Source organism: Hyperolius riggenbachi, chromosome 12, assembly GCF_040937935.1.
Source record: "Hyperolius riggenbachi isolate aHypRig1 chromosome 12, aHypRig1.pri, whole genome shotgun sequence".
Classification (NCBI taxonomy): Eukaryota; Metazoa; Chordata; class Amphibia; order Anura; family Hyperoliidae; genus Hyperolius; species Hyperolius riggenbachi.
In genome coordinates, this window is record NC_090657.1 from 214,100,615 (window position 1) to 215,188,622 (window position 1,088,008).

At 46.5% G+C, this 1,088,008-nt stretch overlaps 9 protein-coding genes and 1 pseudogene across 14 annotated transcripts in view; 3 read left to right on the forward strand and 7 right to left on the reverse strand.

The window, feature by feature from the left end:
• The window catches only part of FAAP100 (FA core complex associated protein 100), a 134,045-nt gene extending 104,507 nt beyond the window's left edge, over positions 1 to 29,538 (reverse strand). Inside the window, exons 1-8 of the mRNA XM_068263180.1 lie at positions 29,468 to 29,538; positions 23,566 to 23,738; positions 22,244 to 22,362; positions 17,413 to 18,305; positions 15,966 to 16,113; positions 12,560 to 13,272; positions 9,445 to 9,569; positions 882 to 998 (exon numbers count right to left, since the gene is read on the reverse strand). Of these exons, the coding sequence (XP_068119281.1) occupies positions 882 to 998; positions 9,445 to 9,569; positions 12,560 to 13,272; positions 15,966 to 16,113; positions 17,413 to 18,305; positions 22,244 to 22,362; positions 23,566 to 23,738; positions 29,468 to 29,474 (2,295 nt within the window). The 5' untranslated portion in view covers positions 29,475 to 29,538. The remainder of the gene's footprint in view (positions 1 to 881; positions 999 to 9,444; positions 9,570 to 12,559; positions 13,273 to 15,965; positions 16,114 to 17,412; positions 18,306 to 22,243; positions 22,363 to 23,565; positions 23,739 to 29,467) is intronic.
• A 44,291-nt stretch (positions 29,539 to 73,829) lies between these two features.
• Positions 73,830 to 165,423, reverse strand: NPLOC4 (NPL4 homolog, ubiquitin recognition factor). The gene is made up of 17 exons (XM_068263374.1): positions 165,301 to 165,423; positions 154,885 to 154,965; positions 135,855 to 135,967; positions 125,827 to 126,009; positions 120,230 to 120,278; positions 120,049 to 120,143; positions 115,043 to 115,166; positions 114,216 to 114,395; positions 110,723 to 110,809; positions 106,743 to 106,814; positions 104,774 to 104,900; positions 102,165 to 102,325; positions 99,900 to 99,971; positions 92,681 to 92,776; positions 85,481 to 85,597; positions 78,259 to 78,361; positions 73,830 to 74,612 (listed from the first exon to the last, which is right to left on the reverse strand). The coding sequence occupies exons 1-17, from the start codon at positions 165,313 to 165,315 to the stop codon at positions 74,452 to 74,454; spliced, it is 1,836 nt and encodes a 611-aa protein (XP_068119475.1). The 5' UTR covers positions 165,316 to 165,423; the 3' UTR covers positions 73,830 to 74,451.
• Positions 165,424 to 190,438: 25,015 nt separating this feature from the next.
• On the forward strand, positions 190,439 to 231,163 carry TSPAN10 (tetraspanin 10; the record flags this gene model as incomplete). Its single annotated transcript, XM_068264476.1, has 5 exons — positions 190,439 to 190,449; positions 205,629 to 205,710; positions 222,816 to 222,887; positions 229,104 to 229,714; positions 230,822 to 231,163. Coding segments are annotated over 5 exons (1,083 nt in total), but the record flags the coding sequence as incomplete, so codon positions are not given.
• Positions 231,164 to 238,151: 6,988 nt separating this feature from the next.
• On the reverse strand, positions 238,152 to 328,707 carry PDE6G (phosphodiesterase 6G). Of its 2 annotated transcripts, none has more exons than XM_068263377.1 (4): positions 328,609 to 328,707; positions 246,116 to 246,354; positions 240,983 to 241,023; positions 238,152 to 240,055 (listed from the first exon to the last, which is right to left on the reverse strand). In XM_068263377.1, exons 2-4 carry the CDS (start codon positions 246,259 to 246,261, stop codon positions 239,979 to 239,981), a joined length of 264 nt encoding a protein of 87 aa, XP_068119478.1. In that variant the 5' UTR covers positions 246,262 to 246,354; positions 328,609 to 328,707; the 3' UTR covers positions 238,152 to 239,978. The 2 variants fall into 2 exon arrangements, with proteins under 2 accessions (XP_068119478.1, XP_068119477.1); XM_068263376.1 differs by lacking the exon at positions 328,609 to 328,707 and adding an exon at positions 319,386 to 319,487.
• On the forward strand, positions 328,641 to 355,473 carry CCDC137 (coiled-coil domain containing 137). Its single transcript, XM_068263375.1, has 6 exons — positions 328,641 to 328,934; positions 332,525 to 332,670; positions 335,487 to 335,727; positions 341,460 to 341,542; positions 349,119 to 349,198; positions 350,933 to 355,473. Exons 1-6 carry the CDS (start codon positions 328,846 to 328,848, stop codon positions 351,128 to 351,130), a joined length of 837 nt encoding a protein of 278 aa, XP_068119476.1. The 5' UTR covers positions 328,641 to 328,845; the 3' UTR covers positions 351,131 to 355,473.
• Positions 355,474 to 364,194: 8,721 nt separating this feature from the next.
• BTBD17 (BTB domain containing 17) lies at positions 364,195 to 894,247 on the forward strand. Of its 5 annotated transcripts, XM_068263563.1 has the most exons (6): positions 364,195 to 364,231; positions 369,306 to 369,415; positions 402,644 to 402,733; positions 454,488 to 454,620; positions 885,699 to 885,975; positions 892,290 to 894,247. In XM_068263563.1, the coding sequence occupies exons 5-6, from the start codon at positions 885,755 to 885,757 to the stop codon at positions 893,368 to 893,370; spliced, it is 1,302 nt and encodes a 433-aa protein (XP_068119664.1). In that variant the 5' UTR covers positions 364,195 to 364,231; positions 369,306 to 369,415; positions 402,644 to 402,733; positions 454,488 to 454,620; positions 885,699 to 885,754; the 3' UTR covers positions 893,371 to 894,247. The 5 variants fall into 5 exon arrangements, with proteins under 5 accessions (XP_068119664.1, XP_068119663.1, XP_068119665.1 ...); XM_068263562.1 differs by lacking the exons at positions 364,195 to 364,231; positions 369,306 to 369,415; positions 402,644 to 402,733; positions 454,488 to 454,620 and adding an exon at positions 822,409 to 822,561; XM_068263564.1 differs by lacking the exons at positions 364,195 to 364,231; positions 369,306 to 369,415; positions 402,644 to 402,733; positions 454,488 to 454,620 and adding an exon at positions 859,289 to 859,366.
• On the reverse strand, positions 418,397 to 468,527 carry GPRC5C (G protein-coupled receptor class C group 5 member C). Its single transcript, XM_068263565.1, has 5 exons — positions 468,353 to 468,527; positions 440,893 to 441,928; positions 426,646 to 426,740; positions 421,923 to 422,051; positions 418,397 to 420,949 (listed from the first exon to the last, which is right to left on the reverse strand). The coding sequence occupies exons 2-5, from the start codon at positions 441,923 to 441,925 to the stop codon at positions 420,923 to 420,925; spliced, it is 1,284 nt and encodes a 427-aa protein (XP_068119666.1). The 5' UTR covers positions 441,926 to 441,928; positions 468,353 to 468,527; the 3' UTR covers positions 418,397 to 420,922.
• Positions 771,775 to 834,037, reverse strand: GPR142 (G protein-coupled receptor 142). Its single transcript, XM_068263566.1, has 3 exons — positions 833,948 to 834,037; positions 791,911 to 792,072; positions 771,775 to 773,171 (listed from the first exon to the last, which is right to left on the reverse strand). Exons 2-3 carry the CDS (start codon positions 792,047 to 792,049, stop codon positions 772,297 to 772,299), a joined length of 1,014 nt encoding a protein of 337 aa, XP_068119667.1. The 5' UTR covers positions 792,050 to 792,072; positions 833,948 to 834,037; the 3' UTR covers positions 771,775 to 772,296.
• On the reverse strand, positions 786,602 to 788,372 carry LOC137541937 (trichohyalin-like; annotated as a pseudogene).
• Positions 894,248 to 907,469: 13,222 nt separating the features above from the next.
• Positions 907,470 to 1,073,795, reverse strand: KIF19 (kinesin family member 19). Its single transcript, XM_068263807.1, has 20 exons — positions 1,073,525 to 1,073,795; positions 1,050,399 to 1,050,479; positions 1,031,401 to 1,031,511; positions 1,021,054 to 1,021,141; positions 1,004,619 to 1,004,755; positions 999,713 to 999,838; positions 981,045 to 981,239; positions 972,274 to 972,420; positions 970,037 to 970,159; positions 968,361 to 968,517; positions 967,289 to 967,463; positions 948,018 to 948,216; positions 944,331 to 944,601; positions 937,812 to 937,933; positions 933,218 to 933,387; positions 929,282 to 929,387; positions 924,038 to 924,125; positions 919,966 to 920,369; positions 918,088 to 918,244; positions 907,470 to 909,030 (listed from the first exon to the last, which is right to left on the reverse strand). The coding sequence occupies exons 1-20, from the start codon at positions 1,073,561 to 1,073,563 to the stop codon at positions 908,867 to 908,869; spliced, it is 3,060 nt and encodes a 1,019-aa protein (XP_068119908.1). The 5' UTR covers positions 1,073,564 to 1,073,795; the 3' UTR covers positions 907,470 to 908,866.
• Between the last annotated feature and the right edge of the window lie 14,213 nt (positions 1,073,796 to 1,088,008).

Genomic DNA, 1,088,008 nt, shown 5'->3' on the forward strand with positions numbered 1-1,088,008 from the left:
GCTCCTGGCTTCAGTGGGCAGCTTCTGGCCCATCTGAGAAGTAATAACATCATCTTTTGTTTAAATTCCTTTGTCTGCTACATTCCCAGGAGCTCTGTCTGCTGTAGAAGCAGAGAGCTAAGAAGTGATCACTAGATAGATTTTAATATATGAATATAGCAGCTATACAAAAGAATGCAATGGCAGCTCTAAAGAGAACCAGAGACGAAGCACCCTCATGTATTTTACCATATATATTAATGGGAACATCACAGTAAACACCTACTTTGCTCTCTAGCTTTGCCCAGGAATGTCGGAATGTTATAGCTTGTGACTCTGGTTTCCTGCTACGAGGATACATAGCAGGAAAGCAGAGCCAGGAGGGGGCAGGCTTGGAAAGACATCACAGAAGACTGACTCAGCTATAATCATTCCGGGCTAAGCTAGACTGAATGCTCAGTCAGAGATTTTATCAGAGCTGCTAACAGGCAGATTTAGCAGAGAAGAATGAAAACAAAGAGCAGAGTAGGCGTTTACTGTCATGTTCCCATTGATATATAAGGTAAAATACATGAGGGTGCTTTGTCTCTGGTTCACTTTAAGAGCAGATAAACTGCCATACACAGCGGCTGCGTGCCCATAGGAATACTATTCCACAAGCTTTTGTCAAATAAGTTTAGAGGCACCCAACACTGGAACGGTGGGCTGTAGGGGGATCTGGGTAGTCCTGGGACTATCTGGAAACTTTGTAAGTATCTTTTGTACCTTTTGACTTTTTTAGATAGCAGGTATGCTTTAAGAACAGCCCCAATGAGAAGTCCGAAAACCAGGAAGCGGCTTCTGATTGGCTGAATCTATCTAGCCAATCAAAACAGCCCAGTGGCTTGGATGGGTGTTATTACCTGGAGACGTTGGATCACAGACAAGTGTAGAGAAGCCACCAGGTGTAGGTGTGAGCTCAGCATCTGTATCTCAACGGCCGGGATACTCCCTGCCGACATCAGATCGGATACTAATATCTGAAAAGGAAGAGGAGACAGGAGAAGGACTTTACATATCGATCACATAAATCACAAACTGCAACTAAGTTATGTCTGCTTAACACGACCACTCCAAGTGCTGCTAGTACCCGCCTGGTACACACACACACACACACACACACACACACACACACACACACACACACACACACACACACACTTTGAAAAACTGAACGGATGGTCCGGATTTGCCACATTTTCCCTGACTGCACATGGATCCGGATACACGGAGGGGTAGTGAAGGGCAATAGGAAGACGATCCCCTCTATACAGGCAGTTTTGGACACAGATACGGATCCGTTTTCTGTGTCCCAGCCTGTGGGTGGGGAGGGGGACACCATGCTGATCTCTGTACGCTTAGAGGGACGTACGAGGCTTCCGAGAGAAGCCTTCGCTTTTTCTGCAGGGGAAAGGGATCACTGATTGGGCACCATGGCCCGATTCATTCAACAATGCACAGTACGGAGCAACCCGTCTTCAAGGAGCATAGCTCGGAGTTGGACTTAGCAACTGTTATTTAGTAAAAGTTAAATAAAAAAAAAAAAAAAGAACTATGATAGTCCACCATGAGGAGATGGACTGTTCCAAAACCTGTCAGATTTGTTAAGGTGGTCATACACCATACAAATGTTTAAAATATCTTTTCTTTTTCAATATTTTTTATTGGAATTTCCAAAAAATTTTAACAATATGCCAAGACATATTAAAACAATATAAAAATAAACTTACTTTTTACATTACAGCAGTCCAATGAGAAATATACTGTTGATTTTTCAAATATACATTCAGTTTCAGTTATACATAAACAGTGTATAATAACTTTCCCTTATAAATCAATGGCTAGTATCTCTTAAGATGATTGCTGAGTTTAGTATACTTGTTGCTATTTAGTTCTTAAAAGGTTAAATATGTGCATCTCTACACGCAAGAATACGCACAAAAATACACATGAGTGCAACCCAATGAGGTTTTACGCATAATAACGCGTAAGCACGTAAAAAAACGCGTCAAACGCCACTTAAACGCGCGATAACGCGCAAAAATCGCTAAACGCACAGAAAACGCCTAGTAAACGCATAAAAACCACGTAAATAGCGCGTAAATATGCAAATAGTGCAAATTTCAAGAAAAAAAATGTTTAAATCAATTTTAAACCATAAATTTTTAAAGAAAGGATTGTTTATTTATCTTTGTAGGCCTAATAGCACCTATCTTTCCAAAATAACCTAAATGTCATTTTTGTTATTTTAAACAGTGATCCTGTTAGTTACATTCTAACGAATTCCTAAAATGTATTGTTAATTAAGGTTTAGTAGGAGCAGTACCTCTGGAGAATGGGGGTCTTAAATCCTCCCTACAGAGACTCCAGAGGACGCATCCTCTTTAAGTATTATTCCTATATACTTGCCGTCCCCACAGGATCACTGCTATCTCACTTAGCTGTTAAACTACATCGAGTTGGGCTACATAGAGTATATGTAGATATTTTGGTATACGTCTTGCTTTCCCAATTCCAATTAATTATTCAGATATTAATGTTATGACTTAACTAATATAATTAAACTAATTCTAAACTAAACTAAACTAAACTAAACTAAACTATACTAAACAGCTGAAAATTACTTTTCACAGTTCTTACTGAGGTATTCTTGTACAATAACAGTAATATACTTATCTTATTACTTTGTAGGTCCAAGTGATGTAATGTAACAGTGGAGAGTCCAAGCCAGGCAACAACAACACTAAGTTTCTAGACAATGCCCTAGTACAACAACATTAATAGTCACTATTCATTTATCCATGTGAGGGTTAGATAAGAGATTAGACTTCTTGAATCTTAGAATCAACATATATAGTAGGCCATAGATAAGCTTTTTTCCAAAATGCACCTATAGTACTGTTTTTTATAGCCCAAGATCTTTCAGCTCTCATGTTGGATTCCACTTTCCTTAATACTTCTTCTAATGTTGGTACATAGTGTGACTTCCAGTTGTCGGCAATCAATATTCTAGTTACTACACAAATGTGGTTGAAAATAAACCTTTCACTCGGGGGAAGGTCCCATGTTCTAACATGGAGTAATACCATTTCAGGTGAAATTGTGCTCAGAAACATAGGCAATTGTTTAAGAAATGTCTCTATCTCTCCCCAGAGATTAGTGATCTTTGGACATGACCAGAAAATGTGAATTAAAGATCCAGTTTCATTGCAATTTCTCCAGCAAAGGGGGGAAGTATTGCCATCAAACTTAGAAATTTTTTCTGGAGTATAATACCACTGCCACAGAAGCTTCAAAAAGTTTTCATAATGCAGGACACATTTAGTTGATTTTTTAAGAGACCTGTAGGCCCTCTCCCACTCTTCCTGATCAAGATCTATGTTTAATAGATCCTGCCATTTATTCAGTTGCCATCTTTGGCCTTCATCTTTAAGTTGTAAAAGTGTTTTATTAAATATGGCAATTCCCTTTTTCTTATTATTTTGTGGGTCTAAAAGTTTTTTTATTTGAGGTAAATAGGATATATTTTGAGGGGAGTGTTTATCTAAGAATTTTTTAATTCTAGAGTATTTGGGTTTGTCAGATTGTGGGATGTCATATGTTGAGGTAAGTTCTTCAAAGGATTTAAGCTTATCATTTTCCATGAGATCAGCTACTTTAATTATACCATTTTGTGACCAATTTTCTAAATCTAAATTTTTCAAGGCCTTTGCTAAATTAAGTAATGGGACTTCTATATGTAGTGATAAAGGATGTTTTTCACTGTAGTGGATCATCTCCTTCCATACTCTAATAAAGTTAGCTGTGATAGGATTAGGAATTTTTAAGGGAATTTTCCAATTTAGTCTGGCTTCCAAATAGGGGAGGGGTTCATTATCCGGGATTTGTTCCAATTCTATTATTACCCATTGTTTACTCCTATCATTACACCAGATAGCTCTTGATTGTTCTAGGATTGCTGATTTGTAATAAATTTCCAAATCTGGTACTCCTAGTCCCATATTCAAAGAAGGGGTAATTAAGATTTTATTTGAGAACCTTGGTTTTTTATTCATAAGAACAAACTTATTTATCATTCTTTGTGCTGATGTAAAGAATTTTTGTGGGATCTTTATAGGGATATTTCTAAATAAATATAATAATTGGGGCAAAATTAACATTTTAAAAGCGGCTGATCTTCCTAACCAAGAAAATTCAAATTTAGAAAGATTGTCTAGTTGAATCTTGAGTTTACCTAACCATGGTTCAAAATTTTCTCTGTATAACTGGTTGATGGTGGGGGTTAAATGTATGCCTAGGTATTTTATAAATTTAGGCTCCCAAGTATATGAACAAGATTGTTTAAGTTGTTCTAATAACTTAGCTGGTACATTACATGGCAATATATTTGTCTTATTTTCATTCAGTTTATAATGGGATATTTTTGAGAAGTGATCTAATTCAATTTTAAGGTTGGGTAAAGTTTCTACAGGTCTCTGAAGGTACAATAAAATGTCATCAGCAAATAAGCCAAGTTTGGCCTCTGCTGAGGGTAATCTAATTCCATGGATATTCTTATTGTCTCTGATGCTCTGTGCCAAGGGCTCAAGTGTTAACACATATATCAAAGGGGAGAGAGGACATCCCTGTCGTGTGCCATTGTGAATATCAAAGGATGATGAAAAGGTATTAGATGATATTACCTTTGCAGAAGGCTGTGTGTAAAGAGACATAATAGCTCTGTGGATGTGTCCCACACACCCAAATCTCTGTAGTACAGAAGACATGTATGTCCAGCTGACTCTGTCGAACGCCTTCTCCGCATCCAAAGAGATGAAGAGAGTAGGCGTCCGACAGAGACCAACCTGATGCAGAAGTGCCATAACTTTCCTTGCTCCATCACATGTTCCTCTTCCCTGCACAAAACCTACTTGATCTGGAGAAACTAATTGCGGTATAAGGGGAGCAAGTCTGTTTGCTAATACTCTTGCATAGAGTTTGAGATCTGTATTCAACAAGGAGATGGGCCTGTAGCTCCCTGGGTCAGATGGGTCCTTTCCTTCTTTGGGGATAGTGGTTATTATTGCTGTCAAGTTTTCTTTAGGAAAGACACCAAGAGTTGCTGCCTCATTGAACATATTTACCAAATGTTTTGATAGAATACTTGAGTGTTTTTTATAATAGGCATTAATAAATCCATCAACTCCTGGTGCCTTATCCTGTTTCAGCATTCTGACAGCTAATTCCACTTCTTTTAAGTGGAAAGGGATATTTAATTGTTTTTGCTCGAATTCTGATAAAATGGGTAGGTTAATTTTATTTAAATACTGATCTATCTCTAATTGGGATGGAGAGTAGGTCTGGGGATCTGAATTTAAATTATATAATTTTTCATAGTATACTGCTAAGGCATTAACAATATCTTGGGGGTGGTGGACATTGATTTTTGTATCGGGGTGGGTAATTTTTATTATTCTTTGTCTAACTCTTCTACCTTTAATTTTCTGTGCCATGGCCTTCCCTGCTTTATTTTTGTCTGAGTACCAATTTTCTTTTAAAATAGTTTGCCATTTATCATACTGTGAGTATAAGTTCTCTGCTAATTCTTGTCTGATAGCTTCTAGTTTGGGCACTAATTCTTTTTTGTTCTGAATAAAAATAGATTTTTCTAAATTTTGTATTTCCTTAAGTAATTTATCTGTTTTTTCTCTGAACTTCCTTTTTAAAATTGCACTTTGCTTCATAAAAACGCCTCTAATATAGGCCTTATGTGCATTCCATAACGTAACTTTAGATATACCTTCTGTATCATTAAGGGAAAAGAACTCTTCTAGATTATTTTTAATGATTGGGGAGGTTGTTTCTGAATTTAAGACTATTTTGTTCATTTTCCAATTAAAATTAGAGCTATTGGGGGTGCTTTTTAGTTTAATTTTAGCTGTAATAGGAGCATGGTCTGACCATATTCTAGTTCCTATCTCTATTTTTGATACTAATGGGAGTGAAAAATTATCTGTTAATATGTGGTCTATTCTAGTAAAAGAATGGTATATGGCTGAGTGAAAGGAATATTGTCTGTCCCCAGGGTGCAAGCATCTCCATGTGTCATACAGCTCATTGTTGACTAAAGTGGACTGAATAACCGCAGAAGATTTCCTCTTTCCAGCAGTACAATCGATGATTGGGTCTGTAACTGCGTTTAGGTCACCTGATATAATCAGGGAACCTTTTGTTAAATTTTTTATTTTTTTTAATTTTTTATTGAGAAAATTGGCTTGATGTTTATTAGGTGAATATACACATGCAAAGGTAAATTCCTCTAGATTAATTTTCCCTCTCACTACTACCAGTCTTCCATCAGGACTATTATAAACCTCTGTAAGTTCAAAACCCAGGGAATCTTTAAATGCAATTAACACTCCACGCTTTTTCTTGGTCTGTAGCACGGAGTGGTATATTTTAGAGAATTGTAATATTTTTAATTTAGATGCCCCTTTTTCATCCAAGTGAGATTCTTGGATGCATATTACATCTGTCCCTTCTTCTTTAATTAGTTTATTTAACAAAAACCTTTTTCTATTGGAGTTTAAACCCCTCACATTTAGGGATAAAATATTAAATTCCTGAGACATTGTTTTTTTCATATATGCTAAACATCCTCAATATGTCTAAAAACATCATCAATACATCAATATTTATATAGTCACCTGACCTGGACTCTTCCACTGAAACTCTGTTGAGAGAAATATACTTGGACCATTTTTTATCATTTTTCCTAGAAAACAAATTTGAGAATGTTATATACAGTACATACATCAAAATCGCTTCAAAGTAGGCGGTATTACTATTAAAGTCACTAAAGAACCAAGTAATGATCCTTTGAACTGAAAGTTCAAAAATAATAATAAAAAAAAAAGGATGAGTGTTGTACTGACAAACTGTCAGCATACCTCTATAGTACAAAAAAATGAAAAAAGAATAAAAGAAACTGAAAAATAACATTGAACACAAATTGTTCAAGTCCATCCAGTGGACTAGAGACATTTCACCTCCTTAGCAGAAATCCTTCTGCGAGGGGAAAGGTCCAATTGGGGGAAACAGTTTGTGGATAAGCATCCTTCACTTAGTCTTCATCACCTCTGGAAGCCTCTGATGCTTTATTTTCTTCTGATGGTGGTTGAGAAGTGTCCATAGGGAATTGTCTGGGCTGCCCTTTAAAGCGGTCGGATCTATTGTCTTTTGCTTTCACAATTTGAATTCCCCATTTCTTCAGCAGTTCATAGCCTTCTTCTGAATCTTTAATTACAAAGGTGGTTCCATAGTTCATTATTCTCATTTTAGTGGGAAATCCCCATGCATATGGTATGCCTTTATTCCTTAGTGTATATGAGATGTCTGAGAAGGCCTTCCTTGCTTTCAGAGTTGCTTGTGACAAATCACTGTACAAGATCAGGTGTTTATATGGATCAGGAAGCTTTTGTCCTTTCCTTGTTATTCCCATAAACCTCTCTTTGATATGGTAATAATGAATCCTCAGGATCACATCTCTTGGCAGGTGGTCTGCAATGAAAGAGGGCTTTGGTAATCTGTGTGCCCTGTCCACAATAAGATCAGTGTCTGAAATGTCAGGCAAGGCAGTCTTTATAACATCTCTCACATACTCCATCAATGCTTCAGTTTTCACAGACTCTGGAATGCCCCTTATTTTAACATTGTTCCTTCTATTGCGATCCTCAGAGTCTATAATCTTTTCCTTCTGCCATGACAGTTCTCCCAGCACCTTCTGATGAGCATCTACCATCTCATTATAAGCAGTAGTAATGTCTGCCACTTTTTTCTCCAGCACAGACACTCTATTGTCTGTGTGATTCATATACTGTGACATCTGCCCAGCTAATTGCCTCATGTCCTCTCTCATCTCCATTACCCCGCTTCTCATCTCCATTACCCCGCTTCTCATCTCCATTACATTATTTTGCATCATCCCACTGAAAGATATCATAAACTTTTTAAAGAAGTTCTGGGATATGGGTTCATCAGTGGCTTGGAGGTCTGCAAAGGGGTCTGGCAGGGTCTGTAATGGTGGCATGGCTGGAGGGGGACAGGGGATAACAGTCTGTCCTACCTGAGTGTCACTGTATTCCTGGTGCTGCTGCTGAGTTTTAGCAGGCTTCCTGGGGCTTCTATCTCTCTTGTTTTCTGCTGTGTCATCCTCTCCTTCCTCCTCACTTTCATGCTGGAATCCTTTAGATTTGCTCCTGTGGAATGAGGTAGCCAGCGATGCATATCTATTCCTTTGTTGTATAGGAGTGAGGAAGGGGCTGCTGAAAGGAGATCCATGCTGCTGCTGGCTGTGGCCATCCTGCCCATGCTGTTGTAAGGGAAGATGACGGTGGCCATCTTGGCTGATCTCTTCATAAAAGTCAGTCAGCTTTCTTGGAACTTGGGAACTTTTCCTCTGCTTCTGGTTCGCTTTACTCCACTCCATCTTGGTCAGGGGATGTTCCAACAGCTTTCAGGCTGAAAATCAGAACTTCCAAGGCTGCTTTTTGTTGCTTTTTAGATGCTTTGCACAGAGAGCTGCAGGATTAAACTTCCATTCACTCTGCTGTGTAGCCACGCCCCCCCTAAAATATCTTTTCAATTCAAGAATTGCAATCAATTTTTTCTGACTGACCCACACACCACACACTTATGTTCACGGTTTCCACAATTATGAATAAAATGATTGAAAAATTGCTTGGGTCTGTATATAAAGAAATTGACACTCTCTACCACACACTATTCAATTTTCATTAAAAAAAAAATGATCAGAAAAATCCAACACTTCCCTTCTTTTATCGCACAAAAACAGGAAACTCAGATTTCTCAAACAAATGAAAAAAAATAAATAAATAAATAAAAAAATTCGATTTTTCAGTACAACTGATCATGTTTATTGAAATACCATAAAATTGGATAATTTTATTGTACGGTCACCTTTAGACTTAGAATACCTCCTGTATGCGACAATGGTATAGGAAAAGAATAGTTTGTAGTGCTTTTCACTCAGGGAAAAACGTAAATTTTAGATGCACGTATTTTAAATGTAAATTTTTTTCTTACTGTGCACCTTTAAAGAGAACCTGTATATTCCCCTGGGAGGTACTTAACTCGGGAGGGGGACAGCCTCTGGATGCTAATGAGGCTTCCCCTATCCCCCCAGAACAGGACACGTCAATATTTACCATCTGTGCTCCTGCGCAGGTGCAGTAACGGCTTTCTGATGGCATCCAGCGGAATCAGCCGAGCACGATCGTGTCCGCTCTACTGCGCAAATAGACTCACTTTTTTTTTGTGAGCGATTTGTGTTTCAATGCAAATCGATTGGACCACAGGAAAATCATGTTCTGCACAGAAATTTGCATGCGATTTGAAGCTAATCAGATGGATTTTGACAGCACTGACCTCCTGGACCCGCAGGGTGAAATCTGTTCCATCCGGGGCCACGCCCTCCACCTCCACCAGATTCCGCTCCTTTGTCACCTCTGCAGACAGCAGCCAATGGAGCAGGGCGGAGCTCAGAGGTCTACCTGCAGGAAGGAGAACAGAATTACTGACGCCAAGATAAACATCTATCAATCCGCAGAACAAACGTTGGGACCAGATGGTGTAGCCTGTACACACTGCTGCGCTTGGTCTTTAAAAATCGCATGCGATTTTTAAAAATCACAACAGTGAGCAGTAACCAGGCAACAGTGAGCAGTAACCAGGCAACAGCGAGCAATAGTGAGAGTTTGAGAGGCATTCAACTGTCCGTGGAAAAGAGGCCTTCGTGATAAGAGACGATATAAACCAGTGATGGCTAACCTTGGCACTCCAGCTGTGGTGGAAATACAAGTCCCATGAGGCATTGCAATACTGTGACAAGACAAGACAAGACAAATAACACTTATATTGCGCTTTTCTCCTTGCGGACTCAAAGCGCCAGAGCAGAGCAGCAGCCACTAGGGCGCGCTCTATTGGCAGCTGTGACAGCTCTAAGCATAACTCGGGGAGGCAGAGGCATGATGGGATTTGTAGTTTTGGCACAGCTGGAGTGCCATGGTTAGCCATCATGGATATAGACTAATTGCTAAGTTTAATGGTGCCCATCAGGCGATGTATGGGCAGATCTCTGTCCGATCAGAATCGGATGGATCTGTTGCATGCCCATACACCGCAGACCCGATTCCCGATCAATTACAGCAGGAAATCTTTTGTGAATCGGCCTTGTGATGTCACATCCACCACCTTCTCCCCCCCCCCCCCCTTCCCATCTGTAAAATGTGCCCCATGCAGTATACGTTACCGGTCGGTATCTGCCGTTGGCTCCGGGCTCCCTCCGTAATATATGTGCACGCGCCCCATGTGGTTGCCGGTGTAACATGCGTACATGTGTGACATCACACGCGCGCCCATGTGTATGCTGGCAACCACGTGGGGTGTGTATGTGGGCGGAGCAGTACTACACCAACAGGTAAAGTATACTGCACAGGGCACATTTTACACTAGCGGGGGCAGTGCCGGTGGTTCCGTCGCATTTGTCCCGATATCGCACAACGTCACCACCACACACCCAGTGTTCTCCCCAGGCTCTTTTAGCCGGGTGCTCCGCCCGGCTAGATTTGGTGACCACCCGGCTGTCATCAGCTCACCTCTTCACTCCCTCACTCCCTCCTATGCTGTAAGCAGAGTTGCCCTGCATTTTCATCTCGACCCACCTGGCTACTTTTTCATGCCACCCAGCTGGAAAAAAAATTCTGGGGAGAACACTGCACACCCAATAGAGTATAACGGCACTACATCTTGCAGCATGTCCAATCGATACACACGACCAATTTCAGCCAGAAATAGTCGATCGAGCAGGCTTTTGGTGGCACTGGTTTTCATCCCATCCGATTAGAATAATCCAATCAGATAGTATATTATTGTTTTCCCCTGGTTTTTGTTCTCTAAACCTAGGTGCGTCTTAAAGAGAATCTGTATTGTTAAAATCGCACAAAAGTAAACATAACAGTGTGTTAGGGGACATCTCTTATTACCCACTGTCACAATTTCGCCGCTCCCCGCCGCATTAAAAGTAGTCAAAAATAGTTTTAAAAAGTTTGTTTATAAACAGACAAAATGGCCACCAAAACAGGAAGTAGATTGATGTACAATATGTCCACACATAGAAAATACATCCATACACAAGTAGGCTGTATACTGCTTTCCTTTTGAATCTCAAAAGATCATTTGTGTGTTTACCTTCTGTCCCCTTCTTCTCTCATGCACTGAACATTACAGGCTTCCTGCAGACAGCTCTGCCTGTGCCTGTGTTTGTAATTCCTCAGTATGTGTCAGCCAGCTACTTTCACAGCCTAATGCTGGGAATACACGGTTCGTTTTTGCCTTCGTTTAAACCTTCGATTCGTTCGGTAAACGAATCGAGTGTTGAAAACGTATGTGAAAATAGTCATAATCTCATTATAGTTTCGATTAATAGACCCCAAAAACGAACGACTAGTGATCGAACATGTTTGATATTATCTCTCTTTATCCATCTAATCGAGCCATTGGTAGGCTTGATGGCTGTTCAGATCGATTATATATTCGTTTATGCTAGTCCGTCCCTGTAAAAAGGGATTTTCGTTTCGTTTCTTTGCAGCCTTCGATCATTGGAAAAACGAAACCATCAGAATCGAAAAAAAAAACGAAACCGTGGGTGGTGATATTAACCGTATGACCGATTATTTCGGGATCGAAAAGGACAAAAGGCACAATCGAAACGAAGGTTTAAACGAAGGCAAAAACGAACCGTGTATTCCCAGCATAACAGAGACCGTTTTTTATCCAGCTCTCTTCTATCACTGATAAGATAGCAGAGAAGCTGCTGGCTTATGTAAATAAAACACACACTGGAGTGTGCATAGAGGAACAGACCAGCACGGAAGAGTTGGCAGCCTTCCAGACACAGGCCGACAAGTCTGACAGGGGAAGGATACATTGATTTATTACAGAGACCGTGATAGTACAAAGTGCTGCAGTGAGCCAGAACACATTAGAATAGGTTTAGGAACTTCTAGGATGGTAGAAAAAACGTTGTAATTTTTGTTACAGAGTCACTTTAAGGTACACCATACAATTTTTTAAATATCTGTTCAATTTCAGAATTGCAATCAATTTTTCTGACTGACTAACATTTCAAAAATATGACCAATGTACCACACACCTATGTTCAATTTTTCCTCAATTATGATAAAAATGATTGGAAACGCTGAGAAAATTGCTAGGGTGTGTATATTAATAAACTGACAATCCAACACACACCATACAATCTTTAGAGAAATTGAAGAGAAATATCTGGCATTCCGGATTTAAACCGAAAAAACGGGAAATCCGATCCGGATTTTTCAGTCGAATGAAACAAAAGCTTTCGATTTTTTCGAGAGATACGATCGTTTTTTATCGAATTACTGTAAAATCAGATCATTTTATTGTATCGTGTGTGGCCACCTTTATAGTGTGAAGGGTCTTAGAAACCAAAAAAAGCAGTACTTACCAGACTTCTCATTCTGCAAGGCTTGGGACAACATGGCGGCCGACACACGGACCTGCGCTCTAAGAGGAGCCGCACTGTTAATGCCCTCGTTACTAAAGGCTCCACCATCATCAGCAACCTTCCTGAGCCCAGAAGTCCCAGCGACAAAGGCCTTGACAACATCCTCGGCCGTGGCGCACGTCGGATGAGAGGAAGGACTTGTTCGGGGACCACACCGCAGGCATTGCAGTAAGTCTACCCTGTGCTCCTGCAGAGGTACGCAGATGTCTTGCTGGGAAGCGGAACACACGGAAGCATCTGCAGCCAAACCACAATCTGTAAAGAGTCCCTTTAAGCTATAAACCAGTGTGGAGGATATTCTCATGGGGAAGTCCAGACAGTGATAGGGGCCCTGGGATAAAGGGAAGGTCACCGCTGTCCTCTCTCCGGGTCTCAGCGGTATCAGAGGGAAGGTATAAGAGGTACTGGCGTCAGACGAGACCAGGACACACAACGTCCACCCTCGCTCCATCATGCAGCTGGTCCTGTTCTCCAGCATACAGGCTACAGTCAGACGGTCTGTCTGGAACGTCCGAGTCCACGATACGCTGACGTCACAAAGGACGGGACACGTCTGCTGATTGGACAGGAGCTGGCGGCTCAGCGACATCACATGATTGAGTCTCTGTAGCGACTGTCTCTTCTTATTGACAGCTGACTTCAGCCGAGATACTCTGAAAAGCAACAAGGAAAATAAATACTGTGTGTATAACATATACAGCAGAGTCTCCAGTATCCGGCAACGGCAGGGATCGCCTGATGCTGGCCGGTTGCCTTCCCCCTCCCCCCCCAAATACTCACCAATCATCCAGCGAGGTCTTCCAGCCTCTTCCTGTTTCTGCTAGTGGCTTTCCAGCGTCCTCTGTGCATGGAAGCCGGTGTGTCACCTGACCCGCATCAGGTCACGTGACATGCCGAGAGTCGTGCACGGACACTGGAAACCTCTAGGACATACATGTGAAACTCCGGCCCACGGGCAAAATTTGGCCCTTGGAGCCATCAAATTTGGCCCCCAAGTGGTTCCCCCAGTTTGCAATATATTTGGCCCTCTCTAGACTGCCAGGGAAGCTATATTGGAGGTGAAGCCCTAGATCACCAGGGAAGCCATATGGGGGAGGAAGGGGGGGCACTAGACCCCAGGGAACTGTATAGGGGAGGGAGAGCCACTAGACACCAGGGAACTGTGGAGGGGAGGGAGGGGACTATTAGACACTAGAGAAATTTATAAGGGAGGGAGGGGCCATTAGACATTGGAGGTTGGCCCACGAATTGGTCCCAGTGTTCGATGTCAGCCCATTTTGTATTTGAGTTGGACACCCCTGCTCTAGTAGTTACAGGAAAGCTGCAAGACATCGCTGGAGGCTGTGAGTATTTTACTACCTGCAGAAAGCCCTGAAAACCTCCCAGATAGAGTCCTGTTATCCCCTCAGACATGCCGGTTAGTTGAGTATGTATTTTACACTTCTTCATACAGTAGTCATCGGACGTCCTCCGGGCTGTACTGCGCAGGTGCAGTTCTGCGCCTGCGCAGTACAGCCTGGAGGACGTGCGATGACATCAGCGCGCCCGCGTGAGGCGCACTTTGGAGCGCAGAAGAGCCCAACCTGGCAGCCGGCCTAGCCAGGTCGGGTGCGCCACCGGAAAAGACCGGGAGCTTCCGGAGCGGCGCCAAGGGCACGTCCTGCCTGCCATGGGCTGGAGGAAGCCCCAGGTAAGTGGATATGTATTTTTATTTTTTTTATGCAGGACCGCGGATCTTCCCTTTAAAGTGAACCAGAGATGAAGCACCCTCATGTATTTTACCATATAGATCAATGGGAACATTAGTGAAAACACCTACCTTGCTCTCTGTTTCATTCTTCACTGCTCAGCCTGCTTCTTATTAGCCCTGATAAAATCCCCAACTAAGCATTGAGTCTGGCTTTGCTCAGCAATCATTATAGCTGAGCCATTATAGCAGAGCCAGAAGGGGCCAGGGGCCTGAAAAAACATCAGAGAAGAAAGACTCCGCTATAATGATTCCTGAGCAAAGCCAGACTGAACGCTCAGTCGGGGATTTTATCAGGGCTGAAACAGAGCAGGGTAGGCGTTTTCTCTAATGTTCCCACTGATATATATGGTAAAATACATGAGGGTGTTCATCTCTGGTTCACTTTAAAGAGACACTGAAGCGAAAAACAATTATGCTACAATAATTTGTATGTGTAGTACAGCTAAGAAATAAAACATTAGGAGCAGAGACATAAGTCTAATATTGTTTCCAGTACAGGAAGAGTAACTCCAGTTATCTATGCAAAAGAGCCATTGAGCTCCACCACTTTCAAAGTCGCAGAGAGCTCTGTCTTCTGAAGCTTGTTATGTCAACTGTCAGTCATTGTATTTTCTTTTTCTCTGCACAGAAGGGTTCAAAAGTTTACTGGCCTGCTCTGTAAAATCATTTAGAATGCTCAGTAGTGTGTAAAGTGCAAATATTAGAGAATGATGCAATGTTATAAAAAAAACACTATATAACTGAAAATAAAAATATGAGAATATTTTCTTTGCTACTAATGTTCTAGTAATTATCCATACTACACAACCAACTCATATCAATTTCTTTTCGCTTCAGTGTCTCTTTAAAAAGGGACTTACGAGGCGAAATGTAAAAAAAAAAAAAAAAAAAAGTCCAGTACCTGTAGCAAATTTGAATGCACGGAGGACGCCATCCGCGCAGTTCCGCCAAGTCCCCGCTGCTCAATCTCCCCCCGGGCTGGCTCCCGACCCCACAGCCCGGGTCGGGCTCTCATGACTCCTGTAAAATGTCTGCATGAGCTGGCCACGGCTGCGCAGTCCGCATAGACACGAGTGCGGCTGCGCAGCTCTAGGGCCTCCCCCTCCGATGCACGCTACAGGCTATCTCCTGTAGCGTGGATCGCGAGTGTGGCTGTAGCGTGATCGCGAGTGCGGCTGCACAGCTCTAGGGCTTCCCCCCCCCCCCCCGATCCATGCTACAGGCTGTCTCCTGTGCGTGGATCCGGGGGGATGGAGCCCTAGAGCTGCGCAGTTGCACTCGTGTCTATGCGGACTGCGCAGCCACGGCCAGCTCAGGCGGACATTTTACAGGGTGGGGAGATGGAGCAGCGGGGACCCGGCGGAACTGTACAGATGCGCAGATGGCGTCCTCCGTGCATTAAAATTTGCTACAGGTACTGAACTTTTTTTTTTTTACATTTCGCCTCGTAAGTCCTTTAAGACGCATCAACTTTTTAATCCCAGTTTTGGTTCAGAAAATATGGTAAGTATACATTTAAATAACGGATACATTTGACGAGCGTTGGTTACAGAAACAAGGATTTATCTTTATAAGTAAAAAGAAGAAGCGGCCCACCTGTCTGACACCGATCCGATCCCAGAGAGCAGCTCTTTAATCCTGTGACCCGCGTGAGTACTGCCCAATCCACGGCACTGATCTACGCTTCCTTTCTGACTCAACTTGCACAGCATGAGGCGCCCTCTGCTGGACAGGAGGACCAGCTCTGCACCATTAAGAGGAAGAGAAAAAAAAAAAAAAAAAAAAAAAACACACCAAGTTTACGTCTGAATATCTCTAAACATAAACATTACTGAGAACAAACACTACAACACTACAGATTCAGTAATAAAACGGCATATCTATGTTTTAGATATTTCCACAGAAATATCTAAAACATAACTTTTAGAAATAGTTTTAAAATCGTTAAACCTGTAAAATAGTTTCTATAACGTGACTGGGAGAGGGAAAGGAAATCTACAGAGCCCTGTGAGTGAGGCTATATAAATGCTCGCACTTTAGGTAACCCCTCTTTCCCAGACTGTATCCTACCCCACCTACCCAACATATCACCCTACCATGTTTTACCCTGTAAAAGACAGGGCTTCGTCTGGGGTACTATAACCAGGGCCGATTCTAGACTTTTTGCTGCCTGACCTAAACTTGCGAGGATGCACTCCCTCCCCCCTCCCGATTTGGAATGATAGCACATTACAAAATAAATGGAATACAGTTGGGGACATCAAACTTGGAGAAGGACTTAGGAGTACTCATCGACAACAAGTTAAATAATCATACTCAATGCCAAGCCGCTGCAGCTAAAGCAAACAAAATTTTGGGATGCATCAAAAGGGAAATAAAAACTCGAGATGCTAGCATAATATTGCCCCTGTTTAACTCTCTAGTAAGGCCACATCTGGAATATGGAATTCAGTTCTGGGCACCACATTACAGGAAAGATATTGCAGTTTTGGAGCAGGTGCAGAGACGAGCTACAAAATTGATACGTGGGATGGAAGGTCTCGCTTACCAAGAAAGGTTAGATAAACTGGGTTTATTTAGTCTAGAGAAAAGACGCCTTAGAGGGGATCTAATTAACATGTATAAATACGTCAGAGGGCAATATAAAAGCTTGGCGGATGAGCTTTTTGTCCCTAGGCCTTCTCAAAGGACTAGAGGACATGATCTGCGCATGGAGGAAAAACGTTTCAGCCATTTATTTAGGAAAAGGTTCTTTACAGTAAGAGTGATTAAGATGTGGAATGCATTGCCACAGGAAGTCGTTATGGCAAACTCTATACCTGCATTTAAAGGGGGCTTAGATGCTTTACTTTCGTGGAAAGACATCCATGGCTACAATTACTAGGTAATGCCTAATGAATTATACAACGGTTTAACTCTACCTAAGTATGTACACTATTTTTCACTAAAAAGCACACTTTAAAGTTTGTAAGTTCTGTTAGCGACCCCCCCCCCCCCCCCCCAAAGGACTAAAGTCATTTACACAACTATCAGCAGAACCTACCATCAGAAGTGTGGATGAACTGTGCTAATGCTGCAATCATGGGAACATTATGGCGGACAGAACACACAACAGACGCGCTTGCAGTGGGGTTAGAGGCTCCATCCTTGGAATGCGGTATAGTTATGAAGAAGAGGTCGGAAGGGGTGCTGTAATAGACGCCAGCCAATGAAAAGAATGCACAGCAAACCGGCGCCTGCAGGCGATAGTCTTTATATTCACAGAATGCACCTTCTTCCTCACCAGAGGTCACATACACCAGAGAGCCCCTCTCCCCTACAAAGAGCACACAGTCACAGGAAACGTCAGCACTACTCCTGATTGGTTGCTCGGTACCGGCATCACATGATCCCGTCGCCCCAATCGAAACCACCGGTTGCTCCAGGTGGTACAAAAGCTTCAATGAGCTTTGGGTTGAGCCGTGACCTCCATGGGAGGATCCTTGATTCTTTACTGGGAAGTACATTACTTGGCCGTCAGGGAAGCCGCAGAGGATTATGGGGGAATCCAGCAGAGCCGGGTCAACCCCAAACAGTCTGGTGAACAACGGTGCTTCCAAGGTAAAGCCAGACGCAACTCTGTTCAGTTTATTGTCCTTCAGTAAAGAAACACAGCACAGGACCGGCTGCCAATCGGTATTCGCCGTTCTCATTTTGGGGGATATGTTCAGCTCTCTGTACTGGAGAGTGGTGGGGTCTTCACAAAGTAAGGATTTCCTGTGACACAGTCTGAACAGCCAATGAGATTCCTGCTGCTGCTGTGTCGCCATCACAAGTACATCACCAGCCAATGTGAAGGCGCGGATAGAGGGGTCCGGCAAGCGGACAAAACCAGGCCCGATGTGGTGCACAGCGGGACTTCCTGTTTGCAGAGGGGTGTCTGCTTCCTGCAATAACCTGCACAAAACAAAAAAGAAGGCCTTTAGATATGACGGGAATAGGCCTTGCGTTTTCTGGCATTTTGTATCATTCATTTATTTTCTGTTTTGGTACTGAAAAAAATAATACAAAAATAAAAGCGCAACTTGCATGCTGATATATTGTGGAGGAGGAGGGGTGGTGCTTTACTGTGTAGTTGTAAAATCTCTAGCTCTAGAACAGCAAAGTCCCCAGACAGTCCCCTGGCGCTGTCCCCTTTAGTGTAAAAGGCCGCCCCTGACGTGCAGTATACTTTACCTATTGGTGTCCGCAGCTGTCTCCGTCCTCACACACATGCGCCCCACATGGTTGCTGACTTATTGCATGTGGGCGCATGTATGTCACACACGCGCCCACATATACGACGCAACCACATGGGGTGCGTGTGTGCGAGAACACCAATAGGTAAAGTATTTGTGCACAGGGCACATTTTACACTGTGGTTCCGTCGCGTTCCGCTAGTCCCGATGTCGTATGCCATTACTGCAGCACACCCGATCGAGCATGATGGCCCGACATCTTGCAACATGTCTGATCGTTACATGTGACCAATTTCACCCCGATATCGGTCACATGGTCAATCGGGCATGCTCTGGGGTACAGCGCGGGGACATCACTGGGCCGATTCCCGAAAGATTTCCTGCTTCAATTGATTGTGAATTAACCTGCGGTTTATGGTGCCCAACAGATCTCTCTCCGATCAGAGAAAGATCTGTATCTTGCTCGATCTGCCCATACATTGTCTGATGCATGGCCACCTTTAGGGTAAGTATATCTTTTATCCATCTCTCCCTGTCTCTCCAACCAGCATGAGAATAAGGGGGCTGCAGGGTCTACACACCGAGCCTGGAGGAAATAAGCCCTTCACAGAGGGGGATGTCATGTTCTGTGGCCAGACAGACCCACGAGGAAGTAAACATGAGGCGGTATATTTATACTGTGCAGGAAGTGGAGCGTCCCTCCATTTCATCCTTCCTTCAAGAGTCTGGGAGGAACTTTCCACTCTTCACACTTCCTGCTCACAAGTGTCTCGGAAGCTCCAACCCACTAAATGCAGTGGGAATCAGAGTATGTTTATTGAGATGTCAAATGGATTTAATATACTGTAGATTACATACCATACTCCCTAAATAAGCAATTTATGTTATGAAAAACCCAAATCCTTAATGGGAACCCAAGGTGAGAGATATGGAGGCTGCCATGTTTATTTCATTAACTGGTTCACCTTCCACGGTTTTTACACCTTCCTGACATTTTTGACACTTTAGCTGTGTCCTTTTGATACAGCAGTAACCTTTGAATTATCTACGCCATCTTAGTGATTCATATCTTGTTTTTTCACTACAGTCTAGATTTTCTTTGGGTAATATTTTTCTCCCAAAACTATCTTGTTTTATAGTCCATTTAAAAAAAAATTAGGCGTAAATGCAGAAAAACAATTTTTCTCATTTTTCACCCTTCCTAATTTTCACATCACACATCCCACAGCAATAAAAAACATTTACAAATTATTTGGACCTTCCCAATTAAATTGATACCCCATATGCCCTGTTTTACTTCTAGCTGAGCATGTGGTGGACCGTTATCCCCTGTCCGCGCGTCTGTGGCGATCGAATGCGTTCGCTAGGGCGACAGTTCAGGGGGCATAGAGCTGCACAGATGCATCACTAGGCAAAGGCAGAGCGTTACATCTGTAGAGCATTGGGTTCGGAAGCTTTCGCCCTAGTGATTGCATCCGATCGCTACTGGCGTCAGTCATTAAACGTTTATAAATAGGCATAGGTATTGCAGGGGTTAAATAGGCTAAGTTTGGGTTAAAATTAATGGGGAATTAAAAAAAATAAAATAAATAAAAAGAAAACACTTATTTTATTGGGCCCATGTCACTTTACTTTTCTCTCTCTCTTTTTTTTTAACTTTTACAATTTTTTTTTTCTACCTTTATTGAACGATTGTTGCTAGCCACCAGCAACAATCATTCACGTGACTGTGCACAGGCACGCTCGGTCACACGCTTGCGCGCGCACACACACACACACGGTGGCAGACAGCAGGATTTAATGCAAAACCTAGATTCTACATCCTAGGGCACACAGGGGGACTAATTAGGACATAGAATTTACATCCTGGAACCTCAACCATTTTCGCCTTTTGGACGTGACTTTCACGTCCAAAAGGCTGCTGCTGGGCTGTGTGCGCGTCTGCCGCTCGGGATTCGATTCAATGTACCATTGCAAAACAATGGCAAATTGAATCCCGATTGAACATGTCGGATTAAATCGAACCGGACAAAAAAGAAAGAAAAAAGAAAAATTGTAAGGCGTAGATGGGGCTTAAAGCTAATGGAAACCTGTGTAAAAAGAAAAAGTCAGATACTCACCTAAGGAGAGGGAAGGCTCGGTCCTAATGAGACTTCCCTCTCCTCTCCCAGTGCCCGGTCCGGCGCAGAATCCCCCGTAGCAGTATTCGACCGTTTCAGTCAAATACTGCCACTTCCGCCGCCGTAGGGAGGTTTAGGAATTCTTCAGGAGCACTCAGGCTCCCAAAGACGGGCCGCTGCATACTGCGCATGCGCGAGCGCCCTCTATGACGCACTTTCGTGCGCAGTATGGAGCCGCTGGCCTTCCGAAGTCCCCGCGGCAGCGGATTTGCACGGAGGATCCACCGGGCACCGGGAGAGGAGGCTCATTAGGACTCAGAGCCTTCCCTCTCCTTAGGTGAGAATGACTTTTTTTTTTTTTTTTTTAAATGGGGTTACATTAGCTTTAACACCCTGCCTCATTCCCAGCCTGTAGCAGATGCAGACCTGTCCATTGTTCAATAACCAGGTCATTTACAAGTCAGCCGAAAAACAAAAAACGTATTGCTTCTATAGAATTAGTGAAATAACTCAATTGCATTATACTGGGTATGGCAGGCTTAGCTCTGTGGCATCTGCTATACAACGAAGCATTAGGGGTGGATCCCACTAGGAATGCAGGGCTTTTGAATCATGCCAGGGCTGTATGCAGCAACTTCTAGGGCGATAGCATTTCGCTACGTTTTGAAGCGCTGTACAGTTCTGATTAGCGGTTTTTTTTTTTTTTAAATAAACTTTATTATACTTACCAGGTGTCCCGAAGTCAGACTTCTGCCTGTAGCCCCACCCCTAATGGAAGAGGTCATAGGTGCTTTTCTAGGACCAATCAGAGAAGCGCCGAGACCTCTTCTGCTAGGGGACGGGGCTACAGACCGAAGCCAAGCATCAGGGCAAGGGTAAGTACAAAGTTTATTTAAAATTCAAATCAAATTTGCAGCGCTTTTTTACACAGCATTGAGCGCAAACGCACTCCAAATGCTGCATGTCCTGCGATTACCCTGAATCGCAATCGCACTAATGGGTTCCCCACCATTTAAATACATATGCAAATAGATTTTTGGGATCGCCGGCGATCCAAAAACGCCCTAGTGAACCCCAGCCCTTAAAGAGAACCAGAGACGAAGCACCCTCCATGTATTTTACAATATTTATCAATGGGAACATGACAGTAAAGACCTTCTCTGCTCTTTGTTTCATTTTTCACTGCTCAGTCTTCTTGTTATCTGCTCTGATAATAATCCCCGACTGAGCATTCAGCCTGGCTTTGCCCCAGAATGATTATGGCTGAGTCAGTCTTCTGTGATGTCTTTTCAAGCTTAAGCCTGCCCCCTTGTAGCTCTGCTTTCCTGCTATGTATCCCCTTAGCAGGAAAGCAGAGCCAGGAGGGAGCAGACTTGGGCTTCAGAGTAGTTGAAGCTAACTGTATGCAGCTTTGAATAGGACCAATTTAATGTAGTAATGTTTGGGTACAATTAACATCAATCCAGAAAGATTCGCATCTCACTGACCCTCCCGCAACTTCAGAGTGGTGCAATCCTCACCGAGTGGGGACACTCACCTCCCGGCCTCATCCCACTCCAGCAGGCAGATCCCATAGTGTGTGCACAGGACGTACAGCTGGCGGCCTAACCTATCCAGCTCCATATGCCAGATATGACCGGGGAATACATACACATTCTGCAAAGAAACATCACACGTCTATAATCAGAGGCACAAAACAACATAAAAAATACAAACCATGGTATAACCATGGTAAACATAATACCTCACCGATACCAGCCTCCCCTCCTAATACCTCACCGATACCAGCCTCCCCTCCTAATACCTCACCGATACCAGCCTCCCCTCCTAATACCTCACCGATACCAGCCTCCTCTCCTAATACCTCACCGATACCAGCCTCCCCTCCTAATACCTCACCGATACCAGCCTCCCCTCCTAATACCTCACCGATACCAGCCTCCCCTCCTAATACCTCACCGATACCAGCCTCCCCTCCTAATACCTCACCGATACCAGCCTCCCCTCCTAATACCTCACCGATACCAGCCTCCCCTCCTAATACCTCACCGATACCAGCCTCCTCTCCTAATACCTCACCGATACCAGCCTCCCCTCCTAATACCTCACCGATACCAGCCTCCCCTCCTAATATCTCACCGATACCAGCAACCCCTCCTAATACCTCACCGATACCAGCCTCCCCTCCTAATACCTCACCGATACCAGCTTCCCCTCCTAATACCTCACCGATACCAGCCTCCCCTCCTAATACCTCACCGATACCAGCCTCCCCTCCTAATACCTCACCGATACCAGCCTCCCCTCCTAATACCTCACCGATACCAGCCTCCCCTCCTAATACCTCACCGATACCAGCCTCCCCTCCTAATACCTCACCGATACCAGCCTCCCCTCCTAATACCTCACCGATACCAGCCTCCCCTCCTAATACCTCACCGATACCAGCCTCCTCTCCTAATACCTCACCGATACCAGCCTCCCCTCCTAATACCTCACCGATACCAGCCTCCCCTCCTAATATCTCACCGATACCAGCAACCCCTCCTAATACCTCACCGATACCAGCCTCCCCTCCTAATACCTCACCGATACCAGCTTCCCCTCCTAATACCTCACCGATACCAGCCTCCCCTCCTAATACCTCACCGATACCAGCCTCCCCTCCTAATACCTCACCGATACCAGCCTCCCCTCCTAATACCTCACCGATACCAGCCTCCCCTCCTAATACATCACCGATACCAGCCTCCCCTCCTAATATCTCACCGATACCAGCCTCCCCTCCTAATATCTCACCGATACCAGCCTCCCCTCCTAATATCTCACCGATACCAGCCTCCCCTCCTAATATCTCACCGATACCAGCCTCCCCTCCAGGCTGAAGACATACAGAAATCTGTCACCGCTGGAGACATAGATGTCCTTGTCCCATAAAATGATTCGGCCTTTATTACTGGACAGGCCACCGACTGCACACTGCAGATTCACCAGTGGCTCGATAACTGGCATCGTCACATACACGGGAAGATCTGAAGAGACAGAAGATAAATCGAGTAGCAAGTTCTCCTAACCCACCTAATGCCCAGCAGTATGACCCCCATAAAATGGGAGGAGGGGGCAGGAATGTGAGGGCCAGGTGAAGGAAGCAGCTGTAAAATTCTTGGAATGCTTTGATCTCTCTCTGCTAGCAGAAAATATAAAAACTGAAAGCAGAATTCCTCTGTTATTGTCTCACACTGCCCCCTGGTGACAAGTGGCCATAAATACACATTACAGCAGTACTTATTAGCAAGGAAATGTAACAAATCTGATTTTTTTTTTTTAAATGTGCTGAAATAAATTGGCCTGGAGCACTTGCAAGCCTCTACATAAATTGGCTGCTAAAAGGGATCTATCGCCGCTCCATTCAAATGAATGGAAGCGTTTTTTAACCCTCTGGGGATTGGCTGCCTAAGCTTCCTTAAGGACCAAGCCATTTTACATGCGTGGGGGGGGTTAGGCAGCCGGATCCCCACTATACATAGCTAGGCATGGTGTCCCCCCTGTAGCCAGCAGCCGCTGCTCCCCTCCCAGGCTCCAGCGATGAGCAGCTCTAGCCAGAATCCCCACTCGCACTGCCGTTAAGTTCCGGGTCGCAGCTTGATGACATCATCAAGCCGGGACCTGACACTTAACGCAGAGCGAGCGGGGATACAGGCCAGAGCGACGATCGCCGGAAGAATGTCAGGAAGGTGAGTGGATCCTCTTCTTACCCTCAGACCACCGCTGCACAATATTGATCATTACAATCAGCCGGCGATCGTAGTGATCACGTGATCAGGAGCCAATCGCGATGGCTTCTGATCACTGAGGGGAAATGCCAGCTGTCATATGACACGATCGCGGTGGGAGCTAAAATGGCAGGTGGCATAAATCCTACGCTGCATCAGGCTTAGACGGCCACAAGTACAGCATAGGATTTACATTACGTGGTCTCCAAAAGGTTAAAGGGTCACAGCAGTTGGTGTTAATGTAAACGTTGCGGTAGATCCTATTGTGTCATCTTGGACACGTCCAGCATCAGGTGTGTTCACAGCTCCGTGTCCTGTCGGCGCTCAAAACACGGCACGACAACAGGAACTGATGCTGAACACTTGTCTGTATGGTAGCATCGGCTGCACGGGACTCTGCCATCCCTACCACTAGCCCCCTGTGTGGATGACCACACTTGCTGCTCCCCCCCCCCTTCCCTGTAAAGCTGCGTACACATGCATGAAAAAAAAAAGGTTGCCCATATGCCCATAGCAACTGAGCCGAGCTCTGTTGCTATGGAGGAGGGACGAAAGCATGACAACACATGGCGGCTTTGAGTGAGATGGGTAAGGAGAACAAGTAGGCGCTAGTCCTAAGATGATCTGGCTCTTCACACAGAGTCGTACACACTCTAGATTGTCGCCAAAAACGGCCCCGACAATTCTGCGTTTATATAAGGCCTAGAGATTTTAAGAATTGAAAAGTGTGTTCTTAGTAGAGTTAGTCAATAAAATGCTAATTTTTCTCCCCTGGATGCAAATTGCACACAGCCTAAAGGTGGCCACACACACCATACAATTTTTTAGATATCTGTTCAATTTAAGAATTGCAATCAATTTTTCTGACTGATTATAACATTTCAAAAATATGACCAATGTACCACACACGTATGTTCAATTTTATCCTCAATTATGATAAAAATGATTGGAAACTCAGAGAAAATTGCTAAGGTGTGTATATTAATAAATTAACAATCCAACACGCACCATACAATCTTTAGTAGAAATTGAAGAGAAATACCTGGCATTCCGGATTGATTTAAAATCGGAAAAAAAAAAAAAAAAAAACGGGAAATCCGATTGGATTTTTCAGTCGAATAAAAAAATAAAAAAAATGAAATAAAAAAAGCTTTCGATTTTTTCATGTGTGGCCACCTTAAGATTGGGCCAATCAAATCCTGCAGAAAATGCATGTTGAAATTTCTAATAAATCTACATACAAAGCCGATAAATTACCATTTCATTGACGAAACGGTGGATAGTAACCTCTGTTCAGGCTGCGTCATCAATATATCCTGTTGTATAGGTCATTGCCCCTTTTGGAAGAGGGCGTGGTCTGTGTCGTCATACTATCCCCTCTACACAATGAGGGGGGTGGCCATGCACCCTCCCTCCACTGTCAGCTTATTCTAGGCCATCATGCAGTATACTCGGTGCAAGAAGGTCACGTGACCAAGAATTCCCACACGAAAAGTTTTTAAGCACTAAAAATGTGATTTTAACCCCCCACCACTCACTTTTTTCTGCTGGGTGATCTCGCTATGCTGCTGCAGTGGGTCCCATACAGTATCTACCTCCTCGCACTAATGTGAGGAGGCGACCACTTAATCAGTGGGGGCTGGGGGTGGGGCTGGCATTAGCTTGCACGCTGTAGTTCCACCTCGCACCAGCATAAGTATAAGTATGCAGCCCAGTGTTATGTCGAAGGGCTGCATACTTACATCAATTTCAGATCTGGTCTAACAAGGATGAATATGGCTACGGCTGTTGTGTTATATACGACAACAGTGGTAGCCATATTCATCCTTGTTAGACCAGATCTGAAATTGGAGCTGAAGAGGAAAAGGCCAAAGTTGGACATATTTTGACACAGGAAGCGTTGAGTGTTTGTGTGCACTATTTTTTCAAGCGATTCCCAGTATTTTCTGAGCTGGGCGATTTTGTGTAAGCGCTTTTCTAAGTGCTTTTGATGATCGATTGAGATTTTCACTTCCTGACATTAGTCAGGAAGTGAACTCTTTGACACGGAAATGAATAAATACAATGTATTTATTCTTAAAAGGGCTGGAGAAAATCGCTACACATATCGCTTTTTCAATCTCTTTGCGATTTCCCTGTACCTTCTATTAAGGCAAATCGCCCCAAAAATGGTACAGGCAGCACTTTGGTGAGCGGCTTGGAATCAAACTGCTCAGATGTGAACACTCTCATAGGGAACGATTGCACAGCAATTGCAAATCGCCGGCGCGTAAAGAAGGCAAAAACTCCCCAAGTGTCAACAAGCCCTTACCAGGCAGAAACAAGCAGTTACCAGGCAGTAGTGAGCAGATACCAGGCAGCAGTTAACAGTTGTGAGAGTTTGGCCTCTTTTCCACGAACTGTTGAGCTGTGTGCTCAGCAAGCAGTTGCCAGGCAGCAGTGAGCAGTTACCAGGCAGCAGTGAGCAGTTACCAGGCAGCAGTGAGCAGTTGTGAGAGTTTGAGAGGCATTTCACTGCCTAGAAACAGTTCATGGAAAAGAGGCCTTAGGGATCATTTCCACGGGCAGTTAAACTGTGTGCTCAGCAAACAGTTATCAGACAGTAGTGAGTATTTATCATTGAGTCGCAGCTCATCATTCTATATACGGCGCCCGAAAGCACAGCATTATCATCAGGCACAATCACTGACCTGAGGAAGTGGCTCTTGCCATGAAACGCATTGTCAAGTGCACAAATAAACGATTTGAATCTTACCCTGAACTACAAATTGTCTTTGTCTAGTATGAGACATCCATAAGGTAGGACACTTCTAAAAAATATTTTTTGGATACTACCTTATAGATATACATATACCCTTCCTCACATCACGGGTGCCTCCAGCTCCTCCCAGTACTCAGTATATACCCGTAGTCTTAGGGGGCGATTTAGTCTAAGGGTTACTCCTGGACACCAAAAACCTATTTATTGGCGCAGCGACCGCGACGACCAAAGGCCGAGCGGGGAGGGCTATTCTCCACAGGTGTAAATGAGTGGTTGCCTCAAACAGCAGACTATTTTTGCTATCTTCTTGATTATCCTGGAGATCTAACGATATTGCGCCAGATTGGGCTCCCAGTTCGCTCTGTTTATTTCTCCACAACTCTACACAGTTGTGAGCAGTTACCAGGCAGCAGTGAGCAGTTGTGAGAGTTCTAGAGGCATTTTACTGCCTATCAACTGCTCGTGGAAAAGAGGCCAGAGCTCTGCACAGGGCTAGATTTAGGCCCCTTTTCCACAAGCGGTTGATAGGCAGTGAAAAGCCTCTCCAACTCTCACATCTGCTTGCTGCTTCTGGTAACTGCTTGCTGAGCACACCGTTAAAGGATACTGCAGCCAAAAGGCTGCAGAGAGATAAAACCTGCATTGTGTAGGTAAAGAAAAGGACATACTCACCGCTCCCCTCGCTCCCTGCCGTCGGGTCCCGCTCGTCAGCCACAGCTCCCGGTACTGGCCGACTCTCCTGACCCCTGACCCGGACATACTGCGCCGCACATGCGCAGTATGTCCTGTAATCTTTGCTTCTGGCGTCGCATCATGACGCCAAAAGTACGGACACTCCCCCGCCTCCTGCATGTGCGCTCCAGCGGCTCCACTATAAAGCTAGTGCAGTATCAGCTTTCTGCTGGGGCTGCGGCAGAAATAGACCCCCAGGTAGCAGACCTGGCAGAGAACGCAATAAAGACACAAGCCTCTTTCTATACAATCCTAAGTTAGGGCTGGTTTCCAATACAAAGTGATGCGAATGCGGCTACCTAGCTGCATCGCTTCCGCCGCCGGGCGCATCACTTCTGCATCTCCCGATGCGGAAGTCAATGGAGGAGATGGGACGCGGCTGCGGGCAGATGCGACCGTGCGAGAATCTGCAGCATGCTGCAGATTCTTGTATCACACTGCTCTGCACAACATGCACGCAGTGGAAACTCTTCCATTAGAGTGCATGTGTTTCAGGACACACGCGGTGCGATTTAGCCGCATCGCACCGCTCCTAGTGGAAACGGGTTCTTAGGCTTCTTTTCCACGGACAGTTGATAGGCAGTGAAATGCCTCTCAAACTCTCACAACTGTTCACTGCATCCTGGTACCGGTGTAGTGAAAATTTTTGCTACCCATCATATTTTGCAACTTGCCATAGAGGACAGTGTATGACTGTAGGCGTGGCTCCTCTCTGTTAACACGCCTGTAATTTTTTGCAACCACAGATCCCATTGAGCTAGAAGGGGGATTGTTCCCTCCAGGGGGGGGTTACTAGTTGAGCAAGAGGGGGGATTGTTCCCTCGGGAGGGGGGGGGGGGGGTTATTAGTTGAGCAAGAGGGGGGATTGTTCCCTCCAGGGGGAGGGGGGGTTATTAGTTGAGCAAGAGGGGAGGGTTCTGTGTGAGAATAGGGTTTGGTTGGGTTGCATTTTCTGATACAGATAGGTTAAAGTCAATGGTTAGGTTGCACTTTCTGATAGCTATACCTATAAATAAGTGCAACCGGTTGCAAAATCTGATAAAGTTGCAAAAAATGTACTGCTTGCTGAGCACACAGCTCAACAGTCCAAGCCAAGGAAAAAAGGCCTTAGTGTTTTTATATATCTGTAAGATATATCTGTTTTTATATATCTGTAAGAAGCCAGCTTCTTTCTTTAATTTCATCGTGAGGATGTCACCATACATACAATTTGGGATTTGTGGAGTTTGCAGTGTATTGCAATACCGCCAGCTGGCAGCAGAGGACGCGCGTGTTAAAGACTATGATAAACTTCAGTGTCTTGCAATACCGCCAGCTGGCAGCAGAGGGCGCGCGCGTAATATACTGGGATACACACATCAGGGTATTGCAATGCGGGCAGCAAACAGAGCGAGCGCGTCATAGGTAAAGCTCGCTCCCGTCACATCGGTACCCGCCCGTCACCGGCTCCCCCGGATAGTTGATACACAGTCCCGCGACACACCGGCCACCCTACCTGTCATTCGCGCCGTCACTTTCCCCCGTAGCCGCCCGTCCAGCACGTGACTTTCCGAAAGTTCTCCGCCGCGCTCATTGGCACAGTAGGCCGCGCCCCTCGCTGTGACTGCCTATCGAAGCTCGATAGAGGCGGAGTCTTCTCCAGAGCCGCGCGAGGAGGGCGGGAGAGCGGAACCAGGCAGCCACTCGCTGCTCAGGGTCCTTATCTCTAGTTATCTGGCTTGCAGTCTCTGCCATGTATCCCTTTTTCTTCTTTCTTTGCTTCAAACACAATAGCGGAATGAAAGCTGAGTGAATTTTGTGTCCCCCCCCCTCCTACACTGCGCCCTGCGGCTGGAGCCTCTCTCGCCTCTACCTCGGCCCGGCCCTGGGGGCTACCTCCAGCCCCTTGCAGCCAACATGTCCCACGCCGTAGCTCTGCTCACAGCCGCCGTCCCGGGATCCCCTCCGGTGCCTCGAGGTCGTCCTCTACTGCACCTGCGCGAGCCCCGCTGTCAATCAAATCCACGTTGTCCGCAGTGTACTTCGAAGGTGCAGAACTACTGCACCTATGCCAGGCCCTCCAGCAGTTAAGGAACCACAAGTCCCAAAATGCATTGCAGGAATCTGACAGCCACAGTCATGACTCAAAGGCAAATGCATTGTGGGACTTGTAGTTCTGTAACAGCTGGAGGGCCGAGTTTGCCCATGCCTGACCTATGCAGTACACTGCGGATAACGTGGACTTGATTGACAGCGGTGCCCATGCAGGCGCAGTAGAGGAGGTCGCTTTCACACCGGCGGGGACCCCAGGCCAGCGGCTGCGAGCGCAGATTGCTGCAAGGGACATGTCGGCTGCAAGGGGCTGGAGGAAGCCCCGGGTAAGTATAAAATGGGGCTGCATTATTTGACGGACGATTCCTTGAAAAATAAATAAATTGCCTCCATATCCCTCTCATTACAGTTGTGTACCGGAGATGTTACAAACACACAGTATCATAAGTAAGGAGCCTGGGGCCCCAGTGTAAGGTTTTTCATGGGGCCCCAAGCACTCTATTGATGTGAAGCCTCAAAACCTACCAAGAACAGCTGCAGTGTCAGAGAGGTGTATTTATAGTAAAGAAACTATTTGTTAAAGGGATCCTTAAAGGACATCCGAGATGAAAATAAACTGATGAGAAAAACAATTGTATCTATCCTCCATTTCCTAAAAATGACTATTTTTTTTTTTTTTTATTTTTTTTTAGATATCCCGCACCCGCAGTTTTATTTCATATTTAAATCTAGTTTTTAAGTTTTTACTGTTTCATTGTCTCTGCTCAATGACACCTTCATTGAAGTATGCCAGAGCTCAAATCTTTGAATTATTGATCTTTTTTATCTCTTTCCTGCTCCAGGAAGCCATTTACTGACAGGAAAGTATTTTATGGCTGTAATTACTTATCAGGGAGGGTTAGGGCCCTTTTACACTTAATCAGTTGCTCTCAGTTAAAACGGAAAGAAAACTGATTTTCAAAGTAATGTCCATATTTTCCTATGGCACCTTTTACACTTAACGCGTTTTAACTGAAATCTTCTTCCCAATGCACTGCTATGGGAAAAACCGCATACTAACGCCTACCAACGCACACCAACTGATTAAGTGTAAAAGGGGCCTTATGCTATAGTCTGACCCGGTCCTGACCTGGAAAGAAACTGTCACTTCCATACCTGATGTTTAACTCTTTCAGGCAAAGAAAGAAACAAAAGGAAAACAGCCTAGTTATTTGTGTGTTTAGCACTATAGATACACGAGTCTATCTCATCATGTCACATGTCACCTCGGTGGTCCTTTAAGCCTATAAAAAAAAAATCAGTTTTACTCACCTGGGGCTTCTACCAGCCCCCTGCAGCCATCCCATGCCCTCGCAGTCACTCATGGATCCTCCTGTCCCCCACCGCCAGCTAATCTTATTTTCGGCCGACAGGCTTACTTCTCCTGCGCAGGGCTGGCCACGCATGTCCTTCTACACATTTCCATCTGCAATAGCACCCTGCGCAGGCGCAGGACGCTATTGCAGATGGGAACGCGTAGAAGGCTACGCGCGGCCAGGCCTGTCGGCGAAGTGAGAGTAGCTGGCGGCAAGGTAAGTAAAACTGATATTTTGTTTTTATAGGCTTCCTGTTTTTATAGGAACCCTGCCATGCGAAATCGCATGCGAAATCGCGGGTAAAAACGCATGTGGAAACGCATCCGCATGCGTTTTTACAAGCGTCGGAATGCGGCCGAAATCGCGTCGCAACAGTGGAAACAAGCCCTAAGGCCTGGTGCACACCAAAAACCGCTAGCAGATCCGCAAAATGCTAGCAGATTTTGAAACGCTTTTTCTTCTTTTTCTGTAGCGTTTCAGCTAGCGTTTTGCGGTTTTGTGTAGCGGTTTTGGTGTAGTAGATTTCCTGTATTGTTACAGTAAAGCTGTTACTGAACAGCTACTGTAACAAAAAACGCCTGGCAAACCGCTCTGAAGTGCCGTTTTTCAGAGCGGTTTGCGTTTTTCCTATACTTAACATTGAGGCAGAAACGCATCCGCAATCCAAAATCTGCTGCAGCCCGGGAGTATGCGTTTCTGCAAAACGCCTCCCGCTCTGGTGTGCACCAGCCCATTGAAATACATTACCCTAGCGGATCCGCACCCGCAAGCAGATCGCAAACAGCAGCGGAAACGCTCTGGTGTGCACTAGGCCTAAGTGTCTCTTAATTATCACTATGCAATGCACATGTAGAGGTGTTCATTATCAGTATAGCACCAATGAAAAGCTAATAAGATGGATGAAGGGGCCCTGATGCAGTCGCAACCTCTACATTCCCTATTGCCACTGCAAACACAAGCATTTATACTTACCTAGGGCATTCTCCAGCGCCCTGTAGTCCATGGGCTTCCTCAGTGTGCATCCGGTCGAGTGCGACCATTCTCCCACCGTCTGGAAAAGTCCCTGACTAACGCCTAGTGCACACCAGAGCGGTTCTGCTGCTGTTTGCGATCCGCTTGCAGGTGCGGATCCGCTAGGGTAATGTATTTCAATGGGCTGGTGCACACCAAAGCGGGAGGCGTTTTGCAGAAACGCATACTCCCGGGCTGCTGCAGATTTTGGATTGCGGATGCGTTTCTGCCTCAGTGTTAGGTGTAGGAAAAATGCAAACCGCTCTGAAAAAACGGCACTTCAGAGCGGTTTGCCAGGCGTTTTTTGTTACAGTAGCTGTTCAGTAACAGCTTTACTGTAACAATACATGAAATCTACTATACCAAAACCGCTACACAAAACCGCAAAACGCTAGCTGAAACGCTGCAGAAAAATAAGAAAAAGCGTTTCAAAATCTGCTAGCATTTTGCGGATCTGCTAGCGGTTTTTGGTGTGCACTAGGCCTAAGGGCCGGTGCACACCTAAAAGCGCTAGCATAATTGCAAACGCCCAGCGCTTTTAGAAAGCGATTTTTCAAGGCGATTCTAGGCATGTGCCTAGCGATTTTCAAGCTATACCTAGCAATTTTTTGTGTAGCATTTTTTTAGCTCCAGTGCAACTGCTAGTGTACAGGTTTTGTAACAAAAACGCTTGGAAAATCGCTCGGTAATGTCCCACGCCGTCCTGCTCACATCCGCCGTTCCCTGCAGCCGGCACCGGGCTATTATTCGCCTGTCACACAGACGAATAATGCGCGTTGCCGCGCCTCCACTCGCGTCATTTGAGGCTTACTGCGCAGGCGCAGTACAACGGAGCGATGTACTGCGCTTGCGCAGTAAGCTTCCGATGACGCAGGCGGAAGCGAGCGGGTGTGCGGCCACTGTAGCGCAGCCGTAGTTGGATCCCATGCCGCGCTAGATCGGGGCCGGCAGATGGGAGGACGCCGCTGTGGGACATTACCGCTGCAGGGGGCTGATAGACGCCCAAGGTGTCTGTTTTCCTCCCCAGAAACCCCTAACAGAACTCCTTTAACATTGAGGCTGAATCGCCTCTGGAATGCTGCAGGACCAACGTTTGCGTTTGGGAGAAAATCACATCGCTCTGGTGTGATCCATCCCATGCAGATACATTAGCCAAGCGCTTTTTAAACCTCTAGCATTTTTAAAAGTGCTCAGCAGCACTGGTAGTGTGTACCAGGCCTCAGCCAGAGGGGAGCACTGCTCATGTACAGCCCTGATCAGGCCCCTGTAGCTGGGAGCGTTCTGTGCCTGCGCAGTTACAATCCTTAACTAACCGCTCAGGTGCAGAATGTTCCTAGCCAAGGAGGCAGTAGTCCCCATCTCCCAGGGCTGACTATGGGAGAACGGACAGGAGAAGACACACACTGAGGGAGGCAACACACTACAGAGGTCTGGAGGAAAACCATCCTTGTGTTTGTAACATCTCCGGTTTACTTTAAATAAGTATCAAAATAATACCTACCTTCTGGCCAGAGGAGTAGCTATGGGGGGACAAGGAGGGACATATGTCCCCGGGCGCAGCACTGTGAGGGTGCTCAGCACGGCCACTGCACCCCCATATGTGTGAGAGGTGGCTTGCTGGCTGCCTGAAGTGCCCCTGCTTCTCTCCCTCCCTCTGCAGAAGCGTTATCAGCAACATAATATGGCTATCTAAAGGGGGCACATCTGGCTATCTAAACAGGTTGAAGGGGGGCACATCTGGCTATCTATACTGGGTGAAGGGGGGCACATCTGGCTAACTAAAGGGGCAACATTTGGCTATTTAAAGGAGGGCACTTCTGGCTATCTGAATGGGGTAAGGGGGCACATATAGCTATCTAAATAACTTTTGACTCCACCCATGACCACATTCTGATGTGTGGCCATGCCCATTTTGTCCAGAGGGGGGCGAAAAAACTGTCTTTGTCCCCGGGCGCTGAAAACCCTAGCGACGCCTCTGCTACTGGCCATCGGTTTGTTTATTGATATCAATCGATTGATCATACACGTTTGGTTGTGTGACTGCATATTACCACTATGTGAAAGGAAGACTACAGTACAGAGAAATGTGCCCTGTATAGAGAGTTTAGCATGTTTAATTCCCCCTCATCTATGACTAATCACAAGTTGTAATTTGATCCCTCAGCTGTGTCAGCTGTCTGCCACAGCAGAGCAGCTAATTGGTAAATACAGGATGTTAACAATATGTCTGCTTCCATGAAAGCAGGAAGTACATACACTGCAGATTTGTTGCAGGATTTGTATCAGCTGTAACAGGAAATGTTTCTCTTTAAAGGTTATTATGCTGATGCTTATCTTTTAGAGTTGAGAGGAAGTTCTGAGTTCAGGTCTGCTTTAAGAGCCATTATACCTAATTGGGTATTTTCACCCAATCAGTGAGGCCTCGTTTCTATGGACTGTTGATAGGCAGTGAAATGCCTCTCAAACTCTCACGACTGCTCACTGCTGCCTGGTAAATGCTTACTGAGCACACGTTCAACTGTCCATGGAAAAGAGGCCTTACCGAACATAAAAATGGTCGGAAAAATTAGCTGCTTACGAGATCAAGAAGAAGCCTACCCCCTCCTTCACAATAGAACAGATGTTGCTGCTCACTGCAGAGCCTATCAGCATTTCTGTACGTCTATCATTCATATACTTACCCCCTGAAGTGATCAGGGGAAATTATTTTTTTGCGATCACTATCCTAAGGCCCCTTTTCCATGGACAGGTGAACTGTGTGCTCAGCGAGCAGTTACCATGCAGCAGCGAGAAGTTTCCAGCCAGCAGCAAGCAGTTACCAGCCAGCAGCGAACAGCCAGCAGCGAGCAGTTACCAGGCAGCAGCGAGCAGTTACCAGGCAGCAGCGAGCAGTTACCAGGCAGCAGCGAGCAGTTTTCCAGGCAGCAGCGAGCAGTTACCAGGCAGCAGCGAGCAGTTTTCCAGGCAGCAGCGAGCAGTTACCAGGCAGCAGCGAGCAGTTACCAGGCAGCAGCGAGCAGTTTTCCAGGCAGCAGCGAGCAGTTTTCCAGGCAGCAGCGAGCAGTTTTCCAGGCAGCAGCGAGCAGTTTTCCAGGCAGCAGCGAGCAGTTTTCCAGGCAGCAGCGAGCAGTTTTCCAGGCAGCAGCGAGCAGTTACCAGGCAGCAGTGAGTATTTACCAGGCAGCAGCGAGCAGTTTTCCAGGCAGCAGCGAGCAGCTACCAGGCAGCAGCGAGCAGCTACCAGGCAGCAGCGAGCAGCTACCAGGCAGCAGCGAGCAGCTACCAGGCAGCAGCGAGCAGTTACCAGGCAGCAGCGAGCAGTTACCAGGCAGCAGCGAGCAGTTACCAGGCAGCAGCGAGCAGTTACCAGGCAGCAGCGAGCAGTTACCAGGCAGCAGCGAGCAGTTACCAGGCAGCAGCGAGCAGTTACCAGGCAGCAGCGAGCAGTTTTCCAGGCAGCAGCGAGCAGTTTTCCAGGCAGCAGCGAGCAGTTGTGAAAGTTTGAGAGGCATTTCACTGCTTATCAACTGCCCCTGGAAAAGAGGCCTAGGCCTCCTTTCCACGGACAGTTGAGCTGTGTGCTCGGCAATCAGTTACCAGGCAGAAGTAAGTAGAGTGACCAGACGTCCCGGATTGCCCGGGACGCGTCCCAGATTCGGGGTCCGTTGTCCCAGGCAGTATGAGGTCCCGGGAAACGTCCCGCTTTCAGCAGCGGAACGTCCCGCTTTCAGCAGCGGGACGTCCCGCTTTTAGCAGCGGGACGTCCCGGCCTCGGGACTCTGGCCACTCTCTCCTCATGAACTGGCAGCGGCGTCTATAGACGCCGCGCCAGTTCATTGCCTGCAGTCCCGCTCCAGCCTCCTCTTCCGGTGTCTGTTCCGACACCGGCAGGCGAGCAGGGCTACGGCAAGATGGCTGCCGAAGCCCTGTACTGGAGACTATTTGTGTCTCCAGTACAGGGCTTCGGGCGCCATCTTGCCGTAGCCCTGTCAGCGCGGGAGATATGCAGGGGGAAGGTGGTCCCGGGAGGAGCGCGCCAGAGGCCGGAGACTTCTGCCAGGTGAGTAAATGCTTTTTTTCCAGGTGAACTTTGCCCGCATTGCGTTTCTTTTCTGGTGAAATGTTTGCCCGCATTGCGTTTCTTTTCTGGTGAAATGTTTGCCCGCAGTGCGTTTCTTTTCTGGTGAAATGTTTGCCCGCATTGTGTTTCTTTTCTGATTAAATGTTTGCCCGCATTGCGTTTCTTTTCTGGTGAAATGTTTGCCCGCATTGCGTTTCTTTTCTGGTGAAATGTTTGCCCGCATTGCGTTTCTTTTCTGGTGAAATGTTTGCCCGCATTGCGTTTCTTTTCTGGTGAAATGTTTGCCCGCATTGCGTTTCTTTTCTGGTGAAATGTTTGCCCCCATTGCGTTTATTTTGTACTTACATGTTTGCCCGCATTGCGTTTATTTTGTACTGACATGTTGCCCGCATTGCGTTTTATTTTGTACTGACATGTTGCCTGCATTGCGTTTTATTTTGTACTGACAAGTTTGCCCGCATTGCGTTTTATTTTGTACTGACAAGTTTGCCCGCATTGCATTTATTTTGTACTGACATGTTTGCCCGCATTGCATTTATTTTATACTGACATGTTGCCCGCATTGCGGTTATTTTGTGCTGACATGTTGCCTATTGCGTTTATTTTCTGGAGTCCGGGGTAACTATTACTGCATTTATTATTTAATGGTCATAGATGGCTGTTTGCTGCTTTGTGGTTACGGTATACTATTAGCATCACACAGTTTCTGCACACCCATGATGTAAAGTCTCGTTTGTCCACATCATGGTGTAAACACTGCTTTCTTATGCCTCGCTGTTACATCATTACGTTAGCTCCGCCCATTCAATGTCGTGGCCACGCCCATTTTTCACGCGCCGCAGCCCCCTCCCCCCAGTCTTCGTCGCTGCGCGCTTCTCAGTCCTCCCCATTTGTCGCCGCGGCGCGCGCACTCCCCCCTCCCCGTCCCAGGTTGGACCCACAAAAATCTGGTCACTCTAAAGTAAGCAGTTATCATGCAGCAAGAAGCAGTTACCAGGCAGCAGTGAGCAGTTGAGGGAGTTTGAGAGGCATTTCACAGCCTATCAACAGTTTGTAGAAAGGAGGCCTAAGTTAGTTCATAGCGATGAATAGGTCATATGACCACATGATCACTTGTCACTTCCTGTGTAGGCTAAAGCAGGAAGAGTTCCTTTACAGCCAGATACTTACCAATCTATCACATGATCCAAACAATTACGGGTTTTTTCCATGATCTTAAAGAAATGACTATAGTTTGCCGTTGATGCAATTACTGCTTGATAAGCAAATCCCTTCGTGTGAAATGTCATATATTGAAAAATTTGGTACAGATCAGCCATTAGTGGTTAATTTTATTCAGTATAATCAGACAATATATCATCAGTAATCATTCAGAGCTCATTTTAAGCTTTAATATATCATCAGTAATCATTCAACGCTCATTTTAAGTTTGTGAGGAGCACATTATCACCCACAAGTTCAATCCAACCTCTCTGTACAATTTCCAATCAGTATTCTTCATTTCATCTTATAAACATATGAACGGAAGCTAGCAATATTCTCATCAGTGGATAAGAGGATCTATTAACATAAAGACACAAGGCACAGATTACCACCGCTAAAATTGCACCAGCGTTTCAGATTATATCACATTTGCTTCAAAAATAAACATTTTATATCAGATGTTATGAATATGTTATAACGATTGCACCAGTCACTGCAGACTACACACGCACACATCTGCCATAGCCTTTGCCAGCCTGTGCAGTGCCAACTGAGGCTAACCAAAGCTGCAATGAGGTGTTATTATTATTATATAGCACTGACATCTTCCGCAGCGCTGTACAGAGTACATAGTCATGTCACTGACTGTCCTCAGAGGGGCTCACACTCTAATCCCTACCATAGTCATATGTCTATGTATGTCTCCTGTAGTGTATGTATCGTAATTTAGGGGGAAGCCAATTAACTTATCTTGTATGTTTTTGAGTAGCAAAAAAGTTTCTGTACCGTGTTAGCCAAACAAATTCTGTAGGTAGAAAAAACGTCTTGAAAAAGTAATACCTTTTAATTTAATGGGATGTGGGAGGAAAATGGAGTGCCTGGAGGAAACCCACACAGACATGGGGAGAACGTACAAACTCCTTGCAGTTAGTGCCCTGGCTGGGATTCAAACAGGGGACCCAGCGCTGCAAGGCGAGAGCGTTAATCTCTACGCCACTGTGCTATGAAATGAAAGTCATAACAAGTCTATTTATGATCATTTTTTATGGAAAATCGTAGTAGAATATTTGCCACGGATCCTTATACAGCACTATTGCGGCTGTACAGGGATACTCGCCAAAAGCAATGACATTTTCCCCGGGGTCGGCAGCAAAGTCACTGCTGTTGCCGGCAATATACAGTATATACAGCTGTAATACTGATGGGTAAGGGTGTGTTTGGCTTAGCCGCATTTAAAATCTACATAACTAAAGAGACAGGGATAAAAATAGTTCAGTAAAATTAGTAACCCTTAACCTCCCCCCTCCTTAACCCCTAGCCCTTCACCTCCTTACCCCAGACCTTTAAATCTTTATCCCCTCCTCCTTAACCCCTAACCTTTCTCCTCCTTTACCCTAACCTTTACCCCCCCCCCTTAACTCCTAACCTTAATCCCCCTTCCCCCCCCCCCCCCCCTAACCTTAACCGTAGACTGAATATTTATGCCCTGTACATTTAATACACTGTAAATTCATATGACCTTTTTATTTCATCCACTAAGAGGTGCCACAGCAACAAGATAACAGGCTGTAATCTGAGATGAAACAGAGCAGCTGATTTGAGATGAATCAGCTGGTGAAGAAGCAAATAGGTAAGTACTTTTGTTAACCAGCCTGGCGTTTTATTAAGATCGCCAGGCTGGCGACCGGACGGTTTTTTATTAATTTAAAAAAAACGATTGCATGCAGCCAACTGAAAGTTGGCTGCATGAAAGCCCACTAGAGGGCTGAGCTCGTCCATACCGCCAGGCTGGTTAATAGTGTATGGTACACTGTACAAGGATTTGTGTTATTATTTATTTGAGCCAGTGTGTGTGCATCTGACAGTTGCCTGGATGAGGGAGCCCCCTTTAAGGCCCGGTTTACATTGGCCTAAAAACTGACAAGTTAGCGGAACAAATGCGAACGGATCCACTGTTAACCAATGGATCCCTTCACATTGGTCACGTTACGCCAAATGGACCACAAGTTTGGGTCTGTCGTGATTTTTCCGGACTGACAGATGTGTCGCATTGACCGCGTTCTAACGGAACAGAGGGTAATGGAAGGAAAACTGGGCCTTTTAAAAAACTGGGACCATTTTTTACATGGATCAGTTTTCCATCCCTGCCAGTGTGAACCGGGCCCTATTCATCATCTAGGCGCGATTAACTGAAGGTCTAACTTTTTTGACCCTCCGCGTCTGAGTTCCTTGGTTGGGGGACGATTCCAAAGAAGGCGACTGTTCCACCACCAGCGGTGGGCGAGCAGGCTGGGCGTATCGCCCCGCTTCCATCCGGTCCACGAAAGCTTCCACGTGGTCGAATTTGCCTGTGAGCTCTCCCAATCTCTCCTTCAGGGCGTTGAACTCCTTGTATAGATCATCCAGGGCCTCGGAGAGGGACTTTATCCTGCCGGGAGGAAGAACACATCAGGTGTGAGGTGTAGTGTTTGGGTTGGGGAATGTAAGTGATTCAGCAGACATGAACTAGATTGCAGTGTGACTCACTGGGTCAAAAAAAGCTCTTCAGAACTAATTGTGTCCCTGAGTAGTTCTTCCAAGGCTACTCACGGTAGGTCACTCATGTGTGGGTCACGGCAGGTCACTAACATGTGGGTCACGGAGAGATCACTCACATGCGGGTCATAGGGAGGTCTCTCACGGGCAGGTCACTCAAAAGTAGGACACGGGAAGGTCACTCATGGGCAGGTCATAGGCATGCCACTCACATGTTAGTTACGGGGAGGCCACTCACATGTTAGTTACGGGCAGGTCACTCGTGTGGGGGTCATGTTCATGACACTCACGTGGGTCACTGGAAGGTCACTCACGTGCTGGTTGTGGGCATGCCACTCACATGCAGGTCACGAGCAGGTCACTCACGTGCTGGTTGTGGGCATGCCACTCACATGCAGGTCACGAGCAGGTCACTCACATGCAGGTCACAAGCAGGTCACTCACATGCAGGTCATGGGCAGGTCACTCACATGCAGGTCACAAGCAGGTCACTCACATGCAGGTCATGGGCAGGTCACTCACATGCAGGTCACAAGCAGGTCACTCACATGCAGGTCACTCACATGCAGGTCACGAGCAGGTCACTCATGTGGGTGTCATGGGCAGGTCACTCACGTACAGGTCACTCTGGGCATCACCTAACTCCAATGCTTCCTCCTTCAGGGGTGGAAGGAGAAAGCATCAGAGTCAGGTAAAGCACAACTTGGACCACAACCCCGGTGTAATTTGGGTCTCTGAATGCAGGATCATGAATTCCAACACTAATAGCCATTATATCCTGATCCTTCTGCTGGTCACAGGTGTCTAACACAAGGCCCGCGGGCTGAATGCGGCCCTCCTTGCCATTTTATGTGGCCCTCCAGAGCTTCAGATGTTCATCATTGTAAGCAGTGACAGAACAGCACACTGCCTTCCCATCCAGAGGATGACAGTGTTTCTGTTTGAAACATTGTCAGTTTGAGCCAGGGTGCAGTAACAACCCACAGGACCCACTCCGTGAAAGGAGCATTGGGCGCCTCCATAAAACTAACATAGGACCCCCTTGGTGAAATTAGAATGGGGCTCCCCACTAGGATCCAAATCCCCGGATGTGGCTGGTATAACACACACAGAAGTGCAGAAGTGTAATATTTACCTGCTCCATCTGATGTGTTGTGTCTCTTCCGGTCTTCCCAGCAGCTGCACGCTCTATACTTCCATACCTCCAGCTTCCAATCATGTGACATGCAATCGAAGCCAGAGGTATGCAGCATAGAGCATGTGGCAGTCAGGAAGATTATAAGAGCAGCACTGGAGCAGGTAAATATTGAACTGCTCCACTGCACTACTCTGCAGAAGGGAAGGAGCTGCACCCCCCCCCCCCCACGGTCTATATAATTACATCACTTAGTTTGATCATTCACTTAGATTGTTCAATAAATGTTAAATTTGGGCCGTGGTTTGACTATATTTTAGGTTTTGGCCCCTTACACCCTTTAACACCCTGTGGGTCGTTAATAAAAGACATGGCGTCAGGTTGATGAATAAGTCAACAAGATCATACATAAGCCTCTGTTTGTTACATTACTTTTGTACAGTTCTGATCCAGTTCTGTATCATGCTTGAAGAAGAAACTTAAAAGTATTGACAGCTTGCAAATAAATATTTTACAGTTAGTTATTAAAGGTATCACCTGAACAACTTTTTTTTTCTCTCTAGGACTAACACAAGGCCACATACAACTAATAAATACATTGAAGACCATGGACTCAGAGCTGACCCCTGTGGAACATTATATAGATTATTCTCCATATAAACTGAATAATAGTAAAATGTTTGTCCATAATGTCAAACTTGAAAGGGAATCACAAAATATAAGATAAAGCGGTTTGTCAATATCTGAACTTAACACCCAAAAGATGGATGTCATTTGGACCTGGCGCCTGATCAGTTTTGTTTTTATTTAGCCTTGCCTGCCCTTCTTGCTTTTATATTTTAAAAGAAAAACATGAACCATCCACATCTGTAATATGCAACAAAGATGTCGCCCTTGTAAAGACAGAATCAAAGCAAGCATTGGTCTGCTGTACTTTGGTTGTCCACCATCCACCTCATCTTTGAGGGGTCCCATACAGTCCACCTTTACCACCTTAGTTGATACAATAGCAGGGAAGGTGAATGGCGAGTTCAGCCACTCCCTCTCCCAGAAAGCAATGCAAGGAGGGAGGCTGTGGGCACATGTCCTGCCCCCTCCATAGATTACAATAGCAGGGAAGGTGAATGGAATCTCAACCACTCCCCCTCCCAGAAAACCATGCGGAAGGATGATGGTACATGTCCTGCCCTCAGAGCCGGGACAAAGTCCTCCAGCACCCAAGGCTGATACACCAAAGGGCGCCCCTCCATCCTTCCCACCCCAGCCGACACACACTGATTGCTATTAGACTAAGAGTTGCCCCCAAGACCTTACTCTCTAGTTATCTGGTTTGCAGTCACTGCCATGTATCCAATTGTTTTATTTCTCTCTGCTTCAAACACAATAGGGGAATGATAGCTGAGTGAGTTGTGCACCCCCTTCCTACACTGCGCCCTGAGGCTGGAGCCTCTCCTGCCTCGCCAGGCCTTGCATGCCCCTCCATAGATTGCAATGGAAGGAAGGTGAATGGCAGTTCAGCCACTCCCTCTTCCAGAAGGCCATGGGAGGGAGGAGGAAGTCGTTACATGTTCAGCCCTCTTCATAGGTTACAATGGAGGGAAGTTGAATGGCAGTTCAGCCACTCCCTCTCCCAGAAGGCCATGGGAGGAAGGAGGGGGAAGTCAGTACATGTTCTGCCCCATCATATGTTACAGTAGGAGGGAAGTTAAGTGGCAATTCAGTCACTCCCTCTTCCAGAAGACCATGGTAGGGAGGAGAAAGTACATGTTCTGCCCCCTTCATAGGTTAAAGAGACTCTGAAGCGAGAATAAATCTCGCTTCAGAGCTCATAGTTAGCAGGGGCATGTGTGCCCCTGTTAAAACGCTGCTATCCCGCTACTAAACGGGGGTCCCTTCAACCCCAACCCCCCCCCCCCCCCCCCGCAAAATCAACGACCAAATTGGTCGTAAATTTTGCTCTTCCTGGAGGCAGGGTTAACGGCTGCAGCCCTGCCTCTCAGCACGTCTATCAGACGCGCATCGCCGCCTCTCCCCCACCCCTCTCAGTGAAGGAAGACGGAGAGGGGCGGGGGAGAGGCGGAAGTACGCGTCTGATAGACGCGCGGGAGGCAGGGCTGCGGCGGTTAGCCCTGCCCCAATGCGGAAGCGCTCCCCTGCCGCACGGAGGGGATTTGGGGGATCAGGGACACCCGTTAAGCCGCGGGATAGCGGCGGTTTAGCAGGGGCACACATGCCCCTGCTATCTATGAGGTCTGAAGCGAGATTTATTCTCGCTTCAGACTCTCTTTAAAGTAGGAGGTAAGGTGGATGCCTGCAATGTGATACTGGGATTGCATAGGGAGACACAGTAGGACTCACCTTCCATAGTCAGGAAGAACAGTGTGGTGGTCATACAGGAGAAGGTTCCGGAATTGTGTCATAATGGCAAACTTCCAGTTGTCCAGTACGTTGGTTAGATTGGCGCAACCTCTCATGTTCACCTTCTGGGCTGCAGGAACAGACATGGGAGACATTCAAATTTTCATGTATGAGATGAGACAGCAGCCACACCTCCCTAGTGATTCTTGGCTGACAGTCACTACTTTGCTCGTGTCCGAAAAGAGGCCGTTTCCTGCCTCCTCCTGCTTATCTTGCACCCTGGCCGCCTAGGGCACTCCACCTTTTATCGACACCTTGTGAACCTATAGATACCAGGCTTGGTCGCCTCTGGGCCAGCCCAAGGTCATGCCCCCTTTCGCCTAAGCTACGCCCTGCTCTGGGGATCCTTTACAATTTTCATGTATGAGACGAGACAGCAGCCAAACCTCCACCTCCCTAGTGATTCTCGGCTGACAGTCGCTAGGGAGTAGTGCCGCCCTGTGACAACTGCTGCATTTGATTTGTCCATTTACAAGCTGTATATACCCATCCTTACTCTAGTGGTACCATGTGGGGGTATTGCTGTCAGACCCATTCCCATATTGCATGGACCACATCACCAGGGCTCCAAATGACAGGGTAAAGTTGGAGTGTTAGAATTTTTTCTTACCTGGGGCATCTTCCAGCCCCCTGTAAGCCATCCACTTCATTGATGTCCTTCCAGTCCCCTCCATTGAGCCGCTTTGATCCAGATGGGTTGCGACCCAAAGCCGAGCTGCCCATCTCCTTCATCGCTCTGCACAAGCATAGTGAAAGTCTCATAAGCCAAGTTACGAACTTTGATTGCAGTACAATGGAGGGAACCAAGAGAACATTGAGGGAGATGACAGGGGGCTGGAAGAAGACCCAGGTAAGTAAAACGTTTCTAGTGTCAAAAGTTTTCAGCCCACTATTGGGTCACATCCAGGCTCTGTTTTCTAGGAAGGCCACAAAGAAAATGGCTTTGGGCGGTAAAAGCAGAAGGACGCCAGGCTTGGAGAGATAGGAGGTCACATGTCAAAGTAAATCATCTCTCCTGGTCCGCAGCCTCCCTGCAGCCTGAATGTGAGAGTTCCCAGCATCTCCCTCACTTCCTAAGATGATAAGACGCACAGTGTCCTCTGTTGCATCAGCTGCTATCGGATTCTGCCCTCTGTATGATGAGCGGGACATACAAACTGCTGTGGGAAATGCCAGAGGTTGTACAGCAGAGAGCAGAACACCTGAGTTGGGTGAGTTTTCCTGCACACATTCAGGGACGGGGAATATCAGATCTCCTAGTCCCCTCTCCCCCTCATCTCCAGCTGTCAGTTTATTAATGGTAAGATGAGCCCTGCATTTGTTATCTAACCCTGCACCCTTATCTTTTTCTCTAAATGTATGGCTGTTTTGGGGGATATTTATGGCAGCAGCAGATTCAGTGCAAACCCCGATTGCTAAACTGTCACTGATTAACCACTTCACCACTGGGGGTGTTTCCCCTTATGGATTATTTTTCAGTTTTTGGCCATTATAGTTTTAAAATAATACATGCTACTGTAATTAAAACCCACCTATTTTATTTGCCCATTTGTCCCGGTTATGGCAATGTTTAAAATATTTCCCTACTACAATGTATGGCACCAATATTTTATTTGGAAATAAAGGTGATTTTTTTCAGTTTTGCATCCATCAATAATTACAAGCCCACATTTTCAAAAATAACAGTAATATACCCTCTTCACATACTGTACATATAAAAGTGAACCAGAGACGAAGCATCCTCATGTATTTTACCATATATATCAGTGGGAACATTAGGAAAAACACCTACCCTACTCTCTGCTTCATCCTTCGCTGCTCAGCCTGCTTGTCATCAGCCCTGATAAAATCCCAGACTGAGCATTCAATCGAGCTTTTATCAGTAATCAATGTAGTGGAGTCATTATAGCAGAGCCAGAAGGGGGCAGGCTTGGGCTTGAAAAGACATCAGAGAAGACAGACTCCGCTATAATTATTCCTGAGCAAAGCCAGATTGAATGCTCAGTCGGGGCTTTTATCAGGGCTGATAACAGGCAGGCTGAGCAGTGAAAAATGAAACAAAGAGCAGAGTAGGTATTTACTGTCATGTTCCCACTGATATATAAGGTAATATACATGAGGGTGCTTCGTCTCTGGTTCCCTTTAAAGTTCATTAATTTATTTTTTTTAGCAAAAGTTTTATTTGGGTAATTAGGGGAGTGTGAGAGGTAAGGGGTTAATTTTAATGGTACTTGTAGGTCTTTTTATAAAAAAAAATGTATGTAGGTGTAATTTTACTATTTGGCCACAAGATGTGCTCGCACATTATCTTCCTGAGCATACTGTTAGCACGCTAACAGGAAGTAACGAATGGAAGTGTTACTTATATTATTACAATGACCGCAGGCATCTAATTGATGTTGGCGATCATTGATACCGTCACTTTGATCAATGTATAGGAACTATGTTCCTATTCATCGGTCAGTGTACTGGTACCCCACAATGGAGGAGTGTTGCAGGTGCGCGTGTTCACGCTCACCACCCATAGAAGACAGAAGCCGAATATCTACTCCCCTGGAGCGGTAAGAGACCAACCGATCTGGCGTCACTGACGCTGACGCGGCTAGTGGTTAAATCACACCTGAGCTGACACTACATCTATGCCAGCGCGTGTAGTTTGGGATCCTTCTATTTACCTGTTCTCTGATTTGGATGGGCTTCTCTCCATTGCGCTGCCCTGTCCCCCGTCTGTGGCTCTGACTGCAGTGAGTCGCACAGAAGACAAAGAAGTGACAGGAGTGTTAAGGTGGCCATACTCTCGTTAGATTAGCAGCAGATAGATCATCTGATGTGTTTAGGAACATTTTTTACTAGGAATAGATTTCCAATAGATTTCAGTATGAAATCTATTGAAAATCGATCTGATGGCATTTGTTTGGCATCAGATTTCCATTAGATCCAATGCAAAATAAGCCATCTCAACAGATCCACCTAGATTTTCCATCATGTCAGATCGATTGAAATCGATCAAAATCGGCCACAAATCGATCGATCAGGCAATCGATCGTCCGATAATCGGCTGAGTGTATGGGCCCCTTTATAGGCATGCAAACTTGATAAGTGCTGCTCATACACGAGCGTCATTTCTCATGTATGCATGCGCAGAACGCTCTCTGCTGCTGTGCACAAGCGAGCACAAAATTACAAGGAAGTGTGTTTTACTAGCAGAGAGGATGATCCTAACAGGAGATGACCAGGAAAAAATCTGCATCATCCACGCAGGCCTAGTGCACACCAGAGCGGTTCTGCTGCAGTTTGCGATCTGCTTGCGGGTGCGGATCCGCTAGGGTAATGTATTTCAATGGGCTGGTGCACACTAGAGCGGGAGGCGTTTTGCAGAAACGCATACTCCCGGGCTGCTGCAGATTTTGGATTGCGGATGCGTTTCTGCCTCAATGTTAAGTATAGGAAAAACGCAAACCGCTCTGAAAAATGGCACTTCAGAGCGTTTTGCCAGGCGTTTTTTTGTTACAGTTGCTGTTCAGTAACAGCTTTACTGTAACAATACATGAAATCTACTATACCGAAACCGCTACACAAAACCACAAAACGCTAGCTGAAACGCTACAGAAAAATAAGAAAAAGCGTTTCAAAATCTGCTAGCATTTTGCGGATTTGCTAGCGGTTTTTGGTGTGCACCAGGCCTTATTGTCTAGCTGAAAGGTCAGTAAATGACTGGTTATATGACTGCATGTGCATGGACTTGTGGATTTTATTTCTTCTAATACATGGAGGAAACATTGAAAAGAAATAATACTTGACTGAAATCACACAACAGCTAATCTGCTAAATTATCATCAACCATCACGCCATGGGGTTGATGCACTAACTGCCGGTAATATTGCTTTGCGCAGGCAGCACACCACAATATTATCGTTCCGGTACATGATTAAAGTAAATCTGAGGTGACATTAAAAACAAAAAAAACAGATGCTTACCTAAGGTGAGGGAAGGTTCTCGTCCTATAGAGCCTTTCCGTTCACCACACAGTCCCCTCGTTCCCCCAGCGGGCTTCTCCGTTTAAATCTCCCACCGTGCGAGACTTCGGAAGTCTTCGGGTGTCAAAGTCTTCACAAAGAAGGGCGGCTCTGTACTGCGCATGCGCGAGGGCGCTCGCACGTGCGCAGTATAGAGCCCGAATGCTCCTGAAGAGCACCCTAAGCGGAAGAGAACAGTCACTGACTGAACGGCCAGAGAATGCTAACCGGGGAAGGCGGGGACGGTGAGGAGAGCGGGAATGCTCTATAGGACACAGAGCCTTCCCTCTATTTAGGTGAGTATGTGTTGTTTTTTTTTCAATTTCGCTTCATACTTCAACCATTTCAGCCCCTGGGTATTTTTCACCTTATGCATCACAGCAATTTTTACCTCCCATTCATTCACCAATAACTTTATCACTAATTATCACAAATAATTGATCTATATCTTGTTTTTTCCGCCACCAATTAGGATATATTTGGGTGGTACATTTTGCTAAGAATTATTTTTTTCTAAATGCATTTTAACAGGAATATTAAGAAAAAAATGGAAAAAATTCATTATTTCTCAGTTTTCGTCCATTATAGCTTTAAAATAATACATGTTACCATAATTAAAACCTATGTATTTTATTTGCCCATTTGTCCCGGTTATTACACCATTTAAATTATGTCCCTATCACAATGTATGGCGCCAATATTTTATTTGGAAATAAAGGTGCATTTTTGCAGTTTTGCGTCCATTGCTATTTACAAGCTTATCATTTAAAAAATGCTCGTAATATACCCTCTTCACGTGCATATTAAACATACTAAAAAAAAAGTTCAGAATCTTAGATTACTATTTATGTTGTTTTTTTTTTATTGTAATTTTTTTTTTCATAAAACAAATTATTTGGATAATTGTTGGTGTGGGAGGTAAACAGTTACTGTAATTTTAAATTTAATAATGTGTGTTTATTTTATTAAAAAAAAGAATGTAGTTTTACGATTTGGCCACAAGATGGCCACAGTGAAATTTTTTTTTTAGTCCTGGAAGCTTCCAGGAACTAGAAGGAGGACGGGAAACTTTTTTTTTTCCTCAGAAAGACGAAGGCTTCTGAAAAGTAGCCTTAGGTCTTTCTACGGGGGACTTAGATCACATTAATTAATTTCCGGGTTAACGGGGGCGGCACGGGAGCGCGCGGGAATACTATCGCGGTTAGAGCATCACACCTATATGAGTCGTTAGCATACAGTCAGTCTAGGGAGGGGGTCTTACCTTCTGAACGATAGTCCCATTCCAGCGGCTGCGCTGCGCAGCCCAATGCGAAGATCAACAGAAGGCACGCCACAGCCCTCTCCATGGCAATGGCTAACAGGCTCTAGAGAGAATGGGGAAATGTCATCTTTAGGGTGCATACACACAAATTTTTATTGGCCAATTTGAGGGCCAACCAATGTTGAATACTATGAACAGAGTGTGTAGGCAAGCTCTCATACTACATGGAAGTGATAATATTGGTCAGTCAAATTTGGATGTGTGTACATACCCTTACTCCAGCCAAAACTTCATATCGTTTTTCAATTATTGCAAAATCCATGCTGGGAGAAAACATGAGCAATGGCACATCTCCCCTATCCATGATCTATTGTGCCCATCATCCAACTAAAGAAAGCCAAATATGTACTTTGTTACCCCAAAATACTGGCCATGTGACCTGTGCCCATATGTTCTAAGCCAGTGTGTAGAATCCATGAAAACTGTGCAAGCCCCCATTCCACATAGACTTCAGGGCCTCTTTTGGGCACCCCTGCAAGGTAGATGTTTAGGGCCTTTTCACATTGCACATGGTATTGCAGTAGTACTTGAGCCCCCTTGTACCCCATGTAAAAATTGTTAGTATAGTACTTTGGCACTGGTCTGGTATATCAAGTGCTGCCATAATGCCTCCTGTCCTGGCATATCAAGTGCAACCATAATGCCTCCTGGTATATCAGGTGCAACCAACCACAATGCCTCCTGGTATATCAGGTGCAACCAACCACAATGCCTCCTGATAAATCAAGTGCTGCCATAATGCCTCCTGATATCAAGTGCAGCCATAATGCCTCCTGATAAATCAAGTGCAGCCATAATGCCTCCCTGTGTATCAAGTGCAGCCATAATGCCTCCCTGTGTATCAAGTGCAGCCATAATGCCTCTTGTTATATCAAGTGCAGCCATAACGCCTCCTGGCATATCAAGTGCAGCCATAATGCCTCTTGTTATATCAAGTGCAGCCATAACGCCTCCTGGTCTATCAAGTGCAGCCATAATGCCTCTTGTTATGTCAAGTGCAGCCATAATGCCTCTTGTTATGTCAAGTGCAGCCATAACGCCTCCTGGTCTATCAAGTGCAGCCATAATGCCTCTTGTTATGTCAAGTGCAGCCATAACGCCTCCTGGCATATCAAGTGCAGCCATAACGCCTCCTGGTCTATCAAGTGCAGCCATAACGCCTCCTGGTCTATCAAGTGCAGCCATAATGCCTCTTGTTATATCAAGTGCAGCCATAATGCCTCTTGTTATATCAAGTGCAGCCATAACGCCTCCTGGTCTATCAAGTGCAGCCATAACGCCTCCTGGTCTATCAAGTGCAGCCATAATGCCTCTTGTTATGTCAAGTGCAGCCATAACGCCTCCTGGCATATCACGTTAAACCATAATGCCGCCTGGTCTATCAAGTGCAGCCATAATGCCTTCTGGTATATCAAGTGCAGCCACAATGCCTCTGGGTATATCAATCGCAACCATAATGCCTCTGGGCATATCAAGTGCAGCCATAATGCCTCCTGATATATCAAGTGCAGCCGTAATGCTTTCCTGTGTATCAAGTGCAGCCATAATGCCTCTTGTTATATCAAGTGCAGCCATAACGCCTCCTGGTCTATCAAGTGCAGCCATAACGCCTCCTGGTCTATCAAGTGCAGCCATAATGCCTCTTGTTATGTCAAGTGCAGCCATAACGCCTCCTGGCATATCACGTTAAACCATAATGCCGCCTGGTCTATCAAGTGCAGCCATAATGCCTTCTGGTCTATCAAGTGCAGCCATAATGCCTTCTGGTATATCAAGTGCAGCCACAATGCCTCTGGATATATCAATCGCAACCATAATGCCTCTGGGCATATCAAGTGCAGCCATAATGCCTCCTGATATATCAAGTGCAGCCGTAATGCCTTCCTGTGTATCAAGTGCAGCCATAATGCCTCCGGGTATATGCAGTGGAAATATAATGCTTCCTGGTATATCAGGTGCAGCCATAATCCCTCCTGGTATATCCAGTGCCGCCATAATGCCTCCTGGTATATTATGTGCAGCCATAATGTCTCCTGGCAAATCAAGTAAACAGCCGCGGAAAGTTATGGAATCTGGATGATGTCATTGCAGCACAGGAAGTGAGACGCTTCCCCATAGAGCATGTCACACACCTGCTGCTGAAGTATTCCAGGCATGCATGGAAACAGCTCTTATATAATATGTCCCCCCCCCATGCGCAGAGCAGCAGTGATGGGCTTTATGGACACAAGATGCTCGGAGTGCGCAGTGGGAACATACGGAGAGGAGCTCTGATGAAGGACACGGATCAAAGGGAATATTTTACTAGTGTGATGACATCATCCACAGCAGCTCAGAAGCCATGTGGTTTCCTTTATTCCAAGTAACTTCTGCGCTGAGGGAGAGCCCATTCACCCACAACAGCCACACAGGTACATTTATATTGTTAGGAGTGTCTCCTGGACTTTTCTACCTCTACTTTCCTCCTCCTCTTCATAAGGCCAACAAGCAGTGGCATATCTAGAGTATTTGACACCCGGTTCTAATTATTTGCTCAAAAAAAGGTTTTTCTAACTACACGGTGGAGGGCCAACCCCAATAAATACTGTTCTTGCCCCCCCCCCCCCCCCTTCCCCAGGGGCAAACCCAAGGGGGTGGATTCCTGAAAGGTCTCCCCCAGCCATGCACTGCACAATACAATATAATAATATAATATGGTAGGACATCATGCTGGGTACACGTAATGCAATTTTCCAACCGATCGATCAAGAGCAGTTTGGATACAGATAATAATGAGGACAGCTGACATTGGTAATGAAGGGGAAAGTGAGGCATTCACCCAACAGGAGCACAGGGCTGAGCTCATACCTTAAGGTGGGTACACACATCAGATAAAAGTCGGTGGAAAAGGCAAGATCACAGACCAATTTTACCCCCTTCCATGTAGTATATGAGCATACTCTAGACAGTCTATTCTATTGAGCTGAACTCCCCATCAGATAAAAAATCTTTGCAAGATGCTGAAAACCTTGTTTTCAGCATCTTGCAAAGATTTCTATCTGATGGGGAATTCAGCTCCATAGAAAAGACTGGGAAGGTATGGCTCTCATACTACATGGAAGGGGGTAAAATTGCTCTGTGATCTTTTATTTTCCAAAGACTTTTATCTGATGTGTGTACCCACTTTAGCTCTGTTAAGTTTCCCAGAGCTGGTCCATGCTCTGTACACACGCTGCTGCACCATGCTCTGCACACACCCTGCTGCTTCATGCTCTGCACACACCCTGCTTCTCCATGCTCTGCACACACGCTGCTACTCCATGCTCTGCACACATGCTGCTGCTGCTCCATGCTCTGTACACATGCTGCTGCTCCATGCTCTGTACACACGCTGCTGCTCCATGCTCTGTACACATGCTGCTGCTCCATGCTCTGTACACATGCTGCTGCTCCATGCTCTGTACACACACTAGTAGGTGAAATCCGCTACACCCTGGAGACTAGGATAGTGCTGGAACAAGGCGACTTGACCCACGTAGACAACAAAAGGAAGGAAGTTCCGCACAAAATCCTAGGTAGAATGTGGTCCCAACTTTATTGAAGTATGTAAAAGCTGAACAGCCTGGTAGCTGACATGTTTCGGACACGCAGGTCCTTAATCATAGCAATCAGTGCTATGATTAACGACCTGCGTGTCTGAAACATGTCAGCTACCAGGCTGTTCAGCTTTTACATACTTCAATAAAGTTGGGACCACATTCTACCTAGGATTTTGTGCGGAACTTCCTTCCTTTTGTGTTCTGTACACACGCTGCTGCACCATGCTCTGTACACATGCTGCTGCTCCATGCTCTGTACACATGCTGCTGCTCCATGCTCTGTACACACGCTGCTGCTCCATGCTCTGTACACACGCTGCTGCACCATGCTCTGTACACACGCTGCTGCTCCATGCTCTGTACACACGCTGCTGCTCCATGCTCTGTACACACACTGCTGCTCTAAGCTCTGTACACACACTGCTGCTCCATGCTCTGTGCACACACTGCTGCTCCATGCTCTGTACACACACTGCTGCTCCATGCTCTGTACACACGCTGCTGCTCCATGCTCTGTACACACGCTGCTGCTCCATGCTCTGTACACACGCTGCTGCACCATGCTCTGTACACACGCTGCTGCTCCATGCTCTGTACACACACTGCTGCTCTAAGCTCTGTACACACACTGCTGCTCCATGCTCTGTGCACACACTGCTGCTCCATGCTCTGTACACACACTGCTGCTCCATGCTCTGTACACACGCTGCTGCTCCATGCTCTGTACACACGCTGCTGCTCCATGCTCTGTACACACGCTGCTGCTCCATGCTCTGTACACACGCTGCTGCTCCATGCTCTGTACACACGCTGCTGCTCCATGCTCTGCACACACGCTGCTGCTCCATGCTCTGTACACACGCTGCTGCTCCATGCTCTGTACACACGTTGCTACTCCATGCTCTGTACACATGCTGTTTTTATAGTCAATTGTAGCAGGGAAAGAAAGGGGACAGTGCTGTGAGCTGCAGGATGCCTGCAGATATCCTGGTGTCTCAACTTGTGCCTGTCCCCAGACACTGCCCTGGCCCTGGTCTGAGGGGGGATTCTGGGCAGCTGTAACACCCCCCTCCCCCAAGAAAAAAAAAAACAACAGAATCTGGCAGCAGTCTTCCACAGAATACACATAATCTGCAATGTATTCATGAACAGCACCAGTACACTGAATGGGGAACCTAGGAGGTGAACACTGGTCTACATTGCTTTTAATGTGAATGATCCATACTGGGTTTCCATAGCCTGACACAATCCTTTATGATCATTTCAGGTGAACTTCCAGTATTAGTAAAGGTGTCCTCTTTTACAAATACTGGCCACCCCTTCAGCAATCCTAGCGTTACACAAGTCTTCAACAGCTAATTAAAAAAAAAATTAGGGCTTCAGCCCAGCTGAAGGATGGAACGGCTGGTGAAGAGGCTCTTGGCCAGTTGTATTTGATACCAGCTAACCAGGGAGCTGGTTACACAAATAGGAATAAGCTCTGCTGGTGAGCGCTGCACAGACAAGGACTAGGAGGACACCCACCCCTGGGGTCGGGATTTTAGTCTCACTCTGGACCCAAAACAAAATTAGTTTGCTTTTTGAGCTGAGTTGCTTTGTTCTGTGGATATGGAATCTGAGCACATTGTGTGCTTCTACAGAGCTTCCAAGAGCAGTGGGTTGAGGAGGGGGGAATGATATTATAATCTACAAGCCCACTGATAATGGGGTGTTAGGGGGGGGCCTGGGTGCATCTGTTCAGCCCAGGGACGGATCTAGGGGGGGGGCAAGCGGGTATCTTGCCCCAGGCGCAGTTTGTTGAATTCTTATAAAGGCGACAAAATGAATGGCAGTTTAGGCTCCAAAACCTGACCTTTAGGCACCAAAACCTGACCTTGCCCCAGGCGCAACTTGGTCTTGATCCGTCCCTGGTTCAGCTTCTTACCTGTGGATGCAGCTGGCCTCTCCTTCCACCTTCTCTAGTCTCCGCTGTTCTTCTTTCAGTTAAAACATCACTTTTCCTCGCCCACTTTTTTGTTTTTGTCTCTCGACTCTCCTCCCTTTCGGGGTCCGGCCCTTTGGATTCACAGGATGGGTCCACTGATTGTTTGCAGACCCGAGCAGATTGATGTGGTCTGTAGACACCTTTTTTATGACCGAATGGTTTAAAGAGGCAAGAACAGAGTATATTTCAGTCCGCACATATTTTGGATTCTTATACTCTGCAGTCCATTGAGGGTGTACTTCTGATCTCACGCAGATGGGGGAACCGAGTAATTCATTCTGCAATCATTTCAGTGCGATCGAATGGCAGCGTTTGTAACCACACGTGTGTCAGTGGGTGATGCAAGCGCATTGTACTGTTCGGTCTCCAACACCAAATGATGCTACTTGCTGTTTAGGATTAGATTGTAAGCTCATCTGAGGACAGTCAGTGACCTGACTATGTACTGTGTATTGTGCTGCAGACTATGTCAGTGCTATATACAGTAAATACATAATATATGGTAGGACATTAGATTATGACTATGGTGAGATTAGATTGTAAGCTCCTCTGAGAACCGTCAGTGACATGACTATGTACTCTGTAAAGTGCTGCAGGAGCTATCGGTTCTATATAAATACATAATAACATGGCAGGACATTGAACTATGATAGGGTATGATGGTGTTAGATTGTGAGCTCCTCTGTGAACAGTCAGTGACACGACTATGTACTTTGTAATGTGCTGCAGAAGAGGACAGTGCTATATAAATACATAATAATAATAATATGGTAGAACATTAGACTATGACTATGGCAGGATTAGATTGTGAGCTCCCCTGAGGGCAGTTAACAGATGTCAGTGCTATATAAATACATAATAATAATATGTAAGGACATTAGACTATGACAGGATTAAATTGGGAGCTCCTCTGAGGACAATCGGTGACATGACTATGTACACTGTAATGTGCTGCAGATGTCAGTGCTATATAAATACATAATTATTATTAATAATAATACATATGGGAAACAGTTCTATAGTAGATGGGTGCTTAGTTTTGTACGCGCCCTAGCCATTAGCCTTGTATACTGTAGATACCCCCCCCCCCCCCCCCCCACCACCACCATGCATCAGTGAAATATTTGGATTTCTGTATTATCTAGTCCCAATCCGGTGTATAATTAAGCCACCTCCTCCTAGTAGAGTAAACCAGAGGTACAATTATGGCTTTCTCTGCTATGCTCAGTCCCACCCAGTATTACATGTTCGTTTGTTAAAAAAAAAAAGTTTATAAAAGTAACTGACACATGATCTAAAATTGAATAAACTAGTTTTTAAAAGTTTTATTTGTTTTCTCTCAGGCCCTTTCACACTTAGAAGCGCAAAACGCCGGCGATTTTTGCCTGCATTTTGCAGGAGTGATTTTTCTGCGATTTCATGCGGAAAAAAATCACTGGACCGTGCGAGTTCTCCGCGATCGATGTTTTGCGCTTCTATAGCACTGAAACTCGATCGCCGGGAAATGGTGCAGGCTACGCATTTGCGTTTCACGGTTTTGGGCGATTAGTGCAAATCGTCCAAGTAAGAATGGGCCCATAGGGTTTTATTACACTAGCGCTTTCAAAAGCGCTAGCGTTTGGCCTTTTTGCCAAAATCGCCTGGAAAACGCTCAGGTGTGAATGGGGCCTAACAGGCTTTCTACTTGCTGGCTTTTTAAAGAAAACCTGAACTGAAAATTAAAAGTCAAAATAAGCATACACAAGTCATACTTACCTTCCATGTAGTCTTCTCCTCAGTGTCTTTCTCCTGTCCCGCGTCCTGTTTGTTCACTATGATCAAGGGAATTTTCCGTCCTCCATTTTGAAAATGGCCATTACCCATAACAGCTTTCTGGTCAGCACACAGTTAAACTGTAACATCGCCCACTTGAGCCATAGGGAAACATGGACATTACCTGGTACATCAGTTTTCCTCTCAGCTATAACTGAAAGCAACTGATATTTTACTGACAGCAAGTGATATATTTCAGATCTGACAAAATATTGTCAGAACTGGAAGGGATTATTGTCAGAAGAAAATGGTGAGCTTCTGGGAGGAACTGATGGCAAGGTAACTATGTAATGTTCATTTGAAGTTACCTCATGTGTTTATTTTAAATATTTTTACTCAGTACAGGTTCTCTTTAAACATGAAATTTCCCATCTTTCCTCCCCCAGAGCGACTGCAGCAATTACAGGGCTTTGTGATGTCAGACAAGTGGTCTAATTAAGATAGTGCAGCTAATGACTGTCATAAGGATAAGCAGTTGGACATGGTGCTGCACTAATGAGGGAAGATTATACTGTATACAGCAGTACTAATGAAAACTGACAGGCCCAGCTGGAGAGGTGCTGGGGAAGGTGTTTATCCAGATCCTGGAAACTTTCCACCGTAAATCAATCACAGGTAATTTATTCAAGATGCAGAACGCCGAGGGGGAGAGAAGGATTTTATCAAAATCCTCCAGGATTTCCTTGCAAGTGGTCTGGAAACCATTCCATGGATGACAACTGTGGAAAAACACCTCAAAAAGTTCTGAAGGGCTGCAACCTACTAGGGCGATTTTGGCAGTGCTTTAGGATCGCCAACAATCGCCGGTGATTCCCAAAAACACTTTGCCAGTGAAAGTGAGTGGGAACCCATTAGTGTGATTGCGATTAGGGTTAATGGCAATCGCAGGACATGCAGCACTTTGAGCGCTCAATACTAAGTGTATAAGCACTGCAAAATTGCTTTTCAAACCAATTTTGTAGTACTTTGAGGGGCCGAACAATTACACCAGGTTTCCAAATTTCCTGCTTCTGTCCGTAGCCCCGCCTAAAGGAAGAGGTCACAGGCGCTGCTCTGACCTTTTCCTTTAGGGGCGGGGCTATGGACGGAAGACAGACAGACATCCGACACCCAGTAAGTATAATAAAGTTTATTTAAAAATAACTCCAACAAAAGCCGTAATCGGAAGAGCTGCACAGTTTACTGTACTCAAATTGATTATTTCCGACAGGTCCGATCTGATTTCCGATCATTTTACTTATCCATTTTATGATCATTTCTATACAAAACTGATCAGGAAAATGATCAGATTGTCAAAAATAATAGATTCGACCCATCTAACAGGAAATTGCACGTCGTGTATCAGGTTTTAGCCATAGCCCCTGAGCAAGCATGCAGATCTGACAGAAGCGTGCAGGGCAGTTTTTAGGCATAGGCAATCCAGGCCATTGCCTGGAGTGCCAGTGGTCCTGGGGGGCGCCATGCCATTGGATGGATCCACCCCCCTATGCTCCACCCCATCAGGTGTTCTATTACCTGCATCTATTGCTCCCCCCGCCTCCTTCTGTCCCCGTCACTTCTGCCCCCTTCAGTGCCTTTGTGCCACATCTGCCTTCCTCTGTCCCCCTGTGCCTGCTTCATTCCCCCTTTGTGCGTCCTTCTGTCCCCTTGTGCTACCTCTGCCTTACTGTTCTTCCTTCTGTCCCCCTGCGCCTCCTTCTGTCCCCATTCCTCTTTCAGTCCCCATGTGTGCCTCCATCTGTCCCATGCCTTCTGTCCCCATGTTCCTCCTTTAGTCCCCCCTCTGCCCCCCTTTATGCCTCCTTCAGTCACTTTGTGCCTACTTCTTTTCCCTTGTGCTACCTCTGCCCCCCCCCCCCCCCCCCCCGTGCATCCCTCTGTTCAACTGTGCCTAGGCTCCTTCTGTCCTCCTTCCTATACTCCCCAGGCGCAGTGTGAAAATGCAAAGTATAGAAGCTGTGCTCTCACCTCCCCACTGGAGTCCAGCACTGTGCCTGTGAGACCATCCTGTCTGTCTCCTGCTCCCTCTAGTACTGGCACCTCACTCTCCTCATGTCGTGTGTAATCATGTTAGATGTGGTAGGAGATGCCGAGCACTAGGCCGAACGGTGAGCGGACAGGCGGAAGCGCAGCACTGGATTCCAGTGGAGAGGTGAGAGCACAGCTTCTGCTGCACTATACTCTGCATTTACAGTGCCAGGCAACTGGTATTGTTTAAAAGGAAATAAATATGGCAGCCTCCCTATTCTTCTCACTTCAGTTGTACTTTTACACAGCAGAAAAGAGAAAAAAGGGTGGATTAGGCCCATGTAGCTATGTGCTCCAACAGAAAGATTCCGAAGCAAACCTAGTGAGAGAAACTGTATATACTGTAGAGAGAGAAACGATTGGCCAAGAAACACAACTTAAGCTTCAGTCAATTTATTAAATGATTCTCTGTCTGGAAAATGAACAATACTTTTAAATTGCATTATTACAGAACAATCTGTGTGACCATCCTGTAAGTTTATGGCCACTTGTAAACAAGCGTGAAGTTTCTCCTCAGATTTGAGCGCTATATCTGAGGCAGGTGCCCCTTTTCCTCCAGCCCTGCAGGGTGCTGCTGAGAGGGCGGAGCTTACCCTGGGCCCCCGGATTCCGAGAAGCAGGGGAGGCAACGCACAGGGGTCCAGCTGGATCGGTTTAAGATGCACGGGGGTGGAAGGGTGGGGAGCCACATCTGGTATTTGTTGCGTGGCAATAAGGCACTGGAGAATTCGCTCGTCAGTTGTTTTGGATCCTCACATTGTCCTCTTTGTCGGGGATACTGCAGAGCAGCTGCCCAGTGACTGACCTCCAGATTACTATCAATTAGAAAAATGCTTAACCACATATTTGTGACTAATATTTTCCACAGAGCTTTTGGCTGAAGTCGCCCGGACACAGCTCCAGCATGAGAACATGGGAAGATGTTTAAAGGGACCTGTCATTTCTGATAGCTCTAATGCTCTGAGCTGGCCATACACCATGCTATCTTGATTGTACAATCCTGCTCAAGTCTTACCGCATTTATGTAGTTTGGAGGCTACCATCTTTGTTCACTGATAATATTATTTAGTATTTATATAGCGCCAACATCTTCGGGAGTATCTTGTCATTTAACTGTCCCTCAGAGGGCCTCACAATCGAATCCCTACCATAGTCCTATGTCTATGTATGTACTGTGTAGTGTATTGTAGTCTATGACCAACTTAGGGGGAAGCCAATTAACTTATCTGTAGGTTTTTGGGATGTGAGAGGAAACCAAAGTGCCCGGAGGAAACCCATGCAGACACGGGGTCGGGGAAAACATTTAGGCTGGGCTCACATGACATAGCGTGAAAAAGTAGTGTTTTAGGATGGTGCGTTTGCGATTAGCCATCACATTTTTACCGCGTTTTTGGTGCATTTTGCGTTCGCGGTTTTTTATGCAGATGCGTTTTTCATGCGTTTTGATGCATTTGCAGTTTGCTAATGGAAGACGCATATGCATTTTGTATGTATTTTTTTGTTTTTTTACATTTATGCAAATCACTAGAAAGATAACAGGAAGTGGAAACACATGAGAGATCATTACTTATTAAAGGGGCACTACAGCGAGAAACTGTAACATTTAAAATATGTGCAAACATAGACAAATATGTATGTTTTTTTTCCAGAGTAAAATGAGCCATAAATGACTTTTCTCCTATGTTGCTGTCACTTACGGTAGGTAGTAGAATTCTGACAGAAGCGACAGGTTTTGGACTAGTCCATCTATTTATAGGGGATTCTCAGGGATTTATTTATTTTTAAAAAGCACTTAGTCTTAGTGAATGGTAGTTACTCTGTCCAACTGTCAAAAAACTGTGTAGCGAGCAGGGAAGCTGGCCAGTATCATTTAGGGAATATCTTTATACAGAATAAAAGCCTTGCTGAGAATCCCCTATGAAGAGATGGACTAGTACAAAACCTGTCACTTCTGTCAGAATTCTACCTACTGTAAGTGACAGCAACATAGGAGAAAAGTAATGTATGGCTCATTTTACTCTGGAAGAAACGTTCTTCTTATTTGTATATGTTTGCTCATATTTTAAATTTTACAGTTTTTCGCTGTAGTGCCCCTTTAATTAAAAACGCAACGCATATGCGTTACCATAGACTTTCATTATGTGCGTTTTGGCAGTCAGCCTGCATATTATGCAACACTACCAGCTTTTGCGAAATACATACTGTACAAACGCAGCTTCTTCTGAGTCCCATAGACTAATACCGCTGCATAAAACGCAGCGTTTCTGCTATGTGTGCACCCAGTCAAACTTCATGCAGATAGTGACCTGGTTGGGATATGAAGCGGGGACTCCGCAAGGGGGGAGAGTGCTCACCACTACACCATTGTGCTGCCCCTAATTCTAGTTGCCGGTCTTCTGTCCTGATGTTCTACCTCTAAGGGCTGGTCCAGACGGACGCTTGCGGCGCGTTTACCGCCAGCGTTCGAGGCTTGGCGTTAAAACGCTCCCATTCAAGTGAATGGGAGCATTTGTACCAAGCTTTCAGGCGCGTTTACATGAATGCGGCGTTCGGGTCCCGATTTTCCCTGGCGTTCAAGGAGCCCCTGGAAGCTACATGTAGCTTCCAGGGGCGGTTAACCGCGACAGGTCATGTCCCCGTAGGGGGAAGAAAAACCGCGACCGCATCCAAACGCAACGCAAACGCTGCTGAGAGCCCGAACGCATTGCCGCTGCGACGCCAATGTACGCGACGCCTCTGAACGTCCATCTGAACCAGCCCTAAGGCTCCTCTCGCACCGTGTAAATGGTGTTGTGATACCATAGCAATGGTGCTGAAAAGTTACATCGCATTCTGGCCTGGAACCCACTACAAAGCGCTAATCGCAATCGCCAGCGGTTTTAATGAACGTTTAGTAAGCAATTTCAGGAGCGTTTTCTGGTGATTTTGTTAGTGATTTTTAAAAGCGTAAGCGTTTTGCCAGCGATTTTGTAGAGATTAGCTTTTTTAATTCTGATTGGTCCTTTCAATTAATTTTTTTTACAGTGTGCAGTAAGCGTTTATAAACTTTACATTGCAGAAGCGCTAACGCTAAAAATGATGCATGTCCTGCATTTGCCATTTTGCTAATCGCAATCGCTCCAGTGGAATTTGGCCCATCCATTAACATTAGCTGAGCGTTTAGGGAAATCGCTAGCGTTTTGAATCACTCCCTATACGTTCGCTCTAGTGGGTTCCAGCCTTCAGTCGTATGGCATGACTATGCAGTGAGACATACAGTACATTAGTATGCTTCTCCCCCACTGTAAAGGGAACTAGAGATGAACGTTTCACACAAAATAAACATATCGGTCGATAGCTTGCAAAGAATAAATGCTCTATCTGATAATTTTGCCGCTCTGGTGTGCCTTTTTTTTAGTGTTTTTTATCCATTATTGCTTCAGGAAAAATCCAATATGGCCACCAGCTCATATCCCTTCTGCTTCCGGGTTATGAGTTGTTCTGGATGTGCTGTCTAGGCTATATGAGAAAGGCTGCTGCAGCCTTTCATCTGTGTGCTTTCATTTTGGTATGATGTGCAGCTGCCTGTAGGAAGTGTCTCTCATAGGAATGAAACTGCAGTCATCATCATTATTAGAGATGTGGCGAACGGTTCCCGAACCGTTCGCCGGCGAACATCTTCAAATTCCTGGGGCTCTTACTACTTCCGGGTCGCACTGACCCAGAGTAGTACGCCTGCGCTGCCCGGCGGAGCACGTCCTAGATCGCGCTCCTGTTGCCGGGCACTTTCTGCGCGTGTGCGTGACGTCATGAACGACGTCACGCTCATGCGCAGAGAGTGCTCGGCTACAGGAACGCGATCGAGGACGCGCTCCGCCGGGCAGCGCAGTCGTACTACTCCGGGTCAGTGCGACCCGGAACTGGTATGAGCTCCAGTTCGCCGCATCTCTAATCAATATCTATGCAGACAGAGTGCACACAGATCCTATTGCAGCCACACTTGTCTGTTTCAAAGCTTGTCTCTCAGCAGCAGCAGCCCCTCCCATGTCATCAGAGCTCTCAGTACTTAAAGCAGCAAAGCTGAGCCAGGAGGGGGCAGGCTTTGGCTTGAAAAGACTCCACATAAGAGTGACTACGCTATAATGTTTCCAGGTCAAACCTAGACTGAAGGCTCAGTCTGGGATTCTTATCACAGCTGATAACAGACTAATTAAGCAGATAAGAATGAAACTAAAAGCAGGGTAGGTGTTTACTGTCATGTTCCCACTGATACATGTAGTAAAATACATGAGGGTGCTTCGTCTCTGGTTCTCTTAAGCGCACGTTGCCCAGTAAATGCACAGCATACGTTGGAGCCTGCGGCAACGCACTGCAAAACCTCATAAGGCTTCCTTCACATCTGGAAACGCGTGCAGGAGATCGGCCTGAATGGCCTGCGGCATACCATCGGGATGTTGCGGTGCAATGCTGATTAGCAGTGGTACTTCTAATTGACCCAATGCCGAATCCGGACGACTAAAAGCTCCGGGTGCGTCGAACCGCAACGCACCGAAATGCAGCATCGAGTATGAAAGGTAAAATTAAAGTCTATGGACTCTCCTTTTACCTTGGTCACCGCAAACTATAGACTTTGCGTCAAAAATGCAGGAAATGAGCTTTGATGTGAAAGAGCCCTAAGAATAGCATTGTATTATACTGCAATAATGTGGTCTGTTGTAATGGAACAAAACGAACACAGTGCGAAAGGGCCCAAAGGCCGTTATGGAAGGGGCCCACTAGAAATTGCAAAACGCAATGGCTAAGCACTTTTTGTAGCGGTTTTAGCAGCATTTAGACACTTCTGGTGATTCTGGGTAGTAAAATTGCTGCAAAATTGCTTTGTACAGCCATTGAAAAGCGATTTTTCAATAATCCTATATTTTGTATTGAAGAGCAAATGCTCCAAAAATGCTGTGAGTACTGAAGTTGCGAGTTTTTGGGACTTGCAATCGCTCCTGTGGAACCACCCCTATGGCCTTTCATTAGCCCAGCACTTTTGGTATTGCCGGCCATTTTAAAGCACGGTTGAAACGGATCCTGCGGATTCCATCGCTGGCCCAAAATGGGCAGATCAGAAGCTCCGACTGGTCACCCTCCACTGGCTGGAAAACAAAGCAGCCAGGCAACCGGCATGGTTTATAACGGAATGAACATGGCAGGCTCCATATGCCTCTCACCTCAGGTTCCCTTTAAATGATAACTGAAGTGAGAATAATATAGAGGCTCCCATATTTATTTCCATTTAAACAATACCAGTTGTCTGGCAGCCCTGCTGGTCTATTTGGCTGCAGTAGTGTCTGAATAACACCAGAAACAAGCATGCAGCTAATGTTCTAAGATCAGACAATAATCTCTTATAACACCTGATCTGCTACATGCTTGTTCAGGGTCTACGGCTGCAAGTATTAGAGGCAGAGGATGAGCAGGACAGCCAGGCAACTGGTATTGCTTAAAAAGGATATTTTCACCCAAGCCTGGTTAATTTTAAGGAAGGCGAGTTTTTCCACAGTCGCCGGACAGCGAGAGCGCTGCTCGGTGACCACGCCACCGGCCGCACTGAAGCATCTCTCGGAGAGGACACTGGAAGGGGGCAAGACAGGACTTCCAGGGCGTACTGGGCAATCTCCCTCCAGAATCTGCCCAGTCTCTTGACTAGTACTCCATGGGGTCCACGGGCTGTCGGTGTCAAGCCCGCTGAATAACCCCATGTAGTCAGACACCTTGCTGGTGGTGGTTGGAGGTGGATGCTGTGGCTGGCACCTCTGCTCTGGGCAGCTGCACTGCATACAGGCTCTTGGTTAGGCTCAGCAGGTCTCTGGTGTGCCGGATGCTGCTGCTGCTGGTGGCAGCCGCGGGCACCTGTTGCTGGGTTGGCAGAGCAGCAAAAGCGGAGGTGGAAGGCTGGGAGAATGCTTCCTGCAGTCTGCGCGCAAGGGCCCCCTGCAACTCCCTTGTACGGCGCTCGATAGTGGATGGAAACACGAACTCTCCCAGCTTCCCCTTCAGACACGGGTCCAGGATGAAGGTAATCCAGATGTCCTCCGTCACGCATCCGGATCACCCGGGAGTCCCTGCGAAGGCAGTGCAACATGTGCTCGCAGCCATGGGGAAGAGGCGGGCATTGGCAGACACATCTTCGGCGTCTGAGAGGACATGCCTAACCTCGACTTCCTGCGCCGTGTCCTCCGGAAGCTGCCACCCCTGCACAACGGCTTCCAGGTACCTGAGTTCTGGATAATAGAGACTTTGCTGTATTGAGTATCTTTTGGCCCCTATACTGCAGGGAAGTGTTAAAGAAAACCTGTACTGAAAAAAAAAGTTCCCCTGGAGGGTACTCACCTCAGTAGGGGGGGAAGCCTCTGGACCCTATCGAGGCTTCCCCTGTCCTCCTGTGTCCCACGGCGGTCTCGCTGCAGCCCCCGAAACGCACAGGCGACAAATCAGACAGCCTGTGCAATATTTACCTTTGCGGGTTCCAGCGGGGGCTGTTGCGGCTCTTCTGACGGAGATAGGCGAAAATAGCCGATGTCCGTCGGGTCTGCTCTACTGCGCAGGAGACTTGCGCCTGCACAGTAGAGCGGCCCGACGGAGATCGGCTATTTTCGCCTATCTCCGTGGGAAGAGCGGATACTGCGCCTGCACTGGAGCCAAGAGGTAAATATTTACATCACCGCCACTCCAGGAGGATTTTCTCAGCCGCCGTGGGACGGAGGAGGACAGGGAAAGCCTCAATAGGATCCGGAAACTTCCCCCACCCGAGGTGAGTACCCCCCGGGGTTTTTTTTTCATTACAGATTTTCTTTAACATTGGCCAATCAAAATTGGATGTGTGTATGAACCCTAAATGTTAGCAGAGCAGGAAGTCTGATGCTCTGCCAGTTTGTAAGTGCCGTGCAAAAACAAAAAACAGAGCAATAAAGTTCATCATAAAAAAACAGACAAATTATTTATACAAAAACACAGGTAACAATTTTGAACATTTGACTTGCTTTACAAAGCTGAGGGGATCCTCAATGTCATAAAGGCCATTTTGTTTACGTAAGACACACTTTGAACCCCGCTGCACAGAAATCCGCAGGCTGGCAGGGAGTCGCTGTGCTTCCACCTCGAGAAAAACTGTGTCGCTCAGTACAAGTCTAACGGTTACTGCTGCATTATGGGTAAAGCGGAGCAATGTGCGAAGATCCTATGCAAAGCTACCGTAACAGATCCAAGTTTCACTAACCAGAATATGTGCCAACAACACTACTGCTGCCTTCCTGAGCCTGAAAAGCTGCGGGCGTACTACAAACACAGGCGAAAAGACCAACAGAGGTCAAGGAGATGCTAGAACTGCTGCCTTGCAAGCAAATTTCAAAACAGACTTCACACCGATTCTGGCTGGCCCAGTTCCCGACTACATGCAATTTGTGTTAAATTTGCATGCAAGCTGGATTTCTAAGAATATCATCGAGGAATCGGCTCATGCCTTTTTGACTTATACAAGTGATAACTAGCAATTACCTTCTGTTTAAGAGGAGCTGTCAGCCATACTATCTCAGAAAAATAACAAACACATATACAAGTAGATAAATACTTGCTCTACCTACATAACATATGAATTGCACTGTCCACGTTTTGATTTTAGTGTTTTGTTTTTTTTAAAGTAAAAAAAAAAAAAAAAAATCCTTCTTAGCATTTCCCATTTTAACTGTGGTATTTTGAAGCCAATCATGATGTCATTTCCTCCCTTACTCTCCTCTGCCTGATTTGCCTGCCCTTCACTATAGAAAGTGCATTGTCTCAGCATGAGAAATATTGGCCAATCAGAGAGGAACAGAGGTGTGGGAGGGGAAAACAGGAGGGAAAGAGGCTTCAGCCAATCAGGCTGCATTAGATAAGTCTGAGGGGAAGTAGAGAAGCAAAAAAAGGACAACCCAGCATGCCCTGCAACTTCCTTTTTGTGTACCAAATTTTGTGTGTACCAAATAAGAGTCGGGTAAACTGGGGAATGATCATTTATAAACAAGAAAAGTAATAGTGATTTTAACTTTTGGATTGCCTGGTTAGCATGCTTAGTACTTGTTTACCAGATAAAAATAAAGAATATATTTTATGCCCTACAGTTACACTTTAAAGGGTGCAGGACTAGTTTGAAGGAGATTCAGTGGAGAGTATTTAAGTGCCTTTAAGTCCACTATATAAAGTCCTGTTAGGTCTGCGGTCTCCCTAATTTAAAGCAGGACTGCAGTCTGACCGCCAAATCCTAACCTGTAGGGAGGAAATATACTCACCTCCCCAGGAAGGTCTCCTCTGGTCACCGGGGTTCCTCCTGTTCCTTCTTCTGCATGAGTCTTCTCTGACAACCACAGTGACTGCTGTCCTTCAGTGGCATCTTCCAAGATAGCCACGCCACCCCTCCATGTGGGGGATGAGGATTGGCTTTGATTGACAGGGCCGCTAACAACTTCTCTTTGAAACTGGAAGCTGTGGGGAGGACAGACGTTGGAGGGACTGGAACACTCACTAAAGAATGTCCTACAGAGAATCCAGCGGAACAGCAATGAATTCCAGACTCTTTACTTTTTGATTTGCTTATGTAGCTGAGGAGATGGAGTTTGCTGATGAAAGCATTTCTACTACTGAAACCGAATTGGAGTGAGATGAAGAGACATGCTTCACACTTCCTGCCAGGTCAACCCTGGCAGACTGCTTTTCACAGGCACCCCTTGTGTGTTTCAAGTCAACTCTGTAGACCTTGCATCCGTAATGCAAAACAATCTGTCCCTCTACAGGCTCCTATAACCCTTTAGAAGCTCCAGGCCAATTTTTTTTAGCACATTTTTTATTTGTTACATTTTCCTGCTTCTAATTAGTACTGCTGTAATGTGTATTTATGGCCACTTGTCACTAGGGGGCAGTGTGAGACAATAACAGAGGACTTCTGCTTTCAGTTTCTATATTTTCTGCTAGTAGAGAGAGATCAAAGCACTGCAAGAATTTACAGCACAACAAGTTCTGCAGACTGAGGACAAAAAGCAGTGCACTTATCTGAAACAAAATAACTGTACTGACGTTGCTAATGGGTTAAGCCTCATACACACGCTAAACTTAAGAGGAACTCCAGTGAAAATAATGTAGTAAAAAAAGTGCTTCAATTTTACAATAATTATGTATAAATGATTTAGTCAGTGTTTGTCCATTGTAAAATCTTTCCTCTCCCCGGTTTACATTCTGACATTTATTACATGGTGACATTTTTACTGTGGGCAGGTTATGTAGCTGCTGCTAGCTGTTTTGGCTGTTAGAGACAGCTGTAAACAGCTATTTCCTGTCTGTGAACCTTGTTACATTGTGGCAGTTTGCCCAGAGTACCGTGGTACTCAGAGCTTCTTGTGGGAGGGGTTTCAGCACAAAATCAGTCATACAGCACCCCCTGATGGTCTGTTTGTGAAAAGCATCATATTTCTCATGTAAAAGGGGGTATCAGCTACTGATTGGGATAAAGTTCAATTCTAGGTTGGAGTTTCTCTTTAAGCTGTTTAAAGTGTCTGACAAATGACAGATTTCGCCCTATTGGATGACAAATATGATACAAAATTGTAGCCAAGTGACCAATCCATCAACTCAAGACGACTGCTGGGCAGATATTGTGCCGTTGGCCAGGTGTGTACAATGTTGTGTGAGCTACATTGTTCTACTGAACAGGTGCATGTAGTGCGTGATGTCGTTTCTGCTTGGGCGTGCAGTATTTAGAGGATATACTAGATACACTGGTCGAGGTGCCCTTAAATATAGACTGCTACTAATTGTGTTCTACATGAGAAGTGTAACTTCTTACAAGGACAAACCGTGAGTAATGGAAAATAAATATTTATTCATTTAGGCACAAGACAACGCATTTCACGGGTCCTTGCCCGCTTCTTCAGGTCAATACAAGTGCCTATTTAGCTGTCGGTCACGAGCGTGGGCGCCTAAATATATTTAGTATTTAGAGGAGTTGGTGACATGCAGAGTCGGTGTGCAGAAACTGCTTTACCTGCGATGTCATTGGATAGACTTGTCATTTTCGCACACCGACTCTGCAAACGACCAACTCAAATACTGCGTACGCATGCGGAAGCAACATCTTGCACGACATGTGACCATTCAGTAACATAGCTCCCAACTGTCCCTCTTTCGGAAGGACAGTTCCTCTTTGGGAGCCCTGTCCCTCTGTCCTCCTCACTTGTCCCTCTTTCAATGTAAATATATGTATTTCTCTACTAAAAATGTCCTTTCAATTGATATATTACTAATGTTAAAATGTTAATATGAAGGAAAAGGAACCAGGATAGAAAGGACCAGTGTGGTTTGAATTTTAAAACAACATATTTTTCCTATGGAATCTTTATGTTATGCATGACTAGGGGTGTGTCAGGGGCGTGATTAGGGGTGTGGCTTAAGTGTCCCTCTTTCTCATCTCAAAAAGTTGGGAGGTATGCAGTAGAACGTTGATCATCCGTTTTCTGCGACTTTTGTTGGTTGTGTGTACGGACCTTTACATTAGGGGAGTCAACCCGCTGGCTAGAAAGTTAATTCCAAATAGTTGCCACTGCTAACGTGTGAAGGCCAAAGTATAAATAAAGTGATCTCATTTCAGTGCTTGATCTAATAACACATCATAGAGTACCTGCTTTAAAGAAGAGAGAGATGTCAGGCTGCATCACTAGCTTTCCTGGGGAGATAAGTGTTACGCTTCCTCTACAGGTGACTTGTTGTATTACAGCCCCTGTTCAGCAGTGTTTTCTTTTTCCTATAGGATTATTATTTAAATGAATTAGTCATAAAGTATCTTGTAATAAACAAAGTAAAAAAATACCTGCTGTGCCAATTTGTAGATCCCCATACTCCTCCTCAGCAACTTACAACTGCCTGCTCACCTCTAGTTAGTCTCACACACTCCTCCCCTTAAAGAGACACTGAAGCGGAAAAAAATAATATAATGATTTGTACGTGTAGTACAGCTAAGAAAAAAAACCTTAAGAGCAGAGACAAGTTTATTATTGTTTCCAGTACAGGAAGAGTTAAGAAACTCCAGTTATCTATGCAGAAAAGCCATTGAGCTCCACGACTTTCAAAGTCGCAGAGAGCTCTGTCTTCTGAAGCCTATTATCTCAACTGTCAGTCACAGTATTTTCTTTTTCTCAGGTCAGGACAGGTCAATAGTTCACAAGACTGCTCTGTAAAAAACATTTAGAATGCTGAGTAGTGCGTAAACTACAAATATTAGAGAATGATGCAATGTTATAAAAAAACTGAAAAGAAATATGAGAATATTTTCTTTGCTACTAATTTTCTAGAAATTATCCGTACTACACAACCAATTCATTATATCATAATTTTTGTTTTTCGCTTTAGTGTCTGAGGATAGAAGAATATGGAGGTTGTCATATTTATTTCCTTTTAAAGAGAACCCGAGGTGTGTTTAGAGAATGTTATCTGCATACAGAGGCTGGATCTGCCTATACAGCCCAGCCTCTGTTGCTATCCCAAACCCCACTAAGGTCCGCCTGCACTCTGCAATCCCTCATGAATCACAGCCGTGCTGTGAGGCTGTGTTTACATCTGTAGTGTCAGTCTCAGCTGCTCCCCCGCCTCCTGCATAGCTCTGGTCCCTGCCCCGTCCCTTCCCTCCAATCAGCAGGGAGGGAAGGGATGCAGGCGGGGACTGGAGTTCTGCAGGAGGCGGGGAGAGCAGCAGACTGACACTATAGAGATAAACACAGCCAGCTCTAAAATACCAGTTGCCTGGCAGCCCTGCTGGTCTATTTGGCTGCAGTAGTGTTTGAATAACACCAGAAACAAGCATGCAGCTAATCTTATCAGATCGGACAATAATGTCAGACGCCTGATGTGCTGCATGCTTGTTCAGGGGCTATGGCTAAAAGTATTAGAGGCAGAGGATCAGCAGGGCTGCCAGACAACTGGTATTGCTTAAAAAGAAATAAATATGGCAGCCTTCACATACCTCTCACTACAGGTGCCCTTTAAGTCACATGCTTCGTCAGGTGAAGCCACACCTCCCTGCTGACTGTTAGCTATCAGGAGACATGGCCAATTAGCAGCTGATATTTTCAGTTTGCATGCAAATTGTATGCATCTTAGAAACATACACTCAAATGCACTTCATGTTTCAGATTGGCTAAAATCGAGATAAAGCTATTTTCATGCAAGCCGCTGTGATCTGCATCTTAGTAACCATGTCTAATACACAGTCTCTAGCTGGGAGCTGAGGTTTCAGGCTGACTGGGAAGTGGGAGGAGTGAGCAGGCATCAGAAGGTTGCTGAGATCATCTGTATCTATGCACTGAAATAAAAGGCCTTTTTCTACTGCAAAAACTTACTTTTTACTAAACTTCAAAACTTTTTATGCAAAATAAATTTTAAATAATGAAACGCTCATTAGGGACGGTCAGTAAAATGCAAATAATTCCGAGTTGATGTAGGATTATGCACATTCTCTAAGCAAATATGTGCGACTTGAAAATCAAACCTTGGTGGGACTTGATTGGTCCATTTTCAAGCTGCATATATTTGCATACTAAATACCGTATTTGCCGCCATATAAGATGCTCCGGAATATAAAACATACCTAGGAGGTTTAGAGGGCAAAACCAGGGGAAGAAAATATATACTAAACCTGGTGAGTATACATAGTCCGGGCGCGTATTGTACATGTTCTCCTCCAGCTGGTGTCCCCAAGTGTGTTTTTCTGTCCTCCGTGTGTTCCCTCCTGTCCCCAGTGTGTTCCCTCCTGTCCCCAGTGTGTTCCCTCCTGTCCCCAGTGTGTTCCCTTCTGTTCCCTTTTCATCTGTCCCCAGTGTTCCCTTCAGTCCTCATTGTATCTTCTGTCCCCATTGTGTTCCCTTCAGTCCTCGTGTCTTCTTCTGTCCCGGTGTGTTCCCTTCAGTCTTCATTGTGTTCCCTTCTGTCCCCAGTGTGTTCCCTTCAGTCCCCAGTGTGTTCCCTTCTGTCCTCATTGTGTCTTCTGTCCCCAGTGTGTTCCCTTCTGTCCTCATTGTGACTTCTGTCCCCAGTGTGTTCCCTTCAGTCCTCATTGTGTCTTCCTCTGTCCCCAGTGTGTTCCCTTCAGTCCTCATTGTGGCCCCTTCTGTCCCCAGTGTGTTATCTTCTGTCCTCATTGTGTCTTCTGTCCCCACTGTGTTCCCTTCAGTCCTCATTGTGTCTTCTTCTGTCCCCATTGTGTTCCCTTCTGTCCTCGTGTCTTCTGTCCCCAGTGTGTTCCCTTCTGTCCTCATTGTGTCTTCTGTCCCCAGTGTGTTCCCTTCTGTCCTCATTGTGTGTTCCCTTCAGTCCTCATTATGTCTTCTTCTGTCCCCAGTGTGTTCCCTTCAGTCCTCATTGTGGCCCCTTCTGGCCCCAGTGTGTTATCTTCTGTCCTCAATAGGCTTGATTCACAAAGCGGTGCTAACTGTTAGCACGCCTGTGAAAACCCCCTTAGCACGTCTAAACAAGCTTTTTGCGCATAAAACTTTACGCGCGCAAAACTTTATGTGTATAAAACTTTACGCGCGTACTGCACAGAGCGCAGGGCGCGCCGCGCGAAGTGCCCATTAAAGCCTATGGGACTTAGCGCGCGTAAAACTTTGCGCGCGCAAAGTTAGAGCGCGATCTGATTGAGAAATCCGGTGCTAACCTACTTAGCACCCTGGTTAGCGCGTCTAAAGTCTTTAGACGTGCTAAGAAGGTTAGCACCGCTTTGTGAATCAAGCCCATTGTGTCTTCTGTCCCCACTGTGTTCCCTTCAGTCCTCATTGTGTCTTCTTCTGTCCCCAGTGTGTTCCCTTCAGTCCTCATTGTGTCTTCTTCTGTCCCCAGTGTGTTCCCTTCAGTCCTCATTGTGGCCCCTTCTGTCCCCAGTGTTCCCTTCTGTCCTCATTGTGTCTTCTGTCCCCAGTGTGTTCCCTTCAGTCCTCATTGTGTCCCCTTCTGTCCCCAGTGTGTTCCCTTCAGTCCTCATAGTGTCTTCTGTCCCCAGTGTGTTCCCTTCTGTCCTCATTGTGTGTTCCCTTCAGTCCTCATTGTGTGTTCCCTTCAGTCCTCATTGTGTCTTCTTCTGTCCCCAGTGTGTTCCCTTCAGTCCTCATTGTGGCCCCTTCTGGCCCCAGTGTGTTATCTTCTGTCCTCATTGTGTCTTCTTCTGTCCCCAGTGTTTTCCCTTCTGTCCCCAGTGTGTTCCCTTCAGTCCTCATTGTGTTCCCTTCTGTCCCCAGTGTGTTCCCTTCTGTCCCCAGTGTGTTCCCTTCTGTCCCCAGTGTGTTCCCTTCTGTGATCATTGTGTCTTCTGTCCCCAGTGTGTTCCCTTCTGTCCTCGTGTGTTCCCTTCAGTCCTCATTGTGTCTTCTTCTGTCCCCAGTGTGTTCCCTTCAGTCCTCATTGTGGCCCCTTCTGTCCCCAGTGTGTTCCCTTCTGTCCCCAGTGTGTTCCCTTCTGTCCCCAGTGTGTTCCCTTCTGTCCCCAGTGTGTTCCCTTCTGTCCCCAGTGTGTTCCCTTCTGTCCCCAGTGTGTTCCCTTCTGTCCCCAGTGTGTTCCCTTCTGTCCCCAGTGTGTTCCCTTCTGTCCCCAGTGTGTTCCCTTCTGTCCCCAGTGTGTTCCCTTCTGTCCCCAGTGTGTTCCCTTCTGTCCCCAGTGTGTTCCCTTCTGTCCCCAGTGCCGTCCTCTAGTGACGGCTTCTGATGATCGTGTCATCAGCAGGAGCCGTCACTAGGGGGAGCCGTGCAGGACAGGAGAGGTCTGTGTTCCCCGTTGGAGCCTCAGATTAGGTGAGACACACTGCCACTTATACATGGGGAGCAGAAAACACAGGATGGAGCGGAGACACATGCACACACGGGGGGGGGGGCACAAAGAGGGAGACAATGCAGGAAGTCCCCAACGTGGGGGTGGGTCGGCAGTCCGTATCTGCTGGCGTTCCTTAATCGGTGACTCCCTGCATTCACTGGGACTTTTCTCTCCATTTTTGGGGGAGACAAAGTGCGTCTTATACGGGGCAAATACGGTGCATAATCCTGCATCAACTTGGAATTATTTGCATCTTGTTGACCATCCCTTATGCTTATTATGAAACAGAGAGCCTGAACCTCAGCTTTTGGCGATGAGTGATACTTTAACTGGGTACCCCCATCACCAAAAAGTCAACAAAACAGAAGACCTGATTGGCTGCTCTAGTCTGCTAGCATTTCCAGGGCAGGACAACCGGAGACGCGAAGTGAAGAATTACGCATTTTCATCTTCTGTTCTATAAACTATATATTTTCACTTTTTTTTTTCTTTAATAAAAAAGTACCAATTCTATGTTTCCAATTCCAGAACCTAAACCAGATATTTGTCTTTAATATTGTTTGCGGTGAGAGTTGTCAATAGAAAATAATACTTGCAGAGCAACCAAAACAATTTTCTGAAGCCAATTTTACACCCGGAACCAAAGCCTGACATTTAGCAGTTACGACACTGTGTGGCGCAGAAAGAGGCGGGAGGGCAGCGGGCGGTGGTGGAGGACCCCAGTCTGGTCTTCGGTGGAAGTCTGGTAACACGTGACTCATTACTTTCAGCCGTGAGTAAGAACATTAAACAGTAATGTGTTACGCCGCTAGGCCCGTTGCAGAACTCGGAGACACAAAGGCAGTTCCAGGAAGCAGAACGATAGCGTGAAGAACCGTCACAGCACACTCCCCCTCCCGTCTTACCCCAAATGGATTAGCCTCAGGGTGTCATGGCCGCCAGGTGGGCAAGTATGCTTTGGTTCTCTAAATCTAGCCTCGGCTCCCCTAAAAGAGGGGACACACCCAAGACTTCTGCGTCACACAGCCTTAGGGGCAACGCGATGTGGGGGCGGGACTTGCTGAAAGCGCGTTGGACGACTCCGCAGGGGAGGGTCCGTCTGGCCAGCCCCTGTGATTGGTGGTCTTAGGTTAGGTCCGGGGAAGTCGGCACATCTCGCAGTGATCTGTGCCAGCCTGATTCATGAAGGTGCAGTGCAGACAGGACCACATAGAAGAGGAGGCCGCAACGTGTGGTGATCCTCCAATAGCCCCGAAATCCTGAAGTTCTGATGGCTGTACCCCAACTGTGCCTGCGGAGGAGAAAGAACACAAGAGTGAGAGCCAAAAAACACTATATATATATAAAAAATAACACAAATCATGCAAGGCTGCACACCAAAGCCATGCTAGACTCACTGTCATATTTTTATTTAAAGGACAACTGAAGTGAGAAGAATGTGGAGGCTGTCATATGTATTTCTTGTCAAACAATACCAGTTGCCTGGCAGCCCTGCTGATCTATTTGGCTGCAGTAGAGTCTGAATCACACCAGAAACAAGCATGTGGCTAATCTTGTCAGATCTGACCATAATGTCAGAAACACCTGATCTGCTGCATGCTTGTTCAGGGTCTATGGCTGAAAGTATTGGTGGCAAAGGTTTAGCAGGACAGCCACGCAACTGGTATTGCTTAAAAAGAGAATACATATGGCAGCCTCCATATACCTCTCACTTCTGTTGTCTTTTAACCTCTTTGGGACCAAGGATGTTAAGAGTTACATCCTCTGTGTGGCAGTCTGCTCCTGACGCGATTGCACGCAGCCGGTGGGGGAAAATCAGCTGTCATATGACCTCTCCCCTCACAGATCAGGAGCCATGGCGATTGGCTCCAGATCACGTGATCACTACAATTGCCGTCGATTGTAGTGATCACTGAAGCGCAGCGGCTGAACAAAGAGAGGATCCACTCACCTTCCTGAAGCTCCCCTGCGATCGTCACTCCCCCTCACTCTGTCGGTAAGTTCCGGGTCTCGGCTTGATGGCGTCATCAACCCGGGATTCGGAACTTAGCGGCAGTGCGAGGCTGCATGTTGGGCAGAGAGGAGGCGGGGAGAGCTGCTCATCGCAGGACCCAGGGAGGTGAATAATGGCCGCTGCCTGCACTGGGGACACCTATGCCTGACTATTTATACTGGGAATACCGCTGCCTGGCCATCTAAACTAACAAAAAAATGAATGAAAAGATAGAAAGATTAAAAGAATTGTGGAATTTAAAACCCATCGTACCAGCACAAGCAGTTAGAGTCCTTGTTTAAACCATCTTCTACAGTTTTGAACCAATGTATAAACTTTGTTTTTTGTGTTAGTCTCATCAGGTCGCAGATCGGAATGCATTTTAAATGGATCAGTTTTTCTAAAAACTGATCCGTTTTTTCAAAATGTTGTGCTTTGCAGCATAGGTTTCCAGTCCGTTTAAAGAGAACCCGAGGTGGGTTTTAAGAATACTGTCAGGACACAGAGGCTGGTTGTGCATACTATCACCAGCCTCTGTTACTATACCGCTCCCCCCACAGCACTCTGCTGCCCCCCCCCCCTCCCAAAAAAGAAAAACGCCATGCTAGCAACATGCAGCGTGTCGATAGCAGGCTGTTTACATCCAGGATGTCACTCTCCGCCGCTTCCCCGCATCCTCTATAGTGCCACTCCCTGCCTGTGTCCCTTCCCTCCAATCAGCTTACAGAGGCTGGGAGGGGAGGGAAGGGACGCAGGCAGGGAGCGGCGGAGAGTGACATCCTGGATGTAAACAGCCTGCTAGCGACACGCTGCATGTCCCTAGCACGGCAGGTTTTTTATTTTTTTATTTTTGAGGGGGGGGGGGGGGGGGGGCTGGATGGAAGCAGAGCACAAGGGGTGCCGGGGGGGGGGGGGCACAGTATAGTAACAGAGGCTGGAGACAGTATGCACAACCAGCCTCTGTGTCCTAATAGCATTCTTAAAACCCACTTCGGGTTCTCTTTAACCTTTTCGGGACCGGCCGTCTACCCCCGCTTTTGTGCGCGCGTTTGGGGGGGGCAGGCGGCCGGATCCCATGTGTGGCTAGCTGGATTGGTGTCCCCCCATGGTGGCCAGTGCCCCCCCTTCTGCCAGCAGCCTTCACTTACCTTCCAGGCTCCAGCGATGAGCCATACGGGACCCTCTTCTCCGGCCGGCATCTCCGTTCTGTCTGACGATCAGTTCCGGGTCGCGGCTTGATGACGTCATCAAGCCGGGACCCGGCGCTGACGTCAGATGGAGCGGAGATGCCGGCCAGAGCGGAGGGGGGTGCCGATCGTCGCGGGAACGGCAGGGAGGTAAGTGGATCCTCTTCTTTTCCCCCCTGCCGCCGCAGCTGTCAAACAGATCACTACGATCCGACGGCGATCGTAGTGATCACGTGATCAGCAGCCATACGCGATGGCTGCTGATCACTCGGGGGAGATGTCGGCTGTCATATGACAGCTTAATCTCCCCCTTCGGGTGCGCATGATCGCGTCGGGAGCAGAAATTGTGGGCCGGCGTAGATTCTACGCCGCATCAGGCTAGAACAGCCACAAGTGCGGCGTAGAATCTAATGCAAGCGGTCCCGAAAAGGTTAAACATATGTCATAAACATTCCTTCCTTCCTGTGTGATTCTTTTGGATAAGAGGTCCACAAAGATGACGTTGAGGAGAGGAGCAGGCAATAGGCAATCCGCTTTGGCATCTGTTTTGTGTGCAAAAGTTCTCTGTAGAGGGAGATCCGTTTTTGTATTGCTCTTCATTGCCTCTGCGGGTATCCAGGCCCGTGAAAATGTGCCAAATCCGGACTCTGTTCAGTTTTCTAAAACGGAGCCCACGGATTCATTTTTTAAAGAGTGTGAAGACGGGCACTATTTTTAACATTGGTATCCGTGGCTCCATTTTTGTCCAGTGCAAAAAAAAAACCGGAGCCACGGATACGGTTTTGAAGCAAATGTGACCTGACCCTAAAACCATAGCCAACTGCAAATTAAAAAGCAAAATGTACTTTGTAAAAGTGCTTTGCCAGACATTAAATATCAGTACGTTGTTGAATATTTGGTAGCATTTTAAAGTTATTCCAGTCGATTGAACCCAGTCTGATCAGAATTTGATCAGAGAGCGATTGATAATGCACAGCCGCCGGCTAACACTTGCTGCACAGCCGCCGGCTAACACTTGCTGCACAGCCGCCGGCTAACACTTGCTGCACAGCCGCCGGCTAACACTTGCTGCACAGCCGCCGGCTAACACTTGCTGCACAGCCGCCGGCTAACACTTGCTGCACAGCCGCCGGCTAACACTTGCTGCACAGCCGCCTGGTAACACTGACTGCACAGCCGCCTGGTAACACTGACTGCACAGCCGCCTGGTAACACTGACTGCACAGCCGCCTGGTAACACTGACTGCACAGCCGCCTGGTAACACTGACTGCACAGCCGCCTGGTAACACTGACTGCACAGCCGCCTGGTAACACTGACTGCACAGCTGCCTGGTAACACTGACTGCACAGCTGCCTGGTAACACTGACTGCACAGCTGCCTGGTAACACTGACTGCACAGCTGCCTGGTAACACTGACTGCACAGCTGTCTGGTAACACTGACTGCACAGCTGCTGGCTAACACTGCACAGCTGCCGGCTAACACTTACTGCACAGCTGCTGGCTAACACTGCACAGCTGCCGGCTAACACTTACTGCACAGCTGCTGGCTAACACTGCACAGCTGCCGGCTAACACTTACTGCACAGCTGCCTGGTAACACTTGCTGCACAGCTGCCCGGTAACACTGACTGCACAGCTGCCTGGTAACACTGACTGCACAGCTGCCTGGTAACACTGACTGCACAGCTGCCTGGTAACACTGACTGCACAGCTGCCTGGTAACACTGACTGCACAGCTGCCTGGTAACACTTACTGCACAGCTGCTCGATGGTCGCCCACTGCTCCGACTTCTTCCACGTCTGGGCGAGCTCCTCATTCCGGGTTCTCACCGCATCCAGGAGGAGGCTGATACTATCCTGAGAAACACAGGAGCACAGTGTTACCATTAGGAGCAGGAGAATACACTTCCAGACTACAGGCGGAGAGACAATTACCAGGGGACTAGTCTCTCACCATTTACATATGCAGCTATTACAGTCACCCCGAGGAACGACAGACTCCATCTGAGTAAGGTTTGCTTATGTTTGTTAGCACAGCAGGAGAACCAGAAATAATTTCTAGAAGGGCATATAAAAGACAACTAAAGTGAGAGGGATATGGAGGCTGCCATATTTATTTACTTTTAAACACCAGTTGCCTGGCCTCCCTGCTGGTCCTCTCCCTCTAATACTTTCAGCCATAGACCCTGAACAAGCATGCAGCAGATCAGGTGTTTCTGGCATTATTGTCAGATCTGACATAATTAGCTGCAATCTTGTTTCTGGTGTTATTCAGACACTACTGCAGCCAAATAGATCAGCAGGACTGCCAGGCAACTGGTATTGTTTAAAAGGAAATAAATATGACCTTCAGGGTAAATCCCACACTGAGTGATGTATACGTTGTACTCTGTCTCTTGGATGAGCTTAGTGTGATATGCTGTCCTGATTATGATGTTGCAAAGAGGGGAGACATACATTTACCGTATTTTTCAGACTATGATGGACTTTTTCTCCCACAAAAACAGGAAAAAAAGTGACTGCGTCTTATAGTCCAAATAAAACAATTCGGACAGGTGCTTGGCTTCCCCCACAGGCATATGCGACAGTGTCTGCTGCCATCAGACCCTAATTATGGCTGCCAGCTGCCCTGTTTGTTAAAGGGGTTCTTTTGCGAATGAGGAAAAAAATAAAAAGTGGTTTATGCATAAACGATTAAACAGCCTTCTAAAATAGTGTAAAAAGTTTTTTTAAAAAATGAATGGTTTCATCAATACAACATGTAATGCAAATAGTGACATATGAAGGACTGGGAGGCTAATCCATTTGTTAGGGGTGGGTTTTTTTTACTTTCTTTTCATAACTGCTGCCTACATAGTTTTCAGTGGTATAACCCACTTCTAGCAGGAATCACCATTATAGCCTTAACAGCTATAAAGGTGGCCATACACTGGTCGATTTGCCATCAGATTCGACCAACAGATAGATCCCTCTCTGATCGAATCTGATCAGAGAGGGATCGTATGACTGCCTTACTGCAAACAGATTGTGAACCAATTTCAGCCTGAAACCAATCACAATCTGTGGTGGTGGTGGTGGTGGTGCTGCCGCCGCTCCCCACCCCCGCATGTATTACCTGCTCCGCCGGCGCGACTGCCCTGGTCCCAGCTGTCTTCTTCTCCGCTCTGGTCTGGTCTCCGGCATGCTTCACTTCTTCCTGCCCGGCAGGAAGTTTAAACAGTAGAGCGCCCTCTACTGTTTAAACTTCCTGCCGGGCAGGAAGAAGTGAAGCATGCCGGACACAAGACCAGGGCGGAGAAGAAGACAGCAGTGACAGCGGGGACTCGTGCCGGCCGGAACAGGTAATGTATACCCGCTGTATTGCGTCGGTCGTCTGGTATTCTAACGCCGCTATCGACGCACTCCAGACCCGCCGGCGATCGAGAAAAATCTTCCGCACGGACGGATCGTCGGGAATCGACGGGAACGATCGATTTCGGACGGAAATTGATCGTTCTGTCAGCGGTGTGCACGGCGATTTCACAGCCGATTCGATCACTGTGATCGAATCGGCTGTATATCGTTAATGAATCGAATCTGACAAAGAATCATATGGTGTAGATGGGACTGATTCTCCCGGCAGCTTATGACTCTTTTCACAAACGAGTCTCTGCACGGGTCTGGCTGCCTAGCAACAATGTAAACACATATTGAGCAGCTCAGCTAGCTCAGCTGTTAGGGTTATAATGGCGATTCCTGCTAGAAGTGGGTTATACCACTGAAAACTACTTAGGCAGCAGTTACGGTTGTGAAAAGAAAGTTTTTATTTTTTCCTCATTCGCGAAAGAACCCCTTTAACTGGTGCTGATGGTCTCGCAGGCGGGAACACGGTTCCCATTGGGACCAATCACTGCACTTGCTGAGTAGTGTGTAACACATGCGTTATGAGTGAGAACTGCAATGGAAACTGGTCATAGGCCTCGATTCATCAAACATTACCGCATTCAGTAATGCTGAAAACAGCGGAGTTAACGGAGCATTTAGGAAAATGTCTATTCATCAAGGCTGTTACCACATGAAAAGCTGAACCACATGAAGCTGAACCGAACAGTGAGGTAATTACCTTAACATGTCAATAAATGTCAATTCATCAAGGTCACAGCATGTGGTAAAGCCAAATTCCATGTTCATTCTTTACCGGCTGCTCTGTGGTGGCGAAAACCAGCTTCAAATGCCTTCGGTGTGGATATCCCAATGATTGACAGGAGCAGGGAGCCAATAGAAACAGCCCCTGTCTCCTGCAAGTCGGGATGAGGCATTTTGACCCACAGGCTTATCCGGCGGGTCTAGCTTTCCTACCTCCAGGCAATGAGCAAAAAAATCACAGAACAAACGAGGCTTCCCCTGCGGCCTTCGGTGGTTTAACCTCTTAGGTTCCGGTTTAAAGACGTGGAGGAGCTAGAGGGAAATCACCTAAGCTTAGCATGTGTAAAGTCTCCCGGAAGTACTTCTAAGCTGTGGCAACTAAATAAAATGTTAAGGAAGACTAATGGACAGATTCAGAGCGAGCAGAGACAGTATATCAAACAGGCACATCTAAAGGGATATGGGGATGCCTCTTACTATTGTAATGCTGTCTCTGCTCAAACAGCTTGTCACAACAGAGACAACTCACACTGCTATGCTATTAAGGTGGCCATACACTGACTTGCACCAGATTTGACAATCAGATAGATTCCTGCCAGATGCCTGTCAGGTCGGTTCTGACAGGAATGTATCTGATGTGTGCCGCACACTAGAAACAGATTGCAGGCTAGCTACATGATTTAAAAAAAAATGCAAAAAATACTGCTGCGCAGCCACCCTGGCGATCTTAATAGAATGCCAGGGTGGTTAAGGACGCTCGTCCCTCACTGTCTCCCTGTTGGAGAACGCATTCAGCGGCGGGAGCGTGACGGGGAGTGTGCATGGTCGGGCCAGGCTTTCGGGCACCATTGCTGGTGACAGGAGCCACCCGGAGAGTCGGCAAGGGACAGCAGCCTCAGGGAGGTTTAACCTCTTAACGACCACGTCACGCCGAAGGGCGTGAACGCGGTGACTTCCCCAGAACCGCCTAACGCCAATTGGCGTCAAGTCCCGGGGAAGTGTTTTGCTGGAGATCGTGCTCACTCATCTCCGCTTGAATGACGGAGCTCCGCTCTGCCATCAGTCTCCCAGCGGCGATCGTCGCTAGGAGACTGTTAGACGGAACCGCCGTCTATGTACATGGTACAGCGCTGCGATCTACGGCCCTCTGTACTGGGAACAGCTGTGTGACACCGCTGTCCCCCTGAGTTAGTCAGGAGCAATCCGCTGTCATAGACTGACGCCTATGACAGCCGATCACTGTCATTAGCTAGAAAGGGGAGGGAGGGGCTAATACAAAATAAATTGTAAAATTTATTTAAAAAACAAAAAAATATAAATTAAAAAAAAAAAAAAAACTAATATCCCAGCAGGGATCAGAGCCCACAACAGAAAGCAGAAGAAAAAGGGGGGGATTCACTTGTGTGCTGAGTTGTACGGCCCTGCAGCGAGCCCTTAAAGCTGCAGTGGCCTAATTAGTAAAAACTAGCCTGGTCACTAGGCAGGTGTAAGCCTATGGTCCTGAAGTGGTTAAGAAAGCCCCAGGTAAGTATGGAACCCGAGATGCTTGACGTCTCAGGTCCACTTTAAGTAATACCAGTTGCCTGGCTTTTCTCTGCCTCTAATACTATTAGCCATAGCCCCTAAACAAGCATGCAGCAGATCAGGTGTTTCTGACATAATTGTCAGATCTGACAAGATTAGCTGCATGCTTGTTTCTGGTGTGATTCAGACACTACTGCAGCCAAATAGATCAGCAGAGCTGCCAGGCGACTGGTATTGTTTAACAGGAAATAAATATGCCAGACTCCATATCCCTCTCACATCCAGTTCACTTTAAAGGACAAATGAAGTGAGAGGGACACTGAGGCTGCCATATTTTTCTTTTCTTTTTAAGCAATACCAGTTGCCTGGCAATCCTACTGATCCTCTGCCTCTGATACTTTCAGCAATAGACCCTGAACAAGCATGCAGCAGATCAGGTGTTTCTGACATTATTGTCAGATCTAACCATTTTAACTGCATGCTTGTTCCTGATGTTATTCAGATACTACTGCAGCCAAATAGATTAGTACGACTGCCAGGAAGTGTTTAAAGGGAAGGTTCAAGCAAAATAAAAAAATGAGTTTCACTTACCGGGGGCTTCTACCAGCCCCATGTAGCCATCCTGTGCCCTCGTAGTCACTCACTGCTGCTCCAGTCCCCCGCTGGCAGCTTCCTGACCTCGGAGGTCGGGGGCTGCATTGCGTACATTTTTACGCATTCCCGATAGTGCAGGAACATTAACGCATACATTTTTACACGTTACTGGTTCAATGCGTACATTTTTACGCATTGAACCAGTAATGCGTAAAAATGTATGTATTAATGTTCCTGCCGACCTCCGAGGTCGGCAAGCTGCCAGCTGGGGACTGGAGCAACAGTGAGTGACTACGAGGGCACAGGATGGCTGCATGGGGCTGGTAGAAGCCCCCGGTAAGTGAAACTCATTTTTTTATTTTGCTTGGACATTCCCTTTAAAAGGAAATAAATATGGCAGCTTCCATATTCTTCTAACTTCAGTTGTCCTTTAAGTGGCGATTATGTGAAAATTCTAACACACTGATTGCGGGACAAATAAATAGATGCCAAAATGTGTAGGGTACAGGAGCCAATGTTCCTCCTTTTCAACATCTGCAAAATTCTACTGATGGGCAGCAAGCTTACACTCCTACCTGCCAGCTTCTTTTAGACACACTGGGCTTGATTCACAAAGCGGTGCAAAGTGTTTGCACGCCTGTGAAAAGCCCTTTATCACGCCTAAACTCAGTTTAGGAGTGATAAGAAGAAACTCGCGCGATGTCCCGCGCGCAAAGTTTTGCGCGCGTAGCGCACCGCGCTGCGCGCGCAGTGTGCCCTGCTTCGCGCGCAGCGTCCATTGAGCCCTATGGGACTTTGCGCGCGCAGCGGAGGAGCTTCGCGCGAAGAGCAGCACAAATCGGTGATAACTCAGCTTTGCACCGCTTATCATGCCTAAAGTCTTTTAGGCGTGATAACTGAGTTATCACCGCTTTGTGAATCAAGCCCACTGTGGAATAGTGGCGTCTCATATGCAAATTATGATACAGAAATAATCCCTGTCATACACAGAACCAGACTGAAAGCATTGAGATTTTTTTTTGTTTTGTTTTGACAAAAGCAGAATTATCCTTTAAAATAATAGGATGAAGGTTTGCACGGTGAGACAGGTACACTTTGCAAAGAAGCTGGATTTAAGCAGAGAGAACACAGGTTTTTGTAGTTATTCAGGTATCTGGAAATGCTACACACATCATAGAAAATCGTGTGTCATCCTCACACCGGGGTCCAACAAAACTGTCACCCCCCCCCCCCCCCATCCCCCACATGTACTGCTGTTACATAACACTATAATGCATCACACAACCATATAATGTTCACATGAAGTGTTTCCATGCTGCTGGGAAGACGTATGCATGTGCTGCACATATGTGCGCTGGTTAACTCCTTCCTCCGCTGACAGGGCAGAACTAATATTACACTACCCGATACAGAACTAAAGGTAGCCATACATAAGGCAATGATGGGCAGATTCCTCCAAGAGACAAATCTCTCTCTGATCCAATCTGATTAGAGAGATATCGGTCGGCTACCCATACACCGCATGGTGGATTCCTGATCAATTACAGCATAAAATCTCTCAGGAATCGGCTGAGTCTGCCGCATCTGCTGCTGCCCTCCTAGTGTAGAAGTGTACATGTACATGTGTGTGTTTATACATTACCTGTCCTGTGTTGTGGTACTCATCTGTCATACACCGCTCTTCCATAGCCACATACATGCTACCAGCATGGCGTGCGTGACGTCACACATGCGCCGGTGGCCTGTATGCGGCTACGGAAGAGCGATGGTTCGGAAGACGGACGGGCACCGCGACACAGTTCAGTTAATGTATAAATGCACACATACATGCACATTTATACACTGGGAAAACGGTGCTGGGGGTTTCGTCGCTTGTCCCAATATTTCTCGCCGCTACCACCACACCCCTGATCGACCACAAACACCCGACATCTTGCAGCATGTCCAAACGACAAGCTAGGCCTGAAATTGGCCGCATCGTCGATCAGGCATGCACTTGGCAGCACAGATTTTCATCTGGTTCGATAATAATTATCGAATTGGAGGATCGATTGGCCAAGTCGCCTGATGTATTAACCACTTAAGGACAAGTGGATATATATTTGTTCAGCAGGAGCCGCTTAGCAGCAATCTGGACAAATATATTTGTCCAGCTGTATTGCGGCGGGTGCGCGCTTGTAGCGGTCGGTTATGTGCTGGTTCTCTTCCGCTATTACAGGGGATCGATTGCGGAAGGGGAACGAGGCATATGATCCCCTGTGAATGAAACAACATGCCTCCAATCATGAGGCATGTTTCATAAAACAGAACCTCACAAAATGAAAAACAAAAACAAACAAACCACCGATTGAGCACTTCCTGATAAATAGTAATAATGGTCATTTCAGATTTCTACTACTTACTTTAAGGCCCCGTTCACATCACAAACGCGGATGGCCATGCGTGCGGAACGCAACGCATTCGAACGCACGCCATCCGCGTTTGTGTGCGTTGTGTGGCTGATCCCATCACTGAAAAGTGAATGGGACAGCCACGCGTTTATGCAAAAAATGCATGCAGCATGCGTTCCCGGACGGTACAGGTCCGGAACGCATGCAATGTGAACATCAGTGTGCAGTGACAGCAACATAGGAGAAAAGTAATGTATGGCTCATTTTACTCTGGAAGAAATGTTCTCCTTCTTTCTATGTATTTTAAATGCTGGTGAGGCCTGTGACCGGGCGGGGCACTTACCTGCAGGGGCATCACCTCGTTGGTGACCAAAAAGAGCAGTAGGTGAAAGTCTGAGATGATATCCAGGAAAACGGAGGAGGGATTCTGGGAAAGGTAGTTGGACAGGCTGTGAAAGTCCTGTAAAAAGATCCACAAGAACATGGCGTTAATAATGATCAGCGGACAAACTGACTGACGCACAAACAGCAAATTCATCCGCGTGAGAGAGAAACTCAGCAGGTGGTCGGTGAAAGGTCAAAAGAGAACACTAACACCCTCTGGATCTCCTCATAGGAGTACTCGGGTCTCTGAGTACTTCCAAAGAGAAGCAGTTTGTGCTGCACAAGAGGGAGGGTGGACTCGCACGTGCGCAGTACGAAGCCGATCATCTTTAGAAGTAATTGGAGACCTGAAGCCGGGGGAATGAGGAGACCGAGTGAATATGTTTTTTTTTTTTTTATTTAGATGACTATAGCTATCCTTCAAAGTCTACCAGAGATCAAGCGTTAGTAAGATTTGATAGTTACCCGGGGCTTCCTCCCGCCCCATGAACGAGCGCGAGTCCCACGCCGTCCTCCCACGGTCTGCTGTTCAGCCGTGATCAGCCCCGGTAACTTGCCTCAGATGGGCCCAGTCTGGGTCTTCCTCGCATGCGCAGTAGACCCGGACTGACGTCACTGAGCAAATTACCGGGGCTGATCACGGCTGAACAGCAGACCGTGGGAGGACGGCGTGGGACTCGCGCTTGTTTATGGGGCGGGAGGAAGCCCCGGGTAACTATCAAATCTTACTAACGCTTGATCTCTGGTCTACTTTAAAGAGGAGCTGTCAGCCATACTGTCTCAAACCCCCCCCCCCACATATATATACAGTGGTGTGAAAAACTATTTGCCCCCTTCCTGATTTCTTATTCTTTTGCATGTTTGTCACACTTAAATGTTTCTGCTCATCAAAAACCGTTAACTATTAGTCAAAGATAACCTAATTGAACACTAAATGCAGTTTAAAATGATGGTTTTTATTATTTAGTGAGAAAAAAAACTCCAAATCTACATGACCCTGTGTGAAAAGGTGATTGCCCCCCCCCTGTTAAAAAATAACTTAAAGGTGGTTTATTACACCTGAGTTCAATTTCTGTAGTCACCCCCAGGCCTGATTACTGCCACACCTGTTTCAATCAAGAAATCACTTAAATAGGAGCTATCTAACACAGAGAAGCAGACCAAAAGCCCCTCAAAAGCTAGACATCATGCCAAGATCCAAAGAAATTCAGGAACAAATGAGAACAAAAGTACTGTAATTGAGATCTATCAGTCTGGTAAAGGTTATAAAGCCATTTCTAAAGCTTTGGGACTCCAGCAAACCACAGTGAGAGCCATTATCCACAAATGGCAAACACATGGAACAGTGATGAACCTTCCCAGGAGTGGCTGGCCGACCAAAATTACCCCAAGAGCGCAGAGAAAACTCATCCGAGAGGCCACAAAAGACCCCAGGACAACATCTAAAGAACTGCAGGCCTCACTTGCCTCAATTAAGGTCAGTGTTCACAACTCCACCATAAGAAAGAGACTGGGCAAAAACAGCCTGCATGGAAGATATCCAAGGCGCAAACCACTTTTAAGCAAAAAGAACATTAACCTCCTCAGCGGTATGGACGAATATATCCGTCCATCACCGCCGCAGGTCGCCGCTCAGGCCCTGCTGGGCCGATTTTTGCAAAATAAAAAGCAGCACACGCAGCCGGCACTTTGCCAGCCACGTGTGCTGCCTGATCGCCGCCGCCCTGCGGCGATCCGCCGCGAGTAGCGGCGAAAGAGGGTCCCCCCAGCCGCCCGAGCCCTGCGCAGCCGGAACAAAAGTTCCGGCCAGCGCTAAGGGCTGGATCCGAGGCGGCTGACGTCCTTGTAAGCAAAACAAGGAAGGCTGCTCATTGCGGCCTTCCTTGTTTATTCTGGTCGCCGGAGGCGATCAGAATGACGCCTCCGGAGCGCCCTCTAGTGGGCTTTCATGCAGCCAACTTTCAGTTGGCTGCATGAAACAGTTTTTTTTTATTTAAAAAAAACCCTCCCGCAGCCGCCCTGGCGATCTTAATAGAACGCCAGGGAGGTTAAGGCTCGTCTCAATTTTGCTTAAAAAACATCTCAATGATTGCCAAGACTTTTGGGAAAATACCTTGTGGACCGACGAGACAAAAGTTGAACTTTTTGGAAGGTGCATGTCCCGTTACATCTGGCGTAGAAGTCACACATCATTTCAGCAAAAGAACATCATACCAACAGTAAAATATGGTGGTAATAGTGTGATGGTCTGGGGTTGTTTTGCTGCTTCAGGACCTGGAAGGCTTGCTGTGATAGATGGAACCATGAATTCTACTGTGTACCAAAAAATCCTGAAGGAGAATGTCCGGCCATCTGTTCGTCAACTCAAGCTGAAGCGATCTTGGGTGCTGCAGCAGGACAATGACCCAAAACACGCCAGCAAATCCACCTCTGAATGGCTGAAGAAAAACAAAATGAAGACTTTGGAGTGGCCTAGTCAAAGTCCTGACCTGAAACCTATTGAGATGTTGTGGCATGACCTTAAAAAGGTGGTTCATGCTAGAAAACCCTTAAATAAAGTTGAATTACAACAATTCTGCAAAGATGAGTGGGCCAAAATTCCTCCAGAGCGCTGTAAAAGACTCGTTGCAAGTTATCGCAAACGCTTGGTTGCAGTTATTGCTGCTAAGGGTGGCCCAACCAGTTATTAGGTTCAGGGGGCAATTTCTTTTTCACACAGGGCCATGTAGGCTTTGAGTTTTTTTTCTCACTAAATAATAAAAACCATCATTTAAAACGGCATTTTGTGTTCAATTATGTTATCTTTGACTAATAGTTAACGGTTTTTGATGAGCAGAAACATTTAAGTGTGACAAACATGCAAAAGAATAAGAAATCAGGAAGGGGGCAAATAGTTGTTCACACCACTGTATAAGTAGATACATACTTGCTCTACTTGCATAACACATGTATTGCACTGTCAACGGTTTAATTTTAGTGATTTTTCAATAGTGTAAAAAAAAATAAAAAAAAAAATCCTACTTCGGATTCTCCATTTTAACTGTGTCTCTCTTTAAGCCAATCCTGATGTAATTTCTTCCCTTTCTCTCCTCTGCCTGACTGTGTATGCATTGCCCGCCCTCCCCTATAGAAAGTGCATTGTCTCAGCATGATAAATATTGGCCAGAGAGGAACAGAGGTGTGGAAGGGGAAAACGGAAGGGAAAGAGGCTTCAGCCAATCAGGCTGCATTAGTTAAGTCTGAGGGGAAAGTAGAGAAGCAAAAAAGGACAACCCAGCATGCCCTGCAACTTCCTTTGTGTGGCAGATGTACCAAATAAGAGCCAGGGAAACTGGGGAATGTTGTTTTATGGATAAGAAAAGTAAGAGTGATCTTTAACTTTTGGATTGGCTGGTTAGCATCCTTATTACTTGTTTACTAGATAAAAATAAAGAATTGATTTTGATTTTATGTCCAACAGTGTGTCAAGTATCTGGTCAGGAGCCTCTACACCAGCCAGACACTGCAGCACAGACTTCCAGGGCCTCAGCGCACAATCACCTCAGACAGTTCTGTCTGATCTCCGCCCCATTGCAGTGTAAATACTGTTATATCAGCAGAGCTGGATTATCCTGTCCCTCTGCTATGGTATTCCCCAGACACCGGTCGCACCCCAGTTCTCATCCATTGGCTTTTAGCGTTTCCCCGGAACGAAACCTCACATACAAATGGAAGTCACTGGGCTCCTTTACATCACATGAGAATTTTCCGTTTGCGGCTTGATGTAGAAAAAAAAATTCGCTGTGGCGGAATGGTTCCCGGCAGAATCATGCATGACGATTCTCAACTGCTCAGCTTGCGAAATGCAAAAATTCACATACAGGAGGAGGAGGTTGTCTTACATTTTAGCTGCATATGAAAATTCCCATAAAATACACAAGTTTTTCTTTTGTGTGCCAACATTAGCATGAAAATTCTCACGTAACCCCAAACCTGTAGTGGAAACAAAGGGCTTGATTAATTTAGCTGCACTGCTAAAGCAGCGCACCTTAATGTGAAGGAGCGGTCACTAATGCATGCCTTACATACCAGCACTTATCTTCCTTGCCTTCCTTAGATAGGACCGTGCCTTCCTTAGGAGCATATGTATAGTTACTATGTATAGGAAGGCACGCTCCTATCTAAGGAAGTCATGCTCCTAAGTAAGTCACGCCCCCTAAGCCACGCCTATCCAAGGAAAGCCTCGCCCCTATCCAAGGAAAGCCACACCCCTATCCAAGGAAAGCCACGCCCCCAAGGAAGGCACGCTCCTATCCAAGATAGGAAGGCACGCTCCTATCCAAGATAGGAAGGCACGCTCCTATCCAAGATAGGAAGGCACGCTCCTATCCAAGATAGGAAGGCACGCTCCTATCCAAGATAGGAAGGCACGCTCCTATCCAAGATAGGAAGGCACGCTCCTATCCAAGATAGGAAGGCACGCTCCTATCCAAGATAGGAAGGCACGCTCCTATCCAAGATAGGAAGGCACGCTCCTATCCAAGATAGGAAGGCACGCTCCTATCCAAGATAGGAAGGCACGCTCCTATCCAAGATAGGAAGGCACGCTCCTATCCAAGATAGGAAGGCACGCTCCTATCCAAGATAGGAAGGCACGCTCCTATCCAAGATAGGAAGGCACGCTCCTATCCAAGATAGGAAGGCACGCTCCTATCCTAGATAGGAAGGCACGCTCCTATCCAAGATAGGAAGGCAAGGCACGCTCCTATCCAAGATAGGAAGGCACGCTCCTAACCAAGGAAGGCACGCTCCTAACCAAGGAAGGCACGCTCCTAACCAAGGAAGGCACGCTCCTAACCAAGGAAGGCACGCTCCTAACCAAGGAAGGCACGCTCCTAACCAAAGAAGGCATGCTCCTAACCAAGGAAGGCACGCTCCTAACCAAGGAAGGCACGCTCCTAACCAAGGAAGGCACGCTCCTAACCAAGGAAGGCACGCTCCTAACCAAGAAAGGCACGCTCCTAACCAAGCAAGGCACGCTCCTAACCAAGGAAGGCACGCTCCAATCCAAAGGAAGGCACGCTCCAATCCAAAGGAAGGCACGCTCCAATCCAAGGAAGGCACGCTCCAATCCAAGGAAGGCACGCTCCAATCCAAGGAAGGCACGCTCCAATCCAAGGAAGGCACGCTCCAATCCAAGGAAGGCACGCTCCAATCCAAGGAAGGCACGCTCCAATCCAAGGAAGGCACGCTCCAATCCAAGGAAGGCACGCTCCAATCCAAGGAAGGCACGCTCCAATCCAAGGAAGGCACGCTCCAATCCAAGGAAGGCACGCTCCAATCCAAGGAAGGCACGCTCCAATCCAAGGAAGGCACGCTCCAATCCAAGGAAGGCACGCTCCAATCCAAGGAAGGCACGCTCCAATCCAAGGAAGGCACGCTCCAATCCAAGGAAGGCACGCTCCAATCCAAGGAAGGCACGCTCCAATCCAAGGAAGGCACGCTCCTATCCAAGGAAGGCACCCTCCTAACCAAGGAAGGCACCCTCCTAACCAAGGAAGGCACCCTCCTAACCAAGGAAGGCACGCTCCTAACCAAGGAAGGCACGCTCCTAACCAAGGAAGGCACGCTCCTAACCAAGGAAGGCACGCTCCTAAGGAAGGCACGCTCCTAATCAAGGAAGGCACGCTCCTAACCAAGGAAGGCACGCTCCTAACCAAGGAAGGCACGCTCCTAACCAAGGAAGGCACGCTCCTAACCAAGGAAGGCACGCTCCTAACCAAGGAAGGCACGCTCCTAACCAAGGAAGGCACGCTCCTAACCAAGGAAGGCACGCTCCTAACCAAGGAAGGCACGCTCCTAACCAAGGAAGGCACGCTCCTAACCAAGGAAGGCACGCTCCTAACCAAGGAAGGCACGCTCCTAACCAAGGAAGGCACGCTCCTAACCAAGGAAGGCACGCTCCTAACCAAGGAAGGCACTCTCCTATCCAAAGGAAGGCACGCTCCTATCCAAAGGAAGGCACGCTCCTATCCAAAGGAAGGCACGCTCCTATCCAAAGGAAGGCACGCTCCTATCCAAAGGAAGGCACGCTCCTAACCAAGGAAGGCATGCTCCTAAGGAAGGCACGCTCCTTAAATAGCAGCGAGCACTGCTACGTAAGGCATGCAGTAGCGGCCGCTCCTTCACATTAAGGTGCCCTGCTTTAGCAGTGCAGCTTAATGAATCAAGCTCAAGGTATTTTCATTTAGTTCTGCTTAAAGGGAACCTGAGACGAGGGAGATTTAAAAACATTATACATACATGGGGCTCCCTCCAGCCCGATCGCTCCCTCGCCGTCCTCCTGCGTCGCTTGGATCCTTCTCAATTCCGCCCAGAAAGTCCTTCAGTCTGAGACGTACTGTGTATGCGCGGCTCGGCCTACGCACAGATCTCTCCCGGCTATGGGAGTGCGTGTGGCCGGCCTGCGCCAACTGACCCTGACTGAAGGACTTTACAGGCCGAACTGCCGCAAATCTACACAGCACAGGAGGACAGCGAGGGAGCGATCATCCTGGAGGGGGCTGGAATAAGCTCCAGATACGTATCATTTTTATTTATATTTCTCCCCCATCTCAGATACACTTTAAAACAAAGCAATAGCCAAAAAAGGCCAAAACTCTCATCAGAATGGACATGCTGAAGTCCAGTAAATATCCTAATATGGAATCTAATTGTTTTACATACAACCTGCATTCATTCTCTGTAAACTGCTGTACACTAGTCACGTGTTCTGGTCTCTGACCCACTCCTACCATAGCTTCTGAATAAATGATAGCTTTGTCTTCTCTGTGATGTGTATAAATAACCCCCTTTTGTAAGAGTAATGAGCTTATATAACCTTCCCTGATACACCCATCACCAGCACAGGAAGAAAGGCTGGGGGAGAGAATTATACCACACAATAAAAAAAGACTGTAGGAGGGGAGGAGACTCCTGCAGTCTTCTAGACACTCCTACAGCAGATGTAAAAGTGTACGGAAAAAAACAACAGATATTTAACTACAAACCATGGGCAGAAAATGGGGGACCAGGTGTACAAATAAGAGTGAAAATGATCTACAGTATACGGTTTAGAGACAATCAGCATCCATTCTCTGCGTACATCATCACAGCACGCAATGTACCGTGTCACACTCACCTGTGTCTCGCCCAGTGCTTCTCGGTTTTCAATGGGAAACAAGTTAGATGAGGTGGAAAAAGTGTACACTGGATCCTTAGGGAATGTGGTTGTAATCTGGAAAGTAGATAAAACAACTATATAGATATTCTCATAAGGACCGATTAATATAAATTTGATGAGCAGTTTCTCAGGAACTCTATACTAATACTGGGCAGGGCCTTTTCACTTTATTAGGAATACTATACCAATACTGGGCAGGGCCTCCCTTTATTAGGAACACTATACTAATACTGGGTAGGGCCTCCCTTTATTAGGAACACTATACTAATACTGGGTAGGGTCTCCCTTTATTAGGAACACTATACTAATACTGGGCAGGGTCTCCCTTTATTAGGAACACTATACTAAAACGGAGCAGGGTCTCCCTTTATTAGGAACACTATACTAATACTGGGTAGGGTCTCCCTTTATTAGGAACACTATACTAATACTGGGTAGGGTCTCCCTTTATTAGGAACACTATACTAATACTGGGTAGGGTCTCCCTTTATTAGGAACACTATACTAAACCGGAGCAGAGTCTCCCTTTATAAGGAACACTATACTAATACTGCTTAGGGCCTCCCTTTATTAGGAACACTATACTAATACTGGGTAGGGCCTCCCTTTATTAGGAACACTATACTAAAACGGAGCAGGGTCTCCCTTTATTAGGAACACTATACTAATACTGCTTAGGGCCTCCCTTTATTAGGAACACTATACTAATACTGGGTAGGGCCTCCCTTTATTAGGAACACTATACTAAAACGGAGCAGGGTCTCCCTTTATTAGGAACACTATACTAATACTGGGTAGGGTCTCCCTTTATTAGGAACACTATACTAATACTGGGTATGGCCTCCCTTTATTAGGAACACTATACTAATACTGGGCAGGACCTCCCTTTATTAGGAACACTATACTAATACTGGGTAGGGTCTCCCTTTATTAGGAACACTATACTAATACTGGGTAGGGCCTCCCTTTATTAGGAACACTATACTAATACTGGGTATGGCCTCCCTTTATTAGGAACACTATACTAATACTGGGTAGGGGCTCTCTTTATAAGGAACACTATACTAATACTGGGCAGGACCTCCCTTTATTAGGAACACTATACTAATACTGGGTAGGCTCTCCCTTTATTAGAAACCCTATACTAATACTGGGTAGGGTCTCCCTTTATAAGGAACACTATACTAATACTGGGCAGGACCTCCCTTTATTAGGAACACTATACTAATACTGGGTAGGTCCTCCCTTTATTAGGAACACTATACTAATACTGGGTAGGGTCTCCCTCTATAAGGAACACAATACTAATACTGGGTAGGGCCTCCCTCTATAAGGAACACTATACTAATACTGGGTAGGGTCCCCCTTTAATAGGAAAACAATACTAATACTGGGTAGGGCCTCCCTTTATTAGGAACACTATACTAATACTGGGTAGGGTCTCCCTTTATTAGGTACACTATACCAATACTGGGTAGGGCCTCCCTCTATAAGGAACACTATACTAATACTGGGTAGGGTCCCCCTTTAATAGGAAAACAATACTAATACTGGGTAGGGCCTCCCTTTATTAGGAACACTATACTAATACTGGGTAGGGTCTCCCTTTATTAGGTACACTATACTAATACTGGGTAGGGCCTCCCTTTATTAGGAACACTATACTAATACTGGGTAGGGTCTCTCTTTATTAGGAACAGTATACTAATACTGAGTAGGGTCCCCCTCTATAAGGAACATTATACTAATACTGGGTATGTTATCCCTTTATTAGGAACATTATACTAATACTGGACTGCGCCTCCCTTTATAAGGAACACTATACTAATACTGAGTAGGGTCCCCCTCTATAAGGAACATTATACTAATACTGGGTATGTTATCCCTTTATTAGGAACATTATACTAATACTGGACTGGGCCTCCCTTTATAAGGAACACTATACTAATACTGGGCAGGGCCTTCCTTTATTAGGAACACTATACTAATACTGGGTAGAGTCTCCCTTTATTAGGAACACTATACTAATACTGGGTAGAGTCTCCCTTTATTAGGAACACTATACCAATACTGGGTAAAGTCTCCCTTTATTAGGAACACAATACTAATACTGGACAGAGCCTCCCTTTATAAGGAACACTATACTAATACTGGGCAGGACCTCCCTTTATTAGGAACACTATACGAATACTGGGTAGGCCCTCCCTTTATTAGGAACACTATACTAATACTGGGTAGGCCCTCCCTTTATTAGGAACACTATATTAATACTAGGCAGGGCCTCCCTTTATTAGGAACAGTATACTAATACTGGGTAGGGTCTCCCTTTCTTAGGAACACTATACTAATACTGGGTATGTCTTCGCTTTATTAGGAACACTATATTGATACTGGGCAGGGCCTCCCTTTACTAGGAACACTATACTAATACTGGGAAGAGCCTCCCTTTATTAGGAACATTATACCAATACCGGTTAGAGCCTCCCTTTCTAAAGAACACTATTCTAATACTGGGTAGGGCTTCCCTTTATTAGGAACACTATACTAATACTGGGCAGGGCCTCCCTTTATAAGGAACACTATACTAATACTGGGCAGGACCTCCCTTTATTAGGAACACTACACTAATACTGGGTAGGTCCTCCCTTTATTATGAGCACTATACTAATATTTGGGCAGGACCTTCCTTTATTAGGAACATTATACTAATACTAGGCAGGGCCTCCCTTTATTAGGAACACTATATTGATACTGGGTAGGTGGCCGTACACTGGTCGATTTGCCATCAGATTCGACCAACAGATCGACCCCTCTCTGATCGAATCTGATCAGAGAGGGATCGTATGGCTGCCTTTACTGCAAACAGATTGTGAACCGATTTCAGCCTAAAACCGATCACAGTCTGTGGAGCTGCCGCTGTCCCACCCGGGCCCCCGCATACATTACCTGAAGCCTGGTCCCGGGCACCTTCTCCGCATCACCTCCCGGCGGGCATCTTCTCCACATCAGCTTCCGCATCCCGGCTTCCGGCATAACTTTCTGTCACTCCAGTGACAGGGGAAGTTCAAATAGAGCGCCCTCTATTTGTACTTCCGCTGTCACTGCAGTGACACAGGAAGTTATGCCAGATGCCGGGATGCGGAAGGTGATGCGGAGAAGATGTCCGCCGGGAGGTGATGCGGAGAAGATGCCGGGAGCCAGCTTCAGGTAATGTATACCTGCGTCGGTCGTACGCTGCTAGCGATGCGCTCCTTACCCATGGCGATCGACGGTAATTTTCCGCACGGCGCGATTGATGGGACCGATCTATTTAGGGCAGAAATAGATCGAAAATTAGCGAGTTGCGTGAACGATTTGACAGCAGATTCGATCCCAGTGATCGAATCTGCTGTCGATCGGCGGGTAATCGGCCTAGTGTATGGCCAGCATTATGCCTGATACACACAATGCAATTCCCCATCAGATAGACGGGTCGAATCGATTATTTCCGACAGATCTGATCCGATCACTTCTATTCAAAATCAGTAAAACGGAAATCAGATTGGACCTGTAGGAAATAATCAATCCAACCAGTCTATCTGATGGGAAATTGCATGGTGTGTATCAGGCATAAAAATAGCAATACCAATTAGGAAGGAAAAAGTTTACAGTGGGCAGTACACACCAAAAAAACAAGAAGTCAAAGTGAAAAACTGTATACATTTTATCAAAAAGTAATTAAAATGCTCAGCCAAATACTCAAAGCCCTCACTAAACGGCACATGCATGCATCAACAGCAGCCCTCCTGCTTGGTGCGTATCAGACATAAAAGTTTTAACACCTGAAGTTAGACCTTGCTGCTAGGAACTGACCACGACACTGATTATTGTATGTACACATTTGTTCAGCAGCTTAAAGTGAATGTTTACCGGTTTAAAAAAGAAAAAGTCAGATACTCACCTAAGGAGAGGGAAGGCTCGGTCCTAATGAGCCTTTCCTCTCCTCTCCCGGTGCCCGGTCCCGCGCAGGATCCCCCGTGGCAGTATTCGACCAGTTCGGTCAAATACTGCCACTTCCGCATGCCGAAGGGAGCTTTCGGAAGCCTTCGGGAGCACTCGGGCTCCCGATGACGCGGCCGCTCCATACTACGCATGCGCGAGAGACTTCCGAAGGGGAGCCAGCGCAGCACCGAGGGCACCGGGAGAGGAGAGGGAAGGCTCATTAGGACCAAGCCTTCCCTCTCCTTAGGTGAGTATCTGACTTTTTTTTTTCATTAGCGGTACCCATTGGCTTTAAAGGGGCACTATGGTGAAAAATTGTAAAATGTTAAATATGTGTAAACCTATGTTGCTGTCACTTACAGTAGGTAGTAGAAATCTGACAGAAGCAACAAGTTTTAGACTAGTCCATCTCTTCATAGGGGATTCTCCGGGATTTATTTATTTTAAAAATCACTGTGAGTGGCTGTTGCGCTGTCCAACTGCCCAAAAAACTGTAGCGAGCAGGGAAGCTGGCCAGCATCAATGTTTAAAGCCTTTTTAGGAGATATCTTTATCCTACGTAATAAAAGCTTAGTGTTGCTGCGTCCAGCAGTTTTGTCCGTGTCCCAGGATTTTTGTTACTGCGCATGTGCTCAGTAACGGACAGCTGGGACCAGGGAGCTGGACGGGCGAGCAAGGTGGGCGGGTGCGGGCGCCGTAGACCTAGAGCCCGTTTTTAAACGGGCTGGGTCTACTAGTGAATAATAAAAGTCTTGCTGAGAATCCCCCATGAAGAGATGGACTAACCCAAAACCTGTCGCTTCTGTCACATTTCTACTGCCTACTGTAAGTGACGGCAACATAGGAGAAAAGTCATTTATGGCTCATTTTACTCTGGAAAAAAAACAAACATACTTCTTATTTGTCTATGTTTGCACATATTTTACTATTACTTTTACGATTTGTCACCATAGTGCCTCTTCAAGTACACCTGAAGCCATCACTCTGTTGTTACCATTATATCTTTTATCTGCATAACCGTGTACTGCTCTATTGTGTATTTAAATAAACTTTATTCTGTCAAAAAACAAAACACCTGAACTGAGAGCGATATGGAGGCTGCCATATTGATTGCCTTTTAAACAATACCTGCTGCCTGGCAGCTCAGCTGATATCTTTGGCTTCAGTAGTGTCTGAATCATAAACAAGCATGTGGAAAATTCAGTCGCACTTCAGTCAGAAACATCTGATCTGCGTGCTTGTTCAGGGTCTATGGCTACACATATTAGAGATACAGAATCAGCAGGGCAGCCAGGCAATGTGGATTGCTTAAAGTGACACTTAAGCCTTAAAAAAAAAAAAAAAAAAAAAAAAAAATGGGTTTTACTCACTCACTTTCAGCCACAATATCGCCCCCTATACTGCTATTGCGGCAAGGAAGGCCGCAATAGCAGCATAGGGGAGAAATTGTGGCTGGGAACGCGAAGAATCACTCGCGTTCCCAGCCTGAGGGCCGGTGACGGCAAAACCGGAAGTAGCCGCTGGCAGGGACAGGAGGATCGGAGGGACACGGCGAGGGCACCGATCAGCTGCAGGGGGCTGAGGGAAGCCCCAGGTGAGTAAAACTTTTTTTTTAGGCTTTTAAGGTTCACTTTAAAGGACAACTGTAGAGAGGCTGCCATGTCTTTTTTTTCCTTTTGTGCAATACCAGTTGCCTGGCAGCCCTGCTGATCTATTTGGCTGCAATAGTGTCTGAAAAACCCCAGGAACAAGCATGCAGCTTATCTTGTCAGATCTTACAATAATGTCAGAAACAGCTGATCTGCTGCATGCTTGTTCAGTGTCTATGGCTGAAAGTATTAGAGGCAGAGGTTCAGCAGGACAGCCAGGCAACTGGTATTGCTTAAAAGAAAAAAATATGGCAGCCTCCCTACAGTTGTCCTTTAAAACTGGATAAATATGGCAGGCTCCATGTGCCACACTCACACTTCAGGTGTGCTTTAAAACAAAGCCCCCCCAAGTTTATCAAGTCAGTTGGTTTCTTCCATGTCCCCTCCGCTGTGTCACTGCCCCCCCCCCCCCCACACACACACATTGTAGTGTCAGGCTACTGTGCACGTGCAATCCCATCTGCGTCTCTCCATGATTCTGCTCCCATGGAGTGTCCTGCGCAGTTCCAAAAGACTTATGCAGAAGGCTCCCGGCAATCGAGGAGGTGTGCGGAATAGACTGCACATGCACATTAGCCTGCTATCTTTCCAAGAGGACACTGAGGTACCCGACAGACTGCGGGGGTCTGGAAGAAGCCCCAGGTGGGAAAATTAAACTCTCCCCCTCCCCCCACTATCAGGTTTCCTTTAGGCTGGTTTCACAGTGGGACGTTACAGGCGCACGTTAGAGCAGCCTGTAACGCACCCCACCGCACAGCAATGAAAAATCATTGGGCTGTTCACAGTGCCAACGTTGCGTTACAGTGTAACGCTGTGCCATAATATAACGTACTGCATGCAGTACTTTATAAGCAGCAGAGCCGCGTTAGACTGTTTGCACATGCTCAGTAACGTTGGGGAGGAGCTGAGAGCGGCAAGGCACATGGCTAATTAATATTCACTGCACTCAGTGACGTGCAGTGTTTACTTCCTGGAGCGGCCGCTCTGTGCGGCGATTGGCCGGCGGGACCACGTGATGCTGCATGCGTCCAAGAGTACGCATCACGGACGCCAGAGTGAGCTGCACAACGCGGCTTACTCTGACGTCAACATCAGAAAGCACCAGGCGTTGCGTTAGGGGCACGTTATGCGACTATAATGTCCCCTAAAACGCAACGTCCTGGTGTGAAACCAGCCTTAAAGTTTCCCTGCAACGACAAAAAAAAGTCATACATACCTGGGGCTTCCTCCAGCCCCCTTAAGTCTGATCGCTCCCTTGCTGCCCTCCTCCTGGATCCTCTGCAATCCTCCCGGTAGTTTCAGCCAGTCATAGCAGGCATGGTCCAAAAGAGTGTGGCCGGGCCACGCACGCGCAGTAAGCCCCGACTCCCGAAGTTATCGGCAGCCATAGTGGAGGATCCAGGAGGGGGAGGACGGTGACGGAGTGATCAGGCTGAAAGGGGCTGGAGGAAGCCCCAGGTACATATGAATCTTTACTTTGGATTCATCTCAGGTACACTTTAATTGCCAATAGGAGAGTGTGGGAGGTAAAATGAGATACTACTCACATCAATGATCAAATACTCCACAGGCAGCGGGCGAGCAAGCTGGGTGATCTCATTACCAAACTTGTCAATGTCCTGCATGGGGGGAAAACAGGAATAATGAATACCAGCACTTACTAAATACAATTACTGTATATACTTGCATATAAGCCTAATGTTTCAGCACAAAAAGTGCTTATATGCGAGTCAGCAGAGCAGAATGGATGGTGGAACAGGTTTTGTTACTGGCGGAGGAGCGTAAGGATCATGCACTAGTAATCCTGCTCTTACCAGCTGGCTCCCTGCTGTGTCCAACCCCTGCAATATGGTGTGCAGAGTGCACTGCTCAAGACTGCGTCCCCTGGCTTGTGGAGCAGAGAGTGCAAGCAACGTGTCAGCAGTGCAATGATTGGGGATTCTTTCTATGTGGCAATCGCTGTCTCATATCTGTCATCTAGTGACGTCTTGAGACACAGCTGTATCCTTGGGGCACATCTGGCTATGGGGAGGGGGCTTTACTGAGGAGAGGGCTTATACACAAGTCAATCACTTTTTCCTGGTTTCTGATGGAAAAGTGGGTACCTTGGCTTAAATGCGGGTCAGCCTATATGCGAGTATATACAGGTATCCTAAACACTCCTGAACGCCTCTACTGTGATCTGCTTGACCTCTATAACTGAAAGGACCGGTATCCTCTACGAGTAGCAGCCATTTCAGATTTGGTCGTGGCTTCCGTTCTGCTGAACAGCTGCAGCCCCAATCGCTAACCCCCCGACCTGCACAGCTATAGTGACTCGGCTGCGTGTTGCATAAATCTATTGGGGGTGGGTGGGTTTAGGGAGCAAAGATAGGGACACCAAAAGCCAAATATAGTGTAGTATGTACTGGTAATATGGGATGAAATTGGAGTAAATACAAATATACTCACAAAGCAGGGTTACCTCAAAGGCAACCACTGTAATAGCAGGTGGGGAGATTAGACCTGACCCCATTCAGGATTAAGAAGTCGCTCTCCGTAGATTAGGAAAAAAGGGGATGACACCCCTACACCAAGGGTGGATTTCGAACAATGTAACAGGGATACTGAGGCACCAGAAGAATAAAAATGTCTAAAAAGTTTAAAATTTGTGGAGGCAGCGGTGGACTTACCTCCTCCAAACAGACACAAGATATGCCAACAAAGTTTAGCAAAACAAAATGTATTTACATACTCCAGGGGAAAATGTAATGCGTTTCGCAAGTATGACCCCGCTTCATCAGGCAATAGGCAAAAGTAGGTACAGTGTAAGTCTGTAGCTGAGCTAAGCTCCTGTGGGGCTTGGCAGTTGGCTCAGCTACAGCCCTGCACTGTGCCTACTCCTACCTATTGCCTGATGAAGCGGGGTCATATCTGTGAAACATGGTGCATTTTCCCCGGGAGTATGTTAATACATTTTGTAGGTATATCTGGTGTCTATCTGGAGGAGTTAAGTCCACCGCTGCCTCCACAAATGTTAAACTTTTTAGACATTTTTATTCTTCTGGCGCCTCTGTATTTCTGTTACATGGGTTTAGTGAGCAGCACTACACTGCATACCTTCGCTATGTGCTGGCGGTAGGGAGGAAATATGGGTTGTTATACTGGCCACACTTTGGTGTGTGTGTGTGTTTCTGGTCATGCTTGCTACAGGGGCAGGAGCAGTACCACATTGGACACACTTGGTATGGGGGGAGAGCGGACTGTTGTACTGACCACAATTTGCTAAGAGTAAGTGGATGGAAAGAGGGGAGGGGTTGTGGCCATAGCCTTACTTCACTTTCCCTTATCCTGGAGCTTAGCACCACCCCCTCTGCTGCGACACCTGGTGTGGTCTGCCTCTACCACCCCCCCCAGTGATGCCACTGGGTGGTGGAGCATTGTAGCTTTATTCGTGTTGACAAATAGGCACTATATATTATGGATAATAGGGATGAGAGTAAGCAATCTCAGAAACTGTACATATGCTACTGCAGCACATCACAATCAAATTACAAATCATAGCACTCCCCCCCCCCCCCCAGCTCTGTACTCACTTATAGGAAACAACTACGCTGAGCATATACCCAGCATGGGAAAAAACGCAGGGAAGGGGGAAAGTGGGAGAGGACAGAGGGGTGGAGGACAGAGGGGTGGAGGACAGAGTGGAGGAGGACAAAGGGGTGGAGGACCGAGGGGTGGATGGCAGGGGAAGGGGGCAGTCGGGTGAGCAACCACCAATGCAACAAATCATCCAGTGTTACAGAAGTCTGGGATTTAGCAAGAATACTGACCTTATAGAAGACATCGGGGACGTACTGCTCGCTGCTCGACTCTTTGGCGTATCCCAGCTCCGGAGCATCTCTACACGGTAAAAGGCACTCATCGCGAACCAGCGCCATGCACTGATTGGACACCTGGTAGCCTTCAAAGTGCACTTGATTGTCGGGCCCTCCTGAAGAATGGAAGAGAGAGGTGACGAGAGTTATATTCTGCATTGCTGGATACATATAAATCTCTCTCTCTCTCTCTCTCTCTCTCTCGCCTGTTCAATCAGTTTGAAGGAGTCTGAACAAAGACAAAATCAAGCAGTACTTGGCTACAAAGTTAGTCCTTAGACTTCCGCCGAAGAGGTCTATAGGTGTTCTGTGTTTTCACAGCCATATGTCACGCACGCCCAAAAGTTTTTTTTTAAATACAAAACTACTTCTGCCTGCAGTGGACGTCTATAGGCTGTTCTGTGTCCCAGTATTTCTGGGCCTCGGACATAAAGGGTGTTTAGTACAAAGTTTTGGCTCAGTATCAAGTTTTTTTTTGTTTTTTTTTAACTTTACTTGAAATATGCAAATAATTCTAAGTTGATGCAAATATGTGTAAGTATTACTGCAAATCTATGCAGAGCAAATATGGACCAGTGAAACTCTTTTACTGCAGTATGTGATTAGTCCATTTTACAATATATTTCATATTAATTACTATATTTCTGTATCATAATAATAATTTGCATAATTCTTAATAATCAAATTTATTTGCACCTCAATAACAATCCTACTGACTTATGTGGACTTTGGTACGTGGTACACAATACAAACATAGCTGGCACTGGTGTGTAGCTTTTGCAAAAAATAGCTGGCAGTTTAAAAGTTAAAGCAGAATTATAGTCTTTATTATATACATTAAAACACCTTATTGCCAATATAATTACCCTGCCTTCATTTACCCCAAACTAATGTCACAATGCCCCCATGCCACAGCACAGGACGCACTGGAAGTAGCAATGCTACATACTGATGTCATATCCTGTACAGATAGAGCTTTACAGTAAGCACTGGGAGGAGCCATGCTACATGGTGATGTCTCATCCTGTACAGATAGAACTGTACTGTAAGCACTGGGAGGAGCCATGCTACATAGAGATGTCATATCCTGTAGATAGAGCTGTACAGTAAGAAATGGGAGGAGCCATGCTACATGGTGACGTCTCATCCTGTACAGATAGAACTGTACTGTAAGAACTGGGAGGAGCCATGCTACATGGTGATGTCATATCCTGTACAGATAGAGCTGTACAGTAAGCAATGGGAGGAGCCATGCTACATGGTGATGTCATATACTGTACAGATAAAACTGTACAGTAAGCAATGGGAGGAGCCATGCTACATGGTGATGTCATATCCTGTACGGACAAAGCTGTACAGTAAGCACTGGGAGGAGCCATGATACATGGTGACATCATATTCTGTACAGACAGAACTGAACAGTTAGCATGCTACATGGTGATGTCTAGTGATGGTCATGTCTAGGAGAATTCATGGAGAAGCATGTGATTTGTTCGATCAGCTGATAGATTTGCTAAGCTCTGGGACTTGCATACCTATCACCTGAAACTCACGTTTCTCTGTGAGTTCTCCTAGACATGACCATCACTAGTGATGTCATATCCTGTACAGGCAGAGCTGTATAGTAAGCACTGGGAGGAGCCATGCTACACATTGATACAGGAGGATACAGGGAAGCCTCTAGAATAGTCTATAGGCCTGCCCAAACTCAGGGAAGTATCTACAATATTTCTTAAACTGAACTTCAAGTGGTAAAAAAATAGTTGCATACTTACCTATGTAGAGGGAAGGCTCTGTTCCACTGCTGTACCCCGGTGAAGTTTTTAGACCAGTGTGGATGAATACGCCTTCAACTCTCCTCATGGGCCTTGGGAAGCACTCATGTCCCTGACTAGTTCTGAAGATGGGCGGCTCCATACTGCACACGTGCCAGTCCAGGCTCACACTTGGGCAGTAAAGATGACCACGTCTTCTGAAGCACAAGGGAAAGCCAGTGCTTACAACGCCTTCCAAGAAATCCCAAAGTGGTGGGGAAAGCGGGGGAACGAGGAGATGGAGAGAGACCTGGGGAGGTTCTATGGGACCCACAGCCTTCCCTCTACATAGTTGTCTAACTTGCGCTTTACATTTCAAACCACTTCAGGTTCACTTTAAAGGACCTATAGGGAAGCTGGAAAGACCAAAGTGAGGGGCTTCCTCCTGACACTGGTAGACTGCCTTCTGACACTCTTTGCTACAGTTATACATACTTCTTTTGTGTGCAGCTCTTGAACACAAAATAATTATATTCAGCTGTTTTCATAAAAGGTCTTTTTTTTTTTAAATTATCATCATGCGACCAGGCTTATATTGCCCAAGGTTACTCCAAAAGTTGGTTAAAGGCATGCACCACTCCCATCTATTGTATGTTACCATGGTAGCAGTAAGCAGTTAGGTGGGAGGATAGTGCAAAAAACAGTACCATTTATTCTACTTTGAGAGGTGCAGGAATATGAAAAAGATTTTTTAAAACTTTTTCTCCACAGCTTTTTACTGAAGCAAAGTAATTACATGGATGGGCTCACCTGTGGCCACCACAGTAACAAACTTCGAGCCAAAATGTCCGTCAGGTGAGAGGCGGCAGATGTTGGGGTGCTTGTTCTGGAAGAATCCGGAAGTGATGCACTCCTCTGCGCTCAGGAAATGCGTGTCCTGAAAAGAGAAGGGTGTTACAGGAAGTGTCCTGAAAAGAGACAGCGTGTTACAGGAAATGCGAGTCCTGAAAAGAGACAGGGTGTTACAGGAAATGTGTGTCCTGAAAAGAGACAGGGTGTTACAGGAAATGTGTGTCCTGAAAAGAGACAGGGTGCTAAAGGAAACAAGAAAAGAGACAGGGTGTTACAGGAAATCTGTGTCCTGAAAAGAGACAGGGTGTTACAGGAAACAAGAAAAGAGACAGGGTGTTACAGGAAGTGTCCTGAAAAAGAGAGACAGGGTGTTACAGGAAAGGTGTGTCCTGGAAAGAGACAGGGTGTTACCGGAAATGCGTGTGGTGAAAAGAGACAGGGTGTTACAGGAAATGCGTGCCCTGAAAAGAGACAGGGTGTTACAGGAAATGAGTGCCCTGAAAAGAAACAGGGTGTTACAGGAAATGCGTGCCCTGAAAAGAGACAAGGTGTTACCGGAAATGTGTGTCCTGAAAAAAGACAGGGTGTTACAGGAAATGTGTGTCCTGAAGGGACAGGGTGTTACAGGAAATGGGTGTCCAGAAAAGAGACAGGGTGTTACAGGAAATGTGTGTCCTAAAAATAGACAGGGTGTTACAGGAAATGCGTGCCCTGAAAAGAGACAGTTTTGCATTTCGTGTTTTGTGATTTTCACTACGTTGGCCTCAATGGAAACACTGGAAAATGCGGCAGAACTATAGACAATCCAATAGTAACTTTACTGTACCTGTGTTTGGAAAATCGCAAGCCTTTTCAAAAACAAAATGGAACGCAGCCAGCTTGAAAGGGCCTTCAGGCTTGCACACAGCACAAAAGTTTGGATTATCTGAACCGAACGGATCCTATGCATTTTCATAGGAATCATTTGCATCAGTCCATTTGGAATGGTTTAGTTCAGTCTGAACTGACAAGCGGAATGTAAGTCCTGCATGATTTTTCCAGATCGGCAGAAGGAAGCAGATGGCGATGAAATCACTGCTAGCCTATTAGAACCGAGAGGTGTCTGTCCTCACTAGGGTGCTCGCTGCATACATTCAGCCAAATACTCACCTGCCCCATCCATTCGGGTGCACCGTCGCTGCTGCCACTGTCCATTCACATCCAATGCACGGGAAGAAACAATGGTATACAGCTCAGAGAGCCCCAGCAAAGCTGATCAGGCTCCTATTGGAACGGCAGTGGCAGAGGAACGCAAACATGACGGTGACAAGCACTGAGCAGGTGGTGACGCCAAAACAGAACGGAAAATATGATGCCATTGTAAGAAACTGATCCGTTTAAACAGAAAATGGATCAGTTTTTAAAGGATTTTTTTTCCCGGTACAGTGTGAATCCAGCCTACGGGCCCTTTCCTTTGGTGCGGTGCGACTACTACACCGCACCCGAATTAAATTGCGTACTGGTTATGCGGAGTGGTGCAGTGCAATCAGATGATCTGCAGCATGCAGCGGATTCTCACAGGGCAGCGTCTGTCCCCTCCCATGGGTGACCGCATCAGGACAGCGTCTGTCTCCTCCCATGGGTGACCGCATCAGGACAGCGTCTGTCTCCTCCCATGGGTGACCGCATCAGGACAGCGTCTGTCTCCTCCCATGGGTGACCGCATCAGGACAGCGTCTGTCTCCTCCCATGGGTGACCGCATCAGGACAGCGTCTGTCTCCTCCCATGGGTGACCGCATCAGGACAGCGTCTGTCTCCTCCCATGGGTGACCGCATTAGGACAGCGTCTGTCTGCTCCCATGGGTGACCGCATCAGGACATGACAAAGTGCTTGAATGTGATGCAGAAGTCACAGGATAAGCACACAGATGCCAGATCTATTCTTACCTTATTCCTGCTATAGTGGACGGTACCCTTCCTGGTATCTTCTGACACCAAGTCTGTGAATATCCAGCCAACCTGCAGAGAATAAGTAACATGTGAGGGACACTGAAAATCATACAGTTAGTGTTAAGGGGCCCATACACCTAACGATTTTCCCACCGATATACGGCCGATTCGATCACAGTGATTGAATTGGCTGTGAAATCGCCGCGCACACCGCTGACAGAACGATCGATTTCCGTCGATCCGTCCGTGCGGAAGATTTTTCTCGATCGCCGGCGGGTCAGGAGTGCGTCGATAGCGGCGTTCGAATGCCCGACGACCGATGCAATACAGCGGGTATACATTACCTGTTCCGGCCGGCGCGAGTCCCCGCTGTCACTGCTGTCTTCTTTCCGCGCTGGGTTCCGGACCGGCTGCAGCTACTGAACTTCCTGTCTCGGCAGGAAGTTTAAACAGTAGAGCGCCCTCTACTGTTTAAACTTCCCCTGGACAGGAAGTTCAGTAGCTGCAGGAACGGTCTGGAGCCTGGAGCAGAGAAGACAGCGGGGACCAGGGGACTCGCGCCGGCCGGAACAGGTAATGTATGAAGGGGGGGGAAGGGGGGGGGGGCGAGGCGGCAGCAGCGGCAGCTCCACAGACTGGTCGGTTTCAGGCTGAAATCAATTCACAATCTGTTTGCAGTAAAGGTGGCCATACGATCCCTCTCTGATCAGATTCGATCAGAGAGGGATCTATCTGTTGATCGAATCTGATGGCAAATCGACCAGTGTATGGCCACCTTTACACCTTCAGTGGTATAATTGTCCAGCCCACGAGAACTGAAATAAAACACACTGCAGCCTATGGAGTGGTGAGGAGCCCGTGCAGCTGTATGCGCAGTACGCATTTCACAACACAAAGATCAGAGCCCATGCACAGACACAAAGGCACTCTGTATCGCTGTACATTGGTATGTAGCAACGCTATCCCAGTGATGTTTAGCCTAGGCTGTTCAGCTATGCAGAAATTTCCTCTTAGAGCATTCTGGGAGTCCAGGCATATGTTCTATTAGCTTTGTAGCATTCAGTAAACAAACATTCTGCAGAGATGCACCTGCCAGCATTAATAGAGCTGACAGTGATATGGAGGCTGCCATATTTATTTCCTTTTAAGCAACAGCAGTTGCCTGGCAGCCCTGACGATCCCCTTGCCTCTAATACTAGCCATAGACCCTGAACAAGCATGCAGCAGATGAGGTGCTTCTGACATTCCTGTCAGATCTGACAAGATTAGCTGCATTCTTGTTTCTGGTGTTATTCAGACACCACTGCAGCCAAATAGATCAGCAGGGCTGCCAGGCAACTGGTATTGTTTAAAAGGAAATCAATATGACAGCCTCCATATCCCTCTCACCTCGGGTTAACTTTAAAGATTTTGCCACTTGTGATAAATTTCAGAATGTAAATCGGGGCGAGGGAAAATGTTAATAGGAAAACACTTTATTCACCATGTTATTTTCATTACAGTTTTTCTTTAACCACTTTACCCACCACTACAGTATATCTACGTCCTTCTGTGACTTCATCTAAGCCACGAGTCAGTAGATATACGTCTTGTAGCAGAAGCAGTGCTGTACAGGATTGGGCATTGCTCCTGTGCACATTTCTGGCACTAGCTGATGCAGCACTAATTGGTGAACGGGAATATATGTTCCCTGAGCTAATGAGATTGATTTTTACCATTAAAAATACTTTTATTTTCTCAGTTCATAGTAAAAAAATACACTCTGTAGCATTATTTCAGAATCAAATATCTTCACCATAAATTAGGACAGGAACATAATCTAAGTTTTTTTTGGTAAGCGGTAAGAATTGCCAAACAAAATTTGTGTTTTTTTTTTATCTACAGTAGTCCTTTTTATTTTTAAACTGGAATTGGTAAAACTGAGAAATGTATTTTTCTATTTTTTTCCTTGTTTTCCCATTAAAATTCATAGAAAACAAAATCGTTCGAGAAAAAAAAATGGCATACACTGAAAGCCTAGTTTGTCTTAAAAAACAATATATATTTCATTTCAGTGTCATAAGTAGGGATAAAGTTATTTCTGATTAAATAAGGACATAGCTAAACTGTCAAAACTGCTCTGGTCCATAAGTGGGAAACAAGGTCTGGATGCGAAGCGGTTAATCTACTTCAGCTGGGTATCCACAGAATTTCAAAATCAAATTTTATAAAATCTCATCCTACAAAAGTCATTGGCTACAGAGGTTTCAACCACACCACTTAGCTGGTCGGTCAGGCGTTCTGGCATTACTAGTTGGAGCCAGAAGAAATTACATTTCATAAAGTCCTACAACGCACTAAAAAGAAGCAGGGCAAGTGCCTACTAATTCAGTGCTGCCTTGCAACTCTTAGCACCGCCCCCCACCTCTGTAAGTAGCCTCCTCCCCCTCAGTCTCCTCCCTCTACCAGACATCTGTGTCCTGCTTGGCTAAGACTGAAGCACAGCTTGCAGTATCCACTGGTCCTAGCAGGCTCAATCACTAATGTTAGGCGCTTTGTGAGCATGTGTGCGTCATCTAGTGATACACAAGGCCCTGATGTTTGTTTGTTTGTTTTTTTGTTGTTATACTTTCATAGGGCTTTAAAGGGGACCGGAACTCAGAACTTCCTCTTTGCTCTAAAAGATAAGCAACAGCAAAATAACCTTTTTAGAAAAACATTTCTTTGTTACAGCTGATGCAAATCCTGCAATAAATCTGCAGTGTGTCTACTCCCTGCTTTCATAGAAGCAAACATATGGTTAAAGATAACCTAAAGTAAAAAAAAAATGAGATTAACTCACCTGGGGCTTCCCTCAGCCCCCTGCAGACGATCGGTGCCCTCGCAGCCCCGCTCCGATGGCCCAGGACCCGCCGGCAAACACTTCCGGTTTGGCAGTCACCGGCCAACAGGCATGGGAACGCGAGTGAGGCCGCAATAGCAGCATAGGGGGCGATATACAGGCTGGGAACGCGAACAATCACTCGCGTTCCCATGCCTGTCGGCCGGTGACGGTGAAAACAGAAGTCGCGGCCGGCGGGTCTAGAAGCATCGGAGCGGAGCTGCGAGGGCACCGATCGTCTGCAGGGGGCTGAGGGATGCCCCAGGTGAGTTAATCTCATTTTTTTGGTTGCCTTTAGGTTCACTTTTAACCAGGGATGGTCGTAGTCAGCCAACTTCGCTACGCTTCGAAAACAAATATTCGCTTCGTATGCATTTTGTAGAATACGCGTTAAAATACGCAATTACGCGTAGTGAGAAGCGTACTGTATGCGGATACTTATGCCCGTATACAAAAAATTGTACGCATTAATTTCTTTATAAATGCATGTACTGGGAACCCTTCTATGCGTACATTCCCCTTTCCAATGCGTAAATTTGTATGCATACAATCGCATTCGGAAAATTAGACGAAACTAACGCATTCGTAGTTCACTACGCAATACACATGTTAACTACGCATAGTGGGCGTAAGCTACGCGTAGCGGTACTTCGCTACGCGTAAATTCGTAAGCGTAGTTTTGAAACTTCGCCTATGAACTACGATGCGTAGTGGCAAATTACGATGCGTAAATTCGCACTGGCGTAGTTTCTGCTCATCCCTGCTTTTAACATCTTGTGTTTACAAATTATATCTCTGCCGTGGCAGTCGGGAGACACAGCTAAGAGATCAAATTACAGTGGTGATTAGTCACAGAGGAGGGGGGGATTAGACAGGCTAAACTCTCTAAATACACACAGGGTGCATTTCTCTAGGTTTTCCTTTTTTTTCCTGTGCAAGAGTTCAGGTCCACTTCAAAAGGGAACAAAGATGGCAGGCCCCAAACGTCTCTCACTACCACAAGTCCTATTCAAAGACAATGCCCATGAAGGAACTTCGTGCAATGCAGATACCCTTCTGCTCACAATATGTGCACACTGCAGTGACTTCTACTACATCACTCTTCAGAGATCGTTACCTTTATTAATCCCAGTTTGGCTGCAATCTCATCAACTACTTTTGCCTTCGGATCGTCGAGCAGTTCCAGACTGTTCTGTGTCCCGATCTGGAAGAAGAAAGAGCGGAACCACAAAGTATTAAGAGAACACTTGCTTTATATGTAAACCACTATGTGATTATTATGTATTTATACAGCACTGACACCTTCTGCAGCACTTTACATAGTCATGTCACTGACTGTCCCCAGAGGAGCTCACAATCTAATCCTGCCATAGTCATAGTCTAATGCTGGGAATACACCATACTTTTTTTCAGCAGATAGATGGTTCGATAGATATTTTCCGACAGGTCCGATCTTATTTTCGATCGTTTTTCTCATCGATTTCTCATAGACATGAATGGAAATTGATAAGAAAATCGATTGGAAAATCAATCGGACAGTAAATTGACTGAAAAATCTCATCATGTATTCCCAGCATTATGTCCTACCATATTATTATTATGTATTTATATAGCACTGACATCTATAGCGCAGAGTACATAGTCATGTCACTGACTCCCCCACAGGAGCTCACAGTCTAATCCTGCCATAGTCTAATGTCCTACCTTATTATTATTATGTATTTATATAGCAGTGACATCTTCTGCAGCACATTACAGAGTACATAGTCATGTCATTGACTGTCCTCAGAGGGGCTCACAATCTAATCCTACCATAGTCATAGTCTAATGTCCTATCACAGTGCTGTCCAACTGGCGGCCCGCGGGCCGCATCCGGCCCGCCAGGCCACCTGCTGCGACCCGCTCGTCTCCCTGGGATGCAGGCATGGCTTGCGCTATGGGCGCCATGCCTGCTCCCTCTTACTGTGTCCCCGCTGGCCTCTCCGGTGTCGCCGCTGGCCCCTCCTATGTCCCCCTGCTGCCGCTGCCTCTCCTATGTCCCCCCGCTGCCGCTGCCTCACAGATCAGACCTCACAGATCGCGGCGACTGATGTAAACAGAGGGCGCATGGTACCCGCACGGAGTACGTCACATGCGGAAGTGAATCATTAGTCACTTCCGCATGTGACGTTCTGCCGCGCGGGTGTCATGCGCGCGCTCTGCTTGCTTCAGTCGCCGCGATCTGTGAGGTCTGATCCAGCGGGGACAGAGGAGAGGCCAGCCCCAGAGGTAACGGGCTCGCTACTGGTGGGGGCACCTGTCACTAACTGGGGGGGCACCTGTCACTAACTGGGGGGCACCTGTCACTATCTAGCTGGGGGGCACCTGTCACTATTTAAGTGGGGGGCACCTGTCACTATCTAAGTGGGGGGCACCTGTCACTATCTAAGTGGGGGGCACCTGTCACTATCTAAGTGGGGGGCACCTGTCACTAAAGGGGCATTCTGCTTATTTATGTGAAATGCTGTCTATTTATGTGCCTCATGACTGCTGAATTTGTCGTGTTGGGGGCCTCATGATTGCTGAATTTGTCTTGTTGGGGTCCACATGATTGTTGGGGGCATCACGATTTTTTGGGGGCCTCATGATTGCTAAATTTGTCTTGTTGGGGGCATCATGATTGCTGAATTTGTCTTGTTGGGGGCCTCATGATTTGTTGGGGGCCTCATGATTGCTGAATTTGTCTTGTTGGGGGTCACATGATTGCGAACTGTGAGACTATGGAAAAGCTGAATCGTCATCATGAGACAATAGCATTAAACCTACTTTTTTAGCTTTTTAAAACGAAAAATAAAACTGGGAGGTTCTAAAAAAAACCCCACATTTTTCAGGAGTAGGATGGGTGAAATTGTTTATCTTCACAGTTTATTTTCAACTTGGATTTTCCATAATGTTCATGTATGAGTTAAAACGTTTGTATGTAGTTTAAATTGCTGTTGCCACTTTGCGATAAGTGACTTTTGGGTTGCAGTTTGGACACTCGGCCTCCAAAAGGTTCGCCACCACTGTCATAATCTAATGTCCCACCATTGCTAAGTTCATGTAAATTTGTCTCCACCCGTGGCCACACCCGCATTCTGGTCCATGGCCACACCCATTTTTCGGCGCGCCGCTCAATGGAACCCTCGTGTTTTCTGGCGCGCTACGCGCGCCACACAGCTTCACCATTATTTTAAATTGCATTTTGTGAAAAGTGCTGCCAATCTAATTATCCTTTAATTGCATTTTTTCCGGCGGGGGGGGGGGGGGGGGGGGGGGGGGGGGGCTGCTGCTCTAGCAAGAACCTTCGGCCCTCCACCATGGGGTCTGAAAAAAAAATGGCCCTCCATGCCCATGAAGTTGGACAGCACTGTCCTATCATATTATTATGTACAGTATTTATATGGTAGGATTAGATTGTGGTAGGATTAGATTGTGAGCTCCTCTGAGGACAGTCAGTGACATGACTAGGTACTTTGTTAAGTGCTGCGGAAGATGTCACGGCTATCAGTGTCATCTTCCGCAGCACTTTACAGAGTACATAGTCATGTCACTGACTGTCCTCAGAGGAGCTCACAATCTAATCCTACCATAGTCATAGTCTAATGTCCTACCATATTATTATTATGTATGTATATAGCACTGACATATTCTGCAGCACTTTACAGAGTACATAGTCATGTCACTTACTGTGCTCAGAGGAGCTCACAATCTAATCCTACTATAGTCCTAGTCTAATGTCCTACCATATTATTATTATGTATTTACATAGCAATGACATCTTCTGCAGCACATTACAGAGTACATAGTCATGTCACTGACTGTCCTCAGAGGAGCTCACAATCTAATCCTACCATAGTCATAGTGCCATGTCCTACCATATTATTATTATGTATGTATATAGCACTGACATATTCTGCAGCACTTTACAGAGTACATAGTCATGTCACTTACTGTGCTCAGAGGAGCTCACAATCTAATCCTACTATAGTCCTAGTCTAAAGCCGCATCTACACGAGTAGATGCGGCCGCGATGCTCCTTATCAATCGAGCCGCATGACGGATCTTAGCACCGCCGATTCCCTGCTCGCTCCCCGCGAGGGGACAATGGCAGGGAATCGAGCGGAAGATAAGCGGCGCCGGCGGGCACGAGCGGGGAATCGAATGCGGCGAGCGGGGACGCGGCGGACACGCGGAAGAGGCGATCCGGCGGCTAATCGAGCCGCCGGATCGCTGCAATCTCTCATAGTGTAGACGGGGCTTAATGTCCTACCATATTATCTTATGCTGTTTGTATGCTCTGCTGTGCTTAAAGACTGGTTTACACAGCTCCCCTAAGGTTAATGTAGGTCCTTTAATGCATGTCATTTTTGCAGAAGGACTACAATGGGGCATATTTATCAAAAGCAGCGCATGGAAAACAGGATTGTACAAATGCATAAGCATACCAGACACCCAGATCCAGGATTCCGATTGGTCGCTCTGAGCCACACCCTCAGGTCTCAACATGCTTTGCGCCATATTTGCCCCAGTTTTCCTCACAGCAGTTCTGATAAACCTGCGCCAACAACCTTCTTACCCCCAAATCATACCTGAGGAGGTTCATAAATGGCGGCCACTTCAGCTCGGATGCCGAGAGGGATGTCCTTGTGTTCAGTGTATCGCCCGTACAGGTAGCCGATGCGCTGGTTGCCGGTCTTGCGCCAGAAGTCCAGGAAACGGTCGGCGATGGTGTGATTCTCAAACATAATGTTGTCCACGTGTCTGTATTTCTGCCAAGAGGTATCAGCAGATAATAGGACGTCAAAATACAATACGTGACCTCCACACACAGTCAGCATCAGTCACGCTCAGGGTCTGGGGTATGGAGGCCTGAGAGGCTGCCCGCATTTTCCAAGAGGACACGTTTCCTGTCCTGTCAGTATGGCATCCTCTATCAGCATTCTCCACTCACCCCTCCTCACCCACAACAAGTGCAGAGAGAGCAGGGAAGCCCTTACCTGTCCAGCTGGTATGCTCCCAGTCCTCCATCTTGGGTACCTTCCTGGTTTGCACTATTGCTGGTGATCTGGCGTCATGCAGTGAGTGGGCAGCAGCGCCGATACAGACCAGAAAATGATGCAAGACTGAGTACTTGAAGTGCGCCGGCTGGATAAACAAAGGCTTCTGCTGCGATCTCTGCACTTTCCACAGGAATTGTGGGTGAGGGGGACAAAATTTTGGGGTGAAAAAGTGCGTCTTACGGTCTCAAAAATCCAGTAACTGAAAGCCATGCAATGAACAGGTGTGACCTGCAGGATACTGCAATTCTCCAACCCAGCCTCTGATTGGCCACGGTGACCCTTCGGGCAGCAGTGTGGGCGGAGCATGATTACGACCCTGGTGCGCCCCTCTTTTGATCCCCCTATTATGTCCTTACCTGTCGGTTGAGTGTGATGGCGCTGGGCTGGCATTTAGTACAAATGCCCTCCGGCCACGGTGGATGCCCTTCACAGCCTGACTTTATCTTACAGCTGATGTTCTCCAAGGCCACAAACTTCCCTCTGCAATCAGATCGGACAGCGAGACACAGATTACAACACCAATGACTAAATATCTATGCAAAACAAACACATACTGCACCTGCAAATGAATATTACATACTTACCTCGCCGTCAGTTCCTCTCAGAAGCTCACCATTATCTTTGAACAATGACTCCTTCCATTTCTGACAATTTTGTCTGAACTGAAATATTTCAGTTGCTGTCAGTTATAACTGAAAGGACAACTGATGTGCAAGGTAATGTCCAGGTTTCCCTATGGCTCCAGTGGGCGTTATTACAGTTTAACCGTGTGCTGACCCGGAAGCTGTTATGGGGTCATCGCCATTTTTAAAATGGAGGACAGAGGATTCCATTGATGACAGTACCAACAGGACGCAGGAGAGGAGAAAGATGGACGAGTAGACTAAACAGGAGGTAAGTATGACGTGTAAGTTTATTTTGACTTCTGATTTTCAGTTCAGGTTTTCTTAAAAGAAAGCGAGCACGAGGTGGGCTCAAAAGAAAAAAGAAAAATAAGCTACCTGAACCGTGGGGCTGAGCGGATCAGGTAAAAGCGAAAACTGCAGCTTCCTGCCGCCCCTGTGGGCTGCACTGGCCCACTTTCACGACCTATAGGTCACGACGCTGCAACGAGAGACAGTGTGTGGCTCTCATAGCATAGAGGAAAGAGGTGGAGAGGCAGGGGGCGTGGCAAGGGAGAGAGAGAGAGCTGTCCAATGGCAGCTCTGGAAATCCTGCAGGAACGCCCCTGGCAGGCGTTTTGAACAGGGAATCCCTCTCCCCTGTGTTTACCTCAGAGATAGCGACAAATATTGTTGCTAATCTCAGGGGGCTATAGTGTGGTGGTGGGGGCAGAGAGCTGTGGTGTGGGGACACAGAGGAAAGTCATGAGGCAAAGAACATGCCTCTGTCTCCCATCTGCCCACCTCGGGTTCTCTTTAAGGTAGCCATACATTTCTCGATTTTTCATCGAGCGATTAAGTACCGGTAATCAACTTTATTGGGCGATCAACTACAGTGTGGTTGATGAAAAGTAGACTAGTGGCCCACACACTACAAGCAAGATCTTAAAGGATTCTCCTTCACTGATTGAGATGTACGATGTTGTGCCTTCCCACTCTGACACCAAAAGTAAATTCTGTGTCAATCAAAATCATGTAAACACTAGCCGATTCTTTTACGATCGACCGATGTTTTCATCCCGTCCAATCAAGTGAATTGGTTTATTATGTGGGCATTTGGTGATGCAGCGAGCATACTTGCCTATGGCGGGCTGCTCCAGAGCCCCCCCCCCCAATCCTCTGTCTATATGGAAGCTTCCATCTTCTCTGTCCTGTGCTGCAAGTTGAATTTCTTGCAATTATGTAGCCAAACTGTTGCAATGCATGCTGGGAGATGTAGTTCAGTGATGTAGTTACATCTCTCGACCTGGAGGAGTAATCACATCAATGGAGGGAGTTAGCTCTGCTGCCTTGGTTGTCCCCAAACTCCCCTTTCGGCGCAATCCACTGACTATTTCAGAAGAAAAATCGATTGGATCACAATTGTGGCATCAGTGATGGAATCAGCCAGATATCAATAGCAAAAAAATCAATAAATGTATGGCCACCTTTAGTTAAAAATGGTCAGGTTTGAAGGGTGAGGATTTGCTACCCTTACCTGGGTCACAAGAGATCATAGCGAGGATTGCCGAGAGGTGCATAAAGGGTGGCCATACATCTATCGATTTTGCGGTCCGACTGGTAATACGATTCTATAATTTTATCAAATCGGATGAAAATCAGTTCTGCAACAAGCATGTTCGATTGACGATTCGAACGATTTTGGGCCAAAAAACAGTGGAATAAGCAGGGAAACGGGCAGATGTGGCGATTGGGTGTGTGGCGGTAACCGTGTGCAATAGCTCGGCGACCGGCGAACGCGACTTGAATGGGGAAGCAGGAGCAGCTGGAACAGGTGAATGCACGGGCACCGGAGGCGCAAGCTAACAACTGGGGGACATCGGCGCAGGCAGCGTCACGATTTCATGCTGAAATCCATTGGGAATCGGCCTGTGGTGTGTGGGCAGGCAAGAGATCTCTCTCCGATCAGATGAGACCAGAGAGAGATCTGTCTCTTGGTTGATCTGCCCATAAATCTCTAGATGTATGGGCACCTAAGCAGATTGTGCTGTGAGATTTCAGCTGCATGCAGCGTCCAAAGCAAGAGATTTCATCAACACCTAAATAAACTCCAGATTTGAAATAAATGTTTAATCCACCATAGTCGTACAAAGGGTTGATAACAGTATAATAAGACGAGAGATAGCTCCCTCTCCAACTGTAATCTGATTGGGTAGTAGTGATCGATGCACCACTTTGCCTTACACAATCTTGAGCAGATTTCATAGATCAATAAAGCAGCCACCCTTGCTAGTGATGTGCATCCAACCATTCCCCTTTACTCCCCCCTCCCCCACCAAAGGTAACAAGAGTTAGGCCTGATCCCCACCCCTTCGTCATAAAAAAAACCCCAAACAATATCAACTTTAATTCATGTTATAGTTTGGGGGCAGCAGCTCACAGGCACATTCTATGAAATAGATCAAATGAGTTAGAGTAGTAGTGAGATGAATATGGAAGCTGCTATGAATATGGAGGGACGAGAAGCCTTAAAGGGAACCTGTACTGAGTAAAATTATTTAAAATAAACACGAGGTAACTTCAAATGAACATTACATAGTTACCTTGCCATCAGTTCCTCTCAGAAGCTCACCATTTTCTTCTGGCAATGATCCCTTTCAGTTCTGACAACATTTTGTCAGAACTGAAATGTATCAGTTGCTGTCAGTTATAGCCGAGTGGAAAACGGATGTGGCCGGTAATGTCCATGTTTCCCTATGGCTCAAGTGGGCGATGTTACAGTTTAACAGTGTACTGACCAGGAAACTGTTATGGGGTAATGGTCATTTTCAAAATGGAGGATGGAGAATTCCATTGATCACAGAGGACAAACAGGACGCAGGAGAGGAGAAAGAGATTGAGGAGTAGACTACACGGGAGGCAAGTATGACTTGTGTATGGTTATTTTGACTTTTAATTTTCAGTTCAGGTTTTCTTTAAGGGGGCTTAAAGTGAACCAGAGATGAAGCACCCTCATGTATTTTACCATATATATCAATGGGAACATTAGACAAAACACCTACCCTGCTCTCTGTTTCATCCTTCACTGCTCATCCTGCTTGTTATCAACCCTGATAAAATCCCCAACTGAACATTCAGTCTGGCTTTGCTCAGGAATCATTATAGCTGAATCTGTCTCCTCTGATGTCTTTTCAAGCCCAAGTCTGCCCCCTTCTGGCTCTGCTATAAGGACTCAGCTATAATTATTCCTGAGCAAAGCCAGACTGATTGCTCAGTCGGGGATTTTATCAGGGCCGATAACAAGCAGGCTAAGCAGTGAAGAATAAAACCGAGCAGGGTAGGTGTTTTCTCTAATGTTCCTACTGATATATACGGTAAAATACATGAGGGTGCTTCGTCTCTGGTTCACTTTAAGGAAGCCCCAGGTAAGTATGGAATCTGAGAAGCTTGTCGTCTCAGATAGACTTTAAAAAGAAAATAAATATGGCAGCCTCCATATCCCTCTCATTACAGCTGCCCTTTAAATGTGCCTCGGCAGATCCTCAAAAACTCGTCATCAGCACACCGCAAACACAACATAAATAGGTACTAAAAATAACACACAAGGGTCAATTCACTAAACTGCGATGCTGCAGCAGCGCGAGATAAACACTTGAGAGCGCTATGCAAGCTACGCACGGTCATGCTGCGTAGCATGTCTTCCTTAGTTACGTGCGCGGTTTACATAGTACAGCCCGCACCCTCAAGTGCCGCGAGATGTGAAGCATGGCGACCGCGATACTTAGTCACAGTTAATTAACAGTAGCGGCTGCGCTAGTAAAGTATTGCGGTACTTCACAGTGCGCGGCATTTAAGAGAGCGCGTGTTACTATGTCAACAGCGTGCGTAAGGAAGGAAGGCCGCACGATTGCGTGTAGCTTGCATAACGCTCCCAAGTTTTTTTTAACTCGTACTGCAGTTTAGTGAATTGCCCCCTTTATCAGATAGCAAAAAGTAATGACTTCCTCAAATCGTGCCATACCTGACTTACAGTTAGCTTTGCCAAAAGGTGTCCATTCACCTGTCGATCTGCCACCAGATCAGAGAGAGATCTATTGCCTGCCCACACTCTGCACACCAATTTCCAACAGATTCAGCATGAAATATATTGGGGATCGCTGGCCACCTGCCGGGCCACTCCCCCAGCCGCCCCCCCTCCCCCCCAAGGGTAGGTGTTGTTGTCTTCCTCCTCTCAGGCCCATGGTAAGTGTTGCAGGTTTACCTATCCACTGGTGCGAATCAGTACCTGTACCACATGACACCAGCTCATTTAGTAACACCACTACGTGCGATGTTGTCACATGGTACAACCGCTCGTAGTGAAAACAAAGATGCCAGGCACAGGAGGACGACTAGGATTTAACACTCACCACGGGTGGTGGGTAGTTGGACACCGCCACACACACACGATCGAGCCCTTAAGACTAAGATTTTCCAGCATGTCCAATTGATCCTTCCTACCGATTCCAGCTGGAAATCGAACTTTACAATTGATAGAATGGCCACGTTGTGGCATCGATATCTGATGAAAACGTTTGGTTAACGATTCCGAAAATAAAGTTATGTGTGGGCACCCTTAACGTCTGACACCCGTCTAGACTGACCGCAGATGTTACATAAGATAAAGCAGTACATAATGACAGATGGGGAGCAGCGTCACCATACATAGCGCCATCAATGACAGATGGGAGCAGCGTCACCATACATAGCGTCCTCCTTACTTGTCAGCACCCCCTGTCAGTTTCCTGATGTAGGCGTGGAAGGACATGTGTTTCACTGGAGGTTCCAGATGGTTCAGATAATCCTCGTCAAACGGCTGCAGGATGACATTAGAGAGAAGGGTCAGCAGAGGGCGCCGTGAACATACACATGACTAACACACAAGGTACGCTCAGTGCTTACCTCTAATGGTACGCAGTGCACACATTTACCCAGAGGGCCGTGCCGACACCTGCAACAGAAAGCAACGTGTGTTGTAAGACAAGCAGACGGTGATTCCGAGTGCAACTCTACTTGTGGGGGACATTTATCAAGAGTGTCTGAGACAAAATATTAGTAGGTTTTTAGAAATCCCTGCAGAATTGTCTCAGACATCCTAAGAAATCACTAAATAGTGCAGATTCCTTCTTTAACTGTTAGGAAAAGGGGGAGTTGGGAAAGACTCTCAGGCAGTGCAGTTTGTGAGGGAAATTGCTGTTGCTGAGGTAACCAATACATCTGCTGTCAGCAGGCTCTGAGTGAGGGGGAGGAGCCCTTCACAAATCATATCTAGCATGCACGGCTGCACTATCTGGAGAACTGCTATGAAGCACTTCTTAATCTGAAGCAGTTTACTGATGGATTTGCACTTTTCTTAACTGTAGTGCAGCTCTAGAAATCCATGCTAAACTGCCACTATTACGTAGGATTTGAGAAGTTTCTTACTATCATGCAGAACAGTTCCTCTGCTGGTTAGAACAGTTTAAGAAGAAAAAACTGTTGGTAATGTTTTGATAAATCTGGCCCACAGAACACTACACAGCTTAAATATTCTATTGGGGAGTTTCTGAAATGTAGACATTCCAATCATGTTCAAAACAACTGCCCCTGATTAGCTTTCTGCATTGGACTTTGCACCTGCAGGATTTCTCCTCTGAGGACAGTCAGTGACATGACTATGTACTCTGTAAAGTGCTGCAGAAGATGTCAGTGCTATATAATCACATAATGATAATATGGTAGGACATTAGACTAGGACTATGGTAGGATTAGATTGTGAGCTCCTCTGAGGACAGTCAGTGACATAACTATGTACTCTGTAAAGTGCGGCACGACATGTCAGTGCTATATAAATACATAATAGTATGGTAGGACATTATTATTATTTATTGTATTTATAAAGCGCCAACATATTACGCAGCGCTGATTATACATTATACTATGATAATGGTAGGGATTAGATTGTGAGCTTTTTCTGAGGACAGTCAGTGACATGACTATGTACTCTGTAATGTGCTGCAGAAGATGTCAGTGCTATATAAATACATAATAATATAATAGGGCATTAGACTATGACTATGGTAGGATTAGATTGTGAGCTCCTCTGAGGACAGTCAGTGACATGACTATGTACTCTGTAAAGTGCTGCAGAAGATTTCAGTGGTATATAAATACATAATAATAATAATATAATAGGACATTGGGCTAGGACTATGGTAGGGATTAGATTGGGAGCTCCCATGAGGACAGTCAGCGACATGACTACGTACTCTGTAATGTGCTGCAGATGTCACTGCTATATAAACACATATAGTAGCAAGAAAAAGTATGTGAACCCTTAGTAATTATATGGATTTCTGCACAAATTGGTCATAAAATTTGATCTGATCTTCATCTAAGTCACAACAATAGACAATCACAGTCTGCTTAAACTAATACCACACAAATAATTACAGGTTTCCATATTTTTATTGAACACATCATGTAAACGTTCACAGTGCAGGTGGAAAAAAGTATGTGAACCCCTAGACTAGTGACATCTCCAAGAGTTAATTGGACTTTTGTCGTTTGTTTGCACTATCTGAGGAAGGGGACCCGCTGTGGCCCCAAAACAATTGTCATGTTCGTTGTGCTGATGAAGCAATAAAGAAGTATCCAGCATTTGAATCGGTGTGCCAACCTGGACTCTTTGCTTGATGTTGCAAGAGTTAATTGGAGTGAGGTGTCAGCCCGCTTGAGTCCAATCAAGGAAATGAGATTGGAGGTGTTAGTTACAGCTATCCTGCCCTATAAAAACACATACCAGTTTTGGGGTTGCTTTTCCCCAAGAAGCATTGCCTGATGTGAATGATGCCTCGCACAAAAGAGCTCTCAGAAGACCTATGATTAAGAATGGTTGACTTGCTTAAAGCTGGAAAGGGTTATCAAAGTATCTCCAAAAGCCTTGCTGTTCATCAGTCCACAGTAAGACAAATTGTCTATAAATGGAGAAAGTTCAGCACTGCTGCTACTCTCCCTAGGAGTGGTCGTCCTGTAAAGATGACTGCAAGAGCACAGCGCAATATGCTCAATGAGGTGAAGAAAAATCCTAGCGTGTCAGCTAAAGATTTACAAAAGTCTCTGGCATTTGCTAACATCCCTGTTTGTGAATCTATGATATATTAAACACTTAACAAGAATGGAGTTCATGGGAGGTTACCACAGAGGAAGCCACTGCTGTCCAAAAAAACATTGCTGCACGTTTAAAGTTTGCAAAAGAGCACCTGGAGGTTCCACAGCAGTACTGGCAAAATATTCTGTGGACAGATGAAACCAAAGTTGAGTTGTTTGGAAGAAACACAAAACGCTGTATGTGGAAAAAAGGAGGAACAGCACACCAACATCAAAACCTCATCCCAACTGTGAAGTATAGTGGTGAGAGCATCATGGTTTGGGGCTGCTTTGCTGCGCCAGAGCCTGGACGGATTGCCATTATTGAAGGAAAAATGAATTCCAAAGTTTATCAAGACATTTTGCATGAGAACTTAAGGCCATCTGTCCACCAGCTGAAGCTCAGCAGAAGATGGGTGCTGGAACAGGACAATGACCCAAAGCATAGAAGTAAAAACAACAACAGAATGTCTTAAACAGAAGAAAATACGCCTTCTGGAGTGGCTGACCTCAAACCGATTGAGAGGCTGTGGCATGACCTCAAGAAAGCGATTTACACCAGACACCCCAAGAATACTGCTTAACTGAAAGTTCTGTAAAGAGGAATGGTTAAGAATTACTCCTGACCGTTGTGCACGTCTGATCTGCAACTACGGGAAACGTTGGATTGAAGTTATTGCTGCCAAAGGAGGTTCAACCAGTTATTAACCTCCCTGGCGGTAAGCCCGTGCTGAGCACGGGCTATGCCGCCGGGAGGCACCGCTCAGGCCCCGCTGGGCCGATTTGCATAATTTTTTTTTGCTACACGCAGCTAGCACTTTGCTAGCTGCGTGTAGCATCTGATCGCCGCCGCTACCCGCCGATCCGCCGCAATTCCTCTCGCCACGGCCGCCCCCCCCCCCCCCAGACCCCGTGCGCTGCCTGGCCAATCAGTGCCAGGCAGCGCTATGGGGCAGATCGGAGTCCCCTCTGACGTCACGACGTCGATGACGTCGGTGACGTCATCCCGCCCGTCGCCATGGCGACGGGGGATGCCCTCCAGGAGATCCCGTTCTTTGAACGGGATCTCCTGATCTCCGATCGCCGGAGGCGATCGGAGGGGCTGGGGGGATGCCGCTGAGCAGCGGCTATCATGTAGCGAGACTTTGTCTCGCTACATGAAAAAAAAAAAAAAAAATTAAAAAAAAAGATTTGCTGCCCCCTGGCGGATTTTTTGCAAACCGCCAGGGGGGTTAAATCCGAGGGTTCACATACTTTCTCCACCTGCACTGTGAAAGTTTACAAGATGTGTTCAATAAAAACAAGGAAACATTGAATTATTTGTTTGGCATTAGTTTAAAGGGAAGGTTCAAGCAAAAAAAAAAAATGAGATTCACTTACCTGGGGCTTTTACCAGCCCCATGTAGCCATCCTGTGCCCTCGTAGTCACTCACTGCTGCTCCAGTTCCCCGCTGGCAGCTTTCTGACCTCAGAGGTCAGGGCCACATTGCATACATTTTTACGCATTCCAGCTAGTGCAGGAACAAAAATTTACGCGTTTCACCACTAACGCGTAAAAATGTATGTGTTAATGTTCCTGCACTAGCGGGAATGTGTAAAAATGTACGCAATTTGGCCCTGACCTCCGAGGTCAGAAAGCTGCCAGCGGGGGACTGGAGCAGCAGTGAGTGACTACGAGGGCACAGGATGGCTGCATGGGGCTGGTAGAAGCCCCAGGTAAGTGAATCTCATTTTTTTTTTTTTTGCTTGGACCTTCCCTTTAAGCAGTCTGTGATTGTCTATTGTTGTGGCTTAGATGAAGATCAGATCTCATTTTATGACCAATTTGTGCAGATATACATATAATTCCAAAGAGTTCACATACTTTTTCTTGCTACTGTACTAATAATATGGTAGACATTAGACTATGATGAACGCTTCCTTTTGGAGCAGAACAAAGGTCTCAATAAAATAACTTTGTGGGAACAACTTGCAGCAGTTGCAGGCCAGCTGAAAAGAGTCTATTAAGCCTTAATGCTTATAAATAGTGTCATAAACGAATCATCAGAAAGACAATACATTTTATGGACGGAGGGGCTCAGCAATCCACCTCCCTCAGCATAAAAGCGTCTGGTCTGGTTTCCATGTGTGTTTAAAGTTCTAACAATGCATCGCAATTTAATACAGTATGTGATGCATTTTGATCCGTTTATAGGAAATAAAATCGATAAAAACAGGTTAAAAAATAGCAGGTAGATATGAAGTTACCTCCTCCCAGGGAAAACACTCAAGAGTGAGATAAATAATGAACGCTTCATATTCCAACAAACAACTCATAGATTGCAACGCGTTTCCCGGGACTAGGTTTCCGCTTCATCAGGCAATTATCGAGAGCAAAATCTCAAAAAGAGCTGTAAGAAAGCCCAGTGCCTCAGTTACACCTTACAGCTCCTTTTGAGATTTTGCTCTCGATATTTGCCTGATGAAGTGGAAAACTAGCCCCAGGAAATGTGTTGCATTCTATGAGTTGTTTGTTGGAATATGAAGCTATCATCATTTACCGTATCTCACACTTAAAGAGGAACTGTCTCAAAAATCTTAAAATTTAAAACACATACAAATAAGAAGTACATTTTTTCCTGAGTAAAAAGAGACAAATTACTTTTCTCCTATGTTGGTGTCACTTACAGTAGCTAGTAGAAATCTGACATTACCGACAGGTTTTACATTAGTCCATCTCTTCATGGGGGATTCTCAATATGGTCTTTATTTTATAAAGACATTCCCTGAAAAAGATTTATACAATGATGCTGGCCAGCCTCCCTGCTCGCTGCACACTTTGTTGGCAGTTGGACAGAGCAACCGCCATTCACTAAGTGCTTTTTAAAAATAAAGAAAACCCTGAGAACCGCCCACGAGAAGATGGGCTAGTCCAAAATCTGTCGTAATGTCAGATTTCTACAACCTACTGTAAGTGACAGCAACATAGGAGAAAAGTAATGTATGGCCCATTTTACTCTGGAAGAAATGTACTTCTTATTTGTATATGTTTACATGTGTTTTAAATTTTAAGATTTTCACGACAAAGGTCCTTTAAGTGTTTTCCATGGGAGGAAGTAACTTCATATGTGCCTTTTATCTTTAACCTGTTTATATTTTATTTCCTTTCGGGCCTCTGAAACTCAAGTGTCAGATTGAAATAACGCTTGCCACTACTACCAGCGATATGCACACTAGAGCTGAACTAAATGGCATGGTTATTTATTGGAGGTCGATTTTAACATCCAACTTTCATTCTTCTAAACTTTATTGAATGGAGACTTTGGACAGAAATTGGCAGAGGCATTGTGACTGTATGCATTTCCTATAGAATCGATTCCACAAATACATACAGCTGGGGGTCTCTATTCCTGTAGATCTTTCCCTCCTGCTTGTTCAGGTACTGATCAATTTCATCTTCCACCACTTGAGGCGCACTTGTTGGCCGGCTGGACTGAGACCCTGCGGAGATATCCATGACCTCGGAAGAAGTGCCGGGAGCGCTGGATGGGAACAGGAACAGCATGTCCCCATGTCTACAGGGATAAACACAGAGAGACAGCTAGCAGCGTGTTCAGCAGAGGTCATTCAATATTTATCTACGGCAAATAGCAACCAGTAACCAACCCCCAACAACAGATCCCTTACATCCTCCTCTGCCACAACATGCAGCCTCTGAACATCTGCATCAGAAAATAGGGGTCTTTCCTGCCCAGAGGGGATGTGGTGCAGCAGATATATAGTTTCCGTGGAGGTTATGGTTTTATTTTTAGAACCTCAGGGAGTTAAGTACAACTCCCGACCTGCCTTAAAGAAGAGCTGTAACCCAGGATTGAATTTCATCCCAATCTGTAGCTGATACCCCCTTTCCCATGATAAATCTTTATCTTTTCTCAAATAGATTATCAGAGGGGTCTGTATGGCTGAGGTTGTGGTGAAACCCCTCCCACAGTGTGATGTCATGACCTAGGTCCTGACAGTTCCTGCCTGTGAACCTTGTTGTATTGTTGGAAATAACAGTTGTTTCCAACTGCCAAGCAAGCAGTATCTCCCTCTGTGTGTATGTATAGCTATAAAAAACAACCTTTTAGCCTATCACAATATTGGTGGGTGTGGTTATAAACAGGGCTGTGGAGTCGGAGTTGAAGTCAAGGAGTCGGAACAATTTTGGGTACCTGGAGTTGTAGTCTGAGTCGGGGGTGTTTATAAACTGAGGAGTCGGGGGATTTTTGTACAAATCCACAGCCCTGTTAAGTATTAGACTAAGGAGACCGAGTCGAGGAGTCGGAGCAATTTTGGGTACCTGGAGTCGGCGGACGATTTTCGTACCGACTCCACAGCCCTGGTTAGAAATAATAGCAGTTGGTGCGGTCTAGTTTTTTTTCTTGACTGCTAGTAGTGAAGATGATCTGCAGGCTCATTGTGTATCAAATAAAAAATAAATTACATGGCGAATATCAATCATTTCTTGATCTCTCTTGTATTTTTTAACTTCTCACTTTGCAATATATTGATTTATTTTTGCCCACTTTTCACAAGTCGGAGTCGGTACAAAAATCATCCAACTCAAACTCCTCAGTTTAGGATTCCACCCAAATTGTGCTTTTACCGACTCCCCAAAATACCCTGTCGGAGGGGTCTAGACAGACCACACATGGTTTAAACCACAGCGATAATCTGACACTTTTACCAAGGAGAGCGACCACACCCAGGTCCGGCTGGTCCACCCCGAGTGGAGTCCGGATTGTTGTCTCCACCTGCTTCCTGCCCCGCTGCAGCTGTTCCTGTTTTTTTGTCTCCTTTTTCTCTAGGGTACTGAGACACCCCTACTACTCTACTACCCAGTATGTTGTCTGTATAAAAAGATTCACCGGAGCCCCATATTAGCCGGGTTCCAGCGTGTAGCCTCACCACCTTGCAGAAAAAGTCTTTACCTTTTCTATATTTGATATAGAAAAGGTCAGAGCCATTTTCTGCAAGGGCGCAGATGTATGCATCAGTACCCAGCTGACATAGACTTCCAGTGAATCAGTCAATGTATTGGGGCATTCTAACTTTTAAGCATTAGTATACCTCTGTGTTTTTTTTCTATGTACAACAGATAGGCAGTTTAAAGGGAACCTTAACTCAAAAAAACAACATGATGAGTTTCACTTACCTGGGGCATCTACCAGCCCCCTGCAGCCATCCTGTGCCCTCGCAGTCACTCATGGCTCCTCTGGTCCCCCGCTGCCAGCTAGTATCGTTTTTGCCGACTGGGATTCGGCCGGCCGCCATGCGTACATTTTTACGCATTTCCGCTGGTGCAGAAAGCTATCGCGGACATTAACAAGTGCATTTTTACACGTTACTGGTGCAATACGTAAAAATGTACGCATTGCACCTGTAACGCGTAAAAATGTACTTGTTGATGTCTGCAATAGCTTTCAGCACCAGCAGGAATGCATAAAAATGTATGCATGGCGGCCGGCCGACTACCAGTCAGCAAAAACGAAACTAGCTGGCAGCGGGGGACCAGAGGAGCCATGAGTGACTGCGGGGGCACAGGATGGCTGCAGGGGGCTGGTAGATGCCCCAGGTAAGTGAAACTGGTGGGGGTTTTTTGAATTAAGGTTCCCTTTAACTAAACTTAGGATCCAGCAGTACAGTAGCTGTTAAACAGAATTGAAAACTAGCCCTAGGTAGGAGTACATGTAGAGGGTAAAGACAGGAACAAAGAACATCCATTAGGCCCTAAGCAATCTAACTGTGGGTACATGTAAGGTCCCATTCACACTTGAGAGCGCAAGATGCTAGCGCTTGGCAATTTTTACGCACTTAACGCTGGACATTTGGACATGTCACTGGACATTTTTTGCATTTAAGATTCGTGACTAAAATACATTGCAATCAAAAAATGCTAAAAAAAAAATGCTGCATGTAGCGCATTTTGTGTTCAGTGCTATCGCGGCAGTGAGATCCCTGCTATATAGTTTACATTGTGCTAGCGCTTTAAAAAGAGCTACCGATCGCCGCCAATTCAGCAACCAGCTGTAAATGCCCGCTTATCGCCCGAGCGTGAACGGGCCCTTAGAGTGATGTGCAGGTAATCTGCAGGAGAATGAGCAGGTTTTGAATCAAGAGGATACCATTTATTGGCTAACAGAGATAAACAAACAGTAAGGCCTCTTGCACACTACATGCAATTCCAATTTTTTTTTATATGATCCGATTTGTGATTAATAAAAAAGTATCGTATGCTGCTATGTTTTTTTAATCAGATTCAAAAATCGGATTGTATTAAAAAAACAAAAAAAAAACGTAATCACATGTAGTGTGCAAGAGGCCTAAGCTTTCGGCTAATAATAAGCCTTCGTCGGACTTGGAGAAACATAGGAGAATGAAGGGATTCTTCCTCTATTACACATTCTTCATGTACAATCTGTACATGGATCAGGCCCTAGGCAATGTAACTGTGGGTACATGTAAGAGTGATGGGCAGGTACTCTGCAGGGAAATGAGGGGATTCTTCCACTATTACACATTCTTCATGCACAATCTGAACATCTATCAGGCCCTAGGCAATGTGACTGTGGTTGCATGTAAGAATAATGTGCAGGTACTCTGCAGGGGAATGAGGGGATTCTTCAACTATTACACATTCTTCATGTACAATCTGAACATGGAACAGGCCTAGGCAATGTAACTGTGGGTGCATGTAAGAGTGATGTGCAGGTGCTCTGCAGGGGAATGAGGAGATTATTCCTCTATTACACATTCTTCATGCACAATCTGAACCAGGTTTATGAGTGATAGACAACACCTCTGTGTTCAATGTGCACAACATTCTCATTTTCAATATGCATGTGGAGAGTATAGTAACATACATTGTATGACAATATGTAGTCGCCATCCCCAAATTTATTAACATATCAAATTAATTTATTTAACGAAAGGTACAGACTAACCAGCAAGCTCATGGTGAACCAGAACTCATTGGAGTGTGTAAGGGGCTACAAAGGTCCTAAAAGCCCCCTTACTAAAATGCTAAGAAAAAAAAAAGTTTGCTTTCTTAAAACAGAAAGAATTTGCAATAATTCAGGTTGGAGTGAGCTTGAGATGTCTCCCAGTGCATCACTGCTGAATATATGCAAATGAACCAGCTTGTTAATTTGTACAGAGCCATAATAATCCAACATGCATACAGGCTGTTTCGGATTGTTTGATCCTCATCACTGCATGGCATGGATTCATTTGGCTCTATGGAGTAGGGCTTGTAACTCTGAGAGTGAGAGGTACAGACTAACCAGCAAGCTCATGGTGAACCAGAACTCATTGGAGTGTGTAAGGGACTAGAATGGTCCTAAAAGCCCCCTTACTAAAATGCTAAGATATGCATGTTGGATTATTATGGCTCTGTACAAATTAACAAACTGACACATCATTGCATTTCACCAGTTCTGGAGGTGTTTTTAGCTTCTAAGGGTAACAATGGTTAATTTGCATATATTCAGCAGTGATGCACTGGGAGACATCTCAAGCTCACTCCAACCTGAATTATCGCAAATTCTTTCTGTTTTAAGAAAGAAAACTTTTGTTTTTCTTAGTAATTTAGTAAGGGAGCTTTTAGGACCATTGTAGCCCCTCACACACTCCAATGAGTTCTGGTTCACCATGAGCTTGCTGGTTAGTCTGTACCTCTCGGTGTTACAAGCCCTATTCCATAGAGCCAAATTAATCCATGCCATGCACTGATGAGGATAAAACAGTCTGTATGCATGTTGGATTATTATGGCTCTGTACAAATTAAGAAGCTGACACATCATTGCATTCCAGCGGTTCTGGAGGTGCGTTTAGCTTCTAAGGGCAACAATGGTTAATTTGCATATATTCAGCAGTGATGCACTGGGAGACATCTCAAGCTCACTCCAGCCTGAATTATCACAAATTCTTTCTGTTTTAAGAAAGCAAACTTTTGTTTTTATTTAAACGAACAAAGGGAGTTTGAAAATCATGTAGAATTGGTAGGGGAGCTGACAACAGTTACATGTGTTCACACTCTAATGCACTTTCAAATTACAACTCATATAAAATTAACTTGTAAGGTTATAAAGTCTTAAACTGATATATGTCAGTTTGCTAGGTCGTGGCTTGGCTTCCTATTGGTGCTTCCTGGGTCACGGCTTGGCTTCCTATTGGTGCTTCCTGGGTCGCGGCTTGGCTTCCTATTGGTGCTTCCTGGGTCACGGCTTGGCTTCCTATTGGTGCTTCCTGGGTCGCGGCTTGGCTTCCTATTGGTGCTTCCTGGGTCGCGGCTTGGCTTCCTATTGGTGCTTTCTGGGTCGCGGCTTGGCTTCCTATTGGTGCTTTCTGGGTCGCGGCTTGGCTTCCTATTGGTGCTTTCTGGGTCGCGGCTTGGCTTCCTATTGGGGGAAGCTAACAGAGGCAGAGAGGGTCGGGGGGAGCCTGTCATGGAGGCAGTGGTGAGGAGGAGGCTGAGTGACAGCCTCACATAAATAAAGCCAGCTAGCGACAGGCAGATTGTCACTAGCATGATGATCTTTTAAGGAGGGACAGCAGAGCGAGCGCGGGGTGGGGGGGGGGGGGCTGGCAGCGACCGTACAATGACCCAGAGGCAAGTCATTGTGCACACTGCATACCTCTGGGTCCTATTAGGCCTACAATATGCCACCTTGGGTTCTCTTTAAAGTGGAGTTAAACTCAGAACTTCCTCTCTGCTCTAAAAGGTCTTCATCACAATTTATGGAAAGAAATTCTAAAAAAAAAAAAAAAAAAAAAATCTAAAGTTTTACTTGGTTTCACTTTTGCAGAAAGCACTGAAAGGGTTAAGCCTCAGTGTTTACTGTGTGGGGAGAACTTCCCCAGCAGAGCTCTCCTGCAGTCTATTCACAGCTGCTAAGAACAAATTAAAGTGAACTTGAGGTGAGAGTGATATGGAGGCTTTAAAGCAATACCATTTGCCTGGTAGTCCTTATCTATCTGGCTGCAGTAGCGTCTGAATCAGAGGCAGAGAATCATTAGGGCTGTCAGGCGAGGAAATAAATATGGCAGCCTCCATATCACTTTCACCTTGGGTTCCCTTTAACCACTTGAGGACTACAGTGCTACACCCCCCTAACGACCAGCCCTTTTTTGGTGCACTGGGCTGTGCAGGCTTTTTAGCTTCCTGCACAGCCCAGCTAAGGAGCCCAGCGATCGGACTCATCTCCTATTTTGGTCCCTAAGGGGACATGCTGCCAGAGGTGTCCGATCGCTGCTGCCACTTGTTTTTTATTTATTTTTTTTGCCTCATAGAGGCTCTCATTGGCGCCGTTCCCCTCCTCCCCTCCAAGGATTGAACAGGACGGCGATCCGTCTTGTTCTCCGCCTCTCATGGGCATCAGCCTATGAGAGGACGGCGATCCCCGGCCAATCAGAGGTCAGGGATCGCCGATCTCGTACAGCGCTGCTGGAGACCGCAGCGCTGTACGGATGTAAACAAAGAGGATTTCTTTACCCTTTTGTTTACAAACAGCCTGCTAGCCGCGATCGGCAGCTAACAGGCTAATCACGGAGCTCCGCTCCGAGAACTGGGAAACTACAGCTCCAGGACTTGGTGCCAATTGGCGTTAGGCGGTCCTGGGACTGCCGCCGGGTTCACGCCCATCGGCGTGACGCGGTTGTTAGGTAGTTAAACAGGCCGATCTGGCTAAACAAACACAGAACACAGATCAGTGAATTTCTTCAGCAACTATATGTGGAACACGCACTTTTCACTGTGTGCTGTGCAAGAGTTCGGCTCTGATTTAAAGCGGATCCGAGATGAAAAACGAACTATAACAAGTAACTGGTCTATATATCTTATCTAAAGTTTAGATCGTTTTCACAGTAGATATAGCTGCAAACAGCTTCAACAGTATATGATTATTTCTTCGTGTGATACAATGAGAGCAGCCATGTTCTGCTTGTGATCATGACACACAGGCAAGCATCTCCACCACTCAGCCTGTGAAAACTTCCCTCCCTTCTCCTCTGCCTCTGAAACCTCTGGCTAGTAACCTGCTCCTCCTCCTCCTGCCCAGACTACGCTCCCATAAGCCCTTGCTACATGAGTTTCAGAGTGCCTAGGCGCTGGAGGAGCTCTGGGCGAGTTTTTGTTTAGTTTATAGGGAATTAAAACCATTAAAAAAAAGTATTTGGCTTGAGGAATGCCCTATAAAACTACAGTGGTTTGCAAAAGTATTCGACCCCCTTGAAGTTTTCCACATTTTGTCACATTACTGCCAAAAACATGCATCAATTTTATTGGAATTCCACATGAAAGACCAATACAAAGTGGTGTACATGTGAGAAGTGGATCGAAAATCATACATCATTCCAAACATTTTTTACAAATAAATAACTGCAAAGTGGGGTGTGCATAATTATTTGGCCCCCTGAGTCAATACTTTGTAGAACCACCTTTTGCTGCAATTACAGCTGCCAGTCTTTTAGGGTATGTCTCTACCAGCTTTGCACATCTAGAAAGTGAAATCCTTGCCCATTCTTCTTTACAAATCAGCTCCAGCTCAGTCAGATTAGATGGACAGCGTTTGTGAACAGCAGTTTTCAGATCTTGCCACAGATTCTCAATTGGATTTAGATCTGAACTTTGACTGGGCCATTCTAACACATAGATATGTTTTGTTTTAAACCATTCCATTGTTGACCTGGCTTTATGTTTAGGGTTGTTGTCCTGCTGGAAGGTGAACCTCCCCCGAGTCTCAAGTCTTTTGCAGTCTCCAAGAGGTTTTCTTCCAAGTTTTCCCTGTATTTGGCTCCATCCATGTTCCCATCAACTCTGACCAGCGTCCCTGTGGAAGAGATGCACCTCCCTAGCATGATGCTGCTGCCACCACATTTGACAGTGGGGATGGTGTGTTCAGAGTGATTTGCAGTGTTAGTTTTCTGCCACACATAGCGTTTTGCATTTTGGCCAAAAAGTTCCATTTTGGTCTCATCTGACCAGAGCACCTTCTTCCACATGGTTGCTGTGTCCCCCACATGGCTTGTGGCAAACTGCAACTTCTTATGCTTTCTGTTAACAATGGCTTTCTTCTTGCCACTCTTCCATGAAGGCCAACTTTGTACAGTGCATGACTAATAGTTGTCCTATGGACAGAGTCTCCCACCTGAGCTGTAGATCTCTGCAGCTCGTCCAGAGTCACCATGGGCCTCTTGACTGCATTTCTGATCAGCTCTCTCCTTGTTTGGCCTGTGAGTTTAGGTGGATGGCCTTGTCTTGGTAGGTTTACAGTTGTGCCATACTCCTTCCATTTCTGAATGATCGCTTGACCAGTGCTCCGTGGAATGTTCAAGGATTTGGAAATCTTTTTGTACTCTAAGCCTGCTTTACATTTCTCAATAACTTGATCCCTGACCTGTCTTGTGTGTTCTTTGGACTTCACGTTGTTGTTGCTCCCAATATTCTCTTATACAACCTCTGAGGCCCTCACAGAGCAGCTGTATTTGTACTGACATTAGATTACACACAGGTGCACTCTATTTAGTCATTAGCACTCATCAGGCAATGTCTATAGGCAACTGACTGCACTCAGATCAAAGGGGGCCGAATAATTATGCACCCACCACTTTGCAGTTATTGATTTGTAAAAAATGTTTGGAATCATGTATGATTTTCGTTCCACTTCTCACGTGTACACCACTTTCAATTGGTCTTTCACGTGGAATTCCAATAAAATTGATTCATGTTTGTGGCAGTAATGTGACAAAATGTGGAAAACTTCAAGGGGCCGAATACTTTTGCAACCCACTGTATATGTAAGGAACACAATTATGCAATTAGTAAAAGTTTATCTCCGATCCACTAAGGGAAATCACTCACAACAGCAGCAATACTAGGAAATGACTGCAGGGGGAGCTCATTGGAGCTTCAGTCAAGGCGGTTCCCTACCTGGATGATGCTCCTGACCATCCGGCTGTCACTGAGCAAAATCTTTACATTTCAGACTATAACTGTTAGTGGAGTTCTCTGCTAGTTGTAAAGGTGGCCACTAACAGTACAATTTCTAGTTAACGATTTCACTTCCGATCAGAATTTCTGATCGATCGAACGATTTTGCTAGAAATTGGACCGTTAGTGGCCACCTTAAGTCTGACTATGAAATAATACAACAAAATATGCAGCAAAAAAATAACCTTTAATTGGTGTCAAAAGTTATTTGGAAATAAAAGTCCTACTCATTCACAAAGTGCACAACAACAAATAACCGTGTCCTAAACTACTGCGTCAAACACAAGGCCCGCGGGCCAAATGTGGCCCTCATTGCCATTTTATGTGGCCCTCAAGAGCTTCCAATGTCCATCACTGTAAGCAGCAAGAGAACGTCAGCACACTGCCTTCCTGTCCAAAGGAGCACACTGGTGACAGTGCTTCTGATTTAAACATTCTCAGATTGACTCAAAATACAGCAATATCACCCCCTTCCCCAGCAAATCATACACACACACCTACAGTACACAACTCCCCACATAGGGTAGCATAGAGTAGTGCAATGGAGCAGTGTAAGGTTTCCGAGCTCCAGCGATACGTTATCTCATCTGTTCTTCCTGGCAGTCGCATGCTCTGACCTTCTATGCTTCCTTCTCTTGGTCACATGACATGCCTCAGGAGCCAGAGGGATGCAGCATAGAGCGTGTAGCTGTCAGGAAGATTAGAATAGCCCTGAAGCAGCACTGGAGCAGGTAAAAATGAAACTGCTTCACTGCGCTACTCTGCAGAAGGGGAGGAGCATCCCCTCATGGTCATTATAATTACACCACTAAGAGATTGTTCAATAAATGCTAAATCTTAATGTCCCTGGCGGTAAGCCCGACACAATGTCGGGCTAGCCGCCGCAGGGGATCGCATGGCCCCCAAGGCCCCCGGTCCCTTCTGATCGCTGCCGGTATACGTACCCCCCAGGGATCGCGCAGCCTCCCAATCAACACCCGGCTTCGCTATGGGAAGGAACTGCGCATGACGTCCTGTCCGATCATCGCCATAGCGACGAGTGAAGCCAATTGGGAAGCTGCGGCTTTTGTGGGATCGCGGACGGGTGAGTGTTGCCGGCGGCGATCGGGGGGAGCAGATAGGTGCTGGGGGACTTGGGGGGCACAGTTAGCTAGCCCAGTGCTAGCTAACATAAAAAAAAACACTTCAAATTAAAAAAATCCCTTCTGCGGATGCAGCCACCGCATCTGCGTACCGCCAGGGAGGTTAATAACCAAATTTCCAAAAACGTAAGACTATGTATAGATTTTGGCCCCTTACACGACTGAGTTTGACACCCCTCCTGAAGCGTCCGACATTGCTTTACCATGCGGCGGTTGCTATAGACCGCGGAATATCGTACAGACTTACTTAATCTTCAGCAGGTGCAGCGACTTGTTGGGGCTGGCCGATATCTCTCCAGTTCGGTTTCTATTCTGGTAGATGGAGAAGCCGTTATTCCTAAAGCCAAATTCTTTCGCTACCTAGAACGAGAATGACCCATGTGGGTTAGAGCACATAATATATGATATACATAAACTGATAAATGGCAATACATAAACGCAGCAAAACTGTCATAAGCCAGCTTACCTGTCATTTAGCATTACTGCCTCATTGGCTATGTAAACCTGTATTGTCATGGTAGAGCAAGGTGGTTAGGTTGTCGGCAAGTCAGGTGAAACAGGCAAAGCAGCTGTCTAGGAAAAAGATGCCGGCAGAAAACTAGAGAGAAACCAACATGAAGTTCTTTGTGATCTGCAGCCACAGTCCTCTCAAATCTTATGCTCCAAAAACCTAATCTACCGCCACTACAAAAATCTAACCTCCTAGCACCACCACCACCTTCTAGTACCACCATTCTAGAAACATAACCTCCTGGTACCGCCATTCCAAAAACCTAAACTCCTAGTACCACCACTACAAAAACCTAACCTCGTAGCACCACCACTAGAAACACCTAACCCGCTAGTACCACCACTGTAAAGGAACATAATCTCCAAGAAGCACCGCTACAAAAACCTAACCTTCTAGCACCATCACTGCAAAGGAACATAACTTCCTAGCACCCACACTACAAAAACCCAACCTTCTAGCACCACCACAGCAAAAAAAACAACCTCCTAGTACCACCACTTCAAAAAACGCTACAGATCCAGCATGTTGGATTTTTACCAATGCCTGAGCATTGCATGGTGGCGTTGCATGAAGGCATTGTCCTCGCCACCTGCTCTGTCGCACGCCCTGAGCGTCCCTCTTCCCCCCCCCAGCATAGCAACAGATGCATCGTGTGCAGAGGCCAATACATCTGTACACCGTTGTTAGTGCGCTGTAGCTTGACAAGGATCGGTACCCGATCCTTTCGGCGACAGAGATCCAGAGCATATCTGAAGGTAAGTATGTCACCTCAGTGATCCCTGTCAGGTGACAGCGCACAAACAGCACTGTAAACATGTAGTTGACGATGCTTCTATTGCTGTGAGGGGGCAGAGGGACGATGACGAGTGCCTGAAATGGAGCAGATTCTGTCAGGCGCAAAGAACAATGCCGTTGTGCAGATGCAATGGCATTGGTAAAGATCCGACATGACAGTTCTTTAGGGATTTTCTTTTTCACTGGTTGCAATTCACCGTCAGGTTGCAATTCACCGTCAGGTTGCGATCATTATGGGTGGCCAGCGGAACACTGAGGAGGACCAGGGCTGTGGTGAGGGACAGAGATGGCTGCTAGGGGCTGGAAGAAGAAGCCCCAGGTGAATAAAATCTGTTTACTCCTCCTCGCCTCAGAAGTCCTTTAAGAAAAAAAAATAATAATTTTAAGCCTATCTCTAGTAAAAAAAAAACAAAAAAAAACAATACACATCAACACAAGTGCTAACTAGTTCAACACTGCCCTGCATTGGTCACCACACCCAACAGCTCTCTCCTGTAGGTTCCAGTAGTTACTGGTCTCCCTGCTGAGCAACCTATTCTGTTCTAGAGAGGGGAGGTGCAAGAAGAATACAGCTGCCGTTCACAGCAGGAACTTACATAGTGATCAGTATATGTGTCAGTTAATCATTGGACTTGGAATGGGGCCAATCAAAACTGACAGTAAAGGCATTTGATTGGCCCAATTCCGGGCTGCATACAATTTGCAGGAACTATTAACCCCTTACTGACCATCCCAAGTGGTCAGCCAACTATTACCCAACATGGAGGAGATGTCACGAGACACCGAGCCCCCCCACACATCATAAACGATTGCTTCGAGCGATGATTCTCTAGCGTCTCGTAGACTAAAGCACACCTGATGTGAGAGGGATATGGAGGCTGCCATATTTATTTACTCTTGAATAATGCAAGTTTCCTGGCTGGCCTGCTGATCCTCTGCCTAGAATACTTTTAGCCATAGCCCCTGAACAAGCATATGCAGATCACGTTTCTGACTGGAGTCTGACTGGAGTTACTGCATGCTTGTTTCTGGTGTGTGAGTCAGAGACTATTGCAGCCATCTACACCAGCAGGGCTACCAGGCAACTAGCACGGTTTAAAATGAAATCCATATGGCAGCCTCCATTATCCCTCTCGCTTCGGGGGGTACTGTAAGACAAGTTCGTGATAGCGTGCCTCGTGCCGTCTCAGGAATGGAGGTTAGAGGCGTGGCAATCACAGGGTTAATATGCGCTTTCCAACTCCGTGTAATGATTTTCCATTTTTGCCTTTTCCTGACTCTCCTCGGCTTCTGCATAATTTATCAGCCGCGACTTCTGGGATGTGACCCTTTTCTTTTCGTAAATCGACAAAGAGATAAAAACTCCCTCAAGTCTCAGTTCTTAAACATTGCTGTGGTGGAAGATTCAGCTCAATCCAAGAACCCAACAAAAGCCCTCCCCCCCCTCCTGGCATGAAGAGTGGTACTGACCTGACATGACCACCCAGTGCAATGTACGGAAATAGCCAGCTTTTACCGGATCCACAAACTGCGTTATACTAATTCCCCGCTGTGCCGTCCTCCCTCCATCGCAGGCCTGTGCCCAATTTCCGTTGCTTCTTTTTCAGGGTCATTTTTTAATCCTAAATTAAAGTTCTCTCTCTGCTCTAAGGGTCCGTTTCCACTAGCGCAGAAACCGGGCTGAATCCGCAGAGTTTCCCCGCAGGCAAATCGCTCAGGAAAAACCGTTGCCATAGAAAATAATGGCGCCGCAGGCCGAATTGCTTGCCCTAGCGATTCACCCGGCAATGCCCTCAGTTTTCGCGCGGGAGTCAGCGAATCCAATAGCCGTGCATGCCTTCTGGGATTAGTCTGCGTACCCGCAGACCCGGAAGTGCCGCCGCACGTCTCCCAGCCGTGCGCAGTGGCTAGTGCAAACGGGACCTAAAAGATACGCAGCAGCATAACAACCTTTAAAAGGAGTCTGAAGCAGGATGAAAAAAAAAAAATAGATACCTAAGGAGAGGGAAGGCTCTGAGTTCTGTAGAGCCTTCCTGTTCCTCCTATAGTCCCTTCGTTGTAGTGCTGTGCCATCCACCCCTCCCCCCCCCCCCCGTTCGCAGTCTCTGACTGATGGGTCGGAGACTGCTCTCTGCCACGTTGGAGGCTTTGGGAGCCCAAATGCTCCTGAAGACGGGCAGCTCCATACTGCGAATGTGCTAGCACACGTTCTTGCGCATGCGCAGTATGGAGCCGGTGAGTCTTCCGAAACCTCCTGCGACGCAGGATTTGAATGGGGGAGCCAGCGCTGGAAGGAGCAGACCATAAGAGGAACAGGAAGACTCTATACAGGGGTCTCAAACTCGCGGCCCGCGGGCATTTGCAGCCCTCGATACAATATTTTGTGGCCCTCGCCGGCAAAAGCTTCTTTATAGTTCACTTCAGTGCTCCCAAGTAATCTGCCGCATCCCCGCCGCTAAACGAGGGCTGCAGATCCCCCAAATCGCCCGAGGGGCAATCCGCCGGCATTTCCTGGAAGGGGCAGAGCTTTCAGCTTCAGCTCTGCCCCTTCTGACGTCAATCGCCGCACAGATCCCCACTTCTGCCCGCCCCTCTCTGTGAAGGAAGAGTGAGAGGAGCGGGCAGAGGCGGCGATGCGCCGCGATTGACGTCAGGAGGGGCAGAGCTGAAGCTGAAAGCTCTGCCCCTTCCAGGAAATGCCGGCGGATTGCCCCCTGGGCAATTTGGGGGCTCTGCAGCCCTCGTTTTGCGGCGGGGACACGTCAGATTACTTGTAATGGGAGCACTGAAGCGAACTATAAGGTAAAATAGGCAAAATAGTTCGCTTCAGTGTGAATTTGATTTTGGAATAGGAATTAAGGGCAAGGGCCGGGGAAGGGGGGGGAGCTGCCGTTTGTGAAATCCCTTATGGGGCCCAGCCTCATCCTGACTTTGCCTCCTGCGGCCCCCAGGTAAATTGAGTTTGAGACCCCTGCTCTATAAGCAGTGTTCCCCAATCCTGTCCTCAAGGCCCGCCAACGGTGCATGTTTTGTGTAGATCCACAGAGGTAGTTAATTAGCTCTGCTGAGACACAAATTACCTCACCTGTGAATGTTTGAGGTTTCCTGCAAAACATGCACTGTTGGTGGGCCTTGAGGACAGGGTTGGGGAACTCTGCTCTAAAGGACCCAGAGCCTTCCCTTTCCTTAGGTATCCATTTTTTTTTTGTTTCAGACTTCCTTTAACCTAATGGGGACCGACGTAGTTTGAATCAACGTCTAGTAGGTGGTGCTGCTGCTCTGACTGGACGTAGATTCAACGTCCAAGAAAACAAAGTGTCCTGCCGCGATCATGTGCACCTAAGAAGGGAGATTAAGCTGTCATGACAGCTGACATCTCCCCTCAGTGATCAGGAGCCATCGCGTATGGCTTCTGATCACGTGATCACTATGATCGCCGGCGGATCATAGTGATCACTAGTAAGAGCTGCGGCGGTGGGGGGGGGGGGGGAGGGGAAGAAGAGGATCCACTTACTTTCTTGCCGTTCCCCCGGCAATCCCCACCGCTCTGGGCGGCATCCCCGCTCGCTCTGACGTCAGTGCCGGGTCCCTGCTTGATGACGTCATCAAGCCGCTACCCGGAACTGAGCGGCAGTACGAGCGGGGGATGCCAGCCGGAGGGGTCCACAGCGGCTCATCGCTGGAGCCTGGGAGGTGAGTAAAGGCTGCTGGCTGCAAGGGGGGATACACAGCCCAGCATGCCACACATGGGATCCGGCTCCCAGACCCCCTCCCCCCCCCCCCCCTGCATGCAAATTTGCCTGGTCCTTAAGGGGGGGTTAGGCAGTCGGTCCCGAAAGGGTTAACCACTTAATGACAGTGTATTTGTGGAAAAAGCACCACCAGTTTGTTACTAAATGAAATGGGGTATCTTTTTAACCATCAAGAGTTGTAGAGCACATTTTGGTGGGTCTTGAAGCTTGGACACACATCACGTAAATAGGTACTGACAAACTCAATCCAATGTAAAAAAGTCATTTTCAAAATTATGATAAAATTTGGGAAAGTTTTAGCAAAACTACAAGAGATATATGTAACATTTTAACCCTAATAAGTAGTGGAATACACTTTAGAAAGTTTTAGGGTTGAGGCCCATGTCTTGTGTATTCTTTTTAGTCACAAACTGAATCAAAGGCAATTACATTTTTGTATATTCTGTACCAAAATAAAAGACTTGTAAAATGAAAACAAAGTGACAGAATATGAAGGGAACAACATATATTGTTACCTTAGGAACTTGGCTTTTTAAATAGGTATGCCATGAGGGTATATTACTATTATGTTTGCAAATAAGGTCTTATAATTATCAATAGTTTACAACGAGAAAGCAAAAAATTAAAAACTGAAAAAAGACAACTTTATTTCCAAACAGAATATTGTCAACATACAGTGTGCTAGGAACATAATCTTAAAGTTGTTATAACCAGGATGAATAAGCAAATACAATCTGTGGGTTTAAAGAGCAAACAAATTTGTGACATTTAAAATATGTGCAAACATACAAATAAGAAGTACTTTTTTCCCCAGAGTAAAATGAGCCATAAATTACTTTTCTATGTAGCTGTCACTTACAGTAGGTAGTAGAAATCTGACAGAAGCGACAGGTTTTGGACTAGTCCATCTCTTCATAGGGATTTCTAAGGGATTTCTTTATTTTCAAAAGTACTTAGTGAATGGCCGTTGCTCTGTCCAACCGCCAAAAAACAGTGTAGCCAGCAGGGAACCTGGCCAGCATCATTGTTTAAATCCTTTTAAGGAAAATCTTGATAAAGAATAAAAGCCTTGCTGAGAATCCCCTATGAACAGATGGATTAGTCCAAAACCTGTCACTTCTGTCAGATTTCTACTACATACTGTAAGTGACAGCAACATAGGAGTAAAGTAATTTATAGCTCATTTTACTCTGGAAAAAACGTACTTCTTATTTGTTTATGTTTGCACATATTTTAAAATTTTTCGCCATAGTGCCCCTTTAACTTATAGTTAGCACTGTTTATTGTGAAGCTGTAATGGATGTAAATGGAGAAAGTGTGTCTTTCCATTTTTTTCCCTTCTTTTCCCTTTAAAATGATTCTAATAAAATGATTACTAGTTTAAAAGCAAAATGTACTTATTGAATGCAAGTATGGTTAAAATACTCGTTATAGTAAACTCTTATATAGTAAAACTTCGGGTATAGTAAACTGAATGCCCAGATCCTGGCCAAGCACAATTGTAAGTATATGGTAGTAACTTCTATGGTATTCTGTATCTGGCTATAGTGGAAAGTGGGCGGGCACATGCGTCTGTGGGCGGGGCTGGCAGCCATTTGTAGCCTGCTCGCCATCTTCACACTTCTCTAGGCCTGCGTGGGTTACTTCAAAACCACCAGCCGGTGAGACGTAAGCTTCCTGTGTAAGCTGCTGCCTGATTACTGAGGGAATAGCCTCTCATCTGTGACTTGCTTGTGCATGACTGCAATGCTACAATATCATCCAGGATGCACAGAAATGTGGGCAGAGAAGCAGTGTAACTGCATTAACTGGTGACATCTCCGTTCCCCATTCAAGCTGTTGCGTGATTATTGTATGCAAATCCTTGCATACTGAGATAGCTTAGACACTGTGTGCTCGCTTGCTGAAGCATTGAAAATAAAAAATGACTCCCAATTATTGACCGAATTAAGATCCCATACTATAGTACAACGGAAATGTTAATACATGCTCTTATAATTTCTTGTCTGGACTACTGAAACATACTACTTTGTGGACTACCTTCTAATAGTCAGTACTGAACTCAGCTGCTCGTCTCAATCTTCCTCTGCTGACCCTCTCTGTCAAGCTCTTTATTGGCTGCCAATTACCCAGAGGATCCAGATCAAACTCCTAACCCTAACCTACAAAGCTCTCCACAATCTCTCTCCCCGGTACATATCCTCACTAGTTTCCGGATACAGACCCAATCGCAATCTCAGATCTGCACACGATCTTCTGTTGTCCTCCTCTAGAATCACCTCCTCACATTCACGCTTACAAGATTTTGCACGCGCTTCACCCCTTTTCTGGAATGCCCTCCCACAACACATCCGTCACTCGCCAACCTTTGTTACCTTTAACGCTCTCTAAAAACGAATTTGTTCCAACAAGCATATGTGCTACCTTAGGCCACTTCCCTTTGTCCTAAGACCAAATTGCACTCCTACTAGGTATCCTAAAACACACTGCCTCTATATATTTGCTGCATACTATCCCTCCTCTTGTTTCCCCCCATTCCCTTTAGATTGTAAGCTCGCAAGGGCAGGGCTCTCTCCCCTTTTGTGTCTTGTAAATCCTTATACATTTTATTCATCATGTAACTTTTATCACGGTCATTACCAAGTCTATATTTTCTATTCTGTATTTTGTATCATTCTTTGTATTTTGTCACTAATTATGTATCTTGTATATTAGTGTACACCATTGTCTGTATCATTATGTATCCCTTGTTTGTTTCTTACTTTGTACAGCGCCACGGAATATGTTGGCGCTTTATAAATCAATAACAACAACAATGATAGTGTACTTTATGTGCATGACAATGACAATTTCTGATATAGTAAATCACTGATTCCTTGGAATTCGCTATAAAGGGATTCTACTGTATTGATATTAGCCACATTTTATCCTCCCTGTCAGTATCTCAGAGTCAGGCTCGGGGGAGCCGTCGGGAGGTCTATGCAGAGCCTTAAGTGCAGCGGGTGCTTTAACTCACCTCCCCTGGGATCCAGACACTGGCAGCCATTCTCCTTCCTGTCCTCTGAGGCTCTGCATCCCTGTGACTGCCGTTTGTTGTCATGACGACAGCAGGAGATTTCTCTACAGCATTACAGCGCCACCCCGGAGGACGGAGGAAGAATTGCAGAGCTGGATCTCAGGGAGGCAAGTGCTGGCCTGCTGCAGATTTCTCTAGCAGCGTGATTATTTTTAGGTTTTAGGGTATAAAGGTGGCCATACACTGGTCGATTTGCCGTCAGATTCGACCAACAGATAGATCCCTCTCTGATGGAATCTGATCAGAGAGGGATCGTATGGCCACCTTACTGCAAACAGATTGTGAATCGATTTCAGCATGAAACCGATCACAATCTGTGGAGCTGCCACTCCCCCCCCATATACATTACCTGCTCTGGCCGGCTCGTGTCCCTGCTGTCTCTTCTCCGCTGGGTTCCGGACCGGCAGGCTTCACTTCTTTCTGTCCTGGGAAGTTTAAACAGTAGAGGGCGCTCTGTTTAAACTTCCTACCGGGACAGGAAGTTCAGTGAAGCTGCAGCCCTGGAGCCCAGCGGAGAAGAGACAGTGGTGACCGGAAGGACTCGCGCCGGCTGGAGCAGGTGATGTATTATTGCCACTGTATTGTGTCGGTCGTCGGGCATTTGAACTCCGCTATCGACGCACTCCCGACCCGCCGGCGATCAAGCAAAGTCTTCCGCATGGACGGCTCGACGGGAACGATTGATTTCGGGCGGAAATCAATAGTTTGCGTTTGCGCAACGATTTCACAGCAGATTCGATCACAGTGATCGAATCTGCTGTATATCGGCGGGAAAATCGTTAGGTGTATGGGCCCCTTAAAAGTCTGCACCACTTTTGGACCCTAAAATCCAGAAAGAATGATACTCCCGGGGGGGGGGGGGGTTAAGATACAAAGCTTTGACTCCTGTAATGTACAGAAAAACAGACTTCTCTTAAAGAGGAACTCCAGTGAAAATAATGTAGTAAAAAAAGTGCTTCATTTTTACAATAATTATGTATAAATGATTTAGTCAGTGTTTGCTCATTGTAAAATCTTTCCTCTCCCAGATTCACATTCTGACATTTATTACATGGTGACATTGTTACTGTGGGCAGGTTATGTAGCTGCTCCTAGCTGTTTTGGCTGTTAGAGACAGCTGTAAACAGCTTTTTCCTGTCTGTGAACATTGTTACATTGTGGCAGTTTGCCCAGAGTACCGCGGTATTCAGAGCTTCTTGTGGGAGGGGTTTCAGCACAAAATCAGTCATACAGCGCCCCCTGATGGTCTGTTTGTGAAAAGGAAAAGATTTCTCATGTAAAAGGGGGTATCAGCTACTGATTGGGATAAAGTTAAATTCTAGGTTGGAGTTTCTCTTTAAGCTAGTCCTCCACCTGCTCCCTCCTCCTCATCCCACCGCTTGCCCATGCTGACATGATCGGCTGTATGTCATACTGTAAAGGTGAATTTAAATGCGTTAGATGCATGGTGAGCTGGCTTGACATATTATTATTGTAGATCACTCCAGCAGAATAGGAGAGCTGCTGGTACAACAGATGGTGTCAGCTTCCCTTTTGTTCCACAGCATACCGGACCGGGAGTGCTGACTGAGGGAAAACCTCCTCACTCTACACCCCGCCTCCTATTTCTCACTGTGTACTGATGTGATATGTGCAGGGATGGACAGAGGCAGTTTATACTAAGGGAGAAGGGAGGAAACACTTCAGAAGCAGTAAGAAACTTGTTAGAAATACATCTTATAAACCAGGGATCAGCACACACTGCAATACAGTACACACTGGGGAAAGCAACACACGCTGCAGCTAGTTTACTATCACTATATGCACAGAGTAACAGCTTATACTGTACATACTGGAGATAGTAGAGATCAGCACGTGCTGCAGCTACTTTACTGTCAGTACAGGCACAGAGTGACAGTTTATACTGGAGGCAGCAGAGATCAGCACACACTGCAGCTAGTTTACTATCAGTACAGGCACAGAGTAATACTGTACTGTACCTACTGGGGGTAGCAGAGATCAGCACACACTGCAGCTAATACTGTACATACTGGAGGGAGCAGCATACACTGCAGCTAGTTTACTATCACTATATGCACAGAGTAAAAGCTTATGCTGTATAAATCTATAAATCCGAGGTAGCAGTGATCAGCACACACTGCAGCTAGTTTCCTCATCATGATTGCAATCGCGTTTCAATTTCCACTTTGCGATTGAGCTACTATACTCATTGTATGGCTCAATTGCATACAAAAAGCCGCAGGACGACGATTGCGCTTTGACGAAAAATTGCATTGCAATCGGATCGCACTAATGGAAATTGCTGCTGCAGTTTCCATTAGTTTAATGTACCTTGCGATTTGGGATCAGAATCGAATCACAAATTGCAGGGTAGTGGAAAAAGGCCCTTATGCTGTACATACTGGTGGTAGCAGAGATCAGCACACACTGCAGCTAGTTTACTATCAGTACAGGCACAGAGTAACCGCTTATACTGTACATACTGGTGGTAGCAGAGATCAGCACACACTGCAGCTAGTTTACTATCCGTACAGGCACAGAGTAACAGCTTATACTGTACATACTGGTGGTAGCCGAGATCAGCACACACTGCAGCTAGTTTACTATCAGTACAGGCACAGAGTAACAGCTTATACTGTGCATACTGGTGGTAGCAGAGATCAGCACACACTGCAGCTAGTTTACTATCAGTACAGGCACAGAGTAACTGCTTATACTGTACATACTGGAGGTAGCAGAGATCAGCACACACTGCAGCTAGTTTACTATCAGTACAGGCACAGAGTAACAGCTTATACTGTACATGCTGGAGGCAGCAGCGATCAGCACACACTGCAGCTAGTATACTATCAGTACAGGCACAGAGTAACTGCTTATACTGTACATACTGGAGGTAGCAGAGATCAGCACACACTGCAGCTAGTTTACTATCAGTACAGGCACAGAGTAATGCTGGGAATACACGGGTCGATCCGGCCAGAAACGACTCCCGCCGCGTCCCCCCTCCTCCGCGCGGATCGATTACCGCTCGTCCCCGCCGACGCTCCTTATCAGCTGCTCGATTCCCTGCCATTGTCTGCCGGCGGGGGTCGAGCAGCGTGATCAGACCAGCTGAATATTATCAGCTGGCCGGATCAGCTGGTCGATACACGGTACAGAAACGTACCGCGTATCCCCAGCATAACAGCTTATACTGCACATACTGGAGGCAGCAGTGATCAGCACACACTGCAGCTAGTATACTATCAGTACAGGCACAGAGTAATACTGTACTGTACATATTGGGGGTAGCAGAGATCAGCACACACTGCAGCTAATACTGCACATACTGGAGGAGGCAGCATACCTGTCAGCTAGTTTACTATCACTGTATGCAAAAGCTTATGCTGTATAAACCTGAGGTAGCAGAATTCAGCATACACTGCAGGCAATTTACTATCAGTACAGGCACAGAGTAACAGCTTATACTGAGCATAATGGGGGTAGCAGAGATCAGCACACACTGCAGCTATTTTTCTATCAATACAGGCAGAGTTTAACGGCTTATAATGTACATACTGGAGGTGGCAGAGATCAGCACAAATTGCAGGTAATTTACTATCAGTACAGGTACAGAGTAACAGCTTATACTGTACATACTGGAGGCAGCAGAGATCAGCACACACTGCAGCTAGTTTACTATCAGTACAGGCACAGAGTAACAGCTTATATTGTACATACTGGAGGCAGCAGAGATCAGCACACACTGCAACTAGTTTACTATCAGTACAGGCACAGAGTAACAGCTTATACTGTACATATTGGAGGCAGCAGAGATCAGCACACACTGCAGCTATTTTACTATTAGTACAGGCACAGAGTAACTGCTTATACTGTACATACTGGAGGTAGCAGAGATCAGCGCACACTGCAGCTAGTTTACGATCAGTACAGGCACAGAGTGACAGCTTATACTGTACATACTGGAGGCAGCAGAGATCAGCACACATTGCAGCTAGTTTACTATCAGTACAGGCACAGAGTGACAGCTTATACTGAGCATACTGGGGGTAGCAGAGATCAGCACACACTGCAGCTATTTTTCTATCAATACAGGCAGAGTTTAACGGCTTATAATGTACATACTGGAGGTGGCAGAGATCAGCACAAATTGCAGGTAATTTCCTATCAGTACAGGTACAGAGTCACAGCTTATACTGTACATACTGGAGGCAGCAGAGATCAGCACACACTGCAGCTAGTTTACTATCAGTACAGGCACAGAGTAACAGCTTATATTGTACATACTGGAGGCAGCAGAGATCAGCACACACTGCAGCTAGTTTACTATCAGTACAGGCACAGAGTAAAAGCTTATACTGTACATACTGGAGGTAGCAGAGATCAGCACACACTGCAGCTAGTTTACTATCAGTACAGGCACAGAGTAACAGCTTATACTGTATATACTGGAGGCAGCAGAGATCAGCACACACTGCAGCTAGTTTACTATCAGTACAGGCACAGAGTAACAGCTTATACTGTACAAACTGGAGGCAGCAGTGATCAGCACACACTGCAGCTAGTTTACTATCAGTACAGGCACAGAGTAACAATACTGTGCATACTGGAGGTAGCAGAGATCAGCACACACTGCAGCTAGTTTACTATCAGTACATGCACAGAGTAACAGCTTATACTGTACATACTGGAGGCAGCAGAGATCAGCACACACTGCAGCTAGTTTACTATCAGTACAGGGACAGAGTAACAGCTTATACTGTGCATACTGGGGGTAGCAGAGATCAGCACACACTGCAGCTAGTTTACTATCAGTACAGACACAGAGTAACAGCTTATACTGTACATACTGGAGGTAGCAGAGATCAGCACACACAGCAGCTAGTTTACTATCAGTACAGGGACAGAGTAACAGCTTATACTGTATATACTGGAGGCAGCAGAGATCAGCACACACTGCAGCTAGTTTACTATCAGTACAGGCACAGAGTAACAGCTTATACTGTACAAACTGGAGGCAGCAGTGATCAGCACACACTGCAGCTAGTTTACTATCAGTACAGGCACAGAGTAACAGCTTATACTGTGCATACTGGAGGTAGCAGAGATCAGCACACACTGCAGCTAGTTTACTATCAGTACATGCACAGAGTAACAGCTTATACTGTACATACTGGAGACAGCAGAGATCAGCACACACTGCAGCTAGTTTACTATCAGTACAGGGACAGAGTAACAGCTTATACTGTGCATACTGGGGGTAGCAGAGATCAGCACACACTGCAGCTAGTTTACTATCAGTACAGACACAGAGTAACAGCTTATACTGTGCATACTGGAGGTAGCAGAGATCAGCACACACTGCAGCTAGTTTACTATCAGTACATGCACAGAGTAACTGCTTATACTGTACATACTGGAGGCAGCAGAGATCAGCACACACTGCAGCTAGTTTACTATCAGTACAGGGACAGAGTAACAGCTTATACTGTGCATACTGGGGGTAGCAGAGATCAGCACACACTGCAGCTAGTTTACTATCAGTACAGACACAGAGTAACAGCTTATACTGTGCATACTGGAGGTAGCAGAGATCAGCACACACTGCAGCTAGTTTACTATCAGTACATGCACAGAGTAACAGCTTATACTGTACATACTGGAGGCAGCAGAGATCAGCACACACTGCAGCTAGTTTACTATCAGTACAGGGACAGAGTAACAGCTTATACTGTACATACTGGAGGTAGCAGAGATCAGCACACACTGCAGCTAGTTTCCTATCAGTACAGGCACAGAGTAAATCCCCCTGCTCACAGATAAGTATCCCCCTGGCTACCCCTTCCCCTAGAGATCGGTCACTCACTAGACAGCTTGCATTGAACAAATAAGTGCGCACAGGAACCTTCACCTGACATATGGCGATTCCCCAATACAGCCAGTTTTGTGTTCTGTTCAGTAAATTTCACAAGCTCATCAAATATGGAGAATAACTACGCAGCCAGCGACTACATCTTTCAGCCATCCTCACTGGGGTGCGATATGACCCAGGTAGCAGCGGAGGACTGTGAAGGTGTCCCGCCTGCTGTGCGACTGAAGCTCTGTATACCTGGGAAGCTGTAATAGATCAGGCTGGATAAACTGGTGGAGTCTGGCCGGATTAAGCACTCCGGACGGCCAGGCTCCCCGATTACTCTGTAAGCTGTCTGAAGTTTTGGTGAGAACTTCCAACATCCAGGAGTATTTAAAGGCTTATCTGGTCATTCAGAGCTTTTCTGCTGCGTGTCAGGGATGTACGGCTGACAGCTCTGTCTTATGGAGGGAGGGGGGGGGGGGGGGTGTCCTCCCAGGGGCCTCTGCCTGCTGCAAATAACCCGCTCTGCTCCTGGCACCAGGGAGGCTCAGTGAGATGCTAGCAATTCAGAGTTGATGCAAACATTATGCTATTTGTTTTGCACATTTACACAGCTCTTGCTGCATTTATGTGCATTAACACATAAACATGGAGTTACCAGCAATCCCACTGACTGCCCCTCCCCGGGACGCCGATCCTCTCCATATCAGTGGCCACTACAGTAGAATCCCTTTATAGTAAACTCCAAGGGACCGGGCAAAGTGCTTTACTGTATCGGACGTTTACTATATCAGAAATACTCATACTCAGAAGCACAAAGTATGCCATAGAACTAGATCTTATTTCAGTCAATAATTGGGGGTCTTTTTTTTCAATGCTTCAGCAAGCAAACGCAGGCAGTGTCTAAGCTAGATCAATATGCAGGGATTTGCATGCAATAATCATGCAACAGCTGGCACGGGAAGCATAGGTCTCACCAGTTAATGCAGGTACAGTACTGATTGGCCTCAATTCACAAAAGCGTGCCAACTTAGTTAGCAAGCCTAAAAGCTGTGGACGTCCTAACTACAGTGCTAAGTAGCTAGCACGCCCACAGCTTTTACTCATTGCGCACAAAGTTTAGCGCCTATTACGTTGCACCCGTTTCGGGCTCACCCGGTGCGACGTTATAGTTTTAGGCGCTAAACTTTGCGCACGCTAACTTAGCGCACAAAGCTTAGTGCGACCTAAAGCCCTTTACGTGTGCTAAGGGCCTTTTCAAACTTAGCATGCTTTTGTGGATCGAGCCCATAGTGTGCTGCACTGTCCACATTTCTATGCAGCCTGGATGACACTGTAGCATTGCAGCCATGCACACATCACATATGGCAGGAAAGTCCCTCAGTAATCAGGCAGCAGCTCACACAGGCATGCAGGTTTCATTGGCTGGTACTTTTTGAGGTAATCCACACAGGCCAAAAGTTGTGTGTAGCTAGCAAGATTGCTACAAGTGGCAGTCAGCCTGCCCACCAACCACGGCTCATGGTCCTCTGACTGACATATGACACATGCGCCCGCCCACTTTCCACTATAGCCGGTGTTGTGTCTGATTGCGCTGCCTGTTGATTTGCGCAGCCGCGCATGCGCAGTAGGAGACTGTGCGGCCCACAGTTCCTATTTAATTATGCTGCTGGTGGTAAAATACTAAATATCTCCATTTCCTCACATCCTACAATCTCCAAATTTTCAGGGTAGGGAGGGGACCACCCGAACGACCTCTATGCCAAATTGCAGCGCCCGAGCCCCACTGGTTCCCGAGATAGATTTCTCTAATCTATCTCCTGAACCAGCAGGGCTCGGGGGCTGCAATTTGGCATAGAGGTCGTTCGGGGGGTCCCCTCCCTACCCTGAATATTTCAGGAGTGTAGGATGTGTGGAAGCGGAGATATTTATTATTTTACCATCAGCAGCATCATTAACTTCACACTGAGCATATGTGCTACTCAGTGTGGAAGGGAGCTTCCGGGCAGCGCAATCAGACATTACACCGGATACAGAATACTGCAGGGGCCAGAAAACATGCTTACTATAACAAAAGTTCTATTCTATCAGAGTTAACTATACCAGATGTTACTCCCATATATTTATAATGGGGTTTGGCCGGGACCTGGGCGCTTAGTTTATTATACCCAAATGTTTACTATATCAGAGTTTATTATAATGAGATTATACTGTATAGAGAATACTTTGGCCTTTTGCTTTCCCCGTAGTCTGACTATAATAGCAGCACAATAAAAAGCCACGTTTTGTTGTAAAGGAGGCTCTGAAATGTGTTCAGTATCCGAAGGCTAGCCTGTCTGCAGAGAGGCTGCCGGAGGCGCTGGAGTGAGGGTGAGTATAACTGACACACTGTGCTTGTAGTCTCTATATAATAGCAAATATATCAGCGCCAAGAAACAATAGAACCGCCGCCGAGAATAACAATGGCCAAAAGTTCAGAAGTCAGTCATACATCAAAGGTCAGCGCAGGTTTAAAAAATCATTTTATGTAGGGAATGATAAAGTCTTCACCACAATACATCAAATGCTCAGAGGTAGGTATCCGCCAAACATCAACACAAGAAAAGACTTACCAGCTCCCAACAACCCACATTATAAGGTAGTAAAATGGCTCAGGTCACAGATAACGTCCAGGGAACATCAGACGTCGTGAAGATCCAGTGGACATCCGTATGGAGGTAAAGTTTCAGGAATTTATGTAGGAAAACAAAAACGGCAATATCTAAGCGTAACCCGTTTATTTAGATAAAATTTCTTTAAAAAGGCAGTAGATATAAAAACAATAACTTACATACGGGGCCCATAAACTGGGAACCCCAGAAGATTAGCACGCATGTAATGGTCAATCGTAGATCAATAGACAATGATGCAGCCTGTTACCTTCCCGAACAGTTTCGCAGTCTTGCGTCATCTCCCCTGACCCGACCGGTTTCGCAGTCTTACATCATCTCCCCTGATGTCGCAAGACTGCGAAACCGGTCGGGAAGGTAACAGGCGGCACCATTGTCTATTGATCTACGATTGACCATTACATGCGTGCTTATCTTCCGAGGTTCCCAGTTTATGGGTCCCGTATGTGAGTTATTGTTTTATATCTACTGCCTTTTAAAGAAATTTTATCTAAATAAACGGGTTACGCTTAGATATTGTCGTTTTTGTTTCTGATGTTTCCTGGACGTTATCTGTGACCTGAGCCATTTTGCAACCTTACAATGACTTTTTAAACCTGCACTGACTTTTGATGCATGTAGTCTCTATGGCTCACTTTTGAAGAAGGAGGACATTGCCTCAGAGGGAGAGCTCTGGTTTGTTGCTTATTGCTGTTGGGAAAACACTGATTTAAAAAAAAAAAAAAAAAAAAAAAAAACTGCTGCGCTGCCCCCTGGCGGTATTTTTCATACCGCCAAGGGGGTTAAAGGCAACCTGAAGTGAAAGGGATAAGGAGGCTGCCATATTCATTTCCTGTTACCAGTTGCCTGGCAATCCTGCTGATCTCTTTGGCTGCAGTAGTATCTAAATCACACACCTGAAACACCTTTTAAACAATATCAGTTGCCTGTCAGCCCTGCTGGTCTATTTGGCTGCAGTAGTGTCTGAATAACAACAGAAACAAGCACATGGCTAACCTTGTCAGATCTGACAGTTAAAGCGGACCCAAACCAAACATTTTTTTAATTAACCTCCCCGGTGTTCTATTGAGATCGCCAGGGAGGCTGCGGGAGGGTTTTTTTTAATAAAAACAAACTATTTCATGCAGCCAACTGAAAGTTGGCTGCATGAAAGCCCACTAGAGGGCGCTCCGGAGGCGTTCTTCCGATCGCCTCCGGCGCCCAGAATAAACAAGGTAGGCCGCAATGAGCAGCCTTCCTTGTTTGGCTTTCCTCGTCGCCATGGCGACGAGCGGAGTGACGTCATGGACGTCAGCCGACGTCCTGACGTCAGCCGCCTCCGATCCAGCCCTTAGCGCTGGCCGGAACTGATTGGTCCGGCTGCGCAGGGCTCGGGCGGCTGGGGGGACCCTCTTTCGCCGCTGCTCGCGGCGGATCGCCGCAGAGCGGCGGCGATCAGGCACCACACGCGGCTGGCAAAGTGCCGGCTGCGTGTGCTGCTTTTTATTTGAAGAATATCGGCCCAGCAGGGCCTGAGCAGCAGCCTCCGGCGGTGATGGACGAGCTGAGCTCGTCCATACCGTTCAGGAGGTTAAAAATATTTAGTTGCACCGCTCTGGCACATACAAAGATAAATAAACACTCCTTCAAACCTATGATTATTTCAGTGCATGCTTTTCACCCTTCTCTTTTCATAGCTAGGGTTATACAGGTGGCAGCCATTAGCAATTCCTCCATTGCCGGACACCATCTACTCCACCAGTTTGCCGGAAAAATCCCGGCAATATGAAAGGAAGGGAGGGGTTTCTCCAATAAATGTGCAATATTTTATATTTGTCATCATGCAGCTGAAAAAAGGCTGCTATTTATTATTATAATTTAGAAAATAGATTTTATTTCTGAAATCTTGTATTTTTCATTTGGGTCCACTTTAAGTCAGAAACACCTGATCTGCTGCATGCTTGTTCAGGGTCTGTGGCTGAAAGCATTAGAGGCAGAGGATCAGCAGGATAGCCAGGCAACTGGTATTGCTGAAAAGTAAATAAACATGGCAGCCTCCTTACCCCTCTCGCTACAGTTGTCCTTTAAAAAAAAAAAAAACCCTCTGGGGGATACTTACCTCGGGACGGGGAAGCCTCGGCATCCCAATGAGACTTTCCCGTCCTCAAAAGCCTGGGGGATCCTGCGCTGGTTCCCCCGAAACCTCCTCGACAAACCGGCTTGACAAGCGGGAATATTTACCTCACGCGATCCTGCGCAGGCGCACTCTTCGTTCAGGTAAGGCAGAAATAGCCAAACCCGATCTTATCTGCTCTACTGCGCCGGCGCAAAGGACCTGCGTCTGCGCAGTAAAGTGGATCGATCGGGTTCGGCTATTTCTGCCTTACCTGAACAAGGAGCCGCTAGTGCACCTGCGCAGGATCGTGTGAGGTAAATATTTACCTCACCGCAGTTCGGGGGGGGGGGGGGGGGTGGAGGTCCCTGCACTCAAACGGAGGGACGCCCAGGTAATTATCCCCCAGAGGGGTTTTTTAAATTACAGATTCTTTTTAAATATAAATAAATATGTCAGCCTCCATATCCCTCTTACTTCAGGTGTTACGATTTAAAGCTTCAGTAACGGTAATAAAAGAGGAGGCACCTTTTTCAGAAATGTCGCTGCCGTTTCTCGTTTGGTCGCATTGATGCGCTTTACTCCTTCAGGGGACTGGATGCGAATAACCTGCGGGGAAAACAGAGAAAATCATCTATAGACACATTTACTCAGGCATGGTGAACAAACAGAAACATTAATCCCGACATAGTGAGCATTAATTCAGCTTCGGACAACTTTTTTCGCCTCAAGAACCTGTCATGCGTTTATTGCTGTCTGCGGCAGTCACTTCCTGTCCCTGGACAGCGACACGGCAGGAAGTTATTACTATTTATATAGCAATGACATCTTCCGTAGCGCTGTACAGAGTATATATTATTTTGTCTTGTCACTTAATTTACCTGTCCCTTGCAGAACTCACAATCAAATCCCTACCATAGTCATATGTCTATGTATGTATCGTGTAGGGTATGTATCGCAGTCTATAGCCAATTTAGGGGAAAGCCAATAAACTTATCTGTATGTTTTGTGGGATGTGGAAGGAAATCTGAGGGCCTGGAGGAAACCTATGCAGATACAGGGATTTGAACCAGGGATACAGAGCTGCAATGTAAGAGTGCTAACCACTACGTCACCGTGCTACCCTAGTTAAAGCAACCGCAGCACCTGGATCTGAAAAATTCTAACATGAACCTTCCCATAAGGGTGGTTCATAATACAGGGTGCATTTGGGGGGCTAAAGGTTGGAGGAGCGCCATTATTTAACTTTTGTTCCTCTAGTCCACCGTCTGTATGGAGATCACCATGTTCACCAGGGAGCAACCGCAGTATGAAGCTCCCTCGGTGGTGATACGAGTTTCCAGTCGCCGTAATGCATGCTGGGAGATGAAGTCCATCGATGTGAGTACATCTCTGTGCTGGGATTGCTGTGGCCAGGAGAGTGCAAGACCGGCGGAAACTGCAAATTGTGAGTGCTCCTTGAAACACACACACACACACACACACACACACACACACACACACACACACACACACACACACACACACACACACACACACACACACACACACACACGTTAATGGTTAATTTTATACTACTTCAGTCCAGGCGCAAAGCACAGGGGATTTCTGGCACAGGGGATTTCTGGCAAGGGGAGGTGTGGCCACTTACCACCCCTCCCCTCCGGATGTTGGGAAGGGCGTGGCCAAGCTGTCACTCAATTCCACTCCTGTAGGGATTAATGAAGGTGGGATGAAGCATCTATGGGGAAGGGAGGGGAAGAGGCATGGTCTGCAGAAGGGAGGCTGCCACTCCATTCCAAAGAGCAGAAGTCACGTGACTGACACTGGTAGCATGTAAGTTAAAGGGAACCTGAAGTGAGGAAAATTATTTAAAATAAACACATGATGTAGCTGCAAATGAATATTACATACTAACCTCACCGCCAGTTCCTCTCAGAGGCTCACCATTTTCTTCTTACAGTGATCCCTTCCAGTTCTGACAATATTTTGTCAGAACTGAAATCTACCAGTTGCTGTCAGTTATATATCTGCAGCTGTTAGTTACAACTGAATGTGCAAGGTAATGTCCATGTTTCCCTATGGCTCAAGTGGGTGATATTACAGCTTAACAGTGTGCTGACCAGGAAGCTGTTATGAGGTAATGGCCATTTTTAAAATGGAGGACGGAGAATTCCATTGATCACAGTGTACAAATGGGATGCAGGAGAGGAGAAGGAGATTGAGGAGTAGACTACACAGGAGGTAAGTATGACCTGTGTATGGTTATTTTGACTTTATTTTCAGGTCAGGTTCTCTTTAAAGGATACCACAACTGACATGTGGCATAATGAGATAGACATGGGTATGTACAGTGCCTAGTACACAAATAACTATGCTGTGTTCCTTTTTTTCTTTCTCTGCCTGAAAGAGGTAAATATCAGGTATGTAAGTGGCTGACTCAGTCCTGACTCAGACAGGAAGTGACTACAGTGTGACCCTCACTGATAAGAATTTCCCCCTTTTTTATCTCTTTCTTGCTCTCAGAAGCCATTTTCTTCTAGGAAAGTGTTTTATAGTTGGAATTTCTTATCAGTGAAGGTCACACTGTAGTCACTTCCTGTCTGAGTCAGGACTGAGTCAGCCACTTACATACCTGATATTTACCTCTTTCAGGCAGAGAAAGAAAAAAAGGAACAGAGCATAGTTATTTGTGTGCTAGGCACTGTACATACCCATGTCTATCTCATTATGCCACATTTCAGTTGTGGTATCCTTTAAGGCATTTGGTATCTTTTTAAGAGTCTTCAAGTAGGTAGGCTTTAAAGGCACCCTGAGCAGATATGTAAAAAGGAAATCTGGAATTACCTGGAGCTTCCTACAGTCCTCCGTAGCCCGCAAAGTCCCTCGTTGTCCTCTGGGTCCCCTCCCTGGTCCCGCTGGCGGCTCCGGTAGGTGAGACACTTCGAAGCAAAGTCGCGCATGTGCCGTCCAGTCACCTGGCGCATCACCTACGCACGACGCTGTGAGGGGTTTGTGCATACGCGGTACTCAAAAGACTGCAGGACCCATGCAGCGACGGGCGTGATGACACACCGGGTGCCTGCACAGCACATGCACCACTTCAGCCAAAGTCGCAAGCGGGACCACTGAGGGGACCCAGAGGACACCAAGAGACCTCGCAGGCTCCAGGTAATTCCAGCCCCAGGTAAGTCAAGACTTCCTTTTTACTCCTCTGCTCAGGGTCTCGTAAGGAGACTGTGAGGTCGGAAATGAGTTACACTATTATTTTTTGTCGCTGTTGCTTAAAGAGAACCAGAGACGAAGCACCCTCATGTATTTTACCATATATATCAATGGGAACATAACAGTAAACACCTACTCTGCTATTTGTTTCATTTTTCACTGTTCAGTCTTGTTATCAGCTCTGATAAAATCCCGGACTGAGCATGCAGTCTAGCTTTGCCCCATAATGATTGTAGCTGAGTCAGTCTTCTGTGATGTCTTTTCAAGCCCAAGTCTTCCCCCTTGTGGCTCTGCTTTGCTGCTATGTATCCTCGTAGCAGGAAAGCAGAGCCAGGAGGGGGCAGGCTTGGGCTTGAAAAGACATCACAGAAGACTGACTCAGCTATAATCATTCCTGAGCAAAGCTAGACTGAATGCTCAGTCAGGGATTCTTATCCGAGCTGATAAGAAGACTGAGCAGTGAAGAATGAAACAGAGAGCAGAGCAGGTGTTTACTGTCATGTTCCCGTTGATATATATGGTAAAATACATGAGGGTGCTTCGTCTCTGGTTCTCTGTAAGTTTACCAACATTATTGAGTTATTTATTATTATTGATGGATATAGCTCTAGCATCTGCACTGGATTTATGGCGATTGAATGTGTCACACATATCCCTGCGATTTTCTGGCTTTTTATGTGTGTTTTTCTGCTTTTCCGATGCTGCAATTTTTCAGTTCAGATTATTTTTTGTGTGCGTTTTGTATGCGCTTTTTGTTCATACCAATGGAGTTAAATTACATGAAATTTGAAGTAATTAACTTCAAATTTGCATGAAAATGTTTACATACCATGCATTTCCGTTTTCCCAGCAAAGCAGCGGTGAAATCCAATCACATCATTAGCTGATCAAAGCGACGCCCCTTGTCTTGTCACACGATAACCCGTGACATGTGATCCTTTCTCTGGGTTACAGTCTAGATCCTAGCGTCTCAACATCTGGTGTGTGTACCACAGGGAGTACTTTATTAGGACTCTGAGTACTTGAGCTTGCCATAGTCAATTCATTATTGTAAGTTTTGTTAAGAATATGGAGGCTGTTTTTTTTTTTTTTTTTTTTAAACAATACCAGTTGCCTGGTATTTGACTGCAGTAGTTTGAATGCTACCAGAAACAAGCATGCAGCTAATCTTGTCAGATCTGACAATAATGTTGCTTAAAAGGAAATAAATTTGGCAGCCTCCATAGCCCTCTCGTTACAGATGTCTTTTAAATGGACCTGAAGTGAAAGGGCTATAATACCAGTTGCCTGGCTGTCCTGCTGATCCCTGCCTCTTATATATTTAGCCATAGACCCTGAACAAGCATGCAGCAGAACAGGCGTTTCTGACATTATTGTCTGATCTGACAAGACTAGCCCCATACTTGTTTCTAGTGTTATTTAAATACTAAAGCAGCCAAATGGATCAGCAAGTCAACCAGGCAACTGGTATTGTTTAAAAGGAAATAAATATGGCATCTTCCATATTCTTCTCACTTCAGTTGCCCTTTAAAGAGAACCCGAGGTGGGAATTACTTTTACTATTGGGGCACAGAGGCTGGTTGTGCGCACTAAGACCAGCCTCTGTTGCCCCATCGTGTGCCTCCATGTCCCCCCTGCTCGCCGCTATACCCCCCGCATTGCTGGCGACACGCAGCGTGTCGCCAGCTCAATGTTTACCTTGCGCTGTCAGTCAGCGCTGCTCCCCTGCCTCCTCCGCATCGGCGCACCCGCCCGTGTCCCTTCCCTCCCGCTGATAGGAGGGAAGTGACGCGGCGGGTGGCGCCGATGCGGAGGAGGCGGGGGAGCGGCGCTGACTGACAGCGCAAGGTAAACATTGAGCTGGCGACACAGCCAGCAATGCGGGGGGTATAGCGGCGAGCAGGGGGGACATGGAGGCACACGATGGGGCAACAGAGGCTGGTCTTAGTGCGCACAACCAGCCTCTGTGCCCCAATAGTAAAAGTAATTCCCACCTCGGGTTCTCTTTAAAGTGGACCTGAACTCTAGCACAGGACAGAATAAAAACATAGAGAAATGCACCCTGTATGTATATAGAAAGTTTAGCCTGTGTTATTCCCCCTCATCTGTGACTAATCACAAGTGTAATTTGATCTCTCAGCTGTGTCAGCTGACTGCCACGGCAGAGAGGCTAATTAGAATGTAAAGGATGTTAACAATACGTCTGCTTCCATGAAAGCAGGAAGTAGACACACTGCAGATTTATTGCAGGATTTGTATCAGCTGTAACAAAGAAACGTTTTTCTTTAAATGTTATTATGCTGTTGCTTATCTTTTAGAGCAGAGAGGAAGTTTTGAGTTCAGGCCCGCTAAGCAAAAAGTGTGACTCAGCAAAAGGAAGTGAGCCAGGAGTGATCATGTGATCAGCGGCACGACTGCTCAACCGAGGACTGAAATAGTTGTATTTCGTGGCCCCTTTCCCGGAGCTGTATCATGTAGAGGAAGAGCACATTCACACATGGCACAATGAGAAAGTTATATAGCCAGACACAGGAGACACTGGCAGGGGGACGGGATACAGGGTTACACAGAGACACTGGCAGGGGGGACAGGATACAGGGTTACACAGAGACACTGGCAGGAAGACAAGATACAGGGCGACACAGACACCGGCAGGGGGGACAGGATACAGGGTTACACAGAGACACTGGCAGGAAGACAAGATACAGGGCGACACAGACACCGGCAGGGGGGACAGGATACAGGGTTACACAGAGACACCGGCAGGGGGGACAGGATACAGGGTTACACAGAGACACCGGCAGGGGGGACAGGATACAGGGTTACACAGAGACACCGGCAGGGGGGACAGGATACAGGGTTACACAGAGACACCGGCAGGGGGGACAGGATACAGGGTTACACAGAGACACCGGCAGGGGGGACAGGATACAGGACGACGCAGACACCGGCAGGGGGGGCAGGATACAGGGCGACGCAGACACCGGCAGGGGGGGCAGGATACAGGGCGACGCAGACACCGGCAGGGGGGGCAGGATACAGGGCGACGCAGACACCGGCAGGGGGGACAGGATACAGGGCGACGCAGACACCGGCAGGGGGGGCAGGATACAGGGCGACGCAGACACCGGCAGGGGGGGCAGGATACAGGGCGACGCAGACACCGGCAGGGGGGACAGGATACAGGGCGACGCAGACACCGGCAGGGGGGACAGGATACAGGGCGACACAGACACCGGCAGGGGGGACAGGATACAGGGCGACACAGACACCGGCAGGGGGGACAGGATACAGGGCGACACAGACACCGGCAGGGGGGACAGGATACAGGGCGACACAGACACCGGCAGGGGGGACAGGATACAGGGCGACACAGACACCGGCAGGGGGGACAGGATACAGGGCGACACAGACACCGGCAGGGGGGACAGGATACAGGGCGACACAGACACCGGCAGGGGGGACAGGATACAGGGCGACACAGACACCGGCAGGGGGGACAGGATACAGGGCGACACAGACACCGGCAGGGGGGACAGGATACAGGGCGACGCAGACACCGGCAGGGGGGACAGGATACAGGGCGACGCAGACACCGGCAGGGGGGACAGGATACAGGGCGACGCAGACACCGGCAGGGGGGACAGGATACAGGGCGACGCAGACACCGGCAGGGGGGACAGGATACAGGGCGACGCAGACACCGGCAGGGGGGACAGGATACAGGGTTACACAGAGACACCGGCAGGGGGGACAGGATACAGGGCGACGCAGACACCGGCAGGGGGGACAGGATACAGGGCGACGCAGACACCGGCAGGGGGGACAGGATACAGGGCGACGCAGACACCGGCAGGGGGGACAGGATACAGGGCGACGCAGACACCGGCAGGGGGGACAGGATACAGGGCGACGCAGACACCGGCAGGGGGGACAGGATACAGGGCGACGCAGACACCGGCAGGGGGGACAGGATACAGGGTTACACAGAGACACCGGCAGGGGGGACAGGATACAGGGTTACACAGAGACACCGGCAGGGGGGACAGGATACAGGGTTACACAGAGACACCGGCAGGGGGGACAGGATACAGGGTTACACAGAGACACCGGCAGGGGGGACAGGATACAGGACGACGCAGACACCGGCAGGGGGGGCAGGATACAGGGCGACGCAGACACCGGCAGGGGGGGCAGGATACAGGGCGACGCAGACACCGGCAGGGGGGACAGGATACAGGGCGACACAGACACCGGCAGGGGGGACAGGATACAGGGCGACACAGACACCGGCAGGGGGGACAGGATACAGGGCGACACAGACACCGGCAGGGGGGACAGGATACAGGGCGACACAGACACCGGCAGGGGGGACAGGATACAGGGCGACGCAGACACCGGCAGGGGGGACAGGATACAGGGCGACGCAGACACCGGCAGGGGGGACAGGATACAGGGCGACGCAGACACCGGCAGGGGGGACAGGATACAGGGCGACGCAGACACCGGCAGGGGGGACAGGATACAGGGCGACGCAGACACCGGCAGGGGGGACAGGATACAGGGCGACGCAGACACCGGCAGGGGGGACAGGATACAGGGCGACGCAGACACCGGCAGGGGGGACAGGATACAGGGCGACGCAGACACCGGCAGGGGGGACAGGATACAGGGCGACGCAGACACCGGCAGGGGGGACAGGATACAGGGCGACGCAGACACCGGCAGGGGGGACAGGATACAGGGCGACGCAGACACCGGCAGGGGGGACAGGATACAGGGCGACGCAGACACCGGCAGGGGGGACAGGATACAGGGTGACGCAGACACCGGCAGGGGGGACAGGATACAGGGCGACGCAGACACCGGCAGGGGGGACAGGATACAGGGCGACGCAGACACCGGCAGGGGGGACAGGATACAGGGCGACGCAGACACCGGCAGGGGGGACAGGATACAGGGCGACGCAGACACCGGCAGGGGGGACAGGATACAGGGCGACACAGACACCGGCAGGGGGGACAGGATACAGGGCGACACAGACACCGGCAGGGGGGACAGGATACAGGGCGACACAGACACCGGCGACAGGATACAGGGCGACACAGACACCGGCGACAGGATACAGGGCGACACAGACACCGGCGACAGGATACAGGGCGACACAGACACCGGCGACAGGATACAGGGCGACACAGACACCGGCGACAGGATACAGGGCGACACAGACACCGGCGACAGGATACAGGGCGACACAGACACCGGCGACAGGATACAGGGCGACACAGACACCGGCGACAGGATACAGGGCGACACAGACACCGGCGACAGGATACAGGGCGACACAGACACCGGCGACAGGATACAGGGCGACACAGACACCGGCGACGGGGACAGGATACAGGGCGACACAGACACCGGCAGGGGGGACAGGATACAGGGCGACACAGACACCGGCAGGGCGACAAGATACAGGGCGACACAGAGACACCGGCAGGGGGACAAGATACAGGGCGACACAGAGACACCGGCAGGGGGACAAGATAAAGGGCGACACAGAGACACCGGCAGGGGGACAAGATAAAGGGTTACACAGAGACACTAGCAGGGGGACAAGATACAGGGTACACAGAGACACTAGCAGGGGGACAAGATACAGGGTACACAGAGACACTAGCAGGAGGACAAGATACAGGGTACACAGAGACACTAGCAGGGGGACAAGATATAGAGTGACACAGAGATACTGACAGGGGGCACAGGATACAGGGTGACACAGAGATACTGACAGGGGGGACCGGATACAGGGCGACACAGAGACACTAGCAGGGGGACAAGATACAGGGTGACAAGATACATGGCGACACAGACACCGGCAGGGGGACAGGATACAGGGCAACACAGAGACACTGTCAGGGGGACAAGATACAGGGCGCCACAGAGACACCGTTAGGGGGACAAGATACAGGGCGACACAGAGACACCGTTAGGGGGACAAGATACAGGGTGACACCGAGAAACTAGCAGGTAGCAGGGGGACAGGATACAGGGTGACACAGACACTGACAGGGGGGACAGGATACAGGGTGACACAGAGACACTGACAGGGGGGACAGGATACAGGGTGACACAGAGACACTGACAGGGGGGACAGGATACAGGGTGACACAGAGACACTGACAGGGGGAACAGGATACAGAGTGACACAGAGACACTGACAGGGGGGACAGGATACAGGGTGACACAAACATTGACAGGGGGGACAGGATACAGGGTGACACAAACATTGACAGGGGGGACAGGATACAGGATGACACAGAGAAGCTCAAAGGGGGACGGGGTACAGGGTGACAGGGTACAGGGTGACACAGAGAAACTGACAGGGGGACAGGATACAGGGTGAAACGGAGTCACTGACAAGGGGGACAGGATACAGGGTGAAACAGAGAAACTGCCAGGGGGGACAGGACACAGGGTGACACAAAGACACTGACAGGATACAAGGTGACACAAAGACACAGGATACAGGGTACAGGGTGACACAGAGACACTGACAGGGGGGACAGGATACAGGGTGACACAGAGACACTAACAGGGGGGACAGGATACAAGGTGACACAAAGACACAGGGTACAGGGTGACACAGACACTGACAGGGGGGACAGGATACAGGGTGACACAGAGACACTAACAGGGGGGACAGGATACAGGGTGACACAGAGAAACTGACAGGGGGGACAGGACACAGGGTGACACAGAGAAACTGACAGGGGGGACAGGACACAGGGTGACAGAGACACTGACAGGGGGACAGGACACAGGGTGACAGAGACACTGACAGGGGGACAGGACACAGGGTGACACAGAGAAACTGACAGGGGGGACAGGACACAGGGTGACATAGAGACACTGACAGGGGGGACAGGATACAGAGTGACACAGAGACACTGACAGGGGGGACAGGATACAGGGTGACACAGAGACACTGACAGGGGGGACAGGATACAGGGTGACACAGAGACATTGCCAGGGGGGACAGGATACAGGGTGACACAGAGACATTGCCAGGGGGGACAGGATACAGGGTGACACAGAGACATTGCCAGGGGGGACAGGATACAGGGTGACACAGAGACATTGACAGTGGGGACAGGATACAGGGTGACACAGAGAAACTGACAGGGGGACAGGATACAGGATGACACAGAGAAACTGACAGGGGGACAGGATACAGGATGACACAGAGAAACTGACAGGGGGACAGGATACAGGATGACACAGAGAAACTGACAGGGGGACAGGATACAGGATGACACAGAGAAACTGACAGGGGGACAGGATACGGGTTGACACAGAGATACTGACAGGGGGACAGAATACAAGGTACTCAGTGGAACACAATAAAGGAGGTATTATAGGAGGTACACAGGACAGTATGACACAGGAAGACATTGGAGGGGTAGACAGAATACTTGGCAATGTGTAGTTTGGTTGAAGGAGGGCATGATATAGGGGGCACAGTGGCAGGGGCATTAATGAGGAGTGCACAGAAGAAGTGACACAGCAGTAACACACTAGGGGCAATCATAGAGAGGGACTGTCACAGGGGGCATAATAGAGGTGGACACCGGAAAAGATGACACAGGGAAACACACAGGGGACATGATAGAGAAGAACACGCAGTCTGCGGATCAGTGACCCCATCCCCCGCACACTCACTATGTTCTCCGCCATCTTCCCGGCCTCTCCCCGGGCTTTCCCGGCCTCTGACGTCTCCACCGGCCGGTCCAACAGCTCTGTGCAAACTGATGTCCCTCCGCCTGCAGGAATAACCGTCACCAACGTTCCTCAGCACAAGCGTTCCGCCTCCAGCTGCAGAGCCAGCGCGCCCCCTGCCGGCCATACTGCACCTTACACTGCCTTATTCCATATACAGAGCGCTCCCTGCCGGCCCTACTGCGCCTTACACTGCCTCATTCTGTATACAGCGCGCCCCCTGCCGATGTAATGTCTGATTACGCTGTCTCAAAGCTGCCTCCATGGAGGCAGGAGGACAGGACGTTATGCTACGTCCAGGGCCGGCCCTAGACTTTTTGCTGCCTGAGGCAAAATTTAAAAAATCGCCGCCCCCCAATGTGGGTGGGGGGGGGGGGGGCACCGAGCTGGAGGGGTAGCGGGCAGGAAGTGACGTCGTTGCATGGGCGGCATTGCAGGAAGTGACGTCAGTGGAGCACTCGCTGGAACACGGAAAAGGTGAGTGATCCCCGCCCATTGCCTCTTATCTATACGCTGGAACTTAACTATTTTCAGCTGGAAGGGAGCGCAGATCGGGGGACCCAGGCGAGGGAGGGGGGGGTCCGACCCCCCTCCCCACTGCTAGGCCCAATACCCCCTTTCTGCCCGCTACTCCTCCAGCTCGGCGGGCGGCCCCCCACCCACGGACAGGCGGGTGCTGCCCCCCAGATGTGCCGCCTGAGGCAAATGTTTCACCCCGCCTCATGAGCGGGCCGGCCCTGGCTACGTCTATACGTAGCGATTTGCAGGGCCGGATTTACCATAAGGCACTGTAGGCACGTGCCTACAGGCGCCTGGTGATAAAAAGGCGGCTCACTCCCCTTCCTGAGTGCCGCCTTCTCTATGCAGAGTCCAGCCCAGCTCTCAGTATTCCACTGATGAGGTTTACGTTCAACTGGGGTCACCTCTAGCTACTTAATACTGAGGGCACCTTTGGCTACCTAATACTAAAGGGCACCTGTAGCTACCTACGCCGGGCAGGGGTAGTAAGGGAGAAAGGACAGCTAGGCTAGTGAGCACATTTGCATTGCAGTTCAGTGGGTGTTTGTAGGTTCGTGGAGAGTGAAGTCTAAGGTGTCAGAACATCTGTGCCTATAGGCTCCTATGATCTAAATCCGGGCCTGGCGATTTGGCTTATCAATCGAGCCGCTAATGCGGCTCGATTGATAAGATCCGACAGGTCGGATCTCGCCACCGCCGATTCCCTGCTCGTTCCCCACGAGGGGACAATGGCAGGGAATCGAGCGGAAGATAAGCGGCGCCGGCGGGGATGAGGGCGGATCGAATCCGATGCACGCGCGGGCGAGCGGGAACGCGCGGGGATGCGGAAGAGGCGATCCGGCGGCTAATAGAGCCGCCGGATCGCTCCGTGTAGACGGAGCATTAGGTTAATTTGCAGGGCAGACAGCAGTCAGAAGTGCTTGATGTTCAGTTTCCACATTAATACAGTCACTGCCCTTTTTTTTTTTTCTTTTTTTTTTAACAGGAGAGCCCTATTTTATGTGTCATAACTACCAAGAGCAAAGACACTTTTTAGTTGGGATATATTATCGTTATTTAGTATTTATATAGCGCCAACATTTTACACATCGTATATATTGTCTTGACACTATCTGTCCCGATGACCTGTTACCATGGAGTTTAAGTATGTGTCCAGTCACAGAGTAAAGTATTGTTTTCCATGCAGTCAGGGTGAATTCCAAGAGCAAATCACCATAAAGGATACCGGAGCCAACTCGTTTATTAGAAATGTGGGGGGACAGGCATGTACAATGAGCTTTCCTGATAACCACCGCTCCCACCGTTCCCCTCCTTTGCCTGCTAAGTTCCCCCCGGCTCGCTGAAGATGGGCAGCACCGTGCCTACCTTGGCCCACCTGTGCGCATCATACAGCACGCAATTGCGGCCAGGAGTGCACTGCGCATGATGTCATCTTGACGTCATGTGCAGAGAGTTCCCAGTTGGGTTCGAGTGCTGTCTGGTGTACGCAGCCGGTCCAGCGTAGGCGTGGTGCTGCCCGGCTCTGGCGACCCAGAAGAGGTTGCCGGTGGTAATTTATCAGGCAAAGGAGGAGAACGGGAGAGCGGTGGGCATCTGGACAGCTCATCGTACATGCCATCTCCCTCAGTTTCTCATCTTTGGCTCTGGCCTCTTGCACACTATATGCGATTGCGATTTTGATGTGGTTTTACATGCAATTCCGATTTGCGATTTTTAATCGGTACAGCATGCTGCGTTTTTGTTTGGAACGGAGCCTTCGAAAAGCCTTTGGGAGCCCGGGGGCTCTTGAAGATGGGCCTCTCTACACTGCGCATGCGCGAGCGGCCTCTCACGCGCACTCATGTGTGCGCAGTTTGGAGCCGCCTGTCTTCGGGAGGACTCGGCTCCTGAAGACTTCTGAAGTCCCGCGCAGCAGGGGATTTGAATGAATAGAGGAGTTGCCACTTGAACGAGAGGACCGGGAGTGGAGAGGAAAAGCTCATTAGGACCCAGAGCCTTCCCTCTCCTGGGGTAAGTATCCGGCTTTGTATTTTAGGGTGGCCACTAACCATCCAATCTTTTTCATCCAATCTTACCATTTCTATGTAATAGAAGGGCCTGCCTATAGTATCTGTTCAAGAATAATCTACTACATAGATTTGGTAAGATTGGATGAAAAAGATTGGATCGTCAGTGGCCACCCTTAACCCCTGGTTCCCATTGGCTTTAAGTAGATGCCCACCTCGCCATCGCACTCACGTAGTCTAGAGTGTTCTGTGCAGGTGCAGTAGTTCTTCACCTGCGCAGATCATTCCAGATTATGCGAGCGCAATTGTGAGTGACACGGACACGTGCTTGCGCAGGCGATAATGATCTGGCAAGATGGGCATCTGCAACGTAGGGGATCCTGTTGCATCCATGGTCACAGCCACGGCGTTCTGCATCTGTTCTCCCCTACCCTTCCAAGTCGTTCTCCTTTTGGTTTCCCTCTTGACCATAACAAGTAGTTATTCCACAGTTGTTGTAGTGCTCTCAGCTGGTGTTTGTACACATACCCTGAGTACGCTGTCAGACATATTCTAATGTTGCAAACAGGTTACTTGTCCCTTCAAAAGGCCACAAAACAATGGCTACTTGTTATCTGTTCTAGCATTTTCATAACAATGACTTTTTTGCGTACAATGTTCATTGAGGCTCCAAAGGTGTGTGAAAATGTAATTGCTGGCTAGACAGTACTTGCAACCTCAAAATACTTTCAAACAATAGTTATGAGAACACTGTAACTGTTCCTTTGAAGTCTTGTAATTCGAATGTGGAATACACTTATCACCACCTGTAGCAATGCTTTGTGCACAAGTGGAGTAAAGGTCAGTGGTGCTCACCGCCAGGTCGTGATCACGCTTACGCCTGGATTCACGACCATTTTGACGCATTCCGCCTCGGACACGCTAAGCCGTGAATAGATTTTCAACCACGAAAATCTGCTTCGGCTACGCGTGAATGCGGACAGAAATCCGCATTCACGCTCGTGAAACCCGGCGCTGAAGTCGTGGTTTGCGGAAATGCGTCAAACTATGCGGAAGTGACACATTGCAGGCCAATCAGAGTGCCCCAGCCAGGCCCTAGCAACCAATCACAGGAGGGGAGCTATGCCCTCCCCTCCTGAATATAAAGCGGCGGCCATGATGGAAAAGCTCTGTCCTTGCTAGACTGTGGTGCTGAGAGGATTATCTCCAGGCCATTGTTGTTTGAGCAAGTGCATTTATTGTGTTAAAAACAAAGCGTTTTTTTTGCTAACACTGCTCTTATACTGTACACAGTTAGCTAGTCAGTGAGTGATTGCTGTAGTTAGTTGTAGACTGCAATTTCCCTTTTGAAAAAACGGTTTACCGGTACTTGCGAGTCGCGACTCCAAATATGTCATCTATCTTATCTCCTGTCCGTGCCGGCTCCAGTATGTGGGGAGAACCACCCAATTAGTACGCAGCAGAATCGGACAACATAAAAGAAATATCATTAAACAATTTCCCCTTCACAGTGTGTCACGTCACTTCAGCACCCATCACAACAGCAATCCACTGCTATTTAATATCACACTGATTGACTCAGTGGATACAAGAAAACCAAATGCATTTGATCTCCTCAAAAAACACGAAATGTTCTGGATACAGACATTAAGAACCCTATCCCCGGAGGGCCTTAAAGGGAACCAGAGAGGAACATTAAGAAAAAATAGAACAGGGTTTTATACATACCTGGGGCTTCTTCCAGCCCCATAAGCCTGGATTGCTCCCACGCCGCCATCCTCCACTTCCTGTACCGGCGGTACCGGGTCCCGTCACTTCCGGCAGATGCGGCCAATTGTCCGCATCACAGGGGCTCCCTCCATACCCGTACGCATGAGGCTGCGCAGTAGGCAGCCTCATGCGTATGTATATGGAGGGAGCCCGGTGGGATGCGGACATTTGGCCGTGTTTGCCGGCCGACTCGCGGCAATGACGGGACCCAGTACCGGCGGATCCAGGCAGCAGAGGACGGCTTCGGGGGAGTGATCCGTGCATATGGGGCTGGAGGAAGCCCCAAGTATGTATAAAAGCTTCCCCCCAACGTCTCTGGTTCCCTTTAACGAAGTTATAGAAAAAAATCCACTAACCATCCCTGTCAAAAGTTTTGCTTTTATCTTGGTCGCTCTCTTTTATCGCCTTTAAGAAAAAATCCTTTTTATATATCTTATATTACTGATGTTTATTATTATCTTCATTACGACTATTATTATCATCCTTCTAATACAATGAAAATTATTACAGCTGCAAACATTCATCAAGATATCAAAACCGTAGACGGGATTATACACTATATATTACCAGGCCTGGACAATTTTTGCCAATGGCCTCCTCATATTTTGGATATATTATAATTGTTTTTATGTTTTTTATGTGTTCTTCAATTTTATGCTTATATCTTCATGTCATATTCACATTATTTCTTTATTATTCATTTTTATTTTTAAATTTTTTTATTATTATTATTTTATTATTTTTTTATTAATTCCAGAAGTATACACTATTTTATTTACCAATTGTAAAAAGTCGGACATTGTTCATGCTTTTATCTTCATTATCTTTCATCATGTATAATGACATTTGAAGTCTTTTCACTGTACTTGTTCTTTTGAACCACTAGATGGCAGCAAACACACCACTGTGCTCCATGTTCCCTTTTTAAACACTGCCCTGTGCATGCAGAGAAAGCATGCATGTTATGCAAGACCACATGCACACCAATCTACTCCTTACAGCTGGCAGCAGCTGATTGGAGGACTCTCTGTCCCCATGGCCACTGACTCCACCCACTGACAACACCGCCCTGTGCATGCAGAGAAAGCATGCATGTTATGCAAGACCACATGCACACCAATCTACTCCTTACAGCTGGCAGCAGCTGATTGGAGGACTCTCTGTCACCATGGCCACTGACTCCACCCACTGACAACACCGCCCTGTGCATGCAGAGAAAGCATGCATGTTATGTAAGACCGCATGCACACCAATCTACTCCTTACAGCTGGCAGCAGCTGATTGGAGGACTCTCTGTCACCATGGCCACTGACTCCACCCACCCACACTGGAGCAGCTTCTGGATAGGCCAGAGCTGCCAGCATTAACACATTTAAAGCAGCAAGCGACCTCACAACAGTACAGAGGTGTGCTGCTTGCTATAACTGAATTGCTGGTAAGTCTTTATCTTTATTTTTAACCACTACGCATGCCTTTTTCCCTCTTGCCAGCTATAACTTGTTCCATTCCCTACCTTCTACTGAAATATACCTAAAGCGGTCAATTTGATACCAACTTAATCTGATTTACTAACTACCTTTTACCACTGTTATCTAGTCCATTCCCCTATAATCATTTTGTAGTTTACACTGACCCATTCCTTGCAATCACCCCCCCTACTATAACATATCACTTAACACTATTTTTGAAGTACTATTCTTATTACACTTATTATTATGGGCAGCATGGTGGCGTAGTGGCTAGCTCTCTCGCCTTGCAGCGCTGGGTCCCTGGTTCGAATCCCAGCCAGGGCACTATCTGCAAAGAGTTTGTATGTTTTCTCTGTGTCTGCGTGGGTTTCCTCCGGGCACTCCGGTTTCCTCCCACATTCCAAAAACATACGGATAAGTTAATTGGCTCCCCCTAAAATTGGCCCTAGACTACAGTACTTACACTACATAATATAGATATATGGCAATGGTAGGGATTAGATTGTGAGCTCCTTTGAGGGACAGTTAGTGACAAGATATATATATATATATATATATATATATATATATATATATATATATATATATATATATATATATATATATATATATACACTGTACAGCGCTGCGTAATATGTCGGCGCTATATAAATACTAAATAATAATAATAATAATAATAATTACACTAACTAATAATCCATTTGTATCTTTTTATGGCAACATTTATAGCTATGCCTCTGTGTTTTGTTTACAGTTGTTTATCCCCTGCTTATTGCCTGAAGAAGTGGGCTGTGGCCACGAAACGCATTGCATCTTTGGGGTATTTTCAATAAATGTGTATATCTATATATTTACAGTCCTTGGTGTCTGCTTTAACAGAGGCAAGTCCACCACTTCCTCCCAGTAATTTTTTTTAAAATGTTTATGCACTTCTATCCTTCTGGTGCCTCTGTTTACCTACCAATATATTTGAGTCCACCCCAGGTGGAGGGGTGATCTACCCCCTTTCTTCCTATCTACAGAGAGCGACTTCTTAATCCTGAGTGAGGACAGGTCTAATCTCCTCACCTGCTTAATGAGTGGTTACCTAGGTGGTAACCTGTGTTTGTGAGTATTACCATCTCACTGTTTCATTTATCCAATCAATTTTGACATACTACACTATATTGGGCTCTCTATTTCTCTTCAACTTTCGCCTGTCTGAAAGTGGCCGTTTATGGTATTTCTGTGGGGGAACACAACTGCTGCTATTTAGTGGTGCTGCAGAGGGGCTCCTGATCTTCGGTATCTGCAAAAGATCTGTTCTTGCAAAAGATCCTTTTTTGCAAAATGCATTCATAGTCTATGATATCTGCAGATCATCATACACACCTTGTTTAACAGACATTCATCTGCAGATCAGATCCACCAGGATGGTGGTGGTCAATCAGATGCAAATCAGTTTGAGTTGGTGCAGTGTTTGTTTTTTGTTTTACCCCTGTAATATCTATATCTGTTAATAAACCTTTAATGACTGCCCTGTAGTGATCAGTAGTTATTGCTAAGGCAATAGTTTTGGTTTTGGTACCCAGTGCTGTACAGATGCATTGCTCTGCCATTACCTAGTGATGCTTATGTACAGCACTGGGGCCCCTGACCTGTTGTCCTAGCAATCACTAGCGATCACTACTGACATGTATGCTTGGGATAATGGTCTGCTGCATGCCCAGCTAGTAGTGAAATAAGGTATCACAGTAATCGGGAAGGGCCAAACTGTGGCACTTGTCATGTGGAAACTGAAAAAGTGGTTTCTGCATTCCCCCCCCCCCCCATCAATACTGTTCACAGCATGTTTTGTATTGACGTGTATAACCGTCAATACCGCTAGGGAGATTAACAAATTATATATTATCTCTATCTGGAAATTGATTGTTTGGGACCACTGATGGACAAAAATCTCCTAACCAATCTCATCAGGTTAATTAAATCTCTATCTGATTTTTGGATCCATTCGATCAATCTGATTGAATTGGTTAGATTTTTGTCTTAAGGGGCCCATACACCTAACGATTTTCCTGCCGATATACGGCCGATTCGATCACAGTGATTGAATCGGCTGTGAAATCGCCGCGCACACCGCTGACAGAACGATCGATTTCCGTCCGAAATCAATCGTTCCCGGCGATTCCCATCGAGCCGTCCGTGCGTAAGATTTTTCTCGATCGCCGGAGGGTCGGGAGTGCGTCGATAGTGGCGTTCGAATGACCGACGCAATGCAGCGGGTATACATTACCTGTACTGGCCGGCGCGAGTCCCCAGGTCCCCGCTGTCTTCTTTCCGCACTGTGTTCCGGACCGGCTGTAGCTACACAGAACTTCCTGTCCCGGCAGGAAGTTTAAACAGTAGAGCGCCTTCTACTGTTTAAACTTCCCCTGGACAAGAAGTTCAGTAGCTGCAGGAACGGTCTGGAGTGCATGGGGGGGGGGGAGAAGAAGACAGCGGGGACCAAGGGGACTGGCGCCGGCCGGAACAGGTTATGTATGCAGGGTGGGTGGCAGCAGCGGCAGCTCCACAGATTGTGATCAGTTTCAGGCTGAAATCGATTCACAATCTGTTTGCAGATTCGATCAGAGGGGGATCTATCTGTTGGTCGAATCTGATGGCAAATCGACCAGTGTATGGCCACCTTTAGTGTTCCCAAACAAGCATTCCTGAATGCTTATGTGAAGAATTGTTTGTAAACAATTGTCTGGCAAATTGTACCATTATTGGTCACCTTTTAAAGACTTGCTCATCCTCACTTAAGTTAGATAGGAGTCTAAAACAATTTTTAATTCCTTTGGGTGCCAATGTTCCCATTTTGAGCTATATTTTGTCTCCTGGTTGCACCCCATCTAATTGGGGTAGAAATGTTTCAAGTGCGCAATTTGACATGTATTTTGGTTTGCAGTCATGTCTTGCCATAAACTAAATGTTTAAAGAGAAACTCCAACCTAGAATTGAACTTTATCCCAATCAGTAGCTGATACCCCCTTTTACATGAGAAATATAATGCTTTTCACAAACAGACCATCAGGGGGCGCTGTATGACTGATTTTGTGCTGAAACCCCTCCCACAAGAAGCTCTGGGACCGCGGTACTCTGGGCAAACTGCCACAATGTAACAAGGCTCACAGACAGGAATTAGCTGTTTACAGCTGTCTCTAACAGCCAAAACAGCTAGGAGCAGCTACATAACCTGCCCACAGTAAAAATGTCACCATGTAATAAATGTCAGAATGTAAATCGGGGAGAGGAAAGATTTTACAATGAGCAAACACTGGCTAAATCATTTATACATAATTATGGTAAAAAATGAAGCACTTTTTTTACTACATTATTTTCACTGGAGTTCCTTTTCAAGCTACTGTATATACCTTGCATGTACTTGCATGCAAGACTTTCTGCATCATTTTTATGACGTCATATGTTTATGCTGCCGCTGGCAGTCCTTGCACTTGCTTGTGATGTTTTGGTGTGATTTGCATGCATATTTTTTTATAAAAGGGAAATGTAATAGGCCATTAAATATCGGTATTCAATACACAACACGGTCTTCCACTAGGCAACCTAGGAAGGTTGTTAAAGGAATCATTATCTGAGCAGGGATATGGATGTTTCCTTTTAAAGAGACACTGACTTGAACTAATTTTGCCTATTTTACCTTATAATTCACTTCAATCCTCCGTGTCCCCGCCGCTAAATGAGGGCTGCAGAGCCCCCAAATCCCTTCGCAAATATCCACGACCAACTTGGTCATGGATTTTGCTGTGCTGAGGGGTGGAGCTTCCAGCTGTAGCTCTGCCTCTCCTGACGTCAGTCTCCACCTCTCCCCGCCCCTCTCTGTGAAGGAAGAGTGAGAGGGGCGGGCAGAGGCGGCAATGCACTGCGATTGACGTCAGGAGGGGCAGAGCTGAAGCTGAAAGCTCTGCCCCTTCCAGGAAGCGCCGGCCGGATTGCCCCCCGGGGATTTGGGCGCTCTGCAGCGTTCGTTTAGTGGCGGGGATACGGTGGATTATTTGGCATTAGAGCACTGAAGCGAATTATAAGGTAAAATAGGCAAAATTAGTATGCTTCAGTGTCTCTTTAAACAATACCAGTTGCTTGTCAGTCATGCTGATCTCTTTGGCTGCAGTAGTGACTGAATCACACACCTGAAACAAGCATGCAGCTAATCCAGTCTGACTTGAGTCTACAGGTTTTAGGAAGCAATACGCCACGCAGAGCAACACACAGCTGTAGCGCTTGTGTGTGCTCTTTGATGCCGCCGCTAGATTGCGCAGATAGGAAAGCCGGACATGGTTACCATAGAAACAGACAACAATAGGTGTCCGTTTCATTGCCAGCATAGGGAAAGGGGGTCCTTGGCGGCCGGGCAGCGTAACTACACGCAGCCGCTCTGAATAACGTTGCACCCTGCACGGAGGAGGCTGTGACCATCACTTTACGTCGGCTGCTGTGCTCAGTAACTGCTCTATGGAGCGGTTACAAGGTGGGAAAACCGAACTGAAATGGCCAGAGGGGTACAATATAACTGACAACTCGCACACCACTACAAGCTGCCTCCCTATTGCAGAATGGTATGAACTACATTGGCGTCGGAAAGGTACAACTGCTGACGTGACTACATGTATCTAAATGTTTATTGCCTGCAAACAAATACTTTCAAATAAAAATGAATAATGTGCAAAATCAGTCCTCCATCAACTAATATGTATGCTAAAAGGTTTAAAAAAGATGACTTTAGCAATAGTGCCCCTTTAAAGGACATCCAAGGTGAAAATAAACTGATGAGAAAAACAATTGTATCTATACTCCTTCTCCTAAAAGTGTTTTTTTTTACATTATTTTTTTAAATCTAGTTTTTAGGTTTTTACTGTTTCATTGTCTCTGCTCAATGGCACCTTCATTGAAGTATGCTAGAGCTCAAATCTATGAATTATTGACCCTTTTTATCTCTTTCCTGCTCCGGGAAGCCATTTACTGACAAGAAATTACAGCCATAAAACACTTTCCTATCAGCGTGGGTTATGCTATGGTCTGAGCCAGTCTGACTCGGTCCTGACCCGGACAGAAAGTGTCACTTGCATACCTGATGTTAAACTCTTTCAGGCAGAGAAGGAGGAAAAAAAGGAACACAGCCTAGTTATTTGTGTGCTTGGCACTGTACATACACATGTCCATTTCATCATGTGACCTATCACCTCGGTTGTCCTTTAAGGGGTGAAGCAAGTACAAATGACGCCTGAGGTTTTGGCGTTGCCATAGGCCGTAACAGCAATTACAGCTAAAGCGGCACTCCGACAGTAATTTGGGTGCCGTCAAGACGCAGGCCAAATGACTTTGATAACCGTGTAATTTGGCTGTCAGCAGTAGCTTGCAGCCGGGTTGCGTATTTCCCCACTGTCCACGGCGACCTGGAGGGGGAATGATAATGCCGCCAGAATGTTTGCAGTAGGCGGGTGAGCAGTTTCTTTACCCTGCGCCCAAATTACCTGCTGGCTTAATTTATTTGTGCGTTAAGGGGTCCACCTGCCACCCCCTCACTCCCCCCCCCCCCCCCCCTCTCTCCACTACAGCTTATCATAAAGGCCACAAGGGGGCGCTAAATGTAATGGGGCCCTAGGCAAGGTGGTACATCTTAATCTGATTCTATGTAGTAGAGAATGTGTACATTCAAGGTAACTTTAAAGGCCCAGTGTCACAAATAATACTGTCAAGCAGTGAAGTGTACAAGAGCGCAATTCACCAGAATTTTTTCATTTGTGGACAGAAAATGTATAAACTTCCTGAAGGCAATCCTGTGCCTGTACTGGTGTTGGGATGCACTACTGCTGTGTAGGGGGAGCATAATCACCCAGCTGATTCATGTATGCTCCCCCAGCCTACATAGACTGTACTTAACCAGCGCTGCACTTGGGAGACTCCTAAGTGACTCATCTGGGTGAAAGGCTGGCTATGCTCCCCCTGCACAGTGGGAGTGTGTCCCGACGCCAGAACAGGCAGAGGAGTGATTTCATGAAGGTTATTTTCTGCACCACAAGTTAAAAAAAAAATTAATAAATTAAATAAATCCTGGTGACTTGCACTGAACATTCATCAGCAGTAAACATCATCACTACTTGGCACACGTTTGTTATTGACATTGGTCCTTAAAGAGGAACTCCAGTGAAAATAATGTAATAAAAAAGTGCTTCATTTTTACCATAATTATGTATAAATGATTTAGTCAGTGTTTGCTCATTGTAAAATCTTTCCTCTCCCCGATTTACATTCTGACATGTATTACATGGTGACATTTTTACTGTGGGCAGGTTATGTAGCTGCTGCTAGCTGTTTTGGCTGTTAGAGACAGCTGTAAACAGCTAATTCCTGTCTGTGAGCCTTGTTACATTGTGGCAGTTTGCCCAGAGTACCGTGGTACTCAGAGCTTCTTGTGGGAGGGGTTTCAGCACAAAATCAGTCACACAGCACCCCTGATGGTCTGTTTGAGAAAAGCATTATATTTCTCATGTAAAAGGGGGTATCAGCTACTGATTGGGATAAAGTTCAATTCTTGGTTGGAGTTTCTCTTTAAAGTAAACCAAAGACTAACAAATAGAGGGAATTGATACTTGCCCAGGATTTCCTCCAGCCCCATAAGCACATGCGAGTCCCTCGCCATCTTCCCCGCAGTCTGCTGTTCAGCCGCAATCAGCCCCGGTAAGAGGCTTAGGCTCAACACACACCATACAATCTTGGTTGTACAGATTTACCAAATCTATGTAGTATAATGGCCAACAGATTCAAAATACCTTGAATGATTGATTGGATAAACTCTTATACTACATGAAAGTGGTAAGATTGAACAACAAAGATTGTATGGTGTGTGTTGAGCCTTAGTCGTGTCAGTCCGGATCTATTGCACATGCGTGAAAGACCCAGACTGGACCTGACTGAGCCAGTTACCGGGGCTGAATGGCAGACTGCGGGAGGACAGCGAGAGACTCAGATGTGTTTATGAGGCTGGGGGAAGCCCAGGGTAAGTATAGATTTGTTCTATTTGTTAGTCTCTGGTACACTTTAAGGAAAGGGAGGGACACACTTGTCTTTTAGTTTTCTGAACATTTTTTTTCTGCATGCCATATGTGTTTGTATGCAGGAAAAAAGGTGTTTTTATTTTTAATTTTTTTTTTTCCCCTCTCTCCTCCCCACAGCCGCTAATGTAACTGTTAAAGAAAACTGCAGAATCATCCTGCAGATTTTTTTTTTTTCATGCGTGAAAAGCGCATTGTATACTAGCCATTGATTCACAAGTTCCTCAGAACTCATTCGTAAAACATGCATGAAAACAGTTGTCCCCTGCCTCAAGGCTACTCACACTAAGGCTTTGTGACATACATTTAGGCTCGGTTCATATTGAGTTACGTTCCGCTCCGATGAGCAGCAGCAATGCTTTCCGAATGGGAAAGTTTACATTGCTCCGGTCCGCTCCTGTTCCGTTCCCTGCGTTCCGCTCCTCAGAACGGACCTTGCGGTCCCGCTCCGCTAATGGAACGGCAGCACCAGAGCGGATGCGCTCCAATGTGAACCTGCCCTTACAGTTGCACTGAGGGCTCGTTTCCACTAGTGCGGTGCGGAATCGCCTGCATTCCACCGCGGACGAAATCGCATGCGGGTGCGATTCTGCATGCGTTTTTGCCACGATTTCGCATGCGATTCCGCATAGGTAAGGTATATGCGAATTTAACCATGTCACTGCCTGTGTAAATTAACATTAATACCTATGCGAAATCGCATGCGATTTCACGGCAAAAAACGCATGGTCACCCCGCATGCGATTTCCCTATTAGATACATTAGCGGCGATTCGCGCACATTCCTTCTGCACGCGAAATCTGACGGCTCTGCCGTGCAGATTTCTGCCGCACCAAAAAACGCTCCCGCAGCCGCACAAGTGGAAACGGCCCCATCCACTTACATTGCCTATGCGAATCCGCGTGCAGTGCCCGCATGCGGATTTGCTATAGTGGAAACGAGCCCTGAAGCATACTTTTAACTGCATCAAATTGAATGTCACACCGCATGTAATGTGCAAAGGAGCTTTCCATCAATTGGTGGTATGTTTTAACCAGGACTGTGGAGTCGGTACAAAAATCCAGACTCCAACGCCTCAGTTTAGGATTCCTCTGACTCCTCGACTCTGGCTCCTCTAATTTGCATATTACAATCTTGTTGATTGAAAGTATGTAAAATGAAATTAGTCCATTAACTACCAACACATAGGAATTTTAAAAGACAACTGAAGTGAGAAGGATATGTAGACTGCTATATTTATTCCCTTTAGTCATAGACTAAAACTAGTACTTGTAAAAGGTACAGACCAGAACAAAGAACATCTATTAGGCCCTAGGCAATGTAACTGTGAGTACATGTAAGAGTTATGTGCAGGTGCTCTGCAGGAGAATGAGGGGATTCTTCCTCTATTACACATTCTTCATGCACAATCTGAACCAGGTTTATGGGTGATAGCAGTGGCGTCCCTACCATGGGGCGGCCAGGAGCGCTCCGCTCCGGGTGTCAGCTCCAGGGGGGGTGACATCAAGGCCTCCCCAGAAGCCTTGATGACACAGGAGGGGAAGCAGCGCTGAAGGAGGGGTGGCAGCGTCGGCGGGGAGGGGGGAAATACCCCCCCCCCCCCCCCACATCTCCCTCACCTGGGTCCCCTCCTTCGGCGCTTCCCCTCCACGGGTGCCGGCAACGGGCACTGACAGCTGATAGCCGCCCTCTCAGTTTACCCGAGCAGGGCTACGGGAAGATGGCCGCCGACGCCCGCACTGGAGACAAAAATAGACGGCAAGATGGCCGCCGGCGCCATCTTGCCGTATATTTTTGTCTCCAGTGCGGGCTTCGGCGGCCATCTTCCCATAGCCCTGCACTGATGACGCAGCAGGAGACGGCGCGGGATATTCAAGAGGAGCTGCGGAGAGAGAGGCTGCCTGGGATTCGGAAGAGAGGTTTCATCTGCAGGTAAGTGAATGTTTTTTTTTTCTTTTACAGGTGCACCGGACCGGCCACCCACCGCTGCTGCCCACCTACCCACCACTGCTACCCACCTACCCACCACTGCTACCCACCACTGCTGCCCACTTACCCACCGTTACTGCCCACCTACCCACCACTGCTGCCCACCTACCCACCAGGCTACCCAGCAGCATACCTCCCAACATTTTTAAATAAAGAAACCGGGACACTGGCCACACCCCTAACCACACCCCCAACACGCCTACCATCGTTTTTTGAAGATTTTTTTTAATTACATATTTATACCCTTATATATATATTTTTTTTTAATAAGTATACCCTCATACACCCTGCCCGTGGGTGGGGAGGAGGGTAAGGGTGCCTGTGGGTGGGGAGGAGGGTGCCACTTTTAGGTTGGGGGGGCTTGCCTGGGCAGATAATGGAGGCGGAAAAACTGATCGAGGCTCCAGCCGCGGTAATGAGGCATGCGGGAGCTTCACTGCTTCCTCCCTCCCTCCCTCTCTCTGAATACCCCCCTATGTATGTCTGTGTGCCCCCCTGCCCTTCCTGTAGGCAGAGTGAGCACAGCGGAGCGGGCAGTCGGGTCCTCTTACCGCTGATGCACGCCGCGCGTACTGTCTCTCTGGCATCGGACCTCCATGTGCTTCCTGTGACGTCACAGTAAACAGGAAGCACATGGAGGTCGGATGCCAGAGACAGTGTACGCGTGCATCAGCGGTAAGAGGACCCGACTGCCCGCTCCGCTGCGCTCACTACCTACCGCCTACAGGAGGGGGGGGGGGACACAGACATACATAGGGGGGTATTCAGAGAGAGGGAGGGAGGAAGCAGTGAAGCTCCCGCGTGCCTCATTACTGCGGCTGGAGCCTCGATCAGTTTTTCCGCCTCCATTATCTGCCCAGCCGGCCGGGATTCAAGAGGGGGGGCCTGGGACAGCGGGAGGGCCCCCCCAAATCGGGAGAATCCCGACCAATCCGGGACGGTTGGGGGCTATGCAGCAGGCTACCCACCGCTGCTGCCCACCTACCCACCGCTGCTGCCCACCTACCCACTGCTACCCACCTACCCACCAGGCTACACAGCAGGCTACGCACCACTGCTGCCCACCTACCCACCGCTGCTGCCCACCTACCCAGCAGGCTACCCAGCAGGCTACCCACCGCTGCTGCCCACCTACCCACCGCTGCTGCCCACCTACCCACCGCTGCTGCCCACCTACCCACCGCTGCTGCCCACCTACCCACCACTGCTGCCCACCTACCCACCGCTGCTGCCCACCTACCCACCACTGCTGCCCACCTACCCAGCAGGCTACCCACCACTGCTGCCCACCTACCCACCACTGTTACCCACCACTGCTGCCCACCTACCCACCAGGGTACCCACCACTGCTGCCCACCTACCCACCAGGGTACCCACCACTGCTGCCCACCTACCCATCACTGCTGCCCACCTACCCACCAGGCTACCCAGCAGGCTGCCCACCTACCCACCAGGCTACCCAGCAGGCTGCCCACCTACCCACCACTGCTGCCCACCTACCCACCAGGCTACCCACCACTGCTGCCCCCCTACCCACCACTGCTGCCCCCCTACCCACCACTGCTGCCCCCCTACCCACCATGCTACCCACCTACCCACCATGCTACCCACCTACCCACCAGGCTGCCCACCTACCCACCAGGCTACCCAGCAGGCTGCCCACCTACCCACCACTGCTGCCCCCCTACCCACCACTGCTACCCAGCAGGCTGCCCACCTACCCACTAGGCAATCAGGCTGCTCACCCTTCACCACCTACCCACCAGGCTATCAGCTTGCCAACACTCAAATCTGCTACCGATATTGTGTATTTTGTGGTCAGATTAACTGCCGACATTGTGTATTTTGTGGTCAGTTTAACTACCGTCATTGTGTATTTTGTGGTCAGTTTAACTACCGTCATTGTGTATTTTGTAGTCAGTTTAACTACCGATATTGTGTATTTTGTGGTGAAATCTGGTGCTGACATTGTGTATGTTCTGGTCAAATCTACCGCAAGATTGAATTATTTTTTTTCTGGTCAAATCTGCCGACATGATTGAATGTATTTTCTTGTGAAATCTGCTCACATAACGTGTAATGTCTGGTGAAATGTTCTCGCATTACGTGTATTTTATGTTGAAAGCTTCTGACATTTTGTGTATTTTCTGGAGAAAAGCTGCTCAATGATGTGAATTTTCTGGAGAAAGGTTGACTAAAACTTGGGTGCACTTTTAAATTAGCTCCGCCCCATCCGGTCATAGCCACGCCCATTTTTTCACCGCTTCGCGCACCGCAGGTGGTGTACCGTGGTTGGGGGGGTGTCTTTCAATACCTAGCACCGGGTGTCAAATGCCCTAGGTACGCCACTGGGTGATAGACAACACCTCTGTGTTCAATGTGCACAACATTCTCAGTGGATTCCCTGCAGCTCTGTGGGTAGTGCATACGTAGAGTATAGTACTACTGTGTAACAAAGTAAACCTGAGATAGATGAAATTAAAGTTTTTTTTTTGTTTGTTTTTTTTTATACATACCCGGGGCTTCCTCCAGCCCCCTTCAGGCTAATCAGTCCTTCACTGTCCTCCTCCGCCACCTGGATCTTCTGCTATGGGTCCAGGTACTTGAGCCAGTCTGGCGTAGTGCGCATGCACACACTCCGCTGCCGGGAGGGTACTACACCTGCGCAGCACTATTGCGCAGGTGTACAATGCTCCTGGCTGTAGGCCGGACTGCACTGACTGGCTGAATTACCGGGACTCCTAGCAGAAGATCCAGGTGGTGGAGGAGGACAGCGAGAAACTGGCCTGAAGGGGGCTGGAAGAAGCCCCAGGTATGTATAAAACTTTTCTTTTCATCCATCTCCGGTACGATTTAATAATTTGTAGTCACCAAACCAAATTAACCTATCAAAATATTTTATTTCATGAGCAAAAGGAGTGCATACATTTGCATAAATTGGCATTGGCGCATATTTATTTCCATCTCCTTGATCATCTATATTAGTGACACTGCTACACATCAGGCTTTATACTTACAGCATAGATGTTATTTAGTATATATGTTACGGCCAGAACCCGAAGTGTGGCCACTTCTAGTTCTGGCCGGCCACTTCGGGTTCTGGCCGGCCGAAATGTAGCAAAGCAGTTAGTTAATTTAATGAAATGAAGCTGGCGGCTCCGCCTCCTCTCCTCTGCCCCTGCCTCTCTCTCTCTCTTCTTCGGGCAGCCGGCGGGGACACGCGTGTCCCCGAGAGTCGTTCGTTGCGGCAGGAAAGCAGAGCTGGGAGGCTGCAGACATTGCTTCTGCAGGGACGAACGACAGGATTGCCTGCCGCTACGAACGACTCTGGGGGGGACACGCATGTCCCCCGCTGCCAGTATCGGGGAGGAGAGAGAGGCAGCGGCGGAGGAGAGGAGGCGGAGCAGAAGCCGGGCGGCTTCATCCTTCTACATTGCCGCCAGCTTCATTTCATTCAATTAACTAACTGTTTTGCTACATTTGGCCAGAGACGGCCGGAAAACTACATTAATAATAAAAGGAAACATTCCATTTCTAACATTGGCCGCAGCGCAGCGGCCACTTCGCACATTGGCCGGCCAGAACCCGAAGTGGCCCGCCAGAACTAGAAGTGGCCACACTTCGAGTTATGGCCGTAACATATATATATATATATATTTTTATAAGAGATTCCTGTGATATATATATATATATAATTACAGAGGGGCTGCAGCACACAACAGGAAAATAGTGACAGGGGCTCTTGGTTACGCTTTAACGCGCTTAAGCTCACCAACTGCGCCAAAGTGTCCCCGATCTGGTGAGTCCTACTCTACCATGCATAATGCCAGTTTTTATAAGCAGTCTAGTGGGAACTAAACCAAAAACCCAAGAGTCAACTAAATGGGAAAAAAAAAAAATTAAAAACACCTTACCTTTCACTAGCTACCAAATGAACTCTCTGAACATGTGCAATGCACTAATTTATATGCTTAACTGTGCTAGAGGTGGGTGTGGTTATGCAGGCTTACAGGGGATAATTATACATAAATACCAAGGGGTAAGCAGCTGCTTACCCCTTGGTATTTATATATATATATATATATATATATATATTTATATTATATTATATTATATTATATTATATTATATTATATTATATTATATTATATTATATTATATTATATGCAAAAGTGTTCGGCCCCCTTGAACTTTACCAAATTTTGTCACATTACTGCCACAAACATGCATCAATTTTATTGGAATTCCACGTGAAAGACCAACACAAAGTGGTGTACATGTGAGAAGTGGATCGAAAATCATACATCATTCCAAACATTTTTTACAAATCAATAACTGCAAAGTGAGGTGTGCGTAATTATTCGGTCCCCTGAGTCAATACTTTGTAGAACCACCTTTTGCTGCAATTACAGCTGCCAGTCTTTTAGGGTATGTCTCTACCAGCTTTGCATATCTAGAGACTGAAATCCTTGCCCATTCTTCTTTGCAAAACCGCTCCAGCTCAGTCAGATTAGATGGACTGCGTTTGTGAACAGCAGTTTTCAGATCTTGCCACAGATTCTCGATTGGATTTAGATCTGGACTTTGACTGGGCCATTCTAACACATAGATATGTTTTGTTTTAAACCATTCCATTGTTGCCCTGGCTTTATGTTTAGGGTCATTGTCCTGCTGGAAGGTGAACCTCCACCCCAGTCTCAAGTCTTTTGCAGTCTCCAAGATGTGACGCCGTCGATATGACATATCGAATGCGTCATGGAGTTACCAACGCTAGTTCTTCGCAAACCACCCAAACTGACAGTTTTTGGTTTAAATACACTTTTTTTTCCCTTCACCAAAGGGCTGGAGAAATCTTTTCATGGTCAGTTAATTAGCCTCCTGTTGAAAAGATTCTCTGCCAGCACAGGGGACCCCCTGAGGTGTTTATGACCTCATCCATCAGGTGAAGGGTAGATATCAGTTGACAGAAGCTCATAAATTGTAGCTTTCTCCAGCCTGATCGGCACCGACCCACCAGGAGTCCGACACCTAGCTGCCTTGTGGCCTGAGTTGAAAGGAGACAGGAATGATCCTTATCACGCCATCTGGGCACCCAAAGATTCAACCAAACTGTAGAAACTGTATTTAATAAATAGGCACAATTTGGTAATATTTCTGGTGTTCCCAAGATCGCAGTTCCCTCAAATTCACGGAGTTTATTAGATTCCACATGACACTGGTCCTGAGAGATTTTCAGCCCTCTGGATCTTTCGGAACCAGTGCCAGTAAGGTGAAAGGGGGGGACGGTGCTATTAGCGATCCAGACTCCTCGTGTTTGGTATTAGCAGATTCACACACTTACGCTGATTGTGAATATTCATTCGGGTTCTTGATATTACCTACGGGCATGCTGAGAGCGGGCAAAATATGAATTGGCCCAAAACCTCTCCCTGCCTAAGGGGGCATTGCCTTATTCAAATTGCAAGGCTGGACTTGTATGTGTCATAACTCCTCCCACCTACAGTGAGGAACAAACCTGACATGATCCAAAAGTCCAGTGTCCTTTACCTTCAATCTGATGCCTAGTAACATCCTGGCAGCCCGCAGGGACACGGGCCAACATCCATCTTTGAACTTTCTAACAAAGGCCTGCTGGCCGCATGGCAACCGCCATTTTGGGACTTTCGCCAAAGACTTGCGATTGCCGCATGGACTACCAATAACGGTATTTGAACTGTATATAATCAGACATTCTGTTCCTTTCCTTCCCTTCTCTCTGTCAATCAATCTGTTCTAAAATAAGCTGTGTGTATGTAGTTTAGAAATAAACTAACGATTTTATCGTTCAGTCTTGTGCCTGTTCTGGTCATCTGCTTGCTGCTATAACGAATCTGCCCTCTGAAGAGTCAGTCATACTACCGCATCGTTTTATGATTTGCTTATAAATTGTTTGCTAGCTAGGTTGTAAATAACCGTTTCTTCCTTCTAGGATTAGCTAGTACCAGATTTCCTGTGCGAAATCGATAACTTTCGTTTCTCGATTGTAAATACAATTCGAGATTGCATCATATAGGGACCCAGTAACCTTTCTTTAACGTCACATTGCTCACAGTCTTTAAGCCGTCGGAAGTGACTATTCCCCGAACGGTGACTTGAGCGTGTTGAACGTGATTGGGCTGGCTACCGTATTATGATAGCGTTGGAGACTGTCCGCTCCATACAACCGGACAGTGGTGGCAGTGTATTTATCCGATTTCCAGCGCGAAATCGATATTTTTAGTTTACAGATTGTATATACAATCAAAATTGTACATGTATGGGCACCTCCAACCAATCTTAACCGTTTACTACGCACACAGTGAATTTGCCTCCAGCAGTCTCTAGTGCATGAGACCTGCATGGCAACAGTGGCCTAGTAATACGGGATTGGTGGATGTTTGTCCCATTACATATTGTCGGCAGCTGCGCGACCAATCTTTATTGTCAGTCTGTTCACCGTACTTCCTGCGTATGCTAACGGGAGCAGATTAGACGGGATTGGCACGCTCTGTCGCCCTTTTCTTCTTACCTCTGACGATCCAGCAACCGGTCTCGTTGTCCGTCTGCGCCCGTACTTCCTGCGTACGCTAACGGGAGCAGATCTCGACGGGATTGCGGGGCTGGATTGTCACACAAGAGATTTTCTTCCAAGTTTGCCCTGTATTTGGCTCCATCCATCTTCCCATCAACTCTGACCAGCTTCCCTGTCCCTGCTGAAGAGATGCACCCCCTGAGCATGATGCTGCCACCACCATATTTGCAGGGCCGGATTTCTGGCAAGCCCACATAGGCCATGGCCTAGGGCGCAAGAAATTCAGGACTTCTTGGGGCGGCTGAGGGGCAAAATCATGTGTGCAGGCAGAGAGTGTTAACAATGATGGCCGTTCATCCCCATGCATTCATGCCCACTTGCGGTTCACCCGGCCTCCCGTTGCAGCCTGCAATCTCTCTCCCCTTCTCTACTCGCATCTCCCTCTCCCTCCTCAAACACTGCGCTGCAGAGTTCGTTCCGTTTGCGGCTGCCCTGCATTGAATGTTTGCATAGGCACTGGCTAGCAGAGAGCAGCCAGGGGCAGGCTGGACTCGTGTGCCCCTGTGCTGTGAAGTTTAATGAATCCGAGTCAGTCCCACTCCGGATTCATTCACAGCTGCTCTCCTCTGGTGTTGCTAGTAGCAGAGCACAGCAGCCAATCGCTGCGCTCAGATGCTGAGAGGCGCCCAATTGCGCGACTCGAAGGCAGTGGCTTGGTCAACACTATGATTTTCATTGGCTGGCAGTGGCTAAGCCACCTCTAGCCTATTATAGTCATAGTGCTGGCCAAGCCTCTCCCCCCCGAGCCAATGCTATTGGTCGCCCGGGTGTCTCTCAGCATCTGAGCGCAGTGATTGGCTGCTGTGCTCTGCGTGACATGTAGTGGTGAAGGGGACGAAAAATCCCAGTGGTGGGGGCTGGCGGCAGCGTGCACACTGCACAGGTAGCCAGTCTCAGGCAGCAGAGCAGAGATGTAAAAGGTCTCCTTTCCTCCTACGTTATTGTCACTTTTCTTCCCATTACAGTCTCCCACTGTTGCTTGCTTTCTCCCATCATGTGTTGTATTTCTGTCTTTTTTGCCTACCCTGTTCCCCATCTTGCTCCCTCTCTCAGCTTGGTTCATCAAAGTTACTGCGCTGGAATAGCGCAAATTACATCTTACGTGCGCTAATCACATTAGCGCACCGAATTTATAGCAGGGCACGCTAAGTGCACTACTGGCTCTGTAGCGTGCACTTCTCAACAATGGCCAATGCTAGTAAAAGTTGCGTGATAGTGACGTAATGCTACTGCAATACTTAACTAGTGCGGCTGCTACTAGCATGGCTGCTAAGTATTGCGGTGGCGATACGTCAATATCGCACGGCTTTTCCAAGCATCTGCTGTTGCTTAGGAGCACATGCTGCTCTGCCAATTGCATGTGTATCTTGCTCCCACTGTAATTAAGTAGCGCTAATGAGATTAGCGCGCATTTTGACTGTTGGCCTAGGGCGGTAAAATATACAAATCCGGCCCTGCATATTTGACAGTGGGGATGGTGTGTTCAGAGTGATGTGCAGTGTTAGTTTTCTGCCACACATAGCGTTTTGCATTTTGGCCAAAAAGTTCCATTTTGGTCTCATCTGACCAGAGCACCTTCTTCCACATGTTTGCTGTGTCCCCCACATGGCTTGTGGCAAACTGCAAACGGGACTTCTCATGCTTTCTGTTAACAATGGCTTTCTTTTTGCCACTCTTTCATAAAGGCCAACTTTGTGCAGTGCACGACCAATAGTTCTCCTATGGACAGATTCCCCCACCTGAGCTGTAGATCTCTGCAGCTCATCCAGAGTCACCATGGGCCTCTTGACTGCATTTCTGATCAGCGCTCTCCTTGTTCGGCCTGTGAGTTTAGGTGGACGGCCTTGTCTTGGTAGGTTTACAGTTGTGTCATACTCCTTCCATTTCTGAATGATCACTTGAACAGTGCTCCGTGGGATGTTCAAGGCTTTGGAAATCTTTTTGTAGCCTAAGCCTGCTTTAAATTTCTCAATAACTTGATTCCTGACGTGTCTTGTTTGTTCTTTGGACTTCACGGTGTTGTTGCTCCCAATATTCTCTTAGACAACCTCTGAGGCCCTCACAGAGCAGCTGTATTTGTACTGACATTAGATTACACACAGGCGCACTCTATTTAGTCATTAGCACTCATCAGGCAATGTCTATAGGCAACTGACTGCACTCAGATCAAAGGGGGCCGAATAATTGTGCACACACCACTTTGCAGTTATTGATTTGTAAAAAATGTTTTGAATCATGTATGATTTTCGTTCCACTTCTCGTGTACACCACTTAGTGTTGGTCTTTCATGTGGAATTCCAATAAAATTGATTTAAGTTTGTGGCAGTAATATGACAAAATGTGGAAAACTTCAAGGGGGCTGAATACTTTTACAACCCACTGTGTATGTGTATATATTTGTACAGTCAAAATCAGATATGTATATCTGACTTAAAAATATGGGGACTGCTTTACTGAAGCAGCACAAGTAACTAATTTTGATTGGTTTATTTCATTTGTTGTGGACTAAGCACAGCTATTACAGTATATTTAAATGATTTAAGAGGCAGGGCCGGCCCGCCCATGAGGCGGGGTGAAACTTTTGCCTCAGGCGGCACTTCTGGGGGGGCGGCACCTGCCCGTCCGTGGGTGTGGGGGGGCCGCCTGAGCTGGAGGGGATAGCGGGCAGGAAGGGGGTATTGGGCCTAACGGTCGGACCCCCCCCTCCCCCTCGCCTGGTTCCCCTGTCCTCCGCTCACCTCCAGCTTAAAAAAGTTACGTTGCTGGCTGCAGCTATTGTAAGAGGCAACGGGCGGGGATCACTCACCTCTTCAGAGAGGAGGACCCAGGCGAGGGATGGGGGAGGTCTGACCCCCCCCCCCTCGCCGCTAGGCCCAATACCCCCTTCCTGCCTGCTATCCCCTCCAGCTCGGGCGGCCCCCCACACCCATGGCTTGGGGGGGGGGGGGGGGGGGGGCCGCGGCGGCGATATCTTTAAAGATTGCCTCAGGCGGCAAAAAGTCTAGGGCCGGGCCTGTTAAGAGAACTATTATCTGATAGAACATTTTATCATATTTTCTATTTTAATTACAGTTTAAATTCATTAGGAGTCGGTGCATCTTAACAAGGTTGCCCAAACTTTGGCATCCCACTGTAGAACACAAGATGGACTGACTAATCCCTCTCTCCACTGCTGTGTATATTTTCCTGTGGTGGGATCTCTTTTCATTGGCTGTTGGGTTTGTTCAACATGATGCCCACTTCACTCTTCCTGGCAAAATTTGGCACGGTTACTGGCTGTCGCTTTGACCACCCGTTTAACAAGATGCTAAATGAACCTTTTTTTTTTTTTTCATGTGTGATATTTATGAAACAAAGGTGAAACTCATTTATGTGGGTATACTGTATGCTGTTATTAATTAGAGAGGCGTATGATTGGCAAATTTATTCTGCAGCAGGAAAATAACCATGTTTAGCATAAAGAAGTCTTTGGAAGTGATGATTTGGTCCCCACAGAGACCTGATCTCCACATGGAGTGTGCCTGGGATTTAATGGAGACAGGTTGTGAGGAGACAGGTTGTGAGGAAGCCTACAACTTCACATCTACAGAAGATCTGAGGTTAATTCTCCATTGATGATTAAAACAACCTACCAGGTGAGCACCCCCAAATATTGAAGATTTCTCAGCTGTTTGTTCACTGCATTATTTTAAATGATGAAAAATAAATGCTACTTGTATTTATAAAAATTATTTTGTAGAACAGAACAGAACAGAACAGAACAGAACAGAACAGAACAGAACAGAACAGAACAGAACAGAACAGGACAGGACAGGACAGGACAGGACAGGACAGGACAGGACAGGACAGGACAGGACAGGACAGGACAGGACAGGACAGGACAGGACAGGACAGGACAGGACAGGACAGGACAGGACAGGACAGGACAGGACAGGACAGGACAGGACAGGACAGGACAGGACAGGACAGGACAGGACAGGACAGGACAGGACAGGACAGGACAGGACAGGACAGGACAGGACAGGACAGGACAGGACAGGACAGGACAGGACAGGACAGGACAGGACAGGACAGGACAGGACAGGACAGGACAGGACAGGACAGGACAGGACAGGACAGGACAGGACAGGACAGGACAGGACAGGACAGGACAGGACAGGACAGGACAGGACAGGACAGGACAGGACAGGACAGGACAGGACAGGACAGGACAGGACAGGACAGGACAGGACAGGACAGGACAGAACCTTTGCGACCTATAACCAAATCACTTTACAAGGACGGCCTGTGGGCCCCTTGCAGGACCCGACCCGCGGTCCGCTGCGTCGGGGCCCCAGGCCTCCGGCCTGTGGGCCCCTTGCAGGACCCGACCCGCGGTCCGCTGCGTCGGGGCCCCAGGCCTCCGGCCTGTGGGCCCCTTGCAGGACCCGACCCGCGGTCCGCTGCGTCGGGGCCCCAGGCCTCCGGCCTGTGGGCCCCTTGCAGGACCCGACCCGCGGTCCGCTGCGTCGGGGCCCCAGGCCTCCGGCCTGTGGGCCCCTTGCAGGACCCGACCCGCGGTCCGCTGCGTCGGGGCCCCAGGCCTCCGGCCTGTGGGCCCCTTGCAGGACCCGACCCGCGGTCCGCTGCGTCGGGGCCCCAGGCCTCCGGCCTGTGGGCCCCTTGCAGGACCCGACCCGCGGTCCGCTGCGTCGGGGCCCCAGGCCTCCGGCCTGTGGGCCCCTTGCAGGACCCGACCCGCGGTCCGCTGCGTCGGGGCCCCAGGCCTCCGGCCTGTGGGCCCCTTGCAGGACCCGACCCGCGGTCCGCTGCGTCGGGGCCCCAGGCCTCCGGCCTGTGGGCCCCTTGCAGGACCCGACCCGCGGTCCGCTGCGTCGGGGCCCCAGGCCTCCGGCCTGTGGGCCCCTTGCAGGACCCGACCCGCGGTCCGCTGCGTCGGGGCCCCAGGCCTCCGGCCTGTGGGCCCCTTGCAGGACCCGACCCGCGGTCCGCTGCGTCGGGGCCCCAGGCCTCCGGCCTGTGGGCCCCTTGCAGGACCCGACCCGCGGTCCGCTGCGTCGGGGCCCCAGGCCTCCGGCCTGTGGGCCCCTTGCAGGACCCGACCCGCGGTCCGCTGCGTCGGGGCCCCAGGCCTCCGGCCTGTGGGCCCCTTGCAGGACCCGACCCGCGGTCCGCTGCGTCGGGGCCCCAGGCCTCCGGCCTGTGGGCCCCTTGCAGGACCCGACCCGCGGTCCGCTGCGTCGGGGCCCCAGGCCTCCGGCCTGTGGGCCCCTTGCAGGACCCGACCCGCGGTCCGCTGCGTCGGGGCCCCAGGCCTCCGGCCTGTGGGCCCCTTGCAGGACCCGACCCGCGGTCCGCTGCGTCGGGGCCCCAGGCCTCCGGCCTGTGGGCCCCTTGCAGGACCCGACCCGCGGTCCGCTGCGTCGGGGCCCCAGGCCTCCGGCCTGTGGGCCCCTTGCAGGACCCGACCCGCGGTCCGCTGCGTCGGGGCCCCAGGCCTCCGGCCTGTGGGCCCCTTGCAGGACCCGACCCGCGGTCCGCTGCGTCGGGGCCCCAGGCCTCCGGCCTGTGGGCCCCTTGCAGGACCCGACCCGCGGTCCGCTGCGTCGGGGCCCCAGGCCTCCGGCCTGTGGGCCCCTTGCAGGACCCGACCCGCGGTCCGCTGCGTCGGGGCCCCAGGCCTCCGGCCTGTGGGCCCCTTGCAGGACCCGACCCGCGGTCCGCTGCGTCGGGGCCCCAGGCCTCCGGCCTGTGGGCCCCTTGCAGGACCCGACCCGCGGTCCGCTGCGTCGGGGCCCCAGGCCTCCGGCCTGTGGGCCCCTTGCAGGACCCGACCCGCGGTCCGCTGCGTCGGGGCCCCAGGCCTCCGGCCTGTGGGCCCCTTGCAGGACCCGACCCGCGGTCCGCTGCGTCGGGGCCCCAGGCCTCCGGCCTGTGGGCCCCTTGCAGGACCCGACCCGCGGTCCGCTGCGTCGGGGCCCCAGGCCTCCGGCCTGTGGGCCCCTTGCAGGACCCGACCCGCGGTCCGCTGCGTCGGGGCCCCAGGCCTCCGGCCTGTGGGCCCCTTGCAGGACCCGACCCGCGGTCCGCTGCGTCGGGGCCCCAGGCCTCCGGCCTGTGGGCCCCTTGCAGGACCCGACCCGCGGTCCGCTGCGTCGGGGCCCCAGGCCTCCGGCCTGTGGGCCCCTTGCAGGACCCGACCCGCGGTCCGCTGCGTCGGGGCCCCAGGCCTCCGGCCTGTGGGCCCCTTGCAGGACCCGACCCGCGGTCCGCTGCGTCGGGGCCCCAGGCCTCCGGCCTGTGGGCCCCTTGCAGGACCCGACCCGCGGTCCGCTGCGTCGGGGCCCCAGGCCTCCGGCCTGTGGGCCCCTTGCAGGACCCGACCCGCGGTCCGCTGCGTCGGGGCCCCAGGCCTCCGGCCTGTGGGCCCCTTGCAGGACCCGACCCGCGGTCCGCTGCGTCGGGGCCCCAGGCCTCCGGCCTGTGGGCCCCTTGCAGGACCCGACCCGCGGTCCGCTGCGTCGGGGCCCCAGGCCTCCGGCCTGTGGGCCCCTTGCAGGACCCGACCCGCGGTCCGCTGCGTCGGGGCCCCAGGCCTCCGGCCTGTGGGCCCCTTGCAGGACCCGACCCGCGGTCCGCTGCGTCGGGGCCCCAGGCCTCCGGCCTGTGGGCCCCTTGCAGGACCCGACCCGCGGTCCGCTGCGTCGGGGCCCCAGGCCTCCGGCCTGTGGGCCCCTTGCAGGACCCGACCCGCGGTCCGCTGCGTCGGGGCCCCAGGCCTCCGGCCTGTGGGCCCCTTGCAGGACCCGACCCGCGGTCCGCTGCGTCGGGGCCCCAGGCCTCCGGCCTGTGGGCCCCTTGCAGGACCCGACCCGCGGTCCGCTGCGTCGGGGCCCCAGGCCTCCGGCCTGTGGGCCCCTTGCAGGACCCGACCCGCGGTCCGCTGCGTCGGGGCCCCAGGCCTCCGGCCTGTGGGCCCCTTGCAGGACCCGACCCGCGGTCCGCTGCGTCGGGGCCCCAGGCCTCCGGCCTGTGGGCCCCTTGCAGGACCCGACCCGCGGTCCGCTGCGTCGGGGCCCCAGGCCTCCGGCCTGTGGGCCCCTTGCAGGACCCGACCCGCGGTCCGCTGCGTCGGGGCCCCAGGCCTCCGGCCTGTGGGCCCCTTGCAGGACCCGACCCGCGGTCCGCTGCGTCGGGGCCCCAGGCCTCCGGCCTGTGGGCCCCTTGCAGGACCCGACCCGCGGTCCGCTGCGTCGGGGCCCCAGGCCTCCGGCCTGTGGGCCCCTTGCAGGACCCGACCCGCGGTCCGCTGCGTCGGGGCCCCAGGCCTCCGGCCTGTGGGCCCCTTGCAGGACCCGACCCGCGGTCCGCTGCGTCGGGGCCCCAGGCCTCCGGCCTGTGGGCCCCTTGCAGGACCCGACCCGCGGTCCGCTGCGTCGGGGCCCCAGGCCTCCGGCCTGTGGGCCCCTTGCAGGACCCGACCCGCGGTCCGCTGCGTCGGGGCCCCAGGCCTCCGGCCTGTGGGCCCCTTGCAGGACCCGACCCGCGGTCCGCTGCGTCGGGGCCCCAGGCCTCCGGCCTGTGGGCCCCTTGCAGGACCCGACCCGCGGTCCGCTGCGTCGGGGCCCCAGGCCTCCGGCCTGTGGGCCCCTTGCAGGACCCGACCCGCGGTCCGCTGCGTCGGGGCCCCAGGCCTCCGGCCTGTGGGCCCCTTGCAGGACCCGACCCGCGGTCCGCTGCGTCGGGGCCCCAGGCCTCCGGCCTGTGGGCCCCTTGCAGGACCCGACCCGCGGTCCGCTGCGTCGGGGCCCCAGGCCTCCGGCCTGTGGGCCCCTTGCAGGACCCGACCCGCGGTCCGCTGCGTCGGGGCCCCAGGCCTCCGGCCTGTGGGCCCCTTGCAGGACCCGACCCGCGGTCCGCTGCGTCGGGGCCCCAGGCCTCCGCTTTTAAATTAGCTAAAAATGTGTTGTGAAGTGTTTCAGTGAGCTTCCTCAACTTTTGGAGTGATTGGATAAGTGTGTGAACTCCGGTATGTTTGTTAAAGGGAACCTGAAGCAAGTGGTATATTATGGCTGCCATATTTATTTTTCTAAACCAGTTGCCTGGCTGTCTCTGCTTATAATAATAATAATATAATAATAATATAATGCTTTTAGCCATAGACCCAGAGCATGCATCCCTTGCAGCAGATCAGGTGTTTTTTGACATTATTGTCAGATCTGACAAGATTAGCTGTATGGTTGTTTCTGTTGTGATTTAGACTTTACTGCAGCTAAATAGACCAGCAGGTCCGCCAGGTAACTGGTATTGTTTGAACAGAAATAACACAACATGTTTAGTGTCTAGAGCTAAGAGAGTAAATGGCATGGCCTCGAGTCGCCTCTTGGGCCCGTTAACTGGACCATGTGGGTGAAGGGTGGTAACGGCCGTATAGCTACTTGTACAGGAGGGTAAGCGGGTAACAGCCACCCGGCTACCTGTGCTGGAGGAGGGGGCTGCTGCTTTTGGAGAGATACAATCGCTGTGCTGTGTGTGGAAGGAATCGATTCCTTTCTGCTGATAGTGCCAGACCATCTATTTGCTTTCTGCATGACCTTTACTTTTTTTGTGTCCCCTACAGTTCTAGAAGCAGACCTGAGCGCTTTATTTAGCCTGCAGCCATAGTATTCATATTGTGTGGGGGCGGGGCCTGGCGTAATTCTATCCTAACACTACATTGTATTTTTGTGTTCAGTGTATAGTCAGTACATAATTCTCTGTATTCCTCTGGTGTCACATTGTGTCTGATCTCTCCTCTCTGCAGTGAGTGTAGCAGTAATGGTGATTCGGTCCTGTCATACACCAGCATAAGCAGTAACAGCTCCTACCTGGGCAGCGATAAGATGGGATCAGGTCACCTCTCATTCTAACATTTGTAACAGGGCTGTGGAGTTGGAGGAGGAGTCGGAGCAATTTTGGGTACCTGGAGTCGAAGTTGGAGTCGGTAGTTTTATAAACTGAGGAGTCTGAGTTGGATGATTTTTGTACTCCACAGCGCTGATTTGTAAACAGGCTTACCCCATACACACGCTCAACAAAGGTCTTTTAAATGCACAATTATAAAACAAATTGTTTGCTATTGTTCAAGCAACTGATAAGACCCAGCTCAAGTCAATCCAACTGTTGCAGTGACTTGAGCTGGGTCTTATCAGTTGCTTGAACAATAACAGACAACCTTTTTGGTTTGTATCAACAGCAAAAGTTGTTTGATAGTTGTGCATTTAAAAGACTTTTGTTGAGGGTGTGTGTGGGCCTTTAGTGTTATAATTACAGGAAATGTTTTTCATCTATTCTAGTTCTTAAAGGACACCCGAGGTGAAAATAAACTAATGAAATAAACAATTGTATTCATCCTCCTTCTCCTAAATAGGATTTTTTTATTTATATTCAACAGTTTTATTTTATATTTAAATCTACTTTTTAATTTTATTCATTAATTTTTTTTTTGTTCAATGACACATTCATTGAAGTATGCCAGAACTAAAATCTATGAACTATTGAACCTTTTTATCTCTTTCCAATTGCAGTGATATGAACAATGAAAACATGCAGTTATGTTAGACAAGGCTTAGGCTACTTAAACACCAGGACGTTGCGTTTAGGGGACGTTATAGGGCACATAACGTGCCCCTAACGCAACACCTGGTGCTCTCTGATGTGGACGTCGGAGTGAGCCGCGTTGTGCAGCTCACTCTGGCGTCCGTGATGCGTACTCTTGTACGCATGCGGCATCACATGGTCTCACCCGGCCAATCACCGCACAGAGCGGCCGCTCCAGGAAGTAAACACTGCACGTCACACCGTGCAGTGAATATTAATTAGCCATGTGCCTGGCCGCTCCCCACTCCTCTCCAACACTACTGAGCATGTGCGCACAGTCAAACGCGGCTTAGCCTCGCATAACACACAGCATGCAGCACTCTCAACGGATGTGCTGCGTTATAATGTAACGCAACGTGTGCAGTGTGAATGGGCTGATTGATTTTTCATTACTGTGCAGTGGGGCTGCGTTACAGGCTGCACTAACGTGCGCCTGTAACCAGTGGCGGACACAGGCAGCAGTGGGCCCCTGTGCAAAATATCAATTGTGGGCCCCCCTGACCTGCTTCGCGCGCCGCGTCAAAAAATGGGTGCAGCTATAACCTGCGGCGCGCTAAGCGCGCCGCGGCAAAAAATGGGCGTGGATAGAACCTGCGGCGCGTAGCGCCGCGGCAAAAAATGGGCGTGGCAATGACCGGATAAGGGCGGAGCTAACTGTAATTTAAAGTGATCCCGGGGTGAGAGTGATATGGAGGCTGCCATATTTATTTCCTTTTAAACAATACTAGTTGCCTGGCGGCCCTGCTGATCTATTTGGCTGCAGTAATAAACTGAATTACACCAGCAACAAGCATGCAGCTTAATCTTCTCAGTTCTGACAATATTGTCAGAAACCCCTGACCTGCTGCATGCTTGTTCAGGGTCTATGGTTGAAAGAATAAGAGGCAGAGGACCAGAACGGCAACCAGGCAACTGGTATTGCTTAAAAGGAGAGAAATATGGCAGCCTCAATATTATTCTCACCTCAGGTTCCCTTGAAAAGTGCAACGCAAAGACAGTGGGCCCAAGTTTTGGTGACCCTTTCCCCAGAAAATTCACATAATTGTGCAGGTTTTCTCAAGAAAATACACATAATGTGAGCAGATTTGCCCAGAAAATACATTCAATCATGTCGGCAGATTTGCCCAGAAAATACGTGCAATGATGTCGGCAGATATGCCCAGAAAATACGTGCAATGATGTCGGCAGATATGCCCAGAAAATACGTGCAATCATGTCGGCAGATATGCCCAGAAAATACGTGCAATCATGTCGGCAGATATGCCCAGAAAATACGTGCAATCATGTCGGCAGATATGCCCAGAAAATACGTGCAATCATGTCGGCAGATATGCCCAGAAAATACCTGCAATCATGTCGGCAGATATGCCCAGAAAATATGTGCAATCATGTCGGCAGATATGCCCAGAAAATACGTGCAATCATGTCGGCAGATATGCCCAGAAAATACGTGCAATCATGTCGGCAGATATGCCCAGAAAATACGTGCAATCATGTCGGCAGATATGCCCAGAAAATACGTGCAATCATGTCGGCAGATATGCCCAGAAAATACGTGCAATCATGTCGGCAGATATGCCCAGAAAATACGTGCAATCATGTCAGCAGATATGCCCAGAAAATACCTGCAATCATGTCGGCAGATATGCCCAGAAAATACCTGCAATCATGTCGGCAGATATGCCCAGAAAATACCTGCAATCATGTCGGCAGATATGCCCAGAAAATACCTGCAATCATGTCGGCAGATATGCCCAGAAAATACGTGCAATCATGTCGGCAGATTTGCCCAGAAAACACATGCAATCATGTAGCAAATTTGCCCAGAACATACATGCAATCATGTGGCAGACCTGCCCAGAACATACACGCAATCATGTGGCAGACCTGCCCAGAACATACACGCAATCATGTGGCAGACCTGCCCAGAACATACACCTGCTAAAATAAATAATAAAAAAAAAACATTTACTCACCTGCAGCAGCAGACCTCCTGTCCCAGCCTCCATCCGGCGCGCAGCTCCCATGGGTGGTTGGGTGGATAGGTAGCCTGGTGGGTAGGTAGGCAGCCGGGTGGGTAGGTAGGTAGCCCTTAGCCGGGTGGGTAAGTAGCCTGGTGGGTGGCTGGGTAGCTGGGTGGGTAGCCTGGTGGGTGGCTGGGTAGGCGGGTGGGTAGGTAGCCTGGTGGGTGGGTAGGTGGGTGGTTAGGTAGCTGGGTGGGTGGGTAGGTAGCCTGGTGGGTTGGTAGGTAGCCGGGTGGGTAGGTAGGTAGCCGGGTGGGTGTGTAGGTAGCCGGGTGGGTGGTTAGGTAGCCGGGTGGGTAGGTAGCCGGGTGGGTAGGTAGGTATCCGGGTGGGTAGGTAGCCGGGTGGGTGGGTAGGTAGCCAGGTAGATAGCCGGCAGGGTGGTTAGGTAGCCGGGTGGGTAGGTAGCCAGGTAGATAGCCGGCAGGGTGGTTAGGTAGCCGGGTGGGTAGGTAGCCGGGTGGGTAGGTAGCCAGGTAGATAGCCGGCAGGGTGGTTAGGTAGCCGGGTGGGTAGGTAGCCGGGTGGGTGGGTAGGTAGCCGGGTGGGTAGGTAGGTATCCGGGTGGGTAGGTAGCCGGGTGGGTGGGTAGGTAGCCGGGTGGGTAGGTAGCCGGGTGGGTGGGTAGGTGGGTGGGTGGGTAGGTAGCCGGGTGGGTAGGTAGCCAGCAGGGTGGGTAGGTAGCCGGGTGGGTAGGTAGCCAGGTAGATAGCCAGCAGGGTGGTTAGGTAGCCGGGTGGGTAGCTAGGTAGCCGGGTGGGTAGGTAGCCAGGTAGATAGCCGGCAGGGTGGTTAGGTAGCCGGGTGGGTAGCTAGGTAGCCGGGTGGGTAGGTAGGTAGCCGGCAGGGTGGTTAGGTAGCCGGGTGGGTAGCTAGGTAGCCGGGTGGGTAGGTAGCCGGGTGGGTAGGTAGCCAGGTAGATAGCCGGCAGGGTGGTCAGGTAGCCGGGTGGGTAGCTAGGTAGCTGGGTGGGTAGGTAGCCAGGTAGGTAGCCGGCAGGGTGGTTAGGTAGCCGGGTGGGTAGCTAGGTAGCCGGGTGGGTAGGTAGCCGGGTGGGTAGGTAGCCAGGTAGATAGCCGGCAGGGTGGTTAGGTAGCCGGGTGGGTAGCTAGGTAGCCGGGTGGTTAGGTAGCCGGGTGGGTAGGTAGCCAGGTAGATAGCCGGCAGGGTGGTTAGGTAGCCGGGTGGGTAGCTAGGTAGCCGGGTGGGTGGGTAGGTAGCCTGGTTAGGTAGCCGGGTAGGTAGCCGGGTGGATGGTTAGGTAGCGGGGTAGGTAGCCGGGTGGGTGGGTAAGGTAGCCGGGTGGGTAGCTATCCGGGTGGGGGGCCCGACTCCTATCCTCCCTCACTCACCTCGGGGCCCCCCTCCCGGTATGCGCTGCAGCCGGCGGGAGAGCAGAAAATACAGGAAGTCTCCGGCCGGGGCTGCAGCAGACGCTAGAGGCAGCTGCTGCTTAGTTTCCGATATGTCTCCAAAGTTGGAGACCAAGCGGCAGCTGCCGCCCCGGCCGGAGACTTCTTGTATTTTCCGCTCTCCCGCCGCATGAGGGGGGGGGGGGGGGGGCGAGGTGAGGGGGGAGGACAGAAGTTGGGCCCCCCAGGTTAAAAAAATAAATAAATAAATAAAAAAATAAAAAAAAAAACCTGCAATACTTAATGGGCCCCTGAAGCAGCAGAACTTCAGGGGCCCTCGTGCGGCGGCACGGCCTGCACGGCCGTATGTCCGCCACTGCCTGTAACGTCTTATACATGGATATCCGAACGCATTATCCGGACGGATTCGGATATCCGGATAGAAATCCAGAAGTGGTCTTTAAATTGCTTCCAACCCGTTTTTTAGGGTAAAATGAGGCATGTAACGTGTTTTTTTTTTTTTATTTATTTATTTTTTTTTTTTTAGGGAAACACCAATTATGTGGAGACTTAAAATAAAATAAAAATAAAAAAGTTGGTAAATTAACATCAGGACTAGGTTCCAGACAGCGGTCGTGCAGCCCACATTGTGTCCAAAGACCAACCGCACAACTGGGACATCAGTTTTCAGCTCAGACATCTCAAAAAAATGAAAGCTATTGTAGTGGTGTAATAGCTGGTGGCAGGCTATTGTGGTGGCAGTGGCAGACTGGCAGTGGCAGCAGAAGATATAGTTCTGTGTGGACCCTGGTGGTGTGGTGGGTACCACAGACAGGAGCAGCAGGAGTAGGTAGATGCAGCTATTGTAGTGGCATAATAGCTGGTGGCAGGCTATTGTAGTGGCGTAATAGCTGGTGGCAGTGGCAGACTGGCAGTGGCAGCAGTAGACATAGTTTTTTGTGTGGACCCTGGTGGTGGTGGGTACCACAGACAGCAACAGCAGCAGCAACAGGAGGAGTAGGTAGATGCAGTTATTGTAGTGGCGTAATAGCTGGTAGTGGTAGCAGAAGATATAGTTTTGTGTGGACTCTGGTGGTGGTGGGTACCACAGGCAGGAGCAGCAGGAGGAGAAGTAGGTAGTCATGTAGATGCACCCTGGCGGTGGGAGCAGCACAGGTAGCAGGAAACAGGAGAAGGAGAAGTGTAACGTGTGGCAGGCAGCATAGATATTCCACCATGGCACCTAGTTTTGGTACCACGGCACAGTTAAAACATTACAAAGTAGAGGTTCCAGGAAGCGGTCGTACTGCCGCAGTTGGGGCCTCCCCACAACTCAGACAGCACAGTTATCAGCCCAGACACCTCCCAAAAACGTACACAGCAATTGTTTAGATAGACCGTGGCACCTAGTGTGTTGGTACCAAGGCTGTAAAAACATTCTTGAACCAGGCTTATTACTCAAGATGGGGCCTGGAGGTTGTGGTGCTAAAGGGTGGTAAGGCAGGCATAGTGATTTCCAGCCACTTCATTTCCCCCTCTTGCCAACAACAGGGGCCAGGAATTCACCAACCACCCAAGCCTGATTTATTTTGAGAAATGTGTCTGTCCACAGACTGGGTGGACAGACGAGAGCGATTCTCAGTGACCATGCCACTGGCCGCACTGAAGCACCTCTCGGACAGCATGCTGGAAGGGGGCAAGCAAGGATTTCCAGGGCATACTGCGCGAGCTCGCTCCAAATGGTGCTTGACCCAGTAATCCAAGGGGTCTACAGGGGTGTCGCTGTCAAGCCCGCTGTAGGATCCCATGTAGTCTGCCACCATCCGGGTCAGGCGCTGGTTCTGACCTGCTGCTGCAGGCACCTCCTCAGTCGGCAGCTGTACCGGCGTGGCGTACAGCGCCTTTGTGAGAGACAGCAGGTTTGATGGGCGCTTCTGCTGCTGGACGCAGGCACCTGCTGCTGTGCTGGCTGGACTGTGACAGCAGGGGGGGTGGAAGTATGGGGGAAGGCTTCCTCCAAGCGCTGAACCAGGGACCGCTGCAAGTCCCTCATTCGACGCACAGGGTCTCCTCCTACAGGCAAGAACTGATGCAGCTTCCCTTTTCAGCTGTGGGTACAGCATCAGGGTGATCAATGAGTGGTAAAGGACAGGTAGCGGCCTGTCCCAAGCCGGCTTGACCATGAGTACATGGTCACATGGACCCTCTCCTCCAACGCATGGTCTATGCCACGTTCTACATTGGCCATCGTGAAGCGATGCAGTGCTGGGATGGCCGTGCGGGAAATGTAGTGCCGGCTGGGGATAGGCCAATCCAGCGATGCACACTGAAGGAGCGCACGCATGTCGCTCCCCTCCTGCACAAAGGAGTATGGGAGGAGCTGGGAGAACATGGCCCATGCAAGCAGGCCGTTCAGCTGGCGGATGAGATGGCTGCCAAGAGGCTGAGCCTTGACAACAAATGACTCGCTCAGCAGGGTCTGGTGGCGTTTTTTGGCTTGCACAGGAAGAGGAGAAGGGAGCAGAGGAAACCGTTGAGGACTGGCTGCCTGAACAGGCCTCAGTGTCGGCAGGAGTGGCAAAGGGGGTTCTGGTTGTGCTTTTTGCCGAAACACTGCCAGCGCCAGCTTCCTTCAGCCTCTTTAACTCCTCATGCTCCACATAATGCTTTTTTGCCGGATGGTTGAAGCTGGAGGTGCCGTAGTTGGAGGGGTTGCAAACTCTGCTCAGCTTCATCTGGCACACGTTGCAAGTTACAAACTGGCTGTCCACTGAGGGCAGATCAATGAACTGCCAGATTGGGGATAGAAATTTGCCCTTACGCCCTGAATGAGCTGCTTTTTTCTTCTCCCTGCGGTGGTTGGGGCCTGGGGTTGTGTGGTGCGGCTGGTGGTAGTGGCAGAAGATAATGCAGCAGGCTGTGGGTCCCGCATTCTACACCCACTGCTGCTCCTGCCAATGTCAGCAATGCATTGCTGATCCTCCTTGACAGACCCACAGATGCATCATCCTCCTCCTCCTCCTCAGTGCTAACATCCCCCTCCTTGTGGATGGTAGTCTTGGTCCTTCATCTCGTCGTCATTATCAGCGTCATACTCCCCCCGCCCCTCCCAACAACTGCTGGGATGTTGCTGACCCCCCAAACTCCTCTTCTGCTGACACATCAGGCACGGACTCCCCCCAACAATCACCGTAGCCATCTGTGACGCCTCCACATACCCCATTGCGCCCAGAATATCCTCCTCAAACTCATTGGTAACAGCCCTGATTGCGCTCGTGGTGCCTGGAGTAAAGAGCATGCTGACTGAGGGTAGGCTGCCCGCTGGGGTCGACATGATGGCCGACGAGTCCCCATGCACTGCTGGGTGGCTACTGCTTCTCTTGTGAACAGGAGTGGTGGTGGGGGTGGAGCTCTCTGTTGTAGAGCTGGTGGTGGTGGCCTGCTCATCCACCATCAGCTGCATCACAGGCTCGGCGTCTTTCTCCTCCAATTTGCGGCGCCGACCCTGCTGAAAAAATGGCCGCTACATGCTGCTGCTCCTCTGCAGCGTGACTCCCCCTAACAGCTGGGTGCCCAGTGCATCCATGGCCAGTGGCTAGCGGTGGAATGGACACTGGCACGGCAGAACTGCTGGCGGTGACGGTGCCAGCAATGTTCCCTCTCTTCTTGGCCTTGATGCCCTGGCTGCCAGTGCCAGCAGACATAGTGGAAGTTTGTGTGATGATGTCGCCAGATGGATGTGGGGTACTTGCACTTTATTGAAATCGGTGTTGGACTTTAATGAATCTGCACGGACAGCAGAGTAGAGCACAGTGTGTACACTAACTGTCTATCTCACACACACTGACACTCAGTCAGCAGCACAGCAGAAATGCAGTAATCTGTAGTAGTAAGCTAACACAGACAGTACTACTCTTACTAGCACTGCAGTACTAAACTATGAAGAGTAGAGATCAGCAGCACCATGAAGATGGGTACTTTCCCTTGTCTAGGATGTCACATGTGCAGCCTGATTTTTAAGGGAGATAAGTTCAGGCATCCGTCTAAAGGTACTGAGTTCAGCATACGTAGTCTTTATACATGTGATTCTTCATATGTAGTTTATCTATTAAAATGCCCATGTGGGCTGTTACAGGGCCGCCTTCAGGGCATCACAGGTGGGGCTGCAGTATGGGGCCTGAGTGAGTCTGGGGCCCGGCGAACAGTGCCACGCGCATGGGCCCCAGCTGCAAGTCTGTCACAGAATATACAGACTGTCAGTGAGTGTGGCTGTACTCAACCTGGCCGGCCAATTTTGCATTGCAATTTTTTGTGATTTTTGCCATGCTTGTGCTATGCCATTCTCATTTCAGTTAATGAGAATCAGTCGCGGAGAAAATGCTGCCTGCAGCGCGTTTGACCAATTTGTGCAATTTGCGAAAATCCCAAGCACTGGTGTGAGAGTAATCCCACAGGATTACATGTGTCACTGTGCGTTGCTGATCGCAGACGACCACCTTAAATACAGGGGGTTCACTGGGGGAGGGAGGCCCAGTAGGTTTTCCTAGTGTGGGGCCCAGAAATTTCTGAGGGCAGCCCTGGGCTGTTATATGTGGGAGAGACCACCCAGCTTCTACGTGAACGTATCTCCTGACATAAATCTGCTATCAGGGCCGGGAATATGACTCAATCTGTCTCGGCCCACTCTACTCAATTCCGGCACTCTATACCACAGCTCCGGGTACAGGATATAGATGGGGGTTCCTGCTCATTTTAGGAGTGATAGGGAAAGAGAATTAGCTCCCAACTGTCCCTTTTTCGGAGGGACAGTCCCTCTTTGGGAGCCCTGTCCCTCTTTCTGTCCCTCTTTCCTCCTCATTTGTCCCTCTTTCAGGACTTTGTCCCTCTTTCTATGTAAATATATATATTTCTCTACTAAAAATGTGTTTGATTGACTCTAAACTTTATTCCCATCCTTTAAATTGATAAATTACTAATTTTAAAATGTGAATATGAAGGAAAATGCACCAGGATAGAAAGGACCAATGTGATTTGAATTATAAAACAACATATTTTTCTTAAGAAATCTTTATGGTATGCGTGACTAGGGTTGTGTCAGGGGCGTGGTTAAGGGTGTTGCAGGGGTGTGGCTTAAGTGTCCCTCTTTCTCATCTCAAAAAGTTGGGAGGTATGAATTACTTAGGCGGAAGGTGGGTTGGATCAGGAGACTGGGTACCCTGGGAGGGGGTGGACTCAACCTTGATTATGACTTATCCTTTTGCATTTAAATTGGATAGAATGTGTGTATATATTGTGCCTCTGCTTATGTGTGCGGTTAGTCATACTGTGTTGACAGTTTGTTGACTGCTGGGTCCAGGTGTGTGTGTGTTTCCCCTACTGGGTTACACTATTAGTACACTGGGAGTTGCTGTTTCCTGATGTATGATTCTCTTTATTGCTATAGTACTTTGTACATCTGGTACCATGTTGAATTATTTTGAGAGGTCTTTTACCTATTATGGACCCTCAGCTCTACTATACCACAGAATTTCGGCCTTTTTTCTATTTTTTGTTTTATGTTTTTGTCTTTATTAGTATTTTATTATGGTGTTATTGCGTCTGTACGCGTCAGTTTGCGTGTTTATGCGTTTTGTTCTCATACTTGAGAGCAGATGTACGGTTCCATGTTGGTTTTACGCGTGCATTTTTCCGCATTGATTTGCGCGTACATTTTTATGCATCATCAGGACGGTTTTACGCATGGAAGCGTCTGACATCATGACGCTCAAGTTCTGTTTTTTTGTTTCCTTTTTCCGGCAGCTCGCATCTTCCATTGCCCTCTGGGAGATTGGGAGGAGCGATACGACTAAGCTGTGGTTCCCCATCAGGTCCTCCTAGGCTGGTGAGTGCTGATTGGTCCATATGGGTCTGACACTTTTTAAATTGTGCTGTTGCAACGGCTACTCATTTAAATATCTGTCTTCCATCAGGTCCTCTCATTATGCTTTGTTCTATGATTGGACACTGCTGTTCACATGTATCCTGGTGCTATGTGATTGGTCCATGTGACCTTATTGAGAATGTATATAAATGCTTTTGTGGTTGTTATTTCTCTTGTGTGAGCCTATACAGCTTGAGGGGAGGAAGAAGTTCATCTCCGAAACAGCGTCTGTCGCTGTCCCTGGGCTTTATGGCCCAGTGCACACCAAAACCGCTAGCAGATCCGCAATACGCTAGCGGTTTTGGGAGCGGATTTCAGAGCGATTCTAGGTATGTTTAGAGAGGTTTTCTAAACATGCCTAGCGGTTTTGGGTGCGTTTTTGTGTAGCAGATTACAAATATTGTTACAGTAAAGCTGTTACTGAACAGCTTTTGTAACAAAAATGCCTGGCAAACCGCTCTGAAGTAGCGTTTTTCAGAGCGGTTTGCGTTTTTCCTATACTTTACATTGAGGACGAAACGCTTCCGAAAACCGCAAACGCGCAGCAGGAGGCGCATTTGCGGCTTGGCAAAAACCTCAAACCGCCGGTGTGCACCATCCCATTGCAATACATTAGCCAAGCGGTTTTTCAGGTAGATGCGGCCGGCGGATCGCTCCAAAAACCGCTCGGTGTGCACTAGGCCAATCTTTTATGCAATAAAGCGCTTAAATACATCTTCGTGGTGCTGCTGATCTCTACTCTTCATGCTTTGGGAGCTGCTGAACTACAGTGCCCTATCAGCCTAGCACACGTCTACCCTCACTAGGGTGCCTGTCTAGTGTTGTGTACTAAATAACTACAAATAATACGGTAATCCTATTCCCTAAACTATACTGTAGTTAAAGAAAACCTGAACTGAAAATTAAAAGTCAAAATAAGTATACACAAGTCATACTTACCTTCCATGTAGTCTACTCCTCAGTGTCTTTCTCCTGTCCCGCGTCCTGTTTGTTCACTGTGATCAAGGGAATTTTCCGTCCTCCATTTTGAAGAGGGCCATTACCCATAACAGCTTTCTGGTCAGCACACAGTTAAACTGTAACATCGCCCACTTGAGCCATAGGGAAACATGGACATTACCTGGCACATCAGTTGTCCTCTCAGCTATAACTGACAGCAACTGATATTTTACTGACAGCAACTGCTATATTTCAGATCTGACAAAATGTTGTCAGAACTGGAAGGGATTATTGTCAGAAGAAAATGGTGAGCTTCTGAGAGGAACTGATGGCAAGGTAACTATGTAATGTTCATTTGAAGTTACCTCATGTGTTTATTTTAAATATTTTTACTCAGTACAGGTTCTCTTTAAGGCTAATAGCACAGGCCTGGCCTGTGTGCACAAACAGCAGACACAGACTAGCAGAACTACTGCAGCAGAGACCGTCACACACACACTAAATACAAACAAAATACAAGCTAGCTAACTAAACAACAATCAGAGTATTATAGTACAGGTGTTAATGTGCAAAAACGCTAGCTTTAAAGAGGATCTGTAACATGAAAAGATCCCCTGGGGGGTACTCACCTCGGGTGGGGGAAGCCTCCGGATCCTAATGAGGCTTCCCACGCTGTCCTCCATCCGTCAGGGGTCTCGCTGCAGCCCTCCGTGGAGTCCGTGCAGCGGTGACGTCAATATTTACCTTCCTGGCTCCTGCGCAGGCGCTCTGACGGCTGTCGGCTCCGAACTACACGGAAATACCCGATCGCCGTCGGATCTGCTCTACTGCGCAGGCGCAAGTTTCCTGCGCCTGCGCAGTAGAGCAGACCCGAATGAGATCGGGTATTTCCGTGTAGTTCGGAACGGAAAGCCGCCACAGCGCCCCCGCTGGAGCCAGCAAAGGTAAATATTGAACTGACAGTCGGCACAGTCGCCGGCTGTTCGGAGGGCTGCGGCGAGACCCCCGTGGGACAGAGGACGGCGTGGGAAGCCTCATTAGGATCCGGAGGCTTCCCCCACCCGAGGTGAGTACCCCCCAGGGGATCTTTTTAATGTTAAAGAGTCTCTTTAACACAGTAGAAAGCAGTTGCTTTAGCCAAATAGCACTGGAGATGTCTCTGAGTGAGCAGTCACAAAGCAAAGACGAGTTCCCTCAACATGGCCGCCTCTTTATATACAGGGGGGGGGGGGGCTGGCCAGAGTTTTCCCTCTGTGATTAGTTGCTAGGGCTTCTGCTGGGAGCCCTCTGATTGGCTCAATGACATCATGGACGTCATCTCCATGGCTTCAGTACCCGGATTTGGATATCCAACAGATATCCGATCAGATATCCGGGTTGCGGATAAATATCCGCGTAGTGCTATTCGGATTTGCGAAGGAGAGCCGACTGTAGCTTCAATATTTACCTTTGCTGGCTCCAGCAGGGGCGCTGTGGCTGCTCTCGGCTCCGAACTACACGGAAATACCCGATCTCCGTCGGGTCCGCTCTACTGCGCAGGCCCCGGAAACTTGCGCCTGCGCAGTAGAGCAGACCCGACGGCGATCGGGTATTTCCGCCTACTTCGGAGCCGTCAGCCGTCAGAGCGCCTGCGCAGGAGCCGGGAAGGTAAATATTGACGTCACCGCTGCACGGAGGGCTGCAGCGAGACCCCTGACGGATGGAGGACGGCGTGGGAAGCCTCATTAGGATCCGGAGGCTTCCCCCACCCGAGGTGAGTACCCCCCAGGGGACGTTTTGTCGTTACAGTTCCTCTTTAAGGCAGGGGACACTCTTGTTCTTTGGTTTTCTGCATACATTTTCTGCACGCCATGTGTGTTTGTATGCAGAAAAACCTGTGCTTTTTTTTCACAGCACAGCTATTACCAGGCAGCAGTGAGCAGTTATCAGGAAGCAGTTACTGTGCAGCTGTGAGAGTTTGAGAGGCATTTCACTGCCTATCAACTGCTCGTGGAAAAGCTAGCCATACATCTAGGGATTCTGATTCAATTGACAAAGCGATCAACTTTATTAAAGAGAACCCGAGGTGTGTTTGAAGAATGTTATCTGCATACAGAGGCTGGATCTGCCTATACAGCCCAGCCTCTGTTGCTATCCCAAACCCCACTAAGGTCCCCCTGCACTCTGCAATCCCTCATAAATCACAGCCATGCTGTGAGGCTTTGTTTACATCTGTAGTGTCAGTCTCAGCTGCTCCCCCGCCTCCTGCATAGCTCCAGTCCCTGCCCCCGTCCCTTCCCTCCAATCAGCAGGGAGGGAAGGGATGCAGGCGGGGACTGGAGTTCTGCAGGAGGCGGGGAGAGCAGCAGACTGACACTATAGAGATAAACACAGCCAGCTCTGACAAGCTGTTTGTCAGCAGCGTGGCTGCGATTTATGAGGGATTGCAGAGTGCAGGGGGACCTTAGGGGGGTTTGGGATAGCAACAGAGGCTGGGCTGTATAGGCAGCAGAGCCGGGACAAGGTCCTCCAGCACCCAAGGCTGAGACACCAAAGTGCGCCCCTCCATCCCTCCACCCCAGCCATCACACACTGATTGCTATTAGACTAAGAGGTACCCCAGGGCCCCCAACACCTTAATCTCTAGTTATCTGGCTTGTAGTCACTTCCATGTATCTCCTTTTCTTGTTTCTTTCTGCTTCAAACACAATTAGGAATGACAGCTGAATGAATTGTGCGCCCCCTCCTGCACTGCGCCCTGAGGCTGGAGCCTCTCCAGCCTATGCCTCGGCCCGGCCCTGATAGGCAGATCCAACCTCTGTATGCAGATAACATTCTTCAAACCCACCTCGGGTTCTCTTTAAGGAATCGACCTCAGTATGGTTGATAGAAAGTTGATCGACTAGTGACCCACACACTGTAAACTACATCCTAGGCGATTCACATTCTATTTGACCGAGGTCGTCTCCATGCTCTGAATGCAAATTTCGATTGTAATTTGAATGACATGTGAACAGTAGCCGATTCCTGTGCGATTGACCGATCTCTTGCATCCAGCTGGTCAACTCAACATGAAATTAGCCACTTTTCATTGAATGGGAATTTTGGAACACACTCGATTATTTCTCGATTCTATAAAATGATAGAATCGCATGGTCGATAGTACAGCTAAATTGCTAGATGTATGGCCACCTTAAAGTGAACCGAGTATCATTTTTAACTCCCAGGGCAGCTCTATAGCAAATTAAAAATGCATTCTAAAAATATGGTTTATTATTAAAACTTTCATTTTACCTCATCTTTTTAATTTAGGGGTTAAATGAAGCGGTGTCCTTCTACCTCTTCGGTCAGTGCAAGGACTTGCAGACAGAGGAGCAACAGATGATGGAAGGCAGATCTGCATCATTTTTAACACCCAGGGCAGCTCTATAGCAAATTTAAAAATGCATTCTAAAAATGTGGTTTATTAAAAAAAAACAAAAAAAAACTTTCAGTTTACCTAATCTTTTTACATTTAGGGTTAAAATAGCACCTCTTCAGTTCATGAAAGGACAGGGGACCCAGAGCAACAGATGATGGAAGGCAGATAAGAAATCACCTCATTAGACTTAATTGACCTCAAACAAACTCCCCTTCTACTTCAAACAGAAAACAATAATCACACTTGAAGAATTTCACACCTAGCCTGGATAATGGCAGTGGAAAAGTAGCAGGGGGTTGCGCTTTTGAAACATGGCAGCCTTTTCAGCTATTTGAAGCCAGGAGCTGCTTAGATCCCTTTAAAGAGACACTGAAGTCTCCTAAAAATCAGCTTTTTAATTTAAAATCCTCTTTAACATTACTGCCCTAACTAAATTCACCCCCCCCCCCCTAACTCCCCCCACCTCTCCCCCACAAAATCCACGACTTTTTTGGTCGTGGATTTTGCTGCTGGAGGAGGCAGCCGCAGCTCTGCCTCCTTGTGCATCTATCGCGGGCGGAGGCGGCGATCCGGCACTGACTGACAGCGTGAAGAGGCAGAACTGCAGCTGACCACTCTGCCTCTCACGGAAGCGCTCCCCGCACTGCCCCCCAGGGAGTTTGGGGGAATTTAGTTAGATTACAGCTGCAGGGATGCAGCGTTTTAGTTAGGGCAGTAATGCTAAAGAGGATTTTGTAATAAAAAGATGATTTTTAAGGGACTTCAGAGTCTCTTAACCTCCTTGGCGGTAACCCCGTGTGTGACACGGGGTAAGCCGCCGGAGGGTGCCGCTCAGGCCCTGCTGGGCCGATTTTCATAATTTTTTCTTTGCTGGACGCAGCTAGCACTTTGCTAGCTGCGCCAGCACTCTGATCGCCGCCGGCCCCCGCCCGATCGCCGCTATCTGCTGCAGCGCGCGGCCCCCCCCCCAGACCCCAGCGCTGCCTGGCCAATCAGTGCCAGGCAGCGCCGAGGGGTGGCCCGGGACTCCCAATGACGTCCCGACGTCAGTGACGTCGGTGACGTCATCCCGCCCCGTCGCCATGGCGACGGGGGAAGCCCTCCAGGAAATCCCGTTCTATGAACGGGATTTCCTGATCGGAGATCGCCGAAGGCGATCGAAGCGGGCGGGGGGGATGCCGCTCAGCAGCGGCTATCATGTAGCGAGCCCTCGGCTCGCTACATGATAAAAAAAAAAAAAATTTAAAAAAACTGCTGCGCTCCCTCCTGGCGGTATTTTTCATACCGCCAAGGAGGTTAAATCATGAAGTAGCTATTCAGGGCCTGTTTCCACTACACACAGATAGGATACAGAAAAACTGACTCCAATGAATGCCTATGGGCCTGTTTCCACTAAACACGATTTTTCCAATGCAGATTTTCTCATAGGCATTCATTGGAGTCAGTTTTTCTGCATCCAATCTGCGAGTAGTGGAAACAGGCCCTAAGGCCTTTTTTCCACGAACAGTTGATAGGCAGTGAAATTCCACACAAACTCTCACAACTGCTTGCTACTGCCTAACTGCTCACTGCTGCCTGATAACTGCTTGCTGAACACACAGTACAACTGTCTGATGCAAAGAGGCCTTATGGCCCATACTCACAGGCAACTTTTTTGGCCTGTCGCCACCACACGTGAGCGTGTGCGCGACAGGCCGGCGACAGCTCCTCGCCAGGTCCCTCCGCGTACACACTCGGAAGAGGGACCAGCGGTGCGACGGAAGCTGTCGCCGACGTTCCTCCTCCTCCCCCCCCCCCCCCCGCCGAAAGCTCCGTATTCTTTATGTAGGTTGCTGTCGCTAGTCTACCTACTCACGCGGACTAGCGACAGTTGCGGCGAAGTTGTGGCTGCAACTGTCGCCAGGCGATTGAGCGGTTCAATCGCCTGGTGACATCAGTGACGAGCGACAGTTCGGGGTGCGCGCCCGTGCAACGCCGCATACTCACGGGCAACCTGTCGCCGCAACACGTGTTGCGGCGACAATTGTAGCCCGTGAGTATGGGCCATTAGAGTTCTCAGTTTGTTTGTTTTTTTTTTTATGTGCAGAAAATGCACACAAAACAGTCAGTTGTGTCACCTACTTCAAGGCTAGTCACACTAGGGCAGACAGATACATTTACAGTTGCACTGAAGCATACTGTTAAATGCTTCTAAACTGCTTCATAGGTCAGGGGTCCCCAACCTTTTCCGGCCCGGGGACCGCTTTCTGACCAATTTTTCTCCGGGGACCGGGGGGAAGGGAGGGATGGGGACGATGAGGGGGGTGCGCGACCTAGTGGACAGTGTTGTGCGCAGCGGGTTACGGGGGGGGGGAGGGGCTGGGTGCGGCGGCATAGCTAGCATAGTTGCCCCAGTATAGGGAGTTTAGTTGCCCCAGTATGGCTAGTATAGTTGCCCCAGTATGGCTAGTATAGTTGCCCCAGTATGGCTAGTATAGTTACCCCAGTATAGCTAGTATAGTGACCAGTATGGCTAGTATAGTCCCAGTATAGCTACTAAAGTGCCCAGTATAGCTAGTAGAGTGCCCCAGCATGGCTAGTATAGTGCCCTGCATAGCTAGTATAGTGCCCCAGCATGGCTAGTATGGTGCCCAGCATGGCTAGTATGGTGCCCAGCATGGCTAGTATAGTGCCCAGTATAGTGCCCCAGTATAGCTAGTATAGTGCCCCAGTATAGCTAGTATAGTGCCCCAGTATAGCTAGTATAGTGCCCCAGTATAGCTAGTATAGTGCCCCAGTATAGCTAGTATAGTGCCCAAGCATGGCTAGTATAGTGCCCCAGCATGGCTAGTATAGTGCCCAGCATAGCTAGTATACTGCCCAGCATGGGTAGTATAGTGCCCTAGTATGGGTAGGTGATGCCCCCGTGGCCGCCGCTCCTGTTACCTTATGAGCGGCCGGCCGCTTCCGGATTCCTCCATGCGCCGCTCTCCTTCATGCATCATCTCCGATAACAGCAGTACGTCTTGCGGAGGAGGGAAGGAGGCGGGGCAGCGGCTTCCTGTAGCGGCGATATGCTACGCCGCTACCATGGCAACCGCTGCCCCGCTTCCTTCCCTCCTTACAGCAGCCGCAATACGCGCTGCTGTTATCGGAGATGCTGAATGAAGGAGAGAGGCACCTGGGGGAATCCGGAAGAGGCCGCTCGCTCATAAGGTAACAGGAGCGGGGGGGAGGGGCGAGAGGACAGACCCGCCGCTGCCCAGCTGGAAACTGCCAATGGACCGGCAGTGGGCCGCGGCCCGGTGGTTGGAGACCCCTGTAAGGTAATGTGCAATGGAGCTTCCCTTCCATTGGTGTATTTGTACAGGATACACCATGTGAGTCTTGGGCTTGTCCATGGCATAGAGGGGGAGGAGTTAACATTTGGAGAGGGGTGGAGTTAACTAGGGATGATCAATGAGATGCAAATTTTCTTAACATTTAAATGACTTGTAAATGTTATATGCAGCTTGAAGTTGGACCAATCTGAATAACATTCTGTCAATTTTTATTTTGTACAGGTTCAAGCTGTATAATTTTCATGACATTTGAATGTTAGAATAAATTATTTGTATCTCATGACGGTAATCATTCCCAGAATTCACACACACCATAGAATAAATCATAGAATAAATCACAGCCATGCCAAAACCACTCCGCTGGTGAGTCTCAGGAGGAAGGGATGAGCAAGTGAGATCTCATGAAACGCACATCTGTGGTGATAACACTGTTGCCATGCATTTAGCTATGATAGGCCGATTTCAGCATGAAGTTTCTCAGGAATCCGTCCGCAGCTGTTCCCCAGTGTGTAAATGTACCCCCTGTTTGTGCGCATTTATACATGACCTGTCCTGTGTCGTCCACCACGCCGATTTCCATCCATCTTCGGAATATGCCGCTCTTCCATACACACCACTGACACACGGCATGCAGTGTCAGTGTGACATCACACAAGCATCGTGTGCTATGTGCCGGTGGCATGTATGGAAAAGCGGCGCATTCTGAAGACTAATGGACACCGTGTGGTGGGCGACATAGGACAGGTCATGTATAAATACGCACACACAGGGGGTAGATTTACACACTGGGGAACAGCACCCCGGATTTCTGTTGTCTGTTGCTCATCCCAATATCGCTCGCCATGACCGCCATGCACCTGATTGACCATTGCTGACTGACATCTTGCAGCATGTTCAACTAGGCATGCTGTTGGCGGCACTTTTTTTCCCCCTCAATTTCATAATTATGGACGGGGCCAGTGGCGTAGCTAAGGGGCTGTGGGCCCTGATGCAAGTTTTACAATGGGGCCTCCCAAGTTCTCTATACATAACAATTGATACGGCGCACCAAAACCTGCCAATGGCAACTACAGGTGCAAGAAGGGGATGGGGAACAGTTTGTTAATGATTACCACTATTCAAAGCATCTATAGAAGTGATTATTATGAGCACAGGACCAATAGAGAGCTAATACTGTAGTTGAGGAAGGGCCCTTTGGGGCCCCTCTGGCCCAAGGGCCCCGATGCGGTCGCAACCTCTGCAACCCCTATTGCTACGCCCCTGGACGGGGCTGCTCATCATGGATTAATTACGAGTAACCACGGTGGTTACTCATGGTTCAAATGAGCTTTAATTGCTGCGGCTAGATGCGGCAGGGTTAATTACCCATAATGCCGCTCTCCGCCCAGCATTTCAATGAGGTCACAAGCAGGGCCGGGCCGAGGCATAGGCTGGAGAGGCTCCAGCCTCGGCGCAGTGTAGGAGGGGGCGCAGAATTCATTCAGCTGTCATTCCTAATTGTGTTTGAAGCAGAAAGAAATAAGAAAAGGGGATACATAGCAGTGACTGCAAGCCAGATAACTACATATTAAGGTGTTGGGGAGGTTGTGGGCCCTGTGGCCCTCTTAGTCTAATAGCAACCAGTGTGTGACGGCTGGGGTGGGAGGGATGGAGGGGCACACTTTGCTGTCTCAGCCTTGGGTGCTGGAGGACCTTGTCCCGGCTCTGGTCACAAGTGTCCTAATGGACGCGTTGTAAGCCTTGCTGTGGAGCACTTCCTCCTTCCGGCTACGCGTCCATTAGGACACTTGTGAGCTTGTTGAAAGGCTGGGCGGAGAGCGGAATTATGGGTAATTAACCCCGCCGCATCTAGCTGCTCAGCTGCAGAAATTAAAGCTCATTTGAATCACGAGTAACCACTGTGGTTACTTGTGATTAATCTGTGATGAGCATCCTTGATTATGGAATTGGGATGGTCGATAGCTGCTAGTCGTGTCATGTATGGGTACCTTTTACTATGTTGCAATCTCTCCCTGACACAATAGTTATCTTCCTGGCTCTGTCTACCTCCTGACTCATACAACACAAGATGGAGTGACTAACCCCTCCCTCCACCCTTGTATATATGTGCTGCCTGTGGTGGGCTCTCTTTTCATTGGCTGTTGGGCCTTGCTGTGCTTTCTGTTGGGTTTGCTGAAGCTGATGCCCACTCCACTCTTCCTGCCAAACTTTGGCACTGTGAGGCCTCATTTCCACAAACAGTTGATAGGCAGTGAGATGCCTCTCAAACTCTTCCTGAGCACACAGTTCAACTGCCCCTGGAAAAGAGGCCTTACTGGCTGTTGCGTTGACCACTAGTTTGGCAAGATGCCAAGTGACGCTTTTTAATGTGATAGTTCTGTAACAGCGGAAGGTGAAAATCCTATATGTGGGTGTATGCTTTTCTCATTATTCATCAGAGAGCTGTATGATCGGACCTAAATGTATTCTGCAGCAGGACAATGACGCTAAACATACAGTCAAAGCGGTTGAAAACTATCTTCAGCATAAAGAATTTGGCATGGGACTGCTGGGGCGTGGGATGGGATGGAGGTGGCAGGTGGCACTGGAGAGGTGCCACCTGCTCCTCAAACCTGCAGTAGAAGTCGCTGAGGTTCTCTGTAAACTCGGTGCTGGGGATTGCATGTTGAGGGGAGGGCTTGTAATTGGTGGCTTCCTTGAGCCTCCTCCAAACAGCTTGAGAGTCATTCGACGAGAGGTTCTGCTTCAGCTTGTCTCTGTAGCATTTTTTTGGTGGCTCTCAGTTCCCTGTTAAGGTTGTTTCTTGCCCTCCTGTATTCCTCGTGGTCTCCAGACTTGTGTGCGGCTTCTTTAATCCTGCGTAATTGTGGTAGTTTTTTTTTGAAAACCACGGTTTATCATTTGGATAGAGTTTGAAGGTTTTCGATGGTACACAATAGTCCTCGCAGAAACTGATGTACGAAGTTACATTGTCTGCCCACTCATCCAGGTTTGGAGCTTCTGTGTCATCAAAGCAGGCCTGACGTTGTAGCTTAGTCTCACTTGACCACACTTTGGAGGTCTTATCCATTTCCGCGCCCGGACGTGAAGCTCACGTCCGGGCGGCAGCTCTGCAGCGCTACCGCGCTTGGGCGTGCCCCCGTTTCCCCGTTGTATCCCCCGGTAGCCCTGGGATCAGTGAAAGGGAACATGGTTCCCGATCACCGATCCCTTTCCCCCGCAGAAAAAGCGAACCGCTCACCTGTGAGGCTTCAGTTCTTCTGCCCGGAAAGATTTCCGCATCACCCATGTACTTCCGCTTAGTGAGACGTACAAGGAGGGTAAACAAAAATGAAGGTGGCCATCTTGTGGCCAAATAGTAAAACTACAGCTACAGATTTTTTACATTACAATTTACACAGATAACAACATTAAAAATGACCTGTTTATGTCCCACACCAAAATATTAACCAAATAAAAATTTTAATGAAAAAAAAAATTACAAAAAAGACATAAAGAGTTACCTAAGGGTCTGAACTTTTTAAATATGCATTTGAAGGGGGTATACTACAAACATTTTTTAAATTATAAGCTTGTAAATAGTGATGGACGCAAAAAGGAAACAATGCACCTTTATTTCCAAACAAAATATTGGCGCCATACATTGTGATAGGGACAAAATTTAAATGGTATAATAACCAAGACATATGGGCAAATAAAATGCATAGGTTTTAATTATGGAAGCGTGGATTATTTTAAAGCTATAATGGGCGAAAACTGAGAAATTAATTTTTTCTATTTTTTTCTTATTAATCCTGTTAAAATGCATTTACGGTAAAGTGGCTCTTAGCAAAATTTACCACCCACAGAAAGCCTAATTAGTGGCGGAAAAAACAAGCTATAGATCAATAAACTGTGATAAGTAGTGATAAAGTTATTAGCGAATGAATGGGAGGTGAAAATTGCTCTGATGCATGAGGTGAAAAATCCCCGTGGGCTGAAATGGTTAAGGACCGTTTTCTCAGTTTCCAAGTGCCTCCTGTAGGTGGGCTTGGCATTCGGCCAATCAAAGCCACCCACAAGGGCACCTGATTGGTCCAGCTCCAAACTGCATACAATGTTCTGAACGGGATTTCCTTTAGGACTTCCCCAGTCACCATGACGACTATCGCGATGACGTCATCGACGTCGTGACGTCAAATGGAGTTTCGATCCACCCCTCAGCGCTGCCTAGCACTGATTGGCCAGGCTGCGCAGGAGTCCCGGGGGGGGCAGCGTGTTACGCGGCGGGTAGCGGCGGTGATCGTCCCTAACATGCAGCAAGCAAACGGCTTGCTGCGTGTTTTAAAAAAAATTATGAAAATTGGCCCAGCGGGGCCTGAGCGGCGCCCTCCGGGGGTCATGGACGAGCTGAGCTCGCCCATACCGCCAAGGAGGTTAAAGTCAGATCTGATAAGACTAGCTGTATGCTTGTTTCTGGTGTTATTCAGATACTACTGCAGAGAAATAGACCAGCAGGGCTGCCAGGCAACTGGTATTGATTAAAAGGAAATAAATGTGGCAGCCTCCGTATACCTCTTACTTCAGTTCCCCTATAAGTAGTATCAAAACCCTGGAAAAGCATATAACTAATCCAGTAAAACCTGCATCAGCTGAGTCAGGCCTGGAACACACTAGAGCGATTTTATGAGCATTTAGGGAGCGATTCAAAACGCTAGCGATTTCCCTAAACGCTCAGCTAAAGTTAATGGATGGGCCAAATTCCACTGGAACGATTGCAATTACCAAAATTGCAAACGCAGGACATGCAGCATTTTTAGCGATTAGCGTTAGCGTTTCTGCAATGTAAAGTATATAAACGCTGGCATAAAACCTACACAGAGCGATTTTGCTAGCGTTTTTACATGACTGCACACTGTAAAAAAATAAAAATTAATTGAAAGGACCAATCAGAATTAAAAACGCTAATCGCTACACAATCTCTGGCAAAAAGCTGACACTTTTTAAAAACACTACCAAAATCGCCAACAATCACTCATGAAATCGCTTACAAACCGCTCATTAAAAACGCTAGCGATTGCGATAGTGTTTTGTAGTGGGTTCCAGGCCTCAGAAACCCACTAGGAGTGATTTTCTGAGCGCTTTGTGATTTGAAAACTCTTGCTAATGTAATGCTATGGGGGTGATCCCACTTGAGTGATGTGATTTTTATAAAAAATCCCCCATAGCATTGCATTAGCAAGAGCTTTTTCAAATCACTAGCGATTAGAAAGCGCTCCTAGTGGCTTTCTGGCCTGAAGCGTTTGGCAAGCGATTTCGAGAGCGATTTCCCTGCTCCTATACAATTCATGAGAATGAAAACACTCCCAAAACGTTAAAAAAACCCGAAACAAACAAAAGCACTCTAGTGCAGGGGTCTCAAACTCAATTTACCTGGGGGCCGCAGGAGGCAAAGTCAGGATGAGGCTGGGCCGCATAAGGAATTTCACAATTGCGGCGCATCGCCGCCTCTGCCCGCCCCTCTCACTCTTCCTTCACAGAGAGGGGCGGGGAGAGGTGGCGATTGATGTCAGGAGGGGCAGAGCTGAAGCTGAAAGCTCTGCCCCTTCCAGGAAATGCCGTCGGATTGCCCCCCGGGCGATTTGGGGGCTCTGCAGCCCTCGTTTAGCGGCGGGGATGCGGCGGATTACTTGGGAGCACTGAAGCGAACTATAAGGAAGCTTTTGCCGGCGAGGGCCAGAAAATATTGTATCGAGGGCCGCAAATGGCCCGCGGGCCGCAAGTTTGAGACCCCTGCTCTAGTGGGTTCCAGGCCTCAGAGTACTTGATCTGCTACATGCTTATTCAGGGTTAGGCCTCTTTCAAAGTGGGACATTGCATTTTGGTGCAACGTTAAAGTCGTACCGCAAACATGCAACGCGGCCAAAAAGTCGCAATGTAGCCTTACCAACACATACAGCATATACAGTAGAAAATACAGGCAATGAAAAGTGTGTCTCAAAGTCATTACTGAGCATGTGCAAACAGTCTAAAGCAGCTGATAACGTGAATACCGCACAGCATGCAGTGCTTTCACTTAACGTGCAGCGTTAGACACCAACGCAACGTATGCACTGTGAATGGGGCATTGATTTTTCATTGCAGTGCGTTCTTCTGCGTTAAATATTGTTTTAACATGCGACTTTAAAGGGGAACTGAAGAGAGAGGTATATGGAGGCTGCCATGTTTATTTCCTTTTAAGCAATACCAGTTGCCTGGCAGCCCTGCTAGTCTATTGCTCTGCAGTAGTATCTGATTAAAACCAGAAACAAGCATGCAGCTAATCTTGTCAGATCTGACTTTAAAGTCTGAGCCACTGAAACACCTGATCTGCTGCATGCTTGTTCAGGGGCTATGGCTAATAGTATTAGAGGCAGAGGATCAGCAGGGCTGCCAGGCAACTAGTATTGCTTAAAAGGAAATAAACATGACAGCCTCCATTTACCTCTCTCTTCAGTTCCCCTTTAAGGCCTAGTAGACACTTGTTTTAATTATGATTGGCCAATCACTGACCAATTTTACCACCTCCATATAGTATGAGGTTTTACCTACATGATCTGCTCATAATATTTAATATCTGTTGACCCTCTAAAGGTGCATACACACATCAGAGTACTTATCCGTTAGCCGGGCGCATCCTCTACGTGGCGACAAAACTCCATCAGAGTTACATCTTTCCCTACTATCCATGTCGGCCTGGAGGGGGAATAGTAATTAGCGCCACATGCCGGATGCGCCCGGCTAACGGATAAGTACCCACATCAGATTACGGAGCAGTGCTTTTCAGCACTGCTAGATTTGGGCGCAGCCGGCGCTTCCATAGACTACAATAGGAATCACTCCTATTGCGGCGCTCAGTAACGTCGGCTCCGTCAGAAGATGGAGCCGAGGTTGCTTAAAAAACACAATAATTCGGCCTCCAGCAATCGCTGGAAGCCGAATTATATCATTCCCCCACTATCCATGGCGGCCTGGAGGGGGAATAGTAATTAACACGGCCGGGACTTGTGCAGAAACAGGATCAGCCATATAGCGCTGTATCCTGCGCCCAAGTCTACCGGCGCCGATTTCAAATGTACTCCTCAGACTATAGTCTTTGGAAAATGAAAGATCACAGAGCAATCTTACCACCCTTTATGTAGTATGAGAGCCACACCTACACAGTCTTTTCTATGGAGCTGAACTCCCCATCGAAAAAACTTTTTTGCAAGATGCTGCACACACAGATGCTGTACAGACACAAAAGATCAGTATCTGCAAAAGATCTGTTCCTGCCAAAGATCCATTCCTGCAAATTGCATTCATAGTCTGAGATCTGCAGATCATCATACACACCTTGTTTAAAGGGATACTATAGGGGGGTCAGGGAAAAATGAGTTGAACTTACCCGGGGCTTCTAACGGCCCCCCGCAGACATCCTGTGTTGGCGCAGCCACTCCCCAATGCTCCGGCCCCGCCTCCGGTTCACTTCTGGAATTTCAGACTTTAAAGTCTGAAAAGCACTGCGCCTGCGTTGCCGTGTCTTCGATCCCGCTGATGTCATCAAGAGCGCACAGCGCAGGCCCAGTATGGTCTGTGTCTGCGCAGTACACTCCTGGTGACATCAGCGGGACCGAGGACACGGCAATGCAGGCGCAGTGGTTTTCTGACTTTAAAGTCAGAAATTCCAGAAGTGAACTGGAGGCGGGGCCGGAGCATCGGTGAGTGGCTGCGCCAACACAGGATGTCTGCGGGGGACCATTAGAAGCCCCGGGTAAGTTCAGCTCATTTTCCCCCGACCCCCCTACAGTATCCCTTTAACTGACATTCATCTGCAGATCTGAAAATCCATCCTGGTGGATCCGATCTGCAGATGAATGTCCTTTAAACAAGGTGTGTATGATGATCTGCAAATCTCATAGACTATGAATGCAATTTGCAGGAACTGATCTTTTGCAGATACTGATCTTTTGTGTCTGTACAGCATCTGTGTGTGCAGCATCTTGCAAAGATTTTTTTTTTCTGATGTGGAGTTCATCTCCATAGAATACTGTGGGCTCTATTCATAAAAGGTTACCGCAAGTTTTCCGCTCAAAACAGCGGATTTTCCCGTCCATTTAGCAAAGTGGGCATTCATAAAAGCTGTTCCCGCATGAAAATCTACAATCCCCCAGCAGAGCGAGAAATTTCCGCCTTCTCCAGTGTTTTTCTAGATTTATCTAGAAAAAAGTAACAAAATGGCCATTCATAAAGATTAGAGGAAGCGGTATGTGGACGGGAAATACCGCTTCCTCTGATTTTGCGGATTACATACAAGTGAATGGGACAGACCTCCCAGAAAGAGCAGTGCACGGAGGGACTCTGCCGGCTGAAGTGTTTCCGCATGCCTTCCGACAGCTTACCGCCAGCTTTCAGCGGGAGATCTCCGCACTTGCATCGCAGCTTTCAAGATTTCTTTGAATGACCACCCAGAAGTGTAAAATACCGCTGCGGTATTTTCCCTCCAGGAGTTTTTTCGCCACATCTTTTTTATGAATAGAGCCCTGTGTAGGTATGGCTCTCATACTACATGGAAAGGGGCAAAATTGGTCTGTGATCTTTCATTTTCCAAAGACTATAGTCTGATGTGTGTATGCACCTATACTCCATGCAGGTGGTAAAATTGATCCGTGATTGGCCAATCATAATTGAAAGTGTGTTTTAAGGTGGCCACACACCATACAATTTTTTAAATATCTGTTGAATTTAAGAATTGCAATCAATTTTTCTGACTGATTGTAACATTTCAAAAATATGACCAATGTACCACACACCTATGTTCAATTTTTTCCTCAATTGTAATAAAAATGATTGGAAACTCAGAGGAAATTGCTAGGGTGTGTATATTAATAAATTAACAATCCAACACACACCATACAATCTTTGGTAGAAATTGAAGAGAAATATCTGGCATTCCGGATCGATATAAATCGAAAAAAAACGGAAATCAGATCGGATTTTTCATTCGAATGAAAAAAAGCTTTCGATTTTTTTCGAGAGATGCGATCGTTTTTATCGAATTACTGCCTTTAGGCTTAATACACTTCCTGTTAATTTTATTGGCCCAATTCCAAGGTGAAAACATTTGTAATAAATTTACATGCAAGCTGAAATGATCAGCCTCTGATTGGCCACCTCTGTACAGCACAGCATGGACACGAGGCAAGTAGGAAGTCAGGAGGTTGATAAGGAGTTAATGCGAGGGGCACTAATTGGACCGTGCAGAGATCTGGGCTCACATGATGGTGGGCTGACTCCAGTCTGCTGATTGCCTTGCTGGAGGGGGTGGGGATGGGCAAAAACTTCACTTTTGAATAATTTTAAGCGTGTAAGCCGACAAGATGCGATCTAAAATCCTTCCGTTCCTGCAGAAGTTCTGTACTTTGACCCGCTTCCGAAAACCCTCCGAAGATCTCAGCGAATCCAGCGCCTTGCTGTCCAAGGTGATTATCCTTCATCGATTCACAATAACGAAGCTAGGAATCATTGTAGCTGTAATATTTGTCAATGTTGTTAGTTCAGTAAGGCCCAGTGCACACCAAAACCGCTAGCAGATCCACAAAACGTTAGAGGTTTTTGGAGCAGATTTTAGAGCGATTCTAGGCATGTTTAAAGAAGTTTTCTAAACCTGCCTAGCATTTTCTGGAGCGTTTTTGTGCATAAGATTACAAATATTGTTACAGTAAAAGCTGCTGCTGAACAGCTTCTGTAACAAAAACGCCTGGAAAACTGCTCTGATCTAGCGTTTTCCAGAGCGGTTTGAGCTTTTGCAAAAACGCTTCTGCAAACCGCAAAAGTGCTGCAGGACCCACGTTGGTGGTTTGCTAAAAACCTCAAACCACTGGTGGGCTGAAATACATTAGGCAAGCGTTTTCACAGGCGGAAGCGGATTGGAAAACGCTACAAAAACCGCTCAGTGTGCACCAGGCCTAAGTGGATTTAGGGAGTCTGGTAATAAAGGGTTAAAGGGAACCTGAAGCAATTAGTACATGGAGGCTGCCATATTTATTTTCTTTTAAACCATGCCAGTTGCCTGGCAGCCCTGCTGATCAATCTGGCTGCAGTAGTGTGTGAATCGCACAACTGAAACAAGCATGCAGCTAATCTTGTCAGATCTGACAATAAACACCTGATCTGCTGCATGCTTGTTCTGTGGCTATAGCTAAAAGTATTAGAGGCTCAGGATCAGCAGGGCTGCCAGGCAACTGGTAATGCTTAAAAGGAAATAAATATGGCAGCCTGCATTGTTTCAGGTTCCCTTTAAGGCTGGGCACACACTTGAGTCTACAGTTTTTGGGGGTTTTCCTTTTTTTTTTTTTCTTCTTTTGCGTCTGCCCACAATTTGTTTTCATTTTGAAAATGCGTATTTCATGCAATGTTGCTTGCTGAATCTAGCTACCTCCATGTAGTCTGTTTACCTAATACAATCTGCTCATAGTATTCAATATCTGTTGACCCTTATACTACATAGGGGTGGTAAAATTGGTCAGTGATTGGCCAATCATACTGTAACTGGAAGTGTGTGCCAGGCTTCAGTATTCAAAATTGATTGACCCTCATGCTAGTGCTACATGGAAGTGGGTATAATTGGCCAATCAAAATTGGGATGTGTGTACACACCCTAAGGGCTCGTTCACACTATAAGCGCTTGTAGATTTTTTTTTTTTTTTAAGCGTTAGCGATTTTGAAATCACCTTAAGGGCCCATTCACACTAGAGCGTTTTGCCGGCGATTTCGGCAAAACGCTCAAGCACTAGTGCTTTTTAAAGTGCTAGTGCAATAATACCCTACGGACCCATTCTCACTTTTGCGACTTGAGTTAATCGCCGGCGATTAATGCAAGTTGCGAAAAGCAAACAAGTAGCCTGCACCATTTTCAGGTGATTTTTCCAGCTGTTGCGTTTAGTGCTATAGAAGCGCCAAACGCAAAAAAATCGCCAAGTTTGAACGGCTATTTTGTTTTTCGTGTTAATCGCCGAAAATCGCCTGAGCAAAACTCTTGCAAAAGCGCTAGCGTTTTGCAAATGTGAATGGGGCATTAATGCGCTTGTGCAATGATTTCCTATGAGAGTGTTCACATGTGTTTCAACTTTAGTAAAATCACAAAAGCGCTGCCTGTACCATTTTCTGAGCGCTTTGGCTCAATGGAAGGTATAGAGAAATCGCAACGCGCTTGAAAAAGCGCTTGGTACTTATCCGTTAGCCGGGCGCATCCTCTAGGTGGCGCTAATTACTATTCCTCCTCTAGGCCGACATGGATAGTAGGGAAAGATGTAACTCTGGTGGAGTTTTGTCGCCACCTAGAGGATGCGCCCGGCTAACGGATAAGTACCAAGCGCTTTGTATAGCGATTTTCCGAGCTCTTTTAAGAATAAATGCATTGTATTTATTCATTTCCGGGTCTGAGTTCACAATCACTCATCAAAAGCGCTTTTCTAAGCACAAAGCGAAGGGAAAAGTGCTTTTAAAAGGCTCAATAAATCGCTCAGCGCTTGCAATAGCGCTGGCGATTTTATAAGGTGAACAAGACCTTAATTTGGTGTTAGTTGGTGGTGAGAATAAAGCCTGGTACAGACATTTTTACTGGGCCAATCGTATCACTTTAAAGGAGAACTGTAGAGAGGTGAATGGAGGCTGCCATATTTATTTCCATTTAAGCAATACCAGTTACCTGGCTATCCTGCTGATCCTCTGCCTCTAATACTTTCAGCCATAGACCCTGAACAAGTATGCAGCAGATCAGGTTTTTCTGACACTTTTGACAGATATAACAAGATTAGCTGCATGCTTGTTCCTGGTGTGAATTCAGCCACTATTTCAGTCAAATAGATCAGCAGGGCTGCCAGGAAACTGGTATTGCTTAAAAGGAAAGCAATATGGCAGCCTCCATAGATCTGTCTCACTACAGTTCTCCTTTAGGCTGGTTTCACAGTGGGACGTTACAGGCGCACGTTAGAGCAGCCTGTAACGCAGCCCACAGCACAGTAATGAAAAATCAATGGGGCTGTTCACAGTGCCCACGTTGCGTTACATTGTAACGCTGCGTCACAAGACCACGTACTGCATGCAGTACTTTGGACGCGGCTGAGCCGCGTTAGACTGCTTGCACATGCTCAGTAATGTGGGGGAGGAGCGGAGAGCGGCCAGACACATGGCTAATTAACATGCACTGCACGTTATGACGTGCAGTGTTTACTTCCTGGAGCAGCCGCTCCGTGCGGCGATTGGCCGGCGGGACCACGTGATGCCGCAAGCGCACAAGAGTGCGCATCACGGCATCACTAACGCCAGAGTGAGCTGCACAACGCGGCTCACTCTGACGTCCAGATCCAGCACCACCAGGCGTTCCGTTAGGGGGACGTTATGCGACCTTAACGCCCCCTCTAACGCAACGTCCTGGTGTGAAATTAGCCTTAATGTAATATTACAGCTTACATGCCCAGTCTATTCATAGTGTTCAAAATCTGCTGGTAGTGGCACTCATACTCATGGAAGTGATAAAATTGGCCAATCAAAATTGGATGTGTGTACACACTAGGGATAGTCCATGAGCTGCAAATAGTTTTAAGTTGATGCAGATTTTTCTGCAAATTTTGTGTGCAAATTTATGCAGCTTGAAAACGGACGAGTCGAATCTTACCTCAGCAGGTTCATGTGAGCTGTATAAATTTGCATAATGCTGCATCAACTCAAAATTATTTGCATCTTATTTATCATCCCTAGTACACACTTTCAATTATGATTGGCTAATCACTGACCTATTTTACCACCTGCCTGCAGCATGAGGGTTTGCCTACACAATCTTCTCACAGTACCGTATACAGGATCTTCTAAAAAAATTAGCATATTGTGATAAAGTTCATTATTTTCTGTAATGTACTGATAAACATTAGACTTTCATATATTTTAGATTCAAATACACACAACTGAAGTAGTTCAAGCCTTTTATTGTTTTTCTTATTGATGATTTTGGCATACAGCTCATGAAAACTCAAATTTCCTATCTCAAAAAATTAGCATATTTCTTCCGACCAATAAAAGAAAAGTGTTTTTAAAACAAAAAAAGTCAACCTTCAAATAATTATGTTCAGTTATGCACTCAATACTTGGTCGGGAATCCTTCTGCAGAAATGACTGCTTCAATGCGGCGTGGCATGGAGGCAATCAGCCTGTGGCACTGCTCAGGTGTTATGGAGGCCCAGGATGCTTCGATAGCGGCCTTAAGCTCATCCAGACCAGAGTGTTGGGTCTTGCGTCTCAACTTTCTCTTCACAATATCCCTCAGATTCTCTATGGGGTTCAGGTCAGGAGAGTTGGCAGGCCAATTGAGCACAGTAATACCATGGTCAGTAAACCATTTACCAGTGGTTTTGGCACTGTGAGCAGGTGCCAGGTCGTGCTGAAAAATGAAATCTTCATCTCCATAAAGCTTTTCAGCAGATGGAAGCATGAACCCACTTTTGAACCAGAAACAGCGGCAGAAGCGCCTGACCTGGGATACAGAGAAGCAGCACTGGACTGTTGCTCAGTGGTCCAAAGTACTTTTTTCAGATGAAAGCAACTTTTACATGTCAATCGGAAATCAAGGTGCCAGAGTCAGGGGGAAGACTGGGGAGAGGGAAATGCCAAAATGCCTGAAGTCCAATGTCAAGTACCCACAGTCAGTGATGGTCTGGGGTGCCATGTCAGCTGCTGGTGTTGGTCCACTGTGTTTTATCAAGGGCAGGGTCAATGCAGCTAGCTATCAGGAGATTTTGGAACACTTCATGCTTCCATCTGCTGAAAAGCTTTATGGAGATGAAGATTTCATTTTTCAGCACGACCTGGCACCTTCTCACAGTGCCAAAACCACTGGCAAATGGTTTACTGACTATGGTATTACTGTGCTCAATTGGCCTGCCAACTCTCCTGACCTGAACCCCATAGAGAATCTGAGGGATATTGTGAAGAGAAAGTTGAGACGCAAGACCCAACACTCTGGATGAGCTTAAGGCTGCTATCGAAGCATCCTGGGCCTCCATAACACCTGAGCAGTGCCACAGGCTGATTGCCTCCATGCCACGCCGCATTGAAGCAGTCATTTCTGCAAAAGGATTCCCGACCAAGTATTGAGTGCATAACTGAACATAATTATTTGAAGGTTGACTTTTTTTGTTTTAAAAACACTTTTCTTTTATTGGTCGGATGAAATATGCTAATTTTTTGAGATAGGAAATTTGGGGTTTTCATGAGCTGTATGCCAAAATCATCAATATTAAACCAATAAAAGGCTGGAACTACTTCAGTTGTGTGTAATGAATCTAAAATATATGAAAGTCTAATGTGTATCAGTACATTACAGAAAATAATGAACTTTATCACAATATGCTAATTTTTTTGAGAAGATCCTGTATATACTCGCATATGAGCCGACCCGAGTATAAACCAAGGCACCCACTTTTCCCTCAGAAACCAGGAAAAAGTGATTGAGTCGCGTATAAGTCCCATCCCCAATATAGCCCCCTTCACAGTAGCCAGATGTTCCCCCAGTACAAGTCACCCCCCCTCCCTATAGCCAGATGTACCCCAGGATCATACAGTTGTCTCAAGAAGCCACTAGATGGCATTATAGATATGAGACACAGCGATTGCCACACAGGAAGAATCCCCGATCATTGCACTGCTGACACACTGCTTGCACTTCCACAAGCCAGGGGACACAGGGCAATCTACATGCGCATAGTAGGAAGAAGAGGATGGAGGCACTGTAGTAGCAAAAATATGGTACCTTTAATCCACGGTGATACAGACAGCGGGGTACACAGTGGGGGTGAGGGGATGCCTGACAGCTGTTTCGCTAAGAAAGCTTCTTCAGAGGCAAATAAAGAACAAGTTCTTTATTTGCCTCTGAAGAAGCTTTCTTAGTGAAACAGCTGTCAGGCATCCCCTCACCCCCACTGTGTACCCCGCTGTCTGTATCACCGTGGATTAAAGGTACCATATTTTTGCTACTACAGTGCCTCCATCCTCTTCTTCCTACTATGCTAATGTATGCCTCTGAGAGCACGTTATAGCACATGGTACAGGATCCGGTGTATTCACTGCCTCTGCGCCATCTGGTGCCAGTCTTTGCCTCTCCATATTGTACAGGACAATCTACACAGCATGTTGCAGAAGATGGGGGCACGGACATAGCAGGGAGCCAGCTGGCAAGAGCAGGATCACTAGTGGAAGATCCTTACACTCCTCTGCCAGTAGCAAGCCTGCTCCACCATCTGTTCTGCTCTACTGACTCGCATATAAGCCGAGGGGGTAACTTTCCAGCACATTTTTATGCTGAAAAATTAGGCTTATACGTGAGTATCTACAGTATTCAAATTCTGTTGACCCTCATGCTTCAGGGAGGTGGTAAAATTGGTCAGTGATTGGTCCTATCATAATTGAAGTGTTTACCATGCTTTAGAGATGGTCATTGAGATGTCAATAATTCTACACTGATGTAAATTTTGGGGGGTCTTTTTACAAATTGATAGAGCTTGGAAATTGTTGAATTCCGAACTGCATCCATCAATTTGAAGTGGTGATTTGCATTTCATTGATAGTCTCTAGTAAATATTGATGACAATAAACACTTTTCATTGGCTTATGCTTCCACCATTTTTCTTGCTTTCGTTCCCCAGGATGGACTTCAGAAGTCAGAACCTTCTCAGGAAACCAGAGGAGTTCCATACTCCACCCATAACGACAGTGCGGATGCGGACGCCTCCAAGGTTCCCCAATGGATCGCCCCAAAACCCAGGCTATTGCTGCTTCCGTACCGCCCTGACCCATTCGTACCCTGCATGAAATACTCCATGTTCTGCCTCAACTCCATCTTCTTCACCCTGGGCCTGGCCCTCTCTTGCGTTGGATTTTGGGGGCTGGCGGCCAAGCAGTCCTTGGTAGGTGAACAGATCGGAAATCTTGGCACTGACCCCATGCTGACCTTTGTCCTGGTCGGGCTGCTGGTGTGTGCCCTATCGTTTTCAGGGTGTGTTGGGTTTATCCGAGAGAACACGACCCTCCTCAGGTGGTTCTTTATTGGAATAGCCACGCTGATGGTGGCGCAGTGCGTGGTGGCCATTGTGGTCCTCTGTTTTCAGGAGCAGATCCAGCGTTCAGTGGAGAAGACTATACTGGTGGCTATGAGCAGATACCAAGATGATTCTGACCTGAAGTTCATACTGGATGAGATTCAGCTGGGCTTGGAGTGTTGTGGTGTGCAGTCCTATCAAGACTGGTCCGTAAACCTGTAAGTAAAGTACCTGTGCTGCCTAATGAAGGGGGTTGATGGGAAAATCCCATCATGCCTTGTGATTGTGTCAGGGTTTCTGAGACAGCGTGAGCATCCTCTAGCACTAGAAAATAAGATCTAAGCAGAGATTGTTAATGAGAAGCCATCAATCCCAGCTTGCAGTCTATTTTAAAGCAGACCTGAACTCAGAACTTCCTCTCTGCTCCTAAATTTAAGCAACAGTATAATAACCATTTTTGCCTCCTGGAAACCACACTGTCATATTTAGCTTGCCTTGTAAACACATGTGAGCTGAGCACAGCACAGATCATAATTCAGCAGCTTTTGCAGAGGACAAGGTGTATTTCCCTTCTCAGCTTCCTGTCACACTGAACTGCCCTCAGCCAATCAGTGTGGAGCAGGAATATGGGAGGGAGAGATGACGAGTTTTTTTTTTTCTTTCTCCCCAGCAATGTACCAGAATAGAGCCAGACTGGCTGCGATAATTTTCATGACAGCAGACACTTTTATGATTATATTGGAATGCTTGCAATGCAGGGTCAGTATGTAGACTGCATAATAAATACAGAGCAGTGAGTAAATGGAATTTGATTTTATGGCTGACCATCCCGCTTTTATTTATTTTTTTTCTTTTAATACCGTAACTATTGTGGTGGAACTACTGTAGCCATCCAGCAGCTGACAGTCCAACTGATGCAAGATTTTCGAGTCAAATCATTTATGAGGCCTGATGCACACCAGAGGAGTTTTTCTGAGCGTTTTGAGTTTTTTAATCTGCTGCTAATGTTATCCTATGTGTCTGTGCACACTGGAGCAATGAGGTTTTGTAAAAAACCCCATAGCATTACATTGGGAAGAGCTTTTGAAACCTCTAAAAGCTCTTCCCAATGTAATGCTATGGGTTTTTTTACAAAACCTCATTGCTCCAGTGTGCACAGACACATAGGATAACATTAGCAGCAGATTTAAAAACTCAAAACGCTCAGAAAAACTCCTCTGGTGTGCACCAGGCCTGAGTGAATATTTTAAAAAATAAATTAAATAAATAAAAAATGTTAATGAATGCATTATTTTCAGTACAGTTCCTCTTCATTCTTCAAACAGGTATTTTAACTGCACGTCGCCCGGTGTGAACTCCTGCGGCGTCCCGTTTTCCTGCTGCATCGACCCGCTTCAGAATGGAACCGTGCCTAATTTCCAGTGCGGGTTTGGGGCTCAGGCCATGGGGGAAGGCATGGCCAGCAGTGTCATCTACCTGGGTGGCTGCATACCGCGGATGGTCCTCTGGATTCATAGCAGGATTTGGGACATTGCTGCGCTTTGCCTGCTGGTGACTGTAGTGGAGCTAGTCTGTGTCGTCTGCGCTCAGAGGGTGATGCGCGAGATCCAGGCGATGAAAGCGCTGTACTAAACTCTCCCTGCTCATTAAACACTAACTTAAAGTTCCCGGAGTGCGTCTGTCTTTGTTTACTCCATAAAAGGTAAATATTTGTGACTTAAAGGACGACTGAAGTGAAGGAGATATGGCGGCTGCCATATTTATTTCCTTTTTAAACAATACCAGTTGCCTGGCAGCCCTGCTGATCTAGTTGGCTGCAGTAGTGTCTGAATGATGCTGGGAACATACAATTTCCCTTCCGATCGTCAGGTGATCTGACCGGAAGTTGCATGGTGTGTACATGTCCAAACTGTTCCCGATCGATAAAGGGATTGATTTTCCGATGACTTTGCAAAAGCAACCCCTTTGTCAATCGGAAACAGGTTGGACATGTCGAAAATAATCGTCCGATTCCCATCGATCAGACGGAAAACTGCATCATGTGTACCCAGCATAACACCAGAAACAAGCATGCAGATAATCTTGTCCAAAACGCCTGATCTGCTGAATGCTTGTTCAGGGGCTATGGCTAAACTTATTAGAGACAGAGGATCAGTAGGACAGCCAGGCAACTGGTATTGTTTAAAGAGAATCTGTATTGTTAAAATCGCACAAAAGTAAACATACCAGTGCGTTAGGGGACATCTCCTATTACCCTCTGTCACAATTTCGCCGCTCCTCGCCACATTAAAAGTGGTTAAAAACAGTTTTAAAAAGTTTGTTTATAAACAAACAAAATGGCCACCAAAACAGGAAGTAGGTTGATGTACAGTATGTCCACACATAGAAAAATACATCCATACACAAGCAGGCTGTATACACCCTTCCTTTTGCATCTCAAGAGATGTTTCTTTCCCCCTGCAGTTCTCATGCACTGAAGTTTCAGGCTCCTCTTTTCTTCCTGCAAACAGCTTTGCCCTTGTTTGTAATTCCTCAGTATGTGAAAGCCCAGCCAGCTCAGAGGACGATTTATCCAGCTTGTAAAAGATGAGAGAAGATGCCCTAATCTAAATAATACACAGGCAGTGTGCATAGAGGGGCCTGTAAGGGGGAGTTCATAGCAGAACCACAACACTGAAGAACTTGGCAGCCTTCCAGACACAGGCTGACAAGTCGGACAGGGGAAAGATACATTGATTTATTACAGAGACTGTGATAGTAGAAAGTGTTGCAGTAAGCCAGAACACATTAGAATAGCTTTTGGAACTTGTAGGATCATAAAAAACAGGATGCAATTTTTGTTACGGAGTCTCTTTAAAAGCAAATAAATATGGCTGCCTCCATATACCTCTCCTCTCGGGTCACTTTCAGAGCTGGGACAAGGTCCTCCAGTACCCAAGGTTGAGACACCAAAGTGCGCCCCTCCATCCTTCCCACCCCAGTCGTCACACACTGATTGCTATTGGACTAAGAGATGCCCCAGGGCCCCTAACACCTTAAACTCTAGTTATCTGGCTTGCAGTCACTGCCATGTATCCCCTTTTCTTATTTCTCTCTGCTTCAAACACAATAGGGGAATGATAGCTGAGTGAGTTGGGCGGCCCCTCCTACACTGCGCCCTGAGGCTGGGGCCTTTCTTGCCTCTGTCTCAGTCCGGCCCTGGTCCCTTTTAAAGGGCAACTAAACTCCAGCAGGGCATCTACTAAAAATTGATTGAACCTCATTGTTGCACTGTTCAATGCAGTACACCACCATGGGCTGTCAATCTACCGCCACTTCTGCCCCGCCTCCAATCGACCTTAATCCCGCCCAATCAATGCTTTTGATTGATTTTTGGCCAAAACCAATAAAAGGTTTGCCTATCAGACATTTGGGGGAACTTAGTTACTGAACGGGAAAATCGATAAGTGTATGGGTACCTTTTTAAAAGTATTAAAAAATAAATTGAAAGCATTGAATAGTCTTCATCACTGTTTTATTTACGGACATAAAATGAGCAGGGCTGGATTTCTGGAAAGGCCTCGAAGGCTCGGGCCTTGGGTGGCTGCAGACCAAGGGGGACCCTGAGAACGAAAGAAGGGATGTTACATATGACAGAGGATGAAAATGGGGAGCAACACATGAAAAGGGGAAAGTGAAACTCAAGGGACTGGAGCTGTTAATGAAAGAGAGGAGCTGCTATACATGGAGGATGATACACATGGAAGCAGGGGCTGCACATGGAATGGGAGGGGGGATTGCTGCACATGGAATGGGAGGGGCTGCTGTACATTAATGGTACACATGGAAGAGGAGTCTGCACATGGAATGGGAGGGGCTACAGTACATGGATGATACACATGGAAGAGGGGGCTGCACATGGAATAGGAGGGGCTGTAGGACATGGATGATACACATGAAAGAGGGGGCTGCACATGGAATGGGAGGGGCTGCTGTACATGGATGTTACACATGGAAGAGGGGGCTGCACATGGACTGGGAGGGGCACTGCTTTACATGGATGTTACACATGGAAGAGGAGGCTGCACACAGAGAGGGGTGTAGATAGTTTTGGTGCCCCCAAGCAGCCTATAACTTGAGGCCCCCGCCTCCCATAAATGGGTGTGGCCCCACCACCAAAGCACAGTGAATAACATGACATGGGTGGAGCCAAATACTAGCTGTACAGGTTGTGCCCTCAGTATAGGTAGCAAGCTATAGGTGCTGCAGTATAGGATGCCAGGTATATATGGTGCCGGGTAACCATGGAGGTAGGACACGTTCCTTGGCGGCAATAGGAGGAGAGAGCTGGCCCGGGGGCACACAAGAGGAGAGTGTGGCGGGAGGAATCTGTGCAGAAACTGGGTTACGTAAGTAACTGGGGACTCCCAGGGGCCACACAGGGCAGGTCGGTGGGCGGCCGCCAGGTGAGTGCTTTGCTTGTATGCTGACGGAACTCCTGCATACGGAATGGGAGGGGCTGCGGCACAAGAAAGAGGATCCACAACATACTTGGCCTAGGGGCACAAAACGTATAAATCCAGCGTTGAAAATGAGTTTGTGTTGCAGTCGATAGACACGCTGGTTGCTGCCTGTTTATTGATCTTATTTGTGATATATTGCTATATTTCAGCAGTATTTTTGATTGTCTCTCTCTGCCGATGCTGAGAAAGCAGCAGTCCTGAAGGCATCGGCGGTTTCTGCCATTGTGTTTATCGCCAGCCTCCTATTAGCCGCAGGATTTCAGCATCACGTGACGCCTTATCTCATAAAGCAGTTGTGTGGTGAGGATTATAGCAGGAGATTAGAGGCGATTATCACGGCTGGGGAGAGATGCTCGCCAAGGACAAGATATATACGGTACACATACGAGCAGGACGCCGGGCTCGCCACACTGATGTGCGCCAGAGCAACGCAAACAAGATTACAGCGATATCCCGCCTCCTCTGTTCGTTGTCTATAAACCTATATTGTTACTGTGATTATTAATTATTGAAAATGATATCTCTGTTTTCAGATATGCGCTTCCACAGCCAATCAAATTCCTCATCCTTCCGTGTGTGGAATAGTACATCGTATGAGAAGTTTACCTTCACTATCTGTTGGCCTTTATACTACATGCAGAGGGTAAAATTGGGCAGTGATTGGACAATTAAAATTGGATTTGTGAATGTACGCTAATGCTGGGAATACACCATTAGATATTTTGAAAGATAGATGGTTCGATAGACAATTTTTCTACAATGCGATCTTATTTTCAATCGTTTTACTCATAGAAGTAAATCGAAATTGATAAGAAAACCGATCGGGAAATCGATCGGACAGTAAATTGGCTGAAAAATCTCATTGTGTATTCCCAGCATAAAGTCTGGTACACGCCTTTAATTTTGGTTGTTCAATCACAGACCAAATTTACCACCTCAATGTAATACGAGGGTTTAACGACACAATCTGCTCATAGTATCCAATATCTGGTAACTCTCATACTGCATAAAGGTGGTAAAATTGGCAATCATAATTGAATGTGTGTGTTTAGCGTTAAGCCTGGTACACACTAACGGGATTGATTTTCCAAAGCTATCATTTGGGAGTAGTTTGGACATGTACACAATACAACTCTCCTATAGGTTTACCCGTCGATTGGATGGAAATTTTTGAATGAAAACTTTTATCGATAAAACTTTCAATAAATCTATAACACCTTAGTGAATTCAAAATTAGATTTTACCCATGAGGTAAATTATCAAACGTTTGATGAAGTGTTTGATAAAGCTTAGTGAATTGAGGCCATAGTATACAATATCTGTTGATCCTCATACCACTTGAAGGTGTTAAAATTGGTCAGTTATTGGTCAATCATAATTTAAGGTTTGTACCAGGCTTAACTGTATAGAAGCTGATTTATAACCACGTGCCATTTAAAGCCTGGTATACACCTTCAATTTTTATTGGTCAACACTGACCAATTTTACTACCTCCATGTAATATTAGGGTTTACCTACACAATCGGTTTTATTTAACAGGAAATAAATATGGCATCCTCCATATACCTCTCACTTCAGGTGTCCTTTAACTCCAAGTTGTATGCAAGTTGGAGTTTTCTTGCTTCTTCATGACTCTCTGTAATGCCATATAATTTAACCTTTTCATCCTCAGTGTGCGGCTGCTAAAACATTGTGAAGAACTTTCTGGAAACCATGGCGACAGTCTACAGCTTGATGCTCACCATACCCATTGTTTTCCTCTCTGTCGTATTGGTTTATAAGTCTGCACAGAAAAGGAAATCAAATGTATTACTCCCTCTGGAGCTTTGTAGGGTTACGGCAATGAGACATTCATTCCACGGGGAGGAAAAAAGGGCGCTGCCAAAGGCGGCCATTATAAAAGCCGTGATGTGTGGCAAAGAAGGGAAATAGTGGGCACAACCTGCATATCGGTAATTTTATTGGGCGCATTGGGGAGCCCAAGTTTCCCTTCTTTGCCACAAGTTGACGGCTTTGTGGCGGGGGTGCTAAGGTTGGGGGGTGGTTAGGTGGTCGACACCATGGAAGGTTTAAGTGTTAGGCACCACCTGAGGGGTTAAGGGTTAGGCATACTGTAGGTAGTGAGAGGGTTTAGGATTAGGCATCGGTAGGGGGGGGGGGGGGATTAAGGGCTAGGCATAGGTTGAGGGAGGTTTTAGGATTAGGCATCGGTAAAAGGAGGCCTTAGGGTTAGGCATCGGTAAAAGGAGGCCTTAGGGTTAGGCATCAGTAGAGGGAAGTCTTATGGTTAAGCATCAGTAGAGGAAGGTCTTAGGGTTAGGCATAAGTAGAGGGGGGTCTTGGGGTTAGGCATTGGTAGTTGGATATTTTAGCGTTAGGCATTGGTAGGGGGATGTCTTAGGGTTAGACATCAGTAGAGAGAGGTCTTAGGGTTAGGCATCAGTAGAGGGAGGTCTTAGGGTTAGGCATCAGTAGAGGGAGGTCTTAGGGTTAGGCATTGGTAGAGGGAGGTCTTTGGGTTAGACATCAGTGGAGGGAGGTCTTAGGGTTAGGCACCAGTACAGGGAGGTCTTAGGGTTAGGCATCGATAGCAGGACATTTTAGGGTTAGGCATCAGTAGGGGGATGTGTTAGGGTTAGGTACTGGTAGAGGGAGGTCTTGGGGTTAGACAGCAGTAGAGGAAGTTCTTAGGGTTAGGCATTGATAGCAGGAAATCTTAGGGTTAGGCATCAGTAGGGGGAGGTCTTAGGGTTAGGCACCGGTAGAGGGACGTCTTAGGGTTAGTCATCGATAGCAGGAAATCTTAGGGTTAGGCATCGGTAGTTGGAGGTCTTAAAGGGAAGGTCCAAGCAAAATAAAAAAATGAGTTTCACTTACCTGGGGCTTCTACCAGCCCCATGCAGCCATCCTGTGCCCTCGTAGTCACTCACTGCTGCTCCAGTCCCCCGCTGGCAGCTTTCCGACCTCGGAGGTCGGCGGGCCGCATTGCGTAGGTTTTTACACATTCCCACTAGTGCAGGAACATTAACACATACATTTTTACGCATTACTTGTTCAATGCGTAAAAATGTACGCATTGAACAAGTAACGCGTAAAATGTATGTGTTAATGTTCCTGCACTAGCGGCAATGCGTAAAAACGTACGCAATGCGGCCCACCGACCTCCGAGGTCGGAAAGCTGCCAGCGGGGGACTGGAGCAGCAGTGAGTGACTACGAGGGCACAGGATGGCTGCATGGGGCTGGTAGAAGCCCCAGGTAAGTGAAACTCTTTTTTATTTTGCTTGGACCTTCCCTTTAAGGTCAGGCATCGGCAGAGTTCTGTGTGAGAGTAGGGTTAGGTTACCACCTGATCACCTATGAAACAGAGTTCCCAGATATCATATTTTTTTGTGTATAAAATGAGGATTCTGCAGCTAAAAACACTTATTATATGGTCCTGTTTGAAAGAGTCCAATGGAGAGAGTTATCAGATTTTTTTGGGAGGGGCTGTTGCTTAGTTCAGTCAGTGTCTCCATTCTGTTCAGGGTGCAAGGAGGCGGGGCATGGACAGCTCTCTGAGAATCGTTTGCCTTTAGAAGTCTGTGCTACAGGAAGTGTCTGCTGCCTGGGCTCCTGACCACCAGGTATTTTCAATAGTTGCCATCAAATAATTGGCAATTTTACCACTTTCATGTAGCAGTAGGGCCAAGAAATTGTGACTACTATTAATACAGTGTGTAGGTAAGCCCTCATTACTACATGGAAGTAGTAACATTATCCAATCATTGACCAACCAAAATGATGTGTAGAATAACACTAAAGCCTGGTATGCACTTTCAGTTGTGACCAATGTTACCACCTTCATGTTGTATGAGTGTATGGTAGATAAGGGACTAGTAGCGGTAGGAAGTTACTTACAACAACTTAACCAGTATTGCACTGATTAAACAAATTAGCTGGGTTAGGAGCAGAACAGGATTATCCACCAGGCAACCTAGGCAGGTGCTTGGGGCCTAGTGGATATGAAGAGGCCCACCTGCCACCTTCTTTGACCTCTCTTCACTTCGGCTTACTAAAAGGGCACCCCAAATCTACTACCTTGGTTTACATTTTTTGGTGCCTCCGAACCCCTTTTTTACTGGACTACTTCTAAACCCACAGAAATCACACAGACACGTCTTATTGGCTTTATTGGATCACAGACGGGTTATAAGAAACATTTCCAAAAGCAACAAAACCAAACGTGGATGTTAATTCATAATGCTGAGTTTCCTTTTGTGTCTTGCACAGAAATACATACAATATTACTCCACTACTCCATAGGTCTATTACTTTATCGCTATGAAAACAGTAGAAGGTGAAGGTTGTCTCATTCATAAAACTACGACAGGAGAAGGACAGGTGTAAGATAAATGGAAGAAAACATCTGAAACTAGGCTGACTAAGTTTGTTTACACAGACATGCCCACATTCTTGCCCAATCACTGAAGCACCAGAAGTGAACAACTCCTCATCTGGCAGCTCTATTTTTAACAGCCCACCTTCCTTTAGTGTTACGGGTTGCCCGGTTACCTTATGGAGACCCAAATCCACCTGGATTTTTTTGCAGAGGTTCTAAAGGAATCCAAAAGCCCCCTTGCTAAACAAGAAGTATGGCAAGAACAATTTAACTGATTTCTTCAAACAGAAGGTATCTGAAATTTTCACCTCCACATGAGTGAGAAGCAACACCAACAGTGTATAAGATTTAGCAGAGTGGGAGAAATATGCAGTTCCTTCCTTTACACTCTTAGAAGCCAGTAGAGTACCTTGAATGGTTGGTTTGTAACCACTGTGTCCAGGCCACCTCTCGTGAAGTTTGAGGTCCCTATGCAACAATGTCCACCCTTCCTACTCCTACTGGTCACAGCTTTGATAAGTGGGTAAGAGCCATCAAAGTTGTCCCATCTTGTTAATTCCCAGTACGGGTGGGACTGGTGGCCATCTAGAAAGTAGGCATTGTTTGAACTTCAACATTTTGACAAGGGATCAGAAGAACAAAAGGAAAAATGAGTGATGGGAACCACAGGGAGTCTTCTTCAGGAGTTGTTAACTTTTCTTCCTTGGTTAGCATTCTCTTTTTCTGGGTAAGGGTGGGACCTTGAACTGACAACAGTTTCAGGCTGCTCTGGCCATCATCAGTACAAGGTATGGGTTGGATATAGCACTGTAAAATGTATGAACTGTCCATGTGCAACAGACTGGCAAGTCTTGATGTTCATCTGGCCTACAAGTGCATAAAGGAATTATCTGAATATTCCACCCATTGTTCTGAGTTGATACATTGAGTATTCGTTCTCATCATTTACATAAAGGTGAAATATGCAAATATCTTCTGTTTTAAGAAAGTGAAATCTTCCACTTCCTTAGGTCTGGACTCCCGTGTTAGTACCTCGTCACCCTGTCATTTGGCCATTGCTCCATCGCTCTGTTAGTTTCCCACATTTTGGTTTCAGCTATCAGGTGGCCATAGCTTTAGAACCCCCCCCTCAAACTGACCCATCGTCTGTCTGTCTGTGCTTTAATTTGGGGTATGGAACGGTTCTGGGCATGCAAGAGAATGAAGAGGACAGTTAACGCTATGCTAGAAGAGGTAGCAAACAATTATCTCTTGATAAGTTACAAAAAAGTATTAGAAAAAGTTTTTGGTGGGTTTTAAAAAGGGGGTATTGGGGTTAAGGGTGAGATTGATATTAGAGAGATTAGGAGTCATTCTTTTCAGACTACCTGGAATCCCTGCACCATGGTGATGGTGATGGTAAGGGAGAAGACTGGAGGAGAGGGAAGCTGGAGTGTGTGCATGGTGTGGATGTGCCGGGGCAGAAGCCAGGTGCTCAGTTCCGAGAGAAAGCAGAGTTAAGGTAGTTTTGTCCTGAGTCCTACACACACTACATCTCCCTGTGTTAGTCAACCAGAAAAACAATAAAAGATAGGCTTGAGAAAGGACGTAGCTGGTCGTCTTCAGATGATGCCATACTGAGCCAGTTCGTGCAGCTCCAGGTGATTGAAGGCTTCCCAGGGGCAGATGACGGTAATGTCTGAAAACAGAGGAAAGAGGTCAGTATTCATATCATCTCCACTATCAGTCCATGGCTCAAATATAGTACTTCTTCATAGAATTTTGTTCAGTAGAGATGGTCGGTCAGAAGGACCAGCATCTCATTGACCATCTCTATGTGTGATGTTGGAAGCCCCTCCCTGGCCTTCAGGATTCCTCCCCCTGATCAACAGAAACTCCACCTTCAGCCCACCCCCTAGGTTCTTTAGGTAGACAGGAAATGATATCACCATTGTTTACACCTACCCCTGTGCAATGAAGGAGCACCATGCTGAGATTGCCCCCCTATAGTTCTATAATGTATGTATGTATGTATGTATGTATGTATGTATGTATGTATGTATGTATGTATGTATGTATGTATGTATGTATGTATGTATGTATGTATATATATATATATATATATATATATATATATATATATATATATATATATATATATTATATGTATATATATATATATACTTGTCAGGAGCAGGGCTAGTTCACTTCTAGCAAAAATGGGCCCTACAACTACCCACACAACACTCCCGATGCAGCATTAAGTACCATCCCCCCATATGACTGCATTAGGTGGCCTCTTTATTTCTCCCCAGACGGGCCCCCCATGTCTCCCACAATTCATTGCGTTCCCCTGGGGTGCATGCAGAGTATTTGCCTGACCAGCGTGCTCCTTCTTCAGGCTTTGTCCTTCCACCTTCATCCTCGCAGATGTCTCTTCTCTGTAACCTGGCAACATCCACATACCTACATAACACACTGCCGAGGAATGGAGAAAAGGCGTCCGCGAGGATGAAGATGCTGGACAAGCGAGTCACTCTGCTGCTGCCCAGCTTTTGCCCCCATTGAAGGGCAGACCCTCCTCAGAAGGGAAGAGTAAGCTGGAGAAGAAAGCAGATGCAATTACCTGTTCCTAGACCCTCCATGCCGGGAATATCATCCCCAAATCTGTGGATGAAAAAGGATAATTAGTGGTGAAATGCTTACGCGACATTGAGGTGGAGCCATGCAAATCCATCAGTATCATACAGTTGTGTTCATTCCTTCTTCAGGGATGGTCAATGACAGCCCCAGTAGCTAGAAATCATGGGGCCCATACCAACATTTTGATTGCACCCCTCCCCCCCCCCAAAAAAAAATTGTCAACTTTGTGCCCCCTCCCCTTGCACCAGTTTTAGGTAGCCAGAGGTGCCCCAAGTATTAGGTAGTCCCCAGTATTAGGTAGCTCTAGGTACCTCCCAGTATAGGTAGCCAGAAGGATCCCCCAGTATAGGTAGCCAGGGGTACCGTCCAGTATGCTGTAGGCTCCAGTATTGGTAGTCTCTGAATATAGGTAGCCAGTGGGCTCTCCTCCACCCCCCTTCCAATGTTAGTATAGGTAGCCAGTGTTCTTTCCCCCCCCCTCCCCCCCCCAAAGTTAGTATAGGTAGCCAGTGTGCTCCCCCCCCCCCCCCAAAGTTAGTATAAGTAGCCAGTGTGCTACCCACCAAGCTAGTACAGGTAGCCAGTGGACTCTTCCACCCCCCCCCTCCAAAGTTAGCCTAGGTAGCCAGTGTGCTCCGCCTCCCCCCCCGCCACCACTACCACCACCAAAGTTAGTACAGGTGGCCAGGGGCCCATAGTGTGTGGCTGGCAATAGGGGGTCCACTGCGCGCCCCTGTGGTACAGAGAAGGTGCCTTCTGAACAGGCAACTCACCACTCCAAGCAGCTCCACCAGCGAGCCATTGCCTCCATGCGTCGCGTCTGCATGTTGACAGCGACCCCTCTCGTCACATGGCACGATGTCGGGTCACATGACAAGAGGGGTTGCTGCTGTCATAAAGACGCGACGCATGGAGGAAATAGATCGCCGGTGTTATGCCTGATTGTGCTGCCCTGAAGCTCCCTTCCACACTGCCTTTCATGTATGCTCAGTGTGAAGTCCATTATGCTGCCGGCGGTAGAACACTAAATACCTCAGCTTCCACACCTCCTACACTCCCCTAATTTTCACGGTAGGGAGGGGACCCCCACCACTCCCACCCCTGGCTATCTATGCTGGCTGTATCTATACTACCTGGCTACCCCTGTTCCTGGCTATCTATACTGGCTGTACCTATACTTGGCTACCCTTATTACTGGCTGTACCTATACCTGGCTACCTCTATTCCTAGCTATCTATACTGGCTGTACCTATATCTGGCTATCTATATCTGGCTACACATTTTCATGGCTACACATATCCATGGCTACCTATACTGGCTGTACCTATTCCTGGCTACACATATTCCTGGCTACCTATACTGGCTGTACCTATATCTGGCTATCTATATCTGGCTACACATATTAATGGCTACCTATACTGGCTGTACCTACTCCTGGCTATCTATACTGGCTGTACCTATACCTGGCTACCTATACTAGCTGTACCTATTCCTGGCTAAAACCTATTCCTTGCTATCTATACTGCCTGTACCTATTCCTTGCTATACCTATTCTTGGCTATCTATACTAGCTGCACTTATTCCAGGCTACCTATACTGGAGGCAACTATATTCGGCTACCTATAATGGGGCAACTATTCCAGGCTACCTATACTGGGGGCAACTATTCCAGGCTACCTATACTGTGGGCAACTATACCAGGCTACCTATTCTGGGGGAACATTTTCCAGGCTACCTACGGTTTACTGGGGGCAACTATTCCAGGCTACCTATACTGCGGGCAACTATTCCAGGCACCTATACTGTGGGCAACTATACCAGGCTACCTATTCTGGGGCAAACTATTTCAGGCAAGCTATACTGGGGGCAACTATTCCAAGTTACCTATAGTGGGGGGGCAACTATTCAAGACTACCTATACTGGGGGCAACTATTCCAGGCTACCTATACTAAGGGCAATTATTCCAGGGTAGCTATACTGGGGACAACTATTCCAGGCTTCCTATACTGGGGCAACTATTCCAGGCTAGCTATACTAGGGGCAACTATTCCAGGCTACCTATACTGGGGGCACTTATTCCAGGCTATCTATACTGGGTGCACCTACACCTGGCATTTCCCACGGTGGCGCGCTTCCATTTAATACCCAGCACCGGGTGTCAGATGCCCTAGGTACTGATCAACTCTTCCATTTTCAAGCTGCATACAAAATGTGCACAATCCTGCCTCAACTCAGAATGATTTCCCCCTCATTGACCATCCCTACTGACAAGTCCTCAATCCCTCCCATTCAGAAATCCTTCAGGCAGAAGTAACTGACGAGCTACCTTGTCTCGCTTCATTTAGATTTATTCAGGATTCAAATAGAGAATGGTTGAAACCTACAACATCTTGTGGTTGTTCATGTCTCTCCAACCTTTAGAAGAAATGTTAACTCTGTGCCCAGATGCCCTTTAAACTGATTAACTACCCACAATTGGACACACGCTCATGAACGGATTATGTAGTTGGCCAGCTTCCAAGGTGGCCATACATCAGACGATGTATAGGCAGATTGAGCAAGACACAGATCCCTTTCTGATCGGAGAGAGAACTCTTGCCTGCTCATACACTGCAGGCCAATTCCTGATCTTTTTCAGCATGAAATCTCTTGGGAATCAGCCTTGTGACGCCACATCCACCGCCTTGCCGCGCTTGTGCTGTACACTTTAATGTAAAATGTGCCCCCAACTCCCCCGGTGCAGTATACTTTACCTGCTGGTGTCCGCCACTGGCTCCATGCTCCATCCACATACATGCGCCCCACGTGGTTGCCGGCATAGATGTAGGCTGTGTCTAATGCAGGCATGGGCAAACTTGGCCCTCCAGCTGTTGAGGAACTACAAGTCCCACAATGCATTGCAGGAGTCTGACAGCCACAGTCATGACTCATAAAAACAAATGCATTGTGGGACTTGTAGTTCCTTAACAGCTGGAGGGCCAAGTTTGCCCATGCCTGGTCTAATGTCACACATGCGCCCACGGTACTCTGGAAGCCCCATGGGGCGCGTGTATGCAGATTGCGGATGGAACCTGGTGCCAGCGGCGGACATGGACAGAATAAGTATACTGCATGCACTTGGCACTGGGGGGACAGGGCCGGAGGTTTTGGGGCATTCGTTGCTCACCCCAATATCACTCGCCGTGACCGACGTGCTTGCGATCGACCACGCCGCCCCGTCATCTTTCAGCAACCAAATTCGCCCCAAGATTGGTTGCATCGTCGATCGGGCATGCTCTTGGCAGCACCAGTTTTCATCCGATTTGATAATAATTATCGAATCACATGGCCGGTCGGCCGCCAAGTCGATAGATGTATGGCCACCTTAATTTAGGGAGAAGCCAATTAATCAACCAGAATATTCTGGGGAGAAACTGGAGCTTTCCCATGAAAAAAAAAGAGGCCACACAAACGTCTGGCAGATGTTCTGGTCAGGAATCAATGCTGGGTCTCCAGAGCTAAAAATGTTACCATCCTTATTATTAGACTTCCCAACACCACATTCTGTATTATGGGATGTGTACACAGGGCCGTTTTTAGGCAAAGACATTCCAGGCCATTGCTTGGAGAGCCATTGCGCCTGAGGGCGCGCCATGCCCCTGGATTAAACCCCGCCTCTGAAAGAAGCACCACCTCCAGATTAAGCCCCACCTCCATGGGTATTCTATCACCTGCTTCGGTGTCCTAGGAAGCAGCAGCATCGCAGGTCCCTGGAGAGCAGACATCACAAGGTCCGGATAGTGTAAGTTGCAGTCAGCCTCTACTGTGTCCCTCTGTGCCACCTCTCCCTCCCCGTGCATCCCTCTGTCCTCCCATGCCTTCTTCTGTCCCCATGCGCCACCTCTGCCCTCCTGTTCCTCCCTTTGGCCCCCATTGTGCCTCCTTCTTTCCCCCTTTGTGCATCATTCTGTCCCCCCTTTTTTTTGGGGGGGGGGGGTAGATTCAGAGGGGGTGACACAGGACTTCTTGCCTGGAGTGACAGAGGCTAGAAACGGCCCTGTGTGTACAACAGATTGAGACAGGCAGGTTTTGTAGTGTAAATGGTTCTTCATGAGGAATCCTGACCAAGGCAGCTACGCCTCTCCCTCAAACATCCAATCCCGATGTTCGGATGTTGGTCCTGAGCCTGACTATGGAACATACACCCATGTCTTCACATTACAAATGAGAATTACAAAGGTATATAACAGCGGGCACACCGCAAATTCAAAAATCACACAGTTCAAAACAGTAGGCAGTGCGCTAAGTATACAAAAGTAAGGTCCAAAAAGTTATTAATAAAAACACTTCAGCGCAGCACAGTCCTGTCCTTGGGATACTATCCTCTGGTACACACTTCAATGTATTGAGGAGACCAATAGAATGGTCTAATAACGCCTTGGGGTTATTCCCTGGTCACCCCCCGACCACCACGATATCTTAATGCCTCTCTGCAGGGATTCACCTTTTTCTGTTTATTCCTATAATACATTGCACTTACAATCTCCGTGGATTTAAAACAGCATGAGTTTTTGGACTAGCTCTCCCCGTTTTGTTGGCCAGTGGGGGGTCTTTCAGATGTATCCCATGTGAGGCGAGTACCGGCTGCCGCGCTCACAGCCGTTCCATTCCTCTATTGAGTCCTTTCAGACCCCCGCACTCCGTTGCCACGTTCAGGTACCTCCCTTACGTGGGATACATCTGAAAGAGCCCCCCAGTGGCCAACAAAATGGGGGAGAGCAATGTATTTTAGGAATAAAGTTTTTATATACAGTATTACGCTATGTAAGCATTTTTTGGAGGTATCTGCATATATTAAACAGAAGAGGCAAACAGAAAAATGTGAATCCCTACAGAGAGGCATTAAGATTGTGGTGGTCAGGGGAGACCAGGGAATAACCCCAAGGCGTCATTAGACCATTCTACTGGTCTCCACAAAGGATGAGTCCCCTTCTTATCAGGTGTGGTGAAGGTTTTAAGTGGAAAGAAATACATTGAAGTGTGTACCAGAGGACAGTATCCCAAGGAAAGGACTGTCCTGCACTGAAGTGTTTTTATTAATAATATTATAAATGAGAGTTAGAGGTGCCCTCTTACCCCTGGACTCCTTTCTTTGGGGGTTTACTCTTGAACTGTCGGGTCTGTCGCTGCTTGAACTTTGGTGGCCCTTTCCGGGGGGTGGCAGGTCCACCTACCACCCTGGTAGCAGATTTGATCTCAGCCTTTGCAGGTTCTAGGTTCATGGCAGATCAGGAACCCCTCTGCTTCCAGCAGACACACCGTTACGGGGAGAATATTCAGGTGACGCCAGCCGAGCGGAGATCTGTGACAACCACCTGCAGGGAGGAACAGAAATATTCATGTTGGCAACTCAAAAACCTAGTTTCCCAGCTGATTCTCCATTTCATGCCAGGAGTCCATCCTACCAAGACTTACTGACATCATATCCACTCTGTAATGTACATGTAATGTGGCATATTCAGTAAGTATCGGAGGCCACATTCACATCAAGTGCAACACCATGAAGTATAATGCTGATACACAAAGCAGGATTGAATTTAGTGTACTGGATCCTTCAAGCGGACCTGAACTCAGAACTTCCTCTCTGCGCTAAAAGATAAGCAGCAGCATAATAACCTTTACAGAAAAAAACATTTCTTTGTTACAGCTGATACAACTTCTGCAATAAATCTGCAGTGTGTCTACTTCCTGCTTTCATGAAAGCAGACATATTGTTAACATCTTGTGTTTACCAATTTGCTACTCTGCCGTGGCAGCCAGCTGACAAAGCTAAGGGATCAAATTACAGTTGTGTAGTCACAGATGAGGGGGAATTAGACAGGCCAAACTCTCTGAATACGTACAGGGTGAATTTCTCTATGTTTTCCTTCTGCCCTGTGCAAGAGTTTAGGTCCACTTTAAACAGCCAATCAAATATCATCTTCTTTGGCACAAGCTGCTCTAATTGGCTGGATGGGGCCATTTGGTCACTATAGGTTGCGGCTCTTGGCTAGGTTGCAGGAAACAAAGTTGAGTGTTTGAGTCAGTTGATCATTTTCATGATTGATATTTCTCCCCTGCTGTTGCCCCTCCTGGAATGACCCATTTTCCAGGTTGCGGTTTCTGCAGGAGGTGGTAATCTGGCCTGACCTGGGTCTTAACTCAGCTCACGCCTGATCCTCTTAGCCAAGGACGCTAAGAGGCAATTATGAGAGAGTGACGAGGGCCGGAAGAGGGAAAGTTCAGGGAGATGCAGCACCTGCTGTCATATGCTGAGAAATGCCTCCCCTGTGTCTGGAGGTGAGAAAATGGGACAGAAAATATTCTAAGATCTTAAGAAGCGAGAAGAATAAGGAGGCTGACATATTTATTTCCTTCTAAACAATCCCAGTTGCCTGGCAGCCCTGCTGATCTTTTTGGCTGCCGTAGTGGCTGAATCACACCAGAAACAAGCATACAGCTAATCTTGTCAGATCTGATAATAATGTCAGAAACACCTGATCTGCTGCATGCTTGTTCAGGGGCTGTGGCTAAACTTATTAGAGGCAGAGGATCAGCAGGACAGCCAGGCAACTGGTATTATTTAAAAGGAAATAAATATCCATGTCATCCATATCCCTCTTGCTTCAGTTGTCCTTTAACCACTTTATCCAGCACTACAGTATATCTACGTCCTCTCACTTCATCTAAGCCACGAGAACGTAGATATAGGTCTTGTAGCAGAAACACAGCTGTGCATCATTGAGCTTGCTCCTGTGCACACCTCTGGCACTGATGCAGCTCTAATTGGTGAAAGGGAATATATGTTCCCTGAACCAATAAGATTGATTTTTACCATAAAAAATACTTTTATTTTCTCAGTTCATCGTGAAAAATGTACCCTGTAGCAGTGTAGCATTATTTCAGAATCAAATACTTTCACCATAAATTGTGACAGGAACATAATCTAAGTTTTGTGACAAACGGTAGAAATAGCCAAACAAAATTTGTGTTTCTTATCTACAGTAGCCCTTTTTATTTATAAACTGGAATTGGTAAAACTGAAAAATACTGTATTTTTTTTCCTCTTTTTTCCCCATTAAAATGCATAGGTAACAAAATTGTTTGAGGGAACAAATGCCATACAATGAAAGTCGTGTTTGTCTTGAAAAAATATATATATATTTTATTAAGGTGTCATAAGTAGGGATAAAGTTAATGCTGATTAAATAGGGACATAGCTAAAATGTAAAAACTGCTCTGGTCCATAAGTGGGAAACAAGTTCTGGATGCGAAGTAGTTAAAAAGGTTCACATGGAAAGTGTAACTGAAATCAGAGAAATTCTGTATACTCACTGAGTACACTATTATAAGGAATAGCATGTCAATATTGGATAGGCTCTCCCACTGCCCTCAATGCAGCCCTAGTGTTTCATGGGCTGGATTTCACGAGTTGCTGGAAACATTCCTTTGAGATTCTGCTCTGATGACATCACACAGTTCCTGCAGATCTGCCAACCGCACATTAATTCTATGAATTTGGTTTCCCGCTCCTAGGCTGACATTCTTGTGGCTACCTTTAATGTGCAGCAACCTCCCCCCCACCTTCTGTGTGCAGCCCCCTCTTTCATATTCAGAAACACCTCTTCCATGTCCATCCATCCCCTTGGACAGCAGCCACCCAAGGTCTGGGCCTCCGTTGCCTTTCCAGCCTAGTTCCTCCTCATCCCAAACCACCCAGACTGCTGACACAAGGCTAGTCAACTCCATGTATGGCTTTGTCACCAAATTCTGACCTCATTTGTAGCCTCAGCTGACATAATAATTTTTCAGACCAGGATAAGTTTTTCACTCTTCATTTATCCAGTCTTGGTGATCCCGTGCCCACTGCAGCCTCAACTTCCTGTTCTTGGCTGACAATGTATTTATTGTATTTATAAAGCGCCAATGTATTACGCAGCGCTGGACATTAGTTTAGGTTACAGACAATATTTAGGGGTGACATACAGCAATACGACAATACAGGAATACAAGAAAAAACAGATCACACAGCACAGTATGAGTACAAGGTAATGCTTAGTCAGTAACTGGATGGAGCATGGGGATTAGGCAAGTCGAGTTCATTCAAATGCATAGCATAGGTGCACAGTAATGGAGGTGCATGATCATGTAGGACACAAAAGGAGGAGGACCGTGCCCAAAGGCTTACAATCTAGAGGGAGAGGTAGGGACACGAAAGGTAGGGGACCAGAGTTCAGCTGTGGGTTTAGAGCACTTGTGAGGGGTAGTAGGCCAGAGTGAAAAGGTGAGTTTTAAGGGCCTCCTTGAAGATGTTGAAGGAGAGGACTGCCCTAATGGGTGGCGGTAGGGAGTTCCATAGTGTTGGAGCAGCTCTTGAAAAGTCCTGGAGGTGTGCGACTGAGCGGCTAGGTGTGTACCTCTGAGTAAGATCGGAAATGTAGGTTGGACAGGTTTTGTAGACAGATTTGTAGGCCAGACACAGTATCTTGGATCGGATTCTGGACTGGATAGGAAGCCAGTAGAGGGATTCACGGAGGGGAGCTGCTGTGGTGGAGCGATGGGAGGAGTGGATAATTCTGGCTGCCGCATTCATGATGGACTGCAGTGGAGCTATTCGAGTCATAGGGAGACCAGACAAAAGGGCATTGCAGTAGTCAAGGCGGGAAATTATGAGGGCATGGATGAGGAGTTTGGTGTTGGCAGAGGTCAGGAAAGGGCAGATGTTACGAAGGTGGAAGTTGCAGGACTTTGTGAGGTTTTGGATGTGGGGAGTAAAGGAGAGTGCAGAGTCCAGGGTGACACCGAGACAGCGGGCTTGAGAGGTAGGGCGAATGGTAGTGTGGTGAACAGTGACATGCACATCTGGGATGTTCAGGGATGGCCGGGGTGGGAAGATCATAAATGACGAGAGGGGGATGCAGCGTGATGTGACATGGTGCATTCTGGGATACTTTTCTTTCTAGTCATCATAGCAGTACAGAGTAACTATGTTTTTCTTCAGTCTGTCATTGTACATATGTGCGTAATACTGTGTAAAAGGGAAACTGAAAATAGATGACAGGTGGAACGCGTACGTCACAGTCATGTGGCTACAAAAGGGATGATCTGCGACCTGAACCTGGTTCTCCATTTAGTACGCTGGAAGAATGCAGAGATGAAATGGAGTGATTACGGGTCTTATCTCTGGCCCTCACTGTTGATTTAATAAACATATAATGGAAGTACCCTCCCTAATGTTATACAACATGCCTGCCCGCTTATCTGCCCTGCCATGACATGCTTTCATGGACTAAACTACAACAGATTAGGACACAGGCACAAAAGCAAAGATGAGGAAACGCTCACACCACCATCGCACTAGCCAAAGGAGCAGGAATCACAGGTCTCAGAACACATGCAGGAAAAAGGCATTCCGCTACACCAAGGCTGGGTATAAAACTTTTCTTCAACTTTATTAGCACATCAGTAGAACATGTAAAGGATAGCAATAAAGGTAAAGAATCCAAGGTCAGCAATTACAGGAATACTAAAGGCAACGCACCCAGCAAAGTCATGAATACCCAAAGCAACACAACACACCCGGCGCTAAAAATTATAAATTAATATTGTAATAAAATAAGCAATTTTATACATTTATTTATTTTGACTACAGTTCCTCTGTATGAAACTCAGCATTTCCTTTTTGTTCTAAAAGATTATTTACAGCATAAAATCTACTACTACTACGAAAAAAAATTGTAGTAGAACAACATTGAAACAGTTAACCCAGCACTTTGTTCTTCAGTGGAAAGCTCCTTGCTTCAGTGGGCAGCTTCTGGCCACACCCAAAGAGGTGACAACATTATATTTTGTTTACATTCCACTGTTGCTACAATTAGTATACAGCCAGCAGTGAACTGAAACTGAACTGTACTGAGCTGAGAAGCAGAGAGAGGTGAAAAATGATCACTAGATAGATTTTAATATAGAAATACAGCAGCTATGAATAAAATGCAATGGCAGCTTTCAGAGCAGATACCCTGTACTTTGGGAACTTGTAATTTGTAAACAGAAAATATTACTTTATTGCAAACATGGTAACTGTATGGGTAATGAAAAGTAATGAAAAGTAGAAAAACATTTTTATTGAATGTTATGTTAGAGTTTTATCCCACTTTAAGATCTCTACCAATCATTCCAAGTCAATGCTCACATAGGAGTTTCTGCTGGGCACAAAGGTTCAAAATAACGACTTCCTGTCTCATTAGTGCGCTAATAAACCTCTAATGAGAATTTACAATGAGGGCTTCTTGTCAGTTTTAGATGTATAAGTGTGCTTTAGATAGTCCAAACCTTTGGCATTTCATTTATAAGCATGGCCGGATTTCAGAGAAGGCAACATAGGCCACGGCCTAGGGCACCAGGAAAGCAAGGGGCGGGCTGTGGACAGCAGGGAGGCAGTAGCAGTTAGCCTGTCGAACAGTGGTCTTGCTACACAGAGTTTGCACATAGCATTTGGCGGCAAAAAACAGCCGGATCTGGCACTCGGAGGATAAAGGGGCAGTGAATGGGCACTTTCCATGATCTCTGAGCCACCTGTCACCCAACAAATGTGCCGCTCGCCAAGGAGCTTACAATCAAATCCTTGCCATTACTAATCACTAACAGTCATCAGAGGAGCCTACAGTCTGGGAACAGGTACTGATAATGGGCCTTGGGTGTTAAAAAGTACAAAATCCGGCGCTGGGCGGAGGGAAGCATGATTGACAGCGGGAAGGGCTGTAATAATGCGGCCACTGCTCCAGACTGTCATAATAGCAAAACGCCCGCTCTGTCCATGTCTGTAGCTGCCCCTGCACACACAAACATACTACTGTGTTCAGAGTAGCGGTGGGCGGCTGCAGACAGACAAGTGACACTGGCCACTGCATCATTGTGAGGAATGGCATGGATGGCCATTGGTAACGCTGCTTGCCTGTTTAACCCGCCCCTTCCTTTGCTCCGCCCTAGTCCCAGGCCTGGGTGGCCTGCCCACAAATCAAATCCGGCCCTGTGTGTAATGCAGCTACCTATAGAAGCTTCTCTACATGTTGAAAGCATCATAAGTCGTCAAGACCGCATTCTGTGCAGCTGTGAGTAAATAAATATCACAGTTGATGGGATTCCAATGTGGCCAGATTGTTAGGGCTCATGTGGTAAGTGCTTCTGTAGTCAAGGCAACAGAAGTGTTTGGTTTATCAAGACTATGACTGCATATGGTAAGACTGGACAGGGCCGGTGCTATCATTAAGGCAAGGGGGGCAATTGCCCCTGGGCCCCAGAGTCTGTAGAGGCCCTTAAGGGATCTCCTATTTTGCCCCAAATTCTCATTTTGCTGTTGCTGGGCACTGGGCCCTCGCCGTATCTGTGTGGTGGAAGTGAGGACTGTGAGGTGGCAGCGCTGCAGGCAGGGGCGAGAGGCAAGGATACATACTTTACCTGTTTTCATCGGCATCGCGGTTACCATGGTCCCCTTCCTGTCTGCTGGACCACAGCGGCGCTCTCCCCCACATGACATCACATGCCTGTGGCACGTCGAGGAGAGTGCCGCTGCCTGCAGTACTGCCACCTCACGTTCCTCAACTCCACCACTGTTGCACCACACAGTAAGTTTGGCCGCATAAAAAACATGCTGCGGGCTGCCTCGGGTGGGGGTATGTGTGTGTGTGTGTGTGTGTCTGTGGCGTGGCGGTTGATAAATGCATTGGAGGGGTAGTACAGCAGCTAGCTTGGGGGCCCAGAGGGCTGACATTTCTGGGTAAGTGTAGGGGGCCCCCAATTTACCTGTGCCCTAGGGCACCCAAGCCTCTTAAACCGACCCTGAGAATGGAATAACCTCATCCTGGGGTGTAACTAGAACTCATGCCCCCCCCAGCTAAAAAATATGATGTAGAAAACATAACATTGAACCTAGGTAGTGTAAACTATACCTGTAAACACATACAGCCCTTTTGTCTTCTATTTAAAGGAGTCATCAAGCAAGTAATGCAACCCAGAGTACTACTTACCAGGGGCTTCCTTCAGCCCCTGGCAGCCGCTATGTACATCGCTGCAGCTCCGCACTCAGCCGTTGGCCCCCTGATGGTGCAGAGGCCAACCTCGCCAGGTCGTCCTCTCCTGCGCGAGCGCAGATGTCAATCACCTCCATGTGGTCCAGAGTGTATTGCGCCTGCGCAGTGCGTTCTGGACCACGTGGAGGTGACTAACAGTGGCGCAGGCACAGTTGAGGACATCTGGCGAGGCATTGTCGGGGACCAGGAGCCAGTGGCGGAAAGTGGAGCTGCGACGAGGGTCATAGCATCTGCCAAGGGCTGGAGGAAGCCCCCGGTAAGTAGTACTCTGGGTAGCATTACTTGCTTGATGACAGATTTTATGCCCCCATCACAGCATGTGCAAATATGATGCCCCCAACACAGCATGTGCAGATAGTGAAAATCCTCTTTGCGCCAGACAGTGAAGCATACCCAAGGGTCAACCTGTTGTCCAATTGGACAGCAGTGTCACCTGATGCGAAGTTGGATTGGAAGCCAGCGAATGACTACTCGCTGACCTCCCTGTGGATAGGTGGTGCCAGCACTGCTATTCTACATGTGAGCCACCGATATTTTAAGATGCAGTGGACCGCATCTATAAGAAATACATGTTGTGAGTGGAGGGCCGGTGAAAAAGCCTCAGGGGGCCACATTCGGCCCGCTGGCCTTAGTTTGAGGACCACTACAATACTGCAAAGTTTGTTCCCTGATGGTGGTGGGGTTTATCAAGATTCCAAAACCCCTGTTCACACAGCTTACATCATCCAGGACTGTTTATTTGAATAAAAAGACAAAGTTTCACATCTGCCATGGGCTTCACAATCACCCGACCGTAATATAAATGAGCCCTTATAGTCAATGTTGGAGACAAGTGTTCAAGCACAATATCCACCTCCATCATCATCATCATCAATGGTCGCCAATGTTTTGCAGGAATAATGGTACAAGATTCCTTTAAGAACTGTACAAGACCTCTATGTATCCATTCCAAGAACACTGCATCAGCTCTGAATGCTAAAGGTGGTCCTACAACATATTAGTCAAGGTCTTTTGCCAGGTATTTCCTATATATGTCCACCCACTGTAGGTGTCCTGGTTGGGGGAAGGTATCAAGTGAGGATAGGGTTCATGATAGATGGGTGAGCCATTTTTTAACGTTTGGAGATTAAGGTTAGGGAGAGGGAAATAGAGCGGTTACTGGTCAGCATAAGTAAAGGGTTCTGGTTAGACCCAGCAAACACTTCTGACTTTGGTTGCCCAAATATATCATTTGGGACAAATAATCCCCATAAAAACATACTGAAAGAGAAAGCAGACGACAAGCAGGAATGCAGCAACAAAAAAACAACAGAATTCAGGTATGGTTTTCCTGCATGCCATGGTTAAGATTAGGCCCAGGAGAAGGTTATGGTTATACCCAGGAAAGGGAGAAAGGTAAGGTTAGGCCCAGGAGAAAGAGAAGGTTTGGCTCAAGGGGAGGACAAGGTTATGGTTAAGCCCAGGGGGAGAATATGGTTTAGATAAGGCCTAGGATAAGGTTAAGGTTATACCCAGGAAAGGGAGAAAGGTAAGGTTAGGCCCAGGAGAAGGAGAAGGTTTGGCTCAGGGGGTGGAGAAGATTAACGTTAGGCCCAGGGGTAGAATAAGGTTAAGATAAGGCCTAGGATAAGGTTAAGGTTAGGACCAGGAGAGGGAGAAGGGTGAGGTTAGGTCCAGGAGACAGAGAAGGTTAGGTCCAGGGGAAAGAGAAGGTTTGGTTTGGGAAGGAGAAGCTTAGACTCAGAGGAAAGAGAAGGTTTGGCTCAGTGGGAGGAGAAGGTTAAAGTTAGGTCCAGGAGAAGGTTAAGGGTATGACCAAGAGAGGGAGAAGGGTGAGGTTAGGCCCAGGAGACAGAGAAGGTTAGGTCCTGGGGAAAGAGAAGGTTTGGCTCAGGGGGAGAAGAAGGTTAAGGCTAGGTCCAGAAGATGGTTAAGGTTAAGACCAGGAGAGGGAGAAGGGTAATGTTAGGCACTGGAGAAGGGGACGGTTAGGCCTAGGGGCCTAGGGGGAGGAGAAGGTTGGTCCCAGGGGGAGGGGAAGATTAAGGTTGGGACCAGGGGGTGGAGAACGTTGTGCCCATGAGAAGATGAAGGATAAAGGCCCTGGGGAAGGAGAAGCTTAAGGCTAGGCCCAGGGCAAGGACAAAATTAGGCCCAGGTAAGGAGAATGATAACGATAGGCCCAGGGGATGGATAAGGATAAGTTTAGGCCCAGGGGAAGAAGGTTACTGTTATGCCCAGGGGAAAGAGAAGGTTGGTCCTTGGGGAAGGAGAAGGTTGGTCCAATGGGAAGGAGAAGGCTAGGCACAGGAAAGGGAGAATGTTAAGGTTAGGGGTAAGGAGGGCCAGGGGAATGGGAATGTTGGGCCCAGGGGAATGGGAAAGTTAGGCCCAGGAGAGGGAGAAGGTTAAAGTTAGGGACAGTGGAAGGAGATGGTTGGGTCCAGGGGAAAGAGATTGTTGGGACTATGAAAAGGAGAAGGTTAGACTCACGGAAAGGAGAAGGTTAACGTTAGGACCTGGTGAAGGAGAAAGTTAAGGTTACGCCCAGGGGGAGAAGGTTGGTCCTGGGGGAAGGAGAAGGTTGGTCCTGGGGGAAGGAGAAGGTTGGTCCTGGGGGAAGGAGAAGGTTGGTCCAAGGGGAAGGAGAAGGCTAGGCACAGAAAAGGGAGAATGTTAAGGTTAGGGGTAAGGAGGGGAACAATTTGCTGAGCCAAGATCAACCAAGCGTCTGTACGAAGCTTCTACTAAACAGAAATAGTTAATGAGATACAATAGGCTGCTTAGAACTGGACCAATCAAATGTAGTTGCTTTTGGCATGATTAGCACCTCTTTGACCATCCCCTGGAATATCGCACTTGTGGGCGGAGTTACACTTTAATATTCTGCCACACCCTCTATAATCTGTTACAAAACAGGACTTTGCAGAAAAGGATTCTGGGTAGAGGCATTTAGCTTTCTTGCCCATAATCCTCTTATGTATGACATGAGCTCATCCTTCTATATAACCAGAGGAGTTTAGGAATTACTGGAGACAGAATTATCAACCCTGAAGAAAACAAGTGTGACCAAACAGATAAATAAAACTGGCCCTCCCTCACATGACTACGTCTTCGTTTTTTGTCCATAACTCTCACCGATATTGTGGGCCTTCTGACAAATCTTTTGCTCCCTTCTTTATTTTATGTTTTTTTTCATGCTGCTTTTATCACTTAGTGATACAACCGAGGTGACATGTGGCATTTTGAGATAGACATGTGTATGTACAGTGCCAAGCACACAAATAACTAGGCTGTGTTCCTTCTTTCCTTACTCTGCCTGAAAGAGTTAAACATCAGGTATGGAAGTGACAGTTTCTGTCCGGGTCGGACTTGGTCAGACTATAGCATAACTCTCACGGATAAGTAATTACAGCCATAAAATACTTCTCTGTCAGTAAATGACTTCTGAGAGCAGGAAAAAGATAAAAAAGGCTTAAAGAGAACCCGAGGTGGGAATTACTTTTACTATTGGGGCACAGAGGCTGGTTGTGCGCACTAAGACCAGCCTCTGTTGCCCCATCGTGTGCCTCCATGTCCCCCCTGCTCGCCGCTATACCCCCCGCATTGCTGGCGACACGCAGCGTGTCGCCAGCTCAATGTTTACCTTGCGCTGTCAGTCAGCGCTGCTCCCCTGCCTCCTCCGCATCGGCGCACCCGCCCGTGTCCCTTCCCTCCCGCTGATAGGAGGGAAGTGACGCGGCGGGTGGCGCCGATGCGGAGGAGGCGGGGGAGCGGCGCTGACTGACAGCGCAAGGTAAACATTGAGCTGGCGACACAGCCAGCAATGCGGGGGGTATAGCGGCGAGCAGGGGGGACATGGAGGCACACGATGGGGCAACAGAGGCTGGTCTTAGTGCGCACAACCAGCCTCTGTGCCCCAATAGTAAAAGTAATTCCCACCTCGGGTTCTCTTTAACAATTCATAGCTTTGAGCTCTGAGATACTTCAGTGAAGGTGTCATTGAGTACAGACAATGAAACAGTAAAAACTTAAAAACTAGATTTAAATATAAAATAAAACTGTGGGATATCTAAAAAAAGTCATTTTTAGGAGGAGGAGGATAGATACAATTGTTTTTCTCATAAGTTTATTTTTACCTCGGATGTCCTTTAAGGCGGACCTGAACTCAGAACTTCCTCTCTGCTCTAAAAGATAAGCAACAGCATAATAACCTTTACAGAAAAACATTTCTTTTTTACAGCTGATACAAATCCTGCAATAAATCTGAAGTGTTTCTACTTCCTGCTTTCATGGAAGCAGACATAGGGTTAACATCTTGTGTTTACAAATTAGCTGCTCTGCTATGGCAGAGGAGATTCCTGAACGGACACAGCTGAGAGATCAAATTACAACCTGTGATTAGACACAGATGAGGGGGAATTAGACAGGCTAAACTCTCTAAATACATACAGGTTGCATTTCTGTTTTCCTTCTGTCCTGTGCAAGAGTTCAGGTCCACTTTAATCCAGACTGAGTTTTCTGTTATGCTTTTGCATATGGGATTTGGGAGATTTCTTATTTTAAAGGGCACCTGTAAGAAAAGATCAAAGTCAGATACTTACCACAGTAGAGGGACGCCTCCCTCCCATCCTCCTCGACCCCACCGATCCAGCGTTGGGACCCTCCAAACATGTTCAACAAGAGTTTGCCACATACGTTCTCGCGGCTGTGCTCCCTCTGTGCAGGCGTAAGTCTGGCCGTGCAGTAGTATGAAGCCACTTGTGCACTTTTTTACCCTCTGTGTATGAGTGGCTCTGTGCTGCTGCGCAGGTACAATCTGTGCCTAAGCCTACACAGTGTGGTCACGCGTATACATGGATGGGAGCGCAGCCATGAAGAAGAAGATGGATGAGGCGCTGGCGAGCGTCGGTGGGGCAGAAGACTATGGGAGGAGCTTCTGGTTCATACAGAGTTTTGCAGGAAAAAAACCTAACTAGCTAACCTCCCCCCCCCCCCCCCCAGGTTTGCTTTAAAGTGCACCTGAACTCTTGCACAGGACAGATAAATGCACCTTGTATGTATTTAGAGCAGGGGTCTAAAACTCAATTTACCTGGGGGCCGCAGGAGGCAAAGTCAGGATGAGGCTGGGCCGCATAAGGGATTTCACAATCAGCAGCTCCCGCCAAGGCCACCCCCCTCCCCCCTTGCATTGATTTTTATTTCAAAATCAAATTCACACTGAAGCAAACTATTTTACCTTATAGTTCGCTTCAGTGCTCCCATTACAAGTAATCTGCTGTGTACCGACGCAAAACGAGGGCTGCAGAGCCCCCAAATCGCCCAAGGGGCAATCCGCCGGCATTTCCTGGAAGGGGCAGAGCTTTCAGCTTCAGCTCTGCCCCTCCTGACATCAATTGCCGCACGGATCGCCGCCTCTGCCCGCTCCTCTCACTCTTCCTTCACAGAGAGGGGCGGGGAGAGGCGGTAATCCGTGCGGCGATTGATGTCAGGAGGGGCAGAGCTGAAAGCTCTGCCCCTTCCAGGAAATGCCGGCGGATTGCCCCCGGGCGATTTGGGGGCTCTGCAGCCCTCGTTTAGCGGCGGGGATGCGGCGGATTACTTGGGAGCACTGAAGCGAACTATAAGGAAGCTTTTGCCGGCGAGGGCCACAAAATATTGTATCGAGGGCCGCAAATGGCCCGCGAGTTTGAGACCCCTGATTTAGAGAGTTTAGCCTGTCTAATTCCCCCTCATCTGTCACTAATCACAACTGTAATTTGATCTCTCAGCTGTGTTAGCTGCCTTCCTCTGTAGAGCAGCTAATCAGCAATTAAACACAGAATGTTAACCTGTCTAATATATGGCTTTATCACACCCGTGCTAGTGTAAAGCGTGATTTCATTCAAAATCCACCACCAACATCAATGGGGCTCACCAGATGAAGGCCACCTCGTTTTTCAGGTGGGTCTCAAACTCAATCTGTGTCTCACTCTGCTCATCAGTGAAGTACACCATCCGGTCTCAGTAAAACATTTAATCTTGGTAAAAAACTTTAAAACAAAATACAAAACCTCCTCATTGCATAGTATGTCTGCACATTGAGCAATACATCCGCGCTTCTCGCGCCAATTGCCTACTTACAGACTAGTAGATTGATATAGGCACGTCTCAATGGTGAAGCTAGAGCTTCTTTGCAGCTACCCAGCGGTTTTCCGGCGGCGTCCCGCACTCTGAACGATCCCCGCTACTGCCACGGACATCACCTAGCTAACCACCGCGAGTTTCCGGACGTGATGACGTCACACGCACTGGCTTAAGGAGAATGTAAAATTTGTATAGAGGGTCCGGATAGGTAACGGTTTCCAACCATAGCCATGTTTTGCACCATGTAAAGGACATCTCATTGGTGGACCACTAGAATGAACATAGATGCCTTACGAGGGGGGGGGGGGAGGATCAAGTTGGCAATAAAAACGGGCTGCGCACTGGCAACGCTAGCCCCTGATGAGTCTGATTGGAGGACGAAACGCGTAGGGCGGAGCCAGTGCGTGTGACGTCATCACGTCCGGAAACTCGCGGTGGTTAGCTAGGTGATGTCCGTGGCAGTAGCGGGGATCGTTCAGAGTGCGGGACGCCGCCGGAAAACCGCTGGGTAGCTGCAAAGGAGCTCTAGCTTCACCATTGAGACGTGCCTATATCAATCTACTAGTCTGTAAGTAGGCAATTGGCGCGAGAAGCGCGGATGTATTGCTCAATGTGCAGACATACTATGCAATGAGGAGGTTTTGTATTTTGTTTTAAAGTTTTTTACCAAGATTAAATGTTTTACTGAGACCGGATGGTGTACTTCACTGATGAGCAGAGTGAGACACAGATTGAGCTTGAGACCCACCTGAAAAACGAGGTGGCCTTCATCTGGTGAGCCCCATTGATGTTGGTGGTGGATTTTGAATGAAATCACGCTTTACACTAGCACGGGTGTGATAAAGCCATATATTAGACAGAATCACGCGATGTGGAGTTTCTGATTTTGTTTTTTAGCCTGAATCCTGTGTCAGAGCGCAGTGGAATAATTTACTCATCATCTATATCTAAGGACATTTCCAAGCGAACTCACAGATTCTCAGGACATTCATACTAGGACGTTGGTATAATTTCTAGTAGCGCTGCCAGTAATAATATAACAGAATGTTAACCCTATGTCCGCTTCCAGACATAGGGTTTTTACATTAGTAGTAGTAGTTTTTGTGCATTTTGGCGTGATTATATGTTCTTTATGATGTTTCATTAGTAAACATAAAAACATTAAAACATAGAAACTGCAACAAAATCTTACCACGTTCGCTATGCGATCTTCTCGCGCTCATACTGACTTTAACCCAAACGCAGGAAAAATGCAACGCGCTAGGTTGGGGCTGGAATCAAATTGCATCAGTAAAAGAGGGACTCTTTTCATGATAATCGCATGATATACGAAAATTAAATCAATTTAGACAGATCTATACGTGAAAGCTCAACAGGTAAGGAAGGACGTGAGACAGAGGGATTTCATTCCAATATCAGGATCGTCTATCAAAATAAATAAATAAGAAAACGTTAGTCGGTCAGTGTAAGTTGGGAACTTGTTTATTACAGGCAGGTTTTCCAGTTCACATTGCTGTACACCTGCTGTGCACAGTAAAACACGTGTGCCTCTCTACATCCCCCCCCCCCCCCCCTTCCCTTGAGTATAGAAAGGGCTGACCCATACTTGTCCATAGGCAAACGCGAGGGGGGGGGATTACCGTTGCCCACAATATCCCCTCAGACCACGGTCGGTGCAGCGTCTGGGGACAGGCACAAGTTGAGACACCAGAATATCTGCAGGCATCCTGCAGCTCACAGTACTGCCCCCTTTCTTTCCCTGCTACAGTTGACTTCGGCGCAGCAGCGTGCCTACAGAGCATGGAGCAGCAGCGTGTGTACAGAGCATGGAGCAGCAGCAGCGTGTGTACAGAGCATGGAGCAGCAGCGTGTGTACAGAGCATGGAGCAGCAGCAGCGTGTGTACAGAGCATGGAGCAGCAGCAGCGTGTGTACAGAGCATGGAGCAGCAGCGTGTGTACAGAGCATGGAGCAGCAGCAGCGTGTGTACAGAGCATGGAGCAGCAGCGTGTGTACAGAGCATGGAGCAGCAGCAGCGTGTGTACAGAGCATGGAGCAGCAGCGTGTGTACAGAGCATGAAGCAGCAGCGTGTGTACAGAGCATGGAGCAGCAGCACGTATACAGAGCATGGAGCAGCAGCACGTGTACAGAGCATGGAGCAGCAGCGTATGTACAGAGCATGGAGCAGCAGTGTGTGTACAGAGAAAGAAGCAGCAGCGTGTGTGCAGAGCATGGAGCAGCAGTGTGTGTACAGAGCATGGAGCAGCAGCGTGTGTACAGAGCATGGAGCAGCAGCACGTGCACAGAGCAGCAGTGTGTGTTCAGAGCATGGAGCAGCAGCGTGTGTACAGAGCATGGAGCAGCAGCGTGTGTACAGAGCATGGAGCAGCAGCATGTGTACAGAGTATGGAGCAGCAGCGTGTGCAGAGCATGGAGCAGCAGCACGTGCACAGAGCATGGAGCAGCAGTGCGTGTACAGAGCATGGAGTAGCAGTGTGTGTACAGAGCATGGAGCAGCAGCGTGTGTACAGAGCATGGAGCAGCAGCGTGTGTGCAGAGCATGGAGCAGCAGTGTGTGTACAGAGCATGGAGCAGCAGTGTGTGTACAGAGCATGGAGCAGCAGTGTGTGTACAGAGCATGGAGTAGCAGTGTGTGTACAGAGCATGGTGCAGCAGCGTGTGTACAGAGCATAGAGCAGCAGTGTGTGTGCAGAGCATGGAGCAGCAGCATGTGTGCAGAGCATGGAGCAGCAGCGTGTGTACAGAGCATGGAGCAGCAGCGTGTGTACAGAGCATGGATTAGCAGTGTGTGTACAGAGCATGGAGTAGCAGCGTGTGTACAGAGCATGGAGCAGCAGCATGTGTACAGAGCATGATGCAGCAGTGTGTGTACAGAGCATGGAGCTGCAGCGTATGTACAGAGCATGGAGCAGCAGCGTGTGTACAGAGCATGGAGCTGCAGCGTATGTACAGAGCATGGAGCAGCAGCGTGTGTACAGAGCATGGAGCAGCAGTGTGTGTACAGAGCATGGAGTAGCAGCGTGTGTACAGAGCATAGAGCAGCAGTGTGTGTACAGAGCATGGAGCAGCAGTGTGTGTGCAGAGCAGGGAGCAGTAGCATGTGTACAGAGTATGGAGCAGCAGTGCGAGTACAGAGCATGGAGCAGCGTGTGTGCAGAGCATGGAGCAGCAGCGTGTGTACAGAGCATGAAGCAGCAGCGTGCACAGAGCATGGAGCAGCAGTGCGTGTACAGAGCATGGAGCAGCAATGCGTGGACAGAGCATGGAGCAGCAGCGTGTGTACAGAGCATGGAGCAGCAGTGTGTGTACAGAGTATGGAGCATCAGCGTGTGTACAGAGCATGGAGCAGCAATGCGTGTACAGAGCATGGGGCAGCAATGTGTGTACAGAGCATGGAGCAGCAGCAGCGTGTGTACAGAGCATGGAGCAGCAGCGTGTACAGAGCATGGAGCAGCAGCAGCGTGTGTACAGAGCATGGAGCAGCAGCGTGTGTACAGAGCATGAAGCAGCAGCGTGTGTACAGAGCATGGAGCAGCAGCACGTATACAGAGCATGGAGCAGCAGCACGTGTACAGAGCATGGAGCAGCAGCGTATGTACAGAGCATGGAGCAGCAGTGTGTGTACAGAGAACGAAGCAGCAGCGTGTGTGCAGAGCATGGAGCAGCAGTGTGTGTACAGAGCATGGAGCAGCAGCGTGTGTGCAGAGCATGGAGCAGCAGCACGTGCACAGAGCAGCAGTGTGTTTACAGAGCATGGAGCAGCAGCGTGTGTACAGAGCATGGAGCAGCAGCGTGTGTACAGAGCATGGAGCAGCAGCATGTGTACAGAGTATGGAGCAGCAGCGTGTGCAGAGCATGGAGCAGCAGCACGTGCACAGAGCATGGAGCAGCAGTGCGTGTACAGAGCATGGAGTAGCAGTGTGTGTACAGAGCATGGAGCAGCAGCGTGTGTACAGAGCATGGAGCAGCAGCGTGTGTGCAGAGCATGGAGCAGCAGTGTGTGTACAGAGCATGGAGCAGCAGTGTGTGTACAGAGCATGGAGCTGCAGCGTATGTACAGAGCATGGAGCAGCAGTATGTGTACAGAGCATGGAGTAGCAGCGTGTGTACAGAGCATAGAGCAGCAGTGTGTGTGCAGAGCATGGAGCAGCAGCACGTGCACAGAGCAGCAGTGTGTGTTAAGAGCATGGAGCAGCAGCGTGTGTACAGAGCATGGAGCAGCAGCGTGTGTACAGAGCATGGAGCAGCAGCATGTGTACAGAGTATGGAGCAGCAGCGTGTGCAGAGCATGGAGCAGCAGCACGTGCACAGAGCATGGAGCAGCAGTGTGTGTACAGAGTATGGAGCAGCAGTGCGTGTACAGAGCATGGAGTAGCAGTGTGTGTACAGAGCATGGAGCAGCAGCGTGTGTACAGAGCATGGAGCAGCAGCGTGTGTGCAGAGCATGGAGCAGCAGTGTGTGTACAGAGCATGGAGCAGCAGTGCGTGTACAGAGCATGGAGTAGCAGTGTGTGTACAGAGCATGGAGCAGCAGCGTGTGTACAGAGCATGGAGCAGCAGCGTGTGTGCAGAGCATGGAGCAGCAGTGTGTGTACAGAGCATGGAGCAGCAGTGTGTGTACAGAGCATGGAGCTGCAGCGTATGTACAGAGCATGGAGCAGCAGTGTGTGTACAGAGCATGGAGTAGCAGCGTGTGTACAGAGCATAGAGCAGCAGTGTGTGTGCAGAGCATGGAGCAGCAGCATGTGTGCAGAGCATGGAGCAGCAGCGTGTGTACAGAGCATGGAGCAGCAGCGTGTGTACAGAGCATGGATTAGCAGTGTGTGTACAGAGCATGGAGTAGCAGCGTGTGTACAGAGCATGGAGCAGCAGCATGTGTACAGAGCATGATGCAGCAGTGTGTGTACAGAGCATGGAGCTGCAGCGTATGTACAGAGCATGGAGCAGCAGCGTGTGTACAGAGCATGGAGCTGCAGCGTATGTACAGAGCATGGAGCAGCAGCGTGTGTACAGAGCATGGAGCAGCAGTGTGTGTACAGAGCATGGAGTAGCAGCGTGTGTACAGAGCATAGAGCAGCAGTGTGTGTACAGAGCATGGAGCAGCAGTGTGTGTGCAGAGCAGGGAGCAGTAGCATGTGTACAGAGTATGGAGCAGCAGTGCGAGTACAGAGCATGGAGCAGCGTGTGTGCAGAGCATGGAGCAGCAGCGTGTGTACAGAGCATGAAGCAGCAGCGTGCACAGAGCATGGAGCAGCAGTGCGTGTACAGAGCATGGAGCAGCAATGCGTGGACAGAGCATGGAGCAGCAGCGTGTGTACAGAGCATGGAGCAGCAGTGTGTGTACAGAGTATGGAGCATCAGCGTGTGTACAGAGCATGGAGCAGCAATGCGTGTACAGAGCATGGGGCAGCAATGTGTGTACAGAGCATGGAGCAGCAGCGTGTGTACAGAGCATGGAGCAGCAGTGTGTACAGCACATGGAGCAGCAGCGTGTGTACAAAGCATGGAGCAGCAGTGGGTGTACAGAGCATGGAGCAGCAGCATGTGTACAGAGCATGGAGCAGCAGTGGGTGTACAGAGCATGGAGCAGCTATGGTGACACTTAACAGAGTCAGGTATGAGCACAGCCCTGTGCCCCGCTGTGTGAATGCTTCACTTTCCCCTTCATTACCAATGTCAGCTGTCCTCATTATTGTCTGTATCCAAACGGCTCCTAATCGATCCCGTTGTCGGTCGGTCGGACAGGAAATTGCATTACAGTATGTGTACCCAGCATGATGTCCTACCATATTATTATACTGTATTGTAGGTGGCTGAGGGAGACCTTTCAGAAATACCCCCCTTGAAAAAATTCTGGGTTTGCCCCTGCTGTCTGTGTCTACTGGACACTAGCTGCACAAGTGGCTTGTCAAACTGCAAGACAAGACTCAGCATTGCGAAGTAATTGTTTTTTTTCAATACAGATAAATAAGAAAACAAATACGCAAAAAAACCCAAAAAACCCATACTTTAATGTAAAGGTGGCCATGAACAATACAATCTCGCAGATGTACTTGAGAAGTTGAGATTAGCCCTTCTCAAGTATAATAATAATAATTCCATTTTTTGTATAGCGATTTTCTCCTGTCGGACTCAAAGCGAGGCAGCCACTAGAGCGCAGAGCCGGCACAAGGTCCTCCAGCACACAAGGCTGAGACAGCAAAGTGCGCCCCTCCATCCCTCCCACCCCAGCCGTCACACACTGATTACTATTATGGCCCATACTCACGGACTACAAATGTCGCCCGTGAGTATGCGGCGTTGCACGGGCGCGCACCCCGAACTGTCGCTCGTCGCTGATGTCGCCGGGCGATTGAACCGCTCAATCGCCTGGCGACAGTCGCCGCCGCAACTGACGCTAGTCCGCGTGAGTACGCGGACTAGCGACAGCAACAAGATAAGAAATACATTGGGCTTCCGGCGGGGGGAGGAGCAACAGCGACAGCTTCCGCCACATCAGTTGCCAGGTCCCTCCGCCGTGTGTATGTGGAGGGACCTGGCGATGAGCTGTCGCCGGCCTGTCGCGCACACGCTCACGTGTGCTGGCGACAGGCCAAAAAGTTGCCCGTGAGTATGGGCCATAACACTAAAGAGGCCCCTCCATCCCTCCCACCCCAGCCGTCACACACTGATTGCTATTACACTAAGAGGCCCCTCCCCATCCCTCCCACCCCAGCCGTCACACACTGATTGCTATTACACTAAGAGGCCCCTCCCCATCCATCACACACTGATTGCTATTACACTAAGAGGCCTCTCCATCCCTCCCACCCCAGCCGTCACACACTGATTGCTATTACACTAAGAGGCCCCTCCATCCCTCCCACCCCAGCTGTCACACACTGATTGCTATTAGACTAATAGGTGCCCCAGGGCCCCCAACACCTTAATCTCTAGTTATCTGGCTTGCGTTCACTATGATGTATCCCCTTTTCTTATTTCTTTCTGCTTCAAACACAATTGGGAATGACAGCTGAATGAATTATGCGCCCCCTCCTACACTGCACCCTGAGGCTGGAGCCTCTCCAGCCTATGCCTAGGCCCTGCTAGAGCGCACTCAGTAGGCAGTAGCAGTGTTAGGAAGTCTCGCCCAAAGAACTCCTTACTGAATAGGTGCTGGCTTACTAAATAGGAAGAGTCGAAATTTGAACCCTGGTCACCTTTGTCAGAGGCAGAGCCCTTACCCATTACACTATCCAGCTAACTAGATATAACCCTCCCACATGCAGAGTAAGCGGTTGGAGTTCTGGATACCTCTCCAGGCTCCACCACTGGGCTCCTTCCTTCCTCCTGGTATCTGAGTCATTATGTTTATAGCACCCTCTGGTGGCAAGAGAGAGGGAGCTGTAGTCATGGAGTCACAGAGACACTAGGAGAAAGGAAGATCGTTGGTGGAGCCCGGAGAGGTATGCAACTTCCATCCACAGCTCTACCCGCTTACTCTGTAATTCAGTGGCCCCACTGCAGGTCTTCATGAGGCTTCCAGTGGGCCTCCTAGGCTATGGGCCCCATAGCAGTTGCTGGTCTCAAGCTCAAGAACATTGGAGAACATATTATTATTATTTAGTATTTATATAGCGCCGACATATTACGCAGCGCTGTACAATGTATATATATATCTTGTCACATAACTTGTAGAACTCCAGGCTGAAGAACACATAGGACCCACCAAACCTGGCCTGGGTTTATTAAACATTGTAGCCCTCGCCTCATTCATGCTGTGACACAGGAGATGGTTGTAATTTTTTATATAATCCAACTTGGCACGATCACCAATGCAGGAGAATCTTTAGTAAATGAGGATGTAGGTCATAAAATAGAGCGAGAGATATTAGATCAGGTGGTTGTAATATATCTATCTATCTAGACAGGCTTACAAAGTCGTTTCTGACGTTCCCTGCCTCCTCTGAACCACAGAGTGAAGGTCCATACTCACGGGGGACGGGCGTCGCCGCAACCGCGTGGCACGCGCATGTTGCGGCGACAGTTCGCCCGTGTGTATGACGCGCGCGCCCCGAACCGTCGCCCGTCGGAGCTGTCGCCAGGCGATTGACATGTTCAATCGCCGGCTACAGCCGTCGCCGCAACCTCGCCGGAACTGTCGCTAGTCCTGCATGTGTATGCGGGCTAGCGACAGCTACCCACACACGGCACACGGAGCTTCTGGCGGAGGGGAGGAACCTCGGCGACAGCTTCCGCCGCATCGCTAATCCCTCTGCTGCCGTGTGGATGCAGAGGGACTTGGCGACGAGCTGTCGCCGAACTGTTGCGCACACGCTCCCGTGTGCAGCGACAGCTACAATTGTTCCCCCGTGAGTACTTAGCTTAAGACCTCATTGCTAAAATTTGGAACAATGGCTAATCTTTCATGAAATGCCTGTCTTGCCATAAATGCCTGTCTTGTCATAACAATCATAAAATATCCCTTTAAAAGACCTTCAGACATCCAGGGCCCCATGGACAACCAATGTTTATAACTCTATGACAGAGAGAATGGGTATAAATAGAACACACTGGACGTAAACAGACAATAACATACTTGCCTATTTCCAAAAGCAACACCAATGCTCATTTACCATTTTCAAAAAAAAAACAAAAAACAAACCTCTTACCCCTCCCCCTAAGAAAAAAAAAAAAAACACCTGAATGAACTCCAAGCCCACTTGGATAATTTTCTGTGTAGTTGTAAGTGGACCTCTCTGGACAATACAAGTAATATTACAGTTTGTTTTTTCTGCAAGAACATCGTACCAACAGTGAGACGTGGTGGCGGGCGAATACTGTACTGCCTCATTTTCCATTAAAGTGAGCCTGAAATGAGGAAACTCTCTTCAGGTTAGATACTCACCTATGGAGAGGGAACGCTGCCCTCCATTGAATTCACGTGTCCGGTTGTGTCTTCGGTACTCCTCGCCAGGCAGGAAGTACTCGCATCCCTGAGTGCTTCCGAAGAAAGGTGCAGCTGTACTTTGCATGGGCGAGTCTGGACTTCGTTCTACTAGCCATGCAAAGACATTCATACAATTTGAGGATCAACTATACAGGCTTAAGAAGACTGAGAGGGACGGGGAGAGGCGGCGATCAGCAGTGATTGACTCCAGTAGAGGTAGAGCTACAGCGCAAAGGTCTGCCTCTTACAGGAGGCGCTCCCCGAATTTTGCCCCGGGGATTTGGGAGGTTTAATTATCTCGTTCTGACGCGGAAATGCGGCATTTTAGCTAGGCTGATACTGCTTCACATAAATGTCTAATAAATAAAGGATTTTTAAAAGGCTTCAGACTCCTTTTAACAAAAGCTGAACATTTATCTCCCAGGAGAAAACGGAGGAGAAAAAATGGTTTGAATAAAGGCCTCACTTTCTTTGTCTTGGATGAGCTTAGTGCGATATGCTGTCCTGGAGTTTTGCACTGCAGAATTATGATGTTGCAAGGAGGGGAGCCATACACTCTAGAAGCATTATGTGCTGCTGCTGATTACTGTTTTACACTGAGCACAATATTGTAAGCATGTTATTTGACTCTTTTTGGTCAAGAATTGTTCTTTTTGGCTTATATCTTATAGTAAACCTATAGCTAAAACGATTACAGACCCACAATAACCCAACATGCATACAGCCTGTTTCAGACTTTGTGCTCCTCATCAGTGCATGGCATGGATTGATATGGTTCTATGGGATAGGAGCTTGGACCAGTATTAAAGAATATCCGGATAGGTCATGATGGCGTGCATGAAATAGAGGGGCAAGGAAAAATGGGCGCTGGCCAGAGATATTGCGAACCCGCATTTTGCGAAAAAGTTCGCGAAATGGCGAACATCGCGAACAGCAATAGACTTCAATGGGCAGGCGAACTTGAAAAACTACAAACACTAAGGGCCCATTCACACTTGTGCGTTTTCAGAGCGTTTTCAGCTTTGCTGAAAACCGCTAGCGATTTGAAAAACGTGTGCACAATGAAAGTGTATGGAAGTGTTCTCATCTAAGCGTTTAGCGATTTGCTGAAACGCAAACGCGTTGCATGCAGCGTTTTCTGAGCGATTCTGGAGCGATTAGCGTTTCAGTAAAAGTATTTGAATTGAACTAGAAATCGCAAAACGCTAATCGCTGGAAAAACGCTCTCTATACAGTGAAAAAACGCTAGGAAAAAAACGCCAGAAAAACGCTCAGCGTTTTGCGTTAGCATTTAGCGATTTCTAGTGTGAATGGGCCCTAATTCTGCTCACAAAAGTGATGGAAAAGATGTTTCAAGGGATCTAACACCTGGAGGGGGGCATGGCGGAGTGGGATACACTCCAAAAGTCCCCGGGAAATTTCAGATTTGACGCAAAGAAGGGTTATAATCCTTAAAGGGCAGAAATCAAATTGTGTTCGTAAATTGGAGGCCTAAAGTGCTTGAAAACATCTTGTGTGTGTAGACATGGATCAGGTAGTGTAAGTAGTGTACTGCTTCACGCTGACAGACTAAACTCACTGTGTAACGCACCGCAAACAGATGGCCGTGCTGGTGCGCACGTTGGTGAGAGTGCAGGTGATGGCGGCTTTCCAGCTCATATTTTTTTGGGCTGAGGTATCTCAATGACAGAACAACAGTGACTGAGTGCCCAGCTGATCGAATTTGGTCTGTCCACAATGAAGCAACGACCTTACTATCTTCTTGGGTCAAGTGTGCCCCCAACACACTCATATAGCCGGTCATTGCTTCATTGTGATATGCAAGCCCCTTCACCGAGGCAAGTTAACGATCACGAAGGGGAATTGACCAGGGCTGTGGAGTCGGTACAAAATTCTTCCGACTCCAACTCAGACTCCTCAGTTTCTGAAACCACGACTCCAACTCCAACTCAGAGTACCCAAAATGGCTCAGACTCCGACTCCTCGACTCCTTAGTCTAATACTTAACAGGGCTGTGGATTTTGTACAAAAATCATCCGACTCCGACTCCTCAGTTTATGAAATCAACGACTCCGACTCCAACTCCGACTCCGGGTGCCCAAAATTGCCCCGACTCCAACTCCTCGACTCCACAGCCCCGGAATTGACACATGTACATGCCTTTTGTTTTGTTGTTGCAGTCGCAGTGCAGCCAGAAAAATTAGGCAGGCATGTACACGCACCAGAAAAATTATTATAGCGGCCTTAAAAATTCAGAAATCCACCTGGAGTCCTGGACCCTGTTGGTGGTAGCGGAGAAGGCAGTCAAGCGGCCTTCAGGCAGAGATGCTGTGTGGGGACCGACTTAGTCTTGGGGCAGCCAGTCACACGACGTGCGTGCAGGCAGAGATGCTGTGTGTGGGGACTGACTTAGTCTTCGGGCAGGCCTGACTGTGCTTTGCAGACCAGGCATCCGTGGTCAGATGGACCCTTGACCCAACGCTGTGTGCCAGAGATGACACCACTTGCCTTTCAACATCACGGTACAGTTTGAGTATCGCCTTTTTTGAGAAATAATTACGGTCAGGTATCTTCCACTGCGGTGTGTGGCTTTGCTTTTGTGTGCTGCTTTTCCTCAGGTGTTCATCCCATTGCAGTTTGTGCTTTTTCATCATGTGCCTTCGTAAGGTAGTTGTCCCTACAGAAACTTGGTCTTGGTCTTTCCACTGCTCAATTTTTGGTGGCAGAGAGTACAGATGGCATTGCTCTCATCTGAGGCAGACAAACAAAAACATTTCCACACCGCTGAGCTCTGGGATGATGGCACTTTGGTAATGGCTGCCAATGGAGTGTTAAGTGGGGTGCCAGAATCAGAGCAGGAGGAGAAAGATATGTCACGCTTCCGTGCGGAAGCTGAGGTGTTCTGTGTTAAATAGTCAACTACGTCCTGACAATATTGGGGGTCGATGGCACGTGCCTTCTTCTGAACACTGTACTTTGGTCGAGGGCCGCACAAAATCACGACAGCACGACCTCGAACAGACCTGCCGGGTGGCCTGCCTCTGCCTCTTGTTTTGTCCATATTGGGGGGGGATGAAGTGAAAGGTACGCACTGACTTGACTAATACAATGTGCAGTCACACAGGTGCAGTGAAAAGGTTGCAGTGACTGCTGGTATAACAATGTGCAGTCACACAGGTGCAGTGAAAATGGATGCACTGACTGCTGGTATATAAAACAGCGTGCGGTCACACAGTGACTGGTATATAAAGCTGTATGCTGTCACACACAGGTGCAGTGAAAGGTATACAGTGACTGGTATTACAATACAATGTGCAGCTGTCACAAAGGTGCAGTGAAAGGTACGCACGGACTGGAATATAAAACAGCGTGCAGCAGTTACACTAGGCACTGAATGTGCTGGGCCTGGCACAGTATAGCAATTAGCAAGGGCCAGCTGCAACAGACAGGGCTGTATATGCAGTATCAGTGGGCCACACAAAAAACACAAGAACATTAGCTCTCAAAAGAGCTGTTTTGGTGGTGCTTTTCCAGCAACAAATATAAGCAAGGAGCAAGTTAACAGACCTCCTAACTATCGGTCTCCCTATCTCTCCAATGTCTCTTCCTTCTCTCACTAATACAGCAGCACACAGAGTGAGAACATTGCCGACGCTGCTGCACTATATAAGGGGAAGGGGGGGAGGCTCCAGGAAGGAGTGCAGCCTGACTGGCTGCCATGTGTCTGCTGACTGATGTAGAGGGTAAAAGTTTAGCCCAAAGATGTAGTATAGGCGGCGGAGTCGAACCGGCATAAGAACCCGCGTTGTTTGCACAAATAAGTTTGCAAGTGAACCGTTCGGGACATCTCTAGCGCTGGGTGAAGCCGACATTGGTCTAAGTGATAAATACCGTTGAGAACTGGGCGCCAAATGAAAGAGATAATAATTATAATAGTAATATATAATAATAATAATAATTTATTTTTATAATGACGATTGTAAAGGATGGGTAAATGTTACTGATATTTTACTACAACTAAACCTAACTCTAACACTAACTCTGACACAGAGCCCTCCCCTCCAATGCCTAACCATAAACCCCCCCTTCCTGACGCCTAACCCTAAACTCCCCCCTTTCCCGAAACCTAACCTGAAAACCCCCTTTCCTGACGCCTAACCCTAAAACCCCTTCCTGATGCCTAACCCTAAAATTCCCCTTCCTGGCGCCTAACCCCAAAACCTCCCTTCCTTACGCCTAACCCTAACCCCCCCTTCCTGACGCCTAACCCTAAAGCCCCTCTTCCTGACACCTAACCCTAACCCCCCCCCCCTTCCTGACGCGTAACCCTAAACCTCCCCCTTCCTGAAACCTAACCCTAAACCCCTCCTTCCTGATGCCTAACCCTAAAAAAACCCTGATGCCTAACCCTAAAACACCACCCCCATTCCTAACCTTATAATTTTCAAAAACTATACATTTCTAAATGATAATCTTCAAATGATTTTTAAAACTATACATTTCAAAACGATAATTTTCAAAAATTATTGGGCTCCCAAATTTATTGGGCTCCCAAATTTCTGCTTTGGGTGGCCAATTGCTGATATTTGAATTAGCACCTATGAGATGCAGGCGGCCATATTTCCCGCTTCCCTTGTGGTGACCCAGAACCACCAGGAATATATAAAGGGCTTAAAGAGACCAAAAAGCCCTCTATTAAAGTGATCCTTGGATGAGAAGCGTCTCAGGTGCCATACTTACCTGGGGCTTCCTTAAGCCCCTTTAAAGTGAAACTGAAGAGTAATTTAAAACAAACTGTTTCACTTACCTGGGGCTTCTGCAAGCCCCCAGCAGCCGTCCAGTCCTCTACAAGCCTCTGTTCTCCCGTCGCGAGCTACTTTCAGTTTCGCTGCCGGCCATTGCGCCTGCACGGCTCTGGCCACGCGTATCCTTCTTTGCGTTCCAGTCCGCAATACCGCTATTGCAGACATGAATGTGTAAAAAGGATATGCTTGTGGCCCCTCAAGCCGAGAAACAGAGCGGCAGCGGGAGAACGCAGGCTCGTGGAGGACCGGCACAGGACAGGATGGCTGCAAGTGAAAGTTTTTTATTACTCGCCGTCTCCCCCAGTGGCTCTGGAGCCCTGCAATTCAGCCCGAAAGCATGGACAAGTCACTCTCACCCATCTCATTCCCGCAGGTGGGAGCGTGCTGCACTTGCGCAGTAGTATTGCGCAGGCGGAGAACACTCCCAGGAGCATGATGGGGGAGCGCGCCTGGCTGGGCGGTGCATGCGCAATGAAGCACGACTCAGCCAGGCTTTCGGGCTGAATTGCGGAGCACCGGAGCCACCTGGGGAGATGACGAGGGACAAGCGGCCTTAAAGAGAGTCTGAAGCCTAAGAAAATGCCTCTTTTTACTGCACAGTTCTGTTCAGCATTAACACCATAGCTGATACTCTGCATCCCCGCGGCAAATCGAGGTATTTATACCCTCGAAATTCCCGGGGCAAAATGCTCTGTTCATTTCCTGGAGGAGAGAGAAGTCTTCTGTACGAATCAAAGTTGAAGTCTAGTAACTCACTTACGAGATTCCAGAGACCGCTGCGGGGAGGTGACGTCACCGGAAGTGAGGCGCCGTAACCAAGTAGTGACTGCTGCAAGCGCCAAGGGGAACACAGAGCGGCTTGTCACAAAGAAGGAGGTGGCAGGAGTCGCATCGGCGGGAAGTAAAGATTGGACTGAGTACACCAGGGAGCACGTGAGTATAACGAAGTGGCTCTACCCGTGTACTCACCGCAGAATCATCGACTGAGGAACATCATAAGTGTGAGTAACAATTTGAGTGGAAAATACTGACACTTCATATAACTAACACCATTATTCGGTGGAATCACACTCAGGCTAATAGCCTCTAACTACAAGATAATAAAACTACTGGTGAAGACCCACATACGAAGTTTGGGAGTGTCTAACAACTTTTAAGTACTGACTTTTTGTACTAAATCCTTGGACATTTACTTCTTGGATACACACGCAGTATTATTATTTTTTATATACACATATTTTTCAACCTTGCTTTCTATCTTTACTTTATCCTTATCTTTATTTTTCCCTTTTCCTTGTTTAACCTCCCTAGCGTTTTAAATCCCCGCGGCCGCATGGCCGTGGGTGTTTTTTTTCACCTAATTTTTTTTTTTTTATCATGTAGCTATCCTAGCGCTAGCCACATGATTCCCCCCTCCCTCCCTCCAACCCTTCCGATCGCCGCCAGCAATCAAACCCATCAGGAAATCCCGTTCTGAACGGGACTTCCTGTAGGGCTTCCCCCGTTGCCATGGCGACGAACGGAATGATGTTATCGACGTCAGAGGGAGTCCTGATCCACCCCATAGCGCAGCCTGGCGGTGATTGGCCAGGCTGCGCAAGGGGTCTGTGGGGGGGACCTCTTTCGCGGCGGGTAGCGGCGAATCGGCGGCGATCAGGTAAGACACGCAGCTAGCAAAGTGCAAGCTGCGTGTTTAAAAAAAAAATTATGCAAATCGGCCCACCAGGGCCTGAGCAGTACACTGCGGCATTACTGGACGAGCTGAGCTCGTCCGTACTGCCCAGGAGGTTAAGGACACATCGGGCGGCCCCATGTGTGAATGAGCGCAGGAATGCAACACATGTGAATATTGAGTAAAAATGTTTAGCTACATTTACCTTTTAATGCGCTTCAGTACTCTCATCAGCGGTAAACCGGTGCATCCCTACCGAAAAACGAGGGCTGCAGACCCCCCAAATCCCTGGGGGGGGGGGTGAATCTGGCCGGCACTTCCCGAAGAGGCAGAGCTCTCTGCTGTAGCTCTGCCTCTTCTGATGTCAATCGCCGCAGATCGCTGCCTCTCCCCGCCCCTCTCACTCTTCCTTCACAAAGAGGGGCAGGGAGAGGCGGCGATTGACGGCAGGAGAGGCAGAGCTACAGCTCATAGCTCTGCCTCTCAGGGCAGCAGAATCCACAACCAAGTTGGTCGTGGATGTTTGCCCGGGGATTTGGGGGGGGTCTGCAGCCCTCGTTTTTCAGAGGGGCTGCAGCGGTTTACCTTTGATAAGACTTCTGAAGCGAAGTAAAAAGGTAATTATAGCTAAATTTTTTCGCTTCAGAGTCTCTTTAACAGAAATGTATTTTACAGTTTATGTATATTTTATATGTTTATTTGACAAACACCAATTAAAAAGTGCTTTAAAACTACTGAAGAATCCCAGCGCTACCTACTTGATTAGATCATTTTTTTATCGCACCTGTCTACAAAAAATGTTATCAGGCGCCCACATTTCCAGATTCAAATCGGTGCCACCACAAGCATGCTCGAGTGACGACTCAACTAAATTCCGGGCCAAAATTGCTCGAATGCAGCAATGCAGCGCTGCTGTAATGGAGTGCAATATCAGGATGAGTGATGAACATGACGGAACCCCGGGCACTGTTTTGCTTAATGTGAATGTGCCCCTTGCCTATGCATTTGATACTCTACCTGTCCGCTGTCTCTCACTGTGGTCCCCATTTATTGTACGCATTGCCGCCCAACCACAATGCAGAAGATGAATGGGGACCACAGCGAGAGACAGCAGATAGGTGAAGTATTCAATGCATAGGCAAGGGGTACATTCACATTAGGTGGGCAACAATGGAGGCTGTGAGGCAGAGGATGTGACATCACAAGGCTGATTCCCAAGAGATTCCATGCTGAAATCTCTTGGGAAACAGTCTGCTGGTGTATAGGCAGGCAACAGATCTCTTTTCAATCAGTCGATCAGAGAGAGATCTGTCTCTTATTCGACCTGGCCCCTGCCCCAGATAGTGGCCCTTAGTAGTGTCACCTGATAAAAAAAAAATCACCTACCAGGTGACTCCTCTCTCGGCCTCCAGCGTCGCTCCCTAAGCTTCAAATCTCCCGCGCCGTCAAGGTAGAGCAGAGCTACAGGAAAATGGCTGCTGGAGCCCAGCACTGGAGACACCAATAGACTCCAGTGCTGGGCTCCGGACACCATTTTCCCGTAGCCCAGATGCCCGCAGCTTGGAGCAGGTTACCTGCGGCAGGTGAACTGGTGCGGTGTTCGTTGGCACGCCACAAGCCAGTTCACTTCCTCGGAGGCATTAGCTGACCAGATAAAATGGCCCTGTGGGCCGGGTTTCAGGGGCTGTTTGCCCAACCCTAGAATAGACCAATTTACTCAATCGGGCAGGATGGAATATATTGTTCAATTGCAAAGGAATCGGCTAATGTTCACATGATTTTAATCGACACAGATTTGATTTTTGAGGTCAGAGCATGAAGGTAGTGATGGTCAAGTAGATGCAAATAACTTGAGTTAGTGCAAATTTAAGCACATTTTTATGGAAATGTATGCAGCTTGAAAATGAACCTCAGCAGGATTTAATTGGTTAATTTTCAAGCTGCATAAATTTGCATAAAAAATTGCATAAATTTGCATCAACTCAAAGTTATTTGCATCTACTTGACCATCACTACATGAAGTCACAACATCGTTCAGATTGACTGGTGAAGGAGAAGTGCATAGGGTCTGGTTGTAGTGTGTGGGCCACTAGTTGATCAACTATCAAGCACACTGTAGTTGATCCCCCAATATAGTCGATCTCCGAAAAATCGAGAAATGCATGGCTTCCTTTAGACTAGCTGGCTAGTTTTAACTGCCATCTCTCGAAACTTATCCCTGGATCAACAAAGTCTTTATCTTAAAGAGGAACTTTAGCCTAAACAAACATACATTAGTTATGTTAATTAAAATAGATAGGTAATATAATCTCTTACCCAGCCTGTTTTAAAAGAACAGGCAAATGTTTGATTTCATGAGGGCAGCCATCTTTTTGGTTGAAAGGAGGTGACAGGGAGCATGAGACACAGTTCCACCTGTCCTGTGTGCTGATCACCCCTCCCAGTTGCTAGGCAACGCGAATAACAACATAGGAAATCCCATCATGCTTTGCACAGCATCAGGGAAAAAAGCCTGGTCGGTTTTCTTTGATGGGTGGAGCTTAGCTAAAAATGCAGCTAAAAATGATGCTTTGGTAAGAAAAAAAAAGTTCTGATGCTGTGAAACACCAAGCCTTTTCAGTTCTGCTGAGTAGATTTTTAGTCCGGAGGTTCACTTTAATGTCACAAACCTCTACGGGAGTCCCAGGAAAAGGAAGTGTAGGAATCCTGACATAATTTATGTCTTTAGGTAATTATTATTATTACTACTACATTAACATAATGTCAACATTTTCTCTACCGCACTTTGCAGAGAACAATGAACAAAACTCGTACACAAATGCTGGATACAATTTGTTGGAAAAATACAATCTGCAACCATTTGTCAGACAATAGTTTGCTGAAAAGCAGCTCAACAAATTAGAGAACGAACCCAATGGTTTCCTGCCATATAGAATGATACATATCCAGGCAGATCCATTCAGGCAATTGTCGTTCATGTGCGTACTAATATCTTGATATGCATTAGATCAGAAACAACCATTTGCACATATGCACATAGCCAAGGCCAGATTAGAGGTAAGGCCACAAAGGCCATGGCCTAGGGCACCAGAAAAGAAAAACAGCAGGCTGGCACACTAAGGCAGTTAAACTGCCCAACATGTAAACCACAGTGGGCACAGAACCGGTTTGTGGCCGCCCTGCTTCCACAGGGGAAGACTCCAACTCCACAGCTCGGCCCTTAGTGACCTCTCCCTCCCCCCAGCACCCACAGTGACCTCCCCTAGCACCCATAGTGACCTCCCCTAGCACCCAGCGTGACCGCTCCCTCCCCAGCACATTTAGTGACCTTTGCCTCCCTCAGCATCCACAGCAACCTCTCCCAGTACACATAGTGACATTTTCCTTTCCCAGCACCCATAGTGACCTCTGCCTCCCCCAGTACTTTTAGTGACATCTGCCTCCCTCAGCATCCACAGCGACCACTCCCAGTTTTTGTCCTTTCCCAGCACCCATAGTGACCTCTCTTTCCCCCAGTACCCAAAGTGAATTTTCCAGCACTCATAGTGACCTCTCCCTCCCCAGCACCTCGTCCAGCACTTTTAGTGATCTCTGCCTCCCTCAGTCTCCACAGCGACCTCTCCCAGTACCTATAGTGACATTTCCTTGCTCAGCACCCACAGCCACCTCTCCCAGCACCCATAGTGACCTCTCCCAGCACTTACTGTATAGTGACCGCTTTCTCCCCCAGAACCCACAGGGACCTCTCCAAGCACCCATAGTTACGTCTGCTTCCTCCAGCACCCACAGTAACCTCTCCCAGCACCCATAGTGACCTCTCCCTCCCCCAGCACCCACAATGACCTCCCTTAGCACCCACAGTAATCTATTCCATTCCCAGCACCCACAGTGACCTCTCCCTCTCCCAGCACCCACAGTGACCTCCTTCATCACTCACACAAGAAAGGGAAGCTGTGCTCATCCTTTTGATTGCCCATAATGTAAATGGGAAAGGAGGTGCTGAGGGGAGTGACCAATTTACATACAAACAGTGATTCACCCTCTGCACTCAAACACTTCCAACAAGCTGGGACTCTAGTAATGATAAAAAAAGCTGGGACTCTAGTAATGATAAAAACAACTTGCATGAAATTTGGATTTAGTTGCACTAATGAAGGAGTTCATGAATACAACAGAATTACATACACAATTTATCAAAATTGAATTGGAGCCCCTTTTTGAAATTTGAGCACCACCCCCTTTAGCACCTCTGCACGGCTGTGCTGCCAGATGTTATTGACAGTTTGCACTATTACATAGTTATTTGGGTTGAAAAAATACATGTGTCCATCGAGTTCAATCAGAGAACAAAGTACAACACCTTCTGTTTCCTCCCTCTCTGCTACAGATTTAGCCACCCACTTCACCAACAAAATAGTCTCCATCCGTCTGGAAATATTCAATCTTCACCTCCCACCCGCTCACAACCAGCTCCTCCTCCACCCTATCCTCCCCTCACATCCTTCACTCCTACTACCACCGAGGAAGTCAACCACCTACTGCAGACTTCCCATACCACTACCTCCCCCCTTGACCCTATCCCTTCTGATCTACTTCAGCCTCACTTCACGGATCTGGCCCCAGTCCTCACTACCCTGTTTAACCTCTCCCTATCCACAGGCACCTTCCCCTCAGACTTCAAGCAGGCCACAGTACTGCCCCTGCTCAAGAAACCCTCCCTCGACCCCTTGCTACCCTCCAACTACCACCCGATCTCCCTCCTCCCCTTCGCCTCAAAACTCTTTGAGCGTCTGATTCACAAACGCCTGACCCAGTACCTCAATGCCAACTCACTACTAGACCCACTGCAATCTGGATTTCGGCCTGCTCACTCAACCGAAACGGCTCTCACCAAAGTGGTCAATGACCTTGCCTTAGCTAAAGCTGAAGGTAAATACTCCATTCTCCTCCTCCAGTCCCTCCAATCCATGGGCATTCACGATCTCACCCTGACCTGGCTTTCATCCTACCTCTCCTTCACGACCTCCTTCAATGAGTCCTCGTCCACCCCCAACCACCTCTCAGTGGGAGTCCCCCAAGGCTCGGTCCTTGGCCCCCTACTGTTCTCCCTATACACATCCTCCATTAGCAAGGTTATCTCCTCCATGGGTTTTAACTATCATCTGTATGCAGATGACACCCAAATCTACCTCCACACCCCTGACATATCCACCACTACCATCGACAAGGTCTCCTTCTGCCTATCTGCCATCTCCTCCTGGATGTCCGCTAGGTTCCTGAAACTAAATCTAGACAAAACGGAATTTATGATCTTCCCACCCGTTCATCCCTGGACCTCCCAGATGTGCAGGTCACCGTTAACCACACTACCATTCGACCTACCTCTCAAGCCCGCTGTCTGGGTGTCACCCTGGACTCCGCACTCTCCTTCACTCCCCACATCCAAAACCTCACAAAGTCCTGCAACTTCCACCTTCGTAACATCTGTAAGATTCACCCTTTCCTGACCTCTGCCACCACCAAACTCCTCATCCATGCCCCCATAATTTCCCACCTCGACTACTGCAATGCCCTTCTATCTGGTCTCCCTATGACCCGAATAGCCCCACTGCAGTCCAACATGAATGCGGCAGCCAGAATTATCCACTGCTCCCATCGCTCCACCAGGGCGGCTCCCCTCCGTAAATCCCTCCACTGGCTACCTATCCAGTCCAGAATCAGATTTAAGATATTGTGTCTGACCTACAAATCCGTCCACAAAACCTGTCCAACCTACATTTCTGATCTTACTTAGAGATACACACCAAGCCGCTCACTTCGCTCCTCCAATGAACTTCACCTGACCGTCCCCTGCATCACCTAGTCCCATGCACGCCTCCAAGGCTTCTCAAGAGCCGCTCCAACACTATGGAACTTCCTACCTCCACTCATTAGGGCAGCCCCCTCCTTCAACACCTTCAAGAAGGCCCTCAAAACTCACCTTTTCACTCTGGCCTACCACCCCTCACAATTGCTCTAAACCCACAGCTGAACTCTGGTCCCCTACCTCTCGTGTCCCTAACTCCCCCTCTAGATTGTAAGCCTTTGGGCAGGGTCCTCCTCCTTTTGTGTCCCACCTGATCATGCACCTCCATTACTGGGCACCCATGCTATGCATTTGAGTGAACCTAACTTGCCTAATCTCCATGCCCCCCTCCAGTGACTGACTAAGCATTACCTTGTACTCATACTGTGCTGTGTGATCTGGTTTTCTTGTATTCCTGTATTGTCATATTGCTGTTTGTCACCCCTAAATATTTTCTGTAACCTAAATTAATGTCCAGCGCTGCGTAATATGTTGGCGCTTTATAAATACAATAAATTATAATAATAATAACACCAGCCTGCTCCCTCACATATCCCTGTTGATCCAGAGGAAGGCAAAAAACCCTTACAAGGCATGGTCCAATTAGCCCCAAAAGGGAAAAAAATTCCTTCCCGACTCCAGATGGCAATCGGATAAAATCCCTGGATCAACACCACTGGGCTTTACCTAGTAATTGTAGCCATGGTTGTCTTTCAATGCAAGGAGCCCCCATTAAATGCAGGTATAGAATTTGCCATAACTACTTCCTATGGCAATGCATTCCACATCTTAATCACTCTTACTGTAAACAACCCTTTCCTAAATAAATGACTGACACGCTTTTCCTCCATGCGCAAATCATGTCCTCTAGTCCTTATAGTTACATATTGGCTCCAGGTATTTCCCTTTGTCTTTTTTCCAGGATCCTGGGAGTTCTGGGACAACCCACCAGGAAATTCTTAACTGATTTTAAGAATGGATATTGTATAGAGTGTGATAGCTACAGTGAAGTGACGAGATTAGCCAGACCTTCTGCTGAGGCAGCACAATTTCTGTCACCTCAAGCAGCTTACTGATGACTCAAATCTGGATCCACGATCTCACAGCACCGCTGCCCTGTGCCTTGCTGGTCTCGTGTACCTGCGTATAGCGTCATCATCCACCAGTGAGGACCTACCATCCTACCAATGGGGAGATCTCAAGATTATCCTATGTGAGCAGCTGTATGACTTCCCATCAGCTCATGACCACAAGTGCTGCGACTACTGGGGACTGCCAAAATTCCTGCCGGACACCTGGGTCTTCCTCCAGAAATCAGCTAATTAGGATTACGCAAAATTTAGTGTATAATTTTGCAATTACGCCTATTTGTGATTACAAATTGTTAATTCAATTGATTTTGTATAATCATTTGTAATTATGCATGAATTTATGTGTAATTTACGTGTAATTTCGTGCAAATTGCAAAGACCCCATACAGGCTATTGCTACCAAAATGGCTACATATGTTAACTAGAACAGTGGGTACAAGTCAAAAGTTAAAAAAAATCCTTGTAGTTTTTTTTTTTTTTAAACAAATTTTATTTGAGATTTTCAAAATTTTCACCCTTAGTTACATACAGTGTTTACCATGTCATAATGTACAAAGTTCGCAGTCGCAGCTGCTACACATAGGAGACGAGATATTTCACTAGATGAACATGTCAGTTATGTATTGGCAGTATTACAAGATACCCATCCCCCCAACTAACCCTCCCCTTCCCCTCCCCCCCCCCCCCTTCTGCTCTCTCTTTCTTTTTCCCTCAGGTCGTTCTAATCTGTATAGACGGGAAATCAAGTTATCCACTTTTATATGGTAATCATGAAATTTCTAACATATTTTAATTACCATGTCCCAACTTTAAAGGGTCTATGCCGTTCCTACTTAATTCCCGTTTTCCTTGATACCTTATTTTAAAGAGAGAGCAGAACCCCCCCCCCCCCCTTAACTTTAACGTAAAAACATATAACTGAGTTTCGAGCAAGAAAACTTTCCCAATATGTATAGTAGTTATTGAAGCAAAGTGCTTGTCACTCATATCAACTTTAAACTGTATATTTTCCATTACTTCGGTGTGGACTTCTCTTTTTTCCTGCATGGGCTAAAATAAGTTTGCCTTTCGGCTTCCGTGCAGCCATCATAGGGTATAATTTGTCCACGATAACATTAGTTGTTTAGAGTTCGAGGAAAGGACCAACTAAGGCTCATATACAATAAGCATAGCGTAGTGAGAGTAGTCATAGCAGTAGATTTCTAATAAAACACGAGAACATACTAAGGCAAAGTTCTATACGTTGCCCATCTCCTCCCTCATTTTCCTCCACTGCTGGTAAAGAGTTCAAAGTCTTAATATATGTGCGGGCTTCCTTTTGGTTCACAAAAGAATAAGACTTTTCCTTCAGCTTCAGTGACTCTGAGAAGTGCCGGATAAAGCAGGGCGAATTTAATCTGTTTGTTGTAGAGTTCAGTGCAGACTGCCCCGAAGAGTTGCCGCTTCTTTGTAACTTTTGCGGAATAGTCATTAAAAATGCGCGCTGTATATCCCAGTAGCTTGAATGGTTCCCTTAGTGCCTTATATGCATTCAAGATCTTCATTTTATGATTGTAGTCAAGGTATCTCACGATCACTGTTCTTGATAATTTGGAGTCGTCTTTGGGGGGTCCCACTCTGTGTGCCCTTTCCACTCTCATTGGAGCTGGAAGTTTTAGCAGCTCTGGAATGGTGTTCTCATATAATTGTTGCAGATCAGCCGGCTTGCAAGATTCAGGCACTCCAATCAACCTTAAGTTGTTTCTGCAGGATCGGTTTTCTAGGTCGTCTAGTTTCTCTTTGAAGCCTTTGTTTTCAGTACTGAGGTATTTGATCGTGTTCCGGGCTATTTCGAGATCTGTTTCGCAGCGTTCCAGTCTAGACTCTGCCTCTCGGATCTGCTTAGAGTGCTGTTGCAGCTTGTGATTTATGGCCGCCAGGGACCGCGTGACCGAGGCCTCCACGATTGTCTGCAGATCTGGCGCGATATACTTCTCGACCTCTATAGCTATACACCTGTGGTCTCTGTCTTTCAGGTGAGTGTGGGTCCTCTCCTCAAACTCATCTGAGTCTGTGCCCCAGTCTCGATCATCTTTTTCTTGGCTGGGTGATCGTGCCTGCTTCTTGTCTGGCGGCGCCATCTTAGGTTGTTCTGGAGGCTCGCCGCTTCCCTTACTAGTTTTATCCGCTGGTTTCAGACGTCGGTCCATAGGGCATCCCCCTTCGTTTCTGTGGAGTGTGGGCCACCCTTCAATGTTCTTGGAGGGTGTTTGAGTGTGGAAAATCCACTATTTCTGAAGCGGCTGCTTGGAACTCTCCTTAGGTGCGTCCACTCATGCAGGCGCCGGAACCGGAAGTCCTTGTAGTGTTTGAGAAAATCGATTTTAAAAATGCAAAGAAAAATGCGTTTTAAACTCAGAAAAAACATTTTTCTTTGTATTTTATAAATCGATTATCTCAAAAACTACCAGGTCTTTTAGAACAATTCTTTTTTTAACTTGTACCCATTATTCTTATCTATTTGCTAAATCTAATTGCTATATCTAGCAATTTTGGTAGCAATAGCATGTATGGGGACTTTGCTATTTACAACCAAAGTCGGCACCAAATTACGCGTGAATTCAAGCGTAAGTACGAATGCTTACAATTACATACGAAATGAATTATGCTTTTCTGCAAAATTTCACATTACGTTGCGTAATTATGCATAGGCGTAATTTCTGCTCATCACTGCGGCCCTCGCTGTCCTCCTGCGCCATATGGATCTTCAGCAATTCCGCCCCAGAAATTCCTCCAGTCGGGGCCAGTCAGAGCAGGCGCACTCCCCCCATTGTGCTCCCACAGCCGGCGCAGAATGCTGCCAGCCACTTGCGTGGCCAAGCCGTGCATGCGCAGTATGCCCCAGACTGGAAGACTTTGCCGAAAGAGCCAGACGCCGCAGGAGGACAGCAAAGGGACAAATCAGCCTGGAGGGGGCTGGAGGAAGCCCCAGGCGTGTATGTTTTTTTCTCTCCCATTCATCTCGGGTACACTTTAAGAAAAGCACATTTGAAGGAAAGATAATTATTATATTGTTATTACTAGCCCTAAAGCCTGTGAAATAAAGGGCACAACAGAACCTCTTAGCGCGCATCCTCAACTGCTGATGCAACTGCACCACCTGTACGCAGCCCCGTGTGCACCCGTCCATGCCCCCCCAGTGCTCGCTGACATGCGCGGCAGGCTCTAGAAATGGGGACACTGTGGTCGCAGTGACAGGGAAGTTATTACTGTATATAGCAGAGCTGTGGAGTCGGAGTCGAGGAGTCACAGCAATTTTGGGTACCTGGAGTCGGAGTCAGTGGTTTCATAAACTGAGGAGTCAGAGCCTGGATGATTTTTGTACAAATTCCACAGCCCTGGTAAGTATTAGACTAATGTGTTGGAGCCATTTTGGGTACCTGGAGTCGGAGGTTTCATAAACAGAGGAGTCGGAGTTGGCCTGACATACCACTGCTATGCGGACGACGACACCCAACTATATCTTTCCTTCAAGCCTGGTGTGACAGACCCAACTCTAACTATAAACGCCTGCTTATATGAACTACAGCAATGGATGAATGACAACTGGCTGAAACTGAATGCAGACAAAACTGAAGTCCTTCTGATAACTTGCAGTCTTCACCACTGGGAATAGGAGGCACGGATCTACGCAGCTCTGATCATGTGCGTAGCCTGGGAGTTCTAATTGATGGGGATTTAAACTTCAGAACTCACATCTCTGCTGTGGTGAAATCATCCTATTTTCACTTTAAGAACATAGCAAAATCAAGCACCTCATCCCCCCAGAAGATCTACCAACTTTAGTTCATGCCTTCATTACCTCCCAACTGGACTACTGCAATGCTCTCTACACTGGCCTTCCAAAAAAGGTCTTGTACCGCCTACAGCTGATACAGAATACTGCTGCCAGACTGCTAACTGCCACATAACGCCAGTCCTGCACTCCCTTCACTGGCTACCTATAGAATGGAGGGTCCTATTCAAGATCGGCCTACTGACATTTAAATCCCTGAATAATCTGGGCCCTGGATACATGAAAGATATGTTGCAGCTGCGTAGCAATCCCCGCATTCTCAATTCCACAGGTTCTAATAATCTAGTCATACCCAGAGTCCACTTGGAAAATTTTAGTCCCAGAGCCTTCTGTCATGCTGCCCCTACGTTTTGGAACTCCTTACCTTAACAGATCAGGACAGCTCCATCCCTGGGTGTGTTTAAAACAAATCATGAATAAAATGAGAGGGTTAGGCTGCAATAATACACGTGTAGGGAATAGAACAATGCGGGGAATATGATCTGTAGGATCAACAGGATATATACAGGGGTTGGACAAAATAATGGAAACACCTAACATTTTGGCATCATAATCTTTGAACATGTTTTAAGCAATCAAATCTTGACATGTTAAATTGTTTTTGTTTATTACTTTTGTTATTTGATATGTTTAATTAAAATAATTGTTTTTTACAGTTATTTAAACAAAAGTTGGTTATAATTTATAAAAATGGCAGATCTCTTAGACTTTCGAAGAGGTCAAATTTTTAGTGCTCATATGGCAGGCGCTACTGTAACAAACTGTGTTCGAGTATACCAGCACTCTCAAATAGTTCAAAAATCACGCTCTTTTTATTGAGCTGACATATCCACAAAAAAACGACAAATGTTTTGGGGGCCTCGCACGGTCCCCCTTTCTCAAGGCGCCTTGAGAAAGGGGGACCCTGCGAGGCCCCCGAAACAATTGTCTTTTTTGTGGATATGTCAGCTCAATCAAAAGAGCGTGATTTTTGAACTATTTGAGAGTGCTGGTATACTCGAACACAGACTTTACCTAGTGGTTTGCCTATGCTACAATACCAAGCACCCACCTTTTCATGGTGTGCCCAACCACAACTTTTCTATACTGCTACTGTAACAGAAACTGCCCGAATGCTTGGCATTTCAAGAGGTACTGTCTCAAAAGTAATGACTGCCTTTGAAAGAAAAGGAAAAATGTCCTCAGCAAAGCACAGTTGAGGCCGAAAGTCAAAGTTGTCTGAGAGAGACCGTCGGACTCTAAATTTTTAGAAAAGCTTGCAAGACCACGGTTCCTAAAATCACTGCAGAGCTGAATGAAGACCTACAGAATCCAGTCTCCATAAAAACTGTTCGTCGGGAGCTGCACAAATCTGGATTCCACGGAAAAACTGCAATTAGAAAACCTCTGCTCTCAAAGACAAATGTTTCAAAGCGTTTACAGTGGTGTAGAAACCACCAGAATTGGTTCCTCGAGCAGTGGAAAAATGTGATTTTCTCTTACGTTTCCGACCTCCGGCTGAGTGTACATTTGGAGACAGCCGAAAGAAGCATTTCATCCAGACTGCCTTCTAACAACTGTAAAACATGGCGGGGGTTCTGTGATGATCTGGGGGGGGGGGGGGGGGGGGATGCCATCTTTCAAGATGATAATGCCCCAATCCATACAGCTAAAATTGTTAAAGAATGGCATGAGTAACATTTGTAACGATTGGTGTCAGCACGCAGAGAGAATCTGATTATTGGTGATCTGCAGTATCACCAAGAATACAGATATATACCCGATTATTGATGATCTGCAGAATCACCGTTAATACAGATATATTGCTAACCTCTGGACACCTGAAGCGTGTAAGTGTTTGGTGTAACAGTAGTAATTGGACCACCGGGGTAGCAGGTGGTCCAATGAGTAAAGAAAGACTCTACTGCAGTCAAGGACTCTAGGAGAAGGAGAACCTGACTGATCTTGTAGCAGTGCCCCCTCTGAGGAGCAGGGGCCCTTGCAGGAAGGCTGAGCACCCAAGGGGTGGGTGACAGCCAGAAGGGTCGGGCAGGCCGGGTCGGCAACACACAGACAGATAAAGTACAAAGATAGGAAGCTGATTCGGTATCCAAGGCAAGCAGGGTTTGGCAACAGGTAATCAGAAATGCAAGGTACTGAATCAGAAAGCAGAGGGAAAGTCAGGAAAGCAATAAGTCCTAAAAGATATCAAACAATGCCTAGTCTGGGTGTGAGGTCCGTGGTCTCTACACCCTGGAACTAGTCTGATGTTGTAAGGAAACGCGGAAATGCCGCCGTCTCTCAAGGTGAGGCGGCTGTTTCCGCGTCCAGCATGGCGTCACAACGCGGAAAAAACGCTGCATGCCGCATAGGCAGTGCGGCGGAATCCGCATCAGAGGCGGCCCCCGCACTAGATACATTGCATGACAGTACTGGTGTGGCTGGGACTGATAGTCCACCAAGATTCAGACTTACACGCGCGCGAGCAGAGAGGCAGAGTTTAAATAGCAGTTAGAAGGGTGTCGGCTGACCAGCTGGGTCAGCTGACAAATTCCACTGCTCTCATTGGACCAGCAATTAGGGAGGTCCTGGAAAGGTCCTAGAGTATATATACTGCTGGTTGTTCACTTGCTCTTTGTCTGGCGTGCGATCACATATGTGGGAGCACCCAGATCCGTAGTCAGATCCTTAAGTGTGCCGGGACCAGCTGGAGCTGTAATCCTACACTTAGCTAGATTATTGATAGCTAAAGTACTAGTTTGATTGTGATTTTCTGTTATGACTTTTTGCCTGCCTCGACTATCCTCCTGAACTCTGACCTTGTACCTCGATATTTCTGATACTCTGTTGCCGAACCTCGGCTCGTTCCTAGACTCTGTTTCTGCCTCCTGATTTTGTACCCCGATATATCTGATACCCCGTTGCCGAACCCTGCCTGTACTTTGACTCCGCCTTTGCCTACTATATTTGTACTTTATCTGTCCGTGTGTGTACGATCTGGCTTGTCTGACCTCGAGAACCGACCTCACGATTGGAGGCGGTTCCCAGTCCTGTTAGTGACACTTCTTCCTGAGTGTCACTCTCGGACTTTCCTTCCTACTGTCAGTCTGACTCCTCCCGTCTTGGAGAGCTCAGGTCTGCGGAAGGAATCCGTGCAGTTCTCCTTGCTGCACTGAGGCCTAGGCCTCCTAGTGTTACTGTTACACCAAAACACTACACTCTACTCAGGCGAACAGAGGTTAGTTTGTATATCGGATTATCGGTGAGACTGCAGATCACTTATAATCTGGTATATATCTGTATTTCCGGCGATACTGCAGATCACCGGTAATCAGATACTCTCTGCGCCCACCGATCGTTACAGAACGCCAGACCACAAAAACGATGGAATCACGCACTGATCCTCTGACTGTGCTTGCCACTTCGGTGGATAACATTCATCAAGCACTGGGCCAGCACAAAGCCTTAATTGATGCCTTATCAGGCTCTGTGAAAACCCTACAGACGTCAGTTGATTCAGTGCGATCCCCTCCTAGTGATGACATACGTATGCCTGTACCTGATAAGTTTTCCGGCCACAAATCTGACTTCCGGAATTTCAGGAGTAGAGTGTTGTCATATTTCGAGTTGAGACCCCGATCCTCGGGGACTGAGGCCCAACGGGTCATCTTCATTAAAACCCTGCTGACTGGCGACTCCCAGTCCTGGGCATATAACCTGCCTTCTACCGATACAGCTCTAACCTCAGTAGAGGAATTCTTTAAGGCTATGGCCGTAATTTACGACGACCCTGACCTTGCTGCATCCTCTGAGCGGAAGCTCAAACTTTTGCGGCAAGGCAGAGGTTCAGTTGAGGATTATGCGGCAGAATTCCGCAGGTGGTCAGTCACTACTAGATTTGACAACTTTGCCTTAATGGATTACTTCTTGTCTGGGTTGTCAGAGGAGGTCTCCGACTTAATGTTAACCGTGCCTGAGCCCAAGACGGTTGATGAAGCCATATCATCGGCCATTCGAGTGGATCGCAGGTTGCGCCACCAGAGGCAGGCTAGGGGCAGTCACCGTGTCAGGGTGACATCGTACGCGGCACCATCCGCTACACCCCTAGTGACACCTTCTCCGCCTGTCTCACCCTCCCCGGCCTTGCCACCGCCCGAACCAATGCAGATTGGTCGGTCAAGGCTGACCCAGGTGGAACGAAGGCGGAGAATGACAGAACAGCTGTGCCTGTATTGTGCAGCAGCAGGGCATAGAGTGCGAAACTGCCCTAACAAGTCGGGAAACGAGTTTGCCTAGGAGTAGTGGGGGGTGACACCCTGGGCACGCAAATTGCACCCCTTAAAGAGAAAAAATTACTTCTCCCTTGTACGGTTACATGGGAGGATAAATCTGTATCCACTGAAGCCTTTATTGATTCTGGCTCAGCGGCTAATTTTATGAACTTCGAATTTGCTCAGGAGTTGGGCCTCCCACTCACTCCTGTGAGACCCCCCATTCAGGTTACGGCAGTGGACGATTCCCCTCTGCAACGGAATCGTGCCCTGTCACAGACTCCGATGGTGAGACTTACCATAGGGGTTCTGCATGGGGAAGAATTACAATTTTTTGTGCTGCACATGTCAACCTCCACTATTATCTTAGGCATGCCGTGGTTGCAAGTCCATTCACCGCACATCGACTGGGCCACGGGTCAGTTAACCTCCTGGTCTCCCCATTGTTTTCATCAGTGTTTGGGGAAGCTAACATTGGGGCAAACCAGAATTCAGGTGGAAGGGGTACCAGACCAGTATGCTGAATATTCTGATGTTTTCTGCCCTAAAGCTGCCGATAAATTGCCTCCACATCGCCCTTTCGACTGTCCCATTGATCTCCGTTCTGGTTGTGTACCTCCCCGGGGTCGTTTGTACAATTTGTCGGGGCCCGAAAAATTGGCAATGCAGGAGTACATTAGGGAGAATCTGGCCAAAGGCTTTATTCGGCCGTCCCGGTCGCCTGCTGGGGCAGGCTTCTTCTTTGTAAAAAAGAAAGACGGAGGTCTGCGGCCTTGCATTGACTACCGCGGTCTCAACAAGATTACAGTAAAAAATCGCTATCCGCTACCCTTGATAGACGATCTTTTTACACAAATCACTGGCGCCCAGATCTTTTCTAAGCTGGATTTGCGAGGTGCGTACAACCTGGTACGCATAAGAAAGGGCGATGAATGGAAGACGGCCTTTAATACACCAGACGGGCATTATGAGTACCTGGTAATGCCCTTCGGGTTATGTAATGCCCCGGCCGTCTTCCAGGAACTCATCAACGAGGTCTTCAGAGAGGTGTTGGGAAGATTTGTTCTAGTTTATCTAGACGATATTCTTATCTTCTCCAACAGTCTCTCTGAACATAGGACCCATGTGAGGTTCGTTTTGAACAGACTAAGGCAGAATCTATTGTATGCTAAGTTAGAAAAATGTATTTTCGAGGTAACATCTGTCGCTTTCCTGGGGTACATAATCTCTACTACTGGCCTGTCCATGGATCCGGCCAAGGTCTCCGCTGTGTTAGAATGGCCTCAGCCGGTAGGCTTGAAATCGCTTCAGCGGTTTCTTGGCTTTGCCAACTATTATAGGAGGTTCATAAAGGGGTACTCTACGGTGATTTCTCCACTTACCAGTCTCACCAAGAAGGGTGCAGATACCACTCACTGGTCTCCCGAGGCGTTACAGGCTTTTGCCACCCTGAAGGGCTTATTTTGTTCTGCACCCATCCTCAGGCATGTGGATACGTCTTTTCCTTTTATTGTTGAGGTGGATGCCTCAGAGGTCGGGGTGGGGGCTGTGCTGTCTCAGCGATCTGGCTTGCAGGGTAGATTGCACCCGTGTGCCTACTTCTCCCGTAGATTCTCCCCTGCGGAAAGGAACTACGATATTGGCAACAGAGAGCTCTTAGCCATTAAGTTAGCCTTCGAGGAATGGCGACACTGGTTAGAGGGAGCGGAGCATACGGTCACGGTTTACACTGACCATAAAAATCTAGAATACATCGAGGGAGCTAAGAGGTTGAGCCCTCGCCAGGCTCGTTGGTCATTATTTTTTTCTCGATTCTCTTTCATTATTACGTATACACCGGGTAGCAAGAACACTAAGGCGGATGCCTTGTCCAGGTGCTTTGAGTCAGAGACAGCACAGCCCTCCATTCCAGAGACTATTGTTCCCCAGAGGTTGGTACTGGCCGCAACAGAGACTTGGGAGGATTGGAAGGGGACTTTAATTCCCTTCCAACAAGACATCCCAGAAGGAAAACCCGCAGGGGTGCTGTTCATTCCGCTACCGTTCCGTCTCCAGGTTCTAGAGATGTTCCATACGCATAAAAATGCTGGGCATCCTGGAGCATCTAGAACACAGGATCTGGTAGCTAGATGTGCTTGGTGGCCTTCCTTGGCAGCTGATTGCAAGGAATTCGTGAGGGAATGTGCGGTTTGTGCTAAGAGTAAACCCTCCCGGCTGGCACCTGTGGGTACCTTGCAGCCTTTACCCACCCCGAGTGAGCCATGGACCCATTTGTCCATGGATTTTGTAGGTGAACTTCCCAAGTCAGAAGGCATGTCGGTCATTTGGGTGGTAGTCGACCGCTTCAGTAAAATGGCCCATTTCGTGCCCTTGAAAGGACTCCCCTCGGCCCAGGAATTGGCTGACCTGTTTATCACACATGTGTTCCGGCTGCACGGCATTCCGGAAAACATAGTGTCGGATCGGGGAGTCCAGTTCATTTCTAAATTCTGGAGGGCATTCTGCCAACAAATGGGCATGAAGTTGTCATTTTCATCGGGCTACCACCCACAGACCAATGGGCAAACGGAGAGAATCAACCAGTCTTTGGAGCAATTCTTGAGGTGCTATGTTGCAGAAGCACAGAACGACTGGGTCAAATTTCTGCCTTTCGCGGAGTTCGCACAAAACAATTTAAAAAGCTCCTCCACCGGATTCTCTCCATTCCAGGTGGTGTCTGGAAGATTGCCCAAGTTCTCACCATTGCCAGTGGCCTCCTCTCCGTTTCCAGCTTTGGAAGCCTGGCAGAGATCTTTTAAAGATATTTGGCGCACGGTGAGAGATAATTTACGAAAAGCTTTTGTTAATCAAAAGGGTCAAGCTGATAAGAGACGTTCAGTAGAGTGGAGCTTCCAACCTGGAGACTTGGTTTGGGTGTCTACACGTCATTTGGCTCTGAAACAACCTTCTGACAAACTTGGTCCCAGGTTCGTGGGCCCATTCCCTGTGACTAGGAAGATCAACGATGTCACATATACCGTTGATCTTCCCACCAGCATGCGGGGAGTGAGGTCTTTCCATGTATCACTTCTCAAACCCGCAGTCCAGTTGGGTCCCACTCCTCCTCCTCCTGTCTTAGTCAATGCCCAACCCGAGTATGAGGTGGAAAAAATCATAGACTCACGTACTGTACAGAACTCGGTGCAGTATCTCGTACATTGGAAGGGGTACGGCATTGAGGAGAGGCAATGGGTACCTGGGAACCGCATGCATGCGGATGAGTTAGTGAGGGAATTTCATACGGTACATCCAGAAAAGCCTGGAAGGAGTTGTCCGGAGTCCACTCCTCGGGGGGGGGGTACTGTAAGGAAACGCGGAAATGCCGCCGTCTCTCAAGGTGAGGCGGCTGTTTCCGCGTCCAGCATGGCGTCACAACGCGGAAAAAACGCTGCATGCCGCATAGGCAGTGCGGCGGAATCCGCATCAGAGGCGGCCCCCGCACTAGATACATTGCATGACAGTACTGGTGTGGCTGGGACTGATAGTCCACCAAGATTCAGACTTACACGCGCGCGAGCAGAGAGGCAGAGTTTAAATAGCAGTTAGAAGGGTGTCGGCTGACCAGCTGGGTCAGCTGACAAATTCCACTGCTCTCATTGGACCAGCAATTAGGGAGGTCCTGGAAAGGTCCTAGAGTATATATACTGCTGGTTGTTCACTTGCTCTTTGTCTGGCGTGCGATCACATATGTGGGAGCACCCAGATCCGTAGTCAGATCCTTAAGTGTGCCGGGACCAGCTGGAGCTGTAATCCTACACTTAGCTAGATTATTGATAGCTAAAGTACTAGTTTGATTGTGATTTTCTGTTATGACTTTTTGCCTGCCTCGACTATCCTCCTGAACTCTGACCTTGTACCTCGATATTTCTGATACTCTGTTGCCGAACCTCGGCTCGTTCCTAGACTCTGTTTCTGCCTCCTGATTTTGTACCCCGATATATCTGATACCCCGTTGCCGAACCCTGCCTGTACTTTGACTCCGCCTTTGCCTACTATATTTGTACTTTATCTGTCCGTGTGTGTACGATCTGGCTTGTCTGACCTCGAGAACCGACCTCACGATTGGAGGCGGTTCCCAGTCCTGTTAGTGACACTTCTTCCTGAGTGTCACTCTCGGACTTTCCTTCCTACTGTCAGTCTGACTCCTCCCGTCTTGGAGAGCTCAGGTCTGCGGAAGGAATCCGTGCAGTTCTCCTTGCTGCACTGAGGCCTAGGCCTCCTAGTGTTACTGTTACACCAAAACACTACACTCTACTCAGGCGAACAGAGGTTAGTTTGTATATCGGATTATCGGTGAGACTGCAGATCACTTATAATCTGGTATATATCTGTATTTCCGGCGATACTGCAGATCACCGGTAATCAGATACTCTCTGCGCCCACCGATCGTTACAGATGTATAACAGAATGATAACACAAATTTCCTAGTCTGGGTGTGAGGTCCGTGGTCTATACACCCTGGAACTAGTCTGATGTATAACAGAATGATAACACAAGTTCCCTAGTCTGGGTGTGAGGTCCATGGTCTCTACACCCTGGAACTGGTCTAAGGAATAACACAGATGATACACAGTATTCCTAATCTGGGGTGTGAGGTCCGTGGTCTCTACACCCTGGAACTGGTCTAAGGAATAACACAGATGATACACAGTATTCCTAGTCTGGGGTGTGAGGTCCGTGGTCTCTACACCCTGGAACTGGTCTAAAGTATAACACAATAGTAACACAGTAATCTGGCTAAGTGTGGATTCCCAGGTCCTCCTGGTTCAACCACACCGAAAGATCTGACTAAGGTCTGAGTGCTAACACATAAGCATTCGCAACGCCAGACAACTAGCAACTGACAGGCAAGAGATATATATAGTGAAGCGCTCCACAGCGCCGCCCAGCTCCCATCAACCAATCACCTGCTGAGCTGGGATCAGCTGACCGCCTCGATCAGCTGACACTTCTCCTATTGGCATAAAGAGCCTGTCTTGCGGCACGCGCGTAGCTCTCCATCTGTGTGCACTACTAGGTCCAGACAAACCAGAAGCATGTTGCTGCGGGGAAACCGCCGCTCTGTGCGCGGATTCCGCCGCCTCACTGTCAGAACGCGCGGCGGTTTCTCCGCAATCCGTCACAACATTCTAATGAAGTTGAGCATCTCATCTGGCCACCACAATCCCCAGACCTCAACATTATTGAGCATTTATGGTCGTTTTTAGAGATTCAAGTAAGAAGTTGATTTCCACTGCCATCGTCTCTAAAAGAACTGGAGGGTGTTTTAACTGAAAAATAGGCTAAAATTCCTTTGGAAACAATTCACAATTTGTATGAATCAATACCTCAGAGAATTGAGGCTGTAATTGCTGCAAAATGTGGACCTACACCATATTAAAATATTTTGTTGATTTTCAAGGTGTTTCCATTATTTTGTCCAACATTATGTCCATTATTATTATTATTATTATGTCAATTTTGTCCATTATTATGTCATACAGGTATACATGTCATACAGCTAATGATCTGTATAAGATAGTATATACAAAAAATGGTGGTCCTTGTAATATGGTGCTAGATGAAGAAAAATTGCACCGGGAGTGATGCCAGCAATCAAAAAATAATACAGCAGAGCTAAAGACAGTGTAATGACATCTAAGGATGCAACAAGATATGCATATACTGTATATAAAAGTTCAATAGTGCAAAATCTATTCATGACAATACCGTATATAAAATCCATCAAAATGTTATAAATATACAATGTAATCCAGACCCACAAGAATCTATTTGAAATCCATAGAATACAATAACGAAGTGCATAGTGCCAATCTGTAAACCAAAAACTAGTGCTGAATATAGCTACTGCATAAAGGTTTTAACAATGCTACACTAGAAAGGCAGCCACTCATGTATAATCAATAACTTTTGTAGTGTGAATCTGAGCACCGGACTAGGATGTGAGAAGTCAAAACGCCATATTACCTGAAGCTATCCCACTCTGAGAGCGCCGCAGCCGTGTCCAGGCCTATCAAGTGTGTCACGTAACTCCAGCTTCTTCAAGTACCACGCCCCGTATTTATACAGCAGCACATTACAGAGTACGTAGTCATGTCATTGACTGTCCTCAGAGGAGCTCACAATCTAATCCTACCATAGGCATAGTGTAATGTCCTACCATATTATTATGTATTTATATAGCCCTGACATCTTCTGCAGCACATTACAGAGTACGTAGTCATGTCACTGACTGTCCTCAGAGGAGATCACAATCTAATCCTACCATAGTCATAGTCATGGTCTAATGTCCTGCCATATTATTAATATTATTATGTATTTATATAGCACTGACATCTTATGTAGCACTTTACAGGGTACATTGTCATGTCACTGACTGTCCTATCATAATTGAAGGCCATTTTTTGGAGGGAACCAATTAACGTATCAGCATGTATTGGGGTTGGGAAGAGACATCATGTTAGCAAATGAGTATTCAGAATTAAGCATCTAATTTTTTGCATTAGGCTTGCCTCGGAAATACACATGTCCAGGGGCGTTGCTAGCCCCGAAGATCAGTGGCACGTGCCCCAGATCTATTCTGGGGTGCCCTGGATGTCCCTCAGGCAGTCAGCTGTGGTGCTTCAATGGCGGGCATGCTAAGAGCTGTGGTGCATCAATCAGGGTTATGCTGGGTGCTGTGGTGCCTCTATGTGGGCATACTGGGTGCTGTGGTGCCATGCTGGGTGCTGTGATGCCTCTATGTGGGCATACTGGGTGTTGTGGTGCTATGCTGGGTGCTGTGGTACCTCTATGTGGGCATACTGGGTGCTGTGTGGTGCCATGCTGGGTGCTGTGGTACCTCTATGTGGGCATACTGGGTGCTGTGTGGTGCCATGCTGGGTGCTGTGATGCCTCTATGTGGGCATACTGGGTGATGTGGTGCCATGCTGGGTGCTGTGGTGCCTCTATGTGGGCATACTGGGTGCTGTGGTGCCATGCTGGGCGCTGTGGTGCCTCTATGTGGGCATACTGGGTGCTGTGGTGCCATGCTGGGTGCTGTGGTGCCTCTATGTGGGCATACTGGGTGCTGTGTGGTGCCATGCTGGGTGCTGTGGTGCCTCTATGTGGGCATACTGGGTGCTGTGGTGCCATGCTGGGTGCTGTGTGGTGCCATGCTGGGTGCTGTGGTGCCTCTATGTGGGCATACTGGGTGCTGTGGTGCCATGCTGGGTGCTGTGGTGCCTCTATGTGGGCATACTGGGTGCTGTGTGGTGCCATGCTGGGTGCTGTGATGCCTTTACGAGGGCATGCTGGGTGCTGTGGTGCCTCTATGTAGGCATACTGGGTGCTGTGGTGCCATGCTGGGTGCTGTGGTGCTTCTATGTGGGCATACTGGGTGCTGTGTGGTGCCATGCTGGGTGCTGTGGTGCCTCTATGTGGGCATACTGGGTGCTGTGTGGTGCCATGCTGGGTGCTGTGATGCCTTTACGAGGGCATGCTGGGTGCCTCTATGTGGGCATACTGGGTGCTGTGGTGCCATGCTGGGTGCTGTGGTGCCTCTATGTGGGCATACTGGGTGCTGTGGTGCCATGCTGGGTGCTGTGGTGCCTCTATGTGGGCATACTGGGTGCTGTGGTGCCATGCTGGGTGCCTCTATGTGGGCATACTGGGTGCTGTGGTGCCATGCTGGGTGCTGTGGTGCCTCTATGTGGGCATACTGGGTGCTGTGTGGTGCCATGCTGGGTGCTGTGGTGCCTCTATGTGGGCATACTGGGTGCTGTGTGGTGCCATGCTGGGTGCTGTGGTGCCTCTATGTGGGCATACTGGGTGCTGTGGTGCCATGCTGGGTGCTGTGGTGCCTCTATGTGGGCATACTGGGTGCTGTGGTGCCATGCTGGGTGCTGTGATGCTTCTATGTGGGCATACTGGGTGCTGTGGTGCCATACTGGGTGCTGTGGTGCCATGCTGGGTGCTGTGGTGCCTCTATGTGGGCATACTGGGTGCTGTGTGGTGCCATGCTGGGTGCTGTGGTGCCTCTATGTGGGCATACTGGGTGCTGTGGTGCCATGCTGGGTGCTGTGGTGCCTCTATGTGGGCATACTGGGTGCTGTGGTGCCATGCTGGGTGCTGTGGTGCCTCTATGTGGGCATACTGGGTGCTGTGTGGTGCCATGCTGGGTGCTGTGATGCTTTTACGAGGGCATGCAGGGAGCTGTGGTGCCTCTATGTGGGCATACTGGGTGCTGTGGTGCCATGCTGGGTGCTGTGGTGCCTCTATGTGGGCATACTGGGTGCTGTGGTGCCATGCTGGGTGCTGTGGTGCCTCTATATGGGCATACTGGGTGCTGTGGTGCCATGCTGGGTGCTGTGGTGCCTCTATATGGGCATACTGGGTGCTGTGGTGCCTCTATATGGGCATACTGGGTGCTGTGGTGCCTCTATATGGGCATACTGGGTGCTGTGGTGCCATGCTGGGTGCTGTGATGCCTTTACGAGGGCATGCAGGGAGCTGTGGTGCCTCAGTGGGAGTCCCCTGGGAGCATGAGAGGAGGTCCACTAGAAGGTCAGGAAATGCTATGAGGGAACTGCCAGATAACCTGGAGGCTAGCCAGCCCACCCAGCAAAACTCCAGACTAGCCAGCGCAAAAGCCAGGTAACTCTGCCTAGTGACACTGCGCCTAGTGACACTGCCTATTTATGTGACATGCTCCATTTTTTTTTTTTTTTTGTATTAATGGAGAGGGGCTTCATCCAACGTTTTCTGGACAGGTCTACTTAGACTGCTGTTAAGTTTATGTAAATTTGGCTCCACCCATGACCACATCCACATTCTGCTGCGAGGCTACACCCATTTACCGTTTGGAGTGCCGAAAAGTGCCCCGGATCTCTTAGGATCCTAGCAACACCCCTGCACGTGTCATTAGAATCGCCCGTCAGGATTGAGCTCTATCCAGCAGGTGGCACTGTGGGGAAGGAGTGCTGTACAGATGCTGCTGTACAGAGCCGAGGGACGCATACTTTTGTTAGGGGGAGTTAAAGTGGACTGCGCAGTCCGCTCCGGCCCACGTGGCGGTGATTAACAGCGCCGCTCGCTGGAGGTTGCTCTGACGTCATCACCAGGGACTGGGACGGACCTGTGGCGAACGGCTGCGGGAGCTTGGAGCTGGAGGACGCCCCCGGTAAGTACCGCTTATATTAGCATCCCCCCCCCCCCCCCCCCCCCCGATGACTCCTTTAAGGCCCCTTTTACAGTAGCAGGCTAAACCTGTGTTGAGTTATCCTATTTTGCTGCAAAAGCAATGAAAATCTATGGAGACTTCCACACTTATTGTGGTCCTTTGCAGTGTGATGGACTTATCTGACTCGACGCAAGGGCAGCAGGGCGTTACCGCAAGCATTGAACTTAAAGCGGACCTTCAGATGAAAAAAATACTTACCTGGGGTTTCTGCCAGCACCCTGCAGCCGTCCTGTGCCCGCAACGTTACCAAACGATCCTCCGTTCCCCTGCTCCGGCTCACTTTTGCTTCTGGCAGTCGCCGTCCACAGCACACGGCCTCATTCCCGCTCCTGTCGGTGGGAGCGTGCTACACAGGCGCAGTGAAGATTTTCCCATACTGCGCCCAATGCTACAGGCCACGGGAGTGCGAATGAGGATGCGTGCGGCAAGGGTCGCGGCAGGTGCAGTGGACATCGACTTACCCGTCGGCATGAATGAAAGTGTGCCGAGGCGGTGGAAGGGAAGATTGTTTGGTAATGGCAAAGGCACAGGACGGCTGCAGGGGTCTGGTAGAAGCTCCAGGTAAGTGAAACTCTTGTTTTCCCCATCTTCAGGTCCGCTTTAACGCACAGTGGTTGGGGTAATAGACATTTATGGGCGACACACGTAGTGTAAATGATAGAGTGCGTTGGCGTTCATGACCAACGGGAATCCCAGTGATGTACTTCCTGCCAAGCAGAGGGTACATCACTGAGCGTGGGGGCGGCGCTATGCATATGACACTGTCGGGGCACTCTCCCCCAAGGTCATATCATTGTCATTTTTTTTGTGTCGTGCAGGGGCGTTGCTAGCCCCACAAATCAGCAGCACGTGCCCCTGATCTATTCTGCGGTGCCCCGGATGTCCCCCAGGCAGAGGCACCACAGCACCCAGCATGGCACCACACAGTACCCAGCATGCCCCACAGAGGCACCAAAGCACCCAGCATGGCACTACAGCACCCAGCATGCCCCACAGAGGAACCACAGCACCCAGCATGGCACCACACAGTACCCAGCATGCCCCACAGAGGCACCAAAGCACCCAGCATGGCACTACAGCACCCAGCATGCCCCACAGAGGTATCACAGCACCCAGCATGGCACCACACAGTACCCAGCATGCCCCACAGAGGAACCACAGCACCCAGCATGGCACCACACAGTACCCAGCATGCCCCACAGAGACACCACAGCACCCAGCATGGCACCACACAGTACTCAGCATGCCCCACAGAGGCACCACAGCACCTAGCATGGCACCACACAGTACCCAGCATGCCCCACAGAGGCACCACAGCACCCAGCATGGCACCACACAGTACCCAGCATGCCCCACAGAGGAGCCATAGCACCCAGCATGGCACCACACAGTACCCAGCATGCCCCACAGAGGCACCACAGCACCCAGCATGGCACCACACAGTACCCAGCATGCCCCACAGAGGAACCACAGTACCCATCATGGCACCACACAGTACCCAGCATGCCCCACAGAGGCACCACAGCATCCAGCATGGCACCACACAGCACCCAGCATGCTCCACAGAAGCACCACAGCACCCAGCATGGCACCACACAGTACCCAGCATGCCCCACAGAGGCACCACAGTACCCAGCATGGCACCACACAGTACCCAGCATGCCCCACAGAGGAACCATAGCACCCAGCATGGCACCACACAGTACTCAGCATGCCCCACAGAGGCACCACAGCATCCAGCATGGCACCACACAGTACCCAGCATGCCCCACAGAGGCACCACAGTACCCAGCATGGCACCACACAGTACCCAGCATGCCCCACAGAGGAACCACAGCACCCATCATGGCACCACACAGTACTCAGCATGCCCCACAGAGGCACCACAGTACCCAGCATGGCACCACACAGTACCCAGCATGCCCCACAGAGGAACCATAGCACCCAGCATGGCACCACACAGTACTCAGCATGCCCCACAGAGGCACCACAGTACCCAGCATGGCACCACACAGTACTCAGCATGCCCCACAGAGGCACCACAGCACCCAGCATGGCACCACAGCACCCAGCATGCCCCACAGAGGAACCACAGCACCCATCATGGCACCACACAGTACCCAGCATGCCCCACAGAGGCACCACAGCACCCAGCATGGCACCACACAGTACCCAGCATGCCCCACAGAGGCACCACAGCACCCAGCATGGCACCACACAGTACTCAGCATGCCCCACAGAGGCACCACAGTACCCAGCATGGCACCACACAGTACCCAGCATGCCCCACAGAGGCACCACAACACCCAGCATGGCACCACACAGTACCCAGCATGCCCCACAGAGAAACCACAGCACCCAGCATGGCACCACACAGTACCCAGCATGCCCCACAGAGGCACCACAGTACCCAGCATGGCACCACACAGTACCCAGCATGCCCCACAGAGAAACCACAGTACCCAGCATGGCACCACACAGTACCCAGCATGCCCCACAGAGGAGCCATAGCACCCAGCATGGCACCACACAGCACCCAGCATGCTCCACAGAAGCACCACAGCACCCAGCATGGTACCACACAGTACCCAGCATGCCCCACAGAGGCACCACAGCACCCAGCATGGCACCACACAGTACTCAGCATGCCCCACAGAGGCACCACAGCACCCAGCATGGCACCACACAGTACCCAGCATGCCCCACAGAGGCACCACACAGTACCCAGCATGGCACCACACAGTACCCAGCATGCCCCACAGAGGCACCACACAGTACCCAGCATGGCATCACACAGTACCCAGCATGCCCCACAGAGGAACCACAGCTCCCAGCATGGCACCACACAGTACCCAGCATGCCCCACAGAGGAACCACAGCTCCCAGCATGGCACCACACAGTACCCAGCATGCCCCACAGAGAAACCACAGTACCCAGCATGGCACCACACAGTACCCAGCATGCCCCACAGAGGAACCATAGCACCCAGCATGGCACCACACAGTACTCAGCATGCCCCACAGAGGCACCACAGCACCTAGCATGGCACCACACAGTACCCAGCATGCCCCACAGAGGCACCACAGAACCCAGCATGGCACCACACAGTTCCCAGCATGCCCCACAGAGGCACCACAGCACCCAGCATGGCACCACACAGTACCCAGCATGCCCCACAGAGGAACCATAGCACCCAGCATGGCACCACACAGTACCCAGCATGCCCCACAGAGGAGCCATAGCACCCAGCATGGCACCACACAGTACCCAGCATGCCCCACAGAGGCACCACAGCACCCAGCATGGCACCACACAGTACCCAGCATGCCCCACAGAGGAACCACAGTACCCATCATGGCACCACACAGTACCCAGCATGCCCCACAGAGGAGCCATAGCACCCAGCATGGCACCACACAGCACCCAGCATGCTCCACAGAAGCACCACAGCACCCAGCATGGCACCACACAGTACCCAGCATGCCCCAGCACCCAGTATGGTACCACACAGTACCCAGCATGCCCCACAGAGGCACCACAGCACCCAGCATGGCACCACACAGTACTCAGCATGCCCCACAGAGGCACCACAGCACCCAGCATGGCACCACACAGTACCCAGCATGCCCCACAGAGGCACCACACAGTACCCAGCATGGCATCACACAGTACCCAGCATGCCCCACAGAGGAACCACAGCTCCCAGCATGGCACCACACAGTACCCAGCATGCCCCACAAAGGCACCATAGCACCCAGCATGGCACCACACAGTACCCAGCATGCCCCACAGAGGCACCACAGCACCCAGCATGGCACCACACAGTACTCAGCATGCTCCACAGAAGCACCACAGAACCCAGCATGGCACCACACAGTACCCAGCATGCCCCACAGAGGCACCACAGCACCCAGCATGGCATCACACAGTACTCAACATGCCCCACAGAGGCACCACAGCACCCAGCATGGCATCACACAGTACTCAGCACAGTGTTCTCCCCAGAATTGTGTTCCAGCCGGGGGTGGCATGAAATAGTAGCTGGGTGGCATGAAAAAGTAGCCGGGTGGGGCGAGTTGAAAATGCAGGGCAACTGTGCTTACAGCATAGGAGGAGGTGAGCCGATGACAGCCGGGTGGTCACAAAATCTAGCCGGGTGGCGCACCCGGCTAAAAGAGCCTGGGGAGAAAACTGCAGCATGGCCCAAAGAACCACCACAGCACCCAGCATGGCACCACACAGTACCCAGCATGCCCCACAGAAGCACCACAGCACCCAGCATGGCACCACACAGTACCCAGCATGCCCCACAGAGGCACCACAGCACCCAGCATGGCACCACACAGTACCCAGCATGCCCCACAGAGGCACCATAGCACCCAGCATGGCACCACACAGTACCCAGCATGCCTCACAGAGGCACCACAGCACCCAGCATGGCACCACACAGTACCCAGCATGCCCCACAGAGGCACCACAGTACCCAGCATGGCACCACACAGCAGGGCTGTGGAGTCGGAGTCGTGGAGTCGGACAATTTTGAGTGCCTGGAGTCGGAGTCGGAGTCGGGAAAAAATGCACCGACTCCGACTCCTAATGAATTTGTTACTGTAATTAAAATAGAAAATATGATAAAATGTTCTATTTCTCAGATAATAGTCATTAAAAATAATGTATATATACAGTAATAGCTGTGCTTAGTCCACAAAAATGAAATAAACCAATCAAAATTAGTTACTTTTGCTGCTTTAATAAAGCAGTCCCCGTATTTTTAAGGTCAGATATACACATCTGATTGTGACTGTATATATGATGTGTACACAGAAATCTCTTATATATACTAAATAACATCTATGCTGTATGAATAAAGCCTGATGTGTAGCTGTGTTACTAATAGAGATGGTCAATGAGATGGAAATAATTCTGCACTGATGCTGATTTATGCAAATGTATGCACTCCCTTTGCTGATAAAATCAAATAATTTGATATGTTGTTAAAATTTGGTTTGGTGACTACAAATTAAAGGGTACCTGAGACGGATGAAAAGTAAAGTTTTATACATACCTGGGGCTTCCTCCAGCCCCCTTCAGGCTAATCAGTCCCTCGCTGTCCTCCACCACCCGGATCTTCTGCTATGAGTCCTGGTAATTCAGCCAGTCAGCGCTGTCCGGCCGTATGCCGCTCCCACAGCCAGGAACATTCTGCACCTGCGCAATAGTGCTGCACAGGTGTAGTATGCTCCTGGCGGCGGAGTGTGTGCATGCGCACTACGCCCGACTGGCTCAAGTACCTGGACTCATAGCAGAAGATCCAGGTGGTGGAGGAGGACAACAAGGGACTGATTATCCTGAAGGCGGCTGGAGGAAGCCCCAGGTATGTATAAAACTTTAATTTCATCTGTCTCAGGTTTACTTTGTTACACAGTAGTACTATACTCTACATATGCACTCCCCACAGAGCTGCAGGGAATCCACTGAGAATGCTGTACACATTGAACACAGAGGTGTTGTCTGTCACCCATAAACCTTGTTCAGATTGTGCATGAAGAATGTGTAATAGAGGAAGAATCTCCTCATTCCCCTGCAGAGTACCTGCATATCATTCTTACATGTACCCACAGTTACATTGCCTAGGGCCTGATAGAGGTTCTTTGTTCCGGTTTGTACCTTTTACAAGTACTCTTACCAAGGACTATTTTTAGTCTAAAGGGAATAAATATAGTAGTCTACATATCCTTCTCACTTCAGTTGTTTTGTAAAATTCCTAAGCGTTGGCAGTTAAGAGACGAATTTCATGTTACATACTGTTAATCAACAAAATTGTAATATGCAAATTAGAGGAGTCTGAGTCGAGGAGTCGGAGGAATCCTAAACTGAGGAGTCGGAGTCGGTGGATTTTTGGACCGACTCCACAGCCCTGCCACACAGTACCCAGCATGCCCCACAGAGGCACCACAGCATCCAGCGTGGCACCACACGGTACCCAGCATGCCCCACAGAGGAACCATAGCACCCAGCATGGCACCACACAGCCCCCAGCATGCCCCACAGAGGCACCACAGCATCCAGCATGGCACCACACAGTACCCAGCATGCCCCACAGAGGCACCACAGCACCCAGCATGGCACCACACAGTACCCAGCATGCCCCACAGAGAAACCACAGCACCCAGCATGGCACCACACAGTACCCAGCATGCCCCACAGAGGCACCACAGCATCCAGCATGGCACCACACAGTACCCAGCATGCCCCACAGAGGCACCACACAGTACCCAGCATGCCCCACAGAAGCACCACAGCACCCAGCATGGCACCACACAGTACCCAGTATGCCCCACAGAGGCACCACAGCATCCAGCATGGCACCACACAGTACCCAGCATGCCCCACAGAGGCACCACAGCACCCAGCATGGCACCACACAGTACCCAGCATGCCCCACAGAGGCCCCACAGCACCCAGCATGGCACCACACAGTACCCAGCATGCCCCACAGAGGAACCATAGCACCCAGCATGGCACCACACAGTACCCAGCATGCCCCACAGAGGAACCATAGCACCCAGCATGGCACCACACAGTACCCAGCATGCCCCACAGAGGCACCACAGCACCCAGCATGGCACCACACAGTACCCAGCATGCCCCACAGAGGCACCACAGCACCCAGCATGGCACCACACTGTACCCAGCATGCCCCACAGAGGTACCACAGCACCCAGCATGGCACCACACTGTACCCAGCATGCCCCACAGAGGAACCATAGTACCCAGCATGGCATCACACAGTACCCAGCATGCCCCACAGAGGAACCACAGCACCCAGCATGGCACCACACAATACCCAGCATGCCCCACAGAGACACCACAGCACCCAGCATGGCACCACACAGTACCCAGCATGCCCCACAGAGGCACCACAGCATCCAGCATGGCACCACACAGTACCCAGCATGCCCCACAGAGGAACCATAGCACCCAGCATGGCACCACACAGTACCCAGCATGCCCCACAGAGACACCACAGCACCCAGCATGGCACCACACAGTACCAAGCATGCCCCACAGAGACACCACAGCACCCAGCATGGCACCACACAGTACCCAGCATGCCCCACAGAGGCACCACAGCATCCAGCATGGCACCACACAGTACCCAGCATGCCCCACAGAGGAACCACAGCACCCAGCATGGCACCACACAGTACCAAGCATGCCCCACAGAGACACCACAGCACCCAGCATGGCACCACACAGTACCCAGCATGCCCCACAGAGGCACCACAGCATCCAGCATGGCACCACACAGTATCCAGCATGCCCCACAGAGGAACCACAGCACCCAGCATGGCACCACACAGTACCCAGCATGGCACCACACAGTACCCAGCATGCCCCACAGAGGCACCACAGCATCCAGCATGGCACCACACAGTACCCAGCATGCCCCACAGAGGAACCATAGTACGCAGCATGGCACCACACAGTACCCAGCATGCCCCACAGAGGCACCACACAGTACCCAGCATGCCCCACAGAGGAACCATAGTACCCAGCATGGCACCACACAGTACCCAGCATGTCCCACAGAGGCACCACAGCACCCAGCATGGCACCACACAGTACCCAGAATGCCCCACAGAGGAACCATAGTACCCAGCATGGCACCACACAGTACCCAGCATGCCCCAGAGAGGAACCATAGCACCCAGCATGGCACCACACAGTACCCAGCATGCCCCACAGAGGCACCACAGCACCCAGCATGGCACCACACAGTAACCAGCATGCCCCACAGAGGAACCACAGCACCCAGCATGGCACCACACAGTACCCAGCATGCCCCACAGATGAACCATAGTACCCAGCATGGCACCACACAGTACCCAGCATGCCCCACAGAGGAACCACAGCACCCAGCATGGCACCACACAGTACCCAGCATGCCCCACAGAGAAACCATAGCACCCAGCATGGCACCACACAGTACCCAGCATGCCCCACAGAGGCACCACACAGTACCCAGCATGCCCCACAGAGGTACCACAGCACCCAGCATGGCACCACACCGTACCCAGCATGCCCCACAGAAGTACCACAGCACCCAGCATGGCACCACACAGTACCCAGCATGCCCCACAGAGGAACCATAGTACCCAGCATGGCACCACACAGTACCCAGCATGCCCCACAGAGGCACCACAGCACCCAGCATGGCACCACACAGTACCCAGCATGCCCTACAGAGGCGCCACAGCACCTAGCATGGCACCACAGAGCACCCAGCATGCCCCACAGAGGCACCACAGCACCCAGCATGGCACCATACAGTACCCAGCATGCCCCACAGAGGCACCACAGCACCCAGCATGGCACCACACAGTACCCAGCATGCCCCACAGAGGCACCACAGCACCCAGCATGGCACCACACAGTAACCAGCATGCCCCACAGAGGAACCATAGTACCCAGCATGGCACCACACAGTACCCAGCATGCCCCACAGAGGAACCACAGCACCCAGCATGGCACCACACAGTACCCAGCATGCCCCACAGAGGAACCATAGTACCCAGCATGGCACCACACAGTACCCAGCATGCCCCACAGAGGAACCACATCACCCAGCATGGCACCACACCGTACCCAGCATGCCCCACAGAGGAACCATAGCACCCAGCATGGCACCACACAGTACCCAGCATGCCCCACAGAGGCACCACAGCACCCAGCATGGTACCACACAGTACCCAGCATGCCCCGCAGAGGTACCACAGCACCCAGCATGGCACCACACAGTACCCAGCATGCCCTACAGAAGTACCACAGCACCCAGCATGGCACCACACAGTACCCAGCATGCCCCACAGAGGAACCATAGTACCCAGCATGGCACCACACAGTACCCAGCATGCCCCACAGAGGCACCACAGCACCCAGCATGGCACCACACAGTACCCAGCATGCCCTACAGAGGCACCACAGCACCCAGCATGGCACCACAGAGCACCCAGCATGCCCCACAGAGGCACCACACAGTACCCAGCATGCCCTACAGAAGTACCACAGCACCCAGCTTGGCACCACACAGTACTCAGCATGCCCCACAGAGGAACCATAGTACCCAGCATGGCACCACACAGTACCCAGCATGTCCCACAGAGGCACCACAGCACCCAGCATGGCACCACACAGTACCCAGAATGCCCCACAGAGGAACCATAGTACCCAGCATGGCACCACACAGTACCCAGCATGCCCCAGAGAGGAACCATAGCACCCAGCATGGCACCACACAGTACCCAGCATGCCCCACAGAGGCACCACAGCACCCAGCATGGCACCACACAGTACCCAGCATGCCCCACAGATGAACCACAGCACCCAGCATGGCACCACACAGTACCCAGCATGCCCCACAGAGGAACCACAGCATCCAGCATGGCACCACACAGTACCCAGCATGCCCCACAGAGGCACCACAGCACCCAGCATGGCACCACACAGTACCCAGCATGCCCCACAGAGGCACCACAGCACCCAGCATGGCACCACACAGTACCCAGCATGCCCCACAGAGGCACCACAGCACCCAGCATGGCACCACACAGTACCCAGCATGCCCCACAGAGGCACCACAGCACCCAGCATGGCACCACACAGTACCCAGCATGCCCCACAGAGGCACCACAGCACCCAGCATGGCACCACACAGTACCCAGCATGCCCCACAGAGGAACCACAGCATCCAGCATGGCACCACACAGTACCCAGCATGCCCCACAGAGGCACCACAGCACGGCACCACACAGTACCCAGCATGCCCCACAGAGGCACCACAGCCCCCAGCATGGCACCACACAGTACCCAGCATGCCCCACAGAGGAACCATAGCACCCAGCATGGCACCACACAGTACCCAGCATGCCCCACAGAGGCACCACAGCACCCAGCATGGCACCACACAGTACCCAGCATGCCCCACAGAGGCACCACAGCACCCAGCATGGCACCACACAGTACCCAGCATGCCCCACAGAGGCACCACAGCATCCAGCATGGCACCACACAGTACCCAGCATGCCCCACAGAGGAACCACAGCACCCAGCATGGCACCACACAGTACCCAGCATGCCCCACAGAGGCACCACAGTACCCAGCATGGCACCACACAGTACCCAGCATGCCCCACAAAGGCACCACAGCACCCAGCATGGCACCACACAGTACCCAGCATGCCCCACAGAGGCACCACACAGCACCCAGCATGGTACCACACAGTACCCAGCATGCCCCACAGAGGCACCACAGTACCCAGCATGCCCAAAAGAGGCACCACAGCACCCAGCATGGCACCACACAGTACCCAGCATGCCCCACAGAGGCACCACAGCACCCAGCATGGCATCACACAGTACCCAGCATGCCCCACAGAGGAACCACAGCACCCAGCATGGCACCACACAGTACCCAGCATGCCCCACAGAGGAACCACAGCACCCAGCATGGCACCACACAGTACCCAGCATGTCCCACAGAGGCACCACAGCACCCAGCATGGCACCACACAGTACCCAACATGCCCCACAGAGGCACCACAGCACCCAGCATGGCACCACACAGTACCCAGCATGCACCACAGAGGAACCACAGCACCCAGCATGGCACCACACAGTACCCAGCATGCCCCACAGAGGCACCACAGTACCCAGCATGGCACCACACAGTACCCAGCATGCCCCACAGAGGCACCACAGCACCCAGCATGGCACCACACAGTACCCAGCATGCCCCACAGAGGAACCACAGCACCCAGCATGGCACCACACAGTACCCAGCATGCCCCACAGAGGCACCACAGCACCCAGCATGGCACCACACAGTACCCAACATGCCCCACAGAGGCACCACAGCACCCAGCATGGCACCACACAGTACCCAGCATGCCCCACAGAGGCACCACAGCACCCAGCATGGCACCACACAGTACCCAGCATGCCCCACAGAGGAACCATAGTACCCAGCATGGCACCACACAGTACCCAGCATGCCCCACAGAGGCACCACAGCACCCAGCATGCCCCACAGAGGCACCACAGCACCCAGCATGCCACTAAACAGTACTCAGCATGGCACCACACAGTACCCAGCATGCCCCACAGAGGCACAACAGCACCCAGCATGGCACCACACAGTACCCAGCATGCCCCAGAGGCACCACAGCATCCAGCATGGCACCACACAGTACCCAGCATGCACCACAGAGGCACCACATCAACCAGCATGGCACCACACAGTACCCAGCATGTCCCACAGAGGCACCACATCAACCAGCATGGCACCACACAGTACCCAGCATGCCCCATAGAGGCACCACAGCACCCAGCATGCTCCATAGAGGCACCACAGCATGATACAATAGCACACAGCAAAGAGGGAATACTGGGTGCCATGATGCCAGTATGTGGTCATACTGGGTGCTGTGGTGCCATACTGGACGCTGAGATGCCTTTATGGGGGCATGCAGGGAGCTGTGGCATAAACATTGGGGGCCCCATCACAGTTTTGCTGGGGGGCACCCATGATTTCTATTCACGCTACCGTTGCATGGCCCATGCGGCGGGAAAGCGTAATGCGGGGCTACGCAGTGGCCAAGTGTGAGAGGTGCCTTAGTGCGATACACAACTGCACCAGACAGTACATAGGCAGCACGGTCTGTTACTCCTGCTCCCATTCCAGGAACGCATTGCTGCAAGCATTTTTGTTCGCAACGCAGTGTTGTCCCATTCAGTACCAGTGACCAAGAGCATCTCTACAATGTAAACCAACCCAGGACCCGGGAGCCATGTGTTGTACCAGGCATGGCCACCTGCACTGCAAAGCCAAGTACAAGTGTGCTGAGTGCCTACAGCAAAGCTCTCACCTGATCATATTTTGATGGAATAATGCACAAATCTTGTCCTTAAAAATGAATGAACACCTGAACTGAAAGGGAAATGGAGGCTACCATATCTATATTCCTTTTCAATAATGCAGATTACCTGGCTGTCCTGCTGATCCTCTGCCTCTAATCCATTTAGTTATAGCCCCTGAACAAGCATGCAGATTGGGTGTTTCTGATTGAAGTTGACTGGATTAGCTGCATGCTTGTTTCAATTGTGTGATTCAGACACTACTGCAGCCAAAGAGATCAGCAGGGCAGCCAGGCAACTGGTATTGTTTAACAGGAAATAAATATGGCAGCCTCCATATCACTCTCACCTCAGGTGTGATTAATAATCTTGGCACAAACAAGTCTATCCATTTAAGTGTCCAGAATGACAAAACAACACCATCACAGCAACCCAAAGTCCACTCTCAGCTTTGGGGTACATTAAGAAGTTAGATTCACACAGCATGCATTGTGCCTAGAGGAAGCCTTCCAATAACAGTAGAGTTCCTGTTATCCGCCACAGGCATTGCTTCATACCCTCTATTCCAGGTTTGCAGAGCAGCACGAAGTGGAGCAGACATACCAGAGTTCCTGGTGCCAGCTGTGCTGCTGCATCCTCCGTATGTCACCCAATGTGTCACGTCACCTGATACGTGTCAGGTAACAGCAGAATCTGGATAATGCAGCAGCATAGCCAGAAACTGGAAGGCAAGACGAAGACAACACCTGGAGCTCTGCTATGTGTTTTCTGATGCCTAGAGCTTACATAGCGAGCATCAACCTCACAAGACCTTAAAGAGGAACTCCAGCCTACACAAACATACTGTCATTAAGTTACATTAGTTATGTTAATTAAAATAGATAGGTAATATAATCTCTTACCCACACTGTTTTAAAAGAACAGGCAAATGTTTGATTTCATGAGGGCAGCCATCTTTTTGGTTGAAAGAAGGTGACAGGGAGTATGAGACAGAATTCCAACTGTCCTGTGTGCTGATCACCCCTCTCAGTTGCTAGGCACCGTGAACAACATAGGAAAGAAACACCAAGGGCCTGATTCACAAAGCGGTGATAACTCAGTTATCACGCCTAAAAGACTTTAGGCGTGATAACCTTTGCACTAGCAAAGTTATCACCGCTTTGTGCTATAACTCGCGCGAAGCTCCCGCACTCAAAGTTTTGCGCACGCGCAAAGTCCCTTAGGGCTTAATGGGTGCTGCGCGCGAAGCACAGTGCGCTGCGCGATTGCGCGCGCAAAACTTTGCGCGCAGGAGTTTTGCGCGAGTTGCTTCAGATCACGCCTAAACTAAGTTTAGGCGTGATAAAGGGCTTTTCACAGGTGTGCAAAGTGTTTGCACCGCTTTGTGAATCAGGCCCCAAGCCTTTTCAGTTCTGCTGAGTAGATTTTTAGTCTGGAGGTTCACTTTAAAGTGTAACTATCGGGCATAAAATCAATTCTTTATTTTTATCTGGTAAACAAGTAATAAGGATGCTAACCAGGCAATCCAAAAGGTAAATATCACTATTACTTTTCTTGTTGATAAATTATCATTGCCCAGTTTACCTGATTCTTATTTGGTACATACAAAATTTGGTACGCACAAAGGAAGTTGCAGGGCATGCTGGGTTGTCCCCTCAGAATTAACTAATGCAGCTTGATTGGCTGAAGCCTCTCATTCTAGTTTTCCCCTCCCACACCTCTGTTCCTCTCTTATTGGCCAATATTCCTCATGCTGAGACAATGTGCTTTTTTATAGTGGAGGGCGGGCAATGCATACACAATCAGGCAGAGGAGAGAGTAAAGGTGGGTACACACGTCAGATAAAAGTCTTTGGAAAATGAAAGATCACAGACCAATTTTACCCCCTTTCATGTAGTATGAGAGCCATACTCTACACAGTCTATTCTATGGAGCTGAACTCCACATCAGGTAAAAATCTTTGCAAGATGCTGCACACAAAGACCGCTGTACACATGCAACAGATCAGTATCTGCAAAAGATCTGTTCCTGCAAAAGATCCATTCCTGCAAAACGCATTCATAGTCTATTATATCTGCAGATCTCATACACACCTTGTTTAACGGACAATTATCTGTAGATCAGATCCACCAGGTTGGATCTTCAGATCGGCAGATAATTGCCTGATCTGCAGATGAATGTCCATTAAACAAGGTGTGTATGATGATCTGCAGATATCATAGACTATGAATGCATTTTGCAGGAATGGATCTTTTGCAGGAACAGATCTTTTGCAGATACTGATCTGTTGAATGTGTACAGCATCTTTGTGTGCAGCATCTTGCAAAGATTTTTATCTGATGGGGAGTTCAGCTCCATAGAATAGACTGTGTAGAGTATGGCTCTCATACTACGTGAAAGGGGGTAAAATTGGTCTGTGATCTTTCATTTTCCAAAGACTTTTATCTGACGTGTGTACGCACCTTAAGGGAGGAAATGACATCAGGATTGTAATGTTATGCAAGTAGAGCAAGTATTTATCTACTTATGTGGTTTTTCTGAGATAGTATGGCTGACAGCTCCTCTTTAAAGTGAGGTAACGACCTGCACACCAGCAACCTATCCTGCACTTTCCGTTATCACATGGGCTGACATATCATTGCTATGCTGATGACACCCAGCTATATTTATCATTCAAACCAAGCATCAGGCACAAATAAACGCGTACTTAGCTAAGCTTCAGGATTGGATGAATAATAATTGGCTAAAACTGAATGCTGACAAAACTGAAGTTCTTGGTAGGGAAGGTCAGCGCTCGACAGCAAAGCAGCCCCAGTCTCAACCAACACCGCTAAGGATAGGGAGCTCAGACCTGAACAGCTCAGACTTTGTGCGCAGGCTGAGGGTACTGATTGATGGGATTCAGGAATCAAATGTCAGATATTGTGAAACATATCTTCTTTCACCTAAGGAATATTGCAAGGATTAAACATCTCACACCTCCAGCGGATCTTCCAACCCTAGTTCACGCTTTCATCACATCAAGGTTGGACTACTGCAATGTTCTCTATACAGGCCTTCCAAATACCTGCACCGCCTGCAATTAGTACAGAATGCTGCCGCAAGGCTGTTAACAAGCCAACCTCACCACTGCCACATAACACCAACCCTTCGCTTACTCCACTGGCTACCGATAAAATGGAGAATTCTGTTTAAGATTGGCTTATTGACATATAAATCCTTGCACAGTCTGGGCCCTGGATACCTGAAGGACTTGTTGCAACTGCTCCAGACCCCCCCCCCCCCCTCCCACAATTTTAGATCAAAAGTATGTAATACCATGGTCATCCCCAGAATCCACCTCAAAACCTTTGGAGACAGAGCCTTCTGTCATGCTGCCCCTACACTTTGGAACTCCCTTCCACACCCAATCAGTACAAAAGAAAAGTCCAAACTGAAATGCCACATGTTTAGTCTGGCATTTATGAACACCTGACTATTTCCTCTGTAACACAGTCCAGCCTGCAACCTTGTCTTGATCTCAGACATAATTAAGTGCTTTGAGTTGTATGGGAAAAAAGTGCTTTATAAATGTTGTATTGTTATTGAATCACATGGTGAGAAGCATGGACAACGCATGTGTTTTCTTCTGCACCGTGGTTACTAATGCACACATGATCTGGACAATGAGAGAAGAAAACACAGAGACACAGAGCCCCCACTCGGCTGTACTCCTGGAAGGCACATGACCCGCAGAAGCGGTCTAGTACCGCAAAATGCATTGTCTAGCTATTTTGTGCTTATATCCATTAAAAGTGTTCAACTAGTGAGACCAATGCCTACCATTTGTAAATAATTTTTTAAAATGTTTTATGCATTTTTGAACACCTCTAGTATCACTCCATATGATGTCGGAAAACGCACATGCAAAAATGCTTACAAGAAGTGTGCATGAGCCCTAAGAGACAGCCATTTAACTGGATGAATAGCGTGTGCAGACAGTTACTTCACTCCTTGCTCCTCCTCCTGACTGCAAGTGTGACACACCCACAATGCGTATCGCCCGCCACGTCAGGCTTCGTCAGACGGTTAGGTAGGACATGCCTGAGTGGGAAGACTCATAGCTATACAGAAGTCCACCTACACCATGAGAAGGTTAGGCGTTAGGAAGGGGTTATCACCACGGAGGTTAGTGTTAGCAATGGGTTACTGTTAAATGAGGAGGGGAGAGTTACCTGTTAGTAAGGGAGGTTAGGGTTAGGCCTTATCATTAAATTCATTAGTTAGGTCAGTGCTGTCCCACTTCATGGGTAGGATGTGTGTCTAGCACTGGAATTTTCAGCTGGAGGGGGCAGAGCATCATTCTCCTGGCTTTGGGGGGACATGGCCAAGTGCAAACAAAAGGGGGGGCCTGACACAAAAAATAGCCCGGACAAGTGAGTGCAGCCCAGGGGCCACATCTGGCCCGCGGGCCACCAGTTGGACAGCCCCGGGTTAGGTGATCAAAGAATATTGGAAATGGATTTGCTGATATTTGGCACTAACCTGAATGCCACCAGCACCAAATCCATACATTCTGAAACTCTGATTTCTATCATTTCTTTTAGCACACTATAAGCCATTATAGTGAATGCCTTACTACTAGTGGAGAGAGGAGATGCAGGTACTGTACTATGGAGAGGGGAGGGACAGAGAGAAGCATGCACTGTACTAAGAGGAGGGAAGAGGAACAGCATGTACTGTACTAAGGAAAGAGGAGAAAGTAGGAACTTGTACTGTACTATGTAGAGTAAAGGGGTGGCATATACTGTACAATGGACAGAGGAGGGCTAGAGAGGAGATGCATGTACTGTACTATGGAGAGGGAACGGTGGCATATACTGTACTATGGACAGAGGAGGGCTAGAGAGGAGATGCATGTACTGTACTATGGAGAGGGAAGGGGTGGCATATACTGTATTATGGACAGAGGAGGGCTAGAGAGGAGATGCAAGTACTGTACTATGGAGAGGGAAGGGGTGGCATATACTGTACTATGGACAGAGGAGGGCTAGAGAGGAGATGCATGTACTGTACTATGGAGAGGGAACGGTGGCATATACTGTACTATGGACAGAGGAGGGCTAGAGAGGAGATGCATGTACTGTACTATGGAGAGGGAACGGTGGCATATACTGTACAATGGACAGAGGAGGGCTAGAGAGGAGATGCATGTACTGTACTATGGAGAGGGAACGGTGGCATATACTGTACTATGGACAGAGGAGGGCTAGAGAGGAGATGCATGTACTGTACTATGGAGAGGGAAGGGGTGGCATATACTGTATTATGGACAGAGGAGGGCTAGAGAGGAGATGCAAGTACTGTACTATGGAGAGGGAACGGTGGCATATACTGTATTATGGACAGAGGAGGGCTAGAGAGGAGATGCAAGTACTGTACTATGGAGAGGGAAGGGGTGGCATATACTGTGCTATGGATAGAGGAGGGCTAGAGAGGAGATGCAAGTACTGTACTATGGAGAGGGAAGGGGTGGCATATACTGTGCTATGGATAGAGGAGGGCTAGAGAGGAGATGCATGTACTGTACTATAGAGAGGGACGGGGGAGTGGAGTAGCATGCAATGTACTACGGGGAGAGAGAGGAGACGCATATAATGTTCTATGGAGAGGGAAGAGGGCAGGAGCAGCATGTACTATACCATGGAGAGGAGAGGGGAGCAGCATGAACTCTACTAAGGTGAGGGGAGAGAATAGGAGCATGAAGTGCACTACGAAAGGGGAGGGGGGGGAGCATGTGCTGTCCTATGGAGAGGGGAGGGAAGGGAGAGAAAGGAGGAGCATGTACTGTACTATGGAAAGGGAAGAAGGAGAGGAGCAGCATGTAGTGCACTCTTGAGGGGGAAGGGGATAAAGCATGTACCATACTATAGTGAGGAGAGGGGAGAGAGGAGAAGCAACTACTACCCTACGTCATGTTAACAGCCGAAGTACAAGATCTAATAGCGACCGTTCCAATTATATGAGGGAACAAAAACCCTAAACACTGAGATGGATAAAGAATCACTCCTGTTCTCAATCAACTTCACCCATCTACACTGTGCAGTATTTGCACTCTATATGTTCCAGAACTATACAGGTGCAGTCAGACGGGATAGTGACCATTGCTGGACAGCGATCTTCAATCATTCCACAGATTTTCTATAGGGTTCAAGTCTGGGCTCTGACTAGGCCATGCAAAGACATTACACTTTCTTCCCCTTCAGTCACTGTGGTCGATTTTTCTGTGTACTTCAGGTTATTGTCATGTCAGTAGGCGAAACTCGTTCCCATTAACAACTTTCTGGCAGAGAGCAGCAGCTTTTCCTCAAGCATTGGATGGTATTTTTCCCTACCCATTTTGATCTGAACAAGTGCCCCAGACCCTTCTGGGAACAAACAACCGCAAGACAGGATGGTCCCACCGCCATGCTTTACAGGAGGTATGGTGTTCTTTATTTGGTGAGCTGTGTTGTAAATACAACTGTATCTATCGATTATTTGCTTTCAGGCTGTAGAACACCAAAATCTGAATATCTTAAAAGGGGTTACTCTTGTCCATACCTGCCATATATAACTGCAACCTGCCTAAAAATCCAAGATGACCAGTGTTTTTGCAGACAACCCAATAACAATCCATTTGGGGTACGAGAAATTTAGGTTTAAAGGAGAACAAATGCCAAATAAAGAAATAAGTCCATCATATATTAAAGTCTTATCAATAGCAAGATTTGAGAAGTAATCTTGGAAAATCTAATCATTTATTAAAACATACTTAAAATGAACCTGAGATCAGAGGAAAGAAGAAATGTATACATACTTGCCCCCTTCAGGCTGATCGGTGCCTCGCCGTCTTCTTTCGCCTCCTGGATGCTCCGCTATGGGTCCCGGTAATCCGGCCAGTTGGGGCGTAGTGCACATGCGTGGTCCAGCCGCACAGCCACTGGGAGCATTCTGCAACTTTGCAGTACCACTGCGCAGACGCACAGCGCTCCCAGCCATGGGAGTGCGACGGGATAGAGCCAGCGGCCGGACTGCGTCTGAGTCAACTGGCCAAATTACCGGGAGCCATAGAGGAGGATCCAGGACAGGAGGCAGAGGAGGATGGCGAGGAACCGATCAGCCTGAAGGGGGCTGGAGGAATGCCCAGTAATGTCAAGTACACTGTAAATGTTGTATTGCAAGCATGACTGTTCCAGCTTCCATAAATCTTCCTCCTGGACCTCACCATTCTAGTCTGTCCAATAGCCTTTTACGGAGGTCCAGGGTTGTAATCATGGACTCCCTGCAATGCTATTGTTCCCACACAAGCTCTGTGAGCAGCCATTATTGAAATCTACCATACTGTGGTCACCTCCTTTCCCATGCAGTTAACATTCTTAGGTGTTAAGATGTGCTAAATTGCCATTTTCAGAACACAATTCTCTGTTTACCAATGTCCTTTAATAGAAGACCAATCATCGGGGGAAGAGTTTTGGAAATGTTTGTTCCACTTTAAGGTCAAACACCCTCCTTGCACCCAGCTCAGAATCACGCTGTATGTATTGTCCAAATGCAAGGGGTTCCTGGCCTGGTGAACATCTTTCATGTTTCAGTGCAGGTTGAATTGGCAGGTATTACAGAAACAAACCCAACTGCATCTGACCTGTTGAGATGAGGAGTTTGTCCGTAGCCATTGCTTTGTTCATATAAGTTCATTGTGGTTATGTCAACAGCTCACTATAAAGACTTGATAGTCAAGAAGGTGCTATAATGTTCTGCTTGCATACAAATTGTATGTAGCTTGGAAATGGGCCAATCACAAGGACTTCCTACTGGGGGCTGCAGCAGGTACAGTAAAGGTGAAAAAGAAAAAAACGCAGGGGTACCAGGAGCCCTTATGGTGCATTATCTTCAGATAAAATGCTTAAACGTAAGAGTAGTAGATATACTCCTCAGTACTGAGTGTCCAATTGATTTTAATTGTTTATTTTTGAAGCACGCTAATTTGCCCTGAAGAAGCGGTTTGAGCCACGAAACGTGTTGTCTGAAGTGCTGATGTTAATAAAACTACCCTATTCCTTTACTAAGTGAAGTCTCCTTATAGAAGGTAGGCAAATTACTTCACATAACTTTTTCATTTATAAAGTAAATATAGAACACACTACAAGGGCGCCTCCTATCCTTCTCGAAGGACTTCCTACGGCTCCTGATTGGCTCACTTCCAAGCTACATCAAATTTTCAATGCAAGCCAAAATTATTAGTAATTCCCTCACTATCTCTAGTGGAGACCCCGAAGGCTATTCATAAAGGTCTCCAAGAATTCAAGCAAATTCTCCAGCCACCATTGGCCCAAATGTGTTTTGGACTGTTACAGAATTTGACCCTTTACAAATAGCCCTTCAAGTGACCCTCAGGAACTCAAATGCAACTCCAATACAGCCCAACCGCCAACATGCTTTCCAATCTGACCAGTCAAAATATCAGCTATGGCTACAGGATTCCATCCCCAGAAGACCCCCTTACTTACCCTGCACTGATTGCTTTTACATATCCATCCCCAGGTATGGCTGGAGCTCAGTAGTCATCTCCTTCATAGGTTCCTCCGGGAATAGACTGACCCAGCCCACCTCTGAGTGTCAGGATTTATGAGGCTAAACTGTAATAGGATTAGTGGGCTCTATCTCTAACAGTAATCTGATAGCCCATCTGGGGACATGGATAGTGCAGGGCAGAGAACACGTTACCCTCTGCTGAGCTTCGCTGGACTGTGGCTTTCTGTAGAAAATGTACCAATTGGTGGAGGTTTACAAAATGTACGGTAACAAAACCACAGTGTAAAATCCAGGGCTGTGGAGTTGGTACAAAAATCATTTGACTCCGACTCCTGTTTATGAAACCTCCGACTCCAAGTACTCAAAATGTCTCTGACTCCACAGCCCTGGTGAAATCAACATCACAATCCACAATGTAAAATAATGATGGCAAGGAACAGCCAATGGCAAACACGGTGCATTTATTAGCATTCGGAAAAGTATGTCAAATGTGCTAAATAAATAATTTAAAATAAATAATGCCTGTAGGATACACATACATACTGCTTGTCAAACGTTTAGTGAATGCTCCATTTAAAAGACCGGAAATATACATGTATGTTTTCATTGTGAACCAGCGATAAACCTACGCAGTCAGCTCTGGGCAGACTTTTTAAACTAACCCTTGGGGAGGGGGGAATGCTAAATGTACCTCTTCAGGGTGAGTCCCTTTAGTCCAAAGTCCCCGTCTCTCTCCTTTCCTGGGGACCTCATCTTATCTGTTGGACAAGTGCCAGAGAGTTCTCAGAACCGCCCTCCCCACAGATCCCAGATTCCGTACAGGTGGCAATTCCCGGGAAGGGATGGGGTGCAGTGCCTATGTTAGAAAGGACAACCTGAAGATCTTGGAGCTCCTAATGAAAGAAGAGGAGGACCAGGGATCAGAGGATGGCTTCCTCTAGAAGCAAGTAAGGATTTATTCCCCCTTTGTTAATTGTTATGTGCTTAGGGTTCTGTGTTTTTTTTTTTAAAGGTACTGCAGTGTGCAAAGACACACTGTCACACATGGGATCTAGGGTTCAGCTTCGGGGATGATTTGGAGCAAAGAAAATTGTCTGTGGGCTGGTGCACACCAGAGCGGTTCTGAAGCATTTTTTTAAAACCGCTTGGCTAATGAAAGTGAATGTGATGGTGCACACCAGAGCGGTTCTGGAGAGTTTTTTACTCTTGCAGGGGGAAAACCGCTTGGCTAATGAAAGTGAATGGGATGGTGCACACCAGAGCGGTTCATTTTTTCCACAAACGCAAATTCAGGGGCTGCAGCATTTTTTTGATTTCTGAGGCGTTTCTGCCACAATGTTAAGTATAGGAAAAGCTCAAACCGCTCTGAAAAATGCTAGATCAGAGCGGTTTTCATGCGTTTTTGTTACAGAAACTGTTCAGTAACAGCTTTTACTGTAACAAAATTTGACATCTGCTACACAAAAACGCTCCAAAAAACGCATGTTTAGAAAATCTCTCTAAACATGCCTAGAATCGCTCTGAAAATCTGCTTCAAAAACCTCTAGCGTTTTGCGGATCTGCTAGAGGTTTTTGGTGTGCACTGGCCCTGTCATAGTGTGGAAGACATAGTGACCAAGAATAGTCGTGTCTGGTTATTACCAACTTTACCTTCCCCCAAAAATAAAAACACCCCAAACACATCAAGCTGTGTAAAGAGGTCTGGAGGAGAGTCCTGTTATCCTAACTATCATGTAATGACAGTCTGGTCACCTGACCTGAATCCCACTGAGATGCTGTAGGAGGAGCTAGATTGGAAGATTGGAGAGAAAATGTCCAACCAGCCAAGAAATTGGGAAATCTTACAAGAAGCAAACAAGAGTATTTCAGCTAAGAATTTGAGAAATATGCCAATCCAAGCAAAGAATATGCTTAAGAAGGGTTCTTCAATCTCAATGAATATAGGTACTGTATTTCCAAAATTTTGACAAGCAGCATATTTACAAACAAGTATGGATTGATGCAAAAGTCACGCTCTGTACAGTAACCATTACAAAGGGTCAGGATTCCTGGTTGTGTATCTGCAGTCATTTAGATTCAAGTAAATTCTTGTTGCTGTTGTGTGCCATCTAATAAGAGACAATAAAAAAAAAAAAATCAGTCAACGTTTGAAGGATTACTTGAGGTCCTCTTCGTTGCCTCATTTCGTGAAATAAAAACACAACATAAAGCCAGAAGATATCTTCTCAAATGGAGATGAAATGCTACCACTGATGACTATGACCATATCAGGTGTCCATCACTTTTGGCTTGGCCGTTGACGATGTTACCCAAAGGTAACCCATCGATTACCCAGTATGGACGGCAGCACAAGTCTCAGGAGGGTGTAGGAGTGAAGGCATCTGTATGATGACTTATGAAGTTCTGTTCTTCATTCTGAACCGAATTTCCATCTTAATAAACATCTTAAGGTTCTCATCGTCTAGGTGTTTCTCCAGCTCACCGAGCACTTTCTCACCTCCATCTTCGTACAGTTGTAGCAGTTCCTCTGCATAGGCGATCCACACGCAGTTGTGGCACCCGCTCATGCAGCAGTGGGTGGGAGGAGGGGGGATGGGACGGTCGCTGGTACCTTGAGGGTCTACAAGTGCTGGGCCTCCATTGTGTTGGAGATCACTGCTTGTTGGGCTGGAAGAGTTCTGGCTCTCCGTAGATACTTCTTGATGAACAGATTGACTAATAGAGACTGCTTTTCTTCCACATAAGGACAGGCTTGATAAGGAAGAGGAAGGCACTCTTCTAAGAAGGTAACCCAGTATCTGCAACGTGTTAGGACAAGAAGGGGGCAATAAATAATAATCATATAGTTTCCACAAAATGACTTACTTTTCAGATTTTTTGAATTTAAAGTGGCTCTCTACCCAGGAACTTAAAGAGGAGCTGTTAGGTATAAGGTCTCAGAGAAAATAAACACATATATCAGTAGCTAAAGATTGGCTGTACTTACATTACATATGCATTTCACTGTCCACGTTTGGATTTCACAGAATTTGTATATAGTATATGCAGAGATAGATGCTCCTGACAGCTCATGGCAGGCTCCATGTTTTTCTGTCAAATGTGTCGTCATGTCCTGCCTGCTTCCTGATCACAGAAAAGCTGGTACTTGAACAACACAGTGTGCAGTGAATATTAATGAGCCATGTGGCTAGGAACAATAGCTGACTCCTGCAGTGTACTCTGCCCCGAGATTTATCAGTGCTACGAGCTGGACTGATTAGAAGCTTCTGTAACGTCTCATTAGCAGCCGAGGGGAGGGCCCCAGAATGCTTTGCAGTTTAGTATGCGGCTTGCGTCCTTATGGGTCTATAACAGCCTTTAAGATAAGCACACATCAAAGGTAACTGAGATTTTTATCTTCACTAATGGCTTTTGGGCTTCCTTCTAAACTGTTTAACACAGGAGAATAGAGGTTTAAATTAGCTTCTGCAGCCTGACAGTTACTCTAACATTAGTCGGCTGCAGCACAAGCTGCTGCCCAGCTTTTAAAGAAAAACTGAAGTGAGAGGGATATGGAGGCTGCCATAATTATTTCTCTTTAAACAATACTAGTTGCCTGGTCTGCTGGTCCAGCATTGTCTGAATAACACCAGAAACAAGCATGCAGCTAATCTTGTCAGATCTGACAATAATGTCAGAAACACCTGATCTGCTGCATGCTTGTTCAGGGGCTATGGCTCAAAGAATCAGAGGCAGAGGATTATCAGGACTGTCAGGTAACTGGTACAGTATTGCTTAACCACTTCAGCCCGCAAGTATTTTCACCTTAACCACTTAAGGACCAGGGGATTTTGCTGTGATCTGTGCTGCGTAGGCTCTCCAGCCCACAGCACAGAACACTTTGCAGCCAGGGCGACCAGACTTCCCCCCCTTTTTCCCCACTAGGGGGATGTCCTGCTGGGGGGTTCTGATCGCCGCCGGCTCTCTTTGTTTTGCGGGGGGGCTTCTCAAAGCCCCCTCCGCAGCAATTTCCGCCCTCCTCTCCTTCTCGCTATGGGCTGCGCAGGACGGAGATCCGTCCTACGCCGCCTAGGATAGGCTTCAGCCTATCAGATGCCGGCGATCCCCGGCCAATCAGAGGCCGGGGATCGCCGATCTCCTTTACGGCGCTGCTGCGCAGCAGCGCCGTATGATGTAAACAGCGGGGATTTCTTCCCAGCGTGTTTACATTTAGCCTGCGAGCCGCGATCAGAGGCTCGCAGGCTGTTCACGGAGACACCCTCCGTGAACTGACATGGAAAGGCCGCTCGAAACACCAGTCGTTTCCATGTCATACCACTTACGACCTGCCGACGCCCATCGGTGTTAGGCGGTCGTTAAGTGGTTAAGGACGGAAGCAATTTTCCCCTGTAGCGCTCCTCCCATTCATTTGCCAATAACTTTATCACTACTCATCACACCTAAATGATTTATATCTTGTTTTCTTTGCCACAAATTTTTATCTAGAAATTACTTTACTTTCTATGCATTTTAAAGAGAAAAACAATAAAAAAATACACTATTTCTCCACTTCCATCCCCTATAGTTTAGAAATAAACAACGCTACTGTAAATAAAATCCACGCAATTTAGTACTTTGTACTGGTTGAACTCGATGGACGTATGTCTTTTTTCAACCAAAATAACTATGTAACTATGCAAAAAATATGCAGTGTTGGTGAAGACAAAAAGGACACCTCCTTTTAGACACTATGAACTTATGGTCTACAGTATAAAGACACTGCTTTGTATTTGATCTGAGGAAGCGGACTATGTTCTGCGAAACGCGTTATCATTGATAGTGTCTGATGAATAATAAAACGTTTTGTTTGAAATTGGCTTTGCCCTTTCCTTTGAGGTAAGCCATTTTTATTATTTATATTTTTTGCTATTTTTAGTCACATAATATAGCTATACCGTTCATCCGCCACCACCTATTTTTTGGGGCGCCTTCTCCCTCCCAGTTGTAATCAAGGCATGCGTATGTGCAGTAGCACAAAGCCATGTGTATGGGGCTGCTTCTTCCATGTCTGAGCGGCTCTGTGGCAGTGTGCAGGTCGCCATTGCATTCGCGCAATGCAGCTGCACTCGCACACGGCCCGCAGACAAGAAGGCCCATAGAGATCCTTCCCTCTACGGATGCATCTAACTTTTGTGTTCTTTCCCCCCAAACCTTGCTTTAACCCCCCTGGCTGTATGAAAAATTCCGCCAGGGGGCAGCGCAGCAGTTTTTTTTATTTATTTATTTTTTTAAATCATGTAGCGAGCCCAGGGCTCGCTACATGATAGCCGCTGCTCAGCGGCATCCCCCCAGCCCCGCCGATCGCCTCCGGCGATAGGCGATCAGGAAATCCCGTTCAAAGAACGGGATTTCCTGGAGGGCTTCCCCCTTTGCCATGGCGACGGGGCGGGATGACGTCAGCGACGTCGGGACGTCATTGGGAGTTCCGAAGAACCCCTCGGCGCTGCCTGGCACTGATTGGCCAGGCAGCGCACGGGGTCTGGGGGGGGCGCGCGCCGCATCAGATAGCGGCGATCGGGCGGGGGCCGGTGGCGATCACAGTGCTGGCGCAGCTAGCAAAGTGCTAGCTGCGTCCAGCAAAAAAAAAAAAATTATGAAAATCGGCCCAGCATGGCCTGAGCGGCACCCTCCGGCGGCTTACCCCGTGTCCAGCACGGGGTTAACGCTAAGGAGGTTAAAGGACACCCGAGGTGAAAATAAACTAATGAAATAAACAATTGTATGTATCCTCCTTCTCCTAAAAATTACTTTTCAAGATATTCATCTGTTTTATTTTATATATAAAGCTACTTTTTAAGTTTTTACAGTTTTACTGGTTTTGCTCAATGACACATTCATTGAAGTATGCCAGGGCTAAAAGCTATGAACTATTGACCCTTTTAACTCTTTCCTGCTCTCGGAAGCCATTTTCTGCCAGGAAAGTGTTTTATAGTTGTAATTTCTTATCAGTGAGGGTCACACTGTAGTCTGACCCAGTCCTGACTTGGCACTGTACATAACCATGTCTATCTCATAATGTCACATGTCACCTCGAGTATCCCAATTCCAGTCCTCAAGGGCTGTGGTCCTCACACAATTTTGGCACAGCTCAATTTTATTGATAGGGCTGAATCAGGAAAGAGGTGGTTCATCCATTTCCCTGTTTATCCTAAACACTGGCATGGATATGGCCTTCCAGGACTGGAGTTGGGCATCCATGCTTTAGGCTTCTTTCCCACCAGGACATTGCGTTTTAGGGGACGTTATAGGTCGCATAACGTGCCCCTAACGCAACGCCTGGTGGTGCTGGACGAGGACGCTACCTAGAGCTGCGTTATGCAGCTCTTGGTGCGCCTTTTTTGTGCAATGTGATGCGGAGACCACGTGATCCGCATCACGTGGTCCCACCGGCCAATCGCCGCACAGAGCAGCCGCTCCAGGAAGTAAACACTGCACGTCACTGAGTGCAGTAAATATTAATTAGCCATGTGGCTGGCAGCGGAGGAGGAGGGGAGACCTCCTCCTCCAACATCACTGAGCATGTGCAAATAGTCTAACGCGGCTTAGCCACGTATAACGCACAGCATGCAGCACTTTTTTAAAACGTGCTGCATTACAATGTAATGCAACGTGGGCACTGTGAACAGCCCATTGACTTTTCATTGCTATACGGTGGGCTGCGTTACAGGCTGCACTAACGTGCGCCTGTAACGTCCCACTGTGAAAGCAGCCTTAAAGTATGAGAATAAAGTTAGAATAAAAGTCAATTATTATTAATAATATAGCACCAACATCTTCCCCATCGCTGTACAGAGTATATTTTCTTGTTACTTAACCCCCTTGGCGGTATGAAAAATACCGCCAGGGGGCAGCGCAGCAGTTTTTTTTAAATTATTTTTTTTTTAAATCATGTAGCGAGCCGAGGGCTCGCTACATGATAGCCGCTGCTCAGCGGCATCCCCCCAGCCCCGCCGATCGCCTCCGGCGATAGGCCATCAGGAAATCCCGTTCAAAGAACGGGATTTCCTGGAGGGCTTCCCCCGTCGCCATGGCGACGGGGCGGAATGACGTCACCGACGTCGGGACGTCATTGGGAGACCCGATCCACCCCTCGGCGCTGCCTGGCACTGATTGGCCAGGCAGCGCTCGGGGTCTGGGGGGGGGGGCGCGCGCCGCACCGGATAGCGGCGATCGGGCGCGCGGCGGCAGCGATCGGGGTGCTGGCGCAGCTAGCAAAGTGCTAGCTGCGTCCAGCAAAAAAAAAATTAAGTAAATCGGCCCAGCAGGGCCTGAGCGGCACCCTCCGGCGGCTTACCCCGTGTCACACACGGGGTTACCGCTAAGGAGGTTAAAGGACAACTGTAATGAGAGGCATATGGAGGCTGCCATATTTATTTTCATTTAAGCAATACCAGTTTCCTGGCTGACCTGCTGATCCAAATACTTTTAGCCATAGACCCTGAACAAGCATGCAGCAGATCAGATCTTTCTGACATTATTGTCAGATCTGACAAGATTAGCTGCACGTTTGTTTCTGGTGTTATTTAGACACTACTGCAGCAAAATAGATCAGCAGGCCTGCCAGGCAACTGGTATTGTTTACAAAGAAATAACATGGCAGCCTCTCTATTCTTCTCACTTCAGTTGTCCTTTAAAACTAATGGGGACCAAAAAAACCCAAAACCAAGCAAACAAACTAAAACTTACCTAAGGAGAGGGAAAGCTGTGGGTCCTATAGAGTCTTCCCGTTCCTATCACGGTCCTCTTTTCCCAATGTTGTCACCTCCTGCTCTCTGCTGCCGCAGGAGGCTTCAGGAGCCTGAGTGCACCTGAACACTGGGTGGCTCCGTACTGCGCATGTGCGCTCTCTTGCCTGCTACCACATTCACAGTACACAGCCGCCCAAATGCTCCCGAAGACTTCTACAGTGGGGGATCCAAACCAGTGAGCCAGAGCTGGAATAAGGAGACCGTGAGAGTAACTGGAAGACTCTAAAGGACCCAGAGCCTTCCCTCTCCTTAGGTAGGTATCTGTTTGTTTGTTTTCGCTTCCCATTAGATTTAAAGTGTACCAGAGTTGAAAATATTTAAAGATTTATACATACACTCATCCAGCCCCATCCAATCGGATCCCTCCCACGCCGCCGTCCTCCGTTGCCCGCAGCTTCGGGCACTGATTCCCGTCACTTACTGAAATTAAATGAAAGATATCACACATGCGCACTTACGTGCAATACACCGGCAACCACGTGGGGCGTGAATGAGTAAGAAGAGTGCAGTGGAGGACTGCATTCATGCACGGCATCTGGGGGGAGGGGGGGGGCACTTTGATACATTTACATATGGGGGATGCGACCAGGGGTTTCCGTCACGTTTGTTCTCGATTATCGCAGGACTTACCACTGCACACCCGGTTGAGCATGCCAAGCTGAGATTTTCCAGCATGTCCAATTGATACATGCCATCGATACATGCAACCAATTTCGGCCCAAAATTGGTTTGATTGTCAATAAGGCATGTTTTTGGTGGCATTGATTTTTTTAATATCAATAATAATTGTCTTATCTGATGGTCGATCGTCCGCCAAGTCTACAGATGTATGGCCACCTTTATCTAGAGCAATGTACATTCCACAGTGATACGTGAACTGATACGCAGTAAGCGCTGTGATCTTCTGGGAAAGAGAGGTTTTTTTTTTACTGACACCACAGTTTTTCATGGACTTTACTGACAGCCCAGATTTGTTGACTTTTTTACTGACTGTCAGTAAATTTACTGACGGTTGGCAACACTGCTCTCCAGCAGCCGCTGGAGAGCTACATACAGGGCAAACCTCTCCTGCGTAGACTGGAGCCGACTGACGTGACTCAGTTCACGAAGCTGCGGGCAGCAGAGGACGGAGAGCGTTCCAAGCGGATGGGGCTGGAGAAAGCCCCAGGTACGTAAAAAATATTTATATTTTCAGCTCTGAGTCCCTTTTAGTGTTTAGTAGAAAGATACATACATATGTTTATGCAGAACTGTACAGCAGACCTAAAAGAGTAACAACTGGGGAAGAGAGAAGACCAGGGGGTTTAGGTCCCCCCAAAAGTACTTTCCCTTTGGGAAAGAAACGGTCAGTAGGCAGCTATGGAGATATCCCTTCCACTTACCCCCCCCCCCCCAAATCATGTATGGTTACCATAGCAACTTTCTTCACTCCCCAGGAGCGTCCCTCGCTGCCTCTCCTCTTTTGACATTGGCACTTGGCAGGACCACGTAACGCCACCCAGGAACGCAGAGCGCGATGTACGGCGAAGGAAGCGGCTCACAGGCTATGTGAATAGGGCAGTTTCACAATGACGTCAAAAGTAGGGGCCGGAAAGACGTGAAGCACGCGCCGCACGTGTTGTGAGAGAGTCGCTGTGCAGCTGCTGTGATGGCAAAGATGGGGAAGAAGAAGAAGATGGGTGCAGAGACCGCAAGGCCCCTGGGGCGGCCGGGAATGGGCGCTGGAAATCCCCACGGGTGGGTACCTGTCTCAGAGCTGGGGCAGCAGCTTCTTGGAGGAGAGGGGACGACGACAGTCTAGTGCTAATCTAGTATAGCCTAACGGCCAGCTACCTATACTCTGCAGGCCGATTCCTGATCATTTTCAGCATGAAATCTCTTCTAGGAAACCACGTGGGGTGCTTGTTTAGTGAGTGGAATGCACCCAGGGGCGACAAAGAGATAATATATTACATGCATGGGGGGGGGGGCATTTTAAACTTGGGGGGGGGTTAATCACGTTCGTTGATTGTCGCAAAATTGCACACCTTTACCGCGTGCAACCGATCGAGCAAGTTGGCCCACCAATTTGCATCATGCGCAATCGACTATGTGACCGATTTCGGGACTGAAATTGGTCGCATTGTCAGTTGGGCATGCACTTGGCGGCAATGATTTTTATCCATTTTGATTATAATATTCGAATCAGATGGACGATTGTCCTCCAAGTTGCCTGATGTATGGCCACCTTAACTCCTCTACACACACTGCTGTTATTTTACATAGGGAGGACACGTCTAGCCATGATGGGCAGATACGACCAAGAGACAAATCTCTCTCTAATCAAATCTGAATAGAGAGAGATCTGTCGGCTGCCCATACACCCCAGGCCGATTCCCGATCAATTTCAGCATGAAATTGATCTGACATCAGCCTTGTGATGCATCATCCGCCGTCTCCCTAATGTGCAATGTACGCCCCCCCCCCCCCTTCAACACATGGTGCCCAGTGAACTATACATGACCTGTCCTTGTCCGCCACGGTCTCCAAGCACACTTTTTGCTCCATATAAGCGCAGTGGCTGCCGGTGTACACACGGGCGTGTGTGTGATGTCACAAGTGCCGTTGTTACTGTGGCAACCATGTGGGGCCACCTGTATGGAGCAAGGAGTGCGCTCATAAACAGCAGCGGACAGGCAATGTACAGTACACTAGGCACTGGGGTGGGGGTGTTGTTTGGTACATTGTTTATTAGAGGGGACAGTGTCGGGGGTTTTGTAGCGTTTGTCCTGATATCACTCCCTGTTACCGCCACGCGCCCGGTCAAGCAAGTCAGCCCTACATCTTGCAGCATGTCCGACCAATTGTGGCCCAAAATTGGTTGCATCGTCGATCTGGCATGCACTTGGTGCATTTTGTTTTTCATTTCTGTAAAATGAGAGGGAAAGTCGTCCTCTCCAGCAATCAACTTTTAGTCTACACTCGCTGCCTGTTTACTGCGGCTCACCGTGCGGTAACCTAATGCGGTGAAGACGAAGAGAGATGTGGCAATATACACCAAGGGCCTTTTTCCACTAGCCTGCGATTTGCGATTCGCTTCTGATCGCAAATCGCAAGGTGCATTAAACTAATGGAAACTGCAGCAGCAATTTGCATTAGTGCGATCCGATTGCGATGCGATTTTGGTCAAAGCGCAATCATTGTCCTGCTGCGTTTTGTATGCGATTGAGCTGGACTATAATGAGTATAGTAGCTCAATCGCATGGTGGAAATTGAAACGCGATTGCGATCACGATCGCATTTCATAGTGGAAAAGAGCCCTAAAGGGGGGGATTTGGCAATATACACTAAAGGGGGGATTTGGCAATATACACTAAATGGGGGGATTTGGCAATATACACTAAAGGGGATCTGCCTACATATACTAAAGGGGGGAAGGGGATCTGGATGGCTAACCTGTACTGCGGTACCTATACTAGCTAACCTTTACCACAGCACCGATACTGGCTAACCTGTACTGCGGTACCTATACTAGCTAACCTTTACCACAGCACCTATACTGGCTAACCTGTACTGCGGCACCTATAGCTGGCTTACCTATACTTGTGCACCTAGTTAGCTAACCTTTACTGGGGCACCTATAGCTGGCTAAATTATACTGGGAGCATCTACACATGGCTAACTATACTGGGGGAACTCATACTCACCATCGGTGTGCTGATCCGTCGTTCTATATTGAAAATCGGGAATCGAATCGAAATCGCAATTTCTGACAGAAATCGTGCAGTTCAATCTTATCCTAAAATCGATCAGGCCTACTGCCATGCAACTGGTATTGCTTAAAATGATATTGGGCAGCATGGTGGCGTAGTGGTTAGCTCTCTCGCCTTACAGCACTGGGTCCCTGGTTCGAGTCCCAGCCAGGGCACTATCTGCAAAGAGTTTGTATGTTCTCTCCGTGTCTGCGTGGGTTTCCTCCGGGCACTCCGGTTTCCCCCCACATTCCAAAAACATACGGATAAGTTAATTGACCCCCCCCCCCCCCCCCCCTAAAATTGGCCCTAGACTACAGTACTTACACTACATAATATAGACATATGGCAATGGTAGGGATTAGATTGTGAGCTCCTTTGGGGGACAGTTAGTGAGAAGACAATATATATACACTGTACAGCGCTGCGTAATATGTCGGCGCTATATAAATACTTAATAATAATAATAATAATAAATAATATAAATATGGCAGCCTCCATATTGCTCTCAATTTAGGTGTTCTTTGCACAGGGCTAGTCAGACTCCAGGAGCTAAGACTGAGTATCTGACAGCTTGAGTACCAAGCTCGTAAAATAGCAAACATGCAATGTGAATGTTTTAGTGATGCAAGAATAGGCAGGTGCCAATGTTAGTAACTCACCGGTTGCCTATAAATCATTGAATGTCTTAAACGCTACACCCCTTGGCAAAACCACTGGGGCGCTTTTTGCCAGCAGTGATTCAGAAGCTTCGTGCCCGCCCCCAGCTTGGCAGCTGCAGACTCATAGGTGGCTGCGGAGATGGAGGAGGGCCATGGCAATGCAGGTGAGGTTGGCCACACTTTGAGAAGCTTGGGGGGTGAGACCAGGTTTATATATATTCACTTTTTTATGAAAACTGGGAGCTAATCTATTTTTAGATTCCTGTTCATTTAAAGCTACGTACACATGTCCAACTAGAGCACAACATGCTCACGACCGCCCGCACAACTCAATGAACCGCACGACCTGTATGTCCACACATGGAGACAGACAAACGAACAACTCCTTTACATACTGCGCATGCAAGCAGAATGACGGACTAGACATTCAAAACAAGTACAAGACCTTCGAACGACTTGTACACACATCAACTGCACAATATCAGACCAACAGTCGTATGAGTAGATCTGACAGTTGGATTGTGCAAACTGCCTGTTATCAGTCGCTTGTCAAGTCATTTGCACGTATACACATGCCTGATTGTTGCCTAACAGACTAGTCGGATTACAATCAGGCAGTTTGGTTGAACGTGTATTTACATCAATCCCCAGGGGGCCATACTCACCTTTTTGGGGTTTTCAGGTAATAGGAGTTTGTAGGGATCCTTGTTTTTTTTTTTTTTTTTTTTTTGATGGCAGTGCACTCTGTTTCACTTTCAGACCTGAGTTTTTCAGAAAACAAACTATCATTCTGGAAAAACTTGTCTGGGGATATGGGATTCTCTGCCTAAATTATTTTAAAGATATTTAAAGCCATTTCCAATATACAGTTTACTTACCGTAAATTGTTATAACCACTTTTGGCCTCTTAATTCATTGTGTTGTCTCATTGTAGTAAAGTGAAGATGAAGAAAAAGATCAATTCTAAACCAAAGGACCTGGATATGCAGGAAATTCCCTTCAAGCTCAGAGAGATTATGAAGAGCAGACAGGAAATGGATAAACCGAGGGAGAAGAAGAAGAAGAAGCCGCCGCCGCCAGGTGTGTTAGATGGATAGAAGGTCCCTTCTGTGTCATACTTTGTAGCAGGAATCCTTGTTGTGTTCAGCAACAGCCCATAGTATTTTCTGCTGCTGCCATGACAACACTTTATCATTAATAGCAAGGCACTTGCTTTGACTATCCTTTTTTTGCTGATTAAAGTCGGAGTAGATCATGTTGTATGATGATACAGGCAGCATGATAGAAACCAGGGCTGTGGAGTCGAAGAGTCGGAGTCGGGGCAGTTTTGGGCACCCGGAGTTGGGGTCAGAGTCGTTTATTTCATAAACTGAGGAGTCGAAGTTGGGAGTCGGATGATTTTTGTACAAAATCCACAGCCTTGTTAAGTATTAGAGTAAGGAGTCGGAGTTGGGGCCATTTTGGGTACCCAGAGTCGGAGTTGGAGTCGTGGTTTCATAAACTGAGGAGTTGGAGTCGGAAGATTTTTGTACCGACTCCACAGCCCTGATAAAAACAACTAGGGAAGGCGCTCAAAGGTTGGTTCAACTGCTGATCTGGCACTAATTTTGACCTGACGAAGTGCCTCTTGGCCATGAAACGCGTTGTCAATTGTGCTGTCCTTTGGAAATACATTCTTGCTATTGCGTAGATTTCAATGCTCCCAATCGTGCCGCTATTTCGCAGCTGCAGTTGGTATTACGGCAGAATTCCCTGAGCCGTTCATTAGCCTATTTCATTGGCTCTCGACCCCGTGATCACTGTAAGCCAATCGCAATGTCTCACATTGATAACAGTGGTACGGAAAGGGTTAAATAATGCATTTTAACTATTGTATTGTTAGTTTGGGAGCCTCCGCTTGTTGTTTAGTCACCCCTGTTTGGGGGGGGGGGGGGGGGGGGGATTTGAATGTTATGCTTATCACATAATCTTTAGCTTTTGGAGCTGTTACCATAACCCCTACTACAAGGCAGCGTGGGGGGCGGTACTTCCCCATGTGCGATATTGGTGGTTGCTGACTTCAAGGAAGCCTGAAGGGAGAAGTATATGGAGGCTGCCATCTTTATTTCCTTCTAAACAATACCAGTTGCCTGGCAGCCAGGGCTGTGGAGTCGAGGAGTCGGAGTCTGGGCAATTTTGGGCACCCGGAGTTGGAGTCGTGGTTTCAGAAACTGAGGAGTCGGAGTCGCATGATTTTTGTACAAAATCCACAGCCCTGTTAAGTATTAGACTAAGGAGTCGAGGAGTCGGAGTCTGAGCAATTTTTGGTACCCGGAGTTGGAGTCTGAGTCGTGGATTCAGAAACTGAAGAGTTGGAGTCGGAAGATTTTTGTACTGACTCCACAGCCCTGCTGGCAGCCCTGCTGGTCTATTTGGCTGCAGTAGTGTCTGAATCACACCAGAAACAAGCATGCGGCTAATCTTGTCAGATCTGACAATAATGTCAGAAACACCTGATCTGCTGCATGCTTGTTCAGTGGCTATGGCTAATAGTATTAGAGGCAGAGGGTCAGCAGGACAGCCAGGCACTGTGCATTGTTTAAAAGGAAATAAATATGGCAGCCTCCGCATACCACTAGTCCCTTTAAGCCACCTGGATTTGTGAGGACTCCGTATCTAATTTTGCCACTTATACAGTACTAAACATACTGCACCTGAATTGGCTCCCTGTATACTTGTTCTCTTTTGGTTTCCTTGCCTAATACAGGTGACTAGACAAAACTGCAGAAGCCAAGCTTGGCGTATTCCCTTTGCTAGAGGAACAGATGGTGAATACTGTATTTTTTGGACTATAAGACTCACTTTTTCTCCCCCAAAAGGGAGGAAAAAAAGTCACTGTGTCTTATACTCCAAATGCAGGGAGTTCCTGACCTGTGAACGCTGCCAATACGAACCTCCAACCCGCCGCAATGTCAGGGACTCCCTGCAAGGAGGACACAGGGGCAAATGGATGACAAAGGGGCATAGAGAAGATCACGAGGATGACACAAGAGGTACAAGGGGCGCCCTTCACTATGGATGAACCAGGTTTAGTATATATTTCCCTGGTTTTTGTCCTCTACACTTAGGTGCGTCTTATAGTCCAATAGATACGGTAATTAGAGACTCACAAGGTTGTGGTTGCCATTGCTGTTGAGTTAAAACTCACCTGATTGCCAATTCCAGCGTTGCGTCTCCATGGCAATGGCATCACATGACACGCAGTCAGGATGTGCTAACGTATCACACGTTGGCTGCCAGTGTGTAATACACAGGCACGTCCTGACGGTGTGTCGAGTGATGTCCTGTTGCCATGGAAACAAGATGCTGGAATTGGCGATCAGGTGAGTTATAATCCACTCTTATCACCCGCACACTACTCTGAAGGGGGTGGGAGGGTTATAGGAATCCAGGAATAGGAATCCAGCCACCTCCGGCGGGCCCGGATATACAGCGCACACAGGCCCTAGTTTGCTTAGCACTGTACTAGAGTCTATAGAAAGAAGACTGTGGTTGAGACTCTCGCACTGTAATTTATTTATCAAAGGACATTGTGAAAACCATTACAAAACCAGTTCAGTGTTCTCCTCTGGCTCTTTTAGCCGGGTTCTCCACCCGGCTAGTTTTGGTGACCACCTGGCTGTCATCGGCTCATCTCCTCCTATACTGTAAGCAGAGTTGCTTACAGAAGCACTGGCCCTAGTTTCTCTCATCTCGCCCCACCCGGGCCTTTTTCATGCCACCCAGCTACTATTTCATGACACCCGGCTGGAAAAAAATTTCTGGGGAGAACACTGCAGTTCTAATAGTATAAGGCCAATGCTGTGAGTTGGGATACTTTTATTTGTAATGCTTATTGTACGTTTTCCCGCCTCCAGTGCAGAAACAAGGGCCTCAGAATGAGGAGCTGCAGACTGACATCCCGGTGCCCAAATTCAAGAGGGGGAAGTTTGAGTCGGAATACGCCTTCCTGACCCGCATGAATCGGGAGACGCAACACGTGATCTTCCTGAGCAAGAACCAGCCGGACCGCCTGCCGGAGATGGAGCTGGACGAGAAGGGGGAGATGCCCAAGAAGGACGAGGTTGTCAAGAAGCAGAAGTCCGAGAAGAAGAAGGAGTAAGTCCCCTGATTCTGGCTATCCCCCTGTCTGCAGGGATCTCTATCGCGTTTATACTTAAAGGGAACCTAAAGTGAGAAGTGTATGGAGGCTGCCATCTTCATTCTCTAACAATGCCAGTTGCCTGACTTCTGTACTGATGCTCCGCCTCTAACACTATAAGTCACTGGCCCTGGAATGAGCAGCAAATCAGATGTTGTGAGTCAGGTGTGACTCCACTGGCTACATGCTTGTTGCAGGTGTGTGACTCAAACACAACTAAAGCCAAAAGCTCAGCATGACAGCCAGGCAACCAGAATTGTTTATTAGGGACTGAAATTGGCAGCATCCATATTTTTCTCCCTTCAGGTTTCCCCTAAAGGGAACTTCAGATGGGGGATTATACAGAAAATATACATATCTGGGGCTTCCTCCAGCCTGATCGCTCACACGGTGTCCTCTACTGCCTCTCCATTCACCCTCAATTGGCTCTGGAAAGTCCTTTAGAACTGGGATTAACTGTGCTTTCAAGGCCCAGCCGCACACCCGCTCCTGCCATGTTCACATCGCCGGGAGCGGTTTGCACCTGCGCAGTACTGTTTAGTATATATTTATTTCCCCTGGTTTTTGTCCTCTACACTTAGGTGCGTCTTATGGTCAGGAGCGTCTTATAGCCCAATAGATAGGGTCATTAGAGACTCACAAGGTTGTGGTTGCCATTGTTGGTTGGGTTAAAACTTACCTGATTGCCGATTCCAGCGTTGCGTTTCCATGGCAATGGCATCACATGACACGCAGTCAGGATGTGCCAACGTATCACACGCTGGCTGCCAGTGTGTAATACACTGGCACGTCCGGTTTGTCACGTGACTTCCTGTTGCCATGGAGACAGGATGCCGAAATCGGCGATCAGTTGAGTTTTAATCCACTCCGGTGCAGAACATTTCTGGTGATGGGAGGGAGACAGGGGAGCGCGCCTGCCCAGACTGCGCATGTGCTGACTGCAGGATATTTCAGTGCCAGTTGCGGGCGAACAGAGAGGGAGAAGAGGACACCGTGGGAGCGATCTGGCCGGAGGGGCTGGAGTAAGCCCCAGGTATGTATAATTTCTTTATAATCCCCCATCTCAGGTACACCTTGTTCACATGCTGAATTACATCTCTTAAAGGGGAACTTCAACCTAAACAAACATACTGTCATTAAGTTACATTAGTTATGTTAATTAAAATAGATAGGTAATAAAATCTTTTACCCACCCTGTTTTAAAAGAACAGGCAAATATTTGTGATTTCATGAGGTCAGCCATCTTTTTGGTTGAAAGGAGGTGATGGGGAGCATGAGACACAGTTCCAATTGTCCTGTGTCCTGATCACCCCTCCCAGCTGCACGCGCTAGGCTTCAAATCTCAAATTCAATATTTAAAAAAAAAAAAAAAGTTTGTGCCAAAACAGCAGAAGGAGAACATCAGAAATCCCATCATGCTTTGCACAGCATCAGGAGAAAAATACTGGGCAGTTTTCTTCTGTGCAGCTAAAAATGAGGCTTGGGTAAGAAAAACAAAGTTCTGATGCTGTGAAACTGTTAAAGAAACACCAGGCCTTTTCAGTGCTGCTGAGTAGAATTTTAGTCTGGAGGTTCACTTTAATGAATGTTAATCGATTGTTAGGGCTGCAGTTCTGGGAATGCGATCTGTACAGAGATGCTGTTCAGCTGTAGCAGAGCAATGTGTGCTGCTCAGAGCAAAAGTCCAAAATCGTTTAGTGCATCATTTAGCAAATGCTGAAGGAGACGTTTCCGTGGCCCGAAACAATTGTTAGACATTTCAACATTTACTAAAGTTGGCCATACACTACTCGACTTGGTGGCCGATAGTCCATCCAATTTGATAATTATCGAATCTGATGAAAATCTGCTGCCAAGAGCATGCCTAATTGACAATGTAACCAATTGCGGGCCGAAATTGGTTGCATGTATCAATTGGATGTGCTGCTAGAAGTCAGTCCGTTGTGGTCGATCGGGTGTGAGGGGGTATCGTCGAGTGATATCTGGATGCGCAATGAAACGTGATGAAACCCTTGGTGCTGTGCCCCCTAGTGTAAATGTGCCCCTGCGTGTGCATTTATACATTACCTGTCCTGTGTCGCCCACCGGGCGGTGCCCATCCGTCTTCCCAATCCAGCTCCTCTATTTGTGCTTTACAATGCCCAAGATGTGCAGAGTTTCCCGTATAGGACTCAACCCTCAACGGATGTTATAGCCAACTTGTCTTTATTTCATAATTGCGGACACACACACAGCATACAAACAGCACAACGTTTCGGGCGTTGGCCCCTTATCAAGCACTTGATGAAGGGCTAACGCCTGAAACATGCTGTTCGTATGCCGTGTGTATGTCGTCAATTATGAAATAAAGACAAGTTGGCTACAACATCCGTTGAAGGTTGAGTCCTATACGGGAATCTATTCACATCTTGGGCATTGTATTCAGAGGTGTGATGGACCTCTTACCCCATTCACCCCCCCCCCCCCCCCCCCCCCGAGATCTACATTGTGCAATCCTGAGGCTGGTGGACCGTTTGTTACATTGTGGTTTACAATGTTGTCTGCGTATAGCACATGACGTGTGTGTGTGATGTTGCACACGTACTATACTCTGGCGGCATGTTGGCTCTGTGTGTTGTTAGAATACAGGAATCGAGCCTGACGAAGGCTTCATAGCCGAAAGCTTACTGTTTTTCTTCTAAGTTAGCAAATAAATGGTATCATCCAGATTCAAAATGTCTTGCTTTTACTGATGGCAACACTGTACAACACTCTGCTGCTACTACTAAGGGAAAACCAAAGTAAGAGGAAAATGGAGGCTGACATAGTTTGTTTTAAACAGTGCACATTGCCTGGCTGTGTTTCTGATCCTTTGCCTGAAATACTTGAATGCCTCATCTACACGGTACAATTTTCCATCAGACAGATCTATTAGATAGCTCTAATAAGAAATTGCATCGTGTGTAGACGTCCAAATTGTTTCAGATCAAATTTGCGATAGATTTTGCTTTAAAGAGAACCAGAGACGAGGCACCCTCATGTATTTTACCATGTACAGTATATCAATGGGAACATAATAATAATTGCAGTATTTGTATAGCGCTTGCGAGGCAGCCACTAGAGCGCACTCAGTAGGCAGTAGCAGTGTTAGGGAGACTTGCCCAAGAAACTCCTTACTGAATAAGTGCTGGCTTACTGAACAGGCAGAGCCGAGATTTGAACCCAGGTCTCCTGTGTCAGAGGCAGAGCCCTTAACCATTTCACTTTCCAGCCACATCCAGCAACATGACCGTAAACGTCTACTCTGCTCTCTGTTTCATTCTTCACTGCACAGTCTGCCTGTTCTCAGCTCTGATATGAATCCCCGACTGAGCATTATAGCTGAGTCAGTCTTCTGTGATGTCTTTTCAATCCCAAGTCTGCCCCCTTGTGGCTCTGCTTTCCTGCTATGTATCCTCGTAGCAGGAAATCAGAGCCACAAGGGGGCAGACTTGGGATTGAAAAGACAACACAGAAGACGGACTCAGCTGTAATCATTCTGGGGGGTGGGCAAAGCCACACTGAATGCTCAGTCCGGGATTTTATCAGGGCTGATTAGAAGCAGGCTGAGCAGTGAAGAATGAAACAGAGAGAAGGGTAGGTGTTTTTTCTAATGTTCCCACTGATATATATGATAAAATACATGAGGATGTTTCGTCTCTGGTTCTCTTCAAGTACCTAAAATCTAACGCAATCCGATTGGACCGGTTGGAAATTATCTAATAGATCCGATCTGACGAAAAATTGTACTGTGTAGATGAGGCTTTAGACATAGACCTTGATGCAGTTCAGATGTTTCTGACTGACGTGTGAATGTATTAACTGCATATTTGTTTCAGGTGTGTTTCAGACACTTCTGCAGCCACAGAGATCAGCAGGACTGTCGGGCAACTGATAAATAAATATGGCAGCCCCCATATCTCTCTCACCTCAGGTTCTTTTAAATATGATCGCTTCCCTTCCAGGTAGATCGCCATCATTCTGTTGTCCTTTAAGTGGACCCGGAACTCTTGCATAGGACAGAAGAAAAACAGAGAAATGCTCCCTGTATGTATTCAACTAATCACTAGTTGTAATGTGATCCTCCTGTGTCACATGATTGCCAAGGCAGAGATGGCAGATACACCCATTTGAAAGAACAGGAGGGTAACAATACGTCTGCTTCCGTGAATCAGGAAGTAGAAACTTTGAGGATTTTAGGATTTCTATGAGCTGTAACAAATGTTTTTTGTTAAAAGGTTATTATGTTATTTTGTATCTTTTAGAGCAGAGAGGATGTTCTGAGTTCAGGTTCACTTAAAATTTTACTTAGTCATCCTTGGAACTGATATTGACACAATCTGTTTATAGTGCTTTGGACTCATCTGAAACGTTACAAGGCGGACACCTGACCAGAGCGACAAAGACTTTGGGGAACTTCCAAATTTGAGCACCTGAAAACTTTTAAAGGCTACATACAGTGTAATACTCAAAAAGTAATAACAGCGCTCCACTAAAGTAAAGCATCCAGGAAATAATACTCCAATAGATGTCACCAGTTAGCAAGCTCCACAACTCATGGGACAAGTATACTGAAGAACAAGATAAAAGAGGAGCGCTCTATGGTGCATTAACGTTTAAAGGGAACCAGAGATGAACGTTTCACACAAAATAAATGCTCTACCTGATAATTTCGCCGCTCTGGTGTGCCTTTTTTAGTGTTTTTTTTCTCCATTATTGCTCCAGGAAATATCCAATATGGCCGCCGGCTCATATCCCTTCTCCTTCCGGGTTATGAGTTGTTCTGGATGTGCTGTCTAGGCTATATGAGACTAGGCTGCTATCTAGGCTATATGAGAAAGGCTGCTGCAGCCTTTCATCCGTGTGCTTTCATTTTGGTATGATGTGTAGCTGCCTGTAGGAAGTGTCACTCATAGGAATGAAACTGCAGTCATCATCATTATCTAGTGCACACAGATCATATAGCAGCCACACTTGTCTGTTTCAGTGCTTCTCTCGCAGCAGCAGCAGCCCCTCCAATGTCATCACAGCTCTCAGTATGCAAAGTACGGAATCTGAGCCAGGAGGTGGCAGGCTTGGGCTTGAAAAGACTCCACAGAAGAGTGACTCGGCTATAATGTTTCCAGGTCAAACCTAGACTGAGCCAGTCAGGGATTCTTATCACAGCTGCTAATAGACTAATTAAGCAGATAAGAATGAAACTAAAAGCAGGGTAGGTGTTTACTGTCATGTTCCCACTGATAAATGTAATCAAATACATGAGGGTGCATCCTCTCTGGTTCTCTTTAATTGCTGATAAAAAAAGGTTAAAAGTTGCACTCACAAGATGCAAATGCTTTTCAAGCATATCTCCCATATAGGGTAATCAGAAGTTCTTCTCCTCCCTCCGCTCTCCGATTCCCGTAGCTGTGGCCAAATAGCAAGGGAGTTCCTGGTGTAAGCAGACTGTCGGGGTGGGATACAGTGGACAGGACCTCGTTCGGTGCCTGCAGCATCATGACACGTTTCAGTGTGCTTACGCCTTCATCACATCAGATTTTATTTTGTAGTATTATTATAATTGGCCTTTATTCAGCTTTAGTTTTGCTCAGGCTATGAGTATGTAGATGGTATGTGAAGCACAAATAGAGAGCCCATTCTGAAGTCTTGTTACATGTCCTCCACCATACAGGTTTGATCGCAGACGTTTGAATAAATTCTTAAAGAAGAAAGAAGACAAAAAAGAGAGTCGGTTAGAGGAGGAAATCTTTACAGGTGAAGTATAAGAAAGTTTTGTCCGTAACTAATGCCGACATGTTTTATGTCAAATAAAGTGGTGTGTTGGATAACACCTTGCAGCCTGGCTTGAATCCCAGCCAGGACACTATCTGCAAGGAGTTTGTATGTTCTTCCCCAGTCTGTGTGGGTTTCATCTGGGCACTTTGGTTTCCTCCCACATCACCAAAACATACAGATAAGTTAATTTGCATCCCCTCTAAATTGGCCCTAGGCTACAATGGACATATACATAAGACACAGAATCCAGGCTCATCTCCCTAATGACACATAAAGGGATCCTGATTTGAGGGATATGGACGCTGACATGTTTATTTCCTTGTAAACCGTGCACGTTACCTGGCTGTCCTGCTGATACTCTACTTTCATTACTTTAAGTCATAGACCCTGAGCAAGCATGCAGATCACATGTTCCTGACTGAAGTCTGGCTTAGCTGCAGGCTTGTTTCAGGTGTGTGATTCAGAAACTACTGACCAGGAAGATCAACAGGGCTGCCAGGTAACTGGTATTGTTTAAAAGAAAATAAATATGGCAGCTTCCATAGGCCTCACACCTCGGGTTCCTATTAAATAGAATAGGGGAGGCAAGGTCGGTGTGGCCAAACAGCAGAGTCGATTAACCATTTGCACGCTTGCACACAAATGCTTATTCAAACAATGACAAGGAATTCCTACAACTAATTAAATTGCTGCATTATGCATGTTACAAGGCCAGAGTTAAGGGGCCCATACACTGGTCGATTTCAACCATCAATCAATCGATCGATTCTATAGAATCGATCGATCAGAAATTCCCCATTCGATCGATTTGTGGCCGATTTCGAGCGATTTGATCTATCTGACAGGATGGCATTGGATCTAATGGTCCAATAATGCATTTAGATCAATTTCCAATAGATTGCATCCTGAAATCTATTGAAAATCTGTTCCTAGTGTGTGGCACACATCAGATAGATTCCTGTCAGATTGGACTTGACAAGACATCTGACAGAAATCTATCTGATGGTCGAATCTGCTGCAAATCTATAAGTGTATGGCCACCTTTAGGATGCCTTCTAACAGAGGCACCAGTTGCCCAACTAAAAGGGGCCCATACACTGGTTGATTTCAGCCATCAATTGATTGATTCTATAAAATTGATTGATTGATCAGAAATCGATTCTATCAAATTCCCCATTCAATCAATTTGTGGCTGATTTTGATCTATCTGACAGGATGGAAAATCTAGGCAAATCTGCTGCTGGCAGCAGATCGCTGGCCCATAGAGTTGCATTGGATCTACTGGACCAGTAATGCATTTAGATCGATTTCCAATAGATTTAATTCTGAAATCTATTGGAAATCTGTTCCTAGTGTGTGGCACACATCAGATTCCTGTCAGATTCTACTTGACAGGCATCTGATAGAAATCTATCTGATAGTCGAATCTGCTGCTAATCTATAAAGCCCCATCTACACCGTACGATTTTTTTTGTGCGATTTGATTGCGATTCTATTTAAGATCCGATTAAATCCAACATGTCCAATCGGGATTTGATTCAATTCTATTTGCCATTGTTTTGCAATGGCAAATCAAATTGAATCCTGATCGGACATGTCGGATTATATCAGATCGTAAATAGAATCGTAATCGAATCGCACAAAAAATCGTATTGTGTAGATTGGGCTTAAGTGTATGGCCACCTTTACACCTCCATCTTAGCTGGGAAAACAATGCATTGTTTTTCATAGTCACACTCTGATCCAGCTCTATATCATGCCTGAGGAAGAAACGTAAAGTTTTGAAACCTTACAAAGAAATCTTGTACAGTTAGTCATTAACTCATTCGCGTTTTGTCGTTTTCACTTGAGCAATGTTCACCGCCCATTCATTAGCCTATAACTTTATCACTACTTATAACAATGAACTGATCTATATCTTGTTTTTTCCGCCACCAATTAGGCTTTCTTTGGGGGGGTACATTTTGCTAAGAGCCACTTTACTGTAAATGCATTTTAACAGGAAGAATAAGAAAAAAACGGAAAAAAATCATTATTTCTCAGTTTTCAGCCATTATAGTTTTAAAATAATACATGCCTCCATAATTAAAACTCACGTATTGTATTTGCCCATATGTCCCGGTTATTACACCGTTAAAATTATGTCCCTATCACAATGTATGGCGACAATATTTTATTTGGAAATAAACGTGCATTTTTGCATCTATCACGATTTACAAGTTTAAAATAAAAAAAAACATAGAAATATTTCATCTTTACATTGATATTTAAAAAGTTTAGACCCTTAGGTAAATATTTACATGTTTTTTTTTTTTTATTGTAATGTTTTTGTTTTTTTATATATTAAACATTTTATTTGGGTAGTTTTGGGAGGGTGGGATGTAAACAATAGTTTTATAATGTAAATGTGTGTTGAGTTTTATTTTTTTTTACTTTTAGTTGTAGTTTTACTTTTTGGCCACAAGATGGCGGCCATGAGTTTGTTTACATGACGTCACTCTAAGCGTAACATACGCTTAGAGAGACGCATGGGGGATGCTACAGCCAGAAAAAGCTAAGCTTCCGAGAGAAGCTGTCGCTTTTTTTCAGCGGGGGAGAGGAATCAGTGATCAGGCACCATAGCCCTATTCACTGATTGCCTGGCTAACAAACCGCGGGCCGGGAGCGCGCGTGCGCGATCGGCCGCGCGCATGGTTCCTGGACGTAGTTTCTACATCCAGGAACTAAAATAGGTTAAAGTTATTACTTAAACATCTTTTGTTATGTATTCAAGATACAAAAGACACCTAATCCAGGCTCATCTCCCTAATGCGGGCACTAAAGTAAGATGGAGGTGCTAAAGGGGGTGTGGCCATTTAGACAGCAATGTTAACCCTTTGCACATTCACACACAAAGACTCATTCAAACATAATGCCAAGGAACCCTTATCGGTAGCATGGTCTCAGGGGGCACATCATAGGAGATGTCTGTAGTACTTTTCAACCAATGATAATTAAAATAATGACCTGTGATAAGACTATCAAACTGGTTTTGCAGAATTCTGTACAATCCTGTTTCTGTAGTTAAGCTTTAAAGGACAACTGAAGTGAGAAGAATATGGAGGCTGCCATATTTATTTCCTGTTGAACAATACCAGTTGCCTGGCAGCCCTGCTTGTCTTTTTGGCTGCAGTAGTGTCTGAATCACACCAAAAACAAGCATGCAGCTAATCTTGTCAGATCTGACAATGTCAGAAACACCTGATCTGCTGCATGCTTGTTCAGGGGCTATGGCCAATAGTATTAGAGGCAGAGGATCATCAGGTCTGCCAGGCAATTGGTATTGCTTAACCACTTAATGACAAAATATATACCAAAAAGAAACGAAGAGAAGCCTATCTAGGCCGCCGAGATGGCAGCCTCTGACCACGTAAGGCGAAATCCCCGGGGCTCCTGCTGTGACAATATCTTGGTAAGCAGATGCCACCTTCCAGCACTATGAGTTTTTGACATTCTTGGGCAGTTGTTTCATTTTTTTTTTCTAACTTATGCACCAGAATACCATTTGATTCATTGCCTTCCAGGCTTATGCACGTTGCACTTATTTGGTATTTATTGTTTGTATACAGATAGTTTGTAGGAATTGTATGTGTGTATGGACACGCCCGCACTTTTGTAAGTGGGGACGTGGGCATGCACACAGTGCTCACGAAGTTCATTTGTTCAAAAAGTTGATTTTGTTCATTGTTTGTACATAGATAGGCTGTAGGATTTGCATGTGTGTATGCGCACGCCCGCACTTTTCCTGGTGGGGGCATGCACACAGTGCTCACGTAATTGATTTTGTTCCCGATATATTATAGCACGAGACACTTTATTTGTGGAAATAGGATGATATGCACTTTTTTTTGTGAAGGGAATTTTATTGTGACATCTGGCTGGTCCAATGATGAAATTTGTTTTATTGTAGTTCTTATCGAGTATTGCAATAAAGCGTGAGCTAGTGCCAATTTATAATTGGTACAATCCGGGGAGCTTGTATGTTTTAATTGTTTTTAATAAGTACTTGCTTTAATAAAGGAAACCTTTTTTCTTTTATCAGAGATCTGATTGCTGTGAGATTATTATATGACCAGTATATATGGCCTAGATGGGCTTCTCTTTTTGGTATATGTTTAGTCTTTGAATGAAGCTATGGACATATTATTCATTTATATTTGGGATTCTTGATGTGACTTAATGTGTGTTGTATATGTGTAACCACTTAATGACAAGCTAACTTATAAAAACGTCCTGCTAGAATGACTCCAGGACGTTTTTATAAGTTAGACAGTGCTGCTGCTGCTGTGCACGTGCACATGAAAATAGTGAAAGAAAAAAAAAACCACCAAAGAAAAAATACACCTTTATTTCCAAATACTATATTGTCACCATACTTTGTACTGGGGACATAATTAAAATGTTGTGATAACTAGGACAAATAGGCTGATGAAATGTGTCGGTTTTATGCACAGTAGGAGTGTTTATATTAAAACTATAGGGCAGGGGTCCTCAAAAGTTTTGGGTCAAGGGCCGGGTCAACATACTTCAGACTACTGAGGGGCCAGAGTATACATAAAATGATGTAGAAGTCTTTGTGGGCCAGACAGTGAAGCATACCCAGGTGACAACCTGCAGTCCAGTCGGACAGCAGTGTCATCGACCTGATGTGGAATTTGATTGGAAACCAGCGAATTACTGCTTTCTGACTTCTATGTAGATGGTTGGTGCCAGCACTGCTATTCTATATGCAGACAACCAATATTTAAAGATGTAGCTGACCGCATCTATAAGTAATACATTTTGTGTGTGTAGGGCCGGTAAAAAAGCCTCAGGGGGCCACATTCGGCCCACGGGCCTTAGTTTGAGGACCACTGCTATAGTGGATGAAATTGGAGAAACTGTATTTTTTCATTTTTTCCATGTTTTTCCCTTTAAAATGCATAGAAAATAAAGTAATTACTGAAAACAAATGTCAACCCCAAAAAGCCCAATTGGTGGTGAAAAAAACAAGATCTAGATCATTTTATTGTGATTAGTAGTGATTAAGCTATTGGCAAATGAAAGCGATGAGCACTGAAAGGTGAAAATCGCTCTTGTCGCTTAGAGTAAAAACACCTTTGGGGTGAAGTGGTTAACCACTTAACGACCACCCACTGCACAGGGGCAGTCGGAAAGTGGATGCCACAAGGACCAGCTCATGTGCAGAGGCGGCGGTCCTTGTATGGGCATAGGTGGAGCGATCGCGTCATCTGTGACGCGATTCTCCGCCGGGGATCGATGGCCGTGGATTTAGCCTCCAGCCCGCCGGCCAATTAGCAGCTCCGGCGGGCGGAGGAATACAGATATCCGGCATTTAAAGCGTATAAAGCACTTTGTTAGGTAGACCACCAGCGAGGAGGAAGCAGTAGTGAGTATGCACCACACATTTTTTTTTTCACCCCCCCCCCCCCCCTGATCGCCCACAGCACCCTTCAGACCCCCCCCCCCCCCCCGCCCACCCCTGTTTGCACCCAATCACCCCCCTAATCACCCATCAATCACTCCCTGTCACTATCTGTAAACGCTATTTTTTTTATGCCCTAAACTGCCCCCTGCTCCCTCCTGATCACCACCCACCCCTCAGATTCTCCCCAGACCCCCCCCCCCCCCTGTGTACTGTATGCATCTATCCCCCCTGTAATAACCCACTGATCACCTGTCAATCACCCATCAATCACCCCCTGTCACTGCCACCCATCAATCAGCCCCTAACCTGCCCCTTGCGGGCAATCTGATCACCCACCCACACCAATAGATCGCCCGCAGATCCGACATCAGATCACCTCCCAAGTGCAGTGTTTACATCTGTTCTCTCCTCTAAACACCCACTAATTACCCATCAATCACCCATAAATCACCCCCTATCACCACCTGTCACTGTTACCCATCAGATTAGACCCTAATCTGCCCCTTGCGGGCACCCAATCACCCGCCCACACGCTTAGATTACCCTCAGACCCCTCCCCTTATCAATTCGCCAGTGCATTATTTACATCTGTTCTTCCCTGTAATAACCCACTGATCACCTGTCAGTCACCTATCAATCACCCCCTGTCACTGCCACCCATCAATCAGCCCCTAATCTGATCACCCACCCACACCAATAGATCGCCCGCAGATCCGACGTCAGATCACCTCCCAAGTGCAGTGTTTACATCTGTTCTCTACCCTAAACACCCACTAATTACCCATCAATCACCCCCTATCACCACCTGTCACTGTTACCCATCAGATTAGACCCTAATCTGTCCCTTGCAGGCACCCAATCACCCGCCCACACGCTCAGATTGCCCTCAGACCCCAGCCCTGATCACCTCGCCAGTGCATTGCTTGCATCTATTCCCCCCTCTAATCACACCTCGAGACACCCAACAATCACCTCCTGTCACCCCCTAGCACACCTACCCATCAGATCAGGCCCTAATTTGCCCCATGTGGGCTCCTGATCACTCGGCCAAACCCTCAGATCCCCCTCAGACCCCCTTCCGATCACCTCCCCAGTGCATTGATTGCATCTATTTTCCCCTCTAACCACCCCCAGAGACACCCATCAATCACCTCCTGTCACCCCCCCCCCCCCCCCCCCCCCCCCCCTAGCACTTCTATCCATCAGATCAGGCCCAATACAACCTGTCATCTAAAAGGCCACCCTGCTTATGACCGGTTCCACAAAATTCGCCCCCTCATAGACCACCTGTCATCAAAATTTGCAGATGCTTATACCCCTGAACAGTCATTTTGAGACATTTGGTTTCCAGACTACTCACGGTTTTGGGCCCGTAAAATGCCAGGGCGGTATAGGAACCCCACAAGTGACCCCATTTTAGAAAAAAAGACACCCCAAGGTATTCTGTTAGGTGTATGACGAGTTTATAGAAGATTTTATTTTTTGTCAAAAGTTAGCAGAAATTGATTTTTATTGTTTTTTTTTCACAAAGTGTCATTTTTCACTAACTTGTGACAAAAAATAAAATCTTCTATGAACTCGCCATACACCTAACGGAATACCTCGGGGTGTCTTCTTTCTAAAATGGGGTGTGGGGTTCCTATACTGCCCTGGCATTTTAGGGGCCCTAAACCGTGAGGAGTAGTCTAGAAAACAAATGCCTCAAAATGACCTTTTAGTTTTCTCTATTTTCGCTATCGAAATCGCGGCCGAGGCAATTTCAATCGCGAAAATAGCGAAATCTAAAAGGCGTAGGGCGGCGGGTTATATATCATTGGAAAGAGGAGAAAGAGAGCTTTAAAATGATATGCATCTTTCCATAGTTTCTGCATTGCTCGGAGTCCCTTTAAAGAAAACCTGTAACAAAAAACAAAAAAAAACCCTCTGTGGGATACTTACCTCGCCAACTTGTATTGCTTAAAAGGAAGTAAATATGGCAGCCTCCATATCCCTCTCATTTAAGTTGTCCTTTAAGTAAATTGAGTGTTTCCTGTCACCACTTCTTTGTGAAATTAATTCTTAAGGCTATCCTCTCTCCTCTGTGAACAGATCCTGTGACATTCGGTGAAGTCGCCATGGCGCCGCCATCTCTTACTGCAAAACCAAGGAAAAGCGTGCCAGAAAAGAAGGTAATACACAGCCAATAGGAAAATGTTATGCTGTACGGGCCCGCAGCCGCAGGAAATAAATGATGGGGGACAATAGACGTTGAAAAGCTGTGGCCATATCCATTCGTTAGAACTCCTGTCTCATTTTCTCACATGAGCCAAAATCTAATGGGTTGCATATGCAGTGGACTGCATCACTCTCAGATCAGTGATCTGCCTATCAAGTCTGATCAGTGCTCTCTGTAATCCATTCCTTTCCTGCCTCTACTTGCATTACTGATTATAAGGCTGCATGTGTGACTGCATCACTCACAGATCAGTGATCTGCCTATCAAGTCTGATCAGTGCTCTCTGTAATTCATTCCTTTCCTGCCTCTACTTGCATTACTGATTATAAGGCTGCATGTGTGACTGCATCACTCACAGATCGGTGATCTGAACATCAAGTCTGATCAGTGATCTCTGTTATTCATTCCTTTCTTGCCTCTACTTGCATTACTGATTATAAGGCTGCATGTGTGACTGCATCACACACAGATCGGTGATCTGCACATAAAGTCCTGATCAGTGCTCTCTGTAATCCATTCCGGCCTCTAGTTGCATTACTGATCATAAGGCTCCATGTGTGACTGCATCACACACAGATCAGTGATCTGCACACCTAGTCTGATCAGTGCTCTTATCGAGACATGCTATGGTATCACCCCATCACCAGCGAGAGATCGCCATGCCCAGTCAGAGGAGAAGTTTGGCCTGTGACCAATCAAGTGAGGGTGCTAGCACCAGACCAGCCAATCACAGCCGCCGCCTGCTGCTCCTTTTGCCAATTGGTGCCAATGGTGTCGCGGTGTGTCCACAGTGGGGCCCTAGGGCAAAATTAACCCGGGGGGCCATCCCTCAGCATATTCATCCCCAAGGCCCCCAGGGCCCCTTCACTGGTTTTGTCAGAATAGCAACTCCCCTTTCCCGGTGCTCTGTTCCATCCATACTCCCTGTCTTCACCCCCGCTGGCTGCCTCTTCTCCATGACTCTGCGATTGTTATAGCGTAATGACTGGTCATAGAGAAGGGGGATGAAGACAGGGAGCATGGATGGAACAGAGCACCGGGAAAGATGAGTTGCTATTTTGACAAATCAGTGCAGGGGCCCAAGGGGGCACAAGTCAGGGGGAGAACTGGGGCAATTGCCCCCTTTGCCTCTATGGTAGCGCCGGCCCTGCACAGTGCCGCCATTAGGCCAATCGGTGCTCACCTTTCAGTAGCAATGACCTATCGGATGTCACTGCTACTGATCAAGTGAAAAGATTGGCCCAATGATGGTGCCGTGGTCCTGCCTGTGAGACCATCAGCACCAATTATCAAAAGGAGCAGTGGGCGGCTGTGATTGGCCGGTCTGGTTCTGGCACCCCCGCCTGATTTGATTGCATGCCAAAACTTCTCCTCTGACTGGCCATGGTGATCTCTCGCTGGTGATGTGTTTATATTAGGGGTGTACATGATATGGGTGGTTATATAGCATTTCTGGCGAAGGAGGAGGAGGCATGTTCTTCAAAGTTTGCTTCTAGTAGCAGAAAGTCTAGAACCGGCCCTGTGTGGAAAGACAACTTTTCATTATGTGCTGTGCAAGAATTTGTGTCTGCTTTAATGAAAAAATTATGTGCCACAATCCTGAGTTATGTCTTGTGTGAGGGATACGTACGTTTTAATACCACAGGCACATTGGAAATAACGATAAGACTTGTATGTTGTTTTCCAGCCTGGAGAGAAGCAGCTGTTCCTGAAGAAGCTCCTGGAGGGTAGCGGCAGCCCGAGTCACCCGCCCGTTGTGTCCCTAGCGAGGAAGAGGATCGTGGAGGAGGAGCGGGAGCGGGTCATAGAAGCCTACCGCAACCTGAAGAAGAGGAAACTACAGGAGACCAAAGAGGCCAAAAACAGAAAACGTCACAAGACATGAGAATCCCCCAGCACAAGAGGCAGCAGAACTGTTTAATATTCATCCACTGAAGGGGGCCGCCCTTTAGCAGTGGCTCCTGATTGGGTGATCTCTGCGGACTGAGCATTGCTGCACTTGCACTTGTTGTACTTCCATTTGAATAATTGGTTTGTTTATGATTGGTTGCTACCTTTGGGTCGTTAACCCTATTAGACCTGACAGAGAACAGCAGATACAAATAACCGTGTGTGGTTTGGGCATTCATCCTGTAGTGGGTGTGGCAGTCTGCTAGTGACTATGTCAACGAGGAAGTGTCCAATCAGTGCAGTGTGAAAGTGCTGGAGTTTATCAAATCCACTTCCTGTCAGTTTTGATTGGTTCAGTTCTAATCTACAAATTGCATGCAATTTGGCATTATTAGCATCTAATTGATCTACTCTAGTGTTATGCTGGGCACACACCATAAGATTTTTTTTTTTTTTGTGGCAGATTTTATGTCAGATCAATTATTTTCAACATGTCTGATCTGATTTCTGATCGATTTATGTTTTCCATTCACTTCTATTGGAAGTTGATTAGAAATCAGATCGGACATGTTGGAAGTAATCGATCTAAGGCTCCCTGCACACTGCATGCGATTCTGATTCCGCTTTTTAATTGGTTTTTACATCCGATTCCGATTCTTAACCTCCCACGCGTTCTGGACGAGCTGAGCTCGTCCAGAGACGCCGTAGGTCACCGCTCAGGCCCTGCTGGGCCGATTTGAATTTTTTTTCAAACGCGCAGCTAGCACTTTGCTAGCTGTGTGTTTAATTTGCTCGCCGCCGATCCGCCGCTACCCGATGCGAAAGAGGCCCCCCCCCGGGACCCCTGCACAGCCTGACCAATTAGTGCCAGGAAGCGCTGAGGGGTGGATCGGGAGTCCCTGTGACGTCACAACATCGATGACGTCACTCCGTTCGTCACCACAGCGACGGGGAAGCCCTAAAGGAAATCCCGTTCAGAAAGGGATTTCCAAATGGGACCTCACGCTGGCGGCGATCGGAGACGCTGGGGGGACGCTGCAGGGAGCAGCCAATCATGTAGCTAGCGCTAGGCTAGCTACATGATAAAAAAAAAAAAATGGGCGAGAAAAACCCTCCCGCGGCCGTACGGCTGCGGGAATCAGAACGCCCAGCAGGTTAATCTTTACTGCATTGCTGCATTTTTGATCAGTTTTTCTGTTGAATGTATTCAGGGAAAATCGGAATTGAAAATCGGAAACCGGAATCAGAGACCGAATCGGAAAACAGATTTGCAGTGTGCAGGGAGCCTGACAGTAAATCTGCCAGAAAATCTCAGTGTGTACCCAGCATAAAGCCCATCTCCAGGCCTAGGTCAGAGTAGGCCCTCTGGTAGCTGAGTAATCCTAATGTTCAAACATAACCTTTTTTTTTTTTTGTGTCAAACAAGGCAGCATCTATATAATCTGTTTTAAAACATTAGTAACTTGACCTAAAGCAGCCCAGATGCACAAGCTTGGTGGGCGGGGACTTCGGCTGCATTGTTTAGCATCCTCACACTGTTCAGACTCCTGGGTGCTGACTGGGCGTGGACTGACTCAGGTAAGAGGATGACAACCTTCTGCTCTAAGGGCTCTTTCACATCAGAGCTTGCGTTGGAGAACGCTCAAAGCATACGTTTTGTTGTATGCGTTTTGATATGCGTTGCACTGCAGTGAGTGTGCGTTTTCAATGCGTTACAGCACATAGGAAAACGCAGGTAATTTTCTTTTAGTTTTCAACTTTCTACATTGTTCCTCTGTTGCATTCTGGGACTGATTGCCTGCGTTAACGGATTAAAAACGCGTGTGCGTTTTACATCGACTAACAGTGTAACGCATAAAGCTAGCGTCGGCCGAAAAACTGCGTGGGTGCAGTGTAACGCAACGTGCGTTATATGTGAAAGCTAAAAGGAAAGTCTATGGACTTTCATTTTACCTTGGGTAACGCAAACTTTACCCGTTGCGTTGAAACGCAGAAAATCTGCCCTAATGTGAAAGAGCCCTAAGGGCTTTTTCTGCAGGTGGCTGAACTGCGCACTCAGTGTGAGCACTTACCAAGTAGCGAGCAGTTACCAGGTAGCAGTGAGCAATTGCCGGGCAGCAGCAAGCAGTTGTGAGAGTTGAACAGTCTTTTCACTGCCTATCAACTGCTTGTGTAAAAAGAGCCCTGAGTTGCAGGAAACATTGCTGAAATTACTCCTGATTGGGTACATTTAAAGCGGACTTGCACTCAGAAATTCCTCCCTTCTCTAAAAGATAAGCAACGGCATAATAACCTTTTTAAAAAGGAAACAAAAATTCTTTGTTACAGCTGATCCAAAATCCTGCAATAAACTTGCAGTGTGTCTACTACCTGCTTCCATGGAAGAATACATATTTGACCACTTCCCGACCGCTGTATTGAAAAATGGCGGCTGGGAAGTGGACCCCGCAAGGACCGCCGTATAGACAAATGGCGGCGGTCCTTGTAGGGGCATGGGCGGAGCGATCGCGTCATCCATGACGCGATCCTCCGCCAGCGCCTGTCGCCGCTCACCCGCCGCAACATCCCGCCGGCCATACGGAAGCGCCGGCGGGATGTTAACCCGACGATCGCCGCATACAAAGTGTATAATACACTTTGTAATGTTTACAAAGTGTATTATACAGGCTGCCTCCTGCCCTGGTGGTCCCAGTGTCCGAGGGACCACCAGGGCAGGCTGCAGCCACCCTATGTCGCACCCAAGCACACTGATTTCTCCCCCCCCCCCCCCCTGCCCCAGATCGCCCACAGCACCCCTCAGACCCCCACCCCCTCTGCCCACCCCCAGACCCCTGTTTGCACCCAATTACCCCCCTAATCACCCATCAATCACTCCCTGTCACTCTCTGTCAACGCTATTTTTTTTTACCCCCCCCCCCCCCCCCGTGTACTGTATGCATCTATCCCCCCTGATCACCTGTCAATCACCCATCAATCACCCCCTGTCACTGCCACCCATCAATCAGCCCCTAACCTGCCCCTTGCGGGCAATCTGATCACCCACCCACACCGATAGATCGCCCGCAGATCCGACATCAGATCACCACCCAAGCGCAGTGTTTACATCTATTCTCTCCTCTAAACACCCACTAATTACCCATCAATCACCCATCAATCACCCCTATCACCACCTGTCACTGTTACCCATCAGATCAGACCCTAATCTGCCCCTTGCGGGCACCCAATCACCCGCCTACACGCTCAGATTGCCCTCAGACCCCCCCTTATCAATTCGCCAGTGCAATATTTACATCTGTGCTTCCCTGTAATAACCCACTGATCACCTGTCAATCACCCCCTGTCACTGCCACCCATCAATCACCCCCTGTCACTGCCACCCATCAATCAGCCCCTAACCTGCCCCTTGCGGGCAATCTGATCACCCACCCACACCAATAGATCGCCCGCAGATCCGACATCAGATCACCACCCAAGCGCAGTGTTTACATCTATTGTCTCCTCTAAACACCCACTAATTACCCATTAATCACCCCCTATCACCACCTGTCACTGTTACCCATCAGATCAGACCCTAATCTGCCCCTTTACGAACACCCAATCACCCGCCTACACGCTCAGATTGCCCTCAGACCCCTCCTTATCAATTCGCCATGGCATTATTTACATCTGTCCTTCCCTGTAATAAACCACTGATCACCCATCAATCACCCCCTGTCACTGCCACCCATCAATCAGCCCCTAACCTGCCCCTTCCGGGCAATCTGATCACCCACCCACACCAATAGATAGCCCGCAGATCCGACATCAGATCACCTCCCAAGTGCAGTGTTTACATCTGTTCTCTCCTCCAAACACCCACTAATTACCCATCAATCACCCCCTGTCACTGCTACCCATCAGATTAGACCCCTATCTGCCCCTAGGGCACTCAATCACCCGCCCATACCCTCAGAACGCCCTCAGACCCCAGCCCTGATCACCTCGCCAGTGCATTGCTTGCATCTATTCCCCCCTCTAATCACACCTTGAGACACCCATCAATCACCTCCTGTCACCCCCTAGCACACCTACCCATCAGATCAGCCCCTAATTTGCCCCGTGTGGGCTCCTGATCACCATCGGCCAAACCCACAGATCCCCCTCAGACCACCTTCCGATCACCTCCCCAGTGCATTGATTGCATCTATTTTCCCCTCTAACCACCCCCTGAGACACCCATCAATCACCTCCTGTCACCCCCTAGCACTCCTATCCATCAGATCAGGCCCAATACAACCTGTCATCTAAAAGGCCACCCTGCTTATGACCGGTTCCACAAAATTCGCCCCCTCATAGACCACCTGTCATCAAAATTTTCAGATGCTTATACCCCTGAACAGTCATTTTGAGACATTTGGTTTCCAGACTACTCACGGTTTTGGGCCCGTAAAATGCCAGGGTGGTATAGGAACCCCACAAACTGACCCCATTTTAGAAAAAAGACACCCCAATGTATTCTGTTAGGTGTATGACGAGTTCATAGAAGATTTTATTTTTTGTCAAAAGTTAGCGGAAATTGATTTTTTTTTTTTTCACAAAGTGTCATTTTTCACTAACTTGTGACAAAAAATAAAATCTATGAACTCGCCATACACCTAACGGAATACCTTGGGGTGTCTTCTTTCTAAAATGGGGTCACTTGTGGGGTTCCTATACTGCCCTGGCATTTTAGGGGCCCTAAACCGTGAGGAGTAGTCTAGAAACCAAATGCCTCAAAATGACCTGTGATTAGGACGTTGGGCCCCTTAGCGCACCTAGGCTGCAAAAAAGTGTCACACATGTGGTATCGCCGTACTCAGGAGAAGTAGTATAATGTGTTTTGGGGTGTATTTTTACACATACCCATGCTGGGTGGGAGAAATCTCTCTGTAAATGGACAATTGTGTGTAAAAAAAAAATCAAACAATTGTCATTTACAGAGATATTCCTCCCACCCAGCATGGGTATGTGTAAAAATACACCCCAAAACACATTATACTACTTCTCCTGAGTACGGCGGTACCACATATGTGGCACTTTTTTACACCACTTTTTTACACAAGTACGCTAAGGGGCCCAAAGTCCAATGAGTACCTTTAGGATTTCACAGGTCATTTTGCGACATTGTTGGTTTCAAGACTACTCCTCACGGTTTAGGGCCCCTAAAATGCCAGGGAAGTATAGGAACCCCACAAATGACCCCATTCTAGAAAGAAGACACCCAAAGGTATTCCGTTAGGAGTATGGTGAGTTCATAGAAGATTTTATTTTTTTGTCACAAGTTAGCGGAAAATGACACTTTGTGAAAAAAAACAATTAAAATCAATTTCCGCTAACTTGTGACAAAAAAATAAAAACTTCTATGAACTCACCATACTCCTAACGGAATACCTTGGGGTGTCTTCTTTCTAAAATGGGGTCATTAGTGGGGTTCCTATACTGCCCTGGCATTTTAGGGGCCCTAAACCGTGAGGAGTAGTCTTGAAACAAAAATGACCTGTGAAATCCTAAAGGTACTCATTGGACTTTGGGCCCCTTAGCGCAGTTAGGCTGCAAAAAAGTGCCAATCGTGGTATCGCCGTACTCGGGAGAAGTAGTATAATGTGTTTTGGGGTGTATTTTTACACATACCCATGCTGGGTGGGAGAAATACCTCTGTAAATGACAATCTTTAGATTTTGTTTACACACAATTGTCCATTTACAGAGTTATTTCTCCCACCCAGCATGGGTATGTGTAAAAATACACCCCAAAACACATTATACTACTTCTCCTGAGTACGGCGATACCACATGTGTGGCACTTTTTTGCACCCTAACTGCGCTAAGGGGCCCAAAGTCCAATGAGTACCTTTAGGATTTCACAGGTCATTTTGAGAAATTTTGTTTCAAGACTACTCCTCACGGTTTAGGGCCCTTAAATGCCAGGACAGTATAGGAACCCCACAAATGACTCAATTTTAGAAAGAATACACCCCAAGGTATTCTGTTAGTAGTACGGTGAGTTCATAGAAGATTTTTTTTGTCACAAGTTAGCGGAAATTGATTTTTATTGGTTTTTTTCACAAAGTGTCATTTTCCGCTAACTTGTGACAAAAAATAAAATCTTCTATGAACTCACCGTACTACTAACGGAATACCTTGGGGTGTCTTCTTTCTAAAATGGGGTCATTTGTGGGGTTCCTATACTGCCCTGGCATTTTAGGGGCCCTAAACCGCGAGGAGTAGTCTTGAAACTAAATGTCTCAAAATGACCTGTGAAATCCTAAAGGTACTCATTGGACTTTGGGCCCCTTAGCGCAGTTAGGGTGCAAAAAAGTGCCACACATGTGGTATCGCTGTACTCAGGAGAAGTAGTATAATGTGTTTTGGGGTGTATTTTTACACATACCCATGCTGAGTGGAAGAAAGATCTCTGTAAATGGACAATTGTGTGTAAAAAAAAATTAAAAAATTGTCATTTACAGAGATATTTCTCCCACCCAGCATCAGTATGTGTAAAAATACACCCCAAAACACATTATACTACTTCTGATTACAGCAATACCACATGTGTGGCACTTTTTTGCAGCCTAACTGAGCTAAGGAGCCCAAAGTCCAATGAGCACCTTTAGGCTTTACAGGGGTGCTTACAAATTAGCACCCCCCAAAATGCGAGGACAGTAAACACCCCACAAATGACCCTATTTTGGAAAGTAGACACTTCAAGGTATTCAGAGAGGGGCATGGTGAGTCCGTGGCAGATTTCATTTTTTTTTTTGTCGCAAGTTAGAAGAAATGGAAACTTTTTTTTTTTTTTTTTGGGTCACAAAGTGTCATTTTCCGCTTACTTGTGACAAAAATTAATATCTTCTATGAACTCACTATGCCTCTCAGTGAATACTTTGGGATGTCTTCTTTCCAAAATGGGGTCATTTGGGGGGTATTTATACTATCCTGGAATTCTAGCCCCTCATGAAACATGTCAGGTGGTCAGAAAAGTCATAGATGCTTGAAAATGGGAAAATTCACATTTTGCACCATAGTTTGTAAACGCTATAACTTTTACCCAAACCAATAAATATACACTGAATGGGTTTTTTTTAATCAAAAACATGTTTGTCCACATTTTTCGCGCTGCATGTATACAGAAATTTTACTTTATTTGAAAAATGTCAGCACAGAAAGTTAAAAAAATCATTTTTTTGCCAAAATTCATGTCTTTTTTGATGAATATAATAAAAAGTAAAAATCGCAGCCGCCATCAAATAGCACCAAAAGAAAGCTTTATTAGTGACAAGAAAAGGAGCCAAAATTCATTTAGGTGGTAGGTTGTATGAGCGAGCAATAAACCGTGAAAGCTGCAGTGGTCTGAATGGGAAAAAAAGTGGCCGGTCCTTAAGGGGGGTAAAGCCCTAGGTCCTCAAGTGGTTAACATCCTGTGTTTACAAATTTGCTCCTGAGCTGACAGTTGAGAGTTCGAATTACAGTTGTGATTAGTCACGTGTGCGTTCGTTCTTTCTTTCTTTCTGTGTTTTCTTTCTGTCCTGTGCAAGAGTTTAGGTCCACTTTAAAAGCATTTTTTTCCACTGGCTGTGTAGTGATCCGAGTGTCCGATCACATGCGGTTTGCTGACAAGGGACGTGCTGTGAGGTAGGGCTGCAGCCGTTAGCCCTGCCTCCAGCAGCAGCAAAATCTACGACCAATTTGGTCGTTGATTTTGCGGGGGGGTTGGGGGTGAAGGGACCCCCGTTTAGCCGCGGGATAGTGGCGTTTTAGCAGGGGCACACGTGCCCCTGCTGAATATAAGCACTGAAGCGAGATTTATTCTCGCTTCAGTGTCTCTTTAAAACTTCAATAGTATAGTAAGAAAAGCGCACAAAAATGCAAACCGCTTGCGTTTTCGTTTTTAGGTGTGAATGGGGCCTTAGTGTACCTGATCTGTACAAATCTGAGACTGGAGTTGTGTTTACCTGCTCTTAACCCTGTTTTTATAGGTTCCGAATTGGCACATCATCTCTGAAGTGGTCTCTGTGTGTATTCATGATATTAAATAATATTTTCATACTATGCAGACTATGTAGATCTACATAAAAAAATGTGTTACTTAGAAAGCATGTGATGATTGAAATGAAAATCTAGTACCTGTACATAGCTTAAAGGGGAACTGCTGTGAAAATAGCAGAATGAATAAAATTGCTTATTGTTTTACAATATTCGTTTATAGATTTAGTCAGTGTTTGGCCATTGTAAAATATTTCCTCTCCCTGATTTACATTCTGAAATGTATCGCTGGTGGTGACATCTTTAGTTCTGCCAGGTGATCTGTGCGGAATGTTTGTTACTGAGTTCTCTGCACAGATGGAGATGCTGCTTGCTTGGCAACTGGAAAAAGCCGTTATTTCCCACAATGCAACAAGGTTCACAGACGGTACACTGTCAGGACCATGGTCATGACATCACACTGTGGGAGGGGTTTTGCCACAATTTCAGCCATACAGACCCTCCTGATGATCTATTCGAGAAAAGGTAAAGATTTCTCATGGGAAAGGGGGTATCAAATTGGGATGAAGTTCAGTCCTGGGTTACAGTTCCTCTGTAAGTCCCGGAAAGTAAAGGAGCTCATTAAAGGATACCTTAGTCCTGAACCAGATTGGAAATGCATGCCCTGTGTGTGTGGGAAGGTGTGCATAGGCTTACCGCATCTCCCGTGGCCTGGCGTTCAGCTGTAAACACTGTTCACAGGCCCAGATCAGCACAGGTGCATTATGCCCATGGGAGTACGTGCGCACTCCAATACCGCGTGCCTTCCAACAGGAAAACTTAGCCAGCGTGTGCTGCCACCAGGTACACAAGCGTACATACTGCGCATGCTCGCGCATTATGTCCGGGTCAGATAGCCTACCTCTTATCATGGGAGTGCGCGCGTACTCCTGTGGGCATAATGCGCCTGTGCTGGTAAGCCTTTGCACTCTGCCCCCACCACCACCTCACACACACGGCATCCATATCCGAATTGGTTCAGAACTAAGGTATCCTTTAAAACAGCATTTCTAAAACCTTTTTTGGCTGAAGAATCCTTAAAATTTTTTCAAATCCCAAGGAACCCCTGCATGAAAATGATGCTGAGAAACCGCTATTTTGATTGCAAACTTAAAATGTTTACTAATTAGCATTTTCTCACTACTAATGTCATGTATTATGTACAAATAATGTTGCACATATAAAGTGCACCAATTTACTACCCTAGCAAATGCAGTAGTCATCTTGCATCATAAATGCATTAATCAACCCCGTATACAATGTTGCAATCACCCCACATATAAATTGCAACAATCAACAGAGGCCACCAGTATGGGTAACCAGGTATAGGTGTTCCCAGTATAGATAATCAGACAGAGGTGTTCCCAGTATAGGTAATCAGACAGAGGTGTTCCCAGTATAGGTAGGCAGGAATGTGGGCCCCCAGTATAGGTAGGCTGGAATGGGGGCCACCACCAGTATAGGTAATCAGACATAGGTGTTCCCAGTAGAGATAGGCAAATGGGGACCCCCAATATAAGTAACCAGGCATAAGTGTTCCCAGTAAAGGTATCCAGGCATAGGTGTTCCCAGTACAGGTAATCGGACATAGGTGTTCACAGTATAGATCGGCCTACTGACATTTAAATCCCTAAATAATTTAGGCCCTGGATACATGAAAGATATGTTGCAGCTGCGTAGCAATCCCCGCATTCTCAGATCAACAGGTTCTAATAATCTAGTCATACCCAGAGTCCACTTGGAAACTTTTGGTCCCAGAGCCTTCTGTCATGCTGCCCCTACGTTTTGGAACTCCTTACCTCAACAGATCAGGACAGCTCCATCCCTGGACGTGTTTAAATCCAGACTGAAAACCCACCTGTTCAGTTTGGCATTTGCAGAAATATAACTTTTGTTGTGTGAATACTTCATCCTACTAATTACTGAATCTGAGAGAGCCTAAGCGCTTTGAGTCCTATGGGAGAAAAGCGCTATAGAAATGTTATTGTATTGTATTGTATTGTATATATTGTATAGGTAGGAAGAAATATGGACCCCCAATATAGGTAACCAGACATAGGTGTTTTCAGTATAGGTAGGAAGGAATTGGGACCCCAAATATAGGTAACCAGGCATAGATGTTTTCAGTATCGGTAGGAAGAAATATCGATCCCCAATATAGTTAACAAGGCATAGGTGTTTTCAGTATAGGTAGGAAGAATTAGGAACCCCCAATATAAGTGACAATGCATAGGTGTTTTCAGTATGGGTAGGAAGGAATAGGGACCCCCAGTTTAGGTATTAGGTAACCAGGCTGACACGCTACAGTGCACACTGTCACCCCTAACATACCCGGGGACTGCCTGGTTCTGTCTCCTCGGCCGTCTCCTGTTCACTTGCCATCTCGCTCGCTGCCTCCGTCTGCCACGTCCAACACGCTTCTCTCTTTCTGCATCACTGAAGGCGCCAAAACTGCCCTATGAGAGAGTGGCATGATGCACAGCGGATTGGATCAATCCGCCGGTCGCATCAGTAGGACTATTTTGCCCCACGAAAGGAGAAAGCGGGACCAATCTGTCCCGCAGAAGCAGTAAAACGCAGCGGAACCCCTGATGGGTTCTCACGGAACCCCGTTGAAAATCACTGCTTTAAAGTGAACATGAAACGGGCAGAAAAAAACCTTTTGACCCTTTTTATCTCTTTCCTGCTCTCAGAAGCCATTTTCTGCTAGGAAAGTGTTTTATTGGCCCAGTGCACACCAAAACTGCTAGCAGATCCTCAAAACGCTCGAGGTTTTTCGAGCAGATTTCAGAGCGATTCTAGGCATGTTTAGAGAGGTTTTCTAAACAGGCCTAGCGATTTTTGGAGCGTTTTTGTGTAGCAGATTACTAATATTGTTACAGTATAGCCGTTACTGAATAGCTTCTGTAACAAAAACACCTGGAAAACCGCTCTGATCTAGCGGTTTCCAGGGCGGTTTGAGCTTTTGCTATACTTTACATTGAGGCAGAAACGCTTCTGCAAACCGCAAAAGTGCTGCAGGACCCATGTTTGTGGTTTGTTAAATACCTCAAACCGCCGGTGTGCACCATCCCATTGAGATACATTAGCCAAGCGTTTTCACAGGCGGAAGCGGTTTGGAAAACGCTACAAAAACCGATCGGTGTGCACCAGGCCTTAGTTGGATTTTCTTATAAGTGAGGGTCACACTGTAGTCACTTCCTGTCTGAGTCAGGACTGAGTCAGCCACTTGCATACCTTATATTTAACTCTTTCAGGCAGAGAAATAAAAGTGAGGGTACGTTTCCACTTGAGCGGCGCGATTTGCTCGCGGAAAGCGCGTCAACGAATCCTCATGCGGTTGCGGATTCGTTGACGTTTCCATGCGGATTTTCACGCGGAATCGCCCGCGGTTTTAACGACGCGATTTTAACCATGTCAATGCCGGCAAACATTGACATGGGTTTTTAGACAAAATCGCACGCGGAAACGCCGGGAAAACCGCAAGATTAAAGAGCTTGCGGTTTTCCTATTTAATTACATTACCGACGATTTGCGTGCGGCGTGCGAATTCTGACGGCTCTGCTGTGCAGATTTTTTCTGCAGAGCGAGCCGCACATAATTCCTGACAAGTGGAAACGGCGCCATCCACTTACATTGGTTGAGCGAATCTGCATGCAGGAAACGCATGCAGATTCGCTCGAGTGGAAACGAGCCCTAACACAGCATAGTTATTTGTGTGCTAGGCAGATGTCTATCTCATCATGTCACATGTCACATCGGGTATCCTATAATATAAGAAACACATGATGTAGCTGCAAATGAATATTACATACTTACATACTAACCTCGCCGTCAGTTCCGCTCAACAGTAAAAAAGGGCGCAGGAGGCTAGTGGACAAATCGGGCGCCGCCATTCACTCCCATAATAAATATCGTTTACTGGCCGCCCAACAGGAAAAAAGGGCGCCGGAGAAAAATAACGTTTTAAAAGCGGCGCCCGGAGACATTTAATGTTTTATAACTGCTTCTCATGATTACACATTATTTAATGATTTATAAATTTTGAATATTTTTAAATGAAAAACAGTGCAATGTTTTTTTAAAACATTATTTTTAAACGAAAAACAGTACATTTTTTTTTGAAACGTTATTAATGCTTATCACAGGGGGGTCTTAGGTTTAGGCACCACCAGGGGGGGTCTTAGGTTTAGGCACCACCAGGGGGGTCTTAGGTTTAGGCACCACCAGGGGGTCTAGGGGTTAGGGGTAGGTACAGGGAGGGAGGTACAGGGAGGGTTACTTACTAATTTTTTTTTTAAACGTTATTATACATTTAACTTTTTAAACGGAAGATTAACGTTTTCACAATTGCCGATTTCATGCACATTATTTAATGATTTATAACTTTATAAAACATTATTTTTAAAAGAAATATATTACATTATATTTTTAAACGTTATCCATGTTTATCATTTAAAACCCCGCGCCCTTTTTTCCCAGCGCCCCTTTTGAACGTACGCCCTCTCAGAAGCTCACCATTTTCTTCTTACAGCGATCCCTTCCAGTTCTGACAATATTTAGTCAGAATTTAAATATACCAGTTTCTGTCAGTTATATATCAGCAGCTGTAAGTTACAAATGAATGTGCAAGGTAATGTCCATGTTTCCCTATGGCTCAAGTGAGTGATATTATAGTTTAACAGTGTGCTGACCAGGAAGCTGTTATGGAGTAATGGCCGGTTTTAAAACTGAGGATGGAGAATTCCATTGATCACAGTGTACAAATGGGATGCAGGAGAGAAGATAGAGATTGAGGAATGAACTACACAGGAGGTAAGTATGACCTGTGTATAGTCATTTTGACTTTATTTTCAGTTCAGGTTCTCTTTAAATCTAGTTTATTTACCAGTTCAAACGTTATTCAATTCTATCTGGTGCTTGTCATGCCTGCTATAGCGCACAAGTGACAGCAGAGGGCGATGTCTTCCTCTGTGAAGCAGCAGTGAGCCCTTTCTCTCTCTCCGTATCTCTTCCTCCTCTCCTCAGATCTGAGGTATCTCCTCTGGCTTATGCAGGTAATACGCAGGAAATGAAGGACAGAGCTAGGTCAGCATTCCAGCACAGGGTCCTCTACGTCAAGCATGGCAATGTTATTTTAAGCTAGTTTTCTTTATTTTGTGTAATTTCAAATCCCTACAGTCCTGGGGCCTTTAGGTCAAGGCATACATGGCCGAGGTCAATCAGTTGCCCAGAATTCAACTCCATAAAGAAAACTGTATGGAGTTTGGAACTTGCCCAATCCAGAGCCTCAAAAAGACCATTTTATTGGCCGAGGTCAAAAGGCCCATACACACGGGGCACAACTGTCGCCACAAACACGTGGCACGCGCATAGCTGAGCGACAGTTGCCCCGTGTGTATGACGCACGTGCCACGAACTGTCGCCGGATAGTGAAGTTGCTGTGTGAAAAGTTAAATCGCCGGCAACTTCTGTCTCCGCAACTGTCGCTAGTCCACCACGCGTACTGTGTGTGTATGCGGACTAGCGACAGACAAACGCAAGTGAATGGAGCTTCCGGCCGGGGGATGCTCCCTTCACAGACAGCTTCCGCCGCGTCTCTGCCTTTCTGGCGAGACGTGTGGATAGCTGTCGCTCCCTGGTCTCTCGGCTGCATGCAACAGGGGATACTTCCTGGTCTGCGGGTACACAGACGAATCCCAGAAGCTGTGCCATGCACAGCTATGGGATTTGCTGCCTCCCGCACGGGAAAATGCTGCAGTGTCAGCCGAATGGCTAGGATAAGCGATTTGGACGGCGGCAGCATTATCCCCTATGGCAGCGTTTCCCTGTGTGATTTGTTTGCGGTGAAAAACTGCAGATTCTGCCTGATTTCCGCAGCGGTGGAAACAAACCCTAAGCAAGAACGGGCCTACAAAGTGCAGAAGAGGAGGGAGAATTGGGAACCCAGCGGAAGGCGGGTGGGTGGAGCAATGAGTGTGATGGTAAGTACTTTTCTTCCTATAGGTCATTTTTATTGTGAATGTGAGGTTCTTTAACTTTAAAGGGAACCTAAACTGAGAAAGAAATGGATTATCCCTTGTAAAATAATACCAGTTGCCTGACTCTCCTGCTGATCCTGAGTCTCTAATACTTTTAGCCACAGCCCCTGAACAAGCATGCAGATCAGGTGCTCTGACTGAAGTCAGACTGGATTAGCCGCATGCCTGTTTCGGGTGTGTGATTCAGCCACTACTGCAGCCAAAGAGATCAGCAGGACAGCCAGGCAACTGGTATTGTTTAAAAGGAAATATCCATATCCCTCTCAGTTTAGGTTACCTTTAAGTAGGGGAAGTAAACTAAGAAAAAGAACCACAAAAACATGACAGAGAGGATCATCATGGAAACCCCAGCATGCTTTGCAAAAGAACATTATGGAGTAGAGCATGGCGATAACCATTTGTTACAAATGTTCTTTTGTTTACAAATTATTTTGATAAATGCTATAAAACTTGTTTTTGGACTATCACAAGAATTAAAGTGCGGAAAATATCATAAGTTCCCCTGGACACTCTTATAAGCTGGGTAAGGAAAAGATGCAGAAATCAGTTCCGCGGTGCGTTACAAACGGCGGTGTGGAGAATATGCTGTGCTCCAATCAGAATGTGTGTCCTAATTCATTATGGAGTGAGTGGGAAGCCAGATGATATGGGCGGGGCTAGCAAAGGCTTGCAGAGCCAATCGGACCTCACACTCTCACCTCATGACATCACCATAAAGAATGTGTGACAGGTGTAATTTAGGCACTTTGTACTTTAATGTCAGAAGAACAAGGAGAGGAGTTAATGTGGACCTTGCACAGGACAGAAGGAAAACAGAGAGTAATGCACCCTTTATGTATTTAGAGAGTTTAGCTAGTCTCATTCCCCTCATCTGTGACTAATCACCACTGTAATTTGATCTCTTAGCTGTGTCCGCTCAGATATTTCTGCTGCCTTGGCAGAGCAGCTAATTTGTAAACACAGGATGTTAACCCCATGTCTGCTTCCATGAAAGCAGGAAGTAGACACACTGCAGATTTATTGCAGGATTTGTGTCCGCTGTAACAAATAAATCTTTTTCTTTAAAAGTTATTATGCTGTTGCTTATCTTTTAGAGCAGAAAGGAAGTTCTGAGTAGAAGTTCTGAGTCTGCTGTAAACCAGGCATCTGCCATTCAACGCAAGCAGCCCACAGCTCAGTGCTTTATAAAGTTATCTGGTCATCAATTCGGTGGGATTCCTACACCTTACAACACCCATAGGAGCTGCGCGCTAGCTTTAGTTTTTTACTTCAGGTACCGTTTTGTAGTATTTTCAACACCTGCACTAATCCAGTGACCAACAAATAGGCTTTGGAGCTCCCAAAATCTGTTAGGGTTGATTCAGACCAATGGCTGAATGGAACATTAAACGCACCGTTTAGCCACTGATTGTGGCAGTCAAGCGGCCTTCATTTGCCAAACAATGTAACCGAATGGAAGCATTCTTACCATATGCGTGTCACCAGTTGACGCACGGTGCAGTTACCGCCTGATAAAGAAACCCATTGCATATAGCATCTAGGTCCGGCTAGCACTGGCTTGGATGCAGATGCAGTGGTCTATAGGCGCTCCCAGCTTGTGTACTCTACATTAAGGGCTTGCTGCAGGGCCGTACAACTCGGCACACAAGTGATTTCTTCCCATCCCCCCTTTTCTGCCCACCAACAGAGATTTCTATTGGTGAGCTCTGATTGCTGCTGCAGGCATTTGTTTTTTTCTTTATTTATTTTGTCTTTTATAATAAATTTTACTTCGCGGTCTAACAGTCTCCTAGCGGAGATTGGCTCCATCATTCAAGTGGGGGATGCATGCACATTGGTGCGCGATTCCCTGCAATCTTCCCCCCCAGGACTTCACGCCAATTGGTGTGGAGCGGTTGGCAAGTCGTTAAAAGGCACTTTTCGTGACTTGATCTGAGGAAGCGGGCTGTTTTCCATGAAACGTGTTATCATCATTCAACTGTCTGGTTCTATTAAAAGCTTTTTTTATTTAATTCAGTGGCGTTGCCCCTTTTTATTGATGTAAGCCATTGTTATTCACTGTTACGCTTTATTGCATACACCCAATTGGAGGCACCTCCTCCCTTACCCACTACAGTCCCCCCCCTCCCCCCCCCCCCCTTACATGGAGGGGCGGTCTGGTGCTCTTAGTTCCTTGAACTTGAACCTCTTTTTCTGGAGTGCAAACCCACATGAGACAAGATGCAAAGAACCTGAGACATCTCACTCCTCGTTCAATTGATTGTTCTGTCGATCCGAATTTCGCAACGATTCTTTTGGTGTGATTGGATTGGCTAACATTTAACCCTCGGTTGGTGGGCCAGAACGATTGTTTCCTATCGATCGCAAATTGGATTGTTAATGGGCATCTTAAGGCCTTTATCAGACAGGCAGCTGACAAGCGGTGAATTCACCTCCTGTCAGCTGCTCTCCTAAACCTGCCGGGCGGTGGTTAGGGCTCTTTCACATTAGGGCAGACTTTGTGCGTTAACGCAAACGGCAGCCGTTTGCATTAACCAAGGTAAGATGAAAGTCCATAGACTTTCATTTTACCTTTCACACTCGACGCTGCGTTTCGATGCGTTGCGGTTCCGACACACCCGGGCGCAGTTTTTCCTCCAACGCACCCGCGAGTCGGCGTTTTCCGTCGGGTTTAATTACCAGCTACCGCCGCTGATTGCGTCGCACCGCAGATACCCGACGACACGCCGCAGGCAGACAACGCGTGCAGGAGAACGGCTCCTGTTCACGTTGTCTGATGTGAAAGAGCCCTTAGCACTCGATACTGACCCTGGACAGCCAGCCTCCCCCAAGGAGTCACATCAGAGTGCAGCCATGCACAAACACGATATCTCGCGGTTCTCTGCCGCTGGGTAACGCCACCGTGTGTCAAGCGCTGATACTCGTAACGTTAAAAAGGCCATTGACCTGCATTGTTATTATACCTGAATGGCACTTGCGGGCGGCAGATGGGATGTTAAACTGCTCCACAAGCGCCTAGTTCAGCGGTCCCTCTGAAAGGGGCCTTAGGAGCTCTCTGAAATGGCTGGTGTGTTAAAGGATACCCGAGGTGACGTGACATGATGACATAGACATGTGTATGTACAGTGCCAAGCACACATACAACTATGCGGTGTTCATGTTTTACTTTCTCTGCCTGAAAGAGTTAAAAATCCGGTATGCAAGTGACAGTTTCTGTCCGGGACGGGACCGGGTCGGACTGGTCGACGCATTTTTGCTTGCGATTTGCCTTTCACGTTTGTTTTTAGTGCATTTGCCTTTTTAAATAAATAGTTTCCCTTTTTCAATAGAGTAAAATAAAGAATCATATTTTTTAAAATAAAAACACATGCAAAAATGCAGCCGTCTGCAACTCCATTGAAATACTGTACATGATGTGCGTTATACATGCATTTTTGCGAAATATGCGTCAAGTTCTGCATTTAGAAAACTGTTCATTGTAAAATGCACATGTAATGATCAGTGATGTATCTGATAACCAGAACGAGCTCTATCAGCACAATAGTCAGTACAGGAACATTTTGGAGTGGCCATCGCAGTCACCAGATTTAAATCCGATTGAGAACCTCTGGTGGGACTTAAAGAAAGCAGTTGCAGTGCAAGTCTAAGAATGTGACTGAACTGGAGGCTTTTGCCCATGAAGAATGAGCTAAGATACCCGTAGATCGCTGCAAGACACTTGTGTCAAGCTATGCTTCACGTTTAAATCCTGTTATAACTGGAAAAGGATGTTGTACTAAGTACTAAGAATGAATGACACTGGGGGGTTGAATAAAACTGATAATGATCTGAGCACAGAAAAGACATTTGTGGTTATTTCATTATAAATGTTATGTTATATTTGTCTGACTTACAAGTGCCTCTTCGATTTAATTGTAAACAAGATGACTGAAATGATCAAAATCAATGCCAAACTGGCCAAAACACTGAATTTCAGTGGGGGTTGAATAATTTTGAACACAACTCTATGTATCGTGCAATGCACGTATCGTAGCCTTGGGCCAATTTAGGAGGAAGCCAATTAACTTATCTGTATGTTTTTCGAATGTAGGAGAAAACTGAAGATCCCAGAGGAAACCCACGCAGACATGAGGAGTACATACAACCTCCATGCAGATAGTGCCTTGGCTGGGATGTGAACCAGGGACTCAGCACTGCAAGGTGAGAGCACTAACCACTACACTAGACCTTATTATTGGCAAAAATGCTAGCCTTTTCTGCAATGCTAGCGGTTCTGCCTAGTGTGCTCCTAGCCTCACAGTTCTTGTGTGCAGGGCTGCAGCTGTCTGTCACATGATTCTGTGATCAACCTGCATCTGAAAGGCAACAGGAAGCAGAAGTGGCCAGCCCAGCTCGCAGGGGATGTAGCAAACTGTGTGTGTGTGTGTGTCTGTGTCTGGATAGGATGGCTATATGGGCACATAAATGGCAGATGAAATTCAATGTTGACAAATGTAAAGTTATGCATTTTGGTCGTACCAATGGTCTAGCACCATACAAAATAAATGGAATACAGATGGGGACATCAAACTTGGAGAAGGACTTAGGAGTACTCATCGACAACAAGTTAAATAATCGTACTCAATGCCAAGCCGCTGCAGCTAAAGCTAATCAAATTTTGGGATGCATTAAAAGGGAAATACAAACTCGAGATGCTAGCATAATATTGCCCCTCTTTAACTCTCTAGTAAGGCCACATCTGGAATATGGAATTCAGTTCTGGGCACCACATTACAGGAAGGAGATTGCAGTTTTAGAGCAGGTGCAGAGACAAGCGACAAAATTGATACGTGGGATGGAAGGTCTCACTTACCAAGAAAGGTTAGATAAACTGGGTTTATTTAGTCTAGAGAAAAGACGCCTTAGAGGGGATCTAATTAACATGTATAAATACATCAGAGGGCAATATAAAAGCTTGGCGGATTAGCTTTTTGTCCCTAGGCCTTCTCAAAGGACTAGAGGACATGATCTGCGCATGCAGGAAAAAAGTTTTAGCCATTTATTTAGGAAAGAGTTCTTTACAGTAAGAGTGATTAAGATGTGGAATGCATTGCCACAGGAAGTCGTTATGGCAAACTCTATACCTGCATTTAAAGGGGGCTTAGATGCTTTCCTTGCGTTGAAAGACATCCATGGCTACTATTACTAGGTAATGCCCAATGATGTTGATCCAGGGATTTTATCTGATTGCCATCTGGAGTCGGAAGGAATTTTTTCCCTTTTGGGGCTAATTGGACCATGCCTTGTAAGGGTTTTTCGCCTTCCTCTGGATCAGCAGGGATATGTGAGGGAGCAGGCTGGCGTTGTACTTTGTTCTCTGGTTGAACTCGATGGACGTATGTCTTTTTTCAACCCAAATAACTATGTAACTGTGTATGTGCGCTGTGTGCGTGTCTGTGTGCGCGCGTGTGTTTGTTTGTGGGTGCATATGCGTTTGTGTGCGTGTGTGCACACGTGTGTGCGTCTGTGTGCAAGCGAGTGTGCATGCGCGCGCGTGTGCGTGCATGTGCGCGCGTGTGCGTGCATGTGCGCGTGTGTGTCTGTGTGCGCGCGCGTGTGTGTGTGTGTGTGTGTGTGTGTGTGTGTGTGTGTCTCTGTCTGTGTGTGTCTCTGTCTGTCCGTCTGTCTGTGTGTGTCTGTCTGTGTGTCTGTCTGTGTCTGTGTGTGTGTGTGTGTGTGTGCTTGTGGAGTAATGCGGATGAGGCAAGCTCTCGTGGTCTGTCCCGCGGCGAGGGGGCGCACAGTAAATCTATTCAGCGAGTACAAAACTCTCTATTGAGGGGATTTTGCACGGAAATGGTTTGGGTAGGAGTATGATCGAATATGTGACACGTTTATAATTCTACACCTCCCTCAATCGGATTTACCAAGCTTCAGACGTGAGAATTGGGATTGTTCTGTCGCTCGGCCGGGACATGGCGGCCGCCCGTGTCCTCTGCGATCCCACCCTCACACTTCCTATCAATTCCGGAAGATTGACCAAAACTGTCTCCCTGACTAATTGACTAAAACTGGGGAATGCAGCAGGTCAACCCAATCTCGGTCAGTTTTTAACTTACAGGACATAGGAGGCAAAGAAATAAATCTATCTTTATTTACCTGGGGCTTCCTCCAGCCCCTAGAAGTCACATGTGTCCCCTCGTCGCAGCTCCTCTCCTGGGTCCCACTAGCAGCCTCTGCAGTATTGCTGACTCATCCAGGTCATCCCTGATGAGTCGGTGTCTTCTGCACGGGCGTGTACTCACGTCTTCGGGAGCATGCTGTGTCTGTGCGGTACACTCTTGATGACGTGGGCACGTTCACAAGCCCATGCATGCGCAGAAGACACCGACCCATCGAAGGTCGGCGATACTGCAGAGGCTTCCAGCGGGAGACTGGAGAGGGGCGGAGCTGCAACAAGGGACACATGTCTAGGGACTGAAAGAAGCTCCAGGTAAGTAAAGATAGATTTATTTCTTTGCCTCCTATGTCCTTTAAAGGACACCTGAAGGGAGAGGGATAACAGGCATGCAGCTAGTCTTGTCAGATCTGACTTTAAAGTCTGAACCACTGAAACACCTGATCTGCTGTATGCTTGTTCAGGGGCTATGGCTAATAGTATTAGAGGCAGAGGATCAGCAGGGCTGCCAGGCAACTGGTATTGCTTAAAAGGGAATAAACATGGCAGCCTCCATATACCTCTCTCTTCAGTTCCCCTTTCAGTCTTCAGTCTTCAGAGCACCTGATCTGCTGCATGCTTGTTCAGGGTCTAGGGCAGCCTTTGTCACCCTTTGTACCCAGGAGGAACCCTGCAAACTAAACGTGTAAGAGGCAGACAATCAATAGGACAGCCGGGCAACTTGCATTGATTAAAAGGTAATGAATGTCAGCCTACATATCCAAGTCACTTCAGGTGTCCTTTAAAACAGAATGAGATTGTGTGGTGCAAGGTGGTAAATCGGGCACTAGTCCACTTTTGATTTCTATTCATGGAGAGATAGATTGTTTGCCAGATTGGGAGGCAAGCGGTGGCATAGTAATAGGGGGTGCAGAGGTTGCGACATCACCGGGGCTCTCCCTCAACTGCGCTATTAGCTCTTAATTGTCCTGTGCTGGTAATAATCACTTCTATAGGTGTTTTGAATAGCAGTAGTCATTAACAAATTGACTCGATTGAGTCAGACATACTGCACTATTGGACTGTCGTCCTTTTGTCTTTTCTCCAGGGTGTCAAGACACCCCCACTAATGTGTAGTAGGAACAAGGCCTAAAAAAATACAATTCTGCTATATATTTATTTTCTTAATGTCGCATAAAAATACTTACATGCTTCTGAGATAAAGGGAGGGGGGACAGAGGCGCTCAGTGTGGTTTTGACGCTGATAAGCTGTATGCTCCTTTTTGATTGGCCTGATGAAGCGGGATTGAGCCTGTGAAACGCATTGCCTATTTTTACTGTGGAGTATAAATAAATTGTTGTTTGACTGTTGATGCCACAGTCCTTCCTTTGTTTGCCTGCATGGATGGGATAGGCCCACCACTGCCCCATCGGTTTTAAGCTCGTTTAAGTGACTTTTATTCTATTGGCTCCTCTGGAAAGCTTCTACATATTACATGCTTCTGAGAACTTCACTTGCAGATCAGGGGTGTATATATACGCCCTCTATATTTTCCACAGCCGCACGCGCGTCCTCGTCACTGTCCCAGTCTGAGATCGGTGAATGGAAACATGTGTTCCCAAAGCTGATCAAAGTAATGAACGATCACTGGCATCAGGGAGATGCTGGTGGTCATTCACAAAGTGAAAGTAAAACACATACACAAGACTTCCTGTGTATTGTTTATATTACACAGGATTAAGCGTGGGGACATCTAGTGGTCAAAAAGTAATAACACATTCACATACATTAAAATACATTCAAAATAAATCCCCCATTAATTATTAACCCTTTCTACCTCCCAAAATAAAGCACTTATAAAAAAAAAAGTTACAGCGTTTAAAAAAAAATACATAAATAGTTCCCATAGGGACTCGGCTTTTCTAACCACTTCTGTACCACGTGGTTTTTTGCTGATCGGTGCTGCGTGGGCTCTCCAGTCCGCAGCACCGATCAGATAGCAGCCAGGCCGATCAGACTTCCCCCCCCTTTTTTCCCCACTAGGGGGATGTCCTGCTGGGGGGGTCTGATCGCCGCCGGCTGCTTGCGCTTGCGGGGGGGGGGGGGGGGGCTCTTCAAAGCCCCCCTCTGCAGCACATCCTGGCCTCCTTCCCCTTCCCTCCCTCTCCCTCCCCCTGTGAGCGGCGCAGGACTGATTTCCGTCCTGCCCCTGATGGGATAGGCTTTAGCCTATCAGATGCCAGCGATCCCCGGCCAATCAGAGGCCGGGGATCGCCGATCTCCTCTATGGCGCTGCTGCGCAACAGCGCCGTATATATGTAAACACCGGGGAAGATCTTCCCCGTGTGTTTACAATTACCCTGCGAGCCGCGATCGGCGGTTCGCAGGGTGTTCACGGAGACACCCTCTGTGAACTGACATGGAACAGCCGCTCATACGAGCGGCCGTTTCCATGGAATCCACTTCAGGATTCAGGGGCGTACTTAAAGGGATACTGTAGGGGGTCGGGGGAAAATGAGTTGAACTTACCCGGGGCTTCTAATGGTGCCCCGCAGGCATCCTGTGCCCGCGCAGCCGCTCACCGATGCTCCGGCCCCGCCTCCGGTTCACTTCTGGAATTTCTGACTTTAAAGTCAGAAAACCCCTGCGCCTGCGTTGCCGTGTCCTCACTTCCCCTGATGTCACCAGGAGCGTACTGCGCAGGCACAGACCATACTGGGCTTGTGCTATACACTCGTGGTGACATCAGCGAGAACGAGGACACGGCAATGCAGGCGCAGGGGTTTTCTAAATGTAAAGTCAGAAATTCCAGAAGTGAACCAGCGGCGGGGCCGGAGCATCGGTGAGTGGCTGCGCGGGCACAGGATGTCTGCGGGGGACCATTACAAGCCACGGGTAAGTTCAACTCATTTTCCCCCGACCCCCCTACAGTATTCCTTTAAGCGTACGCAGAATCCTGAAGTGGTTAATATGTATGTCATGAGGGTATATTACTGTTATTTTTGCAAATAAGGGTTTTATGCTATGCACTCACGTAGCATAAAGAAAAGAAACACAAAACAGAAAAAAAACACCTTAATTTCCATATCAAATATTGTGAGCATACATTGTACTAGGTACATAATTTAAATGTTGTAATACCTAGGACAAATAAAATGTGTGGGTTTTATCTACAGTAGCACATTTCATTTCAAAACTATAATGGCTAAAAACAGAATTATTTTTTTTCAATTTTTTTTCTTCTTATTTCCTTTAAAATGCATATAAAATAAAATCTTAGCAAAAAAGTACCACCCGAAGAAAGCCCAATTTGTGGTGAAAAAAACAATATATAGATTTTGGTGTGATAAGTAGCATTCAAGTTATTGGTGAATAAATGAGAGGAGCCTGAAATGTGAAAATTGCTGTGGTTTTTTAAAGGGTTATAACCTGCAGGAAAGTGGTTAAAATGTAACTTTGCTTTCACTAACAAAGGAAAAAAAGTTGTATACTTAGCAAGTATTAAATTCTAGAAGGGGTTAATTCCCGCCCAGGCGTGGCCAAGCTGTCACGGGGGATTCGGGTTATTCACACAGGGTGATGTTTATGTTTTGGAAAGCTCCAGAACAGGGCTGTGTAAACTGAGCGTGAATTGTTTGCTTTACATCAGAGACGTTGACAGGTTCTCATTGTCAGGCGAAGACGCAAGTTTAGGACTAACAGGTGAGATCAGCATGATCGAATTGTTTAGAGGCGGATTGTGCCAAGATGAGGACAGATTGTTCCAAAAATGATGTTGATGAGTTTCATTGAAAATATGAGGTTTCACTGGAGATGGATACAATCGTTCCATGTAGATGTGAACTTTGCAATGTGTCATTGCCCGTGGATTGCACAAGAATAACATGAGTCAGAACTTAATAAAGAGGAACCTTAAGGAAAATACTGTATATACTCGCATATACGCCTCATTTTTCACCACAAAAAATGTGCTGAAAAGTTACCCCCTTGGCTTATATGCGAGTCAGTGGAGTAAACAGATGGTGGAGCAGGTTTTATTACTGGCAGAGGAGTGTAAGGATCTTGTACTAGTGTTCCTGCTCTTGCCAGCTCTCTACCTGCTGTGTCCAACCCCCTTCCCCTGCAACATGGTGTGCAGCGTGCACTGCTCAAGACTACCTGTGTCCCCTGTCTAGCAGAGCCTGCAAGCAATGTGACAGTGGTGCAATGATCAGGGATTCTTCTTGTGTGGCAATCGCTGTCTCATATCTATGACGCCATCTAGTGGCATCTTGAGACACAGCTGTATCATCCTTGGGGCACACCTGGCTATGGGGAGGGGTGCTGACTGGTGCTGAGGGCACATCTGGCTACTGTGGAAGGGGCTATACTGGGGAGGGGGCTTATATGCGAGTCAATCACTTTTTCCTGGTTACTTTCTAAGGCAGTGGTCCTCAAACTACGGCCGGCGAGCCAAATGTGGACCCCAAGGCTTTTTCACTGGCCCCCAAACACAAAATGTATAACTTATAGATGTGGCCCACTGCACCTCTAAATATCCGAGGACCGCATATACTATAGCAGTGCTGGCACCACCCATCCACATACTGTAGAAACCAGCAATCAGTCATTCGCTGGCTTCCAATTCTGCATCAGGTGACACTGCTGTACATTGTAAGCCTTTGGCAGGGCCCTCTTCCCTTGTGTATCATACTTGACTGTGTGCACTTTACCCAGAATTTGGAACTGGTAATTTTTTACCACTACCATTCCAGTTTATGATCTGGCATTGTACTATTATCTGCATTGTGTTGTGTATCTTATTGCTATTACCTGTATTGTTGTATCTATGGTCTGTTACCTGTATTGTTCTGTCAACCCTGTTATCATTGTCTGTAAGCCTATTTATTGTACAGCGCTGCGTAATATGTTGGCGCTATATAAATCTAATAAATAATAATAATAATAACTGGAGGGCAGGTTGTCACCTGGGTATGCTTCACTGTCTGGTGCACAAAGACGTTCTTCGGGCGCCGCATGACTGAATGGCTGCTGCTGGGAGTTCTCCTCCAGGCATGATTATGGGGAAATCAGTACCTAGATTTCAACATCATTTTATGTATGTTGCGGCCCCCCAGCAGTCTGAAGTATGTTGACCCGAGCCTAGACCGATAAAAGTTTGGGGACTATGTTCTAAGGGAAAAGTGGCTTATACGTGGGTCAGCTTGTATGTGAGTATATACGGTATAAGTAGGGGAAAAAAATCAATACATTACAAAGCAGAAAGTTAAAGAATAGAAGATAGATTTAGAAGTGATTGACACTCGCCGTGTAATTTGTGCATGTGGTGAGCCTACAGGCCATCATCTTTACTGCTGGCAGACATGAGAAAAATGGAACACAAACTGCCCTTATCTATAAACACATCCACTAACAATGTATACAGAGTATATATATATATATATATATATATATATATATATCAGTTTTGCCCACCACTGATGAACACCTGGCTTTTTTGTAAGTTTTGGTGGGGGCCCCCAGACTCGCTCCAGGCCCTAGGCAACTGCCTAAGTTTGTCTTGTGGATAATCCGGCTCTACATGGAAGCAGTAAAATTGGCCAATCAAAATTGGATGTGTGTAAGTACCCCATAGCCAGAAAAAGGTGGAGATAGTAGACAACCACACAAACTTTTTTTTAACAAAAACTCTACTGAGAACATGAGATTTTTGGGCAGCAAAATAGAATTTTGATCCCACTAATTCCCCTCCAATTACAGTGCCGACCACAGGCAGACTCCCCCACCTATAAAACGTGTGGCTGTAACCCCACCTACTATGGAAAAAGAGGAGGAGGCTGTAATGGAGGAGGGCTTAAAGTTAGGGGGACCCCTCAGCCTCGGGCCCCCCTGAAGCTTCTCGGTCATCATCCCTCCTCCATAGCAACAGAACATGAGGCAAGTGACACGTCTGTACTGCGTTCGGCCCTGAACTGTCGCCTGAGGAAGATCCATGCAACAGTAATTGTGCGTGTGTATGCACCTTTACCGAACGATACGAAGGATTCAGCACATTCTATAAATACGAGGAATCTGAAGCCTTGGGACGGAGACCCCTGCAGTGTGTGTTGTGGGTGAGGCTGCTTTAGTATGTAAGCGTCGGTATGTGCGGAATGCGGCGGCCGCTGCTGTTTTATGATCCCCCTGTGGGATTTTCTCGTTGATTTGGCGTCATGGAGTAGATTGCTCTCACCTGGCCAGCGAGAACAAAGACGTTCTGTGTGATGGAGAGAGGGGGAGGAGTGCGGAGAGATGGGTATCGGGCCTGAGGAGCCGCTGTCACTGCGTGTGTCACCCTCATCTGTGTTCCATGCCCCAGGCTACAGGTGACACTCCGGGCAATCACATCCTACCACGTCCTCCAGATTTATAATCCTTAAAGGGTGACTCCATGTGTAATCCGTGTAATCCAGATTTATAATACTTAAACGGACCACTATTCCGAAAAGTGGTAAAATGTAAAATACGTGTGTTCAAGAAATACATTTCTCCCACATTAAACTGCACTATGAGATACTGTTCTCCTGTGTTCCTGTTATTTGCAGTAAGGGCCCTTTTCCACTAGCGGCGATTGCGAAGCTGAATCGCAAAATCGCAAACCACTAGTGATTTTGCAATCGCTAGGGTTTGCCAAATAACATAGGAATCGCGGTAGGTAATTTCCACTACCGCGATTCTTTTTTTTACTTAATCGCGATCGCGCCGCAGAGCGATTTTTGCCACGATTTTGCTGCACAGTGCAATGCATAGCAAAATCGCAATCGCCGGGAAAATTTTGAACTTTACTGAATCACAATCACTAGCGTTTAGCGCGAACACTAGCGATTGCAAATGGAAGAGGACCCTAAGAGTCTGACAGATTTTACAGGTTTTGGATGTTTCCATTTTCTCATGGGAGGGATTCTCAGAGTTTTCTTTATTTTCAAAAGCACCTACTGAATGGCTGTTGCTCAGTTCAAATGCCAAAATAGTGTGCAAAGGAGTAGGCAGGCTGGTCGGCATTTTTGTATAGATCCTTTCCAGAGATTGCTTTTGTATAGAATAAATACTAGGAGTCCCTCATGAGATGGACTAGTCCAAAATCTGTCTGAACCGTTACTACCTACTATAAGCGAATACAACATAGGAGAAAAGTAATTTATAGTTCATTTTACTCTGGGAGAAATGTACTTTTTATAAGTCTGTGTTCACATGTATTTTATATTTTACAATTTTTTTTCTTTAAAGAGACACTGAAGCGAAAAAAAATATATGATATAATGAATTGGTTGTGTACTATGAATAATTACTAGAAGATTAGCAGCAAAGAAAATATTCTCATATTTTTCTTTTCAGGTATATAGTGTTTTTTCTAACATTGCATCACTCTATAATATGTCCAGATTACACAACACTCAGCATTCAAAATGAGTCTTTCAGAGCAGTCTGTGAAGTAATGAACTCTCCTCTAGCAGAGGAAAAGTAAACAGTTTAATTACAGTTGAGATAATAAAAGTCAGATAACAGCCCTCTCCACCACCAAGTTGGTCAGAGAGCTTAATAGCTTTTTTGCATAGAGATAACAACTGGAGTTTCTCAACTCTTCCTGCACTGGAAACAATTAGACTGATGTATCTGATCTTAATGTTTTTTTTCTTAGCTATAGTACACATACAAATCATAATATCATCATTTTTTTTTCGCTTCAGTGTCTCTTTAAGGCAGAGCTATTTAACTTCATGAGTATGGAGGGCCAATTGTTTTTCGGACTACCTGGTGGAGGGCCAATTACAATAAATGGGGTTCCCACAGTACCAATAAAGTGATTAAATTCATGGATCAAAAGGGCTGATATGACAAATGGATTTGCAATTCCTCCTTCCCTAAAAATAAACATAATTGGCAGGTAATAAATACATGTGATCTGGCAGCGGTTTCCCCCAAATACACATGATCTGGCAGCGTTTTCCCCCAAACTCGCATGATCTATCAGCATTTTCCCCCAAACACACAATCTAGCAGCGTTTCCCCCCCAAATACATATGATCTGGCAGTGTTTTCCCCCAGATACATATGATCTGGCATTGTTTTCCCCCAAATACACATGATCTGGAAAATTTTCCCCCAAATACACATGATCTGGAAAATTTTCCCCCAAATACACGTGATCTGGAAGCGTTTTCTCACAAATACACATAATCTAGCAGTATTTTCCCTTAAATACACATGATTTAGCAGTGTTTTCCCCCCAAAAAACGCATGATCTGGCAACTTTTCCCCCAAATACACATAATCTAGCAGTATTTTCCCTTAAATACACATGATCTAGCAGTGTTTTCCCCCCAAAAACGCATGATCTGGCAACTTTTCCCCCCAATACATATTATCTGGCAGTGTTTTCCCCCAAATACACATGATCTGGCAACGTTTTCCCCCAAATACATATAATCTGGCAGTGGTTTCCCCCAAATACATATGATCTGGCAGTGGTTTCCTCCAAATACATATGATCTGGTAGCGTTTTGCCCAAACACATATGATCTGGCAGCATTTTCCTAAAAAAGAAAAACCACATATCAATCTGATCTGTGCCACTCCTATAGGACAGGTAGCCAGGGTCAAAAAAGGGCGTGTGCTCTCCCCGTGCTGCGTGTAACCTGTGCTCCACCATGGACGTAATGTTATCACATCTATGGCCTTACAGTGCTATATAAAGTGTAAATCAGGCGTTGGCAATAGCCGGACCACAAACTACTTCTTCCTCTGAGTGGCTGCGACTTGGAGGAGGAATAGTAATTAACGCTGCCTCGTATTTCAGAGGCAGCAGGGTGAGCCATCATTCAGCTCACTTTGCGCTCAAGTGATCGGGTGCCGAAATGCTACATATGTAGCCAGAGTGCCCCTCCCACAGTAAATAGGCAACCAGAGAGGTCTTCCCACCATCTCCTCCCTGCAGAAGTAACTACTGCGGCTGGGGGAGCGCGGGAACGTGCAGGGAGCGGTAACTCGCCTCCCATCCACACACTGCCTCTATCTTCTTCCTCCTAGGGGTTCTGTTGGGTTGGTAACAGCGCCCCTTGTGATGACGTAAGTGCATGTCAGCACAGGGGGGCGCTGTAGCCAACCTGACGGATGCCTGGGAGAGGAAGAAGATAGAGTCAGCATGTGGATCCCAGAAGGTGAGTTACCACTCCCTGCATGTGCCCGTGCTCCCCAGCCACTTCGCTCCCCTGCTGCTATAGTCCCCCTTCTCTTAATCAGTGCTGAGGGCTACGGAAGCCTTGTGGGCCGGACAGCACTGCTTTAAAGAACTTAGGATGTGAAACAAAAAAAAAACATTCAGTACCTCTAAAGGGGCCCATACACCTAACGATTTTCCCGCCGATATACAGCAGATTCGATCACTGTGATCGAATCTGCTGAGAAATCGTTGCGCAAATGCTAACAGAACGATCGATTTCCGTCCGAAATCAATCGTTCCCGTCGATCTGTCCGTGCAGAAGATTTCGCTCGATTGCTGGCGGGTCGGGAGTGCGTCGATAGTGGCGTTCGAATGCCCGACGACCGACGCTAGCTGCAATACATTACCTGCTCCAGCCGGCGCGTGTCCCCTGGTCTCCACTGTCCCTTCTCCGTACTGGACTCTTCCAGTTTCACTGAACTTCCTGTCCCGGCAGGAAGTTTAAACAGTAGAGCGCCCTGCTTCACAGATTGTGATCGGTTTCATGCTGAAATTGATTCACAATCTGTTTGCAGTAAAGGCAGCCATACGATCCCTCTCTGATCAGATTCGATCAGCGAGGGATCTATCTGTTGGTCGGATCTGATGGCAAATCGACCAGTGTATGGCGACCTTTATCAATTGCAGTCCTCCTGTGAGACGATCTGTGCCCTCTGTTTCACTTTGAGTAGCTTTCTACAGGCTCCAGAGCAGACCCCGACCCTCCCCAGAGTGGCCTTATCTGATGTAGATAAGGACCACTGCTTTAAATTCAGCTAGTGCAAGTCTAATTCTGGGAACACACGTTACGTTTTTTCACTCAATTTCCCATGAGATCTATAGTATGAATCGCAATCAAAATCGGAAGCATTTTTCAGCACACTTGAGTGATTTTGTGGGGCAGAATCGAGTGTGTTTTCGATCGAAATAGTATCGGACATGTTGAAAATAAACAGTCAAAATGACTACTATCTTATCGTGTGTTGGCGCCATCGATAAAGCGGCTCGATTATGTGTACGATATAGAGGCGTTCAGGGGGCCGTATCAGAGTACAATGAAATCGGAATGAAGAAACGTATAGTATATTCCGTGCATAGTACTTACAATCGATAGTAGTGTAGCAGGCGGACGATAAAATTACTGTTGATTTTTGCGATTCGATTCGTACTATCGATCGCACGGAAAATCGAGGTGAAAAAACGTAACGTGTGTTCCCACCATATGTGTTCATACACCCCTACCAACTATCTTGCCAAACTTGTCTGTTAAGCCCCACACACGCTGAACAGCGGTCTTTTATGCAGCACAATTGTCAAACAGCTTTTGTTGTGAAACAAGTTGAAACAACTAAAAAAAAGTATTTTACTAGTATTCAAAAAGCTGATAAGACTGATAAGAAGTCAATCCAACACTTGGATTGCCTTCTTATCAGTCTTAAAGAGGAACTCCAGTGAAAATAATGTAATAAAAAAAGTGCATTTTTACAATAATTATGTATAAATGATTTAGTCAGTGTTTGCCGATTGTAAAACCTTTTAAATCCCTGATTTACATTCTGACATTACATGGTGACATTTTTTTTTTTTACTGTTGGCAGGTGATGTAGCTGCTGCATGTTTTTTTGGAAGTTGGAAACAACTGTAAACAGCTATTTCCCACAATGCAGCAAGGTTCACAGACAGGAAACTGCCAAGAGTACGTACTTTTCTTGTTTCTTGTGGGAGGGGTTTCACCACAATATCAGCCATACAGCGCCCCCTGATGGTCTGTTTGTGAAAAGGAATAGATTTCTCATGTAAAAGGGGGTATCAGCCACTGATTGGGATAAAGTTCAATTCTTGGTCGGAGTTTCTCTTTAAGGTGCGTACACACGCACTACATCCGGCAATGACGGGTCTGTCAGACCCTCCCGCTGGGCGGACGTTCAGCCGACAGTAGTGCGTGTGTACACGCTGTCGGCGGACTGATAAGGCTGTTTCTGAACGATCCGCTGACAGCGGGAGGGTCTGACGGACCCGTAGTTGCCGGATGTAGTGCGTGCGTACGCATCTATACCAGCTGTTTGAATAATAGTAAAATACTTTTTTTTTGTTGTTTCATCTTGTTTCACAACAAAAGTTGTTTGGGGCTAATTCTGGGAATACACGGCTCGATTCTGAGCTGATAACATGGCTCGATAATTTCTGACATTTCCGATCACCGTTCCATCGTTTTGCCACTCGGTTTCTCATTGAAGTGAATTGAAAAAAAAATACAAAAAACGAGTGGAAGAGAAGAGAATCGAGCAGGCAAAACGATCAGGCGCAGAATGGAGCGCCAGAATCGACCAATGTATTCCCAGCATTAAAGGTGGCCATACACTGGTCGATTTGCCATCAGATCGACCAACAGATAAATCCCTCTCTGATCGAGTCTGATCAGAGAGGGATCGTATGGCTGCCTTTACTGCAAACAGATTGTGAACCGATTTCAGCATGAAGCCGATCACAATCTGTGGTGGTGCTGCCGCTGCCACACCCCCCCCCCCCCCCCCCCCCCCCCGTTTACATTACCTGATCCGGTTGGCGCGAGTCCCCGCTGTCACCCTCTCCTGCTGAGCTCCAGGTTCCGGCAGGCTTCAATTCTTTCTGTCGGTGGAAATTTAAACAGTAGAGGGCGCTCTACTGTTTAAACTTCCTGTCGGGACAGGAAGTAAGTGAAGCCAGCCGGAACCCCGAACCCAGCGGAGAAGGTGCAGTGGGGACAGAGGGGATACGCGCCGGCGGAGCAGGTAATGTATTGCCGCTAGCGTCGGTCGTCGGGCATTCGAAAGCCGCTATCGACACACTCCCGACCCGCCAGCGATTGAGCGAAATCTTCGCACGGACCGATCGACGGGAACGATTGATTTCGAATGGAAATCAATTGTTCTGTCAGCGTTTGCGCAACGATTTCACAGCTGCTGTATATCGGCAGGAAAATCGCGCACACACACGGACTAGCGACAGTTGCGGCGACAGCTGTAGCCGACGATTGCACAAGTAAATTGCCTGGCGACAGCTCCGACGGTTCGGGGCGCGCGTGGCATACACACGGGCGACCTGTCACCGCAACACGTGCATGCCATGTGGTTGCGGCGACAGCCGTAACCCCGTGTGTATGAGCCATTAAAGCCTTATCCAGCCTCTCAGCCATCTGGTATATGTCATGCCAGTGTGCTCACATCACTATTAGCAGACACGCAGTACAGACTCTGAAGGAAGGATGCAGTGATTTATATGAGACAGCTGAGAGGCTTAAGCCCCATCTACACCATGCAATTCCGCATGCAATCGATTGAATTCGATTGGATCAATTAAATCCAACATGCCCGAACGAGATTCGATCGGTAGTGTGGTAGTTTTTGCATAGTTGTCAATGCAAAATCGACGACACTACTGGTCGAATCCCGATCAGACAATTGATCCAATCGAATTTGATCCAATCGAATTCGATCACACGCAGAATTGCATGGTGTAGAGGGGCTTAAAATTTGCACTAGCTGAATTTAAAGCGGCGATCCTTATCTTCATCAGATAATATGGGGAGGGTCGGGTCTGCTCCGGAGCCTGTAGAGAGATAATAAAGCTACTGAAAGTGAAAGGGAGGGCGGGGATCCTCTCACAGGAGGACTGCAATTGAAAAGAGGTACTGAACTTTTTTTTTGTTTCGCATCGTAAGTCTTTTAAAGAGAACCCGAGGTGGGTTTGAAGAATGTTCTCTGCATACAGAGGCTGGATCTGCCTATACAGCCCAGCCTCTGTTGCTATCCCAAACCCCCCTAAGGTCCCCCTGCACTCGGCAATCCCTCATAAATCACAGCCACGCTGCTGACAAACAGCTTGTCAGAGCTGGCTGTGTTTATCCCTATAGTGTCAGTCTGCTGCTCTCCCCGCCTCCTGCAGAACTCCAGTCCCCGCCTGCATCCCTTTCCTCCCTGCTGATTGGAGGGAAGGGACGGGGGCAGGGACCGGAGCTATGCAGGAGGCGGGGAAGCATCTGAGACTGACACTACAGATGTAAACACAGCCTCACAGCACGGCTGTAATTTATGAGGGATTGCAGAGTGCAGGGGGACCTTAGGGGGGTTTGGGATAGCAACAGAGGCTGGGCTGTATAGACAGATCCAGCCTCTGTATGCAGATAACATTCTTTAAACACACCTCGGGTTCTCTTTAAGGGACACCTGATGTGAGAGGCAGTGGCGTAGCAATAGGGAATGCAGAGGTTGCGGCCACATCGGGGCCAGAAGGGCCCCTAGAGAACTTTCCTCAACAGCAGTATTAGCTCTCTGGGCAGGTAATAATCACTTCTATAGATACTTTGAATAGTAGTGATCATCAACAAACTGCTCCCCATCCCCTTCTTGCACCTCTGATACTGTAGTTGCCATTGGCAGGTTTTGGTGCACCGTATCAACTTATGTATAGAGTGCTTGGGGGGGCCCATGTAAAACCCGTGGTCTATACACCTCACCCTCCCTTAGGAGACCCTCTTTCCTCTGTGAAATCAGCTGGCTCAGTCCCGTGGTCTCTCTCGGTTTCGGTGTAAGCGGATTGTGGAGTGTTTGTTTGCGTGGCGTAGCGAGCTAATGAGGAGGCATAATTCCCTGACGTGTATTCCGCTGAGTCTCTCGACCTCGTTAATGATGCTTATTCCACGCGGCTCGGGGACCAATTAATGCTGAACAACCTCCAGTGCGAGGAGATTATTACTCACTCACACTTAACCTGCAAACTGCTGGAGGACTTTAAAGAGAAAGCACCAGCTATTAGTTGGTAAGGCATTGCAGTCCTCTATCAGAACGCAGTGGGGGTCACAGAAAGGTCAGAGTCGCTGCTGTCACTTGCAGAACCTCAAGACTTTCGTGCCCATTTATAAACACTGGTGACGTCTGGCGCTTTTATTAATAGGTTTTATTCTTTTTGGCGTCGCTCAAAAGTTACAGGACACCTGAAGCGAGAGGGATATGGAAGCTGCCATATTTGTTTTCTGTTAAACAATACCAGTTGCCTGGCAGTCCTGCTGATCTCTTTGCCTGCAGTAGTGTCTGAATCACACACCTGAAACAAGCATGCAGCTAATCTAGTCAGATTTGTGTCAGAAACATCTAATTTGTATGCTTATATGGCTCAAGCTCTTTCACAGTTGGGCAGTGATCTGCAAACTTGGCTCTACAGCTGTTAAGGAACTACGAGTCCCACAATGCATTGCAGGAGTCTGACAGCCACAGTCATGATTCATAAAGACAAATGCATTGTGGGACTTGTAGTTCTTTAACAGCTGGGGAGCCAAGTTTGCAGATCGCTGCACTAGGGTGTCGTGTTACATTGTGGTCCCCTCCCCCGTCCTCTCCCCTTGCAGAAGGCACTGAAACGGTTAAGCCTCAGGGCTCATTTCCACTATCGCGAATTCGCATGCGTTTTTCGCGTGCAAATTCGCATAGCAATACAAGTGAATGGGACTGTTTCCACTTGTCAGGATTCCTTTGCGTTTTTCTGTGCAGAAAAAATTAGCATGGCAGAGCCATCAGAATTCGCATACCGCTATGCGAATCGCATACAATGTATTTAATAGGAAATTCGCATAAGGTTTGGGTATGCGAATTTTCATGCGAATTCGCATAGAAACAATGGATAAGCACACCAGCACTGCCATGGTTAAATACGCATGCATCGTCACCGCCGGTGTTTTACGGGAATGATTTTTCTGCGATTACACGCTGGAAAAATAACTGGACACTGCAGCGATTTTTCCGCGATCGCAGTTAGCGCTTCTATATCACTGAAACGCGATCGCCGGGAAATCGGCTGAAAATGTTGCAGGCTACGCGTTTGCATTTGGCGATTTGCGTTAATCGCCGGCGATTAATGCAAATCACCCAAGTAAGAACGGGCCCATAGGGTTTTTAACCACTTGAGGACTCAGCCTTTACCCCCCCCCCCCCCTTAAGGACCAGCGTGTTATTTTATGATCTGTGCTGGGTGGGCTTTGCAGCCCCCAGCACAGATCAGGTTGCAGGCAGAGCGATCCGATGGCCCCCCTTTTTTCCCCCCTATGGGGATGATGTGCAGGGGTGGTCTGATCGCTTCTGCCTGCCTGGGTGTTGCGGGGGGGGGGGGGAACCTCAAAGCCCCCCTCCGCGGCGAAATTCCCCCCCTCCCTCTCCTACCTCTCACCCCTGGTGATCGGGGCTGCACAGGACGCTATCTGTCCTGTGCAGCCTGTGACAGGCTGTCCTCTGTCACATGGCGGCGATCCCCGGCCGCTGATTGGCCGGGGATCGCCGATCTGCCTTACGGCGCTGCTGTAGCAGCAGCGCCGTTCAATGTAAACAAAGGAGACAAACGTCTCCTGCGTTTACATTTAATCTGCGAGCCGCGATTAGCGGCTCGCAGGCTATTAACGGAGACCCGCTCCGTGATCTAACAGGAAACGGCCGCTTGCGCGAGCGGCCTTTCCTGATTAATTAGGAAAGGGACCTGGCGACGCAGATGTGCGTCGCTGGTCCTCCAGCTACCACTTTGCCGCCACACGGTATGAGTGTGCGGTTGGCAAGTGGTTAAAGCACCAGCGCTTCAAAAAGAGCTAGCGTTTGAGCGTTTTGCCGAAATCGCCAGCAAAACACTCTAGTGTTAATGGGCCCTAAAAGCGATTTAAACAAGCGGTGTAACTGTGCGCTTGAAGAACAGAATCCGGAAATTTGGGCACCTGGGGCTAAAGGACTATTTGGGTGTCCCATAGACAATAAAACAAAATACCGGCTATTGGACGGCAAAGGAGAAATTTGGAGGCACGCAATAAATAGCGGGTGTCGGGCCAGTTGAAACAAAATCTTTCGTTATGAGAATTAATGTTTTGATAAATATCATTTTGAAATTTGTTTTGAGAATTATAATATCATAAATTAAAGTTGATAAATAAATTGAACTTTTTTATCCTAGCAATGTATTGCTTTTTGTATTAACGTTATTTGCAGCAGAGAGGGGGTTTTAGGGTTACGAGTCAGGGAGGGGATCTTAGGTTTAGGCACCACCGGGGGGGGGGGGGGGGAGGGGGGGGTTCTAAGGGTTGGGCACCACCAGGGGGTCTTAGGCCCGGTTCACATTACCGTTTCTTTATGGAACGGACATACGTTTCAGGCTAGCTGGATCCGGTGAAGACGGTCCGTCTTACAGCCAGTGTGCTATAAAACGTCAGTTTTCATTGGTTCCTATATGCTGCAAAACCTTCCGATTCCGTTCCGCTGAGCGAAACGGTCCGGAAAATTGGGTCCTGCAGCATTTTTTCGTCTGCTCAGTGGAACGGACCATGGAACCGTACGGCCGGTTCCGTTGGCAAATGCTAGTATGAACCGGGCCTTAGGGTTAGGCACCACCGGGGGGGGGGTCTTAGGGTTAGGCACCACCAGGGAGTCTTAGAGTTAGGCACCAACAAGGAGTCTAAGGCCCCGTTCACACTTCCGGATCCGGTCCGTTTGCATACGTATTGATACGGCTGCGATCCGGATCCGTTTGGTAAAAGAGATGCAAACTATATAAATATTGTTGGGGTCTGGGAGGTCAGCAGAAGGTGCACCTGTAGAATCAGGTCCTCCGCTGTAGGCCTCACCTCCACGACCAACATACTGCCAAACAGCTCCAGCACGTCTGTCACTGCTGCTCCACTCCAGAAATGCTGTGCCCATGTGTCCCCATCCAAAATGGCCGCTAGAAAACGCATAGGAAGTGGGGTAGAACGTCAGGTTTTTATAGCCAGTGTGTTCTGTGCTTTCCGTTTCCCATTGGTTTCTATGCACGGATGGTGCAGTCAGGCTCCGGTCCGGGTGCGTGGGCCGGATGATTGGGACCCAAAAATAGCGCATGTTGGAAAAGTGTCCGGATCCGATCCGGCTCCGTTCTGTACGGAACATACGCGTGTGAACGTCCGCATAGCCTTTGCATTGCTATGCGGAAAGTCCGTTCCGTTTGTACAGTATACGGTCCGGATCCGAACAGGCGAATCCGGACAGCGAACGCTAATGTGAACCGGGCCTTAGGGTTAGGCACCACCGGGGAGGGGGTGTTAGGGTTAGTCATTGCTAGAGGGAGGGGTCTGTGTGAGAGTAGGGTTAGGTTAGTTGTAGTAAAGTATTGGTAATATCTACCAATGTTTTACTATGCTTATTACGACTGTAAATATATTTTCGTTTTCATTGCTATAGACGATACTTTGTGATTTTATTACCGTTAATTTAAAATATCTATGTCAGATAAAGATGAAGAAACCATACAAGTATTGTTATAGACAATATCTTAAAATTTTGGCCAAACCCTGCGCCCTCTTTTCCCTGCGCGCTTATTTGATGTACAGTATGCCTGTAGAACATCTGCAGCCGGAGGCGGGCCCTGACACAAAGCCGGAGGCGGGCCCTGACACACACACACATTCTCTTTTCTTAGGGACAGTCCCTTTGAATACAGATCTTGCTTTTGCTTTATGGAGAAGAGGGAAGAATAGTACAACAATTATCTCTGTGATTCACATTTTCATAACTACAAAACGTCCTTTATTCTCCTTGTTACAAAGCATCCCACTTTTATCCTGTATGTAGATGCAGGTGCCTCAGAATCAAAGAGGACCTGTCACCCCTTGGTGTTGTCATTTAGGCATGTGGAGCATGGCAGCGATCGGCCCAAGTGACAGACCGTTTAGTTCAGGCTTGCTTTTGGCCTGTTTCGCATGGCTGATTGAGCTGAGATTACACCGACCCTCTCCCCCCATCCATGCCGCCACCACCGCTGATAACTGCTGGAGACCTCTTACAGATTGCCTGAAGACTGGAAAATTAAAGAGGCCCTGTAGTGACATATAGTAGAGTGCAGTAAATTCTTGTGGAATCCTTTATAGTAATTTTCCTGGTTTCAGCTACAGAAACACTTCCTATATATTGGTATTTAGAATTTAGCCCCGCCCTCCCAGGCTGATTAGCTGTGTGGAATCCTCCCTGCCCCCACGGCGTTCTGGGAGATCAGGTATATTTTCTGCTGGTTTTGGAACTCTCAGGGCTTGTTTACACTGTGAGCATTTTCTGGATTTTTTTAAGAGCCGGCGATTTTGAAAATCACCCTAAAAGCGCTTGTGCAATGATCCCTTATGAGAGTGTTCACATCTGCGCGTTTCGATTGCTTTCCGCTTACCAAAGCGCTTTTTCTGAGCGTTTTGGCTCAATGGAAGGGAAATCGCTAAGCGCTTGAAAAGCTCTTTGTATAGCAATTTCCCCAGCATTTTTAGGAATGATTACATTGTATTTATTCTGTTCCGCGTCAAAGAGTTCACTTCCTGACTGATGTCAGGAAGTGAAAATCTCAATCGCTCATCAAAAGTGCTTAGAAAAGCGCTTACACAAAATCGCCCAATGCTCAGAAAACGCCGGGAATTGCTAGAAAAAATTGTGCACAAAAACGCTCAGCGCTTGCGATAGCGCTGGGCGATTCATAATGAGATTAAGGCTTCAATAACTAAACATTCCGCAGTTTTGGATGGCTCATAGTTTAGCTGTTCTGTCTAATGGGGCAGCACGGTGGCGTAGTGGTTAGCGCTCTCGCCTTGCAACGCTGGGTTCCCGGTTCGAATCCCAGCAAGGTCAACATCTGCAAGGAGTTTGTATGTTCTCCCCGTGTCTGCGTGTGTTTCCTCCGGGCACTCAGGTTTCCTCCCACATTCCAAAAACATACAGATAAGTTAATTGGCTTCCTCCTAAATTGGCCCTAGACTATGATACATGCACTACACGATACATGCATAGACGTATGACTATGATAGGGACTAGATTGTGAGCCCCTCTGAGGAACAGTTAGTGACAAGACATTATATACTCTGTATAGCGCTGCGTAATATGTCGGCGCTATATAAATACTTCAATAAAATAAATAAATGTGCAACAACTGACACTGACACACAGAGCCGGATTAAGGCTAAATGGGGCCCTAAGCAAAGTAACTGATTTGGGTCCCCCCCATCATGTCGTAATAGAATCAGAAGACGCAGCCGCACAGCAACATGCCGCACACACCGGGGCAGCCGAGCTAGTGGTTGCTATAGGCAACAGCCCGCTTTCCTCTGTGGGTGCACAATGCAGGGAATAGCAGCGGCAAAATGCAGAGTGAGAGATGAATGGCTGGGACATTTGCACTCAGGGGCTGGGGCACCCCTGTGAAGAGGGCGCCAGATATCAAAGCAGCAGCACTTTCCCCCTGCATCTCCAGCCTGGCAATAGCAGAAAGCTCTGGACACCGCCAAACCGGAAGCCGTTCCCCAGACAGAATTACATAACCACCCCCACCACTGAACAACCGATTTCCTCCCAAACTAGACAGCCACCATGCAGCCTCCATCCCAGTGAATACGATAGTCCAGCAGAAAAGGCAGCCACAGCGGGGGAGAATGACAGCACCAGATGACTCACATTCACCTATGGTGATCCAAGCAATAGAGGTCCCATCATCCAGAGCCCATCTGTCTCCTTTAGAGTGCTGTCGCTCTGTTACTACTACTATTACTACTTCCTACTTCCTGTCTGATCTGAGAATCAGGAAGTTCAGAGCGAGCGGCTGCACTGTAGAAGAGACAGATGGGTTTCAGATGACGGGATCTCTATCGCTTGGATCATGGATAGGTGAGTGAGCCTTTGCCATCTGCTGCTATCATTCTTGTTGCAGCTGTGGTTCTCTGTGGGAAGGGAGGGAGGGGTGGGCAGCGGCAGAGCGCACAGTAGCAGGAGGGGGACCTAGGAGGAGAGCCTGGCTCTGAAGACAATCAGCAGCGCACGGGATCATAAGACAAGACAAGACAAATAACATTTATATTGCGCTTTTCTCCTGGCGGACTCAAAGCGCCAGAGCTGCAGCCATTAGGACGCGCCCTATAGGCAGTAGCAGTGTTAGAGAGACTTGCCTAAGGTCTCCTACTGAATAGGTGCTGGCTTACTGAACAGGCAGAGCCGAGATTCAAACCCTGGTCTCCTGTGTCAGAGGCAGAGCCCTTAAAGGGACTCCGGGCAGTGCCTGTGGATATGCCTTTAAGCATACCCACAACTAATTAATTACATCCTCACACCTACCAGCATGATGTTTGTAATTATATCCCCCGGAGTTCCTTATATTTCATTGCATTGTGCTAAATCGAGCTGCCGACTTTGGAGAAAAGTTATCCTGTGTAATACAATGTAACTATGGAAAGATGCATATCATTGTGAAGCTCTCTTTCTCCTCTTTCCAATGATAGATAAACTGCCACCCTACGCCTTTTAGTTTTCGCTATTTTCGCGATCGAAATTGCCGTGGCCGTGAAAATAGCGAAAACTAAAAGGCATAGGGCGGCGGTTTATATACCATTGGAAAGAGGAGAAAGAGAGCTTTAAAATGATATGCATCTTTCTATAGTTACTGCACTGCTCAGAGTCCCTTTAACCATTATACCATCCAGCCACCGCTGACAGGATGGCGAGGGCTGGTTTATGTGCTGATGGGGCCCCTTTGACTCTGAATGGGGCCCCAAGCGACTGCTTTTGTTGCCTGGTCGGTAATCCGGCCCTGCACAGGGAAACAGCTTTGCAAACCTAGCCATTTAGGTTACTTAACATCCTTCTTCCATCTAAGAAATATAGCAAGAATCAAACACCTTATCTCAGCTGAAGACCTACCTGCCCTGGTTCATGCAATTTTATCCTCCCGCCTAGACTACTGCAATGCCCTGTTCATCGGATCTACAGATAAGGTTCTGCGCCCCTTACAACTAGTACAGAATGCTGCAGCCAGACTCCTAGCCAATGCCCCCCGCAGCTCACTCATCACCCCAGTACTGCAAACTCTTCACTAGTTGCCAGTAAAATGGAGAATCCATTCTAAGATCTGCCTGCTGACATTCAAGGCTCTATACCACATGGGACATAAATACATAGCGGATCTATTGGAACTTTATGCCCCTCCACGCACCCTCCGCTCTGCCAACAAGATGAATCTGGTTATTAATGGCAAAAACAAAGGAGTGACCGCCACTCATAGAACTATAAAATTACAAATTTTATTGATCAAAAACTCCTTCAAAACACCAGCTAAATATTCAACCCCATACCTCCCCCCAAAGATTAAAAAACTGCATTGGCTATCCTAACAGGAGCGCTCCCAATCACACACTCAGCAACAGTTACACCACATGCATGCAATCCAGATCGGCTGATCTCTTAAACTGAACTCATGTGGAAACTGTGAGACTGCGTCTGGTTGTCCACTGCACTGGGTTCAGAACCAACTTGCCTAGTTCTTTGTATCCTCAGAGAGTTACGGAATCTGCCATGTACAACTTAACTCATAGACCATAGTCCATAATTTCCATGCTGCCTAAGAGCCGGAATCCGCCTTAGTGTGATCCAGCAGCTGTAACTCTGCAACAGCTAAACATGGCCCCAGTATAACAGTCACTTGTAGCAACAGATTCCTCTTCTGGCAGCCACTCTATGATAATATAAGCTTTTACCTTTTCTTCAGAGTGTAAAGTATCTTACAGCTCTATCGCGGCGTCCCGCGACACCAGGTACCCGGTCAGTGCGGCCCAGTCATGGACACCGAACTTCCAGCGTGTGTGTGATAGAGGAGCGTCCCGTCAGCCATTCGCAGCTTACCACGCCCACATACGCGTTACGCCCACATCACGTGGGCTTCTTCAGTGTGATGACGCTGTGGTTGAAAGGTAGTGGGCGTGCTCTCTCTCTTAAGCAGTCGCTTGAACCAAGCCTTGTTTTGGCATGCGGAGCTTATGATTCATCTCACGCTTCTGGTACCACCTCTTTTTGTAACCAAGCCTCGCTTTCTTCGCCCAACACGGGCCATACCTCATTTTCGCCTTCAGATAACTGTCCAGTATAACAATATATCAATCCTTTATATAGTTTCTATTTTTATACACAAGTCTTGAACACTGTACCCATAAGGTTTTTGTCTCACAGTATGTTTTGTATTTTTAAGTCCAAATGGATATGCCTGCAATGTTGTTTTCCATAGAAACATACCTATCACTCCTCTAAAAGGGGAACACACCTCTTTAACATATCCCAATCATCTACATACATTTTCTCAACTTCCTTAGATTACTTTTTATATTCAGGCAGGAAATGGACCAAATTTAGATCAGAATTTAATCCATTCGGAATCAATGTTCCCAAATTATAGATCCATCTATTCTCAGTTTGATACAATAATTTTTCATGGTCACCTCCCCGTTTATTTCTGCTGGGTTTCAGAATGCCTTTAAATCGCAAACACTCTGGATTCCTGTCATGGAACAATGCAAAGTGTGCTCCCAATGGGCTTTTTTCATCTGCTTCTTTGATGTTAATTACATGTTCCCCTATGCGTTCCTTTAATTTCCTTTTGGTTTTTCCTATATATTTAAGCCCACAGGGGCACTTAATCATGTAAATGACTCCTTTTGAGTTACAATTAATGAAACTTCGTATCTCATATTCTTTTGTTTCTCGGGCATTTTTGAAAAACTTAGTTTTTTCTACCAATTTGCAATGCATACAGGAACCACAGGGGAACATTCCATTTGGTATAGGGCCAAGGAACCCTCTTCCATCATTTTTCTTTGTACTTTTAGAGTACACCTCAGCCCTAACCAATACATCCTTCAGATTAGGTGCCCTCCTGGGAGTCAGAAGTGGGTAAGGACCCACCGCCCTAAGTATATCAGGATCTAAGCTTAAAATATGCCAATGTCTTTGCAAGACTTTTCTTAATTGAGGCCAATGTGCGCCATAAGTGTTAACGAGTCTGACCTTGTCATCCTCATTCTTTTTTGTCCTTTTCTTAAGGCATTCCTCTCTATCAAGAGAAGAGGCCTTTTCCAAGGCCTCTTCAAGGACCTGTTCAGGGTACTCCCTCTTTCTGAACCGCTCACACATTTTGATCGCTTCCTCTTGGAATTCCTCATCTTTAGAGCAATTCCGTCGGATCCGCACCAGCTGACCATATGGTATCCCCCACTTCTGACTCTCAGGGTGTAATTTTATAGTTCTATGAGTGGCGGTCACTCCTTTGTTTTTGCCATTTATAGTTTTTTGGTGACCTGCCTTCCCCTTAATTGGGTGAACTAATTTCCAAGGACCTGTGCACCGGATTTTACAATTGCTGAATCTGGTTATTCCCAGGATACGCTTAAGGAACTCCAGTGAAAATAATGTAATAAAAAAAGTGCTTCATTTTTACAATAATTATGTATAAATGATTTAGTCAGTGTTTGCCCATTGAAAAATCTTTTAAATCCCTGATTTACATTCTGACATTTATTACATGGTGACATTTTTACTGTTGGCAGGTGATGTAGCTGCTGCATGCTTTTTTAGCAGTTGGAAACAGCTGTAAACAGCTATTTCCCACAATGCAACAAGGTTCACAGACAGGAAACTGCCAGGAGTACCACGGTCCTCAGAGTTTCTTGTGGGAGGGGTTTCACCACAATGTCAGTCATACAGCGCCCCCTGATGGTCTGTTTGTGAAAAGGAATAGATTTCTCATATAAAAGGGGGTATCAGCTACTGATTGGGATAAAGTTCAATTCTTGGTTGGAGTTTCTCTTTAACATTTGGTGCTCGGACCTTTTCCTATGCAGCCCCTACTCTATGGAACTCACTTCCACAATCAGTACGAGAGGCTCCTTCTCTGGACAGCTTTAAAAAAAGGCTAAAAACTCATCTCTTTTCCCTAGCCTTTGAGACTGCATAATGCAGGGTCACAGCACTGAGTCCCCAGGGAGAAAAGCGCTATAAAAATGTTATTGTTATTATTGTTGTTACAATATAAATTAGTTTACAAGCAATGGGCAAAACTTTGAGCGCTGCAAATGATGATATACTCCAATCAGAGGGGGGGGGGGGGGCGGTCGCGACAGGTGGGTCAGGCTGTGTTTGTCAGTTTGGCTCTTGGCTCAGTCAGTGCATTAAGCTGCTATCAGGATTGGATCGTACTATGGAGTCATATTCAGGAAGAGTAAGCGCTGGCCTGTAACACAATGCAGAAATCAATGACCTTTATCCACTGACTCCCCCTTCCCAAGGACAAATGGAGCGAGCGGGAGGCTGGGGAAGCATAAACTGCCATGCTCAACTTTAGCTGTTCACCTCTTTGTAAAAGGAAAAGTAACTTTAAAGGGGAACACCGCTTCCATTGTAAACTTGCTGTAAACAGATGGGCGACACACGCACCACACACATTGGTTTGTCATTAATTTTATGCTATTAACCTGGACTGCCAGCTATTCAGTGGCGTAGCTAAGGAGCTAAGAGAAGTTTTACAATGGGGCCCCCCAAGCACTCTATACATAACAATTGATACGGCGCACCAAAATCTGCCAATGGCAACTACAGTGTCAGAGGTGCAAGAAGGGGATGGGGAGCAGCTTGTTAATGATTACCATTATTCAACGTATCTATAGAAGTGATTACTATGAGCACAGAACCAATAGAGAGCTAATACTGTAGTTGAGGGAGGACCCAAGGGCCCCGATGCGGTCGCTACCTCTGCACCCCCTATTGCTACGCCCCTGCAGCTATTTCCTGCAAAAGCTACACACAGGGCCGGATTTGGACTTCCCAGTGCCCTAGGCCCAGTACCACCAACCGCCCCCCCCCCACACCCACCCACACACACACACACACACACACACACACTCAGGGTGCATAAACACATCAGATCATAGTCTTTGGAAAATGAAAGATCACAGACCAATTTTACCCCCTTCCATGTAGCATGAGAGCCATACCTACACAGTCTATTCTATGAAGCTGAACTCCCCATCAGACAGAAATCTTTGCAAGATGCTTCACACAAAGATGCTGTACAGGCACAAAAGATCAGTATCTGCAAAAGATCAGTATCTGTTACTGCCAAAGATCCATTCCTGCAAATTGCATTCATAGTCTATGAGATCTGCAGATCATCATACACCCCTTGTTTAACTGACATTCATCTGCAGATCAGACAATCATCTGCAGATCTGAAAATCCATCCTGGTGGATCTGATCTGCAGATAAATGTCTGTTAAACAAGGTGTGTATGAGGATCTGCAGATATCATAGACTATGAATGCATTTTGCAGGAACGGATCTTTTGCAGGAACAGATCTTTTGCAGATACTGATCTTTTGAATGTGTACAGCATCTGTGTGTGCAGCATCTTGCAAAGATTTCTGTCTGATGGGGAGTTCAGCTCCATAGAATAGACTGTGTAGGTATGGCTCTCATACTACATGGAAGGGGGTAAAATTGGTCTGTGATTTTTCATTTTTTAAAAGACTATGGTCTGATGTGTGTATGAGCCTTTAGGAAAATGAAAGATCACAGACCAATTTTACCCCATTCCATGTAGTATGAGAGCCATACCTACACAGTCTATTCTATGGAGCTGAACTCCCCATCAGACAGAAATCTTTGCAAGATGCTGCACACAAAGATGCTGTACACATTCAAAAGATCAGTATCTGCAAAAGATCTGTTCCTGCAAAAGATCTGTTCCTGCAAAATGCATTCATAGTCTATGATATCTGCAGATCCTCATACACACCTTGTTTAACAGACATTCATCTGCAGATCAGATCCACAGCATCTGTGTGTGCAGCATCTTGCAAAGATTTCTGTCTGATGGAGAGTTCAGCTCCATAGAATAGACTGTGTAGGTATGGCTCTCATACTACATGGAAGGGGGTAAAATTGGTCTGTGATTTTTCATTTTTTAAAAGACTATGGTCTGATGTGTGTATGAGCCTTTAGGAAAATGAAAGATCACAGACCAATTTTACCCCATTCCATGTAGTATGAGAGCCATACCTACACAGTCTATTCTATGGAGCTGAACTCCCCATCAGACAGAAATCTTTGCAAGATGCTGCACACAAAGATGCTGTACACATTCAAAAGATCAGTATCTGCAAAAGATCTGTTCCTGCAAAAGATCCGTTCCTGCAAAATGCATTCATAGTCTATGATATCTGCAGATCCTCATACACACCTTGTTTAACAGACATTCATCTGCAGATCAGATCCACCAGAATGGATTTTCAGATCTGCAGATGATTTTCTGATCTGCAGATGAATGTCAGTTAAACAAAGTGTGTATGATGATCTGCAGATCTCATAGACTATGAATGCAATTTGCAGGAACGGATCATTGGCAGGAACAGATCTTTTGCAGATACTGATCTTTTGTGTCTGTACAGCATCTGTGTGTGCAGCATCTTGCAAAGATTTTTTTCTGATGGGGAGTTCAGCTCCATAGAAAAGACTGTGAAGGTATGGCTCTCATACTACATGAAGGGTGGTAAGATTGGTCTTTGATCTTTCATTTTCCAAAGACTATAGTATGATGTGTGTATGAGCCTTAACGATCACTTGTTTGCAGGAGGAAATGCCTGTTTTAGTGACTCGTGTATACCTATGAATGTTTTCTCTCTGAAAAATGATGAATGATTGTTTTTCCTGTTAGAGCAGTGAGTCCCTAATGCCTGGTACGCACCAGATAGATGGGTTGAATCGATTTTCCGATCACCTATACAAAGTCGATTAGAAAAATGATCAGAAATCAGATTAGACCTGTCAGAAATAATCAATTCGAACCCATCTATCTGATGGCAAATTGCATGGTGTGTACCAGGCATGAAGTAGCAGTGCGGCGTTCATCTCCCTCTCTGCTCTTCTGTAATCACAGATCTGTTGCATCTATTTTATAGTATTTATTGTACTGATTCTTTCACAGGTGTTTTTTTTACTGTTTGCCAACACTGTACAAATATATATATTTTTTTAATTTTTAGTGTATGTTATTACTTTTGGTATGCAAAACAGAATGTAATAATACAAAAGTATACAACAGTACATTTGCAATTATAATTATAGAGAAGTTGTCTATCTCATACTACTGCAGACAGTACTGCTGCCTTTAAAATGAGCCAGCAAGGGGTTAAGAATTAGCTTAGAATGGGCTGTCATAAATCTCTCTAAGGAAAAAAAAACACCTTATCTTTCTGTTTAACATTTACAATCCAGGGGGAGAGAGGAGAAGGAATGGCTCAAGTCATTAACAGAGTCTGACCAGCAATACATTGTTTAGCCCAGCTTGAGTTGTAAAGTGGAAATAATTCTGTTACCTTACTGGATCAGAAATTTTGTCTACATTGTGATCCATGTTTCTCTCACCCCTGGCAATAAACTGAAGCTTGTATCATCGCACACCACAAAGTAAGGAAAATACACAGAGCTCTGGAATTCTGACTGTGTGTGCAGCAAAGCCGGGGCGGCTTCGGAGCAGGAGAAATGATTTATTTTGACATGCAGCCTCTTATCTCTCTCAGGTCCTGGCGCCCTTTAATCCTTTGGATTTTTTTCCGCCCTAGGCCGTGGCCTCTGGGGCCTTTGCAGAAATCCGGCCCTGGCTACACACCAGTACCAGCTTTGTTTCTATTGTATTTGTTTTAAATGTCTTGCCCAAATCTACACTAAACCAAAGTCCGCATTAAGGTGGCCACTAACAATACAATTCACAGAATGATTGTTTACGAACGATTTTTAGTAGGAACGATCGGAAATTATTGTGACCACTAATGGACAAAAATCTCCTAACCAATTCGATCAGATCGACGGGTTCAATCTGTAAATTGGATTGATTTCATTAAAACGGACCTGAACTCAGAGCTGCACTAAGGGCCCGTTAGACTGGAGGCATTTTGTGTTTTTTTTTTTTTTAAGCGCTGGCGATTTTCAAAATCGCCCTGAAAGCACGTGTACAATGATTCTCTATGAGAGAGTTCACAGCTGAGCGGTTAGTTTCCGATCCGCTCAGCAAAGCGGTGTCTGTACCATTTTTGAGGCGATTCTGCCTCAGTGGAAGGTATAGGGAAATCGCAAAACGCTCACAAAATCGCTTTGTCCAGAGATTGCGTTTGCGTTTTTAAGAATACATACATTGTATTTATTCTTTTCCGATTCAAAGAGTTCACTTCCTGACTTGCGTCAGGGAGTGAATTACAAAACCGTTTGGGAAAAGCGCTTAGAAAAGTGCTTTTCACAAATATGCATCGCCCAAGCCTCAAAAAACTGCAAACGCGAACGGACAGGCTATCGTAATGCAATGGGACCAAGGCCTAAAACATATGCAACAGCATAATAACCCTTAAAAAAATTTTTTTGTTACAGCTGCAAGAAATCTGCAGTGTGTCTACTTCCTGCTTTCATGGAAGCAGACATGGGGTCATCCTGTGTTTACCAATTAGCTGCTCTGTCATTGCAGAGGTGATTCCTGAGCTGACACAGATGAAGGATCAAATTACACTGGTAATGAGACAGGCGAAACTCTCTAAATACATACAGCATGCATTTCTCATGTTTTCCTTCTGCCTTGTGCAAGAGTTCAGGTCCACTTTAATCTGATTAGATTGGTTAGGAGGTTTTTTTTTTCCATTAGTGGTCACAAACGTTCATTTCCATTCGTGCATACAAAGAATCGTTCATAAACGATCATTCAGCAAATTGTATCATTAGTGGCCACCTTAAGTCAGTAGGATTGTTATTGAGGTGCAAATACATTTGAGAGGATTAAGAATAATGCTCATTACCGTATCAGAATACAGAACTCTACTAATTCTTATGAAAATCTATTGTAAAATGGACTGATCACATCTTGCAGTAAAAACCTTTCACTGGTGCATATTCGCTCTGCATAGGTTTGCAATAACATTTGCACAATTCTGCAACAACTTAGAATTATTTGCATATTTCAAGTAAAGTAGAAAGTAGGCACTCACCGCCTTTTATACGTCTGAGGCGCAGGAATATGGTGTAATGACGTCCGCTGCTGTCAGGCATAAGTAGTGTTGTTGAACAAGCAGTAAGAAGTGTTGTACTAACATGTCTTTAGAGGTCTGTGCTGTATGGAAGTGAAAACACAGAACACCTACAGATGCCTGCAGTATAAAGCTGGACACTAAAGGCTCATACACACATCAGACTATAGTCTTTGGAAAATGAAAGATCACGGACCAATCTTACCACCCTTCATGTAGTATGAGAGCCATACTCTACACAGTCTTTTCTATGGAGCTGAACTCCACATCAGAAAAAAATCTTTGCAAGATGCTGCACACACAGATGCTGTACAGACACAAAAGATCAGTATCTGCAAAAGATCTGTTCCTGCCAAAAATCCATTCCTGCAAATTGCAATGATAGTCTATGAGATCTGCAGATCATCATACACACATGATTTAACTGACATTCATCTGCAGATCAAGCAATCATCTGCAGATCTGAAAATCCATCCTGGTGGATCTGATCTGCAGATGAATGTCAGTTAAATCATGTGTGTATGATGATCTGCAGATCTCATAGACTATCATTGCAATTTGCAGGAATGGATTTTTGGCAGGAACAGATCTTTTGCAGATACTGATCTTTTGTGTCTGTACAGCATCTGTGTGTGCAGCATCTTGCAAAGATTTTTTTCTGATGTGGAGTTCAGCTCCATAGAAAAGACTGTGTAGAGTATGGCTCTCATACTACATGAAGGGTGGTAAGATTGGTCTGTGATCTTTCAGTTTCCAAAGACTATAGTCTGATGTGTGTATTATCCTTTGCTGAAGACTCGTCTTTTGTTTTTGGACTCTGCGCTGAGCATATATAATTGATGTGTGTATGTGGCCTAAGGGCCTATTTACACTTAATCAGTTGGTGTGCGTTAGTGTGCGTTAGTATGCGTTAGTGCGCATTGGTACACAATTTTTTCCATAGCAGTGCATTGGGAAGAAGATTTCAGTTAAAATGCGTTACGTGTGAAAGGTGCCATAGGGTAACGTGAGCATTACTTTGAAAATCAGCTTTCTTTCAGTTATAACTGAGAGCAACTGATAAAGGATACCCGAAGTGACATGTGACATGTTGAGATAGACATAGGTATGTACAGTGCCTAGCACACAAATAACTATGCTGTGTTCCTATTTTGCTTTCTCTGCCTGAAAGAGTTAAATATCAGGTATGTAAGTGGCTGACTCAGTCCTGACTCAGACAAAAAGGGGAATTTCTTATCAGTGAGGGTCACACTGTAGTCACTTCCTATCTCTTTTCTGCTAGGAAAGTGTTTTATAGTTGGAAATATCAGCCACTTACATACCTGATATTTAACTCTTTTAGGCAGAGAAAGAAAAAAAGGAACACAGCCTAGTTATTTGTGTGCTAGGCCCTGTACATACACATGTCTATCTCAGCATGTCACTTGGGGTATCCAAGCGTAAGTGTAAAAAAGGCCCTTACCTGACGACTCAGGAAGATGGATCCCAGCAACGTCCCCCGAGGACGAGTGTTCCTCGATCCATCTTCCTGCGGGCAGGTACACGCAACGTCACACGATGGGGGCGGACGGGAAGTCATGCGATCGCGGTACTTTGCGCGGAGTTGACGGGGATCTAAAAGATCCGATCCGCCTTGATAGTCATTATGGCCGTGCATCGCCAAACGTCATTGCTTGATGCTTTTTTTCACTACAGGTCCTCTTTAAGTGAACCCCTGTTTTTGACCGATCGTTCATCCTCTTTGGGAAAGCGTTTGTCCAGGTTTGGGCACTTGTCCCAGATGGTAGAAGTCATCTCAGAGAAAGGGAAGCTTTGCTATATGTTCCTGGTAGCAGCAGCTTCCTATCCGGCTGCTTTCACTAATGTATAAATCTTATAAACAGATTTATGGACAGGAAAATATCCCCCTTCCTTTCTTGCATCTTCCTGTATGACTTGTCATGAAATGCTTTCCTCCTTCTCCTCTACAGCTTTCGCAGTGTTCCTGATAGCTTTAAAGGACACCTGAGGTTAAAATAAACGAATGAAATAAACCATTGTATCTATCTTCTCCTAAAAACGACTTTTTAAGATATTCCACAGTTTTATTTTATATTTAATCTACTTTTTAAGTTTTTACTGTTTTATTGTTTTTCTTTTACTGTCTTTTGTTTTATTGACCCGAGGGCCTAGTGCGGGGGAAATTACAAGTAAACTGATCAGTGCAGGACCAAACGGGGGTCGGAGTCCTCATCTGGATGACATCAGCTATACAAGTATGTACACTGTTTATTACACTTGTCTCACCTCGGAATTCCTTTGAGACCTGGTACACACTTTTAGTTATGATTGGCCAATTACTGACCAGTTTTACCACCTCCCTGTAGACCCTCATACTCCATGGAGGTAGTAAAATTGGTCAGTGATTGGCCAATCATAATTGAAAGTGTGTACCAGGCTTTAGGCTTGTCAGATGTGCTCTGAAGCCTGGTACACACTTTCTTTTGATTTTGATTGGCCAAACACTGACCAATTTCACCACCTCCATGTAGTATGAGAGTTCATCTACACAATAGTATTCAAAGTCTGTTGACCCTAAAGACGTTTGAACGTCCGGTCATTTGGATGTCAAATCGGGCGTGTGTACGGTCGGTTGTTCAGCTGATAAGACAGGTTTTGACGGATCCGTTTGGCGGATCATTCGACCGGATGTTCAAGCATCCAAACGACCATTCGTTTGGAAAAATCTGACGTGTGTATGTACCTTACACTACATGGAGGTTATCAAATTGGTGAATCATTGGCCAATCAAAACTGAAGGTGTGTACCAGGCTTAAAGGGGTTCTGTAGCCCTGTATAAAAACAAAAAGTTTCACTTACCTGGGGTTGTCAACCACGTGCCACTCTAACAGACCCCTGTAGATATCCTGTCCCGTGACCTCACTGAAGCCCCCTCTGTTCCCCGCCGCAGGTCACCGTCCAATTATTCGTCTAACAGATGCATCCTCGCTACCGCTCGCGTCTCCGGGAGCTTACTGCGCAGGCACAGTACAAGAAAACTTCGTACTGCGCAAAAAGCTACCAGAGACACGTGCAGGAGCAAAGCCGGCCGCGCAGTCGCAGTGACATTAGTCACTCGTTCCCCCGCCCCCGGGGAACGGAGGATTCTGGAGTGACGGCGCAGGACAAGATATCTGCAGAGGGCCATTAGATTGACACTTGGTTGTCAGCCCCAGGTAAGTGACACTTTTTGTTTTTATACAGGGCTACAAAACTCCTATAACCTTTTCCGGACCGCGCAATGTAAATCCTATGCCACACTTGTGGCTGTCTAAGCCTGAGACGGCATAGGATTTACGCCGCCGGCTGTTTCCGCTCCCGACACAGTCGCGCGCACGCAAGAGGCCAGATTAAGCTGTCATATTACAGCTGACATCTCCCCTCAGTGATCAAGAGCCATCGCGATTGGCTCCTGGTCATGTGATCACTACGATTGCCGATGGGTCGTAGTGATCACTATTACAGCAACGATGGTAGGAGGGGAAGAGGACCAGTACTTACCTTCCTGACGTTCCCTCGGCGATCGGCGCTCCCATCTCTGGCCGGTATCCCTACTCGCTCTGACGCAAGTGTCGGGTCCCACAACAGCAGTGGGAGCGAGGATGCCGGCCAGAGCAGTGGGGGCTAGAGCTGCTCATCACTGGAGCCCGGGAAGTGAGTAAAGGCTGCTGGCAAAACGGGAGACACCTGGCTACACTTGAGACACCATTCCTTACCTAGCCATAGTGGAGATCCGGCTGCCTGACCCCCCCCCCCCCCCCACCCCGTTTGTAAAATGGCCGGGTCCTTAACCTATTTTGGTTCCTGGACGTAGTTTCTACGTCCAGGAACCATGCGCGCTACCGCGTGCTCCCGCGACCGATCGCGCGCATGCACGCGCACTCCCGGCCGCGGATTCGGTAGCCAGGCAATCAGTGTATCGGGCTATGGTGCCCGATCACTGATTCCTCTCCCCCGCTGAAAAAGCGACAGCTTCTCTCGGAAGCTGTGCTTTTTCTGGCTGTTCCCTTCCCGATGCGTCACTCTAAGCGTGTGCTACGCTTAGAGTGACGTCATGTAAACAAACTCATGGCCGCCATCTTGTGGCTAAAAAGTAATACTACACCTGTAAGAAAAAATAAATAAAAATTAACAGACATTTACATTATAAATCTATTGTTTACCTCCCACCCTCCCAAAACTACCCAAATAAAATGTTTACTATAAAAAAAACAAAAAACATGTAAATAAAAAAAAAAAACATGTAAATATTTACCTAAGGGTCTAAACTTTTTAAATATCAATGTAAAGATGAAATATTTCTATATTTTTTTATTTTAAACTTGTAAATAGTGATAGATGCAAAATGGAAAAAAATGCACCTTTATTTCCAAATAAAATATTGTCGCCATACATTGTGATAGAGACATAATTTTAACGGTGTAATAACCGGGGCATATGGGCAAATACAATACGTGAGTTTTAATTATGGAGGCATGTATTATTTTAAAACTATAATGGCTGAAAACTGAGAAATAATGAATTTTTCCATTTTTTTCTTATTCTTCCTGTTAAAATGCATTTACAGTAAAGTGGCTCTTAGCAAAATGTACCCCCCAAAGAAAGCCTAATTGGTGGCGGAAAAAACAAGATATAGATCAGTGCATTGTGATAAGTAGTGATAAAATTATAGGCTAATGAATGGGAGGTGAACATTTCTCACGTGAAAACGACGGAACGCGAATGGGTTAAAGATAAACTCTGACCAAGAATTGAACTTTATCCCAATCAGTAGCTGATACCCCCTTTTACATGAGAAATCTATTCCTTTTCACAAACAGACCATCAGGGGGCGCTGTATGACTGATATTGTGGTGAAACCCCTCCCACAAGAAACTCTTGAGGACCGTGGTACTCCTGGCAGTTTCCTGTCTGTGAAGCTTGTTGCATTGTGGGAAATAGTTAACAGCTGTTTCCAACTGCTGAAAAAAGCATGCAGCAGCTACATCACCTGCCAACAGTAAGGCCCAGTGCACACCAAAACCGCTAGCAGATCCGTAAAACGCTAGCGGTTTTGGGAGCTGATTTCAGAGCGATTCTAGGTATGTTTAGAGAGGTTTTCTAAACATACCTAGCGGTTTTGGGTGCGTTTTTGTGTAGCAGATTACACATATTGTTACAGTAAAAGCTGTTACTGAACAGCTTCTGTAACAAAAATGCCTGGCAAACCGCTCTGAAGTAGCGTTTTTCAGAGCGGTTTGCGTTTTTCCTATACTTTACATTGAGGACGAAACGCTTCCGAAAACCGCAAACGCGCAGCAGGAGGCGCGTTTGTGGCTTGGCAAAAACCGCAAACCGCCGGTGTGCAGTTCCTATGGAATCGCAATCTGCTGCATTTTTTTTTTAGCGATTGTGGTTCTGTATTGTTCAGTAAAATTGAATGGTAATTTGCAATCGCACCAAAGAATCACCCAGCATACCGGAAACAAAAATTGTGTTTATTTCTTCTGCTTTTGGCAATTTGCAGTGCAGTCCCTTCTGTCCCTTCAGGTACAGACAGGCCCTCTTTCCACACGCCAGCGTTCCGTTAATTGCTGCATGTGATTCTGGCGTGGCCCGTGCCCTCGCTGTACCCTCTGAGATTCTTGGCACGGAATCAGCTGCTCTTCTCATCAATCCCCCGGGGAAGCCATCTTGGCTTAGAGCCTTTTATAGCGATACCACGCCAGATCCTGTGAACTGGGCCGCCGACCGCCAGAGCCTGCAGCCTTCTGAGATTGGGTTACTCCTCTGTGTCTGTGCCAGATCTTACCCCCTCCCCTCCTCCCCTCCAACAGCTCCAACACTGAGGAGTTTGTACTCATATCCAACCAGGCTTAAAGTGAACCTGAGGTGAGAGGGATGTGGAGGCTGCCATTTGTATTTCCTTTTAAGCAATACTATTTGCCTGGCTGTCCTGCTAATCCTCTGTCACTAATACTTTTAGCCATAGACACTGAGCATGCAGCAGATCGGATACTCTGGCTCAAATTTTACTGGATTAGCCATGTGCTTGTTCCAGGGTTTGATTCAGATGCTACTTACAGTATGCCAGAAGATCAGCAGGGCTGCCAGGCAACTGGCATTGATTACAAGGAAAGGCATATGGCAATCTCCTTATTCCTCTCACCTCAGGTTCCGAGTGGACCTGAACTCAGAACTTCCTCCCTGCTTTAAGGGCTTGTTTACACCTAGGATGTTTTTTTTGTTTATTTTTTCTTTTTTTTTTAAGCACCGGCGATTTTCTAAATCATTCTGAAAGCGCTTGTGCAATGATTCCCTATGAGAGTGTTCTCATCTGAGCAGTTTGTTTCCGATCTGCTCAGCAAAGGGCTGCCTGTACAATTTTCTGAGCGTTTTTGCTCAATAGAAGGTATAGGGAAATTGCAAAGCGCTTGAAAAAAGCGATTTGTATAGTGATTTCCTGAGCGCTTTTTTATGAATAAATTGTATTTATTTTTTTGCGGGTGAAAGAGTTCACTTCCTGACTGATGTCAGGAAGTGAAAACACGAAATCACTCTGAAAAAGCGATTTTCTAAGCGCAAAAAGCAGGGAAATGCGGAGAAAAAAAAACTCTTAATCGATCAGCTACTGGGGGTCAGCTACGGACGCACTCCCTCTATGCCTTGTGGGGGTCCCGGTGATCAGACATGGATGCTTCCCCTCTATGCCTTGTGGGGGTCCTGGGCCGGGGGTCAGCTACGGATGCTCTCCCTCTATGCCTTGTGGGGGTCCCGGGGATCAGATATGGACGCTTCCCCTCTATGCCTTGTGGGGGTCCTGGGCCGGGGCTCAGCTACAGACTACTCTCTCTCTGTGCCTGGTGGGGGGTCCCGGGGGTCAGCTACGGACGCTCTCCCTCTATGCCTTGTGGGGGTCCCGGGGATCAGATATGGACGCTTTCAGCATGTAGTGTTGGTGGTGGTATAGCGGTTAAGAGAGCTATCTACCATGCACTCAGACCTGGGTTCAATTCCCGGCCAAGGTATGTAAGCTGGCTTTTGAAAGCCTACAAATCTTTAAGCAAGCTCATTTTTCTCTAGGATATATCATAATGGTACATGCTAGGCTGCCTTCCGCATGTAGTGTTGGTGGTGGTATAGCGGTTAAGAGAGCTATCTACCAAGCAGACCTGGGTTCAATTCCTGGCCAAGACATATAAGCTGGCTTTTGAAATTCTACAATTCCCTGAAAGATGTGACCCTCCTCCCTCCGGGAGGGAGAGAGGGGAGAGGGAGGAGGGAGAGAGGGAGAGAGTAATATAAGGAACAAACCTAACTAAACTCTTCCTAGCAGAGTCTGTCAGCAGCTGTCCCTTAACTAATTAGTGTAGGCAGACTAGTGAGTAAAAAGGCACAAGGACCTCGCCTTTTATAAGGGGGGTGGGGCTCTAGGAGTGAGTGCAGTCTGATTGGCAACAATGTGCCTGCTGACTGTGATGTAGAGGGTCAAAGTTCTGCTCAATAGAGCATTATGGGGCGAATCGAACTTCCGGGAAACCACCCGAAGTTCGCCTGGAACCGTTCGGGACATCTCTAGTCAGATATGGATGCTTCCCCTCTATGCCTTGTGGGGGTCATGGGGCCGGGGGTCAGCTACAGACGCTCTCTCTCTGTGCCTGGTGGGGGGTCCCGGGGGTCAGCTACGGACGCTCTCTCTCTATGCCTTGTGGGGGTCCCGGGGGTCAGCTATAGATGCTCTCCCTCTATGCCTTGTGGGGGTCCCGGGGGACAGACATGGATGCTTCCCTCTGTCTTGTTGGGGGTCCCGGGATCAGCTACGGACGCCCTCTCTCTGTGCCTGGTGGGGGGTCCCGGGGGTTAGCTATTCAGGGCCAGATTACCGACCAGGCAACAAAAGCAGTCGCTTGGGGCCCCATTCAGAGTCAAAGGGGCCCCATTAGCACATAAACCAGCCCTTGCCATCCTGTCAGCGGTGGCTGGATGGTATAATGGTTAAAGAGACTCTGAGCAGTGCAGTAACTATGGAAAGATGCATATCATTTTAAAGCTCTCTTTCTCCTCTTTCCAATGATATCTAAATGGCTGCTCTATGCCTTTTAGTTTTCGATATTCTCGCGATTGAAATCGCGGCCACCGGACGACTTTTCTCCAAAGTCAGCGGTGGCTGGATGGTATAATGGTAAAGGGACTCTGAGCAGTGCAGTAGCTATGGAAAGATTCATATCATTTTAAAGCTCTCTTTCTCCTCTTTCCAATGATATATAAACAGCTGCTCTATGCCTTTTAGTTTTCGATATTTTCGCGATCAAAATCGCGGCCACAGGACGACTTTTCTCCAAAGTCAGAGGTGGCTGGATGGTATAATGGTTAAAGGGACTCTGAGCAGTGCAGTAACTACGGAAATATGCATATCATTTTAAAGCTCTCTTTCTCCTCTTTCCAATGATATCTAAACGGCTGCTCTATGCCTTTTAGTTTTCGATATTTTCGCGATTGAAATCGCGGTCACAGGATGACTTTTCTCCAAAGTCAGCGGTGGCTGGATGGTATAATGGTTAAAGGGACTCTGAGCAGTGCAGTAACTATGGAAAGATTCATATCATTTTAAAGCTCTCTTTCTCCTCTTTCAATTGATATATAAACAGATGCTCTATGCCTTTTAGTTTTCGATATTTTCGCGATCGAAATCGCGGCCACAGGACGACTTTTCTCCAAAGTCAGCGGTGGCTGGATGGTATAATGGTTAAAGGGACTCTGAGCAGTGCAGTAACTATGGAAAGATGCATATCATTTTAAAGCTCTTTTTCTCCTCTTTCCAATGATATATAAACAGCTGCTCTATGCCTTTTAGTTTTTGATATTTTCACGATCGAAATCACGGCCACAGGATGACTTTTCTCCAAAGTTGGCAGCTCGATTCAGCACAATGCAATGAAATATAAGGAACCCAGGGGGATATAATTACAAACATCATGCTGGTAGGTGTGAGGATGTAATGAATAAGTTGTGGGTATGCTTAAAGGCATATCCACAGGCACTGCTTGGAGTCCCTTTAAGGGCTCTGCCGCTGACACAGGAGACCAGGGTTCGAATCTCAGCTCTGCCTGTTTAGTAAGCCAGCACCTATTGAGTAGGAGACCGTAGGCAAGTCTCTCTAACACTGCTACTGCCTATAGGGCGCGTCCTAGTGGCTGCAGCTCTGGCGCTTTGACTCCACCAGGAGAAAAGCGCGATATAAATGTTATTTGTCTTGTCTTGTCAAATGATGCCGTGCGCTGCTGATTGTCTTCAGAGCCAGGCTCTCCTCCTAGGTCCCCCTCCTGCTACTGTGCGCTCTGTCGCTGCCCACTCCACCCTCCCTTCCCACAGAGAACCACAGCTGCAGCAAGAATGATAGCAGCAGATGGCAAACGCTCACTCACCTATCCATGATCCATGCAATAGAGATCCCGTCATCTGAAACCCATCTGTCTCTTCTACAGTGCAGCCGCTCGCTCTGAACTTCCTCAGATCAGACATGAAGTAGGAAGTAGTAATAGTAGTAGTAACAGAGCGGCAGCACTCTAGAGGAGACAGATGGGCTCCGGATGACGGGACCTCTATTGCTTGGATCGCAATAGGTGAATGTGATTCATCTGGTGCTGTCATTCTCCCCCACTGCGGCTGCCTTCTCTGCTGGACTATCGTATTCACTGGGATGGAGGCTGCATGGTGGCTGTCTAGTTTGGGGGGAAATTGGTTGTTCGGTGGTGGGATTGGTTATGTAATTCTGTCTGGGGAACGGCTTCCAGGTTGGCGGTGTCCAGAGCTTTCTGCTATTGCCAGGCTGGAGATGCAGGGAGAAAGTGCTGCTGCTGTGATATCTGGCGCCCTCTTCACAGGGGTGCCCCAGCCCCTGAGTGCAAATGTCCCAGCCATTCATCTCTCACTCTGCATTTTGCCGCTGCTATTCCCTGCATTGTCCACCCACAGAGGAAAGCGTGCTGTTGCCCATAGCAACCAGTAGCTCGGCTGCCCCGGTGTGTGCGGCATGTTGCTGTGCAGCTGCATCTTCTGATTCTATTACGACATGATGGGGGGCCCAAATCAGTTACTTTGCTTAGGGCCCCATTTAGCCTTAATCCGGCTCTGGCTATGGACGCTTCCCCTCTATGCCTTGTGGGGGTCCCGGGGGTCAGATATGGACGCTTCCCCTCTATGCCTTGTGGGGGTCCTGGGCTGGGGGTCAGCTACGGACGCTCTCCCTCTATGCCTTGTGTGGGTCCTGGGCCGGGGGTCAGCTACGGACGCTCTCTCTCTATGCCTTGTGGGGGTCCTGGGCCGAGGTCAGCTACGGACGCTCTCTCTCTATGCCTTGTGGGGGTCAGCTACGATTTTCTCCCTCTATTCCTGGTGGGCTACACAAAGTTGTGAGTGTATGAAGAGCCCTGCAGAGTCAGAATTTCGGTGTGAATAACACAGGGCACCGAGGCCTGAAGGGGAAGGAAATCCTAATTTGTATTTATTATTTCTGCTGAGGTCAGTGGGGGCGCTGCGTTGGCAGAGGAACTGGATCGTTTATTGGGGGGAGTGAAATGCTGCAGGAAATTTGCTGTTATGTGGAAATAGCAGATAGCGGGGGTGGAATTTGCTTGGGGGATGGGGGGGAAATGCTAAACGAAAATAGGCTGATAAAATCTGTAGCCTGACAAAAAGCAGAAACAAATTACGGAACAATTTTTTTTCTTGTCCTGTGGTCAGTTAACACACGTCCACCTTTATAGGCCCTTGGATAGGTTGTCAGATAACTTGTGTTTACAGGCTTCCCTCTCCTTAGGTGAATATGTGTTTCTGGTCAGGAGCCCCTGCACCAGCTGTGTTCTGCTGCACAGAATCCCAGAGCTTCAGGCTGTTACCTCAGAGTTCTATTTGTGCCCCGCCCACATCACTCCACCCCTTCCCCCTCCCCCGAGCCATCACTCTAGTTGGAAAATCCAGTATGCTCAGTAATCTGAGCATCATGGACAGGGCCGGTTCTACCATGCAGCGCAATTTACGAGCTTCAGTGCGGCAGTAATTAGAGGGTGACAAGAGCCGGTTCCCCCCTGCAAATGATCCCCTCACTTGAAAATAAATCTTGCTGCTTCAAGTGAACCCGAGGTGAGAGGGATATGGAGGCTGCCATACTTATTTCCTTTTAAGCAATTCCAGTTGCCTGGCAGCCCTGCTGATCCTCTGCCTATAATACTTTCAGCCATAGCCCCTGAACAAGCATGCAGCAGATCAGGTGTTCCTGACAATATTGTCAGAGCTGACAAGATTAGCCGCATGCTTGTTTCTGGTGTGATTCAGACACTACTGCTTCAAAATAGATCAGCAGGGCTGCCAGGCAACTGGTATTGCTTGAAAGGAAATAAATATGGCAGCCTCCATATCCCTCTCATCTCGGGTTCACTTTCATTTCCCCAGCCCCCTCCTGGGCAGCAGAGACCCGATATAGCATAGATGCCGTGTTACTAACTCGTTCTCAGCATTCCAGCGATGGGATCTCCAGCTGGTCGTTAAGCGCCCCGTATCCATGGCTACAGCGGTACCACATGTGACCTGTTAGTACGTTCTGCCGGGTAACATGACATGAGGCGCCGCTGTATTTAGAGAGGAAGATCAACATCTGTTGGGAGGTTGTATGTTCTCCCAGTGTCTGTGTGGGTTTCCTGGAAATTAAATATCATGCTATATTTTCAAGGGAAGGAGAGCGAGGAGGCAGGGAGGCATTTGAGGAGATGCACCAGTATACGACATCTCTGGGGGAGGAGGCAGCAAACAGTCTATAACCCGCCCTGATCATGAATGCACACAATGTTTACTTCCAAAACAGTGATTGGAAGCAGAAGGAAACCGCAGAAAAATGCACCCTGTAGGGATTTAGCCAGTTTAGCCTAATCCCCCCCTTATCTGTGACTAAGCACAAGTTGTAATTTGATCTTTCAGCTGTGTCAGCTCAGGAATCTCCTCTGCCACAGCAGAGCAGCTAATTTGTAAGCACAGGATGTTAACCCTATGTCTGCTTCCATGAAAGCAGGAAGTAGACACACTGCAGATTTATTGCAGGACTTGTATCAGCTGTAACAAACAAAATGTTTTGTTTTATACTGTTATTAACTGTTATGTTAACAGTATAATGTTATTATACTGTTGCTTAATAGAGAGGAAGTTGTGAGTTCAGGTTCGCTGTAAATCAGTAAACATTATAAAAATGGACACTGCCAAAAACAGTAAAGAGGAACTCCAGTGAAAATAATGTAATAAAAAAGTGCTTCATTTTTACAATAATTATGTATAAATGATTTAGTCAGTGTTTGCCCATTGTAAAATCTTTTAAATCCCTGATTTACATTCTGACATTTATCACATGGTGACATTTTTACTGCTGGCAGGTGATGTTGCTGCTGCATGTTTTTTTGGCAGTTGGAAACAGCTGTAAACAGCTATTTCCCACAATGCAGCAAGGTTCACAGACAGGAAACTGCCAGGAGTGCCACGGTCCTCAGAGTTTCTTGTGGGAGGGGTTTCACCACAATGTCAGTCATATAGCGCCCCCTGATGGTCTGTTTGTGAAAAGGAAAAGATTTCTCATGTAAAAGGGGGTATCAGCTACTGATTGAGATAAAGTAAAATTTTTGGTCGGAGTTTCTCTTTAAGTTCTAATTTTCTCTCTCCCGACGTGTTTAATTACTTCCGGCGTATCAAGTCATTTCTGAGACAGGCGGAGCTCTGACAAGTAAATGATTAGCCAGTCTGAAACTTCGGAAATATTCTTTAGTAATGATCTCTCTCTGCACCTCGGGCAAAGGCCAATAGCTGACGGCTGTATATCGGGACACAGTGGCCGGGCAGTATATCTTAAAGGGCCACTGAACATTTATTACAAGCAAGGATGAGCGAGCAAAACTTTCAAGTTCGATCTTGTGGCAAATCGGTCCCCAATCTCACTAAAGGTGGCCACACACCATACAATTTTTTTAAATATCTGTTCAATTCAAGAATAGCAATCAATTTTTTACTGATTGTAACTATTCAAAAATCTGACCAATGTACCACACACCTATGTTTATTTTTTCCCCAATCATGAATAAAATTATTGGAAGCTCACAAGAAAATTGATTGGAACTGTACATCAAGTAATTGACAATCCATCACACACACCATACAATTCTTGATAAAGTTGGTCTGAAATTTCCAACATGTTCAATATCCAAAAATCGTAAAAAAAAAAAATCAGGAAATTTGATCTGATTTATCAATCAAAGAAAAGCTCTCGATTTTTGAGATGATCGAAATTATCGAATTGGTGAAAAATATGATCTTTTAATTGTATGGTGTGTGGCCATTAATGGTACAATGTTTTCATCAGATGCGATCTGAATGATTGTAGCTAATCGTAAGGCAATTATCGATTGTTCCCATTAATACAACGATTTAAGAAGGTTTTTACATTCCGATTCGATCATAAAATCTAACTTTCAGATCAATCATTCTTCCTTTACCGATCGACCAAAGAATTGTATCACATCGATTTGCACCACAAACCGCACAGTTTTCTATACAATTTGATCATAAAAAGTGCAAGATCAAATCTGAAGGAAAAATTGTACCGTGAATGAGGACTTTTACTGAGTGTCTCGTGAGATCGGCAAGCAATCCTCAGCGTCAAGGGTTTTCCATAAAAACAATTGTGAATAGATTGTAAAAAAAGGATCGTGGTTTTCCGTAAAAACAAACTATTCTTAGATCGTATGCATAGCAATCAAAGACATGATTTACCCCTTCAGTTTACGATTATTTTTACTATTTACAAATGCTTTTCTATTAAATTGGACAGTTTGGGGAAACTTATTCTTGAGGACCAATCAGAAAACATCTCAAAACGACTAGCGACTAATTCACTCATTCCCAATGACAAGCCACATACAAACATTTAGGTAACGTTTATGAGTGACTAGGGAAAGGTTCCTGAGAGTTACTGCTCAATCCCATGACAAGAGGTGCTGTTTCTATGGAAACAGTATGCCAGATAAGTGGTTAGTACTCTCAGCTTACAGCTGAACCAAGCAAAATGGATGAAATTACTTTTGATTGTCCCAATGCCAGGCAGCATACAATTTGTATAAACTTTGCATGCAAGATTGTATTACTAACATCTCAGTGACCATCTCTGTGGCTTGAGAGCAGACTTGTTTGAATCCCATGCAAAATCACATTCAGTAGAAGTCTATGGCTGGGGCCCTCTGACAGCTTGCAGCCACGCTCTCCTTCGTGAATAAGTGTGGCCATATTACGCATGTGCGAGTATGTGCAGGCGCCGTCCGTACTTTCACAGGTGCTTGCTCACGAAGGGGAGAGTGGCTGCGAGAACGTCTGACAAGCTCTACGTTCAGAGGGTTCAAACGTGGCAACGGCGTGGACGAGGAGGACATTGAGAGCCACTGGACTATTCAGAGGCTTTCTTCTACCTAGGTAAGTATCTAACTTTATAGACCCCACCCCCCAAGACTAAAGACTAAAGGTTCACTTAAAAGGGAACCTGAACCAAGTAAAACTATTTCAAATTAACACATGATGTACCTGCAAATGAATATTACATACTAACCTCCCCGTCAGTTCCTCTCAGAAACTCACCATTTTCTTCTTAGGATTCCTTCCCGTTCTAACAAGATTTTGTCAGAACTGAAATGTATCAGTTGCTGCCAGTTATCTATTAGTTGCTGTCAGTTATAACTGAAAGGACAACTGATGAGCAAGGTAATATCCATATGGTGCATGTATACGTCCAATGTTACAGTTTAACAGAGTGCTGACCTGGAAGGTGTTATGGGGGGTAATGCCAATTCTCAAAACGGAGTACGGAGAATTCCTTGGATCACAGTGGAGAAACAGGAAGTGGGAGAGGAGAGAGAGATTGATGAATAGACTACAGCAGGAGGTAAGTATGACGTGTGTAAGTGTATTTTGACTTTATTTTTCACTGCAGGTTTGCGTAAGTGTAAGTGGCTTGAACTTGGACCAACCAAATGCAGTCTTTGTGGCATTCATCAGCCCATTTTCAAGCTGTATACTTTTCCCATAAAAGTCCATCAGCTCCATCAGTCCAACATTATTTGCAGGTCAATGGTCATGATGGGGGAGGGGCTCAACACCGCTCATTTCCCTTCGTCTGTTTTTTGTTTGCTATGCCAATAAAGTTCATTTTGAATGCGAATTTGAGAGAGCGTGGAAAACATATGACGTGAGAATGGAAACTTTCTATGTACAGATCATGGCGGAGACGCCGTGATCATATATCACTGAGGTTGGTGGAAAGTCACCATTGTTCAGTTTCCAGTTCTGTGCTGCATACCGTGGAGCACATCAGCCAGCGGCTGGCTGTCACCTCGTGCCGACGTGGCAAATGTCCATAATCAACGGGGAGAGATGGCAGCGCATCCTAAGACCTGGCAGTATTTGACTGACTACCAACAGAGGCGTGCAGAGCCCCCTAGAGGCAACACACACACACACACCTTGTATTCAAATCAGATACTACAACTATGCACCAGACCCCTAACCCTACCTGCAAACATAAAATATCAAATGGGTGCAGCTAGCCATAAAGTAAACTTACATATTTTTAGACAGCAGAGAGAGGCGGCAATGCTTCAGAAACAGGCTGCATCTGATTGGCTACCGGCTTAGGTGAGCAGAGCCTTATAACAGGCAGGGTACACATCTTGCAACAGGTGCACCAAATTATCATTAATGGAGGATGTTACATTCCAAAAACTGTTTGCATGCAGTGTTCCATACTGCCTAGGTTCTCAACGTGTGGTACGCGTACCCCAGGGGGTACTTCTGATGGTTCCAGGGGGTACTCGGGCTTTATATTCTTAACCAAGAATAACAAATTTAGAGTTTTAGAAAATGATAAATATTAAACAACACCAAATTAGTGTTTTAGCTAATTAAAAACAATAGTGCATGCTTGAAAATTGTTTAGAAATAAGTACCATGCATTATGTTCAAATATATGTTTGTCAAGGGGTACTTGTGATAAGGTTTACTATGCTAGGGGGTACTTTGTGAGGTCAGGGTTTTAAAAGGGGTACAACCTAATAAAATGTTGAGAAACACTGCCATACTGGACCCTTCCACCGCGATGAGGCCTTTCTCCTGGAAGGGACCCTAACCTCTAACTAAATACCAATCGAGCATAGTGTGAACTTGGGAGCAGCTGGCCATAAAATGGTTTACACATTTTTTTTTTAGACAACTAGGGAGAGATCAGTAACCAGTCCAGGAAAATCTGGAAGGAGTTTTGCGCTGGGTTTTGGTATGTCCCAACTTTCAAGGCAGCTGACGACATCACATGACCCCCTGTAGGCTCAGTATCACATGACTAGGGACAGCCAATGAGTTATAAATTCAATAAATTAGTTGATGCAGAACTATGTCAAGTTTTATGCAGCTTGAAAAGGGACCAATCAAATGCAATGATGGCTTGGTCCATTTTCAAGCTGCATAAGTTTCCATAATTTTTCATCAACTCAGAATTATTTGCACCTCAAGGACCTCAAGGACCATCCTCATGCATGGACTTCTCTAGGCAGTGGTTCATTATCACATGACAGTCTTCAGGTGACACTTCATTATCACATGACCCCCACTAAGTGTCACATGACTCTTCGGTTAGAGGTTTAACATTACCTAAACTGCAGTATAGTAAAGCAACCACAAGCTGTCACTGTGTGGAATGAGATAATGATCTTTATGGTATTGTTGTTTCCAGTATTCACTCTCTATGTTCCTCTCTGTTGTAAGTATAAACTGCACTGCCCGATGGTGGTGTATGATATATCTCTGCATGTTTTTCTTCAGTAAAGAGTTCTAGCTAGTTGTACTGGCAGCCTATCTGTGTGTACAGAACACCCTGCTCGATTATCTTCTAGTCCTTCTATGCCCTTCTGTCTGGCCTCCCTATGACCCGAATAGCCCCACTGCAGTCCATCATGAATGCAGCAGCCAGAATTATCCACTGCTCCCATCGCTCCACCATGGCGGCTCCCCTCCTAGAATCCCTCCACTGGCTTCCTATCCAGTCCAGAATCAGATTCAAGATACTGTGTCTGACCTACAAATCTGTCCACAAAACCTGTCCAATCTACATTTCTGATCTTATTCAGAGGTACACACCTAACCGCTCACTCTGCTCTTCCAATGAACTTCGCCTGACCGTCCCCCGTATCACCCAGTCCCATGCACGCCTCCAGGACTTCTCAAGATCTGCTCCAACACTCTGGAACTCTCTACCTCCACCCATTAGGGCAGGCCCCTCCTTCAACATCTTCAAGAAGGCCCTCAAAACTCACCTTTTCACTCTGGCCTACCACCCCTCACAAGTGCTCTAAACCCACAGCTGAACTCTGGTCCCCCTACCTTTCGTGTCCCTACCTCTCCCTCTAGATTGTAAGCCTTTGGACAGGGTCCTCCTCCTTTTGTGTCCCAACTGATCATGCACCTCCATTACTGTGCACCCATGCTATGCATCTGAGTGAACCTAACTTGCCTAATCTCTATGCTCCCCTCCAGTGACTGACTAAGCATTACCTTGTACTCATACTGTGCTGTGTGATCTGGTTTTCTTGTATTCCTGTATTGTCATATTGCTGTATGTCACCCCTAAATATTGTCTGTAACCTAAATTAATGTTCAGCGCTGCGTAATATGTTGGCGCTTTATACATACAATAAATAATAATAATAATAGTCCTCCTGGCTTCATACAGTATCAGGCTGCTGTTATATAGCAGTTGAAAGGTATGTTATTGGCAGGGCCTACTAAAAAGTCACAATTGCCATGCTTCGGGAATAAATGCTGTCCAGAGGTTTGTTTAAATATTGTTTTTTTATTTTATGCATTGACCAGACACAAAAACATACAACCATAGGCACGAGGACACATCTGGAGTGTGAGAATCTCTCAAGAATTCCTGTTTGATTTAAATAGCGCTCAGCAACACACGCATACACTTACGCAAACCGGAGGCGCAGCAGCCCCGACCGGCGGACGCCCCGGAAACGCCAACGCAGAAAATGTACGTTCCCCATGCAACAGCCACGCCTATACCCCATACACACAACCCCACATTCTCACGCAAAACAAGAAGTGTGTAAAAATAACACTCTTTACATTCATTTTATACAGCATGTCAGGTAAATAAAACAGACATAAAAATATTGATTTAATCTCACCGTGACCGGCGGCGACCCCACGCTTTACAGGTGAAATGAAGGGCTGTTACACCAGTTGCAGCTTATTCTGTAAAGCAGGGCACTAAGGGGTAAAAATCAGAACGGCCAATCAAAAACAGACTTTGGTCTATGGATGCTGAAGGAGCGTAAGGTGGATTCTGATTGGTTCTGATGAAATACCGATATTGGCCCTCTGCTTTACTGAATAAGCTGGGCGGTTGTGTTCCTTAAAGGCACTAAAACACTCAGCAGGGTGTCGAAAACAGCGAAATGCTTTCCTGTTATTGCCATGGGGATGTAAAAAGGCTTGGGGGGGGGGGGGGGTTACCGCCAACTGAAAGGACAATTCCTTGAAGCGTCACTGGTTCAGGCATAAAATAAAAGGATTTGTAATTTATACCGGTGATTGTATTAGCAGCAAAATGTATGAACATACTTCAAACTTTGTCTACACTACAACAGGTGTAACTTAAAGGGGGGGGGGGGGTGCAACCCCTGTAACCGCGTGGCAACTGAGGCTGGGCAATTTCCTATCCTCCACTACAGTGTCTCTTTACTCTCCCTGCCGGTGTCTTCTCCCTGCATCACTCTCCTGCTCTGACATCACAAGAGCCCCGCCCTGTACGGTGGAATAAGGTAAGAAGCAAAGCAGGATCATCCACAAAGGGGACCTAGGCAGGTGCTTGGGGTCTAGTGGGTGTCAGAGGGCCCAACAGCCAATTTCTATGTCCCGCCTCCCAGCTCAGATTGCCAAAAGGACCGTCAAAGGTAAGCCAAAGCTATCACCTTGCCTAGGACCCCATTTCATCTCAATCCATCATTGATAAGAAGGGGCAGTGGAGAGGGTGAGGGGCTTTGTTATACTCGAAAACATAAATATATTTGGTGGAAATCCATCCGAGGGGTAGCATTGCTATGAGGAGGCAGGGAAAAGGTGCCATACTGGCCACAAATGTAATAGGTGGGCAGAGTCACAGTGGATAGTAGCCGCAATTGTTAAACAACCCCTGGGTGTGTGATTGCTGTGGTGGGGAACTATTTTAAATATTAATTGGGAGGGGCCCATGATTGGAACACTGACTATAGCTACATACACAAATTAGATTTCTGGTTTGACTGTTTCAGGCGATAGTTTACTAACAATCCCTGAACAGATGGGGTACTTGCTTCTCCACTGAGCAGCCTGTTCTGTCCTATGGCGAGGGAAGCTTAAAATAAAATTTAGCTGCAATAAATGATATCATTTGAGAATACTTTTAACTACTGCATCATGGAACTTTCCTTAAAATAAACAAAAAACAGGACCTGTCTGCTGTATCCACAGAAGGCAGCCATCTTGTGACATAAACCAACTCCCGTGACGATTTGGCCAAATGAACAGTGACATCAAATAAAAAACAACCCTAACGTGCATGGGAGGAGTCTGGTTTTTTGAAGTGGGGGGAGACACACAACTGAGTTGGGTGTGGTATCTAGAATATTACAAACTTAGGCAGGGACCAGACGAGTCTTGAGCAGAATAATGCTCTCTTGTGGGTTTCCATCTGTCCTTGTATCACGGAGGTAACAGAACTTGTGGTTAATGAAGACAGGAAAGATACTCCCATGGTGCACTAGTAGAGGAAGCATCAAGTTCATTATTTTGGACAATTAAAGACACTTATCCCTTCCAACACATTGATGAAAAACAGCCCCCCTGGGAAACAAGCCATTGTAATAGCCCAAAATGGCTGCCTTTAGAGTCTACAGGCAAAACGCATCCTTAAAAACAAAATAATTTTTGTGCAAATAAAGCATGAACCGTAAATGCCTGAAGTAACCCCATATTAACCCGGAAATGACTAATCTTGACCTTATCGTGACACCTGACCCCGTCATTCACTTCTGAAATCATCTGGCTGCCAGTGTCCGCAGACAGCCGTGAGATCATAAAGAGTTGACAGCAACATATACAAGTCCACAGTTTAAAGTCTTTTCTTCTATTGCTTGGTACATTTGCTTCCTGAACATCAGCTGGCTTTTAGGTGGATTTTGAAATGACGGAGATAGCCAAGAAGGGGCGTGGCAGCTGCAAGTCCAGTAATCAGGTAGCCCTCATTTTTCAGAGACATCTGATTGGTCAGGAGATATTGAATAGTATTGTTAGCGACTTGGTCCCTCTCACCATTGGCTGTACGGAGAGTTTGCCTAAAAAGGAAGAAGAAATGTAAAAGTCATAAAAATTAAAATCCAAAAGTCCGAGTTCAACTACGATTTCTAAATATTGATTTAATGCACTTTAAGTCCGCTTACTAAACTTTGGATGAAAAAAAATGTTTACGCAAAATGAAAAAGGAAACAAAAGTATAATGCACCGTGAATTCCTACATTCTCTGCACATTCTGGTTTCCACCCGTATCCCAAAAACATGCGATTGTTGGCAAATTATCTGGTAAACCCGAAAATTACACTGTTAGGAGCTTCTAATAAAATTAGGATGCTTATTAATGATCGATTTTCCCCAACGACTGTCTGATCCAATCGTTGCGATTGATCAGAAACGAGCATTCGAAGAGGGAAAACTGATACGAAATCTGATTAGACTAAAAGAATAGTTCTGAAATTAATAGAATTTTTTATTTATTGTATTTATAAAGCGCCAACATATTACGCAGCGCTGGACATTAGTTTAGGTTACAGAGAATACTCTTCAATCGATTGGACTGCTGACATTTAAATCCCTGCACAATCTGGGCCCTGGATACATGAAGGACTTGCTGAAGCTGCACCACACCTCTCACAACCTCAGATCAGCAGGATCCATAAACTTGGTCACGCCCAGAGTGCACCTCAAAACCTCTGGAGCCAGAGCTTTCTGTCATGCTGCCCCCTACCCTTAGGACCTCCCTACTACACCCAGTAAAGACAGCCCCAACCCTGGAGTTATTCAAATTCAGGCTGAAAAGCCACCTGATTAGCCTGGTATTTCCAGATTTATAGAGTTCTTCCTCTGTGCCACAATATACTAATCAACCAATCACTGGACTGAGCCATGCTTATGCGCTTTGAGTCCTACGGGAGGTCTCCTGTCTCTTCAGAGGGGTGAAATAAACAATGGATCAAAAAAAAAAAAAGTACTGATCAGGGGATATTGGAAGTGACTGAGCGGAGATCATTATACCTGTCCGTTGGCGGTCTGTCGGTTCTGGGCAGCAAACGCGTCTTCTGCTCGCAATGTTGAGTTCCCACTGATGGCTGGGTGGGAATTGGCGGTAGCTCTGGGAATTATGATCTCATAAGGACGATCTGTCTGTGGTCAGAGAAGGGAAACGAATATCGATTTAACATAAGCAGAAAAATAAGAAAAAATAGAATGCAGAGATCTGAAATGTAAAGTAAAACTCTAAAATGTGCTACATGGAAAGTACCTAGTAAAACATTGAATACTATTTGTCTCTTGCTTATAATCTAAGATTTATTACTGCTGCTGAACTCATTGAATATCATGGTGTGAGGTTACCTCCAGTATACACTGTTATTCTTCAGTTAGATTACTATCAGTACAGGCACAGTGTGTGCTAATCTCTGCTACCTTCAATATGTACAGTATAAGCTGTTACTCTGTGCCTGTACTGATAGTAAACTAGCTGCAGTCAGTGTGTGCTGATCTCTATCAGTACAGGCACGTAGTAACAGCTTATACTATACATACTGGAGGTAGCAGAAAACAGCACACTTCAATTCATCAAGCATTACCGCATTCGGTAATGCTGAAAACAGCTGACTTAACGAAGCACTTTAGAAAATGTTAATTCATCAAAGCTATTACCGAATGAGAAGCTGAAATGACACAGCAATGAGATAAATTACCGACATGTGCTCAACAAATGTTAATTCATCAAGGTTCCCACATTCGATAACACATTCGGTGTTTATCTCAAGCTCTCCCCTGTCCTTACAGGCTTCGAAAGCCTTCTGTGTGAATGTTTTCATGATTAGCAGGAGCAGGCAGCCAATAGAAACAGCCCCTGTTCTCCTGCAAGTGCTGCTGATAGGTCACACAGGCTTCTCCACACAAGCTTTCAGACCCCCCAAGCAGTGAGCAGAGAGAACGGGTCAAAATATATCCCCAGATTCCCTTCGGTGGTGTAACCCTTTCAGGCCCTGTTTGATAATGCAAAGATGCTGGTGGTGAAATCACCAAGCATGGCATTTGTAATGTCTCCAGGAAGTTCATCTACGTTGTGGCAAATAAATAAAATGTTAAGAAAGACTGATCGACAGATTCAGAGCAGCAGAGGCAGTATAAATAACAGTAACTATAACACCTTTACATCTAAAGGGATGTCTGGATGCCTTCTATTGTTATCAGCTTGTAACAACACACGGACATTCCAAGCTGCTCTGCACCACTCTGCTGTTATCCAACAGCCTTTGATGAATTGAAGCCATTATTGCAGCTAGTTTACTATCAGTACAGGCACAGAGTAACAGCACATACTGTACATACTGGAGGCAGCAGAGATGAGCACGCATTGCAGCTAGTTTACTATCAGTACAGGCACAGAGTAACAGCTTATACTGTACATACTGGTGGTAGCAGAGATCAGCACACACTGCAGCTAGTTTACTACCTCCCAGTATGTACAGTATAAGCTGTTCCTCTGTGCCTGTACGGATAGTACACTAGCTGCCGTGTGTGCTGATCTCTGCTGCCTCCAGTATGCACAGTATAAGCTGTTACTCTGTGCCTCTGCTGATAGTAAACTAGCTGCAGTGTGTGCTGATCACTGCTGCCTCCAGTATGTACAGTATAAGCTGTTACTCTGTGCCTGTACTGATAGTAAACTAGCTGCAGTGTGTGCTGACTTCTGCTACCTCCAGTACGTACAGTATAAGCTGGATAGTAAACTAGCTGCAATGTGTTCTGACTTCTGCTACCTCCAGTATGTACAGCATAAGCTGTTATTATGTGCCTGTATGGATAGTAAACTAGCTGCATTGTGTAGTCTAAGCTTGAAGAGGCAAGCTACAAAGCAGAGAATTTGCCACATTAATAGGTTCCTGGCTCCTGCCCTCCCTATATAACATCCTCCTGCACCTCCTACTGCCTGCACCCTTTTAGTGCCGAGTAGCTGCCAGAGCTTGGATAAGGTCCTCCAGCACCCAAGGCTGAAACACCAAAGTGCGCCCCTCCCATCCCTCCCACCCCAGCCGTCACACACTGATTGCTATTAGACTAAGAGGTGTTCCAGGGCCCCCAACACCTTAAAGAGGAACTCCAGTGAAAATAATGTAATAAAAAGAGTGCTTCATTTTTACAATAATTATGTATAAATGATTTAGTCAGTGTTTGCCCATTGTAAAATCTTTTAAATCCCTGATTTACATTCTGACATTTATTACATGGTGACATTTTTACTGTTGGCAAGTGATGTAGATGCTGCTTGCTTTTTTGGCAGTTGGAAAAAATTGTAAACAGCTATTTCCCACAATGCAACAAGCTTCACAGACAGGAAACTACCAGGAGTACCATGGTCCTCAGAGTTTCTTGTGGGAGGAGTTTCACCACAATATCAGTCATACAGCGCCCCCTGATGGTCTGTTTGTAAAAAAAAAGGAATAGATTTCTCATGTAAAAGGGGGTATCAGCTACTGATTGGGATAAAGTTCAATTCTTGGTCGGAGTTTCTCTATAATCTGGCTTGCAGTCGCTGTCATGTATCCCCTTTTCTTATTTCTCTCTGCTTCAAACACAATACGGGAGTGATAGCTGAGTGAGTTGTGCGCCCCCTCCTACACTGCGCCCTGAGGCTGGAGCCTCTCTCGCCTCGGACTGGCCCTGACAGCTGCTATCAGTCCAGCCTGTGTATTCAGTCATGGTGAGTGTAGTGTGAGGAACAAAGGCTCTTTCATGTAGTTAGTGGCCTCTCACACCCAGCTGCTTCACAGCAAAGACACCCTGCCCTGGCTAATGACTTTTAGTAACTGCACTGTGATAAGCCCACACCTTACTGCAGGCCTCGCTCGCCAAGGAGAAACACAACATTTCTAACGCTTTCCACACTACTCAAAACTATTATATTTTCCTAGAATTAGACATTTACTGACTCTAGGAATATGGAGGCTTCCTAGATTTGTTACCTCTTAAGCAATGCACATTGCCTGGCAGTCCTGCTGATCCTCTGCCACTAATACTTTTAGCCATAGACTTGGTATAAGCATGCAGATCAGCTGTTTCTGACTGAAGTCTGACTGGATTAGTTGCATGCTTGTTTTAGGTGTGCGATTCACTGCTGTTACGCTGTGTCTATCCTGATAGTAAGCTAGCAGCAGTGTGTGTTGATGTTACCTGTGCTCTGCTACCTCCAGTATGTACAGTCTAAGCTGTTACTCTGCCTGTACTGATAGTAAACTAGCTGCAGTGTGTTCTGATCTCTTCTACCTGGTGGTAGCAGAGGTCAGCACATGTACAGTATAAGCTTTTACTCTGTGCCTGTACTGATAGTAAACTAGCTGCAGTGTGTGCTGATCTCTGCTGCCTCCAGTATGCACAGTATAAGCTGTTACTCTGTGCCTGTACGGATAGTAAACTAGTTGCAGTGTGTGCTGATCTCTGCTACCACCAGTATGTACAGTATAAGCTGTTACTCTGTGACTGTACGGATAGTAAACTAGCTGCAGTGTGTGCTGATCTCTGCTACCTCCAGTATGTACACTAAACTAGCTGCAGTGTGTGCTGGACTCTGCTACCTCCAGCATGTTCAGTATAAGCGGTTACTCTGTGCCTGTACTGACAGTAAACTAGCTACAGTGTGTGCTGATCTCTGCTACCTCCAGTATGTACAGTATAAGCTGTTACTCTGGGCCTGTACTGACAGTAAACTAGCTGCAGTGTGTGCTGATCTCTGCTGCCTTCAGTATGTACAGTATAAGCTGTTACTCTGTGACTGTACGGATAGTAAACTAGCTGCAGTGTGTGCTGATCTCTGCTGCCTCCAGTATGCACAGTATAAGCTGTTACTCTGTGCCTGTACGGATAGTAAACTAGTTGCAGTGTGTGCTGATCTCTGCTACCACCAGTATGTACAGTGTAAGCTGTTACTCTGTGCCTGTACTGATAGTAAACTAGCTGCAGTGCGTGCTGATCTCTGCTACCTCCAGTATGTACAGTATAAGCTGTTACTCTGTGACTGTACGGATAGTAAACTAGCTGCAGTGTGTGCTGATCTCTGCTACCTCCAGTATGTACACTAAACTAGCTGCAGTGTGTGCTGGACTCTGCTACCTCCAGCATGTTCAGTATAAGCGGTTACTCTGTGCCTGTACTGACAGTAAACTAGCTACAGTGTGTGCTGATCTCTGCTGCCTTCAGTATGTACAGTATAAGCTGTTACTCTGTGCCTGCACTTATAGTAAACCAGCTAGAGTGTGTGACGATATCTGCTACCCCCAATATAAGCTGTTACTCTGTGCCTATACTGATAGTAAACTCGCTGCAGTGTGTGCTGATCTCTGCTACGGTGCTACCTCCAGTATGTACAGTATAAGCTGTTACTCTGGGCCTGTACTGATAGTAAACTAGCTGCAGTGTGTGCTGATCTCTGCTACCTCCAGTATGTACAGTAAACTAGCTGCCTAGTGTGCTGATCTCTGCTACCTCCAGTATGTACAGTATAAGCTGTTACTCTGGGCCTTTACTGATAGTAAACTAGCTACAGTGTGTGCCGATATCTGCTACCCCCAATATAAGCGGTTACTCTGTGCCTATACTGATAGTAAACTAGCTGCAGTGTGTGCTGATCTCTGCTACCAGTATGTACGGTATAAGATGCCCTCCATGCTGTCCCACAATACCTAACAACTCAGGATGCCCCCAGCTTGTATACTAGTCCTGTCCTTACCGGGTTCTTATTCATAATGGCCATCTCTGTAGGCTGATACACGCTGCTCCTCATCTGTCCATTATACCCGCTGTAGGGCGACACCGGCTTTTTGGCTGTCAGAATGGAAAAGACACACAATGTTAGCTTGTGTAAAAAAAAAAAAAAACCAGGCCTGTGTGGCACAATAACCAATCAAATTCGACATCTTTCTGTGCAATGCTGACAATGGAACCCAAAATCTGATTGGCTGAAACAGGCAACACAAACTTCTATTTTGATTGGTCAATCATTTTGCAATACACAACAAAAAGGGGAGGAACTCGATAAATAAACAATTGTTGCATGCACAATGATTTGGAAAGTCCTAGGTGAAATCCTGGTGAAGTGTGTTCCGGTGTTAGGCATGGTGCAGAAATGCAGACATCAAACCAACAAACGTCAATTCCGGTGACACCTAGCCAGCTGGACTTGCAAGCTTTTTGAAATGTTAAGTTTCCTCTTCAGGCATTCTAAAGAACTGGGCCAGAACCGATCCAGCTCTGTATAATGCCTGAAGAAGAGACAGCGTTTGGAAAGCTTGCAATTAACCAAGTAAAAGTTGGTCATTAATAAAGGTATCACCCAAAGTCAATGTTTGTCGGTTTGACGTAAAATCCTTGTAAAGCTTGCATGGAACATAAAAAAAAGGAACCCAAATTGCGAGTAAGAGGCAAATAGAGACTGCCATATTTATTTCCTTTTACCCTTTAACAGCCGCTTTATTTAGCGGCTTGCAAGTGCTCCAGGCCAATTTTATTTATTTCTTCTTTGTTACACCACCTTGCTTCTGAGTACTGCTGTAATGTGTATTTATAGCCACTTGTCACTAGGGGGCAGTGTAAGACAGTAAAAGTGGACTTCTGCTTTCTATGTTTTTTGCTTAGAGAGAGACATCAAAGGACTCCAAGAATTTACAGCATGAGTTCTGCTGACTGAGGCCAAAAGCAGTGCATTATCTTACACAGAGATAAACTTGTTTGTGGCTGTAAACAGGTTAAAGTGTATTTGGAAAATGTGCCTCAAAAGGGTACTTAAAGGGGAACTTCAGCCTAAACAAACATACTGTCATTAAGTTACATTAGTTATGTTAATTAGAATAGATAGGTAATATAATTTTTTACCCACCCTGTTTTAAAAGAACAGGCAAATGTTTGTGATTCATGGGGGCTGCCATCTTTGTCATGGGGGCAGCCATCTTTTTGGTTGAAAGAAGGTGACAAGGAGCAGGAGAGACAGTTACAACTCTCCTGTGTCCTGATAACCCCTCCCAGCTGCACACGCTAGGCTTCAAATGTCAAATTCAAAATGTAAAAAAAAAAATTTGCACCAAAACAGCAGAACGAGAACAACAAGATCAGAAATCCCATCATGCTTTGCACAGCATCAGGGGAAAAAAGCCCGGGCATTTTTTCTCTGTGCAGCTAAAAATGAGGCTTGGATAAGAGAAACAAAGTTCTGATGCTGTGAAACTGTTAAAGAAACACCTCTCTAGTGCTGCTGAGTCGATTTTTAGTCCGGAGGTTCACTTTAACTAGGTAAAGGGGAGGCTCTGGATAATCCAGAGGCTTCTCGCTCACCATCCCCCTCCCCGGATGCTCATTTGGACTCAGCGGAATTTACATTTTCACATTTCTGATGGTAATTGGGCTTACTGCAGTGGTAACCTGAAATCGGTCTCAAAATCAAAAATCAGATTTCCTTGGAAATGCCGCACTAATTTTAGCCCCGTCACAGAACTCGGAAGCTTTGACCCAATCAGAGAGTGCCAAATTTTTCCACGAAAATCGGATTACCACTGAAATTTTAGACCAAAACACAAGACTCGAATGCTACCGAGTATTTATGAGTCTTTTGATTGGCCTATCAAATACCGTTTCCATGGTATTCTGATTACTGTGGTAAAATTCAGCACTCTCTGACTGGTCCAATACTCAGAAGTATCATAATTAACTTTAACAAAATTAACCCCCCCCCCCCCAAAAAAAAAAAACAAACAAAACCCAAAAACCTTACTTCTGCATTTTCGGTAATGAGAATTTCTGGGCTGGAATTCGGCATTTCTGACCACTCTAACTCTCCCTCACCGGTTCAGCGCTGGGTGACAAGCAGTAGCATAGAGCTGCATAGGTTTGGCCTTTTCTCCCAATTTCGAGCAGTGGCTCCATACGAGTGCTCAGGCCAGAGCTGTCCCGCGTAGCGCAGCCGCGCTCATTCCCATACAGGAGCGCCGCCACAAACTTTCCCAGTGCTGGAAGGGCAAGGTGGTGAGAGACGGGGCGACGCCTCCGGATCCAGACGCTTCCCTCTACTAAGGCAACTCCTGTCTTTCCCCGAATAGAAGACACTGTCTTATATGCTTTTTGGGGAGGAAATTAGTGCTAGGGCTTATTTTGGGGGGTGGGAGGGGCTAGACGCTGTGTGTATGGGGAGGCTCTTACGGCACCTCCCTTGTGGCTGCGTCTCCCTCCGCTCCAAGTAATTCCTCCGGTGGCGGCGGCGGCATTGTAATCTATCTGTGAGGGCGCCCCTTGACCCTCATGCAGTACGCTAGTTCGGGCTCTGCGCTGGCGCTCTCTTCCTGTCATCATGTGCGCCCGGCTGATGCGCCCCAGGTGCACATTGATTAATCAATGCATCAGCTGGGCGCACATGATGACAGGAAGAGAGCGCCAGCGCAGAGCCTGAACTAGCGTACTGCATGAGGGTCAAGGGGCGCCCTTCACAGATAGATTACAATGTCGCCGCCACCGGAGGAATTACTAGGAACGGAGGGGGACACAGCCACAAGGGAGGTGCGGTAAGAGACCACACACCTCCCCATACACACAGCGTTCCCCCAGCTAGGTCTTAATTTCGGAGTAGGTCTTCTATTTCAAGCATGCTTGAAATATAAGGGATGCCTTACTTTCGGGGAAGGTCTAGCTTTAGGGGACACACGGTATATCAATTTCTTTTTTAACCTTACAGGTTTGCTTTAATCAATACCAGCTGCCTGGCAGTCCTGCTTGCCTATTTGGATGCAGTAGTGTCTGAATCACACCAGAAACATGCATGCAGCGAATCCAGTCACACTTCAGTCAGAGCACCTGATTGGCTGCATGTAAGGAGACAAAAATAGAGACGGGAGCCCCCAATAGTGTATTATTGATAATACGAGATGATATAGTAAGTAATGAGAGATATACTCACAAACATGGGTTGCCAAGGATCAGGCAACCACTATAAGCGCATATGGGGATATTGACCTGTCCCCACTCAGGTTAAGAAGTCGCTCTCTGTAGTAGGAAGAAAGAGGGTGTCCACACCCATCCACCAGGTGGATAACAATATGTAATAACAAACAGAGGCGCCAACAGGATAAAAGGAGAACCATATATAAAAACAATAAAAGCACGGGGGAGCAAGGGTGGACCTGCCTCCCCAATATTCAAAACACAACCACTGTAATCAGAAAATGCAAAGAACATTTAATTTGTACTCCAGAATAAACAATTTGCAACGCGTTTCGCGGGTCCCAAGCCCGCTTCTTCAGGCAAAAATACAAAAAAGGAGCAGCTTAAGGTTGTGTACTCTCAGCACAGCGCCTCTGTGACTGTGCGCTGAGAGTACACAACCTTAAGCTGCTCCTTTTTTGTATTTTTGCCTGAAGAAGCGGGCTTGGGACCCGCGAAACGCGTTGCAAATTGTTTATTCTGGAGTACAAATTAAATGTTCTTTGCATTTTCTGATTACAGTGGTTGTGTTTTGAATATTGGGGAGGCAGGTCCACCCTTGCTCCCCCGTGCTTTTATTGTTTTTATATATGGTTCTCCTTTTATCCTGTTGGCGCCTCTGTTTGTTATTACTGATTGGCTGCATGCTTGTTCAGGGGCTATGGATAAAATTGTTAGAGACACAGGATCAGCAGGATAGCCAGGCCATCTGCATTGTTTAAAAGGAAATAAATATGTCAGCCTCCATAGGTGTCTCAGGTTCCCTTTAATTACCTCTATATATCCAGCCACAACGCTGGAAATCCCAGTGATGGGAGTAGTAAGACCAGCGATGACTAAGAGGAATATCAGAGGCCTAATACAATAACTTTACACAAGAGATATTTCATAGCTAATCAATAAAACAGAATTTCAATCTCCAACAAGCAGTTAAAATACAGAAATTACAGATGGCTTATGGGATGCCAACCAATCCGGCTTGCATGCAAACTGAATGCAAATGACATGGAGTTTGGAACCAGACCAATGTACTTCCTGTCAGTTTTGATTGGCAGAGGTCCAAGCTGCCTATCACATGCATTCAATTTGCCTTTTTTTTTTTGCCTACTTTTACTCTTTACTTGCCAAGTGCGTAAAAAGTATTTCGTAGATGCCAGGCTGGTTCTGTCATGAAGCAAGGTGAAAAATTTGCATCAGGCGCAGAAATTGCAGGGGCGGCATTTTTGTATCAGCATGCAGTCAGAGTAGGAGGAGAATCAAGAGGAGCGCAAGGTGAGGAGGTCATCATTGGGGAAAAGCAGCTTGTTGTGCTGTGTGAGGAGTATGTCAGTGAGTGAGGAGGGGGGGCCAGGAGAGCAGCATTGAGGAAAAGCAGGTTGTTGTGCTGTGTGAGGAGTATGACAGTGAGTGAGGAGGGGGAGCCAGGAGAGCAGCATTGGGGAAAAGCAGCTTGTTGTGCTGTGTGAAGAGTCTGACAGTGAGTGAGGAGGCAGGAGAGCAGCATTGGGGAAAGCAGCTTGTTGTGCTGTGTGAGGAGTCTGGCAGTGAGTGAGGAGGGGGGGGCCAGGAGAGCAGCATTGAGGAAAAGCAGGTTGTTGTGCTGTGTGAGGAGTATGACAGTGAGTGAGGAGGGGGAGCCAGGAGAGCAGCATTGGGGAAAAGCAGCTTGTTGTGCTGTGTGAAGAGTCTGACAGTGAGTGAGGAGGCAGGAGAGCAGCATTGGGGAAAGCAGCTTGTTGTGCTGTGTGAGGAGTCTGGCAGTGAGTGAGAAGGGAGGAGGCAGGAGGTCATCATTGGGGAAAAGCAGCTTGTTGTGCTGTGTGAGGAGCCTGACAGTGAGGAGGGGGGAGGCAGGAGAGCAGCATTGGGGAAAAGCAGCTTGTTGTGCTGTGTGAGGAGCCTGACAGTGAGGAGGGAGGAGGCAGGAGAGCAGCATTTGGGAAAAGCAGCTTGTTGTGCTGTGTGAGGAGTCTGACAGTGAATGAGGAGGGGGAGCCAGGAGAGCAGCATTGGGGAAAAGCAGGTTGTTGTGCTGTGTGAGGAGTATGACAGTGAGTGAGGAGGGGGAGCCAGGAGAGCAGCATTGAGGAAAAGCAGGTTGTTGTGCTGTGTGAGGAGTCTGCCAGTGAGTGAGGAGGGGGGAGGCAGGAGAGCAGCATTGGGGAAAAGCAGCTTGTTGTGCTGTGTGAAGAGTCTGACAATGAGTGAGGAGGGGGGAGACAGGAGAGCGTCATTGAGGAAAAGCAGGTTGCTGTGCTGTGTGAGGAGTCTGACAGTGAGTGAGGAGGGGGAGCCAGGAGAGCAGCATTGAGGAAAAGCAGGTTGTTGTGCTGTGTGAGGAGTGTGATAGTGAGTGAGTAGGGGGAGGCAGGAGAGCAGCATTGGGGAAAAACAGCTTGTTGTGCTGTGTGAAGAGTCTGACAGTGAGTGAGGAGGGGGAGCCAGGAGGTCATCATTGGGGAAAAGCAGCTTGTTGTGCTGTGTGAGGAGTCTGACAGTGAGTGAGGAGGGGGAGGCAGGAGAGCAGCATTGAGGAAAAGCAGGTTGCTGTGCTGTGTGAGGAGTCTGACAGTGAGTGAGGAGGGGGAGCCAGGAGAGCAGCATTGAGGAAAAGCAGCTTGTTGTGCTGTGTGAGGAGTCTGACAGTGAGTGAGTAGGGGGAGCCAGGAGAGCAGCAGTGACTCATTTGACTTGCACAGTGAAAGAGGGAGGAGGTGGCACTGCTGTCCTAACAGAGAAAGTGATGCATCCTCATAAGTTTGCCTCGGGCAGCAAAAAGTCTAGAACCGGCCCAGCGTAGATGACACGAAAAAGCACGTATTGCAAGAAAAGTCAGTAGAAAAGATGAAGGAATCAGGCTGCGGTCTCGTGTCAGCAAGGATTAGGTCCCCTTGGCGGGCCGGCGATAGTGCGTGCTGAGGAATTCCTCTTATCCTGGTCATGAGCTGATTTCCATTGTGCACTTTTCCCTGGTTAAGGAGCTTCATGGTCGATTTTGTCTTTCAAGTGTTTACTAAAAAGCCTAAAAGTGAAAGGTCTACAGCTGTCTTGATCTTCAGTTCCTTTTTTGGGTTAAAAACAAAACAAAAAATCTGCACAGCTGGGATATGCTTATGTCTTTTATTCTCGATTTCAAAGGAAACCTAAATTGATGACACTATGGAAGCCACCATCTTCCACTTTAGTCTCTTATAAGAATGTTGACTGCAGGGCAGGGCATAGTTTTGCGGTGTAATTAGTTAAAGAGACACTGAAGCGGAAAAAAAAATATGATATTATGATTTGTATGTGTAGTACAGCTAAGAAATAAAACATTAAGATCAGATACATCAGCCTAATTGTTTCCAGTACAGGAAGAGTTAAGAAACTCCAATTGTTATCTCTATGCAAAAAAGTCATTCATTTCTACGACTTTCAAAAGTCGTGGAGAGGGCTGTCTTCTGACTTTTATTATCTCAACTGTTTACTTTTTCTCTGCCAGAGGAGAGGTCATTAGTTCACAGACTGCTCTGAAATAATCATTTTGAATGCTGAGTATTGTGTAATCTGCAGATATTAGAGAATGATGCAATGTTAGAAAAAACGCCATATACCTGAAAATAAAAATATGAGAATATTTTCTTTGCTGCTAATCTTCTAGTAATTATTCATAGTACACAACCAAATCATTACATCATATATTTTTTTTCGCTTCAGTGTCTCTTTAAAAGACCCTGCATATTCTGGCATGCGAAAGCAAATGCAAATTTGCATGAGCAATGTCTCTTGATTAAGCCAATTAGGCCAAGTTTGCAAAGCCATATATATCAGGTTCTATTTTGTTTGATGCACACACTTTTCTCTAGTGTTAGGTGAAAGTGAGGAAGGGAAGGGGGCAGGAGAAGGAGAAGGAGGGGGAGGGGGAATAGTGTGAGGTATAGGTATAGGGGAGGTTAGTGTTAGGTGAAAGTGAGGAAGGGAAGGGGGGCGGGGGTGAGGAGGGAATAGTGTGAGGTATAGGGGAGGTTAGTGTTAGGCATAGGTATGGGGGACTTTAGTGTTAGGTGAAAGTGAGGAAGGGAAGGGGGCAGTGTGAGGTATAGGGGAGGGTAGTGTTAGGTATAGGTATGGGGGAAGTTGGTGTTAGGTAAAAGTGAGGAAGGGAAGGGGGCAGGAGAAGGGGGGGGGGGAGGGAATAGTGTGAGGTATAGAATAGGGGCAGGTTAGTGTTAAGGCCTCTCTCCAGTTTTTCTGTGCGTCAGTTTTTCTACATAAGTGGTCTAAAGGTGCGTACACACATGCGACTATACTAGTTTGTAACGATCGTTCCCCGATCTTTACCAACGACGATCGTTACAAAAAACGAACCACCGACTATTAAGGCAAACGACGAACGAGCCAAATCGCTACAAAACAAAGTTCTGTCTCGGCGGATTTTAACCAACGACGATCGTTTGCAAAAGTAGTACATCGTTGGAAACGGTCGTTCGTACTAGGCTTGACATGCGCATTTCACTATTTCTCTGTGAAACTTCTCATTTTTATGCGCAGGCGCAATAGTTGCTTTACGTGATGTAACGTTCGTTCTAACGATCAGATCGTTACACACCTTTTAAAACTAACTTTACTTAGGTCGTTCTTTCATGAATTCAAAGTTCGATCGTCGTTCTCAACGAACGATCGTTGTCTCATGTGTGTACGTAGCACTACAGTTTTGCATTGCTGTCAATTGTTTTTCTGCATGTGAAAAATAGGGTTAGGCTAGTGTTCGGGCCCGAGTTAGTGTTAGGCGAAGGTGGGCAGAGTCTAATGGTGTGTACACACTTGAAAGATTAATGAAAGATCACAGACCAATTTTACCCCCCTTCCATGTAGGTTGAGAGCCATACTCTACACAGTCTATTCTATTGAGCCGAACTCCCCATCAGATAAAAATCTTTGCAAAATCCTGCACACAAAGATGCTGTACACATTCAAAAGATCAGTATCTTCAAAAGATCTGTTCTTGCAAAATGCATTCATAGTGTAATATCTGCAGATCCTCATACACACCTTGTTTAACAGACATTCATCTGCAGATCAGATCCACCAGGATGGATCTTCAGATCTGCAGATGATTGTCTGATCTGCAGATGAATGGCTGTTAAATAAGGTGTGTATGAGGATCTGCAGATCTCATAGACTATGAATGCAATTTGCAGGAACGGAGCTTTTGCAGGAACAGATCTTTTGCAGATACTGATCTTTTGAATGTGTACAGCATCTGTGTGTGCAGCATCTTGCAAAGATTTTTATCTCATGGGGAGTCCAGCTTAATAGAATAGACTGTGCAGGATATGCTCTCATACTACATGGAAGGGGGTAAGATTGGTCTGTGATCTGGCCTTTTCTAAAGAGACTTTTATCTCAAGTGTGTATTTAGCATAAGGAATAGGTGGGGTGGGGGTACCTCAATCATCAAGGTAGACTTTGCATTGCTAATTGAAGTACCCCCACCCCATGTATGCCTTAAGGCTCATACACACATCAGACCATAGTCTTTTGAAAATGAAAGATCACAGACCAATTTTACTCCCTTCCATGTAGTATGAGAGCCATACTCTACACAGTCTTTTCTATGGAGCTGCACTCCACATCAGAAAAAAACATTTGCAAGATGCTGCACACACAGATGCTGCACACACTCAAAAGATCTGTTCCTGCCAAAAATCCATTCCTGCAAATTGCAATGATAGTCTGAGATCTGCAGATCATCATACACACATGATTTAACTGACATTCATCTGCAGATCAGATCCACCAGGATGGATTTTCAGATCTGCAGATGATTGCTTGATCTGCAGATGAATGTCATTAAATCATGTGTGTATGATGATCTGCAGATCTCAGACTATCATTGCAATTTGCAGGAATGGATTTTTGGCAGGAACAGATCTTTTGCAGACAGTGGCGTAGCTAAGGAGCTGTGGGCCCCGGTGCAAGTTTGACAATGGGGCCTCCCAAAGCACTCTATACATAACAATTGATACGGCGCACCAAAACCTGCCAATGGCAACTACAGTGTCAGAGGTGCAAGAAAAGCATGGGAAACAGTCTCTTAAGGATTACCAGTATTCAAAGTATCTATAGAAGTCATTATTATGGGCACAGGACCAATAGAGAGCTAATACTGTAGTTGGGGGAGGGCCCTTCGGGGCCCCTCTGGCCCAAGGGCCCCGATGCGGTCGCTACCTCTGCAACCCCTATTGCTACGCCCCTGTTTGCAGATACTGATCTTTTGTGTCTGTACAGCATCTGTGTGTGCAGCATCTTGCAAAGATTTTTTTTCTGATGTGGAGTTCAGCTCCATAGAATAGACTGTGTAGAGTATGGCTCTCATACTACATGAAGGGTGGTAAGATTGGTCTGTGATCTTTCATTTTCCAGAGACTATAGTCTGATGTGTGTATGAGCCTTAAGATCCTCACACATTTTTGGCACAGCTCAAATGAATTGATGGGTCTGAATCAGGAAAGGTGTGGTCCATCAGGTAGAACATATTCCTCTCTTTCTCAGTCCATCCTAAACACTGGCATGGATCTGGCCCTCCAGGCCTGGAGTTCCACACGTGCCTTAAGGTGGGTACAGACGTCAGATAAAAGTCTTTGGAAAAGGAAAGATCACAGACCAATCTTACCCCCTTCCATGTAGTATGAGCGCCATACTCTACACAGTCTTTTCTATGGAGCTGAACTCCCCATCAGACAGAAATCTTTGCAAGATGCTGCACACACAGATGCTGTACACATGCAACAGATCAGTATCTGCAAAAGATCAATTTGGTCTGTGATCTTTCATTTTCCAAAGACTTTTATCTGATGTGTGTACCCACCTTTAGACTCTACATACATATATCCAGGCACATCGCCTCTAGTTAGGACATTAAATAAATTATTAGGGAAAGGGAGGTGCTGAAGGGGGTGTGGCTAAAAAAACAGCAAAAATCTATTAACCCTTCGCACACTCACATGCAAATGTTCAAACAATTGCATTCACAGATTCACTCATCCAGGCACAACTGTTATCCCTACAGCTGTGCCTGGATATATGTATGTTTATTCTTATCATTGACCCCTGTGGCTAGGGTCCAATTCGGTGCACTCCCCCTTCCCCTGTATGTTTGTCAGCATGCAGACAGCTTATGCTGGTGTATGCGCATTGTGCACATGGACACATAACATTAGCTCCCTTGTGCGATTGGTAAGATGCACTGTCTTTCCCAGGAGAGGAAGTTAGGATGTGTGCTCCTAATCCATTGATAGGTTTGATGCAATGAATGTGTTTGCATGTCTGCACTATGCATGTTACAGGGCCAGAGTTAGGACACCTATGTTTACCTGGGTACTTCTGCGCAGTATAGGTGATTAAGCATAAGAATGCATTCTTCTGTGAACTAAAACCCTGGCTTTTAATTTAGCTGTAGGGATAACAGTTGTGCCTGGATGAGTGAATCTGTGAATGCAATTGTTTGAACATTTGCATGTGAGTGTGCGAAGGGTTAATAGATTTTTGCTGTTTTTTTAGCCACACCCCCTTCAGCACCTCCCTTTCCCTAATAATTTATTTAATGTCCTAACTAGAGGCGATGTGCCTGGATATATGTATGTTTATTCTTATCATTGACCCCTGTGGCTAGGGTCCAATTCGGTGCACTCCCCCTTCCCCTGTATGTTTGTCAGCATGCAGACAGCTTATGCTGGTGTATGCGCATTGTGCACATGGACACATAACATTAGCTCCCTTGTGCGATTGGTAAGATGCACTGTCTTTCCCAGGAGAGGAAGTTAGGATGTGTGCTCCTAATCCATTGATAGGTTTGATGCAATGAATGTGTTTGCATGTCTGCACTATGCATGTTACAGGGCCAGAGTTAGGACACCTATGTTTACCTGGGTACTTCTGCGCAGTATAGGTGATTAAGCATAAGAATGCATTCTTCTGTGAACTAAAACCCTGGCTTTTAATTTAGCTGTAGGGATAACAGTTGTGCCTGGATGAGTGAATCTGTGAATGCAATTGTTTGAACATTTGCATGTGAGTGTGCGAAGGGTTAATAGATTTTTGCTGTTTTTTTAGCCACACCCCCTTCAGCACCTCCCTTTCCCTAATAATTTATTTAATGTCCTAACTAGAGGCGATGTGCCTGGATATATGTATGTTTATTCTTATCATTGACCCCTGTGGCTAGGGTCCAATTCGGTGCACTCCCCCTTCCCCTGTATGTTTGTCAGCATGCAGACAGCTTATGCTGGTGTATGCGCATTGTGCACATGGACACATAACATTAGCTCCCTTGTGCGATTGGTAAGATGCACTGTCTTTCCCAGGAGAGGAAGTTAGGATGTGTGCTCCTAATCCATTGATAGGTTTGATGCAATGAATGTGTTTGCATGTCTGCACTATGCATGTTACAGGGCCAGAGTTAGGACACCTATGTTTACCTGGGTACTTCTGCGCAGTATAGGTGATTAAGCATAAGAATGCATTCTTCTGTGAACTAAAACCCTGGCTTTTAATTTAGCTGTAGGGATAACAGTTGTGCCTGGATGAGTGAATCTGTGAATGCAATTGTTTGAACATTTGCATGTGAGTGTGCGAAGGGTTAATAGATTTTTGCTGTTTTTTTAGCCACACCCCCTTCAGCACCTCCCTTTCCCTAATAATTTATTTAATGTCCTAACTAGAGGCGATGTGCCTGGATATATGTATGTTTATTCTTATCATTGACCCCTGTGGCTAGGGTCCAATTCGGTGCACTCCCCCTTCCCCTGTATGTTTGTCAGCATGCAGACAGCTTATGCTGGTGTATGCGCATTGTGCACATGGACACATAACATTAGCTCCCTTGTGCGATTGGTAAGATGCACTGTCTTTCCCAGGAGAGGAAGTTAGGATGTGTGCTCCTAATCCATTGATAGGTTTGATGCAATGAATGTGTTTGCATGTCTGCACTATGCATGTTACAGGGCCAGAGTTAGGACACCTATGTTTACCTGGGTACTTCTGCGCAGTATAGGTGATTAAGCATAAGAATGCATTCTTCTGTGAACTAAAACCCTGGCTTTTAATTTAGCTGTAGGGATAACAGTTGTGCCTGGATGAGTGAATCTGTGAATGCAATTGTTTGAACATTTGCATGTGAGTGTGCGAAGGGTTAATAGATTTTCACCTTTAGACTCTGTCTGCAGCCCACCTTCACCTAACACTCTGCTACTACGAAGTATTGTGAGTGGAAGCAAGCCGTGCCGCTATCTCACCTGCTCCACTGCCGGAGTCCACCGATGCGTCCTGTCACTGCTCAGCTCTCCCCCTAGCGCCCAGCATGTCCTACTGCATCATGTGATTACAAGTGTGCAGGAAGAGATGCCAGCACTAGGGGGAGAGCTGAGAGGTAGCAGGATGTCGGACATTGCTGGGCTCTGGCGATGGAGCAGGTGAGATAAAAGCATGGCTTGCTTCCACTTGCAATACTCTGCATTTGTGCGGCTGCAGGAGGTCTCTGTTGTCACCCCTTGCCATGGTGGCACACGGAGCGGCTCACTCCTGTTGCCACCCCCTTAGTCCGCCACTGCTGTCTGGCTGCCATGCTAATCTTTTGCTTTTGGAAGATTCTGAACCAGCAGGGAGGTGTTTGGTAGTGACAAGCAGGTAAATATTTTAAAGGTGTGTACACACATCAGATAAAAGTCTTTGGAAAATGAAGGATCACAGACCAATTTTACCCCCTTCCATGTAGTACGAGAGCCATACTCTACACAGTCTATTCTATGGAGCTGAACTCCCCATCAGATAGAAATCTTTGCAAGATGCTGCACACAAAGATGCTGTACACATGCAACAGATCAGTTCCTGCAAAATGCATTCATATGATATCTGCAGATCCTTATACACACCTTGTTTAATGGATATTTATCTGCAGATCAGATCCACCAGGATGGATCTGCAGATGAATGTCTGTTAAACAAGGTGTGTATGAGATCTTTAGATATCAGACTGTGAATGCATTTTGCAGGAACGGATCTTTTGCAGGAACTGATCTTTTGCAGATACTGATCTTTTGAATGTGTACAGCATCTTTGTGTGCAGCATCTTGCAAAGATTTCTGTCTGATGCGGAGTTCAGCTCCATAGAAAAGACTGTGTAGACTAGAGTATGGCTCTCATACTACATGGAAGGGGGTAACATTGGTCTGTGATCCTTCATTTTCCAAAGACTTTTATCTGATGTGTGTACACACCTTAAGTTTGATCTCGCTGTGAATCGTCCCATTTTCGCTTACTAAACTTTCACCTGTACACATTTCTGCAAATTCAACGCCAGATTTGAGGACGAAATTGCTTTGAAGAATACCACCACTTTAGCGGTTAATAGCTGAGTCCCTATACATGCTTAAATCACCAAATTTGCTAGGAACATTAAGGGGAACATGTAAAGATGCTTTGTTGGGGCTTGCTATACATTCGTGTAGACCCGCATACACTGCTGCCCCCCCCCCTCACACTTGCCCAACTGCCTACTGTGGACACTGCCAACACACTGCACTAATGGGGAACCCTGACAAAACCACTGCTCCCCTTTACATACCTAGCCTAGCAAATTTGGAGAATCTAGCATGTATAAGGGCTTTGCTATTAACTGCTAAAGTCAGCACTATTGACTTCATTGCAATTCCGAAAATTTGTAAAACCACCCGAAATTGGAAGAAATTCTCACGAGAATGCCAGAAGCTTTCTCGCTCGTCCCTGCTGTTAGGATCATGACTTCTGATCTGCAGAAATATTCTGGACCAGGGATTCGTGAAGTATTGGAGGCAACTCAACACACAAGCAAGTGACATTTTCAACTCAGGCCAACAATAGCTCTATCAATATTCCTTTCATGCCAGGAACTCTACTTTAAAAAATGTTACACATCTCAAAATGATATCAAGTTTGTTCATCTAAATTTTTATGTGCTGCCAGTCATCTTGTGAAGGTGTAAACGTTAAATCACTTACCAGCCTGTGGCTCGTCCATAGAGAAGGCTTTGTTCTCCACATACATGCTCTGAGAACCTTGTTCCTTGAGGATAGTTTCATAACCCACTCCTCTCGAAGGGTAGAGATCTTCTTCAAACGACTGCTCCAGACTTGGTTTGGTTAGCTGAGAGATCTCAGGGATAATGTAGAAGAAAATAAAGGCCCAAGCGTTGGATACAAGGGCAATGGCTAACGTTGGGTCATCCCAATAAGTGGGATTTCCAGCCTGTGCATTTCCATAGACGTACATAATGATCCAGACGATCCAAATGCACATGGAGAGGAACAGCGTGATGATGATAAAAATGGAGTGCTTTTTCCAGTGACCGTATTTCCCACACAGTGCTGGCCAGGCGGTCACAAAGCCAGCCACTATGAGGAACATGACGTAGATCAGCGCCATGACAAAGTCTTGATTGGCAATGTCACATGGTCCTAAACTGCTCGTTGTCCGTACGATGGTGATAATAAGCCATTCAGTATTAATGATAACTTCTACAAGAGAGAGACCCAAGACCATCCCAAACATTCGCCAGCCACTTGGCCCGACATTATTTCTGACAAGGTAGTTGAGATTTATTGCATGTACCCATAGGGCAGAGAAGCACATGCCAAAGAGGACACCAAACAGGAACCTCCTGGATGCGCAGGTGGAGAAATACTTCTGCACCACCATGTCGAAGACCAAGCAGAAGAGTCCAAAGGTGCCAATAAGGAAGAACACTTGTGTTCCCAGCATGCTCTTCTTTCTTTGGTCCTGAATGAAAGGGGAGCTGGCGATTAGGACAATGGTGAGGATAAACGTGGAAACAATGCCTGCACTGGTAATCGCTTGTAGAACAATGCCCCATGCGGCCTGCAAGTCACATAAATTATAATACATCCAGAGCAGTCCAGTTCCACATCCAGCCGGAGGAGTAGTCTGAGCTGTGGTCCAATGTGGGAAGCTGGCCAGGAGGAAGATGGAAGCCAAGAAAGTCCAAGACGGGGAGAGGTTGGTCAAGACGGCCATGTTCTGCAAATCACAAGGACAGAGGTCATAAGAGATGAAAGCAGACTTCTCCTACATTATATATTTTTGGTTGATGATGAGCTTAATGGGATTAATATTGTATGTGTGTATTAATATTTGCAAAGAAGCTTGAAGTAATGTATATGTTCGTACTCATTAAATTCATATAGGGCCATCATCTTCCATAGTGCTGTACAAAATAATTACATGTGTGCATGAAACTGAGGTGGAGTGCAACATACCAATAATATTTGCATTGTGCTTTGCTCCTGTAGAACTCAAACCACAAGTCTCAGAACATCAGTTAGGTACGTGTTGGATTGTGCTACAGTGGAAAAATCTATATGTCCACAAATGGCTAAATAGGTGGCCTTTCAATTTGGGTTTATACCTCTCCTGAGATGGAGCTGTCTTGAGTGAGTGTGGTAAGGTGTTCCAAAGGGTAAGGGCAGCATGGCAAAAAGCTCTGGCTACACATTTTTTCGAGGTGGACACTGGGGAAGGCCAAAGTATTCAATTCTGTTGATCTGGGGTTGTGGGAGGCGTGGTGCTGTTGAAACACATCCTTTAGATTTCCAGGGCATAAATTGTGTAGAGATTTGAATGTTTGTAGTATGATAATTACTAGGTAGAACAGTCCAACAAAGATATAGCTGTTACAACAAACAACTGGAGAGAGCCCTGCCCTTATGAGTTTACAGTCACTTTAAAGGGAGACTGGAGGAAACACAGGTAATGTACTGAGCAAGACTGTCAGGGAGTTCTACACACTGTGGGCAGTACACCTTGGCCAGCAGGTGCTACTCTTGCTTGACAACTGAGTTTAAGGGCTCGTTTCCACTATCGCGAATCTGCATGCGTCCAACGCATGCAGATCCGCACATGTAATACAAGTGGATGGGCCTGTTTCCACTGTAGCGTTGTTGAGGTGCGTTTTTTTCAGCATGAAAAAAACGCACAAAAGAGCCAACGATTTCGCCTGCGTCGGGAATCCGTGCGAATCGCCGCTAATGTATTTAATAGTAAAAATGCATGCGTTGGTTACATGCGTTTTTACCCGCGATTTCGCACCTTTTTCAATTTTATTTAGCCCTGGCAGTGTCATGGTTAATTTCGCATGGCACCCTGCCATGCGAAATCGCATGCGAAATCGCGGGTAAAAACGCATGTGGAAACGCATCCGCATGCGTTTTTACAAGCGTCGGAATGCGGCCGAAATCGCGTCGCAACAGTGGAAACAAGCCCTCAAGGTTGTGCTTCAAGGGTTCAGAAGTTACAGGCAGGCAAGGTTGCTATGGGAGAGGGTTCCAGAGGCCTGTGAGAAGTCCTGAAGACATGAGTGACAATGATGGTGTAGGCAAGAATAGGATAGAATATGTCGCGTACGCATGATAGGTTTACTGATTACCAGCAAAACCAAAGTTCTCCAACTTTAAAAAAAAAAAAAGCAGGAACACATTATTTATGTGATGACGATGACTCAAACTCCACCCCCCCCCCCACCCCTCTTCCACCCGCTGCTAGTAATAAAGCTACCCATTTTTAGGACAATTATCACAAAACCGTCTGCTGGAGAAGGGGTGGAACAAACCACCAGAATAGTCCTGAGGGAACGGTAACAGATTGCCCAGCCATTAGCGTTCTATTAAAAGCTGTTGAAACGTCGCTGAATGAAATCATTTGCAGTTTAAAGTGCATGTCAGGACACAGGAATAGGACATTGCTTTCCATGGTGCCTGGACGAAATTTCACAACCTAATATTAGATGAATTATATCCTGGATATTTTGATCCTCAGATAGCTGTATGAGTGTCCTCTCTTCTCCTGTCTGACAGTATTTTCTGCCTTTGCTTCTTTACAGGTTATCAAGGTCAAACAAATGCACCTCTGAATCTTATCTTATCTGAGAAATTAGTCTTTCTAATGCTGGGAATACACCATACGTTTTTATCCCCGATAGATGGGTTTTGATAGATAATTTCCGAGATGTCCGATATTCCTTTCCGATCGTTTAGCTCGATTTCTCATAGTAGTGAATGGAAAAAGATAAGAAAAACGGGTGGAAGATAAGAGAATCAAGTGCAGAATCGAGCAGAAAAAACAATCGGGTGGAAAATCGAGTGGAAAAACGTATGGTGTGTACCCAGCATAAGGGCCCTTTTCCAGTAGCTGCGATCCAAAAAAGTAAATTGCAGCCGTTTTGCCGATCGCTAGAGCATTGCGATTTCACGTTGCGCATTTCTCACTAGTGCGCGCCATTCTTGTCCCACACGTGATCACCGGCTTGTACAATTCTTGCCGCGATCTTACTCGTTCCCGGCTATACAGCGCAACTGCAGTGAGTGGGAAAGCAGCTTTTGTGATGGCCAATGCAGCTCAGTTGCACTTGCGATTAAGCTTGATTGGAAAGGGGCCCTAAGGACCATTTTCCACTTAAAAATCGTAATCACCAATGCAGTGCAATTCAATTTTGTTATGCAATCTCACTGGGAGCTTTTGGATGCTATTATCACAGGTTTGGATCGGTTACAATTTTCAATGGTGGGTAATAAAGTTCAGTAACATGTTTTACATTGCTGGAAAAAAACAAAACAAACAAAAAAAAAACAAAAAGACACAGTTAGGCTGCATATACACATTCAATTTTGATTGGCTAGCCATATGTCAACTTAACCCACTCCACGTAGTATGAGAGCCAACAGACGTTAAATACTAGGAACAGATTGTGTACATAAGCTCTCATACTACATGGAGGTGGTAAAATTGGCCAATCAAAATTGAATGTGTGTAGGAACCCTTATACAATTTTCTTGCACTCCCAAATGGGAAAGGGGCTCACACCATGTCTGATCCGAAAACTTGGTGGAATTGCAGCAAGTGGAAAAAGAGACTTATACTGGGAATACACCATGGCCTCAATTCACTAAGCTTTATCAAACACTTTACCGAACGTTTGATAATTTACTTCATGGGTAAAATCTAATTTTGAATTCACGAAGGTGTAACATATTTATCGAATGTTTTATCGATAAGACATTCAAGAAATCTGTAACACCTTAGTGAATTAAAAATGAGATTTTACCCATGAAGTAAATTATCAAACGTTCGGTAAAGTGTTTGATAAAGCTTAGTGAATTGAGGCCCATATGTTTTTTCATCAGATAGATGGTTCATGTTTTATGGCTGTATTTACTTATCAGTAAGGGTTATGCTATAGTCTGATCCAGTTCCGACCCGGACAGAAACTGTGACTTCCATACCTGATATTTAACTCCTTCAGGCAGAGAAAGAAAAAAAAAGGAACACAGCCTAGTTATTTGTGTGCTAGGCACTGTACATACCCATGTCTATGTCACATGTCACCTCGGGTATCCTTTAAGAGAGGAAAGCCTTAGGATCCTATTGAGGCTTCCCTCTCTACTCAGATGTCCCCTCCAAATTGGGGCCGCGCTCCTTCCTGTCTTGCAGCGTGGCCATGCAGTAGACACGCCAGCACGGCTGCACATGTGCAGCATCCAGGAGCCTGTGGCTCTGGCTTACTGCGCATGCAAGGCTGGGCTTAGGCGGCCACAATACAGGGACAAGAGCTGCGCGGCCCTGATGTGGTTAGCGACAACAGGGCCGAGGCATAGGCTGGAGAGGCTCCAGCCTCAGGGCGCAGTGTAGGAGGGGGCGCACAATTTATTCAGCTGTCATTCCTAATTGTGTATGAAGCAGAAAGAAATAGGAAAAGGGGATACATAGCAGTGACTGCAAGCAAGATAACTAGATATTAAGGTGTTGGGGAGGTTGTGGGCCCTGTGGCACCTCTTAGTCTAATAGCAATCAGTGTGTGACGGCTGGGGTGGGAGGGATGGAGGGGCGCACTTTGGTGTCTCAGCCTTGGGTGCTGGAGGACCTTGTCCCTGCTCTGAGCGACAATGCCACCCTCGGGGGAGGGGAAGGGGGGTATGGGGGATGAACTCAGAAAGCATCCCCCGAACACGCCCTTTATAAACAGACCATGGTGTCGCCAGACGAAGTTTATGATGAAATGGTAGCCATGTGATAGTTCATTAATGATGCCATGTCATACAGAGATAATTACTAACGCAATGTTTCACGTTATGTAACTTTCGCCACGCTCACTTTCATTAAATGGGTAACCCTTTCACTGCCTGTCCCGCGGGACGTGCCACAGGGCCAGCCGGTAACACTGTCAGGGATGTGGGGGAGACACATGACTGCACATCGCTCAGGTTTAGTAAACAGAAAACCAGTTCCTGCCAGAGGGAATGGGTAACACAGTGTACACAACAAATCCATCCACAGAACGCCTTTGTCTGTCTCCATGTGTCTATTCCTCCTCCAGTAATAAGTCCCCCCACCCCTCCCCTCCACCTGCTGTGCAACAGACTGCTGCACAAACACAGAACTTAAAGTGTGAACTTAAAGCACAACTGCGGACAATATTTAATTTTTTTGCTTTAAAAACAGAGAGGACAAAAGGTTACCCCCCCGTCACTGTGGGCTGTGTCCGTTATCATAGCCCTTGGTAGATGTACGTATCTCAGCTCTTCCTGTTCAGTATGCCTACCCCTATTCAGTAAGGAGACATTGGGCAAGTCTCCCTAATACTGCTACTGCCTATAGAGCACCTCCTAGTGCCTACAGCTCTAGCGCTTTGATTTTGCCAGGAGAAAAGTGCAATATAAATGTTATTTGTCTCATCTTGTCTAGTATGCCGCCGGTGAACTTGGCACAGCCCACCCTGCTGCAGCTCAAATTCCTGGGGGATTTACAAACTATTCCCCCTCCAAGTTACCACGACTCAGAGGGAGAAGTAATTCGGGGTCTGGCAGTCACCAAAACCCTAAATTACCCATAAGCGCCCCAAGAACTAGATCATTACTGCTATACTGGCGCATAGTTTCAGCACTCGGCGCTGAGCTGCACCCAGTAGTCCGTTTTTCGGAGGGACAGTCCCTCTTTGGGAGCCAAATTCCTGTGTACCTCTTTCTTATCTCAAAAAGTTGGGAGATGTGCACGAATGACGGCTCTCCCGGTGCCGCTAAACTCCACGGCGGCGTTAAATACTATTTGCCCTCAGTGTCGACGCAACTCGGAGGGAGGAGCGATGGCTGGAGCCCCGAATTATCCTTATGTGCCCCGCGCAGCATATCATTGTGCTCTGCGATAGTGATGTCTGGGAGAACGCCTGGAGAAGCATGTGATCAGTCAGGTCACTTGATAGATATGCAAGTCTCTGATCATGTGATCACAGCCAATCAGAGCTTTACAAATCATGACATGACCATCATTAAAGCAAGGTATTAAATATACCCCGAACTGGAACACACACATAGGTCTTAAGCCCGGAACACACCTTCAATTTTGATTGGCCAATCACTGACCAATTTTACAGCTTCCAGGTAGTTCATCAATGAGGAGGTGCTGGCCAATGAGATGCTAGGGATTACAGCTGGCATGCAAGTTTAATGTAAACTGTCTTCAGCTAGACGTTAGACCACTGAAATGCAGATGTTATGCAGGGCTTTCAGCCAGCCAGGGCTCTCTGGGTAGGTGGGGGTTAATATCCAGGCTCCTCGCCAGGCGAGTAAACGACTGTGTGTGAAGAACGGCGACGGTACGATGTGCCGCAGCTTGTGGAATGCCGGCGCTACGCACCACCCAAACATCACCAAAATATTCCACTACAGCCAGTGCCATGTACCTGCTACACTATGTCACGGTGACACGGAACTGGGGGTCACATGACCTCACTCTTCATGCTAATTATTCGGCCGCGCCTGCAAGTTTAACCTTCCTGGCGGTAAGCCCGAGCTGAGCTCGGGCTATGCCGAGCAGGAGGATTTCTCAGGCTCTGCTGGGCCGATTAGCACTTTGCTAGCTGCGTGTGCACTCCGATCCTTTTAACCAACACCAGTTACCTGGCCACCCTGCTGATCTATTTGGCTGCAGTAGTGCCTGGGTCACACCAGAAACAAGCATGCAGCTAATCTTGTCAGATGTGACAATAATGTCAGAGACACCTGATCTGCTGCATGCTTGTTCAGGGCCTATGGCTAAAAATATTAAAGGCAGAGGATCAGTAAGACAGCCAGGCAACTGGTAGTGATTCAGAGGAAATAAATATGGCAGCCTCCAGATCCAACTTGCTTCAGTTGTCCTTTAAAACCACTTAACGACCAGCTAATGCCCATAGGCCTTTCCATGTCAGTTCACGGAGGGTGTCTCTGTGAACAGCCGGAGAGCCGCCGATCGCGGCTCGACGTAAAAATGTAAACACGCGGGGAAGAAATCCCTGCTGTTTACATCATACGGCGCTGCTGCGCAGCAGCTCCGTGAGGCAGATCGGCGATCCCCGGCCTCTGATTGGCCGGGGATCGCCGGCATATGATAGGCTGAGGCCTATCCTACAATGCCGCTCAGAGGGGAAGGGAGAGGGACGGAGCGCCGAAAACGCTGCGGAGGGGGGCTTTGAAGAGCCCCCCCCCGCAAAGCGCAGCAAGCCGGCGGCGATCAGACCCCCCCAGCAGGACATCCCCAGGAAAAAAGGGGGTAAGTCTGATCGCTCTGGCATAATCCTGATCTGTGCTGCGGGCAGTGTGAGCCAGCCCTTGGATATGACAGACACGTGGATGTTTTTTGTAGCGACAGTAATGACCGTTTACTTTCAGTAGGAATCTCAAAGAATTGAGGGGACCACGGCCTTTGTTGGCATCATTCTGCCGCAACCCCATCTGCTCGCCTGCATTCAGTAACCCATTCAATCGATCAATAACCTGAAACTCAATCATAAGCTGGCGCTAGTCTGCTTTAGGGGACCAAGCAGGAAACCTTTAGTACGCATGCCCTGGCCCGGCGGTACACGTTCCTGATTGCAATGACGCGCATCACCGGGCCAAGGCATGTGTACTAAAGGACGCGGGCAGACACGGGCAGGCATACTTCACCGGGACATTGTGACCCAGAAGTAGTACAGGGCCCGCTGTTTGCGGCGAGCAGCTTGCAAGCTATTTGCTTTCATCTCTATCCTCCGGTCCCCCACCACTGCTCACTTTCTCTTTCGCCGGACACGTCCTCGTTCGCGCTCCCGTTGCCAGGAGCATCCTGCTCAGTAGAGATTTTCTCGTACTGTTCCTGCGCAAGACGCTCCCAGAAACGGGAGTACTAATAAGGATGCACACGGCCAGAGCCACACAGTGGCCGTCGACTTATAAGTCATCGGTGAATAAACGGAGCTGTGGCGGGGGATGTAGGATTTTTAAGGACAGCTGCAAGGGGCTGGGAGAAGTCCCAGGCAAGTGAATCTTTTTTTTTTTTTTTTTTAAGTAATCTTCAGGACCACTTTAAATCATTCATTTTAACATTTACAAATAAGAAATATATCAATTTAAAGCAGTGGTTCCCAACCTTTTCCGACCCGGGGAACACTGTCTGACCAAATTTTTCTCCGGGGAACGGCGTGGGGGTGGGGGTGGGGGGTGTTGTTTGGATGCGGCCCCCGGTTGTTTGCGCGACCTAGTGGACAGTGCCGTGCGCAGCAGGCTATGGGGGGGGGGGGGGGGGCTGGGGTGCGGCTGCATAGCTAGCATAGTTGCCCCAGTGTAGGGAGTTTAGTTGCCTCAGTGTAGCTAGTATAGTGCCCCAGTATAGCCAGTATAGTGCCCCAGTATAGCCAGAATAGTGCCCCAGTATAGCCAGAATAGTGCCCCAGTATAGCGCCCCAGAATAGCGCCCCAGTATAGCTAGTATAGTGCCCCAGTATAGCCCCCCAGTATAGCTACTATAGTGCCCCAGTATAGCCAGTATAGTGCCCCAGTATAGCCAGTATAGTGCCCCAGTATAGCGCCCCAGTATAGCTAGTATAGTGCTCCAGTATAGCTAGTATAGTGCTCTAGTATAGCCAGTATAGTGCCCCAGTATAGCCAGAATAGTGCCCCAGTATAGCCAGAATAGTGCCCCAGTATAGCCAGAATAGTGTCCCAGTATAGTGCCCCAGTATAGCTAGAATAGTGCCCCAGTATAGCCAGTATAGTGCCCCAGTATAGCCAGTTTAGTGCCCCAGTATAGCCAGTTTAGTGCCCCAGTATAGCCAGTATAGTGCTCCAGTATAGTGCCCCAGGATAGTCAGTATAGTGCCCCAGGATAGTTCCCCCCGCCCGTCCTCGCCGCTGTTATTACCTTAACAGCTGCCGCTCTCCCCTCTCCGGCGCGTGTATATTCAAGCAGCGTATCTCCGGCTGCTCTGTGTGATGCGGCAGGAAGCAAGGCAGCGGCTTCCTGTAGCAGCGATATGTATCGCCGTTACTATGGTAACTGAGCCCTGCCTCCTGCGCATCACATACAGAGCAGCCAGGAGATACGCTGCTAGAATAAATACATGCGCTGGAGAGGGGAGAGCAGCCGCTGCTAAGGTAATAACGGCCGCGGGGACGGGTGAGAGGGGGATAAGAGGACGGCACACCAGGCAACGTTCCGCGGCACACTGGTTGAAAAACGCTGATTTAAAGGATGGGAATAAAGTTTAGAGTCAATAAAAACATTTTTCAGTAGAAAACTACATATACTTGCACCACAGATCTGTACATCAGTCCTGAAAGAGGGACAAATGAGGCAGACAGAGGGATTTGGTTCCCAAAGAGGGACTGTCCCTCCAAAAGAGGCACGGTTGGAAGGGATAAAAATACACTCATAACAGATATAAACTGAAAGAAAACACACCAAAAACTGCATAGATATGATTGACTCACAGTACAGGAAGAAACTTATACCAACCCCCTGATTCTGCTTCCTAGTGTGAGAACCCCACTGTACTCCTCTCTGTGCAGGCTGCTGATTGATTCAGCTGGGGGAAGAAGATTACTGATCTCTGGGTGGTCTTCACCCCCCTCCCCACAGCAGAGCCTGGCAGCCTCCATGCTGCTAATCCCCCTCACCTGTCATGCAGAGTCATGTGATCTCAGAGTCATGTGACCTCAGCAGCACAAAGTTGAGGAGACACTGTAGACCCAGCAGTGAGTGTATGTGGGATGTATGGGAAGTTACTTGCAACACACGCAGGTAAGTACATAGGAGTCGTGGTGGATCATGTCACAATTATTTTTAGCTGCTACAACCTAAGGCAGGGAGCACACTTATTTGAATCTCACATTATGAAGGTCTATGTCTTGTGCTGCACAGAAATTAATTGCACTACTGGTCTAGTTTATAGGACCCTGCAGGCTGCAGGAAACTTTTAGGGAATTTTCACTGACGTGATTGGATGGACAGCACTTTCTCAAACTGCTACCAATAGGTTGCAGTAAACACAGTTTGCCCAATTACAACGCTTTGTGCTATAGATGGTGCTGTGATTGGAGAACTCTTCCCTATGAGGTTTCCTGCTGGATCCCCTAAACTAGACCAGCACCAAAATGCGTTCCTATGGAGCTGCAAAGGTATCCTTAGTACTCGAACTCTTCTACAGGCTTACCCCCCCCCCCCCCCCCAGAGACCAGGCTATTTTTTGTTAAATAGGCCACTGCAGGACACAGCACACAAGTGATTTCCTCCCCCCTTTTCTCCCCTCCAACAGAGCTCTCTGTTGGTGGGGTCTGATTGCCCCAGGTTGTTGTGTGTGTGTGTGTGTGTGGTGTTAGCTAGACCGCAGCGCTGTACATGTTAATTAGATGGCGGTTTCGCCTTCTAACAGTCTCCCGAGTCGCGATCACTGCCTGGAGACTGAAGAGCTCTGCCCACCATCAGGAGATGCGCACGAGCCCCAGGACTTTACGCCGATCGGCGTTAGGCGGTCATGGGGCTGCCGCCACCGCCTCGCCCATCAGCATGATGTTGTCGGCAACTAGTTTAAAGTGCACCTAAACTGAGAGGTAAATGGATGTTTCCTTTTAAACAATGCCAGTTGCCTGGCAGTCCTACTGATCTCTTTGGCTGCGGTAGTGGCTGAATCACAGACCTGAAACAAGCATGCAGCTAATCCAGTCTGACTTCAGTCAGAGCACATGATCTGCATGCTTGTTGAGGGGCTGTGACTAAAAGTATTATGCTACGTACACACATGCGACAACGATCGTTCGTTGTCAACGACGAACAAACTTTTAATTGATGAAAGAACGACCTAAGTAAAGTTAGTTTTAAAAGGTGTGTAATGATCAGATCGTTAGAATGAACGTTACATCACGTAAAAGCAACTATTGCGCCTGCACATAAAAATGAAAAGTTCCATGGAGAAATAGTGAAATGCGCATGTCAAGTCTAGTACGAACGACCGTTTCCAACGGTGTACTACTTTTGCAAACGATCGTCGTTGGAAAAAATCCGCCAAGCTAGATCGTTCGTTTTTAACGATCTAGCTCGTCCGTCGTTAGACTTAATAGTCGTTGGCTGCTTTTTTTTTTTAAACAATCGTCGTTTGAAACGATCGGGGAACGATCGTTTCAAACGACTATAGTCGCATGTGTGTACGCACCTTTAGAGACACAGGATCAGCAGGAGAGTCAGGCAACTGTTTTTTTTATTTTAAAAGGAAAAATCCATATCCTTCTCAGTTTAGGTTCCCATTAAGCCCCTTTAACACACTAAGCTCTCATAAAGCGTGCGTTGTTGCACAACAGTACAGGAAGTTTTTCCCTTGTAGAGACCTCACAGGGCTAGCATGTCCCCGAGTCACATCAGAGGCAGAAGAGAATCGCTGAGTGTGTTCCGAGTGCCTCACATTGGAGGAAATGTCTGTAGAGGTCGCGGAATGCAACAAGCGGACTACGGGAAACGCAAGTCTGTAATCAAGGAAGGAAAAGATGTGATGCTTCCTACACATGCCTGGAGAAAATACTCGGTATGATGTAAACAAGCAGAGCACAGAGCAGCAATCCAGATATTTCATCCACACCTGGGATACCTGCGCTGCTCCCTGCCGTAATGGTGACCCGATTCAAGAACGCGACAGCGCTGCACCACGGGCCAACATGCACGCAGCAGTGCGGCAGCGACAACGTGTCTGTTCACTGTCTGATGTCCCTGCGCATTGCACACTAGTACACACGTTCAATTTTGATTGGCTAGTGACTGACCAATTTTACCACATCTTTGTAGTAGGAGGGCCAACAGATTGTGAATAGTATAAACAGATTGGGCTCTATTCACAATCACACATACGGTAAGGGATTTTTTTTACCGCTACATTACCACCAGTGATAATTACCGCATTTTTTCCACATTCACAAAAAAAATTCCGCATGTTTTCCGCATGCGGGAACAATGCGTAAACAAAAAAAAAAAATCGGGGAAACGTGCGTAATCGGGTAGTAAACATGTGGAAACCATTCGGAAAAAAGGCATAAAAAAGAATTGTCGAAAAAAAATTAAAGTCCAGCAAACATGGTGTTTAAAGCTCCAGACTTCATTTAAGTCGATGGGAAGCTAAATAGATCACCAAGTACACTTGTAGGTGATATACAAAATTGGTAGTTAAGTCAGAAATAATGCGCCCCTTTTATTTGTGTATTTCGATCTTTTTTTTTTTTTTTTTTTTTTTTTTTTTTTGTATGTGTGGAAATTACCGACTTTTGCGGACGGTAAAAATTTTGTGAATCTCAAGATGATCTTATATTTCAGTTGGGAATTAACCGCTATTGCATTTCCGCATGCGGAAAATGATTGTGAATAGAGCCCATTGAGGTTTTTTGGCCATAGCACAAGAGCTTACCTATGCAATCTGGTCATATTGTCCAAAGTCTGTTTGCCCTCGTCCAACATGATAATAATTGATGATGATTATTGAATCAAATGAAAATTGGTGCTTTCAAGTGCATGCCCAATCAACGATACGATCAATTTCAGGCCAAGCATGTCACAAGATGTTGGGCCGTTGTGGTCGATCGGGTATGCAGCGGTAACAGCGAGCAATATCTGGACGTGTGACAAAACCCCTCCCATCTTCCATTAGTGGTATACATGCCGCCGGTGCATAGCACGCTGTGCGTCTGGGATGTCCCACTTGTGCTATGCCGGCAGCCTGTATAGGGCTAATGGAAGAGCGGCTGATTTGGACAACAGACGGGCACACATGACAGGTAATGTATAAACGCATACATTACGTACATACATTAGGGCAACAGCGGTGAGGCGGCGGTCATGCTGAAATTGATCGGGAATCAGCCTGTGGTGTATGGGCAGCCGACAGATCTCTCTCTCTAATCAGATTGGATCAGAGAGAGATTTGTCTCTTGGTGGAATCTGCCCAACATCCCCTGATGTACGGCCACCTTTTACTCAGTGGCTCAAACTGTACCTCCGGTTAGAGAAATAGTACTGCTTATCCATGAGACTGGGCTAAAATCCAATAGGCTTACAAGGCACTTTTATTCAATTTTATTTCCAAACGGTGATCCTCAAATTACCATATGAGTGCTGTCTCTTGACTTTCCTGCCACCAAATATACCGGCATGTGCCTTATCCAGTAGGGGAGGGGAGCAGAGACCGGAATAGGTTCATATCCTTATTACTAAAAGTCATATTCATCTAGAAAGGCTAATCTAAAACTGATTTTTCTTACAGCCAGCAGCAAGAACCATGCTGATGAGAGCCGTCACCAGGGGGCGCACTGACCAACTGACCACCAGGGGGTGCACTGACCAACTTCTGCTTGAGATATTATCATGAAAATATGGTTCCCCGGATATGGAATAATGTGAGTCGCATGTAACATTTACTGTATGATCACAAAGCACGTCTAATGCGACTTTTTAGTACGGTTGTGATGGTATCGGGATGCAACGCCCGCAGTGTGAAAGGACACTAAAAGATAAGAGTGACCCATTGAATGACCAGTGACAAAATGTCGTTGACACGTAAAGGGACTCGGAGCTGTTAAATTAAAAAATATTTTATTCATATCTGGGGCTTCCTCCAGCCCCACCCGCTCCGATTGCTCCCACATCACCGTCCTCCGCTGCCCGCAGCTTCGGGAACCGGGTCCCGTCACTGACTGCTGGAGAGATGTAGAGGGCTTACACCCGACTGGCTCCGATCAATGGAAGTACGGGGACCCTGTTCCCGAAGCTGCAGAGGACGGCAGTGTGGGAGCGATCGGAGCGGATGGAGCTGGCCGCTGGAGGAAGCCCCAGGTATGTATAAAATCTCTAAAGGGGAACTGAAGAGAGAGGAATATGGAGGCTGCCATGTTTATTTCCTTTTAAGCAATACCAGTTGCCTGGCAGCCCTGCTGATCCTCTGCCTCTAGTACTATTAGCCATAGCCCCTGAACAAGCATACAGCAGATCAGGTGTTTCAGACTTTAAAGTCAGATCTAACAAGACTAGCTGCATGCTTGTTTCTGGTGTTATTCAGATACTACTGCAGAGAAATAGACCAGCAGGGCTGCCAGGCAACTGGTATTGATTAAAAGGAAATAAATATGGCAGCCTCCGTATACCTCTTACTTCAGTTCCCCTTTAATGATACAGCTCTGGTACACTTTAAGTTCCCCATACATCTCTCGTCCATCACCTAGATTCCTCTCTGATTGAATCCAATCAGGGAGGAATCTATTGCCTGGCCACACACCACAGGCAGATTTCCAATAGATTTTTATTATTTATTGGATTTATATAGCGCCAACATATTACGCAGCGCTGCACAATAAATAGGATTACAGACAATAACAGGGGTGACAGCACAATACAGGTAATAGGCCATAGATACAACAATACAGGTAATAGGCAATAAGATACACAACACAATGCAGACAGTAGTACAATGCCAGATCATACACTGGGGTGGTAGTGGTAAAATACAAGTTCCCATTATTCTGGATAAAGTGCACACAGTCATGTATGATACACAAGGGGAGAGGGCCCTGCCAAAGGCTTACAATCTAGAGGGAGGGGTTGGTGACACGAAAGGAGGGGGTGCATCGAGAAGTTCTTGGCAGAGGGGGTTAGGGCATTTTAGCATGCAATCTATTGCAGATGGTCCTAGCGCCACCGTCCCCCCACCATTCCCCTGGTGATTCTGTTTTTTAATTTGCCCCCGCGAGCGCCTGTACCACAAGACACCGCCACATATACTACATGCGCTGTGGTACAGGTGCTCAAAACGGTGCCGCCAAGTGGGATGCCAGATCCATGATGCGTCCAATTTTGTGCCAAAACAGGTTGCATGTATCGGTTGGACAGGCTGCAAGATGGACCATTATGGTCGATCGGGTGTGCAGCGGTAACAGGGAGCGATCTCCTGTCGTGTGTCGCCCATCCATCTTTTGGAATCCCCGCTCTTCCATTGGTGGTATAAATGCCGCCGGCGTGGTCGAGTAACGTCACACACACGATAAGCCAGTATGATAAGCGCATAAACCGCTAATGGAAGAGCGGGATTCTAAAACTGGATGGGCATCGCACAACTGGCGACACAGGACAGGTTATGTATAAATGCAGGTACATTCATAAACTAGGGGGCAGCAGTGAGTTGGCAGATGCGATGGACGCGGTCGATTCCCAAGAGATCTCATGCTGAAATCGATTTGAGAATCAGCCTGTGGTGTATGGGCAGCCGACACATCTCTCTAATCCGATTCGATCAGAGCGAGATTTGTCTCTTGGTCGAATCTGCCCATCATCACTAGGTGTATGGCTAACGTTTTAGTGTTTGCATTGTTTTGCGACCCTCCTTTTTCCTTGTATGCTATCCCTTCTCTTGTGTACATTGTGTTACTTTGTTACTTGACAACAGGAAGTGGTTTGTGCTGTTTAGAATGTAAAGGAAACAATGGCATTGTACACAGAAAGCAGAACTGGTTTCACTTGTCTGTTTGGAAAAAGTAACAGTTGCCTGTCTCTGCACTCCATGGCATGACGGCGGCTACGTCACCGTAGCAATGCTTATTATTACATACGGCTACCCCAACATTAAATGTAGGATCGAGACGGCTTGGTGTATAAATCATGAAAATAAAATATATGTTTGAATGGGACTTTCTTCCTAAAATAACAGGGTATGTGCTGTGATAATGACTGTTTGGCAGTTCCCACCTGGGTTTGTGCATACTATGTGCTCAGTGCAGCGTGCTCACTAAAAAGGCGTGCATGAAATATAGGCGTGGGAAGAAGCCAAAATGTCTAAACCATAAATGCCATTGCGATTTAGGTGCTAAATGAAAATATATTTACAGTGGTAATGACAATAGTAAAAGTAGTAAATGTTACGAGTATATTACTACAACTGAACCTAACCCTATTCTCACACCAAACCCTCCTCCTCCTCCCCCCCCCCCCCCCCCCCCCAATGCCTAACGGTAAAACCACCACTCCCCACTTCCATACGCCTAACCCCCCCCCTTCCTGACGCCTAACCCCCCCCCCTTCCTGACGCCTAACCCTAAAACCCCTCCCCTCCTGACGCCTAACCCCCCCCCCCCTTCCTGAGGCCTAAACCTAAAACTGCCCATCCTGATGTCTACCCTTAAACCCCCCCCCCCATGTCCTTACCCCCGCCGCAAATAAGAGTACAGAAAATAAGTTTAAAAAACTATACATTTTAAAACAAACAAAAGTTCTTTTGGACGGGATTTTGGCGCCCAAGAGCTGATATTTGCACTAGTGCCTATGGAACGCCTACATTTTCCATTATCGCCCAAATTTCCTGCTTTCCCTAAAGGGCATGTATTTTTTTCATAGCTTGGTCAATTTTTTTGCGATAATTCAGTTTGTCGTGGAGTGGAAATGTAAACGTTTCCAGTGAGATATATGGGCAGTGCATTTACAGGCGATAATGTATGCTAGGAACGTGTTTTTAGATTATGGTTTGATGGATCCTTTTAGGGACGGTCAATGAGATGCAAATTATTCTGAGATTATGCAAGAAACTTAAAAATGGACCATATGGGCAGAGACTGATGCACATTTCTGCTACTCCTGGTCTCTGTTGGTTTCCGCTACTGTTGGGACGCTATACTGTAGTGGACGGCGTGTCTGAGATGCTTTCCTTCTGTACCACAATAATGTGCAGATAGTGGGAAGAGGAGAGGCAGACATTTCCCTTATCATGTCTGTCCATTCTACGCAGTAGTGACAACGTATGTATTGCGTCACATGGTCTCATTAGGCTTTCATTACTTCCATCAGTCTACAGTGTTTCTGCTGTGTCAGAATTTGCATTTCCTGTTAAACAATATCAGTTGCCTGGCAGCCCTGCTGATCTATTTGGCTGCAGTAGTGTCTGAATCACACCAGAAACAAGCATGCAGCTAATTTATAGTCAGATGTGACAATAATGTCAGAAATGCCTGATCTCCTTCCATACCCCTCTCACTACAGTTGTCCTTTAAAAGCAATACCAATTGCCTGTCCTGGCAGCCCTTCTAATGTCTTTGGCTGCAGTAGTGTCTGAATCACACACCTGAGATTCTTTTTGTTCTTTTTTTTTTTTTAATTTTGGGATCAGTACTGCACAAAATCGTGTTGTATCAGGCATGTGCAGTGACTGTGTATGATCTAGGTAGCTGGCGACAGATCTGGCACTCCTTAGCGATAATACGCACTGCAATCTGTTGCCATGGGAGCAGGAGTTATCACAGGTGTGTGGATCGCTGGCAGTGCACGCACCCTGTGCTCAAATCCGCCCCTCGCCTGTCCTTATCCTCACCTCTCCGTGTCCCGGCTCCAGGGGCCGAAGAGCCAGAGACAGAAACTGAACTGCTGTACAAATGTACACTGGCCTTGCAAATCAAACCCCCCCCCCCCCCCCCCCCCCCATCCCCCAGAAAATGGATTACTCACCAAACCCATTTCACTTAGGGGAGGTGAGTATCTTAAAGGGTTCCCCCCAGATTCCACTGTAAATGCAGATAAAAGGTGTACCACAGCGAAATATCATTTTACTGACGTGAAAAAAAAACCTTTTTTTTTTTTTTTTTTTTTTACATTTTAGATTTTTTTCTTGTTCCCAGTATTCCCCCACCCCCACTATTCCTGACACTTGTTGCATTGTGGGAAATAACAGCTGTTTCCAACTGTCAAACAAGCAGTATCTCCCTCTGTGCATAGAACTCTCAGTAACGAACATTCCGTACAAATCACCTGGCAGCACTAAAGATGTCACCACCAGTGATAAATGTCAGAATCTAAATCGGAAAGAGGAACGATTGTGCAATGGGTAAAAACTGACTAAATAATCTATAAATGAATATTGTAAACAATTTTATTCATTGTCCTTTTCACTACAGTACTTTATCCGCCACTACAGTATATCTCCGTCTTCTGTGACTTCATCTAAGCCACGAGGATGTTGATATACGTCTTGTAGCTGAAGCATAACTGTTCACGATTGGGCATTGCTCCTTTGCACACCTCCAGCACTAATTGGTGAAAAGGAATATATGTTCCCTCAGCCAATAAAGATATTTTTTCTTTTCTCAGTTCATAGTGAAAAATACACACTGTAGCATTGAATCCAATCTCTTCACCATAAATTGTGACAGGAATATAATATAAGTGTTGTGATAAATGGTAGAAATAGCCAAACAAAATTTGTGTTAGGGCTCGTTTCCACTATCGCGAATCGGCATGCGTCCAACACATGCGGATTTGCACATGTAATGCAAGTGGATGGGCCTGTTTCCACTGTAGCGTTGTTGAGGTGCGTTTTTTTCAGCGGTAAAAAAACGCACAAAAGAGCCAACGAATTAGCCTGCGAGTGGAATGCATGTGAATCGCCGCTAATGTATTTAATAGGAAATTCGCATGCGGCTATGGTATGCGAATTTTCATGCGAATTCGCATAGGTACCAATGTAACTTCAAACAGGCAGTGACATGGTTAAATTCGCATATACCATCACGCGCAAAAATTTGCATCCGCATGCTATTTCATGCAATTTCAACAGCGGTGGAATCCAGGCGATTCTGCACCGCAATAGTGGAAACGAGCCCTCAAAGTTGGGAATATAGAGACAAACACAAGACAAATAACATTTATATCACGCTTTTCTCCTGGCGGACTCAAAGCGCCAGAGCTGCAGCCACTAGGGCACGCTCTATAGGCAGTAGCAGTGTTAGGGAGACTTGCCTAAGGTCTCCTACTGAATAGGTGATGGCTTACTGAACAGGCAGAGCCGAGATTCGAACCCAGGTCTCCCGTGTCAGAGGCAGAGCCCTTAACCATTACACTATCCAGCCAGTTTAGAGTCCAGTAAACACTTAATCAAATTCGACATATTCGATTCAATTTGATTTGCCATTGCAAAACAATGGCAAATCGAATTGAATCGAATCCCGATTGGACATATCGGATCGTAAATATAATCGTAATTTAATCGCACAAAGAATCATATCGTGTAGATGGGTCTTCAAAGCAAGGTGCTCTCTATATTCAGGTTTGTTCTGAGAAATGGGAGTGGATGAGGCTGGGCTGTACAGACATGGCCCTGGCTCTCCCCACATTATAGGGGTAGAAAGGTAACTAGGAGTGGTTTGGAAAGGGGTAATTAGCAGCAGAGGCCGCAGGATGTGTGGGAACTGCTGTGCAGGTTATTCAGTGAAGTACACGGCACATGATCTACCTACAGTTGTGTCCCTGAGGTCTGCCATTAGTGAGCTGTGTACAGCTACACACATTACTGTCACCCAGCGTAATCTCTAGTGTTCACTCCCTCAGGAGAGGAGATCATCAGCTGCTAAAAAGGATCCTCTTAACAATGTTGTAGTTTTTGGTGAACGATTTCTGGCTATCCCCGCAGACAAGGCTGGTGGTATGCGCTGTCCTATGTGGAGGGCAAGCAGATGGCTGTGTACGATGGGGCGATACGGTGCAAATGATTCTGAGTTGATGCTGAATTTTATGATGATTTTATACAAATACAGGAAATGCTGCTGCATTTGATTGCTCTGATTTTCAGATGCATAACATTTGCATGAACTTAGAATTCTTAGCATGCCCTTGGCCATCCTACTGCAGAGAACAACAATAGCATTTGGTGAGCTGTGGAAGTGATTGACCCAGAGCAGGGTCATACTCAAGGCATTCTAGGCAGGTGCCCGAGGCCTAGAGGGTGTCAGGAGGCCCATCTGCCATCTATTTTGAGGGCCCGTTTCCACTATTGCGAATTTGCATGCATTTTGCGCATGCAAATTCGCATAGCCAATACAAGTGAATGGGACTATTTCCACTTGTCAGGATTCCTTTGCGTTTTCCTGTACAGAAAAAATCTGCACGGCCGAGCCATCAGAATTCGCATACCGCTATGCAAATCGCATACAATGTATTAAATAGGAAATTCGCATGCGGTATTTGTATGCAAATTTTCGCATGGAATCAATGGAAAAGCACACAGGCACTTCCATGGCTAAATTTGCATACATTGTCGTCCATGCGAAATCGTATGCAAATTTGCATGAAAATTCGCATATAACTGCATGCGAAATTCGCATCCGCAATGCGAATTTTTACCGCGGCGATTCCCACCGCACAAGTGGAAACGGGTCCTGATCCATCTCACAACTCAGCTTAAAGTGGACCTAAACTCCTGCACAGGACAGAAGGAAAACCTAGAAATGCACTCTGTATGTATTTAGAGAGTTTAGCCTGTCCAATTCCCCATCATCTGTGACTAATCATAGTGTAATTTGATCTCTCAGCTGTGTCAGCTGGCTGCCTCGCCATAGCAGCTAATTTGTAAACACAGGATGTTAACTCTGCTTCCATGAAAGCAGGAAGTAGACATGCTGCAGATTTATTGCAGGATTTGTATCAGCTGTAACAGACATTTTTTTCTTCAAAGGTTATTATGCTGTTTCTTATCTTTTAGAACAGAGAAGAAATTCTGAGTTCAAGTCCGCTTTAACAGAAAGATTCTCCTATAAAGCTAACGCTGTGACCTTGCCTTGGGCCCCATTTTTTTGTTTTAATCCTTCTCTGGACCAGGTTTCAGGTTGCCTACAATTTGCATGCAAGTCGTAATTATTTGCATCTCCTTACAGTTTGGGCTACTATCAGCTTGTGTATAGCTAGCTGCAGGGAGAAGAATCTGGAGGCTGCCATTTTTTTTATTCATTATTTTCTTTCTTTTTATTTTATTTATTATCAGCTCTACTGATCTATTAGGCTGCAGTAGTATCTGGATAACACCAAAAACAAGCATGCAAATAATCCAATAAGATCTGACAATAATGTCAGAAACGCCTGATCTGCTGCATGCTTGTTCAGGGTCCAAAGCCCCATCTACACCATACAAATTTATTTTTTTTTGTGCGATTTCGATTCATTGATTTGATTTGATTCAATCCAACATGTCCGATTGGTATTTAATTCAATTTGACATTGCAAAACAATGGCAAATTGAATCGAATCCTGATTGGACATGTCGGATTGAATCGAATCGGACAAAAAAATGTATGGTGTAGATGGGACTTATGGCTAAAAGTAGTAGAGGCAGAGGATCAGCAGGAGAGCCAGGCGGCTGGTATTGCTTACAAAGAAATACATATGGCAGCCTCCATATTTCTCTCATTATAGTTAGTTTTGTCTGCCATTGCACCCTCTATATTTCCATGGCGGGCGTCCTTTGTACACAGTCGAGTCGGCCATATGTAACCCGTGTTTATGTCACACTACAGCTTGTTTTCTGCTGTGTTTGGGTTTTGCAGTGTGCTGAATGTGATTGGGAGGTGAGGCGTTTGCCCTTTGCGCCCGTGTGGCGTTGGCACCGTGCTCCGTGTACACAAGCCCTGAATCCGGTAAGCCTGGTTTGTTGTGGCAGCCACAGATGTCTATACATGGCCGCTGAGGCCTGAAATCATTTCATATCTCAGCTCTTTGTCAGACTGTCGGGATCCCTGAATGGGTTTCGTGAGAACGCAGCGACTTTTGTGACCTGACCTTGTGGGAGGCGGAGACTCTGCCTGCGGAGCCCTGACGGAATCCAGCCAGTCACATTCCTGCCTGCAGCATTCCACCTGCGCTGAGGGATCGTGGAGCCATGTGGGCGAGGGGACTACAAGTCCCAGCAGTCCTAATTTAGAACTGTGAGCTATTTATGTAATATGTGTTGACCATGGCAACAGACCCGATTGTAAAGGCGGTTCATCTGTATTTGAATTTCGATTCCATAGCGGTTTTTCTTATTTTGTTTCAAATTTCACGTGGGCTGTGCTCGGTAACACGTAACAAACATGATACTTCTCCGTATTGTGCCTGTGTTGCGTTATGCTGCATTAAAGCACACTTGAAGTGAGAGGTATATGGAGGCTGTCCTATTTATTTCCTGGTAAACAATACCAGTTGCCTGGCTGTCCTGCTGATCTTTCTGGCTGCAGTAGGGTCTGAGGTCTCCGATCTCTAAGTGCTGCATGCTACTTCCTGTTTAAACAGGAAGTAGCGTGAAACACTTGGAGATCAGAACCTGCGGCGGTGGATAGAGGTAGGCGTCCTGCCTGCTGCCGCCAGTGATAGAGGCAGGAGGGGAGCGCTGAGAGGAGTGCCCGAGGTGAGGGGGGGGGGGGAGGGAAAGGATGTGCAAAGCTCTCCCCTCATGCTGCAACCTCTCCTGCCTTAGCGGGCACTGGGGAAGGGGGGGCATCCAAATTCTTGCAGGGGGTCCTGGTGACTTCTAGTTACGCCCCTGCTTTTAGCCATGCAGCAGATCAGATGTTTCTGGCATTATTGTCAGATCTGACAAGATTAGCTGCATGCTTGTTTCTGGTGCGGTTCAGACACTACTGCAGCCAAATAGATCAGCAGAGCTGCCGGCAACTGGTACTGCTTAGGAGGAAATAAATATGGCAGCCTCTTTTAGAGGGAAGCCTCTATGGTAACAGGAAGTTTGGGCACCGCTATAGGTGTCCATTGCAGTTGTTTTATTTTTAGCAGCGAGGGGTGGAGAGGGGGTTAAAGTTAAGCGTGAAGAGGGGTGGTTAACGTTAGGTATAAGGGGGTGGTTAGGGTTAGGTGTGGAAGCGGGATGGTTAGGTGTAGGGGGGGGGGGTTAGGGTTAGGCATGGACAGTGGCTAAGGTTAGGTGAAGGGGGGGGGGTTAGGGTTAGGCATGTAGGAGGGTGGTTAAGGTTAGGTGTAGGGGTGTTGGTTAGGTGTAGGGGGGGGTGGTTAGGCATGGAGGAGGGTGGTTTTAGGGTTAGGTATAAGGGGGGCGGTTAGGATTAGGCATGTAAGAGGGTGGTTAGGATTAGGTGCTTAGGTAGGGCAGTTAAGGTTAGGCATGGAGGGGGGGTGGTTATGGTTAGGCATTGGTAGTGGGATGGTTCAGTGTGAGAATAGGTTTAGCTATAGTAAAATACTGATATTTAATAATACTTAAGTAAGTATCTTATATATAATTACTTGGCTTTAGGTATACTTGTTGCATTCTGCGTTTCAGGTGTTCGTATGACATGGATGGCCGCAGTTACGGAATCCTGACAATGTGACATTATGTATGGCTGTGCGAGACTGTTACCTGCCGGGTTATGTCAATGTGTCCTATAGCTATTGTGTGTCTGTGTCTCTCTCGCACAACCAGCACTACAATGGAGGTGACTTCTCCAGCGGCACACAAGCCCCGCCCCAGATCTGGGGCTCATTGATCTCGGCGTTTCTATGAGGTTGTCAGGGTGGACCGGTATACAATTGTCAACGCCACAACTCAATGCTAATTACCACTTTTCTGTACTCCTTGATTGTTAGCTCTGCTGCCATGGCTGCTGGAGGCTCAGATTGTGAGGTCCTGTTGAGCCTGATTTAGTAAAGCCTGGAAAATAGATGGTTCTTCCCCCAGCCCCCCCTTGTAGAAGTTAGCACGTGTACAGCACCCTCGATACCTCTCGGCATATTGGCTAGTGTTCTGCCTGGAGAATCAACTTAGTTGTTGAGCGCTGGCCAAGGGTACCATTCTCACCACGCCAGTTCTGTCACGCTTTTTGCAGGTTTATAGGTACGGTGTTCATCAGTAGAAGTCAGATATGAACCTGAACCTAATCCCCCTGTCTTCCCCCCCCCCCCCCCCCCCCCCCCCCCGTCCTTTATGGTCTGTCACTTTTTGGTGCTGGACCCTAACCTTCCACCTCAAGGGGATCTGAGCAACGAACATCCTTTGAGAGGCATTACTAAACCTGGTGTCATCCGGTGTGGAAACTCATGGTGACACCCATCTCTTTGCCCCATGAACCTCAAACCTTTACCAGGCTAAACAAAACCAATAACACTCTCTTATTTGTAGTAACAATTTTTCGTACTGCAATGAATTAAAAGTCTATGGCAGTGATGGCTAACCTTGGCACTCCAGCTGTGGTGGAACTACAAGTCCCATGAGGCATTGCAATGCTCTGACAACTCTAAGCATAACTCAAGGAGGCAGTGGCATGATGGGATTTGTTATGGTCTGCCGGCACTACAAGACTTATGCTGGGGATACACGGTACGTTTGTGTACCGTGTATCGACCAGCTGATCCGGCCAGCTGATAATATTCAGCTGGCCCCATCAAGCCGCTCGACCCGCACCTGCTCAATTCCCGCCGGTGGACAATGGCAGGGAATCGAGCGGCTGATAAGGACCACCGGCGGTCACGAGCGGTAGTCGATCCACGGGTATGCGGCTGGGGTCGCACCCTGGCCCCTGTATTTATGGGCTCTTCTCTTTTCTCCAGCCAGCAGCTGTGCCCTCTCACACGCTGGATTCACTGTAATAAACACGACACCCAGCGATCAACCTCATGCAAAACCAGCTCACCAACTCGGCAACAAAATGGAAATAAATCTGAGACGCTGGCGGGCCAGTCCTGGTGAATGCGCTCTGTGGGGGGGGTCCTGGTCCTGCATTCTCATATTCACTATCTGCACGGCATTCTGCATATGCTCTGTGTTTCTGGAGTCTTTCTCTAACACCTGAAACCCCCGCGGGTTTAATGGCTACTAAACAAAACTGTTATTAGACTGTGAGCTCTGGGGGACACTATGTGACTTGTTTGTTCGGTCTGTGTAAAGAGCTGTATATATAAAGGCTCAAACACGTGTCGGCATCTTAGACCCTGAATTACCTATTATACAGGTAAGGCTCAGACACATGCTCAACAAAGGTCTTTTAAATGCACAATTATCAAACCACTTTTGTTGTTGAAACAAACCAAAAAAGTTCTTTGCTATTGTTCAAACGACTGATAAGAAGCAGCTCAAGTCCCAACAGTTGGATTGACTTGAGCTGTATCTTGTCCGTTATTTGAACAATAGCAAATAACTTTTTTGGTTTGTTTCAACAACAAAAGTGGTTTGGTAATTGTGCATTTTAAAAGACCTTTGTTGAGCATGTGTCTGAGCCTTAACTGTATAATGGGTAATTCAGGGTCTAAGATGCCGACACATGTTGTTATATGTGCCCACCCCAGCCACCTACACATGATTGTCACAGTCATTTGTGACCTATTTGCTATTTGGCAAAATAATCTGTGTCGGCTCTCCACCTCACCCACCCACGAAACTTTCTAGGGTACTCTGCCAACAACTGGCGCTGGCATCTGTAAGGGGTGTTGCTTAAAACGCAAGAAATCTGGGCCACCCCTTGACACCAGTGCCGGGGCAAATGTGCGGCGTGCCACTTACTGTATGTGCAGATATTGCCAAGGATGTGAAGATATATTGACATGCAGATATAACAACAATAAATACATATCAATGACATGCAGGTACAAAGGTTTCTACACACCTCAAATCTTGATGAGCTAATTTTCGCACTTAAACCTAAGATTAGAATTGCAGCGCAAATGTTTTTGCTTGGAGCAGTGAAAAAACTTTCTTTTCTTTTGGAAGGATTTTAGTTCCTTATAACAAGAATATAGACAAATAGTTTGGTGCAAATCTGATTATAGTTATTGTTATGCATTTCTGTACTGCTAACTTCTTCTTCAGCACTTTACAATCATGTCACTGGCTGTCCTCAGAGGAGCTGACAATCTAATCCTACCATAGTCATAGTCTAAAGTCCTACCATATTATTATTATGATGTATTTGTAGAGCACTGACATCTTCTGCAGCACATTACAGAGTACATAGTCATGGCACTGACATTCCTCTCAGAGGAGCTAATGTCCTACCATATTATTATGCATTTACATAGCACTCACATCTTCTGTAGCACTTTACCGAGTACACGGTAATATCACTGAGTCAGAGGACCTCGCAAACTAATCCTACCATAGTCCTAATCTAATGTGCTACTGTATTATAATTATGTATTTATATAGCACTGACATCTTCTGCAGCACTTTACAGAGTACATAGTCATGTCACTGACTGTCCTCAGAGGAGCTTACAATCTAATCCCTACCATAGTTTTAGTGTAATGCTGGGCATACATGGTTCGTTTTATATTATCAATCGAGCCGCTGATGGCTCGATTGATAATATTCAACCTGTTCGATCCCCACGGGCGGACAATGGTAGAAACGAAAGGCAGATAAGGAAGTGCCCGCGGGGACGAGCGGGAATCGATTCGCGCGTACGATCGGTGACGCGCCCGCATCGAGCCGCTGGCTCGATACCGGCACATAATCTAACCATGTATGCCCAGCATTAAGCTGGCCATACACTGTACAATATTTTTGCTTGATGTGACATTAGATTAAAAGTCTAATTGGGCAAAAATTGTTTTACATCAGCAATGGCGATTCCTGGTCTGTTCCCTTAGTTGTTGCGGTTGTGTGCAATTATCTGATTGATAATCAGATAATTGATTATCATTTAAATGAGCTTCACGATACAAAAAAATTGTACCGTTTTACGTCTCTCCAGGCCCCCGAAGGTTCTTGCGCTGTAGCCTCTCCCGGCCGTACAAGTACGCGCATGCCAGGACTAATTCCATCCGCCGATTAACCTGCCCGTGTATTTTTTGGCTTATAGACCTAAACCACAGAACCGAGGGGAACCCCGGCCAAACGAGAGCCTCAAAAATAATGCCCATGATTGGAATAAGAACCCCATTCACATTCCAACTGTGCCAAACCGTCCCATGGCGAAATCTGGCTGCTGAACGCGACTGCAATTTTCAACTGTAAAAGTCTTCTAAGCTTTTTTCCTTTTACCCCCTTCCTTGCCCCCCCCCCCCCCCCCACCTGACCCAGCAAGCTAACAAAAAACCAGCCTCAGCTATTCCAACGCAGTGGAAAATTATACAGCGCCTCGCGTTTGCTACGGAGCGATCCTGGCTGGCGAAAGGGTCCGCTGGGAATTTTGGGATAGTTTTGAAGCAGAACTTGCGCTGTCAGAACACACATCCACTATACCGCCTTGTGCCTCCATAAACTAGGCTATTTCCATACCGACTCCCAGGGGGGCTGACGGCCAGCTTAACCCCTTCCCCACCACCACACATTGCTGCAAGTGGCGGTAGTTCTCTTGGTGACGTGCACAGTTATTACAGCAAGGTATTCGGCATGCTCGCCCTTACCTGCTTCTTGTAGGAGGCGTCCTGTGAAAGTAAAGCAGTGTCAGTTCAGCTGAAGGAAAGTTTTTGCTTTTCTTTTTATTCCAGAGGCGGATAGCAGTCCAGTATTCGCTCCGCTTCTCAGCCAGTTATGTTTAATCTGAGCTGCAGGCAGTCAGTGTTAGTTCCTCTCTGCCTTCCCTCCCTCACTCACTCCCTCCCCTCCTCCTTCTTCTCCCAAGCTGCTGGCCCTGCTGACATCACCGTGACATCATAAAAACACCCCTCAGGACCTGCAGGTAGACAGGGCCACTCCCTATCGCCATGGCTGAGTTCTGCGACACACCTTGTGCAAGCCTCGCAGCCTTTGTTTTTACTTGGCTTCAGGTCACGGCTGCAGCTATCCATATTTTTATTTATTCAATTTTTTTTTTTACATCAAATTTTAATGAATGCTTTTCTTGTACCAGTAAAAAGCAGATGAGGATGGGCAACGCAGATTTAAAAAATGAGTTTTCTCAGGCTGAGTTCACTGTGGGGCGTTGTGGTGCAATAATTACAAGACAACAAAAATGTTGTAACACACATTACTGTTGCGTACTGTTAAAGAGGAACTCCAGTGAAAATAAAGTAATAAAAGTGCTTCATTTTTACAATAATTGTGTATAAATGAGTTAGTCAGTGTTTGCCCATTGTAAAATCTTTTAAATCCCTGATTTACATTCTGACATTTATTACATGGTGACATTTTTACTTTTGGCAGGGGATGTAGCTGCTGCATGCTTTTTTGGCAGTTGGAAACAGCTGTAAACAGCTATTTCCCACAATGCAACAAGGTTCACAGACAGGAAACTGCCAGGAGTACCACGGTCCTTAGAGTTTCTTGTCGGAGGGGTTTCACCACAATATCATTCATACAGCGCCCCCCTGATGGTCTATTTGTGAAAAGGAATAGATTTCTCATGTAAAGGGGGTATCAGCTATTGATTGGGATAAGTTGGTCGGAGTTTCTCTTTAAACATACAGGCAATGAAAAGTATGCTTCCCTGTACTTGTTAACGTTGTGCATTTAGAGGTAACTGAGTGTTACCCATAGCTCACAACTGTCCTTCTTTTAGAGGGACAGTCCCTCCTTTGGGAGCCCTGCACTTCTGTCCCTCTTTTTTTTTTTTTTTTTTTCCCCTCATTTGTCCCTCTTTCAGGACTGATGTACAGATTTATGTAAATATATCTACTCAAAAATACGTTTGACTCTAAACTTTATTCCCATCCTTTAAAATGATATACCGTAGTTCTTACTTTTAAATGTTAATATGAAGGAAAATGAACCAGGATAAAAAGGACAAGTGTGGTTTGAATTATAAATCATCATCATTTTCTTATGAAATCTTTATAGTGTGCATGATTAGGGGTGTGTCAGGGGCGAGGTTAGAGGTGTGGTGGGGTGTGGCTTAAATGGACTCCGAGCAGTGCAGAAACTATGGAAAGATGCATATCATTTTAAAGCTCTCTTTCTCCTCTTTCCAATGATATTAAAACCGCCGCCCTACGCCTTTTAGTTTTCGCTATTTTCGCAATTGAAATTGCAGCGGCCGCTATTTCAATCGCGAAAATAGAGAAAACTAAAAGGCGACACTTACACAGGACGACACTTTCCCCAGTGTCAGCAGCTCCAATCAGCAGAAAAAGTCGCCCTGTGTAATACAATGTAACTATGGAAAGATGGATATCATTTTAATGCTCTCTTTCTCCTCTTTCTGGCGACACCTAAATCGTCGCCCTACGCCTTTTAGTTTTCTCTATTTTCGGGATTGCGGCCGCGGCAATTTGAATCGCGAAAATAGCGAAAACTAAAAGGCGTAGGGCGACTTTATATATCATTCGAAAGAGGAGAAAGAGAGCTTTAAAATTACATGCATCTTTCCATAGTTCCTGCACTGCTCGGAGTCCCTTTAAGCGCCCCTCTTTCTGATCTCAAAAAGTTGTTGCATTATGGTAACGTCATACCTCCCATTTACACGCGACGCCAACGTTGCTTAGCCTTATCGTTGCAATGCGGTATGCAGCATTATAAGACTTTATAACGCACGACCATAACATCCCACTGTGAGCCTAGCCTTAAAATACCCCTGACCCGGTTCCTCAATCCCCCCACATACTAGTAACACCATTATACTGATGGTGCTGAGACTAACTGCACCATCCTTTCCCCCCCCCCCCCCTTTAGTACCCCTTGCAGACCCCGTTCTGCCCAGTCACAGTCTTCGACCTCCATATATCACAAGCGCACACAGCGCAGCTCCCCTGCACGCTGTGTGTAATGAAACCTATATGGAACTAAAGCGGCAGGTGGAGGGGGCGGAGTTATGGACGCACAGCAGGGAGGAAGAATGGTCACTTCATCCACGCTCATAATTGTTGCTAAATGGGACCACAGGGGGCGTTTGTAGGGGGGGTGATGGTGCTGCGTACTTTGTCGCAGCAGTAATAAAACTATTTTAAAACTATAACCAGGTCAGAGGTACTTTAAAGAGACTCTGTAATAAAAAAAAGTTCCCCTGGGGGTACTTACCTCGGTAGGGGGAAGCTTCTGGACCCTATCGAGGCTTCCCCCGTCCTCCTGTGTCCCACGGCCGTCTCGCTGCAGCCCACGGAACGCACAGCCGACAATTTGTCAGGTTGTGTAATATTTTCCTTTTCTGGCTCCAGCGGGGGCGCTGTTGCGACTCTCGGCTCGGAAACAGGCAGAAATAGCCGATCTCTGTCAGGTCCGCTCTACTGTGCAGGTGCAGGAGACTTACGCCTGTGCAGTAGAGCGGACCGACAGCAATCAGCTATTTCCGCCTATCTCCGAGCGAAGGGCCAATCCTGCGCTGGAGCCGGGAAGGTAAATATTTACATCCCCGCTGTTCGGAGGGCCAGAGCGAGACCATCGTGCGACACACGAGGATGGGGAAAGCCTCTATAGGATCCGGAGGCTTCCCCCACCCGAGGTGAGTACCCCCCCAGGGGAACTTTTTTCGTTACAGATTTTCTTTAAGTTGCCCCTGAACAGTACAATATTTTTACTGATCATTGGATCAGTTTGATTATTACTATCGAATTTTACAGAAAACCACGCAGTATGTGGAGAAAATCAGCTTGAAACGACTCTGTGGTAGATTTTTTTTTTTTTTTTTTTTCTCTTATACAGAATTTTCGACAACCGGAATGTTGAATTTTTATGACCGTATCTAAAGAGAGGAAGTGCCCTAACCGACCTATTTCTGGGAACAGTTGATTATAATAATTGGTGATTGCTCTTCCTATACCTTCCATTACAGCAAAATCGCCCGAAAATGGTACAGGCACCACTTTGCGGAGCGCAAAGCGGACGAACTGTGCTGATATGAAACTTCTCATAGAGAATCATTGCACGAGCGTTTTGTGGGTGATTTTTATCACCCACAAAATCGCCTGCGCTTGAGACAAGGCCAAAAACACCCTTAGTGTGAACAATCCCTCAAAGCTGCCATTGCATTTTATTGCATAGCTGCTGTATTTATATATTATCTGCCTAGTGATCACTTCTCGGCTCTTTCTGCTTCTCAGCTCAGTACAGCTCAGTTTACAAGTCTGCTAATGTTTACTAAATGTATGTGACAAAGATATGTAAACAAAATTTTACTCAGTTTGGATTCTGATTGGGCAAATTTGAAGTTGTAAAAGCAAGCTGGGATTCTTTGCATCACATTGGCCATATCTGCTGTATGGCAGACAGCGCCCTGTAGAGGGAGGAACCCCAAACTTCATGGGCTGTCTGTCCTACAAGACCCAACACCATAGATGGCGGCAAACCTTGGAGGGTGCCCATCAGGGTACAAAATCTCACCAAAAATGACAACAACAATCATTTTGACCTGTAAAAGATCGTTTGTGTGGCTTAAAGCTGGCCACATGCGATACATAAAAATTTATTTATTTATTTATTTCAATTTAGGGTGATCAGGAGTTTTCTGATCAATATCTATGAAAATTGAATGGTGGGTAGATTGACAATTAACGTATAGAGCCTAAACTGAACGTGTGTGTGTGTGTTACAGATTATTTTTAAATGTTATGCCTGGTACAGATGAGTGTACAAGACATGACAGTTAGAAAAATTGATTGGAATTCTCAGTTTGAAAATAAAGTGTGTGTGTGTGTGTGTGTGTGTGTGTGTGTGTGTGTGTGTGTGTGTGTGTGTGTGTGTGTGTGTGTGTGTGTGTGTGTGTGTGTGTGTGTGTGTGTGTGTGTGTGTGTGTGTGTGTGTGTGTGTGTGTGTGTGTGTGTGTGTGTCCACCTTAACTCTTTATACTGAATACTTTTTTTTTTTCAATTTTTTTTCCCCCCTTACTTCTGGAGAGAGTCTGCGTGAGTTTTGATTGGATGAGGAAGCGATATTGTCGGGCCATTTGGGGTAAAAGGGCACACTGCACATTCTCCCCCCCCCCACCCAGCGGTCACACGTCCCTGCAGTTCACAGAGGATTTCCACTATCCTGTTCTGGAAATGGAGAGTTTGGGAAAGGCGTGAGATGCAATCAGTAAGGTTGTGTGAAAGGAGAGTGTGTGTATGAATAGCCCCATGACACAGGAAGGAGAGGGGACAGGTGACAAAGTCCCCCTAGCCTTCTCTTTCCCCAGGCTCAGCATGATCACAAACAGCTAGTGACTCTGCATTAAGATGCTGTTGTGAACAGATTGTTACATTGGTGTGCACACAATTACTTTTTAGGCCCAGCTCACACCTATCTGAATTGTCGTAAGTTGTATGGAATTCTGATTTCGTGCTCATTGTACATTTATCATATTTCAATGAGATTTGTCCTGCTCCTTTTTGTTTTGTAATTCTTCTGGTTCTTTTTTTTTTTTTTTAAATCTCACTGCATACATGTGCGTTGTGGGATTCACACTAATGTAAGTCCATAATCGTGCATTTGAAGAATATTTTACTAAACCACTTCACCCCAAAGGCGTTTTTACCCCAACGGACGAGCGATTTTCACCTTTCAGTGCTCATCCCTTTCATTTGCCAATCACTACTAATCACAATGAAATTATCTATATCTTGTTTTTTTCACCACCAATTAGGCTTTTTGGGGTTGATATTTGTTTTCAGTAATTACTTTATTTTCTATGCATTATAAAGGGAAAAACAAGGAAAAAAAAAATGAGAAAATGCACTATTTCTCCAATTTCATCCCCTATAGTTTTAATATAAACCATGCTACTGTGCATAAAACCCACACATTTTATCTGCCTATTTGTCCTAGTTATCACAACATTTTAATTATGTCCCTAGTACAAAGTATGGTGACAATATAGTATTTGGAATTAAAGGTGTATTTTATTTTTTTTTATTTTTTATTTTAAGCTTGTAAATAGTGATAGATGCCAAACGGAAAAAAATGCACCTTTATTTCCAAATAAAATATTGTCGCCATACATTGTGATAGGGACATCATTTTAACGGTGTACTAACCGGGACATATGGGCAAATACAATACGTGAGTTTTAATTATGGAGGCATGTATTATTTTAAAACTATAATGCCTGAAAACTGAGAAATAATGAATTTTTTTTCTGTTTATTTTCTTATTCTTCCTGTTAAAATGTATTTACAGTAAAGTGGCTCTTAGCAAAATGTACCCCCCAAAGAAAGCCTAATTGGTGGCGGGAAAAACAAGTTATAGATCAGTTCATTGTGATAAGTAGTGATAAAGTTATAGGCTAATCGATGGGAGGTGAACATTGCTCAAGTGAAAACGACAGAACGCGAATAGGTTAATTCTACTACTATGCACACACAATATACCGTAGTGGTACTCCAGTTAAGTTACACAATAATTAAGTTCCTATTTTTTTACATTTTTTTTTTTTTTAACTTTTTTTTTTTTTTTTTACTAAGTAGCATTTTGCAATCCTATCGTTTGCGGATTGCAAAACGCTAGGTGCTTTAACCACTTGAGGACCCCCCCTTAACCCCCCCTTAAGGACCGGCATTGAATTATGTGATCTGTGCTGGGTGGGCTCTACAGCCCCCAGCACAGATCAAACACCAGGCAGAGAGATCAGATCACCCCACTTTTTCCCCACTAGGGGGATGATGTGCTGGGGGGGTCCGATCTCTCCTGCCTGCGTGTGGCTGGCAGGGGGGCACCTCAAAGCCCCCCTCCGCGGCGAAATTCTGCTCCCCCCCCCCCCCCCTCTCCTACCTGGCCCCCTGGTGATCGGGGCTGCACAGGACGCTATCCGTCCTGTGCAGCCTGTGACAGGACGTCCCCTGTCACATGGCGGCGATCCCCGGCCGCTGATTGGCCGGGGATCGCCGATCTGCCTTACGGCGCTGCTGCGCAGCAGCGCCGTACAATGTAAACAAAGCGGATTATTTCCGCTTGTGTTTACATTTAGCCTGCGAGCCGCGATCGGCGGCCCGCAGGCTATTCACGGAGCCCCCCGCCGTGATTTGACAGGAAGCAGCCGCTCGCGCGAGCGGCTGCTTCCTGATTAATCAGCCTGCAGCTGGCGACGCAGTACTGCGTCGCTGGTCCTGCAGCTGCCACTTTGCCGACGCACGGTATAAACGTGCGGTCGGCAAGTGGTTAAAGGGGGGGAAAATATTGTATAGCAATCGCGGTGCTGTTCAAATTCTTATTCCCTCAAATTGCTAGGTCCGCTCGTCAGATCTCACGGGAATCATGGTAGTGAAATACGTGTGATGTAACAGTGCAAAAGGACCATTACTCAATTCAGCTGTTGGTAGTTTTTAATTGTATAACTGATTGGTGTGTAGGTATCCCCTTAATGACACAATCTTGATTGTACTATCTTGCCAGTTCTGTATACTATGAAGGGCTACCTAGTAGTATCCATGCAAAGTATATTCACTTACAGTGGTGTAGCTAAGGAGCTATGGTTCCCCGATGCAAGTTTTACATTGGGCTCCCCCCAAGCACCCTATACATAACAATTGATACGACGCACCAAAACCTGCCAATGGCAACTACCGTGTCAGTTCTCTATTGGTCCTGTGCTCATAATAATCTAATACTGCAGTTGAGGGAGGTCCCTACGGGGCCCCTCTGGCCCAAGGGCCCCGATGCGGTTACCACCTCTGCAACCCCTATTACTACGCCCCTGTTCACTTACTTAACCCTTCTACTACATACATTTGTGCAATCAATTTTTTTTTTTTTATTGTTGGGCACCCAAAGAATTTTCCTGTTTCAATTATCGTAGATCATTTTATCGGATCCATGGAAATTGGCCGATATACAGTATACCAGAATCTACAAATGTAGTGAGTTGAGCAGGATGGAAGATATCGCTCAATCGTAAAGGAGTTGGCTAATGTTCACATGACTTCGATTAACATAGAATAGGTTTTTGGTGTCAGCATGGAGGCACAACATAGCTCAGCTCGATTAGTGAAGGAGAATTACATAGGATCCTGCTTGCAGTGTGTGTGGACCACTAGTCGATTCACTTTTGATTTGACCACGCTGTTTTCGATCGCCTAATAATAAAGTCGATTTGCTTAATCTCTCTCACAAATTCAGTAATGTAGTATGTTCACCTTACCTAGGGCTTCTAGCCGTCTCCGTCCCTTGCCGCCGCAGCCCCGGTCCTCCCCGTTGTCAGACTGCACGCCGGTAAAGATTGCGACCCCCGTCTTCTGCGACAGCGCGGGCATTCCTTCCCCTCGTGTTCACGTCATCTGCGTACAACTAATGTGCAAGTGCAGTACCCGCCAGATGATGTGGATGCGCAGACACGAATGCCAGCGCAGGTGCAGAAGACCCGACATGCCAGCGGGGTCGCAACCTTTACCGGCGGTCAGCTGGACAAGGCAGAAGACCAGGGCTGTGGCGAGGGACTGAGACGGCTGCCATGGGCTGGAAGAAGCACCAGGTGAGTAAAATCAGTTTACATTTTGTTGCATCGAAAGTCCTTTAAGGCCTGGTTCACGCTGCACAGATCAAAAGCTGATCCATGTGAAAACTGCATTGTGAAACCGATCAGTTTTTATTTGGCATCAGTTTTTGATCCATTCCGCTAGCCCGCGGTCAATGCGACTTGTGATGAGCGTAATCTGCTAATTACAATTAGAGACTCTGAAGTCTCGAAAAAAACATATTTTTATCTAATAAATAGGTTTAATACTTTAGCCCGAACTAAACCGCCACATTACCGCCGCAGTACGCGATCTAAATCCCCCCCCCTAAACTCCCCGCATGGCAATCCGGGGAGCGCTTCCGTGTGAGGCAGAGCTATGAGCTGCAGCCCTGCCTCACACGCGTCTATCAGCGGAGGATCTCCGCCTCTCCCCCGCCCCTCTCAGTCTTCCTTCGCTGAGAGGGGAGAGGCGAAGATCCGCTGCTGACAGACGCGTGTGAGGCAGGGCTGCAGCTCATAGTTCTGCCTCACACGGAAGACTAGAGGGCAGCATAATCCACAACCAAGAAAGTCGTGGATTTTGCAGGGGAGAGGGAGGGCGCGTTAGGGGGGATTTAGATAGTTTAAAGTGGCGGGGATGCAGCGGGTTAGTCAGGGCTAAGGTATTAATCATAATTATGAAATAAAAATAGAAGGGTTTTTTAGAGACTTCAGAGTCTTTCAGCAAAATTTTGGGTATATTATTTGCAATTCGGTTTATACATAATTACGATTTGGACATTAAACTGATTTTTATTTGTAATCCATTCAGAATTTCACGTAATTTTGTGCCAGAGGTTGAATAGCAAGACTCGCATACATGCTATCATCACCAATTTTTCAAAAAGACCTTGTAGTTTTTGAGAAAATCGATTTTAAAAAAAGCAAAGGAAAAATCTTTTTTTTTTTTTTTTTTTTTTTTTTATCTCAGAAAAATGTTTCTTTCGCATTTTTAAGATCAATTTTCTCAAAACCTACATGGTCCTTTTTTCTTTTTTTTATAATTGTTTTGCCTTGCTTCCACCCTTCTCCTTAAAGGGAACCAGAGGCCCCAGGAAAAAGATTATATACATACCTGGGGCTTCCTCCAGCCCCATACGCACGGATCGCTCCCACGCCGCCGTCCTTTGCTGCCTGGATCCGCCGGTACCGGGTCCCGTCATGGCCGCCAGTCGGCCGGCAGACGCAGAAAAATGTCCGCATCACACAGGGCTCCCTCCATATACGTACGCATGAGGCTGCCTACTGCGCAGCCTCATGCGTACGGGTATGGAGGGAGCCCCTGTGATACGGACAATTGGCCGCGTCCGCCGGAAGTGACTGGACCAGGTACCGCCGATCCAGGAAGCGGAGGATGGCGGCGTGGGAGCGATCCGTGCGCATGGGGCTGGAGGAAGCCCCAGGTATGTATAAAAGCTTTTTCTTTTTTTTATATTCTGTTTCTCTCTGGTTCCCTTTAACATGCTGTTTGTAACAATTTTGGTGATGATGGCATGTATGGGGCTATTCTCCAGAGCTAAAGTGGGCACGAATTTACACAAAATTGTGAAATTATGGTTCCTGATTACATTTCCAAGAGAAATTATGATTTTACCCTAAATTTTGCATGACGACGATTTTGCATCATAATTGCAAATTACGATGTGAAATTACGATCATGCAAAATGTGTGCTCCAGTTAGGATCCGATCCAGTACAGTCCAGTAAACTGACTGTTATACCTGCCAATGTAAATCAGGCCGAAGTGTTCCTGTGCCCAGAGATGAGCATCAATCGTTTTAATCCTCTTTCATGTAAACCAAGAAAAAAGCATCATTTTTCCAGTGTGTATGACATGAAAGTGATGAATAATTAGAGAAATATTCAAAATATGCTAATAGCTGTAACTATTTTTGTCAGTGGGCGAAACCGGTTGTGTAATTTTTGCTTCTTAAAATGTCAAGTTTAGTGAACTTGATTGCTGACTTACCTGGAATGTGTGACCTGTGTACATTACGTGACCCTTTGACACCTGTGATCTCTAAATATAGACGCTGTATGGAATGTGGAAGGTATACGGAACAAATTGTGACATTCCACTCTGTCGGGCATTCTCAGTGAGCCAATAATAGACTCAGAAGAGCAGGGGATACCAATCATACTAGAGGAAGATTGCTGAATTAGGCTGGTTTCACAGTGGGACGTTACAGGCGCACGTTAGAGCAGCCTGTAACGCAGCCCACCGCACAGCAATGAAAAATCAATGGGCTGTTCACAGTGCCCACGTTGTGTTACATTGTAACGTAGCACGTCCAGATAACGTACTGCATGCAGTACTTTAGACTGTTTGCACATGTTCAATACGGGTGTTTTTTTTTTTTTTTATTTTGGGGGCGGAGAGGAGGCGGGGAGAGGCCGCTACGTAGCCAGGCACATGGCTACTTAATATTCACTGCACTTGCAGTGTTTTCTTCTTGGAGCGGCCGTTGATTGGCTGGCGGGACCACGTGATGCGGAGAGCTCCGCTCACGTGGTCTCCGCAGTGCCTCCGACAGAGCAGGCGCACCAAGAGCTGCTTGTAACGCGGCTCTTGGTAGCGTCCTGCTCCAACACCACCAGGCGTTGCGTTAGGGGCACGTTATGCGACCATAACGTCCCCTAAAACGCAACGTCCCACGGTGAAACCAGCCTAACTTGTATCCATGGAAGAGTTCTGGAATATGGGTATTGGGAGGTGCTTCTTCTGTAAGGACGGTGATGGTCAGTGGGATGCTACAAGATCTGACTCGCAAGCAGTTTAGAAATGGGCCAATTGGATGCACTTCCTGGCAATTTGCATCTGCCTATGATTGATTCTGCCAGAAATTGACTGAGAAAACTGATGAGCATGTAGCTATCTTAGCAGATGTCCTCCCAAGCCTAGTGGTTTTCTCTTTGGGGATATTTGTAATGAATACCATTTTTTTATTTTCTTCCTTGTGGTAAATACTCTAGCATTTTCTCTATCCTCTATCCTACTCTAGTGCTTCATAGCAGTTGAAGTTTCTGGCTGTCTGTCTGACTGTTTCCTAGATGACTTGGGCTGCGTTTCCACTAGAGCAGAGAATGGACATTTTTGTCCTCCACTTATAGCTAAATGGACAGCGAACGGCTCCTATTTTATAAACCGGAGCCCTTCAGACTTGTCGCTCTTTAAAGGGACTCTGAGCACCTCTCATGAGCATGCCTTTAAGCCAGATGACTTCCAACAAAGTTGTGCTTTGACCCCTCTGGAGGAGCCTCTTGCAATGGCCATGCGTGTCACTTCCTCTTCCTGCTTCATTCAGTGATGCACTTCTCTAACAGAGAAGACAGTGGTGACCCGGAAGTTATAACATAGCCAAGATGGCAGCCACAATTTTTAAATTGAAAGCGAACAAAAACTATTTGGTGTAGAACGGCGATTCAGGCATCAAATGAAAGAGGAGAGCACAAGCTACAGAAAAGTATCCCCCCCCCCCCTCCCACCGGTCATCATTGGGGGTACCGAAGTCTCGAGGGTGACATCCGTGCGGTTCCTCGGCACGACTCTCACCAACAACCTGAAGTGGCGGCAGAACACCTCCAAAATTCAGAAGAAATCTCAGCAGAGGTTGTTCTTCCTGCGTCAACTGAAGAGATTTGGCATGCCCAGGGAACTACTGACCAGCTTCTATACTGCCACTATAGAATCCATCCTCTGCTCCTCAGTCATCGTCTGGCACGCGGGCGCAACGGCCAGGGACAAACACAAACTGCAGAGAGTCATAGCTGATGCAGAGAGAATCATCGGGTCCCCTCTTCCACCTCTTGACCTTCTCCATTCCGCTAGGATGATGAAGAGGGCCACTGTGATATCCCGCGACCCCTCCCACCCAGGCAGTTGCTACTTCAAGCTCCTTCCACTGGGCCGACGCTACAGGACTATAGCATGCAATGCAAAATCACCAGACGGAAGAACACCTTCTTTCTCCAAGCGGTTCGGCTGCTGAACTCCAACCTCCCCCTGCCTGGTCCGCCTACCGGCATGCCCTCAGTTGGTTCTGGACGGCTGCTGAGCTCCATTCTCCCCCTGCCAGGCCCGCCTACTGGCACGCCCTAGCAAGGGGTGCCATCACCACCATCATCCTTATTATTAATAATTTAATTGAACTGCCCCTGCACGGAAACAACAATGTGCCATGTGATGACCCAGGACTGTCACGTATACCATTACTGCTGTCCAAATTGTTGTGCGTCTTGTTGTACCACAAATAATTCCGAATACAGCTCTCGCTGTATTTGGCGAAATAAATATGATTCTGATTCTTTAAGTACTTTGCAGTGCTGGCCGGACTTACATAGTTACATAGTTATTTTGGTTGAAAAGACACACGTCCATCGAGTCCAAGGCATGGTCCAATTAGCCCCAAAAGGTAAAAAAAATCCTTCCTGACTCCAGATGGCAATCAGATAAAATCCCTGGATCAACATCATTTGTCTTAAGACTGACTTAAAGACCTTAAGACTAAGGTGCTCGGAGTCCCTTTAAAGGATCTGCGGGAACCATTGCGGAAAGCAGGCCATACTTCAGTGCAGTATGTGATAATTCCAGGCAGGCTGATGCTCTTCCCCCCCCCCCCCCCCCCCCCCCCTATATCTTCGTGCAGAGCCGGGACAGGATCCTCCAGCACCCAAGGCTGAGACACCAGAGTTCTCCCCTCCACCCCTCCCACTCCAGCCGTCACACACTGATTGCTATTAGACTAAGAGATGCCCCAGGGCCCCTAACACCTTAATCTATAGTTATCTGGCTTGCAGTCACTGCCATGCATCCCCTTTCATTAGTTCTTTATGCTTCAAACACAATAGGGGAATGATAGCTGAATGAGTTGTGCGCCCCCTCCTACACTGCGCCCTCAGGCTGGAGCCTCTCTCGCCTCTGTCTCAGCCTGTCCTGGCTTCGTGTCCTGCCACCGCTTGGTCTCTGTGAACAACCCGGCGAGGGAGAATTTTTATTGGCCCACCAAGAGCCAATGAGAATTCTCCCTGTTGCAGCGCAATGTAGAGCACCATGCTTCTGCTGGACTCCGGGCTGTGTACAGGGACCGAGCGGCAGCGGGACACGAAGCTATATGAGGGGACACATCCACCTGCCGGGATTATCACGGATTGCACAAAATCGCACAGATCTGTTGCTGCGTATCAATTGTGAACGGCTCCTGTTTATAAAATAGGAACCGTTCACTGTCATGTTAGCGATGAGTGGAGAACAGGCAAGAAATGTCCCTGCTCAGCTCAAGTGGGGGAACACAGCCCAATACTTCCAGCCATAGACCCTGAGCAAGCCTGCAAATCAGTGGCTGCATGCTTGTTTCTTGTGTGATTCAGACACTACTGCAGCCAAATAGACCAGCAGGGCTGCCGGGCAACTGGTATTGTTTAACAGGAAATAAATATGGCAGCCTCCATATCCCTTTCACTTCAGGTGTCCTTTGAAAAGAACTTTAGGTGTCAACCTATGGAAGCTGCCCTCTTTATTTCATTTTAAACCATACCAGTTGCCTGACAGTCCTGCTGATCATTTTGGTCAATAGGGTCTAAATCGCACACCTGAAACAAGCATGCAGCTAATCATGTCAGATTTGTCATAAACATCTGATCTGCTGCATGCTTGTTCAGGGTCTACGGCTTCAAGTATTGGAGGCAGAGGATCAGCAGGACAGCCGGGCAATGTGCATTATTTAAAAAGGAAAAAAACATGTAGGCTTCCCTATCACTCTCACTTTGTGTTCCCTTTAAATCTGGGAATTGGTATAACCTTCTGTCTGGTGATTTGCTCAGGTGATGTCTGGGGTCAACACTTACTTTCTCATTGGGGGTTCTACATGTCTGGTAGGTGGTCTCCTAAGCACAAGAGTCTTTTAGCCCCCTGTACATAAAATGAACCTGACGACCATCAGGCTGTGAGGTCCACAAAACGGTATGCAGGGATCCCCCCGGTAGGCTGAGATCTGCTATCATTAAAGTGGGATCCCGCAGAGGAGCGAGATTTATTGTTGACACAATCTGCAAGTATGTGAGTGCTGAAGGTTGCGCTGCCTAATGATATTTTGATTGATTGCTCCGCGATAAAGACCTCCATTATCCTCACCGCTTACAAACCGACTGGCGCCCAATTGTTCCTCCATCGTTATTCTAAGGTTGTGGCCAGGTGTTCTTATCTCTGCCCAGATAAGTCAAGAATCCATCATTCCACCGTGAACTATATTTAAGTGCAACTAACCTGTGTTAACCCAGCCAGGCACTGCGAGTGTGTATAATGAGCTGACGATTACTTGCGGGCATGAAAAGGAGTGTAAGGAAAGGGCGTGGGGTTTCATTTAAAAACAAAGAATATCGGTAGATGGTGTATACCAGGGGTCCCCAAACATTTTGGGCCGAGGGCCGGGTCAGCATACTCCAGACTGCTGGGGGGCTGGAACATACATAAAATGTTGTAGAAGTCTTGGCAGGCCAGACAGTGAAGCATGCCCAGGTGACTACCTGCAGTCCAATTGGACAACAGTGTCACCTGATGTGGAATTTGATTGGAAACCAGCGAATTACTGCTTTCTGGCTGGCTTCTATATGCGCACCACCAATTTTTAAAGATGTAGCTGAGTGCATCTATAACACATTTTGTGTGTGGGAGGCTGGTAAAAAAGCTTCAGGGGGCCACATTCGGCCCGCGGGCCTTAGTTTGAGGACCACTGGTGTATACTATATCAGTAGCTGATACCCCCTTTCTCACGAGAAATCTTTACCTTTTCTCAAACCGATCAACAGGGGGCTCTGCATAGGTGCGTACTCGCGCACTACTAAATGCAACGACGTTCAGCAGATCGTTAAGGAACGGCCTTATCAGTCCACCGACAGCACATACACACGCGCTACTGTCGGCTAAAGACCGCCCAGCAGGAGGGTCCGGCGGACCCGTTGTTGCATTTAGTAGTGCGTGTGTACGCACCTTATGGCTAATACTGTGGGGAAACTCCTCCCACAGAGTGATGTCCTGACAGTTTGCTGTCTGTGAACATCATTGCATTGTGGCGGGAAATATTGTCTTTCCCCAACAGCCAAGCACGCAGCATCTCCCGCTGTGCATAGAACTCTCAGTAACGAACATTCCGTAAAGATCACCTGACAGCAGCGGCGTACCTACCATAAGGCTGCAGGTGCTTACAGCATCGGGTGTAGCCATGGCTAGGGGTGCCGCTGTGGTGCTCAGCCACTGTGTTCTTCCACCTGGGCCCTTTTTTTTTTTTTTTAATAGTTTGGGCAACATTCGGTGGTAAAATAGCAACAGCCAGTGCAGAGGACTGTACTACTACCTGCACTAAATTTAACAGCCCTCTCCCTTCCTGTCCCGTGGGGACAATGGCCTTGATTCATCAAGACTTATCAAATCAATTACCGACCACTCGGTAGAATACCAAACTTCATAAGTTGATTTCAGGAGTCATCAAAGTTATCTACAGCTGTTAGCGAGCATTCGGTAATCATTCGGTAATGATGCGATAACACGGAAGAAAGTGCAATTCATGAAAGTGGGCGTGGTTTAGCGTTAAATTTAGGATTAGTTATCTCCTTCACTGCTCTGTCGTTATTCCTGTCAGATCATTGCTGACAGAGAAGATGGAGCCATTTGAAGTGGTTATGTATCAGCTGAGAGTGATTCAAAGGCGCAGAAGGGCAAGAATAAGGTCTAGAACCATTTTAATTTGCAAGGGAATGGATTTATTTGCTATAACAGGACATCTGCATTTCTCTTGAATCATCTTGTAAGAGAACACAGGCAGTGCCAGGGTTACCTAATTTGCTAGCCGCACTATATTTTTTCAGAAAAGGCTCCTATCAAGCCGTAGCTGGCGAAATTGTGGCATTGTCCCAAATCACTTTATGAATCTTGGTCCAGGTGTTAAGCCCTATTCAGAATGTTGCTACGTAGTGTTCAAAAGACTGCCTTTTTACCCACAATTCCACAGGAATCTTATGGCCTTGTGTTAAATTACCGCTGTAAAATGGAAATATCGACATGTTACCGAATGGTTACCGCATTGTTATCGATATTTTATCGAAGTCACACCGAATGCAGAAAAACCTTGATGAATACATCTAGAAATCGATAAACTTCGAATTCAGTAATTTAACGAACTGGAAAAAGTTATCGCAAAGACAATGATGAATCAAGGCCAATGTGTCTCTCCTCGCTCTTTACACACAGCTTGCAGTGAGTGGATGTGCAGAGTAGCAGGGCGAGTAGAGAGAATGATTGCTGTGCTGGCGCAGGGAGAGGTGGCAGGATGTGTTTAGTGCTTTGGAAGTTGCCGGTCATTAGTAGCCATGTGCACTGGCTGCTGTGATACCTGAGTGCCCTGGACTATTGATTATTTATCCTGATTAGAGTAATTAATCAATAATGCAGGGCAGTCACAGAAGCCAGCCATACAGATGCTGACAGCCGACTTCTGTAGTGAGCAGAGAAGCACGCTCCAGGCGATTTAGATTAGCTTGATTGCAGGAATTTGTATTTCTTTTTTTCCCCAGCTCCCACCATGTTGTTTTCCCCCTAACACTTTCCTCTTTTCAGATTTTAGTGTCTCCTTTTAACAGCCGGTGGGGGGTGGGGGATGTGATGAGTGCAAGCAAACAAATGTAACTGCAGAGACCACAATGAGTTTACAGTACACACAACTTTATGACATTCTGCTAAGGTGAGGTATGAAGCAACCTCTATTGTATGTACAATTGGATGACACCACAGCAAGATAAGTGAGCAAGGATGCAAACAATGAAACGATAACTAGATGTACAGAGGTGATGCTGCAGGGCCCCTACCTGCTTCTCCAGAGGTCACCATTGCAGGATATCATATGGTAGTGGCATGATATCAGGGCCGAGGCAGAGGCTGAAGAGGCTCCAGCCTCAGGGCGCAGTGTAGGAGGGGGCGCACAATTCATTCTGCTGTCATTCCCAATTGTGTTTGAAGCACAATGAAATAAAGAAAGGGCATACATAGCAGTGACTGCAAGCCAGATAACTAGAGAGTAAGGTGTTGGGGATTTGGGGGGGCCCTAGGGCACCTCTTAGTCTAATAGAAATTAGTGTGTGACGTCTGGGGTGGGAGGGATGGAGGGGCGCATTTTGCTGTCTCAGCCTTGGGTGCTGAAGGACCTTGTCCCGGCTCTGCATGATATAGACTTATTTTGGTCTCTGTAATTACAATTGTTTGCTTGCAACTATACATTATGCTTTGGTGGACCCCCACAACATATTTTTATTGATGGTCTCAAAGTTTCCATTATATTTTCAGTACCCTGCTTGAAGAGAAAAAAACAGCGGCAGTGCACATCCGGCTAAAGCTTAGCATTTATTCCAGACTTGTTAAAAACTTTTTCCAGGCATAACAACAAAATGGAGAGGTACAGGCAGAGAGAAGGTCAACAGCCGTTTCGCGCCTATGTAGCGTGGCGCATCGTCAGGACAATTTGCCCCATATAACATACCCCTTTATGTATCCTCTATCTTACCTATTGAGGTGGGCGGATGGCGATTGCGGCTAACCAGCTTCCGCTGTTTGTAACGCACGCCGCATTGAAAATGACAGCCAGATTCCCCATGAGCTACTTCCGGATTACGACCAGACGTCATTTCCGGGTAAAGGCCAATGTCCATGAGAGCTGACGTCGCGTCGTGAAACGCAGACGTCGCATGTATAACGTAATAAATGCGACACAATTATAACATATTTTCAGTACCCGGTATTGGTAATTTTTTTTGACTGTTCTGAAGTGGACATCTGTTCTTTAACCACTTTTTCCACCACTACAGTATATCTATGTCCTCTGGGACTTCATCTAAGCCAAGAGGACGTGTATATATACTGTAAGTCGTGTAGCTAAGCACAACTGTGCATGATTGCTCCTGTGCAAAACCTCTGGCACTATCTGCTGCAGCACTATTTGGTAAAAGTGAATATATGTTCCCTGAGCCAATAAGATTGATTTTTACCATTAAAAATACTTTTATTTTCTCAATTCATAGTGAAAAATACACAATGTAGCATTATTTCAGAATCCAATACCTTCACCATAAATTGTGACAGGAACATGATTTAAAGAGACTCTGTAACTAGAAAAACGTCCCCTGGGGTACTCACCTCGGGAGGGGGAAGCCTCCGGATCCTAATGAGGCTTTCCCCGTCCTCCTCTCCTCCACCCGCCCCCTTCCCCCGCCTCTCTCCTCTCCCTGCCTCCTATACCACATACGGAGCAGCCGGCGGGGACACTCTTGTCCCGGAGGCGGAGAGTCGTTCGTCGCGGCAGGGGAAGCAGAGCGGGGAGGCTGCAGACATTGCTTCTGCCATCACCCGCTCTGCAGGATAGGCAGGATTCCCCTGCCGCGACGAACGACTCTCGGGGGCACGCGTGTCCCCGCCGGCTGCTCCGTATGTGGTATAGGAGGCAGGGAGAGGAGAGAGGCGGGGAAGGGGGGGGGGGGAGGAGAGGAGGCAGTGCGAGACTTCTAATACATTTGGCCACAGCGAGATGGCCATAAAATACATTGTAGCTTATGTGTCATCATGCCATTTCTAACATTGGCCGCTGCACTGCGGCCACTTCGCACATTGGCCGGCCAGAACCCGAAGTGGCTGGCCAGAACGCGAAGTAGCCACACTTCGGGTTCTGGCCGTAACATATACAATCTGCTACTGTCTGCTCCTGGAATTTAGTATTTTACACTTGTTTACTAATTAACTCTGCCATTGAATTCCCTGGGAGGAGGAGATGGGTTTGCTGTCATTCCTTTACAACTTTGTAGTGATGTTATCAGGTCAGAGATAAACTGTGTTATGTAAGATTTTGTAGGGAGGAGAGTGCAGAGACTTATTTTCAGGTAATCCGGACAGGTAATCGGGACTGCAGAGTGCTGAATTGTAAAAAAAAAAATCGCCTGGTCACTAGGGGGATGTAAACCTGTGGTCCTCAAGTGGTTAATTTCCACAAGCAGAGGCAAAAGAGCGCTCATATGGGGTACTGTGGGAGAACCCCATATGCAAATTTCAATTTAACCACATTACCCCCACAGGTGCGGATATTTCCACTCCTTTTTCCATCCTTTCACAACCAGGGACGGAGATATCCGCACCCCCCGCCGCTGTCCGAACTCCCGCTCGCTCGTGTGCGCACTCGTGCACGCCGCCGCCCGCTCGCCTGGAGATCAATGAATGGGAAAAAACTTTGGTCTAATGAGAAGCCGAGCGATCATTGTGAAAAAAAATAAAAATTTCCCAGCCTCATTGACCTTCCGAGGCTCACAGGACCATTCACAAAAAATTACTGTGGCCATCCTGTGGCCAAATAGTAAAACTACACACAAAAGCATTTTACATATATAACTACAGTGATGTGAAAAACTATTTGCCCCCTCCCTGATTTCTTATTCGTTTGCATGTTTGTCACACTTAAATGTTTCTGCTCATCAAAAACCGTTAACTATTAGTCAAAGATAATAAAAACATAATTGAACACAAAATGCAGTTTTAAATGATGGTTTTTATTATTTAGTGAGAAAAAAAAACTCAAAACCTGCATGGCCCTGTGTGAAAAAGAAATTGCCCCCTGAACCAAATAACTGGTTGGACCACCCTTAGCAGCAATAACTGCAATCAAGCGTTTGCGATAACTTGCAACGAGTCTTTTACAGCGCTCTGGAGGAATTTTGGCCCACTCATCTTTGCAGAACTGTTGTAATTCAGCTTTAGGGCTCGTTTCCACTATCGCGAATCTGCATGCGTCCAACGCATGCAGATTCGCACATGTAATGCAAGTGGATGGGCCTGTTTCCACTGTAGCGTTGTTGAGGTGCGTTTTTTTTCAGCGGTAAAAAAACGCACAAAAGAGCCAACGAATTCGCCTGCTAGTGGAATGCATGCGAATCGCCGCTAATGTATTTAATAGTAAAAACGCATGCGTTTGTTACATGCGTTTTTACCCGCGATTTCGCGTGCGATTTCGCACCTTTTTCAAGTTTATTTTGCCCTGGCAGTGTCATGGTTAATTTCGCATGGCACCCTGCCATGCGAAATCGCACGCGAAATCACGGGTAAAAACGCATGCGGAAACGCATCCGCATGCGTTTTTACAAGCGTCGGAATGCCGGCGAAATCGCGTCGCAACAGTGGAAACGAGCCCTGATTTGAGTGTTTTCTAGCTTGATCCGCCTTTTTAAGGTCATGCCACAACATCTCAATAGGATTCAGGTCAGGACTTTGACTAGGCCACTCCAAAGTCTTCATTTGGTTTTTCTTCAGCCATTCAGAGGTGGATTTGCTGGTGTGTTTTGGGTCATTGTCCTGCTGCAGCACCCAAGATCGCTTAAGCTTGAGTTGACGAACAGATGGCCAGACATTCTCCTTCAGGATTTTTTGGTAGACCGTAGAATTCATGGTTCCATCTATCACAGCAAGCCTTCCAGGTCCTGAAGCAGCAAAGCAACCCCAGACCCCCAAGGCTGCGTACTGTCCCCGACCCTTTTTTCCCTATATACGAACGGATGCACCTCAACTGCCCACTGTGTAAAGGTCATCAAATTTGCGGATGACACCGCCATACTGGGAGTCATCAGCGGTGAGGATGAACGCTCCTACCACAGTGAGATCGAGCGCATCTGCAACTGGTGCAAGGATAACATGCTCGTCCTTAATGCTGCAAAGACCGTCGAGCTGGTTGTGGATTTCAGGAAGCGCCCTCCCCCACTTAACCCGATCTTCATCGCAGGCACAGAGGTCACCAGAGTATCAAGTGTTCGGTTCTTGGGCACTACCATCACCAATGACTTGAGATGGAGGGAAAACGCCACTAAATGCCAAAAGAAGGCTCAGCAACGGCTGTTCTTCCTAAGACAGCTAAGGAAGTTTGGCATGCCGCAGGAGCTGATGTCAAGCTTCTACACTGCCACCATCGAGTCTATCCTGTGCTCCTCCATCATCGTCTGGTATAGCGGCGCCACCACAAGTGACAAGTACAGACTACATAGAGTAATCAAGGCCGCAGAAAGCATTATCGGTACACCCTTGCCACCACTGGACCTCCTGCATGCTTCCAGGCTGAGAACAAGGGCAAATAGGATCACGCAAGACCCCCTCCACCCCGGCGGTCGCTTTTTCAACCGCATGCGCTCTGACCACCGCTATAGAGCCATTTCCACCAAAACCTCCAGACATAGAAACTCCTTTTTCCCCCAAGCAGTGTGCCTTCTGAACTCGAGCCATGCACACAGCAAAGCTAAATAGCAGGTCTGTCACCCAGACCTAAATAGCCTGTAGGAACTCAACCTGGGGTAATTCTTCATTCTTCATTTCATTGTACTTGCACCTAGGACTAATTAACCAAATTGCAGGACCAGCTGCTACGTTCTACGTATGTTCATTTTGCACATGTACTTCCCTTGTTCTTCAATGCATTTCTGTATTGCTTCTTCCTAGTTTATGTTCTGATGATGTTGTTGTTGTTCTTGCACTATGCTCTATGCCAATGTGTACCACAAATAATTCCGAGTGCGGCAACTGCTGCACTTGGCGAAATAAATTGATTCTGATTCTGACCATCACACTACCACCACCATATTTTACTGTTGGTATGATGTTCTTTTGCTGAAATGCTGTGTTACTTCTACGCAAGATTTAACGGGACACGCACCTTCCAAAAAGTTCAACTTTTTTGTCTCGTCGGTCCACAAGGTATTTTCCCAAAAGTCTTGGCAATCATTGAGATTTTTTTTAGCAAATTTGAGACGAGCCTTAATGTTCTTTTTGCTTAAAAGTGGTTTGCGCCTTGGATATCTGCCATGCAGCCCGTATTTGCCCAGTCTCTTTCTTATGGTGGAGTCGTGAACACTGACCTTAATTGAGGCAAGTGAGGCCTTCAGTTCTTTAGATGTTGTCCTGGGGTCTTTTGTGGCCTCTCAGATGAGTTTTCTCTGCGCTCTTGGGGTAATTTTGGTAGGCCGTCCACTCCTGGGAAGGTTCATCACTGTTCCATGTTTTTGCCATTTGTGGATAATGGCTCTCACTGTGGTTCGCTGGAGTCCCAAAGCTTTAGAAATGGCTTTATAACCTTTACCAGACTGATAGATCTCAATTACTTTTGTTCTCATTTGTTCCTGAATTTCTTTGGATCTTGGCATGTCTAGCTTTTGAGGTGCTTTTTGTCTACTTCTTTGTGTCAGAGAGCTCCTATTTAACCACTTGCCGACCGCACACTCATAACGCGCGTCGGTAAAGTGGTAGCTGCAGGACCAGCGACGCAGATCTGCGTCGCCAACTGCAGGCTACTTAATCAGGAAACAGCAGCTCGCGCGAGCTCCCTGTCAATTCATGGCGGGGGGCTCCGTGAATAGCCTGCGGGCCACCAATCGCGCCTCGCAGGCTAAATGTAAACACAAGCGGAACTTATCCGCTTTGTTTACATTTGTACAACGCTGCTAACAGTAGCAGCGTTGTACCAGATCAGCGATCCCCGGCCAAACAGCGGCCAGGGATCGCTGTCACATGACAGGCAGGAGCCTGTTAGAGGCTGCACAGGACAGATCCGTTCCTGTGCAGCCTCCGATCTCCGGGGAAGGGAGGGAGGAGAGGGAGAGGGGGAATCCTGCGGTGGAGGGGGCTTTGAGGTGCCCCCCCCCCCGCCAGCCACACGCAGGCAGGAGCGATCAGACCCCCCCAGCACATCATCCCCCTAGTGGGGAAAAAAGGGGGGCGATCTGGTCGCTCTGCCTAATGTTTGATCTGTGCTGGGGGCTGTAGAGCCCACCCAGCACAGATCTCTGTAATAAGCGCTGGTCCTTAAGAGGGGGTAAAGGCTGGGTCCTCAAGTGGTTAAGTGATTTCTTGATTGAAACAGATGTGGCAGTAATCAGGCCTGGGGGTGACTACAGAAATTGAACTCAGGTGTGATAAACCACAGTTAAGTTATTTTTTTTAACAAGGGGGGCAATCACTTTTTCACACAGGGCCATGTAGATTTGGAGTTTTTTTTCTCACTAAATAATAAAAACCATCATCTAAAACTGCATTTTGTGTTCAATTATGTTATCTTTGACTAATAGTTAACGTTTTTTGATGAGCAGAAACATTTATGTGTGACAAACATGCAAAAGAATAAGAAATCAGGAAGGGGGCAAATAGTTTTTCACATCACTGTATATAGTTTTACATTATAAATTAATTACCTCCCACACTCCCCATTTTTTTTTTTTTGTAACAAAATTACAATAAAAAAAATACACAAATAGTTACCTTAGGGACTGAACTCTTTAAATATTTATGTTAAGAGGGTATAACACTGTTACTTTATAAACTATGGGCTTGTAATTAGGGATGGACGCAAAACTGAAAAAAATGCACCTTTATTTCCAAATAAAATATTGGTGCCAAACATTGTGATAGGGACATAATTTAAATGGTGTAATAAAGGGGACAAATGGGCAAATAAATTTCATGGATTTTAATTACAGTAGCATGCATTATTTAAAAACTATAATGGCCGAAAACTGAAAAAATGATTTTTTTTTTCCCACATGTTTTCCTATTTTCCCATTAAAACACATTTAGAATAAAATAATAATTGGCATAATGTCCCACCTAAAGAAAGCCTAATTGGTGGCGAAAAAAACAAGATATAGTTCATTTAATTGCGATAAATAATGACAAAGTTATAGACGAATGGACGGAGCCCATTATAAAACTGCAATAGAGACTGAACATAGACGTTAATACAAAGCAATGTAAAGTACCGTATATACTCGCAAGCAAGCCGACCCGCATATAAGCCGACCCCCCCACTTTTAACTGAAAAAACAGAAAAAAATGATTGACCCTCATGTAAGCCGGGGGTAGGAAATGCTGGCCGTGTGATTCCCTCATGTGTGTCCCAGTATAGCTAGTATAGTGTCCATTATGGGTAGGTAGTGCCCTGTATAGCTAGTAAAGTGCCCAGTATAGCTAGTAAAGTGCCCCAGTATAGCTAGTAAAGTGCCCCAGTATAGCTAGTATAGTGCCCCCAGTATAGCTAGCATAGTGCTCAGTATAGCTAGCATAGTGTTCAGTATAGCTAGTATAGTGTTCAGTATAGCTAGTATAGTGTTCAGTATAGCCAGTATAGTGTTCAGTATAGCTAGTATAGGGCCCAGTATAGCTAGAATAGTGCCCCAGTATAGCTATTATAATGCCCCGGTATAGCTAGTATAGTGCCCCAATGTAAGTAGATAGTGCCCAGTATAGCTAGTATAGTGCTCAGTATAGGTAGATAGTGTCCCGACCCCCGCCCGCCCGCCGCCGCCGCTGCTGCTGCTGCTATTATTAGCTTACCCGGCGGCTTCCCATATCCCTCCCTCCGTCTCCTGCACTGGCTTGTAAATAGTTCGCAGCAGCTCGCCCCACGGCGGCTGCTGTGTGATGACGGAGGAAGCTGTAGGCAGAGCGGCTTCCTGTACGGGCGATGTGTATCGCCGTTGCTATGGGAACCGCTCTGCCTACAGCTTCCTCCGTCATCACACAGCAGCCGCCGTGGGGCGAGCTGCTGCGAACTATTTACAAGCCAGTGCAGGAGACGGAGGGAGGGATATGGGAAGCCGCCGGGTAAGCTAATAGCAGCGGCGGCGGCGGAGGGGGGGGGGGGTATAAGGAGCAAACATGACTCGCAAGCAAGCCGACCCCCCAACTTTTGGCCCACTTTTGGGGGGTCAAAAATTCGGCTTGCTTGCGAGTATATACGGTATTCATTTGTTAAAACCATTGTTGCATTCATTTTTATTTTTTTTAATGCCAATGCAGCACAAGGGCCATTCACCCTGTAGTGTAAAATAGTCTGTGCTATGCTTTGTCTAAAAACTACAGTGACCTAAAAACAAAATGCTGTGGTGTCCTTGGCTCAGAGAGTATACCTGCCTCCCCATGTCATGGGTGGTACTTGAACCGCTAACCTTGTGATTAGCAGGCAGTGACATTTACCCTCTGGACCATCTCATCCACCTGACATCATCAGCAGCTAAACTGCCTTATGGCAGGTGAAAGTGACAGTTAAAATTTTCCAACTGCTGCCACTCTCATAGCTATGAATTTCTACTCAGTGGGATAATTAAAAAAAATGCTGCCATTCACGAAAGTATTAATGTCAGAGTTCAAATACATTGTATAGTTAATCACAATGTCACAGGGGAAGGGGAGGGGTGTGTGTAAAATGTGTGTGTGTGTGTGTGGGACCAACAGCACCCAATCAAATTTCACCTATTGTTTTCAATGGAGAGATTCAAACTGCTCCCATTTTTACATTACTGATGCCAAGAACCTCAAAGTTAACACAGTTGGTTATTGGATGACTTTGTTTTAGGGTACGTTTCCACTTGTGCGTTGCGGTTTTGACGCGAAAATCACGTCAGCGAATCCTGGTGCGGATTCGTTCGCGTTTTCATGCGGAATCGTTCGCGGTTTGCGCTACGCAATTTTAACCATGTCAATGCCGGTAAGCATTAACATTGGTTTTTATTATACGATGCACGCGAAACGCATGGAAAACCGCAAGACAAAAACGCTTGCGGTTATCTTATTAACCACTTGTAGACCACAGTCTTTTCGCCCCTTAAGGACCAGAGCCTTTTTTTCCATTCAGACCACTGCAGCTTTCACGGTTTATTGCTCGGTCATACAACCTACCACCTAAATGAATTTTACCTCCTTTTCTTGTCACTAGTACAGCTTTCTTTTGGTGCTATTTGATTGCTGCTGCGAGTTTTACTTTTTATTATATTCATCAAAAAAACATGAATTTTGTGAAAAAAAAGACTTTTTTTAACTTTTTGTGCTGACATTTTTCAAATAAAGTAAAATTTCCTATACATTTGAGCTCGAAAGTTATTCTGCTACATGTCTTTGATAAAAAAAAAACATTCAGTGTATATTTATTGGATTGGGTAAAAGTTATAGCGTTTACAAACTATGGTGCAAAAAGTGAATTTTCCCATTTTTAAAGCATCTCTGACTTTTCTGACCACCTGTCAGGTTTCATGAGGGGCTAAAATTCCAGGATAGTATAAATAACCCCCAAATGACCCCATTTTGGAAAGAAGACATCCCAAAGTATTCACAAAGGGGCATGGTGAGTTCATAGAAGATTTTATTTTTTGTCACAAGTTAGCGGAAAATGACACTTTGTGAAAAAAAAAAAAGTTTCCATTTCTTCTAACTTGCGACAAAAAAAAAAAAATGAAATCTGCCACGGACTCACTATGCTCCTCTCGGAATACCTTGAAGTGTCTAGTTTCCAAAATTGGGTCATTTGTGGGGTGTGTTCACTGTCCTGGCATTTTGGGGGGTGCCTAATTGTAAGTACCCCTGTAAAGCCTAAAGATGCTCATTGGACTTTGGGCCCCTTTGCGCAGTTGGGCTGCAAAAAAGTGCCACACATGTGGTATTGCCGTACTCAGGAGAAGTAGTATAATGTGTTTTGGGGTGTATTTTTACACATGCCCATGCTGGGTGGGAGAAATGTCTCCGTAAATGACAATTTTTTTTTTTTTTTTTTTTTTTTTTTTTTACACACAATTGTCTATTTACAGAGATATTTCTCCCACTCAGCATGGGTATGTGTAAAAATACACCCCAAAACACATTATACTACTTCTCCTGAGTACAGCAATACCACATGTGTGGCACTTTTTTTGCACCCTAACTGCGCTAAGTGGCCCAAAGTCCAATGAGTACCTTTCAGGATTTCACAGGTCATTTTGCGAAATTTGGTTTCAAGACTACTACTCACGGTTTAGGGCCCCTAAAATGCCAGGGCAGTATAGGAACCCCACAAATGACCCCATTTTTTCTAAGACACCCCAAGGTATTCTGTTAGGAGTATGATGAGTTCATAGAAGATTTTATTTTTTGTCACAAGTTAGCGGAAAATGACACTGTGAAAAAAAAAACAATTAAAATCAATTTCCGCTAAGTGTCATTTTCCGCTAACTTGTGACAAAAAATAAAATCTTCTATGAACTCATCATACTCCTAACAGAATACCTTGGGGTGTCTTCTTTCTAAAATGGGGTCATTTGTGGGGTTCCTATACTGCCCTGGCATTTTAGGGGCCCTAAACCGTGAGGAGTAGTCTAGAAAACAGATGTCGCAAAATGACCTGTGAAATCCTAAAGCTACTCATTGGACTTTGGGCCCCTTAGCGCACTTAGGGTGCAAAAAAGTGCCACACATGTGGTATCGCCGTACTCAGGAGAAGTAGTATAATGTGTTTTGTGGTGTATTTTTACATATAACCATGCTGGGTGGGAGAAATATATCTCTGTAAATGACACATTTTTGATTTTTTTTTTTTTACACACAATTGTCTAATTGGCTAACTTTTGACAAAAAAGAAAATCTTTTATGAATTTGTCATACACCTAACAGAATATCATGGGGTGTCTTTTTTTTTTCTTCTAAAATGTGGTCACTTCTGGGGTTCCTATACTGCCCTGGCATTTTACGGGCCCAAAACCGTGAGTAGTCTGGCAACCAAATTTCTCAAAATGACTGTTCAGGGCTATAAGCATCGGCAAATTTTGTGGAACCGGTCATAAGCAGGGTGGCCTCTTAGATGACAGGTTGTATTGGGCCTGGCCAGTCGAAGTTGCGCATTCAGGCAGCGAATCGCGACGGCGTCCGTGAGGCTCCCCATTCCCTTGCCTGCCATTCCTCCTTCCTGGTAAGTCATTAGCCCTATTTTGCCTTTTCACTAATTAGCACCTTACCAATTTTCTAACTATGGTTCACATATATACTATCGTCTTACCTAACCTCAATTGAATGGGTGAAACCTGTTTCTCATCCTCATTTTGCACTATGCACTTTATCTACTTTATTCACTGTTTGCACTACTTTGCACATATTTTGCTGACAGCTTGTCAGGGGGTCCTTAACTCTTGTTGTCTATAGACATGTGTATTGCATTAGTTCACTCTCCTGTATCTATTTAGGAGGCGTTTTGCAGGCATTGTGGTTACATGAATTATTTAGCGTATTATCATTATTATTATGTGCCTCATGATCTACTGTTTTTAGTGTGTTTTTATATTTTGTATACTGAATAAAGGTTGTTAATTATCCATTTTTGATTTGAGTGGTGCGGTTTTTAGGGAACTACTTTTTCTTCTTGGTGTGTACCACCAACTGCAAGCTCTGTTGGTGGGAAGAAAAGGAGGCAATATTCATTTGGCTGCTAAGTTGTATGGCCGAGTAATAAACTGTTAAAGTGTAACATCTGCAACTATGGCGGCTGCGGACACGCAGGGTATACCCGCAGCCGCCTTTGTTCCCAGTTATCAGGCCTCATCCGTTCCGTCGGAATCTAGCACGCCGAGTACGGTACTGTCTCGTGCGCGGAGACGGGACCTTTATGCTGGAAGAAGGTGCGTCAGCTGACCTGCCGGTCGGCTGACGTCACAGGTGACTCACGCCGCACGGATTGGCTGATTGGTAAGGGGCGCGGCTGTGAGCTCTCCTCGGCTTCTTAAGCCTTTACTGGTCATTTGCAACTTGTCTGCTGTTGCGAATACACTCGTGTTAGCGCTCTAGACCTTAGACTAGTATCCGGTGTGCTTTGATCTGGGAGGAAACCAGGGATTTCACACAAGACTAGGACTATTGTATATTGTATTACTGATTACCTGTGTATGATTCTGGCTATACTCTGACCTTGTTATTGCTCATCGATTCTGTACTTCTGCCTATCTGACCTTAGTTGCTGAACCTCTGCTTGATATCTACTCTTCTGCTTCACATTTCTGTACTGTATTCGCCTCTCAGTTGCCAAGCCTTGCCTGTCTGACCTCTCTACTCACCAGTGGGCCCTTGCCACTGGTGAGGTGCTCTTTTGATTAAATACCCACCAGCTCCTCTGGTGAGGTTTAGTTTAAGTTATACAGCTCCTGAGATTGATAGTACCTTACCAGCTCCTCTGGTAAGGTCTAGTTAAACTATTCAGTCGCTTGTGCTGATAGTACCTTACCAGCTCCCCTGGTAAGGTTTAGCCAAACTTTGTTGTCACTCCTGTTGTTGGTACATTACCAGCTCCTCTGGTAAAACCTATTATTTATACTACTGTTGTTGCAGCTAGTACCCACCAGCTCCCCTGGTGAGGGCTAGCACTGTTATTGCAGCTAGTACCTACCAGCTCCCCTGGTGAGGTCTAGCACTGTTGTTTCAGATAGTACTCACCAGCTTCTCTGGTGAGATCTATCCATTTAATCTACTGTTGCACCAAACACTTTACACCTCTGTTCCTCAGCCGTCTATACGTGTATTATTGGTGATTCTGCAGATCACACAATAATCAGACATCTGTGTGCTACACCAATCGTTACATAAAGCTGCAGAGTGCTGAATTGTGTAAAAAAAAAAAAAAAATCGCCTGGTCACTAGGGGGATGTAAACCTGTGGTCCTCAAGTGGTTAATTTCCACCAGCAGAGGCAAAAGAGCGCTCATATGGGGTACTGTGGGAGAACCCCATATGCAAATTTAAATGTAACCACTTTACCCCCACAGGTGCGGATATCTCCACTCCTCCTTTTTCCATCCTTTCACAACCAGGGACGGAGATATCCGCACCCCCTGCCGCTACCGACGCTGTCCGCACTCCCGCTCGATCCCATGCTTGTGCACGCCGCCGCCCGCTTGCCTGGAGATCAATGAATGAGAAAACCCTTCCTGTTCGTTGATCTTAGCCCCCCCCCCCCCGCAATGATAGGCAGCGCGATCATTGTGAGAAAAAAGTTTCCCAGCCTCATTGACCTTCCTGTAAGCGTCCTTCCGACGCTCACAGGACCATTCTCATATAGTTTTACATAATAAATTAACTAATTACCTCCCACACTCCCCATTTTTTTTTTTTTTTTTTTTTGGTAATAAAAAAAATTTACAATAAAAAAAAAATACACAAATAGTTACCTTAGGGACTGAACTCTTTAAATATTTATGTCAAGAGGGTATAATACTGTTACTTTGTAAACTATGGGCTTGTAATTAGGGATGGACGCAAAACTGAAAAAAATGCACCTTTATTTCCAAATAAAATATTGGTGCCAAACATTGTGATAGGGACATAATTTAAATGGTGTAATAAAGGGGACAAATGGACAAATACATTTCATGGATTTTAATTACAGTAGCATGCATTATTTAAAAACTATATTGGCCGAAAACTAAAAAAAATGATTTTTTTTCCCACACTTTTTCCTATTTTCCCATTAAAACACATTTAGAATAAAATAATTCTTGGCATAATGTCCCACCTAAAGAAAGCCTAATTGGTGGCGAAAAAAACAAGATATAGTTCATTTCATTGCGATAAATAATGACAAAGTTATAGACGAATGAATGGAAGGAGTGCATTATATAACTGCAATAGAGACTGAACATAGACGTTAATACAAAGCAATGTAAAGTATTAATTTGTTAAAACCATTGTTGCATTCATTTTTATTTTTTTTTAATGCCAATGCAGCACAAGGGCCATTCACCCTGTAGTGTAAAATAGTCTGTGCTATGCTTTGTCTAAAAACAAAATGCTGTGGTGTCCTTGGCTCAGAGAGTATACCTGCCTCCCCATGTCATGGGTGGTACTTGAACCGCTAACCTTGTGATTAGCAGGCAGTGGCATTTACCCTCTGGACCATCTCATCCACCTGACATCATCAGCAGCTAAACTGCCTTATGGCAGGTGAAAGTGACAGTTAAAATTTTCCAACTGCTGCCACTCTCATAGCTTTGAATTTCTACTCAGTGGGATAATTTAAAAAAAATGCTGCCATTCACGAAAGTATTAATGTCAGAGTCCAAATACTTTGTATAGTTAATCACAATGTCACAGGGGAAGGGGAGAGGTGTGTGTAATGTTGAAACTGTGTGTGGGACCAACAGCAACCAATCAAATTTCACCTATTGTTTTCAATGGAGAGATTCAAACTGCTCCCATTTTTACATCACTGATGCCAAGAACCCCAAAGTTAACACAGTTGATTATTGGATGACTTTGTTTTAGGGTACGTTTCCACTTGTGCGTTGCGGTTTTGACGCGAAAATCACGTCAGCGAATCCTGGTGCGGATTCGTTCGCGTTTTCATGCGGAATCGCTCGCGGTTTGCGCTACGCAATTTTAACCATGTCAATGCCGGTAAGCATTAACATTGGTTTTTATTATACGATGCACGCGAAACGCATGGAAAACCGCAAGACAAAAACGCTTGCGGTTATCTTATTAACCACTTGTAGACCACAGTCTTTTCGCCCCTTAAGGACCAGAGCCTTTTTTTCCATTCAGACCACTGCAGCTTTCACGGTTTATTGCTCGGTCATACAACCTACCACCTAAATGAATTTTACCTCCTTTTCTTGTCACTAGTACAGCTTTCTTTTGGTGCTATTTGATTGCTGCTGCGAGTTTTACTTTTTATTATATTCATCAAAAAAATATGAATTTTGTGAAAAAAAAGACTTTTTTTAACTTTTTGTGCTGACATTTTTCAAATAAAGTAAAATTTCCTATACATTTGAGCTCGAAAGTTATTCTGCTACATGTCTTTGATAAAAAAAAAAAAAACATTCAGTGTATATTTATTGGATTGGGTAAAAGTTATAGCGTTTACAAACTATGGTGCAAAAAGTGAATTTTCCCATTTTTAAAGCATCTCTGACTTTTCTGACCACCTGTCAGGTTTCATGAGGGGCTAAAATTCCAGGATAGTATAAATAACCCCCAAATGACCCCATTTTGGAAAGAAGACATCCCAAAGTATTCACAAAGGGGCATGGTGAGTTCATAGAAGATTTTATTTTTTGTCACAAGTTAGCGGAAAATGACACTTTGTGAAAAAAAAAAAGTTTCCATTTCTTCTAACTTGCGACAAAAAAAAAAAAATGAAATCTGCCACGGACTCACTATGCTCCTCTCGGAATACCTTGAAGTGTCTAGTTTCCAAAATTGGGTCATTTGTGGGGTGTGTTCACTGTCCTGGCATTTTGGGGGGTGCCTAATTGTAAGTACCCCTGTAAAGCCTAAAGATGCTCATTGGACTTTGGGCCCCTTTGCGCAGTTGGGCTGCAAAAAAGTGCCACACATGTGGTATTGCCGTACTCAGGAGAAGTAGTATAATGTGTTTTGGGGTGTATTTTTACACATGCCCATGCTGGGTGGGAGAAATGTCTCCGTAAATGACAATTTTTTTTGTTTTTTGTTTTGTTTTTTTACACACAATTGTCTATTTACAGAGATATTTCTCCCACTCAGCATGGGTATGTGTAAAAATACACCCCAAAACACATTATACTACTTCTCCTGAGTACAGCAATACCACATGTGTGGCACTTTTTTTGCACCCTAACTGCGCTAAGTGGCCCAAAGTCCAATGAGTACCTTTCAGGATTTCACAGGTCATTTTGCGAAATTTGGTTTCAAGACTACTACTCACGGTTTAGGGCCCCTAAAATGCCAGGGCAGTATAGGAACCCCACAAATGACCCCATTTTTTCTAAGACACCCCAAGGTATTCTGTTAGGAGTATGATGAGTTCATAGAAGATTTTATTTTTTGTCACAAGTTAGCGGAAAATGACACTGTGAAAAAAAAAACAATTAAAATCAATTTCCGCTAAGTGTCATTTTCCGCTAACTTGTGACAAAAAATAAAATCTTCTATGAACTCATCATACTCCTAACAGAATACCTTGGGGTGTCTTCTTTCTAAAATGGGGTCATTTGTGGGGTTCCTATACTGCCCTGGCATTTTAGGGGCCCTAAACCGTGAGGAGTAGTCTAGAAAACAGATGTCGCAAAATGACCTGTGAAATCCTAAAGCTACTCATTGGACTTTGGGCCCCTTAGCGCACTTAGGGTGCAAAAAAGTGCCACACATGTGGTATCGCCGTACTCAGGAGAAGTAGTATAATGTGTTTTGTGGTGTATTTTTACATATAACCATGCTGGGTGGGAGAAATATATCTCTGTAAATGACACATTTTTGATTTTTTTTTTTTTTACACACAATTGTCTAATTGGCTAACTTTTGACAAAAAAGAAAATCTTTTATGAATTTGTCATACACCTAACAGAATATCATGGGGTGTCTTTTTTTTTTTTCTTCTAAAATGTGGTCACTTCTGGGGTTCCTATACTGCCCTGGCATTTTACGGGCCCAAAACCGTGAGTAGTCTGGCAACCAAATTTCTCAAAATGACTGTTCAGGGCTATAAGCATCTGCAAATTTTGATAGGTGGTCTATGAGGGGGCAAATTTTGTGGAACCGGTCATAAGCAGGGTGGCCTCTTAGGTGACAGGTTGTATTGGGCCTGGCCAGTCGAAGCTGCGCATTCAGGCAGCGAATCGCGACGGCGTCCGTGAGGCTCCCCATTCCCTTGCCTGCCATTCCTCCTTCCTGGTAAGTCATTAGCCCTATTTTGCCTTTTCACTAATTAGCACCTTACCAATTTTCTAACTATGGTTCACATATATACTATCGTCTTACCTAACCTCAATTGAATGGGTGAAACCTGTTTCTCATCCTCATTTTGCACTATGCACTTTATCTACTTTATTCACTGTTTGCACTACTTTGCACATATTTTGCTGACAGCTTGTCAGGGGGTCCTTAACTCTTGTTGTCTATAGACATGTGTATTGCATTAGTTCACTCTCCTGTATCTATTTAGGAGGCGTTTTGCAGGCATTGTGGTTACATGAATTATTTAGCGTATTATCATTATTATTATGTGCCTCATGATCTACTGTTTTTAGTGTGTTTTTATATTTTGTATACTGAATAAAGGTTGTTAATTATCCATTTTTGATTTGAGTGGTGCGGTTTTTAGGGAACTACTTTTTCTTCTTGGTGTGTACCACCAACTGCAAGCTCTGTTGGTGGGAAGAAAAGGAGGCAATATTCATTTGGCTGCTAAGTTGTATGGCCGAGTAATAAACTGTTAAAGTGTAACATCTGCAACTATGGCGGCTGCGGACACGCAGGGTATACCCGCAGCCGCCTTTGTTCCCAGTTATCAGGCCTCATCCGTTCCGTCGGAATCTAGCACGCCGAGTACGGTACTGTCTCGTGCGCGGAGACGGGACCTTTATGCTGGAAGAAGGTGCGTCAGCTGACCTGCCGGTCGGCTGACGTCACAGGTAACTCACGCCGCACGGATTGGCTGATTGGTAAGGGGCGCGGCTGTGAGCTCTCCTCGGCTTCTTAAGCCTTTACTGGTCATTTGCAACTTGTCTGCTGTTGCGAATACACTCGTGTTAGCGCTCTAGACCTTAGACTAGTATCCGGTGTGCTTTGATCTGGGAGGAAACCAGGGATTTCACACAAGACTAGGACTATTGTATATTGTATTACTGATTACCTGTGTATGATTCTGGCTATACTCTGACCTTGCTATTGCTCATCGATTCTGTACTTCTGCCTATCTGACCTTAGTTGCTGAACCTCTGCTTGATATCTACTCTTCTGCCTCACATTTCTGTACTGTATTTGCCTCTCAGTTGCCAAACCTTGCCTGTCTGACCTCTCTACTCACCAGTGGGCCCTTGCCACTGGTGAGGTGCTCTTTTGATTAAAATCCCACCAGCTCCTCTGGTGAGGTTTAGTTTAAGTTATACAGCTCCTGTGACTGATAGTACCTTACCAGCTCCTCTGGTAAGGTCTAGTTAAACTATTCAGTCGCTTGTGCTTATAGTACCTTACCAGCTCCCCTGGTAGGGTTTAGCCAAACTTTGTTGTCACTCCTGTTGTTAGTTCTTTACCAGCTCCTCTGGTAAGACCTATTATTTATTCTACTGTTGTTGCAGCTAGTACCCACCAGCTCCCCTGGTGAGGTCTAGCACTGTTGTTTCAGATAGTACTCACCAGCTTCTCTGGTGAGATCTATCCATTTAATCTACTGTTGCACCAAACACTTTACACCTCTGTTCCTCAGCCGTCTATACGTGTATTATTGGTGATACTGCAGATCACCACATAATCTGGTATAGAGTCTGTATTATTGGTGATTTTGCAGATCACACAATAATCAGACGTCTGTGTGCTACACCAATCGTTACATAAAGCTGCAGAGTGCTGAATTGTAAAAAAAAAAAAAATCGCCTGGTCACTAGGGGAATGTAAACCTGTGGTCCTCAAGTGGTTAATTTCCACCAGCAGAGGCAAAAGAGCACTCATATGGGGTACTGTGGGAGAACCCCATATGCAAATTTCAATTTAACCACTTTACCCCCACAGGTGCGGATATCTCCACTCCTCCTTTTTCCATCCTTTCACAACCAGGGACGGAGATATCCGCACCCTCCCACCGCTACCGCTCGTGCGCGCGATCCCATGCTTGTGCATGCCGCCGCCCACTTGCCTGGAGATAAATGAATGGGAAAACCCGTTCCTGTTTGTTGATCTTTGGTAATAAAAAAAATTTACAATAAAAAAAAAATACACAAATAGTTACCTTAGGGACTGAAATCTTTAAATATTTATGTCAAGAGGGTATAATACTGTTACTTTATAAACTATGGGCTTGTAATTAGGGATGGGCGCAAAACTGAAAAAAATGCACCTTTATTTCCAAATAAAATATTGGTGCCAAACATTGTGATAGGGACATAATTTAAATGGTGTAATAAAGGGGACAAATGGGCAAATAAATTTCATGGATTTTAATTACAGTAGCATGCATTATTTAAAAACTATAATGGCCGAAAACTGAAAAAATGATTTTTTTTCCCACACTTTTTCCTATTTTCCCATTAAACCACATTTAGAATAAAATAATTCTTGGCATAATGTCCCACCTAAAGAAAGCCTAATTGGTGGCGAAAAAAACAAGATATAGTTCATTTCATTGCGATAAATAATGACAAAGTTATAGACGAATGAATGGAAGGAGCGCATTATATAACTGCAATAGAGACTGAACATAGACGTTAATACAAAGCAATGTAAAGTATTCATTTGTTAAAACCATTGTTGCATTCATTTTTATTTTTTTTAATGCCAATGCAGCACAAGGGCCATTCACCCTGTAGTGTAAAATAGTCTGTGCTATGCTTTGTCTAAAAACAAAATGCTGTGGTGTCCTTGGCTCAGAGAGTATACCTGCCTCCCCATGTCATGGGTGGTACTTGAACCGCTAACCTTGTGATTAGCAGGCAGTGGCATTTACCCTCTGGACCATCTCATCCACCTGACATCATCAGCAGCTAAACTGCCTTATGGCAGGTGAAAGTGACAGTTACAATTTTCCAACTGCTGCCACTCTCATAGCTTTGAATTTCTACTCAGTGAGATAATTAAAAAAAAAATGGTGCCATTCACGAAAGTATTAATGTCAGAGTCAAAATACTTTGTATAGTTAATCACAATGTCACAAGGGAAGGGGAGGGGTTTTTGTAAAATGTTTAAACTGTGTGTGGGACCAACAGCACCCAATCAAATTTCACCTATTGTTTTCAATGGAGAGATTCAAACTGCTCCCATTTTTACATTACTGATGTCAAGAACCCCAAAGTTAACACAGTTGGTTATTGGATGACTTTGTTTTAGGGTACGTTTCCACTCGAGCGTTGCGTTTTTGACGCGAAAATCACGTCAACGAATCCTGGTGCGGATTTGATCGCGGTTTCATGCGGAATCGCTCGCGGTTTGCGCTACGCGAATTTAACCATGTCAATGCCGGTACGCATTGACATGAGTTTTTATGCGACGACGCACGCGAAACGCATGGAAAACCGCAAGACAAAAACACTTGCGGTTATCCTATTAACCACTTGAGGACCACAGTCTTTTCGCCCCTTAAGGACCAGAGCCTTTTTTTCCATTCAGACCACTGCAGCTTTCACGGTTTATTGCTCGGTCATACAACCTACCACCTAAATGAATTTTACCTCCTTTTCTTGTCACTAATACAGCTTTCTTTTGGTGCTATTTGATTGCTGCTGCGAGTTTTACTTCTTATTATATTCATCAAAAAAGACATGAATTTTGTCAAAAAAATGACTTTTTTTTAACTTTCTGTGCTGACATTTTTCAAATAAAGTAAAATTTCCTATACATTTGAGCGCGAAAGTTATTCTGCTACATGTCTTTGATTAAAAAAAAAAACATTCAGTGTATATTTATTGGATTTGGTAAAAGTTATAGCGTTTACAAACTATGGTGCAAAAAGTGAATTTTCCCATTTTAAAGCATCTCTGACTTTTCTGACCACCTGTCAGGTTTCATGAGAAGCTAAAATTCCAGGATAGTATAAATACCCCCCAAATGACCCCATTTTGGAAAGAAGACATCCCAAAGTATTCACAAAGAGGCATGGTGAGTTCATAGAAGATTTTATTTTTTTGTCACAAGTTAGCGGAAAATGACACTTTGTGAAAAAAAAACAATAAAAAAAAAAAAGTTTCCATTTCTTCTAACTTGCGACAAAAAAAAAGAAATCTGCCACATACTCACTATGCTCCTCTCTGAATACCTTGAAGTGTCTACTTTCCAAAATGGGGTCATTTGTGGGGTGTGTTCACTGTCCTGGCATTTTGGGGGGTGCCTAATTGTAAGTACCCCTGTAAAGCCTAAAGATGCTCATTGGACTCTGGGCCCCTTAGCGCAGTTAGGCTGCAAAAAAGTGCCACACATGTGGTATTTCCGTACTCAGGAGAAGTAGTATAATGTGTTTTGGGGTGTATTTTTACACATACCCATGCTGGGTGGAAGAAATGTCTCCGTAAATGACAATTTTTTTTTTTTTTACACACAATTGTCCATTTACAGAGCTATTTCTCCCACTCAGCATGGGTATGTGTAAAAATACACCCCAAAACACATTATACTACTTCTCCTGAGTACGGCGATACCACATGTGTGGCACTTTTTTGCACCCTAACTGCGCTAAGGGGCCCAAAGTCCAATGAGTACCTTTAGGATTTCACAGGTCATTTTGCGACATTTGGTTTCAAGACTACTCCTCATGGTTTAGGGCCCCTAAAATTCCAGGGCAGTATAGAAACCCCACAAATGACCCCATTTTAGAAAGACACCCCAAGGTATTCCGTTACGAGTATGGTGAGTTCATAGAAGATTTTTTTTTTTTGGTCACAAGTTAACGGAAATTGATTTTAATTGTTTTTTTTTCACAAAGTGTCATTTTTCACTAACTTGTGACAAAGAATAAAATCTTCTATGAACTCACCATACACCTAACGGAATACCTTGGGGTGTCTTCTTTCTAAAATGGGGTCACTTGTGGGGTTCCTATACTGCTTTGGCATTTTAGGGGCCCTAAACCGTGAGTAGTAGTCTTGAACCCAAATGTCTCAAAATGACCTGTGAAATCCTAAAGGTACTCATTGGACTTTGGGCCCCTTAGCACAGTTAGGCTGCAAAAAAGTGTCACACGTGGTATCGCCGTACTCAGGAGAAGTAGTATAATGTGTTTTGTGGTGTATTTTTACATATAACCATGCTGGGTGGGAGAAATATAGCTCTGTAAATGACACATTTTTTTTTTTTTTTTTTTCACACAATTGTCCATTTACAGAGAGATTTCTCCCACCCAGCATGGGTATGTGTAAAAATACACCACAAAACACATTATACTACTTCTCCTGAGTATGGCAATATGACATGTGTGACATTTTTTTGCAGCCTAGGTGCGCTAAGGGGCCCAACATCCTATTCACAGGTCATTTTGAGGCATTTGTTTTCTAGACTACCCCTCACGGTTTAGGGCCCCTAAAATGCCAGGGCAGTATAGGAACCCCACAAGTGACCCCATTTTAGAAAGAAGACACCCCAAGGTATTGCATTAGGTGTATGGTGAGTTCATAGAAGATTTTATTCTTTGTCACAAGTTAGTGAAAAATGACACTTTGTGAAAAAAACAATAAAAATCAATTTCCGCTAACTTTTGACAAAAAAATAAAATTTTCTATGAACTTGTCATACACCTAACAGAATACCTTGGGGTGTCTTTTTTTCTAAAATGGGGTCACTTGTGGGGTGCCTATACTGCCCTGGCATTTTACGGGCCCAAAACCGTGAGTAGTCTGGCAACCAAATTTCTCAAAATGACTGTTCAGGGGTATAAGCATCTGCAAATTTTGATGACAGGTGGTCTATGACGGGGCAAATTTTGTGGAACCGGTCATAAGCAGGGTGGCCTCTTAGATGACAGGTTGTATTGGGCCTGATCTGATGGATCGGAGTGCTAGGGGGGGTGACAGGAGGTGATTGATGGGTGTCTCAGGGGGTGGTTAGAGGGGAAAATAGATGCAATCAATGCACTGGGGAGGTGATCGGAAGGGGGTCTGAGGGGGATCTGAGGGTTTGGCCGAGTGATCAGGAGCCCACACGGGGCAAATTAGGGCCTGATCTGATGGGCAGGTGTGCTAGGGGGTGACAGGTGGTGACAGGAGGTGATTGATGGGTGTCTCAAGGTGTGATTAGAGGGGGAAATAGATGCAAGCAATGCACTGGCAAGGTGATCAGGGCTGGGGTCTGAGGGCGTTCTGAGGGTGTGGGCGCCGGGCGGGTGATTGGGTGCCCTAGGGGCAGATAGGGGTCTAATCTGATGGGTATCAGTGACGGGGGCTAATTGATGGGTGATCAGTGGGTGATTAGATGGCAGAACAGATGTAAACAATGCACTTTGGAAGTGATCTGAGGGTAGGTCTGGGGCAATCTGATGGTGTGGGTGGGTATTCAGATTGCCAGCAAGGGGCAGGTTAGGGGCTGATTGATGGGTGGCAGTGACAGGGGGTGATTGATGGGTGGCAGTGACGGGGTGATTGATGGGTGGCAGTGACAGGTGATTGACAGGTGATCAGTGGATTATTACAGGGAAGAACAGATGTAAATAATGCACTGGCGAATTGATAAGGGGGGGGGTCTGAGGGCAATCTGAGCGTGTGGGCGGGTGATTGGGTGCCCGCAAGGGGCAGATTAGGGTCTCATCTGATGAGTAACAGTGACAGGTGGTGATTGATGGGTGATTGATGGGTAATTAGTGGGTGTTTAGAGGAGAGAACAGATGTAAACACTGCACTTGGGAGGTGATCTGACGTCGGATCTGCGGGCGATCTATTGGTGTGGGTGGGTGATCAGATTGCCCGCAAGGGGCAGATTAGGGGCTGATTGATGGGTGGCAGTGACAGGGGGTGATTGATGGGTGATTGACAGGTGATCAGTGGGTTATTACAGGGGGGATAGAGGCATACAGTACACAGGGGGGGGGGGGAGGGTCTGGGGAGAATCTGAGGGGTGGGTGGTGATCAGGAGGGAGCAGGGGGCAGTTTAGAGTTAAAAAAAAAAATAGCGTTGACAGATAGTGACAGGGAGTGATTGATGGGTGATTAGGGGGGTGACTGGGTGCAAACAGTGGTCTGGGGGGTGGGCAGGGGGTGGGTCATGCGGCGAACCGGGTGCTAGTAACCCGCCGGCGGGTTACAGCACGAGGGGGGGCGGAGCCGCATAACCGAGCCGCATAACCGATCGCCGCATAACCACTCCTGCCGCCACCGCCGATGGGCGTATTGCGGTCGTTTGGGCCCAGCCCTTGCCGTCGCCCATCGGCTTAAGGCAGTCGGCAAGTGGTTAAATTACATTACCGGCGATTCGTGTGCGGCATGCGAGTTCTGACGAGTCTGTCGTACAGATTTTTTCTGCACAGCAAACCGCACAGAATTCCTGACAAGTGGAAACAGGCCCATCCACTTGTATTGGTTATGCGAATTTGCATGCGGACAACGCATGAGAATTCGCGTTAGTGGAAACATGCCCTCAAGGTTAGCAAGTGGACAGAGCCACCAACCAATCAAATTTCACTCCTTGCTTTTCAGTCGAGAAAGGAAAACTGCGGCCATTTTTACACTTTGAACTCCTGGCTTCCCAAACTTTAAAGTGTTGGTCACTGGGTGACTGGGGCTAACAGATTGGGGGGGGGGGGGGGGGGTGAAAGGTGGGCCAATAAAACAGCCAATTAGATTTTAGTCATTGACTTTAATGAGAAAACCTATACTGCTGCCGTTATCATATTTGAAATGCCAAGCTTTCGAAACTTTGCACAATTACTCACTGGATGACTGTGGACAAAATTTACCTATACACAGTAGGTTTTCATTAACTCCTGTGCGACCGCCTAACGCCGCAGAGTGGCTCCCCCAGGACCGCCGAACGCTGATTGGTGTCAAGTCCTGGAGGGCGGAGATTAGCAGGGAACGCGCATGCGCACGTGTTCCCTGCTCGTAAACAGAGCGGGGATCCGTGATCAGCCAGCCAGGCACGACTGGAGCGTGTAGTGATTGGATCTACATGATCTTACTCATGGATCTACATTATCTTACTCATGGATCTACATTATCTAACTAAAATTATATTGTGGTTGGATCTCGGAGGGAGGGAGGGAGAAAAAAATTAATTTCTTTAAAAAATTGATATCGCGCGCGGAGACAGGACCTGTATGCTGGAAGAAGGCACGTCAGCTGACCTGCCGGTCGGCTAACGTCAGAGGTGACTCACGCCGCACGGATTGGCTGATTGGTAAGGGGCGCGGCTGTGAGCTCTCCTCGGCTTCTTAAGCCTTCACTGGTCATTTGCAACCAGTAGAAAAGAAAATTCCGCTGCACCAATGACTGGGTGAAAAAAGGTTCTCCGTTTATTGCTACATCAGTGGGTACAAAGAGTTAAAAAAAGCTCACGCGTATCGGAGCTCATGGCCCCTTAATCATAGCTTACACATTGGTACAATGCACCAGTTTAAATAGTCCAGTGCCGTCCCACCACAGGGAGGGAGGGAGGGAGGTGTGGTGGAAGGCCTTAAAGCAACACACATAATATAACTCCACATTAAAATGGCAGAAGCCAAGATATGAAATAACATAAAATGTTACACACACAGTAACAAGCATATCAACACTATGTCATGTTATCCAGATGCACCAAAAAACAGACATGGCAAAAATAGTAACAGCAAAGTTCAATCCAAAGTGCTGGTAAAAATCCAGGATTGCTATAACATTATAGACTGGAGTCATATGTTAGACTAACGTCCATTCTGGAGTTTAACCCCTGAGGAATCCGGGTCCCCAATTTCCAAATCCAAAAAACCTCTCTTTCGTAAAACCCTGTACAAATCACCCCCTCTAGCAGAACGCATGACCCTCTCCACCCCTTGGAAAACAAAACCCCTCATATCTCCCTGGTGTGCATTCAGAAAATGTTTGGACACACTAGAAACCTGAGAGATGTAAGATTTATTCCTGAGGCATCTGGAGGCTCCATTATAATGTTCAGAAATGCGTTGGCGTAGAGGTCGTGTAGTACAACCTACATATTGCAACCTGCAAATGGTGCACCCGACAAGATAGACTACATAATTTGTGTTGCAATTTATATATTGCTTAATCTGAAATTTCGTCCCATTGGAGGTGGAGACTATCTCTCGAGTCGCACCATGCACTGTACAATACCTGCAGGTATTATACCCACATTTGAAAGAACCTGCGTAGGTTAACCACGTGGGAACTTTTTTCTCCAAACTAGAGAAAAGGCTTGGGGAGAGCTGGGACCCCAGGGTAGGAGCCCGACGCGCAGAAAAACTGAAACCTTGTCCGAGAATTTTACAGATCTTTGGGTCTGAGTGCAGAATGGGTACGTATTTCTTGACTATATTAACAATTTGGTCATATTCTAAACTATATGGGGTTGTAAAAGTCAATCCCCTCTTTTTACGTCCCGGTCTGCAATCAGAACCTGTATGCAGCAGTTCAATGCGGTTTTTATTGTATACTGTAATGATTGTGGAACTTTCTCCGTGATCAGCGCACAACGCGTGCGCTGATACGGCGGAAACCCTTCACAAGCGTATATTTGTAGGCACCCAGCAAAAGGTGCTACGCACCCATAGAGGGAAATTTCTGGCGGCAGATGGCGCTGGGGAGTGCAGAGGAACCAATCCTCTGTACCTCCACAAATGTCAGACAGGAATTGTACGAAGCGCAGAACGCAATCGCAAGAGAGGCGATTGCGAATGAGAACGAGCAAAGGGACAGGTTGTATGTGTGCGCAAACCTAGTCGCCACCCCGCGACAGTGCACACACAACAGCAGATATGAAATAGGAACGCGATCGCGAGAGGTGCGATCGCCAGACGTGACACAAGGCAGATCAGAACAGAATACGAGGTTAGCAAAGGCACAGCAAATAAGGAAAATAACAAACGCTAACTGAACGCGAACACCGCACTCATTCGCAACAGTGCACGTGTTCGTGCGCGGTCTCCACGTGATAAGCTCAATAGAGACAAGCACGCCTAACTAACCAAGACAAGACCAGCATGTAACAGAGGACGCGAGCGCTTGCTTAACGGTTACCTCACCGAGCCTCCAGCAAGCGTTCGTAGCAGACAAGACAGACACACGAAAACAGGGACAAGTGAGAGATAGGATCCACAGCACTAGCGAAAGTGGCTAGCGCGATCCAGGTACAGAGTAGCAGAACAGAAGGATCCACAGCACTAGCGGAAAGTGGCTAGCGCGATCCAAGGAGACAGAACAGAAGGATCCACAGCGCTAGCGCAAGATGCTTGTGCGATCCAGGTACAGAGTAGCAGAACAGAAGGATCCACAGCACTAGCGGAAAGTGGCTAGCGCGATCCAAGGAGACAGAACAGAAGGATCCACAGCGCTAGCGCAAGAGGCTAGTGCAATCCAAGTGAGACAGATCAGAAGAGATAGCTGGTAGCAACCGGTGCACCAGCTATACTCCAAGAACCGAGATCAGAACCATTTCCTGTCGACCACCGCTGGGACAGGACAATAGCAACAGAACAAACAAACAGATAAGCAATCCTAACTGCACTAAGGAAACCTGCCTAGTGCAGTTTTCCAGGAATTACTCTAAGCTGATCTTCAAACAGAGGGTAAGGCTGACACCCCTCCAGGAGTGTTTTACACAGGACTAAATCCTTATGACCAGCGAAGCATTGTGGGAAACACATAGTACTTATAGTACACGCCTCCAATGAATGTGGCCAGGCAATTTGCATGACAACGTATGCAAATTCCTCAGCAAGCACAAGCTGCAAAACTGACAGAAGCTCTTCTTTCCAGAGTCCTGCAGCATGCAAACCTAAACAATGGTCAAAAAGCTGCCTGTCTGCACAGGCAGCTGAGCAGATCATTACATATACTTGTTTTTTAGCTCTTTTAATTAAACTGCGGTCATAGCCCCTATCCTGAAGTCTCCGCTCACTGGCGTATCCAGACCAGGGTTCTGGGTGTATGGAACACCCCCCTGAGACTCCTGTCCCTTTAAAAAAAATTCCCTGAAATCCCTGAAGCTGGCGAGATGGTAAAGGCTTGCCCTGCAGGGATTGTGGGAAAAACTCAGCTCTTTCACGATTGTAAAGACTGCATGTAGACAGCTACAAAAGGTATTTCACAGGTTGAAAAGTTTTGACAGTCCCTAAACTCCAGGAGGGCTGCCTGCAGCTTGTGTGAGAGGCTTTTTTGGATTTGGCTAGCAGGGACAGGAGACACATGCAAGTAGTGATGGGGGACTGCAATACAGATACTCTCTCTGCATTCACTATTGTTTTCCTCCTTCCCCTAGTGCTGGCTGGAAGGGGGGCAATCTCCCCCCAGGCAGCCTTTCATTCAGAGATTTGTGTCTGGTGTATTCAGGTGAAACACAAGGCTAGCTGATAAAAGTGCAATTAGAGGGCAGGCAATCTGGTAAATATCCCTAGCATGATGCAGAGCTTGCCTGGAGGGTCTGTGGGCAAACATCTGTCTGGTCTTTCCTCATTGTTAGAATGACTGCATGTGTGGATAAGGTGTTACAAGGTGAAAAGTTTTTGACAGTCCCGAGACTCCAGGAGGGCTGCTTTCTGCAATACAGATAATCTCTCTGCTCCATCTCAGGCTATTCTCAGTCTCTCTCCACTCCTCCTCTTACTGGGCTAATGCACGCCAAAATCACAATAGCAATTGCTAGCAATTAGTGAGTGCAATTTTGTGAAGCGATTTTCAGAGCGATTTCTGAATGAATTGCTCAAAAAAATGCTACATGCAGTATACCTGCGATTTTGAAAAAATCACAACGCTGCTGTGAGAACACCCTCATAGGGTAACATTAGCCAAGCGCTTTTCAAATCACTGTCAATTTGAAAAACGCTCAGAAGCCCTTTTGGTGTGCACCAGCCCTCCCTCATTCACCTTTGTTTCCCTCTTTCCCTAGTGCTGGCTGGCTGTGTCTTCTTGTCATACAGGAAAGCTAAATAAAAGTGCAATCCTGGTGAGGCAAATTATTATTATTTAGTATTTATATAGCGCCGCCATCTTCCTCAGATGCATATATCCCTGCATCATATGGCTATCGCTTGCGCTATGTGACACTGTGGCATATTCCACTGAATTGTCCAAACTAAGTCTATCTGCCGTTTCTCTCCCGGGGAGTTGTTCCATCGCTGTCCCCCGTTCAAATTTGCTGCTACCAGAAGCCCTCAGAAACACTTGTGTCCTTGAGTACTTCTAAAGATAGGCAGCGCCCGTAATACGCCAGCGCACTTTTGTGCATGGGCAGTATGGAGCCACCTGTCTTCGGAAGCACTCGGGGACATAAGTGCTTCCGGACCTTTCAGGAATCCCCCCCCTTAAAAATCCTGCGTTTGCCCCTGCCGCTCCACCAAGGCCAGCTCCCTCTCCATGTCCCTAGAATCAGAGCACTTTCTAGCTGCTCTCAATAATTCACCGTAGGGGATCACCCTCAAGGTGTGTTTGGGATGGCAACTGGTTGCCAGGAGTAAGGAATTTCCTGCACAGGCCTTTCGATAAGTTTTGGTAACTATTCTATTTAATGTCAGTGAACCACACAGGGTCAAATCCAAATAGTTGACCTCTGAGGGGTCACAACAAATAGTGAATGACAAATTGAGGTCATTGTCGTTACAATAAGTGAGAAAATGTGTGACAAGATCCGGCCCCCCCCCCCCCATATCAGCAGCAGATCATCTATATATATCGACCATACCAAAAAATAAACTCACTAAAGGGGTTCCCCACTCCAAAGATGCGGAGCTCCTCCCACCATCCCATATACAAGTTCGCCAGGGATGGGGAGAACTTGGCTCCCATAGAAGCTCTGCATCTTTGGAGATAGAAAACCCCATCAAACATAAAATAATTATGGGTCAACAGATGATCTACCGCCAACATGAGGAAGCTCCCCAGATTCTCAGAAAAGGAGCTGTATCTACGGATGTGGAAATCCAAAGCCTGGAGAGCCCTGTCATGGGGAATAGATGAATAAAGTGAATTCACATCCATGGTAACCCATGAATAGTGATTTTCCCATCGCAAAGGATCCAGGCTGTTCAACAAATGCGTTGTGTCGCGTAAGTAACCAGGGAGTCTCTGGACCAAGGACTGAAGGCAACTGTCAACTCACTGGCCCAGACGCTCGCCCAAAGAGCCAATGCCCGCCACAATTGGGTGGCCCTTCGGGGGAACGTCTGGTTTGTGAACATTGGCAAATGGTGAAATATGGGGATGACTGGTGCATCCACCATAAGATAGTCTCGTTCTCTTACAGTAAATACTCCCAAGGAGACTCCCATATTCAGCAGCTGTTTAAGTTCAGCCTGGAAACGCGCGGTGGGATCGCCACTCAATTTTTGGTAAGGGTTAACATCACTCAACTGCCGCAGGGCCTCCGCTCTATAGGAGTCGGCATCCAGAACCACCACGGCCCCCCCTTTGTCAGCACTGCGTATTACAATTTGCAACTTGTCTGCTGTTGCGAATACACTCGTGTTAGCGCTCAGACCTTAGACTAGTATCCGGTGTGCTTTGATCTGGGAGGAAACCAGGGATTTCACACAAGACTAGGACTATTGTTATATTGTATTACTGATTACCTGAGTATGATTCTGGCTATACTCTGACCTTGCTATTGCTCATCGATTCTGTACTTCTGCCTATCTGACCTTAGTTGCTGAACCTCTGCCTGATAACTACTCTTCTGCCTCACGTTTCTGTACTGTATTCGCCTCTCAGTTGCCAAACCTTGCCTGTCTGACCTCTCTACTCACCAGTAGGCCCTTGCCACTGGTGAGGTGCTCTTTTGATTAAATACCCACCAGCTCCTCTGGTGAGGTTTAGTTTAAGTTATACAGCTCCTGTGACTGATGGTACCTTACCAGCTCCCCTGGTAAGGTTTAGCTAAACTTTGTTGTCACTCCTGTTGTTAGTACTGTACCAGCTCCTCTGGTAAAACCTATTATTTATACTACTGTTGTTGCAGCTAGTACCCACCAGCTCCCCTGGTGAGGGCTAGCACTGTTATTGCAGCTAGTACCCACCAGCTCCCCTGGTGAGGTCTAGCACTATTGTTTCAGATAGTACTCACCAGCTTCTCTAGTGAGATCTATTCATTTAATCTACTGTTGCACCAAACACGTTACACCTCTGTTCCTAAGCCGTCTATACGTGTATTATTGGTGATACTGCAGATCACCACATAATCTGGTATAGAGTCTGTATTATTGGTGATTCTGCAGATCACACAATAATCAGACGTCTGTGTGCTACACCAATCGTTACATAAAGCTGCAGAGTGCTGAATTGTAAAAAAAAAAATCGCCTGGTCACTAGGGGGATGTAAACCTGTGGTCCTCAAGTGGTTAATTTCCACCAGCAGAGGCAAAAGAGCGCTCATATGGGGTACTGTGGGAGAACCCCATATGCAAATTTCAATTTAACTACTTTACCCCCACAGGTGCGGATAACTCCGCTCCTTTTTTCATCCTTTCACAACCAGGGACGGAGATATCAGCACCCCCCGCTGGTACCGCCGCTGTCTGCACTCCCGCTCGAGTGCTTGTGCACGCCGCCGCCCGCTCGCCTGGAGATCAATGAACGGGAAAACCCGTTCCCGTTCGTTGATCTTAAAAAAAAAAAAAAAAAAAATGTCCCAGCCTCATTGACCTTCCGACGCTCACAGGACCATTCACAAAAAATTACTGTAAAAACTACACCCAAAAGCATTTTTCATATATAACTATATAGTTTTACATTATAAATTAATTACCTCACACACTCCCCCCCCCCCCCCCCCCCCCTTTTTTTTTTTTTTTTTGTAAAAAAAAAAAAATTACAATAAAAAAAAATACAAATAGTTACCTTAGGGACTGAACTCTTTAAATATTTATGTCAAGAGGGTATAAGGCCTCTTGCACACTGCAAGCAAATCAGATTCAGATTCAGATTTTTAATCTGTTTTTACATCCGATTCCGATTCAGATTTTTAATCTTAACTGCATGCTGCGTTTTTTGATCCGTTTTTCTGTTAAATGTATTCAAGGAAAATCGGAAACGGAATCGGAAACGGAATCGGAATCGGAAAACGGATTTGCAGTGTGCAGGGAGCCTAATACTGTTACTTTATAAACTATGGGCTTGTAATTAGGGATGGGATGGACGCAAAACTGAAAAAAATGCACCCTTTTATTTCCAAATAAATATTGGTGCCAAACATTGTGATAGGGACATGATTTAAATGGTGTAATAAAGGGGACAAATGGACAAATCAATTTCATGGATTTTAATTACAGTAGCATGCATTATTTAAAAACTATAATGGCCGAAAACTGAAAAAATGATTTTTTTCCCCCACATTTTTTCCTATTTTCCATTAAAACACATTTAGAATGAAATAAATCTTGGCATAATGTCCCCACCTAAAGAAAGCCTAATTGGTGGCGAAAAAACAAGATATAGTTCATTTCATTGCGATAAATAATGACAAAGTTATAGACGAATGAATGGACGGAGCGCATTATATAACTGCAATAGAGACTGAACATAGACGTGAATACAAAGCAATGTAAAGTATTCATTTGTTAAAACCATTGTTGCATTCATTTTTATTTTTTTTTAATGCCAATGCAGCACAAGGGCCATTCACCCTGTAGTGTAAAATAGTATGTGCTATGCTTTGTCTAAAAACAAAATGCTGTGTGTCCTTGGCTCAGAGAGTATGCCTGCCTCCCCATGTCATGGGTGGTACTTGAACCGCTAACCTTGTGATTAGCAGGCAGTGACATTTACCCTCTGCACCATCTCATCCACCTGACATCATCAGCAGCTAAACTGCCTTATGGCAGGTGAAAGTGACAGTTAAAATTTTCACTGCTGTCACTCTCATAGCTTTGAATTTCTACTCAGTGGGATAATTAAGAAAAAATGCTGCCATTCACGAAAGTATTAATGTCAGAGTCCAAATACTTTGTATAGTTAATCACAATGTCACAGGGGAAGGGAGGGGTGTGTGTAAAATGTTTAAACTGTGTGTGGGGACCAACAGCACCCAATCAAATTTCACCTACTGTTTCAATGGAGAGATTCAAACTTCTCCCATTTTTACATTACTGATGCCAAGAACCCCAAAGTTAACACAGTTGGTTATTGGATGACTTTGTTTTAGGGTACGTTTCCACTTGTGCGTTGCGTTTTTGACGCGAAAATCACGTCAACGAATCCTGGTGCGGATTTGATCGCGTTTTCATGCGGAATCGCTCGCGGTTTGCGCTACGCGATTTTAACCATGTCAATGCCGGTACTCATTGACATGGGTTTTTATTCGACGATGTACGCGAAACGCATGGAAAACCGCAAGACAAAACCACTTGCGGTTATCCTATTAACCACTTGAGGACCACAGTCTTTTCGCCCCTTAAGGACCAGAGCCTTTTTTCCCATTCAGACCACTGCAGCTTTCACGTTTATTGCTCGGTCATACAACCTACCATCTAAATGAGTTTTTACCTCCTTTTCTTGTCACTAATACAGCTTTCTTTTGGTGCTATTTGATTGCTGCTGCGAGTTTTACTTTTTATTATATTCATCAAAAAAGACATGAATTTTTTTTTTTTAAACAATTTTTATTTGGTTTTCTCAGAATTACAGAATGATCAGATAACACCAAGATGTATGGGTATTAATAACAACACATTAGGGTCACGAGAGTCAGAGGGCATTCCCCTCCTGAGGGTAAAGAAGTCCTTCCATCTTGGGAGCCATGCATCATACAGGCCTACAGATTATTTGTGTCCAAGTCCGAGTAAGACCTATTTAAGGGAATAGTAGATGAACACTAACAAACCCCTATAAACCCCCAACATTCCCACCCTCTCTCCCCTCCTCCCCCCTCCCCCCCCCCCCCCCCTCTGGGGGGTGCTCTCTCTACTAGGTCCACCACGGCTGAATTTAAGGAGATGAGGGTCAGAATTCTCATTAAGCTATTAAACAATTCAAACATGGAGCTTAAAGAGAGTCTGAAGCGAGAATAGATCTCGCTTCAGACCTCATACGTAGCAGGGGCATGCGTGCCCCTGCTAAAAACGCCGCTATAGCGCGGCTTAACGGGGGTCCCTGTCCCCCCAAACCCCCCTCCGAGCAGCGGGGGAGCGCTTCCTGGTTGGGGCAGGGCTAACCGCCGCAGCCCTGCCCCATGCGCGTCTGTCAGACACGTACCTCCGCCTCTCCCCCGCCCCTCTCAGTCTTCCTTCACTGAGAGGGGCGGGGGAGAGGCGGCGATGCGCGTCTGATAGACGCGACTGGAGGCAGGGCTGCAGCCGTTAGCCCTGCCTCCAGGAAGATCAGCTCCAGCGACCTTTTCCGACCCAGGTTTGCGGGGGGGGTGGGGTTGGGGGTGAAGGGACCCCCGTTAAGCCGCGGGATAGCGGCGTTTTAGCAAGGGGCACACGTGCCCCTGCTATATATAAGACCTGAAGCGAGATTTAGTCTCGCTTCAGTGTCTCTTTAAAAGGTCCTAGAGCTCCAAGAAGATCCTCATTACAGTACCAAGAAGAGTATTTGAATGGTTCAACCAAATGGGTGATTTCTTCTTGGTTAAACATACACAAAATAAAAGGTTTCCATTTACTGAAAAAGCGTTTGCTCTTTTTTCTTTATGGAGGAGTGTGTCGTATCTGTCCATGGAGTATAGTTCTAACATTTCATCTTTTACATCCTGAATAGTCGGGCTAGTAGGATATATCCATCTATTTAAGATGGCTTTTTTTGCTGCTGCTAGTGTAACGTGTAGTATATCCGGGTCAGAGGGGATTCTGTCTGGCCTTGTTGGTGAAGGAGTCCTGTTATGGAATAAATAAAGCATGGGATCCTTCTCAGGGTGTTTACACTTGAGCCTTTTGAGGAAGCGAGAGACTTGGTCCCAGAAGTGAGATATGGCTGGGCATTGCCAAATGCAGTGTACCATATCCGCGCTAGGATGTTTGCATTTGGGGCATTCTGGGGAGTATCCCTGAGGGGAGTAGAGTATTTAATATTAAATGCATACTTTGCATGAAAAAGGAGGAGGAGATGAGAGTCTCTCCAGCTCTCACATATGATGTTTTTCCTATATGTTGATATGCCTTCTATATGAGGTTTTTCTATCGAAGGAATCTCAAAATATTTGTTCCATCTCTTAAAGTTATCTTGTGCTAATTTTTCGGCCTTAATAGTTAGTAAGCCGTTATGTAACATTGAAAGGGGATAGTCTCTCGGGTCCTGGTTTAAGAAATCTGTCAAATGGAGTAATCTCTGTTAGACAGGAGATGTTGGTTAGGTGTGCTTTGACATAGGACTTTATTGGCAATAAGCTAGAAAGTCAGTTTTGGGGATGTTGTATAGAGTGTGTAGTTCTGATAAACTCCACCAACGTTTACTTTGAAATTGAAGAGCTGGCTAAGCTTAGTGACGCCCCTGTCCTCCCAGCCGAGGAAGGTGCTGTGTTGCATACCTGGAGAGAAATCAAGGGCGCCCAAAGCGGCATGTATTTAGTGATTTTCCATGGTAGGTGAAACAGCTTCCTACATTCTTTCCATGTGGCAATGGTGTCTTTTACTATAATATTGTGTTTGAGACGGACAGGAAGAGTGGACATTTGGAATGTAGCAGGCCCACTTGAGTCCAAGGTTCTACCAGGGCGGCCTCGAGCTTATAATTTGAGAAGCCTGAGGTTTGGGAATGTGATGTAGCATACAAGCTAAGTTATGCAGTCTAATATTTGGGGAGGGCAAGACCACCCAGGCTCTTGGGTATTTGAAGTCTGCTTAATTTAATTCTTGATCGCTTGTTTCTCCATAGAAAAGTGAAGTTGCTCTATTCAACGCTTGGATGTCAGTGTTTCAAGAGAAAAGGGAGTACTTGCAGGGGGTATAAAAGCCTACCAAAAGTAATCATCTTAAATAAAGCTGCTCTACCAGAGAGGCTAAGAGGAAGATTTTCCAACTACGTAGTTGGTTGACTAGTTTTTGGATAAGTGGGGTTATGTTAAGATTGTATAGTGAATGGGGGTCCCTGCCCACCTGCACTCCCAGGTATGTGATTGGTCCTTTGGTGATCTTGACTCTTAGGGTCAATATCCGTTGATAGGTTACTTTTGCTAGAAAGAAACATGAGTTCACTTTTTGTTTTATTGACTTTAAAACCTGATTCTCTACCTATTTCTGTTATCAGTTGTAAGATCTTGGGTACTTGGGTCAAAGGATCATCTAGGAATAACAGAATATCATCTGCGAATAGAGCCTGAGTGGTCCTGACCCCAGCCACCCTGATTCCCCCGATCACTTTGTCTAATAGTCTAGCGAGAGGTTCAAGGGCTAGGTTGAAAAGAAGAGGGGACAGGGGACACCCCTGTCTTGTTCCCTTTTGAAGGGGAAAAGAGGTGGATAAGAAACCTGGAGTATAAACACGTGCCTTGGGGGCTTGATACATTAGTCTATAAAGATTGAGAAAACTATTGGTAAAACCCTTTTTATTAAGACCATGTCCAACCATTGCCAGTGAACTTCATCAAAGGCCTTATGTGCATTGAGTAATAGTAGTGCACCTTGTTGATTAGTAACAGGGTACGCTTTCACCTGTTCTAGGATTAAAAGTAATTCCGAATGTTAGTGAACCGCAGACCTGCCCCTCACAAAGCCCACTTGATTAGGGTGGATGAGCTTGGCATAAAGATGGCTAAACGGTTGGCCATTAATTTGGTTAAGATCTTGAGATCTTGATTAATTAAGGAGATGGGTCTGTATGATTCAGCTAAAGAAGGGTCCTTTGTTTTTTTATGAATTACTTTAATGTAGGTATCATTTCCAGAGGACAGAAACTGCTCACCACGCAGAATCCTGTTATAAACTTCGGAAAGGGAGGGGGAGATCTCTGTTTGTAATATTTTAAAGAACTCTGAGAGAGACCATCCGGGCCTGGTGCTTTGTTATTGGCCAGTCCTTTTGATAGTTTGGATTATTTCAGGTGTGGTGATAGGGGCGTTAAGGAAATTAAGTCCTCCTCGCTTAGCTTTTTAAGGGGGGCAGAGTCTAGCCACTTGGTACTATCAGTTTCGCTGAAAGTGTGAGAATTTGTATAAAGGTTCCTGTAGTAGGAAGAGAAAATATCATTAATGTCCTTTGGATGATTTTTAATTTCCCCAAGGTCATTCTGGAGAACAGAAATGAGGGAAGAGTCATACCCTCCCTTGGCAAGTCTGGCTAAGAGTCTGCCTGGTTTATTGCCAAATTTGAAAAATTGTAGCTTTTTATAAGGTTGAGTGAGGAGCTCTCTTTGTTTGAACCATTTATCTGCTATTGCTTTGGCCTTGAGCCACTGCTCTCTGGAGATCGGTGAATGGGAGCTCTGATATTCTAGCAAAGCCTGCCTAACTTTTATGACCTGAGTAGAGTATTCCTTTGCTACTTTCTTTTTTTTGGAGCTGACGTAGGCAATGATGCGTCCTCTAAGGACGGCTTTGGCAGTGTCCCAAAATAAATGAGGGTCGTTTTTATGGATTTTGTTATCCTCGCTGAATTCGAGCCACCAGTTTTGTAACAAAGGGTGGAACTCCTCATCACTATAAAGGTGGGACGGGAATCTCCATGTATAGTCAGGGCCTCCAGGGGTGGTCTCATTCAGAGCTATTGAGATAGGAGAGTGATCAGAGATTACTGCATCGTGTATGGTGGCTTTTGTTAGTCTAGGGATAAGATCCGAGGTGGTGAACAGATAATCTATCCTCGAGAAAGATCTATGGGGGTGAGAGTAGAACGAAAATTCCCTTTCGCTCGGGGAGAGGTATCTCCAGGTATCCTGCAGTGTTAGAAGAGTGCTAAATTGAGAAAGGCAAGTGTCTTGGGCTCTGTGAGGGGGAGGCCCACGGCCTTCAATCCTTCTATCTTCGAGGGGGTGCATAACTTCATTGAAGTCACCTCCCACTATTAAATGTTGTGGTTCAGACAATATGCGAGTACCTAGATATTGGAAAAAGCTTTTTTTTCCCTTCGTGCGGCCCATAGACATTATAAATGGTAAAGACATCCCCTGGAAGTGTAACTTTGATTGCTACACAACGACCTGATAGATCTGCATATGTTTGTTCTACGGTGCCTTTAAGATGTTTGCTAATTAGGGTTATCACTCCGGCTTTTTTGTTAACTGCGGGTGATCCAAAACAGTGGGATACCCATTTTTTTTTAAGGTATTGTATTTCGGAGGAGCCAAGATGGGTCTCCTGCAGTAGGGCAATGTCAGCGTCTAGGGATTTTAAATGCCGGAGTATTTGAGACCTTTTTATGGGGGAACGTAGTCCCTTAACGTTCCAGGATATAATTTTCATATTATAGGGGTCTTAGGCATCGGTGAACAAAAGGCAGATAAGACATATATCATAAGACATGCAATAGCTACCTGAGGCAGCCAAGAATACAATGTGGACCCAAATAGAGAGAGCAACACCCCAAAAACGTAAGAACAAATAGAAACATAACTACTATAACTAGTAGAAAACTTGCAGGCAAAAGAGATAACAGGTAAGTGATGGACTATCTCCATCACATATGGCGATTCCCACTTTAGTGGGGATTAGGATTCCTGTTCGAGAGGGAGAAGCGGTGGCATATGTTGCTAGTAAACCTTTAGGAATTGACTTCTCTTCTTCCCTGTGGATGACCAGCGAGCTTCCTAGCTTCCGAAGCCTTTAAGGGCTGTCCACGGATTGATGTCGGACTATGGCAAGATCAAAGTTATTTATAAAGCAGGCAGACCTTCAATCGTTGGAGGGTTGTTGGGGAGAGGCAGATCGTCTCGAGGAAGACAAGAATCTAGTGGTAAGATATCTATCCGCTTCTCGGGGATGCTTGAAAATTTTAAAAGTATCTTCGTCCTCAAAGATTTTGAGGGTGGCAGGATAAAGCAAAGAGAATTTGATTTTCTTCAGCGCGAGGAAGGAACAGGCCTTGTTGAATGCCTGACGTTTCTCTGTCACTTCAAAAGAGTAGTCATTGAAGAGCTTGATGGCAGCTTCTTGATATAGGAGAGGTTCGGTTAGGGTTTTGAAGGCCCGGAGTATCCTGATTTTTGCATTATAGTCCAGATATCTAGTCATGACCATCCGGGGGGTTGCTTTATCCGGATTCTTTTTCGGAGGGCCTACCCTATGGGCGCGCTCCACTCTGAAGTCTCCCGACAGGTTAAGCAGCTGCGGCAGGGTCTTCTCGCAGAACTCGGGGATATCGCTAGGGCAGCATGTCTCAGGGAGGCCTACAATCCTTAGATTGTTACGCCTCGACCTGTTTTCAAGATCTTCAATGCGGGCGTGGAAGACTGCGTTGTCTTTTATGAGAGAGTCCATTTTGGAAATGTTGAAATCACAGTCCTGTTCACACTGCCTAATCCGCTGCACGGCTTCTCCTATTCTAGCGCTTTGGGCCCTGAGCTCTTTGGTCACGCTTGCTAGGGACCTGGAGACAGCCGCCTCCACAGTGGCTTGTAAGTCTGGGGCCAGCAGCTTCATCATTTCTTTGGCCATGGCTTTATAGTTAATGGAAGGAGTAGGTCGCTTACCCTCTTCGGATGGGGCGTCAGAGTCCTCTTCCCAGTCTTGCTGCGAGCGTGCAGCCTCTGATCGGTTTCCTCTCTTCCTCGCGCTGGCGGCCATCTTGCCTTGCTGCTGCGTGTCTCCCCGAGTGTCGGTCTGGCGGGTAACGTAGCGGTCCATATGATTGTCCCCGTGCTGCGGGGGTTGCGTGCAGCTCGGATGTATGAGATCCGAGCGATTTGAAAAGGTATTATGACCGCGGGCGGCCTGGCTTATCGGAGCTCTGCTAGTCTGCGTCCACCATCACAGGCGCCGGAACCGGAAGTCAAGACATGAATTTTGTAAAAAAAAAAGACTTTTTTAACTTTCTGTGCTGACATTTTTCAAATAAAGTAAAATTTCCTATACATTTGAGCGCGAAAGTTATTCTGCTACATGTCTTTGATAAAAAAAAAAAAAAAACATTCAGTGTAAATTTATTGGATTGGGTAAAAGTTATAGCGTTTGCAAACTATGGTGCAAAAAGTGAATTTTCATATTTTAAAGCATCTCTGACTTTTCTGCGCACCTGTCAGGTTTCATGAGAAGCTAAAATTCCAGGATAGTATAAATACCCCCCAAATGACCCCATTTTGGAGAGAAGACATCCCAAAGTATTCACAAAGAGGCATGGTGAGTTCATAGAAGATTTTATTTTTTTGTCACAAGTTAGCGGAAAATGACACTTTGTGAAAAAAAAAACAATAAAAAAAAAAAAAGTTTCCATTTCTTCTAACTTGCGACAAAAAAAAAAAAAAAGAAATCTGCCACGGACTCACTATGCTCCTCTCTGAATACCTTGAAGTGTCTACTTTCCAAAATGGGGTCATTTGTGGGGTGTGTTCACTGTCCTGGAATTTTGGGGAGTGCCTAATTGTAAGTACCCCTGTAAAGCCTAAAGATGCTCATTGGACTTTGGGCCCCTTAGCGCAGTTAGGCTGCAAAAAAGTGCCACACATGTGGTATTGCCGTACTCAGGAGAAGTAGTATAATGTGTTTTGGGGTGTATTTTTACACATACCCATGCTGGGTGGGAGAAATGTCTCCGTAAATGACAATTCTTTATTATTATTTTTTTTTTTTTACACACAATTGTCCATTTACAGAGATATTTCTCCCACTCAGCATGGGTATGTGTAAAAATACACCCCAAAACACATTATACTACTTCTCCTGAGTACGGCGATACCACATGTGTGGCTCTTTTTTTTGCACCCTAACTGCGCTAAGAGGCCCAAAGTCCAATGAGTACCTTTAGGATTTCACAGGTCATTTTGCAACATTTGGTTTCAAGACTACTCCTCATGGTTTAGGGCCCCTAAAGTTCCAGGGCAGTATAGGAACCCCGCAAATGACCCCATTTTAGAAAGAAGACACCCCAAGGTATTCCGTTACGAGTATGGTGAGTTCATAGAAGATTTTTTTTTTGGTCACAAGTTAGCGGAAATTGATTTTAATTGTTTTTTTTTTCACAAAGTGTCATTTTTCACTAACTTGTGGCAAAGTGATGATGATGGTGTGGGTGGGTGATCAGATTGCCCGCAAGGGGCAGGTTAGGGGCTGATTGATGGGTGGCAGTGACAGTGACAGGGGGTGATTGATGGGTGGCAGTGACAGGGGGTGATTGATGGGTGATCAGTGGATTATTACAGGGAAGAACAGATGTAAATAATGCACTGGCGAATTGATAAGGGGGGTCTGAGGGCAATCTGAGCATGTGGGCGGGTGATTGGGTGCCCGCAAGGGGCAGATTAGGGTCTAATCTGATGGGTAACAGTGACAGGTGGTGATAGGGGGTGATTGATGGGTAATTAGTGGGTGTTTAGAGGAGAGAACAGATGTAAACACTGCACTCGGGAGGTGATCTGAAGTCGGATCTGCGGGCGATCTATTGGTGTGGGTGGGTGATCAGATTGCCCGCAAGGGGCAGGTTAGAGGCTGATTGATGGGTGGCAGTGACGGGGTGATTGATGGGTGATTGACAGGTGATCAGTGGGTTATTACAGGGAAGAACAGATGTAAATAATGCACTGGCGAATTGATAAGGGGGGGTCTGAGGGCAATCTGAGCGTGTGGGCGGGTGATTGGGTGCCTGCAAGGGGCAGATTATGGCCTGATCTGATGGGTAACAGTGACAGGTGGTGATAGGGGGTGATTGATGGGTAATTAGTGGGTGTTTAGAGGAGAGAACAGATGTAAACACTGCACTTGGGAGGTGATCTGACGTCGGATCTGTGGGCGATCTATTGGTGTGGGTGATCAGGTTGCCCGCAAGGGGCAGGTTAGGGGCTGATTGATGGGTGGCAGTGACAGGGGGTGATTGATGGGTGATTGACAGGTGATTGACAGGTGATCAGTGGGTTATTACAGGGGGGATAGAGGCATACAGTACACAGGGGGGGAGGGTCTGGGGAGAATCTGAGGGGTGGGTGGTGATCAGGAGGGAGCAGGGGGCAGTTTAGAGTTAAAAAAAAAATAGCGTTGACAGACAGTGACAGGGAGTAATTGATGGGTGATTAGGGGGTGACTGGGTGCATACAGTGGTCTGGGGGGTGGGCAGGGGGGTCTGAGGGGTGCTGTGGGCGATCAGGGGGCGGGGGGGGGGGAATCGGTGTGCTTGGGTGCAGACTAGGGTGGCTGCAGCCTGCCCTGTTGGTCCCTCGGACACTGGGACCACCAGGGCAGGAGGCAGCCTGTATAATAGGCTTTGTATACATTACAAAGCCTATTATACGCGTGTCATGCGGCGATCCGGGTGCTAGTAACCCGCCGGCGCTTCAGAACAGCCGGCAGGTTACAGCGCGAGGGGGGGCGGAGCCGCATAACCGAGCCGCATAAACACTCCCGCCGCCACCGCCGATGGGCGTATTGCGGTCGTTTGGGCCCAGCCCTTGCCGCCGCCCATCGGCTTAAGGCGGTCGGCAAGTGGTTAAATTACATTACCGGCGATTCATGTGCGGCATGCGAATTCTGACGGATCTGTCGTACAGATTTTTTCTGCACAGCAAACCGCACAGAATTCCTGACAAGTGGAAACAGGCCCATCCACTTGTATTGGTTATGCGAATTTGCATGCGGACAACGCATGAGAATTCGCGTTAGTGGAAACATGCCCTCAAGGTTAGCAAGTGGACAGAACCACCAACCAATCAAATTTCACTCCTTGCTTTTCAGTCGAGAAAGGAAAACTGCGGCCATTTTTACACTTTGAACTCCTGGCTTCCCAAACTTTAAAGTGTTGGTCACTGGGTGACTGGGGCTAACAGATTGGGGGAAAAAAAAAGTTGTGCCAATAAAACAGCCAATCCGATTTAGTCATTGACTTCAATGAGAAAACATATACTGCTGCCGTTATCACTTTTGAAATGCCAAGCTTTCGAAACTGTGCACAATTACTCACTGGATAACTGTGGACAAAATTTAGCTATACACAGTAGGTTTTCATTAACTCCTGTGCGACCGCCTAACGCCGCAGAGTGGCTCCCCCAGGACCGCCGAACGCAGTTTGGTGTCAAGTCCTGGAGGGCGGAGATTAGCAGGGAACGCGCATGCGCACGTGTTCTCTGCTCGTAAACAGAGCGGGGATCCGTGATCAGCCAGCCGGCCACGACTGGAGCGTGTAGTGATTGGATCTACATTATCTTACTCAAATTATATTTTGGTTGGATCTCGGAGGGAGGGAGAAAAATTAATTTCTTTAAAAAATTGATATCGCAGCAGCAATCAGATACCACCAACTGCTAGCTCTGTTGGTGGGTAGAAAAGGAGGCAATATTCATTTGGCTGCTAAGTTGTATGGCCGAGTAATAAACTGTTAGTGTAACATCTGCAACTATGGCGGCTGCGGACACGCAGGGTATACCCGCAGCCGCCTTTGTTCCCAGTTCTCGGGCCTCATCCGTTCCGTCGGAGTCTAGCACGCCGAGAATGGTACTGTCTCGCGCGCGGAGACAGGACCTTTATGCTGGAAGAAGGTGCGTCAGCTGACCTGCCGGTCGGCTGACGTCACAGGTGACTCACGCCGCACGGATTGGCTGATTGGTAAGGGGCGCGGCTGTGAGCTCTCCTCGGCTTCTTAAGCCTTTACTGGTCATTTGCAACTTGTCTGCTGTTGCGAATACACTCGTGTTAGCGCTCTAGACCTTAGACTAGTATCCGGTGTGCTTTGATCTGGGAGGAAACCAGGGATTTCACACAAGACTAGGACTATTGTATATTGTATTCCTGATTACCTGTGTATGATTCTGGCTATACTCTGACCTTGCTATTGCTCATCGATTCTGTACTTCTGCCTATCTGACATTAGTTGCTGAACCTCTGCTTGATATCTACTCTTCTGCCTCACATTTCTGTACTGTATTCGCCTCTCAGTTGCCAAACCTTGCCTGTCTGACCTCTCTACTCACCAGTGGGCCCTTGCCACTGGTGAGGTGCTCTGGTGAGGTTTAGTTTAAGTTATACAGCTCCTGTGACTGATAGTACCTTACCAGCTCCTCTGGTAAGGTCTAGTTAAACTATTCAGTCGCTTGTGCTGATAGTACCTTACCAGCTCCCCTGGTAAGGTTTAGCCAAACTTTGTTGTCACTCCTGTTGTTAGTACTTTACCAGCTCCTCTGGTAAAACCTATTATTTATACTACTGTTGTTGCAGCTAGTACCCACCAGCTCCCCTGGTGAGGGCTAGCACTGTTATTGCAGCTAGTACCCACCAGCTCCCCTGGTGAGGTCTAGCACTGTTGTTTCAAATAGTACTCACCAGCTTCTCTGGTGAGATCTATCCATTTAATCTACTGTTGCACCAAACACTTTACACCTCTGTTCCTCAGCCGTCTATACGTGTGTCACGGACGGTTGCGGGGGCCGCAGGCGCGTCCTGGAACCGCCCGTGAAGAAAAAGCAATCGCACTCGATTCCCTGCATCGATTGCGCTTCAAATCGGTACAATCTGGGTTGAGTGTGTAGGGACAGCTGAAGTCCTTTTCTTAGCAAAGAGAGCACCATCCTAAAGGCTGGATGGCTCTTTTGATATGCTAAATGAGCCTGAGCCTAATCTGCCCCAGAGAGTCCCTGGCTTCAAGCTGTGCTGATGGCCCATCCATCAGGTATAAGGTGACAAGCACCATGGCAGAAGCAATCTAGTTGGGCTAAAAGCCAGACCCACTGGCTCATTCCCAGCAGGGGAGGCGACACCTCGCTGGCTGCTCCAAACTTCAAAGAGCCTTTGCCTGGGAATAACCTGAGTCTCATAGCAAATCCATAACTTCCCAGATCTGTCATATTTCTGGGGTTCCTGAGATGGCAGCTTCGCCAAACGTGGGGGAAGTGTAGCATGAGCCCCGGTGCTGGTTCTGAGGAAGTTTCAGAACATTCTGAGGTAAGGACTGCCAGTTAGGCAGTTTGAAAATGCCCTGATGATACCACAGGGGTCCCACCCCTCATGTCTGGTATCAGGGCGCTGGGTAAATCGAGACAGACCTGAAAATGTTAATAAATCTGCCCTGACCTGTACGGTTCGGTGAGATAGAGCCCATATATGGGTAGATATGATTTCTAGCCCCCAGGATAAGGGGAGGGCTCATCTCATCTTCTAAGGGGGTGTATGGCTCCCCGCCCTCACTCCCTCCTACTGAAGCAGGGGCATAAGAATGGCAGAGGACCCAAACTCAGTGTCCTCCACACTGAAACATCTTGAACTCATCAGATGCCAGCTTGAGGATATGCTGGCATCCACCTGGTCTGAACTCTGAACTCAAATTGAAACCCAGAACTCTGTTTTCCCACAAAAAGGACATCTTTCCAGGAACTAAGTATTTTTCTCCCTTCTTTTATTTTTTATACTGGCTATTACTGTCTTAATAATTGTGATTTTAATAATTGTCTGTATATATTAATTATTTATATTGCGTGAATAAACGACTTTCTCCAAGTCATTCACTTTCCGCTACCCTGCTTATCAGCACACACAGAACTGATCCTGGGTCTCTGAAGATACGCTACTGTTTGTTTGTTGTTGGCTAGACAGAATAACGTGTGTTTAACCGTTTTATTCGCAGGATTAGTCAGTCAGTTAGTGGGCTCCACGGTCCCATGATAACCGCGGTGGTGGCAGTTTACTCTGAACCAGTAGGTGAAGTTGTAATCACCCGTGTCTCGTAGGCTCCCTTCTGAGTTGTCTGCGGCCAATTCTTAACGGTTCCTGCGCATTGACTGCGACCAGAGTTCGCATGATCTGTGCGCTGGCACCGTTTAGAAGGCTAAGTGCGGTCAGCCGCTAGGGCTCCTGTGACAGTGTTAGGCAGCGGTTGGGACCTGTGTTGTGCTGAAAGTATCTAAGATAGCGCTAGCGCTATCAAGAAACGAACTAATTCGTTGGTGTAGCTGGAAGGCAATATTTTTTTTATATATACAGAGAGACTATGTAGCCAGTACCCCTCCCCAAAAGTTTTATTTTATTTGGCATGGAAATGTCCGGGAACTACCAGAAAATGTGCCTAGCAGAACTGGAAAATCTTTGCGAAGAGAGGGGCATTGGCATCCTCCGCAAGAACAAACGGGACCTGATAGCAGACTTGTCCAGATGGGATGCCCAGCAACTGCGGGAGTCGGGAGTGTCCGCTGAAGTGGATACCAGCCCATCTGACAGTCTAGGGGAACCAGAGACTGAGACTCCTGACCGTACAGAGGTTGTGCATCCTGAGGGCCCTGCATCAACAGTTACGCAGGAGAATGTCAGTGTGGACCCCAACCCCAGAGTTTCTGAAAGTACTCGCCTGGAACCGGCCAGTACTGGACTGTCCATGGGTGCTGACCCGGTAATGCAGCAGGCATTACAAAAGCTGATGGAGACTGACCTGGACAAGTACCTGCAGTACATGGCGGAGCAAAAGCGAGAGGCACGAGAGGAACGGGAGCGCCAATCTGCAGAGGCGCGGGAGAGACGACAGCATGAGCTCAACATGGCAAAGGTTCAACAGGCCAGCCGGAGTTCACCGCCCAGCCTCCCTGCTGAAGGAGCTGCACCACCCGTAAGTGCAAAATTTAAATTTGCTAATATTGAAAAAGACACAGACATTGACTTGTTTTTGCGGTCTTTTGAAAAAGCATGCCGTCAGTATCGTCTGTCCCAAGACCAGTGGGCCAGACATCTGACACCTTTGCTGCGCTACAAAGCGCTTGATGCCTTCGCAGAATTGCCTGCGGAGAAGGATAATGATTATGCTGCTATAAAAGACGCTATCATTACTAAGTACCAGCTGACGCCAGAAGCCTATCGGAAAAAGTTCAGGGCCTGGCAGAAAAAGCCTTCTGATTCATACCGAGATGTGGCCAGCAGCTTGCTCACTACACTCCGCCAGTGGACACTAGGCCTCACCAAAGGGTCTTATGATGTCCTGGAGGACTTGATAGTCCTGGAACAATTTCTGAACATTTGCCCTGCTGATGTACGCCAGTTTGTGCTAGAACGCAGGCCGGCTTCAACAACTGTCGCTGCAGACCTTGCTGAGACTTTTGCAACTACCCGGGTGGCTGATACCCGCAGAACTGTCCCATCCAGCTGGAGAGGAGGTCAGCCCAATACCTCGGCAGACCCTCCTGCCCCTGTGAGCCGTCCGCCACAGAGGCCACCCAGCGCAGCTGCTGCACCCAGGCCTGCAGCCTCTGGAGAGGTCACCTGTCACTACTGCCACAAGACGGGACACATGAAGTTCACCTGTCCGGAGCGGAGGCAGACCACCCCAGCACCTGGACCACTCGCACCTCGTCCGCGGCAGACACCCCCCGCCAGTGTACCCCAACCAGGAGCCGTATCCAACCTGATGTTTGCCAAGGGGGCAGGGAACTCCCCCATCACAAGCAATCACCAGCTGGTTACGGTGAATGACCAGCTTGTCACTGGTTTCCGTGACACCGGAGCAGATGTCACTCTGGTGCGTGCACACCTTGTCCCCGCAGAGGCCATCATTCCTGACCAGTACCTCACCCTCACTGGAGTGGGGGGCACTCTTTCTCGCATTCCCCAAGCCCGGGTGTCCATCGACTGGGGGGTGGGGGTCCACGAGAAGGTTGTTGGGATCCTGGACCAACTGCCGGTCCCTGTTTTGCTGGGGACCGACTTGGGCACGCTGGTGTCGTACTATGAACCTGCACCACGCCCTGTGGAATGCCAGGACGGAGACGGACTCTCTGCCCACACCCAGGTACTTTGCACCCAGGGGCAAGAACAGGGGGGAGGTGGGTTGAACGTGCCCAGTTCACGGGTACCTGTGGTTGATGTACAAACTGTCTGTGATGAAAATGTTCCTGTTACTGTTATTAATGCTTGTGACAATGATGTAGGTAATGCCAATATGTGCCATTCTGAAGGGATACCTGTGCTAGCGGTAACACGCAGCCATACTGCTCAGACCCTGAGCTCAGAACAGGTAGAGGAGGTCCCGGCCTCCTCCCCCTCCTCTGACCACAGGGATGGTACCCTTCAGCCACTAACCTCATACGCCACGGGCCAGCTGGCTGAGAGTGAGAGTGCTGCATTTGTGCAAGCACTCCAGACTGACCCTAACCTCGAGGCCCTCAGAAAACAGGCTTCTGAGCCCCTCACAGACGAGGCTACGTTCAAGGTATACTGGGAAGGTGGGAAGCTGTACAGTGAGCCTGTACACCCCACCGAAGGTGAAATGGGGATGGGTACCAAGTTGCTTGTGGTACCTAGTGCCTTCCGGGGGCATGTGCTGAAGTCCGCACATGACATTCCCCTGGCCGGGCACTTGGGGATCCACAGGACCCTTGATCGTATCCGGGGACATTTCTACTGGCCTCAAATGCGGATAGATGTGACGAACTACTGCCGCTCATGTACCATTTGCCAAAAGGTAAAAAGGGCTGGGAATCCCCGCAAGGCTCCCTTGTGTCCACTGCCAATCATAGGTGAGCCCTTTCACAGAGTGGCAGTCGACATAATTGGACCATTGCCCACTCCCAGCAGCAGTGGCAAAAGGTACATCCTGACGGTGGTGGATTACGCCACCCGCTATCCTGAGGCCATGGCACTTTCCTCCCTGAGAGCGGACAAGGTAGCCGACGCGCTACTTAACATTTTCTCCCGAGTCGGGTTCCCTGCGGAGATGCTCTCCGATCAGGGAACCCAGTTTATGTCCGGACTCATGGAGGCCCTGTGCAAAAAGATACAGATGACGCACATTGTCTCCAGTCCCTACCACCCGCAGACCAATGGACTGTGTGAAAGGTTCAACGGGTCGCTGAAGCAAATGCTGACCACGTTTGTTGAGTCGCAAGGTGGGGACTGGGAACGATACCTGCCTCATCTGTTGTTTGCATACCGGGAGGTGCCGCAGGAATCTACCGTGTTCTCCCCGTTCGAGCTCCTGTATGGTAGGAATGTCCGAGGACCCCTACAATTGATGCGGGAGACGTGGGAGGGCAAGGGGGACCCCACAGATGTCTCTGTAGTTGATTATGTCCTCAAGTTCAGGGACAAGATGGAGTCCCTCACAGAAATGGTAACGGAAAACATGGCCCAGGCTCAGGCCAAACAAAAACTCTGGTATGACCGCACTGCTGGAGAGAGGTCATTTGAAGTAGGTGACAAAGTGTATGCCCTTCTTCCAGTGAGGCAGAACAAGCTGCAAGCGGCCTGGGAGGGGCCCTACACTATAGTGCAACGGTTAAACCCTCTGACATACCTGGTGAACATGGGAGGCAGGAAACAGAAAAGCTTTCATGTCAACATGCTGAAGGCCCACCATGACAGGACCAAGTATGTGCTGCCAGTGTGCAGCCGGTTAGAGCAAGGAGAGGCAGACCCCCTGTTAGACCTGCTGGCTGACATACGAGATGTGGACAGTGACCTAAGCGTCAATCCACAACTCTCCTCGTCCCAGCAAGAGCAGTTGCAGGAGGTGCTGGGTCCGTACCAGCACACCTTCTCCTGTGCCCCGGGGCGGACCAGTCTGGCAGTGCATAGGGTAGATACGGGCACCCATCCCCCCATCAGGCAATCCGCTTACCGCGTCTCCCCAGAGGTGCAAGCGGACATGCAGAAAGAGGTGAGGGAGATGCTGGAGCTAGGGGTGGTTCAAAAGTCCTGTAGTGCCTGGGCAGCCCCTGTGGTCCTGGTCCCCAAGAAGGACCAGACAACTCGGTTCTGCGTGGACTACAGGAAGTTAAACGCCATCACCACTACAGACGCCTACCCCATGCCTCGCATCGATGAGTTGTTGGATACGCTGGCGTCCGCCAGGTACCTATCAATCATGGATCTGAGCCGGGGGTACTGGCAGATACCACTTGCACCTGACGCGAGGCAGAAGTCGGCCTTCATCACCCCTTTTGGCCTCTTCGAGTTCACGATGATGCCCTTTGGGATGAAGAACGCTCCTGCCACGTTTCAGCGGGCCGTAAACGACCTGCTGGAGGGGCTGCAAGGGTTCGCTGTAGCGTACTTGGATGACATTGCGGTGTTCAGCCCCACCTGGGAGGAACACCTCAAACACCTGTCCCAGGTACTAGAGAGGCTGGCCGCAGCCAATCTGACAGTTAAGCCGAGTAAGTGTCAGATTGGTATGACCGAGGTGCAGTACTTGGGTCACCGGGTGGGGGGTAACACCCTGAAACCTGACACGGGAAAGGTTGACGCCATCCTGGCATGGCCTCGGCCTATCACGAAAAAGCAGGTCCAGGCGTTCCTGGGGACCGCCGGCTACTATAGGAAATTTGTTCCAGCCTATAGTACCTTAGCGAAACCCCTGACCGATGCCACTAGCAAGAAACACCCCAAGGTTGTTAGCTGGACCCCCGCTTGCGAGAACGCCTTCCAAGCCTTGAAGCAGGCACTCGCAAGCGCCCCGGTGCTTCAAGCCCCAGACTTCAGTCGTCGGTTTGTTGTACAAACCGATGCCTCTGACTACGGTCTCAGCGCAGTCCTCAGCCAGGTGGATGGAAAAGGAGATGAACACCCTATCCTCTACCTGAGCCGGAAGCTCCTGCCCCGAGAGGTAGCCTACTCCACAACTGAAAAGGAGTGCCTAGCGATCGTGTGGGCCCTACAGAAACTACAATCGTATCTGTACGGCCGCTCCTTCACGATCATTACCGACCATAATCCCCTGAGTTGGCTGAACCGCACTGCTGGGACCAATGGCAAGCTCTTACGTTGGAGCCTGTCATTACAGCAGTATGACTTCACGATTCAACACAAGGCAGGCAGCCGACACCAGAACGCCGACGGGCTATCCCGTTGCAACGGGGAACTAGATCAGATCTCGCAGGTTAGCGGCAACGACACACATCTTGCTGATGAATGTCTATCTGCCTTCTCCCCAGGGAGGGCTGTCACGGACGGTTGCGGGGCCGCAGGCGCGTCCTGGAACCGCCCGTGAAGAAAAAGCAATCGCACTCGATTCCCTGCATCGATTGCGCTTCAAATCGGTACAATCTGGGTTGAGTGTGTAGGGACAGCTGAAGTCCTTTTCTTAGCAAAGAGAGCACCATCCTAAAGGCTGGATGGCTCTTTTGATATGCTAATGAGCCTGAGCCTAATCTGCCCCAGAGAGTCCCTGGCTTCAAGCTGTGCTGATGGCCCATCCATCAGGTATAAGGTGACAAGCACCATGGCAGAAGCAATCTAGTTGGGCTAAAAGCCAGACCCACTGGCTCATTCCCAGCAGGGGAGGCGACACCTCGCTGGCTGCTCCAAACTTCAAAGAGCCTTTGCCTGGGAATAACCTGAGTCTCATAGCAAATCCATAACTTCCCAGATCTGTCATATTTCTGGGGTTCCTGAGATGGCAGCTTCGCCAAACGTGGGGGAAGTGTAGCATGAGCCCCGGTGCTGGTTCTGAGGAAGTTTCAGAACATTCTGAGGTAAGGACTGCCAGTTAGGCAGTTTGAAAATGCCCTGATGATACCACAGGGGTCCCACCCCTCATGTCTGGTATCAGGGCGCTGGGTAAATCGAGACAGACCTGAAAATGTTAATAAATCTGCCCTGACCTGTTCTGTTCGGTGAGATAGAGCCCATATATGGGTAGATATGATTTCTAGCCCCCAGGATAAGGGGAGGGCTCATCTCATCTTCTAAGGGGGTGTATGGCTCCCCGCCCTCACTCCCTCCTACTGAAGCAGGGGCATAAGAATGGCAGAGGACCCAAACTCAGTGTCCTCCACACTGAAACATCTTGAACTCATCAGATGCCAGCTTGAGGATATGCTGGCATCCACCTGGTCTGAACTCTGAACTCAAATTGAAACCCAGAACTCTGTTTTCCCACAAAAAGGACATCTTTCCAGGAACTAAGTATTTTTCTCCCTTCTTTTATTTTTTATACTGGCTATTACTGTCTTAATAATTGTGATTTTAATAATTGTCTGTATATATTAATTATTTATATTGCGTGAATAAACGACTTTCTCCAAGTCATTCACTTTCCGCTACCCTGCTTATCAGCACACACAGAACTGATCCCGGGTCTCTGAAGATACGCTACTGTTTGTTTGTTGTTGGCTAGACAGAATAACGTGTGTTTAACCGTTTTATTCGCAGTATTAGTCAGTCAGTTAGTGGGCTCCACGGTCCCATGATAACCGCGGTGGTGGCAGTTTACTCTGAACCAGTAGGTGAAGTTGTAATCACCCGTGTCTCACAGGCTCCCTTCTGAGTTGTCTGCGGCCAATTCTTAACGGTTCCTGCACATTGACTGCGACCAGAGTTCGCACGATCTGTGCGCTGGCACCGTTTAGAAGGCTAAGTGCGGTCAGCCACTAGGGCTCCTGTGACAACGTGTATTATTGGTGATACTGCAGATCACCACATAATCTGGTATAGAGTCTGTATTATTGGTGATTCTGCAGATCACACAATAATCAGACGTCTGTGTGCTACACCAATCGTTACATAAAGCTGCATAGTACTGAATTGTAAAAAAAAAAAAAAAAATCGCCTGGTCACTAGGGGGATGTAAACCTGTGGTCCTCAAGTGGTTAATTTCCACCAGCAGAGGCAAAAGAGCGCTCAAATGGGGTACTGTGGGAGAACCCCATATGCAAATTTCAATTTAACCACTTTACCCCCACAGGTGCGGATATTTCCACTCCTCCTTTTTCCATCCTTTCACAACCAGGAACGGAGATATCCGCACCCTCCCACCGCTACCGCCGCTTTCCGCACTCCCGCTCGCTCGTGCTGCGATCCCATGCTTGTGCATGCCGCCGCCCACTTGCCTGGAGATAAATGAATGGGAAAACCTGTTCCTGTTTGTTGATCTTAGCCCCCCCCCCCCCCCCGCGCGCGATCATTGTGAGGAAAAAAAGTTTCCCAGCCTCATTGACCTTCCTGTAAGCATCCTTCCGACGCTCACAGGACCATTCACAAAAAATTACTGTGGCCATCTTGTGGCCAAATAGTAAAACTACACCCAAAAGCATTTTTTATATATAACTATATAGTTTTACATAATAAATTAATTACCTCCCACACTCCCCTTTTTTTTTATTACAAAAAAAAAAAACAAATTACAATAAAAAAAAAAACCACACAAATAGTTACCTTAGGGACTGAACTCTTTAAATATTTATGTCAAGAGGGTATAACACTGTTACTTTATAAACTATGGGCTTGTAATTAGGGATGGACGCAAAACTGAAAAAATGCACCTTTATTTCCAAATAAAATATTGGTGCCAAACATTGTGATAGGGACATAATTTAATTGGTGTAATAAAGGGGACGATTGGGCAAATACATTTCATGGATTTTAATTACAGTAGCATGCATTATTTAAAAACTATAATGGCCGAAAACAGGAAAAAGTGTGGGAAAAAAATCATTTTTTCAATTTTCCCATTAAAACACATTTAGAATAAAATAATTCTTGGCATAATGTCCCACCTAAAGAAAGCCTAATTGGTGGCGAAAAAAACAAGATATAGTTCATTTCATTGCGTTAAATAATGGCAAAGTTATAGACGTATGAATGGAAGGAGCGCATTATATAACTGCAATAGAGACTGAACATAGACGTTAATACAAATCAATGTAAAGGATTCATTTGTTAAAACCATTGTTGCATTCATTTTTATTTTTTTTTAATGCCAATGCAGCACAAGGGCCATTCACCCTGTAGTGTAAAATAGTATGTGCTATGCTTTGTCTAAAAACAAAATGCTGTGGTGTCCTTGGCTCAGAGAGTATACCTGCCTCCCCATGTCATGGGTGGTACTTGAACCGCTAACCTTGTGATTAGCAGGCAGTGGCATTTACCCTCTGGACCATCTCATCCACCTGACATCATCAGCAGCTAAACTGCCTTATGGCAGGTGAAAGTGACAGTTAAAATTTTCCAACTGCTGTCACTCTCATAGCTTTGAATTTCTACTCAGTGGGATAATTAAGAAAAAATGCTGCCATTCACGAAAGTATTAATGTCAGAGTCCAAATACTTTGTATAGTTATTCACAATGTCACAGGGGAAGGGGAGGGGTGTGTGTAAAATGTTGAAACTGTGTGTGGGACCAACAGCACCCAATCAAATTTCACCTATTGTTTTCAATGGAGAGATTCAAACTGCTCCCATTTTAACATTACTGATGCGAAGAACCCCAAAGTTAACACAGTTGGTTATTGGGTGACTTTGTTTTAGGGTACGTTTCCACTTGTGCGTTGCGTTTTTGACGCAAAAATCGCGACGACTAATCCTGGAGTGGATTTGTTCGCGTTTCCATGTGGATTTTCACGCGGAATCGCTCGCGGTTTGCGCTACGTGATTTTAACCATGTCCATGCCGGTAAACAGTGAGATGGGTTTTTATGCGACGACGCACGCAAAAACGCCTGGAAAACCGCAAGACAAAAACGCTTGCGGTTATCCTATTAAATTACATTACCGGCGATTCGCGTGTGGGAGTGCGACATGCAAATTCTGACGGGTCTGTCGTACAGATTTTTTTCTGCACAGCAAACCACACAGAATTCCTGACAAGTGGAAACAGGCCCATCCACTTGTATTGGTTATGCAAATTTTCATGCGGACAACGCATGCGAATTCGCGTTAGTGGAAACATGCCCTCACTTTAACTCCTGGCTTCCCAAACTTTAAAGTGTTGGTCACTGGGTGACTGGGGCTAATAGATTGGGGGGAAAAAAAGGTGGGCCAATAAAACAGCCAATCAGATTTTAGTCATTGACTTCAATGAGAAAACATGTACTGCTGCCGTTATCACATTTGAAATGCCAAGCTTTCTAAACTTTGCACAATTACTCACTGGATGACTGTGCTCAAAATTTAGCTATACACAGTAGGTTTTCATTAACTCCTGTGCGACCGCCTAATGCTGGCCACTAACGGTCCAATTTCTAGCGAAAAATCGTTTGAACGATCAGAAATTCTGATCGGATTGGTTGTAAATAATCACCATTGGTGGACCCAATCGACTATGAACGAGTGAAAAAAATGTTGCCCGAATGAATTTTCGTCGAACGAAAATTTGGATTTTCTTGGTGGTCGTTATAGATAGGAAGCAATGATTGGTTAGTTGATGGTGTAGTGAACGATTTTTCGTCCGATCAGAATTTCTGATCGCTCGACCGATTTTTCCCTTGAAATTGGACCGTTAGTGGCCAGCTTAACGCCGCAGAGTGGCTCCCCCAGGACCGCCGAACGCCGATTGGTGTCAAGACCTGGAGGGCGGAGATTAGCAGGGAACGCGCATGCGCACGTGTTCCCTGCTCGTAAACAGAGCGGGGATCCGTGATCAGCCAGCCAGCCACGACTGGAGCGTGTAGTGATTGGATCTACATTATCTTACTCATGGATCTACATTATCTTACTCAAATTATATTGTGGTTGGATCTCGGAGGGAGGGAGGGAGAAAAAAAAATTTCTTTAAAAAAATTGATATCGCAGCAGCAATCAGATACCACCAACTGCAAGCTCTGTTGCTGGGAAGAAAAGGAGGCAATATTCATTTGGCTGCTAAGTTGTATGGCTGAGTAATAAACTGTTAAAGTGTAACATCTGCAACTATGGCGGCTGCGGTCACGCAAGGTATACCCGCAGCCGCTTTTGTTCCCTGTTCTCAGGCCTCATCCGTTCCGTCGGAGTCTAGCACGCCGGGAACGGTACTGTCTCGCGCGCGGAGACAGGACCTGTATGCTGGAAGAAGGCACGTCCGCTGACCTGCCGGTCGGCTGACGTCGGAGGTGACTCACGCCGCACGGATTGGCTGATTGGTAAGGGGCACGGCTGTGAGCTCTCCTCGGCTTCTTAAGCGTTCACTGGTCATTTGCAACTTGTCTGCTGTTGCGAATACACTCGTGTTAGCGCTCAGACCTTAGACTAGTATCCGGTGTGCTTTGATCTGGGAGGAAACCAGGGATTTCACACAAGACTAGGACTATTGTTATATTGTATTACTGACTACCTGTGTATGATTCTGGCTATACTCTGACCTTGCTATTGCTCATCGATTCTGTACTTCTGCCTATCTGACCTTAGTTGCTGAACCTCTGCCTGATAACTACTCTTCTGCCTCACGTTTCTGTACTGTATTCGCCTCTAAGTTGCCAAACCTTGCCTGTCTGACCTCTCTACTCACCAGTGGGCCCTTGCCACTGGTGAGGTGCTCTTTTGATTAAATACCCACCAGCTCCTCTGGTGAGGTTTAGTTTAAGTTATACAGTTATACATTAAGTTATACAGCTCCTGTGACTGTGTACCTTACCAGCTCCTCTGGTAAGGTCTAGTTAAACTATTCAGTCGCTTGTGCTGATAGTACCTTACCAGCTCACCTGTTAAGGTTTAGCCAAACTTTGTTGTCACTTCTGTTGTTAGTACTTTATCAGCTCCTCTGGTAAAACCTATTATTTATACTACTGTTGTTGCAGCTAGTTACCCACCAGCTCCCCTGGTGAGGGTTAGCACTGTTATTGCAGCTAGTACCCACCAGCTACCCTGGCGAGGTCTAGCACTGTTGTTTCAGATAGTACTCACTAGCTTCTCTGGTGAGATCTATCCATTTAATCTACTGTTGCACCAAACACTTTACACCTCTGTTCCTCAGCCGTCTATACTTGCATTATTGGTAATACTGCAGATCACCACATAATCTGGTATAGAGTCTGTATTATTGGTGATTCTGCAGATCACATAATAATCAGACATCTCTGTGCTACACCAATCGTTACAGAACAGCAGACCATAAATAATATGGAGACACTGTGCAATCGGTTGGATCTGCTGGCTACCACCATTAATGAGCTCATCAAAACGGTTAACGTGCAGCAGACCCAGATTGACCAGCTTATTCAAACAGTTAACCGTTTGAAAGACCCTAAGGCACAAGTGTCCTCCCCTCATGTGAAAGAACCCAGGATGCCCCCTCCTGAAAAATTTTCGGGGCATCGCTCTGATTTTCGAAATTTTAAACACCGGTGTTTATCATATTTTGAGTTACGGCCAGTATCGTCAGGTACAGAACGTCAGAGAGTTACATTAATTAAGACATTATTATCTGGGGATTCGCAGTAGTGGGCTTATAGTCTCCCTCAGGAGCATGAGGCTTTGGCCTCAGTTGACAACTTTTTTAAGGCAATGGCAGTTATATACCATGATCCCGATTTAGCAATGACGTCAGAAAGGAAATTAAAGACCCTCAGGCAGGGGCATAATCCTGTCAAAACTTACGCAGCTGAGTTTAGGAGATGGGCAGTGTCAGCCAGATGGGGGCAGTACGCACTTTTAGATTGCTTTTTATCGGGGTTATCTGATGCAGTTGATGTTGGGGCACCCCGAACCTAAATCATTTGGATGAGGCCTTCTCACTGGCTATCAAAATTGATCGGCGAGTTCGCTATCGGAAGCAAGCTCGGGGTAAAGTACCAGGGAGATTTGCTTCTGGTACCTTTTCGGCTCCAATGTCTTCCTCTCCACCCCATGGTGAGCCAATGCAGATTGGGCAAACCAAGCTCACAGAGGTCGAGAAAAACAGGAGACGCAATGAAAAATGATGTCTTTATTGTGCTGAGAAAGGACATATGGTATCTGGTTGTCCCAAGAAGGCGGAAAACTCTATCGCCTAGGAGTAGCTGAAGGTACTACCCTAGGCGATCCAGTCTTACCTCTAAACAATAAACGTCTATTACTGCCGTGCCCTATCACCTGGGAGGGGCAGGTTCACTCCACCCAGGCTTTTATAGACTCGGGTTCGGCTGTGAATGTTATGGCTTATGATTTTGCTATCTAATTCGGTTTTTCTTTAACTTCTGTGGGACGACAGGTGCAGATTACAGCAGTGGATGATTCCCCATTACTGATTAAGCAGTCCATCACCCAGACTCCTGTATTATTATGCCAAGTAGGGGTCTTACATAAGGAACAAATACAGTTTCTGGTACCCAAGATGTCTACCTCCACCATCATTCTGGGTATGCCGTGGCTTAAAAAACATTCTCCTTAGATTGACTGGAGTTCCAGACAGTTATTGAGCTGCTCTCCTTATTGTCATCATCATGGTTTGGAGAAAGTTACCATAGCCGCCACCGAGATTCAAGTGGAGGGGACTTCTGAGTAGTCCTCTGAACCCCCTGAGATGGATACCTGGGTGGATGGGGTACCTACGTTAAGCCCATTCCAACAAGAGGTCCCTGAAGGGAAACCAGAGGGGGTTCTATTTGTACCATTGCAGTTCAGATTTAAGATTCTTCATGCCTTCCATACCCATAAAAATGCCGGTCACCCAGGGATTGCTCGCACCCAGGAGTTGTTGGACCGTTGTGTCTAGTGGCCCTCGATAGTGTCGGATTGTAAGGAATTTGTCGGTAATTGCTCTGTATGTGCTAGGAGTAAGTCATCTAGACGGGCTTCTGTGGGTACCTTAGTCACTTCCGGTGCCTGAGCAGCCATGGACTTTGTGGGCGAACTGCCTAGATCAGAAGGTAAAACAGTCATATGGGTGGTAGTCGATAGGTTCAGCAAGATGGCCCATTTTATTCCCTTGGACGGACTCCCCACTGCACAGGAGCTGGCAAAGCTCTTTATCCATCACATTTTCAGACTGCAAGGAATTCCGGAAAATGTGGTGTCAGATAGGGGAGTCCAGTTCGTGTCCAGGTTTTGGAGGGTCTTCTGTCATATGGGAATGAATCTATCGTTTTCCTCCAGCTACCACCCACAGACTAACGGGCAGACCGAAAGGGTCAACCAGTCTTTAGAGCAGTTCCTTAGATGTTACGTAGCTGATGCTCAGATGGATTGGGTCAAATTGCCTTTTGCAGAATTTGCCCATAATAATTTGAAATGCAGATCCTCGGGATTCTCCCCTTTTCAGATGGTAACGGGGAGATCACCGAAATTCTCTCCTCTGCTGGTCGTGTCATCACCTTTCCCGGCCTTGGAGGACTGGCAAGGGACATTAAAGGAGATCTGGGGGAAAGTCAAAGGAAACTTTAAACAAGTCTTTTGCTACCCTTTAAATACAGGCAGATAAGAAACGTTCTATGGAATGGAATTTTGTTCCAGGAGATTTTAGTGTGGGTTTCTACTCGACATTTGGCCTTAAAGCAACCTTCTGCTAAACTGGGTCCCAAATTTATAGGGCCATACCCTGTGTCCAAAAGAGTCAACAAGGTTACCTATGTTTCGCTCCCACCCAGTTTCAGGGGTGGTAGAACGTTTCATATGTCCCTCTTGAAACCTGCTGTGCATGTGGATTCCTCTTACCCCCCCCGTGGTGATTGATGGAGAACCAGAGTACGAGATAGAGCAGATCTTGGATTCTCGGGTGGTGCGTAACTCCATACAGTACCTAGTCCACTGGAAAGGGTATAGTGCAGAGGAGAGGTCTTGGGTACCTGCTTGTCACGTGCATGCAGAAGAACTCAGGGAGCAGTTCCATAGATTGCATCCTGACAGGCCAGGTGGATAGTGTTCGGAGTCCACGCCTAGAGTGGGGGGGGGGGGGTACTGTAACATCTGCAACTATGTCGGCTGCGGGCACACGCAGGGTATACCCGCAGCCGCCTTTGTTCCCTGTTCTCAGGCCTCATCCGTTCCGTCGGCGTTTAGCACGCCGGGAACGGTACTGTCCCGTGCTCATAGGGTTGCTGTATCGCGCGGGAGCGCGCGGAGATGGGACCTTTTATGCTGGAAGAAGGCGCGTCAGCTGACCTGCCGGTCGGCTGATGTCGGAGGTGACTCACGCCGCTCGGATTGGCTGATTGGTAAGGGGCACGGCTGTGAGCTCTCCTCGGCTTCTTAAGCCTTCACTGGTCATTTGCAACTTGTCTGCTGTTGCGAATACATTCATGTTGGCGCTCAGACCTTAGACTAGTATCCGGTGTGCTTTGATCTGGGAGGAAACCAGGGATTTCACACAAGACTAGGATTATTGTTATATTGTATTACTGATTACCTGTGTATGATTCTGGCTATACTCTGACCTTGCTATGGCTTGTCGATTCTGTACTTCTGCCTATCTGACCTTAGTTGCTGAACCTCTGCCTGATAACCTACTACTCTTCTGCCTCACGTTTCTGTACTGTATTCGCCTCTCAGTTGCCAAGCCTTGCCTGTCTGACCTCTCTACTCACCCGTGGGCCCTTGCCACTGGTGAGGTGCTCTTTTGATTAAATACCCACCAGCTCCTCTGGTGAGGTTTAGTTTAAGATATACAGCTCCTGTGACTGACAGTACCTTACCAGCTCCTCTGGTAAGGTCTAGTTAAACTATTCAGTCGCTTGTGCTGATAGTACCTTACCAGCTTCCCTGGTAAGGTTTAGCCAAACTTTGTTGTCACTCCTGTTGTTAGTACTTTACCAGCTCCTCTGGTAAAACCTATTATTTATACTACTGTTGTTGCAGCTAGTACCCACCAGCTCCCCTGGTGAGGGCTAGCACTGTTATTGCAGCTAGTACCCACCATCTCCCCTGGTGAGGTCTAGCACTGTTGTTTCAGATAGCACTCACCAGCTTCTCTGGTGAGATCTATCCATTTAATCTACTGTTGCACCAAACACTTTACACCTCTGTTCCTCAGCCGTCTATACGTGTATTATTGGTGATACTGCAGATCACCACATAATCTGGTATAGAGTCTGTATTATTGGTGATTCTGCAGTTTACACAATAATCAGACGTCTGTGTGCTACACCAATCGTTACATAAAGCTGCAGAGTGCTGAATTGTAAAAAAAAAAATCGCCTTGTCACTAGGGGGATGTAAACCTGTGGTCCTCAAGTGGTTAATTTCCACCAGCCGAGGCAAAAGAGCGCTCATATGGGGTACTGTGGGAGAACCCCATATGCAAATTTAAATTTAACCACTTTACCCCAACAGGTGCGGATATCTCCACTCCTCCTTTTTCCATCCTTTCACAACCAGGGACAGAGATATCCGCACCCCCCACCGCTACCGCCGATATCCGCACTCCCGCTCGCTCGTGCGCGCGATCCCATGCTTGTGCACACCGCCGCCCGCTCGCCTGGAGATAAATGAATGGGGAAACCCGTTCCTGTTTGTTGATCTTAGCCCCCCCCCCCCCCCCCCGCGCGATCATTGTGAGAAAAAAAGTTTCCCAGCCTCATTGACCTTCCTGTAAGCATCCTTCCGACGCTCACAGGACCATTCACAAAAAATTACTGTGGCCATCTTGTGGCCAAATAGTAAAACTACACCCAAAAGCATTTTCATATATAACTATATAGTTTTACATAATAAATTAACTAATTACCTCCCACACTCCCCATTTTTTTTTTTTTTTTTTTTGTAATAAAAAAAATTTACAATAAAAAAAAAATACACAAATAGTTACCTTAGGGACTGAACTCTTTAAATATTTATGTCAAGAGGGTATAACACTGTTACTTTATAAACTATGGGCTTGTAATTAGGGATGGGCGCAAAACTGAAAAAAATGCACCTTTATTTCCAAATAAAATATTGGTGCCAAACATTGTGATAGGGACATAATTTAAATGGTGTAATAAAGGGGACAAATGGGCAAATAAATTTCATGGATTTTAATTACAGTAGCATGCATTATTTAAAAACTATAATGGCCGAAAACTGAAAAAATGATTTTTTTTCCCACATTTTTTCCTATTTTCCCATTAAAACACATTTAGAATAAAATAAATCTTGGCATAATGTCCCACCTAAAGAAAGCCTAATTGGTGGCGAAAAAAACAAGATACAGTTCATTTCATTGCGATAAATAATGACAAAGTTATAGACGTATGAATGGAAGGAGCGCATTATATAACTGCAATAGAGACTGAACATAGACGTTAATACAAAGCAATGTAAAGTATTCATTTGTTAAAACCATTGTTGCATTCATTTTTATTTTTTTTTAATGCCAATGCAGCACAAGGGCCATTCACCCTGTAGTGTAAAATAGTCTGTGCGTCTGTGTGTCTAAAAACAAAATGCTGTGGTGTCCTTGGCTCAGAGAGTATACCTGCCTCCCCATGTCATGGGTGGTACTTGAACCGCTAACCTTGTGATTAGCAGGCAGTGGCATTTACCCTCTGCACCATCTCATCCACCTGACATCATCAGCAGCTAAACTGCCTTATGGCAGGTGAAAGTGACAGTTAAAATTTTCCAACTGCTGCCACTCTCATAGCTTTGAATTTCTACTCAGTGGGATAATTAAAAAAAAAATGCTGCCATTCACGAAAGTATTAATGTCAGAGTCCAAATACTTTGTATATTTAATCACAATGTCACAGGAGAAGGGGAGGGGTGTGTGTAAAATGTTGAAACTGTGTGTGGGACCAACAGCACCCAATCAAATTTCACCTATTGTTTTCAATGGAGAGATTCAAACTGCTCCCATTTTTACATTACTGATGCCAAGAACCCCAAAGTTAACACAGTTGGTTATTGGATGACTTTGTTTTAGGGTACGTTTCCACTTGTGCGTTGCGTTTTTGACGCGAAACTCACGTCAACGAATCCTGGTGCGGGTTTGATCGCGTTTTCATGCGGAATCGCTCGCGGTTTTAACCATGTCAATGCCGGTAAGCATTGACATGGGATTTTATGCGACGACGCACGCGGAACGCATGTAAAACCGCAAGACAAAAACGCTTGCGGTTATCCTATTAACCACTTGAGGACCACAGTCTTTTCGCCCCTTAAGGACCAGAGCCTTTTTTCCATTCAGACCACTGCAGCTTTCACGGTTTATTGCTCGGTCATACAACCTACCACCTACATGAATTTTATCTCCTTTTCTTGTCACTAGTACAGCTTTCTTTTGATGCTATTTGTTTGCTGCTGCAAGTTTTACTTTTTATTATATTCATCAAAAAAGACATGAATTTTGTAAAAAAAAAAGACTTTTTTAACTTTTTGTGCTGACATTTTTCAAATAAAGTAAAATTTCCTATACATTTGAGCTCGAAAGTTATTCTGCTACATGTCTTTGATAAAAAAAAAAAAAAAAAACATTCAGTGTATATTCATTGTATTGGGTAAAAGTTATAGCGTTTACAAACTATGGTGCAAAAATTGAATTTTCCCATTTTAAAGCATCTCTGACTTTTCTGACCACCTGTCAGGTTTCATGAGGGGCTAGAATTCCAGGATAGTATAAATACCCCCCAAATGACCCCATTTTGGAAAGAAGACATCCCAAAGTATTCACAAAGGGGCATGGTGAGTTCATAGAAGATTTTATTTTTTGTCACAAGTTAGCGGAAAATGACACTTTGTGAAAAAAAAAAAAAAAAAAAAAGTTGCGACAAAAAAAAAAATGAAATCTGCCACGGACTCACTATGCTCCTCTCTGAATACCTTGAAGTGTCTAGTTTCCAAAATTGTGGGGTGTGTTCACTGTCCTGGCATTTTGGGGGGTGCCTAATTGTAAGTACCCCTGTAAAGCCTAAAGATGCTCATTGGACTTTGGGCCCCTTTGCGCAGTTGGGCTGCAAAAAAGTGCCACACGTGGTATTACCGTACTCAGGAGAAGATTTTATTTTTGTCACAAGTTAGCGGAAAATGACACTTTGTGAAAAAAACCAATTAAAATCAATTTCCGCTAAGTGTCATTTTCCGCTAACTTGTGACAAAAAATAAAATCTTCTATGAACTCACCATACTCCTAACGGAATACCTTGGGGTGTCTTCTTTCTAAAATGGGGTCATTTATGGGGTTCCTATACTGCCCTGGCATTTTAGGGGCCCTAAACCGTGAGGAGTAGTCTTGAAACCAAATGTCGCAAAATGACCAGTGAAATCCTAAAGCTACTCATTGGACTTTGGGCCACTTAGCGCACTTAGGGTGCAAAAAAAGTGCCACACATGTGGTACCGCCGTACTCAGAAGTAGTATAATGTGTTTTGTGGTGTATTTTTACATATAACCATGCTGGGTGGGAGAAATATATCTCTGTAAAAAATTACACATTTGTGATTTTTTTTTTTTTACACACAATTGTCTACTTGGCTAACTTTTGACAAAAAATAAAATCTTTTATGAATTTGTCATACACCTAACAGAATACCTTGGGGTGTCTTTTTTTTTTTTTTTTTTTTGCTTTCTAAAATGTGGTCACTTCTGGGGTTCCTATACTGCCCTGGCATTTTACGGGCCCAAAACCGTGAGTAGTCTGGCAACCAAATTTCTCAAAATGACTGTTCAGGGGTATAAGCATCTGCAAATTTTGATGACAGGTGGTCTATGAGGGGGCGAATTTTGTGGAACCGGTCATAAGCAGGGTGGCCTCTTAGATGACAGGTTGTATTGGGCCTGATCTGATGGATAGTAGTGATAGGGGGGGTGACAGGAGGTGATTGATGGGTGTCTCAGGGGGTGGTTAGAGGGGAAAATAGATGCAATCAATGCACTGGGGAGGTGATCAGAAGGGGGTCTGAGGGGAATCTGAGGGTTTGGCCGAGTGATCAGGAGCCCACACGGGGCAAATTAGGGCCTGATCTGATGGGTAGGTGTGCTAGGGGGTGACAGTGGTGGCAGAAGGTGATTGATGGGTGTCTCAAGGTGTGATTAGAGGGGGGAAATGCAAGCAATGCACTGGCGAGGTGATCAGGGCTGGGGTCTGAGGGTGTTCTGAGGGTGTGGGCGGGTGATTGGGTACCCTAGGGGCAGATAGGGGTCTAATCTGATGGGTATCAGTGACAGGGGCTGATTGATGGGTGATCAGTGGGTGATTAGATGGCAGAACAGATGTAAACAGTGCACTTTGGAGGTGATTTGAGGGTAGGTCTGGGGCAATCTGATAGTGTGGGTGGGTGATCAGATTGCCCTCAAGGGGCAGATTAGGGGCTGATTGATGGGTGGCAGTGACAGGGGGTGATTGATGGGTGGCAGTGACAGGGGGTGATTGATGGGTGGCAGTGACAGGTGATTGACAGGCAATCTGAGCGTGTGGGGGATGGTGATTCGGTGCCCGCAAGGGGCAGATTAGGGTCTAATCTGATGGGTAACAGTGACAGGTGGTGATAGGGGGTGATTGATGGGTGATTGATGGGTAATTAGTGAGTGTTTAGAGGAGGGAACAGATGTAAACACTGCACTTGGGAGGTGATCTGATGTCGGATCTGCGGGCGATGTATTGGTGTGGGTGGGTGATCAGATTGCCCGCAAGGGACAGGTTAGGGGCTGATTGATGGGTGGCAGTGACAGGGGGTGATTGACAGGTGATCAGTGGGTTATTACAGGGGGGATAGAGGCATACAGTACACAGATTTGTTCTGCACAGCAAACCGCAAAGAATTCCTGACAAGTGGAAACAGGCCCATCCACTTGTATTGGTTATGCGAATTTGCATGCGGACAACGCATGCGAATTCGCGTTAGTGGAAACATGCCCTCAGGGTTCGCAAGTGGACGGAACCACCAACCAATTAAATTTCACTCCTTGCTTTTCAGTCGAGAAAGGAGAACTGTGGCCATTTTTACACTTTGAACTCCTGGCTTCCCAAACTTTAAAGTGTTGGTCACTGGGTTACTGGGGCTAATAGATTGGGGGGGGGGGGGAAAGGTGGGCCAATAAAACAGCCAATCAGATTTTAGTCATTGACTTCAATGAGAAAACATATACTGCTGCCGTTATCACATTTGAAATGCCAAGCTTTCTAAACTTTGCACAATTACTCACTGGATGACTGTGGACAAAATTTAGCTATACACAGTAGGTTTACATGAACTCCTGTGCGACCGCCTAATGCCACAGGGTGGCTCCCCCAGGACCGCCGAACGCCGATTGGTGTCAAGTCCTGGAGAGCGGAGAGTAGCAGGGAACGCGCATGCGCACGTGTTCCCTGCTCGTAAACAGAGCGGGGATCCGTGATCAGCCAGCCAGCCACGACTGGAGCGTGTAGTGATTGGATCTACATTATCTTACTCAAATTATATTGTGGTTGGATCTCGGAGGGAGGGAGAAAAAAAATGTCTTTAAAAAATTGATATCGCAGCAGCAATCAGATACCACCAACTGCAAGCTCTGTTGGTGGGAAGAAAAGGAGGCAATATTCATTTGGCTGCTAAGTTGTATGGCCGAGTAATAAACTGTTAAAGTGTAACATCTGCAACTATGGCGGCTGCGGACACGCAGGGTATACCCGCAGCCCCCTTTGTTCCCTGTTCTCAGGCCTCATCCGTTCCGTCGGAGTCTAGCACGCCAGGAACAGTACTGTCTCGCGCGCGGAGACAGGACCTTTATGCTGGAAGAAGGCGCGTCAGCTGACCTGCCGGTCGGCTGAGGTCAGAGGTGACTCACGCCGCACGGATTGGCTGATTGGTAAGGGGCGCGGCTGTGAGCTCTCCTCGGCTTCTTAAGCCTTCACTGGGCATTTGCAACCAAAAGAAAAGAAAATTCCGCTGCACCAATGGCTGGGTGAAAAAAGGTTCTCCGTTTATTGCTACATCAGTGGGTACAAAGAGTTAAAAAAGCTCACGCGTATCGGAGCTCATGGCCCCTTAATCATAGCTTACACATTGTTACAATGCACCAGTTTAAATAGTCCAGTGCCGTCCCACCACAGGGAGGGAGGGAGGGAGGTGTGGCCGAAGGCCTTAAAGCAACACACATAATATAACTCCACATTAAAATGGCAGAAGCTAAGATATGAAATAACATAAAATGTTACACACACAGTAACAAGCATATCAACACTATGTCATGTTATCCAGATGCACCAAAAAACAGACATGGCAAAAATAGTAACAGCAAAGTTCAATCCAAAGTGCTGGTAAAAATCCAGGATTGCTATAACATTATAGACTGGAGTCATATGTTAGACTAACGTCCATTCTGGAGTTTAACCCCTGAGGAATCCGGGTCCCCAATTTCCAAATCCAAAAAGCCTCTCTTTCGTAAAACCCTGTACAAATCGCCCCCTCTAGCAGAACGCATGACCCTCTCCACCCCTTGGAAAACAAAAGCCCTCATATCTCCCTGGTGTGCATTCAGAAAATGTTTGGACACACTAGAAACCTGAGAGATGTAAGATTTATTCCTGAGGCATCTGGAGGCTTCATTATAATGTTCAGAAATGCGTTGGCGTAGAGGTCGTGTAGTACAACCTACATATTGCAACCTGCAAATGGTGTACCCGACAAGATAGACTACATAATTTGTGTTGCAATTTATATATTGCTTAATCTGAAATTTCGTCCCATTGGAGGTGGAGACTATCTCTCGAGTCGCACCATGCACGGTACAATACATGCATGTATTATACCCACATTTGATAGAACCTGCGTAGGTTAACCACGTGGGAACTTTTTTTCTCCAAACTAGAGAAAAGGCTTGGGGAGAGCTGGGACCCCAGGGTAGGAGCCCGACGCGCAGAAAAACTGCAACCTTGTCCCAGAATTTCACAGAGCTTTGGGTCCGAGTGCAGAATGGGTAAGTATTTCTTGACTATATTAACAATTTGGTTATATTCTAAACTATATGGGGTTGTAAAAGTCAATCCCCTCTTTTTACGTCCCGGTCTGCAATCAGAACCTGTATGCAGCAGTTCAATGCGGTTTTTATTGTATACTGTAATGATTGTGAAACTTTCTCCGTGATCAGCGCACAACGCGTGCGCTGATACGGCGGAAATCCTCCACAAGCGTATATTTGCAGGCACCCAGCAAAAGGTGCTACGCACCCGTAGAGGGAAATTTCTGTCGGCAGATGGCGCTGGGGAGTGCAGAGGAACCAATCCTCTGTACCTCCACAAATGCCAGACAGGAATTGTACGAAGCGCAGAACGCAATCGCAAGAGAGGCGATTGCGAATGAGAACGAGCAAAGGGACAGGTTGTATGTGTGTGCGCCAACCTAGTCGCCACCCCGCGACAGTGCACACACAACAGCAGATATGAAATAGGAACGCGATCACGAGTGATGCGATCGCCAGACGTGACACAAGGCAGATTAGAACAGAATACGAGGTTAGCAAAGGCACAGCAAATAATACAATGAGAATAACAAGGAAAATAACAAACGCTAACTGAACGCGAACACCGCACTCATTCGCAACAGTGCACGCGTTTGTGCGCGGTCTCCACGTGATAAGCACAATAGAGACAAGCACGCCTAACTAACCAAGACAAGACAAACATGTAACAGAGGACGCGAGCGCTTGCTTAACGGTTACCTCACCGAGCCTCCAGTAAGCGTTCGTAGCAGACAAGACAGACACACGAAAACAGGGACAAGCGAGAGATAGGATCCACAGCACTAGCGAAAGTGGCTAGCGCGATCCAGGTACAGAGTAGCAGATTAGAAGGATCCACAGCACTAGCGGAAAGTGGCTAGCGCGATCCAAGGAGACAGAACAGAAGGATCCACAGCGCTAGCACAAGATGCTAGTGCGATCCAGGTACAGAGTAGCAGAACAGAAGGATCCACAGCACTAGCAGAAAGTGGCTAGCGCGATCCAAGGAGACAGAACAGAAGGATCCACAGCGCTAGCGCAAGATGCTAGTGCGATCCAAGTGAGACAGATCAGAAGAGATAGCTGGTAGCAACCGCTGCACCAGCTATACTCCAAGAACCGAGATCAGAACCATTTCCTGTCGACCACCGCTGGGACAGGACAATAGCAACAGAACAAACAAACAGATAAGCAATCCTAACTGCACTAAGGAAACCTGCCTAGTGCAGTTTTCCAGGAATTACTCTAAGCTGATCTTCAAACAGAGAGTAAGGCTGACACCCCTCCAGGAGTGTTTTACACAGGACTAAATCCTTATGACCAGCGAAGCATTGTGGGAAACACATAGTACTTATAGTACACGCCTCCAATGAATGTGGCCAGGCAATTTGCATGACAACGTATGCAAATTCCTCAGCAAGCACAAGCTGCAAAACTGACAGAAGCTCTTTTTTCCAGAGTCCTGCAGCATGCAAACCTAAACAATGGTCAAAAAGCTGCCTGCCTGCACAGGCAGCTGAGCAGATCATTACATATACTTGTTTTTTAGCTCTTTTAATTAAACTGCGGTCATAGCCCCTATCCTGAAGTCGCCGCTCCACCAAGGCCAGCTCCCTAGAATCAGAGCAGTTTCTCGCTGCTCTCAATAATTCACCGTAGGGGATTACCCTCAAGGTGTGTTTGGGATGGCAACTGGTTGCCAGAAGTAAGGAATTTCCTGCACAGGCCTTTGATAAGTTTTGGTAACTATTCTATTTAATGTCAGTGAACCACACAGGGTCAAATCCAAATAGTTGACCTCTGAGGGGTCACAACAAATATTGTAACGACAATGACCTCAATTTGTCATTCACTAAGTGAGAAAATGTGTGACAAGATCCGGGGGGGCCCCCCATATCAGCAGCAGATCATCTATATATCGACCATACCAAAAAATAAACTCACTAAAGGGGTTCCCCACTCCAAAGATGTGGAGCTCCTCCCACCATCCCATATACAAGTTCGCCAGGGATGGGGAGAACTTGGCTCCCATAGAAGCTCCGCATCTTTGGAGATAGAAAACCCCATCAAACATAAAATAATTATGGGTCAACAGATGAACTACCGCCAACATGAGGAAGCTCCCCAGATCCTCAGAAAAGGAGCTGTATCTACAGATGTGGAAATCCAAAGCCTGGAGAGCCCTGTCATGGGGAATAGATGAATAAAGTGAATTCACATCCATGGTAACCCATGAATAGTGATTTTCCCATCGCAAAGGATCCAGGCTGTTCAACAAATGCGTCGTGTCGCGTAAGTAACCAGGGAGTCTCTGGACCAAGGACTGAAGGCAACTGTCAACCCACTGGCCCAGACGCTCGCCCAAAGAGCCAATGCCCGCCACAATCGGGCGGCCCTTCGGGGGAACGTCTGGTTTGTGAACCTTGGGCAAATGGTGAAATATGGGGATGACTGGTGCATCCACCATAAGATAGTCTCGTTCTCTTACAGTAAATACTCCCAAGGAGACTCCCATATTCAGCAGCTGTTTAAGTTCAGCCTGGAAACGCGCGGTGGGATTGCCACTCAATTTTTGGTAAGTGTTAACATCACTCAACTGCCGCAGGGCCTCCGCTCTATAGGAGTCGGCATCCACAACCACCACGGCCCCCCCCCCCTTTGTCAGCACTGCGTATTACAATTTGCAACTTGTCTGCTGTTGCGAATACACTCGTGTTAGCGCTCAGACCTTAGACTAGTATCCGGTGTGCTTTGATCTGGGAGGAAACCAGGGATTTCACACAAGACAGAGACAAGACAGAGTGCTGAATTGTAAAAAAAAAAAATCGCCTGGTCACTAGGGGGATGTAAACCTGTGGTCCTCAAGTGGTTAATTTCCACCAGCAGAGGCAAAAGAGCGCTCATATGGGGTACTGTGGGAGAACCCCATATGCAAATTTCAATTTAACCACTTTACCCCCACAGGTGCGGATAACTCCGCTCCTCCTTTTTCCATCCTTTCACAACCAGGGACGGAGATATCCGCACCCCCCGCTGCTACCGCCGCTGTCTGCACTCCCGCTCGAGTGCTTGTGCACGCCGCCGCCCGCTCGCCTGGAGATCAATGAACGGGAAAACCCGTTCCCGTTCGTTGATCTTAAAAAAAAAAAAAAAAAAAAAATGTCCCAGCCTCATTGACCTTCCGACGCTCACAGGACCATTCACAAAAAATTACTGTAAAAACTACACCCAAAAGCATTTTTCATATATAACTATATAGTTTTACATTATAAATTAATTACCTCACACGCTCCCCCCCCCCCCCCCCTTTTTTTTTTTTTTGTAAAAAAAAAAATTACAATAAAAAAAAATACAAATAGTTACCTTAGGGACTGAACTCTTTAAATATTTATATATTTATGTCAAGAGGGTATAATACTGTTACTTTATAAACTATGGGCTTGTAATTAGGGATGGACGCAAAACTGAAAAAAAATGCACCTTTTATTTCCAAATAAAATATTGGTGCCAAACATTGTGATAGGGACATGATTTAAATGGTGTAATAAAGGGGACAAATGGACAAATCAATTTCATGGATTTTAATTACAGTAGCATGCATTATTTAAAAACTATAATGGCCGAAAACTGAAAAAATGTTTTTTTTCCCCCACATTTTTTCCTATTTTCCCATCAAAACACATTTAGAATGAAATAAATCTTGGCATAATGTCCCACCTAAAGAAAGCCTAATTGGTGGCGAAAAAAACAAGATATAGTTCATTTCATTGCGATAAATAATGACAAAGTTATAGACGAATGAATGGAAGGAGCGCATTATATAACTGCAATAGAGACTGAACATAGACGTTAATACAAAGCAATGTAAAGTATTCATTTGTTAAAACCATTGTTGCATTCATTTTTATTTATTTTTTAATGCCAATGCAGCACAAGGGCCATTCACCCTGTAGTGTAAAATAGTCTGAGCTATGCTTTGTCTAAAAACAAAATGCTGTGGTGTCCTTGGCTCAGAGAGTATACCTGCCTCCCCATGTCATGGGTGGTACTTGAACCGCTAACCTTGTGATTAGCAGGCAGTGACATTTACCCTCTGGACCATCTCATCCACCTGACATCATCAGCAGCTAAACTGCCTTATGGCAGGTGAAAGTGACAGTTAAAATTTTCCAACTGCTGTCACTCTCATAGCTTTGAATTTCTACTCAGTGGGATAATTAAGAAAAAATGCTGCCATTCACGAAAGTATTAATGTCAGAGTCCAAATACTTTGTATAGTTAATCACAATGTCACAGGGGAAGGGGAGGGGTGTGTGTAAAATGTTTAAACTGTGTGTGGGACCAACCGCACCCAATCAAATTTCACCTATTGTTTTCAATGGAGAGATTCAAACTTCTCCCATTTTTACATTACTGATGCCAAGAACCCCAAAGTTAACACAGTTGGTTATTGGATGACTTTGTTTTAGGGTACGTTTCCACTTGTGCGTTGCGTTTTTGACGCGAAAATCACGTCAACGAATCCTGGTGCGGATTTGATCGCGTTTTCATGCGGAATCGCTCGCGGTTTGCGCTACGCGATTTTAACCATGTCAATGCCGGTACTCATTGACATGGGTTTTTATGCGACGACGTACGCGAAACGCATGGAAAACCGCAAGACAAAACCACTTGCGGTTATCCTATTAACCACTTGAGGACCACAGTCTTTTCGCCCCTTAAGGACCAGAGCCTTTTTTCCCATTCAGACCACTGCAGCTTTCACGGTTTATTGCTCGGTCATACAACCTACCATCTAAATGAGTTTTACCTCCTTTTCTTGTCACTAATACAGCTTTCTTTTGGTGCTATTTGATTGCTGCTGCGAGTTTTACTTTTTATTATATTCATCAAAAAAGACATGAATTTTTTTTTTTAAAACAATTTTTATTTGGTTTTCTCAGAATTACAGAATGATCAGATAACACCAAGATGTATGGGGTATTAATAACAACACATTAGGGTCACGAGAGTCAGAGGGCATTCCCCTCCTGAGGGTAAAGAAGTCCTTCCATCTTGGGAGGCCATGCATCATACAGGCCTACAGATTATTTGTGTCCAAGTCCGAGTAAGACCTATTTAAGGGAATAGTAGATGAACACTAACAAACCCTATAAACCCCCAACATTCCCACCCTCTCTCCCCTCCTCCCCCTCCCCCCCCCCCTCTCTGGGGGGTGCTCTCTCTACTAGGTCCACCACGGCTGAATTTAAGGAGATGAGGGTCAGAATTTCTCATTAAGCTATTAAACAATTCAAACATGGAGCTTAAAGAGAGTCTGAAGCGAGAATAGATCTCGCTTCAGACCTCATAGCTAGCAGGGGCATGCGTGCCCCTGCTAAAACGCCGCTATAGCGCGGCTTAACGGGGGTCCCTGTCCCCCCAAACCCCCTCCGAGCAGCGGGGGAGCGCTTCCTGGTTGGGGCAGGGCTAACCGCCGCAGCCCTGCCCCATGCGCGTCTGTCAGACACGTACCTCCGCCTCTCCCCCGCCCCTCTCAGTCTTCCTTCACTGAGAGGGGCGGGGGAGAGGCGGCGATGCGCGTCTGATAGACGCGACTGGAGGCAGGGCTGCAGCCGTTAGCCCTGCCTCCAGGAAGATCAGCTCCAGCGACCTTTTTCCGACCCAGGTTTGCGGGGGGTGGGTTGGGGGTGAAGGGACCCCCGTTAAGCCGCGGGATAGCGGCGTTTTAGCAGGGGCACACGTGCCCCTGCTATATATAAGACCTGAAGCGAGATTTAGTCTCGCTTCAGTGTCTCTTTAAAAGGTCCTAGAGCTCCAAGAAGATCCTCATTACAGTACCAAGAAGAGTATTTGAATGGTTCAACCAAATGGGTGATTTCTTCTTGGTTAAACATACACAAAATAAAAGGTTTCCATTTACTGAAAAAGCGTTTGGCTCTTTTTTCTTTATGGAGGAGTGTGTCGTATCTGTCCATGGAGTATAGTTCTAACATTTCATCTTTTACATCCTGAATAGTCGGGCTAGTAGGATATATCCATCTATTTAAGATGGCTTTTTTTGCTGCTGCTAGTGTAACGTGTAGTATATCCGGGTCAGAGGGGATTCTGTCTGGCCTTGTTGGTGAAGGAGTCCTGTTATGGAATAAATAAAGCATGGGATCCTTCTCAGGGTGTTTACACTTGAGCCTTTTGAGGAAGCGAGAGACTTGGTCCCAGAAGTGAGATATGGCTGGGCATTGCCAAATGCAGTGTACCATATCCGCGCTAGGATGTTTGCATTTGGGGCATTCTGGGGAGTATCCCTGAGGGGGAGTAGAGTATTTAATATTAAATGCATACTTTGCATGAAAAAGGAGGAGGAGATGAGAGTCTCTCCAGCTCTCACATATGATGTTTTTCCTATATGTTGATATGCCTTCTATTATGAGGTTTTCTATCGAAGGAATCTCAAAATATTTGTTCCATCTCTTAAAGTTATCTTGTGCTAATTTTTCGGCCTTAATAGTTAGTAAGCCGTTGTGTAACATTGAAAGGGATAGTCTCTCGGGTCCTGGTTTAAGAAATCTGTCAAATGGAGTAATCTCTGTTAGACAGGAGATGTTGGTTAGGTGTGCTTTGACATAGGACTTTATTTGGCAATAAGCTAGAAAGTCAGTTTTGGGGATGTTGTATAGAGTGTGTAGTTCTGATAAACTCCACCAACGTTTACTTTTGAAATTGAAGAGCTGGCTAAGCTTAGTGACGCCCCTGTCCTCCCAGCCGAGGAAGGTGCTGTGTTGCATACCTGGAGAGAAATCAAGGGCGCCCCAAAGCGGCATGTATTTAGTGATTTTCCATGGTAGGTGAAACAGCTTCCTACATTCTTTCCATGTGGCAATGGTGTCTTTTACTATAATATTGTGTTTGAGACGGACAGGAAGAGTGGACCATTTGGAATGTAGCAGGCCCACTTGAGTCCAAGGTTCTACCAGGGCGGCCTCGAGCTTATAATTTGAGAAGCCTGAGGTTTGGGAATGTGATGTAGCATACAAGCTAAGTTATGCAGTCTAATATTTGGGAGGGCAAGACCACCCAGGCTCTTGGGTATTTGAAGTCTGCTTAATTTAATTCTTGATCGCTTGTTTCTCCATAGAAAAAGTGAAGTTGCTCTATTCAACGCTTGGATGTCAGTGTTTCAAGAGAAAAGGGAGTACTTGCAGGGGGTATAAAAGCCTACCAAAAGTAATCATCTTAAATAAAGCTGCTCTACCAGAGAGGCTAAGAGGAAGATTTTCCCAACTACGTAGTTGGTTGACTAGTTTTTGGATAAGTGGGGTTATGTTAAGATTGTATAGTGAATGGGGGTCCCTGCCCACCTGCACTCCCAGGTATGTGATTGGTCCTTTGGTGATCTTGACTCTTAGGTCAATATCCGTTGATAGGTTACTTTTGCTAGAAAGAAACATGAGTTCACTTTTTGTTTTATTGACTTTAAAACCTGATTCTCTACCTATTTCTGTTATCAGTTGTAAGATCTTGGGTACTTGGGTCAAAGGATCATCTAGGAATAACAGAATATCATCTGCGAATAGAGCCTGAGTGGTCCTGACCCCAGCCACCCTGATTCCCCCGATCACTTTGTCTAATAGTCTAGCGAGAGGTTCAAGGGCTAGGTTGAAAAGAAGAGGGGACAGGGGACACCCCTGTCTTGTTCCCTTTTGAAGGGGAAAAGAGGTGGATAAGAAACCTGGAGTATAAACACGTGCCTTGGGGGCTTGATACATTAGTCTATAAAGATTGAGAAAACTATTGGTAAAACCCATTTTTATTAAGACCATGTCCAACCATTGCCAGTGAACTTCATCAAAGGCCTTATGTGCATTGAGTAATAGTAGTGCACTCTGTTGATTAGTAACAGGGTACGCTTTCACCTGTTCTAGGATTAAAAGTAATTTCCGAATGTTAGTGACCGCAGACCTGCCCCTCACAAAGCCCACTTGATTAGGGTGGATGAGCTTGGGCATAAAGATGGCTAAACGGTTGGCCATTAATTTGGTTAAGATCTTGAGATCTTGATTAATTAAGGAGATGGGTCTGTATGATTCAGCTAAAGAAGGGTCCTTTGTTTTTTTATGAATTACTTTAATGTAGGTATCATTTCCAGAGGACAGAAACTGCTCACCACGCAGAATCCTGTTATAAACTTCGGAAAGGGAGGGGGAGATCTCTGTTTGTAATATTTTAAAGAACTCTGAGGAGAGACCATCCGGGCCTGGTGCTTTGTTATTGGCCAGTCTTTTGATAGTTTGGATTATTTCAGGTGTGGTGATAGGGGCGTTAAGGAAATTAAGGTCCTCCTCGCTTAGCTTTTTAAGGGGGGCAGAGTCTAGCCACTTGGTACTATCAGTTTCGCTGAAAGTGTGAGAATTTGTATAAAGGTTCCTGTAGTAGGAAGAGAAAATATCATTAATGTCCTTTGGATGATTTTTAATTTCCCCAAGGTCATTCTGGAGAACAGAAATGAGGGAAGAGTCATACCCTCCCTTGGCAAGTCTGGCTAAGAGTCTGCCTGGTTTATTGCCAAATTTGAAAAATTGTAGCTTTTTATAAGGTTGAGTGAGGAGCTCTCTTTGTTTGAACCATTTATCTGCTATTGCTTTGGCCTTGAGCCACTGCTCTCTGGAGATCGGTGAATGGGAGCTCTGATATTCTAGCAAAGCCTGCCTAACTTTTATGACCTGAGTAGAGTATTCCTTTGCTACTTTCTTTTTTTTGGAGCTGACGTAGGCAATGATGCGTCCTCTAAGGACGGCTTTGGCAGTGTCCCAAAATAAATGAGGGTCGTTTTTATGGATTTTGTTATCCTCGCTGAATTCGAGCCACCAGTTTTGTAACAAAGGGTGGAACTCCTCATCACTATAAAGGTGGGACGGGAATCTCCATATATAGTCAGGGCCTCCAGGGGTGGTCTCATTCAGAGCTATTGAGATAGGAGAGTGATCAGAGATTACTGCATCGTGTATGGTGGCTTTTGTTAGTCTAGGGATAAGATCCGAGGTGGTGAACAGATAATCTATCCTCTAGAAAGATCTATGGGGGTGAGAGTAGAACGAAAATTCCCTTTCGCTCGGGGAGAGGTATCTCCAGGTATCCTGCAGTGTTAGAAGAGTGCTAAATTGAGAAAGGCAAGTGTCTTGGGCTCTGTGAGGGGGAGGCCCACGGCCTTCAATCCTTCTATCTTCGAGGGGGTGCATAACTTCATTGAAGTCACCTCCCACTATTAAATGTTGTGGTTCAGACAATATGCGAGTACCTAGATATTGGAAAAAGCTTTTTTTTCCCTTCGTGCGGCCCATAGACATTATAAATGGTAAAGACATCCCCTGGAAGTGTAACTTTGATTGCTACACAACGACCTGATAGATCTGCATATGTTTGTTCTACGGTGCCTTTAAGATGTTTGCTAATTAGGGTTATCACTCCGGCTTTTTTGTTAACTGCGGGTGATCCAAAACAGTGGGATACCCATTTTTTTTTAAGGTATTGTATTTCGGAGGAGCCAAGATGGGTCTCCTGCAGTAGGGCAATGTCAGCGTCTAGGGATTTTAAATGCCGGAGTATTTGAGACCTTTTTATGGGGGAACGTAGTCCCTTAACGTTCCAGGATATAATTTTCATATTATAGGGGTCTTAGGCATCGGTGAACAAAAGGCAGATAAGACATATATCATAAGACATGCAATAGCTACCTGAGGCAGCCAAGAATACAATGTGGACCCAAATAGAGAGAGCAACACCCCAAAAACGTAAGAACAAATAGAAACATAACTACTATAACTAGTAGAAAACTTGCAGGCAAAAGAGATAACAGGTAAGTGATGGACTATCTCCATCACATATGGCGATTCCCACTTTAGTGGGGATTAGGATTCCTGTTCGAGAGGGAGAAGCGGTGGCATATGTTGCTAGTAAACCTTTAGGAATTGACTTCTCTTCTTCCCTGTGGATGACCAGCGAGCTTCCTAGCTTCCGAAGCCTTTAAGGGCTGTCCGCGGATTGATGTCGGACTATGGCAAGATCAAAGTTATTTATAAAGCAGGCAGACCTTCAATCGTTGGAGGGTTGTTGGGGAGAGGCAGATCGTCTCGAGGAAGACAAGAATCTAGTGGTAAGATATCTATCCGCTTCTCGGGGATGCTTGAAAATTTTAAAAGTATCTTCGTCCTCAAAGATTTTGAGGGTGGCAGGATAAAGCAAAGAGAATTTGATTTTCTTCAGCGCGAGGAAGGAACAGGCCTTGTTGAATGCCTGACGTTTCTCTGTCACTTCAAAAGAGTAGTCATTGAAGAGCTTGATGGCAGCTTCTTGATATAGGAGAGGTTCGGTTAGGGTTTTGAAGGCCCGGAGTATCCTGATTTTTGCATTATAGTCCAGATATCTAGTCATGACCATCCGGGGGGTTGCTTTATCCGGATTCTTTTTCGGAGGGCCTACCCTATGGGCGCGCTCCACTCTGAAGTCTCCCGACAGGTTAAGCAGCTGCGGCAGGGTCTTCTCGCAGAACTCGGGGATATCGCTAGGGCAGCATGTCTCAGGGAGGCCTACAATCCTTAGATTGTTACGCCTCGACCTGTTTTCAAGATCTTCAATGCGGGCGTGGAAGACTGCGTTGTCTTTTATGAGAGAGTCCATTTTGGAAATGTTGAAATCACAGTCCTGTTCACACTGCCTAATCCGCTGCTCGGCTTCTCCTATTCTAGCGCTTTGGGCCCTGAGCTCTTTGGTCACGCTTGCTAGGGACCTGGAGACAGCCGCCTCCACAGTGGCTTGTAAGTCTGGGGCCAGCAGCTTCATCATTTCTTTGGCCATGGCTTTATAGTTAATGGAAGGAGTAGGTCGCTTACCCTCTTCGGATGGGGCGTCAGAGTCCTCTTCCCAGTCTTGCTGCGAGCGTGCAGCCTCTGATCGGTTTCCTCTCTTCCTCGCGCTGGCGGCCATCTTGCCTTGCTGCTGCGTGTCTCCCCGAATGTCGGTCTGGCGGGTAACGTAGCGGTCCATATGATTGTCCCCGTGCTGCGGGGGTTGCGTGCAGCTCGGATGTATGAGATCCGAGCGATTTGAAAAGGTATTATGACCGCGGGCGGCCTGGCTTATCGGAGCTCTGCTAGTCTGCGTCCACCATCACAGGCGCCGGAACCGGAAGTCAAGACATGAATTTTGTAAAAAAAAAAGACTTTTTTAACTTTCTGTGCTGACATTTTTCAAATAAAGTAAAATTTCCTATACATTTGAGCGCGAAAGTTATTCTGCTACATGTCTTTGATAAAAAAAAAAAAAAAAACATTCAGTGTAAATTTATTGGATTGGGTAAAAGTTATAGCGTTTGCAAACTATGGTGCAAAAAGTGAATTTTCATATTTTAAAGCATCTCTGACTTTTCTGACCACCTGTCAGGTTTCATGAGAAGCTAAAATTCCAGGATAGTATAAATACCCCCCAAATGACCCCATTTTGGAGAGAAGACATCCCAAAGTATTCACAAAGAGGCATGGTGAGTTCATAGAAGATTTTATTTTTTTGTCACAAGTTAGCGGAAAATGACACTTTGTGAAAAAAAAAACAATAAAAAAAAAAAAAGTTTCCATTTCTTCTAACTTGCGACAAAAAAAAAAAAAAAGAAATCTGCCACGGACTCACTATGCTACTCTCTGAATACCTTGAAGTGTCTACTTTCCAAAATGGGGTCATTTGTGGGGTGTGTTCACTGTCCTGGAATTTTGGGGAGTGCCTAATTGTAAGTACCCCTGTAAAGCCTAAAGATGCTCATTGGACTTTGGGCCCCTTAGCGCAGTTAGGCTGCAAAAAAGTGCCACACATGTGGTATTGCCGTACTCAGGAGAAGTAGTATAATGTGTTTTGGGGTGTATTTTTACACATACCCATGCTGGGTGGGAGAAATGTCTCCGTAAATGACAATTCTTTATTATTTTTTTTTTTTTTTTACACACAATTGTCCATTTACAGAGATATTTCTCCCACTCAGCATGGGTATGTGTAAAAATACACCCCAAAACACATTATACTACTTCTCCTGAGTACGGCGATACCACATGTGTGGCTCTTTTTTTTGCACCCTAACTGCGCTAAGAGGCCCAAAGTCCAATGAGTACCTTTAGGATTTCACAGGTCATTTTGCAACATTTGGTTTCAAGACTACTCCTCAAGGTTTAGGGCCCCTAAAGTTCCAGGGCAGTATAGGAACCCCGCAAATGACCCCATTTTAGAAAGAAGACACCCCAAGGTATTCCGTTACGAGTATGGTGAGTTCATAGAAGATTTTTTTTTTGGTCACAAGTTAGCGGAAATTGATTTTAATTGTTTTTTTTTTCACAAAGTGTCATTTTTCACTAACTTGTGGCAAAGTGATGATGATGGTGTGGGTGGGTGATCAGATTGCCCGCAAGGGGCAGGTTAGGGGCTGATTGATGGGTGGCAGTGACAGTGACAGGGGGTGATTGATGGGTGGCAGTGACAGGGGGTGATTGATGGGTGATCAGTGGATTATTACAGGGAAGAACAGATGTAAATAATGCACTGGCGAATTGATAAGGGGGGTCTGAGGGCAATCTGAGCATGTGGGCGGGTGATTGGGTGCCCGCAAGGGGCAGATTAGGGTCTAATCTGATGGGTAACAGTGACAGGTGGTGATAGGGGGTGATTGATGGGTAATTAGTGGGTGTTTAGAGGAGAGAACAGATGTAAACACTGCACTCGGGAGGTGATCTGAAGTCGGATCTGCGGGCGATCTATTGGTGTGGGTGGGTGATCAGATTGCCCGCAAGGGGCAGGTTAGAGGCTGATTGATGGGTGGCAGTGACGGGGTGATTGATGGGTGATTGACAGGTGATCAGTGGGTTATTACAGGGAAGAACAGATGTAAATAATGCACTGGCGAATTGATAAGGGGGGGTCTGAGGGCAATCTGAGCGTGTGGGCGGGTGATTGGGTGCCTGCAAGGGGCAGATTATGGCCTGATCTGATGGGTAACAGTGACAGGTGGTGATAGGGGGTGATTGATGGGTAATTAGTGGGTGTTTAGAGGAGAGAACAGATGTAAACACTGCACTTGGGAGGTGATCTGACGTCGGATCTGTGGGCGATCTATTGGTGTGGGTGATCAGGTTGCCCGCAAGGGGCAGGTTAGGGGCTGATTGATGGGTGGCAGTGACAGGGGGTGATTGATGGGTGATTGACAGGTGATTGACAGGTGATCAGTGGGTTATTACAGGGGGGATAGAGGCATACAGTACACAGGGGGGGAGGGTCTGGGGAGAATCTGAGGGGTGGGTGGTGATCAGGAGGGAGCAGGGGGCAGTTTAGAGTTAAAAAAAAAATAGCGTTGACAGACAGTGACAGGGAGTAATTGATGGGTGATTAGGGGGTGACTGGGTGCATACAGTGGTCTGGGGGGTGGGCAGGGGGGTCTGAGGGGTGCTGTGGGCGATCAGGGGGCGGGGGGGGGGGAATCGGTGTGCTTGGGTGCAGACTAGGGTGGCTGCAGCCTGCCCTGTTGGTCCCTCGGACACTGGGACCACCAGGGCAGGAGGCAGCCTGTATAATAGGCTTTGTATACATTACAAAGCCTATTATACGCGTGTCATGCGGCGATCCGGGTGCTAGTAACCCGCCGGCGCTTCAGAACAGCCGGCAGGTTACAGCGCGAGGGGGGGCGGAGCCGCATAACCGAGCCGCATAAACACTCCCGCCGCCACCGCCGATGGGCGTATTGCGGTCGTTTGGGCCCAGCCCTTGCCGCCGCCCATCGGCTTAAGGCGGTCGGCAAGTGGTTAAATTACATTACCGGCGATTCATGTGCGGCATGCGAATTCTGACGGATCTGTCGTACAGATTTTTTCTGCACAGCAAACCGCACAGAATTCCTGACAAGTGGAAACAGGCCCATCCACTTGTATTGGTTATGCGAATTTGCATGCGGACAACGCATGAGAATTCGCGTTAGTGGAAACATGCCCTCAAGGTTAGCAAGTGGACAGAACCACCAACCAATCAAATTTCACTCCTTGCTTTTCAGTCGAGAAAGGAAAACTGCGGCCATTTTTACACTTTGAACTCCTGGCTTCCCAAACTTTAAAGTGTTGGTCACTGGGTGACTGGGGCTAACAGATTGGGGGAAAAAAAAAGTTGTGCCAATAAAACAGCCAATCCGATTTAGTCATTGACTTCAATGAGAAAACATATACTGCTGCCGTTATCACTTTTGAAATGCCAAGCTTTCGAAACTGTGCACAATTACTCACTGGATGACTGTGGACAAAATTTAGCTATACACAGTAGGTTTTCATTAACTCCTGTGCGACCGCCTAACGCCGCAGAGTGGCTCCCCCAGGACCGCCGAACGCAGTTTGGTGTCAAGTCCTGGAGGGCGGAGATTAGCAGGGAACGCGCATGCGCACGTGTTCTCTGCTCGTAAACAGAGCGGGGATCCGTGATCAGCCAGCCGGCCACGACTGGAGCGTGTAGTGATTGGATCTACATTATCTTACTCAAATTATATTTTGGTTGGATCTCGGAGGGAGGGAGAAAAATTAATTTCTTTAAAAAATTGATATCGCAGCAGCAATCAGATACCACCAACTGCTAGCTCTGTTGGTGGGTAGAAAAGGAGGCAATATTCATTTGGCTGCTAAGTTGTATGGCCGAGTAATAAACTGTTAGTGTAACATCTGCAACTATGGCGGCTGCGGACACGCAGGGTATACCCGCAGCCGCCTTTGTTCCCAGTTCTCGGGCCTCATCCGTTCCGTCGGAGTCTAGCACGCCGAGAATGGTACTGTCTCGCGCGCGGAGACAGGACCTTTATGCTGGAAGAAGGTGCGTCAGCTGACCTGCCGGTCGGCTGACGTCACAGGTGACTCACGCCGCACGGATTGGCTGATTGGTAAGGGGCGCGGCTGTGAGCTCTCCTCGGCTTCTTAAGCCTTTACTGGTCATTTGCAACTTGTCTGCTGTTGCGAATACACTCGTGTTAGCGCTCTAGACCTTAGACTAGTATCCGGTGTGCTTTGATCTGGGAGGAAACCAGGGATTTCACACAAGACTAGGACTATTGTATATTGTATTCCTGATTACCTGTGTATGATTCTGGCTATACTCTGACCTTGCTATTGCTCATCGATTCTGTACTTCTGCCTATCTGACATTAGTTGCTGAACCTCTGCTTGATATCTACTCTTCTGCCTCACATTTCTGTACTGTATTCGCCTCTCAGTTGCCAAACCTTGCCTGTCTGACCTCTCTACTCACCAGTGGGCCCTTGCCACTGGTGAGGTGCTCTGGTGAGGTTTAGTTTAAGTTATACAGCTCCTGTGACTGATAGTACCTTACCAGCTCCTCTGGTAAGGTCTAGTTAAACTATTCAGTCGCTTGTGCTGATAGTACCTTACCAGCTCCCCTGGTAAGGTTTAGCCAAACTTTGTTGTCACTCCTGTTGTTAGTACTTTACCAGCTCCTCTGGTAAAACCTATTATTTATACTACTGTTGTTGCAGCTAGTACCCACCAGCTCCCCTGGTGAGGGCTAGCACTGTTATTGCAGCTAGTACCCACCAGCTCCCCTGGTGAGGTCTAGCACTGTTGTTTCAAATAGTACTCACCAGCTTCTCTGGTGAGATCTATCCATTTAATCTACTGTTGCACCAAACACTTTACACCTCTGTTCCTCAGCCGTCTATACGTGTGTCACGGACGGTTGCGGGGGCCGCAGGCGCGTCCTGGAACCGCCCGTGAAGAAAAAGCAATCGCACTCGATTCCCTGCATCGATTGCGCTTCAAATCGGTACAATCTGGGTTGAGTGTGTAGGGACAGCTGAAGTCCTTTTCTTAGCAAAGAGAGCACCATCCTAAAGGCTGGATGGCTCTTTTGATATGCTAAATGAGCCTGAGCCTAATCTGCCCCAGAGAGTCCCTGGCTTCAAGCTGTGCTGATGGCCCATCCATCAGGTATAAGGTGACAAGCACCATGGCAGAAGCAATCTAGTTGGGCTAAAAGCCAGACCCACTGGCTCATTCCCAGCAGGGGAGGCGACACCTCGCTGGCTGCTCCAAACTTCAAAGAGCCTTTGCCTGGGAATAACCTGAGTCTCATAGCAAATCCATAACTTCCCAGATCTGTCATATTTCTGGGGTTCCTGAGATGGCAGCTTCGCCAAACGTGGGGGAAGTGTAGCATGAGCCCCGGTGCTGGTTCTGAGGAAGTTTCAGAACATTCTGAGGTAAGGACTGCCAGTTAGGCAGTTTGAAAATGCCCTGATGATACCACAGGGGTCCCACCCCTCATGTCTGGTATCAGGGCGCTGGGTAAATCGAGACAGACCTGAAAATGTTAATAAATCTGCCCTGACCTGTACGGTTCGGTGAGATAGAGCCCATATATGGGTAGATATGATTTCTAGCCCCCAGGATAAGGGGAGGGCTCATCTCATCTTCTAAGGGGGTGTATGGCTCCCCGCCCTCACTCCCTCCTACTGAAGCAGGGGCATAAGAATGGCAGAGGACCCAAACTCAGTGTCCTCCACACTGAAACATCTTGAACTCATCAGATGCCAGCTTGAGGATATGCTGGCATCCACCTGGTCTGAACTCTGAACTCAAATTGAAACCCAGAACTCTGTTTTCCCACAAAAAGGACATCTTTCCAGGAACTAAGTATTTTTCTCCCTTCTTTTATTTTTTATACTGGCTATTACTGTCTTAATAATTGTGATTTTAATAATTGTCTGTATATATTAATTATTTATATTGCGTGAATAAACGACTTTCTCCAAGTCATTCACTTTCCGCTACCCTGCTTATCAGCACACACAGAACTGATCCTGGGTCTCTGAAGATACGCTACTGTTTGTTTGTTGTTGGCTAGACAGAATAACGTGTGTTTAACCGTTTTATTCGCAGGATTAGTCAGTCAGTTAGTGGGCTCCACGGTCCCATGATAACCGCGGTGGTGGCAGTTTACTCTGAACCAGTAGGTGAAGTTGTAATCACCCGTGTCTCGTAGGCTCCCTTCTGAGTTGTCTGCGGCCAATTCTTAACGGTTCCTGCGCATTGACTGCGACCAGAGTTCGCATGATCTGTGCGCTGGCACCGTTTAGAAGGCTAAGTGCGGTCAGCCGCTAGGGCTCCTGTGACAGTGTTAGGCAGCGGTTGGGACCTGTGTTGTGCTGAAAGTATCTAAGATAGCGCTAGCGCTATCAAGAAACGAACTAATTCGTTGGTGTAGCTGGAAGGCAATATTTTTTTTATATATACAGAGAGACTATGTAGCCAGTACCCCTCCCCAAAAGTTTTATTTTATTTGGCATGGAAATGTCCGGGAACTACCAGAAAATGTGCCTAGCAGAACTGGAAAATCTTTGCGAAGAGAGGGGCATTGGCATCCTCCGCAAGAACAAACGGGACCTGATAGCAGACTTGTCCAGATGGGATGCCCAGCAACTGCGGGAGTCGGGAGTGTCCGCTGAAGTGGATACCAGCCCATCTGACAGTCTAGGGGAACCAGAGACTGAGACTCCTGACCGTACAGAGGTTGTGCATCCTGAGGGCCCTGCATCAACAGTTACGCAGGAGAATGTCAGTGTGGACCCCAACCCCAGAGTTTCTGAAAGTACTCGCCTGGAACCGGCCAGTACTGGACTGTCCATGGGTGCTGACCCGGTAATGCAGCAGGCATTACAAAAGCTGATGGAGACTGACCTGGACAAGTACCTGCAGTACATGGCGGAGCAAAAGCGAGAGGCACGAGAGGAACGGGAGCGCCAATCTGCAGAGGCGCGGGAGAGACGACAGCATGAGCTCAACATGGCAAAGGTTCAACAGGCCAGCCGGAGTTCACCGCCCAGCCTCCCTGCTGAAGGAGCTGCACCACCCGTAAGTGCAAAATTTAAATTTGCTAATATTGAAAAAGACACAGACATTGACTTGTTTTTGCGGTCTTTTGAAAAAGCATGCCGTCAGTATCGTCTGTCCCAAGACCAGTGGGCCAGACATCTGACACCTTTGCTGCGCTACAAAGCGCTTGATGCCTTCGCAGAATTGCCTGCGGAGAAGGATAATGATTATGCTGCTATAAAAGACGCTATCATTACTAAGTACCAGCTGACGCCAGAAGCCTATCGGAAAAAGTTCAGGGCCTGGCAGAAAAAGCCTTCTGATTCATACCGAGATGTGGCCAGCAGCTTGCTCACTACACTCCGCCAGTGGACACTAGGCCTCACCAAAGGGTCTTATGATGTCCTGGAGGACTTGATAGTCCTGGAACAATTTCTGAACATTTGCCCTGCTGATGTACGCCAGTTTGTGCTAGAACGCAGGCCGGCTTCAACAACTGTCGCTGCAGACCTTGCTGAGACTTTTGCAACTACCCGGGTGGCTGATACCCGCAGAACTGTCCCATCCAGCTGGAGAGGAGGTCAGCCCAATACCTCGGCAGACCCTCCTGCCCCTGTGAGCCGTCCGCCACAGAGGCCACCCAGCGCAGCTGCTGCACCCAGGCCTGCAGCCTCTGGAGAGGTCACCTGTCACTACTGCCACAAGACGGGACACATGAAGTTCACCTGTCCGGAGCGGAGGCAGACCACCCCAGCACCTGGACCACTCGCACCTCGTCCGCGGCAGACACCCCCCGCCAGTGTACCCCAACCAGGAGCCGTATCCAACCTGATGTTTGCCAAGGGGGCAGGGAACTCCCCCATCACAAGCAATCACCAGCTGGTTACGGTGAATGACCAGCTTGTCACTGGTTTCCGTGACACCGGAGCAGATGTCACTCTGGTGCGTGCACACCTTGTCCCCGCAGAGGCCATCATTCCTGACCAGTACCTCACCCTCACTGGAGTGGGGGGCACTCTTTCTCGCATTCCCCAAGCCCGGGTGTTCATCGACTGGGGGGTGGGGGTCCACGAGAAGGTTGTTGGGATCCTGGACCAACTGCCGGTCCCTGTTTTGCTGGGGACCGACTTGGGCACGCTGGTGTCGTACTATGAACCTGCACCACGCCCTGTGGAATGCCAGGACGGAGACGGACTCTCTGCCCACACCCAGGTACTTTGCACCCAGGGGCAAGAACAGGGGGGAGGTGGGTTGAACGTGCCCAGTTCACGGGTACCTGTGGTTGATGTACAAACTGTCTGTGATGAAAATGTTCCTGTTACTGTTATTAATGCTTGTGACAATGATGTAGGTAATGCCAATATGTGCCATTCTGAAGGGATACCTGTGCTAGCGGTAACACGCAGCCATACTGCTCAGACCCTGAGCTCAGAACAGGTAGAGGAGGTCCCGGCCTCCTCCCCCTCCTCTGACCACAGGGATGGTACCCTTCAGCCACTAACCTCATACGCCACGGGCCAGCTGGCTGAGAGTGAGAGTGCTGCATTTGTGCAAGCACTCCAGACTGACCCTAACCTCGAGGCCCTCAGAAAACAGGCTTCTGAGCCCCTCACAGACGAGGCTACGTTCAAGGTATACTGGGAAGGTGGGAAGCTGTACAGTGAGCCTGTACACCCCACCGAAGGTGAAATGGGGATGGGTACCAAGTTGCTTGTGGTACCTAGTGCCTTCCGGGGGCATGTGCTGAAGTCCGCACATGACATTCCCCTGGCCGGGCACTTGGGGATCCACAGGACCCTTGATCGTATCCGGGGACATTTCTACTGGCCTCAAATGCGGATAGATGTGACGAACTACTGCCGCTCATGTACCATTTGCCAAAAGGTAAAAAGGGCTGGGAATCCCCGCAAGGCTCCCTTGTGTCCACTGCCAATCATAGGTGAGCCCTTTCACAGAGTGGCAGTCGACATAATTGGACCATTGCCCACTCCCAGCAGCAGTGGCAAAAGGTACATCCTGACGGTGGTGGATTACGCCACCCGCTATCCTGAGGCCATGGCACTTTCCTCCCTGAGAGCGGACAAGGTAGCCGACGCGCTACTTAACATTTTCTCCCGAGTCGGGTTCCCTGCGGAGATGCTCTCCGATCAGGGAACCCAGTTTATGTCCGGACTCATGGAGGCCCTGTGCAAAAAGATACAGATGACGCACATTGTCTCCAGTCCCTACCACCCGCAGACCAATGGACTGTGTGAAAGGTTCAACGGGTCGCTGAAGCAAATGCTGACCACGTTTGTTGAGTCGCAAGGTGGGGACTGGGAACGATACCTGCCTCATCTGTTGTTTGCATACCGGGAGGTGCCGCAGGAATCTACCGGGTTCTCCCCGTTCGAGCTCCTGTATGGTAGGAATGTCCGAGGACCCCTACAATTGATGCGGGAGACGTGGGAGGGCAAGGGGGACCCCACAGATGTCTCTGTAGTTGATTATGTCCTCAAGTTCAGGGACAAGATGGAGTCCCTCACAGAAATGGTAACGGAAAACATGGCCCAGGCTCAGGCCAAACAAAAACTCTGGTATGACCGCACTGCTGGAGAGAGGTCATTTGAAGTAGGTGACAAAGTGTATGCCCTTCTTCCAGTGAGGCAGAACAAGCTGCAAGCGGCCTGGGAGGGGCCCTACACTATAGTGCAACGGTTAAACCCTCTGACATACCTGGTGAACATGGGAGGCAGGAAACAGAAAAGCTTTCATGTCAACATGCTGAAGGCCCACCATGACAGGACCAAGTATGTGCTGCCAGTGTGCAGCCGGTTAGAGCAAGGAGAGGCAGACCCCCTGTTAGACCTGCTGGCTGACATACGAGATGTGGACAGTGACCTAAGCGTCAATCCACAACTCTCCTCGTCCCAGCAAGAGCAGTTGCAGGAGGTGCTGGGTCCGTACCAGCACACCTTCTCCTGTGCCCCGGGGCGGACCAGTCTGGCAGTGCATAGGGTAGATACGGGCACCCATCCCCCCATCAGGCAATCCGCTTACCGCGTCTCCCCAGAGGTGCAAGCGGACATGCAGAAAGAGGTGAGGGAGATGCTGGAGCTAGGGGTGGTTCAAAAGTCCTGTAGTGCCTGGGCAGCCCCTGTGGTCCTGGTCCCCAAGAAGGACCAGACAACTCGGTTCTGCGTGGACTACAGGAAGTTAAACGCCATCACCACTACAGACGCCTACCCCATGCCTCGCATCGATGAGTTGTTGGATACGCTGGCGTCCGCCAGGTACCTATCAATCATGGATCTGAGCCGGGGGTACTGGCAGATACCACTTGCACCTGACGCGAGGCAGAAGTCGGCCTTCATCACCCCTTTTGGCCTCTTCGAGTTCACGATGATGCCCTTTGGGATGAAGAACGCTCCTGCCACGTTTCAGCGGGCCGTAAACGACCTGCTGGAGGGGCTGCAAGGGTTCGCTGTAGCGTACTTGGATGACATTGCGGTGTTCAGCCCCACCTGGGAGGAACACCTCAAACACCTGTCCCAGGTACTAGAGAGGCTGGCCGCAGCCAATCTGACAGTTAAGCCGAGTAAGTGTCAGATTGGTATGACCGAGGTGCAGTACTTGGGTCACCGGGTGGGGGGTAACACCCTGAAACCTGACACGGGAAAGGTTGACGCCATCCTGGCATGGCCTCGGCCTATCACGAAAAAGCAGGTCCAGGCGTTCCTGGGGACCGCCGGCTACTATAGGAAATTTGTTCCAGCCTATAGTACCTTAGCGAAACCCCTGACCGATGCCACTAGCAAGAAACACCCCAAGGTTGTTAGCTGGACCCCCGCTTGCGAGAACGCCTTCCAAGCCTTGAAGCAGGCACTCGCAAGCGCCCCGGTGCTTCAAGCCCCAGACTTCAGTCGTCGGTTTGTTGTACAAACCGATGCCTCTGACTACGGTCTCAGCGCAGTCCTCAGCCAGGTGGATGGAAAAGGAGATGAACACCCTATCCTCTACCTGAGCCGGAAGCTCCTGCCCCGAGAGGTAGCCTACTCCACAACTGAAAAGGAGTGCCTAGCGATCGTGTGGGCCCTACAGAAACTACAATCGTATCTGTACGGCCGCTCCTTCACGATCATTACCGACCATAATCCCCTGAGTTGGCTGAACCGCACTGCTGGGACCAATGGCAAGCTCTTACGTTGGAGCCTGTCATTACAGCAGTATGACTTCACGATTCAACACAAGGCAGGCAGCCGACACCAGAACGCCGACGGGCTATCCCGTTGCAACGGGGAACTAGATCAGATCTCGCAGGTTAGCGGCAACGACACACATCTTGCTGATGAATGTCTATCTGCCTTCTCCCCAGGGAGGGCTGTCACGGACGGTTGCGGGGCCGCAGGCGCGTCCTGGAACCGCCCGTGAAGAAAAAGCAATCGCACTCGATTCCCTGCATCGATTGCGCTTCAAATCGGTACAATCTGGGTTGAGTGTGTAGGGACAGCTGAAGTCCTTTTCTTAGCAAAGAGAGCACCATCCTAAAGGCTGGATGGCTCTTTTGATATGCTAATGAGCCTGAGCCTAATCTGCCCCAGAGAGTCCCTGGCTTCAAGCTGTGCTGATGGCCCATCCATCAGGTATAAGGTGACAAGCACCATGGCAGAAGCAATCTAGTTGGGCTAAAAGCCAGACCCACTGGCTCATTCCCAGCAGGGGAGGCGACACCTCGCTGGCTGCTCCAAACTTCAAAGAGCCTTTGCCTGGGAATAACCTGAGTCTCATAGCAAATCCATAACTTCCCAGATCTGTCATATTTCTGGGGTTCCTGAGATGGCAGCTTCGCCAAACGTGGGGGAAGTGTAGCATGAGCCCCGGTGCTGGTTCTGAGGAAGTTTCAGAACATTCTGAGGTAAGGACTGCCAGTTAGGCAGTTTGAAAATGCCCTGATGATACCACAGGGGTCCCACCCCTCATGTCTGGTATCAGGGCGCTGGGTAAATCGAGACAGACCTGAAAATGTTAATAAATCTGCCCTGACCTGTACGGTTCGGTGAGATAGAGCCCATATATGGGTAGATATGATTTCTAGCCCCCATAATAAGGGGAGGGCTCATCTCATCTTCTAAGGGGGTGTATGGCTCCCCGCCCTCACTCCCTCCTACTGAAGCAGGGGCATAAGAATGGCAGAGGACCCAAACTCAGTGTCCTCCACACTGAAACATCTTGAACTCATCAGATGCCAGCTTGAGGATATGCTGGCATCCACCTGGTCTGAACTCTGAACTCAAATTGAAACCCAGAACTCTGTTTTCCCACAAAAAGGACATCTTTCCAGGAACTAAGTATTTTTCTCCCTTCTTTTATTTTTTATACTGGCTATTACTGTCTTAATAATTGTGATTTTAATAATTGTCTGTATATATTAATTATTTATATTGCGTGAATAAACGACTTTCTCCAAGTCATTCACTTTCCGCTACCCTGCTTATCAGCACACACAGAACTGATCCCGGGTCTCTGAAGATACGCTACTGTTTGTTTGTTGTTGGCTAGACAGAATAACGTGTGTTTAACCGTTTTATTCGCAGTATTAGTCAGTCAGTTAGTGGGCTCCACGGTCCCATGATAACCGCGGTGGTGGCAGTTTACTCTGAACCAGTAGGTGAAGTTGTAATCACCCGTGTCTCACAGGCTCCCTTCTGAGTTGTCTGCGGCAAATTCTTAACGGTTCCTGCACATTGACTGCGACCAGAGTTCGCACGATCTGTGCGCTGGCACCGTTTAGAAGGCTAAGTGCGGTCAGCCACTAGGGCTCCTGTGACAACGTGTATTATTGGTGATACTGCAGATCACCACATAATCTGGTATAGAGTCTGTATTATTGGTGATTCTGCAGATCACACAATAATCAGACGTCTGTGTGCTACACCAATCGTTACATAAAGCTGCATAGTACTGAATTGTAAAAAAAAAAAAAAAATCGCCTGGTCACTAGGGGGATGTAAACATGTGGTCCTCAAGTGGTTAATTTCCACCAGCAGAGGCAAAAGAGCGCTCAAATGGGGTACTGTGGGAGAACCCCATATGCAAATTTCAATTTAACCACTTTACCCCCACAGGTGCGGATATCCCCACTCCTCCTTTTTCCATCCTTTCACAACCAGGAACGGAGATATCCGCACCCTCCCACCGCTACCGCCGCTTTCCGCACTCCCGCTCGCTCGTGCTGCGATCCCATGCTTGTGCATGCCGCCGCCCACTTGCCTGGAGATAAATGAATGGGAAAACCTGTTCCTGTTTGTTGATCTTAGCCCCCCCCCGCGCGCGATCATTGTGAGGAAAAAAAGTTTCCCAGCCTCATTGACCTTCCTGTAAGCATCCTTCCGACGCTCACAGGACCATTCACAAAAAATTACTGTGGCCATCTTGTGGCCAAATAGTAAAACTACACCCAAAAGCATTTTTTATATATAACTATATAGTTTTACATAATAAATTAATTACCTCCCACACTCCCCTTTTTTTTTATTACAAAAAAAAAAATTACAATAAAAAAAAACCACACAAATAGTTACCTTAGGGACTGAACTCTTTAAATATTTATGTCAAGAGGGTATAACACTGTTACTTTATAAACTATGGGCTTGTAATTAGGGATGGACGCAAAACTGAAAAAATGCACCTTTATTTCCAAATAAAATATTGGTGCCAAACATTGTGATAGGGACATAATTTAAATGGTGTAATAAAGGGGACGATTGGGCAAATACATTTCATGGATTTTAATTACAGTAGCATGCATTATTTAAAAACTATAATGGCCGAAAACAGGAAAAAGTGTGGGAAAAAAATCATTTTTTCAATTTTCCCATTAAAACACATTTAGAATAAAATAATTCTTGGCATAATGTCCCACCTAAAGAAAGCCTAATTGGTAACGAAAAAAACAAGATATAGTTCATTTCATTGCGTTAAATAATGGCAAAGTTATAGACGAATGAATGGAAGGAGCGCATTATATAACTGCAATAGAGACTGAACATAGACGTTAATACAAATCAATGTAAAGGATTCATTTGTTAAAACCATGGTTGCATTCATTTTTTTTTTTTTTTAATGCCAATGCAGCACAAGGGCCATTCACCCTGTAGTGTAAAATAGTCTGAGCTATGCTTTGTCTAAAAACAAAATGCTGTGGTGTCCTTGGCTCAGAGAGTATACCTGCCTCCCCATGTCATGGGTGGTACTTGAACCGCTAACCTTGTGATTAGCAGGCAGTGGCATTTACCCTCTGGACCATCTCATCCACCTGACATCATCAGCAGCTAAACTGCCTTATGGCAGGTGAAAGTGACAGTTACAATTTTCCAACTGCTGTCACTTTCATAGCTTTGAATTTCTACTCAGTGGGATAATTAAGAAAAAATGCTGCCATTCACGAAAGTATTAATGTCAGAGTCCAAATACTTTGTATAGTTAATCACAATGTCACAGGGGAAGGGGAGGGGTGTGTGTAAAATGTTGAAACTGTGTGTGGGACCAACAGCACCCAATCAAATTTCACCTATTGTTTTCAATGGAGAGATTCAAATTGCTCCCATTTTAACATTACTGATGCGAAGAACCCCAAAGTTAACACAGTTGGTTATTGGGTGACTTTGTTTTAGGGTACGTTTCCACTTGTGCGTTGCGTTTTTGACGCAAAAATCGCGTCGACTAATCCTGGTGCGGATTTGTTCGCGTTTCCATGTGGATTTTCACGCGGAATCGCTCGCGGTTTGCGCTACGTGATTTTAACCATGTCCATGCCGGTAAACAGTGAGATGGGTTTTTATGCGACGACGCACGCAAAAATGCCTGGAAAACCGCAAGACAAAAACGCTTGCGGTTATCCTATTAAATTACATTACCGGCGATTCGCGTGTGGGAGTGCGACATGCAAATTCTGACGGGTCTGTCGTACAGATTTTTTTCTGCACAGCAAACCACACAGAATTCCTGACAAGTGGAAACAGGCCCATCCACTTGTATTGGTTATGCGAATTTTCATGCGGACAACGCATGCGAATTCGCGTTAGTGGAAACATGCCCTCACTTTAACTCCTGGCTTCCCAAACTTTAAAGTGTTGGTCACTGGGTGACTGGGGCTAATAGATTGGGGGGAAAAAAAGGTGGGCCAATAAAACAGCCAATCAGATTTTAGTCATTGACTTCAATGAGAAAACATGTACTGCTGCCGTTATCACATTTGAAATGCCAAGCTTTCTAAACTTTGCACAATTACTCACTGGATGACTGTGCTCAAAATTTAGCTATACACAGTAGGTTTTCATTACCTCCTGTGCGACCGCCTAATGCTGGCCACTAACGGTCCAATTTCTAGCGAAAAATCGTTTGAACGATCAGAAATTCTGATCGGATTGGTTGTAAATAATCACCATTGGTGGACCCAATCGACTATGAACGAGTGAAAAAAATGTTGCCCGAATGAATTTTCGTCGAACGAAAATTTGGATTTTCTTGGTGGTCGTTATAGATAGGAAGCAATGATTGGTTAGTTGATGGTGTAGTGAACGATTTTTCGTCCGATCAGAATTTCTGATCGCTCGACCGATTTTTCCCTTGAAATTGGACCGTTAGTGGCCAGCTTAACGCCGCAGAGTGGCTCCCCCAGGACCGCCGAACGCCGATTGGTGTCAAGACCTGGAGGGCGGAGATTAGCAGGGAACGCGCATGCGCACGTGTTCCCTGCTCGTAAACAGAGCGGGGATCCGTGATCAGCCAGCCAGCCACGACTGGAGCGTGTAGTGATTGGATCTACATTATCTTACTCATGAATCTACATTATCTTACTCAAATTATATTGTGGTTGGATCTCGGAGGGAGGGAGGGAGAAAAAAAAATTTCTTTAAAAAAATTGATATCGCAGCAGCAATCAGATACCACCAACTGCAAGCTCTGTTGCTGGGAAGAAAAGGAGGCAATATTCATTTGGCTGCTAAGTTGTATGGCTGAGTAATAAACTGTTAAAGTGTAACATCTGCAACTATGGCGGCTGCGGTCACGCAAGGTATACCCGCAGCCGCTTTTGTTCCCTGTTCTCAGGCCTCATCCGTTCCGTCGGAGTCTAGCACGCCGGGAACGGTACTGTCTCGCGCGCGGAGACAGGACCTGTATGCTGGAAGAAGGCACGTCCGCTGACCTGCCGGTCGGCTGACGTCGGAGGTGACTCACGCCGCACGGATTGGCTGATTGGTAAGGGGCACGGCTGTGAGCTCTCCTCGGCTTCTTAAGCGTTCACTGGTCATTTGCAACTTGTCTGCTGTTGCGAATACACTCGTGTTAGCGCTCAGACCTTAGACTAGTATCCGGTGTGCTTTGATCTGGGAGGAAACCAGGGATTTCACACAAGACTAGGACTATTGTTATATTGTATTACTGACTACCTGTGTATGATTCTGGCTATACTCTGACCTTGCTATTGCTCATCGATTCTGTACTTCTGCCTATCTGACCTTAGTTGCTGAACCTCTGCCTGATAACTACTCTTCTGCCTCACGTTTCTGTACTGTATTCGCCTCTAAGTTGCCAAACCTTGCCTGTCTGACCTCTCTACTCACCAGTGGGCCCTTGCCACTGGTGAGGTGCTCTTTTGATTAAATACCCACCAGCTCCTCTGGTGAGGTTTAGTTTAAGTTATACAGTTATACATTAAGTTATACAGCTCCTGTGACTGTGTACCTTACCAGCTCCTCTGGTAAGGTCTAGTTAAACTATTCAGTCGCTTGTGCTGATAGTACCTTACCAGCTCACCTGTTAAGGTTTAGCCAAACTTTGTTGTCACTTCTGTTGTTAGTACTTTATCAGCTCCTCTGGTAAAACCTATTATTTATACTACTGTTGTTGCAGCTAGTTACCCACCAGCTCCCCTGGTGAGGGTTAGCACTGTTATTGCAGCTAGTACCCACCAGCTACCCTGGCGAGGTCTAGCACTGTTGTTTCAGATAGTACTCACTAGCTTCTCTGGTGAGATCTATCCATTTAATCTACTGTTGCACCAAACACTTTACACCTCTGTTCCTCAGCCGTCTATACTTGCATTATTGGTAATACTGCAGATCACCACATAATCTGGTATAGAGTCTGTATTATTGGTGATTCTGCAGATCACATAATAATCAGACATCTCTGTGCTACACCAATCGTTACAGAACAGCAGACCATAAATAATATGGAGACACTGTGCAATCGGTTGGATCTGCTGGCTACCACCATTAATGAGCTCATCAAAACGGTTAACGTGCAGCAGACCCAGATTGACCAGCTTATTCAAACAGTTAACCGTTTGAAAGACCCTAAGGCACAAGTGTCCTCCCCTCATGTGAAAGAACCCAGGATGCCCCCTCCTGAAAAATTTTCGGGGCATCGCTCTGATTTTCGAAATTTTAAACACCGGTGTTTATCATATTTTGAGTTACGGCCAGTATCGTCAGGTACAGAACGTCAGAGAGTTACATTAATTAAGACATTATTATCTGGGGATTCGCAGTAGTGGGCTTATAGTCTCCCTCAGGAGCATGAGGCTTTGGCCTCAGTTGACAACTTTTTTAAGGCAATGGCAGTTATATACCATGATCCCGATTTAGCAATGACGTCAGAAAGGAAATTAAAGACCCTCAGGCAGGGGCATAATCCTGTCAAAACTTACGCAGCTGAGTTTAGGAGATGGGCAGTGTCAGCCAGATGGGGGCAGTACGCACTTTTAGATTGCTTTTTATCGGGGTTATCTGATGCAGTTGATGTTGGGGCACCCCGAACCTAAATCATTTGGATGAGGCCTTCTCACTGGCTATCAAAATTGATCGGCGAGTTCGCTATCGGAAGCAAGCTCGGGGTAAAGTACCAGGGAGATTTGCTTCTGGTACCTTTTCGGCTCCAATGTCTTCCTCTCCACCCCATGGTGAGCCAATGCAGATTGGGCAAACCAAGCTCACAGAGGTCGAGAAAAACAGGAGACGCAATGAAAAATGATGTCTTTATTGTGCTGAGAAAGGACATATGGTATCTGGTTGTCCCAAGAAGGCGGAAAACTCTATCGCCTAGGAGTAGCTGAAGGTACTACCCTAGGCGATCCAGTCTTACCTCTAAACAATAAACGTCTATTACTGCCGTGCCCTATCACCTGGGAGGGGCAGGTTCACTCCACCCAGGCTTTTATAGACTCGGGTTCGGCTGTGAATGTTATGGCTTATGATTTTGCTATCTAATTCGGTTTTTCTTTAACTTCTGTGGGACGACAGGTGCAGATTACAGCAGTGGATGATTCCCCATTACTGATTAAGCAGTCCATCACCCAGACTCCTGTATTATTATGCCAAGTAGGGGTCTTACATAAGGAACAAATACAGTTTCTGGTACCCAAGATGTCTACCTCCACCATCATTCTGGGTATGCCGTGGCTTAAAAAACATTCTCCTTAGATTGACTGGAGTTCCAGACAGTTATTGAGCTGCTCTCCTTATTGTCATCATCATGGTTTGGAGAAAGTTACCATAGCCGCCACCGAGATTCAAGTGGAGGGGACTTCTGAGTAGTCCTCTGAACCCCCTGAGATGGATACCTGGGTGGATGGGGTACCTACGTTAAGCCCATTCCAACAAGAGGTCCCTGAAGGGGAAACCAGAGGGGGTTCTATTTGTACCATTGCAGTTCAGATTTAAGATTCTTCATGCCTTCCATACCCATAAAAATGCCGGTCACCCAGGGATTGCTCGCACCCAGGAGTTGTTGGACCGTTGTGTCTAGTGGCCCTCGATAGTGTCGGATTGTAAGGAATTTGTCGGTAATTGCTCTGTATGTGCTAGGAGTAAGTCATCTAGACGGGCTTCTGTGGGTACCTTAGTCACTTCCGGTGCCTGAGCAGCCATGGACTTTGTGGGCGAACTGCCTAGATCAGAAGGTAAAACAGTCATATGGGTGGTAGTCGATAGGTTCAGCAAGATGGCCCATTTTATTCCCTTGGACGGACTCCCCACTGCACAGGAGCTGGCAAAGCTCTTTATCCATCACATTTTCAGACTGCAAGGAATTCCGGAAAATGTGGTGTCAGATAGGGGAGTCCAGTTCGTGTCCAGGTTTTGGAGGGTCTTCTGTCATATGGGAATGAATCTATCGTTTTCCTCCAGCTACCACCCACAGACTAACGGGCAGACCGAAAGGGTCAACCAGTCTTTAGAGCAGTTCCTTAGATGTTACGTAGCTGATGCTCAGATGGATTGGGTCAAATTGCCTTTTGCAGAATTTGCCCATAATAATTTGAAATGCAGTTCCTCGGGATTCTCCTCTTTTCAGATGGTAACGGGGAGATCACCGAAATTCTCTCCTCTGCTGGTCGTGTCATCACCTTTCCCGGCCTTGGAGGACTGGCAAGGGACATTAAAGGAGATCTGGGGGAAAGTCAAAGGAAACTTTAAACAAGTCTTTTGCTACCCTTTAAATACAGGCAGATAAGAAACGTTCTATGGAATGGAATTTTGTTCCAGGAGATTTTAGTGTGGGTTTCTACTCGACATTTGGCCTTAAAGCAACCTTCTGCTAAACTGGGTCCCAAATTTATAGGGCCATACCCTGTGTCCAAAAGAGTCAACAAGGTTACCTATGTTTCGCTCCCACCCAGTTTCAGGGGTGGTAGAACGTTTCATATGTCCCTCTTGAAACCTGCTGTGCATGTGGATTCCTCTTACCCCCCCCCGTGGTGATTGATGGAGAACCAGAGTACGAGATAGAGCAGATCTTGGATTCTCGGGTGGTGCGTAACTCCATACAGTACCTAGTCCACTGGAAAGGGTATAGTGCAGAGGAGAGGTCTTGGGTACCTGCTTGTCACGTGCATGCAGAAGAACTCAGGGAGCAGTTCCATAGATTGCATCCTGACAGGCCAGGTGGATAGTGTTCGGAGTCCACGCCTAGAGTGGGGGGGGGTACACTAACATCTGCAACTATGTCGGCTGCGGACACGCAGGGTATACCCGCAGCCGCCTTTGTTCCCTGTTCTCAGGCCTCATCCGTTCCGTCGGCGTTTAGCACGCCGGGAACGGTACTGTCCCGTGCTCATAGGGTTGCTGTATCGCGCGGGAGCGCGCGGAGATGGGACCTTTTATGCTGGAAGAAGGCGCGTCAGCTGACCTGCCGGTCGGCTGATGTCGGAGGTGACTCACGCCGCTCGGATTGGCTGATTGGTAAGGGGCACGGCTGTGAGCTCTCCTCGGCTTCTTAAGCCTTCACTGGTCATTTGCAACTTGTCTGCTGTTGCGAATACATTCATGTTGGCGCTCAGACCTTAGACTAGTATCCGGTGTGCTTTGATCTGGGAGGAAACCAGGGATTTCACACAAGACTAGGATTATTGTTATATTGTATTACTGATTACCTGTGTATGATTCTGGCTATACTCTGACCTTGCTATGGCTTGTCGATTCTGTACTTCTGCCTATCTGACCTTAGTTGCTGAACCTCTGCCTGATAACCTACTACTCTTCTGCCTCACGTTTCTGTACTGTATTCGCCTCTCAGTTGCCAAGCCTTGCCTGTCTGACCTCTCTACTCACCCGTGGGCCCTTGCCACTGGTGAGGTGCTCTTTTGATTAAATACCCACCAGCTCCTCTGGTGAGGTTTAGTTAAACTATTCAGTCGCTTGTGCTGATAGTACCTTACCAGCTTCCCTGGTAAGGTTTAGCCAAACTTTGTTGTCACTCCTGTTGTTAGTACTTTACCAGCTCCTCTGGTAAAACCTATTATTTATACTACTGTTGTTGCAGCTAGTACCCACCAGCTCCCCTGGTGAGGGCTAGCACTGTTATTGCAGCTAGTACCCACCATCTCCCCTGGTGAGGTCTAGCACTGTTGTTTCAGATAGCACTCACCAGCTTCTCTGGTGAGATCTATCCATTTAATCTACTGTTGCACCAAACACTTTACACCTCTGTTCCTCAGCCGTCTATACGTGTATTATTGGTGATACTGCAGATCACCACATAATCTGGTATAGAGTCTGTATTATTGGTGATTATGCAGTTTACACAATAATCAGACGTCTGTGTGCTACACCAATCGTTACATAAAGCTGCAGAGTGCTGAATTGTAAAAAAAAAAATCGCCTTGTCACTAGGGGGATGTAAACCTGTGGTCCTCAAGTGGTTAATTTCCACCAGCCGAGGCAAAAGAGCGCTCATATGGGGTACTGTGGGAGAACCCCATATGCAAATTTAAATTTAACCACTTTACCCCAACAGGTGCGGATATCTCCACTCCTCCTTTTTCCATCCTTTCACAACCAGGGACAGAGATATCCGCACCCCCCACCGCTACCGCCGATATCCGCACTCCCGCTCGCTCGTGCGCGCGATCCCATGCTTGTGCACACCGCCGCCCGCTCGCCTGGAGATAAATGAATGGGGAAACCCGTTCCTGTTTGTTGATCTTAGCCCCCCCCCCCCCCCCCCCCGCGCGATCATTGTGAGAAAAAAAGTTTCCCAGCCTCATTGACCTTCCTGTAAGCATCCTTCCGACGCTCACAGGACCATTCACAAAAAATTACTGTGGCCATCTTGTGGCCAAATAGTAAAACTACACCCAAAAGCATTTTCATATATAACTATATAGTTTTACATAATAAATTAACTAATTACCTCCCACACTCCCCATTTTTTTTTTTTTTTTTTGTAATAAAAAAAATTTACAATAAAAAAAAAATACACAAATAGTTACCTTAGGGACTGAACTCTTTAAATATTTATGTCAAGAGGGTATAACACTGTTACTTTATAAACTATGGGCTTGTAATTAGGGATGGGCGCAAAACTGAAAAAAATGCACCTTTATTTCCAAATAAAATATTGGTGCCAAACATTGTGATAGGGACATAATTTAAATGGTGTAATAAAGGGGACAAATGGGCAAATACATTTCATGGATTTTAATTACAGTAGCATGCATTATTTAAAAACTATAATGGCCGAAAACTGAAAAAATGATTTTTTTTCCCCACATTTTTTCCTATTTTCCCATTAAAACACATTTAGAATAAAATAATTCTTGGCATAATGTCCCACCTAAAGAAAGCCTAATTGGTGGCGAAAAAAACAAGATATAGTTCATTTCATTGCGATAAATAATGACAAAGTTATAGACGAATGAATGGAAGGAGCGCATTATATAACTGCAATAGAGACTGAACATAGACGTTAATACAAAGCAATGTAAAGTATTCCTTTGTTAAAACCATTGTTGCATTCATTTTTATTTTTTTTAATGCCAATGCAGCACAAGGGCCATTCACCCTGTAGTGTAAAATAGTCTGTGCTATGCTTTGTCTAAAAACAAAATGCTGTGGTGTCCTTGGCTCAGAGAGTATACCTGCCTCCCCATGTCATGGGTGGTACTTGAACCGCTAACCTTGTGATTAGCAGGCAGTGGCATTTACCCTCTGGACCATCTCATCCACCTGACATCATCAGCAGCTAAACTGCCTTATGGCAGGTGAAAGTGACAGTTACAATTTTCCAACTGCTGTCACTCTCATAGCTTTGAATTTCTACTCAGTGGGATAATTAAAAAAAAAATGCTGCCATTCACGAAAGTATTAATGTCAGAGTCCAAATACTTTGTATAGTTAATCACAATGTCACAGGAGAAGGGGAGGGGTGTGTGTAAAATGTTGAAACTGTGTGTTGGGACCAACAGCACCCAATCAAATTTCACCTATTGTTTTCAATGGAGAGATTCAAACTGCTCCCATTTTTACATTACTGATGCCAAGAACCCCAAAGTTAACACAGTTGGTTATTGGATGACTTTGTTTTAGGGTACGTTTCCACTTGTGCGTTGCGTTTTTGACGCGAAAATCACGTCAACGAATCCTGGTGCGGGTTTGATCGCGTTTTCATGCGGAATCGCTCGCGGTTTTAACCATGTCAATGCCGGTAAGCATTGACATGGGTTTTTATGCGACGACGCACGCGGAACGCATGTAAAACCGCAAGACAAAAACGCTTGCGGTTATCCTATTAACCACTTGAGGACCACAGTCTTTTCGCCCCTTAAGGACCAGAGCCTTTTTTCCATTCAGACCACTGCAGCTTTCACGGTTTATTGCTAGGTCATACAACCTACCACCTAAATGAATTTTACCTCCTTTTCTTGTCACTAATACAGCTTTCTTTTGATGCTATTTGATTGCTGCTGCAAGTTTTACTTTTTATTATATTCATCAAAAAAGACATGAATTTTGTAAAAAAAAAAATGACTTTTTTAACTTTTTGTGCTGACATTTGTCAAATAAAGTAAAATTTCCTATACATTTGAGCTCGAAAGTTATTCTGCTACATGTCTTTGATTAAAAAAAAAAAAAAAAAACATTCAGTGTATATTTATTGTATTGGGTAAAAGTTATAGCGTTTACAAACTATGGTGCAAAAATTGAATTTTCCCATTTTAAAGCATCTCTGACTTTTCTGACCACCTGTCAGGTTTCATGAGGGGCTAGAATTCCAGGATAGTATAAATACCCCCCAAATGACCCCATTTTGGAAAGAAGACATCCCAAAGTATTCACAAAGGGGCATGGTGAGTTCATAGAAGATTTTATTTTTTGTCACAAGTTAGTGGAAAATGACACTTTGTGAAAAAAAATTTAAAAAAACAAAAAAAAGTTGCGACAAAAAAAAAATGAAATCTGCCACGGACTCACTATGCTCCTCTCTGAATACCTTGAAGTGTCTAGTTTCCAAAATGGGGTCATTTGTGGGGTGTGTTCACTGTCCTGGCATTTTGGGGGGTGCCTAATTGTAAGTACCCCTGTAAAGCCTAAAGATGCTCATTGGACTTTGGGCCCCTTTGCGCAGTTGGGCTGCAAAAAAGTGCCACACGTGGTATTACCATACTCAGGAGAAGATTTTATTTTTGTCACAAGTTAGCGGAAAATGACACTTAGCGGAAATTGATTTTAATTGGTTTTTTTCACAAAGTGTCATTTTCCGCTAACTTGTGACAAAAAATAAAATCTTCTATGAACTCACCATACTCCTAACGGAATACCTTGGGGTGTCTTCTTTCTAAAATGGGGTCATTTATGGGGTTCCTATACTGCCCTGGCATTTTAGGGGCCCTAAACCGTGAGGAGTAGTCTTGAAACCAAATGTCGCAAAATGACCAGTGAAATCCTAAAGCTACTCATTGGACTTTGGGCCCCTTAGCGCACTTAGGGTGCAAAAAAAGTGCCACACGTGGTATCGCCGTACTCAGAAGTAGTATAATGTGTTTTGTGGTGTATTTTTACATATAACCATGCTGGGTGGGAGAAATATATCTCTGTAAAAAATTACACATTTGTGATTTTTTTTTTTTTACACACAATTGTCTACTTGGCTAACTTTTGACAAAAAATAAAATCTTTTATGAATTTGTCATACACCTAACAGAATACCTTGGGGTGTCTTTTTTTTTTTTTTTTTTTCTCTTTCTAAAATGTGGTCACTTCTGGGGTTCCTATACTGCCCTGGCATTTTACGGGCCCAAAACCGTGAGTAGTCTGGCAACCAAATTTCTCAAAATGACTGTTCAGGGGTATAAGCATCTGCAAATTTTGATGACAGGTGGTCTATGAGGGGGCGAATTTTGTGGAACCGGTCATAAGCAGGGTGGCCTCTTAGATGACAGGTTGTATTGGGCCTGATCTGATGGATAGGAGTGATAGGGGGGGTGACAGGAGGTGATTGATGGGTGTCTCAGGGGGTGGTTAGAGGGGAAAATAGATGCAATCAATGCACTGGGGAGGTGATCAGAAGGGGGTCTGAGGGGAATCTGAGGGTTTGGCCGAGTGATCAGGAGCCCACACGGGGCAAATTAGGGCCTGATCTGATGGGTAGGTGTGCTAGGGGGTGACAGGTGGTGGCAGAAGGTGATTGATGGGTGTCTCAAGGTGTGATTAGAGGGGGGAAATGCAAGCAATGCACTGGTGAGGTGATCAGGGCTGGGGTCTGAGGGCGTTCTGAGGGTGTGGGCGGGTGATTGGGTGCCCTAGGGGCAGATAGGGGTCTAATCTGATGGGTATCAGTGACAGGGCTGATTGATGGGTGATCAGTGGGTGATTAGATGGCAGAACAGATGTAAACAATGCACTTTGGAGGTGATTTGAGGGTAGGTCTGGGGCAATCTGATAGTGTGGGTGGGTGATCAGATTGCCCTCAAGGGGCAGATTAGGGGCTGATTGATGGGTGGCAGTGACAGGGGGTGATTGATGGGTGGCAGTGACAGGGGGTGATTGATGGGTGGCAATGACAGGTGATTGACAGGTGATCAGTGGATTATTACAGGGAAGAAGAGATGTAAATAATGCACTGGCGAATTGATAAGGGGGGGTCTGAGGGCAATCTGAGCGTGTGGGGGATGGTGATTCGGTGCCCGCAAGGGGCAGATTAGGGTCTAATCTGATGGGTAACAGTGACAGGTGGTGATAGGGGGTGATTGATGGGTGATTGATGGGTAATTAGTGAGTGTTTAGAGGAGGGAACAGATGTAAACACTGCACTTGGGAGGTGATCTGATGTCGGATCTGCGGGCGATGTATTGGTGTGGGTGGGTGATCAGATTGCCCGCAAGGGACAGGTTAGGGGCTGATTGATGGGTGGCAGTGACAGGGGGTGATTGACAGGTGATCAGTGGGTTATTACAGGGGGGATAGAGGCATACAGTACACAGATTTGTTCTGCACAGCAAACTGCAAAGAATTCCTGACAAGTGGAAACAGGCCCATCCACTTGTATTGGTTATGCGAATTTGCATGCGGACAACGCATGCGAATTCGCGTTAGTGGAAACATGCCCTCAGGGTTCGCAAGTGGACGGAACCACCAACCAATTAAATTTCACTCCTTGCTTTTCAGTCGAGAAAGGAAAACTGTGGCCATTTTTACACTTTGAACTCCTGGCTTCCCAAACTTTAAAGTGTTGGTCACTGGGTTACTGGGGCTAATAGATTGGGGGGGGGGGGGAGGGAAAGGTGGGCCAATAAAACAGCCAATCAGATTTTAGTCATTGACTTCAATGAGAAAACATATACTGCTGCCGTTATCACATTTGAAATGCCAAGCTTTCTAAACTTTGCACAATTACTCACTGGATGACTGTGGACAAAATTTAGCTATACACAGTAGGTTTTCATGAACTCCTGTGTGACCGCCTAATGCTACAGAGTGGCTCCCCCAGGACCGCCGAACGCCGATTGGTGTCAAGTCCTGGAGGGCGGAGAGTAGCAGGGAACGTGCATGCGCACGTGTTCCCTGCTCGTAAACAGAGCGGGGATCCGTGATCAGCCAGCCAGCCACGACTGGAGCGTGTAGTGATTGGATCTACATTATCTTACTCATGGATCTACATTATCTTACTCAAATTATATTGTGGTTGGATCTCGGAGGGAGGGAGAAAAAAAAAATGTCTTTAAAAAATTGATATCGCAGCAGCAATCAGATACCACCAACTGCAAGCTCTGTTGGTGGGAAGAAAAGGAGGCAATATTCATTTGGCTGCTAAGTTGTATGGCCGAGTAATAAACTGTTAAAGTGTAACATCTGCAACTATGGCGGCTGCGGACACGCAGGGTATACCCGCAGCCCCCTTTGTTCCCTGTTCTCAGGCCTCATCCGTTCCGTCGGAGTCTAGCACGCCGGGAACGGTACTGTCTCGCGCGCGGAGACAGGACCTTTATGCTGGAAGAAGGCGCGTCAGCTGACCTGCCGGTCGGCTGAGGTCAGAGGTGACTCACGCCGCACGGATTGGCTGATTGGTAAGGGGCGCGGCTGTGAGCTCTCCTCAGCTTCTTAAGCCTTCACTGGTCATTTGCAACCAGAAGAAAAGAAAATTCCGCTGCACCAATGGCTGGGTGAAAAAAGGTTCTCCGTTTATTGCTACATCAGTGGGTACAAAGAGTTAAAAAAGCTCACGCGTATCGGAGCTCATGGCCCCTTAATCATAGCTTACACATTGTTACAATGCACCAGTTTAAATAGTCCAGTGCCGTCCCACCACAGGGAGGGAGGGAGGGAGGTGTGGCCGAAGGCCTTAAAGCAACACACATAATATAACTCCACATTAAAATGGCAGAAGCCAAGATATGAAATAACATAAAATGTTACACACACAGTAACAAGCATATCAACACTATGTCATGTTATCCAGATGCACCAAAAAACAGACATGGCAAAAATAGTAACAGCAAAGTTCAATCCAAAGTGCTGGTAAAAATCCAGGATTGCTGTAACATTATAGACTGGAGTCATATGTTAGACTAACGTCCATTCTGGAGTTTAACCCCTGAGGAATCCGGGTCCCCAATTTCCAAATCCAAAAAGCCTCTCTTTCGCAAAACCCTGTACAAATCGCCCGCTCTAGCAGAACGCATGACCCTCTCCACCCCTTGGATAACAAAAGCCCTCATATCTCCCTGGTGTGCATTCAGAAAATGTTTGGACACACTAGAAACCTGAGAGATGTAAGATTTATTCCTGAGGCATCTGGAGGCTCCATTATAATGTTCAGAAATGCGTTGGCGTAGAGGTCGTGTAGTACAACTTACATATTGCAACCTGCAAATGGTGCACCCGACAAGATAGACTACATAATTTGTGTTGCAATTTATATATTGCTTAATCTGAAATTTCGTCCCATTGGAGGTGGAGACTATCTCTCGAGTCGCACCATGCACGGTACAATACCTGCAGGTATTATACCCACATTTGAAAGAACCTGCGTAGGTTAACCACGTGGGAACTTTTTTCTCCAAACTAGAGAAAAGGCTTGGGGAGAGCTGGGACCCCAGGGTAGGAGCCCGACGCGCAGAAAAACTGCAACCTTGTCCCAGAATTTCACGGAGCTTTGGGTCCGAGTGCAGAATGGGTAAGTATTTCTTGACTATATTAACAATTTGGTTATATTCTAAACTATATGGGGTTGTAAAAGTCAATCCCCTCTTTTTACGTCCCGGTCTGCAATCAGAACCTGTATGCAGCAGTTCAATGCGGTTTTTATTGTATACTGTAACAAGCGTATATTTGCAGGCACCCAGCAAAAGGTGCTACGCACCCGTAGAGGGAAATTTCTGTCGGCAGATGGCGCTGGGGAGTGCAGAGGAACCAATCCTCTGTACCTCCACAAATGCCAGACAGGAATTGTACGAAGCGCAGAACGCAATCGCAAGAGAGGCGATTGCGAATGAGAACGAGCAAAGGAACAGGATGTATGTGTGTGCGCCAACCTAGTCGCCACCCCGCGACAGTGCACAGACGTGACACAAGGCAGATCAGAACAGAATACGAGGTTAGCAAAGGCACAGCAAATAATACAATGAGAATAACAAGGAAAATTACAAACGCTAACTGAACGCGAACACCGCACTCATTCGCAACAGTGCACGCGTTCGTGCGCGGTCTCCACGTGATAAGCACAATAGAGACAAGCACGCCTAACTAACCAAGACAAGACAAACATGTAACAGAGGACGCGAGCGCTTGCTTAACGGTTACCTCACCGAGCCTCCAGCAAGCGTTCGTAGCAGACAAGACAGACACACGAAAACAGGGACAAGCGAGAGATAGGATCCACAGCACTAGCGAAAGTGGCTAGCGCAATCCAGGTACAGAGTAGCAGAACAGAAGGATCCACAGCACTAGCGGAAAGTGGCTAGCGCGATCCAAGGAGACAGAACAGAAGGATCCACAGCGCTAGCGCAAGATGCTAGTGCGATCCAGGTACAGAGTAGCAGAACAGAAGGATCCACAGCACTAGCGGAAAGTGGCTAGCGCGATCCAAGGAGACAGAACAGAAGGATCCACAGTGCTAGCGCAAGATGCTAGTGCGATCCAAGTGAGACAGATCAGAAGAGATAGCTGGTAGCAACCGCTGCACCAGCTATACTCCAAGAACCGAGATCAGAACCATTTCCTGTCGACCACCGCTGGGACAGGACAATAGCAACAGAACAAACAAACAGATAAGCAATCCTAACTGCACTAAGGAAACCTGCCTAGTGCAGTTTTCCAGGAATTACTCTAAGCTGATCTTCAAACAGAGAGTAAGGCTGACACCCCTCCAGGACTGTTTTACACAGGACTAAATCCTTATGACCAGCGACGCATTGTGGGAAACACATAGTACTTATAGTACACGCCTCCAATGAATGTGGCCAGGCAATTTGCATGACAACGTATGCAAATTCCTCAGCAAGCACAAGCTGCAAAACTGACAGAAGCTCTTCTTTCCAGAGTCCTGCAGCATGCAAACCTAAACAATGGTCAAAAAGCTGCCTGCCTGCACAGGCAGCTGAGCAGATCATTACATATACTTGTTTTTTAGCTCTTTTAATTAAACTGCGGTCATAGCCCCTATCCTGAAGTCGCCGCTCCACCAAGGCCAGCTCCCTAGAATCAGAGCAGTTTCTCACTGCTCTCAATAATTCACCGTAGGGGATCACCCTCAAGGTGTGTTTGGGATGGCAACTGGTTGCCAGGAGTAAGGAATTTCCTGCACAGGCCTTTCGATAAGTTTTGGTAACTATTCTATTTAATGTCAGTGAACCACACAGGGTCAAATCCAAATAGTTGACCTCTGAGGGGTCACAACAAATAGTGAATGACAAATTGAGGTCATTGTCGTTACAATAAGTGAGAAAATGTGTGACAAGATCCGGGGGGCCCCCCCATATCAGCAGCAGATCATCTATATATCGACCATACCAAAAAATAAACTCACTAAAGGGGTTCCCCACTCCAAAGATGTGGAGCTCCTACCACCATCCCATATACAAGTTCGCCAGGGATGGGGAGAACTTGGCTCCCATAGAGCCTCCGCATCTTTGGAGATAGAAAACCCCATCAAACATAAAATAATTATGGGTCAACAGATGATCTAACGCCAACATGAGGAAGCTCCCCAGATCCTCAGAAAAGGAGCTGTATCTACAGATGTGGAAATCCAAAGCCTGGAGAGCCCTGTCATGGGGAATAGATGAATAAAGTGAATTCGCATCCATGGTAACCCATGAATAGTGATTTTCCCATCGCAAAGGATCCAGGCTATTCAACAAATGCGTCGTGTCGCGTAAGTAACCAGGGAGTCTCTGGACCAAGGACTGAAGGCAACTGTCAACCCACTGGCCCAGACGCTCGCCCAAAGAGCCAATGCCCGCCACAATCGGGCGGCTCTTCGGGGGAACGTCTGGTTTGTGAACCTTGGGCAAATGGTGAAATATGGGGATGACTGGTGCATCCACCATAAGATAGTCTCGTTCTCTTACAGTAAATACTCCCATATTCAGCAGCTGTTTAAGTTCAGCCTGGAAACGCGCGGTGGGATCGCCACTCAATTTTTGGTAAGTGTTAACATCACTCAACTGCCGCAGGGCCTCCGCTCTATAGGAGTCGGCATCCACAACCACCACGGCCCCCTCTTTGTCAGCACTGCGTATTACAATTTGCAACTTGTCTGCTGTTGCGAATACACTCGTGTTAGCGCTCAGACCTTAGACTAGTATCCGGTGTGCTTTGATCTGGGAGGAAACCAGGGATTTCACACAAGACTAGGACTATTGTTATATTGTATTACTGATTACCTGAGTATGATTCTGGCTATACTCTGACCTTGCTATTGCTCATCGATCCTGTACTTCTGCCTATCTGACCTTAGTTGCTGAACCTCTGCCTGATAACTACTCTTCTGCCTCACGTTTCTGTACTGTATTCGCCTCTCAGTTGCCAAACCTTGCCTGTCTGACCTATCTACTCACCAGTGGGCCCTTGCCACTGGTGAGGTGCTCTTTTGATTAAATACCCACGAGCTCCTCTGGTGAGGTTTAGTTTGTTATACAGCTCCTGTGACTGATGGTACCTTACCAGCTCCCCTGGTAAGGTTTAGCCAAACTTTGTTGTCACTCCTGTTGTTAGTACTTTACCAGCTCCTCTGGTAAAACCTATTATTTATACTACTGTTGTTGCAGCTAGTACCCACCAGCTCCCCTGGTGAGGGCTAGCGCTGTTATTGCAGCTAGTACCCACCAGCTCCCCTGGTGAGGTCTAGCACTGTTGTTTCAGATAGTACTCACCAGCTTCTCTGGTGAGATCTATCCATTTAATCTACTGTTGCACCAAACACTTTACACCTCTGTTCCTCAACCGTCTATACGTGTATTATTGGTGATTCTGCAGATAACACAATAATCAGACGTCTGTGTGCTACACCAATCGTTACATAAAGCTGCAGAGTGCTGATGTCACGATTGTGGAACTTTCCCCGTGATCAGCGCACAACGCGTGCGCTGACACGGCGGAGATCCTCCACAAGCGTATAATTTGCAGGAACCCAGCAAAAGGTGCTAGGCACCTGTAGAGGGAAATTCCTGTCGGCAGATGGCGCTGGGGAGTGCAGAGGAACCAATCCTCTGTACCTCCACAAGTGCCAGACAGGAATTGTACGAAGCGCAGAATGCAATCGCAAGAGAGGCGATAGTGAATGAGATTGAGCAAAAGGGATAGGTTGTATGTGTGTGCGCCAATCCAGTCGCCACCCCGCGACCGCGCACACACAACAGCAGATGCGAAATAGGAACGCGATCGCGAGAGGTGCGATCGCGAGACGTGACACAAGGCAGAACAGAACAGAATACGAGGGTAGCAAAGGCACAGCAAATACAATAAGGAGATACAGAAAATAACAACCGCTAGCTAACCGCGAACACCGCACTCATTCGCAACAGTGCACGCGGTTATGCGCGATCTCCACGTGATAAGCACAATAGAGACAAGCACGCCTAACTAACCATAAACAGACAAACATGAAACAGGGGACGCGAGCGCTTGCTTAACGGTTACCTCACCGAGCCTGTAGCAAGCGCAGCGGACAAGACAGACACACGAAAAACAGGAACTAGGCAGAAAGGATCCACCGCTCTTCCGCCAGAGCAAGTGTGATCCAAGCAGGAACACAGATCAGAAAGATCCACAGCCGCTAACGCTAGCGGCTAGTGCGATCTAAACAAGACAGAGCGATTCGCTATCAACCGCCGCTGGTGACAGCGCAATCACGACCGACAAGACAGAACAGAAGGATCCCCAGCGCTAGCACAAAGTAGCTAGCGCGATCCCAGAAGACAGAACAGAAGAGATAGCTGGTAGCAACCGCTGCACCAGCTATACTCCAAGAACAGAGATCAGAACCATTTCCTGTCAACCACCATAGGAACAGGACAATGGCAAACAGGCAAGACAAGACAGAACAGGCAATACAGATAATACAACCTGACTGGGCTAGAAGGGGAGCCTAAAGCAACCCCCAGGAATTAACTATACTAGATAGCAATGGCTGACACTCCAGCAGTGTCCATCAGGAACTGAGCATGGAAGGGAAATGACCAGCAAAGCATTCTGGGAAACATAAAGCTCTTATAGTGCCAGTCATCAAAGAAGGCAGGTAGAGGATTTGCATAACGAATGTATGCAAATTCCCCAGCAAGAGAACAGAACAGAAACTTGCAATGAAAAGACAGGTCTCTGTTCCAGAGACCTGCAGCCCGCAGACTAGAGGAATGGACAAACAGCTGTCTGCCTGTGCAGCCAGCTGAGCGGATCATCACAGCTGAATTGTAAAAATAAAAAATCGCCTGGTCACTAGGGGGATGTAAATCTGTGGTCCTCAAGTGGTTAATTTCCACCAGCAGAGGCAAAAGAGTGCTCATATGGGGTACTGTGGGAGAACCCCATATGCAAATTTCAATTTAACCACTTTACCCCCACAGGTGCGGATATCTCCACGCCTCCTTTTTCCATCCTTTCACAATCAGGGACGGAGATATCCGCACCCCCCGCTGCTACCGCCGCTGTCCGCATTCCCGCTCGCTCGTGCGCGCGCTCCTGTGCTTGTGCACGCCGCCGCCCGCTCGTCTGGAGATCAATGAACGTGAAAACCCGTTCCCGTTCGTTGATCTTAAAATAAATAAATAAATAAATAAATTTTCCCAGCCTCATTGACCTTCCGACGCTCACAGGACCATTCACAAAAAATTACTGTGGCCATCTCGTGGCCAAATAGTAAAACTACACCCAAAAGCATTTTTCATATATAACTATATAGTTTTACATTATAAATTAATTACCTCCCACACTCCCCCCCCCCCCCCCTTTTTCTTTTTTTTTGTAATAGAAAAAATTACAATGAAAAAAATACACAAATAGTTACCTTAGGGACTGAACTCTTTATAAAGTAACAGTATTATACCCTCTTGACATAAATATTTAAACTATGGGCTTGTAATTAGGAATGGACGCAAAACTGAAAAAAATGCACCTTTATTTCCAAATAAAATATTGGTGCCAAACATTGTGATAGGGACATAATTTAAATGGTGTAATAAAGGGGACAAATGGACAAATCAATTTCATGGATTTTAATTACAGTAGCATGCATTATTTAAAAACTATAATGGCCGAAAACTGAAAAAATGATTTTTTTTTCCCCACATGTTTTCCTATTTTCCCATTAAAACACATTTAGAATAAAATAATTCTTGGCATAATGTCCCACCTAAAGAAAGCCTAATTGGTGGCGAAAAAAACAAGATATAGTTCATTTCATTGCGATAAATAATGACAAAGTTATAGACGAATGAATGGACGGAGCCCATTATATAACTGCAATAGAGACTGAACATAGACGTTAATACAAAGCAATGTAAAGTATTCATTTGTTAAAACCATTGTTGCATTCATTTTTATTTTTTTTAATGCCAATGCAGCACAAGGGCCATTCACCCTGTAGTGTAAAATAGTCTGTGCTATGCTTTGTCTAAAAACTACAGTGACCTAAAAACAAAATGCTGTGGTGTCCTTGGCTCAGAGAGTATACCTGCCTCCCCATGTCATGGGTGGTACTTGAACCGCTAACCTTGTGATTAGCAGGCAGTGACATTTACCCTCTGGACCATCTCATCCACCTGACATCATCAGCAGCTAAACTGCCTTATGGCAGGTGAAAGTGACAGTTAAAATTTTCCAACTGCTGCCACTCTCATAGCTTTGAATTTCTACTCAGTGAGATAATTAAAAAAAAAAATGCTGCCATTCACGAAAGTATTAATGTCAGAGTCCAAATACTTTGTATAGTTAATCACAATGTCACAGGGGAAGGGGAGGGGTGTGTGTAAAATGTTGAAACTGTGTGTGGGACCAACAGCACCCAATCAAATTTCACCTATTGTTTTCAATGGAGAGATTCAAACTGCTCCCATTTTTACATTACTGATGCCAAGAACCCCAAAGTTAACACAGTTGGTTATTGGATGACTTTGTTTTAGGGTACGTTTCCACTTGTGCGTTGCGTTTTTGACGCGAAAATCACGTCAACGAATCCTAGTGCGGATTTGATCACGTTTTCATGCGGAATCGCTCGCGGTTTGCGCTACGCGATTTTAACCATGTCAATGCTGGTACGCATTGACATGGGTTTTTATGCGACGACGCACGCGAAACGCATGGAAAACCGCAAGACAAAAACACTTGCGGTTATCCTATTAACCACTTGAGGACCACAGTCTTTTCGCCCCTTAAGGACCAGAGCCTTTTTTTCCATTCAGACCACTGCAGCTTTCACGGTTTATTGCTCGGTCATACAACCTACCACCTAAATGAATTTTACCTCCTTTTCTTGTCACTAATACAGCTTTCTTTTGGTCCTATTTGATTGCTGCTGCGAGTTTGACTTTTTATTATATTCATCAAAAAAGACATGAATTTTGTAAAAAAAAAAATGACTTTTTTAAATTTCTGTGCTGACATTTTTCAAATAAAGTAAAATTTCCTAAACATTTGAGCGCGAAAGTTATTCTGCTACATGTCTTTGATAAAAAAAAAAAAACATTCAGTGTATATTTATTGGTTTGGGTAAAAGTTATAGCGTTTACAAACTATGGTGCAAAAAGTGAATTTTCCCATTTTAAAGCATCTCTGACTTTTCTGACCACCTGTCAGGTTTCATGAGAAGCTAAAATTCCAGGATAGTATAAATACCCCCCAAATGACCCCATTTTGGAAAGAAGACATCCCAAAGTATTCACAAAGAGGCATGGTGAGTTCATAGAAGATTTTATTTTTTTGTCACAAGTTAGCGGAAAATGACACTTTGTGAAAAAAAAACAATAAAAAAAAAGTTTCCATTTCTTCTAACTTGCGACAAAAAAAAAAAAAATCTGTCATGGACTCACTATGCTCCTCTCTGAATACCTTGAAGTGTCTACTTTCCAAAATGGGGTCATTTCTGCCCAGCATGGGTATGTGTAAAAATACACCACAAAACACATTATACTACTTTTCCTGAGTATGGCAATATGACATGTGTGACACTTTTTTGCAGCCTAGGTGCGCTAAGGGGCCCAACATCCTATTCACAGGTCATTTTGAGGCATTTGTTTTCTAGACTACTCCTCACGGTTTAGGGCCCCTAAAATGCCAGGGCAGTATAGGAACCCCACAAGTGACCCCATTTTAGAAAGAAGACACCCCAAGGTATTCCGTTAGGTGTATGGTGAGTTCATAGAAGATTTTATTCTTTGTCACAAGTTAGTGAAAAATGACACTTTGTGAAAAAAAACAATAAAAATCAATTTCCGCTAACTTTTGACAAAAAAATAAAATTTTCTATGAACTCGTCATACACCTAACAGAATACCTTGGGGTGTCTTTTTTTTCTAAAATGGGGTCACTTGTGGGGTGCCTATACTGCCCTGGCATTTTACGGGCCCAAAACCGTGAGTAGTCTGGCAACCAAATTTCTTAAAATGACTGTTCATGACAGGTGGTCTATGACGGGGCAAATTTTGTGGAACCGGTCATAAGCAGGGTGGCTTCTTAGATGACAGGTTGTATTAGGCCTGATCTGATGGATAGGAGTGCTAGGGGGGGTGACAGGAGGTGATTGATGGGTGTCTCAGGGGGTGGTTAGAGGGGGAAATAGATGCAATCAATGCACTGGGGAGGTGATCGGAAGGGGGTCTGAGGGGGATCTGAGGGTTTGGCCGAGTGATCAGGAGCCCACACGGGGCAAATTAGGGCCTGATCTGATGGGTAGGTGTGCTAGGGGGTGACAGGTGGTGACAGTAGGTGATTGATGGGTGTCTCAAGGTGTGATTAGAGGGGGGAAATAGATGCAAGCAATGCACTGGCAAGGTGATCAGGGCTGGGGTCTGAGGGCATTCTGAGGGTGTGGGCGGGTAGGGGTCTAATCTGATGGGTATCAGTGTCAGGGGCTGATTGATGGGTGATCAGTGGGTGATTAGATGGCAGAACAGATGTAAACAATGCACTTTGGAGGTGATCGGAGGGTAGGTCTGGGGCAATCCGATGGTGTGGGTGGGTGATCAGGTTGCCCGCAAGGGGCAGGTTAGGGGCTGATTGATGGGTGGCAGTGACAGGGGGTGATTGATGGGTGATTGACAGGTGATTGACAAGTGATCAGTGGGTTATTACAGGGGGGATAGAGGCATACAGTACACAGGGGGGGGGGGGGGGTCTGGGGTGAATCTGAGGGGTGGGTGGTGATCAGGAGGGAGCAGGGGGCAGTTTAGAGTTAAAAAAAAAAATAGTTGACAGATAGTGACAGGGAGTGATTGATGGGTGATTAGGGGGGTGACTGGGTGCAAACAGTGGTCTGGGGGGTGGGCAGGGGGGGGGTCTGAGGGGTGCTGTGGGCGATCATGGGGCGGGTGGGGGAATCGGTGTGCTTGGGTGCAGACTAGGGTGGCTGCAGCCTGCCCTGGTGGTCCCTCGGACACTGGGACCACCAGGGCAGGAGGCAGCCTGTATAATAGGCTTTGTATACATTACAAAGCCTATTATACGCGTGTCATGCGGCGATCCGGGTGCTAGTAACCCGCCGGCGCTTCAGAACGCGAGGGGGGCGGAGCCGCATAACCGAGCAGCATAACCGATCGCCGCATAACCACTCCCACCGCCGATGGGCGTATTGCGGTCGTTTGGGCCCAGCCCTTGCCGCCCCCCATCGGCTTAAGGCGGTCGGCAAGTGGTTAAATTACAGCAAACCGCACAGAATTCCTGACAAGTGTAAACAGGGCCATCCACTTGTATTGGTTATGCGAATTTGCATGCGGACAACGCATGAGAATTCGCGTTAGTGGAAACATGCCCTCAAGGTTAGCAAGTGGACAGAGCCACCAACCAATCAAATTTCACTCCTTGCTTTTCAGTCGAGAAAGGAAAACTGCGGCCATTTTTACACTTTGAACTCCTGGCTTCCCAAACTTTAAAGTGTTGGTCACTGGGTGACTGGGGCTAACAGATTGGGGGAAAAAAAAAAGGTGGGCCAATAAAACAGCCAATCAGATTTTAGTCATTGACATCAATGAGAAAACATATACTGCTGCCGTTATCACATTTGAAATGCCAAGCTTTCGAAACTTTGCACAATTACTCACTGGATGACTGTGGACAAAATTTAGCTATACACAGTAGGTTTTCATTAACTCCTGTGCGACCGCCTAACGCCGCAGAGTGGCTCCTTCAGGACCACCGAACGCCGATTGGTGTCAAGTCCTGGAGGGCGGAGATTAGCAGGGAACGCGCATGCGCACGTGTTTCCTGCTCGTAAACAGAGCGGGGATCCGTGATCAGCTAGCCAGCCACGACTGGAGCGTGTAGTGATTGGATCTACATTATCTTACTCATGGATCTACATTATCTTACTCAAATTATGTTGTGGTTGGATCTCGGAGGGAGGGAGAAAAAAATTAAATTCTTTAAAAATTGATATTGCAGCAGCAATCAGATACCACCAACTGCAAGCTCTGTTGGTGGGAAGAAAAGGAGGCAATATTCATTTGGCTGCTAAGTTGTATGGCCGAGTAATAAACTGTTAAAGTGTAACATCTGCAACTATGGCGGCTGCGGACACGCAGGGTATACCCGCAGCCGCCTTTGTTCCCAGTTCTCAGGCCTCATCCGTTCCGTCAGTGTCTAGCACGCCGGGAACAGTACTGTCTCGTGTGCGGAGACAGGACCTTTATGCTGGAAGAAGGTGCGTCAGCTGACCTGCCGGTCGGCTGACGTCACAGGTGACTCACGCCGCACGGATTGGCTGATTGGTAAGGGGCGCGGCTGTGAGCTCTCCTCGGCTTCTTAAGCCTTTACTGGTCATTTGCAACTTGTCTGCTGTTGCGAATACACTCGTGTTAGCGCTCTAGACCTTAGACTAGTATCCGGTGTGCTTTGATCTGGGAGGAAACCAGGGATTTCACACAAGACTAGGACTATTGTATATTGTATTACTGATTACCTGTGTATGATTCTGGCTATACTCTGACCTTGTTATTGCTCATCGATTCTGTACTTCTGCCTATCTGACCTTAGTTGCTGAACCTCTGCTTGATATCTACTCTTCTGCTTCACATTTCTGTACTGTATTCGCCTCTCAGTTGCCAAACCTTGCCTGTCTGACCTCTCTACTCACCAGTGGGCCCTTGCCACTGGTGAGGTGCTCTTTTGATTAAATACCCACCAGCTCCTCTGGTGAGGTTTAGTTTAAGTTATACAGCTCCTGAGACTGATAGTACCTTACCAGCTCCTCTGGTAAGGTCTAGTTAAACTATTCAGTCGCTTGTGCTGATAGTACCTTACCAGCTCCCCTGGTAAGGTTTAGCCAAACTTTGTTGTCACTCCTGTTGTTGGTACATTACCAGCTCCTCTGGTAAAACCTATTATTTATACTACTGTTGTTGCAGCTAGTACCCACCAGCTCCCCTGGTGAGGGCTAGCACTGTTATTGCAGCTAGTACCTACCAGCTCCCCTGGTGAGGTCTAGCACTGTTGTTTCAGATAGTACTCACCAGCTTCTCTGGTGAGCTCTATCCATTTAATCTACTGTTGCACCAAACACTTTACACCTCTGTTACTCAGCCGTCTATACGTGTATTATTGGTGATTCTGCAGATCACACAATAATCAGACATCTGTGTGCTACACCAATCGTTACATAAAGCTGCAGAGTGCTGAATTGTGTAAAAAAATAAATAAAAAAAAATCAAAAAAAAAATCGCCTGGTCACTAAGGGGATGTAAACCTGTGGTCCTCAAGTGGTTAATTTCCACCAGCAGAGGCAAAAGAGCGCTCATATGGGGTACTGTGGGAGAACCCCATATGCAAATTTAAATGTAACCACTTTACCCCCACAGGTGCGGATATCTCCACTCCTCCTTTTTTCATCCTTTCACAACCAGGGACGGAGATATCCGCACCCCCCGCCGCTACCGACGCTGTCCGCACTCCCGCTCGATCCCATGCTTGTGCACGCCGCCGCCCGCTTGCCTGGAGATCAATGAATGAGAAAACCCTTCCTGTTCGTTGATCTTAGCCCCCCCCCCCCCCCCCCCCCGCAATGATAGGCAGCGCGATCATTGTGAGCAAAAAGTTTCCCAGCCTCATTGACCTTCCTGTAAGCGTCCTTCCGACGCCCACAGGACCATTCTCATATAGTTTTACATAATACATTAACTAATTATCTCCCACACTCCCCATTTTTTTTTTTTTGTAATAATAATAATTTACAATAAAAAAAAATACACAAATAGTTACCTTAGGGACTGAACTCTTTAAATATTTATGTCAAGAGGGTATAACACTGTTACTTTATAAACTATAGTAGAAGCAGTAAAGTGTTGTACCGTGTTAGCCATGAGTAAAAGCAAGAAGTTTTGAATCAGGATGATACCATTTATTGGCTAACTTAGAGATGGATAAACAGTGAGCTTTCGACTTATAAAAAGCCTTCGTCGGACTGGTTCCTGACCAGAACTGAAAAACACAGCTTATATACACTGACATACAGAGGAGAAACATTCTTTAGCAAACATAAATGTAATTAGATGCCTTAACTGTTACTGAGGAGGCTTTCCCAGGCATCCTATCTAAATTGATAAGATCAATAGAATCCTCAACATGACATAAAGCAGACTCTGGTGATGAAGAGACATCGTAAATTCCGAATTCAAATGGTAACTGGCCTGGTTACATGCACCATTAATTCTAAGCTTAAAGGGATACTGTAGGGGGGTCGGGGGAAAATGAGCTGAACTTGCCCGGGGCTACTAATGGTCCCCCGCAGACATCCTGTGCCCTCGCAGCCATTCACCGATGCTCCGGCCCCGCTTCCGGTTCACTTCTGGAATTTCTGACTTTAAAGTCAGAAAACCACTGCGCCTGCGTTGCCGTGTCCTCGATCCCGCTGATGTCATCAAAAGCGCACAGCACAGGCCCAGTATGGTCTGTGTCTGCGCAGTACACTCCTGGTGACATCAGGGGGAGCGAGGACACGGCAACGCAAGCGCAGTGGTTTTCAGACTTTAAAGTCTGAAATTCCAGAAGTGTACCGGAGGCGGGGCCGGAGCATTGGGGAGTGGCTGCACCAACACAGGATGTCTGCGGGGGACCGTTAGAAGCCCCGGGTAAGTTCAGCTCATTTTCCCCTGACCCCCCTACAGTATCCCTTTAAGAGAATTGTGGCATTTAAAGCCAGCACCTGAAAGCAAATAAAATGAATAGTGACAGTGAATTCCATCTTACACAGCATATGGCACAAAAATGAATGAAAAGATAGAAAAATTAAAATTAAAAGAACTGTGGCATTTAAAACCTATCGTACCAGCACAAGAAGTTGGAGTCCTTGTTTAAACCATCTTGTACAGTGTATAAACTTAGTTTCTTGTGTTAGTCTCATGTTTCCCGATTTGAAGCCACCCATTAATACAGTGACGCGAAAATCGCTTAAACTGTGTCCAGGTAAACAAAAGTGTGTTGGTATTGGGAGATCAGTATAATTTGTAATATCCTTTTTCCTGCTGTTAATAGTGGATCTGTGGTGTGTCATACGATCCCGCAGTGGTTGACTTGTTTCTCCCACATAAATTCCTTTGGGGCATTTTGCACACATGATCAGGTATACCACATTAGATGAGTCGCAGGAAAAGGTGCCTTGTACTTTGTATTCCTGTTGTGTACCCGGTATTAGTATCCTGTCAGTGGAATGGATGTATTCACAGGTCCCACATGTTTTCCCTCGGCAGGGGAATGTTCCATTCTGTTCTTGCCTATTTAAGGCACTCCTCACTATCATCTGCTTAAGATTGGGTGGCTGTCGGAACGCAAGGAGGGGAGGTTCAGGGAATATCTTTTTCAGTCTCTGATCCTTGTGTAGAACAGGATGAAGTTCTTTTGCAATCTTTCTTAAGATTTCCAAGCGTGGGTTGTAGGTTACTACCAGTGGGACACGGCTCTCTTCCTGGCTCTGCTTGTACTCCAGGAGCTGAGTCCTAGGGATGTTGTTAGCTTTCCTGATTTGGGTCTCAGCCATTAGAGGATTGTATCCCTGTTTTATGAAATTCTTCTTCAGGTAACCCAGGTGTTTGTCTTTGTCATCCTTGTCAGAACAGATCCGATTGCATCTTATTGCCTGGCTGTAAATTATGGAATTCTTTATATGTTTGGGGTGGAAACTGTCATACCTGAGGTATGTGGGACGATCCGTCGGTTTGCGGTACATGGACGTTTGTAAGCTGTTCTCTCTGATGTATATGGTGGTGTCAAGAAAGTTAATCTCCTTGTGAGAGTAGCTCAATTTCAGTTTGATTTTGGGATGGAAAGCATTGAAGTTCCTGTGAAATTGGACAAGATCCTCCTCACTTGCAGACCAGATGATCAAGATGTCGTCGATAAAACGGAAGTAGGCCATGGGTTTTATATGACAAGTATTCAGGTATTCTTCTTCAATCTTTGCCATGAAGAGATTTGTGTACTGCGGTGCAAACCGTGAGCCCATTGCCACTCCCATTTGCTGCAAATAGAGGTCCTCCCCAAAAGTGAAATAATTGTGTGTGAGAACGAATCTCATTAGTCCAGCAGTTGAGTTTATAGGTGTGCCCAAACCTTGAAGATATTTGCGACAGGCCGCAATTCCATCATTGTGGGGAATGTTGGTGTACAGAGACTCTACATCCATAGTGGCAAGAATGGTGCCTTCAGGCACTGGGCCAATGGCTGCCAGTTGGTTCAGGAGGTGTGTAGTATCCTGTATGTAGCTGGGTCTTTTACAGACTAGAGGCTTCAAAATGTTTTCCAACCACCCTGAGATATTCTCTGTGAGAGTTCCATTCCCTGAGATTATGGGCCTGCCTGGGTTCCCCTCTTTGTGGACTTTGGGAAGCATGTAAAAGCAGGCGGTTCTCGGCTTTTCCGGGATAAGAGTCTGTACATGAAGCCTGGTGTTTACGGGCAATTTCTTTACCATCCTATTGAGTGCCATCCTGTACCTTTTTGTTGGGTCCTCCTGTAATTTGGCATAGTGCATGGTGTTAGACAACTGTCTTTGTGCCTCCTGGATATAGTCACCGGTGTTCATGATGACTATGGCACCCCCTTTATCCGCTGGCTTAATAATAATGTCCTTATTCTCCTTAAGGGATGTGATAGCTTTATAAACTATGGGCTTGTAATTAGGGATGGACACAAAACTGAAAAAAATGCACCTTTATTTCCAAATAAAATATTGGTGCCAAACATTGTGATAGGGACATAATTTAAATGGTGCAATAAAGGGGACAAATGGGCAAATAAATTTCATGGATTTTAATTACAGTAGCATGCATTATTTAAAAACTATATTGGCCGAAAACTAAAAAAAATGATTTTTTTCCCACACTTTTTCCTATTTTCTCATTAAAACACATTTAGAATAAAATAATTCTTGGCATAATGTCCCACCTAAAGAAAGCCTAATTGGTGGCGAAAAAAACAAGATATAGTTCATTTCATTGCAATAAATAATGACAAAGTTATAGACGAATGAATGGAAGGAGCGCATTATATAACTGCAATAGAGACTGAACATAGACGTTAATACAAATCAATGTAAAGTATTCATTTGTTAAAACCATTGTTGCATTCATTTTTATTTTTTTTTAATGCCAATGCAGCACAAGGGCCATTCACCCTGTAGTGTAAAATAGTCTGTGCTATGCTTTGTCTAAAAACAAAATGCTGTGGTGTCCTTGGCTCAGAGAGTATACCTGCCTCCCCATGTCATGGGTGGTACTTGAACCGCTAACCTTGTGATTAGCAGGCAGTGGCATTTACCCTCTGGACCATCTCATCCACCTGACATCATCAGCAGCTAAACTGCCTTATGGCAGGTGAAAGTGACAGTTAAAATTTTCCAACTGCTGCCACTCTCATAGCTATGAATTTCTACTCAGTGGGATAATTAAAAAAAAAATGCTGCCATTCACGAAAGTATTAATGTCAGAGTCCAAAATACTTTGTATAGTTAATCACAATGTCACAGGGGAAGGGGAGGGGTGTGTGTAAAATGTTGAAACTGTGTGTGGGACCAACAGCAACCAATCAAATTTCACCTATTGTTTTCAATGGAGAGATTCAAACTGCTCCCATTTTAACATTACTGATGCGAAGAACCCCAAAGTTAACACAGTTGGTTATTGGGTGACTTTGTTTTAGGGTACGTTTCCACTTGTGCGTTGCGTTTTTGACGCAAAAATCGCGTCAACTAATCCTGGTGCGGATTTGTTCGCGTTTCCATGTGGATTTTCACGCGGAATCGCTCGCGGTTTGCGCTACGTGATTTTAACCATGTCCATGCCGGTAAACAGTGAGATGGGTTTTTATGCGACGACGCACGCAAAAACGCCTGGAAAACCGCAAGACAAAAACGCTTGCGGTTATCCTATTAAATTACATTACCGGCGATTCATGTGCGACATGCAAATTCTGACGGGTCTGTCGTACAGATTTTTTCTGCACAGCAAACCGCACAGAATTCCTGACAAGTGGAAACAGGCCCATCCACTTGTATTAGTTATGCGAATTTTCATGCGGACAACGCATGCGAATTCACGTTAGTGGAAACATGCCCTCACTTTAACTCCTGGCTTCCCAAACTTTAAAGTGTTGGTCACTGGGTGACTGGGGCTAATAGATTGGGGAGCAAAAAAGGTGGGCCAATAAAACAGCCAATCAGATTTTAGTCATTGACTTCAATGAGAAAACATGTACTGCTGCCGTTATCACATTTGAAATGCCAAGCTTTCTAAACTTTGCACAATTACTCACTGGATGACTGTGGTCAAAATTTAGCTATACACAGTAGGTTTTCATTAACTCCTGTGCGACCGCCTAATGCTGGCCACTAACGGTCCAATTTCTAGCGAAAAATCGTTCGAACGATCAGAAATTCTGATCGGATTGGTTGTAAATAATCACCATTGGTGGACACAATCGACTATGAACGAGTGAAAAAAATGTTGCCCGAATGAATTTTCGGCGAACGAAAATTTGGATTTTCTTGGTGGTCGTTATAGATAGGAAGCAATGATTGGTTAGTTGATGGTGTAGTGAACGATTTTTCGTCCGATCAGAATTTCTGATCGCTCGACCGATTTTTCCCTTGAAATTGGACCGTTAGTGGCCAGCTTAACGCCGCAGAGTGGCTCCCCCAGGACCGCCGAACGCCGATTGGTGTCAAGACCTGGAGGGCGGAGATTAGCAGGGAACGCGCATGCGCACGTGTTCCCTGCTCGTAAACCGAGCGGGGATCCGTGATCAGCCAGCCAGCCACGACTGGAGCGTGTAGTGATTGGATCTACATTATCTTACTCATGGATCTACATTATCTTACTCAAATTATATTGTGGTTGGATCTCGGAGGGAGGGAGGGAGAAAAAAAAATGTATTTTAAAAAATTGATATCGCAGCAGCAATCAGATACCACCAACTGCAAGCTCTGTTGCTGGGAAGAAAAGGAGGCAATATTCATTTGGCTGCTAAGTTGTATGGCTGAGTAATAAACTGTTAAAGTGTAACATCTGCAACTATGGCGGCTACGGTCACGCAAGGTATACCCGCAGCCGCTTTTGTTCCCTGTTCTCAGGCCTCATCCGTTCCGTCGGAGTCTAGGACGCCGGGAACGGTACTGTCTCGCACGTGGAGACAGGACCTTTATGCTGGAAGAAGGCATGTCAGCTGACCTGCCGGTCGGCTGACGTCAGAGGTGTCTCACGCCGCACGGATTGGCTGATTGGTAAGGGGCACGGCTGTGAGCTCTCCTCGGCTTCTTAAGCCTTCACTGGTCATTTGCAACTTGTCTGCTGTTGCGAATACACTCGTGTTAGTGCTCAGACCTTAGACTAGTATCCGGTGTGCTTTGATCTGGGAGGAAACCAGGGATTTCACACAAGACTAGGATTATTCTTATAGTGTATTACTGATTACCTGTGTATGATTCTGGCTATACTCTGACCTTGCTATTGCTCATCGATTCTGTACTTCTGCCTATCTGACCTTAGTTGCTGAACCTCTGCCTGATAACTACTCTTCTGCCTCACGTTTCTGTACTGTATTCGCCTCTAAGTTGCCAAACCTTGCCTGTCTGACCTCTCTACTCACCAGTGGGCCCTTGCCACTGGTGAGGTGCTCTTTTGATTAAATACCCACCAGCTCCTCTGGTGAGGTTTAGTTTAAGTTATACAGTTATACATTAAGTTATACAGCTCCTGTGACTGTGTACCTTACCAGCTCCTCTGGTAAGGTGTAGTTAAACTATTCAGTCGCTTGTGCTGATAGTACCTTACCAGCTCCCCTGGTAAGGTTTAGCCAAACTTTGTTGTCACTTCTGTTGTTAGTACTTTACCAGCTCCTCTGGTAAAACCTATTATTTATACTACTGTTGTTGCAGCTAGTTACCCACCAGCTCCCCTGGTGAGGGTTAGCACTGTTATTGCAGCTAGTACCCACCAGCTACCCTGGCGAGGTCTAGCACTGTTGTTTCAGATAGTACTCACCAGCTTCTCTGGTGAGATCTATCCATTTAATCTACTGTTGCACCAAACACTTTACACCTCTGTTTCTCAGCCGTCTATACTAGCATTATTGGTAATACTGCAGATCACCACATAATCTGGTATAGAGTCTGTATTATTGGTGATTCTGCAGATCACACAATAATCAGACATCTCTGTGCTACACCAATCGTTACAGAACAGCAGACCATAAATAATATGGAGACACTGTGCAATCGGTTGGATCTGCTGGCTACCACCATTAATGAGCTCATCAAAACGGTTAACGTGCAGCAGACCCAGATTGACCAGCTTATTCAAACAGTTAACCGTTTGAAAGACCCTAAGGCACAAGTGTCCTCCCCTCATGCGATAGAACCCAGGATGCCCCCTCCTGAAAAATTTTCGGGGCATCGCTCTGATTTTCGAAATTTTAAACACCGGTGTTTATCATATTTTGAGTTACGGCCAGTATCGTCGGGTACAGAACGTCAGAGAGTTACATTAATTAAGACATTATTATCTGGGGATTCGCAGTAGTGGGCTTATAGTCTCCCTCAGGAGCATGAGGCTTTGGCCTCAGTTGACAACTTTTTTTTTTTTTTCAAAAATAAAACTTTTATTGGAAAACTTCTCGTACATACAGCGTATTTCAGTAAGCAATAGTTTTCATTTCCGATTTTGGTATCAGTCATTGATCAACTACAGAATGAAGCCAAATCTGTGAGTAATAATCATGTCATTATCATAACAGCAATTACAATGGTGCGTATAAGTTGACAACTTTTTTAAGGCAATGGCAGTTATATACCATGATCCCGATTTAGCAATGACGTCAGAAAGGAAATTAAAGACCCTCAGGCAGGGGCATAATCCTGTCAAAACTTACGCAGCTGAGTTTAGGAGATGGGCAGTGTCATCCAGATGGGGGCAGTACGCACTTTTAGATTGCTTTTTATCGGGGTTATCTGATGCAGTTGCCGTGTTGATGTTGGGGCACCCCGAACCTAAATCATTTGGATGAGGCCATTTCACTGGCTATCAAAATTGATTGGCGAGTTCGCTATCGGAAGCAAGCTCGGGGTAAAGTACCAGGGAGATTTGCTTCTGGTACCTTTTCGGCTCCAATGTCTTCCTCTCCACCCCATGGTGAGCCAATGCAGATTGGGCAAACCAAGCTCACAGAGGTCGAGAAAAACAGGAGACGCAATGAAAAATGATGTCTTTATTGTGCTGAGAAAGGACATATGGTATCTGGTTGTCCCAAGAAGGCGGAAAACTCTATCGCCTAGGAGTAGCTGGAGGTACTACCCTAGGCGATCCAGTCTTACCTCTAAACAATAAACGTCTATTACTGCCGTGCCCTATCACCTGGGAGGGGCAGGTTCACTCCACCCAGGCTTTTATAGACTCGGGTTCGGCTGTGAATGTTATGGCTTATGATTTTGCGATCAAATTCGGTTTTTCTTTAACTTCTGTGGGACGACAGGTGCAGATTACAGCAGTGGATGATTCCCCATTACTGATTAAGCAGTCCATCACCCAGACTCCTGTATTATTATGCCAAGTAGGGGTCTTGCATAAGGAACAAATACAGTTTCTGGTACCCAAGATGTCCACCTCCACCATCATTCTGGGTATGCCGTGGCTTAAAAAACATTCTCCTTAGATTGACTGGAGTTCCAGACAGTTATTGAGCTGGTCTCCTTATTGTCATCATCATGGTTTGGAGAAAGTTACCATAGCCGCCACCGAGATTCAAGTGGAGGGGACTTCTGAGTAGTCCTCTGAACCCCCTGAGATAGATACCTGGGTGGATGGGGTACCTACGTTAAGCCCATTCCAACAAGAGGTCCCTGAAGGGAAACCAGAGGGGGTTCTATTTGTACCATTGCAGTTCAGATTTAAGATTCTTCATGCCTTCCATACCCATAAAAATGCCGGTCACCCAGGGATTGCTCGCACCCAGGAGTTGTTGGACCGTTGTGTCTGGTGGCCCTCGATAGTGTCGGATTGTAAGGAATTTGTCGGTAATTGCTCTGTATGTGCTAGGAGTAAGTCATCTAGACGGGCTTCTGTGGGTACCTTAGTCACTTCCGGTGCCTGAGCAGCCATGGACCCATGTGTCCATGGACTTTGTGGGCGAACTGCCTGGATCAGAAGGTAAAACGGTCATATGGGTGGTAGTCGATAGGTTCAGCAAGATGGCCCATTTTATTCCCTTGGACGGACTCCCCACTGCACAGGAGCTGGCAAAGCTCTTTATCCATCACATTTTCAGACTGCAAGGAATTCCGGAAAATGTGGTGTCAGATAGGGGAGTCCAGTTCGTGTCCAGGTTTTGGAGGGTCTTCTATCATATGGGAATGAATCTATCGTTTTCCTCCAGCTACCACCCACAGACTAACGGGCAGACCGAAAGGGTCAACCAGTCTTTAGAGCAGTTCCTTAGATGTTACGTAGCTGATGCTCAGATGGATTGGGTCAAATTGCCTTTTGCAGAATTTGCCCATAATAATTTGAAATGTAATTCCTCGGGATTCTCCCCTTTTCAGATGGTAACGGAGAGATCACCGAAATTCTCTCCTCTGCCGGTGGTGTCATCACCTTTCCCGGCCTTGGAGGACTGGCAAGGGACATTAAAGGAGATCTGGGGGAAAGTCAAAGGGAACTTTAAACAAGTCTTTTGCTACCCAGAAAATACAGGCAGATAAGAAACGTTCTATGGAATGGAATTTTGTTCCAGGAGATTTAGTGTGGGTTTCTACTCGACATTTGGCCTTAAAGCAACCTTCTGCTAAACTGGGTCCCAAATTTATAGGGCCATACCCTGTGTCCAAAAGAGTCAACAAGGTTACCTATGTTGTCTCGCTCCCACCCAGTTTCAGGGGTGGTAGAACGTTTCATATGTCCCTCTTGAAACCTGCTGTGCATGTGGATTCCTCTTAACCCATACCCCCCCCCCCTGGTGATTGATGGAGAACCAGAGTACGAGATAGAGCAGATCTTGGATTCTCGGGTGGTGCGTAACTCCATACAGTACCTAGTCCACTGGAAAGGGTATAGTGCAGGGGAGAGGTCTTGGGTACCTGCTTGTCGCGTGCATGCAGAAGAACTCAGGGAGCAGTTTCATAGATTGCATCCTGACAGGCCAGGTTGATCGTGTTCGGAGTCCACGCCTAGAGGAGGGGGGGTACTGTAACATCTGCAACTATGTCGGCTGCGGACATGCAGGGTATACCCGCAGCCGCCTTTGTTCCCTGTCCTCAGGCCTCATCCGTTCCATCGGCGTCTAGCACGCCGGGAACGGTACTGTCTCATGCTCCTAGGGTTGCTGTATCGCGTGGGAGCGCACAGAGACAGGACCTTTATGCTGGAAGAAGGCGCGTCAGCTGACCTCTTGTGTTCTCCAAATCTTTGTCTAAGTGGGCGCGTAGTACGTCCCACATAATATTTTGGGCAATCACAGGACAAAAGGTATATCACATGATCGCTGCCACATGTGATGAATTGTTTTATTATGACCTTTTGTTGTCGTCCATCTACTACTTCTTTAGCTCTGTGTTTAATAAATGGGCATTTGATATTTTACAGTAGATACATTGACGACATCATAATAATTTGGGAAGGTGATCGTGAATTATTAGAAGATTTTGTAAAATATTGTAATAATAATGCGTTTGGCCTGGTATTTACACATGTGGTTTATGATCAAGGTCTAATTTTTTTAGATTTGGAATTATTTTAACAGTAGTGGCGAGATTAGCTCTAGAACACATTTTAAGCCTACAGCAGGCAATTCATATTTACATGCATCTAGTTGCCATAATGCAAAGTGGATAGAAAATATTCCTAGAAGCCAATTTCGTAGGCTAAGACGTAATTGCACATTGGATGAGGATTATTACAAACAAGGTGAAATATATTGTCCAAGACATTTTTGGAAAAGGGTTATAGGGCAGATTCCCTCCAGGCCACACTGGAGGAATTTAGTGTTACACCATATAAACCTAAAATTCATTCCACAAAGGCCTCCATGAGATCTGATTTTTCTTTCATCACCCCTTACACTGAAGAGTCCAGAAAAATCAAAAAGATAATAACCCAAAATTGGCCTATATTACAACAAGATCCATTGTTGAGGGACATACTTCCTGAAAAGCCGAGTGTAATTTTTAAAAAAGCCAGATCTATAAAAAACATTATAGCACCGAGTAACGTTAAGAAAATATTTGAAGCACCTAAAACTATGTTTCCTGCTATCACAGGCAATTATAAATGTCATGTAAAAAGGTGTGGTTGCTGCCCATTTATTAAACACAGAGCTAAAGAAGTAGTAGATGGACGACAACAAAAGGTCATAATCAAACAATTCATCACATGTGGCAGCGATCATGTGATATACCTTTTGTCCTGTGATTGCCCAAAATATTATGTGGGACGTACTACGCGCCCACTTAGACAAAGATTTGGAGAACACAAGAGATTTATATTAGATGGAAGTGAAAAACATAGTGTCCCATGTCACTTTAAAGAATGCCACTCCAGTAGTGTTGATTCCCTCTGTATTTTAGGCCTTGAAATGATTTCCAAGAGTCTCCATCGAGGTGAGAGATATAAGAGGCTCTGGGCCATATTCACCTGAGTTTTCTCCTAGGAGATATTTTTTCATCTTCGATTTAAAAGTGAGTATGTTCTTGCTTTCTGGTGGTGTAAAGGGCATTTTATTGACAAGTTTAAAATTATCACCTAGGAGAAAACTCAGGTGAAAAAGTGAATTGCATATGGGCCCCTGTGAGAGAGAGACGTACTGGATTTTTAAAATGAATTCTTTGAGCCCAAATGGTCTCAATGAAGGGTTAGAAATTTCTACTTATATGTAAGATGTATGCATATTTCCATCATTTAGAGTTTTTTATAGCCCATGAGTTTTTTAGCCCATGAATATTTGTATTCCTTATTAAACCGGTTGCTTCCATCTCTCTCTCCACAGCTTCCACTATAATTCCTAGCAGTTTCTGACACTAGATGAGGGTGATGAGTACCTATGAGATAGACACTGTCCATAGTAGGAATTGGTCATATTTATCATAGCTTTTCATGTATCTCTGGTTAAGGCTGTTTATTCAATCTAAAACGGTCGAGCAATGTGATCCTGTGTCTGTATGCAGTTTTTTCCATCAGCCCAATGGTAGATCTGAGTGCATGTGGTTTTTTTTTTTTTATATATTTATACTAATAACTTCTTATTGTTTATTGTGTAATTACAATTGTGCATCTTAGGTTCTTTGGTTCATTTTCCTTCCTCCAACCCCCTTCCCCCCTTTCCCTCGACCCCACCCCCCTTCCCTCCTCCCCCCCACAGTCTTTTTTTCCCTGTCCCACATACCCATACCCAGTTATAGGATCTAAGCCTATCCAATCCATTTTTAATTCATTATTAATCCATTATGATATGCAGAAGGGTTGCTAATTATTATGATAGTTATGTTTCGTTTATAATGGTAATAAGGTTTGGCAAGCCATGTGCTTAGAAGGAAAAAAATATTTCTTAAATAATTAATTTATGTACATTATGTGCTTTTTATTTATAATAGGTTGCTATATACTCTATCATCGTTATTTTAAACTATTGTTGTAATTGCATTACTGTAATAATTTTAAAGTATTGCAGGGGTACGCGCTGTGAGCCAGCTTGAATATTCCAGCAGTGTATCCCCGAGCGGCATAGCAAGCTGATCAGCTTGCGCACTGTGTGTGTGAACAATAAAGTTTGTTTTTATTCTCCCCACTTGTTGCCATAACTACGGCATCTATGCGGATATATATCCGCCTCCCTGTGCGCGTGACGTCATCTGATGAAGGCGCAGAGTGCCGAAACGCGTCATGACGTCACACGCACCACGACACTAGGCCCCGCCCACCGCCTCGCAAGACGAGCTCCACCGGACACGCTGCTGCTGGCCACAGCGCGTGCAGCCTTGCCGCCGAGGGGTGTAGCGGGTAGCCCACCCGCTGATGAGCGTTTTTATTCTTCCATTCTGTAAGTAATCCCTTTTAAGCGCAATAAAAGTCTCATCTTTGGTAACGCACTTAGAGCGCTCCTTCTTTTTTAGATACTTTTTGTACACTCCCTGATTTGGAGCAGCATAAACTGTGTTTGCCTGGTGTGGACTAGAGACTCATTGGATTTGATTGGTCAAGGCTTCCTGGAGTTGAAAGCGCAAGGAATACTTCTTTGTCTACTTATTGGTGATTCTGCAGATCACACAATAATCAGACGTCTGTGTGCTACACCAATCGTTACATAAAGCTGCAGAGTGCTGAATTGTAAAAAAAAAAATCGCCTGGTCACTAGGGGGATGTAAACCTGTGGTCCTCAAGTGGTTAATTTCCACCAGCAAAGGCAAAATAGCACTCATATGGGGTACTGTGGGAGAACCCCATATGCAAATTTCAATTTAACCACTTTACCCCCACAGGTGCAGATATCTCCACTCCTCCTTTTTCCATCCTTTCACAACCAGGAACGGAGATATCTGCACCCTCCCACCGCTACCGCCGCTGTCCGCACTCCCGCTCGCTCGTGCGCGCGATCCCATGCTTGTGCACGCCGCCGCCCACTTGCCTGGAGATAAATGAATGGGAAAACCCGTTCCTGTTTGTTGATCTTAGCCCCCCCCCCCCCCCCCCCCCCGCGCGATCATTGTGAGAAAAAAAAGTTTCCCAGCCTCATTGACCTTCCTGTAAGCGTCCTTCCGACGCTCACAGGACCATTCACAAACCATTACTGTGGCCATCTTGTGGCCAAATAGTAAAACTACACCCAAAAGCATTTTTCATATATAACTATCGTTTTACATAATCAATTAACTAATTACCTCCCACACTCCCCATTTTTTTTTTTTTTTTTTGTAATAAAAAAAATTTACAATAAAAAAAAATACACAAATTAGTTACCTTAGGGACTGAACTCTTTAAATATTTATGTCAAGTGGGTATAACACTGTTACTTTATAAACTATGGGCTTGTAATTAGGGATGGATGCAAAACTGAAAAAAATGCACCTTTATTTCCAAATAAAATATTGGTGCCAAACATTGTGATAGGGACATAATTTAAATAGTGTAATAAAGGGGACAAATGGGCAAATAAATGTAATGGATTTTAATTACAGTAGCATGCATTATTTAAAAACTATAATGGCCGAAAACTGAAAAAATGATTTTTTTTCCCCCACATTTTTTCCTATTTTCCCATTAAACCACATTTAGAATAAAATAATTCTTGGCATAATGTCCCACCTAAAGAAAGCCTAATTGGTGGCGAAAAAAACAAGATATAGTTCATTTCATTGCGATAAATAATGACAAAGTTATAGACGAATGAATGGAAGGAGCGCATTATATAACTGCAATAGAGACTGAACATAGACGTTAATACAAAGCAATGTAAAGTATTCATTTGTTAAAACCATTGTTGCATTCATTTTTATTTATTTTTTAATGCCAATGCAGCACAAGGGCCATTCACCCTGTAGTGTAAAATAGTCCGTGCGTCTGTGTGTCTAAAAACAAAATGCTGTGGTGTCCTTGGCTCAGAGAGTATACCTGCCTCCCCATGTCATGGGTGGTACTTGAACCGCTAACCTTGTGATTAGCAGGCAGTGGCATTTACCCTCTGGACCATCTCATCCACCTGACATCATCAGCAGCTAAACTGCCTTATGGCAGGTGAAAGTGACAGTTAAAATTTTCCAACTGCTGTCACTCTCATAGCTTTGAATTTCTACTCAGTGGGATAATTAAAAAAAAATGCTGCCATTCACGAAAGTATTAATGTCAGAGTCCAAATACTTTGTATAGTTAATCACAATGTCACAGGGGAAGGGGAGGGGTGTGTGTAAAATGTTGAAACTGTGTGTGGGACCAACAGCAACCAATCAAATTTCACCTATTGTTTTTCAATGGAGAGATTCAAACTGCTCCCATTTTAACATTACTGATGCCAAGAACCCCAAAGTTAACACAGTTGGTTATTGGGTGACTTTGTTTTAGGGTACGTTTCCACTTGTGCGTTGCGTTTTTCACGCGAAAATCGCGTCAACTAATCCTGGTGCGGATTCGTTCGCGTTTCCATGTGGATTTTCACGCGGAATCGCTCATGGTTTGCGCTACGTGATTTTAACCATGTCCATGCCGGTAAGCATTGACATGGGTTTTTATGCGACGACGCACGCGAAAACGCATGGAAAACCGCAAGACAAAAACTCTTGCGGTTATCCTATTAAATTACATTACCGGCGATTCGCGTGTGGGAGTGCGGCATGCGAATTCTGACGGGTCTGTCGAACAGATTTTTTTCTGCACAGCAAACCGCACAGAATTCCTGACAAGTGGAAACAGGCCCATCCACTTGTATTGGTTATGCGAATTTTCATGCGGACAACGCATACGAATTCGCGTTGTGGAAACATGCCCTCACTTGAACTCCTGGCTTCCCAAACTTTATAGTGTTGGTCACTGGGTGACTGGGGCTAATAGATTGGGGGGGGGGGGGGGGGGAAGGTGGCCCAATAAAACAGCCAATCAGATTTTAGTCATTGACTTCAATGAAAAAACATATACTGCTGCCATTATCACATTTGAAATGCCAAGCTTTCTAAACTGTGCACAATTACTCACTGGATGACTGTGGTCAAAATTTAGCTATACACAGTAGGTTTTCATTAACTCCTGTGCGACCGCCTAACGCCGCAGAGTGGCTCCCCCAGGACCGCCGAACGCCGATTGGTGTCAAGTCCTGGAGGGCGGAGAGTAGCAGGGAACGCGCATGCGCACGTGTTCCCTGCTTGTAAACAGAGCGGGGATCCGTGATCAGCCAGCCGGCCACGACTGGAGCGTATAGTGATTGGATCTACATTATCTTACTCAAATTATATTGTGGTTGGATCTCGGAGGGAGGGAGGGAAAAAAAAATTAATTTCTTTAAAAAATTGATATCGCAGCAGCAATCAGATACCACCAACTGCAAGCTCTGTTGCTGGGAAGAAAAGGAGGCAATATTCATTTGGCTGCTAAGTTGTATGGCCGAGTAATAAACTGTTAAAGTGTAACATCTGCAACTATGGCGGCTGCGGACACGCAGGGTATACCCGCAGCCCCCTTTGTTCCCTGTTCTCAGGCCTCATCCGTTCCGTCGGAGTCTAGCACGCCGGGAACAGTACTGTCTCACGCGCAGAGACAGGACCTGTATGCTGGAAGAAGGCGCGTCAGCTGACCTGCCGGTCGGCTGACGTCGGAGGTGACTCACGCCGCACGGATTGGCTGATTGGTAAGGGGCGCGGCTGTGAGCTCTCCTCGGCTTCTTAAGCCTTCACTGGTCATTTGCAACCAGTAGAAAAGAAAATTCCTCTGCACCAATGGCTGGGTGAAAAAAGGTTATCCGTTTATTGCTACATCAGTGGGTACAAAGAGTTAAAAAAGCTCACGCGTATCGGAGCTCATGGCCCCTTAATCATAGCTTACACATTGTTACAATGCACCAGTTTAAATAGTCCAGTGCCGTCCCACCACAGGGAGGGAGGGAGGTGTGGCCGAAGGCCTTAAAGCAACACACTGTTACGATTCTTGTGGTATCATCTCTTGCCTGCTGGTGGTGGTATTGAGTTGGACTGCCCTGGACTTCCACTATCCACCAGCAGGTGGCTTATCATTGCATCTAAGGACTTGCAGTTCTTTGTATGGCCTGCAGAGGCCTCTAATGTGTCTCTGATCAACTACCACCAGCTGCTTCCTATTACATGGACTATATAAGTCTGCCTCTTCCTGCAAGTCATTGCCAGAACTTCCTTGTTACAGGTCTGAGTCTCTGGTCACCCCTGTTCCTGATACCTGGTTTCTTGTACCCTGCCCTGTGATCTGATTATCTGCTACTGAACCTCTGCTTGTCCTGACTCTGCTTATGCTTACTCCTCTGTACCTTGTATGTATCTGATTACCTGTTGCTGACTTTATTCCGTTTTGACCTGTCTTTGCCTGCTCCTTTTGATACCGCGTTGTTGTATATCATTGCTTGTACATATATATCTCGTGCACACCGTTTGTAAATAGATAGTTAGATAGTTAGGTGATATATATATATATATTTTGTCACTGCTTCCCGGGTTATTTGTGTATATATTGTGTGCTGTGCATATGTGGTATGGTATTTACATTCACGCTTGTATGTATGCTTGCATTATTGCATTTGCAATAAAACATTATTTTTGCACCTTAATTCCTGGTTCCAGTGTCTGTATACTGCAAACTGTGGTCAAACCCTGTTTCTCCGTTCAGGCCCCTGACAGTAAGTTCTGGCCATATATACACTGACCACTGCAGCTATACTGCACACTGATACCTGGCTGTTCTGTCCAAAAATGGATCTGCAACAAATTGATTATTATGCATTGCTTGCTGATGAGGATGAAGCTGAGTGTCGTGCAGATTTTGCTGATTTCTCTAAAGCTGAATTGCAGCAGTTGATTAGCCAGACATATAGTTATGTCAAATTAGGAATAATTCGTACAGAAGATATTGAAAGTTTAGCCAGGATCTGGAATGATCTTGCATACCCCAAAATGACAAATATTTGCATGCAACCTGATTCTGACCAAGGTATAGTCAGTGATTATGATCCACCTTTTGACAATTATGCCATAGAAGCTCTGATTAACTTGTTTGAGGATGACAGGGAATATTTTCTTGATCATTACTCAAACAAAGGTAAACAGACCGTGCAGGCTTGCATAGATTCCCTCCAGTCCCTGATCACTCAGGGAATATGCAAGTATGGGAAAGCCTCCCTTCTGTTAAACGCTTGGCAGAAGATTATCTCTGCAGGTTCCACAACCCTTACCTCACCTGTTGTGAATCCAGTTCAGGTTGATTTTACCTCAGAACAAGTGAACATGTATTTCAATTATTTAAAGAGAGACAAAAATGCCTTTTTTGAATTCTATAAAAGACAAAGCTTTGAGTTTGTAAGGGGGTGTAAATGTGCAGTCGAGAATCTGTTGTCTGACAGAAAATGTAAGCCTGAGTCAGCCCATGCTTTGATCAATGCATATTCAGAAATCTTGTTATTATGCACACCTCCTGTTAACCCTCTGAATGCCACTCACTCCCAGTCCACTGCAGTTAAACAGCTGCAAAGTCAGTCTCCCAGCAAAGAAGAATTTAATTTTATTTTTGACTCTGAACTGATTGATGATTTGTTTGATTTTCTGAGAAAGGATAGAGAAGGATTTATTAAGTATTACTGTGACAAAAGTGAAGGTTTTGTGTCTGCCTGTATACGTGCAACTGAGACATTGATTGCGCATAGGCTTTGCAAGTATGAATCCGCTTCTGCCTTAATTGCTGCCTATTTAGAAGTCCTGCAAGTAATAAATTCTTCAGTTAACCCTCCGAATGTCCGTCACATTCAGAATCCTCAGTCCACAGCCACTAAACAGCTTAAATGCCAATCACCCATTACAAAACAATTTGATTTCATTTTTAACTCTGATCAGATTGATCACTTATATGGTTATTTAAAGAGAGACAAACAAGGGTTTTATGAATCTTACTTTGAGAAGGGGGAATTGTATGTGTCTGCCTGTGTTCGTGCAACTGAGTCATTGATGCTGCATAAGCTCTGTAAGCGTGAATTTGCTTCTATGTTGATTACTGCCTGGCGTGAAATCCTTTCTTCCTGTTTCCACTCTCCTCCTTCTGCTCATTCTCCATGTATCTCTTCTTGTGTCCAGAACTCAGAACCTGCAATAGTTAAAAAACCTGTAAAATCAGCACCCTTGCAAACCGCTATCAGGTCCACACCCTGGTCCTGGCAGTATCCAGCTACATCTAATAAGCCTGCTGTTGCTCCAGTTTCCAGAGTGATCACCAGGACTAGACGCAAATACTTTCCTACAGCTTCCATTACTCCAGTCATCTCACCTCCTGTGCAGCCTCCAGTCATCACACCTCCTGTGCAGCCTCCAGTCATCTCACCTCCTGTACAGCCTCCAGTCAACTCATCTCCTGTGCAGCCTCCAGTCAACTCACCTCCTGTGCAGCCTCCAGTCAACTCACCTCCTGTGCAGCCTCCAGTCATCTTACCTCCTGTGCAGCCTCCAGTCATCTTACCTCCTGTGCAGCCTCCAGTCATCTTACCTCCTGTGCAGCCTCCAGTCATCTTACCTCCTGTGCAGCCTCCAGTCATCTTACCTCCTGTGCAGCCTCCAGTCATCTTACCTCCTGTGCAGCCTCCAGTCATCTTACCTCCTGTGCAGCCTCCAGTCATCTTACCTCCTGTGCAGCCTCCATCCAACTCCTGTCTGATGCAGCCTCTGGTTAATGTTTCGGTGACACCTGTTATACAAACTCTTGCCTTCCTCTCACAGCTCTTGCAGACTTGGTATGCTCCAGAATCCAGTCCAGCCGTGTGTTTGTCTACAGAGCCTTACCTCCAGCCTGCAGAGACTTTGCCTCCATCTGCAGAGCCTTGTGCTCAGTCTGCAGAACCTCACTTCCAACCTACAGAGACTTCAAAACAGCCTGCAGAATCCTGCTCACAGTCTGCAGAGCTTTGCATCCAGTCTGCAGAACTATGTTCCCAGTCTGCAGAATATTGCCTCCAGTCTGCAGAGACTTCTAGTCGACCTGCAGAATCCTGCTCACAGTCTGGAGAGTTTTGCATCCAGTCTGCAGAAAACGGCATACAGCTTACAGAATTTCAATCTAATATCCTGCCCACTCAGTTTCAGTTCCAGCTCGCACAGGCCCAGTCCGCACAGTCTCAGTGCCAACTCGCACAAACTGTATCAGGGTCTCAGCCAAAGGTCCAGTCAAGCGCTCAGCCAACGGTTCAGCCATGCGCTCAGCCAACGGCCCAGCCAAGTACTAAGCCAAAGGTCCAGATCCATGAAGTTATGCAGTCTGTTGCCCTGCCTGAAACTACTGAGCCTGTTGCCCTGTCTGAAGTTTCCCAACCTGTTAACCTGCCTGAAGTTTTCCTGCCTTCTGTTTCACCTGATGTTATGCAATCTGCTGCCCAGCCGTCACAGACTTTTGCTGCTGCCCAGTCTCCACAGACTTTTGCTGCTGCCCAGTCTCCACAGACTTTTGCTGCTGCCCAGTCTCCACAGACTTTTGCTGCTGCCCAGTCTCCACAGACTTTTGCTGCTGCCCAGTCTCCACAGACTTTTGCTGCTGCCCAGTCTCCACAGACTTTTGCTGCTGCCCAGTCTCCACAGACTTTTGCTGCTGCCCAGTCTCCACAGATGTCTGCTGCTGCCCAGCCTCCACAGATGTCTGCTGCTGCCCAGCCTCCACAGATGTCTGCTGCTGCCCAGCCTCCACAGATGTCTGCTGCTGCCCAGCCTCCACAGATGTCTGCTGCTGCCCAGCCTCCACAGATGTCGGCTGCTGCCCAGCCTCCACAGATGTCGGCTGCTGCCCAGCCTCCACAGATGTCGGCTGCTGCCCAGCCTCCACAGATGTCGGCTGCTGCCCAGCCTCCACAGATGTCGGCTGCTGCCCAGCCTCCACAGATGTCGGCTGCTGCCCAGCCTCCACAGATTTCTGCTGCTGCCCAGCCTCCACAGATTTCTGCTGCTGCCCAGCCTTCACAGACTTTTGCTGTTGCCCAGCCACTAGAGACTCCTGTTATCAACGCTCCTGATGCTTCCAAGACTGCTGTCTGCCCTGTTGGTACCAAGCCTGCTGCAGCGCCTGATGTCTGCCAGTTTCCTGCTCTGTCTGAGACCTGCCAACCTGTTGTCCACTCTGATCCTGTCCAGTCTCCTCCTCAGCCTGATGATGCATGCCAGTTTCCTGCCAAGCCTGTTGGTGCCTGCCAGTTTCCCATTCAGCCTGATCCTGTCCAGCCTTCTGCTCAGCCTGATGATCCTGTCCAGCCTTCTGCTCAGCCTGATGATCCTGTCCAGCCTTCTGCTCAGCCTGATGATCCTGTCCAGCCTTCTGCTCAGCCTGATGATCCTGTCCAGCCTTCTGCTCAGCCTGATGATCCTGTCCAGCCTTCTGCTCAGACTGATGATCCTGTTCAGTCACCTGCTCAGTCTGAAGATCCTGTCAAGCCTGATGATACCTATCAGTCTCCTGCTCAGCCTAATGGTCCTGTCCAGTCTCCTGCCAAGCCTTATGCCTGCCAGTCTCCGGTCCAGCCTGATACCTTGTCTGATATCCTCCAGTTTCCTGAGATCCTGTTTTCTACATTGCTCTCTGTCCAAAAGATGCTGGTCTGGATTTGGTTGGCATTATTTCCCTCCCTGCCCACCCAGGTTTGCCTTTTACTGCCTCCTGTATTTGTTGCTGCTTTTTGGGTCCTGCCTGATGTTGTACAATCTTTTATCCAACTTGCCATCCTGCCTGGACGTTTACAGCTTATGTTACATCATCCAAAGACCAAGTTTTTAAAGTGTTTTCCCTCCCTGCCCTCCCAAGCTTGGCCTCTGCGACCCACCTGGCCAATGTTTGGGTTGTCTGCCCTCTTGTGGGACCCTGGTGGACATTTTCTAAAGTCACTGTGGAGCGTCCTGAGGCCGCTCCTTCAGGGGGGGGTACTGTTACGATTCTTGTGGTATCATCTCTTGCCTGCTGGTGGTGGTATTGAGTTGGACTGCCCTGGACTTCCACTATCCACCAGCAGGTGGCTTATCATTGCATCTAAGGACTTGCAGTTCTTTGTATGGCCTGCAGAGGCCTCTAATGTGTCTCTGATCAACTACCACCAGCTGCTTCCTATTACATGGACTATATAAGTCTGCCTCTTCCTGCAAGTCATTGCCAGAACTTCCTTGTTACAGGTCTGAGTCTCTGGTCACCCCTGTTCCTGATACCTGGTTTCTTGTACCCTGCCCTGTGATCTGATTATCTGCTACTGAACCTCTGCTTGTCCTGACTCTGCTTATGCTTACTCCTCTGTACCTTGTATGTATCTGATTACCTGTTGCTGACTTTATTCCGTTTTGACCTGTCTTTGCCTGCTCCTTTTGATACCGCGTTGTTGTATATCATTGCTTGTACATATATATCTCGTGCACACCGTTTGTAAATAGATAGTTAGATAGTTAGGTGATATATATATATATTTTGTCACTGCTTCCCGGGTTATTTGTGTATATATTGTGTGCTGTGCATATGTGGTATGGTATTTACATTCACGCTTGTATGTATGCTTGCATTATTGCATTTGCAATAAAACATTATTTTTGCACCTTAATTCCTGGTTCCAGTGTCTGTATACTGCAAACTGTGGTCAAACCCTGTTTCTCCGTTCAGGCCCCTGACACACACATAATATAACTCCACATTAAAATGGCAGAAGCCAAGATATGAAATAACATAAAATGTTACACACACAGTAACAAGCATATCAACACTATGTCATGTTATCCAGATGCACCAAAAAACAGACATGGCAAAAATAGTAACAGCAAAGTTCAATCCAAAGTGCTGGTGAAAATCCAGGATTGCTATAACATTATAGACTGGAGTCATATGTTAGACTAACGTCCATTCTGGAGTTTAACCCCTGAGGAATCCGGGTCCCCAATTTCCAAATCCAAAAAACCTCTCTTTCGTAAAACCCTGTACAAATCACCCCCTCTAGCAGAACGCATGACCCTCTCCACCCCTTGGAAAACAAAACCCCTCATATCTCCCTGGTGTGCATTCAGAAAATGTTTGGACACACTAGAAACCTGAGAGATGTAAGATTTATTCCTGAGGCATCTGGAGGCTCCATTATAATGTTCAGAAATGCGTTGGCGTAGAGGTCGTGTAGTACAACCTACATATTGCAACCTGCAAATGGTGCACCCGACAAGATAGACTACATAATTTGTGTTGCCATTTATATATTGCTTAATCTGAAATTTCGTCCCATTGGAGGTGGAGACTATCTCTCGAGTCGCACCATGCACGGTACAATACCTGCAGGTATTATACCCACATTTGAAAGAACCTGCGTAGGTTAACCACGTGGGAACTTTTTTCTCCAAACTAGAGAAAAGGCTTGGGGAGAGCTGGGACCACAGGGTAGGAGCCCGACGCGCAGAAAAACTGCAACCTTGTCCCAGAATTTCACAGATCTTTGGGTCCGAGTGCAGAATGGGTACGTATTTCTTGACTATATTAACAATTTGGTTATATTCTAAACTATATGGGGTTGTAAAAGTCAATCCCCTCTTTTTACGTCCCGGTCTGCAATCAGAACCTGTATGCAGCAGTTCAATGCGGTTTTTATTGTATACTGTAATGATTGTGGAACTTTCTCCGTGATCAGCGCACAACGCGTGCGCTGATACGGCGGAAACCCTCCACAAGCGTATATTTGCAGGCACCCAGCAAAAGGTGCTACGCACCCGTAGAGGGAAATTTCTGTCGGCAGATGGCGCTGGGGAGTGCAGAGGAACCAATCCTCTGTACCTCCACAAATGTCAGACAGGAATTGTACGAAGCGCAGAACGCAATCGCAAGAGAGGCGATTGCGAATGAGAACGAGCAAAGGGACAGTTTGTATGTGTGCGCCAACCTAGTCGCCACCCCGCGACAGTGCACACACAACAGCAGATATGAAATAGGAACGCGATCGCGAGAGGTGACACAAGGCAGATCAGAACAGAATACGAGGTTAGCAAAGGCACAGCAAATAAGGAAAATAACAAACGCTAACTGAACGCGAACACCGCACTCATTCGCAACAGTGCACGTGTTCGTGCGCGGTCTCCACGTGATAAGCTCAATAGAGACAAGCACGCCTAACTAACCAAGACAAGACTAGCATGTAACAGAGGACGCGAGCGCTTGCTTAACGGTTACCTCACCGAGCCTCCAGCAAGCGTTCGTAGCAGACAAGACAGACACATGAAAACAGGGACAAGCGAGAGATAGGATCCACAGCACTAGCGAAAGTGGCTAGCGCGATCCAGGTACAGAGTAGCAGAACAGAAGGATCCACAGCACTAGCGGAAAGTGGCTAGCGCGATCCAAGGAGATAGAACAGAAGGATCCACAGCGCTAGCGCAAGATGCCAGTGCGATCCAAGTGAGACAGATCAGAAGAGATAGCTGGTAGCAACCGCTGCACCAGCTATACTCCAAGAACCGAGATCAGAACCATTTCCTGTCGACAACCGCTGGGACAGGACAATAGCAACAGAACAAACAAACAGATAAGCAATCCTAACTGCACTAAGGAAAATTGCCTAGTGTAGTTTTCCAGGAATTACTCTAAGCTGATCTTCAAACAGAGAGTAAGGCTGACACCCCTCCAGGAGTGTTTTACACAGGACTAAATCCTTATGCCCAGCGAAGCATTGTGGGAAACACATAGTACTTATAGTACACGCCTCCAATGAATGTGGCCAGGCAATTTGCATGACAACGTATGCAAATTCCTCAGCAAGCACAAGCTGCAAAACTGACAGAAGCTCTTCTTTCCAGAGTCCTGCAGCATGCAAACCTAAACAATGGTCAAAAAGCTGCCTGCCTGCACAGGCAGCTGAGCAGATCATTACATATACTTGTTTTTTAGCTCTTTTAATTAAACTGCGGTCATAGCCCCTATCCTGAAGTCGCCGCTCCACCAAGGCCAGCTCCCTAGAATCAGAGCAGTTTCTCGCTGCTCTCAATAATTCACCGTAGGGGATCACCCTCAAGGTGTGTTTGGGATGGCAACTGGTTGCCAGGAGTAAGGAATTTCCTGCACAGGCCTTTCGATAAGTTTTGGTAACTATTCTATTTAATGTCAGTGAACCACACAGGGTCAAATCCAAATAGTTGACCTCTGAGGGGTCACAACAAATAGTGAATGACAAATTGAGGTCATTGTCGTTACAATAAGTGAGAAAATGTGTGACAAGATCCGGGGGGCCCCCCCATATCAGCAGCAGATCATCTATATATCGACCATACCAAAAAATAAACTCACTAAAGGGGTTCCCCACTCCAAAGATGTGGAGCTCCTACCACCATCCCATATACAAGTTCGCCAGGGATGGGGAGAACTTGGCTCCCATAGAAGCTCCGCATCTTTGGAGATAGAAAACCCCATCAAACATAAAATAATTATGGGTCAACAGATGATCTACCGCCAACATGAGGAAGCTCCCCAGATCCTCAGAAAAGGAGCTGTATCTACAGATGTGGAAATCCAAAGCCTGGAGAGCCCTGTCATGGGGAATAGATGAATAAAGTGAATTCACATCCATGGTAACCCATGAATAGTGATTTTTCCCATCGCAAAGGATCCAGGCTGTTCAACAAATGCGTCGTGTCGCGTAAGTAACCAGGGAGTCTCTGGACCAAGGACTGAAGGCAACTGTCAACCCACTGGCCCAGACGCTCGCCCAAAGAGCCAATGCCCGCCACAATTGGGCGGCTCTTCGGGGGAACGTCTGGTTTGTGAACCTTGGGCAAATGGTGAAATATGGGGATGACTGGTGCATCCACCATAAGATAGTCTCGTTCTCTTACAGTAAATACTCCCATATTCAGCAGCTGTTTAAGTTCAGCCTGGAAACGCGCGGTGGGATCGCCACTCAATTTTTGGTAAGTGTTAACATCACTCAACTGCCGCAGGGCCTCCGCTCTATAGGAGTCGGCATCCACAACCACCACGGCCCCCTCTTTGTCAGCACTGCGTATTACAATTTGCAACTTGTCTGCTGTTGCGAATACACTCGTGTTAGCGCTCAGACCTTAGACTAGTATCCGGTGTGCTTTGATCTGGGAGGAAACCAGGGATTTCACACAAGACTAGGACTATTGTTATATTGTATTACTGATTACCTGAGTATGATTCTGGCTATACTCTGACCTTGCTTTTGCTCATCGATTCTGTACTTCTGCCTATCTGACCTTAGTTGCTGAACCTCTGCCTGATAACTACTCTTCTGCCTCACGTTTCTGTACTGTATTCGCCTCTCAGTTGCCAAACCTTGCCTGTCTGACCTATCTACTCACCAGTGGGCCCTTGCCACTGGTGAGGTGCTCTTTTGATTAAATACCCACCAGCTCCTCTGGTGAGGTTTAGTTTAAGTTATACAGCTCCTGTGACTGATGGTACCTTACCAGCTCCCCTGGTAAGGTTTAGCCAAACTTTGTTGTCACTCCTGTTGTTAGTACTTTACCAGCTCCTCTGGTAAAACCTATTATTTATACTACTGTTGTTGCAGCTAGTACCCACCAGCTTCCCTGGTGAGGGCTAGCACTGTTATTGCAGCTAGTACCCACCAGCTCCCCTGGTGAGGTCTAGCACTGTTGTTTCAGATAGTACTCACCAGCTTCTCTGGTGAGATCTATCCATTTAATCTACTGTTGCACCAAACACGTTACACCTCTGTTCCTCAGCCGTCTATACGTGTATTATTGGTGATACTGCAGATCACCACATAATCTGGTATAGAGTCTGTATTATTGGTGATTCTGCAGATCACACAATAATCAGACGTCTGTGTGCTACACCAATCGTTACATAAAGCTGCAGAGTGCTGAATTGTAAAAAAAAAAATCGCCTGGTCACTAGGGGAATGTAAACCTGTGGTCCCAAGTGGTTAATTTCCACCAGCAGAGGCAAAAGAGCACTCATATGGGGTACTGTGGGAGAACCCCATATGCAAATTTCAATTTAACCACTTTACCCCCACAGGTGCGGATATCTCCACTCCTCCTTTTTCCATCCTTTCACAACCAGGGACGAAGATATCCGCACCCCCCGCTGCTACCGCCGCTGTCCGCACTCCCGCTCGCTCGTGCGCGCGCTCCCGTGCTTGTGCACGCCGCCGCCCGCTCGTCTGGAGATCAATGAACGTGAAAACCCGTTCCCGTTCGTTGATCTTAAAATAAATAAATAAATAAATTTTCCCAGCCTCATTGACCTTCCGACGCTCACAGGACCATTCACAAAAAATTACTGTGGCCATCTCGTGGCCAAATAGTAAAACTACACCCAAAAGCATTTTTCATATATAACTATATAGTTTTACATTATAAATTAATTACCTCCCACACTCCCCCCCCCCCCCCCCCCCTTTTTTTTTGTAATAAAAGAAAAAATTACAATGAAAAAAATACACAAATAGTTACCTTAGGGACTGAACTCTTTAAATATTTATGTCAAGAGGGTATAATACTGTTACTTTATAAACTATGGGCTTGTAATTAGGGATGGACGCAAAACTGAAAAAAATGCACCTTTATTTCCAAATAAAATATTGGTGCCAAACATTGTGATAGGGACATAATTTAAATGGTGTAATAAAGGGGACAAATGGACAAATCAATTTCATGGATTTTAATTACAGTAGCATGCATTATTTAAAAACTATAATGGCCGAAAACTAAAAAAAAATTTTTCCCACACTTTTTCCTATTTTCCCATTAAAACACATTTAGAATAAAATAATTCTTGGCATAATGTCCCACCTAAATTGGTGGCGAAAAAAACAAGATATAGTTCATTTCATTGCGATAAATAATGACAAAGTTATAGACGAATGAATGGACGGAGCGCATTATGTAACTGCAATAGAGACTGAACATAGACGTTAATACAAAGCAATGTAAAGTATTCATTTGTTAAAACCATTGTTGCATTCATTTTTATTTTTTTTAATGCCAATGCAGCACAAGGGCCATTCACCCTGTAGTGTAAAATAGTCTGTGCTATGCTTTGTCTAAAAACTACAGTGACCTAAAAACAAAATGCTGTGGTGTCCTTGGCTCAGAGAGTGTGCCTGCCTCCCCATGTCATGGGTGGTACTTGAACCGCTAACCTTGTGATTAGCAGGCAGTGGCATTTACCCTCTGGACCATCTCATCCACCTGACATCATCAGCAGCTAAACTGCCTTATGGCAGGTGAAAGTGACAGTTAAAATTTTCCAACTGCTGCCACTCTCATAGCTTTGAATTTCTACTCAGTGGGATAATTAAAAAAAATGCTGCCATTCACGAAAGTATTAATGTCAGAGTCCAAATACTTTGTATAGTTAATCACAATGTCACAGGGGAAGGGGAGGGGTGTGTGTAAAATGTTTAAACTGTGTGTGGGACCAACAGCACCCAATCAAATGTCACCTATTGTTTTCAATGGAGAGATTCAAACTGCTCCCATTTTTACATTACTGATGCCAAGAACCCCAAAGTTAACACAGTTGGTTATTGGATGACTTTGTTTTAGGGTACGTTTCCACTTGTGCGTTGCGTTTTTGACGCTAAAATCACGTCAACGAATCCTGGTGCGGATTTGATCGCGTTTTCATGCGGAATCGCTCGCGGTTTGCGCTACGCGATTTTAACCATGTCAATGCCGGTACGCATTGGCATGGGTTTTATATGCGATGACGCACGCGAAACGCATGGAAAACCGCAAGACAAAAACACTTGCGGTTATCCTATTAACCACTTGAGGACCACAGTCTTTTCGCCCCTTAAGGACCAGAGCCTTTTTTTCCATTCAGACCACTGCAGCTTTCACGGTTTATTGCTCGGTCATACAACCTACCACCTAAATGAATTTTACCTCCTTTTCTTGTCACTAATACAGCTTTCTTTTGGTGCTATTTGATTGCTGCTGCGAGTTTTACTTTTTATTATATTCATCAAAAAAGACATGAATTTTGTAAAAAAAAAATAAAGTAAAATTTCCTAAACATTTGAGCGCGAAAGTTATTCTGCTACATGTCTTTGATAAAAAAAAAAACATTCAGTGTATATTTATTGGTTTGGGTAAAAGTTATAGCGTTTACAAACTATGGTGCAAAAAGTTAATTTTCCCATTTTAAAGCATCTCTGACTTTTCTGACCACCTGTCAGGTTTCATGAGAAGCTAAAATTCCAGGATAGTATAAATACCCCCCAAATGACCCCATTTTGGAAAGAAGACATCCCAAAGTATTCACAAAGAGGCATGGTGAGTTCATAGAAGATTTTATTTTTTTGTCACAAGTTAGCGGAAAATGACACTTTGTGCAAAAAAAACAATAAAAAAAAAAAAGTTTCCATTTCTTCTAACTTGCGACAAAAAAAAAGGAATCAGTCATGGACTCACTATGCTCCTCTCTGAATACCTTGAAGTGTCTACTTTCCAAAATGGGGTCATTTGTGGGGTGTGTTCACTGTGTCTTGGGTCACTTGTGAGGTTCCTATACTGCCCTGGCATTTTAGGGGCCCTAAACCGCGAGGAGTAGTCTTGAACCCAAATGTCTCAAAATGACCTGTGAAATCCTAAAGATACTCATTGGACTTTGGGCCCCTTAGCACAGTTAGGCTGCAAAAAAGTGTCACACGTGGTATCGCCGTACTCAGGAGAAGTAGTATAATGTGTTTTGTGGTGTATTTTTACATATAACCATGCTGGGTGGGAGAAATATATCTCTGTAAATGACACATTTTTGATTTTTTTTTTTTTACACACAATTGTCCATTTACAGAGAGATTTCTCCCACCCAGCATGGGTATGTGTAAAAATACACCACAAAACACATTATACTACTTCTCCTGAGTATGGCAATATGGCAATATGACATGTGTGACACTTTTTTGCAGCCTAGGTGCACTAAGGGGCCCAACATCCTATTCACAGGTCATTTTGAGGCATTTGTTTTCTAGACTACTCCTCACGGTTTAGGGCCCCTAAAATGCCAGGGCAGTATAGGAACCCCACAAGTGACCCCATTTTAGAAAGAAGACACCCCAAGGTATTGCGTTAGGTGTATGGTGAGTTCATAGAAGATTTTATTCTTTGTCACAAGTTAGTGAAAAATGACACTTTGTGGAAAAAAAACAATAAAAATCAATTTCCGCTAACTTTTGACAAAAAAATAAAATTTTCTATGAACTCGTCATACACCTAACAGATTACCTTGTGGTGTCTTTTTTTTCTAAAATGGGGTCACTTGTGGGGTGCCTATACTGCCCTGGCATTTTACGGGCCCAAAACCGTGAGTAGTCTGGCAACCAAATTTCTCAAAATGACTGTTCAGGGGTATAACCATCTGCAAATTTTGATGACAGGTGGTCTATGACGGGGCAAATTTTGTGGAACCGGTCATAAGCAGGGTGGCTTCTTAGATGACAGGTTGTATTGGGCCTTATCTGATGGATAGGAGTGCTAGGGGGGTGACAGGAGGCGATTGATGGGTGTCTCAGGGGGTGGTTAGAGGGGAAAATAGATGCAATCAATGCACTGGGGAGGTGATCGGAAGGGGGTCTGAGGGGGATCTGAGGGTTTGGCCGAGTGATCAGGAGCCCACACGGGGCAAATTAGGGCCTGATCTGATGGGTAGGTGTGCTAGGGGGTGACAGGTGGTGACAGGAGGTGATTGATGGGTGTCTCAAGGTGTGATTAGAGGGGGGAAATAGATGCAAGCAATGCACTGGCAAGGTGATCAGGGCTGGGGTCCGAGGGCGTTCTGAGGGTGTGGGCGGGTGATTGGGTGCCCTAGGGGCAGATAGGGGTCTAATCTGATGGGTATCAGTGTCAGGGGCTGATTGATGGGTGATTGATGGGTGATCAGTGGGTGATTAGATGGCAGAACAGATGTAAACAATGCACTTTGGAGGTGATCTGAGGGTAGGTCTGGGGCAATCTGATGGTGTGGGTGGGTGATCAGATTGCCCGCAAGGGGCAGGTTAGGGGCTGATTGATGGGTGGCAGTGACAGGGGGTGATTGATGGGTGGCAGTGACAGGTGATTGACAGGTGATCAGTGGATTATTACAGGAAAGAACAGATGTAAATAATGCACTGGCGAATTGATAAGGGGGGGGGGGGGTCTGAGGGCAATCTGAGCGTGTGGGCGGGGGATTGGGTGCCCGCAAGGGGCAGATTAGGGTCTAATCTGATGGGTAACAGTGACAGGTGGTGATAGGGGGTGATTGATGGGTGATTGATGGGTAATTAGTGGGTGTTTAGAGGAGAGAACAGATGTAAACACTGCACTTGGGAGGTGATCTGACGTCGGATCTGCGTGCGGTCTATTGGTGTGGGTGGGTGATCAGGTTGCCCGCAAAGGGCAGGTTAGGGGCTGATTGATGGGTGGCAGTGACAGGGGGTGATTGATGGGTGATTGACAGGTGATTGACAAGTGATCAGTGGGTTATTACAGGGGGGATAGAGGCATACAGTACACAGGGGGGGGGGGGTCTGGGGAGAATCTGAGGGGTGGGTGGTGATCAGGAGGGAGCAGGGGGCAGTTTAGAGTAAAAAAAAAAATAGCTGACAGATAGTGACAGGGAGTGATTGATGGGTGATTAGGGGGGTGACTGGGTGCAAACAGTGGTCTGGGGGGTGGGCAGGGGGGGTCTAAGGGGTGCTGTGGGCGATCAGGGGGCGGGGGGGGGGATCGGTGTGCTTGGGTGCAGACTAGGGTGGCTGCAGCCTGCCCTGGTGGTCCCTCGGACACTGGGACCACCAGGGCAGGAGGCAGCCTGTATAATAGGCTTTGTATACATTACAAAGCCTATTATACGCGTGTCATACAGCGATCCGGGTGCTAGTAACCCGCCGGCGCTTCAGAATGGCCGGCGGGTTACAGCGCGAGGGGGGCGGAGCCGCATAACTGAGCAGCATAACCGATCGCCGCATAACCACTCCCACCGCCGATGGGCGTATTGCGGTCGTTTGGGCCCAGCCCTTGCCGCCGCCCATCGGCTTAAGGCGGTCGGCAAGTGGTTAAATTACATTACCGGCGATTCGTGTGCGGCATGTGAATTCTGACGGGTCTGTCATACAGATTTTTTCTGCACAGCAAACCGCACAGAATTCCTGACAAGTGGAAACAGGCCCTTCCACTTGTATTGGTTATGCGAATTTGCATGCGGACAACGCATGAGAATTCGCGTTAGTGGAAAAATGCCCTCAAGGTTAGCAAGTGGACAGAGCCACCAACCAATCAAATTTCACTCCTTGCTTTTCAGTCGAGAAAGGAAAACTGCGGCCATTTTTACACTTTGAACTCCTGGCTTCCCAAACTTTAAAGTGTTGGTCACTGGGTGACTGGGGCTAATAGATTGGGGGAAAAAAAAAAGGTGGGCCAATAAAACAGCCAATCAGATTTTAGTCATTGACATCAATGAGAAAACATATACTGCTGCCGTTATCACATTTGAAATGCCAAGCTTTCGAAACTTTGCACAATTACTCACTGGATGACTGTGGACAAAATTTAGCTATACACAGTAGGTTTTCATTAACTCCTGTGCGACCGCCTAACGCCACAGAGTGGCTCCCCCAGGACCGCCGAACGCCGATTGGTGTCAAGTCCTGGAGGGCGGAGATTAGCAGGGAACGCGCATGCGCACGTGTTTCCTGCTCGTAAACAGAGCGGGGATCCGTGATCAGCCAGCCACGACTGGAGCGTGTAGTGATTGGATCTACATGATCTTACTCATGGATCTACATTATCTTACTCCTGGATCTACATTATCTTACTCAAATTATATTGTGGTTGGATCTCGGAGGGAGGGAGAAAAAAAATTAAATTCTTTAAAAAATTGATATTGCAGCAGCAATCAGATACCACCAACTGCAAGCTCTGTTGGTGGGAAGAAAAGGAGGCAATATACATTTGGCTGCTAAGTTGTATGGCCGAGTAATAAACTGTTAAAGTGTAACATCTGCAACTATGGCGGCTGTGGACACGCAGGGTATACCCGCAGCCGCCTTTGTTCCCAGTTCTCAGGCCTCATCCGTTCCGTCAGCGTCTAGCACGCCGGGAACAGTACTGTCTCGTGTGCGGAGACAGGACCTTTATGCTGGAAGAAGGTGCGTCAGCTGACCTGCCGGTCGGCTGACGTCACAGGTGACTCACGCCGCACGGATTGGCTGATTGGTAAGGGGCGCGGCTGTGAGCTCTCCTCGGCTTCTTAAGCCTTTACTGGTCATTTGCAACTTGTCTGCTGTTGCGAATACACTCGTGTTAGCGCTCTAGAACTTAGACTAGTATCCGGGGTGCTTTGATCTGGGAGGAAACCAGGGATTTCACACAAGACTAGGACTATTGTATATTGTATTACTGATTACCTGTGTATAATTCTGGCTATACTCTGACCTTGGTATTGCTCATCGATTCTGTACTTCTGCCTATCTGACCTTAGTTGCTGAACCTCTGCTTGATATCTACTCTTCTGCTTCACATTTCTGTACTGTATTCGCCTCTCAGTTCCAAAACCTTGCCTGTCTGACCTCTCTACTCACCAGTGGGCCCTTGCCACTGGTGAGGTGCTCTTTTGATTAAATACCCACCAGCTCCTCTGGTGAGGTTTAGTTTGTTATACAGCTCCTGAGACTGATAGTACCTTACCAGCTCCTCTGGTAAGGTCTAGTTAAACTATTCAGTCGCTTGTGCTGATAGTACCTTACCAGCTCCCCTGGTAAGGTTTAGCCAAACTTTGTTGTCACTCCTGTTGTTGGTACATTACCAGCTCCTCTGGTAAAACCTATTATTTATACTACTGTTGTTGCAGCTAGTACCCACCAGCTTCCCTGGTGAGGTCTAGCACTGTTGTTTCAGATAGTACTCACCAGCTTCTCTGGTGAGATCTATCCATTTAATCTACTGTTGCACCAAACACTTTACACCTCTGTTCCTCAGCCGTCTATACGTGTATTATTGGTGATTCTGCAGATCACACAATAATCAGACATCTGTGTGCTACACCAATCGTTACATAAAGCTGCAGAGTGCTGAATTGTGTAAAAAAAAAAAAAAAAAAAAATCGCCTGGTCACTAGGGGGATGTAAACCTGTGGTCCTCAAGTGGTTAATTTCCACCAGCAGAGGCAAAAGAGCGCTCATATGGGGTACTGTGGGAGAACCCCATATGCAAATTTAAATGTAACCACTTTACCCCCACAGGTGCGGATATCTCCACTCCTCCTTTTTCCATCCTTTCACAACCAGGGACGGAGATATCCGCACCCCCTGCCGCTACCGACGCTGTCCGCACTCCCGCTCGGTTTCATGCTTGTGCACGCCGCCGCCCGCTTGCCTGGAGATCAATGAATGAGAAAACCCTTCCTGTTCGTTGATCTTAGCCCCCCCCCCCCGCAATGATAGGCAGCGCGATCATTGTGAGAAAAAAGTTTCCCAGCCTCATTGACCTTCCTGTAAGCGTCCTTCCGACGCTCACAGGACCATTCTCATATAGTTTTACATAATAAATTAACTAATTACCTCCCACACTCCCCATTTTTTTTTTTTTTTTTTGTATTAAAACAAATTTACAATAAAAAAAAAATACACAAATAGTTACCGTATTTTTCGCACCATAAGACGCTCCAGACCATAAGACGCACCTAGGTTTAGAGGGCAAAAAACGGAGAAAAAAAATATACTAAACCTGGTGTGTCCATGGTGCAGGAAAGTCTTGTGGAGCATTCCCCCTAAGCTACCCAAGCTTTGCTGCCCAGCTAATGTAACCCCTGCTGCCCTCCAGCTACAATAACCCCCACTGCCTCCCAGCTATAATGACCCCTGCTCCCTGGGTTAGAAAAAAAATACACACCCCTGCTGCACCACCTCCCCAGGCTCCTGTATACCACACAACTGCAAGGAAAAGTCTTTCTGTGATGGTCCCTCTCACCTTCCTGTATCCCCTAGCAACTTTAGAAATAATTAAAAAAAAACTGCTCCCTGATATTTCCCCCACCCCCTCCTGTCTCTCTCAGCACCTGCTGACAAAAAACATTTTCAGAGGCATCCCATCCCCCCCACTAAGCCTTCTGAAAATGTTTCCCACATGACCGCTTCCAGCCCCCCCCCCACCTCCTGTTTCCCGGCATATGTAGAAATATAAACAAACCTTTTCCCACATGGTTCGCTACCTCCCCCGGGCTATATCCCGGCAAGTGTACAATTAAAAACAAACATTTTCCCACGTGGCCGCTACCTCCCCCCAAGTCCCACCCCGCGCTGCTAAGCCTCCTTTTTCCCGGCAAGTGTAGCATAAGCAAAGGGTTATTAAGCAGCGGCTCCTTCTCCTCTAAGGTACCTCTGTCCCTACGGACAATTGCAGAGTGAAGCGCTACAGCGGAAGCCATACCTGTTCCAGCCGGGGCGATCCACCTTCTATAGTCCTTCTCATGCCGAAAGCCTCGGGCGATCCTCCTCTTGCGGTCCTTCTCATCCCGACAGCCTCGCTGGTGCCCTCTCACTGCGTGACCCCTGGTCATGTCACGTGACCTCTGCGTCAGGTCACGCAGTGAGAGGGCGCCAGCGAGGCTGTCGGGATGAGAAGGACCGCAAGAGGAGGATCGCCCGAGGCTTTCGGCATGAGAAGGACCATAGAAGGTGGATCGCGCCGGCTGGAACAGGTATGGCTTCCGCTGTAGCGCTTCACTCTGCAATTGTCCGTAGGGACAGAGGTACCTTAGAGGAGAAGGAGCCGCTGCTTAATAACCCTTTGCTTATGCTACACTTTCCGGGAAAAAGGAGGCTTAGCAGCGCGGGGTGGGACTTGGGGGGAGGTAGCGGCCACGTGGGAAAATGTTTGTTTTTAATTGTACACTTGCCGGGATATAGGCCGGGGGGGAGGTAGCGGTCACGTGGGAAAATTGTACACTTGCCGGGATATAGCCCGGGGGGGGGGGGGGGGGGAAAGCGACCACGTGGGAAAATGTTTGTTTTTAATTGTACACTTGCCGGGATATAGGCGGGGCGGGGGGGGGGGGAGGTAGCACCACGTGGGAAAATGTTTGTTTTTAATTGTACACTTGCCGGGACATAGGCGGTGGGAGAGGAAGGTAGCGGCTATGTGGGAAAAGGTTTGTTTATATTTCTACACTTGCCAGGAAACAGGAGGCTTGGCCGGGGGCTGCTGATGTGTGTGCAGGTCGGGCGGGACACTCCTGGCACTAGCAAAAATGTACTATTCGGACCATAAGACGCATGCACTTTTCCCCCCCACTTTTGGGGGAGAAAAAGTGCGTCTTATGGTCCGAAAAATACGGTACCTTAGGGACTGAACTCTTTAAATATTTATGTCAAGAGGGTATAACACTGTTACTTTATAAACTATGGGCTTGTAATTAGGGATGGACGCAAAACTGAAAAAAATGCACCTTTATTTCCAAATAAAATATTGGTGCCAAACATTGTGATATGGACATAATTTAAATGGTGTAATAAAGGGGACAAATGGGCAAATAAATTTCATGGATTTTAATTACAGTAGCATGCATTATTTAAAAACTATATTGGCCGAAAACTAAAAAAAAATGATTTTTTTTCCCCACACTTTTTCCTATTTTCCCATTAAACCACATTTAGAATAAAATAATTCTTGGCATAATGTCCCACCTAAAGAAAGCCTAATTGGTGGCGAAAAAAACAAGATATAGTTCATTTCATTGCAATAAATAATGACAAAGTTATAGACGAATGAATGGAAGGAGCGCATTATATAACTGCAATAGAGACTGAACATAGACGTTAATACAAAGCAATGTAAAGTATTCATTTGTTAAAACCATTGTTGCATTCATTTTTATTTTTTTTAATGCCAATGCAGCACAAGGGCCATTCACCCTGTAGTGTAAAATAGTCTGTGCTATGCTTTGTCTAAAAACAAAATGCTGTGGTGTCCTTGGCTCAGAGAGTATACCTGCCTCCCCATGTCATGGGTGGTACTTGAACCGCTAACCTTGTGATTAGCAGGCAGTGGCATTTACCCTCTGGACCATCTCATCCACCTGGCATCATCAGCAGCTAAACTGCCTTATGGCAGGTGAAAGTGACAGTTAAAATTTTCCAACTGCTGCCACTCTCATAGCTTTGAATTTCTACTCAGTGGGATAATTTAAAAAAAAAAATGCTGCCATTCACGAAAGTATTAATGTCAGAGTCCAAATACTTTGTATAGTTAATCACAATGTCACAGGGGAAGGGGAGGGGTGTGTGTAAAATGTTTAAACTGTGTGTGGGACCAACAGCACCCAATCAAATTTCACCTATTGTTTTCAATGGAGAGATTCAAACTGCTCCCATTTTTACATCACTGATGCCAAGAACCCCAAAGTTAACACAGTTGGTTATTGGATGACTTTGTTTTAGGGTATGTTTCAACTTGTGCGTTGCGGTTTTGACGCGAAAATCACGTCAGCGAATCCTGGTGCGGATTCGTTCGCGTTTTCATGCGGAATCGCTCGCGGTTTGCGCTACGCAATTTTAACCATGTCAATGCCGGTAAGCATTAACATTGGTTTTTATGCGACGATGCACGCGAAACGCATGGAAAACCGCAAGACAAAAACGCTTGCGGTTATCTTATTAACCACTTGTGGACCACAGTCTTTTCGCCCCTTAAGGACCAGAGCCTTTTTTTCCATTCAGACCACTGCAGCTTTCACGGTTTATTGCTCGGTCATACAACCTACCACCTAAATGAATTTTACCTCCTTTTCTTGTCACTAGTACAGCTTTCTTTTGGTGCTATTTGATTGCTGCTGCGAGTTTTACTTTTTATTATATTCATCAAAAAAGACATGAATTTTGTGAAAAAAAAGACTTTTTTTAACTTTTTGTGCTGACATTTTTCAAATAAAGTAAAATTTCCTATACATTTGAGCTCGAAAGTTATTCTGCTACATGTCTTTGATAAAAAAAAAAACATTCAGTGTATATTTATTGGATTGGGTAAAAGTTATAGCGTTTACAAACTATGGTGCAAAAAGTTAATTTTCCCATTTTTAAAGCATCTCTGACTTTTCTGACCACCTGTCAGGTTTCATGAGGGGCTAAAATTCCAGGATAGTATAAATACCCCCCAAATGACCCCATTTTGGAAAGAAGACATCCCAAAGTATTCACAAAGGGGCATGGTGAGTTTATAGAAGATTTTATTTTTTGTCACAAGTTAGCGGAAAATGACACTTTGTGAAAAAAAAAAAAAGTTTCCATTTCTTCTAACTTGCGACAAAAAAAAAAAAATGAAATCTGCCACGGACTCACTATGCTCCTCTCGGAATACCTTGAAGTGTCTAGTTTCCAAAATTGGGTCATTTGTGGGGTGTGTTCACTGTCCTGGCATTTTGGGGGGTGCCTAATTGTAAGTACCCCTGTAAAGCCTAAAGATGCTCATTGGACTTTGGGCCCCTTTGCGCAGTTGGGCTGCAAAAAAGTGCCACACGTGGTATTGCCGTACTCAGGAGAAGTAGTATAATGTGTTTTGGGGTGTATTTTTACACATGCCCATGCTGGGTGGGAGAAATGTCTCCGTAAATGACAATTTTTTTTTATTTTTATTTTTTTTTTACACACAATTGTCTATTTACAGAGATATTTCTCCCACTCAGCATGGGTATGTGTAAAAATACACCCCAAAACACATTATACTACTTCTCCTGAGTACAGCAATACCACATGTGTGGCACTTTTTTTGCACCCTAACTGCGCTAAGTGGCCCAAAGTCCAATGAGTACCTTTTAGGATTTCACAGGTCATTTTGCGAAATTTGGTTTCAAGACTACTACTCACGGTTTAGGGCCCCTAAAATGCCAGGGCAGTATAGGAACCCCACAAATGACCCCATTTTTTCTAAGACACCCCAAGGTATTCTGTTAGGAGTATGATGAGTTCATAGAAGATTTTATTTTTTGTCACAAGTTAGCGGAAAATGACACAGCGGAAATTGATTTTAATTGGGTTTTTTTCACAGTGTCATTTTCCGCTAACTTGTGACAAAAAATAAAATCTTCTATGAACTCATCATACTCCTAACGGAATACCTTGGGGTGTCTTCATTCTAAAATGGGGTCATTTGTGGGGTTCCTATACTGCCCTGGCATTTTAGGGGCCCTAAACCGTGAGGAGTAGTCTTGAAACCAAATGTCGCAAAATGACCTGTGAAATCCTAAAGCTACTCATTGGACTTTGGGCCCCTTAGCGCACTTAGGGTGCAAAAAAGTGCCACACATGTGGTATCGCCGTACTCAGGAGAAGTAGTATTATGTGTTTTGTGGTGTATTTTTACATATAACCATGCTGGGTGGGAGAAATATATCTCTGTAAATGACACATTTTTGATTTTTTTTTTTTTTTACACACAATTGTCTAATTGGCTAACTTTTGACAAAAAAGAAAATCTTTTATGAATTTGTCATACACCTAACAGAATACCATGGGGTGTCTTTTTTTTTTTTCTTCTAAAATGTGGTCACTTCTGGGGTTCCTATACTGCCCTGGCATTTTACGGGCCCAAAACCGTGAGTAGTCTGGCAACCAAATTTCTCAAAATGACTGTTCAGGGCTATAAGCATCTGCAAATTTTGATAGGTGGTCTATGAGGGGGCAAATTTTGTGGAACCGGTCATAAGCAGGGTGGCCTCTTAGATGACAGGTTGTATTGGGCCTGGCCAGTCGAAGCTGCGCATTCAGGCAGCGAATCGCGACGGCGTCCGTGAGGCTCCCCATTCCCTTGCCTGCCATTCTTCCTTCCTGGTAAGTCATTCGCCCTATTTTGCCTTTTCACTAATTAGCACCTTACCAATTTTCTAACTATGGTTCACATATATACTATCGTCTTACCTAACCTCAATTGAATGGGTGAAACCTGTTTCTCATCCTCATTTTGCACTATGCACTTTATCTACTTTATTCACTGTTTGCACTACTTTGCACATATTTTGCTGACAGCTTGTCAGGGTGTCCTTAACTCTTGTTGTCTATAGACATGTGTATTGCATTAGTTCACTCTCCTGTATCTATTTAGGAGGCGTTTTGCAGGCATTGTGGTTACATGAATTATTTAGCGTATTATCATTATTATTATGTGCCTCATGATCTACTGTTTTTAGTGTGTTTTTATATTTTGTATACTGAATAAAGGTTGTTAATTATCCATTTTTGATTTGAGTGGTGCGGTTTTTAGGGAACTACTTTTTCTTCTTGGTGTGTACCACCAACTGCAAGCTCTGTTGGTGGGAAGAAAAGGAGGCAATATTCATTTGGCTGCTAAGTTGTATGGCCGAGTAATAAACTGTTAAAGTGTAACATCTGCAACTATGGCGGCTGCGGACACGCAGGGTATACCCGCAGCCGCCTTTGTTCCCAGTTATCAGGCCTCATCCGTTCCGTCGGAATCTAGCACGCCGAGTACGGTACTGTCTTGTGCGCGGAGACGGGACCTTTATGCTGGAAGAAGGTGCGTCAGCTGACCTGCCGGTCGGCTGACGTCAGAGGTGACTCACGCCGCACGGATTGGCTGATTGGTAAGGGGCACGGCTGTGAGCTCTCCTCGGCTTCTTAAGCCTTTACTGGTCATTTGCAACTTGTCTGCTGTTGCGAATACACTCATGTTAGCGCTCTAGACCTTAGACTAGTATCCGTTGTGCTTTGATCTGGGAGGAAACCAGGGATTTCACACAAGACTAGGACTATTGTATATTGTATTACTGATTACCTGTGTATGATTCTGGCTATACTCTGACCTTGCTATTGCTCATCGATTCTGTACTTCTGCCTATCTGACCTTAGTTGCTGAACCTCTGCTTGATATCTACTCTTCTGCCTCACATTTCTGTACTGTATTCGCCTCTCAGTTGCCAAACCTTGCCTGTCTGACCTCTCTACTCACCAGTGGGCCCTTGCCACTGGTGAGGTGCTCTTTTGATTAAATACCCACCAGCTCCTCTGGTGAGGTTTAGTTTAAGTTATACAGCTCCTGTGACTGATAGTAACCTTACCAGCTCCTCTGGTAAGGTCTAGTTAAACTATTCAGTCGCTTGTGCTGATAGTACCTTACCAGCTCCCCTGGTAAGGTTTAGCCAAACTTTGTTGTCACTCCTGTTGTTGGTACATTACCAGCTCCTCTGGTAAAACCTATTATTTATACTACTGTTGTTGCAGCTAGTACCCACCAGCTTCCCTGGTGAGGGCTAGCACTGTTATTGCAGCTAGTACCTACCAGCTCCCCTGGTGAGGTCTAGCACTGTTGTTTCAGATAGTACTCACCAGCTTCTCTGGTGAGATCTATCCATTTCATCTACTGTTGCACCAAACACTTTACACCTCTGTTCCTCATCCGTCTATACGTGTATTATTGGTGATTCTGCAGATCACACAATAATCAGACGTCTGTGTGCTACACCAATCATTACACAAAGCTGCAGAGTGCTGAATTGTAAAAAAAAAATTAAAAAAAAAATCGCCTGGTCACTAGGGGGATGTAAACCTGTGGTCCTCAAGTGGTTAATTTCCACCAGCAGAGGTAAAAGAGCGCTCATATGGGGTACTGTGGGAGAACCCCATATGCAAATTTAAATGTAACCACTTTACCCCCACAGGTGCGGATATCTCCACTCCTCCTTTTTCCATCCTTTCACAACCAGGGACGGAGATATCCGCACCCCCCGCCGCTACCGACGCTGTCCGCACTCCCGCTCGATCTCATGCTTGTGCACGCCGCCGCCCGCTTGCCTGGAGATCAATGAATGAGAAAACCCGTTCCTGTTCGTTGATCTTAGCCCCCCCCCCCCCCCCCCCGCAATGTTAGGCAGCGCGATCATTGTGAGAAAAAAAGTTTCCCAGCCTCATTGACCTTCCTGTAAGCGTCCTTCCGACGCTCACAGGACCATTCTCATATAGTTTTACATAATAAATTAACTAATTACCTCCCACACTCCCCATTTTTTTTTTTTTTTTTTTTGTAATAAAAAAAATTTACAATAAAAAAAAATACACATAGTTACCTTAGGGACTGAACTCTTTAAATATTTCTGTCAAGAGGGTATAACACTGTTACTTTATAAACTATGGGCTTGTAATTAGGGATGGACGCAAAACTGAAAAAAATGCACCTTTATTTCCAAATAAAATATTGGTGCCAAACATTGTGATAGGGACATAATTTAAATGGTGTAATAAAGGGGACAAATGGGCAAATAAATTTCATGGATTTTAATTACAGTAGCATGCATTATTTAAAAACTATAATGGCCGAAAACTAAAAAAAATGATTTTTTTTCCCACACTTTTTCCTATTTTCCCATTAAACCACATTTAGAATAAAATAATTCTTGGCATAATGTCCCACCTAAAGAAAGCCTAATTGGTGGCGAAAAAAACAAGATATAGTTCATTTCATTGCGATAAATAATGACAAAGTTATAGACGAATGAATGGAAGGAGCGCATTATATAACCGCAATAGAGACTGAACATAGACGTTAATACAAAGCAATGTAAAGTATTCATTTGTTAAAACCATTGTTGCATTCATTTTTATTTTTTTTAATGCCAATGCAGCACAAGGGCCATTCACCCTGTAGTGTAAAATAGTCTGTGCTATGCTTTGTCTAAAAACAAAATGCTGTGGTGTCCTTGGCTCAGAGAGTATACCTGCCTCCCCATGTCATGGGTGGTACTTGAACCGCTAACCTTGTGATTAGCAGGCAGTGGCATTTACCCTCTGGACCATCTCATCCACCTGGCATCATCAGCAGCTAAACTGCCTTATGGCAGGTGAAAGTGACAGTTAAATTTTTCCAAAAAAAATGCTGCCATTCACGAAAGTATTAATGTCAGAGTCCAAATACTTTGTATAGTTAATCACAATGTCACAGGGGAAGGGGAGAGGTGTGTGTAAAATGTTGAAACTGTGTGTGGGACCAACAGCAACCAATCAAATTTCACCTATTGTTTTTCAATGGAGAGATTCAAACTGCTCCCATTTTAACATTACTGATGCCAAGAACCCCAAAGTTAACACAGTTGGTTATTGGGTGACTTTGTTTTAGGGTACGTATCCACTTGTGCGTTGCGTTTTTGACAACTAATCCTGGTGCGGATTCGTTCGCGTTTCCATGTGGATTTTCACGCGGAATCACTCGCGGTTTGCGCTACGTGATTTTAACCATGTCAATGCCGGTAAGCATTGACATGGGTTTTTATGCGACGACGCACATGAAAACGTATGGAAAACCGCAAGACAAAAACGCTTGCGGTTATCCTATTAAATTACATTACCGGCGATTCGCGTGCGGCATGCGGATTCTGACGGGTCTGTCGTACAGATTTTTTCTGCACAGCAAACTGCACAGAATTCCTGACAACTGGAAACAGGCCCATCCACTTGTATTGGTTAAGCGAATTTTCATGCGGACAACGCATGAGAATTCGCGTTAGTGGAAGCATGCCCTCACTTGAACTCCTGGCTTCCAAAACTTTAAAGTTTGTGATCCAAACTTTAAAGTGTTGGTCACTGGGTGACTGGGGCTAATAGATTGGGGGGGGGGGGGGAAGGTGGGCCAATAAAACAGCCAATCAGATTTTAGTCATTGACTTCAATGAGAAAACATATACTGCTGCCATTATCACATTTGAAATGCTAAGCTTTCTAAACTTTGCACAATTACTCACTGGATGACTGTGGTTAAAATTTACCTATACACAGTAGGTTTTCATCAACTCCTTTGCGACCGCCTAACGCCGCAGAGTGGCTCCCCCAGGACCGCCGAACGCCGATTGGTGTCAAGTCCTGGAGGGCGGAGATTAGCAGGGAACGCGCATGCGCACGTGTTCCCTGCTCGTAAACAGAGCGGGGATCCGTGATCAGCCAGCCAGCCACGACTGGAGCGTGTAGTGATTGGATCTATATTATCTTACTCATGGATCTACATTATCTTACTCAAATTATATTGTGGTTGGATCTCGGAGGGAGGGAGAAAAAAAATTAAATTCTTTAAAAAATTGATATTGCAGCAGCAATCAGATACCACCAACTGCAAGCTCTGTTGGTGGGAAGAAAAGGAGGCAATATTCATTTGGCTGCTAAGTTGTATGGCTGAGTAATAAACTGTTAAAGTGTAACATCTGCAACTATGGCGGCTGCGGACACGCAGGGTACACCCGCAGCCCCCTTTGTTCCCTGTTCTCAGGCCTCATCCGTTCCATCGGAGTCTAGCACGCCGGGAACGGTACTGTCTCGCGCGCGGAGACAGGACCTTTATGCTGGAAGAAGGCGCGTCAGCTGACCTGCCGGTCGGCTGACGTCAGAGGTGACTCACGCCGCACGGATTGGCTGATTGGTAAGGGGCGCGGCTGTGAGCTCTCCTCGGCTTCTTAAGCCTTCACTGGTCATTTGCAACCAGAAGAAAAGAAAATTCCGCTGCACCAATGGCTGGGTGAAAAAAGGTTCTCCGTTTATTGCTACATCAGTGGGTACAAAGAGTTAAAAAAGCTCACGCGTATCGGAGCTCATGGCCCCTTAATCATAGCTTACACATTGTTACAATGCACCAGTTTAAATAGTCCAGTGCCGTCCCACCACAGGGAGGGAGGGAGGTGTGGCCGAAGGCCTTAAAGCAACACACATAATCTAACTCCACATTAAAATGGCAGAAGCCAAGATATGAAATAACATAAAATGTTACACACACAGTAACAAGCATATCAACACTATGTCATGTTATCCAGATGCACCAAAAAACAGACATGGCAAAAATAGTAACAGCAAAGTTCAATCCAAAGTGCTGGTAAAAATCCAGGATTGCTATAACATTATAGACTGGAGTCATATGTTAGACTAACGTCCATTCTGGAGTTTAACCCCTGAGGAATCCGGGTCCCCAATTTCCAAATCTAAAAAGCCTCTCTTTCGTAAAACCCTGTACAAATCGCCCCCTCTAGCAGAACGCATGACCCTCTCCACCCCTTGGAAAACAAAAGCCCTCATATCTCCCTGGTGTGCATTCAGAAAATGTTTGGACACACTAGAAACCTGAGAGATGTAAGATTTATTCCTGAGGCATCTGGAGGCTCCATTATAATGTTCAGAAATGCGTTGGCGTAGAGGTCGTGTAGTACAACCTACATATTGCAACCTGCAAATGGTGCAACCGACAAGATAGACTACATAATTTGTGTTGCAATTTATATATTGCTTAATCTGAAATTTCGTCCCATTGGAGGTGGAGACTATCTCTCGAGTCGCACCATGCACGGTACAATACCTGCAGGTATTATACCCACATTTGAAAGAACCTGCGTAGGTTAACCACGTGGGAACTTTTTTCTCCAAACTAGAGAAAAGGCTTGGGGAGAGCTGGGACCCCAGGGTAGGAGCCCGACGCGCAGAAAAACTGCAACCTTGTCCCAGAATTTCACGGAGCTTTGGGTCCGAGTGCAGAATGGGTAAGTATTTCTTGACTATATTAACAATTTGGTTATATTCTAAACTATATGGGGTTGTAAAAGTCAATCCCCTCTTTTTACGTCCCGGTCTGCAATCAGAACCTGTATGCAGCAGTTCAATGCGGTTTTTATTGTATACTGTAACGATTGTGGAACTTTCTCCGTGATCAGCGCACAACGCGTGCGCTGATACGGCGGAAATCCTCCACAAGCGTATATTTGCAGGCACCCAGCAAAAGGTGCTACGCACCCGTAGAGGGAAATTTCTGTCGGCAGATGGCGCTGGGGAGTGCAGAGGAACAAATCCTCTGTACCTCCACAAATGCCAGACAGGAATTGTACGAAGCGCAGAACGCAATCGCAAGAGAGGCGATTGCGAATGAGAACGAGCAAAGGGACAGGTTGTATGTGTGTGCGCCAACCTAGTCGCCACCCTGCGACAGTGCACACACAACAGCAAATATGAAATAGGAACGCGATCACGAGTGGTGCGATCGCCAGACGTGACACAAGGCAGATTAGAACAGAATACGAGGTTAGCAAAGGCACAGCAAATAATACAATGAGAATAACAAGGAAAATAACAAACGCTAACTGAACGCGAACACCGCACTCATTCGCAACAGTGCACGCGTTCGTGCGCGGTCTCCACGTGATAAGCACAATAGAGACAAGCACGCCTAACTAACCAAGACAAGACAAACATGTAACAGAGGACGCGAGCGCTTGCTTAACTGTTACCTCACCGAGCCTCCAGCAAGCGTTCGTAGCAGACAAGACAGACACACGAAAACATACAGACACACAGGACAAGCGAGAGATAGGATCCACAGCACTAGCGGAAAGTGGCTAGCGCGATCCAGGTACTGAGTAGCAGAACAGAAGGATCCACAGCACTAGCGGAAAGTGGCTAGCGCGATCCAAGGAGACAGAACAGAAGGATCCACAGCGCTAGCGCAAGATGCTAGTGCGATCCAGGTACAGAGTAGCAGAACAGAAGGATTCACAGCACTAGGGGAAAGTGGCTAGCGCGATCCAAGGAGACAGAACAGAAGGATCCACAGCGCTAGCGCAAGAGGCTAGTGCAATCCAAGTGAGACAGATCAGAAGAGATAGCTGGTAGCAACCGCTGCACCAGCTATACTCCAAGAACCGAGATCAGAACCATTTCCTGTCGACCACCACTGTGACAGGACAATAGCAACAGAACAAACAAACAGATAAGCAATCCTAACTGCACTAAGGAAACCTGCCTAGTGCAGTTTTCCAGGAATTACTCTAAGCTGATCTTCAAACAGAGAGTAAGGCTGACACCCCTCCAGGAGTGTTTTACACAGGACTAAATCCTTATGACCAGCGAAGCATTGTGGGAAACACATAGTACTTATAGTACACGCCTCCAATGAATGTGGCCAGGCAATTTGCATGACAACGTATGCAAATTCCTCAGCAAGCACAAGCTGCAAAACTGACAGAAGCTCTTCTTTCCAGAGTACTGCAGCATGCAAACCTAAACAATGGTCAAAAAGCTGCCTGCCTGCACAGGCAGCTGAGCAGATCATTACATATACTTGTTTTTTAGCTCTTTTAATTAAACTGCGGTCATAGCCCCTATCCTGAAGTCGCCGCTCCACCAAGGCCCGCTCCCTCTCCATGTCCCTAGAATCAGAGCAGTTTCTAGCTGCTCTCAATAATTCACCGTAGGGGATCACCCTCAAGGTGTGTTTGGGATGGCAACTGGTTGCCAGGAGTAAGGAATTTCCTGCACAGGCCTTTCTATAAGTTTTGGTAACTATTCTATTTAATGTCAGTGAACCACACAGGGTCAAATCCAAATAGTTGACCTCTGAGGGGTCACAACAAATAGTGAATGACAAATTGAGGTCATTGTCGTTACAATAAGTGAGAAAATGTGTGACAAGATCCGGGGGGGCCCCCCATATCAGCAGCAGATCATCTATATATTGACCATACCAAAAAATAAACTCACTAAAGGGGTTCTCCACTCCAAAGATGCGGAGCTCCTCCCACCATCCCATATACAAGTTCGCCAGGGATGGGGAGAACTTGGCTCCCATAGAAGCTCTGCATCTTTGGAGATAGAAAACCCCATCAAACATAAAATAATTATGGGTCAACAGATGATCTACCGCCAACATGAGGAAGCTCCCCAGATCCTCAGAAAAGGAGCTGTATCTACGGATGTGGAAATCCAAAGCCTGGAGAGCCCTGACATGGGGAATAGATGAATAAAGTGAATTCACATCCATGGTAACCCATGAATAGTGATTTTTCCATCGCAAAGGATCCAGGCTGTTAAACAAATGCGTTGTGTCGCGTAAGTAACCAGGGAGTCTCTGGACCAAGGACTGAAGGCAACTGTCAACCCACTGGCCCAGACGCTCGCCCAAAGAGCCAATGCCCGCCACAATCGGGCGGCCCTTCGTGGGAACGTCTGGTTTGTGAACCTTGGGCAAATGGTGAAATATGGGCATGACTGGTGCATCCACCATAAGATAGTCTCGTTCTCTTACAGTAAATACTCCCAAGGAGACTCCCATATTCAGCAGCTGTTTAAGTTCAGCCTGGAAATGCGCGGTGGGATCGCCACTCAATTTTTGGTAAGTGTTAACATCACTCAACTGCCGCAGGGCCTCCGCTCTATAGGAGTCGGCATCCAGAACCACCACGGCCCCCCCTTTGTCAGCACTGCATATTACAATTTGCAACTTGTCTGCTGTTGCGAATACACTCGTGTTAGCGCTCAGACCTTAGACTAGTATCCGGTGTGCTTTGATCTGGGAGGAAACCAGGGATTTCACACAAGACTAGGACTATTGTTATATTGTATTACTGATTACCTGAGTATGATTCTGGCTATACTCTGACCTTGCTATTGCTCATCGATTCTGTACTTCTGCCTATCTGACCTTAGTTGCTGAACCTCTGCCTGATAACTACTCTTCTGCCTCACGTTTCTGTACTGTATTCGCCTCTCAGTTGCCAAACCTTGCCTGTCTGACCTCTCTACTCACCAGTGGGCCCTTGCCACTGGTGAGGTGCTCTTTTGATTAAATACCCACCAGCTCCTCTGGTGAGGTTTAGTTTAAGTTATACAGCTCCTGTGACTGATGGTACCTTCCTAGCTCCCCTGGTAAGGTCTAGCCAAACTTTGTTGTCACTCCTGTTGTTAGTACTTTACCAGCTCCTCTGGTAAAACCTATTATTTATACTACTGTTGTTGCAGCTAGTACCCACCAGCTCCCCTGGTGAGGTCTAGCACTGTTGTTTCAGATAGTACTCACCAGCTTCTCTGTGAGATCTATCCATTTAATCTACTGTTGCACCAAACACTTTACACCTCTGTTCCTCAGCCGTTTATACGTGTATTATTGGTGATACTGCAGGTCACCACATAATCTGGTATAGAGTCTGTATTTTTGGTGATTCTACAGATCACACAATAATCAGACGTCTGTGTGCTACACCAATTGTTACATAAAGCTGCAGAGTGCTGAATTGTAAAAAAAAAAAAAATCGCCTGGTCACTAGGGGGATGTAAACCTGTGGTCCTCAAGTGGTTAATTTCCACCAGCAGAGGCAAAAGAGCGCTCATATGGGGTACTGTGGGAGAACTCCATATGCAAATTTCAATTTAACCACTTTACCCCCACAGGTGCGGATATCTCCACTCCTCCTTTTTCCATCCTTTCACAACCAGGAACGGAGATATCCGCACCCTCCCACCGCTACCGCCGCTGTCCGCACTCCCGCTCGCTCGTGCGCACGATCCCATGCTTGTGCATGCCGCCGCCCACTTGCCTGGAGATAAATGAATGGGAAAACCCGTTCCTGTTTGTTGATCTTAGCCCCCCCCCCCCGCGCGATCATTGTGAGAAAAAAAGTTTCCCAGCCTCATTGACCTTCCTGTAAGCGTCCTTCCGACGCTCACAGGACCATTCACAAAAAATTACTGTGGCCATCTTGTGGCCAAATAGTAAAACTACACCCAAAAGCATTTTTCATATAGAACTATATAGGTTTACATAATAATTTAACTAATTACCTCCCACACTCCCCATTTTTTTTTATTTTTGTAATAAAAAAAATTTACAATAAAAAAAAAATACACAAATAGTTACCTTAGGGACTGAACTCTTTAAATATTTATGTCAAGAGGGTATAACACTGTTACTTTATAAACTATGGGCTTGTAATTAGGGATGGGCGCAAAACTGTAAAAAATGCACCTTTATTTCCAAATAAAATATTGGTGCCAAACATTGTGATAGGGACATAATTTAAATGGTGTAATAAAGGGGACAAATGGGCAAATAAATTTCATGGATTTTAATTACAGTAGCATGCATTATTTAAAAACTATAATGGCTGAAAACTGAAAAATTGATTTTTTTTCCCACATTTTTTCCTATTTTCCCATTAAAACACATTTAGAATAAAATAATTCTTGGCATAATGTCGCACCTAAAGAAAGCCTAATTGGTGGCGAAAAAAACAAGATATAGTTCATTTCATTGCGATAAATAATGACAAAGTTATAGACAAATGAATGGACGGAGCGCATTATATAACTGCAATAGAGACTGAACATAGACGTTAATACAAAGCAATGTAAAGTATTCATTTGTTAAAACCATTGTTGCATTCATTTTTATTTTTTTTAATGCCAATGCAGCACAAGGGCCATTCACCCTGTAGTGTAAAATAGTCTGTGCTATGCTTTGTCTAAAAACAAAATGCTGTGGTGTCCTTGGCTCAGAGAGTATACCTGCCTCCCCATGTCATGGGTGGTACTTGAACCGCTAACCTTGTGATTAGCAGGCAGTGGCATTTACCCTCTGGACCATCTCATCCACCTGACATCAGCAGCAGCTAAACTGCCTTATGGCAGGTGAAAGTGACAGTTAAAATTTTCCAACTGCTGTCACTCTCATAGCTTTGAATTTCTACTCAGTGGGATAATTAAAAAAAAATGCTGCCGTTCACGAAAGTATTAATGTCAGAGTCCAAATACTTTGTATAGTTAATCACAATGTCACAGGGGAAGGGGAGGGGTGTGTGTAAAATGTTGAAACTGTGTGTGGGACCAACAGCAACCAATCAAATTTCACCTATTGTTTTCAATGGAGAGATTCAAACTGCTCCCATCTTAACATTACTGATGCCAAGAACCCCAAAGTTAACACAGTTGGTTATTGGGTGACTTTGTTTTAGGGTACGTTTCCACTTGTGCGTTGCGTTTTTCACGCGAAAATCGCGTCAACTAATCCTGGTGCGGATTCGTTCGCGTTTCCATGTGGATTTTCACGCGGAATCGCTCATGGTTTGCGCTACGTGATTTTAACCATGTCCATGCCGGTAAGCATTGACATGGGTTTTTATGCGACGACGCACGCGAAAACGCATGGAAAACCGCAAGACAACTCTTGCGATTCGCGTGTGGGAGTGCGGCATGCGAATTCTGACGGGTCTGTCGAACAGATTTTTTTCTGCACAGCAAACCGCACAGAATTCCTGACAAGTGGAAACAGGCCCATCCACTTGTATTGGTTATGCGAATTTTCATGCGGACAACGCATACGAATTCGCGTTGTGGAAACATGCCCTCACTTGAACTCCTGGCTTCCCAAACTTTATAGTGTTGGTCACTGGGTGACTGGGGCTAATAGATTGGGGGGGGGGGGGGGAAGGTGGCCCAATAAAACAGCCAATCAGATTTTAGTCATTGACTTCAATGAGAAAACATATACTGCTGCCATTATCACATTTGAAATGCCAAGCTTTCTAAACTGTGCACAATTACTCACTGGATGACTGTGGTCAAAATTTAGCTATACACAGTAGGTTTTCATTAACTCCTGTGCGACCACCTAACGCCGCAGAGTGGCTCCCCCAGGACCGCCGAACGCCGATTGGTGTCAAGTCCTGGAGGGCGGAGAGTAGCAGGGAACGCGCATGCGCACGTGTTCCCTGCTCGTAAACAGAGCGGGGATCCGTGATCAGCCAGCCGGCCACGACTGGAGCGTATAGTGATTGGATCTACATTATCTTACTCAAATTATATTGTGGTTGGATCTCGGAGGGAGGGAAAAAAAAAATTAATTTCTTTAAAAAATTGATATCGCAGCAGCAATCAGATACCACCAACTGCAAGCTCTGTTGCTGGGAAGAAAAGGAGGCAATATTCATTTGGCTGCTAAGTTGTATGGCCGAGTAATAAACTGTTAAAGTGTAACATCTGCAACTATGGCGGCTGCGGACACGCAGGGTATACCTGCAGCCGCTTTTGTTCCCTGTTCTCAGGCCTCATCCGTTCCGTCGGAGTCTAGCACGCCGGGAACGGTACTGTCTCGCGCGCGGAGACAGGACCTGTATGCTGGAAGAAGGCGCGTCAGCTGACCTGCCGGTCGGCTGACTTCAGAGGTGACTCACGCCGCACGGATTGGCTGATTGGTAAGGGGCGCGGCTGTGAGCTCTCCTCGGCTTCTTAAGCCTTCACTGGTCATTTGCAACCAGTAGAAAAGAAAATTCCGCTGCACCAATGGCTGGGTGAAAAAAGGTTCTCCGTTTATTGCTACATCAGTGGGTACAAAGAGTTAAAAAAGCTCACGCCTATCGGAGCTCATGGCCCCTTAATCATAGCTTACACATTGTTACAATGCACCAGTTTAAATAGTCCAGTGCCGTCCCACCACAGGGAGGGAGGGAGGTGTGGCCGAAGGCCTTAAAGCAACACACATAATCTAACTCCACATTAAAATGGCAGAAGCCAAGATATGAAATAACATAAAATGTTACACACACAGTAACAAGCATATCAACACTATGTCATGTTATCCAGATGCACCAAAAAACAGACATGGCAAAAATAGTAACAGCAAAGTTCAATCCAAAGTGCTGGTAAAAATCCAGGATTGCTATAACATTATAGACTGGAGTAATATGTTAGACTAACGTCCATTCTGGAGTTAAACCCCTGAGGAATCCGGGTCCCCAATTTCCAAATCCAAAAAGCCTCTCTTTCGTAAAACCCTGTACAAATCACCCCCTCTAGCAGAACGCATGACCCTCTCCACCCCTTGGAAAACAAAAGCCCTCATATCTCCCTGGTGTGCATTCAGAAAATGTTTGGACACACTAGAAACCTGAGAGATGTAAGATTTATTCCTGAGGCATCTGGAGGCTCCATTATAATGTTCAGAAATGCGTTGGCGTAGAGGTCGTGTGTAATGATCGCTGCTGCAGCAGCTATTGCTGGAAGTAGTGCTGCAGCTCAGGCAGTTCTGATCTATTTCCATGCAAGTTGCATAGCTTTGTCTGTCTTTCCCTGCTGTCAGCTTGTGACTGATTATCATTCACCTGTGTGGGAATCTGCATGTCTGCTCCCATTGGATGACCTCAGTATAAAGATCTGCTTCCTGCAGGGTTTCCTTGGGTTTTCATAGCTTCAGCTTAAGCCTGTCTTGCTGTCGCTTTAGCCCCCGATCGTGTTTCTTGTTATAAAGATACTTTGCTGGTCTTTGCATCATATATTGGTTCATTGCCAATATATATGCATACCAGCACGTTTATTATTTTCCTTGTATTTGTGTTACGTTAATACATCAGTGTCGCTGATGTATACGTACACGAACTGTTTATATCCTGTGTGCAGTTAGTCAGCCTTCCAGCACGTTTTGGTAGTTTGTGCGTACCGTGAGCACCCGTGCTGAGCTAGTTATCCTGTTCCTGGTACCGTTTGTGGATTGCGTTCATCTCTGCGAAGAGATAACGAATCCTTCTGAATCCTGTTCTGTTACTGTTTGTGGATTGCGTTCATCTCTGCGAAGAGATAACGAATCCTTCTGAATCCTGTCCTGTTACCGTTTGTGGATTGCGTTCATCTCTGCGAAGAGATAGCGAATCCTTCTGAGCCCTGTTCCCTGTTTTGCTCCAGTGTTAGTCAGCGTTCCTGCTTATGTCATATATCGGTTCATTGCCGATATATACATATGTTAGTCAGACGTTACAAATAGTTTCATTGATAGCTGTAATTGTAATACGCTAGGAAAACATACTTATTGTATATTTATCTGTGTTACGTTCATCTATCTTAATCCTGCTATTTTCTGACTGTCCTGTCCTGTCTTTGTGAGGCACGCCATCGCCGCATCGCATTGGCTGCCTCATTCCAGTCTGTCTGGTTTTGGACGCTTGCTGTCGCTAAGTAGCCGCTAGCTAGCAAGCGTTCATTCTGTCTACCTGTCCTGATCTCCTCAGTTCTGGTTTGTGCGCTCAGCGCTACTTTGCGCTGAGACGTTATAACGAAAGCATTGTTTGTGGCTGTCAGATCTGCACCGGCTCTGTGCGCCACAATCTCCTATTGCAGTCAGTCCTCCCCTCCACTATACTAGGGATAGCCTGTTTCCTGGTGCTAGTGTGTGTACCTCCTCCACGCCAGCTCATGCGTTGCATGCTGACTGTGGAGAATACACCACCAAGCCTTACATCGTGTAGTACAACCTACATATTGCAACCTGCAAATGGTGCACCCGACAAGATAGACTACATAATTTGTGTTGCAATTTATATATTGCTTAATCTGAAATTTCGTCCCATTGGAGGTGGAGACTATCTCTCGAGTCGCACCATGCACGGTACAATACCTGCAGGTATTATACCCACATTTGAAAGAACCTGCGTAGGTTAACCACGTGGGAACTTTTTTCTCCAAACTAGAGAAAAGGCTTGGGGAGAGCTGGGACCACAGGGTAGGAGCCCGACGCGCAGAAAAACTGCAACCTTGTCCGAGAATTTCACAGATCTTTGGGTCCGAGTGCAGAATGGGTACGTATTTCTTGACTATATTAACAATTTGGTTATATTCTAAACTATATGGGGTTGTAAAAGTCAATCCCCTCTTTTTACGTCCCGGTCTGCAATCAGAACCTGTATGCAGCAGTTCAATGCGGTTTTTATTATATACTGTAACGATTGTGGAACTTTCTCCGTGATCAGCGCACAACGCGTGCGCTGATACGGCGGAAACCCTCCACAAGCGTATATTTGCAGGCACCCAGCAAAAGGTGCTACGCACCCTTAGAGGGAAATTTCTGTCGGCAGATGGCGCTGGGGAGTGCAGAGGAACCAATCCTCTGTACCTCCACAAATGTCAGACAGGAATTGTACGAAGCGCAGAACGCAATCGCAAGAGAGGCGATTGCGAATGAGAACGAGCAAAGGGACAGGTTGTATGTGTGCGCAAACCTAGTCGCCACCCCGCGACAGTGCACACACAACAGCAGATATGAAATAGGAACGCGATCGCGAGAGGTGCGATCGCCAGACGTGACGCAAGGCAGATCAGAACAGAATACGAGGTTAGCAAAGGCACAGCAAATAAGGAAAATAACAAACGCTAACTGAACGCGAACACCGCACTCATTCGCAACAGTGCACGTGTTCGTGCGCGGTCTCCACGTGATAAGCTCAATAGAGACAAGCACGCCTAACTAACCAAGACAAGACAAGCATGTAACAGAGGACGCGAGCGCTTGCTTAACGGTTACCTCACCGAGCCTCCAGCAAGCGTTCGTAGCAGACAAGACAGACACACGAAAACAGGGACAAGCGAGAGATAGGATCCACAGCACTAGCGAAAGTGGCTAGCGTGATCCAGGTACAGAGTAGCAGAACAGAAGAATCCACAGCACTAGCGGAAAGTGGCTAGCGCGATCCAAGGAGACAGAACAGAAGGATCCACAGCGCTAGCGCAAGATGCTAGTGCGATCCAGGTACAGAGTAGCAGAACAAAAGGATCCACAGCACTAGCGGAAAGTGGCTAGTGCGATCCAAGGAGACAGAACAGAAGGATCCACAGCGCTAGCGTAAGATGCTAGTGCGATCCAAGTGAGACAGATCAGAAGAGATAGCTGGTAGCAACCGCTGCACCAGCTATACTCCAAGAACCGAGATCAGAACCATTTCCTGTCGACCACCGCTGGGACAGGACAATAGCAACAGAGCAAACAAACAGATAAGCAATCCTAACTGCACTAAGGAAACCTGCCTAGTGCAGTTTTCCAGGAATTACTCTTAAGCTGATCTTCAAACAGAGGGTAAGGCTGACACCCCTCCAGGAGTGTTTTACACAGGACTAAATCCTTATGACCAGCGAAGCATTGTGGGAAACACATAGTACTTATAGTACACGCCTCCAATGAATGTGGCCAGGCAATTTGCATGACAACGTATGCAAATTCCTCAGCAAGCACAAGCTGCAAAACTGACAGAAGCTCTTCTTTCCAGAGTCCTGCAGCATGCAAACCTAAACAATGGTCAAAAAGCTGCCTGCCTGCACAGGCAGCTGAGCAGATCATTACATATACTTGTTTTTTAGCTCTTTTAATTAAACTGCGGTCATAGCCCCTATCCTGAAGTCTCCGCTCACTGGCGTATCCAGACCAGGGTTCTGGGTGTATGGAACACCCCCCTGAGACTCCTGTCCCTTTAAAAAAAATTCCCTGAAATCGCTGAAGCGGGCGAGATGGTAAAGGCTTGCCTCCTGCAGGGATTGTGGGAAAAACTCAGCTCTTTCACGATTGTAAAGACTGCATGTAGACAGCTACAAAAGGTATTTCACAGGTTGAAAAGTTTTGACAGTCCCTAAACTCCAGGAGGGCTGCCTGCAGCTTGTGTGAGAGGCTTTTTTGGATTTGGCTGGCAGGGACAGGAGACACATGCAAGTAGCCTGTGTGATGGGGGACTGCAATACAGATACTCTCTCTGCATTCACTATTGTTTTCCTCCTTCCCCTAGTGCTGGCTGGAAGGGGGGCAATCTCCCCCCAGGCAGCCTTTCATTCAGAGATTTGTGTCTGGTGTATTCAGGTGAAACACAAGGCTAGCTGATAAAAGTGCAATTAGAGGGCAGGCAATCTGGTAAATATCCCTAGCATGATGCAGAGCTTGCCTGGAGGGTCTGTGGGCAAACATCTGTCTGGTCTCTCCTCATTGTTATAATGACTGCATGTGTGGATAAGGTGTTATACAAGGTGAAAAGTTTTTGACAGTCCCAAGACTCCAGGAGGGCTGCTTTCTGCAATACAGATAAGCTCTCTGCTCCATCTCAGGCTATTCTCAGTCTCTCTCCACTCCTCCTCTTACTGGGCTAATGCACGCCAAAATCACAATAGCAATTGCTAGCAATTAGTGAGTGCAATTTTGTGAAGCGATTTTCAGAGCGATTTCTGAATGAATTGCTCAAAAAAATGCTACATGCAATATACCTGCGATTTTGAAAAAATCACAACGCTGCTGTGAGAACACCCTCATAGGGTAACATTAGCCAAGCGCTTTTCAAATCACTGTCAATTTGAAAAACGCTCAGAAGCCCTTTTGGTGTGCACCAGCCCTCCCTCATTCACCTTTGTTTCCCTCTTTCCCTAGTGCTGGGTGTTTGTGTCTTTTTGTCATACAGGAAAGCTAAATAAAAGTGCAATCCTGGTGAGGCAAATTATTATTATTTAGTATTTATATAGCGCCGCCATCTTCCTCAGATGCATATATCCCTGCATCATATGGCTATCGCTTGCGCTATGTGACACTGTGGCATATTCCACTAAATTGTCCAAACTAAGTCTATCTGCCGTTTCTCTAACGGGGAGTTGTTCCATCGCTGTCCCCCGTTCAAATTTGCTGCTACCAGAAGCCCTCAGAAACACTCGTGTCCTTGAGTACTTCCAAAGATAGGCAGCGCCGTAATACACCAGCGCACTTTTGTGCATGGGCAGTATGGAGCCACCTGTCTTCGGAAGCACTCGGGGACATAAGTGCTTCCGGACCTTTCAGGAATCCCCCCCCCCCCTTAAAAATCCTGCGTTTGCCCCTGCCGCTCCACCAAGGCCAGCTCCCTCTCCATGTCCCTAGAATCAGAGCAGTTTCTAGCTGCTCTCAATAATTCACCGTAGGGGATCACCCTCAAGGTGTGTTTGGGATGGCAACTGGTTGCCAGGAGTAAGGAATTTCCTGCACAGGCCTTTCGATAAGTTTTGGTAACTATTCTATTTAATGTCAGTGAACCACACAGGGTCAAATCCAAATAGTTGACCTCTGAGGGGTCACAATAAATAGTGAATGACAAATTGAGGTCATTGTCGTTACAATAAGTGAGAAAATGTGTGACAAGATCCGGGTCCCCCCCCCCCCCATATCAGCAGCAGATCATCTATATATCGACCATACCAAAAAATAAACTCACTAAAGGGGTTCCCCACTCCAAAGATGCGGAGCTCCTCCCATCATCCCATATACAAGTTCGCCAGGGATGGGGAGAACTTGGCTCCCATAGAAGCTCCGCATCTTTGGAGATAGAAAACCCCATCAAACATAAAATAATTATGGGTCAACAGATGATCTACCGCCAACATGAGGAAGCTCCCCAGATCCTCAGAAAAGGAGCTGTATCTACGGATGTGGAAATCCAAAGCCTGGAGAGCCCTGTCATGGGGAATAGATGAATAAAGTGAATTCACATCCATGGTAACCCATGAATAGTGATTTTCCCATCGCAAAGGATCCAGGCTGTTCAACAAATGCGTCGTGTCGCATAAGTAACCAGGGAGTCTCTGGACCAAGGACTGAAGGCAACTGTCAACCCACTGGCCCAGACGCTCGCCCAAAGAGCCAATGCCCGCCACAATTGGGTGGCCCTTCGGGGGAACGTCTGGTTTGTGAACCTTGGCAAATGGTGAAATATGGGGATGACTGGTGCATCCACCATTAGATAGTCTCGTTCTCTTACAGTAAATACTCCCAAGGAGACTCCCATATTCAGCAGCTGTTTAAGTTCAGCCTGGAAACGCACGGTGGGATCGCCACTCAATTTTTGGTAAGTGTTAACATCACTCAACTGCCGCAGGGCCTCCGCTCTATAGGAGTCGGCATCCAGAACCACCACGGCCCCCCCTTTGTCAGCACTGCGTATTACAATTTGCAACTTGTTTGCTGTTGCGAATACACTCGTGTTAGCGCTCAGACCTTAGACTAGTATCCGGTGTGCTTTGATCTGGGAGGAAACCAGGGATTTCACACAAGACTAGGACTATTGTTATATTGTATTACTGATTACCTGAGTATGATTCTGGCTATACTCTGACCTTGCTATTGCTCATCGATTCTGTACTTCTGCCTATCTGACCTTAGTTGCTGAACCTCTGCCTGATAACTACTCTTCTGCCTCACGTTTCTGTACTGTATTCGCCTCTCAGTTGCCAAACCTTGCCTGTCTGACCTCTCTACTCACCAGTAGGCCCTTGCCACTGGTGAGGTGCTCTTTTAAATTAAATACCCACCAGCTCCTCTGGTGAGGTTTAGTTTAAGTTATACAGCTCCTGTGACTGATGGTACCTTACCAGCTCCCCTGGTAAGGTTTAGCCAAACTTTGTTGTCACTCCTGTTGTTAGTACTTTACCAGCTCCTCTGGTAAAACCTATTATTTATACTACTGTTGTTGCAGCTAGTACCCACCAGCTCCCCTGGTGAGGGCTAGCACTGTTATTGCAGCTAGTACCCACCAGCTCCCCTGGTGAGGTCTAGCACTGTTGTTTCAGATAGTACTCACCAGCTTCTCTGGTGAGATCTATCCATTTAATCTACTGTTGCACCAAACACGTTACACCTCTGTTCCTCAGCCGTCTATACGTGTATTATTGGTGATACTGCAGATCACCACATAATCTGGTATAGAGTCTGTATTATTGGTGATTCTGCAGATCACACAATAATCAGACGTCTGTGTGCTACACCAATCGTTACATAAAGCTGCAGAGTGCTGAATTGTAAAAAAAAAAAAAATCGCCTGGTCACTAGGGGGATGTAAACCTGTGGTCCTTAAGTGGTTAATTTCCACCAGCGCAGGCAAAAGAGCGCTCATATGGGGTACTGTGGGAGAACCCCATATGCAAATTTCAATTTAACCACTTTACCCCCACAGGTGCGGATAACTCCGCTCCTTTTTTCATCCTTTCACAACCAGGGACGGAGATATCCGCACCCCCCGCTGCTACCGCCGCTGTCCTCACTCCCGCTGCTTGTGCACGCCGCCGCCCGTTCGCCTGGAGATCAATGAACGGGAAAACCCGTTCCCGTTCGTTGATCTTAAAAAAAAAAAAAAAAATGTCCCAGCCTCATTGACCTTCCGACGCTCACAGGACCATTCACAAAAAATTACTGTAAAAACTACACCCAAAAGCATTTTTCATATATAACTATATAGTTTTACATTATAAATTAATTACCTCACACACTCTTCCCCCCCCCCCCCTCCCCTTTTTTTTTTGTAAAAAAAAAAAAATTACAATAAAAAAAAACACAAATAGTTACCTTAGGGACTGAACTCTTTAAATATTTATGTCAAGAGGGTATAATACTGTTACTTTATAAACTATGGGCTTGTAATTAGGGATGGACGCAAAACTGAAAAAAATGCACCTTATTTCCAAATAAAATATTGGTGCCAAACATTGTGATAGGGACATGATTTAAATGGTGTAATAAAGGGGACAAATGGGCAAATAAATTTCATGGATTTTAATTACAGTAGCATGCATTATTTAAAAACTATAATGGCCGAAAACTGAAAAAATGATTTTTTTTTTCCCCACATTTTTTCCTATTTTCCCATTAAAACACATTTAGAATGAAATAAATCTTGGCATAATGTCCCACCTAACGAAAGCCTAATTGGTGGCGAAAAAAACAAGATCTAGTTCATTTCATTGCGATAAATAATGACAAAGTTATAGACGAATGAATGGAAGGAGCGCATTATATAACTGCAATAGAGACTGAACATAGACGTTAATACAAAGCAATGTAAAGTATTCATTTGTTAAAACCATTGTTGCATTCATTTTTATTTTTTTTTAATGCCAATGCAGCACAAGGGCCATTCACCCTGTAGTGTAAAATAGTCTGTGCTATGCTTTGTCTAAAAACAAAATGCTGTGGTGTCCTTGGCTCAGAGAGTATGCCTGCCTCCCCATGTCATGGGTGGTACTTGAACCGCTAACCTTGTGATTAGCAGGCAGTGGCATTTACCCTCTGGACCATCTCATCCACCTGACATCATCAGCAGCTACTCAGTGGGATAATTAAAAAAAAATGCTGCCATTCACGAAAGTATTAATGTCAGAGTCCAAATACTTTGTATAGTTAATCACAATGTCACAGGGGAAGGGGAGGGGTGTGTGTAAAATGTTTAAACTGTGTGTGGGACCAACAGCACCCAATCAAATTTCACCTATTGTTTTCAATGGAGAGATTCAAACTTCTCCCATTTTTACATTACTGATGCCAAGAACCCCAAAGTTAACACAGTTGGTTATTGGATGACTTTGTTTTAGGGTACGTTTCCACTTGTGCGTTGCGTTTTTGACGCGAAAATCACGTCAACGAATCCTGGTGCGGATTTGATCGCGTTTTCATGCGGAATCGCTCGCGGTTTGCGCTACGCGATTTTAACCATGTCAATGCTGCTACTCATTGACATGGGTTTTTATGCGACGACGCACGCGAAACGCATGGAAAACCGCAAGACAAAAACACTTGCGGTTATCCTATTAACCACTTGAGGACCACAGTCTTTTCGCCCCTTAAAGAGAAACTCCAACCAAGAATTGAACTTTTTCCCAATCAGTAGCTGATACCCCATTTTACATGAGAAAGACAATGATTTTCACAAACAGACCATCAGGGGGCGCTGTGTGACTGATTTTGTGCTGAAACCCCTCCCACAAGAGGCTCTGAATACCGCGGTACTGCTGGCAAACTGCCACAATGTAACAATGTTCAGAGACAGGAAATAGCTGTTATTAGCTGTCTGTAACAGACAGAGCAGCTAGAAACAGCTAAATAACCTGCCCACAGTAACAATGTCACCATGTAATACATGTCAGAATGTTAATCTGGGAGAGGAAAGATTTTACAATGAGCAAACACTGACTAAATCATTTATACATAATTATGGTAAAAAATGAAGCACTTTTTTTACTACATTATTTTCACTGGAGTTCCTCTTTAAGGACCAGAGCCTTTTTTCCCATTCAGACCACTGCAGCTTTCACGGTTTATTGCTCGGTCATACAACCTACCATCTAAATGAATTTTACCTCCTTTTCTTGTCACTAATACAGCTTTCTTTTGGTGCTATTTGATTGCTGCTGCGAGTTTTACGTTTTATTATATTCATCAAAAAATACATGAATTTTGTAAAAAAAAAAAGACTTTTTTAACTTTCTGTGCTGACATTTTTCAAATAAAGTAAAATTTCCTATACATTTGAGCGCGAAAGTTATTCTGCTACATGTCTTTGATAAAAAAAAAAAAAAAAAAAAAAACATTCAGTGTAAATTTATTGGATTGGGTAAAAGTTATAGCGTTTGCAAACTATGGTGCAAAAAGTGAATTTTCATATTTTAAAGCATCTCTGACTTTTCTGACCACCTGTCAGGTTTCATGAGAAGCTAAAATTCCAGGATAGTATAAATACCCCCCAAATGACCCCATTTTGGAAAGAAGACATCCCAAAGTATTCACAAAGAGGCATGGTGAGTTCATAGAAGATTTTATTTTTTTGTCACAAGTTAGCGGAAAATGACACTTTGTGAAAAAAAAACAATGAAAAAAAAAAAGTTTCCATTTCTTCTAACTTGCGACAAAAAAAAAAAAAAAGAAATCTGCCACGGACTCACTATGCTCCTCTCTGAATACCTTGAAGTGTCTACTTTCCAAAATTGGGTCATTTGTGGGGTGTGTTCACTGTCCTGGCATTTTGGGGGGTGCCTAATTGTAAGTACCCCTGTAAAGCCTAAAGATGCTCATTGGACTTTGGGCCCCTTAGCGCAGTTAGGCAGCAAAAAAGTGCCACACATGTGGTATTGCTGTACTCAGGAGAAGTAGTATGTGTTTTGGGGTGTATTTTTACACATACCCATGCTGGGTGGGAGAAATGTCTCCGTAAATGACAATTTTTTATTATTTTTTTTTTTTACACACAATTGTCCATTTACAGAGATATTTCTCCCACTCAGCATGGGTATGTGTAAAAATACACCCCAAAACACATTATACTACTTCTCCTGAGTACGGCGATACCACATGTGTGGCACTTTTTTGCACCCTAACTGCGCTAAGAGGCCCAAAGTCCAATGAGTACCTTTAGGATTTCACAGGTCATTTTGCGACATTTGGTTTCAAGACTACTCCTCATGGTTTAGGGCCCCTAAAATTCCAGGGCAGTATAGGAACCCCGCAAATGACCCCATTTTACAAAGAAGACACCCCAAGGTATTCCGTTACGAGTATGGTGAGTTCATAGAAGATTTTTTTTTTTGGTCACAAGTTAGCGGAAATTGATTTTAATTGTTTTTTTTTTTTTCACAAAGTGTCATTTTTCACTAACTTGTGACAAAGAATAAAATCTTCTATGAACTCACCATACACCTAACGGAATACCTTGGGGTGTCTTCTTTCTAAAATGGGGTCACTTGTGGGGTTCCTATACTGCCCTGGCATTTTAGGGGCCCTAAACCGTGAGGAGTAGTCTTGAACCCAAATGTCTCAAAATGACCTGTGAAATCCTAAAGGTACTCATTGGACTTTGGGCCCCTTAGCACAGTTAGGCTGCAAAAAAGTGTCACGTGGTATCGCCGTACTCAGGAGAAGTAGTATAATGTGTTTTGTGGTGTATTTTTACATATAACCATGCTGGGTGGGAGAAATATATCTCTGTAAATGACACATTTTTGATTTTTTTTTTTTTTACACACAATTGTCCATTTACAGAGAGATTTCTCCCACCCAGCATGGGTATGTGTAAAAATACACCACAAAACACATTATACTACTTCTCCTGAGTATGGCAATATGACATGTGTGACACTTTTTTTGCAGCCTAGGTGTGCTAAGGGGCCCAACATTCTATTCACAGGTCATTTTGAGGCATTTGTTTTCTAGACTACTCCTCACGGTTTAGGGCCCCTAAAATGCCAGGGCAGTATAGAAACCCCACAAGTGACCCCATTTTAGGAAGAAGACACCCCAAGGTATTCCGTTAGGTGTATGGTGAGTTCATAGAAGATTTTATTCTTTGTCACAAGTTAGTGAAAAATGACACTTTGTGAAAAAAAACAATAAAAATCAATTTCCGCTAACTTTTGACAAAAAAATAAAATTTTCAATGAACTCGCCATACACCTAACAGAATACCTTGGGGTGTCTTTTTTTCTAAAATGGGGTCACTTGTGGGGTGCCTATACTGCCCTGGCATTTTATGGGCCCAAAACCGTGAGTAGTCTGGCAACCAAATTTCCAATCTGATGGTGTGGGTGGGTGATCAGATTGCCCGCAAGGGGCAGGTTAGGGGCTGATTGATGGGTGGCAGTGACAGGTGATTGACGGGTGATCAGTGGATTATTACAGGGAAGAAGAGATGTAAATAATGCACTGGCGAATTGATAAGGGGGGGTCTGAGGGCAATCTGAGCGTGTGGGCGGGTGATTGGGTGCCCGCAAGGGGCAGATTAGGGTCTAATCTGATGGGTAACAGTGACAGGTGGTGATAGGGGGTGATTGATGGGTAATTAGTCTGTGTTTAGGGTAGAGAACAGATGTAAACACTGCACTTGGGAGGTGATCTGACGTCGGATCTGCGGGCGATCTATTGGTGTGGGTGGGTGATCAGATTGCCCGCAAGAGGCAGGTTAGAGGCTGATTGATGGGTGGCAGTGACGGGGTGATTGATGGGTGATTGACAGGTGATCAGTGGGTTATTACAGGGAAGAACGGATGTAAATAATGCACTGGCGAGGTGATCAGGCCTGGGGTCTGAGGGCAATCTGAGCGTGTGGGCGGGTGATTAGGTGCCCGCAAGGGGCAGATTAGGGTCTAATCTGATGGGTAACAGTGACAGGTGGTGATAGGGGGTGATTGATGGGTGATTGATGGGTAATTAGTGGGTGTTTAGAGGAGAGAACAGATATAAACACTGCACTTGGGAGGTGATCTGACGTCTTATCTGCGGGCGATCTATTGGTGTGGGTGGGTGATCAGGTTGCCCGCAAGGGGCAGGTTAGGGGTTGATTGATGGGTGGCAGTGACAGGGGGTGATTGATGGGTGATTGACAGGTGATTGACAGGTGATCAGTGGGTTATTACAGGGGGGATAGAGGCATACAGTACACAGGGGGGGGGGGGTCTGGGGAGAATCTGAGGGGTGGGGGTGATCAGGAGGGAGCAGGGGGCAGTTTAGAGTTAAAAAAAAATAGCGTTGACAGATAGTGACAGGGAGTGATTGATGGGTGATTAGGGGGGTGACTGGGTGCAAACAGTGGTCTGGGGGGTGGGCGGGGGGGGGGGGGTCTGAGGGGTGCTGTGGGCGATCAGGGGCGGGGGGGGGGGGAATCAGTTTGCTTGGGTGCAGACTAGGGTGGCTGCAGCCTGCCCTGGTGGTCCCTCGGACACTGGAACCACCAGGGCAGGAGGCAGCCTGTATAATAGGCTTTGTATACATTACTAAGCCTATTATACGCGTGTCATGCGGCGATCCGGGTGCTAGTAACCCGCCGGCGCTTCAGAACGACCGGCAGGTTACAGCGCGAGGGGGGGCGGAGCCGCATAACCGAGCCGCATAACCGATTGCCGCATAACCACTCTCGCCGCCACCGCCGATGGGCGTATTGCGGTCATTTGGGCCCAGCCCTTTCCGTCGCCCATCGGCTTAAGGCAGTCGGCAAGTGGTTAAATTACATTACCGGCGATTCGTGTGCGGCATGCAAATTCTGACGGGTCTGTCGTACAGATTTTTTCTGCACAGCAAACCGCATAGAATTCCTGACAAGTGGAAACAGGCCCATCCACTTGTATTGGTTATGCGAATTTGCATGCGGACAATGCATGAGAATTCGCGTTAGTGGAAACATGCCCTCAAGGTTAGCAAGTGGACAGAGCCACCAACCAATCAAATTTCACTCCTTGCTTTTCAGTCGAGAAAGGAAAACTGCGGCCATTTTTACACTTTGAACTCCTGGCTTCCCAAACTTTAAAGTGTTGGTCACTGGGTGACTGGGGCTAACAGATTGGGGGGAAAAAAAAAGGTGGGCCAATAAAACAGCCAATCAGATTTTAGTCATTGACTTCAATGAAAAAACATATACTGCTGCCGTTTTCACATTTGAAATGCCAAGCTTTCGAAACTTTGCACAATTACTCACTGGATGACTGTGGACAAAATTTAGCTATACACAGTAGGTTTTCATTAACTCTTGTGCGACCGCCTAACGCCGCAGAGTGGCTCCCCCAGGACCGCCGAACGCCGATTGGTGTCAAGTCCTGGAGGGCGGAGATTAGCAGGGAACGCGCATGCGCGCGTGTTCCCTGCTCGTAAAGCGTGATCAGCCAGCCGGCCACGACTGGAACGTGTAGTGATTGGATCTACATTATTGTTACTCAAATTATATTTTGGTTGGATCTCGGAGGGAGGGAGAAAAATTAATTTCTTTAAAAAATTGATATCACAGCAGCAATCAGATACCAACTGCAAGCTCTGTTGGTGGGAAGAAAAGGAGGCAATATTCATTTGGCTGCTAAGTTGTATGGCCGAGTAATAAACTGTTAGTGTAACATCTGCAACTATGGCGGCTGCGGACACGCAGGGTATACCCGCAGCCGCCTTTGTTCCCAGTTCTCAGGCCTCATCCGTTCCGTCGGAGTCTAGCACACCGGGAACGGTACTGTCTCGCGCGCGGAGACAGGACCTTTATGCTGGAAGAAGGTGCGTCAGCTGACCTGCCGGTCGGCTGACGTCACAGGTGACTCACACCGCACGGATTGGCTGATTGGTAAGGGGCGCGGCTGTGAGCTCTCCTCCGCTTCTTAAGCCTTTACTGGTCATTTGCAACTTGTCTGCTGTTGCGAATACACTCGTGTTAGCGCTCTAGACCTTAGACTAGTATCCGGTGTGCTTTGATCTGGGAGGAAACCAGGGATTTCACACAAGACTAGGACTATTGTATATTGTATTACTGATTACCTGTGTATGATTCTGGCTATACTCTGACCTTGCTATTGCTCATCGATTCTGTACTTCTGCCTATCTGACCTTAGTTGCTGAACCTCTGCTTGATATCTACTCTTCTGCCTCACATTTCTGTACTGTATTTGCCTCTCAGTTGCCAAACCTTGCCTGTCTGACCTCTCTACTCACCAGTGGGCCCTTGCCACTGGTGAGGTGCTCTTTTGATTAAAATCCCACCAGCTCCTCTGGTGAGGTTTAGTTTAAGTTATACAGCTCCTGTGACTGATAGTACCTTACCAGCTCCTCTGGTAAGGTCTAGTTAAACTATTCAGTCGCTTGTGCTGATAGTACCTTACCAGCTCCCCTGGTAAGGTTTAGCCAAACTTTGTTGTCACTCCTGTTGTTAGTTCTTTACCAGCTCCTCTGGTAAGACCTATTATTTATTCTACTGTTGTTGCAGCTAGTACCCACCAGCTCCCCTGGTGAGGTCTAGCACTGTTGTTTCAGATAGTACTCACCAGCTTCTCTGGTGAGATCTATCCATTTAATCTACTGTTGCACCAAACACTTTACACCTCTGTTCCTCAGCCGTCTATACGTGTATTATTGGTGATACTGCAGATCACCACATAATCTGGTATAGAGTCTGTATTATTGGTGATTCTGCAGATCACACAATAATCAGACGTCTGTGTGCTACACCAATCGTTACATAAAGCTGCAGAGTGCTGAATTGTAAAAAAAAAAAAAAAAATCGCCTGGTCACTAGGGGAATGTAAACCTGTGGTCCTCAAGTGGTTAATTTCCACCAGCAGAGGCAAAAGAGCACTCATATGGGGTACTGTGGGAGAACCCCATATGCAAATTTCAATTTAACCACTTTACCCCCACAGGTGCGGATATCTCCACTCCTCCTTTTTCCATCCTTTCACAACCAGGAACGGAGATATCCGCACCCTCCCACCGCTACCGCCGCTGTCCGCACTCCCGCTCGCTCGTGCGCGCGATCCCATGCTTGTGCATGCCGCCGCCCACTTGCCTGGAGATAAATGAATGGTAAAACCCGTTCCTGTTTGTTGATCTTAGTCCCTCTCCCCCCCCCCCCCCCCCGCGCGATCATTGTGAGAGAAAAAAAGTTTCCCAGCCTCATTGACCTTCCTGTAAGCGTCCTTCCGACGCTCACAGGACCATTCACAAAAAAATTACTGTGGCCATCTTGTGGCCAAATAGTAAAACTACACCCAAAAGCATTTTTCATATATAACTATATAGTTTTACATAATACATTAACTAATTACCTCCCACACTCCATTTTTTTTTTTTTTTTTTTTTTTTGGTAATAAAAAATTTTTACAATAAAAAAAAAATACACAAATAGTTACCTTAGGGACTGAAATCTTTAAATATTTATGTCAAGAGGGTATAATACTGTTACTTTATAAACTATGGGCTTGTAATTAGGGATGGGCGCAAAACTGAAAAAAATGCACCTTTATTTCCAAATAAAATATTGGTGCCAAACATTGTGATAGGGACATAATTTAAATGGTGTAATAAAGGGGACAAATGGGCAAATAAATTTCATGGATTTTAATTACAGTAGCATGCATTATTTAAAAACTATAATGGCCGAAAACTGAAAAAATGATTTTTTTCCCCACATTTTTTCCTATTTTCCCATTAAAACACATTTAGAATAAAATAAATCTTGGCATAATGTCCCACCTAAAGAAAGCCTAATTGGTGGCGAAAAAAACAAGATATAGTTTATTTCATTGCAATAAATAATGACAAAGTTATAGACGAATGAATGGAAGGAGCGCATTATATAACTGCAATAGAGACTGAACATAGACGTTAATACAAAGCAATGTAAAGTATTCATTTGTTAAAACCATTGTTGCATTCATTTTTATTTTTTTTAATGCCAATGCAGCACAAGGGCCATTCACCCTGTAGTGTAAAATAGTCTGTGCTATGCTTTGTCTAAAAACAAAATGCTGTGGTGTCCTTGGCTCAGAGAGTATGCCTGCCTCCCCATGTCATGGGTGGTACTTGAACCGCTAACCTTGTGATTAGCAGGCAGTGGCATTTACCCTCTGGACCATCTCATCCACCTGGCATCATCAGCAGCTAAACTGCCTTATGGCAGGTGAAAGTGACAGTTAAAATTTTCCAACTGCTGCCACTCTCATAGCTTTGAATTTCTACTCAGTGGGATAATTAAAAAAAAAAAATGCTGCCATTCACGAAAGTATTAATGTCAGAGTCCAAATACTTTGTATAGTTAATCACAATGTCACAGGGGAAGGGGAGGGGTGTGTGTAAAATGTTTAAACTGTGTGTGGGACCAACAGCACCCAATCAAATTTCACCTATTGTTTTCAATGGAGAGATTCAAACTGCTCCCATTTTTACATCACTGATGCCAAGAACCCCAAAGTTAACACAGTTGGTTATTGGATGACTTTGTTTTAGGGTATGTTTCAACTTGTGCGTTGCGGTTTTGACGCGAAAATCACGTCAGCGAATCCTGGTGCGGATTCGTTCGCGTTTTCATGCGGAATCGCTCGCGGTTTGCGCTACGCAATTTTAACCATGTCAATGCCGGTAAGCATTAACATTGGTTTTTATGCGACGATGCACGCGAAACGCATGGAAAACCGCAAGACAAAAACGCTTGCGGTTATCTTATTAACCACTTGTGGACCACAGTCTTTTCGCCCCTTAAGGACCAGAGCCTTTTTTTCCATTCAGACCACTGCAGCTTTCACGGTTTATTGCTCGGTCATACAACCTACCACCTAAATGAATTTTACCTCCTTTTCTTGTCACTAGTACAGCTTTCTTTTGGTGCTATTTGATTGCTGCTGCGAGTTTTACTTTTTATTATATTCATCAAAAAAGACATGAATTTTGTGAAAAAAAAGACTTTTTTTAACTTTTTGTGCTGACATTTTTCAAATAAAGTAAAATTTCCTATACATTTGAGCTCGAAAGTTATTCTGCTACATGTCTTTGATAAAAAAAAAAACATTCAGTGTATATTTATTGGATTGGGTAAAAGTTATAGCGTTTACAAACTATGGTGCAAAAAGTGAATTTTCCCATTTTTAAAGCATCTCTGACTTTTCTGACCACCTGTCAGGTTTCATGAGGGGCTAAAATTCCAGGATAGTATAAATACCCCCCAAATGACCCCATTTTGGAAAGAAGACATCCCAAAGTATTCACAAAGGGGCATGGTGAGTTTATAGAAGATTTTATTTTTTGTCACAAGTTAGCGGAAAATGACACTTTGTGAAAAAAAAAAAAAAGTTTCCATTTCTTCTAACTTGCGACAAAAAAAAAAAAATGAAATCTGCCACGGACTCACTATGCTCCTCTCGGAATACCTTGAAGTGTCTAGTTTCCAAAATTGGGTCATTTGTGGGGTGTGTTCACTGTCCTGGCATTTTGGGGGGTGCCTAATTGTAAGTACCCCTGTAAAGCCTAAAGATGCTCATTGGACTTTGGGCCCCTTTGCGCAGTTGGGCTGCAAAAAAGTGCCACACATGTGGTATTGCCGTACTCAGGAGAAGTAGTATAATGTGTTTTGGGGTGTATTTTTACACATGCCCATGCTGGGTGGGAGAAATGTCTCCGTAAATGACAATTTTTTTTTATTTTTATTTTTTTTTTACACACAATTGTCTATTTACAGAGATATTTCTCCCACTCAGCATGGGTATGTGTAAAAATACACCCCAAAACACATTATACTACTTCTCCTGAGTACAGCAATACCACATGTGTGGCACTTTTTTTGCACCCTAACTGCGCTAAGTGGCCCAAAGTCCAATGAGTACCTTTTAGGATTTCACAGGTCATTTTGCGAAATTTGGTTTCAAGACTACTACTCACGGTTTAGGGCCCCTAAAATGCCAGGGCAGTATAGGAACCCCACAAATGACCCCATTTTTTCTAAGACACCCCAAGGTATTCTGTTAGGAGTATGATGAGTTCATAGAAGATTTTATTTTTTGTCACAAGTTAGCGGAAAATGACACAGCGGAAATTGATTTTAATTGGTTTTTTTTCACAGTGTCATTTTCCGCTAACTTGTGACAAAAAATAAAATCTTCTATGAACTCATCATACTCCTAACGGAATACCTTGGGGTGTCTTCATTCTAAAATGGGGTCATTTGTGGGGTTCCTATACTGCCCTGGCATTTTAGGGGCCCTAAACCGTGAGGAGTAGTCTTGAAACCAAATGTCGCAAAATGACCTGTGAAATCCTAAAGCTACTCATTGGACTTTGGGCCCCTTAGCGCACTTAGGGTGCAAAAAAGTGCCACACATGTGGTATCGCCGTACTCAGGAGAAGTAGTATTATGTGTTTTGTGGTGTATTTTTACATATAACCATGCTGGGTGGGAGAAATATATCTCTGTAAATGACACATTTTTGATTTTTTTTTTTTTTACACACAATTGTCTAATTGGCTAACTTTTGACAAAAAAGAAAATCTTTTATGAATTTGTCATACACCTAACAGAATACCATGGGGTGTCTTTTTTTTTTTTTCTTCTAAAATGTGGTCACTTCTGGGGTTCCTATACTGCCCTGGCATTTTACGGGCCCAAAACCGTGAGTAGTCTGGCAACCAAATTTCTCAAAATGACTGTTCAGGGCTATAAGCATCTGCAAATTTTGATAGGTGGTCTATGAGGGGGCAAATTTTGTGGAACCGGTCATAAGCAGGGTGGCCTCTTAGATGACAGGTTGTATTGGGCCTGGCCAGTCGAAGCTGCGCATTCAGGCAGCGAATCGCGACGGCGTCCGTGAGGCTCCCCATTCCCTTGCCTGCCATTCCTCCTTCCTGGTAAGTCATTAGCCCTATTTTGCCTTTTCACTAATTAGCACCTTACCAATTTTCTAACTATGGTTCACATATATACTATCGTCTTACCTAACCTCAATTGAATGGGTGAAACCTGTTTCTCATCCTCATTTTGCACTATGCACTTTATCTACTTTATTCACTGTTTGCACTACTTTGCACATATTTTGCTGACAGCTTGTCAGGGTGTCCTTAACTCTTGTTGTCTATAGACATGTGTATTGCATTAGTTCACTCTCCTGTATCTATTTAGGAGGCGTTTTGCAGGCATTGTGGTTACATGAATTATTTAGCGTATTATCATTATTATTATGTGCCTCATGATCTACTGTTTTTAGTGTGTTTTTATATTTTGTATACTGAATAAAGGTTGTTAATTATCCATTTTTGATTTGAGTGGTGCGGTTTTTAGGGAACTACTTTTTCTTCTTGGTGTGTACCACCAACTGCAAGCTCTGTTGGTGGGAAGAAAAGGAGGCAATATTCATTTGGCTGCTAAGTTGTATGGCCGAGTAATAAACTGTTAAAGTGTAACATCTGCAACTATGGCGGCTGCGGACACGCAGGGTATACCCGCAGCCGCCTTTGTTCCCAGTTATCAGGCCTCATCCGTTCCGTCGGAATCTAGCACGCCGAGTACGGTACTGTCTTGTGCGCGGAGACGGGACCTTTATGCTGGAAGAAGGTGCGTCAGCTGACCTGCCGGTCGGCTGACGTCAGAGGTGACTCACGCCGCACGGATTGGCTGATTGGTAAGGGGCACGGCTGTGAGCTCTCCTCGGCTTCTTAAGCCTTTACTGGTCATTTGCAACTTGTCTGCTGTTGCGAATACACTCATGTTAGCGCTCTAGACCTTAGACTAGTATCCGTTGTGCTTTGATCTGGGAGGAAACCAGGGATTTCACACAAGACTAGGACTATTGTATATTGTATTACTGATTACCTGTGTATGATTCTGGCTATACTCTGACCTTGCTATTGCTCATCGATTCTGTACTTCTGCCTATCTGACCTTAGTTGCTGAACCTCTGCTTGATATCTACTCTTCTGCCTCACATTTCTGTACTGTATTCGCCTCTCAGTTGCCAAACCTTGCCTGTCTGACCTCTCTACTCACCAGTGGGCCCTTGCCACTGGTGAGGTGCTCTTTTGATTAAATACCCACCAGCTCCTCTGGTGAGGTTTAGTTTAAGTTATACAGCTCCTGTGACTGATAGTAACCTTACCAGCTCCTCTGGTAAGGTCTAGTTAAACTATTCAGTCGCTTGTGCTGATAGTACCTTACCAGCTCCACTGGTAAGGTTTAGCCAAACTTTGTTGTCACTCCTGTTGTTGGTACATTACCAGCTCCTCTGGTAAAACCTATTATTTATACTACTGTTGTTGCAGCTAGTACCCACCAGCTTCCCTGGTGAGGGCTAGCACTGTTATTGCAGCTAGTACCTACCAGCTCCCCTGGTGAGGTCTAGCACTGTTGTTTCAGATAGTACTCACCAGCTTCTCTGGTGAGATCTATCCATTTCATCTACTGTTGCACCAAACACTTTACACCTCTGTTCCTCATCCGTCTATACGTGTATTATTGGTGATTCTGCAGATCACACAATAATCAGACGTCTGTGTGCTACACCAATCATTACACAAAGCTGCAGAGTGCTGAATTGTAAAAAAAAAATTAAAAAAAAAATCGCCTGGTCACTAGGGGGATGTAAACCTGTGGTCCTCAAGTGGTTAATTTCCACCAGCAGAGGTAAAAGAGCGCTCATATGGGGTACTGTGGGAGAACCCCATATGCAAATTTAAATGTAACCACTTTACCCCCACAGGTGCGGATATCTCCACTCCTCCTTTTTCCATCCTTTCACAACCAGGGACGGAGATATCCGCACCCCCCGCCGCTACCGACGCTGTCCGCACTCCCGCTCGATCTCATGCTTGTGCACGCCGCCGCCCGCTTGCCTGGAGATCAATGAATGAGAAAACCCGTTCCTGTTCGTTGATCTTAGCCCCCCCCCCCCCCCCCCCCCGCAATGTTAGGCAGCGCGATCATTGTGAGAAAAAAAGTTTCCCAGCCTCATTGACCTTCCTGTAAGCGTCCTTCCGACGCTCACAGGACCATTCTCATATAGTTTTACATAATAAATTAACTAATTACCTCCCACACTCCCCATTTTTTTTTTTTTTTTTTTGTAATAAAAAAAATTTACAATAAAAAAAAATACACATAGTTACCTTAGGGACTGAACTCTTTAAATATTTCTGTCAAGAGGGTATAACACTGTTACTTTATAAACTATGGGCTTGTAATTAGGGATGGACGCAAAACTGAAAAAAATGCACCTTTATTTCCAAATAAAATATTGGTGCCAAACATTGTGATAGGGACATAATTTAAATGGTGTAATAAAGGGGACAAATGGGCAAATAAATTTCATGGATTTTAATTACAGTAGCATGCATTATTTAAAAACTATAATGGCTGAAAACTGAAAAATTGATTTTTTTTCCCACATTTTTTCCTATTTTCCCATTAAACCACATTTAGAATAAAATAATTCTTGGCATAATGTCCCACCTAAAGAAAGCCTAATTGGTGGCGAAAAAAACAAGATATAGTTCATTTCATTGCGATAAATAATGACAAAGTTATAGACGAATGAATGGAAGGAGCGCATTATATAACCGCAATAGAGACTGAACATAGACGTTAATACAAAGCAATGTAAAGTATTCATTTGTTAAAACCATTGTTGCATTCATTTTTATTTTTTTTAATGCCAGTGCAGCACAAGGGCCATTCACCCTGTAGTGTAAAATAGTCTGTGCTATGCTTTGTCTAAAAACAAAATGCTGTGGTGTCCTTGGCTCAGAGAGTATACCTGCCTCCCCATGTCATGGGTGGTACTTGAACCGCTAACCTTGTGATTAGCAGGCAGTGGCATTTACCCTCTGGACCATCTCATCCACCTGGCATCATCAGCAGCTAAACTGCCTTATGGCAGGTGAAAGTGACAGTTAAATTTTTCCCAAAAAAATGCTGCCATTCACGAAAGTATTAATGTCAGAGTCCAAATACTTTGTATAGTTAATCACAATGTCACAGGGGAAGGGGAGAGGTGTGTGTAAAATGTTGAAACTGTGTGTGGGACCAACAGCAACCAATCAAATTTCACCTATTGTTTTTCAATGGAGAGATTCAAACTGCTCCCATTTTAACATTACTGATGCCAAGAACCCCAAAGTTAACACAGTTGGTTATTGGGTGACTTTGTTTTAGGGTACGTATCCACTTGTGCGTTGCGTTTTTGACAACTAATCCTGGTGCGGATTCGTTCGCGTTTCCATGTGGATTTTCACGCGGAATCACTCGCAGTTTGCGCTACGTGATTTTAACCATGTCAATGCCGGTAAGCATTGACATGGGTTTTTATGCGACGACGCACATGAAAACGTATGGAAAACCGCAAGACAAAAACGCTTGCGGTTATCCTATTAAATTACATTACCGGCGATTCGCGTGCGGCATGCGGATTCTGACGGGTCTGTCGTACAGATTTTTTCTGCACAGCAAACTGCACAGAATTCCTGACAACTGGAAACAGGCCCATCCACTTGTATTGGTTAAGCGAATTTTCATGCGGACAACGCATGAGAATTCGCGTTAGTGGAAGCATGCCCTCACTTGAACTCCTGGCTTCCAAAACTTTAAAGTTTGTGATCCAAACTTTAAAGTGTTGGTCACTGGGTGACTGGGGCTAATAGATTGGGGGGGGGGGGGGGGGGAAGGTGGGCCAATAAAACAGCCAATCAGATTTTAGTCATTGACTTCAATGAGAAAACATATACTGCTGCCATTATCACATTTGAAATGCTAAGCTTTCTAAACTTTGCACAATTACTCACTGGATGACTGTGGTTAAAATTTACCTATACACAGTAGGTTTTCATCAACTCCTTTGCGACCGCCTAACGCCGCAGAGTGGCTCCCCCAGGACCGCCGAACGCCGATTGGTGTCAAGTCCTGGAGGGCGGAGATTAGCAGGGAACGCGCATGCGCACGTGTTCCCTGCTCGTAAACAGAGCGGGGATCCGTGATCAGCCAGCCAGCCACGACTGGAGCGTGTAGTGATTGGATCTATATTATCTTACTCATGGATCTACATTATCTTACTCAAATTATATTGTGGTTGGATCTCGGAGGGAGGGAGAAAAAAAATTAAATTCTTTAAAAAATTGATATTGCAGCAGCAATCAGATACCACCAACTGCAAGCTCTGTTGGTGGGAAGAAAAGGAGGCAATATTCATTTGGCTGCTAAGTTGTATGGCTGAGTAATAAACTGTTAAAGTGTAACATCTGCAACTATGGCGGCTGCGGACACGCAGGGTACACCCGCAGCCCCCTTTGTTCCCTGTTCTCAGGCCTCATCCGTTCCATCGGAGTCTAGCACGCCGGGAACGGTACTGTCTCGCGCGCGGAGACAGGACCTTTATGCTGGAAGAAGGCGCGTCAGCTGACCTGCCGGTCGGCTGACGTCAGAGGTGACTCACGCCGCACGGATTGGCTGATTGGTAAGGGGCGCGGCTGTGAGCTCTCCTCGGCTTCTTAAGCCTTCACTGGTCATTTGCAACCAGAAGAAAAGAAAATTCCGCTGCACCAATGGCTGGGTGAAAAAAGGTTCTCCGTTTATTGCTACATCAGTGGGTACAAAGAGTTAAAAAAGCTCACGCGTATCGGAGCTCATGGCCCCTTAATCATAGCTTACACATTGTTACAATGCACCAGTTTAAATAGTCCAGTGCCGTCCCACCACAGGGAGGGAGGGAGGTGTGGCCGAAGGCCTTAAAGCAACACACATAATCTAACTCCACATTAAAATGGCAGAAGCCAAGATATGAAATAACATAAAATGTTACACACACAGTAACAAGCATATCAACACTATGTCATGTTATCCAGATGCACCAAAAAACAGACATGGCAAAAATAGTAACAGCAAAGTTCAATCCAAAGTGCTGGTAAAAATCCAGGATTGCTATAACATTATAGACTGGAGTCATATGTTAGACTAACGTCCATTCTGGAGTTTAACCCCTGAGGAATCCGGGTCCCCAATTTCCAAATCTAAAAAGCCTCTCTTTCGTAAAACCCTGTACAAATCGCCCCCTCTAGCAGAACGCATGACCCTCTCCACCCCTTGGAAAACAAAAGCCCTCATATCTCCCTGGTGTGCATTCAGAAAATGTTTGGACACACTAGAAACCTGAGAGATGTAAGATTTATTCCTGAGGCATCTGGAGGCTCCATTATAATGTTCAGAAATGCGTTGGCGTAGAGGTCGTGTAGTACAACCTACATATTGCAACCTGCAAATGGTGCAACCGACAAGATAGACTACATAATTTGTGTTGCAATTTATATATTGCTTAATCTGAAATTTCGTCCCATTGGAGGTGGAGACTATCTCTCGAGTCGCACCATGCACGGTACAATACCTGCAGGTATTATACCCACATTTGAAAGAACCTGCGTAGGTTAACCACGTGGGAACTTTTTTCTCCAAACTAGAGAAAAGGCTTGGGGAGAGCTGGGACCCCAGGGTAGGAGCCCGACGCGCAGAAAAACTGCAACCTTGTCCCAGAATTTCACGGAGCTTTGGGTCCGAGTGCAGAATGGGTAAGTATTTCTTGACTATATTAACAATTTGGTTATATTCTAAACTATATGGGGTTGTAAAAGTCAATCCCCTCTTTTTACGTCCCGGTCTGCAATCAGAACCTGTATGCAGCAGTTCAATGCGGTTTTTATTGTATACTGTAACGATTGTGGAACTTTCTCCGTGATCAGCGCACAACGCGTGCGCTGATACGGCGGAAATCCTCCACAAGCGTATATTTGCAGGCACCCAGCAAAAGGTGCTACGCACCCGTAGAGGGAAATTTCTGTCGGCAGATGGCGCTGGGGAGTGCAGAGGAACCAATCCTCTGTACCTCCACAAATGCCAGACAGGAATTGTACGAAGCGCAGAACGCAATCGCAAGAGAGGCGATTGCGAATGAGAACGAGCAAAGGGACAGGTTGTATGTGTGTGCGCCAACCTAGTCGCCACCCTGCGACAGTGCACACACAACAGCAAATATGAAATAGGAACGCGATCACGAGTGGTGCGATCGCCAGACGTGACACAAGGCAGATTAGAACAGAATACGAGGTTAGCAAAGGCACAGCAAATAATACAATGAGAATAACAAGGAAAATAACAAACGCTAACTGAACGCGAACACCGCACTCATTCGCAACAGTGCACGCGTTCGTGCGCGGTCTCCACGTGATAAGCACAATAGAGACAAGCACGCCTAACTAACCAAGACAAGACAAACATGTAACAGAGGACGCGAGCGCTTGCTTAACTGTTACCTCACCGAGCCTCCAGCAAGCGTTCGTAGCAGACAAGACAGACACACGAAAACATACAGACACACAGGACAAGCGAGAGATAGGATCCACAGCACTAGCGGAAAGTGGCTAGCGCGATCCAGGTACTGAGTAGCAGAACAGAAGGATCCACAGCACTAGCGGAAAGTGGCTAGCGCGATCCAAGGAGACAGAACAGAAGGATCCACAGCGCTAGCGCAAGATGCTAGTGCGATCCAGGTACAGAGTAGCAGAACAGAAGGATTCACAGCACTAGGGGAAAGTGGCTAGCGCGATCCAAGGAGACAGAACAGAAGGATCCACAGCGCTAGCGCAAGAGGCTAGTGCAATCCAAGTGAGACAGATCAGAAGAGATAGCTGGTAGCAACCGCTGCACCAGCTATACTCCAAGAACCGAGATCAGAACCATTTCCTGTCGACCACCACTGTGACAGGACAATAGCAACAGAACAAACAAACAGATAAGCAATCCTAACTGCACTAAGGAAACCTGCCTAGTGCAGTTTTCCAGGAATTACTCTAAGCTGATCTTCAAACAGAGAGTAAGGCTGACACCCCTCCAGGAGTGTTTTACACAGGACTAAATCCTTATGACCAGCGAAGCATTGTGGGAAACACATAGTACTTATAGTACACGCCTCCAATGAATGTGGCCAGGCAATTTGCATGACAACGTATGCAAATTCCTCAGCAAGCACAAGCTGCAAAACTGACAGAAGCTCTTCTTTCCAGAGTACTGCAGCATGCAAACCTAAACAATGGTCAAAAAGCTGCCTGCCTGCACAGGCAGCTGAGCAGATCATTACATATACTTGTTTTTTAGCTCTTTTAATTAAACTGCGGTCATAGCCCCTATCCTGAAGTCGCCGCTCCACCAAGGCCCGCTCCCTCTCCATGTCCCTAGAATCAGAGCAGTTTCTAGCTGCTCTCAATAATTCACCGTAGGGGATCACCCTCAAGGTGTGTTTGGGATGGCAACTGGTTGCCAGGAGTAAGGAATTTCCTGCACAGGCCTTTCTATAAGTTTTGGTAACTATTCTATTTAATGTCAGTGAACCACACAGGGTCAAATCCAAATAGTTGACCTCTGAGGGGTCACAACAAATAGTGAATGACAAATTGAGGTCATTGTCGTTACAATAAGTGAGAAAATGTGTGACAAGATCCGGGGGGGGCCCCCATATCAGCAGCAGATCATCTATATATTGACCATACCAAAAAATAAACTCACTAAAGGGGTTCCCCACTCCAAAGATGCGGAGCTCCTCCCACCATCCCATATACAAGTTCGCCAGGGATGGGGAGAACTTGGCTCCCATAGAAGCTCTGCATCTTTGGAGATAGAAAACCCCATCAAACATAAAATAATTATGGGTCAACAGATGATCTACCGCCAACATGAGGAAGCTCCCCAGATCCTCAGAAAAGGAGCTGTATCTACGGATGTGGAAATCCAAAGCCTGGAGAGCCCTGACATGGGGAATAGATGAATAAAGTGAATTCACATCCATGGTAACCCATGAATAGTGATTTTCCCATCGCAAAGGATCCAGGCTGTTAAACAAATGCGTCGTGTCGCGTAAGTAACCAGGGAGTCTCTGGACCAAGGACTGAAGGCAACTGTCAACCCACTGGCCCAGACGCTCGCCCAAAGAGCCAATGCCCGCCACAATCGGGCGGCCCTTCGTGGGAACGTCTGGTTTGTGAACCTTGGGCAAATGGTGAAATATGGGCATGACTGGTGCATCCACCATAAGATAGTCTCGTTCTCTTACAGTAAATACTCCCAAGGAGACTCCCATATTCAGCAGCTGTTTAAGTTCAGCCTGGAAATGCGCGGTGGGATCGCCACTCAATTTTTGGTAAGTGTTAACATCACTCAACTGCCGCAGGGCCTCCGCTCTATAGGAGTCGGCATCCAGAACCACCACGGCCCCCCCTTTGTCAGCACTGCATATTACAATTTGCAACTTGTCTGCTGTTGCGAATACACTCGTGTTAGCGCTCAGACCTTAGACTAGTATCCGGTGTGCTTTGATCTGGGAGGAAACCAGGGATTTCACACAAGACTAGGACTATTGTTATATTGTATTACTGATTACCTGAGTATGATTCTGGCTATACTCTGACCTTGCTATTGCTCATCGATTCTGTACTTCTGCCTATCTGACCTTAGTTGCTGAACCTCTGCCTGATAACTACTCTTCTGCCTCACGTTTCTGTACTGTATTCGCCTCTCAGTTGCCAAACCTTGCCTGTCTGACCTCTCTACTCACCAGTGGGCCCTTGCCACTGGTGAGGTGCTCTTTTGATTAAATACCCACCAGCTCCTCTGGTGAGGTTTAGTTTAAGTTATACAGCTCCTGTGACTGATGGTACCTTCCCAGCTCCCCTGGTAAGGTCTAGCCAAACTTTGTTGTCACTCCTGTTGTTAGTACTTTACCAGCTCCTCTGGTAAAACCTATTATTTATACTACTGTTGTTGCAGCTAGTACCCACCAGCTCCCCTGGTGAGGTCTAGCACTGTTGTTTCAGATAGTACTCACCAGCTTCTCTGTGAGATCTATCCATTTAATCTACTGTTGCACCAAACACTTTACACCTCTGTTCCTCAGCCGTTTATACGTGTATTATTGGTGATACTGCAGGTCACCACATAATCTGGTATAGAGTCTGTATTTTTGGTGATTCTACAGATCACACAATAATCAGACGTCTGTGTGCTACACCAATTGTTACATAAAGCTGCAGAGTGCTGAATTGTAAAAAAAAAAAAAATCGCCTGGTCACTAGGGGGATGTAAACCTGTGGTCCTCAAGTGGTTAATTTCCACCAGCAGAGGCAAAAGAGCGCTCATATGGGGTACTGTGGGAGAACTCCATATGCAAATTTCAATTTAACCACTTTACCCCCACAGGTGCGGATATCTCCACTCCTCCTTTTTCCATCCTTTCACAACCAGGAACGGAGATATCCGCACCCTCCCACCGCTACCGCCGCTGTCCGCACTCCCGCTCGCTCGTGCGCACGATCCCATGCTTGTGCATGCCGCCGCCCACTTGCCTGGAGATAAATGAATGGGAAAACCCGTTCCTGTTTGTTGATCTTAGCCCCCCCCCCCCCCCCCCCCCCCGCGCGATCATTGTGAGAAAAAAAGTTTCCCAGCCTCATTGACCTTCCTGTAAGCGTCCTTCCGACGCTCACAGGACCATTCACAAAAAATTACTGTGGCCATCTTGTGGCCAAATAGTAAAACTACACCCAAAAGCATTTTTCATATAGAACTATATAGGTTTACATAATAATTTAACTAATTACCTCCCACACTCCCCATTTTTTTTTATTTTTGTAATAAAAAAAATTTACAATAAAAAAAAATACACAAATAGTTACCTTAGGGACTGAACTCTTTAAATATTTATGTCAAGAGGGTATAACACTGTTACTTTATAAACTATGGGCTTGTAATTAGGGATGGGCGCAAAACTGTAAAAAATGCACCTTTATTTCCAAATAAAATATTGGTGCCAAACATTGTGATAGGGACATAATTTAAATGGTGTAATAAAGGGGACAAATGGGCAAATAAATTTCATGGATTTTAATTACAGTAGCATGCATTATTTAAAAACTATAATGGCTGAAAACTGAAAAATTGATTTTTTTTCCCACATTTTTTCCTATTTTCCCATTAAAACACATTTAGAATAAAATAATTCTTGGCATAATGTCGCACCTAAAGAAAGCCTAATTGGTGGCGAAAAAAACAAGATATAGGTTATTTCATTGCGATAAATAATGACAAAGTTATAGACAAATGAATGGACGGAGCGCATTATATAACTGCAATAGAGACTGAACATAGACGTTAATACAAAGCAATGTAAAGTATTCATTTGTTAAAACCATTGTTGCATTCATTTTTATTTTTTTTAATGCCAATGCAGCACAAGGGCCATTCACCCTGTAGTGTAAAATAGTCTGTGCTATGCTTTGTCTAAAAACAAAATGCTGTGGTGTCCTTGGCTCAGAGAGTATACCTGCCTCCCCATGTCATGGGTGGTACTTGAACCGCTAACCTTGTGATTAGCAGGCAGTGGCATTTACCCTCTGGACCATCTCATCCACCTGACATCAGCAGCAGCTAAACTGCCTTATGGCAGGTGAAAGTGACAGTTAAAATTTTCCAACTGCTGTCACTCTCATAGCTTTGAATTTCTACTCAGTGGGATAATTAAAAAAAAATGCTGCCGTTCACGAAAGTATTAATGTCAGAGTCCAAATACTTTGTATAGTTAATCACAATGTCACAGGGGAAGGGGAGGGGTGTGTGTAAAATGTTGAAACTGTGTGTGGGACCAACAGCAACCAATCAAATTTCACCTATTGTTTTCAATGGAGAGATTCAAACTGCTCCCATCTTAACATTACTGATGCCAAGAACCCCAAAGTTAACACAGTTGGTTATTGGGTGACTTTGTTTTAGGGTACGTTTCCACTTGTGCGTTGCGTTTTTCACGCGAAAATCGCGTCAACTAATCCTGGTGCGGATTCGTTCGCGTTTCCATGTGGATTTTCACGCGGAATCGCTCATGGTTTGCGCTACGTGATTTTAACCATGTCCATGCCGGTAAGCATTGACATGGTTTTTATGCGACGACGCACGCGAAAACGCATGGAAAACCGCAAGACAACTCTTGCGATTCGCGTGTGGGAGTGCGGCATGCGAATTCTGACGGGTCTGTCGAACAGATTTTTTTCTGCACAGCAAACCGCACAGAATTCCTGACAAGTGGAAACAGGCCCATCCACTTGTATTGGTTATGCGAATTTTCATGCGGACAACGCATACGAATTCGCGTTGTGGAAACATGCCCTCACTTGAACTCCTGGCTTCCCAAACTTTATAGTGTTGGTCACTGGGTGACTGGGGCTAATAGATTGGGGGGGAAGGTGGCCCAATAAAACAGCCAATCAGATTTTAGTCATTGACTTCAATGAGAAAACATATACTGCTGCCATTATCACATTTGAAATGCCAAGCTTTCTAAACTGTGCACAATTACTCACTGGATGACTGTGGTCAAAATTTAGCTATACACAGTAGGTTTTCATTAACTCCTGTGCGACCACCTAACGCCGCAGAGTGGCTCCCCCAGGACCGCCGAACGCCGATTGGTGTCAAGTCCTGGAGGGCGGAGAGTAGCAGGGAACGCGCATGCGCACGTGTTCCCTGCTCGTAAACAGAGCGGGGATCCGTGATCAGCCAGCCGGCCACGACTGGAGCGTATAGTGATTGGATCTACATTATCTTACTCAAATTATATTGTGGTTGGATCTCGGAGGGAGGGAGGGAAAAAAAAATTAATTTCTTTAAAAAATTGATATCGCAGCAGCAATCAGATACCACCAACTGCAAGCTCTGTTGCTGGGAAGAAAAGGAGGCAATATTCATTTGGCTGCTAAGTTGTATGGCCGAGTAATAAACTGTTAAAGTGTAACATCTGCAACTATGGCGGCTGCGGACACGCAGGGTATACCTGCAGCCGCTTTTGTTCCCTGTTCTCAGGCCTCATCCGTTCCGTCGGAGTCTAGCACGCCGGGAACGGTACTGTCTCGCGCGCGGAGACAGGACCTGTATGCTGGAAGAAGGCGCGTCAGCTGACCTGCCGGTCGGCTGACTTCAGAGGTGACTCACGCCGCACGGATTGGCTGATTGGTAAGGGGCGCGGCTGTGAGCTCTCCTCGGCTTCTTAAGCCTTCACTGGTCATTTGCAACCAGTAGAAAAGAAAATTCCGCTGCACCAATGGCTGGGTGAAAAAAGGTTCTCCGTTTATTGCTACATCAGTGGGTACAAAGAGTTAAAAAAGCTCACGCCTATCGGAGCTCATGGCCCCTTAATCATAGCTTACACATTGTTACAATGCACCAGTTTAAATAGTCCAGTGCCGTCCCACCACAGGGAGGGAGGGAGGTGTGGCCGAAGGCCTTAAAGCAACACACATAATCTAACTCCACATTAAAATGGCAGAAGCCAAGATATGAAATAACATAAAATGTTACACACACAGTAACAAGCATATCAACACTATGTCATGTTATCCAGATGCACCAAAAAACAGACATGGCAAAAATAGTAACAGCAAAGTTCAATCCAAAGTGCTGGTAAAAATCCAGGATTGCTATAACATTATAGACTGGAGTAATATGTTAGACTAACGTCCATTCTGGAGTTAAACCCCTGAGGAATCCGGGTCCCCAATTTCCAAATCCAAAAAGCCTCTCTTTCGTAAAACCCTGTACAAATCACCCCCTCTAGCAGAACGCATGACCCTCTCCACCCCTTGGAAAACAAAAGCCCTCATATCTCCCTGGTGTGCATTCAGAAAATGTTTGGACACACTAGAAACCTGAGAGATGTAAGATTTATTCCTGAGGCATCTGGAGGCTCCATTATAATGTTCAGAAATGCGTTGGCGTAGAGGTCGTGTGTAATGATCGCTGCTGCAGCAGCTATTGCTGGAAGTAGTGCTGCAGCTCAGGCAGTTCTGATCTATTTCCATGCAAGTTGCATAGCTTTGTCTGTCTTTCCCTGCTGTCAGCTTGTGACTGATTATCATTCACCTGTGTGGGAATCTGCATGTCTGCTCCCATTGGATGACCTCAGTATAAAGATCTGCTTCCTGCAGGGTTTCCTTGGGTTTTCATAGCTTCAGCTTAAGCCTGTCTTGCTGTCGCTTTAGCCCCCGATCGTGTTTCTTGTTATAAAGATACTTTGCTGGTCTTTGCATCATATATTGGTTCATTGCCAATATATATGCATACCAGCACGTTTATTATTTTCCTTGTATTTGTGTTACGTTAATACATCAGTGTCGCTGATGTATACGTACACGAACTGTTTATATCCTGTGTGCAGTTAGTCAGCCTTCCAGCACGTTTTGGTAGTTTGTGCGTACCGTGAGCACCCGTGCTGAGCTAGTTATCCTGTTCCTGGTACCGTTTGTGGATTGCGTTCATCTCTGCGAAGAGATAACGAATCCTTCTGAATCCTGTTCTGTCACTGTTTGTGGATTGCGTTCATCTCTGCGAAGAGATAACGAATCCTTCTGAATCCTGTCCTGTTACCGTTTGTGGATTGCGTTCATCTCTGCGAAGAGATAGCGAATCCTTCTGAGCCCTGTTCCCTGTTTTGCTCCAGTGTTAGTCAGCGTTCCTGCTTATGTCATATATCGGTTCATTGCCGATATATACATATGTTAGTCAGACGTTACAAATAGTTTCATTGATAGCTGTAATTGTAATACGCTAGGAAAACATACTTATTGTATATTTATCTGTGTTACGTTCATCTATCTTAATCCTGCTATTTTCTGACTGTCCTGTCCTGTCTTTGTGAGGCACGCCATCGCCGCATCGCATTGGCTGCCTCATTCCAGTCTGTCTGGTTTTGGACGCTTGCTGTCGCTAAGTAGCCGCTAGCTAGCAAGCGTTCATTCTGTCTACCTGTCCTGATCTCCTCAGTTCTGGTTTGTGCGCTCAGCGCTACTTTGCGCTGAGACGTTATAACGAAAGCATTGTTTGTGGCTGTCAGATCTGCACCGGCTCTGTGCGCCACAATCTCCTATTGCAGTCAGTCCTCCCCTCCACTATACTAGGGATAGCCTGTTTCCTGGTGCTAGTGTGTGTACCTCCTCCACGCCAGCTCATGCGTTGCATGCTGACTGTGGAGAATACACCACCAAGCCTTACATCGTGTAGTACAACCTACATATTGCAACCTGCAAATGGTGCACCCGACAAGATAGACTACATAATTTGTGTTGCAATTTATATATTGCTTAATCTGAAATTTCGTCCCATTGGAGGTGGAGACTATCTCTCGAGTCGCACCATGCACGGTACAATACCTGCAGGTATTATACCCACATTTGAAAGAACCTGCGTAGGTTAACCACGTGGGAACTTTTTTCTCCAAACTAGAGAAAAGGCTTGGGGAGAGCTGGGACCACAGGGTAGGAGCCCGACGCGCAGAAAAACTGCAACCTTGTCCGAGAATTTCACAGATCTTTGGGTCCGAGTGCAGAATGGGTACGTATTTCTTGACTATATTAACAATTTGGTTATATTCTAAACTATATGGGGTTGTAAAAGTCAATCCCCTCTTTTTACGTCCCGGTCTGCAATCAGAACCTGTATGCAGCAGTTCAATGCGGTTTTTATTATATACTGTAACGATTGTGGAACTTTCTCCGTGATCAGCGCACAACGCGTGCGCTGATACGGCGGAAACCCTCCACAAGCGTATATTTGCAGGCACCCAGCAAAAGGTGCTACGCACCCTTAGAGGGAAATTTCTGTCGGCAGATGGCGCTGGGGAGTGCAGAGGAACCAATCCTCTGTACCTCCACAAATGTCAGACAGGAATTGTACGAAGCGCAGAACGCAATCGCAAGAGAGGCGATTGCGAATGAGAACGAGCAAAGGGACAGGTTGTATGTGTGCGCAAACCTAGTCGCCACCCCGCGACAGTGCACACACAACAGCAGATATGAAATAGGAACGCGATCGCGAGAGGTGCGATCGCCAGACGTGACGCAAGGCAGATCAGAACAGAATACGAGGTTAGCAAAGGCACAGCAAATAAGGAAAATAACAAACGCTAACTGAACGCGAACACCGCACTCATTCGCAACAGTGCACGTGTTCGTGCGCGGTCTCCACGTGATAAGCTCAATAGAGACAAGCACGCCTAACTAACCAAGACAAGACAAGCATGTAACAGAGGACGCGAGCGCTTGCTTAACGGTTACCTCACCGAGCCTCCAGCAAGCGTTCGTAGCAGACAAGACAGACACACGAAAACAGGGACAAGCGAGAGATAGGATCCACAGCACTAGCGAAAGTGGCTAGCGTGATCCAGGTACAGAGTAGCAGAACAGAAGAATCCACAGCACTAGCGGAAAGTGGCTAGCGCGATCCAAGGAGACAGAACAGAAGGATCCACAGCGCTAGCGCAAGATGCTAGTGCGATCCAGGTACAGAGTAGCAGAACAAAAGGATCCACAGCACTAGCGGAAAGTGGCTAGTGCGATCCAAGGAGACAGAACAGAAGGATCCACAGCGCTAGCGTAAGATGCTAGTGCGATCCAAGTGAGACAGATCAGAAGAGATAGCTGGTAGCAACCGCTGCACCAGCTATACTCCAAGAACCGAGATCAGAACCATTTCCTGTCGACCACCGCTGGGACAGGACAATAGCAACAGAGCAAACAAACAGATAAGCAATCCTAACTGCACTAAGGAAACCTGCCTAGTGCAGTTTTCCAGGAATTACTCTTAAGCTGATCTTCAAACAGAGGGTAAGGCTGACACCCCTCCAGGAGTGTTTTACACAGGACTAAATCCTTATGACCAGCGAAGCATTGTGGGAAACACATAGTACTTATAGTACACGCCTCCAATGAATGTGGCCAGGCAATTTGCATGACAACGTATGCAAATTCCTCAGTAAGCACAAGCTGCAAAACTGACAGAAGCTCTTCTTTCCAGAGTCCTGCAGCATGCAAACCTAAACAATGGTCAAAAAGCTGCCTGCCTGCACAGGCAGCTGAGCAGATCATTACATATACTTGTTTTTTAGCTCTTTTAATTAAACTGCGGTCATAGCCCCTATCCTGAAGTCTCCGCTCACTGGCGTATCCAGACCAGGGTTCTGGGTGTATGGAACACCCCCCTGAGACTCCTGTCCCTTTAAAAAAAATTCCCTGAAATCGCTGAAGCGGGCGAGATGGTAAAGGCTTGCCTCCTGCAGGGATTGTGGGAAAAACTCAGCTCTTTCACGATTGTAAAGACTGCATGTAGACAGCTACAAAAGGTATTTCACAGGTTGAAAAGTTTTCACAGTCCCTAAACTCCAGGAGGGCTGCCTGCAGCTTGTGTGAGAGGCTTTTTTGGATTTGGCTGGCAGGGACAGGAGACACATGCAAGTAGCCTGTGTGATGGGGGACTGCAATACAGATACTCTCTCTGCATTCACTATTGTTTTCCTCCTTCCCCTAGTGCTGGCTGGAAGGGGGGCAATCTCCCCCCAGGCAGCCTTTCATTCAGAGATTTGTGTCTGGTGTATTCAGGTGAAACACAAGGCTAGCTGATAAAAGTGCAATTAGAGGGCAGGCAATCTGGTAAATATCCCTAGCATGATGCAGAGCTTGCCTGGAGGGTCTGTGGGCAAACATCTGTCTGGTCTCTCCTCATTGTTATAATGACTGCATGTGTGGATAAGGTGTTATACAAGGTGAAAAGTTTTTGACAGTCCCAAGACTCCAGGAGGGCTGCTTTCTGCAATACAGATAAGCTCTCTGCTCCATCTCAGGCTATTCTCAGTCTCTCTCCACTCCTCCTCTTACTGGGCTAATGCACGCCAAAATCACAATAGCAATTGCTAGCAATTAGTGAGTGCAATTTTGTGAAGCGATTTTCAGAGCGATTTCTGAATGAATTGCTCAAAAAAATGCTACATGCAATATACCTGCGATTTTGAAAAAATCACAACGCTGCTGTGAGAACACCCTCATAGGGTAACATTAGCCAAGCGCTTTTCAAATCACTGTCAATTTGAAAAACGCTCAGAAGCCCTTTTGGTGTGCACCAGCCCTCCCTCATTCACCTTTGTTTCCCTCTTTCCCTAGTGCTGGGTGTTTGTGTCTTTTTGTCATACAGGAAAGCTAAATAAAAGTGCAATCCTGGTGAGGCAAATTATTATTATTTAGTATTTATATAGCGCCGCCATCTTCCTCAGATGCATATATCCCTGCATCATATGGCTATCGCTTGCGCTATGTGACACTGTGGCATATTCCACTAAATTGTCCAAACTAAGTCTATCTGCCGTTTCTCTAACGGGGAGTTGTTCCATCGCTGTCCCCCGTTCAAATTTGCTGCTACCAGAAGCCCTCAGAAACACTCGTGTCCTTGAGTACTTCCAAAGATAGGCAGCGCCGTAATACACCAGCGCACTTTTGTGCATGGGCAGTATGGAGCCACCTGTCTTCGGAAGCACTCGGGGACATAAGTGCTTCCGGACCTTTCAGGAATCCCCCCCCCCCCCTTAAAAATCCTGCGTTTGCCCCTGCCGCTCCACCAAGGCCAGCTCCCTCTCCATGTCCCTAGAATCAGAGCAGTTTCTAGCTGCTCTCAATAATTCACCGTAGGGGATCACCCTCAAGGTGTGTTTGGGATGGCAACTGGTTGCCAGGAGTAAGGAATTTCCTGCACAGGCCTTTCGATAAGTTTTGGTAACTATTCTATTTAATGTCAGTGAACCACACAGGGTCAAATCCAAATAGTTGACCTCTGAGGGGTCACAATAAATAGTGAATGACAAATTGAGGTCATTGTCGTTACAATAAGTGAGAAAATGTGTGACAAGATCCGGGTCCCCCCCCCCCCCCCATATCAGCAGCAGATCATCTATATATCGACCATACCAAAAAATAAACTCACTAAAGGGGTTCCCCACTCCAAAGATGCGGAGCTCCTCCCATCATCCCATATACAAGTTCGCCAGGGATGGGGAGAACTTGGCTCCCATAGAAGCTCCGCATCTTTGGAGATAGAAAACCCCATCAAACATAAAATAATTATGGGTCAACAGATGATCTACCGCCAACATGAGGAAGCTCCCCAGATCCTCAGAAAAGGAGCTGTATCTACGGATGTGGAAATCCAAAGCCTGGAGAGCCCTGTCATGGGGAATAGATGAATAAAGTGAATTCACATCCATGGTAACCCATGAATAGTGATTTTCCCATCGCAAAGGATCCAGGCTGTTCAACAAATGCGTCGTGTCGCATAAGTAACCAGGGAGTCTCTGGACCAAGGACTGAAGGCAACTGTCAACCCACTGGCCCAGACGCTCGCCCAAAGAGCCAATGCCCGCCACAATTGGGTGGCCCTTCGGGGGAACGTCTGGTTTGTGAACCTTGGCAAATGGTGAAATATGGGGATGACTGGTGCATCCACCATTAGATAGTCTCGTTCTCTTACAGTAAATACTCCCAAGGAGACTCCCATATTCAGCAGCTGTTTAAGTTCAGCCTGGAAACGCACGGTGGGATCGCCACTCAATTTTTGGTAAGTGTTAACATCACTCAACTGCCGCAGGGCCTCCGCTCTATAGGAGTCGGCATCCAGAACCACCACGGCCCCCCCTTTGTCAGCACTGCGTATTACAATTTGCAACTTGTTTGCTGTTGCGAATACACTCGTGTTAGCGCTCAGACCTTAGACTAGTATCCGGTGTGCTTTGATCTGGGAGGAAACCAGGGATTTCACACAAGACTAGGACTATTGTTATATTGTATTACTGATTACCTGAGTATGATTCTGGCTATACTCTGACCTTGCTATTGCTCATCGATTCTGTACTTCTGCCTATCTGACCTTAGTTGCTGAACCTCTGCCTGATAACTACTCTTCTGCCTCACGTTTCTGTACTGTATTCGCCTCTCAGTTGCCAAACCTTGCCTGTCTGACCTCTCTACTCACCAGTAGGCCCTTGCCACTGGTGAGGTGCTCTTTTGATTAAATACCCACCAGCTCCTCTGGTGAGGTTTAGTTTAAGTTATACAGCTCCTGTGACTGATGGTACCTTACCAGCTCCCCTGGTAAGGTTTAGCCAAACTTTGTTGTCACTCCTGTTGTTAGTACTTTACCAGCTCCTCTGGTAAAACCTATTATTTATACTACTGTTGTTGCAGCTAGTACCCACCAGCTCCCCTGGTGAGGGCTAGCACTGTTATTGCAGCTAGTACCCACCAGCTCCCCTGGTGAGGTCTAGCACTGTTGTTTCAGATAGTACTCACCAGCTTCTCTGGTGAGATCTATCCATTTAATCTACTGTTGCACCAAACACGTTACACCTCTGTTCCTCAGCCGTCTATACGTGTATTATTGGTGATACTGCAGATCACCACATAATCTGGTATAGAGTCTGTATTATTGGTGATTCTGCAGATCACACAATAATCAGACGTCTGTGTGCTACACCAATCGTTACATAAAGCTGCAGAGTGCTGAATTGTAAAAAAAAAAAAAAATCGCCTGGTCACTAGGGGGATGTAAACCTGTGGTCCTCAAGTGGTTAATTTCCACCAGCGCAGGCAAAAGAGCGCTCATATGGGGTACTGTGGGAGAACCCCATATGCAAATTTCAATTTAACCACTTTACCCCCACAGGTGCGGATAACTCCGCTCCTTTTTTCATCCTTTCACAACCAGGGACGGAGATATCCGCACCCCCCGCTGCTACCGCCGCTGTCCGCACTCCCGCTGCTTGTGCACGCCGCCGCCCGTTCGCCTGGAGATCAATGAACGGGAAAACCCGTTCCCGTTCGTTGATCTTAAAAAAAAAAAAAAAAATGTCCCAGCCTCATTGACCTTCCGACGCTCACAGGACCATTCACAAAAAATTACTGTAAAAACTACACCCAAAAGCATTTTTCATATATAACTATATAGTTTTACATTATAAATTAATTACCTCACACACTCTTCCCCCCCCCCCTCCCCTTTTTTTTTTGTAAAAAAAAAAAAAATTACAATAAAAAAAAACACAAATAGTTACCTTAGGGACTGAACTCTTTAAATATTTATGTCAAGAGGGTATAATACTGTTACTTTATAAACTATGGGCTTGTAATTAGGGATGGACGCAAAACTGAAAAAAATGCACCTTATTTCCAAATAAAATATTGGTGCCAAACATTGTGATAGGGACATGATTTAAATGGTGTAATAAAGGGGACAAATGGGCAAATAAATTTCATGGATTTTAATTACAGTAGCATGCATTATTTAAAAACTATAATGGCCAAAAACTGAAAAAATGATTTTTTTTTTTCCCCACATTTTTTCCTATTTTCCCATTAAAACACATTTAGAATGAAATAAATCTTGGCATAATGTCCCACCTAACGAAAGCCTAATTGGTGGCGAAAAAAACAAGATATAGTGCATTTCATTGCGATAAATAATGACAAAGTTATAGACGAATGAATGGAAGGAGCGCATTATATAACTGCAATAGAGACTGAACATAGACGTTAATACAAAGCAATGTAAAGTATTCATTTGTTAAAACCATTGTTGCATTCATTTTTATTTTTTTTTAATGCCAATGCAGCACAAGGGCCATTCACCCTGTAGTGTAAAATAGTCTGTGCTATGCTTTGTCTAAAAACAAAATGCTGTGGTGTCCTTGGCTCAGAGAGTATGCCTGCCTCCCCATGTCATGGGTGGTACTTGAACCGCTAACCTTGTGATTAGCAGGCAGTGGCATTTACCCTCTGGACCATCTCATCCACCTGACATCATCAGCAGCTACTCAGTGGGATAATTAAAAAAAAATGCTGCCATTCACGAAAGTATTAATGTCAGAGTCCAAATACTTTGTATAGTTAATCACAATGTCACAGGGGGAGGGGAGGGGTGTGTGTAAAATGTTGAAACTGTGTGTGGGACCAACAGCACCCAATCAAATTTCACCTATTGTTTTCAATGGAGAGATTCAAACTTCTCCCATTTTTACATTACTGATGCCAAGAACCCCAAAGTTAACACAGTTGGTTATTGGATGACTTTGTTTTAGGGTACGTTTCCACTTGTGCGTTGCGTTTTTGACGCGAAAATCACGTCAACGAATCCTGGTGCGGATTTGATCGCGTTTTCATGCGGAATCGCTCGCGGTTTGCGCTACGCGATTTTAACCATGTCAATGCTGCTACTCATTGACATGGGTTTTTATGCGACGACGCACGCGAAACGCATGGAAAACCGCAAGACAAAAACACTTGCGGTTATCCTATTAACCACTTGAGGACCACAGTCTTTTCGCCCCTTAAAGAGAAACTCCAACCAAGAATTGAACTTTTTCCCAATCAGTAGCTGATACCCCATTTTACATGAGAAAGACAATGATTTTCACAAACAGACCATCAGGGGGCGCTGTGTGACTGATTTTGTGCTGAAACCCCTCCCACAAGAGGCTCTGAATACCGCGGTACTGCTGGCAAACTGCCACAATGTAACAATGTTCAGAGACAGGAAATAGCTGTTATTAGCTGTCTGTAACAGACAGAGCAGCTAGAAACAGCTAAATAACCTGCCCACAGTAACAATGTCACCATGTAATACATGTCAGAATGTTAATCTGGGAGAGGAAAGATTTTACAATGAGCAAACACTGACTAAATCATTTATACATAATTATGGTAAAAAATGAAGCACTTTTTTTACTACATTATTTTCACTGGAGTTCCTCTTTAAGGACCAGAGCCTTTTTTCCCATTCAGACCACTGCAGCTTTCACGGTTTATTGCTCGGTCATACAACCTACCATCTAAATGAATTTTACCTCCTTTTCTTGTCACTAATACAGCTTTCTTTTGGTGCTATTTGATTGCTGCTGCGAGTTTTACGTTTTATTATATTCATCAAAAAATACATGAATTTTGTAAAAAAAAAAAGACTTTTTTAACTTTCTGTGCTGACATTTTTCAAATAAAGTAAAATTTCCTATACATTTGAGCGCGAAAGTTATTCTGCTACATGTCTTTGATAAAAAAAAAAAAAACAAAAAAAAAACATTCAGTGTAAATTTATTGGATTGGGTAAAAGTTATAGCGTTTGCAAACTATGGTGCAAAAAGTGAATTTTCATATTTTAAAGCATCTCTGACTTTTCTGACCACCTGTCAGGTTTCATGAGAAGCTAAAATTCCAGGATAGTATAAATACCCCCCAAATGACCCCATTTTGGAAAGAAGACATCCCAAAGTATTCACAAAGAGGCATGGTGAGTTCATAGAAGATTTTATTTTTTTGTCACAAGTTAGCGGAAAATGACACTTTGTGAAAAAAAAACAATGAAAAAAAAAAAGTTTCCATTTCTTCTAACTTGCGACAAAAAAAAAAAAAAGAAATCTGCCACGGACTCACTATGCTCCTCTCTGAATACCTTGAAGTGTCTACTTTCCAAAATTGGGTCATTTGTGGGGTGTGTTCACTGTCCTGGCATTTTGGGGGGTGCCTAATTGTAAGTACCCCTGTAAAGCCTAAAGATGCTCATTGGACTTTGGGCCCCTTAGCGCAGTTAGGCAGCAAAAAAGTGCCACACATGTGGTATTGCTGTACTCAGGAGAAGTAGTATGTGTTTTGGGGTGTATTTTTACACATACCCATGCTGGGTGGGAGAAATGTCTCCGTAAATGACAATTTTTTATTATTATTTTTTTTTTTTACACACAATTGTCCATTTACAGAGATATTTCTCCCACTCAGCATGGGTATGTGTAAAAATACACCCCAAAACACATTATACTACTTCTCCTGAGTACGGCGATACCACATGTGTGGCACTTTTTTGCACCCTAACTGCGCTAAGAGGCCCAAAGTCCAATGAGTACCTTTAGGATTTCACAGGTCATTTTGCGACATTTGGTTTCAAGACTACTCCTCATGGTTTAGGGCCCCTAAAATTCCAGGGCAGTATAGGAACCCCGCAAATGACCCCATTTTACAAAGAAGACACCCCAAGGTATTCCGTTACGAGTATGGTGAGTTCATAGAAGATTTTTTTTTTTGGTCACAAGTTAGCGGAAATTGATTTTAATTGTTTTTTTTTTTTCACAAAGTGTCATTTTTCACTAACTTGTGACAAAGAATAAAATCTTCTATGAACTCACCATACACCTAACGGAATACCTTGGGGTGTCTTCTTTCTAAAATGGGGTCACTTGTGGGGTTCCTATACTGCCCTGGCATTTTAGGGGCCCTAAACCGTGAGGAGTAGTCTTGAACCCAAATGTCTCAAAATGACCTGTGAAATCCTAAAGGTACTCATTGGACTTTGGGCCCCTTAGCACAGTTAGGCTGCAAAAAAGTGTCACGTGGTATCGCCGTACTCAGGAGAAGTAGTATAATGTGTTTTGTGGTGTATTTTTACATATAACCATGCTGGGTGGGAGAAATATATCTCTGTAAATGACACATTTTTGATTTATTTTTTTTTACACACAATTGTCCATTTACAGAGAGATTTCTCCCACCCAGCATGGGTATGTGTAAAAATACACCACAAAACACATTATACTACTTCTCCTGAGTATGGCAATATGACATGTGTGACACTTTTTTTGCAGCCTAGGTGTGCTAAGGGGCCCAACATTCTATTCACAGGTCATTTTGAGGCATTTGTTTTCTAGACTACTCCTCACGGTTTAGGGCCCCTAAAATGCCAGGGCAGTATAGAAACCCCACAAGTGACCCCATTTTAGGAAGAAGACACCCCAAGGTATTCCGTTAGGTGTATGGTGAGTTCATAGAAGATTTTATTCTTTGTCACAAGTTAGTGAAAAATGACACTTTGTGAAAAAAAACAATAAAAATCAATTTCCGCTAACTTTTGACAAAAAAATAAAATTTTCAATGAACTCGCCATACACCTAACAGAATACCTTGGGGTGTCTTTTTTTCTAAAATGGGGTCACTTGTGGGGTGCCTATACTGCCCTGGCATTTTATGGGCCCAAAACCGTGAGTAGTCTGGCAACCAAATTTCCAATCTGATGGTGTGGGTGGGTGATCAGATTGCCCGCAAGGGGCAGGTTAGGGGCTGATTGATGGGTGGCAGTGACAGGGGGTGATTGATGGGTGGCAGTGACAGGGGGTGATTGATGGGTGATCAGTGGATTATTACAGGGAAAAACAGATGTAAATAATGCACTGGCGAATTGATAAGGGGGGGGTCTGAGGGCAATCTGAGCATGTGGGCGGGTGATTGGGTGCCCGCAAGGGGCAGATTAGGGTCTAATCTGATGGGTAACAGTGACAGGTGGTGATAGGGGGTGATTGATGGGTAATTAGTGGGTGTTTAGGGTAGAGAACAGATGTAAACACTGCACTTGGGAGGTGATCTGACGTCGGATCTGCGGGCGATCTATTGGTGTGGGTGGGTGATCAGATTGCCCGCAAGGGGCAGGTTAGAGGCTGATTGATGGGTGGCAGTGACGGGGTGATTGATGGGTGATTGACAGGTGATCAGTGGGTTATTACAGGGAAGAACAGATGTAAATAATGCACTGGCGAATTGATAAGGGGGGGTCTGAGGGCAATCTGAGCGTGTGGGCGGGTGATTGGGTGCCCGCAAGGGGCAGATTAGGGCCTGAACTGATGGGTAACAGTGACAGGTGGTGATAGGGGGTGATTGATGGGTAATTAGTGGGTGTTTAGAGGAGAGAACAGATGTAAACACTGCACTTGGGAGGTGATCTGACGTCGGATCTGCGGGCGATCTATTGGTGTGGGTGGGTGATCAGGTTGCCCGCAAGGGGCAGGTTAGGGGCTGATTGATGGGTGGCAGTGACAGGGGGTGATTGATGGGTGATTGACAGGTGATCAGTGGGTTATTACAGGGGGGATAGAGGCATACAGTACACAGGGGGGGGAGGGTCTGGGGAGAATCTGAGGGGTGGGTGGTGATCAGGAGGGAGCAGGGGGCAGTTTAGAGTTAAAAAAAAAATAGCGTTGACAGATAGTGACAGGGAGTAATTGATGGGTGATTAGGGGGGTGACTGGGTGCAAACAGTGGTCTGGGGGGTGGGCAGGGGGTCTGAGGGGTGCTGTGGGCGATCAGGGGGCGAGGGGGGGGGAATCAGTGTGCTTGGGTGCAGACTAGGGTGGCTGCAGCCTGCCCTGTTGGTGCCTCGGACACTGGGACCACCAGGGCAGGAGGCAGCCTGTATAATAGGCTTTGTATACATTACAAAGCCTATTATACGCGTGTCATGCGCCGATCCGGGTGCTAGTAACCCGCCGGCGCTTCAGAACGGCCGGCAGGTTACAGCGCGAGGGGGGGCGGAGCCGCATAACCACTCCCGCCGCCACCGCCGATGGGCGTATTGCGGTCGTTTGGGCCCAGCCCTTGCCGCCGCCCATCGGCTTAAGGCGGTCGGCAAGTGGTTAAATTACATTACCGGCGATTCATGTGCGGCATGCGAATTCTGACGGGTCTGTCGTACAGATTTTTTCTGCACAGCAAACCGCACAGAATTCCTGACAAGTGGAAACAGGCCCATCCACTTGTATTGGTTATGCGAATTTGCATGTGGACAACACATGAGAATTCGCGTTAGTGGAAACATGCCCTCAAGGTTAGCAAGTGGACAGAGCCACCAACCAATCAAATTTCACTCCTTGCTTTTCAGTCGAGAAAGGAAAACTGCGGCCATTTTTACACTTTGAACTCCTGGCTTCCCAAACTTTAACGTGTTGGTCACTGGGTGACTGGGGCTAACAGATTGGGGGGGAAAAAAAGGTGGGCCAATAAAACAGCCAATCAGATTTTAGTCATTGACTTCAATGAGAAAACATATACTGCTGCCGTTATCACATTTGAAATGCCAAGCTTTCGAAACTTTGCACAATTACACACTGGATGACTGTGGACAAAATTTAGCTATACACAGTAGGTTTTCATTAACTCCTGTGCGACCGCCTAACGCCGCAGAGTGGCTCCCCCAGGACCGCCGAACGCCGATTGGTGTCAAGTCCTGGAGGGCGGAGATTAGCAGGGAACGCGCATGCGCACGTGTTCCCTGCTCGTAAACAGAGCGGGGATCCGTGATCAACCAGCCGGCCACGACTAGAGCGTGTAGTGATTGGATCTACATTATCTTACTCAAATTATATTTTGGTTGGATCTCGGAGGGAGGGAGAAAAATTAATTTCTTTAAAAAATTGATATCGCAGCAGCAATCAGATACCACCAACTGCTAGCTCTGTTGGTGGGAAGAAAAGGAGGCAATATTCATTTGGCTGCTAAGTTGTATGGCCGAGTAATAAACTGTTAAAGTGTAACATCTGCAACTATGGCGGCTGCGGACACGCAGGGTATACCCGCAGCCGCCTTTGTTCCCAGTTCTCGGGCCTCATCCGTTCCGTCGGAGTCTAGCACGCCGAGAATGGTACTGTCTCGTGCGCGGAGACAGGACCTTTATGCTGGAAGAAGGTGCGTCAGCTGACCTGCCGGTCGGCTGGCGTCACAGGTGACTCACGCCGCACGGATTGGCTGATTGGTAAGGGGCGCGGCTGTGAGCTCTCCTCGGCTTCTTAAGCCTTTACTGGTCATTTGCAACTTGTCTGCTGTTGCGAATACACTCGTGTTAGCGCTCTAGACCTTAGACTAGTATCCGGTGTGCTTTGATCTGGGAGGAAACCAGGGATTTCACACAAGACTAGGACTATTGTATATTGTATTACTGATTACCTGTGTATGATTCTGGCTATACTCTGACCTTGCTATTGCTCATCGATTCTGTACTTCTGCCTATCTGACCTTAGTTGCTGAACCTCTGCTTGATATCTACTCTTCTGCCTCACATTTCTGTACTGTATTCGCCTCTCAGTTGCCAAACCTTGCCTGTCTGACCTCTCTACTCACCAGTGGGCCCTTGCCACTGGTGAGGTGCTCTGGTGAGGTTTAGTTTAAGTTATACAGCTCCTGTGACTGATAGTACCTTACCAGCTCCTCTGGTAAGGTCTAGTTAAACTATTCAGTCGCTTGTGCTGATAGTACCTTACCAGCTCCCCTGGTAAGGTTTAGCCAAACTTTGTTGTCACTCCTGTTGTTAGTACTTTACCAGCTCCTCTGGTAAGACCTATTATTTATTCTACTGTTGTTGCAGCTAGTACCCACCAGCTCCCCTGGTGAGGTCTAGCACTGTTGTTTCAGATAGTACTCACCAGCTTCTCTGGTGAGATCTATCCATTTAATCTACTGTTGCACCAAACACTTTACACCTCTGTTCCTCAGCCGTCTATACGTGTATTATTGGTGATACTGCAGATCACCACATAATCTGGTATAGAGTCTGTATTATTGGTGATTCTGCAGATCACACAATAATCAGACGTCTGTGTGCTACACCAATCGTTACATAAAGCTGCAGAGTACTGAATTGTAAAAAAAAAAAAAAATCGCCTGGTCACTAGGGGGATGTAAACCTGTGGTCCTCAAATGGTTAATTTCCACCAGCAGAGGCAAAAGAGCGCTCAAATGGGGTACTGTGGGAGAACCCCATATGCAAATTTCAATTTAACCACTTTACCCCCATAGGTGCGGATATCTCCACTCCTCCTTTTTCCATCCTTTCACAACCAGGAACGGAGATATCCGCACCCTCCCACCGCTACCGCCGCTTTCCGCACTCCCGCTCGCTCGTGCTGCGATCCAATGCTTGTGCATGCCGCCGCCCACTTGCCTGGAGATAAATGAATGGGAAAACCTGTTCCTGTTTGTTGATCTTAGACCCCCCCCCCCCCCCCCCCGCGCGCGATCATTGTGAAAAAAAAAAGTTTCCCAGCCTCATTGACCTTCCTGTAAGCGTCCTTCCGACGCTCACAGGACCAGTCACAAAAAATTACTGTGGCCAAATAGTAAAACTACACCCAAAAGCATTTTTCATATATAACTATATAGTTTTACATAATAAATTAACTAATTACCTCCCACACTCCCCATTTTTTTTTTTTTTTTTTGTAATAAAAAAAATTTACAATAAAAAAAAAACACACAAATAGTTACCTTAGGGACTGAACTCTTTAAATATTTATGTCAAGAGGGTATAACACTGTTACTTTATAAACTATGGGCTTGTAATTAGGGATGGACGCAAAACTGAAAAAATGCACCTTTATTTCCAAATAAAATATTGGTGCCAAACATTGTGATAGGGACATAATTTAAATGGTGTAATAAAGGGGACAAATGGGCAAATACATTTCATGGATTTTAATTACAGTAGCATGCATTATTTAAAAACTATAATGGCCGAAAACAGGAAAAACTGTGGGAAAAAAATCATTTTTTCAATTTTCCCACTAAAACACATTTAGAATAAAATAATTCTTGGCATAATGTCCCACCTAAAGAAAGCCTAATTGGTGGCGAAAAAAACAAGATATAGTTCATTTCATTGCGTTAAATAATGGCAAAGTTATAGACGAATGAATGGAAGGAGCGCATTATATAACTGCAATAGAGACTGAACATAGACGTTAATACAAATCAATGTAAAGTATTCATTTGTTAAAACCATTGTTGCATTCATTTTTTTTTTTTTTTTTTAATGCCAATGCAGCACAAGGGCCATTCACCCTGTAGTGTAAAATAGTATGTGCTATGCTTTGTCTAAAAACAAAATGCTGTGGTGTCCTTGGCTCAGAGAGTATACCTGCCTCCCCATGTCATGGGTGGTACTTGAACCGCTAACCTTGTGATTAGCAGGCAGTGACATTTACCCTCTGCACCATCTCATCCACCTGACATCATCAGCAGCTAAACTGCCTTATGGCAGGTGAAAGTGACAGTTAAAATTTTCCAACTGCTGTCACTCTCATAGCTTTGAATTTCTGGGATAATTAAAAAAAAATGCTGCCATTCACGAAAGCATACCCCCCAACCGTCCCGTTTTCGCCGGGATTCTCCCGATTTAGGGGGGCCCTCCCGCTATCCCGGGCCCCCCCTCTCGAATCCCGACGGCTGGCAGAGAATAGAGGCGGAAAAACTGATCGAGGCTCCAGCCGCGGTACTGAGGGATGCGGGAGCCCGGCTTCAATACTTCCTCCCTCCCTCCCTCTGTGAATGCCCCCTAATGTATGTCCGTGTGCCCCCCTCCCCTCCCTATAGGCAGAGTGAGCGCAGCGGAGCGGGCAGTCGGGTCCTCTTACCGCTGGCTGATGCACGCGTACTGTCTCTGGCATCGGACTTCCATGTGCTTCCTGTTTACTATGACGTCACAGGAAGCACATGGAGGTCGGATGCCAGAGACAGTACGCGTGCATCAGCCAGCGGTAAGAGGACCCGACTGCCCGCTCCGCTGCGCTCACTCTGCCTATAGGGAGGGGAGGAGAGGGGGGCACACGGACATACATTAGGGGGCATTCACAGAGGGAGGGAGGGAGGAAGTATTGAAGCCGGGCTCCCGCATCCCTCAGTACCGCGGCTGGAGCCTCGATCAGTTTTTCCGCCTCCATTCTCTGCCCAGGCGCCCCCCCCACCTAAAAGTGGCACCCTCCTCCCCACCCACGGTGACGGGCATTCTCCCCCCCTCCACTGACAACCCCCCTAATTAATCACATAAGGGGACACTGGGGGCACATTAGGAGGGAGGGAGGGAGAAGCTTAATAGCGTCCATGCGGCATCCATGCCGCATACGCATCCCCGGGCTGGTGGGTTTTCTTTTCCCCCCCTCGGCCACCCTCACCACCCTCCTCCCCCTCCCACTGGCACCCTCCCTTTCGGGAGTAATTAATTAAAATTTTTTAATAAAAAATAAATTAAAAAAAATAAAATAGTGGGCGTGACTAGGGGGTTGGGGGGCGTGGCCAGGGGCGTGGCCTAAGTGTCCCGCTTTCGACACTTAAAATGTTGGGAGGTATGCGAAAGTATTAATGTCAGAGTCCAAATACTTTGTATAGTTAATCACAATGTCACAGGGGAAGGGGAGGGGTGTGTGTAAAATGTTTAAACTGTGTGTGGGACCAACAGCAACCAATCAAATTTCACCTATTGTTTTCAACGGAGAGATTCAAACTGCTCCCATTTTAACATTACTGATGCGAAGAACCCCAAAGTTAACACAGTTGGTTATTGGGTGACTTTGTTTTAGGGTACGTTTCCACTTGTGCGTTGTGTTTTTGACGCAAAAATCGCGTCAACTACTCCTGGTGCGGATTTGTTCGCGTTTCCATGTGGATTTTCACGCGGAATCGCTCGCGGTTTGCGCTACGTGATTTTAACCATGTCCATGCCGGTAAACAGTGAGATGGGTTTTTATGCGACGACGCACGCAAAAACGCCTGGAAAACCGCAAGACAAAAACGCTTGCGGTTATCCTATTAAATTACATTACCGGCGATACGCGTGTGGGAGTGCGACATGCAAATTCTGACGGGTCTGTCGTACAGATTTTTTCTGCACAGCAAACCACACAGAATTCCTGACAAGTGGAAACAGGCCCATCCACTTGTATTGGTTATGCGAATTTTCATGCGGACAACGCATGCGAATTCGCGTTAGTGGAAACATGCCCTCACTTTAACTCCTGGCTTCCCAAACTTTAAAGTGTTGGTCACTGGGTGACTGGGGCTAATAGATTGGGGAGAAAAAAAGGTGGGCCAATAAAACAGCCAATCAGATTTTAGTCATTGACTTCAATGAGAAAACATGTACTGCTGCCGTTATCACATTTGAAATGCCAAGCTTTCTAAACTTTGCACAATTACTCACTGGATGACTGTGGTCAAAATTTAGCTATACACAGTAGGTTTTCATTAACTCCTGTGCGACCGCCTAATGCTGGCCACTAACGGTCCAATTTCTAGCGAAAAATCGTTCGAACGATCAGAAATTCTGATCGAATTGGTTGTAAATAATCACCATTGGTGGACACAATCGACTATGAACGAGTGAAAAAAATGTTGCCCGAATGAATTTTCGTCGAACGAAAATTTGGATTTTCTTGGTGGTCGTTATAGATAGGAAACAATGATTGGTTAGTTGATGGTGTAGTGAACGCTTTTTCGTCCGATCAGAATTTCTGATCGCTCGACCGATTTTTCCCTTGAAATTGGACCGTTAGTGGCCAGCTTAACGCCGCAGAGTGGCTCCCCCAGGACCGCCGAACGCCGATTGGTGTCAAGACCTGGAGGGCGGAGATTAGCAGGGAACGCGCATGCGCACGTGTTCCCTGCTCGTAAACAGAGCGGGGATCCGTGATCAGCCAGCCAGCCACGACTGGAGCGTGTAGTGATTGGATCTACATTATCTTACTCATGGATCTACATTATCTTACTCAAATTATATTGTGGTTGGATCTCGGAGGGAGGGAGGGAGAAAAAAAAATTTCTTTTAAAAAATTGATATTGCAGCAGCAATCAGATACCACCAACTGCAAGCTCTGTTGCTGGGAAGAAAAGGAGGCAATATTCATTTGGCTGCTAAGTTGTATGGCTGAGTAATAATCTGTTAAAGTGTAACATCTGCAACTATGGCGGCTGCGGTCACGCAAGGTATACCCGCAGCCGCTTTTGTTCCCTGTTCTCAGGCCTCATCCGTTCCGTCGGAGTCTAGGACGCCGGGAACGGTACTGTCTCGTGCGCGGAGACAGGACCTGTATGCTGGAAGAAGGCACGTCAGCTGACCTGCCGGTCGGCTGACGTCAGAGGTGACTCACGCCGCACGGATTGGCTGATTGGTAAGGGGCACGGCTGTGAGCTCTCCTCGGCTTCTTAAGCCTTCACTGGTCATTTGCAACTTGTCTGCTGTTGCGAATACACTCGTGTTAGTGCTCAGACCTTAGACTAGTATCCGGTGTGCTTTGATCTGGGAGGAAACCAGGGATTTCACACAAGACTAGGATTTTTCTTATAGTGTATTACTGATTACCTGTGTATGATTCTGGCTATACTCTGACCTTGCTTTTGCTCATCGATTCTGTACTTCTGCCTATCTGACCTTAGTTGCTGAACCTCTGCCTGATAACTACTCTTCTGCCTCACGTTTCTGTACTGTATTCGCCTCTCAGTTGCCAAACCTTGCCTGTCTGACCCTATCTACTCACCAGTTAGCCCTTGCCACTGGTGAGGTGCTCTTTTCATTAAATACCCACCAGCTCCTCTGGTGAGGTTTAGTTTAAGATGTACAGCTCCCGTGACTGATAGTACCTTACCAGCTCCTCTGGTAAGGTCTAGTTAAACTATTCAGTCGCTTGTGCTGATAGTACCTTTCCAGCTCCCCTGGTAAGGTTTAGCCAAACTTGGTTGTCACTCCTGTTGTTAGTACATTACCAGCTCCTCTGGTAAAACCTATTATTTATACTACTGTTGTTGCAGCTAGTACCCACCAGCTCCCCTGGTGATGGCTAGCACTATTATTGCAGCTAGTACCCACCAGCTCCCCTGGTGAGGGCTAGCACTGTTATTGCAGCTAGTACCCACCAGCTCCCCTGGTGAGGTCTAGCACTGTTGTTTCAGATAGTACTCACCAGCTTCTCTGGTGAGATCTATCCATTTAATCTACTGTTGCACCAAACACTTTACACCTCTGTTCCTCAGCCGTCTATACGTGTATTATTGGTGATACTGCAGATCACCACATAATCTGGTATAGAGATCTGTATTATTGGTGATTCTGCAGATCACACAATAATCAGACGTCTGTGTGCTACACCAATCGTTACATAAAGCTGCAGAGTGCTGAATTGTAAAAAAAAAAAAAAATCGCCTGGTCACTAGGGGGATGTAAACCTGTGGTCCTCAAGTGGTTAATTTACACCAGCAGAGGCAAAAGAGCGCTCATATGGGGTACTGTGGGAGAACCCCATATGCAAATTTCAATTTAACCACTTTACCCCCACAGGTGCGGATATCTCCACTCCTCCTTTTTCCATCCTTTCACAACCAGGGACGGAGATATCCGCACCCTCCCACCGCTACTGCCGATGTCCGCACTCCCACTCGCTCGTGCGCGCGATCCCATGCTTGTGCACACCGCCGCCCGCTCGCCTGGAGATAAATGAATGGGAAAACCCGTTCCTGTTTGTTGATCTCTTTATTTCCAAATAAAATATTGGTGCCAAACATTGTGATAGGGACATAATTTAAATGGTGTAATAAAGGGGACAAATGGGCAAATACATTTCATGGATTTTACTTACAGTAGCATGCATTATTTAAAAACTATAATGGCCGAAAACTGAAAAAAATGATTTTTTTTTTCTCCACTTTTTTTTCCTATTTTCCCATTAAAACACATTTAGAATAAAATAATTCTTGGCATAATGTCCCACCTAAAGAAAGGCTAATTGGTGGCAAAAAAAAACAAGATATAGTTCATTTCATTGCGATAAAGAATGACAAAGTTATAGACGAATGGAAGGGGCGCATTATATAACTGCAATAGAGACTGAACATAGACGTTAATACAAAGCAATGTAAAGTATTCATTTGTTAAAACCATTGTTGCATTCATTTTTATTTTTTTTTAATGCCAATGCAGCACAAGGGCCATTCACCCTGTAGTGTAAAATAGTCTGTGCTATGCTTTGTCTAAAAACAAAATGCTGTGGTGTCCTTGGCTCAGAGAGTGTGCCTGCCTCCCCATGTCATGGGTGGTACTTGAACCGCTAACCTTGTGATTAGCAGGCAGTGGCATTTACCCTCTGGACCATCTCATCCACCTGACATCATCAGCAGCTAAACTGCCTTATGGCAGGTGAAAGTGACAGTTAAAATTTTCCAACTGCTGTCACTCTCATAGCTTTGAATTTCTACTCAGTGGGATAATTAAAAAAAAATGCTGCCATTCACGAAAGTATTAATGTCAGAGTCCAAATACTTTGTATAGTTAATCACAATGTCACAGGGGAAGGGGAGGGGTGTGTGTAAAATGTTGAAACTGTGTGTGGGACTAACAGCAACCAATCAAATTTCACCTATTGTTTTCAATGGAGAGATTCAAACTGCTCCCATTTTAACATTACTGATGCCAAAAACCCCTAAGTTAACACAGTTGGTTATTGGGTGACTTTTGTTTTAGGGTACGTTTCCACTTGTGCGTTGCGTTTTTGACGCAAAAATCGCGTCAACTAATCCTGGTGCGGATTCGTTCGCGTTTCCATGTGGATTTTCACGCGGAATCGCTCGCGGTTTGCGCTACGTGATTTTAACCATGTCCATGCCGGTAAGCATTGACATGGGTTTTCATGCGACGACGCACGCGAAAACGCATGGAAAACCGCAAGACAAAAACGCTTGTGGTTATCCTATTAAATTACATTACCGGCGATTCGTGTGCGGCATGTGAATTCTGACGGGTCTGTCATACAGATTTTTTTCTGCACAGCAAACCGCACAGAATTCCTGACAAGTGGAAACAGGCCCATCCACTTGTATTGGTTATGCGAATTTGCATTCGGACAACGCATGAGAATTCGCATTAGTGGAAACATGCCCTCAAGGTTAGCAAGTGGACGGAGCCACCAACCAATCAAATTTCACTCCTTGCTTTTCAGTCGAGAAAGGAAAACTGCGGCCATTTTTACACTTTGAACTCCTAGCTTCCCAAACTTTAAAGTGTTGGTCACTGGGTGACTGGGGCTAATAGATTGGGGGGGGGGGGGGGGGGGGAGGAGGTGGGCCAATAAAACAGCCAATCAGATTTTAGTCATTGACTTCAATGAGAAAACATATACTGCTGCCGTTTTTACATTTGAAATGCCAAGCTTTCTAAACTTTGCACAATTACTCACTGGATGACTGTGGACAAAATTTAGCTATACACAGTAGGTTTTCATTAACTCCTGTGCGACCGCCTAATGCCGCAGAGTGGCCGCCCCAGGACCGCCGAACGCCGATTGGTGTCAAGTCCTGGAGGGCGGAGATTAGCAGGGAACGCGCATGCGCACGTGTTCCCTGCTCGTAAACAGAGCGGGGATCCGTGATCAGCCAGCCAGTCACGACTGGAGCGTGTAGTGATTGGATCTACATTATCTTACTCATGGATCTACATTATCTTACTCAAATTATATTGTGGTTGGATCTCGGTGGGGGGGGGGGGGGGGAATTTTTTTTTTTTTCACTTATTTTTATTGACAGTTTTGTAGCAAAAGGAAACAATTGTACACATAACATTGCTTTCAGGTAAGTACAAACACTCAGGCAAAGAAAGATGTCCCGCTGCACCATGGGTGGGTAAAAAACTTCCCTCAATTTATTAGCACGTCAGTAGAACAAAAAGGCTAGCCTTTTTGTTTTACTGATGTGCTAATAAATTGAAGGAAGTTTTTTACCCACCCATGGTGCAGCGGGACACCTTTCTTTGCCTGAATGTTCGAGACCCTTGATCCCTGCTCCTTTGGGTTATGCATTGGTGGTTGCAGCGATTCCACTCCTCCATTTGTTTAAGTACAAACACAGCGGCAATGAAAAGTACTAAACTTATTTCAGAACAATCAAGTCTTATAATAAAACATACAATGTAGTATAATATCACACCATCTAAAATTTTCAGACAGTAAAAAGAAGTAACGAAAAGTCTCCTTAGTTATAATGTAACTCCCATCGAAGAATTATTAATCCATATCGAGAATGTATAACGCTGAAAATTAAACAGAGTTATCTCTAGGGAAATAACAGAAAGGAAGTCTACCATCCTTCATTAACCTCATGAGGCTGGATGGGGACCACCTTTATCTATTTGTTTAGCACTCTTAGATATAGGGCCTGTCCTTCAGCGAGGTCAGGTCTGCTTATTAGCTATGAGGAACTGGGTTCACGTTTAATGGGGTACTAAAAGCAATTAAGAGTCCCTTAAAGGGAACCTTAAACGAGAGGGATATGGATGTTTCCTTTTAAAATCAGACAATTGCAGCGCTCCTCTGTAGTAAAAATAACGTGATTAGACTGCTAGGAGAGATAGTAAGCAAACACCCACAGTCTTACTAAAATAGAAGTATATAAATACATGGGGCTTGATTCACAAAGCAGTGCTAACAGTTAGCACACTTGTGAAAAGCCCCTCTTCACGCCTATAGTCAGTTTGGTCGCGCTAACTAGCGCTTGCGCGCAAAGTCCCGCGCACAAAACTTTGCACGAAACATTGCATCGCGGTGCGACAAAAACGGTGCACCCGATGCACCTACAAGGTCGCACCCAATGCGACCTTATAGGTGCACCGGGTGCGCCGTTTTTGTCGCACCACAATGCAACGTTTCGTGTGCACCAAGCTGTGCAAGTGAAATTTAGATCGCGTGCAAGGTCCCGCACGCAACACCTTGCATGTGGGACTTTGCACGCGATCTAAATTTCACTTGTGCGTGCGAAGTACGATATATTCCGGCGTATAAGACGAATGGGCATATAAGACGACCCCCCCAACTTTTCCAGTTAAAATATAGAGTTTGGGATATACTCGCCGTATAAGACTACCTATCTTCCAACGCACACCAAATTAAACTAAAAATAAAAAAATCATGTACTGGTGCTGTGTATGAACAGATACTGGTGCTGTACTGTATGTGTTACCCAGTATATAACAGTATATAGGCGATTGACTTGTTGCATTGGTCAACTCTCCTTAAGGTGCGTACACACATGCGACTATAGTCGTTTGTAACGATCGTTCCCCGATCTTTACCAACGACGATCGTTACAAAAAACGAACCACCGACTATTAAGGCAAACGACGAACGAGCCAAATCTCTACAAAAGTTCTGTCTCGGCGGATTTTAACCAACGACGATCGTTTGCAAAAGTAGTACATCGTTGGAAACGATCGTTCGTACTAGGCTTGACATGCGCATTTCACTATTTGTTCGTGAAACTTCTCACTTTTATGCGCAGGCGCAATAGTTGCTTTCTGTGATGTAACGTTCGTTCTAACGATCAGATCGTTACACACATTTTAAAACTACCTTTACTTAGGTCGTTCTTTCATCAATTAAAAGTTCGTTCGTCGTTCTTAACGAACGATCGTTGTCGCATGTGTGTACGTAGCATTAAGTAGACTGGTCAGCTCTCCTTGTCTACCTGTTTATCAGAGCGGTATGGAAGAATAGATTGCGCTCCCTCAGCAGGGAGATCTGAGAGGCGGTAACAGGATCGGGCGTATCACCCAGCATCAATGATACCCGGCGTATAAGACGACCCCCAACTTTTCAGAAGATTTACAAGGGTTAAAAAGTAGTGTTATACGCAGGAATATACAGTACTTAGCACCCTAGTTAGCACGCCCAAAGCCTTTAGGCGTACTAACTAAGTTAGCAGCGCATAGGGCAGTGGCGTAGCTAAGGAGCTGTGGGCCCCGATGCAAGTTTTACATGGGGCCCCCCAAGCACTCTATACATAACAATTGATACAGCGTACCAAAACCTGCCAATGGCAACTACAGTGTCAGAGGTGCAAGAAGGGGATGGGGAACAGTTTGTTAATGATTATCAATATTAAAAGTATCTATAAAAGTGATTATTATGAGCACAGTACCAATAGGGAGCTAATACTGTAGTTGTGGGAGGGCCCCTCGGGGCCCCTCTGGCCCAAGGGCCCCGATGCGGTCGCTACCTCTGCACCCCCTATTGCTACGACCCTGGCATAGGGAATCAAGCCCATGGACTCTTCCACACTATGGAGAGAGAATTTGTTTGCATTATTAGAATAAAATCAATTAAATGAATAAAATTCACAGTAAAAAATGGTCAGATGTCTCTAGCAAACATTAGAAAACACACCCTGACCTGTCTAGCAAAATATCCTGTGAGCAATCTCACACCTCATCCACACCACCATACACACTGCGAGATCTCGCACAAATAATTGGACAGATCACAGGGATCACTCCTGCAATGTTCCTGTAGATGCCCTGATGGACTTTGCATAGTGCGCAGGAGTCCATGTATTCATTTTTCCTTTTAAACAATACCAGTTGCCTGGCAGTCCTGCTGATCTTTGGCCACAATAGTGGCTGAATCATACACCTGAAACAAGCATGCAGCTAATCCAGTCTGACTTCAGTCAGAGCACCTGATCTGCATGCTTGTTGAGGGGCTGTGGCTAAAAGTATTAGAGACACAGGAAAAATCCATATCCTTCTCAGTTTAGGTTCCCTTTAAGAGGTTTATGTCTTTTGTTGTTTGTAGTCCTACCTAAAATGTGGGAAAAAATATACTCCTTACGTTTTTGTGTCCTCCCAATAGATTGCAAGTTCCTATGGGCTTGACTTGCGTTCTTTCTCCCACTGTGCCTTGATATCGGCTGTATCCAGGGGCGTAGCAATAGGGGGTGCAAGGGTAGCGACCGCATCGGGGCCCTTGGGCCAGAGGGGCCCCGAAGGGCCCTCCCTCAATTACAGTATTAGCTCTCTATTAGTCCTGTGCTCATAATAATCACTTCTATAGATACTTTGAATAGTGGTAATCCTTAACAAACTGTTCCCCATCCCCTTCTTGCACCTCTGACACTGTAGTTACCATTGGCAGGTTTTGGTGCGCTGTATCAATTGTTATATATAGATTGCTTGGGGGGCCCCATTGTAAAACTTGCATTGGGGGCCCACAGGTCCTTAAAGGATACCCGAACTGAATTGTGACATAATGAGATAGACATGTGTATGTACAGTGCCTAGCACACAAATAACTATGCTGTGTTCCTTTTTTTTCTTTCTCTGCCTGAAAGCGTTAAATATCAGGTATGTAAGTGGCTGACTTAGTCCTGACTCAGACAGGAAGTGACTACAGTGTGACCCTCACTGATAAGAAATTCCCCTTTTTTTTCCTCTCTTTCTTGCTCTCAGAAGCCATTTTCTGCTAAGAAAGTGTTTTATAGTTGGAACTTCTTATCCGTAAGGGTCACAAAGTAGTCACTTCATGTTTGAGTCAACCACTTGCATACTTTCTATTTAACTCTTTCAGTTAGAGAAAGGAAAAAAAGGAACACAGCATAGTTATTTGTGTACTAGGCACTGTACATACACATGTCTATCTCATCATGTCACATTTTAGTTCGGGTATCCTTTAACTACGCCACTGGCTGTATCTACATTATCTCAGCCCTACTGTATGTTATCTGCAGTGCTATGGTTTGTTTTTGTAATCTGTTTTGTTCGTATAGTATATACAGTAGATTAGTAACTTTATAGCTTCACTGAAGACGTTGGCACTGTATAAATCGGTAATAATTAATAGTCAGTCCAGTTCGCCGGTCTGCTGCACAGTTGGGACGTTTGCCTAGTTATACTGCCACACCTATTATCAACATAACGTTATTATGGTTTTCGTTGCTATCAGACTAGGGTTCAAAAATAGAAACCAAATCTGCCTAGAGGAATCCACAGATGTGAGATAGAAGTCTTCCCCATCTGCTGCTAGAAATGGACCGCAAGGGGTATGGGAACTAGACCTGGTAAAAAGTTAATCAATAGTGATTTTTGCCCACCGCGTCCCTCACCTTTCTGTCTGCCTGTCAGACTAGCGTTGCTGTTTACCCTCGCTGGTGACTGACATACCTGGGGGGATGGAATAGGACCGCCTGCTGCTTTTGTAGCACAGAAGGACCTTGCCAATTTCCCCTCAATATGATCTAGAGGTAGGCGGTGTAGGCAAGTGTGTTTCCAGGGCTGCTGGTTTGTACTGGCACATCTGTACAGGGAGGTGGTAGAATTTTTTATTTTTTTTTTTGCTGCAAACTTGCGAGGATGCGCCCCCAATTTGGAAGGATCACACAGCACCCGACAATTTACTCTGCTTCATTTAATGTTCTCAGTCAGCAAGGGAGCATATGTAACAACTTGAGACATGACATGCTGCAGCTCAACACAATAATCCACTGGTTGGCTGGCTGCGAGTATGTCACAAACCAACTGCTCACCCTCAGCCAGTCGGCCGTCCTCCATTCCTCCTCAGTCAGGACAGCAGTGCCACCTCCTCCCTTCTGCTGTGCTAGTCAAATGACACACTGCTGCTCTCCTGCCTCCCCCTCCTCACTCACTTTCGGACTCCTCACACACTTTCAGACTCCTCACACAGCACAACAACCTGCTTTTTCCCAAAGATGTGGTACGTGTGACCAAGTGTCAGTAGACGCGAAACGGCTGTCGCCCCACTGCTCGCTGCCTGAACACCCTCCTCCTACAATAAGTCACCCTGCTTCACCAGGACATGTAAGAGATGTTTGGTATTACTCTTGCCATTCAAATGGAATGTATATGAAGCACTGCTCACTTTTGATATGAAGCACATTGTCACTCTATATCAATAAATCTGCAAAGGACGGAAGGTGCATGCTGTTTTGCTTTCTTCTTGTGGATCCAATTGCTATTGGGATTTTCCTCTGCTGTCTGACCATTTTCTACAGCAGGCTTCAAGTTGCAGGAAGATGGAAGGATTCTTGCCAATGTAATACCCTCCGCTCACTCATTACAGATTGGGATGTGCCATACATTTATCCACTTTTTTTCTGACTTGTGCAACGTTTTTTTTCCCCAAAGATGACCTCTTCATTTCGCTCGCTGTCCTCCTATTCTGACTGCATGCTGTAAGTGTAAACAAACCTGCCGCCCCTGTAATCTCTGTACCTGATGCAAATGTTTCACCTTGCTTTATGAGAGAACAGAACCGGCTCTGCATTTATAATGAATGTTACAAACCAGTATAGTCCAACTGGCAGTCAGGCTATATAGCCTTTAGCAGCACATGGTATAGATCGGAAGACAGGTAGTCCCTGGATAACAAACAAGATAGAGACTGTAGATTCGTGTTTTACCTGAATCTGTCCATAAGTCGAAACACTTCTCTGTCCCCTGTACCTCCTCTATGTCCCCCTGTGCCTCCAGTGATCCCTTCTCTGTCACCTATATCCCCCTGTGCCTCCAGTGATCCCTTCTCTGTCACCTATATCCCCCTGTGCCTCCAGTGTTCCCCTCACTGTCACCTCTGTCCCCCTGTGCCTCCAGTGTTCCCCTTTCTGTCACCTATGTCCCCCTGTGCCTCCAGTGTTCCCCTCTCTGTCACCTATGTCCCCCTGTGCCTCCAGTGTTCCCCTCTCTGTCACCTATGTCCCCCGTGCCTCCAGTGTTCCCCTCTCTGTCACCTATGTCCCCCGTGCCTCCAGTGTTCCCCTCTCTGTCACCTATGTCCCCCGTGCCTCCAGTGTTCCCCTCTCTGTCACCTATGTCCCCCTGTGCCTCCAGTGTTCCCCTCTCTGTCACTTATGTCCCCCTGTGCCTCCAGTGTTCCCCTTTCTGTCACCTATGTCCCCCGTGCCTCCAGTGTTCCCCTCTCTGTCACCTATGTCCCCCTGTGCCTCCAGTGTTCCCCTCTCTGTCACCTCTGTTCCTCTGTGCCTCCAGTGTTCCCCTCTTTGTCACCTCTGTTCCTCTGTGCCTCCAGTGTTCCCCTCTCTGTCACATATGTCCCCCTGTGCCTCTAGTGTTCCCCTCTCTGTCACCCATGTCCCCCTGTGCCTCTAGTGTTCCCCTCTCTGTCACCATGTTCCCCTGTGCCTCCAGTGTTCCCCTCTCTGTCACCATGTTCCCCTGTGCCTCCAATGTTCCCCTTTCTGTCACCTATGTCCCCCTGTGCCTCCAGTGTTCCCCTCTCTGTCACCTATGTCCCCCATGCCTCCAGTGTTCCCCTCTCTGTCACCTCTGTTCCTCTGTGCCTCCAGTGTTCCCCTCTCTGTCACCTATGTCCCCCTGTGCCTCCAGTGTTCCCCTTTCTGTCACCTATGTCCCCCTGTGCCTCCAGTGTTCTCCTTTCTGTCACCTATGTCCCCCGTGCCTCCAGTGTTCCCCTCTCTGTCACCTATGTCCCCCTGTGCCTCCAGTGTTCCCCTCTCTGTCACCTCTGTGCCCAGTTTCCTCCAGTGTCCCCCTCCGTGTCACCTTGGTCCCCTGTGTACCAGAGCAAATTGTTGTTTTATTGGTTTAAATATCATTTTTATTATTTTTTATACTATAATTGATCATTTACTCAAAAACTACAAGGTCTTTTTGTAAATAAAAAAAATAATAAATTCCACTAGTTCCCACACAATCAAATTTCACTCAACTATACGCACTTATTTACTCTTGTGGCCGTGCAAGTAATGGCTTTTGTATGCCACGGTTACTCTGTAAAGTTCATTGATTTCTGTATGTGTTTTTATTTCTATCAGCATAAAAGGGGTGTGACTGAGGCTGTGGAATCTGTTGAGGTTGGAATTCAAGGCGTGGCGTCTTTTGTGCCAATAGGCCCTTGAGATTGCGTTTATGGTACCCCACAAGGTCTGGTCAAGCCTTCCTGCACATTGTATATCTATGGATGGGGGGGGGGGGGAGGGGGTATAGGAGGCGCCCGGGGAGATTAAAACCTTATTAAAGTTTTGCTATAAAGGAAAGGCAATGGAAGGCTTACCTCTCCTGATGGATCAGACAAACTTATAGGACTAAAGTTTATTGCGCAAAACTGAGATACGATGTTTTGTGTCTGACCCTCACTTCTTCAGGACAACGACAAAAAAATGTGCCAAGTGGCTGAGGTGTTTGTTTCTCTTTATATTTTGTCACTCCCCTGGATCTCCTGGTACCCTCCTCTTTCAGGATATCTATAGAGGATTTGTAACTGAAAGAAAATCTGTAGAAACTGTCATCAACTCCTCCCAGAGGAAGAATGTACTGAAATGTGCATGCCAGGTTACAAAAAAGTAAACTGGTCCCCAAGAGGTAACTTCCAGACTGTGGGACACTGGCCTTGGTTGGGAATATATCAAAGGAGAACCGTGCAAACCCCACCCTCAAAGTCCAGAGCCTATCTGCTTGTCAACCCCATCCCCCCCTCACACTTCCCCAGGCCAAACAATAAATCCTACCTATAACTACTCTACCTCGATGGTTCTGATTGTCCCAGAATCCCTGCAGGTATACCACACCAAATGCAGACTGAGCTTCACAGGCTTCAAGAAAGCGCTGTATATAGGATGGAGGCGGGAACCCCCTTGAAGGCCAATTTCTGAGGCCCCCTTATAGACCAGACACAGGGGAGCAGAAACTCTTATACGTTGGACCTCAAACCTTCATATTTTGGACCTCAAAGCATAGCCCCTTGTAGTCCGGAGCCTCGGATGTAGAGCCTCTCATAAACTAGACCCTCGTAGGCCGGACCCCTCGTAGACCAGCTCCAAGTAGTAACCCAGTTCATGGCTCAGACCAGGGAAGCTGAGACAATATTATTTATTTTTTTTCCCTACCAAAACAAGCATAAAGGCCTTCAACTGTGCTACAGGACCCACCTTCTCCCTGCAGACAGGTGGTAGCTAAGCTGTCTGACAAGAGACTGAAGAAGATAAACAATAAGTGACTTCAACAAGGCACATTTACTTGATGCCTAAGCTGTTTTCGTTACAAGGAAACTTTTTGACAAGACCGAGACAGATATCTCACCTTAGCCATCAGTCAACCCGTTGACACACACACACACAGACACACACACACACAGACACACAGACACACACACAGACACACACACACACACACACACACACACACACAGACACACAGACACACACACACAGACACACACAGACACACACAGACACACACACACAGACACACACACACAGACACACAGACACACACAGACACACACACACACAGACACACACACACAGACACACACAGACACACAGACACACACACACAGACACACACACACAGACACACACACACACACACAGACACACATATACACACAGACACACACACACACACACACACACACACACACACACACACACACACACACCTCTATCTCACCCTCTCTCTCTTTTACTCTCTCTCACACTTCTACACACACACATTCTCTTTCACTCTCTCACGCACATATACACACGACAGACAGACACACACACGACAGACAGACACACACACACACACACGACAGACAGACACACACACACACACGACACGACAGACACACACACACACACGACAGACAGACAGACAGACAGACACACACACACGACAGACAGAGACACACACACACACACACACACACAAACATTCTCTCTCACTCTTTCACTCTCTCACGCATGTACACACTTTCTCTCTCTCTCACACACACTCGGGCATACAGGTTCTGTTCTGGCAGATCGTTTGCATGTTGAAGTTGTTTGTAAGTTGAGTTGTGTTATACATAGGGAAATGTGGATAAATTATTTAGTTTTGGACCATTCTGGGTTTAGACATCTAGTACAGTATAAACAATGTGTTTTGGTTGATGTCAATGTGCTTTAAAAGTTAGTTTATACAATACTGTAAACTTTAAAAACCAAAATATGTAATAAAAAAGCAGTATTGTATATTTTGTACATGTAGACAACTTTATTTGTATCTCTGAAATGTTCTAACTTGTGTCATCGTAAGTAGGGGACTGTGTAAGGGCCCGTTTCCACTACAGCGGAAAATCGGCTTGAATCCGCAGAGTTTCCCCGCACGTAAATCACACGAGGAAACTCTGCCATAGAGGATAATTGGGCCACCGGCTGAATCACTTAAAGGGAACCTAAACTGAGAGGGATGTGGATGTATCCTGTTAAACCATACCAGTTTCCTTGCAGCCCTGCTGATCTCTTTGGCTGCAGTAGTTGCTGAATCGCACATCTGAAACAAGCATGCAGCTAATCCAGTCTGACTTCAGTCAGAGCACCTGATCTGCATGCTTGTTGAGGGGCTGTGGCTAGAAGCATTAGAGACACAGGATCAGCAGGAGAGCCAGACAACTGGTATTATTTTATAAGGAACAATCCATATCCTTCTCAGTTTAGATTCCCTTTAACATAGTGATTCGGCCGACAATGCTATCAGTTTAGGTATCCATTTTGGTGCGAGTGGCAGTGAATTGTGACCTTCCGGTGCGCGGCGGCTAGTGGAAACCCAGCCTTAAGCCCAATCTACACGATACGATTCTTTGTACGATTCGATTACAATTCTATTTACGATCCGATTAAATCCGGCATGTCCGATCGAGATCCGATTCAATTCGATTTGCCATTGCAAAACAATGGCAAATCGAATTGAATCGAATCCCGATCAGACATGTTGGATTTAATCGGATCGTAAATAGAATCGTAATCGAATCGTCTCGTGTAGATGGGGCTTTTAAGTGTTGACTTAAAGTGATCTGAAACCCGGCATTTCCTTCTTGCACTAAAAGATTTACAGCACAGATTGTGCTGACAGACAAATGACAGCGCTCCAGGCTGCACCTGCAATGTAAACCAACAGAGGCACGCAGAGCCCCACTGGGGCTAAATACACGCCTTGAATGCAAAACAGATGCAAATTATGTGCTAATTCTAATCTAAAAATTTTGACTGTAGATCTGAAGCAATGAATGCAGCTAGCTACTAGTATACTTGCGTTCAATTTGCACAGTGGGAGACATGGCAGCGCTTTCAAACTGAAGTTATGCCTGAATGATCAATCTGCATGGATGTGCAGAGCTCCAGTAACTGGACTATATTACACACCTAGCACTCGACCACGAAAAAAAAATGTAGCAGAACAGTATTCAAACAGTTAAACACAGCACTTTCTTCTTTAGTGGAAAGCTCCTTAAAGGACACACAGGGTGACCATTTAAATCTATCTTTACTTACCTTGAGCCTCTTCCAGCCCCTAGAAGTCTCCTGGGTCCCCAGTTGCAGCTCCGGTGCTCCGCATTGTCTAGCTGGCTGTTTGTAAGTCTCGTTTACATTCCTTTGTCGCTACAATTGGTGTCCAGCCTGCAGCGTGCTGAAACTGCACACATTGGCTATCATTCATAAAAGTGTGGTCGGTAACAAAAATCTGTGCGGGAAAATACCGCTTTCGGTATTTTAGACTTCTAGGTGGTCATTCATAAAAATGTTGCCAGTTGCGATACAAGTGCTGTGATTTACCGAAAAAGGCTTGTGGAAACAGAGAAGCTGCCTGAGTCCTTCCATGCTCTGCTCTCTCTGCTACTGCTTGGGAGGTCTGTCTCCATTCATGTACATGTATTCCGTATGCTTATCGCTACTTCCAAGGGATCGGTATTCCCCGTCCGCATACCGCTTGCGTTAATCTTTATGAATTGACATTTTGTTACATTTTTTTAAGATAATCACTGCACAAGGCGGTAATTTTTCGCTCTGCTCAGGAATGTCATCTTTTCATGCGATAACGGCATTTATGAATACGCATTTTGCTAAGTGGTTGGTAAAGTCAGCTGTTTTCAGCATTTCCGCATGAAATGCTTTATGAATGATAGCCATTGTAGAACCAAAGGGATCTGAGAAGTGAGCCCTGGGTACATTCTAACATATAAATATAGCAGCTATTCAATAAAATGCAATGGCAGCTTTCAGAGCAGATAAACTGTAAACTTTGTAAACCGACAATCTCACTTGTGCACAAAAGCAAATATGGTAACTGTATGGTTAATAAAAAGGAAAAAAAAAACGTTTTTTTTTGTATGTTATTTCAGAGTTTTATCCCAGTTCAGGGTGTTTGATTTTTGTGTGTGCCTGTTCAATTTCTCATTAATGCATTTATCTAATCAACTAATCCCATGGCAGTTGCTTTAATGCATTTAGGGGTGTGGTCCTGGTCAAGACAATCTTTCTGAACTCCAAACTGAATGTCAGAATGGGAAAGAAAGGTGATATAAGCAATTTTGAGTGTGGCATGGTTGTTGGTGCCAGATGGGCCGGTCTGAGTATTTCACAATCTGCTCAGTTACTGGGATTTTCATGCACAACCATTTCTAGGGTTTATAAAGAATGGTGTGAAAAGGGAAAAACATCCAGTATGTGGCAGTCCTGTGGGCGAAAATGCCTTGTTGATGCTAGAGGTCAGAGGAGAATGGGCTAACTGATTCAAGCTGATAGAAGAGCAACGTTTACTGAAATAAGCACTAGTTACAACCGATGTATGCAGCAAAGCATTTGTGTGAAGCCACAACACGCACAACCTTGAGGCGGATGGGCTACAACAGCTGAAGACCCCACCGGGTACCACTCATCTCCACTGCAAATAGGAAAAAGAGGCTACAATTTGCATGAGCTCGCCAAAATTGGACAATTAAAGACGGGAAAAATGTTGCTTGGTCTGATGAGTCTCGATAGATCCATCATGCCTTGTTACCACTGTGCAGGCTGGTGGTGGTGGTATAATGGTGTGGGGGATGTTTTCTTGGCACACTTTAGGCCCCTTAGTGCCAATTGGGCATCGTTTAAATGCCACAGGCTACCTGAGCATTGTTTCTGACCATGTCCATCCCTTCATGACCACCATGTACCCATCCTCTGATTGCTACTTCCAGCAGGATAATGCACCATGCCACAAAGCTCGAATCATTTCAACTTGGTTTCTTGAACATGACCATGAGTTCACTGTACTAAAATCGCCCCCACAGTCAAATGATCTTAACCCAATAGAGCATCTTTGGGATGTGATGGAACGGGAGCTTCGTGCCCTGGATGTGCATCCCACAAATCTCCATCAACTGCAAGATGCTATCCTATCAATATGGGCCAACATTTCTAAAGAATGCTTTCAGCACTAGGGATGCTCACCGCGTTCCGCGGAATTATTTTTTCCGGGATTCCGGACGGAATTTGGTAATTCCGTTCCGTCGCATCGGAACGGAATTGCCTTAGCGCTATAGCGGAAATTCCACAGAACGATGCGTGGTTCTGGCGAAATGCGGAATTTTGTAAGCCAATCACAAGGAAGCCCCTGGAAGAAGTTTAAAGTGAAAACTACAGGATTTCTTCATTAAAATCAGAATTTCTGCACCAATCAAAGGCTTACAAAAACCACCCTAACGGATTTCTGCATGAAAATCGGAATTATTTCAGCACCAATTAGTGTTTTAAAAAAACAATCAATCCTATGTTAGCAACCAGCTCCCTAGCTAGCTCACCTATCCCAACCATTTTGTATAGGTCCCAAAGCTTACGCAACACCTCCTGCGGTGCCAAAACCACCAACATGGGACCACCGCCAGGTACCATAGCTTATGCGACACCTGCGGCGCCAAAATGACCGCCATGGGACCACCGCTAGGTTCCATAACGTAAGCGACACCTGCGGTGCCAAAACATCTGCCATGGGACCACCGCTAGGTCCCATGGCGTAAGCGACAACTCCTGCGGTGCCAAAACAACCGCCATGGGACCACCGCTAGGTCCCATGGCTTAATCGACACCTCCTGCTGCTGCTGCAAAAAAAAAAAAAGGCTTGGTTTGAAACTGTTAAAACTGTACATCAGATCTGCAGTGAAGTACACATCATCAAATTGTAATTGGCCAATCACGAGACAATTTTACCAACTCCATGTAGTAGGAGAGCTTGCCTACATCAGCTGTTCATAGTATTCAAAGTCTGTTGGCCTCTTATGTTGGGCATACACAGCTCGTTTTTGACACTCGATTCTCCCGTTCGATCGCTTCGCCGCTCGATTCTGCAGTTGATTCTCTTATCTTCCGCTCGTTTTTCTTATCTTTTTCCATTCACTGCTATTTGGAATCGAGCGGACCTGACACAAATTATCTATCGAGACCTCTAAAATGGCTCAAAATCGAGCTGTGTATGCCCAGCATTATACTACATGGAGGTGTTAAAAGTGGCTAATCATTGGCCAATCAAAATTGGATGTGTGTATGCACCCTTAGGGCTCTTTCACAGCTGAGCAGATTTTGTGCGTTTTGACCCAACGACCATTGTGTGCGTTTTCCAAGATAAAATAAAAGTCCACAGACTTTACCTTTTCACATCTAATGCTGCGCTTTTGTGCATTGTGTATCGACGCTCCCGTATCATTTAATTGTCAGACGCTTGCGTTATGCATTACAATGTAAATCGATGTAAAGATGGCCGCTTACCATACAATTTTTTTAAATATCTGTTCAATGTGAGAATTGCAATCAATTTTTGTCTGACCAATTTGTTACATTTTTTTCCCCAATTATGATAAAAATGATTGGAAACTCTTAGATTGTCAATTTATTAACATACACACCCTAGCAATTTTCTAACACGCACCATACAATCTTTAGAAAAATTGAAGAACATTTTCCAGCATTCTGGATCGATAACAATTGAAAAAAAAAAAACCCAAAACGGGAAATCCGATCAGATTTTTCAGTCGCATGAAAAAATAGCTTTCAATTATTACTTTTTTTTTTTTGTTTTTTTTGTTGAGATATGATCATATTTATTAAATTGCTATAAAATCGGATCATTTTATTGTATCGTGTGTGTGTGGCCACCTTAAAACGCACCCTCCAAGAAGAGCATGGATTTTTAAAACGTTTCAACGCACACAGTTACAATTCAAGATAAAATATCACCTGCGTTTCCCTATGTGCTGTAACTGATTGAAAACGCATACTCATTGCAGAAAAACGCACATGATTTTTCGCCAAAAGTATCTCAGATGTGAAAGAGCCCGCATGCTTCTTTCACATTACCAAACGTGTGCAGGAGCCGATTTCCTGCTCGCTTTATTGGCCTGAGGTGTGACGTCAGGAAGTTGCGGTGGGGCGCTGATTAGCGGCGGACGTTCCAATTTACCCGACAGGAAAACGCAGAGGCTGGATGTTACGAAGCTCCCAGATGCGTTGAAACGTGACACTTTGGAACGCTTTGTCTAATGTGAACGTTAACATGAAAGTCATAGACTTTCATGATCCTTTTCTAAACGCATCCTAGGAGCGATCCATCCAAACGCTCGGATCAGCTTCTAGTGGGAAAGAGCCAGGGCCGGTGCTAGACTTTTTCCCACCTGAGGCAAACTTGTGAATAGCCGCCCGCTCCCACAGCGGTGGGCGAGGGGTGGGGGGTCCGCTGAACTGGAGAGGGTAGCGGGCAGGAAGGGGGTATTGGGCACAGCGGCGGGGAGGGGGGTCTGACCCCCCCCCCCTCACCTCGGTCCCCCATCTGCGCTCCCCCTCTAGCTTTTAAAGAGACTCTGTAACAAAACTTTCATCCTTATTTCTTCTATCCTATAACTTCCTGTGCCTGTTATAATGTGGTCTGGCTTACTGCAGCCTTTCCTAGTTGCACAGTGGCTGTATTATCTCTGTTATATGATCTAATCTTCTCTCCTCTGTCGGGTCTGTCGGGCTCAGGCAGTCTGGCTGGAATGTGCTGTGCTGCTTGTGATTGGATAGAAGCTATACACACCCTCTCCAGGCCCCCTGCAAGCTTTGTGTGACTCACACACTCTGCTTACTTGAGCCTGCTTTTAGCAGCTATGGGCCTGATTCACAAAGCGCTGCAAACTTTTTCGCGGACTTTTGCGTGCGCAATTTGCCGCGATTCGCGCGATCGCGGACTTTTGCGCACGCAATATGCCGCAAATTGCGCGCGCAAAAGTTCGCGGTCGTGCGAAACGCGGCAAATTGCGCGCGCAAAAGTCCGCGAAAAAGTTTGCACCGCTTTGTGAATCAGGCCCTATGTCTTTTGTTTGTAAACACTGCCTAAAACTGGTAATTAATTAAAAACCAGGATTGCAGCAGGGAGTGGCAGAAACAGCACATCGGGGCACAGGAGAACATCATGAATAGAATGGTATGCTTTTTATTGTAAGAATTTTAGAGTACAGATTCTCTTTTAACCTCCCTGCCGGTTATCCCGAGCTCAGCTCGGGGTAACCTGCTGCGGAGGATTCCTCAGGCCCTGCTGGGCCGATTTGCATAATTTTTTTTTTTGGTTACACGCAGCTAGCACTTTGCTAGCTGCGTGTAACTTACGATCGCTGCCGCTCCGCGCCGATTCGCCGCGACCCGCCGCATCAGAGGGTGCCCCCCCCCGAGACCCGTGCGCTGCCTGGCCAATCAGTGCCAGGCAGCGTCGAGGGGTGGTTCGGGACTCCCTCTGACGTCGATGACGTCGGTGACGTCATCGCGCCGTCGCCATGGCGACGGGGGAAGCCCTCCTGGAAATCCCGTTCAGAACGGGATTTCCGGATGGGTATATGCGCCGGCGGCGATCGGCGCATTCGGGGGGACGCCGCAGGGAGGGGGGAAGCATGTAGCTAGCGCTAGGCTAGCTACATGCTATAAAAAAAAAAATAATGCCAAAAAACACCCTCCCTGCCGTGCGCAGCAATTTTTTATAACGGCAGGGAGGTTAAGTGCAGCAGCAGCGTATTAATAAGAGGCAGCGGGCAGGGATGACTCACTTCTTCCGTGTTCCACTCTCGTCACTTCCTGCAATGCCGCCCACTGTACTGTAAGTGGACAGCGGAGCGCACGCTGGAATGCGGAAGAGGTGAGTCATTCCCGTCTGCTGCCTCTTGATATGCTGCTGCTGCACTTAAAAGCTGGAGGGGGGGCGCAGATAGATAGACCCAGGTGAGGGAGGGTGACGCCCCTCCCTGCCGCTGTGCCCAATACCCCCTTCCTGCCCGCTTTCCCCTCCAGCTCGGCAGCCCCCTCCCCACCTATTGCTAGGTGGGTGCCGCCCCCCGGACTTTGCCTCCTGAGGAACTCCATTTCATCCCACCTCATGGACGAGCCGGCCCTGGAAAGAGCCCTGAGCCGACTTCGCAGATGTAATCAAGTGGAGGAAAGTTTGGGATGAAGAGAAGAACGCTTTTCATTTCTGGCTTGCTGCAACCTGTACGATTGTGTTTAGTTCGGTTTATTATAACCTCAATGTTGGTGTATTAGAAGAAGCTGAGTAAACTTCCACAATTAAGGCAGCAACCCGCCCGCAGCACAGAGAGCTATTAATAGCAGTGTGAGTCTTGTCACTCTTACTGTGCGTGTCTCACCTCACCCCGTGACTATCGCCCTCTCCCCCCCCTGCATAAATATTGACTTATCCATCGCTCTGCTCCTTGCCTCACATGTTTGCCTGGGTGTGATTCACAGGTACTTGCGCCATTACTGCTGCCTGGAACAGGTGAGCCCCACCTTGTCACCTCTACCTCACTGCTCATCGGTAACGGGGGAGTGTTGTGGCGACAGTGAAACCTGCGTCACAAGTCGCTTCCTCCTGACTAATAACACCTTTACTCACTCCACCAAGAGGTTGGCTTTTTATTCTGTATTTGCTTTTCTTGAGTGAGGTTTGGATGAGCTTCTAGCAAAAAAAAATAAAAATCCTGTTTGTGTAAAGGGCTGGCCCGGGGCGTGTAGAAGGTACACACTGCGCTGACAATCCTAAAATACTCAAAGTTCCAACACAGATTTTTTTTTTATAGGCATAAAACAGAACATTTTGTTTACACGACCACTATTGCAAAAATACATTCTCCCAGAACAAAATGCACCATGTATTACTTTTCTACTATGTTGTTGTCGCTTACTGTAGGCAGTTGAAATCTGACTGGTTTTGGACTAGTTATCTGCAATACTAACAACTGAAGCCTATGCCAATCATTGCTGGACTGCCTCTGTACCTAGCCTATGTTTTTGTTCAGTGTTTTGTGTTACAAGTGGATATGGCAGGCTGACTGCATGCATCTAGATTCAATTCATACATTTCCCATTGACACTAGGTTTAGAAGCCGGCGTGTGGCTGGTTGTATGTCTGGTGTTTTGAGTGGGTATGGTGTGACGGGGTGGCCATCCCATGGATTTTTAACATTTTATGAGCAAATATTTTGGAATAATACATTTTGATATGCTTTTTTGAAATTGACAAGTGTTTTGTCTTGTTTTGTTGGGAGTGTATGGGGGTATATGTCCCCAGTATGTGTAGGCAGGGGTATATGTCCCCAGTATATGTAGGCAGGTGTATATGTGCCCAGTATATGTAGTCAGGGGGTATATGTGCCCAGTATATATGTAGTCAGGGGTATATGTGCCCAGTATTTGTAGTCAGGGGGTATATGTGCCCAGTATATATGTAGTCAGGGGTATATGTGCCCAGAATAGGTAGTCAGGTGTCCCCCCAGCATGAGTGGAGCAGTGCAGTGGAAGGAGAGCTGTGAGCAGCGGTGGAGAAGGGGGGCCATCTCCCCCCTCCTTCCCTCACCTTGGGGTTCTCCATCCCTCGCTGTCCCCTCAAGAACGAATGTGCGGGCAGCAGGTCGGGACTTGCCTCTCCTCGTTCCGGCGCGAGCACTCCTCTTCCGCTAGTCTGGTCTGGTCTAGACCAGAGCAGCAGCACGCAGATCCGGCGCGGGAACGAGGAGAGGTAAGTCCCGCCCGCTGCCGGCTGCCCACACATTAGTTCTGGTGGGGACAGCGAGGGATGGAGAGCCCCAAGGTGAGGGAAGGAGGGGGAAGATTGCCCCTCCCCTCTCCACCGCTGCTCACAGCTCTCCTTCCACTGCGCTGCTCCCCTCCACAAATGCCAGGGTGGACGGCGTCCACGCTCAGGAAATAGTAAGTGGACGTCGTCCACCCGCGTCCACGCACCACTCGACCCCTGTATGTATGTAAGTATACACGCACGCACGTACGCACGCACACACACACACGTATGTGTATGTATTATTATGAGATTATTAAGCTTTCTATATAGAGTATAAATGTTCATTATGCATTGCCTGGCTGTCCTGCTGATACTCTGCCTCCAGTAATTTATAACTATATATTTATAACTATATAGGTCCTCTCCGATCCTCCGTTCTCCTGCCGCGGCTGAGTTTTTTATTTTTCACCGACTGGAAGTCGGCGGGCCACTGCGCCAGCGTGGTCCTCGCCATGCGTAGCTTCGCTCGCATTCCCATCTGCAATAGAGTCCTGTGCATGCTATGGAGGATCGTAGAGGACCGGCGAGGGCACAGGATGGCTGCGGGGGCTAAGCGAAGCCCCAGGTAAATGAAACTCTTTTTCCTTTGATCGGTTTAGGTTCTCTTGGAGCTGTCTTGATTTAGTGTGGCAAGGTGTTCCAAAGGATAGGGGCAGCATGACAGAAGGACTCTGGGGTGGTTATGCATGATTTTTTAGTTTAGGATAATAGTTTTCTCATCATGTGTATGTAGCTTTAGATATGCGCATTTTTTCACTGAAACTGAGACCTGAAGAAAGATGATGTCACTGGCTTATCCATAAATTATTATAATTGCCATATCTCTCTCTTTCTGTATCTGGATCTCTCTTTATCTGTCTGTCATGTCTATCTCACTCTCTCCCCCCCCCACCCCTCCTCCTTTCTGCCCCTTCCTCATCTCAATCGTAGATCTGGTGATAACTATATATAGTGCCTCCAGTAAACACATAAGGTTCTTCTAAAGAAAGGAAGAAGAGGAAGTTCTTAAAGTTTTTCTTAAAACAAGTTTCTCAAGATCTGTCATTGCCAATGCTTTATTTCCAACTGCTACTGCCAACTAAAAGGCATAAATCTATATAAAGCGATGGTTTGGAATGTCCCCTGTTGCGGCCTGAATGAATGGAATAAACCAGGAACATCTTTGTAAGCTGCACAATATATGCTGGATGCACTAGATTCAGAGGGTGAACCGATCTGATGGAACACATGAACCCTTCATAGCGTGTTGGTCCAGTAAAGAAAATGTCAATTTTTTCAGCCACCGAATGAGTTGACTCCACTCACCCACTGCAGTTATGCTAATGAGTCCTGTAGAGAATCCTGCAGAAATGAGAGCTGCTTGTATCACTGACCAGATGTGGTTGGAAGGCGAAGCTTCCAGCCACTGGTGGGATTTCCCATTTTTAGTCCCCTCCTGCCGTGTGTTGATGGTACAGCCCATGCCTGGTCTTGTCTTGCCATTATAGGTCTTCCTCTACTTGGTCTTCCTTGCTTGCGTGCTGATGCCTCTGGCAATCTCTGAGCGCCATCTTACAGATGTACCCCGAGATGCTCTCGGCTAAGGCTTTATGTGGAAAAGTGGTTCTCCACTCACCAGACCCAACAATGCCTTCTTTCTGGCTCATTTTACTAGCGTCTGGCCACACCTCTCTAGTCAGACTGGCCTGGCAATGTTCTTGCTGTGATCCATGTCAGATTAGCTTGTCTATTCCTTGGGACACATCCTGATGTCCTCCATTTATGGAAGGTGGCTGATGTTAGTCCCACTCTCTATCTTGAGTGCATATTCCAAAATCGCCTTTTGTAGATTCCACACTTGAAGACCACTTGTGCTGTTTTTTTTTCTGAGTTGGCTTCCATCATCCCACACTGGGTACTTGAATTCTTTGGTTTAGGTTCTGAGAGTCCTATTGTCTTTTGTATAGCAGCAGGCATTCACAGCTTGTATCCGAGATAAGAAACTAACTATAACAAGTAACTTGTCTATATATCTTGTGTAAAGTTTAGATGGTTTACACAGCAAATCTAGCTGCAAACCGTTTTAATAGAATATGATTATTTATTCCTGTGATACAATGACAGCAGCCATGTTGTTTGTAAACATTACACAGAGCCAGGCTTATCTGTATCTTATCTGTATCTTGAGCCATCAGCCTAATCCCCTCTCCTCCTCCCTCATCCCCTCTGCCTCTGAAATCAATGGCTAGTAACACCTCCCCCTCCTCCTGCCCAGACTGAGCTCCCATGAGCCCTTGCTACTGCCAAGGCTCTCTGAAAACCTGTGGGCGTGGCTTTTTTAGTTTATAGGGAATTAGAGTGTTAAAACAAAAAAGTATTTGGCTTGAGGAATGCACTATAAACAATAGGAAAGGAACACAATTATGCAATGTGTAAAAGTTCACCTCGGATTCAATAACATTAACCCAGGATTGAACTACATCCCAGTCGGTAGCTTGTGTCTCTTTTTTTTCCTACGAGAAGTCTTTACCTTTTATCAAATATATCATCAGGAGGGTCTGTTTGGCTGATGTGGTGAAACCCCTCCCACAGTGTGATGTCATTGCCATGGCCCTCACAGTTTCCTATCTGTGAACCTCATTGCGTTGTGGTAAAAACAGCTGTTTAAAACTGCCAAGCTCTTCATTCTCTTGTCCTGTTACTGGTCTGTTACTGTAATGACATTTGGTTCCTGTTTTGGGAGATTGCAGTGGTCTGCTCTTGGGTCCTGCAAATCATTTTGACAAAAAAAAATTAGTATAGGCTGATTTCTGCCTTCATCATTCCCAGCCTGCCCCTGAGGAACTGACATGGTGCTGGTTGGAGCGGGTGTACAGTACCGGGTTAGGGGTTCTTATGACCTGACGAGGGTGTAAAGTTGCCGATACGCTTTGAGGCCATTGACCCGTCTACAGTACGAGGCTTTTTTAAAAACTGCTAATTCGCAATTCCGATTTCTGATTCAGATTTGCGATTTTTAACTGGATGCAACACAAGTAAAAAAAAACTCACCATGCAGGACTCTGAATCGGGGTTGCATGTAAAATCGTATCGAAATCAGAATGGCGTATAGTGTAAAAGAGCCCTGAGGAAGATTTATTCCGACTTTCAGAAGCCAGTAACCATAGGCCACAGCACTGGGCGGACAAACCGTACGGGATATCTTCACCATTATGGCGTATTGATAAGCAAATTGTGTTTAGATATCTTGTAAGTGCTTTTTATTTATTTTTTTTAATTCACTTTTTTATTTCTTTTCTGTATTAGCTTAGTTTAAATGCATACATTTAAAAAGGGCACCTGGAAAAAAAGGCGCCTGATATAGACGAAAGCCATATTCAGCTACAAAGGGGGCCAGGTGTAGCGGAGATGCCAAAATCGGCTACAAAAGGTGCTTGGTGTAGCCGAAAAGCTAATTTTAATTTGTTGTGCTATAAAAGGTCGCTGGATATAGCCTAGAAAACTGATATGGCAGACAAAAGGGATTACTATGACCTAACTTCTCCCTACTCTCACACAGAACCCTCCCCAGGTGGTGCCCAACCCTAAGACCACCTGCTTCTGATGCCTAATCCTAACCGCCTTGGTGGTGCCCACCCCCGAGTCAAAAATCTCTGCTACAAAAGGGCGCCCTTTTGTAGCCGAATTGTAAACCTTGTAGCCGAAACAAAAACTCTGGCGCCCTTTCCACCACCTTGTAGCCGAGATTTGCAGAAATAACATTGAAGTCTATGGAGGTGCCCTTTTAATACAGATGGCTCAGTCGCCCTTTTCAATTGATTCCAGTTAAAGTGCCTATTTCCACTAGAGCAAATTTGCACGTTTCCTCGCATGCAGAATTTGTACAGTCAACAGGCTGCTACCCGATTCGCATGCGTGGAAACAAAATCTGACCGCATGCTTTCATTTTTTCCCCATCGCATGGCACAGCTGGAGGGATTCGGATTGGTTGCAACACAGCTGTGCCGCCATCACGTCTCCCAAGCAGGGCCGGATTTCTGGGAAGGCCCCAAAGGCCCAAGCCTTGGGCGGCAGTGGCTCAGGGGGACAGCTGGACATGAAAGAGGGGATGCTGCATATGAAGGCGGTGGCTGCAATTGGGGAAAAAAAAGGCTGCAAATGGGTAAAAGACAGAAGAGGGGAGCTACTGCCAAAGACAGCTGTACATGAAGGGGAGGGGCTGCTGTGCATTGGGTGATGCATATTGATGAGAGGGCTGCACATGGAATGGGAGGAACGCTCCTGCTCATGGAAGGCGGAGCAACAGGAAAGTTGGCCTGGAAGACACTAAAAGAATAAATCCGGCCGCAGGGTTGCTCGGATAGCCCTGTTCACGAGTACAAGTGATCACGAGCATGACTCCGCCCACTTCCAAATTGACTATTGACGATTAACTATCATTTACCGCATTTAAATGTATACTTTTTTCCTTTGAAACTTTAAAATCGATTTTCTCAAAAACTGTAAGGTCTTTTTGAAAAAAAAAATTCCCCTTGTTCCCATTGTTCTTCTTAACATAACCTTGGGTAACGAGTGCGATCACGAGTGCATTTGTGATCGAGAGCCGATCACGAGTTACTCATGATCACGAGCTTGTGATGAGCACCACTGTCCGGCCGCGCTCGCTAGAGGCATGCCAACACTGTGTGGAAATGGGCCCTAGGGGAAAACATGGCTGCCGGGGGTATCGCAGAGAGTTCTGCTTTCAGATGCTTGTACAGGAGTCCTGCTAGTCTATAAATAAGCACTTTAGGCTAAAGAATGCCTTCCTAAGCCTCTCGCTTCCAGCTAAATCCCCTCTCACTGGTACCTGCTCCGCACAGTGGATCTTGTGACTTTGCATTCAGCCAGACAGCGTAATCCGCGTGTCGCTGCCGTCTGACTTCAGCCGCAGGAAATCTGAGAACGAGACCAGCCAGTCCCGGGATCCATTCTCAAGTGTCTCATTCACAAGTTTCACTCATTACAGAACAATGTACAAAGCTTGCTGTAAAGTGCTCTTGTACTTGCACTTAAAGAAAACCTGTACTGACAAAAGTTCCCCTGGGAGGTACTCACCTCCAGTAGGGGGAAGGCTCTGGACCCTATCGAGGCTTCCCCTGTCCTACTGTGTCCCACGGCGGTCTCACTGCAGCCCCCGGAACACACAGGCGACAAATCCGACAGCCAGTGCAATATTTACCTTTTCTGGCTCCAGCGGTGGTGCTGTTGCGGCTCTTCTGACGGAGATAGGTGGAAATAGCCGATTTCCGTCGGGTCCGCTCTGCTGCGCAGGCGTAGGAGACTTGCGCCTGCGCAGTACTTTCAAAACTTTTTCTGCTGTTATGGTTTAAAGCAGCAGTCCTCAAACTAAGGCCCGCGGGCCGAATGTAGCCCCCTGAGGCTTTTTTACTGGCCCCTCACACACAAAATGTATCATAGATGCGGTCAGCTACATCTTTAAATATTGGTGGTCCGCATATAGAATGAAGCCAGAAAGCAGTAATTCGCTGGTTTCCAATCAAATTCCACATCAGGTGACACTGTTGTCCAATTGGACTGAAGGTTGTCACCTTAGTATGCAACACTGTCTGTCCCACAATAGACTTCTATGTATACGCTCCGGCCCCCCAGCAGTCTGATGTATGTTGACCCGGCCCTCGCCCCAAAATGTTTGGGGACCCTTGGTTTAAAGTTATCACATACCTTTGGAGCACTGGCCCTTTAATAACCATTGCCATTCAGTTGCATGCTGGGGGTTCTTTTCATCTATAATATATTCCTCCTCTTCCCTTTATTTCCCTGCCTAGCTGAAACATGTTCCTCTGCTCACTTGTGTTTACAAGCAAGGCTGAGGTGACTCAGCGCTTGGAGGAGAAAATAAAAAAGTTGAGGGAAAACTGTAGGCAAAAGACATGGTTCCCACCAGGAACAGAATTCTCTTCATTTGATGTATAAAATTCACTGAAATCAAAACGTGGACAGTACAATACATGTGTTATGTAAGTAGATCAAGTATTTATCTACTTATATATGAGTTGTTATTTTCCTGGCATAGTATGGCTGATCCTACTGCTTTGAAATGGACTGAGAATTCCATTGATCACAGTGGACAAATGGGGCGAAGAGAGGAGAAAGGGATTGAGGAGTAGACTACACGGGAGGTAACTATGACCTGTGTATGGTTATTTTGATTTTTTTTTTCAGTTCAGGTTGCCGACCGCCTAACACAGGGGAGGACTGGGACCTTTTGGCCTGGAGGGAAAACACAAACCAGAGGCCTGTTTTCACAGCAGCCCAAGCGCAAATGACATCACACACGTGCCCCTCATGCTATATGCCGGTAGTCACATGGGAAATACAGTAAGAACTCTTGAGGGACAGCACGACAGGTAAAGTATAATGCACTGGCACTGGGGGGGCACATAATACATTTTGAGTTACAACAGCCGGGGTTTCAGTGGTGTTCAGAATTTGTCAGCAGAATTCACATCCAAGCAGCCCTCCTGGAGTGACTGTTAGCCAGCAGCCCTCCTGGAATCTAGGGACTGTCTGCCAGCAGCTCTCCTGGAGTCTAGGGACTGTCTGCAAGCAGGCCTTCTGGAGTCTAGTGACTGTCGAAAACTTTTCAACCTAGGCAATACCCTACGTAGCTGTGCACATGCAGTCATTTTAAACAATGGTGAGAGACTAGACATATTTTTATCCCATGGACCCTGCAGGCAATCCTCTGCTCTGCATCATGCTGTGTATATTTACCAGCTTGCCCGCCCTCTAATTGCTCTGTAATTGGGCGTTTATTTCCCTCAGCCAGCCTAGTAGTTCACATTGCCTTATACAAAAACGTGAAAGCACCAGGCACTGTACCAGCCCTAAATCATTAAATGAGAGGCAGCCTGGGGGGAAATCTCCCCCCTGCCCCCCTGGCCAGTCCTCCCATGGCCTAACACCAATTGGCGTCAAGTCCTGGGGCTCTGTTTTGCAGGAGATCACTCGCATCTCCTGCTCGGGGGGCGGAGCTCCGCCCCCTCTTCAGTCTCCGAGCAGCAATTGCCGCTTGGGAGACTGTTAGATGGCGAAACCGCCTTCTAAACACATAGTACAGTGCTGCGATCAGCAGCAGCGCTGTACACTAGCGCTGGGGCACTAGAGAACGATCGGCTCTCATAGGCAGAAGCCTATGACAGCCGATCGCCATGATTGGCCGGCTGGGGGGAGGGAGGAGTTTGTAAAAAAATAAAGTAAAAAAAAAAAAGCACAAAAACAGACAGATAAATATTTAAAAATAAACAACTGGGGGGGGGGGGGGGGATCACTCGTGTGCTGTGTTGTGCGGCCCTGCAGCTTGGCCATAAAGCTGCAGTGGCCATTTTAACAGAAATTAGCCTGGTCTTTAGGAGGGTTTACCACTGTGGTCATCAAGTTAAAAGACAGGCCCATATGCAATAACTTTTTCACATGTTATCTCCTAGGAGAAAACTTCCATTTTCTCTTTAAACTACAGTAACTTTTCAGCATTTTACAATTGAGAAAGTACCCCAAAGTTGGTGAAAAAGTGCTATCAAATTTATTCTTAGTGTTTTCTTGCTTGCTGGTGGCTTAGAGGGCATTTTATGACAAGTTGTGATAATATCACCTAGGAGAAAACTTAGGAGAAATAGTGAATTCCACATGGGCCAGAGTGTGGTTTTAAAACTACAACTGTGACCGTATGATGCAGTGTTATAAAAAAGCTATATAACTGAAAATAAAAGTATGAGACTCTCCTTTCTTTGATACTAATGTTCTGTTCATTATCCGTACTACATACAATTCATTATATCATAAGCGTTTTTTTCACTTCAAGTTTGCTTTATATAATAATTAAGAGCTTATGACATACCGGTACATTTACAACTGTAGAATAATTAGGAAGAGTTTGAAATTACATTATCAGCCCTCTGTAAAAATTACAATTTTTAAATTACATCCATATTAAACCTACATTTCTCCCAGAGTAATATGAACTATATACCTATTTTCTTTTTCTATGTTTCTGTCACAACCGGTAGTAAAAAAAGATTCTCAGGATCTTCTTTTTATTCTTAACAAAAGCACTTCCTGGAGAGGATCTATACAAAGTGTCAGCAAGTTTCAACTACTCATTGGCACACTATTTTGGCAGTTGGACTGAGTCATTTCGATTCAGTAACTGCTTTTGTAACTAGATATATAACTGCAAATACTCCCTGAGGAAATGGATTAGTCAGATTTTCTCTACCTACTGTAAATAACATAGGGGGGAAAAAAGTAATGTATAGTGCATTGGGAAGATTTACATTTTATATGTATGTATTTGAAACATTTTCATGATACCGTATACACTCTCATATAAGCCGACCTGCGTGTAAGCCAAGGTATCCACTTCCCCTCAGAAACCAGGAAAAAGTGATTGACTCGTGTATAAGCCTCCTCCACAGTAGCCAGATGTGCCTCCAGTACAAGTCAGCCTCCATCCCCATAGCCAGATGTGCCCCAAGGATGATACAGCGGTGTCTCAACGCCCCACTAGATGGCGTCATAGATATGAGACACACAGCGATTGCCACATAGGAAGAATCCCCGATCATTGCACCACTATCACATTGCTTGCATGCTCCGCTCCACAAGCCAGGGGAAACGGGTAGTCCTGAGCAGCGCACTCTGCACGCAGTGTTGCAGGGGATGCGGGGGACAGACACAGCAGGGAGTCAGTAACAACCTGCACCACCATCCGTTCTGCTCCACTGACTCGCATATAAGCCGTTGGGAGTAACTTTTTTTTTGTGCTGATAAATTACGCTTATCTGCAAGTGTATATATAGTAGTTGTCCTTTAACCACTTCCGGATGTTGGTAATTGAAATCTGCGCCGTATTTGGGACCTGTTATCACTCCCATGGCGTGATTACCTTGCGGCACGCTCCTGCTGCTTCCGCTGTTTGTACAGCTCCCCCGTTGCTGCAACCTACTTGCTTAGTATGACAGCAGAGCTCTGTGAGTCGGTCAGGAGCAGATTTCATTGACTCCTGACCCTGTGATTAGCTGTGATTGGCTCACAGTGATGACAGGATCAGGAACCAATGAAATCGGCTCCTGACCGGCTCACAGAACTCTGTTGTCCTACCGACCACAGAGCAAGTGTGCTGCAGTGATGGGAGAGTAGCGCGATTGGTGAGAGAGACGGGTCTGCACGATGTGAAGTGAGCCAAAGTTTTTTTTTTTTTTTTTTTTTTTTTTCTTGAGGCCAGAGACTTAAAGGACAGCTGAAGTGAGAGGGATATGGAGGTTGCCATATTTATTTCCTTCTAAGTAATACCAGTTGCCTGGCTATCCTGCTGATCCTCTGCCTCTAATACCTTTAGCCATAGACTCTGAACAAGCATGCAGCAGATCAGGTGTTTCTGACATCATTGTCAGATCTGACTGGATTAGCTGCATGCTTGTTTCTGGTGTTATTCAGATACTACTGCAGCCAAATAGATTAGCCTGGCTGCCAAGCAACTGGTATTGTTTACAACTAAATAAATATGGCAGCCCCCATATTCTTCTCAGTACAGTTTTCCTTTAAGTGTTAGCAACCAATTATGTTCTTGAAATGGGGCTGTAACCCTTACAATGTCTGAAAGGGGAATAGGGTTCATTTTTTTTCCTAAACAAAAAGGGAATTTCCATTTGCGGCGGTTCCCTCATCGAAGCCCCTCCGCTATGGCTGTCTCCGGCTCTGACTGATGGGCCGACCGGCCAGCTGACGTTAGATTTTCCAAGCCCTGATGAGTGTTGCAATAAATCTTCTTCTGCTGATACGCGAACAATAAGGTTGTAGAACAATAAATGTCCTGCGTCATCTGTGCAGACCAGTTTCACCTTTATGTCAGTGATGGAGGAAGAGAGGGGGGGGGGACGGGGACAGTTGGATAATGCCGGTTGCAGCAGGGACAATCGCTGCCTGGCCGGAGAGATAATGGAACATTAGGGGCCGATTGACGTAGGCCTGACATATATCACACGGATGTGTTTACCTTTTAGTAGAAATATTTGCAATTGCGCAAGGCACCAGGTATAGCAAACCCATCAATTCTCGCACAGTGATAATGTTATTTGTTTTGTTTTTTCAGCTCTGTTCAGAAATCAATGCCCATTCTGTAGGAGACCGGGAACCTTGTTTTTTTATGTTTAATTTCACAACTCTCACCCACGTCACACGGACATTATTGCGGCGATTATTGTCTTGTCCGCAGTGAGGACTATTCACTAGAACATTTGCGTTATTAATTTTAAAGAGCAAAAAATGCATATTCTCATGCAGTTGGCTTACAATTGGGTTAGTTGCATAGGGAGGGTTGGTAACTAAAGCTAAAATGGCAGCTTGACAGCCGGGCAACTGGTATTATTTAAATAGGAATAATCTGACCTAAAATGACAGCCCCAGAACTTGCTTCTGCTATAACAAAGTCAGCAGTGGCTGGTTCCCATATGGATGGAAATGGGACTCATAGATCTCACAGCACTGGTTTGTGAAGGTCTAATGTCAACCCCTTATGTGTTCTGGTCTCTATAATTACAGGACTGAGTCATCCACCTTCCAGTCTTGTCTATACTAGTTCTTGTTTGTAACTGGAAATTCAGGGGAAAAACTGTTCCTCTCCTTTCTGTACAGAGCAAAGAATACCTGTCATCTCACTGATACAGAACCCAGGCTCATCACCTCAGCAAACTGTGCTTTCCATTCTCAGAGCTGGGGGTTTCATCTATTCTATACAATGGGGGAACTTGAATCATTTTCACGAATCATACCTGACCACATGATCAGTTATCTGTTTTCCCTGCAGCATGCATCAAAAGCCAGCTGCCCCCCACTCCCTCAAATAATGAGCCTGTGTGCAGAGCAGCAGCAGCGGAGCATTGTACTTTACCTGCTTCTGGTGACCACTCCTCTTTTCAGTGTAGCTTAGAGCTGTAAAGCCTTTCTCCTTGCGGCCCGTCTCTTCCAGTCATGTGACATGCATCAGGAGCAAGGAGATAGGCTGACTGGAGCGTGGTTACACACAGAGGCGTTGCTAGGATCCTAAGAGATCCGGGGCACTTTTAGGCACTCCAGCCAAAAATGGGTGTGGCCATGCACCAGAATGTAGGTGTGGTCATGGGTGGAGCCAAATTTGCATGAACTTAACTGCGGGTTAAGTAGGCCTGCCCAGCAAAATGTTGGGTGAATCTTCCTCTCCATTAATACAAAAAAAAATGCAGCGTATCACATAAATAGGCACTTAAAGGAGTTGTCAGGCAAAATGTAAAAACTGAGGTTTACTCACCTGGAGCTTTCTCCAGCCCCTTGCAGCCGACTGTCCCACGCTGACTGCTCCGCTCTCCGCCGCCGTCCCGGGCTCCCCGCACGGTGCAGAAGGCCAACCGCGTGGTGGGCCTTACTGCACTTGCGCGAAGCACCGCTGTCAATCATAGCCACACAGTGCGCCGCAGACCACCTGGCCATGATTGACCGCGGCGCTTTGGCGGCGGAGAGCGGAGCAGTCAGCGTGGGACTTAAAAATCCCTGGGCGACGTTTGTAAAACGTTATTAATCTCCGGCGCCCTTTTTTCCTGTTCGGCGCCCATTAAACGATATTTATTATGGGGGTGAATGGCGGCGCCCTTTTTGTCCACTAGTTGCCTGCGCCCTTTTGTCCTGTTTACCCGCGATTGATGCACCACAGCTCCCAGCATGCCCACCCTTTGAGATACCACAGCTGACAGGAGGACATATGGGGCACCCCAGAGTAGAGACGGGGCACGTGCCACTGATCTTTGGGGCTAGCAACGCCCCTGGTTACACAGAAGAGAGGATTATAACTCTCCGCCGCAGCTACTCTGCAAGTCTCCGCAGGAGTGGACCCTCCAGCAATGGTAGGGGCTATTGTTATGCACTTACTACAAGCCTAAAATGGGTCCATTTTAGTATGTCTGGACTGGAAGGTCTGGCCGTGGTAGCATAGTGCCATACCTCAAGTTTTTGAGATGAGTAAGTAGAACTGTCACCCTGCAGGGATTGGGGCTCAATCTCTCTGGCGATAGTTTGCGGTCGAGTCTGTACAGATACATCACTAGCCTGCAGGCTGGCAACGTTTTTTGTTTGTTTTTTTACTTTGGCATACTGGCATTGTTCAGCTGTTTAACTAGTAGCCGACCGCGTCACGCCGATGGGCTTGCCCGCGGCGGCAGCCCCAGGACCACGTAACGCTGATCGGCGTAAAGTCCTGGGGCTTTGCTTTGCAAGAGATTGCGCGCAGGCTGCGCGCGCATCTCCTGCTTAGTGGGCGGAGCAGAGCTCCGCCTTCAGTCTTCAAGTGGCGATTGCTGCGCGGGAGACTAAGACGGCGAAACCGCCGTCTAATTCTATTGTACAGCGCTGCAATCTGCAGTAGCGCTGTATTGGGGACAGCCGTGTGACATGGTTGTCCTCTCTTGAGGCACAGAGGTGATCGGCTGTCATAGGCTGAAGCCCATGACAGCTGATCACGCTGATTGGCTGGCAGGGGGAGGGAGCGGGGTTGACAATAATGATAAAACACCTTTTTTAATAAAAAAAAACATACAAACACAAAAATAATCAAACATCTGGGGGGCGATCAGACCCCACCAACAGAGAGCTCTGTTGGTGGGGAGAAAAGAGGGAGGAATCACTACTGTGCTGTGTTGTGCGGCCCTGCAGCTTGGCCTTAAAGCTGCAGTGGCCCATTTAACATAAAATTTCCTGGTCATTAGGGAGGTATAACACTGTGGTCCTCAAGTGGAGGGGTACAAGAGACCACCGGTGCCAGATCTCGGTAGTCTGCATCCTAGTTAATGGCCCATACTCACGGGCTACAATTGTCGCCCGTGAGTATGCACCGTCGCACGGGCGCGCACCCCGAACTGTCACCCGTCGCTGATGTCGCCAGGCGATTGGCGCGGTCAATGCGACAGTCGCCGCCGCAACTCCGCCGCAACTGTCGCTAGTCCGCGTGAGTACGTGGACTAGCGACAGCAACCTCCATTGAGGTATACGGAGCTTCCGGCTGGGGGGAGGAGGAACGTCGGCGACAGCTTCCGTCGCGCCGCTGGTCGCTCTTCCGCGTGTGTGCGCGGAGGGACCTGGCGAGGAGCTATCGTACGGGCATCTTTGTGTGCAGCATCTTGCAAAGATTTTATTTGATAGGGAGTGCAGCTCCATAGAATAGACTGTGTAGGTGTGGCTCTCATACTACACGGAAGGGGGTAAAATTGGTCTGTGATCTTGCATTTTCCAAAGACTTTTATCTCAAGTGTGTATGAAGCATAAGTTGACCTGGAATTTTTTTTTAATGACTTTTGGTTCCCTTCAATATTTCCTCAAGCAATGGTTTTTCGTTTTTGCTTGTTTTAGAAAATCTGTCCTTAGTACAAAGCATAAAAATAAAAAACACAGATCTCTGTATCTTTCCTTTCACTTTCAACTCCACCACAGCCACACATTTTATGAGTCCGATTGGCGTGAGCTTTGAACCCGATGTCAAGCCATGTTTGTAAAAGAATTAGGTCTGAAAGGCTAATTTGCCTAAACAATGTGGCTGTTTTATTACAGTAGATTTGCTGAAACAATGTGTGCATGCAAAGTGCCTCTATCCTCTCATTGTAGAGTGTATTTGAATGGGCTGCAATAGTTGATCTCCTTCTATACACTGACTAGAAGTGAGAATAAAAGCTTGTTTGCAGTAGGAAATGAGCAAACATTGCCTGTTACAGCACTTTATCCAGCCCTTGTTGGGCTATTTACCTCCACACACAGCATACAGAGCTTCTCACGGCTCACTTGCACCTACACACATTCATGCAGAAAGGGCGCTGGGGGAATTTGGGTGCCGGAAATGCGTACCTTTGAAAGCAATACATGCTAATTTGGGTGCGGCATAAACCAAATACAAAATTCAGTTGAAAGGACGCAGAAAATAGTGGTGGTAGACTATCAGTAAATTTACAGAAATTCTACAACTTAATTGGTATAGTGAAATATTGGTAATATTAAACCTCCCCCAGTAGACAACTAACTTGAACTGCTGCGGGTGCCTAACCTTAACTGCCCCAGTGAGCAAATATCCTTAACCCCTTTAACCTTAACCTCCTCCCCCCCCCCCGTATAGGTAGCCAGGTAAAGGTGCGCTCAGTATAGGTAGTCGGGAGCAGTGAAAAATGGCGCCTCACTGAAAATCATTATTAAACGATATTTATCGTTTTATAAAGTTAAATAATGGCGCAGACCGTCAAAACGTTATTTATCGTTTTAAAACCTGTTTTTTTTTGTCCTGCTTGAACGACATTTATCGTTTTAAGCCCTGCTTTGCTGGTGTTTGGAAAATATCTGGCCGCCGACTTTAACGTTAAAAAATTTGCAGCGAGACACTCGACACCCCAACAAGTCAACCCTCCCATCAAAAAAATTGGTTGTTTTGGGTAGGGGGTGTCTGTAAATCAGCACTGGGTGTCAAATTCCCTAGGTACGCCACAGCCTGGCTACCTAACGTCCAGTGAAAAATGGCACCAGTTAATGGCGCCCCCTTCTGCCCAATATTTGTTTAAAACAATATTTATCGTTTTAACGGCGCAGACCTTGTAAACGTAATTTGTTTTAAAACCGTGGGGTTTTTTTTGTTTTGTTTTTTTTTTTGTCCTGAACGATATTTATTGTTTTAAGCCTTGCTTTGCTGCTGCTTGGAAATTGTCTGGCCGCCGACTTTAACGTTTAATAGCACAGCCCCCTTAACCATTTACTGACAAAGTAACGTATTAAAACGTCATGCTTTAGCCTATTAACGGCAACATGACGTTCTAATACGTCGCGCATTCCCACCGCCACTCCGCACGTGTCCGCAACGCTACAGCCGCCGTTTCCGTCGGGATCCCTTGTTAAGTGATTGGGGAAGAGGACCGAGCGGTCCTCTACCCAATCGCAATGCTTGAAGTGAATGGACGTGACCGCGAACAGCGGCCACCTCCATTCATAAAACCGGAAACTGTTTCAGTTTAATAAAGTGTACAAAAAAAAAGTGATCACTTCCTTAACGGGAAAGTGTTCACTAGCGCCATCTTGTGGCCAAAAAGTATATTACACACAAGCACAAACATACTATGTAAAATATACAATATTAATAAAATAAATAAATTACACTTCCACCCCCCCCCCCCCCCCCCCCCTTTAAAAAAAAAAAAAAACTTGTAAAAAAAAAAATCAGCTTAAAATCAATTAAATAAATAGTTGACTAAGGGAAAATTAATTTTATTACATAAGAGTTTAATTATGGCTAAAACAAAAAAAAAACAAAAACAGAAAAATAACACCTATATTTTAAAATAATATATTGTCGCCATACATTGTGATAGGGACATAATTTAAACGGTTTAATAATCGAGACAACTGGGCAAATAAAAAGTGTTGGTTTTATCCACAGGAGAATGTTTAATTTTAAAACTATAATGGCTAAAAACTGAGAAATAATGTTTTTTTTTTCCATTATATCTGTATTTTTCCCATAAAATGCATTTAGAATAAAAAAATTCTTAGCAAAACGTACTACCCACAGAAAGCCTAATTGGTGGCGAAAAAAAACGAGGTATAGATCATTTTCTTGTGATAAGTAGTAATAAAGTTATTAGGGAATAAAAAGGAGGAGCACTGACAGGTGAAAATTGCTCTGGTCCGTTAGGGTAAAAACCCTTGGGGGTGAACTGGTTAAAAGATAGAAACACCAAATTTGCAGGTTACGTTAAGAAGAAAATTGGGAACCAGAGGAAATGGTTTTTTTTTGTCAAAAAGACCTTATAGTTTTTGAGAAAATCTATTTAGAATTCTCCTTCTGACCGTGGGAAAACTAAACGCCCGCCAACTTTAGCGGTTAATAACAAAGCCCCCTTAACCCCCCTGCCGTTACAATTCCTGCGGCAAGGGGCACTTTTTTTCAAATTTTTTTTAAAATCATGTAGCGAGCCCAGGGCTCGCTACATGCTGGCCGCTGACAAGCGGCATCCCCCTATCCACTCTGATCGCCTTCGGCGATCAGAGTAAGCAGGAAATCCCGTTCAGAACGGGATTTCCTGCTGGGCTTCCCCGGTCGCCATGGCGACCGGGCGGGATGACTTCACCGATGTCATGGACGTCGGGACGTCAGAGGGAATCCCGATCCACCACTCAGCGCTGCCTGGCACTGATTGGCCAGGCTGCGCAAGGGGTCTGAAGGGGGGGGGGGGGGGCGGCACGGCGGGTAGCGGCGAATCGGCGGCGGCGGCGATCGTAGTATGCACGCAGCTAGCAAAGTGCTAGCTGCGTGCAGGAAAACATTTTTTGAAAATCGGCCCAGCGGGGCCTGAGAAATCCTCCTACGCAGGTTACCCCGAGCTGAGCTCGGGATAACCGGCAAGGAGGTTAAAGGACAACTGATGAGAGAGGGATATGGAGGCTGCCATACTTATTTCCTTTTAAGCAATACCAGTTGCCTGGTAGCCCTGCTGATCCTCTGCCTCTAATACTATTAGCCATAGCCCCTGAACAAGCATGCAGCAGATCAGGTGTTTCAGACTTTAAAGTCAGATCTGACAAGACTAGCTGCATGCTTGTTTCTGGTGTTATTCAGATACTACTGCAGAGAAATAGACCAGCAGGGCTGCCAGGCAACTGGTATTGATTTAAAGGAAATAAATATGGCAGCCTCCGTATACCTCTTACTTCAGTTCCCCTTTAAATGCCAGAAACCCCAAATTTGCAGGGAATGTTAAGAAGAACAGTGGGAACAAGAGGAAACATTTTTTTTCAAAAAGACCTTGTACTTTTTGAGAAAATCGATTTTTAAAAGTTCAAAGTAAAAAAACGATACATTTAAATGCCGCCGGTCAAAGAGTGTGTGAAATATTTCCCAGCAGTTAATAGCAAAGGCCCCTTACATCCTAGCAACACCAAATTTGCAGGGTATGTTAAAAAGATAGTGGGAAACGATATTTAAAAAAAAAATTAAACATTTTTAATTTTGGGGAATGCTCTTTCTGAGTGTGGGAAATCTGAAAAAAAAAATGATCTTCAATCAACATGTAACAGAAGATCGCAAGATAGAGGATACTGTAGTGGGAAAATTGGTGTGGGAATTTTTTCTTAAAGGACTTACGAGGCCAAACTGTAAAAAACCAGGCCAAATTATTAAAATAAAAGTTAAAAAAGTGAAGTACCTGCATCTTTTTGAAAACACGGAGGACGCCATCCGCACCTTCCGTGTCATTCCGCCTGGTCCCCGCCACTCAATAAACCCCCAGGCCTGTCACGACCGCAGGGCCCGAGTCAGGCTCTCCTGCCTCTGCCAATATGGCCGCCGGAGCTGGCCGCGGCTGCGCAGCTCTAGGGCCAACCCCCCGATCCACGCTACAGTAGCGTCGATCGGGGAGTTGGCCCTAGAGCTGCGCAGCCGCACTCGCGGCAGGTGCGGACTGTGCAGCCGCGGCCAGCTCCGGCAGCCATATTGGCAGAGACAGGAGAGCCTGACTCGGGCCCTGCGGTCGTGAAAGGCCGGGGGGTCTATTGAGCGGCGGGGACCTGGCGGAATGACACGGAGGGCGCGGATGGCGTCCTCCGTGTCTTTTAAAGAGATGCAGGTACTTCACTTTTTTAACTTTTATTTTAATAATTTGGCCTCGTAAGTCCTTTAAAAGGTACAGGTAAGTATTTCTGAAGATCGCAAGATAGAGGATACTGTCTTCGTGGGACATAACAGATTATAGAGTGGGAACTTTTTCTTAAAGGTACAGGTAAGTATTTCTGGTTAATTAAAAATATTAAAATACTGGCTGGCTTGACCACCCCTCTCCCCCGGAGCCCCCATACAATGAACCATGCGGGCTGGTATAGCTCAGGGGGCGAAGCCCCAGTCGGCTGGGGCTCCACATTCTGGCTATCCCAGCCTGCATGGGGGATAAGGGGTTACAGAGCCTCCAGAGGGGGTCCCCATGTCTTTTTTTTTTTTTTAATTCCCACCATCTGAACATAAAAAAAAAAAAAAAAGTTGATAGCAAATTAAAAAAAAAAAAAAAAAGTTGATAGCAAATTAAAAAAAAAAGACTATGTGGGCTCCCCCCTCTGGAGGCTCTGTAACCCCTTGTCCCCCGTGCAGGCTGGGATAGCCACAATGCAGAGCCTTGGCCGACTGGGGCTTCACACCCTGAGCTATACCAGCCCGCATGGTCCATGGTATGGGGGGGGGGGCTACGGAGGAGAGGGGCGGTCTAGCCTTCCCCTCTTCCCCCCCCCCGAACCCTTGTTCAATCCATGGACAAAGGGGCTCTTCCCCACCTCGGGTGCCCCAGGAGGAGGTGGGGGTGACGACTCCCTGACGGGGGGTTCATGGCAGCATCTGGAAGTCCCCTTTAAGTAGGGGACCCCAGATGCCCACCCCCTTCCCAGGAGAAATGAGTATAGAGGTACAAAGTACCCCTTACCCTTTTCCACAAAGGGTTAAATGAAATAAAAACACAACTACGAGGAAAGTATTTTAATATTCTTAATTAACCAGAAATGCTTACCTGTACCTTTAAAAAAAAAATGTTCCCACGACATTATCCTCAGTAAATGCTCCAACGAAAACAGTAGCCTCTGTCTTGCGATCTTCTGTTACAGTTGATTGAAGATCTCAGCATAGCAGAGAATGCGTCCTGTGGGACGCATAGCTGCCGGCTCCCGCTATCCTCCTCACCTGTCACCTCACCTAGCCGGCACCTAGCAGCACCCATGGGTGTTTCTAGGTGAGGGGTGACAGGTGCAGGCAGGTGGGGTGGAGAGCCGGGAGCTGTCAGCTACGCGTCCACACAGGACGCATTCTAAGCTATACTAACCGGCTTATGAATGAGTCGGTTCTTTTTGTATTGAATCAAATCTACCGATTCATTCGATTCAAGACAAAAAGAACCGACTCATTCATGAGCTGGTTAGTATAGCTTAGAATGCATCCTGTGTGGACGCGTAGCTGCCGGCTCCTGGCTCTCCTCCCCACCTGCCTGCACCTGTCACCCCTCACCTAGCAGCACCCACGGGTGCTGCTAGGTGCCAGGCTAGGTGAGGTGACAGGTGAGGAAGCGGGGAGGGCAGCAGGAGCCGGCAGCTATGCGTCCCACAGGACGCATTCTCTGCTATGTGGGGGGCGGCGGATCTTCACATCTACACGTTGGCTGGTTTACCGAGGATAATGGCGTGGGAACATTTCTTTTAAAGGTACAAGTAAGTATTTCTGGTTAATTAAGAATATCAAAATACTTTGCTCGTGGTTGTGTTTTTATTTCATTAACCCTTAGTGGAAATGGGTAAGGGGTACTTTGTACCCCTACACTAATTTCTCCTGGGAGGGGGGTGGGCATCTGGGGTCCCCTTCTTAAAGGGGACTCCCAGATGCCGCCATGACCCCCCCCCCACCGGGGAGTCGTCGCCCCCCCCCCCCAGGGAGTCGTCGCCCCCCCCCCCCCCCCCCCAGGGAGTCGTCGCCCCCAGGTGGGGAAGATCCCCTTGTCCATGGATTGGACAAGGGCTCGGGGGGAGAGGGGAAGGCTTGACCGCCCCTCTCCCCGGAGCCCCCCATACCATGGACCATGCGGGCTGGTAAAGGTCCTCAACTATACCTTTGGCAGGCTGGGAGATTACAATGAAGGATGGGGGAGCAGCGGAGACAGTGGGACTCCTCCCTCCTTCTCTTCGGGCTCCCTGTCCATTGAAAGGATTTGTGGTAGTGGGAATCGGTTGTAATACAATCTTAGGTCCTGATTAGTGGAAGTGCATGAAACTTGCATGGAGCCCAGAAGGAGGTGAGTTTGTATTATGGCTGCTTCCCGCTGCCACAAATCTTTGCCTGAAGAGAGACAGGGAGGAGTCAGGCCCCCTCCCCGTGGCTGAGTTCCAGTGTGCCCGCTGCTCCCTCCTCAATCACTGCACTCCCCTCCCTCACTGCACCCCAGGCGGTCACCCACCTTGCCTACCCCTAGAAACGGGACTGGGCTGCAGGAGGGTCTGGGAATCCTCTGGACTGTTCACAGGCGTCACAGCACCGAGAGAAGTATGTAACCTTCATTATTATTTTTTCAGCAGGTGTCCTTTAAGCGCAGGTATGAAGCTATTTATAGTCCAGGCACTTAGCGAGCGTTTTGTGTTGCTTTCTGTCCCTCGTGTACCTACCAGGTGTGGCGTGTTGTGTAAACTGCACAGGGGCCATTACCTCCAGGCAGAGCGATCAGTCAGGGAGTGGCCCACTGTTCCTTGCCTTCCTGGGAAGGGGCCACAACCTGTGCCGTCAGCTCTGACCGTATCCTTCCATGCAGCACAATCTTTCCCATTACACTGTAATCCTGCGTTAGTCAGGCTGCCGTTCCCAGCGTTTTGTCATGCTCCACATTATTAGTCATCGCCACTGACGCAATCTCATTTCTAAAGCTATTCTTACACTGCCGTGATTTATTGATCAACAACCTTTTTTTTTTTTTTTTTCCTTTTTCTGAGCACAATATGATTGAAGGGACAATAACTTTATGAACAATAAGGGATTAGGCTGACTTTTGTGTGAAATGAGAACTGTCTGTGTTGCCTCACAGCAACCAATCCTATTCATACCTGTCCCAGAAGGGAACAATAGGAAAATATAATCTTTAAAGTCAATTCAAGGCTGTGGCAGAATTTAATCAGGTTCAGCTGCTAGCAGCATTCTCACCTGGCACAGTCCCAGGTTTAAAATGTTGGCCAGGACTCTCTCTGCATGGGGTTTGTATGTTCTGCCCTATAGGTTTCCTCCTGCTGTTTTTTGCTTTCTCGGTTAAGCCTAGCACACACTTTCAATTTTGACTGGCCAATTGCGGACCGATTTTTCCATCTTTTTACCATCCTGTAGTATTGGAGCTTACCTACAGTCTGTTCATAGACAAGTATTCAAAACCTTGTTGGCCCTCACACTACATGGAGGTGGTTAAAGTGGCCAATCAAAATTGTATGTGTGTAGCAGGCTTTAGGACCGGTATACATGAGCAGTAAACGTGCAGACGCGGCATTCATCACTTAAGCGCTTTCCATTCAAATTCTCTAAGGAACCGCAGGCATCCTGGGCCAACCTGCAAAATTCAGCAGTCCCCCGTGTGTGCAGCTGTCTCCTTCCCCCAAACCCCCAGCTTTGACCCAGTGATGTCACCCCAGGGATCGGGTCCTGATGCTGTTTAGCAACATCAGCTGCACGCGTGTGTATATGCCTTTAGCTTTAAATAGTGATGAGCTCACGAGTCGTGAGCTACTCAAATCCGTGATTAAAATGAGGCTTGCTTGCGTCAGCTGTGCGGCTGGGAGAGAAGGGGTTACTTACCCAGAAGTCCGTGGTCCTCTATGCGTTCCAAACAGCTTGCATGCGTCCTATTGGACGCGTTGCAAGCCTCACTAAGTGAGCCGGTAGGAGGAAGTGCGCGGTAGTGAGTCTTGCAACAAATGCAAGACATTTAGAACGCTTAGAGGACCGCGGACTTATGGGTAAGTAACCTCTTCTCTCCCAGCTGCACACCTGAGGCAAGCAACCCTCATTTTAATCAGGGATTCGAGTAGCTCATAACTCGTGAGCTCATCACTAGCTTTAAGGTGGCCATACATCTCTCGACTTGGCAGCTGATCGACCATCCGATACTATAATTATCGAATCTGATGAAAATCGGTACCACCAAGTGCATGCCCCAGTGACGATGCGGACAATCGGTTGCATGTACATGCGGCAAAGTATCGGACATGCTACATGTCGGGCCGTTGTGGTTGATCGAGTGCGCAGAAGTAAGGGCGAAGGGTTATAGGGATGAGGAACGAACGCAACGAAACTCCTGGCGCTGTTCCCTCATTGTACATGTGCATTTATACATTACCTGTCCTGTGTTGCCCACTATGTGGTGCCCGTGTATATTGTATAAATGTACACATGGGGGGGTGGATGGGGAGTTTATACACTGCGGGGCAGTGATGGACTCTGCCGATTTCCCCACAGATTTCATTCTGAAACTGATCAGGAATCAGCCTGTGATGTATGGGCAGCCAATCAGATTCAGAGAGAGATTTGTCTATTGGTTGAATCTGCCCATCATTACTAAATGGCTACCTTTATGCTGAATGTATGTACAGAGGCGGCTATAGGGTAAAAAGGACTAAAATTGTTAAAATGTTCTGTAGGCGGTGGTGGACCAGCTACTAGAAGCAGACTCGATGCTTGTCGATTCTGGCAATAATAATTATTTATTCACAAATACTCCAACAGGTAACTGGCAACGCGTTTCATGGGCACAATCCCGCATTGCCAGTTACCTATTGGAGTATTTGTGAATAAATAATTATTATTGCCAGAATCGACAAACATCGTGTCTGCTTCTAGTAGCTGGTCCATCACCGCCTGTACATCCATTCAGATCCATTCATCCACCCTTGGTGGAAGGGTGATGCACCCTTTTTCTTCTATCTACAGAGAGCGACATCTTATTCCTGAGTGGGGACAGGTCTAATCTCCTCACCTGCCTTTACAGTGGTTGCCTTTGTGGTGACCCAGGTTTGTAAGTATAATACTTACTTTTCATTTTATCCCATCATCCAGTACATACTACACTATATTGGGCTCTCGGTTTTTCTGCTTTGTACCTTTATGCTGGTTACACACAATGATATTTTCTGGCCAATTTACTGTCAGATCGATTATTTGCAACATGTCGGATTTGCTTTCCGAGCATCGATTTTCGAGCATTTTCCGATCGATTTCCGTTCTCTTTAATAGGAAGTCGATCGGAAATCGATCGGAAAGCAAATCAGACATGTTGGAAATAATCGATCTGACAGTAAATCGGTCGGAAAATCTCAGTGTGTACCCAGCATAAGTTTGCTGCCCTGAGCTGTATTGAGTGTAAAAAGATGGTCACAGTGATAAAAGTTCAATTAACTTTTATTGGTGCTCAGGCCACTTTTGGACAGGGGTTTTATTGTCCCCTTGTACACACAGGCCATTGTGTGCTCACAGTGTGTGAAGGGCAGGTGAGTTTCAGTACTTGTCATCCTGGTGAAGGAGGGGTGTGTTTGTGTACAGCTCTGCCGCTGTTATGGGAACAGCTGACAGCTCAGCGTCAGTGCAATCCGCCAAGATCCTCATTATCTAGACTGCTCACTTTCCCAGCACTCCTTACATTGCCACGTGATTTCTTCATAAGGCGGCGTCAACACGAGATGTGATTATAAATGGGGAATTCAACCTTCCTTATAAATATATATACATATAAAAGTGAAGATGTAGTCCGCACAACATCGGGGGAAGAATAAAAATGATTTTATTTAATCAGGCATATATCATGCTAACATCCATGTTGTTGTCCCCCCCCCCCCCCCCCTCCCATATACACATATAAACCTGTAATGGTCGAAAACTAATAAAAATACTTACCTAAGCAGGCCGCCTCGACTCCACTGCTGCTGCCCTGGATTGGTTTCTTGTTTGTGAAGGCCCTCCTGTCAGTGAACGTGCGTGTCTGTACTAAGCATGCGTGAGTATGGTCAACTCCCGCGCATGATTAGATTGTGAGCTCCCCTGAGGACAGTTAATGACAGGACTATGTACTCTGTAAAGTGCTGCAGAAGGTGTCAGTGCTATATAAATACATAATAATAATATGGTAGGACATTTAGACTGACTACTATGGCATAGCTCCCAACTGTCCCTCTTTTGGATGGACAGTCCCTCTTTGGTAACCTAGTCCCTCTATCCCTCTTTCCTCCTCATTTGTCTCTCTTTCAGGACTTTGTCCCTCTTTCTATGTAAATATATATATTTCTCTACAAAAAAATTGTTTGACTCTAAACTTTATTCGCATGCTTTAAATTCATATATGACAAATTTTAAAATGTTAATATGAAGGAAAATAAACCAGGATAGAAAGGACCAGTGTGGTATGAATAAAAATGAATTGTTTGAATTATAAAAAAACATATTTTTCTTATGAAATCTTTATGGTATGCGTCACTAGGGGTGTGACAGCGGCGCCATCAGGGGTGTGTCTTAAGTGTATCTCGTTCTCATCTCAAAAAGTTAGGAGGTATGCTATGGGCAGGATAACATTGTGAGCTCCTCTGAGGACAGTTAGTGACATGACTATGTACTCTGTAAAGTGCTGCAGAAGATGTCAGTGCTATATAAACACATAATAATAATGATAATAATATGGTAGGACATTACACTATAACTATGGTTGGATTAGATTGTGAGCTCCTCTGAGGACAGTCAGTGACACGACTATGTACTCTGCAATGTGCTGTAGAGGATGTCGGCGCTATATAAATTCTAAAAATAATTTTAAAAATGCACTGAATCACATTGCAAAATTGCAATCGCTCAAGGATTGCGTTTTGCGGTGTGATCCAGATCTGTCAGCAGAAAACTCTTCCTCAACTTATCAGTATCCACCTTTAGGATTATTTACTCTGTAAATCTTGCATTCTGTACAGGGTTTAGTCAGAGCAATATCAAAAAGTGCACACTGGAATAGAAAACTTTGCTTAGAGTGCCCCCTGGTGGCTGTATGAGAACTAACAAGGCAGAGGTCTGCTCTGTGCTGGCAACAAGGTGAAGCGCCTCAAAGTACAACATTGCCTTGTTAAAGGAGAACTCCACACAGTGTCATTAAATTTGGACACAAGATTACCATTTGTTCTACCAGTAGTGACATTGACCATAACAGTCGGAAGAGATGAGGAAGGAGGAATGTCAATAGCCTCCATGTGGTAAACCACAAAGAAGGTAATGTGGGATGCATGGGCAGCATTGTGGCGTAGTGGTTAGCGCCCTTGCCTTGCAGAGCTGGGTCCCCGGTTCGAATCCCAGCCAGGTCAACATCTGCAAGGAGTTTGTATGTTCTCCCCGTGTCTGCGTAGGTTTCTTCTGGGGACTTCGGTTTCCTCCCACATCCCAAAAACATACAGATAAGCTAATTGGCTTCCCACGAAATTGGCCCTAGACTACAATACATACACTACACAATATAGACATATGACTATGGTATGGACTAGATTGTGAGCTCCTCTGAGGACAGTTAGGCTTGGTGCACACGAGAGGAGTTTTTCTGAGCGTTTTGAGTTTTTGAAACCTCCTGCTAATGTTATCCTATGTGTCTGTGCACACTGGAGCAATGAGGTTTTGTAAAAAAAACTCCATAGCATTACATTGGGAAGAGCTTTTGAAACCTCTAGCGTTTGGGGAGCTTTTCTGGTGTGTCTCAGCCCTTAGGCTGGTTTCACAGTGGGACGTTAAAGTCCCACGTTACAGCAGCCAGTAACGCAGCCTAACTCACAGCACTGAAAAATCAATGTGCTGTTCACAGTGCCCACGTTGCGTTAGATAGTAACGCAGCACGTTTAAACAAAGTGCTGCATGCTGTACGTTATACTGGGCTAAGCAGCGTTAGACTGTTTGCACATGCTGAGTAATGTTGGAGGAGGAGGTCTCCCCTCCTCCTCCGGGCCAGCCACATGGCTAATTAATATTCACTGCACTGTGGTGACTCCTGGTGGGACTGTAGTGTTGTCCGGATCATGAACAAATCGTTCATTTGATCTTTTTTGTGAGTCGAATCATCCGGATCATCACAATGAAAGATTCGGTTCACAGTGGATGTCTGTCTGGAAGAAACAGGAACATACAGAATGTACAGTGCAGGGAAAGTCCTGTCCTGCCAGTCATTTCACCCAGTCTGCTTTCCTCGTAAAATGATTCAAATGATTCGGTTCAAAGATCCGGATCCTTTCAATGATCCGATTCAAATTATCCGAATCCTTAAAAAGATCCGGACTTCCTACCACTAACCTGGAGCGGCTGCTTTGAGAGCTGCATAACACAGCTCAATCTGACGTCCAACTTCAACACCACCATGCGTTGCGTTAAGGGCACATTATGCGACCATAATGTCCCCTAAAACGCAACGTCTTGGTGGGAAAGTAGCCTCAGTGACAAGACTATATACTCTGTACAGCGATGCGGAAGATGTCGGCACTATATAAATACTTAAATAAGTGCATAGACCACTATATTAATAGAGCGGCGCCCGCTGTGTAATTTGGGTGGCGGCGGCAGTAATTTGCACAGATATCGGTGGAGGGAGTGTTTGACAGCAGAAGTAAGCAATGATATTGGCGGAGAGGGTTAGGTGATTGTAGGGTTAGGTATCAGTAAAAATGACCTATATTCCACTTTTGGAATTAGCCGACTTAGAGAACCCGAGGTGGGGTTCTGACAATTAAATCCGCATGCAGAGGCTGGGTCTGCCTATACTGCCAGCCTCTGTTGCTATACAGATCCCCCCCTGCGCTCTGCGATCACCCATGATTCACAGCCGCGCTGCCGACACACAGCGTATCACAGCAGGCTGTGTTTACCTCTATAGTGTCAGTCTGCTGCTCCACCCGCCTCCTGCATAGCTCCGGTCCGCGTCCCTTCCCTCCCCGCTGATTGGAGGGAAGGGATGCAGGCGGTGACCGGAGCTATGCAGGAGGGGGGGGGGGGGAGCCGAGACTGACACTATAGAGGTAAACACAGCCCGCTCGATTTATTGGGGGATTGCAGAGCGCAGGGGAAACTTAGGGGGGATTGAAATAGCAACAGAGGCTGGCAGTATAGGCAGACCCAGCCTCTGTACGTGGATTTTATTGTCAGAACCCCACCTCGGGTTCTCTTTAATAGACCTTTTATTGAGTTGTTGTCATATAAAAGTGATAATTAAATTGTTCTGAGCTGTTGATTTACTGTTTACAAGTGGCGTGGCAATAGAGGATGCAGAGGGGCACCGGGGCCCCTGGACCAGACAGGACCACTAGGAGCTCTACTTCATCCACCTTATTAGCTTTTCATTGGTGCTATGCAGGTAATGAACACCTCTATATGTGCATTGCATAACGGTAATTGGGAACTGTTGCGGAAATCTTAAAATTTAAAACTTATACAAATAAGTACATATCTTCCAGAGTAAAATGAGCCATAGATGACTTCTCTCCTATGTTGCTGTCTCTTACAGTAAGTAGTAGAAATCTGACAGAATTGACAGGTTTTGGGTTAGTCCATCTCTTCATGGGGGCTTCTCAGCATGGCCTTTATACAATGATGCTGGCCAGCCTCCCTGCTCACCGTACACTTTTTTTGGGCAGTTGGACGGAGCAACTGTCATTCACGAAGTGCTTTTAAAAATAAAGAAAACCCTAAGAACCCCCTATGAGAATATGGGCTAGTCCAAAATCTGTCAGTAATATTAGATTTCTACTACTTACTGTAAGTGACAGCAACATAGGAGAAAAGCAATTTATGGCTCATTTAACTCTGGAAGAAACATACTTCTTATTTATTTATGTTAACATGTATTTTACATTTTTAAGATTCCTTTAAAGGACAACTGTAACAAGAGGACTATAGAAGCTGCCATATTTATTCCCTTTTAAAGTGAACCTAAAGTCAAGTTAAAAAATGAGATTAACTCATCAGCCCCCTGCAGCCGATTGGTGCCCTCACAGCTCCGCTCCAATGGTCCAGGACCGGCCGGCGAACACTTCCGGTTTGGCCGTCACCGGCCGACAGGCATGGGAACGAGAGTGATTCTTCGCGTTCCCAGCCTGTATATCGCCCCCTATGCTGCTATTGCGTCCAGGAGGCCGCAATAGCAGCATAGGGGGCGATATCTCAATTTTTTAACTTGACTTTAGGTTCACTTTAAGCAATAACAGTTGCCTGGCAGCCCTGCTGATCCTCTGCCTTGAATACATTTTGCCATAGCCCCTGAGCAAGCATGTGGCAGGTCAGGGGTTTCTGACATTGTCAGATCTGACAAGATTAGCTGCATGCTTGTTTCTGATGTGATTCAGACACTACTGCAGCCAAATAGATCAGCAGGACTGCCAGGCAACTGGCATTGTTTAACAGGAAATAAATATGGCAGCCTTCATATGCTTCTTACTTCAGTTGTCCTTTAACAGGCTGTTTACTTACTCTAAATACATCTCTCTGATAGTTTTGGGGCTCCATATCAAGAGTACTTGGGGCTCCATGTAATGCTCGCACTGGGGCCCCAGGCTCCTTAGTTACGCCACTGCTGTTTGGCATGCACTACATAAAATGTTTTCATCATGAGAAATATCTCACAGGTGCTTTAGTTTTTTGGCACTGCACCTGGTAACGTTTTATGAGCAGATGGGAGTCTCCCTTCACCGCTGAAGAACACAGGCCTCTATTGTTTCAGCAGACAGGGGACAGGTAACCGGGTGACGGGTCATGCAGAAGTTGATTCACAAACCTTTTCTCGTCAGTTATTGTCTTGTCTGTTTTTCTACCTCCTGTTATATAAAACCTTTCAAGCATCATGCAAACTTTTCGCTTTGAAAGTTCTGATTGAGAGATAAATCGTGATGAGATGGTGTTTTTTTTTTTGTTTTGTTTTTTTGTGATTCAACTGCAAGGTTCTCTTAGAGATGATCAATGGATGGGGCCCCCCATATAGGTGATATATAAAATAATTTTGGGCAACATGTCACCAGAAAATAATAGTAAAGTGGGCAGCATTTCACCAGAAAATAATAGTAAAGTGGGCAGCATTTCACCAGAAAATAATAGTAAAGTGGGCAACATTTCACCAGAAAATAATAGTAAAGTGGGCAACATTTCACCAGAAAATAATAGTAAAGTGGTCAGCATTTCACCAGAAAATAATCGTAAGGGGGGCAGCATTTCACCAGAAAATAATAGTAAAGTGGGCAGCATTTCACCAGAAAATAATAGTAAAGTGGGCAACATTTCACCAGAAAATAATCGTAAAGTGGGCAGTATTTCACCAGAAAATAATCGTAAGGTGGGCAGCACTTCACCAGAAAATAATCGTAAGGTGGGCAGTAATTCACCAGAAAATAATCGCAAGGTGGGCAGTATTTCACCCAAAAATAATGCACCTGTGACCTGCAAAAAAAAAAAAATAATCCCCTCACCTGACAGAAGTCTCCTCTTCCGGCTGGCCTCTGGCTGGCAGCTCCCCCGACAATCCTCCTGCAGCAAATCTCCCGCGCTGACCGGCAGAGAGTAGGGCTACGGGAAGAAGGCCCCCAGAAGCCCTGTACTGGAGACACAAATAGTCTCCAGTGCAGTGCTTCGGACGCCATCTTCCCGTAGCCCTGCTCTGCCTCCCGGAAGACTCCCGCAGGCTAAGGTAAGCTGTGAGCTGCAGGGAATGAACTGGCCAGTTCAACATCTGGGGGGTCCCACAATCGGGCGGCAGCGCTCTCCTTACACATGCCGCTTCTACCCCCCAAAACAGCCTTGGGCCCCCTGCAGCTGAGGGGGTTGCAGCCCTTATAGTTACTCCCCTGTCAATGAGGTGCAAATAGTTTGGGCTTGCATGCAAAAAAATGTTTAATTTTTTTTTTTGAAAGAAATTTTTTATTGAAGTTGCATGCAAATTTAATGCAAATTGTATGCATGGGCCAATCCAAACTGACAGGAAGGACGATCTGATCGGCCTGTTTCCATGCTGCATAAAATATATATTGAATTAGTAGGTTATCCCAGATTATTTGCATCTTATTTTTTAACAAGCTGAAATGGTTAAGTTAAAGGACAACCGAAGTGAGAAGAATATGGAGGCTGATATATTTATTTACTTTTAAACAATACCAGTTGCCTGACAGTCCTGCTGATCTATTTGGCTGCAGTAGTGTCTGACACCAGAAACAAAACAAAACTTTTCAGATCTGACAACAGTGTCGGAAACAGCTGATCTGCTGCATGCGTGTTCAGGGTCTATGGATGAAAGTATTAGAGGCAGAGGATCAGCAGGGCAGCCTCCATATACCTCTCTCTTCAGTTGTCCTCTAAGGCAGTCTGTTCCAGGTATTGTAGGTGGGTGGGAGGGACTGCTGCTTGGATTGCATCTTCCTGCTGTTAAGACTTCAAGGGGACTGGACAAGGACTAAACTCTGATAAGACTGCAGCCTACTACAATGAAAGTTTGTCCTAAATCCGTGATAGGCAAACTTTGCTCTCCAGCAAGGAACTAAAAATCCCACAATGCATTGCAGGCAGGGCTGGATTTGTACTCTTTACCACCCTAGGCCACTGTCACCAGCCACCCCCCCCCCTTTCAGTATAAGTAGTGGGATGACCCCTCCCTCCTTCCCTCTAGTATAGGTACCCTGATGACTCCTCCCCCTTTCCCGCCAGCATAGGCAGCCAGATGACCCCTCCCTCTTCCCTCTAGCATATGTAGCCAGATGACTCCTCTCCCCTTTCCCTCCAGTGTACAGGATCTTCAAAAAAAAACTAGCATATTGTGCTATTGTGCACAGTAATACCATGGTCAGTAAACCATTTACCAGTGGTTTTGGCACTGTGAGCAGGTGCCAGGTCGTGCTGAAAAATGAAATCTTCATCTCCATAAAGCCAAAATCATCAATATTAAAACAATAAAAGGCTTGAACTACTTCAGTTGTGTGTAATGAATCTAAAATGTATGAAAGTCTAATGTTTATCAGTACATTACAGAAAATAATAAACTTTATCACAATATGCCAATTTTTTTAGAAGATCCTGTAGGTAGCCAGATGACTCCCTTAATCCCTCCTCTTCCCACCCTCCTTCAGTATAGGTAGCCAGCTCACCTTCACACTGCAGCAGCCATCAGAGTCACTCACTTCTCCGCTCATCTCCAGTGCAGAAGCTTCCTCTCTTTCCGTATCCAATGCTGCCCAAGTCCATAGCCGCCGGCCACAATGCAAATGTGCACAGAGAGCAAGGTGGCTTCTGCACAGGCTGCTAGCAGCAGAGTAACCCGGTCAGGCACTAGCCTGATCTCCCTGCATTGCAGCATTTGCAAGCTTGCTAGGTGGCCTTGGCCTAAATCCGGCCCTGATTGCAGTAGTCTTACAGCCACAGTCCTGATTCATAAAGGCAAGTGCATTGTGGGACTTGTAGTTCCTTAACAGCTGCCGAGTCAAGTTTGCCTATCACTGTCCTAAATTATGTGGTTGACGAGGGGGCTCCTGAACAGGTTCTTTAAATTTTGATCAATTAGATAACCGATAAATAAGCAGTTTCTATATCTATGGAAAAACCTCTGCAAATGAGAACATCTGGGACAATAGATTTTAAACAATTGGGGGGAGTGACCCTCGATACAGAATCTATAATTCTAGTATTGAGACTTTGGAGCGATATTATGTAATGCAGGAAGTATGGATAACCTATCATGGATTGTAGCTCCAGATCTGTTGAATTTCTGTCTTGGATGTGGCATTATTTTTTTATTTTTTTTATTTATTTTTTTTAATTGTTATTATTCTACACTTTACACTTCCGCCACACTGTGATTGTTGCTATAGGTGGTGCATTGCAGTGCGACAAGCCACGTTACAAAGCGCCTGTTATGCTGCACCACGACACACCACTGTGGTGTACGAGAGGAATCTGCATTGGGAGACTTGGGCGCAGGATACAGCCGGTATATGGCTGATCCTGTTGCTGCACAAGTCCCGGCTGTGTTAATTACTATTCCCCCTCCAGGCTGCCATGGATGGTGGGGAATGAAATAAATTGTTGTGTTTTAAAAGTAATTTCAGGTCCGTCTTCTGACGGCGCCAAAGTTACTTCCTGTGCGCTGCTATAACCGTAATTCCTTTTAGTCTATGGTGGCGCCGGCTGTGCCCAAATCTCCTGCGCTGGTTTCACTATGTTCGCCACTTTGAACGTAGCCTAGGTTACTCTGCTGCTAAGTACATATATTTGGACCCAACCATTACCACGCCTACTTTCTGCCACCTGGCCACGCCCATTTTTGGCACAGCTAAGTACTGACTTGGTGCCCCGGATCTCTTAGGACCCTAGCAACACCCCTGACAGTAGCACAGTGCTACTCTGCCTCTTCCACTGGACGCAAACAACTCCATGCGCCTGCAACTCGTTCATGGACGGGGGCGCGGCCGCAAACTTTCAGAGGGTCCCAGCATCCAGCAGTGGTCTGGAAAAGGACATATATTAATCTCAGTTATTCAAACTTTGTTTGCAAAACTGCAACTGAAAATTAGCAGCGCAATAGAAAGAGAAAAATAATGCATAAAAACTAGGGATGGGACGAATCCACAATTTCTTCGAATCCGGATCCGAATCTAAAAAGGTTCTTGACTATCTCGAACCTTTCGAATCCCGAATCTAACGAATCCTGCACATAAGAATTGTGCAATCCGTGGTATAGTTGCCCGCAGTATAGGTACCCAGGCATAGGTACCCACAGTATAGGTAGCGAGGTAAAGGTGCCTTCAGTATAGCTAGCTAGCTAGGTATGGGTGCCTTCAATATTGGTAGCTTTCAGTATAGGTATCAAGGTTTAGGGGCCCCTGTACCTACCTACCTATACTTAAGGCCCTATACCCTGCTACCTATACTGAAGGTCCCTTTACCTACCTACAGGCCCCTATACCTATCTACCTACCTACCTAAAAGCCCCTATACCCACCTACCTACCTAAAGGCCCCTACACCAACCTACCTACCTAAAGGCCCCTATACCTTCATGTAGGTAGCCCCCCACGGCCTCCTCCGCTCACCCCCCTGCATAAATAAGTACCTACTCACCTTTCTCGTGGAGCGCAGAGCGGCAGACCTCTTCGTTACTTCCCTGTTCCCTCTAGTGGCCGGACCGGCTTTTACTGAAGCCGGTCACTGGGGGGAACCAGGAAGTCAGCGAGAGGTCTGCCGCTCTGTGCTCCGCTCTGGATAGGTGAGTTGATACTAACTATGCGGTCGGGGGGGGGGGCGAGCGGAGAAGGTGCGGAGGGGGGGGGTCAGAGGAGGACGAGTGCGAGTGGGGGGAGCGGCGGATGCGCGGCGATGCAGCGTTGGGATTCGGCGGATTCGGATAGCGGAAAATGGCGTCGGGATTCTAATTGACGAATCTCCAATATTTCCCAATATTCGAGGGATTCGTGGATTCGCCGGATTCGTCGTCCCATCCCTAATAAAAACCATTTTATTATTAGAGATATTTATAGGGCAGCTTCTAAAAGGATACCAGAGCTGAAGTGAGTGGGAAAAAACGGTTTTCCTCCATCCCCCTCCTTTGCTACCTACCCTTCCGGGTCAGCCGTGGCCTGGCTGCGCACGTCCTAGATCGCACAACCGGAGGCTCTCTGCGCATGCGCACAATGTAGTTGGGACGTCGTGCGCAGTATGCTTCCAGCCCAGGGTTTGCGATGTAGGACACAGTCAGGCCAGTGCCTGCGCACTAATACCTGACCCAGAAGAGGCTGCCGGGGGGGACGCAGTATTTAGCTAGTAATGGAGGGGGACGCAGGAGAACTGGGGGAGAGCTGGGCATTCGGACAGCTTCCCATATATGCCTGCTCCCCCCGTTTGTCCTACTCACTTCAGCGCTGGTATCCGTTAGGCTGGGAACACACTAAGCATAAAACGTAAAACGCAGCGTTAATGCGCATAATGTTAAGTCAATGGGATGCATGAAAATACGCATGTGTATGTGTTTTTAATACACGTTTTTAAAACGCTTGTTTTGTTGCATATTTTTAAAAACTCATAAACGCACATAATGAAAGTCAATGGTGATGCAATGTATTGCATTTTGCATACGTTTATACGCGGTTTAAAAAAAAAAAAAAAACCTATGTCCTCTGATGCATTTCCGCTTTCTTATGACTTCCTAGTGATTTATAAAAAAATGCATACGAAACACGTGTGTGGGCAGAAAACGCAAACGCACGTAAGAAGCAATGAAAACGCAATAAAAATGACAAAAACCGCAACCTTTCACACACTGCCTAGTGCGCACCCAACCTTAATTGTTCAGGTGGAGGTTTATATTCAGAAACCAATGTGAGGCGGGCTCTGCCTGACGAGTCCTCTGCAAACATCGCACAAGAGCCCTTCTCTAAAAATGACTTTCCCGGGTTAATGATTAAATGTGGAGAAAACAACTGGTCTGTTCTGGTCATCCGTGAGATCAGCGTCTGCCTGGGAATCATCATGTATTATTACCGGCAATTACATTTTAATTTTTTGTATTTGTTTAATTTTCTTTTTTTTCTTATTGGTGGATATATTGTCACTATGAACATAAATATTGGCTATATGATTATATGGGGGCTGGGCCCACTACAGCACTTCCTGCAGCACATTCTGATCGCCGGCGATTGGATAAGCGGTGCAACGGTGGAACCTAATGAGGGCGGTTCCACTGCAGTCTTACGGTGAAGAGTGCAGCATTGTGGGGGTGATCCTGGAGCGATCGCATTTAAAGGACAACTGAAGTGAGAGGTATATGGAGGCTGCCATTTTTATATCCTTTTTAGCAATACCAGTTACCTGGCTGTCCTGCTGATCCTCTGCCTCCTAATACTTTTAGCCACAGATCCTGAAGACGCATACAGCAGATGAGATGTTTGTGACACTGTCAGATCTGACAAGATTAGCTGCATGCTTGTTTCTGGTGTATTTCAGACACTACTGCAGCCAAATAGACCAGCAGGGCTGCCAGGCAACTGATATTGTTTAGAAGGAATTAAATATGGCAAACTCCATATACCCCTCACTTCAGTTGGCCTTTCATGGCTCTCAGGCTAAATCGCGAGCACTTTTGGTATCTCGCTCACAATCATTCTACTTTGAATCGGAAACCCAGATGCTAGTGGGCACCAGCCCTTGAAATAAACCTGAGATTAATGTAGCAAAAGGATATTTAGTTACCTGGGGCTTCCTCCAGCCCCCTGCAGACTGTCAGCTCACTCGCCGTCCTGGTCCCACAGGGTTACAGGCAACTAAGCATGCACTTTTCCCACCTGCGCATCCCGCCATTGTGCTTTCTTCTGTACAAGTACAGTTACAGACTTAAAGGGGCGCTACAGCGAACAACTGTAACATTTAAAATATGTGCAAACATATACAAATAAGAAGCACATTTTTTTCCAGAGTAAAATGAGCCATAAATTACTTTTCTCCTATGTTACAGTAGGTAGTAGAGATCTGACATTACCGACAGGTTTTGGGTTATTCCATCTCTTTCTAGGGGATTCTCAGGGATATATTTATTTTCAAAAGCACTTGGGGCCCCTTTCCACTATCGCGAATTCGCATGCCTTTGCAGCATGCAAATTCGCATAGCCAATACAAGTGGATGGGACGGTTTCCACTTGTCAGGATTCCTTTGTGTTTTTCTGTGCAGAAAAAATCTGCACGGCAGAGCCATCAGAATTAGCATACCGCATACCGCTATGCAAATCGCATACAATGTATTTAATAGGGAATTCGCATGCGGTATTGGTATGCAAATTTTCATGCGAATTTGCATGGAATAAATGGAAAAGCACACAGGCACTGCCATGGTTAAATTCGCATACATCGTCATCCATGCGAATTCGCATGAAGATTCGCATACAACCGCATGCAAATTTTTACCGCGGCGATTCGCACCGCACAGGTGAAAACGGGCCCTTAGTGAATGGCAGTTGCTCTGTCCAACTGCCAAAAAACTGTGTAGGGAGCAGGGAAGCTGGCCAGCATCATTGTTTAAATCATTTTTCAGGAATATCTTTATAAAGAACTAGGTGACCTAAGCCTGTTTAAAAACGGGCTCTAGGTCTGTGTGGAATCCACATCCCCGCTCCCCTCTCCTCCACTCCCCTCCCACTCTCCTCCGCAGTGTCACCACGCATGCGCGCACGCCGCCCGCTGACCGCCGCCCACTGATCCGCCGCAAACCTGGCCGCCTACTGACACGCCGGCCGCCCGCTGACACGCCGCCCGCTCGGCTCCCTGCTCCCACACTATCCCTGTGTAGCGTTGTCCTTGCTGCGCAGTGCGCACAACGGTTCAGGACGGACAACGCGATACAGAGACAGCGCACGGACACGGGTTTTATTATAGAGGTAAAAGCCTTGCTGAGAATACCCTCTGAAGAGATGGACTAGTCACTTCTGTCAGATTTCTACTGCCTACTGTAAGTGACAGCATTAAAGGAGAAAAGTAATGTATGGCCAGGGGCGTCGCTAGCCCTATTTTGGGGTGGCATGTGCCCTCAATCTGTCCTGGGGTGCCACGGATCTCAGCGGCTCCCTCCAGCCGCCGCGTCACTCAGACCTCAGAGCCGGCGACCAATCATGCGGGCGCTAGGACCCAGCGCCCGCACTGATATGCGGAAGTGACATCACTTCCGCATATCGAGCGGGTGCGTCCGGCGCCCGCTCGTACTACTGGTCGGGTCGCCGCTGATCCTGAGGTCTGACTACACTGCCAGGTGAGGGGGGAGCGGCGGCGGCTAGAGGGGGGGGGGGGCCTCCTGTCACTCACTCACTACCTAAAGGGGATCCCTGGCACTCACTCACTACCTAAAGGGGCTCCCTGTCACTCACACACTCCCTAAATTGGCTCCCTGTCACTCACTCACTGCCTAAAGGGGCTCCCTGTCACTCACTCACTACCTAAAGGGGCTCCCTGGCACTCACTCCCTACCTAAAGGGGCTCCCTGGCACTCACTCCCTACCTAAAGGGGCTCCCTGGCACTCACTCACTACCTAAAGGGGCTCCCTGTCACTCACTCACTACCTAAAGGGGCTCCCTGGCACTCACTCACTGCCTAAAGGGACTCCCTGGCACTCACTCACTACCTAAAGGGGCTCCCTGTCACTCACTATCGGGGTCCCTGTCACTCACTACCTAACTGGAGGTGCCTGTCACTCACTAGCTAACCTGGGGGTCCCTGTCACTCACTACCTAACTTGGGGGGCTACCATATTAAGGGGGCATTCTGCCTATTTATGTGAAATGCTGTCTATTTATGTGCCTCATGACTGCTGAATTTGTCTTGTTGGGAGCCTCATGATTTGTTGGGGGCCTCATGATTGCTGAATTTGTCTTGTTGGGGGCCTCATGATTTGTTGGAGGCCTCATGATTGCTGAATTTGTCTTGTTGGGGGTCACATGATTGCTAACTGCGAGACTATGGGAAAAGCTGAATCCTTATCATATGAGACAATAGCATTAAACACACTTTTTTAGCTTTTTAAAACAGAAAATAAAACTGGGAGGTTCTAAAAAATTTAATACATTTTTCAGGAGTAGGATGGATGATATTGTTTATCTTCAGTTTATTTTCAACTTGGATTTTCCATAATGTTCATGTATGAGTTAAAACATTTGTACAGTATTTAGTTTAAATTGCTGTTGCCACTTTGCGATAGATACCGGTAAGTGACTTTTGGGTTGCAGTTTGGGCACTCGGCCTCCAAAAGGTTCGCCACCACTGTCATAATCTAATGTCCCACCATTGCTAGGTTCATGTAAATTTGTCTCCACCCATTACCACACCTATATTCTGGTCCATGGCCCACCCATTTTTCGGTGCCACGCGATAAGCACGCCGCACAACGTGATCCTCATATTTTTGGCACGCTAGCTGCAGTGTGCTGAATTCTGCTGCCTACAGTATGTACAGTATACGCTGTTCTCTAGTGCCTGCACTGTGTGCTGATTTACCTCCAGTGTGTACAGTGTAAGGTGTTACTCTGTGCCTTTACTGATTGTAAACCAGCTATATTGTATGCTGATCCCTGCTACTTTCAGTATGTACAGTATTAGCTGTAAAGCCTGGTACACACATACAATTTTGATTAGCCAATTTTAGCTCTGTTCATAAAATTCATTGTCTGTTGGCCCACTTACTGCACGGGGGTGGTAAAATTGGGGGTCAGTGATTGACCAATCAAAATTGTATGTGCGTATACATCTTTGATCTATGCCTATACTGATTGTAAATTATCTAAATAAAGGACAGGGGGCTCCATCCAATATTTCGATGGCCAGGCCCGTTATCTGTAGCTTACACCGCTGCTAAGTTCATGTACATTTGGCTCCAACCATGACCTCACCCACTCAACTCATGGCCACGCCCATTTTTTTGCCCCACCTAGTGCCCACAGGTGCCCCCGATCTCCAAGGACCCTAGAAACGCCCCTGTGTATGGCTCATTTTACTCTGGGAAAAAAATGTACTTCTTATTTGTATATGTTTGCACATATTTTAAATTTTACAGTTTTTCGCTGTAGTGCCCCTTTAAAGGGAAGGTCCAAGCAAAAAAAAAAAATGAGTTTCACTTACCTGGGGCTTCTACCAGCCCCATGTAGCCATCCTGTGCCCTCGTAGTCACTCACTGCTGCTCCAGTCCCCCGCTGGCAGCTTTCTGACCTCGGAGGTCAGGGCCGCATTGCGTACATTTTTACGCATTCCAGCTAGTGCAGTAACAAAAATGTATGCGTTGCACCACTAACGCGTAAAAATGTATATGTTAATGTTCCTGCACTAGCGGGAATGCGTAAAAATGTACGCAATGCGGCCCTGACCTCCGAGGTCAGAAAGCTGCCAGCGGGGGACTGGAGCAGCAGTGAGTGACTATGAGGGCACAGGATGGCTACATGGGGCTGGTAGAAGCCCCAGGTAAGTTAAACTCATTTTTTTTTTTTTGCTTGGACCTTCCCTTTAACGAGACGTTCATGCGCATACACTCCCGACCACAGGAGCACGATCCGGTGCAGTGTGTGGATGAGACCGCAGAGTAGTCCGCAGCTCAGCAGAGTCGTGGACCTTACAGGGCTGACACCTTCAGAACAGAGGGGACCGGCAGGCTATTGAGGGAACAGACTGCAGGGGGCTGACGGAAGCCCAGGTAAGTATAAATCTTTTTGCTACATTCATCTCAAGGTGGCCACACACCATACCATTTAAAGAAAAAAAAATTATTTTCAATTCAAGAATTACCGGTACAATCGTTTTTGTTTTGAATGTCACAATCAGAAAAAAAATGAATTACCAATGTACTGCACTTGTTCATTTATTGCCCAACTATGAAAAAAAAATCCAAAACTCTGAAAAATTGGTTGGGGCTATACTTTCTACAATAAAATGATCCAATTTTTATGAAAATTGGTATATGGTAGATTGTCAATTTATTAGTGTGGCGCCACCTTCAGGTACACTTTAACCTTCCTGGCGGTAAGCCCGAGCTGAGCTCGGACTATGCCGCGCAGGAGGATATCTCAGCCCCTGGTGGGGCGATTTGCACCATTCAGCTAGCCACTCTGCGGCGATCGCCCGCACGCAGCGGCAGAAGAGCCCCCCCGCCAGAGCCCTGCGCTGCCCGGACCAATGAGTCATTCCGATCGTCGCCATGGCGACAGGAGAAGCCAAACAGAAACGCGTTATATACGCGTTCCCCTGTTTGCTATTGATGCCTGCGACGATCGCACTAGAGGGACACATGCGCCCTCTAGTGGTGTTTCATGTAGCTACCACTCTGGTAGCTTTACATGAAACCAAAAAAAAAAATAAAAAAAAATTTGGATCTCTGCCTGTTTGGCAGAAAAAATCAACCGCCAGGAGAGTTAAACAGGATCTCCAGGCAAAATGTATAAGCAGATGTGCTCCACTCGTGTGGAACGTGTTAAATGACAATGTTAAACTTTTTTAGTTGTCTTTTATCTGCAGTGTTTTTGTTGAATAAAATCAATATGGCAACGCTTCCTGTCATGTGTATTTCCTGTTACACAATACCAGTTGCCTGGCAGCCCTGCTGATCTATTTGGCTATGGTAGTGTCTTAATCACACACCTGAAACGAGCATGCAGGTAATCCAGTCACACTTCAGTCAGAAACATCTAAACTGCTGCATGCTTGTTCAGGGGCTATGGCTAAAAGTATTAGAGGCAGAGGATCAGCAGGACAGTCAGGCTATGCGCATTGTTTAGAAGGAAATAAATACGGCAGCCTCCATAAATCTCTCACCTTGGGTTCCCTTTAAGAATAGATAAAGCAAATAAAATAAGCAAAGACAAAAAGAACTGCGCATTGCCTTTTTATTCGCGTTTGTGGCGGTGTTGAGCATTTACTGCAATGGGCACAAGTGAGGCAATGCATTACATTTTGGAGAAAAATGTCCCCATAGACTCAAAGATGGAGCAAAATGAATAAAATGGAAGTTTTTAACCTATGGTTCGGTTTCTATCATGGTTTGAACGGATTACAGTGCCGTAGGCCATACGGCGCCCGATTGGTCACATCCTTAAATTTCCCAGCCTCCCTGCACTTTCCCCAGCCTCCCTGCACTTTCCCCTGCATCCCTGCACTACTTGATCTTTACAGTCTGAGAGTTTTCCCATAATTTGTGTTAGGGCTCATTTCCACTATCGCGAATGCGCATTCGAACATGTAATGCAAGTGGATGGGCCTGTTTCCACTGTAACGTTGTTGAGGTGCGTTTTTTTTTCAGGGGTGAAAAAACGCACAAAAGAGCCGCAGAATTTGCCTGCGAGTGGAATGCATGCGAATCGCATGCAATGTATTTAATAGGGAAATCGCATGCGGTTTCCCCATGCGTTTTTGCCGCGAATTCGCATGCGAATTCGCATAGGTACCAATGTAAATTCACACAAGCAGTGACATGGTTAAAATCGCATATACCCTCGACTATGCGAATTCGCGGCAAAAAACGCATGGGGAATCGCATCCGCATGCGATTTCATCAGCGGTGGAATCCAGGCAATTCTGCACCGCAATAGTGGAAACGAGCCCTCACACTGCTTCCCTCCCCTCATCGCATAAATGAAGCCAACGAGATTCCAGATGCAAATACAGATCCAAATTCTATGGTCATGTCTCAGGCTGCATTTCCACTTGTGTGGTGAGAATCGCCGCGGTAAAAATTCGCATGCGGGTCTATTCGCATGGATGACTATGTATGCGAATTTAACCATGGCAGTGCTGGTGTGCTTTTCCATTGTTTCTATGCGAATTTTCATGCGAATTCGCATACCCAAACCTCATGCGAATTTCCTATTAAATACATTGTATGCGATTCGCATAGCGGTATGCGATATGTGAATTCTGATGGCTCTGCCATGCAAATTTTTTTCTGCACAGAAAAACGCAAAGTAATCCTGACAAGTGGAAACAGTCCCATTCACTTGTATTGCTATGCGAATTTGCATGTTAAAAACGCATGCGAATTCGCCATAGTGGAAATGGGCCCTCAAAATCAACACTGCCCAATCAGGAGAGTTGACGGCTGATGGGAATTCAGTTTTACAGAAATCTAGATGATTTATGCTGAGGTGAATTAAAGCAAACGTGAAGTGAAAATAAAATGATGGGATAAACCACTTTATTAACCACTTGCCGACCGCGCACTCATACCGCGCGTCGGCAAAGTGGCAGCTGCAGGACCAGCGAGTTCTGCGTCGCCGGCTGCAGGCTAATTAATCAGGAAGCAGCCGGCGCGAGCGGCTGCTTCCTGTCAATTCACGGCGGGGGGGCTCCGTGAATAGCCTGCGGGCCGCCGATCGCGGCTCGCAGGCTAAATGTAAACACAAGCGGAAATAATCCGCTTTTACATTTGTACAACGCTGCTAACAGTAGCAGCGTTGTACTGGATCAGCGATCCCCGGCCAATCAGCGGCCGGGGATCGCTGTCACATGACAGGCAGGAGCCTGTTAGAGGCTGCACAGGACAGATCCGTTCCTGTGCAGCCTCGGATCTCCGGGGAGGAGAGGGAGGGGGGGGGGAGGAATCTCGCCGCGGAGGGGGGCTTTGAGGTTTCCCCCCCCCCCCGCAACACGCAGGCAGGAGCGATCAGACCCCCCAGCACATCATCCCCCTAGTGGGGAAAAAAGGGGGCGATCTGGTCGCTCTGCCTGGTGTTTGATCTGTGCTGGGCGCTGCACAGCCCACCCAGCACAGATCAGCTAAAACAGCGCTGGTCCTTAAGGGGGGGTAAAGGGTGGGTCCTCAAGTGGTTAATCCTCCTAAGTATGACTTTTTATTTTGTGTTCCAAAGTTACAAAAGTAGGTTTCGGCCAGGTGCACACATAACAGAACCAAACATAAAAAGCTGCTTTTTATGTCCTGTTTTATGTTAATGTTGTGTGTGTTTTTGTGTGTTTTTGCTTAGTTTTGGTGCGATTGCGTTAGGCTCTATTCACACCTGCGTTTTCAATACGCCTGCAATTTTTGCCGGCGTTTTGCAGGAGTGCTTTTTCTGCGATTTCATGCGGAAAAAAATCACTGAGCACTGATTTTGGCACAATCACAATTTGCGCTTCTATAGCACTGAAATGCGATCGCCTGGAAATCGCCTGAAAATGGTGCAGGCTACGCGTTTGCGTTGGGCGTTTTTTCCCCATTTTTGGGCAATTTGCGGCGAATAGCGCAAATCGCCCAAGTAAGAACGGGCCCATAGGGTTTCATTACTCTAGCGCTTTTAAAAAGTGTGAATGGGACCTCAATGGCTTTTTTTTTTTTTTTTACCACAGATTTTTTTTTACCACAGATGCGTTTTTCAAGCATTTTAATGCGTTTGCGGTTTGCATCTAAAAACCGCATATTTCATTTTGCATTTGATACAAATCACTAGGAAGACGACAGGAAGCGGAAATACGACACAAAACTATTTTTTTAACCACCCTGGCGTTCTACTAAGATCGCCAGGGCGGCTGCGGGAGGGTTTTTTTAAAATAAAAAAAAAAACTATTTCATGCAGCCAACTGAAAGTTGGCTGCATGAAAGCCCACTAGAGGGCGCTCCGGAGGCGTTCTTCTGATCGCGTCCGGCGGCCAGAAGTAACACGGAAGGCCGCAATGAGCGGCCTTCCGTGTTTTGCTTACTTCGTCGCCATGGCGACGAGCGGAGTGACGTCATGGACGTCAGCCGACGTCCTGACGTCAGACGCCTCCGATCCAGCCCTTAGCGCTGGCCGGAACTATTTGTTCCGGCTGCGCAGGGCCCAGGCGGCTGGGGGGACCCTCTTTCGCCGCTGCTAGCGGCGGATCGCCGCAAAGCGGCGGCGATCAGGCAGCACACGCGGCTGGCAAAGTGCCGGCTGCGTGTGCTGCTTTTTATTTCAACAAAATCGGCCCAGCAGGGCCTGAGCGGCAGCCGCTGGCGGTGATGGACGAGCTGAGCTCGTCCATACCGCTAAGATGGTTAGGCAAAAACGCATAAAAAGCGCATACCATTGTGTTTCCATTGACTTTCATCATGTGCGGTTTTCATGCGTTTTTGAAGATCATGCAACAAAACCAGCATTTTTCAAAACCCACACATCAAAAACGCATATGCGTTTTTCCTGTGGTTCATAAACTTCCATTAGCGGCAAAAACACAGCGTTTTCCGCAACACTAGTGTTTCTACTATGTGTGCACCCAGCCTCTGTTTGTATTGTCTCAGGTGAATGAGTACTTTAGGGTACCAGAGCCACAATCTATGAAGTATTGACCTTTTGCACGTATTTCATAATCTCAAGTCATCTGCCAAGCAAGAGTTTTATGGCTGTGATTATATCACGTGATGTTATTATTGTGAGCTGGACTGGAAAGATCTGGTCATTGGGTGGCATAGTGGACAGCACTCTTGTCTTGCCTTGCAGCGCTCTGTTCCTGGTTCAAATCCCATCTGCAAGGGGGTTATGTGTTTTCCCCGTGTCCGTGTGGATTTTCTCCAGGCACTCTGGTTTCCTCCCATGTTCTGAAAACAGTGGTGTAGCTAAGGAGCTATGGGCCCCGGTGCAAGTTTTACATGCCCCCCCCCCCCTTCCCAAGCACTCTATACATAATTGATATGGCGCATCAAAACCTGCCAAGGATTTCCAGTGTCAGAGGTGCAAGGAGGGGATGGGAAACTGATTAATAACTACTATTTCGCGCATCTATAGAAATGATTATTACCAGTACAGGACCAATAGAGAGCTAATATTGTGCTTGAGGGAGGGCCCCTCTGGCCCAAGGGCCCAGATGCGGCCGCTACCTCTGCACCCCCTATTGCTACGCCACTGCCTGAAAACCTTAAGCTACATTAAAGGAGTTCCCTCTGAATTGGCCCTAGACAAAGGACTATGGTAGGGATTAGATGGTGAACCCCTATGAGGGACAGTTAGTGACAAGACTTTTTATGTAAAGTGCCTGCGGAAGATGTCCGTGCTATATAATTAATAATAAAAAATACAGGTAATTTCCATACCTGAATTCTTAACCTTTACAGTCAGAAACAAGAGCAAAGGAACACAGGCTAGCTAAATTTAGGATGGTGACTGTACATACAAAAGTTTCTCATCGTGTCAATTCAGGTACAAATATATAAAAAAAAGTCTAATATATGCAGCAGCAGTAATTGGCTGCTTGAGCTGATTTCTCATACAGCAGCACAAGACAAATTCTGGCACCCACGGTATCCTTGAGGTGGCTGGATAGTGTAATATGTAATGGTTGAATTAATTGAGGAAGCCCCCCCCCCACCACCGACCTTAATGATAAAGAATCCAGGCCTTAATATTGCACTTACTTTGCAGTCCAACCATAGAGCAACCGTCACTGATAACTGATTACAGGCCTTAAAACTCTTACATGACCAAGAAACCCTCCTGGGTGCAGGGAACAAATAAAAAAGCCAATTCTTCAAGATGGGATGTGTATAACACCTGACACAATACAAACTTTAAACTTTGCTTTTAAAGGACAACTGAATGGAGAGGGATATGGAGGCTGCCTTTCAAGCTATACCAGTCGCCTGGCTGTCCTGCTGATCCTCTGCCTCTAATGCTTTCAGCCATAGACCCTGAACAAGCATACAGCAGATCAGTTGTTTGACATTCTTGTCAGATCACACAAGATTAGCTGCATGCTTCTTTCTGGTGTGAATCCGACACTGCTGCAGCCAGATAGACCAGCAGGGTTGCCAGGCAACTGGTATTGTTTAACAGGAAATAAATATGGCCGCCTCCATATACTTCTCACTTCAGGTTTCCCTTTAAGACACAAGGTTGTGGGACAGCAAGTCCTATTTATCAGTAGGACTGCAGGTACAATGGCATATCTCATCAGTTTAGGTTTGCTATAGGGCTCTCTTGTACTGCAAGTCGCAAACAAAATGCGATTTCTTTTCGCCTTAGGCCTCATTCACATTAGACAACGTGTGCAGGAGCCCTTTCACCACATCTCGACGACACACCGCAGCCACGCGTTGAATAGGCTGTCGGGATGCTGCGGTGCCACTCTGAGTAGCGGCGCTAATAATTAACCCGACGGGAAAATGCCGATTCCCAACAATAAAATGCTCCCGGGTGCATCGTACCGCAACGCATCGAAACCAAGCGTCAGGTGTGAAAGGTAAAATTAAAGTCTATGGACTATTATTTTACCTTGGCCAACGCAAAGTTTCGACTTTGCGTTGAAATGCAGAAAAAGGGCTCTAGTGTAAAAGAGCCCTTAGGGCCACTGCTGCTTAAAAGGCAAACTGGCAAAGTAAAAGGGGTTGCCTCTTATGGAAGAGGTCTGTGTTTTGGGTGTACCACATGGATGAGGGTAGCTGTTGCCCAAGAGAGCTGTTCTCATTAGGGGCTTGCTGTACATGGGCGTTGCACATGGAGGAAGGGACAGCTGCATGTGGAATGGGAACCACAAGAAAGTTGGTCCAGGGGCGTCAAAAGTGTAAATCTGGCCTCAAGTGTGGCACATGTTCTTATGCAGCCTTTCATGCATGAGACGGCTGTTACAGGTCCTCCTTACATTCAGAGAGACCTATGGAAAGCCTGACGTGGGTGGGAGATGATAATGTATTTGCCCTAGCATGCATGGAACCTCTCAAGTTTTAGCTGGAATGCCGAGAATGGGAGGTCTATCTCCAGATGTAAAAGAAAAACATTTTACAACTAATCATTCTGATGGACTTTATGCATGCAAGATGTTGACAGGCTATTATTTGTGGTCAGTCAAGCTTATGGACTTGACGTAAAGTGAGGCTATTCTTCATTGTATCACTTGACTCAAATGGCTGTTGCTTGCGGTATCTCTGTAGGCTTCAGAGAGTCGGAGAAGTCGCTCTGGCTCTTCCTCACTTCCATCACACGGCAGGGCTTCTGCATCCCGAGGACCTCCCTCACCATCTCCCGAAACCTCCGACTCACAAAACAATAAAGGAAGAAGTTGACGGCCGTGTTCAGGAGGGCCAGCATGTTCCCCACATCCATAGCCAGGTGGACCTTCCAGTCCTTGTGGACTGAAGAGACATACATATGAATGATGATGACAATGGTTCTGGGAGCCCACAGGACAGCAAAGACCGTGGTAATGCTCAACAAGATGGCCGTGGTCTTGCCAATACGGAGCTTGTACCTGTTGGACTGGGACTTTCTGCGAAGTCTCAGAATGATAACTGTGTTGGTGAGGAGGAAAATGGTGCATGGGATGAAATAAATGATGAAGCAATGGACCCACTTGAGAAAACGGTCCAGCAGCCCCGGTGTGCGAGGGTCCCTCCAAACATCACTCCACCAGTAGAATGGAATTCCAGTTACAAAAGATGAGAGGAAGACAGTGGTGATGACCTTGCGGGTGCGTTCTGGATAGGACAGGGAGCGATACTGCAGTGGGTGACAGAGGGCTACATAGCGGTCTATGGTGAGGATGACCGTGACCCAGATGGAGGCATGATTGGAGGAGAACTCAAGCACGCTGACCATGTGAATGAAGGCATTGGGGACCCGGCGGTGGAGGATGGCGGTCTGCAGAATGAAGCCTACAAAGACTATAAAGATCTGAGTCAGGATGTCGGAGGTGGTGAGGGCCAAGAGGTAGCAGTAGGAGGACTTCCTTGTTCTGGAGGCCAGTTTGGAGAGGGCCACAGCTGTCAGGATGTTGACTGTTGAAAAAGAACAAAAGTTAATTACATTTTCAGGTGAAGTCCTGCAAACATTCTTTAAGTTACCCAAAACTCTCATTACACCAGCAAAAATTCCCCCACAGGCTCACATGGGCTCTTCCGACCTACATCAACTGTTGAGATAAGAGATCAAACGAAGCAGTAGACACAACGAAGTAGATGACACAAGCAGTTGGAAATTTCTTTATCACTAGTGATGCAAGGCTGGTTGTACACTATTTAAAGAGACACTGAAGCAAAAAAAAAATATGATATAATGAATTGATTGTGTAGTACAGATATTTACTAGAACATTAGTAGCAAAGAAATATTCTCATATTTTTATTTTCAGTTATATAGTGTGTTTTTATAACATTGTGTCATTCTCTAATATTTGTAGTTTACACACTACTCCCCATTCTAAATGTTTTTACAGAGCATGCCAGTGAACTATTGACCTGTCCTCTGCAGCAGAAAAAGAAGATACAATGACTGACAGTTGAGATAACAAGCTTCAGAAAACCGATCTCTCTGCGACTTTGAAAGTTGTGGAGCGCAATGGCTCTTTTGCCTAGATAACTGGAGTTTCTTAACTCTTCCTGTACTGGAAACAATATTAGACTTATGTCTCTGCTCCTAATGTTTTATTCCTTAGATGTACTACACATACAAATCATTATATCATTTTTTTTGACTTCAGTGTCTCTTTAAGACTACCATTCTTTGCTTTACCCAAAACTTATCTATATACCAGCTAACATTTCCCCACATGCTCACACTGAGCACAACTACATCAACTGCTGAGATAAGAGGCCAAAAGGAGAACTGAACAGATGACACATAAAGCAGTTGGAAATTTGCTTTGTGTTTCTTTATCACTAGTACTAAAAGGCTGGTTTCACACTAGGGCAAACATTCTTCACTTTACCCAAAATTTATTTATACCAGCTAAAATTTCCCCATGTGTTCACAGTGAGCACAACTACTGTACATAAACTGCTGAGATAAGAGGCCAAAGGGAGAACTGAACAGAGGACATATAATAAAGCAGTTGGAAATTTGCTGTGTGTAGGAATTCCAGCAATCTTCTTATTTTTGGTCGAAAGGAGGAATCGAAGTGTAGTCAATCAACTTGCCTATACACAGAAACCAATATCTGGATAATTTTGGCATGCATTGAACATGCTCCAAAGTACGTAATCGGCCCATTATCAATCAGAATCCTACAGAATTTATTTCATTCCTGCACAATCGATAGAAATCCAAGAATCAATTTCTGTGCAATATGATAAATTGCTGAAGATGATCGATTGGACATGAAAATTGAACCATGTATGGCCAGCTGAAGGCTGGGTGTACACTAACGCTAATCACCGGCTTTTTGCTGGTAGCGTCAAACAGAAAGCAGCGCAGTTGCAATGCTTTTCTGAGGAGCACACAAGATATCCTGCATTCACTTTGTGTTCATTTGCTGTAATTTTTGTAAAAAACATTTTGTGCCTGCTTTGCTTCTAGATTCCGCATGCCGCGACTGTGTATAATTATCTGTATTTTGCTATTTATAAAAATGCACATAAAGCCCTGTTCCAAATAAAAAAAAAATCACAAGTGGAAAACCCGACCGAAAATGCGATCGCAGTGTGAGAGGGGGAGGAAACGCTGAGGCAATTTTGCATGCTTAAAGGGAACCTAAGGTGATATGAAGAATGACATGTTTGTTTCCTTTTAAACACTTCCCTACCCTGGGTTATTTCCCCTTAAAAACCAGAGCAATTTTCTACGTCACACTCCTCCCATTCATTTGCCAATAAATTTATCACTACTTATCACATCTAAATGATCTATACTTTATTTTTAGCCACCAATTAGGCTTTCTTCAGGTGATACTTTTTGCTAAGAACTATTTTATTTTTTTATATACATTTTAAAGGGAATATGGGGAACATTTTTTGAAAAAAAGTCATGTCTCAGTTTTCAACCATTATAGTTTGAAAATAAAAAGTGCTGCTATAGATTAAATCCACACAAGCCATAGACCCCGAACAAGCATGCAGATCAGATGTCTGACAAATCTGACTGGATTAGCTGCATTCTAATTTGTGACTCAGACACTACTGCAGCCAAAGAGATCAGCAGGACTGCCAGGCAACTGGTATTGTTTAAAGGAAATAAATATGGAAGCGCCCATATCCCTCTCACCTCGGGTTCCTTTTAAGTGTGCGCCCGCCGTTCTACAAAGGTATTACTCATAACCTCCATACGAATGCCACACCACCCATTTTAAAATAGCTGGCCGCACTTTATTGGTTGACCTCCACTATGAATGATTGCTAAATGCCAACAATCCCATTTTGTCATTCTCTCTCTCTCCCAGCAACACAGAACGCTGCTTACCCATTTACTGTCCATCGTCGTCCTTCCCCTCTACCTAACACAGTGCAGGCCATTAGGCTATAATTGGACAGTGTATCTGCAAAGCATTTGCTCCTGAAACTGTTGCCCTATCTGTCTAGTGGTGAGAGGTGAAAGTAACCACATACTGTGTGCATGTAGCTTCCCAACCCCGTCATTGTCCCATAACGCCAACCCTTCATTTACTCCACTGGCTACATGTAACGATTGGTGTCAACAACACAATTTTTTTCTGATTATTGGTGATCTGCAGTATCACCAATAATACAGACGTTCTACCTGATTATGTGTGATCTGCAGAATCACCAATAATACTGGTATAGCTAGACACAGGACATTCAATGTGGTATTGTGTTTGGTGCAACAGTATAGGATAAGTTATCTTCCGAGAAACGGGAGATACAGACACTACTGCAGCCAAGGATTCCCTGAGGAGCAGGCAATCAGACTGTACTGCAGCCAGTGGACCCCAGAGGAGCCGGGACCACTGACTGTGCTGCAAGATAATCTCCTGAGAAGGAAATACAGACTGTACTGCAGCCAAGAATTCCCTTAGGAGCAGGGAATTCAGATTGAACTGCAGCTAGTGAACACATGAGGAGCAGGGACCACTGACTGGGCTACAAGAGTGAGAACTGGTGGAATGAGAGATTATGGTTGTACTGCAGCCAGGGATTCCCTGGGGAGCAGGGAATCAGACTGTACTGCAGCCGCGGATTCCCTAAGGAGCAGGGAATCAGACTGTACTGCAGCCAGTGGACCCCTGAGGGGCAGGGACCACTGACTGTGCTGCAAGACGATCTCCTGAGGAGCAGGTGACCATAAGACTGAGCTTGCAGCTAATGAACACCTGAGGAGCAAGTGTCACAGACAGTACAGTAAGGCTGATCACCTGAGGGTTAGGTGACAGCCAGAAAGGTCAGACAAGCAAGGTCAGCAACATACGGACAGATAAAGTACAGAGACGGAATACTGATTTGGTATCCAGGTACAGGCAGTGTCGGCAACAGTTTAGCAGATAGGCGGAAGTACCGAATCAGTAAGCAGGACAGTAGTCAGGAAAGCCAGAGATCATAACAGGTAAACAGTAATATAACAATTCTAGTCTAGGTATGGAGTCCTTGGTTCCAACACCTGGGAACTAGACTAACAGATGATACACAAGTCTACAATACAATAAAGCTTTAAGGCTATCAATGGAATCTGACTAAGTGTGAATTCCCAGCTCCGGCTGGTTCTAACACACTGTAAGATCTGACTGGGGTCTGAGCGCTCACACGTAAGCATTCGCAACAGCAGACAACTTGCAACTGACAGGCAAGTCCTATAAATACTCAGAGCGCTCCACAGCGCCGCCCCAGTCACTCGGCCAATCCGGAGCATAGCTGGAGTCTGCTGATCGGCTTGATCAGCTGACTCCCCTTCTGCCAGCATAAAGGTCCTGTCACCTGGCGCGCGCGTAGCTCTTAATCTGTGTGCACTAGAAGGACCAGGCGAACCAGCAGCATGTGGCTGCGCGGCAGAAGCCGCCGGCTGGAACGCGGAGATAGCCGCCATGCCGCTTGCCCACGCGGCGGCATCGCCGCTATTCATTACACTACAGATAAAATGGACAAATCTGTATAAGATTGGCTTATTGACTTTCAAATCCTTGCACAGTCTGGGCCCTGGATACCTGAAGGACTTGTTGCAACTGCATCACCCCCCACCCCCACAATCTTAGATCAAAAAGTTGTAATCACCCCCAGAGCCCATCTTAAAACCGTTGGAACCAGAGCCTTCTGTCATGCTGCCCCTACACTTTAGAACTCCCTGCCACACCCAATAAGGACATCTCCATCCCTCGAAGCCTTTAAGTCCAAACTGAAGAGCCCCCTGTTTAGCATGGTATTTATGAACACCTGACAATTTCCTCTGTAACATAGTCCAGCCTGGAACCCTGTATTGATCTGAGACATACAGTGGGATGCGAAAGTTTAAGCAACCTTATTTGTCATGATTTTCCTGTATAAATCGTTGGTTGTTACGATAAAATGTCAGTTAAATATATCATATAGGAGACGCACACAGTGATATTTGAGAACTGAAATGAAGTTTATTGGAATTACAGAAAGTGTGCAATAATAGTTTAAACAAAATTAGGCAGGTGCATAAATTTGGGCACCACAAAAAAAGAAACGAAATCAATACTTAGTAGATCCTCCTCCTTTTGCAGAAATTACAGCCTCTAAATGCTTCCTGAAAGGTTCCAATGAGAGTCTGGATTCTGGTTGAAGGTATTTTGGACCATTCCTCTTTACAAAACATCTCTAGTTCATTCAGGTTTGATGGCTTCCAAGCATGGACAGCTCTCTTTAACTCACCCCACAGATTTTCAATTACGGTATATTCAGGTCTGGGGACTGAGATGCCCGTTCCAGAACGTTGTACTTGTTTCTCTGCATGAATGTCTTAGTGGATTTTAAAGAGAATCTGTACTCTAAAATTCTTACAATAAAAAGCATACCATTCTATTCATTATGTTCTCATGTGCCCCTCTGTGCTGTTTCTGCCACTCCCTGCTGCAATCCTGGCTTGTAATTGCCAGTTTTAGGCAGTGTTTACAAACAAAGGACATGTCTGCTAATCAGAGTGTGATAGGCTGAGAGGAGAGCTTGAAGAGGGTGTGTAAAGCTTCTGCCTATCACAAGCAGTGCTGTACATTCCAGCCTGAGCCCGACAGAGCTGACAGAGGAAAGAAGATAAGATTTATTACTGAGACAGTGCAACAAGAAAATGCTGCAGTAAGACAGACCACATTAGAACAGGTATAAGAACTTATAGGATAGAAGAAATAAGGCTCAAAATTTTGTTACAAAGTCTCTTTAAGCAGTGTTTAGGGTCGTTGTCTAGTTGAAACATCCAGCCTCGGTGCAGCTTCAGCTTTGTCACTGATTCCAGAAAATTGGTCTCCAGAATCAATGCGTCCCTCAACTTTGATAAGTTTCCCAGTCCCTGCACTGGCCACACAGCCCCACGATGGAACCACCACCATATTTTACTATAGGTAGCAGGTGTTTTTCTTGGAATGCTGTGTTGTTTTTCCTCCATGCATACGGCCCTTTGTTATGCCCAAATAATTCAATTTTAGTTTCATCAGTCCACAGCACCTTATTCCAAAATGAAGCTGGCTTGTCCAAATGTGCTTTAGCATACCTCAAGCAGCTCTGTTTGTGCTGTGGGTGGAGAAAAGGCTTCCTCTGCATCACTCTACATACAGCATCTCCTTGTGTAAAGTGCGTTGAATGGTTAAGTGATGATGCACAGAGACTCCATCTGCAGCATGATGATGTTGTAGGTCTTTGGTGCTGGTCGGTAGGTAGACTCTGACTGTTCTCACCATTCATCGACTCTGTCTATCCAAGATTTTTCTTGTTCTGCCACTTCGAGCTGTAAAGAGAACCAGAGACCAAGCACCCTCATGTATTTTACCATATATATCAATGGGAACCTGACAGTAAACACCTACTCTGCTCTTTGTTTCATTTCTCACTGCTCAGTCTGCCTGTTGTCAGCTCTGATAAGAATCCCTGACTGAACATTCAGTCTAGCTTTGCCCTGTAATAATTATAGCTGAATCAGTCTTCTGTGATGTCTTTTCTAGCCCAAGCCTGCCCCCTTGTGGCTCTGCTTTCCTGCTACGAGGATACATAGCAGGGAAGCAGAGCCACAAGGGGGCAGGCTTGGGCTTGAAAAGACATCACAGAAGACTGACTCAGCTATAATCATTACGGGGCAAAGCTAGTCTGAATGTTCAGTCAGGGATTTTATCAGGGCTGCTAACAAGCAAGCTGAGCAGTGAAAAATGAAACAAAGAGCAGAGTAGGTGTTTACTGTCCCGTTCCCATTGATATATATGGTAAAATACATGAGGGTGTTTCGTCTCTGATTCTCTTTAAATTGAACTGAGCCTGTGGTCTTCCATTTCCTCAATATGTTCCGAACTATGGAAACAGACAACTATAAAGACAAAGATTGTTCACATCATGGTTTAGGGGAAGGATACAGAAAGCTGTCTCAGAGATTTCAGCTACTTTTAGACGCCCATGTTGCTCCTCTTCAGAGAAAATTAAGAGGAGGGAAACATACAAATTGACCTCCTTAAGTACTCTTTCTTATAATTGGATTCATATGTGTAAATAGGTCGGGTCACTGAGCTTACCAAGCCAACTTGAGTTCCAATAATTTGTTCTAAAGGTTTTGGAATCAATAAAATGACAACAGTGCCCACATTTATGCACCTGCCTAATTTTATTTAAACAATTATTGCGCGCTTTCTGTAAATCCAATAAACCTAATTTCACTTCTCAAATATCACTGTGTGTGTCTCCTATATGATATACAGTATTTAACTGACATTTTTTATCGTAACAACCAACGATTTATACAGGAAAATCATGACGATTAACAAGGCTGCCCAAACTTTCGCATCCCACTGTATTTATGTACTGAGCCCTATGGGAGAAAAGCACTTGGTATTGTATTGTAGCTTCAGGCATTGAGTGCTGCACTAGTGTAAGGTACGCGGCTGGGAAAAGGACAGACTGTACACGAGCAGGACAGCTGTCTGGTGTACTCTGTGTAACGTCTGCTAAGAGCTTGTGCCTAATTGCAAGTAGACGCTCTCGTTGTCACCTGCTCAGCGCTGTGACCCCAGGATGAGGAGTGGCTTGTGGGACACAGATGAGCTCAGTGCTCACAGTCACGTCTCTCCATCCTCCTCACTATGGAGACGCAGCTATGGAACGAGGCGAAACGCACGCAGTGGTAATAATCCCATGTGCATGGCTTGTAACACTTTCCAGTCCTATGTCGGACTATATACAACATTGGCTTTTTCCTCTATAGGTCCAGTGTTGGACAGATTTAGGAAATGTAGGAAAAAGTGGCTGCCGCCAGGTGGCGCTGTTGCCGATAGAATCCGGCACACCATTTCCCCCTTTAGGTCGTCCTATTGATCGCCTCCAGCACACAGAGTACTGCTGCGGCACATACAGCAGAGTTCCCTAATGACAACCCTTTGTGGCGGTTGGCGGCAGTGCGTTAAGCCGTGAGTTTGGTCTGTCAGTGTGAAGCAGTACACTACTTACACTACCTGCTGATCCATGTCTACACACGTAAGATGTTTTCAGGCACTTCATGCCTCCAATTTAGGAATGCAATGTTATTTCTGCCTTTAAGGGATTATAACCCTGCTTTGCGTCAAATCCGTAATTTTCTCCGGGACTTTAGCCGTGTATGCCACTCCGCCATGTTAGGTGGTGTTAGACCCCTTGAAACATCTTTTCCATCACTTTTGTGGCCAGAAACCGTGTTTGTAGTTTTTCAAGTTCGTTTGTCCATTGAAGTCTATTGCGGTTTGCAAACTTTTGCGGAAGTTCACGTTCGAACTAAAAATCTGAGGTTCAAGCCATCTCTAGCCACTTTCCTCCTTTATAAAGTTCCCTAGTGTCTAATCGCCTGCCTCCATCCCCTATACAGTTCCCTGGTGTCAAGTGACCTCCTCCTTACCCTATACTGTTCCCTGGTGTCTAGTGCTGCCCCCCTCCCCATATGGCTTTCCTGGTGACCTACGGCTTACCCTCTAATATAGCTTCTCTGGTGGTTTAGAGTGGAACCTCCAGCGATGTCTGGCAGCCTTCCTGCAGCTCCTAGTATCTTTCCGGTGTAATGTCTGATTGCGCTGCCCGGAAGCTCCCTTCCACACTGAGTAGCACGCATGCGCAGTGTGAAGGTAATGATGCTGCTGGAGATAAAATACGAAATATCTTCGCTCCCACACCTCTTACACTCCCCAAATTTTGAGGGTAGGGAGGGGACCCCCCGAACGACCTTTATGCCAAATTGCAGCCCCCGAGACCCGCTGGTTCAGGAGATAGATTAGAGAAATCTATCTCGGGAACCAGCGCGTCTCGGGGGCTGCAATTTGGTATAGAGGGAGTTCGGGGGGTCCCCTCCCTACCCTGAAAATTTGGGGAGTGTAAGAGGTGTGGGAGCGGAGATATTTAGTATTTTACCTCCAGCAGCATCATTTTATAGGAAATGTGGCCGCACAGTTTCCTACTGCGCATGCGGGGCAGCGCAAATCCACAGGCAGCGTAATCAGACACAACACCGGTTTCCCCGTGCACGGAAGCTGGTGTGTCACCTGACCTGAATCGGATCACGTGACATGCCGACTTGCATGCACGGAAGTAGCTAGGAGCCTGCTAGGTGCTGCAAGGAAGTCTGCTACACGTCACTGGAGACTCAGTAAATATTTTGTAAGCCTCAAAACCTGCCAAAAGCTAAGTGCCGTTATCACTCAGGCATGTCGGTTAGTTGAGACTTCGAGTTGCCCGAGTTCTGGATAACGGGGGCGTTGCTGTATATACCCTCTTCTTGCGTGACTTTGCCTTGCTATACACTGCGCTGTACACTTCTCTTCCATTGGCTGTAGTTGTGCATGACCTGGCGCTCCCTGTATTGTTCTGCTCCTTGCCACGCGTCAGAGTGGTCACATTACCTGCCTGTATTATGGTGGGTAATGGATATGGCATAGCTGTGTGCTGGGCCTCCTGTAACTGTATAATGTGGGTAAACTGCATGAATAGGGTTCAGGCAGCCGCTAGCTCTGCGTTTGTTACAAGACAATAAAGCTTTGTCCTCCGCCGGCGCCGCAGGCTTGTGCTGTGCTTCTGTCGCCTAAGTGGATTTCTGCTGCCGATTGAGGAGCGATAACAGGTTTTTCATTTCGTTCCAGAATTCAAAGCTTGTAAAATAGATTTCTGTGGAAGTTGTGGCCATGGACACATCCGGCGCTGGGGGTCCAGGAACGATGACTTTTCATTTTTATTGCGTGTTCTGCCCGTGCGTCACCCACAGATCGCTCGCGGTGCACGATTTTTCCCCCGTATCTGAAATCACATTTCAAGTGTGAATCACCCCATTGACGCGGCGGGAAAACGTGAAATTGATAAATGGGATCCCTGTTTTTTTGTTTTGTTTTTTTATATATAATTTTTATTGAGCATATGAATTTTAATACCGAGCTCCAACAAGAGTGTTTTCCCACGCAGGGGAAAAATTACTCAAGAAGTACAAGTATTAAAAGGTAGAACAGGTTTCAAAATTTTTTGGGATAAAAAAACAAAAAAAAGTGACATGATCATCTTGTTGATGGATACAGGTCACCTGTTTATACAGTAAAGGTGCAGAATCTTATTTGCATGGGGCTCACATAGGGGACCATCGGTCCTACCCTTTCTTTCATTTAGTGGAGCCAGTGTTGGAATAGGATCCCTGTTTAACCCCTTGCATACCAGCAGTCTCTGGCCTCTTATGCTGGGCATACACGGTTAGTTTGTATCCTTATCAATCGAGCCGCTGATGGCTCGATTGATAATATCAAACAGGTCCGATGACCCGCCGGATAGATTCCCCGCTCGATCCCCGCGGGCGGACAATAGTGGGGAATCTAGCGGCTGATAAGGCATGCCTGCGGGGACGAGCGGGAATCGATCCGCACGCATGGACGAGCGGTGACACGCCGTCATCGAGCCACTGGCTTGGTACCGGCGCATAAACTTACCATGTATGCCCAGCATTAAAGAGAACCTGAACTGAAAATAAAAAGTCAAAATTACCATACACAGGTTATACTTGCCTCCTGTGTAGTCTACTCCTCAACCTCCTTTCTCTTCTCCTGCGTCCAATTTGTCTACTGTGATCAATGGAATTCTCCGACCTCCATTTTAAAAATGGCCATAACCCCATAACAGCCTCCTGGTCAGCACACTGTTACACTGTAATATCACCCACTTGAGCCATAGGGAAACATGGACATTACCTTGCACATTCAGTTGTAACTGACAGCTGCTGATATATAACTGACAGCAACTGGGATATTTCAGTTCTGACAAAATATTGTCAGAACTGGAAGGGATCACTGTAAGAAGAAAATGGTGCGCTTCTGAGAGGAACTGACAGTGAGGTAAGTATAAAATATTCATTTGCAGCTACGTCGTGTTTATTTTAACCACTTAAGCTCTCAGTCGTTTTCACTTTATGCATCCGAGCAATGTTCACCTCCCATTCATTAGCCTATAACTTTATCACTACTTATCACAATGAACTGATCTATATCTTGTTTTTTCCGCCACCAATTAGGCTTTCTTTGGAGGGTACATTTTGCTAAGAGCTACCTTACTGTAAATGCATTTTAACAGTAAGAATAAGAAAAAAAAACAAAACATTTTTGTTTGTCAGAATATTTGTCAGTTTTCGACCATTATAGTTTTAAAATAATACATGCCTCCATAATTAAAACCCACGTATTGTAATTGCCCATATGTCCCGGTTATTTCACCGTTTAAATTATGTCCCTATCACAATGTATCGCGACAATATTTTATTTGGAAATAAAAGAGCATTTTTTCTGTTTTGCATACATCACTATTTACAAGCTTATAAAAAAAAATAGAGCAAAATATTTCATCTTTACATAGATATTTAAAAAGTTTAGACCCTTAGGTAAATATTTATGTTTTTTTTTTTATAGTAATGGTTTTTGTTTCGTTTTTTATTAAACATTTTAAGTGGGCATTTTTGGGAGGGTGGGATATAAAAGTGTTTTATTTGGGGAAATATTTGTGTATTGTAATGTCTTTTTACTTTTACTTGTAGTTTTACTTTTTGGCCACAAGATGGCAATCTTGAGTTTGTTTACATGACGTCACTCTAAGCGTACAATGTACGCTTAGAGGGACATAGCTTCAGAAAAAGCGAAGCTTCCGAGAGAAGCTGTCGCTTTTTCAGCGGGGGAGAGGAATCAGTGATCGGGCACCATAGCCCGATACATTGATTCCGTGGCTACCGAATCCGCGGCCGGGAGTGCGCGTGCACGCGCGCGATCGGCCGCGGGAGCACGCCTATCCTCCTTGACGTTTTTATACGTCGAGGACAAAGTGGTTAAATAATTTTACTCGCTTCAGGTTTCCTTTAAGGACCAGAGACTGCTGGTAACAGAAAACGGCACTTACCGGCGAATCGCCACACAGACCCACCACTCTGTCAGTGATGCCATTTTGCCATTGCCGCAGGCCCCCTCTCTCTGCCATCGCTATGATGGCAGAGCGCTGTGCGCCGGTCAGGAGCCGCTTTCATTGGCTCCTCAACCTGTCACTCCATGTAAGCCAATGGGATTGGCTCACAGTGAGCACGTGGTCAGGAGCCAATGAAAAGTGGCTCCTGACCTGCTTACAGAGCTCTGCCATCTTATAGACGGCAGCGAGAGTGAACTGCGGCATGTGCAGAGCGGCGAGATCGGCAGGAGTGGCGGGAGCGTGCATCAGGGAAGGTGAAATCTACTCCCTGTCAAAGCCGCGCAGCCACCTGCAGGACGTAGATTTCAACCGACGTGGTCTGGAAGTGGTTAAGTTATTTAGCTGCTGTTTTCATTTTTTTTTTAAAGTAGATTTCTCCTTTTCTGCTCTGTGACTGACAGTGTGACTGACACACGGGTACCTGTACTGGGCAGTGGGGCGTGAGGTGTGTGCAGCGTGGTTATCCGGGGCAATCGGTGAAAAGACACAGCCCCAGAGCTTGCAGGGAAGTTGTGCAGAACACTGCAGACTCTCCTGGATTGGGGCTATCAGTGGATAGACACAGCCTCAGAGCTTGCAGGGAAGCTGTGCTGGGCACTGCAGAATCTCTCCTGGATTGGGGCTATCAGTGGATAGACACAGCCTCAGAACTTGCAGGGAAGTTGTGCTGGGCGCTGCAGAATCTCTCCTGGATTGGGGCTATCAGTGGATAGACACAGCCTCAGAGCTTGCAGGGAAGCTGTGCTGGGCACTGCAGAATCTCTCCTGGATTGGGGCTATCAATGGATAGACACAGCCTCAGAACTTGCAGGGAAGTTGTGCTGGGCGCTGCAGAATCTCTCCTGGATTGGGGCTATCAGTGGATAGACACAGCCTCAGAGCTTGCAGGGAAGTTGTGCTGGGCACTGCAGAATCTCTCCTGGATTGGGGCTATCAGTGAATAGACCAAACAACCGCCACTCCAAAAACTGTATGCAAATAGTTTATTGATCGAAAAAACATGTGAAAAACCATCCCCCTTAAAAACCGGAACCCTTAAAAACAAGACGTGGGCTTCATCACACAAGGAGTACTCCTGGACTCACTCATACATGCCGCCAATCTCACCACACGCACACTCAGAACCGGATCGGCCGATCCTTTCTTCATGAGTGTGTGTGAACTAGCTTCAGTGCACTCAGAAGATTCGGTTGTTTGGTTTGTTGGCATGCAGTTGTAATTTCATCCTGCCTTCCCCTAGGAAAACTTCCTGTGGGTAAACATTTCAATAGAGGGACCTGTGCACCCGTTTTTGTAATTTTTTGTATCAGTGGATAGACACAGCTTCAGAGCTTGCAGGAAAGTTGTGCTGAGCACTGCAGAATCTCTCCTGGATTGGGGCTATCAATGGATAGACACAGCCTCAGAGCTTGCAGGGAAGTTGTGCTGGGCGCTGCAGAATCTCTCCTGGATTGGATAGACTTGCTCGCTCCTCTCCTCGCTCTTCTCCCCTCACTCTTCTCCCCTCACTCTTTTCTCCTCACTCTTTTCTCCTCACTCTTCTCCCCTCTCTCCTCCCCTAAGTCTTCTCCCCTCGCTCCTCTCCTCGCTTTTCTCCTTTCTAACCCCTGGCTCCTCTCTCTTCTCTCCTCCCCTCACTCCTCTCCTCACTCTTTTCCCCTCGCTCCTCACTCTTTTCCCCTCGCTTGTGCTGAGCACTGCAGAATCTCTCCTGGATTGGAGCAATCAGTGGGTGGACACGGCTCCAGAGCTTGCAGCTCGCTCTTCTACCCTCGCACCTCTTCTCGCTCTTCTACCCTCGCACCTCTTCTCGCTCTTCTACTCTCGCACCTCTTCTCGCTCTTTTACCCTCGCACCTCTTCTCGCTCTTTTACCCTCGCACCTCTTCTCGCTCTTTTACCCTCGCACCTCTGCTTGCTCTTCTCCCCTCGCTCCTCTCCTCGCTCTTCTCCCCTCGCTCCTCTCCTCGCTCTTCTCCCCTCGCTCCTCTCCTCGCTCTTCTCCCCTTGATCCTCTCCTCGCTCTTCTCCCCTCGCTCCTCTCCTCGCTCTTCTCCCCTCGATCCTCTCCTCGCTCCTCTCCTCGCTCTTCTCCCCTCGCTCCTCTCCTCGCTCTTCTCCCCTCTTCTCGCTCTTCTCCCCTCGCTCCTCTCCTCGCTCTTCTCCCCTCGCTCCTCTCCTCGCTCTTCTCCCCTCGCTCCTCTCCTTGCTCTTCTCCCCTCGCTCCTCTCCTTGCTCTTCTCCCCTCGCTCCTCTCCTTGCTCTTCTCCCCTCGCTCCTCTCCTTGCTCTTCTCCCCTCGCTCCTCTCCTCGCTCTTCTCCCCTCGCTCCTCTCCTCGCTCTTCTCCCCTCGCTCCTCTCCTCGCTCTTCTCCCCTCGCTCCTCTCCTCGCTCTTCTCCCCTCGCTCCTCTCCTCGCTCTTCTCCCCTCGCTCCTCTCCTCGCTCTTCTCCCCTCGCTCCTCTCCTTGCTCCTCTCCCCTCGCTCTTCTCCTCGCTCTTCTCCCCTCGCTCCTCTCCCCTCGCTCTTCTCCTCGCTCTTCTCCCCTCGCTCTTCTCCTCTCGCTCCTCTACTTGCTCTTCTCCCCTCGCTCCTCTCCCCTCGATCCTCTCCTCGCTCTTCTCCCCTCGCTCTTCTCCCCTCGCTCTTCTCCCCTCGCTCCTCTCCTCGCTCCTCTCCTCGCTTCTCTCCTCGCTCTTCTCCTCTCGATCCTCTCCTCGCTCTTCTCCCCTCGCTCCTCTCCTCGCTCTTCTCCCCTCTTCTCGCTCTTCTCCCCTCGCTCCTCTCCTCGCTCTTCTCCCCTCGCTCCTCTCCTCGCTCTTCTCCCCTCGCTCCTCTCCTCGCTCTTCTCCCCTCGCTCCTCTCCTTGCTCTTCTCCCCTCGCTCCTCTCCTTGCTCTTCTCCCCTCGCTCCTCTCCTTGCTCTTCTCCCCTCGCTCCTCTCCTTGCTCTTCTCCCCTCGCTCCTCTCCTTGCTCTTCTCCCCTCGCTCCTCTCCTCGCTCTTCTCCCCTCGCTCCTCTCCTCGCTCTTCTCCCCTCGCTCCTCTCCTCGCTCTTCTCCCCTCGCTCCTCTCCTCGCTCTTCTCCCCTCGCTCCTCTCCTTGCTCCTCTCCCCTCGCTCTTCTCCTCGCTCTTCTCCCCTCGCTCCTCTCCTCGCTCTTCTCCCCTCGCTCCTCTCCTCGCTCTTCTCCCCTCGCTCCTCTCCTTGCTCCTCTCCCCTCGCTCTTCTCCTCGCTCTTCTCCCCTCGCTCCTCTCCCCTCGCTCTTCTCCTCGCTCTTCTCCTCGCTCCTCTCCCCTCGCTCTTCTCCTCGCTCTTCTCCCCTCGCTCCTCTCCCCTCGCTCTTCTCCCCTCGCTCCTCTACTTGCTCTTCTCCCCGCGCACCTCTTCTCGTTCTTCTCCTCTCGCACCTCTTCTCGCTCTCCTCTCCTCGCGCCTCTCCCCTCGTTCTTCTTCCCTCGCACCTCTTCTTGCTCTTCTACCCTCGCTCCTCTCCTCGCTCTTCTCCCCTCGCTCCTCTCCTCGCTTTTTTTCCCTCGCTCCTCTCCTCGCTCCTCTCCTCGCTCCTCTCCTCGCTCTTCTCTCCTCGCTCTTCTCCCCTCGCTCCTCTCCTCGCTTTTTTTCCCTCGCTTCTCTCCTCTCTATTCTCTCCTCGCTCTTCTCTCCTCGCTCTAGTCTCCTCGCTCTACTCTCCTCGCTCTACTCTCCTCGCTCTACTCTCCTCGCTCTTCCCTCCTCGCTCTTCCCTCCTCGCTCTTCTCCCCTCGCTCTTCTCCCCTCGCTCCTCTCCCCTCGCTCCTCTACTGGCTATTCTCTCCTCGCTCCTCTCCTCGCTTTTTTTCCCTCGCTCCTCTCCTCGCTCCTCTCCTCGCTCCTCTCCTCGCTCTTCTCTCCTCGCTCTTCTCTCCTCGCTCTTCTCCCCTCGCTCCTCTCCTCGCTTTTTTTCCCTCGCTTCTCTCCCCTCGATCCTCTCCTCGCTCTTCTCCCCTCGCTCTTCTCCCCTCGCTCCTCTCCTCGCTCCTCTCCTCGCTCCTCTCCTCGATCCTCTCCTCGCTCTTCTCCTCTCGATCCTCTCCTCGCTCTTCTCCCCTCGCTCCTCTCCTCGCTCTTCTCCCCTCTTCTCGCTCTTCTCCCCTCGCTCCTCTCCTCGCTCTTCTCCCCTCGCTCCTCTCCTCGCTCTTCTCCCCTCGCTCCTCTCCTTGCTCTTCTCCCCTCGCTCCTCTCCTTGCTCTTCTCCCCTCGCTCCTCTCCTTGCTCTTCTCCCCTCGCTCCTCTCCTTGCTCTTCTCCCCTCGCTCCTCTCCTTGCTCTTCTCCCCTCGCTCCTCTCCTCGCTCTTCTCCCCTCGCTCCTCTCCTTGCTCTTCTCCCCTCGCTCCTCTCCTCGCTCTTCTCCCCTCGCTCCTCTCCTTGCTCCTCTCCCCTCGCTCTTCTCCTCGCTCTTCTCCCCTCGCTCCTCTCCCCTCGCTCTTCTCCTCGCTCTTCTCCCCTCGCTCCTCTCCCCTCGCTCTTCTCCTCGCTCTTCTCCCCTCGCTCCTCTCCCCTCGCTCTTCTCCTCGCTCTTCTCCCCTCGCTCCTCTACTTGCTCTTCTCCCCGCGCACCTCTTCTCGTTCTTCTCCTCTCGCACCTCTTCTCGCTCTCCTCTCCTCGCGCCTCTCCCCTCGTTCTTCTTCCCTCGCACCTCTTCTTGCTCTTCTACCCTCGCTCCTCTCCTCGCTCTTCTCCCCTCGCTCCTCTCCTCGCTTTTTTTCCCTCGCTCCTCTCCTCGCTCCTCTCCTCGCTCCTCTCCTCGCTCTTCTCTCCTCGCTCTTCTCCCCTCGCTCCTCTCCTCGCTTTTTTTCCCTCGCTTCTCTCCTCTCTATTCTCTCCTCGCTCTTCTCTCCTCGCTCTTCTCTCCTCGCTCTACTCTCCTCGCTCTACTCTCCTCGCTCTACTCTCCTCGCTCTTCCCTCCTCGCTCTTCTCCCCTCGCTCTTCTCCCCTCGCTCCTCTCCCCTCGCTCCTCTACTGGCTATTCTCTCCTCGCTCCTCTCCCCTCGCTCCTCTCCTCGCTCTTCTCCCCTCGCTCCTCTCCTCGCTCTTCTCTCCTCGCTCCTCTCCCCTCGCTCCTCTCCCCTCGCTCCTCTCCTCGCTCCTCCCCTCGCTCCTCTCCCCTCGCTCCTCTCCTCGCTCCTCTCCTCGCTCCTCCCCTCACTCCTCTCCCCTCGCTCCTCTCCCCGCTCCTCTCCCCTCGCTCCTCCCCTCGCTCCTCTCCCCTCGCTCCTCTCCCCTCGCTCCTCTCCCCTCGCTCCTCTCTCCTCGCTCCTCTCCTCGCTCTTCTCCCCTCGCTCCTCTCCTCGCTCTTCTCCCCTTGCTCTTCCGCCCTAGCTCTTCTCCCTTTACTCCTCATTTTTTCGCAAACTTCTTTCTGTTTCTCTCTCTCTTTTTTTTTTTTTTTTTTTTTGGTAGCAGGTCAGCCGCTTACCTAGTTGTAAATGAGACCTGCATGCTTGAAACCTATTTTCTCTTTCCTCAGCCTCTGCGCCGTTTCACAGAAAGTCTGGTCATTAGTGAATGTTTCACGCATGACCCTCACCCTCATTGTGCGCTCATTAGGGCTGATTGAAGGTTAAATACCCCCTATTGCCCCTCTTTATGGGCTGCGGCAGGCGATCCGTGCTTCCTGTACAAAGCGAGGGATCATCTGGCTCATTGAGGCGCTCGCTTATGCCTGCTCTCCTCTGAAGCATTTTTACTAGCATTTAATAAAGGAATTAGTGGTAATGTGATAATTAGAGGGCAGCCTGGCGTAATCAGGTTCGCAGCAGTCGGCCCACGTTACCGGGGCAATGTAGCTGAATGTAATTAATGGCTAATCACACCAGCCTTTTCCACGTACAAAGGGAACAAGTGTGCCGCCAGGGCCAGCAAATCGCATCTCTCCGTCACGTTTTACATACATGTTTCATTAAGGTGACACTGAAGTGAAAAAAAGGTATGATCTATTAATTATCCGTATTACACATAAAATTAATTATAACATTAGTAGCAAAGTAGAGTCTTTTATTTACAGTTAAAAACAAGGAACACCAAGAGCCCCAATAGTGTAATATGTACTGGTAAATGGTTACTAGATAGAGTAAATATTAATACTCACAAACCAGGGTCTCCATTAGGCAACCACTGTAAAGGCAGGTGGGGAGATTTTCCTGACCCCACTCAGGAATAAGAAGTCGCTCTCTGTAGATGAGAAAAATGGGGTTCAACCCTCCACCCAGGGTGGACTCAATATTATGCAGGAGAACAGAGGCCCCAAGAGGATAAAAGGAAGCTAAATGAGCTTAAAAACCAAATTCTTGGTAAATAGAGGAGGTAGTGGTGGACTTACCTCCTCCAAGTAGACACACAACGACTGTAGTAAAGACAGTCAATATATTTTATTTTTATATAACTCCAAATATGCAACGCGTTTCGCAGGTTTGATCCCGTTTCATCAGGCAATAACAGCGGAGCAATAGCATATGTGGTCAGTAGAAGAGCCAATAGCACATGTGGTCAGTAGAAGAGCCAGGCACCTCTGACCAGAGGTGCCTGGCTCTTCTACTGACCACGTATGCTATTGCTCCGTTGTTATTGCCTGATGAAGCAAGTGGTAAAAAAAAAAAAAAAAAAGTTACCCAAGGGTCTGAACTTTTTGAATATGCATGTCAAGAGAGTATATTAAAATAATTTATTTTAAATTATAAGCTTGTAAATAGTGATGGATGCAAATTGAAAAAAATGCACCTTTTATTTCCAATCAAAATATTGGCGGCATAGATTGTGATAGGGACATAATTTAAATGGTGTAATAACCGGGACAAATGGGCAAATAAAATACATGGGTTTTAATTATGGTAGCATGTATTAATTTCAAACTAAAATGGCCAAAAACTGAGAAATAATGATTTTTTTTTCCATTTCTTTCTTAATCTTCCTGTTAAAATGGATTTAGAATAAAATAATTCTTAGCAAAATGTACCACCCAAAGAAAGCCTAAATGGTGGCGGAAAAAACAAGATATAGATCATTTCAGTGCGATAAGTAGTGATAAAGTTGTTGGTGAATGAATGGGAGGTGAAAGTTGCTCTGATGCATAAGGTGAACAACACTGTAGGCTGAAGTGGTTAAAAGCTTAAAAATAAATTGACTTCAAAGACTGTGTGGATGATTGAGGCATTCTGATTGGCTTACCTGGTAGGCCCAGCCCCAGCAGGATGCTGTAGTATATAATGGGTATGTAGCCCAGGACACACGGGGAGGGGTCCGTCTTCCGCTCCTCCCCCTCGGCCTCCAGTAAGGGGGCGTCGCTGCTGTTCTGTAGAGGCATCATTGCGGGCCACCATCAGCACAATGCTGCGGAGAGAAACACCAACATAAGGAGTGGAAACCCAACTGTCTGAGGCATAGCATAAGCAAGGAGGGGCAAGCATTCCGGCTTGCATGCGGCTCTGAAGTGGGCCAATGAAAGGCACTTACTGTTGAGTTTAATTGGCCCAATACCAAGCTTTCCTACAATTTGCATTCAAGGAAGCCTTGACCATTCCCAATCATAATCCCCTAATCATAGCAATTCAGCAAACCTGGAATAGAACGTTTTTAAAAGGTGTATATTAGGTGGTTTGGTTTGCTGCCCCCACCCCCTTTCCCTCACCAAGGTCATATCTGATCATACAGTGGGTTGCAAAAGTATTTGGCCCCCTTGAAGTTTTCCACATTTTGTCACATTACTGCCACAAACATGCATACATTTTATTGGAATTCCACATGAAAGACCAATACAAAGTGGTGTACATGCGAGAAGTGGAACAAAAATCATACATCATTCCAAACATTTTTTACAAATAAATAACTGCAAAGTGGGGTGTGCGTAATTATTCGGCCCCCTGAGTCTATACTTTGTAGAACCACCTTTTGCTGCAATTACAGCTGCCAGTCTTTTAGGGCAGGGCTTTTCAACCTGTGGTACGCGTACCACCAGTGGTACTTTGCTGTGAGCCAGGTGGTACACCTCAGGTTTGCCTGCCACTTGTCCTGGTCCCATCTTGCCTCCACAAAGTTCAGCTCCTCGCTGTGTTGCCCTGTGGCATACTTCAGACCTCAGTTCAATGGTGAAGAGACAGCCAGGCAGTCGGTGCACAGTAATAGTCAGGTTACTGCTGATCTGAGGTCTGAACTATTCTGAAGGGCAGCACAGCGAGGACCTCGGGGGCTAGAGGCTTCCCCCTTCCTCCACAGTAGAGGGGATCCAGCGATAGGACGCCCAAACATCTCCTTGTCAGCATACCTGCATACGCAGTTGCAGTTCTCCGCTTGGATTCTGGTGGAAACAGCCGAGCCTGACCGGGTCCGCTCTACTGCGCAGGCACACGGGTGGTACTTGTAAATTTTCAGGTGATAAAAGTGGTACAATTAGTGAAAAGATTGAAAAGCCATGTTTTAGGGCAGGGGTCCCCAACCACCGGGCCGCGGCCCACTGCCGGTCCGTGGGCAGTTTCCAGCTGGGCCGCGGCGGGTCTGGCCTCTCGCCCCTCCTCCCCCCGCGGCCGCCGCTCCTGTCACCTTATGAGCTGGCGGCCGCTTCCTGTCACAGATTCCCCGTAGACGCTCTCCTCTGTGTACATCTCCTATTACAGCAGCGCTTCCTGTGCGGCTGCTGTAAGGAGGGAAGGAGGCGGGGCAGCGGCTTCCTGTAGCGGCGATCGCCGTTACCATGGGAACCGCTGCCCCGCCTCCTTCCCTCCTTACAGCAGCCGTGCGACGCGCTGCTGTAAATAGAAGATGCTGCACGGAGGACAGCGGCTACGGAAATCTGTGACAGGAAGCGGCCGCCAGCTCATAAGGTAACAGGAGAGGCGGCCGCGGGGGGATCAGGCTACACTGGGGCACTATACTAGCCATCCTGGGGCACTATACTAGCTATACTGGGGCACTATACTAGCTATCCTGGAGCACACGGGGCACTATACTAGCTATACTGGGGCACTATACTAGCTATACTGGGGCACATGGGGTGCTATACTGGGGCACATGGGGCGCTATACTGGGGCACATGGGGCACTATACTAGCTATCCTGGGCCACACTGGGCACTATACTAGCTATCCTGGGGCACACTGGGCATTATATTAGCTATACTGGGGCACACTTGGCACTATACTAGCTATCCTGGGGCACTATACTAGCTATCCTGGGGCACACTGGGCACTATACTAGCTATCCTGGGGCACACTGGGCATTATATTAGCTATACTGGGGCACACTTGGCACTATACTAGCTATCCTGGGGCACTATACTAGCTATCCTGGGGCACACTGGGCACTATACTAGCTATCCTGGGGCACACTGGGCACTATACCAGCTATACTGGGGCAACTATACTAGCTATACTGGGGCACATGGGGCACTATACTAGCTATACTGGGGCACATGGGGCACTATACTAGCTATACTGGGGCACATGGGGCACTATACTAGCTATCCTGGGGCACACTGGGCACTATACTAGCTATCCTGGGGCACACTGGGCACTATACTAGCTATACTGGGGCAACTATACTAGCTATACTGGGGCACATGGGGCACTATACTAGCTATACTGGGGCACATGGGGCACTATACTAGCTATACTGGGGCACATGGGGCACTATACTAGCTATCCTGGGGCACACTGGACACTATATTAGCTATACTGGGGCACACTTGGCACTATACTAGCTATCCTGGGGCACTATACTAGCTATCCTGGGGCACACTGGGCACTATACTAGCTATCCTGTGGCACACTGGGCACTATATTAGCTATACTGGGGCAACTATACTTGGTCACTTTGATACTAATTATACTGGGGCACTATACTAGCTGTACCGGGGTAACTAGACTCCTGGGACAACTGTGCTTGCTGTGCCGCCGCGCATACCCTTCCACACACACACCCCCCCTTCCCGGGCCCCAGAGAAAATTTTGGACGGTTACCGGTCCCTGGGCCGAAAAAGGTTGGGGACCCCTGTTTTAGGGTATGTCTGTACCAGCTTTGCACATCTAGATACTGAAACCCTTGCCCATTCTTCTTTGCAAAACAGCTCCAGCTCAGTCAGATTAGATGGACGGCGTTTGTGAACAGTAGTTTTCAGATCTTGCCATAGATTCTCGATTGGATTTAGATCTGGGCCATTCTAACACATAGATATGTTTTGTTTTAAACCATTCCATTGTTGCCCTGGCTTTATGTTTAGGGTCATTGTCCTGCTGGAAGGTGAACCTCCGCCCCAGTCTCAAGTCTTTTGCAGTCTCCAAGAGGTTTTCTTCCAAGATTGCACTGTATTTGGCTCCATCCATCTTCCCATCAACTCTGACCAGCTTCCCTGTCCCTGCTGAAGAGATGCACCCCCCCGAGCATGATGCTGCCACCACCATATTTGACAGTGGGTATGGTGTGTTCAGAGTTAGTTTTCTGCCACACATAGCGTTTTGCATTTTGGCCAAAAAGTTCCATTTTGGTCTCATCTGACCAGAGCACCTTCTTCCACATGGTTGCTGTGTCCCCCACATGGCTTGTGGCAAACTGCAAATGGGACTTCTTATGCTTTCTGTTAACAATGGCTTTCTTCTTGCCACTCTTCCATAAAGGCCAACTTTGTTCAGTGCATGACTAATAGTTGTTCTATGGACAGAGTCTCCCACCTGAGCTGTAGATCTCTGCAGCTCGTCCAGAGTCACCATGGGCCTCTTGACTGCATTTCTGATCAGCACTCTCCTTGTTCGGACTGTGAGTTTAGGTGGACGGCCTTGTCTTGGTAGGTTAACAGTTGTGCCATACTCCTTCCATTTCTGAATGATCGCTTGAACAGTGCTCCTTGGGATATTCAAGGCTTTGGAAATCTTTTTTGTAGCCTAAGCCTGCTTTAAATTTCTCAATAACTTGATCCCTGACCTATCTTGTGTGTTCTTTGGACTTCACGGTGTTGTTGCTCCCAATATTCTCTTAGACAACCTCTGAGGCCCTCACAGAGCAGCTGTATTTGTACTGAAATTAGATTACACACAGGTGCACTTTATTTAGTCATTCGCATTCATCAGGCAATATCTATAGGCAACTGACTGCACTCAGATCAAAGGGGGCCGAATAATTATGCACACCCCACTTTGCAGTTATTTATTTGTAAAAAATGTTTGGAATCATGTATGATTTTCTTTCCACTTCTCACGTGTACACCACTTTGTGTTGGTCTTTCTTGTGGAATTCCAATAAAATTGATGCATGTTTGTGGCAGTAATATGACAAAATGTAGAAAACTTCAAGGGGGCCGAATACTTTTGCAACCCACTGTAGCGTGAGTTGCTGAAGAACGTTGTGAGTTGGCAGGGGAGCCATTTCAGCTGCATGGGGGCATTTACCTGTCCCCAGGCCCGGATTTACTTTACAGGAGCCTATAGGCACAGATGTCCAGACAGATACCCTATACTTCTCTCTCCATGAACCTACAAACCCCCACTGAATTGCACCACAAGTGTGTCCGCCGTCATAGCTGTCTCTTCTCCCTTACTTCCCTTGCCAGTCATAGGTAGCTACAGGTAGCCCTTAGCATTAGGTAACCAGAGGTACACCCTCAGTATTAAGTCGCTAGTAGTGCCCCTAAGTATTAGGTAGCTAGAGGAACCTCAATATTAAAGAAACCTTGGGTGGGGAAGCCTCAGGATCCAGATGATCTCCCCCCCCCCCCCATGCTGTCTCCCCGAAAATTCCCTAACGAGCGCTGACAAGCACTGTGTAGGCACGGCAATATTTACCTTCAGGGCTCCAGCGCAGACGCAGTAGCAGCTTTCTGATGGTCTTCAGTGGAAATAGCTTAACCCGATGGGGTCGGCTCTACTGCGCAGGCGGAGGCACTGGAGGAGGGGAGTGAACCGACTTTCCATCATTTGGCACCTGTAGGCACTTGCCTACAGCGCCTCATGGTAAATCCGGCCCTGCCTTTACCTCTTTTGGGGAATTTGCATGTTGTGAACAGGCTCCCACCAACAAACATGATTCCACTCGCAGGCTCAGAGTCAGCTCTTGGCTGATCTTTTAGTGAAGCATCATAGATGATTGGGTGTCACTTCTACATGCTAGCTGCATCGCTGACCTGCCGCCTTAGCCGAGAGCCATCTAGCATGTGTAAGAAGCCTAAAGACTGGTACAAACTTCGGAGGACAGGTAGCAGGAGACAATTCCTCAGGCGATGTTCGTGGCAGAGACCTGTCCAGAGGTAGCAGGCTACAACATGTTCTGTCACGGTGTAGCACAATAGGGAAAGAGGCGCCCAAATGGTGAAAACACTGTGTTAAAAACAGCTAAAAAAGGAAAAGGTTGAGGTGGCTCACCTCAATGGCGACAGATTCGTATAGAAGATTCACAAATTTTATTAAAGGACACCCGGGGTGATATGTGACATGATGAGATAGACATGGGTATGTACAGTGCCAAGCACAAATAACTAGGCTTTCTTTCTCTGCCTGAAAGAGTTAAACATCAGGTATGCAAGTGACAGTTTCTGTCTGAGTCAGGACTGGGTCAGACTGTAGTATAATAAGTACTGATAAGTAATTACAGCCATAAAACACTTTCCTGTCAGTAAATGGCTTCTGAGAGCAGGAAAGAGATAAAAAGGTTCAATAATTCATAAATTTGAGCTCTGGCATACTTCAGTGAAGGTGTCCTTGAGCAGAGACAATGAAACAGTAAAAACTTAAAAACTATATTTAAATATAAAATAAAACTGTGGGATATATACTTTTTTTTTTTTTGAGGAGGAGGATAGATACAATTGTTTTTCTCATCCATTTATTTTCACCTTGGATGTCCTTTAAATGCGTTTCGGGGGTCCTTGGCCACTCGCTCAGGCCAAATACAGTGCCGAAGAAAATCTCAGCCTGTGTAAGGGGCTGCCTTAGGTGAATTCACATTAGAAAAATGTGCATTAGCGCTGTGAAAAATGCAATTTCAATGGAGTAGTTTCCATTGAATGCGTTTTTTGTGATCTGTCAAACAGATGGACAGCTAGCTGCAGAGTTTTGCACCAAGCATTGTTCTGCATGCAGTTCACATGTTATGAAAGTCAATGGTCCCACATGCCAATTAATATTTTCCCAGTTTTCAATGTGATAAATCGCATCCATTGTCTCATCTAACATACTGTGTACAGTGGCGTAGCTAAGGAGATGTGGGCCCCGATGCAAGTTTTACAATGGGGCCCCCCAAGCACTCGATACATAAAAATTGATACGGCGCACCAAAACCTGCTAATGGCAACTACAGTGTCAGAGGTGGAAGAAGGGGATGGGGAACAGTTTGAATAGTGGTAATCATTAACAAAGTATCTATAGAAGTGATAATTACCAGCACAGGACCAATAAAGAGCTAATACTGTAGTTGAGGGAGGGCCCTTTGGGGCCCCTCTGGCCCAAGGGCCCCGATGCGGTGGCTACCTCTGCACCCCCTATTGCTACGCCCCTAACTGTGTAGTCACAGTAATGTCCTGTTGAAAATTTGCATTCAAAACACACATAAAAATGCATATGTTTTCACATAATCACATTCAAAAAGCGCCTCCACCACCGTACTCAAATTGTATGCGAGACAGTGGAAAGGGGCCCTCAGCAATCTCATGCAATGGGAGCGAGAGGGGGTGGGACCTCTATCAGAATCGCAATGTCCTTTATGCCTGCTGGGATCTGATGTAATGCCGGGTATACACCATGCACTTCCCCATCAGATTTCTGGTCGAATTGATCATTTCCGGCAGGTGCAATCTGATTTCTGATCAATTTTATACTGGAGCGATTGGAAAAATGATTGGGTCGGTTTGACCCGGAATTGGACTGGAAATAGCATGGTGTGTACCAGCCAAAGTCTCACCGTATGCAATTCTAGTTAGATAACTGATCTGATAATGAAGATATTGCTTGCTTGTTTTTTTTTTTTTTTTTTTTTTTTTTTTTTGGAAGTAGTTTTGTTGTTGTTTTTTGTTCTTTTTTTCTCCTTGAGATCCGTGTTTTTTTGCTGCCATTTCTGCAATCAAAGTAAAAAACTACTTTGTAAGCTACAAGACTGGATGCGGTTTACATCCCAATTTATGTAATTTTTCTAAATCAAAAACTCCTCCAGAAATCTCGCCGTACTTTAATCCTTTTACATCTGCTCTCATTTTCGCTGTTGCTGCGGTTTACAAAGTCAGGATTTAGAAATAAATGATTTGGTTCATGTAGCAGATGGCTGTAATTATATTTACAGAAAACATCATGCGTTTTATAAACTGAATTAAAAAAAATATCATCTGAGGCCAATGACTAAAGTCTGAACTAAGCTCAATAAACCGTCTTCTATACTAACCTGTGTTTGTGCTATAAACCAGCAGATCTGGATGTACAGTTGCATGAATAGCATTATATTTAGGCTGTATCTGTGCTATAAACCAACAGATCTGGATGTACAGTTGGATAAATGGCTGTATATTTAGGCTGTATCTGTGCTATAAACCAGCAGATCTGGGTGTACAGTTGGATGAATGGCTGTATATTTAGGCTGTATTTGTGCTATAAACCAGCAGATCTGGGTGTACAGTTGGATGAATAGCACTATATTTAGGCTGTATCTGTGCTATAAACCAGCAGATCTGGATGTACAGTTGGATAAATGGCTGTATATTTAGGCTGTATCTGTGCTATAAACCAGCAGATCTGGGTGTACAGTTGGATGAATAGCACTATATTTAGGCTGTATCTGTGCTATAAACCAGCAGATCTGGATGTACAGTTGGATAAATGGCTGTATATTTAGGCTGTATCTGTGCTATAAACCAGCAGATCTGGGTGTACAGTTGGATGAATAGCACTATATTTAGGCTGTATCTGTGCTATAAACCAGCAGATCTGGGTGTACAGTTGGATGAATAGCACTATATTTAGGCTGTATCTGTGCTATAAACCAGCAGATCTGGACGTACAGTTGGATGTATGGCTGTATATTTAGGCTGTATCTGTGCTATAAACCAGCAGATCTGGATGTACAGTTGGATAAATGGCTGTATATTTAGGCTGTATCTGTGCTATAAACCAGCAGATCTGGATGTACAGTTGGATGTATGGCTGTATATCTAGGCTGTATCTGTGCTATAAACCAGCAGATCTGGATGTACAGTTGGATAAATGGCTGTATATTTAGGCTGTATCTGTGCTATAAACCAGCAGATCTGGATGTACAGTTGGATGAATAACACTATATTTAGGCTGTATCTGTGCACATCTGGATGTACAGTTGAATGATGCTATATTTGGGTGGTATGATCTGTGCTATAAACCAGAAGATCCGGATGTACAGTTGGATAAATGGCTGTATATTTAGGCTGTATCTGTGCTATAAACCAGCAGATCTGGATGTACAGTTGGATAAATGGCTGTATATTTAGGCTGTATCTGTGCTATAAACCAGCAGATCTGGATGTACAGTTGGATAAATGGCTGTATATTTAGGCTGTAGTTGTGCTATAAACCAGCAGATCTGGATGTACAGTTGGATAAATGGCTGTATATTTAGGCTGTAGTTGTGCTATAAACCAGCAGATCTGGATGTACAGTTGGATAAATGGCTGTATATTTAGGCTGTATCTGTGCTATAAACCAACAGATCTGGATGTACAGTTGGATAAATGGCTGTATATTTAGGCTGTATCTGTGCTATAAACCAGCAGATCTGGGTGTACAGTTGGATGAATGGCTGTATATTTAGGCTGTATTTGTGCTATAAACCAGCAGATCTGGGTGTACAGTTGGATGAATAGCACTATATTTAGGCTGTATCTGTGCTATAAACCAGCAGATCTGGATGTACAGTTGGATAAATGGCTGTATATTTAGGCTGTATCTGTGCTATAAACCAGCAGATCTGGGTGTACAGTTGGATGAATAGCACTATATTTAGGCTGTATCTGTGCTATAAACCAGCAGATCTGGATGTACAGTTGGATAAATATCATTATATTTAGGCTGTATCTGTGCTATAAACCAGCAGATCTGGGTGTACAGTTGGATGAATAGCACTATATTTAGGCTGTATCTGTGCTATAAACCAGCAGATCTGGATGTACAGTTGGATAAATGGCTGTATATTTAGGCTGTATCTGTGCTATAAACCAGCAGATCTGGGTGTACAGTTGGATGAATAGCACTATATTTAGGCTGTATCTGTGCTATAAACCAGCAGATCTGGGTGTACAGTTGGATGAATAGCACTATATTTAGGCTGTATCTGTGCTATAAACCAGCAGATCTGGACGTACAGTTGGATGTATGGCTGTATATTTAGGCTGTATCTGTGCTATAAACCAGCAGATCTGGATGTACAGTTGGATAAATGGCTGTATATTTAGGCTGTATCTGTGCTATAAACCAGCAGATCTGGATGTACAGTTGGATGTATGGCTGTATATCTAGGCTGTATCTGTGCTATAAACCAGCAGATCTGGATGTACAGTTGGATAAATGGCTGTATATTTAGGCTGTATCTGTGCTATAAACCAGCAGATCTGGATGTACAGTTGGATGAATAACACTATATTTAGGCTGTATCTGTGCACATCTGGATGTACAGTTGAATGATGCTATATTTGGGTGGTATGATCTGTGCTATAAACCAGAAGATCCGGATGTACAGTTGGATAAATGGCTGTATATTTAGGCTGTATCTGTGCTATAAACCAGCAGATCTGGATGTACAGTTGGATAAATGGCTGTATATTTAGGCTGTATCTGTGCTATAAACCAGCAGATCTGGATGTACAGTTGGATAAATGGCTGTATATTTAGGCTGTAGTTGTGCTATAAACCAGCAGATCTGGATGTACAGTTGGATAAATGGCTGTATATTTAGGCTGTAGTTGTGCTATAAACCAGCAGATCTGGATGTACAGTTGGATAAATGGCTGTATATTTAGGCTGTATCTGTGCTATAAACCAGCAGATCTGGATGTACAGTTGGATAAATGGCTGTATATTTAGGCTGTAGTTGTGCTATAAACCAGCAGATCTGGATGTACAGTTGGATAAATGGCTGTATATTTAGGCTGTATCTGTGCTATAAACCAGCAGATCTGGATGTACAGTTGGATAAATGGCTGTATATTTAGGCTGTATCTGTGTTATAAAACAGCAGATCTGGATGTACAGTTAGATAAATGGCTGTATATTTAGGCTGTAGTTGTGCTATAAACCAGCAGATCTGGATGTACAGTTGGATAAATGGCTGTATATTTAGGCTGTATCTGTGCTATAAACCAGCAGATCTGGATATACAGTTGGATAAATGGCTGTATATTTAGGCTGTATCTGTGCTATAAACCAGCAGATCTGGATGTACAGTTGGATAAATGGCTGTATATTTAGGCTGTATCTGTGCTATAAACCAGCAGATCTGGATGTACAGTTGGATAAATGGCTGTATATTTAGGCTGTAGTTGTGCTATAAACCAGCAGATCTGGATGTACAGTTGGATGAATAACGCTATATTTAGGCTGTATCTGTGCTATAAACCAGCAGATCTGGATGTACAGTTGGATGAATAACACTATATTTAGGCTGTATCTGTGCACATCTGGATGTCCAGATGAATGATGCTATATTTGGGTGGTATCTGTGCTATAAACCAGAAGATCTGGATGTACGGTTGGATGAATAACACCATTATTATTATTATTATTATTTAGTATTTATATAGCGCCAACATATTACGCAGCGCTGTACAGTGTATATATATATATATATATATATATATATATATATATATATATATATATATATTGTCTTGTCACTAACTGTCCCTCAAAGGAGCTCACAATCTAATCCCTACCATTGCTATGTGTCTATATTATGTAGTGTAAGTACTGTAGTCTAGGGCCAATTTTTAGGGGGAGCCAATTAACTTATCTGTATGTTTTTGGAATGTGGGAGGAAACCGGAGTGCCCGGAGGAAACCCACGCAGACACGGAGAGAACATACAAACTCTTTGCAGATAGTGCCCTGGCTGGGATTCGAACCGGGGACCCAGCGCTGCAAGGCGAGAGAGCTAACCACTACGCCACCGTGCTGCCCACACCATATTTGGGAGGTATCTATGCTATACACCAGCAGATCTGGAATTAGATCTGTATTAGGCATCTATATTTTGGATGTTGCTGTGCTAATGGATCTATATTTAGAATGTAACTGTGCCATGACATCTGGAAGTACCGGTGGATAAACCATTCTATATTTAGGCTGTGCCTGACCTATTAACCAACAGGTAAGGATGTACAGTTGGATAAACACTTCTATATTAAGACCATCTGTGCTATAAGCCAATAGCTTTATATTTAGACAATATCTGTGCTATAAATTTGTTTTAAGTACCTGAAAATCCTCTGTGGGCTTTACACAAGAGGATCTTAAAGGGGAACTGTAGTGAAGACAATGTATAAATTGCTAAAAAACAAACAAACAAAAAAAAAACTTTTATTCATTAGATTATTTTGTCAGTGTTTACCCATTTCCTGAAACTAATTCACATTCTGAAATTTATCACTAGTGGTGATATATCTTTAGTCCCGTCAGATGATCTCTGCGGAATGTTTGTTTGTATGAGGGTGCGTTTCCACTAGTGCGGTGGGAAATCGCCGCAGATTCTCCGCGGACGAATTCGCATGCAGGAGCGAAATCGCATGCGGTTGTATGCAAATTTTACCGCGAATTCGCATACGATTTCGCATGGATGACGCTGTGTGCGAATTTAACCATGTCAGTGCCTGTGTGCTTTTTCATTGATTCCATGCGAAATCGTATGCGAATTCGCATGAAAATTCGCATGAAAAAACACCATGCGAATTCCCTATTAAATACATTGTATGCGAATCGCATGCGTGTGTGCGGTGTCCGAATTCGGATGGCTCTGCTGAGCAGATTTTTCCTGCACAAGAAAACGCTCCGTTTTCCTGACAAGTGGACACAGGCTCATTCACTTTTATTGGTTATGCGAATTTGCATGCCGGGAACGCATGCAAATTCGCGTTAGTGGAAACGCACCCTCAGAGAATTTCGAAGGCATTGAAAATAATGCCTGGGCTCTCAGAATGCCTGGGAGGAGAATTCAGCATAGCTTAACAGCCTAGGCTAAATATTTGGCATGATCAATGAGATGCAAATATTTCCGAGGTCATGCAGATATCTGTCTGTCTGTCTGTCTATCTCTATCTGATGCTAAAACCAGGAAAATTACCAGTAACGGGTACCAAACTTTGTTTTGTTTATTTATTGCCTCTTTCCTCTTGAATAAAAGTTAAATAAAGATGCTATAGGCTTGCTTTCCTCTTGTCACATCCATTTACCCTCTGAAGTTGCTATAAAGAAACTTCTATCCCCCGGCTGACAGTTCTGGGGAGAGCTCTGTACGGACGGGCTACTAGCCTCCTTTTCTGTTGCTTTGAAGGGAAGGGGGGGGGGGGGGATGGACAGACGATGTGGCACATGCTGCACTGAGAGGGCTGAGTAAGTAGGACAACACTATGGGCCTGCGCTCGGCTGAGCACCATCCACCAGATTGCACCTCATCCCAATCAGTAGCTGATAGCCCCTTCCCATGAGAAATCTTTACCTTTTCTCCAATAGATCATCATGGGGGGTCTGTATGGCTGATATTGTGGTGAAACCCCTCCCATAGTGTGATGTCATGACCATGGTCCTGACAGTTTGCATTTCAGAATGTAAATCCGGGAGAGGAAAGATTTTACAACACTGACTAAATAACATAATGAATAAAATTGCTTATTTTTACAAGATTCACTAAGGCCTTGTTCACATTAGAGGCTTTTTTTGTTAAATTTTAAGCGCAGGCGATTTTCTAAATCACCCTGAAAGCGCTTCTCTATGAGAGCGTTCATATCAGAGCGGTTTGTTTGCGATCCGCTTTGAAAGGCGCTGCTTGGGCCATTTTTGAGGCAATTTGCCTCAATGGAAGGTATAGGAAAAACGTGAAACTCTCACAAAATCGCTTTGTCAAGCGTTTGCGTGAGCGTTTTAAAAAAAATACATTGTATTTATTTTTTCCGGATCAAAAGACGGAAGCGCTCTGCAAAAGCGCTTACATAAACGCCCACAAAAACGAGCGAACGCGCAGAAAATTGCCGGAAAACGCTTTAAAAAACGCAGAAGAAAAAGCCCACCGTGGACGGACATGTGAGCCGTACACAATGTGAACAAGGCCTCATAGGTTATTTTCACTACAGTTCCTCTTGAAGAGTATTTTCTTTCTTTTAACCCTTGGCAATAAGCCCTACCCACAGTGAGAGTGAATGGTTGGGAAGAGGCGGAGCTTGGATACAATTGCGGAAGGTCAGAGTCCCATCGTGGAGGGAGTAACCAGAGGTCCTGGGTCACTCTGTATCGCAGGAAGGGGAATGGTCCATGAGATGCTAAGTTTGAGTTGATGCTAAGATTTATTCATTTTATGCAAATGTATGCCACTTGGAAACGTACTTGTCAAGTGCAGTAGTTGATCATTTTGGTCCAGTTCCCAGCTTCATAAGTTTGCATGGAGTTTACATAAAATACAGACTCTAAAATATTCAGTAAAACTATCTCCTCAATGGTTGAGGTGCCTTTCACACCTGCAGGCTAAACCTGTGTTGCATTACCGTATTTCACCACAAGGGGTCGCAAAACAATGAGTCAATGGAGACTTTCACACCTATGGCGGTCTGTTGCGGTGTGCTGGAAGTATGCAACGCAAAGGCTACAGCACGTTACCGCAAGAGCTGCGCTTAACACACGGTGCTTGTGGTAATGGAAGTGTATGAGCGATGTAATGGAAGTGTGACGAGGTCTGCATGCGCAGACCGACTACAGGGAATCCCAGTGATGTCACTAAACGGGGGGCGGTGCTGTGCATATGACCCTGTCCGCGCATTTTCACTGCAACGCAAAAAAGTGTCAAACCGGCCAGAAGGACCACTATAACCCAAAAATATTTTAAATGCATGTATAAAAATATACATTTCTCCCAAAGTAAAAAGCACTATAAATTACATTTTTTCTATGTTCACTTACAAGTGCGCATAAGAGTAGGTAAGCTGGCTGAGATCTCTATGGATCCTTTCCAGGGACTGCTTTCATCAAAAATAAAGTTAATATTGAGAATCTCCCATGAGGCAATGGACTAGTCCAAAATCTGTCAGCTGGACCGTTCTTTACTACCTACTTGAAGGCCTTGTTCACATCTAAACTCGCAACCGCTGACGCCAGCATTTTGCGATTTTGTGCGCAATTATAATATACAAAAGCCCTTTTTCAAACGTTGTTTTTCCCTATACATTCCATTGAGGCAAATCGGCCCAAAAATGGTCCAGGCAGAGCTTTTGGTGAGCGGATCGGAATCCAACCGCTCAGATGTGAACTCTCTCATAGAGAATCATTGCACAAGCGTTTTTAGGGCGATATTGAAAAAAGCCAAAAGCGCCATTAGTGTGAACAAGCCCAAAGTGACTGCAATTTAGGAGAAAAGTAATTTATAGTGCATTTTACTGTGCGAGAAATGTCCATATTTGTATGTATGCATCTTAAAGGTTATCATTCTTGTGGCCCAATAATGGCCCAGCAAGCAGTTGGTACCGCCTTGTCCCACTCAATCTTTACTACAGAAAAAAAGGAACACAGCCTAGTTATTTGTGTGCTAGGCATTGTACATACTCATGTCTACCTCATCATGGCACCTCAGGTATCCTTGGAAGTTAACCTGAACGCTGGCACATGCTCAGTAATGTTGGAGAAGGAGGTCTCCCCTCCTCCTCTGCAGGAGGAGGTCTCCCCTCCTCCTCTGCAGCCAGCCACATGGCTAATTAATATTCACTGCACTGCAGAGACTTGTGGTGGGACTGTAGTGTTGTCTGGATCATGAACGAATCGTTCATTTGATCCGGATCTTTTTTGAGTCGAACCATCCGGATCATCACAATGAAAGATTCGGTTCACAGTGGATGGATGTCTGGAAGAAACAGGAACATACAGAATGTACAGTGCAGAGAAAGTCCTGTCCTGCTAGTCATTTCACCCAGTCTGCTTCCCTAGGAAAATGATTCAAATGATTCGGTTCATCGATTTGGATCTTTTCAATGATCCAATTCAAATGATCCGAATCCTTAAAAAGATCCGGACTTCCTATCACTAACCTGGAGCGGCTGCTTTGAGAGCTGCATAACGCAGCTCAATCTGATGTCCAACTTCAACACCACCATACGTTGCGTTAGGGGCACGTTATGCGACCATAATGTCCCCTAAAACGCAACGTCTTGGTGTGTAAGTAGCCTTAAAGGTTATTATGCTGTCGCGTGTCTTTTAGAGCAGAGAGGAAGTTCTGAGTTCAGGTCCGCTGTAAGTGCGTCTTGGCAGCAGATTGTTTTCTGTCCTGACCTGTCACGCCTTGGTGGTCACCCTCTGTTTTATGTATTCCGCTGTCACGCCTGGGTGGGCGCAGTATTGATGGTAGAATCCATGGTGGCGCCCTGCCAGTGTTTGTACATTGTCTCAGTGCCATCTGTTGTATTGCATGGCTTGTTAACATCCAGTAACCATGCCTTGTGGAGGGCAGCGAGCGATGTCAGTATGTAGTTGGCATGCTTGCATGAACGATTGGGCTGCCACGTCTAATGCAGACTATCCGTTTAAGTCAAATACAGAAAGCATTCAGGCATTTATCAAGCCTATGGTAATAATGGTGTTTAAGGGTCCATTTTTTTAGTGTGCAAAACAGAAGGTTGCCTTGTTAAAACAGAAAGTATTTGTGATTATTCAGGTTGAAGTGAGCATATCAAATCAAATCGAAGGGCTGGTGCACACCAGAGTGGTTCTGTAGCGTTTTAAAAAACTTACAGGGGGAAAACCGCTTGGCTCATGAAAGTGAATGGGATGGTACACACCAGAGCGGGTCGTTTTTTTCCACAAACGCAAACTCTGGGGCTGCAGCATTTTTTTAGATTTCTGAGGCGTTTCTGCCTCAATGTTAAAGTATAGGAAAGTGGAAAACCGCTCTGAAAAACGCTAGATCAGAGCGGCATTCCAGGCGTTTTTGTTACAGAAGCTGTTACCCGGATATCCGGAATCCTGATGAGCAGCACTGTTGACAATGGCTTTCTTCTTGCCACTCTTTCATAAAGGCCAATTTTGTGCAGTGCACGACTAATAGTTGTCCTATGGACAGATTCCCCGATCTGAGCTGTAGACCTCTGCAGCTCGTCCAGAGTCACCATGGGCCTCTTGACTGCATTTCTGATCAGCGCTCTCCTTGTTCGGGCCTGTGAGTTTAGGTGGACGGCCTTGTCTTGGTAGGTTTACAGTTGTGCCATACTCCTTCCATTTCTGAATGATCACTTGAACAGTGCTCCGTGGGATGTTCAAGGCTTTGGAAATCTTTTTGTAGCCTAAGCCTGCTTTACATTTCTCAATAACTTTATCCCTGACCTGTCTTGTGTGTTCTTTGGACTTCACGGTGTTGTTGCTCCCGATATTCTCTTAGACAACCTCTGAGGCCATCACAGAGCAGCTGTATTTGTACTGATATTAGATTACACACAGGCGCACTCTATTTAGTCATTAGCGCTCATCAGGCAATGTCTATGGGCAACTGACTGCACTCAGACCAAAGGGGGCTGAATAATTAAGCACACCCCACTTTGCAGTTATTTATTTGTAAAAAATGTTTGGAATCATGTATGATTTTCGTTCCACTTCTCACATGTACACCACTTTCTATTGGTCTTTCACGTGGAATTCCAATAAAATTGATGCATGTTTGTGGCAGTAATGTGACAAAATGTGGAAAACTTCAAGGGGGCCGAATACTTTTGCAAACCACTGTATGATTGGAAACTCTGAGAAAATTGCTAGGGTGTGTGCAATAATAAATTGACAATATAACACACACCATACAATCTTTAGAAAAATTGAAGAAAAATGTAGCGCATTCTGGATAATAATCGGAAAAAAATGGTAAATGGGATCGGATTTGTCAATTAAATGAAAAAAAGCTTTTGTTTTTTTTCGGGAGATCCGAATATATTTATCGAATTGCTGTAAAATTGGATCATTTTATTGTATCCTGTGTGGCCGCCTTAAGTGGCGCCCCAGGGCCCCAAAACTGCCCAACACCTTACTCTCTATCTTGCTTGCAGTCACTGCCATGTATCCCCTTTTCTTATTTCTTTCTGCTTCAAACACAATAGGGGAATGATATTGGGAGTGATATATGGATTGTGCGCCCCCTCCTACATTGCGCCCTGAGGCTGGAGCCTCTCTTGCCTCTGCCTCGGCCCTGCCCATGATTCATCACTGCTGAATATGCGAATCCCCCTTTGTTATCCCTGTAAACTAGCCACACCCCCAGAACCGCTGTAATGCAATGTGTCAGCTTGTTAATATTACAGAGCCACAATAATCCAACATGCATACAGACTGAGGAGCCTGAGTTCTAGTGAAGTCGCGCTGCTCCATACTGCGCATGTGTGCGCGCTCATTCTTGCGCATGCGCAGTACAGAGCCTTCGGGAGCACTCGGGCTCCTGAAGATTGTCAAACTCCTGCAGTGGAAGGGAGAGCAGTCTCCAACCCATGGGTCATAGACTATTGGGGGAGCCAGTGCTGGAACGCAGGAACCAGGAGAGGAGCGGGAAGCCTCTATAAGATCCAGAGCCTTCCCCCTTCTTAGGTGAGCATCTGTTTTGTTTTTATGAAACGGGAGAATAGGAGGCACCCTAGAGGGTACTCGTGGAGTGGTTTATAAACCAATTGGTTAATATAAAAAATATAAAAAAAATGATAAACCAGTTGGTAAATGATGGTTGCTGCCAGAGTATACACCAGTGGTATAAACAATAGTTTACTACCTTAATAAGTAGTCACTCTCAATAAGTAAGAAAATTGCTTTAACAGGACACTTTAAAATGACAACGCGCTTCGCGGTACAAACGCTTCATCAGGTCGTGTATCGTGCCTAAAAGAACAGACAGGCACGATACACGACCTGATGAAGCGGTTTGTAACGCGAAACGCTTTGTCATTTTAAAGTGCCCTATTAAAGCAATTTTCTTACTGGGAGTGACTACTTATTAAGGTAGGATCATTCCATATGTCTATATTAATAATTTGTTTAAACCATCGTTTATACCACTGGTGTATACACCGGCAGCAACCATCATTTACCCACTGGTTTATCTTTTTTTTATAATATTTTTATATTTACCAATTGGTTAATAAACCACTCCACGAGTACCCTCTAGGGCGCCTCCTATTCTCCCGTTTCGTGTTATCCTCCCCTGGGACCAGGGGACACCACCTTGGCAGGTGGCGTCTTTCCAAGGAGCAGCGACCACCAAAGCGACATCACAAGGCCGAGAGGGGACGGTACTTCCCCACATGCGACATAGATTGGTTGCCTCTCACGCAGCGTACGTACAAAAAGGGCGCCTGGACAAAAAGGGCACGGGGTGTAAACTCTAAATAATAATTAATCATTAATAGGGTTTATAAATATAGTGTGCTATATTTCGTTTACAAATAATGTTTAACAAAATTATAAATCATTAAATAATGTTTATGAAATCGGAAATTGTGAAAACGTTAATCTTCCCTGTTTCAAAAGTTAAACTTATAATTACGTTTATAAAAAAACCAATAATATACCGTATATACTCGCAAGCAAGCCGACCCGCATGTAAGCCGACCCCCCCACTTTTACCCCAAAAAACAGGAAAAAATGATTGACCCTCATATAAGCCGGGGGTAGGAAACGCTGGCCGCGTGATCCCCCCAGTATGTCCCAGTATAGCTAGTATAGTGCCCAGTATGGGTAGGTAGTGCCTCAGTATAGCTAGTATAGTGCCCAGTATAGCTAGTATAGTGCCCAATATAGGTAGGTAGTGCTCAGTATAGCTAGTAAAATGCCCCAGTATAGCTAGTATAGTGCTCAGTATAGCTAGTATAGTGCTCAGTATAGTGCTCAGTATAGCTAGTATAGTGCTCAGTATAGCTAGTGAAGTGCCCCAGTTTAGCTAGTATAGTGCTCAGTATAGCCAGTATAGTGCTCAGTATAGCCAGTATAGTGCTCAGTATAGCCAGTATAGTGCTCAGTATAGCTAGTATAGTGCTCAGTATAGCCAGTATAGTGCTCAGTATAGCCAGTATAGTGCTCAGTATAGCTAGTATAGTGCTCAGTATAGCTAGTATAGTGCCCCATTATAGCTAGTATAGTGCCCCATTATAGCTAGTATAGTGCCCCATTATAGCTAGTATAGTGCCCCATTATAGCTAGTATAGTGCCCCATTATAGCTAGTATAGTGCCCCAGTATAGCTAGTATAGTGCCCCATTATAGCTAGTATAGTGCCCCAGTATAGCTAGTATAGTGCCCCAGTATAGCTTGTATAGTGCCCCATATAGCTAGCATAGTGCCCCATATAGCTAGCATAGTGCCCCAGTATGGGTGGGTGGGTGTGTAGGTGCTGTCCCTCCCCGCTCCCCCCGCGGCTGCCGCTGCTATTACCTTAGGCGGCGCCGCTTCCATCCACTATCCCCGTCCTCCTCCGGTAACTAATTCACAGCAGCGCGCCCCTCGCTGCTGTGATGACGCAGGAAACCATAGAGAGCGGTTCCCATAGTAACGGCCGCTCTCTATGGTTTCCTCCGTCATTACAGCAGCGAGGGGCGCGCTGCTGTGAATTAGTTACCGGAGGAGGACGGGGATAGTGGAAGCGGCGCCGCCTAAGGTAATAGCAGCGGCGGCGGCCGCGGGGGGAGCGGGGAGGGACAGCACCTACACACCCACCCACCCATGACTCGCAAGCAAGCCGACCCCCCAACTTTTGGCCCACTTTTGGGGGGTCAAAAATTCGGCTTGCTTGCGAGTATATACGGTATGTTTAATTGTTATAATTGTATATTATTGTGAATAACCGTCATTTATGGTTTGTTCTTATAATAAAATCTGAAAATATTGTTTATAAAGATGATATAAATATAACTACGTTCGTAATAAGTGTTGTGATACATTAGTAATTATTACTAAAATTTTACTAAAACTATACCTAAGCCTACTCTTACACAGAACCCTACCTGTACCTATCCCTAACCCCTAGACTCCCCTGTTGGTGCCTAAACCTAAGACCCCCCTATTGGTGCCTAAACCTAAGACCCCCCTGTTGGTGCCTAAACCTAAGACCCCCCTGTTGGTGCCTAAACCTAAGACCCCCCTGTTGGTGCCTAAACCTAAGACCCCCCTGTTGGTGCCTAAACCTAAGACCCCCCTGTTGGTGCCTAAACCTAAGACCCCCCCTGTTGGTGCCTAAACCTAAGACCCCCCTGTTGGTGCCTAAACCTAAGACCCCCCTGTTGGTGCCTAAACCTAAGACCCCCCTGTTGGTGCCTAAACCTAAGACCCCCCTGTTGGTGCCTAAACCTAAGACCCCCCCTGTTGGTGCCTAAGTAACCCTCCCTGTACCTACCCCTAACCCCTAGACCCCCCTCTTGGTGCCTAAACCTAAGACCCCCCTGTTGGTGCCTAAACCTAAGACCCCCCTGTTGGTGCCTAAACCTAAGACCCCCCTGTTGGTGCCTAAACCTAAGACCCCCCTGTTGGTGCCTAAACCTAAGACCCCCCCTGTTGTTGCCTAAGTACCCCTCCCTGTACCTACCCCTAACCCCTAGACCCCCCTATTGGTGCCTAAACTTAAGACCCCCCTGTTGGTGCCTAAACCTAAGACCCCCCTTTATTATGTGGATAATAATGTTTTACTAATTGTGGATTCAAAAAATATTTTGCAATTTACGTTACGTACTGATCGCTTTATTTTGTGAATAATAATGTTTTACAAACAGTAAGGGATAAAACTTTAAATAATGTTTTAATTATTTAAATAAGATAAATATGTTTAGTATTTTCATTAACGTTATTCGGCACGGGTGCATTTTATAAACGTAAATCACCACAAGTTCAGTTATAAATCATTAAACATCGCCGGGCGCCGTTTGTAAACTTTATTTAGCTCCTGGCGCCGTTTATAAACCTTTATTTAGCTCCGGCGCCCTTTTTTCCTACTCGGCGCCCATTAAACGCTATTTATTATGGGAGTGAATGGCGGCGCCCTTTTTGTCCACTAGCGGCATGCGCCCTTTTTTCCCAGCTCCTCTCACGCAACCCGGCTTTGTGAGTATATACTATCATTTTTTACATCGGCTGAAATCGCACGTGTGATAATACACCAGATCGGGCTCCCGGTGTCTTCCCGTCCCTTTTCTTTATTCTCCCAGCGCATAATCTGTTTTGTTTTTGTTTGTTTTTTTAGAATTCAGGCTCCCTTTATTGTACAGAACCCCTTACACTCTCCTAGGAGTTCTGGTTCCCCACGAGCTTGCTGGGTAATTTGTAACTCTGGGTGCTTCAAGTCCAACCCTATAGAGCCACATTAATCCATGCCATGCACTGATGAGGATCAATCAATCCGAAACACTCTGTATACAAGTTGGATTATTGTGGCTCTGTACAATTAACAAGCTGACACATCATTGCATTCCAGACTCCTACAGAGTCCCTGAGATCTGGTGCTCTGCAGAGAGTCACTGAGATCTGGTGCTCTGCAGAGAGTCACTGAGAGTTGGTGCTCTGCAGAGTCACTGAGATCTGGTGCTCTGCAGAGAGTCGCTGAGATCTGGTGCTCTGCAGCGAGTCGCTGAGATCTGGTGCTCTGCAGAGAGTCGCTGAGATCTGGTGCTCTGCAGCGAGTCGCTGAGATCTAGTGCTCTGCAGCGAGTCGCTGAGATCTGGTGCTCTGCAGAGAGTCGCTGAGATCTGGTGCTCTGCAGAGAGTCACTGAGAGTTGGTGCTCTGCAGAGTCACTGAGATCTGGTGCTCTGCAGAGAGTTGCTGAGATCTGGTGCTCTGCAGAGAGTCACTGAGATCTGGTGCTCTGCAGCGAGTCGCTGAGATCTGGTGCTCTGCAGAGAGTCGCTGAGATCTGGTGCTCTGCAGAGAGTCGCTGAGATCTGGTGCTCTGCAGAGAGTCGCTGAGATCTGGTGCTCTGCAGAGAGTCGCTGAGATCTGGTGCTCTGCAGAGAGTCACTGAGATCTGGTGCTCTGCAGAGAGTCGCTGAGATCTGGTGCTCTGCAGAGAGTCGCTGAGATCTGGTGCTCTGCAGAGAGTCGCTGAGATCTGGTGCTCTGCAGAGAGTCGCTGAGATCTGGTGCTCTGCAGAGAGTCGCTGAGATCTGGTGCTCTGCAGAGAGTCGCTGAGATCTGGTGCTCTGCAGAGAGTCGCTGAGATCTGGTGCTCTGCAGAGAGTCACTGAGATCTGGTGCTCTGCAGAGAGTCGCTGAGATCTAGTGCTCTGCAGAGAGTCGCTGAGATCTGGTGCTCTGCAGAGAGTCACTGAGATCTGGTGCTCTGCAGAGAGTCGCTGAGATCTGGTGCTCTGCAGCGAGTCGCTGAGATCTAGTGCTCTGCAGAGAGTCACTGAGATCTGGTGCTCTGCAGCGAGTCGCTGAGATCTAGTGCTCTGCAGAGAGTCGCTGAGATCTGGTGCTCTGCAGAGAGTCACTGAGATCTGGTGCTCTGCAGAGAGTCGCTGAGATCTGGTGCTCTGCAGCGAGTCGCTGAGATCTAGTGCTCTGCAGAGAGTCGCTGAGATCTGGTGCTCTGCAGAGAGTCGCTGAGATCTGGTGCTCTGCAGAGAGTCGCTGAGATCTGGTGCTCTGCAGCGAGTCGCTGAGATCTAGTGCTCTGCAGAGAGTCGCTGAGATCTGGTGCTCTGCAGAGAGTCACTGAGATCTGGTGCTCTGCAGAGAGTCGCTGAGATCTGGTGCTCTGCAGCGAGTCGCTGAGATCTAGTGCTCTGCAGAGAGTCGCTGAGATCTGGTGCTCTGCAGAGAGTCACTGAGATCTGGTGCTCTGCAGCGAGTCGCTGAGATCTAGTGCTCTGCAGAGAGTCACTGAGATTTGGTGCTCTGCAGAGAGTCACTGAGATCTGGTGCTCTGCAGCGAGTCGCTGAGATCTAGTGCTCTGCAGAGAGTCACTGAGAGTTGGTGCTCTGCAGAGAGTCGCTGAGATCTGGTGCTCTGCAGAGAGTCACTGAGATCTGGTGCTCTGCAGAGAGTCGCTGAGATCTGGTGCTCTGCAGAGAGTCGCTGAGATCTGGTGCTCTGCAGCGAGTCGCTGAGATCTAGTGCTCTGCAGAGAGTTGCTGAGATCTGGTGCTCTGCAGAGAGTCACTGAGATCTGGTGCTCTGCAGCGAGTCGCTGAGATCTGGTGCTCTGCAGAGAGTCGCTGAGATCTGGTGCTCTGCAGAGAGTCGCTGAGATCTGGTGCTCTGCAGAGAGTCGCTGAGATCTGGTGCTCTGCAGAGAGTCGCTGAGATCTGGTGCTCTGCAGAGAGTCACTGAGATCTGGTGCTCTGCAGAGAGTCGCTGAGATCTGGTGCTCTGCAGCGAGTCGCTGAGATCTAGTGCTCTGCAGAGAGTCGCTGAGATCTGGTGCTCTGCAGAGAGTCACTGAGATCTGGTGCTCTGCAGCGAGTCGCTGAGATCTGGTGCTCTGCAGAGAGTCGCTGAGATCTGGTGCTCTGCAGAGAGTCACTGAGATCTGGTGCTCTGCAGCGAGTCGCTGAGATCTAGTGCTCTGCAGAGAGTCACTGAGATTTGGTGCTCTGCAGAGAGTCGCTGAGATCTGGTGCTCTGCAGAGAGTCACTGAGATCTGGTGCTCTGCAGCGAGTCGCTGAGATCTGGTGCTCTGCAGAGAGTCGCTGAGATCTGGTGCTCTGCAGAGAGTCACTGAGATCTGGTGCTCTGCAGCGAGTCGCTGAGATCTAGTGCTCTGCAGAGAGTCACTGAGATTTGGTGCTCTGCAGAGAGTCACTGAGATCTGGTGCTCTGCAGCGAGTCGCTGAGATCTAGTGCTCTGCAGAGAGTCACTGAGATTTGGTGCTCTGCAGAGAGTCACTGAGATCTGGTGCTCTGCAGCGAGTCGCTGAGATCTGGTGCTCTGCAGCGAGTCGCTGAGATCTAGTGCTCTGCAGAGAGTCACTGAGATCTGGTGCTCTGCAGAGAGTCGCTGAGATCTGGTGCTCTGCAGCGAGTCGCTGAGATCTAGTGCTCTGCAGAGAGTCGCTGAGATCTGGTGCTCTGCAGAGAGTCACTGAGATCTGGTGCTCTGCAGCGAGTCGCTGAGATCTGGTGCTCTGCAGAGAGTCACTGAGATCTGGTGCTCTGCAGAGAGTCGCTGAGATCTGGTGCTCTGCAGAGAGTCACTGAGATCTGGTGCTCTGCAGCGAGTCGCTGAGATCTAGTGCTCTGCAGAGAGTCGCTGAGATCTGGTGCTCTGCAGAGAGTCACTGAGATCTGGTGCTCTGCAGCGAGTCGCTGAGATCTAGTGCTCTGCAGAGAGTCGCTGAGATCTGGTGCTCTGCAGAGAGTCACTGAGATTTGGTGCTCTGCAGAGAGTCGCTGAGATCTGGTGCTCTGCAGCGAGTCGCTGAGATCTAGTGCTCTGCAGAGAGTCGCTGAGATCTGGTGCTCTGCAGAGAGTCGCTGAGATCTGGTGCTCTGCAGAGAGTCGCTGAGATCTGGTGCTCTGCAGAGAGTCGCTGAGATCTGGTGCTCTGCAGCGAGTCGCTGAGATCTGGTGCTCTGCAGAGAGTCGCTTAGATCTGGTGCTCTGCAGAGAGTCGCTGAGATCTGGTGCTCTGCAGAGAGTCGCTGAGATCTGGTGCTCTGCAGCGAGTCGCTGAGATCTAGTGCTCTGCAGAGAGTCGCTGAGATCTGGTGCTCTGCAGAGAGTCACTGAGATCTGGTGCTCTGCAGAGAGTCACTGAGATCTGGTGCTCTGCAGAGAGTCACTGAGATCTGGTGCTCTGCAGAGAGTCGCTGAGATCTGGTGCTCTGCAGAGAGTCGCTGAGATCTAGTGCTCTGCAGAGAGTCGCTGAGATCTGGTGCTCTGCAGAGAGTCACTGAGATCTGGTGCTCTGCAGAGAGTTGCTGAGATGTGGTGCTCTGCAGAGAGTCGCTGAGATTTGGTGCTCTGCAGAGAGTCGCTGAGATCTGGTGCTCTGCAGAGAGTCGCTGAGATCTGGTGCTCTGCAGAGAGTCACTGAGATCTGGTGCTCTGCAGAGAGTCACTCATTACAGGAGTTCCTAGAGATCCTGAAACTCCTTTATCCCCTATGCAATAATAATTGCATGTTGGGCAGAATATGCAGATCTCACGAATCTCACAATGATGACCAACCGAACACGACTAATTAACCATGTATAACCTTTAGGCCTGTGCACACTTTCAGGCGTTGTCCTGTGCAGTGTGGTGCGATATTTATTTCTTTTTTTCTTCTTGTGATCATTGCGGTTTAATTTCCGATTATCCTTGGAAGTCTCTGATGGGAATGCGATGGGATGCAGCACTCTTTTGTGATTTCTCTAGCGTTTGGGTAAAAATCAAATTGTCGAATCGCTGCAATTGAAATAGCGCAGGGTGATTGCATTGATCAAGGTGCCCGGATATTGGCAAAGTGCTTGCAGAATGCTTCTGATTTTAGGTCAGTGGAAAAGGGCTATAAGTCCCTTGCTAAACTTACATCATACACACACAAAGCTACCTTAGGCCCCATTCATACTTAGAAGCGCAAAACGGGAGTGATTTTTCTACAATTTAACGCGGAAAAATCACTGGACACTGCAGCAATTTTCCAGCGATCGCGTTTAGCGCTTCTATAGCACCGAAACGCGATCGCCGGGAAATCGCCTGAAAATGGTGCAGGCTACATGTTTGCGTTTGGTGATTAACGCAAATCGCTCAAGTAAGAATGGGCCCTAATACTGCTATCTGGGTGCCGGCAAAGGGCACGGAGCCTGACTGCCTGGTACTTATATCAAGGGGTGAGGGTATGGTACAAAGGTTGCCTAATACTGCTATCTGGGGACAGGAAATTGCATATACAATGTATTTGCCCCATTGAGGATCCTCTGCACAGCTCTGCACATGCTCAGAAAAAGATTAAGAAGAAATGGGGCTCTAGGCAAGATAGCAGTTTTTTGCCCACCTGTTTTTTTTTTTTTTTTTCTTGGTAAGATTTGGTGGTAGCATCCTCTAGACGTTCTCCAGGCCTTAGGCAACTGCCTAGGTTGCCCTCTGGATGATCTGGCTTTGCTTATGCTAGACTCTGGCAAGGAGGCCAATAATAACCATAACAGCTTCCCCAATCCTCTTCGGCGCGTCAGACCTGCGATCTACCCAACAGACGTGACCGTGCACTGGCTGAGGGCATTGATCTGTCCACTTAACCCACCCACTCTATGATGCTCCTCCTGTGCCACTCTGTCCGTCCTAATCCCGCCCCCTCCTCTGCATAGCCCCCAGGCTAGCGGCGTGTCTCTACATCTCTACAGCATGGGCCCCACACCCGCTCCCAGTCGATAGACCTTGTACAAGTGACTGATAGCTCTAAAAACATAGGGCCTGATGCTGTAAATGTGCTGCAGACAGCACACCGCAATATTACCGGTACAATCAGCAGAGTATTGAGCGTAGTTCAATTAGTGTGACCATACAAGGGTAACGTGGGAGTGGCTAAGGTTTTGCGCGTTACATTTTACAGACAAGAACGCTCACCGGACCAGTGCTTCGGAGCGCTTTTAAAAACGCTAACACTTTAAAAAGGGCTTGGCTAATGTATTAGAATGGGATGGATCACACCAGAGCGATGTGATTTTCTCCAAAACGCAAACGCGGGCCTGCAGCATTTCTGCTGATTTATGAGGCGATTTAGCCTCAATGTTAAAGAGGTTCTCTTGGGAGTTTTTAAAAATAAAACTCACTTGGGAGTTCTACCGGCCCCCTGAAGCTCTAGTGTACTGCGCTATCCTTCAACGATCTGCCGTTCTCCGCCGCTGGTCCCGGGCTGACCGGCATCTGAGACCCACTGCGACTGCACGCCTGCGTGTGTGCTTGCTCCCGCGTGCGTCATCGGAAGTTTACTGCGCAGGCGCAGTACAAGAAAACGTGCACAGTAAGCTCGCGATGACACGCGCGGGATCGAGCATTGTTCATCAGACCGGGATCGGCAGCGGGCAACCGAGGATCAGAGGAGGACGGTGCAGGACATTACAGCTTCACGGGGCTGGTAGAAGCCCCTGGTAAGTGTCCGTTTTTATTAAGGCCTCTTTCACAGTGCGACATTAAAGTCGGACGTTATAAAATGTTTTATCGTAGACAAATGCACAGCAATACTAAGTCTGTGCAACATTCACAGTGCACACGTTGCGTTTGTGTGTAACGTGTAGGGTTATTAGAAAGTGCTGCATGCTGTGCGTTATAGACATTAACTGCATTGGACTGTTTGCACATGCTCAGTAATGACCTGGAAGCATACTTTTCACTGCCTGTATGCCCTACTGTATGCGAGGATAGCAGGGCATAGAGTTGCGTTGTGACATTTTTGGGACGTTGCGTCGCATCAAAACGCAACGTCCCAGTGTGAAAGTAGCCTGAACTCCCCCCCCCCCCCAAAACAGAACCCCTTTTAGTATAGGAAAGTGGAAAATCGCTCTGAAAAGCACTGGAACAGAGCGATTTTCCAAGCGTTTTTGTGTCAAACCAGTACACTGGCAGCTGTACTGAAAGAAGAAGAAAAAAAAAAGCTACTCAAAAACGTTCCAAAAATCACTAGATATAGATAAAAACATCGCTAGGCACATGCCTAGAATCACCTTGAAAAACAGCTTCAAAAAGCGCTGAGCGTTTGTGATAACGCTAGTGCTTTTTGGTGCGCCCTGGCTCTGAGAAAGCCTTTATTTGCGTATCGCTAAGAAATAATGGCAATTTACACAGCAATAAGCAGAAAACTACAATGCGGTAGAGAAGCACAACAGCAAATAAACACTGAATATGTTTCCTTAATTACGGACGGGAATGGCCGCTACAACACGAAATTCACAATTTTGTAATTGCCATACAAACCTGTAATTTCGGAATTCTGTAACCAAAATTTTGGTTTCGGAAGTTTGCGTTTCGTCTCAAATTCGTGTTTAAATTTCGTAATTTCATGTTTTCTATAGAAACAGTTATTTTAACTACGAAAATGGACACAATTTTGTTTCTAATAGTAATTATGCACATTTAGGTAATGACTTAACTTAGGAAAGTCACTCATTGATTGCAATTACTGATAATGCAAAGCCCACTGCACATGTTTGTCGCTTTAACTGTATCAGTAAGCTTTATCTGCAGCCACTTCTAAGACAGGTGCTCTTTGCCATGGTGCACTAAGGCTGCTTTCACAGTGAGACGTTCCAGGCGCACATTAGAGCAGCCTGTAACGCTCCCCAACGCACAGCAATGTAACTGCAATGGGCTGTTCACAGTGCCCACGTTGCGTTACATTGTGACGCTGCACGTCAATCTAAAGTGCAGCATGCTACGGCGTTAGAGCGGCTTTGCCGGGTCAGCCTGCTTGCACAGGCGCAGTGATTAGCCACATGGCTAATTAATATTCACTGCACTGTGCTGACGTCACTGGCGGGACCACGTGATGCGGAGTGTTCCGCTCACGTGGTCTCCACCAGCGCATGCGTACTATAGTACGCATCACAGACGCATCAAAGAGCCGCTTAACGCGGCTCTTTGCTAACGTCCTCTGCCACCACCACCATACGTTGCGTTAGGTGCACGTTATGCAACCTTAACGTAGCACCTAACGCAACGTCTTAGTGTGTAAGAAGCCTTAGCGGCATGTTGAGACACTTGGTTTTGGGCCTTGCAATATCTGATAATGCAAAGGTACCTTCAAGTGCTGTTGCTTTAAATGTATCAGGACGCTCTGGACTGGAACACAATTTCGAGAACGGACGTGTTTCCGAAATTCTGATTTGTTTTTGTTAAGTAAACGATCGTAATTACGAAATTCCCCATAAACACGAAATTTTGCATACTTTCATAAAATATGTAAAATTTCGATTACAGCCATAATCGGAATTTCACTTATTACACGACATATCACGTAATTGTAATTATGTCGTTACGCTCATTACGGCATAAGCTTTTGGGAACAAACCAAACCTCCTGGCCAGGAAGCTGACACTCTACCGCATCAATTATCCCGGATTCCTGGCCTGTCATTGCCAACTTGAATGAAGTGACCGGTAAAGTTTAGGGCATGGATAAACCAGTCATCGTAGACTTTTTATTTTGTTTTTGAAATTAGAAATATTCTTTTTTTTTTTTTCAATTTCAAGGTTTAGATTTGTCTATCAAGAGGCTAATCCCTCCCTCTCTAAGCCCCTCCCCGACACCCATATAACGGAAAATGATGTACTAGAAGATCGGCTATAACTATACCCTAAATAGTAGCCGATCAGCTGCTACTGTTTCTGATGCACTAGCTCACATGTGTGGAACTCCAGGCCTGTTTCTGATGGACTAGCTCACAGGTGTGGAACTCCAGGCCTGGAGGGCCAGATCCATGCCAGTGTTTAGGATGGGCTGAGAAAGAGAGGAATGTGTTCTACCTGATGGACCGCACCTATCCTGATTCAGATCCATCAATTCATTTGAGCTGTGTGAGGAAAAATGTGTGAGGACCTCGGCTCTTGCAGGACCGGTTTGACATGCCTGGACTAGCTAGTATAGAGCAAATTGCAGGCCCATCCCCCCACCTCTGCGTCAGAGTACCGATACTTTGCCATTAACGGTACAACTCCGCGGCCACGCGATCAGTTCCATTAATATGATCGAGCTGGCTGTTAATGGGCACGTCTGATTGTTACCTCAGCGTTCGGAAATGATTGATTGGCCATGAAATTGTATTCGTAATGGGCATCTTTAGGCCAATTTTACACTGCAAGGCGGCACCACCAAAGGCAGGCATTAGGGGAATACCCCGTTACTACGCGGTATTCCCCATCTGGCATCTAACCCAGCAGGAAGTGATGCGTGCTTCCGGTCACTTCCTGCTTCAGTGTATGCGGAAATGCACGGAACCATATTGTAAAGATACGCTTCCGCGCATGCGTGCCACAACGTCAACCTTTTAGAAAACCTTGCTTTGCCATAGGCTAACATGACTTCCGGCTCGACGCAGAGTAATGCAAGTACGCGCGCTAACGTAGTTTTGTCCTACCGCCAGGGATGCAGCGAATGATTCGCTTACGTTGTGCAGTATCATGGCAGTATGAAAGTCTGCATAGACGTTCATTGCCCGGCGGTAGGGTTTGGTAAAAAATACCGCACCACCCCGGTGTGAAAGGGCCCTCTTCTGCTAACCAGTGCGCTCTAGCTCTGGAGAACATTTTGTCAATCGTCCTCTGTGCGTCCAAATCCAATCCACAACAGACAGTCCACAATCCACACAGTCAATCGTTTCCTTGCAAGTCCCTTTAGACAAAGGCAGCCGCAGCGGACCCCAGCAGGAGCCATCCAGCCCATCGCAGCTGAAACCCTCCCGGCCAGGAAGGGGTTACCCCTCCTCCTCGCGGGGAGATGCACATGGCTGATTTCATTAAAGCCAAAACGCAAATTATTATCGATCTCTTGAAGTAAATAAAGACATTAGCTGTAATTGACGTCGTTAATATGTGTATTCTCTCTCTCCGCTTCCAAAAGCAGCCCACAGGGAGGAATAAATTAAATATATTTCATGTTTCGCATGTGCGATCAGCACTCAGGGGAAGCGTTAACTCCTTCGCAGCCGGGATAGACGGAGAACACAGCGGCTGAAAACATGTAAAACGCTTTTACACCATGGCAAATTTTTAGGTGAGCAGCTTTTAGAGTTTCTGTTATTTTCATGCATCTATCCTCCACCTCTTAAAAATGACTTTTGACTACTACTTTTTTTCATTTTTTACTGATTCATTGTCGCTGCTCAATGACACAAGCATTGAAGTATTCCAGAGCTAAAAGCCGTGAACTATTGATCGTTTTTAATCTCTTTCCTGCTTTCAGTCATTATCTGCCAGGAAAGTGTTAAATGGCTGTAATTCCTAATCAGTGAGGGCTACTGTAATCCGACTCAGAAAGAAACTGTCACTTGCATTCCTGATGTTTAACTCTTTCAGGCAGAGAAAGAAAAAAAGGAACACAGTCTAGTTATTTCTATGATTGGCACTGTTCATACAAATCATGTCAGCAAGTGGCCACCACAGTATTTTCTTGTATGATCGATCATTCGATTTGATCATCTTACCAGATCGAGGAAGAATCTTTTATGATCCATTTTTCTTGCTATCGGGCATGATGGAAAATATCGGTCGATCGTAAGGCAACTGTTCACATTATTTTAAATTGACCCAGAATTGATTTTGGTGTCAGAGCATGGAAGCACAACATCGTTCAGCTAGACAAGTTGAGGATTTCACTTGTAGTGTGTGGGCCACTAGATCGACTTTCAATGCACCACACTGTAGCTGAGCCCCCAATAAAGTCGAATTGTTAATCACTGGATGGAAAATCAAGAAATGCATGGCTACCTTTACAGATTCTCCCTCTCTGATTGGATAACACACCATACCCATATTATTTGTGCATTCATGCCCCCCCCACCCCACCCATATAGCCACACACATTGCATGTGGGCCCAGCTGGCACGTTACCCGCAGTAAGTAGGCTATCAGCTGCTTCACTGAGCTTGCTTTCCGGGGCATGAAGAGATGATTTGCATATTTGGGCGTGATGCATCATGAGATACCACTGCTGCTCACTTAAAGTGCACCTGAATTTAAATACTGACAGCATCCAATCAGTGGCCTGCCACTCACACTCTGCACCAATCACAGCAGCCCTGCCTGAGTGTCAGCTGAATAACAGATCAGCTGACACCACATACAACCTACCTACAGTATGTGTCAGCTGACTAAACTGTCAGCTGACACTAAGTCTTCCGTATTCTAAGTGAGTAGGTCCGACATCTAATCCAGAACGTCCGTCCTCTTGCAGTGCTCGAACGCAGGGAACCGGAAGTGGTGCGCGCAGCCCCGTCGGGAAGGACGCCTGCATTGCTAGGAACTGCGTGGGCAGAGGAGGAAGAGACCGGAGCGGCTCGTCTCTCGCCATAGGAACCCACATCGTGGGCTCGTACAGATAAGTCCTTTACAAAAGTGAACTTTTCGATTCGGAAATGAATAAATACAATGTATTTATTCATAAAAGCACTCAGGAAATCGCAATACAAAGTGCTTTTTCAAGAGCATTGCGATTTCCCTATACCTCCCATTGAGCCAAAACGCTCATGAAATGAAACAGCGCGTTTGCGATTTAAAAAACAAAATAGAAACGCTCAAATGTGAACAGTCTCATAGGAAATCATTGCACGAGCGCTTTTAGAGTGATTTCTAAAATCACCAGCGCTTATAAAAAAAATCAAAAGCGCTCATAGTGTGAATAAGCCCTAAGAGTTAAAAGTTTTGATAACAAAAGGGAACTGCAAATGTAAGCAGTGATTCAGTGCTGTCCACATTCACATCTATTCGCTGTCCACAAAAAGCCATTAACGATCAAACAAAATCTGTGTGGAATTGTCTTTGTTGACCAATTCTTGGCATTTGTTTGCAATCGTGTGCCTGAATTCACCATTGAAAAACATATAGACACAAACTATGTCCAAACTTGGGCTTGAAAGGACCACTATAGCTAAAAACTATAAAATTGAAAATACATATAAACACATACAAATAAGAAGTATGTTTCATCCAGAGTAAAATAAGCTATAAATAAACTGTTCTCCTATGTTGCTGTTACTGACAGGGATTAGTAAAAATCTGACAGAACTGACAGGCTTTTGACTAGACCATCTCTTTGCTGGGGATTCTCGGTATTTCATTTAATTATTACAAAAGCACTTCCTGGAAATGATCTATACAAAGATACAGTCCACCCTCCTACCTGTTTGCAAACTATTCTGGCAGTTGGACTAAACAATAGAGATGTGGCGAACGGTTCCCGAACTGTTCGCCGGTGAACATCTCTGAATGCATGGGGGTTTTACTACTTCCAGGTCGCTCTGACCCGTAGTAGTACGCCTGCGCTGCCCAGCGGAGCGCGTCCTAGATCGCGCTCCTGTTGCTGGGCACTCTCTGCGCATGTGCGTGACGTCATGAGGGAAGTAGTAGTAAGTAGTAAGAGGCCCAGAGATGTTCGCCGGGCAGGAGAAAAGTAATTTATAGCACAATTTACTCTGGAAGGAATGTAATTTTTATGTATGGGTTTTCATGTATTTAAAATTTTTACGATTTTTAGTGGTCCATGGTAAGATACTTTTACGTTTCACGCTTTTAAAGGACACCTGAGGTGACATGTGATATGATGAAATAGACATGGGTATGTACAGTGCCTAGTACACAAATAACTATGCTGTGTTCCTTTTTTTCCTTTCTCTGCCTGAAAGCGTTAAAGAGGACCCAAATTAAAAATACAAGATTTCAGAAATAAAATCTATTTTCTAAGTTATAATAATAAATAGCAGCCTTTTTTCAGCTGCATGATGATAAATATAAAATATTTTACATTTATTGGAGGAACCCCTCCCTTCCTTTCAAATTGCCGGGACAGGAGCCGGCAAACTGGTGGAGTAGACGGTGTCCAGCAAAGGAGGAATTGCTAATGGCTGCCACCTGTATAACCCTAGTTATGAAAAGAGAAGGGTGAAAAGCATGCACTGAAATGCTCATAGGCTTGAAGGAGTGTTTATTTATCTTTGTATGTGTCAGAGTGGTGCAACTAAATATTTTGAATTAAAAAATATGTTTGGTTTGGGTCCGCTTTAAACATCAGGTATGCAAGTGGCAGTTTCTGTCTGAATCAGGACTGGGTCAGACTACAGTGTGACCCTCAGTAATAAGAAATTACAACTATAAAACACTTTCCTGGCAGAAAAATGGCTTCTGAGAGCAGGAAAGATAGAAAGGGTCAATAGTTCATAGATTTTAGGTCTGGTATACTTCAATAAATGTGTCATTGAGCAAAAACAATAAAACAGTAAAAACTTAAAAAGAAAAGTAGATTTAACCATTTTAGCTGTTTGGATGTGACTGTCGCGTCCAAACGGCTGCTGTTGCGCTGCTGCGCGTTCCCGTGTTGCCCCCATTACATAGTTCCCATTCATTGATCTAAGTCCCCCGTAGAAAGACCGACAGCTTGTTATCAGAAGCCGCGGTCTTTCTGAGCAAAAAAAAGAAAAAATCATGTCCTCCTTGTACTTCCTGTAAGCGAGAGTGCTCGCTTACAGGATGGAGTTAAAACAAAATGACTGTGGCCATCTTGTGGCCAAATAGTAAAACTACATGTACATCATTTTTTTTTTCACATAAAACACAATAAATTATATTTAAAGTTGACTGTTTACCCCCCACAACCAAAAAATACCCAAATAATTTTTTTAACAAAATTTAACAAAACTACAATTTGGAAAAAAAAAAAAATATAAATAGTTACCCAAGGGTCTAAACTTTTTTTATTATGCATGTCAAGAGATTATATTGCTAATATTTTTAAAATTATAAGCTTGCAAAGAGTGATGGACGCAAAATTGAAAAATGCACCATTATTTCCAAATAAAATATTGGCGCTATACATTGTGATAGGGACATACTGTAAATGGTGTAATAACCGGGACAAATGGGCAAATAAAATGTGTGGGTTTTAATTATGGTAGCAGGTATTATTTTAAAGCTATAATGGCCGAAATTTTTTTTCGTAATTTTCCTGTTAAAATGCATTTAGAAAAAATAATTCTTAGCAAAATGCACCACCCAAAGAATGCCTAAATGGTGTCGGAAAATATAAGATATAGATCAATTCATTGTGATAATTAGTGATAAAGTTATTGTTGAAAGAATGGGAGGTGAAAATTGCTTGGATGCATATAGTGAAAAACGACTGAAGGCTGAAATGGTTAAATATAACATAAAACTGTGGAATATCTTAAAAAGTCATTTTTAGGAGGAGGATAGATACAATTGTTTATTTCAATAGTTTAATTTCTCCTTGGGTGTCCTTTAAGCTATTGATGTAGCAGCATTTATTTGTGTGTGGTCGGGTGGCTGCCTGGAGGCCCCCTTTAAGACTTTGCCATGACACCATCTTCCAGGGAAGATCACAATGAAATATGGTATCCCTCAGCTTCTAGAAGCTTCTTTTAGCCTTATTGGACAGAAATGGCCATATCTTGTTTCTGAGGCCATCTTATGTTGTATTCCCAGACGTTGCAGAGAACAAGGAGGGGAATCTAATAGTCCTCTGGTGATGCCGCCTGTTATATATGGCCTCATTAGATGCTGAGTGTGCAGGAACATGGACAGCTCTCGTATCTCAGAGAACCAGCGTTCTGTGAAATTTTATATACACATATGACAGAGCTGACACTGAGAACTCAACCACAAACGGCCCTGCAAAATATATGACTGCGGCAAAACAAACCACGTATCGACAGTCCACAACCTTATATCTGCATAGACCCCAACTATGTAAACTATATATATCAGGGTGTGTACGCTCCTTTCATTTTAATTGACCAATGATTGGTTAGTTTTACCACTTGAGGGCTAACAGATTGTAAACACTATGAACAGATTTCTTAGCTATGTAAGTAGTAGAATTGGCCAATTATAACTTGATGTCTGTATGCTCCTTTATTTGCCTCACACAAGTGGACTGGCAGCCTTTTCTGGACCGTGATAGATCTCCAGCTGTGGCTGGACATTGTACTGGTTGAAGGCTCTGCCTCTGACACAGGAGAGACCTGGGTTCGAATCTCGGCTCTGCCTGTTCAGTAAGCCAGCACCTATTCAGTAGAGAGACCTTGTGCAAGACTCCCTAACACTGCTACTGCCTATAGAGCGCCTCCTAGTGGCTGCAGCTCTGGTGCTTTTAGTCCGCGAGGAGAAAAGCACAATATAAATGTTCTGTGAATCTGTGTCTTGTCTTGTCCAGATAATGAAAAGACAAGATTCCCAGAGGGCAGGGCATAGGTAGGTTAAAGAGAATCTGTATTGTTAAAATCGCACAAAAGTAAACATACCAGTGCGTTAGGGGACATCTCCTATTACCCTCTGTCACAATTTCGCCACTCCTCGCCGCATTAAAAGTGGTTAAAAACAGTTTTTAAAAGTTTGTTTATAAACAAACAAAATGGCCACCAAAACAGGAAGTAGGTTGATGTACAGTATGTCCACACATAGAAAATACATCCATACACAAGCAGGCTGTATACAGCCTTCCTTTTGAATCTCAAGAGGTCATTTGTGTGTTTCTTTCCCCCTGCATCTCTCATGCACTGAAGTTTCAGGCTGCTCTTTTCTTCCTGCAAACAGCTTTGCCCTTGTCTGAATTTCCTCAGTATGTGAAAGCCCAGCCAGCTCAGAGGATGATTTATTCAGCTTGTAAAAGATAAGAGAGAAGAGAGAAGCTGCCCTAATCTAAATAATACACAGGCAGTGTGCACAGAGGGGCCTGGAAGGGGGAGTTCATAGCAGAACCACAACACTGAAGAACTTGGCAGCCTTCCAGACACAGGCCGACAAGTCTGACAGGAGAAAGATACATTGATTTATTACAGAGACTGTGATAGCAGAAAGTGCTGCAGTAAGCCAGAACACATTAGAATAGCTTTTGGAACTTGTAGGATGATAAAAAACAGGATGCAATTTTTGTTACGGGGTCTCTTTAAGGCTAACAAGAATGTTTTTTTGGAGTCCATATTATCCATACTTTTATTACTGGTCTATCTTTGATAGGTTGAGAGAGAAACATTTGAGGTGGATGCAGAAGTAGACATGTGGAGGTACAATGGGATTCAATGGAGGTTTATGGAGAGAGAGCTTGTCAAGGTCAGAAATATAGAGAAGGTGGATAGAGGCAGAGTTAGAAAAGGGAGTATGGGATAGGGATGGAGGTTTGTGGGGAGCTATGCAGAAATGGGGAAAGCCTCAGGTGTTAATATTGAGGAGCGGGAATACAGAAGTAGATAGTGGATGGATACAGAAACAGTGAGAGGAATATGAAGAAGTAGATGTAGAGCAGAGCACAGGTGTCGAACTCCAGGCCTGGAGGGCCAGATCCATGCCAGTGTTTAGGATGGACTGAGAAAGAGAGGAATGTGTTCTACCTGATGGACCAACCCTTTCCTGATTCATACCAATCAATTCATTTGAGCTGTGTCAAAAATGTGTGAGGACCTCAGCCCTTGTAGGAGGGCTAGTTTGACATCCCTGATGTAGAGTAATGGGGGGGGGGGGGGGGGGGGAGGTTTGGTGGCTGTAGATGGAAAGGAAAATTACAGTAGTTGAAGAGTTAGGTGGGGATGTGGAGAGATCAGGTATAGATGGAGGAGTAGAGTAGGAAAGGTGGAGGTATCGAGTTGGAAATGTAGAAGTGAGGGGACAGTGGTGAGGTAGAGAAGAGGAGATGAAGATGGGGAGGTAGAGACGGGTGGATGATGAGACCTACATGGGTTGACAATAGTGAGGTAGAGAAGAGGAGATGCAGATTAGATGTGAAGGTGGAGCACGGTGAGGGAGAATGAAGGGGAGAAGAGGTTATTCAGGTGTGGAGGTGCAAGAGGGTGGATGACGAGATTGCGTTAATGGACAATGGAGAGGCAGAGAGGGGGAGCTACAGATGTGGAAGGAGAGAAGAGTGGATGACGAGATGAAGGTGGAGAACATTAGTAAGATAAAGAAGGGGAGCTGCTTGTGTGGAGGTGGATGATGAGTTAGAGGTGATGAAACTATGGAGAGGTAGAGAAGGCGAGATGCAAATGTGGAAGTACAGCAGGGTGGATGAGGAGATAGAGGTGAAGGAATGATGATGAGGTAGAAAAGAAGAGATGCAGATATAGACATAGAGCCAGGTGGATGATGCAATAGATGTGGAGGACAATGGAGCGATAAAGGAGGGGAGCTGTTGGTGTGGAGGAAGAGCAAAGTAGATAAGGAGATAGAGGCGAGGGCACAATGGAGAGCTGCAGCTGTGGAGGTGGAGCAGGTTGAATGATGAAATGAGATAAAGGTGAGGGACAATTAATAGGACAATGGAGAGATGGAGAAGGAGAGCTGCAGATGTGCAGGTTGAGCAGAGCGGAGGATGAGCTAGAGATGAGGGACAGTGAAAACTTGGAAAAAAGGAAGAGAGAGCATTAGGGATAGTAAGGGAAGATGAAGGGCCTTGGAGGAATGGAGAGACAGTGAAGGAAAGCTAGAAGTAAAGAGAACATGTAGGTGTGGAGAGAAGGTAGAAGATGGCAAAGATGGAAACTTGTTGTAGAGAAGGGGAATGGAGGGGGGGGGGGGGGCAGTTGAGAGGTAGAGTTGGGTGAGAAGGTGGTGAAGAGGAAGAGTTGGGGGAAGAAGCTTGTGGTAGAGGACATAGTTGGGGGGGAAAAGGTTGTGGTGAAATAAAGTTGGGAAATGAGGTGGCGGAGAGGAAGGGGTGGGGGGCTAGGGCAGAAGTTTGGTAGAGATGTAGAGTTGGGAAATTATGTGGTAGAGAGGAAGAGATGGGGGGGAGGCTGGGGGAGAGGGTGGTGAAGTAGAGCTGGGGAGAAGATTGGGTTAGAGGATAGAGTTGGGAAGCAGGTGGTGGAGTAGCAGGTGGAGGATACTGTAGGAAGAGTTGGGGGGTAGGGGGACAAGGTGGTGGAGAGGTAGTGTTGGAGACCTACTGTAGAGTTGGGGAGAAGCTTGCAGTAGAGGATAGAGGTGGGGTAGAGGTGCTAAGCATATGTGCATATGTGATGGTGGCTGGTCTGTAATATGGTCCGCATTCTGATCTGGTGAGTAGTTTTGGTGTTACAGGTGGCTGAGTGCTGGTGGCTGGGTTACAGACACGTTTGCCTGGCACAGTACTGGAGGTTTGGCAACAGCAAATAAATCCATGAGGATAATGCACTAGAGCTACTGTCCTGTTGTTTTATGTCCTTATGCATGTCCACTGAAGGAATACAACCTGGTGATTTACATAAGGAAGGAGAACAAATACAATAAACCTGAACTGGAGCTGGCGGAGTTGATATCTTATTTTGCCATTTGAATGGTTGAGCACTTTATCTAGTTATATGCAATGGGCAATGCTTGCATAGAGTGTGTGCTTATGGTTGAAGGTAAGCTTGTATTCCATAATGGTGTGACTGATGCATACTGATCAATATAGAAACATGGAACTGTCTGGCCAGTAGTTCACACAAGAATAACATACAAGTTTTGTTTTTTAGACTGCATAGCCTGCACCTCTCTGGGAAGATCTACCAACCATAGTTCCCTAACCATTGTATCCAGGGCCATTTTTAGGCATAGGCAAGCCAGTCAGATGCCTGGAGTGACAACCGTAGGAGGGGCACCACAGAGCTAGTCTTACCACATTGTACTTTATGGAATTTGTATAACCAACTGCTAGTTCCATTAAGAAAGGGATGAATGGTAATTTTAACACCTAAATAGGCAGAGCTGTGTCAATTGTTGCAACTCCGATCAAATTTCCAGGACAATGTTGTAACTTGTTAAGACCCAGGCTGTACATATACAGTGTAATGTTTATAAAGTGGATACACACCCTTCAAAACCATTGTAGAAAGGGTTTCTGGTTTGGGTTCAGTGATTTTGGGCCAGTGCGATGACCTGGTAGTAATTGGTGTATCCATTACAAACTTGTTTTGAGAAACAAGATTATTTCTATGTAAACTATCAATTTCTTACTGTTGTCCTCAACTTATTGATGTAGGCTATGATCTCCCTGTTCTCTAGATTGGGGTAGGTAAGGGGTTTGTCTGGGTAATACAGGTAGTCCCCGACTTACGAACAACCTGCCGATACAAATGGCATGGATTCAGTGTTTCCATGGGAACGAGCCCAATTTTTCTTTCAAATTGGACTTGTAGTTTTTGAGAAAATCGATTTTTCAAAAATTCAAAGAACAAATGGCTTTTAAACTTGTATAAGCAGGTACAGAGAGCAGAAGTGACACAGAGGGGGACACTGGAGGCACAGGGGGGCACAGAGGAGGTACAGCGAACAGAGATAGCACACTGTTCAGACTTAAAGGACTTCCGAGGCCAAAATCCGGGCCCAAAACATAAAAAAAGTTAGCTACCTTCATGGCTTTGTAAGGCACGGAGGACGCCGTCCGCGCCCTCCGTGCCGTTCCGCCTGGTCCCCTCTGGTGAATAGCCCCCCGAAAGGCTGCGACCCCACGGTCCGGGTCGGCATCTTCTGCCCCTATAAAGATGGCCCCCGGAGCTGGCCACGGCTGCGCAGTCCGCATAGCCGCTACTGCGGCTGCGCAGCTCTAGGGCCAACCCTCCGATCCACGCTGCCTGTTACGTGATCGGGGGGTTGGCCCTAGAGCTGCGCAGCCGCAGTAGCGGCTATGCGGACTGCGCAGCTGTGGCCAGCTCCGGCGGCCATCTTTATAGGGGCAGAAGATGCCGACCCGGACCGTGGGGTCGCAGCCTTTCGGGGGGCTATTCACCAGAGGGGACCAGGCGGAACGGCACGGAGGGCGCGGACGGCGTCCTCCGTGCCTTACAAAGCCATGAAGGTAGCTAACTTTTTTTATGTTTTGGGCCCGGATTTTGGCCTCGGAAGTCCTTTAAGAACAGATTTAGGTTAAGAACGAACCTACAGTCCCTATCTTGTTCATTAACCGGGGACTACCTGTATAACACTTATGGCAAACACTGAAATTACACCCCTTCCCCCAAAAAACACCCGATATTGCAGAAGCTACTTGTGTTGTCCATAGATACCAGGATTAAGCAGCTGGGTTGCCCAAATACTAGAATGTATTATGTCCCTAGATACATAAATTGAGTTGCCATGGTCCCCTAGATATTGGAATTAAGTACCTTAAAATTACAGTAGCTCGAAATTAAAGAAATAATTAATCATATGCTTCCAGATAAAAGGAATCCACTAGTTCCATGCCTCCAGATAAAATAATCAAGTAGTCAAATGCCCCCCAATAGTCACAAGTATCCAGATAAAAAATCAAAAATTAAATAATTAACTAATAAAAAAAACTAAAGTAGTATCCCCCCTCCCCCCCCCCCCCCCAGTATAGGTAATGAGGGCTGTACCCCATTATAAGTACCTACCCCCAGTATAGGTGGTGCCTCCTCATTATTAGTGAGTGGTGTCCCCCAAAAGTAGCCCCCCCCCCCCCCCCAGTATAGGTGGTGAGAGGTGTTCCTCCAGTAAAGGTAATGAGGTGTCCCCCAAGTATAAATTGCCCCCAGTAAAGATAGTGAGACATCCCCCAGTATAGTGGTGGAGGATGAGGGGAGCAGGTATATGGCGCCCATGGTATGAGCCATGCCTGCACCTCTCTAAATACGCCTCTCGGGTAGGGAAACAAATGTGCCTTGTCTGAAGCACCAAAATGGGCAGAAACGGCCCTGGCTGTCTCACCCCCTCTACTGCAATCCCAAGAATACTGCATATAGTTTGTGCAGACCTCAGCAACCAGAGTAAACAACCCCCTTAATAGTCACTGCAAGTGGGAGGAGCCAAGAACTCAACGGATTCGAGCAGTCTATGGACCCTGAGTGGCTGGTTTTCACGATTTGTTAAGCTAAACTCTCCCAGTCCCCAAACAAGTCCAGGTTTATTTGATTGGCTGCTCTGCTTCCGGCTCGAGGTCGGCCAGTCAAACTCAAGAATCTGGCAGTGCTGGGTGGTACCCATTGGGTGCCTTCCTCTGAAGCTAAACTGTGCCGTAACCATGGTGAAGGGACAGGTCTACCCTTCATCAGTGCCAAAAATCACCCCATTGGCTACCTGACTGTCTGTTAGTAAATGAGTTCCAATGATTGTCCTTTTTTTTAAATATCTCTCTGGAGTTTAATGGAACACCCCCAGTCCCCACACAGGCAGGGCTTAAACTCTTCAAATTGACCAGTTTCAGTTACAAACATCCAACAAATGGCCTGACTCAATACATAATAGATGTGCTCTGTCACAAACCACAAAGTTCTGATCTCCTCCAACCAAAGCCCACCCTTAGCTAAGGTGTAATTAATGTGAGCTCTGGTTGCCGTTGGTTACAGCACTCTATACATCCTCCTTGCTTTCTGCATTACTGAGTAAGCCTGCATCACCTGCCCTCAGCATTCTCTGACTGTAACAAGAGATAAGAAGGCACACCTGAGCGTTCTTACCTTGCTGCTTGCATGAAGTCCTCCCTGGGGTTACATTGGAGGGTGGCCGGTCTAAGGTGCGGAGTGAGAGAGGACGTTGGTGGACTGAGCATTGCCAGGCATAGTGAGCGAGGAGAGGATGTGCGCAGCAGAAGCACAGGCAGGAGGGGAAGCTGAGCTCCAGGCACAGTAATGTAACACACAGGCAGGGGAGGTGTCTGCTCCTTATCTCTACATGTATGTAAGGATACATCACACCCTTATTTATAACGCCTTATAGGGACTGATGGGTCCTGCAGCCGTGATCTGCCGCAAAGTGTCCCTGTCGCTGAGAAATCTGTCTGTATAACACAAACTCCAGGTTACAGCGTTCTGATGAATAAAGATCTTTATCCATCAAGTAGGGCTGGTTGGGAATGCCCATTTCTGATTCTGCAGAAGTTCTGATTTCCGCCAATGCAGATAACCGATTTTTCGTTTTTACAATTTAGTTTTTTACAATTTTCCAAGGAGTATTTTTTCATTTCTTTTGCATCAGAGAATGAAAAATGACAATCGGAAAAACGGAATCCTGTGATTGGTCTAAAATTAGGGCAGCACGGTGGTGTAGTGCTTCGCACACTTGCCTTGCAGCGCTGGGTCCCCGGTTTCAATCCCAGCCAGGGCACTATCTGCATGGAATTTGTATGTTCACTACGTGTCTGTTTTTGAGTTGTTAGTGGAAACCGGAGTGCCCGGAGGAAACCCAAACAAACAGATAAGTTAATTGGCTTCCCACTAAATTGGCCCTAGACTATGATACATACATAGACATATAACAATGGTAGTGGTAGTCAGTGACAGGACTATGTACTACTCTGTACAGTGCTGCAGAAGATGTCAGTGCTATATAAATACATAGTAATATGGTAGGACATTAGATTATGGCTTTGGTAGGATTAGGTTGTGAGCTCCTCTGAGGACAGTCAGTGACATGACTATGTACTCTGTACAGCAGTGGTTCTCAACCTTTTTAGTACATGTACCCCTTTGTGAGTCATCTCTAGGCAAATGTACCCCCTACTGGAAAAAGTGGGTGTGGCAAAAAGTGGGCGTGGCCATTACATTATGTGGGTGGAGCCAAATACTAGCAAAATACAGGTAGTCCCTGGTTAACGAATAAGATAAGGACCGTGTCCATTTTTAACCCAAATCAATTATCTTTTGTCTCCCTCTGTGTCACCTTATCTCCCTGTATTATCTCTGTTATCCCTGTGCCTCATTTGACCCCCTCTAGGTCCCCCTGTGTAACCTCTTGGCCCCCTGTCCTAGCTAGGTATAGGTGGCTCCATATAGGTATCCAGGTATAGGTTCACCAGAATAGGTAACAAGGCATAGGTGCCCCCAGTATAGGTATCCAGCTATAGGTGCCCACAATATAGGTTAGCAAGGTACAGGTGCCCCCAGTATAGGTAGTGAGCTATATGTGCCCCAGTGTAGGGAGCCAGGTACAGATGCCATAGTGTAGGCAGAGGAGAGGTATAGGTGATCCTGTATAGATAGCCAGGTACAGGTGGTACCCCAGTGTAGGTAGCAAGCTATAGGTGCCCCAGAATAGATAAGCCAGGTGCAGGTGGTGCCCCAAAATAGGCAGGTGCAGCCCCAGAATAGATAGCCAGGTGCAGGTGGTGCCCCAGAATAGATTAGCCAGGTGCAGGCGGTGCCCCAGAATAGATTAGCCAGGTGCAGGCGGTGCCCCAGAATAGATAGCCAGGTGCAGGCAGTGCCCCAGAATAGATTAGCCAGGTACAGGCGGTGCCCCAGAATAGATAGCCAGGTGCAGGTGGTGCCCCAGAATAGATTAGCCAGGTACAGGCGGTGCCCCAGAATAGATTAGCCAGGTGCAGGCAGTGCCCCAGAATAGATTAGCCAGGTACAGGCGGTGCCCCAGAATAGATAGCCAGGTGCAGGTGGTGCCCCAGAATAAATTAGCCAGGTACAGGTGGTTCCCCAGAATAGATTAGCCAGGTACAGGTGGTGCCCCAGAATAGATTAGCCAGGTGCAGGCGGTGCCCCAGAATAGATTAGCCGGGTGCAGGTGGTGCTCAGAATAGATTAGCCGGGTGCAGGTGGTGCTCAGAATAGATTAGCCAGGTGCAGGTGGTGCCCCAGAATAGATTAGCCGGGTGCAGGTGGTGCCCCAGAATAGTCAGGTACAGGTGGTGCCCCAGTGTAGGTGGCGAGCTGTAGGTGCCCCAGGATAGAGAGCCAGGTACAGGTGGTGCCCCAGAATAGATTAGCCAGGTGCAGGTGGTGCCCCAGAATAGATTAGCCAGGTACAGGTGGCGCCCCAGAATAGATTAGCCAGGTGCAGGTGGTGCCCCAGAATAGATTAGCCAGGTGCATGCGGTGCCCCAGAATAGATTAGCCAGGTGCAGGCGGTGCCCCAGAATAGATTAGCCAGGTGCAGGCGGTGCCCCAGAATAGATTAGCCAGGTGCATGCGGTGCCCCAGAATAGATTAGCCAGGTGCAGGTGGTGCCCCAGAATAGATTAGCCAGGTGCAGGTGGTGCCCCAGAATAGATTAGCCAGGTGCAGGTGGTGCCCCAGAATAGATTAGCCGGGTGCAGGTGGTGCCCCAGAATAGATTAGCCAGGTGCAGGCGGTGCCCCAGAATAGATTAGCCAGGTGCAGGCGGTGCCCCAGAATAGATTAGCCAGGTGCAGGTGGTGCCCCAGAATAGATTAGCCAGGTGGTGCCCCAGTGTAGGTGGCGAGCTGTAGGTGCCCCAGAATAGATTAGCCAGGTACAGGTGGTGCCCTGAGAATAGATTAGCCAGGTGCAGATGGTGCCCCAGAATAGATTAGCCAGGTGCAGGTGGTGCCCCAGAATAGTCAGGTGCAGGTGGTGCCCCAGAATAGTCAGGTGCAGGTGGTGCACCAGTGGAGTTAGCAAGCCATTAGGTGCCCCAGTATAATCTTATGTAGCCCCGTTCCTGCGCAGACTCCTCTCGCTGCGCCTTCCCGCTATGGTTACTTCCGGCAGCAACTCACTAACAGAGAGGGTGCCGGGTAACCATGGTAACAGGACGCACCATTCATGGTACAATAAAACATTCAGTATTCCTAAAATAGCCTCACAGAGAACTAAGTATAAATGTCCATAGTATAACTGTCTATTAAAAAAAAAAAAAAAAACTAGCCGTTGTTTCCAAGCCACTTCTTAGGTTATAGATGCTGAGGTGCGTTTTGCGTAACAGCATCTGCTTCTTCAGAGGTAACTTCAGCTAGTGTTGGGCGAACATCTAGATGTTCGGGTTCGGGCCGAACAGGCCGAACATGGCCGCGATGTTCGGGTGTTCGACCCGAACTCCGAACATAATGGAAGTCAATGGGGACCCGAACTTTTGTGGTTTGTAAAGCCTCCTTACATGCTACATACCCCAAATTTGCAGGGTATGTGCACCTTGGGAGTGGGTACAAGAGGAAAAAAAAATTAGCAAAAAGAGCTTATAGTTTTTGAGAAAATCGATTTTAAAGTTTCAAAGGGAAAACTGTCTTTTAAATGCGGGAAATGTCTGTTTTCTTTGCACAGGTAACATGTTTTTTGTCGGCATGCAGTCATAAATGTAATACATATAAGAGGTTCCAGGAAAAGGGACCGGTAACGCTAACCCAGCAGCAGCACACGTGATGGAACAGGAGGAGGGTGGCGCAGGAGGAGAAGAAGGCCACGCTTTGTGAGACACAACAACCCCGGCCTTGCATGAGGGCAAGAAGCGTGCGGATAGCAGGCTTTGTACCGCCATGCAGTCATAAATGTAATAAAGATAAGTGGTTCAATAAACAGGGACCACGCGGCAACGCTAACCCAGCAGCAGCAGACGTGATGGAACAGGAGGAGGCGCAGGAGGAGAAGGCCACGCTTTGTGAGACACAACAACCCAGGCCTTGCATGAGGGCAAGAAGCGTGCGGATAGCATGCTTTGTACCGCCATGCAGTCATAAATGTAATAAAGATAAGTGGTTCAATAAACAGGGACCACGCGGCAACGCTAACCCAGCAGCAGCAGACGTGATGGAACAGGAGCAGGCGCAGGAGGAGAAGGCCACGCTTTGTGAGACACAACAACCCAGGCCTTGCATGAGGGCAAGAAGCGTGCGGATAGCAGGCTTTGTACCGCCATGCAGTCATAAATGTAATAAAGATAAGTGGTTCAATAAACAGGGACCACGCGGCAACGCTAACCCAGCAGCAGCAGACGTGATGGAACAGGAGCAGGCGCAGGAGGAGAAGGCCACGCTTTGTGAGACACAACAACCCAGGCCTTGCATGAGGGCAAGAAGCGTGCGGATAGCAGGCTTTGTACCGCCATGCAGTCATAAATGTAATAAAGATAAGTGGTTCAATAAACAGGGACCACGCGGCAACGCTAACCCAGCAGCAGCAGACGTGATGGAACAGGAGCAGGCGCAGGAGGAGAAGGCCACGCTTTGTGAGACACAACAACCCAGGCCTTGCATGAGGGCAAGAAGCGTGCGGATAGCAGGCTTTGTACCGCCATGCAGTCATAAATGTAATAAAGATAAGTGGTTCAATAAACAGGGACCACGCGGCAACGCTAACCCAGCAGCAGCAGACGTGATGGAACAGGAGCAGGCGCAGGAGGAGAAGGCCACGCTTTGTGAGACACAACAACCCAGGCCTTGCATGTGGACAAAAAGCGTGCGGATATAGCAGCAATGCTTTTTGCCGCCATGCAGTCATAAATGTAATACAGATGAGAGGTTCAATAAACAGGGCCCGGAAACGCAACACCATCCCAGATGTTCATTGGTCATGTTACTTGGTTGGGGTCCTGGAGTGTTGCGTAGTCATTTCCAATCCAGGATTGATTCATTTTAATTTGAGTCAGACGGTCTGCATTTTCTGTAGAGAGGCGGATACGCCGATCTGTGACGATGCCTCCGGCAGCACTGAAACAGCGTTCCGACATAACGCTGGCTGCCGGGCAAGCCAGCACCTCTATTGCGTACATTGCCAGTTCGTGCCAGGTGTCTAGCTTCGATACCCAATAGTTGAAGGGTGCAGATGGATGGTTCGACACAGCTACGCCATCTGACATGTAGTCCTTGACCATCTTCTCCAGGCGATCGGTGTTGGAGGTGGATCTGCACGCTTGCTGTTCAGTGGGCTGCGGCTGCATGGGTGTCAGAAAATTTTCCCACTCCAAGGACACTGCCGATACCATTCCCTTTTGGGTACTAGCTGCGGCTTGCGTTGTTTGCTGCCCTCCTGGTCGTCCTGGGTTTGCGGAAGTCAGTCTGTCTGCGTACAACTGGCTAGAGGAGGGGGAGGATGTCAATCTCCTCTCTAAAGTCTCCACAAGGGCCTGCTGGTATTCTTCCATTTTGACCTGTCTGACTCTTTCTTCAAGCAGTTTTGGAACATTGTGTTTGTACCGTGGATCCAGAAGGGTATAAACCCAGTAATTGGTGTTGTCCAGAATGCGCACAATGCGTGGGTCACGTTCAATGCAGTCTAGCATGAATTGAGCCATGTGTGCCAGAGTCCTACCAGAATCCTCATCATCCTCTTGTGAGCGTTGTGATAGTTGTTGTGATGCATCATAGTCGTCACCTTCCTCCTGGTCTGCTTCTGCTGACCATTCGCGTTGAATTGTGGAAGTCCAACGTGCACCGCTCTGGCCCTCGTCAGTGGTGGCATGAAATTCCTGCTCCAACTCCAGCTGTTCCTCCTCCTCTTCTTCGTCATAGCTGCTGGGGCCAGCGTTCCCTGAGGCTGATGGCCTGATGTTGGTACCATCACGCTGATCGTTTTCTCCTTCAGATTCCCCCAGTTGCATCATGACAGCTGTTTCCTTGATTTTTAACATCGACCTCTTCAGTAAACACAGCAGTGGTATGGTAATGCTGACTGAAGAGTTGTCACTGCTCACAAGCAACGTGGATTGCTCAAAATTTTGGAGGACTTGGCAGAGGTCCAACATGTTGGCCCAATCGGATCCACAGAAGCTTGGCAGCTGGCCGGATGCGCCTCGGTACTGCGCCGTCATGTACTGGACCACTGCACTCTTCTGCTCGCAAAAGCGGGCTAGCATGTGCAGCGTAGAATTCCAGCGCGTAGGGACATCACACAGCAAGCGATGGTGGGGGAGATTGAAGCGCTCCTGCATCTTGGCGAGTGCCCCCGAAGCAGTACTGGAATTTCTACAATGTTTGGACACTCGACGCACCTTCAACAGCAGATCGGGCACGCCTGGGTATGTCCTCAGGAACCGCTGAACTACTAGGTTCATCACGTGCGCCAGGCAAGGGATGTGTGTCAGCTTAGCCAACCTTAAAGCGCGAATGAGATTACTCCCATTATCACACACAACCATGCCCGGTTTCAGGTCCAGCGGTGCCAGCCACAAATCCGTCTGTTCCTTTATTCCCCTCCAAATTTCCTCCCCTGTGTGCTGCTTATCCCCAAGGCAGATTAGCTTCAGCAACGCTTGCTGACGCATGCCAACAGCTGTGCTGCACTGCTTCCACGATCCTACTGCTGCTGGGTTAGCGTTTCCGGATGAGGTACAGCTTTGAGATGCGTTGGAGGAGAAGGAGTCAGAGAGGTAGGTGCTGCTGTTATCCAGTGGGAGGGACGGCGGTGCAGCTGTTTGTGGCGTGGGCAACACCCGTGCCGTAGCAGGTGAGGAATCGCTGCCAGGCTCCACAAGGTTCACCCAGTGCGCGGTAAGGGAGATGTATCGACCCTGGCCGAACGCACTCGTCCAGGTGTCAGTGGTGAGGTGAACCTTGCAGGCAACGGCATTCTTCAAGCTTCGGGTTATTTTGCTGACCACGTGCTCATGCAACTCAGGCACTGCAGAGCGTGCAAAGTGGTAGCGGCTGGGAACCACGTAACGTGGGATGGCCACTGACATCATGCCCTTGAAGCTGTTTGTCTCCACCAATCGATATGGCAGCATTTCGCAGGCCAGAAGCTTGGCTATGCTGGCTGTTACTGCCACGGCCCGGGGGTCATTTGCTGGCAATTTCCTCTTGCGCTCAAACATCTCCGACACAGACAACTGAACCGTAGCGCTGCACACGGAAGGGCTGTTGGTTGTTGTGTTTGATGAACACTGGGAGACCTCAAGAGCACTACTCCGGAAAGTGACAGTGTCAGCGTCGTCTGATGTTTGTGAATGTTGTGAACCACGCAATGGCTGGGCTACTGCTGCTGCTGAGGCGGGTCTGGTGAACCCAAGGGAGGCAGTGTTGTTTCTGGTACCCTGTCCTGACGCGTTTGCCCAAAGAGTGGGATGTTTGGATAGCATGTGACGGCTCATGCTGGTGGTGGAGAGGTTGTTAATATTTTTCCCCCTGCTCAGGCGGGTCTTGCACACCTTGCAAATCGCCATGGTAACATCCTCAGTGCAGTCTTCAAAGAAAGCCCAGACTTTGGAGCACCTGCCTCCTTGCTGGCGATTTCTGTTTGCTCCTCTTTTGCCTCTCACTTGAACTTCCACGCTTGTGGTGCCTGAAATTGCGCGCCGCCTACCTTGTGGCACAAGGCGAACTCGTGCAGCAGTGTGTTCTTCAACAGACTCATCTGTGCTGCTGCTACGACGGCGATGTTCTCGTTCACAAACAAAATCTGGGTCTCTGTCCACATTGTCCATACCCTCCTCTTCCATCTCCTCAAACTCGTCATATGTCATTGTGGGCCACCGCCGTGGAGTAGAGCTCCCCACAACAACCTCTGCGCAGCACACTCCAACGTCGTCTTCCAGATCTTGTCGGCCGACCTCCTGCAATTGCAACCCCTCCTGCCCAAATTGCTCTGGGATTTGGGTTTCCGAGTCCTCTTCGGACTCGCCTCGTATTTCAGTGCGCGGTGCATTTCCCACAGTTAACGGTTGTGAATCCAGGCACAACATTTCTGGCTGTTCCTCCATTGACCTTTGAAAGGTGGAAGTTTGTTGGGCTGGGAATAGCTCCTGCGAATACCCCATTGTGTCCTGAGGTAATTCATCGGACTGGTTATCTGGCAGTTGTGTGCGTGGTGTCGCTGCCGGTTGTGTCAGCTTTGTGCCCACTGGCTCCTTGTAACTGGCTGAGGACTCGGACCTCGTGCGTGATGTGCTGGTGCTGCTTAACCCACTGCTGGACGCTTGAGAGGTCATCCAAGTAATTATCTGGTCCTGTTCTTTTGGATTTGTGAGGGTTGTTGTCCTGGACAACATGGGCGGTATTGAGTGGGTTTTCTTGGGTGCTCCCCTGTGGCCTGTACGTGAACCGTCAGGGGAAACACCTCTTCCCTTGCCCCTCCCTCTTTCACCGGATTTCTTCCTCATTTCACTTATCCTTACAGTACACGCTGACTGGCAGCAGTACAGTGGCAGTACAGAAATGCTATACAGTACCACTATTCCCAGCAGCGACACAGAGCACAATGCTATACAGTGACGGGTGAGCGGTGTACCACTATTCCCAGCAGACACAGAACAGTACACAGAATGCTATATAGTGTGGCTGAACGAGCGGTGTACCACTGTTCCCAGCAGACACAGAACAGTACACAGAATGCTATATAGTGTGGCTGAACGAGCGGTGTACTACTGTTCCCAGCAGACACAGAACAGTACACAGAATGCTATATAGTGTGGCTGAACGAGCGGTGTACTACTGTTCCCAGCAGACACAGAACAGTACACAGAATGCTATATAGTGTGGCTGAACGAGCGGTGTACTACTGTTCCCAGCAGACACAGAACAGTACACAGAATGCTATATAGTGTGGCTGAACGAGCGGTGTACTACTGTTCCCAGCAGACACAGAACAGTACACAGAATGCTATATAGTGTGGCTGAACGAGCGGTGTACTACTGTTCCCAGCAGACACAGAACAGTACACAGAATGCTATATAGTGTGGCTGAACGAGCGGTGTACTACTGTTCCCAGCAGACACAGAACAGTACACAGAATGCTATATAGTGTGGCTGAACGAGCGGTGTACTACTGTTCCCAGCAGACACAGAACAGTACACAGAATGCTATATAGTGTGGCTGAACGAGCGGTGTACTACTGTTCCCAGCAGACACAGAACAGTACACAGAATGCTATATAGTGTGGCTGAACGAGCGGTGTACTACTGTTCCCAGCAGACACAGAACAGTACACAGAATGCTATATAGTGTGGCTGAACGAGCGGTGTACTACTGTTCCCAGCAGACACAGAACAGTACACAGAATGCTATATAGTGTGGCTGAACGAGCGGTGTACTACTGTTCCCAGCAGACACAGAACAGTACACAGAATGCTATATAGTGTGGCTGAACGAGCGGTGTACTACTGTTCCCAGCAGACACAGAACAGTACACAGAATGCTATATAGTGTGGCTGAACGAGCGGTGTACTACTGTTCCCAGCAGACACAGAACAGTACACAGAATGCTATATAGTGTGGCTGAACGAGCGGTGTACTACTGTTCCCAGCAGACACAGAACAGTACACAGAATGCTATATAGTGTGGCTGAACGAGCGGTGTACTACTGTTCCCAGCAGACACAGAACAGTACACAGAATGCTATATAGTGTGGCTGAACGAGCGGTGTACTACTGTTCCCAGCAGACACAGAACAGTACACAGAATGCTATATAGTGTGGCTGAACGAGCGGTGTACTACTGTTCCCAGCAGACACAGAACAGTACACAGAATGCTATATAGTGTGGCTGAACGAGCGGTGTACTACTGTTCCCAGCAGACACAGAACAGTACACAGAATGCTATATAGTGTGGCTGAACGAGCGGTGTACTACTGTTCCCAGCAGACACAGAACAGTACACAGAATGCTATATAGTGTGGCTGAACGAGCGGTGTACTACTGTTCCCAGCAGACACAGAACAGTACACAGAATGCTATATAGTGTGGCTGAACGAGCGGTGTACTACTGTTCCCAGCAGACACAGAACAGTACACAGAATGCTATATAGTGTGGCTGAACGAGCGGTGTACTACTGTTCCCAGCAGACACAGAACAGTACACAGAATGCTATATAGTGTGGCTGAACGAGCGGTGTACTACTGTTCCCAGCAGACACAGAACAGTACACAGAATGCTATATAGTGTGGCTGAACGAGCGGTGTACTACTGTTCCCAGCAGCGACACACAATGACTGGGGGGGACCCTGGCTAGCGTGGCTGGAGCGCGAACTACCCTGCCTGCCTACCCAAAGCTAAACCCACAGACAAATGGCGGAGATATGACGTGGTTCGGGTATTTATTTACCCGAACCACGTGACAGTTCGGCCAATCAGAGCGCGTTCGGGTCCGAACCACGTGACCCGTTCGGCCAATCACAGCGCTAGCCGAACGTTCGGGGAACGTTCGGCCATGCGCTCTTAGTTCGGCCATATGGCCGAACGGTTTGGCCGAGCACCGTCAGGTGTTCGGCCGAACTCGAACATCACCCGAACAGGGTGATGTTCTGCAGAACCCGAACAGTGGCGAACACTGTTCGCCCAACACTAACTTCAGCCATGTTTATGTTACTGTTCGTATACTGACTGAGACGTGACTGAGTGTTCAGCTTGTAAGCCTTCTTCAGACTCTCTCCCTGTTGACTGACAATGTGTGAACATGCAATCAGAAGGGGTAGAGAGGTTTTTTTTTTGCCAATAAGTCATTCAGATACGTTTATTACAAGGGATCTTGCAAGGATTGTGAGGTACTTGTGTCAAATAGATAAGGCCCTTGATTTACTTAAAGGACTACTGTAGCGAGGGCTATATGGAGATTGCCATATTTACTTCAGTTTAAGCAATACCAGTTGCCTGGCTATCTTTCTGATCCTCTGCCGCTAATATTTTTAGCTATAGACCCTGAAAAATGCAGCAGATCAGGTGTTTCTGGCATTATTGTCAGAACTAACAAGATTAGCTGCATGCTTGTTACAGGTGTGTGATTCAGACACTACTACAGCCAAATAGATCAGTAGGACTGCTAGGCAACTGGTATTGTTTAAAAGGAAATGAAAATGGCAGCCTCCATATTCTTCTCACTTCAGATGTACTTTAATGCCTACATAGACTCAGGCTGAGTTGGCAGGTTTTTTTACAGACCCCATCCTGTTTAGTCTCCTGGAGCCTTAAAAACTGTTAACTGGCACGCAAAGGGGCACAGTGATTCCTGGGAGGGGGGGGGGGTCAGTGCCCCAGTGTGCCCTAGTGTAGTGCCGCCACTGTTGGACTATACTTATTCTCATATGTGGTTTACTCATCCTTGTATTACTGGAATGGTTTAGAAGCATCCCATCCTGTTAATCTATGATTAGCTCCTGAAGAAGTGAACTGTGTTTCACGAAGTGCGGCAGTCCCTCTAGGTCAGTTGTTTGTCATGTGTAACTATTTTTGATTGGAAAAACATGCGCTGTTTGCCATGGTGGCTCCTTTGTGACTGCCCGGGATGCATCAACCCGCGCGCACATATTGACCATGACGAGCAGGGAGTGCGGTCACAAGGAAACAGACCCGGCATAGAGCGCATGCGCGGCATTGTATATCTGGGTCAAATGGCACCACATGTGCCGACCAACTGCAGGATACTTGAGCCATTTACAGGCGAATAACGGAAAATTGTATGCTTACCTACGGTAATTTTCCTTTCCTAATGCCTCCATGGCAGCACTAATGGGTGGTAGCTCCGCCCCCCGCCCCTATAGGACAGGTATCTAGTTAAATCAAGGTAAGCTGGTCCCTCCCCTCGTCTATATTTCGGACTTGCCGAGACCTGGGTGGGTCCCCCATGCTGCCATGGATGCATCAGGAAAGGAAAATTACCGTAGGTAAGTATACAATTTTCCGTTTTCCTAATGCCTCCATGGCAGCACTAATGGGAGTTGACTAGGTAAAATAAAGAATAGGGAGGGCCATGGTCTGCAAGTGCACCAAACAAAATTTTATTCCTTTAAAGGACAAACATCCAGTTAAGTGTGAACAGAAAGTACAGTTTTTCCAAAATTTAAAGTAGAATTAGCCGCCGGATCCACTTTGTAATGCTGTACAAAAGTATGGATAGTTTTCCAGTTTGCTGCCCGACAGATCTGTTCCGCTGAAATTCTGCCATAAGCAGCCCATGATGTAGAAACGGACCTTGTGGAATGCGCCGTTATATGAGACGGAGGTTCAAGATTGGCAGCCCTGTATGCAGCTTTGATGGCCTTGGTAATCCACGAGGCTATTGACCTAGATGAGGCCGGCTCCCCTTTCCTGTATCCGGCTGGGATGACGAATAATCTCTCGGTCTTTCTGATAGAGGCTGTTGCCTCCAGATACCTCCTTAGCATACGACCAACGTCTAAAGAATGTGGTAGTTGTGTTTCCTCCTCCGTAAAGTTGGGTAATGTCCATTCCTGATTGAAATGATATTGAGTTGCCACTTTTGGTATGAAATGCTGTATTGGTCGCATCACTACTCGGTCTGGAAAGAATGACAAATACGGTTCCTTACTGCCCATGGCCTGTAGTTCAGACACTCTCCGAGCTGAAGAGACTGCTGTTAGAAAAGCTGTCTTAATTGTTTGAACCATTAGACACATGCTCACTCTGGAATCTAACGGAGCGTGCCTTAGTGACTCTAGTACCACCGGTAGGTCCCACTTCGGGCATACGGTCTTTATTGGAGGCTTAATCTTAATCACTCCATTCAAGAATTGTTTTACTAAAGGGTCAAAGGCCCATCTAACCTTAGTTAGAGCGGAGAGGGCTGTCACTTGGACCTTTAGGGCTGAGTAGCTGAGATCTTTGTTTAGTCCACTCTGTAAGAACCCCAAGATGTCACAAGCTTTCGGAGTTTCAAAACTGAATGCGTTTTCTCTAGCATATTCAATGAATTTTTCCCAAATTCGATGATAGACCTTATTCGTAGATGATTTCCGTGATTTTAAGAGGGTGGTGATCACTTCTTCAGAGCAACCTATCCGTCTTAGTCTCTCCCCCTCAAAAGCCAGGCCGTTAAACTCAGTCTCTGTAGGTCTGGATGCTGGACTGGACCTTGTGTGAGAAGATGTGGGGTTATCGGTAGTTTCCATGGCGGTCTGATCTTCAATTCCCACATACAGTGGAAACCAGGGACGGTGACTCCAGAATGGAATGACGGCTATTACAGTTATGTTCTCCCGTGCTATCCTGCGTAGGACCCGACTGATCATAGGTGTGGGAGGGAAGATGTAACCCAAAGTGCAGTTCTAATCCGCCGTTATGGCATCCGTTGCTTCCGCCAGGGCACAGTAATTCTTGGAAATAAAACGTCTGCACTTCCTGTTCACCTTCGTGGCCATCAAGTCCACCTCTGGAATGCCCCATTTCTTGCAGATCTTCTGAAACATTGTGAGATCCAATGTCCATTCGTTGTTGTCTACATATTGTCTGCTCAAATAGTCCGCTTTCACATTGATCTGACCTGGAATGTGTATTGCACTCAAGCTCTCTAGGTGAATTTCTGCGAAATGCATGATCGGAGCCGTCTCCCGAAGGAGTCTGAGACTGCGTGTACCCCCCTGCTTGTTGATGTAGGACATAGCAGTTCTGTTGTCGGTTCTGATTAAGACAGGCTTTTGGCTTATTGACGTTTGGAAATGTACTAGAGCTTGAAATATGGCTCTCAGCTCCAGGACATTCGCAGGTTCTGAAGCAGTCCTCTTGTTCCAAACACCTTGAGCTATCTGGTTCTGTAGGTAAGCTCCCCAACCCTTGGTGCTTGCGTCGGTTGTTATTATCGTTTGCGCTTGTACGAGAATCGGTCGATAAGCATTCAAGCTCTTCGGGTCCAGCCACCAATTTAAACTGTTCCTCATTGTGGAGTCTATCTGGATCCACTGTGACATATTCTTCTCCCATTGTGCCAGAAATCCCCACTGAAACGGTCTGGTGTGCCATTGGGACCATGGTAACATTGGCATTGTCGAAGTTAATGTTCCCAGCAGACTCAAACACTGTTGTGCTCTCAACCAAGGTGCTTGTTGTGCCTTTTTGATCTTCTCTATTATTTTTTTCTTCTTGTCCTCTGGTAGAGAAATTGCGTTTTGGTATGTGCGAAACCTGGCCCCCAGGAATATCATATCCTGGGTTGGTGATAATTGACTCTTAGGCCAACTTATCTTCCAGCCGAACTTCTGAAGAGTCTGAAGAAGGTGCTCTCTCTGCTGAAGTATTATCTGATGTTCCTGAGCCATTAGGATGATGTCGTCCAGGTAGTGATATAATCTTAGGCCATCTAGACGTAGCATCGCCACTACCTGGACTAATACTTTTGTAAACGTTCTCGGTACCGTGCTTATCCCGAAGGGTAGGCATGTGAACTGAAGATGCAAATTTCCGATGGCGAAGCGTAGATACTGTTGATACTCTGGGTGAATGGGTATGTGTAAATATGCATCTTCCAAGTCCACTGACAAAAGCCAGTCTGAGACTCGATTTTGCAGAATTATGGATTGTAGTGACTCCATCTTGAACCTGGGAAGTGCTATTAGCTTGTTCAGTACCCTCAGATCCAAGACTGGTCATAGGTCTCCTGTCTTCTTGACCACGAAAAACATTGGGGAGTAGAGTCCCTTGTTTCGCTCGTTTTCTGGGACTGGAATAACCGCTTTCTTCTTCAGCAAATCTTCTACGTAATTCGTTAGAATCTCTCTTTTCTCTGCAGTTATCGGAATTCTTGTGGGCACAAAGAAGGAGTCCGGTGGCCTTTGCTTAAAAGTCCACTTGTGACCTCTGTTGACTGTCCTCACCACCCAGTGGTTGCGACCGTTCTCCGCCCAAATATGTCCGAACGCCTGCAGTCTTCCTCCCACTGGACATAGTTGGGCGGAGACACCATCAAAACCCCTTGGGAGGATTGGCTGCGGTATTGGTGGTCTTTTGTTTATTTAATCTGCTGAGGGTTGCTTGACCTCCCTGCCAAGGTCTACGATAATCTTTTCCCGGCCGGTAAGATCTGGCCGATCTATATCTTGTGTGTTGTTCTCTGTTTTGTTGCGGAATAAAAGGCTTCTTTTGTTTGCGGTCGTGCGGAATTAGTCCCGACTTTCCTCCTGTGACACGCGTTATTGCCTTGTCCATAGTTTCACCAAACAAGTTTTTTCCATCGAATGGAATTTTGCACCAGTTCTGCTTCGAATTAACCCTCCTGGCGGTTTGCTAAAAAATCGCCAGGGGGCAGCAAATCTTTTTTTTTTTATTTTTTTATTTTTTTTTTCATGTAGCGAGACAAAGTCTCGCTACATGATAGCCGCTGCTCAGCGGCATCCCCCCAGCCCCTCCGATCGCCGCCAGCGATCGGCGATCAGGAGATCCCGTTAAAAGAACGGGATCTCCTGGAGGGCGACGGGGCGGGATGATGTCACCGACGTCATCGACGTCGTGACGTCAAAGGGGATTCCTATCCACCCCATAGAGCTGCCTGGCACTGATTGGCCAGGTCTGGGGGGGGGGGGGCGGCTGCGGCGCGACGGATAGCGGCGGATCGGCGGGTAGCGGCGGCGATCGGGCACTGCACGCAGCTAGCAAAGTGCTAGCTGCGTGCAGCAAAAAAAAAATTATGCAAATCGGCCCAGCGGGGCCTGAGCGGTGCCTCCCGGCGACCATGAACGTAGCCATAGCGCACGTCTGGCGGTTACTGCAGATAGCATCGATCTCGCTGTAGAACGGATTATGTCTACTGATGCCTCACCTAAGAAATCCGCTGTCAATTTGAATTCCTGGAGTGAATTTATTAGTGTTTCCTTATCTGTGTCTTCCATTATTGCCACTTCCAGGCAGGGGCGTAGGAATAGACCCTGCAGCCCCTGCAGTTGCAGGGGGGCCCCTAGCAAGTCAGGGGCCCGGAGGAGGAAAGGCTGTCACCACCGGCGTACCTACCGGGGATGCGACTCTCTCAGCCGCAGGGGGGCCCGGCCGCCCGGGGCAGCTCTGGGGCCCGCTCACTGTGCGTGGGGGAAGCGCTGCTCTGGACCCCCCAGCAAGGTGCTCAACTGGCCGCAGCGTCTAATAGACGCTGCGCCAGTTCATTCCCCGCAGCCCCGCTCCACCAGCAGCCTGCATAGTCTCCGGCAGGCAGAGCAGGGCTACGGCAAGATGGCCGCCGAAGAAGCCCTACACTGGAGACTATTTGTGTCTCTAGTACAGGGCTTCGGCAGCCATCTTGCCGTAGCCCTGCACTCTGCCTGTCAGCGCGGGAGATGTGCTGCAGGAGGACTCGGGGAGCTGCGAGCCAGATGCCGGGAGAGGAGAAGACTTCTGTCAGGTAAGTGAATTGTTTTTTTTTTCACAGGTGCATTTTTTTTTCTAGTGTCTGCTGCCTACATTGTGATTTTCAGGTGTCTGCTGCACACATTATGATTTTCTAGTGTCTGCTGCCTACATTGTGATTTTCTGGTCACTGCTGCCCACATTGTGATTTTTAGGTGTCTGCTGCCCACATTATGATTTTCTGGTCACTGCTGCCCACATTGTGATTTTCAGGTGTCTGCTGCCCACATTATGATTTTCTGGTCACTGCTGCCCACATTGTGATTTTCAGGTGTCTGCTGCCCACATTATGATTTTCTGGTCACTGCTGCCCACATTGTGATTTTTAGGTGTCTGCTGCCCACATTATGATTTTCTGGTCACTGCTGCCCACATTGTGATTTTCAGGTGTCTGCTGCCCACATTATGATTTTCTGGTCACTGCTGCCCACATTGTGATTTTCAGGTGTCTGCTGCCCACATTACGATTTTCTGGTCACTGCTGCCCACATTGCGATTTTCTGGTCACTGCTGCCTACATTGTGATTTTCTGGTCACTGCTGCCCACATTGTGATTTTCAGGTGTCTGCTGCCCACATTATGATTTTCTGGTGTCTGCTGCCCACATTACGATTTTCTGGTCACTGCTGCCCACATTGCGATTTTCTGGTCACTGCTGCCCACATTGCGATTTTCTGGTGTCTGCTGCCCACATTGCGATTTTCTGGTGTCTGCTGCCCACATTACGATTTTCTGGTCACTGCTGCCCACATTGCGATTTTCTGGTCACTGCTGCCCACATTGCGATTTTCTGGTGTCTGCTGCCCACATTATGATTTTCTGGTGTCTGCTGCCCACATTATGATTTTCTGGTCACTGCTGCCCACATTGTGATTTTCAGGTGTCTGCTGCCCACATTGCGATTTTCTGGTGTCTGCTGCCCACATTATGATTTTCTGGTGTCTGCTGCCCACATTACGATTTTCTGGTCACTGCTGCCCACATTGCGATTTTCTGGTGTCTGCTGCCCACATTGCGATTTTCTGGTGTCTGCTGCCCACATTACGATTTTCTGGTCACTGCTGCCCACATTGCGATTTTCTGGTCACTGCTGCCCACATTGCGATTTTCTGGTGTCTGCTGCCCACATTGCGATTTTCTGGTGTCTGCTGCCCACATTACGATTTTCTGGTCACTGCTGCCCACATTGCGATTTTCTGGTCACTGCTGCCCACATTGCGATTTTTCTGGTGACTGCTGCCCACATAAGGATTTTCTGGTGACTGATGCCCACATTAGGATTTTCTGGTGTCTGCTGCCCACATTACGACATTCTGATGACTGACTGCTGCCCACATTAGGATTTTCTGGTGACTGCTGCCCACATTACGATATTCTGGTGACTGCTGCCCACATTAGGATTTTCTGGTGACTGATGCCCACATTGCAATTTTCTGGTGACTGCTGCCCACATGGCGATTTTCTGGTGACTGCTGCCCACATTGCGATTTTCTGGTGAACTCTGCCCACATTACGATTTTCTGGCCCACATTACGATTTTCTGGTGAACACTGCCCACGTTACGATTGTCTGGTGAATGCTGTCCACGTTACGATTTTCTGGTGAACGCTGCCCACATTACGATTTTCTGGCCCACATTACGATTTTCTGGTGAACACTGCCCAAGTTACGATTGTCTGGTGAATGCTGTCCATGTTACAATTTTCTGGTGAACTCTGCCCACATTACGATTTTCTGTCCCACATTACGATATTCTGGTGAACGCTGCCCACATTACGATTGTCTGGTGAATGCTGCCCACGTTACAATTTTCTGGTGACTGCTGCTCACGTTACTATTTTCTGGTGACTGGTGCCCACATTACGATTTTCTGGTGAACTCTGCCCACATTATGATTTTCTAAAGGCCCACATTACGATTTTCTGGTGAACTCTGCCCACATTACGATTTTCTGGCCCACATTACGATTGTCTGGTAAAATGCTGCCCACTTTACAATTAATTTACAGTGAAACGCTGCCCCATTACGATTATTTGGCACCTATGGGGGGGGGCCCCATCCAAATATTCGCAGGGGGGCCCAGTGATTTCTAGTTACGCCCCTGCTTCCAGGTTGTCAGTCCAAGAACGAATAGCTTTTGCGATCGACGTAAGTGCCACTGCTGGCTTCATTGCCCCGCCAGATAAAGTATAGGACTTCTTGAGATCCGTGTCCACTTTTCTCTCGATCACATCACGAAAAGAGATGGCGTCTTCCGACGGCAACGTCACGTGCTTTGCAAGCCTTGTAACGAATGCATCCACTGCTGGAGCGTTGTCTAAGGATTCTGACTTCTTTTCAGGTAAAGGGTAGAGTTTAGCAATGCTATTATTGAGCGGAACCTTCCTCTCAGTTTTATTCCACTCCTCCTGGATGAAGGTCTTGAATTTCGTGCATAAACGGAAATGGAGTGCAGGACTTCTTAAGATGCTTGTAATAAGTCCGTCTCTTTTTCTTATCCTTGAGTGATTCGTCCTCCGAATCATCCTCCCACTCAATGGCTTGTCTCACCGCATTTACATAAGGTTCTACTAGTGAAAAGCTGAAACCTATCTCTGGGTCTTCCATCTGAGCCTCAGAGTCCTGATGTGACGTGGATGGGACAGGTTCCGTTAGTGGCGCTGTCTGTGGTAGACTGGCAATATATTCTGCCATAGAGTCCTGGACAGCCTGCTTGATGAGGTGTGAGACCTCCACTGGTTGCGGGTCTTCTCTCGCCATTTGACTGAAGCATGTACCGCAAACCAGCTTCCCTGGTAACGTGTGCTCTCCACAGGCCCAACAGTGTTTTGGGGGTCGTCTTTTAGGCGACTTGCTCTTCGAGCGCTTTTTCTTTTTGGCTGAGCTGGAGCCATGAGGTGACCGTGATCTTGATTGCTGGTCGGAGGACGCCGTTCTGGGGCTGTCAGGAGACACAAGAAATGTCACTTAGTTCTTCGCACTCTTTTAGCTAAAAGGGGAAAAGCTTACCTTAAGCACCCCTACCTGCCAACTTGATGCTGATCTGTGTGTGGCGCATTAAGGTCCATCTCCGCATTAGACATCCCTGAGTAATAGAGATGGAGCTACTTTAGTGCATATATATATCTATGTCTATCTATAATACAACAGCCTATATATATATACATTCTGCAGAGGAAAAGAAATAGCCTGGAAAGGAACTTTGTAGCTTCCAGCCTACCTTCACAGAAGAAGATCCGGTGAACTTCTCAAGTGGCAGAGGTCTGTACCGCCGCGTCTCTGCATAGAAGCAGTGCAAGACGCTGACCTCTGCCATCTTGGCCGCTTAAACAGGCTTCTCTGGCCTCTCCCCTAAGCGCTCCGCCTCCCCCAGCCGCCTGTGAGGCTAGGAACGCCAGAGCCAGCGTCGCATAGAGAAAACTTCCTACTTCCGGTTTGCGTGGAGCGCACCGCCCACTCGCCCGGCCCGACCAGGCTCTGCAAGCGGCGACACAGGCTGCGGAAGATGACCTGGCCAAGCCAGCATTCGCCTGACAAAAAAGAAACAGGTTTGTACACACGCAGGGAAGCATTTATCTTCCCACCTGACAGCCCCGTGTGTAGAATAAAAACGGCCCCCAAGATCAGCAGAACGGGGCTGCCTATGCAGACTCATTTAGAGGCCATCAGGCATTACCAGAAGAGGCTGAACCTGGTACACATAAACAAGAGGTGGGGTGCACTGAAGACTAGATCCTGTCGAGCGGCAAGGATGAAAAACATAGACGAGGGGAGGGACCAGCTTACCTTGATTTAACTAGATACCTGTCCTATAGGGGCGGGGGGCGGAGCTACCACCCATTAGTGCTGCCATGGAGGCATTAGGAAAGAGGGGGGTACAGCAACATTGGGAGGTGTGGTAAGAGACTGCACACCTCCCCATACGCTAACATAGCGTCCCATTTCCTATATCCCTACGAATTGGCTGCAGACTGCTAGATAGTTAACATAAGCTAAGCAAACCGAATAAGCAACATCCACTATAAGGCCTAGTGCACACCAAAAACCGCTAGCAGATCCGCAAAATGCTAGCAGATTTTGAAACGCTTTTTCTTCTTTTTCTGCAGCGTTTCAGCTAGCGTTTTGCAGTTTTGTGAAGCGTTTTTGGTGTAGTAGATTTCATGTATTGTTACAGTAAAGCTGTTACTGAACAGCTACTGTAACAAATACCGCCTGGCAAACCGCTCTGAAGTGCCGTTTTTCAGAGCGGTTTGCGGTTTTCCTGTACTTAACATTGAGGCAGAAACGCATCCGCAATCCAAAATCTGCAGCAGCCCGGGAGTATGCGTTTCTGCAAAACGCCTCCCGCTCTGGTGTGCACCAGCCCATTGAAATACATTACCCTAGCGGATCTGAACCCGCAAGCAGATCGCAAACCGAAGCGGAAACGCTCCGGTGTGCACTAGGCCTATTACCAGATTTTCCTCTGAGCCCCTTCATATACTTCCCTGGGAAAACTGCCTAGCAAGGCTGTCAGCTGTTACTGAGATGGAAGTGATTTATTTTGTGCATACACAGAGACTGCATCCCTGTGGGTATAGGATGGATGCCTTCACCCAATGGAGTGAAGGTGTCATTGCAGTACACTCTGCATAGCAGCAGGGGTGCAAAGACAATACATTGTAACTTCAACAGATAGAGAAGCTGGAAATCTTTAACGTCAAGCTGTATACTGTTGCCATGGTTTCCTGAAAGTTTCCTAAAAGATAAAAAAAAATAAAAAATGTTATGGCAGCAAACTGAATTTGAAGGTTATTAAAGGGATAAATTGAAAAAAATCGATGACATAGGGATGACATGTGTTCTATAGATTTCAGTACTAAAATTGATATACTCTGCATAATTTATATACTGCAATATATATCTTAATAAAAGCCTTGGGATCTGCGTCCATGAGCTGCATCCGTGTCAGTCGGCTAGTGCGCATGCGCATGGCTGTGGGCGTGCGTAATAACGGGGCCATGCATAGGCAGTTATTCTAGCGCCCATTTTTTTAACCACTTCACCCCCAAGGATTTTTGTCTTAAAGTGTAACTGTCAGGCATAAAATCAAAAATCAATTCTTTATTTTTATCTGGTAAACAAGTAATAAGGATGCTAATCAGGCAATCCAAAAGTTAAAATCTCAATTACTTTTCTTGTTTATAAATGATCATTCCCCAGTTTACCTGACTCTTATTTGGTACGTTGCCGCACAAAGGAAGTTGCAGGGCATGCTGGGTTGTCTTTTTTTTTTTTTTGCTTCTTTATTTCCTCTCAAACTTAACTAATGAACAGAAGCAAAAAAGGACAACCCAGCATGCCCTGTAACTTCCTTTGTGTGGCAACGTACCAAATAAGAATCGGGTAAACTGGGGAATGATCATTTATAAACAAGAAAAGTAATAGAGATTTTAACTTTTGGATTGCCTGATTAGCATCCTTATTACTTGTTTACCAGATAAAAATAAAGACTTGATTTTTGATTTTATGCCCAACAGTTACACTTTAACGGACCGGAGCAATTTTCACCTGTCAGTGCTGCACCCTTTCATTCGCCAATAACTTTATCACTACTTGTAACATCGAAATGATCTATATCTTGTTTTTTTTTTTTTGTTTTTTGTTTTTTTTTGGGGGGGGGGGGGGGGGGGGTTGCCACCAATTAGGCTTTCTTTTGGTGGTACATTATGCTAAGAATTATTTTATTCTAAGTGCATTTTAACTGAAATAAGAAAATAACATTTGGGCATGTTAGCGGCAGGTGGAGGACGTTTTAAAACCTGTGGTCTGTTAAGAGGGACCAACAGGACATTTTGAAATCGTGGACAGGCGGGTAGTGGTTAAATTGGCTAGTATATATATAATTAGTAACAGACAAACCGTATTGTGTTCAGCCACTTCAGGCATAAGGCCACCAGACACTATCAGGTCTTTTAAAATGAATTATGAGTTAATCTTGCCATACACAAGATAATTATGACTTGAAATGTGAACTAATTGATTCTATGCATTTGTTCTCTACGTGCCACACAGCTATGAGCAAAAATGCCGATATTCTTTTCGCAATAATTTTCAATTCGACATTTGAGCAAAAATGCAATGGAAAACCATTTTGTAATAAGTTTGATCTATTTTCTTGATTTATGCCTTAAAATAAAGGAGTTTTTGTTGTAATAAGAAGTTTTGGGGTTTTCATGAATTTTTCCCATATTGCGAAAATACGATGTATTTTTGCGAAAATTTTCTCAATCGAAAATGTCATCTGCGATGCGAAAATGACTTTGGCAAAAATTTGCATGAACACTGGTGCCACGCTCAGTTTCGATACAATTCAGTAGAAATCTATCAAGCGTTGATGGAACTGTATGCATTATTGGTGTAAAAATAAGGGATGCAGAGGTTTGACTCCACAGGGGCCCCTCAACCACTAAAAGGACACATCTGCCCCTGGAAGCCAATATGTCCCTCACCACAGCTCTGGTTTCCCCTCTGTTGCAGATGGCAACTTCGCCAGGTTGGCATCTTCTGCGCCTGCATGAAGATCCTGTTTCCTTAGCTAGGAGTGTTCTGCGCAGGCGCAGAAAGCTCCCAGCCACGGGAGTGTGACCGCGACCTGGAGGTAGCCCCAGGTAAGTAATTTTTTTTTCAGACATGTCCTTTAACCACTTCAGCCTACAGTGTTGTTCACTTTATGCATCCGAGCAACTTTCACCTCCCATTCATTCGCCAATAACTTTATAACAACCTATCATGTATTTTATTTGCCCATTTGTCCCGGTTATTACACCGTTTACGTGATGTCCCTATCACAATTTAATGCGCCGATTTTTTCAATTTGCGTCCATCACGATTTACAAGCTTATAATTTCAAAGAATATATAATAATATACTCTCTTGAGATGCATATTTAAAAAGTTCAGACCCTTAGGTAACTATTTATGGTTTTGTTTTGTTTTTTTTATTGTAATTTTTTTTTTTTTTTTATTAAAAAATGTATTTGGGTAACTTTTGGTGTGGGAGGTAAACAGTTAATTTTAAATGTAATATACTGTAATTATTTAATAAAAAATATGTATGTGGGTGTAGTTTTACTATCTGGCCACAGTCAAAAAGTCCTGGAAGCGAACAATCTCGCTTCCAGGAACTAGAGAGGATGGGAAACTATATATTTTTTTTTTAGCAGAAAGACCGCGGATAAGAGACAGTCGGTTTTTCTGCTAGGAACATAGATAGATGAATGGAAAGTATATTCCCATTCATTGATCGGGGGGCTAACGGCAGGCGACGGGAGAACGCGTGATCACGTTCCTTAGGCAGCAGGAGCAGCACAGTCTATCTGCATGGATATATCCGTCCAGATAGACTTAAGTGGTTAAAGAGGAACTCCAGTGAAAATAATGTAATAAAGTACCTAATTTTTACAATAATTATGTATAAATGACTTAGTCAGTGTTTGCTCATTGTAAAATCTTTCCTCTCCCTGATTTACATTCTGACATTTATCACATGGTGACATTTTTACTGCTGGCAGGTGATGTCACTGGAAGTAGCTGCTGCTTGCTTTTTTGTAAATCGCAGTTACCCACAATGCAATAAGGTTCACAGACAGGAAACTGCTAGGACCATGGTCCTCACAGTTTCCTGTGGGAGGGGTTTCACCACAATATCAGCTATATAGAGCCCCCGATGATCAGTTTGTGAAAAAGAATAGATTTCTCATGGGAAAGTGGTTATTCAGCTGGTTATTGGAATGAAGTTCAATTCTTGGTTACGGTTTCTCTTTAAGGCCTGTAGACACGCTGGATTAAAATACTGACCACCATCTGGCCAGGGGTCCAGGCAGATCAATAAAGGGTCCCATACACTGAGCCGATTAGCGGCCGATCGATCGATTCACCGGCCGATCGATTTGTGGCTGATTTCAATCGATCTGACATGCTGGAAAATCTAGGTCGATCTGTTGAGATTGCTTATCATTTTGCATTGGACCTAATGACTCTGATGGCAAAAAAAGGCATCAGATCGATTTTTCAATAGATTTCATACTGAAATCTATTGGAAATCTGTTCCTAGTAAAAAATGTTCCTAAACACATCAGATAGATCAGAAAATCTATCTGATGGTCTATCTGCTGCTAATTTAACGAGTGTATGGCCACCTTAAGGCTGAGCGATGGCTGATAGCTTTGTTCTCGCCACTTGCCCTGCCCGCTGTGTGGCATCTTGGTCCCCCCCCCCTCACATGTGTACGGGCCTATAGACTGCTACATTAGCTCTTCAGCGGTGATGTAGTGGTAATAATGAAATCTGTTGCTTTGAATGATTATTATGATATTCACACACTATTTTTCACTCACTTGTAAAAGTTGTGCAGCTCTATGGACCATCGATCCCCTACCGCTCCTGCCCCCTCACTGAGATCTTCCAGCATATCCAGAGGCAGTTTATACATTGAACCAGCAGGTATTACATGGGATATGTTAGGGCAATAATCGACCAACACCTTCGATCCAAATGATTGAATCATCCAAGAATCAGATGAAGGGATCGATACGTATATGGCCAGCTTTAGATTTGATGAAAGCCCTGTATCTGACAAAAATTACATCGGGGGTTGGGTGGGGGCGAGGGGGGAGAGGGTGCTTGCAGAGGCTGCATTTGATTTTTGCTATTCCATATATCTTCTATATCAAAAGCTTCCCCTTATTTTGCGTACGTTCAAAAAGGGCGCCGTGGCTATCCCTAACTAACTCTCACGTGATCCTTCCTCTACTGATGATAACCCTAATCGATTGCCTGCCACAAAATGCTTCACGGGGTTCTGTGGAGTCCTTCAATAAAAAAAAACATAAACATGCACTTACCTGGGGCTTCTATCAGCCCCCTGTAGCTGTAATGTCCCGCGCCGTCCTCCTCCGATCACTCGTTCCCTGACACCGGGCAATTATTAGTCTAACAAGACGCATAATGCGCGCTCCCGCTCACTTTTTCAGGAGCTTACTGCGCAGCCGCAGACGTGTGACACGTGCAGTTAGACCAGGACCTGCGGCGGGGAAGGAGTGATCGGAGGAGGACGGTGCGGGACATGAAAGCAACAGGAGACTGATAGAAGCCCCAGGTAAGTGTCTGTTTATGTTTATTAAGGGACTCCACAGAACACCTTTAACCACAACTGCCCCCCCCCCCCCAAACCCATGCTTTATCGTAACTGTCTCTGCCCCAATCCCCGCTGACTACATGCCAATTTACACTTAACAGCCACATAGTTTGGATGCCTGCTATTTGTATCCACAGTTGTATAGCAGGTGGCCCTGACGCCCACTATTTTATGGGGTGCCCAAATCTACACTTTTAGCCACTGATTACAGCTATTAACAAGGGCTTACCTCGTGTTTTGAGTTTTTTTTTCTTTTGCAGATTCCAGGCTTCCCATCAGTTCTAAAACATGATAGCTGGCTGAAGACTGAGGTGGAAAGATAACTATTGCAAAAAACTAGCGAAATCACCTAATTCACTTTTTTTTTGGCCTGTTAACCACTTGAGGACGACAGTGCTAAACCCCCCTAAAGACCAGGCTGTTTTTTTCTGTAATTGGCCACTGCAGCTTTAAGGCCAAGCTGCAGGGCTGCACAACACAGCAGAGGAGTGATCCTTTCCCCCCACCAACAGAGGTCTCTGTTGGTGGGGTCTGATTGCCCCCCCCCCCCCCCCCCAGTGTTTATTTTTTTTTATCAATATTTGTTATTTTTTTTTATTTTTACTATTTCTTTGTTTTTAATTTTTTTTAAACCCTCTCACCCCCCAGCCGGCCAATCCTGGCGATCGTCTGTCGTAGGCTTCTGCCTATGAGAGCCGATCGCTCTCTTGTACCCTAGGGGGACAGCCGTGTCGCACGGCTGTCCAAAGTACAGTGCTGCTGCCAATCACAGCGCTGTACATGTAACTAGACGGCGATTACGCCGTCTAACAGTCTTCTGAGCGGCGATCGCCGCTCGGAGACTGAAGAGGGGGCGGAGCTCTGCCCCCCGAGCAGGAGATGCGCGTGCATCCTGCGCGTGATCTCCTGCAAACTGCAGCCCCAGGACTTGACGCCAATCGGCGTTAGGCGGTCCTGGGGCTGCCGTCTTAAGGTAGTTAAAGCAAACCTGCAGCGAAAAAAAAACCTTATGATATAATGAATTGTATGTGTAGTATGGATAATGAATAGAACATTAGTAGCAAAGAAAAGTCTAATATTTTTATTTTCCGTTATATAGCTGTTTTTTTTAATAACATTGTATCATTCTGTAATATTTGTCGTTCAGAAACCACACTCTGCATTTTAAGCTATAAAACAGAGCAGAAATAATGACCCTTTGAACTCTCCTGCAGTAAAACCTTCTTTGAAGCTGTCTCTGATGCCTGGTACACACAATGCAATTTCCCGTCAGATCTCCAAGTCTAATCCATCATTTCAGGTAGGTCCGATCTGATTTCCGATCGTTTTACTGATCACTTCTGTACAAAATCGATCAGAACAACATTCAGAAATCAGATCGGACCTGTCAGGAATTATCTATTTGACTTGATCTGACGGGAAATTTCATGCTGTGTTCCAGGCATGACTGTTTGTTGGCTGTTTAAGTTCTTCAGAAAACAAGACCGTTTTTCGACTCAGTGCTTTGAAGTGCTCAGAGAAGCTCTTTTGCATAGATAACTGACGGGGTTTTTTTTGGTTTGTTTCTTTAACTCCTCCTATACTGGAAAACAAAATTAAACTTTTTTATCTTTTCTACTAATATTCTATTTCTTAGCTGTACTACACATACAATTCATTACCTCATAAGTTTATTTTCTCATCAGGTTTGCTGTAAGTTACTTTGGTTCATCCATGTTCAAAGTTTTCCACTCTTACTGTAAATGGACAAGCAGGAAACCTTGTGTGATTTTGCAGGTGCCTCTTATGGAGGGTCAGAGAGGCTTCTGGGAGATTTCTCTCCTTACATTCTCGCTCTGTATGGCTGTTTTTATGGTGTGGTGGGTCTGGTTTCTGTCACCTGGGAAGATGGAAGAGTCCAGCAGCTCCCAGTAATGGAGGCTGGGCCTGCTCATTAGCTGCAGCCATCTTGCAGGTAGCGGCCGTGAGGTCAGGGCCATTAGGAGCCGCTGATAAGGGCGAAGCTGCTTCTGGAAGATGGAGGAGATATTTGGGCAGAAAGAGGGCTGAAATCCGGCACTTAAGGCCTTATCTGTTACCATCTGCACTGAGAACACATAGGCCACGTCTCACTTTGGCCCTCCATTAGCATTAGACCTCAGAGAGCGATCAGCCATGTAACCGCATTATGACCAACAGCTGTTTGGAGGTGAGCCTCACGTTGGAGTAAACACGTTCTGTGGCCGACAAACAGCAGAAATGAGTGTGTTGTCCTGCTGGCAGGTTTAGCAGCTAGACGATGTAGAGGGGTGAGAGAGGCTGGGTCATGTGATTGCAACATGTTGGTGGGCTCATGATAGTCCTCCAGCTGTACCTCTTACCCATTTCCACAAAGGGTTAAAAAAAAAAATCAAAACACCAGAGCGAAAAAAGTCCTTCATAGTTCTAAATTATCCAGAAATACTTACCTTCGGATAATCCCACACCAGTATCCTCATAAGTGATCCCACGCCAGTATCCTCTGAGGAGGTCTCACACTCCCGCCGATCCTCACAAACTCTCGGTGCTGAATAGCCATAGACAGCCTCTGCAATCTGTACTGCATTGGCTGGACACGCAAAAATTGACTTCTGAAAAAAAATGTTCAGCAAACCATAACACCAACAGAATGGCTGCTGGGTAATCCCCAATCCCCGGAGGCTACATTAAAGTGGCAGAATGTGTGGTTTTTCCACATGGATAGGAGGTCCAGGGGACCAGGGTAGGGGATGCCCTGGACCATCCATAGTGAAAATACACTCGTTTTGCCACTTTAGTGTGGCCTATGGGGACCAGGGAATGCCTGGTGGCCATTTTGATGGCGTCACTATGGACTGAAAACTCATGTTTTAGAAGCCAAGTTTTACTTTCCTACTAGCCATTGATTTAACGCCGTGTGTGCTGAAAATGTTTGTTTCCAAAGCCAAGTTCCACATCCGCAGAGCGCAACACAGTACTCAAAATAGTGTAATGTTCTGATTTTGTTCTGATTTTACTTGAAACGACCGAATTTCTATGCGATTCCGAGAGCTCATGCGTAAACACCAGGACGTTTGCAGGAGCAGGGGTAGTTGTTTTTCGACTTCACCCTGCGCCTAAATTTCCCAGTGCCATTTTTAGATGTACCCCCCTCGGTCAAAAAAAGTAGCGCTCAAGTATTATAGGTAGGTAGCCGCAGGTGCACCCCCCTCCCCGCAATATAGGTAACCACCTACGGTATAGGTAGCCAAGATGTCTCCCCGGTAAATGTAGCCAGGTTGTCCCCTGGTCCCCCCCTCCAATATAGAGAGCCACCCCCAGTATAGTTGTAGCGTAGTATGGATACAGAGGTGCCAAAAGAATAAAAGCCTCTAAAAAGCAGACACAAAAATTGCCAATGGGTTTGTCAAATGGAACAAGTTTATTTACATACATCGGGGGAAAATGCAACAAGTTTCGCAGGTCTGATCCCGCTTCATCAGGCAATGACAACTGAGTAACTGCATATGTGGTCAGTAGAAGAGCCAGGCACCTCTGTCTCTCCCAGTATAGTTGTGTGTGTCTCTCTCCCCCTCACATTTAGGGCATTGGTGTCAGTGGGCTTAGTAGTTTCCTGCTGCCTCTAAATCCCCAGTACCTGTAGACCTGCACATCAGTGGCGACCTCTATTCACGTTTCCAGTGATCTGAGGTCTGTGTGTGAGGATGGCCGAGAGGCAGTGGCAGGACTTCCTGTTTAAGCATCACATTGCTTTCTCTTCCCTGCAACCTCCCACTCTCTCTCACCTGTGCAGGACTCCTATGCTCAAGTCCTTACGCACGCCATCCGCGTTTGTATGCATTGCGTGGCTGATCCCATTCACTCTGAAAGTGAATGGGACAGCTGCGCGTTTTGGGAAAAAATGCAGCATGTGTTCCCGGACCGCATGCAGTGTGAATATCAGACAGTGCAGTCTATGCACTGTCTGATGCCGTGCATGTCGGCCTCATGCATGCGTTCCAAAAAACGCAGATGGGAACGCGTGCCGTGTAAACTGGGCCTTGGAGGTAGCTGTTACTGTGTGTCTGTACTGATAGTAAACTAGCTGCAGTGTGTGCTAATCTCTGATGGCCTCAGTATGTACAGTATAAGCTGTTACGCTGTGCCTGTACTGATGGTGAACTAGCTGCAGTGTGTGCTAATCTTTTGTTTGGGGGATCAGGCAGCCGGATCCCGAGTGTGGCTTGCTGGGCTGTGTGTCCCCCCTATAGCCAGATGTCTCCCCTGTAGCCAGCAGCCTTTACTCATCTCCCAGGCCCCAGCGATGAGCCGCAGTGGACCCCTCAACTCTCGCTGGAATCCTCGCTCGCACTTACGTTAAGTTCCGGTTGCGGCTTGATGACATCATCAAGCCAGGACCCGACACTTACGTCAGAACGAGGGGGGATGCCGGCCAGAGCGGAGGGGAGCGCCGATCCCCGAGGGAATGGCAGGAAGGTGAGTGGATCCTCTTCTTTCCCCTCCTCAGTGATCACTATGATCCGCCGGCGATCGTAGTGATCACGTGATCAGAAGACATACGCAAGGGCTCCTGATCACTGAGGGGAGATATCAGCTGTCATATGACAGCTTAATCTCCCCTCTCGGGTGCGCACGATCGTGTCAGGAGTGAAAATGGCGGCGGCGTAAATCCTACACGCGGTACGGAATAGGTTAAGCTGTCCACACATTCAATCTTGATTGGCCAATTTTAACACCTCCATATAGTAGGAGAGCTTACCTATATAATCGTTTCATAGTAATCAAAAACTGTTGGCCCTCATGAGATCGCAAAATTGGCTCAGCTGTGTGGGCCAGGCCTCATTTTGTGCCTCTGCTGATTTATACAGAAGGGCAATAAGATGTAAATTCTGGCCTGGGTGCACATTTCCTGCTGCTTGGAAAGTGAGCCAAATTCTTGTCAGTGTTGATTGGCCCAACAAAGCTGATCGTTTGATCAACTGTGATCGAGAGATGTGTGGGTACTTTTACTGCAGTGTGTGTGTGGATCTCTCCCTTTAAGGCTGCTTTCACAGTGGGACGTTACAGGCGCACGTTAGAGCAGTCTATAACTTAGCCCAACTCGCAGTAATGAAAAATCAATGGGCTGTTCACAGTGCCCACGTTGCGTTACATTGTAACGCTGGACATTCAAAGAAAGTGCAGCATGCTGTGCGTTATATGTGGTGTTAGCTGCGTTAGACTGTTTGCACATGCTCAGTAAGGGGAGAGTCTGCTATTGTTCCTAGTCACATGGCTAATATTCACTGCACTGTAGTGTTGTCAAGATCGTGAACGATTCGGATCTTTGATCCGGATCTTTTTTGTGTGTCGAATCACCCGGATCATCACAATGAACGATTCAGTTCACAGTGGATGTCTGGAAGAAACCGGAACCGCAGCTTCTGTGCACAAGCACAATCTTCCTGCTGCAGCTCTCCCTTTCCCATTAGCACCCTCAATGTGCCCTCATTCTCCTGCACCTCTCACTCTGCTGCTTCCCTAGTAAAATGATTCAAAGATTCGGTTCAAAGATCCGGATCTTTTCAATGATCCGATTCGAATCAGCCGAATCATTGAAAAGATCCGGACTTCCCAGGATAGACTGTAAACGGAGCACCAAGAGCCGCGTAACGCGGCTCAATTTGACGTCCAACTTCAACACCACCATGCGTTGCATTAGGGGCACGTTATGCGACCTTAACATCCACTAAAACGCAACGTCTTGGTGTGAAAGAGGCCTAAGGGTCCTTTTCCACTTAAAATCATGGTTGCAGACCTGCTGCGAGCGTAATTTTCTTTTTTCGTGGTATGTAACTATCGTGCCTTCAGGCGAGTTCCATGGTGCCAATTAATGCGCAAGGGAAAAATGTAGGTGCAAAACTTTTAAATAACTGGATCGTCAGAAAATCCCATATCACCGTGTTTGCTGTGCAATCCAATGACTTGCCCAAAACTCCACAGGAAAAAATCCGTAACAGAGCAGGGAAATGTATGCGCACCATGCGCCGGGAACTTAATGGGAACTACAGCCATAGCAGCACTCAGACTGCAATTTGGGTGCCGTCAAAAGATAGAGCCTTTACTTTACAGCGTAAATCAGCAGCCAGCAATAGCTGGAAGCCACATTACGTCTTTCCCCTAAGTCCATGGCGGCCTGGAGGGGGAATAGTCATTAACCGCCTTACCGGTTAACCCGAGCTTAGCTCGGGGTAACCTGCGCAGGAGGATTTCTCATGCCCCGCTGGGCCGATTTGCATAATTTTTTTTTTTATTGCACGCAGCTAGCAGTTTGCTAGCTGCGTGAATATTTTGATCGCCGCCACACCGCCCCCCCCCCCCCCCCCCCTCCAGACCCCTTGCGCAGCCTTGTCATTCAGTGCCAGGCAGCGCTGAGGGGTGGATCGGGATTCCCTCTGACGTTCCGACGTCCATGACGTCGGTGACGTCATCCCGCCCCGTCGCTACGGCGACGGGGGAAGCCCAGCAGGAAATCCCATTCTAAACGGTATTTGCTGCTTTCAGAGATCGCCAGTGGCGATCGGCTTAGGTAGGGGGATGCCGCTTGTCAGCGGCTATCATGTAGCGAGCCCTGGGCTCGCTACATAATTTAAAAAAAAAAAAAAAAATAAAGTGCTCCGCCGCTCCCTTGCCGACACAATTGGAACGGCAAGGGGGTTAAAGGGATGTTTTTGGTTTTTTTTAAAGTTTCACTTACCTGGGGCTTCCACTGGCCCCCTGCAGACGTCCGGCTCTCAAGGATCCTCTAGTCCCCCGCCACCGCTCACTTTCCATTTTTTCGTCTGAGACAAATGCCACTGTGCCTGCAGGGCCCTGCCCCATGTGCCCTCACTCCCGCTCACGTTGCTGGTAGCATCCTGCGCAGGCACACTATAAAGTTTTCTCATACTGCGCCTGCGCAGGATGCTCCTGACGACATGAGCGGGAGTGAGGGCACATGGCCAGGGCTCCACAGGCGCAGTGGCGTTCGTCTCGTTAGACGAAAAAAAGTTAAGTGAGTCACGGCAGGGGACATGAGGATCCTTGAGTGACGGCTCGGGACAGGACGTCTGCAGGGAGTCAATAGAATCCCCCGTAAGTGAAACTTTTTTTTTTTATTTTTTTTTTTTAAATAAAACCTTACAGAAGCCCTTTAACACCACCAGGACTTGTGCAGGAGCAGGGTGAGTTGTTGTTTAGCTTCACCCTACTCCCAAATCTCCCAGCACTGTTTTTGCATGTATGCAAGAAATGCAGACATTTTAAATTAAAATTGAATCCTTTAAAGAGAAACCATGACCAAGAATTGAACTTCATCCCAATCAGTAGCTGATACCCCCCTTTCCCATGAGAAATCTATTCCTTTTTACAAACGAAACCCCTCCCACAGGAAACTGTGAGGACACCATGGTCCTGTCAGTTTCCTGTCTGTGAACCTCATTGCATTGTGGGTAATCGTTGTTCACAGCGGTTTCCAACTGCCAAAAAAGCAAACAGCATCTCCTTCCACTGACATCACCTGCCAGCAGTAAAAATGTCACCATGTGATAAATGTCAGACTGTAAATCGGGGAGAGGAAGGATTTTACAATGGGCAAACACTGACCAAATCATTTATACATAATTAATTTAAAAATGAAGCACTTTTTTTATTACATTATTTTCACTGGAGTTCCTCTTTAAGTGAGAAAAGGGCACTGTGATTACTACGTTAATCAAGGTGTCCTTGTGAACGGTTAATCACATGACCTGAAAACGGGATTGAGCGAATGGTAAAGGACCTTACACAAATTCCCAGATCTTGCCCTCTTGTCCAGGCAGCAGGTTGCAGGTAACCAGGGAAACGCTTCATCCGAAGGTGGCTGATTGTGTTTCCTTGTTGCCAGGAGACTGCCATAATCCAGATCGTGGGAACGTTGGTTTATGCTACGCCGGTCACACTGGAAGTAAGGATGGCCGTCTGCTTTCTGGGAAATTGGAATCAGAGCCAGTACACGGTATCTCACCTTTATCTGTTCTCGATACAGACTTTCACCTTTCAATTCCGTTGCTCTGCTCCTCCAACTTAATTAAAGCGTTGGATCCCTGGGGCGGTGTTGGCGTAGCAACAGGTGTGGGCCGCAAAGTGCTGGGAGACAGCGTTGACTCCATTCCCTGCTGTGCAGTAGCACAAGCGCCGCTAGATAAGTGGACGGACGGCGATCTATAGAAACCGATATGTACTTTACTATAGAGGGCAGCATAGTTGATATTTCATCATCCTTCATAACTGATTCTGCCAATGCCTGACTCCCACAAGCCAGTCCATAATATTTTGATCAGTTTCAGACAGCTTATTGATTGAAAACTGCAATCAAACAAGGGGATCATTTTTACACGATCAGTGTATTCTTTCATGACCTCTCGCTTGTCGCTTCTTAAAACTTGATATGAGTAAGATGGAAGTAATCATTTTTCCACCGTCTCTGTCCACTTGTCTCTTTTTTTTTTATTCCTCACATTCACTCCCTAACCAGTTCCTGTGCTCTTACAATAGCTCGTCTGGACTATTGTAATGTATTGCTTTGTGGTCTACCAGGGCCAGATTTATAGCTCAGTAGCTTATAGACACATAAGCTCCTGTGCCCTAAACCCCACCCCTCAGCACAGGCCTCAACCCCCCCCCCCCCCCCCCCACTAGACATTCAGATGTGCTTCCCTTCTGCCCAGCCAGCCATAGGGGTGCCCCAGTATAGGTTAGCCATGCTATAGGTAGCCAGCTGTAGGTGAGCCAGCTATAGGTGCCCTAATATAAATTTGCCAGGTATAGGTGCCCCAGTATAGGTTAGCCAGCTATAGGGTCACATTATAGGCTTTAGTTGCCCCCTCTGCTCCCTCTCGCCTTCTGCAGAGCACAAGCGGAGCAGTAATAAGAGACTTACCAGCTCCCGACGTTCCAGCGATGGCAACCCTTAAGCAGCGGCAGCGCATCCAGCGCCGTCCACATGGCTACAGCGGGTCTCTGTGTGTGAACCGGCAACTTGTAACAGCCGGATCAGTTCATTTCGGCGCGCGGCTCTGAGAGCCGAGCGCTGAAACTGGGCGCCCCATAGCAGCAATGCTATGATGTGCGCCCCGCATAGCGGTAATTTGGGGCTCTGACGGCTGCCAGACCCCGAATTACATCTCCCCCCGAGTTGCGACAACTCGGAGGGGGGAATAATATTTAACGCCGCCTCAGAGTTTAGTGGCAGCGGTGAGAGCCGTCATTTGGCTATCATCGCGCCGAACTGAGCGGCGTTGAAATAATATGTACCCATAACAGTGAGTCACATGACACATGTGACTCACTGTTACAAGCTGCTGGGTCACACGCAGAGTGACCCTCGGCTGTAGCCATGGAGATGGTGCTGGATGCGTTGCCGCTGCTGAATCCACGTCATCGCTGGAAAGTCGGGAGATGGTGAGTCTCTTCTCATTACTGCTCTGCAAAGGGAGGAAGGGGGAGCAGAGGGGCCACTTTGGGGCAGCCAAAGAGACGCCTTTTATAAATGGGTCGCCTATAGGCACTCGCCTAAAGTGCCTATGGGTAAACCCGGACCTGTGGACTACCAACTAACAGACTAGCACTGCTCAATCTGTACTGAACTCTGCTGCTCGTCTCATTCATCTTTCTTCTCGCTCTTCCTCTGCTGCTCCTCTCTGTCAAGCTCTTCACTGGCTGCCAATTACCCAGAGGATCCAGTTCAAAATCCTAACCCTAACCTACAAAGCTCTCCACGGTCTCTCTCCTGTGTACATTTCACTAGTTTCCGGATACCAACCCACCCACAATCTCAGATCTGCACACGACCATCTTCTGTCGTCCTCTAGAATCACCTCCTCGCATTCACGTATACAAGATTTCTAACATGCTTCACCCCCCTCTGAGTCCCCTTCCACAACACATCCGTCACTCTCCAACCTTTGATATTTTTAAAGAGGAACTGTAACCAAGGATTGAACTTCATCCCAATCAGTAGCTGATGTATGGCTGATATTGTGGGGAAACCCCTCCCACAGTCCGTCAGCACCTAGGAACTGACATCACACAGTGTTGCATTGTGGGAAATAACAGCTTTTTCCAATTGCCACAAAAGCAGCATTTCCTTCCTCAGACATCACCTGCCAGCAGTAAAGAAGTCGCTATGTGATAAATGTCAGATTATAAATGAGGGAGAGGAAAGACTTTACAATGGGCAAACACTGAGCTGCATATATGTATTAAATTTTATTCCATTTGGGCGAGATTTGATTGGCCTATTCTCAAGCTGCATAAATAAAATGTGCATAATCCATCTCTATTAGAGCAGGAAAGAAAATACACGCACACCTACACATGTTCATTCAATTTTTAGTCCGGGTGACAGTGTCTGGCGTTGCCCTTTAAGATTCCACTCTCAGAATGAAAATTCCAGCCCTGTGTTTTTAATTTTGCTTTTACAATCTATATTTTTAGGGTAATGACTTTTTGATGAGTTAATATTGCCATCTAGTGGTGATTGTAAGTAATGCTGCCCTCTTCAGTGTTTTTGCATTTTCTTAGAATTGTAGCAGTCGAGACAAGCGGTGTGGATCAGAAATGGTAGATGGGGAGGGGAAGTTGTGCTGCGGAGATGCGGCGTATCAGCTATGATCTTATTGCTTAAAGTGAACCGAGCATCATTTTTAACACCCAGGGCAGCTCTATAGCTAATTAAAAATGCATTCTAAAAATGTGGTTTATTATTAAAAAAAACTTTAATTTTACCTCAATTTTTTACATCTAAGGGTTAAATTAGCCACTTTGTCTGTCCTGTGGTCCCTGAGCAGGAGATGGTGAAAGACAGATAAGAAATCGCCTCTTTAGACATAATTGACCACAAACAAACCCCCATTGTACTTCAAACAGAAAACATCAGTTACAGTTGAAGAATTTCACACCTAGCCTGGATAACAGCAGTTGTAAAACAGCAGGGGAGTGAGCTTCTGAACAATGGCAGCCCTTGCAGCTATTTGAAGCCAGGAGCTGCTTGGATCCCTTTAAGAAAACTGGCCAGTATAAAGAGGTATTTTTTATGGCTTCAGACTCTCTTTAATGTGAAAGAAGCATCCTGCAAGGCCAAGATAGTTGCTTGAGGCTTCTGGTTAAAGTGGACCTAAACTCAGAACCTCCTCTCTGCTCTAAAAGATACACAACAGCATAATAACCTGTAAACAAAAAGCATTTCTTTGTCAAAGTTGAAACAAATCCTAAAATAAATCTACACAGTTACATGGCTTATCTGCCATGGCAATCATGTGACACAGGGGATACGCCCATTTTAAAGCACAGGCTGTAAACAATGTCTGCTTCCATGAATCAGGAAGTAGAAACTGTGCAGATTTATTTTAAGATTTATATCAGCTGTAAGAAAGAAATGTTTTTTGTTTAAAGGTCATTATGCTGTTGTGTAGCTTTTAGAGCAGAGAGGAGTTCCTGAGTTCAGGTCCACTTTAACGGATTTCTAGATAACGGGGCTGTTACTGTAATTTCTCTGATACTCCAGATCAGGTGTTTTTGGGTCAACACTTTTTGAGGGTAACCAAGGGGAGGCAAGGGAAGGGGTGTGAACAGTGCGAGGCCACATCAAAGTTTTTGTGTGTGTAGGGGGGGGGGGGGGGGGGAGGTATTAAGCTACACCCCTGGACTACCAGGCAAGTGGTATTGTTCAAAAGCAAATAAATATGGCAGCCTCCATATTTCCTTCACTCCCGTCCCCCCCCCCCCCCCCCCCATGGAGTTATAAACTCATTCCGGCTGTATTTGGAAACACATGATGTAACCGGCTGAATGTTGCTGCGGTGACCCTCTGTCCTCTTTGCTGCGGTGCCAGCTGGACTGTGACAGCCCCCCCTCCCTCCATGCCCCCTGGTATTATTGACTTCCTTGTGGTGTGTGTGTATGTTGGCAGCAGATGCCCTCTCTGGGCTGTGGTGCTGCACTGGGCACAGAGGACGATGCCTGAGGGGGCTGCCGCAGCTGTCACTTGGGATCAGTGCTCGCTTGCTCGGTCAGAGAGCTTACGCTCCACAGGCGGGGGAGGGACCAGTTAACCCTTCATGCAGCAGAGAGCAGACTATTGTGCAGAGATCCCGTGGGGCTAGGAATGCAGGGAAAATAATGGGTGGGGAGTAGCGGTGAGCATCGATAAGTTCTTATTCAATTCACTTTTTCTGTTAGGTGACATCACGTTTTAAGACTTCATAAATAAGGTACCTTTTTAAGGCAGCAGCAAGCAAGAAAATATTCAGAATAATTTTGAGGCTACTTTTTCATCTACTTTTTGGTACTCTTCCAGTTGCAGAGCGATGAAAAGTTATTTCAGTGGTAATCAGTAAGCACCACTGCAGTTGTGTCTGAATCACACTAGAAAGAAGCATGCAGCTAATCTTGTCAGATCTGACAATAACGTCAGAGACACCTGATCTGCTGCATGCTTGTTCAGGGGCTATAGCTGCAAGTATTAGAGGCAGAGGATCAGCAGGACAGCCAGGCAACTGGCATTGCTTAATAGGAAATAAATATGGCCGTTTCCATATCCTTCTCACCTCGGTTACACTTTAAACATTGCAGGGGCTGAAAGAACAACGATTTTGTGTCTCGTCCTGAATCTGAAACACACTTTTTTAAAAGCCATTTCTACAGCCCCTGCTGCAGTAACCAACATAAGCAACATCTGTAACCATCTGCGGAATTCTCCTGTATGTGGATTCCGATTGGCTGCCCTCTTCTACTTCACATGGCACTTAGCATGTTGTTCTGTTTCTTTAGCTGAAACTCCCTCCCAGATACCATTATAGATATACCTACCTGCCGAGAGCTGTCATTTCTGTCCAAAGAGGATGTAGCAGCTTAAAATTTATGCATAACAAAAATCTGATTCAGTGCCTCGAAGGAAACTGAAAGGGTTAACAACAAGCTCTCTGTGTGACTCATATCATTGGTGTGTAGTTTTTGCAGGGATTTCCATGAAATAGATTGCAAGCTCTGGAGCACATCAGTCTCCCATCACAATGAAGGCAATAGCAGCCACAGATGCTGATAAATTTGGTGACTGCTGAATAGAACCCGTAGCTAAGTGCAGGGGGGTCGGGGGTGGGGGACACGTTTTTGCCTTTCAGTGCTGATTTTTGTGCACGATTGGATTTTTGTGCCTGATTGGATTTTTATGCCTTGTTGGAGATGGTAATCGATAATGAGCCTAAAATGTGCAGCAATGTGACATTCCCCCAGGCTGGGGACATGGGGGGGGGGGGGGGAGGCATGGATATGTCCCCATAGAGTAAAATCCTGTCCTGACCCAGACTACCCCTGTGGGCTCTCCTCTCCATCTGCTAATGTGTCCCCTATGCAGACACAGCAGCTGAGGCCTCTTATAATAGCAATGGATGGGTTGTGCACTGCTGAGCCCATCAGTACACTCACACGCACCTCCCGGCTGGGGCTCTGCGTGGGCTGCCAATACGTGGACCAGATTCTGCCGGCAATACTCAGCACGGCTTCACATGTCCAGCCAATCATCCAAACACCTAATTATCTCTTATAGGGACTTCCCAGGTTATTGAGAAGCCGAGGTGACCATCCAGTCTGGTTTAAAGGACTATTATAGTGTGAGCAATATGAAGGCTGCCATATTTAAAGGACTCCCATGGCGAAATATTATATGCTATATTTACTCACCTGGGGCTTCTTCCAGCCCCTAGCAGCCGTCTCAGTCGCTCGCCGCAGCCTCGTTCCTCCTCGGAGTCCCGCTGGGCGCCTGTAATGATCGTGTCCCGCCGGCATGTCGGCTCTTCTGCACCTGCAGAAAAACAACTGTAATAATAGCCCAGAGAGCGGTGTATCCAGAGCCGGGACAAGGTCCTCCAGCACCCAAGGCTGAGACACCAAAGTGCGCCCCTCCATCCCTCCCACCCCAACCGTCACACACTGATTGCTATTAGACTAAGAGGCGCCACAGGGCCCACAACCTCCCCAACACCTTAATATCTAGTTATCTTTCTTGCAGTCTCTGCTATGTATCCCCTTTTCTTATTTCTTTCTGCTTCAAACACAATTAGGAATGACAGCGGAATGAATTCTGCGCCCCCTCCTACACTGCGCCCTGAGGCTGGAGCCTCTCCAGCCTGTGCCTCGGCCCAGCCCTGGGTGTATCTCTATAGGAAAACCACAAATTTAGATATAAATAAAAGCATATATCAAAAGCAACAAGTCACCAGGGGGAGGATGCCTATAATTAATGATTAAACATACCTCTCAGGCATTTGTCTCCCTGATTACACTTAATTGAATAATATCTTAACGCACTTATGGTCAAAATATCAAACGTTTTTATTCGTACAAAGCACTAAAAAGCTAGATCTATACAAATCCACAATTGGACCCACAGACCACCCCCAAAACACCCTTTTAAAAACACACAATCCCCCCCCCCCCCCCCCCCCATCCCAATGGCAAAAATACCCCAAACAGCAACTGTCGCCCATAGCAAAAACTGCCTAAAATGTCTCTGTATTGGACTGGGCGTCCCCAATCAAATATAAACAACTCAGGATGGATCCTATTAAGACAAATATTTGCAGTTGTAGTTTGATATTGAATTTGCAAAAACAGTTCCTTGATGTCACTATATGATGAAAAGTTGAGCAAACAACTGTGTAGACTGTAAAAGCGTCCCAGCTTGCAGGCACGTGTTCTCGTCATCTGTTCCGTGCAGTAGTTGTGGATGAGCGGATCCCTGATTTGCTCTTGTGATAGATCAGAAATAGGATCTTTAGAGAAAAGTGCACGGTGTGTATCAGCCTTAACTTTACCAAAAGATAGTAGGGGGGGATCAATCAATACATTGCTAAGTGAGAACTTATAAAATAGAAGAAAGATCAATAAATGATTGATACTTGCTGAGTAATGCATTCATGTTTTTGACCAACTATGAGCCCGCAGTTGATGGGTAATCATCTGGCAGACATGAAAAAAAAACAGACAGCACCAGCTGCCGTTATTTGTAAACACACCCATTAACTATGTGATAGGCTAAAAGGTTGGGCATTAAAATACTAATCCTTGATACAGATTTCTGCCTTTGCTGCTTTGAGTGACTAGGGACCTTAGCCCATTTAACAACGGGCTCTAGTTCCATCACCGCCGCTATATGTCAGCGCGCATGAACGCCGGCCCCCCTGGCTGCCCTGCTCCCGTCCGAACAACGGCTGTCCCTGCGGCACATGTGCAGTAGTGCAAAGCAGGGAGACACACACAGACACACACACACACACACACACACAGACACAGACACACACACAGACACACACACAGACACAGACACACACACACACACAGACACACACACACACACACACACACACACACACACACACACACACACAGACACACACACAGACACACACACACACACCCCTATACACACACACACACAGACACACACACACAGACACACACACAGACACACACACAGACACACACACACACAGACACACACACACACAGACACACACACACACACACACAGACACACAGACATAGGACGCAGAGACACAGGGGTTTTATTAGGTAGGATTGATTATTAGTATTTTTTCTGTTTGTTGTGGTGTTAGGACTGGTACAGACGGGCGGCTTCCGGCTTCTCCTCTTGTTTGGCGGCATTTTGTTCGGGGGCTTTTCTGCAGCGATTGGCAGTTTTCGTCCCCGTAAGGGGACATGAAGATGCAGCGGTGAATTGGTCCTAAAAGCAGCATGAGACGTCCATGGTCGCCAGAAACAATGGGGAAAATCGGGATCGGAACACCGCGTTTTTGCAATCAACAGTAACCACGCGATGTTAAACATTCCCATTCACTTGAATGGGAACGTTTAACCGTCAAGTCCCTGATGCTTGGCGGTAAACGCCGGCAAGCGTCCATGTGAAAGCTGATCCTCTGCCTCTATTCTACCCTACACCACTGACTGAGAACCAACTAGCAACAGATTGTACTGTACATCCTAGTGGCTACATTACCCTCCTATAAAATGGGCCTGAAATCATAAGTATTCAGCATTGTTGCTCAGAGCCCAATTTTAGGTCATTTTAAGCACATGCATACTTAAGCATGCGACGCTGTACAACACATAACGGCAGTCAGATGCTGCGATCTGTCATTGGTGGGGGCCAATCGCTACACCGACTTCTCTGATGCCACCCTGAAGGTATTAATGGCACTGTCAGATATTCAGCCTCAGCCCTCCTGGGACATCTGTCTCGCCTGGCTTCAAATGATGCGTATACCCCTTTAATGCAGATTAGCCTTAATCTGCACACAGGGCGTTTGAGCTGCTGTTGCTTTCACTTGCCTCTCGCGGACCCAATAAGAGTGACAATGACACTTTTGTGGCCTCCCTGGGCACAAACACCATCTCCAATGGCAACGACCGATTTTCCAAATACGACCAATGTGTGAGGAGTGACTATGTGAGGGCACCAGGGGGAGGGGGGCTGTATAAAAAGGGGGAGCCCAGATCACCCATCAGAAAATGAGATCTGGCCAGGCTGCAGAATGGAGAGGAGCCCCAATATTCGCCCTGGCTCAGGACCTCGATGGCTGGCGCTGGTACCCCTGCTGATCGCTGCTGCGCACACAGGTAGGTGCATTACATTACTATGCAGTATGCATGATGAAGGGGTGCAAAGGAAAAATGGGTGCAGGGTTTTGTTGATAAAAAATATTGTTAATATATACCGATATTTTTTGTTTTTAAAGTGTGGATGGTGTATATTAATGTAATAATATTGCTAAATGAAAATTGTTAATAAAGGTAAATAACTAACATTTTACTACAGCTTAACCTACCCTTTCTCTTACACAGAACCCCAACCCCCCCCCCCCCCCACCCCGCAAAAACACCCTTCCTGACGCCTAACCCTAACCACCCCCTGCACAAACACCCTTCCTGACCCCTAACTGCCCCCCTATAAACTACCTTCCTGATGCCTATCCCTAACCCCCCCCCCCCCCCGTTCCCCCTCCACCACCCCCCCCCCCCCCCTCATATTCAACAGTACTCTTTTTAAACAGTTGCTGATTTCCAGGCAGTATATCTTTGCCCCGCGGAAGGGACTGTTCGCGCTCAGGGGCGAACATATACATAGCTCGCCATGTCCCCAAAAATTAAATATTTGTGTACTAAAAAAAGGTGTTTAAAAAATACATAAATCGATACCTTAGGAACTTCACTTTTTTAATATGTATGTCATGAGGGTATATTACTGTTATTTTTGTAAAAGAGGGCTTGTAATTCATGACGGACACAAAACTGAAAAAAATACCTTTTATTACCAAATAAAATACTGGCGCCATACATTGTACTAGGGAAGTATTTTAAACGTTGCAATTACCGTCCCGGGACAAGTGGGCAAATAAAATGTGTGTTTGAGCAGGTTATAGGTTATCCATTCACAGGCAGGGCCGGATTTGTACTCTTTGCCACCAAATGCCACTGTCAGTAGCCACCCCATTCTGTATAGATAGCCAGATGACCCCCCCCCCCCCATATAGGTGGCCCGTTGACCATTCCCTCCAGTATAGGTAACCAAATGACCCTTCTCACCTCCTCCAGTTTAGATAACCTGATGACCCCCCCACCCCCTCCTTACTGTATAGGTATCCTGATAACCCCCCTCCTTTTCTCCTATTAGGAAGCACGATGACCCTCCCTCCAGTATAGGTAGCAAGGTGATTCTTCCCCCTAGTATAGCCAGCTTCCAACCCGTCCTTGATCCTGTGGTGCCCTAGGCCATGGCCTATGTGGCCTTGGCTTAAATCCGGCCCTGTTCCCAGGAGGAGTGGATCACCTTTGGCCTATGGAGAGAGGGAACCCGGGAGCCCCTCTGGTGCAGTATCATTAGGATCAAATGTGGCAACAGAATGTTGTGGGTAAATTATACTCAAAAAGATGGGTTGAAGTCCTGCAACCACCGTAAGTGCATGCGGAAAGAAACCGTTTCCGCTTGGTGTCCCGGAACCTTCTGGAACTGGGTAGTCGCTCTTCTCCTATGGTCCTGCCTACTCGTGGATGAAGTCAATTAGTAGTGGGGATTACACCTCAACAGGAAATGTGGGGTTACACAGGGTAAATACGTTTTGGGGAGGCGGCCATAGTGATAATGAGGATAATAGCAATGTGATTAAAAAAGAGGTCTCTTACGTTCAACGAAGGCTCACGTTGGTGGAAAAAAGGAGACTTTATTAAAAGAAAAACGGTTATACTGTAGACGCGTTTCATAGGACTTAAGGTTAGCTGTTTGTATAATGGAGGCGGTGTATGCCTATGCGATTAACCATTCAATTGCAGCATGTGTTTAGGGATGCGCAGCCTTTCCCCCACTCTTTCTTAACTCTGAAAGTATGTAACTATCAGGTTAGCTGCTCCCAGCCCCTCCTCCTGAGTTTCCTGTTTGCATGATAAGTAGTAGCAGATTTGCATATGATTTGCATCTGAATTGAATGCAAAGTGTGCAGAAAATCTATTTAGGTGCTGCACACATGAGCTGGTGGTCATTTCAGATGCAGCCTTAGTGGTATGTGCTGGCGTTCTCCTCGTTAGCTGTTTGTATTGACCTGAGGAAGCGGACTGAGTCCCATGAAACGCATTATCTACAGGATAATCGGTTTTCATTTAATAAAGTCTCCTTTTTTCCACCAACGTGAGTCTTCATTGGAGGTAAGAGACCTCCTTTTATCACATTGCTGTTATCCTCATTATCATTTGGGGCTCCTCCCCAAATGTATTTACCGTAAATAAAATTTGTGCGTTTTATCCACGGTAGCACGTTTTATTTTTAAAAATATGATATTCGAAAACTGAGAAATAATGAATTATTTCAATTGTTTTTCCTATTATTCCTGTTAAAATGTATTTAAAATACAATAATTCTTAGCAAAAAGTACCACCCAAAGAAAGCCTAACTGGTGGCAAAAAAACCCCAAGATATAGATAATTTAATTGTGATAAGTAGTGATAAAGTTATAGGCGAATGAAAGGGGAGGAGCGCTAAAAGGTAAAAATTGCTCGGGTCCATAAGGGGAAAACCCCTCAGTGGTGAAGTGGTTAAACTCAATTTTGCCCTCGGTATGGTCTGATATGACGCAAGTGAGAGAATCCTATCCACTTAATGGGCAGCCGTTGTTAATTAATCCGGTCCATGTTTGCTGGAACACTTGTGGTCTCCCCGCTGCGGGTCCTGGAGATGTCTCCGTAAATGAGGACCTTTGTGGACCCCCGGGAGCTCTCCAGGATGGAATCGCCCGCCTGGCCCATTGTGTCACATCAGCTACAGATTAACAAGTATCTGTAAACAGTTCCAGGGTTTGTCCTTCTGGTAAATGGAATTCCCAGTAAGCCTTTGTAAGGGTCCGATGCAACTTCAAAAGCCATATTGTGAGCGAGTGGAACGATGGCGGCGGGGGGGGGGGGGGGGGGGGGGGGAGTCCGGCTCTCCTCTCCGCACAGCCCGGGCCATTCACTGCGATCTGTCCCCGGCCGCGGACCATTGTCCTGCTGTCACTGACGAGATGGAAATGAGACTGTTATGGAGACGCCGCTACAGAGGAGGCCTGTGTGGCCCGACCTACTGTTTCCTGCATCAAAATACTGTGGAATATGGGAAGAGGTTGCCATGGGAACCTGAGATGTGGGGATGGGGAGGGTGATCAGGTTTTGTTTAAGATCGTGTGGATACTTCCAGGGGTTTTATTGCTGTCTGTGTCGCCATTGGGTAGATTTGTACTCTCATCCTCAGTTGCCCTCTGTAAACAATGTTCTCTTATGGTTACCCCTGTAAATAGTGCCCCTGCTCCATTGCCCCCTGGATGTAATGGCTCCTACTCTGTGGTTCCTTTAAGAGTGCCCCTCCTCTTGGACACTTATTGTGTCCGTAAACATTACCCTCCCTACAGTGGAGGAAATAATTGGCAGTGTTTTGCCAGGCGTTTTTTGTTACAGTAGCTGTTCAGTAACAGCTTTACTGTAACAATACATGAAATCTACTATACCAAAACCGCTACACAAAACCGCAAAACGCTAGCTGAAACGCTGCAGAAAAATAAGAAAAAGCGTTTCAAAATCTGCTAGCATTTTGCGGATCTGCTAGCGGTTTTTGGTGTGCACTAGGCCTTAGAGATGATCTGCAAAGAGGAGTGGACCAACATTCCTCCTAAAATGTGTGCAAACTTGGTCATCAATTACAAGAAACGTTTGACCTCTGTGCTTGCAAACAAGGGTTTTTCCACTAAGTATTAAGTCTTTTATTGTTAGAGGGTTCAAAAACTTATTTCACTCAATGAAATGCAAATCAGTTGCTATCTTTTATTTAAGGTTATTTTTTCGATTTTCCTTTTGATGTGCTATCTGCCACTGTTAAAATAAACCTACCATTGAAATGATAATGTTCTGAGACTTTTCATTTCTTTGTCATTGGACAAACTTACAAAATCAGTGAGGGGTCAAATAATTATTTCCTCCACTGTATATTGCCGCTTTAAGTGATGCATCTCCTGTGCTGCCCCCTGTAAATAGTGGCCCTGATCCACTTTCTCCTGTAAGCAGTAGCCCCTCCTCTGCTGCCTCCTGTAGGTGATGCCAGTGTCGGACTGGGAGCTGGAAAAGCTGAGGAAATCCACTTGCTGGCCAAGCAGCAGTAATCAGGTGCTGTGACCCACCCGGTCACCCCGATCTTCCACCACCTTCCCAAAATCCACAAGCCGGGCATTCCCACGGAGGGCAGGCCCATTGTGGCTGGCATTGGCTCTCTGGGGGAGCGCCTGAGCGAGTGGATTGACTCTCTGTTGCAGCCACTTGTGATGAGGCTCCCAGGTTACATCAGGGATACAAAGCATCTACTTGCAAGTCTGGAGGGACTTTCTTGGAATGACCACTTTGTTTGGTTGACAATCGATGTCAAAGCTTTGTATTCATGTATACCTCATGACCTGGCCATTCAGGCTATCGAGTATCACCTGAAGAAATATTCTGCATATTCTGAGGATTTGATAACTTTTATATGTTTGGCCGTCGGGTACCTCCTGTCCCGCAACTATTTCTCGTTTGATGGTGGCTTCTACCTCCAGAGGTGTGGCGCCTCCATGGGGGCGAAGTTTTCTCCGTCTCTTGCCAACCTCTATATGGGCTGGTGGGAGGAGTGCCACATCTTTGGGGGTGGGGGCCGCAGTCTGGGGGATGTTGCGTGGTACGGGAGGTACATTGACGACCTTCTGCTGGTGTGGAGAGGTAACCCTGAGGATATCCCCTCATTCATGGGGGAGTTGAACTCCAACACCTTGAATCTACAGTTCACCTCCAATTGGGGGGTGGACTCTATAGATTATTTAGATGTTACTTTGGTAGGGGATTCTCATGAGGGGAGGATACACTCTAAGACCTACAGAAAGCCATGTAGTGGGAACACAACCCTCCGGGCTACTAGTTGTCACCCGAAACATACCATACGAGGAGTCCCAGTGGGTGAGTTTACCAGGGCCCGCCGTAACTGTTCGAGGGGGGCTTGGCTTGAGGAGGAGTTTGCAACAGTAGGGACCAGATTGAAAGAAAGGGGGTACCCTAACTGGATGATCAACAGAGCGCGGGTCAGGGCTAATTCCAAAAGCAGGGATTTTTTACTCAAAAATGCTGATGACTCAGAAGGGAACTCTGGGATTTCCAAACCCACCTTTGTTACAACATACAGTGAAGAATTTGACAAGATTGTGTCCATTCTCAAAAAATATCTCCCAGTTTTGGAAGGTGATGAAGACCTGCGCTGTGTTTTGCAGCAGGGGGTACGCTTTGCAAGTAGGCGTGCTCCAACTCTGGCCCAATCTTTGTCTCCTAGCCTGTATGAGTCCCAAACCAGGTCTTCTACCTGGTTAAATCTGTCGGGATCATACAGGTGTGGAGTGAGAACGTAACATTACTGCAGGGTTCATACCCGCACCCGGGTTGCCACGTCGACTTCGAACGGACGCAGTTTCCCCATTAGGCAATTTATCAACTGCGGTACGTCGAATGTGGTGTATCTTATTACTTGTGGGGCCTGTGCCCTACAGTATGTGGGATGCACCACAAGACCGTTACGCGCTAGAATAGGGGAACATTACTGCGGTCCGGCCTGGCTTAGTGCCAACGTTTCCAATGTGGCAAAACATTTTCGCCAGGTTCACCAAGGTGACACGTCCTCTTTCTCCTTCCATGCTTTAGAGAAGGTTTTGCCTGCACAGAGAGGGGGGGATACAACCAAACGGCTTATGAGCCGGGAGGCTTTATGGATTTTTAGATTAGGTACGAGACTCCCTCAGGGCCTGAATTCCCGTTGGGATCTGGCGCTTCTAACTTAGATTTTGCTCTCTTTGTACACGCTGCTCCTTAATGGTTTTAATTGTACAATTCACAATTTCTATATTTTTATAGGTTTTATTATATCATTTTTCTAACGTACATTTTGATGTTGGATTAGACTGGTATTATTGTACGTTATGCCTGTAGGCCTCCTGTCCTAATCCTATTTCTAACCATGGACTAAGTAGTAATGCTTATTTTAGTGTTTCTTAGGTTTTGTATTCCATCTGTACATATCCCTTCCTGTGTGTGGGGATAGGGGTGTTTCCCTGGGCTTGGTCCGGGAGCCACCCACTCCACCGGAGGAGGATATATAGGAGGCCTTTGTACCATTTGCACTCTAGCTATGAATATGGACCAGTAGGTCTGAAACATGTCAGCTGGTGATGTGTGTTGACCCTTTTGGATACGTCCATAAATAAAGACAAAGGATCTTAGGAGCATCGTGCGGACCTTCTTCGTTTTCTAAGTTTTGTATGGGACTAGCCATCCTGGTCTGGCACTGCCCTACCGGGGGCGAGCGGTTTCCACCTTCCTTTCTACAGTAATCAGGTGTTGCTGCTCACAGTGAGGACTTGCTGCAGGTTTCTATTGGGAGTGATAACACAGGGTTATTGCTGCTTGGCCAGCAGGTGGATTTCCTCAGTTTTTCCACCTCCCACTCCGACACTGGGTGATGCCCTGCCTTTGTGGTCTCATCTAAATCACGCCCCTCTTCTTTTGCTTCCTCTAAGTGATGCTCCTCCTCTTTTGCCTCCTGCAAGTGATGCTCCTCCTCTGTGGCCTTCTCTAAGTCACACCCCTCCTCTGTGGCCTTCTCTAAGTTATGCCCCTCCTCTGTCGCTTCCTGGTAGTCATGCCCCTCCTCTCTTGCCACCAGTAAGTGGTGCCCCTCCTGACTCATCTGTTGCCTCCTCTGATGGAGCAGAGTGGGGTGTACATGCAGATAGGCACCCAGTATAACCAGTCAGAACTCTTTACCGAAGGAAAAACATGCAGAGATATAACATACACCAGCATGAGGAAGTGCAGCTTACTTAGAACAGAGAGGATCACAGAGTGAGAATACAGAAAAGAACAATCCCAAAAAGATCATCCTCAGCATTTTACACACAGTGACATCTTGTGGCTGTTTTACTATACAGCAGTTTAAAGGGAACCTAAACTGAGAAGGATGTGAATTTTCCTTTTAAAATAATACCAGTTGCCTGACTCCTGATGAACCTGTGTCTCTAATACTTTTAGCCACAGCCCCTCCAACAAGCATGCCGATCAGGTGCTCTGACTGAAGTCAGACTGGATTAGCTGCATGCTTGTTTCAGGTGTGTGTGATTCAGCCACTACTGCAGCCAAAGAGATCAGCAGGCTGCCAGGCAACTGGTATTGTTTAAAAGGAAACATTCATATCCCTCTCAGTTAAAGGACTGACGAGCCCAAATTAAAAAAAAAAAGTTCTGTACCTGTATGATTTTTGAAGGCACGGAGGATGCCATCCGCGCCCCTCTGTGCAGTTCCGCCGGGTCCCCGCTGCTTAATCTCAACACCCCCCCCCGGCCGGATCCCGACCCCACAGCCCGGGTCAGGCTCTCTTGCCTCCTCAAAAATGGCCCCTGGAGGAGGCAGCGGCTGCGCAGTCCGCACAGACTAGGGCCACTCCCCCGATCCACGCTACAGGAGAGGGAGGCCCTAGAGCTGCGCAGCCGCGGCCTCCGGTGGCCATTTTTGAGGAGACAAGAGAGCCCGACCCGGGCTGTGGGGTCGGGATCCGGCCGGGGGGGGGGGGGAGATAAAGCAGCGGGGACCCGGTGGAACGGCACGGAGGGCGCAGATGGCGTCCTCCGCGCCTTCAAAAATCATACAGGTACAGAACTTTTTTTATATATATATTTGGGCTCGAAAGTCCTTTAAGGTAATAATGTTGGTAAATCTCTAGCATCCTCTAAGTGATGTGTCCCTCCTCTGTTGCCTCCTGTAAGTGTCTTCCCTCCCATATTGCCTCCTCTAAGTGATGCCCGCCCCCCCCCCCCCCCTTTTCAAGGCCGAGTAATTTCAGTGGGGGGTATGGTGTAGTTGTCAGTTTCCTTTTATGCCTGCAGAGCTTCTGCACTAACCAATCAGCACCCAGGCCTCTATACTGCTCCCCGCAGTGGCTTATGGGGGCAAACGTTACAGTATTTCTGTAGACAGTGATGAGGAACCTAACCTTAGACACCCACAACAGGGGCGTATCTGGGTAATATAGAGCCTATGGCAAACACTGAAATTCCCTGGTCAGAGCCCCCTTCCTCTCTAAAAACAGCTTCCTTTCTTGTGTACATGTGTTATGGCTGCCTGTGTTCTATGCCTTGGGATATTGCTAAAGTTACTTTTTTTTGGAAATGTCTCTTCTCACTTCCTCTCTATCCTCTTCTAACACTAAGCCAAGTGCGCCCATCATACATAAATTAAGTAGCCATGTTTCCCATCTTTAATCTAATCTTAAATTTGAATGATGGGAAGGAATGGGGGAGGCATGGAGTGTGCCCAGGGGCAGTCATGGGGCGCAGCATAGGGGCAGGCATGGTGGCACAGTACAGGAGCAGACATGGCTCTTGCCATGGTGCTGTGGCGCCCATGGCAAGAGCCATGCCTGTACCCCTCTAGATACGCCTCTGCCCACAAAGTCCCCTAGTACACATTCCTTTGCTTATTCAGATTTGTTTCAATATCAGCTATTTTAATCGTGAATATCCTAATGACTCCATAATTCTACTCACATTGAGCACGATCCTAGCAACAGGTCTGTTGGGGGAAGTGCTGCCTCTAGTACTAATTGCCTAGTCCAGGACTACATGTCCCATGATTCCCTGCAATGGTTGTTAAAGGACAACTGAAGCGAGATGTATATGGAGGCTACCATATTTATTTCCTGTTAAGCAATACTAGTTGCTTGGCAGTCCTGCTGATCCTCTGCCTCTAATACTTTCAGCCACAGACCCTGAACAAGCATGCAGCAGATCAGGTGTTTCCGACATTATTGTCAGATCTGACAAGATTAACTGCATGCTTGTTTCAGGTGTGTAATTCAGACACTACTGCAGCCCAAGAAATCAGCAGGGCTGCCAGGGAACTGGTATTGTTTAAAAGAAATTAAATATGGCAGCCTCCATATTCCACTCATTACAGCTGTCCTTTAAAGAGAATCTGTACTATCAAAATCTTATATAAACGTACCAGCCTGTTTGTTGTCTTCTCCTAGCCCCCTCTGTGACATTTTCACCTCCCCCCGCTGCTTTATTGGCGATAAAATCACTTATGTATTCATTGTTTTTTGTTAACAATGAAGATGGCTGCCAAACAGGAAATACATATTCAGAGCAAGTGCCTGTTTGCAGTGGCTCCTCTCAAGCCTGACTTGACTGCTGGAATGTTACTCCCACTTGTTGCCTTAGCTGCTTGTCTGGGCTTTAAACTGATCTTTCTGCACTCACAGCTGTTCACAAGGTCACAGCTCAGTGAGTCGTGCAGAGAAGCTGGCTGTGAGCAGAGACCTTGCCTGTGACTCATCCACACAGAAGAGCAGAGGGGGGCGTGGGTGCATAACTACTCACTATCACAGCAGAGGCAGCACATTCCTCCCTGGGTTGACAAAGCTAGACAAAGAAAGATTAGATATATTACAGAGACAGTGCAACTAGAAAAGGCTGCAGTAATCCAGACCACATTAGAACAGCTATAGGAACTTATAGGATAGAAGAAAGAAGGCTGAACATTTTGTTACAGAGTCTCTTATCTGCAGTCAAACATTGCTTTGACCCAATTTAGTGTCCCAAATTTTATGTCATTTTTACAGAGCACCCTGTTGTTTTCTCTGCAGCTCACAAGGCCGATGTGGGCAACGACCCCTCAGCCGCCCTCATCAATCACTCCATCATGCTCATTAACCGCCTTCAAGAGCTCCTGCAGAACGGCAACGCCAGCGACGCCACCCTGCGCATCCGCACCGCCAGCTCCAATGAGGTGAAAATCATCCAGACCCACCAGCTGCTGCTCACCCTACAGAGCGACGTCTTCGAAGGGCTTCTGGCCAACCGCAGCGTGCTGACCCTCCAGGAGCCTGCAGAGTGCGCTGTTCTGTTTGAGAAGTTCATAAGGTAAATAAGGCAAGGAGTTTGTATGTTCTACCCGTATCTGTGTGGGTTTCCTCCAGGCACTCCGGTTTCCTCCCACATCCCAAAAACATACAGATAAGTTATTTGGCTTCTTCCTAAATTGGCCCTTGACTACGATGGACATATGAATATACAGCAAAGTCTCAGTTATCCGGAACTCGGGCAACCAGAAGTCGCAACTAAACGGCATGCCTGAGGGGGGTGACTGAGACAGAACTTTTGGGGGGCATGAACTACTTATGGATCCTCTGGCTGCCGTCTTCTATGCATCCTGCACCTCCCAGTGGCATTGCTACATCCGTGCACGGCTCCTGGCATGTCACACCTGTGACCAGATGCAGGTCAGGTGACATGTCAGATGCCGTAAACAGAGGATATCAGAAGGCTGCTGGGAGATGCAGGATGCAGCGCCCGGAGGATCAGTAAATAGTTTATGCTGCACAGGGAGAGGTTAGTGCTATTTTTAGTCATTTGGCCGGTTGCTCATGCAACCAGCAAGCATCAGGCAATATCCGCCTGTGATAGATATTGTGAGCTCCTTGGACAGTCAGTGACATGACTGTGTACTCTGTAAAGTGCTGCAGATGTCAATGCTATATAAATATATAATAATATGGACTGGAGTACCTTAGACTAGGACTATGGTAGGATTAGATTGTGAGCTCCTCTGAGGACAGTCAGTGACATGACTATGTACTCTCTAAAGTGCTGCAGAAGATGTCAGTGCTATATAAATACATAATAATAATAATATCAGACGCGTATCTGGAGGGATGCAGACATGACAAGTGCCCCAGGCGACCTCCCTCTTCAATCATCAGGGGGGGCGCAGAGCTGCTGACAGCATTCCTGAGTCCAAGGGAATAACAATCATCCAGCAGCCTGCCCGTCTCAGCCTTTGTCTTATATCTACATTACAAGCTATTGAGAGGTGAGCTCCGAAGTTTTCCCTCACTCCCTAATAAGAGATCATGTCTCAGTCCCCAGATATAGCAGCAGATGCTCCTGGTCTGGAGGTTACAAGATCTCACATCCATTCAGCTCTGTCATTCACACATTCCTCAGCCTTATCTCCGTGTGCTGTTTACTTACTTTTATTTATGACACTCTCTGCACTTTAAAGAGAATCTGTATTGTTAAAATCGCACAAAAGTAAACATACCAGTGCGTTAGGGGACATCTCCTATTACCCTCTGACACAATTTCGCCGCTCCTCGCCGCATTAAAAGTGGTTAAAACCAGTTTTAAAAAGTTTGTTTATAAGCAAACAAAATGGCCACCAAAACAGGAAGTAGGTTCATGTACAGTATGTCCACACATAGAAAATACATCCATACACAAGCAGGCTGTATACAGCCTTCCTTTTGAATCTCAAGAGATCATTTGTGTGTTTCTTTCCCCCTGTTCTCATGCACTGAAGTTTTAGGCTGCTTGTTTCTTCCTGCAAACAGCTTTGCCCTTGTCTGTAATTCTTCAGTATGTGAAAGCCCAGCCAGCTCAGAGGACGATTTATCCAGCTTGTAAAAGATAAGAGAGAAGCTGCTCTAATCCTAAATAACACACAGGCAGTGTGCATAGAGGGGCCTGGAAGGGGGAGTTCATAGCAGAACCACAACACTGAAGAACTTGGCAGCCTTCCAGACACAGGCTGACAAGTCTGACAAGGGAAAGATACATTGATTTATTACAGAGACAGTGATAGAAAGTGCTGCAGTAAGCCAGAACACATTAGAATAGCTTTTTGAACTTGTAGGATGATAAAAAACAGGATGCAATTTTTATTACGGAGTCTCTTTAACCATTACGCTGCTGGCATCTCTGTGGCCAGATTTAACAACCTCTCTCTTGTACAGTATACCTCAGTTGTTAAAATGCATTATATTTCTAGCTCAGTACCTATCTACTGATATTTAATAGGTTGTCAGGCTTTTATTATGTTATAACCATCACTGTAAATGTGTCATTGCTTTCATTAATATGAGAGTGGTGGCTGCCAAATTTATTTCCTTTTAAACAATACCAGTTGCCTGGAAATCCTGCTGATCCTTCTGGTCACTAGGGTCTAAATCACACACCTGAAAGATGCATGCAGCTAATCTTTTCAGATGTGTCATAGACATTTGATCTGCATACTAGGTTCTATGGCAGGGATCACACTTGTTTTTCAGTTTTCAACTCTGCTTTTTCTGCGCACATTTTCTGCACACCAAGTGTGTTTCTTTGCAGAAAAACGTGTGCTTTTTTTTCACAACAGCTAATGTAATTGATACAGAAAACTGACAAAATGTGCAGAATTATCATGAAGAACGTCAATGTGTTTTTCTTGCACAGAAAAAAACCTAAGTGTGAACTAGCCCTTGATTAACATGAGTTTTCAGTTTTTCTGTGCAGAAAACGCGTATGAAAACAGTCAAGTATGTTCCCTGTCTTAAAGTATTGGAGGCAGAGGATCAGAAGGATAGCCTCATTTATTTCATAGTGACTGTTACATTCTGGTAATTGTGTGTGCGTGTGTGTTCTGAATGCATGAAGGGGTTACCCTGTCCAAAAAGGTTAGACAGGATGCTGTTGATTGTAGGAGTGTGTGTGTGTGTGTGTGTGTGGGGGGGGGGGGGGGGGGCGCAATTTTAGTATTTGTCATGGGCGCTGTCTTGCCTAGATACGCCACTGAATAATATGGTAGAGCATTACACTGACTATGGTAGGATTAGATTGTGAGCTCCTCTGAGGACAATCTGTGACATGGCTATGTACTCTATATAGCACTGACATCTTCTGCAGCACTTTACAAATACATCATCTGTAAAGTGCTGCAGAAGATGTCAGTGCTATATAAATACATAATCATAATAATAATAATGTTAGGACATTAGACTATGACTATGACAGGATTAGATTGTGAGCTACTCTGAGGACAGCCAGTGACATGACTATGTACTCTGTAAAGTGCTGCAGAAGATGTCAGTGCTATATAAATACATAATAATAATAATAATAATAATAATGTTAGGACATTAAACTATGACTATGACAGGATTAGATTGTGAGCTACTCTGAGGACAGCCAGTGACATGACTATGTACTCTGTAAAGTGCTGCAGAAAATGTCAGTGCTATATAAATACATAATAATAATAATAATAATAATGTTAGGACATTAAACTATGACTATGACAGGATTAGATTGTGAGCTACTCTGAGGACAGCCAGTGACATGACTATGTGCTCTGTAAAGTGCGGCAGAAGGTCAGGGCTATATAAATACTAAATAATATAATAAGTGGAGAGAGATGGGCACCCAATAAAGAGCTAATGTGGTTACAGAAGGGTGGCTCTAGGTAGATCCTCTGGTTCTTGGGTCCCAGCGCAGTCTCATTCTCATATTTAATGTAAATTTATGCACCATGGAATTGGCCCAATCAAATGCACAATTCCAAGCTTGCAAAACAGTCCTTCCAGAATCATTGGCATGAAACCGACCCAAGCCGACCCAAGCCGTGGCCTACATGCATTGGTCAATTTCTTGCAAATAGTTTTGAAAGGACGTTTTTGGAATGTTTATAAACTTTACTCATGTTTTACAGAAATGTTTAAATCTATTGAAATATATGGCTGCAGAGACTGCTCCTGAATAGTTACGCCCAGGGCCGGGCCGAGGCATAGGCTGGAGAGGCTCCAGCCTCAGGGCGCAGTGTAGGAGGGGGTGCACAATTCATTCAGCTGTCATTCCTAATTGTGTTTGAAGCAGAAAGAAATAAGAAAAGGAGATACATGGAAGTGACTACAAGCCAGATATATAGAGATTAAGGTGTTGGGGGCCCTGGGGTGCCTCTTAGTCTAAGAGCAATCAGTGTGTGATGGCTGGGGTGGATGGATGGAGGGGCGCAGTGGCGCACTTTGGTGTCCCAGCCTTGGGTGCTGGAGGACCTTGTCCCGGCTCTGGTTACGCCCCTGCTGGGTGGGTGCCAGGCAGGTGAATGGATTATATGCTCAGTTAGATACAGGTACGGATAGTCAATGAGTTGCTAATTATTCTGAGGTGATGCATACTGTATGGGCAGCTTGGAAATGGAAATCCTAATCCTGTGCATAAAATTTGCATCAACGTGTATTATTCACATCTTATTGACCATCCCCCAGATACAAGCACAGAAGGGTGAGTATAAAAAAAAGATGAGACAAGGTGGTGGGTGAATATTCTGCAAATTTTGGGGTTTAAGGAAATTTTAAGTAAACAAAATCCGGCCAGTTACTTACCTGGGGCTTCCTCCAGCCCCGAAGTCCTCCTGATCCCTCGCCCTCATTCTGTCCTGCTCCATCCCTTAGCTGTCCACCTCCGAATGCTGCATGTGTGGCATCCTGTGCCACCCACCTCCTCTATCATGCCCACAGGGCTCTGCGCTTGCACAGTAAGTAAACATTGATATGATGTATGCGCAGAATGATCTCATCCACAGGAGCGCAACCAAGGAAGGCTGCGGCTGCCCCTGCGCAGTGGCCGTGATTGTCTGAGTGAGCCAGCTTTCGGAGGGAGACAGTGGCTGAACACTAACGCTAACCTCAGACACACTATAAGCGCTTTTCTGAGCGCTTGACATTGATAAGCGTACGTTTTTAATGAAAGTAATGCTAACTATTTTTAAAAAGTGATCAGGGCGCTAATCAATCGTAAGCGCTCAAAAAAGCTCTTATAGAGTGTCTGAGCCCTAATGCCTGATAACTCCCCTTGTAATATTAGGCATTAGGAGAGGGTTAAAGGGAACCTAAACTGAGAAGGATATGGATTTTTGCCTGACTCTCCTGCTGATCCTGTGTCTCTAATGCTTTCAGCCACAGCCCCTCAACAAGCATGCAGATTAGGTGCTCTGACTGAAGTCAGACTGGGTTAGCTGCATGCTTGTTTCAGGTGTGTGATTCAGCCACTATTGCAGCCAAAGAGATCAGCAGGACTGACAAGCAACTGGTATTGTTTAAAAGGAAACATCCATATCCCTCTCAGTTTAGGTTCCCTTTAATGTCAGACACTAATCCCTCCTCCTAATGCCCAACACTAACCCCCCCCCCCTCCCCTCTAATGCTCAACACTATCCTCCCCTCCTAATTCCTAACACTATCCCCCTTCCTAGTGCCTTACGCTAACCTCCTCCTAATGCCTAACTGCCCTTCCCCCTTTTCCCCCAATGCCTATCGCTATCCCCAGTCCTAATGCCCTCCCTCCTAATGCTTAACACTAACGCCCCTGGCACACAAATTAAAGGAACTCAAATAGAAATTACTAGCAGATCGGCTTTTAGTAGTAATGAAGTGGTATCCAAACAGCTACAAATGGCTGATCGGCTAGTCTAACTAAACACTAAGTAGTAGCTCATATTTTTCATTGGCATCTATTAAATGCTTGCCTAAGCAAGCTTCCAAATGAACTGATCTCCTTCCCTAGTCCCGCCTACCCCTCCCCCTTAGGCTGTGCTGAGTGAAGTCAGAAGAAGAAACAGAAGGGCCATAAGTGCCTAAACCAATGTATGTAGGCATTCCTAGAACATCATGGTCGGATTTTCAAACTGAAGACCTGATGGTGGTCAATAGACTCTCTTGTTACTGTGCCAACTCATGCGGAGTAGGGATGGCCCTGCCTGCCCTGCCTTATTAGTTTGATCAGCTGATAGATTAGCATGGCTCTGATTTGCTGGTTATAATATTGTGTTAAACAAGGACGTCATCACAGCAAACCGGGACCTTACAAATCTATCGGCTGATCAAACTAGTCAATGAGATGCAAATAATTCTTGATGATGTTGTAGTTTGCAAATTCCGTACGTTAATATACGCAGCTTGAAAATTTAATCAAACGTATTTCACCATGGCGAGACGTAGTTGGTCTATTATTTTGAAGGTGCATACATTTTTCATACAGAAATTGCATAATCCTGTGCTCATTTGCATCATATTGACCATCCCTAATATGGAGGTAAGGGAGAACCGGAAGTGGGGTTAGCTATGTATGACCTGTGTAACCCAGTCCCTGATGGACATTAGGTCTGCAACCCAGAAAGTGGACGAGCGTAGGGGAGAAGGTCAAATTTCCTTCAGGAGCAGGTACCTATCTGGTGCATTATTACCAAATGGTTAACTATCTGAAATTCAAGGTTCTTCCAGAGGATGTGTTACAAAATGACCTGCGCTTTTGGTTAGAATTCTCTTCCCATAACTGATTTCCAGAACTGTCCTGTTATTGAGATACTATATATAATTTTTTTTGCACCCCAAAAAAAAAGGCAATAACCCATTTCTGTTCTCTAGGTATTTTTATTGTGGTGAGATTTCAATTCAGCTAAGTCAAGCCATTCCACTGCATCGCCTGGCCAGCAAGTACCACGTTTCATCCCTTCAGAAAGGAGTTACGGAGTATATGAAGACCCACCTAGCCAGCGAGTCATCCCAGGGTCACGTAGTAAGTTGGTACCACTATGCCTTAATGATGAAAGATGAGGTTCTGCAGGAGAGCTGCCTTAAGTTTTTGGCATGGAACCTATCCACAGTTATGAGTAGTGGTGAGTGGGTGACGGTGAGCAATGACCTCATGGTCTCTCTTCTCCAGCGTTCGGACTTAGTCCTACAGAGTGAGCTGGAGCTCTTCCGCGCAGTAGAAGAATGGGTCAGTAAGAACAGCCCGAATGATACAGTGGTTGAGAAAGTTCTGCGATCTATCAGATACCCAATGATCCCACCCAACCAACTCTTCCAGATCCAGAAGCAGTCATTTTTATTGGCCACCTACCGCAGCTTCATCCAGGATCTTCTCTTCCAAGCCTTTCAGTTCCATTCTACTTCTCCGTTACATTTCGCCAAGTATTTTGATGTGAACTGCAGCATGTTTATTCCTCGAAATTACCTGTCCTCGTCTTGGGGGTCACAGTGGATCATCAACAATCCAGCCAGAGATGACCGAAGCCTCAGTTTTCAGACACAGTTAGGACCAAGCAACCATGACTCCAGTAAGAAAATTAACTGGAATGCACTGTTCTCTCCCCGCTGGCTTCCTGTTAGTCTTAGACCAGTCTACTCAGAGTCTGTGTCCAACCCCTCTCAATCCAACCGCATGGAAGATGGGAGGCCACGTTTAGTGGTGACGTCGGCCATGAGTGGCCTAGATTTTGCAGGTGTGACTTTTCAGAAAACCGTTCTGGTTGGAGTCAAGAGACAGCAAGGAAAAGTGTTTGTAAAACACGTCTACAATGTCCACCAGAGCACTGATGAGGTGCCAGACTTCCTAGCCCACGCGGACCTACAGAAACGCACTTCTGAGTATCTGATTGACAACTCTCTGCATTTCCATATTGTCATCAAACCTATTTACCATTCTCTCATCAAGGCCAAGTAATATGGGATTTGTAAAAGAGACCTTGGACTGTGGTGGCTACAACAGTGCCCTAACTCCAACACAGAACAGTGGAAGTCTTTGTCAAAGTGTTAGGCCTCCCAGGCCAATAACTTGTTTCAGTTCCGGGTGGAAAGAGGACTGTATACAAAAACTTTTTCAAATGGTGTAAAAAATGTTTCTATGCAACAGTAAACTAGCAAACTCTGGTCTCCCTAGAGGTTAACTACTGCCATTTTGAAATGTATCTGGCACTGAGCTTATATCATTACTACTAACTTACAACCCTATTCACTGGTTACAGGTGGACTTTAAAGAGACACTGAAGCGAAAAAAAAATGATATAGTGAATTGGTTGTGTACTATGAATAATTACTAGAAGATGAGCAGCAAAGAAAATATTCTTCATATTTTTATTTTCAGGTACATAGTGTTTTTTCTAACATTGCATCATTCTATAATATGTTCAGATTACACAACATTCAGCATTCAAAATGATTCTTTCAGAGCAGTCTGTGAACTAATGACCTCTCCTCTGGCAGAGAAAAAGAAAATTGTTCATTAACAGTTGAGATAATAAAAGTCAGATAACAGCCCTCTCCACGACTTTGAAAGTCATAGAGCTTAATGGCTTGTTTGCATAGAGATAACTGGAGTTTAACTCTTCCTGTACTGGAAACAATTGGACTAATGTATCTGATCTTAATGTTTTATTTCTTAGCTGTACTACACATACAAATCATAATATCATCATTTTTATTTTCGCTTCAGTGTCTCTTCAAGAGTCAAAGTCCTTCTTTCATAAGCCTATTTGCAACAAGTTGCTCAGAGGTCAGATCATCCTCACACTGCAGACTTAAGGCTCATACACACATCAGACTATAGTCTTTGGAAAATGAAAGATCACAGACCAATCTTACCACCCTTCATGTAGTATGAGAGCCATACTCTACACAGTCTTTTCTATGGAGCTGAACGCCACATCAGAAAAAAATCTTTGCAAGATGCTGCACACACAGATGCTGTACAGACACACAAGATCAGTATCTGCAAAAGATCTGTTCCTGCCAAAAATCCATTCCTGCAAATTGCAATGATAGTCTATGAGATCTGCAGATCATCATACACACACGATTTAACTGACATTCATCTGCAGATCAGATCCACCAGGATGGATTTTCAGATCTGTGGATGATTGTCTGATCTGCAGATGAATGTCAGTTAAATCATGTGTGTATGATGATCTGCAGATCTCATAGACTATCATTGCAATTTGCAGGAATGGATTTTTGCCAGGAACAGATCTTTTGCAGATACTGATCTTTTGTGTCTGTACAGCATCTGTGTGTGCAGCATCTTGCAAAGAATTTTATCTGATGAGGAGTTCAGCTCCATAGAAAAGACTGTGTAGAGTATGGCTCTCATACTACATGGAAGGTGGTAAGATTGGTCTGTGATCTTTCATTTTCCAAAGACTATAGTCTGATGTGTGTATGAGCCTTTACTCACGCAGAAGATACAATACTATACAACTTCCCACCCTCTTTCCCCGTCAAGCAGAAAAAAATGCCAACAGTGTTACCAGGGTTGCCTGTATGTAGACAATTCTCAACATTCTTATTTCACAAATGCAAGTGTCACAGCTGCCACTCGTACTAATTGTTTATTTGTAAATTAAAATGTTAACAGAAATCTTAAAAATAAAAATCTATAGTAACAATGTATCCTTACACTTAACAAAAAAAAAAAATCTTAAAGAAGATCTAGCCAGTGGAATTCCTGAGATTTTAGAACTCCCATCCCACCACAGGCCACAGTAAGTAATAATAATGAATAAAATTGCTGCTTTTTTTTTTTTTTTTTACAAAATTAATTTACTGATTATCATAAAATCTTTCCTCTCCATGATTTACATTCTGAAATGTATCGCTGGTGGTGAGGTGACATCTTAAAGCCCAATCTACACAATACGATTCTTTGTACGATTCGATAACGGTTCTATTTACGATCCGATTCAATCCGATATGTCCGATAGGGATTCGATTTGATTCAATTCGATTTGCCATTGCAAAACAATGGCAAATCCTATTGAATCAAATTTAGATCGGACATGTCAGATTTAATCAGACCGTAAATAGAATCGTAATCGAATCACACAAAGAATCGTATCGTGTAGATGGGGCTTTAGTTCTGCCAGGTGATTTGTACAGAATGTTCGTCACTGAGCGTTCTATGCGCAGAGGGGCTTGCTTGGCAGTTGGCAAAAGTCATTATTTCCCACAATGCAACGAGGTTCACCGACAGCAAACTGTCAGGACCATGGTCATGACATCACGCTGTGGGAGGGGTTTCACCACAATATCAGCCAGACAGACCCCCCTGATGATCCGCTTGAGAAAAGGTAAAGACTTTTTGTGAGAAAGGGGGTAAGAGCTACTGATTGGGATGAAGTTCAAATGGTTAATGTTCCTCTTTAAATAGTTACTCCATTTGTTTTAGGCAAGTGCTGCAAAATGATCACATTTGTAAATAAGCAAGAAGTTTTGAATCAGGATGATGCCACTTATTAATGTAGTAAATACGAAGGAGGCCACAGAGGGATTGTGCACCGGCAACATAGACCTGACTAGGCTTATTCCACAGGGACTCGCTGCAGTTTGCTTGTTGTGATGCCACTTATTGGCTAACTAAAAAAAATACAGTAAGAGTAAAGCTTTTGGCTATTGTGCCTTCATCAGACTCAAATCTTGTATGCTGATAAGATGTTGGAGCATGCAGCTATATACATGCAACATCAAAATCTATGTATGCCCTTTTGACATTGCATGTGTATAGCTGTGTGCTCAAACATCTTGGTAGCATAGGATTTGAGTCTGATGAAGGCACAATAGCCAAAAGCTTTACTCTTCTTTATTTATTTATTTTTAAGTTGGCCAATCAGTGGTATCATCCTGATTCAAAATGTCTTGCTTTTACTGGTGGCTAACATTGTACAACACTATTCCTAAATGATATTCATTATTTAATTTTCTCCATTTGGCTTATGTAATTAGTGGTGGTGGGTGAAGAGAAAAGGTCAATAAGATGCTAATAAATCAGAGTTTCTGCAAATTGGATGCTAATCGTATGCAGCTTGGAGGCGGAACAATCAATTTCAACAGCTGGTGCACTTGATCTAGTTCCAAGTTCCATTATTTGCATAAAATGATCATTGAATTGGAATTTCTAGCAACTCATTGGCAATTCCTACTGAACAGACATACAAAAACCTTGGGAATTGTCACATTTGACTCTTTTTTCCCCAAACGCCTCTGATTTTGATATTCAGCTAATTCGAACACTTGTTTGAACTTGCAAGAAATTGATGCAGCAAACGGCTCCCGATTGATTTTCCAGCCAAAATCGATCAAGAAAACCGCTATGCACAAAAACGAATCGCCCACCCAAGCGCCGGGAATCGGGGAAAAAGAGGCGCCTCAAAAACAGCCCAACGCGGACGGACACGCGAGCCGAACGCAATGTGAACAAGGCCTCAAACAGGTTGAGCAAACTTAGCGCAGCAAAATTGGTTATCCATTTTAAAGTGTAACTGTCAGGCATAAAATCAAAAATCAATTCTTTAGCATCCTTATTACTTGTTTACCAGATACAAATAATCAGGCAATCCAAAAGTTAAAATCCCTATTACTTTTCTTGATTATAAATGATCATTCCCCAGTTTACCTGACTCTTATTTGGTACGTTGCCGCAAAAAGGAAGTTGCAGAGCATGCTGGGTTGTCCTTTTGTGCTTCTGTACATTAGTATAGTCTGAGGGAAAATATAGAAGCAAAAAAAGACAACCCAGCATGCCCTGTAACGTCCTTTGTGCCGAGGCAGCCAGCTGTGTCAGCTGGCTGCCTCGGCAGAGAGCTACTTTGTAAACACAGGATGTTTACAATATGTCTGCTTCCATGAAAGCAGGAAGTAGACACACTGCAGGTTTATTGCAAATGTTTTTCTTTAAAGGTTATTATATTGTTACTTATCTTTTACAGCAGAGAGGAAGTTCCGAGTTCAGGTCCACTTTAACTGTAAACACTCCGTATGCAGCTTTCCCAAACTTACGCAGACCAAAAAAAAGCCAAAATATTTTTTTTTAATTCCAATTACATTATATAAAAAGACAGTGGACAGGGAATAAATCGGTACAAAGTTCAGACTGAGACATTCGACTGACACAGAGTCATCAAGAAATACAATTACGGTAAAGACTCCTTCCCCCACCAGACTGGGCCATACCATTGCTAGCATTGACAGGTGTTTCAGTGTTGGTTATTGTAGATTCTGATGATGTTTATAAAGTTTCTTTACAATAAAAAGATGAAAAGTAACATTGGCGGAGTTTCTTTACAAAGCTCGAGTACGTCATCCGGTAATATAAATCTATGACCAGCCAGTGACAGGAAAGGAGAGGTATTCATGTGTGCGGTAAGTGCGTCTCACCTCAGTAATGGAAATGTAAAGTAATGCAATGATGCTTTTGTTCTATTCATTCTTTAGGTTTAGTATACAAATAGTTTTCCAATTAAAGTGAAGCTGAGCTGTTGCACAGGACAGAAGGAAAATGGATAAATCCACCCTGTATGTATATCACAGATAAGGGGGAATTAGACAGGCTAAACTCTTTACTCACAAGTGTAATTCGATCTCTCAGCTGTGTCAACTGACTGCCATGGCAGGTAAGCTCATTTGAAAGCATAGGATGTAAACAATATGTCTGCTTCCATGAAAGCGGGAAGTAGACACACTACTGATTTATTGCAGGATTTGTATCAGCTGTAACAAAGAAATGTTTTTCTATAAAGGTTATTATGCTGGTGCTTATCTTTTGAAACCGAGAGGAAGTTCTGAGTTCAGGTCCGCTTTAAAGGGAACCTGAAGCAGGTAAAATTATTTAAAATAAATGGCGTAGATGTAAATGAATATTACATACTAACCTCACCGTCAGTTCCTCTCAGAGGCTCACCATTTTCTTCTTACAGTGATCCCTTCCAGTTCTGACAAGAACTGAATTATACCAGTTGCTGTCAATTACAACTGAAAGTGCAAGGTAATGTCCATGTTTCCCTATGGCTCTAGTAGGTGATATTATAATTTAACAGTGTGCTGACCAGGAAGCTGTTGTGGGGTAATGGCCATTTTTAAAATGGGGGGCGGAGAATTCCATTGATCACAGTAGACATATGGGATGCAGGAGAGGAGAAAGATTGAGGAGTAGATTACACAGGAGGTAAGTATGACCTGGGTATGGTTATTTTGACATTTTATTATCAGTTCAGGTTCTCTTTAACCACTTGAGGACCCACCCTTTACCCCCCCTTAAGGACCAGCGCTGTTTTGAGTGATCTGTGCTGGGTGGGCTCTGCAGCCCCCAGCACAGATCAGGTTGCACGCAGAGCGATCAGATCGCCCCCCTTTTTTCCCCCCTATGGGGATGATGTGCAGGGGGGGTCTGATCGCTCCTGCGTGCAGGCATGTTGCGGGGGGGGGGGGGCACCTCAAAGCCCCCCTCCGCGGCGACATTCTCCCGCTCCCTCTCCTACCTTTCCCCCCCCGGTGATCTGGGCTGCACAGGACGCTATCCATCCTGTGCAGCCAGTGACAGGACGTCCCCTGTCACATGGCGGCGATCCCCGGCCGCTGATTGGCCGGGGATCGCTGATCTGCCTTACGGCGCTGCTGCGCAGCAGCGCCGTACAATGTAAACAAAGCGGATTATTTCCGCTTGTGTTTACATTTAGCCTGCGAGCCACCATCGGCAGCCCGCAGGCTATTCACGGAGCCCCCCGCCGTGAATTGACAGGAAGCAGCCGCTCGCGCGAGCGGCTGCTTCCTGATTAATCAGCCTGCAGCTGGCGACGCAGTACTGCGTCGCTGGTCCTGCAGCTGCCACTTTGCCGACGCACGGTATAAGCGTGCGGTCGGCAAGTGGTTAAGGCCCCTTTTCTACAGGCAGTTGATAGGCAGTGAAATGCTTCTAACTACTGGCTGCTGCTGCCTGGTAACTGCTTGCTGCTGCCTGGTAACTGCTTGCTGCTGCCTGGTAACTGCTTGTTGAGCACACAGTTCAACTGCCCATGGAAAAGAGGCCTAATGCTGGTAATACATGGTCCACCCGGCAGCTCGATTAGCCGCCGGATCGGCTCCCGCAGGCCCCGCCCCGATCGATTCCCGCTCGTCCCCGCGGGCTCTTCCTTATCTTCCACTCGACTCCCCGCTATTGTCCGACCTGCGGGGATCGAGCGGGTAATCAATCCGGCGGGTCATCGGACCTGTCGGAAATTATCAGCTGGGAGCATCAGCGGCTCGATACACGGTACAGAAACGTACCGTGTATCCCCAGCATAAGGGACCCACTAATGATACAATCTTGATTGTTCTTTGCATGGATGCTTTAGGAAGTCCCTCATATGTGGTAAGATTGTACAATCACTCAGTTTACCCTTTTATAGTGATGCCCATTAACAGTACAATTTTTCCTTCAAATTTTTTGAAGCAATTTGAACAATCGGAATAATCAGAAGGCAATTATCGATCCTATTAATGGAACTATTTAAGAAGGTTTTACATTCCGATTCGATCATAAAATCCAACTTTCAGATCGATATTTTTTCCTTGTCTGACCAACCAATTGTATCATGTTTATTTGCGCCACACACGGCGCAGTTTTCTATACAATTCAATCATAAAAATTGCATCAAAAGATCGAGTCTGAAGGATATATCGTACTGTTAATGGGCACCTTTACATAGATTTAGTAAAATTGCACAATTAAGATTGTATCATCAGTGGGCACCTTGAGGCCCCATTCACACTTAGAAACGCAAAATGGCGGAGAGTTTTTTCCGGCGTTTTGCAGGAGTGATTTTTCAGCGATTTCAAGTGGAAAAATCACTGAACACTGCGGCAATTTTGCCACGATCGCACTTAGCAGTTCTATAGCACTGAAACGCGATCACCGGAAAATTGCCTGAAAATGGTGCAGGCGACGCGTTTGCGTTTCACTTTTTGGGGCGATTTACGGCGATTAGCACAAATCGCCCAAGTAAGAACGGGGCCTAAACCAGTTAAAACAAAGTAGATTTACACATAAAATAAAACTGTGGGATAGCTTTAAAAATAATTTTTAGGAGGAGAAAGATAGATACAATTGTTTATTCCATTAGTTTATTTTCACCTCGGGTGTCCTTTAAAGGAAATCTAAAGTAAAAAAAAAAAAACAGTTGAACTTACCTGGAGCTTCTTGCAGTCATCCTTGTGCCCACGCCGTCCTTCCGAGAGACTCTCCGGGCAGCAGCGGTGACCCCTTGAAAGCTGGCTGGCCACACTCCTCCTAGTCGCGTCCCTGTGCATGGCAGTGTTCTGTGCATGTGCAGTACTGGAAAATCCCTACTACACATGTGCAGAACGCTCCCGGTAACAGGAGTGTGATCAGTGTGCGCCTGGCTCGGGGCCGCGCATGCACAGTAGCCTTCCATTGGCCAGCTTTGCGGGAGTCGCTGCTGCTTGCTGGTGGGTCGCTGAGGGACATCGCGGGCACAGGATGATTGCAGGGGGCTGCAAAAAGCACCAGGTAAGTTAAACTTTAGTTTTTTTTAGGCTTAAGTAACACTTTAAGAATACTTTATATTATGTCAAATATATGTGTTCTAACAATCATTTTGAAATGTAATGCAAAAAAAAAAAAAAAAAATCAAACACCCTAAGGCCTGGAACCCACTAGGAGCGATTTTCCGAGCACTTTGTGATGTGAAAAGCTCTTGCTAATGTAATGCTATGGGTGTGATCCCACTGGCGTGATGTGATTTTATGATAATCCCCCATAGCATTGCATTAGCAAGAGCTTATTCAAATCACTAGTGCTTAGAAAAAGCTGCTACTGGGTTTGAGCCTTTACACCTCTTTCAGGCCTGGAACCCACTAGAACTATTTTTTGAGCGTTTAGGGAGTGCTTTCAGTCGCTAGCGATTTCCCTAAACCCTCTGCCAATGTAAATGGATGGGACTGCTTCCACTAGAGCGATTGCTATTAAGGGAATCACAATCGCAGGACATACAGCATTTTGGGAGCGTTTCCATTCTAATAAATTGTTTAGGAGCAGGGAAATCGCTCCCAAAATCGCTCACCAAAAGATATTGCAAATCGCTAGCGACTGCAATAACGTTATGCACTTTCTAGTGGGTTCCAGGCCTCAGACGCTGAACTGCTGAGTAGTTCAGTCTCCCGTCTGCTGCCTGCCAGCGCAATTTAAAGGACAATTGCTAGGAGAGTGATATGGAGGCTGCCATACTTATTTCCTATTAAGCAATGCCAGTTGCCTGTCTGTCCTGCTGATCCTATGCCTCTAATACTTTTAGCCATAGACCCTGAACAAGCATGCAGCAGATCAGGTGTTTCTGACATTATTGTCAGATCTGACAAGATTAGCTGCATGCTTGTTTCTGTTGTGATTCATACAATACTGCAGCCAAATAGAACAGCAGGGCTGCCAGGCAACTGGTATTGTTTAAAAGGAAATAAATATAGGAGCCTCCATATCACTCTCTCTACAGTTGTGCTCTAAATGCCAATTCAATGTATTGGCTGCTGGGATTGGTGCATTTGCATTGTTAGCACCTTATGACCTTCGCTAGCTGCCAGTAACAGAGCTGTCCAGGGTGCTGAAAGCTGCAGTGAACAGTGGGACGTGGTCCCAGTGTTCAATTTTGGCCCAGTTTGACATCCCTGATGTAGAGCGAGGTGCTTCTTATTGGTTCCTGTTGTGCCTCTGGCCATTAGGTGAGGGGAGTGTCCATAGCAGGAACATGAGGCATGAGTTACTAATGCTAATATATTCATTTTCATTATTCTGCTTAGCACCAAATTGTTAATTAGAAGGTTATAGTATTGTATTTGTTTTGGTACTACACCTTGTGTGTGGTCTAATAACAGCAAAGTCTTCAGACTAACAGCTAGGCCTTACTAATCTCTAGTCTAAGCAGTCATCATATTGCTACTGCACTGCAGCAAAATGCAAACTTTGTAATCATGTATTTGACGGGGTTTTCATTTTTTTTTTTTTTTTTTTTTTTTAGGCCTGGGCCACACTGCAGAGTGCTTTTCGATTCACTTTCACTTTTTAAAAACACACTCCCATAGACTTGCATTAAAACCACGGCAAAACTGCCACAAAGGGCCCTTTTCCACTACACCGCTGAATTGCAAAATCACAAATCGGTAGTGATTTTTTTAAATCGCTAGGGTTGTTACTTTATCATAGAAATCACGAGGAGTATTTTCCACTAGTGATTCGATTTGTAAATCGCAAATTGCAATCGCTTTAAGAGGGATAATGCAATGCAAATGAAAAATCGCAATCGCATAACAGAATTAATGAAAAATCCCAATCGCTGGTGTTTGTGATTGCGATTGCTAGTGGAAAAGGGCCCAAACTTTTTTTTTTTTTTAATTGTGATTGCGGCAATTGTGCAGTGATTTTTACATCAATTTTAATGCAAGTCAATGGGATCGTGTTTTAATAAGCGAAAACCAATAGAAAAGCACTCGGTGTGGGTCAGCCCTAAATCCTGGAAAAATGAAAAATTCAAAATGGGAAAATGTTTTGTTTTTAGAACATAGTAAAACAGAATGAAAAAAAAAAAAAGTGAAAAGTCAAAAATGATTTTTTTTTTCAAGACTTACGTAGCATTTCATTTATGTGTCATTTTGGCTTAGAGTAGATGGTCTAAAAGAAAACAATGTGACTAGGGATGGTCAGTGAGACCCTAGAACACTGAGAATCACCAAATGCAATCACTATATGAATGTACTATTCTGTTTTGGGGGCAAGCTATTCTACGGAGATCTGGCCTTTTACAGCATTTTAAAGTAAGCGCTTTTAGGAATGTTAAGAAAATCGAATCGCTCTAGTGTGAAAACGGTCCTAAGATTACAGGACTTTTGTCAACTGAGTGAAACAGTTAAGAGTTTCACTTACCTGGGGCTTCTGCCAGCCCCCTGCAGCCGCCCTGTGCCTGTGCTGTCACTCATCAATCCTCCAGTATCCCGCTGCAGATAAGTTTCGTTATCGCCGACTTGCAAGTCGACTGCCACTGCGCCCGTGTGGCCTTGCAGGTACAGTGGCCGTCTACTTGCACGTCGGCGATAACGATAACAGAGCTTATCTGCAGCAGGGGACCTGAGGATTGCTCAGTGACGATGCGGGCACAAAGCAACTGCAGAGGGCTGGCAGAAGCCCCAGGTAAGTCATTTCAGGTTTCCTTTAATCTGAGTTGATGCAAATTTAGCAGCTGCTGAATTTTATTGGATGATTTCATAGATGCATAAAATGTGTGTAATCAGCAGAGTATTAATAGCATCTCCCTGACCATCCCTATAAAGTGACCAAAAAGTGGACACTACTGAATGTATCCCATATTCAGTTTAATATCAGCTTCTATTTAAAAAAATGGCAATAAAGAATGCAATGCTGAACCCCTTTTTTAATAAAGAATACAATTTCAGCCTTAGGCTGCATTCACAGTGGGACGTTGCAGAGCTCCATTATAAGGTCCTATAACACAGCTTACCGCACTGCAATGCTAATCCTATGCGACGTTCACAGGGTGACGTTAGCGTTGCATTGTAATGTGTAGCGTTATGGTAACGCACTGCTGGAGTGCGTTACCTCTAAACGCACACATTACCAGCTACAGGAAAGCATACTTTTCATTGTCTGTATGCTTCACTGTACCTACTGTATGAGATGGTAACTCAGCGTTAATGTGCTTTACCACCTTTTGTTTGCGTTGCGTTGTAATGTGATGTGACGTTATATCACAACATAGCATTACAACGCAACGTCCCACTGTGAACAAGGCCTCAATGTCAATTCCTGTAATCATTTTAATGGGGGGAGGAGGAGTTACTGGAGACAGCCAACTGCATTAGCCCAGCAATGTCTCATATATTCATTGCACACACTTGACAGTTCTAGACTGCTAGGGCTGGGACCCACTAGGGCGATTTTGGCAGTGTTTTTGGATCAGCGATAATTCCTAAAACCACTTTGCCAATGTATGTAAATGTTTCAGAACCCACTAGTGCAATTGCAATTAGAGTTAATTGCAACTGCAGGACATGCGGCATTTTGGGTGCATCTGCAAGCATTTAGATTTTTAAATAAAGTTAATTTTACTTACGGAGTTTCCTAATGTCCGGCTTCTGTCTGTAGCCCCACCCCCTAGCAGAAGAGGTCACAGACTCTTCTCTGATTGGCCCTAGAAAAGCACCTATGACCTCTGTCATTAGGGGCATGGCTACGAACAGGAGCCAGACACCTGGTAAGTATAATAAAGTTGATGTAAAAAAAAAAAAAACTTACCAAAAGCATTGCAGAGTTTACTGTACAACACTTCTGATCTGAGGGCATCACAATGGAAATCTGTCTAGGAATTGCTGCACACAGCGCTTGTGCGATTTAAAAGTTCTTGTGCGAATTATATTGGGTTCCAGCCCTTACATTTTCTAGTGATGGATCTACTGGGAACTCTCTTTAATACTGGCCTCCTAAACCTCCATCCATTGCATATATGATATCCCAAGTAGCAGTTTGGTCTAGATACTAATGTAACAGGAAATTAGCCCGCCACATAATTGCCCCCATCATCCGCCAATTTTTGTGAGCCGTTCCATATGCAAGTATCCTCTTAACCTTATGCATGTGGAGAAATGGTCATCTCTCAGCAGTCTTCCTATGTGCAGAGGAACAGAGTGTTGTTTCTTTTGTCTGCTTTAAATCAGTTTTATTTCCCATTTCAGGCCCACATCCCGTAAAATCTGTATGTTTCTGAAGCAGAGACCAGGTATGCTTGTCGCATGTTCAGATTTGTGATAACAGGTGTAGCTTGAATTATATTAGACAATACTGTGCTGATAAGTTTTGTCACCTAATGGACTGTTTAAAAGGAACCTTAACTGAACGGGGGGGGGGGGGGTAAAGAGTTTCACTTACCTGGGGCTATTACCAGCCCCCTGCAGCAGTCCTGTGCCCTCGGAGCTGCTCTGGAATCCTCCGGTTCCCCGCTGTCACTTAGTTTCGTTTTTGACGACTCACCAGTCGGCTGACCGCCATGCGTATTATTGGACGCATTCCCTACTGCAATTAGCGCTGTTGCGGACCGCAACGCGTACAAAGCTATGCGTTGCCGCATATCTACGCGTGCGGAATGCGGCAACGCGTATTTTTGTACGACCGACTGGTGAGTCGTCAAAAATGAAACTAAGTGACAGCGGGGGACCGGAGGATTCCAGAGCGGCTCCGAGGGCACAGGACTGCTACAGGGGGCTGGTAATAGCCCCAGGTAAGTGAAACTCTTTACCCCCCCCCCCCCCTCCCCCCGTTCAGTTAAGGTTTCCTTTAAAGTAAATCTGGACCCCCCCTCCTTCTGCAGAAGATTCAAATGTAAAAATTAACACAAAAAAAAAAAGCAATGCCCTTGACTTGCATTAGATGTGCGGCAAACACAAATTCACAAATGTGTAATTCGCCCGCGAATTCTGACGCGTGAAAGGTCCTTAATTCATCAGGTCCTGTGTCAGGTCACTGTCAGAATCCTATAGCGGCTGCTTTAAATAATCACAATGTCAAAATTAATACTTAAAGTGAACCACTGGAGGTGAGAGTTATATGGTGGCTGTCATATTTATTTCCTTTCAAGCAATACCAGTTACCTGGCAGTACTGCTGATCCTCTGCCTCTAATACTTTTAGCCAGAGACCCTGAACAAGCATGCAGCAGATCAGGTGTTTCTAACATTATTGTCAGATCTGGCAAGATTAGCTACATGCTTGTTTCTGGTGTGATTTAGCCACTACTGCAGCCAAATAGACCAGCAGGGCTGCCGGGCAACTGGTAGTGTTTAAAATGAAATAAACATGGCGGCCTCCATATCACTCTCACCTCAGGTTCACTTTGAAAGGATTGTTTTTGAAACAATCATGTTAGTATCTAATTAAAACGTTTGAACAAGGATTGTATCAAATTGTAAATATTTTATTTTGTATTCCCTGGCGTTCTCCTACCTCTCTGCATACCATAGATATATAAATTCTGTGTTTTCCAGTTAAACTTAGAGAACCAGACGACGCACCCTCATGTATTTTACCATATATATATCAATGGGAACATGACAGTAAACACCTACTCTGCTCTTTGTTTCATTATTCACTGCTCAGTCTTCTTGTTATCAGCCCTGATAAGAATCCCTGACTGAACATTCAGTCTAGCTTTGCCTGGAAATGATTATAGCTGAGTCAGTCTCCTGTGATGTCTTTTCAAGCCCAAGCCTGCCCCCTTGTGGCTCTGCTTTTCTGCTTCGAGGATACATAGCAGTAACGCAGAGCCACAAGGGGGCAGGCTTGGGCTTGAAAAGACATCACAGAAGACTGACTCCGCTATAATCATTCCGGGGCAAAGCCAGACTGAATGCTCAGTCAGAGATTTTATCAGAGCTGATAACAAGAAGACTGAGCAGTGAATAATGAAACAAAGAGAGTATGTGTTTACTGTCATGTTCCCATTGATATATATGGTAAAATACATAAGGATGCTTCATCTCTAGTTCTCTTTAAAGGATACCCGAACTGACATGTGACATTATGAGATAGACATGGGTATGTACAGTGCCTAGCACACAAATAACTATTCTATGTTCCTTTTTTTCTTTCTCTGCCTGAAAGAGTTAAATAGAAGGTATGTAAGTGGCTGACTCAGTCCTGACTCAGACAGGAAGTGACTACAGTGTGACCGTCACTGATAAGAAATTCCAATTATAAAACACTTTCCTAGCAGAAAATGGCTTCTGAGAGCAAGAAAGAGGTAAAAAGGGGGAATTTGTTATCAGTGAGGGTCACACTGTAGTCACTTCCTGTCTGAGTCAGGACTGAGTCAGCCACTTACATACCTGATATTTAACTCTTTCAGGCAGAGAAAGAAAAAAGGAACACAGCACAGTTATTTGTGTGTTAGGCACTGTACATACACATGTCTATCTCATTATGTCACATTTCAGTTCGGGTATCCCTTAAGAAATATTCAATGTATTTAAATTTTCATTTTATGTACTTCTGGAATCAAATGGGTAATGTATTTTGCGTATTGCATGGTCCATACTGCTTTATAGGACTGCTACGGCAAACAAAAATATAAAATGTGTACATATAAGATGTACATTTGTCCCAGAGTACAATACACTATAAATTACAGTTCTTTTTCACCGATGTTGCTGTCACTCATGAAGAAATGGACTATTCAAAAAAACAAACAAACAAAAAAACAGTCCAAATACTTACAACCTAAGTGGATTCTCAATTTTTTTTTTAATGTTCAAAAGCTTTTTCTGAATGGCAGTTACTCAGTCCAACTGCCAAAACTGCGTGCAGGAAATTTTGAGTGCCAAAATTGAGTAGGGAGGCTGGCCAACATACTGTATTGAGAATCCCCCATGAAGAGATAGACTAGTCCAAAACCAGTCAGATCTGTCCGATTTATTTTACTACCTACTGCAAGTGACAGCAACCTAGGAAAAGGTCATTTATAGTCCATTTTACTCTGGGAGAAATGGATTTTAAATTTGATAATGTTTCATGATTGTAAAAGGACCCCACTGCTTCACGGAACACAAACTGTAAAAACTGTAAAAAATTTCATTCCACTATTCAAAATTTCATTGCAAATACAAACATTACAAACCAACAAAGAGATTACCAGTGCAATTTGGTAAGTCGCTGATTCCTTGTATGTAAATAATACAATCTGCAAAAAAAAAAAATTAATTTAAGACCTGGGGAAAAAAAGGGGGCACTCTGTACAAGAAGTCCCTCTGGTCTGTTTAGCAGCACACAAGAGTTGTATGTGGAGAGTTCCTCCCCCCACCCCTTCCCCTACACACACACAGTGCTAGAGGTGGATTGTCCCACAGTCTGTATTGTGGTATCCTCTCCATGCTGGCCCTGGAGGATTCTGGGAGTGCAACCTCTCCTGTTGTGGGATAGCCGTGTCCTCCAGTAACACCATCTTCTTGTACACAGTGAACGGATAGATTGTAGCGACGGCACAACTTCCTGCTTCCTGTGCGGCACAGAAAGAGTCCCCCCTCACCTTCTTAGTTCCAGACAGTAGTGACAGTATATTAAGTAGAGTGCAGTGCATCTGTCTCTTAGCTACCTGTGTCTAATACACTCAGAGGTACCAAGCTCTTGTAATACAGTTTATAGGGTGAGTAGTGATGGGAAAAATACCTTTCAGAATATAAAATGTTATATTTATACTGATGGAAATAATGTCTGTCTTGCAGCGTTAAAACGTTTTTCTCTCCAATAGATGTAGCACTCAAAAGTTCCATGAAGTGCCCGAGTGCTCTGGTGGTGACTGGTGAGTATAATCCTATGTCCGGCTGCTTGGTAGTGTCCACAGCCCCTCAATATTTCCGAACCTTCCCCTCTTTTCCCGCTACCTCGCTAGTATTTGCGTTGCTGTATTTAAACCGCGGGCGCTGGTTGTTGGAGTTCTGCTTCTTGGTATTCGCTGGTGGGTTAGGCTGGGCCCCCGGCCCCTGATGGTCAGACTGTTTCACCATTTTTCCTGTAGGAAATATATAGAAAATCTGAATTTGTAAGGCCCGGTTCACATTAGCGGTCGCCGTCCGGAATCGCCGTGCCGGAGCCGGACCGCATGCAGAGCGGACGGAACGGACGCACGGCATAGCAATGAAAGCCTATGCGTCCGTTTCGTCCGGACCGGAACCGGACTCCGGCATAAGACCCAACATGCGCTATTTTTTGGTCCGGCTCCTCCGGCAGCCGTATCCGGAGCGGAGCCGGACTGCACCATCCGGCCAATACAAACCAATGAGAACCGGAGAGCGCACAACACACTGGCTAAAAATCCGGATGTACTACCCCACTTCCTATGCGTATTGAAGCGGCGATTTTGGATGGGGGACACATGGGCAAGCATTTTGGAGTGGAGCAGCAGTGATTTTAAACGTGCTGGAGATGTTGGCAGTATGTCGGAGGTGGAGGTGAGTGCTAAACAGCGGAGGGCCTGATTCCACAGGTCCACCTTCTGCTGACCTCCCAGACCCCAACATTTTTATTCCTTTTCTACTATCTTTTGCCAAACGGATCCGGATCGCATCCTGATGAACACCTGATGCAAACTGACCGGATCCGGATCGGATCCAGATCAGAACTGTACGGTTCCGATCCGGATCCGGACAGGTCATCCGGTCCGTTTGGCAGAGAACCGCAAGTGTGAACGGGGCCTTAATGTTCACAAATGAAATGGCGTTCTTTGTTTTGGAGGCAGGGTTACCGCATGCGAAAATGCATTAGCTGGTGATGTTACTAATTCTGTGTAAATTTGATTGGCCCAATTAAAAGCTGCAATTTGATCAAACCTCTCATTACAGTGAGCCAGTGGGACTCTGCATTGCCTCTGTTGGTTTACATTTCAGGTGCAGCCTTCAGCGCTGTCATTTGTCTGTCTGCTTGATGAAATGTGTTTACCAGTTATGATTAGCAATAAAAACATAATAGTCCTCGTGCTGCTAGACTAGTGTTAGGTCTTCCCCGAGGGGGTCCGTCACCGCTGTGGGAAAGTCTATTAGGTAATAATCTGTGCACACATTATTTACTGAAGCTAATAGACTTTCCCACAGCGGTGACGGACCCCCTCGGGGAAGACCTAATACTAGTCTAGCAGCACGAGGACTATTATGTTTTTATTGCTAATCATAACTGGTATACACATTTCATCAAGCAGACAGACAAATGACAGCGCCGCTCAAGGCTGCACCTGAAATGTAAACCAACAGAGGCAATACAGAGCCCCACTGGGGCTAAATACATGCCTTGAATGCAAAACAGATGCAAATTATATGCGATTTCTAATCTAAAAATTTTGAATGCAGCTAGCCACTAGTATACTTATGTTCAATTTGTACAGCGGGAGATGCTGTGCTTTCAAACAGAAGTTATACCTGAATGATTTATCTGCATGGATGTGCAGAGCTCCAGTATATGGACTACATTACACACCTAGCATTCAAAACAGGCAAAGGGGGGTGTTATGTAGTCCATATACTGGAGCTCTGCACATCCATGCAGATAAATCATTCAGGTATAACTTCTGTTTGAAAGCACAGCATCTCCCGCTGTACAAATTGAACATAAGTATACTAGTGGCTAGCTGCATTCAAAATTTTTAGATTAGAAATCGCATATAATTTGCATCTGTTTTGCATTCAAGGCATGTATTTAGCCCCAGTGGGGCTCTGTATTGCCTCTGTTGGTTTATATTGCAGGTGCAGCCTTGAGCGGCGCTGTCATTTGTCTGTCTATGTTGTTGTCCATAATTGACAACTCTAACGGGAAGTAGATAGGGGCTTCCATATTTATTTCTTTTTAAACAATACTAGTTGCCTGGCAGCCTTGCTGATCTTTCTGGTCATTCGGGTCTAATGATGGGCATACACAGCTCATTTTTGCCACTTGATTCTCCCGTTCGATCGTTTCGCCACTCGATTCCGCAGTCAATTCTCTTATATTCCGCTCATTTTTCGTATCTTTTTCCATTCACTGCAATCCAGAATTAAGCGGGGAAACGATCGAGCGTGAGATCGGCTCAAAAATGAGCCCTGCATGCCAACCATAAATCCTACACCTGAAGCAAGCATGCAGCTAATCTTGTCAGATATCAGATATCAGATCTGATATCTATGACAGGGTCTATGGCTTCAAGTATTAGAGGCAGAGGATCAGCAGGACAGCCAGGCAATGCGCATTATTTAAAAGGAAATAAAGATGTCAGCCTCCATATCCCATTCACTTCGGTTTGCCTTTTAACCTCCCTGGCATTCAATTTCCCCAGGATTTCTAAGCAAAAAGTAATCCAATTAATTGTCATAACCTTTTTTCCCTCTAACTTGCCAAAATGTGTCAAGCAAGGGTCTAGTATACAGTTCAGGAGAGTAGTAATGTGTATGCACATCAATACCACTCGCAGCATGTTTTATAATGACGTACATACCCGTCAATAGCAACAGGGAGGTTCATTTGCAGAGAATCTGAAACGAATTTAAAAAAAAGACAAATTTACCTAAGGGAAGGTTCTGGGTCCTATAGAGCCTTCTCACTCCTCTCACGGTACCCGCCCCAACCCCCCCCCCCCCCCCTCTGCTGGCTCCCCCATTCAGATCTCCCACCCTGGAAGGCCTCGGAAGTCTTTGGGAGCCAGAGTGCTCCCGAAGATGGGTGGCTCCATACTGTGCATGCGCAAGGACACTGCCTTGTAGGCTCATGCATGCACAGTATGGAGCGGCCCGACTTCTGGAGCTTTCAGGCTTCCAAAGCCTTGAGCAGTGGCAGACAGCAGTCTCTGCGCCATCGGTCAGAGACTACTAACTGGGGAGCCAGCGCTGGAGCACAGGGGAGAGGAGAGGGAAGTATAAAGAACTCAGATCCTGCTCTCTCCTTAGGTGAGCATCTCCCCCCACCACTTACCTGGGGCTTCTACTGGCCCCCTGCAGATGTCCTGTACCACCTCCGGTCCCCTGCCGTGGCTCACTTATGTTACTGCAGCCTCGTTCGCGCTCACACAGCCTGGAGTATCTTATGCAGGCGCAGTTGCCGTCTACTTGTAACACGCCCAAAGTGAAAGTGATACGCGGCGGAGTACCAGAGTTTTCTTGAGAACCCGCGTGTGCACAGGACGTCTGCAGGGGGCCGGTAGTAGCCCCAGGTAAGTGAAACTTTAAAAAAAATAACACATTGAAGATCTCCTTTAAAGCAGATTTACAACCTCTGTTTGATATGGACGGCCATAGGAAAGTACCCGCAGTGAGGATAAACACTGCATTATAGGGCAAAGTAAAGGAAACAGTTTGGGTGAGTGAAATTTTCCGGTTTAGGGCTGGTTCACACTAAGAGCATTAGATTAGCAAGAGCTTTTAAAATCACAAGCGATGTTTGTGTTCTCACTGGAGCGATGCGATTTTGTAAAAATACCCCATAACATTGCATTAGCAAGTGCTTTTTAAATCACGCTAAAAAAAGCTCTTGCAGTGTAAACCAGGCCTAAGGCTGCAGACTCGCAGAAAAATTGCTTAGCAATACACTAATGATTTTGCTAACATTTTGCGGTTTCCGGAGGTTACACTTACCCAGCAGCCGCCTTCTTTAACCCGCCCCACGCTGCATTCCAAGCTGCGTCACGTGACTACTATGCTTCCTCCTTCAACCCGGAAGGAGGAAGTGTTTGTAGTCACGTGACCGCGGCTTTGAACGCAGTGTGGGATGGGTTAAAGAAGAAGGCTGCTGGGTAAGTTTTACCCGCACACACCCGCTCAGTTGCACTAATTAGAATATGAGATCCAAATTAATCTCATTCAGATTTTATCCAAATTTTATATGGTGCTCAACCCTATCTACAGCCTTAGGCCATATTCACACTGGGAATTGCAATACGCCAGTGATTTTGCTAGCATTTTGCAAAGTGATCTTTCACTGTACAGAAAAAGCGATTTTGGTGTGACTGCATTTTGTGATTCTTTAACATTGAAATGCAATCGCTACAAAATGCTGCGTGCGCCATGTATGAGATTTCAACAAAATGCTGCGTGCGCCATGTATGAGATATCTACAAATGCTGCGTCTGAGATTTCAGCAAAATGCTGCGTGCGCCATGTATGAGATTTCAGCAAAATGCTGCGTGCGCTGTGTCTGAGATTTCAACAAAATGCTGTGTGCGCCGTGTCTGAGATTTCAACAAAATGCTGCGTGCGCCGTGTATGAGATTTCAGCAAAATGCTGCGTGCGCCGTGTCTGAGATTTCAACAAAATGCTGCGTGCGCCGTGTATGAGATTTCAGCAAAATGCTGCGTGCGCCATGTATGAGATATCTACAAATGCTGCGTCTGAGATTTCAGCAAAATGCTGCGTGCGCCATGTATGAGATTTCAGCAAAATGCTGCGTGCGCTGTGTCTGAGATTTCAACAAAATGCTGTGTGCGCCGTGTATGAGATTTCAGCAAAATGCTGCGTGCGCCGTGTCTGAGATTTCAACAAAATGCTGCGTGCGCCGTGTATGAGATTTCAGCAAAATGCTGCGTGCGCCGTGTCTGAGATTTCAACAAAATGCTGCGTGCGCCGTGTATGAGATTTCAGCAAAATGCTGCGTGCGCCGTGTCTGAGATTTCAACAAAATGCTGCGTGCGCCGTGTATGAGATTTCAGCAAAATGCTGCGTGCGCCGTGTCTGAGATTTCAACAAAATGCTGCGTGCGCCGTGTATGAGATTTCAGCAAAATGCTGCGTGCGCCGTGTATGAGATTTCAGCAAAATGCTGCGTGCGCCGTGTATGAGATTTCAGCAAAATGCTGCGTGCGCCGTGTATGAGATTTCAGCAAAATGCTGCGTGCGCCGTGTCTGAGATTTCAGCAAAATGCTGTATGCGCCGTGTCTGAAATTTCAACAAAATGCTGCGTGCGCCGTGTCTGAGATTTCAACAAAATGCTGCATGCGCCGTGTCTGAGATTTCAACAAAATGCTGCGTGCGCCGTGTCTGAGATTTCAACAAAATGCTGCGTGCGCCGTGTCTGAGATTTCAACAAAATGCTGCGTGCGCCGTGTATGAGATTTCAACAAAATGCTGCGTGCGCCATGTCTGAGATTTCAACAAAATGCTGCGTGCGCCGTGTATGAGATTTCAACAAAATGCTGTGTGCGCCGTGTCTGAGATTTCAGCAAAATGCTGCGTGCGCCGTGTATGAGATTTCAGCAAAATGCTGCGTGCGCCGTGTCTGAGATTTCAGCAAAATGCTGCGTGCGCCGTGTATGAGATTTCTACAAAATGCTGCGTGCGCCGTGTCTGAGATTTCAACAAAATGCTGCGTGCGCCGTGTATGAGATTTCAGCAAAATGCTGCGTGCGCCGTGTCTGAGATTTCAACAAAATGCTGCGTGCGCCGTGTATGAGATTTCAGCAAAATGCTGTGTGCGCCGTGTCTGAGATTTCAACAAAATGCTGCGTGCGCCGTGTATGAGATTTCAGCAAAATGCTGCGTGCGCCGTGTCTGAGATTTCAACAAAATGCTGCGTGCGCCGTGTATGAGATTTCAGCAAAATGCTGCGTGCGCCGTGTCTGAGATTTCAACAAAATGCTGCGTGCGCAGTGTCTGAGATTTCAACAAAATGCTGCGTGCGCCGTGTCTGAGATTTCAACAAAATGCTGCGTGCGCCGTGTATGAGATTTCAACAAAATGCTGCGTGCGCCATGTCTGAGATTTCAACAAAATGCTGCGTGCGCCGTGTATGAGATTTCAACAAAATGCTGTGTGCGCCGTGTCTGAGATTTCAGCAAAATGCTGCGTGCGCCGTGTATGAGATTTCAGCAAAATGCTGCGTGCGCCGTGTCTGAGATTTCAGCAAAATGCTGCGTGCGCCGTGTATGAGATTTCTACAAAATGCTGCGTGCGCCGTGTCTGAGATTTCAACAAAATGCTGCGTGCGCCGTGTATGAGATTTCAGCAAAATGCTGCGTGCGCCGTGTCTGAGATTTCAACAAAATGCTGCGTGCGCCGTGTATGAGATTTCAGCAAAATGCTGCGTGCGCCGTGTCTGAGATTTCAACAAAATGCTGCGTGCGCCGTGTATGAGATTTCAGCAAAATGCTGCGTGCGCCGTGTCTGAGATTTCAACAAAATGCTGCGTGCGCCGTGTATGAGATTTCAGCAAAATGCTGCGTGCGCCGTGTCTGAGATTTCAACAAAATGCTGCGTGCGCCGTGTCTGAGATTTCAACAAAATGCTGCGTGCGCCGTGTCTGAGATTTCAACAAAATGCTGCGTGCGCCGTGTATGAGATTTCAGCAAAATGCTGCGTGCGCCGTGTCTGAGATTTCAACAAAATGCTGCGTGACCGTGTCTGAGATTTCAACAAAATGCTGCGTGCGCCGTGTCTGAGATTTCAACAAAATGCTGCGTGCGCCGTGTATGAGATTTCAACAAAATGCTGCGTGCGCCGTGTCTGAGATTTCAACAAAATGCTGCGTGCGCCGTGTATGAGATTTCAACAAAATGCTGCGTGCGCCGTGTCTGAGATTTCAGCAAAATGCTGCGTGCGCCGTGTATGAGATTTCAGCAAAATGCTGCGTGCGCCGTGTCTGAGATTTCAGCAAAATGCTGCGTGCGCCGTGTCTGAGATTTCTGCAAAATGCTGCGTGCGCCGTGTATGAGATTTCTGCAAAATGCTGCGTGCGCCGTGTCTGAGATTTCAACAAAATGCTGCGTGCGCCGTGTATGAGATTTCAGCAAAATGCTGCGTGCGCCGTGTCTGAGATTTCAACAAAATGCTGCGTGCGCCGTGTCTGAGATTTCTACAAAATGCTGCGTGCGCCGTGTATGAGATTTCAGCAAAATGCTGCGTGCGCCGTGTATGAGATTTCAGCAAAATGCTGCGTGCGCCGTGTCTGAGATTTCAACAAAATGCTGCGTGCGCCGTGTATGAGATTTCTACAAAATGCTGCGTGCGCCGTGTATGAGATTTCTACAAAATGCTGCGTGCGCCGTGTATGAGATTTCTACAAAATGCTGCGTGCGCCATGTATGAGATTTCAGCAAAATGCTGCGTGCGCCGTGTATGAGATTTCAGCAAAATGCTGCGTGCGCCGTGTCTGAGATTTCAACAAAATGCTGCGTGCGCCGTGTATGAGATTTCAGCAAAATGCTGCGTGCGCCGTGTCTGAGATTTCAACAAAATGCTGCGTGCGCCGTGTCTGAGATTTCTACAAAATGCTGCGTGCGCCGTGTATGAGATTTCAGCAAAATGCTGCGTGCGCCGTGTCTGAGATTTCAGCAAAATGCTGCGTGCGCCGTGTATGAGATTTCTACAAAATGCTGCGTGCGCCGTGTATGAGATTTCTACAAAATGCTGCGTGCGCCGTGTATGAGATTTCAGCAAAATGCTGCGTGCGCCGTGTATGAGATTTCAGCAAAATGCTGCGTGCGCCGTGTCTGAGATTTCAACAAAATGCTGCGTGCGCCGTGTATGAGATTTCAGCAAAATGCTGCGTGCGCCGTGTCTGAGATTTCAACAAAATGCTGCGTGCGCCGTGTCTGAGATTTCTACAAAATGCTGCGTGCGCCGTGTATGAGATTTCAGCAAAATGCTGCGTGCGCCGTGTCTGAGATTTCAGCAAAATGCTGCGTGCGCCGTGTGAGATTTCTACAAAATGCTGCGTGCGCCGTGTATGAGATTTCAGCAAAATGCTGCGTGCGCCGTGTCTGAGATTTCAGCAAAATGCTGCGTGCGCCGTGTATGAGATTTCTACAAAATGCTGCGTGCGCCGTGTATGAGATTTCAGCAAAATGCTGCGTGCGCCGTGTATGAGATTTCAGCAAAATGCTGCGTGCGCCGTGTCTGAGATTTCTACAAAATGCTGCGTGCGCCGTGTATGAGATTTCAGCAAAATGCTGCGTGCGCCGTGTATGAGATTTCTACAAAATGCTGCGTGCGCCATGTATGAGATTTCAACAAAATGCTGCGTGCGCCGTGTCTGAGATTTCAGCAAAATGCTGCGTGCGCCGTGTATGAGATTTCTACAAAATGCTGCGTGCGCCATGTATGAGATTTCAGCAAAATGCTGCGTGCGCTGTGTCTGAGATTTCAACAAAATGCTGCGTGCGCCGTGTCTGAGATTTCAGCAAAATGCTGCGTGCGCCGTGTCTGAGATTTTAGCAAATCACTGGCGATCTCTACAGTGTGAGCACTGATGAAGAAGTGCAATGGCAATGCAAATCAATAAGTGCTAGTGATTTACAGACAAGATGAAATTACTAGTAAAGTGCTCCAGTGTGAATGTGACCTCTTGTGCTGAATCAGCCCCAATCTCAATTAAAAGTGGCCACACTATTTTACCAAAACCGTCAAATATTCCCCCCCCCCCCCCATGAGGTTTACTGTATATAGGATTTTTTTTTCTTTTATCCAGCTTAGAGTCGGCACAACCAAGATGGTAACAAGCTCTTTTTAGTCAACAGAATTGTTATCGACCAGCACCAGAGATTTTCACTGATAGTTCTATTCAGCTTGCCACAGCGAATACATAGCCATAAGGTCCAATCAGGGACACTGTAAATCTAGCTCTTAGGGTTGTATCAATATCTCCTACGGCAACCGCTGTGACATCATAGCCAATACTGCCCAATTATATCACAGCAGGTGTAGCTCCCTAAAGAGAGTCGCCCTTTCTCAAGTGTTAGGCTATGCTGTCCCAGCAGTTGCAGCTTGTGCTATTGATACAACACTAAGCCATAAAGTCCAATCAAGAACACTCTAAATATAGTGTTGTATCAATTGGATTTTTGCAATCCGAAAGAAAGTTAACCGCTTCACAAAAAACAAAAAACAACCCTATCATTTTGGGTGGAGTTCCCACTTCTCAGTTTTTGTCTAGCTCATGTAGAGATGACAGATTGCGGTAGATTGTACTGATGTCATGTGAACATGACCGATTGCAGTAGAGTGTACCGATCTCATGCGGAGATGGCAGATTGCTGTAGATTGTACCGATCTCATGCGGAGATGGCAGATTGCTGTAGATTGTACCGAGCTCATGCGGAGATGAGATATCGGTAGATTGTACCTGTTTGGTTCTGCGGGAGTTTGACCTGTGCGATGGGCAGCACCATCTTCCCCGGAATGCGGTTGGCGCCGCCTGGTGGGACGTGGTTCTGGATTTTGTGGTCAGAGTTGCTCTCCAAGACACGGTGGCGAGACGGGTGGTTCTTTGGCTTGACCAGCTACAGAAACAAAGCCTACAGTTATTCCATGCAGTTCAAATAAGTACTTTAAGTTTTTTTTGTTGTCCTATTTACAAACTTTTAAACCACTTAAAGTGAATGAGAACCGCTAAAAAAGAAAAATAACCAAAGGAGAGGAAGGTTCTGGGTCCTATAGAGCCTTCTCGCTCCTCTCGCGGTCTGCTGGTTCCAGTGCTGGCTCCCCCGGTAGCAGTCTCAAATCGATTGGTCAAATACTGCTCTTTGCCACAGAAGGAAGCTATGGAAGTCTTCAGGAGCCGGAGTGCTCCCAAAGATGGGCAGCTCTGTTCTGCATGAGCACGCTCTCTCACGCATGCATAGTACAGAGCCGCCTATCTTCGGGAGCACTACCGAAGTCTTCAGAAGACTGTGGTGGTAGGGGGTTTAAATAGGGGAGCCAGCGCTGGAAGGTGGGGACTGTGAGAGGGGCAGGAAGGCTCTATAGGACTCAGAGCCTTCACTCCTTACAGCTGGGTTCACATATGACATTACGTGAAAAAGGTGTGTAATATGAAGGTGCGTGTGCGATTTTATAGTGCGTTTTTGGTGACTTTGCGTTTATGCAGATGCATTTGCGGTTCGCATATGTAAAACATATGCGTTTTTATATTTAAATGTAGGCAAATCACCAGGAAGACAACAGGAAGTGGAAACGCATCAGAGATCTTTATTTAAAACCAAAAAGCTATGCATAACCATGGACTTTCATTATGTGGGTTTTGGCACCCATCCTGCACAATATGCAACAAACGCCAGCAATTCATGAAACGCATACTGTGAATCGCAGTACAACGCCTCTGTTTCTGCATCCCATTGACTAACATTGCTTCCTTAGGTCAGTATCGGATTCATTTATTTTTTAATACCTATTAGCTTTAAAGAGAAACCGTAACCAAGGATTGTACTTCATCCCAATCAGTAGCAGATAGTCCCTGTCCCCTGAGAATTCTTTACCTTTTCTCATCAGGGGGCTCTGTATGGCTAATATTGGGGTGAAAGTCCTCCCACACTGCGATGTCAGGTCCAGGGTGTTGACATCACACTGTGGGAGCCTTGTTGCATTGTGAGAAATAACAGTGCCCCCCCCCCCCCCCCCCCCCAAAAAAAAAAAAATCAGTAAAAACAGGTCTGCATGATGATGACGCACAGGCGTTTCGACCCTTCTTTCTCAAATCATTGCAGAGTCAGACTCTGTGCGTTATCATCATGCAGACCTGTTTTTACTGATGTCTTTTTACTAAGAGCTATAAATAAAGAAACTTGAACATTGGATGGTGCAGAACTTTAATGATTGCTGAAGTTTCCCTGTGACTCCAGGGGTGGTCCCTGCACATCAAGACCATTGGTGCAGCAACGTTGGTTAACTAATGAAAAAAAGTGCTTAATTTTTTTTTTTTAATTATAAATTTACATTATTTTCACTGCAGTTCCTCTTTAAGGACCAGAGACTATCTGGTACAAAAAAAGGGGCTCACCAACTTCAAGCTGCATGGACCCGACACTGTCGCTCTGCTGTTGCTATGACAGCAGAGCTCCATAACCTGGTCAGGAGTTGATCACTGTGAGCCAATATGATTGGTTGACAGTGATTTCAGGGCCCAGAGCCAATGAAATTGGCTCCGGACTAGCTCATGGAGCTCTGATGTCATAGCGATGATATATGAGCAGTGTCGCTGCAGTCCACTCACTCTGATACTGACCCCTTGGCCTGTGACCTCAAATGACCTAGACCTCTTCTTCCTGCGCTTCACTTCTAAAGGTTCCTCTCTCTTCTCGGGTTTCTGGGCGCCTTTCTTCTGCACGGGCTGCCACAGCGCCGGGGAGTCCCTCCTGCGGTTCCCACCGCCTCCCGCCAGAGCCGCCACCATCTCCGCTGTGCTAGTGGACAGGTTGTCTTCGCTGGCTGCGTGGTGCAATGGTGAGCTTGGGATTGGCTGGTCTCTGAAGGGGTTGTCCTCACTCTCGCTCAACGAGTGGATGGACAGATTGCTCCTCTCTTTCATTGGCTGGAGAGGCTGGAGGCGGTCACCTTCTATGGCCCGGGAACGCCGCCTGGCCGCCTTCACAGATATACTTTTAATGCTGCTGAGGATCTCTTTCTTTTCTGTAAAAAAAAAAAAAAAAAAAAAAAGTCACAACATGAGAACAGTTCTTTCCCTGTATGAAAGTGTATTTGTAAGTTAAAGGAATACTGTAGGGGGGGTCGGGGGAAAATGAGTTGAAATTACCCGAGGCTTCTAATGGTCCCCCGCAGACATCCTGTGCCCGCGCAGCCACTTGCCTATGCTCCGGCCCCGCCTCCGGTTCACTTCTGGAATTTCAGACTTTAAAAGTCTGAAAACCACTGCGCCTGCGTTGCCGTGTCCTCGATCCCGCTGATGTCACCAGGAGCGTACTGTGTAGGCACAGACCATACTGCGCTTGCACAATATGCTCCTGGTGACGTCTGCGGGGGACCATTAGAAGCCCTGGGTAAGTTCAACTTATTTTCCCCCGACCCCGTACAGTATTCCTTTAAAGGGAGTCTGAAGCAAAATAATATAAAAAAAAAAATACTCTCTTAAGGGGAGGGAAGGCTCTGCGTCCTATAGAGCAGTGTTCCCCAAACCCGTCATCGAGGCCCACCAACAGAGCATGTTTTGGGAAATCCACACAGGTAGTTAATTAGCTCTGAGACACTAATTACCCCACCTGTGCATGTTTGTGGTTTCCTGCAAAACATGTACTGTTGGTGGGCCTTGAGGAGAGGGTTGGGGAACTCTGCTTCCAGCGCTGGCCCCCTGTTCAAAACACCCGCTGCAGTAGGCTTTCGAAGTCTTTGGGAGCCCGAGTGCTCTCTAAGACGGGCGGTTCTATAGAGTGCATGTGCAGTACTGAGCGGTCCGTCTTTGGGAACGGTCCTTTCAGAAGGCTCCGAACCCATTGGTTACGCAAAGAACACACTTCTGCATAGACTGGCTCTGACTGACATCAGTGACAGGACCCGGTTCCCGAAGCTGCGGAAGACGGAGTCGTAGGTGCGATGAGAGCGGATGAGCCTGGAGGAAGCCCCAGGTATGTATAAAAAACTTTTTATGCTCCTGAGCTCTGGTACACTTTAAGTATTTAAAGTGTCTGGGTTTTTTTTTTTTTTACGCTTCAAAGTATATCCATGAGCAATTGTCTATAGTGAATTGAAATATCCTGAGCAAACAAATAATGAATTGAAGCCATTGTCATACAATAGGTCAATTGCTAGGAAATGTTCTGTATTATGCTTGGAATACATGGGTCGATCCAGGGGCCGATTAGCCGCCGGATCGACCCCCGCCGCGTACGCGTGGATCGATTACCGATCGTCCCCGCCGGCGCACCTCATCAGCTGCTTGATTCCCTGCCATTGTCTGCCGGCGGGGATTGATCGATCGAGCGGGCGGGGGTCGAGCAGCGTGATCGGACCAGCTGAATATTATCAGCTGGCCGGATCAGCTGCTCGATACACGGTACAGAAACGTAACGTGTATCCCCAGAAAAAGAGTAAAGGGTTGATGAAGTACTGCAAGTGGTTTTTGAACCTTATATTTTCATTGATAGTAATAGTTCCGGTAATGTACACAAAAACTGCTGGACGGTTGTGGAATGTTATTTGGTATTTGCTGGATATTGCAGTGCAGGAGGAATGGCAGAAGGATGTGATACAGACAGCATCTGTTTTTATGCAGCTTGAACTTGTCAGTGTAATGAAAATTAAAGCTTGCATTAACTTAAAACCATTAGTATCTTTAACTATTTTTAATTACTACTTGATAATATTAGGGAAATATGGAAATACATTTTTGTTGTGAACTTTCTTACATACTGAAAAGTAAGGTAAGGTAAGGGACTCCGCACTCAAGAAACTAAAAAGATTTATACATACCTGGGGCTTCCTCCACCCATCCACTCCGTTCGCTCCCACGCCACCGTCCTTTGTGACTGACGGAAGTGCGGGGTCCAAAACTGACAGTGTACGCAGTAGAAGTGCGGTCTCTGTGCTGGAGAGATACGTAGAGAGCACTTCTCTTACATTAGACTGGCTCCAACTGACAGAAGTGCGGGGTCTAAGACTAAAAGCGGTGGCATGGAAACGAACTGAGTGGATGGGGCTGGAGGAAGCACCAGGTATGTATAAATCTTTTTTTTTTCCTGAGCTCTGGTACACTTTAAATCAGGAAATAAGACACAGACTTTCTACCCCAAAAATGGGGGGGGGGGGGGGGGGAAGGAAGTCAGTATGTAATATCCTGAAGGCATGACCAGGTGTCTTCCCGCCCCTCCCCCCAACAGGCTCTTACAGATCCAGCAACACACGCTGTCTCTGTCGCTGTATACACTCGGCCTGCGTGGCTTCTGTCTTTCTGGATTCACTGGTGCCCTCTAGCTGCGCACAGTGTCAGGTCATGTATGAGGGGCGCAGATAGAGGGCTCCAGAGAAACTGCTGTAAGTACGCAAAATCCTAAGCCAAAAAGTTGCAAATTGCCTGTTTCAGCGGAAGCTTTATGCTAGGTATACACCATACAATTTTCTGTTTGATTTACCTGCCAGATTGATTTTTCCAGATTGATTTTTCCAACATGTCCAATCTGAATTTCGATCAATTTTTTCTTTTAGCTTTTTAATTTTTTTTTTATCTATTTTTAGATCGCTTTTCGTTCAGTTCAATGAAAGTAGATAAAAAAAAAATGATCAAAACAACAAATTAAAAAAAAATGGGAAAAAAAAACGATTGAAATACAGATCAGACATGTTGGAAAAAAAATGGAACTGGCAGGTAAAGCTAACAGAAAATTGTATGGTGTGCAGTAGAAAAAATGTATTTTTTTTCAAAGAAGAATTATATTTTCTGACAAAAATGTTACTTGTAAAAGCCCTTATTCTGCTGAATCCAACGATACCAGATATGTATTAGTATCCCACTTTTCCTGTCCTGGAATAGGTGCAGCTAGTACAGGTAGCCAGGTATAGGTGCCACCAGTATAGGTAGCCAGGAGTATGTGCCTCAGTATAGGTAGTAGGTATAGAAGCCCCCAGTATAGGTAGCAAGTATAGAGGCCACTGCAGGGAGGGGGGCCGACATCATACTCTCTATCGCTCCCTCTTTCCACATGACCCGCCTCTCCGGCTGGTGCAGTGTGTAATTTACTCACCCGATCGCTGGCTCCATGCGGTGTCCCCTCCAGCAGTAGGTGCCTCTCTCCTGATCTCTGTATGATGCGTAGTTGCTACGAGTCATACAGGAAGTGGAGAGGAGAGAGAGCAGACAGCTGCTGGTGTGGCACACAGTATGGAGCCAGTGATTGGTAAGTAATTACACACTGCAGCAGCCATACAGGGGGACCTCAGGAGAGGGGACCATGTGGAGGGAGCGAGCAAGAGAATGATCTTAGTCCCCTCTCCCCGCTGCTTCCCGAGGGACAAAACTGCAAGTAACGTACCAGGTATATGCTTTACCTGCCAGCAACGTACCTGGTATGTGCTTGGCAGTAAAAGAGTTAAAGAGGTGGTACTGTGTAAATGTTTTGGCTGTACAACAATCCCCGGTAATAGCGTGGCAAAACCCCAACAGGAACTTTACTGCTGTTTCTGGCAAAACTGCTCAGTTTGAGGCACTCTGAGCCTTGTAGTGGCAGGTATCAGTGCAGCTATATTTGAGAAAAAGTAAAGATTTCTCATGGCAAAGGGGATTTGGCTATTGATTGGGATGAGGTTCAATCCTTGGTTACTGGTCCTCTAATATCTGTAGTCCTTCTTACCTTTGCGCGTTAAAGCAACTTTGTCAACACTGTCGGGGGAGGAGTTGATGTGGCCACTTATGCTGACCAGGTTGTCCCGGGGTAATATCTAAGGAGATCAGAAAATGGAAAAATTATATAACTGAGTTGATGAATCAGGGGATTAGGATACACTCTATACCAGGGCTTTTTAATCTTTTTATTAACTGTACCAGTTTTATCACCTGAAAATTTCCAAGTAGCACCCATGTGCCTGTGCAGTAGAGCGGACCCGATCAGACTCAGCTGTTTCCACCAGAATCCGAGGGGAGAGCCGCTACTGCGCATGCTGACAAGGAGATCTTTGTGGGGTCCTATCGCTGGAATCCCTTTACAGCTGCTCCCCGACACCCGAGGTCCTCATTGTGCTGCCCTGCAGAATAATTCATATCAGCGGTAACCCAATCGCAGTGAAGAGACAGACAGGCGAAAGGTGCACAGTGACAGCATGTATACTTCAAATACAGGAAGTGAGCAGTAATGTCACTTCCTGTATACGAGTCACTGTGCACTGTATGCTTGGCTGTCTCTTCACCACTGATCTGAGGTCTGAAGTATGCCGCAGGGCAGCACAGAGAGAAGCGAGCGAGGGGGAGCTGAGTTTTGTGGAGGCAAGATGGTACCAGGACAAGTGGCAGGCAAACCTGGTGTGCACCACCTGGCCAACAGCAAAGTACCACTGGTGGTTACGCGTACCACAGGTTGAAAAGCCCTGCTCTATACCACTGTGCAGATCTGTGGACACAATCACACTATGTAGACATTTAACTCAGAATTCTTGATGGTTAGCTTACACTATACGTATTGAAATGCACAAGTATTTTACTTTTAAGGTGCTTCCAGGAAAATGCATTCCCTTGTAAAGGACAAGTGCAAGCTGAAAATAAGAAATTTTTTTTTTACTTACCTGGGGTTTCCTCCAGCCCCTGGAAGCCAGCTTGTACCCTGTGGCTCCCAGTCCCCTCCGGTGCAGATCGGCATCTACACGAGAGCCGCTCTCGGGTCACACTCATGTAGTCCGGAGTGTTCTTCACAGGTGCAGTAGTTCTGCGCAGGACACTCCAGACCACGTGACCACGACCGAGAGCGGCTCTCGCGCAGGCTCAGTGGATGCAGGCCTGGCAAGGTAGGCATCTGCACCGAAGGGGACTGGGAGCCACCGGAGCTGTGGCGAAGGCACAGGACGGCTACCAGGGGCTGGAGGAAGCCCCAGGTAAGTGTATATATTTTTTTTTTTAATTTGCACGGACCTTCCCTTTAGGGTGCCTATTAACCAGTACACCACTAAGGTTTTTCCCCAGTACAATACGGAGTATTTTTTCTCCTGTAAGCACTCCCTTTCATTTGCCAATAACTATCATCACTACTTATCAGACCTACCGTATTTTTCGGACCATAAGACGCACTTTTTCTCCCCCCAAGATGGGGGGAAAAAGTCACTGCATCTTATGGTCCGAATGCAACAATTTTGGCTGCGTGTCTGCCCCATTCTAAGTCTCCGCCCTATGTCCCCGTCGTCTTTCCCATTTGCCCCATCTGCTGTGTGGGTCCATGTGTGTTCAGGTGACCCTTGTCTTCTGTCCTGTGTCCGCCCTGCCTCGTGTCCTGGTGCGTCCCCCGTCAGCTGTCCCGTGTCCTGGTGCGTCCCTTCTTCTGTCCTGTGTCCGCCGTCCCCTCCGCTTTCCCCGCGTGGGTCGCTAGGCAACTGGTCAGGCTGTAGCTTACCACATAACGGGGCCACAATGCAGCGATGAGTAGCGGTGAACCTTCATAGGGAAGCCGCTCGGGGGTCCGTGCACGCAAGCCGCAGCCTCTCTGCCTTCACTTCCGCGTACGTCACTAAGTGAAGGCAGAGAGACTTCGGCTTGCGTGCACGGACCCCCGAGCGGCTTCCCTATGAAGGTTCACCGCTACTCATCGCTGCATTGTGGCCTCGTTATGTGGTAAGCTACAGCCTGACCAGTTGCCTAGCGACCCACGCTGGGAAAGCAGAGGGGACGGCGGGCACAGGACAGAAGAGGGGACGCACCAGGACACGGGACAGCTGACGGGGGACGCACCAGGACACGGGACAGCTGGCGGTGGACACAGGACAGAAGACAATGAAGGTTCACCGCTACTCATCACTGCAATGTGGCCCGTTATGTGCTATGCTACCGCCTGTAGGTCCGCTGGGATGCGCTGGGATACTCTGCAACTTTCTCCCAATCGGTGTGGGCTGTGCTTCAGTATGGGCTGCGATCGCTGCAGCTGTGGGGATCCGGATGGCTTCTCCCTCCTTCCAGCTCCCAGGTACAATCTTTCCCTCACTCCTGAAGGTTACCCCAGCGGCCATAGGTTTGCACTTGATGACAGGACAATGACGTGCGGGGGGGACAGAGGAGGAGTGTCATGTGCAGGGAGAGGGCCGCATCACATGGTGAGGGGACCAGGGACAGACACAGGACAGGGGTGTCATGTGCTGTTTGGGGGGCAGAGTCTCATGCACTGGGGAGGCATATCATGGGGTGAGGGGATGAGGGACATACAGGGCAGGGGTGTCGTTCGCTGTGTGTGTGTGTGTGGGGGGGGGGGGGGGGGGGTAGGGTGTCATGATGGGGGACAGGGTTGTCATGAGCTAGAGGGACAGGGGTACCATGTGCTGGGAGGACATGGTGTTGTGTGCTGGAGGTGCCAAGGGACATGTGTGTCATGTGCTCGGGGGGCAGGGTGTTATGTGTTGGGATGGACAGAGATGTCATATGCTGTGGGAACAGGGGTGTCATGTGCTGAGGGGATAGGGGTGTGTTGTGCTAAGAGGACAGGTGCTGTATTTACAGGGAAAGGGAACGTGTGTGTACCATTTCAGTGTTTGATGCCACTACACACAGGACTCAAGAAAGGACACAAGGGGCTCATATAAGGACACAAGGGAGGCACAAAAGTTATAAGGGGGACACAGGGACATATTAATTGGCGGGGAGAAGATGCTCAAGATGCCCCTGCACCATGGACGCACCAGGTTTAGTATATTATTTTTTTTCCCTGGTTTTTGTCCTTTAAACCTAGGTGCGTCTTATGGTCCGGAGCGTCTTATGGTCCGAAAAATACGGTATATGATCTACGTTTTTTTTGTTTTGTTTTTCACCACAAATTAGGCCTTTTTTGGTTGGTACATTTGCTAACAATAATTTTGTGTATGCATTATACATGTAATAAGAAAAAGATTAAAAAAAAATCTCAATTTTTAGCCATCATAGTTTTAAAATAAAATGTGCTATTGATTTTACTTCCCCATTTGTCCCAGTTATTACATTTAATTTGTGTCCCTAATAAAATGTATGACAATATTTTGCTTAGAAATAAAGGTGTATTTTATTTTTTCTTGGGGGCAGGGGGGGGTCCCTCATTGTACTCAGCCGTTATTTGCAAAAATTAGTCATACACTATCATGGCATAAGATTTATAAGATAAGTTCCTAAGGAAACAATTTATGCATTGTGTTTTAAATTCTATCACTTATGGTTCGGACACACTATAAGCGGTTTTCTGAGCGTTTTCGGTTCATCATCGCTTTCTGAGCGCTTTAAAAAAAAAAAAAAAAAAAAAAAAAATCACTCCTATGGTATTTATTTACATTAAAATTGAGGTAAAATAGTGTAAAAATCGCCATTATCGTGTACATTTTTTCGCATTCGTGATTTTACGTGATCACTGCAATTTTTACGCAATTTTAATGTAAGTGAATGGGAGCAATTTTATAAAGGCGCTCAGAGTGCTGATGACCCAAAAATGCTCAGAAAAGCGCTTATAGTGTGTGAGCACTTAAGTTTTGTTTTTGTTTTTCTGGGGGCGGGGGATATGACAGAATGGGGTAATGATGCAATCTTGACTGTACAAGAATACGGCTTCTATAGGAACAAAGGGAGAGGGTCCGCTGCAACCACCATACACTCAACCATCCAGTCGGGAGCAGGAACGATATGCCACAAACATGTTGTACTGAAGAAATATTCTGCTGCGTCCAATAGTCGGTTAAAGTCCAATTGTATTGCAACATCAATGGATACACAGGTGAAAGCTTACGCATATCGCCCCATGTTTGCTCCGATACGCATGAACCTGTGATGTCACAATACAAATTGGACTTTTCACTATCCGTTGCATCGGAATATTTCTTCAACACAATACCACTTCTATGTAATAAGAGGGACTATTTAAAGTATCCTTACAAAGTACAGTCACTCAGTATTCCCAGCTAGTAGCTACTCCATAGATTTGGTAAAGTTGTGCAATCAAGATCATATTAGTGATGGGCACATTTATAGTTTCCCAACGTGGCCATACATTGGCAGATTGCCAGAAGATTCAAGTAAAAATCCCTCTATTACTGCCACACACTGAAAATAGACGTTTAATAGATTTCAGCTTGATCTATGGTGCCGCTGCAGTGCAGGACTGACTGCCGGGTTCCCTGGTCTCCCCCATGTAAATGTGCTCCTCTGGGGGCCAGTAAAGAGTGTTGGCAGCGGAGTATACTTACCTGTCCATCGGTATGCTCCTCCTGTGTCCTCTCTCCATCCCCACTGGAGTGCTTGTACCTTGTAACCCGGTGGCATGCATGTAGTCTCATTATGTATATGCCATGGGGCCACAGGGAGCAGGCGCTCTGGAGGGGGTGGAGAGAGTACACAGGAGGAGCATGCCAGCGGGCAGGTGAGTATGCCCTCTGCTGCCAACCATCTGGCAGTTGTTTTCCTCAAATCTACTGCTGTGCACCTAACTGCCACCTTTCATGGAAGATCTTTCCATCCAGAGCCGGAAATCGATCAAAATTACGATTCAGTGCCCATGTTCTGGCATAGATGATGATCTCTGGCAGATTTGATTATAGTGATCGAATCTGCCAGGGAAAATCGATAAGTGTATGGGCACCTTTAAAAAAAAAAAAAAAAGTATAATGTGTCAAGTGGCCAATTAAATTCAAACTTCAGCTTGCGAGGAAATTTAATGCACGTCATACACAGGTTGGAATTGGACAAATTAAACTCAGCAGGAATTGCAAGCGATTGGCCCACTTTCAAGCGGCATACAATTTCCACGAAATCTGCATTCAAGCCAAAGTGATTTGCACCTTGTTGGTAATCTTTTATTACAGGAGGTATTGGAGTCCTGTGGCTTCAGCTGTATTCTCTGTATTAATAGTAAAATCTCACATTCTCTGCAAATAGGAAAAGCCTCACTTACCTCCCTTCTGATCAACCCGTTCACGTGAATCGGAGGCGGAGTCACAACGGTGGAGTTCTTAAAGTGACGCGCCCGGGGGCTGGTCTTAAACACTTTATTAGTGTCACTGTTGAAGAAAAGATCACTTTTTTTGTCACAATCAAACTTTTAACAAAAATCCTGTTTTTTCCTATTCTTTTATTAAACATTACGTGTACCCTTAACCACTTTACCCCCGCGCGTACGTATTTCTCCGCCCCTTTTTCCATCCTTTAAAAACCAGGGACGGAGAAACACGTACTTTCCGCGTTCCCGACGCTGCCCGCGCTCCCGCTCGTAAACACGCCGCCCGCCGCTAGTAAAACCGCCGCCGCCCGCTCGCCCAGAGATCAATGAACGGGAAAATCCATTCCCGTTCGTTGATCTAAGCCCCGCAATGATCAGCTGCTCTCCTATGGGCAGCGCGATCATTGTGAGAAAAAACTCACGTGTCCAGCCTCCTTATTCTTCCTCCAAGCTTCCGGAAGGAAGCTTGGAGGTCGCATTAAAGCAGTAGGATCAGCCATACTATGCCAGGGAAAAAAACACATATATAAGTAGATAAATACTTGATCTACTTACATAACACATGTATTATACTGTCCACGTTTTGATTTCAGTGAATGTTATATAGTAAATGACGAGAATTCTGTTCCTGGTGGGGGCCATGTCTTTTGCCCACAGTTAAGGCTAACTCGTGATGTCATTTCTGCCCTTTACTTTTTTTCTTATCTCCTCCAAGTCAACTCAGCCTTGCTTGTAAACACAAGTGAGTAGGGGATTAGGTTTCAGATAAGCAACCGTCAGGGAAATAAAGGGAAGAGGAGGAATAGATTATAGATAAAAAGAACCCCCAGCATGCAATTCTTTGGCACGACTACTAAAGGGCCAGTGCTCCTTAAGTATGTGATAACTCCAAATCATAACAGCAGAAAAAGTTTTGAAAGTTTTGAATGCAGGATTAGCATCTTTATCGCTTAATACACTCAGACCAGTTGCTGTTGAAATTTGATTTTTATGGTGACGATACCGCTTTAAAACAAAAAGTTACTGTGGCCATCTTGTGGCCAAATAGTAAACTACACCCTACACATTTTTCACATACAAATAAATGACTTTTACACATAAAATTAACTCATTACCTCCCACACTCCCCATTTTTTTTTTTTTTTTGTAATTAAAAAAAAATTAAAAAATTTACAATTAAAAAAAATACATAAATAGTTACCTTAGGGACTGAACTTTTTAAATATTTATGTCAAGAGGGTATAACACTGTTACTTTATAAACTATGGGCTTGTAATTAGGGATGGACGCAAAACTGAAAAAAATGCACCTTTATTTCCAAATAAAATATTGGCGCCAAACATTGTGATAGGGACATAATTTAAATGGTTTTATAACCGGGACAAAAGGGCAAATACGTTTCATGGGTTTTAATTACAGTAGCATGCATTATTTAAAAACTATAATGGCCGAAAACTGAAAAATAATTATTTTTTTCCCCACATTTTTCCTATTTTCCCATTAAAACACATTTAGAAAAAAATAATTCTTGGCATAATGTCCCACCTAAAGAAAGCCTAATTGGTGGCGAAAAAAACAAGATATAGTTCATTTCATTGCGATAAGTAATAATAAAGTTATAGACGAATGAATGGAAGGAGCGCTGAAAGGTGAAAATTGCTCTGGTGGTCAGGGGGTAAAACCCCTCAGTGGCGAAGTGGTTAATATTGTTTTTGTTATTTTTCAGGGTCTTTTTTTTTCCCTTTTGTTTTAGAAAATACATTTTAATATTTAATATTTAAATATTAACTTTTAATATTCAATAAAATATATAATCATTTTAGTTGTATTCCCTATAGATTCTCATCTTCTTCTCAATAACCAACTGCTTACTTATTCCGAAACTCAAACCCTTCAGTCACATGTGCATGCAGGGGAGAAGAGTGATTGGTTCATCAGCTGAGGCCACACCTCCTTGCTGAAGACTCTGGTAGGGAGGTGTGGCTTCTGCCTAGCTAGGAGGGGGAATGGACATTAGGCAGGCAGCTGTGGGTCACCCATGAGAAGACACTCTATGAATTGGTGCAGCAGGTGTTTTCCTGTTACCCATCTCTAAAAGTTATACTAGAGATTTACAATCAGATGTTGATAATGCAAATAGTATGATTCTTGGAATTGGGACAAATAAAAATGATAAAGTATGTTCCAACCTTCATCCAGTTTGCATTAGAACTACACACAATCTGGGATTATTAGCATTTCACTGGCCATCTCTACAAATCTCATGTGTGTTTAAAAAAAACAAACAACAAAAAAACAAAACAAAACAAAGCCAAAAACTGTAGTCTGCTGCAATCAAAGCTCCATGGGAGGGGCTACAGCTGTTGCTTGGATTGCATCATCCTCCCATTTAAACTGTAAAGAGGTGGGCACAGACTGAACTTTCTAAGAGGAGTGCAGCTCTCAACAATTAAAGTCTGTGGCACAGAAGCAGCCATAATCTGAGCTCCTTAAAGTGAACCTCCGGACTAAAAATCTACTCGGCAGAACTGAAAAGGCTTGGTGTTTCTTTAACAGTTTCACAGCATCAGAAATTTGTTTTTCTTACCAAAGTATCATTTTTAGCTGCATTTTTAGCTAAGCTCCACCCATCAAAGAAAAAAAGCCTGGGATTTTTTCCCTGATGCTGTGCAAAGCATGATGGGATTTCCTATGTTGTTGTTCACGTTGGCTAGCAACTGGGAGAGGTGCGCAGGACACAGGACAGTTGGAACTGTGCCTCATTTCCCTTTCACCTCCTTTCAACCAAAAAGATGGCCGCCATCATGAAATCAAACATTTGCCTGTTCTTTTAAAACAGGGTGGGAAATAGGCAATATAATCTATCTGTTTTGATTAACATCACTAATGTAACAATGACAGTATGTTTGTTTAGGCTGGAGTTCCTCTTTAAGGAAATACTTTATTTTACATTAATTAATAAAGTATGAAAGTCTGGTGCAGCACTCGGTGGAAGTTTTTTTTTTATACTAAGGAGACATTGGTGAATGGAGCTGTAATTTAGCCAGTTATTTCAAGTACTTTATGACATTGGTTTTCATATCTATTGTCTATTCTAATCAATGCATTTTGCACAATGCTGTTACTACAATCTGGATGCATAAGCTTAGGCCCCGTTTTCACTCATCAGAATTTGCATGCGCCATTGTGCATTTGCGTTCACCGATTATCTAATGTAGTTTAATGGCAGTGCCTTTGGCGTACATTTGTTACTGTCATAAGTTCTTATTGGTGCCAAATTTTTTTATTTTTTTTTAACAGCATCTCTGTCATATTCCATGTCCCTCTCCTATTCTAACACTGACCTCCCCTCTCTTAACAACTAACCATAACCTTCCTCTCCACTCCTAACACTAACCTTTTCCTGTCCTCAAAATGCAGCTAAACCCAGTGTTCTAAACATGCCTAGTGGTTTTTGGGCTGTTTTCAGTAGTAGATTTTATATTTTGTTACAGTAAAGCTGAAACTGAACAGTTTCTGTATAAAAAACAAAAAAACACTTGGAAAACCGCTCTGATCTATCGTTTTTCAGAGCGGTTTTCCACTTTCCTATACTTTACATTGAGGCATGACCAGAGTTTGCGTTTGGGGAAAAAACAAACAGCTCTGGTGTGCACCATCCCATTCACTTTCATTAGCCAAGCAGTTTCCACCCCGCAAGTGTTTTAAAAAACACTCAGAACTGCTCTTGGGGTGCACCAGCCCCGAGAGGAACAATAACAGTTGCATTTGTTGAGTCCTGTTGTGGCTGAACTGTGCTAGTGGAGTGAAGTTCACCTTTTAGGGAATGCAATGGCAGTGGTGAGATAGATCGGGAGAAGAAAATGGGCATAAACAGAGAAGATCTCTCACCTGTCAGCCTCAGACAGAAGTCTCGGCAGAATTCTCCTGTAGGAGTCTCTGTGATTGACATTCCGATTGTCTGACCCAAACGTCCTCACACTCTCCTGGTCGGAGTCCAGCTCCTGCGAGGTCTCTTCGGCTGTGATCTGGGGAATCTTCGGCAGGGAGCTCTGACTGTCCTGCAAGTAAATTGAGTGGATAAATCTCTGATCAGGACAAAAAGCACGATGGACAGGTCCTCTTCTGTACAAACGCTGGAGATTCCTATGGTCACTTATTTCTAGGCACAACGTCAAAGTTTTAAATGAACATTCTTCTCTCTATGGGATTATTAGAGAGTCCCCATCTGGTCATGTGTCGCCTCTACAGATGGTCAATGAGGTGCTAATCGTTTCAAGTCAATGCAAATTTATGCAACTTGGGAACGGACCAATCAAATGGAGCCGTGTTCCAGGCCACATAGATTTGAATAAAATTAAAAATAAAAAAGGTCGCTACTCTGCTACCACTCGTTGTAAAATGTAATTATCAACCTTGGTTGTGGCCAAAGGAAATATTTGACTGCTCAGCTGATGACAGCTCCACTTTGTCTCTTTAACAGAACAATATTTCTCACAGCCACTGACCCACTCATTAGGCAATAGCTGTTAAAAGTCTTTTCAGGTGGAAGAGACCAACTGAAGAGGGGGATCCCTGTCAAATATTAATACATATTTTGAAAGTGACATTTCACAAAAAGCATATTATTTACTAGGTTTGAGGGAACAAATGACCCAACAAAAACGGACTGGACTATTCATTTTCTGCTTTGAGGTGTCAGAATTGGCATCCTTAGCCTGGGTCACATCACAATGTAGCGTGGATTGATGAAGTCAACCAAAATTTGTGATCCAAACGTGGATTATCAGCCAATGTGCAGCAGCCCTTAAAGAGACACTGAAGCAAGACAAAAAAATGATGTAATGATTTGTATGTGTAGTACAGCTAAGAAATGAAACATTAGGAGCAAAGATAGGAGTCTAATACAGTGGATTGCAAAAGTATTCAGCCCCCGTGAAGTTTTCCACATTTTGTCACATTACTGCCACAGACATGAATTAATTTTATTGGAATTCCACGTGAAAGACCAATACGAGGTGGTGTACATGTGAGAAGTGGAATGAAAATCATACATGATTCCAAACATTAAAAATAAAAAAACTGCAAAGTGGGGTGTGCGTAATAAGCCCCGAGTCAATACTTTGTAGAACCACCTTTTGCTGCAATTACAGCTGACAGTCTTTTAGGGTATGTCTCTACCATCTTTGCACATCTAGAGACTGAAATCCTTGCCCATTCTTCTTTGCAAAACCACTCCAGCTCAGTCAGATTAGATGAACAGCGTTTGTGAACAGCAGTTTTCAGATCTTGCAGTTTACAGATTCTCTGTGATGATCCGCTCAGCTGGCTGCACAGGCAGACAGCTGTTTGTCCATTCCTCTAGTCTGTGGGCTGCAGGTCTCTGGAACAGAGACCTGTCTTTCCATTGCAAGTTTCTGGTCTGTTCTCTTGCTGGGGAATTTGCATACATTCGTTATGCAAATCCCCTACCTGCCTTCTCTGATGACTGGCACTATAAGAGCTTTATGTTTCCCAGAAGGCTTTGCTGGTCATTTCCTTTCCATGGTCTGTTCCTGATGGACACTGCTGGAGTGTCAGCCATTGCTATCTAGTATAGTTAATTCCTGGGGGTTGCTTTAGGCTCCCCTTCTAGCCCAGTCAGGTTGTATTATCTGTATTGCCTGTTCTGTCTTGTCTTGCCTGTTGCCATTGTCCTGTCCCAACGGTGGTCGACAGGAAATGGTTCTGATCTCTGTTCTTGGAGTATAGCTGGTGCAGCGGTTGCTACCAGCTATCTCTTCTGTTCTGTCTCCTGGGATCGCGCTAGCTACTTTTCGCTAGCGCTGGGGATCCTTCTGTTCTGCTACTCTGTACCTGGATCACGCTAGCCACTTTTCGCTAGTGCTGTGGATCCTATCTCTCGTTTGTCCCTGTTTTCGTGTGTCTGTCTTGTCCGCTACGCTTGCTGGAGGCTCGGTGAGGTAACCGTTAAGCAAGTGCTCGCGTCCTCTGTTTCATGTTTGTCTGTTAATGGTTAGTTAGGCGTGCTTGTCTCTATTGTGCTTATCACGTGGAGATCGCGCATAACCGCGTGCACTGTTGCGAATGAGTGCGGTGTTCGCGGTTAGCTAGTGTTTGTTATTTTCCGTATCTCCTTATTGTATTATTTGCTGTGCCTTTGCTACCCTCGTATTCTATTCTGATCTGCCTTGTGTCACGTCTGGCGATCGCACCTCTCGCGATCGCATTCCTATTTCGTATCTGCTGTTGTGTGTGCGCGGTCGCGGGGTGGCGACTGGATTGGCGCACACACATACAACCTGTCCCTTTGCTCAATCTCATTCGCAATCGCCTCTCTTGCGATTGCGTTCTGCGCTTCGTACAATTCCTGTCTGGCACTTGTGGAGGTACAGAGGATTGGTTCCTCTGCACTCCCCAGCGCCATCTGCCGACAGGAATTTCCCTCTACAGGTGCGTAGCACCTTTTTGCTGGGTGCCTGCAAATATACGCTTGTGGAGGATTTCCGCCGTGTCAGCACACGCGTTGTGCGCTGATCATGGAGAAAGTTCCACAATCGTTACATTCTCGTTTGGATTTCGATCTGGACTTTGACTGGGCCATTCTAACACATGGATATGTTTTGCTTTAAACCATTCCATTGTTGCCCTGGCTTTAGGTTTAGGGTCGTTGTCCTGCTGGAAGGTGAACCTCCACCCCAGTCTCAAGTCTTTTGCAGACTCCAAGAGGTTTTCTTCCAAGATTGCCCTGTATTTGGCTCCATCCATCTTCCCATCAACTCTGACAAGCTTCCCTGTCCCTGCTGAAGAGATGCACCCCCGAGCATGATGCTGCCACCACCATATTTGACAGTGGAGATGGTACATTCTGAGTGATGTGCAGTGTTAGTTTTCCGCCACACATAGCGTTTTGCGTTTTGGCCAAAAAGTCTGACCAGAGCACCTTCTTCCACATGGCTGCTGTGTCCCCCACATGGCTTGTGGCAAACTGCAAATGGGACTTCTTATGCTTTCTGTTAACAATGGCTTTCTTCTTGCCACTCTTCCATAAAGGCCAACTTTGTGCAGTGCATGACTAATAGTTGTCTTATGGACAGATTCCCCCACCTGAGCTGTAGATCTCTGCAGCTCGTCCAGAGTCACCATAGGCCTCTTGACTGCACTTCTGATCAGCGCTCTTCTTGTTTTACCTGTGAGTTTAGGTGGACGGCCTTGTCCTGGTAGGTTTACAGTTGTGCCATACTCCTTCCATTTCTGAATGATCGCTTGAACAGTGCTCCGTAGGATGTTCAAGGCTTTGGAAATCTTTTTGTAGCCTAAGCCTGCTTTAAATTTCTCAATAACTTGATCCCTGACCTGTCTGGTGTGTCCTTTGGACTTCATGGTGGTGTTGCTCCCAAGATTCTCTTAGACAACCTCTGAGGCCCTCACAGAGCAGCTGTATTTCTACTTACATAAGATTACACACAGGTGCACTCTATTTAGTCATTAGCACTCATCAGGCAATGTCTATGGGCAACTGACTGCACTCAGACCAAAGGGGGCTGAATAATTACACACACCCCACTTTGCAGTTATTCATTTGTAAAAAATGTTTGGAATCATGTATGCTTTTTTCGTTCCACTTCTCACATGTACACCACTTTGTATTGGTCTTTCACGTGGAATTCCAATAAAATTGATTCATGTTTGTAGCAGTAATGTGACAAAATGTGGAAAACTTCAAGGGGGCTGAATACTTTTGCAAACCACTGTATGTTTTTCCAGTACAGGAAGAGTTAAGAAACACCAGTTATCTATGCAAAAGAGCCACTGAGCTCCATAACTTTGCAGAGAGCTCTGTCTTCAGAAGCTTATTATCTCAACTGTCAGTCGCTGTATTGTTTTTTTCTTCAACAGAGGACAGTTCAAAAGTTCACTGGCATACTCTGTAAAATCATTTAGAATGCTGAGTAGTGTGTAAACTGCAAATTTTAGAGAATGATGCAATGTTATAAAAAAAAAAACCTGAATAACTGAAAATAAAAATATGAGAATATTATCTTTGCTACTAATGTTCTAGTAATTATCCGTACTACACAACCAATTCATTCTATCATAATTATTTTTCCGCTTCATTGTCTCTTTAAACCACACCGGAAGTAAGTATATGGGGGCTGACATTTAATTTTTAACAATGCAAGTTGCCTGGCAGCCCTGCTGATCCTCTGCCTCTAATACTTTCAGCCATAGACCCTGAACAAGCATGCAGCAGATCAGGTGTTTCTGGCATTATTGTCATATCTGACAAGATTAGCTGCATGCTTGTTCCTGGTGTGATTCAGACACTACTGCAGCCAAATAGACCAGCAGGGCTGCCATTCAACTGGCATTCTTTAACAGGAAATGAATATGGCAGCCTCCATATCCCTGTCACGTCAGGTTCACTTTGCATTCTTGGCTGGGACCTCTCCCCCTATGTTCCAGTTGCTGCAGCCATGCTCACCTTTAAGGCCAGAACAGAAGCTCTGTCCATCAGACTGACACGCTCCATGCTTCCCTCCTCCAGCTCCCGCAGGTACATCTCATACAGGTCCTCCAGGCGGTGCGGAACGGTGAGGTTGTGGTCTGCATTGGGTGGAATGCTGCGCATGTTAGCAAAGAGAACTCATAGCCATTCATTCATCTAAGCAGGATAAAAAAAAGAAGCCCTGTAGGGACATACAGTACAATCCAGTAAATGATTCGGAACATCCACTTTCATAGTAAGTTTCCTGGTTTCAGCATCAGAAATGTATTGTTATGTAGTCTCACCCTCCCACTGAGGCTTCTCCTAGACTGTTTATCTCATGTACTGTTGTCACACTAAAGGTGGACATACATCAGGTGACTTGGTGGCCGATTGTCCATCCGATTTGATTATTATAATCGAATCGGATGAAAATTGGCAATGCCAAATGCATGCCTGATCGACCATGCAACCAAATCCGGGCTGAAATTGGGCGCATTTATCAGTTGGACATTCTGCAAGATGTCGGGCCGCCATGGTCGGTTGGGTGCGCAGCTATAATGGCAAGAGATATCGGGATGTGCAATGCACGCAACGAAACCCCAGATGCCATCCCATTAATGTTCAACGTACCCCCCTCCCCCCCCCCCCCCCCCCCAGTGCACCATATACTACCTGTCCATGGCTGCCACTGGCTCCAGGTGCTGTCCTCCAGTGCACCATATATTACCGGTCCATGGCTGCCACTGGCTCCAGGTGCTGTCCTCCAGTGCACCATATATTACCTGTCCATGGCTGCCACTGGCTCCAGGTGTTGTCCTCCAGTGCACCATATATTACCTGTCCATGGCTGCCACTGGCTCCAGGTGCTGTCCTCCAGTGCACCATATATTACCTGTCCATGGCTGCCACTGGCTCCAGGTGTTGTCCTCCAGTGCACCATATATTACCTGTCCATGGCTGCCACTGGCTCCAGGTGCTGTCCTCCAGTGCACCATATATTACCTGTCCATGGCTGCCACTGGCTCCAGGTGTTGTCCTCCAGTGCACCATATATTACCTGTCCATGGCTGCCACTGGCTCCAGGTGCTGTCCTCCAGTGCACCATATATTACCTGTCCATGGCTGCCACTGGCTCCAGGTGCTGTCCTCCAGTGCACCATATATTACCTGTCCATGGCTGCCACTGGCTCCAGGTGCTGTCCTCCAGTGCACCATATATTACCTGTCCATGGCTGCCACTGGCTCCAGGTGTTGTCCTCCAGTGCACCATATACTACCTGTCCATGGCTGCCACTGGCTCCAGGTGCTGTCCTCCAGTGCACCATATATTACCTGTCCATGGCTGCCACTGGCTCCAGGTGCTGTCCTCCAGTGCACCATATATTACCTGTCCATGGCTGCCACTGGCTCCAGGTGCTGTCCTCCAGTGCACCATATATTACCTGTCCATGGCTGCCACTGGCTCCTGGTGCTGTCCTCCAGTGCACCATATACTACCTGTCCATGGCTGCCACTGGCTCCAGGTGCTGTCCTCCAGTGCACCATATATTACCTGTCCATGGCTGCCACTGGCTCCAGGTGCTGTCCTCCAGTGCACCATATATTACCTGTCCATGGCTGCCACTGGCTCCAGGTGCTGTCCTCCAGTGCACCATATATTACCGGTCCATGGCTGCCACTGGCTCCAGGTGCTGTCCTCCACTGCACCATATATTACCTGTCCATGGCTGCCACTGGCTCCAGGTGCTGTCCTCCAGTGCACCATATATTACCTGTCCATGGCTGCCACTGGCTCCAGGTGCTGTCCTCCAGTGCACCATATATTACCTGTCCATGGCTGCCACTGGCTCCAGGTGCTGTCCTCCAGTGCACCAAATATTACCTGTCCATGGCTGCCACTGGCTCCAGGTGCTGTCCTCCAGTGCACCATATATTACCAGTCCATGGCTGCCACTGGCTCTAGGTGCTGTCCTCCAGTGCACCATATATTACCAGTCCATGGCTGCCACTGGCTCCAGGTGCTGTCCTCCAGTGCACCATATATTACCTGTCCATGGCTGCCACTGGCTCCAGGTGCTGTCCTCCAGTGCACCATATATTACCTGTCCATGGCTGCCACTGGCTCCAGGTGCTGTCCTCCAGTGCACCATATATTACCTGTCCATGGCTGCCACTGGCTCCAGGTGCTGTCCTCCAGTGCACCATATATTACCTGTCCATGGCTGCCACTGGCTCCAGGTGTTGTCCTCCAGTGCACCATATATTACCTGTCCATGGCTGCCACTGGCTCCAGGTGTTGTCCTCCAGTGCACCATATATTACCTGTCCATGGCTGCCACTGGCTCCAGGTGCTGTCCTCCAGTGCACCATATATTACCTGTCCATGGCTGCCACTGGCTCCAGGTGCTGTCCTCCAGTGCACCAAATATTACCTGTCCATGGCTGCCACTGGCTCCAGGTGCTGTCCTCCAGTGCACCATATATTACCAGTCCATGGCTGCCACTGGCTCTAGGTGCTGTCCTCCAGTGCACCATATATTACCAGTCCATGGCTGCCACTGGCTCCAGGTGCTGTCCTCCAGTGCACCATATATTACCTGTCCATGGCTGCCACTGGCTCCTGGTGCTGTCCTCCAGTGCACCATATATTACCTGTCCATGGCTGCCACTGGCTCCAGGTGTTGTCCTCCAGTGCACCATATATTACCTGTCCATGGCTGCCACTGGCTCCAGGTGCTGTCCTCCAGTGCACCATATATTACCTGTCCATGGCTGCCACTGGCTCCAGGTGCTGTCCTCCAGTGCACCAAATATTACCTGTCCATGGCTGCCACTGGCTCCAGGTGCTGTCCTCCAGTGCACCATATATTACCAGTCCATGGCTGCCACTGGCTCTAGGTGCTGTCCTCCAGTGCACCATATATTACCAGTCCATGGCTGCCACTGGCTCCAGGTGCTGTCCTCCAGTGCACCATATATTACCTGTCCATGGCTGCCACTGGCTCCAGGTGCTGTCCTCCAGTGCACCATATACTACCTGTCCATGGCTGCCACTGGCTCCAGGTGCTGTCCTCCAGTGCACCATATATTACCTGTCCATGGCTGCCACTGGCTCCTGGTGCTGTCCTCCAGTGCACCATATATTACCTGTCCATGGCTGCCACTGGCTCCAGGTGCTGTCCTCCAGTGCACCATATATTACCTGTCCATGGCTGCCACTGGCTCCAGGTGCTGTCCTCCAGTGCACCAAATATTACCTGTCCATGGCTGCCACTGGCTCCAGGTGCTGTCCTCCAGTGCACCATATATTACCAGTCCATGGCTGCCACTGGCTCTAGGTGCTGTCCTCCAGTGCACCATATATTACCAGTCCATGGCTGCCACTGGCTCCAGGTGCTGTCCTCCAGTGCACCATATATTACCTGTCCATGGCTGCCACTGGCTCCAGGTGCTGTCCTCCAGTGCACCATATACTACCTGTCCATGGCTGCCACTGGCTCCAGGTGCTGTCCTCCAGTGCACCATATATTACCTGTCCATGGCTGCCACTGGCTCCAGGTGCTGTCCTCCAGTGCACCATATATTACCTGTCCATGGCTGCCACTGGCTCCAGGTGCTGTCCTCCAGTGCACCATATATTACCAGTCCATGGCTGCCACTGGCTCCAGGTGCTGTCCTCGGCCAATACATGCGCCCCACATGCTTGCCAGTGTACACATGGGCACATGTGAGGTCACATACACCCTCGTTACTCTGGACGGAGAAACCCGGAGGCAGTGGCAGCTGCGGACAAGTAATGTATAGTGTGCTGGGCACCGGGGGAGGTACATTGAATATTAGGTGGGGGTAGCGTTGTGCCAGTGAGGCAGCTGGATGCGGTGTTACAAGGCCGATTGCAGACTGATTTTAGCATGAAATTGATCGGAAATCTGCCTGTGGAGTATGGGCAGCCAACAGATCTCTCTCTCTCTGATCAGATTTGATCAGAGACAGATCTGTCTCTTGGTTAATCTGCCCATACATTCTCTGATGTAATGGACACCTTAAAGGGAAGGTTCAGGGACTGTTAAAAAAAAATAAAAATCCGCATCCACTTACCTGGGGCTTCCGTTTTTCGGGGAGGGGGGTCTTCACCCTTTGTAAAATAAAGCGTGCTAAATAACTCCATGTCCACCAATGGAGCAATGTACTGCACAAACCAGGAGGAATTGCATGTTGAAGTAATCACTTGCACTAATCAGCAGGTCTGCGGCATGATTTTATGCCTGCTCATAAATCAAAATTAGGGATGGGACGAATCCACAATTTTTTCGAATCCGAATACGAAAAGGTTCTCGAATATCTCGAACCTTTCGAATCCCGAATCTAACGAATCCTGCACATAAGAATTGTGCGATCTGTGGTATAGTTGCCCGCAGTATAGGTAGCGAGGTAAAGGTGCCTTCAGTATAGCTAGCTAGGTATGGGTGCCTTCAATATTGGTAGCTATCAGTATAGGTAGCAAGGTATAGGGGCCTGCAGTATAGGTAGAAAGGTATATGGGCCTTCAGTATAGGTAGAAAGGTATATGGGCCTTCAGTATAGGTAGCAGGGTATATGGGCCTTCAGTATAGGTAGCAGGGTATATGGGCCTTCAGTATAGGTAACAGGGTATATAGAGGCCTTAAGTATAGGTAGGTATGTAGGTAGGTATAGGGGCCTTTAGGTAGGTAAAGGGACCTTCAGTATAGGTAGCAGGGTATAGGGCCTTAAGTATAGGTAGGTATAGGGGCCTTTAGGTAGGTAGGTAGGTATGTATAGGGGGCCTTTAGGTAGGTATAGTGGCCTGTAGGTAGGTAGGTATAGTGGCCAGTAGGTAGGTAGGTATAGTGTCCTGTAGGTAGGTAGGTAGTTAAAGGGACCTTCAGTATAGGTAGCAGGGTATAGGGCCTTAAGTATAGGTAGGTATGTAGGTAGGTAGGTATAGGGGCCTTTAGGTAGGTAGGTATAGGGGCCTTTAGGTAGGTAGGCACGTATAGGGGGCCTTTAAGTAGGTAGGTAGGTATAGAGGCCTGTAGGTAGGTATAGGGGCCTTTAGGTAGGTAGGTAGGTATAGGGGCCTTTAGGTAGGTAGGTATAGGAGGCCTCTAGGTAGGTATAGTGGCCTGTAGGTAGGTAGGTAGGTATAGTGGCCGGTAGGTAGGTATAGTGTCCTGTAGGTAGGTAGTTAAAGGGACCTTCAGTATAGGTAGCAGGGTATAGGGCCTTAAGTATAGGTAGGTATGTAGGTAGGTAGGTATAGGGGCCTTTAGGTAGGTAGGTATAGGGGCCTTTAGGTAGGTAGGCACGTATAGGGGGCCTTTAGGTAGGTAGGTAGGTAGGTAGGTATAGAGGCATGTAGGTAGGTATAGGGGCCTTTAGGTAGGTAACGAGGTACATATAGGGGGCCTTTAGGTAGGTATAGGGGCCTGTAGGTAGGTAGGTATAGTGGCCGGTAGGTAGGTAGGTACGTATAGGGGGCCTTTAGGTAGGTATAGGGGCCTGTAGGTAGGTATAGTGGCCGGTAGGTAGGCAGGTAGGTATGTACGTATAGGGGGCCTTTAGGTAGGTATAGGGGCCTGTAGGTAGGTAGGTATAGTGGCCGGTAGGTAGGTACGTATAGGGGGCCTTTAGGTAGGTATAGGGGCCTGTAGGTAGGTAGGTATAGTGGCCGGTAGGTAGGCAGTTAGGTAGGTACGTATAGGGGGCCTTTAGGTAGGTATAGGGGCCTGTAGGTAGGTAGGTATAGTGGCCGGTAGGTAGGCAGTTAGGTAGGTACGTATAGGGGGCCTTTAGGTAGGTATAGGGGCAGGTAGGTAGGTAGGTAGGTAGGTGTCGCTCCCCCCCCCCCCCCCGTGCCTCCTCCGCTCACCCCCACGGCCTCCTCCGTCCCCGTGCCTCCTCGCTCACCCCTGCATAAGTATCAACTCACCTGTCCAGTGGAGCGCAGAGCGGCAGACCTCGTCGTTACTTCTCGGTTCCCTCTAGTGGCCGGACCGGCTTTTACTGATGACGTCATTGTAAAAGCCGTCACTAGAGGGAACCAGGAAGTCAGCGAGAGGTCTGCCGCTCTGCGCTCCACTGGACAGGTGAGTTGATACAAAGTATGCAGGCGGGCGGAGGAGGCGCGGGTCGGGCGGAGGAGACGCGGGGGGGTTTGGAGGAGGAGTGCGAGCGGCGGATGCGCGGCGATGCTGCGTCGGGATTCGGCGGATTCGTAAAGTGGAAAATGGCGTCGGGATTCGAATCCACGAATCTCGAATATTTCCCAATATTCGAGGGATTCGTGGATTCGCCGGATTCGTCGTCCCATCCCTAATCAAAATACTTTAAACTAGCACTGGCCAATGAGATACAAATAATTCTGCTTTGCATGCCAGTTTCATGCAAATCATATGCAACCTTGAAATGGGCCAATATCATCTCTGCATGTAAGGTATGCCTCTGACCTGTGGGAATATTTCTTACACTGGGGTTTCCTCCCACCGTCCTCACCTGCAATGATCCTCCGCTGCTGCTTGATGATCTCGTCGCAGATGCAGCGGTGCTGCTCGAACTTCTGCACCATGTAGTTCTTCTGGCGGATCATGTTGTCCTTCAGCAAGGCGTGTGACTGCATCTCGGTGTTCTCGATCTCTAGCTCGTGTACCTTACACAGCAGGCTGAGGACCTCCCGCTGCTCCTCCGAGCTGATCCTCCGGGGCAGGATCTCTTCCAGCCGCCGTGCCCACTGCCGGACCTCCCGGAAGCGCTTCTCCAGCTCCAGCTGCGAGGATACAGAGGAGGATAATGTAACCGGGCAAATCGTGGGGAGAAAGCATCTACTGTATTTTTGTAGTACTTAAAGTGCACCTGTAGTGAAAAAAGTGCCCCTAGGAGGTACTTACCTCTGGAGTTAAAAGCCTCTGCATCCTAAAGAGGCTCCAGCCGTTGCCCTCAGCAGAGGGGATCCAGCGTTGCCCCCCCCTGAAGATCCACTTGTCACGGCTTGTCGGGAGCCTTGCACAGGCACACTAGCGGCTCTCTGCTCAGGCATAAGCGGAGATAGCCGAGCCCAATCAGGTCAGCTCTACTGCGCAGGCACAAGCCGCCTGCAAGGTAGACCAGACCCAATCAGGCTCGGCTATTGCCGCTAGTGTGTCTGTGCAAGGCAGGCAATGTAAATATTATTATGGGTCTGCCAGCGCTGGACCGGACTTGGTGGAGGAAGACTGGGGAAGCCTCGTTAGGATCCAGAGGCTTCCCCTTCCCGAGGTAACGACCCCCCAGGGGCTCTTTTTTCCCTACTTTAAAGGACACCAAAAGTAAGAGGGATATGGAGGCTGCCATATTTCATTTTAAACAATGCACATTGCCTGACTCTCCTGCTGATCCTCTGTCTCTAATATTTTTAACCACGGCCCCTCAACAAGCATCCAGATCAGGTGCTCTGACTGAAGTCAGACTGGATTAGCTGAATGCTTGTTTCAGGTGTGTGATTTATTTATTGTATTTATAAAGCACCAACATATTACACAGCCCTGACATATTACGTGATTCAGATACTACTGCAGCCAGAGAGACCAGCAGGGCTGCCAGGCAACTGGTACTGTTTACAAGGAAATTAATATGGCAGCCTCCATATCCCTCTCACCTCAGGCATGCTTTAATAAAGCTGGGAAGGGTTTCAATTTTTCCCTCGCTGTCCACCTATAGCATTTGTAGGGACAGGAAGCTGAAATAGTGACAAAAAACAGAAAAATAATTCTATAACTTAAAGTGACACTAAGATCCCCAGTTTCACTTACCTGCGTCTTCTTCTAGCCCCCTGTAGTCATCCTGGTCCCTCGCCCTCCTACTGAGCTAATCCATTCAGCTGCTGTCCCTCTATGAAATCTGGCTGTCTCAGCCAGTCACTACCGGTGGCTGTGGTTGCTTAGCGCCAAGCCGTGCCTGCCTCGATTGCCTCCCGGTAGCGTTCTGCGCATGTGCAGTTGTCATTTTTCGAACTGTACAAGCGCAGAAGGCTTCCAATCACGGAAAAGCGATTGAGGCATGTGAGGCCCGGGGCCACGCCTGCAGCTCTTGGACAGGCACAGCGGCTGAAGGGAGAGGAGCAGCATGACGGCGAGAAACCAGGAAAACTACCGGGGGCTGGAAGAAGCCCCAGGTAAGTTACACGGGAGACATTAGTGTCACTTAAAGAGAAACCGTAATTTCTCTTTTTACTGGAGTTCCTCTTTAAGGTTGCCTTTAAAATGGGTAAATGTTAAAAGGAAGCTGAAGTGAGAGGATTACAGAGGCTGCTATCTCCATTCCCTTATATACAATGCCCCTGAGGGCCCCGAGTATGGAAGCAGCAAACCCATACACCGCGCGTCATCAGGGGTGCCGTGACCCCGCCCCATGTATGCGACATCAGTATGTGAGATGAAGCCACGGGGTACAGGCATCCCAGATGATGCATGGCGGATAGGTCAGCTGCCACCACACTCACTAGAGGGAGGGGGGACATAATATGGGGGGAGACCGGCCGGGGGTCCATCAATCATTGAAATATTGAACGTCCTCACTGCCATCCTAGCCCTTTAGAGTGGGACCTCTCCAGCATGTCGGATTGATTGTTTCCAGCCCGAAAGCAATCGAAAGGATCAAACTCTGCCAGATTGGATCATTATGATTGAATCGCCCAGATATCGATGCTGCAGATAGAGTAATGCATGGGCACATGGACTGGGCTGTTTTGCAGAGTTTTCAATAAGTGGGCAGGTCAGATAATTATCATAGAGCCTATAGGCACGTTTTTCAGGTTTTACCCCCATGGGATTGAGCAGCAGATACCTTCTGCCTGCGGAGTCTGCTCTGATCCCATGTGTTGGAGGTTAAAGTTGTTGCATTACATGTGTCGGAGGTAACAGATCTTGCATTTCAGGTGTCAGAGGTAACGGATGTTGCATTACATGTGCCGGAAGCAACGGATGTTGCATTTCATGCGTCAGAGGTAATGGATGTTGCCTTACATGTGTCGGAGGTAACGGATGTTGCATTACGTGTCAGAGGTAACGGATGTTGCATTACATGCGTCACAGGTAACGGATGCTGAATTTCATGCGTCGGAGGTAACGGATGCTGCATTACATGCGTCACAGGTCACCGATGCTGCATTTCATGCGTCGGAGGTAACGGATGCTGCATTTCATGCGTCGGAGGTAACGGATGTTGCATTACATGTGTCACAGGTAACGGATGCTGCATTTCATGTGACGGAGGTAACGGATATTGCATTACATGTGTCAGAGGTAACGGAATGTTGCATTACATGTGTACAGGTAATGGATGCTGCATTTCATGTGTCGGAGGTAACGGATGTTGCATTTCATGTGTTGGAGGGAACGGATGCTGCATTACATGTGTCGAAGGTAACGGATGTTGCATTACATGTGTCAGAGGTAACGGATGTTGCATTACATGTGTCAGAGGTAACAGATGTCTCATTACGTGTCAGAGGTAACAGATGTCTCATTACATGTGTCACAGGTAATGGATGCTGCATTTCCGGTGTCGGAGGTAATGGATGCTGCATTTCATGTGTCGGAGGTAACGGATGTTGCATTACATGTGTCGGAGGTAACGGATGTTGCATTACATGTGTCAGAGGTAACGGATGTTGCATTACATGTGTTGGAGGTAACGGATGCTGCATTTCATGTGACGGAGGTAACGGATGTTGCATTTCATGTGTTGGAGGTAACAGATGTCTCATTACATGTGTCAGAGGTAACGGTTGCTGCATTTCATGTGTCGGAGGTAACAGATGTTGCATTTCATGTGTCGGAGGTAACGGATGTCTCATTACATGTGTCAGAGGTAACGGATGTCTCATTACATGTTTTAGAGGTAACGGATGTCTCATTACATGTGTCAGAGGTAACGGATGTCTCATTACATGTGATAGAGGTAACAGTTGCTGCATTTCTTGTGTAGCGGTTGCTGCATTTCATGTGTTAGAGGTAACGGATGTTGCATTTCATGTGTTGGAGGTAACAGTGGTTGCATCTCATGTGTCAGAGGTAACAGATGCTGCATTTCATGTGTTAGAGGTCATGGATGTCGCATTACCATGTGTTGGACGTAACGGATGTTGCAGTTCATATGTTGGAGGTAACAATTCTAGCATGGGATTGGCCAATGGCAAGTGGATACCTTCTGCCTGCGGAGTCTGCTCTGATCCCCGACCAGGGCGTGGATGTTCTCTCTTGCCGTCGTGACCTCTGGTGGCTCCATGATGTCAGATTGGTCGTCTCCAGTGTCCGAGTCCTTTTCGCTGTCATCCTTCCCATACGATTCCTTCCTCAGCTCCTCCCTCCACTTCCGGACACGCCGGGATTTCTCTTGCTCCCAGCTGCATACAAAAAGCAAACAATAATGAATACAGGGCATAAGCACAGTGTTCAGGATCCTGGAGTGTAACCACAGCCATCATGGCACCATAAACATCTAAAGCCTGATACACGCCTTCCATTTTGATTGGCCACACCAATTTTACAACCTCCATGTAGTATGAGAATTTACCTACACAATCTGCTCATAGTATTCAATATCTGTTGGCCCTTCTACTACATAGGGGTGGTAAAATTGGCCAATTAAAATGGAAGGTGTGTACCAAGCTTACTAGTCCAGTGTGATGATCTGTACCGGCATCCCCTTCATATCAGCTCTGCACAATGCTAGGATCAGGGAACATTTTTTAGCTAGGTTTCTGATAAATTATAGCCCTCTTGTATTAACCCTTTCCAATCCTATATTGGACTATGTCCGGCTGTGGCCTTTTCCAGCATAGGTCCAATGTCAGAGATAGTCATACTAAGTCTGGCGCTTTGAACACTGCCGACCCCATCCTCGGCTTCTGCGCCATGTCATTTAAATATTACAAGGGCGCATTTGGGCTTGCCGCCCTTTCGTGGAAGAAATCCTCTTTGGCACCACGCTGGGCCCCATAATTACACAATTACATTGGTGCACGTGCAACAGAAGAACAGCTGCAGCACGTGAGCTGCCGCAGGCCCCACCCCTCGAAGCCATGTCGCCTGCTTGCTCTAGTGCAAGGAGGTAGCGAACCTCCAGATCCATGCCACTGCAGCACTCACTGGATCGCTCACGTTCCCCAAAAGTCAGTGAAATAAATGCCAGTGTATACGTATGTGCATTTTATTACTCATTACACAGGAAGAGAAAACCATCCGGGCTTGTCTGGATTGCAAAGTAAAGATTCCAGGCTTCAAACGAAGTGAAACGTGTGCTCACAGATGAAGGGAGGGGACACAGAGCCCAATATAGTGCAGTATGTACTGGTATTTGTAATATGTTAAAGGGTACGAAAGAAGATACTCACAAACCAGAGTTACCTCATAGGCAACCACTGTAACTGCAGGTGAGGAGATTAGACCTACCTATGCCCATTTAGGATTAAGAAGTCGCTCTCTGTAGATAGGAAAAATCAGGGGGTATATCACCCCTCTGCCCGGGGTGGACACAAGTATTCTATGTAGTGAACAGAGGTGCCAAAAGACTAAAATGAACTAAAATTGTTAACAATTGCTTGGAAGGCAGTGGTGGACTTACCTCCTTAAAGGATACCCGAAGTGACATGTGACATGATGAGATAGACATGGTTATGTACAGTGCCTAACACACAAATAACTATGCTGTGTTCCTTTTTTCTTTCTCTGCCTGAAAGAGTTAAATATCAGGTATGTAAGTGGCTGACTCAGTCGTGACTCAGACAGGGACTACAGTGTGACCCTCACTGATAAGAAATTCCCCTTTTTATCTCTTTCTTGCTCTCAGAAGCCATTTTCTGCTAGAAAAGTGTTTTATAGTTGGAATTTCTTATCAGTGAGGGTCACACTTTAGTCACCTCCTGTCTGAGTCAGCCACTTACATGTAACCTGTAGACAAATCAATCCAGGCCATACACAGCAAGTTACAGGCTCACGATCCGAGACTTGACCAGGCTCAGCACAGAATCCAAGCCATAGAAGATAAGGGGGTTAAGGATGATAAGAACTACACTAAACTTGTGGAGGAAAATAAGCAGTTTCGTGACAAACTCCAGGACCTTGAAAATCGCTCACGCCGAAAAAATTTAAGAGTGGTGGGAGTTCCAGAATCGCTAGCAGCCCCAGCCCTTCGTGAACTTTCCATGGTCACAATATCAAAAGCCCTGGGATTTAAAAGGGCCCTCAAATTGGAGAGCTCATAGAGTTGGCCCCCCCATGAGTAGATACTGATAAAACGTCCACCACGCTTGGTTCTAGCCAGGTATGTTGATTTTCCTGAAAAGTCTGATCTTCTGCGCGCTTTCCGAGATCTGGGACAGCCGATTGAGTATCAAGGATCAAAAATATATGTCCGTTTAATGACTATTCACTGGAAGTTTCTAAAAAGCGCCAATTGTTTAATTCTGCATGCGCAAAATGTGTGGAGAAGAAATGGAAATTTGCCTTACAATACCCGGCTATATTACGGGTCACTGATGACTCAAATACCACACATACATTCAATTCACCAGCTGAAGCAATGTCCTTTTTGTATGGGGATTCTGATGTGTACATTAAAAAGGGGCGCTGGGAAAAAAGGTCGCGGGGTTTTAAACGATAAACATGGATAACGTTTAAAAATATAATGTACTATATTTCGTTTAAAAATAATGTTTTATAAAGTTATAAATCATTAAATAATGTGCATGAAATCGGCAATTGTGAAAACGTTAATCTTCCGTTTAAAAAGTGAAACGTATAATAACGTTTTAAAAAAAATTAGTAAGTAACCCTCCCTGTACCTACCCCTAACCCCTAGACCCCCTGGTGGTGCCTAAACCTAAGACCCCCCTGGTGGTGCCTAAACCTAAGACCCCCCTGGTGGTGCCCAAACCTAAGACCCCCCTGGTGGTGCCTAAACCTAAGACCCCCCTGGTGGTGCCTAAACCTAAGACCCCCCTGGTGGTGCCTAAACCTAAGACCCCCCCTGGTGGTGCCTAAACCTAAGACCCCCCTGGTGGTGCCTAAACCTAAGATCCCCCTGGTGGTGCCTAAACCTAAGATCCCCCTGGTGGTGCCTAAACCTAAGACTCCCCTGATGGTGCCTAAACCTAAGACCCCCCTGGTGGTGCCTAAACCTAAGACCCTCCTTAGTGATCACTGTATTGTGTGTAGAATAATGTTTTAGAAACAGTAAGGGATAAAATATATTACAATTTACGTTACGTATTGATCGCTTCATTTTGTGAATAATAATGTTTTACAAACAGTAAGGGATAACATTTAAAATAATGTTTTATTGAAATAGGAAACGTAAATCATCACAAGCAGTTATAAAACATTAAAAATCTTCGGGCGTTGTTGGAAAACGTTATTATTCTCGGGCGCCCTTTTTTCCTGTTTGGCGCCCAGTAAACAATATTTATTATGGGAGTGAATGGCGGCGCCCGATTTGTCCACTAGCCTCCTGCGCCCTTTTTTACTGTTTCCGATTCGGATACATGTGCTGGCTAATAACTGCTGAACTGAACAGTATTTGTATATTTAAGCAGCAGGGGGTGCTGTTACACAAAAAGAGAAATGTCTGAAATGCAGCCAATATGGGCAAATAGTTTTGAGTTATATTTGATAGAAGGGCTGTTAATTTTTGTATATCAATCTGATTACTTTTATGCTATTCTCTTGCTGTTGCCACTATTTAAAAGCCTTAAATAAGGAAGGGACTTGACTTTGGGGTTAGGAGAGGAGGTTGACATCCGGCGGGAAAAAAGTGAAGTCACAAGCATGCATTTTATTTTCTGTTGCTGGTCTTTTTTGCTGTTTCTGTTTCTTTTTTGCTGTTTTGGAAACTTTCTAAAAAAAACACAACAAGCTAAAAGATCCCTTAAGGGTCTCAAGTCAGAAAAGGGGATGCGTGTGGGTTTAGGAGTAGTTTATGGGTTTCTATTCATCTCTGGTTTCTCCAGGTATATGTCATTCCAATTGTTTGATTCCTACACTGTATGGTACAATTTAATATTGGTCAAATGGCGTTACATATAACATCCTGTGATCCTGGAAAGTGAAGGGGCTTCACTCCCCTGGCAAACGGTCTATGATATTACGGCATCTGAAGAAGCTGAAGTCAGGCATAGCTTTTCTTCAGGAATGTCACCTATCAGAGGAGCAATTTAAATACCGGTATATGAGGAAATCATCAGTGGGTCAGGTATACGGGTCTCCAGCTCAAGGTCGTAAGGCGGGCGGCCTTATTTACTTCATAAAAACATACAAGGGGAAGTCTCAAATGTAGTCGCAGATAAGGAAGGACGTTGGGCGAGTCTCCAATTAAAATTAGCAGGAGAAGCCATTACATTATTTAACGTTTACGCACCAACTGAAGAAGATAAATCCTTTTTTGCCTCTTTATTGACAGCTACTATTTTGCTTGGTCCTGCTAAGGTCATCCAAGGGGCGACTTTAATGCCCTTGCCAATAACCGGTAAGACAGATCACTAAAATCCCTTCCTAGCTCTTTAACACTTTATAAATCAGTCTTATTTCAGGATTATTTACAGTCCTCTGGTTTAAATGATAGCTGGAGGTTGCTACATCCTGATGGGGAAGAGTTCACTTTTCACTCAGCACCACATAATGTCTGGACGAGGCTAGACTATTTTTTGGTTTCTCCACAAGCTATGCCACAAGTTGCTAAGGCAACCATTTCTGATTTAGTAATATCAGATCATGCACCTATTCAAATTGAATATTCCACAGTAATCCCCAGAGGTACAGATATTATTTGGAAATTTCCTTCCTATTTATACGAAGATGAGGGATTTTCTCAGCTTCTACTTAAAGGGAACCAGAGAAGAAGCACCCTTGTGTATTTTACCATATATATCAGTAAGAACATTAGAGAAAACACTTACCATGCTCTCTGTTTCATCCTCACTGCTAAAAGTGTCTGTTAGCAGCTGTGATAAGAATCCCAGACTGAGCATTCAGTCTGGCTTTGCAGGGAATAATTATAGCTGAGTCATTATAGCAGAGCCACAAGGGGGCAGGCTTGGGCTTGAAAAGACACCAGAGAAGACAGACTCAGCTATAATCTTTCCGTAGCAAAGCCAGACTGAATGCTCAGTCGGGATTCTTATCAGAGGTGATAACAGTCAGATTAAACAGAGAACAATGAAACAAAGAGCAGATTAGGTGTTTACTGTCATGTTCCCACTGATTTATAAGGTAAAATACAAGAGGGTGCTTCATCTTTGGTTCTCTTTAATCGGTGGTGGGAATATAAAGAGGAAAACAAAGAACATGTTAAGGACATTTTCCTGTTTTGGGGGGCTGCTAAACCCACTATCTGGGGTAAAATTATCAGCTACATAGCAGGGAAGCGTAAACAATCACAAGAAGCATATACTAAATCGCTGTTTGATTTACGCTCCGCTCGCAAAGCATACCTTGATAACCCCTCTCCAGAACTCAGGATGGGTTGGCTGACAGCTAAATCTATCTCAGACGCAAATTTTAAAAAACGGAAATATACATCAAATCTTATAAAGACTTGTATTACTATCATTTTGGTAATAAAATGGGCACCCTCTTGTCAAAGTTAGCCAAACCTCCTTTCCAATCTACCGTAATTACGTCACTTCGCTCTCCTTCGGGCCAAATTTTAAACAATCCAAAGGAAATTAATTCTTGCTTTCGAGATTTTTACAGAGCTCTATCTACAAATTATCCTGAAAGTGGGTCTTCTGAGGAAAGGTTAGCCCCGCTATCTAAAGTCTCTTTGCCTAAATTATCAGAGGATGAATTATCTGAATTAAATGCCTCAGTCTCTGAAGGAGAGACTAGTGATGCTATCAAAGAATTAAAAAATAGGAAGCCTCCGGGCCCTGACGGGTTCACTCCTGAATTTTTAAACTCTTACGCCTTGAGCTGGTTCCTTATTTAAAATCGTTGTTTGATAAAATCTTAAAAAGAGGGAAAATATCCAAACTCTGCGAATGTGGCCTATATAAAGCTCCTACTCAAACCTGGCAAGGATCCGGCGCTACTGGGTTCTTACCGACCAATTTCACTAATCAATCAGGATTTAAAACTACTCTCCACAATTATGGCAGACTGACTAGCAAACATCCTCCCTAAGCTGATAAACCCAAATCAAGTCGGCTTTGTACGAAATCGTTCAGCAGTAGCCAACATACGCAAATTGCTTATAGTACAGGATTATGTAAGAGCCTACCCCAAATCATGCAAAAATCACGCAATTCTTCTAATAGATGCCGAAAAAGCCTTTGATAAAGTGAATTGGGGTTGGCTAAACCTGGTACTGGATAAAATGGGCTTTAGTGGCTCTATACACCGATTGATTATGGCGATGCATACAGATCCGGGAGCACGGGTATATACCCAAGGATTTTTATCTGACAATATAATTTCAGAAAAGGGAACCCGCCAGGTATGTCCGCTGTCCCCACTCTTATTTAATTTAGCGTTGGAACCAATGGCTAGGCAACAGAAAATAAGGGAATAGATATTAGGGGGAGCTTGGTATCACAGGCCATGTTCGCGGATAATGTACTGCTATTTTTAAATGACCCTAAAATTCAACTTTCCAGAGTACTCAATGTGATCCTGGAAGTTGGGAACCACAGTGGATTTAAAATAAATATTTCTAAAAGTGAACTTATGTTCCTATCATCTATAACGCCATCAATTGACAGGTCTCAGTCTCCGGTGAAAATGTGTACCCAGGTCACATGCCTGGGAATAAAGTTTCATAGGGTTATTGGCCAACTCTATGCGCTAAATTATCAACCCCTCATCTCGGACATCAAACGACAATTGCAAAGCTGGGAGGCATTGCCAATAAATCTCATGGGGAGAGCAGCTCTTATAAAATCAGTTAGTTTTGGAAGGTTGCTTTACCCACCCCAAACATTACCCTTGTTACTAAAACATTCGGATATAAAAGCTTTCTCACATTTTCTTTGGAGACGGGATTTTCTTTGGAGGTTAGGATAGCACTTTTTAAGCTTCATCTCCCAAAAGAGTGTGTGTGTGTGTGTGTGTGTGTGTGGGGGGGGGGGGGGGGTCTAGTGATTCCTGATATTCGTTGGTACAATCTATCTTGCTTAACTCAAAACTTAAGGGATTGGATAAATGGGACTAGTTTTTATTCTAACTACGCCCTTGAATCTTCCTTTGCAGAACCGTGGGATTTGACTGGTTTGTTACATACCTCATTAACCACTTGAGGACCTAGGGCTTTCTACCCCTTAAGGACCGGCCACTTTTTTTCCATTCAGACCACTGCAGCTTTCACGGTTTATTGCTCGCTCATACAACCTACCACCTAAATGAATTTTGGCTCCTTTTCTTGTCACTAATAAAGCTTTCTTTTGCTGCTATTTGATTGCTCCTGCGATTTTTACTTTTTATTATATTCATCAAAAAAGACATGAATTTTGGCAAAAAAATGATTTTTTTAACTTTCTGTGCTGACATTTTTCAAATAAAGTAAAATTTCTGTATACATGCAGCGCGAAAAATGTGGACAAACATGTTTTTGATAAAAAAAAAACCCATTCAGTGTATATTTATTGGTTTGGGTAAAAGTTATAGCGTTTACAAACTCTGGTGCCAAAAGTAAATTTTCCCATTTTCAAGCATCTCTGACTTTTCTGACCCCCTGTCATGTTTCATGAGGGGCTAGAATTCCAGGATAGTATAAATACCCCCCAAATGACCCCATTTTGGAAAGAAGACATCCCAAAGTATTCACTGAGAGGCATAGTGAGTTCATAGAAGATATTATTTTTTGTCACAAGTAAGAGGAAAATGACACTTTGTGAGAAAAAAAAAAAAAAAAGTTTCCATTTCTTCTAACTTGCGACATAAAAAAATGAAATCTGCCACGGACTCACCATGCCCCTCTCTGAATACCTTGAAGGGTCTACTTTCCAAAATGGGGTCATTTGTGGGGTGTGTTTACTGTCCTGACATTTTGAGGGGTTCTAAATTGTAAGCACCCCTGTAAAGCCTAAAGGTGCTCATTGGACTTTGGACCCCTTAGCGCAGTTAGGCTGCAAAAAAGTGCCACACATGTGGTATTGCCGTACTCAGGAGAAGTAGTATAATGTGTTTTGGGGTGTATTTTTACACATACCCATGCTGGGTGGGAGAAATATCTCTGTAAATGACAATTTGTTAATTTTTTTTACACACAATTGTCCATTTACAGAGATCTTTCTCCCACCCAGCATGGGTATGTGTAAAAATACACCACAAAACACATTATACTACTTCTCCTGAGTACGGCGATACCACATGTGTGGCACTTTTTTGCACCTTAACTGCGCTAAAGGGTCCAAAGTCCAAAGAGTACCTTTAGGATTTCACAGGTCATTTTGAGAAATTTCGTTTCAAGACTACTCCTCACGGTTTAGGGCCCCTAAAATGCCAGGGCAGTATAGGAACCCCACAAATGACCCTATTTTAGAAAGAAGACACCCCAAGGTATTCCGTTAGGAGTATGGTGAGTTCATAGAAGATTTAATTTTTTGTCAAAAGTTAGCGGAAAATGACACTTTGTGAAAAAACACAATTAAAATCAATTTCCGCTAACTTGTGACAAAAAATAAAATCTTCTATGAACTCGCCATACTACTAACGGAATACCTTGGGGTGTCTTCTTTCTAAAATGGGGTCATTTGTGAGGTTCCTATACTGCCCTGGCATTTTAGGGGCCCTAAACCGTGAGGAGTAGTCTTGAAACGAAATTTCTCAAAAATGACCTGTGAAATCCTAAAGGTACTCATTGGACTTTGGGCCCTTTAGCGCAGTTAGGGTGCAAAAAAGTGCCACACATGTGGTATCGCCATACTCGGGAGAAGTAGTACAATGTGTTTTGGGGTGTATTTTTACACATACCCATGCTGGGTGGGAGAAATACCTCTGTAAATGGACAATTGTGTGTAAAAAAAATCAAAAGATTGTCATTTACAGAGGTATTTCTCCCACCCAGCATGGGTATGTGTAAAAATACACCCCAAAACACATTATACTACTTCTCCCGAGTACGGCGATACCACATGTGTGGCACTTTTTTGCACCCTAACTGCACTAAGGGGCCCAAAGTCCAATGAGTACCTTTAGGATTTCACAGGTCATTTTTGTTTCAAGACTACTCCTCGCGGTTTAGGGCCCCTAAAATGCCAGGGCAGTATAGGAACCCCACTAATGACCCCATTTTAGAAGGAAGACACCCCAAGGTATTCCGTTAGGAGTATGGTGAGTTCATAGAAGTTTTTATTTTTTTGTCACAAGTTAGTGGAAATTGATTTTAATAGTTTTTTTTCACAAAGTGTCATTTTCCGCTAACTTGTGACAAAAAATAAAATCTTCTATGAACTCACCATACTCCGTACGGAATACCTTTGGGTGTCTTCTTTCTAGAATGGGGTCATTTGTGGGGTTCCTATACTGCCCTGGCATTTTAGGGGCCCTAAACCGTGAGGAGTAGTCTTGAAACCAAATGTCGCAAAATGACCTGTGAAATCCTAAAGGTACTCATTGGACTTTGGGCCCCTTAGCGTACTTAGGGTGTAAAAAAGTGCCACACAATGGGTACCGCCGTACTCAGGAGAAGTAGTATAATGCGTTTTGGGGTGTATTTTTACACATACCCATGCTAAGTGGGAGAAATATCTCTGTAAATGACAATTGTTTGGTTTTTTTTACACACAATTGTCCATTTACATAGAAATTTCTCCCACCCAGCATGGGTATGTGTAAAAATACACCCCAAAACACATTATACTACTTTTCCTGAGTACGGCGGTACCACATGTGTGACACTTTTTTGCAGCCTAGGTGCGCTAAGGGGCCCAACGTCCTATTCACAGGTCATTTTGAGGCATTTGTTTTCTAGACTACTCCTCGCGGTTTAGGGCCCCTAAAATGCCAGGGCAGTATAGGAACCCCACAAGTGACCCCATTTTAGAAAGAAGACACCCCAAGGTATTCTGTTAGGTGTATGACGAGTTCATAGAAGATTTTATTTTTTTGTCAAAAGTTAGCGGAAAGTGACACTTTGTGGAAAAAAACCAATAAAAATCAATTTCCGCTAACTTTTGACAAAAAATAAAATCTTCTATGAACTCGTCATACACCTAACAGAATACCTTGGGGTGTCTTTTTTTCTAAAATGGGGACACTTGTGGGGTTCCTATACCGCCCTGGCATTTTACGGGCCCAAAACCGTGAGTAGTCTGGAAACCAAATGTCTCAAAATGACTGTTCAGGGGTATAAGCATCTGCAAATTTTGATGACAGGTGGTCTATGAGGGGGCGAATTTAGTGGAACCGGTCATAAGCAGGGTGGCCTTTTAGATGACAGGTTGTATTGGGCCTGATCTGATGGATAGGAGTGCTAGGGGGGTGACAGGAGGTGATTGATGGGTGTCTCAGGGGGTGGTTAGAGGGGAAAATAGATGCAATCAATGCACTGGGGAGGTGATCGGAAGGGGGTCTGAGGGGGATCTGAGGGTTTGGCCGAGTGATCAGGAGCCCACACGGGGCAAATTAGGGCCTGATCTGATGGGTAGGTGTGCTAGGGGGTGACAGGAGGTGATTGATGGGTGTCTCAAGGTGTGATTAGAGGGGGGAATAGATGCAAGCAATGCACTGGCGAGGTGATCAGGGCTGGGGTCTGAGGGCATTCTGAGGGTGTGGGCGGGTGATTGAGTGCCCTAGGGGCAGATAGGGGTCTAATCTGATAGGTAGCAGTGACAGGGGGTGATTGATGGGTAATTAGTGGGTGTTTAGGGTAGAGAACAGATGTAAACACTGCACTTGGGAGGTGATCGGACGTCGGATCTGCGAGCGATCTATTGGTGTGGGTGGGTGATCAGATTGCCCGCAAGGGGCAGGTTAGGGGCTGATTGATGGGTGGCAGTGACAGCGGGTGATTGATGGGTGGCAGTGACAGGGGGTGATTGATGGGTGGCAGTGACAGGGGGTGATTGATGGGTGATTGATAGGTGATTGACAGGTGATTGACAGGTAATCAGTGGGTTATTACAGGGGAGAACAGATGTAAATATTGCACTGGCGAATTGATAAGGGGGGGTATGAGGGTAATCTGAGCGTGTAGGCGGGTGATTGGGTGCCCGCAAGGGGCAGATTAGGGTCTGATCTGATGGGTAACAGTGACAGGTGGTGATAGGGGGTGATTGATGGGTGATTGATGGGTAATTAGTGGGTGTTTAGAGGAGAGTAAACGCTGCGCTTGGGTGGTGATCTGATGTCGGATCTGCGGGCGATCTATTGGTGTGGGTGGGTAATCAGATTGCCCGCAAGGGGCAGGTTAGGGGCTGATTGTTGAGTGGCAGTGACAGGGGGTGACAGGGGGTGATTGATGGGTGATAGGTGATTGGCAGGTGATTGACAGGTGATCAGTGGGCTATTACAGGGAAGGATAGATGTAAATAATGCCCTGGCGAATTGATAAGGGGGGGGGGGGGTCTGAGGGTAATCTGAGCGTGTAGGCGGGTGATTGGGTGCCCGCAAGGGGCAGATTAGGGTCTGATCTGATAGGTAACAGTGATAGGGGGTGATTGATGGGTGATTGATGGGTAATTAGTGGGTGTTTAGAGAAGATAACAGATGTAAACAATACATTTGGGAGGTAATCTGACGGCGGGTTTGCGGGCGATCTAATGGTGTGGGTGGGTGATCAGATTGCCTGCAAGGGGCAGGTTAGGGGCTGATTGATGGGTGGCAGTGACAGGGGGTGATTGATGGGTGATAGGTGATTGACAGGTGATCAGTGGGTTATTACAGGGAAGAACAGATGTAATGAATGCACTGGTGAATTGATAAGGGGGGGTCTGAGGGCAATCTGAGCGTGTGGGCGGGTGATTGGGTGCCCGCAAGGGGCAGATTAGGGTCTGATCTGATAGGTAAAAGTGACAGGTGGTGATAGGGGGTGATTGATGGGTGATTGATGGGTAATTAGTGTGTGTTTAGAGGAGAGAATAGATGTAAACAATGGATTTGGGAGGTGATCTGATGTCGGATCTGCGGGCGATCTATTGGTGTGGGGGGGTGATCAGATTGCCCGCAAGGGGCAGGTTAGGGGCTGATTGATGGGTGGCAGTGACAGGGGGTGATTGATGGGTGATTGACGGGTGATTGACGGGTGATTGACAGGTGATTGACAGGTGATCAGGGGGGATAGATGCATACAGTGCATGGGGGGGGGTCTGGGGGGGGGTCTGGGGAGAATCTGGGGGGTGGGGGGGTGATCAGGAGGGAGCAGGGGGCAGGGGGGGGGGGGTATAAAAAAAAATAGCGTTGACAGATAGTGACAGGGAGTGATTGATGGGTGATTAGGGGGGTGATTGGGTGCAAACAGGGGTCTGGGGGGTGGGCAGGGGGGGGTCTGATGGGTGCTGTGGGCGATCTGGGGCGGGGGGGGGAGAAAATCAGTGTGCTTGGTGCAGACTAGGGTGGCTGCAGCCTGCCCTGGTGGTCCCTCGGACATTGGGACCACCAGGGCAGGAGGCAGCCTGTATAATACACTTTGTAAACATTACAAAGTGTATTATCAGAATCAGAATCAATTTATTTTCGCCAAGTAAGTTTGCACCTACAAGGAATTTGTCTTGGCAGTTGCTTAACAAACACAAACAAAAAACAATACAAGGACAGACAGTGTGAATATTACAAGTTAAGGACATTATAAGTATAGTGGCAGTAAGCAATGTGAGAATTGTTCATGTTTAGTTCTGTGCAGATTACTTTCAGTCCTAGCAGCTCTAACGTGGTTCAGCATTAAGTATGGCTACCGCTTGAGGAAAAAAACTGTTCCTGTGTCTGGAGGTTTTGGTAGCGATTGACCGGAATCTTACTCCTGAAGGCAAGAGTTGGAAGATGGAGTGAGCTGGGTGAGAGGGGTCAGAGGCAATTTTGGTCGCTCTCTTTCTGCACCTGCTAGTGTAAAGATCCTGCAGGGAAGGTAAGCTACAGCCAATTATCCTTTCCGCTGATCGGATGATGCGCTGCAGCCTCCCCTTTTCTAATGCTGAGCAGGAGCCGAACCATACAGTCATGGATGATGTTATGGTGGATTCGATGATTGCAGTGTAGAACTGCACCATTAGCTTTTGAGGTAGGCCAAACTTTTTCAGCTGCCGCAGATGGTACATTCTCTGTTGTGCTTTCTTGACAATAGTGGCAGTGTTGTTGTCCCATTTTAAGTCGTTTGAGATCGTGGACCCAAGAAACTTGAATGACTCTACTTGGGTTATTGTGGATCCATTTATGGTTAAGGGGAGGTGCTGGGGGGGAGATCTCCTAAAGTCTATTATCATCTCCATGGTTTTGAGAGCATTTAGTTCTAAGTTGTTGCTGCTGCACCAGGAGGAAAGCTGTCCCACCACATGCCTGTATGCAGACTCGTCCCCGTTTTGAATGAGACCAACAACTGTTGTGTCGTCTGCAAACTTCAGAACCTTAACAGATGGATCTGTGGAGATGCAGTCATTGGTGTAAAGTGAGTACAGCAGTGGGGAAAGCACACAGCCCTGGGGTGCACCAGTACTGACTGTCAGAGAGCTTGATGTGAGTTTACCAAGTCTGACACGCTGTCTTCTGTCGGTTAAGAAGTCGGTTATCCATTTGCAGAGGGATTCAGGTATGTGTAGCTGGGAGAGCTTGCTGTGCAGCAGTGATGGAATTATGGTATTAAATGCAGAGCTGAAATCTATAAATAAAATCCTGGTGTAGGTTCCTGGGTTATCTAAATGCTGTAGTACATAATGCATACACATGTTCACGGCATCGTCTGCGGATATGTTAGGTCTGTAGGCAAATTGCAAAGAGTCCAGCAGGGGATCTGTGATGGATTTCAGATAAGTCATTATCAGTTTTTCAAATGCTTTCATGACCAGTGATGTCAGGGCAACAGGCCTGTAATCATTTAAACATGTAGGTTTTGTTTTTTTTTGAATTGGTACAATAGTTGCGCATTTAAAACAGATAGGAACAATTGAGAGTTCTAGAGATGCTTTGAATAGGTCTGTAAATACAGGCGCTAATTGGTCGGCACAGAGATTCAAGCATTTCGCAGACACAGCGTCTGGTCCCATTGCTTTCCTGGTGTTTTGTTTTTTAAAGAGTCTATTTACATCTGATTGGCATATTGTTAGAGCATGCACATCTGGGGACAGGTCAATAGATTGTGTCTGGCCTCCTGTGTTGTGTAGTTGCTGAGGCACCGCAGGGGGTGGAGACGTTGGCTGGCAGGAAGAGTGTTCAGTTTGCCTGTGGCAGAGATGCAAATTGACTTGTTGTGTTTGGCTTTTGTTAGTAGTGTCAAACCTGCAATAAAATGTATTCAGTTCATCTGCAAGCTGCAGGTTATGTAGTGAGGGGGGAGGAGATTTCTTCCTGTAGCTGGTAATTTCATGTAGAGATTTCCATATTGTGGATGAGTCTGCGTTAGAAAAATTTTCCTCAAGTTTTTGAGAATAATCTTTTTTTGCGGCGGTAATGGCTCTCTGCAGTTTGTATTTTGCAGCTTTGTAGAGGACTTTATCGCCTGTACGATGTGCCCTTTCTTTATCGAGGCGCAGCTTCCTAAGATGTGATGTGAACCAGGGTTTATCGTTATTGTACCTGGTGCACTTTTTTGTGGGGATGCAGGACTCTTCACAAAAGGTAATATATGATGTCACAGCGTCAGTGTATTCATTTAGGTCACTGGAGGATTCTTTAAATAAATTCCAGTCAGTTAAATCAAAGCAGCTCTGCAGTTTTTCTACAGCTTCACTAGTCCATTTCTTAACTGTGGTCACTACAGGTTTGGCAGTTTTTAGTCTTTGGATGTATGTTGGGATAAGCTGTATAACAGCATGATCAGAGTTCCCCAAAGCTGCCCTGCTGACAGAGTAATACGAGTCCTTAGTCGTAGTGTAACAGTGATCAAGTGTCTTACCTTCTCTAGTTGCGCTTGTGACATGTTGCTTGTATTTGGGGAGTTCTTTGGAAAGATTAGCACTGTTGAAATCCCCTAGTATGATAAAAAAAGAATCTGGGTACTCCCTTTCCACCTCAGTGATTTGATCTGCGAGATCTTGGAGCGCAGGCTGCATACATGTTTGTGGAGGGATGTACACAGCAGCCAAAATAAATGAAGAAAACTCACGGGGTGAATAATAGGGTTTGCAGTTTATGAAGAGTGTTTCCAGCCCAGCCGAGCATGTCCTCTTAATAACTGTGACATCCGTGCACCACCTATCATTAATATAGAAACAGAGTCCTCCACCTTTGGTTTTGCCAGAAGTAAGTGGGTCCCGGTCAGATCTGTAGAGTGTGAATCCATTAATCGGCAGAGCGTTGTCTGGAATAAGCTCAGATAGCCAAGTTTCTGTGAAGCAAATAGCCGCAGAGAGATAAAAGTCCTTCTTTGTTCTGATCAGTAGTTGAAGCTCATCTAGTTTGTTGCATATGGACCTGACATTAGAGAGTAGGATTCCAGGTAGTGGAGAGCGCAGTCCTCTGCGTCGAAAGCGAGTCTGGATCCCGGAGCGTTTCCCTCTTCTTCTAAGCCTCACTGCCTGGTTCAGCACTGTAGCTCCACTGGTCAGAATCCCCAGAAGATCAAGAGTAGATGAAATATCCAGGGGTAGATTATATTTAGCTAAGTTCCGAATGCTCAGTAGTTGTTCACTGGTGAAGGTTATCCGGGTTGGGTTGCACAAGGCAATGTTGAAAAACAAAAATACATAAAACAAACATAGAAAGACAGAGCAAGCTGCCGAGGCTGCCATCTCCACCTCCTTTGTATGCGGCGATCGTCGGGTTAACATCCCGCCGGCGCTTCCGTATGGCCGGCGGGATGTTGCGGCGAGTGAGCGGCGACAGGCGGAGGCGGAGGATCGCGTCACGGATGACGCGATCGCTCCGCCCATGCCCAAACAAGGACCGCCGCCATTTGTCAATACGGCGGTCCTTGCGGCGTCTGCTTCCCGGCCGCCATTTGTCTATACGGCGGTCGGGAAGTAGTTAACAGATTTTCCCTCTGAAATAAAATCAAGTAGAATCGTGAAAGACACAGTGATAGCTTGGAGAGAACTCTGCAAATTATTTCTTGCACCCTGCCATGTGTCAAACTATATGCCATTATGGGGTCTTCCAGGGTTTCAGGCTAGTATTGCCCATGGTGGCTTTCTCAAATGGGAGGAAAAAGGGATAAAAAGACTTGGGAACCTTATTGATTTAAGGGAAGGCAGGCAAATGTCTTTTCAAGAAGTCAAGTCCAAATATGGAATCCCCAAACAGCACTTTCTATATTATGGTCAATTGCAGTCATATGTCCGAGATGAGGGAGGTAAGTCTCCTTTGATATATTCATTGAAAGAGTTTGACAGATTTCTTTCTCCACATACTAACAAGTTATCTTTGACAAAGACACAATCTAGCCTGCAGCAAATTTGTATCTTGGCTAAAGCTTTAAACAATTTGACAGGGTGGTCGAGGGATATTCCGGGGGAGGATATAGAAAAAAAAAAATTATTGAAGGGTATGGTATGTCTTAGAAATTAATTTCGGGGGAAAACTGGAGAAAATCACAGCTAAAACGTATCCACAGAGCTAAATACGCATTTAACATAAAATATTAAATCCCTCCTTCTCATTACTCTCCTGTACACCCTAAATGTGCCCTACCGGAAGCGGATTTGTTCCATTGTTTATGGACATGCCCGGTGATCTCAGCTTTTTGGAACAAAGTAGCGCATTATATTGATATAGTTTGCAAAACCAAGCTAGAAATTAATCCGCTATTGATGCAATTTCATTATAGCCCTCCAAATGTCCCTTCCTTGCGGAATCCCTCGGCCCCCAATGCCAGTATATCTAAACTTGCACACCTAATAGTAATGGCCGCTCGTAAGGTGATTTTTAACAAATGGATTTATCCTAGTGCCCCTACAGTGTGGGACCTCAAGGAAGAACTTATCCATCTCTTTAGCATGGACAGGCTGGAAGCTCTAACACATAAAGATAAAAAAACGAAGACATTTTTCAAAATCTGGAGACAGTTTATTCTGAGTAGGGGTGGGACGGCGAATCCGGCGAATCCACGAATCCCTCGAATATTGAGAAATATTCGAGATTTGTGGATTCGAATCCCGACGCCATTTCCCCCTTAACGAATCCGCCGAATCCCGCTTCCTCCCTCCCTCCCTGCATACCAGCAGCATTGACTGGAAGAGACCCGGATCTAGAAAATCGGCGGCGGCAGGCTCTCACGGTTACTATTAGTGGCGGTATCCTCCAGTTCTTCTGCAGCAGTGAGCGGCTCCATGACGTCACCCAGCAAGATACAGCGCCTGACTCTGCGTGTAACCATGGAGAGGACGCAGGGGGCGCTGATGAGTGACGTCATGGAGCCGCTCGCTGCTGCAGAAGAAGAACTGGAGGATACCGCCACTAATAGTAAGCATGACAGCCTGCCGCCGTCGCTCTTCTAGATGCGGGTCTCTCCTCCGCCGCTGCTGCTGGTATATAGGGAGGGAGGGTCTCCTCCTCCATAAAACTCATTCTTCTGCCCCCAGAGTCCCCCACAGCCTTGACACATTCCCCCACATTAGAACTTTCTCCATTTCTGCCCCCTCCACCGGGAGCCCTGCCTACTCGCACACTTGGGATGGACCGGGACTTACAGGACAGTATGTAAACAGATAAATAAACCCGGTATGTATTTACTATTTAGAGAATTTAGCCTAAATGCCCCCTCACCTGTGTGTAATCTAATTGCCCCTTACCTGTGTGTAATCTAATTGCCCCTCACCTGTGTGCAATCTAATTGCCCCTTACCTGTGTGTAATCTAATTGCCCCTCACCTGTGTGCAATCTAATTGCCCCCTCACCTGTGTCTAATCACAAGTTGTAATTTGATGGCTAGCTATACTCAAGGCACCTATACCTAACTAGCTACACTGAATGCCCCTATACCTAACTAGCTATACTGAGGGTCCCTATACCTAACTAGCTATACTGAGGGTCCCTATACCTAACTAGCTATACTGAGGGTCCCTATACCTAACTAGCTACACTGAATGCCCCTATACCTAACTAGCTATACTGAATGCCCCTATACCTAACTAGCTATACTGAGGGTCCCTATACCTAACTAGCTACACTGAATGCCCCTATACCTAACTAGCTATACTGAGGGTCCCTATACCTAACTAGCTACACTAAATGCCCCTATACCTAACTAACTTTAAAGAAGGCCCCTATACCTTGCTAGCTATACTAAAGGCCCCTATGCTTTGCTAGCTTTATTAAAGGCATCTATACCTAACTAGCTATACTGAAGGCACCTATACCTAACTAGCTATACTGAAGGCACCTATACCTAACTAGCTATACTGAAGGCACCTATACCTAACTAGCTATACTGAAGGCACCTATGCCTAGCTAGCTATACTGAAGGCACCTATGCCTAGCTAGCTATACTGAAGGCACCTATACCCAGCTAGCTATACTGAAGGCACCTATGCCTAACTAGCTATACTGAAGGCACCTATACCTAATTAGCTATACTGAAGGCACCTATACCTAACTAGCTATACTGAAGGCACCTATGCCTAGCTAGCTATACTGAAGGCACCTATACCCAGCTAGCTATACTGAAGGCACCTATGCCTAGCTAGCTATACTGAAGGCACCTTTACCTAGCTACCTATAGTGTGAGCACCTAGCCTGCCTACCTATACTGTGGGCAACTATTCCACGGATCGCAGGATTCGTTAGATTCGGGATTCGAAAGGTTCGAGATATTCGAGAACCTTTTTAGATTCGGATTCGTATTCGGATTCGAAGAAATTGTGGATTCGTCCCATCCCTAATTCTGAGGTCTTTTTCCAAAAGAGAATTAATTGAGATTGTGTCTCCCTTCTAAGACACCAAGTGGTATTTGACAGAGCAATTGATGGGTACGCTAGGGAAATTAGAGTTGACATAATTGTTGATCTATCTACAAAAAGGGAAACCGGAGATGACAGGGGTGGTGGGAGGTTAGGGAGGAAGGGGTTAAAAGTGCTTTGTCTAAAATGCAACCTTATCTTGACCAGTGTGATGTATTGTAGGATGACGTGCGAATATACCCTTATTTTGTTATATGTTCACGGTGTCTTCATGATAAAGAAGTTATTTTATCTTTCTTGTATAACTTTTGATATACTTCTGTAAACAAAATTTTTGAAATTGCTGGACAAAGAGAAAATTCAAATAAAATTTGTTATAAAAAGCCCTTACTGACTGAAGAGGCGGGGCCGAAGTATAAAAGACAAATATATGAGACGCACATCAATTCACTGCGTTAAGGCTCTATAAAACATCCATGTTTTAATCCTTCAGAAGACTTACTCTGCGATGATGAGAAAATGGCGGGAGGTCTCCATCTGTATCTCCATGTGTTGGCTCTCCAGGTCCATCAGTTGCCGCCTGATGTCCATCTGTTCCCTGAAGGCCCTTATCAGCTGCTCGCGGAGCTGGTCCATCTCTCTCCGATCATACGGTAATGTGTGGAGCTGGACCTCAGCTGGACAGAGAATAGAGAATGGGCTGAGTTATGATAGATGAGGCTGGGCAAAGTCAAATTGCGGTTTACATTACAGACTACAAATTAATGAAGAAACTCTTGATGTCTGGAGGTGGAAGGCCTGCTAAATAGTCACGCTCCTGAACTCCAAATACTAGAACTTTCATTGTCAGCCTGACCTGCAGGAGATTAATGCAATATATGATTAATTAAAGTGATTATGGTTCTCAGATTACACTGGGGTTATACTATAAGAACAACAAATAGTACACAAGAAGTCCTGACTGAAAACAAAGTAAAAATGGTAAGTTTGTGTTCCACACAGGTAAGATTGACCATAAACTGTGCAGAATGGAACAATGGAACTGCAAATCGTATTTCAGCTGTGTCTACTAACACAGGCCGTGTTGCAGTCAGATTGTACAGAGAATTTTGTAGTGTGTGGCCAGAAGAGACCTGCCCTGCAAGGCAAAACCAAGACTCAGAATTTCTGTAGGGCACCAAACCATAGTGACAATCTGAAGGGCACCAAACCATAGTGTCAGCCTGAAGGGTACCAAAGCATAGTGATGGCCTAGAGGGGAACCATATTGATGTCCTGAAGGGTACCAGTGACAACTTACAAGATACCTTGTAGGGTATGAGAAAATAGGTACTCCCTCTAGGGTACCAAACCATAATGGCTGCCTGTAGGGCGCCAAACCATAGTGACTGCCTGCAATGTGTCAAACCATAATGACTGCCTGCGGGGTGCCAAATCATAATCACTGCCTGCAGGATGCCAAACCATAGTGACTGCCTGCAGGGTGCCAAACCATCACCACTGATGCAGAGGCCAGGAATCCCATCATGCCCTTAGGCGTACATACCCACACTTTGGACCATCAGCAGAATTACCTTGAATGTTGCGGATGTCCCCCCTCTCGCCCCTCATCTGCTTCAGGCCTTGCTCATCAATCTTCTCCTTCAGCCGCTGGATCTCGTTCCTGAGGTCAGAGATGATGCTGGTGTACTGGGAGATGTGGTATGAGACATTGAAGAGATTTCTCTTCACCTGGTGGACAGCAGAGGAAGTGCAGCAGAGAGAGTAACATTTGACGAAAAGGGAACGTAAAGGCTAGGCTAAGGGGCTTATGAGCGCACGGAAGAAGAACCAGGTATAGCCACCGTGTGTTTTTACAGGTACCCTTTAATAAAAATTGTATGCATGTTGGATTTGGATCCAATCCTCTTCCCACCATTTTGATGGATCCACTTTTCAAGGTGCATACAATTTGCATGCAAGCAAGATTTTTTGCATGAACTGACCATCCTTAAAGTGAACCCATGGTGAGAGCGATATGGAGGTTGCCATATTTATTTCTTTTTAAACAATAGCAGTTGCCCGGCAGCCCTGCTGATCTATTTGGCTGCAGTGGTGTCTGAATCACACCAGAAACAAGCATGCAGCTAATCTTGTCAGATCTGAAAATAATGTCAGTAACGCCTGATCATGGTTGTTCAGGGTCTATGGCTAAAAGTATTAGAGGCAGAGGGTCAGCAGGGTTGCCAGGCAACTGGTATTGCTTAAAAGGAAATAAATATGGCAGCCTCCATATCACATCCAGTTTGGGTTCGCTTTAAGCCAAGTACACCCATCCAATCTTGATTGGACAATTTTGCCACCTTCATGTAGTACGAGAGCTTACTTGCACAATCGGTCCATAGTATTCAATATTTATTTGCGCCTACACTCTATCCCCTCTGCTATCAAGGCATTTTTTATTGGCCTGAGGAAGCGGCCATGACCCGTAAAACGCGTTGTCAGAGTGCTTTTTGAATTACAAAAAAAAACTTTTTTCCAGCTGAACTGGTGTCTATATCGTCTGGAGAGGTAAGCGATTACCTCTATTTTTATTATATAATTTTTTATTTATATTTAAAAATACTAAATTAGAACATAGTATTCAAAATCTATTTGCCCTCATGCTATATGGAAATGGTAAAATTGGCCAATCAAGATTGGATGTGTGTGCATGCAACTTTACATTCCAACAATTGAAACAGTTCATTTCAACTCCCCGGTGCTTAGTGCCGAAACAGGGCGTCGTCATAGCAGCAATGCCATATGCTGCACGCCCCGCGTAACAGTTGCCAGACACCGAATTGCATCTCCCTCCGAGTGGCGACCACTCGGAGGGGGAATAGTATTTAACCCCGTCGGGGAGTTTAGCGGCAGCAGGGAGAACCGTCATTCGACTCTTCCCGCGCCAAACTGCCCGGCGCCAAGATAACATGTACCCCAGCAATACATACAGCAAAAAAACAAGAACGTCTATCCTAGGGATGATCAAAGAGATGCAAATACTTCCCAGTTTATGCAAATTTTTATTCAAATATATGCAGTTTGAAAATGGACCAATCCAGTTAAACCCAGATTTAAATGGATTGGTCCATTTTGCAGCTGCATATATTTGCATCAACTCGGAGGTATTTGCATATCATTGATCATCCCTAGTCTATCCCAAGAAAAAAAACAAAAAAATGTTTTTGCCGACAATTGCACATATTTCTGTAGGTCAGTGTGTACTCACCCTCGTCTTGATATTTTTGGCACGGTCGGCGTAGGCAAGTGTGTTTCGCGATTCTTCAAAACCGCTGCTGGCGGGACTGATGTGAGCGATCATTACCGTACGGCTGTTCCCGCCCAGAGAGTCCTGCGAACGGGATGGAGAAAACGTACAGAACTTGAGCAAATCTCACGGTTACAGAACAAGAGTTATTTTTGGAAATGGTAACAACATTCACCTCAGTATCTAAGTGACCCCCAAGTGGCCTGAGATAAAATGTATACAGCTCTAAAAGACAGACTTACATTTTTTTATTTTAGATAGAAGGGTTAATTAAAAGGAGAGCTATAGTCTCAGATCAGCTCCTAACGGGAGGGCTAAGGAGGAGAACAACACGATTGGCTGAGACAATCCAGCACTCCAGATCTCTTGGCAATGCATTGGGGGAGGCTGAACACACCTTATATTCTAGGCCAGCCTTTCTCAAGCTTTTTACCCTGGAGGAACCCTGCAAATAACTTTTGGATCTCAAGGAACCCCTGCAAACAATTTGTGATCTTGAGGAACCCCTGCAGTTATTTTTCAGGAGGCATGGTCTTTAAAAAGAGACACTGTAACACCAAAAAGTTCCCCTGGGGGGTAGCCTCAGGGTCCCAATGAGGCTTCCCACGCCGTCCTCTGTCCCTCGGGGGTCTCGCAGCAGCCCCCTGAAAAGCGGCCCGACAAATCCGTCAGCTTGTTCAATATTTACCTTTCCCGGCTCATGCGCAGGCGCTGTTGCGGCTTTCGACTCCGAAGTAGACGGAAATACCCGATCTCAATCGGGACCGCTCTACTGCGCAGGCGCCGGAGACTTGCGCCTGCGCAGTAGAGCAGACCCGGTGGTGATCGGGTATTTCCGCCTATTTTGGAGCCGAGAGCGGTTACAGCGCCTGCGCATGAGCCGGGAAGGTAAATATTGACGTTACCGCTGTTTGGAGGGCTGCAGCGAGACCCCCGAGGGACGGAGGACGGCGTGGGAAGCCTCATTGGGACTCTGAGGCTTCCCCCTCCCGAGGTGAGCGCCACCCATGGGAACTTTTTGATCTTACAGGTTTTCTTTAAAAATAAGTGAGGCTGTTAATTTCACTACCCTCTATTACACTGCCACTCATTATACTGTGATCATCACTATTCTGACCCACAATTTTTAGTGCTTCTTTTTACAGAACCCCCTATAATAATGTTCTTTATAATACTTCCCCCACGATGGGGGAAAATGCCAAGGAACCCTTGCAGAGTACTCAAGGAACCCTGGGTGGGAAAGACTGTTCTAGGGAGAGACAACCATGACTGGGCACCTCGTCCACGAACACTCTAGAGCAGGGGTCTCAAACTTAATTTACCTGGGGGCCGCAGGAGGCAAAGTCAGGATGAGGCTGGGCCGCATAAGGAATTTCACAATCGCGGCGCATCGCCGCCTCTGCCCGCCCCTCTCACTCTTTCTTCACAGAGAGGGGCGGGGAGAGGCGGCGATCCGTGCGGCGATTGACATCAGGAGGGGCAGAGCTGAAGCTGAAAGCTCTGCCCCTTCCAGGAAATGCCGGCGGATTGCCCCCCAAGCGATTTGGGGGCTCTGCAGCCCTCGTTTAGCGGCGGGGTTGCAGCGGATTACTTGGAAGCACTGAAGCGAACTATAAGGAAGCTTTTGCCAGCAAGGGTCACAAAATATTGTATCGAGGGCAGCAAATGGCCCGCGGGCCGCGAGTTTGAGACCCCTGCTCTAGAGTGTGTACAAGAGTAAAGGTGGCCATACATCACTCATACTTGGCGGACGACTGACCATCTGATAAAAATCTGTGCCGTCAAGAGCGTGCCTGATCGACAATGAGACCAATTTCAGGCCGACTTGCTTGATTGTGTGCGTGGCGGTAATGGTGTGCGATATCAGGATGAGTGTCAAATGCGGCGGAATCCCCTCACGATGTCCCCCTAGTGTAAATGTGCCCCCATGTGTGCATTTATACTAAACCTGTCCGTTGTTGCCAACCGCGCAGTGCCCATCCGTCTTGTCTTGCTGCCAGTGATGTCACGCGCGCCATGTGTTATACACCAACAGTATGTGAGGCGCAAATGGAGGAAGCGGAAGACAGATAAGCATTGCAGCAGGCGACAGCAGACAGACATTTAGCTCAGCACAAATGACTTCCTGTCCAGTTTCCTTACAGCGCATGCCATTGGCACAGGAGCACGTGTTTTGCAGATATGGAAGAAGGAGGTACCTTTAGGAGTCGCGTCAGCTTGCTGTCCCGATAGTTGACGTACTTGTTTCCGCCTCGGTCGCTCAAAGCATTGATGCAGTTTCCGAGGGCTAGCAGCGAGCGGTTAATGTGGGCCCCTTCCTTCATCCTCTGGCCCCGATTCTGAGTCTGCACAGAGAGGATACAATAAAAGTGTCAGCCATGCTATCCAAACACTGCAATCCACCCCCTATATAAATGAATAAATGGCACAAGCATGAGGCCCCTGTTGCATTAGCAGGGTAAACCTGCGTTGCATAAGCCTGTTTTGCTGTAAGAGGGCGGAAAAGCAATGAAAGTCTATGGGGAATTTCACATTTATTTCGGTCCATTGTTGTGCACCAGAAGTATCCGATCCAACGCAAGGCAATTACCGCAAGCACTGTGCTTAGCTTCTTACCGACGGCCTAACGCCAATAGGCATCAAGTCCTGGGGCGGGGTTTTGCAGGGGCTTTCGCCCGCCGATGTGCACGCATCCCCTCTTGAATGATGCGCCGTCATCAATCTAACAGCAGCGATTGCCACAATTAGACTGTTAGACAGCAAAACCGCCGTCTATTTACATTGGACAGCCCTGCGATGTACTGGGGACAGCCGTGTCACTCGGCTGTCCCCAGGAGAGGCTCAGAGAGCGATCGGCTCTCATTGGCTGATGTCTATGAGAGCTAATCGCTGTGATCGGACATTGAGGGGAGGGAGGGAGGAGGGATTAATAATTAAAAAAAATATATTCAAAATTCATTAACTAGAAAAGTAATAAAAAAAAATAAAACTGGCAGCAGCAATCAGAGCCCACCAATAGAAAGCTCTGTTGGTGGGTAGACAAGGGGGGAGGGGGGAATTCATTTGTGTGCTCGGTTGTGTGGCTCTGCAGCGAACCATTAAAGCTACAGGGCACTTATTTCTAAAAAAAATAGCCTGGTCACGGGGGGGGGGGGGGGGGGGATGGGGGGGGTGTAAGCCTGTGGTGCTTAAAGGACTCCCGAGGCCAAATGTTCCCCCAAAGAATAAAAAAAGTTAGATACCTGTATAACTTTGGTGGACACGGAGGACGCCGTCCGCGCCCTCCGAGCCCTTCCGCCGGGTCCCGCCTCTCAATATCCCCCCAAATGGCTCCCGACCCCACGGCCAGGGTCGGGCTCTGCTGCCTGTATGAAGATGGCCGCTGGCCGCGGCTGCGCACTCCGCATGGCCGCTACTGCGGCTGCGCAGCACTAGGGCCAACCCCCCGATCCACGCAACAGGCTGTTTCCTGTAGCGTGGATCGGGGGGTTGGCCCTAGTGCTGCGCAGCCACAGTAGCGGCCATGCGGAGTGCGCAGCCGCGGCCAGCGCTGGCGGCCATCTTTATACAAGCAGCAGAGCCCAACCCTGGACGTGGGGTCGGGAGCCATTCGGGGGGATATTGAGAGGCGGGGACCCGGCGGAAGGGCTCGGGGGGCGTGGACGGCGTCCTCTGTGTCCACTAAAGTTATACAGGTATCTAACTTTTTTTATTTTTTGGGGGAACATTTGGCCTCGGAAGTCCTTTAAAGGACTTCTGTCACGATAAATCGTAAAATTTAAAATACTTGTAAACACATAAAAATAAGAAGTCAATTTCTTCCTGAGTAAAATGAGCCATGCATTACAGGGGTTGGACAAAATTATGGTAACACCTAACATTCTGGCATCATAATCTTTGAACATGTTTTAAGCAATCAAAACTTGACATATGTTAAATTTGTTTTGTTTATTATTTTTGTTATTTGATATGTTTAATTAAAATAATTGTTTTTTACAGATATTGAAACCAAAAATGGTTATAATTTATAAAATGGCAGATCTCTCGGACTTTCAAAGAGGCCAAATTTTTGGTGCTGGTATGGCAGGCGCTGCTCTAACAGAAACTGCCCAATTGCTTGGCATTTCAAGAGGTACTGTATCAAAAGTAATGACTGCCTTTCAAAGAGGAGGAAAAACGTCCTCAGCAAAGCACACTTGTGGCCGAAAGTCGAAGTTGTCAGAGAGACCGTCAGACTCTAAATTGAATTGTTAGAAAAGCTTGCAAGACCACGGCTACTAAAATCACTGTAGAGCGAAATGAACACCTACAGAATCCAGTTTCCACAAAAACTGTTCGTCTGGAGCTGCACAAATCTGGATTCCACGGAAAAACTGCAATTAGAAAACCTCTGCTCTCAAAAGAAAAAGTTTCAAAGCGTTTAGAGTGGTGTGGAAACCACCAGAATTGGTCCCTCGAGCAGTGGAAAAATGTGATTTTCACTGACGAATCATAGTTTACCTTATTTCCGATCTCCGGCCGAGTGTACGTTTGGAGACAGCCGAAAGAAGCATTTCATCCAGACTGCCTTCTCCCAACCGTAAAACATGGCGGGCGTTCTTTGATGATCTGGGGTGCTATTTCTTGGAAATCCGCCGGGCCAATGATCTCCCTTCATGGTAGAAAGAACAGCCGAGACTATTTAGGAATTTTGGGCGACCAAGTTCATCCTTTGGTTCAAGAACTGTTTCCGGAGGGGAATGCCATCTTTCAAGATGATAATGCCCCAATCCATACAGCTAGAATTGTTAGAGAATGGCACGAGGAACATTCTAATGAAGTTGAGCATCTCATCTGGCCCCCGCAATCCCCAGACCTCACCATTATTGAGCATTTATGGTAGTTATTAGAGATTCAAGTAAGAAGTCGATTTCCACCGCCATCAGAGCCGGGACAAGGTCCTCCAGCACCCAAGGCTGAGACACCAAAGTGCGCCCCTCCATCCCTCCCACCCCAGCCGTCACACACTGATTGCTATTAGACTAAGAGGCGCCACAGGGCCCACAACCTCCCCAACACCTTAATATCGAGTTATCTGGCGTGCAGTCACTGCCATATATCCCCTTTTCTTATTACTCTCTGCTTCATACACAATTAGGAATGACAGCTGAATGAATTGTGCGCCCCCTCCTACACTGCGTCCTGAGGCTGGAGCCTCTCCAGCCTATGCCTCGGCCCGGCCCTGACCGCCATCATCTCTAAAAGAACTGGAGGGTGTTTTAACTGAAGAATTGGCTAAAATCCCTTTGGAAACAATTCACAATTTACATGAATCAATACCTCAGAGAATTGAGGATGTAATTGCTGCAAAAGGTGGACCTACACCATATTGTCACGGAACAGCCATGAGAAACGCGGGCGAATTGGAAGGAACCGTGCAGTCCAATTTCTGATCGCTTTCTGGCTACATTTGTGCAGCCATTGCAGCGAGCAGAACTGACATTCCTGTTTTTTTAAAATACAAGTTTTTCTCCTCTGCCCCTAATTTAGGTGCAGGATGTCTTTTGATTTGTTAATTAGCTTGGGCCAGGCTTATGCCCAAGGAGAATGTTTGTTTATTTTTAATTACCTCAGGCAGATGACAATTGCCCACCATTTGGTGAGCCCTTTTCATACAGGGAGAGCAAGGAAGCTACTCACAGCAGGAGGCTATTCAAAACCTGCTTTCACCCAGACTTCATGGCACCGATGACGGGCAAATCTGAAAGCATGTGTGGTATGATTTCCTGTCGGTATACGAAAACCGTATATCGCACAGCTATGAAATTCATATAGTCTTATTCGGTAAAATCTGGCCAACGTGCTGATATGAAATTCATCGCAATAGCCCGTCCGGTTATTGCGGTGTGAATCTTCTCAGGAACCTGACCCGCTGCCCTAGCCATGTCTGATGTCATATTAATCGGTATTTTCCGAAAAGTATGAATCTGCTATCCACCTAAATATGACATTTTATAAGTTTAGCCCTAAAATCTCTCAGAGGGAATGAACTGTCATTGGTGGGTGACTCAGAGGGGGCCGGCATTGCCACACCCCCAAACCAGCTTCATCAAAAGCACATGGCCGGCAGGCGGACCTCAGTCCTCCAAATTCCATCTGTATGAGAGCTGTCTGCTGCTAGCCAGAGGACACATGGTTAGCGGCCATCTTGCTCTGAACTGAAACAAAGAACTCTACAAGTTTTCCCACAAACTGACATCTTTCCATGAACCTAAGTATTTTATCCTTTTCTTTTCATACTGCGCTATTAATGTCTCAATAATTGTTGATTTTGATGATTGTCTGTATATATTATTTATCTTGCATTAATAAACGACGTTCAAACGTCCTTTGATTATTCAGCTACCCTGCAATTCAACAATACACAAAAACTGATCCCAGGTCTCCGGAGAGACACTACTATTGTTGGTTGTTAGCTAGACAGAATACAGCGTGTTTTAACCGTTTTATTTGCAGGATCAGTCAGTCAGTCGGTAGGGACGACTGGCCCATACCAGTGGTGGTGGCATATATATCCTGAAATAGTGGGTACCCCACAGGCTCTCTTCTGGTTTGTCTGCGGCCAATTCCCAACGGTTTCTTCGCATTGACTGCGACCACAGTTTGCACGATCCGTGCGCTGGAACCGTTTGGAAGGCATTTCGCATTCCAGCCACCAGGGCTCCTGTGACACAGATTAAAATATATTTTATTGATTTTCAAGGTGTTTCCATTATTTTATCAAACCGCTGTACTTTTCTCCTATGTCGCTGTCACTTTCAATAGGCAGTAGAAATCTAACATTACCGACAGGTTTTGGACTAGCCCATCTTCTCATGAGGGGTTCTCAGTGTTTTCTTTATTTTTACAAGCACTAAGTGAATGGCAGTTGCTCCGTCCAACTGCCCAAAAAAAGTGTGCAGCGAGCAGGGAGGCTGGACCAGCATAATTGTATAAATCATTTTCAGGGAATGTGCTGTGCTGTGCTTGGTGCTGTGGACTCCATGGCACGACCACCTCTCTAGATGTGCCACTGGTAATCTGAAGTTTAAGGCAGACCTGACTCTCTGCTCTATAAGATACGCAACAGCATGAAAACCTTTTAAAAATAAAAAACATTTCTTGGTTACAACTGATACAAATCCTGCAGTAAATCTGCAGTGCATCTACTTCCTGCTTTCATGGAAGCAGACATACTGTTAACATCCTGTGCTTTCAAGTTCGCTTATCTGCCGTGGCAGTTTGCTGACACAGAGAAGAGATCAAATTACACTTATGATTAGACACAGATGAGGAGGAATTAGACAGGCTAAACTCTCTGAATACATACAGGGTGCATTTCTCTAGGTTTTCCTTCTGTTCTGTGTAAGAGTTCAGGTCCACTTTAACTAACTCAGACCCTGCATTAAAGCCAATGGGTACCGCTATAAAAATAAAAAAGTCAGATACTCACCTAAGAAGAGGGAAGGCTCGGTCCTAATGAGCCATCCCTCTCCTCTCCCTGTGCCCTCGGTGCTGCGCTGGCTCCCCCGTTCGCGTCTGCCGCCGCAGGGACTTCGGAGGTCTTCGGGAGCACTCGGGCTTCCGAAGACGGGCCGCTCCATACTACGTACGAGCGAGTGCGTCATAGAGGGCGCTCGCGTATGCGTAGTATGGAGCGGCCGCGTCATCGGGAGCCCGAGTGCTCCCGAAGGCTTCCGAAAGGTCCCGAAGGCATGCGGAAGTGGCAGTATTTGACCGAACTGGTCGAATACTGCCACGGGGGATCCTGCGCGGGACCGGACACCGGGAGAGGAGAGGGAAGGCTCATTAGGACCGAGCCTTCCCTCTCCTTAGGTGAGTATCTGAGTTTTGTTTTTTTTAAACGGTAAACATTCACTTTAAAGAGAATCTGTATTGTTAAAATCGCTCAAAAGTAAACATACCAGTGTGTTAGGGGACATCTCCTATTACCCTCTGTCACAATTTCGCCGCTCCTCGCCGCATTAAAAGTGGTTAAAAACAGTTTTAAAAAGTTTGTTTGTAAACAAACAAAATGGCCACCAAAACAGGAAGTAGGTTGATGTACAGCATGTCCACACATAGAAAATACATCCATACACAAGCAGGCTGTATACAGCATTCCTTTTGAATCTCAAGAGATCATTTGTGTGTTTCTTTCCCCCTGCAGTTCTCATGCACTGAAGTTTCAGGCTGCTCGTTTCTTCCTGCAAACAGCTTTGCCCTTGTTTGTAATTCCTCAGTATGTGAAAGCCCAGCCAGCTCAGAGGACGATTTATCCAGCTGATTAGAGCAGCTTCTCTCTTCTCTCTTATCTAAATAACACACAGGCAGTGTGCATAGAGGGGCCAGGAAGAGTGAGTTCATAGCAGAACCACAACACTGAAGAACTTGGCAGCCTTCCAGACACAGGCCGACAAGTCTGACAGGGGAAAGATACATTGATTTATTACAGAGACTGTCATAGTACAAAGTGCTGCAGTTAGCCAGAACACATTAGAATAGCTTTTGGAACATGTAGGATGATAAAAAACAGGATGCAATTTTTGTTACGGAGTCTCTTTAAGTTTCCAGGTAAATTTCTCTACTTGACTACATGCATTTCCTCCACAGACCCACTAGATGGCGACGTCTGCCATGCTACCTGACCCCGCTATGTAGCAGCTCTGCAGCGAGAGTGGCTTTTGTCCTCAGCGCGGAGTCAGGTTACCAATAAAATAGCTGCTTCATTATAAGCCTGGAAGGCCCTTGTTAGACACACAGCGGCCGTGGCGAAGCCTATTCATAGTTGGATACTGTATAACAATGTATTAAGAAAAGCATAAAAGGCGTAATTATTGTGCTGGGGGTGCTGCGCTCCAACCGACAACATAAAATGACACGTTTTGTGTCCTTTCCCTTCTCTCGACACAGGAATCCTGAATTACGAGCGGCGGTAATAAAGGCCCCTCCCCTCCTCCCAGCTACAACCTGTTGTCCGTCAACAACGATCCCCATAAAACGACCGCCATTGAAAAACAGCTGGCCTGAAGGGGATGAATAGGGTTTTTATTCCTATAAGGCATGCGTGTTTATTTATCAGGTTTAGCAATAAAATTATTTACTTTTTATTTTGTCAATTTTTCTTTCAGCGCCACTGACTGGTTGGACATGTAATATTTTGTGAGGGGAAGAGTCTCGTTTTACAAATAGTAGAGAGGTGTGTCAAACTGTCAATGCCGATACACATAAAAGAATCTGCGGGCAGCCTTTTATGCTAACAGTCATTCCGATCGATTTCCTGAAAGGTAAACAATTGCACGGGAATACTAAAGCAACCACACATGTGTACGATGAGTCTCACATCAGCTGGACCGTTTCTGGGCAGAGGCCAGCCGGGCAAAGGCCTGGGAAGCCCTCTAGCACACAGGGTGCAGCCCAGACTGTAGGATTCTTTCTAACTGGTAGGGATAGGATCTCCAGAACATTGTTGGGAGCGTCAGTGGCGTAGCAATAGGCAGCGTCGGACTGGGACACTGGGGGCCCACCAAAGAAATTTCAACCTGGGGCCCACACATCCCATGATTGCGGTAAAAAGGGGGCGTGACCATGCCCCGGAAGGTGGGCATGGTCATGATGTATTATGGACAGGGCCAAATGTACATGATCTTAGCAGCATTGTAATTCAGAGACACTGCTGCCCAGCAAAACTTTGCATAGAGTCCCCTCCTTTAATATAAAGTAATGTCCTACCTTGCAGAGGTTGCGACCGCAGAGGTTGTGACCGCATCAGGGCCCTTGGGCCAAAGGGGCCCCGAAGGGCCCTCCCTCAACTACAATATTACCTCTTTATTGGTCCTTTGCTCATAATAATCACTTCTATAGATACTTTTGACAGTGGTAATCATTAACAAGCTATTACCCATCCCCTTCTTGCACCTCTGACACTATAGTTGCCATTGGCAGGTTTTGGTGCGTCGTATCAATTATGTATAGAGTGCCTGGGGGGCCCCATTGTAAAATTTGCATCGAGGCCTACAGCTCCTTAGCTACGCCACTGCTCTCAGCATGAGTGATTACAGCACTGAGAAGAGAATTTTTGTGCTGCAGGCAGCAATTGGAGCTCTGTCAGACAAGGAGGGGGGGGCCCACCAGAGACCTGGAGGGGGGGCCCACCGAAGGAAAAAACTGTACTACTGTGGCCCAGTCCGACCCTGGCAATAGGGGATGCAGAGGTAATGACTGCACCAGGACTCTTGGACCAGAGGGGCCCAGTAGCGGCCCTCCTTCAACTGCTTTGTTACCTCTTTATTGGTGCTAAACTATTAGTGATCACCTTTATATGTGCTTTGATTAGTTGTAACCATTAATAGACTGTCCTCCTCTCCAGCAGCTGTCCTTGGCAGGTTTTGTTGCTCCATAGAGTGCCTGAGGGGGGCCCAGAGCTCCTAGGGTACTCAACTGGGGAGCGCGATATCTGATGTTCCACAAAAGAGAGACCCTTATATATGTGATCGAGTACATCTCCTCATCCGCCTAGGCAGTGGTTATTTCAGAGGTAGCTCTGGTTTGTGAGTACCCTACCACTTTTCTCATCTCATTGATTAAAGGACAACTGTAACGAGAGGCATATGGAGGCTGCCATATTTGTTCCTCTTAAAGGATAAGTGAAGTGAGAGGAATATGGAGGCTGCCATATTTATTTTCTTTTAAGCAATACCAGTTGCCTGGAAGCCCTGACGATCCTCTGCCTCTAATACTTTTAGCCATAGCCCCTGAACAAGCATGCAGTACATCAGGCGTTTGACATTATTGTCAGATCTGACAAGATTAGCTGCATGTTTGTCTTTGTGTGATTCAGACACTACTGCAGCCAGGATGACAGGCAACTGGTATTGTTTAACAGGAAATAAAATGTCAGCCTCCATAAGTTTTGGGGAGTCAGGTGGGCCTGTAAAAATATATATGGTACCTGGGAGGCTCTTTCTGACCCGGCCAGATCGATCATGAAGAGGCGGCCCATGCGCACCTCCTGGGTGATGTTCTTGATGCGGTTTTTCTGTCTCACGGTGACCTGGAGGATGGCGTGCGACCGGGAGGACGTCTTGTTGGCTGCGGTGGGCTCCTGTGTCCGCTGCTTATTCCCCTTCATCAGCAGCTGCATAATCTGTGAGACAGACAGAGACGTCAGAACGCCTGGGAACCACAAATGTGATGTCACATGACTGAGCGGTGACGTCACATAACTGAGCGGCGACGTCACATGACTGAGCGGTGACATCATCAGCAGGGGAGCAGCTTATTGTGGCTCCAAGCAACACATAATTTGTGCACCGCCCCCCCCCCCTTTCCCCGAGTTACTTATTCCCCCCGTGTCATCACGTCACCCCCCCCCCCCCCCCCCCCCCCGTGCTCTGTGGCCTCCTTCTGCCGTAACTCACATAGCCCTGATCCTCGCCGCTCTCCGGCTTGTGGCATAGTTTAGTCACCATGGGGGGGGGGAAGCTAAGTGTCCAGCAGGAGAGAGGAGGCCACTAAGCACAGGAAGAGGAGGGGCGAGGTGACACTGTGAGGGTGACAAGTGGTAGGGGCTGCGGGGCACAGCAGGCATCCCAGCTTGGAGAGGCCCTTCTAAAGTGAGGACCCAAGCCGGAGCTTGGCTTGCTTGTACGCTGACGGTGCCCTTGATTATCAGGGCTGTGATAACTGTGCAGCAGGAGAGAAGAACCTTAAAGGACACCCGAAGCGAAAATAAACTAATGACATAAATGATTGTATCTATCTTCCTTCTTCTAAAAAGGACTTTTAAAGATATTCCAGTTTTATTTTATGTTTAAATCTACTTTTTAAGTTTTAACTGCTTTATTGTTTTTGCTCAATGACACATTCATTGAAGTTTGCCATAGCTAAAATCTATGAGCTATTGATCCTTTTTATCTCTCTCCAGCTCTCAGAAGCCATTTTCTGATAAGAAAGTGTTTTATAGGTGGAATTTCTTATCAGTGAGGGTCACACTGTAGTCACTTCCTGTCAGGAGTCAGGACTGAATCAGCCACTTACATACCTGATATTTAACTCTTTCAGGCAGAGAAAGAAAGAAAAAAAAGGAACACAGCATAGTTATTTGTGTGCTAGGCACTGTATATACACATGTCTATCTCATCATGTCACGTCACCTCAGGTATCCTATAGAGCGCACTAACTGTGGGTCAGCTGTACACCTGCTTATTAAGGAGCACCTCAGACAAATAAAAATGTAAGGTACTTACCAAGGAAGAGGATCCTCCCAAAACCCCCGGATCATATCCGACAAGAACTTGTCAAGTATATTCTCGTAGCTGCGCTCCCTGTTGTGTATAAGCACGGCCATACGTCACCTATTCAAGTACAGCCACGCCTCGCATTAAGTCCAAGCTGCTCAAACACGAGTGGCTACTGCACAGGCGTGGCCATATTTGCTTAGGTGCAGTATTGGCCACAATTGTGCACAAAGGGCAGCACAGTCACGATCCAGAGGCTTTCCTCTTCTAAGATATCTAGTTGACTTGTTTATTTGAATCCACCTCAGGTTTTCTTTAACCCAACGACCAAATCAGCCAATATATTATAATTATCACTCAGATTCAGGCCAGAAGCTTTAGCTACTATTCACAAAAACATCAAAAAAGGGACAAATGTGATATCAGTGATTTTGACATTTTTTGTTGTTGTTTAAGCTTTCCTGTAACTGCTGATTAAAGAGGATTACAGATATGCACACTGTTCCATGTTGATGCAAAGTTATGCAAATATATGCAGCTTGAAAATAGACCAATCAATTTAAACCTTAGTTTAAACGGATTGGTTCATTTTCAAACTGCATTCATTTGCATAAAAATGTGCATAATTTCAGAAGAATTTGCATCTCATTGATCATGCTAATCTCTTGGGGTTCTCACACAAGGTAATCTCTAGGGCAGTGGTCCTCAAGCTAATGCTGCATACACACTTGAGATAAAAGTCTTTGGAAAAGGCAAGATCACAGACCAATGTTACCCCATTCCATGTAGTATGAGAGCCATACTCTACACAGCCTATTCTATGGAGCTGAACTCCCCATCAGATAAAATCTTTGCAAGATGCTGCACACAAAGATGCTGTGCACATTCAAAAGATCAGTATCTGCAAAAGATCCCTTCCTGCAATAGATCCGTTCCTGCAAAATGCATTCATAGTCTATGAGATCTGCAGATCATCATACACACCTTGTTTAACCACTTAAGGACCTAGGGCTTTACACCCCTTAACCACTTGAGGACTGCAGGGCTAAACCCCCCTAGTGACCAGGCCATTTTTAGCTAAATTGGCCACTGCAGCTTTAAGGCCAAGCTACAGGGCCGCACAACTCAGCACAGAAGTGATTTCCCCCCCCCCCCCCCCTTTTCTCCCCACCAACAGAGCTCTCTGTTGGTGGGGTCTGATCGCTCCCCCGTGTTTATTTTTTTTTAATAAATATTATTGTTTGTTTGTTTTTTCTAAAACCCCTGTTTCTTTAAATTTATTCCCTCCCTCCCTCCCTCCCCACAGCCGGCCAATTATGGCGATCGGCTGTCATAGGCTTCTGCCTATGAGAGCCGATCGCTCTCTTGCCCCCCAGTGCAGCGCTGCTGCTCATCGCAGCGCTGCACCAAGTAAGGCAATAGCCGCTCGGAGACTGAAGGCAGGGCGGAGCTCCGCCCTCCGAGCATGAGATGCGCGCGCACCATGCGCGCGATCTCATGCTAAACAGAGCCCCAGGACTTTACGCCAATTGGCGTTAGGCGGTCCTGGGGCTGCCGCCGCGGCCACGCCTACTGGCGTGACGCGGGCGGCAGAAGGTTAAAGAGAATCTGTATTGTTAAAATCGCACAAAAGTAAACATACCAGTGCGTTAGGGAACATCTCTTATTACCCTCTGTCACAATTTCACCGCTCCCCGACGCATTAAAAGTCGTCAAAAACAGTTTTAAAAAGTTTGTTTGTAAACAAACAAAATTGCCACCAAAACAGGAAGTAGATTGATGTACAGTATGTCCACACATAGAAAATACATCCATACACAAGTTAGGCCCCGTTCACACTTGCGGTTGTTTGCCAAACGGACCGGATGACCTGACCGGATCCGGACTGGATCCGGATCGGAACCGTACGGTTCTGATCCGGATCCCGGTCAGGTTGCATCAGGTGTCCATCAGGATGCGATCCGGATCCGTTTGGCAAAAGTAACGTTAAAAACAAAAAAAATGTTGGGGTCTGGGAGGTCAGCAGAAGGGGGACCTGTGGAATCAGGCCCTCTGCTGTTTAGCACTCACCTCCACCTGCGACATGCTGCCAACATCTCCGGATCCGGATCCAGCTGTGCTGCTCCACTCCAAAATGCTTGCCCATGTGTCCCCATCCAATATCGCCGCAACAATCCCCATAGGAAGTGGGGTAGAACATCCGGATTTCTCAGCCAGTGTGTTGTGCGCTCTCCGGTTCCCATTGGTTTGTATTGGCCGGATGGTGCAGTCCGGCTCCGCCCCGGATACGGCTGCCGGAGGAGCCGGATGAAAAAATAGCGCATGTTGGAACGGAGGCCGGAGTCCGGATCCGGCCCGGATCCGGTCCGGCTCCGGTTCGGCAGAACGGACGCATGTGAACGGACGCATAGGCTTTCATTGCTATGCCGTGCGTCCGTTCCGTCCGTTCTGCAAGCGGTGCGGCTCCGGCACGGCGATTCCGGAGGGCCACCGCAAGTGTGAACCGGGCCTTAGCGGAAAATGACACTTTGTGAAAAAAAACAATAAAAATCAATTTCCGCTAACTTGTGACAAAAAATAAAATCTTCTATGACCTCGCCATACACCTAATGGAATACCTTTGGTTGTCTCCTTTCTAGAATGGGGTCATTTGTGGGGTTCCTATACTGCCCTGGCATTTTAGGGGCCCTAAACCGTGAGGAGTAGTCTTGAAACAAGCTAGCACAGTTAGGGTGCAAAAAAGTGCCACACATGTGGTATCGCCGTACTTGGGAGAAGTAGTACAATGTGTTTTGGGGTGTATTTTTACACATACCCATGCTGGGTGGGAGAAATAACTCTGTAAATGGACAATTGTGTGTAAAAAAATCAAAAGATTGTCATTTACAGAGGTATTTCTCCCACCCAGCATGGGTATGTGTAAAAATACACCCCAAAACACATTATACTACTTCTCCCGAGTACGGCGATACCACATGATTGGCACTTTTTTGCAGCCTAACTGCGCTAAGGGGCCCAAAGTCCAATGAGTACCTTTAGGATTTCACAGGTCATTTTTGTTTGAAGACTACTCCTCCCGGTTTAGGGCCCCTAAAATGCCAGGGCAGTATAGGAACCCCACTAATGACCCCATTTTAGAAAGAAGACACCCCAAGGTATTTCGTTAGGAGTATGGTGAGTTCATAGAAGTTTTTATTTTTTTGTCACAAGTTAGCGGAAATTGATTTTAATTGTTTTTTTTTTCACAAAGTGTCATTTTCCGCTAACTTGTGACAAAAAATAAAATCTTCTATGAACTCGCCATACACCTAACGGAATACCTTGGGGTGTCTTCTTTCTAAAATGGGGTCACCAATCAGGGTGCCCATGCAACATGCGTACGCTCAGACGCATCGTCACATGGCACACTATAGTATGCCATCACACGCGCGTGCGCGTCACCCAGCTGCAGAAGGCAGTCTCCAGGGGGCGTGCGACTATGACGCCACACGTAACTATCACGCCGGCATGTAAACAATCAACAAATTTATCTTCACCTGTAGAGTATACAGCCCGCCTGTTTCTGGGCTCCACATGCCCACCGGAGGAATATTTGTTCATAATGCGGTTCTGTATTGTAGTAATTCGGGACTGCTTTTGAAGATTGTGATCCGATACCATAGTAACGGAATGCGGAGCGCACGCATGCGCGGGTAACGCACTGCGTGGTCGCCGGGTTGAGTGTTTATTGTTTACATGCCGGCGTGATAGTTACGTGCAGCGTCATAGTCGCACGCCCCCTGGAGACTGCCATCTGCAGCTGGGTGACGCGCACGCGCGTGTGATGGCATACTATAGTGTGCCATGTGACGATGCATCTGAGCGTACGCATGACGCATGACGCATGGGCACCCTGATTGGTGGATGGTGCCTGAACAGTGGATTGGCCCTCCGAGCGGCCATCGGCCACGCCCATCCCGCGCACGGAGGACGAGCGGCGAGTGGTGAACTCTGATGTGGGCTTGTGGAGTCCTTGAATGAAGCAGAGCTGGCTGACTGACAGGTAGAGGAAGCCCAATAACATAACATAACGCATGTAATTCAAATGTGTAACTTTTTTTGATTGATGTGCACGCCCACGGGCGGAGTTGGGGATCTGTGTTTGGGGGTATTTATTGTGGTTTTTTGCACTGATAAGGTGTATATGTCTTTTCTGCTACCCGCCTTGACAAAGGGGACCCTGAGCGGCCCCGAAACGATCGTCGGCCTATGCAGGTCTGACTGTGTATCAGTGGCGGACACAGCCAGCAGTGGGCCCCTGTGCAAAATTGTAATTGTGGGCCACCTATTTGGCAAAATATGGGCGTGGCTACAATCTGCGTCGCGCAAAGCGCGCCGCGGCAAAAAATAGTGGATAGAACCTGCGGCGCATAGCGCCGCGGCAAAAAAATGGGCGTGGCAATGACCGGATGAGGGCGGAGCTAACTGTAACTTAACCACTTGCCGACCGCCCACAGCCCATGGGCGGCGGCAAAGTGGACGCCTAAAGGACCGCAATACGCCTTCAGGCGGCGCGTCCTTTAGGCATGCCGGGGGAGCGATCGCGTCATTGATGACGCGCGCTTCCCCCGGCAACTGGCTCCGCCCACCCGCCGTAACATCCCGCCGGCCATACGGAAGCGCCGGCGGGATGTTAACCCCGCGATCGCCGCTACAAAGTGTATAATACACTTTGTAATGTATACAAAGTGTATTATACAGGCTGCCTCCTGCCCTGGTGGTCCCAGTGTCCGAGGGACCACCAGGGCAGGATGCAGCCACCCTAGTCTGCACCCAAACACACTGATCTGCCCCCCCCCCGCCCACTGATCGCCCACAGCACCCCTCAGACCCCCCCCTGCCCACCCCCCAGACCCCTGTTTGCACCCAATCACCCCCCTAATAACCCATCAATCACTCCCTGTCACTATCTGTCAACGCTATTTTTTTTTATCCCCCCCCTGCCCCCTGCCCCCTCCTGATCACCCCCCCACCCCTCAGATTCTCCCCAGACCCCCCCCCCCCCCCCTGTGTACTGTATGCATCTATCTTCCCTGATAACCTGTCAATCACCCGTCAATCACCCATCAATCACCCATCAATCACCCCCTGTCACTGCCACCCAACAATCAGCCCCTAACCTGCCCCTTGCGGGCAATCTGATCACCCACCCACACCAATAGATCGCCCGCAGATCCGACATCAGATCACCTCCCAAATCCATTGTTTACATCTATTCTCTCCTCTAAACACCCACTAATTACCCATCAATCACCTATCAATCACCCCCTATCACCACCTGTCACTTTTACCTATCAGATCAGACCCTAATCTGCCCCTTGCGGGCACCCAATCACCCGCCAACACGCTCAGATTGCCCTCTGACCCCCCCTTATCAATTCGCCAGTGCATTAATTACATCTGTTCTTCCCTGTAATAACCCACTGATCACCTGTCAATCACCCGCCAATCACCTATCACCCATCAATCACCCCCTGTCTCCCCCTGTCACTGCCACCCATCAATCAGCCCCTAACCTGCCCCTTGCGGGCAATCTGATCACCCACCCACACCATTAGATCGCCCGCAAACCCGCCGTCAGATTACCTCCCAAATGTATTGTTATTGTTCTGGGTCCAGTGCTCTTCAATTTATTTATTAATGACCTAGTAGATGCAGTAGTGAGCAATGTTGCTATTTTTGCAGATGATACAAAATTGTGCAGAATCATTAACTCTCAGGAAGATAGTGTCATATTGCAACAGGATCTGGATAGGATGGCTATATGGGCACATACATGGCAGATGAAATTCAATGTTGACAAATGTAAGGTCATGCATTTTAGCCGTACTAATGGTCTAGCACCATACAAAATAAATGGGATACAGTTGGGGACATCAAACTTGGAGAAGGACTTAGGAGTACTCATTGACAACAAGTTAAATAATCGTACTCAATGCCAAGCAGCTGCAGCTAAAGCTAACAAAATTTTGGGATGCATTAAAAGGGAAATAAAAACTCGAGATGCTAGCATAATATTGCCCCTGTTTAACTCTCTAGTAAGGCCACATCTGGAATATGGAATTCAGTTCTGGGCACCACATTACAAAAAAGATATTGCAGTTTTAGAGCAGGTGCAGAGACGAGCAACAAAATTGATGCGTGGGATGGAAGGTCTCACTTATCGAGAAAGGTTAGATAAACTGGGTTTATTTAGTCTAGAGAAAAGACGCCTTAGAGGGGATCTAATTAACATGTATAAATACATCAGAGGGCAATATTATACCTTGGCGGATGAGCTTTTTGTCCCTAGGCCTTCTCAAAGGACTAGAGGACATGATCTGCGCATGGAGGAAAAACGTTTTAGCTATTTATTTAGGAAAGGGTTCTTTACAGTAAGAGTGATTAAGATGTGGAATGCATTGCCACAGGAAGTCGTTATGGCAAACTCTATACCTGCATTTAAAGGGGGCTTAGATGCTTTCCTTGCGTTGAAAGACATCCATGGCTACAATTACTAGGTAATGCCTAATGATGTTGATCCAGGGATTTTATCTGATTGCCATCTGGAGTCGGGAAGGAATTTTTCCCTTTAGGGGCTAATTGGACCATGCCTTGTAAGGGTTTTTTCGCCTTCCTCTGGATCAACAGGGATATGTGAGGGAGCAGGCTGGTGTTGTACTTTATACTGGTTGAACTCGATGGACGTATGTCTTTTTTCAACCAAAATAACTATGTAACTATGTAACTATGTAACATCTGTTATCTTCTCTAAACACCCACTAATTACCCATCAATCACCCATCAATCACCCCCTATCACCACCTGTCACTGTTACCTATCAGATCAGACCCTAAGCTGCCCCTTGCGGGCACCCAATCACCCGCCCACACACTCAGATTGCCCTCAGACCCCCCCCCCCCCCCCTTATCAATTCACCAGTGCATTAATTACATCTGTCCTTCCCTGTAATAACCCACTGATCACCTGTCAATCACCTGCCAATCACCTATCACCCATCAATCACCCCCTGTCACTGCCACCCAACAATCAGCCCCTAACCTGCCCCTTGCGGGCAAACTGATCACCCACCCACACCAATAGATCGCCCGCAGATCCGACATCAGATCACCACCCAAGCGCGGTGTTTCCATCTATTCTCTCCTCTAAACACTCACTAATTACCCATCAATCACCCATCAATCACCCCCTATCACCACCTGTCACTGTTACCCATCAGATCAGACCCTAATCTGCCCCTTGCGGGCACCCAATCACCCGCCTACACGCTCAGATTGCCCTCAGACCCCCCCTTATCAATTCGCCAGGGCATTATTTACATCTGTCCTTCCCTGTAATAACCCACTGATCACCTGTCAATCACCTGTCAATCACCCATCAATCACCCCCTGTCACTGCCACCCATCAATCACCCCTGTCACTGCCACCCATCAATCAGCCCCTAACCTGCCCCTTGCGGGCAAACTGATCACCCACCCACACCAATAGATCGCCCGCAGATCCGACATCAGATCACCACCCAAGCGCAGTGTTTCCATCTATTCTCTCCTCTAAACACCCACTAATTACCCATCAATCACCCCCTATCACCACCTGTCACTGTTACCCATCAGATCAGACCCTAATCTGCCCCTTGCGGGCACCCAATCACCCGCCTACATGCTCAGATTGCCCTCAGACCCCCCCTTATCAATTCGCCAGGGCATTATTTACATCTGTCCTTCCCTGTAATAACCCACTGATCACCTGTCAATCACCTATCAATCACCCATCAATCACCCCCTGTCACTGCCACCCATCAATCACCCGCTGTCACTGCCACCCATCAATCAGCCCCTAACCTGCCCATTGCGGGCAATCTGATCACCCACCCACACCAATAGATCGCCCGCAGATCCGACGTCCGATCACCTCCCAAGTGCAGTGTTCACATCTGTTCTCAACCCTAAACACCCACTAATTACCCATCAATCACCCCCTGTCACTGCTACCTATCAGATTAGACCCCTATCTGCCCCTAGGGCACTCAATCACCCGCCCACACCCTCAGAATGCCCTCAGACCCCAGCCCTGATCACCTCGCCAGTGCATTGCTTGCATCTATTCCCCCCTCTAATCACACCTTGAGACACCCATCAATCACCTCCTGTCACCCCCTAGCACACCTACCCATCAGATCAGGCCCTAATTTTCCCCGTGTGGGCTCCTGATCACTCGGCCAAACCCTCAGATCCCCCTCAGACCCCCTTCCGATCACCTCCCCAGTGCATTGATTGCATCTATTTTCCCCTCTAACCACCCCCTGAGACACCCATCAATCACCTCCTGTCACCCCCCTAGCACTCCTATCCATCAGATCAGGCCCAATACAACCTGTCATCTAAAAGGCCACCCTGCTTATGACCGGTTCCACAAAATTCGCCCCTTCATAGACCACCTGTCATCAAAATTTGCAGATGCTTATACCCCTGAACAGTCATTTTGAGACATTTGGTTTCCAGACTACTCACGGTTTTGGGCCCGTAAAATGCCAGGGCGGTATAGGAACCCCACAAGTGACCCCATTTTAGAAAAAAAGACACCCCAAGGTATTCTGTTAGGTGTATGACGAGTTCATAGAAGATTTTATTTTTTGTCAAAAGTTAGCGGAAATTGATTTTTATTGGGTTTTTTTCACAAAGTGTCATTTTTCACTAACTTGTGACAAAAAATAAAATCTTCTATGAACTCGCCATACACCTAACGGAATACCTTGGGGTGTCTTCTTTCTAAAATGGGGTCACTTGTGGGGTTCCTATACTGCCCTGGCATTTTAGGGGCCCTAAACCGCGAGGAGTAGTCTAGAAAACAAATGCCTCAAAATGACCCGTGAATAGGACGTTGGGCCCCTTAGCGCACCTAGGCTGCAAAAAAGTGTCACACATGTGGTACCGCCGTACTCAGGAAAAGTAGTATAATGTGTTTTGGGGTGTATTTTTACACATACCCATGCTGGGTGGGAGAAATTTCTATGTAAATGGTCAATTGTGTGTAAAACAAATCAAACAATTGTCATTTACAGAGATATTTCTCCCACTTAGCATGGGTATGTGTAAAAATACACCCCAAAACACATTATACTACTTCTCCTGAGTACGGCGGTACCACATGTGTGGCACTTTTTTTACACCCTAAGTACGCTAAGGGGCCCAAAGTCCAATGAGTACCTTTAGGATTTCACAGGTCATTTTGCGACATTTGGTTTCAAGACTACTCCTCACGGTTTAGGGCCCCTAAAATGCCAGGGCAGTATAGTAACCCCACAAATGACCCCATTCTAGAAAGAAGACACCCAAAGGTATTCCGTTAGGAGTATGGTGAGTTCATAGAAGATTTTATTTTTTGTCAAAAGTTAGCGGAAAATTAATTTTTATTGTTTTTTTCACAAAGTGTCATTTTCCACTAACTTGTGACAAAAAATAAAATCTTCTATGAACTCACCATACTCCTAACGGAATACCTTGGGGTGTCTTCTTTCTAAAATGGGGTCATTTGTGGGGTTCCTATACTGAACTGGCATTTTAGGGGCCCTAAACCGTGAGGAGTAGTCTGGAAATCAAATTTCGCAAAATGACCTGTGAAATCCTAAAGGTACTCATTGGACTTTGGGCCCTTTAGCGCAGTTAGGGTGCAAAAAAGTGCCACACATGTGGTATTGCCATACTCGGGAGAAGTAGTACAATGTGTTTTGGGGTGTATTTTTACACATACCCATGCTGGGTGGGAGAAATACCTCTGTAAATGACAATCTTTTGATTTTTTTACACACAATTGTCCATTTACAGAGTTATTCCTCCCACCCAGCATGGGTATGTGTAAAAATACACCCCAAAACACATTGTACTACTTCTCCCGAGTACGGCGATACCACATGTGTGGCATTTTTTTGCACCCTAACTGCGCTAAAGGGCCCAAAGTCCAATGAGTACCTTTAGGATTTCACAGGTCATTTTGCGGAATTTGATTTCCAGACTACTCCTCACGGTTTAGGGCCCCTAAAATGCCAGGGCAGTATAGGAACCCCACAAATGACCCCATTTTAGAAAGAAGACACCTCAAGGTATTCCGTTAGGAGTATGGTGAGTTCATAGAAGATTTTATTTTTTGTCACAAGTTAGTGGAAAATGACACTTTGTGAAAAAAACAATAAAAATCAATTTTCCGCTAACTTTTGACAAAAAATAAAATCTTCTATGAACTCACCATACTCCTAACGGAATACCTTGGGGTGTCTTCTTTCTAAAATGGGGTCATTTGTGGGGTTCCTATACTGCCCTGGCATTTTAGGGGCCCTAAACCGTGAGGAGTAGTCTGGAAATCAAATTCCGCAAAATGACTTGTGAAATCCTAAAGGTACTCATTGGACTTTGGGCCCTTTAGCGCAGTTAGGGTGCAAAAAAGTGCCACACATGTGGTATCGCCGTACTCGGGAGAAGTAGTACAATGTGTTTTGGGGTGTATTTTTACACATACCCATGCTGGGTGGGAGAAATAACTCTGTAAATGGACAATTGTGTGTAAAAAAAATGAAAAAATTGTCATTTACAGAGATATTTCTCCCACCCAGCATGGGTATGTGTAAAAATACACCCCAAAACACATTCTACTACTTCTCTTGAGTACGGCAATACCACATGTGTGGCACTTTTTTGCAGCCTAACTGCGCTAAGGGGCCCAAAGTCCAATGAGCACCTTTAGGCTTTACAGGGGTGCTTACAAATTAGCACCCCCCAAAATGCGAGGACAGTAAACACACCCCACAAATGACCCCATTTTGGAAAGTAGACACTTCAAGGTATTCAGAGAGGGGCATGGTGAGTCCGTGGCAGATTTCATTTTTTTTTGTCGCAAGTTAGAAGAAATGGATTCTTTTTTTTTTCTTTTTTTTTGTCACAAAGTGTCATTTTCCGCTTACTTGTGACAAAAAATAATATCTTCTATGAACTCACTATGCCTCTCAGTGAATACTTTGGGATGTCTTCTTTCCAAAATGGGGTCATTTGGGGGGTATTTATACTATCCTGGAATTCTAGCCCCTCATGAAACATGACAGGGGGTCAGAAAAGTCATAGATGCTTGAAAATGGCAAAATTCACTTTTTGCACCATAGTTTGTAAACGCTATAACTTTTACCAAAACCAATAAATATACACTGAATGGTTTTTTTTTTATCAAAAACATGTTTGTCCACATTTTTCGCGCTGCATGTATACAGAAATTTTACTTTATTTGAAAATTGTCAGCACAGAAAGTTAAAAAAATCATTTTTTTGCCAAAATTCATGTCTTTTTTGATGAATATAATAAAAAGTAAAAATCGCAGGAGCAATCAAATAGCACCAAAAGAAAGCTTTATTAGTGACAAGAAAAGGAGCCAAAATTCATTTAGGTGGTAGGTTGTATGAGCGAGCAATAAACCGTGAAAGCTGCAGTGGTCTGAATGGAAAAAAAGTGGCCGGTCCTTAAGGGGTAGAAAGACTGTGGTCCTCAAGTGGTTAAAGCGAACCCGGGGTGAGGGTTTATTTCCTTTTAAACAATACTAGTTGCCTGGCGGCCCTGCTGATCTATTTGGCTGCAGTAATAAACTGAATTACACCAGCAACAAGTATGCAGCTAATCTTCTCAGTTCTGACAATATTGTCAGAAACCCCTGACCTGCTGCATGCTTGTTCAGGGTCTATGGTTGAAAGAATAAGAGGCAGAGGACCAGCACGGCAGCCAGGCAACTGGTATTGCTTAAAAGGAGAGAAATATGGCAGCCTCAATATTATTCTCACCTCAGGTTCCCTTGAAAAGTGCAACGCAAAGACAGTGGGCCCAAGTTTTGGTGACCCTTTCCCCAGAAAATTCACATAATTGTGCAGGTTTTCTCAAGAAAATACACATATATGCCCAGAAAATACGTGCAATCATGTCGGCAGATATGCCCAGAAAATACGTGCAATCAAGTCGGCAGATATGCCCAGAAAATACGTGCAATCAAGTCGGCAGATATGCCCAGAAAATACGTGCAATCAAGTCGGCAGATATGCCCAGAAAATACGTGCAAACAAGTCGGCAGATATGCCCAGAAAATACATGCAATCAAGTCGGCAGATATGCCCAGAAAATACGTGCAAACAAGTCGGCAGATATGCCCAGAAAATACGTGCAATCATGTCGGCAGATATGCCCAGAAAATACATGCAATCATGTCGGCAGATTTGCGAAGAAAATACATGCAATCATGTGGCAGACCTGCCCAGAACATACACCTGCTAATATAAATAAAACAAAAACATTTACTCACCTGCAGCAGCAGACCTCCTGTCCCAGCCTCCATCCGGCGCGCAGCTCCCATGGGTGGTTGGGTGGATAGGTAGCCTAGTGGGTGGGTGGGTTGGTAGCCTGGTGGGTGGGTGGGTAGGTAGCCTGGTGGGTAGGTAGCCGGGTGGGTAGGTGGGTGGGTAGGTAGCCTGGTGGGTGGGTGGGTAGGTAGCCTGGTGGGTGGGTGGGTAACTAGCCCGGTAGGTAGGTAGGTAGCCGGGTGGGTAGGTAACTAGCCCGGTAGGTAGCCGGGTGGGTGGGTAGGTAGGTAGCCTGGTGGGTGGGTTGGTAACTAGCCCGGTAGGTAGCCGGGTGGGTGGTTAGGTAGTTGGGTGGGTGGTTAGGTAGGAAGCCTGGTGGGTGGGTAGGTAGCCGGGTGGGTAGGTAGCCGGGTGGGTGGTTAGGTAGTTGGGTGGGTGGTTAGGTAGGAAGCCTGGTGGGTGGGTAGGTAGCCGGGTGGGTAGGTAGGTAGGAAGCCTGGTGGGTGGTTAGGTAGTCGGGTGGGTAGGTAGGAAGCCTGGTGGGTGGGTAGGTAGGTAGGTAGCCGGGTGGGTAGGTGGTTAGGTAGCCGGGTGGGTAGCTATCCGGGTGGGGGGCCCGACTCCTATCCTCCCTCCCTCACCTCGAGGGGCCCCCTCCCGATATGCGCGGCGGGAGAGCGAGCGGCAAATGCAGGAAGTCTTCAGGGCTCTCCAGGCATCCGCTAGAGGCCCAGCCGCTGAGTCTCCAATATGTCTCCAACTGGAGACATATTGGAGACCAAGCGGCTGGGCCTCTAGCGGATGCCTGGAGACTGGAGACATATTGGAGACTCAGCGGCTGGGCCTCTAGCGGATGCCTGGAGAGCCCTGAAGACTTCCTGCATTTGCCGCTCGCTCGCTCTCCCGCCGCGCATATCGGGAGGGGGGCCCCCCGAGGTGAGGGAGGGAGGGAGGATAGGAGTCGGGGGGGCCCCCCGGGGAATAAAATAATAAAAAAAAATATTAAAAAAAAAAAAATACTTAATGGGCCCCTGAAGAAAACGGAACTTCAGGGGCGCTCGTGCGGCGGCACGGCCTGCACGGCCGTATGTCCGCCACTGCTGTGTATCTATATACATGTGATGGGACAATAAATTTACGGTGATTGCTCCGATAAGTCTGTGTGCGGACTCCTTCATGACGAAGGCCTTGGGGCCCGGCACCAGCTTACCCACTGACGTGAGTGCGGTCTTTTGACTTATTGAAACCAACAATGTCGCAAAATGACCTGTGAAATCCTAAAGGTACTCATTGGACTTTGGGCCCCTTAGCGTACTTAGGGTGTAAAAAAGTGCCACATATGTGGTACCGCCGTACTCAGGAGAAGTAGTATAATGTGTTTTGGGGTGTATTTTTACACATACCCATGCTGGGTGGGAGAAATATCTCTGTAAATGACAATTGTTTGATTTTTTTTTACACACAATTGTCCATTTACAGAGAGATTTCTCCCACCAAGCATGGGTATGTGTAAAAATACACCCCAAAACACATTATACTACTTCTCCTGAGTACGGCGATACCACATCTGTGACACTTTTTTGCAGCCTAGGTGTGCTAAGGGGCCCAACATCCTAATCACAGGTCATTTTGAGGCATTTGTTTTCTAGACTACTCCTCACCGTTTAGGGCCCCTAAAATGCCAGGGCAGTATAGGAACCCCACAAGTGACCCCATTTTAGAAAGAAGACACCCCAAGGTATTCCGTTAGGTGTATGGCGAGTTCATAGAAGATTTTATTTTTTGTCACAAGTTAGTGAAAAATGCACTTTGTGAAAAAAAAAAAATCAATTTCCGCTAACTTTTGACAAAAAATAAAATCTTCTATGAACTCGTCATACACCTAACAGAATACATTGGGGTGTCTTTTTTCTAAAATGGGATCAGTTTGTGGGGTTCCTATACCGCCCTGGCATTTTACGGGCCCAAAACCGTGAGTAGTCTGGAAACCAAATGTCTCAAAATGACTGTTCAGGGGTATAAGCATCTGAAAATTTTGATGACAGGTGGTCTATGAGGGGGCGAATTTTGTGGAACCGGTCATAAGCAGGGTGGCCTTTTAGATGACAGGTTGTATTGGGCCTGATCTGATGGATAGGAGTGCTAGGGGGTGACAGGAGGTGATTGATGGGTGTCTCAGGGGGTGGTTAGAGGGGAAAATAGATGCAATCAATGCACTGGGGAGGTGATCAGAAGGGGGTCTGAGGGGGATCTGAGGGTTTGGCCGAGTGATCAGGAGCCCACACGGGGCAAATTAGGGCCTGATCTGATGGGTAGGTGTGCTAGGGGGTGACAGGAGGTGATTGATGGGTGTCTCAAGGTGTGATTAGAGGGGGGAATAGATGCAAGCAATGCACTGGCGAGGTGATCAGGGCTGGGGTCTAAGGGCGTTCTGAGGGTATGGGCGGGTGATTGAGTGCCCTAGGGGCAGATAGGGGTCTAATCTGATGGGTAGCAGTGACAGGGGGTGATTGATGGGTAATTAGTGGGTGTTTGGAGGAGAGAACAGATGTAAACACTGCACTTGGGAGGTGATCTGATGTCGGATCTGCGGGCGATCTATTGGTGTGGGTGGGTGATCAGATTGCCCGCAAGGGGCAGGTTAGGGGCTGATTGATGGGTGGCAGTGACAGGGGATGATTGATGGGTGGCAGTGACAGGGGGTGATTGATGGGTGATCAGTGGTTTATTACAGGGAAGGACAGATGTAAATAATGCCCTGGCGAATTGATAAGGGGGGGTCTCAGGGCAATCTGAGCGTGTAGGCGGGTGATTGGGTGCCCGTAAAGGGGCAGATTAGGGTCTGATCTGATGGGTAACAGTGACAGGTGGTGATAGGGGGTGATTGATGGGTAATTAGTGGGTGTTTAGAGGAGACAATAGATGTAAACACTGCACTTGGGTGGTGATCTGATGTCGGATCTGCGGGCGATCTATTGCTGTGGGTGGGTGATCAGATTGCCCGCAAAGGGCAGGTTAGGGGCTGATTGATGGGTGGCAGTGACAGGGGGTGATTGATGGGTGATTGACAGGTGATTGACAGGTGATCAGTGGGTTATTACAGGGAAGGACAGATGTAAATAATGCCCTGGCGAATTGATAAGGGGGGGTCTGAGGGCAATCTGAGCGTGTAGGCGGGTGATTGGGTGCCCACAAGGGGCAGATTAGGGTCTGATCTGATGGGTAACAGTGACAGGTGGTGATAGGGGGTGATTGATGGGTGATTGATGGGTAATTAGTGGGTGTTTAGAGGAGAGAATAGATGTAAACACTGCGCTTGGGTGGTGATCTGATGTCGGATCTGCGGGCGATCTATCGGTGTGGGTGGGTGATCAGATTGCCCGCAAGGGGCAGGTTAGGGGCTGATTGATGGGTGGCAGTGACAGGGGGTGATTGATGGGTGATTGACAGGTGATTGACAGGTGATCAGGGGGGATAGATGCATACAGTACACAGGGGGGGGGGTCTGGGGAGAATCTGAGGGGTGGGGGGGTGATCAGGAGGGGGCAGGGGGCAAGGGGGGGGGGGGGGTAAAAAAGAATAGCGTTGACAGATAGTGACAGGGAGTGATTGATGGGTGATTAGGGGGGTGATTGGGTGTAAACATGGGTCTGGGGGGTGGGCAGGGGGGGTCCTGAGGGGTGCTGTGGGCGATCTGGGGCGAGGGGGGGGGGAAATCAGTGTGCTTGGGTGCAGACTAGGGTGGCTGCAGCCTGCCCTGGTGGTCCCTCGGACACTGGGACCACCAGGGCAGGAGGCAGCCTGTATAATACACTTTGTAAACATTACAAAGTGTATTATACACTTTGTATGCGGCGATCGTCTATTTAACATCCCGCCGGCGCTTCCGTATGGCCGGCGGGATGTTGCGGCGGGTGAGCGGCGACAGGCGGAGGCGGAGGATCGCGTCACGGATGACGCGATCACTCCGCCCATGCCCCTACAAGGACCGCCGCCATTTGTCTATACGGCGGTCCTTGCGGGGTCCACTTCCTGGCCGCCATTTGTCAATACGGCGGTCGGGAAGTGGTTAACAGACTTCATCTGCATATCTGGCAATCATCTGCAGATCTAAAAATCCATCCTGGTGGATCTGATCTGCAGATGATGGCCTGTTAAACAAGGTGTGTATGATGATCTGCAGATCTCATAGACTATGAATGCATTTTGCAGGAATGGATTTATTGCAGGAACAGATCTTTTGCAGATAATGATTTTTTGAATGTGCACAGCATCTTTGTGTGCAGCATCCTGCAAAGATTTTATCTGATGGGGAGTGCAGCTCCATAGAATAGACTGTGTAGAGTATGGCTCTCATACTACATGGAAGGGGATAAAATTGGTCTGTGATCTTGCCTTTTCCAAAGACTTTTATCTCAAGTGTGTATGCAGCATTAGGCCCCCCCCCCCCCCCCCCCCCACACACACACACACACACAATGTATTACTTAGAGATGGTGCTTTCTACAATACCTAAGCTCAATGTTATATTTTTCTACATTATTGTATCTATACTCCGGCCCCCAAGCAGTCTGAAGTATGTTGTCCCGGCCCTTGACCGAAAATGTTTGGGGACCCCTGCTCTAGGGTTTACTTAAATGGGGCAAAAATAAACAAAAATGCAGTATGTGACAGTTAATGAGAGAAGTCAGAGGAGTATGGCCAGACTGGGTGAAGCTGACAGAAAGGCTATAGTAACTCCGATAACTCTCTCTTTACAGCTGCGGTGAGCAGGAAAGCATCTCAGAATATTACACTGTTGAGTTCCCCTCTTGCCAGCCAGGAACAGGAAGCTGAGGACAAAGGGAACACCCAAAGAAAAACACCCAATCTGGACAACTGAGGCTGGGAGAAACATAACCTGATCTGTTGACTCTGCTGGTCACAGCTGGTGAGGTTAGGTGACAGCAGAATAAGCAGTGGCATTTCTCAGCGAGGTTATGTATAGTCATGCAGTGAATAGCACACTGACCGTACCTCTTTGGCATTGATAGTGGACACTTCTGTAATACCAGCTACTTGGATGACCCCCTTTGAGTCCTCTCGGAGGTCCAGGTATCCCAGCGATGGATTAAGCAGATCTCTGATCATTTCGTTGTAGATCTGGCAAGAGAACGAGAAAGGACAAGAGGTTTTCGCTCATTGATATATTTATCACAAACCCCTATAGATGTGAAAACCAAGACAGCAGGACAGTAGAAAGCTCTGATTCTGAGTCATTTAGGAAGTGGCGCCCATTCATGTTCAATAACAACTCAGCAGAAATCGGACTGAGAATTGATTGAACCTCTGCCCCACTGTTATACCGTTCGACAGTTTTAGTCAGTACAAAGTTTCTAGAACAATGGCTTCCTCTGCACCCTTCTTGTTACAACCGCTTCCTCTGCACCCCTTCTTATTACAACTGCTTCCTCCGCACCCCTTCTTATTACAACTGCTTCCTCCACACCCCTTTTTGTTATAACTGCTTCCTCCACACCCCTTCTTGTTACAACTGCTTCCTCCGCACCCGTTCTTGTTACAACTGCTACCTCCGCACCCCTTCTTGTTACAACTGCTACCTCCGCACCCCTTCTTGTTAAAACTGCTTTCTCCGCACCCCTTCTTGGAACAACTGCTTCCTCTGCACCCATTACTGGAACAACTGCTTCCTCCACACCCCTTCTTGGAACAACTGCTTCCTCCACAACCCTTCCTGGAAAGACTGCTTCCTATGCACCCCTTCCTGGAACGACTGCTTACTCCGTACCCCTCCCTGGAAAGACTGCTTCCTCTGCACCCCTTCCTGGAACAACTGCTTCCTCTGCAACCCCTTCTTGTTACAACTGCTTCTTTCGCACCTATTCCTGGAACAAGTGCTTCCTCTGCAACCCTTTTTGGAACAACTGCTTCCTCTGCACCCCTTCTTGTTACAACTGCTTCGTCTGCACCCATTCCTGGAACAACTGCTTCCTCCTCACCTCTTTCTGGAAAGACTGCTTCCTCTGTACCCCTTCTTGTTACAACTGCCTCCTACGCACCCCTTCCTGGAACAACTGCTTCCTACGCACCCATTCTTGTTTCAACTGCTTCCTCTGCACCCTTCCTGGAACAACCAGTACTTGAAATAACCACTTCCTTTATTTCTGAAATAAAGGTACAAGGTTGATTTGAGAACGGGGACAGTGTACAACCTTCGATATAATGCAGCTATAGGGATTATGTGGAATGAACTACAAAAGGTTCCGAAATCAGTAAGAACTTTATTGATTGGCTGCACGGGGGTCAACAGATCACTGACAGATACAATCAAAGTGATATAATCTGCTGGGCGTATCGACTGATGCATAGATACCGTTAGAGGACTCTTCCCCTAACTTATCAGTGCGGATTGGTTTTGCAAACACAACCTTTTCGTAACATCTTTTGTTTCCAGGTAAACACATGCGAAACTAAATTGGGCAATGTTGCCGATCTGTTGTTTGCTATAGACAAAAAGTACACAAAGCATCAACCTTAATCTCCCCCCTCTTAAAACTTGCATAATCTTTAAGAAAGTTCCCACTTTCCTTATTCACAGTGATCAGATTTCCGAGGGATTCTGTGTCGCGTCTCCTCGCCAGCATGCGGATAAGAGGCACCGCCATAATGGTAACATGAGCCTCCATGTATTTACACGCTGTCTCATCTTACACTTATTTCCTGACATTTCCTGGATTCCTGTTTGCCTTTGCGGTTGCCGCAGAGCGTGTCATGTGCAAACATTGTATAAGAGCTAAAGCTAACCGGCCTCATCCTTCGGAGGAGATACACGTACGTGAAGCCCGTCTCTAACGGTCACCATGGCGATTATCTGCCATGCCGCCAAGCTGGCTCTAAATGTTATCAGCGAAACAAGAGAGGTGAGGGAAAGACACGTCCGGCGTTTCCATCTTATCGAGATGCGTGTTTAGCGAGGTAACTGTGACCTGTAAGATGGCATTGCGCACAGTGTGTCCTTTCAGGTTATGTACTTTTACTCCTCGAGCAAAGTACACATCCCTCTGAAGGTGGCCACATATGGTGCAATCAAATTCATTTAATTTCCCTTTTTATTTTTTATTTCAATAAAAATTATCGATTATAAAAAGCAATTGAAAAGAAAAAAAATTTGATGGAAGAAAAAAAAAAAAAGTTTTTATTTTTATTTTTTTTATAAAAATCTGATTGGATGTGTTGGAAAAATCAGATATAAAACTTTCATTTTTTATATTTTTCTTTGTTTGATATTTTTGGAAAAAACGATCATAAGTGTATGGCATATTGGTCTGCTTATTTTATCAAGTGGGGAAAAAAAAAAACATTTTTATCTCAGGTCAAAAAAAAGCTAAAAAACTGAATTGTGTATGTCCACCTTTAAGATGGTCATACACTATCCAATTTGTAAATTTTTTTTCGATCTGATTATCACACTTGATCGACTCTAGAAATTTGGCAGCTGTACCACACAAAAATGAAGAATTTTTCAGAACATCCGAGAAAAATGCTAGAATAGTTGGTATGTGTGCTTAGCTGCTCTGCATATATGTACAGAGTTTGGAGGGTAGAGGACCCGCCTCTTTTTCATTTTTGGATTGTTATTTCATTATGTAGACAGTCTCCTACTTACAAACGACTCAAGTTACAACATTACAGAGATATGAACAAAGTTGTCTTTATTCACAAAATATACAATACTGAGTTTTTGTATTACAGTATTTTGTTAAATCTAAAGGTGGCCACACACCATACAATTTTGTAAATATCTGTTCAATTTAAGAATTGCAATAAATTTTTCTGACTGATTGTAACATTTCAAAAATCTGATCAATGTACCACACACGTATGTTCAATTTTTCCCCAATTATCATAAAAATGATTGGAAACTCTGACAAAATTTCTAGGGTGTGTATATTAATAAATTGACAATCCAACACACACCATACAATCTTTAGAAAGATTGAAGAAAAATATCTGGCATTCCGGATCGATTAAAATCGAAGAAAGCGGGAAATCCGATCGGATTTTTCAGTCGAATGAAAAAAAAGCTTTCAATTTTTACGGGAGATCCGATTGTTTTTATCGAATTAACGTAAAATCGGATCATTTTATTGTATCGTGTGTGGCCACCTTCAGAGTATTGTACCCATGGTTATAGTTAAAACAATTTAAAAGCACATTACAAAAACAACCAAAAAATAGTTTACACTATAGGTCCGAATCCATAGTTGTACAAAAGTAAATAATTTATCCACATTTTTCCATGTTTAACATAGCACTCGACTTACACACAAATTCCATCTTACAAACAGTCTCCAGGAATGGAACCTGTTTGAAGGTAGGGGACTGTATTTTCACAGATATTAATTCTTTACACCTTTCAAATTACACCATCTTTTTATTTTGTCTGATTGACTTTTCCCTATGTTTTGGTACAATTTATAAATAAAGTTACATTTATTTAAAGGCAATAAGAAAAAAAAAGTAATTATTTCTCAGTTTTCAGCCTTTATTGTTGAAATTAAAATGTACTACTGTAGCTAAAATCCACAAATTGTATTTGCCCATCTGTTCTGGATATTACAACATTTAATTATGTCCATAGTGTAATGTATGATGACAATATTTTATTTTGGAATAAAGTTGTATTTTTTTCTGTTAAGTGTTTTTTTGTTTGTTTTAATTTATACTGGATCTAATTACAAGCCCGTATTTGCAAAAATATACCCTCATAATATTTTACAAGTCTTTTATTTTGGCAACTATGGAACCATAGAAGCATAGAACAGAAATAGGTTGGCACATGCGGCATTGCAAATATAAACTATAAAATACTAGCGATTGTAGTGCCTGTTTCTACTTTATTGCTATACTATAGAACAGTACACAGGAAGTGAGTGTGCGTGTTTTTAATTTCATTTTCATGAATGAACACTGGCTTCGCACTGAAACCAGTGAACATTTTATTCACAGGCACTTTGAGTGAGAGTGAGAGAGAGTGAGAGAGAGATATGCTGCTGATCCTGAAGTGACGTTTTCAAGGACATGTATATATGATCCAGGGATCTGGGACTGGTTTTAAAGAATTGTATTCAACGTATTGGTAGAAAAAAAAATAAGAAAAAAAAGCACAAAAGTGGGGGGATATTGGCATTACGCTGGGGATACACGGTACGTTTCTGTACCGTGTATTGACCAGCTGATCCAGTCAGCTGATAATTATCAGCTGGCCTGATCAAGCTGCTCGACCCGCGCCCGCAGACAATGGCAGGGAATCGAGAAGCTAATAAGGACCGCCGGCGGGGACAAGTGGGAATCGATCCGCGCGAACGAGCGGGGGTCGATACGGCGGCTAATCGGCCGCCGGATCGACCCATGTATGCCCAGCATAAGTCATAGTCCTTAATGTAATTTCTATGCTGTGTTGATTGGTGCTTTCCTCTGTACGAGAAATCTCGTACTGTGCATGTGCAGGACAGCAACGGGAGTGTGATTGAGGACGTGCGTGGCCCAGTGGCCACCGACCGGCCAGAAACAAAACTAGCTCACTGCTGGGGCCAGGAGGATCAGATTGTCCCGATGCGAGCACAGGACATCTGCAGGGGGCTGGTACAAGCTCCATGTAAGTTTAACTCTCTCTCCCCCCCCCCCCCCCCTCCCAGTTAAGGTTCCCTTTAGAGCTGGAAGGCGAGAGTGCTAAAAACAAACCACAATGCCAATATGAACATCTGATAGTGGCTGGATATTCACTACTCACCTGAGGTCTATAGATGAGTCTACAACAACTTGCCTTTATACAGGAAGACAGATCTAGTTTCCAGTTCATGTTGGTACAATAAAGTATTTTCAACAGGAGTTATTACTGCACCTCTTCTATGATCCTCACCTCTAGGTAAGACATGAGCACTTCATACTCCATATCATCGCTGGTCTCCTCAATGGCTTTAAATAGGTCATTCAAGGTCCTGATGTAGATCCCGGGCTCTCGGTCTGTCCCAAGCATGGTGTAGGTCTTACCACATCCTGTGGGGGCAACAGAGAACAAGGAGGAGGTTAAAGAAAACATGTGCATAAGATGCTACCATAAGTCTTGATGTCTTGTTAGATAAATGTTAATATTGGTGAAATCAAACCTCGTTTATGCAATGACATCTTCTGCAGCACTTTACAGATCACATAGTCATGCCTTGAGTGTCCTTAAAAGAGCTCACAATCTAAATCTGCCATAGTCTAATGTCCAATCGTAATCTTTACTATGCCACTGTGTTAGACTATGACTACGATTATGGTAGGATTAGATTGCGAGCTCCTCTGAAGACAGTGACTAACATGACCATATACTCTGTAAAGTGCTATAGAGGATACATATCAGTGCTTTATAAATACATAATAATAATAATATAGGATGATATTACACTAGGACTATGGTAGGGTTAAATTGTGAGCACCTCTGAATAAAGACAGTGACATAACTATTTACTCTGTAAAGTGCTGCAGAAGATACCAGTGCTATATATATGCTTAATAATAATAATATGAAAGGACAGGCTATGACTATGGTAATATAAGATTTTGAGCTCCTCTGAGGACAGTCAGTGACATGGTTATGTGATCTGTAAAGTCCTCTACTGCAGCAGTTTTCAGTTGCTGTTTGTGGGCCTTTCTGTCCGAATATAATTCCCATTCACCGATCTAAGTCCCTCGCAGAAAGACCGACGGTCTTTAATCAGAGACCACGGGATTTCTGGAGAAAAAAAAATTCCCAGCCTCCTTGTAGTTCCTGGACGCGTGATCGTATGCTTCCAGGACTTTTCTTGAATGTGGCCATCTTGTGGCCAAATAGTAAACTAAACCCACGTACATTTTTTACATTACATTACATTATTTTACATTTAAAATTATCTGTTTCCCTGCCACACCAAAAATTACCCAAATACATTTTTAATGAAAAAATAAAATAAAAAAAATTACAATAAAAACCAAAACAACATAAATAGTTACCTAAGGGTCTTAACTTTTTAAATATACATGTCAAGAGAGTATCTAATTATATATTTTTTAAATTATAAGCTTGTAAATAGTGATGGACGCAAATTGTAAAAACGCACCTTTATTTCTAAATAAAATATCGGCACCATAAATTGTGATAGGGACATCAGTTAAACGGTGGAATAACCGGAATAACCGGGACAAATGGGCAAATAAAATATATCAGTTTTAATTACGGTAGCATGTATTAATTTTAAACTATAATGGCCAAAAACTGAGAAATAATGATTTTTCTCCATTTCTTTTTTAATCTTCCTGTTAAAATGGATTTAGAAAAAAATAATTCTTAGCAAAATGTACTACCCAAAGTGGCGGAGCAAACAAGATACAGATCAATTAATTGTGAGAAGTAGCGATAAAGTTATTGGCGAATGAATGGGAGGTGAACGTTGCTCGGATGCATACGATTTTCGACACTGTAGGCTGAAGTGGTTAAAGAACAACTGAGGTGACATGATGAGATAGACATGTGTATGTACAGTGCCAAGCACAAATAACTAGGCTGTGTTCATTTTTTTTTCTCTGCTTGAAAAAGTTAAACACCAGGTATGTAGGTAGCAGTTTCTGTCCGGGTTGAACTGGGTCAGACTATAGCATAACCCTCGCTGATAAGTAATTACAGCCATAAAACGCTTTCCTGTCAAAAAAATGGCTTCTGAGAGCAGTAAAGAGATAAAAAGGGTAAATAATTCATAGATTTGAGCTCTAGCATAGAGTGAAGCGGTCAATGAGCAGAGACAATGAAACAGTAAAAATTTAAAAACTAGATTTAAATATAAAATAAAAAAAATATGGGATATCGAAGAAAGTCATTTTTAGGAGGAGGATAGCTACAATTTTTTTTCTCATCAGTTTATTTTCACCTTGTCCTTTAAAGCAAAGAAGTGGAACATTCTTGTATGGCCAAGTCAGTCACCTGCTCTTAACCCAATTGAGCATGCATTTCTCTTGTTGAAGACTAACTTTGGACAGAAAAGCCCACAAACATCAACTGAAAACTGCTGCAGTAGAGGCCTGGCAGAGCATTAAAAAACACGGCACCTGGCGATGTCCATGAGTTCAAGACTGCAGGCTATCATTGCCAGCAAAGGGCTTTCAACCAAGTATTAGAAATGACCAATTTCCCCTCTGAGTCGTAGCAACTCCGAGGCAGAAGAAATTTGGGGTTCGGCGCCTAGTGCTATATTGGCGCCCAGGTAAGGAGCCCTGAAACGACCTGCTTTGTCTATCAACTCTTGGCAAAAGATCCTTAACCTTCTGGGGACCACGTGTAGTAAATCCTATGCCACAGTTGTGACTGGCTAAGCCTGATGCAACGGAAGATTTACGCCACCTGCCATTTCCGCTCCCGACGCGATCGCGTGCACCCGAGGGGAGATTAAGCTGTCATATGACAGCTGACATCTCCCCTCAGTGATCAGGAGCCATCGTGATTGGCGCCTGATCACTACGATCGCTGGCCAATCATAGTGATCACTATTGGCAGCGGCAGCCTGAGGGGAAGAAGAGGACGGGGACTCACCTTCCTGACGTTCCCCCGGCGATTGTCGCTCCCCTCCGCACTGGCCGGCATCCCTGCGTTAAGTGTAGGGTCCCGGCTTGATGACATAATCAATCATAATGGTGACCCGGAACTTAGCGGCAGTATGAGCGAGGATGCCGGGAAGAGCAGAGGAGGCTAGAGCTGCTCATCGCTGGAGCCTGGGAGGTGAGTAAAGGCTGCTGGTTGTACAGGGGACACCGGGTTACACTGGGGACACCATGCCTAGCTAACGATACTGGGGATACGGCTGTCTGACCCCCTCCACTCTGTAAAATGGCTTGGTCCTTAAGGGGGGGGGGTAGGCAGGCAGTCCCCAGAAGGTTAAAGAGAACCCTAGCCAAAGCTCAAAGCTCAGGTTCAGAAACATATACTTACCTAAGAACAAGAAAGCCCCTGGATTCTCCTCGGAACCCGCCCCCACTCGTTGGGATCCTCCTTAACATCAGGGCCACGCTCCTCTTCTGGCAAAAACATGTCTACGCAGTGGCACGGACACGCTCGTGCACAAACAGCTCCGGCTTACTGCGCAGCCACGGCCTTACTTGTGCATGCCTAGTACGACAGTATGATCCTGAAGAGAAGCATGGCCTCGATGTTCCTACCAACAAACCCTCAGCGACGGGGGCCCGGAGGATGACTTGGGAGGCCTCAATAGGATCCAGAGGCTTCGCTATTCGTAAGTATGACTTTTTGTACTCGCCGGGGGGGGGGGGTAGCAATAGCCATAGCACCTGCTATAAGGCCCTGGAGCAGAGGGTGCCCAGGTTGTATTTGATGTGTTGACTATTAACTTTCCTTTGTTCCTCCACCTTCTGACTTTGGCCTCAATTCACTACGATCATGCTGGAGATAATAAGGCAAGAGGAAACTTTCCATCACACAGTGAGAGAGTTATCTTATCTCTTGATTCCTTAAAGAGAGTCTGAAGCGAGAATAGATCTCGCTTCAGACCTCATAGCTAGCAGGGGCATGCGTGCCCCTGCTAAAACGCCGCCATAGCGCGGCTTAACGGGGGTCCCTGTCCCCCCAAACCCCCTCCGTGCAGCGGGGGAGCGCTTCCTGGTTGGGGCAGGGCTAACCGCCGCAGCCCTGCCCCATGCGCGTCTGTCAGACGCGTATCTCCGCCTCTCCCCCGCCCCTCTCAGTCTTCCTTCACTGAGAGGGGCGGGGGAGAGGCGGCGATGCGCGTCTGATAGACGCGCTGGGAGGCAGGGCTGCAGCCGTTAGCCCTGCCTCCAGGAAGGATATCTCCAGCGACCATTTTCCGACCAACATTTGCGGGGGGTGGGTTGGGGGTGAAGGGACCCCCGTTAAGCCGCGGGATAGCGGCGTTTTAGCAGGGGCACACGTGCCCCTGCTATATATAAGACCTGAAGCGAGATTTAGTCTCGCTTCAGTGTCTCTTTAAGTTACCTCCTCTGTAGTTATTTTCACACGCAGTTAATTAACAGCCTGTCTTTAACTTTAGAATTCTGGAGTTATTTTAAGGATTGAAGCGTTAACTTAAGGACAGAAGAGTTAAAGAGAACCTGAGGAGGGGTTCTGAGAATAAAATCCCCATACAGAGGCTGGGTCTGTCTATAGAGCCCAGCCTCTGTTGCTATATAGTTCGCCCCTAAGCCCACCCTGCGCTCTGCAATACCCCACTAAACACAGCCGCGCTGGCGGCACGCAGCGTGTCGCAGCGCGCTGTGTTTTCCTCTCTCCTGTCAGTCTCGCCGCTCCCCCGCCTCCTGCATCGCTCCGGTCCCGCCCGCGTCCCTTCCCTCGCCAATGATTGGAGGGAAGGGACGCGGGCGGGACCGGAGCGATGCAGGAGGAGGGGGGAGCGGCAAGAGTGACAGAAGTGAGGTAAACACAGCGCGCATAGCGCGGCTGTGATTTATGGGGTATTGTAGAGTGCAGGGGGCGATTAGGAGCGATCTATATAGCAACAGAGGCTGGGCTCCATAGACAGACCCAGCCTCTGTATGGGGATTTTATTCCCAGAACCCTGCCTCGGGTTCTCTTTAACTTTAGGTTTGCCTGAGGTAAAATGTTTCCTGAATACTACATGCGCACACCATGGTGATAACTCTAGAAACGTTATTAAAGACAGGAGATAAGCTTAGTGAATTGAGGCCATTGGCCTCAATTCATAAAGCATTACTGCATGCGGTAATGCTGAAAACAGCAGACTTTCCCGAGCACTTAGCAATGTGTCAATTCATAAAGGTCGTTACCACATAAAAAGCTGACATTACCGACCAGGGAGATAAATTACCGACTTGGCTGTAGTTACCTCCAACACGTCAGTAAATTGTCAGCAAACGTCAATTCATAAAGCCTTCAACAAGCGGTAAGCCTGACGATAGTTACCGACACCTCTGGTGAGGTCTTAACAAGTTACCGACACGGGAATAGGAAACACAAAATATCCCTCACCTGTCTCTCTATAAAACTTAACTTTTAATGAAATGCTAAAAGAGATGTATGGCTGATGCTGTATAAATGAACTTGAAAGTAATGCAAGACCCGCTTTGTCAGCAAATATAATAGTAGCATCCGCCACTCAGGTCTGTTGCATTACCAATAATCATAAAATTACACTACCCCCACCAAACAACCCGACATGTTTCACTTCTAAATGAAGCTTTTTCAAGGGAAAAAAGTGCAAAGACAGTGCTATCAGTGATAAGGTGCAAAGTTACATTCTTAAAATCAAGTACACATATAGCCTATAGGCCTATAACATAATGACAGAGGCTGTCATTATGTTATAGGCCTATAGGCTATATGTGTACTTGATTTTAAGAATGTAACTTTGCACCTTATCACTGATAGCACTGTCTTTGCACTTTTTTCCCTTGAAAAAGCTTCATTTAGAAGTGAAACATGTCGGGTTGTTTGGTGGGGGTAGTGTAATTTTATGATTATTGGTAATGCAACAGACCTGAGTGGCGGATGCTACTATTATATTTGCTGACAAAGCGGGTCTTGCATTACTTTCAAGTTCATTTATACAGCATCAGCCATACATCTCTTTTAGCATTTCATTAAAAGTTAAGTTTTATAGAGAGACAGGTGAGGGATATTTTGTGTTTCCTATACTCTTGTTCAGGTGCTGTTGATTTCTAAGTTACCGACACCTCTGGTGAGGTGTTAACAATGCAAAGTGCAGGGAGTCGAAGTCTGTGTGAGTCATCTGTGCAGAGAGCCGTCTGTGTGAGGGCTGGTTCAGACGGACGCTTGCAGAGCGTTTACTGCCAGCGTTCGGAGCTTGGCGTTAAACGCTCCCATTCAAGTGAATGGGAGCGTTTATACCGAGCTTTCACGCGCGTTTACACGAACGCGGCGTTCGGGTCCCGATTTTCCCTGGCATTCAAGGAGCCCCTGGAAGCTACATGTAGCTTCCAGGGGCGGTTAACCGCGACGGGCAATGTCCCCCTAGGGGAAGAAAAAACGCGACCGCATCCGAACGCAACGCGAACGCTGCTGAAAGCCCGAACGCATCACCAACGCAACGCCAACGAACGCAACGCCTCCAAACGTCCGTCTGAACCAGCCCTGAGTCATCTATGCGAGTCATCTGTGCAGGCAGGGAAAGTCTGTGCGAGTCGTCTGTGCGAGTCATCTGTGCGGGGCAGGGAAAGTCTGTGCGAGTCATCTGTGCGGGGCAGGGAAAGTCTGTGTGAGTTGTCTGTGCGAGTCATCTGTGCAGGCAGGGAAAGTCTGTGTGAGTCATCTGAGAAGGGCAAAAGAGCGATATCACCACACTGCTCTACTCTACCGCTCAATGGGATGCGGTAATTTACCGACCTTCAACGGCAGCTGGGAAAATCCTTATGAATCAGCACACAGACCGGGAAAATACAGAGTGCGGTATTTTCCCGACAACATTTTTTTTATGAATTGAGGCCTTTGTCTGTTAGCCCAAAGACTATAACACAGTGTACATGGCACAGAAATGTAAATCTCCCAATCAACTCCTATCCATACAGTAGTGGCAGGTAGCATTGCTCAAGAGTGCCTAGTTCTAGGGGGCCCCTTGAAAGTTTTGCTTTGGGGCCCCATCATATCCAGCTATGTCATTGGTACCAGAGATTAACCCCTGAAATTCAGGAGATCTCTGTGAAACAGAAGCTGTCCAGCCAGGCGTATGTATGATAAGCTGGAGTAGAATGAGCGTTTATCTGTTCGCAGCTGCCATTTCCCAGCCCTCCTCCCCGCCGCTGAGTCGCAGTGATTAAGCACCTGGTAGAGACCTGACCTCCTAATTACTGGTGTGAAAGTACTCTTATATACAGAACGATTACACATTATTCCGAGACATCTACACAGAAAGAATAAATATGAGTAATGTAGCTGCTAATTGGAGAAGATCCAAAGGGCAGACAATGAACTTCGCACCGCGACAACGAGTGTAATGAAATTATAGCAAGACACCAACATCCTATTAAAAAGAGGATTGAGATTTGCATTTAAAGGGGATGTAACATAAGGGGACTATGGATACTGCCATTTTGTTATTGGCAGGGCAGTTTCTAGGCTAAATTGCACCCAGGGGAGGGTGTAAAAATTGCACCCCTCCCCAGGCCCGGATTTACCTCACAGGAGCCTATAGGCACAGATGCCCTGGCACCATAGACTTCACCCTCCATGTACCTACAAACTCCCCCCCCCCCCGAACTGCACCACAAGTGGGCTGGCTGTCCCTTCTCCTCTACCCCGTGTAGGTAGCTACAGGTGCCCCTTAATACTGAGGGTTTCTCTAGCTACCTAATACTAAGTAGCTAGGGGTGCCCCTGACTAAGAGGAGATTTCATCAGTGGAATGCAGAGAGCCGGGCGAGTAACCTCTCATTTACACTCTGCTTGGGACTCTGTATAAGGAAGGAGGTAGGCACTAGGGGAGGGGAGTGAGCCGCCTTTCCATCATCAAGCGTCTGTAGGCACGTGCCTATAGTGCCTTATAGTAAATCCAGCCCTGCCCCTCCCCCATTCATGGACCGTGGACTCGCGAACCCATACTATGCCCCCAGTACAGGTAGTCAGGTATGGGTGCACCCAGTATAGGTAGCCAGCTAGAAGTGCTCCTAGTATAGGTTAGCTAGGTATAGCTGTCGCTAGTATAGGTTAGCTCGGTATAGCTGCCGCTAGTATGGGTTAGCTAACTATAGGTGCTCCTAGTATAGGTTAGCTAGGTATAGGTGCTCCTAGTATAGGTTAGCTAGGTATAGGTGCCGCCTGTATAAGTTAGGTAGGTATAGGTGCCAAAAGTATAGGTTAGCTCGGTATAGCTGCCACTAGTACAGGTTAGCTAGCTATAGGTGCTCCTAGTATAGGTTAGCTAGGTATAGGTGCCGCCAGTATAGGTTAGCTAGGTATAGGTGCCTTCAGTATAGATTAGCTAGGTATAGGTACCTTCAGAATAGGTTAACTAGGTATAGGTGTCTTCAGTATAGGTTGCTAGGTATAGGTGCCTTCAGTATAGGTTGCTAGGTATAGGTGCCTTCAGTATAGGTTGCTAGGTATAGGTGCCTTCAGTATAGGTTGCTAGGTATAGGTGCCTTCAGTATAGGTAGCTAGGTATAGGTGCCTTCAGTATAGGTAGCTAGGTATAGGTGCCTTCAGTATAGGTAGCTAGGTATAGGTGCCTTCAGTATAGGTAGCTAGGTATAGGTGGCTTTACTATAGGTAGCTAGGTATAGGTGCCTTCAGTATAGGTAGCTAGGTATAGGTGGCTTTACTATAGGTAGCTAGGTATAGGTGCCTTCAGTATAGGTAGCTAGGTATGGATGATTAACAGGAAGTAGAGTGTGTGTAAGCAGCTATGCAGAAGGAGGAGATCAGCGGCAAGTGAGACACAATTGGAGCGGGAAGAAAGCGAGTTGCTCATACGAGGCTTCCCTGCGCTTACTCTGCAAAGAGGGAGGAGCCACAGGGAGGGGAAGGGAGGGGAGAGTGAGGGAGGGAGAAGTCAGGCCCCCCTCCCCACGGCTGAGTCCCATTGTGGCCACGGCTTCCCACTCCATCACTGAGCCCCCCCCCACAGTGCCCCTGGTGGAGCCCCGCCTTGCATGCCCGTAGAAACGGGGATAGTTATCGGAAAGTAAAAATACAAGTTGCCTGGTTGCCAAGCTGAGCTTTTGGCTTCAGTTGACTGAAGGCTCGTACCCATGTCACGATTTTGTGGGCAGTTCTTCCGATGACCGGTGAGTGACGAGCGATCGTTTCATAATGTGGGTACAAGTGTGCAAATAGGTGGATGCTTTGCAATGCTCGTCAATAGCGATTGTCACGCTGGATCGGATCTTTAAGTTACAGACAACTCCCGAACAAAGTGCCGGCAACGTTTGAACTCTCATTGGCACCTGTCACATGACATTGCGTGTTCCTACGGGCAGGAAGATGGATCGGGGACCGCTTGTCATTGGGTGACGTCACTGTGATGCATCTTCAGTATTTAGCATGAGTTACTCCGGGAACAAGAATACAGCAAGAGGAGTCAACCCTTCAATACGCATCTGGAACAAGCGTGCAGCCAGCGGAGTCACACCTGGAACAAGCATGCAGCCAGCAGAGTCACGCCTGGAACAAGTATAGCAGTAGGAGAACAGAGGCGCCAGCAGGATAAAAGTGGATAAAAACTTTAAAATTTGCTGGGAGGAAGTGGTGGACTTACCTCCATAAAGCAGACACGAAAGACTGTCTGAATAGTAGTCACATTTATTAATTAGTACCCCTAAACAGTGCAACGCGTTTCGCAGGCCCAGCCCGCTTCATCAGGCAATAAAAATGGGGACAAGACAGAATTTCAGCAATAGCAGGTGTAGCGCCTCAGTGAAGAGACGCAATAAAAATGGGGACAAGACAAAATTTCAGCAATAGCAGGTGTAGCGCCTCAGTGAAGTCTCTTCACTGAGGCGCTACACCTGCTATTGCTGAAATTCTGTCTTGTCCCCATTTTTATTGCCTGATGAAGCGGGCTGGGCCTGCGAAACGCGTTGCACTGTTTTGGGGTACTAATTAATAAATGTGACTACTATTCAGACAGTCTTTCGTGTCTGCTTTATGGAGGTAAGTCCACCACTTCCTCCCAGCAAATTTTAAAGTTTTTATCCACTTTTATCCTGCTGGCGCCTCTGTTCTCCTACTGCTATACCGTGTCCACCCCTGGTGGAGGGGTGATCTACCCCCTTTCGCATCTACAGAGAGCGACTTCTTATCCCTGAGTGAGGACAGGTCTAATCTCCTCACCTGCCTATACAGTGGTTGCCTGTGTGGTAACCCATGTTTGTGAGTATAATTTTCTCACGATAACCTTTACTTCATTTATGCTTAACATACTACACTATATTGGGCTCTCGGTTTCTCTACTCTTTACGCCTGGAACAAGCACGCAGCAAGCAGAGTCACGCCTGGAACAAGCATGCAGCCAGCAGAGCCACACCTGGAACAAGCATGCAGCCAATGGAGTCACACCTGGAACAAGCACGCTGCCAGCAGAGTCCCACCTGGAACAAGCAAGCAGCCAGCGGAGTCACATCTGAAACAAGCAAGCAGCCAGCTGAGTCACGCCTGGAACAAGCATGCAGCCAACGGAGTCACGCCTGGAACAAGCATGCAGCCAACAGAGTCCCATCTGGAACAAGCATGCAGCCAACAGAGTCACACCTGGAACAAGCATGCAGCCAACAGAGTCACACCTGAAACAAGCTTGCAGCCAACAGAGTCACACCTGAAACAAGCATGCAGCCAGCAGAGTCACACCTGGAACAAGCATGCAGCCAGCAGAGTCACACCTGGAACAAGCATGCAGCCAGCAGAGTCACACCTGAAACAAGCATGCAGCCAGCAGAGTCACACCTGGAACAAGCATGCAGCCAGCAGAGTCACACCTGGAACAAGCATGCAGCCAACAGAGTCACACCTGAAACAAGCATGTAGCCAGCAGTCACACCTGGAACAAGCATGCAGCCAGCGGAGTCACATCTGAAACAAGCAAGCAGCAAGCGGAGTCACGTCTGGAAAAAGCATGCAGCCAGCTGAGTCACGCCTGGAACAAGCATGCAGCCAGCGGAGTCACACCTGGAACAAGCATGCAGCCAACAGAGTCACATCTGGAACAAGCATGCAGCCAACAGAGTCACACCTGGAACAAGCATGCAGCCAACAGAGTCACACCTGAAACAAGCATGCAGCCAACAGAGTCACACCTGAAACAAGCATGCAGCCAACAGAGTCACACCTGAAACAAGCATGCAGCCAACAGAGTCACACCTGAAACAAGCATGCAGCCAACAGTCACACCTGAAACAAGCATGCAGCCAACAGAGTCACACCTGAAACAAGCATGCAGCCAGCAGAATCACACCTGGAACAAGCATGCAGCCAGAGGAGTCACACCTGGAACAAGCATGCAGCCAGCAGAGTCACACCTGGAACAAGCATGCAGCCAGCAGAGTCACACCTGAAACAAGCATGTAGCCACCAGTCACACCTGGAACAAGCATGCAGCCAGCGGAGTCACACCTGGAACAACCATGCAGCCAGCAGAGTCACACCTGGAACAAGCATGCAGCCAGCAGAGTCACACCTGAAACAAGCATGCAGCCAGCAGAGTCACACCTGGAACAAGCATGCAGCCAGCAGAGTCACACCTGAAACAAGCATGTAGCCAGCAGTCACACCTGGAACAAGCATGCAGCCAGCAGAGTCACACCTGGAACAAGCATGCAGCCAGCGGAGTCACACCTGGAACAAGCATGCAGCCAGCAGTCACACCTGGAACAAGCATGCAGCCAGCAGAGTCACAGCTGGAACAAGCATGCAGCCAGCAGAGCCACACCTTGAACAAGCATGCAGCCAGCAGAGTCACACCTGGAACAAGCATGCAGCCAGCAGAGTCACACCTGGAACAAGCATGCAACCAGTGGAGTCACACCTGGAACAAGCATGCAGCCACTGGAGTCACACCTGGAACAAGCATGCAGCCACTGGAGTCACACCTGGAACAAGCATGCAGCCACTGGAGTCACACCTGGAACAAGCATGCAGCCACTAGAGTCACACCTGGAACAAGCATGCAGCCACTGGAGTCACACCTGGAACAAGCATGCAGCCAGAGGAGTCACACCTGGAACAAGCATGCAGCCAGCAGAGTCACACCTGGAACAAGCATGCAGCCAGCAGAATCACACCTGGAACAAGCATGCAGCCAGTGGAGTCACACCTGGAACAAGCATGCAGCCAGTGGAGTCACACCTGGAACAAGCATGCAGCCAGTGGAGTCACACCTGGAACAAGCATGCAGCCACTGGAGTCACACCTGGAACAAGCATGCAACCACTGGAGTCACACCTGGAACAAGCATGCAGCCACTGGAGTCACACCTGGAACAAGCATGCAGCCACTGGAGTCACACCTGGAACAAGCAGGCAGCCAGCAGTGTCACACCTGGAACAAGCATGCAGCCAGTGGAGTCACACCTGGAACAAGCATGCAGCCACTGGAGTCACACCTGGAACAAGCATGCAGCCACTGGAGTCACACCTGGAACAAGCATGCAACCACTGAAGTCACACCTGGAACAAGCAGGCAGCCAGCAGAGCCACACCTGGAACAAGCATGCAGTCAGGTGTGAAATTACAAATATTATTCCTACTTAACGCTAAATCGTATGGCATTTCAAGGGGTTTACCTTAAAAGAAATTTGTTTAGAAGGAAAGAGAAGGACTTCTGTCAAGCTTCTATGGTTGTCCTTATTCCTGTAGGACTTCTCACCTCACATCCTGTCCTAGTTCCTGATTTCAGCAGTGCAGTAAGTGAAGAGAATGTTGCCATCAGGGACACAGACAGCAATAAGCCTGTCATATACATGTCTTTATTACTGTCATGGCCCATGGGGAAATTTCCCCTACAAAGGATTTTATCTAAGCCATCCGCAGATTCCACACTCCCTTCACTACGCTGCAGAATTTACAAGCTCTGCTGGATTTTGGCTTTGCATTCATGTGATGTACAACTAGAAGACAGGTTAGTAGAATTAGGGATTCTTTTCGATAACATTTACTAAGAGAGACATTTAACGTAACGCAAGAACAGATATGACATGTAACCATCCAGTTCAGTCTAGAAACAGGTCACTGAACGTGGTGCAATTTTGGGACCAGCAGAGTTTTAGAGGAGGCATTTTTATTACACATCAGCCGCAGGTCCAGGTCTGGTCCCCAAGGATGCCTCAGTCTCGTTGCTGTAGCAACAGAGGATGCAGGTTTTCTGAAAACATGCCCATGCACAACTTCACCACTAAATTTAACTGTGTCTGTGCCAGCATCAATTGCAGGAGTACACGGGACATTTTATGCTCATTGCAGTTATACAGATGATGAAGATGAGGATGTGATACATTTAGGCAGTTCTGTTAATTTCTGAATCATTATAGAGAACAAGTCCCTCAGAAGAATCAGTGTAATGTCTTCACCACAGCCTGGAGACTAGAGACCGGAGGGGAGTTATTTAAAGGGAACCTAAACTGAGAAGGATATGGATTTTTCCTTTTAAAATAATACCAGTTGCCTGATTCTCCTGCTGATTCTGTGTCTAATACATTTAGCCACAGCCCCTCAACAAGTATGCAGATCAGGTGCTCTGACGGAAGTCAGACTGGATAAGCTGCATGCTTGTTTCAGGTCTGTGATTCAGCCACTGCTGCAGCCAAAGAGATCAGCGGGACTGCCAGGCAACTGGTATTGTTTAAAAGGAAACATCAATATCCCTCTCAGTTAAGGTTCCCTTTAACTACCCAACGACCGCATCACGCCAATGGCCGTGAACACGGCGGCTTCCCCAGAACCGCCTAACGCCAATTGGGTTCAGGTCCTGGAGCCGGCTACTGCAGGAGATCACGCGTGCATCCCCTGCTCGGGGCGGAGCTCCGCCTCGCCTTCAGTCTCGGCCAGCCTTAAAGCTGCAGTGGCCATTTTAGTAAAAATGTGCCTGGTCTTTAAGGGGGGGGGGGGGGGGGGGGGATTACCACTGTGGTCCTCAAGTGGTTAAAGAGGACATTTACTAAGATGTTATGAGAATTGCCACGTCTGACCTGGTTCTGTTCTGATACTCAGTGTTTTGATATCACACTGATCTCCTGCCTTCAGCACTGTCCACCACACAAGGGGCACTGCTACAAATCATGGTGGCCCACTAGCAAAACTTTGATGGGCCCACCAATGGTATGACAAGTCTGGCCACTATGGCTCCCTATCCCCCATTAAAGTGCTGCCATCATGCTTCCCCCCACAAAAGTGCTGTCACCATGACACTCCCCCCTCCCTCCCCACAGCAGTCAGCCAACAGTGTCGCCACAATGACATGACTCCCCCCATAACAGGGCTGCCATGACTCCCCCGACAACAGCGCCGCCACCATGACTCCTCCTCACAACAGCCAATAGTGCAGCCACCACCCTGCCTTACCCCACAAAAGTGCCACCTCCATGACTCTCCCCGTTACAGTGCCACCACCATGAATCCCCCCACATAGGTGCTACCATCATGACTCCCACCACAACAGCGCCACAACCATGACTCCCCCCACAACACAGACACCATCGTGACTTCCCGTCACAACAGCACCACGAGCATGACTCCCCCCACAACACTAGCACCACCGTGACTCCCCCCACAACAGATACTCTCAGGGCCAGTTCTAGACTTTTTGCTGCCTGACGCAAACTTCTGAAAATGCACCCCCCCCCCCCCTCCTTCCCGATCTGGAATGATCGCACAGCACTCAACAATTTGCACCACACGTTATAGCTATGGTACAATCAATAAAAAAAAAAAAAAACCATCAGTATGGGTAGGTAGGTAGCCAAGTATAGGTGCACCCTGTATAGGTCAGCCAGGTATAGTTGCCCCCAGTAAAGATAGTCAGTGTAGTTGCCCCCAGTATAGGTTAGGCAGGTAGGTGCCCCCAGTAGGTAGTCCGTATACTTGCCCCCCAGTATAGGTAGCCAGTATACTTGCCCCCAGGCCCAGTATAGGTAGCCAGTATAGTTACCCCAGGCCCAGTGTAAGTAGCCAGTATAGTTGCCCCAGTACAGGTACCTGGATAGGTAGTCCCCCCTCCCTCCCTGTGTCCGCCCCTGTTTTAAGGACTGTGTAGCGACGGACTGTGGCATGCAGGGGGCCGGGGACAGTTATACAGGGGGCGGCCGCCAAGAAGCTAAGACGATCCATGGCTGCGGAGAGGGAAAGAGGAGGGTGAGATGCCGATCCAGCGCAAAAGTTTTACTTGGCGACATGGGCGGGGTGGCGGTGGATACACCACCATGACTCCCCCCACAACAGTGCCACAACCATGACTCCCACCACAACAGTGCCACAATCATGACTCCCGCCACAACAGTGCCACCACTATGACTCCGAGCCACCAACAACAGTGCCACCACCATGAATCCCGCGACAACAGTGCCACAACCATGACTCCCACCACAACAGTGCCACCACTATGACTCCCGCAACAACAGTGCCACAACCATGACTCCCACCACAACAGTGACACCATTATGACTCCCGCAACAACAGTGCCACCACCATGAATCCCGCGACAACAGTGCCACAACCATGACTCCCACCACAACAGTGCCACCACTATGACTCCCGCAACAACAGTGCCACAACCATGACTCCCACCACAACAGTGACACCACTATGACTCCCGCAACAACAGTGCCACAACCATGACTCCCACCACAACAGTGCCACCACTATGACTCCCGCTACAACAGTGCCACAACCATGACTCCCACTACAACAGTGACACCACTATGACTCCTGCAACAACAGTGCCGCAACCATGACTCCCACCACAACAGTGCCACAACCATGACTCCCACCACAACAGTGACACCACTATGACTCCCGCAACAACAGTGCCACAACCATGACTCCCACCACAACAGTGCCACCACTATGACTCCCGCTACAACAGTGCCACAACCATGACTCCCACTACAACAGTGACACCACTATGACTCCTGCAACAACAGTGCCACAACCATGACTCCCACCACAACAGTGACACCATTATGACTCCCGCAACAACAGTGCCACCACCATGAATCCCGCAACAACAGTGCCACCACCATGAATCCCGCGACAACAGTGCCACAACCATGACTCCCACCACAACAGTGCCACCACTATGACTCCCGCAACAACAGTGCCACAACCATGACTCCCACCACAACAGTGACACCACTATGACTCCCGCAACAACAGTGCCACAACCATGACTCCCACCACAACAGTGCCACCACTATGACTCCCGCAACAACAGTGCCACAACCATGACTCCCACCACAACAGTGCCACCACTATGACTCCCGCTACAACAGTGCCACAACCATGACTCCCACTACAACAGTGACACCACTATGACTCCTGCAACAACAGTGCCGCAACCATGACTCCCACCACAACAGTGCCACAACCATGACTCCCACCACAACAGTGACACCACTATGACTCCTGCAACAACAGTGCCACAGCCATGACTCCCACCACAACAGTGACACCACTATGACTCCCGCAACAACAGTGCCACAACCATGACTCCCACCACAACAGTGCCACAACCATGACTCCCCCACAACAGTGCCACCACCATTACTCCCCCCCCCCCCACACAACAGCGCCATCACCATGACTCAACCCGCACCACCACACCAAGAGCAGAGGACTCACCTGTGGGGCCGTAGGCGAATACTGTTGCATTGTAACCAGATATGACTCCTTCTATTAGGCCTTTGGTAGTCAGGCGGTACACAGTGTCCTGCCAATCAGAAAGACAGATATTAGTGAATTTCTCTACCTAGGCTGCGTATCAAAATATAAATAAAATTACATTTTTTCAGATATTCCCTGGCATTAAAACACAAGGCAAGGAAAATATACTCTTTTAGTTTTGGCAACATATTAGCAAAGGGGTGGAGCTTCTGTGAAGATTTTATTGCTGTCTGCACCAGCATTGGAGAGACATCTTTCACTAAAGGTGGCCATACACTTATAGATTTGCAGCAGATTCAACCACCAGATAGATTTCGGTCAGATGCCCGTCAGGTCGAATCTGACAGGAATATATTGGATGTGTGCCACACACTAGGAAAAGATTTCTGAAATCTATTGAAAATCGATCTAAATGCATTATTGCACCATTAGATCCAATGCAACTCTATGGGCCATCGATCTGCTGCCAGCAGCAAATTAACCTATATTTTCCATCCTGTCAGATAGATAAAATCGATTGAAATCGGCAGCAAATCGATCGATTTGCTGATTTGAATGAATCATTTTCTGATTGATTGATTCTATAGAATCGATCTATTGAACGATGGCTGAAATCGACCAGTGTATGGGCCCCTTAACACTCACATCCTATTAGTTTTTAACTGTTACAAGAAATTAATAAAAATAAGTTTGATTTACTGTTTGATTTACTGTTTTACAAACATTTTAGTACTTGTTCAATTGCGAAGTGCTGAAGTTATTTTTTTACATAAGAGTAGAAATTATATCCTGGGGGAAAATTCAGGAGAAACGTTATTTAGATGTGGGCCAAAGTGAGAGGAAAATATTTGACCTGTTAATGTGACTGGAGCCTTGCTGCTGGTCTGACCGGGTGACATCACATTTTCCTCAGCACATTTTTACAATGAGGGCGTGTCCGAGACCACACTTGATGAGTGCGACAGTCTCATAGAAAAATAGACGTTCTCGGGCTCATAAAAATACTAAAAAGCTGTTCCTGCACTACAGAGATATGCAAAGTCATAGTGAACCTGGGGGTGAGGGCTTTGTGGACTTCTCCATGAGGGTCCCTGACCTGCATCGCTTGAAAAAAACCAAACAACATGTAAAAAGGAGACACCCTGATAAAAACGGCACTGGAGACGCCTGATAAAAACATTGCCAGAGACGCCCTGATAAATACAGTGCCACCCTAGATGGCAATGTTAATAGCTGCAATTAGCGGCTATTGGCAGTAATTTGGGCACCAGACACACAAAATAAAATAGCAAGCGCCAGGGCCATGCGCTATGACAGTTTGCATAGCAGGTGGCTGAGGTGCCCGCTATTTTATCGAGCACCAAATAGCCACTACTCGTGGCTATTAATATTGCCAACTGAAGTGGTGCAAAAAATATTGGCGGATAAAGTTAGGTACCGGCGAGGGGGAGTGGGGAGGGGCAATTAAGGTTAGGGGCGCCATCGGGGGGATTTAGGGTTAGGCGGTGGCAGGGGGGGGGGGGGGGGGATCAGTTAATGCCCCTCCCCCTGCGCAGACAGGGTCATATGCAGAGCTTCCACCCGCACGCTGCTCAGATGTCCCCCGCATGCCCGTCGCCGATCCTCGCCCAGCGATGTACTCCCTTGCTGGACAGGAAGTATGTCACTGGGATTCCCGGCTTACCCGTAATTTTTACGTCATTCCACGCATGCACAGCGACACCAATCAATTCAAATGGTTTCCTCTGCGCATTACAGTCAATGCACCGAGTTGCTGCAGAAGTGACACGGCAATGCGCTGTTGACTTTGCGGCGGGTCAGGTAATTCCGGCGCGATGTGATGCGGACAGTGTACTATGCCCTATACGCGTTATTTGCTGTTGCAGAAAGGGTAACGCAACATTAAAAAAAAGTGTATAGGTGTAAAAGAGGCCTGAATGAGCTCAGAAAGAGGCAGTACCCAATGGCGTGATATGGATTGGTAGACAACCATTGCAGAGGAAGTCTTAGGTGTGGTTTTTAGCATTGCAAATGAGGGTTCCACTCTAGTGGTTGTAGCTAGTTTCCAAATGCTGCACAAACATCTATCTGGGTCTATGAATGTTACACCAATGCTGTGACCAAATGAGGAAACAAACACAAGCAATAGTTGCAGCAGGTGCAACAAGTCTATGGTGTAGAATGTCTACACTGCTGGGCACCCAGTTTGGCCTCCAGTATAGCAACTCCCTCCATGAACCCTCAAACTCCTGATGGACCGAGCAGGAACAGAAGAGAAGGCCAGTCTCCTATAACCTACAGAAGAGAAGGCCAGCCTCCTATAACCTACAGAGGAGAAGGCCAGCCTCCTATAACCTACAGAAGAGAAGGCCAGCCTCCTATAACCTACAGAGGAAGAGGCCAGCCTCCTATAACCTACAGAAGAGAAGGCCAGCCTCCTATAACCTACAGAGGAGAAGGCCAGCCTCCTATAACCTACAGAAGAGAAGGCCAGCCTCCTATAACCTACAGAAAAGAAGGCCAGCCTCCTATAACCTACAGAAGAGAAGGCCAGCCTCCTATAACCTACAGAGGAGAAGGCCAGTCTCCTATAACCTACAGAAGAGAAGGCCAGCCTCCTATAACCTACAGAGGAAGAGGCCAGCCTCCTATAAACTACAGAAGAGAAGGCCAGCCTCCTATAACCTACAGAAGAGAAGGCCAGCCTCCTATAACCTACAGAAAAGAAGGCCAGCCTCCTATAACCTACAGAAGAGAAGGCCAGCCTCCTATGACCCAAAGTGCAGAAGGCCAGCTTCCTTTAACCTACAGAAGAGAAGGCCAGCCTCCTATAAACCTACAGAAGAGAAGGCCAGCCTCCTATAACCCAAAGTGCAGAAGGCCAGCTTCCTTTAACCTACAGAAGAGAAGGCCAGCCTCCTATAACCTATCATGAATGCCTCAAGTAGATTCAGTTTTGAACTCTGCCATTAGATGGTGGAGGATCTGCACCTGCACACCCTTGCATGTTGCCAGGGTTAAGTTCTGATTAAAGTTATTTCAAACTTACTGGCATCCATCCTTGGCGTTACTGGTGCACTAACTACGGTATCAGAAGCCAAAGATCTCCCTTTGCCCCAGTGTACACCGAGGCAAATCGTAATATTTGGGGACCTCTGAGTGAGGCTAAGGCCTAATACTGGCCCAAAGACCCACCACAATTCCTCATGGACGAAAGAGAGAGATCTGGATATCTCTGAGTGAGACAGAGGCCTAGCAACGGCCCAAAAACCCACCACAGTTCCTAGCAGAGAAAACACTCATCACGCAGAAGGGCAGGTAACACACACCAGAGCGCAAAGAGGCCACCTGATCTCACCAAGAAGGTAACACTATCCCTAAGACTTGTGTTTCCTCTCTCCTCTTTCTTAGCCCAGAGGTCTTTTCTAACACAGGAGCGATTTCTCCACAGACAAAGGAAGAGTGCCAGAAAGTAAAAGTGCAACACAGGAGGAAGTGAATGCCAAGGCAAGAGAACAGGCCAGAGTGTGCAAGAATGAAGGGGAACAGGGCTGGCCAGAAGGAGGACAATAGACAATGGCCAGGAGAATAAAGACCAGGGGAGGCAAGAGGGAAGGGGAGCGGACAACACAAAGCCAGGCCTTCATTAAAGCCTTCACTGATGATCGACAAGGCAGCAGCCGAGAGCAAATCAAGCCTTCACTGCCACACACCTGACCTGGTGACGGCTCAACGTGGCTTCGGGAATACGGCAGGGGAGCGTTTACAAGAGTCCTCCTGATTTAGAGGACACAATAGTCATGGGATTTATTTAAAAAAAATAAAGATCTGCAAACTTCTGTCAAAAAAAACAGTCCAGTGGCTGCAAGTAGTGATGGTTACGTCTAGGAGAACTCATGGAGAAGCATGTGATTTGATGGATCAGCTGATAGATTTACAAAGCTCTGATTTGCTGTGATCACACCCTGCTTTAGCACATGATCATGATGAGCAAATCAGAGACTTACATATCTATCACCTGACCAAACTGATCACAAGCAAAGAGGTGGAGCAACAAAGATACAGTCTGAGATTACTGGGAAAAAGTAAGGAATATGAAGCTACTTGAAAGTATTCTGTGTGACTCAAATAGGAATGTATAGTGTTTTATTATTATTTAGTATTTATATAGCGCCTACATCTTACGTACAGAGTATATAGTCTTGTCACTAACTGTCCCTCAGAGGGGCTCACAATCTAATCCCTCCCATAGTCATATGTCTATGTATGTATCATGCAGTGCACATATCGTAGTCTAGGGACAATTTTAGGGGGAAGCCAATTAACTTATCTGTATGTTTTTGGTATGTGGGGGAAAAACGTAGTGCCCGGAGGAAACCCATGCAGACACAGGGAAAACCTGTGCAGTTAGTGGCTGGGATTCGAACCGGGGCTCCATCGCTGCAAGGCAAGAGTGCTAACCACTATGCCACCGTGCTGCCAGCGTTTAGCATCTTCATTCTCTAAGTAAATACTTTTATTTTGTGCAAATAAATATTTTTATCTGGTAAACAAGAAATAAATAAGTCACAATTGCAAAGATCTCTGCACAAAAACAAGGTCTTTTCTGTACTGTTCTGTAACTACTGCAGGTAATGCTAGCAGGTGGAGCTCTGAGCGCAAAACATTTTTATTTGTGCCGTTTAACAAATTTTCTGATTGAAAGGAAAAAAAAATAAAATGGAAAAAAAAAAACCATAAAAATAGCAATCGCTACACATTCCTTTGAGTTAACTTTTTTCATATTCTTTGTCAATGTGAAACCTATCACGGAATATGTTGGCGCTTCATATCAATAATAATAATACCTCCGCATATATAACAGGGAGGAAAAAGTAAAGTGCTGCAGAAGATGGCAGCACTATATAATTAATAATAATATGATAGGACATTACACCATGACTATGGTAGGATTAGATTGTGAGCTCCTCTGAGGACAGTCAGTGACATGACTATGTACTCTGTAATGTGCTGCAGAAGATGTCAGTGCTATATAAATACATAATAATAATATAGTAGGACATTAGACTATGATAGGATTAGAGTGTGAGCTCCTCTGAGGACAGTCAGTGACCTGACTATGTACTCTGTAAAGTGCAAAAGAAGTTGTTGCTATATAAATACATAATAACAAAAAAGCAAAACAAAAAAACTATGGACTTAAGTTCTTTTTTTTTTTTTTTTTATTAAACTACCTAAGTAACGTTATTAGTCCTTCTCTCTCTCAAGGTCTACACACAATAAATTGCTAATAATCCCAGGCGGCATGGCAGCGCGAGTGACAAGCTGAAAGAGTGGAGTGTAATTAGCGGTGATGGTGTCACAGGGGAGGCTGCATCTCAGGAAGCATTGCTGGAAACAAGGCTAGTGTGTTTACTCTCTCTAAATACAGCACCTGAGCACAGCACTTAAGCCTACAGCAAACACACCGCCGTGCTTCACAGTCACCTCTTACTCATCATCGGGTAATTGGAATCGGTCATGATGGGTAATAATGGTACAAGGTAAAGAGCTATGACCGCCTGTCACCCCATATTAGAGCAGGCAATCAGAGACCAGCTTCCAGTGGGCTGAGATTTCTGTGAGCAAGTCAGTAAGCCAGGCGACATCCCTAGAGAGTACAGAGGGTGACAACCAATGAGCTAAAGCCTTTAAGTGCATGCACATGCAATACTGAACTCGGTAGTGGTAGCTAGCCGTTTTATGGCCGCCTCAGGTGAGAATGAAGCAGGATGAAACAGAAACACAGGTATCTCCCAGACTTATTTAAAGTGGGATTACACTCCAGAAACTGAATTTTTAGTAACTACTCTTACAGTTACATAAAAGAACATTTGAAAGCATTCCCAAGTATTCCCTGTGTGTAAAATCATTTATTTTTACTGCAAAGAGCAGCACAGGCTTGCTTATCTCTTGTCTTCGGCAAAGGCAAGAATATCTCTGCCTGGGTCTTCACTCTGCCTCACTCTCTCTGCTAAAGTGGCAGCTGTTGCCAGGGCAATGTGTCTACTCAGCAGAAGGAGGGGGAGGATAAAGACACTGGCACTGGGAGATTGTTGCCTTTGCCAATGACCAGAGATAAGCAAGCCTGTACTGCTCTCAGCAGTAAAAAAAAAGGGATTGTGTGGGAATACTTTCAAATGTTCTGTTATGTAGCTAAGAGTAGTTACTGAAATTTTAGCTTTGGGAATATAATCTCATTTTAACCACTTAACCCCACAGGCTATTTTACCTTAATGCTGGGCATAGACGGTGCTTTTCTTCTTATCAATCGAGCCGCTGATGGCTTGATTGATAATTTCCGACAGGTCCGATCATCGCGCGGATCGATTCCCCGCTTGATACCCGCGGGCGGACAAAAGCGGAAATCGAGCGGAATATAAGGAAACACCCGCAGGGACGAGCGGGAATCTATCCGGGCGGCCGCGGGGAAGCGGCGAGAGTCGATCCGGCAGCTAATCGAGCCGCCGGATCTAACCGTCTATGCCCAGCATTAGAGCCATTTTCACCCGTAAAGGCTCCTCCAATTCATTTGGCCATTACTTTTTTTACTGCTTATTACACCTAAATGATCTACATCTTGTTTGTTTTGCCACAAATTAGGCTTTTTTGTGGGCAATACTTGTTTTTAGTAATTACTTTATTTTCTATGCATTTAATGCAACTTAGAGATAAAACCCACACATTTTATTTGCACATTTGTCCTGGCTGTCACAACATTTAAATTATGTTCCTATTACAATGTACGGTGACAATATGTTATTTGGAAATGAAGGTGTATTTTTTCTGTGTTTGTGTTTTTTGTACCCTATCAATAATTAAAAGCCTTTACTTGCTAAAATAACAGCCATGACATTATAATGCACAGTAGCAAGAAAAAGGGCTTGATTCAGAAAAGGGTGCTAAGTGTTGGCACGCCAGTGAAAAGCCACTTTGCATGTGCTAACATGCTTTGCACGTGCTAAGTGGTTAGCACATGTAAACTACTTAGCACCGTAGTTAGCACATGTAAACTACTTAGCACCCTAGTTTGTTTGTTTTTTAAATCAGTGTTTATTCAACAAAGAAAAGGAACATATGACAGAATATGCAGTGTAGCAGTGCGCCTCCTAACTTTTCCAACAGTAGCTTCAGCATCAATTATCACGGTGGAAGATGAGAGGTATTGTTAACAATAATATAATGATCGTCACAATATATAGAGCTCAGATTGAATTTAAATTTCCAAATATTCTATCTTTTACAAGATCATAATTAGCAAGACCAGGGGTATTTAACCATGGAAGTTAGCACCCTAGTTAGCACGGTGCTAAGTAGTAGTTTGCATGTGCTAACTACGGTGCTAAGTAGTTTGCATGTGCTAACTACGGTGCTAAGTTTGCATGTGCTAAATACGGTGCTAAGTTTGCATGTGCTAACTACGGTGCTAAGTTGTTTGTATGTGCTAACTACTTAGCACCCTAGTTAGCACGCCGAAAGCCTTTAGGCGTGCTAACTGGGTTAGCACCGTTTACTGAATCGAGCCCAAAGTGTGTGAACCCTTTAGTATCATATGGATTTCTGCACAAATTGGTCATAAAATGTGATCTGATCATCATCTAAGTCACAACAATAGACAATCTAATACCACACAAATAATTAAATGTTTCCAAGTTTTTTATTGAAGACACCATGTAAACCTTTACAGTGCGGGTGGAAAAGTTTGTGAACCCCGTGACTAATGACACCTCCAAGAGTTTAACCTCCCTGGCGGTAAGCCCGTGCTGAGCACGGGCTATGCCGCCGGGAGGCACCGCTCAGGCCCCGCTGGGCCGATTTGCATAATTTTTTTTTTGCTACACGCAGCTAGCACTCTGCTAGCTGCGTGTAGCATCTGATCGCCGCCGCTACCCGCCGATCCGCCGCAATTCCTCTCGCCGCGGCCGCCCCCCCCCCCCCCAGACCCCGTGCGCTGCCTGGCCAATCAGTGCCAGGCAGCGCTATGGGGCAGATCGGAGTCCCCTCTGACGTCACGACGTCGATGACGTCGGTGACGTCATCCCGCCCGTCGCCATGGCGACGGGGGAAGCCCTCCAGGAGATCCCGTTCTTTGAACGGGATCTCCTGATCTCCGATCGCCGGCGGCGATCGGAGGGGCTGGGGGGATGCCGCTGAGCAGCGGCTATCATGTAGCGAGACTTTGTCTCGCTACATGAAAAAAAAAAAAAAAAAATTAAAAAAAAAGATTTGCTGCCCCCTGGCGGATTTTTTGCAAACCGCCAGGGGGGTTAAGGACCACTATCGTGAAAATCATAACATTTTAAATTATTATTTATTGTATTTATAAAGCGCCAACATGTTACGCAGCGCTGCACAATAGATAAGTGGGTTAACATACAAAGAAGGACAGACAGGAAACTTACAACAAAACAAGATCATGCAAATGATTTGATAACACTCCAGTGTCATAGGTCAAAATAGAGACTATTAGTCCACAAGAGGGGTGATTGTCAGTAAGATTGCATAATCAAGCTGGAAACACTAGGGAGGAGGGCCCTGCCAGAGGCTTACACTCTAAAGCCTAGGTTCTCAACATGTGGTACGCGTACCCCAGGGGGTACTTATGATGGTTCCAGGGGGTACTCAGGCTTGATATACTTAACCAAGAATAACAAATTTAGAGTTTTAGAAAATGATAAAACTTATTTAAACAATGCCAAATTAGTATTTTAGCTAATGAAAAGCAAGAGTAAATGCTTGAAAATTGTTTAGAACCAAATCTCATGTACTACGATTAAATATATATTTGTCAAGGGGTACTTGTGATAATGTTTACTCTGCTAGGGGGTACTTGGTGAGTACAGGGTTTTAAAAGGGGTACATAACAATAAAATGTTGAGAAACCCTGCTCTAAAGGGTGGGGGTGGAGACAATAGGTGCATCTGTTGAGAGGGTGTTTAACAGAACATATTATGGTGCTGGTGTAGGAGGGTATGCAAGCATGAAAAGGTGAGTCTTGAGAGCTTGTTTGAAGGTATTAAAGGTGCGGGTGAGTCTGATGGCTTGTGGGAGCGAGTTCCAGAGAGTGGGGGCAGCCCTAGTGAAGTCGTGCATTTCCACTTGAATGACGGAGCTCCGCTAGGAAAGACTGTTAGATGGTGTCTATGTACAATGTACAGCGCTGCGATCTAAGGCAGTGCTGTACTGGGAACAGCCGTGTGACACGGCTGATGTCTATGAGAGTCAGTCGCTGGGATTGGCTGCCGGGGGGAGGGAGGGAAATAAAATAATTTAAAAAAAATTCCCAAATTTAAAAAAACAAATAAATAAATAAAATAAACAAACACCCCACCAGCAATTAGAGCCCACCAACAGAAAGCTCTGTTGGTGGGCAGAAAAGTGGGTGTTGGGAAATCACTTACGTGCTGAGTTGTACGGCCCTGCAGCGAGGCCTTAAAGGGATACTGTAGGGGGGGGGGGGGGGGGTCGGGGGAAAATGAGCTGAACTTACCCGGGGCTTCTAATGGTCCCCCGCAGACATCCTGTGTTGGCGCAGCCACTCACCGATGCTCCGGCCCCGCCTCCAGTTCACTTCTGGAATTTCAGACTTTAAAGTCAGAAAACCACTGCGTCTGCTTTGCCGTGTCCTCGCTCCCGCTGATGTTACCAGGAGTGTACTGCGCAGACACAGACCATACTGGGCCTGCGCTGTGCGCTCTTGATGACATTAGTGGGATCGAGGACACGGCAACGCAGGCGCAGTGGTTTTCTGACTTTAAAGTCAGAGATTCCAGAAGTGAACTAGAGGCGGGGCCGGAGCATCGGTGAGTGGCTGCGCCAACACAGGGTGTCTGCGAGGGACCATTAGAAGCCCCGGGTAAGTTCAGCTCATTTTCCCCCGACCCCCCTACAGTATCCCTTTAAAGCTGCAGTGGCCAAAATATTAAAAAAATTGCCTGATCACTGGGGGGGGGGGGGGTATGCCCACGGTCCTCAAGAGGTTAACTTGTCCCATCAACATGAGGCCCACAGTCCGTTTCAGAGAGAATTCGAGATGGCCAGTGAGATGCAAATAATTCTGTTTTACAGCATATTTCATGCAAATGAGCATGGAGATGGACCAATCAAACTCAGCATAAAGTGCATTTAAGTGGCCCAGTTCCTAGCTGCAGGCAATTTGAATTAAATCTGCATATTTTCTGGAATTATTTGCATCTCATTGACCACCCCTATGGAGAATGCTTGGAAGACACTGGATGAAAAGCAGTGGAGGATGCGGGCACGTACCTGGGTCGCGGTGTAATCGAAGGCCACGTCAAACATGTAGGACTTCTCCCGTGACCGATTGGCTCTCAGAATGTCATCTGGGTCTTCCATGGGATCCATCAGGACCACCATCTGCAAAAAGCAACACAAAAGAAAATTTTGAGAATCAGAAAATGTAGTTTAACATACCTGCCAGTGGCCATAAATCTAAAATAAAGTCATACTGATGGCCACACTGCCAGCCCAAGTACTCAACGGCTGATTTGTAGGATAATCATTGGCTAAAAGTAACAAAATGGCAGGCAAGCATACACTGACCCTAATGTCTGCACCTCCTGAGCAGAGTGTGTGCGTTTCCAGTTATTTTAACCATTTCAGCCCACGGGTATTTTTCACCTTATGGACAAGAGGAATTTTCCTATTTCAGCACTCCTCCCTTTCATTCCCCAATAACTTTATCACTACGTATCACAAAGAAATGATCTATACCTTATTTTTTTCTGCCACCAATTAGGCTTTCTTTGGGTGGTACATTATGTTAAGAATTATTTTATTCTAAATGCATTTTAACTGAAATAATGAAGAAAAAAAATAGAAAAAAAAATATTTCTCTGTTTTCGGCCATTCGTTTTAAAATGCCACATGCTACCATAATTAAAATCCACAAATTTTATTTGCCCATTTGTCCCGGTTATTGCAACATTAAAATTATATCCCTAGTATTAGTATAATGTATGGTGACAATATTTTATTTGGAAAGAAAAGTAAATTTTTTTCAGTTTTACATCAATGGCTAATTTTCAGCCCATAAATTTATAATAATATGCCCTCTTGACATACATATTAATTTTTTTATTCCCTAAAGTCAGTAGGTGTAATTTGGCCACAAGATGTCCCTGCTGAGCATATCCTATTAGCGTACAAGTACGCTACATAGGAAACAATGTGTTGCTACATTGTAACTAGGGAAGGGACGCCTCAATGGAAGCCTGCGATCACAGGTGGCCTGCGGGGAGATTAAAGGGAACCAGAGACGCCGGACATAGAAAAAGAAAAAAAGATTTCATACATACCTGGGGCTTCTTCCAGCCCCATAAGCCTGGATCGCTCCCACGCCGCCATCCTCCGCTTCCTGGATCCACCAATACCGGGTCCCGTCACTTCCGGCGGACGCGGCCAATTGTCCACATCACAGGGGCTCCCAGCATACCCTTACGCGTGCGGCTGCGCAGTATGCAGCCGCACGCGTAATGGTATGCTGGGAGCCCCTGTGATGCGGACAATTGGCCGCGTGCTGACGCCGACTGGCCGAAACTACGGGACCCGGAACTGGCTGATACAGGAAGCGGAGGACGGCGGCGTGGGAGCGATCCAGGCTTATGGGGCCGGAAGAAGCCCCAGGTATGTATAAAATCTTTTATCTGGCGTCTCTGGTTCCCTTTAATGAATGGGAACTTTGTTTCCATTCATAAATCTAACGATCGGTGACGGAAATCAGCGGCGGAAGGAAGCGCGGCGGCTCTATTCAAGAATAAACACTGTTTTTGAACTCTGAAGAGGAATGGTCCAAAGCACCTTCAGGCTAGAAACCCACTAGGAGAGCTTTTCTGAGCGCTTTGTGATTTGAAAAGCTCTAGCTAATGTAATGCTATGGGTGTGATCCCACTAGAGTGATGTGATTTTATAAAAATCCCCCATAGCATTGCATTACCAAGAGCTTTTTCAAATCACTCACGCTTACAAAGCGCTCCCAGTGGGTTTCTGGCCTCAAGCAGAATCCAGACTCTCATTGGAACCTACAGGAAGCGTTTAGAGGCTGTAATTTCTGCAAAAGGAGGATCTACTAAATATTGATTTAATTTCTTTTTTGTAGTGCCCAAATGTATGCACCTGCCTAATTTTGTTTAAACAATTATTGCTCACTTTCTGTAAATCCAATAAACTTCATTTCACTTCGCAGGCAGGGAACATACTTGTCTTTCAGTTTTCTGTGTGCGTTTTTCTGCATACGTTTTCTGCACACTAAGTGTGTTTTTATGCAGGAAAACACACGTTTTTTTTTCACAGCAGCTGATGCAATTGATAGAGAAAACTGACAAAATGTGCAGAATCAAGATGCAAAATGTCAGTTTTTTTTCTGCGTGCGATAAAGATATTAAGTGTGAACTAGCCCATTAATTAACACAAGTTCTCAGTTTTTCTGTGCAGAAAACCCGTACGAAAACAGTCAAGTGTGTTCCCTGCCTCAAATATCACTGTGTGTGTGTCCTATATGATATATTTAACTGACATTTTTTATCGTAACAACCAACAGTTTATACAGGAAAATCATGACTATTAACAAGGTTGCCCAAACTTTCACATCCCACTGTATAAAGATAGTTACGGTGCCATTGACACCAATGCAATCGTGTGTCGAGCAGTAACGCTCTGCATCGTCTGCGTCACCAGAAGCACGTCTGTCACACTGCGTCATACCGCTAGTACTGTGGCCAGTCTCACTGAGCTTAATGGCCACTGTGGCAAGGCAGCAGTGAGAGAGATCCATGCAATGCCACGGTGTGAAAGGGGCCTCAATAGACTTTTAGACTAGGTTTTCTATACGTCTTCTATATTTCTGCTGCATAAACAATAAAACAAACAAAGAACAGGCATTTTCTGTCATCTTCAAAGAAAACACTATTGTCCTCGCAGCTGCGATTCATACCCATCTCTTAGGTCAACTTCTGACTCTGAATAATTTGTAAAAGTAAAGTAAAAAATTACAAAATGTTAATTGTAGTAAATGTCCAATCTAAAGGTGCCCATGTATAACTTGATCCTCTATTGAGTGGTTAAGTGATCGAGATTATTTGGTGATAGATCGATATGAAATCAACCAGTAGCCCACACACTGCAATCGAGATCCGGTTGCCATTTTTTTTTTTATGTACTGATGTTATGCATGTGCCAAAATCAGAAATGGATTCTGTGCTGGTCGAAGCCCGGTGAATCTCAGCCAATTTCCTTTACGACCGACATCAAGAAATTTTGGCAATTCAGGTAGATATCGGCCAATTTGCATCGATTGAGTATGATGAAACACACTTGATTCACTTGAGACACTCATCCATTTTGATAAAATGATTGGAACGAAAGGTTGATCGAAATTGAAAATCAAGAAATGTATGGGCACCTCAATGACACTTCATGGGCTTGATTCACTATGCGGTGCTAACCTACTTAGCACGTCTAAAGTCTTTAGGCGCACTAACCAGGGTGCTAAGCAGGTTAGCACCGGTTTTCTCAATCAGATCGCGCGCAAAGTACCGCGCGCAAAGTCCTATGCGCGCGCTAAGTCCCTTAGGCTTTAATGGGCACTTCGCGCGCGGAGCGCCCTGCGCGCGCAAAACTTTGCGTGCATAACTTTGCGCACTATGCTTTTCACAGGCGTGCTAACAGTTAGCACCGCTTTGTGAATCAAGCCCCATATGGAGTTTTTAGTTATCCAATTATAGAAAGCAGGGCTGGATTTACCATAAGGCACTGTAGGCACGCGCCTACAGGCGCCTGATGATGGAAAGGTGGCTCACTTCCCTCTCTCCATCCCTGTGCAGAGTCCCGATGAGATAGTACATAAAAAAGATTACTCAACCTGCTCTTGCCATTCAACTGGCGAGATCTCCCTTCAGGCAGGGGCACCTCTAGCTTTCTGATTCTTGGAGACCCCTCTAGCTACTTAAAATTGAGGTTCCTTTAGCTCTTTAATACTTGGGGAAACTCTAGCTACTTAACGCTGAGGGTACGCATGGATGCCTAAGAGTAAGGGGCACCTGTAGCTACCTATGATGGGCCACAGAAGTAAGGGAGACATGAAAGCTAGGACAGCCAGCACACTTGCAGTGCGGTTCAGCGGGGGTGTATAGATTCCTAGAGGTCAAAGTCTAAGGTGCCAGGACATCTGTGCCTATAGGCTCCTCTGAGGTAAATTCGGGCCTGATAGAAAGAGATATATAAATGTGGAGAGAGGATACATAGAGGCACAAATGGTCAGCAAGGTAGGATTTATGAAAATCAGGGCAAGGAGAATTGGAAGTAATTTAGTGCAGAACAGTGCAGAATAGAAGCAGGTACTCAAATGACCAAATCCAGGATTCTGATTGGTTGTCTGGTTTCATTTTTTGGACCAGTCCTGCTACAGTTTTTTAGACAGTAGGGAGAGGTGGCAGTGCTTCCCAACGCAGGCAGCATCTGAATGGCTACCGGCATAGGTGTGCAGAGCCTAATTTTAGGCAGGATACACACCTTGCATTCAAAACAGATGCCCCAAATTAACATTAATGGAGGATGTTGGTTTCTAAAAAAGTTAGCATGCAGAGTGTTTCTGTACTGGACCCCTTCACCGTGATGAGGCAATACTTTTGGTAGAGAGTGGGAGTCTAACCTACCAAACTAGCATAATGTGAACCTGGAAGCAGCAGGCCATAAAATGGCTTTTTTTTATAGACAACAGGGAAGAAATAGGGCCTGGTTTTAGGATACGTTGCCATTTCTCCCCTGCTGCTCCAGTTTTCCTTGTACTGGTGTTGATAAGTCTTCCTTAGCATCCCTTGCTGATATCGGTCTTCTAGCCCTGGTAGGCGGCAGAGCTGACCGCTGGATGAACGGATCAGGGATGGAGACTCGCTGGCAGCTTGTCAGGAGATGTGCAGGAACAGATGGTCCTGATCTCGCCAGCCTCTAAATTCTTCTAAATCAGATAAAGGATTATTCCAGACTCCATGCCAGGCTGCAGAGACGGGTCTCCGAGCCAGACATTGTCCATCCAAATCCCAGCGCAGGTGAACCAGACAATGGCCGCCTTTTCTTCCAGAGCCAGATGGCGATACTGCTGTGAGACTCTGGACAATAGGCGCCATTTATCCCGGCACCATCCGATATCACACAGGACCACGGTGTAACGCTTTGAAGGGGGAACCCAGGCGGGGGGGAGGGGGCGGTTTAGGGCTGGCCATCCTGACATTCTGTCACCACAAATCTGTACAACCTGTTCTAAGGACAGCTTAAAGTCAAATCCATTGACGGGAAAAGGCAATCCCTGCCGTTCTGTACATTTCAGGACAAATTAAGCTTACTTTAGCATGTTTAAGTATATGCATGTAAAACAGCAATTCCACGGGGTTCCTAAAGGAGACTGCAATATGAGCTTGTACTGCTTTGCACCTACTCTGCAGATCATTTCTCCCGTAGCGGAGGTGTGGCCTGCACAAGCATGTGATGAGGTTTCCGTAGCAGAGGTGTGGCCTACACAAGCATGTGATGAGGTTCCCGTAGCAGAGGTGTGGCCTACACAAGCATGTGATGAGGTTCCCGTAGCAGAGGTGTGGCCTACACAAGCATGTGATGAGGTTCCCGTAGCAGAGGTGTGGCTTACACAAGCATGTGATGATGTTCCCGTAGCAGAGGTGTGGCCTACACAAGCATGTGATGAGGTTCCTGTAGGAGAGGTGTGGCCTACACAAGCATGTGATGAGGTTCCCATAGCAGAGGAGTGGCCTACACAAGGATGTGATGAGGTTCCCGTAGCAGAGGTGTGGCCTACACAAGCATGTGATGAGGTTCCGTAGTAGAGGTGTGGCCTACACAAGCATCTGCTCCAAGCAGAACTCTGGCCAAACGTTATCCTGCTAAAGGATTCTGTGGCATCCTGTAGCACCAATCTCAAGCTACCTACACACACTCAGGGCCGGTACTTCCATAGAGGCCCCAGAGCCTGGAGGAGTCCCCCGAGGTGTCTCCCTCCCAACTTACCTGTGCTCCCTGGGCACCCTGCAATGGAGCAATGAAGGACTGACAGAGGAGTGCACCTGCCAGGAAAGATGAGACGCTACACTGCCCGAAGACTCTGCAGGGGCCCAGAGGGCAGTTAAGCTGAGGTGTGATCTGGGGGGGGAGGGGGGTAGCCAGCTCGGGGGCCCTGGGGAGAAATTTGGCTCCAACAAAGGGCCCCTAATGCTGCTTTTTGGTCGGGTTGTGTGTTTGTCTGTCGGGGGGCCCCCAGGTTAATCTAGCCCAGGGGCCCCATAGTTACTAGAACCGGTCCTGCATACACTCAATCACTGTCAGGGCTCAAACCCACTAAGAGCATTTTTCTAAGCGCTAGTGATTTGAAAAAGCTCTTGCTAATGCAATGTTATGGGGGAAGGACGGGGGGCAGGGGGCGGGCGTGTGTGCACGCAGTGCGCGGGTGGGTACGCGTTGCTGCGGTTGTGTAAGTGCGCATGCCTCCGGCGGCCATGCGCATGCATGCGTGCTGAACATGTGGGGGATGCAGCAGCGGCGACGAGGGCAGGGGGAGGAGGTTGTGAGGGGTGTAGCGGCCGAGGCCTAGTGCCAGTTATTATAACGGGCCTAAGGTCTAGTAGATAATAATTATCAGATATATGTGTTTTCTACTGACTAATAACGATTAATGTCAAAATGTACACAAAGGGGAGGAAGAAGCAACCAATGATAGATAAAACTGTTTTAAAACAGCTAAAATAATAAAGGAAGAGTTGGCTTACCTCAATAATGATACATTCATACACGAATGAAGTTTAATCACGCACAGGCAACTTGTTTCATGGATCTAACGCCCACTTCCTCAGGCCTAAAGCAGTGCCAGAGATGGAGCGCCTCTTCGTACTTGGCTCTAGATATACCCAATCTTCCAGCCCTAACACCCTCCACACATACACACACACACACACCTGTCAGCTAATGCAGAGCGACGGCAGTGTAGCGTTATATATTACCTGCTCCCAGTGGTGGGACAGGTCCTCTTAGCTTAGCTCCACTCTTCAGTCTAGCGTCGTGGTGTGGAGTGAAGAGGACCTTTCCTGTTGCAGGAAGCAAGTAATATATCATGCTCCACTGCTGATACTTTGCATTTAAATCTGCATTTGCTGACAGGAGCAGGCAAGCTTAGCCCCCAGGCCCCCCTGCGATGGCGGGGGTCATAGGGCTTCTGCGATGCCCCTGGTTTGGGGCCTAGTGCTGTACAGCATTACAGCATCGCTAGCCTCCAAGGCCCCCTCACTTTGAGTCTGCACAGCATGAAGATGATTACTGAGCCAAGCGGTGGCAGCCCTGCCAGCAGAACCTGCTCTTGGTTAGAAAGCAGCTCAAAATGTTTTTCTTAAAGGACACCCGAGGTGACATGTGACATGATGAGATAGACATGTGTATGTACAGTGGCAAGCACACAAATAACTAGGCTGTGTTCCTTTTTTTCTTTCTCTGTCTGAAAGAGTAAAAAAAATCAGGTATGCAAGTGACAGTTTCTGGCCAGGGCGGACTATATTGCTACCCTCACTGATAAGGAATTACAGCCATGAGACACTTTCTTGATAGAAAATGGCTTTTGAGAGCAAAAAAAGAGATAAAAAGGGTCAATAGTTCATCGATGTTAGCTCTGGCATACTTCAATAAATGTGCCCATGAAACAGTAAAAACTTAAATTAGATTTAAATATAAAATAAAACCGAGGGATAGCTAAAAAAAAGTCCTATTTAGGAGAAGGAGGATAGATACAATTGTTTATCTCATAATTTTTTTTTTTCACCTCGGATGTCCTTTAACCACTTAAGCCCAGCTGGACGAACATCGTCGTCCAGTTGGGCTGCGCGCACTCCCGCGGGCGCTTCCGCGCACACTCCCGCCGCCGGCCGTTAGCCCAGCGATCAATGAATGGGATTATAGATCCCATTCATTGATCGAAGCCCCCCGCAAAAAAACCTACAGCCTCTAATCAGAGGCTGCGGTTTTTCTGAGTTACAAAAAGTTCCCCATCTTCATTCTTCTTCCTGGAAGCGTACGATCACACTTCCAGGACTTTTTCACTGTGGCCATCTTGGGGCCTAATAGTAAAACTACACACACATCCATTTTTTAATAAAAACATTTTTTACATTTAAAATCAGCTGTTTACCTCCCACACCCAAAATTACCCACATACAATTTTAATAGAAAAAAAAAAATTACAATTAAACAAAAAAAACAAAAAAACAGTTACCTTAGGTTCTGAACTTTTTAAATATGTATGTCAAAGGAGTATATTAATATAATTTTTTTAATTATGGGCTTGTAAATAGTTATGGACGCAAATTGAAAAAAATGCACCTTTATTTCCAAATAAAATATCGGCGCCATACATTGTGATAGGGACATAATTTAAATGGTGTAATAAGCGGGACAAATGGGCAAATAAAATACATGGGTTTTAATTACAGTAGCATGTATTAATTTCAAACTATAATGGCCAAAAACAAGAAATAAAGATTTTTTTCCATTTCTTTCTCAATATTTCTGTTAAAATGGATTTAGAATAAAATAATTCTTAGCAAAATGTACCACCCAAAGAAAGCCTAATTGGTGGTGGAAAAAACAAGATGTAGACCAATTCATAGTGATGAGTAGTGATAAAGTTATTGGCAAATGAATGGGAGGTGAAAGGTGCTCAGATGCAAAAAAAAAAAAAAAAAAAAACCTTCGGGCTTAAAGGGATACTGTAGGGGGGTCGGGGGAAAATGAGCTGAACTTACCTGGGGCTTCTAATGGTCCCCCGCAGACATCCTGTGTTGGCGCAGCCGCTCACCGATGCTCCGGCCCCGCCTCCAGTTCACTTCTGGAATTTCTGACTTTAAAGTCAGAAAACCACTGCGCCTGCACGCCCGTGTCCTCGCTCCCGCTGATGTCACCAGGAGTGTACTGCGCAGACACAGACCATACTGGGCCTGCACTGTGCGCTCTTGATGACATCAGCGGGATCGAGGACACGGCAACGCAGGCGCAGTGGTTTTCTGACTTTAAAGTCTGAAATTCCAGAAGTGAACAGGAGGCGGGGCCGGAGCAACCGTGAGTGGCTGCGCCAACACAGGATGTCTGCGGGGGACCGTTAGAAGCCCCGGGTAAGTTCAACTCATTTTCCCCTGACCCCCCCTACAGTATCCCTTTAAGTGGTAAAGGTCACATGACCAAACTTTTTTTTTTTTTTTTAATTTTGTTTGACACAAAAGCCAGAAGTGTTCGGTCAGCATGCTGAACCTTCAGCTGGTGTGCTCAGATCTGTGACTGGAGCTCCCAGGTTTGTCAGATACAGAACGCTCTGCGCTCGCACATCACAATTAGAGATGGTGCGATTAATTTTTCATTGGTGCGCTGAAGTGAAGTGTAGATGTAATCTGGCGACACAAGCCGGAGGAGAGTATAGATAGGATATCCCGGTGAGGTGCCTGGTAGCCCTCCCTGCTGTCACTGCAGCACGCCTCAATACCTCCTCTGCACGTCTGTGACATATGGTGACTGCGCAAAGCCCTTAAGGCATTATGCTGTGCACTAGATTAATGTCAAGCCTGCCACGTCAACCAGATGCCACTGTGACCACTGCACACAAGGCCTTGCTTAGCCAGGCGTCCTGAGGAGACCGATACTGCAGAGGGATCCCTTCACTTCATGGGCGGAACACTTTATAACCCTCACTGGTAGTGCTGATCGTAATAGGCAATTCTGTAAATTTTCGCAATTACAATTCTGATCATTATTACGATTTTGTGGGTTATCTTGATATTTAAAGAGGAACTGTCCCAAAAATCTTAAAATTTAAAACACATGCAAATATGAAGTTACTTCCTGAGTAAAATGTGCCTTAAATTACTTCTCCCCTATGTTGCTGTCACTTACATAAGTAGTAGAAATCTGACTACAACAGGTTTTGGGCTAGTCCGTCTCTCCATAGAGATTCTCAGCATGGCCTTTATTGTATAAATATTCTTTCCCTGAAAAAAGATTTATACAAAGGTGCTGACCAGCCTCCCTGCTCTCCATAAACTTTTTTGGCAGTTGGATGGAGCAACTGCCATTCACTAAGTGCATTTTGAAAATAAAGAAATCCCCGTGAACCCCCCTCAAGGAGATGGGCTAGTCCAAAACCTGTCGGTTCTGTCAGATTTCTACTACTTACTGTAAGTGACAGCAACATAGGAGAAAAATAATTTATGGCTCAGTTTACTGTGGAAGAAACCTACTTCTTAATTGTATATGTTTACATATATTTAAAATTTAAGATTTTTTAAAGTCCTTTAAATAATTGTCTAACCACTTCCCTACCCTAGGTTGTTTCCAACCTTAAAAAAAAAAAAAAAAAAAAAACTTAAAAACTAGAGCAGTTTTCTACATTTAACACTCTTCATTGATTTGCCAATAACGTTATCACTACTTCTCACACCTAAATAATCTACACCTTGTTATGAGTTTCTGGACACGTCTTGGAAAGCCATAGCTTAATGCAAATTGAAATAGAAAGATAATTTTTCAATAAGATTAAAATCAACAAAAGCTGTGTGCAGCACTGATTTAAAACGTTTCTAGCAATTTATTTGTAGTGGAGTTCCACTTTTTGTGGTAGGAGAAATCCCAGGAGACAGCGATGAGTTAAGGGGGTGGTGACTGCAGGTAGCGGGCGTGTAATGCACACCCTCGGTCTCATGCAACACCCCCTCCCATGGCTCCTGCTGTCTGTCCAGGCTGTTGCCATGTCAATGCCGTCGCCAGCATTAAATGTGGGCAGCCCAGGCATCATGAAAGGCTCTTATCAGCCAGGGCCATCTGCGCCGACGTCTCCCTGTCCCCATCCGCCAGTCTCGTGTAACAGACCTGCACATTGTCCCCATCGCTCACCTGAGACATCTCTACAAGTTTCCCTCAACTTTCCTCCATCTTCTCTGCTCAACTTTTCAGTCATAAAGTGAACGCAGCACGGCAGCCGCCATCTTCTGACTATAATATCCCAAATCTAACCAAAACCTCAAGACAATTAGCAGAAAACAAGGAGGAACTTCCAGGCTGCACTGCTCTATAAAGCAAGACAATCTAATCCATTGATTGGGCTGCATTGTGGTGGTTAGCACTCTCGTCTGGCAGCACTGAATCCCCAGTTCATATCTGGGCGATGACACTATCCGCATGGAGTTTGTATGTTTTCCTTGTGTCTACACACAGCTTTTGTCCCATATTTCAAAAACATGCACAGAAGATAATTAGCTTTTCCCAAAAGTGGGCTTAGACTTTATTAGGGACACACGATTATGAAAAGAATTTGATTGTGAGCTCCTGAGGACAGACATTGACATAACTATGTATTCTGTAATGTGCTGCAGAAGGTGTCAGTGCTATATAAATACATAATAATTATAATAATGATAATAATATTATGGTAAGACATTACACTATGACTATAGTAGGATTAGTTTGTGAGTTCCTCTGAGGACGATCAGTGACATGACTATGTACTCTGTAAAGTGCTGCAGAAGATGTCAGTGCTATATAAACACATAATAATATGGTAGGACATTACACTATCACTATGGTAGGATTAGATTGTGAGCTGCTCTGAGGACAGTCAGTGACATGACTATGTACTCTGTAAAGTGCTGTATAAGATGTCAGTGATATACAGGCACATCGTTATGGGGTTTTATCCGGGGCACCGCCCCAAAACCCGTTGCCATGGTGCCCGAATACAATATGGTTGAGTGCCCCTTGAGCCTCCCTCTCCCCCACAGTGTCCTGGTTTCCGCTCCCCACTTCTGCCACGGTCAGACCTCAGATTACGGCGACTGGGGAAGGCAGAGCAGGACACACTTCAAAAGCGGAACTGACGTCACTAGTCACTTCCTGTATGTGCGTCCAGCTCTGCTTTCCCCAGTCGCTGCAATCTGAGGTCTGTAGCACAGCAACCAGCCCTCCTGCCCAGCAAAGCCCCCACACCAGCAGAGCGAAGCCCCAGCCAAGCAAAGCCCCCAGCCCAGCAAAGCAAAGACCCCGGGCCCCAGCCCAGCAAAGCAAAGCCCCCAGCCCAGAGAAGTCCCCAGAGAAGTCCCGAGTCCATCTTAGCAAAGCCCCCCCCCCCCCCCAAGCCCAGCAAAGCAAAGCCCCCGGGCTCAGCAAAGTAAAGAACCAGGCGAAGCAATAATAATGCTAATAATAACAACAACAATCTGGTAGGACATAAGGCTAGGACTATGGTCCTCTTTACAAATGGCCTCGCACTTGGAACAGAACCAGTTTTTAAGTACAGCCTTACATGTATCAAGACATACAGACACACTAAACAAGCCTGGCGCTACATAAATACCACCCCTTTCTTGTCATTTACAAAAGATAATTCAACACTTAAAAAAAAAAAAATGTTCTATGACGCCGAACAAATAAAAGTACAAAATGAAAAAGGGACAGTAGGTAATCTTCAACAAACAAGCCGGCCTTTTTTCTTTGTTCCCGTAGAGCAGATGATCGCCAGAAACCCTTACAAAGTATGCGCAGAACTGATCCCTTCTAAATATACACCATGCAGGAAATCCCCTCTGCTCAACAGAGGTAAACACAGGCATTACCGCAGATCACTGCCAAGCTGAGGAGACACCAGGTGACCTCTGCCACCAACAGATCAGACTGGTGCTCCAGAGGCACAACCGGGTCTGCTTTACTGAAAAATAAAAAAAATCAGGCATCTTTGCTGTTGGCAACTGACCCACCTGTATGTGGGAGGAAAACTGGGTGCTTACAGAAAACCAACAATAACACAGGGGGAACTTCTGAACTCCATGCAGATAGTGTCAAGGCTGATAATCGAGCCTAAAACTAAAGTGCTGCAAGCATGGATGGATTTAAGGCAAGGCCACAACGGCCATGGCTAAGGGCGCCAGGAAGCAAGGGGGCTGACAGCGAGCTGGCACACTAAGGCAGTTAAACTGGCAAACATGTAAACCACATCAGTCCCAAACCCAGTCTGGGGCTTCCCTGCTTCCACAGGGGCCAGCAGTGGAGCACTGGTCCTGTGCTAACCAGAAAAAAACAAGATATCCTTGCGCTCCTTCTCAGAGGCTGCAGACACACTCTCTCACACAAGTCTTCTTAACTCCTTAGTTCAATGCAATGTGCAGCTCCATAAATCAGGGCAAAGAGCAATTCTTAGGGCTCATTTCCATGGGCAGTCAAACTGTGTGCTCAGCAAGCAGCTACCAGGCGGCAGTGAGCAGTTACCAGGATGCAGCAAGCAGTTGCCAGGCAGCAGTAACCAGTTGTCAGTGGGACTTGGGTGTTAAAGGGGAACTGAAGAGAGAGGTATATGGAGGCTGTCATGTTTATTTCCTTTTAATCATTACCAGTTGCCTGGCAGCCCTGCTGGTCCATTTCTCTGCAGTAGTATCTGATTAAAACCAGAAACAAGCATGCAGCTAGTCTTGTCAGATCACACTTATAAGTCTGAACCACTGAAACACCTGATCTGCTGCATGCTTGTTCAGGGGCTATGGCTAATAGTATTAGAGGCAGAGGATCAGCAGGGCTGCCAGGCAACTGGTATTGTCTAAAAGGAAATAAACATGACAGCCTCCATATACCTCTCTCTTCAGTTCCGCTTTAAAATGTCCAAATCCGGCCCTGGCTGCAAGTCGAGAGTGCTATCTACTACAACTCCCTTCCTACTGCTTTAAACTTTCTACGTTCGGTGTGTCACAGGATTACTCACACATCTGATCTGTTCTGCACTCACAAGTAAGGTCTGAGCATTGCTAGCTGTAATCAATTTCTTTGTTCAGATTTGAGCTTAGATTTGATCCCCAGCGGGGACACCAGAGATGATCACTGAGATGCTAATGATTCCATCTTGTATGTCGATTTAAAGGGGGACTATGGCGAAAAATTGTAAAATTTAAAATATGTACAAACATATACAAATAAGAAGTACATAAAATTACTTGAGCTATAAATTACCTTTCTCCTATATTGCTGTCACTTACAGTAGGTAGTAGAAATCTGACAGAAGTGACAGGTTTTGGACTAGTCAATCTCTTCATGGGGGGATTGTCAGGGATTTATGTATTTTCAAAAGCACTTAGTGAATGACAGTTGCTCTGTCCAACTGCCAAAAAAAACTGTGTAGGGAGCAGGGAAGCTGGCCAGCATCATTGTTTAAATCCTTTTTGAGGGAATATCTTTATAGAGAATAAAAGCCTTGCTAAGAATCCCCTATGAAGTGATGGACTAGTCCAAAACCTGTCAGTTATGTCAGATTGCTACTACCTGCTGTAAGTGACAGCAACATAGGAGAAAAGTCATTTATGGCTCATTTTACTCTGGAAAAAAAACTACTTATTTGTCTATGTTTGCACATATTTTAAATATTACTATTTTATGCCATAGTGCCCCTTTAAAGAGGAACTGTAACCCAGGATTGAACTTCTTCCCAATCAGTAGCTGATACCCCCCTTCCCATGAGAAATCTTTATCCGGGGGGTCTGTATGGCTGATGTTATGGTGAAATCCCTCCCACAGTGTGATATAATGACCATGGTCCTGACAGTTTGCGGTCTGTGAATCTCGTTGCATTGTGGGAAATTTTTTTTTTCCAATTGCCAAGAAAGCCATCTCTCCCTTCGTGCATTTGTATATCTATAAAAAAAAACCAAAAAAAACAAAAAAACAACCTTTTAGCCTATCGTATGGTTAGTAGGAGTGGTTATAGATAATGGCAGTTGGTGCCGTTTCTTTTTTTTTTATGTCTGCCAGTAGCAAAGATAATTACCGGCAGGCTCATTGTGGGTCAAAACACATGAACAAATTACATGGTGAATATCAATAATTTCTTGATCTTTCCTTTATTTTTTAATGATACTTGCGTATTATACTGTCTGAAGAGTTTGGCAGTTTCCTTTTTTAAGCTCTGTTTGCTCCACTATAATCCTTTTTTTAACAGTTTAATTTGTATTGATTTTTGAAAAGGTGAGATACAACACAGTGTTGTAGAACAGTAAAGTACAATTGTGGTTACCACAATATGACAATCCGTCTGAAACATTCTTGATAAGCCATAATAATAAAGATGCATAAACACAGTAGTAGTATTAAATTAGTGTCACATGTTGGGGTGTCTATATCCAATAAACCACCTTGTAGATAAAGAAGAGAAGAGTGGAGAAAACAAGAAAGGAGAGAAGAAGGAAAAAGGAGAAAAAGGAAAAAGAGAAAAGATGACCACCCGAACCCCAATTTGCCCCCGACCCCTCCATCCCCACATTATCTATTTATCATAGAATAGGGAGAAAGAAAAAGTTGTTATGACAGTATTGGAATAAATTCAGAGTCCGTGGGGTCCATAATTCTGGATTCCCATATGCTCCAGACTATAACATTTTTTTGGGCATCTCCTATTCGGGTATGTCATTTTGTATAGAGGTAAAGAGCAGTTAATAGACTTGGCCCACATTCCCAAAGTAGGAGTAGAGGTTTTTTTTCCATAGTTTAAGTATTTCTTTGCGGGCTTGGAAACAGAGGGTCCTAACCAGTAATTGTTTGTGTTGGGTTAAAATATCCTCCTCCATTTTCCCCAGTAGCAAGAGACCTGGATCCAATGGGAGAGTAATTTTCAGTAGTCTATTAATTATCGATAGTACATCTTTCCAGAAGGGAACAATCCCAGGACATGACCAAAACATATGCACAAATGAACCCCGCTCTGTGTGGCATCTCCAACAGGCGTCCAAAATAGATTGGTCCATCCTGTGCATACGCTCCGGTGTGTAATAGGCATGATGTAAAAATTTAGCCTGAACTAGCTCTCTGGCTGATATGACTGAAGTTGGATATAGTTCTAAGTCTTCGTCCCAATCATCCCTTTCCAATCCTGTCACTACCAATTGCCATTTACTGAAGCATTTGTCTAATCTAGTGTTGTTGAGAGTGAGGAGTGCTAAATATATTGCTGAGAGTACTTTTGGTAAGTGCCTGGTTAAAAGTAATTGTTCTAAATCATCCATTTTGAGTATCGGGGGGCACCTTCCAAATTGTGAAGAGTAGGCATGTTTAAGCTGGAGGTATCGAGAAAAAAAATGTGAGTTAGGCTCCACTATAATACTTAAGTACCTTTTTAACTTCACAATTTGCAATACTGTATATTGATTTATTTTTTACCCGTTTTGCAAAATTCCTCTTTAAGAAGGATGAGCTCAAATTAAAGGATCCCCCACAAAATGGAGGTACCGCAAGATGCGCAATTAGCACAATCCGCGGTACATGAGTGATGCGGTTTAAGCAAGTATCTTAAAGCCAGTTTCCAAAGCAACGTTCGCATTACCCCCATACCACGGGATCATGCTAACTGCACACGGCGAGGTACTCTGATGATGTTCTTATCGTTTGCTAATTCCGCAAGGCAATATTACCAGAGGTTCAGGCACCAGTGTGCATAGAATTTGCATTAAGTTTGCATCAACTCAGTACCAGAAATAATTATGAACACCCTGTAAGAACAGGGGATAAGCTGAGCCCCCTAGATGCCCCTCCTCCACCACCATGCCACCTTTATGCCAATAAACACACAGAATATCCTTTAGCTGAAAGAAATGAATGAACTTTTAAAGGAGATGAGGTCACAACGCCATAAAATAGCAGATAAACAGAACAACACAGGACCATTTTTAGGCATAGGCAAACCAGGCAGATGCCTGGGGTGACAGCTGCTTGAGGAGGCACTAAGGATCTATTCTTAGCAAATTGTGCTTTATGCAGTTATTATGTACAACTGTTTATTCAATTAAAGGACAACTGAAGCGAGAGGGCTATGGAGGCTGCCATATTTATTTCCTTTTAAGCAATACCAGTTGCCTGGCTGTCCTGCTGAACCTCTGCCTCTAATATTTTCAGCCATACGCCCTGAACAAGCAGATCAGGAGTTTCTGGCATTGTCAGATCTGATTGGATAGCTGCATGTTTGTTTCTGGTGTGATTCAGACACTACTACAGCTAAATAGTGCAACAGGGCTTCCAGGCAACTGGTGTTGTTTAAAAGGAAATAAATATGGCAGCCTCCATATTCTTCTTACTTCAGGTGTCCTTTAAGACAGGGATGAATGGTTATTTTAACACCTAAATGGTCACAACTTAACCACTTGAAGACCACGATGTTAAACCCCCCTAGTGACTAGGCCATTTTTTTACTAAATGGGCCACTGCAGCTTTAAGGCCTCGCTGCAGGGCCGCACAACTCAGCACACAATGTTTTTGTTTTTTCTTTAATAAAATTGTGCATTTTAAAAATATTTTTCCCTCCCTCTCTCCATCAGTCGGCCTATCACAGCGGATCGCTCCTGTGTCACAGCGCTGTACATAGTTATTAGACTACGTCTAACAGTCTTCGATAGGCGATTGCCGCTGGAAGACTAAAGGCGGAGTGGAGCTCTGTCATCAGAGCGGAGATGCGCACACTCTCCTGCAAGCCCCATAACAAGCCATTCACGCCAATCGGCGTGGAGTGGTCCTGGGGCTGCTGCCGCGTTCACGTCAAGTGGCGTGGAGCGGTCGGCAGGTAGTCAACATATCAAAGGTTTCCTGAATAGCATAACAATGCATGGCTGGTGCTGTTCATGAGCTCATTACCTTCTTCCGGACTGACATAGATAGTTGGAATCTACGACCTGCTGGTGGCTGTGCGGCTCTGACAGGACGTAGATTCAAACTATTCACCGCTGCGCACTCACGCCGTCTTTGCTGCTGATCCATCGCTGCAACCGCTCGCTCTGCTGTCTCAGTTATAGGCGGCGAAGGGCCAGTGAGATGAGGGAGGGCGGGTTCCTGACGGCGTTTTGCAGAAATGCCTGTGCCTCTCCTACAAGGGACGCTCCTTTTCCTCGAAGTTTCCGAGAAGCTGCATGTCTGGATTTTGGGGGGCGGTGCAGGGAGGGCTGAGAGCAGCACAGAGAGGACACAGAGGCATGGCATAGAACGGGGAACATGCCCGTTTGTCCCATATGCCCCCCTGAATCTGCCTCGGGTACACTTTAAGGTGCAAGAGCCGCCCAGTCCTGAAAGCGTTAATCTGTTTGTTGTTTTGATTTGGTCTGTATTGATTTCATCGGAAGGGAGCTAGTCTGGCCCTATTACCCTGCCGCTATGCCTCTGCCTACTGTGCCTATTGCTAAATCCAGCCCTGTTAAATATGAACCATAATACTGTAAATACAATAATAATAATAATCATAATAATAACAGTATGAAATGTTGCTGGGGCAGGGCAAGGGAGAGGAGGCTGAGATACCTATTCCTCCTGGTATATAAGCTATTCCCAAAGATCTTTGCATTAAAGGGGAACTGAAGTGAGAGGTATACAGAGGCTGCCATATTTATTTCCTTTTAATCAATGCCAGTTGCCTGGCAGCCCTGCTGGTCTATTTCTCTGCAGTAGTATCTGAATAACACCAGAAACAAGCATGCAGCTAGTCTTGTCAGATCTGACTTTAAAGGCTGAAACACCTAATCTGCTGCATGCTTGTTCAGGGGCTATGGCTAATAATAGTATTAGAGGCAGAGGATCAGCAGGGCTGCCAGGCAACTGGTATTGCTTAAAAGGAAATAAACATGGCAGCCTTTATTATACTGTACCTCTCTCTTCAGTTCCCCTGTAAGAACAAGATGGATGCCGGCTGCTGAACCACGTCAAAACTAAGAGCTCCGCCCACACACTCTTAGCTCCATCCAGAGCCGGGACAAGGTCCTCCAGCACCCAAGGCTGAGACACCAAAGTGCGCCCCTCCCACCCCAGCCGTCACACACTGATTGCTATTAGACTAAGAGGCGCCACAGGGCCCACAACCTCCCCAACATCTAATATCTAGTTATCTGGCTTGCAGTCACTGCCATATATCCCCTTTTCTTATTTCTTTCTCCTTCAAACACAATTAGGAATGACAGCTGAATGAATTTTGCGCCCCCTCCTACACTGCGCCCTGAGGCTGGAGCCTCTCCAGCCTATGCCTCGGCCCGGCCCTGGCTCCGTCAGTGTGACTGCCTCATTGCATTGACCACATTTAAAAAAAAAGTGCATTTCTCCCATGCAGAAGCCTCATTTTGTTACAATAAAAAGTTTACAGTTGGGCTGTCTGTTTATTGTGCATGAAGAGAGGCAATTCGATGCATGTCTGGGGTCCCCCATAAGGCCGGGTCTACCTGTTCATCCACTTTGTGGGCGATGATGGTGGCCCCGTCCATCAGCTCCGTCTCATTGATCGGCCGGATGCGGAGAGCGACCTGTCCGGACAGAACATAGAGGTTAATATGTAAAAACACAGCAGGAAAATACACAAGAAACAAGCGTCACCAGTACCAACACAGAACCTGTGTCAGCATTAATAATTAAAATCATGTTCTAAAGTCCCAGTATCCACCACCTCCTCTGTGTGCCTACTACCTAGGGACCAGCAAGATACCGGGCGGAGCCTAGGCACCAGCAAGACACCAGGCGGAGCCTAGGCACCAGCAAGACACCGAGCGGAGCCTAGGCACCAGCAAGACACCGGGCGGAGCCTAGGCACCAGCAAGACACCGGGCGGAGCCTAGGCACCAGCAAGACACCGGGCGGAGCCTAGGCACCAGCAAGACACCGGGCGGAGCCTAGGCACCAGCAAGACACACCGGCACGCCTAGGCACGTTTTATTGATAAGGTGTTAAAATATCACCTGGGAGGAAACTTAGGAGTGCAGTGTCCAGTGATATTTCTGCGTTAATCGTGGAAAAATCACTGCCACAAAACGCTAGCGGTAATCGGTTTTAGGTGTGAATGGGGCCTAAGGCCCTTTGAGGCTGTTTCATGAAGCTGCGCTGCTATAGCTATGTAATCAACGAGCATAACTAAGGAAGGCACGCTATGCTCAGAACCGTGCGTAGCATGCAGCCCTGGATTTAGGTCGCGGTGCTGGTCAGAGAGCTCGTGCCGCTTTAGCAGCGCAGCTTCATGAATCAGCCCTTATGTCTGGCACATACACCAGATTCAACCATGCACGGTTCAAGCACCAATGGGGCATCGGGGCGACGGTAACCTGGGGCCTGCCTACCCCCTGCAACAAATTCTCCACTGTGCCCCCCGGGGCCCCTGCATGATTAGATACAGCTCTGCAACTCACTCGTCCCAGTGCGCTGCTCCGCCCATGCCCCGCCCATGCTCCCCATCTTCATCCCCACTGGCTGCCTCTTCTCAGTGACCTGGCACATATCATATAATGACCTACGACGGGTCATGGAGAAGAGGCAGCCAGCGGGGAGGAGAATGGGGAGCAAGGACAAGCAGCACACCTCAATGGGTGACCTGCAACGCTGTAACAAATTGTGCAGGGCCCCCGGGGGCACAAGTTGGGAGGGGGGGGGGGGACCTGGGGGGTACAGCAGGGCTCGGGGCCCTGGGGAAATTGCCCCCTTAGCCTTACTGGTAGCAGCGGTCCTGGATTCAGCCATCAGAGAGATCGCCCTCTGATGGAAGCTGGTGCATCTTCCCGTGTCTCCTCTCCATCACCACCAGGAGGCGCCTGTACCCAGTGACTGGATGGCACGTGTGACAATGTACATGCCATCAGATCTGGGAGTACAGTCGCCCGGTGACACGCAACAGATTATGATCGATTCTGCCAGATATCAATGCTGCAAAATGAGTAATGTACGGGCACCTGAACCTGAAGCGTGTACAATTATTTAACCTCCTTAGGGGTATGCCCAACACTGTGTCGGGCATACCGGCTGCTGTCCCCAGGAGTCCCCCAGTATAATTTTTTTGAGATCGCATAGCTGTAATAGCTTCAGCCAGCACTAGGCTAGCTAGCAGTGGTGGCCGGCATCCCCGGATTACTTTTGATAACCCCCCCCCGGCCGATCACCGCTAAATACATTACCCCCCCTGGATCCAGCGATCGCGCAGCCTCCCTGTACATCTCCGTCCTCTCTATGGGGAGGATCGCGCATGACGTCATGTTCGATCCTCCCCATAGAGAGGAGCGGAGCTGTCCGGGGAGGCTGCGCCGATCGCTGGATCCAGGCTGGGTAATGTATTTAGCGGCGATCGGGGGTTCAAAAGTAATCGGGGTATGCCGGCCACCACTGCTAGCTAGCCTAGTGCTGGCTGAAGCTATTACAGCTATCCGATCTCAAAAAATTATACTGGGGGGACTTTCGGCTGCAAACCCTCCTGAGCGTTACGTTAATGATGTAGCTGCAAATGAACATTACATACTTACCTCGCCATCAGTTTCTCTCATAAACTCACCATTTTCTTCTTACAGTGATCCCTTCCAGTTCTGACAAGATTTTGTCAGAACTGAAATATATCAGTTGCTGTCAGTTATATATCAGTTGCTGTCAGTTACAACTGAATGTGCAAGGTAATGTCCATGTTTCCCTATGGCTCAAGTGGGCGATGTTACAGTGTAACTGTGTGCTGACCAGGAGGCTGTTATGGGGTAATGGCCATTTTTAAAATGGAGGACGGGGAATTCCATTGATCACAGTGGACAATTGTGACGCAGGAGAGGAGAAAGAGAGTGAGGAGTAGACCACACAGGAGGTAAGTATGACCTGTGTATGGTTATTTTGACTTTTTATTTTCAGTTGAGGTTCTCTTTAAGGTGGCCACTAACGGTCCAATTTCAAGCGAAAAGCCAAACAATCAGATAATTCTGATTGGATGTGATTGGATTGGTTGTAAATAATCTCCATTCATGGGCACAATCGATTATGAACAATTATAAATACAGTCGTCCGATTGGATTTTCGTCTAACCAAAATTTAGATTTTCTTGTTGGTTGTGATAGATAGGAGGCAAGTATTGGCTTGTTGATGGTGTAGTGCAGAGGTGCCCACACTTTTTCGGCTTGTGAGCTAGTTAAAAAAAATTAGCAACTCAAAATGATCTACCTATGTGCAATTTTAGGAGCACAATTCTATACACAGAATGGAAAATGTAGTGCAGTCGGAATTTACCATGAAGTCCTTGTGATCTACTGGTAGATGAGATCGCAATCTACCTAACGGGCACCGCCGGTGTAGTGAATGTTGTATTATGATATTTCACTTCCAATCAGAATTATCGAATCACTTGAATGATTTGTCGCTAAAAATTAAATTGTTATTAGCCACCTTTCCACCTGTCCTATAGAAAGGGGTGGAGTTGAAGGGGGGACAAGCAGGATCCCCCTCCCCGGCACTAAGTGACAGCAGGAAAAGCATCCTCTGCCGTTATGGATTATAAAACACTTGTTTCGGGGTGGCGACGATCTGGTGTTTGTACAGAGCTTAAGATGAGAATATAACACAAAGCCTGTTACACCATCAGCAAACATTTCCAGTATCATAGCTTTGTGTCACAGGCGTCCTCCTTATGTCCTCAGAATGAAAGCATGCTCTTATGCCAAGTCTGCCGTCACACTGTTAAACTATCATCCACTTGAGCCATAGGGAAAACATGGACATTACCTTGCTCATCAATTGACCTTTCAGTTATAACTGACAGCAACTGATATATTTTAGTTCTGACAAAATATTGTCAGAACTAGAAGGAATTGTAAGAAGAAAACGGTGAGCTTCTGGGAGTGACAGCGAGGTAAGTATGTAATATTCATTTGCAGGTACATCATATGTTTATTTTAAATCATTTTATTCGGTTCAGATTCACTTTAAAAGTGGACCTGTACTAGGCCTGAAAGATAAATCGAATTTAAATCGAAATCGCGATCACCAAGATCACAATTTCAGAATCGTCAGAGCGGCGAATATCGCGATCACGTCATTTCCACATGAGGAAGTTTGAAGAAGCGCCTTCAAACTTTCCCAAAGTCCCAGTGCCCGCAGCGTTGGACATACCTTCCATCCTCTATCGTCCTCTGCCGCCTCTTGTGCTTGGCAAAACTTCGGGGTCCTGTATGTCACATGATATACAGGAAGTATGCCGTGCATTAGAGCCTGCAGGAGGAAAAGTGGATAGCCAGGCATCGCTGGACTCGCTCTTCAAGCTATGTCCAGAACTGATGCAACTTGGGGGACAGAGGAGGCACAGAGAAAGACAGCATGGGCACAGAGACACAAAGGAGGCAAGAGAGAGACCCAGAGGAGGCATGAAGAGGCAAAGGGGGCACAATGAGAGACGGGGACAGAGGGGGAACAGACAGGCACAAAGGGGGGGAACAAAGCTTGATTTTAAGGAAATCGTGAATCGAATCGAAATCGTAATTTTGGACAGAAATCGCTCAATTCAATTTTTTCCTAAAATCGTTCAGGCCTAACCTGTACTCAGAACTCCTCTCTGCTCTAAAAGATACAAAACAGCATAATAACCTTTAAAAAAAAAAAAACTAAAAAAAAATTTCTTGTTACGGCTGATACAAATCCTAAAATAAATCTGCGAAGTTTCTACTTCCTGATTCATGGAGGCAGACATATTGTTAACATCCTGTGCTTTCAAATGAGCTTATCTGCCATCTCTGCCGTGGCAGTCATGTGACACAGGGGAGAGATCAAATTACAACTTGTGATTAGACACAAATGAGGGGGGGATTAAACAGGCTGAACTCTCTAAATACATACAGGGTGCAATTCCTTAGGTTTTCCTTCTGTCCTGTGCAAGAGTTCAGAACCACTTTAACCTTCTACCGAGCCACTTTCATCTACAACCCAGCTTCCACATACAATTGTGTAAAATGTACAAACACACTCCATTACATGCTGACATACTGTATTTTACGAAGGAAAGAATCAGTAATGGATTCAAATGCATAACAGATCAAGTTCAGAACTGAATTGTTTCTAAGTACTCTTATCCTTGATAGCCCTGCACAGATCACTGAACAGGAACTGAACGACATGAACAGGAATTGCTTTCCTCTCCTCAGTAAATATACAGTGGGATGCGAAAGTTTGGGCAACCTTGTTAATCGTCATGATTTTCCTGTATAAATCGTTGGCTGTTACGATAAAAATGTCACTTAAATATATCATATAGGAGACACACACAGTGATATTTGAGAAGTGAAATGAAGTTTATTGGATTTACAGAAAGTGTGCAGTAATTGTTTAAATAAAATTAGGCAGGTGCATACATTTGGGCACGGTTGTCATTTTATTGATTCCAAAACCTTTAGAACTAATTATTGGAATGCAAATTGGCTTGGTAAGCTCAGTGACCCCTGACCTACATGCACAGGTGAATCCAATTATGAGAAAGAGTATTTAAGGAGGTCAATTGTAAGTGTCCCTCCTCTTAATTTTCTCTGAAGAGTAGCAACATGGGGGTCTCAAAACAACTCTCAAATGACCTGAAGACAAAGATTGTTCACCATCATGGATTAGGGGAAGGATACAGAAAGCTGTCTCAGAGATTTCAGCTGTCTATTTCCACAGTTAGGATCATACTGAGGAAATTAAAGACTACAGCCTCAGTTCAAGTTAAGGCTCGAAGTGGCAGATCAAGTAAAATCTCGGAAAAACAGAAGCGATGAATGACGAGAACAGTCAGAGTCAACCAACAGACCAGCACCAAAGACCTACAACATCATCTTTCTGCAGATGGAGTCATATAGTTACATAGTTGCTTGAGTTAAAAAAAGACATACGTCCATAGAGTTCAACCAGAGAACAAAGTACAACACCAGCCTGCTCCCTCACATATCCCTGTTGATCCAGAGGAAGGCGAAAAACCCTTACAAGGCATGGTCCAATTAGCTCCAAAAGGGAAAAAATTCCTTCCCGACTCCAGATGGCAATCAGATAAAATTCCTGGATCAACATCATTGGACATTACCTAGTAATTGTAGCCATGGATGTCTTTCAACGCAAGGAAAGCATCTAAGCCCCCTTTAAATGCAGGTATAGAATTTGCCATAACTACTTCCTGTGGTAATGCACTCCACATCTTAATCACTCTTACTGTAAAGAACCCTTTCCTAAATAAATGGCTAAAACGTTTTTCTTACATGCGCAGATCATGTCCTCTAGTCTTTTGAGAAGGCCTAGGGACAAAAATCTCATCCGCCAAGCTTTTATACTGCCCTCTGATGTATTTATACATGTTAATTAGATTCCCTCTAAGGCGTCTTTTCTCTAGACTAAATAGACCCAGTTTATCTAACCTTTCTTGGTAAGTGAGACCTTCCATCCCACGTATCAATTTTGTTGCTCGTCTCTGCACCTGCTCTAAAACTGAAATATCTTTCCTGTAATGTGGTGCCCAAAACAATTTCATATTCCAGATGTGGCCTTACTAGAGAGTTAAACAGGCGCAATATTATGCTAGCATCTCGAGTTTTTATTTCCCTTTTAATGCATCCCAAAATTTTGTTAGCTTTAGCTGCAGTGGCTTGGCATTGAGTACGATTATTTAACTTGTTGTCGATGAGTACTCCTAAGTCCTTCTCCAAGTTTGATGTCCCCAACTGTATCCCATTTATTTTGTATGGTGCTAAACCATTGGTATGATCAAAATGCATGACATTTTTCAACATTGAATTTCATCTGCCATTTATGTGCCCATATAGGGTACTGGGAAAAAACACAAAGACAACTGGAGCCCAAATTGTGCAGTATGCCACAGGTAGATGGATAAGTGTTTGAAAAGGGAATACTCACAAAAGGTGGGTTGCACATGGGGCAACCGACCACTTCAAGCAGGTGGAGTGTCTTATACCTGACTCCACTCAGGTAAGCCAGTGATCCTGGAGGCGGTCGCTCTCTTGGTAAAGAACCTCATGCACTCTAAAACTATGATGTGGTGTGGATTCCACTTCAAGTATGGTGCATGGGACTCCCCTCACTGGAACGGGGGGGGGGGGGGGGGGGGTCAGTATGACACAGAATGGAGTAAAGAGGCGCCCAGTGGAGTATAAAAAAGTTAAAAACACTAAAAGGTTGAGGTGGCTTACCTCATAGACAACAACTCACTTTGCGCAGAAATGTTTATTAAAAACAGGCAACGCGTTTCGTGGGATCTAGCCCACTTCCTCAGGCCAAACAAAGTGCCACTGCAGTCTGATCGCCACATTCAGGGCGCCTTACAACTGCATCTACTAGGTCATTAATACATAAATTGAAGAGCACTGGACCCAGTACAGACCCCTGAGGGACCCCACTGCTAACAGTCCCCCATTTTGAGTACGATCCATTGACCACAACTCTTTGTTTCCTGTCCATTAGCCAGTTCCCTATCCATGCACACAGACTCTTCCCCAGTCCTTGCATCCTCAACTTTTGCAGCAGACTTTCGTGTGGAACAGTGTCGAAGACCTTTACAAAGTCCAAGTATATCACATCTACAGCCTTCCAAATATCCACATTAGCGTTCACTACCTCATAAAAGCTGAGCATGTTAGTCTAACAGGACCTGTCTTTAGTAAACCCATGTTGATGCTGAGAAATAAGATTATTTGCTACTATGAATTCATGTATAGTATCTTTTAGTAACCCCTCAAATAGTTTGCATACAACTGATGTTAAGCTTACAGGTCTACAAATTTCCTGGATCTGATTTTTTGCCCTTCTTAAATAATGGGAAAACGTGGGCTGTACGCCAATCCACTGGGACTCTGCCAGTTGAAAGAGTCACAAAAGATAAGATATAGGGGTTTATCTATAACTGAACTTAATTCCCTTAGGACCCGAGGATGCATGCCATCCGGGCCAGGTGCCTTGTCTATTTTTAAATTTATTTAGCCTTGCCTTCACTTCTTCCTGCATTAAGTATTTAATATTACAGTTGGAAGATTGAGACTCTTCTGCATCTGTAATTTGCAACAGTGATGTTTCCCTTGTGAAGACAGAAGCAAAGAAAGCATTTAATAACTCTGCCTTACCTTGGTCATTGTAATGCTGAGTGGGTCATACTTTCTGACCACCTAGCACAACAAGGCTAAGAGCTGGATAATGGAAGAGGCTACACGGGCTGCCCAGAGCAAATGCAGCTCTGGGCTTCTGATAAGACGCAATGGCAGCGCAGTGCGATGTTGCACTGCTCTTGCGATAGCAAACATTCAGATAGATACTAGACAGACTGGAGTGAGGTAGCCAATAGCAACCGCATCAATGGCTACCTCGCAAGGAAAGGACTATGCTAGCTAAGCACGGGTGATCACGCTAAGCGCAACCTACCGAAACGTGCTAAACTGACTCAGGATATCAACAGTTTGAGTACGTATATATCAGCGGCACTGATATAACCCCGTAACACAAATACAAGGAAAATAACAAACGCTGACTAGAATATGTATATATTGGTGGTGAACCAATATATAACATAAGCAAGGACACTAGCTAGATCTGGACTGGAGCAATACAGCGAACTAACTAGGCAATACAAGCAATACAAATTCTCTGCACTAGAAGGAGTACGTATATATGTCCCCGTGGGAAATATATAATCGTAGCTCCACAAGATAACTGAACTAGAAAGTAACAAGACAAGGAACATATTTCACAGTATCAAATGACCCAGTAACAGCTTAAACAGAGCTGAAACTATGATGGGTGAGGTCTAAAAGGGTAGGCAGACTTTTATGCTGGCATCAGCCAATGGATGCAAGCATGCAACTCTCCACACAGCTGAATGGTAATCATTCACTCCAGAGCTGGCTTGATTGCCATTTGCTAGCTGAAAGACTATGATAACAAATGCATGCAGTACTATGTAACAACATGCAAGCAGGAAATCCAGGGCCATCTGGCTGCAGCTCCGCTGTAGTAAGCCATTGGTGGAATGATGACAGCATTCTGAGCTGCCCAGAACTGCAGAGCAATTGCAAATGACAATGTGACTCATTGTGAATGCACAACCGAATGCAGGCTGACAAGCCAGAACTGTCCATTTGCGGCTCCACCGCAAGGGACAGAACACGCCACAGGAGGAATCCTTACAGTCATCCACCATTGAGTTCCCACCCTCACCCTTTAGGAGTCCAATCCAATCGACTTTTTTTTTTTTTTTCTTTTAGAGTTGAGTACTTGTAAAACTTCTTTGGGTTAGATTTGATATCCCTAGTGATTTGATTTTCAGCTTCAATCTTTGCCAGCCAAGTTTCTTTTTTACTACTTTTATTGCACTCCTTATAATTGCTTAGTGCAGCCTCGGTCCCCTCCTGTTTTAGGACCTTATAGGCATTCTTTTTCCCCTTCAGTTTATCTCAAACCTTTGTATTCATCCATAGAGGCCTTTTTTTATTCCTAGACATTTTGTTTCCATATGGGATATACATACTACAATATTGATTGAGAATACGTTTAAAAGCTTGCCATTTCCCTTCAGTGTCCTCCCCTTGTAGTACATTATCCCAGTTCACCAAACTTAGTGCCTGCCTGAGTTGATTGAACTTTGCTTTTCTAAAATTTATAGTTTTAGTGGTCCCGCTGCCCCGTGGCCTATCAGTCCCCAGATCAAACGTTATCATGTTGTGATCACTATTTCCCAAATGTTCTTGAACCTGCACATTTGATACATTATCTGGTCTATTAGAAATGATCAGATCCAGCAATGCATTCCCCCTAGTTGGTTCCGTTACCATTTGAGTCAGGCAATTGTCCTGTAGTGCTGCCAGAAATCTGCTGCTTTTACCAGAATGGGTAGCCTCAATACCTCAGTCAATGTCTGGAAAGTTGAAGTCGCCCATAATTATGACCTCATTTTTACTTGCAGCTTTTTCAATCTGCTGTAGTAATCGCAGTTCTGCAGCTTCATCAATAACAGGTGGTCTGTAGCATACCCCAATAAGGAATTGGCAACTTTTATTTCCACCATGAATATTTACCCAAACGGACTCCACATCTTCGCAATCTTCCTCCAGCTCATCGTTCAGGACAGCTGTAAAAGAATTCTTAACAAGAGACAAACCCCTCCACCTTTTTTTCCTGTTCTATCCCTCCTAAACACATTGTATCCCTCTAAATTAGCTATCCAGTCATGGCTTTCATCCATCCATGTCTCGGTTATTCCCACAATGTCATAGCCTTTGTCATTCAGAATGAACTCTAGTTCGTCTATTTTATTTGCAAGGCTCCGAGCATTGGTTACCATGCACTTTATATTTTTACCACCACATTTTCAAGTTTTGGTTACATGAAATGGGCTACTTTAAGTTTTACCAACCTCCTTAATCTTTACACTGTCCCCACCCCCCTCTCCACCCCCCCCCCCCCCCCCCCCTAATGTTAGGCTCCCACTGTACCTTATCTGGTCTACGTATTGAGACTTTATCCTCCCGCCTACCCCAGATCCTAGTTTAAAATCTCCTCCAACCGTTTAGCCATCTTCTCCCCCAATGCAGCTGCACCATCCCCATTAAGGTGCAGCCCATCCCTGCTGTAGAACCTGTAGTCGACTGCAAAGTCTGCCCAGTTCTCCAGGAACCCAAACCCTTCCTTCCTACACCAATTTCTCAGCCACTTATTTAACTCCCTAAGCTCCCTCTGTCTCTCAGATGTAGCACGTGGCACTGGCAGTATTTCAGAAAACACCACCTTGGAGGTCCTTGCTTTAAGTTTATCTCCAAGTACCTGAAAATCATTTTTAAGGACCTTCCATCTCCTACTAACATTGTCATTGGTACCAATGTGTACCATGACAGTCGGGTCTTCCCCAGCCCCACCCAATAATCTGTCAATTCTTTCTGCTACATGCCGAACCCAAGCACCCGGGAGACAACAGACTGTACGGCATTCACGGAGTCACTGTGCATCATTCAACCATTCAGCACACTTTACACAAGGAGATGCTGTATGTGAGAGTGATGCAGAGGAAGCCTTTTCTCCGCCCACAGCACAAACAGAGCCGCTTGAGGTATGCTAAAGCACATTTGTACAAGCCAGCTTCATTTTGGAATAAGGTGCTGTGGACTGATGAAACTAAAATTTAATTATTTGGGCTTAACAAGGGGCGTTATGTATGAAGGAAAAAGAACAGAGCATTCCAAGAAAAACACCTGCTACCTACAGTAAAATATGGTGGAGGTTCCATCATGCTGTGGGGCTGTGTGGCCAGTGCTGGGACTAGGAATCTTGTCAAAGATGAGGGACGCATGGATTCCACTCAGTATCAGCAGATTCTGGAGACCAATGTCCAGGAATCAATGACAAAGCTGAAGCTGCGCCGGGGCTGGATCTTTCAACAAGACAACGACCCTAAACACTGCTCAAAATCCACTAAGGCATTCATGCAGCGGAACAAGTACAATGTTCTGGAATGGCCATCTCAGTCCCCAGACCTGAATATAATTGAATATCTGTGGTGTGAGTTAACCTCCTGAGCGGTATGGACGAGCTCAGCTCGTCCATCACCGCCGGAGGCTGCCGCTCAGGCCCTGCTGGGCCGATTTTCTTCAAATAAAAAGCAGCACACGCAGCCGGCACTTTGCCAGCCGCGTGTGCTGCCTGATCGCCGCTGCTCTGCTGCTGGGCCGATTTTCTTCAAATAAAAAGCAGCACACGCAGCCGGCACTTTGCCAGCCGCGTGTGCTGCCTGATCGCCGCCGTTCTGCGGCGATCCGCCGCGAGCAGCGGCGAAAGAGGGTCCCCCCAGCCGCCTGAGCCCAGCGTAGCTGGAACAAAAAGTTCCGGCCAGCGCTAAGGGCTGGATCGGAGGCGGCTGACGTCAGGACGTCGGCTGACGTCCATGACGTCACTCCGCTCGTCGCTATGGCGACGATCTAAGCAAAACAAGGAAGGCCGCTCATTGCGGCCTTCCTTGTTTATTCTGGGCGCCGGAGGCGATCGGAAGAACGCCTCCGGAGCGCCCTCTAGTGGGCTTTCATGCAGCCAACTTTCAGTTGGCTGCATGAAATAGTTTTTTTTTAATTAAAAAAAAACCCTCCCGCAGCCTCCCTGGCGATCTCAATAGAACGCCGGGGAGGTTAAAGAGAGCTGTCCATGCTCGGAAGCCATCAAACCTGAATGAACTAGAGATGTTTGTAAAGAGGAATGGTCCAAAACACCTTCTATTAGAATCCAGACTCTCATTGGAACCTACAGGAAGCGTTAAGAGGCTGTAATTTCTGCAAAAGGAGGATCTACTAAATATTGATTTCATTTCTTTTTTGTGGTGCCCAAATTTTTGCACCTGCCTAAATTTTGTTTAAACAATTATTGTGCACTTTTTGTAAATCCAATAAACTTCATTTCACTTCTCAAATGTCACTGTGTGTGTCTCCTAAGGCTGCTTTCACAGTGGCAGGTTAGAACAGCCAGTAACGCAGCCCACCGCACAGTAATGAAAAATCAATGGGCTGTTCACAGTGCCCACGTTGCGTTACATTGTAACGCTACACGTTCTGGGAAAGTGCAGCATGCTGTGCGTTATAATGGGCTTTAGCTGCGTTAGACTGCTTGCACATGCTCAGTGACTAGCCACATGGCTAATTAATATTCACTGCACTGTGGTGAGTAACCTGTGGTGTTGTCCAGATCATGAATGAATGGTTCATTTGATCCGGATCTTTTTTTGTGAGTCGAATCATCCGGATCATCACAATGAACGATTCGGTTCACAGTGGATGTCTGTCTGGAAGAAACAGGAACATACAGAATGTACAGTGCAGGGAAAGTCCTGTCCTGCTAGTCATTTCACCCCCAGTCTGCTTCCCTAGTAAAATGATTCAAATGATTCGGTTCAAAGATCCGGATCTTTTCAATGTTCCAATTTAAATAATCCGAATCCTTGAAAAGATCCGGACTTCCCATCACTATCCTGGAGCGCCTGTTCTATCAGTATAGATAGAACTAAAACAGCGCACCAAGAGCTGCATAACGTGCCTCAATCTGACATCCAACTTCAACACCACCATGTGTTGCGTAGGGCACGTTATGCGATCTTTACGTCCCCTAAAACGCAACATCTTGATGTGAAAGTAGCCTAAATGATATATTTAACTGACATTTTTTATTGTAACAAGCAACGATTTATACAGGAAAATCATGACGATTAATAAGGTTGCCCAAACTTTCGCATCCCACTGTATATAGCTGGGAGAGAAAAACTGCTGTCACTGCTGACTGACATCACATCTCCAACTCTAGTGTGAGGACAGAAGTGGTCAGAGCAGTTTCTAGGCTGAATTGCACCCAGGGCGAGGCATAGGTGCGCCCAGTATAGGTAGCCATGCATAGGTACCCCAGTATAGGTAGCCAGTATAATTGCCCCAGTATAGGTAGCCAGCATAGATGCCACTAGTATAGGTAAGATAGGTAGGTGCCCCACTATAGGTAGCCAGTATAGTGCCACCAGTATGGATTAGATAGGTAAGCACTCTCAGTATAGGTTAGATAGGTAGGTGCCTGCATTATATGTTAGGTAGGTAGGTAGGTGCCCACAGTATAAGTTAGATAGGTAGGTCCACGCAATATATGTTAGATAGGTAGGTGTCTCCCCCCCCCCCGTATATAAGCAGGGCTGGAAGGAAGTGGTGTCTGTTCAAAGCTGAGGAAGATGCCAGTGCTATATAAATACATAATAATATGGTAGAACATTAGACTAGGACTATGGTAGGATTAGATTGTGAGATCCTCTGAGGACAGTCAGTGACATGACTATATACTCTGTAAAGTGCTGCAGAAGATGTCAGTGCTATATCAATACATAATAATATAGTAGGACATTACACTATGACTATGAGAGGATTGGATTATGAGCTCCTCTGAGGACAGTCAGTGACATGACTATGTACTCTGTAATGTGCTGCAGAATATGTCACGGCTATATAAATACATAATAATAATAATAATAATACGGTAGGACATTAGACTAGGACTATGGTAGGATTAGAGTGTGAGTTCCTCTGAGGACAGTCAGTGACATGACTATGTACTCATCCAGACTTCTCAGATTTCGCAGCCTCCTGAGCCTCTTTGTGGCCAGGCTGATCCTGTGCCAGAGACCCCCGGCGAGGGATTAAGCTGTTCGCAAAACTACAATTACTGAGCAGCCTGCTGTGAACACGCCAGGGACACACCTCGCTGATGAATCACGTATGACACACGCCAACAGAGAAACAGTAGTAAAATAAACAGACGGATAAAACGATTACAAGGGAAACAAACTATTAACCTCTCGACCCGCTGGGCGCCGTTCCATAGGTGGATGTAGCTCTATAACAGAAGAATGCCAGGATTTCTCTCCTGGCCCCAGCTCCATGTTCTTAAAGTGAGCCCGAGGTGAGAGTTATTTGGAGGCTGCCATATTTATTCCCTTTTAAAGTGGACCTGAACTCTTGACACAGGACAGAAGGAAAGCATTGAGAAATGCACCCTTTATGTATCTAGAGAGTTTAGCCTTATTACCTTTCATCTCTGAGTAATCACAAGTTGTAATGATATCTCTCAGCTGTGTCAGATCGCTGCCAAGGCAGAGAGCCAATTGGTAAACACAGGATGTTAACCCTATAGGTGCGTACACACGCACTACTAAAGAGAACGTCGGGTCCGTCAGACCCCCCCGCTGGGCGGTCGTTCTCCCGACAGTAGTGCGTGTGTACAGTCTGTCTGCAGACTGATAAGGCTGTTTCTGAACGATCCGCTCAGCGAAGTTCTCTTTAGTAGTGCGCGTGTACGCACCTTAAAGAGGAACTCCAGTGAACATTTTACTGTTGGCAGGTGATGTAGCTGCTGCATGGTTTTTGGCAGTTGGAAACAGCTGTAAACAGCTATTTCCCACAGTGCAAAAAGGTTCACAGACAGGAAACTGCCAAAAGTTCGAACTTTTCTTGTGGGAGGGGTTTCACCGCAATATCAGCCATACAGCGCCCCCTGATGGTCTGTTTGTGAAAAGGAATAGATTTCTCATGTAAAAGGGAGTATCAGCGACTGATTGGTATAAAGTTAAATTTTTGGTCAGAGTTTTTCTTTAACCTCCTTGCCGGTTATCCCGAGCTCAGCTCGGGGTAACCTGCGCAGGAGGATTTCTCAGGCCCCGCTGGGCCGATTTGCATAATTTTTTTTTCCTACACGCAGCTAGCACTTTGCTAGCTGCGTGTAGTAAGCGATCGCCGCCGCTCGCCGCCGATTCGCCGCTACCCACCACGCCGAGCCGCCCCCGCCTCAGACCCCTGCGCAGCCTGGCCGATCAGTGCCAGGCGGCGGATCGGGATTCCCTGTGACGTCCATGACGTCGGTGACGTCATCCCGCCCCGTCGCCATGGCGACCGGGGAAGCCCTGCAGGAAATCCCATTCTGAACGGGATTTCCTGCTTACTCTGATCACCGAAGGCGATCGGAGTGGGTGGGGGGATGCCGCCGCTCAGGGGCTATCATGTAGCGAGCCCTGGGCTCGCTACATGGATTTAAAAAAAATTAAAAAAAAATTTTTTAAAAAGTGCTGCGCTGCCTCCTTGCCGGATTAATTAGACCGGCAAGGAGGTTAAGGCCTCTTTCACAGTGGGACGTTGCATTTGATGCAACGTTAAAGTCGCACAACGTGCCCCTAACGCAGCGCATGTAGGTTATGAAATTGGACGTCATTTTGCACTGCGTTATATGTCTCTTGGTGCGCTGTTTTCATTGCATACTGATGGAACAAAAATGGGGCATGCACTACATTTAAAAAAACTGACATAACATTCAATAATGTGTTTTCCTACTTTTTATTACTCATACAGCTTTTGTGCACAAGTAACATTGTCTGTCTACAAATTACAAGTTTCCAAAGTGTAGTTTATCGTGCCCTGAAAGCTGTCATTGCATTTTATTTTTTTCTATTTGAACTGCTTTTATTATATATGAAAATCTTCTAATGAGCTATTCTGAACACTGTGTGTGCCTGAAGCAGAGACAGCTTTTCAGAGAGTGTTTGTTTACATTCCAGTGTTGATACATTTGTGTTCAACAAGTAAAAAAGATACTGACATCTCCAGTTTGGATGCGGATTTGAAGCTGAATAGCAGGAGAAAGTGCTTTGTTTAACCAAAAATTCTAGCAGAACATCACGTTCTGCTAGAATTTTTTTCTGGGATAGTAGCTTTAAAGCTGTAGGGAATTTTTTAGAGCTACGTAGAAATGCTGACTTTCAGCCCAATTTAATAGGGCCCTAAGTAACAGTTTACAGATTCAATGTAAAGAAGATGGGGTGTTACTGAAATAATAAACACAACTCAATTCTGTTGACCCATAAAAAGCACAAAGCGTGTGCAAATAGCGCTCTGTGTATTAAAACTGAATGCATTTTTTTTTGCATTTTTTATTGTATATATGCATGAGTTTTTATGCAAAAGAGGCCTGGTGATGCATTTCCTGTCATAAGGCATCTGCGCAACATGCATATGACAAAACGCAGACAATCACAGAGAAAAATCGCAAACAGAAACATAAGCATTGAGACATGCGCAAATGCATATGCGCTAAATGGCAAGCATTTTCACAGCATTTTCACAGTTACAATTGTAATCCCTGACGAAGCTCTCCTTCACAATGTGCTTGTTGCAGTATCTGTGCGTAACACAAAGGGCAGGGGTGGAGCTACCATGAAGTCACCTGAATCATGTGATTCAGCCGGCAAAATCTAGGGGCCGGCGTTTGGACAAACAGTATAGGCTACCTGGCGCCCGCCTCCTCTCTCCCGCCTGTCATCTTGGCACACGCTACCACGCATTCCCTTCCCTATGATAATATGATCATAAGCAGTTGAGGTGTCGATATATGCCTCTTATGGAGGTATGCTATGGTCAAACCCCACCACCGGCAAGAGATCTCCATGGCCATCACCATGCGGCCAATCAGGCAGGGGTGCTGTTGCCAGACTAATTGCAGCTCCCCCCAGCCACCCCCTCCCCCCCTGTTCCTTTTGTTAACTAGAGCCTATCAGATAGAACTGCCACTAACAGAGCGCAGTGATTGGCCCAATGACAGTGTCGTGGACCCGCCTGCGAGACCATCAGCACCAGTTAGAAAAAAAAGCAGAGGGTGGCTGTGATTTACTGGTCTGATGAAAGCACCCCCTCCTGATGGAAAGCTTTGGCACGTGACCACTCTGGGTAGCCATGGTAACCTCTCGCTGGTGATGGGGTTTATATGTGGGGTATATAAATTATATATACAGTGGCTTGCAAAAGTAATCAGCCCCTTGAAGTTTTCCACATTTTGTCACATTACTGCCACAAACATGCATCAATTTTATTGGAATTCCACATGAAAGACCAATACAAAGTGGTGTACACGTGAGAAGTGGAACGAAAATCACATTTTTTACAAAATCAATAACTGCAAAGTGGGGTGTGCGTAATTATTCGGCCCCCTGAGTCAATACTTTGTAGTACCACCTTTTGCTGCAATTACAGCTGCCAGTCTTTTAGGGTATGTCTCTACCAGCTTTGCACATCTAGTGACTGAAATCCTTGCCCATTCTTCTTTGCAAAACAGCTCCAGCTCAGTCAGATTAGATGGACAGCTTTTGTGAACAGCATTTTTCAGATCTGGCCACAGATTCTCGATTGGATTTAGATCTGGACTTTGACTGGGCCATTCTAACACATAGATATGTTTTGTTTTAAACCATTCCATTGTTGCCCTGGCTTTATGTTTAGGGTCATTGTCCTGCTGGAAGGTGAACCTCCACCCCAGTCTCAAGTCTTTTGCAGACTCCAAGAGGTTTTCTTCCAAGTTTGCCCTGTATTTGGCTCCATCCATCTTTCCATCAACTCTGACTAGCTTCCCTGTCCCTGCTGAAGAGATGCACCCCCTGAGCATGATGCTGTCACCACCATATTTGACAGTGGAGATGGAGTGTTCAGAGTGATATGCAGTGTTAGTTTTCCGGAACACATAGCGTTTTGCATTTTGGCCAAAAAGTTCCATTTTGGTCTCATCTGACCAGAGCACCTTCTTACACATGGTTGCTGTGTCCCCCACATGGCTTGTGGCAAACTGCAAACGGGACTTCTTATGCTTTCTGTTAACAATGCCTTTCTTCTAGCAACTCTTCCATAAAGGCCAACTTTGTACAGTGCATGACTAATAGTTGTCCTATGGACAGAGTCTCCCACCTGAGCTGTAGATCTCTGCTGCTCGTCCAGAGTCACCATGGGCCTCTTGACTGCATTTCTGATCAGCGCTCTCCTTGTTCAGCCTGTAAGTTTAGGTGGATGGCCTTGTCTTGGTAGGTTTACAGTTGTGCCATACTCCTTCCATTTCTGAATGATCACTTGAACAGAGCTCCGTGGGATGTTCAAGGCTTTGGAAATCTTTTTGTAGCCTAAGCCTGCTTTAAATTTCTCAATAACTTGATCCCTGACCTGTCTTGGACCTCTCTTGTGTGTTCTTTGGAATTCACTGTGTTGTTGCTCCAAATAAACTCTAAGACAACCTCTTAGGCCCTCACAGAGCAGCTGTATTTGTACTGACATTAGATTACACACAGGTGCACTCTATTTAGTCATTAGCACTCATCAGGCAATGTCTATAGGCAACTGACTGCACTCAAATCAAAGGGGGCCCGAATAATTATGCACACACCACTTTGCAGTTATTTATTTGTAAAAAATGTTTGGAATCATGTATGATTTTCGTTCCACTTCTCACATGTACACCACTTTGTATTGGTCCTTCATGTGGAATTCCAATACAATTGATTCATGTTTGTGGCAGTAATGTGACAAAATGTGGAAAACTTCAAGGGGGCCGAATACTTTTGCAACCCACTGTATATCAAACTGACCTTTCATATTAATGAGGTTTGAAAACAGAGTGGGCTGCGGGGGTGCATCAGGTCACTTCAATGCCTGCTTAGCACTGACTGGTTTGACCGTAATGTTAATTCAGGGCTCATTTCCACTATAGCGAATTCGCATGCGTTTTTCGCATGAAAATTCGCATAGCAATACAAGTGAATGGGACTGTTTCCACTTGTCAGGATTCCTTTGCGTTTTTCTGTGCAGAAAAAATTCGCATGGCAGAGCCATCAGAATTCGCATACCGCATACCGCTATGCGAATCGCATACAATGTATTTAATAGGAAATTCGCATGAGGTTTGGGCATGCGAATTTTCATGCGAATTTTCATGCGAATTCGCATAGAAACAATGGGAAAGCACACCAGCACTGCCATGGTTAAATTCGCATACATCGTCATCCATGCGAATTCGCATGCGAATTTGCAAGAAAATTCGTATAGACCCGCATGCGAAATTCGCATCCGCATGCGAATTTTTACCGCGGCGATTCGCACCGCACAAGTGGAAATGCAGCCTAAGACTAAAGCGGCACAGGGGGATTTCTGCAAAATCGCTGTAATTAGGGAGCTGGCAAATGTTTCTGAGTTTATGCAATTTTTTGGGCAAATATATGCATTTCGAAAATGGACCAATCACTTTAAACCCAAGTTTAAGCTGATTGGTCCATTTTGAAACTGCATATATTTGCATAAAAAAAGTGTACATATATTTGCATAAACTCAGAAATATTTGCATCTCTTTGATCATCCCTACAAGTTAAAGGACAGATTAGGTAATTAGTAGCAGGGCAATATATTTCTTATGCTAGGTACACACTATGAGATTTTCTGGCAGATTTACTGATTTCAGATCAATTTCTGATAGAAGTGAATGGAAAACAGTCAGAAATTGATTAGAAATCGGATATGTTGAAAATAATCGATCTGACAGTAAATTTGCCAGAAAATCTCATAGTGTGTACCTTGCATTATATTTCCCTCGATTGCCTAGCGCAGGAAGAGCGTTATCTCGGCTTCTCCATTGCCTAAATACACACCGCCGCAATCACGTGAACGCTGTGGGGGATGGGCAAGGGGGCTTCTCCCTAACCCCCGTCTGTCGGGGGCCGCCGTACACACACTACATTCTCATCAGCCTGACAGACTGATTCGTTATGAGATTCATCTAACGTGTGTATGAAGCTTTGCACCTGGTCACTAACTCCCTCCGCTGCCTCCACTGATGCCGATATTATCCAGCACCAGAGTTACCGAAACGCCACTCGTCTAAACCGCTAATACCGCTGCTATCCGTAGCCAGAGGTCAGCTACATAACAGCCTAACTCCAACTTCAGTCCCTGCCACTAGCCAGAGTTCACCTATATAATTGTCGACTATTTACATTGTGGACTATGGCGGCTAGAGCAGGGTTATCCACCAGGCAACCTAGGCAGGTGCTTGGGGCTTAAGGGGTGTCAAGGGGCCCACCTACCACCAACCACCCTCCCCCGCCAAATCACCAGGTGTGCCATGCACCCAAATCGCCGCCTTCACAGAATAGAACGGCTGATGAGTTTTTCTTGCGTTTTGCACGTGTTTTAATGCATTTGCGGTTTGCATACCTAAATCACATATGCGTTTTGCAAGCTTTTTTTAATGCGTTTTATGCGAATCACTAGGAAGTCAACAGGAAGCGGAAATACATCAAACTTTAACCGCTTGCCGACCGCGTTACGCCGATGGCCGTGGCGGCAGCCCCAGGAACAGCTAACGCCGATTAGTCGTAAAGTCCTGGGGCAGCAGTTTGCAGGAGATCACGCGCAGGCTGCGCGCGCATCTCCTGCCTGGTGGGCGGAGCTCCGCTTTCAGTCTCCGAGCAGCGATTGCCCCTCGGAAGACTGTTACACGGCGAAACCGCCGTGTATTTACATGTACAGCACTGCGATCAGCTGTACTGGGGACAGCCGTGTGACATGGCTGTCCCCCTGGGGGACAAGAGAGCGATCGGCTCTAACAGGCAGAAGCCTATGACAGCCGATCACCGTGATTGGCCGGCTGGGGGAGGGAGGGGATTTAAAAAAAAAAAAAATAGTAAAGATAGATATATATAATATATATATATATATATATATATATATATATATATATATATATATATATATATATATATATATATATATATATATATATATATATATATATATATATATATATATATATATATATATATATATATATATATATATATATATATATATATATATATATATATATATATATATATATATATATATATATATATTTAAAAAAAAATAAACACAGGGGGAGCGATCAGACCTCACCAACAGAGAGAGGGAAAAAAATGCATTAAAAAAACGCATCAATACGCAATAAAACGCAATACCCCTCCATCACCATTAACTTTAATTATATGCATTTTAGAAAAATATGCAACAAAACATGTGTTTGAAAAAAAACGCACATTGCAGAACGCAAACAGATGTTTTTTTTATGCGGCCCATTGCCTTGCATTAGCTGTGTTAACACTAGCATTTCTGCTTAATGTGTTCCCAGCCTCAGTGTTCTATAAATACACAGAGATAAAGGATTTAATCATCTGACAATAACTGATCAGCAGCTTCCAGACAGAGAGGAGCTTTTATGGCCAATTCACACTTGAGTGTTTTGCCGGCGATTTCGGCAAAACACTCAAACGCTAGCTTTTTTGAAAGCGCTAGTGTAATAAAACCCTATGGGCCCATTCTTACTTGGGCAATTTGCGCAAATCGCCCAAAAACGCCAAACGCAAACGCGTAGCCTGCACCATTTTCAGGCGATTTCCCGGCAATCGCGTTTCAGTGCTATAGAAGCGGTAAACGCGACCACATAAAAATCGCCGCAGTGTTCAGTGATTTTTCCGCTTGAAATCGCAGAAAAATCACTCCTGCAAAACGCCAGCAAAAATCAGCGGCGTTTTGCAAACGCAAGTGTGAATGGGCCCTAACTTCAAATCAATGCCTGGTACACACCATGCAATTTCCCGCCAGATAGATGGATCAAATTGATTTTTTCCCGACAGGTCCGATCTGATTTCTGATCGATTTTCTGACCGTTTTTATATAGAAGTGGTCAGAAAATCGATCAGAAAAGCGATCGGAAATCAGATCGGACCTGTTGGAAATAATCAATTCGACCCGTCTATCTGACAAGGAAACTGTATGGCATGTACCAGGCATAACAGTATCTTATTTGATCTACAGGACCTGGTACTATATCAATCAGATTCAGCAGTGAATAACCTTGATCAAACAACTCTATTAGCTTTAATTCTGGTTCTTGAAATGTAAAAAAATTTTTAAAAAAAAGAGCATTTTAAATTGACAGATATCATCGTCACTCCCAAATTTGTTCAGCCCCCTGCAAAGTTCCAGTTCCCTTGCTAATACCAAACCTGTCTTCAACGCAACAGTTTGTGTTTACTAGAAACTAGCACAGGTGACTGAAGTTAATTACCCCACCTGCCAGCCACTCTGCACAAGTCTGCAGTAAGATGGACTAACTATTATCTTATGCAATAAATAGAATAAGGCACACACATGGGTACAGCTCCAGATAAAATTACATACAAAGACACGGAAAAAAAAAAAGTTACACAATATATACATGGACATATGACTATGACAAGGATTAGATTGTGAGCTCCTCTGATGGACAGTTAGTGACAAGACCATATACTCTGCAGAGCACTGCGGATGTCGGCGCTATATAAATAATAATAAACATACATCTAAATTTTGATTGGCCAGGTTTACCACTTTCATGTAGTTGGAAGGCCAACAGATTTTGAATACTTTGAACAGATAGTGTAGGTAAGCTTTCATACTTCACAGAAGTAAAAAAAAAAATAAAAAATCAGCCAATCAAAATTGGATGTGTGTGCGCATCAGACTATGGTAGGGATTCGATTGTGAGCTCCTCTGAGAACAGTAAGTGACATGACTATGTACTCTGTAATGTGCTGCAGAAGATGTCAGTGCTATGAAAATACATAATAAGGATAATAATAATATTATAGGACATTAGACTATGACTGTGGTAGGGATTAGAGTGTGAGCTCCTCTGAGGACTGTCAGTGACATGACTATGTACTCTGTAAAGTGCTGCAGAAGATGTAAGTGATATATAAATACATAATATGGTAGGACATTAGACTATGACTATGGCAGGATTACATTGTGAGCTCCTCTGAGGAGTCAGTGACATGACTATATACTCTGTAATGTGCTGCAGAATATGCCAGTGCTATATAAATACATAATAATAATAATATAGTAGGACATTAGACTATGACTATGGTAGGATTAGAGTGTGAGCTCCTCTGAGGACAGTCAGTGACATGACTTTGTACTCTGTAAAGTGCTGCAGAAGATGTAAATGCCATAAAAAAAAATAACTCTAGTGACCTAAGTTAATGTGCAGTGCTGGGTCTGTAAGGACCACTGCTGTGTACATTGTGGGCTCTTGACACATTGCCCCTACAGGGGGTGCTCCCTATACAGACAGAAGCTTACATATCACACTCTGCACACATATGACCCCTCAGACGCACAGGTGACACAATGACCCCGCAGTATCACAATGCAGCTCTTACCGTAAGCTGCTGGTCCTTGGATTCCCCGCCGTCCTTCATGGCTGGTGCTGGCGGTGAGGGGCTCAGCCATACATGTCACTGGTCACAGCAAGGGTCAGGGGGAGGCTGGCGACAGGGTTCACAGTGGTATGGATGGTACAGATCCGGTGGGGGACATATTGTGCAGGAGGGGCAGGAGCAGAGCACACAGCCCTTCATGTGTCCACCTGCCAGCAGGGTGCAGGGAGAGAGAGCTCTGTGTGTGCAGCTCTGCCTGTCTCTCTCTTCTATGGATTCCCTGGAGATGTAGAAACCTCAACACAACAAACCAACCCCAGCTGTCACTGAAGAGCACACCTGCTCCCTCTGCTGGACACTTGTAGGTACAGCAGCAGCATCAGATCCCCACACAGGACAGAAAGGTAGGGGAATTTTACAATATTTGCTGCTCTGATGTGATAATTTTCACTAAGGCTTAGGGTCCATTCACACTTACAAAACGCAAAATTCTACCGCTTTTGCTAACGATTTGCTCTGGCGATTAACGCCATTCACACTTGGGGCGATTTCCCAGCGATCGCGATTAGCGCTTCTATAGCACTAAACGCGATCGCCGGGAAATCGCCTGAAAATGGTGCAGAATACAATTTTTTTTTCAGCGATTTGCGTTAATCGCTGTCGATTAACGCAAAGTACAGTCCCCTGTATCGGAGGAAGGGAAGGTTAGTAGTCGGGCCCCCAAAACAGCTCTTGGCCCCCCTGATTACAGGAGCTGCTCCCTTCCAGTTACTCTCCTGCTATGGGACCTGTGTGGCATATGCGATTTCGCATGGCGTTTAAATAAAAGCTTGCACTACATTCCCGCGCAATTTCATTGAAATGGCTACTGTAAAAAAAAAAAAAACCTTAAAGAAAACCTATAATGGAAAAACCCTACTCTGGGGGATTATTATTATTATTATTTAGTATTTATATAGCACCGACATATTACGCAGCGCTGTACAGTGGTATATATATATCTTGTCACTAACTGTCCCTCAAAGGAGCTCACAATCTAATCCCTACCATTGTCATAAGTCTATATTATGTAGTGTAAGTACTGTAGTCTAGGGCCAATTTTAGAGGGAGCCAATTAACTTATCTGTATGTTTTTTGAAATGTGGGAGGAAACCAGAGTGCCCGGAGGAAACCCACGCAGACACAGAGAGAACATACAAACTCTTTGCAGATAGTGCCCTGGCTGGGATTCGAACCAGGGACCCAGTGCTGCAAGGCGAGAGAGCTAACCACTACGCCACCGTGCTGCCCATGATACTTACCTTGGGAGGGAGAAGCCTCTGGATCCTAACGAAGCTTTCCCCGTCCTCCTCCATCCCTCCGTTAGCCTGCCAGGGTCCCTCGAAGTGCGGCAAGGTCAATATTTACCAACCGCGATCCTGCGCAGACGCACTAGCCGCTCTTTATTCGAGTTAGGGCGGGAACAGCCGAACCTGATCAATCCGCTCTACTGCGCAGGCGCCAGTCCTTTTGCACTTGCGCAGTAGAGCAGATACAATTGGGTTTGGCTATTTCCGCCTTACCCGAATGAAGAGCTGCTACGGCACATGCGCAGGATCGCAGAGAGGTAAATAATTCTCCTGCTTGTCGAGGGAGGATTGCGGGAGGTTTCGGGGGAGCCAGCGCTGGATTCCCTGAAGCTACAGGGGAGGGGGAAGCCTCATTGGGACTCTGAGGCTTCCCCCTTCCGAGGTAAGTATCGCCCAGAGGGTCTTTTTTTTTTTAATTACAGTCTCTTTAAGTTTTGCAAAACCCACTATTGTGCGGCAGGATGTTTGCGTGTAATCGTCTGCAAGTGTGATCCCTCCCTTAATTTGGTAAAAGCAAACCTCTAGACTTCAGACGTCCCATCGCCAGCTATGTTGGCTGTGAAGGATTGTACAACAAACAGCAAAAACACCTATTTAAAAAAATGGAGATCTAACAAAAAAAAACCTAAATTCTTTAGCTTTCTCACTTTCCAAAACCTGATCCCTACTTTAACAATGCTGAAATTATTAAAAAAAACAAAAAGTGGAATGCATGACCTCCTGTAGCTTTAGTCTCTCTCATACCTATCCAGGACCATCCAGTCTAAAGCCTAGGTTCTCAACATGTGGTACGCGTACCCCAGGGGGTACTTCTGATGGGTCCAGGGGGTACTGCTGATGGGTCCAGGGGGTACTGCTGATGGTTCCAGGGGGTACTTCTGATGGGTCCAGGGGGTACTTCTGATGGGTCCAGGGGGTACTGCTGATGGGTCCAGGGGGAACTGCTGATGGGTCCAGGGGGTACTGCTGATGGTTCCAGGGGGTACTTCTGATGGGTCCAGGGGGTACTTCTGATGGGTCCAGGGGGTACTGCTGATGGGTCCAGGGGGTACTGCTGATGGTTCCAGGGGGTACTTCTGATGGGTCCAGGGGGTACTTCTGATGGGTCCAGGGGGTACTGCTGATGGGTCCAGGGGGTACTGCTGATGGTTCCAGGGGGTACTTCTGATGGGTCCAGGGGGTACTTCTGATGGGTCCAGGGGGTACTGCTGATAGTTCCAGGGGGTACTTCTGATGGGTCCAGGGGGTACTTCTGATGGGTCCAGGGGGTACTGCTGATGGTTCCAGGGGGTACTTCTGATGGGCCCAGGGGGTACTTCTGATGGGCCCAGGGGGTACTTCTGATGGTTCCAGGGGGTACTCGGGCTTGATATACTTAGCCAAGAATAACAAATTTGGAGTTTTAGAAAGTGATAAATCTTATTTCAACAACACAAAATTAGTATTTTAGCAAATTAAAAGCAATAGTAAATGCTTGGAAATTGCTTAGAACCAATTATCACGAACTATGATTAAATATATATTTGTCATTCTAGAGGTACTTGTGATAATGGTTGTTTTGCTAGCAGGTACTTGGTGAGTACAGGGTTTTACAAGGGGTACATACCAATAAAATGTTGAGAAACACTGGCCTAAAACACTCCTGTTTTATCAGGCCTGAATTTACCTCACAGGAGCCTCTAGGCACAGATGTCCTGGCACCTTAGACTTTGCCCTTCATGAACCTACAAACCCCCACCTAAACTGCACCACAAGTGTGCTGGCTGACACTGCTGCCACTCCTCCCTTACTTTCCTGTCAGGTAGCTACAGGTGCCCCGCCCCCAAGTATTAGTTAGTCAGAGGTACCCTCAAGTAGCAGTTGGAGAACAGAGGGGCCAGCAAGAGAGGTACCCTCAAGTTTAAGTAGCTAGAGGTGCCCCCAAGTATTAGGTAGCTAGAGGAACCTCAGTATTGAGTAGCTAGAGGTGCCCCCAAGTATTAGGTAGCTAGAGGAACCTCAGTATTGAGTAGCTAGAGGTGCCCCCAAGTATTAGGTAGCTAGAGGAACCTCAGTATTGAGTAGCTAGAGGTGCCCCTGACTGAAGGGAGATCTCGACAGTGGAATGGCGAGATCCAGGTGAGTAACCTCTCATTTACATTCTCATCAGGACTCTGCATAGGAAAGGAGAGAGGCGCTCGGGGAGGGGAGTGAGCCGCCTTTCCATCATCAGGTGCCTGTAGGCATGTGCCTACAATGCCTTATGGTAAATCCAGCCCTGTGTTTTAGTCACATGGGCATGTAGGCATTAGAGTGGCAAGTTAATATCCTACAATATTATTATTATGTACTTATATAGCACTGACATCTGCTGCAGCACTTTACAGAGTACAAAGTCATATCACTGACTGTCCTCAGAGGAGCTCACACACACTCTAATCCTACCACAGTCATAGTCTAATGTCCTACCATGTTCGTATTATTATGTATTTATATAGCACTGACATCTTCTGCAGCACTTTACAGAGTACATAGTCATGTCACTGACTGTCCTCAGAGGAGCTCACACACACTCTAATCCTACCACAGTCATAGTCTAATGTCCTACCATGTTATTATTATTATGTATTTATATAGCACTGACATCTTCTGCAGCACTTTACAGAGTACATAGTCATGTCACTGACTGTCCTCAGAGGAGCTCACACTCTAATTCTACCATAGTCATAGTCTAATGTCCTACCATATTCTTATTATGTATTTACATAGCAATGACATCTTCTGCAGCACTTTACAGAGTACATAGTCATGTCACTGACTGTCCTCAGAGGAGCTCACAATCTAATCCTACCATAGTCATAGTCTAATGTCCTACCATATTATTATGTATTTATATATGTTGGAGACATCTGTAAACACACTAGATTCTCCTCTGAGACAGTCCTGAACAGCCGCATAGGCCTAGTGTATTCTAGCATGTGTGCAGTGGCGTAGCTAAAGAGTTATGGGCCCCGGTGCAAGATTTACATGGGGCCCCCCAAGCAATCTATACATAACAATTGAAACGGTGCACCAAAATCTGCCAAGGACAATCACAGTGTCAGAGGTGCCAGAAGGGGATGGGAGACCATGTGTTTACGATTATTATCATTCAAAGAATTAATAGAAGTGATTATTACCAGCACAGGACCAATAAAGAGCTAATACTGCAGTTGAGGGAGGGCCCTAAGGGGTCCCGGAGCGCTCAAGACCTCTGCAACCCCTATTGCTGCGCCAATGCATGTGTGCCTGGATTAAGGTCAATTTTGAGGTTAGACAATTACCTTATTTGTATGTGCCTGGTGGAAACAAACAGAAATGGGGGACATAAACTCCATGCAGATAGTGTCCTAGCTAAGATGTGACACGGAGACCTAGCGCTGCAAGGCAAAAGAGCTATTCACTACACCACTGTGCTGCCACCAGGCATTTTTATCATATCTACAATACGTGTATTTCTTCTCTAGAGCCATTGGGTCTCATGGATTGGGATCCTCTTGCGGAAGGGACGGTAGCACATAACTGGCACCCTGGCTCGGTTGAAAAACAATAACAGTTGTGAGCGATGGTTCTGTCTGTGGTTTTATCATCGGGGACGTTTCAACAAGCTCAGATCAGGTTTATGGAAGTGGTGCCAGAAAATAGCATGTTTATTAGCAGCCCAGCGAGAGATGCCATTTTCAGCGGGAAAGCAGATGGGATGCTGATGTCATGATAAAGCGCGTGGGATCCAGGCAGGGATTCTACACTACAACACACCAAAGCCACTTAAAGGGGTACCCCAGGAATAAAAAGGTGTTGTCGTGTATAAATATATATCTGTTGTCTGCATTACAAAATGGACAGTCCAAGGCTTTTACAACTTGCACTGTGCAGCATGGTGGCATAGTGGTTAGCACTCTCGCCTTGCAGCGCTGGGTCCCTGGTTAGAATCCCAGCCGGGGCACTATCTGCATGGAGTTTGTATGTTATCCCTGTGTCTGCATGGGTTTCTTCTGGGCACTCACATCCCAAAAACATACAGATAAGTTAATTGGCTTCCCGCTAAATTAGCCCTAGACTACGATACATGCACTACACGATACATACATAGACTTGGACACGATACATACACATATGACTATGGGAGGGATTAGATTGTGAGCCCCTCTGATGGACAGTTACTGACAAGACAATATACTCTGTACAGCGCTGTGTAATATGTCGGCGCTATATAAATACTTAAAAAATAAGCTTGCGAGCTACTGTAAAAATAAGCAAGTCAAAAGTGGTCTACTACCGCCCCATCGCCCCTTAAACCCCGTCCCCTTTGCAAACATAATTAGGCAGCAACTTTAATTTGGTATCTAATAGTAATATTTAATAATTTTGTGTACATTTCCGCGAAATTTCGCATAATTATTGTGCCGAATTTAGTGGCTAATAGCAAACATCCCATACCTGCTATTGCTACCAAAATTACTACATATGTTAAGCAGAATAGTGGGTACAAGTCTAAAAAAAGACTATCGTTTTTGAGAAAATCGATTTTACAAATGCAAAGAAAAATGGTTTTTAAACAGTAATTTTTCTGAGTTTAAAAAACATTTTTTCTTTGCATTTTTAAAATCGATTTTCTCAAAAACTACAAAGGTCTTTTTGGAAAATAATTTTTCTGACTTGTGCCCACTATTCTCCTTAAAGAGAACCCAAGGTGGCATATGATAATCCTGATAGGACCCAGAGGTATGCTGTGTGCACAATGACTTGCCTCTGGGTCATTGTACCGTCACTGCCAAGCCCCCCGCGCTCTGCTGTCCCCCCTTAAAAGATCATCAAGCTAGTGACAATCTGCTTGTCGCTAGCTGGCTTTATTTATGTGAGGCTGTCAATCAGCCTCCTGCTCACCGCCACTTCCATGACAGGCTCCCCCCACCGCTCCCCGCCTCTGTTAGCTTCCCCCAATAGGAAGCCAAGCCATGACCTAGGAAGTACTTCCTGGGTCGCGGCTTGGTTTCCTATTGGTGGAAGCTAACAGAGGTGGAGAGCGGCGGGGGAAGCCTGGAATTGTGGGGGAGATGCTACGAGGCTGACTGATAGCCACAAGCAGATTGTCGCTAGCCTGATGATCTTTTAAAGAGAAACTCAGACCAAGAATTGAACTTTATCCCTTTATCAGTAGCTGATCACCCTTTACATGAGAAATCTATTCCTTTTCACAAACAGACCATCAGGGGGCGCTGTATGACTGATATTGTGGTGAAACCCCTCCCACAAGAAACAAGAAAAGTACGTACTCTTGGCAGTTTCCTGTCTGTGAACCTTGTTGCATTGTGGGAAATAGTTACAGCTGTTTCCAACTTCCAAAAAAGCATGCAGCAGCTACATCACCTGCCCACAGTAAAAATGTCACCATGTAATAAATATCAGAATGTAAATCAGGGATTTACAAGCTTTTACAATGGGCAAACACTGACTAAATCATTTATACATAATTATTGTAAAAATGAAGCACTTTTTTATTACATTATTTTCACTGGAGTTCCTCTTTAAGGGGGTGCAGCGCGGCGCAGGGGGGGCTGGCAGCAGCGGTACAATGACCCAGAGGCATGTCATTGTGCACACGACATACCTCTGGGTCCTGTTAGGATTATCATATGCCACCTCAGGTTCTCTTTAACATATGTAGCAATTGGTGTCAATAGCATGTATGGAGACTTTTCTATTCACTGCCAAAGTCGGCATGAAATTAGACAAAAATTACGTACTCACGTATAGGCGTAACTGTGAAAATTTAGCGAAATTTTGCGTAATCGTAATTAGCTGATCATCACTAGATTTCAGCAACATGTATTAGCGTGATAGGCGGGACATCAGACAGAACATGGACAGCGCTGTGTGACGTTCCACAGAGCACCTTGCTGTCCCCCTCAGAGGGCGATGCACATAACATGCAGTTCTGTAACACAATCTGCTCCTCCCTGGATTGCCGAAGTATTGCACAACTACCTGCACGGTGCAGTGCGGGAACCACAGGTCAGTTCTGGTTTGTTTGATTTTTGGTTGCTGTTTTTGTTGTTTTTTTCACTTTGCTCCGTCTTGGTCTCATGCTTGATGTTTGTCAGATTGTGAAGATTTGCGAAGGGTGATGATGTCACTGCATCCTCCCCTCCGCCGCACCTGCTATTCACCAAGCCTATGATTTACATCAATGTTCCTCTACATTATTACTGCAAGCACTCCTTTGTCAAAGATGCCGCTTGCCAGGTATCCCCCACTGTGAATAAAATCAATACCCCCTTGAAATATATATATATATATATATATATATATATATATATATATATATATAATTTTTTTTAAAGGAATATTAAGTATGTGTGAATAAATGCTTTTAAGTTAGTAGGTTCTCCAGGCGGACCCTCAGCTACACCAGTTTCAAGCCCTCATGGTGGTGTTGCTCGTTGCCGCCTGCCATAATGCCGGAAGATGTAGTCCTCCGAATGTGACTATATCTCCCGACCGGGATACGTACTCACATCAAAGGACTAAATCCCTCAGCAAACATTGCCGTGGTCAAGGACGGGGTTTGAATTGCATCACCAGCAGGTCTCCACTGGAGAAGATGGCAGACCATATACAGTTCAGCCTAACAAATGGAAGTAATGCCTGTGTACATAGGCGTCTGTAGATAGGGGCAAAATAGGGTGAATGCCCCCCCCCCCCCCCACCGTTACTACTACTGGGGGGCACCTGTCACTACCTAAACTAGGGGGAACCTGCTGTCACTCCCTAAACTGGGGGGCACCTGTCACCGCCTAAACTGGGGGGCACCTGTCACTAAACATAGGGGGGGTCCCTGTCACTACCTAAAACTGGGGGCACCTGTCATCACCTAAGCTATGGGGGTTCCCTGTCCTGTCACCACCTAAACTGGGGGGCACCTGTGTCGGAGGCGCTCACAATCCCTACCATAGTCCTAGTCTAATGTCCCACCAAGTTCATGTAAATTTGGCTCCATCCATGGCCACACCTACATCCTGATCCATGGTCACTTCCATTTTTCATTACAGCGGCGCGCCACCCTTTTTTGCTCCTCCACTTCCTCCATGAGAAATTTTATGCAGACGCCCATGCCTGTGTCATCCCCCTATGGCCCACTCTTAGGGGAAGGTTTGTTTAATTGACACATTTTGCCCATAAGGTGCTTAGTTGCCTTGAAAGGGTACCTTTAAGGTGCCAACTTATTGCACAATTTAATCGCCCAAGCATTGAGATAAATGAGGATACATAGCAGGAAATCAGAGCCAGGAGAGAGCAGACTTGGGCTTGAAAAGACATCACAGAAGACTGACTCAGCTATAATCATTCCGGGGCAAAGCCAGACTGAATGCTCAGTCTGGGATTTTATCAGAGCTGCTAACAAGAAGACTGAGCAGTGAAGAATGAAACTGAGAGCAGGGTAGATGTTTACTGTCATGTTCCCATTGATATATATGGTAAAATACAAGAGGGTGCTTCATCTCTGGTTCCCTTTAAGTTGAATTACTAACATAAACTTTTGCTCGATATTCTAATTTTTCGAGATTGTTGATTGTGAAATAATCAATGCATTACATGTTATTTCCAGTCACACTTATCTGATCTCTTGGGCAATAAACTTGCATTTACAAATCCCAATCAGTCGCTCATCGTTCTCTAGCTACGTTTTTTTAATATAGCTGTCGTCTGAAACAAACAACAGATTCTGCCATATCAAACGACTTTTGTTTAGTGTGTACGAGGTTTTTAAGGTGGCCATACATCTAGCGATGATGGGCAGATTCAACCATGAGACAAATCTCTCTCTAATCAAATCTGATTAGAGATCTGTCAGTTGCCCATACACCACAGGCATTCATCCATACATGCGCCCACGTGGTTGCCATAGTAACATGGGCGTGTATGTGACATCACACATGCGCCCGCATTACTCTGGCAACCACGTGACGTGTGTATGGACAGAGCCTGGAGCAAGCGGAGGCTCCGGACAGGTAATATATAGCTTGCACTGAGCACCGGAGGGGGAGGCAGGTCGTTACACATTTTACATTAGCGGGGACAGTGCCAGGGGTTTTGTCGCATTCGTTGGTTGTCCCAATATTGCTCGCTATTACCGCCGTGCATCCGATTAGCAAGTTGGCCTTACATCTTGCAGCATGTCCAACCAATTAATGTGACCAATTTCTGGCCAAAATTGGTCACATCGTTGATCAGGCATGCACTTGGCGGCACCGACTTTCATCTTATTCAATAATAATAACGCATTGGAAGGTCAATCGGCCGCCAGAAGGGCTATAGGCTTTCATGCAGGACAGGAGGGGAAACCTGGTTACCTGGTGGTTAATAAACACTTCTTATCCAGAGTTAGTTGCTGGACATTCATCTAGTTAATGTGCTTGTGGCTGGCAGGGGGAACAATGTTGTCTCTGTGCCCAGCGCAGCTCGCGTCTCTGGAATATACATCCCCCGGCAACGCGGGCAGCGCTGTGTATCCTTACATGACCATACTGAGCACTGACAAGCCTCCAGCCGGCTGCCATTGTGCCCACTGATGAATAGTGCCAGCTTCACTCCAGCTCATGCCGCTAATATTTCAATGTCATTTCCAGCGATATGAATCAGAGAGCTTGGAGAATAAAACCCATGTGACACAACTACAGCAAAGCTGTCATGGCCAGGATATGAAGGCTGAAATCTCTATGGCCTTTACTATAATGTACCTTACCCACCTCTCATGTCTGCCTTCTGCTTCCAATGCTTTATGATCACTGACCCAGAACAAGTGTTGAGGTCACGTGTTCTGACCATGCATGCTGAAGGCGTGACTCCACTGGCTGCATGCTTGTTCCAGGTGTGACTCCACTGGCTGCATGCTTGTTCCAGGTGTGACTCCACTGGCTGCATGCGTGTTCCAGGTGTGACTCCATTGGCTGCATACTTGTTCCAGGTGTGACTCCACTGGCTGCATGCTTGTTCCAGGTGTGACTCCACTGGCTGCATGCTTGTTCCAGGTGTGACTCCGCTGGCTGCATGCTTGTTCCAGGTGTGACTCCATTGGCTGCAAACTTGTTCCAGGTGTGACACCACATGCTGCATGCTTGTTCCAGGTGTGACTCTGCTGGCTGCATGCTTGTTCCAGGTGTGACTCTGCTGGCTGCATGCTTGTTCCAGGTGTGACTACTGGCTGCATGCTTGTTCCAGGTGTGACTCCGCCGGCTACATGCTTGTTCCAGGTGTGGCTCCGCCGGCTGCACGCTTGTTCCAGATGTGACTCCGCTGGCTGCATGCTTGTTCCAGGTGTGACTCCACTGGCTGCATGCTTGTTCCAGGTGTGACTCTGCTGGCTGCATGCTTGTTCCAGGTGTGACTCTGCAGGCTGCATGCTTGTTCCAGGTGTGACTCCGCTGGCTGCATGCTTGTTCCATGTGTGACTCCGCTGTCTGCATGCTTGTTCAAGGTGTGACTCTGCTGGCTGCATGCTCATTCCAGATGTGACTCCACTGGCTGCATGCTTGTTCCAGGTGTGATTCCGCTGGCTGCATGCTTTTTCCAGGTGTGACTCTGCTGGCTGCATGCTTGTTCCAGCTGTGACTCTGCTGGCTGCATGCTTGTTCCAGGTGTGATTCCGCTGGCTGCATGCTTTTTCCAGGTGTGACTCCGCTGGCTACATGCTTGTTCAAGGTGTGACTCCGCTGGCTGCATGCTTGTTGCATGTGTGACTCTGCTGGCTTCATGCTTGTTCCAGGTGTGACTCCACTGGCTGCATGCTTGTTCCAGGTGTGACTCCGCTGTCCGCATGTTTTTTCTAGATGTGACTCTGCTGGCTGCATGCTTGTTCCAGGTGTGACTCTGCTGGCTGCATGCTTGTTCCAGGTGTGACTCTGCTGGCTGCATGCTTGTTCCAGGTGTGACTCTGCTGGCTGCATGCTTGTTCCAGGTGTGACTCCGCTGGCTGTATGCTCGTTCCAGGTGTGACTCCGCTGTCCGCATGTTTTTTCTAGATGTGACTCTGCTGGCTGCATGCTTGTTCCAGGTGTGAATCCGCTGGCTGCATGCTTGTTCCAGGTGTGACTCCGCTGGCTGCATGCTTGTTCCAGGTGTGACTCTGCTGGCTGAATGCTTGTTCCAGGTGTGACTCCGCTGGCTGCATGCTTGTTCCAGATGTGACTCCACTGGCTGCATGCTTGTTCCAGGTGTAACTCCGCTGGCTGCATGCTTGTTCCAGGTGTGACTCCATTGGCTGCATACTTGTTCCAGGTGTGACTCCATTGGCTGCATGCTTGTTCCAGGTGTGACTCCACTGGCTGCATGCTTGTTCCAGGTGTGACTCCGCTGGACACATGCTTGTTCCAGGTGTGACTCCGCTGGCTGCATGCTTGTTCCAGGTGTAACTCCGCTGGCTGCATGCTTGTTCCAGGTGTGACTCCATTGGCTGCATACTTGTTCCAGGTGTGACTCCATTGGCTGCATGCTTGTTCCAGGTGTGACTCCGCTGGCTGCATGCTTGTTCCAGGTGTGACTCTGCTGGCTGCATGCTTGTTCCAGGTGTGACTCCGCTGGCTGTATGCTTGTTCCAGGTGTGACTCCGCTGGCTGCATGCTTGTTCCAGGTGTGACTCCGCTGGCTGCATGCTTGTTCCATGTGTGACTCCGCTGGCTGCATGCTTGTTCCAGGTGTGACTCCGCTGGCTGCATGCTTGTTCCAGGTGTAAATCCGCTGGCTGCATGCTTGTTCCAGGTGTGACTCTGCTGGCTGAATGCTTGTTCCAGGTGTGACTCCGCTGGCTGCATGTTTGTTCCAGATGTGACTCCGCTGACTGCATGCTTGTTCCAGGTGTAACTCCGCTGGCTGCATGCTTGTGCCAGGTGTGACTCCATTGGCTGCGTACTTGTTCCAGGTGTGACTCCATTGGCTGCATGCTTGTTCCAGGTGAGACTCTGCTGGCTGCATGCTTGTTCCAGGTGAGACTCTGCTGGCTGCATGCTTGTTCCAGGTGTGACTCCGCTGGCTGTATGCTTGTTCCAGGTGTGACTCCGCTGGCTGCATGCTTGTTCCAGGTGTGACTCCGCTGGCTGCATGCTCGTTCCAGGTGTGACTCCGCTGGCTGTATGCTCGTTCCAGGTGTGACTCCGCTGGCTGTATGCTTGTTCCAGGTGTGACTCCGCTGGCTGAATGCTTATTCCAGGTGTGACTCCGCTGGCTGCATGCTTGTTCCAGGTGTGACTCCGCTGGCTGCATGCTTGTTCCAGGTGTGACTCCACTGGCTGCATGCTTGTTCCAGGTGTGACTCCGCTAGACACATGCTTGTTCCAGGTGTGACTCCGCTGGCTGCATGCTTGTTCCAGGTGTAACTCCGCTGGCTGCATGCTTGTTCCAGGTGTGACTCCATTGGCTGCATACTTGTTCCAGGTGTGACTCCATTGGCTGCATGCTTGTTCCAGGTGTGACTCCACTGGCTGCATGCTTGTTCCAGGTGTGACTCCATTGGCTGCATACTTGTTCCAGGTGTGACTCCATTGGCTGCATGCTTGTTCCAGGTGTGACTCTGCTGGCTGCATGCTTGTTCCAGGTGTGACTCCGCTGGCTGCATGCTTGTTCCAGGTGTGACTCCGCTGGCTGCATGCTTGTTGCATGTGTGACTCTGCTGGCTTCATGCTTGTTCCAGGTGTGACTCCACTGGCTGCATGCTTGTTCCAGGTGTGACTCCGCTGTCCGCATGTTTTTTCTAGATGTGACTCTGCTGGCTGCATGCTTGTTCCAGGTGTGACTCTGCTGGCTGCATGCTTGTTCCAGGTGTGACTCTGCTGGCTGCATGCTCATTCCAGGTTTGACTCTGCTGGCTGCATGCTTGTTCTAGATGTGACACCGCTGGCTGCATGCTTGTTCCAGGTGTGACTCTGCTGGCTGCATGCTTGTTCCAGGTGTGACTCCGCTGGCTGCATGCTTGTTCCAGGTGTGACTCCGCTGGCTACATGCTTGTTCCAGGTGTGACACCGCTGGCTGCATGCTTGTTCCAGGTGTGACTCTGCTGGCTGGATGCTTGTTGCATGTGTGACTCTGCTGGCTTCATGCTTGTTCCAGGTGTGACTCCGCTGGCTGCATGCTTGTTCCAGGTGTGACTCCGCTGTCTGCATGCTTGTTCAAGATGTGACGCCGCTGGCTGCATGCTTGTTCCAGGTGTGACTCCGCTGGCTGCATGCTTGTTCCAGGTGTCACCCTGCTGGCTGCATGCTTGTTCCAGGTGTGACTCCGCTGGCTGCATGCTTGTTACAGATGTGACTCCGCTGGCTGCATGCTTGTTACAGGTGTGACTCCGCTGGCTACATGCTTGTTCCAGGTGTAACTCCGCTGGCTGCATGCTTGTTCCAGGTGTAACTCCGCTGGCTGCATGCTTGTTCCAGGTGTGACTCCGCTGGCTGCGTGCTTGTTCCAGGTGTGACTCCGCTGGCTGCATGCTTGTTCCAGATGTGACTCCGCTGGCTGCATGCTTGTTCCAGTTGTAACTCCGCTGGCTGCATGCTTGTTCCAGGTGTGAATCCGCTGGCTGCGTGCTTGTTCCAGGTGTGAATCCGCTGGCTGCATGCTTGTTCCAGGTGTGAATCCGCTGGCTGCATGCTTGTTCCAGGTGTGACTCCGCTGGCTGCATGCTTGTTCCAGGTGTGACTCTGCTGGCTGAATGCTTGTTCCAGGTGTGACTCCGCTGGCTGCATGCTTGTTCCAGATGTGACTCCACTGGCTGCATGCTTGTTCCAGGTGTAACTCCGCTGGCTGCATGCTTGTTCCAGGTGTGACTCCATTGGCTGCATACTTGTTCCAGGTGTGACTCCATTGGCTGCATGCTTGTTCCAGGTGTGACTCCACTGGCTGCATGCTTGTTCCAGGTGTGACTCCGCTGGACACATGCTTGTTCCAGGTGTGACTCCGCTGGCTGCATGCTTGTTCCAGGTGTAACTCCGCTGGCTGCATGCTTGTTCCAGGTGTGACTCCATTGGCTGCATACTTGTTCCAGGTGTGACTCCATTGGCTGCATGCTTGTTCCAGGTGTGACTTCGCTGGCTGCATGCTTGTTCCAGGTGTGACTCCGCTGGCTGCATGCTTG

Excerpts from the sequence above, each read along its gene's own strand:
- CCDC137 (XM_068263375.1), top strand. The coding sequence starts at position 328,846 with ATGGCAAAGATGGGGAAGAAGAAGAAGATGGGTGCAGAGACCGCAAGG. Across the intron at positions 332,671-335,486 it reads GAAGAAGCCGCCGCCGCCAG|TGCAGAAACAAGGGCCTCAG; the intron begins GTGTGTTAGATG and ends TCCCGCCTCCAG. Across the intron at positions 341,543-349,118 it reads AGAGGAGGAAATCTTTACAG|ATCCTGTGACATTCGGTGAA; the intron begins GTGAAGTATAAG and ends CTCTGTGAACAG.
- NPLOC4 (XM_068263374.1), bottom strand. Across the intron at positions 99,972-102,164 it reads TCCCCGATGTCTTCTATAAG|GACATTGACAAGTTTGGTAA; the intron begins GTCAGTATTCTT and ends CCCCCCATGCAG. Across the intron at positions 74,613-78,258 it reads GACCATCGAGCAGCTGTGCA|GCACAGTTGGGGTACAGCCA; the intron begins GTAAGTGTTACC and ends TCTCCTCCGCAG.
- KIF19 (XM_068263807.1), bottom strand. The coding sequence starts at position 1,073,563 with ATGAAGGACGGCGGGGAATCCAAGGACCAGCAGCTTACG. Across the intron at positions 1,004,756-1,021,053 it reads ATTCGCCTACGGCCCCACAG|GATGTGGTAAGACCTACACC; the intron begins GTGAGTCCTCTG and ends TTGCCCCCACAG. Across the intron at positions 937,934-944,330 it reads GCAGCGGAGGATCATTGCAG|ACCACAACCTCACCGTTCCG; the intron begins GTGAGGACGGTG and ends CACCCAATGCAG.
- PDE6G (XM_068263377.1), bottom strand. The coding sequence starts at position 246,261 with ATGAACCTAGAACCTGCAAAGGCTGAGATCAAATCTGCTACCAGGGTG. Across the intron at positions 241,024-246,115 it reads CCAAAGAAAGGAGTCCAGGG|ATTTGGGGATGATATTCCCG; the intron begins GTAAGAGGGCAC and ends TTTCATCCACAG. Across the intron at positions 240,056-240,982 it reads CATGGAGGGTCTAGGAACAG|ACATTACCGTCATCTGCCCC; the intron begins GTAATTGCATCT and ends CTCTGTTTTCAG.
- BTBD17 (XM_068263560.1), top strand. The coding sequence starts at position 876,010 with ATGGAGAGGAGCCCCAATATTCGCCCTGGCTCAGGACCTCGATGGCTG. Across the intron at positions 876,095-885,674 it reads GATCGCTGCTGCGCACACAG|AGCACCCTGTTGTTTTCTCT; the intron begins GTAGGTGCATTA and ends TCATTTTTACAG. Across the intron at positions 885,976-892,289 it reads CTGTTTGAGAAGTTCATAAG|GTATTTTTATTGTGGTGAGA; the intron begins GTAAATAAGGCA and ends TCTGTTCTCTAG.
- GPR142 (XM_068263566.1), bottom strand. The coding sequence starts at position 792,049 with ATGATGCCTCTACAGAACAGCAGCGACGCCCCCTTACTGGAGGCCGAG. Across the intron at positions 773,172-791,910 it reads GCTGGGGCTGGGCCTACCAG|TCAACATCCTGACAGCTGTG; the intron begins GTAAGCCAATCA and ends CTTTTTCAACAG.
- GPRC5C (XM_068263565.1), bottom strand. The coding sequence starts at position 441,925 with ATGGCCGTCTTGACCAACCTCTCCCCGTCTTGGACTTTCTTGGCTTCC. Across the intron at positions 422,052-426,645 it reads CCATTATGAATAAGAACCCG|ACAGATCGTCCTTATGAGAT; the intron begins GTAAGGACAGGA and ends CTCTGACCACAG. Across the intron at positions 420,950-421,922 it reads GACAGACCGCCAACGGACAG|GCAAACTCTCCGTACAGCCA; the intron begins GTATAATGATCT and ends CTTCCTTTTTAG.